The 1,056,439-nt window shown below is 33.8% G+C and overlaps 78 protein-coding genes, 7 long non-coding RNA genes, 5 other non-coding genes and 1 pseudogene across 150 annotated transcripts; 51 read left to right on the top strand and 40 right to left on the bottom strand.

Annotated features, from left to right (window-relative positions):
• The first annotated feature begins 7,362 nt into the window (after positions 1–7,362).
• On the top strand, positions 7,363–18,623 carry LOC123706225 (alpha-tocopherol transfer protein-like). 2 transcript variants are annotated; one of them, XM_045655401.1, is made up of 6 exons: positions 7,363–7,471; positions 15,394–15,538; positions 17,114–17,208; positions 17,418–17,568; positions 17,779–17,972; positions 18,197–18,623. In XM_045655401.1, the coding sequence occupies exons 2-6, from the start codon at positions 15,400–15,402 to the stop codon at positions 18,542–18,544; spliced, it is 927 nt and encodes a 308-aa protein (XP_045511357.1). In that variant the 5' UTR covers positions 7,363–7,471; positions 15,394–15,399; the 3' UTR covers positions 18,545–18,623. The 2 variants fall into 2 exon arrangements, with proteins under 2 accessions (XP_045511357.1, XP_045511356.1); XM_045655400.1 differs by lacking the exon at positions 7,363–7,471 and adding an exon at positions 14,430–14,456.
• Positions 18,624–46,383: 27,760 nt separating this feature from the next.
• On the top strand, positions 46,384–46,755 carry LOC123706050. The gene is made up of 2 exons (XR_006753361.1): positions 46,384–46,568; positions 46,667–46,755. It is a non-coding gene; the product is annotated as an uncharacterized LOC123706050 (long non-coding RNA).
• An 18,504-nt stretch (positions 46,756–65,259) lies between these two features.
• On the top strand, positions 65,260–80,523 carry LOC123706046 (ras-related and estrogen-regulated growth inhibitor-like protein). The gene is made up of 7 exons (XM_045655176.1): positions 65,260–65,444; positions 73,831–73,924; positions 74,876–74,932; positions 75,020–75,120; positions 76,925–77,119; positions 78,280–78,457; positions 78,721–80,523. Exons 2-7 carry the CDS (start codon positions 73,852–73,854, stop codon positions 78,819–78,821), a joined length of 705 nt encoding a protein of 234 aa, XP_045511132.1. The 5' UTR covers positions 65,260–65,444; positions 73,831–73,851; the 3' UTR covers positions 78,822–80,523.
• Positions 80,524–83,042: 2,519 nt separating this feature from the next.
• On the top strand, positions 83,043–85,844 carry LOC123706048 (class E basic helix-loop-helix protein 22). The gene is made up of 4 exons (XM_045655179.1): positions 83,043–83,337; positions 84,579–84,675; positions 85,096–85,235; positions 85,375–85,844. The coding sequence occupies exons 1-4, from the start codon at positions 83,138–83,140 to the stop codon at positions 85,517–85,519; spliced, it is 582 nt and encodes a 193-aa protein (XP_045511135.1). The 5' UTR covers positions 83,043–83,137; the 3' UTR covers positions 85,520–85,844.
• Positions 85,845–95,729: 9,885 nt separating this feature from the next.
• Positions 95,730–99,413, top strand: LOC123706041. 3 transcript variants are annotated; one of them, XM_045655171.1, is made up of 3 exons: positions 95,730–95,747; positions 96,818–96,948; positions 97,132–99,413. In XM_045655171.1, exon 3 carries the CDS (start codon positions 97,138–97,140, stop codon positions 99,334–99,336), a length of 2,199 nt encoding a protein of 732 aa, XP_045511127.1. In that variant the 5' UTR covers positions 95,730–95,747; positions 96,818–96,948; positions 97,132–97,137; the 3' UTR covers positions 99,337–99,413. The 3 variants fall into 3 exon arrangements, with proteins under 3 accessions (XP_045511127.1, XP_045511125.1, XP_045511126.1); XM_045655170.1 differs by lacking the exon at positions 95,730–95,747 and adding an exon at positions 96,471–96,488; XM_045655169.1 differs by lacking the exon at positions 95,730–95,747 and having other exon boundaries at positions 96,440–96,948.
• Positions 99,414–100,814: 1,401 nt separating this feature from the next.
• On the bottom strand, positions 100,815–109,841 carry LOC123706039 (protein FAN-like). Its single transcript, XM_045655167.1, has 13 exons — positions 109,665–109,841; positions 108,933–109,533; positions 108,785–108,856; positions 108,212–108,414; positions 106,253–106,496; positions 106,047–106,169; positions 105,708–105,969; positions 105,142–105,556; positions 104,808–104,896; positions 104,579–104,711; positions 104,190–104,394; positions 102,635–102,776; positions 100,815–101,024 (listed from the first exon to the last, which is right to left on the bottom strand). Exons 1-13 carry the CDS (start codon positions 109,676–109,678, stop codon positions 100,924–100,926), a joined length of 2,604 nt encoding a protein of 867 aa, XP_045511123.1. The 5' UTR covers positions 109,679–109,841; the 3' UTR covers positions 100,815–100,923.
• Positions 109,842–110,223: 382 nt separating this feature from the next.
• Positions 110,224–111,852, top strand: LOC123706043. Its single transcript, XM_045655174.1, has 6 exons — positions 110,224–110,595; positions 110,678–110,819; positions 110,901–111,002; positions 111,107–111,158; positions 111,249–111,516; positions 111,666–111,852. Exons 1-6 carry the CDS (start codon positions 110,224–110,226, stop codon positions 111,813–111,815), a joined length of 1,086 nt encoding a protein of 361 aa, XP_045511130.1. The 3' UTR covers positions 111,816–111,852.
• A 3-nt stretch (positions 111,853–111,855) lies between these two features.
• Positions 111,856–113,243, bottom strand: LOC123706045 (proteasome subunit alpha type-7-1). The gene is made up of 3 exons (XM_045655175.1): positions 113,023–113,243; positions 112,484–112,954; positions 111,856–112,074 (listed from the first exon to the last, which is right to left on the bottom strand). Exons 1-3 carry the CDS (start codon positions 113,122–113,124, stop codon positions 111,898–111,900), a joined length of 750 nt encoding a protein of 249 aa, XP_045511131.1. The 5' UTR covers positions 113,125–113,243; the 3' UTR covers positions 111,856–111,897.
• Positions 113,244–113,502: 259 nt separating this feature from the next.
• Positions 113,503–114,907, top strand: LOC123706047 (coiled-coil domain-containing protein 43). The gene is made up of 4 exons (XM_045655177.1): positions 113,503–113,693; positions 113,797–114,024; positions 114,282–114,427; positions 114,612–114,907. The coding sequence occupies exons 1-4, from the start codon at positions 113,520–113,522 to the stop codon at positions 114,682–114,684; spliced, it is 621 nt and encodes a 206-aa protein (XP_045511133.1). The 5' UTR covers positions 113,503–113,519; the 3' UTR covers positions 114,685–114,907.
• Positions 114,908–115,272: 365 nt separating this feature from the next.
• LOC123706042 (ultraviolet-B receptor UVR8) lies at positions 115,273–116,959 on the bottom strand. 2 transcript variants are annotated; one of them, XM_045655172.1, is made up of 3 exons: positions 116,743–116,959; positions 115,819–116,682; positions 115,273–115,653 (listed from the first exon to the last, which is right to left on the bottom strand). In XM_045655172.1, the coding sequence occupies exons 1-3, from the start codon at positions 116,750–116,752 to the stop codon at positions 115,400–115,402; spliced, it is 1,128 nt and encodes a 375-aa protein (XP_045511128.1). In that variant the 5' UTR covers positions 116,753–116,959; the 3' UTR covers positions 115,273–115,399. The 2 variants fall into 2 exon arrangements, with proteins under 2 accessions (XP_045511128.1, XP_045511129.1); XM_045655173.1 differs by having other exon boundaries at positions 115,819–116,668.
• An 8,630-nt stretch (positions 116,960–125,589) lies between these two features.
• On the top strand, positions 125,590–126,118 carry LOC123706051. The gene is made up of 2 exons (XR_006753362.1): positions 125,590–125,757; positions 125,821–126,118. It is a non-coding gene; the product is annotated as an uncharacterized LOC123706051 (long non-coding RNA).
• Positions 126,119–149,142: 23,024 nt separating this feature from the next.
• On the top strand, positions 149,143–149,214 carry Trnap-ugg. Its single transcript has one exon. It is a non-coding gene; the product is annotated as a tRNA-Pro (tRNA).
• Positions 149,215–161,312: 12,098 nt separating this feature from the next.
• LOC123706040 (putative uncharacterized protein DDB_G0277255) lies at positions 161,313–210,120 on the bottom strand. Its single transcript, XM_045655168.1, has 6 exons — positions 209,988–210,120; positions 200,370–200,499; positions 164,569–164,683; positions 164,180–164,337; positions 163,881–164,029; positions 161,313–163,805 (listed from the first exon to the last, which is right to left on the bottom strand). The coding sequence occupies exons 1-6, from the start codon at positions 210,039–210,041 to the stop codon at positions 162,078–162,080; spliced, it is 2,334 nt and encodes a 777-aa protein (XP_045511124.1). The 5' UTR covers positions 210,042–210,120; the 3' UTR covers positions 161,313–162,077.
• Positions 180,420–181,318, top strand: LOC123706049. Its single transcript, XR_006753360.1, has 2 exons — positions 180,420–180,674; positions 180,774–181,318. It is a non-coding gene; the product is annotated as an uncharacterized LOC123706049 (long non-coding RNA).
• A 3,859-nt stretch (positions 210,121–213,979) lies between the features above and the next one.
• On the top strand, positions 213,980–221,035 carry LOC123706004 (trypsin-7-like). The gene is made up of 7 exons (XM_045655123.1): positions 213,980–214,198; positions 215,966–216,238; positions 216,920–217,010; positions 217,706–217,816; positions 219,194–219,319; positions 220,062–220,192; positions 220,933–221,035. The coding sequence occupies exons 1-7, from the start codon at positions 214,191–214,193 to the stop codon at positions 221,033–221,035; spliced, it is 843 nt and encodes a 280-aa protein (XP_045511079.1). The 5' UTR covers positions 213,980–214,190.
• A 467-nt stretch (positions 221,036–221,502) lies between these two features.
• Positions 221,503–223,655, bottom strand: LOC123706003 (hypodermin-B-like). Its single transcript, XM_045655122.1, has 4 exons — positions 223,418–223,655; positions 222,793–223,022; positions 222,417–222,592; positions 221,503–221,638 (listed from the first exon to the last, which is right to left on the bottom strand). Exons 1-4 carry the CDS (start codon positions 223,653–223,655, stop codon positions 221,503–221,505), a joined length of 780 nt encoding a protein of 259 aa, XP_045511078.1.
• A 634-nt stretch (positions 223,656–224,289) lies between these two features.
• Positions 224,290–259,957, top strand: LOC123706219 (monocarboxylate transporter 12). 2 transcript variants are annotated; one of them, XM_045655391.1, is made up of 7 exons: positions 224,290–224,573; positions 236,187–236,656; positions 256,053–256,172; positions 256,977–257,201; positions 257,418–258,197; positions 258,459–258,659; positions 258,817–259,957. In XM_045655391.1, the coding sequence occupies exons 2-7, from the start codon at positions 236,509–236,511 to the stop codon at positions 258,972–258,974; spliced, it is 1,632 nt and encodes a 543-aa protein (XP_045511347.1). In that variant the 5' UTR covers positions 224,290–224,573; positions 236,187–236,508; the 3' UTR covers positions 258,975–259,957. The 2 variants fall into 2 exon arrangements, with proteins under 2 accessions (XP_045511347.1, XP_045511346.1); XM_045655390.1 differs by lacking the exon at positions 224,290–224,573 and adding an exon at positions 232,759–232,889.
• Positions 259,958–260,148: 191 nt separating this feature from the next.
• LOC123706217 (rhodopsin, GQ-coupled-like) lies at positions 260,149–266,076 on the bottom strand. Its single transcript, XM_045655389.1, has 8 exons — positions 265,862–266,076; positions 262,802–262,940; positions 262,242–262,398; positions 261,854–261,981; positions 261,441–261,657; positions 261,275–261,359; positions 260,881–261,030; positions 260,149–260,521 (listed from the first exon to the last, which is right to left on the bottom strand). Exons 2-8 carry the CDS (start codon positions 262,896–262,898, stop codon positions 260,408–260,410), a joined length of 948 nt encoding a protein of 315 aa, XP_045511345.1. The 5' UTR covers positions 262,899–262,940; positions 265,862–266,076; the 3' UTR covers positions 260,149–260,407.
• On the bottom strand, positions 263,466–271,986 carry LOC123706216 (visual pigment-like receptor peropsin). Of its 2 annotated transcripts, XM_045655387.1 has the most exons (8): positions 271,824–271,986; positions 265,582–265,799; positions 265,258–265,420; positions 265,040–265,167; positions 264,742–264,964; positions 264,580–264,664; positions 264,226–264,372; positions 263,466–263,779 (listed from the first exon to the last, which is right to left on the bottom strand). In XM_045655387.1, the coding sequence occupies exons 2-8, from the start codon at positions 265,775–265,777 to the stop codon at positions 263,648–263,650; spliced, it is 1,074 nt and encodes a 357-aa protein (XP_045511343.1). In that variant the 5' UTR covers positions 265,778–265,799; positions 271,824–271,986; the 3' UTR covers positions 263,466–263,647. The 2 variants fall into 2 exon arrangements, with proteins under 2 accessions (XP_045511343.1, XP_045511344.1); XM_045655388.1 differs by lacking the exon at positions 265,582–265,799.
• Positions 267,306–277,832, top strand: LOC123706215 (SET domain-containing protein SmydA-8-like). Of its 2 annotated transcripts, none has more exons than XM_045655385.1 (3): positions 267,306–268,568; positions 277,160–277,323; positions 277,547–277,832. In XM_045655385.1, the coding sequence occupies exons 1-3, from the start codon at positions 267,395–267,397 to the stop codon at positions 277,712–277,714; spliced, it is 1,506 nt and encodes a 501-aa protein (XP_045511341.1). In that variant the 5' UTR covers positions 267,306–267,394; the 3' UTR covers positions 277,715–277,832. The 2 variants fall into 2 exon arrangements, with proteins under 2 accessions (XP_045511341.1, XP_045511342.1); XM_045655386.1 differs by lacking the exon at positions 267,306–268,568 and adding an exon at positions 271,722–272,949.
• Positions 277,833–278,439: 607 nt separating this feature from the next.
• LOC123706214 (probable alpha-aspartyl dipeptidase) lies at positions 278,440–280,333 on the top strand. Its single transcript, XM_045655384.1, has 3 exons — positions 278,440–278,870; positions 279,510–280,073; positions 280,160–280,333. Exons 1-3 carry the CDS (start codon positions 278,707–278,709, stop codon positions 280,221–280,223), a joined length of 792 nt encoding a protein of 263 aa, XP_045511340.1. The 5' UTR covers positions 278,440–278,706; the 3' UTR covers positions 280,224–280,333.
• LOC123706213 (fl(2)d-associated complex component-like) lies at positions 280,181–287,299 on the bottom strand. Of its 2 annotated transcripts, none has more exons than XM_045655383.1 (9): positions 286,420–287,299; positions 282,969–284,206; positions 282,718–282,878; positions 282,377–282,458; positions 282,048–282,256; positions 281,830–281,925; positions 281,631–281,748; positions 281,076–281,395; positions 280,181–280,793 (listed from the first exon to the last, which is right to left on the bottom strand). In XM_045655383.1, the coding sequence occupies exons 1-9, from the start codon at positions 286,983–286,985 to the stop codon at positions 280,578–280,580; spliced, it is 3,006 nt and encodes a 1,001-aa protein (XP_045511339.1). In that variant the 5' UTR covers positions 286,986–287,299; the 3' UTR covers positions 280,181–280,577. The 2 variants fall into 2 exon arrangements, with proteins under 2 accessions (XP_045511339.1, XP_045511338.1); XM_045655382.1 differs by having other exon boundaries at positions 281,076–281,398; positions 286,420–287,298.
• A 1,264-nt stretch (positions 287,300–288,563) lies between these two features.
• Positions 288,564–294,711, top strand: LOC123706232. The gene is made up of 2 exons (XR_006753386.1): positions 288,564–288,802; positions 294,565–294,711. It is a non-coding gene; the product is annotated as an uncharacterized LOC123706232 (long non-coding RNA).
• A 1,495-nt stretch (positions 294,712–296,206) lies between these two features.
• On the top strand, positions 296,207–299,165 carry LOC123706230 (pre-mRNA-splicing factor syf1 homolog). The gene is made up of 2 exons (XM_045655406.1): positions 296,207–296,340; positions 296,636–299,165. Exons 1-2 carry the CDS (start codon positions 296,302–296,304, stop codon positions 299,126–299,128), a joined length of 2,532 nt encoding a protein of 843 aa, XP_045511362.1. The 5' UTR covers positions 296,207–296,301; the 3' UTR covers positions 299,129–299,165.
• On the bottom strand, positions 299,166–302,582 carry LOC123706231 (F-box only protein 42). The gene is made up of 3 exons (XM_045655407.1): positions 302,183–302,582; positions 300,856–302,057; positions 299,166–300,574 (listed from the first exon to the last, which is right to left on the bottom strand). Exons 1-3 carry the CDS (start codon positions 302,352–302,354, stop codon positions 300,092–300,094), a joined length of 1,857 nt encoding a protein of 618 aa, XP_045511363.1. The 5' UTR covers positions 302,355–302,582; the 3' UTR covers positions 299,166–300,091.
• A 1,252-nt stretch (positions 302,583–303,834) lies between these two features.
• On the top strand, positions 303,835–349,781 carry LOC123706227 (mitoguardin). The gene is made up of 10 exons (XM_045655402.1): positions 303,835–304,184; positions 304,536–304,692; positions 304,761–304,898; positions 343,427–343,593; positions 343,998–344,186; positions 344,669–344,778; positions 345,177–345,345; positions 347,799–347,903; positions 348,241–348,369; positions 348,759–349,781. The coding sequence occupies exons 1-10, from the start codon at positions 304,089–304,091 to the stop codon at positions 349,074–349,076; spliced, it is 1,578 nt and encodes a 525-aa protein (XP_045511358.1). The 5' UTR covers positions 303,835–304,088; the 3' UTR covers positions 349,077–349,781.
• Positions 307,943–308,014, top strand: Trnap-ugg. The gene has a single exon. It is a non-coding gene; the product is annotated as a tRNA-Pro (tRNA).
• On the top strand, positions 308,635–308,706 carry Trnap-agg. Its single transcript has one exon. It is a non-coding gene; the product is annotated as a tRNA-Pro (tRNA).
• LOC123706228 (protein unzipped) lies at positions 311,920–337,410 on the bottom strand. Of its 2 annotated transcripts, XM_045655403.1 has the most exons (4): positions 337,181–337,410; positions 323,818–323,879; positions 314,881–315,091; positions 311,920–314,619 (listed from the first exon to the last, which is right to left on the bottom strand). In XM_045655403.1, the coding sequence occupies exons 3-4, from the start codon at positions 315,080–315,082 to the stop codon at positions 313,469–313,471; spliced, it is 1,353 nt and encodes a 450-aa protein (XP_045511359.1). In that variant the 5' UTR covers positions 315,083–315,091; positions 323,818–323,879; positions 337,181–337,410; the 3' UTR covers positions 311,920–313,468. The 2 variants fall into 2 exon arrangements, with proteins under 2 accessions (XP_045511359.1, XP_045511360.1); XM_045655404.1 differs by lacking the exon at positions 323,818–323,879.
• LOC123706229 lies at positions 339,701–341,365 on the top strand. Its single transcript, XM_045655405.1, has 4 exons — positions 339,701–339,860; positions 340,091–340,291; positions 340,379–340,682; positions 340,923–341,365. The coding sequence occupies exons 2-4, from the start codon at positions 340,091–340,093 to the stop codon at positions 341,198–341,200; spliced, it is 783 nt and encodes a 260-aa protein (XP_045511361.1). The 5' UTR covers positions 339,701–339,860; the 3' UTR covers positions 341,201–341,365.
• Positions 349,782–351,295: 1,514 nt separating the features above from the next.
• Positions 351,296–364,155, bottom strand: LOC123706062 (eukaryotic translation initiation factor 4E-binding protein Mextli). Of its 8 annotated transcripts, none has more exons than XM_045655192.1 (14): positions 364,030–364,155; positions 363,426–363,550; positions 363,181–363,334; positions 362,950–363,103; positions 361,979–362,180; positions 361,174–361,245; positions 360,512–360,572; positions 359,401–359,542; positions 358,828–358,962; positions 358,301–358,490; positions 357,362–357,379; positions 356,353–356,418; positions 354,663–354,787; positions 351,296–352,808 (listed from the first exon to the last, which is right to left on the bottom strand). In XM_045655192.1, the coding sequence occupies exons 2-14, from the start codon at positions 363,544–363,546 to the stop codon at positions 352,710–352,712; spliced, it is 1,539 nt and encodes a 512-aa protein (XP_045511148.1). In that variant the 5' UTR covers positions 363,547–363,550; positions 364,030–364,155; the 3' UTR covers positions 351,296–352,709. The 8 variants fall into 8 exon arrangements, with proteins under 8 accessions (XP_045511148.1, XP_045511147.1, XP_045511151.1 ...); XM_045655191.1 differs by lacking the exon at positions 364,030–364,155 and adding an exon at positions 363,741–364,002; XM_045655195.1 differs by lacking the exons at positions 361,174–361,245; positions 364,030–364,155 and adding an exon at positions 363,741–364,003.
• Positions 364,156–364,479: 324 nt separating this feature from the next.
• LOC123706061 (piezo-type mechanosensitive ion channel component) lies at positions 364,480–411,868 on the top strand. Its single transcript, XM_045655190.1, has 54 exons — positions 364,480–364,674; positions 368,465–368,535; positions 379,945–380,040; positions 380,485–380,696; positions 380,972–381,098; positions 381,303–381,549; positions 381,681–381,849; positions 382,171–382,305; positions 383,597–383,705; positions 384,094–384,175; positions 384,358–384,589; positions 384,742–384,940; positions 388,178–388,377; positions 388,721–388,869; positions 389,230–389,373; positions 389,535–389,604; positions 389,945–390,069; positions 390,435–390,630; positions 391,302–391,481; positions 391,649–391,818; positions 392,036–392,168; positions 392,364–392,591; positions 392,927–393,165; positions 393,308–393,493; positions 393,861–394,050; positions 394,693–394,844; positions 395,019–395,182; positions 395,930–395,977; positions 396,299–396,343; positions 396,953–397,068; positions 397,838–397,957; positions 398,784–398,892; positions 399,157–399,314; positions 399,531–399,610; positions 400,332–400,508; positions 401,272–401,416; positions 401,626–401,742; positions 401,899–402,065; positions 402,297–402,461; positions 403,158–403,268; positions 403,354–403,440; positions 404,104–404,251; positions 404,539–404,753; positions 404,949–405,107; positions 405,310–405,436; positions 405,674–405,820; positions 405,991–406,091; positions 406,464–406,645; positions 407,857–408,037; positions 408,481–408,578; positions 408,707–408,801; positions 409,296–409,399; positions 409,931–410,072; positions 410,716–411,868. The coding sequence occupies exons 2-54, from the start codon at positions 368,472–368,474 to the stop codon at positions 410,860–410,862; spliced, it is 7,689 nt and encodes a 2,562-aa protein (XP_045511146.1). The 5' UTR covers positions 364,480–364,674; positions 368,465–368,471; the 3' UTR covers positions 410,863–411,868.
• Positions 411,861–415,587, bottom strand: LOC123706060 (DNA-directed RNA polymerase II subunit RPB2). The gene has a single exon (XM_045655189.1). The coding sequence runs from the start codon at positions 415,453–415,455 to the stop codon at positions 411,925–411,927; it is 3,531 nt and encodes a 1,176-aa protein (XP_045511145.1). The 5' UTR covers positions 415,456–415,587; the 3' UTR covers positions 411,861–411,924.
• A 3,623-nt stretch (positions 415,588–419,210) lies between these two features.
• LOC123706084 (LIM domain-containing protein jub) lies at positions 419,211–424,975 on the top strand. Its single transcript, XM_045655224.1, has 6 exons — positions 419,211–420,944; positions 421,271–421,440; positions 421,573–421,635; positions 421,721–421,886; positions 422,593–422,733; positions 423,363–424,975. The coding sequence occupies exons 1-6, from the start codon at positions 419,453–419,455 to the stop codon at positions 423,470–423,472; spliced, it is 2,142 nt and encodes a 713-aa protein (XP_045511180.1). The 5' UTR covers positions 419,211–419,452; the 3' UTR covers positions 423,473–424,975.
• On the bottom strand, positions 424,972–426,158 carry LOC123706085 (uncharacterized protein C18orf19 homolog A). The gene is made up of 3 exons (XM_045655225.1): positions 425,649–426,158; positions 425,410–425,555; positions 424,972–425,335 (listed from the first exon to the last, which is right to left on the bottom strand). Exons 1-3 carry the CDS (start codon positions 426,017–426,019, stop codon positions 425,097–425,099), a joined length of 756 nt encoding a protein of 251 aa, XP_045511181.1. The 5' UTR covers positions 426,020–426,158; the 3' UTR covers positions 424,972–425,096.
• Positions 426,159–428,912: 2,754 nt separating this feature from the next.
• LOC123706093 lies at positions 428,913–429,841 on the top strand. The gene has a single exon (XM_045655236.1). The coding sequence runs from the start codon at positions 429,185–429,187 to the stop codon at positions 429,839–429,841; it is 657 nt and encodes a 218-aa protein (XP_045511192.1). The 5' UTR covers positions 428,913–429,184.
• Positions 429,842–430,468: 627 nt separating this feature from the next.
• LOC123705990 lies at positions 430,469–434,140 on the top strand. Its single transcript, XM_045655111.1, has 4 exons — positions 430,469–430,652; positions 431,718–432,017; positions 433,923–434,002; positions 434,102–434,140. Exons 1-4 carry the CDS (start codon positions 430,469–430,471, stop codon positions 434,138–434,140), a joined length of 603 nt encoding a protein of 200 aa, XP_045511067.1.
• Positions 434,141–434,293: 153 nt separating this feature from the next.
• On the top strand, positions 434,294–435,454 carry LOC123705989 (annotated as a pseudogene).
• A 2,971-nt stretch (positions 435,455–438,425) lies between these two features.
• On the bottom strand, positions 438,426–448,786 carry LOC123706092. The gene is made up of 3 exons (XM_045655235.1): positions 447,635–448,786; positions 445,440–447,410; positions 438,426–440,540 (listed from the first exon to the last, which is right to left on the bottom strand). Exons 2-3 carry the CDS (start codon positions 447,407–447,409, stop codon positions 438,578–438,580), a joined length of 3,933 nt encoding a protein of 1,310 aa, XP_045511191.1. The 5' UTR covers position 447,410; positions 447,635–448,786; the 3' UTR covers positions 438,426–438,577.
• A 1,167-nt stretch (positions 448,787–449,953) lies between these two features.
• LOC123706103 lies at positions 449,954–454,592 on the top strand. Of its 4 annotated transcripts, none has more exons than XM_045655257.1 (9): positions 449,954–450,109; positions 450,340–450,477; positions 450,645–450,824; positions 451,050–451,314; positions 451,447–451,622; positions 451,920–452,001; positions 452,149–452,311; positions 452,543–452,713; positions 453,199–454,592. In XM_045655257.1, the coding sequence occupies exons 1-9, from the start codon at positions 450,083–450,085 to the stop codon at positions 453,224–453,226; spliced, it is 1,230 nt and encodes a 409-aa protein (XP_045511213.1). In that variant the 5' UTR covers positions 449,954–450,082; the 3' UTR covers positions 453,227–454,592. The 4 variants fall into 4 exon arrangements, with proteins under 4 accessions (XP_045511213.1, XP_045511212.1, XP_045511211.1 ...); XM_045655256.1 differs by having other exon boundaries at positions 451,444–451,622; XM_045655255.1 differs by having other exon boundaries at positions 450,645–450,854.
• LOC123706102 (GATOR complex protein WDR59) lies at positions 454,587–470,768 on the bottom strand. 2 transcript variants are annotated; one of them, XM_045655251.1, is made up of 12 exons: positions 470,371–470,768; positions 470,090–470,297; positions 469,393–469,974; positions 468,965–469,041; positions 468,001–468,339; positions 467,554–467,925; positions 467,160–467,313; positions 466,445–466,628; positions 464,567–464,687; positions 464,177–464,431; positions 462,725–462,948; positions 454,587–454,814 (listed from the first exon to the last, which is right to left on the bottom strand). In XM_045655251.1, exons 1-12 carry the CDS (start codon positions 470,617–470,619, stop codon positions 454,724–454,726), a joined length of 2,856 nt encoding a protein of 951 aa, XP_045511207.1. In that variant the 5' UTR covers positions 470,620–470,768; the 3' UTR covers positions 454,587–454,723. The 2 variants fall into 2 exon arrangements, with proteins under 2 accessions (XP_045511207.1, XP_045511208.1); XM_045655252.1 differs by having other exon boundaries at positions 468,965–469,038; positions 470,371–470,767.
• Positions 470,769–471,516: 748 nt separating this feature from the next.
• Positions 471,517–479,674, top strand: LOC123706494 (metallophosphoesterase 1-like). Of its 3 annotated transcripts, none has more exons than XM_045655807.1 (8): positions 471,517–471,770; positions 471,863–472,055; positions 472,141–472,282; positions 472,504–472,670; positions 473,150–473,232; positions 474,569–474,856; positions 475,309–475,451; positions 479,334–479,674. In XM_045655807.1, exons 1-8 carry the CDS (start codon positions 471,648–471,650, stop codon positions 479,350–479,352), a joined length of 1,158 nt encoding a protein of 385 aa, XP_045511763.1. In that variant the 5' UTR covers positions 471,517–471,647; the 3' UTR covers positions 479,353–479,674. The 3 variants fall into 3 exon arrangements, with proteins under 3 accessions (XP_045511763.1, XP_045511762.1, XP_045511764.1); XM_045655806.1 differs by having other exon boundaries at positions 471,517–471,776; XM_045655808.1 differs by having other exon boundaries at positions 471,664–471,770; positions 471,847–472,055.
• A 91-nt stretch (positions 479,675–479,765) lies between these two features.
• LOC123706493 (cytochrome b5-like) lies at positions 479,766–481,748 on the bottom strand. The gene is made up of 3 exons (XM_045655805.1): positions 481,531–481,748; positions 480,601–481,002; positions 479,766–480,397 (listed from the first exon to the last, which is right to left on the bottom strand). Exons 2-3 carry the CDS (start codon positions 480,883–480,885, stop codon positions 480,212–480,214), a joined length of 471 nt encoding a protein of 156 aa, XP_045511761.1. The 5' UTR covers positions 480,886–481,002; positions 481,531–481,748; the 3' UTR covers positions 479,766–480,211.
• A 9,615-nt stretch (positions 481,749–491,363) lies between these two features.
• Positions 491,364–559,883, bottom strand: LOC123706491 (whirlin). 6 transcript variants are annotated; one of them, XM_045655798.1, is made up of 20 exons: positions 559,664–559,883; positions 537,945–538,111; positions 536,365–536,575; positions 536,042–536,274; positions 532,607–532,760; positions 531,423–531,553; positions 529,348–529,506; positions 526,705–526,830; positions 525,216–525,382; positions 523,172–523,355; positions 522,770–522,877; positions 521,629–521,685; positions 519,624–519,712; positions 518,748–518,814; positions 510,225–510,326; positions 496,508–496,513; positions 496,091–496,171; positions 494,773–495,042; positions 493,897–494,037; positions 491,364–493,726 (listed from the first exon to the last, which is right to left on the bottom strand). In XM_045655798.1, the coding sequence occupies exons 2-20, from the start codon at positions 538,089–538,091 to the stop codon at positions 493,646–493,648; spliced, it is 2,514 nt and encodes an 837-aa protein (XP_045511754.1). In that variant the 5' UTR covers positions 538,092–538,111; positions 559,664–559,883; the 3' UTR covers positions 491,364–493,645. The 6 variants fall into 6 exon arrangements, with proteins under 6 accessions (XP_045511754.1, XP_045511756.1, XP_045511755.1 ...); XM_045655800.1 differs by having other exon boundaries at positions 532,619–532,760; XM_045655799.1 differs by having other exon boundaries at positions 536,365–536,566.
• On the top strand, positions 500,078–507,879 carry LOC123706492. Its single transcript, XR_006753404.1, has 2 exons — positions 500,078–500,242; positions 507,626–507,879. It is a non-coding gene; the product is annotated as an uncharacterized LOC123706492 (long non-coding RNA).
• On the bottom strand, positions 517,989–518,060 carry Trnap-cgg. The gene has a single exon. It is a non-coding gene; the product is annotated as a tRNA-Pro (tRNA).
• A 1,078-nt stretch (positions 559,884–560,961) lies between the features above and the next one.
• LOC123705929 (ral guanine nucleotide dissociation stimulator) lies at positions 560,962–589,021 on the bottom strand. Of its 6 annotated transcripts, none has more exons than XM_045655036.1 (8): positions 581,366–581,664; positions 578,417–578,743; positions 568,671–568,775; positions 565,970–566,121; positions 565,556–565,666; positions 564,955–565,090; positions 563,066–564,488; positions 560,962–562,505 (listed from the first exon to the last, which is right to left on the bottom strand). In XM_045655036.1, exons 2-8 carry the CDS (start codon positions 578,582–578,584, stop codon positions 562,369–562,371), a joined length of 2,232 nt encoding a protein of 743 aa, XP_045510992.1. In that variant the 5' UTR covers positions 578,585–578,743; positions 581,366–581,664; the 3' UTR covers positions 560,962–562,368. The 6 variants fall into 6 exon arrangements, with proteins under 6 accessions (XP_045510992.1, XP_045510991.1, XP_045510996.1 ...); XM_045655035.1 differs by having other exon boundaries at positions 578,417–578,696; XM_045655040.1 differs by lacking the exons at positions 578,417–578,743; positions 581,366–581,664 and adding an exon at positions 588,590–589,021.
• Positions 589,022–592,575: 3,554 nt separating this feature from the next.
• Positions 592,576–594,414, bottom strand: LOC123706276 (mRNA cap guanine-N7 methyltransferase). Its single transcript, XM_045655463.1, has 2 exons — positions 593,061–594,414; positions 592,576–592,969 (listed from the first exon to the last, which is right to left on the bottom strand). The coding sequence occupies exons 1-2, from the start codon at positions 594,136–594,138 to the stop codon at positions 592,863–592,865; spliced, it is 1,185 nt and encodes a 394-aa protein (XP_045511419.1). The 5' UTR covers positions 594,139–594,414; the 3' UTR covers positions 592,576–592,862.
• Positions 594,415–595,322: 908 nt separating this feature from the next.
• On the top strand, positions 595,323–609,853 carry LOC123705805 (DNA topoisomerase 1). Of its 2 annotated transcripts, XM_045654831.1 has the most exons (10): positions 595,323–595,455; positions 595,754–595,917; positions 596,131–596,520; positions 598,000–598,102; positions 598,193–598,363; positions 603,430–603,526; positions 605,063–605,228; positions 607,184–608,481; positions 608,590–608,866; positions 608,956–609,853. In XM_045654831.1, exons 1-10 carry the CDS (start codon positions 595,414–595,416, stop codon positions 609,056–609,058), a joined length of 2,811 nt encoding a protein of 936 aa, XP_045510787.1. In that variant the 5' UTR covers positions 595,323–595,413; the 3' UTR covers positions 609,059–609,853. The 2 variants fall into 2 exon arrangements, with proteins under 2 accessions (XP_045510787.1, XP_045510788.1); XM_045654832.1 differs by lacking the exons at positions 595,323–595,455; positions 595,754–595,917; positions 596,131–596,520; ... (2 more) ...; positions 603,430–603,526; positions 605,063–605,228 and adding an exon at positions 606,972–607,091.
• LOC123705806 (ATPase WRNIP1-like) lies at positions 609,849–614,545 on the bottom strand. The gene is made up of 8 exons (XM_045654833.1): positions 614,181–614,545; positions 613,870–614,088; positions 613,397–613,569; positions 612,885–613,136; positions 612,401–612,563; positions 610,663–610,846; positions 610,284–610,529; positions 609,849–610,049 (listed from the first exon to the last, which is right to left on the bottom strand). Exons 1-8 carry the CDS (start codon positions 614,400–614,402, stop codon positions 609,916–609,918), a joined length of 1,593 nt encoding a protein of 530 aa, XP_045510789.1. The 5' UTR covers positions 614,403–614,545; the 3' UTR covers positions 609,849–609,915.
• A 4,248-nt stretch (positions 614,546–618,793) lies between these two features.
• On the top strand, positions 618,794–625,156 carry LOC123706242 (protein O-mannosyltransferase 1). Of its 2 annotated transcripts, XR_006753387.1 has the most exons (10): positions 618,794–619,105; positions 619,222–619,397; positions 619,551–619,852; positions 620,093–620,255; positions 620,337–620,651; positions 620,942–621,224; positions 621,974–622,241; positions 622,491–622,597; positions 622,754–624,112; positions 624,426–624,549. XR_006753387.1 is itself a non-coding variant. In XM_045655423.1 (9 exons), the coding sequence occupies exons 1-9, from the start codon at positions 618,974–618,976 to the stop codon at positions 624,912–624,914; spliced, it is 2,346 nt and encodes a 781-aa protein (XP_045511379.1). In that variant the 5' UTR covers positions 618,794–618,973; the 3' UTR covers positions 624,915–625,156. The 2 variants fall into 2 exon arrangements, 1 of the variants encoding a protein (XP_045511379.1); XM_045655423.1 differs by lacking the exon at positions 622,754–624,112 and having other exon boundaries at positions 622,491–622,708; positions 624,426–625,156.
• Positions 625,157–626,693: 1,537 nt separating this feature from the next.
• On the bottom strand, positions 626,694–628,564 carry LOC123706317 (proteasome subunit beta type-7). The gene is made up of 4 exons (XM_045655521.1): positions 628,375–628,564; positions 627,864–628,300; positions 627,532–627,737; positions 626,694–626,867 (listed from the first exon to the last, which is right to left on the bottom strand). The coding sequence occupies exons 1-4, from the start codon at positions 628,434–628,436 to the stop codon at positions 626,727–626,729; spliced, it is 846 nt and encodes a 281-aa protein (XP_045511477.1). The 5' UTR covers positions 628,437–628,564; the 3' UTR covers positions 626,694–626,726.
• Positions 628,565–629,972: 1,408 nt separating this feature from the next.
• Positions 629,973–632,003, top strand: LOC123706316 (extensin-like). The gene is made up of 2 exons (XM_045655520.1): positions 629,973–630,369; positions 630,622–632,003. Exons 1-2 carry the CDS (start codon positions 630,148–630,150, stop codon positions 631,732–631,734), a joined length of 1,335 nt encoding a protein of 444 aa, XP_045511476.1. The 5' UTR covers positions 629,973–630,147; the 3' UTR covers positions 631,735–632,003.
• Positions 632,004–632,120: 117 nt separating this feature from the next.
• Positions 632,121–634,315, bottom strand: LOC123706315 (39S ribosomal protein L3, mitochondrial). Its single transcript, XM_045655519.1, has 6 exons — positions 634,118–634,315; positions 633,949–634,033; positions 633,392–633,619; positions 632,990–633,285; positions 632,611–632,775; positions 632,121–632,524 (listed from the first exon to the last, which is right to left on the bottom strand). The coding sequence occupies exons 1-6, from the start codon at positions 634,165–634,167 to the stop codon at positions 632,272–632,274; spliced, it is 1,077 nt and encodes a 358-aa protein (XP_045511475.1). The 5' UTR covers positions 634,168–634,315; the 3' UTR covers positions 632,121–632,271.
• An 898-nt stretch (positions 634,316–635,213) lies between these two features.
• Positions 635,214–637,580, top strand: LOC123706313 (protein O-glucosyltransferase 2-like). Its single transcript, XM_045655518.1, has 6 exons — positions 635,214–635,374; positions 635,456–635,664; positions 635,748–636,204; positions 636,275–636,512; positions 636,807–637,106; positions 637,187–637,580. The coding sequence occupies exons 1-6, from the start codon at positions 635,214–635,216 to the stop codon at positions 637,304–637,306; spliced, it is 1,485 nt and encodes a 494-aa protein (XP_045511474.1). The 3' UTR covers positions 637,307–637,580.
• A 191-nt stretch (positions 637,581–637,771) lies between these two features.
• On the bottom strand, positions 637,772–646,870 carry LOC123706312 (ubiquitin carboxyl-terminal hydrolase CYLD). 5 transcript variants are annotated; one of them, XM_045655513.1, is made up of 12 exons: positions 646,764–646,870; positions 646,606–646,690; positions 645,889–646,162; positions 644,411–644,617; positions 643,540–643,739; positions 642,952–643,131; positions 642,534–642,689; positions 642,096–642,284; positions 641,914–642,022; positions 641,109–641,242; positions 640,548–640,731; positions 637,772–640,192 (listed from the first exon to the last, which is right to left on the bottom strand). In XM_045655513.1, the coding sequence occupies exons 2-12, from the start codon at positions 646,663–646,665 to the stop codon at positions 639,999–640,001; spliced, it is 1,887 nt and encodes a 628-aa protein (XP_045511469.1). In that variant the 5' UTR covers positions 646,666–646,690; positions 646,764–646,870; the 3' UTR covers positions 637,772–639,998. The 5 variants fall into 5 exon arrangements, with proteins under 5 accessions (XP_045511469.1, XP_045511471.1, XP_045511470.1 ...); XM_045655515.1 differs by lacking the exon at positions 646,606–646,690; XM_045655514.1 differs by lacking the exon at positions 646,764–646,870 and having other exon boundaries at positions 646,606–646,751.
• Positions 644,889–663,881, top strand: LOC123706311 (probable phosphorylase b kinase regulatory subunit beta). Of its 5 annotated transcripts, none has more exons than XM_045655507.1 (21): positions 644,889–645,004; positions 653,238–653,355; positions 653,624–653,759; positions 654,045–654,327; positions 655,295–655,424; positions 655,775–655,926; positions 656,152–656,488; positions 656,675–656,764; positions 657,192–657,218; positions 658,320–658,474; positions 659,011–659,130; positions 659,322–659,432; positions 659,575–659,702; positions 660,070–660,245; positions 660,524–660,786; positions 661,143–661,301; positions 661,464–661,589; positions 661,822–662,045; positions 662,360–662,474; positions 662,678–662,911; positions 663,270–663,881. In XM_045655507.1, the coding sequence occupies exons 1-21, from the start codon at positions 645,002–645,004 to the stop codon at positions 663,429–663,431; spliced, it is 3,249 nt and encodes a 1,082-aa protein (XP_045511463.1). In that variant the 5' UTR covers positions 644,889–645,001; the 3' UTR covers positions 663,432–663,881. The 5 variants fall into 5 exon arrangements, with proteins under 5 accessions (XP_045511463.1, XP_045511468.1, XP_045511467.1 ...); XM_045655511.1 differs by lacking the exon at positions 644,889–645,004 and adding an exon at positions 652,826–652,840; XM_045655510.1 differs by lacking the exon at positions 644,889–645,004 and adding an exon at positions 652,826–652,886.
• On the top strand, positions 650,116–650,192 carry Trnap-cgg. The gene is given in 2 exon segments: positions 650,116–650,152; positions 650,157–650,192. It is a non-coding gene; the product is annotated as a tRNA-Pro (tRNA).
• A 956-nt stretch (positions 663,882–664,837) lies between the features above and the next one.
• LOC123706441 (dnaJ homolog shv) lies at positions 664,838–667,438 on the bottom strand. Its single transcript, XM_045655716.1, has 5 exons — positions 666,987–667,438; positions 666,721–666,897; positions 666,255–666,422; positions 665,788–665,998; positions 664,838–665,016 (listed from the first exon to the last, which is right to left on the bottom strand). The coding sequence occupies exons 1-5, from the start codon at positions 667,434–667,436 to the stop codon at positions 664,961–664,963; spliced, it is 1,062 nt and encodes a 353-aa protein (XP_045511672.1). The 5' UTR covers positions 667,437–667,438; the 3' UTR covers positions 664,838–664,960.
• A 91-nt stretch (positions 667,439–667,529) lies between these two features.
• LOC123706439 (2-oxoglutarate and iron-dependent oxygenase JMJD4 homolog) lies at positions 667,530–672,168 on the bottom strand. Of its 3 annotated transcripts, none has more exons than XM_045655713.1 (3): positions 671,267–672,168; positions 670,777–671,180; positions 667,530–667,628 (listed from the first exon to the last, which is right to left on the bottom strand). In XM_045655713.1, the coding sequence occupies exons 1-3, from the start codon at positions 671,782–671,784 to the stop codon at positions 667,573–667,575; spliced, it is 978 nt and encodes a 325-aa protein (XP_045511669.1). In that variant the 5' UTR covers positions 671,785–672,168; the 3' UTR covers positions 667,530–667,572. The 3 variants fall into 3 exon arrangements, with proteins under 3 accessions (XP_045511669.1, XP_045511670.1, XP_045511667.1); XM_045655714.1 differs by lacking the exon at positions 667,530–667,628 and adding an exon at positions 668,861–668,916; XM_045655711.1 differs by lacking the exon at positions 667,530–667,628 and having other exon boundaries at positions 670,501–671,180.
• LOC123706440 (alpha-methylacyl-CoA racemase) lies at positions 668,882–670,706 on the top strand. Its single transcript, XM_045655715.1, has 2 exons — positions 668,882–669,334; positions 669,482–670,706. The coding sequence occupies exons 1-2, from the start codon at positions 669,227–669,229 to the stop codon at positions 670,508–670,510; spliced, it is 1,137 nt and encodes a 378-aa protein (XP_045511671.1). The 5' UTR covers positions 668,882–669,226; the 3' UTR covers positions 670,511–670,706.
• Positions 672,169–673,175: 1,007 nt separating the features above from the next.
• Positions 673,176–679,153, top strand: LOC123706438 (mRNA (2'-O-methyladenosine-N(6)-)-methyltransferase). Its single transcript, XM_045655710.1, has 7 exons — positions 673,176–674,447; positions 674,566–674,706; positions 675,473–675,649; positions 676,251–676,519; positions 676,959–677,169; positions 677,542–677,600; positions 677,963–679,153. Exons 1-7 carry the CDS (start codon positions 673,518–673,520, stop codon positions 678,186–678,188), a joined length of 2,013 nt encoding a protein of 670 aa, XP_045511666.1. The 5' UTR covers positions 673,176–673,517; the 3' UTR covers positions 678,189–679,153.
• A 524-nt stretch (positions 679,154–679,677) lies between these two features.
• Positions 679,678–683,067, bottom strand: LOC123706443 (repressor of RNA polymerase III transcription MAF1 homolog). The gene is made up of 4 exons (XM_045655718.1): positions 682,357–683,067; positions 682,153–682,273; positions 681,663–681,940; positions 679,678–680,544 (listed from the first exon to the last, which is right to left on the bottom strand). Exons 1-4 carry the CDS (start codon positions 682,560–682,562, stop codon positions 680,484–680,486), a joined length of 666 nt encoding a protein of 221 aa, XP_045511674.1. The 5' UTR covers positions 682,563–683,067; the 3' UTR covers positions 679,678–680,483.
• A 331-nt stretch (positions 683,068–683,398) lies between these two features.
• On the top strand, positions 683,399–688,902 carry LOC123706442 (ATP synthase mitochondrial F1 complex assembly factor 2). The gene is made up of 6 exons (XM_045655717.1): positions 683,399–683,630; positions 683,703–683,896; positions 684,971–685,081; positions 685,167–685,347; positions 686,190–686,305; positions 688,686–688,902. Exons 1-6 carry the CDS (start codon positions 683,564–683,566, stop codon positions 688,824–688,826), a joined length of 810 nt encoding a protein of 269 aa, XP_045511673.1. The 5' UTR covers positions 683,399–683,563; the 3' UTR covers positions 688,827–688,902.
• A 338-nt stretch (positions 688,903–689,240) lies between these two features.
• LOC123705988 lies at positions 689,241–703,820 on the top strand. The gene is made up of 13 exons (XM_045655110.1): positions 689,241–689,531; positions 689,750–692,099; positions 692,185–692,420; positions 692,493–692,989; positions 693,382–693,712; positions 697,685–697,756; positions 698,025–698,277; positions 698,798–698,919; positions 701,082–701,323; positions 701,538–701,724; positions 701,855–702,684; positions 702,923–703,138; positions 703,256–703,820. The coding sequence occupies exons 2-13, from the start codon at positions 689,755–689,757 to the stop codon at positions 703,799–703,801; spliced, it is 5,877 nt and encodes a 1,958-aa protein (XP_045511066.1). The 5' UTR covers positions 689,241–689,531; positions 689,750–689,754; the 3' UTR covers positions 703,802–703,820.
• Positions 695,942–700,469, bottom strand: LOC123705839 (growth hormone-inducible transmembrane protein-like). 2 transcript variants are annotated; one of them, XM_045654883.1, is made up of 9 exons: positions 700,387–700,469; positions 699,883–700,080; positions 699,638–699,743; positions 698,968–699,109; positions 698,506–698,681; positions 698,110–698,270; positions 697,636–697,768; positions 697,142–697,328; positions 695,942–696,066 (listed from the first exon to the last, which is right to left on the bottom strand). In XM_045654883.1, the coding sequence occupies exons 2-8, from the start codon at positions 700,070–700,072 to the stop codon at positions 697,241–697,243; spliced, it is 996 nt and encodes a 331-aa protein (XP_045510839.1). In that variant the 5' UTR covers positions 700,073–700,080; positions 700,387–700,469; the 3' UTR covers positions 695,942–696,066; positions 697,142–697,240. The 2 variants fall into 2 exon arrangements, with proteins under 2 accessions (XP_045510839.1, XP_045510838.1); XM_045654882.1 differs by having other exon boundaries at positions 700,203–700,445.
• Positions 703,821–703,971: 151 nt separating the features above from the next.
• Positions 703,972–732,657, bottom strand: LOC123706136 (hydrocephalus-inducing protein-like). The gene is made up of 81 exons (XM_045655298.1): positions 732,530–732,657; positions 732,226–732,435; positions 731,954–732,152; positions 731,670–731,808; positions 731,423–731,547; positions 731,125–731,307; positions 730,644–730,852; positions 730,322–730,559; positions 729,594–729,798; positions 729,422–729,489; positions 729,123–729,343; positions 728,796–729,029; positions 728,595–728,716; positions 728,049–728,235; positions 727,626–727,775; positions 727,338–727,531; positions 726,821–727,086; positions 726,094–726,536; positions 725,823–726,008; positions 725,689–725,755; positions 724,720–725,492; positions 724,474–724,644; positions 724,215–724,397; positions 723,598–723,807; positions 723,350–723,489; positions 723,073–723,214; positions 722,783–723,000; positions 722,563–722,712; positions 722,424–722,486; positions 722,242–722,339; positions 722,003–722,143; positions 720,918–721,118; positions 720,621–720,811; positions 720,318–720,550; positions 719,920–720,081; positions 719,794–719,834; positions 719,637–719,705; positions 719,353–719,552; positions 719,008–719,262; positions 718,824–718,934; positions 718,633–718,753; positions 717,313–717,478; positions 716,942–717,073; positions 716,604–716,727; positions 716,315–716,483; positions 715,907–716,133; positions 715,611–715,810; positions 715,256–715,498; positions 714,987–715,169; positions 714,630–714,921; positions 714,299–714,547; positions 713,904–714,225; positions 713,685–713,827; positions 713,504–713,604; positions 713,176–713,357; positions 712,898–713,088; positions 712,725–712,831; positions 712,475–712,652; positions 712,289–712,402; positions 712,071–712,158; positions 711,806–711,997; positions 711,536–711,725; positions 711,075–711,243; positions 710,625–710,917; positions 709,929–710,121; positions 709,321–709,542; positions 708,930–709,096; positions 708,295–708,482; positions 707,958–708,207; positions 707,707–707,887; positions 707,230–707,399; positions 707,001–707,133; positions 706,539–706,684; positions 706,254–706,389; positions 706,025–706,177; positions 705,749–705,916; positions 705,451–705,675; positions 705,110–705,331; positions 704,728–704,873; positions 704,265–704,445; positions 703,972–704,147 (listed from the first exon to the last, which is right to left on the bottom strand). Exons 1-81 carry the CDS (start codon positions 732,623–732,625, stop codon positions 704,004–704,006), a joined length of 14,895 nt encoding a protein of 4,964 aa, XP_045511254.1. The 5' UTR covers positions 732,626–732,657; the 3' UTR covers positions 703,972–704,003.
• Positions 732,658–733,078: 421 nt separating this feature from the next.
• LOC123706133 (E3 ubiquitin-protein ligase lubel) lies at positions 733,079–749,160 on the top strand. Of its 2 annotated transcripts, none has more exons than XM_045655295.1 (21): positions 733,079–733,346; positions 734,341–734,530; positions 735,095–735,237; positions 736,020–736,106; positions 736,672–736,992; positions 737,071–737,359; positions 737,673–738,098; positions 738,227–738,714; positions 738,905–739,033; positions 739,348–739,539; positions 739,617–739,973; positions 740,054–740,174; positions 740,274–742,498; positions 742,597–742,794; positions 742,873–743,100; positions 743,193–743,333; positions 744,527–744,678; positions 747,434–747,629; positions 747,711–747,853; positions 748,259–748,427; positions 749,000–749,160. In XM_045655295.1, exons 2-21 carry the CDS (start codon positions 734,341–734,343, stop codon positions 749,027–749,029), a joined length of 6,225 nt encoding a protein of 2,074 aa, XP_045511251.1. In that variant the 5' UTR covers positions 733,079–733,346; the 3' UTR covers positions 749,030–749,160. The 2 variants fall into 2 exon arrangements, with proteins under 2 accessions (XP_045511251.1, XP_045511252.1); XM_045655296.1 differs by lacking the exon at positions 748,259–748,427 and adding an exon at positions 748,455–748,617 and having other exon boundaries at positions 749,000–749,159.
• A 54-nt stretch (positions 749,161–749,214) lies between these two features.
• Positions 749,215–752,768, bottom strand: LOC123706135 (pre-mRNA-splicing factor CWC25 homolog). Its single transcript, XM_045655297.1, has 4 exons — positions 752,496–752,768; positions 752,182–752,388; positions 750,865–751,152; positions 749,215–750,189 (listed from the first exon to the last, which is right to left on the bottom strand). The coding sequence occupies exons 1-4, from the start codon at positions 752,511–752,513 to the stop codon at positions 749,236–749,238; spliced, it is 1,467 nt and encodes a 488-aa protein (XP_045511253.1). The 5' UTR covers positions 752,514–752,768; the 3' UTR covers positions 749,215–749,235.
• A 1,054-nt stretch (positions 752,769–753,822) lies between these two features.
• On the bottom strand, positions 753,823–755,178 carry LOC123706132. The gene is made up of 3 exons (XR_006753370.1): positions 755,026–755,178; positions 754,385–754,576; positions 753,823–753,927 (listed from the first exon to the last, which is right to left on the bottom strand). It is a non-coding gene; the product is annotated as an uncharacterized LOC123706132 (long non-coding RNA).
• Positions 755,179–766,236: 11,058 nt separating this feature from the next.
• On the top strand, positions 766,237–769,348 carry LOC123706248 (Krueppel homolog 1-like). 2 transcript variants are annotated; one of them, XM_045655430.1, is made up of 3 exons: positions 766,237–766,494; positions 766,985–767,163; positions 767,833–769,348. In XM_045655430.1, exons 2-3 carry the CDS (start codon positions 767,157–767,159, stop codon positions 768,900–768,902), a joined length of 1,077 nt encoding a protein of 358 aa, XP_045511386.1. In that variant the 5' UTR covers positions 766,237–766,494; positions 766,985–767,156; the 3' UTR covers positions 768,903–769,348. The 2 variants fall into 2 exon arrangements, with proteins under 2 accessions (XP_045511386.1, XP_045511385.1); XM_045655429.1 differs by lacking the exon at positions 766,237–766,494 and having other exon boundaries at positions 766,750–767,163.
• Positions 769,349–780,676: 11,328 nt separating this feature from the next.
• On the top strand, positions 780,677–781,706 carry LOC123706106 (small nuclear ribonucleoprotein-associated protein B). Its single transcript, XM_045655260.1, has 2 exons — positions 780,677–780,803; positions 780,904–781,706. The coding sequence occupies exons 1-2, from the start codon at positions 780,801–780,803 to the stop codon at positions 781,462–781,464; spliced, it is 564 nt and encodes a 187-aa protein (XP_045511216.1). The 5' UTR covers positions 780,677–780,800; the 3' UTR covers positions 781,465–781,706.
• A 2,116-nt stretch (positions 781,707–783,822) lies between these two features.
• On the bottom strand, positions 783,823–789,299 carry LOC123706105. Its single transcript, XM_045655259.1, has 7 exons — positions 789,066–789,299; positions 788,546–788,751; positions 788,150–788,369; positions 787,687–787,868; positions 787,319–787,457; positions 786,399–786,529; positions 783,823–786,281 (listed from the first exon to the last, which is right to left on the bottom strand). Exons 1-7 carry the CDS (start codon positions 789,105–789,107, stop codon positions 784,013–784,015), a joined length of 3,189 nt encoding a protein of 1,062 aa, XP_045511215.1. The 5' UTR covers positions 789,108–789,299; the 3' UTR covers positions 783,823–784,012.
• A 13,893-nt stretch (positions 789,300–803,192) lies between these two features.
• LOC123706086 lies at positions 803,193–811,161 on the top strand. Of its 3 annotated transcripts, none has more exons than XM_045655227.1 (6): positions 803,193–803,405; positions 807,375–807,561; positions 808,441–808,518; positions 808,952–809,089; positions 809,408–809,593; positions 810,462–811,161. In XM_045655227.1, the coding sequence occupies exons 1-5, from the start codon at positions 803,389–803,391 to the stop codon at positions 809,591–809,593; spliced, it is 606 nt and encodes a 201-aa protein (XP_045511183.1). In that variant the 5' UTR covers positions 803,193–803,388; the 3' UTR covers positions 810,462–811,161. The 3 variants fall into 3 exon arrangements, with proteins under 3 accessions (XP_045511183.1, XP_045511182.1, XP_045511184.1); XM_045655226.1 differs by lacking the exon at positions 803,193–803,405 and adding an exon at positions 804,726–804,897; XM_045655228.1 differs by lacking the exon at positions 803,193–803,405 and adding an exon at positions 807,007–807,129.
• LOC123706087 lies at positions 807,555–816,115 on the bottom strand. 2 transcript variants are annotated; one of them, XR_006753365.1, is made up of 4 exons: positions 815,912–816,114; positions 808,932–810,432; positions 808,623–808,848; positions 807,555–807,766 (listed from the first exon to the last, which is right to left on the bottom strand). It is a non-coding gene; the product is annotated as an uncharacterized LOC123706087 (long non-coding RNA). The 2 variants fall into 2 exon arrangements; XR_006753364.1 differs by having other exon boundaries at positions 808,623–810,432; positions 815,912–816,115.
• A 1,862-nt stretch (positions 816,116–817,977) lies between these two features.
• LOC123706244 (general transcription factor IIF subunit 2) lies at positions 817,978–819,617 on the top strand. The gene is made up of 4 exons (XM_045655425.1): positions 817,978–818,459; positions 818,563–818,774; positions 819,100–819,225; positions 819,348–819,617. The coding sequence occupies exons 1-4, from the start codon at positions 818,153–818,155 to the stop codon at positions 819,516–819,518; spliced, it is 816 nt and encodes a 271-aa protein (XP_045511381.1). The 5' UTR covers positions 817,978–818,152; the 3' UTR covers positions 819,519–819,617.
• A 6,608-nt stretch (positions 819,618–826,225) lies between these two features.
• Positions 826,226–828,884, bottom strand: LOC123706245 (tetraspanin-7-like). The gene is made up of 5 exons (XM_045655426.1): positions 828,685–828,884; positions 828,391–828,579; positions 828,021–828,182; positions 826,950–827,078; positions 826,226–826,521 (listed from the first exon to the last, which is right to left on the bottom strand). Exons 1-5 carry the CDS (start codon positions 828,760–828,762, stop codon positions 826,366–826,368), a joined length of 714 nt encoding a protein of 237 aa, XP_045511382.1. The 5' UTR covers positions 828,763–828,884; the 3' UTR covers positions 826,226–826,365.
• Positions 828,885–829,645: 761 nt separating this feature from the next.
• On the top strand, positions 829,646–846,404 carry LOC123690756. Its single transcript, XM_045634859.1, has 6 exons — positions 829,646–829,963; positions 842,836–842,987; positions 843,483–843,711; positions 844,241–844,505; positions 844,878–845,068; positions 845,873–846,404. The coding sequence occupies exons 1-6, from the start codon at positions 829,876–829,878 to the stop codon at positions 846,139–846,141; spliced, it is 1,194 nt and encodes a 397-aa protein (XP_045490815.1). The 5' UTR covers positions 829,646–829,875; the 3' UTR covers positions 846,142–846,404.
• LOC123690745 (transport and Golgi organization protein 6) lies at positions 845,840–851,898 on the bottom strand. Of its 2 annotated transcripts, none has more exons than XM_045634844.1 (6): positions 851,684–851,898; positions 848,348–850,347; positions 847,844–848,063; positions 847,388–847,539; positions 846,792–847,116; positions 845,840–846,100 (listed from the first exon to the last, which is right to left on the bottom strand). In XM_045634844.1, the coding sequence occupies exons 1-5, from the start codon at positions 851,733–851,735 to the stop codon at positions 846,799–846,801; spliced, it is 2,742 nt and encodes a 913-aa protein (XP_045490800.1). In that variant the 5' UTR covers positions 851,736–851,898; the 3' UTR covers positions 845,840–846,100; positions 846,792–846,798. The 2 variants fall into 2 exon arrangements, with proteins under 2 accessions (XP_045490800.1, XP_045490801.1); XM_045634845.1 differs by having other exon boundaries at positions 845,840–845,962.
• A 2,844-nt stretch (positions 851,899–854,742) lies between these two features.
• LOC123690770 (NEDD8) lies at positions 854,743–856,485 on the top strand. The gene is made up of 3 exons (XM_045634878.1): positions 854,743–854,902; positions 854,977–855,107; positions 856,314–856,485. The coding sequence occupies exons 1-3, from the start codon at positions 854,885–854,887 to the stop codon at positions 856,396–856,398; spliced, it is 234 nt and encodes a 77-aa protein (XP_045490834.1). The 5' UTR covers positions 854,743–854,884; the 3' UTR covers positions 856,399–856,485.
• A 99-nt stretch (positions 856,486–856,584) lies between these two features.
• On the bottom strand, positions 856,585–878,081 carry LOC123690765 (ubiquitin-conjugating enzyme E2Q-like protein CG4502). Its single transcript, XM_045634873.1, has 6 exons — positions 877,942–878,081; positions 871,126–871,712; positions 859,432–859,621; positions 858,838–859,039; positions 857,611–857,854; positions 856,585–857,431 (listed from the first exon to the last, which is right to left on the bottom strand). Exons 2-5 carry the CDS (start codon positions 871,254–871,256, stop codon positions 857,619–857,621), a joined length of 759 nt encoding a protein of 252 aa, XP_045490829.1. The 5' UTR covers positions 871,257–871,712; positions 877,942–878,081; the 3' UTR covers positions 856,585–857,431; positions 857,611–857,618.
• Positions 864,234–865,795, top strand: LOC123690768 (THAP domain-containing protein 1-like). The gene is made up of 2 exons (XM_045634875.1): positions 864,234–864,389; positions 864,983–865,795. The coding sequence occupies exons 1-2, from the start codon at positions 864,310–864,312 to the stop codon at positions 865,476–865,478; spliced, it is 576 nt and encodes a 191-aa protein (XP_045490831.1). The 5' UTR covers positions 864,234–864,309; the 3' UTR covers positions 865,479–865,795.
• A 3,733-nt stretch (positions 878,082–881,814) lies between the features above and the next one.
• Positions 881,815–886,104, bottom strand: LOC123690759 (solute carrier family 66 member 2). Of its 6 annotated transcripts, none has more exons than XM_045634862.1 (7): positions 885,926–886,104; positions 885,397–885,832; positions 885,191–885,327; positions 884,500–884,625; positions 883,713–883,929; positions 883,303–883,435; positions 881,815–882,305 (listed from the first exon to the last, which is right to left on the bottom strand). In XM_045634862.1, the coding sequence occupies exons 2-7, from the start codon at positions 885,597–885,599 to the stop codon at positions 882,249–882,251; spliced, it is 873 nt and encodes a 290-aa protein (XP_045490818.1). In that variant the 5' UTR covers positions 885,600–885,832; positions 885,926–886,104; the 3' UTR covers positions 881,815–882,248. The 6 variants fall into 6 exon arrangements, with proteins under 6 accessions (XP_045490818.1, XP_045490819.1, XP_045490820.1 ...); XM_045634863.1 differs by having other exon boundaries at positions 885,982–886,092; XM_045634864.1 differs by having other exon boundaries at positions 884,500–884,577; positions 885,397–886,104.
• Positions 886,105–886,467: 363 nt separating this feature from the next.
• Positions 886,468–887,629, top strand: LOC123690767 (mitochondrial import inner membrane translocase subunit Tim21). Its single transcript, XM_045634874.1, has 3 exons — positions 886,468–886,897; positions 887,042–887,224; positions 887,405–887,629. Exons 1-3 carry the CDS (start codon positions 886,559–886,561, stop codon positions 887,555–887,557), a joined length of 675 nt encoding a protein of 224 aa, XP_045490830.1. The 5' UTR covers positions 886,468–886,558; the 3' UTR covers positions 887,558–887,629.
• On the bottom strand, positions 887,627–889,421 carry LOC123690757 (transmembrane protein 231). Of its 2 annotated transcripts, none has more exons than XM_045634861.1 (5): positions 889,111–889,421; positions 888,877–889,040; positions 888,666–888,794; positions 888,288–888,513; positions 887,627–888,071 (listed from the first exon to the last, which is right to left on the bottom strand). In XM_045634861.1, exons 1-5 carry the CDS (start codon positions 889,247–889,249, stop codon positions 887,812–887,814), a joined length of 918 nt encoding a protein of 305 aa, XP_045490817.1. In that variant the 5' UTR covers positions 889,250–889,421; the 3' UTR covers positions 887,627–887,811. The 2 variants fall into 2 exon arrangements, with proteins under 2 accessions (XP_045490817.1, XP_045490816.1); XM_045634860.1 differs by having other exon boundaries at positions 888,871–889,040; positions 889,111–889,420.
• Positions 889,422–890,381: 960 nt separating this feature from the next.
• LOC123690744 (hemocyte protein-glutamine gamma-glutamyltransferase-like) lies at positions 890,382–896,435 on the top strand. Its single transcript, XM_045634843.1, has 10 exons — positions 890,382–891,118; positions 891,221–892,050; positions 892,128–892,323; positions 892,402–892,590; positions 892,682–892,812; positions 894,589–894,677; positions 894,778–895,042; positions 895,128–895,412; positions 895,488–895,613; positions 895,686–896,435. Exons 1-10 carry the CDS (start codon positions 890,482–890,484, stop codon positions 895,836–895,838), a joined length of 2,901 nt encoding a protein of 966 aa, XP_045490799.1. The 5' UTR covers positions 890,382–890,481; the 3' UTR covers positions 895,839–896,435.
• Positions 896,436–899,363: 2,928 nt separating this feature from the next.
• LOC123690746 (annulin) lies at positions 899,364–911,562 on the top strand. Of its 3 annotated transcripts, none has more exons than XM_045634846.1 (12): positions 899,364–899,754; positions 903,992–904,216; positions 904,301–904,579; positions 904,661–904,812; positions 905,122–905,362; positions 905,906–906,066; positions 906,658–906,843; positions 907,054–907,164; positions 907,530–907,709; positions 907,859–908,059; positions 908,222–908,464; positions 910,723–911,562. In XM_045634846.1, exons 1-12 carry the CDS (start codon positions 899,643–899,645, stop codon positions 910,873–910,875), a joined length of 2,244 nt encoding a protein of 747 aa, XP_045490802.1. In that variant the 5' UTR covers positions 899,364–899,642; the 3' UTR covers positions 910,876–911,562. The 3 variants fall into 3 exon arrangements, with proteins under 3 accessions (XP_045490802.1, XP_045490804.1, XP_045490803.1); XM_045634848.1 differs by lacking the exon at positions 910,723–911,562 and adding an exon at positions 910,502–910,529 and having other exon boundaries at positions 908,222–908,490; XM_045634847.1 differs by lacking the exon at positions 899,364–899,754 and adding an exon at positions 903,316–903,558.
• Positions 911,563–911,605: 43 nt separating this feature from the next.
• On the bottom strand, positions 911,606–913,006 carry LOC123690754 (protein tilB). Its single transcript, XM_045634857.1, has one exon. It carries the CDS (start codon positions 912,962–912,964, stop codon positions 911,666–911,668), a length of 1,299 nt encoding a protein of 432 aa, XP_045490813.1. The 5' UTR covers positions 912,965–913,006; the 3' UTR covers positions 911,606–911,665.
• A 17,657-nt stretch (positions 913,007–930,663) lies between these two features.
• LOC123690753 (T-box transcription factor TBX20-like) lies at positions 930,664–995,008 on the top strand. The gene is made up of 6 exons (XM_045634856.1): positions 930,664–930,955; positions 941,034–941,192; positions 944,297–944,462; positions 968,959–969,232; positions 987,642–987,877; positions 993,544–995,008. Exons 1-6 carry the CDS (start codon positions 930,754–930,756, stop codon positions 993,860–993,862), a joined length of 1,356 nt encoding a protein of 451 aa, XP_045490812.1. The 5' UTR covers positions 930,664–930,753; the 3' UTR covers positions 993,863–995,008.
• Positions 995,009–1,012,973: 17,965 nt separating this feature from the next.
• LOC123690747 (T-box transcription factor TBX20-like) lies at positions 1,012,974–1,047,624 on the bottom strand. Of its 2 annotated transcripts, XM_045634849.1 has the most exons (7): positions 1,047,123–1,047,624; positions 1,044,623–1,044,905; positions 1,023,306–1,023,579; positions 1,022,922–1,023,086; positions 1,014,941–1,015,017; positions 1,014,414–1,014,488; positions 1,012,974–1,014,322 (listed from the first exon to the last, which is right to left on the bottom strand). In XM_045634849.1, the coding sequence occupies exons 1-7, from the start codon at positions 1,047,349–1,047,351 to the stop codon at positions 1,013,893–1,013,895; spliced, it is 1,533 nt and encodes a 510-aa protein (XP_045490805.1). In that variant the 5' UTR covers positions 1,047,352–1,047,624; the 3' UTR covers positions 1,012,974–1,013,892. The 2 variants fall into 2 exon arrangements, with proteins under 2 accessions (XP_045490805.1, XP_045490806.1); XM_045634850.1 differs by lacking the exon at positions 1,014,414–1,014,488.
• On the top strand, positions 1,026,733–1,027,544 carry LOC123690763. The gene has a single exon (XM_045634871.1). The coding sequence runs from the start codon at positions 1,026,755–1,026,757 to the stop codon at positions 1,027,520–1,027,522; it is 768 nt and encodes a 255-aa protein (XP_045490827.1). The 5' UTR covers positions 1,026,733–1,026,754; the 3' UTR covers positions 1,027,523–1,027,544.
• Positions 1,047,625–1,056,439: the final 8,815 nt, after the last annotated feature.

The following is a 1,056,439-nucleotide window of genomic DNA, read 5'->3' as shown; positions in this document are numbered from 1 at the left end:
GTCTAAAAGCGGCAAATTTCCAAACATGGTAGATAATTAATTACCTAACATCTTAATTACTATACAGGAAAAAATTCATAGATCTTGAATAGAAAGATAACACACAAACAGAACGAAAGAGAAAGATTATGAAATAATCTAATTCGTAGGAAGAGAATAGAGTCAAATGTGAACTTCTCATTTTTTATGCTTTCAACTTTTCAGTAATTCCAACCAATGATTCCAACATCAAAAATTTTATTCAAAGAAATTATTTAAGAAACAAACTACATCCTACCTACTTCATATAATTTGCTAGATTATAATAAAGCCAGAAAAATTATTGCAACGCTTTCAACAGTATGTATTAGAATAACGTCTACGAAATTGCATTCGAAATACAAAATACACGTATTTAAAATTTTTCCTGTTTCTGATGAACGAACTATAAATGGTAATTGTAAAAGTAAATTTATTTTATTGCCATCTTTTGTGCAATAGCAGAACTAATAAAAAAGTTTCAGTCGCTAAGTCGATTATTTTTTTTGTCTTGTTATGTTTTTAAATGTAAATAATAAAGCATTTTTAATAATTTATTTAATATTAATTATACGAAAACTAATGCAGCATGTATAATTTAAATCGTTTGATATTCGATACTAACGCCATCTGTACTCCACTACTATAACTAACATACGATAATGTTTTCATTCATTTAATAATAGTTCTATGTTTCGCCACGCATTACTGTGGCGCTGTATAATGCCAAGGCCAAGTTCAAATACTGATGCTGATTCTTATTAATAGATACAGTTTTAAATATTACATTCTGATTTCTGATCAAAGATTTTTATAATTAAAAATATTATTCTACAATTTATTGAACAAGGCGTATAAAGTTTCATTTTATCGTTGTCTAAATACCTACTATGTTTAAAAATGATCCGTTAGAAAGGTTCACTTATTTTACAATAAAACAACGTTTTAAAACAGGTATAAACTAGCGTTACTAACTACTTTATTTTTTAACATATGGAAAAAGATTAGGTATGATTTTATCAAAGAATTTTAAATTTTAATAAATTAATACCACATTGTTATTTACTTTCGTATTTATGTGACTTATTTTTAAAACCATTTATTTTTTTTAATCGACCTCCTTTCATGTATCTTTTATACAAACGACGAGAACAGATTTCCGTTCTTTATTCAAAATTACAGAAAAAAAACAGTTTTCAATTAGATATAATGAATAATACAATTAATATCGAATAAATTGTTAGCTAGTATAGATTAATATAATTGGCGTGTGTGCTTGGAATTGGTAACATAAATGCCTACTAATATGAGGTAAATGAAGTGCATTAAAATTTCTGTAAGTAGTTAGGTATGTAAAAGTATTTGCAAGATTTTGGTACTCTTAATTTTTAGGTAATTAAGTTTGTTATATTTATTACAACTTCAATAAAAAATGACCTTTTAAGTTCAAAGCCTCCTTAGGTACTTACTTATGGTACTTTTGAATTCGGTGAATTTTTTTATTTCAAGAAGTGTCAATTTTTATCCCAATACTAGCGGTCCACCCCGGCTTCGCCCGTGGTACATATTTAGGTTTTCTCTACATAAGAACCATCCTCGTACTTCAAGGAATATAATAAAAAAAGAATTATCGAAATCGGTTCAGTCGTTCTCGAGTTATGCGCTTACCAACACATTTTGCGATTCATTTTTATATATAAAAGATTATAAATTATATATATCGACAAAAACAAAATATTTTATTTGTAACAAGCTAAATTATTATTATTAATACATATGTACTTGTTTATAATTTTAACTTGTCATTTGAAATAAAAGAGAAATATTAGTCAATATAATTTTGTTGCGAGATTATAATGCCCTAATGCCAAAGACGATAATTATTATTTTAATAATTGCTGGTATAATATTATACATATTTGTTTTTAGTAAATGATATATGGCACATATTATTTTGCTTATGCCAAGATATTTTTGAGTTAACACAATCACTATTTAGCATACATATAGAGGGTAACTTGGATTAACAGATAGGATAGGTTTTATCCCGGAAATCTCACGGGAACGGAAACTATGCGGGTTTTCCTTTGAAAACGCGGACGAAGCCGCGGGCGGAAATCTTGTTACTTTATAAAGCTGTTGAATTACTTTCTCACGGTTATTATGCTTTCTAATTAAGACTGAGAAAATTTAAAATATAAATCTTTTTTGTGTGTTCTATACGGCTGACCTACATTTGATAATTATTACACTTTAAAATTGTATTGTTCATTAGTCTGTTGTCAATGTTCCTGTAAGCGAGAAACCTTATCAGTTAGTACGTTCTGCTCATTTAGAATTTCAAGAAATATATTTTTCTTGAAATATTTTTGTTATGAAAAAAAAAGGCTTGCGTTTCGCAACTTCAAATGTAAAATCAATCTTAGTCTGAAGCATAAATCAAAAATATTTATTTTGAAATCGCTGGTCAAGGTAATTATTTTTTTTATTTAAAAACGTTTGTTATCTAGTATACCAATTAGGTATATATTTAAATTTTAAACATAATATACCCAATATGTACATGAAATAATGCCAAAAAAGTAACTGCAACTCTTCAACATATTGATTCAACTTTTTTTGATAAACAAATGTTTACCATGAATGCGAGGTTTAACAATGATAGTTTAAATACAAAATATTGTAAAACCGAATTAAACGAATGGTAGAGCAGTGGAAAATACCAAAAGTTCACTAGTTGTTCCAATAAAATGTCGAAAGATTTTTTGGTTGCAACACATGACAGGGCAAAAAATAGCATTATGTATTTATTTGACTGCTCCTTAAATGTTAGTTAAAACCTTGATTTTTCTAAATTTTCACAATCAAATTTTTGTGATATTCATTCAAATACTGCATACCTGAATTAATGATTTATGAAACACATAATTTTACTCAAAACAAAATAAGGGCCACTTATTTATTTCAACATATAAGTGGGTAATTACTTTATGTGATGGTGGCATTCATTGTTCTAAATATTGTGTAAGTGTTGTACTTTTAACGAGTTTGAAATGGGCGCAATTTTCTTCTAGAGTCGATGGAAATTAAAAATTAACCGGTACACCAAAATCTGATACATAATTAGCGACCAGTAGTTAGTAAACTTCCAGCAACTATCAAGTGATGAAACTATTTAAAATCAGCCGAATGAAGGCTTCCTTTCTCTGGGCGTACGCATATTTTACCATGTCCGTGAACTTAGCAGAGCATTTTTAGCAGATCAAAAAAATAATGTGAGTTCTTATTGCGTGCAGTTGAGTTCTAGAGTTCCTGATACATTTTAGAAATAGTTCTGGCGTTTTTACCTGAAAAAACGACATTTGAAAAAATGATCTGCCAACTTCCCGTAGCAGAGCATTTTTAGCAGATCAAAAAAATAATGTGAGTTCTTATCGCGTGCAGTTGAGTTCTAGAGTTCCTGATACTTTTTAGAAATAGTTCTGGCGTTTTTACCTGAAAAAACGACATTTTAAAAAATGATCTGCCAACTTCCCGTAGCGAGCATTTTTAGCAGATCAAAAAAATAATGTGAGTTCTTATCGCGTGCAGTTGAGTTCTAGAATTCCTGATACTTTTTAGAAATAGTTCTGGCGTTTTTACCTGAAAAAACGACATTTGAAAAAATGATCTGCCAACTTCCCGTAGCAGAGCATTTTTAGCAGATCAAAAAAATAATGTGAGTTCTTATCGCATGCAGTTGAGTTCTAGAGTTCCTGATACTTTTTAGAAATAGTTCTGGCGTTTTTACCTGAAAAAACGACATTTGAAAAAATGATCTGCCAACTTCCCGTACTAGATAATTTTTAGCGGATCAAAAAAATAATGTGAGTTCTTATCACGTGCAGTTGAGTTCTAGAGTTCCTGATACATTTTAGAAATAGTTCTGGCGTTTTTACCTGAAAAAACGACATTTGAAAAAAATGATCTGCCAACTTCCCGTACTAGATAATTTTTAGCAGATCAAAAAAATAATGTGAGTTCTTATCGCGTGCAGTTGAGTTCTAGAGTTCCTGATACTTTTTAGAAATAGTTCTGGCGTTTTTACCTGAAAAAACGAAATTTGAAAAAATGATCTGCCAACTTCCCGTAGCAGAGCATTTTTTCAAATGTCGTTTTTTCAGGTAAAAACGCCAGAACTATTTCTAAAAAGTATCAGGAACTCTAGAACTCAACTGCACGCGATAAGAACTCACATTATTTTTTTGATCTGCTAAAAATGCTCTGCTACGGGAAGTTGGCAGATCATTTTTTCAAATGTCCTTTTTTCAGGTAAAAACGCCAGAACTATTTCTAAAAAGTATCAGGAACTCTAGAACTCAACTGCACGCGATAAGAACTCACATTATTTTTTTGATCCGCTAAAAATGCTCTGCTAAGTTATTTTTTCAAATGTCGTTTTTTCAGGTAAAAACGCCAGAACTATTTCTAAAAAGTATCAGGAACTCTAGAACTCAACTGCACGAGATAAGAACTCACATTATTTTTTTGATCTGCTAAAAATGCTCTGCTACGGGAAGTTGGCAGATCATTTTTTCAAATGTCGTTTTTTCAGGTAAAAACGCCAGAACTATTTCTAAAAAGTATCAGGAACTCTAGAACTCAACTGCACGCAATAAGAACTCACATTATTTTTTTGATCTGCTAAAAATGCTCTGCTAAGTTCACGGACATTATTTTACCGAGGCTGAAGATTCAGGAAATTAGATATTGAATTTAAATTTTTAAAAGTGAAAGTTAAGAAATATTGTTTATGGATATTAAAATTAATATGTTCATAGCCTTTTTTTCTAAATTGGCAACCAAAGTTTATCGTAATGGTTATGGCACAGACGTTTATGGTGATGCATTTCATATATATAAGTGTTACGTTGCGAAAGAGATTGCATTTTTTTTGTAATAAATTTTACACTATACAAAAATAAATTGCTTTTTGTCTATTCATATTCAGCTAAAACTGGAACATGATAATTGAATTGTGACTCCGGTTTCAGAAAAAGTAAAATAAATTTATTTAATTTATCTTTAGATTCGTTAATTTTATTTATATTCTTTGTAGTAAGAAACTATAGCGACTAGTAGTTAGTAAACTTCCAGCAACTATCAAGTGATGAAACTATTTAAAATCAGCCGAATGAAGGCTTCCTTTCTCTGGGCGTACGCATATTTTACCGAGGCTGAAGATTCAGGAAATTAGATATTGAATTTAAATTTTTAAAAGTGAAAGTTAAGAAATATTGTTTATGGATATTAAAATTAATATGTTCATAGCCTTTTTTTCTAAATTGGCAACCAAAGTTTATCGTAATGGTTATGGCACAGACGTTTATGGTGATGCATTTCATATATATAAGTGTTACGTTGCGAAAGAGATTGCATTTTTTTTGTAATAAATTTTACACTATACAAAAATAAATTGCTTTTTGTCTATTCATATTCAGCTAAAACTGGAACATGATAATTGAATTGTGACTCCGGTTTCAGAAAAAGTAAAATAAATTTATTTAATTTATCTTTAGATTCGTTAATTTTATTTATATTCTTTGTAGTAAGAAATACTCATTTAGGTACTGGAGTTTTATTAAGCTTTAACTTACGTTGATAAATAAATTGCAGCAAAATATATTATGTGAAGTGAAAAACTCTAGCAAGAACTGAAAATGCTTTCGTATCAATTGTTTCATTTGAATAATTTATGGGTTTTAACATATAAATTAAAAAATACAGATTTAGTAATATCTATCAATTTAATCAAATCATCATAAAAAATAAGGTAAATTTTTCGTTTATGTACCTTCTCCACTAAAATGAGTCAAAAATAAGGTAAGGTTAAAGTAGAGTTTTTGTTTGGTTTATACCTCGATTAATTCATTTAATTTTATTAATTATTAAACATTAATAATGATTGATCAGATAAAAAAATACATAAGAAATACAAAACGTTGAGTAAGTAATTACTTTTTTGTTTTCAGCATGTGAAAAAACGTTCAGAAAGAAATACTTGCATTTTATACGCAGCAAAGGTTCGCAACGGTTCGTAATGTCCATTAGTTGTCAATCATTAAGGTAATAAAAAAGAAAATAAACTATGTTACAACTATTTTATTGCAGTAGTTATGAATTATTTTACATATAGTAACGATACTGTACTTAACTATAGTCAGTTAATATTCGACAAACAATTGATATTTTATTTTTTAATGTCAATCAAGCTGTCATTTGATTTTTTCTTAACAATGAAAACGTTCATGACATGTTCAATAAAAATTACGGTGCTCTTTTTGTTTTAGGCCAAACCTTACCTTACGTTGTTTTTGCTTAATTTATTTAAATATGGACAAAAAGTTGAACAGTGGGTAAAGCCCAAATATACCTACATAATATTACATACCCAAAACGGACGAGAGAGGTAGTAATATAAAATATGAGTGCAATACGTTACAAGGTTAATGAACATTAAATTGATGAAGGGAATATGGTATGAAAATATTTTGTTGAATTTGAATACTATTTATTGTTGACAAATGTCAACAAGATTTCATAGAATTGGGGCTGATTTTTCAATCCTTGAATAAAACTTGTTCGTCGAATAACGTGTTAAACTACCAAAATGTATTCTATATAATTACCCGTATTTGATAGTTTACAGGTGGTACTTTAATATTATCGTGTAATATTTTATTGGACAGATAAGTTTTATCCAAGGATTGAAAAAACGGCGTTAAAAAGGAATAAGAAAAGAAAATTATGGAAATAATATGCACTGAGGGTCAAATCTTAAAAAAAATTACAAATAAGTATGCAGTATAAGTATTAAATATCTCCTGTAAACTTTTCATTATAGGTTTAATCAATTAGGTCATAACTCGCGTTGGTAGAGCGACAGCCAACGACGTCATGCGACAGCTCTACCCTTTAGTTACATAAATCAATTAAATTCAATATTGTATTCGATGTAGGTATTTAATTTCTATTTTATTGCGGAAACGCATCATTATAGGTACATATACCGACTTTGAGCAGGAGTACATTTAAAATGACTATATAAAATATACAATAAGATACCTCTACTATAAATATAATTAATATTGAATAATTAACTTAGATTTGAAAAAAAAGTTAAAGTTTTTGTAATGTGTTGTTGTGTTCCAAATAAACAATTTTGATTTTGATTTTGATTTTTTTTGATTAGATTTGATACCACAAACATAATATTTATTTACTGGTTTTTGAGTGTGAGCTGAATATGTTGGTATAGGTTCAATATTTACTGAATAGTGTATATGCTAATTGAGGGCGAGTGTGTATGAATTATACGAGACTGATACATTGAAGAAGTAATGCGCCGGAGTCCTATTCACAGTGCTTTTTGCGACGCCGCGGTGAGCGCGCGTAGCGTGTATTTTTTACAGGGGTAAGTTTTTGAAAGTATATGTCTGAATTTACACTGAAGCTCGGAGTTATTTATAATTTTGTGTGATTGGATTAGATGGCGTTCAGTGAGTGGAAAAATAAATACAATTAAAATTATGCCGACCGGCAAAATTATTTTCTTCTTCGTGGTTTTTTTAAGTATCGATTATATCAATCGATACTTAAATTCTAATATTTATTAAGTAATAGCATGGTAATAGTAAATAATACCTAATAATATGTTACACTAAGTTTACAAGTCCATCGCTCTAGTTTCAATTTTGCGATAACGTTCACAACAATGTACTTTTGTGCAAATGCGAATTGTGAAGTTCCTTTGTTTTCAAAAATAGATAACAGTCTGTAATTCACGTTGATCGTTTTGTGTGTACATTATGTACATATTTTTATTTTTTAAGACTTTTAATGATTTTACTAAAAGGTGTTTCATTTAAAAATAATTGAAGAAAATATGAATCACCAAAATTAAGCTACCTGCTTTGGTTTTGTTACATGGAAATTAAGTACCTACCAACTTACCTATCAAAATAAAACATTCTAATTTTGGTTTTGATATTTTTTATTGATCTTACAACATTTCGATGTACGTACCTACTGAAATTACTTAATGCCTTTCTTTTCCAATTTTATCATGTTCTTAAAATATAATAGGAACCTAGGTATAGTTTCTGATACTCATAAAAAATTGGTATAAAAAATGCTTATTAGCTAGAGTTTTGCGTTTCATAAAAACTTTAATCTAATTAAGTTTTCATAACATAATTTTAATACATTTCGTTATTCATTAAAGCATAGAAGATCATTATTGTAAGATAGATGAGTCAACTGCGAAAAACAACTCTGGCTCATCACCTCCCTAATAACCATCAGTACTTAAAAATAATAAAAAAGAAATGCATGCTTTTTACGGAGAGATGTGATATGCAATAAATATACGAACGCGAGTAGGCATTGGTCATTGGTCGAGTGGGTGACCTTGGCTGCCGGCGCACGTGTTGACTCTGTAGGGCTGCGTCATTCCTTTGTTTATTTTTATCGAGTTACAGTATATATTTTACAAATATGATTTACAGGTTACAACCAGGAATTTTTACACTGCGGAATTTAGTTTTTGTACACACATAGTTTCATCATCATGACCATGTTCACAGTAGGTATAACAGCCAATTTTTAGCTGACGTATTTTTTTGACGAGGTTATTTAACAATTTCTGTTAAAATATGACACCTACGTACCTACTTTGATTAATATTTTAATTATTTGAATTGAAAAATTATATTTCGTATGTACGTTATTTTGAATTTTTGCATTATAGTAAACTAGCGGTCCGCCCCGCCTTCGCCCGTGGTACATATTTCGCAATAAAAAGTAGCCTATGTCCTTTCTCGGGTATCAAAATACCTCTATACCAAATTCCATGCAAATTGGTTCAGTAGTTTAGGCGTGATTGAGTAACAGACAGACAGAGTTACTTTCGCATTTATAATATTAGTATGGATGAAAAGTTGAACATTTACACATAGGTAATACGAGTTGCATAGTATAGTTAATATTTATACATAATAACATAAAGTATTTAACTAACTTTATTGCTTTTATTTGGAAATATAGGATTTGTCAACCCTATCGTTTTCATAAGTCTGCATAACTGTCGTAATAGCTTTGAACATGAAATATTATTTACTTACAGGGTCAGATCTTTAATCACATACTCTAATATATCACAACTCCTAAGTCCTAATACTCGTACTAATGCATCACATCCGAACAATAATTTTGATATTTTAGCTTCAATGTTCAACGACCAAACTTAGTAATAATTCATCAGTAATTCATAATATCAAACCCTAGCACTAACATCTAAATATTTCTCTTGCATCTAGTAAATTTAGATTTCTAGCCCAGAGCTGCTACGCTATTTTAGGAACATGACCTATGCATATTTTAACAATTTAAAGCTTATTATTTTTAATGGACCAATTGTGAGGAATTGTCTTATTTAGCTATTAACATTTAACAGTATGCTTTATTTATACGTGCATATTGATAGCGTTTATTAATAAAGTATCTACAAAGTTACATTAAAATGCATTAATAGACATTAATAGACCTGGTGCACATCCGATTGCAAATGATTTAATCGTCTATTAATTCCTTTGCATCAGTGTTACTTTTTGATCTTTGACCTTTTTTTGTAAAACATGTATAAATAAAGTGGGAACACTGCATGCAAAGTAATTATATTGTAATTTTTTAATTTTTTGCCTTTCAATCTCATATTATTTAATTTTAATATATTATGTATAGCAGTTTTTAGTGCTCCTCTTTTATTTATTCAATATAGTATTATATTCAATTGTTATCAGATGGGTGAAGTCCATGTGAAGTCCTTCTGTATAATATATTCTTTCGTATATTTCATGTCAAATCCCTAATCCCAGAGAATATTTGGAGATACAGTGCGATTTATTGATATATTCAGTAAGTCTTGATTCAGTAACGGCCAAGGGTAACCAGTTTGTTGACTGCGCACGATTCCTGAGAGTCGTCAAAAAGTCGAGGTTGGAATGAAATGATAAATGCATCCGAAGCTTGACCTTGCAATACGTCTGGAATTATTCTGTATGAATATAAAGTTCAAGAAGAATTTATAAAAATTATTTGCCGATGTTTGTAAATGATAAATTGCATTTGCGAGAGAATCATTATTTTCAAAGTTTATTTAAATATTATAATTAAATAATTAATAATTATACAATTTTTTTAAATATGTTGCCAAAAATGTAATTCTTAAGCATTTTGAAGAAATAAATAAGGCTTGTTCTAATTTATAGAGTTCATGACGTTGGTGGATAATAGTCATTGATGGTAGCATAAGATAATAATGCTAAGAGTAGTAGGAAGTAAAAAACTGCAAAAGAAATAGCTGCCAAAAGTCAGCCAAGACGAATTAATAATAATTAATTCATGACGCTTATTATGTTTCTATGCTTTCGTCAGACAAAAAATGCACAATAAAATTCGTAATTGAGCGATTAAAGTTTTACGTTACAAGAATACACAATTAATATTTTAACAATTATTTATACAGAGGAATAGATGATTCAGGAATTTAAGTTGTTTATATATTTTTATTTTTTATTTACATAGCTTATTTACCACTACATTACCACCCAGAATATTTAAAAAAAGAAAGGAGAAGTAAATTCGCATATGTTAACGAGGTATCAAAATAAACTGCACTTTCCAACATGTAGAATAAATCAAGCAAAAAATAGTGTGATATTTATGACTATTACAATTTACAATATATAATAAAATACCGGATAACTTTAAGGATCTCCCAGTAAATATATTTAAGAAGAAACTGACGAAATGGTTAATGGAGAAACAATTTTATGATATTCAAGAACTTATTACATTGCGGAATCTGTGAAGGAATTAGTGACGTTTAACAATAGTGACGCGAAGAATTTGTGTAGTGTTGGTGTAGTGTAATTTAATTAACTTATTTCCATTTAAATATTTGCACACCCAAATAGTGGGTAGAATGTATTAGCGCCTTAATATTGTAACAACACCTTTTTTGTAACTACATTCTTGTAAATAAATGAAATTTGAAATTTGAATTTAGAGGTATTGTAAATATTTTTAGAGGCAATAAGATAAGTAAAATAAAAAGAAAGAATATTTCTCCATACGGCACAAACTTTTCTTTTTACGTTCTTTACTCGTTCATAACAATGTAAATAATGTTCGTGGTAAATTATTATAGCATTGAGAATTGAAAGCTCCAATGTCTATATTTCAAAATTTGGTGGAACTTTTATGTTATTCGGCCTGTAAATTTTATTTTGGTTCCATAAATGTATCACATACATCGTGATATTTGAATCATTTCACGACAATGGTGATCACGGGCCTTCACCTCTCATTCGACCGGTTTTATTTTGCAATCCTCTAAATGTAGATCGGTTTTCAAGAAGACTCCTTTGAATAACATAAAGGCAAACTCCTTAAATTCAAGGAGATTTAATTAGATACTCAATAAAGTTTACAAGCCGTTCATATTTTAGGTGCTGACGCGTACCAAATTATTATCAGATATTACTACTGCATGTAATTAAACAAATATGTAAGCGGTATTCTCCATGAAGTACTTAAACCAGTAAGAAATCAATTTCACTATAAATGTTTTCAGATGAAAACGGAATAGTTACGAATAAATATCCGAATGAAAGCTTTCAAGCTTTAATTTGTCAACAATATTTATTTATTTATCATTTATTCAGGAAATTATTACAATAATTCTTAAAACTAAACAATTTAAAAATTAGATATATACTTAAAAACTAAAATTACTGTACAAATATAAGCTTCTTGTTACTGTAGGTACATTAATTGTTAAATCTATCATTGTAAGAAATAATGAAAGAAACACATATTTTACGCATAAGTTCAAGTACATAAATTATTTAATCCACGGTCAAATACAATATTTCCAAATAAACTACGTAATTTCTAATATTAAATATGTAATTTAAACAAAATATTTTTAACTTTACGAATTTGAGGTCACTTAATTTTATATGATAGGCTTAGAAGGCCAAGTACTACATAATTACCAATAACTTCATCCGTTCCCTTGCATCATTTTTATCATTAACCTCTAACAGTGTTATATTACAAAAAATCTGATTAACTGGAAGGATAATTAGAAATTCTATAGCCAAATTACATAGTGACAAAGTAGAAGTGTATTTCGTTACGCGATTACTGAAATCTACGTCACAAATGATTTGGACAATTTCCTTTGTTCACTGTGTCGGGTCCTACCTACCTGATATAGAAGAAACTATGTACTTATGAGAATGGTAGAAAAAAGAACAGAAAAAAGTGTTGCAAAATTATAATTGAACAACTAGCAATAATAGAATTAAGAATAGCTAACTATCTCTAAATATCTATCATATTGTTACTTCCGATAGTACGCCAACGACATTCCGAATCGAAATTTGAGAAAACATCTATATTTATAAAAAAATATGTATATACAAAGTTTTGAGATTGAATTTGAGTTTATTATTTAAAGAACACTTAAAAGTTGACAGGCCTCTAAGGGGCAACAACACTTGCCCAGCGATGTTATTAAAGGTAGTTTTAATAATCCCAAGGTGATCCAGCCGGCTTTTGGTGAACTATCAAGTAACCAATAGAGCACTCTTATGTAGCGTGTTATCGAATAAATTGCCTTGAACTAGCTAAATTTTATAATTTTCCATTGAGAAATTAAAGGCTCTATAGCAAAGGAAATAAGAGATTCCGTTGTATGTTTTTTAAGAATCGGGATTTGAGATACTTATCTGATGAAAAAATCGCATACAGTGTTATTCGCATATTAAGAAAGGGTAAGAATTGTGAAAGTAGTGTAACTATGTACTACAATACAAGTGATAACTGCGTTAAAAACAACCGACTTCAAACTTGCACTTGCAACATTTACAAATACAGACAAAAATGCTCATAAAATAAAAACTACTGGGCCTATCCGAATAAAATTTTTATGGGACCAATTCGACACCATTCCGCATCGAACAAAAAAAGAATCACGTAAATCGGTTCAGAAACCTCGGAGTAATCGGTGTAGATACTTACATAAAAAAAACATACCGGCCGAATTGATAACCTCCTCCTTTTTTTGAAGTCGGTTAAAAAATAGAAACAATTTGAGTGACATAGAAACAATACTACTTATAACATTTGATATAATATAGGGATTACCTCTTCAGCGATACAAGTATTGTCTTGCAAGGTAGTGTGAAGAAGTTTATCATTTTGATGTGGATGTGGGTAAGGAACAAGTTATACCTTACTACGAGTTTCTAACGTTTAGCATAAAGACATTAACTATTCGCAAAATATTGCAGGAAAGTAGCTTAAGTCCTAATGCAACGTGACTAGTTGGGCTTGTTCACATTTCAGTCTGCTTTCACGCCTTTCCCTTTCTGACCATCGATAAATTGAGCTGATAGCTCCACCTCCCGCTTTCTTACAAGGGATAGGTTTAATACTTCCTACCTTTTATAATTTGATAAGTCAAAACTATACAAGCAGACTTGTTAAATCCAAGTTGTTGTGTAATTAAAGGTGTAATTCAATTTATATCAAGTAATATCAAATAAAAATAATTTCATTTAAATATTTTAATCTAACTTTATTGAGTGGAACGGTGTAATTATTAGAGCAGTCAATATTAGGTAATTATATTAAATAAATAAAATGAAAAAAAATCCAATTTATACATTGAGTTAATAGGTATGTATGAATTTATATGCTTGCGAGCTGTCTCTATACAGGGTGTCCCAAAAGTAGTGATGAACGGAAGCTGGGAGGTAGAGGACCTATAGGGCTATCCGAATCATCCCCATGTCATTACAAACGAAATAATAAAAATATATGATGACTATGACCAATATATAAAAAAATGTAAATTCGTACGTATTCGTAAATCGTAAGAAACAGCTGTAAAAAACAAGTGAACGTAATTAGAGCTGCTGGCGGAAAGCTGTTGTACCTAGGTACCAATTAAATTCTCTAACTTACAGAATAGAGGACATTCTATCATTTTTACAATAATGTCCCGATATGTATTGGATTTTTTTTTAAATGGACCTTTCCGGTGAAGCAAATTAGTAAAATATTATATGGATTAATATGATGGATTTATCACGACTATATTAGAGAAAGTAGGTTTTTATATCGCTATAAAAATGGAAATATCAGTTATTTTTAGTGGTTATCTATTATTATCTAGCGATTATATAGTAGTGCATGGATATCGTGATTAAGATCATTGTTTTTTTCAATTTAGTATTGTGCGCCCGTTTCATTTAAGCCACGTTTAAGTAATAATTAGCGCAATATACAATCGCGGACTAAGATAATAAAGAGTTATGAGTAACACAGTAAGTAAATTATAAATAATTATACCATACGATTCATTTATAGTTTATAATGTATCTATTTAAATATTTAAATTAAAATGTTCACGTTTTTACGTGAGGAAGCGATTAAAAACTTGCTCTTTATTATCCAAGAAATAATAAGTTTGGCTAAATAATGTGTAATCATAGATAATTATTATCACTGTACATCAGTTTGAATTTATATTATGTTGCTGATTTTCTGACTAACTGCTACTGACTGCTAAATCAATATAGGGTTCTGATACATCCTAACGAAAAATATAAAAAAAAAAAACTAAAAGTTAACCATATACTCCATGAGCACATAAGTATTGATTTCATGATTGACGTCACTTCATTTTGGTTGAATTACTTTACTGCCCATACTTCGGTGACCTTTGACTTTTAAATTGTCACTGATATGCACACAAAATACTCTCTTTTCATTATATTTGCTTTGATGATATATTTTTGCTGGAGTATTATTTATTGTGCCTACGCTATAAAGGATCCTTACACTTTGAAATTAAATTATTCATCCAAACGTATTATTAGATGAATCAACAAAGGTTATGTCGATACTAGCTGTGCCGCGCGATTTCACCCGCGGACAAACCTACGGGCAAAGCAATTATTATTATAGCTTATGTGTAATTCTGGTACATAGGCTACATCTCTAACCAAGTATCATCAAAATCTGTTAAATGGTATTCGCGTGAAAAATTAAAAAAAAAACATATTATGTACATCCATACATACGCGCTTAAAAACTTTTGAGTTTAAAATTATATTAGTGGGACCGACTAATAGCTTAAAGACAGCAATATTAAAATATGTAAATATTTAGTGTAATAGTGTAAACCCTAAATTATGGATGGGTATATGGTATGATTGTCATAATATATTGTTAATTAATATGAAGTATATTTTGTTCAAGGTAACAATGCCGACCCCGGACTACAGTATCGAGTTGGAGCTCGGTGAACCACCACCGGAACTGCTGGAGTACGCGCGGAAAGAATGCGGCGAAGACCCCAACACACGCTTGCAAGCTATTTATGAATTACGGGAAATGATATATGGTAATGATTTATAAAATAACTAGCTTTCAACCAGCAGCTTCGCTAGCGTTTATTTGTTGTAACAAACAAATAACTGGTTAAAATATTAAATAAAAATAACTGCGTTTAAAACAACCGACTTCAAAAACGGAAATCTTTTTTTATTTTTACTTTTCCGTTTTTGAAGTCGGTTGTTTTAAACGCAGTTATTTTTATTTAATATTTTTAGTGTAATTTTCAACACTAATCAAACGAGCCCCAACTCGATAAAGTTATCAATATATGTAGCTGTATTAAGTATGTACTGAGTTCCTATGGCCACCTTTCGATTACATCATCAAATCAGCTCTATGTCATGATAATGTTCCATCGCTATCCAATTCACATACGTATACAAAATTTCAGCTCAATCAGTTACCGGGAAGTGAATCAAAGTTACTTGCTAAATTCCAATTAAGTCATCGAGTACAGACAAAAATGCTCATAAAATAAAAACTAACTGGGCCTATCCGAATAAAATTTTTATGGGACCAATTTGACACCATCCCGCATCGAACAAAAAATATTCACGTAGATCGGTTCAGAAACCTCGGAGTAATCGGTTTACATACATACAAAAAAATATACCGGCCGAATTGATAACCTTCTCCTTTTTTTGAAGTCGGTTAATAAACAAGAACACATTCGAATTTATAAAATCAGTAAGGATTATTGAAAAAATATCCTGGTAACTTTTGTACACTGGACGTGACTCTGACGACCATGGGAATAGAAAAAGAAATGAAATCAATTCGAATTGTTTTGCTATCGGTGCCAAGGCGAATCGTTTTGGTTAGATGATAGGGGGGTATCAAAGAGGCACGTGTAACTCCAGCGACACTGATTTAAAAAAAAACTCTACAATGGAAGTGACCTTAAAATGAAAATTAATTTCTAATAACTTTTCTTTTATATTTATTGATTTTAATTTTATTAACGACTTTGAGAACAATATTATTAGACATATTATAATTAATATAACTTATAGAATATAGAACCAAAGAATAGGTAAGGATCGATTGAATAATTAACAAAATTATGTTGTTACGTTGTAATTAGATAAAATTACGATAAACACTGTAATTATTCGAGCACGTTCCAGTTTCGTATGATCTTGACCATTATCATATTTTTTTTATAAAATTGATCGTCTTTTGGCACTGATTACAGGTAGATCTAATTAGATAATAATTTTCGTTTAAAATATGTAGATAGTAATGAATTGTTTAATTACATTAAGGCGCTATGTAATATTCTGTAGTATGTGTATTTATTATAAAGTTTATAATCTGGATTTAGTCTATTGTTTTTTACTTAAAATAATTATTTTAACTCGGTGTCCTCGCGGTGTGAGAACGCTTGCATTTATTTTCACGCGCGTCATTTCCAAGTTTAGTTAATTTGATATTATATTTTATTATTCAATGTTAAGAAGGATTATCCTCAAAGTATAGAAATTACATGATCTGCCTAAAATGCCGAGACTTTCAATCTTGCTTCAGTTCTTACGAAAAACAGTGCAATATAATGTATTCATTAGTTACGTTTTTATTTCAGAAAGAGGAGAATGCACGCCTCATCGTATGGATGACGAATTTTTAACTCGATTTCTAAGAGCCCGCAATTTTATACCACAAAGAGCGCATAGATTGGTAAATATAAAATATAACTGGAATTTCAACTTTAATATAAAAGCTGCATAACGTCTGCATAAGAATTTTTCTTTCAAAGGAGTTTTAATTAGCTTATTTACTTAGAAATTTACGTTAATTATTAGATATTTCAAACAAAATGCATTATAACTAAGTCACAGTGAAGAATTTTGCAAGAAACATTTTTAATTAATTTTTTATATTTGTAGATCGTCAATTATTATAACTTCAAAGATGAAAACCCTGATTTGTTCGAAAACATATATCCATTAGATTTAAGGAAAATTGGTGATTCTCATGTCATATCTGTACCACCATATCGTGATCAGGATGGCAGAAGACTTCTTTTGTTCAGAATTGGTAAGTTAATTATGAAAATAATGAGGATTATTGAATTACATAATTTGTTATTGAAAATGATCAACAATGCGATTCAATTTAGTTAAGTATAATATGATAAAGAATATTGATAACGATGAACGTACGAAAAAATCATATGTATCAACCTTATTTGGAAAGCTTAACGAAATGTAATATACGTAGAATCAATCATTTGTATTGTCTTTTTAGGATGTTGGGATGCAAAAACGATACCAGTAGACGATTTATTCAAAGCTACCATATTCGCAATGGAAATTGGAGTTCTAGAAGTCAGAACTCAGATCCTCGGCGGAGTGGCTCTGTTTGACTTGGAAGATATTGGCGTACAACATGCTTGGCAAATAACTCCCTCCGTTGCGTCTAAGATCGTCAAATTATTGGTGGTAATTATTTTTCGCTTTTTACTTAAAAACTGCATTTTTTGTTTCCGTTTGTACTATAATTGTATGATGACGATTTTGTTTTATAAGAGAACAAATATTCGAAAAAAAAAACGTTTCCATCCTTCTGAAAGTATTAACTGAAAAAACTATTTCCCCAAAATATGAGCGATTCCTCCCCCAATATATTATGAGACAAATTTTCAAGTATTAATAACATGTTTCAGTCGAGCTTCCCAGCGACCACATACGCGATACACATCATCAACCACTCGTGGGTGTTCGACAAAATGTACAACATCTTCAAGCCGTTCCTCACCGCGGACATGCGTTCTAGAATATTCTTCCATGGCTATGACGTCACATCTCTCCACAAGCATATTAGACCGGAGTACTTACCAGAGAGATACGGGGGAGTGTGGCCAGACTTCAGTTATACTGGCTGGCTGGAATCTTTGAGACATAACCATACAATTGCTAAAGAAACTATTTCATGCGGTTACAAGTTTCGCGCTGAAGAACTCGGCTCTGAAGTTGTGAGTCGACTCAAGGAAGAAGGCGTTGAACTTTCTTGAGTTGGTTAGAATCAGTCTTGTATGTCGGGATTTTGTTCAAGTCGTTATTTTATTATAATGCCGATTGCAGGGTAATTAACTTAATGATATTTTATTATATTTTAGTTTATAGTAATTTGCCTAATGTGAGCTTTTGTTATAAGCTGTATTTGACAAATGAATGATATCAGAAACACAATACACGAAAAGGAAAATATTTCTTTTTCATACTAATAATTCCTATGAAATTGAAAATTATTTAAGACAATTTTATGACTGTATTAGAATACATTGGTAAATTAAGTAACTGTAACTGAATACTAGTTCTGCTTCAAGTCGTGCTAGCGTACGCTTTAATATTCTTTTTCACATAAATGTATATAAATCAATGAAAGAATTAAAATATTGGAAATCATTAACATTAACAATTAGAATATAATTCGTTTTTAGGCAACAGAAAAATCATGCATGTACTTATGTAGTAATGGTATCTAGTTATGTAGTATATAGAAAATGTAAGGTTTTAATTATTACTTATCAAAAATCAAAGATCACCTAAAAATGTATACATAAAATAAAGATAGTATTTTATCTATTCTTTAATACCTGAGTCCGTTTCTTATTTTCTAAGAATTTAGATTTTAGACACAGAGCAAAGAGAATAAAATGAATGGAAAATGTACATTTATTTAAAAATATTAAAATAAACAAACTTCATAAAGGTTATAAAAGTGAGAAATTTAAAAAACATTTAGAGATTGTATTTTTTGTTATTTAAAAATAGCATTGTGTCTTGGGTTCGTTCGACTAATAATTATTTTATTTTATTTAAGTACTCTTAAATAAAATAAAATAATAATAATAGATTTAGATTTAGAAGAATTCGTCAAATGCCTGTGATAAAATATATAATTGGTGTTCCGAAGGTAAATGACCTTACACTGCCTTCATTGCCAATTTGTAGTAATAGATTTGTTTTATATTAAATTAGAATAATTAATGAACAGATTCCAGTATGATATTTGTCATATAAGATTTGCTAGTTATCTTAAGTAAAATCATATTTAAGTAAAGATAAGATGTTGTTTTATTTATTTCATCCTTTTTTAGTCATAAATATTGTTTATATTATATTGAAATTTAACTTCTTTGCTACATTTACCCCACACCCATAACGTACTATTTAAAAATATCTTAATTTGGTACATGTTTACGATTAAAGGTATTACATTGACCTTTGAGGGCTCGGAAAACCAAGGAAGGGAATAAAAATAGAGCGTAATGGGATTTGGTAAAATTCCTCACAATAGGAAAAACAGTCGTAATCCTCCACAGTCTTACCGTACGATTGTTTTAGTTCACTGACCTTTATTCTTGGTAAAATGACTGAATTTATAAAGAGTAGAAGATATTAAAAGTAAATCAATACATTTTACACTTATGATTGAGCTGCATTATACTGACAAAATATAAGCTGTAGTATGCTTAGTAGTAATAAAATTTATTTCTTGACTAGACCTGCAAAAAACTTCAACGTCTGATCCGGAAAGACCAGATGTTGAAGTTTTTTGCTTTCTTTCATTACATGAGTAGTATTTTTATAAAATATGCTTATAACAGTTTACCAGGAATAATACCTATAATAGCACTATTTTTCTTTAATCATAGTGTAAAAGTCTAATGCTTAGCTAGGTATTTAATAGAAACAAAAAATGGAAGAAAAGCTTGAAATAACACGATGTACACAATTGCGAAAAGTTCTATTGTGTAATGCTTATCAAAGATTTGTATAGTTTCAATAATATGGTATTGCGGTTGAAATAAATTGAATCTAGCTAAGCATTTGATTCATAATAATTACTTACGATCAACCTACAGTGGAAATGTAGATCGTCAAAGCGGTTCATTCACCTAAGCTATTTTTAAAATTCATGGAAACGATTTAATCTTAAGGGAGAGTTGTTCATAATAATGTCAAAAAATATGAAAATGCGTCTCTGTACAAAATAAGATGTTTTTGATTCATTGAGAACAATTAAATGGGAACGAATGAACAGAGACGAAAGAGCTATATTATAATATTTTTGCTTATTAATTTTTTTATATCTTATAAAAAAATATATACCTACTGATAAAACAACTCGCGTGTCTACTTAAATTTTCCAAATTGGCAAGATACACTCAGGCGTGGGTTTCTTTCGTAATTGCTTTCCAAAAATAAACAAAACCTTTAACATCATAATTATGTAACATTTTTAATAATAACGATGATAATTATAATTTGTTTTTCTATTATTATACAACAAAAATATTTGATGGAATTGTTAGTTTTCATGACAGAAAACTCTTCTTAATTTTAAATTACATTTCAGTATGTTGTATAATATCGAATCATAACAATGTGATGTAATAACAAATAATAAGAAAAATGTCAAATGGATTGAAAATATATGAAAAACACAAAAGCGATTATACAACCGATTAACGATAAAAAGATTGCGATGGTTTTCTCCGCTCTAAGGATAATATTATTGTAGGAGTAAGGTCGTTGACCCGCACACCGGGTTCACGCAATGAGTCCCTATGTGGTCATAAGCTTGACCTGTACAGATTACGGTTCTGTTTACCTGAATTCGTATAATATATTATGAAGTACCTTTCCAACAACAACAAGAGCAGTCAATAAATATGCCGCAAATATTCGACTTTCTGTTTTCATTCTGATTAGTGTGGAAATATTTGGGGGTTGGGAATGAAAGCGCGTTTTACCTGTATGTACAGCTCGGTACGTTTTAGGGTCCCTTATGTGTTTTTTATATGTACTCAATACTCATATAATAAATGTATTTAATTACACAATTTGATATTGGAATCATTTCAATATAATATTTTGGTATTATTAAATCAAAATGAGAATTAACGCATGATTAACGTATGTTACATACACTGTTCGAAATATTCCTAATCGAAAATTTCAAATTTATAATATAGAACATTATTATTATCTATTAATAGTATATAAAATATATCTAAAATAATATATAAATCCACTAGTATTAATTTATGTGAAACGCTATTTCAGTGGTCGCTTCAATATTAATTTGGGACGTGAATTACACGCCAATAGTTGAAAGGAATGTAATCTCAATATCTGATAGTCGCCCACGTTGTATTTCGATGTCGCTTTGTTTGAATGAATACAAGTGAATTAATATAGCACTACTATATTATACTACTAGAATTATTTTGGCATAATATTATCTTTTATTAGAATTTGTAATAACTATTTAACAGGAAAAGAGGGATAAATAAAATAATATTACTAATAAAATATGTTGTGAGTGATCCTCCAATCTAGAAAGACATTTTACGGAGGTCATATTATAAAATGTCTTTACAATTTACCTCAACGCAAACGAGAGGGTTTATAAGTGCTGAATAATTGAATATGCATCGGAGTAAGTGTAGATTTGTATGAAAACCGTTTTTATCACAAATAGGAACTTATTTTTGATAAAAATAGGAGTTATCACTTAATCATACAAAACACACTCAAAATAGTAGGTATACTCAATATAGTACTTGCGTTACGAGTCATTGTTTCTTTGTTGGTTTTTTATAAAACAGAAAACGATATATAAGTAGATTTGTGTTTTTAAAAACTCTCAACATGTTTAAATGTATATTTGTAATTCGATTATTGGAATTGCTATCATCTCTAAAAAAGGCATCTATTAATCTAATTTAATAAGAATCTAATTATTTTTATTATACTCAGACACCACTCCTTAGCACTACTTAGATTTTAAAATAAAAATATATGGATATAGAAAAATAATAATCAAAGACAAAACGTACTGACACATTTCAATAAAAATCAACATCGTGATATATCGACATTGACAATTAAAATAACACACGTCTTGTCAAATTCAAATTAGAAAAATTGTAATGTTTATATAGTTCTGGCTTATTTTTAAACTGAACAGCAGTGTTTAATAAAAGAAAGAAGTTAGAAAAATGCAATCAAAAGACGCGATATCTAGGAGTATACACGCGGAATGCCAAAGGACACATCTATAGCTTCAAGCTCGAAAAGCCCAGATAGAAACGTAGTACCAACTTTAGATTCAGCTTTGGATACAAACGATATAAATTTGTTTTACACGGCGAGTGTGCATTTTCTAAAAAAACGATTAGAAGAAAAAACAAATAATACTACTACAAAATCTGAACGTATCTCACAGAGTTGCTGTGATCTGCAAGGAAGAGACACATCATCATCGAGTTATAATGCACTTGATTCAGATTTAGCATTCAATCGAACGTCCTTATCCATGCATCAAATATTACCATTTCCGAAGACGCACCAAGGTATTTTTTCTCGTATGGTGGCGGCTATTAGAAAGTATAAGCGCCAATTGGATGTGACCGAGGTGAATTCGAATGTTTCTAAAATAGCTTCAAAATTGAGTCCTCGATGTGAATGCTTTGATAAAGGTCGTTCATCCTGTTTGGTCGCAATACAGGAGGAGTCTGATGAAAGTGTCAAGAATGGTGCGAGACGAGTAAGAAATGTCAATAACGACGCGACTGAGAATAATGTTTGTAAACGTGTGAATAGATAACTTTGATATTAATATTGTTCTAATATTAATAATATAAACCAGCAATTTGTTCCCTTGTCTTATTTATTTTGTTTTACTCACTAGGGGTATTTAGATAAGTAGGTAATGTTCGATTCTCAGACCTACTCTAAATGTACACAAGATTTCACTATAATTGTATATAGACTTTATTTAATTTGTTTTGTGTTAGTAAAATTTCAGCATATAAATTCATTGATTTTAGTGCCGTTTATCTTCTCGGTGGAGGTGGAGGAAGTGGTAGGAAATGAAATATAAAATAAAATTTTAAGCAACCATCACATATATTATAAATTAGTTTATTTACTTCATTAACTATTAAATTATTTATAACATTGAAAGAATCAACTTGAATCATTTAAATTATTTTAGGAATTTTAATTTAGTTTGATTGCAAACTATCACGCAACAATGCCGGAGAGGTACCTAATCGGTGGGTACTTAATAGCAATTAACCTTAGAATCGAGTGAACTCCTATAGAGGTTAAGGTTGTTGACCTTTCTAAATCGCAAATTTAGTGTTATAGCATTATATCCCTTTCCAGTCATATTATATTACGTTGAAAATTTTAAGGGCCCTTCTGGAATTTTGGGCCAACATCGCTCCTTTGTATAATAAAATATAACGAAGATATGTGTTATAAATGAAAAGGCAATGTCATGTAAAAAAATATTAATGATGATTAAAGCTTTTAGGTTACATAATTCAAAATTCCACAGTCATGTTGATTGATTTTTTCGCAGCGACAGTGAATTTAATTTTATTAATGTTATCCAAAACTTTTAGTCGTTGAACAATTTCACTCTAGGCTGAGTCGCAGATATTTCCATTAAAGAATCCCAATGGGGCAATACTAGTGTCATCACTAATAGAACCCCAGATTGGAATTCTGGACATTACAATCAAATTAAAATAAAAGCGTCTACAATAAATAAAGCTGTGGCTTTAATTGTTCAAAAGCGTATAATATTTGTATAGAAACCAATTCATTGCCATTACTGTAATTACGTGTCGGCAAAGGCCAAGTGTACTACTTGAGTAGGTAGGTGTTGAGTGCATCCCACGAGCCCTATAGATTATGTAATGTGTCTTTGTATGAAACTTGATGTGTTATGAATAGCACGCTCCTTTTATTAAGAGTTCTAAACATATTTTTCTCTAGGTAATATGCGATATATAATATCATTATAAAATGAAAATAAGTGAATGATTGAGATCCTCATTTTTATTTGTGAAATGTTCAGCTGAGTTCAGGGTCCCTAGTTAGTGTTTGTTGTGATCAAAGTTGAATTGAACATCCAAAATACTTCAAATATTATTTGTTTTCGTTCAATGGCCTGATGAGCAGAAAAACGGAATGCTAAGAAAACAAAATATTATGTGCTTTCAAATAGTTATTTAATTCTACATGTATAAAAATCTTAAGATGTTTGTTGCTACTAACTTTTAAATTCCTTAACTTATCATGATAAATATTAGTAGGTACACGTAGTCTGTTCAACCTGAAGTATAAAATATATTACGATATTAAAAAATTATCCTGAGAATTTCTAGAAACTGTATTCGGCAGAACAAAGTTTGCCGGTCAGTCGTTAAACAAAAGGGGTCAGACTACATAAGTTTCTGATCTGAAATGGAATTGGGTTAAGATAATTGTTACCATCATTTTATTGCTAAGAGGCAATTATATGGTTTTGTGTAGGTTGATAGGAATTGAGCACATACATTCAAAATATTGGCATAAGCGCTTAAAGTAAAACTTGCATTAATCGGGATAATATTGTAGAATGTGAAAACAAACTGAAAATCATACAACATTTTCTTACAGAATAACAAAATGGTTCATCTTTGGTGTTGTTAATATCAAAGCTTTGAAATAAAATAGCTAAACTCATAAATAATTTTATAATAGTTTTACATAAAACGTAAAATTAACTGATATGGAAAAAATAATTAATTAATTTAAAACATGAAATAGGAAAACATTCAGTTGTCAACACGCAATTGTTTATGAGATTATTTTGCTATATACATAGTTTGCGGATATTGTTCTAGTTATTTTACTGACAAACAATGATTCAACACGTTTTGACAGATAATCACTATTCCCCATACTAACATTGTTTTTTGTCCAATTACTCATAAATAACATAGGACAAAAAATAATGAGGCTTGTTTTCAACTTATACGGTCATGAACCTTTTTATTTGTAGCGTCGTCTTGAAATGAGTCAATATTTATAGAGGTTTTTCAGGCCTGCCCTTTTCAACTCTACCTGCTCTCAATGGACCTAAAACTACACGGAAAAAGTTGAGAATAACTTCGGTGACCTTTTTCTATTCACATTTTTTGTATTTTTGGTTACGAAAGATAGTTTACAACACAAATCATCAAATTATTCAAGATTATATTGAAGTATTATAGTTCAAGGCTCAGCTGTGTGGTTTGTTGCTCAGTGTCAAGCGTTAGGTTTCGTGTTTTTGTTTCATTAATTTATTCATTCAGCTAAGCTGCGTTTTGGTTGACGTTATCTATTGTGTAAAATCTGTATGTAGTGTCAACCAAACACTAGTCTATGGGTCAATTTTCCGTTAAAAATAACGTATATGCTACTTTTTATACAATTCAAGAAATCCCGTGGCCTTCTGTAGGTGCAGATACAGTTTAAATCTACACGACTGAATGATTATTTTTAATGAAAAGTAGGTGATCATAGGCGTCTTGAGAGATTGAAAAATACTAGGATAATGAGCAATCTGCATCGTAATATAAAATACCGTACTGTTGCTTGGTTAATAAGAATTAAGATTAACAGCATAAATGGTGTACCCAGGCAAATAAAGCACCCTGGAAATTTTAAACTGGGCAAAACAAGACATTATCCTGTAACTAGACCAATGACCGTTTGAAAAGAATTCTTATCCTGGTTTAAGTAAATAAAAAGTCCTTCAAAGAGCGGACGTTCGCCTCGTAAATATTAGTTTGATCCTAACGAAAAAAATAGGCACCACTCGACGGAAGCGTTTTTGCTCTGCTCTTCGGATAAGTGCCCAAAAGTAGAGCAAAACTTCGGAAGGTTAACGGCCGGCGACATTTCACAAAGGCAGGATAACATTTACTTGAACAACGCGCCCATTAATTTCAAAGACCATTCAACAATTAACATTTGTGTATTTAAAGGCGTTTAAGATAATGATTCGCTAATTGTAATTTACTCATTAATTTGGAGGATTTTCCGTTAAACGTTCCTGATCAATATAGAAGTAGTTCTTTATTACTAAATGTATTTTATCATTTATACATTTAACAAGACTGAATTTTGAAGAACTTTTACAACTCCTAACTCGGCATCGCAATGAAGTCTGCAAATGAACAGTATGAAAATTTTTGATCTGAAATGTGATACAATTTTTGTTTTTTAGGTCATATAAATTAATATGAATAAAATAAAAACGGTTTCTGAAATTTTATTTAATAAATAATTGAAATCAATACCAACATGCACAATTTTCAGGGCATACTGAATAGCACCAATCACAATTTACGGAGTTATTAAGGGCAGGAAATCCTCAGTGGTTTGCCACTTTCCGATAACATACAACCGCATTTCATAGTTTCGATCCAGTATTTACTTTAGTATAAGTAGTTTAAAAGTTTTGTACATTCCATTTAATAATATAATCATAATTATTATAAATATGTAAAGAGCATGTCGCTTTACTGCGGTAATATACAATTATTTGTAGTGTTTAATTATTTTGTCTAGGTTTTCGTTTTTCTTTTCGTATAAAAATAAATATTTATATTGAATCGCTTTCTCAGGAAATTGTCATTTGCGTTTATCGTAAAATTATTGTTTGTTATGATTAGCGATCTAAGAATAATAAACGTCAATTCTCGATACGCTAGTAGGTTTCCTTCCATTACACTAAGACTCAAATAATTATAATATGAGACGAGTAATTTATGTATTTACTCCGTCACAAGAGTAATAATAATCATATCGAGAGTTACAGTAACATCTACTACAGCTTTAACAAAAAACTATGTTGCTTATTAGTTATTACTAAAACTTATACATTATTAAACAGTTTGGAAAACAGTTAACGTAGAAAAGAGCCGATAAGAAAATCTGATATATTGCTTTTTTTAAATCCCATTTATTTTTGAAAAACTTAACATTTATCAACGAATCGATTCGCTATTGACCGATTTCGCTTATTCTGTTTTTATTGTTTTTATTATTGGAGAAAAGGGTAGGTATTTATAAGACCAAAAACTGGTGAAGATTTACCTCCATGTTTTAAATGAATGAATCTATCTGTAATAATTTGGTCGCAAGTGTCCTTAATTAATTTATGTTTTAACCTATCACTAATACACCTTCAACTTTTATTTCATCAAAAAACAGATACCTATAGAATCGAGCAGTGGGACTTTATGCTATTTAAGCAACCTAAGGATTCTTAGGAATACTTCTCACATTTTATTTTGCTATACTAGGCTTTGAAGGAATTAGTCCTTTTTTATATAATGATATGAGAACTCACATTAATATCAATCAGTTAAATTAAGACTGAAATATTTTTTCTATTTATAGCTTCTGAAAAGGCAGATATTTATGTATTTTTCCTTATAATAAATTAATTTTTCTAATTGCTCAATCAAATGGAAATGTACTTTCATCGCTTTGTGTAAATATGATGACGTATTTAAATTCGCAATAACCAATACGTCGAATACGGAAACTCAATAAATCAATCTTTCAATGATCTTTATTTAGACCTGCATTTGGAACGACGAAGTTGGTTTAGATAAAAATAGCGATCGATTAATTGCGCCAAATTTTCCTCAACCTATTTGTTTTCATAAGTTTCAGTAAGTGGCTCATTCCACTGCGTCACACACTCGTTACTGTCGTATCAAAATATGAATATCTATATAGTAGTAATATTTGTTAATTATATAATCATAAATAACGGCCATAACAACAACATTGTAAAGTGGAGTTTGGCCTTTGCATCAATACCAAAAACATTTATATTTTTTTATTCATTTGTATTTTACATTATTATTTTTATTAATTAAATAATAGGTATTCGTATTATTTAATGTAATGTATAACAATAATAAACATTATTTTATGTCATATTAATTACTGTTTAGTTTTTAGGTTTGGTCTATTTCTTCAATATTTATTTAAAGGTGTCGTTACTTTGACATCTGAAAAGCTTCCTTCAGAACGATGTTTGCAGATCCTTATTATCTTACTATGCAGAAGAGTGTAGTATGATTAAACACGTCAAATCGAGTTTATCGATACAAACGCGATGAAAATAAAAATGAATTTTATGCGATTTACACTAATGGCTGGAGTGATTCATGAGGAGGATTTAGGTGTAGAATTTATTTGGGTTTTGTGTAAATTGGCCGATATTTGAAGAAAAACATCATGCCACCTAAACCTAGTATTATATGAAAACAATCTAATTTCCTACTTAAAATATTTAAAAACATCTACATACTACTCGGTAAGAAGCTTTCATTAATTATTTTTAAATTAAGGGACGAAACCTCGAGTTTAGTAATTTTGTATTTTACCTGAAAAAAATAATTTAAATAAAATATTGTCCCTCAATTATTTTGTTAATTTAAGGAATTATTTTTCTTTATTAAGAAATTATTAAGCATCATGTTTCTTAACCGATATTAAACCTTATACAATCCACTTATATAAACTGTATTTTGACTCAAATATATTTGACCTATTTGAGTCATGAATCGTCCTGAAATACCTACTTGTAATATTTAAAAATAAATAGATACAGAAAATCATAAAGGCTAGCTAATTAAAAGTTAAATTTAGTAAAAAAATGTTTAATTCCCAAAGCACTCGAACGTAAAAGATGTTAATAAAATTTATAAATATCGTTAATGTGCTGATAATTTTAAAACGTTGGTACATGCTTAATTTATTAGGCCACAAATCACTATACGTTCAAACAAAATGCGCTAATCATCATTGATGTCGAGAGCCAAAATCTAATTTGCTGTAATACAGCTCCATTTTATAGTTGATATGTTATTTTTATGTAGCTAATACGGGGCCAATGGGCTGGTAAACAAATTTGGATAGCATGTGCGTGAAACGATCTTATTGTATTGGCTCAATAAATGGAAAACACGTGTGAAATGTAAGTAAGTCGATTTTCCGAAAGTTCTTGAACGTGAGTAATTTATACATAACACGATGTATAAATCATTTTATGAATTGATATTTTCAAGTAATTGAACATAGAATAAATTAAAGTTCGTGTTTTATCTTCTCTTCAACCTAATATAGACTCTGCCAATGTCGTAGGTAAGTTCTATTAAAATGATAAAAGTTGATATATTTATGATATTTCTCACCTTCCGGTAATTCATCCTTTTCATGACGACATTCCTGAAATTGTAGGATACTTACATTATATCCTACTTTTGTATACAGGGTGTCCCACTATTGCTATACTAAGCGCGAAGGGACTTGTAGTTTTGCATACACTGATCACGTAAAAAATATTTAAACAACAAAATTACATCAAAAATTGTTTGCTAATTTTTTCCTGAAAATCCATGTTTTCTTTTCTAGCTTTGCGCAGCCGGCATATACCGCTTCGCTTCGCTGTTAGTTTTAAGAATTCATCTATTTGAAAAAAAAATCTGCGTCTGGAACTTTATAAATATTTTTTCGTAGGTATTCAGCGTATGCAAAACTGTAACCTCCTTTGAGCTCAGTATACCAACAGTGGGTCACCCTGTATATGAATCACTGATAAATAAAATAGAAGATATAAAAAGTGAAAGGTATAATTAATAAACATTCATAATTATATTTTTTAAGGGCAATTTAAAACGATGTTCCGCTTTTCCAATTGCGTAAACAAGAAATGCCTTCAGACATGTAAAAACAAATCGGTGAAAAATTTCTCAAAATGTCTGACGGTGCGTGGCCAATGTCCTATGTTTACGGACAATAATAAACATTGCGAGGCGAAAAATCAACTCCTTTTTTTAAACTAAATTTGAGTTTTAAAAGATATTTGCCAGAGGAACATGTCAACGAACTTTTTGGAATGTATCGTCCTTAAAATAGATAAAAATAACTGTATAATATAGTCACTCGGTGAGAAACACTCTGGAATGTAGTTATTAGATGTTGATTGATAGAAGCAATAAAGAAAAGCGAAGATAATTTTTCATATTCCAATAAAATATTAATAAAATGAAAAGCAGTTTCGAGGAGTGCAAAATATAGCGTAAAGAAAGAATTTTGACAACATAAAAATTTATATTCCAATATAATACAGTATGGTACGTATCTTGTGTATAATTTTACTAAACTAAAAATGAAACAATGGAGATTTACCTATCTATTCAAAGCAGTTCTTCAATATTAATTCCAATCAAATATATAATAGGTAATAGTATTTCTTGATTCCTCAGTTCAGTTACAGAAGTGTTCATAATTTAAAAACATTGTGGTAGTTCCCATATTAGACATATCTAAATCATTCTTTGATCTTTGGAAATCCTAATGGCTTTTGGGATTAATTGCAACGAACTAATATCAAAAAAACATTTGCATTGCATATTGACGAGATAGCGATCGTCGACCTTCTGATTTTCCGTTCATTAATCTCTTTTAAGTATGTACCTAGTTGTTTCCATTGTCTCGAGTCGATGTACGGAGAAACAGTCTGTACTTTATTAATTGATGGTTGGATTAACATAACACGTGTAAAGCAAACTGCTTTATTTAGGAACCATTTATCTTATTCGCCTACGCGGTAACGGTGGAAATGCGAAAACTAAACGCTTAAAATAAACATTAAGTAATGAAATAAAGAGATGATTAGAATATTAACGAAGTAGAATAATTTGCATTATGACCTTTAAAGTTTAAAATGTAGGTGTTTTAGTAATGTTGCGCCTAATATACCTAATTAATAATAAATTTAATTTAACGAATAATTGCTATTGATATGCACATGTAAGCTACTTTATTTAAAAATAGCATCACCATACTAAAATGTAATATTTAATGCGATTTAGTAATCATGTTCATTCAACATGGTATATACGGACAAAATGAGATGTTTTATATGTTGTAAATTCTTTATAATATGTTGCGTTTATAATTGTTTTAAAATACTGAAAGGGAATGCTACGAAAACATTTCATCTACCTACTGGATTTACTAAGGTCTCATAAAATCTGATCGCAAAATGAATTATAATAATTATTACTTCCTCAGGTCTATTTAAGCACATACATCGAGACCTACGCCGTAGAAGGCTTGAATTTACGCACTGCTCTGCTATTTCAACAAATTATCACAACAATATTTTGTCTCCATAAATAGGTACCTCATATTATTCTTTTTAATCTTTCAACAACATCATCAAAGACCACCTGAATATATAATATTATGTTTATCAAATAAATAGCTGCACTTTTTATAAGACGGAAACGTATATTAAAAATTATCGAGGTAAGTGCTCGGTTTTAGTTTTGGCCTCTCATAATGACCTAGAGATGCCATAGAGTGATTGGGTTGTGATTGATTTTATATCATCATTTGTTAGTCCTTGCTACTCCATTGAAAATCTAATCTGTGATAACGCCAATAAGGAAATGTTTATATTAGCAATTCTGGTAATCGCATTATTAATAGGTAATCTATACATATAATAAATCTGTAGAAGGGTCAATTCTGTACATTGAAAATATTGAAAAAATAAATAGCAGGGGGTGTTACTGGATCGATACCAAACCCAAATATGTGATAAAAAAAATTTTGTCTGTCTGTCTGTCTGTCTGTCTGTATGTGAAGACATCACGTGAAAACTAATGGTTCGATTTCGATGAAACTTGGTATAATTATACCTTATTGTCCTGGGCGTAAAATAGGATACTTTTTATCCTGGAAAAATGCGTAGAAAAAAATTAATCTTAATGTTTCAGTTTTATCCATAGACGTTGTTCTGTAGAACCGCGAACACACGTTGCGTATTATTATAGGCCTAGCCGTATTTGTATTAATAGATATTTATAAGATCTCATTGTCAGAGTTACTCAAAATGGAGAAATAAACCATCCACACGAATACCGACATCCGCGCGGACGGAGTCGCGGGCGGAAGCTAGTCGTAACATAAATTTCTAGTTGTTATTAGATTTTAGTAAAAACGAAGGAAATATTTAGCAATTTCATCATCATCATCATCATCATCAGCCCATATACGTTCCCACTGCTGGGACACGGGCCTCCTATGAGGGTACAGGCCATAATCCACCACGCTGGCCAAGTGCGGGTTGGCGGATGACACATGTCGTCGAACTTTTTAATTCTTCGACATGTCGGTTTCCTCACGATGTTTTCCTTCACCGTTCGAGCAGTGGTGATGTTACAACATGCGCAGATAAATTGAAAAATGAATTTATTTCCTGCGCGCTCGCCTGGTCTCGAACCACGGACTTATCGATTCGAAGTCCGAGGTCTTACCACTGAGCCACCACATTTAGCAATTTATGTCAGCTTAATTTTATTGTGGAAGTTATTAGTTTTTATGATACCAGATTCAATTTATTGAAAAAACTTATGCATGAAAATGTGTGATATTTTTCAATACACATTAATCACGACGTTTTATTTATTAGACCAATTTTTTATTAATTCAATATAGATTAGTTTTCAGTTTTAAAATTACAAGCTATTTATCAAATTGCTTACTAATATACCCAGTTAATCTGGAAGAAGGTACAAAAAAATAACGCAATAATTTTGAATATGAATCTTTCATTCTTTCTTTTCTTTTTTTTTTTCTAGTCTACACATACAAGGACTCTGTATTCTGAACTTGTGTGATATGCAAAAACTTTTCAGCATAAGGTTGTTTTAAATAAATAATTATTATTAAACTCAAATAGCCTATTATAATAATTTAAATATTACATACTCAGATGTATGAGAAAAGCTCACATTTTCAATCATCTACTTTAGTTAGGAATTCATCTTAATACCTACTGAAGAACAATTTCATAATAATACTAATTATGAATGTATTTTGTACACTTATATACATATATACTACACTTTTCTGTTTCACATTCGTGGTATTTATAAAAAAAAATTTTGTTTCAATTTATGAAAATTGCTGAGAGCAATGTACAAGCTTAATAGTAAATTAAACAATGGTATAATCCATATTATGTAACTGATTTGGCTTCGTAAATATTATTGAAGCAATTCATCGTTTTACTGAGACGTGTGATTAATTTACGATATAATATTATGACTAGTAAAGGTAAACCCAAATCGAAGTTATTCATTATGTAAGAGGTAGGTAATTCTAGTTTAAAATTTTAGTACAAATACTACCTCTTGAAGGATCTCTCGTTTCCGCGTGAAAATGTTACTTGTAAAGTATATCGTAAGCTCATCTTGTTTTTAATAATATGTAGTTTTTATATTCCTATAATTTATTTTTATTTTCTAGCACATTGTCGTAAAATATAGATTAGCACAAAATGTTGCAGCAAGGTCACAGACTACACTAAAATTTACAAGTCTCTTAATATTTAAATAAATTTCCCAATCCACTCAGTCACAGTTTATAACTCTATAAAAACAGTACTTAAACTGAACGGACTTCTAAAGTCGGCCTAGAATATGATCCTCAGAGTACCTGCTCAGAACACTCATCTGGGCTGTCAATGTTATGCTATTTTCACTTCTCGAAGGCGATAATTTAATAGCCGTGTTCATACAAATTCGATCTGACATTTCGTCACATTGCCAATTTGCCAATAGTATTTGTGAAGGCTAGAGCCTCGCATTTCACCTGACGAATATTGTTGTTTTTGAAATCATTCTGTGAATGAGTGAATCATTGCGCGTGCACGAAGCTCAAGAAGTCATAGCTTTTGTTTTGAACGTGTATTTATATTTGCTCGCGCCACTCGTATGTCGCTCTTTAATCATATTTTTTACAAGTGGGAGTCGAGCACTGCTTCGGCACAAAATGGGTCAAGCTCGCACCGGGGAAGTTACCACACCCTCACAGAAAACCGGCGTGAAATGGTGGCATATTAACAGTATGCTACCGTGTTTCGTACGGTGAGTGAGGGGTCCGGAGACCCAAAAACAACCCCCAAATATGAACGCGGTATTATCAGGCAGAATACCCCAGGAGGGTACCGGCACCTACGGTGCAGGAGAATCCCTCCCGCAGCGCCTGCGCTGCGGCAGCCCGTCGTATTCTGGGGCGGGCATAATTCCGCTCGGTCATGTGCCAAGGGGTTCGCAGAGCAAGCGAAGTAAATCACCCCCCTCCACTCTCACGGTGGACTTTTGTAACATCCGGGGGCTGCACACTAATTTAAACGCCGTCCACTACCATCTTGAGACGGCTAAGCCGGCCTTGCTCTTCCTGACTGAGACTCAGATATCAACTCCGGCCGACGTATCTTATCTCACATACCCTGGTTTTAAGCTGGAGCATACTTTTGCACCGCGTGCCGGGGTATGCGCATACGTTAGGGAAGATATCTGTTGTCGACGTCTTGGCATCCTTGAAGGTGAGGATCTGTCCATTATCTGGCTGCATATTGACTGCGGCGACCACCCTCGCGTCTATGCTTGCCTGTACAGATCCCACAGCGGGAATACTGGTACCGACCGTTTATTTGAGCACATCCAAGAGATGATCGACACTTTGCTTGTACAGTTCCCTTCTGCGGAGCTTGTGGTTTTAGGCGATTTCAATGCCCACCACGTTGAATGGCTTGGGTCGCGTACAACTGACCACGCGGGACGAACTGTGCACGATTTCGCTCTAGCCTATGGCCTAACACAGCTTGTCTCATCGCCTACGCGAATACCGGATGTGGAGGGCCATACTCCCTCTCTTCTGGATCTTCTGCTGACCACACATCCCGAGAACTATCAGGTCTCCGTCGTGGCCCCACTGGGGTCATCAGACCATTGCCTGATACGGAGTATGGTGCCACTTACGGGTTCGAAACAGCAGACACCTGCAGCTCGACGCCGTGTGTGGCACTACAAGTCGGCAGACTGGGACGGAATGCGTGGTTTTTTCGCTTCCTACCCATGGGGGCCTGTTTGCTTCTCCTCGGAGGATCCCAACGCTTGTGCTGAGTCTATCACTGACGTGGTACTGCAGGGTATGGAACTATTTGTGCCATACTCTGTTGTGCCCGTCGGTGGCAAATCCAAGCCTTGGTTTGGACGTTCCTGTAACATGGCGTCTCGCCAGAAACAGGAACTTTTTCAAGCCTGGGTTGCAGCAACGGCGTGTCGCGATCCAAGCGTTGGTCTCATCAGGAAGAAGTACAACTTTGCCTCCAGATCCTACAAAAGAGAAATCGCTAGGGCTAAATCTAGTTATATTGGTGCACTTGGCGATAGACTAACGCGACTTCCTTCGGGAACAAGGGCGTTTTGGTCCCTCGCCAAGGCCATCCAAGGTAACTTCTGTCGTTCATCCTTTCCACCTTTGCACAAGGACGAAGACTCTCTGGCCCATTCCGCTAAAGAGAAAGCCGAACTCTTGGGCGCTCTCTTTGCTAGGAACTCGACGCTTGATGACAGGGGAAAGACACCGCCGACCATCCCGCGGTGCAACCATTCAATGGCGGATATACGTTTCACACAACGTGCCGTTCGAAACGCTCTCTTTTCCCTTGACATCCATAAGTCGACAGGGCCGGATGGAGTCTCCCCTATTGTGCTTAGGACATGTGCTCCTGAGTTGGCACCGGTTGTAACGCGTCTTTTTCGGCTCTCTTACGCCAAAGGCATTGTTCCGAATTCGTGGAAGACTGCTCTTGTCCACCCAATCCCTAAAAAAGGCGATCGCTCAAATCCATCTAACTACAGACCGATCGCCATCACTTCTTTACTCTCCAAAATAATGGAATCCATTATTAACAGCCAGCTCATGAGGTATCTGGAGGAGAACCAGTTGTTAAGCGACCGGCAATACGGTTTCCGTAGTGGTCGCTCGACTGGTGATCTTTTGGTGTACCTCACTCACAGATGGGCGGAGGCGGTTGAGAGTAAAGGGGAGGCATTGGCTGTAAGTTTGGATGTAGCGAAAGCCTTCGATCGGGTCTGGCACAAGGCACTTCTAGCGAAATTACCATCTTTCGGACTTCCTGCGAGGTTATGCGATTGGGTTGCCAGCTTCCTGGAAGAGAGGAGCATTAAGGTCGTAATCGACGGTTCTTGCTCTAAGCCTCTTCATGTGAACGCTGGTGTCCCACAAGGCTGCGTGCTATCTCCTACACTGTTTCTTCTGCATATCAATGATTTGTTACAAATCAGTAACATTCATTGCTATGCAGACGACAGTACGGGGGATGCTCTTTATCCCGGCCGTGCAAACACCTCAAAGGAAAGCCTCAATGAGAGTCGAAACAAACTTGTGTCTGAAGTCGAGTCTTCTCTCCAAGAAGTCTCGGATTGGGGCGAACTTAATCTTGTCGAGTTCAATCCCCTAAAGACACAGGTTTGCGCGTTCACCGCTAAAAAGACCCCATTTGTCGTAGAACCTCGGTTTAAGAGTACTCCCCTTAGTATATCGCCGAAAATCGGAATCCTCGGAGTTGAAATCTCGAGTGACGTTCAATTCCGCAGTCATTTGGAAGCGAAGGCTAAATTAGCCTCGAAAAAACTTGGTGTGCTCAGTAGATCGAGACAGTACTTCAAGCCGGCCCACCGACTTCAGCTGTACAAGGCTCAGGTGCGACCGCATATGGAGTACTGTTCTCATCTCTGGGCCGGAGCCCCACAGTATCAACTCCTTCCTCTTGACCGCATCCAACGTCGAGCAGCTCGAATTGTCGATGACCGTAGGCTTTCCGATAGGCTCGATCCACTGTCAGTGCGGAGAGACGTTGCGTCTCTCTGTATACTGTACAGAATCTACTATGGGGAGTGCTCTGAGGAATTGTTCCACCTTTTACCAGCCGCACAGTTCCACCACCGGACCTCACGCCGTAAAAACCAGTTCCATCCGCACCATCTGGATGGTTGGCGCTCCACCACTGTCCGTTTCACCCGCAACTTCCTTCCGCGTACGGTGAAACTGTGGAACGATCTGCCACCTGCGGTGTTCCCGAACAACTACGACATTGGGGCCTTCAAGAAAAGAGCGTATTTGTCCATTAAAGGCCGGCAAAGCACCTGTAACACTCCTTGTGTTACAAGTGTTTATGGGCGGTGGTGACCACTTAACATCAGGTGGCCCACCTGCTCCTTTGCTTGCTCTGACATAAAAAAAAAAAAAAAAAAAAAAAAAAAAATTTCCGTGAAATAACTGTATTACCAATAGTTTTAGCGTTAGTGTGGAAAGCTTCTTCGTTTTACATTTTTTAGTGTTTTTAATGTTATGATTGGTTAAGAGCTTGAATGAATTAGATGAATCAATTTTTAAACATCTGATTCAGAGTGTCATACTGAAGCATGCCCTTATTTGTATATTTTTACAGCTTTAGTATTTTGTAACATAAATCTTAATAATAGCGTAGCATTGAATCTTGTTTAATGTTTCTTTCAATTGCTTCAAAGAACATGAAGATGTTTTCTTTAAATTTTCCTCTGACAATAAGATAAATAGAGTCAAACGTGAGTATGTCAGTTAACAAGGGTAATTATAGTTTACACTGTAAAACATTCTTCAAGCATCGTCTTCAAGGTGAATTTTGAAAAACAAACTCTCACTTCCGTGCGGAACTACATAATTTTATCTAAGGAAATGGCATTGAAAAACGCATAACTGATTGCAGATGTCTGGAATCAAGACATAAATCTCCTGTTTAGATATTCGTCTGCGAATTTTGTAATAGTGCGAGTCATAGTATTTATTTAGAAAAATAGCTTTTAAAGCTTTCGCGACGTATACATGACATGAAACTAAAAAAAGATGGTAATAATGAGCTTTGAGAAAACGACAATACGTTATGGATATTGACGTGGCACAAATGTGTGCAGAAATTTCCTCGACACTATCACTAAACATACCTACAATACATTTGTCAATATGTACCTGACTAAGTTTCGTAAAATACTAGATTTGCATAAACTCCCACACGAACCAACCTATAATTCAGGCGGTAAACTTTCCTATGGGGTAGGTGTATTCTTTAAAATTACGGTATAAATCAAGTGAACCACGAGAACGCCCACATATGGACGTGGGTTTTTAATATAGCATTTATAACTCCTGAGAGATGTCAGAAAGATAAATAGTGTGAGGGTATTAAACACTGGGAATTTACAATTAACTTGTATTACCAGTATAATAGAATGAAAGTTATAAGATAAATCTTTCACCCAGCACCTACGTATTTTGTGAGTAGCTAATCGGAAAATAATATTATTCTGGGTCTATTTAGCCAAATTGTGCGTACGTATTTGAAACTCAATACTGACGCAACGACTTGTTAAATAAGAAAACATTTAATATTAAGTGCGATGAGCTAAATGGAGAATTTATGAAATATATTTAAGGGAGTGACACCGAATTCACCGGACCAATAAATTTCGTTTCATAGTCTATAAAACAGTTGCCCCGAACTCCACGTGTCGTAACGTTATGCAACATGTAAATTAACGTTTCTGTTGACATATTCACGTGATTATATAGAACAAATAATAATCAGATGCGCCATTGGACATTATTATCTCAACATTTCAATTCAATTGAGCTTTCATACCTATATGTGTATTCTAAATATTATATAATATAATATTTTTGGAATCCAAGTTCTTATATCCTGGAAAATCCAACAAACCCAGAGTATTCAATTGCGAAAGAACTGACAGATATACACATTTTCAAAGCGCCAGCTATAATATATTTTCAACGTGTCGAGCTGAGAATGTAATATATTTTTATTACATACTCACCATTATAAACTTTCTTTATCAATCTAGATGATTTTCAAATATTAAACAGTCTGTAATGTTATCAAACCAAGATATACATAATAACTGAATTTGAACTATGTAAGTGTAAACATTAATTTATACACACTCTAAACTCGCAGCCAAAGTTTTCTGGTTTAGATATGATATTTTCGTAATTTAATCGAAAGTCGTCATTAAATAAGCTTTTTTACATCATTCTAAGAGACACCTGAAAATCCTGTAAAGTCACAATATATCTGTCTATACGCATTGGTATTTCATTCGTAAATTTTACGCGTTCCGTCTCCCTCGTGATATAGACATGATCGATTTTCTGAAAAATTAACTAATTTTGTCGCTTCTGAGCTTACTTACTCTACTCATAGAGGAGGTTTTGTTATGCAACGGCTATTATTATTCTCGACTAATAATAAGAATTTTTTTTATGAATGAAAGTTTAAAATATAATCTAATTATTTTTGTGTGGGTTAATCATGATATATCGTTAGAAGAAGTCCATCATTTACTAAAGTATACAGCTTAAATTAAATTACATTTTAACGAACATGCTTTTACTTTTATATAATATCACGCATATCGTAGCAATGATTTAAATTTGTTAATGGTACCAGCTAGAGCGACAAAGGCAATTTTAACCGCGATGAAACTTCACATTCCTGTAAGACTTTTCTTTAACGAAACGAGCGACGCTTCACGCGGAGATAAAAGGAGAAAAAAAAAATACATGCGTGTCACTACTCATAATGTAACTTTTCATTACATATTGAATAATAGATAAAAGTAAATTCTTCTCAATTTTGGTCATTTGTCGATCATAAACCATGATGATATGGTAGCATTAACATAAGTCCCCAATACGCCTCGGTTGCCGCACTTAAAAGGTTTATAAGACAATAAAAGCACTTAAATAAGATTTTAGAAAGCATTAACATAAACCCGTCATAGTTTCGCTAATTCGGTTCTAATCCAGGCTAAGTGTGTCAAATGTTGAGTAAAATATCACTTCTAACGGACTTCATTATATTTATTTCTAAAATTTTACATTCTCTGGCAATATGTATGCGGAAATTGCGAAAAGGGTCGTCCTATTTCATCGCTTCGAGACGCATTCTTCACGAAAAGTAAAGACGTTAGTTTCTGGATGTGTTTCAATGTTGTAATAACGGTGTATGTGTAGATTTTAATGTATATTTTTCAAGAAAACAGTATTTTGTAATGTGTATCTGAAAAAAAAACAATACAAAATGGTACATCATAATTGGGGTTAATTTCGAAATTTAAGTATGTACTTACATATAATAAATCCCTAACATATATTCTCAAATCAATGTAAACACAAGAAAAATTGATTAACAGCAATAACAGTGTGCCTAACTTCACATCACTTTAATAAGTATCGTTTATTTATTAGCTTCATAAATGTGTTATTCGCTGTAAAGTCCGGCCTTATCCAGAACTGAATATTAATAATAATCCATGTTTTTGATCTGTCTGCTGAAAACACAAATGAGTCATCGATATGCTACGCTTGCGTTTTCTTTTAGCCTACATGTATCTCTTATTTTTTTTTAAAAAGTTATGCAAACAATTTTAAATAATACTAAGTTATGTGGAATCAATACAAAAAGCAATAAGTTTTTTGTACACACATACACTCGTCATTACACGGTGAAAGAAAAAAAAAATGATTGCTGTATTTTGCACTATCGCCAACCTATTGTATAAATACACATCACTCATCACCTAAATACTCATCACCTAGGTATAATATTGTGTCATATTATAACTTCGTATATTCTATCGTGCTAAGACTTCAGAACAATATTTAAGAAATTCAAACTGTCGCTTCCACTTTATCAGAGCTTATCCTAGAATTAACGTAGGTATTTCCATTAAATTTCAAAATGTCTCCTCTCGCAAACATTGTGGGGAGTATATTTCTATGAACTACTAAATATTCAAATAGGAAAGACCTATATTAGTATGCGAGGATCGCAGGGAATTGGGTTAAGCTAATCAAAACATATCGTAAAGTTTTCAATGTAATGTTTATCTTCATTGTGCGTAATGAAAACAGAATAAATCCCAATATCATATTGGAAAAGTACGATATTACTTTTATCTAAGAACAACTTTTCTTGTTACGTAATTTTGTTGAAGCCGCACTTACGCAATGCGTGTTTACTAACAACAAGCTTTGATATAATATAATCAATACATTGCACTTAATAACCGATATATGTATATTGCATATGTATATTGTATATGTGGATACATGTATTGGATTATGTGAAGCATTTAGAAATTAAAGATTTTTAACGTGGTCACGCGGAGACGGGTCTCCCCGTGACCACGCTCGCTGCAAAGTGTACGAAACATCGGAAAAATAATATAATGAACGAATCGCGTTTAAAATCCGTTTCAATCCTTTATAGTTAAATTGAATATCAGTGAAATTAATTAAGTATATTATATTGCTCTACATACGCATAGTAAACTAATCTTCAAATAAAGTTTATATTTATACAAGACATATAAAAAACTTACAGATTTTATTACCATGAGCACAAAGCGTAAGTAGAATACAATTATAGAACTATGTATGCAATGTTTATTAAAGTCGGAAGTGGTGATAGAGCCAATAAATTGTAGAAACGGCGCCGACTGGCCCGCGTGTAGCAGTCGTACCGGCTTACTACGGCCTGCTTGAAAATCATGGATAAGAATATCCATTTAAATATTTTATAACTATATAAATATAACTACGTAAACTGAAAAGTATATGCTGAAATGCATTTTAAACTAATAACACATATAAAGAGAATAATTTTGTAATTTATTCTTAAACGTATTGTAATGAAAACCAGTAGTAAATCAAAGTAAACACGGAAACACGCCTCAGTTATGCCTGAGATCCAAAAACGGGCAGTAAAATAATTTTATTACTACAATGATTCCTTCGTTTGGCTTCAATGCCGCAATCTTAATAATCATTACAAAAACCTTTGTAACCCCTTTCTTCAAGATGTATACTTCCTGGTTTCTTAATTAAAACACTTTTTTTTTATTTAGTTCTTAATATGGTAACCCTATATTTGCTTCAGTAGGTATTAAGAACAAGAGAGCTACTTAAGGTTTTGATAAAATATTTGTATTAGCGTCCAATATTGTTGAATGTATGGTAGATTCCATATTATATTGTTAGCTGCGCACGCGCATAGTTGGCGCCGGGCCAGTTGCACTCACGCCGGATGCCTTTCCTCCTCGGGAATTTGAAGTCGGCCGTCGTCTGTTGCCGGCTCTCGATCTATCAACTATACAGAAATTAGCATATAATAGCATAGACTTAAGATATTCTATTTATTTATTTATTTAAATAGGTACACATCACAGCTGACAATTTTGACTAATTATACACAAGTTTAATCACAATCATGTTGCGGTAAAATGCCAGCCAAATTGTGTGTACACAGCACAATTGAGGTTAAAAAAAAATATATTAAAAATTATATTATTAAGCACAATTCATAGATTCATTTCATTTCATTTCATTTCAAATACCTACATTACATTCAATCACATAAAATACAGTTAAGTCAATAAATACCTACATTACATTCAATCACATAAAATACAGTTAAGTCAATAAGTACCTACATTACATTCAATCACATAAAATACAGTTAATTCAATAAATACCTACATTACAAATGATGAATAAAGAAAATTACACATTATGGTAGTGCGGCATTACTTTCTTAAAATATTTAAATTGATTCATTTGCTCATTCTTAAACTAGATTTTAATTGATTCCTTTAAGTTGCCTAAACCACAGCCAAAACTGATACATGGCCCTTACACAATGACAAATCACAAAATGTATACTACTTAACCTTAAGTAAAAATTATTATAATAAGCAACTTAACGTAAAACGACGAACATTTTCTCCTACAAAATAATTATTAAATTCCCTACGCAACAGTACATCGTTATTTTAATTGGGATTTATGCTCGTTAAAATCGTTAGTAAATAAAAAGTATGCAAAATTGGATAAATGTAGCGTTTGCCACATTTTTATTATAAGTTATTAAAATAATTTTATAAAAATTAGGATAAGCTTCTATGTTGAAGACTTGAAGGTTGCTCAGGAATTAAGGGTATTTAATAAAACTACTTTTATTAAGGGGTAGTGAAAGAGAGTTTCTTGTGACATATAAAACAACTAGCTTACCGCCCTCGGCTTCGCCCGCTTTCTCTAAAACGTTTTGAGATTTAAACTATCCTATCACTCAAGTTGGATCGAACTGCACATGGTGTGCGAATTTTATTATAATCAGTTAAGTGGTTTAGGAGTCCATTGAGGACAAACATTGTGACACGAGATTTATATATATTAAGATTTCACCTACAAACTAAATAATGGTATTGGTCGTATCTTTTTTCTTCTTGTTATCTGTAAACTTTATCTCGTAATGTGAGTGTGTAGGTGAGTTTAAGAATAGGATAATACTACGTAAGGTATTTATGTAAACTGGTAGGAAGTCGATAATTGAGCTATGTACTTGTGTTATCCAATATATTACATACCGCCGTAAATTTAAACTATTTGCCATTTTTGCATTGTTATTTTTGCTATGTATGCTTATGTATTTAAACTGCTTAATTGCCGTCTAGTGACTTAAATATGTAGTATAAGAAATTCTATAAATGTATGTAATCATTATTTCTATAACAAACACTACAATAATATTGTTCAAAATGGTTTCAGAATATTACTTAGCCGGCAATATTGCGTATAAACTCTATATTTTATTCCCTTATTTGCCACTAAGCGATCACGATCAGTGCTTTAGATGAAATTTGCACGGGCATAAGATATGCAAACTAAACATTCAATTCAAACAATTTGGCATACTTTGTTGAAAAGCTTATACTAAAGTAGCCGACAGATCTGGGCTAAATCAGGGATTATTCTCGAAATACATTAAAATCACGTTGGATAGGGTATGTTTACGAGTCAAGTGATAAATGGTCCAAGAGACTGATGATGTCTGACGACGTTCTGCGGGTCGGACGTACTTTATGTATCGCGATGAACAAGCCTAAATTATTATGCTAATAATTATGTCTCCTTTGCATGATACAGGAACGGGCCAAGGTCCCTTCATTTAGGAACAAAGCCTTTATGTGAAGTCCGATTCGAAACCGTCTTATAAAAGTTTTAACTGTTTCATTCATAAACATATTGTTAGAGCGTACCAGTTGAAAATATAAAAGACTCTTCTGACGTTTGACATGTATAACAATTCTTATTGTACAATATATTTACTAAGAAGCCTTGTTTCGATTTGAATAAAAGGTTTTTTTTAAAATAGATAACAAAAATGTATTATTTGACCTTATATAGCAAAAAATTAAATAATGTTTATACATGTGTATCGCGAACATCGAAGAGAAGAGTCATTGACAAGGCCTATAATTAATTAGATTATTTCATTTCATTTTATTATAATGATCAAGTCAAAAATATATTTTTTAATAATTGTTATAAGTAACACGACACACTTGACCTCGAAGCTTGTGAGTTGAGCGAATCTTTGTTTCGTCCCCACACCCGCGGACTGCGACTAATTATGATGTAAATAAGTAGAACTGACAATGAAATAATATTTTACACATTGTAAACTGAAATGACCGTGAAAGTTCAACCTGTAAAAGATATTCGAGGCGTTAGTTTCGTGACAATTAGCGGTATGAAAGGCAGCTGTCGGCCGGCTGGCACCAAGATCGCGAATTGACATTGTCGTTCATTACAAAATAAACACGGTAAAGAAAATATACTTTATTTGGGGGCTGTAATGGCAATGTACCTAGTATGTTTGTAATGAGTTACCTAGACACATTTTGTTTTTTGTTTTGCTGTTTGTACTTATTTGTTATTGATTTTTTTATAGTTTTAATTGCATGTAAATTTTTAATTTATTTTTGATTTTATTTAATTTGTCCCTGATTTTTTTCGTGTCGTGTAACTGTAAATGGAAGACACAGGCTCCTGAAAAACAGTTCTTACTATCTCAGGAGCCTGGGTCGCTCTAATTTGTAAAATGTTTTAAGTGAAATAAATGATTTATTTATTTATATTTATTTATGTATTCATAGCCATTTTAGAACTGTTAAATTTGTCACTTTGAAGACTCCTGCACCTTCCTGCATTGATTTTTATATCACAAATGTGCTTGCTGAAAATATTTCAAAATCCGTGTTCTACCCACAATCAAATCCGAAAGTGGAATGTCATCGAGCATGAAGTAAAGCCACGACAAAAAGACTAGTTAACAAATACTAAAATTAAGCAATAAAATATCGCCTGGATTATTTGTCAACGTGCTCTGCATACCTTGTATGTTTGAATGAACTGCATTATTTTTGTCCTCAACAAATTAATCAAACGAGATTCACGAGGCCTTAAAGAAATTCAGCACAAACTTTTATAACATAAGACATTACATTTCAAATACAATTAATTCATAACAACTTCATAACACGATACATCTGTCGAAACGTTTGACCTACACAAACACGTGTGTTATTCTAGACCAATAAAAATTACAAGGCTCGATATCAAACGAATTCATAATCAAACGATGTGTTATATGTGTGTTATATGAGTTTATTGGGAACGTATTTGAGCAAACACTAGACGCGCATCTACCACCAGGAGTTTTGTGTGGACGACCTTCCTCGAGGCCACAGCTGACCTGGATTCTCCACAACTCACAAGTATGATTCATTGTTGTTGTACCTAGTTCTAAAACAATTTTACGCGCTAAACTATACATTTCCACGTAGCTATGTTGTATGTACCGCCACAGACTAATAATAATATACTACGTATACAACAGACGGTTCACTCCATACAAAAAAAGTTGCACTATGAATTTGCGCAATTAAAGCGCCAGTGGGGAAAAAACGTACTACATGTTCGATTATATCTCTTGGTCTTTTGCTTTTAACACACTAGATGGCACGTTAAATACAGACTTGAAGTTCTTTTCCTTCCAGAGCCACTAGATGGCACTAATGTAAATATATGTACGTGTACCTTTTATTTTCAAGTCTGTGGCGTCAAGTGTCAATCAACTTAATAATAAATACCTACTCGGATTTTTAAATAAAAACAAACTACAAAGTAAACTGACATATCATGTCACAGAGTACATTATTATGACTTGTATTTAGTTCAGTTTATTTACGAGATTCTGTCAAAACCAAAACGAGAAGCTTTGTTTGTTTTCGTTTTTAATTGTTGACTAATATTTTAAAAATAAGTGCTAAATATGGTTTATGGATGGACTGTGAGGTTATGTAGAATCTACAGGCAGAAAATAAGCTTTATATGGTAAACTGATATTTTCTCAGAACATAAATTTTTACAAACATGATTTTTAATGATTGGTTTATGGATTTGTAACCCAATATAAGATTGTTTTATTACAGACTTATTGCTTACGTTCGCAATAACAAATTTGTTCAAGAGAGGAGAAGAATTAATCCATCCCAAATGTAAATAATAATACGATTCTCCATAAAAACATTGTAGACACAAGAAAGGGATTTCTACATTTGCTACTAAGAAGGATATGGGATCATGAAGGATTTCATCTGTTTTAATACCAGTAAAGTGGAATGAGCGCCGTGGCCGTGACTGGTTTGGTACATAAAGAATGACAAACATTCAACTTGAAATTATGAGTGCATTACGGGCAAGGGCACAATAAGTTGCCCTTTGACTAAGATGTACTTAATTTTAAGGAACACGAAAATGGATGGCTAGAATAGGTATAATCGCATACATAGTATTTATTTCTAGTCTGTTGTATAAATAATCAAAGACTACAAAATATAATGAACTATGTCTTTAATATTAATTCTACAGTTTACAGTGTAGTGTGTAATCTATTGTATGTGTGCGTCTAGAATATATTATAGTCCTGTTGTTCTACAGTTCAATACAAGCTTACAGTCGAGTCGAGTGTTTCATTAACCACCAACCATTGCATGGCAACCCTGCCAGTTTTGTAAATTGTAGTCTACCTAACCTGACTGTTGGTTTTGATTTGTATCTCACAAAAAATACTATACCAAATTTCAAGAAATAAGAATTAAATATTTGATTAAATTTTACTACTATACAGGAGCTTATACATGAAACATGACCAAAGCAGGGCTTTGGAGAAAGTGTGTATGGACAAAGACCACAAAACATATGGTGCGGACAACTGCATGAAAAGCATGCAGTAAGAGACATTAAATAAATAAATAAATAACACACATTTATTGTCAAGATCACAACACGAGATACATTTATAAACAAAGGAAAAACAAAAAGAAATAAAAAGAAAAATAATTAAATAAAAATAATCTTATTCCTAAGAACTGTAATGTGGCAGTGAGTGACCTGATAAATGGAGATAATTACCACCACTGATTTTCAGTGACCCCAAGTGACTATTGGAGTTTCAGTCTAGAATTGTATATAATGATAATTTAACATGAGTATATTATTTGAAAGATATATTTCTAGATAGATACTAATAAATAAATACATCAGTTAAAACATGTAATATAGGTAGCTGGTAGATATAATATCAGTATGTAATTATGTATATACTTAATGTAAATAAATAAAATGAAATTATGTATATGTTACCGGAAATGTATGAAATCAAGGAATTGTATACAAATCCTAGTGGTTTAAGGACGCTGTCACAAATCTGCGTTACTCAAATTTAGGTATCTAACGTCGCCACGTGGTTCGGGGCACATCACGCTCACGTAAACATAGCGCATTCCATTTTATAGACCATCTTCATACTTGATATTATTTTTAATTTATTACGAATTTTAAAAATTCATTTTTATACTTTTATTAGTAACTAGCTTCCGCCCGCGACTCCGTCCGCGCGAATGTCGGTCTTTGCGTGGATGGTTTATTTCTCCATTTTGAGTAACTCGGACAATGACATCTTATAAATATCTATTGGACCCAAATACGGCTAGGTCTATAATAATACGCAACGTGTGTTCGCGGTACCTACTATAAAACAACGTCTATGGATAACTGAAAAATTGAGATTAATTTTTTTTCTACGTATTTTTCCAGGATAAAAAGTATCCTATTTTACGCCCAGGATAATAAGGTATAATTATACCAAGTTTCATCGAAATCGAACCGGTAGTTTTCACGTGATGTCTTCACATACAGACAGACAGACAGACAGACAGACAGACAAAAATTTTTTAATCACATACTTGGGTTTGGTATCGATCCAGTAACACCCCCTGCTAGTTATTTTTTCAATATTTTCAATGTACAGAATTGACCCTTCTACAGATTTATTATATGTATAGACTAGGTAGGTACAATTATTGTGATAAGTATGTTAGTAACTAACTTTAAAAAAAGTGTGTGTTTTACAAAACCTCTAGGAATTGTATGCAATATCTAGAAGCTTTTTAAGAAATGTTTAAAATATGTACTTTTTTAAGAATTATCATACATATTATTATGTTACCGCCTACCGGCAATGTATTAAATCCGGCATTGTATACAATTCTTAGAAAATATGTATGTATGTTATATGTATGTTATTCCGAGTTACGGTCCGAATTTTGGGGAAGCTATTACCCGAGGTCAAAACTAAAATCCAAGATGGTGCCGACGAAAATTTTACATCTTTTCGTCATGGGTGTCATTTTCATGGTTTTTGGGGTAGCTATTAATCAATATGAGGTCAAAACTAAAATCCAAGATGGCTCCGACGAAAAATTTGACATTTTTTCGTCATGGGTGTCATTTTCATGGTTTTTGGGGTAGCTATTAACGAATATGAGGTCAAAACTAAAATCCAAGATGGCGCTGATGAAAATTTGACTTTTTTTCGTGATGGGTGTCATTTTCATGGTTTTTGGGGTAGCTATTAACGAATATGAGGTCAAAATTAAAATCCAAGATGGCGCCGACGAAAATTTTACATGTTTTCGTCATGGGTGTCTTTTTCAAGGTTTTTGGGGTAGGACGTGCAAAGGTTTAACCAATATGAGGTCAGAACTAAAATCCAAGATGGCGCCAACGACGATTCCTAAACATTTATTTCAATGCTCTTTAAGATTATTTCTCTCTCTCTCTCTCTCTCGTAGTATATAAGAATTCGACTATACAGGGTGTCCCACTATCGGTATACTAAGTGCTAAGGGACTTGTAGTGTTGCATACACTAATCACGTAAAAATACTTAAACAACAAAATTACATCAAAAAATTTTGCTAAATTTTTCCTGAAAATCCATGTTTTCTTCTCTAACTTCGTGCAGCCGGCATATACCGTTTCGCTAATGTGATTATTTTGTCTATGAAAACATAATTAAACGATAGCTCACGTGCGGGTGACAAAGTTGGGCGGGTTGCATTTACGGGGTGTACACAAAGAGTTTTATGAATTAATCTAATTGAAAAAAAAGATACACCTGGCATTTTATAAGTATTTTTTACGTACTTAGCGTATGCAAAGCTATAACCTATACAGAGTGTGAGTGGGACAGTCTTAAAAATATTTTTAAAGAGATACATCATTTAAATAGAGATACACCTAAAACCACAAAAATGACACCCATGACGAAAATATGTCAAATTTTTCGTCGGCGCCATCTTGGATTTTAGTTTTGACCTCATATTGGTTAATAGCTACCCCAAAAACCATGAAAATGACACCCATGATGAAAAGATGTAAAATTTTCGTCGGCGTCATTTTGGATTTCAGTTTTGACCTCATATTCGTTAATAGCTACCCCAAAAACCATGAAAATGATACCCATGACGAAAAGATGTAAAAGTTTCGTCGGCGCCATCTTGGATTATAATGTTGACCTCATATTCGTTAATAGATACCCCAATAACCATGAAAATGACACCCATGACGAAAATATGTAAAATTTTCGTCGGCGCCATTTTGGATTTTAATTTTGACCCCTTAATGTTTAATAGCTACCCCAAAAACCATGAAAATGACACCCATGACGAAAAGATGTAAATTTTTTGTCGGCGCCATCTTGGATTTTAGTTTTGACCTCATATTCATTAATAGCTACCCCAAAAACCATGAAAATGACACCCATGACGAAAAGATGTAAAATTTTCGTCGGCGCCATTTTGGATTTAAGTTTTGTCAAATTGCTTTATCCGTTCAACAACCCATAAAAAAGGGGATCTCAGTCAACGTAATTTTTAAAACATAATTTTAAATTACAAATAATTTGAATATGAAACTTATACAGTTTACTCTTACTTATAAAGTATCAAATATTTCAAATCACGAAAACAACAGTGCACGCACAATAGGTAATCTTTTTCTTATTCGTTTTTATTTTTGGGACGAGGAGCGATACACCCGTCCTTCCAAGAGCGCTTCTGAGCGTTAAAATGGTACCGAAAAACAGCGTGTTTTTGTAAAAATCCGTAATAGCACCCTTAAGATCCGAATATAAGTTGAAATGCAACGGCGTGATAATAGAATGAGACCAATTTTATAATAAACTAGCAGTCCGCCCCGGCTAATAACAATATATGTTCATATTATCTTACTAATTAACATTTCTTAAATCAACTTATATTCAATCAAATCAAATTTTCATTTGGTAAGTAATCAGTCCCCTCGTCCTGCTGACCCCGTGTACATGTCGCAGTCGGATTGTATAATCCGCCGTATTACAAACGGCCGGCATTTTGTAATATGCCGAAATTCGTCTTTTTCAAAAATTCTACAAAAAGACGGTCGCGAGCCGACGGAGCCCCACGAAGTGGGGCTCCTATTTCTGTATAGTTTTAAAAAACACGAACCTAACCTAACCCACCCCCTTATCCAAACCAAAAAATTCTGATTACGAATTTTTGGCATATTACAAAATGCCGGCCGTTTGTAATTCGGCGGATTATACAATCCGATTGCGACATACATACCCCTCGTCCCGCGTACCTTCCAATATCTTAGATGTTTTACATTTCCGATTGTTAGTTAGGAAATGTATAGATTTCCTAGGAAATGTGTACTATAAAATGATTTATTTCACACATTTCCGTGCGATTTTAGGAATTACATACATTTCCTAGGAATTTTATACAATGACGGATTACATACATTTCCGTTAACATATACAATGTTTATAATTATAATGATAAATAGGCAGAAAATAAATGTCTATATAATGTTATGTTATATTATAACCAGTAAATAAAATAAATATTTAATTAAAGTTTATGTGTAAACTGTAATTCGATACAAATGCACTAAGGGTTAGAACAGGATTTTAAAATATGTTTCCGGTATTGGAAACGAAAATTATTAATATTTGTCAAACTGGTTAATGGTGGTGGAATGTTGTTCCAACACTGTGGCATTGTATCGAAAGCTACCCTTGAAAGCTGCTGAGTGGTGCTTGGGTATGGACAGTTTACAGTTTGCAGACCTGGCTAGGTAGTTTAAGGCACTTCGTTCACCTAGACCCATAAGAAGCTACAGCAAATGTGATGCTTCCTTGTGGATTATGTATATCTACAGATCACCCATATTTGGCAATCTCGCTTCACCTAATGGCCTTGTCTGTTCAAGCCGAAATGAATTAATTACCTACTGCAAAAATTAAATAATTTAGATTACCTGGAAAGGACAAGGAAAATAAACTTTAAACAAGTGTTCGACCGATTATTACCAAGTAGGTAAATAAATTAATGACAAGACAAGGTAATCAATTAATGCTAATAATTTCCTAAAGAAAACATTTTTTTCAAAATTTTCACATAATAGGTACTTAACTAGGTACTAGACTCAAAAGTTTATGATAAGTCAATGAATGATAAATAGAATTTGTTTAAGTAAAATGAAGTAGTTTATTTTACAATAAATTAATCTTATAAATTACCAACTTTCATTCTGCGGCTTCAACCGTGTGCCTTATTCAATCCCTGTTCCTACCCCTTGAATCCTATTTATGCAACAAAATTGAGATGTCCTTTTTCAACGTAGGTATGTACATATATCGAAATTTCCGTCAAAATCGGTTCAGACGCGTGCGGGAATACCTATTTTCTCGTGGTCCCACTATTTTGTCCTACTATGACGGAGTAACTTTCGTATTTATCTACAAAACAGAAATGATTTGATTGTTTGTTTGTTTGTATTGGATAGGATCCGAAACTACTGGACTGATTTGAAAAATTCTTTCATCATTCGAAGCAAAAATTATACCTACCTGATGAACATAGGCTACTTTTTATAACGGGACAAGTGATAACTGCGTTAAAAACAACCGACTTCAAACTTGCACTTGCAAAATTTACAAATACCTACAGACAAAAATGCTCATAAAATAAAAACTACTGGGCCTATCCGAATAAAATTTTTATGGGACCAATTCGACACCATCCCGCATCGAACAAAAAAAGAATCACGTAAATCGGTTCAGAAACCTCGGAGTAATCGGTGTACATACATAAAAAAAAAAAAAATATACCGGCCGAATTGATAACCTCCTCCTTTTTTTGAAGTCGGTTAAAAATACTTCATTCTTATGGGAATCGATGTCGAAATATTTAATTTTAGGCGCATAAAGAAAAAAAACGCAAAGGATCATTCAAAACCTTTTCTACGGTTTAAATCTCAAAACTTTTTGGTTCATACTTCATATAAAGGTAATCTGATAGGATTATTTAGAAAATAAAGCAAGATGACGTAGGTAGGTATTTAACTTTAGTTTCGATTTATTATCATTAATGATGATTTCTTGATATTCTTAACGACGCGGTTGGCGCAGTTGTAAAGTAACTGCCTACTGAGCCGACGGTCCCGGGTTCGATCCCCGGTCAGGGCAAATATTTGTGTGATGTACTTGATTATTTGTTTTTGGGTCTGGGTGTTATCTATATATGTATTAATTATAAAATATTATATTATTTGTATACGTAGTATATTATTATTAGTCTGTGATATTATATTTATCGTCGTCTAGTACCCACAACATAAGCCTTACTGTGGGACTAGGTCGATTTGTGTAATATTGTCCTTTAATAATTATTTATAATTTATATATAATTAAATGTGACTAGAAATAATATACTTACTACGGTTTAAGTATAGGTTGTATCGTAGTATATTATTATTAGTCTGTGGTTGTATATTATTTTGTAATGAGATCTTGCAATCAAATATTCACACAATCTCGCAAGTTTTCCGACAATTCATTTTTCGTATGAAAATTATCAATACACTAGGTACCTACCTAATATAGGCCGCTACAGGAACGCAGTTTGTAATAATTAATAACGGCTTTAACCCATTTACAATATTTTTATAGGTGGCAAAGGCAATGAGACTATGTATTAAAAACGTAGTATATTATTATTAGTCTGTGGTCTGCTCAGATCATTAAGTGTGGTCTGTGATATTATTATTAGTCTGTGTTAAAAACGTGAAAAGTAATGTAAAAAGTCTGTAGTGCCATCTATTATTCGTTTAGCATCGCCAAATCGGAGGAGAATAACTTGTTTATAGTAGTTTCATGAGATGGCGTTGTTTTGAATATAAACTTTTCTGTAAAATTAGTTAAAATCGAGCGAAAATGAAATTAAATAGGTAGGTTCCATTTACAAAAGTATGTTAAAAATTATAAAAAGCAATGAAATTGCAATTAAATCTAATTTTATTTTTTGCTGGTTAAAATGATACACTTAGCGGCATCTATTGGTAGTCGGATGGCATTAATCCTGTTTTGTATGTAATGAACCAGACATGGTACCGCTCTTTGCAGTTCATTAAGGTTTTGAGATATTACTTCATTAATTATTTGGACGATTACATTTTAATGGTCTAATTTCAGGTTGAGGTTATGGATATCGCAATATTATTAATGTTAATTGCGTGTACATTTGTCTTATGTTATGTTAAATTAAATAAGACTTTATATTCAGATGAAATGCGTTAACAAGTATCAACACTGCAATCAATAGAAATGGAACATACTATGGACCACAAAATCAAACATTATTTGTAACGTATAGGTACAAAGGTAATGTCGAAAACATAAGGAGACCAATATTTAACCGATTACTTAGAATTTCCTTGAAAGCAATTTATATGAAGCATCATTCGTGTAACAAGACGTATTTATTTATCCTGGCAACCCGTATCTCTCCTCTGAATTTTGATATTTTTATAGTTATTCAATTTATTACTTATTGCGAAACGTATATTTGTCGAATCTGAAGGTTTCCTTGAATAATACTGTTTATTCGTCAAACAATGATGAATGGTGAACCAAATTTGAAACATTACATAATGCTTATGAGTCACCTATTTCTTATTTTTACTTTTCTACAAAAAAAAAAAACAAAAGTCAAATATTCAGTAAACATTGTACTTAATAATTTTACAAGTGGTTATACGAATGTAAATATGGTCTTACCTTATTATTAAAACTTACTTTGTTATTCTTAGGCTGCATATCGGGTTTAATATTTTTTCATGAAGGGATAAATTCACACCTTCCATTCGAAGTGTCGAGTTTATAATACATATCATTGTTTGGAGAATATTGCCTTTGTCAAGCATTAGTTAGATAACGTAAGACCCAGGTGTTTCCGTCATGTTCAATCCTGGATTCTATTCTGAGGTTTGCTATTGTGACCTTTCATGCATCAGTCAGTAGCAGTCCGTAATTTGAATACTAATGGTACTAAAATAATTGCCTGCTCATTAGACAATAATGTAGAGTAGGTAAGTTCATTGTTCATTGTAACGCAACATTATGGAATTAGACAACAGGATGAGTCCTCTTTACAATGGGCAGCGTTGGCCCAACAAATGATCGCCAATGTTTGCCGCCATTACGGCGATTATGAATAAACAGGAATAAACATCTAAAATGACAGCCGATCATTAACATTTAGGTCTGCTACACGTGATTGCCTCTACTCGCCCAACTGCCTATTGTGAAGCATTACAACAACAGAGTAGTCGATAAACATTGAAACATGTGCCGCGTGTCATTGACCAATCTGTATAATATTATACCTTACTCCAAAACTAATGTTTATTTAATTACATTAACATTGTTTAATGGGCAAATAAACATACTTGCAAAATATCGCAACCGTGAACCGTACGCGGTCGTAAACATTAACTGAATCATATCGAATAATAACTTGCAATTTCTTACTAACGATAACGTAGTAAACTTTTCTATTAAGAATATTTTAATTTGTTTGCTATTTTGAATTCACGATAATTAATATTATGTTAATGTATTGCTGTCGAAATAAACATCAACGTTCTGTCGTGCTTTTTTAGATTCAAATGTGATTTATTAGGAATCTCATAAAAGCCTACTATGCAAACCCCCGCCTGAAAATCGTAAAACCAAAAGGCTAAGAAGTTTTACATACACAATAACCAGTCTCGTGACTTGAACTTAAGATAGTAGACAGAACTCTAACCGCTGATTCACACCAACTATTAAAACATTCAGTTCATTCACAATAACCAGCATACCAAGAGATATAAATAAGAGCGAAACTCGCTTCCATTATATCTATCGATCGATGTAGGAAAGTTCTAGCGGAACGTGCACTGAACGCTGAAGCTAGCACGTGGCTCGAATGCACTCACCTATTTATATTAACTCTCATACAACGTTTTATTAATTACTGTACAAGTAATTAACGCGCAGGTCATTTCTTATGAAGTATACACGTCCACTTACGGTATAATTAGCTGTTTGTTATTAATATCTTGGTTTTTATTTGATTTTTTAAGTCGGAAGCAAAATATATAACACTTTTCCTAAGTGTTATGTGTAGATTTTCACCAGTTATATTTTGTATAAAAATATTACGTATGCATACTTAGATAATAAGGTTCAAGTTTTAAGTACCTATTAGTAGTAATTTAAATTCGCTGTTAATTTTATATTATGTAGTTAAGTAAAATTTGGTGTTAGTTAATACGTTGTGCGCTAATAGCATTATTTACCCTCACAGAAGTAATTCGGAAAACTATACGTAATGTGTTGTTAACTCGTTAGCGAAGTTCTTAATAGTACAAACTTTGGCTTGAAGCTTTCAAGGATTAGGTTGGGAACATATTATTGGATGATGTTAAGGTTTTCTATTATTTGGATGTCTGCAGGTATCTCAAAAAAATATGAATAATTCGACTTTATATCCCTATCATTAGGCAGTTTCTTCTACTAAGTAAAAGCTTTCGTACGGATGAGATTTATCATAAAATAATATGAATGAATTTGTGACATTCGGGATTCGTTACTAAGCAAATCATCAAAACGTTTAACAAAATTGTCTTTATTAGTAGATAGTAGCAGAATGAATGGAAACTCGCTTCCGCAAATATTTGCCCCATGAAATGGCCACCCAGTACGACGAACGAAACTTTCCGCCGAAGCCTCATTAGGGACCACGGAAAGTATTCACAGGTGAATGACACCTGCACGTGGATTTGTGGATTTAATAGTAATCGGATAAAAGTTTGCGTAGTTTTGTTGAACAATAGATGCTCACGGCTCAACCCTTATTCGGGACGAAAACTAAAAAGTCAAAGACTTACGAGATTATTTCACAAATAATATCGAAATGGTTAAGGAGTTTCTGGTTTAATATCCATACATAACTTTAGATGATATATTTTTCCATATAATATTTTAGTGAGGAAACTCGACACAAGTTTGATAGCAAGAATTTTATATCCTATTCTATTTATTTAATGAAAAAAAATGTTTATATACATATTTAAAAAAAATCAAATTTCAATTTAAATTAAAATATTCATTCAATTTGATTACATATATACTTTTTTTTAATAATATGTCTTTGATAAGTTTACTCAGCGCATATCGTATAATTTTTGTATAAAATACCAATAATAAATTACGAACAAAATTTCGAACTCTATCCAGGCCGCAATATATCATCGGCAATGTTTACACTCAAAGGTATGGTTTGGTCGTTGAACTGATAGGATTAAATATGATAATGTGTCCCACTTAACTACTTCTTACAAGAATGAGGTCGGAATCGATGAGGATTATGAATGTTTGTGCTTTCAGGTAAGGTTTTTGACCGGGCTCTTGAAATGCCACAGATATGGCAAGGCGGCGCCCAACAAATTAGGATGTGACGATTAACTTGTCACAGAGGTATTCAGTCGGTGGAACGACCCATGCCGGATGGCACCCGCCACTTAGCGAGGATGCTTCTGTGCACCGGGTAATCTGTAAAAAGTGCCGTAAACACAAACAAATCGCTTCCCTTATTGATATCTCTTAAATATATCGACGCAGACTCGTCACACGATTAATGTTTGTTTTCGAACCATAACTCCTCGACCATTTAACGACCATGCGGCGAAAATAAAGCATTTCATGATTTTTGTTATTTATTATAATACGTAGCACATTGACTTTAAAAAAGTAGCACAACCGTAAAGTTATTTTTGTGAGCAATCATAAAGAGTTTTGTCATTTTTTCTGGAACGTAAACGTAATTCATAATTTTACAATTAGTATGACGTAAATATTAACGGTGGAAATTTACGTAGCTGTGAATTCATTGAAAATTTTGAAATAACAAAAGGATTAGTAAATATCGAATTAGTGTAACAGAATGTCGCATACCTCGTGTGAATCGTTCTTGTGAGAATATATCATGCAGGGTCGCGTGGAAATGAATCATGCAGCTTGGAAGTAGTGGGTGACAAGTAATCTTGTTTATTTTTACAGATTCAAATGTGATACAATACAAAAGTTAAAATTAGTGAGTTTTATTACGTCCCCGAATTTATTTATAAACAAAATATTAAAATTAAGGTTTCCTCTCATTTAGTACCGTGTGCATCTAATATCCTTATTTGACGTGAATGGTTTCGCCTCAACTGAATTTAGGTAATAAAATCATTTGCGTAGAAACTACGTAATATGTAGCTCTTGACTTTCGTAAGCATTTCTACTCAACTGTAAGCTTTACTAGCTGTCAATTTAATAAAATATATAATCTCTACTCTTACTAATCCTTTCCAGAAAGGCTTTTAAATGGATGGGAATTTATTAGTTGCGCTCTTTCACTTCAATACGCCTTGTACAGGTTGTGTATAGATTATTATGATAGGGAAGATGTTAATTATTTTATCCTGTCTTGAACAAAATAATTAATTATTTAAAAAATGTAGAGCATACCTATTAAAAAATATATTTATGATATTTGTCATAATATGAAGGAAATATTAAATATAATAAGCATTTATTTATGTTTGTTCAGTTAAAAGAACACAAGAGAATCGCACGTGTTTATTACGTCTTTCTTATTGTTTCACAAATTACGTTTTTATATCGTACGCGCCACTAACCTCGCAATATGTTGCTTCCTGCTTTTATAGTTTTTAATGTTATTTGTTATGTTATTCACAAACTGGAGTAAGTGCTTCGTAACATTTTGTTCAATATAAATCCCAAACATGCAATAGAAAGATAGCTGTTTCTAGTATAAACGAAAATATTTTTTTATTGTGTTTTTTGCAATTTGCGTCTACGATACGCGCTACGAGTCATAGTTCATATTTGATGTAAGTAATTGTATGAAATGCACATTAATAATTTCAATTAATTATTGATTTGATGTTTTTCTTTCGCCATGTGACCTTTTTTCATTCGAAGGCAGCCGCACATCAGCAACCATCTGCTTGTGACTAATAATAATTGACTCATTTGAAAGACTGCATAATATATTTAATAATATAAAAATAAATTAAAAACTCATAGAATTTTGTCTACACCACATTATTTACGATTAAACTATAAATAATTATGAAACAAATATAAGTAGTACCATCCTAAATGTTAGCATTTAGTACAACTAAAAGTTGTGTTCGAGTTCTATCTTGGAAAGTTGGAACCGTTGGAAAGACGAAATCGCCAAAAACCTGCGCATCCTCCAGATTGAAAACTGGCAAGAGATGGCGCAGGATAGAGTCAAATGGAGGCTCTTATTGTCGGAGGCCAAGACTCACTTTGGGTCCCTGCGCCTCTCTAGTAAGTAAGTAAGTAAGCAACGATACATATAATATGAAGTGAGACGTTCGCTTGTTCAGCTAGCTACTTATTATTATAAAAAATCAGTAAGCAAAGAAATATAGAAAACGATGCAATCACACAATCCTCTTCTAATCTTATTAATGCGTCATTAATACTGTTAAATATTTCTGTGTAGTGGTTTTGCATTTTACGATGAACTCAGGATACTTTCGAGGGAACGTCTGATCTTATTATTGGACTACCATATTCTCAGGAAGCGGGCGTAAACAACCCGACAATTAAATATTTTTCATACGAAATTATTCTTTACGTAATTATCAATTACTTGTAATAAAAAAGCGCTTGTTAAGCTTAAATCCTAATTCAGTATAAAATACGTATGTTGTTAATTGGTTATATAGTATATAGTTTCTTAAAATAATATTGAAAAATAATAGTTATTCCGACGAGTCCTCTTAAGGCGGCATATTTCTTCAGAGCAAACATCTTCACATAAATTCCCCCTTATTGAATTATTTATGTCGATGTTTTTATTCACAATGACCAAGGTTTTTGTTTATGTGGTCAGTAATGTGAAAATACATATTTTATTTATATTTAAAGTAATATCTTCCATTAAAATATAAGGAATGCAGATTCTACATCTACTACCTACAGTCTACGGAGGCAACATCGAAGTTTTCATCTTAATTTTGAATGAAAAATTACTCATCGTTCATGATAATTGCCACTATTAAATACAAATTTCCTGTTTTCCGTATTCATCAGTGATATTTTCATCTCGTTAGTCATCATCTACTTATTCATTACCTACCTAGCATTTATACCAATAACCAAAGAGGCGGTGAATAAACATTGTAAGAACCCAAAATAGTAGTTAAATAATTATACTTTAAGAAAATGACAATAACAAAGTAGCATTTCAATACTCTAAAACATGAACATTTAGCTGCAAATCAGCTACGTAACGCTACGACGCATGTTCACGTGACTCCACTTCGTTGCTGTTTATGACGTAAGGAAATTTGGTTTTCGGGTGCTATGTAAACATAACTCATTGTTTGGGTTACTTATATGGCAGTGAGTTACAATTTTTAAGTAAGGAGTAATATTAAAATATTCTGTTAGTAAATACTGGCGATAAATTGTAATTATAATTATGATGATATATTTATGTAAAAACGTGCGGTACCGTAAATATACTTACTTTTACAGTCGCGTTTCAAAGTTAATTTGATTTAAATATAGTTTAGTACCCATTTAACAGATGTAATTTAAGCCAACGAACCTGTGATGATTGAAATCAACATACGAATATGATGCAGAAGGTCTCCGTTATTTATACAGCAACCTGAGGCTCGGCTAGTAAATAGCTACTAAAATTTAAATTTTCACCTTTTGATGTGTTTGAGAATTTTATTGAGTAATAAACTAGAATTCCGTAGCGTTGAGCTGCGGGGCGGAAGCGGTGCTATATTTAGTTCGAATCTTGTCAAAATAAATGAACTGCAGAAATAGAAGTCTAGGTATGATCTATTACGTGCAATTAGCAACATCTTATAAAAAGATACGTAAGTAACTCCAAGAAACAAAATACTGGAATCACATTATAGCATATATTATTCAGCTATAATATCTTCTCAGTATCATACAGAAGTAATAACTAATTTCAAAGCACTATCTGGATTCTTGGAATACAAGAAAATGTCGCTCATACTCTCTATATTATTACGTTCATTTTATTGTTGCTGCATACATTTCTACGTAATTTCTTGAAGAAGCTTTTACCTACTTATAATTTTATCATATCATAGTATGTACGCACGAGCTTTTTGTTTTAACAACAAAGAAAATTTGTGAACTCGGTAAAAAAGTTCGCAATGTAGTAGTTACTCCTGTTCAGGAAAATTTTTAGTTTTAAATAAAGCATTAACATGTTATTGATGTTGTTACCATTCGATTTATATTGCAGCAAATGCGAAATGTAATAAACGCTTTCTAAAAATAGACTAATGAACGTTATCAATACTCATCAGGGTCAGCATATCAAGTACTTGGCGCCAAATGAATTTTCCATTCATATCTGTATTTAGGGAATACTGCCCAATCCGATACGTCATCCTACGCAGAAGATACACAAAGCTTCAGTATTACCACGAATGTAATTTGTTCGAATATGAAATAACACTCGAATATTTAATTCAATATATTCCACGAAGTCGTGGTTTTAAAAACTAGCTATGCGTATAATATAAATTCAAAGAATTCAATAGTTACATTAGTAAGATGTCATAGAGTTTAAAAGAATTTCTCGGATTGTGTTAATTATACATTGGAAGCACTGTCAATAATAATAAATAATTCAATCCATAGTTCAATCATCTATTGTTGCTTTCATGGAATTATCAATCTATAAAATGTAATTCAGGTTTATCTACACGTGCCTCGAAGAACGTGACAGACTTTCAGGAATCTTTCCAGTAATCGCGTCACAAATCACAGTATTACTTTACGAGGTAGCGCTCTCGTTTTGTATACAGTAAATAAGTAAATGTGGATATCCGGGGCAATAAGGCTCCACCCTGAGGGCATCACGCAATCTCCGTGCTTTTCATTACGACATCTATGTCAATTTATCGTTATTGGCCACTCTTACGCTAATTTAGCCAGACTCGGTTACCGACACAATCTATTACGAAAAGAAAGCAGGGCGGGCAGGAATTTAGGCTATCCAATATCCATGCTGATATCGAATAGGTTTTCCGTATTTATGGTTGCTACCGAACATAAGAATAGACTATATTTATTCAGAATTTTGTAACGGCTTTTCTACTTTGTACATTTTATTCCTATTTAGAATTTGTACAAAAATATTAACTTTTAGACAGTTTGACTTGATATAAATCAAAAATTTATCCTCTTTTGCGATTTAACTTTCTTTCCCTGTTTCTATTAACGTTTTCTTTTATAAAGGGTTATTCATCAAGTTAATTAATTTTACTGTTATACTTTATTACAATGTATTTCACAAAAACTCACAATTTAAACGAGTGTTAATTGTTTGCTTTTGATAATAATTAGATCAAACATTATAAAGCTCTAAAATAAAATACTTACATTAAAAAAAATACTTCTTTAATCATTATCAAAAAATAACTACCTACAATAAAACATTAGAGGACATTTAAAAACAAATAATATTTTATATGCTTAATAAAATCTGTAACATGCTTAGCGAAGTAGAGCGTAATGCAATATTATATTTTACACATGTGTTAACCTTGGAACAGTGCAAATATTTTCCAGTATACAAACTCACGTGGTTCCAAACCGAGCACCACAAGTTTGTTTCCAAATAATATAATAATTCACAAGATTCTAGGAACAATAATGGATTTGAAAGCGAAAAACATTGCACATCTGAATGCTCTCTATCACTCAAGATTCAAGTATTAAATATAACTATTAACTTTATTGTATTACCTAGAATCACACACAGCATAAATGTAACTATATAGTCTGCTTAAAATATGTCTTTATATTATAAAAAGGGAACTCATAGTGCCAAGTTGCGTTTCAGACATCGGTCCTATCCATCCTTACGTTTTGTTTAGTTATAGAGAAAAATACAACCAAAATAATCTAGCCACAACAGTCCTAAAGATAAATGAGAGTTAAATTTTTAAACTTCATAATTAATAACGTTCATTTAAACGTTAATTTCACTTTATAATCACGAGAAGGTGTGTCGCCAACACCTCCATATAATTGTCGATACTTTCCTCCAATTAATTTTCTGTGACACAATATGAATGGGCAATTTATCCAAAAAATTACATACCAAAGAGCCAATCAGAGTTAACAAATGGGCATTGAACATGATCCCAGTTACATTAAACGTGGAGGAATTGTTATGTAAGCGAAATGATAATCTCTCCGAATGGCTAGACTAGCACGTGGCCACGTGACCAATCACTCCTGTCTCTCATTAGCCTGCCAGCTCACTTGAGCGAACACAAGACACTTGTTTTCGAAATATCTGCTTAAACGTGCTTATTTAATTAAATGTCTCTACAATGTACCTAGCAACAATTAATGTTTGTATTGTTATTTTTAAGCGATGAAGGTGTTGCTGAGGTTGCAATAATCATTATTTATACATATTATAATAAATCTGTAGAAGGGTCAAATCTGTACATTGAAAATATTGAAAAAATAAATAGCAGGGGGTGTAACTGGATCGATACCAAACCCAAATATGTGATTAAAAAATTTTTTGTCTGTCTGTCTGTATGTGAAGGCATCACGTGAAAACTAACGGTTCGATTTCGATGAAACTTGGTACAATTATACGTTATTATCCTGGGAATAAAATTCTTTTCCCGGAAAAGTACGTAGAAAAAAATTAACTCTTATTTTTTCTTTATAGTTATTTGCGCGCGGACGGAGTCGCGGGCGGAAGCTAGTTTTAAAATATATATATCATGTCGCTATATGACTGAACTGGTACATATGCATAGACCTTCAGCTTAGATTATTCATGTGTAAGTTTTTGGAAATCCTCATTTTAGAAAAAAAAAACATATTTTATTAGGATAAAATAATACAAAATCGTATCTACAAAAGACGATTCATTACATTTATTTAATCGTTATTAATTTGTTTACTTGTATATAACAAACAAAATATTCAGTACACACTGTATACACGGATGAATTAGCAACAAGCTGTTTACGCCCTAGCATAGGGCGGCATTTTTGAAGAGCAGTTCATTTGTATTTTATTTCATAGTTTTGTAGGATTTAATTTTTTTCAACAGAATAATTTACGAAAATACAATTTTAAGGACTACAATGGATCGGCTATTCTTTTTAAACATAAAATAATATTAAAAGAAAAATTATGTTATTTACTATCATCCTTAAAAAATAGGGTTTCCTATCAGGATGCACAGGCTAAAATAAAATTCTATTGTATGTAACCATTATGTGACACTCGAGGCTTTATTTTACCACGTTAGCAAAGCCATATCCTGTCAAGCTTTCCATACAAGGGATCAGCGCCTTTATAGAGCTACAATTATGTAAATAATATACCAAGATATATTTTGTAGCATTATGGAGCATATACATACAATTTGATTAATATAAACATCTCATAAATCTGATAGTTTAGCATTATCACGTGTAAAGCGAATTTTATATTGTAATAAGTTATAGATAACCAAAAAAGTATATTCATAAATTGTTTTCCTACTATTGAACCCTACAATTTATTTACAAGCTACCTGATATTAATTATTAAAGAAATGTAATATACATACCCACAGGTCAATGATTTCTTATTTCTTTCAATCCAGTTTCCTTGAATACACTCTTTTCTCATTTTAAGGATTCATTTACCTTTTTTCTGTGACTTTGTTATGATTACATTGGCTGATATTATATTCACTTACACTAAGTAGCCGTAATATCTTATAATAGTTTAGTTATAATTAAAAAGAATGCCAATGTTAATAGGCAAATAAAAATTAATAAAATGAGAACTCTTCGTTTAAGCCATATATGAACGGGATGAAAATGTTACAAGAAATATATAAAGATAACATATTAGAACATAACCACTTATTAGAACAGCAAAGTTTTTAGACCAAAGCCCTAATTCTGAATGAAACATGCCATACAAGGCGTTGTAAGCGAGCCTGGATTATGAGAAAGTCGGCCATCAAACAGTCAGATTGAAAGAATCTGGTCAGTTGTCTCACGATGCATGCAAATCAGAGATCAACGCTCCCATTGTGTCGGAGAAGGTAGTGACAGAGAAAATTAGGCTCCGGATTCCACTGATATTTTTGTGTATGAAAATCTCTTGAAAGCGACTGAAACAAGCTACGATACGTATATATAGGGATGCACGGCTGCGCGCCGCCCAGTCGTTCCGAAACATTCGAAGCTGAGGCGCGCGTGTTTTCTGCGGCTATAACAATCCCCTTATTGCATCAAGACTTGTTGCTTATAAACAATATTCAGTGCTTATTCAAACTATACGTGTGTTGTGCTGAAGCTGTTCATTTGTTTGTGCGTTTTAAGGCTATTTACGCTCCAGTCACATAAAGTTTACATTATACAGGTGAGTTTTCATTCACTAAAATATTATGTAAATACTGGTTTAACAGCTCTTGTTGGTCAATTCAGACAAACTGAAATGAATGTACACTTGAATCAGGAAAAAATGTTATCAATTATCTTTTATATTACCTATTTGTAATAAATAAAATGTGCAATGAAATATTAGCTGTTAAACCAATTTATATAGAGCTACTAGCTTACCACCCGCGGCTTCGCCCGCTTTCTCTAAAACGATTTGAGATTTAAACTATCCTATCTCTCAAGTTGGATCGAACTGCACATGGTGTGCGAATTTTATTGTAATCGGGTAAGTGGTTTAGGAGTCCATTGAGGACAAACATTGTGACACGAGATTTATATATATTAAGATTTTTATTAAATAAGCAAAAATGGCACACCTTATTTTTCGATTTTAAATTTTTATAAATTAGAAAAATTATGAGAAAAATGCCAAAATATGTAATTCGTTATCTCAACATAGATCCACGACTCACCCGAGTTGAACGAGTAGCATAAACAATGCTTGTCTAAAACAGAACGTCTATTATTATAACTTTGTATAATAGTTTTTACTCTAATGTAGGTAATATGCGTAACATACAAACAGACTGAAATATTCAGATCAAGTATAGGAACCTATTGCAAATATTTTGTATAATTTTACTTTCATTATTAAGTATATCATGCATAACATTAATTTCATTTCATATTAATTGACGTTATGAAATGCACAGTTGGAAATTAATCATAAGAGACGAGTCTGTATATTTGTTAGCAACGTGGCCGGAACTGCTAAATGAAATGCATAATTACGTTGGGGATATTTGAAAATCGATCATTATTTATTTGTTTTATAAACGAATCATGGAGATCTGGAAAGCTCATCGATTTCCGTGTGTGGCGGAAAATTCTGTCCAAATATACGCTGACGTTCTCATAACAAATTAACACGGAGAGTAATTTTCCAGCATTATATATTATTTAAATTTACCAAGGTCCAAACTTTTCACTAAAATGAGTCTTTCCCGGAATATAAAGTAATTAAAATTTTCATTTAACGTTAATAATGCTACCAGTGCTTTTGAAGTTTTTCCCCTTATGGTGCTAAGTTTGCTGTTGTATATTTACATAAACACTAGCTGTCCCGGAAAACGTTGTTCTGCCTTACTCTTCATCATTTAGGGGTATTAAAAATGGATGTTAGCCGATTCTCAGACCTACCCAATATGCATACAAAATTTCATGAGAATCGGTCCAACCGTTTTGGAAGAGTATGGTAACTAACATTGTGACAGGGGAATTTTATAGGTATATTTATATATAAGATAAGATATTACTTATTATGAAAGATCTATATTTCATAGCTTCCAAAGTGTAAATAAAACGTATAATATACATCTATTACAATTCTGCTGTTGAAAACTAAAATGACACGCGAATATATCATTGGTATATTATATAATAGGTATGTGCAAAAATTTCCATAAATATGGAACCGTGCATCTAAATTCATCTTTACCGCTTTTATTTTTGATCCAAGCTAAAACAGGAACTAATTAGTTTTATACTAGGTTACCGTGTTTAAAGTTTATTAAATGAGCTGAGCTGAGCGGAAGGGAACTTAATTTGCGTGCCTGGATACAGGTTAATAAATCGTAGGCAAAGTTATCCTTTAAACTATTTAAACAATTCGATTTGCATCCTTCTTAAGAACTTCTTAAATGAAATAGATAATATTAAATTAAATTAACCGAAAAGATTTTTAAATTCTATTAAAAAATATAAATTAACCAACTAACGAAGATAATCTAACTGAAACCGAATAGTATCTACAAAACCTCACTGAAATTTACATTATATCAAAGAATTAAATACCTTTGTAGGGATCGTATTACTCAAAAATTGTAAAAAAAATAAAAACAAATTTCTATTAAAATCACTGTCTCTAATTGATATCTATTAATTATAAAAAAAGCATCTACAAGATGCTTTTCAGAAATATCAGGTTATACAATCTTTGTAAATTATTTAGATTTTCATACTTATTAAATTATTGTCTATACTAATTAATAATTTATCATGGATGAATGTTAACCTATGTCAAGCTTTATTATTAATTCATAAGTTTCAAGTCGGGAAAACGTGAGCTATGTTTAATCCAATGATAATAATCAACTCCCACGTTAACCAAATTGTTGAAATCTGTCTTCCTTTCAGAGCTTATTAAACACTTCGCTCAAATCCTTTGAGTGGAGTTTATTTATATTATATTAAATGTTAGTTTCTTTTACACATAACTATTAATACAAAAATATAAGAAGTTTGAGATTTAGAGATTGTAGAGCTTTGCAAAGCTCTATTTAATTTTAATTGCAATATTTTATCGATCGGAATTTTCGTACGATTAGTTTATGTAGTCTAGAGTAAGACTCGTATCTCTCCTATTTTTAGAATAAACTGACCATCTCAAATAATTGCCTTTAGCAATAAAGGAAAGAAAAGCTACGAAATAACATACCTACGTATTACATTTTTCTCGTTTCTCGAATGGGCAGACGCTTGACCGCAAAAGCACCTCATTGTCTAACGTAATTTAATACGATGAAAGCAGTGTATTATATAATTTAGTTACATATGTTTTTATTATCTCCTATATGGGTAATTAATTACAATAGAAATGAAATGAAATGTTATTTTTTGATTTTAATAATGATAATTGTTGGTATTCAGTAGAATATCTCCCTAAAACTAAAACAATTAAGGGTAACAGTTGTTGTTATTTATTTAATTATCTACAATTTAATGTATAAATACAAATTCAAAATGATCATCCTACGCCAGATTTTATCTTATTAGTTGCAACCCACTCAATCTGACTCTTAACTCTGTTGTACACTTGTGAACTGAGAGTTAAGGACTTTTCAAACTAATGATACTAGCATAATATTTTGTGATCCACGTAAGGTGCGTATCATTTATTTAGTTGTACAAAAAAGTAATAGAAAAGAATAAATTTTATAAGTATTATAAGCTTCGTTGTAGAGTTATACCGCAACAGGTCAAATTAGAGTACAACTTCGCTTATTTGTGATTTATCAGGATTTTATTGCTGTGGTTGATTAATGGTTCTATCACTGAGCTTACAGCCGGATGAACGTTCATCAGTCGGTTCACGACGCAGTTACAGTATGCAAACAATCGCTTGATGGCTCGGGAACTGTACGCCCCCGGCAGCATAAAAGCGCGCACGTACACCCGGAGCGAGCCATTTGCGAGTATTACGATCGCTAACTAGATTTATTACCGATCCATCGGAAGTGTTCCATATAGCCTATAGGTATAACAAGCCACGTCTCGTTTATTGCTTTCATATCTCGCATTGAAATGATCGTATATTATGTATCTTCCGTGACGTGACATAAAATATACAATGATTAATGGATTATCTCTTACATTGTATAATTAAACGTCAATCTGTCTATAATCTTACAATGTTCTCCAGAAATTTCTTAAAATTGATGTATGCAGAACAGAATCATAATAATTCTATTTTACATAGGTAGTTTTCTTTTGACCGCCGAGCTCGTACTTGTAGAGCTCTGCTTCAAATAGGTTAAAAACGATATTATGAGGCATCTGCCTTTATGAGTTATTAGGTACGTTCCGAGAGCGTATTGTTTCAAAGAGAAGTACTAGAATTACTCTTTGAAATTAAATCTTTTAAAAGGAATCTTCAATTTTCACTCAACTAGTCACCTTTGTTCTTTTTACTGCACAAGTGCACAGATATAAGATACATTGAATTTCTAGAATTTCTTAGACAGAGCAGTGTAGATTAGGAACTTTTTCTATAACAGTAGAGCGGTAATTACTGTAGTCATAGATCAGTGGTTTCCTTTTTTATTTCTTTTGAAAGAAATAAGCTCCCGCTTAAATACGCCAGCTATTTGTTATTTTCATCCATCAAGAACCCACAAAATTCACTTTCCGCTAGTAAATGTTCTGATGAAAACCATGTTTACTGTTGCTCGCGCAAAGAGATTATTTCGATGATAGAGTGTAAAATTTTTGCATACTGCACTGTTATCAACAAGCAAACTATGTTACTGTGAGAATAAATGAAAATATGTAAAAAATCACAAGTAATGAGCGCGAACTCCGAAACTACTCTCAATTAATTTGACTCTGAATAGGATCAGTTTAGATCAAATTATGCATAGCCATTCCAACTCAGGAACTGAACTTGGCCATTAAAAATACAGGCATAGAAGCTTCTTAATTTTATATTGTAATAAGATAGATTGTTTATCTCAGTGGTTATGAACTTCGCCAATAAAAACAGTGCCCTGAAAAAATAAACGTACGGATTAATTCAGTGCCGCAATGAACGGAGTTTTCCAATCAATTATCGATAGCCATGTTATCAAGCCGGCACCTGCTATACCGCACTTGACAGTTCATTAACTTTTAATCATAGCAGTCTCGTCGAAAACTTTCGATATTATTGGCAAGGAATATATTATTGAAACCATGGATAACATGGCCACTCGGAGCAAAAAGCTTGCGAAACTTTTTCAATTTTTCAAAATAAAAATGTAAGAAATTGGAATCAAAGGTTTATCGTTGCTTTAATAAATAATTTTTCATCTTATATTTATCCTAAACCTTTGAAGGTACGAAATGTTTTTGCACATATCAATCAAATGTAAGATTAAACGATTCGCAAACCATTGAAGTAAACTATGGCAGATGTTTATACTTTATATGTCAACAATTGACGACAAAACATTGCAAATTATATAGATCTAGGTTTATTATCTTGTTAAATAGGTGAAGGACAAGGTAGAATATTACAAATATATTATTATGTTTATTGTTACCATTTGGTAAAGTCTAAAAGCTCTATATCTTAAGAAATTGAGACTTATTCCATACAAAGTTTCTTCTGCGATTATGACAACTAGGTACATGAAATTGAATACTGTGTTTGTGATTGGCTTAGATTGTGATTGGTTATTTTTTCCAATAAGTTATTAAGCTTAAAAATATCAAACTTTATTTAGAAAGCAAATACGGTCATTGGTCAAATATCAAGATATATCTTAAAATGATAATAACAATGTCAAAAACATGTAAAAAACATTCCCACATAGCATAATTTCCAATGATACTTTTGACCAAGTAACTACAACTTTAAACAAATTTCAAAGCAGAACCTTCCATTGTTCAATATGTTTACAAAAGTTTTGTAAACTATGACAAAGCGCACCTTGCTATTTACGTTCCCTCGAAAATAATAGGTCAAGAACAATCAAAATTACATTATTAGATCAAGGATTTAAATCGTCGTATAGTGAACTTACATTAATCATTTTATCTTGTTACGAAGCATGTACATCCAACAGAAAACAATTACTAAATGATAATAAAATTTTGTTGTACAGTTATGTCTGTATGTAATAGTATCTTTGGATGAATTTAACTGGTAATCCTATATCAACAAGCTTGCAAATCCTTTTATAAAAGAAACGCAAACAAACTAAAAATATATGAGTGCATTTAGAGTTCAATAAGCTCGATCAAGTAAACTAGGGGTCATTTACTTTAGGCAGATATGTATGAGTGACGTTTGATTATCATATGTCACGTTATTTGGAGCTTTTTTCTTTCATAAACTTATCAATAACTTTTTAAAAGAAAAAATTCCCAATAATTATGTGTCTATTTAAACGTGGAATTTTTTTTGGAAATGTATATTAGCAATTAGATAGTTACAAGTGAGTCAAAATAAGTTTAAATTTATTATAATATAATAGTCAAAGTATAATATACATTTTATGTAGAGCTTTGAGGGAATCAAACTTATTGATCGATATTGATTGACAGTTTTCAAATGCTTACGCACTCATTAAATATATTATTTTCTTTTTTATCGTTACCGTAAATTTTATAATATTCGCAATCGAGGCTATATACGCGATAAACAAAACCCCGTTAATTTGAAATAGTCCATTATAAAATTTAAATTACCATTTCACTGTTTCAAATCATAAAACAAGTATAAATCCCAAATGTTTATTCTATGGAACAATCCATTCTCAAGGCAAGTGCGTCCTCCAATCACTGCCAGTGTCGATTCCGTAATATTCCAAGACCTTGAAGTATATCCTTGAGGACATGGGAGTAAATCTACGGAGGGATTTGTTACGGAGGTCTTGACCTTCGAATATTGCCAGCCGCCTTGAATCGATAAGATATTAGATAATATTGTAACAATTATTTATGTCTCTAATCAATTAAACGGAAAGATAACGCGACTATATTATGTGTAATTTAAAATTATGTAGGCTTCGAAGTATGCATTTGGGCGTTGGTAAACTTGGTGGAATACTATGAACATTCTCTAGCATTTATTCGGAGTAAATTTTAATCGCAGGTAATAATTTTACAGGATGTAAATATTAAATAGGGTTTGAAATGACTGACTAGATTCAAACGTATTCCACCGTTCACTAATTTAGCTCGTGCTTACGTAGAAAAGCCGCTTGTTTATGATTTAACGGTGCCTACCGCACACGTCAGTAACATTTTGAAGTTCAATGTTTGTGCATCCCGTCCCACCCGTTTAGTCTGTTCCAAAGCAGTTCACCCACGCTCTCTCGTTTGGCACTACGCTGATGTAACTTCCATTAACCAAAGAAGATTATTTGGATTCCCTAGTACCCATTTTGTCTACCCACATTCATGACCTTTGAAGTTTGTTTCCGGTTACATTTACCCTGATACTTTATTTTGAAATATATAAAAATTGTGCGCACTTGACGGTGTTTTCTTTTTGAAAAGAGACAGGTGTATAATATAAAGTGGCATAATAAAACTGATTATTATAAATCCATCGCTATACGATAAAGTTTATTACTCAAACACAATGCGCAGTAACTAAATTTGCATTTTGCCTTACAAAAAATGAATACTGCGTCACATTCACGGCAAAGTTTTTGGCAACACTCAGGTTTTTTCAGCGACAGGACTATTATTATTTGGCGCCAAACATAAATAAAATCTGCGGCTGGTGTCGCGATGTTCACGAAAAATTGCGGTTTAGTGTCAAGCCGACATTTTCACACGTAATAACTTCCGATTGTTGAACACGCATATACATTTCATGCTACCACCACTTTTGTTAATATTCAGGTATAGGTACTTCAATCTTTTTATATAATATAATACCTAATAAATTAAATAAAGTACGGACCCGTAATAATATATCATATTTTCATATTATTTTCTTCCCATTTTACTTATGAGCTTTCAACAACACTCGACTATCAAGATATTTTCAGTTGACATAATGTAAATCTATTTTAAAACGTATTTAAACAATAGTTATTCTCGGATTTTTGTATCATTCATAATTTGTGTAACCCTGAGGACGGACAAGAGGAGTTAAGGTTGCAAAGTGAGGTTATGGAATGTTTTGAATGTGTCAAAAACATGTCTCTAGGGTTATTCAACTAGGCGGGCGGGGAACGCTGACGCGAATCTTCAAAATCTTTCTAAAAATACTGGACATGCTCGTTACTTGTATAACGTTATTATTGTAAGATTTAGTGATAAATCAAAGCAACGTTGCATGTGTATTTTCACACGTACACTAATACTGATTTATAGCTTTAAATATATTTCATATGAGATAGTAAATGATTGCGAGATTGTATATTTATTTTAGTTTTATGTAAAGATACTAAACATGCGTCATTATCGTAGTAGTAAGATCGATATAATATAACAGAGGACTCACAAACACTTTTTCCAAGAATATTTGCTGGTGCATATTTTATCTATGATTTATGAATGAGGGATTACATCGATTACATAAATAGAGCTTCTATGTTTTGTTTTTGTTTTGACCGACGGAAGTGTGCGTATTAAGCAGTCTTATTTTAAAAAAGTAATCCTCTGACGTAGTTATGAGTCGTGTGTAGGTATAAAACCGTCATGTTTGGGTTGTGGCCATGTTGTTGCTAATGAATGAAAGGAATATGCCACTCGCAGGCAAGAAACTGCGATACTTGGACCGTATTCAAGATAATAATTAAAATTGTGATGTTATGAAAATAAGACTAGTAAAAGCAGCGGAATTTTTATGGCCGCATCAAAGTGAACGCGAAACTAGGCTCGCAAAGAATTTATTAATTTACATTGCTATAAAACCTATATATACCTTGAAAGTGTTGATACAATAAATTGTCTTCGTAATTAATTTGTTGTTGGCTTTAAAGAAAAATGTAGTAGAGAGTCCTACTTAGATTACATTTCAGAATTTGACTGTGGTGTAAAAATATGTTGAATTTTTTTGTAATTAACAATGGTTTCGATTGTTACAGCTGCGCAATATATTTCAAGCCATGAGGGACGAACGAGCAAGTCCTTCGCGTGTTCGCATCGCTGTCATAGGAAGCTCGAGAGTTGGCAAATCAGGTAAGTAACGTTACAAAATCAACATGTTAAGGTCAAAATAAATTTTAAAAAATAATCGACTATAATGCTCTTGAAGAATGCAGTCTGATATAAATTGATCGAATGCATAAGAGCTTTTTCAACAATAAAAGTGAGTGCAAATGCGTTCATTAACCTGTTGACCGTCCTTGGTGTGATCACTTTACTGCAGACAATTTAATCTTGCAAAATAAAATAATTTTCTGAGCCTAGAGAAAGCGTATCATAAAATCAAAATATATCTTGTAAAAATATTTATATGACACACAAAAAATGACACAAGATCATAACGCTTGATAACTGTAATAATAAAAGAAAATTCTTGTTCTAACCTAAATTTTTGAGAGAACGTATCATTATTCAGGTTCTACAATCTGAAAATACTTAACCTACTTTTATTTGACGTAATTTGAAACTTATATTATAAAGATAACAAAATCTGTCCAAATGGCTTCTTTAATTTTATACGTAAAAATAAAATTTTGATAAGTTCTGATTCGCACTTTGATATCTTTGTCCCATTTTAGGTTACGTTACTTTTTCTGAAAGTTATTAACTATTGACATTTACATTAAAGTTCATAAGGATTAAAGCAGTCATTGTCATTCTGAAAAAATCGAATTAGGTTCGTGTTATACAACAGGAATTAGGCCTTGGACTATAAATTTTCAGCGAAGTATTACATAAACTCAGTCGTAATTTCAGTGACCTATTACTGTGTGATGTAATCCACATGAAAACTTTATTTTCTTAGATAACAATACACTATCACTTATCCATTTGGATGCCCACAAAAGCCACTGTAAAATTCCTACAAACTCGGTCACCTAAATGAAGGTTAGGTACCTAATGTTTTCAATAAATTTCCTTTGTTGCTCTAGCATTGCCAACGGCTTTATCAAATATATTAAAAATTTTCCTGTTTTCTTGCAGCTCTCATCGTGAGGTATCTCACTCGGAGATATATCGGGGAATATCACTCAAACACAGGTATGGTATTTATCACATAAAATAACCTCTAAATTGTATTTCTCTTGATGGATTGGTTGATTCTATCTGGTAATTTTTCTTTTTCAGATTTACTCTATAGGCAGACTGTGCCCATAAATGGAACACCAATAGAATTAGAAGTGATCGATGTTTCCGGATCCAATCCTGACAAGATTCCCACAGAACAGGTACAATTATATCCCATACCCAAATGTGATTTTTCATATCTCATATTATTGCATTCATGTATTTCAGAGTAGTTCAAGCATGTAGGTTAATGCAGTACGTTTCGAAATCTTATTTACAACTCAATATTACTCACCTTCACGATCAGAATGAACTCTCCGAATGACCTTTGCTTCTCTAAACAGATCTGTTAATAAATCACTGAAAGATTAAGGATGTTAGAGATTTATTTAAAAATAAAAACATTTTTCGAGGTTATTTTTTTATAGTCTAGTTAGCGCCGGCGTTACCCTTCACAATAATAGCTATTAACTATGACTGTTACATCCGCCCTTTACAATACAATAATCTTAAAGCGGTGTGTCTACTACCCATTTTAAATGTAGCTAATTAATAAGCCTAGATTCTCATTATATACCAGACGACTTATACAATATTTAATCATTAATATTAAGAAAGCATGTAGCCTGGCCGATCCGAAAATAATACAGTCTAGCAATATACTTTTTAATTTATTGCTTACAGTTAAAAAATCTATTTGGGTGTTACTGTTCGAATTCTCTTTCGCTGTCAAGTCACATCTGGATAACATTAAAACAAAATCAATTGACCCTTCCGCAAACAAATATTGCGAGTGTCTGAAATGGTTTAATGTGCTGGTAAATGGGTTAATCGTCGCGAATATAATACGAGAAGCATGAGATGTGGCTCTAGTCGCTCCAGTGACCCGTAGAATATGAGTCAGACTGTTTACACTGCTACATTATTAATTGTACCTCACCTCGACTGCCAAATGTCTGCGTTGACGTACAATACAATTTAAGACTTTCAGTTCTTGAACTTTATTGAAATAAGCGACATATGCAGCGCTGACGTGGAAAGTTTTAGTCAATACGATTTAAAATGAATGCATAAATATAAAATACTGAAAGCGGAGGCTACACACAAGGCTATAGCAACAATCGATATGAAGCTTTTAGTTACATGTAGGCGGGCGAAATATGAAACATCAAGGTAGTGAATAGTGATAGACAAGAACAATTATGACGGCTAGGCTTTCAATCGATACTCATAACTCAACAAAAGATAAACTACATGTATCTTCCAAGGGCGTTGGAACTTTATTTATCTATATATAATAAGTGCATGGATAGTACATATTTTCATTTGTGATACTAAAATTAATATGACATAGAAATTACATAATTAAATTTATTTTTCCTCCGCTATAAAATTAATTATTAAACAAAACTCGCGGTATAATTTTTCACTTTTACTATGTATTTACCTTTGTCTCGACGCACCTATTTAGTAAATGCCGAGACATAGAGATAAGCATTTAAGAAATGTTGAATGAAAACCATCGCGACGTGAAGTGGGTGCGCTCGAATATCGTTGTCTAATTTTGTACTGGAATGTTGGCTACGAGACTTTAATTAATCATAAATACTCGTCTCTGTACTTTTTTGCCCGTCTGTATCTTATTTTCTCGGCGCTGTAATTAGATTTTCTGCCACGACATATTTAGGAGGGAAGTAAGAAATATTTTTTCATTTATCTGTATTCTCTCTGTGGTCTAACATTAACCAGAGAAATAAATCTGTATTTAGAGCTAGGTAAATTAATATGTAGTGAACCGACAGTACCTACTATAATAAATATGTATTATATGATCTTATGTAATATTCATAGATAAGTCTTATAATCGTTTACAATTTACATTATTTGTTTTAACGCATTTATTTGAACTGTATCCTTGTTTAAATAACGGCTTTGAATAATAAGTTTTTCTATATTTTGTTCCAGATTCAATGGGCCGATGCATGTCTGCTGGTATATTCAGTCACAGATAGAAGTAGCTTTGAATATGCGACTGAAGTACTGAATCTATTGAAGAAACCTACACACCACGGCAGTCCTGCACACGGCCCTGGCACTACAACATCTGGCATGCCTCTAGCTCTTTTAGGAAACAAAACGGATTTGGATCACCTAAGACAGGTTAGTTAACTGAAGCTTTACGTACCTATAGAAATTAATCCCTTAATTGGATAACCCTTATTCTAAGATTTTGTTATGGTAGGTTTCTTATGAATGAGTGTTTTTTTTTTATATTCCGTCATAATACAACAATAATATGAATTCGCCCATATTTTGCAATGTTAGTATAAAATTATAAACGTATATGAATTGAGAAGTGGCATTTGCGTAGACGTGAAAAGATTTTTCTAACAATAGACCATCTTAACTATACAGATTTGAATACGACTATTGTGAAAGTATACATGCGAAGTCTTACGGACAGCTTTTTAACAATACAAAATGTTAAGAACAACTACAATAGCATAGGTACTCTTCACGTAAACTTATTGTTGAAAATAGCTATAATTTTATTGTTATTAATGGAAATGTTATTTTCTATACAATCTGTCTGTCTTATGTAGTTTAGGTATGACGGACCCAGACAGCTTATCTGCAAATCTATCTCATACTTATTAAACAAATTTATTTCATTCTTAACTTTCGTGAACTTAATCAGCTTTGTTTGAAACATATAGGTATCTACGAAAAGTTGAAGATTTATTTGAGAACTTTGATATTGACTTATTGAGCATTATTTGTTTGAAGAAACAAACATTGAGGTCGTATCTTATATTTTAAAATTAAAAGATGGTATTGGTGGTATTGATCTTATACGCTTTTAAAATATGTACTCTTTGTGTGTCCCTTAACGTTCACTATTATTGCACTTGCAAGTCATCGTGACACGATCTAAGCAAACGTATCGTAAAGTATAACATAAAATGAAGGAAATTATTCCCACACAAAAGCTATAAGCAAATTCGATTCTGAGTCTGGATGAGTCAACGTCCCGCTTGGCAACTCTAAAGGATTTAACCTTATTCATTCTGCCGGTTCTCGGAATGAACCAACATTACGCATACAATGCAAGTGTAGTTAACTTTGTAATATGAATTCATAATTTAACATCCTAAGAAATACGTATTTAATGCAGTAATAATATGAAGAGAAACGCACTTAAAATACATTATTACGCATAAATTCCTGATGCTTTAATACTAGTAGGAGATGAGAAAAAAACAGAACAGGAGTAGCGCAGATAATATAAGACTAGTAGTTAATAAAAACTTTATTTTCAGGTGCCAACAAAAGAAGGGCAAGCGGTGAGCGCTGCAGCTGGAGCATCGTTCAGCGAAGCGAGCGTGGCCGACAATTCCGGTGACCTCTACCGATGTATGGACAGACTGCTCTCTGAAGTACGCACTCCACAGCGCACTCGAAAATTCTCCGTCACTAAGATGCTCGGCTCATTAATAGGTAATTTTTAAGAAAGATTTTCATTTTTAGTTTCTATGGTGTTGCATTAAAGTTCACTCAAGCAAATTATAAAAATACTTGTAGGTATTTCAATTTATCCGGACATTAAAACCACGAAATAAAATTGTGATAGGTACATGTAGGTTGTTAATTTGATAAATCCATATGAACTAATTTTGAAACTCAAAAATCCAATTCAACACTTTAATTTTCTATAAACATAACTAACGAACATGATTATTAACAAATATTCTACTTTCCAGGCGGCGCAACGAATAACAACCAAGCCACCCGCGGCTCGGTGGTGGCCTGCCCGCGCGTGCCCACGCCGTCGCGGCCACCGCTTGCCGCCGCCGCGCCCTGACCAACACCGCAGCCGGCGCGACTGAGCTGAGTGCCCTCCGGCAGCTTGCCTGCCACGAGCCAGCCAGACGATCCAAAGAAATAATCACCCGACGGCTACATCTGGTACCTGAGCTTGCATTCACGACGGATATTGATATTTCCTTGAGGCGTGTGAAGACAGTTGACAAACAAGCGGTACCAGATTGTCAATAGATTTTAAAATATAATTCCCAGACTTTATAGGCGTAAGCCTTGCCGCCTAGCTATAATTTCGATGATAAGCGACTTAAAGTGAGTATAAAGTGTTGGTGCATTTTTTAAGCTTTAATGCTGCTTGAAATACTGCACATTGTGCTTTTTAGTTGTTGTAAATATCGTTTGAATGTATAGAGTATGACAATAATTTTAATAGTTTGAGTCATCACGAATAAAGTTACCTGATTGAAATTATGTATAATATGTGCCAAAGGTTATAAAATATCACCAGTGGATAATTTCTCAAATTATGCGTATTACTATATCTATGTGAACATTACTATCTTGGTGTTGATAAAGCTTAATCGTACTTAGTATTATTATAATTCAATTAATAATCGCTTGGTGTTTACAACGCATTAAGGATACACTCACATTTACTATGTAAAACAAATTAATGACCAATCTTTATATGTATTATGTATTTTACGTTACCTATTATACAAAAAATACAGATACAGATATAAATGTTATAGTTATTAGTTAGTTAAATTTAGATAGTATACCTATTTGTGAAGGAAGATTATCGATCAATGGCCTACAATGTATGTATGTATGATTATAACATTCTGATATTAGATGGCCTTTATCGTTTAGGAGGCAATATATAAATTCATAATTTTTTATTGAGATAATGTTAGATATACTCGTGGACCCTTAGCAAAAGAGATTGTTAAAACAAATTAAACTTTACGATAAAATAATACCTATACCAATATAAAAACTTTAAAACGTTTATAAATTTTTATTTGTTTTCTTCTTATTTTTACGAAACATTAATTTAGTTTCTCTGACCAATAAATTATTTAGTTGGTGATTTGTCAAATATTTCTAAAACAAAGTTATATCCAATTAAATACGTATTGGCTAGGTCCATTGTACACGTAAAAATGTCAAAGTTATATAATTGTTACATAAATATTCAATGTTCGTAGAGATGTTACGCAAGTTTAAATCATGTAATAAAAAGAAATAAACAATTAATATAATAGAAAATGATACATGTTATTATGAATGGAATATCTAAATGTTTAACTATTATGTGTTACATAAATTATATAGTCATTGTCTAGTCATTAGGTATAGGCTGTGAAAAGACATTTGGATGTAAATGGAAGCAGATGAATGAAAAAAAATGTATGAAAAACTTTGTGATGACGTCACAGATTGAAGTAAATTGAGAATTTGAGAAGGAAGTAACAAGTTTTTTTTTTATAAAAACATATTATTTCTAGCTTCCAATCCAAATATCTAACCAAATATATTTTTATTGTAATTCATACACGTTGATATTGGAACCAAAGATATTGTAAAATGTAAAGTATGGAATTGTCTAAATGTAAGTATGTAAAGTACAGAAGTAAGTGTAAGTACAGAAATGAAGAAAAGGAACTGATTGAGTTAAGATGTAAATAATTTTTTAACTATTGATAAGGAATAAGGTTTAATAAACGAATTGTGCAAGATGTTGGCTTTTATTTTTACGATCAACTATTTACATCATCATCATCATCAGCCCATATACGTTCCCACTGCTGGGACACGGGCCTCCTATGAGGGTACAGGCCATAATCCACCACGCTGGCCAAGTGCGGGTTGGCGGATGACACATGAAACTCTTTAAACTTTACATACCAATGAAATTAGAAATATTCTATTGAAAGAGTCCGGGGTTATTATGGACTGCGTTCGTGCTTTGATTTACAGCTCTAATTTTTTATTGATGAAAAGGCTTCTATTTTGTATTTAAAAAGAGTGACTGAAACATTTGTCTGAGTTGAAAATTATATTTTATTGAAAAAAAAATTAAATAGGCTAATTTTATGTTTCCATCAGATCTAATAATAAGTAAAATAATTAACATGCAGAATAAAGTAAGAAGATTCCTCCAAATAGAAGAAAATGACAATACTTGACAGACAGACACATACATAAATTACAAATGCTGCATTTACTTGGTTTCCGCCCGTAAATGTGGCTGCTACCAGCATTTATGCTGAGATATAAATACGCAAGAAAATAATAATAATATAATAACGGCATAATTAGTAAGAAAAAATGGCAGAGGTTTACAGTACAATCTGTGTAATTTACTGAATATTCTCTCTTATTTATTCAATTCTAATATTCAAAGTGCAACATTCCATAGTTTTCACGACACACTGGGATGACAATTACAATGTTCTCTCCAGGCTTGTTTTTACTAGGTGTAATACAATTTTTGGACACTGTAATAAAACAATTTTCCTATAAAGGCAAAATTCCAGGCATTAAGAGGGCTTATTCAATTTAACGCAAGTCAAAATCTCCGCGATCTATTACGATAGATCGCGGCTTGCGCTATCCTTTTACTATGAACAGCATAGGTCCACAGGAGAGCGCCGAGCAACATGCCCTCTCTCTGGAAAGGCTCGCTGCCGACTGATTTTAATCGGGTCGCGCGCAGTGTTTTATAGTACTTTAAAAAAAATTGTAGAAAAATAATAGAGGTACCTTAGTTGATTTTTTAAATTTTATCTTATAATTAAGACGTTCTTTTATTGCAATATGTATAAATTATATTCAACTAAGTCAAATATCTTGGTGAAAATAATCATTTTGTCGACTATAATTTCTAAAAAAATTCACATTGTTCGGATTTTAATTTCGTAAGTTAGGAGTCCAAAATAAAAAAATCTCTTAACTAACTATTTTAATAAGGATTTTTGCAGTTAGTTAAAAAAAAATGTGTGTTAGATCTGTCAGCAATTTCAGATATTTTTAGCTTCGAAATTGACACTAAAAGTGAAATCAAGTAATCATCGGCTCAGTTATCTTGATGGTATTCACAAATACTGTATTAATTGAAAAAAACTCTTAACTAACTATATAGACAATAAAATTTCCTAAAATTATTAGTAATCCATATGTTTGTAAGATAAGTGGTTGATGGACAATCTGGTTTGAAAAATCACATATTTGAGCCAAACAGCGCACGGACCGCGTACACGGCCTTAAATACAGCATTAAAATTGCTGAAAAGAGCCAATTTCTGAAGGAATTTGAATCTAAAACCCTATCAATTAATTTAATGGAATGAAAATGAGATAAGTAAATAGCATCATATAGATGCTCACGTAAATTACAGGTAGGTAGTAGGAACGTATAAGTATCAATTATCATGTATCCAGTGTATTTTTATATTTTCATTGAACACAAATCTTCAACGTGTATTTTAAGAATGAACAAAATTACATTTGTATTTCCCCAATCATAAAACAGTTCCCAATACAAATATCAACAAGTCAAAATGTTCGAGATAAAGCTCGTTGTGTTGATTTACAGTGGTGTTTGTTCGTTTAACCCACTTGTAGTTACTGAATAAAATATCGAAATAGAATAAGGCACAGTTCTAAATAATAAATTGCTCAATAACACATTTTATTGTTTACATATGAAACAAAACATAAAATGGGCACATCTATCGCAATAAGTTTTTGTTTTACACGCTTTTGCCTCGACGCGCAAATTTCTGGAAAGTCACAAATCACAATATTATGTATAAGCATTTTATCGGAATAATTTTCAAAGCGATGCTGTATAATTATTTAGCCTTTCTGTATAAAAAATCGAAATAAAACATAAGAACCATAATTTCAAAAAAACAACTTTTAATTTCTTTAAAGGTACAAGAACGCAGAAATAACAAGCCCGTCCACATTTTTTTTTAATTTTTGTTTAAGTATTGTTTTATTGAATTTTGATTTAAATAATACATCAGATGATGTGAATATACTTATCACTGACTATCCAATAGATATTAAAAACAAATTCGGCATGCGTCCTACGCGTTGCGACCTGCCAAATAAATCACAATCGCATCTCCGAACAATGGCCGCGAGATCAGAGGGGTGCGCGCCCCATCTGCGTCGCCCGATCGATCTATGGACCGCTCCAACTTCTCGCCGCTTCTAGCCTCATTATCTGACAGCCCCGTTCTAAATTCAAACGTCCACGCGCACAGACTCCGAAAAAGTTACAACCGGCCAGTCCGATTTATTTTTATTTTTTCCGGGCAGTGTTATGCGTTAATTAAAAATAATGGAGGGGCGGAGGACTTGGGATGGCGTGCCGCTGGGCGAATCGCACTCTCCACCACAATCGGTGCCGGGCCGAAGGACTCCTTTGGGTGCTGTCGGCCTGGGGGGCTTCTACATGCAGGGAGGCCAGCCTCCGCCTCCGCAACACTGCTATCCGACTGACGAAAATCAACCTGAACCTGGAACAAGCTATGGACAACGGTAAGCCAACTTACAGAATTTTACTGATAGTACACGAATATTTGATCCCGAAATTTGGTCAGGACTTGGATATTCTTATTGGCATGCAATTATTCAAATCAAAATTTGTCTATTTCTTCTACATTTTGAGTTACAACGGTATACGTGTACGTCAAAATGGGGTAAAAACATATGTTTTCGAAACGCGCATGCGCGAATCACAGAGGAAAACAAAGTTCTATATACATAAGTGTACGTATAATTCATGGATGAAAACAATAACAGTCAAACTAGAGAGTTTTTTTCAAATATAATCTCTCATCGGTAGCTCGTTCAAAAATATTTTGCAAAACATTTTTTTAGCATGCTTATATATGGTAGACATGTAATATTAATGACACATTTCCAAAGCATTTCAATTTATGTTAAATATACTTTTAAATACTCTACTATAGAATAAGCCCCACATAAGCTGTACTTCGATTTCACCATCTGTGCGTACTCCACCAATCGTCCCCTCATATAAGACTATTCATATTTCCATGATTTTCAATGATCATTGCAATCTATATAGACCTAATAATATTTAGAGGAGAAATAATAAAATACAAATTTAAATTAATTTTTAATAAAACATTCCAATTCGATTCTGGAGATTTTGGTAAAACAAAACAAACATTACCTACTCAATTTAACATAGGTTTTTATATGCTTTTTATTTCAGTCTCCCGTACTGGTCTTATTTTCTTTAAATAATTGATAAAGAATTAATTAGTTACCTCAAGTTTTAGACGTCTACTTAAAATTTGGACTTACAACGAAACCACTAAAAGGGTGAACTCTATTCGTTCTTGATTCTTTATTATTATTCACCCTTGTTTCGCGACTCTCGTTAACGTCGGACATAGAAACCCATCCATTGTTACACAAAACCGATTTATAGCACTTGTTCCGCTCTGCAGGACCCTGCACCCTCGACGAATCAACCAGAAATCACATACGCACAAATTATACCAGAAATATATTGTACAATACAATATGCATTATTTAAAGAAAAATTCGTGAATTATTTATAGGCAAAGATATATTTTAAATGTATAACATAACTTTATTTAACTTTTATATCTATATTATACATAAGTTGAGAGAAATACAAGGTGAGGAACCAAATCAATTAATTGCTTTTTTTGCAGTTTACATATAGTATAAGATCATAGCTGCAGATAAATTAATTAATTGTCATTGTAATGTTTATACTTCAGAGCACTGGGCGATGGTAAATCCAAACAGAAAATGCGACAAGGCAAGAACGTCCGGTTAAATATAAATGCAAGGGAACGCAGAAGAATGCATGATTTAGTAAGTACCTAATTTTAATACTCCTATCATACATTCATAAATAATGGAAAGACGAAAGTTATTTATACAGTCTCTGTACGATTAATGAACGGAACTTCATCTGGTATGGATGTAGAGTCGATATTGTCTGGAGTATCATATTCAGTATTCAGCTAGATTTGACACAATAGGGAAGCTATGAGCCATAGCTAATATGTTGTATGTAACAACATATTAAGCAACATATATCATATTTCTCTCCGTCAATAAATACAAGTTAATAATTTAAATTTACAATAAAATTTAAATTTATATCATAATCTGAATTCTCATTTAATTATCAATGTTAATTTCTTAATACTAATTATTAACTTACCTACTGCCTACATACGCCTTCATTCCCTTGATTAAATAATTTAAAATATCAACGTTACTTTTCAGAACGACGCGCTGGATGAACTACGCGGAGTCATTCCCTACGCTCACTCTCCCTCTGTACGGAAGTTATCAAAAATAGCAACATTACTATTAGCTAAAAATTATATTCTCATGCAGGCCAGTGCTCTTGAGGAGTTACGGAGGTACGTAAACCATATAAGTAATATTATTTTTTAAATATAACTAGTATGTAAATTTCAACATGTTTGAAAATAGTTTGAAAAGTAGAGCAGATGCAATGTTCGCGAGAGCTTTTCCATCACATAAATATTTCAATTTCAGACTGGTAGCGTATCTTCAAGGGACAGCAACAGCGGCTGGAATAGTACCGCCACCAGGGTTCGACTTGACCGGATTCCCAGCAGCAGCTAAGCTCCTACAAAACCCTGTACCCTGCCCCCCCGCTCCGCCCGAACCGCCCTCTTGAGACCCAGCAATCAAACTAGAGCCTTAAACAATAGGTGAAAATGCACCCGTTGTATGCAAGATTACATTTTGTCCCTATGTTAGTTGAAAAACTAATAACAATTCTGTCACATTTTTCCTGCCGTGTTATACTTTAGTACAAGAGACAAAATTTTTAATAAAATTTTAATTAAAGTAACTAGCAAGTGCATCAAGCACGATTTGTACTGTAAGAAACTTTTCGAGGTGAAGGACTTTCACTACATTATTATATTATATAGGAAGGTTTGATTATACTTATGGTAAACGTAAAGCAGCGACGTTTAGTAGAACTATATATAATTAAGTTTTAGGTCAGCAATTATTGTACGAAATAATGATAATAATAAATAAGATTGAATAATTAATATTTATAGTTCTGATAATCCAGTATGTCGTTTGCTCTATTTTTTAACCGACTTCAAAAAAAAGGAAGAGGTTATCAATTCGGCCGGTATATTTTTTTTTTTTTATGTATGTACACCGATTACTCCGAGGTTTCTGAACCGATTTACGTGATTCTTTTTTTGTTCGATGCGGGATGGTGTCGAATTGGTCCCATAAAATTTTTATTCGGATAGGCCCAGTAGTTTTTATTTTATGAGCATTTTTGTCTGTAGGTATTTGTAAATTTTGCAAGTGCAAGTTTGAAGTCGGTTGTTTTTGACGCAGTTATCACTTGTGTGTATACCTACTCAATGCATCACATTTTATTTATATAATAAACTAGCTTTCCGCCCGCGCAGTCAAAGAAAAACCCGCATAGTTCCCGTTCCCGTGGGATATTCCGGGATAAATATATCCTATTTCCCAGGGTAAAAAGTAGCCTATGTCCTTTCTCGTGTATCAAAATATCTCTATGCCAAATTTCATGCAAATTGGTTCAGTAGTTAAGGCGTGATTGAGTAACAGACAGACAGAGTTACTTTCGCATTTATAATATTAGTAAAAAAGTGATTGTGATGATCATTACACGTTTATTGTATTTAGGTATAAACAGCCATGATTTCAATGTAGAGTTCACAAATAATTTCGTACAATTCTTGATCAAAAAAAGCAGTGGCAGTTCAGTCAAGTTATTACTTATTATAGTCACTAAAATTAATTAATAGATTAAAAATATATTTTCTAGTCATAGTTGCTCTATGGTGTTTTGTCCACTAGGTATATAATAAGTAACATTATTTAATTATTTAATAGTTAATATAATTTTGACCTTATAAGGTATGATGTAACTTAATTAAGTAGTAGTTAATTTATCTTCTACTATCGGTAAGTAGAAACTGTGAATCAACGTGCCAAAAACTCGTAGTTGTAAATAGTAAGTTCTAAACAATATAATATTAAATATTTTACTTTTATTTTCTATGAATTTGGAAACGTATACCTAAGTACATAGCTCATTTTATATTTTAATTAGTGATTTATGATCTTAAAATACGGTAAATACTTAGTCTCTGACTAAACTTTTTATGGTAAGGGATAGTCACTGATTTAAAAGACTTATTTTTAGTAAATTAATATATAAATAATATTTAATAGGAGGATATATAAACTATCTTTAACTTAGCTCACACCAGAAATATTGCTTCAATAATTAAGGACGGCATGCAATTTTATTGCAAACAGTAAGCTTAGAATTATTACATCTTACATTTATATAATTATAATTCTAATTATAGACATTTTTGTATTACACGCTATTGAAACAGAGCAAATTTTTTGGTAATAGGTACTGTTGACGAGAAAATTATAAATCATCTTTTTAACATTCTTCTAAATTCCAATGTACAGAAACGTATTTTTTATTTACCTATTAGAATTAAACGCAGCTCAAATGTAGAGTTAAAAATTTGATTTACCGAAATAGATGTATATGTATGTTTTAGTCTAAGTAACTATAGGTTTATAATGGTATATTACGGTGCATTACATCAAACGAACAAAGAACATTTTTTCGTGATCATCAAAAACTTATTTAATTTTGTTCAGTATTAGAACATTGCATAGAATCTTTTCCAACGCACTAAGAACAACGAAAGAACGCTATGCGCCTGTTTACATTAAAATCATTTGAAATAGTGCGGTTAAAATGAGCATTCACTAGTTTCATGTAAATGCACCGTTACAGACGAAACGTATTTTCAAGCCAAAGTAAAATGTGATTATAAGTAGCAATAATAATTATAACTTATGTAACTCTAGTTTAAGATTTTGTGAATTATAATTAATAAAATATAATGAAATTGTTTGAATTTTATTTTACAACGCTGCAAAAAGTAATTTAACATCTGGGTTACAATATTATATTCTTCCCATATTATAAATGAACCTGAACTTGAGCTTGAAGAAATTTATATACCTACATGTTAACTATGAAGAATCATGCATAGAAAAATAAAGGAAGCAAATTATAAAAAAACCTACTTGAGCTTATTATTTGTCCATTCAAAAGACGCAATAAATATAATTTATACTTTGTCTAGACAATAATCAATTTAACAACTAGGAAGGTATATTGGTAATTAAAGTAACTCTGAAAAAGCCTTTCCGCTTTCCAACGAACGAACTGTATCGGGAGTTCAAAGTTCATCGAGTTCGTCAACTATACGTACTATCAGCAGTTAACCTAACGCATAAATCTGTTTCTTCACGACCCGATTACGAGGAACTACTAAGGAAAAGAAAATTTAGAATCCCACTTCCTGCATATAACTCAAAAATAGCTAGACGAAGTCCATCGTACTCACTTATCCATACCTACAATAATGTCTGTAAAACGAAATCACTGAAATATTGTAACATGCACAAATGTAACAAAATAATGAAATCTTGGCTTCATGAACTATCCTACAGCGATACCGAAGACCTGGTTTAAACATAATAACTAGAGAATACAATCCCGGGATCCCGATTCCCGGGATCCCGGGATCCCGAGCCTTTTCTGATCCCGAAAATCCCGGGACTGCACTTGGCTAATCCCGGTATTTTCGGGATTTATATAAACAGCTATTCTATTTTGCATTCTACGATCCGTTGAGCCTTAACTATGACCTATAGGCTAAATTATACCTTAGCATAAAATTAACCTAAGGTACGATACGGATACGGACTATACTCATGGTACGGCCCTAATAATAGCAGACCTTAGAAGGGACTTTCCCACTCGGAATTTTTGAAGTGAAACTTCTTTATCGGGGTTGGAAAAAAATTTAGTGTAACATTTTTTCGTTACGCGTGACATTTTTCCGTTACGCGCCATCATTTTCTTATCCCTACCACGCGTGATTCGACGTATTTCTGTAAAGTTGCATATAGTAAATTATTATTTGAAAAATAAGGTCATAAAGAAGTTTCACTTCTTACGTGTGTACACTAGTACACGCACACATTTTTTTTCAATAAGATAATTCCTCTTCGGGAATTCCCTGAACGAAAGTATTGGATGCTTTGATATTTATAAGATTCTAAATCAGAAATTCTAAATAGAGCTTTCGATTTGTATATTTTTTATTTTAGTATTATTGCAACTGACAATATTAAAAACATCTTTTGAGAAAAAAAATTGAAGTTTACTTCATTTTTTTTTAATTAGAACCCAATTCCCACATAAGGCTGATCCCGGGATAGTCCCGGGATCCCGGGATTACCCATCAAAAATCCCGTAATCCCGGGATTGAAAAACATGCTCGGGATTGTATTCTCTAATAATAACTTAAACTAATACAATAAGGATAAATTTTATTCTGGTTAGTTTTCAGAACATAAAAGGTACTCATTTACTGTAATATAAGATTAAAGTATTGATCACACACACAAACATAAACACACTCACTACCACTCTCACACACTACCACTCTCACACACTACCACACACACACACTTCCACACACACACACACACACACACACACACACACACACACTCCAATACTCACCCTTACACACAACCCTATTACTCCTAACTCCACATTTGTTAAATAATTACGTTTTTTTCCTATTCTAATGACGATGTGTTCCTATGTAATTCAACATAAATGTATACCGTTTCTGAGATCCAAGACACAGGCAACAGCCTAGTTTGGATCTCCAGTAACACTGCATGTTCTACACTTTTGGTTAATAAAGATTTTTATCTCCATAATACTCGGGTACCACCAGAAGGACGGTACCCGGATCTTTGGAAGGCTTACGTGGGGACACGGATCCAACACGCAGAGGCCCTTTCGAGACTTTTAATGTGTTGTGGGACACCAGCCGCAGCCTGCCCATGACTGCACTATAGAAATACAGCCCTAGGCAGTCCGCGGCCGATGTAGGACTATTGCAGGGTATGGAAATTTAATAATTGGGTTATGGATTGGGATGCTAAATGGACTGGTACTGGGGACTATGGGAAACTATGGCACCTGCCTTTCTACTAAAAGAAAGTAAAAATATGTTGGCTGGTGGTGACTCGCCCTCTCACTGTATGGGCCCCCGAAACAAGTCGCTGCAATAGTGCGACAAGGGGGCAACATATTGTGAGCAGGCGTCCCTGGACTTTAAACTCCGATCACGCGCTCCCTGAGGGTCCAGCATCACGTGCCCACTCGCCACTTACGCTTCGCATCCACCCTTCGAGCTAAAAGCTCTCGCGACTCCACTCTGGCCGGCCGGTTAAGGCAAGCCAGAGGTGGGGGTCCTATCCTCGTCAGGCTTCACTCCGACCGGCCGGTGAAGGCAAGCCGGAGATGAAGACAGGGGCCTCCCCCGGGAGCACTCGGTTCCCGCGGGGTCGCTACTCCTCGACACCCCGCCACAAGGTGTCCTGCGGGTTGACTGATTGCACGGGTGGAATATCTATTATCACGTAAACAATAGCTATCCCAACCGTGGGCGATGGGGTCGTCTATTATTATAATTGATAAGTCAGTATAAACTATGTTACCGACACCAAATTACGCGAATTTTACCTGATAAAGCGTGGAAATTTTCTACGGTTCCTACTTGATAGCAAATTTTGCTGAAATAAAACATTCCTATTTTTAAATTAGGGCATACTTCTGTAAATTTAGTATACAGACACCTATCGTCGTGTAAAAAAATGTCAGTAGCATTCGTTGTAAGAGGTAATAATACAAAGCTTAGAAGATGGTCTCAGTTAAAGACAGATGGCGTTGTAACCAACATGCAAGCCACACCCAAGAATTTCAAGATAGAAATTTTACCTATATTATGTTGTTCATCATTGTTTTTTACCTTGATAAAAAGATTGAGGGCCTTGGCCCTGGCCCCGATGGTGTTTTCAGCTATTGTTTCTTTTTTCGCTACTTATGTACGATTGAAAATCACAAATTGAATAATATACCTACAATAACATTTCAATATAATGCCAAGACACCTATTAAATGAATATCAATTAATAATTCGTTTCATTATAGATTCGGTTTCTTTTAAAGCGCAAATATGAAAATTGAAAACCGAATGCCTTATCTAGATAAAAGCACAATATGTATACCTACTGCATACATATTACACACACACACATTTACACACGCGCCAAATTTTGCGAAAGATTTCAATATGACTCTATCAAACCAGCAGGCGCGTATATTTGTAGTAGATTATAACATTTAATTATAGACAAATAAAGAAATGTATTTTATATCTAATGCAAGTTTCAATCGTCTGTATCTTGTAATAATTGAATGATTCAATGAACCTATTATAATGTACCAACATGGATGTGTAGAGTCAAAATTGTACCATATTCTTCACGTACAGGCTTATATAATATTATTATATAATTTTTTAAACAATTTCAACATTGTGTTGGAATGGCAAAAATATTTACTTATAACGGTTAAGTTGTGTAATAGGTATGTAAGTATTTTGGGAAACAGTTCCTTATTAAAATATTTTTATATCTGGGTTGTATAGTGCATTCTTTATAGCTCACTATTCAAGCAACAGTACAAAAAAGTATATTCATATTCTTCAATTTGTCATAGTACCTACCTAATACGAATACCTATCGAATTATTTTCTGTCTATCGTACAAAAACTATATCTGCCAAGTCACTACAATAATATGTTTAGTAGGTATGTGAGTTCAGCTTATCTCAATATACACAGAGTTATCAACACATCTAACCTCAAAATTAACCATTATTCTATATATCTAGTAGCTGTGAATATTAAATAATATATTAAAAGTTAATAAAATTGAATATTTAATGAATACTAAACCTTATGTAGGTATTAAAGAGAAGATAAGTTAAAATTATGAAAGCACAATGATTTTAGTAGTAAGTTCCTAGAAAAACATATATATACACAATACACATACTTGTATTAACTACTGATAGGTATTTACGTTCAAAAAGAAAACAATTTAATACTTATCACTATTATACCTATAATGTAGCCATAACCCTTATCACCTTCTGTTTTATCTCTGTGACGCATTCACTCACTTCGCTTTATTTATTTTTCATGTAGATTAGGTATATTAAATAGCTGCATTAAACTTTTTTCTCGCTAATCATTCTATTATAAATTCAAATTATTTACCTATTATTCAGCATGTTAATAGCTATACAGGTACTTCAGATGATCTCTATCCTATCGTGTCACTCATCTGAAAAAGTTGTGGCATAGAGATTAGCCCAGCGGTTTACCGTTTAACCCGCATTACAGTAGGAGAGCCTACTGGTTTAGCGTGATTATATTTAGCATGAATTTAGCCCTATGTAGCTTTCCTCTATAAGTGGACATCTTACACTTAAAACAATTTCCAAATCAGAGCTATACTATAAGTATAAACAAACAAACAAACAAACAATAAACAAACTCTTCAGCTTTATAATACTAGAATAGATAGCTCGTGCATACATGTGTCATATTTTTCCTACTAAATGTCCACGGCGATTGACCGCCACTACCGCGATTGTGGCTAAAATTAAATCAGAAAAACAATAGTTTTTTTATTGTTATGATAATATTATACTTTATGTTACTCCAACTCCTTATTAAAATAGCTCTATTAATTTATAAATGTGATAGAGTCCGAATCTCTGACGACGCGACAGAGTCGTCTTATGAATTTGAAGATAGGATACGAAGCAGGGATCAAACACAACAAGAGACATACTATTGAATATGTTAAGAATTTATATTAAAGAACTAGGCATAATCTATAGTAGGTAAATGATAAATCAAATTTCAACAAATCGATTACTTAGCTTTTGCGTGATAGAGCAACATGTGTAGGTATATTACATCTTCATACCCTGGATGTTTGGTTTCTTTCGGGACAAAAGCGACAACAGAAATCCAATCCAATCCATTATTCACTATATTAATAATAAAAAATATCAATGAAACAGACTTTATTGAGTTAATGGGACTTATTTAATTTAAGTGGTAAATCGTTTTTCGTTAATTACCTACTTTATATGCACAACTGTCAACTACAGCTATGATAAATATATAGTTAGGTACTAATATAATAAAAAAATACATAAATAATTAAATATTAACAAAGAACCTCTTGGATCTTTCACCTTTTTTAATAGGAAATAAGAATGGATAATTTTTTTGCATTGTTGCAATGTTGCATTTTGTATGACACTGCTAATTTCTTATTATATTCTATGAAGTTCGAATGCTAATAAAATGTTTATATCAAATAATCTGTGGCTGTCACATCGGTCCGTTACCGCCCAAGTTACCGCCCAACCGGAACAAATTCATTGTCAGTGCAACCAACATAAAGCTTCATAGCAATGCGCTGAAACTTGAAGAATTTCCGTATATTATGCCATAATCAAATCTTACATTAACTATTGAAAATGAAAATGAAAATGAAAAAATGAAAATGATAAATTATTCATTTCAGCAAAAACACAGTAGGTAACAAAAGAAGTAAACAATATAAGAATTTGCTGTTGCTTTTTAAACATTATAATTGATAATTATTCATATATATAATTATTATAGATGCAGTAGTTTTTCATACAAAATCAAACAAATAGTAGTTAAAACATGTACTACATAGTACATATGGGAATGTGAATGCATCTGTATGGTTAAGTGGTGGTTTATTTGCGATTGACCGCGGGGATAAAACCCAGAAGGCCAAAACCTATTTGTTATCAGTGCGATAACCATATTGCCATATAAATCTAGACACCGGAAAAAATAAGTATATCATGAAGTCTAAAATTGAATGTCGGAGTTATGTATGTCTTTAGATTGTTTTCATTTTTACTATTAACCAGATTACTCATAAAGATATCTTGTGCATATGCTAAATTTCAGAAAATATGAAATGTGAGGACAACATATCTGTCAGCTTTTAATAAGCTTTACAGCGAAACATTGTTTCTCCGTCAGCGTAATTATTGAGAACGATTTGTTACAATAAATCATATTCAAATGTGCATACATCTATATAATCAAACAAATGCACCCTAACATTGATGAACGTAAGCATCGTAGCTAGCTATGTAGCTCGAAATTTAATCTACCCCCGTCTACCTCCCTCCACCTCCCGACAAAGAAACACCTAAATTACGTACTCTATATGTGTGATAAAAATCATTTATTCATGTCAAGTCGGGTTTAATCGGCACACTTAAAATAATGACCGTAATACGGGTGTGTCGTTTGTTTTTCCATGACGTTTCCATGTAAACGTAAGGCTCGTTCGATGCAGGCAGACGCAACCCGCTATTTGGTACCTACCTAGTACCTAGGCACCAAGCGATACGATGGTATACTACATATAAACACAGACCTACACACTATAGAGAGCGACAGCGTGCTAGTATATGTAAAAACATTAAATGCATTTCAAAACATCAGCTATGAAATCTTATATTATACTAGAGGTCCGCCCCGGCTTCGCCCGTGGTACATATTTCACAATAAAAGGTAGCCTATGTCCTTTCTCGGGTATCAAAATATCTCCATACCAAATTTCATGCAAATTGGTTCAGTAGTTTAGGCGTGATTGAGTAACAGACAGACAGACAGACAGAGTTACTTTCGCATTTATAATATTAGTATGGATTAGATTCAAATAATAAGTAGGTACAGTTCGCTAATCAATCAGAACTTGCTGAATATAGCTCTACATAATTTTGTTTGTACTGTAAATTACTTTATAAATTTATAAGAGACCCCAATATAACATAATATTATACTTTGTTGTTATATTGAAAACTTTCATCAAATTATATTGCTAAATAATAGATGTGAAATCATTTGTGTTATACAGAAATATATTATGATGGGACTTTTACCATTTTTTTTCCGTAGACCATTATTTTATAAAAGTAATAAATCATCCGAAGTGTTTTATCTGATTTCCCACCATATACTTCATAAATTACAGGCAAGAGTGAGAAAGCCCTATGCGAGCGTCGCTCTCACCCTCCGCGAAAGCCTCCTGAAAATATCTATTGATTATCGTATACATGCCTGTTGGTATGTATAGTTCGCCAACTCGCCCTATATTATGTCGACTGCCGACGTCGAGTGCCAATTTATTTGAAGAACGCTCGCATATTGTAAAGCAAACTAAGTAAAACAACAAAAAGGTGTAATAAACACCACTTGCTAGAAAGCTGATAACCTATATGAACCAGTCTCTATTACAAAACATCTTACGACACATGAAACGTATTTTTATTTTTTATCTACCTAGATTAATATTAGACTCTACGTAATTGTAATCCCTTTATGTTTTATCAAAACATAATTTGCAAATAATATTGAATACCGTAACAATAAAGCTCACGCCTATCAAAGCGTGATAGACAAATATTTGAAAATATGTAGTTCACAAAAGTCGATTACCTTGAGTAACGAAAAGCTATTTTTATAACGGACTCATGCCGCTCTACTCATGCACACCTATCGCATAACTCTACCGCTACTACATCCAATTTACGTACACTTTCCGAATATTCTAAAAATAATAATGTTTGTTTTGCTAATAGTGATTCAAAAATAGGTCTCAAGAAATATTTTGTATATTAAATAGTTAGGTAATACTCCTTGAACGGTTGCATCTATCTAATAATACTGAGTGTCAAAAATTTGGCAAATATAATTTAAATGCAACATCATAGCAATGTGTAATGGAATTATACTCGCAGTGTAGAGCTATGGAGCAATAAAAGTGATGTGCAATGATATAGGCGAGATCTCCAAGAGCGAAAGGTTGTGAACTCTTGTTGCTAAGTTGCTTTTGCCTGAATATAGGCAAAACTTTAGTTTTAAGACCACACTTAAGATTGTATGTAAATATTGTAGTAAAAATTGTAATTTTAAAATTCAAAATACCTAATACGTTAATTTACTCAATACAATATAAAATAATAGTATTTTTTTGTAAAATGTCATATACCTACAGACAATTGTGTGCTATGTTAAAATCTCTATCTCGAATCTCCTATTCCTGTATTAAATTTCGCTCATAAGAAAAGTCATGCATTATTATCTAATAAACCTATTTAGAGATATGCGCTAAGTTTATACCTATTACATATTAGATTACCTAAATACATATAAAAAAGTACCTATTAGAATATGAATCTATTCGTTCAAATTTAACTAGATTCTTGCAACTCTACACAAAAACAAGACTCAAAAATAAAAACGTTATTAACGGAACGAGATTGTATGAAGGGAAATTTAATTTAAGATTTGGTATTATTACTAAGTCAAGAAACGGTTCGCGCTTGCGCTAGACCGACGGGTAAACGCGGTGAGGAGGGTCGCAAGGCCGGGGTGAAGCGTGAAGGGGGACGTAACGTCACGTCGAACAAACCAATTATAACGCTGCCAAGTTAAAAAGGGCTGTTGGAACACAGACGTTACGGCTTATAACAACATTCCTCATACATGCCGTATTAAAACTTGCCTGCGTCGCTCGAGAGTCGTCCAACACGATTACGCGAGGTAGGAATACCGTGTTCGGGTGCAGTAAAAGTGAGCTCTCTCCGTAGCTTTAAATACTGACATTTTAGTGCTATATAATATTATTTATAATTACATTTGTGCAAATCGTGAAATGTAATCTATCTCTTCCTCTACGTTTAACGAGACAGTGTATGAGTGGAACAGTTTTATCAAAATAAGGTTGAAAATAAATAAATAGAGAACAGATCGGCGCGTCGCAGGACTTGTAATAATAAAAAAAGAACCTTATTGTGCAGTGTTTTAAAGTACTATTTGTGTAAATTTAAACGTTGACGTACAAATTAAAAGTTATGACTAAATATTTGCAGCAATGCTGAGTTATGATATGAACAGTACGAATTGTGTGGTAGAGAACGCGAGCCGTTTGACGATCATGGATTGGAAAATACAATCAAATGCATGCCGATGAAGTGCGACGAGGACACAGCCTTTGTAACAGGTACCGGTTTGGATTTATCATTTTGTTTGATTTATAATGTTCCCCGTGCCTTGATGGTATCAGGTGCAAATATAACTAACTAGGTATACTATATTATAAAATTACTTAATTTTTACTTTAATTATCTTATTAGTATTACAATAGGCTATTCAAATTTTAATGTTATTTCTTCTTAAATTTCAGATTAAAATGGATACTACCAAGACGATGGAAACCATCGATGACCAGCAAAATTTAGAAAATAATCATCAATCTGCAGTTACAATGGAAGAAAAAGAATCGGCTCTACCTGTGATAAATGATAAGAATAGTGACAGTGATGGTAACAGTGAAGATCTTAGCAGTAATGACGATCAAAACATTGTGAATAATATCAACTCTCAGTTTTATGAGAGTAGTGATAGTAAAGTAGATTACGCTGAAAAATTAGACGATAATGACACTTTGAGTGATATTGATGACATAAAAACGGACACGGCATCCGCTGATAGTGAAGACTCTGCCCTAGGCAGTCTTCCACCGGACGGTGCACTTAATGATAGAGAGGAGGACGGACAAGACCGTTCCGATGGAAGTGATTCTGGTCTTGGATCAGAAACGGTAGAAGATGTTAAGTTACCCAGTTTCGATTTAGTATTGCCCTGCCCTGGTAACGAAGAGAGTGCTAGTAAAGAAGTCGCAAATGAGGAGAGTTCTATAAATATTCATGTTGATGCGGAAAACAATAGTCAAATTCCAGACACAGAATTGAAGAAACCCCTAAAACGATGTCTCAAGAGGAAATGCGAAGAAGAAAATATTGATGGCCCTGTTATTAAAAAGAAAAAGGAATCGATAAAATTCGACAATGTAACAGTGTTTTATTTTCCAAGAGCACAAGGGTTTTCGTGTGTGCCATCACAAGGGGGTTCTACGCTTGGTATGGAATGGGAACATAGTCACATACAGAAATTTACTTTAGCTGAACATGCTTTAGAACAAAGAAGATTGCATCGACAGATATTACAACAATTAAAGAGCGAACGGCATTCAGTTCAAGGCGTATCTCTATCATCGAGTGAAGACAGTGACACGGAAGAAGAAACTAGCGACATTTCTGAATCAGAGCTAGATTTAGATAGCTACTATTTTTTACAGCCTGTTCCTACAAGACAGAGAAGGGTCTTACTACGTGCGGCTGGAGTGAGAAAAATAGAAGGCTATGAAAAAGATGAATGTAGAGATATACGAACATCAAGAGAGTTTTGTGGATGTGCTTGTAAAGGTGTATGCAATCCCGATAGTTGCTCATGTAGCATGGCAGGCATAAAATGTCAAGTTGATAGACTTAATTTTCCATGTGGCTGTACGAGGGATGGCTGCGGCAATACATCCGGCCGAATTGAGTTTAACCCAATAAGAGTAAGAACTCATTTTATAAACACCCTAATGAGATTAGGACTCGAAAAGAAAAATGAAGAAAACCAGGAAGCTGCTAAACGACAGTGGGCTGCAGTTCATAACATCAATAATGCATCTCCGTGTATTCCGCACACATCATATAATAAAGGTCATTCGCAGAATGCTGAAAATAATACATTACATAATAGAAATTCTCTACATACTTCTCAAATAGACAATTGCATTAATATCGGAGCTTTTAACAATATTCACTGTGATGTTAATAGCTCCAACGCATCTAGAAGTATTCACGAGGATAACGTGAATCAAAAGAATGGAAAGGAACAAAATATCTTAAATTTCAGTGACAAATCGGATCATCGTAATCACGACCCCTATACATGTAGCATACTTCAAGGCAAAGGCCCACCTTATCCACTGACCAACAATATGGATTTTAATATGTCTAATAACATACAAAGATATTCGTGTGATCTCAATTACACTTATGAACAGCCGCATGACAACCATGCATTTAAATCATTACAGAGCTATTCAGCAACAAGCTTTGAAGAGTTTGCTCAAAATTCTCACATATCAATGTTCAACCCTTATGGGCACACATATACAACTGAGTATATGTGTAAATCTAATTCAAGCGTGGAGCATAACTCATTACAATACCACGGTATAGCACAAAATCACTACGATATGTATAAAAATACATCTGCGTGTGTAAGTACCCAAAATAAATCTGACTCAAATTATTCAGCGCTCATGTCGATGCCATATCAATCTAGCAATAAGTTGCAATCTGTAGATAACGATGAGAACTGGTTCAGTCAGAATACACTTCTAAACTTGGACAGCAGCGAACAAACGACGCAGGACGCTTCCGATGCGTCATCGCAGCCGACGCAAACATCGTCAGAAGGCGACGCCAGCGAGGTAACCGAAAACTTCGGGGAACTCATCAAGAAGACAATGGTAGAGTCTGTCATTGTGTAGATGAATTAATTGTTGTATTTAATAATTTCAGTGAATTATCATGTTATTAAGTTTTTAATTATATTAATTGGACATTCTATGTTATTTTATTTCTGTCATTCTTGCCAGGTATTCGTTGTTCCTGTGAGAAACAATTTGACAAGATGCTTAGGACTTAAATAAAAATTCACATTTACATATTTATTTTCTTGCATATAAAATAATATTGATAAAGCAATTGTCATCCGTTGCATATAACAAAGTTTTTAAAGAATAACGTATAGGTATCTGTTTTAGCCCATAGCGTCTACAGTTGCGACTTGCGCCCTACTCTAATGTTCGAAAATAGTACAAAAAAACTTACTAATATTATAAATGCGAAAGTTTGTTAGGATGTGTATGTGTGTTTGTTACTCTTTCACGCAAATACTACTGAACCGATTACAATGAAATTTAGCACACACACGAGGGTAACTTGGATTAACACATAGGTCTTATCCCGGACTATGTGGGTTTTTCTTTGAAAACGCGGGCGGAAAGCTAGTCATACATAATAAATAACTATTGTCTGTAATTTAATAAAGTGAAAGTTATGTTCCTAAACTTTTATCACATCAGTGAGTGTAATACAGATAATATTAAAATAATAACATTTATCTATACTAATATTATAAAGCTGAAGAGTTTGTTTGTTTGAACGCGCTAATCTCAGGAACTACTGATCCGATTTGAAAAATTATTTCGGTGTTAGGTAGTTAATTTATCAAGGAAGGCTATAGGCCATATTATCATCATGCTACGACCAACAGGAGTGGAGCCACGGGGGTGAAACCGCGCGGAGCAGCTAGTTCATAATAAATTAATGTATAATTTTATTTAAAGGCATAATTAAAACCTGTTAACAAATATGATTATGATAGTACCTATTTGCTATGCATTAACATTAAATAGAGAGAAACAAAGTTTTGTACAAACATAAAGGTACGTTCTACAATAATGTATTTACTAAATTTACTAAACAACCCGTACTTATACGTATCTAGTTTATTTGAATTTTATACATTGATGGGAATAAGAAATAGGTAGGTACGAAATCAACCGATTTTGATGAAATTTGGCACAGACAAGCTTTACACCCTGAGAAAGAACATAGGAACACATACCTTTTATTGCGAAATATGTACCACGGGCGAAACCAGGGCGGACCGCTAGTTAACAATAAAACAGGATCAACGTATTAATTTACGTGGATCGATTTTCCGGTCGTCAGAATATGACGTTGGTTTAGGGAATAGTCATTCTATGTTTTCGTTTATATTTTTGTACAACAAAATAAAAATATATTATACACCATCAGTACAAGAAATAAAATAAAATGTACTTGATTCATATATTATGATGCCAAAAAATAAAATAGGCGTTAAAAATTCTTACACCTCTTACGCATTCATAAATGTAGGTAAATAAGTTGTGTGTTACAATAAAACTCCATCATATTATATTATAAAAAATACTATATTTTTATAGTTATACAAAACTGAGATACATGTGGATAATATCATAGCTTAATCTAACAATACTCTGGAGATTTTCAGCATAACTTTGTTGTCAAGAATTTTTATTGAGACTCCATATTTTTATTGTCTTATCCGCACTGGCAGTTATTAAAGTTTCCGATTTTCCATCGAAGAAAATACTCTGCACCATATCTGAAACAATTAAAATGCATACTAATAGGTATTATAAATGCGAAAGTAACTCTGTCTGTCTGTTACTCAATCACGCCTAAACTACTGAACCAATTTGCATGAAATTTGGTATGGAGATATTATTTTGATACCCGAGAAAGGCCATAGGCTACTTTTTATTGCGAAATATGTACCACGGACGAAGCCGGGGCGGACCGCTAGTATAGATATAATCCATACTAATATTATAAATGCGAAAGTAACTCTGTCTGTCTGTCTGTTACTTAATCACGCCTAAACTACTGAACCAATTTCATGAAATTTGGTATGGAGATATTTTGATACCCGAGAAAGGACATACATACTTAGGCTACTTTTTATCCCGGGATAATGACGCAATCCCGGAAATCCCACGGGAACGAGAACTTTGCGGGTTTTTCTTTGACTGCGCGGGCGAGGCCGCGAGCGGGAACTTAGTTTTAAATAAATGCAAGTCATCTGAATACATTACAATATATTATAGATAACTCGAGTTACGTGAAAGATAAAATTAGCATAACGTTATGTCACCAAAACAAACGAAATAAAACACAATTATAACATATTTTAAGCATGTAAGATGCTCCATATTAATTGACATAGAAAAAGAAATGCCTTTAATCGAACTATCGATACACAAGGATGTTCGAAGAATTCTGTTGTTTAGTTTAACTACTACACCGATATAACTAAGGGTATCATGCTATCACCAATTTAATTAGTTTTGTGTTTCTTAAATAATAGTGTTTGTCCTCAAAATAGTATATCTGTCACCAAAATGTAGTCACCAAACAATGCAAAATCAGTTCCACAATAAATCACCTAAAATCCTGAGATATAAGGTCTAATACCAAATAAATGTTTTTGTATGTATTATATAATAGGTGTGTCCTAATAAGTATTTAAGCAAACTAATTTAAAGAGATCACTAATAAATCATATTATGTTACTAGAAAACACTTAATTAAAGTTAAAATAATCAATATTTATTCTTAAAAATAATCACCACTGAATAATCAGCTCTGGTTTAATGGCTGGCTTATGGCTAGCATAATTGTTGATAAAACACTTAATTAAAGTTAAAATAATCAATATTTATTGTTAAAAAACAATAATCACTGAATAATCAGCGTTGGCTTCGAAGGGCGCCCCCTTTTTCTTTTCTGGCCGATAACCACATTTTTTGCTTCTGGTGAGGGGTTGGCCAGCTTTAAGCGTATGGCTAATCCGATAATATGTTTGCACATGTCAATTTTTAAAGCGCGCCAATTTGTCTCCGACCCTTTGATCATTTTTTCATTAAAATTATAAATTGATGTTTTAAATTGGTAACGAACTAATTCTGATTTGATAAGTTTTGGCAAATACCGTAAGTTTTGGCTAATATACGGTATTGTAAGAAGGGCTCGTTACATTGTGTATTGCCCACAAATCTATCTATCTATTCAGGTCAAAAAGTTATATAAACATATTTGTGGGCAATAATGTCTTTATGGAGTATGGATGTTTATTACCCTCACGTAAATTACTGAACGAATTTTGATGATACTTAGCAGTACTTCTCGAACACCTGTGTAACAAATATATCGTACCATCGTGCACGTCGTGCTCAGCGAGGCACGTGGCCGTGAGCATGTCCCACAGCAGCAGCTGCTTGCGCGCGCCGAGCCACACCGCGCTCGCGCCGTCGCTGCACAGCGAGCGGCCCGCCAAGCACACACGCTTCTCGAACACCTATATAATTAATATCATATCGACATTGGGGCCTTCAAGAAAAGAGCTTATTTGTCCATAAAAGGCCGGCAAAGCACCTGTAACACTCCTTGTGTTACAAGTGTTTATGGGCGGTGGTGACCACTTAACATCAGGTGGCCCACCTGCTCCTTTGCTTGCTCTGACATAAAAAAAAACACTGATATTAAAAAGAGGAAAACTTTGTTTGTTTGTTTGATTGTAATGAATAGGCTCATAAACTACTGGGCCGATTTTAAAAATTGTTTCACCATTACAGCTACATTATCCACGAGTAATATAGGATAGGTTTTATCCCGGAAATTCCACGAGAACGGGAACTATGCGAGTTTTTCTTTGAAACCGCGGGCGAAGCTGCCGGCGGAAAGCTAGTAATAAATATAAGAAGGGTAAATATCGATGTCACCAAGGGGTAATGGAGGATAATAAAATCCACAATTCCACGAACGAAGAATTTTTGAAATCGGTAGTCATTTTTGAGATTTCAAATCAAATCAAAAAACAATTAGTAGAAGATCCGAACATAAGTCGACCTTCACCGGCGTGATAATAGAATGAGACCAATATTATAATAAACTAGCTTACCGCCCGCGGCTTCGCCCGCTTTCTCTAAAACGATTTGAGATTTAAACTATCCTATCTCTCAAGTTGGATCGAACTGCACATGGTGTGCGAATTTTATTATAATCAGTTAAGTGGTTTAGGAGTCCATTGAGGACAAACATTGTGACACGAGATTTATATATATTAAGATTAAGTCTATTAAAAATGTATTAAAAATGGGTTTACTGGGAAAATCCTGGACAGGACATTTTTAATGAATTAAAAAAAATTAATTATTGCAGTATCAAGATAATAAAAAAAATTATAATAGAATTAAAGTATGAAACCTACAGAATGTGCAGTCATAGTAGTTTTCTAATATTTACCGGGACAAACGGCTAGGTTGGCAGGTATAAACCGGTATGTCGGTACCTACCAGTTACTTTCACTTGATAGGATGATGAAAAAAAAAATTATGTCAGCGCTGTTATATTACAAAATTGTTTTATTATCTCGAAACTGCAATTAATAAAAAATGAAAATAAAAGATTTTTTAATAATTAATTAAAAAATATCCTGTCCAGGATTTTCCCAGTAAACCCATTTTTCATACATTTTTAATACACTAAATTTATTATCAAATTGGTCTCATTCTATTATCACGCGCGCCCGCACCGGTGAAGGTCGACCTATATTTGGATCTTAGACCAAATGAAAAGGTATAGATTTCGTACCAAGAATTAAACAAATGAAAATCAAACATGAATCTTACTCATCTTTCTTCTTTATTTATCAAAATTGGCAGGTGTGTTTAATATTATTTTTAGTGAGATACCTGTTTTTTTAACATACCGTATTCACCACGCTCAAATCCGTGACTGTCATATCACCATCTTCACATAGAGTGACTATTCTATCGGCAGAGAGAAACGATACCCCGCATACTGGAGACGAATGTATCTTTATTTTGTTCAATAAATCCTTCGACCTGTACTCCCAAATGAATACTTCACCGTCAGTCGTACCTGCTAGTATGTCCAATTCGTAGTTTCGTCTTCTGCAAAGAAAAAAAAGTAATTGATTTTGAAGTCTCTGGAAAATAGATGTATTTTTTTTTTGTTTCATTTGTTTTTTTACGTTAATAATAAAGCGATTTTCTTTTTTAAAACGCACGTGAAATACACTTTCAAAAATTAAATATCTTTCTTATTGTATAGTGAGGCAATGTAAATTAGGCTTACCTATAAGAAAGGACGGTAATCTTCCCATCGTGGTCAAATTCTGCCTTCAATCCTTTCAAAGCCTGCCCCATCTTCCCAACACTACCCCATACACGTACAACACAATCCCACCCTCCTGATATTAAAAGCCGTTCTGAAAAACAAAAGATGTTTTTCTTTATTAAACTTGATTAACTTCGAATCAACCTAATCTGATTTTTATTCTGCATAAATGTAATAATTATATTACCTCTGTCCAACCACAGTAGGCAACTAACAGAATCATCGTGGGCTCGAAAACTTTCAACCACCCTTCCATATTCCACGTCATATAAGTATCTAAAACAATAATATTAAATGAGTAGCGTCTTCAAAAAACGACGTTTTTTACATTTAAATATCCTATGGTCTGCAGGTATCACTAAATATCAGATAGTCTGCTTCACTTTATGTTTATGAAGCGATAGACCCAGGTACTGCAACTATTAAATACAAAAAGTAAAATCTTCAATGCATATAAATATAACAATTTAGGATAGTTTGCTGAGAAGAATTATAATATTTTATTAAATTTGTATGCTTACATTTCATTATCCCAAGCGCCAGCCGCAACGGTATGTTCGTCAATCATCACGCAAGAGCTCAACGGAGTCGTACTAAGTATCACACTCCTTATTTGTTTCCTGCTATCTATATCATATACTTTCAACGTCCCATCCTTTCCAACAGAAACAATTCTAGAACCATCTCGAAGCACACACGTTACTGCCTCTTTATGCAGCTTTATTTCATCGACACATTCCATTCTGTATTCATGAGGCAATGAGTTAGGTAGTGGTTTTGCTACTTTCGACACAATTTTCCGTACATGAGGTTTCGTGAACAATTGCTTAGGCACTTGTCCAAACTCCATAATCTGTACCTCTAAAGCGTGCTTATCATTCATGTCGTATATACTTTCGAGATCGACCGATCCCTCATAACAAACATGATGGAAGACTGAAATATATTGATGTTTTGTCCTTATTTGTTTGACACATTTTTAAGTAAGTCACAAATTGGTAAGAAACTGTATTTTTAAAGATTTAAAATAGTGTTATAGGTACTTAAAAATAAAAATCTATTCAAATGCAATTGTTAAAATACACACCATTATAAGCTTTAACAGCTTCTTCACCTCTCTGTTTATAACCAAATATGAGATCAATCCACAAATGCAAATGCCTGGAAACATAATCAGATTCTAACGCCATTCGCAGTTTACTAATAAAGTCCTCCGGAGAACTGGCCCATGCTGGGAGTTTCACACTATCCACTTTCGCCCCATCATGACGTTCACCAAAATCAATGTCATAATTATTAACCAAAAAGTTACCTTTGCCACTAGTATCATAGAATTCTGGAACCAATTCCTGTAAAGCATTAACTATAATTAGGTATTATGTACTATAATTATACTATTTCTCTTGAAATCCAAACAATTTATTACCTTAAAATCAGACATGTTCCTCAAGCAATTACTATAAACATCTTTAACAGAATTGAACATCCTGTCTGGATGGTCAAACCTTCCATTTTGAAGGCAGAGCATATACTGCGGATATTTTCTGACCTGAAAATGTATACAAGGTCCATAAGAATATATTGCTTGTTTACATGTGTATTCAAATATAATTAATTAATACATATTCTTACCAAATAAAACAGAACTAGGCCTGGTGCAGAATAATGTGAACCATACAAAAACTTGGGGTCACACATTTCATGATATCTCTCTAGCAATTTTTCTAGGCGATCTGGATTCAAAGCTCCCATAGGTTTTGATAAATCTCTGAATGTTTCTGTATTATTCAAATCTAATATATCGGAAGTGTAGTCGGCAACTACCCATGGGAAGACTGGATATTGTGTGAGATCATTTTTACTCCGATCTGCAAGGCTGAATTTAATTTATATTAGGTATAAATATAATGAGCAGTGGTGGCTCAGTGGTGAGACCTCGGACTTCGAATCGATAAGTCCGTGGTTCGAGACCAGGCGAGCGCGCAGGAAATAAATTGATTTTTCAATTTATCTGCGCATGTTGTAACATCACCACTGCTCGAACGGTGAAGGAAAACATCGTGAGGAAACCGACATGCCGAAGAGTTAAAAAAGTTCGACGACATGTGTCATCCGCCAACCCGCACTTGGCCAGCGTGGTGGATTATGGCCTGTACCCTCATAGGAGGCTCGTATCCCAGCAGTGGGAACGTATATGGGGGTTTCTTTAGATAACTGCCGCACGTATTATAGGTTTTTTGTGGGGGGAGGAGGGGGGGAGGAGGGGGGGGACCCTCCCACCAAAAGGGGAAAGTTAGGAAACCAATAGTTTAGGAGAAAAATCAATTTTCCTATTCTAACCTCAAAATGTATGGAATTGGTGTAAAATCATTTTAACTAAGCATTAGACGATAGTAACAAAAATTTTACGATACATAAATAAATACAAACAAGTTGTGAAAACCTACGTAGTTTTTTATTTGAGTGGGAATCGCCCTAAAGTCGCTTCTGGCACTCGCCGGCCGCTGCCGCGGCACGCTCGCTTCGCTCGCTCGGCTCGTGCGGCATTTCAACAGTTAACCTAACACGCTCGTCGCTTCGCTCCTCGCTACCTATTTGGATATTAAAAATAAAAGTTTAATAGTTTTTTAATCTACGTAGATTTTTTTAAGCTATTGCATAGCTACTATCGCGGGCCTTGAGCGCGGAGACCGAATCCAGAAATTGCGTAACGAAAAACCTCACGCTCCCCACTCCGACGGGCACGGAGGTGTGGCTTGAAGGCATGCTATGCAATAGCTTTGCCGTGGCAGTCCCCGAGTGCCACACGTCTTTTTTGTTTGAGTGGGAATCGCCCTAAAGTCGCTTCTGGCACTCGCCGGCCGCTGCCGCGGCACGCTCGCTTCGCTCGCTCGGCTCGTGCGGCAGTTCAAGAGTTAACCTAACACGCTCGTCGCTTCGCTCCTCGCTACCTATTTGGATATTAAAAATAAAAGTTTAATAGTTTTTTAACCTACCTAGGTACGTAGATTTTTTTTTGTTTGAGTAGAAATCGCCCTAAAGTCGCTTTTGGCACTCGCCGGCCGCAGCGTAAAGTCACAGTACAGTGAAATGGAACATGGAACGGCTTGGTCCGCTTTTTTTGCACAACAAAACGGATAAATGCACTTTTTTCGCACAAAAAATTATTAACTTTAAAAATTAATAACTAAAAAACTACAAGTTTCCTAACGATAATATTTTGGGATTACAATCTTACATTACCTAGCTAACTAAAAATATAAATATTTCCAACAAATTCGTGCGGCAGTTAACTAAAGCCAACCCCGTATATGGGCTGATGATGAGGTATAAATATACATTTAAGTTATATGATAAAAATTACAACTTTTTATATCAACATAGATGGATTCTCTATTCTGAAATTTTTCATTCTATTACATATATATTTTTTTTATTCAAAGAAAAACTATACAAATTTCTGGTAGGTACATCACAATGTTATGAATTGTTTACAATGACAATTTACAAGATTCTATCTCCATTAAAGTTTTATTTAAAATAAATTATTAAACTAAATCATATAATAAGCTTTAATAACGAGTACATTACCAATTAAGATATGTGAGATAGTCATAATTAGATACAATTCCATTTTGCCATTGCAGTGTCATCTCCTCCACATGAACTCTCTCTAACTTCACATCAGGTAACCCTTCTAAAATATTGTATAACTTATTTCTATCCTCTGTACTTTGAAATGTTAAATAAATATGTGGTATTGAACTATCTTCTGAGCTATATATTTCGAGGCCCTGAAATTACATACAAAATTAATTTTTAAGTCAAATACTATATTAATGATAAAGCAACAATATCTTATCCGACCGCCTCCTTGGTACAGTGGTTGACGCGTGAGTGTAGCACCGAGGGGTCCTGGGTTCGATTCCCGGTGGAGACGAAGAAAAAAAAATGTCTCGGTCTGGCAGGACACAGAAGGCTGATCACCTACTTGTCCCTAAATAAAATCGATCAGTGAAACAGATGTATAATGCATCTGCCTCTTACCCCACTAGGGGACATGGGACTTCACTTAACAATATCTTATAATTATTAATAAAATTTTATCAATATTCTCTAATGTAAAAGATAAAAGCAAACAAACACCATAATATTGATACATACAACTTGCCTGAGTAAAAATCTTCTTTTATACATTCTCTTCACATGTGCAAGCTTCACTTTCAAAATAGGACTCTAGAATAAAACGAACTTATATAAATAAGATTGCAGTATGGTATATAGTTAGATTACACTTTTAATATATACTTACACACTCAATATTATTAAAGGGTTGAAAATAAAGAGTAGTCGGTGTAAGAGCTAATTTTCCTTGATGCCTAACTAGAGGTGATATTTTTTCAACTTGAAATTCACATAGTATTTCTTCTGTATAATCATCCATCATGACAGGATCAAACACCATCCTCATGTACCTAGAGTGCATGATTGTAGCTATCATACTGTTGTGTTCTGGTGCATGCAAAGATGATGCTCTATGCAATTGCAGCATTTCAGACAAACATTCGTCCACAGAAACAAAGTCCAAGAAGAAATAAAAGTCTTTACTCTCATATTTAAATTTGTAAGGAGCTAAAATATTATCTTCTAACATTTCACAATACTGCTTCATCTCAACTCTTATCACATTTTTCTTATCACAGCCATTTACCTCTGATATCTGTATACATTCTTTTAAATGTAATTTTATCAAAGGTGTCACCCAATCCCTAGGTTCAAATACAAGAGATTTTGAGCAGATTTTTAAACGACCTGGTGTTAAAATTCCACTTGTTAATGTATTGTTATCATTCATAGTACAAGAATAATCTTCGAAATATATTTCTCCTGGCTCTAAGAGCAACATAGAGAACCTGCAATGCAAAATTACAAAAAAGCGAATCAATTTGTGAAAGGTCTTAAAAAACTATTGAACATAAACTGACAAAACAATATACTATCACAGACTAATAATAATATACTACGTATACAAATACTATCATACCTTGATTTATTCATTGTTATTTCTTGTTTTGACCCAGTCTTATATTTTCTTTACGAAGAAACCATATAGCTGCGACAGCCCTGTGACTAAAATTATATTTAAAACTATTAAATCACTATTAGTAAGCTTATATTGCCAAGAAATAAACAAACTAAAATTCTTTTTTGCAGGCAAACCACAGAGGCAAACAAAAACACTGCTGTCACTGATGGTGATGTAGATTGTCATTAATGTCATTAAAACTAACAGATAATGTATAACTTCAGTGTCAGCACTTGCTAAAATTTTAAATAAATTGAAATATTTTATTTTACATACAATAAATGTGGAAACAATGAAAAAATCTAGGTAGATAATTATTTATATGTTAAATTTTAACTATTATTTACGCTTCCATTGGCTATATGTGCAACAAAAAAAAAGAATGAATTATTGAAACAATGGCATGACGCATGTCATTCTGACCAATGCAAAGGCGCGAGTTTTAACTTACACGTACCTAATTAGTATATGGAAACGCTTTTCCTTTAGAATTGTATGGAAATTTAAAAAAAATATCATGCAAGAAGTAACAAATGCTATTAGACAGATGCGGTTTCCTCAAAAACTTTGGTATTTATTGGACCTGCATACCGATGCAATATTATGGGGTGGTACTGGGCGCACTATTCTCCTGAATTATCGCGTTTTGCATACTTATTTACAATGTAATCATTCCATTTTTAAAACTACCAATATCTCTAGCTTTGTAAGACAATTAAATTTATATGGATTCCGCAAAGTTACTTCACATTTACAAGATCCGCTTTGCAATTCGAGTAATCCATATATGCATGAATATATTCATGATTATTTTCAATTTGGTAGACCAGAATTACTTAACAAGATCACAAGAAAGGCACTAACCATTAAAAAAAACTTCAAGCCAAAGGTTTGTTGTTGTTTTAAATTGTTACCTATAGTTAATAGTATAGTTATCTTTGTAGCTTTGGTTTTATATTTTTTTTTTGCAGAATTTATATAGTAATGACCAAAATGTTTATGTCACACCATTACAAAAAGCTAGAAGAGCTTTACAAATTGCACTCAAAAAAGCAGCTCAGGATTTATACATTCAAACCTCTCCAAAACCATCATGTAATATGGATTATGAGGGTATATTAATAAAACTCTTTCTAATTATTATGTTTAAAAATAATACTCTTTTAAATAAATGTTATTTGATATTTCATATAGATGAACATGATGAATATCAAGATGAAGAAAGTGTTGAACTGGACTGGTTTATACCCTGTGATGGGACTGCCAAAGATATCCAGAAAGAGTTACAACATACAGGTCCTTACCTAAATCCTTACCATTTGCTTATAATATATTTATCCTTTACTTACCAATCATTACATCCTTTCTGCACCCAATCCCTTACTAGTCACTCCTTACAGGTGTGGAGAAATTGGTAAAGCCAAATGATACTATAGGTGGAGAGGCTTATGGGTAAGATAAAGTTCAAGTAAATTTAATTTCACAAGATTCATACTTTTCTATGTAATCATTATTTAATGTGAATAAAAAATATGTTTATAGTGATATTACACAAGATAATCTCATCAATTTCTCTGATGATTCATGTCAGCAAATCAATGATAATTATTCAGCTCAATTTCTAAACATGCCTGACCTTGATTCTGAACACACTGGAGGGAATTCAGGCGTTGAATTGCTTGCTGAATTCAATATTGGTCATGATATTGATCAAGGTATTACCAAGAAAAAGGAAAAAGATAATAATTCTTTAAATTGTGTCTTACCATCTGTGAGCAATGACCAAAATGATGATATCAGCTTTGTTGAGGTACAGTATTATAATTTTTAGTATTTCAAATATGTAATAAGATATTTTTTTAATCCAGTTTAAACAGAGAGTGTTTAACTTTATATAGATTTATATTATAGAGAAGCTATATTACACTGAATATGATGAATTATGATGCATTTTTACAGTCCAATGAAAACACTAATCATTATCATGGAGAATGGGATCAGATGTTTAATGACATAATGATAAATAAGAGCTCCAGTCAAGACAGTGTCTCCAATTTGAAGGAGCTGTATTCCCAAATATCTCAAACTATTGATTTACTTAATTCATAAGTTCAGTACAATAATATGGTTAAAATAAACATTTATTATATTCCTTATGCCATGTATTAATCATAAAAAATACAAAATAAAATTACTTCTTCTGTTTTTTCTTCTCAGCTTCTTCTTCTTTCTCTTTTTCAATAACTGTAACATATGAGTTGATAGTGTCCAAATCTAACATTTGCATGGGTTGGTTGCGTCTCATGACAGCTATTTCAAGGTTCTTCTGACCAGATTGTACAACTTCAAGGAGAGCCCGAATCGCAAGCTGTAATGACGAAATGGAAAATTTAATAATAAATATTTCGTCTCAATCGCAAGGAATGTATAAATATTAATAAGTCTATGCGGTTTAAAGCTATTAATAAAATTTCTATGTAAATTGAACTTTTATCAGGATAATATTATTACTTATTAGCATGAGTTTTTGTGGATGAAGGTATGGAAATAATTGTACTGTGTGAAACATGGAGATAGATTATAATTTGCTACCTTTTATCCTGATATTGCAATTGAAGTAAGCTCTAATATAGATAAGTGTTGAAAAATAAAGTTATATTTTGATATATTCTTTGATAAAGATTTTGAATTTTCACAGAGTATATTGTATTTCCGCCATTCTAATATTGCTACTGATTTACACAAACAATTTAAATAAGTAATGATGTTCATCTCACCTTAACTGCACCATTTTCTGAGGCAACTTCTTCAGGAGTATAATTCTTTTCTAAGAATTCTCGCACAGTTTTGGCTGATCGGCCAGTTGCGTTGGCTTTCCACTCATAATAAATACCTGATGGCTCAGTTTGGAACAATCTAGGATGACCATCATAGTCAAAGCCCCCAATAAGGCATGAGATACCGAACGGGCGACGACCATTACTTTGTGTGTATTTCTGTTTGAGTCCAGCAATATATCTTGTAATATATTCCAGAGTGACTGGATCCTCCACTGTCAATTTGTGAGACTGGCATTCAATTTGAGCTCTGTTTATAAGTATACGAGCATCTGCTGTCAAACCGGCAAAAGCCATTACCACATGATCGTCGAGAAGACAGATTTTTCTTACTGTTCTTTCTTCTTGAAGTTTAGCAACTGACTTCTTTTCAACTCCCAACACTACGACATCTTTACCCCTTACACCAACCTAAAATAAACCATATATTTATAATAATCCAATAAATTCCTCTTCTCGACAACTACAAAAGTACATACAGCAGTTGATCCTTTGCGGACGGCTTCTTGTGCATATTCTACTTGCAGCAAATGGCCATCTGGTGAAAAGACTGTAATAGCTCTATCGTAACGAGCAGACATTTTAAAAGTTTAAAAACTAGTTATAAGTTTAGTAAAACAAAACGAATGTATTGAATTTGCTTAGTAATAACCGATGCACCGCTAATACAATGACAAGGCGAAATGTCAAATTTGGAATAGTGATTAGTGCTGTGCTGTTTGAAGTATTCATTGTCTGAAGTAAGGACGGATGTTCAATGTATGTTATGTTACTGTATCGATTCAATATAATATAAATAAAAATATTATAATCGTTGATGAAAATGACAAATTATTGTATAAATTATATATTTTTATGCGTAGAATTTATTCTATATTTTTATTTGCAATATTAATTTAACCAGTTAACGTGCAGTTAACAATAAGGTAAACATCTCAGCTGTGCAAAATAATGTTGAAAAAAAAAGTACTGTCAAATGAGCAACATGGCGGCTGTCATGACGGATTTCGAGCCGTGGTTAAGCGATAAATTAAAGTCTTTAAAAACTGACGAAGGAGTATTTGGATCCTATATTTCAGGTATATTAGAAGGCGAAGATTCCATAGATGAAAAAAAAGATGCTTTAGAAGGCCTATTGTCTGAAATTGTGGTAAGTCTTTAAGGAACATTTATTGGTTAATATTAATAAGGATATAATATATTTAATTGAATAAATGCTACAATATTTATTAATCGAATCTTGTACTCCACAGGAGAACGATATAACAATACACGTTAACGAAATAATTGAGAAATGGGAGTCGTGCAAACCAAACCAGGAGGGTCCAAAGCAAGTATCCAATATAGATGTAGATATCCAATTAACCAAAATGCTAGAATCTCAGTCACTAGCGACTACAACTCGAAAAGAATATACAGACGAAGAAAAGAAGATACGTGAAGCCATACTATCACAGTACAGTCAGCTCTCTGATAATGAGGTACATTTAAAATATTTCTTTATTAAAACTTGATATTATTAAAATTAGCTCTCCATCGTGATCACCCGTGGTATAAATATAGCCTATTGATTCTGGGATCACATATACAGTGAAATAAAAATTGATACAAGTCTAATAGTTCCCAAGATTGCTGTGTTATAATAAACTCTTCAGCTTTATATTGTTAGTGCAGATACTTTATTTATTATGATAATGATAATATGGATATTGTTACTTTAACTATTTTCAAATTACAGGAAGAAGTAGGAACAGTGGATGTTTCCGAGGGTGCAGATTTAGTTAAGAACACAAACGCCTTAGATGTAGCTGCAGCAGCTAAAGAGAGACGTGAACAAGCAAGACTCGAGGCACAAAAGAAGAAAGAAAAGGATAGAGAAGACAGGTATTATATTTTTATTTATTACTAAACATTTTAGACTTGATTGTCAGCCTTATTGCTAACGATTATTTATTTTTAAATGTGAAACTCAGATTTGCTATAGTATTGAATATTATGGTATAAGTAGAGATCTTAAAAACCTATTCATTATGGCATTTATCCTTAAAAAATTTTTTAACTTTTCCAGAGAAAAGCAAAAACAATTAAAAGAAGAGAAAAAAGAAAAACGTAAGACACAAAAGTCGGAAAGGAAAAGGTGAAAGTGCTAAACAGTGGCAAGCAGTAGTGGTCAACTACCCTTGTTTATTAATTGTTATCTTGGCAGAAAACTGATTATAAACATTCTAAGTATTAAGTATCGCCTTACAATGCAAATGTATTTTTAAATATGGCTAGTGATAAAAATGTAACCTTGTCATAAAAAGCTATGATTTCTCTAAAATAAGTATTTTTAATGTATCAATAAATTTTTTGTTACACGAATTATCCATATCAATATTATTTGATGTTAAATATAGTTTTAATATTTATTTTTTATTTCTTATATACCAATCATAACATTGAAATGTTTCAAATTTTACATTATTTACGCTAACCAGTTTCAGGCCTATTATTTTATCTTAACAGCTAATAAGATTAATTTATGCTAACATAATTATATTTGGTTGATGTAAAATAAACAAAATAAGCATTTCTAATAAATTTAATAGTTTATCACAGTTGATAATAACTCAAACTTATTTCATAAGTTTTAATATTTTATAGAAAAAAAAACAAATATTACAACATACAAGCATAAACAGATAAGTTTTAAATTGTAACTAGTATTAATGTTAAACATTAAAGACTAGGTTATCACCAAATATGTATTAAGTATACTAATTGTTTAACACAATGTTGAACTGATACTAATGAAATATCTTTGCAATAGATGTAGTAAAAAAAACAGTTAAAGATAATAAATCAGTACTCATATTAACTCATGCTATTGTCATTCTTCTTTTCTTGATTATGAGTTACCATAAAATTGTGTGCACCTCCTGCATATATTTGGCTTACTCTCACATTAACATTATCTAAAGGTATTGATGTTGGAAAATATACTAAATCCGCTGATGTTGTTCCTGTATTTGCATGTTCATTCCATCCCCAGGCCCACAGGGAATTGTCTGTTGCAAGACAAATTGTATGTTCTGATCCCAATACAATGTCTTTAACTTGTCTACCATCTGTAAAATTATAATAGATGTAGATTTGAGGTTGTGTATGTAAAAAAAAACATAACAGAAAATTTACTTAATCTTAGTAGGAAGATGGAGCCATAATCTTACATGATAAATCAATATAAGCAGTTTTAGCAATGGAAAAGCAAATAAAAGTTAATATTTATATACCTGGTAACTTAATGTGAATGATGCTCCCATCAAAGGGCTTGTCTGTACCAAGTTGGCCATAGTTATTCCTACCCCATGTAAGAAGCTGGCCATCTTCTAACCACAGCAAAACATTGGTCCATCCACTAAGAAGCTTCTTAACTTTCTGCTTGACGTCAATATCAATTTTCTCAGGTTTGTAAATCTTTTTATACTTTTCAGAAGTCAATAATAATTGACCATGTCTATTATCTCCCCAAACATACAGAGCTTTATCATCTGAGCACCAAGCTACTGTGTGATTCTGCCCACAAGCTATATGTGTTAGTCTATTTGTTATTGGTACTTTTTGGAATCTATCTGAAAAAAGCACATCTTTACCAAGACCAAGTTGTCCATGCTTACCACATCCTGTAATCCATACTTCACCCTTTGAGTTAATAATAGCAGTATGCCTCAAGCCCATTGATACAGCACATGCATTTACATGTAATCTAATAGGTTTTATTGCTTCGGGAAACTGCTCTTTAGGTAATCCCAACTGCCCATGGCTATTGGATCCCCAAACAAATAAGAATTTATCGTCGGTAACACCGCAACTAAAATCCCAACCACATGAGATATTTGTAAATTTGATACCGCTCAAAGACCATACCCTTTGAAATTTGTGCACATCGTTTTCTAGGCCACATTGCTTTTTGGAATTCCAACCGCATGCAAAAAGTTTTCCGTCATCATCTAAAAGAAGGGTATGTCCCCCTCCACAAGCAATTTGATTTACGTTACTACAATCATTTGATAAGATTTTAGTAGGTGTATCCACTTGTTCACTAACCTTATCAAGGCCTAGCTGGCCATGAGAATTTGCACCCTGAAAGAGAACACCTGTTTAATATTTTATGGAATAACTTGGTTAAATATATATTTAATAAAATAAGTATTCACCCATGACCATAACGTAAACATAATGAAAACAAGAACTTAGTTTTTTGATTTAACACAACGTTCCTTGAGCATAATATTGCTCTATAAACATTTCAATACATATGTGTATGCACTTCAAATGCCTTTAATAAAGATTGAATTAAAAATAATTAAAAAAATTCCAATGTTATCGTGCGGGAATTCACTTCATTTTGATTTACGTTGTTTAATGTTTTGACTTTTGACATACTGACATGACAGTTTAGACAGATAAAAAATGTCAATGTTTCCATTGTACCCAAGAAGCTTATATAGAAGCTTATATAGATATAAGCTTCTTGATTGTACCCATTCACTGTGTTTCATTAGATCAAAAAAATTTCCCTGTGCTGTTTATTGTATTTATCGATCAAGGGATGTATTTAAAATGTAAGAGTAGAATACCCACGTGTCAATTTCTTATACTTTTTTTTTGAAAAAATGGCAAACTTTAGGTGAATTTTTCATGAAAAATATTGAAATGTATTCTGGAATCGTAACTGTCTAAGATATTTATTTTAAATAAATATAAACTTATAAAGAATCTTTGGGTGCATATTATCCAGTTTTTATTTTTGGAAAACTACCTCCGAATAACGAGAAATATATTTTTTTCAGATTTTCGTTTTTATTTTTTTTCTCCCTAAAAACGCAAAAGTGCGGCTTGTCACTAGCATAGAATTATTGCTCATAATAAGGCCTATCACTCATAAAAAAACCACGCCGCACTATTGCGGTTTTTGGGAATAATACGCCATTTTCAAAAAGGTCAAAAAACACAACATAGGGTTGTCGCAAAAAGGTCAAACATGTTTTTTTTTTCTAAGTGTGGATATACAAGGAATAAAAAGAGATATAACTTACATACTTATCACATCGCAAGCCCGAATTTATATATTAATTATAAATATATTATTATATTATTTATTTATTTATTTAAATTTTAAACATTTTAAAAAATAAAAAAAGGTTTCCCAAGCAGGTCATTAGATTCCATGTCTAAATATCTCATTTATTGTAATATGGTAAAAAATATAGTACAAAACAAAATAAAAAGAATGATGGTCAAATTTATTGACAACCCTTACACTATGTTTAGAAATTGGATTCCTTCTAAAAACCGCAATAGTGCGGCGTGGTTTTTTTATGAGTGATAGGCCTTATTACGAGCAATAATTCTATGATAGTGACAAGCCGCACTTTTGCGTTTTTAGGGAGAAAAAAAATAAAAACGAAAATCTGAAAAAAATATATTTCTCGGTATTCGGAGGTAGTTTTCCAAAAATAAAAACTGGATAATATGCGCCCAAAGATGCTTTATAAGTCTATATTTATTTAAAATAAATATCTTAGACAGTTACGATTTCAGAATACATTTCAATATTTTTCATGAAAAATTCACCTAAAGTTTGCCATTTTTTCAAAAAAAAAGTATAAGAAATTGACACGTGGGTATTCTACTCTTACATTTTAAATACATCCCTTGATCGATAAATACAATAAACAGCACAGGGAAATTTTTTTGATCTAATGAAACACAGTGCCATTGTACAATGCGATCCGGCCGATCGCAGTCATCTTTACTTTGAAACAAGGTTTGAAAAGATTAAAATCTAGCTTTTATTACAATTTTTTTTTGTTCAAACATCGTTAATAGTTGTATTAGTTATAAATATGGACTCGTCATCATAGACCTATCGATTAAATCGTTTTTTATTCTAGATATACTTCGGTGGAGTGTATATTTGGGCAGCTTCATCTTGGACCATAAATTTTTAAATATAAACAAAAAATTAAGAAATCTTTATTTCGTATTCGTTCCATTAAAATAAATGAGTTAATTATTTTTTGGGCGTATATATCGATTCCCAGGGTTTTAAAACATGTAGCAGCTGACTGCTGAAGCATGAACTAGTTTCTTTAAAGAAAAGTAAGGGAGTTGAAATCAGAGATAGTATTAGAATTGTGATCTTAGGTATGTGAATGTAAGTAATGGTAATAATTCATTAATATTTTATGTCTTTACTATTTGTTAATCACAAGAAAGACTGTGATGTTTTATTAAGACATATACATATCTATTACTTACCTATTTTGTTGCAAAGTTGAAAAAGAAAATATTATAAGCTCGTTAAAAAATGTGACTAAAACACAAATTGTTAATGCAGAATTATTAATTCCACAAACATATTACATACCTAGTAGGTACATTAATTGTTCCGGGAAGATGGTCAGAAAGGACGCATTTTTTGTGTAAAGTTGTAAAATTTTTCGTTTAACAACTTTACTGGAGTGGAAGTGAAACCCACCTGAAACCTGAAAAGTTTTAGTGCAAAAGTTAGCCAGTTATGCTACTCTGCGAGTTTTCCTTTTATTCCTTGAAAGGTAAAAAGTTGCACGGCAGCAACCCCGTAAGCTGCTTTGTGATACTTTCATTAAAACTGGAAGCAACAATACCGCTCTGAAACTTGACCCTTTGAAATTTTAACTTTGCACAATGAAATGTGCCAGAGTGCTAATGGAATTCTTTCAAGTAAGTTTAGGAAGACTAATTATTGGTGGAACGTTATTTAAATTTTTCTTCTAGAGCTTTCGAGTTTAAAAGAAATTCAGACGCGTACCTTGTAGGTAGGTACAGTTTTCTTACCAGTATAAAAGGACTTATTGCAATGCAATGCGGTCTAAAAGGATTAAAAGTGCTTTTTTAGTAATTGGTTATTGGTGTGTCCTAAAACAAGTATAAAATGATAAGATACCTAGATACCTAGGTGCTTATTATTTATTCGCGTAGACCTGTTCCAACTTCCATTTCCTTCCTTCAACTTCCAGCTTAAAGAATTATAAGTAGAGCCAGTAGGCGCATGTCTTACCTACCTAAATTTCTATTATGTTTCTAATATTCATGGTCAAAAATACAAAGTTTGTTAAAATAACTATTAGAATGGAAATCATTACGACCAGTATTCTGTACTAATATCATTATTACGTATTAATAGAATTATGGTGTATGGTAGTGAAATTGGGGAGGTTGCATGATATAAATATAGAGTTAACGTGGTGGTTCCTGTAATACAGTTACCGGAGGCATCAATTTTATGATATCCAGTGCCGCGAGGTTTGCACTAATATGCAATATCCCAGTGTCCAGCGCTACGAACAGGTCATTAGCCAAGCTGCCGGTGCAACAGTGTTATTTAATCATGACCGACATGTGGTATGTAACTATGTAGTCATTGAAATTTTGACTACGGCTAGAGAGGGCTAGAGAATAAAAATTGAATAAATTTTTTATGCGTAGGTAAATTTACCCATAACGGTTACAAAAACCCTCAGATTTTAGTGCTCTATAAGCTCTATCCATCTTAACAATAGCCAAATACTTAGATCATTAAGTTAATGATCTAAGGCCAAATATCAACAGAAAAAACATATACCTGCCTAGGTACACCTTAATTTTTTTATTTTTGGTTCCTAGACGCCATAATTTTCTTTTTCGATTACTAGCGTCAAGTATAATACAACACGGTTCTACTTAATTTGGAAAAAAAAATACCTACATCATACCTAACTACCTATATTTATGAAGGATAAATGTAGATTGTAGGTAGGTAGGTAGGGCTCCTGGAGTAGTGTTTTCTCAGTAGGTATTGTATATTCTGCTATATCGATAGCTTCAGATCTTATATTATTATACCATAAAATTAGGTGACAATAATTTTTTACTCATATTATATCACTACTACTACCACAGCGCTTTTCTCTCACCGTGATGCGCGTTACGTTACAGGCCGGTGCTCAATAACTCGCATGATTGAGTTTAGAAGCGTCGCTGCATTGCTCTCCTACCAAACGAAATTCAGCCAGGCATTTTAAAATTACATTACACCTGTTCTAACTGAATCCTGCTGCAAGAAAGGACATTTTTGGCTATTTTAATAAATAATAATAATATACTTCTATGACACACACTGACACACATTAGGTACAGAGCTACTGGGCCGTTAGCTTGCCATAATTTAGAAGTGTTTGGAATTGGTCTTTATCATACAATTTTTTTTAAACAAATACGGTAACCTTCGACAATAACCGGGTAAGTTTTTCTGATACAAAAAAAAGTTCAGATACAAAAATGGTCAGGTAAAAGTAACATAACTATCGGAATAAAGTTAAAAAAGTTACTAAGTATGTACTACATACATAGTTACTATACAAATATTATTATTTCCTACGAATATTTTTATACTTATTTCTCCTGGATAAGCATCGCTTTTACGGGTTTTATAGGCGTTTTACATACACTCCATAAAGTTCAGATGGCGACCACGGTGTAAGTACCACATTACGGTTATCTATACTTCTTTACGTTCTACGTTTTTATCCGTTTTAATCTTTGTGTGCTTCAGGAAAGATATAAATTAAGATTTAAATAAAAAAAAGCTATTAAATTTCCTTCAACATAATTTATTGTGATTTATTCATTACTATTTTATGAATGTTTATTCATTATTATGAACGCTCCTTCGTGATCGTCTGCGTAACCTTGGACTAGGATTAATAAAATCTATATGAAACTCGAATTTTTCCAATAGTGAAAGAAGAAATGTGGAGGATATTTTCTTCATTTATACATATCCGGTCTATATTCTTCCAGGACATTGATCTATAATGATAGAGCAATGATTTTTTACAGATTATCTAATAATTATCAATTTTTTCTAAGCCACTATATTTTCGTTGTTAGATAAGTACTTTTATTTTATAAGTAATAGAATCTTTATAAAATGCCCAAATTAAATGCGTTGTCAGCAGAGGCAGTGTGCAAAGGCAACTATTAACGAAAAAATTAAACATAGCGACACAGATAAAAAGATGACAGTCAATATCTAGCACACTAGTTTGCTTTGTTCTTGTCCTTATCGAGTGAGAGTGAGTTTTATAAATATCCAATTTTCAAGTGGGCTCCGGCCCCATTTCCTCTTAAAAGGCAGCTTCAGAGTAAAAATCCAAATACAAACAAAATGTCAATTTGGATTTATCGAAAATGTTCAATAATATTTTGAAGAACTCTACATTCGACACTGATCCCAAATCTGCATTAATAAAATACACAAGTGATAACTGCGTTAAAAACAACCGACTTCAAACTTGCACTTGCAAAATTTACAAATACCTACAGACAAAAATGCTCATAAAATAAAAACTACTGGGCTTATCCGAATAAAATTTTTATGGGACCAATTCGACACCATCCCGCATCGAACAAAAAAAGAATCACGTAAATCGGTTCAGAAACCTCGGAGTAATCGGTGTACATACCTCCTCCTTTTTTTTGAAGTCGGTTAAAATATGATATCTTTTGATAGTTAATTCAAAATTGTTAAATGCAATATTTCTTTATTATTTATTCAAATAAATCCGATATTTTAAGAAGACAACCCATGACCGCTGCTAAATATTTCAAGAGGCCGCAATGCGCAGGGTTTTTAAATAAAACATGTTTTCCAAGCGAATTGAATTTTTTAGTCGTAGAGGACCTCCGTACCCTCGAGGCTTCGTGAACCTGCAATTGAACGGTTAACAAGTCGGTCAAACGTCAGGAACTAAAAACTATCATAAACATCCAAATTGTTTAATTGGCTCGAACATTGATTCGAATATTCTGAAACTAGATAGATTCCAATCATATATTTGTAAAAGCCATAACTCATAGGCTAAGAGCATATACTGCCATACTAGCCCTAAGGAATATCGATAATCATCATTTCACTTGCAAATTTGAAAATTTATAATTAATGTATCCGCTATGATATATAAAAGAGCTAGATACGTTACCCGCTCTCTATTTTGGCAAGAAAAAACTCAGCTTAGTGCCCGAGTTTCACTTAGTCACGCACCATTCAGCGTCGTGGCTGGACGTTCTTTTTATATTTTAATCGGCAGTTGTTATTACGAAGTACATGAGTGAGACATGTATTATGTCTCGTGCGTGAGAGTGAAAGAGAGAACAACTGTATTGGTGATAATGCGTTAGTAATTACGCTGTTTTTTAGCAATGACCTATTATACTAGTAGACGCGGCATACGCCAACATCATTGCACTAAAAAACAGCGTAATTAATACATACCTACTTACTAACGCATTATCACCAATACAGTTGTTCTCTCTTTCACTCTCACGCACGAGACATAATACATGTCTCACTCATGTACTTCGTAATAACAACTGCCGATTAAAATACAAAAAGAACGTCCAGCCACGACGCTGAATGGTGCGTGACTAAATGAAACTCGGGCACTTAGCTGAGTTTTTTCTTGCCAAAATAGAGAGCGGGTAACGTATCTAGCTTTTTTATATATCATAGTTTTTTAGTGCAATGATGTTGGCGTATGCCGCGTCTACTAGTATAATAGGTCATTGTGTATCCGTGTATTAATTGGCTCTACATAGTTTTTGCTCTATTCATCGTAACATATTCCCGTATTCAAATACTTTTAATATAATTCGTTTATAAACTTTCAGATCGCAATATCGGCAAGTGGGATGAGGTACTTTTTTGGTTTCAATATCATATCATTATATTCCTATATTCGATGAGTATATTACTTCTAGAATGTTATTGAAATCTACGAAGCAATCTTCGTTTTATTACATACCTATATCTGCTCACATACATTTACCTTTAGGTATAATTTAAAATGTTGTGTATATTTTATTATTTGTTGATTTATATTATCTACATCATCATGAGACTCGCTGAAGCGTCTAATCATGGTAGAGGTTCAGTTTAATGTGAAAACGTAGACCGTACCTATATACGAATTCCATAATAAGCAAATATCAAACTCTCTGGAATGCAAAGTTCACGCCTGATTGTATTACCACGGTAAAAACGCGAGACGAATTTAAAATCTCCGAATGAGGCTTAATGTAATTTTATTTTACGCGCCATAAAATGTTTTATCATGAAGATTCAGTTTGTGTAATCAGCTTAAAAATGTTTTAAATGGAAAGGTGTTTTCGTGTACTATCAAAATTGTAGGCTAGTTTATTTTAATTTATTCTATGTTTAACGTGGGTTTAGATATTTCACAATAAATAAAACTACATTAATTATAATAATTATGAGAATATTAAAATAATTATAATAATATCACAGAAAATATCACTGCCCTATATAAATAAATGGCACCGCTACTTCAATTAGTTAAAGTGGTATCCTAAACGAGCCGCAATTACGCGGGGCAACAGCAATTACTGAATTTTTCTCTAGAGTTCCAACCTAAATATTCAAAGTGATGCATTTCGCGTAAGTGTTACGTTCGCCGCTTACTTACACACCCGGAACGCTCCGCTGCATTCTACTTACCACGTGTGCATGTGTGCTACAACGTTGTACATGTGCAATGCATGTGTGCTGCAACTACTAGGAGCAGGGCTGCGATCGGTCAATCTGGCTATTTGCATTTATATCTTTGCTTTCCTAAATTATATTTTATCATCTGGAATGTATATTATGTATCGAAAATGTACTTATGTACTTTAAAATAAATTAAGTAAGTAGCTAAATATTTGTTAATAAGAAAAAGTTCATTTATTTTTTTTTTTCATAATATAATTCTTCAAAATACCACAATGAGCGATTCTCATGATCCGACTCAAACAGGATTCTAATAAATTTACGATTAAATTACCGTGGATTTTTATCAATTTCAAAAAGGGTGTCAGCCCTAACCACAAGGCGAAGTGCTTTTAGCCTTCTTTAGCAACAACCCGCTTTTGTAAATAATATATCGTGTACGTTTACTCCAGTAACACATTATTTTTGCTTTACATTTCGACTCCACATCAAGAAGTCCCAGGTTGGAATAAATACAATCTAATTTATTAAAATAAATAAATAAATATATCCGGAGATTTATTTGTTATTTAGGTACTTAAGCGCCCCCACCGTGCTAGATCTAATCGGATTGTAAGAATTATGGATTAGGGAGAGAACTTGTCTCCTGAAATGTTGACTTTGTAGTGTCTGTCAATATTAGCTGTTGTGGCCAAAATTTGATTAAGAAGGCTGAAGGACCTAGTATATTGGTAGTATAGTGTAAGTATTCCTCGGTTAAGCCCTTGTGCTATTATAAAATTCTACACTCGAAAATAACGGCATATAATAATATTGTAATTAAGAGCTTGTGCTATCACAATTAACTAAATATTCGTAGTAATACAATGAGAAATTGTTACCGCGGACGATAAAGGAATAAATCACGGAAAGCGACAATTAAAGCCCGCCTGTCCAAAGATAGCTCTAACAAATCTTGAATTTGCATAACATTAGTGCTTTAAAAGGATTGAATTGTATTACTCCATTATCTGAAATTAAAGTATAATAATAAAATGTATTTTTTGTTATCAGTTATATATATTGTTTTAAACCAGCTCAAAAATTAGACGCGATGTCCTCGTCAAACTACCTGTAGGTATCAAATTTCAATATTATTCATACTTCATAGTGCATTCATTTGAAAAGGTATTCAAAGTTCTTGGTGTTAGTTAACCTTTAAAAAAATCAATAACGTCATTTCAAGTTTTCAGGTTTCTATTAGGTACCTAGTTACCTAACTACTTATAATACCTATTATGCGTGTAATTAATTACCTACTGTCATTTTATTATATCTAAGCTAAGTCTAAGCTATATTGTCCAGAAAGACTGTAAAAGCTGGCAATTCTCATAATAGCAATGCAATTATTGGAAAGTCGTATTGGAAATTTATCACCAGAATTAGGTAGGTGTTTTGTTTTCAATTAACGATTCTATTTCCTTTTCGCGCCTTATCAAGGAACATTTGCGTGTTACTGCCAGTATGGTTAAGCATTTTATTTTTAATTTCATTGCTATTCACGTTTTAATCGGCTGTATAAAGTTTACATCGGTTTGTGGTAGAACAATAAATGAATTTAATAAAAATGATTTCAAAAGCAAACACGCAAATACAGATGGTAAATTATTTTTTGTATAAAGTGGTTTGTTTTGTATGTTTGACATCGTTTGAATTATTTTAGGAAATTTTCTCATTAAATGTGAAAACGATCGTGGAATATGTATTAAAAGCGGGTCATGCCCTTGGAATCGATTGATTGACAAAAATGATGACTGCTGGAAGACAAATAAGAACCGCGTGTGCTGTGAAGTATTGCATGTGCGGATTCCCTATGATATGTTCCGTCAGTATGGATGATACATACCTAATATACCTATTACTTGTTTAAACATTTTGTTCTTTCCTTGTTAAAATTATATTTCAAACACAAATGTATTCGCCTGGTAAATGAGGCATTAAATTAGATACTAAAACATTAATATGACTGTCTTTTTATAATACCTAAATACCTAAATATGTATAAAAAAATATAAATTTCTTGTAACTAACACTATGCTTCATCACATTGTTTAAGCTAAGAGAACTGAAAATTAAGGGTTAATGTTCTCTACCTATTGATTTTTTTGACCTTTAAACCGTAAACCATTATTATTCCCGGTAAACAATTTATACTCCACCAAAGCTGTAAATTCAACGATAAAAAACAGATGTTAAAGAAAGATAGCAATGCAGCAGTAAGAAAGAAAATAAGGTATTTGGAAAATTGAAATTTGATGATGTTTGGCATCAAATACACATTATATGTAAATGTTTTCATAATTTTTAAATTATTTATTGAATCAAATGTAAAGTGGTATTCAAAGTCGGTAAGGACGAAGCTTTAATGTTGTTATCATGTCAGATTCGCTGTATGTCAGTATGTAGCTGGTCCTACTCGACTTATTGGATTTAGGTTTAGTTGCACAAGCTAGCTCTAGCTTAATTTCGTTATGTTGCATATTATATGTAGTTCAATTTACTGGACGTCAAATTATACCACTATAAAATACGTAGTTTTAATAGGCATTAAAGTCTTGCTAATTATCTTATCTTATAATAGTATAATTAATTAACTGAAAACAAAACTCTGTTCTTAAAAATTGATGATCGTTTTTCATAACCTCCAATAATTGAACACAACACAATATGCTACTTAATTAATCTTCATATTATACTAGCCTGTAGTTTTGATGTACAAAATAAATATGTCTAGTGCATATTGTTTAGATACTTCCTGATACGTTCATATGATACTGACAGGATGGAAAAAGCGTTCGATACAATTGTACCTGGATATCGATACACCAATACACTTGGGTATTTACTATTCACATCGCAGAAGTAGGTCGCTCGTCTATTTGTTGTCGCATCAGTTATTATACATCGGTGTGTCCCGTGAGTTGGCGCGGCAGCGAGACTAATTCTGCTCACTGGAATATTGCAATTTCCATCCATCTCCGCCCAATGTGACCTGTCTCGTATAGCGTTTCATATCTGATGCACAGCTATTGATATTTATAAGACTTTATTTTCATTGAAGGACACATTTTTTTTGAGTTGTAGAACATGTAATGGAAAGTGAAATTGGATCTGATTTTTCATTTTAATTTTCATTAATTTTCATTTCTCAATAATTTTTGCAGGTTTTAGGATATGATAGCAAACAGTGATTACTTACCTACCTATATGATATTCTTATAGAATGGTATTTGTTAAGCAAACTAAATAGGTAATATGAATAGCTAAACCATAACGCGAAACAATATCTAGTAATAATGATCTATAGAATGTTAACTAATGCCGTAATAATGAAGATTAACTCGCTATAATATTTTCCGTTTGTAAATTGTCTCAAAGGGATTTCGACACGGATTTCCTTTTAGGAAATTAGACTGGCTCTCTATACCGTTTTTAATTTCAAGTATAATATACGCATTGTTGTTGTGAAGGGTTGTCGAAGCCCGCAGGTCACAGGGCTGTTGTAATATTCAGTTTCCCCTGCAATGTTTTATCATACCATGACGAGATCAATATTCATTACGTTGTTGGCACGTACCGGCCCTCAAAACTTTATGTAAATAATAACACTTGAATCTAAGAATGTTTTTTGTATAATATTGCAGTTCCGTAGGCTGTAAGGGTGAATTAAAAATATTTTATCTAGGTACATTATATATATCGTTATCTTACTGTAAATAAATATTTGTACAAAGGATTTACACCAAAGACGAAATCTTATTATCCATTTGTATTGACTTGAATCCGAATGTAGGGCTAAAAATGTATTATTGTGTTTGAAAATAAAAAAGACTGTGTTACTCACTTTAAAATATTGATTGTAAATTGTATAATGGTAACATCTCTAGCAAAGAGATAAGAGATGAGTATAATCACGGTATTATGGTGCAAAAACGTCGAAAATAATTTCATATTCTTTGCGCGAACGTGCGCCTTAAGTCCATTATGCGCTTCAGCGAGCTACATAATAATCCAAAGAGGGGCAGAATGACTTAGAAAATCTTTACACGAGTTACATCCATTACACATTAAGTAAGAAAGTTGTAACAGTTCAAAATGTAGCAGAAACTGTATTTCCCAGCAATCCCAGCTATATAGAAAGACAAGTTGTTATCCGTGATAGCTCGGAAATGAGACGTGATTTTACGAGTGTCCTTAAATAGCAAACCTGAGACTACTTCGACAGTCTAGACTCAAGTGGCCGCATCTAGTAGTAGGTTTGAACTACAACATTGAACATAGCATGGATAGAATCTGCGAAGTATATTTTTTCTAATACCTAATAATTATAATGTTTATTTAACATTGATTTCTAAACCATTGAGCCCCGAGCGGCCCGATCGGGCCACGACACAATAGATTTTCTATTGTGTCTGTGATTCCGGGGGCTGAGTTAGTTATATAAAAGAAAAAGCTTACATAAAAGCTTATACTAAGCTTGTATTATAATAGCTTGATATGTCTATGTTTAATAATATTATATTCAGTATGGAAGTGCGCCAAATTAATGGAATTATGTACCTACATAAAAAGATTTTATATTTGTATTCAAGACATGAAAAAGCTCGAATATTTAAATCTCAGGACATTTAAATATTTGAGCTTTTTTTAATTCAATATTATGCAATGACCTAAGCGTAAATAATGTTATACGAGCATTTTTTGAAGTGAAACCTTTTTTGGCGCGTTGAGAGTAAAATCATCACACACATCGTGGAGTAAGGCGACGATTTTGGAATCCTTGAATCTTGCCAAATAAGTTTCACACACGTGTGCTAGGCTCGGCACATATTCTGTTTTTATACATTATACATTATTATTTTTATTTTTGTATTTTTGTATACCTAGTATTACTTATTCATTTTCCAATAAATTTATAAACGCGACGTAGACACGTCCTTGTCGTGGTAATTGTATATTCGAAAAACAACACATTATACTCGAGGCAACGAAGACTTTTAAGAAAACGACGAACGAAAAATTTTTATGCAAAAATATACGGCTGAAAGGTTTCCAGTGTTATTAAGTTAATATTTTGGATTCAAAAAATTGTTTATGATGTTAATAAAAAGTTTGCAGAGAAGCAGGAAAATTCCGCTAAATTGATACCAACGTGACTTTTCCAGCTCAAGTGTTATTCTCTAATGAAACGTACAAATTTCAAGAGTACGAAAATATTTCTAGTTGACAGAGAGACACGGGTACGCTCATATGACTCAAATATGAAAAGGAAAAGCATGTTCGCATGTTTACACATATTTTTATACTATGTTTACACATATTTTAATTTACTATGTTTACACATATTTTAACTTACTATGTTTACGCATGTTTACATATATGTATTTTAATTTATCTAAGTCAACCTCGGTCTTGATGTTGTATAATGGTATTACTGGAGTGTACATTATGATTTTTTATTGCTATTTTTACCTAAACAAATATAAAATCAAACATAAATTGATTTAAGAAACTGAAAAAAAAACAAGATTTATTGATCAAGATTTTAAGGAAAAGTAGTGAATTGATCTACATTATCAAAGCACTCACATAGCGTGAATACTTCCAACATACAGTTAACATTTATCAAAAGCATCATTGGTTCGTACCCACAAGCCACGTAGAAGTTACATAGGTACGAATAGTACGGTACGAATAATACGAATAGTACGAATAACCCAACCACAACGTCTTGCGGACGCCCGCTCAAGTCCTCTTGAGTAGTTGCCAAAAGGCTTTTATAGCTTATCTCTTGTAATAGCTATGATTTGAATTTTCTTTAAATAATAAAATTCACTATGTAGGAGTAATAAAGAGTTTTAATTTTCCCATTATTGATTAATATAGATAATTGAGGTATAGATAAGTATTATTTAGAATTATACATAGTCTGTCCATCATCATCCACTGCAAACATACAAAAACCCTCTCATCCTCTATAAAGCGTGCTTTTAGTTCTATCAAAAATGGCCAACACCGAACATAAATATTACTAAATGATCTAAAACAACCTTCTACAATAATAAATAAATTCTTTCGGTACCACCTACAACCGTGATAAAAGGAAAATAGTGTAAATTGGTTTGTTTTGTGTTCCGTTTTCACAAATCATGGCTCACAAAAGATTCAACATTGCTCTTATATTGGTCAAAGTAACACATTAGCACTTCATTCAAATAAGAATCTCGGAAAATTCCCAATATGAGTTGGGATTTATATTAAACGGAAAATACATATTTGGAAAACGTTATTATCAGAACAATTTAAATGAAATAGTTTGCCATTTTATTTCCTATCATCTCAAGGTTTGATCGATAATACTTCACATTTTATTATAATGGTAAACGCCGACTTTGTTAGCGACTCTACATTTGGATAAATGTTAATTCTTTTGATCTTAATAGAGACAATTTGCAAAAATACGTATCGTGTACTCATACTTACCGAACGTGTAAAGTCACTGAGATATCACAGCAAATGTTTGCCTTAAAATTTATATCCGATCCTCAAGACAGTGAGGATAGAAAAACGATCCTTCCCTTAACCTTTCTCTGCATCCCAGATGTAATACACTCATAAATAATTGTGCGAAAAAGCCGTTCGTAAAGTTCGATCAGGACTGCCCCAGGGGGAGTTGTGCTCATAAATCCAACTTCGAATGTATGTACGCCGCTGGGGTTTTGATATGTGGTTGTTTAAACGTGATTACAAAATGTTTTTCCCTTTAATCAAAACTAATTATCGAATGCGTGCTCATTTTACGATTAAATTTTAATGCTGCTGAAATATTAAACTTTTACCGCTAATAACGAATTTTGCTGGATTTTAACTTTGGTAATTAAATGGTTTAACTATATGATGTTACTTTTGTACCAATAAATAGGTAGGTACTCTAATATAACACATGTATAGATTTAAACTTAAATAGCGCGTCCTCGGGGCATAAAGGTGAAACATTGGTAAATACTCCGAACTCTACCTTTGAATGGGATTTTCATAATATGATCTGTCTGACCAATAAATTTAATCTTCGTCTCTTCGTAATCTTTTTACGTCGCTTGTTATTTTTATAAAGATTCTTATTTAGCTCATCCACTGATAATAGGTAGACGATCGGGGAGGTATCGAAGATTTACGGCGTTTATTTCCGCCTGATACATAATATTTATACCTGTAAGTAAATGTCCATAAAAAGTATTTACTCTGATAAAAGTAATAAATCGAAACTAATAACCGTAATATGGCTGTTTGATTCGAAGATATAATTTTATTGCAGACGTATTGCGCCATAATACTGTCTCGATTTCGTGAAATATTCAGCATGAATTATATTGAGTGTGACAAAAGTAATAAAGCCGTGTTATTTAAACGTATATCAGAGGCAATAAATTGTTCTTGCCATCCGTGATTTATAGCTGAGGCGCGTACTCTATTACTTTGTTTGAATATTTTAGAGGCTTTTACATTTGAAAAACATTTTTACGTTTTATCTATAAGTAGGTACTATATTATCATGGCTACGAGAGATTGATTTCATCCACATATATAATTTCAAACTGTACTGTAATGACATTTTGCCCATTGAAAAGTCGTTTAAGGTTCGAATCACAAATATTTTTTATGTCAATCATAAACTTGTGAGCGAATAAATAATAATTAATTTAACACAAATTTATCTTAACCACTACGATTACCGGCAAAGAAAATAAAATACCTGTCAATTTATTACAAGAAAAGAACGTGGAATTATTCATTGGCGCTCCATTTTAATATTTAATACGGTGATCCCTCGCTTCTAGTATAAAAATGACCGTGTTTAACTTAAATGTTATACCTACAGGCTTGTAATTTTAGCCAACATACGTGCACGGTGCAACCAATAAACACCTTGTAAGTAGAATATTATCAGTCTAATGAATATATCTAAGAAAAACTCAAAAACACGCTTTAAACTCATGATGTTATTGTATTGTCACAGATCTTTATAAGTGTACAAAGTTTGAATTAAATCGGCCCATTTGGTGTTTCAAAATTGACTCTAAAGGAGTCGGTTATATACAAATATCATAGTATATAAATACTAGCTTTCCGCCCGCGGCTTCGCCCGCGTTTTGAAAGAAAAACCCGTATAGTTCCCGTTCCCGTGGGATTTCCGGGATGAAACTTATCCTATGTGTTAATTCAAGTTACCCTCTATATTATGTGTGCTAAATTTCATTGTAATCTGTTCAGTAGTATTTGCGTGAAAGAGTAACACACACAGACACAAACTTTCGCATTTATAATATTTGTAGGATACATAAGATAAATCTAATATAAGCGTGTTAAAAATTGAATTATGCACATTTATAGTTGACAATGCATAACGTGAGGCACGCCGCACAACACGGTGGTGAAACGCTGCGGTGCAATTCCGCGAACGTGAGATTCAATTTAAGTCTTACTTTGCCCAATATTATTTTAACACCTTTCCTTTGCAACGAGGGCGTTAGTTTGAGAACATTTGTTAGTTTTACATGGTTGAAAACTAAACGTGACACGGAACGAAATTGTGGCATGGCTTGACGCGCCACTTAATAGAATTGATCGATTGAATTTGTAATTAATTATCCTATAATTAGATTCTATCTGGTAGGTATTGGAATTGATTAGTGATATTCCCAACATCTATTATTTTTTTTGCAAAAAAACATAACAAAATATTTGAAAATGGTATCTTTACCTGAATTAATACCTTTACCTACCCAGGCTTTAATATAAACATTCATTGAAAATGCATGTGAAATAACAATATGTGACAGTCACCGATGGTCGAATGTAAAAACGAACGAAAAACCGTTTAATTAAAAGAGTTTAATATATGCTCATGCACAATAGCTCATTGTTTAAATGTTTATCAGGTGCTTTATTGTCGATAAAACATTATTCTCCGTAATAAAAGGGTATGTTACATCTTTGTAAAGCTTCCTTTTACGACGGAGCGTAGGTACCGACAATGACTTGACAAAATGGCTGTTGGTACAACTAGCTTGTTTGTAAACGCTTCACAGTTCTAACAATGTTTCGTCAAATGAGTCTAAATGAGAATGTGATGAGAATTCTAGTTCAAAGCGCATAGCAAACTAACTTGTACATTCGCTTTTTGCTCTATAAATAAATCTCTTCATTATAGCAATAATAACAATAACAAAAAGGTCGGCTACAGTCGATCGTTGAAATAATTTTTTTCGCGCCAATGTCTTGTTCATAATTATTGGTAATATAACAATATCATATTAGCTGATAATCAAGTTAATTTTCAATACACAAAATATCGAAATAGTTACTAAAAGGTACCACTTCGGATTAAAAACTACATCATATTTGGTTATGTATAAACTCTGTGCACAATTGAACGGCAAATGAACGTACCTAGTCCAATCAACATAAACTAGAATTGCTCGAGAGTCGAGCAAGATGTCAGTCCGTGATTCAAAATTTCTAAATCTAGCATGGAAAATACAATTCGCTGAGATTGCTTCCAATTTTTGTTGCCAGAGTTTTGATCCGTTTAAAAATAAAACGGAAAAAACTGTGTAGATTGAGGGTACTGTGTTGGATCCGCAACAATTTAGTGGATCCACAGATACGATCTCCATTGGAATACTGAAAAATATAGGGATTAGCTTACTAGAAATAGCAAGCGAGTTTCACCGAGCTGTTCGAAGTTGATTGTGTATGATATAAGAATAAGAATAAGAATAAGAATGTTTATTTAGCACCACATAATACAAACAGAAAAAAAAATAACAAAAATAAACGAAAAATCAAAAAGAAAAAACAATAAAAAGGTAGGTACTTACGGCTGATCAGTGTGGTGCCAAAAAGGGTAGCTACTCAGCATGTGCTACACGTTATGTTGTGAAGCGCTGATTTTCAGTAGTCCCTTGTTGGAGTGCCAGTCAAAAGATGTGAAACAATAATACTTAAATAGAATACAGAATACCATAATTTTTGTGTACTTAAATATATTGTATAATATATAAATATATCTACTAATTAATAGAGTACATAGGAATTAATAATAATAATTATTTAAATGTAATATTATAATAACACAATTATACATATATTATGAATTACCATATAGAATAGACAAGGAATAAACAATAAATACAACAATCACGGTACGACTGTAATAACAATGCGACTAAGGCTGGTTACGAAACTCGGTAAGTAGCTGTTTTTTGAGACCATTTTTAAAACTTGATAAGGTCCTTTAAAACTTGATAAGGATATACACATACTTACTGCTAACATTTATTTTAAGCTAATGTATATTACATATTATTGATATCAGTAGGACTGTTATAGGTAGTTAAGTAAAAATATATGACAGATCGTGCACTAGGACAACTTAAATTGAATATTAAATCTCACTCAAACTAATTTAATTTAAACAAATATTTGTGAAGCAGAAATGTAAGCAAGAAATTATTCGTAAATATAGTCGTAGATCTTATCTCGCAAAGTAAATAATTTACGTTGAAGCGGACTTTCAAATGAGGTTTTACTGGGATATAATTATAAAACAGAAACTGCAGTATAAAACATAAAAAGGAAAATTTTAATTTAAAATAGCGTCGGCTGTATTTTGTGTAGAGTCTGGAATGGAAATGAAGTAGAACTGAAAACCTGATCGTGATATTTGAAAAGAGATTCTATAAAATGTTACATTTGTACTAAATAACTTTAATGACTAGTTGAGTAAATTAGTGAGCTTAATATTCAGTGAGAAACTACGAGCATTTTAAATTCATCGTTTTGAAATGTGGATCATAAAGAGGTAATTAGTCTGCATTCAATTTCCAACTTCTGGTTGACTTTTGACCCTATTCCAGTTATTTGGAATTAAATGAATGGATTTTTCGAACCATTGACGGGCAATGAATAAATAGGGCTCTTTAGTTCTGTCAAACAAGTACTCTTGAAGCACTCATTTATACATATGCATGTGGTATAGCTTTTTGTCTCATTACAATTAAAATATTCACGGAAAAATCATCTTTATAAGAAATATCACAAATCAAAAAGGTACTACAATATATTACCACAGCTATTACGTAGACGTCAAAAGCAAAGTTGAAAGCCATTGGAAAGCCATACCATAAAGAACGTCCATTCAGCGTGACGTATCTAAGCATATTATATTCACCCCTTTCTCTACTTTCAGACTTTCTTTGTGATACTCATACATTGGATCCATATACTGATTGACTCGATTGACTCGATTGACTCGACTAGCATAAGGATAGGTCTATATGATATATGTACCTTTACCTAATAGTTTTCTCTAGTTTATTATGATTTATTTGAAATGTAATCGGAAACTTGAATACAACACCCATTTTCATGAAATCGAAACCAATTACGAAATTTCAATTTTATTACAACTTGATTCTTGAACCATATATTCAATCAACTAATTAACCAAGCGCTTCCAATCCAAATTAGGCATTCTACAGTTCTTCGAAGAACATTCGAACATCCGGGGTAAAAGTACCTATTCTGAGAAGAAACGTCGAAAATTATTAAAGTGAAACTTTTATTACATCGTCTCAAACTTTTTGGTCTGTGCAGCGCATGTCGCGTGACGCACGATACGTACGATAATGATCGTACCAATACGATAATTTTTAGTTAAATGTCTATAGTGTGAAAAAAAGTTTCACTTTTACCGTGGTTTCATAAAACCACACAACATTTTTTTTAAGTCACTGTCGTTATAAGAATGTATAGTAGAAAAATCATAAAATACACTCGAGTGTACCTGATATTTATAGAGCTAATTATCTTAATTAAAATACTTTAAAATATCTATCAAGCGATACATTGTGATAATTAACATTTTCATTAGCAAGCTTTTGTCTTTATAGTACGGTAGGATGAATAGGTATTATTATCGTGTTATTCCATAGAATAATTATTATAGCTCGAACAATAAATCATGTCGTAACAATTATTTTCATTGGCAACAATAACGTCTGTAATCGCAGCGAGTTCTCATTACCCGAACCTCTATTGAGTTTGTAACTGCTAAAGTTATCGTTCTTTGTCCTTAAGGACCTAGTTAGCTACAATATATTATGTCGTTTTCTCGCCATTTTTTGCTTTTTGTACAAATTTCTTTTTGTATTTTTCTTTTGTACGTACCTAGGTTTTATTTAGCGTTAGTTAAAGAATATTTAAAATAGACCATAGAAATTATTTAATTTTTGGAGGTGAGCTTATTGGGTAAAAATTGGACCAGCTCGCATCGGGAAAGGTACTGCACCTCGGTTACCAACCTAACATACCTTTTTCTCGATCCTCTCAGTCTATTACTTCATTCCCGTCGCCAATCCTTTTCTTATTGCCTTTAAAGCGGGCATTTCAAGAGACCTTATTTCCACAAAAATGTTAATGGGCTGTGGTCATATCTTACCATCAAGCGAATTATCAGCTATGTATTATTATCTTGTCTAAATATTCTCTATGAATTTTACGACATTTATTAATTTCTATTATGGCCATGTCTGCTAAATGCCTGTGAAATTATAACAAAATTAATAAAAGGACCCTTATCAACTGTCAAGAAGCTCACACAAAGGGTGCCTCGTGATAAAAACTCATAACTATGGAATATTCAATTAAATATTAATTCACATCTAGTTTACACAAATGACAGGAATTAAGATGACAAAATTTTCTACATTTAGCTATTAATCTTAATATAGTAAAAGAATTAACGTTTATTATAATATTATACCTATAATATATTATAGTGACACGTTAATAAGTAAATATAGTTTATTTTTCCTTTAAGTAGTAACAATTTCAAATTTTTCGAATTTTGTGATATAATCGAATCATAACTTTATCAAAGCTGCAATAAATTTAGGTTAATTCAACCCTTCGTCATTCCGCATAGGTTCAATGGCTTATCGGATTGAATAGTACATATTATATAGATACCTATAGCTCTAGTCATGAATCGGATTTTCTTCAAAATCAAAATAATTTCTTGTATTGAAAACTACCAAGTCAATTGTAAAAGAGAAAAGTCTTCCCTGGGTTTTAATTAATGCTAAAAAGTTACAATAAGTATAACTGGGTACTATGTGGATTGTGGGTACTATGGGTCACACGGTCAAAAGAGAATAACCAAGAATAACCATAATGTACCACTCGGGCACTCGTTCTGAAATATCGATAAACAATCATAAATGTCACATTAATGACAGTTTTGAGTTATTACTCATAATTAGCGTTGAAATATGAGCCACGAGGAAAAATACGTTCAATAGCAATTATTAGGAATAAATTGGGAGGGAGAAGTATTCTCGATAATTGGGATTATATTGCTTATTACAAAGAATTCGGATAATACTTTTCTTGTGATATTTGGATAATTTTATATTTTATAAAAATTTAAGTAATAGATAAGTATCACCCTGTGGTAGAAATTCGATTCTGTCTTGTTTATTTATTTAAATATAAATACCTACTTTATTGCAATTAAAGATAGAAAGAAAAAACACTTAAAGATAACTTACACTAAGTACAATTATTGGCGGTCTTATCGCTTAGAGCGATTTCTTCCGGACAACCTTTGGTACAATAGAGGAATAAATACATAAATGGGTAGTGCAATAATAACTATGATAAAACTTACATATACATATATTTATATTGTAATAATATAAACTAGGAAAATAATAAATGTCTTATGACCGATAGATACCACAGAATAATAACTAGTAGCTAGCCGATACCTGCTTTACAATACATAATATATCGGGTTCAAACAGTTGCAAATGTTCAAACAGTAACAACAACGTAGGTATACTACATGATAATATATCGATAACATTGATTGAGATACGAAACTGTATATTGCACTAAGGATTATTATAACAAGGAATTATCTCTACCAGTCGTATCTGACACTTGTCTTAAGCTTTCGTATTTATATGTAAAGCGGCGAAAAATCTCCCTTAAATAATTCAGCTGAAAAACTGCATGTATACCGTGATAAAGAGCAGCGAGGGTCGCGGATTATCAGCACTAATCTCATTAATATCCAATTCTGCCTAAATAAATCCTGTTTAAATAGCCGTAAAACTGTCCACCTACGAGTTCGTTTAATCTCTTTGATATGGATCGTGACATGATCGAAATGCCTAAGGATATAACATATCTAATGTAGGTATAACATCAACACGAATATGTTGGTTAAGTCTATTTAATATTTATTACAGAAAAATAGAAAAAGAATTTACTAGTAAAAATAGGGCGCCAAAGGATGGATGTGACGTGACCTAAATGTGGATTATAATATCTTTCTACTACTTAAAAATAAGCTGAAACATTGGAACACTCGTCATACTAAACTTTCGATGATATTGATTTAAAATTCTACGTTGAAAGCCTTGTTACGAAGTACTAAAAGTTTTTAGTTTATTAGCGAAAATGTAGTCATCTATACACTTTATATAATTTGAGATAAAACAGAAAACATTTAAAATGCGATATCGTTTGAAGTTCTCTAATATTTTTAGTTAACATAATTTGATAATGATGATGATTTCAAGCTACATTGATTAAAATTCATAGTTTAATTTTGACAAATGAAACACAACTGCTTTGGCATCGTATAAAATTCAGGCGATCGATTCGATTTGTTCCTAAATTCATACATCTATTTGTACTCAACTCGCATCTATACCTCTCAACGTCGACGTTGTTATGACAAATATTGTTCAGAATTCTGGAATATTAAAACGCATCGTGTCCTGAACATCGCTGGGGGAAAAGCAAATGGGTCACATGTTCTACATTGCGCCACGTCAGGGACTACGCTCGTCCATTACGCCGCAGGCAAAGTACTCGCCAGGGATTCTAAGTTGTTGGTATATGATCAACGTATACGCCCATGCAAACACCATTTTAGACATGTTTCGTAAACTAGCTATTGGCGACGACTTCTTTCACAAAGATGTAACTTTTTTATTATCTAGTGGGTGAAATAAAATAAACACTACTTAAAAGTAGTAAGTGAAGGTTACTTCAGTTATTCACAAGCTTAATTATAATAAGGAACTCAAGAGTAGGATGTGAAAATTTCATCATATTGCTTATTGTTGTGATTAATGCGTTTTATATACGCACACTCACACACAAGCAAAGAATTTCAATAAGTTATCATCATCGGCATTGTTTTTTGTTTTTTTTCGTCCCATGTCTTGAACGTAGTTATAGCAGCGTTTGCCGTTTGGATATATTTTTTTATGATGTAAAATGCACGATATCTCTCTATTTTCTTCAGCAAGAATTTACTTCTAAAGACTGTTCAAGTTTGAATTCGTTTTAAGGGCCAACTATAGCTTCTAAAAATCTTTACGAGATACAAATTGTGTGATTCTTTAAGGCAAGAAAAGGAAAATTTCTATACACTTTGAGATAGGACACAATGTAAGGACAGGCACAACCTTTGCTTATTGAATGATGTTTACATTCTATCCTTGTTTGGATATTACGATAACAAATCATGAACATAATATAAACCTTGACTCAGCAACTTGAGCAACGGTAGATGTTTTCAAAAGTGTTTGTCATGAGAAAAATTGCGAGCGTGATGTAGAGCCCTTCACATTTCACTTTTAGAAGCACGGTTTTTATTTTAATTCGTATGAAAGTTTAAGAAAGTGTAAAATATACTTCATGCAAAGGAAAAACTCAAAAATTAAATAGTTCATTTTCATTAACTAACAAAATATGTAATGCACATAATATTATTATGTACATACAATATACCTACAGGTATTTTAACATCTAGTTCTATAAAAAAACAAAATATTCGTTCAAACATACATGAGCTGACATATTTATAAATATTTTATACTAGGTTTCCGCCCGCGGCTTCGCCCGCGCAGTCAAAGAAAAACCCGTAGAGTTCCCGTTCCCGTGGGATTTCCGGGATTGCGTCATGGGATAAAAAGTAGCCTATGTCCTTTTTCGGGTATCAAAATATCTCCATACCAAATTTCATGAAAATTGGTTCAGTAGTTTAGGCGTGATTGAGTAACAGACAGACAGACAGACAGAGTTACTTTCGCATTTATAATATTAGTATGGATTATTTTCAAAGCCTATGTCGAACTTATTTTTGATTGTTTAAGGTTTTTTGTATTGTGTAAAGTGCCTTGCCTTGCGGTGGTATGTAAACTCCAGCGGAGAAACCAGACGGCCGGAGCCTAGGGCGTTTGAGGGATGAACCTGCGAACTATCCGAGCATTTTTTGTTATTACTATTTTTTATGTAAACACAAATCCGAAAATATTCCCATTTTATTTTTTGTGTAAAAAGTATAAAGAATTTTAGCGAGCAGCACAAAGAGATTTAACAAGCGTCAAGTACGTCTAAAAATCCATTAGAAAAAGTCGCTCCCAACAAAAGCTTTAACATTAGCACTGTGGGAATTGTTATGTAAGGATCATTAAAAGATTTTATGAAGGAAAGTACAGAAAAACTGTAAAAGGTACGGCCGAATCTCGGCACAATTATCAGTCCTACAGTCATAATTACAGAGGCCGGGGAGGTTAAACGAGATAAGCGACCTAAGCATAATTTACATAAGCTGGGACACCGCGCTTCTTACATAATTAGTACAATGAATGGGAGTTATGACAGAGATACTTTGCTTAGGCTGCGTTTATACAGCGAGGTAATTAATATATGCTCCATCATGTCAACTTGGCTAAATGTTTGACGTCTGCAGTGCAGGGATGTATGGTAGGTAACTAATGTGTCCCAACCAAGTCGTCTGTCCCCCTCTTTTCCTACAATTGGACAGCATTGAAATATTGTTTGATTTCTTAACTCTTACAAGAGTATGGCCGCCAAAAATTGTACATTCAAGAAAAAAAAAATGTCCTTGTCATTTTATATAGCACCAGATTTTTTTATATAGTAATTATGGTAGTTTTTAAATAGTTTCAGCTTCACTATGTTATATTTATCATTATATTAATAATTTAAATTAATTTTGAGTGCCTTTAACAAGCTCAATATTTTTTTTTTGAAATGCTTATTTTCCTTTCCATACTAAAATCATGTGTCCCACTTAGTCATCTCACACTTTGAAGTCACAAAATTATGCAAAAATCTATTGATACCTGTAAAATTTTGTTATTTCTAAATTATTCTGTAAACTTGTGGATAGTTTTAACAAGTTCTAATAAAAATAACATAAAAGAAATTAATATAAAACTCACTTAAAACTATGTCTCACTTTTTTTCACGAATGATACTTCACGCACGGTTACCATAAAATAACACCCTAAATAACTAGATATCCAAGCCACAAAAATATTTTTAAGTAGTGGCAACACCGATTTACATGTTGGCCAACCTTTAGAAAAAAAATCGCCATTTTGTTACTGTCAAAGTTAATCGAAAGGTAGTCGGCATTTTTGCTTCGCAACATTTTTATAATTTTGAGTGAGAATTATGCAAGGTAAGAATACAAATTTACTATATTATTTAAATTATGTGTGTAGCTTTAGTGTTCTAGTAACAAATAAAACTATGCGGCGTCTTATTACTACAATACTTTGGCGAATAAAGGCTTTTTAGGTTATGTCCAACCATATTTTTATTCACGAATGATACCATGTGTTACTATTGTGTTACGTAACATCCGTGAGCGGCTCTTAGGGGTAGTACTCACTAGAGAATCTAAAGTTAAAAATTTACTTTTTTACATAAAGAGAACCCACTTCAAAAACTATATATGTTTCGGAAGTTAGTAACTTTTTTACTATAATAATTCGTATTCGTAATTAATATCATAAGTTGTGAATGATTCTTGCATTTGTAAGTCTTATAGAAATACAAAATTTGAGAAATAAAACTTTTTCTTTAATATTTAAATTTGTTTTATTGAGTTTTAAAGTAATTTAATCAAATAATTTAATTAACAATATAAAACAGAAATGTAAAAAAAATCTCCTGCATTATTAGTTGTAATGTACACTACGCTTAACAAAATCACGTATGTTACTATCAGTCACGTATGTTACGGTGTGTTACGATTTCACGACTGTTATTGTACAATATTTGGCGGCCATACTCACAAAAGTTTTTAGATTTTGTTCATTTCTTGTGTTTCTAAAAGAATGTAGAAAAACATAACATGTGAGAAATCATGAGTAGATATTATTTTTGATAAAATTATTTTTCAGTGTATATATATAATATAAAATATATTCATATTTTTTTTATAAAATTTAGACAAATACGGTGTGTAAACAGCCTTTAAGAAGTTGTTTGCAAAATTTCGACGTGAGCATATTAAATCTCGTTATACCGCAGACTCATTACAACGCCGAAATATTAAATAGTTGTATCCAGATTTTCCCGGTTAAACTTTTTGGAGAAACGTTTCTTAATAACGAGTATTTTCATCAAGTTCAGTACCTAGTTAGTTTAAGAAGGACGGTGATAGCTGAATTAGTGGTAAAGTAGGTAGCCAAATGTGGGTGCAATAGTCTTTATTATTGAATTGCCTAAGCTTGAAATAAACATAATATTATAATATTTTTATTTAAGTATTGTTCTAAATAAGGAAAAAATGTACTACGCTTTATTAATAGCACTAAAAAATAAAACGTCTCAAGTTAGAAGTACCTCCTCGTCCCAAATTCGCAACACACGAGACGCCGTCCTGCGTCCGTTTTTCTGCAAAGGGAAATGAGATTTTCCCGCAGATACGATAGCTTTCCACGAATCATTGCCGACACTTTTCATAATACGATTTATTTTTACGTTAATGATATTTTTGATCTGTTTTGTTATCAATTTGCTTGGCTTGAAAGGAAATTAACTGCACGCTTCTTAAATAAAATTTGTATTGTAATGTGAAATGTGATATTCAGTCGATTTCAAATTACCTATGAGGTTAACATTAATAAATAAATAAAATAAAATTAACATTAAAACATATATATAGTCTATGGGTACATATCTAATATGCTTTTAATGATTATTCATATACGTTTGGAATCTAATGATTAATTTTGCTTTGATTTTGATTTTTGACACGACATCTTAAAGGTAAAGGTACACTAATAAAAAAACGACGTGTGGCACTCGGGGACTGTCGCGGTAAAGCTATTGCATGCTATATGCCTTTGTAGCGACACCTCGTTCTGAATCGCGCAAGCGAAATTTTTTCGGTACAGAGCTATATATAAATAGGTATACAACTTTCCGACATCATCCATCGGGGCCATAACGGCCGGCCAGTCGAGTAGACTGGTCGGGAATCCTCCTTTTTACCCGACTACGGCAAAGCAAAAGGAGGGTTATGATTTTGACAGGCTATGTATGTATGTATGTATGTATGTATGTATGTATGTATGTTCATCTGTTCCCTCGTAACGTCTAAACTACTTATCAGAATTTGACAAATGACATATCATTAGAAGCGTCTTAATTATTGTCCGCTGGTTATAGGCTATATGGGGTTTCACAAAATCTAATGTGGCGTCCTCTATCGGACAAAACATACAGAGTAAAAAAATAAAGTTAAGATAAATATCCCGTGTTTGGTATCATTTGAAAGCGCTTTCCTTGTACATTTTGAATATATATATATTACTAGCATTTGCTCGTGACTTTACCTGTAAGATATATGTGATTGTGTATTTACCTGTAAGATAGATGTGAATTATATGCAATCAGCCCATGAAGGGCTGATTGCATATAATTCACATCTTTTCGTCCATAGCTTCTTTATTAGTTCATCAGTTTAACTTTTGTTAATATTATGCCCCCAAATACACTTTAACACCAAAATAGTACAAATAATATAAAGTGAAAAAACTAAAACCCAACTACGACAATAACCGGCGCTGAAAAAGTATAAAACAAGATTTCAGAATACTGAACTGAACAAAGTTGCTAATGTAGTTGCAAGTAAATGGACACAGTAGACTCTACCAAGATGCCTTCGTTGTAAATTGACAATAATGTCATACAATACTATTCTGAAGTATGCAATATTCCACTATGTAAAGATAAATTTTCATGTTTGGAAAGGCGTATAGTCACACGTTACATAATATACCTATACATATATATATACGTAGCACTTCAACAACGTGTGACTACGCCTTTCCAAACATGAAAATTTATCTTTACATAGTGGAATATTGCATACTTCAGAATAGTATTGTATGACATTATTGTCAATTTACAACGAAGGCATCTTGGTAGAGTCTACTGTGTCCATTTACTTGCAACTACATTAGCAACTTTGTTCAGTTCAGTATTCTGAAATCTTGTTTTATACTTTTTCAGCGCCGGTTATTGTCATAGTTGGGTTTTAGTTTTTTCACTTTATATTATTCGATGGAGGAATTCCACCTTCCTTCCTCCATACTTTCAAGCCACACCTCCGCCCGTCGGAGTGGGGGAGCGTGAGGTTTTTCGTTACGGAATTTCTCGATTCGGTCCCCGCGCTCAAGGCCCGCGATAGAAGCTATGCAATAGCTTAAAAAGGTTTTCTAGAAATACCGACTGAGTTGTTAAAATACAAAACTATATTTTGTACATATAGAATATTATATGAATATAACAATATGGCCAATGAAATGTTTGAATACGTAATCTAATACATCATATTATATTATGTATTCAAATGGGCTGATAGAATAGAATCATCTGTGTTGACTTATCCACTAGTGTATCATATTGTAGTTTCCAAACCATTTTAATTTATAATTTCATAAGTACCTACCGTGAAAATACTCGAAGTACAAGCCTTTGAGAAACGTTTTTGATTTTTTGTAAAAGACGTTCCAGCAGAAAAAGAAACCTCTTATTTGTATTCAATAAGTACCTAAATATTTATTTAACCGAATCTCCAAAATGTTATTGAATATTATTCTATAGATTAAATAAATTTTGATTAAGAACAAATAAATCTATTTACTATTGAGTCATTGTTTACGTTAACAAATAAAACTGAGGCACTATTCTACAGATACCATATTGATGGATGATACAGCGTTGAGTGGCTTTATTTCATTTGCAGTACAAGAGAGTGCTCCTACGTATCCTCTCTGCTATTTGAAATTTTGTTTCATTCATGCTACCGTCGAGAGTTGTTGTTATTTTGTTGTAGACCCACTTGACCGGAATAAACCAACGATTGAATGGATATTTTTCAGGTTTAGTTACATCCTATTATACTCTTTAATGACGCGTTTTTTGTCAATTGATACTGAAGTAAGCAAAAAATATTTTAAATAATATTAATTCTACATTGCTTGAACGTTTTGTTCTGCGCAACCAATTTTATAAAATTTTATTTCCTTTTTACTCATTAAAAATATAGTATATTTTATAGCAAACAGCAAAAGATTAAGTGGATATATTATTATAGTTATTATAATTGTTCATAATTTGCACTGAATGGTACGGATTTTCGAAGAACATCGCTAATATTTTAGTCATCAAGTGCGAACACGGAGGGGAAACTTTTGCACTAAGTTGATTGCTGTCGTGTCAAACCACATGTCAAACTTTGAACGCCCTGTGCAAGGCTGACAAATTAGATATCTATAAAGTGAATAACAAAGAATACAGTCATATTTTAAAACAGCTCTTGAATTAAAGAAACAAAAATAAAATTCTGATTAACATAATACTGGTGGTTCGTTATCCAACAAATACAAATAGCGCACAGTATGCAAAGGAAAACACAATTATCAAAGCGAGGGTAGGCGTGGAAATAAAAAGCACGGATTATGCAAAAGCACAGACGGTTCGTTCAGATAAAACTCGCTTATTATTCGTTGTTTGTAAAGATATAATTAGTCAATAAGTTGAATCAAGGTTCCAGGTCATTAGGGACAATAATAGAAGAGGTAGATACACAGCATATTTATTTGCACAGTAGGTATGTTTTGTTAGTAAAATTGTAAGTATGGAATAAAATAATTGCAGATAATGACTAGCTATGTATAATCAATTAAAAAGACTTTAACATTGCAGATAAATAAAAAAGAACGATAACAAATGAATTGTATGGCCATTAGCCGAAGATGTCTTCGCGACAAATGGCGTGAATAATGACAACCGAGTGTGCGCTTGATTATGTCTTCCGTCCATTATAAAGTAAAATTCTTCTATTTATCATATTTTTATTGCCTCGTTATAAGTTCTTCAGATTTATTTAATGATGTCTTGTTTATTTTAGAATAAACACAGGCTCTATAATCGAAGTACCTATCGATAAAAAGGTTTTACTATCTAGATTGAAATCGCCATTGTAGAATCTGGAATATCATATTTTAAATAATAGTGATAATTATTATTTTTTGACAATTTTCTTATCTTGAGAACGCTTAGTAAGAACGCATTGAATATATCCGAAAACAAATTTGTTTTTAACCAAAATACTAGTTTACAGAAAATCAATGACGACGTACAATATTGAACAGGCAAGATAGATTCAGGTTTTTATGCCTTCTGAATTGAGCCGTAGTAATACATTTATTGCGGTGCATCGAGCTCTCAGTTCGCTATCTTGAGACTTTACGAGCATTTTCAATGTTATACATTAGTTGTGTATTCACAAATCGTACGATACAGCAAGCTTTTTTATTTCACGATTTAACATTTTCGATAATATTTACCTTTGAAACCACGATTTGAAATTAAGTCTTGAAAACACCATAAGGGCGTTTGTCCACTACAAGGAATTTTACGGTCCGGCATTCCGATTTTTTACGGTCCGGTATGGCACGCCATTTACACCATATTAATCTAAATACTAGCTTGTGCACTATACGTAATTTTACTGTCCGACATTTTACTTTTCCCTATTCCGGATGGTTTTTTGTTTCTACGAGTCGCTGTAGGTATAATTGTTTTCGAATGCCCACTTGCTTGGATTTTACTCTTTTTACTGCATATACCAATTGAAAGCAAGCTCTTGTTTTACTTTCTTTTAGTTGGCAATGAGATTTGAGAAGTCTGTATTGTTATTTTCTATACATTGACCTATAATTATTATCTAACACGCATTTTAAATGTTATAACGAAGTAATATAATATTTCACCTTCTTTAATTTTTACTCGTTTCATGTAAAATGAACAATCAATCATCTATAAAAATAACTGCGTTAAAAACAACCGACTTCAAAAACGGAAAAGTAAGAAATAAAAAAGATTTGATATTATTAATTACTACATATTATTTTTATGTGCTATTTACTAAAAAGGTTTGATGTCGGTGCATGGGCTTAATACTAAGTGCTTAGTGTTTGGCACCGACTTCAAACCTATTTAATAAATAGCACATAAAAATAATATGTAGTAATTAATAATATCAAATCTTTTTTATTTCTTACTTTTCCGTTTTTGAAGTCGGTTGTTTTTAACGCAGTTATTTTTATTTAATACTTTTTAGTGTATTTTTCAACACGAATCAAACGAGCCCAAACTCGATAAAGTTGAGTCAATATATTACTGAGTTCCTATGGCCACCTTCCGATTCCATCATCAGATCAGCTCCATGTCATGATAATGTTTCATCGCTATCCAATTTACATTCGTATACAAAATTTCAGCTCAATCGGTTACCGGGAAGTGAATCAAAGTTACTTGCTACATTGAAATTAAGTCATCGAGTACAGACAAAAATGCTCATAAAATAAAAACTACTAGGCCTAGCCGAATAAAATTTTTATGGGACCAATTCGACACCATCCCGCATCGAACAAAAAAAGAATCACGTAAATCGGTTCAGAAACCTCGGAGTAATCGGTGTACATACATAAAAAAAAAAAAAAAATATACCGGCCGAATTGATAACCTCCTCCTTTTTTTTGAAGTCGGTTAAAAACAATCATTTACGATAGCATTATACCGCCAAACTTCCTTGAACTATATCGCACTGATCCGAGTAAAGACGGACAGGTGCACAAGCAATTCATCGGTTTTTTCATGCCACACCGGACCGTAAAAAATCGGAATGCCGGACAGTAAAATTCCTTGTAGTGCACAAGCGCCCTAAAGATATTATTTTATTGTTTTTTGACAAAAAGTCCGTGTGTTGTTTTCAGGCGAATTTTTCTAAGCGATTTCAAAAGGTTTCGGTTAGTGCTACTCAACACATTTTGATAAAATATTGCGTTACTGCATACATATAATTATATCCATCAAGGGTAAAATTACAAATTTACAGAATAGGTATCCGCTTGAACAGTTGTGAAGCGGCGTATTTCGCCAATTTTATATTCCACTCAGAGACCAAATGAAAAACATTCCTGAATTCAAATTATTATTATGAATACCAAACGTGTTTTTGCTCGCAGCTCTGGCATTTTTGTGAATTATTTTATAAATATTTGCAAATCTACAAGCGATGCTGTCTGGATCTTTTCTTATTTTAACACTAAACAGCTTTTACTAGCTATGCGAGAGCTTTGTTTGTATTCTTCAGAAATGCTTTAAATTTACTTGTGAAATGAAATGTGACAGATTTCTTGATATTTTTATTCGAGTTAAATATAAGTAACTAAGTAAGTATATTTTATCTAATTCTTCAAAAAGTTTAACTTCTGACACATGCTCTTTTTTAATAGATAGAGTGGTTCTTAACGAATGTTTTACAATATTATTTTTTTACAAAGCGGGCGAAGCCGCGCGGGGAAAGCTAGTATGTAAAATAAGGAAAAGTGATTAGGTATTTAACTTTTTCATGTAGTTCTCATATAGACATTGTTATTATAGGTATTATAACAAGTGAGAGCAAAGTAAACAAAAATATGAGGTCATTAAACTTAACGGTACTTACGAAACATGTTTACGATCATTTAAAACCCAAACCTATATTTGACATTTCCTCATAAGCGGCTCGTTGGTCTAGGGGTATGATTCTCGCTTTGGGTGCGAGAGGTCCCGGGTTCAAATCCCGGACGAGCCCAAGTACTCTTTTTTTCGTTATTTTTTATATTTTCATTCTTATCTCACGATTGTTTTTGTTAAGCAAACGGACGACTCTCTCAAGATAAGAATAAAATAAAATTTGATTTTACCTAATTCGACATACAATAAATTTAGTATTTACTTAACCTACATTTACATATTTATTTCCCAGATTTTATATTTTTGAAACAAAACATGTTGTATTTTATGTTATATGAGTAAAATATGTAATTACTGAACAAGGAAGGAATAAATATTATCTCACCCACATTTAACAACCCTGAGATCGTGTTTCAACGAATAAATTATTTTTCATAAACTTATTACATGTATTTGTGGCCGCTTGTGAGGGCTCTATTGTTTTATCTGACACCGGGGTCCTCTATTCATACGGAAAATGTAAAATTTATTCATCTACAAAAGAACAGCATATCATGCGTAAATATTTCTATATTATCTTTTCAATGTTGTTATGTTATGAAATACAATGTAATAAATTCTTATTGCAGAGGTAACATTATGAAATTATCACTAATGTTTTCCCCGACTATTTCTCGTGACCGTACCAAGTAAGTAATAAAATTATATGACCACCCATTTGTTACAAATAGAGTTACAGAGATTCCCTGAAAAATGGTGGGAAGAAGTGAAGAATTTGTCGCCATTTTTAACGTTTAGGGATCTTTGTAGAAGTTTAGTAGATTTATGGCGAATAATTTGTACCCCGTGAACACTTTTTTGTGAGTAATGCAAGATCATTTGGTAAAAAAGGAGAATTATATTCCGACGACATGGTATTTTTGATAATTTATCAAGTTTTATGTTGACAACCATGAACCAACCATTAGATCTAAGTATCAATTTATTCGAATTAAAATAAAAAATATGATACAATTATGATAATTCCGTGATACACATGAATACCTACAATATTTTCTTAAATACATAACATACAATTTTATTTATAGACTAAGGTCGGGTCTATAAGCAATAACTTTATATGAATATGATGGCACGTGGACATCCATTCGACCCTAAAGCTGACAGGGATAAATTGACACGTCTCCGACAAACGCCTTCGATCACTACACGGTCGACTACACATGTAAACAAGGGACTGTTTATTATGCTGAATATAGTCTTTAACGCAGTTTAGTGAATTTTGATTAATTGATAAATATATGTTAATAATAATTAAGATAACTCACATAGTAACGATATTCGCTTAAGCAAAGTTGAGGCTTCATTATCTTCCAAAATAATTTGAGCTTTCGTCAATGGTCAGCTAACGGGTCAAAGAATTGAAGATAAGATCCTCTAATTTATCAATATTTTGCTTACTTACGTTGTTTTCCTCAGACCAAGGAATTGAAGCTCTCTTTTGGACTGGATTCAAGAATACTAATTTTAATTCATAAAGAAATATAACTAGGCTTGGATACAATAGTATCCAACAATATTTTACATAAAAATTTCAAACATTTTTAAACTGATAACCTTCATTAAATCTTCGAATTTTTCGGAACCGATAAAGCTCCTAGGTACACCCCTATTCCTCCACCGCTAAGGTGTATCATATTGGAACGTGGCCACTAAAATGTTAACAACATGATTGCGGTAAAAAATCTCCAGACAGTTACTCAGTAGAGCGTGAAATTTAATTTCAAACCCGTAATTAAAAGGCTTTTAAAAGCTATCCTGGAAACGAGTTTACCATCTCACATAATGGTAGTTGCACGTAAATTTAAAGGCCACAGAGAAACTGCGCAAACATTTTAACTGGGAATGTTGGTTAACTGCATTCTCATTAGTGTTTGATTAAACTCGTACGGAATTACTAGCAATATAATGTCTATGTGCTTTTATCTGATCTTCCTCGCAACTTGCCCGCGTGTATTTATTTTATTTCCACACTTTTATGGCCACTTCCAGTGTAAGATATAAATATAGTAAACAACTTTGACCTGCGGATTCTGGTTTGAGTCAAAATTACGTGATCTGTATCGATAAGTAGCGAATTAGGAAAATTGGTAGTCTGAGAAGAAAGTTACTAGGTACCTAACTTAAGTTTGACGGTTAAATAAAGTATTTATATATTAAGAATTACATTATACATACAATATACATATTACATTAATAATAATTGGTTACCTATAACATATGTTGTCATCAGTAATTAATCCTCTGAAACCTGAATTCTGATTAACTCACACACAGGTTTACAGTATAATTAGTTACCTAGACCGAAAGCAATCACTAAAGTCATTATAAATACATCTGTAGAAGTCACTCAATAGTTAATTGCTCGTCATATGCCGACATTTAAGTCAATATTTGTGAGGGCGGCACAAACAGGGCGGCGGCGATCAAACATCCTGCTCCTTAGACGATTATGGATTAGACAAGTATGACTTATACTTATGAAGTGAGGCTTATACACGTGAACTACTTTATTTGTTTCAGCTTTACTTAAGAACTTCTTGATATATTTAATGATAAACAGAGGCTTGTTTATGTTAATATTTCAATAATTGTACCTAAATAAATTAACGTAGGTATTAATATTCATTCCATTACCTATCTTCTATAATCTCATCAAAAAAACATGCTTAAATTATGCTAAAAACAAAAAACTCGACTGCAAAATTTTGGTCTTGATTACTTTTTGGCGCATTTTTTTTCCTTTTTAATTTTGTATCACTCTCAAGACTAACAACCAATCACATAAAAATACGTAACGACGACGATAAAAATGATTCATACGTACATACATACACTCAAAAAACTTAACCCTCCTGTCGCAAACAGGTAAAAAATAGTAAAGTTAATTAACGTAATGGAAAGTGGGACATGTTCCATGAACATTTATCAATAACCTATTATCTTTCCGGGTTGTTCTGTAAGTTTTTACATCTAAGTACAAGATAACGAACTATCTATCCATTCGATTTCAATCATCTTGCCCCACATCCCACTGCGCCATAAATCGTACCTGCCGTTACATTTTATTACAAGTTCACTTCAAATTTTCCGCAGGCTTTTACCTAAGCGAGTCTAAGTGATGTTCACTTTCGCTGGTAAGGCAGCTGAGCTCTAAGTGAATTTCAGTACATCGTATATGTACATACCGTATAGATGATAATTTGGCTTCAGTGTGGATGAGAGGTAACGTGGTGTGACGAAGTGGCGCGCTTTAAGTGCTCTGCTAAATTGATCGCAATGACAACGTTGCTACTGCTAAATATTACCTGTCTGACACTACAGTTATTTCGGTTTATTATGTGTGTCAATGAAAGCTCTCCTAGAGAAATTATTACGGAGTATTAAGTTCAAAAGTAGAAGCTTTATTTCGCTGTTTTTATTTTGTTTGTTAACTCTTTATGTATTTCTGTCATTTATAGCTCAGAGAATATGCGAAGCAAAGTTTTGGGACAATATTTGCATAACAAAGAAATTTAAAAGGAATGCAAATCTAGCTTTAAGTTTTAAGTGCTGAAATCTGTATTTGTAGGATGTCATTTCAGTAGTTACTTTGTTATTTGAAGTATAAGATTTAGTTTTACATGTAGATAAATAAATATGGTATATCTTTCTATAAATTTTTGCAAGCAACGAGAACGTTGGAACGAGGAAATAAGAACAGATTCATATGAAAATAAAACCCAACTAACATGGTACACCGTACACGTAGAAATAATTGTTAATCTCACAAATTAAAACAACGTTCCACCAGAACTCCACAGAACAAAGGCAAGAACATAATTACCATTTTAAATTGAAACACGATACACAAGTACGTCTCGCGCACAAAGCCAAATTAAATAGCAAGTAATTCAATCAGGGTCAGACCTTGTACTAATTGCTAAGTCAAAGTGGCGGAGCTACGGGACGAGAGGTTTGATTTTGGACGTATTTTCCATTGTTTCTATTTATATGTAGACGTACTTATTTAGTGGTCGGAGTGACGGACTGTCCCTTTGCCAGCTTTCTATATTTAATTCAATGAAGGACATTTTAGGAGTTAATTGACAGTTGTTAATTCTGAGTTAAAATATGTGTATAAAAATAAAATATAACACAGTGATCTATTCTGCGGTTAATTATCCTATAATTTACATAATACATTTGAAAGACGTTGTGTGTTACCAGTTTAAATTGGAATCCAAGATCTTTATTACAAGCATGATTTCCCAACCAAACCATTTTCATTAATTTCACGGAACACAATTTTTGACAAGAGCGCTCGTGGATAACGATTTTGTAATATAAGTGACAGTTCAATCTATCGCCTTTTCCTCAAAATTATTGTTTGTTCTATACTTAGTAATTATAATTGGCAACTCTCTTCTAAAAATAAGGAATTTAAGAGCTAAATTTATAATAATACATGATAATTATTATCTCACAGGGCTTTTTAGTTCAGCAATTACGACGTTACTGTCTCTAACACACAGTCTATGTCAAGGATACACAAGATTATTCCGAGATATTCTTTATCTGTGTAAATAAAAGTCATTTATCAAGAGGACGGTTTGCAGTTTTTGTGTTCCCAACAGATACAAATGAGGTCCCGTTTACTCAACATCTATATCGCCATCTTAAGTCGCGTAATGACTTTTTTATGCTTTTCCCTAGTATTCTTTGTAAAATTGTGACGACATAAAATTCAGATTTTATTCATGTAAGAAGTGAATTCTTTTGTCATACATTCTTGTAATTTTTTGCGTAGATACATGTGTCCAATGTATGTTAAAATAATTTACCCCCTTCTTATTATATTTAGGAAATATTAGATACCTATAACAATTTATTGTAGAGTTTATAATTTTATTAAATTCAAATATCTATACGTCAGTGTGTCATAATTCACTCTCTAGGAAACTTTAATAGCTCGCACAGTGGAAATGTACACAATTATATAAATTGCATGCAAACATGCTTAGCAAGCAAAATAAAAATTAAATTGTTATACATTCCGATGAGCGCACTTAATTGAATGTGGGAAAGTCGAACATGCTTCAGTACGAAAATAAATTCTTGGTTTTATTTGAAATACAGTAGGTATCTGTTCTATGAAAACGTTATAACGATTACTTTTATTTTAATTTCATAATACTAATTAAACATTTATTGCTGAGCTCATAGTTTCAGCAATAATTCTGTAATGACTGCATTATTAATTGATATTTGTCCACTCATAAAGTAGGTATACAGTTCATTTGGATAAATTATAACAGTTTAATATTTTTGCCTCATTATTTATTTTTTACATAGGATACATACATAGTACACATATATTAATGAAACTTTAGAGCTCTTAAAGTTAGTGCATCATCATCATCAATGATTTTTGTTTTATTTGTAATGCTTATCTATAAAAATAAACCAAACTCAAGCATTTAAAAAAAACTATCACCCAAACAGTGTACATATTTTTTTTTATTTCACATATAAGTAAAAAATCAAGATTAAAATCATGTTATGATAAGTCTTATTAACTCTCATAGGTGAAAATACATGTAATAGGAAGAAAACCATTTTCCAAATTATTTCTTTCCTCCGCTAAATGAAAGGGTTTCCTTATGAACACTGTATTACAATAGCAATAAATTCCGAATTTATTAAAACAATAATTCGAAAGCTTATAACCGAGTAATTGGTGTTTGTATTAACTCATATAATATGTAAATTATAGGGCATTGTTACGCATTAATTTAATATCAATCGTGTCTGAATTAATTTATTTATATATGTATTCATATTTTCGAACAAATACGAAAAGAAGCAACGATAAACAACATAAATTATTCTAAGTATATTTTGTACAAAAACTCATAATCGTGAAGAGCCGTCAACGAGAATGAAGTATCAGTACTTCGAGACTTTTCTTCATAAATTTGTTAAAAAATACATAGCTCAACTTCTAGCGATCCCTCAACTTATAATTGGGTTCCTTCGAGGGAGTTTTTAAAACATCAACCAAATGTTATAATGCATACCTACACTTAAAAACTCATTTTAGAATGGGATAACTTTTAATGGGGGTAACACCTAAGTATACCGTTTAGAAAAAATGTTAAACATTGTCAATATGAGAGTATATTTTAGAGTCCTTTTCCATCGACAGTTTCCATTTTTATACGGTTTTTGGGTACCACTACCATATCATCAGCTAATTATTGGGTAGCTGCGGCCAGCAGCGACATAATAATATATTTTTTCAAATTGTTGAATTTCAACAACCTTCCATAAAATTAAAAGACGACGAGCACACACATTTTACAAATTCGTTTATATTTCGCTTGCACATATTATAAGCATGTAACTAAAAGTATTTAATTACATAAATAGCTTCAAACGATAAATGATGCTTTGTTAACTTTATTGTTCTTAGAAATAGTGACCACGCGGACTAAAATATTATGTAGTACATAGATAGCTATATAACCAATTTGGTATATTGGAATTGCTTTCAGTGCGATTGACGTGGCAAACAACCCTTTTGATAGCTGTATTTGCTAGCTATATCTATTTTATTTGATATATAACGAACTCAATATTTCAATATGGAGCCAGTAAATCGTGTGCAGTTTCCATACGTTAAACTAGGTTTGTGAATGACGAATTGCATTGTGATTGCGAACTGGAATGCTGTAACAAATTTTGTATTCGAATGGAAACGCCGCTTTGAATATACCTAACAAGTAAACCCAATCAAATTTTAATACAATATTGCGTAATGAAGCACATTTTGGTGAATCATAAATTGATATTATGAAATTACTAACGCGAATTATTATTGAATACATTTACACTTGTACAAGAGAATATCAAAATTGAATAGTTTAACTTGTATTAAAAATCTGTTTTGTCTTATATTCATCGTATAATATTAAAGATCAACACGCAGTTGCATTAATTGCTCCTATATAATTTTTACCCATTTCCACTGCATTCTTGCAACTCAAGCTCACTGTTTAATTATATCCATTTATATTTGATCTACCTGTTTTCATTCATACAGAATTATCCAAGAAGTAGAGACAATTTCAAACAGCGCTTACGCCACAGGCGGACAGACAGCACTTGACGAGGGTCTGCAAACTACTCTGTAACTTTAATTAGCCGTAGGTACTAATTTCGTCCTTATTTCATAAAAGCAACGACAAATTACTGTACCCTCTGATTACCGACGTAATTATGTAGCGGTTTCATGATCTTTACAGGTAATTATCTACCTTAAAAAGGCACTCGTAATAAATAACATTTTATAGCACAAGTACCGCTTGTATAATATTATAATAGTTATGATAATTATCTTCTCTCCTCTTTCGTCGATAAATTTTAAATTATGAACTTAACAATATTAATATTAATTGATCACTTTCAATACTTATTAAGTATTATAGAGCTCTTTAAAAATATAGACGATTTAACAGTAGTAAACAACTTTTTACTATAAGTGTTTTCCTTATAGAGAAAGAAAATACGTCCGGTAAAATTTAGTTTTATAACGTTTTGTTATCTCTTCTACATCGTTTTAGTTTTAAAACATTCTCTGGTTATAAGAGGAGCAACAATAGCAAGCGCTCGTAGATAACAGGAATACCTACTGAGTTAATCAGGAGCGCTCGGATTATCGTACAACAATAAATAATTGTTGGTCGAATCCGAGCTGTGTATGTGGTTAAGCACTCTCGGGTTCAATTGGACGATAACAATGTTTATCCGAAAGATAAACATAAAGCAAATGCAGAATGCAACTGCAGTGTCATATTAGATTATTCGTTTTGTGTTCCACGCTTTGAAATATTGCGCCAAATGGAGGGCACATAGAATTTTATGTAGGAACAACAATGGAATTTATATTGTTACCGGCAATACCGCGGCACAATATTTCGCAGATTGCAATTTTGAGAATATCTTTGGCCTAAACCCAATCTAGGAATATAATATCAACTTCCAAATTCCATTCCCTGATGGTAGGAAACATAAGTACAACTTTTATATATTATCATGTTATTTTATAACGAATTATAGAGATATAGAATGAAAGTACTGAACCTTAGCCATTAGAGAAATTAAATGCCTTAAAACATTTGTAAACTTTCCGATTTTTCACATAGGTATTAGTAATTTAGTAGGTAATTTAGATTTTTAAAAACAATATTTAAGCAAGTTATTACCATAGCTTCAGTTTCCTTTTATAAATTTATTTTATATAAGGAGTAAACGTAGTTGGTTTATGCCATAGATATGCATTGGAGCCGTGGGCTTAGCAATAATCCGAACGCATTGCTTAAGGCTACGGTTCTCAAAGTAGCACTTCAAACGTAAGCAATAATAGTAATGCTTCAACAAGAGGAATTTTTCAATCCTTTACATTCGATACTAATTAATCTTAAAAAATTCTTTGAGCACATCGTAATCCTGCCGCAGTACCTTTTTTGTAAAAACAGGTTTAAAAAAATACCTTTATTCAGCATCATATTAAGATTTTAAATCTTGTATACATCTTAATAAAAATTAAAGAAATTAACATTTTTGTGTTAGCTCTCCGTCTTCCGCATTGTCTAAAACTTAGCAAATTGCATGCTAGAAATAAAATCGCATCAATACCCTTGCGTAGTTTTAAAGATCTAAGCATGCATAGGGCATATAAGTATATCTCAGCGATAAAAAAGTTTATTTAATAAAATATGATTCTTATTTACAAAGTCTAGTTATGTATTAAATGCAAAAGGTTTGCGAACCTCTCCTCATGCGATCCACAGAGGCCGAGGACGGAAAGTGATTTGTGTTTAACACGAAATAGAATCTCCGGGACGGGCTCCAGGTGATCTCAGCAATTTGCATAATACCGCTAGTTCGTTCACGTCATATCACCAGAGCTATATGTTATAGAATATAGTAGCTACATGCCTATTTAAATGGATATTATAACAATAAATATTTAGGAGTATCGTCAATATTAGCTCATTAACTTTTGCGTGAAGGTAGAGCATTTTAAGATGGTTGTGTTGTAACTTGTAACTAATAAAAAGTAAAAATATGATAAAAACGACGTGTGTCACTCGGGGACTACCGCGGTAAAGCTATTGCATGCCATTCCTTCAAGGCACACCTCCGCCCGTCGGAGTGGGGAGCGTGAGATTTTTTCGTTACGGAATTTCTCGATTCGGTCCCCGCGCTCAAGGCCCGCGATAGAAGCTAAGCAATAGCTTAAAAAGTAAAAATATGAAATGTTCATGTTTTTGGTACGAGTGAAATTGAAACTCATAAAACTTATGCTTTACTAAATTCACTGAAATATACTTAAAATGTCCAATTATCCTTCATATACATTTCCTTCACTCAATAAAACAGTTTTTGAAATGATTTCTCGACAACAACTTTTCAACAAGCGCTAGAACAACAATGATACCTACAGCTGTGCCATGAGATAAAGTTTCATTAACATGATTGAGTCAAACGCAGTGCGATGGATCCACCAATCACAGTGAATAATGGATGAGACACAACCCGTGTGACCTCTGTCCTAATTTTCGTTGTCAATGTCCAGCATGGTAAGTTCCTACATACTCAATAATGTTTGAATTTCTTAAGATACTTTGGTTTTTGAGTCTTCATTCATAAAACACATGTCTAAAATTTACAAGTAGGTAGGTATAAATTATTCGACCTGTTTTTGATTAAATGTAAGGATAAGAATAGTAAGCAAACTAAAAACACACATCGAACCTACTAAAGGTGTAAAACGACAGAAAGGAGGATTAAATGATTTACGACGTGATCCCTCCGCACACATAAAGGTATAAACATTTGTTTATGTCACTAGATATGTAAACAATAATGCGGCGATACACGAGGTTCCATAACTTTTGTATTTATGTCCCGTGACAAAAACGGTCGTTTCATTGAAAATGGGCTTTTGCCCATCGTATTCGATAGCAAACAGCAATATAAATTGCTCTTTTGTTTTGTTTTAAGTGTTATGATCTTGGTTCGTCATTAAATATTATAAATAATGAAATATGATAAGAAGTTTAAAATTTAACACCTAGAAACAAGAAAGTGACCACTTTTATTTCATAAGCTTTATCAATACAAAATCAACCATTTTAAAGATTTCAATTCTTGAGATAAACCATTTTAAAGTTAAACTGACTCCTATTACGGTAGGTATTCATAATTTTTCTCCTCCGTCTATAAAATTAATCTATAACTTCAATAATATGGCAAATTAAATTAAAAACTACCTCACTAAGTAAACAAAAAGTTGAGGTTTGCCAGAAACTTGTACAAGTCGAAGCTGAAGCGTTTCGCAAATATTGATTGTGTGGAGTGTTGAGAAAACTTACGAGAATGCCATTCTTTATTATAAAGTATTTTCTGTTACTAATTTTGAATTTATTGAAAAAAAAAATGGTTGAAAACGTACTCGTATATAATTAATAACAATATTTTGCCTAATAATATAAATTGTAAATTCAAATTCAAATCATATTTATTTGCAAGAATGTAGTTACAAATTATAGATGTTTTAATTACAATATTATGTGGCTAATACATTCTACCCATTGATTGGGTGTGCAAATGTGTCTCTTATTCACGGTATTGGAAGCAAATGAAGTACTCTCGGTCTCGGTCATAAAGTAATTAATCAGCCATGTATAGCAGGCCTATATTTTATATATTTTTAACTTATAAACCATTACATCAAGACGGCGATAAGTACCTAACTGGGAAATTAATGTATACTTATGCTTAAAATGAACAATAACTCTATTCAAAATTCGTTCTCTGTCTGTAATCGTTAACAGACTTAAATGAATTTTGTAATAAAGAATGGCGCAGAGTGCAGGATGGCGTAAGATCTCCCTGATAAAGGTTTTGAATAGTTTGTTATTGATTTATGTATCTATCTCTATTTTGGTAATGTTCGAAAGGTAACGTCTCCATCCGAAGTAGAGGAAACGTGATATATAGTATGTATAGAAACTTGAACGACTAAGAGCCCTTGTTCATAATAAGTCGCTCATTCCTTTGGCTCCCGCAGTAGTGTGAAATGACTCTTACCTTCGAGTGAGATGCGAACGCCTGAAGGGTTTTGTGTAGCGCTCTGGCATCTGTCTCACCTAGTGTTTTTGTGCATTCTCTTGAACTCACGGCGCGGCGTATCAGCTTGTTTCATTGGCTCAGATGTATCGTAACTAATTGAGTTTATATGGATCTTAAGACTCAAATATTAGAAATATCTTTTGGTTACTTTATTACCGGCTTTGTAGGCGTAGTACCTTTTAATAGCATTTTGGTATTAAACATATACATTTATTTTTATTTAATAAAGACTCCCCAAAATTCTAAAATAATACCATATATTCGTCGCTAACTACAATAATAAAATCGATTCAGAGTCATTAACTACTAAACGAAAATCAGGTTATCGGTACATATGATACGATCTCTCTCATCCCAAAATTAAATGACCTACAAAATTTCAGTGTAGGAAAGGTTTCGCAAAATACATACGGACTGAATATCAGTCGATTAGCTTGATTATATCCGTGGTTAACTACAAATAGAAAATTTAGGTAATTTCATCATTTTTGGTTACTAAAATAAAACACCAATATTATATTTAATATTTATTTATAAAATCCATACTACATTGTGATAAATTATAAAATTCTCGTTTTCTGTAAAACAGCCATTTTCCCCAGCATCTTGAGTTGATATATCTAACCACTTTCATCTTAAATGAGATTAATTTAAACGAACATCGTTCGAGGAGGGTAATTAATCTCGGAACAATATTTCAAAGGAATGCGATAAAGTGATGAATAGATATTAATAAAATGTATTAAATACGATATTTTTAAATTAACGAACATAATAAAAATTAATTCATCTTAAACTATAATGATATGATTAGCATGTTTTCGGACTGTGTCTGATCAGCCCCCCTAGCCAAGTGGATTTCTGTTAGCGTAGCGTTCAATAGAATAGACTACGAATGTATGAGATTGACATAGGCTGTAGATTATTCTATTGAACGCTACGCTAACAGAAATCCACTTGGCTAGGGGGGCTGTATCTTCATTAATTTGGCAATGATTTTACAGTAATGCTACTTTCTAAGTGACTAGATCTAAAATAATGTAACATAGCTTTGCTATACTCCGAAATACACGAATTGACTAGGTTGCCATTTGACATTTTAAAATACGTGAACACTAATCGATATATTATGAGTGTAATGAACGATTAAATTTATTCGTGAAAGTAAGGTCCATGCCCCAGTAGCGAGTATTAACATTATTTAAGTAAAAAGAGTATTATTTTATTTTATTACACTGTAGGTATATTTTATTTTATGAGCAGCACAAAATAATGTAAGTATATAAAGAAAGCAACACGCGCTTTTACTATAAATCTTACAAACTAGGTATGTATAAAATCTTTGTGCCAACCAAAATGTTCGACCTCAAATCACTCACTATAAAACATTTATTAGAAGTCGGAGGGACTTCATTTAAAATACGTCATCTAATGTAGGTAGAACACTAGAAACTCTAGAGAAGTAATTTACGCTAACGCTCGCTAGTGGGATTGACAGTCAGCTTAAGGGTGCGCTTAATAAATAATGTCTTAATGTAATGAATATGTAGTCTAATGAAATACCAATCATGATTAAGGGATCATCATGTAATTCTGCTAAGTGCACTGTGCGATCACAATATGTAACTGTGTCTTAAATCTAATACTATGAAATTGTGTATCGTCTTCTCAGTCCTTTAATATCTAAGGGTAGAATTCCTTGGCAGTCTAAATACAGATTTATAGACTAGTGTTTCGAACCTAACCTAATATGCGAAAAGGGTTGAATTTTTTAGCGTGATTCTGATTTTGTGGTCTCCGGCCTCTCATTGGTTTGTGGATCGGTTCAACCGCACCAGATAGCAACGGTGATTGGAAATCGTCAATTTCTTCTTCACTTAGATTATCATCACCATGTTGGATATCAATGTCTGATGTGTCAGAAATTATTGTTGGCACTGTCATATTATTATCGTTGGTGTCAGCGCCAGTAGTATTTTCAGAATTATTTAAAATATGGGTATCTGACATCAATTGAACAGAGGCAGTAAAATTATGCGAATCATCATCTGAATTGGTAGAGGTATCAGATGTATTTATTAATGATGTCATAGAAATATCACTGTGCTCTGTAAACTCGGATGTATTTTTATTTATTTCAGTTACGGTAGAATCGGAATCAACTGAGAAATTGGAAGGTCTTTTATTGAGTGGCTCCAAAGTTGGTTTTGATTCTTGGACTTTACTTATATTGTCTCTAAAGATGGGCATCTTTGTGGAAACTTCCATAACCTGAACGTCAGTTGAGTGGTTATTATGTTCTATGTTAAAAGTAATATTGATAATTTCATCATGTAAGACATAAACATTTGGTGATGTCGCACTTTGTTGGTATTTTGTAGAATTTATAATCGTGTTCGTCGCCGGTATGTTAATTGTTTCATTATAAATACTTTTATCTTCTACAACCTGTTTTCCAAAATCATTAGGTTCTCTAATAATCACGGTCAGCTCTATAGAGGATTCATCTCTTTCATTGTCATCAGTGAGTATTTGAGTTTCATTTTGAATATTATGTTCCTGTTTTTCTCCTTTTTCTGTTGTATCTGATAATGAGATAGGAGTTCCTACAGTAGTGTAGGATGGTGCTAAAGATAATATAGATTTATTTGAACTCCTTTTGACGTTTATTATTGAAATTGATTTTCTTTTTGAATCATCGTATTTTGCATACTTTGAAGTATATTTTTTCGGGATTGCTTTTTTCGTGTAATCTTTATCGTTATTCTCGTTGTTACTTTTTGATTGCGTGACACTAATTAAAACACTATTTGCTAATGTTGTCGGAGTTTCATTTGTCGTGTTGTCATTTTCTACATTCACCGAATTCTTCACTTGACTGCTTGGATGTTTTATATCTTTATAATCATCATGCTCTTGTGCAAGCTTTTCTTCAAAAGACATTGCAGTCATATCATTGCTTAATCTAGCTTTGGCCATTACTAGAGGTGGGACAAAATGATCAGTGGGTTGATTAAATATCGTTTCCAAATTACCAAGCCGTGCAAGTTCATCGTGCAATAGCTTATGTTGAATGTGCCGTTCATCCTCTAACTTATCCGCATACTCGTTACTTGCAATATCATCTTTGAACATTATACTGGGAATATTATTATTTAGATTGTTAGTTTCCACAGGGTTAATATTTATGAATTTTTCATTTCTAGTGGTTGGTTCATATTGTTTGGTTATAAATTGGTTGCGCTCTCCTAAAATATAATTATGAACAGGAGTAGATTTTATAAAACTAGCCTGTTCTATATCTTCATGTCCGGTTGTAATAGCCTCCTCAGTCATAACATCATTATCTTGGTCAATGGAAACGTCAGTAGTAACTTGCCAATCCGAATTGGTAAAATGTATATTTAGTGTAGATGAAGCTTGTTCTTCCTCAGCACACGATAAATCTTTTAACAAATCTTCACGTTTCTGCAAGAAAGTGTGATTTTAGTTTATAAGTAATAGATTATTATTTTTTTTATTTAAAATGAATTTGATACGAACCACATTGCCCGTGCATTGAACGCGTTTCACACCAGCTAAACCACAGTCGGTTGTAAGTTGAACGGCTGCACTCTCCGGAAGGTACAAGACAGTAAGAGCTGGCAATGCTTTTACCATACAGCCCTCGTTGCCAAGCGCCCATTGAGGAACTATAAAGAAATGCTATTTTAATCAATCGCTTTCTCATATAACAAATATAAATTTTTACTAGAAAATTAACGAGGAAAATATAGTTTATGAACATGTATTTTTCATTTTGATTTTATAGACAATGATAAGAGTTTTCATCAATAAGTTACCCGGCAGTTCGCAGATAAAGGAGGCAACAGAAGGTCCACCGCATGCTCGAGCATCCCATCTATAGTCCGCTGCGGGATCAGCAGCTGCACAAAGTGGTGCTGTTCGCGAATCTGGAGCTGAACTCCAATACCCTTCACCACTTAAGCCTCTATAGTCACTAAAATGTAAAGATCCACATTTAGTGACTTTGAAATAATAATGCAAAATAAACAATAAATATTTTTCCAGAAAACTAATTATGATTAAAAGCGGATGAATAAAGAAAGCTTTTTTTATTTTGTAGGAAACAATATTATTTTAACAGAGATTACATAAGAATCAGGTGTCGTAGCATATAAGTCTTTCTAATATGTGTAGTTTAAGTTGTATGAATTAATAATTTCCTTACGTCCATGTGAAATCCCCATCCGGGTTGCTTCTAATGAGTCCAACCCAAACTGCACTGGATATATCTAACTCTTTTAGGTATGCTCGAACAGCGTCATATTGTGCCGTAGTATCAACTGCAACAAAGTAATATGAATTAAATGAGCATGTTTGCATTAAAATCGTATAATTATGGATTAATTAGCTATAAGAAACAGAAATACTAACAAACGTTTTCATACTAGTCCGTTTGTTATTTGTAGATACTTGTCAATGTTTTTTTTCAACTCTCAATATAAAAAAACTAATGCTTAATTTTTAGTTTTTACGTCAATGAATATCAAGTGATTCAACTGTTATCAGAAAAAAAAACTCATGGGCAGAAAAATGTAACAGTAAATTTTTGCATATTTTTTTGTTTCATTGTCTCCTCTGAAGCCTCTTATATTTTCAAGTGTTTTTAATAAAAAGCCCTTCTTATTACATTACCAATAAATACTTCAATTTATAGCTAATACCAGTATAGGAACCTATAACCGTAAATATCACTTTTTGAATTTCGTTCTCGAGTGTTACCCGTAGTATTTTTTGAAATACAGTATAACGAAAATTGAAGTGAATTCATAAACCTTTCGTGAATAAATAATCATTTTAATGGAACGCTTAGCTTCGCAATAAAGTTGGTATCTCTGTCAGCAGATTTATAGCGCCCTGCCAAACTGGGTGAAGGAAAAATTGTTTGGATTTTCGTTTGCAATTTCCTTATATACGCTGAATGAAACCAATCGGAAAAACATACACCGTATTACGCGTTCGACTTAGAGTTTTGTTCAAATTATTCATGGTTATTCTAAAGTTCTCGTCTGTTAAAATGTCATTATTCATAATTTGAATTTCCACTGCCGTCTTGTGAAGTTTATCTCATTTTTCTTAGTAACGATCGATCATCATCTATTTTATGGTATCTTGCCAATTCTTCGCTTATAGAAGACTTCAAAGAAGCCATTTATCATTGTTGATTGGCAGCATATTTTACAATATTTGAATATAATAAAATGTACCATTTTTGGTGAAATATTTAATGCGTTTTCGTATGCTTTACATTTTATATGAAACTAGAAGTACGCTGAAGGTTTGATATTGTACGTAGCCTTTGAGAATAAAGACTTTACCTCCAACAATGTGAATACAATCGAAGTGATTGACAGCAGCATTCGAGCACCAAATTACAACGGGAACTACGATGTTCGAGGATCTTTCGAGTAGGAAATTTGCATTAACGCTGAGTGATGTCAAGTCTACAAGCTAGCTATAAATTTAAATTATTAACGTTCGTTTATTATCGTCAGTTTATTCTTCTATAAGAAATAATTGGTTATTGTATGTATGTATATATTATGGAATGAAAGCCTTTATTGCAAGATATTTACAAGTAATAATAATTTAATAAGGCTTTCATTCATATATTATGGTGATCGAATTATAGATACAGTGGCATTCGCGTAGATGTTAATGATAATTGCTAGGTTGTAATAATTTGGATATCAACTAAAATAAAAAGTTTTGGTATTTATTGGTGAAGGTTCTGCTAGGACATACTTCAGTCTTCACCAAAATTATTATTCGATGCCAGTTTGTGCTTATTTACACAATAAATATATATAAATAAGTATAACAACAACCATATTCAGCCATGTTCAAAATGTCTTTATAAAGATCTAGTATCATTAAACCTACAGACTTGGTTGGTACTCCTAAATTTTGTAAAAGCTTGTTGTGTTTTCTCTGTGTACGTTGAGATTTTTCAATGAAGCGTAAAGTTTTAAATGGCGAGATTATTTAAAATTTCATAAAAGCGTTCAACTTGGCATTTTTATTAAAATATAACATTGCAATATAATATACAGTTCAGTATGTTTTGTATAGGAAAATTTAAAGCTTTGCTAAAGCTTTAAATTTCGTATAGAATATTTCGTTCGGTTTTACTCGAAATAATTATTAACCTTTGAATTAAAATTACTACTATTATATAGCCATTCATTAAATGAAAATAAGATATAGAAAAGAGGGAACGAAAGAAAACCCGATAAACCCTTTCAGGCCATAACAAAAGAAGATTAAGTGCTGCTGTAATAACATATAGTGGCATTATCTACGAGCCAGTTTTTACTAAAACGTCATTTATCATCCCGTCACAGGGTTATTTCTTCACATTTTATGTAAAAGAAAATTGTATTATACGAAAAGACTGTTCCTCTATTCTTCGAAAGCAATGCTAATTAATTTAATAATCGTTTAATGTAATAAATTCAAGTTAATACCGCTGATACCTACATGAAAATTGGAAACATTCGTTTATATAACTCTGACATTTTATCATATAACGTTGTTCTACAGAAAAGAGCGTTTATTCTTACAAACATTTCCTTTTATACCTTTCATGGACGTGTCTAGGTTCTACGGTTCTGGCTCTGCGCCAGACAACTCGCGACTCCCAGCGGGACTCTCGACGGGCAAAACTTCGAAACGACGCGCCAAGTCAATATTTGTGAGGCTGTTTAACTGCCCGCCACATATCTACGGGCGACATTTATTACCCGGATACACACTCATGCAAGTGATAATTACTTTGTGACCATAAACTTTCAAATTTCAATGCGGCAACTGTGCTACGCAATTATAAATTCATGTGGATTACTTCGATAATAGATGGAATTATTGGTTCACTTACTTTTGAGCTTTAGGTGGTTTATTTTGTTATAACAAACGTTTACATTACTAATAGAGTTGTAATTCCTCAATATAATATAACAACGTGATTCTGCTTATAAAATCAACAGTAGAAAAACAATTTTCAATGTTTTATGCCTCCAATATAAACTAATATTTATATTTTGCGTAATTAACTTCTAACAGAAATTTGAAATGTTCAAATCTAAAATCGAGTTACCTTTAGCAATAATGTGTTATGATGTTCAAATAGAGCGAAAATAGAGCACTATTTAAAGACCAGGTCTGCGCAGAAATTCCTTTGAGTATTACGAAGTTAGCGAAATACAAAATCAAGAAAATTTATATTAAATCGTGATGCGGGGCATGCATCCGCAGTTTAGTCCCGGGAGACGTCAACATTTTGTAGGTACCAGATTTGCGCAGGTGTTCTTGACTGGAATATTCAAATTTGAAATACTTCATTAATATTTTAAGCTAAAACATGAAATGTTATATTTAATTAATTTTTAATACTAACAAAATTATCATCTATAATATAAAAATGAATCCCAAAATGTGTTGGTAAGCGCATAACTTTAGAACAGCTGAACCGATTTCTTTAATTCTTTTTTTATTATATTCCTTGAAGTACGAGGATGGTTCTTATGTAGAGAAAACGTGAATATGTACCACGGGCGAAGCCGGGGCGGACCGCTAGTCGATAATAAATGTTTATTCGCAGTAATCATTTGTAGGTACGTATCTTAGTATTCGTAAAATATTTTATTAACCATTAGACTAGCTTAAAATACTAACTTACAAAGGTAGTTTCATTTCCAATTATGCATCTCTTCTAAAAGCGTGAGTTCTACATAAACATCTTTGTCCACCATGTATGTTCAAATATAAGTTTTCAACTTGCAAAAGAGTTCATATCTCCTAACAAAAGAATTTCATACTAAGATCGTTGAACTCATTTTAAGTTTAAAAGCGTAGCCGACTAATTTAAGAAGCGAGTCCCTGCATTATCTGTCAAGGGTGGCATGAATAGGCTTTGTGCTATGCGACGTGAGAGATGCTGTGAAATAACGAGTAAATCGATGCTTCGGTAGGAGTTAAATTCTGGACTTTGAACGTGACAATAGCGTACATTATCTATTATGGTAGCAAATTTGATATGTGAAAATATATACCAATGATTTCATTAGTAAAGGCAGTTTTATCAAGTAGTTAGTCTATTGTAGACGTGAATCTTCATCTAGTCTATAACTAGTAGTATCTACTATTCGAATATGTTTGGATGAATGTTTATTGTTCTTTCACGTCGAAGGCTCAGAGGGTCTGCATTAATTTTCAATAATTATTGTCATTTATCGCAGTACCATTCAGAACAAACAAAAGTATCGCGCTAAAGATTTGGAATTCATAATTCATTTTATGGGAACACTTTTATCCAGTTTCATTATTACCATAATAAAACTTCTTAAAGATTTTCTCAAAGTTTTTTAATTACACCTTACGCTACGTTGTAGCAGAAGAATACCTATTAAAAGATTAATTTTATCACTCAAATTATTTAACAACAATAGAATTCAAGTTTGTTCAAATAATATTACTCTACATAATTTTGTCTTCCCAATTTTCTTTAAATAGCCATCAAGTTACAGCATCGTGACATTTCACTGCGAGGAGTGTTCGAAGTTCGAACAATATTATTTTTATTCTAATAGTAGTTGGAATACGAATTGGAAATTCAAAATAGTCTCCCACTGTTAGAAGTCAGTTCTTGTTAATTGAATATCCTCGGAAATGTTGCTCTATGCTAGTTACAGAAAGCTCGAGGCAGCTGAGGTCAAATTGGCTATATCGTTCCGGTTGCTCTGAGATATTGGCTTTGATTAATTAGTAATTTGAGTGATTCCATTGTAATAAAGGATTCATCGTTTTGAACGGCCTTGGCTACTAGGCTATATTGTCCTCGAAGATTTAGGCTCAGTCAATAGTTGCCTTCTACAAAGGTATTTAGTCGTTAGATATATTTATCTTTGTAAGACGATAAAATATCGATTTATGAGAATGTAATAGAAAATAATTAGTATATAATATATACATGTTAGAGCGTGGTTGTATTACGTAATTAAATACTGATATAATATTTCTTAGACATCTTTACTCGACCAAAGTCAAGACAAGAATGAATCGCAACTGCAGACGACCGTTATTTATAGGACGATCACAACAACTATTAGAGTGGCGTGACAGTGTGAGTCAGCGCAGGTGTTATTTGTGTTGTTTTGATCGTTATTTTGAATACGACATGAAATATTATTATTACTTCATAATTAAATGATTGTTAATACTTTTATTCAATTGATTATTATTAAAATAATTAATTAAGTTAAGCAATTGATTTACTTTTAAATTAAACGCGCTAACACGGCCATTCTGAAAAAAGCTCGTGCTCTGAGCGTTAATTCAAACAATCAGGTTATTATTATTTCCCGCCCAGTTGTAAGACTAAGTCACAGAAAACCCGTACAGACAAGTGGCATTCGATTCTATTATTATCTACCCAGTTGTCAGACTAAGTGAAGACCCGTACAGACAAGTGGCAGTCGATTGTATTATTATCTGCCCAGTTGTCAGACTAAGTCACAGAAGACCCGTACAGACAAGTGACATTCGATTGTATTATTATCTGCCCAGTTGTCAGACTAAGTCACAGAAGACCCGTACAGACAAGTGGCATTCGATTGTATTATTATCTGCCCAGTTGTCAGACTAAGTCACAGAAGACCCGTTCAGACAAGTGGCAGTCGATTAATTTTCATAATTAGTTTCCATTACCGCTAACACGGTCATCTAAATTTCGTTTTTGGTACTATTCTTACATGTACATAGGACACAATAGTAGTCTAGCGATTGCTTGTACTTTTCGCTTCATAGAAATCATTGTCAAGTATTAATTGTGATTTGATATTAACATAGGATTCGATAGCTCAACGAGTTTTTCCAGCTGCGAACAGCGACTTCTGTATCTCATCTGTATCTCAACTCTCAAGTGATAACCATAAGTCCTGGAACATAATTAAAAGTTAAAACACAAGTTATATCTGGCTTGGCCATAGTAAAACAATAACGTCCTCGTACGTTCATTTCAAAATGAGTAGGTACGGTTATTTATCTCGTGATGTCAAAACACAATGTTTTAACACAAACATAACCGCTCGGCCAAACTGACCTTATAGAACACCAGTCACATCCACATGATGAACTCAAACTCAAATATTGATTTATTAAACTGGATTTCGCTAATAAGCGTTTTTCAATCGTCAAAAATAAAGAAAAATAACAATTTACTACCACAATAGCTTACACTGGGCGCCATCGAAGGCACCACACTGGATTCAAATTCCCTGGGATCAAAAACTTATTATTTGTGACATAAACACGTCGTTCGCTTACCACAATAATTAAAAGCTCAAATATCCTGGACAACCGCCCGGATTGCACATCACATTATAATTTATAATATTGATGAACTATATTACCGTTACAATATTCCACACCACAAACATTTACTTCACACAACGCACAGGAAAACACACATTGTGCGAGTTCCTTCATCCTTGTTTACTTGAAGTCAATTCATTTAAATTTTTCGAAGGTTGAAGTCCACAGTGGTATACTGTCATGATGGTGACAGTGACAGTTGCACACTGTCACGTAGTATGATGGAAGAATTTGTGCCAGCCTGTCAGGATTCCGAGTAAAGGGCTGGCTCGTCCTCTGCTTCTGATGTTAGAGCGTGGTTGTATTACGTAATTAAATACTGATATAATATTTCTTAGACATCTTTACTCGACCAAAGTCAAGACAAGAATGAATCGCAACTGCAGACGACCGTTATTTATAGGACGATCACAACAACTATTAAGGTGCGTATAAATTAAGCGCGGCAGCCGCGCGAGCCAATGTTCGACCAGAGTTGACGATCATTTGCTGCGCGAGCCAATATGTAGATATATTTTAAGTTGAACGTAGTTGCCGCGCGCGGCAGGCGATCCATCACGAACATCTCTTCTGTAGGACGCCAAAAGTATAGTCATTTTCTTTTTCAAGTCAGGAATAGGTATATCTATTTTTTACTGATTTCTACCCACGCAACATACCTTACCGATTTATTGTGGTATTGGGAGGAAATCTGTTCCACAAAAATTAATCAGCGCCATACAATTGTATTAGTAAACGGCATTTTTCGTTGTCTATTTTTACGTATACGCCGCGCGAGCCGAATCACCAAAATTACAAAACGTCCACACGGCGCGCGAGCGAACGACTGAAGCTCCTTTGATGCGGTCTCAAAAACCGACAGTGAGCGGATCGCCCCGCGGCACGTTCGAGCGCGGCAATGTTCGCGTCGCCGCGCGCGCCGATCCCGTCTACATAGTGCGCGGCCGTCGCGCGCGCCAATGTTCGATGGTTTGCCGCGCTTAATCTATACGCGGCTTAAGAGTGGCGTGACTGTGTGAGTCAGCGCAGGTGTTATTTGTGTTGTTTTGATCGTTATTTTGAATACGACATGAAATATTATTATTACTTCATAATTAAATGATTGTTAATACTTTTATTCAATTGATTATTATTAAAATAATTAATTAAGTTAAGCAATTGATTTACTTTTAAATTAAACGCGCTAACATACATATATCGGTTGTTTCTTAGTTATTGTACTTACTTTATATTTGTCTAAATTGTTTGGAATTTATGTACAGTTCCTAAATAAATGATTTTTATTAGTATTTTTATTTATTTCTACAAAATTGATTAACTAAATAAAAAATTGTTTCAAATATGCGAATACAAAAGCTTTTGAAAAAATTACTTAATTCGAATATCTGAATCGCAATTTTTTAAGTGAGGTACCTATCAAGGCCAAATACGAAACTAAGCTTAAAAGATTTTCGGATTAAGATTAACAAGGTAGCCATAGTGACTCATTATTATTTTTAATCATATATATTTGAATTAAAAATCGAAATTAAATTTTATTTAACGACATTCTATGATTTAATGTATGGTTCGAGTATTTTCAATTTATTGAAACATTGAAATATTTGTATGTTTAAAAACAAAAGAATGTTCCATATTTACGAAATAATATTTCGACAAGTGAATGTAGCTGACGTTTATCACGACAGAGACGTTGGAAAAGCTTTTGTTGTAGCATACTAAAGCGGTACTGTAATGTATGTTACTTTGGAAGTTATGAGTAATATAAATAGCTACTGTATCGTTTCAATTTCGGTGTTAATTAATCTAGTATTAGATATCACGATTGCATGTGTAAAACCATTAACATGGAATAAACGTAGAGACGTAGCCTTGGTACAAATGCACGTATAACTTTTGCGAACAAAAAGTCAACTTCCAATGACACTATACGCTAGTCGTCGCTAACTAGAGGGTAAAAAGTTGTGCGGCTTTTGCCCGCAACCCAGCGCTTGAACGTAAAATGATATTTCAAAATAATATTATTCTTTACCCACTCAATATCGAATATTCCACACACACTATATTCACTTCATTGAATAGTGATACACAGCCTCCAGGCAGCAGGTTTCTAAAAAAAGTATATTTTTTAACCGACTTCAAAAAAAAGGAGGAGGTTATCAATTCGGCCGGTATATTTTTTTTTTTTTTTTTTTTATGTATGTACACCGATTACTCCGAGGTTTCTGAACCGATTTACGTGATTCTTTTTTTGTTCGATGCGGGATGGTGTCGAATTGGTCCCATAAAAATTTTATTCGGCTAGGCCCAGTAGTTTTTATTTTATGAGCATTTTTGTCTGTACTCGATGACTTAATTGGAATGTAGCAAGTAACTTTGATTCACTTCCCGGTAACCGATTGAGCTGAAATTTTGTATACGTATGTAAATTGGATAGCGATGAAACATTATCATGACATAGAGCTGATTTGATGATGGAATCGGAAGGTGGCCATAGGAACTCAGTAATATATTGACTCAACTTTATCGAGTTTGGGCTCGTTTGATTCGTGTTGAAAATTACACTAAAAAGTATTAAATAAAATTAACTGCGTTAAAAACAACCGACTTCAAAAACGGAAAAGTAATAAATAAAAAAGATTTGATATTATTAATTATCTACTACATATTATTTAGATGTGCTATTTATTAAATAGGTTTGAAGTCGGTGCCAAACACTAAGCACTTAGTATTAAGCCCGTGCACCGACATCAAACCTATTTAATAAATAGCACATCTAAATAATATGTAGTAATTTATAATATCAAATCTTTTTTATTTTTTACTTTTCCGTTTTTGAAGTCGGTTGTTTTTAACGCAGTTAATTTTTGTCAGACAATTCTTTGGTTCACTTCTTTTCCAAACTGTTACTGTAGCTATGTTCATATACTTTTTTATTAGTTTGTGAATACCGAACCATATACCTTTATAGTTTATAAAGATGCTTGCGACAAGTTATTAACGAGATATTAATGAAAAATAAACAATGTTGTAAACTGGATAATAGAAAATTAACAACATGTAACCCAATTTGCGATAAGTCCGAGCCACCCCCCTTATCTTCCTTTTACATTATTAGTTAAGTATATTAGTTTGTTTAATCTAAAACAACACACCACCCTATAAGCAATGCAAATGAGTTTGGGTGGAATAATTCTTGCCATCGTATACATATTATCTTATACTTTACATCTATTTACGTTTATACTATCTTATTAAATAAATGAATCTACCTTATTCATATAAAAACATAGAATAAAAAAGTAATAGGAAAATGAGGATCATGATGTTACGTAGACGCAATATAACAATTTTTATGCTTTGTACACGTTCCCATTTTGCAGCATCGCCTTAAATTCAGCGGGTATTGCTTCATTAGGTAGATTCGTAAAAAGCCTTTGAAAACAACGCTTGTTACAAAGATATAATAGATAGGGAGGCGAAGAGGGGAATTTTCTGCAATACTCGAGCGTGGCAGTTTAAGATATGAGAGATACCTTAGACCTAATAGAACAAACTTTTTCACTATTTAGCTCTATATGTAGTGACGCGCGCCTAGGATAGACGATCAGATTAGTAAAAAAAAATCGATAGTCTGAAATACTCGAGCGCGTCAGATTAAGATATTGGGGGTTGATTTTAGTGTTTTAAGACTAAATTTAATTAATCTGACCATAAGTCCTTGACGCCGCCGAGTTATAGGGTCGCGAACTTGTAAAAAAAAAACGTTAACCCGGCATTCTCGAGCGCGATTTTTTTTATTTTTATTTTGAAGAATATAATCTAAAACTTACTAAAAACACAAAATCTGCCGGTTTCCGCATGACCGGAAGTCTGGAGGAGCCATTTCGTCTTCCGAAAAACGCGTTGCAGCATATAAGTCGCGAACTTTACTTTTTCAAAAAAAAAAAGTTTAAATAAACAAAAAAGGTAATTTTATTTTACAAAAAAAGGTCTCTTTTCATTTTTGTCCAAAGTTTAATTTTTTTTTACTTGAAGCATCATAAAAACTCAAACTCCCGGTTTTTTGAGTATATCTCGAAAACTGAGGGTGTTAAGAAAAATTGATATGAAATAACGATGATTAAAAAAAAGAAACTCTCAAACCTTTTTCGGTCAGATTAAGAGAACCCACCAACATTTTTGTCAGATTAAGAAAATATGCTTTCAGGAGACCGAGATAAACCTCCCCTATGAAAATCTGACGCGCTCGAGTATTTCAAAAGGACTTTTTTTTTCTGCATTTTCAAAAATTCATCGTAACTTATCGTCACGCCGAAATCGGCAGTTTTTTTAAGGGGAGCTTCCTTGGGGCCTACTTAACACCCCTTCCGAAAATCTGACGCGCTCGAGTAAATTTTTTTTTTGTGCATTTTTGACGAATTAATATGCCTAGCCCCACCACGCAAACCGGCAGATTAGTATACCGTTGTTATCAGAGGCACTTGGGGCATACGCAGTATGAATATCTGACGCGCTCGAGAATGCCCAAGTAACTATTTTTTTTTACATTTTTGAAAATCCGTACACGCCAAACCCACCGCTAAAATGGTTTTTACCATAGAAGCTTTTCTTTTCGAAATTATTTTATCTATCGATTTTGATAAGTCTCGACGGCGCCGTTTAATTACGCCATTTAGCTACCTCGCCTCCCTATCTATAATAGAATAGATTCGGTTTGTGTACGCATGTCAGCAATTAAGGGGCATGTTGTTTGCATGCCCTGTCCGGTGTCAAGTGACGGCTCGGCGTGCGCTAGCCGTTATTACGTACCAATAAACATCGCGTAAACGGCTTGCGGTTTTAAATATTTTTTTTCTTATTTTATTGAATTACTTAAGTTACTTTAAATATTATAAAAATTGTAAACTGCAGATTTTTTTTATGTATAGAATTGAAATACTTATTAATCCTCCACTGATAAAAATAATTTACCTAATAATTGTAATAAGGAATACATTGAAGCATAGTGTAAAGTTCTATTGTTAAATATATTCTACCACAATGTTAAAATTTAAAGAGCAAAGATTTAATACATTTATGTATTATCCTACCGCATGGCTCACCACTTACTCTTATAAATTGTACTTAAGTAATTTAGCGGCTATATACATTACACCCTTAGCCACTTGATTCAATATTTCATCAGATAAATATGAGCATAAATCGAATATCTTTAATAGGTACATAAGAATATCCCATATATTACATAAATTATGTACCTAGATAAAATAGCAATTTCATTAAATCATTTATTGAAATCAGTATAGCATGAATAAAAGCTTGCTGTGTGATTTTAATTAGAACGTAGGTATGCTGTGCCTATAATCATCCATCATTTTAAACCATACCACGATCTCATTTTTATTCCAACGATTTTACATAAAAGCAATCGGTCCATTAATGAATCCATCGGAAGCCTTTAATTTTTCAAACATTTTAATATTGGTAAAGCATACGTATTTTCAGTCCTTTCAATATGCGGGCGTACGTGCTTCATAGGTATTGATAATTCGTGTCGACGCAATTCACATAAATATGCAGCTTTTATTAAATTTCCGTAATAAAACTCCAATCCCGGAAATTTTTAATTAATTGCACTTTTTTGCATATATTTTAATCACGATTGTTTGCGAGGAAAATTTATTTTAATTGTTCTGATTTATGAAATTGTATAATATTAAGCTTTTGCACATTTGGTTAATCTTGAATTACAGAGTAACATATTTTTATGAATCACAACAATTTCTAGAATATTGTCAATCCCACATTGTAATTGATGCACACATTTATAGTTACATTCCTACGTATTCATTGAGAAACAGCGATCACTTGCCAAGGCCGCAATTTTACGCAAAGTCTTCTTTAACGCACCACTGCGACTGCTTGAAATAAAAGCTAATCTATTACGCGTAAAGGTAATGTTATTCCGGCGTCGCATTATACGAATGTTTTATTTTATTACTTTACTTAGCAAACAGAGCGTACCGCGCGTGATGGATGACTCGCTAATAAAACACGCCTAACCTGGCTACACTACATGTGGGTCACCGTTCAGGATTTATGGACGAATTTTCTCTGGTCTTTGTAGCTATGGATCTGAAATAACTATATAGAGCTATCAGTGGCTTATCTGAAATGAAATCTTAAGGAACCCATACCAAAATGTGTCCTTGCTTTATGTTGAAACAAAATCGTACCCATTGTAGATATTTTGTAACGCAATTTGACGTTGTATAGCGATGTATTTGTTAAGAAAATGTAGACTAAAAATCTAAATCGGGCCAGAGCGTAAGAATGTGAACCTTGTCTCTCCAACAGGAACTAGGTTACACTGATTTTATTTATACGTTCCAGGCTAAACGATCGATTTTATTATGCACATGGTCACCCCTCGGGTATGCGTTTACCCTTTAGGGTGTGCCTTAACACGTTCACTGCGGCACAGAAATATCTTTACTTTCCATTACTGCGTTACGGGTCGTTTTAAACCTTGTCCTATACCAGAGATTGTGGCGGCACGAGGCATATTAAACCCCACCGCCCGTAGGAGACCAAAATCGTTTTTTTGGCGCCAAATAAGACAAAGTGTGCGGCTTTTGTCGTGATTATTATTAACAATGAGTTCATTAACCTAAATCTACCGTCGCCCGTGGTTAGCTTAGTTAGTTTAGATTCTAGGGGTAAAATAAAATGTGGGGTCTGATGTACCCCATACCGCACTGAACAATAGCAGTTTTTCATATAATTTAGTGATGGGAAAAGAAATATCGATTTTATTTAATTGTATTTATTTATCAAACTTATGGATGTTTTTCATTAAAACAGGCCAAACAATAATATTGTTTGCAACCAGTGCATTCTGTGAGAATTTTCTTTACCTTTTTCGGCCTCACGACTTGTTAAGAAGGTGCGGAGTTTTTCGTAACATCCTACACATCTACTCTTCTTTGATCCCTTTAAGAGATGCTGTGCCTTGTTTGTTGGCTTGTTGACTTGGGCAAGAGTTAAATTTTGATGAGCCATACACCGATTGCCGGGTGCCGCTAGTTGATTCAATGAACAAACACACTAATAGTAATCATGATTATCAACCTATTTGAAGAAAGTTACTCAACATGTCACATTCACGATTCTATTAACGATATTTATTATAACGAGTAATTAGGATGTTTGAAAATTACCTGTATCCACATTCAAGTCATTCTTTGTAAAAGCTTCAATAAGTTGTTCCACAAATAGTCTCGAATGCGTTGCACAACACTAACCGCGTGAAGCTAGCTTAGGGTGCGGTACGAGGTGCGTGGTGGTACGAGGTGTTCGCAACCTCGTTCCGCACTGTGTTAGAATTTTTATTTGTTCAGTGCGGCACGAGGTCTAAGAAACCCGGTATTAAGGTCGGTATACCATTGAACTAGGAATCAATGGCACATCTCAGATATATAGATATCAATTTCCTACACTGAACCAGATGGAAGTTATGCCTCCCGCACGACAGAGAAGTTTAAGTTTTTTCCTACCGCTATAACGACGAGACACGGACAGGGTGTTTCAAGCCCTGTTTCGCAGCTAACGTGTTAAATAATATTGTTTACAGGGGACCACCCGAGGGACAGTCAAACACGTCATAGCTAACCCAAGGTTATAAGTATAAAAGTTTACTTGCAGTGTTAGCTCATAAATAAAAATTATTCAAACAAGAATTTAACTTCATTTTTCCAAATCTATATATATATATATATATATATATATATATATATATAAAACTCAAAGGTGACTGATATAGTGATCTATCAACGCACAGCCCAAACCACTGGACGGATCGGGCTAAAATTTGGCATGCAGGTAGATGTTATAACGTAGGCGTCCCCTAAGAAAGGGTTTTAGAAAATTCATCCCCTAAAGGGGTAAAATAAATGAAAACTTATACCATGAAAATTTATTTTTTCCACGCAAGCGAAGCTGCGGGCAACAGCTAGTAATAACTAAATATCTAGACAGTCATTCGTAAACATTTTCATATTTGGTTACCCAAAACAATTGTATTGATTGACAAACTATCGGTAGTCCGCGTGATCCCTTAGGTATTCGCATGTAGAAAGTGGTCTGTTTATCATAGTGTTTGTGTCCAATATAATATGATAAGCTGTACGCCAAGATGTTGTCTATATTTTAGATTACATCAATGATTTTGCTCTTGCAACACTTGTGTGACTACAATAATATTGTGTGATAACAATACATACAACATACTAATTTTGTAATTTAAGAAATATTCCTTTACCAATGTACTTAGGTATGACCACAGACTAATAATAATATACTACGTATACAACAGACGGTTCACTCCATACAAAAAAAGTTGCACTATGAATTTGCGCAATTAAAGCGCCAGTGGGGAAAAAACGTACTACATGTTCGATTATATCTCTTGGTCTTTTGCTTTTAACACACTAGATGGCACGTTAAACACAGACTTGAAGTTCTTTTCCTTCCAGAGCCACTAGATGGCACTAATGTAAATATATGTACACGTACCTTTTATTTTCAAGTCTGTTAGCGGCAGTACACATGGGGCCAAGGCGTTGGGCCAACGTGTTGGGAAAAAATGAAGGATATCAAGATTCCTGTTCACACATTGGCGTACTGATCATTCTGCATTGGCGCTTCAAAGATGGACGTAGTCCGTAGAAGTTCTTGCAGCCGCGGCAATTTATTTATACAATGCGTTTAATTATTACGTACATGTGCACCAATAACTCTTGAGTGTACTCTGCCGTCTGCGATGATACCATTTTCCAATCTCTATTTTCCTTTTTTTTTATTTCTGTATAAATAAAACATTATTAAAAAATATGTTTAGATTTTTTCAAATGTTTAAAATGTGTACATTTTACATTTAATTTAATTTTAACTATAAAAGGAAACTTTAAAGATTACGGACGGATGTATTGATTGGTGATATTTGATAATATTATTTATGTAATAAAGCACATTTTGATCAAAATCATGCTCATTGTATATTCTTATTTAATTTTTAAGAACAAGTAACTGTTTCATACTATTTTACTCATTTTTTAATATATTCATTTTTTTATCGCAAATGTATGAAAGTGAGTTATGAAAAACATCTAGAATAATATACCTACCTAATACTTAAATAGAAAATAAAACATCTAATATTTATTGAGTCATATGGTTTTTATTTTTGTGTAGTTCATGCAGTGGATTCCAAATTATTCCTTCATGTCGATACAATTCTACGAATTGTAAAACCTCATTGCTTGTCCACATCGGCGCCGCCATCGCTATCGGAACATGGAAACGTAAATTTCATTGACGCGCAACGATACTGTCTCCGCTGACGAGTAACAATAAACTGAACAAGACACCAACGTGTGAACGCTGTTTGCGGAGCGCGCCAAGATCCTTTGAAGTGTGCACAAAAAACCGACAACATTCGGTTGGCCTGCCAATATTGGCGCCAACTAGGTTAATGAAGCCAACATACCGCCAAGTAGCTCTCTACACGTTGGCCCAACCCATTGGCCCAACACGTTGGCCCCATGTGTACTGCCACCATGTGGCGTCAAGTGTCAATCAACATAATAATAAAAATAAATACCTAGGTACTCGGATTTTTAAATAAACAAAGTAAAATGACTTATTTAGTCACAGAGTACATTATTATGACTGGTATTTAGTTCACTTTATTTACGAGATTCTGTCAAAACCAAAACGAGAAGCTTTGTTTGTTTTCGTTTTTAATTGTTGACTAATATTTAAAAAATAAGTGCTAAATATGGTTTATGGATGGACTGTGAGGTTATGTAGAATCTACAGGCAGAAAATAAGCTTTATATGGTAAACTGATATTTTCTCAGAACATAAATTTTTACAAACATGATTTTTTAATGATTGGTTTATGGATTTGTAACCCAATATAAGATTGTTTTATTACAGACTTATTGCTTACGTTCGCAATAACAAATTTGTTCAAGAGAGGAGAAGAATTAATCCATCCCAAATGTAAATAATAATACGATTCTCCACAAAAACATTGTAGACACAAGAAAGGGATTTCTACATTTGCTACTAAGAAGGATATGGGATCATGAAGGATTTCATCTGTTTTAATACCAGTAAAATGGAATGAGCGCCGTGGCCGTGACTGTGTTTGGTACATAAAGAATGACAAACATTCAACTTGAAATTATGAGTGCATTACGGGCAAGGGCACAATAAGTTGCCCTTTGACTAAGATGTAGGTACTTAATTTTAAGGAACACGAAAATGGATGGCTAGAATAGGTATAATCGCATACATAGTATTTATTTCTAGTCTGTTGTATAAATAATCAAAGACTACAAAATATAATGAACTATGTCTTTAATATTAATTCTACAGTTTACAGTGTACTGTGTAGTGTGTAATCTATTGTATGTGTGCATCTAGAATATATAGTCCTGTTGTTCTACAGTTTAAGCAGTTCAATACAAGCTTACAGTCGAGTCAAGCGTTTCACTAACCACCAACCATTGCATGGCAACCCTGCCAGTTTTGTAAATTGTAGTCTACCTAACCTGACTGTTGGTTTTGATTTGTATCACACAAAAAATACTATACCAAATTTCAAGAAATAAGAATTAAATATTTGATTAAATTTTACTACTATACAGGAGCTTATACATGAAACATGACCAAAGCAGGGCTTTGGAGAAAGTGTGTATGGACAAAGACCACAATACATATGGTGCGGACAACTGCATGAAAAGCATGCAGTAAGAGACATTAAATAAATAAATAAATAAAACACATTTATTGTCAAGATCACAACACGAGATACATTTATAAACAAAGGAAAAACAAAAAGAAATAAAAAGAAAAATAATTAAATAAAAATAATCTTATTCCTAAGAAGTGAGTGACCTGATAAATGGAGCCAACTCAGTATATGATGGCAATGTGATTAATACCTTACCACCACTGATTTTCAGTGACCCCAAGTGACTATTGGAGTTTCAGTCTAGAATTGTATATAATGATAATTTAACATGAGTATATTATGTGAAAGATATATTTCTATTAATATGATAGATACTAATAAATAAATACATCAGTTAAAACATGTAATATAGGTAGCTGGTAGATATAATATCAGTATGTAATTATGTATATACTTAATGTAAATAAATAAAATGTAATTATGTATATGTTACCGGAAATGTATGAAATCAAGGAATTGTATACAAATCCTAGTGGTTTAAGGACGCTGTCACAAATCTGCGTTACTCAAATTTAGGTATCTAACGTCGCCACGTGGTTCGCGGGAACATCACGCTCACGTAAACATAGCGCAAGCGCATTCCATTTTATAGACCATCTTCATACTTGATATTATTTTTAATTTATTACGAATTTTAAAAATTCATTTTTATACTTTTATAAGTAACTAGGTAGGTAAAATTATTGTGATAAGTATGTTAGTAACTAACTTTAAAAAAAGTGTGTGTTTTACAAAACCTCTAGGAATTGTATGCAATATCTAGAAGCTTTTTAAGAAATGTTTAAAATATGTACTTTTTTAAGAATTATCATACATATTATTATGTTACCGGCAATGTATTAAATCCGGCATTGTATACAATTCTTAGAAAATATGTATGTATGTTATTCCGAGTTACGGTCCGAATTAAATAAATTAGATTCGTCACATTACCTAGGAAATCTGAACTTTTCCTAAGGAGCAAACACATATTTTGCAAATGTGGATGGTTTTTGGGGAAGCTATTACCCGAGGTCAAAACTAAAATCCAAGATGGCGCCGACGAAAATTTTACATCTTTTCGTCATGGGTGTCATTTTCATGGTTTTTGGGGTAGCTATTAATCAATATGAGGTCAAAACTAAAATCCAAGATGGCTCCGACGAAAAATTTGACATTTTTTCGTCATGGGTGTCATTTTCATGGTTTTTGGGGTAGCTATTAACGAATATGAGGTCAAAACTATAATCCAAGATGGCGCTGATGAAAATTTGACTTTTTTTCGTGATGGGTGTCATTTTCATGGTTTTTGGGGTAGCTATTAACGAATATGAGGTCAAAACTAAAATCCAAGATGGCGCCGACAAAAAATTTACATCTTTTCGTCATGGGTCATGGGTGTCATTTTCATGGTTTTTGGGGTAGCTATTAAACAATATGAGGTCAAAATTAAAATCCAAGATGGCGCCGACGAAAATTTTACATGTTTTCGTCATGGGTGTCTTTTTCAAGGTTTTTGGGGTAGCTATTAACCAATATGAGGTCAGAACTAAAATCCAAGATGGCGCCAACGACGATTCCTAAACATTTATTTCAATGCTCTTTAAGATTATTTCTCTCTCTCTCTCTCGTAGTATATAAGAATTCGACTATACAGGGTGCCCCACTATCGGTATACTAAGTGCTAAGGGACTTGTAGTTTTGCAAACCCTAATCACGTAAAAATACTTAAACAACAAAATTACATAAAAAAAATTTTGCTAATTTTTTTCTGAAAATCCATGTTTTCTTCTCTAACTTCGTGCAGCCGGCATATACCGTTTCGCTAATGTGATTATTTTGTCTATGAAAACATAATTAAACGATAGCTCACGTGCGAGTGACAAAGTTGGGCGGGTTGCATTTACGGGGTGTACCGTGTACACAAAGAGTTTTATGAATTAATCTAATTGAAAAAAAAGATACACCTGGCATTTTATAAGTATTTTTTACGTAGGTACTTAGCGTATGCAAAGCTATAACCTATACAGAGTACGAGTGAGTATGAGTATTTTAAAGAGATACATCATTTAAAGAGACACACCTAAAACCACAAAAATGACACCCATGACGAAAATATGTCAAATTTTTCGTCGGCGCCATCTTGGATTTTAGTTTTGACCTCATATTGGTTAATAGCTACCCCAAAAACCATGAAAATGACACCCATGACGAAAAGATGTAAAATTTTCGTCAGCGCCATTTTGGATTTCAGTTTTGACCTCATATTCGTTAATAGCTACCCCAAAAACCATGAAAATGACACCCATGACGAAAAGATGTAAAAGTTTCGTCGGCGCCATCTTGGATTATAATGTTGACCTCATATTCATTAATAGATACCCCAATAACCATGAAAATGACACCCATGACGAAAATATGTAAAATTTTCGTCGGCGCCATCTTGGATTTTAATTTTGACCTCATATTGTTTAATAGCTACCCCAAAAACCATGAAAATGACACCCATGACGAAAAGATGTAAATTTTTTGTCGGCGCCATCTTGGATTTTAGTTTTGACCTCATATTCGTTAATAGCTACCCCTAAAACCATGAAAATGACACCCATGACGAAAAGATGTAAAATTTTCGTCGGCGCCATTTTGGATTTAAGTTTTGTCAAATTGCTTTACCCCACCAATCCGTTCAACAACCCATAAAAAGGGGATCTCAGTCAACGTAATTTTTAAAACATAATTTTAAATTACAAATAATTTGAATATGAAACTTATACAGTTTACTCTTACTTATAAAGTATCAAATATTTCAAATCACAAAAACGACAGTGCACGCACAATAATCTTTTTCTTATTCGTTTTTATTTTTGGGACGAGGAGCGATACACCCGTCCTTCCAAGAGCGCTTCTGAGCGCGGTCTGACGACCCGCGAGAGCAAAATGTATGAAGAAATCAACAAGTAATTTTGATTTAGATACAAAAAAATTATCATAATCTATAAAGGACTATATATCCCTCAATAATGTATAGGTAAGAAGATAGATTAGGCTTTTACTTTTCTTAAAATGGTACCGTTTTAGACCCCATTTTTTTGCATTTTATGCGATTATTGTGCTGGGAAAATCGTATTTCAGCGACAATTTTGTATAACGTCGTACAATTTTTATAAGATGAACGTAGAGCTGAATATATTATCTTTAAATTAAGATATTACTATGTTCTCACGTGTAATTGCTTTAAGTTAAAATGGTACCGAAAAACAGCGTGTTTTTGTAAAAATCCGTAATAGCACCCTTAAGATCCGAATATAAGTCGAAATGCAACGGCGTGATAATAGAATGAGACCAATTTTATAATAAACTAGCAGTCCGCCCCGGCTAATAACAATATGTTCATATTATCTTACTAATTAACATTTCTTAAATCAACTTATATTCAATCAAATCAAATTTTCATTTGGTAAGTAATCAGTCCCCTCGTCCTGCTGACCCCGTGTACATGTCGCAGTCGGATTGTATAATCCGCCGTATTACAAACAGCCGGCATTTTGTAATATGCCGAAATTCGTCTTTTTCAAAAATTCTACAAAAAGACGGTCGCGAGCCGACGGAGCCCCACGAAGTGGGGCTCCTATTTCTGTATAGTTTTAAAAAACACGAACCTAACCTAACCCACCCCCTTATCCAAACCAAAAAATTCTGATTACGAATTTTTGGCATATTACAAAATGCCGGCCGTTTGTAATTCGGCGGATTATACAATCCGATTGCGACATACATACCCCTCGTCCCGCGTACCTTCCAATATCTTAGATGTTTTACATTTCCGATTGTTAGTTAGGAAATGTATAGATTTCCTAGGAAATGTGTACTATAAAATGATTTATTTCACACATTTCCGTGCGATTTTAGGAATTACATACATTTCCTAGGAATTTTATACAATGACGGATTACATACATTTCCGTTAACATATACAATGTTTATAATAATTAAGTATAATGATAAATAGGCAGAAAATAAATGTCTATATAATGTTATGTTATATTATAACCAGTAAATAAAATAAATATTTAATTAAAGTTTATGTGTAAACTGTAATTCGATACAAATGCACTAAGGGTTAGAACAGGATTTTAAAATATGTTTCCGGTATTGGAAACGAAAATTAGTAATATTTGTCAAACTGGTTAATGGTGGTGGAATGTTGTTCCAACACAGTGGCATTGTATCGAAAGCTACCCTTGAAAGCTGCTGAGTGGTGCTTGGGTATGGACAGCTGTTTACAGTTTGCAGACCTGGTTACTTCGTTCACCTACCCATAAGAAGCTACAGCAAATGTGATGCTTCCTTGTGGATTATGTATATCTACAGATCACCCATATTTGGCAATCTCGCTTCACCTAATGGCCTTGTCTGTTCAAGCCGAAATGAATTAATTACCTACTGCAAAAATTAAATAATTTAGATTACCTGGAAAGGACAAGGAAAATAAACTTTAAACAAGTGTTCGACCGATTATTACCAAGTAGGTAAATAAATTAATGACAAGACAAGGTAATCAATTAATGCTAATAATTTCCTAAAGAAAACATTTTTTTCAAAATTTTCACATAATAGGTACTTAACTAGGTACTAGACTCAAAAGTTTATGATAAGTCAATGAATGATAAATAGAATATGTTTAAGTAAAATGAAGTAGTTTATTTTACAATAAATTAATCTTATAAATTACCAACTTTCATTCTGCGGCTTCAACCGTGTGCCTTATTCAATCCCTGTTCCTACCCCTTGAATCCTATTTATGCAACAAAATTGAGATGTCCTTTTTCAACGTAGGTATGTACATATATCGAAATTTCCGTCAAAATCGGTTCAGACGCGTGCGGGAATACCTATTTTCTCGTGGTCCCACTATTTTGTCCTACTATGACGGAGTAACTTTCGTATTTATCTACAAAACAGAAATTATTTGATTGTTTGTTTGTTTGTATTGGATAGGATCCGAAACTACTGGACTGATTTGAAAAATTCTTTCATCATTCGAAGCAAAAATTATACCTACCTGATGAACATAGGCTACTTTTTATAACGGGACAAGTGATAACTGCGTTAAAAACAACCGACTTCAAACTTGCACTTGCAAAATTTACAAATACCTACAGACAAAAATGCTCATAAAATAAAAACTACTGGGCCTATCCGAATAAAATTTTTATGGGACCAATTCGACACCATCCCGCATCGAACAAAAAAAGAATCACGTAAATCGGTTCAGAAACCTCGGAGTAATCGGTGTACATACATAAAAAAAAATATACCGGCCGAATTGATAACCTCCTCCTTTTTTTTTGAAGTCGGTTAAAAATACTTCATTCGGGAATCGATGTCGAAATATTTAATTTTAGGCGCATAAAGAAAAAAAAACGCAAAGGATCATTCAAAACCTTTTCTACGGTTTAAATCTCAAAACTTTTTGGTTCATACTTCATATAAAGGTAATCTGATAGGATTATTTAGAAAATAAAACAAGATGACGTAGGTAGGTATTTAACTTTAGTTTCGATTTATTATCATTAATGATGATTTCTTGATATTCTTAACGACGCGGTTGGCGCAGTTGTAAAGTAACTGCCTACTGAGCCGACGGTCCCGGGTTCGATCCCCGGTCAGGGCAAATATTTGGTACTTGATTATTTGTTTTTGGGTCTGGGTGTTATCTATATATGTATTTATAAAATATTATATTATTTGTATACGTAGTATATTATTATTAGTCTGTGATATTATATTTATCGTCGTCTAGTACCCACAACATAAGCCTTAATTGAGATTACTGTGGGACTAGGTCGATTTGTGTAATATTGTCCTTTAATATTTATTTATAATTTTTATATAATTAAATGTGACTAGAAATAATATACTTACTACGGTTTAAGTATAGGTTGTATCGTAGTATATTATTATTAGTCTGTGGTTGTATATTATTTTGTAATGAGATCTTGCAATCAAATATTCACACAATCTCGCAAGTTTTCCGACAATTCATTTTTCGTATGAAAATTATCAATACACTAGGTACCTACCTAATATAGGCCGCTACAGGAACGCAGTTTGTAATAATTAATAACGGCTTTAACCCATTTACAATATTTTTATAGCTGGTGGCAAAGGCAATGAGACTATGTATTAAAAACGTAGTATATTATTATTAGTCTGTGGTCTGTGATAATATTATTATTAGTCTGTGTTAAAAACGTGAAAAGTAACGTAAAAAGTCTGTAGTGCCATCTATTATTCGTTTAGCATCGCCAAATCGGAGGAGAATAACTTGTTTATAGTAGTTTCATGAGATGGCGTTGTTTTGAATATAAACTTTTCTGTAAAATTAGTTAAAATCGAGCGAAAATGAAATTAAATAGGTAGGTTCCATTTACAAAAGTATGTAAAAAATTATAAAAAGCAATGAAATTGCAATTAAATCTAATTTTATTTTTTGCTGGTTAAAATGATACACTTAGCGGCATCTATTGGTAGTCGGATGGCATTAATCCAGTTTTGTATGTAATGAACCAGACATGGTATGACCTTACAAAATATGTGCTACAATACATTATATTTTAACAAGAGTAATGCTGTTACGTCACGTCAGTAAAATATTACATGTCTGAATGTTTGAAAACTGGATGTACCCACAGCAATTAATCTCTCCTTATGCTCAGTACCTTATAACTTCGTTCTACAGACGTTTTCCATCTTACTTTAATTGATCTTTAAAATAATGACGCACCATTAAGGTAGGGCCCGATTCGTACCTTGAAATTAATGAACTGTAATAAGTCTGATGGCTGGCTCCACCCTGCGTCTTAGACGATGAATAATGACTCCATTAAGTCATGGTGCTCGTTTAATCGAGGACTTACAAATTTATATTCTTACAAAAGTTATTAGACCTCATTTTAGCACCATTAGTTACATTAAAACGAAAATAATGTACTTATTTGTTTATGAACAATGGAGTTAGGTAAAAGGAATATCGTAATAAATTCTTAAAAATAGCTTGAATAATAGATACCTACGCCATTTTATTAAATAAAGAATCTCTTAAACCTGCGATTGAGAGCACGATATCTAAGAGCTTTTAAAGTGCGAAGAGAATTCAAACTCCTATGAGTGCTACACTTTTCGAATAAGCCGAGCGCGAAACTCAACAGACCTAATACATGACAAATTCATTTAATTGATGAAACGTGTATTATCAAAATTATTGAGAGGGATATATTTTTCGTTAAACGTAAAATAATAATTAATATCGTGTTTCGTGCGTAATTATAAATAAGCATGAAATTATTTATGCAATAGTGCAAATATGTTGTTAAATTCAAAATAATCAATAGGCACACCTACTCCATTCGGTAGTTGAGCGTATTATACGGTACATGTACATATATGAGGGTAATAAAACCACACCTCGTCTCGTGTGCTAAAAAACGAAATAGAGCATCCCTGTTTGTTCATGCATACGTAAACGTAGGATTGGTTTCAGCTATATTATAACCCACTTTTAAATAAAAATGTACTTTTTATATTCAGAAGTAGTAATTCTTTTCTAATCTAATCCTAAACCTAATCTTTTATTTGCTACTAAGGTTCCCAATTTTAACTTTTTTTTAGGATAATGCGTAAAAGAAATGTTCAAATATATTTTAAGGATAAACAGGCTTTCGACCCTTGTTTGTATTACCACGATGATGGTTCAAAACCAGTTCTATTGAAAGTAACCTTGCTCTAATTTTTTAAAGAACGGGGCCATAGGTTTATTAAATACTATATAAATTATATAAGATATTCTAAGCCTTATAGAAAATGAATTAGTGAAGCTGATGGAATCCCTACAGTCCATTTGTGAAACGGAAGGTGATATTCACGTACCTACTGCAACGAACGGGTTGAATTCATTTACTAAAGAACATTAATGAAAGGTTTTCATATTCATCATATCTTTATTCTATATAAAATTGGCTTTCAATTGAAATACAGTGAATAGTAATATGGGCTTTACATTTCCAAAGAAGCGTATTTTACACATAATAACGCGTGGTAGCTTTTCATAAAAACTAGCTTTAAAAATAACGTTTTCAGGCGCTTTTAAGCCTAATTGAAAACAAAGCTCTTGTTTCGTTTTGCATTTTCTGTGGCGCTCTTTTTAAATACTATTTTTGTACTAGACTAGGCCCTATTAATTCTTTGAGCCTACTGTTATCTGTATGAAATGATTTATAAACATTTTATCAAATCATAACATAAAATATATTATTTAATATTCATTTACTTTTTTTTTTACTTTCGAACACAATTAATTAACACGTTAATAAAAATCACAAGACCTGTTTGTTTTGCATATATAATGTTATATTTTACGTGCAGTATATTATTACAAAATTTGTAAACATAAATTTATTAAGTTGCGTATTTAGCGATAACTCATTAACACCGACAACAAAGTTATACAAGTACTTTAGATTTATGTAATTTTACCTTATCGATTTACATAAACGGATTAGAAGTTTGGGTCCGGATAGATTTAAATAATAAATGGGATGCGATTCAAAGTTGCTGGGTGCAAAACTTTATATAAAGGAACGCCGAGATGGGATCACGGTCATTTATTATCAACTTTCCTTACACTACCACTTGAAGAAAAGATCATTAATTTAGTTTCTATCACATATTAAATCACAAATTTTTGAAATCAACTCATCAGTCTTTATAATAATTGTTGTGTCTGAAAAACTATATAAATTGAGGAATGAAAGTAATATCGAATTTACAATGAATACGAATTTAAGTAGTCACTTCTACTTAATTATTAAACACTAGCTTCCGCCCGCGACTCCGTCCGCGCGGATGTCGGTCTTCGCGTGGATGGTTATTTCTCCATTTTGAGTACCTCTGTCAATAACATCTTATAAATATCTATTGGACCCAATTCCCAAATACGGCTAGGCCTATAATAATACGCAACGTGTGTTCGCGGTTCTACGGAACAACGTCTATGGATAAAACTGAAAAATTAAGATTAATTTTTTTCTACGTATCTATTTTTTCAGGATAAAAAGTATCCTATTTTACGCCCAGGATAATAAGGTATAATTATACCAAGTTTCATCGAAATCGAACCGCTAGTTTTCACGTGATGCCTTCACATACAGACAGACAGACAGACAGACAGACAGACAGACAGACAGACAGACAGACAGACAGACAGACAAAAATTTTTTTAATCACATATTTGGGTTTGGTATCGATCCAGTAACACCCCCTGCTATTTATTTTTTCAATATTTTCAATGTACAGAATTGACCCTTCTACAGATTTATTATCTCTCTCTTGTCGGTCCCTCATGTCTGAGGATCGTGGTCAGCATTAGGGTTGCATCTGGAGCGGATGATTTGCCTCCACCGGTCTCTGTCCATGGCGTCTCTTACGACCGTGTAAAAAGTAGTGGCAGATGAGTTCTTGACTTGGTCTGTCCATCGTGTTGGTGAACGACCACGCGATCTTTTTCCCTCCGTGTTCCCAACCACTATCAATCTCTCTAGATTTTCATCGCCTCTGCGTATCGTGTGGCCGAAGTATGACAAGATGCGTTGTTGGCATATGGTGAATAACCTGGTTTTTATATGGAGCTGGGTCAGGATTGATGCATTTGTGCGTCTCGCAGTCCAAGGTATTCTCAGCATTCGCCTCCAGCACCACATTTCGAATGCATCAATCCTTTGTCTTTCTCGGGCCAGAATTGTCCATGTCTCAACTCCATATAGGAAGATAGGGAAAACTAGGGCTCGTACCAGTCTTATCTTGGTTCTGATACCAATTCCTCTTTTCTTCCAAATGTTGTTCAGACGTGTCATAGCATCTTTTGCCATCCCAATACGCCTTTTTATTTCGGGGACACAGCTGCCGTCATTGCAAATTTGGGCTCCCAGGTAAATGTAGCGATCGACGATGTCAACGCCAGGAATGTTGAGAGTAACATTTGATAGCTTTCCGGCTCGATCGACTATCATCACCTTGGTTTTCGCTCGATTTACTGTAAGCCCTATATTTTGACTTTCTATCTCTAGTCTATGGAACAGTTCTCTCATATCTTCTGCGGATGTTGCGAGAAGAATGGTGTCGTCGGCATATCTGAGATTCGATAGTCTCTTACCACCTATGGGAAAACCTTTCTTCCAGTTTTCGATTGTTTTTCTTATAACGTACTCTCCGTATATGTTAAAAAGTGCTGGGGACAGAATACAACCTTGTCTCACGCCTTTCTTTGTTTGGAACATACTGGAACATTCCGTACCAATCCGGATGAAAGAGCGGTTTTCAGTGTACAGATTCTGAATAAGGGCAACGAGGTGATCGGGAGTTCCCATTTCAAGTAGCACACTCCAAAGTTTGTCCCATTGGACGCAATCGAAGGCTTTTGTGTAGTCAATAAAGCAGAGGACACAGATTTATTATATGTATAGATTATATTGTATAAAATAATTGGAGCGTTAAAAAATAAGAAATTTAATTTCACTCAAAATTTCATACGTAAAAAATTCTCGGGGGAGCTAATTAAGATTATATTAAACTTCGTGAACATAATAGATATTCAGAAAGTTTAATATCCATTCTTCTTTATCATAGAATGGATCCATGAACGTATTCTGGAAGATTTACTTTCATTGTTTAATATTTAATGAAGGTGTTTGTTCGGGGAGCAGATAATTCGATTCATCAAGTTTCGTTTGTTAGGACTCGAGACGCTTCAATAATAAAGTTCGTTATTGGGCTCACTTATCGTGAACGAACGAAATATAGAATAGGGCTCCCTGGAGATTTGATCGGATAAGTATTCCATGAGAAAACCGTACGTACACAGGTTACATTATCGATGATTACGTTCTCGTATTTATGGATCAGTCTCTGGCTGTATCCCTATAAACTACTAACAAGGTCTTTTGTATACCGGCATAATAGTTTTGATGAATCATCCCAAATTTTAGATAGGGTATAGCAACATCTTGAGTTCATAACTGTGAATGCATATTAGAACTTAAGATGTGGATATTTAGAATATTGACTAAAGAATAATCCCCAGTTGACACTAAATATTCTGTCTTCATTGTAAACACTTACTTACTTTAAAAAAGGTAACAGAAATACCGCTTCCAATTATAAATAGCCCACTCACAAAAGTTGACCTGTTAACAAGCTTCATCTGTCCTGATTCAAAAGTTTCAGTCTACACTCACACATGCAACCAGCTGCATCACATTCACAGCTGGCCGTATCTTTATCAGGAGACTGCACTCGTACGTGCCTCTGGCCAACGACACTTTGCGAGTCTTTTACCCTCAGTAACAAGCGTTTTGAGACACCTGCAATCAACACTATTGTTCTTGCTTACCTTGTGCATTCTAAAGCTGAGGAAGCCGGAATATAATAAATGTCTAAGAACCAGACTAGATTCTGGAGTCCAGTAATTACTTAGTTAATAAGTCCAAATAGATGATATTACTTAAAACAATTTGAACTAATGAGCCAGAAATCAGCGTTGGCTATTGTTAGTAATTCAGCTTATTAACTGATTGCTTAAACGTATACGGTAATGAACACATTTAAATCTGCATTTCGAATCATCAAATTAATTCAATTTTGCTAGCGAAAAGATAATACTTAGTTACAATTCGAAATCCAAAGGAAAATCACTCTCCAGTGTACTTACAAATTGTAATTATGTAGTTATTATACTTTAAGAGAACCTCGTTATAAGTTTTGCAATGGCAATGGCAACTCTGAAGCGAACATTACCTATATTAAATTTATTTATAGGAAAATTGTATATATTTAGTGTTAAATAGATTTTATAACACTGAATTAAATAGTACTTCCATGTGCAAATTTTGTCATATCACTGGTCATTACGTAACCTGTGTTTCAAAATTAATTATGATATTACAATAATAAACTGACGCATTTCGTTTTCAACGATATGCCCATAAATTTAAGTAGGTCAATAAAGGCGTCGTAGCTGATATAAACAACCTTTTATCTTTAGATCTTATCTTTGTAATCATAATAAAAGCTTTTAGCCATTAGCAAGAATTAATTTACCGCAGGCAACAAATTAAACTCAATTTGCTTAATAAGTATGTATATCCTTAATATAAGAAGTGCTCTGTCGAAGCTTGGAAAGTTTTTCGAGCAAGTTTTAGGCTCTAAGCGGAGTTCACGAAACTCAATCGTGACAAGAATAAGCGGGACAAAACTTGGAAAATTCTTTTACTTTGGTGCCAATACATAAAGATTTAAGAGAACAATGGTAAATATGACGTATATTTGAAAGACTTAATTGGATGAGTACTTAATTGTTTATGTACATTTAAATTCTTTTGACTCAAAGCCGTTACTGTAGAAATATTGACCTGGATTCTAGATTTTAATCACATCAAGAAGTCAAAGTGCAAACTTCTGACGTGTTAAACAGAGGTGAAATAAACGATAAGAGAGAAACTAGCTTCATATATTTAACTCTTATACTTGCACGACAATACCAAATGCACAGAAGGAGAGACTTCAGATTTTATCTTTCTTATTTATCTATACTAATATTATAAAGCTGAAGAGTTTGTTTGTTTGAACGCGCTAATCTCAGGAACTACTGGTCCGATTTGAAAATTTATTTCGGTGTTAGTTAGCCCATTTATCGAGGAAGGTTATAGGCTATATATGGTCACGCTGAGACTAACAGAAGCGGAGCAATGCGGGTGAAACCGCGGGAAACAGCTAGTATATTATAAATCGTTATATACACGACAATGTTTATCGATAAAAGTATAACAATTAAAGCAAAGAAAGCAAAAGGAAAATACTTCTCGAGATCCCCAAAACTTTATCACGACTAATATCACGACGATAAATAAAAAAACGGTATGATGTCTCTAGAAGCTCTTTGATTTCACAATGGGCCTGAAATCTCCACGTCAATGATTTACTTTCACGATAAACGGTTAAGGGTCAAATGTCACTCGAAGCCGTCGCGTTTAATACATCTGTGCGACACGGAACTTTCGCAATCTGCTCGATCCTGTTTTTCTTGCAATATTATTTTTGAAATAAGATAAATGTTATAATGAATGCTTCTATGCGTGAAATGACATTTTCATTTAAAAACACTCAATTTGAGTACACAACATTTAACTTTTTACATTTCTGAATAACATTTTATTTATCTTTTAATAATTATAAATTAACAAAATATTTTACACCACCTCAGTTCTTTGAAAGGTTGAGTTTCTCTTATCAAATCATACATATTTATTTCGTATTTTATTCTTATAACCAATAGAGTTAATTTTCTTCTAATAATATTCCCTTTGAATACATCATATAATCCTGTTTTGGTTTACAGACGAATCTCCATTTTCGTGTCACAAACAAAAACATCATTTTATCCTATACAAATATACTTGGCTTGTTAAACAAGGATCCTCTTATTCATAGCCTGTTAAACCCGATAGTTTGAGTCTGTTGTTTAGGAAAAATTTAGTCGTAAAATATATAAAACGGCGGTAAATTATATAATATTTATTTATTAGTTATTATGTTTGTTAATATGTTTCATGATACAGTCATACATAGTATGTCGAAATATATATCCAACCATTTCAGTTATCCGTAAATAAAAGGAATGAAGAATGAAAAAAATGTCTCTATGCGACATGTGGAGAAAAATACGTACTTAAAGACGACTACAGACTACGACGCTAAAATATTATCAAATATGGAGTCCGTTTGATCCATTACAAGATCCTTACAAGATTAAAAAAAATAGGAGAACAATTTCCACATTAGAAAGTTATGCTTTAAATAAAAATAAAATTTAATTAAAACAAAAACATCTCATTACATCTCAAATACAATAAACATAAAACAGAATTCAAAGCTGACGAATTCTGAATCTCCTAATAAATCGTCCGTTGGAATTTCGAAACCAATTTAAGTTTTCATTTACAAGACAGCGTTATGTTGCGAAGGATTTGCCTAACAAGATGTTTGAAGGAGCAACAAAACAACGGAATGAGATGGAATTGAACTCGTCAAGGATCCCCGCACTGATATTTGTTTCGGGGACGAAATATTCATTGTTTTAATAAATGGAAGTTGAGAGCTTAAAATAAGTAGTTTGATAGGAATTCTAGAATATTCATACAATTGATAAGAGCAGTGGTGGCTCAGTGGTGAGACCTCGGACTTCGAATCGATAAGTCCGTGGTTCGAGACCAGGCGAGCGCGCAGGAAATAAATTAATTTTTCAATTTATCTGCGCATGTTGTAACATCACCACTGCTCGAACGGTGAAGGAAAACATCGTGAGGAAACCGACATGTCGAAGAATTAAAAAGTTCGACGACATGTGTCATCCGCCAACCCGCCCTTGGCCAGCGTGGTGGATTATGGCCTGTACCCTCATAGGAGGCCCGTGTCCCAGCAGTGGGAACGTATATGGGCTGATGATGATGATGTCTTCGATAATCTTAATTATGATCAAAGAAGTATCTATTGAATGCGTTTAAACCATATTTTCATAAATCTTAATTTTGTATGTGTGTGAGCTTTGTCCTAGGTTGTTTTTCAATAAATATTTTAAACTGAAAACATCTAGAAATTTAGAAATTGAGTTTCTTATTTAAATGGATAGGTAGTTACATCAAATTTGATTTTGTTATCGTAAGGGCAACGAAAAGCGTTTATTATAATTTATGAAATTGATAAAGTGATGAAGGTACGAAGGTAAGAAGGGTTGAATATCTTACCTATATCATTTTTTATTGAGGACCGACCTCTATCATTGTTATGACGGTGTGGTGTCTTTATAAATCCTTTCTGTCACTGCTACCCGTATTATGTAATGACTAGACATCGGATTATATGCACTAACAAAATGCCAAAATATGCATGCAAATATGCACTAAAAAAGGCCGAAATATGCACCAAAAACAGCTGATATGCCTAAAATATGCACAATACAAAATAAAAAAACAGCGAAGTTTTCTTAAAATTAAGTATAGTTTTTGTAGCAATATACAATTAAGCTTTTTAGCAAATTTTCGAGCGCAAATTTGTGACGATTTTCACCCGCGAGCCCAGTGTTGCCACCTTTTCGGGGTAAATCTAGGCCTTTTTTGGAATTCAACCCGTGTTTTAAGTTTTTAGCCCGAAAAGGGTAACCTAGCCCTATTTTCAATTGCTCAAAATTTACTTAAATGGAGCCCATTTCATTATTTTTTGCCATTTTACCATGCCAAAATAGGGTTTGTTTACTCGCTGAGCGTTCTGATTGGCTAATAAAGGTTTGTCATCCAATTAAAACTCCCGCTACTTAACGAAATATGCACGATTGGAGGAAAAAGGCTAAAATATGCACTAACGGCGTAATTAGAGAGTTATATGCATTTGCATATGCAAACATGCAAATGCATATAATCCGATGTCTAGTAATGACCCCTTAAATACTTTAATAAAATATAGATAACTAGTGATCCGCCCCGGCTTCGCCCGTGGTACATATTATTTTGCAATAAAAGGTAGCCTATGTCCTTTCTCGGGTATCAAAATATCTCCATACCAAGTTTCATGCAAATTGGTTCAGTAGTTTAGGCGTGATTGAGTAACAGACAGACAGACAGAGTTACTTTCGCATTTATAATATTATTAGTATGGATTATCTCCTCAGACTCACGGACTAGGTTATAATACTTGTGCATGTTTTTTTTTTCCTGATTCATATAAATAATTACATAAGTTGAGTTAGTAAATCTATTATTATTATTGAAATCCCCTAACGTAATATATTCTTCATATATTAAACAATGATATAAACAACGTTTCATCAAAGCGTGAAACAAAATTTTGAGGAAGCCTCTCTTGTTTTGTCTGTTTGAATAAAGTAAATGGTTACGTTGGTGAATTTAAAGTACAGTGGTACTAATTGCACTTTGCCTAATGCACAAAGTTTGCACGTTAGCTGTTATTTATTCAGTTTAACACCAATTACCGAGCTCAAACTGACACGTGTTGGTATGTAAATGGCTTACTTTGTATGCAGCAGTTAAATATTTAATATTTATTGCATGTTATATGCTACACTATTCGCAATGTCATTTGTTGCTAATTGTCCCTTTTTCTATACAAAACTACGTACAATGACTGTTCGTAGAGAGATGATCATTTTGATTTTAAGAGTGTGCTATTTCGCATATCCAAGTAGATCTAAAACAAAATTATAATAAGAAATATACCTAGTAATGGATCGTTAGAATAGTTATTGTTTACGGATATTTTATAAGAAGATACCTATTGAAACAGGTCTTTCCGATTCTCTCATTAATAACATTTTCCAATTCTCTCATTAACAGATCAATTGATTAAAATTATCGTTGTTGTTAGAAACATTGGACTATTTGCAGCACTTGGCGGTCAATATTAAGCAGGCTGAAGGTTTAAAATTTGATCTGTAAATCTATGTCATTCCAGTGTAGCAATATTTCAACGCTGTCTGTCTGCCAGTACAATACAGCGACGCTTGCGACCGTCGTTCGACGTAAATCTGATTGGAATTTAGCAATTTCACCAGATCAACTAGTCGGAGAAATGAGAGCACAAATCAACAAAACGTTAAATAAAGTGACACTAGCGTAATAATATTAATATTTGTATATGAAATATTAATAAATAACAAATTTTTCTCGTCATAAAGACATCAATTACCTATCATAGAACCACCTTGATAAATCCGTAAAAGTTCCTAAACGTTAAACACAATATTATATAATTACTTTTATAAGTCTGACTTTATTTATAAAATTCCAATCAGCAGGTATCAGCATATTCCAGCTCACAATTACAAATACGTAATGAATTATTTTTGTTTCTAAATAAGATTCACTAAATAGATAATTTGTATTTATAACATTTTTTCTATAAAGATATACAAAATTATGTAACGACACACACAATTTCCATTACCCAAAATATATACTCTAGAAATCGTAAAACCGAAACTGGAATATAACATCAACGAAAGTATTAAAGATGGTATCGAGCGGTACATTTATTTCTGGCTGCTATCTCGAGTAGAGTCGAGTGACATCAAGGTAATGGGGTCTGGACTGGCCTGCCCTCGATTACCCCTAACGACTGCTCCCAATACTAAAATGTATATACGTGTAAGTAAAATCCTACCATAACTGTGTTACGAGTTTCTAGAAGATAAGTCATGTGGCTAACACACGATATTTTAGTACTGCACCCTTAACATTTATTATTATCACGCACCCCATAGTCATATTTTTGTAAGAAGTACATAAATTGTGCTGTTTTGTATTAGGTATTTTTTGGCTTCTTGTTTGAATTTTAAACCAACATGGTTCTCAGCAAAATAAATAATCGAGATAATAATATATTTCTTGAATATTATTATGTTTGTATGATTTGTCTCGCTTTATGTTTTAAATGTATTAGTGATCCAAAATTTATATTTATACGTTTTTTTATTTAATAATATAATAAATGTACTTCAGTATTATATGGTCTCTTTGATATTGTTTCTTTTTGATGTTGAGTAATTGAATACAGCAACCTCTTATGTTAATATGATAATGCTTATTTGGCTTTGAAAGATTTCTTGCATGAATTATTAGTTAAAAGACTTTTAGATGTTATACCTCTTCATTAAACAAACAAGAAAACATATTTTAATAGTATTTATCTTTATAATTGGGCATCCTACCACACGAAGAAATAAAAAGACCTACATTTCAAGAAATAAAAAGTTCCATTAGGTATACACAGTCCTATATCTTAGCGAAATTAAACTTGCAGTTGGAACTGCCGACATAAAAATTACAATATTCATCCAATTAAATGCTAAGCCCTCAGCATGAAATGAAGCTCTATTTTCACAAACTCTGACCCATTTTTTTCTAAAACAATGGTCCCAATTGCTTTTAAGTGCTCATTACAGCAAACAATTCTGTTTCCTGCAAAAGCCCTCGTTTCATTTTTAAACTCGATATCATTTTATACAAAAAAGATTTTTATGTTTCTTCTGTTTTTGTGATAGAAAAAAACTTACTTTTACGTATGAATAAATTAAGAGACAACAAAATCACGATTATACCTCTCTAATTAAGTAATTAGTTTTTGCGTTCTGGTGTAGAGCATTTTTCAAAAGTGTGCATGATCTGTATGTATTTTTTTATAAAAAAATATAAATCTTAATGTGTATCATAAATAAACCTGAGGGGGTATGTGATTAATTGTGGACGATGACTTGTAACGTTGAGCTGTAAGCGTACAGGCACAGATTACTAAATGGTTCCTGGTATAGCATCTTCTTATGGTATTTTGACTTGAAATCACGGTTAAATTCCTTTTAATTGTTTTTCCTACAGAATTCTTATGATGCAAATAATAAATCCTTGTTTGCCGTTGCCATTTTGATAAGTAGGTACTTCTCCTATCTCCTTTATTAGCTTTGTTATAAATTTAATTCTATTTTCTTGTATTGTGTGCTAAGGCTCTTATCGTTTCTTTAATTAATAAATTAATGCGTTTTTGTCCATAATAAATAGTTAAAAAACGATTTTAAACATATTGTGACCAATGACACTCATTTTAAATTTTGAAGAAACTTTTTTAAACGGTATTCTTAATTATTTTTATCGAACAGTCTTAATGAACGTGAAGCGTACCTGTAACAAGATTAGCATGATGAAACTGGCAGACAGCATCAGCCTCGTACCAGGAGATTCGGTCCCTGAAGTAGCGGTAGAAGACGGGGAAACCTTCCTCGGGCAGCACCCATGTGTTGCTGATGTTTACCTGTAGAAAATAAATAATAATTAATAACTTGCTGACATCGTATCTCGTAAGATCTCGTATTATTACATTGTATTTTATGAATATTGTTAGATTGAATAGTAGAATATCAATAAAGTAAAACACATTAAATATACAATATTGATAAATCTATCAAAAACTTTAATAAATTTCTAGCTAAACTTTGTGGTTACTCAGAAGTCGAAAAAATAACTTTAAATTTTGTTCTGCCAACATCAGAACTAGATTCCAATCGCAAATTAATAGAAACATTGCAATTGCGGCAACTTCCAAGTCCATTCAAATTTGTCCGTATAGACTAAAATTACTTGCAACTCCGGCAAGTCAGCGGTAGACACAAAGGAGTGGAAAATTAGAAGCGGAATGCGCCAGCGCTGTGTGCTAATGAACTACATCTGGAATGTACAAGTTTAAAAGTTCAAACTGTTCTAGAAATTCTCCGCGTGCTATCCATGCAGTCCGGTGGTTTAGATTATTATAGACGATCGGGAGCAGCTCTAACTTGATTTCACCCTATATTTTTTTTTAAATCAAAGTATCTTATCTGAACTCATTCTATGACGTATTGTAAATAATTGAAAAAGACTAAACTGAAAAAGTAAACGTTTTTACGTATGTTTTGAATATAAAATCCATCCATAATATTTTAGACTATGGTTTGATTGCTTAATTGATTGAATCAATCAATCAATCAATGGGTATAATACACTACGCTTATGAAATACGCACACTTCCATCGCGATGGTTATATTTCACGAATAACAATTTTGATTTCGTATAACACTAAACAGTATACACAAAATTTATTTTATTTTGTTCTTTGAAAGTTTAGTCACTACCTTTATATAAGAGTAATCCAGTAGCGGGTTCATTGTATCAAAGCATCGATGTCATAAAATACCCTGTGAATAACTGAACTTAGCGCCGACACGGGAAAAGATTACACGTAGCTAATTAACGTTAAATCACGTACATGCCATGATGCCAGAAGGTAACATGCTTTCACGTAATTCGGAATTTCACTACGGAATTCCTTACGATCGATTAAACACTTATTATACGGAGTTGCTAAATTAGCAAACTCTTTAATGTTTAGATTCGTGTATTATTTATGTGGATTTAAATTGAGTTTATATCGAATGATCGTGGAACTCTGATGACTGTAGAGCTTCATCAATGGATTAGATCATGGTATAATACATGTGATAATACGCTCCTTATAACAATATTAATCACAATTACGTTTATCTTAACTTATCTATCTAAATTTAAACCTATGAAAGGCCTGATCTCGAGTGATCGCCAATAGCTCAATTAGATATAATTAACGAGCTTAGTTCGAATCGCTTTGATATGCTAATCCAATTACTGAATCCACACTTGCTTTAGCAATTAAGTCTTTACGCTTTCGCTGATGACTGAGTTAATTGTTCCTTTTTATATTCAACTGATTCAAACGTTACAATTATACCACACTAGCTATGCCGCGCGGTTTCACTCGTGAATCCGTGGAAAAAATCAAGTATGTCTATAGCTCATGGTTATTCTGGTACATGAGCTACATTACTGCCAAGTACTATCAAAATTCATTCAGTGTTTAAGTAACTAACATACATCTATCCTCACAAACTTTCGCAATATCACATGTAGGTATCACTCCAAAATAACAATTTCAATTTAAAATATTTAGTAGGTACCAGGTAAAAAATTTCTTTATGTATGTATCTTACACCGACACAACCTCATGCAAAATTCACAGCATCAGCCAAATGTAAACTGTTTTGGATTAATAAATGAAAATGTTTTCGCTAAAACATCTTGTTGGAACATTATGCTATTCGATTTAGGTAATTGCATAAAAGAATTTATTTCATGACGGAGGAATTTTTTTAATGTTTTACCTTATTATTACGTTAAACTTATACTTATGTGTATATTTTCTTAAGAATTGAATACAAAATGGATGTGACGAAGCTAATTTAGGGGCAGAAGGCAAAAGAAACGAACGGAAGTAAAGGGAAATAGGGCGTCGGATGCTATTATTTGGCGAGTGAAATATGATATGGTAAGTTTACCATAAATCTGGGAATTATTAAAAAAATCTACACTATTATAACCGAGACTTAGCGTTGTGCTTTACTTAAATCGGAGTAATTCTGTATTTACAAGCTTTCAACTGCAACTTGACTCAAGTGCGCTTTTCCGCCTTATATCTATTAACCAAACAAATTCGTTTTAACTATTTTAACCTCTCATGGTTTATTTCTCCAAACACTAAAAAAATCTATATCCTTCCCTGACGAAAAAATACCATCAAATCACCTTCTTCACAGACAGATTATACCAACCATGTAATTTTTTTTCACACAGTGTTTTAAAAACAAGCCTTTCTAAAAAATATATAAAATAGATTTAGAAATACACAGTCGATTTCTAAGAAACCTTGTTTGTAGTATTTGCACCTTGAAGAGAATTGGAATTACGCCTTCTGAGGAAAACTGGATAGAACATTTACTAAAGATTACATTTATTTCAGAGCCATATTGGTTTAGTAAAAGTGTGGTATTAGAGAGAAAATTTTTACTAAGTATATAGAGGCTTTCTAACGCTTAGATTTTGAGCTTTTATACACTTAAATTACCTTTCCGTCCATAGATTCGTCCTCGTAATCCAAAACTTTACATATTGTATACTTACTAAAACCGTCATGCTATCCATTGGTGAAAACAATGAAAATTAGTGCAGTAGTTTTAGATTTGCGAAAAGACTACTGAGAGATACACTAACCGCGCGAAGGTCCTCCACCTTGTTTTAAAATATAGTGATAATAACATAATAAATATACCTCTATCTATGTGTCCGAATATCTTTTAGAACCCTCATAATCCATACTAATATTATAAATGCGAAAGTAACTCTGTCTGTCTGTCTGTTACTCAATCACGCCTAAACTACTGAACCAATTTTCATGAAATTTGGTATGGAGATATTTTGATACCCGAGAAAGGACATAGGCTTCTTTTTATCCCAGGAAAATGACGTAATCCCGGAAATCCCAAGGGAACGGGAACTATGCGGGTTTTCCTTTGACTGCGCGGGCGAAGCCGCGGCCGGAAACCTAGTATTATATAATAGGAATAATTCAATAAATGTAAAACATACAATAAACTTATATCAGAAGCTAGAGACAAGATTAGCAAATAATCCGCAGCAGTCGGTTAAGTCTAAATTACCCAATTATAGTTTATCGTGCTCCATTTATACCCCCATAACTTTAATTGTACGCATGCGGCATTCGAGCAAGTCGCTACTATATAGTCATTGTAATTTTAGAAGCCATTATCATTCAAAACGATGCATAATTCAAACCCTATGCAGATTACACGTAGCGTTATCGCGTGGGCTCATGTTGCAATCCATACTAATATTATAAATACAAGAACATTTGTGAATATAATATGTAACAAGCGGCTGCTGAACGTATATGAATTATTTTTTATGTAAGGCAGTACTGGAAAGAAACAAGCATTTGAAAACAAAGACTACTTAGATGTAGTTTAATTTTAGACTCATAATGAATTATATATTTATTATTATTATGTTTTAAATATAGAATATTTCTAGGAATAAATACTTATAAGATTCAAAATATTTTTCATTTAGGGCCGATTTTTCAATCCCTGGTTAAAACTTACCTGTCCAATGAAGTATTACACGATAATATTAAAATGTCACCTGTTAACTGTCAATTACGGGCAATTAGAATACATTTTGAAATGGTAGTTTCATACGTTATTCGACGAATAAGTTTTAACCAAGGATTGAAAAATTAGCCCTTTGTTTTATTCTCTTGGTCTAGAATTATAGTCACATTAAATCCTTCATAAGACTTGAACTCATCTTTTTTGTTTCAAATAAAAGGTTGTATTTGAATAAGATATAATATTAAATGGAGCGAACAAAATATCTTATGCCAAAACCAACTTGTGTGAGGTCTGAATATTGATGTCTGCAAATGTAAGACGCGTATTATAAACATGTAATTTTAGTTTAAATTTCTGTGACCTGAAAAATAAGCTGACAATTTTAATACTATAAAATAATACTCTAATAATTTATATTATACATGTATTGTCTGTAAGGTAACCTTACCCATAGAATAAATATTCTATGGGTCTGTACAATTTATTGTCTGTAACCTGAATTTAATGTAATAAATAAATAATAACATGTAGAGCGTAATTCTTTATTTATATTAAACAACATTTAGTCCTTCGAGTATTAAAATATGAAGTATCAAAGAAGTACTAAATAACGAATTTAATTTAGCAATTTGTCTTTTCGCTTTCCTATCCAGTAGGCGTAGTCTCGACACTAATCGACATCGATATCGACCGAAATCGGTCGGTATAGGTCTACCAGAATCTGATGGCATATTTATATTTCAAAAATAAAAGATTTTCATGTGGCAACTTATTTGACAACTATCAAATTGGTTGTCAAATTATTTGTGTTGATGATTAATTTTTAGGATTTTGTCTTCAAAATCTTCGAAATATCGATAAAACCACTGCGATCACAAGCAATAGGTGTTGTTTACAATGTCTATATAAAAACATTCGATGAAGAAGGATCAAACACATCACAATTTTCAATTTTAAAGCGCGTGAAAGATTTTAGTGCTAAATTGGACTTACCCGTTGTGATACTTTAAATTAAAAATATTATAAGTAGGTACTTAACTATACTATTATTTGTTGATTAAAATATAATTTTATGGAAACTTATTACAGGCGTTTACAATACGGCTATTTGTCAAGTCCAAGCAGTCCAAGTCAATTTTATAATGTGTTAGTACGAAAAACGAAAATAAACATGATTTTACATATTTTATTTTTGTTTTATTTTATAAAACATCGTATCATATTATCATATAGGTATTTTATAAACAGTTTTCTAGTTTTGATCTGGATTATCATTAAATCCATATTTTACAAAAATAGGTATGTATAAATAAATAATATATTGTATTACCTATATAAAAATAGTATGTATATGTAATAAGTGCCTACATAATATTTCGTGGATATCTCATTATTAAGTACAGTATTATCCACTTATGTAATGTGAATAATGATATTGAGGTCTAAATAAAAAGTAAACAGTATCAAGATCGTTCAGTCCATTTTCCCTAGGGTTGCACACTCAAAATTTTGATTTCCCTATTTGCCATCAGATTCTGGTTTACCTATAACTAACGATTATCAGTAACCAATCAGTAACTATAGTATAGACCTAAAAAATTTAGTGTTCTTTTTCCAAGAAATTTAGCTTAGTTTTAGGGAATAGATAGTAAATTAAAATTAGTTATATTAATTTTCGCATTATTACAATTGCAATTGCATATAAAAAAAGCAAATTTTATGCACAAAAAAACATGGCAGTTAATTTAATTTTAATCAAATTCGATATTTTTTATATCAATCGTTTAATTAATGTTCTATTAATTACATATTCATGGAATCCAAAATTCCATGTATGGCAACCTCTTTATTTACTTTTTTGACATTTGACATCAATCATCAATCATGAAAATAATATTTCTATCAAAATAAATATAAATTGTGTGTTTTCAAGAGGATAATTTTTAATTATGTTCTTAAAAGTCCTATAAATCTATTGGATAACAAATATCCTAAGAAAATATCAATCTGCGTTATGTTTTTATATGTATAGTTAAAGCTATTAGTTTTAGTTTAGTAATATTTTGTTATTTGTGAAGTGCAATAAAATTCTAATCAAAAGACTCCAAAAGCTCTACAAGATAGGGCTCCAAAAGCTCTCAATTCGAATCCTTTTGAGAAATCTTTAAGACATCATAGAAACTGACGGAACTAAAACTAAGGACGGAACGGATAATTTGTATCACTTGTATTTTTAGCTTATATTATTATAATATATTATGTGCATCATTGTATATTTTATTACAGTTAATAAGCAAAGGATGCAATGCAATTGATTTAGCGGTTCACGGTTAATATTATTTATGTGTTAAATATAAATATTTATCTATAAATTTTATATTTTACAGATGAACAAGTTACTAGAATTATTATGTTGGGGAGGGATGATGGTTTTGAGCCAAATTTTCAACTACGCTATTATAAACTGTTAAATTAAATTTTTCTAATAAATTTATTTCGTAATTGGATCGTTTTATTTTATTTGTATTCATCTGTATAATTTTATTATCCTAGAAGTTCAAAAAGAAATTAATCGAATATGAATGCAATAATTTAGGCTGAATAAATGCAGACAGCAGTACACTATTTTAATATTTATTTAATATAATATAAGAGGCTTCTTAACATTTTCAATAAGATTTTGAAACCATCTTAAAAATAAAACATTATTTGTTTATTTTATTTTAATTGCAATAACATTAAATAAGAGAAAAAAATATTGCGTTAAATCATAATATAGCATCGGAAGTGTGAAATATCTTCTATTTATTATAAAATTATAATAATATATAATGTTTCCGATATTATCAACCGTATCTACAAATCCACACAAACCGTAAGGCCCTTCTCCCATTTCGATACTTCTAGAATACGATACTCGAGTAGAATACTAGTTAGATATTTGCTCGCTGCCCGATGCTCGCATATTAAGCGACTGAAAAATGACTAAATTCATCATTATTGTGCCTCGTTTTTGTAGTCGGACGCTATGTCGAGCGATTCCAGTGACGATGTAAAAGTAGGATGTACTGGATTCATCCATATATTGAAAGAAACATAAGTAAATTGTAGAGTTTTTATAGCCGCACGAGAACTACAACATGATGATAAGAATTTTTTATCTTTCTTCCGGAGAGATACGCGCGAAACGCAACGCAAAAACGACCACCTATACTAGTCGCGGACGTATAGGATACCGGTAGCGTAATGGGAAAAGGGCCTTCGAGATCTTGTCGAGATCAAACGTCAGTATCATAACGATTGACAATGTCAAAAAATAATTTGTTTTGACAATATTCGAATGTGTTGCAAAGAAATGATTTTCCAAATCCATGAAATCTATATTTTATTTATTTTTCATATATCTACGGAATTGAAATAATGATGTTATTAATTTAGATAAAAATGCATTGCTACAAGGCTATTATTATATAAATATTTTGACGCATAAAGGAAAGTTTTGTGAAGAATAAAAATTATAAACAAATATGTATCCATTGTATGCTTCCATCAAATTGGGGAGAGGTATTAAGCGACATCATTTTCATTGCTGAAGACGGGTCTATAAATAAGTTATCGGTAATTACCGACTAATTTGTACAGACTACAGGGGCAGAATTCGAAATGAAATAAGTAATTTGGGCGTAAGACAGAAAATGTGATAAATGGAGCAATGTCATTTCATCAGTTTTTGTTTTATGATTTCATCTCGGCTCCGCTATAAAACAGGATTTCCGTTTGACGATATCGGAGCGCGAGACGCTGTTTGTACTTCAATTTTCCAGAATCCCATAAAGAAAACTCAACAATCGATTCTATGGCGATCAAATTTGAAGATACTATTGTTTGTGTTTTGAATTAAGCATTAAACAAGGAGTAAGTAGTTGTTAGGCTTGAGCTTATTTCATTTAAATTCATAAAAGGTAGCTAACCTTACAGCTACTATTTAAAATCATAATACTAATTACACATACTTAGTAGCCAATTATCGTGTGCTTGTGTTTTAAAATTAATAATTAAATTGACATACAATATAGTAACAATGTGATGTTTGTTATTGAAGTTTAGATTTCTGATTGAGCCATTCCGGTAAATTGAAAATGGATCTGATAGCAGTTTAGCTTTTAACGATCGACTTGGCATAAGTCATTTTAAATTTGATTGAAAATGTGTTCGGATCGAAATTAATATTCATAGAATCTTATAAAAATAATATCGTTTAATCCCGTGTGTTATCAGAGATTATTTCTGTGCTTTATATAAATAATGTAGATTTTTATTTATAAGAACGAGGATTCAGATTATAACAAAATATATTAGCCATCTTGCTGTATTGATTTTCCACTCGTTGTCCTGACAATTTAAAAGCTTTGGATTTGAAGAAATCACGGATACATTTCTCGGATATTCTTATCGAACAAAATAGCTATCTCAAAACGCGTTATCTAATCTATTCCTTAGTCTACAGTCAACTCATTTAATACATTTCAATACTTACAACTTCTACATGTTAAACTTTACGCATAATAATTATCTATAAATGGCGTTTGCATGAAATTCTGAAGAGCGTTTCAGTTTTAAGTGCTAAATATTCATTGACTCAATTCCTTTTGAGACGCTGTATCATGTATGGAGGATGCTTAAGCCCCTTCAAGGTAATGTGCTCTAGCCTCTAAGAGGCATTGGTTTATCATGTACCTAACGGCCTTGCTAATTAGCTATTAATATTTAATACCTGAGAATATTTAATTGGATTAAAACAATCGAGCGCATGCAGATATCGTTAATAAAGCGGTTTCAGATTAAAATTTACGTTACTTTTGAACAAATACTCTACTAGTTTTTAGGTGAACTATTTTAATTTATTAAAAGATGAGACTTTTACTTAATTATTTACCCTTAATTGTCCAATTTGTATAATAAAATAGATAAGAAAACAAAGGACAAAGGGTTTTCTGTAGGTATTTATGACAAAGTATGTTTTATAAATCTTTTATAGACGCACTTAAAATAATTATGTTTGTAAGTGTCCTTAACAGAAGCAAACGTTCATAAATCAACTCATTTTACATCAAAAAGCTTATAATGATTTAAGGATTGATGAAATCTCAATATTCTTATTATCATAATAAATTTTTTTTGTGGCCTTTGTTTTTATTTCTGATTCGTAGCCCGTATGAAGAGAGGTACCGTACCCGCATCTGATTTACGTCTTTATTAAACATCTTGTTTGTCCTTAACTTAATTTTATTTTTGTTCTCACATATTTCTTTTTAAAAGGTGAATTCCTATTTATAGATAGATATATATTTTTAGAATCATTGATTTTTTTACACAATAATTCCCCGACTTGTATAATATAATTGAATTTTAAAATTGATGTTAAATTATTCTTAAATGTTGTTTTTTTTAATTACAGTTAGGCCCAGATTTATTTGAATACATTCATTTTTTCTTACTATCATTCCAATAATGCTTATAGTATACTACAACATAATATAACTTTATTAGAAAATTTAATCTGTCAAAATAAATATTTATGTGAAAAAAATTTAGTTTGTTTTATTGTGTGACCAAAATGTTCATTTAATATAAGTTAGTCCTTCCAAGGAATTTTATGATTTTAAACAGATATAAATAAAAAATATTTAGAACGGAAATATAATCTAGTAAATATATTACAAAATATATTTGAAGAAAACAATAAAATAGTAAAGTCATTCTTACCGCACGTCCTTGAACTGTTACGAACAGTGCCAAAAAGAGGCACGAAGTCCACATCACGTAGCCGCGTAGTCCTCGTAGGCGGTTGACGTAGCGGTCTGCTACAGTCGAAGGCCTTCGCGTGACTGCCGCAAGCTACGAGACCTCGCGTGTCGCCGCGTAGCTCGCCCACATTATGTAAACAAAATATTTGACAACACGGACGACGCGGACGATGGGCTACTTCAAAGAATAACTTTGTAATGCACATCTGCGTAGAAGAATTATTGTAATTGTAATAAGATATCTCCACATGGTGTATTTTAAGTAGATGGGCAGAAAATAAAGCACAATTTTCTAAAATGCGTTTTTTCGAAGTGAAATGATAGAAGAGTAATTTGTTTTACAAAATAAATGCGTTGCTAAAGATTTAGGTATACTTTTTGACCAAAAATTGTCATTCCGTGACCACTATGATCAGATGATTGGAAAAGCGCTCCGTATATTGGGTTTTATTTCTAGATTTTCAAAGGAATTTCTCAGACCATCTACATTTATTTACCTTTATAATACTCTGGTACGCACGAATCTGGAATATGGGTCAATCATTTGGTCACCTTACTACCACATTCATAATGACCGTATCGAGAGAGTACAGAAAAAAGCACTTCGATTGGTAAACTACAGATTTAACGCAGGAGACAAAATATCCTATGAAGATAAATTGGAGATGTTTAAGGTCACGAAACTTTCAACGCGCCGACAGTACCAGGATCTTATATTTCTTCATCATATTACTTATACACTTTCATATTGACTGTCCAACTCTGCTCTCACTTCTTAATTTTAACATAAAACCTAATCCCAGACACCCTTCTCTCTTCTGCATAAATGTTTTAAACTTCTTTCTATAATCCCATGGTCCGTATGTGTCGCCTGTATAATGATTTGACTTCGCGTAAGCCTAACACAGAACTTGACGTATTTGATCCAAAACTGGGTAAATTTAAAAATCAAGTCAAAACCGTGCTCAAGTTCTATGATAATTTAAAATTTAAAATTTAACTTTCATAGTTCTGTTTATTAGACATAATTTATTGTTATTTAACTACTGTGATGAAATGTAATGAACTTTATGTGATTGTATGTAATGTAGGTATTTATTGACTTAACTGTATTTTATATTTTATGTGATTGAATGTAATGTAGGTATTTATTGAATTAACTGTATTTTATGTGATTGAATGTAATGTAGGTACTTATTGACTTAACTATATTTTATGTGATTGTATGTAATGTAGGTATTTATTGACTTAACTGTATTTTATGTGATTGAATGTAACGTAGGTATTTGAAATGAAATGAAAGGAAATGAATCTATGAATTGTGCTAAATAATATAATTTTTAATATATTTTTTTTTAACCTCAATTGTGCTGTGTACACACAATTTGGCTGGCATTTTACCGCAACATGATTGTGATTAAACTTGTGTATATTTAGTCAAAATTGTCAGCTGTGATGTGTACCTATTTAAATAAATAAATAAATAAATAAAATAAGTATGAATACTGCAAACAATTCTTCAAGCTATGTGAAATACTTATAATATCAACAAAGCTAATAGAATTATAATCCAATTATCTTGTGTAAATAAAATGTGAATGAACAAACTTCAATAACGTTCTATCCATCTGTCTATTTGTTTAAAAATTATAAATTTAGGGATTACGACTAAGTTCGTAATCTCTGTACCAAGGAAAATAATACTTTTAGGGCAATATTGACAGTAGAAGCAATAGATTAAGCTTTAAATGTATTTTTATCGCATATTGATGTTTAACGGTCCATTTTTTTATTTTAGAACTTTATTGGAACTACTAACTGGACAATATCATCTTATAAATGAACTTCAAAAGCAACCAATGACTCAATGAGGTCTACAAATGAAGAAAGCGCTAGAAAGTCAATTCGTATTGTTTAGTTTGCTTTTCATCGTTCAATGAAAGGAAAACATTTTCATGGAAATATCTTATTACCTCGCCTCTCGTAAATTGTGTTTATTTTATGATGTCATAATATATATTTTAAACTTGGTACTTATTATTTATTAGAATGAATCACAACACCAAATAAACGTGAGTTTTCCTAACAAAATAAATCTAAAAACAGTAAATAATATTTTGCACTAGTATCATGATATTATGTATGTATAGTACATTTTTCTCTGAATGATGATGATATCATTAATTTTTAATACATACTCTAATAAACAAAGATAAAACAGGCAGGATAAAGCGGGAGAACCAAAAGCCCCGCATTCATTTCATATTACTGCAAAAACTTCAGCAGCTTTTGTTTAAAAACTTTTGTTTGAAACACTCGAGATACGAACCAAATAGCTGGAAGAGCGCAGAGGAGTAATGATCCTGCGGAGAAAAACTCAACCTTTTCGATGCATAGATGCAATTTATACAACTGAGGTTTAATATAAAAGTGCTTGTACAAGATAATATTATTATTCGTATTCCATATGCAAATGAAACAGATGTACATCAAAGTGTAGTACATGTTGTTTGTGTATTCACAAACAACATGTACTACACTTCGATGTTTATATACATCTGTTTAAAAGATTTTCAAGTTGTAGGTACATTTCATGCAAGTCCATTCAGCTTTCATTGACCTTAGGTCTGCTAGACTGAAACATTTGTTTTTCTCTACCATTTGGGCAGATAAAACTTACAAGTTGACTGCACTACTCAAAGACATATAGAACGCACAACGAAGTTGTAACCAGTAGTTAAAATAACAATAATCATCCAAGAAAAAAATAAATTTTACATTCCTTCAAATTATTTTAAACGACTGATGATGACTTACTTACTTTATTTACATTTTATTACGCTGGTTTCTTTTATCAAATATAGTTTAATTTAAATATACGAGTAAATATTAAAAATGCGTACACAATACACATATATAAAGTTTAACCTTCATATTAATTAATACAAAGGAAAATTGTTATAATCCTGACCTAATCAAATATTCTGGTCCCTCGTGCAAAACTTTTTTAATTAATCCAATCCCGTTTTTTGAGCAAAAAATAACTTGATGAAACAATTTTGATAACGTTAAAATTCAGATTAAAATCAAAGCGTTTGTAAAGACGTTTCTCTGGATGCTGTTATTTCGATAATTGCCCGTTATTACCACAAAGCGATTAGTAAAAGCTTGGGGTAATTTGTCTGCAATCATTAAGGCTAACTGGATCCTTGATCGATGTGACTGACCTTTATCTTGAATGAACAGAAGTGTTGGGGCAATCACGATGAATAACCGAGCCAATTAACTTTATTGCATGATTCTTTTATCCTTTTAATAACGGGAATGTTTGGAAACTATTACCATTTTGCATTTGCGAATCGTATTTATTTAATTAATATATATGGGAAAAATATTTATCAGATAAATTGAATATGAATTCAACTTTATTTGCACTTTATTACCTTACTCTATCGAATTAAAATAGAGGTAAAATATGAATTTAAAAAATCGAATTCAGCATCAGGTTCAGATTGTAGATTGGCAGATATTTCTTTACATTAGCAGAGCAAAGAAAGATTTTGTTTGTTAAGTATTACTTTTCGAATGAAAATTATTAAAACACCCGTCAATTTCAGTAAATAAAATATGAGCACACTGTAATAAACGGGCCACTGTAATAAATAAACGGGCCAGAGCTTCGCAGTACACTGTTGACTTATACACTTTTCTAGTATTATAAAACAAAAAAGTAAATCCGTCCGACTTCCTTCCGCGGACGTGATGAGAATATTATGGCACAAAGACGCACATAGTTTTAGACACGTTCGTCCAAACTGTGCAGGGTACCCTTGAATTCTTCAACTCATAATAACGCGTGACTAACATGTTTCATCCGAAGCGCCGCAATCGAAACTGTATCTTATTCCTAACTTCTTAAGAACCACTCAATTTCTGGCGTCGAATAAAAATATTACGCAATGAACAGAACGCATAAACCCCATATCAGCCATACAGCTTACAAAGTATGATTGAGAATTTTATAGAGCTCTTTGTTTATCGCTTCCATACTTAAATCAAGTCTCGAGACGAGATTTCGCTGCTAACAAGCGACTGTTGAAAATATTTGCTATTATGCGGCGAACTGAAACGAATCAATACCATTAAAATTCATACTTTGAAGATGACTATGTAAGTAAACAACATGATTGCGATACGAAGCTTATAATACGGGTATTACGTTCGCACAGATAAGCTATTCAGATTTCAAACAGATATCGAAATGAGATCACAATATAAGTTGCTTGAAAATGGAAAGGCGTACTTAAATGGGTACATAGACTGAATATTTAGAATGAGTCTGATTAAGAACTCAAAACTATCTGATTTATTAAAATATAATATATTTCATATTATGTATACCTATGTGAAATTATATACTAAAAATATTAATATAAACACTCACACATAGACGACGTGAACTATATTGTTAGACCGTTTATCGATAATTATATGCCACTCCCATATTACTCGCTTGATAAACTAACCTGAATAGCATTTGTATTAAAGGGGGAATAGTTTATTTTTAAATGAATATTGATTTAACGTGAACACTAGCTGTGTTCATTCGCCGTACATAATAGGCACACTAGATTAGTTCCACTTGGAATGGCGAGGAAGTAAAAGAGAAGCCGCTCTGAACAAAATCTGTTACGTTCCGGACAAAAACTCATAAGGGATTACTGTCTAAGCCTCGAAATTTACTTTAGGCTACGGAGAGGATACGTATTATTTTGTAGTATCATAATATCGGTTTAGCAATACACATTTTTCTAAGAAATAACTCAATGATTAAATATGCTGTAACTTAATTTAAACATAAGATGACGCGCGGCGTTGCTTGCTCAAATTTGATTTTAGCTGACTTTTAATGTGAAGTTTAACTGATAATGCAATAACTTTTTACTGTGTGTACACGTTATAACGTGTAAGTTTGATTATGATGACATTAAAAACGTTTTTATTTATTAAATAGATGAAAAAATAATCCTAGCCATTGAGTAACTTGAAAGTTTGAAACCATTCACAGAAACTCCAACTAAGAGGCGTTAAAAATATAAGTGATGGAAACTGTAAATCGAAACTTCATTTCAAGATTTACTTGGAAAATAACCAAATTCCGATACTAACTTTCATACTCCATTTACCCAACTGTCATGTAATCTTCAGCGGTTTCGAACCCAAGTTTGTGATATATCGGAATCGGATGAAAACTTATACCTACAATCATCTTCATAATATAATAATATTATAATATGGTTTTACTTTTGTGCTGTGCGCAGTGCTCCGCTCCTGTTGGTCAGCGTGTTGATATAGCCTATAGCCTTCATCGATAAATGGTCTATCAAACACCGAAATAATTTTACAAATCGAGAGAAAACTGAGATTAGCGCGTTCAAGCAAACAAACAAACAAACCCTTCAGCTTTATAATATTAGTATAATATCTTAACTAATAATATATATTTTTTTGTATTTGCTACCTCATTAAAAACGTGTTATTTATTTTTGATTTGCTCATCTGAAATTTTATCGATTAGGTGCGGCTCAATGTTAATCAAAGAAAAGGAACAAATGCCCAGGCACTGAATTCTTTAATTAATCTACATCAAACAGAAACAGTGGCATCTTACAAGCGATTCAGCAAAAATAAAATTAGTACCTAATTAGATACGTATTGCAAAAATATAGAAGCAAATATATTATATAAAATGATATTTTGTTTGCCATTACACAATATCTAGTATTTTAAGCAAAATGCTTTTAAGTAAAGAAATAGAATATTATGAAAATCATTCTGACGAATAAATTTCACCACAATAACAAGACCCGGAATATCTATACATTAGAATACAAAATATGAGATGTAGTTTTTATTCAACACTAACTTTATTTTCAGGTTTGCGTATATCTTATTCATACTGCCTGAAGCGTCCTCGTATCGTTACTTGCCAGCGCTGGGACTTATTCCATATTCCTCTACCTCAGAACGTGATCTGCTCGCAAATATAACAGAAATACCGCATCACGTTTTAATAGTTTATAGTACATGGTATTGTTCTGGAAGTTTGACAGGCAGCAGGATTGTTGTTACGGCGGCTAGCTGCTTCGCAAGATACAAAGGCGAGACGATTACTGTGAAAGTAGGCGCTGAATCGATAACAGCTAATGGGTAAGGCATTTAGAGGGAAGGTCTTAATTTCCGATGACAATAAAGATGTCTCAAACTCGATTAGAATGTAGAGAATGTGGATATATAAGTATAGGTAATTTGCGAAACTAATGACATGATCTCTTGTTCCCAACATTAAAGTTTGTGAATTATTGAGTTTATTTTTAGTTTTTAGTTTATAATGTGATTAAAATTTCTCGTGAGAATTTCGTTATATTATACATTTATATTTTTATTTCTAATGCATTATTAATTCTTTTGTTTTAAAATTTTTCTGAGAAGTAGTTAGGTTTCTAAACATAACCGCCAATATTTAGTCAAACAAGTTATCATTATCATTCTTTATTTACAATATTTAATCACAGAAAAAAGATAAATAACTGTCTATCTTTGTGTCCCCACAAAAAATATCTGACATGAGATTAAATTGTGCGAAAGGAAGGTGAGGGAGACGTTGATTTATACAAAATATGGTCACGATTCTATTTGCCCAAGTTTTTCCTTATCCCTGTAAGTACGATGAAACTTTCACGTATGTTATTAATTCCTTCGTGACCGATCTTGATCTTGGCATGGTGAAAGGAAAAATATATAATAAACCGAGATTTTTCCGAAATATTTTATCTAAAACATTCTTAAATTGTAGTATCCTTATATTTCTATTGTTTGTATTTTTTTCAGACAAGTTATAACAGTTATCGAAATGAAAACGCACGAATATTTTAGACACTTGAACAAAATTGATAATGACATTGCAATGTTAGTTTTAAAGGTAGGTGAAGGGTTCACTAAACTCCCTGCTATTTTATGATAACAAATAGAGTGAAATATTAGTGGGTAGACTTGTTAAATCTTTAATTTATTTAAAATATTTATTCATCATCGTGCCCCTAATATTATTTTATATTTACAATTAGGTACAAAATCAGAAAATATGAAACTGTAGTAACAAAAGTAATATACTAAAATAAAAACGAATAACAGTAAGCATAACGCATAACATATTTTATGCCATATTATAATTTCAGAGATGCCACCTCTAAGCTCCTAAAAATTTATGCTAAAAAGTTGATCTTATTTCTTGAGCTCAATGTACAAAGGTTGCCAACTTTTAACTATGTATGGCACCTGTGCGCTAACCGTCTTTTACGGTACTTTATAAAAAAACATTTTAGGGAATTCAGTTATCGTTCAGTTAAAGATGAATAGAATTTTTTAATAAGTATTTATCATATTCAAAATATTAGGAATTGAAGTATGGTGTACCTATATTTACATATAGGTACACCATACTTCACATAATATTGAATCTAATAAAAAGGTTTATATGCGTAGCACAACTCTACGACTCTACCTTAGATTACAAGACTCTACGATACAAATAACAGCAAAAAATGTAAACTTAGATTTATTCCCGGGATTGTATTTATACATACCTATATAAATGTACTTGTAAAATAATTTCAGGATCATGTCAATTTTGAAGACGGTGGTGGTGTACAGAAAGCCATGCCGATAGAAGCAGATGTCGCATTTCATATTAATACTCCTCTGAACGTTTATGGATGGGGAGGCCCAGTACGTTTTGAGATCTTTAGTAGAAGTTTCAATCTCTTAGCTTTTTCTATTACTGCGCCATCTTTTGTAAATAACGAAACTTACTATGTTCTAAATTTTTTCAGTATTCGAAGCCCATAAATTTCTACGAGTTCTTTGTACGGTAACTAGATGGCGCTGTAATAAAAATTAGAATATTTCTTGGCAAATTCAAAGATATGTTTGGCTAAAGCGAAGGGGACTATAAATAATTCAACTTCAGTATCTACAGCGCCTATTGTCACACATAAGTACCGACATGGTGAAATAACAAGGGAACCGTTTTACCTTTTGGCAATAGAAGTATCGTATAGGGTTAGGATAAGTGCTCGTTGGGTCTCAACTAAAATGTAGCCAGCTCTAGCTCTATTCAGAACACGAAACTCAATTTTTATTTTTTATAAATTCCTTTACTTATACTAAAACATTTTCTCTAGCATTTCCATGTAATTTTTAATACAAACTGATATAAGACCAGACCAGCTTTAATTCCAAATACATTTCATGCGAATGCTCGACGTTATGTTCGGCGAAATGCGCACAGCTCGTAACGTATACGTGCATATTTTTGAAGTGAAACTTCTATCAGGGTTGGAAAAAAATTTAGTGTAACATTTTTTCGTCCTACGTGTGATATTTTTCCGTTACGCGCCATCTTTTTCTTATCCTTACAGTTAAAATTGCATATGGTAAATTATTTTTTTAAAAAATAAGGTCATAAAGAAGTTTCACTTCTTACGTGTGTACACCAGTACACGCACAAATTTTTTTTTTTTTTTGGTTTGCAGTTTGCACTTTTGCATTAGAACAAGTGTTGATAATTATTAAAAAAACAAAATACCCGACTGCACACTAAAAAAAGAGTAAAAATCCTATATTAATTACTCCCGTGATTGAAATGAATCTAATGATACCGCATACATATTTTTTTAAAGGGAAATTTAGAAAAAATATTATTATGTCTTTATCCCGTGGGACTTTTAGGATAAAATGTATCCTATGACACTCCCGTAATCAAGACAAATCTAACGATACCTCATACATCAAAATCCATCAAGCCGTTTAGGCTACAGGTGGTCACAAAGGAAAAGACATACATACATACTTACATACACTCGAAAAACATTACCCTCCTTCTTTGGCAGTCGGGTAAAAACATTACCCTCCTTCTTTGGCAGTCGGGTAAAAAGCTTTGTTATGCGTGCTTTTGCTCGATAAACCACCACTATGCACGTTAGTTTTACAATCGTTGTAACAAAATAATAAGTGGATAATCTAATGACTAATCTATTCCCACTCTTAATGCTATTTCGCATATCTTAATGTTGTCGAATACTCATATTTATATCGCACTCTAAGGAGAAAGCAGTAAAGTACCAAAATATGCCGCTCTGTTCCGTGATGGCAGTCATGGAGAAATTGGAATGTCAGAAACAGTACGGACATCTGATAACGCCATCAAACTTTTGTGTGAGATATAATCCAGTAAGTAGGTCACTAAACAATTAAGTCACTTATTATTTTGGTATATTTCAGTTGATAGTAGGTATTTAAGAAGTGAGTTAGATCTTATTAAATGCTGTGGTTACTGGTTAGTCTGCTCGCGCTAATCTCGGGGTCCGATTTGAAAAATTCTTTCGGTGTTGGATAGCCCATTTATCGAGGAAGGTTATAGGTTATCATTACGCTACGGACAACAGGTGTGGAGCCACGGGGGTGAAACCGCGCGGAGCAGCTAGTTCCTAATATAATTACTAAATTAACGACCCTCACTTGATGGGTTGGACGATCTAAACACGTACGTTTATGAGAAACGTCATATTTCTACAATTACCTAAATTACTCTACCTTCATCATCATCATCATCATCAGCCCATATACGTTCCCACTGCTGGGACACGGGCCTCCTATGAGGGTACAGGCCATAATCCACCGCGCTGGCCAAGTGCGTGTTGGCGGATGACACATGTCGTCGAACTTTTTAATTCTTCGACATGTCGGTTTCCTCACGATGTTTTCCTTCACCGTTCGAGCTGTGGTGATGTTACAACATGCGCAGATAAATTGAAAAATCAATTTATTTCCTACGCGCTCGCCTGGTCTCGAACCACGGACTTATCGATTCGAAGTCTAAGGTCTCACCACTGTGCCACCACTGCTCTACCTTACTGAATGTATATTTATGAAAATATATTTATATATTTTTTATATTTTTACTATTTTTCAGCAACGGAACCTGAGTGACAACGGTGGAGGTGCGATTTTCAATAAATCCCTCGTCGGTATCCTCTCTGCCGGTGGAACAAGTAGCAAGGGACCATATTTCGCTATCCTTACAAATATTTCATACTTTAATAAGTATGTAGTCCAATTAATAATGTGAAACACCAAACAGTCTTGTTGGCATTGATTATATGTTTTTATAACATGAACATCAAAACTCTACAACGTACTATATATATCCAGCTCTATGTTCCTTCTGAAAACTTCTCTTCTTGTTAACAATAAAGGTAAAACATGAATTAAAATTTTGTCATAAATGGTAATAGGTACAATGTTTATAAGCAGGACATAATTATCAACTATGACGTAGGTACCTTATCTAAAATAAGTTCGAGAAGCCAGAGTGTAAATATTTACTGATCTTGCTTACTATTGTAGTAATAATTCTATTTGATGAGACAGCTCAGGTCACATCTTTCAGATGGTCATGTGATTTTAATTTTTATTAAAGCAAACTTTGATAAAATCACATTCATCCATTGTTTATGTTAGGCGTAGACGGTACGTAGGTAGAGCCTGCTGCAAGTTGTCGCAATGCGGGGTGTTGGTTTTTAGTATCCATACGTCAGAAAATCTGCTTACAAATACTTAGGCTGGTTGCAGAGCTTGACCGACCATCAGTGCGTACATTCATCCATCTGTCTAAATACTAAGCCCGGAGTTATATCATTTTCCGTCTCTGTTGATATGATTGACATTGATTCATATAAAAATATCAAATTTATAATATCTTATAAATAAAATCTGACGATAATTTCGTACTACCAATAGGTATAACAGAAATTATAATTAAACTACATTTTGTATTGTTTCAGGTGGATTAAACTAAACACGAAGAATTTTTTGAACAAGTACTGTTCCATGCATAATTCCGGTGACTATTATCATATAGACTCTGTAGAATTCCCAGAAGCTTGATCCGTAGAATATACACGTTTCTACAAAGTGAGAAACTGCGCGCTTTTGAATGTAGAATGTGGGTATATTTATTTGTTACGTATTAAAAAAGGTGTTCAACACCTTAATGGATCGAATTATCACATTACCTTTTCATTTGATTTGAATTAGCTCCTAGACTAGAAAACTTGGATATTAAAGGCTGGGACGATTACTGAAAACGATGTGCTTTGTCAGTGTCGTCTCTCGTCATTGAAAAGTTAAGGGACAAATGGATCTATAACAGGGAGACAGGGGCAATAAAAACAATAGGTATTAAATTCAAATACTTTTTACAATTTTTGTACCGCCTTGTTATCCACGAATTAAAAGCAATAACAAAAACAATAAATAAAAACATATTTATTTAATATTTCTAATTTTTGTTATCTTTGTTTTGCATTTACTTATAAATCATCGTGAAACTTGGTTGTTGTTTTGTACATGTACTAGTTACAATAGTTATATACAAATTTTTCCACATTCTTTCGTATCCAATTACGAAAATACCAGACGTTTGCGTATAAACTTGGTTTTCCTTTTTTCGCGCACCCATCTCCGTGTGACACAATACCAATTACCATGCTAAAATAAAGGAAGAATACACTTTAATCTACGTATATAGGTATTTCAATTTCTAGTCTTCTCATTCCTTTTCAATTCCTTTTAAATATATCGTGACAAAAACTCCAATTGGATTATAATGAGATATTTCAGACATCTCTTTCCTTTAATGGAATTTAAATAAAACCTAATACCTACTCGATAATAAACTTTCTTCTTAAAATCAACTGCCTTAGAACCAACTTTAACTTTACAAGTGGGTGAATTACTCTGAAATTAATTTGTAAAGTAGATGAAGCCGTAACTCATCGCTATTTGAATTTCTATTAGTTTTTTTTTTATGTATAAGATAAAATACGTCCAGTATTTAATGAGGTAGGTTAGGTAATCTCCTAATAGTACTAGTGGTAGTCGCTTTCCACCCGAGGCGTGTCAAAAACATAATAAATTATGTACTAAAACCTTCCTCTCACTCTATCTATAAAAAATCTGCATCAAAATCATTTGTGTAGTTTTAGAGGTCTAAGCATACATACATTAGGTCAGACACGGTAAAGTACGGGTTGCTATAAATTTCCATGAAAATGTATAAAATATTGCCTTTATTTGTTTTTTATATAAATATTATGTTTTCCAGAGAGATCTTCCGTCACCACTCGCCGTATAAACAAAAAAAACATAATTCAGTACCTACCTAATAAAAGTTACCGCCTTACAAAAAGCTCACAACCTTTACCTTTCATTTAGATTTATTAACACAGGTGTAAACTATTTATCCATTTTGGAAAGTTGAATGTACCTATGCCACACCACGCCGCCGCCAGAGTCCCCCTTGCAGGTGTCTCGATCCCCGTCTCCGTATAAACAAAACATGTCTGCACTGAACTTCATTCTATGCATCTTTTCACACTCCTCCTTAGGCACGTAGCGGAGCTCTGTCTGCATTAGCCCTAACTGAGACAGCGGTCCACCGTACTATAATGTTCGGAATGTTTTCAGTGATGTAGTAAATTCAATCTAAAGAAATTCAGTAGTAATAAAAGGTTTAACTACCTTCCAATCAATTGATATAAGAAATGCATACCAAATAAAGAGTAGAGACATTAATTGTTTAAAAATCATATCACTTTCTTAATCATGCATAATATTAGAAATTGCACTAGTATAATATATACCTTAATCATGCCCCATCCAGTAGCGACAAAATGTGTTTCGCTAGCATTCATCCACTTTTTTGTATTTACTAATATTGCTTTTTCCGATCTTTTGCCAAATCTGATTGGTTTCTGGACAAATATCAAAGCAATGTCACAGGCGAAGGGTATAGGGACGTTATAGTCCTCATGAATAAGGATACGTGACACATCGTAGGATTCAGCTTGGTGGTCATACATGTACCTGGAACCTCGAAAATATTTCGTATATTAAGAAAAAGAGTAAGAGTAAATAGTAATTAGTAAGGAGTGTTAACCTTGGCTAAATTTAAACATAATTACTTTAGTTTTTCATGTCTTTAGTCTAAAAAAATCAATTAAAACTGTTGTAGATAACAAAGAATTTTGTTTTTTTATTGTTGTTTGTTTATTGAGTTTGTAGATAATGTTTTTAGAGTAAAAAGCTTATAAAAAGCTTATCACACGTCACGTAACATACGTAGATGTTTGTTTCGACACGGTAATAATTCGTTGTAATTTTTGCTTACGCAAGTTTATTTCTGGCTACATAAACTGAGCAAATATGACCACATTACAAAATGTGCGCTTGCTATTTTTGCCATAAACAATTAATTTAAAAACTCACCAACGGCTACCAACATATCACTCGTATCTCTGTTATGATCAAAGCAATGTGCAGCAGTAAGTACAGTCCAACTATTTAAAATTGTGCCGGAACAAAGAGCTCCTTGATTAAACAACTTTATAGTAAAAGGAAAGCTTTCAATTTTAACCGGTTCACCTCCTACTATTCTGCCTTCTAGATTCTCAGAAACTCCAATTTTAGCATGTATCGCGAACAGAAAAATCATATGAAAAACCATTATTGGAAATGAAATCAGGCTTCAGCATAATTAAAAATTAATGAATTATATCAGCGTTCACAAAATAGCCATAAATTTGAAATTGCGGATTTATTGCCCAAATCGTAATTTATAGCCAAAACATATATACGAACGGCGTACCAATACAGAATTATTTCTTTTTTTTATAGTAGTATCCGTCGTAAAATAGCTACTGGTAATTGTATTAACCGCCGTAAAATAGTGGTTACAGAAACACAGTACAGTCCGGTGTATTTATTATCTTTTTAGAGAACGTCGATTTTCATTAAAATTAAAGTTTTATTAATAATGAAACTTTTACACAATATTAGCATCGTGAGTTTGATTTGAGTAAGTTTTAATAAAACTTTAATATAAAAAGTCAAATTTTGAATTTTTCCATAAAATAATTCATATGACTTGCTACACGATTCGATTTCAGGACCTCAGGACTTAATGAATGCAATGTACGAACATTAGAATTCATTTCACCGTACATAATGTTTTGTCCCGCTCATGCGTACAGAATGAGCCACAACGATCTGGCGATAGCAAGATGCGAAGTAGGATAGCGTTTACGGGATTTGTGTAACTCTGGCCGCCCGCCTTGGCGCAGTCTGTGCTCAGTCGCCCATCGGTGGTCGCCGACAGCGACGCGCGCGGCAAACTCGCACACCACTCATAACCTTAATAACTAGGTTATGTTCCAATAATAAATAAATAATATTCGTGAACATATAAAATTAAAGTTTCCTAATACATAGCAATAGAAGATTCCTATTCAAGTGTGCTTATATTTTATAACGATTTTCAACAATACGTACATCAATAAACATTGTCAAAACAATGATATTGATTTACGTTTCGAATTATTTATTAAATGATTACTGTTATCATTACTCAAACAACTGTTAAAAGGTAAGCTAAAAGAAAATTGTTAAAATTATTAAAATGCATGTCAAAAGTAACACCTGTTTGAGTCGTCATGTTTACGATTATTTCAGTCTATGATATTTTTAATTCAATAAAACGTAATGTTTAAATAACATGTCAGTCGTGCATTCAAGAAATAAATATTATGATCCGTAACACAGGAGTTCTTAAAGTAAAAAAATACATTGAATGCATGCAAATAAATTATTTTTAGAGATTATAAAAGTAAATTGCAACTTTTTCTGTATTAATTTTATTGTAAAAGTTTTGAATGAAATTAAAATTAATAAGAGAGACAACAAAAAATTATTAATTAAAGATATTTGTAACAATTTATGTACTGTAATTTATTATTTACTTTCTAGTTTCAAATATAGTATTTATTTTGCGTCACACTTTATTGAATTAAAATTATGATCCAAACATCTGTATTACTATGAACTGTGAATGTAAGCTTTATAGAAAAATAGTATATAATGAATATGTCACCATAATAAAATATCTCTGAGAAAATAATGTGCTTCATATTTTAGGATCACGTTCGCAGCTTACACAGCAACGTGATAGTGTCATATAATGGTTCACGTGCGGGTGGTTCTTCCTCATAAAAGGTTTTATATAAAATATAAAATTAATATCGTTTTTATAAACTAAAAAACACGCTTAGTATTGTCACCGATACTTGTTATAAGTGTACAAATTTAAATTTAATAATGTATTAAATTGTACAAGTTTAATGTGGGTCAAAATCGAGCCTGCGTGTTGATAAAAAAAAAACTACAAATGGGAATTTCAATTCAGCTAGATTTTAATATTTATGTTGTACATTGACGAACGTCTACTTTTCAATCATTTTCTATAAAATAACATTATTTTTAATTATTTTGAAAATTGTTTGTCTCGTGTACCTTTATAAATATTATAATTAATTATATAGGTATATAATTAATTATAATATATAGGTATATAAGTAATTAATTATAATATTTATAAAGGTTTACTATGTTAACATATTTATTGTATGTAATTGTTTATAGTTTATACATACATCACTAACTGAAAACAAATATGTTCGTGAATGTTTATAAAATTATAACACAGTCTCTAAGTTCCAACCATCTGAAGTTTTTTTTTTTTTGTGGTAAACGGTATAAAGTACTTAGTACACCAATTGTATTGTTACAAATCGATTGTAAATAATCAGAGCGACCTAGGCAATGTGGCGAGATGGGCAATCACCCGCTCATAATCCAGTTTGCTAAGGGTTGTAGCGCTGCGGGATTATCACAATCTTGACAATCATTTCTCACCTATTAAACACACCTAAACCATTAATGTATAGCCATCATACTAATATTATAAATGCGAAAGTTTTTGAGTATGTACTATGTATGTTTGGATGTTTGTTACTCTTTCACGCAAATACAACTGAACCGATTACAATGAAATTTGGCACACACTTAGGGTAACTTGGAATATCACATATGATAAGCTTTAACCCGAAAATCCTACAGGAACAGGAACTATGCTGTTTTTTCTTTGATAACGCGGACAAAGACGCGGGCGGAAAGCTAGTAAAATATAATGTAATTACTTATTCCGTAGTTCAATGTACGCCAATCATGAAAGTGATTACTTTATATCGTATTTCAATACGCAATCATAAATCAAACAAATTGATCATGTTGACAATTTTCGCTCGACATTCCGCTCAAGTAGTTACTTACCAATAAATAATTTAATGGCTGAATTATAATATGTGTACTTAGATTACGTTGAAAGCATTCAAAAGCAAAGCATATAATATAATATTCCTACATAACTAAAATATAAAACACGCAAAAAATTGTGAATTGGTAGTTGATTACGCTAAAAATAAATCCATTTCATATGAAAACGGAAAATCGCAGCAACAAAACACAGAAACCATCTATAAAAAGTTCAACGCAACATGCAATGAGTTTTCTCAGAAAAACAACCCTATGAAATAGAGTTGTTTTATTCGCTTACCCGTCATATTATAAACTCCGCGCGAACTGTACTCACTACTCACTGAACATTGAGTGCGGATTAAGTCTTCTCGTGTTAAAAGCTATTTTGCTTGTCGATAGTAATACCTTTTATACAAAGCGTAGTTTAAACGTATGTAACTAATCAAAACATTTCTATGCTATTATTATAAGATAGACATTCGATTTAAGATAAACTATTAAATACCAAAATTTTGACAAAATATTACAAATAATTTTATAGGTGGATTTCAATGGGCTACTGCTTATTATAGATATAGACAATTTTATAAGTAGTACTAGCGGTCCGCCCCGGCTTCGCCCGTGGTACATATTAACGTTTTCTCTACATAAGAACCATCCTCGTACTTCAAGGAATATAATAAAAAAAGAATTATCGAAATCGGTTCAGCCGTTCTCGAGTTATGGAATTACAACGAAAAGTGGCATTGATTTTTATATATTAGATTTGACATCATTCATTCAATTCCATGATTCGTAAGAATGAAATAAAATACTACGTCCTTTTATAGAAAATAAATGATAATAAAGTAATTCAAAAGGTACAGGAAATAAGTATGATTTTTACTGTATTATCTATCTTAAAACATGTGATGTATTTAAAGGAAATTAATATAGTGCAAAAGCATACCTATCACTATTTTTAGTTCTACAATCCAATTTTTGAATTTATTATAATTTTTATTGACTTGACTGACTAAATACAGTTCAATTTATGTAATACTAGATTTCCGCCCGCGGCTTCGCCCGCGTTTGCAAAGGAAAACCCGCATAGTTCCCGTTCCCGTGGGATTTCCGGGATAAAAACTATCCTATGTGTTAATCCAAGTTACCCTCTATATGTGTGCTAAATTTCATTGTAATCGGTTCAGTAGTTTTTACGTAAAGAGTAACAAACATCCATACATCCATACTTACAAACTTTCGCCTTTATAATATATATTAGATTATAAGAGAAATTAAAAAATTACTTCCATATATTTTTATGCAATTATTGTTGACGAATGAAACATTATGAGGTACGTTTTTCAAACTTGCATTTGAGCTACTTACTTGAATCCTATGATTTATATGCAGCACAGATTCATAAGGACTATATGCAAATGTTATAACATCGCCTAAGCCTTGCTTCTGTGACATTTCTTTGAAAGTACCTATAATAATGAGGTACAAGATATCTGGTCTCTGGAAAAGTAAAATTATCCGGTTATTTGATAAGCGGGAATACCGTATATAAATTATAAAAAAAAATGGTAATATCTTACTATTTTGTTATTATTTTATACAATGATACAGATTATCATATCTATTATCCGTGATCTATACTCATCTATACACATCAGTGCATGGAAAATTCAATCAGCAACGTGATCTATATAAGGTAAAGTGAGTACGTATAAAAAAATTGTCGACATGTGAATAATGTTTTACGATAAGATATGTCAACATCAAAATCGATTGTGCGTTTTTTCCTATTAGGTATTTTGTAACTAATTCCAAAGTGAGCGCCACGTGGGAACCGTCATATGTTTATTTGATAAAAAGAAATAAGCACCACTGTAATAACAACCACTTAATATACAGCCTATAGGTACTATCGTAGATAATAATAATACAGAGCGGCTTACCATCAGAGCGTACCTTTATAATTTTTATCCTTCTTTAAATCAATCCAAAAGCGATTGTGTTAAATATTTCGAAAAAACATTAATTATTAATATTTATATAATTACTTAATTATTATCTACATAATTACTATTTTCATCTCCTCGTCCGACAGCAGCACAAGTTTTCAATCAAACATCTTAATATATATAAATCTCGTGTCACAATATTTGTCCTCAATGGACTCCTAAACCACTTAACCGATTATAATAAAATTCGCACACCATGTGCAGTTCGATCCAACTTGAGAGATAGGATAGGTTTTATCCCAGAAATCCCTTGGGAACGGAAACTATGCGGGTTTTTCTTTGAAAACGCGAGCGAAGCCGCGGGCGGAAAGCTAGTTTTCCTATAGATTTTCTTTATATTATACTTGTGATATAAACAAGTTATTGATATTATCGCTTAAGTTGACGAGAATTATTTATGAGCATTGTATTCAATTATTATTGACCTTTTATGGTCTAAATACCCTACAACCTTGCATACACTATGAATACCAACTATCTAGGTACTTGGAATATTCTTGAACTAGGCTACCTAGAAGAGTGTTTAAAAATATGAATGAATTTGTGTGATTTTTAACATGTACCAATATTGTCGTATTAAAAAAATTGGTTGTCTGTAAAGTCGGTTTACTGACGATAGTTGAACGTGACAACGTCCGATTGTGCTTCTTTGTCGTTCGTTCCGCGCTCTCGCTCGCACTTCAAGCCTTACATGGAACGCCTCAGAGCGAGGTAACGCCGCATGAGTCATGTTTTTTCGTGCGTGCAGGCGGCTCTATCGAATTATAAGACGTTGTCACGTCAAAAATACATAGAGAGCTGCATAAAAACAAATCGCTATCGCTGGATTTCTCTAAAAGTATGCCATGTCCTTAATACAAAGCGGTACAATCATAACTCATCTCTGTTAAAACTTTAATGTTTATTGACTAATAATAATTATAAATAACTAGCGGTCCGCCCCGGCTTCGCCCGTGGTACATATTAACGTTTTCTCTACATAAGAACCATCCTCGTACTTCAAGGAATATAATAAAAAAAGAATTATCGAAATCGATTCAGACGTTCTCGAGTTATGGAATTACAACGAAAAGTGGCATTGATTTTTTTATATTAGATTAATATACATGCATATCGTCTTTCATTATTTTCCTAATTATAAAAAAAAACTTTTGTCAGGATAATTAATTCACCTTCGTTGTCGTATATGAGCCATAGTGGCCAAGGGCAAGGAACAAATTTTAGAACTCGGTCAAGATACCTGCGATGACTGACAATATGACCTCCATTTACTTGAGAATTTACAGCACAATTTAATACCTATTTATTTTCTCGATATTACATGTATGGTATCTAAAGGTCAACGAATTGGGGTCGAATAATATCTCAAAAAGAATGTTGTTGTTATAATATTATGAGGAATACCTAATTTTTCTATAATCAATTGTTATTAACGAACATCCCGTAAACAATCTTTGAACACAAACAAAGACTGTTCTAATTATGATTGGCTACTTTCAGTATAATTAAGTAGCTGTTTATCTAGTAACCCCGTTTTGTTAATAGTCTATTTGCGTTGCAACTCATTAAAGATGTTAATAATGTTTAAATAGAATAAAAGCGACAAAGAAACTATTAAAACACAATAGAGCGATATTACATAGAGATGTATAAGAAAGAATTCTTATTCTTTCTTATACATCTCTCTCTCTATGTAATATCGCTCTACTATCTTTAGTTATATCATAATATATATCAATAAATCGTTTGTATTTTAAAAACTACTCAATGCATTATTTCATGGCCCATGGCGTAAAAAGTATAATTATTTGTTATTAATAAGAAACAAATCGATTTGGAGAAACGTTATTTTGGTAAATTCATTAATAACATTAATAACGGTTCATTTTGTATATTTTACATAAAACAGGAATATTAAGTAGGTTCCTACAACAACTTTAATAACTTGGCACAGTTATTAAGGAATACAAAATTCTATCTTATATTTGCGTAACGAGTTTCAGACTATATTAACATTAGCTGTTCCGCGCGGTTTCACCCGCATTTCTCCGCTCCTGTTGGTCTTAGCGTGATGATATATAGCCTATAGCCTTCCTCGATAAATGGGCTATCTAACACCGAAAGAATTTTTCAAATCGGACCAATAGTTCCTGAGATTAACGCGTTCAAACAAACAAACAAACTCTTCAGCTTTATAATATTAGTATAGATTGAAATACATATATAATTAGTAAACTAGCATTCCGCCCGCGGCTTCGCCCGCGCAAGAAAACCCCGCAAAGTTCCCGTTCCCGTGGAATTTCCGGGATAAAACCTTTTCAATGTCCCGGAGTAAAAAGTAGGAGTAAGAAGTATACCAAATTTCATGCAAATTGGTTCAGTAGTTAAAGCTTGATTCAGTAACAGACAGACAGAGTTACTTTCGCATATATAATATTCTATCTTTTTTTACATAAATAGTTATTATAGTATTTTTACAAATACTTTCAATAAAAGTACCTAGTATAATATATATATAAACTGAATTTGGAACAACCTTCACATTTCACATTAACATCGATAATATGAAAATTGATTACGACACACGGACGAACCGGTCATATCAAAAGACGAAGATACATATTGATAAACCTTGCTCTGGAGGCGTGAACAAGCCAGATAAGAAGGAATGAGCAGTTTTAAAATCAATTCTTTAGTTTACATCACCCATGTACGGGCTATTACATAATTAGTTTTAATAAGCGTGGGAGTAAGGATAATTTGAGCCCTGGTGGACATAAAAACAATAAATAAACAAAATGTGCGTTAACAAGTGTATCTTATTACATATAATACGTAATGATACTCAAGAGAGATTACCACATCGCCCTTTGACTTTATATCACCAGCAAACGTCCGTTCGTTTGCCCGCGATATTTTTTCTTAAATAAATATAAAGAGCTAGGCAGGAAATAATAAACTTAAATATATAACAAATGTTTGGTCTGTCTGTATGTTCATACATAACATTACCACAAAGTGGGTAACACGCCCATAATTATTAGATAATAATTTAAACTTTAACCGCAATAAGATTAAAGCATACATAAAACATAATTATGTATATAATATTTTTCATCAAGACATTTCTTGTAAGATTTTAAGTAGCAATAGAATTAGTTTCATGCAATTATTTTTCGTTTTGCAGGTTTATAAAAATTAAAAAGTAAATACATACAAACACATAAACAAGCATGATATACCTACATATATATACGACTTTGTTAATACAAATATATGAGAGGAAGTCCAAATCAATAAAAAATTGCTTTTAAACAGATGGAAAGTAAGTTACCAGTTTATTTGTTTAAGCCATAAATAAAAATCTCTTTTACCCTTCATTAATATTAGTGCCTAATTGAAATAAAATTCATTTCCGTGGGACTCACCTCCGCCATACGGACTAGGACTACTGATATCCACTTAATCGGCATGTTTTTCTGAACACCAAGAACACCTACCAGTTCTAAATTTACCCCCTCAAACATATGAGAGTAAAATAACAAACTTGGAAAATAACGATCGAACAGAATTCTAATAAATTGAACGTTAATTGTATTAGTACATATTATAGATGCAAAAGTTGCAATTTTGTTTATTTTAAAACTTGATTTTTATTATTTTTTGCACAACTCTAGGATAAACCATTTCATAATTATAAGTTATCATGCTTATAGATTATTATAATATCAATTATTATTCTGTTAAGTCACTCATCTAACATGAAATATAATCCATACTAATATTATAAATGCGAAAGTAACTCTGTCTGTCTGTCTGTCTGTTACTCAATCACGCCTAAAGTACTGAACCAATTTGCATGAAATTTGGTATGGAGATATTTTGATACCCGAGAAAGGACATAGGCTACCTTTTATTGCGAAATATGTACCACGGGCCAAGCCGGGGCGGACCACTAGTACATAATAATTACTTAAGTAAACAATATTATCTCATCAATATTTTAAATACGATTAATAATAAAACACTTAAAATATACGAATTTCTATTCTTGTTGTTCTTCAACACAATATTATTTCGTATACCTACAGAATAATTTATCTTAATATTTACATTTTGTACTCTGCAATTACAGATAAACAATTGAAAAACTTAAGGTAAAATTATTTAACGATACTGACATCAATTTGTTATCGAGTAATTCGATTTTTTTATTTAGAAAACATTTTTAAACTTAAAATAATTGTACCTAGAAAACAAAAACACGTCAGGAACAATTTACATATAAACGAAATCCAAAAACATTAGCAAAGTGTTACTTATCGCCAACGTTAATTAAACAGTAATTGGTTAGGCTCTTGAACTTCACCTCTCATGAAAAACAAAGCTGATTTTCACAATTCTTCATTCATTTTTCTCGCATCAGTTGTTTCCTCGGTTATCTTGTATTTAGCTGACTCGTCACTCGTTTAGTGATAGAGTGACCGCGCGCGAGTGAGTACGCCATTCGCGGCATCAATACGTACTCGATATAAATACGCTGTGTGCTATATTGTTCTGATAAAACTGATACAAAGGTAAGAATAAAGTAATATTACATACGGATCATGTAGGTTATAAAAACAAACCCATTTTCGTTATTCCAAATTGTAGATAATTTATTTTAAAATATATTGTTTATTGTATTGAGAATCGAGAATTTTAGCGTAGCTTATAGTTTTAATTATATACCTACTAGGTATATGTAAATATCGTATAATAGTATTGTGTATTGTTTACGTGGTTAATTTTATGCGTTTATCTTGAATTATATAGCTGTATAAAATGCACGCTTTCAATATTTTGATAGCAATATTCACATAATTAAAATGAACATTCGGCATTTATTTTAAACGTATTGTGAGTTAATATGGGGAGTGCTCTGAGGAATTGTTCCACCTTTTACCAGCCGCACAGTTCCACCACCGGACCACACGCCGTAAAAACCAGTTTCATCCGCACCATCTGGATGGTTGGCGCTCCACCACAGCTGTCCGCTTCACCCGCAACTTCCTTCCGCGAACAACTACGACATTGGGGCCTTCAAGAAAAGAGCTTATTTGTCCATAAAAGGCCGGCAAAGCACCTGTAACACTCCTTGTGTTACAAGTGTTTATGGGCGGTGGTGACCACTTAACATCAGGTGGCCCACCTGCTCCTTTGCTTGCTCTGACATAAAAAAAAATTCATAGGTCTTTTATCGTATTGGCGTACCTATATAATTGACAAAGTGCAAGTGATAATAGCATTGTTTCAGTGTTATTCGTTCATGTTTTTTACTCTCGCTGAGTCACTGGCCGCTTTATTATTTGAGGGCGTCCCGGTATTGATACTATCATTTATAACGCACGTGGACATCTTATTTTAAGTCTTGCTACACTTCCCGGATCACAGCTGATTACAAAGATCCGAAATCTCGTGTAATCTATTTCGATCCGACACACTGTGATCACTTTGTTTTGTTACAATTAAATTGAACACATCATTATTAGTGTAACAACGCAGTGTTAATCTTGCTTTTAATGTATCAAACACGCTTAATGTGCATTATTGGATACTTAAATGGATTAGTCCGCATTTTCCAATATAAAAATACAATAACAATTTTGGAATGTTGTTTAGTTTACAATTTTATATATTTGTAAACAAAGGTATATTGCATCGTGTAATTACCAATTTCAGATTTTTTAACATATTCGTGGTTCATGCTTAGAGTATGTGCAGAATCGAAAGATTCAGCAGCTACACATTATAATATAACCACCAACGTCTTTTTGGATGAACGCCATCCGTAATTGCCCCAATACATATTATTTAATTCTATAGTTATAAATACTTACAACACACAAAGACAATCGTAAAATACATCTTAAATACCTATAAATCGAACCAAAGCCCTCACACAACGAAGTACAGTCCTGTCCACTATATAAATTAGGTCATGATAACAAAATTCCTAGTATTAACAGTGCGTGTGTAGGTGTTTGACGAAGTGAATCCTGTCAATATTACCGGTAAAGAAGGATATGAAATTAGAGCAAATTAACAAGACCTATCTAGTTAGAACTCTGGCAAACTTGCGGATCGTTGTCATAATCTCATAAATGCGCTGTTATCAGTAGATGGCATAATAAACGCTGAATTGATGCTGCAACGAGAAGGTCGTGGTTTTACCAAAATTTTACAAAGCCAATCCTTAAAATCATTGACAAGTTCGTACATTAACCCTAATATCAAAGCTTAAGTGAATAAACTGAAACTTTATGATGATGATATTTTATAATAAATTTAACAATAATGTATATTGTTTTTAATTTAAATTAACATATTCATTTTAAACGATAAATATAAAAAGCTTGAAAGCTTTAAAAATAAAGCTTTGAAATTAAATCGATAAACTATACAATGAAATAATTCAGTGAAAATCTTTTTTTCTAATACTCTAGAGTCTACTTAGAGTCGAGATAATATATTTCAAGCATAATTCTAACAATAAATTTAGTTTTTGAGTTATCGCTGAAACTTCACATAGAGTTAAAGAAAAAAAAACTGCATAAGTATAACTATAAAATGAACGTAATTATTCTGTTGTTCTTAATAGATGTTTTTGGGGCAACATTACCTACAAATTTTTGAAAAGAAAGCACAAAATATTGGTACCAAATGCATTTTGCCGCAGTATTGGTTCCGCTCTAACTGGGCTATGTAAATATTGACTTGTGTTGAGATACTTGATCTGTTTCGGAAATAATATTGTTATCTACCACATTTTTATACCTTCATTTGGCGCCATACAATTGTAAAGTTGTTATTGTCTATTCAGCTAAGACATAGGTACCTATATTTATTTCAATTAATAACAATTGGTTGTAAATCTTTTAAATCATTAATTGTTTTTTAATTATATGTACCTAGTATATATAATATATATCTACAGCACAGTCAGAGTACAGCATTACTTTATACATAAGTATGTAATTAAGGTTAGGTATTTGTCACACGTACCTTTGTAGACTACTAAAACGACTGATAAAAGCACTAAAAACGTGAACTTTAAAAAATTCATATTACATACGTCTGCTTATATGCTTATATGTATTTCAATTCAAAGAGCCTGGTTCATAAAGCACTCTACCAAAATACTGCTGTTTTCCATTTATTACTCTAACAACTTACATGCTACTAAAACGTTCTCTTTCATGAGGTAAATGTGAAATTTTCTTTTATAATAATAATTGAAATTACTACGTACTGAAACTTTTTTTAATAATATTATGATTGCTAATTTAAATGGCATGTAAGACATAATCTAAGTTCCTATTTAACAGTATTTATATTGAAGGTAAAAATGCTTAATACTTCAAATACCTACTTGTGAAGTCATAATATCTTATCACCTATTTATTGCAGCGTGTGATTTTTATAATACTAATATAGATATGTAAAACATTTGTAAACCGATTAATCAAATTAATCGTAGCAATTAAGTAATCTGTGTTATAACAAGCATTTATCGTGTGTACAAAGGTGTTTTATAATCACGCCCATCTTAAAATAAAAATAATCACTCCGTCACATTATCATGATTATTGACCCATCTCGAAACTTGCACAAAGAAGTGTGATAACATTCCTGATATCCATATCGATTTATTCCAAATGCTACCTATAATCTCTGTTAGTGACAATACCTTGTGATAATATTCAAGTACCTGGTGACCTTACACATTTCATAAATTTTATGTATATATAATTTTATGTAAAGAGACTCTCTATTGAACCATCACAAAAACGATATCAACATACACTTATGGATAAAATAATTATTTGTTTCAGGCTTACCTACAAAAAACAGGAATGAAATACAAGCAATGCACTACATCAGCGTCATGAAAACGAGATAATGATAATTATTATCAGACTCTTTAGACGCTTCGGCGCTTCCTCCTTCCTTCCAAATAGATTATAAACTGATCAAGTGACTAGTGCCTCTATTTGCACAAGATTTATAGTAGCAAATATTCCAATAGCCGTATCTTATCAACAATATTCGCCATTCTCCAAATAAGTTAACAGTATTTCACTTCAACTCGAATTACGCTTCAAGTCATATCAAGGGAGAGAAATAGTAATAGTGCCAAAGATTAAATAGTTGAAAATGTCACACGGAGGAGTGAAGACCACGAAGAATGGGAATGGAGCGCAAGCGGAGTCGTCGAGAGAGGGGTCTGAGAGCCTGGCGCCGCCTCCCGACGGCGGCTGGGGGTGGATGGTCGTGTTCGCTTCCTTTATGATACATATCGTCAGTGAGTATTTTTATTTCAACTTTTATCCTATTGAACTATTAATTTCTGACGATTTCTATCTTTTATATTCTTAAATTATCGTACCTACATTTATGTATGTAGTAACTTCAAACTTGTATGATTTTATAGACCTTAAAACAAAATTAATTCAGAATCGAGTTATTAGTTAAACAGAGTAAATAATAATTATTGTACTTATCATATGTGTTGGTGTGCTTTATCAGTAAACCAATAATTAATTAGGTAATGATATAATCTGTAATTCTTAAAGCCTGTGTATCTCTCACGATCTCTAAACCATAAAATGTTATTGACAATATAAAGCTAATTTTTTGTAATTATTATTTGACTTGCTTTATTATTATATTTATTATTTATACACACATCACACATCAATAATACATAGCCTCCTAAGACCCCGCGTACAAAATTTTGTACAAAATAATATAGTGTTATCTGACCCAGCTCTGTAATATAGTTTATAGCAATGATATTATATATAGAAACAAAATATCATTGGTTTATAGTAGTAACCGCCCAGTGTAAAATTTTTTGTACTTATTCTTTTAACAACTGTAGTTTTTTTCAAATCTTCCCGCGAATAGTTTCACATGTCAAAATTACTTAAATAGTTTGTATTGTCTATGTTATCAACGCTGCCAACAAAAAAATAAGTATATTTTCAAAACCAGCTGTGATGAACGACGAAACCTACCGCTCCCTCGTGCTAAGAGTAAGTTTAATCTCAAAATACTTATATAATCACTAGTTTTCCCACGTCACTGTTAATGTTATTTTATACTTTAAGGTGTAAATATTACACACTATTAATATTTTTTGTTGCTGTATTGAATAAAGGTGATTCACAAAGTCATCAATTATTTTGTTCAATATTTTGTACATTGGTTCTCAGTATCAAACGTTAGGTATCTGCTTTTCATAGAGAGTATTTTTGTTTTTTTTAGATTCAAATGAAAATGAGATTTTTCAGTGTCTAAATGAATGAGAATATGAGTCAGAAGCTGAAGAGGACCCTTTTGAATATAATAAGACAGATACAGACAGTACTCGTCGTACATGCCCTTTGAAAGAGATGAATCTTCATCTTCAAGCTCTTCTGGTGAAGATGAACAGCCGCTTATTGAAGATGACAATGATGATTCTCATTTTTGCAAGGATCAAGTCGCAGCAGAACACGAATTCGTCTACGTTGGACACATGATTGTAGTCTTGGAAGAATTATTATAAGCACTCGCGGAAGAAGGTAGTCGTGGGAGTAGAAGTCGAGGACGCGTAATTTAATATTGCCTGTATAGAACTTAAGCCTAAAGATCTCAAATGGAAAAATTTTGTTCTTTATTTAATTTCTATAATAAAATTTATTTTTTGTAATTTTGATTTATTATTTTCTCTGCTACATTAAGACCCACTGCACAAAATTTTGTACAAAAGATAGAATTACAGAAGGTGACCAAAAATGTCCCATAGACACCTGGTATTACGGTAAAAATACTTTCAAAACCCTAAAAGGTCTAGCTTCAAAATTACGATGTTTTACGTCTCTGGGTCTGACAGCAATAAATTAATTTGTGCATAATTTTGTACAGTGGGTTTTTACGACTACCTTTGGTAGTTACGATCTGGGTCTTAGGAGGATAGACATCCCTGGTACTACACTAAGTCCTTATCCGCCAAATTTAACTACGGATCAACAACTTTACGAACACTTCCAAAGAACACAGGACCTCAACCGCAATAAGACATTGGTATTAAATTTTAAGTAAGAACTGCCGATATCGCTGATAAATAATTAATGTAAATGCTGACAAGTCTAATTATTTATAATTAAATTTATGAAAAAAAATTGGCAAATTTAGTCAAAATTTATAGTTTTCTAACAAGAAATGAATATTTTTTGTTGTAATATTTTTATTGAAAATTTCTTTAATATAATTATTAATTACCATCCAAGATTCCACCTTGGTGAGTAAAATTAACATGTTTTATTAAAAAAAATCATGAAATGTTTTTAATTTTTTAAAGATCTTAAAGTGAACTACAATTCTTCCATTTACCTACAATATCATAAATGCTTCATAGATTTTTAGATATGTGTACAATGCAAAATAACCCGTCTTTGTTTATGTGTGTATTTTATTATTATTCTTAGACTCGGTTTAATTAACAATATATTTCTTATATATTTAATTTAGCTCAATGGAAACCAGTAATAATCCAACCTATAACTAAATGCATAATGCCTATATAAATGCATATAGACGTTGTGTATGTGGAGTCAAATCAAAAAGTCTGTATCGAAATGTTTTCGCTACAGTGTATGTCGCAGGAATTTTTTAATTTCATACATGCTGTAGATTTCCGTTCATAACAATAAAACATATTTTCATATTGAGCTCTTTCCACTTATATTATTATTGGATACTAGCTTCCGCCCGCGACTCCGTCCGCGCGGAAAAATTAAGATTTATTTTTTTATACGTATTTTTCCGGGATAAAAAGTATCCTATTTTATGCCCAGGATAATAAGGTATAATTCTACCAAGTTTCATCGAAATCGAACCGTTACTTTTCACGTGATGCCTGAACATACAGACAGACAGACAGACAGACAGACAGACAGACAAAAATTTTTTTAATCACATATTTGAGTTTGGTATCGATCCAGTAACACCCCCTGCTATTTATTTTTTCAATATTTTCAATGTACAGAATTGACCCTTCTACAGATTTATTATATGTATAGATTATTAGGTACTCGACATAGAAAGTTTAAAAATAAATCAATTAAGAGACCTTTTGAAGAATACTCGATGTAATTGGACCGATATACGAGTTATTTTGATAAATAACATTGTGAATATGGTTGTATGTGTATGTGTAGGTACGTATGTATGTTTGTTACACTTTCACGCAAATACAGAAATACTACTGAACCGATAACAATAAAATTAAGCACATACTTATACAACTATGTATAACTATACAACTTGTAATAAACACATAGGATAGGTTTTATCCCGGAAATCCCACGGGAACGGGAACTATGCGGGTTTTTCTTTGAAAACGCGGGCTAAGCCGCGGGCGTATAGCTAGTATTCACATAAATATTAAACAAGTGTTATAATCTCACTTAACAACCAAAAATTTGAAGTACTATAATATTTAATCAAGAATTATCTTTTATTTATGCGATACATATCTAAAAATGTACATTTTTCTGACTAAGATTATGTTCTGATTGTCAGATTCATTGTAGAGAACTTTATCATGACAAATTATTTTCTAGTCATGTGTTTACCTATTTGGATTATATTATAAAGATATAAAATGTATGTAGATATATACCTAATACCATATAGGTACATTATATAAATCTTTCCACTGTCGATAATGTCATACATAATAATGTCTTAACCTATGATGCCGATAGTTAAAATATAAATAAGGAATGTTATTAATTGATTGTCGTATCTATTAAAATTAATTGTTATTTACACAACATGTGTAAAGTACATACACAGCGTGTAACTGGGATTTATAAATAATGCAATAAAGGTATATTATAATACGGTTATATTTACAATGGCAATGACTGGACTGCAGCGCGCGATAGAGCGGGGTTGGCACGAGGTCATTATGCATTGCTCTTTATAGACATTGAGGACTATTTATATGCGTTAATAATATATAGTACATATTTTCCGATAATAATTTGATCTTTAAACAAATACAATAATATTCTATTAGAGGAAGATATCAAATACATCAACTTTTTTGTCACTTCATTATTTTAGATGAAAATAATATGTCAGCAATGAGTAAGTTATCATGGTTTTAGGTAAGTTATAAGTTATAACTATCCTCTAACTAAAATTTTACTGCTAGTTGCAGTACCTACTCATTCTACACTAACAGTTAGATAGGTACTACATGAGTACTAGGTACATACACGTCTCACTGGTTTGTTTATGTATTTCAAAAACTCTATTGTCTCGCATTACTTCCCGTTTCGCCTCGTCCTTCGTCCTTCTTACGCTGGATTATAATGAATATGAGACAATAGCACTGTATGCAACTAAAGAGCACCATCACTGTGACGTAGCAACGATGTACGACAGAAATAAACGTAGCGCATATGACACGTGCTTCGGAAACAAAAGCGCTTACTTTTAAATAAAATAATTTAAGTGTAGCACGTATTTTAATGTAGCTCAATATCTTCTTTTAATTCCTATTTAATTTACATCATCAGAACTTACGATAATTACATAATAGTTTATATAGTATATAATATTTTGGGTATGCAAAGTGTTAGTTAAGTACACACAAGAGCATTTAATGTACAAAGTAACTGAATACTAACAGTGTGCTGTGATAAGAGCTGACACTATAAGCTCGTTGATGTGCATATTTACGTTATCTTGTGTAAATAATTTATATAAAATAAATATTGCAGTGCAAATGAAGCATTAAGATAATATAATTTGGTTAGCAGGCTTCATAGATATACTTAGATTTTTAAATGCATGTAAATGATACAAACAATTACTCATGTGCCAGCCATATGAAACGGTTTTGTATTGAAGTACCGTATTTATAATATGATTGGCTGCATGTTAGCGAAAACACGTGTTACACACTAGATGCATAAAATGATATCACACCACATTTAATATCTTTTGTATTGCGTTACAAAATAATTATAATTCATAATACAGTGTGATTATAATTACCCAACATTATAATATTTTACTACTGCTTGACACGATAACAATAAAATACTACAAAATGTTTCAAAATTAATTTTAAATAATAGCACAGAATGAAAAAATACAGCAAGCGCCTGAAAATAACGGGTAAATATATTTGAAATATCAAACTGTATGGAATGCTTCAGTTATTAGTCGATGTTTGCGGTATTTTGTTTAATAAAGCTGATTCCAATGCTATACCCGGCGCGGCCTAAGATGATCCCTATGACAGTTCGTCTTAGTGATTGCTCGTATGATGGATCGTGTCGATACTTTACTATTTTATAGGCAAAGGCGTGGTTTGCATTCAGCCACGTCGGTAAACATGTTTTTACAAATATTATAAAATGAATTTTTAACGTCTATTATGTAAACGAAACGGTAAGTAAAACGAAAGTTTTCCAAAACATAAAAATGCACCTTATCATTTTCTCGTAATTTTTAACCCGTTTAACACAGTGTATATTATTTTATCATGAAAATGGAATCCCCCATTTAATTTTTCTATAACTTATATTATCATAGGTAAGTAAATTAACGCGAACGGAAATTAATTAATTAATTATGCTGCGATCTTCTGTTCCATTCAATAGTGAATGAACTATAGCTTAAGCATGGAAAAAATGTGAACTCGTTTCCATTATCGAAATTTGTTTATCGATACTTTCCGCACTAGTCGATAAATGCCAACGATGTAAGTTTTGAAGGACGTAAACGTAAAGTCAGATTGATATAATTTCTCGTAAATGTTAAGAATTGTTATAATGCCAACGGAATATCATTGTAATAGCATAAAGCTACGTAAAAATTAATAAATGCCATTTTTAGACGCCTCCAATACGTTTCTAATTTAATGGTGACGCCATTACAAGTTTGTCTCTTGAGAATAACTGTCAGTGTCATAGGGATCATCTTAGGCCGCGCCGGGTATAAGTCATTTTAGACATTTGAAACATATTTCACAGTAGATATAAATAAAATATAACATGTATCGCACCTGCATCATACATAGGCATTTATTTACATAGTAAAATCTACAATTAATTCTCTTTATACCCAACCTAACCCAACTATGACTTTTCTCTGTATGTACGTGAATTTTTACGATATGTGTGTTTATATTAGTATTCTTATTTATAATTAATCTGGAAAATTATTTTTCATTACTTTTCTTTACTACACACATAAATATTAATTATACTATTGAAATAATATACAGTGGATTTCATTAATAACGACCTCGGTTGTAACGACCTTTCGGTTATAGCGACGTCGAACTTACGTCCCTAGAATTTGAAGCATACTTTCGTATAAATCCATTCGGCAATAGCGACTCCGGATATAACGCCTAATTCGGGTATAACGACTTGTTTTTATGAACTATTTGGGACAGATTCCTAGACATTCATTGCGGATATTGAGACGGAGTCGGCAAAGGCGCAAAGACTCATTCATCAACTTTAACTATTAAGCTTGTATTATGTAGGAATGTAAACAAAGGATAAGAATCTTTTGTTTACATTCGCAGATGGTCAAGTGATTTGTTTCTGTGTAGGATTACTTAGCACGTGCATGAAGTTAAAATTATGAAGCAGTGCACTATAACTCGTTTTTTTAATAAAAGCCTTGTATAATATAAATAAGTGATAAATAAATAACTACGTATGTATATATACATAATGTACGTGATTTTTTTATTATTTCGGATATAGAGACCTCCGGATATAGCGACAACATTAAAGTGGTCCCTCCGCCGTCGTTATAACCGAAATCCACTGTACATCAATATAAACGATCACAAATTAAGTCAATATAAACATTATTTCATATCTAGTAACAGTACATCTGTTGTCATGTCATGTCATCAATAAAACGCCCCACATTTATCTATTTTGGCACCATTATAATTATTTAGTGTATTTAGCCATCAAATCAGCCATTTAATAGATAGCAATGGTCATACATTTGTACTTAGGTATGTAGTACTTAAATAGTTTTAACAGTATCGATACTGAATCACGGTGCAATATTAATATTCTTATACACTTTATTCAATTTATCTAAATAAAAATACATTGGCGACGCGTTGCATTTTCCGCGCGAAGCGTCGCGTCGGTCTATGTGGACAAGGCTCAAGAAAGCGCGTGTGCCGCTTTCCTAGTCTGAGATACGGAAAATCCATCCATTGCGAGACCTCTATGTGGACCCGACGAATAAATTTATAAGGCCTCTTGATATAATGAGCAATTTTTGGTGCCTTGTTCCTATCTCCTAGACTATAAAGTCTGGAGTCTAGATATTTCCATTGTACCAAAACGGTCGAATCAAATTAAATGATTGACAAATTGTACAAATGTTTCATACTATCTGTGATATTACGCACATAATATGTGTTATGATTCATCATTACATTATTTACTGTTAATCAGCATTGCATTGACCTCATGATCTGTTGTTGCTATCATATCTTGTCAACACTACGTAAGAAATTATTGGCAAACAGTAAATACTTGTACGATTAAATGAGAATCACAATATTATTTTAGTATTTGTGCATTTAGGGAGTAATAAATATGTAGAGTCATAAATTAATTAGTTTATTTTTTTTCATTATTCCTATAAGTAGGTAGGTAGGTAACGATCAATGAACGTTTCAACGTTGTATACAATAAAAGTTTGAAAGGAAATAAATCAATAAATCAAAGTATCTACTTTACGCTTTACGTGTATTGCAAATGTTTAAAAAATGTTATGTGGTTTCATCATCTTTTTTCTATTCGGGTAAAAGAGCCTTCGTTTAAATAATATCAATATTGATGGTGCCGATTGTGTCAAATAGATAACAGTATCAGAAATAAATGTTTCAAAGAAAGTATATAAGTATTTATTACAATATATAGCGATGTAAACAAATATTTTCAAAAGAAATAGTGTGTTTATTGTGCTTATATCAAAAACTGGGTTACTAATAAATAATGTAGTCTAACTTCAAAGCAAAGTCTAAAATAAAGTCTGTAAATACATGAGAAAAATCTATTGGCAACTTAGAATTTTATTTTTATACATTTATATCTACTAGCTTTCCGCCCGTGGATTCGCCCGCGTTGTCTAAAACCTATAAATCTATACTAATATTACAAAGCTGAAGAGTTTGTTTGTTTGTTTGAACGCGCTAATCTCGGGAACTACTGGTCCTATTTGAAAAATTCTTTCGGTGTTAGATAGGCGATAGCCCATTTATCGAGGAATGCTACGCTATTATATATCATCACGCTAAGACTAACAGGAGCGGAGCACTGCGGGTAAAACCGCGGAGCACAGCTAGTAAATTATATAACCTTCCTCTTGAATCTCTTTATCTATTAAAAAAACCGCATCAAAATCCGTTGCGTAGTTTAAAAAAATATTGTGTGGTTTTATGAAACCACGGTAAAAGTGAAACTTTTTTTCACACTATAGACATTTAACTAAAAATTATCGTATTTGTACGATAATTATCGTACGTATCGTGCATCACGCGACATGCGCTACACAGACCAAAAAGTTTGAGACGATGTAATAAAAGTTTCACTTAAAAAAAATAAGCATACCAAGAGACTGAAAAAGCTACCTTGTTATATACTATGTAGTGATGAACTGATGACTAGCATCTGATCTAGTCTCCAGCCTTCCGCTGCTTATTAAACCTATAAATGCACTTACTTGTTACTTAATTTATCACAGACGCATCAATTTGGCGTAAATAAAAAAAAACCCATTTACCTACCATTATTACATACTATATCTACTTACGACACTTATACCATCGAAGACACATAAAACGTAATATCTAGGTAGTCATTCATTGTTTGTATTATTTGGTGATAACTATCAACTGTTATCTGATTGAGTAATACATGCTTTTATTAACATAATTGTATCGATGAATCATACCATTAATATTTTTATCCTTTTGAGATCTATATGATACGATCAATCAATGATAAGACTTAATTCTTTGCTTAAAATGCTTTGATTGAAATCAAAACACAAGGTATGAACTAACTTCAATAAGGTAAACAAAAATCTTGTCATTATCGACGTCTGTCTTCTCAATTCCATCGCAGAAAATTCGTGTAGGTGGTAAATATGTCAGATGACGTCTTTATATTTTGGTACTTTCATCTTCCTTGTTACTAAGAGCCCCCGCAGACCACAGACTTTTTATCGGCAGATAGTTTGGTCGGGCTCTTAATCAGTACGCATATGTAAGCAAATGCGCACACTATGACGATTAGGTATCGGCCGATAAACAAGTTTGATGGGCTTCCCGATTCAATTCAAACTAAACTGTCGGCAAACTATCGGCCGACTGTATAATCAGTATTGGCTCCCTACCACACGCGCACACACGACGATTTTTTAGTCGGCCGACTAGGCCAATAGTTCAGTTCATGTTCAGTTCTCTCCGAGCTTTGACAGCGAATGGTCGGCCGCACGTGTTTTGTAAAATGGCGTCGCTCAATTCTCAGTCGCTTATTTCGGAATTTTCGATCGTAACTTTGATCGAGGAAGTCGAAAAACGCCCTCCACTTTATAAGGAAAACTTAAAAGAGTATTGTATTTGACAAGTTGGTTGAAGCTAGTTTTGCTCATTCGATAAAAGGCGAAAATTTTTTAGGGTAATCGAGTAATTTGGAATGCATAGTGTAAAATAGATTGGAAAATCCAAAAGTGCACGCCTCATAATCTCATCCTTTACAATAAAATTGATTATTTATAAAGAGTACACTATAAAATATATAAAAAAGAAATAAAATAAAACAGTTGGAAAAGTAAAGAAAGCGGTACCGTAATAATAGAGCTATTTTTCTTGTGACCCCACCTAGATGTGAAACTGCGCAGGTTTAAGGGACTGACTACCAACTTATTTTTTTAAACCTTGGCTTATAGTATAAAGAATCGAGTTTATAATGGTGAATTTTGAGTACACTATAAATATAAAAAAATAAAAAATAAAATAAAGAATATATATATAGATATACTAAAATTATGGAGAACAGTCGATATTTTTTTTTGTTTATTTAATAACAATTAAACCACATCGAATCAGACCCTGAAAAATGAAAGGGTTCTATTCCTGAGCATACTCAAGCGTATGAGAAAAAAAAAGACTCGATTAGTAAAGTATTTCGGTCGCTATCGTGTTAACAAGAAAATCCTCCGCACATACAGACACACGGACGTCCAAGACAGAACTTTTTTAAACTGTTTTTTAACTAGTTTAAATAACAAAAATGACATCAAAAATAACATGAATGTTAAAAATAGTGTTTTTTCTTAATATGTGTGTGTATGTATTATCTTACAAGTGCAATGTATGATACATAAAGACATTTTAAGTTTGAAAAATCAGATGTTTTGCGCGAAGTGACAGTAGTACCCACCTCAACGCTTCGCTTATGAGGCGTGCAATTTTCCATTTAAAAATCTATCACTAAAGATAGGATGCACCCAATACTCTCGGGCTCTCTTTTTAATTTTCCTCCGCTGGTGTATGAGAGCAATAATAACAATTCTATACAATGTTTTATTAATTTTCATTGTGCGTTGCGACCACTCTTTTCAACAGTTGGTTAGAAACTAGCAAATAGTCGGCAGACTGTTGGATAGTTTGCGCACTCATAACCGACTGAACTGTTTAGTTGGCTCGGTGTGCGTACTAGCAGGCCAACCCGACTAAACTATCGGCCGATAAAAAGTCTGTGGTCTGCGGGGGCTCTAATAAGGCAACTTAACTACAGAAAAAGTTTTTTTAGTATACTACTACAGCTGTAAACATGACCTTAACTTAATAAAAATTTGCTCACCTTCCTTAAATACATTACTTACGGTGGCCTGGAAGTGATCGCTACCTACATACTTTCCTCTTATCTGTTCTCTATGTGTCTCTGTTTCTTTTGTGTGTGCAATAAAGAGTGGCAAAATGACGTATGAAATGAGTAGGCGGATAAGTACTCTCTTTAGAGTACGTATATCAAACTAGCTGTTGCCCGCGACTTCGTCCGCGATTAGGTCGTTTTTCGTCATTCGTCGTTTAAAAAAAATAAGTGTAACTTTATTTTAAAATGTTCTTAATTATTGTCTCTTATAAAATTTAACTACATTAAAATTGAACACTCTGATAAGAAAATCTTAAAATCTGAAGAAAACATGAATGAATGTGATTTAAATTCTACATTACTTAGTATCAAATAATAATCTAAATTAAATGTAGATTAACAGTTTGAGCACACCATTATAGAATATGTACCCAAGTATTAAATTACGTTAGTTTACATAGTTACTTTACTAAAAACACGATGACTATCTTTCGCGCTCGGTACCACAAACTAAGCATGTTTGTGATACGTGGCCCGCGTCACTTGACCCCCCGCGAGTTCCCCTCCGTTGCTATGCGAAAATACATTCGTCGCCCTACTATATGAAAAATTGTAATACTGTGGCCTGGGCGTTATAACACGTCCAGGGAGTTCCTGAGAGCCGATATCACCATCTTGAGGAAAAGCTTCTAATGTCGATTTAAAACTGCATACATACGAATTAACCTGTTCTAAAATTGTGAAATGAGTTCAGTTTTAAATTTGAGAAATATTGATTTCTTGTATTCCACTATTCGTTGTAGTCGAATACAAAATATATTTAAACAAACTTAGCTTGGCCTTCAGGCAAAAGGGATCCTATCAAATGGTAAACTTGACCTTGTATCTTAAAAGTAAGCATGAACGGATCTTCTGATAATTATTGAGAACCAAAGGATCATTTGAAACGCACTACTATAAGAGCGAAAATTGTATAATAACAGTTTACATTGCACCACAGAATACATAATAGTAGCTAAACGCTAATTGCACAGTATGTTCCCCTAAAAGTAGTGATTTTGTGAAAGGTTCCGGTGTATCTTCAAACGAAAGCCGACTCGCCTTACTACACTTTAAAGCATTACAAAAAGAACATACTACGTTAATATCGCCTATACAGAAAATGATCTGTAATCAATTGTGAGGTTATAAGCAAACCCACTTTTATATTTGTCAGACCACACCACCGAATTCGTAGATTGTTTACCTCAAGACATTAAGACTATGACGAAATCTGTCTGCAGTAAGACGGGCCTCTCGCTATTCGTACGTTTCCAGAGACCGAATAGTTTCAATTCTTAATCTTTCATTAAAAAAAAAAACTTATTAATCGTTCTTGTCTCATATAATTGTAATATTCGCGTCCCTACTCTAGTCATTGCTTATGCTCATGTTCATCTTATTATGATGCACCCTATCATTGTCCCCTGTATCAGTCCCCTGTGTCCATCAGTGTACCCTGTCAAACGGTCTTCATATTGAGTAAAGTTTCAGATTCTCGAGATAAAATATGACTGTCGTGATCAGTAGTGAGACGAAATTCCCTCTCAGTGAGGGTTTCGGTCTCACGGGATAGTACAATATGCCGTTTGCGATCAGCTGTGTGACGTCATACCCTCTCAGTGAAGGTTCGGTCTCACGGGATAGTAGGGGAGACCGGGTTTGGTTCATGGTCACGGGTTGGATGTCACAGCGGTCTTAATACAAAACTGAACTAACGAATAAGTCTGTTGACCAGCGTGGCTAGAGCGATACAGTGACAACGCTGTCCCCACTTCGCGTCAGACCGCCCCGATCTGCCGTGAGGGCCTCACACGTGTTTATTGTTTTCGCACAGATTTTTTATGATATGAGGACCGAATATGCTCCTCATAACATCACTTTTTGTGAACGAAACGACAGCGCGGTTTAATTCAATGCCAACACCATCAGAAAAAAGGATTATTTTTAATTGTGAAAAAATGTATTATGATTTACACTACATATTAACACTCTTTTAACATTTAACATAAAATATAAGTCTGTGAGTGTGTAAAAATAAATCCAGCTAATTACATATTAAACTTATGTTTATAATTTGGTATACGACATGAAAATATATTAATTGTCAAGCAATAATAATACAGATAAATACTGAACATAAGTAGGGTAGACTGGGTACGATTGAAACAAAGGACGGTTGAAACAACACGAATATCTCGCAAACCGTTGGTGGGGGGGTTAGGGGTCTAAGGGGAAAATGAAGCGTACAACTGTTCTAAACACGAACCACAATGTTGCGTCGATCTCCGCGCGCTTCAGCTGATTTTATAAGACCCTATTGTGTTTTTATGACCAAAAGTAAGTATTTTTGCTTGAAGATTTTTCCAATTATTGGCGTATCTATTTTAGTGACAGTATTAAGTGTGCGTTTTTGTTTGAAGTGAATCTTGTGGAATATGACATTGTGACTAGTTTTTGTGTATCATTGTTGTTACAATTACTATAACTGTATTTTACCTAAAGTAGGAGTTGGGGACGGTTGAAACATTTTTTTTGGGTACGGTTGAAACATTGTTTTAATTATTTTTTGTATTTTTAGATGCCAATTGTACGTGTTAAAGAGATTTCGGGAAGATAAATATACTTTTCAAAGTACAAAGACGTGTATGAGGAAGTGAAAACCGGAGATCATTGCGAAAAGTGGCAGAGAAGCACAATTATTGCTATATGACTCTGGCGAGCAAGAAAATAAAAAAATGGGATATAATAGAGGATATAACAATAGAAGGTATAATAATAGAGGGCAAAAACTCAGAAAGTTTACACTTTTCACTGACACACCAGATAAGGAAGAGATAAGAAAAGAGCAAGAATTAATATTGAAACGAACTAGAGCTAAGCAAGTGAACAAGCGATTGGATTGACGAAAAAGGAAGACATTTGATGGAGGAAAATGTAAAAGTAACATCGAAGAAGCAAAAAATAAAAAAATACAAGAAGAGATATCATCAGAAGATGAGGAGTAGGTACTTCTGTCTTGTTTGTATGTCACCATATTTAGAGAGCAGACCTTATTGTAATAGAGTTACTTAATTATTGTTAGATTTAAAATAAACAATCAATAAAATATATTTTAATGCTATATTTTGTATTATTCGCATATTTTTCAACTGACCCGAATCACTGTTTCAACCGCCCCTGGTATGGGGACGGTTGAAACAAATCGGATTTATTTTTTTAATTTGATCTACTATAAAAAATAATAAACATGGAACTAAAATCATAGCGGCTATTAGTAGACAGATACATGCTCTTTTATTTAACATATATTTTTCATCGCTCGGGTTATAAACAGCAAAGTTATGGCCGTTATAAGTGAAATTGTTTCAACCGTACCCAGTCTACCCTATAATAGATATTAAGTAGTATTAGTTAAAATATACTTTGACTACTTTAACTGTTAGTTAAAGTTTATTTTTACTAACAACATGTAAATGAAGAAGAAATAATAATTACCAACGAACTAACCTTTTCTATAATACTTAACACGGCACATTTTTCAAATTATCTTGCTCAACTCTACTAAAAAATTTGAGGGTTTTTTTGGAACTTTAATATGTAAAAACTATGATATATCTAAACTACGATACAACTTGCATGCGGAAATGCTCATTACAATTATTGTGAATCTAAAGAATAACTAACAACATACTGTTCAATTTTATTGAGCTGATGAATATCTTTTGCCTGGAAGAAATCACCGTCGCCTAACAAATATAATGTGTTTTCTTATAAAACCGTTACATAATTTATTTTATCTACTTAAATAATGAAAATGATATATTTATAAAATATAAAACATATTATGTAAAATGATTAAAAATAAATAAATGAAGCAACTACGATTCAAAGAAAACATCTTTTTCAGTGTGAAAATGCTCTAAGCAATCCTGGATGATGAACTGTATATCATGTACCTACTCTGATCCCAGTACGGTCGGTACGTCGATAGCCATAACGATAAATATTATAATCAGATAACCGCAAAGTCAAAATAAAAACATTACTTGTAAAGTTGTGAGTGCAAAATTTACGTTTCATTTTGCAATAAAATTTTTTTCGGTACTAAAACGTAGTAGTTTGATATGTGGTTGGCTGCCCCTCCTCTCCTTCCTGAAAAATATCCTCCAAAATTTCCCGAGATACTTCCAATGATTGAACCATTGGACGTTGGACATTAACTTCAGTCAAAAATTGACGAAGCGGATGATTACTAATTTCCACTTAATCCTCGCTGCTACTGTCTTTATCATCAAATCATCAATTTTCAAGTGGTGTAGTAAAAATATCAGCAGAAATCGTCTTCCAAAGGCGATATAATTTTATTAGCATTGAATCTGTAAATAAAAAAATCAAAAGTTAACTGTAAATCTATAAAAAAAGCTACTTACAAATAAAATTTTATCAAAAACTTCTGTTCCCAATGCACCTCAAAATAATAAAATAATCATTCATTTCATTTCAATAAATACCTGTAAGTAACAACTTACCTTTTGTGGGAACGCATGATGGTGAAAATTCACAAAACACGAAGATTGCATTTGATATTTTTGGTTTTATGGCATTCAATTGCTTTATAAATATCACTACATAGTATGAAAAAAGTCGCTTTCTGTGTCCCTATGTCCCTATGTCCCTTTGTATGCTTAAATCTTTAAAACTTCGCAACAGATTTTGATGCGGTTTTTTTAATAGATAGACTGATTCAAGAGGAAGGTTTTAGTACATAATTTATTAGGTTTTAGACAAAGCGGACGAAGCCGCGGGCGGTAAGCTAGTAAATTTATAAAACACGAAGATTTTTAAAATTGTAACTAATGAACACAACAATATATTATTATACTCTTTGGAACACAATCATTAGATTAACTGTAGATAATGGTGTCTATTTTTACTTAAAATAATAAACATCTACCCTCACTTTAAAAAAATGTAGTTTATTATTTACACGAAATATATCTTATAGGGAACGGAAGATATGGGTTAAAGAGTTAAATAAATAAATAACATAATTATATTTAAATTATTAATTTTTAACATTGTGTTCAGTAGTGTTAACATGTAAATTGATTTGATTTTTACGAAATCTCATAGATGGCGCTGTTACAAAATTAACATTATACAACTTACATTCTTTAAGCTATGTTTCTCTTCCCAAGTTACTTAAATGGCATAATTTTTATAGTGTCAATATAGATATTGTCAAACAACATTTATATATGCGTCATTTGATTATTAATTTCCAATAGTTAACGTGTAAATTGATTTGATTTTTATAACATTTAATAGATGGCGCTGTTTCTAATTTGTCTTTATACTACTAAATTCATTAAACTGTTTCTCTGTCCAAATTACGTAAATTACATAGTTTTTATTTTGTAAAGCTAGATAATAGCATGGCTTACTCGAAACCAACATTTAAACATGAGTCTTTAGATTGTACGCTGTCGTAATACACGGAATACGTAAGAAAAATAAAGGTTCACAGCTCCTCCCCCGTAGGTGATAGCTTGATAATATGTAGCCTATAGCCTCACCCGACCTGTTAGTAATATTCATGCAAAATTTGAAGTCAATCTATGCAGTACTTTTCGAGATTAGCTCGGACAAACATACAGACAAACAGACAAACAGACAAACAGACAAACAGACAAACAGACAAAAATTCTAAAAACTATGTTTTTGGCTTCTATATCGATTATAGATCACGGCCCAGGTATTCTTTTAAAAAAATATTCAATGTACAGTTTTGACTTTCCTACGATTTTATTATATGTATAGATTAACGGAACGGATGCTTAATAAAATCACGACTATTTATTCGTTTATTCGGATCGAATCATCTCTGTTAAAATACAATACACAACTGCTTTTGGTACCGAAATTCGACGGGAACTGCTTTTAATGTCTTAGATGTATTGTTCTGAACAATACAAAAACATTCATAATAACTTTTGGAAGGTACAAAGGAAATGAGGATAAAAGTATGCCTATATTCAATATCATGAAAATTAAGAAAATATATTTTCGAATAAAACATTTTGTATGGCTTATAAATATGATATGATCACAAAAGGTTTCCTTTTTTATACAACGTACTTATTGTTGATTTAGCAGAAAGTTGTTTTGATGTTGTACGTATATTAACAATCGGTGCTTCCGTATAGATTTTATTGCGTTTTAATTGTAAAATATATCGAATCTGTTACTTATATTTTAATGCAGTGTGTCTTTATTTAAAGAATATTAAGTATTCTTTTTTTTATTGTTATAGAAACAAAATTTACACGTAGAACGGGTAAGATTCGTCGAGTATTCAAGAGTAAATAACATGCCGCAAAAGGAAACGTTCATACGTTTCTTTGTTCCAGTACAGTTGTGTTGGCCTTTGTTGGCACCAGAGTTGTCAGTGGCTATATTGACGTGATACGGCATTGTGGGCTATAAAGTGCCTATCATGTTAACCCAGTTCGCTGAGAATCTATCACGATAACAGAACTGTGTGAAAGAATCACATTCTGCTGATATAACACGCTCCACGTGGACCGTGGTACGTCGGACGTTGAGTGCAAAGTTTCAGCAAATAAACTCTTATTCATGGGCGTAGCCACGGTGGGGCAGGGTGGGGCGCTTGCCCCACTCTAGCTTTGTCCTGGAAGGTAGGTAGATACCTAACCAAATCTAAAAATTGAAGTACCTACTAACTACTAAGCTTAATATCCGTAAGAAAAAAATATAAAGTGAAAAAACTAAAACCCAACTACGACAATAACCGGCGCTGAAAAAGTATAAAACAAGATTTCAGAATACTGAACTGAACAAAGTTGCTAATGTAGTTGGAAGTAAATGGACACAGTAGACTACCAAGATGCCTTCGTTGTAAATTGACAATAATGTCATACAATACTATTCTGAACAATGATATTTCGTCCCGTGTCCCCGTAGTGGAGTAAGCGGCAGATGCGTTATGCATACATCTGTTTCACTGATCGATTTTTCTTTAGGGACAAGCAGGTGATCAGCCTTCTGTGTCCTACCAGACCGAGACATTTTTTTTTCTTCGTCTCCACCGGGAATCGAACCCAGTACCCCTCGATGCTACGCACACGCGTCAACCACTGTACCAAGGAGGCGGTCGATCCGTTTCTATATATAATATCATTGATTCTGAAGTATGCAATATTCCACTATGTAAAGATAAATTTTCATGTTTGGAAAGGCGTAGTCACACGTTGTTGAAGTGCTGCGGTAGATAGGTATATTATGTATACTTCTTCGCCTTCGCGAATGCCTTCGCAAATGTCTTCGTAAATGCCTTCGCGAGTGCCTTCGCGCATTCGCAAATGCCTTCGCAAATGCCGGCGGTACGGCCGCCGGCATTTGAAGACCTGGATATAACTTTGGGTACATACTTGGTACATACAGTTGCTAGTTACATATTATTTTTTATTGTTGCCCCACCTTGAGCCCATGGCTAGCTACGCCCATGCTCTTATTCAATTCATTCCGCTAAACTTCTTTATGTAAAACTAGTATTTTTGCCTTCTGATAAAACTCTTTGTAGTGAATTCCACTCATTTGTCTTTTCTGCGATTAATTAAAGTGAATATAATTTAACTTAAATTAGAGTATTCCCAAAGAGAGCTATAAGATAACGTAAAGCTGTTTATATTCACGGAAGACTATTTGTTTACAGAACTATCTTATCTTAATTATACCTACTGCCTTTGGTACAGTCAGAAATCATGATAATTTCATGAATGTGAAATATTTAATTTAGCCTCGCTTTTTATTTAGGAAATAATAATACTGACAACTTCACAAACAATAAATTGATTATTCCACGAAACGAACTTTGTTTCTCGCTGAAGATAATCGAAATAATGTCTAAAGTATCTAATAAATGAATTCTTAAGGCATTTATATTTTTTGGCTTTTATGGCATTCAAATGCTTTATAAATATAAATTTATAAAGAATAGAAAAAATTCGATCACGAGGCGGGACTCGAACCCGCATCCTTCGCGCCATTCCGGGGCGGATGCCTAACCAACTCAGCCACTCGTGACCCGCCTGAGCAATCGAATTTATTCTATTCCTTCAGTTTTATGTGTCTTAAGGGACACACCGCGCCCTTTTTCTATTCTTTATAAATTTATATTTATAAAGCATTTGAATGCCATAAAAGCCAAAAAATATAAATTCAAGAAAAGGTCGTGTTCCATCGCTACAATATTGTATTCACTGAAAAGTGCTTCATATTGGTTGAGATGGTTGTTAAAATCATCTCAATAGATGGCGCGCGGTGTGTCCCTTAAGACACATAAAACTGAAGGAATAGAATAAATTCGATTGCTCAGGCGGGTCACGAGTGGCTGAGTTGGTTAGGCATCCGCCCCGGAATGGCGCGAAGGATGCGGGTTCGAGTCCCGCCTCGTGATCGAATTTTTTCTATTCTTTATAAATTTATATTCTTAAGGCATCCCAACCTTGATACATGTCAATATCTTTCTTTCGCCAACTTTCCGCACAATATAGTCCACTTTCTGTTCAATACAAAATTACTTTATTCAGACATAAAACATTATAAAGGCACGTCTTTATATCATATTGTGTATTATCAGCCCTTTATGGAATATGTGTACCTATATAGCAAATTAATGTTAATATTGTTCCCTTTCAGCCGATGGCATGACCTATTCGTTTGGCGTGTTCTATGCAGAGTTCCTGACCTACTTTAATGAGGGAAAAGGCAAGACTGCGTGGATCGTGTCTATCCTCGTCGGGGTCACCCTTAGCTCAGGTTTTTATCATCATTAATTTAAAGGATTTTGGCGATGTCACTGCAAGCTCACTTTGAATAATGAATGAGCCAACTTTTTACTCATGCCTAAATACGAGTATATTAGGAGGAATTATTCCGTTTCGAGCTTTTATGCCCTTTAATATGATTGTGTACTTAACTTAGATATAATTGTACTTAGTGTAAGTTATATTTAAGTGTTTGTATTTCTTGTTCTGTTATCTTTAAGTGCAATAATGTATTTATAAATAAATAAAAAAAATATACTGGGTTCGATCCCTGGTGAAGATGCAATCAAGAGAAGTTTAGACATTGTACCGATCAGACGGTGTAAAGAATATAATGAAATTCTTACTTCTATTATTCTCTTTTTTTTTTTTCTTAATTAATTTTTATTACAAAAATTTTAGTTCATCAAAGTTCGTTTATGAAATACCTAGAATACAAATTAAACATAAATATGTAATAAAGGTGAATCATTACCCGCAATTTCAAAGTTTGCTCATATTCATTTAAATGAGAACCTCGGGGGTTCAATGACCCCATCCTTCAATACCTATCTCTCAATTATTTACAAGCCTTATTAATTATCTCTCAGTATTAAAGACGACGCGACGGTACTTATAATAATTTATCGTTCTACAAATCTTGTATTTATACAAGAAGCTATTTCTTAGTATCATTAAGAATTTAATAAATAATAAAAACATAATAAAATTATGTTTTCTACATTAAACTAAAATAATAAAAATATGTTATTTATTTATATATGTTTTTAATTTTTGCAACCACGAAAATTTTCAGGTCCCATATCAAGTTCGTTTGTGAACCGATGGGGCTGTCGGTCAGTGACAGTAGCAGGGGCAATGCTGTCTGCAGTCTGTGTCGTGATATCAGCCTTTGCCAACAACGTCACCACGCTGATCTTCACGATCGGAGTGGGTACTGGCGTTGGCTTCGGGTTCATATACTTGCCTGCGATCGTCAGTGTTACGGTCTGGTTCGAGCGTTACAGGAGTCTTGCTACGGGTAAGCTTTTCTACGTGCTTTCATCAGTTTTTGAATTTTCCTTCGCCTTTACAACTTTATTGGTTTCATTATACATATATACATTGATACACACATACCTATTGATTTACAAAACAAAAATTTGTCAAATATTTTCAACTGACACATAAATTATATTAGTTTAATAAACTATTTTAATCAATGGAACGTGGCTTATTTGTAATTTTTAATTTTCAGGCATAGCTGTGTGCGGGTCTGGCCTTGGAACGTTCCTCTTTGCACCGATTACATCCGCTCTAATAACAAACTACGGATGGCGAGGTGCAATGGTTATCATAGGGGCATTTATATTAAATTGTATTCCATTAGGACTAATGTTCCGACCAGTACCTGAACGACCAAGAACACCCGTGACGGAACCAATGTTACCACAAGAAATTAAATCACCACTCAAAAGATCTCAAAGTACTGAGCATGTTGTACGAGCAAATGGTAAAATAGAAGATGATGTAGCTAGGCTTACTCTTTCTCAGCCTGTATTGAATAAACCACAAGAACAAAAACCCATAAGTTCACGTCACGGAAGTGGTATTATGCAGCGCCCAGATGTGTTGTACCAAGGAAGTATGACAAGTTTAGCGCGACTCAGGGGACCATCCATGGAAAGATCTCAAGTATCTATGAAAAGAGAAGAACGAGAAACGCGATGTGGCTGGCTTCCATGTTCTGACGAGTTCAAAGTCGCCTTATCAGAAATGCTTGACGTTTCACTTCTTGTAGATCCTATTTTTATATTATTTGCACTGTCTAACTTTTTAACTAGCATAGGATTTTATATACCTTATGTCTACACAGTGCCTATGAGTGAAAACTTGGGCATAGAGAATCCACCATATTTAATCTCTATCATAGGTGCAGCAAACTTAGTAGGAAGAGTCATTCTTGGATATATAAGTGATAAACCGTGGGTTAATCGACTCTTAGCTTACAATGTATGCCTCACCATAGCTGGAATAAGTGAGTTGATAAATTATTATTTTGTTATAAAATGTTTATTAATTGTATGTAAATATGATTAAGGGCCGATTTTTCAATCCTTGATTAAAATTTATCCGTCCAATAAAGTATTACACGAACATTTTAAAATGTCACCTGTAAACTGTCAAATACGGACAATTAGAATACATTTTTGAAATGGTAGTTTAATACGTTATTCTATGAATAAGTTTTAACCAACGATTGAAAAATCAGCCCTAAAATGTAATATTAATATTTCAGGTACGGCGTTGGCTATGGCCTGTTGGGAATTTTGGGGTTTGGCTCTTTATGCAACTGTATTTGGCTTCACTATTGGTGCTTATGTTGGTCTCACTTCAGTGGTGCTAGTTGATCTTTTGGGATTAGAGAAATTAACAAACGCATTTGGGTTACTCCTACTGTTTCAAGGAATCGCTTCACTTATTGGTCCACCTTTTGCAGGTAATTATATATCTCAACATTATAAGAAACAAGTTTATCTATTTGTACCATAAAAGTGAAAATTATGAAAGATAACGATCGATGTCTGTATTTATATTGTGATAAACACTTTCGTAGGTACTGATTAAATTTCTAAAAACAATTTATCTAATTACAGGATGGCTTTACGATACATATCAATCATATGCGCCCGGCTTCTACGTCGCCGGTGGCACCATTTCCCTTAGTGGCATTATTCTATTCTTAATACCTGTACTCGAAAGGAGAAACAATAGGAGTAAATGGAACCAGAATACTGACATGGAGAGCATTTAGCAGGATAAGTTCCGAGGGACCAACTTTGAGTACCCCGTTATTGTACTCAACAGTCCCTCGACGCCGTCCTCCATCACCTCCTCTGAGGACACATATAGCAACAGGGTATATACAACAACTTTAGATGATAATATCGATTTTATGATAGAAACTGAACAAATTAGTGTGATTCATAACTCTAGTGAATGTGATGACATTTTGGACGATAATCAAACCCATTCCAAAAAAAAGTGAATATAGTGCGCGTAATTAAGATATCAAAGTGTAAAATAATAAATTAAATATTATATTGATCGAAAAATATATTGTGTAAAATATAGTGTAATACAAGTAAGATTAAGTGACTGCAACAAATTGATTATAGTACCTAAGTGTTATAAAGAAAAATTATATAAAGTTATGATTTACATGTGCGATAAAGTGTGCGGTTCCTCCAACATATTTCACACAAATCTTATCATAGAATGTTAAACAAAACATATCTGTCAACCTAATTTATCTCGAATAGTAACTGCACTGTATGATTGTTTGAGATAAGATTATAAAAAAATTATATTCATCTAAAATATTATAAAAAATATGAATATGTGTTAATGTATTATAGTTAAGGATTTCAAAATCTGTGAAATTACTACAAGCAAGGGACGGTGTAAATCATAGATGGCCTTATTGTGGACCAAACATGTACGTAGAATTTTACAAGAAAGAATGTAAATAGATACTAAATACCTATCAGTAAGATAAATAGACAGCTGAGCAAATTTTACAAATCCATTAAGTACAATCTTCCTTATTTTACTATAAAATGTAAGTTTATAAATCTTCCAAGTTTCTACTGGTGTTTGCCATAAACATTTTGTATAATATTTGATTAGACTGACTTAAATAATATCGTACAAAATTCATCTTGTGTAATTTCGACTGATTGTTCATCTTGATTACGGTTACCTGAGTTTTAAGTAAAGTTACCATTATTATAAGAATACTGGTGTTTATTTTTAAACCTTATTTACCTTAGGCTTCATTTGTTATGAAATACTAAAATCGAATTTGGAATATGTGAAATTATCACATATAAATAGATATAAAATTAAGCTTTTCTTATTTTTCATCATAATATATCATTTCATTTATTTCATACATAGAAAAAAATTCAATAAAATAAAAAATACAGTATTGTCTAAACAAAATATATTTTTCGGTGGTTATTAACATACAGATTACAGATTAAATGTGAAAATAGGAACTATAATCTTACAAAATGAAAAGCTAATGATACACCTACCGAAGTGTTTCCAAAATTCCAAATGCTCTTACTGATAATACATGTTCATATGAGACTTCTTAAAATGTGAATAAAAACATTAACAATTATATTTAACATAAAAGAATACTTAGTGCGTATTACTTTAAAAAAGAGAGCAAATTCTCCTTTATAATTCCTTCTTTGTCTCTTGAACTCCAGTGATCTTGTAAAAGTTCAATGCCTTTCCGCGAATCTGATCATCCACCAAAAATAACGTTATTGACATAAACGCAGGTGAAATCTAAAAATAACACAAATATTTAAAAACATCGTCCCGCTTTACAAGCTGATTAATAATAAGGTATGTGTGATGCCTTGTGAAAGTGGATGCTCAAAAATGACAATATGCTATTCAATTATTCATATTTTGTGCAAGTATTTCTTAGACTAGAAACATTGTCACAAAATTTTGCTAAAATAAATACGTAGGCTCAAAATATTCCCGATCACTTTTACTAGTACCTAAGTAGAACTTACGTTGTATTTGGTATTCTTTAGAACTAACTAATGAGGCACGTTGCATCTATAAAATGTTGAACTATGGCTACAGATATTCCAATAAAATGCATTATAAAAAACGTTATAAAACCGTTTACTCACCGAACTCAGCCACATCGACCACTGAACGAGAAGTACTGATGGCACGAAAGAAATGTATCCATTCAAAAGCTGTGATAACACCACCGATCCCCTTACCATAGTTATCGGTAGCCAACACATGATAATCACTGCAGTCATTGCAATTATGCTCTGTAATATTTTTAAAATCGTTATTATGTACCCTATATCCAGTATCGTAAGTTGTGCGCTACTTATACTTGTTAGGTTAAATAACGACATCATAATATCAATATACATAAAGGTATTCAGTGTTATAATATTTCAACCAATAACCTCAATTAGAATTAATTTAAGAAAGACACAATATTTAAAAGTTCAGTTTACCTACTTAATTAAAAAATGTAGAGCAAGTTCATAATAACAAAATATTGACCTTGGTAAACGGTGCTTGTTCCATCATTTTTTCCGAGTTTTTGTTTCCAGCCTCTAATTTTTGGGCCCAGTATAACATCACGATCCTTAAAAGTAAAATAAACAATGAGATAAGCCCTTTAAAATTGAATTTCAAAAGGTACTTATAAATAAGTATTTTTCCTTACATAAAAGAGCCCGATTTAAGGCTGCGTAGTAAAAATATGAGGACAATGAATTCTTTTTGCCACGAATCTGGCAACACCATGTCGAATGTACAGGAGTTACAGGTAAAATCTAGTCCATAACTACCGATACCAAACAGGGGCGGTATGGAATATAGAGCGGCGAAAAGTAGGCACAGTCCTTGATACATACAATAATGCCATTTGATTGGCTCCCATCCTGAAATATAGAAAAATAATGATTATTCTTATATGAAAGAAATCTTAAAATAATTTATAAGTATTTCAGGACATTTTTCACACACGGCACAATACCATACTAAGCTTTTCTCTTGTGTTATGGAAACCAAATGGCTTATTTAGATAATATATAATTTTATTTAAACTATCCAACATTCTAATAAAAAACATATTACCATTATTTATATATTTATGCACTACGTATCGCTCGATACAAACATGAGTGAGGCACTCCACTTCGTATACTGATAAAAATGTATCCCAAAAGCCGTTGAATGTACATGATTCCTTAAAATCGAACCAACTGAAATGTAAACGTAAATTATTGAGTTAGAATGTTAAACAAATCAGTAAGTATACTTTAAAATCGATATTAATTTATCGAATTAATTCATGAATAGAATAAGCTAAAAATAAAATGAATCAAACTGATTTTTTTAAATTTTAATAATTTACAACATTGTGTAATTTTCAAAACATTTCATTTGAGATTGTAAACTATTTTAACTATACAAAAAAATAATCACTTGAATATCAAGAAAAAGTTTGTCGTACACCACTTACCTTTCAGATAAAAGTAAAGAATGGCAGAGAGATAAACCGCGCCGTAAACAGCTAATTAACGTGAAGAAAGCCAGATTGCGATAGCTGAGATCGTATTTTAGATTAGTTAATAAGAGCGTCAGATTCAACCACAGACCTAATAAAACAGATACCGAATCTGGAAATAGACAAACATTATGTTATTTCAGTTCCATTCCTTTTCTTTGTTGTAAGTTACGACATCGATAAAGCTAATGGCTCAAAGCTTTCTGTTGCTATTTCAATCAATTTCACTTTGTTATAATTTATAATCTGTAAAACGCATAATCTATACATTTTGTATGAAAATACAATAGAAAACATATTTAAATTTATTTTATACATAACCAAAAATGCAATTATTATAGACAATTTAAAACAACAGAAATAAAAAAATGAACAAGAAGAAAAAGGAACAGAAATGACCCTTTTATTATTTTAATTAAATAATTAGGCACGCTCAATTCCAAAAACATTCCAGAGCTTATTTTTTTATAATACCAACGTAAATTTTTTACACATAAATAAGATTCCATATATACCTGTTAAAACCAATCCATCTTTCAAAATGGATCTATCTCCATCGTTAAATAAATTATCCCACTCGCAACTCTGTACAGACATATTAACTGCAAACATGTAATAATTGTGATAAAGGTTGTAGTTGACTGAAGTCGATACCTGCAATTCAAGGATAATATTATAGTCTTAGTTATATTTATTATTCAATATCAAATTACTTTGGTATATTATATACCTTCTGTATAGTATAACTAAATACCTTGAGCTGGTTTGTTTACGCTCTGTTTCTTAATCCGACACATTGTTACAATGCTTAAAACCACATGATATTTTACACAAACTTTCGCAGTTCAAGGAATTCTGAATACATATTTTGGCCTCTTCTTTGTATTACTCAACTTACCTGTCTTATTACTGGCTCTATGGTGCAATGGTGAGCGTGATAGATTTTTAAATACCTACTCATTTATAATTTTAAACTTAATGATCTAAGAATTTTAACCATCTTAAATTTCAATAATATTGCATTCAGAAATTGAATTCTAGTATATTCTAGAAGACTTTTGAGTTGAACATTTTAGGCGATTGAATTCCATAAACTAGTCGAGAGTCTTCTTAAATAAGTATTATTTGAATTTTGGGTATAGGAAACGACTTTATATAAATAATTAATAAAACACTAGATGCTATTTTCAAATTTATTAAAAATTTGAAACAAAATAGTTATAGGTATCCCATTGAAAATCTTCGTTTAACCCCAGCTCTCGGTACAGCATTGCAAAGAACTTCTTCATGACTTCTCACCAAGCCTGAACAAGGCTTTCAATAGATTCAGAGACGCACTTAGTTGCTTGTAGAATATAATGTTAGTCCCTTAGGTATCTCATCGCGTATTGAGGTGGCAATAAGGCGTAATTCTTTCGCATTCTCCCTAATAAAGCTGCTCTCAATCTGGTATCACCTGACAGGTAACATAATACAGGAACGCATGTGGCTGCCTATAATACAAAGATTTTATATAATAAGAGATATCTGAATATATTTTTGTATATCACAATATTGGAAAGATAATTTACAACCTTGAGCACTTGTAATTAATGTAACAATAATTCACTAAGATATATATTATACATATTAAAATTGCTTCATCCTTCGCAATAAAGACTTGTTGTCCTTCAATCTCGACTTCCGCAATGAAAAGTAAATACATAATTTATGAGCGGGTAACACGTCAATATCGTGACCCCTTTATAGGAAGTAGGCAGATGGGGTCTGATTTTAAGATGTACAAGTACTTATGTATTTGATTCCATGATCATTGTGAATCTAATTTAAATAAACGGATTAATGGAAGTAAAAACGTACAGAGATACATATTCTACTTCCGCTTTTTACTGTACACGATTTGTTTTAATACATAGATTAAGAATATCACAACACAAACCTCAGAGGTAATAGGTGCAATCAAGGTGAGCACCGGCGGCACATGAGGACGGTACCCATAGAGAAGCAGCGGGAACCACTGGCTACCCGCTACCAACGCAGCTGGGATCCATAACGCTAATGTTATCACGCTCAGCACATGTACACACTACAAACAAAAATACATGATTAAGTCCCATTATCCCCTTGGCAGATGCATTATAACTATGTTTCAGTGATAAATTTTTACGGTCAAGTACAATTTTTTTTTTCTAGACTCCACCAGGATTCGAACCCATGACGCTCACTGTACAAAGGAGGCATCATAAAAAATAACTCAAGAATAAAGATATTCCTTAAGATAATTTTCATTTACCTTTGTTAAATGCTTCTCTTCTCTAAGCATCTCGTTTCTGTAATAAATACTTTCTAATCGACTTGCTTTTCCCATGTAATAAAATCTGTAAATTGTATGAGTATGTTAGTTAAATAAATTATATTTCAACAAAATAAACATGAAGAAATAAGAAATACTGACATGCCAACAACTGGAACGACCCCACAAACGAACACATACGGAACAACATAACCCAGATGTTTTGCACCAGCTTGAGCAGAGGGCCACAATAAGGTACATATTGTACCAGTTGCGTCACATGAATACACTCCATATCCGAATAAGGGTGGTATAGAGAATACCACGGCATTTACCCAACTGCATGCGGTTAGCGTCCAATAGTATCGATAATAGAGAGATCTCTCTGGAAAATAAACATATTAAAAAAAATAGAGAATACGTTACTTACTATACTTACAATATAAATTACTAAACCTACCTCGCCTAGTGTATCTTGCGAGCCAATATCTTTCAAGAACAATGGTGAATAAAGTTGTCATTTGAAAAATTCCATAAAATTGATTCAAAAATGCAAAAAGCTGGCACGCATGTGTGCCAAATAGCCATCTGAAAAGCAAGAAAATGTTGTATATTCCTGTCTTGAGAAAAAGAAATACGTTGTCTTTGCTTGAATTATCGTGTTTCAATAAAACTAACCTTTGGCCTATTGCAGATGATGCTGCAAATGGAAAACTAAGTAAATTTCTGCCGAGTGACGCTGAGCAGACATTAAGTATCAACACGTGGCTTTTGGAAATAAGAAGGTGACTGTGGATGAAAGTGGCAAATAGCCAACCATTGAGCAGCATCCCGAATACACCTGTTGGCACTCTTCTTATCAAATTCAAATTACATTCGACACAAGTATTAATAAGCTTTATAAATGACTGGAATGTACCCTTTAAATAGGACGCTCTGGTGAGACATAATTAATTATTGCGATTAAAACAGCCTAACAAATTAGATCAAATCAACACTTACCAAATATAATTAGACATCCTCCAAGTAATGTTTTGTAAGAACTATCGAAATAATACCATGGGCACTCGTCTTCGTTATACTCAAACAATGTTTGCATATTATTCGAACTATTGTAATTAGTAAAGTTTCGCATTAATGGTAAAGAATAAATCCGAACACAATTTTCACAGTAAATTTTTGCCGTTTTTACGTCCATGTAGGCTGTGTGGTCACGGAGACTGGACAGGTTGTCGAACCAACTGGTTCATGATAAACAAAAGACGCAGATCATGTTACTTACCAGAACTACATTTTAGATTCAACTATGCAGACGTAAGCATTTAGCTCCACCGTGGTTTCAAAAGTGGACAGATGCAATACCCACAAATTCAATATTCTATCTGAATATTTTCGTCTGGCTTCACTTGCTGCCAATGTGAATAAGCTCTACGTTCCTAGAGAAAATAAAATTCGACTTGCTTTAGACGTGTTTATACAAAAAATATTTAAATATCTGATGCTCTACTAATCTCTAATTCTCCGCAATCTACATCTCTACCAATTTTTGTTTCAACGCGCTCATCCCAGGAACTGACCAAAAAAAACTACTGGGCCGATTAAAAAGAAATCATCGTTGGATATGAACATGATCTCTATACTCGTTATTAAAAGTTTCGTTATAAAAGGTACAAGTAAATAGGATGCATAATATCCAACATGTGATCCAACATAATATCCAAATTAATGGTGCATTATAGATAAATTGACACAAATTACAATTTAGGTCTTTTTGTCTTTCACAAAATAAACAGTTTATCATTCAAAAAAGTATGAAACAAGAGCAATATTAAGTACATAAATAACGAATGAAATTAAATACTCAAATATTTTATCAGCAGGATGAACAAAATTACTATGTAGAGTCTGTACTCTACATATTTACTTATTATAATGATTTAAATCCAATTAATCAGGGCGACTTGATAATATGAATTTTATTAAGTTTTTTTTTTTTTACCAGAAGAATAGCGACTTAAACAGCGACTTTAACATCGCCTTTATTGAGTTATTAAGGACTATGTTTCAAAAACGTAGGATGAGAATGATAGTCTCACAAAATATAATCTGATTTTTTTTTATAATCCATACTTAATATTATAAATGCGAAAGTAACTCTGTCTGTCTGTTACTCAATCGCGCCTAAACTGCTGAACCAATTTGCATGAAATTTGGTATGGAGATATTTTGATACCCGAGAAAGGACATAGGCTACCTTTTATTGCGAAATATGTACCACGGGCGAAGCCGGGGCGGACCACTAGTCGCCAATATGTTTAAAATATTAATTGGACCGGCAAACTGTTTAGTTGTCATGCTAAACGCGCTCGTTGTATTTATTTTTATATTGAACAGCTTTTGCTTTGAACAGTCAATTTACTAATCTACCTGACAGTCACAACCGTTTATAAATAACATTAACGTACTTATATAATAGTCAAATTTTTGCCTAGTGACTTCACGCTTTTGTTCTACTTATATCTAAATTTTACAAACTATAATAATAAATAAACGAACCCATCGTCTACATTTTTGACGTAATCACCTGTTGAAAATTGACGCAGCGATGTTTGAGTTTAAAACTAACCGCATACGTTACTCACACACCTCGTAAGTCTGGCACACATCGATCGTCTTAGTTAATTACAGAGAAGTCTGTATATGTTTTTGGCGATGTATATCCGATCAGCGCCTATTCCGCGTTATCAAACCAACTAATGTTGATATTCACGGCGAGTACGCAGTGCAGTGCCGGCACCGGACGAGTTGCGACAGGATGTTGTCGATGGAGCAATTGTCGCTAACAGTGAAGGAGCATCTCGATCAGATACAGATAAGCAAATTTATAAACCATTCCAATAAATGGACCATTCGCCAGTCCGATGTTAGCGGACGCGGTCTTTTCGCTACGGAAGATATAAGGGCAGGTGAAGTGCTATTTGTGGATCATCCACTTGTTTACGGTCCACGATCCGGAACTATCATTCAAAGAGGTTGTACTATTTGCGGCAAAATCGATAGTGATACACTTTTTCGATGTACAAAATGTGGTTTAGTATTATGTTCGCAACAGTGTTTAAGCAGTGATGGCCATTACGATGACTGCATACAGATTTCTGCTTGGAGCAATAAAGTCTCGACCGAAGATGTGGACGAAAACCTTTTATCGAGATGTTTGGCAGCCATAAGAACTTTGTCCTTAAATGAAGATAAAAAGCAACTATTACAATCTCTACAGTCACACACTTTACCACAACACGGAAGTGAAATAAGAGATTTGGTGAAGTATTTTGACATTTCCCCCGAAGATGAACAATTAATGACACTGGCTGTTTGCATTCTTGATGCAAATGCATTTCAAATAGCGACTCCTTATGGCAGTAGCGAAATGAGTATGCGTGGCCTGTACCCTGTATCATCGCTAATGAATCATAACTGTGTACCGAATACGAAACACAGTTTTAATCGTGATTACTACATGGTTATCAAATCCGTAAAAGCCATTCCCGCTGGGACTGAACTTACTACATGCTACTCCGGCTTGTTGTGGGGAACTCCGGCTAGACGACTGCATTTATTTAAAACAAAACACTTTTGGTGTAAATGTGAGCGTTGCGCTGATCCGACCGAGAGAGGCACATTCTTGGGGGCTCTTAAATGTTTTGAATCAAGTTGCACTGGCTCTCTTCTTCCGGTGGACCCGCTCAAAGCAACATCAGCCTGGCACTGTTTGAGTTGCGAATTGAGAGTTCCTAATAGTAATATTTGTGCCATACAAAGTGCTCTTGGCAGTTTACTTGGATCTTTAGACTTCGAAAACGTTGGAGATTTAGAAAAGTTCGTTTTGAACAGGTTATTTAAATATGTTCCAAAAACAAACCAAATTGCAGTAGATTTGCAATGTCGTATCATATGGGAATTTGGAGAAAAGGATGGATTTAGGTGGCATGGTGAGTTTATTTCCTTATTGTATTATTTAAAAAAAAACATAAAATAAAATTCTAAGCATGAATAATTTTTATCTACGTTTACAGTTTACGATGATAACACCATATTTTATAAGATAGATCACAACGTTTCTGACATGTTTCGATGAATCGATCGAAGGATAAAAAATATCGTCATTTTACCTTGCTCTCTATTTTATTCACTATAAATATAACACTTATATACAAAATAATAATTTTGTATTATTGTTCTCGCTTCTATATAATGCTTCGCTTCTATCTAAATGTCGTAGATAACTTTTCAGAAATTATGTACCATCAACCAATCGGAAAAATTATACACCAACGGAATATTGTATTGCTGAAATATGCTTATTTTAAAATTTATTTGGTCATTTAATAGCACATATTTTACAAGAAATAATACCTACTAATGTACATAGCGCTATTTTTTATATATTTTATAAACAACATTAGACATTACGTTAGTCTTAGCATAGACTTCTTATCTTTTAAGTTAATTTTGATAAAATATGCAATAGCCCTCAAATTAACTGAGGCAATAAAGAGGTAATTTATGTGAGATTGTTAGAATGTAGAGACTAGAGAGTAGGTAACCTTTGTGTCTATACTCTAAAGAATTGATTTTGAAATTCTTTTACCCGCTTTTACAATTAGAAGTCTACATCCTTATAGGTAACATAGGTTATTTTCCGGGAGAACAAGCGGTTTAGACCTATAGGTTATTACAATTATTATAATTACTAAATTGACTCTATAAAAATATAAAAAAAGATTAATATTACTAAAGGAGTAGGTACCTATGTCGTTTTTGCAAAAGTCTGTTAAACAGCAAGCAGTTTGTTCGCCACACTCCACACATCACATAGATATACAAAAAGAGCCATTAATCCATACTAATATTAAAAATGCTAAAGTAACTCTGTCTGTCTGTTACTCAATCACGCCTAAACTACTGAACCAATTTTCATGGAATTTGGTATGGAGATACTTTGATACCCGAGAAACCCCACAGGGAACTATGCGGGTTTTTCTTTGACTGCGCAGGCGAAGCCGCGGGCACAATCCTAGTCTTGAATATATCTTATTGATTGTTCTTGGATTGTTCTAATGTTAAAAGTAAATGTCACGTCAAGTGCATGTCACATTCTACAGCTTAACAAATAGACACGGGCTAATTTTACAAAATGCATTTATTGGCTATGTGCGAAGTGGGTGGTAGGGAACAGCAAATCGACCGTAGCGCATGACGTGGCTGAAATGTGAATTAATTCTGGGCTGTCATGTGTCAAATTGCTTTATTTTCATAACTTCCTTTATAATTTTAAGTAAAAACATAAAAATTAGCGATATGGGTCATAGTACATGCTGTGTCGTAAATTGTAAAAACAATGGGAAAAACAGTTCCTGCAAGTTTAATTCGTTTCCAACATCAAAGTGGACATTACAGCAAAGACAAAAATGGATAGCTGCTGTGAAGAGAAAAAATTATTTTTCACCAGGAAGAAAATCGCTAGGTAATATACACACTCACTTTTTTACACTATTTTTTTCAATTTCGTTGAAAAACTAGTCGAAAATCATTATCACAAAAATATCTTATCATCTAGTTGACATCAGTTGAAATGATTTGACAGATGAAAAGTCCTGAATAGTTGCGGCCACTAGGGGCGCTGTCATCGCGCACACAACGAATAAGGTTGCAGAGCTTGACCGACCGTCAGTGCGTACCGTCGGTCCTGACGATACGCATCAAAGAGTAAAGTAATATATGGGGAAATACGCATCAACAATTATTGTATGACTATGACACGCGCATGACAATACGCGTGCGTATGGTCGGTCTAGCTATGAACGGGTTTATGAATTTCCATACACATGACAAGCGCGACTGACGTACGCATGGTCGGTCAAGCTCTGAAACCAGCCTAATATGGTAGGTAGGCTAGGTATATCAATGTACTTTTTTGTACATATTATGATGAAATTTTTTAAATAATTTAGGTTAGTTTTGGTTAAAACACAGTGTGATAAAATAAGAATACAATTCACAAAAATCCATACTTCCATACTTAATATTATAAATGCGAAAGTAACTCTGTCCGTCTGTCTGTTACTCAATCACGCCTTAACTACTGAACCAATTTGCATGAAATTGAAAGGACATAGGCTACTTTTTATCCCGTAAGTATAAACTAGGCGTGATTGAGTAACAGACAGACAGAGTTACTTTCGCATCTATACATATAATAAATCTGTAGAAGGGTCAATTCTGTACATTGAAAATATTGAAAAAATAACTAGCAGGGGGTGTTACTGGATCGATACCAAACCCAAATATGTTATTAAAAAAATTTTTGTCTGTCTGTCTGTCTGTCTGTCTGTCTGTCTGTCTGTCTGTCTGTATGTGAAGACATCACGTGAAAACTACCGGTTCGATTTCGATGAAACTTGGTATAATTATACCTTATTATCCTGGGCGTAAAATAGGATACTTTTATCCTGGAAAAATACGTAGAAAAAAAATTAATCTCAATTTTTCAGTTATCCATAGACGTTGTTCTGTAGTAGGTACCGCGAACACACGTTGCGTATTATTATAGACCTAGCCGTATTTGGGTCCAATAGATATTTATAAGATGTCATTGTCCGAGTTACTCAAAATGGAGAAATAAACCATCCACGCAAAGACCGACATCCGCGCGGACGGAGTCGCGGGCGGAAGCTAGTTTATAATATATTGGTATGGATTTTATTCTACATATAGATGTGCTCAAACTTAATTTCTGTAAAACCTTTTTCGGATCGCGAAATCGTCTTATTTTTATCGTACGTAACCAATATGTAACATACCTAGTTTTTACAATAATTCAAACATTTTTATTTTTTATTTCATCCAAAGAAAAAGACTACTAAGTACATATTTCATACATTGAGGAACAGGTTTATCTATTACATTTAAAATTCCAGCAGCTATGCTTATGACATTTAGGCAATCTTTTATGTGATCAATGAAATAAAAAACAATGCAATCATTTAACCCGCTTCAATGGACGTGTTCTATTTTACGCACATAAGTAATTCCAGCAGCTATTTTCAAAACAATCTATTTACATCGACATCGTAACAGAAAACCGTCAGTCCAATCCATTCAATCGGAGTAAATTTGACGCGCGTTCTCACACAATCGCCTTCGCGAAAATGATAAACGATTGCTTTGACACCGTTCAGCAATACCTGTGCGAAAACACCGCTTATGTAGATTCTAATGTATTTCGATTGAATCCATCAGATCTGGGCGGAAGAGGACTGTTTGCAAATAAATTTATCAAGCGTGGCTCCATAATTTTTGTCAACAAGCCATTTGTATTAGGACCACGACGCGATCGTGCCGGCGAACTATTCTGTACTGTATGTTACAATATAAATGACTCTTGTAGTCCTTGTGAAAAGTGCGCTTTAATAACATGCTCTATGAAATGCAAAACATCGCCTGAGCATACCAAAGAATGTGCTTACGTCAACGCTAAATGGCAACTTAAGACTCCAGTGGATTTTGAACGTTCAAGAATACTTTGTAAAGCCCTCATTTATATACGATTTTTATTTTTGTCTGATAAGGATAAACAATTTCTGCAAATATTTCAAGCAAGTGCAAGTAACCATTTTGTTGAAGAATTTAAATTATTATGTGCTCAAGATATATTGCAAAACGATGATATGAAATTCTTAAAATTTGCAAATTCTATAATAAAGATAAATTCGTTTAGAATTCCAGCTCAATCTAATACCAAAACCGTCCCATTAAGAGGCTTATATCCCTTATCTGCGTTTTTAAACCACAGTTGTGTACCAAATACAAGAAATATTTTTAGAACAGATTACACTATGGCTGTTTTAGCAACGCGAGATATAGAAGTTGGAGAGGAATTATTAAGCTGTTATACAGGGCTTTTATGGTGCACTCCTACGCGGAGATATCAATTATTTAAAGCAAAACAATTTTGGTGCAAATGTCATCGGTGTCAAGATGCTTCTGAAATGGGTACTCTTTTGTCGGGATTAAAATGCATCAACAAAGAATGTACTGGAACCGCCCTACCTCACGAACCTCTTAAGGTCAACACTGATTGGCTATGTACTACTTGTAATATGACAATACCTATTGAAAGAGTACGCGATATTCATGGAATACTTGGTAGTCTCCTAGGTACTTTAGATTTGGATAAAAAATTGTTAGAGGTTGACGAACGTATTTTAGACAGGTTAACCAATTTTATCCCTTCTTCTAATCATATATTAGTGGATATAAGAATGAGACAGGCTTTAAGTTATGGATATGCCCCTGGATCAACCATGAATGGTATAAAACTTGGTGTTGTCTAGCTCAAAACTAATTCAGCGTAATCGATCGATGTCTTTTGTTGTAAGCTGCTTTATGTTGTTATAATATTATAGAATGGAGAATCTTACACAAGATTAATATTATACTTCTGTTTAACAAAATACAATAAGGTAGGTGGTACGTAACCAAAATTTGCTTTTGCTATGAAATATTATTCCTTTTAATTACGAGGTCCTAACATTTAAATAATTTTTAATCAGTTTACTATCTGTCACGTCAATTTCATCTCCGTATTGATGAATGAAAAACTGAGAGCTTGAATTTAAATACATCTATACCTATGCATGTAATGCTGTAGTATCGTATAAGATTTCTATGAGTAATCAACCTATAATGTGGTTTAGTCAAGGTTCTGTTTACATGCGGTTACTATATTAATGATTTATTAAATGTCACAAAAACCACTCTAATAAGAGTTTGACATTCTCTTATCTAATAATCAAAATGTAGAATTTACAACATATAACCACATAACGGTACATTTACATCAAATGAACATAGAGCTAGTGCTAGAGCAAGAGCATTATTTCATGATCTATTAGAGTAAACGGAAACTCGTATTCAGTATTAGAACATTGCATAGAATATTTTCAAACGCACTAAAAACAATAAAAGATTAAATAATGCTCCTGCCTGTTTATACTAAAATAATTTGACATAGTGGGGTAAGAATGAGCATTCGCTCATTTAATATAAATATGCACCGTGAACCTGCCCTCTCGGCATACCGATTTATTGATGGATTAACCACTAATCTATACATATAATAAATCTGTAGAAGGGTAAATTCTGTACATTGAAAATATTGAAAAAATAAATAGCAGGGGGTGTTACTGGATCGATACCAAACCCAAATAGGTATGTGTTTAAAAAAATTTTTGTCTGTCTGGCTGTCTGTCTATCTGTCTGTCTGTCTGTCTGTCTGTATGTTCAGGCATCACGTGAAAACTAACGGTTCGATTTCGATGAAACTTGGTATAATTATACCTTATTATCCTGGGCGTAAAATAGGATACTTTTTATCCTGGAAAAATGCGTAGAAAAAAATTAATCTTAATTTTTCAGTTTTATCCATAGACGTTGTTCTGTAGAACCGCGAACACACGTTGCGTATTATTATAGGCCTAGCCGTATTTGGGTCCAAAAGATATTTATAAGATATCATTGTCAGAGTTACTCAAAATGGAGAAATAAACCATCCACGCGAAGACCGACATCCGCGCGGACGGAGTCGCGGGCGGAAGCTAGTACATAATATAACAATAACCACTTTTAATTTCTATAAAAGAGCTTTTAAAAGCCCAACTAATGCAATTATATTTATAAGAATAGAATAAGAATAGAATAAAATACATTTATTAGGATCGCCAAAGTACCACCACCATATAAAAAAACAATAACAAAAGCACTCTTAAACACTATAGAAAATAACAAGATAAAAAACTTAAAAGCTAAAAAACTAATATATAAAAATTCGTGTGGCGACTGGTGACCTAAAGGGTAAGGCCACTCAGCACACATGCTATGCCGCACCGGTATGGTCGGCATAGCGCTGGTTTTCAGGGCCCAACCAGACAACAGACGCGTAAGTCTAAAGTGTCCCTAATAATAAAATATAGTTATATAACATAAAATAAAATGAAATAATATAAAATAAAACAAAGTAGAAAAATTTAAATAAATAAGTGAGTGTTTGTATTTATAAAATATTAACATTTACAAATTAATGAAATAAACATCAATAACATAAATAAAAAATGATAAATTATATTACATAATATATATATTGAATTGCAATTATAATATACAACGCAACTAAGGTTTCCCGACGAATTCGCTAATCAGGTGTGTTTTATACTTATACTTAAAAGAGTGTTTGGAAATCGACTCACGTAGCGGTGGCGGAAGGTTATTCCAACACTTAGTTGCGTTGTATACAAAACTGCCTCTAAAAGCGGTTGTGTGGTATCTTGGCATAGCCAACATGTAAGTGGATGCTCTTGTAAAGTGCGAGCCATTTTTCTCACCAACCCATCTAAGCTTACTGTGCAGGTATTTTGGTATTTGAGACGTCACCACCTCAAAAAGCATCACAGCAAAGTGAAGGCGCCTGCGTCGTTCCATGTTGAGCATTTTTGCAATATATATTATAGAAAAATTATTATTGTTATTTATTTTCATGACAAACTTGGCCGAATATGCGTAATGATCTAGATTCTAGATCATTGACCTATAAAGACTTGACGGTTAATAAATTTGTTTATAAACCGCTTTATTTTGCTGCGTATTTTTGTCAGCTCATACGTGTGGAAATAACTCGTGAATTGCGACTAAATTTTTATTAGATACATATTTTAAGACGGTATATCTCCTAATATTCTAGAGTTGATGAACCAAATGATTCTTGTATAGATTCAGTAGAATGAGAATTACTAACAACTTAAAATTTTGTTTATCGATAATTTGGAAGCATGAATGCACGGTAGGTAATGCTGTAAAATCAGATAATTTACCAGAATAAAATCAAAGCCTGTTGAGTTTTGCCCAAAATATCTAGTCTTATCTGTGGTCGTGGGTATCTAAGTTATAATTTACTAACAAATTTGCCTTTGTAATTAGATGAACGCAGAATTTGTTTCGATTCAGCTGATGATTTTTTAGGTCACAAAACACTTCGCATTCCGCTAGCAATTACATGCAACAAAAGTTTTTACATAGGCATTTTATTTTTTTCTTTTTACATTATTCAAAGCGTTTCGTAGAGACCATAGATTTAATTAGATTAAAAAATTTAATTTTAATTTTAAAGATACATACTTAGGTATACAAATACTTTTATTTTCTCATTTATATTCTTATTATCACAATATGTTAAATACTCAGGATATTCACTGAAAACAAATATCCATGCATTTAAAATAAATCATTCGCTCATAGCACTGCGCAATTCTATAATGCTTAGTATCGGATATGAAATGCATAAAATATAACGCATAACTGTGTATTATTTTAAAATATGCACATAATGGCATTGTGAGTTCAGTGCATTGCGTCGAGCAGTTACTGCGCAACAAGTGAATAAAATCGTGTACGATAATTGCGCGGGAGGCAGTTGTTCGATCGATCGCCGTTGACATGGGCGCCGCTGCAAAAAACGCCCGTCCTCACGTGGTCACCAGGTGGATTGGTTTACCTGTGCCGTTAGTATTACGTGACTAAACCCCACCTTTCGTACAAATTAATACATCAAAGGAAAATTGGCACCAGATCGATTCGCGTAGTACCTACCTAAGTCCTAATCGCTATTGTTGTGGTAATCATTGAGTAACAGTTTTATTAGTGCATCATGATGTGTTGATGGATGTCACATATTTTATTCTCTACACGTATATTATGTACAATGTACATGCGTTAAACATGAAAGAGATAGTTAACATTTTAAATACTTGTGCATGCATTTAGTTTGCAATAAAAGGTTCGTACAAACTTTGCCAACTATTCGTGCTATCTATTTAGGATGCAAAGCGTTGAGAGCAAGATATATTACAGTTATAACGCGTCACTATACAAACAAACTAAAAGTAAGAGACTGCTTCTAAGATAGTAATATTTTATTATCCTGGTAGGTACCTACATACTATCTACATCGCGTTGTAAGAATTAATAACAACTTTCATAGCTTTAATTTTTTTTTTAATTATTCAGGAATGAGTATTAAGTATTACCCATAGGTACGTATTATCTAATTAATTAATAATTGCTATCTTCACCCTTTAACTTACTCTCGTAAGTTGCGACTACTTATTTAACATAATATAAGAGCTATAATATGTCTTTAGTGTGCAATATTTAAACTCTGTGGATCGCTAAGCAACGTATTTTGTACAACCTGTGGCTTATCAGTTATATTACTTCTTATTTCTATAATTTACTTGTTGTATCCCGTGTTTTAGCCGCATTCCTCAACTCCTATTGGTCTTAGTGTGATGATATTAGTTGTATATTGTATAACCTTCCTCCACTAAAGGGCTATCAATGAAATAATTTAAGATCACCGCGTTCAAACAAAAAAATTCTTCAGCCATTATAGATTCAATTACATGCCACTAACGATTGTTAAAACTATACAATTTTTGTCCAGTTTTATAAAGGATATTATATATTTCAGAGCTATCGGAAGCGCGGTTGTCGCTGAAAGAGAGCCTCTGCCGCAGCACGCTGCGCACGTTGGCGGCGCTTGGGCTCGGAGACGCCCACTTGCGGGGCCTGCTGCTGTACCACCTGCATGCTTCGCTAGCGGAACGCGCCCGACGCTGCCCTGAGTTATACGAAGTGCGTTTCTATCTTTTGTTCGAATTTAGTTAGTCATTTTCCAAATTGGATCGCGAATTTTAGTTGTTATTCTCAGTTTTGTGAACCTACAAGATTACGTGCAAGAATTAATATTCCTAACGTTTTTAGGGTAATAATTATTGGCACTTCATCAAAAACTGCTTCCTCCTTCCACTTCCACTGTATAGGTATTTACTTTATTTATTTTGATAATTCATTTCAGGACCTCAAGATTGAAATTGAGAGCACAATCGAACAAGCTTATCATATTCTTCAAGACGATATATCCTCACCCCCAGACTTAGAACTTCGGCACCAATATCTTGGGCCAGGGTGTGAAAAACCTCACGAAGAACGATTTTTAATTCTAGATTCATCAAGACCGAATTAATATTATATATGTACCTAGATTTTGTAAATATAATTTATATCGTAGATTTTTAGTCGAAAATAGTAAATGTACACGAACTGAATTTTTATATTAATAAAATTCTATTATATTGCATTTAGTAATTGTTTTATTTTGATTCCTTTAAAAAATTACTAAAATTATTCTTTGTTTATTAATAATATACCTACCTACCTACTACCTGTATAAGTAGTAAATTTTAATTTGTTTTATATTAACAGTAGGTAACTAGGTATTCTCAATCCACAACAGTTAACATAATAGGTAGGTACTACTTAGGTTTTATTAAAATGTTTAAGACCTGCGAAGCGAGCCATATAAAAATCCACAATCTATGCATTTTTGTGGTACCTAGGTAGAGAGATACACTTTAATATGAAATTAGAGAATTTCCTTCAAAGAAGAAAATATTCTATGTAGGAACACACAGAAACATTATTTTAATCACATTAACGCCAGTTTAACAAAAATGGTGTAGGCAAATATTGAATCCACCATAAAACCTTGATAATTGAGAGAAAAATGTTTACCAAAAGCCACTCAGAAATGAGAAAACCATTTTTGAATAGGGCCCCGGCCGGTGGGAAACGTATTTTTACGACATGTACCGACAGACCTATTTATACTGTGGTTGCGTGTCGTAAAAATACTTCACGATCAGCTGTTGTTATCAAATAAGTGAATGTCAAATATGAATTAACAGCTGTCTGTCAATGTTGACGCTAATTTTCTGGTCGACCTATTGTTCAGAATTGCGAAATCAATTATTATATTCAGTGATGGTTCAGTCCTTAAATGTATTTTTTCAATAAAAGAATACCTAGTGCAATAATAATAAATCTACGTTATATTCAAAACATATTCTTATTACCTACATGAAGTTTGAATAGATTATAAAATCAAGGATTAAAACGCTTACTGATAAAAATACATAGATTACTTGCAAGATTACTTGTAATAAGTGTAGATAATTAATGCGTTATTCACAATTATCTCAGTATCTTGTAGTGTGTGTACGTGGAATATCGCAAAATATAATGCAAACTAAAAGACAAGTTCTGTTACTCTCTTCATCAAATTGCCATGGATATTCTTTATTGGAGTTTGCGAGAGACGAGATATGCAATTTCTTAAAAACGTAAGAATGCCTTTAATGTTAATTATAAATTCTGAGGGATATTATTTACTCAGAAAAGAAGCTAAAGAATAACTAGATTTTAAAAGAGACAGCTAAATCTTATTAGGTCCACACCCACATTTTTAGTAAAAGTTTTGCATTACCTAACTACTATTTCTTGAAATTCTGAGGTCGAATTGAATTCAACTCTCATTTATTCCATTTTTTATATTATACTGTTGGTATACCATAGCTATTTAATATAAAATCTAAAAGCAAGCCCCAATAGTATTGTTATACTGCTTATTACGCTATTGCATAGCTTCTATAGCGGGCCTTGAGCGCGGGGACCGAATCGAGAAATTCCGTAAATAAAAAACCTCACGCTCCCCAATCCGACGGGCGGAGGTGTGACTTGAAGGCATAGCATGCAATAGCTTTACCGCGGTAGTCCCCGAGAGCCAGACGTCGTTTTCTTTTATTTTTTGTATGTTATTCTATTTAATATTATTATTTAGTACTAACCAAATGTTAATTATGTTAAATGCTTCTTTGCAGACTGATGGAGCATACTATAATTATAGCTATCCTACTTACATGGTTATATAAAATTCAGTAATTTGATTAAAATTGTAATAACAATGAGCATTCTTCTTCTAGGAACAATGTTGAGGAATTAATATTTGTACCATATGCACAAAACGATTTTGACGGCTATACAAATAAAATCAAAGAGGTCATTAACCCATGGGGATTTTCTGTGAAAGGGTTGCATACATATGGAGACCCAATAGATGCAATAAAAACTGCGAAAGGTATATTTATAGGTGGAGGAAATACTTTTCTTTTACTAAGCAGATTATATGAAAAAAAATTAGTACAGTTAATTAAAGAAAGGGTAGACGATGGAAGCTTGGTCTATATGGGAAGTAGTGCAGGAACAAATGTAGCAACAAAAAGTATTCATACTACAAATGACATGCCAATTATTTATCCTCCCAGCTTTGATGGTATTGGTCTTGTTCCATTCAATATAAATCCTCATTATATTGATAAAGTTGAGAGTGAAACCCACAAAGGAGAGACCAGAGACCAAAGAATAAGTGAATATATGGAAATGGACCATGCTAATTCAGTACTAGGATTGAGAGAGGGTTCAATTCTGTTTGTCAATGGGAACTCTCTTATCTTAAAAGGAGTGGCTAGTGCTGTTGTGTTTAAAAAGTAAGTATAATTAATGTTCGTATAAACAGAAACTACACACATAGAACATAAAATATTAATTAAAAAATCTATTATTTGTTTTTCAGGAATGAAAAGAAAATCGAGTATGATGTTGGCACAGACGTGTCGTTTTTATTAGAAAAAAATTAAACTATAATTCTAACGTGCATAGTGTCATATGCAGAATGCCAGCTGCAATCTATCATAATTCCTAAGAATATATTTTATTATTATTTATAAAAGTAAATTATTGCAATGAATATGCTGTTTAATGAAATAATAATTGTCAATTCTAACAAATGTTTAATAAAATATTATTTCACTGCATACTACTAATCTTACTAATCTTGTGCAAGGCAGTGTTCACCATTATTTTTCAAGATTCTGCAATGTAGCAGATTCATTGTTACATTCATGATCAAATAACTAAATATAGTTTTTCAATTGACAATCCAGCACAGTTCACTTTTAAAGTCTACCACTGTAAGGGTGACTGCGTCGATGTCAGCCGCTGACTGGGGCTTCCATGAGCAAGGCCCGTGCCGCTTGAAACAGAGAGTTTTGCGGGGCGACTCTCGCCTGTCCCATGCGCTCTGCGGCGGGCAGGTGACACAGGTACCTCCGCAGAGCTAAATCTCTTCTTGCACTTAGCCCGCGCGTGATCTCGCAACCCAAACCGAAGAGCACTTCACGCTGCCGTTTTCTTTTCTCCATTGCCACCTTTAATAAAAAAATACAGTATGATTTACTGAATAACATATTTAATTGACAAATCAAATTCACGCTTAATGTTAAACACTGATATTTATTCGCAAATAATAACATACAATATATTCTTAAGACATTTTTAAAAATACTTATAAATAAATTAATAAAATAATACTGATAAAGTTATCACCTATCATATTTCTAAGGTGCACAATCCCATTTTACACAATTGAATGATACAGAATTACATACTAACTAATAACTCACAATAAAAAAACACATAGCATAAAATACCTGTATTGACGCAACTGGATGAAGATCATTAACGTCTGGTACATTTGAAGCACTATCTTGTTCTTCATGTTTACCATTTGTTAACGTTGTCCCATCGCTGGTTGTATGCGATTCATTTTCCAACTTTGCTGATTCTCCATTCTTTTCCAATATTTTCTGCACTTTATCCTTTCCTGCCATATTTACTGATAGACCGAGCCTGGCAAGAACCCTTTCAGGTCGCCATCTATCTCGTGCACCGCCCGTTGGAGGTTTTTGTTCACGGCGGTTAACATCAGCTACGAGACTAGCCCAATCGACGCCCAAAGCATCCCCAAGACCTGCTAAAATACGTCAATATTTAGTTGTAAACACTGTGATAGATAGTTTTAGTAAAGAAAAGACTGCAGTTATAAGTCTTTTTAAAATTTTTACGAGACAATATTCACGAAACTGAATACAAGCAATAATTAAATTGAATAAGATAACATTTAGTTAAATACTTTTACGTCCTTTGACGATCTTTATTCTTATCGAAATTATAATAACCCAGTGATGATAAATTTTTACACGTACTTCGAGTTTTCTCTTCCTCGAGCTCGCCATCGGATATTTCTTCGAAATCCAGATTGGCAACATCATCCTCATCCTTACCGTCTTGTGAATCTTTCTCCTCACAGGCGCCATTTGATTCCTAAAATGATTTTTTTTTTATTATACCCACTTGATATATGCATTACATAATACATTACTTGCTATATTATCTTGTATTTACCTGGGTATTTTCTTTTTCTCCACCCTCAAGTTTTGATTTACTTTCGTCTCCTAACTTTTCTGTTTGGCTATCTTCATCAACAGTCTGATCAAGCATCTGTATAAAGTTATGAATATTTGAGTTCATATTATATACAAGTAAAGCAATTTTTTATATTCACAAGCTCTTTTTTTTATTTTTTTTCAAGTGGGGAAATCTTGCCAAGAACAAGCACTTACATCATCACGTTCTAAAATATCATCAGGATCATCACTAATTTCACTCAAATCATCTGGTATTGGTTTGTCATCCACTTCTGTTTCTTCATGCGCTGAAGCTGTGGGGGCTTGGGCTGCAATATCTTTCGATACTTCTGTTTCGTTTCGTGGTCTTCTTTTATTGTTGTCATTACGTCCATGATCCATTCTCATTCCACGATTGTAATCATCTGAAAGGTATAATCGGTTATAATCTCATATATAAAAGTTTTTTTAATGTAATATACATATTATATATTCAACATTTTAATCTTAAAGAGACAGCCTACAATAAAATTCTAATTATATACCATGCATACGATTGCGATGAGCGCCTGGATGACCTCGATGGCGCCAGCCTTCGTCTTGTTCTTTATCACCCCATTCGCTCATCTGCCAATCATAAAACATATTAATTATGAATTAACACCATAATAGATAATGAATAAGCACAATTTCGTACCAGCATGAGGACTGGGACAGCCAAGGAAAATATGGGACAGGATAAGGCAGGCAGGTTCTTTTCTTTTTCTATAATCTATCAACTCATTCCAATAAACAGTCTTGTAATATAAAGCAACCTAGAGCCAAAGAGGAAAGATTTGCTTATTAAAATAATTCATGGCATCACACATACTTCATAGTAAATTACCTGAGACTCATGCATAGGCCAGTGCCGTTCCCGGCCCCAATCACCTGATCCGCGATAATCTTCATTGTCCCATTCTTTATGATGCATATAACCACGCTCACGGTCCAATGAACCAGATCGTCTTTCCCAAGAATGTTCCCTATGGCGACGATCGTCATAACCTGTAATAATAAATTTAATGTTATTAAAAAACTTTGATAAATATTTGTTAACTCAAAAAAGATAATTTTAAATGAAAATAAAAACTCAACCCATATCTACACCACGGGAATCTCCCAGAGGTTCACCATATATTCTGTCATCATCTTCAGGATAGCCTCTGGATGGGCCAGGCATATCATACCCTGGATCATAATGCCTATCTCTTCCCTGAATGTAGCCTGGAGACCTATCGCCATCTCGTGGCATACTACCATAACGATCATCCATTCTATCATAATGCTCCATATTATGCCCATGATCATATTGTCGTTCCATATCATAATCACCTTGTTCCCTATCCATACTGTCCATTCTGTCTCTTTTGATAGATCTATCTCTTTCAAGTCGGTCTTGCTTTCTTCCCCCTCTTTCAGAATGGGAATCTTGCCTATCTTTCAAAGATGGGTTTTTATCCGTTTCGAGGGTTCTATTAGATATGGCTGCTAAAGCAGCTAAACGCTCTTCTGGCCGAGGGAGTAATCTTTGCATTGGTTTGTTTGGTTTTTCCAATCCTTTGTCCGACCTTCCACTTCCTAAGCCTCGCTCTCTGCCGCGACGCTTATCATCTCGTTTAGCGTCCTTATTATTACGATCTCTGCCTCTATCTTTTCTGTCATGTCTGTCTTTTTCTTCATGTTTTTCTTTTTTTCTTTCTGCAGACCTACGACGGTCGCGTTCTCTACTAGCTGATCGTTTTTTGTGTCGTTCTACACTGCCTTCTCTTCGTGTTTGTTTTTTAGGTGACACAGGTCTGCTTCGGTCTACACTTTCTTTCCGCCTTGGTTCTTTTGGATTAGACCCATGACGACGTGGAGAGCGAGATCTACCCTTTTTGGGAGACCTACTACGTGCTCGTACTCGCTCACGCTCCTTATCGCGCTCTTTGTCTTTTTCTTTTTCTTTGCCACGCTCCCTCTCTTTATCTCGCTCTCTTGTGGATTGCGGTGATCCGCTTCGATTTCTTTCTCTCCTTTGTGGAGATTTGCTATGTTTCGAAGTTGTTTTTGACAATAAACTTTTTGTTGTTATTGGTGGTGTTCCACCTGACTTTTTACCTGGTGAAAGAGATTTCTTACCAATTGCTTTTTTTGTCACAGTTTTCTTTTTATTCTCCTCATTTTTTTTCTGCAATCTATCATCCTTTTTAACACTCCCTTTCTTAGGTTCAGATTTATCTCTTTTTGCGGGATCAGTTTTAAGTAGTTTCTTTTTAGCTGGTGTGTCACCATCTGATGAGGAACTTGAATTTCTCTTCAATTTTCCTTTTTTTGCTCTTTTTTTAGCATCCCTTAAAATTAAAAAAATATAATTATAACAGATCTTTTATTTATTTAAGTACTTAAATATATATTTATACAGGGGTATTATAGCAACTCTTATAAAATTTTATTCAATAAAATGATAGTTTAAATCAACATTTTTCAGTGAATTTCAAGTAATGCAATAAATTTATGGATTTTGTTAAGGATTAAAAATCAATAGTGCATTTATCCACCTATACTGTGCAAAAGAAAAATATCAAAAATATTCCTTCATTTGGAGTCACAGCCCCACCAGTAACAGAAGCTATTTTTTATTTCAGAACAATGTTGGTACAACAATTATTAAGACTCTACAACTCTCTAAGAGAGCAACTAAGTAGTTTCTTGGCGGTTCTTCTCTGTAGAAACTGCTTAACAGTGGTAAATGGAAAACTATGATAACAATTCAAAAGTGCTTCTAGAGGAAGTCTAATTGAATAAATAAATGTTTGAGTTTGAACTAGTTGTAACAAAATGTATAAGTGATGCATCTACACTCGTGAGCAAAAAAATCGACTCAGGACGCACGCTCGCGGTTAAAAGTCTGTAGCAAAAAATCTGGAGCTTTCATTCTATTTCTGACTATAACATCTCAAAACGGTTAGTTTTAGCTTTAAAATGTGTGGTCTACTTTGGTTTTTTTAATTTATTTTTGGTAAAGAAAAAATATTAAATGAGAAGGAGTCTCAAACAATGAAACAAGGTGATAATTAACAGTAAAGAAAATTCAAGCTTAAATTCGTCTAAATATTAATTTAATTGAAATTAACTTATCAATATTTAGTGTTCCCCCCTGGCCCTAATAACAGCTTCCAATCGCTTCTTCATGGATCGAATATGTTTCTTTACTCGATCTTGTTCGATGCTATCTCATTCTTCAATGAGCGCCGCTTTGAGATCCGATTTGGTGGTTGGTGCAGGATTTCTAGCTCGAACTTTTCTTTTGAGTTCATCCCACAAATGCTCGATCGGATTTAAGTCGGGGCTACGCGCTGGCCAGTCCATAGCAGCAATTTCGACCTCTTGTAAATACTGCACAACGGAGCCTGCAGTATGTGGACGGGCATTGTCGTGCATTAAGATGAAGTTTTCGCCGATGAAACCGGCGTAGGGAACGACGTGAACCCCTAAAATCTCTTCGATGTATCGGTTCGCCGTCAATCCTCCCACTCGACCGCCAGTTTCAATAAAAACCAACTCGGTTTTTGCATTCATTGAAATTCCCGCCCACACCATCCAGGAACCTCCTCCAAAAGCCACATTTTCTTTAATGCAGCACTGCGCAAATCTTTCTCCGGGTCTTCTGTAGACTCGTCCTCTTCTATCGCTACCATGCAAGCACACTGCTTTCGTCTGAGAAGAGAACGGAGCTCCATTGTTCGTCAGTCCAATCAACGTGTTCTCTGGCAAATCGTAGGCGGGCTGCTCGGTGGGCTGGGGTTAATTTGGGGCCAGTAGCTGGCCTTTTTGGCTTAAGGTTAGCTGCCTTAAGTCGTCGTCTGACTGTCCAGCCACTCACAGCCACTCCTCGCGTTTCTCTGAGCTCTTGTTGGACTTGAACGCCAGTGAGGGCCCGATTTCTCAGCGATGTGCTGACAACGAATCGGTCATCTCTCTCCGATGTGCACCTTTTTCTTCCGGAACCGCGTCTTCGATCAAAGTTACCAGTCTCTTGGTAACGACGGTAAACTCTAGAAACAGCAGACTGGCTCATGTTTAGCGCACGTGCCACCTCACGCTGACTCTGGCCTTGTCGCAATAGGGTGACCGCTTGAGCAGCTTTATCACTTGTTGTGTCCATTTTCAGGTAGAATTCTTGTTTGTTGATAACGGAGATGTGTATCGGTTGACGTTTGACGGCTAACTGATAAGTGTGGGTCAGGTAGATAACCTTTGATATGGGTCAGTAACCCTTAATTAGCACTACTGTAAACAAGCTTAAAAAGGGTGGTTACCGATCACAACATATTGTTGGGTTGTGTAAGCAAGAAACGTTACAATATTTTATATCATTTTGAAGCTAATACTATCAGCTTTAAGATATTACTAAAAAAAATATTTTTTCGCGTTCAGTTTTTTTGCCAGTGACTTGCGACTGAAGGTGTGTCGCCTGAGTCGATTTTTTTGCTCACGAGTGTAGTTCTAGGATCATGTGACATAGGTATATACATTATGTTCACAATCTATGACAATACTTTACCTGCCAGAGGATGAAGATGAGGAACTACCATCAGATGAGGATGATGTCACACTGGACGTGCTAGAACTTCTAGATGATGATGAACTGGATACCACTTTTTTCTTTTCTTTACTCATATCTTTATTAGAGTCCATTTTCAGTTGTAATTCTAATTCACGTTGCAGCTGTAGCCGCCTTTTTTCAAGAACATCTGTATCTGCATATTCCAAATCATTTTGGTCCCAATTATCAATTTCACCATCTGGACTTCGACCTGTTCTCACAACAACAGTTGAATGTAATCTACTTTTAGCATCGTCTTTTAGCAATCGCTTCTGGTCACCATCTTTGATAGCAGCTCTTTGTTTCGAAGGGCTGATCAGTGTGTGAGTTGAAGCAAACTTACAACTTTTACCATACGCACAGCTGCCGTGTTGGGCCCACTGCCTGCAATATTCAGCAGGTTTTTTAGCACTTGAACTAGATGCCTTCTTAGTACCGAGACGCTCGAAAACACTGGGTCTATTCGACAAGTCCTTTGTTTTTGGTAATTCAACAGTAATTTTCCTTTTTCCTTGTTTTGACATTATAATTGAAAAACATTTGTCTTATGATCAACTACAATACAGCAAATATGAAAATAAACATTCATCACAAACACAATTTTCTCAAATGTAACCACGAAGATGCTAAATGCTTTCGCAAATCAGTTAAAGGTGGCAGTACTGAATATATCTTTCTGAATTCGTATATCCTAAACTCAAATATAACATTAAACTTTATTGTACTTAATAAAATTCGTGCACTCGAAAATAATACAGCGGAAAATAAAATCCTAAATCAAAACTCGAGACTCAAGAACGCCTGCATTTTGATTTTTGGTTTTCCAAAACGAAAATGACAAGTGACACTTGAGTCTCGACAGTCATTCCTTTTTTTAACGGGCAATATCACGGCAATATAAAAAAAAACTACGTGTGGCACTCTTTTCGTTACGGAATTTCTCGATTTGATCCCCGCGTTCAAGGCCCGCGATAGAAGTTATGCAATAGCTTAAACATCTGACGAAAAATTGTGATCTCGGAGCAATTAACAAGCCTGGAGAAGTAACAATTAATTGAACGTTTCTTATATAGTGGCTCTCTTCTATTCAATATCCTAATTAAAGTGATAGAAAGAGACAACACACTGTTATCGGCTTGGCATTCAAATCCACATGTAGCCAGTAGCCACTTTTTGTTCTAAAAAGGTACCTACCTAGTGCTTGCTAGTTGCCACACTATCGAATACTTCGATAATCAAGATATCAATAAATATTGAGTACCTAATAAAATTGCTTGAAGATAATTTAAACGAATCTATTTGGAATTATTCATTTATGATGCATACTGACTGCGTTGCCTAGATTTATAAAAAAAATATGATTAGGTATTTCCTTTTTAGGTTGTTTTTAGGGTTTCGTAAAACGGTAAACGGTAAAAAGGTAAACGAGACTCATTATTCAAATTTCAAATTTTTTCAAATTCAAATTATTTATTTCTTCCTTTTACAATAGGTCCTTAACTAATTTGTGATTGGAACACTCCTAGTAAGCAAATAAATGCTTGTGTCAGGAGGTTCCGCTCTTCCTTAACACAGAAACAGAAATAAAACTTAAATATTAAGAGGTAGCGCGCACGAGCAACTTTGTCTCCGCAACTTTTTTGTCTCCGCAACTATTTTGTCTCTCCCTCCCATGGGCTAGTATGAAAGTGCGCGCACGTAGCGACGCAACTCCCCATACAATTGATGGGAGAGACAAAATAGTTGCGGAGACAAAGTTGCTCGTGCGCGCTGGCTCTAAGGCTCCGCTTCCCATCGGTCATCGTAGGCATGAACAGGGACCTTGAAGTATAAAACAATGACAGCAGATGTGATAAATATTTAATGGGGCTTCCAAACAATACAACAAACGTATTTTTTTTTTCTGTTTTCATAGAAACTTATATGGAACCCTTCGTGCGCGAATCTTGCACTTAGGGTCTTTTTACAAATCAATAATCGTATCTTACTATTTACTAATATTATAAAAGCGAAATATGTAAGAATGGAATATGGATGTTTGATACTCTTTCACGTAAAAACTACTGAATGATTTTTTATTAAACTTTACAATTATATAGTTTAAACTTAGAGCATTAAACCAACCGGAGTGGCCATTGGCAGGCGTTCCCCGCTCGCCAAAGGTTTGAGTAAGCGTTACATACCTGTTATATAAAACAAGTTGACGCGCGCCCAACGCCATTTTGCTAATGTCAGTGAACGTGAAAAAACCGGAGCGAAATATGCCAAATTGAAGTGAATTTACGTGTAAGAAGAGGTCAGAAACGTGGAATGTAATTAAGGATAATGTTACTTTTCATCTGTAAGTACTTTTACATCAAAATATTGTGAAATATTGCAGCAAATTTGCAAAATACTGAAATATATTGTCAATGTAAAAGTGTTGCCACATAATGGTACTACATCCACTTTTGGGTAAATTTTAAAGTACGTAGACTGTTTTAATATTTAATTATAACTTTTATCACCGTTCATATTTGTTATTATAGATTAATAAAATTTACCCAAAGAAACCATAAATAACGTGAAGTATAATATGTATAAACTTTATGAATTAATGATAAATACCGTTTGCAAATTCATTTATTGTTTATCTCCAACACATGTTTTTCTTTAATATTTTATACTATACTAAGTTTAAGTTTGTATCTTATTAATTATAATGCAATTATTTACGTTCTTAACATGTACGTTAAAAGGCATTTTTAATTCGTTATTCTGGTATCACTGCATAAAAATTAGGGATGGGAGGACTTTTTGGCGGGAAGTCAAACTAAGCGGGAGGTTTAATTCTTACTGCGATTAAATTTTTCAACATTTTGTATAAATACTGTAAATAATTGTGTATATAGTTAATTAATACGCACCAAAATATATTTTAATATTATGGGAGTCGATTCTGACGGAGGCGAAAGCCCCGTTGAAAAAGAAACGAAAAAAAGAAAATTGACCACGACGAAGAAAGATCTAGATTTCAAAACTTTTACCAAACCGAATTATACGAGACAGTTTCCAGATAATCATAGCACAGACTGTGTAGTATACGTAGAATCTCTCGACAGTGAAAAAATTGGTAATAAAAATCCAATAGCGCTTACTAAACTCTTCACTGAGCATGTTAAAGGTGTTGCTGGTGTGCACAGAGTCAATGCTTATAAACTTGGTGTTACATTTAAAAAAGCAGTATCAGCTAACAATTTTTTAAAAATGGAGAAATTTCTTTTAAAAAATAAATTAAAAGCATTTGTGCCGGCGCACTTAACAGAATCCACTGGGGTCATTAGACATGTCCCCACAGATTTAACAAATGAAGAGATATACAAGATTATCACTTGTGATGCGGAAGTGATTTCAATAAAACGATTCCAGAGAAAAGTAGATGGAAAACTGACACCATTAGGTACTATTGCAGTAACCTTTGCGACTACGACACTGCCACAATATGCTTATATACAAATGTTCAGATACCCGATCCAGCTGTACATCCCACCCCTGTTACAATGTTATAAATGCCTTAAGTTTAATCACTCAGCAAAAGCTTGCAGAGGTACTCAAATGTGCTCTTCATGTGCTGGACAGCACTCATACAAGGAATGCGATGTTGAAGAAATTATATGCATCAACTGCAGCGGTCATCACTTAGCAATCTCGAGAGACTGCCCAGTAAAACAAAAAAAAATAGAAGAAAAGAAAAGTAAATACATGAACCTCAGTCGATCATATGCCACTGTGGTGAGTACCATACCCACTATCCCTGATAAAAGATTCCCAGCTCTTAATAAACCGGTTAAGCCGATTGACACAGCTACTGGCACTAATTCAAAATCACTCAACCTTGAGCAAATTGTAGATAATGAAATAATTATAAATGCATTAGTCAAGTCTCTCATAATGCTTGGTAATAGCAAAAACAGTACTCCAGTAACAAATAAAACAATTAAAGATATTTTATTAAGTAATTTAATGACATAATGGATACATATTTAAAGATTTTACAATTTAATATACAAAGCTTACAAAGCAAAAAAGCCTTATTAAAAACATTTCTCTCGGAGCATGATATAGATATTTGTTTATTGAACGAAACCTGGCTTAAAAGTACTAGTATTATTCCTAATTTTACACCATATAACTTTATATATAAAAACTCAGTAAATACGCATAATGGAGTAGGTATATTAATTAAACAAAATTTAAAATACAATATTGTACAAACAACTTTTTATGAAAGCATTCAAAACATTTGCATATCAATTGATACATCTATAGGTAAATTACATATTCTTTGTGTATATGCTCCTCCAAATAGTAACAGATTTGCCACCAACAAAATGAGAAAGGTCTTACTCGAAACTCCTAAGCCGTGTCTTGTCATGGGTGATTTAAATGCACATCACATTTTATTTGGATGTGCGACTAATAATAATAGAGGTAACAGTTTATATAATCTTATTGATGAATTTGATATGTGTATTCTAAATGATGGTCAGGCAACAACTGTTCAATATCCCAATAGAAATGCTTCTGCAATCGATTTATCCCTGGTCACTCCCTCATTGGCTCCTCTGTGTGAATGGCATGTCCACGATGATCCAATGGGTAGTTATCACTATCCAACTATGGTTGTTATGAATGTGAAACCATCTATATATGAAGTACGTCCTGTGGATGAAAAATATATTTATAGCAAGGCAGACTGGTCTAAATATCATGAATTATCAGAAACCTGTTTTTCAAATTTAGATATAGATAACACAGAACCAATTGATTTGTATAATAGTTTTGTAAATATTTTGTATGATATTAGAATGTCAACTGTTCCAAAACAAAAACCCCAACAATCTTTAAAAGTAATGAGGAAACCTGCACCTTGGTGGAATAATAAATGTGAGGATGCAGTCAAAAATTCTAAGTTAGCCCTTAGAGAATATAGACAGTCACCAAGTATTCCTAATTTTATTAAGTATAAAAAACTTGATGCTCAAAAGAAAAGGATATTAAAAGAGGAAAGTATTAATTCATGGCAAAACTTATGTACTAGTTTTAATAGAATGACACCTGTTTCTCAAATATGGAGTTATGTAAAAAGATTTAAAAGAATAGGTTCTTGCCATAATAGGAATTTCAATGATGACTGGATTCCAAGCTTTTTAGATAACATATCAGATTCAACACAGTTAAATGAAGATAGGTTATATGCCATTTTACATAAATCTGTTGAAAACTCTAAAAATGCATTTCTCAATAGCAAATTTACCATCAATGAACTGTACATTTCAATTAAAAGTAGGAAAGATACAACACCAGGGTTAGATAGTATTCCATACTTATTAATTAAAAAGTTACACCCCAATGCGCAAGAAATTTTATTAAATATATACAATAAACTTTGGTTAAATTTAGTAATACCAGACTCATGGAAAACTCAATGTGTAATCCCGATTTTAAAGCCAAATAAACCTGCGAACAATCCTCTATCATATAGACCTATTTCTCTGTCATCATGCTTGGGCAAACTTTTTGAAAATATGTTAAAATTACGTTTAGATTACTTTGCTGAGACACAGCAAAAATTACCAGACATACAGTTTGGATTCAGAAAAGGAAGAAGTTGCTCTGAAAGCTTTGTATCTCTTATATCAGACCTTAAAAAGGCAAAATTGAGTCACAGTAATGTTATATGTGTCTTTTTAGATGTTAAAGGTGCATTTGATAATGTTAATATTGAGAGCTTGATAAATGTATTGCAAGAGTTGGAATTACCAAGACATATTTTAAACTGGATTTTAAACTTTTTATATAAAAGAACTCTATTTGTAAAATACAACAATAAATTACATGGACCTAGAACTGTAAACAAAGGGACAATGCAGGGAGCAACATTATCACCTTTATTGTACAACTTATACACATCTCAGATCCTTAATTTTGTAGACACATCAGAAGTTAAAATATTGCAATTTGCTGATGACTTGCTTTTATATTGTGAAAATCAAAATCTTAATATAGCTGTTGAAAATATGAATACAGCATTAAGACAATTGCATTATTATTATAGTAACAAATTAAAACTTCAAATAAGTTCGGAAAAAAGCAATGTTCTTATTTTTAGTAAAGATCCTTTTGCACACTCTACTGTAAATATTAAATATAATAATGAAATCATTCCTAGTACCAATCAACATAAATTTCTAGGTGTAATACTAGATGATAAATTGAAATTTGATAAGCATATTAATTACATATGTCAGAATGCTATGAGGGGCATAAATATCTTAAGAAGCTTAGCAGGAACTTTTTGGGGATCTGATCCAAAAACATTGAGTATGCTATATAAAAGTATAGTCAGAAGTCATTTTGATTATAGTTCTTTAGCTTATATGAATGTTAGTAATACATTATTAAGAAAATTGGATGTGATACAAAATATGGGTCTGAGAATAATTAGTGGAGCCATGCGCACCACTCCTATTAATTCTATGGAAATTGAGAATTGCATACCTCCATTGTGTCTTCGACGATTACAGCTGGCTGAGAGATTTTGTTTGAAGGTGTTATCTTGTAATAATAATATTGTTCTAAATAATATCATTCATCCAATTCTACAGTCAGCTGGTACTCTCAACATCACGGCTAATACAATTATCTCAGGTAATTTGCCTGAAATTATAACAATAGTGAATTATGTAAAAAATCTAACACAAGATATGTACATTAGCAACAAATGGCCAATTTACAAATTCCCTTATGATACATTACTTAATTTTCTAGATATAAAGTGTGATTTAGATTCTGTTAATAACAAGTTTGAATTCAGACAATATATATCCAATAAAACTGATTTTTACATTGTATATACCGATGGATCTAAGAGTGATTGTCATGTTAAGGCTGCATTTTATGACCCACAAATGAAAGTAACTAAATGTTTCAGAATGCCAAATAGTTGTAGTATTTTCACAGCAGAAAGTTGGGCCATTCTGGCTGCTTTGACATATGTAAAATGTAATGTAATTAATTTAAATATTTTGATAGTTTCAGATTCCAAAAGTGTGTTATCTGCTTTATGTAATTGCAATTTTGTATATAAACAGAATTATATTTTGTATAGGATTAAGGATTTATTACGAATTATTGGCAAACATATAGAATTTGTATGGGTTCCCTCACACAGTGGCATAACTGGTAACGAAATTGTAGACGAGGCAACACGTCAGGAGCATGATGAAGACCTGACAGGATCTTTCAAAGTTCCTTTCACGGATTATTATCATCACTTTAAAACTTTAATGAAAAATATGTGGCAAGATTACTGGGATTTGACCACAGAAAACAAAGGAAAATGGTATGCAAATTTACAGAGAAACTTACCAGCAACACCTTGGTATAATGATTTCAGATACACTAGTCGAAAGTTTATAACGATCATCAACCGTTTGCGGTTTGGGCATTGCTTGGTTCCAGCGCATCTTTATAGGATGAAAATAATTACAGAAAACATTTGTACCCATTGTTCCCAGGAAAATGCAGACATAAACCATATTATTTTACAGTGTCGAACGTTTGGTATTCAAAGATTGACACTTGTCAGTGAATTATGTGATATCGCCCAAGAACATTCAATTAGTGTTCCCCGCCGGGTCGAAGATTTATTATCTAACAAAGATTATTTCATTCCATTATATAATTACATTGTTAATACTGTAGAGAAAATTTAATTTCTAATATTGTTTTGAGAAACGATCGAATATATATGTATAATTGTATTGTAAAATTAGTAAATAAGTTAAAATATTAATGTTAGTTCTGTACATATCTTATTATAATTATTTTATTATTTTTTAATGTATGTTTTTATATTATATTGAAATGTATATAACTTTAAGATTGCGACTGAAGGACTTGTATCCATGGTTATGAATAAATTATTAAAAAAAAAAAAAAAAATTAGGGATGGGACGGTAAAAAAATAATATCGATATAAATATTATCCAGCCGTGGGCGTCTTATGGTTGATGATGATAATTTTTTTTAGTTTGTTTAATTCTTATATTTTATTTTCAGATTTCTCAAAGGTACAGTGATTCGGGATGTCTGGATTCAATCTTGTGCGAATCATGTTTCATGGACTTCTAAACGGACTAGTACTAGTGTTTCTGCGTTAAAATAAATATAAGTATTTGTAAATAAACGATGTAAATGAACGACGAAGTTGTCTTTTTGTTCACTCTTCCTTGTTTTATATGTAAATTGTGACATTCACGAAAAATCATATTAGGCTTAACTTTACTTTATGGGACGTAGAGTTGAGAGGCGTAATTTTTTTTGTGGTTAGCTACTTAAGGAACCTTAATCTGAAATTTCAGTTGCCGGAAACTTTTAGTTTTTGAGATATGAATTTTTGAAAACCAGAAAATTACTATAGAACATTCCTCCATCTTGTTTTTGTAACGCATATTTATTGCTTTGATAGTGTCAAATTTAGCGATTCATTTCACGAAAAACAATTCGAGACGCCTCTCAACTCGACGTCCGATAAAGTACAGTTTTACCTGGTATTAAAAAAGTATCATGCATTTTATTTTGTGTAGATTTATAATCTCGCAAACATATTTTTTGAGGTCCGACACGATTTTTTTATTAGTGATAAATACTTAGGTGTCACAAATAACAAATATTTAATTATCATTAAAATTCAAATTCAAAATTCATCGACCATGATGTATCGATAAATCTTATAATTATCGACTTAAATTATCGACGCGTTTTCGCACTATCGGTGTTTATGTTGCCGTTGAATACAGACACGTTGTCTATGTGTGAGTTTGATTCAAGTTTTGTACTTTGTGTGCTGGTGTTTGATTATTTTGTCGTGTGCGTGTGTAGCGACGTAATCTCAAAATACGTTTGTGTTAACACTATTTGTATGTGTTGACTCGTTCCCCCCGCAGAAAATTACAGACATTTTGGCTATGAGAGATTTGCGCGTGTCATCTCCGGTTGGTTTAATGCTCTAAGAGTTTAAACATCAGAATAACACAACAATTTACCGCGGGAATATATAACTCATTCCCACAGTAAAAAAATAAATTGCTTCAAACAAAACAAATCTATGAAACAAATAAACATTTATTTTTAAGCTATTGCATAGCTTCTATCGGGAGCCTTGAGCGCGGGGACCGAATCGACATCGAAACTTGTGGCATAGCGTCTCTGCAAAGCACTTTCCTTTTCTTCCCGTCTGATTCGAAATGTTTTGAACAAAGCCGAAAATGTTTTGAAGGCTTCCAATTTTCCCTGTGCCTAACCCAAACATAGTGAAAAAACGATCCGTTTGATAGCGTTCTTGTATCCAGCTTGTCTCTTTCTAACTAGGTGACCATGGCTTAAAAATTAAGGGACAAAAGCGAGTCAGATAATGTCCAGTACATATTACATTGATGATACTCTACTTGATATAATGTATGCAAAAATAAACTAAAACCATGACTAAAACACTCACTCTATCCGGTTTTTGGTGGAGCACAGTCTAGTTAAATCGCCTTTGGTGATTGTGGCTAGTGTGTACAGTCACAATATGTACAGTGGTGGTAGCGGTTGAGGGCGGTAGTCATCAAGTAGTCATGGATACTCAAGGTCAAGTCAACACTGACAATTATAAATATTAATGTCAACGTCAAATGTGGTTGTGGTTCATTCATTTCTGTAATTTCTGTACCTACCTAGGTGTATATTATCAATATTAAATTAAATATTGTCAAATTTATGAAAAAAATAATAAACTAACAAGAGATTACCAAAATGCCAATGCTAGATGGGAAAGAAATTGAAATATTTTTTGTAAGTATTCGAAATTTATACTTAAATCTGAAACGAAACTTACGGTTTTGATAATAGTTACATGCAGAAATACGATTTCGACTAGTACGCAATTTTTTCTAACTTGCCAATCGAAAAAGTCTAATAGGCTGTAGCATAGGCAGTATTGAATGTAACTATCTAGTTCGAAATTTACCCCTATTCATAACAATTTGGTTAAAACTTAAAGTAGCATCTACAATTATTAACCTAAGATTGTAATTGTCACTTAAATAAAGCATAAAATAAATAATGAAAAACATTTTCAATTTTACAGAGTGAAGAAGATCTTCCTTACGAAGAGGAAATTTTAAGAAATCCCTTTTCTGTAAAGCATTGGCTCCGGTATATTGAACATAAGAAAGCTGCCCCAAAACAAGAAATAAACCTCATTTATGAAAGAGCATTAAAGGAACTACCTGGTTCATTTAAATTATGGTACAATTACTTAAAATTGAGAAGAAGTCAAATTAGAGGAAAATGTATAACAGACCCAGCATATGAAGATGTTAATAATTGTTTTGAAAGATCTCTAGTGTTCATGCATAAAATGCCAAGAATATGGATGGACTACTGTAGTTTCTTAACTGATCAATGTAAGATTACCACAACAAGAAAGGCTTTAGATAGTGCATTAAGAGCATTACCTATTACTCAACATCACAGAATTTGGCCCCTTTATCTAAGTTTTTTAAAAAAACATGACATTCCAGAAACAGCAGTTCGTGTTTTTCGTAGGTATCTTAAGTTATGCCCTGAAGACACTGAAGAATACATTGATTATCTCATTTCAATTGATAAATTAGATGAAGCTGCTGTCAAACTGGCTCAAATTGTTAACAATGAGAATTTCCAGTCAAAGCATGGTAAATCAAACCATCAACTGTGGAATGAGTTGTGTGAACTTATTTCTAAAAATCCTGATAAAATTCATACTTTGAATGTTGATGCCATTATCAGAGGAGGCCTTCGACGCTACACCGATCAGTTAGGTCACTTATGGAATTCTTTGGCAGATTATTATGTAAGAAGTGGTTTATTTGAAAGAGCTAGAGATATATATGAAGAAGCTATCCAAACCGTAACAACAGTTCGTGATTTTACTCAAGTTTTTGATGCATATGCACAATTTGAAGAACTAAGTTTAAGCAAAAAAATGGAGGAGGTTGCCAAAAAGCCTAATCCTAGCGAAGATGAAGATATTGATTTAGAACTAAGGCTAGCTAGATTTGAGTATTTGATGGAAAGAAGATTATTACTACTGAACTCTGTACTATTAAGACAAAATCCACACAATGTAGCAGAATGGCATAAAAGAGTTAAGTTATATGATGGAAAACCCCATGAAATTATTGATACTTACACAGAAGCAGTGCAGACTGTTGATCCCAAACTAGCAGTTGGAAAATTGCATACCTTGTGGGTCGGATTTGCAAAATTTTATGAAAATAATGATCAAATTGAAGACGCAAGATTAATTTTTGAAAAGGCTACACAAGTGAGCTATGTTAAAGTAGATGATTTAGCATCTGTTTGGTGTGAATGGGCTGAAATGGAAATACGACATGAGAACTATGAAGAGGCATTGAAATTAATGCAAAAAGCTACTGTATTGCCCAGTAGAAAAGTAGCATATCATGATGAAAATGAAACAGTACAAATGCGCCTTTATAAATCTTTGAAAGTATGGTCAATGTATGCAGACTTAGAAGAAAGCTTTGGTACTTATAAGTCTTGCAAGGCTGTTTATGATCACATTATTGACCTAAAAATAGCCACCCCACAGATAATTATCAATTATGGCCTATTTCTCGAAGAACATAATTACTTTGAGGAAGCATTTAGAGCATATGAAAAGGGGATAGCACTTTTTAAATGGCCAAATGTATATGATATATGGAATACATACTTGACCAAGTTTTTAAAAAGATATGGTGGTAGTAAACTCGAAAGAGCAAGAGATCTCTTTGAGCAGTGTTTGGAACACTGTCCTCCAGAGTTTGCCAAATCTATATTTCTATTATATGCCAAGTTAGAAGAAGAACATGGTCTTGCTAGACATGCAATGTCAGTATATGAACGGGCCACTACGGCAGTCCTACCTGAACAGATGTTTGAAATGTTTAACATCTATATAAAGAAAGCTGCAGAAATTTATGGTGTTCCAAAAACGAGGCAAATATATGAAAAGGCAATTGAATCCTTATCGGAAGAAAATGCAAGAGAAATGTGCATTCGTTTTGCAGAAATGGAAACTCGCCTCGGTGAAATTGACAGAGCTAGAGCTATATACGCTCATTGCAGTCAAATGTGTGATCCTAGAATAACAGCAGAGTTTTGGAATACTTGGAAAGAATTTGAAGTAAGACATGGAAATGAGGACACTATGAGGGAGATGCTAAGAATAAAGAGAAGTGTCCAAGCAACATACAACACACAAGTGAATATGATGTCAGCACAAATGTTAAGTTCGGCAGCACAAGCGGCTGGAACAGTATCTGATTTGGCACCAGGTATGAAGGATGGAATGAGAATGTTAGAAGCTAAAGCTGCTGAAATGGCAGTTCAAAGTAAGGGTAACATACTGTTTGTTAGAGGGGAAACCCAAGGACTTAAGGAAACAGACAAAGTTGTCAATCCTGATGAAATTGACATTGATGATGAAGAGTCTGAAAATAGTGGTGAAGATGATGACACTGAAATCGCACCTGTTGAAAAAAAAGAAATCCCAGCCGCTGTATTCGGTGGCCTTATGCCTGATAAAGAGTAAATGGATTTTTTATCATCAAATAAATTAAACAATAAAATGAGTTGTTTCAATTTGTTTATCTATGTACAATTGAAGTTTATTTACAATAAGATTACAAAACAATAAATTTATTTCCAGTAATTATAAAGTAAAAACAAATTAAATTGGTAACGGTAGAGTTTTTTTGTTAAATACACAAGCATCATTCAACTTTTTATAAAAAGCTTCAGCAAAGCAAGCCACATCAACTCAAATTATTAGTTTTCATTCCAATTAAAGCATGTATATATCTTTAAATTATATACATTTTATATATAAATGTAACATTTTGACATATATTTTCATTAAAAATACATAATATTTTATCAGCAAAGTTTGAAACCTTTTGGGTGGCATATTATATTTTTTATGTATAACATTCATTGCATTGACTTTTTATATTATGACTGTTAAGCTGGGTATCGACTTCGCGCTCCTGGCGCGCGCGCCATGAATGTCCGCGCCGAGAGTGCGTTCCGCGGAGCGCGTTCCAAATAATTGAAGTATATCAACTAAGCGCGCCTGGCGCGCGTGGCAACTGTTCCAGTGTTTGACCGTTCATCATGGAAGCTAGTCGTGTACCAGCAGCAGCAGCTTTTGTAATTATACACAGCATAATAAGAAAGAAAAAACAGAAACGAAAAGTGCGTTGGTGGATAAAAGAGCTGTACCGAAAAAGAATGCACTATGGAGTGACACTTATAAGAGATATGCAGTTTGAAGTGATAGAAGACACAATAAAAAACATCACAAGAATGTCTACAGAAGATTTTGATTACTTGCATAACTTGATAGAGCTGGTTGCTGATCCATTTCACGCGGCTGGAGCGCGCGCCAATGTTCGATCTCTTGGAGCGCGAAGTCGATACTCACCTTTACATATTTTGTAAATTAGTTTACCACATGAACGAAATTAGTACAATTCATTATGAGACATAATTCACTTCAAATTATGTCTCTTGGAGGTGTGATAAAATGTAATGAATTAGAATACATATTTTGTTGTTCTGTATAATTTAATATACTAATGTCGTTATGAACACCGCCAAACATGATTAATTCACCATTTCCCTTAACTAATGAATACATGACTAACTCCTCAGGTGCCCCATTCATTTCACCTAAACGGGGACATAACCAAGACACATAATTCATAGAATTACCACTAACTACTGTTGAGATGTCCAGTACATGCATAGTTAACGTATTTCGTTTTATTTTCTTCACTGCAGGTTTTTGGGGTTCATTTGCTGGCTGTTCTTCCTGAACATTACCTGCATCTAATCTGTTCTCTAAATGTGCAATTTGTCTTTGATTGATAAGATCATTTTCAGGTGGAGCATTATTGTAAGCAGGGTCACATGCAAATGCAGCCATTCTATATTTATTAGCCTCCTGTAGCTGACGCACAATTTTCATTCCTTTATTCTGAAAAATGGAGGCAAAGTTTATGATTATTAATGTAGGAATTGTGTAGTTAAAATTAAATATAATATTAAATAACATACTGTTAAGATTCAAGATCAAATATACATATATTATTCTTTTTTTGTTTCTGAATCTGATAAAAAAATATCATATTTTGCAAAATCATTGGAACAAAATGTATGCCCAGTGAAAAGGAGTTATATTATCATTTTAACTTACAAATTTACTAAATTTTTTTAATATTAAAATAACCTATTTAAAATATAAAAAATCTCACAAACCTTGTTTTTATTTCTTCTCAGTGTTGAATCTTTCATATTAAAATCTAAGCCACCACCTGTTAATTTGGACTCTTGACTAGAACTAGCAACCATTGGCTCTGCATTGCCATTAGGTACTTGATCATTATTATTTTGATTATTGCTTGGCCCAGCCACCGGTTCTGCAGGTTGATTTATTTGCCCCTGCATCCGCATTGGTTGCCTTGGTAACACACCTCGTCTCCCATTTATGTTCTGGTCTCTATCTAAGGGCCTCTGTAGGCTTTGCTCCACTCTGACAGAAACTGGTGCTCCCTCAGGTCTACCTAAATTTGATAATCTTACAGCAGATGTAACAAGTGGCTTTGCTGTATTCCAACCATTTCTACTTCTACTTAAGCTAACAACTTTGTCTCCCACTTTGCAAGCAGGATTACACCAAATGTTAGCCGAAGCCCATTCTTTATTTTTTACAGCAATCTCTTTCCAAGTCCAAGTAGGCCCTTTCATGGTTAAAATCCAACAGTCACTATAAACAAATCTATTATAGAGAGTCTGTACTCCACCTAGCAGCATAAGCCGTTCACAATCAAGTCTAATAAGCGATTGAGCATATCTGGGTGGGGGTCTTGGTTTAGTTGTAGCTTGTTTCCTCCAATTAAATGTTACAATATCAAGTACCCACACATCATTTGAACATTGAATTTGGAAATTTTGAGCTGCTGACATAACTAATCCTCCAAATACAACCATTTCATCTCCTTTGATACATGCTGAATGTCCAGCCATTGGTGGTGGAGGATTGCTTGTATTAATGAGTATCCATTTATTTGTATTCACACAGTAAAAATGAATGTCATTGAACATTGTAACATTTTGGTAATATTGGGAAAAAGAGGGATATGTCCAACCACCAAATACAATCAACCATTCTTTATAATGTACCATGGTAGTGTATGCTTTTGGTACAGGGTATGTTCCTGTTGCTAAGGGTCGTACCCATTGCCTTTGGGATAAGTCAAACCTCCATAAATCATTAAATGATGTGGCGTTTGTTGTACATCCACCAAATATGTACATATTATTTTCTAATACACATGCTGCATGGGAGAATCTTTTGGTGATTGTAGGAACAATATACTCTGTTGATGCAATATTTTTCCATACAATGTTGAATTCGCCAACAGCTTTGATTAACTTAATTGACGTCTTACGTAAAACACCTAAAAATGTTAGTATAAAAATAATTAGTTTCTATACTTATAAATTGAACTAATAATTATGATGATATTGAAAAAAAATACTCATCATGGAAAGATGTAACAAATAAATTATAAAATACACTAACTTTGAGCACAATGACACCATCGTTTACATACAGTCATGCAGTTTTGCAAATCTTTGTATGGAGGTAAAAAACCAAGGATAAATTCAAGAACTTCATCAGGTAAATCTTCAATTCCAATTTGAAGAGTATGAAACTTAAGAGATTCATGTATTATTTCCATTTCGACAAGCATTTATAAAATAAAATGTGGTAAAAAATATGTTATGGTATGTTCTTTGTCAATCATACATGATAATTTCAATAGATGGATATTGGATAGTGGCCAAGGTAGGTTTAGGGTTTAATGTACAGCCATGCTCTAAATTTAACTGTAATTAAAATTAAATAATTATCTTTTGATATTTGTTATATTTTTTACAGTTTATCAGAGCTAAATTATAACGATTGTAATTTATGTCAATTTGACATTTGTGATTTGATAAATATGTCAACTGTCAAGTAGCCTACTCACGATTCAATTTCAGTAACAATCTGCTGACACAATCTGCAGTGAGCTGACAGATTGTGTCGTGAATAGTATAGTTGAGGGCACGTTGGGGGCGTAACCCAACATGTTGTGTATTGGATCGGCGCGGAAGCAACCCGACAAATTGTCTCAGCAGATTGTGTGCGTGTTGAAACGTGAGTATTGTGATTGCTCCAATCTCGGCTCAATCGCGCTGCGCAGTAATCGCAAAATGGCGGTTTTGAGATAAACGCGGGAAAGACATTTTTACTTACATATTTGAGGAAGATGTTTATATTTTATAGCCGTTTATACTTTATAGCCCTTGAAATCTATCAATAAAATTGGAAAAAATACAAGCTTTACAAAGATAATTATCTTATATTTCATAAATTAGTATATCCATTAATAATGCGTATTATTGCGTTGAGGTTTAGCATCAGGCCAGGCATCAACGTGACGTGCACACGTTGTGGCAAGCAATCGCGGAATGAAATTGTATCAGCAGATTGAGGGTTGGATGAATCGTGAGTAGAGAACGCTCAATCGCGACTTCAACAAATTGTGTCAGCAGATTGTGGGTTGTGTTGAACCGTGAGTAGGGCCTTTCACGTAACCTACCTACCAACTACCTACGTAAAGTTTCAATCACAGGTTTCAATCAATCCACAGTTTCAATCACAGGTTTCAATTGTGGTTTCAATCAATAGGTATTTTTAGAGCAATTTACTACCCAGTTTTCATAGATTTCTTTGTAGTATATATGTACTATACCACAGAACAGTAAAAACAATTTGTACTATACTGATGTACTCTGCTAGCTCCTAATGTATAAATTTTAAAAGTTTTCGATGTGTTCATTGTACGATGCGCATAGAGTGAGTGAACCTGGTGAACCCAGAATAAACAGGAATAAACTAATGTTGACGGTCTATCTTTTTTTTTGTAACTAAGTTCACATTCCATTGAATTTAGAGTTCGTGCATTTTTTCACACGCCGCGCTGGAGATTTAACTTTAAGCAATCGATAGTTTATTTTATAAATAATTTTCTAAAATAAACGAGTTATATAACAATATATATCAGTGTAGTATACTTTTATTTTTATAAAATAAATTGTGATAAATATATTATCTCACCTTCTGTATCTGCCATTTGGATTTGGTAGACAATATCAAATGTCAACTAATGTCAGTTTGACGACTCCGGGAAATTTAAGTAAACACGGACAGTGTGAAAATTACCTATCTTTCCAATAATGTTAATTAAATTGGAAACCGTCTATTAAATTTATTTAATATACTTTAGGACTATTTGTAACAATATATATTAGTGCATATCATGCTTGATTGTTAGACCTAACTAAAAACTAGATCTAACATCTAACCTTAATTATATATAAGGCAGAACAATTTAAGAAATTTAATAAGAAAGACATAAGTGGATTGATCGTTGTCCAAAATGCAGCATATTATACAAGCCAGCCCAATAATGGATAAAATAAAGCAATTCCAGCATGCTGTAACATTCAGGTTTCAACTTACCACTTCACAGAAGGTCATTAAATATGTTTTTCTTTTGAGAATGTACCTAATGAATGTTTTGTGAAAAGCACATCATATTTTATAATAAAATGTGTTATATACATATTGTTGTTATTTAGTTTTATTGTTTTTTTGTTTATTAAATATTTGTTTCTTAATACATTTATTTAAATATTATAAACAGGAAAGTTTAACAACATTCTTATATATTATCCAGAAATAAGGGAACCAAATATAAGTTGACAGGTGTAAATATTTTGTATTATAAAACCTAGATTGTGAAATAACCCTATACATGAAATATATACTACCCTAACAATTTTCTATTTCAAAGAATTGAAATATTTTTTATTTATATTTTCAGGTCATACTTTGGAGTATTGGTGTAGTGGGTACTAGTGCAGTGGTGGTGGGGGTACTCTCAAGGTATTTAGCAAGAAGGAGGGCAAAACCTCTTCTAAATCCCAGGATTCAAAGGGCTATTAATAAGAGATTGTCAAGAATGAGAAGTCCTAATGGAGGTAACAATATAGGGAATAGGAGGTATTGATTGTAATTTTTCTTTTATAAATATCTGATTTTCTTGTAGGGATGGGTTCAGTAGCGAGTAGCGGAGGAAGGAGCAGTCCCTTGGGCTTTAGTGAGCGACTCTCAGTGGCATCTGGATCAATTGGATCAGGTGCGGGAGATGCTGCTCCTCTATCACCACAGCAACTTGGTGTTATGGGTAAGTCTTAGTTTTATCAATGTTTATTAAAGAAAAAGAATGAGACATTAATGAAATCTAATTATAGTGACATCTCTTATTCAATAGCAAACATGTTAAATAAGTGTGCACTTGCAAATATTGAATACATACATAATTTTTATACATTATTGCTATTTGAAACTTTATAATCTTTAATACACTTTTTTCTAATATATCTAAATTTAAATTCTATGGAGGTTATTTTTTTTTATCAAGAATACAAAAGTCTAGGTGAGCTTGTATCAGATTTTTTGCAGCGCCATCTATTATTGAGTAGTCGAACCAGTTCGATAACGAAAAGCAACTAGATAGTTGTTTACTGAGATAATAGATGTCGTAAATTATAAATTTCTACTACATTATGTTGAAATTAGAGACATAATGTATAAAAATGAATAAACTGTTATGTACTTAAATATAAAAAAAATCTAAACACGACAAAATTTACTTCATAAAAATAAAAACAAAAGAATTATGGTGTAGTAACGTTATGTTCGTATTCAATGTGTATCTTCCACTTTGAAGAGGAACAGGATTTGTAGTGTCTCCTTCCTTGTGCACTGCTTCCTATTGAATAATGTAGCAATTACTCTGGCTCAGACTTGTCTCGCTTGTCTTGTCAAGGAACATTCGAGATTATCCGTTGAATATAGGTGTTGAGCTGACTCTCTATTTGAATTGAAATTTTGAATGCGGAATAATGTATGCGGGCAAATCTTAGATAGATGATGATGATGATGATATCATAGAATGATCTAAGGGGCAAATTAATGGGGAAAGGAAAGAAAACACGTACATTTTCACGAATCTTTACAAAATTGACGCAACATAGGTAATATTTATAAATAAGTAGATAGGCACATAGGTAGGTGCATATATTTCCCATCATCATCAAGATCAGAAAAGAAATATAGGTAATGTCAATCGATTAAATGAAGAAATATGTAATTTTGTAAGTACATATTTGACCATGTCGTCATTTGGATACAATTTTCTAAATCAGTCTTCCTATTAAACTTATTAAGACTTTCATAAAAAAAAACAACTTAATACGGAATTTATTAATAATAATCATACAAAGGAACTATAGGTACATAAAATTTATCTTAATTAATTTAATAACAATAATTATTAATATATATTTAATTATTGGTGTCGTCATTTATTACAATAAACTTCATTAATTTATTAGCCATAAACGTTTTGTTTTCCAAGACGTGATGCGCACGGAGACGGCCGTACGAGAAACTGCGCTGAGAAAATGCCATATAAATTTAAATGTACAGATTAACCCACAATAAATCATTTAAATACTTCTCACGTTCCTTATATGTCTTTGTGCTCATTATATTTTATCTCGTAGTCAACGGGTTTTAAATTATAATTTATAATGCGCGTAGATTATCCGTTTACAGTTTATACATTATATTATGTACTTACATTTTTAATAGAATTTTGTAATTCATATATTATGTATTTTTAAGGCACTTTATCGCATTTTGCTTCGATTTTTTTATTTTCTTAATCAAAAATATAATTTCTATCGTGTGTTGATACAACTATTACTCGTAGTAGTAAAAACACATAATATATTATAATATATTCTGTGCTATTAATATTGTAACTACAAACGTTTTATTGTGAAAAAAATATTATTAATTACTTATAATCTAAAAAGTTTTGCATTAATAAAAATTGGTTTGGCAGTTATTGTTGCTCAGGGCGTAAGCATCTTTGATTTCCGAAGTCAATTTCATAATCTACCTTTTATCTGATGTATAACAACACTTTTGACTTCTTTAACATCGAACAGCTTCATAATCATTTTGTTATTTGTACAACTACTCTTTAGGTATATTGGGTCTATTATTGAGTCAAGTGTGAATGATGAGTTACGAGATTTTAATTCGGAGGACGGAGGTCACATTGCACCTTGCGCGTCATTTTGTAGATTCATCACCGTATACTTTATATCTTACATATAAATTCAGTGCATAATATATTTAATCAACTTGATTTTAGACTACCGATAGCCCATATTTGCCCAGCGATGTTGTACCTACCAAGTGTACGTCCTATTTTCTCCCATCCACAAAAAACTCATTAAAATCGAACGAGCCGTTTTGAGAGCACTTCGAGTTGTGACGAGTTTTTTTTTAATTAATAAAGAAGGTAATAATAAATAATAATGTAACATTATCATTTATCAGTGTCAGATTAAAACGCTACAATTCTAAGGGCCGATTTTTCAATGCCCAGATAAACAGCTAGATAGACTTTATTCTTCAGTTAACAAAATATTCAATTTTTCAATAGACGAATATGACTTATCTATCGAATAACTACGTTATTTGAGGAATAAATCTATCTGCTGCTCCAACGGCCAGATAGCGTGCTATTCGACGATTAGACGTTTGAGTTGACAACTGACGCGTCAAATTTGGGATATTTTCGTATGTAATAACATAGAGCGTAGAATTTTTACAATAAAGCCTCTTTGTATAAAATAATTATCAATTAAAATCATATTGAAATTGATGTTTTTGATAGTAGATACCTACTGATGATCATGCCATTGAAAATTTGCCGGACGCTGCCTTTATGTCGTTTCCATCGTAAAATATATAAATTTTAACATAAATTTAATCAAAACTCTTTACTCGAATCAAAACAATAATCAACAATCATAGAACACAGGATAAACTTAAAATGCACTCCTGACGTGAGTCATAATGACGGTTGTTGACATATTGCAAGTTGACTCTATCCCGCTCTAACCTGACTAATTTAATATGTTTGTTTCGCCACTCCAAGAGCAGAGCTGCCAATATGGAAATATTTGGTCAGATAGTTATTCATCAAATAAATCACGATTGAAAAATAGGCGAGCCGTTATGAGTTAGATAAGCAATTGAATAAATCTATTCGAGGGGTAGTTATTAGACTGTTTATCTGGGCATTGAAAAATCGGCCCTTAATACGATAAAATCAGTAAGGTTCTTAAATTCAACGCTTAATAGTGTGGCTCGTTGGTCTAGGGGTATGATTCTCGCTTTGGGTGCGAGAGGTCCCGGGTTCAAATCCCGGACGAGCCCGGTTCTTTTTTTTATTTTAAATTTTAAATGTTATTAATTATTATCTATTATCCGTTTTTTTTATCATAAAATATTTTATATATTTGTATGCTTTCGTTTTAATATCGCTAATAATTTGATTAATTTTTTGAACTGTACGCACGGAATATTATTTAGAGATTATGTACTAGGTAATAGGCAATAGCAGATGTGTTACTCCATAGCATAAAATAACTTCAAGGTCTGTTAGAGCATTAGCATAATAACTGTTAACATTATGTAACGTTTAAAATACGATGTTTTATCGATAGCTCTTTTTATAGTCACTTCAAATTTCTAAAAATAGAATCATAATGTTCAATTACAAGGTAGTTTATTGTTGCTATTTCCCCATTTATTTAATTCTTGTTTTTTTTTCTATTAAAACGAAATAAATATTACTACGTTGCAATTTAAATTTTTAAAACATTGGTTATTAAATTTTGCACAGCGAGTTTTAGGTGCACATCGGAAAAGAACAAGCTTTCCTTGCTGCGACTAGTTTTTTATTCAAACTGTCGATAACATGACGTGATATTAATTTATATAAAAAATTATCATAAAAAAGGAAACTATCAGTAATTTCGATACCCGTCTCAACCGGCTCGTTGGTCTAGGGGTATGATTTTCGCTTAGGGTGCGAGAGGTCCCGGGTTCAAATCCCGGACGAGCCCGGAAATATTTTTTTGTTTTTCTATTCCAATGGAATGTTCTTTGCAAATAGCGATATTCTCTGATAATAATGAGAAAGGATAATCTTTGTTCTTCACTAATAATTATAAAAAAACACTTACTTTTTTATCCTTATTTTACCGTCTTTTTAATGACTTTATAATTAATTATACATAATATAGTATCTACATTCTACCAGGTTACATTGTGAGTTCGCTCTCTCTATGCTGGCTCTCGTTTTTATTTCCTAATTTTCGTATCTTCATCGCTCTCAGGTTTTGACCTGATATTATTTTAATAATTCCTACGTTCCGTTGCTTAATTAAGGTGAAAACAATTATTCACTCAAAGCTTCACTTACAAGTTGAAAACGCGAAGGGTTGTCGATTTGTTTGATTGCACCGTTTGTAAACAGACGAGGGAACTGCAGAACTTCCTGGCCCTTTCCACAGTCGTCCCTTCGTGCGCCGGGAATAATTAAAGAGCCTCTTTTGAGCTGGTCTTTGCTAAAATATGTCCTCGGGAAACTGAATGCGCCTCGTGAAAAGATACCCTACATGGCCTAGGGCATAGAATATTTTTGTATGCTCAAATCCCTGAAGCGTCGTCCCCGCAGTCAGTGTGTTACTTATGAAGGGGTCTGTTTATTTGTCGACGTTTTCAGTTCTCTTGATCCTGTTTTATCGCAGACATCCTTGTTTGTAGCAAAAATAACTGGTTCGAAGTTTTTAAATTACGATTTGCATATATGTATTAGATATTTGGCCATCTATCAAACCTTGATAATTATAGTATGTAATACCAACCTATATTTATTTCAAAAACCTGTACCGACTCTTATAATTTTGCAAAATCAATGCAATAGTCATTAATCTTGTAAGGCTCGTTTAATCTTTATTTTGTGTAAATTAACTCTGTGTGATAAATGGTCGTCTTATTTCTAATTGTAGAAAAATTATAATTGGTTCGATTATATTTTGTAATTCTCTTGCAAATAGCTAAAGGCAATAAACCTTCGCATAGCTGAGAAAATAATACAACTATTTATTTTTATTTACTGCTCCTTGTGCCGCCTTCGTCTGCGACTTGCGTGCAATTTTTATCACAATTTTAATTGCAAATAAAATATGTATCTAGCTTACACTACTTTACTGCAAATGTCCGACACAATCACACAAAAACTTATCTTATTTATTTATACCTATTTAAGTAATAACCAAAATATCTCAATACCCTATTCTAGCTTTTAAAATGACGATAATTGCATATTGATGCACTGAATTTCTTTAAATCAGGAGCGTGATTGTATCACAGAAATATAAAAATAAATTAGTGTTGATATAAAGATTTTAAGATAGATAGATAGTTTAGATACATTAATAAGAAAAATCTTTAATTTAATTAAAATTATTTTATTTGTTTAACAGTTGAATAACTAATCATTTAAAAATTTATTTTGTTATACTGAAAGAGTCTTAACTGGAACAAGTTGATTACCTAGTTATAAATTCATATTTAGCTTTAGGATAGCTTTTTGTGTAGATTTATTATGAGTTGAGGATGATTGAATTAGATTAACTTTTTATTAGTTATTAAACTTATAAACAAAATTCAAATATTTCGTTACGAGAGTTATGTATTCAGTTATTTTGAATCCGGGTTCAATGTGATGAAGACGAATCGCGTCCTGAATTTCAAATTACGTAATTTAATACTTTACAATTCGTTACTTTTGGCTTCAAAATGTATTCGTACCTAATTCTTCTTATTTTGTTGTTAGCATTACATTAAAGAAAATATTCAGTCATAACCTCGTTTCAAAGGTTTCCGTTATTGCTTTTTTATAGGCGATTAATACAAAAAAAAATTTCCTACCTTTACAAAGAAAAGTAGGTTATTTTTATGATGGAACCTTTAGATTTAGACAAATGCCATTGTCGTGATCTTTACAAGCCTGCAAGCTAGCAAGATATTTACATAAGCGATTAGATCTACTCAAGGCCATATTTGTTAGTATATATGTATTGTATGAATATATTTAATTTATTTAGAGGGCAATCAATTTTATTACACTGAAAAATTGCATTGAATGATGAATCTTGAACAAAAAATTTGGGATAAGGCAAAGCGTCCTCATCCTGTCACAAATTCCATCATAAAGCTACTCTGCTCATGAGTGGGTGATAAATGATAATACCTGATATATGTTTTTGCTTAAATATTATTTCCGCCAAGTTTCTATTGGATAATGTATAACTGACAAAATTTCAGGATACCTACTTCTTGATAAAATATTTCACCGCTTTGGATTGGAAATTGAGCAGGCCAATTTTCTTTACGAAATTTGCAGTTTTTTTTTAATAGATACAACATTGAAGATTCATAGCATTACATATAATTTTGATTCAAAACTTTAATACGAAATAAATTCAATAGCAATTTGAATGTTTCTCTTTGAACCAAAACCTACCTATGTCGAAATGTAATTTCATGTAATTTATCATTGTCCTACTTATATTATTACGATACTCGATAGCACATCTTTCTATACAAAGTTGCTAGGAACGTGACTTTTCGACGGCTTCCCTGTCTTTTTATGCGACTCTTTTACTTTATAACCATGAAATTATCATTTTGGGACTTTTTATGTTCATTTCCTCGCACTTCGTTGTGGTTGTTGGGAGGAATAGGATTATACATATTATCGTAAACAGTGTTAAAGTTTTAGAAGGGAGAAAAGATAACCAAATTAATAACTTTGTTTTTATCTATTATCATTAGATTACCTGAAAATTAATTCTGTCTTTAGATATGTAGATGGATTGTTGAAAGTCGAGACCAGCTAGATTTACATTTAAAGAAGGTTACTAGACAATAAAGATTCACAAAATATTAAGTCTAACTCAGGCAATCAATCATATGAAAATTGAAAGGTGATTTGAATTTTCATCCACATTTTATGGAACGTAATCCATCAAAGTTATTATTTACTTGGCTTTGTAGTAGATAGTATTGTAATAACCATTTTAGCTGAATCTCATAGTTATAATAGTGACTGTAAGGAAATTTCTATCAATTGATTTACTTTTAGTTTTATTAGACTATGCAACAGCTGGACCGATTTTAAGAATTGTCAATTTGTTTTCGCTATCACCTAATTGTTTTCTGGTACTACAATATTAACTAAGGTAGGTAGGTACATAATAAAAAACAAGTTTCTGTTACACTTTAATGATTTAAAACAAAACTTACATTGAACATCACAATTATGCTTTGCAAAACAATATTGATGTCATGAGATTCATATTCATATAATATCTAATTATACAGTATTAACAAATATCTTAAAGTTACGAAACAGTTTTACTATCTAAGGGAGCGTTAAGCGAAAGTCCACATCGAAATGACATTCTAATAAGGATATTCAATATATTACTTTGAATTACATTACACAACGAGACAAAATGTAAGCAAAATTTAACTCGAAAGTGACGAAACACACCTTTGCGTCAAATACTCTTTAAATACAAATGTATTAACTCTAAACACTTATGGAATAATGATATTCTAGGTGGGACAATGATTATACTCCTAATAATAAAGTGATAAGAAGCAGATTCTAGAATTACATGAGAACTACGATAAATGATCACGAAATACTGAATGTAACAAAAATACAATATGAAAAAAATATAATACATGAAATGAGTTCACTTACGCTATTAGCTCATACAAAAATATCATTCATTTCTTTACACATACAAAAAATTGCTAAGCATTAGTTTATATTATAATAATATGTAGGTATCATACAGACCTTATTCCATTGATTAATATAATATTGATATATTTAATAATTGGGTAATGGGAAAGTACAGAATGGTATCTATTATTGGAAGGATTTACTTTGGTATTTAACCTATAATATAATAAATAATATGTATATGTTTTGTGATCCTTAGAAGTAGCAATGATTTGTAGCAAAGTTATATTGAAAAATAAATATAATCTATAATTGAACAAAATAAATTAATCTACTAACACTATCAGCTACACAATATAATTATTTCTAAATAAAACTCTTTGTAATTTAGAACTAATAATAACAAAAGGATTAAAAAAACAGAGAGGAGGTATTACAAAGATATGTCACAATTAATTAGCGGAAAAGGTCTAATAGCATAATATGTTATATGTGTGCTTAATTTTTGATGATATCATCCGATGTTTTCGATTAACATAATTTAAAATTACAAATAAACTTGTACTGTCTTCACTATGCATAAAAGTCAATTAATAGAAATGTTTCCTTCTTTTAGTTAACTTTTATAGCTTTTTCGCTCAGTCACTTATTGCTCTATATTAAAATAAATAAATCAATATTTTATTTACTTTTAAAAGCAGGAAGTTGGTAACGATTTATCATTGTGATAACTCTTTTTCGAGATGTTATCCACACTCCGTTATGCAAAATTAAGGTCGCTCTGCGACTCTTAATATTCTTAACTATATACAAACTCTATTTACACGCATGTGTTTGGCTCCTCCATTTGCTTGGAATGAATATCTTCAACGGGAATGTTTTCAAAAACCAACTTATATTCCTATGTACAATATAACTACACTGCCGTTATCGCAGCCAATAAACGAAGTTGCACAATACGTCTATCAACTTGAAGCAATAGTAATAATGGTTTATTCTATAGATATATCAATTCTGTTTATTTACATCAAGAAGCTAATATTTATATATTTTAATATAATTTAGAGTAACATCGCGAACAGAGGAATAAACAAAACAATGAAAAATACTTTGATATTGGCACCGTTGTTAGGATTACTTCCCAAACCTCCGACAACCGATCTATTGATATTATCTTCCTTATCTTGTGGCGCTTTAACCATATCTTCGCTACTGTCTCCTAATATGCTGTTGCTATCCATAATCATACCAATGTCGTTCTTTTCTACTGATGGTGGAAGTGGCGGAAGTACGGTCGTCGTTGTTGTGGTAGTAGTCGTAGTAGTAGTGGTGGTGGTGGTCGTCGGTACCAAAGTATTGTTGCCCGTATAGTAAATTTCTCCATAAATAGCTTCCACCTCTACGGTGTTTTCAATCCGTTCACCTCGCATTGGTCTCGAACGCGCATTGTTTTCTTTATAAAATGTCATTAATTTAGCTGTGTATTGTACGTCGCGATCAGTATTATTACCTCTGAATGTGACATTGCAAGCAGTTCCCGGTTCTAGAAATATTTCTAATTTAAAAAGTTCTTTTTTCTCTTCCGTGTAGGGATTGGCCCATTCAATTTGAGGGAAAACGGTTCCATCGCTCATTTCTATAGTCGTATTTAAACCGATTGCAATACCGTGTCCGTGGCCCCAAGACAACGTATAGTTGAACTTATATTCTATCTCAGTTGTCACGGTAGCAGCCACATCATCATCGTTTCGTAAAATTCGTTCTTCAAAAACTTGTGGATCGGTTTGTCGTACGTGTTGTGTATCCAAATCTAACTCCACATTTTCCAATTTATAGCTGATCGGTTCTTCTTCTATCAAAATCTCCCCGCTATGTTCAATTAATTCATTGTTTTTCTCATCGAATGAAATCAATTCACCCACCGTACTCTCGTAATTTATTCGTCCAATGTTGTGCGAGAAACCGCCATCACTTTTTACTCTGCCGACAAAAGTGGTATCTAACGAAGAATCCACAGCTACTGCGCCGCTTGGTTTAGAATTAAATTTATACCAAGGCTTCCAAATAATCAAAGATGCGTTTTCAATGTTTTCCATGACTTCAAAGATATTGTAGCTCTTTGTGCCTGATACAGCACATGATGTATAATCAGGTCTCAGTTGTCCCAGAAGCATATCGCCTTCATGTCTGGTTCTACATAGATAAATCGGCCCTGAAACATTATAAAGAGGTTTATAAACGAGTTTGTAAATTATTAAATCATCAAACAACTGAGAAAGTTAAAATTATTTTTTTTTCTCAAATGGATTGCTTAGAAAAGTTTAATGTAAAACTGTTAACTTGTTTCTGCTCCGTGCCACATAAATATGCAGAATGCTTTACAAATATATTTTATTCATACTAAGATGTTAAAATCTTCCCAAAAGTATGTTTTATATCTAAAGTAATCATGTAAAAGTAACCCGAGCTATACCTTTCTCCGACTCGGCACCAATCACGTAGTTTTCCATCGCTTCTTTTTTGAGGTTTGCCCACTTGAGTGTACTGGATGTGACAATTTGTTTTAGTCTCGCATTGAATAGGCCAACCCCAGCTTCACTGAGCACCGGGACCGCTAATGTAATTGTCGCCAACAGGACCCACCACCCACTCGTATAATTTCTAGTTCTCTTCATGATTGCTATCTGTGGACAAAAGATTTGCTTAACATAATTGTATAAGCGAGCGTATATGCACAAGGTAGAAAGTTTGCATAAACAAGCCGTGCCAATGTGGTTCCACGATCACTTGCAAACTCAATTTTCCTGACAGAATTACTGAAACCATTTTACGCTCAAGCGCGGTGACGAGTTTAGCGAAGGAAAGTTTACAATGTCATACCCCTGTGATATTATTGCGTTTACGGTACATATTTAAACCTTTATAGGTTATACCTTTTACCGTGAGATGAATAGGGCTGAAGGGATGATAAAATTTTAAAACCTGAACACATTAAAAAAAAATTACGAGCTTATGAATTATCTAAACTCTACTGAACTTTAAACTATTTATGTATTTGTCGTAGTTATCGTAGTAGATTTATATAGCGTATTCGCGTTTATTAAAATTTAAAGGTAGGTAGGAAACATAAATTTTTCTTCGAATGCATTGCATTTCAACGTGGGTTGTAGGTACAGAGGGTGAATATTGGCAAGAAGGCGCCAAGCAAATCGATCCTTTAACCATTATAAGGTAAAAAAAAACACTTGAAGTTGTAAGGCACAATTTTTATACCTTTTTACAATCAGCTTTATTCTATTATGTAAAGAAATTAACGTTAAAAATACGTATAAGTAACAGTACAAATATATTTCTTCATTCCTTGGAACGTAATTAAGTTTATTATTTCCAACATTGCTTTGTTGTTTTTTATTGTAAATGTAAATCTTAAAAGTAAGTTAGGTAATAAAACTGCGCCTTATCTACCCTAATATATTATATCGAGCGTAAATCACGAGGGTGAGATTCAGATTCCGATACACTTTCAAAGTAAATAGAAAAGGCGGCTTCGTCTGGCTATTTTGTTTACTCAATATTGAATTGAGTTTTTCCTACTATGGAAAAATAAACTTAACATTTACCTACTAGGGTCTCGTTGCGGTATCTTTACATCATACCTTGTTGAGAACCGGTTCCAAGATTATGCTAAGCAATTCCATAATTCAAGGTTAATATCAATTGATAATAATAGTATTTAACCTTATGTGTAGGCTTACAGTAATCTTTATAGACGTAATTAGGAAACATGATTATGTTGTCAAATTGAGCAAGTGACAAATATATTATTAACTATTGATTTGGACGAAATAATTAGTAAATGCCTGCAGTGTTCATGTGCCAAGTTTCATATAGGTTATTGACGACCGCACTGCGACCCCTGTGGAGGCTTTTAAACAAATCGATGTTTCAATATTTAAAGAGAAACCTTTACCGTACTTTCCAGTACGATAAATTTATCTGCTCTTATTTATATTTTGGCCTTCACGTGTCTAGTCAATTCAATAAAGACTTTTGAAACATATTATATACTTTATTAACATTGTTAGATCATAAAATAGCTTCAAATAAGATATAGGGCTTATTTTACGACCGAATATGTCATTGTTAATACCGAAACTAATGGTTTTAATTAAATTTAATAACTCCACTTGACACGGTCTATTGCGTCTGACACAAATCCGGACGCCCCATTCGTTTGTTTGATTAAATTGTGATATATTGCTTCTGATATTAACCACCTTATACGATAAGCTAGCCGTGACTAAGTCAGTGTTATTACATATCTCGACTACAAGGTGCTGCTAAATTCCTAACCCTACGGCGTCTGTGGAACACGTATCTAATTATCGATTTTCCTGTAATACAAAGTTTATTCTGTCTTCCAGACGCGGGTACATATTTCGTTCCTAAAAACAACAGATGTAGTATCTCATATGATAAACACAAAATAAAATGTTCATTGTATTATTATATAATTTATTTTGCAATCGCTCTATTTGAATCGTATCAATGAAGAGTTTGTAATATTTAAGGCAAAGGTTATCTTTAATGTTCGTGAGTATCAATTCCTTACTACTAATGTATTATTTTTTCTCTTTTACTTTTGACTGCAAAAAAACGTTTCCATCGCAATTCAAAACTCTTGAGACACACGTGCAACGGAAGGAAATTCGATTTTGCAGGTGCGAAGAAAACGGTCCCTAATCAGTTTTCCAAATAAAATTTTGTAATGTTATTTGCACATAGGTACACACTATGCTTTAGCGTATACATAGATATGTCGATAGACTCGTAGTTGAGTGTGACATTGATTTTGTGACTTCAACACAATGCCCTTCTCCGACAGATACTTGTCTAGCCCTAGATAGCGGAGGGGAAACACCACTTTCAATAAAACAAGGAAAACTTTTGTTTTCTACCTCCCCATCGTTCGCGACTACATTTAACCGAGTAGGCAAAACTCGACATTGGCCAATTGCCGCGAGGGGAAATACGATGACTAACAGAGGCTGAGGTTTTCGAAAAACTTCCAGGAAGGCATTTTGGCAATTTCTGTAGTATTTTAGTGAGCGGTGACATCATTGGTACAAAAGTATTTATGCAAGTGCAAACTAATTCTGAACAGTAATGTCATTGTAGTGGTTGTAAAATTTTATGGCACGACCCCGTGGATAACTAAAGGTCGTTTGGCAACTGATCTACCTTCCATTACGTAATTTCTAATTATGGAGAAGGACATTTTAACGGCGAATGTAGATGTCGAGGTCTGCAAATAAAAATTATTAATATTTTTGAAAACAACTTTAATTGCTTTTGCCAGATTGTGTTATTATTTATCTTAATATTCTACAAATTATATGTAAAAAATTTTTATTGAAAGATAACGAAAATATAAAAATGTTGTGTGTCGATGCAACTTAACTTATTGGTGGTAGGTAAAAAAGCTTAACTATTATTGAATTGTGACTAAAGTCACTGTATCCAAACAACTATATAGAAAACTCACGACTCAAGTCCGTTCAAGCCTCTCATTGTTCCAAGAAATGATTTATGTATCGTAATCACTTCACATGGCACTTGAGGTGACAGTTAGACGGAGTATATTCGGTTACGAGCTCGCTATTGTTGCATCGGATACTGTTCATCAACACACCATTCACTGTTACAAAGACTCATCAGTAACGCCAATTAACTTCACGCTTCAATATTATATTCGTGTATCTTTTATGATTCCCTACGGTTGTTTGAGGCTTTGGTACACGTAAAATTGTAGTGTAATTTATTTCAATGACTTTTTTGTCTATGATTAAGTGTGAGGAAATGAACGTGAGTCTTGAACTCTATACTGTTTATTCTTTATCGTTTAAAGATAAACGCATCATCAGATACCTAGTGCATTATTTTGATATAAACCGCAGATAGAGATATTTTTAAAAATTAATTTCATACTTAACACGTTCACTGCGGCACAGAAATATCTGTACTTTCCATTACTGCGTTACGGGTCGTTTTAAACCTTGTCCTATACCAGAGATTGTGGCGGCACGAGGCATATTAAACCCCACCGCCCGTAGGAGACCAAAATCGTTTTTTTGGCGCCAAATAAGACAAAGTGTGCGGCTTTTGTCGTGATTATTATTAACAATGAGTTCATTAACCTAAATCTACCGTCGCCCGTGGTTAGATTAGTTAGTTTAGATTCTAGGGGTAAAATAAAATGTGGGGTCTGATGTACCCCATACCGCACTGAACAATAGCAGTTTTTCATATAATTTAGTGATGGGAAAAGAAATATCGATTTTATTTAATTGTATTTATTTATCAAACTTATGGATGTTTTTCATTAAAACAGGCCAAACAATAATATTGTTTGCAACCAGTGCATTCTGTGAGAATTTTCTTTACCTTGTTCGGCCTCACGACTTGTTAAGAAGGTGCGGAGTTTTTCGTAACATCCTACACATCTTTGATCCCTTTAAGAGATGATGTGCCTTGTTTGTTGGCTTGTTGACTTGGGCAAGAGTTAAATTTTGATAAGCCATACACCGATTGCCGGGTGTTTTGGATTTGCCGCTAGTTGATTCAATGAACAAACACACTAATAGTAATCATGATTATCAACCTATTTGAAGAAAGTTACTCAACATGTCACATTCACGTTTCTATTAACGATATTTATTATAACGAGTAGTTAGGATGTTCGAAAATTACCTGTATCCACATTCAAGTCCTTCTTTGTAAAAGCTTCAATAAGTTGTTCCACAAATAGTCTCGAATGCGTTGCACAACACTAACCGCGTGAAGCTAGCTTAGGGTGCGGTACGAGGTGCGTGGTGGTACGAGGTGTTCGCAACCTCGTTCCGCACTGTGTTAGAATTTTTATTTGTTCAGTGCGGCACGAGGTCTAAGAAACCCGGTATTAAGGTCGGTATACCATTGAACTAGGAATCAATAGCACATCTCAGATATATAGATATCACTTTCCTACACTGAACCAGATGGAAGTTATGCCTCCCGCACGACAGAGAAGTTTAAGTTTTTTCCTACCGCTATAACGACGAGACACGGACAGGGTGTTTCAAGCCCTGTTTCGCAGCTAACGTGTTAATTCGATATCAGAGGCGAACCAACGTGCACTGCTCGCACTGTAATCGCATTAACTATGTAAAAGCAATCAATAATATAGGGGATTAGTGTCGCCTGCTTCAAAGCGAAGGCTTAGAAAGCTTTGTCATATTGTTTTATTTGGATTATCCATAACATGTTTTGTGTTGAAATATGTGTGTCGAAAATATCTACGTACGGTATGTGAAAAATTCTAAAAAACAGGTATATTACAATCTGCAATCATTGTATGTACTTACTTATAATTATAATATTATCTGGAGACGATTTCAAACTGACCCTGAGTTAGTAAATCTATAATATTAAAATGAATCCCAAAATGTGTTGGTAAGCGCATAAATTGAGAACTTATTACGGCTGAACCGATTTCGATAATTCTTTTTTTATTATATTCCTTGAAGTACGAGGATGGTTCTTATGTAGAGAAAACGTAAATATATACCACGGGCGAAGCCGGGGCGGACTGCTAGTACTAAATATGTATATGCTTTTACATAGTAAACAATAGATTATAGACTACCGCAATAAGTAATAAACTATAAATAAACTGCCTAGTATATTCATATTTATTTATAGTATACGTATAATTTAATAAATTTTATCTTAATTGACCATTCCAAGCTCGTCCATATATCAAGGACTGAATGCGGAGAGTTGATTTTATCTGTCATTGTTCCCAGAGACGAACATTGCTAAGCTTTTAACCCAGATATGTTTTGCTTGACTTGCATTTATATAGACGACTAAGCTCTCTGGTCAATAGACAATTAAGTTAATTAAATGGACTCTTGAACCCTCTTATTTTCTTTCACTAGATTTTTTTTAGTCGAATCAAAGATTTTATGACACGTATTTCAACAATACTGCTATAGCTTAAGTAAACACGACGAGTTTTACTTTTACGATACTTTTAGACTTTTATGCTCCGACAATTTATGCTTTATGTATTCCTTTTCCAGTTAAATTATTCACGCATTCAGGAATATTTAATACGACACTTGTACATATACGCGCTAAGCGCATTGTTGACCTGGATCTAGAATAGCACTCTCAATGATGCTTCGCGTGAGATGGGTTATGTTCTGAAAGGCAATTACGCTGGTAATAGCAGCGTTATCAAGTGCTGCATTATCATTGGGATAGTTAACGAGTTCTGCTTTCACCGGCCAATTTAATACAACGCTTTGTTCATACGGCGAAAGCTAGGGCAAGGTCGCTTCTTTTGTTACAACGTCTTAACTGACCCTTTCTTTTACGCTTGAATTGTTGATTGAACCTTTAGCTAATATGTTTCTGCGGGAGCTCTAATTTAAAAATAAATGATCTTTCACACCATGCTAGCAAATGATAATGGGCATTTATTAATAGTAATCACACGGGCGTTAAATAACCGTTATATAAGATTAAAGCAATAAACATAATGATTGGGAACAGTCGTGCACTGTAATGTTCTGCTACTGGTAGAAATAGTCTTTTTTGCGGTAGCGTAAATTGCTCTCTGGGCGCCGTCGTTTGTGCCCGTGTACCGGTGGATAACTGTCGATAAATCATTCTCTTTATCATTGTTCGTTTCTATGATGCATTGGGTACAAAGCGCAATCAAAGGAAGTGTTTAAGTACAGTTTCTCGCTAACCCACATTATAATAATTGTATAGTGTTGGCTACGTGTTATATTTAGCTAAATCTTACTCTTATTATTCTCTCTTACCATTCATATTCGTAGTAACTTTATGTTGTTTGTCGAATTGAATATATATTTTTTTTCATATCGTACATTTATCAATGGAAGCTGGAATGCCAGTTATGCAGTAGATAGTATTTGTTCTGGATTTAGTTGCGGACCGCTGCGTGTGCGCAACGGTGCATGAGTAGCTGATACCTACCGTGGGAAATATACCCTAATATCTTAAAGCCAGCATAGATGTGATATTGCAACATTGGTGCTCTGATCTGCACTAGTTATTTGAAATAGAAAAACTACAATGATGATTATTTTGCTATGTTTGATTGTTTGTGAATAATATTTTTAAATAATAGGTAATTTAAAATATTATAATTATTATTTATTTTCTTGTATACGTGTTATGAATTAAAATCTAATAACCTCCTTATTAGATTTTAATTCAATCTCTCAATTTTGACGAGTAGGTAGGTATGAATTTCCACACAATAGAATATACAAAAACGCGAGAACGGCGAGCGTTCTGTTATAATGATAGCTGCATTTATGAAGGTATAAATAAGTATTTGTATGTGATAAACGGGAAGACAATAGCGAGGGTAACCGCGGCTGACTCATACGTAGAGTAATAGACGTATTCATACCACTTGAAAGCTCTGAAACAATGGGATGCGGGTTTGCTTACCGACCTCAGCATCGACTTAATGTTCCCGACAAGTCTTAACGTTTAGTCAATAAATGATGGTATACGCGCTTAAGATGAAATATTTGAACTCAAAAAAACATGTAAATTGGATTATAAGAATTTCAGTACCTACACATGTGTTTCACTTTCTAAATATTAATTTATAACAAACGGTTCGTGCAATTTTAATTCAAATGTCAAGGTTGTCTGACATAAGAATCAATTAAGGATCGTGGTTTTAATAACATTGAAGCTATTAAAATTCATTATGTTTCCATTAGTATTATGAAATTAAAAATTCAAAGAAGTTGTAAAAGTGCACATAAAAATGTGAACCAATTTGTATAGGTATTTTCTTGCAGCCATCACGCAATGACTGGCCCGTGCCCTAGATACCGCAATAGTTCAATCCATTAATATAATGATAGATCACAAACCCTGCAACTTTTACTCGTGGAACTACAAAACACAAAACAATTTACCGTTACCATTTTTAATTTACGAATAGAGCATGAATCCGTCCGGTTGCACAGTGTGTATTGTGAATAAACTGTTGCAGTCGCGCCATCAATGACTACGATCCACAGCCGTGACGGGGTGTCGGGAGATTTGCACGATAAAATAGCACACGCATTTACGCCTACGTTTCCGCCGCCATTATGTACAGAATATTCTCCAATGTGGTCAAATGACTACATCAACTCGTATCACTGCAATATGTCAGCGACCGCTATTCGATAGAAATGAATTAGCGCCGTCGGTCGGTAGACAAAGTTACACCGTAAATCAAACAGCGAGAGACTAATTAACGCGGTATGGTTGGAGCTAATATCATCACCTGCTGGTCACGCTTCATGAATACGGTATTCGTTATGCCGTTTATGTAGTCAAACATTTTATTTCATATTTTCTTTATGTAGATAATGAGTAATATTCATGATATTAAAATTTTATTACATTTTCATGTGTATGATCTTAATGATCTCACATATGTGTTAAATGAGTAATTGATAATGAGGTCTATTTGTAGTCACTTTACGTAACAACAATCATAAGCAATTTTAGACCTCCCGCAATGATAGTAATGATAATTATGAATGTAGGTATTATCATTACATTTTATAAGTGCACCTTCGCGTCAACATGTTTATAAATAACAGGATTATTGTTTTTAAAAGTACGTCATCACACGGCTTAAATCCTCGAATTATATAATCAAAATGCACGTAAGGCGGATGCCGGTATGAAGGATGACAATCTGGCTCCCCACGGTTTGCGACAACGAGCTGCAAGGTCGGTGTCTGATTGTCAATAATAGCAGCATTTATGATAGTGACGACATAGTGCCCCAGTTTGATGTAACGATATTTATCATTTAATTGTCCCTATCATTTTTTCTTAGACGGGAGACTCGAGTTGAGATAGCGCGTCCGCTTGTTATGATATATGGTATGACGAAAGCGCTGTTACCTACTCTGTATCATAGCAGTGTCATAAATTAAAATTAATTAACTACATCCATTATTACATTTTGACAAAAAGTTCAAGTCTTTGTAAGGGTACTATTTCCAACGAATATTTCTTGAAAACTTCCTACAGGATCAAGGTGGGCCCCTGATCTTGAGCCAGTTACCAAATCATCTATTTTTAGACCGTTGACATCACTTCGAAAGAATTTCATTCAATTGTCGATGTTGAATTGACAATTCGTTCATACTTTTTTTTTGCGTAAGTCGCGCATCAGTTAATCGATTTCTCGTTCGATTTACTTCAGAGAATGTTGAAGAACATTCCTTTTAGAGATATTCCTAAAATACCTAATCTCTTGAGTGATAAACTTATTCGTTTTAGTAATAATATAAATTGGGCTTGACTTTACCTCAGTGATGTTGCTATGAGAAATCCAGCTTTAATAATGTGTACGCAAACTTGAAGTTAGATCTGAAAAAATAAAAATCAATGTCAAATTTATAACTTTGAAAAAGCTACCTAAATAAGAACATCGCAGTAGTTAGGAACGAATCTGCACAAACAAATTCTTCTTTATGGACCATAAAATAAACAAACGAATGCAACAGCTGCCGACTAACTTAATCCATTTCATTTGCGAAATTCTTATTATTATACACATCTGCTCGTACAATAATTGCTAGAAGATTTAATTTTTCTTATTTTTAGCCCTTTGAAAGAGTTCTCTATTAATTAAGCACTTTCGAGTCTGCTGCTGGGCTGCGGTCAGGAAATCACCCACAAGAAATTTAAATGCAGCTTAATCGCGTGGTTGAATGAGCTAATGAAACGTAAACCGACGTAATTTTTTTAAGACGTAACAGTTATAGCTGGTTTTAATCATATTAATGGGCCATGACATTAAGCTAATCTTGGTATCTTGCAATGCAGCTTTCCGTTAAGTACAGCTTTAAAGGTACCTAGCAAATTGGAATTAGGAATACTTTAAATTGGAAAATTGTTTTGGTACGTTAATAATCTATAAATAATTTAATAAATTGCATACTGAGGAAAAAAATGATCAAACCGATAGAACCGCATTTTATATCATTTTAAAGCAAGCTTTGGCTCGTTTTACTTGCTGGACGAATACTATCAACTCGGGTGCCGTTAGCTCTACTTAAAAATTCTCAAATGTTGGTGCAATACGGAATGCGAATGCGTCGCATTACAAGTGTAGGTGATAATGCAGTCGTTATGCAGCGGTGGATCGGCCTTCGCCACGGCAACAGACCCATTGTGAGCTGTTACAATGAGCACTTAGAAACTGGATATCAGCGTCTTTGTACACAACTACTCGAGTTTAAGTGTAGCACACTCCGTGAGTAGCTAATTGCTTGAAGTGTTGATTATAAATACGTCTTTGCCACTTGTACTTCATACTTTTAACGCCGATTATTATATATTTTCAGATTCTCTATTAACCGTTTCTTATTTGTGGCTTGGAGCTGTCCAGCTGAATTGTTCAGTTAACCACAAGTAAACGCGTTTAAGTAGGGACTTCCAATAACGTTAGGGGAATCGGATAGGCGGACATCTGACAGGGGTCAAATAAGTAAAGTGCATCTATTTTTCTTAGAGACATAACAAGGTTTCAGGGATTCTATAGATTTAAGTTATAATTTATTTTAATAATAAATATATACCTATTGGAATACCAACCTTTTAACTCAGCTTTAATTATTCGGCTAATTGACTTTAGATATTATTGCCTCAATAATAATTAAACATTATTGCAAATACCATACTTATTTATAATGGCGGTAGTATTTTGAAATAAAATTATGAATTTAATTTAACCACCACAAAACCACAATAACGAGTTTAGGTACATGTGAAACGTATTCACCCTTTTAACGAGAAATAATTTAAAGCCTAATGAATTACGGAAGTAGAGAATAACAACCGACGCATATGTCATTTGAATCGCGATAAAGTTATACTATGACCGCCCCCGCAGCGTTTCAAATCCCAAATTGCCCAGCAAAATTGCACAGCCCTTTGTTCAATGGAGTTATTATCGCAGACCACTGATTCGGAGGACCGCATTTGCAAATATTATGATTCGTTGTATTATTGCGCACTTACGTTGTTTTCAAAGCGATATTCGGAATTGGATTTAGATTTTCATTCGAAGCTGCATTGATAAAAAACGCTGGCATAAAGATCAAAGTCGTGATATCAAAGTTACATGCAATATGCTATTTTATTTTTTCAAACGCAGATCACCGCACACAGAGCGAGGGAGGTAAGCGAGGTAGTTTTCTCGGTTTCCATGGCGACGCCCTGCAGACTGCTCTCTTTGTTCAGTACTTCCGAATTAGTGCATCATTGAAACGTTCAATATCGCACACTAATCCCCTCTTGGTGATTAAATTTTGTCCTATAAAATGTCATCATTTAGTTACAACACCATTGTAACCCCTTCGCACGTGCGAACAATTTGTTTTACACAATTACGTTAATTTACGTTAAATTGATAATCTGGTTCCCCTTTTTCTATTACAACGGATTTCATTGCGATTTTATAGTATGGGTTTCCACCTATCTGAGTGTTTGCACACCCTCTAGGCTTAATTGCATTTTATTTATTCAATACATTGTGCCTCCACAAACGGAATACAAACATGAAATAATGCCACAGGGAGAAGTATCTCTGTATCATTGATTTATGACGGTGTGAACAAAAATTGTAACACATAGGCATTATAAATTATATACTAACATACCAAAATACTCTATCTACTTTGTTTGTTTTGTTAACAAGTTTAACATTACAAAAATCATCACAATATTATTAAAAAAAATGCGTTCGTATCTTGTTTACGAGGGCAAAGTTGAAGCCAAAAGTTACTTAAACTTCTGCTGATGTCATACTTGCTGCGTAATAAAGGAACCCTCCTCAATCGATTGCAGAGTACATTACGTATTTATTGCTAACAGGGTCCTCGGGAAGGCCAGAGGAAAATGTAAATGTGCCTCAGTTCCGTAATTCCTGTTCCGTGCAGGCTTATGTTGATGTTATCTGCACCCTTGATATATATGTCACCGTGACGTTGATAACGAGTTATATTGCTTGTTTTGTAAATAAATTTCCTCTAAGGTATTTCTAAATTAAATTATGTTTGGGTTATTACAGTTTTATTGAATAGTTTTATCACACGCAACGCTATCGTTTCGTATTTGACGACATTAAAGTCGTCGATGCTCTACTTAGAAAACCACTTCATGCTGTTTTACTTTTATTTATATTATCGATAACTTCATATGGCAGGTCTATTGAATGGTGTAGGATTGATAAATCACGTATGCATATTCCATTATTTATGATGATAACGCAGTAATCTTTGTTCGTTTTTATAGCGCACAATTAATTCACAATTCTGGTATTCATAGAGCACATGTTATGAATAGTGCATTCCGCTCTACATATATGGATGTCTCATAAATATTCACTTTCTCTTCTTTTTATGATCAATCTTAAGGAATGCTTTAATGAAGATCGTGGTTCTTGTGGAGGAATAAAAAAAACTTATAAACATTTCCAAAAATCCGTTCATATTTTTTTTGTATCAATTTAAATTAAGCTTAACTACATAAAAGTGTAAGTTATACAATATACATATTTGTATAACTGTGAACACATGTTCGTAACAGAAACAAAATAAGGAAAGTTCTTGTAAATATGAACAGAACTTATGTTCAGAAAATGGAATGGGTGAGTCGGATGAAGTTCTGAACAAACAGTAAGGGCTTGGGGTGACAAACGCCGCACAATATCGCATTAATTAACTCCAATATCCTACTATATTTGACTATTAATGTTGGAATTTCTAAGGAAACGCATTAAGTATAATATAATTGAGAACCCCCTTCTAATATTGCACCTAATATTTCAGCTTTGCATTAATACCGTTACAATTTCGAGTCGATATTTGCTATATTTAAAAGATAGAGTTATTTTGTATGAAAAAGTATACAGAACACGATTCTGTTGAACTTAATTATTGTGAAAAATGTTTACGAGGAAGACTCTACCAAGTGACTAGACAGCAAATAGAAGACAACGACATAAACATTAATTTACCAATTATAAAGTACAATTCCCGTATGTTATATTTAGTAGCATGATTCATTTACGTAACCCTTGGTTACAGTCAACTGGTTGAAAGTTACTTCAACATACTCATAGCTTATATTATTATGACGTCACTGGCTCTGTGAGTCAACTTGAAAATGAATCAATGAAAATTTTACAAAAGTAATACGATAGCATTTGACTCATATTACGGTAATGAATAATTACCTCCGTTTATAGACGAGATAAATCCTATTTCGTATTTCTGAACTTCCGACAATTCCTTCGCGTCGCGATTAAATTGAATATAAGATTTGAAAGCGGTGCGAGCGTCTGCCTTTTATTCAACTGCTCGGTTGGAATAAGGAGTCGCGATTTTTTTGTCTTGTATTGGCGTGGTGTACAAAAAATGCGAGGTGCAGTTTAAACGATAACGGCTCCGTGCCGTGGGGGCGGGTCGATGTACGCGGCTCATTGTGATGACTCACCGGTCACCAGCACATCTTCAAGTTTTCATACTTATTTATTCTCAGGCGCAAAATTGAAAATTATATGAATAAGAAATTGCATAACTCATCTTAACGTGCGGTCATGCGCTAGACTTCTTATTAGATTGTATAATGGAATTAAGTCGTTTTTATGTAAAAATGATTACATTTAGGTCTTACATTATCGCTGACTCTAACACGAATAATAAATAGGTACCTACACATGTTTTATGTACATAAGATTTTTATCGCAAATACGACTTATTTCATTAAAGCAGTTTTTATTGCATTTTTCCAAGATTGATTCGGAGAGTAATGTGGGCATGATTACGAGGCAAGGCCGTATGAGGAATAATGATTGCTAACAATTTAATTGAACCTACAACTTGCGTAACACCGGTTGTAATTAATTATTAGTATGAGTCTAACGCGGACGGCTACGAAAGGATATCTAATATTAAGCACTTGCAATTATTTCGTTTGATTGATATGAGATTCTTTTACGAATTAATCGCCACTTTTAAGGTATTAATTCCATGTCAATGAATAAGATTACAGAGTTTTGGTCTAGAATTACTAATCGCCTGTCCATATTGAAATGTTTGTCCGTAAATGCATGAAGGCGTGTACGGCGGATCGAACATTATAAAACTAAATTGGTGAAGCATGCATTAACGGCAGTCACACTCCAACTGCATTAGACATATGATACACGAAAAGTTAGAAGGTAATCGATTCTTCTCCGTCAGACTTCCTAGTAATATTATATTCGTATAAAGTTACAATAATCTCTTCAGGACAACTCTCAGACTCCCGTAGCTCACTAAGCAAATATAAGAGCAGCCGAGGCGTTGAACTCTAACATAAAAACTGTTTCGTGTAATAGTGCTAGGTCATGTTTTGACGTAATAATAAGAAGGAATATTAAAGTCGGTAATAACAATAAAGAAGCAGAGTTTATTGCTAATTGACGGTGGCCTGTGTGCGGACTCTTGAGGTTCAAGTAGATCAGTTTACGATTGCGCACACAAATAACTCTCTTTACTTTTACGCGCAATGTTCGCTATGCATTTTATTACTCCAATTGAACTCTTAATTTGGAAGCGAGCAACTTTTTATTTCTTTGAACTACCTATATACATTAATGATTATGTAATTGCATATAATTTAAGAATTAATTATGGTACACGAATATATTTTATGATGTGCACGTCATGCGGTCCTGCATTAGCATTAATTCCTTTGAAGTTCCGTGACCGTTCTAAGGTTCAAAATGTTTGTACCTAAACCCAGGTGCTGACTGAAGTAAAGTACACTTTGGCCAAGTCGGTAGAGCGGCTCTTGCGTAAGTCAAGTGCTTGTTGCACTCAACACGTCTCCCGTGAAGATGTCGCTACTCGCAGCGGTCGCGAGTGCCCGCGTTTTGTCTTCGTAAACATCGCTCTTGAGCCTTATTTACCACCACGCACGGAAATAAAATGTTTATAATTGCCTCGCGTCATAGTTAGAACATGGTGTTTCGTGTTCTACTTATATATTGGACATTACATAAATTTAGAGTTATCTAAGAAAATTTGTTTCTAACGAAAATTAAATGACAACGATTAAAAATTACATTTTTGCCTCATCGATAACCAAATATTTAATATTTTTCTTTGTCACAAACATGGTATTGTGTACACATCACTTGAATGGTTTATTTACATTTTGTTCTCGTCGAGCCATCATCGTACCAAACAAATAAAATCTCTACCAAGTACCAACTGTATGTTTTTGGAGACCAACATACTTGACAAGCTCTTCAAAGTGAATGATAATCTTTTATCGAATTAGGTATAATAACCCACTAATATAAAAAGTACGTGTTATGTTCCCGATTCGTGACTAGAAAAAGTACTGCCTTATTCCACAGTTCAGGCACGTTTGCAAACCATGCACGTTTTGTACTAATTTGTGAGTAACAATCGTCCATGTATTTCCTTCATTTACGCACTGAAATGCAATTTATAACACATTTCATTATCATTACGATTTAATGTGAGAAATAAAATAAATATAGGTGTATGCCTATGCATAGGCATACACCTATATTTATTTTATTTCTCGACTAATGTCGTGTTTTTATCGAGACATAAACTTGTTTAATACCTACCTATGTGAGATTGAGGTACAACGGAAGTGAATAATATAAAATCAATTGGATATACAGTTCTGTAGAACTATTTAAAGTAGAAAAAATATATCTCAGCGTACAATCGATCATTTTCGTGACTGGGTTCATTTGAGATCGTGCACCGTTATCTTTGGTATTCCAAAACGAATCCAAAAGAACATCGTTTTAAATGGGCTCTCACCCGTTTTAAGTGAACCTTTTCAGTGTAGTTTTTCAGAATATTTTTAGTACCGCAATACACTCGAGGCTTTGCCATGAATAAATTCAAGGCATTTAAATTTTTATAACGGGTCGGCTTTTCTTGTGAGCGTCTGTTACAAAGTTTGAAATAAATGTTATAGGATTTAGGTTATATTATCAATATCAATGGTCTTGGCGGAAATATTTATTGTTCTCTTCAAATACAAATAGTTTATCAACAAAACTGAGCACAAAGCTATTAAAGCTTCTATCATGATGATTAACTATATTTATGAGGTTACACGTTTCTTCTCTCGGGAACTTAGCAGCGGTTAACGGAAGAACTTGCTACACGCCACAATTAGTGCCCTGTCCCGTTACCGGCACATTGTCTGCCTCGCTCCTCCGCCGCCTGTCAGTAGCGTTCCTTTGTGATTTCCCCATGGAATGTTTGTTCATCGATCAGCACTTTATTGTTGTCCGATTGAAAAATTAATTCCATTCTTTACACTGATTCGTACAATACCACGATCGACTGGTGATATGATATTGTTAGAAGAGATGTATTTTCATTACATAATGTTTATTTCTATGCCTATTTTGTTTTCGTTCCCATTAAAATCGTGAATCTGTTTTTTTATGTACATCGAATTAGAATAAATCATTATTCGCGACAAAATTAGTGTTAATTGAATAGCTTGGGCCACCGTTAACAAACGGTACGACCTAAAAAAGGGACGAGAACCTAGCGGAAGTGTAACAGTATTGCAAGGGCTTCCGGAAAGTTTTCTTTTGCCATCTATGTCTTAAGAAATAGCGTTGTTGATTATTAATAAAAAAATTGTTTATAAATAAGCTAGTTAGACATAGAAATATAATTGCGGGCGAGAAATGGCAGAGTATAAAAATAGCGGCCAGATTAACGGAGTGAAACAGAGAAATGCGGCGAAGGACATTTGGTCGTTCTCTATTGTCGATGGTCCTTGGCATCAACCTTGCTCGCGGGAATGAGCAGACAACCTTGGAATACCTTCAATTCTTTATATTACAGCACATGTACGAAAAATAATCAAATAAAAAATCAATAATATCCATTTATATATATTCCAAACGTCCTACTAACAACAGCCAATAGTTTTGTTTAACGATAGTGTTCAAACGGATGTCTGTGAAAAACTGTAAACATGTCGATGCACTAGATAGCTTTTACCCGATGCAGGCCAAGTAATACGTATATGGCACTATAATCTTCCCTCGCCTGCATTGCATCACCAAATATTGCATTGAGTATCGTGGCTTTCACTTAATTATCCAGCCCTATATCCAAGTGCCCAAGTAAAGCGTGTCGGTGTAGGTAATGGTATTGAGGAAATGGGATTATTTTTGGGCGGATATTAAATTATAGCCGGTGAGAGCTGGACCATGTGCTGCGGGTTCTTTTGTGGTTAGATTTTTATGAGCTCATCGCTTATCTTTGACACATTCGACCATAAAGTAACAATGCATTGAAATGCTACAAAAGTATCAATCGTTTTAACAGCATGTTAAAGTCGTAAAATTCGTAAAATTCTAGAAAAGTTAATTCGTAATTCGACCGGCTCACGATGGTGTCATGTAAGAACAATGAGGACTTTATTAAGTATTTCCTTGAGTGACTGCTAGGCAATTTGACACGTGGGTGCGCACGCGCCAGTAGAAGGAGGGGAAGACTTATTGATTTTGGCCACAGTGTCGTACACCGGACGTAATTTTTTATTCTGAAGTGTTAATCGTACACCTGTTGAGTGCTTTGTTTCAATTAATTGACTTTATATCAGAGTGGGTTTGATTAAATTCGTGGTACGGAATCATTTCGAAACATATATAAATGTTTTAAACAGTATTTCTTGTTGGATATCCAGTTTTGCAAAAATTAAAAATTACTATGTATTTAAAGTACGTATATATATACAGTTACCTACTTACCATTAATTTCTAATATTTTTAAATCTACAGTAAAATCAATTGTAGAATGCAAAAATATTAATTAAGTGTTAGAATATTGTATTCGGATTTCGGATACGTTCTCATTATTGATTAAACTCATAACGTTAGTTATAACAAATCTGAAATATAAGAACATATTGCTTTTACGAGAAATGGAGCAAATACGATTATGCTGAAAAGGGAACACGGAGTATCGAATTACTGGCAGCCATACACGATTCGTAAATTCGCGTAAAGCGATTGTTCCACTGGCCATGAACTCTCGTCAACTCTCTCAACAATTGTACCAGTATTTCACGGAAATCACCAGTAATCTTAAACATCACGTTCCTCAAAAAAGGTTTAGGAAAAACAAATTCAGTTTTTTATTAATTTAAATTGACTTCATTCGTTTCAGCTCATTTTTGGTACGTTACAAAAACTCTCTTTATTAATTTTGCCTATTTACTTTGTGCGGTGAACTATTTTGCTCATCGCAGGCAACTTCATAAACTTGAATAAAAAGCTGAACGTTATGCCTGAGTCCGAGAAAAAAGTGGTTTGTACGTCCAACTAACTTCGCTGGATTTCACTTTGATTTAATACTTCAACTTTCCAAATGAAAATTAGAAAAAAATGCGGTTTAAATTTATCTCTTTATTTTCTCTGGAAAAGTCTTTGGGATTTACAAAGTTTCATTAAATTCCACCTTTTATGATTATTGTAGTGTGATAGTAACAAGAACGTCCCAAAGAAATGAGCAGCTGCATTTCGTCCCCCTCTACTCAATCATTGTTCGGCCAAGGGTCGTCTTAGTAGGGAGCAATGGACGTGCCGCAAAAAATATAATAGACTAATCTCAGGTACCGACGTTGCACACACTAAACATGAGTATAATATAGTTTCGTAGTAAAGTATAAAAAATAGGTCTAAGTAGGGCGGATCTTATTGCATCACTGATCACATAAGAACAGCGCTCAGTTAAAATTTCTTCCATCTTTATAAAATTTGTTCAATAGATATTGCAAACTGTAACAAACATTTATTGAAATACAAATTAACAATTGCGGTGAACTAATTGAATGCAAACTTTTTGGCTTTGTTAAATGGACTTTATATGATGCATTGTTGTCGAGCCGAGTTATATTCTGTGGCGTTGTTGATTTATTTTGAAATCGTGTTAGAATAGAACAAACAATAAAATAATGTTCAAATTCCAGTGATATTTTTTTCAAATGCCAGGTTAACATAATTGTATTAAAGGTCCTTTCGATGCCTTCAATAAAAATGTATCTTGGAAATACACGGATCGTACGTTCTATATTAATTTAAGTATATATTTATCTCTGTGCAAGTTGAGGGTATGAAGTGGAGTGAAAGGCTGCCATTAGTAGTGGCACCCTACTATAGAATTTCCCCTTAGTTGTCCGTCAGACAGCTATAGGAAGTGCATTAAGCTATTAGTAAACAGTTAGCGTAGGTTGCCACGAACAAAACTTTTGTATCGGTATTGATAAAAACTGATTTTGACCTAACCTTCATACTGAAACGAGTTCCCATCGAGGTTGATGGCGTCTGCCCACGCTTTGGTGGAATTTGAATATTGAAAGACATTGAACTTAAGCCATTATTATAAAGTACACAATGACCATGAGCTCCATAATCTCTATGGAAATCAACTGTCCCAAAAATATAATCTTAATTCTCAAAAATGTCGAATATAAATTGAAACTGGAATAACAGTCAAACGTCTAGATACCAGTTTTGTTACATTTAAATACAAGTTAATGTACGCGACTATTGCCAGAAACAACAAAAAAAAAAACATTTAGTAGCGTATTTGCCAAGATCAGGGCCAAGCGGTCACCGCCCGAGATGAAAAGCATCCAATGTTAGCTTTGCTTTTGATAAAAGTTTTATTCCTCTCAATGTCGCCGGTGATGTCATCTTTAAGTCAAAATACGCAATTTATAATGATATATCATATCCGGCATAATAATGAGACAGTTGTTAAAAAAAAATAAGATTATCGAGTCGCATCAGTCACAATAATACTATATCATGCTAAATTTAGGTTTTAATGTAATAACTATAAGTGGATTTTAAAAAGCGTACAATTTTGTATATATTTCAGCTTTATTTAGGGCAAATGTCAAGATTTATTTAATTCCCGCGGGTGTGTTTGGCAATTCTTGGCCGTTGCTTCGCGAGGGTTTCGTCGCGCGGGCGCGTATCGATCGCATTCCCGCTGTACGCCGTTGCTTGCATACGAATACGAGAATCGGCCCCACATTCAGTCCCTTATCAAAACCACTTCCAGACTGAACCCTTCGTTAGCACAGTTTATGATTGTTACGTCAACACGACCATTACGGCTCGCATTTTTTTTATGTCAATAGCCCTTTCATAAAAATCACGAAAGTTATGGCCGTCCAGCGGACATGGGACAAAGAAAATTGCAAAAAGCTTTTCCTAATTTGCGTTTACGCGAGGGACACGGCCTCATTTCAGTAGTATGTCAAAATAGCCTATTTAAACAGAACGCTACTGGTTATTTGAACAAGACACGGTCAATGGTTTTATAATTTTTGATGGCAGAATACCTAAATATAGAACGATTTTTAATAGTGCTCCCATAACTAGGATTAAATAATAACTCATTATATTTGAGGGGAAAATTGTAGGGTTTCCATAGCGCCCACAATTTTTCTGTTCAAGGCAATTATGACCGGCTCCCTGCTTGAAATTGACACAATTTTCCAGTCGGCATCGTGCCCACCCCATTCTTATTACGTCGCGAATTTATCTCAAAGATGCCATCGTTTATGTAGAGCACATAAATTAAGTACTTAATTTTGAATATGTATTAAATTTCATAATGCTGTCTTTGGTCTAGTGATCGTTTTTGACTTTGTTGTTATTTTTTGAGTATCTTATAAAAGTTACGTTAAATTAAAAATGTTACTTTTTGTTGTGATATACTTATAGCTAGCTAACTTAAGTCGGTAATTGCCAAGAAGCTTGGTAACAATTTAAGGTGAATGAACTTCGGAAATGTATTATTAGACAGTCAATACATTGGCAATTACTAATCAACGTTACTGGGTGATCAGAGAAACGGAAATTAATAGAGTAGCAACCGACCGGCGATGTCGCCATCGAATTAACCTTTAGAAGCAATTGACCATCGGCCATTCTTCAAGAATCTACTGGCAAAATATTAGAAGACCGAGCTCAGTTTACGGAACAAGATGCCGCTAATTACCTACCAACAACGTTACACCTACGCGCGTTAAATAATACGTACGTTATTCACAACTGTGTTTATTCGGTTTGTTTATTTAGTTGGAAACACACACGAATTCCTGTTGCGTATGACGTGAGCAGTATGGATTTGCAGATCGATACAACGACGCCAAGTGGCCTCTGGCGCGACTGGCTTGATGTTACTGTGACAATTAAAGCTTCAATGTGGCCGACTTTACCCTAATTACTGATATAACATTAACTTTTTAACCGACTTCAAAAAAAAGGAGGAGGTTATCAATTCGGCCGGTATATATTTTTTTTTTTTATGTATGTACACCGATTACTCCGAGGTTTCTGAACCGATTTACGTGATTCTTTTTTTGTTCGATGCGGGATGGTGTCGAATTGGTCCCATAAAAATTTTATTCGGATAGGCCCAGTAGTTTTTATTTTATGAGCATTTTTGTCTGTAGGTATTTGTAAATTTTGCAAGTGCAAGTTTGAAGTCGGTTGTTTTTAACGCAGTTATCACTTGTCCTTTGTTTAATCCCTATCTTCTTACTCTTACGGCCTGTGTCTTGTGCTCTACTCCTACTCTACCTACTCTAAGTACAGTGTTATCAAACATTAGGTACACTTGTAGAGGTTCTTCTAAGGTCGATACGACAATCACTTAGTTCAATAAAAAATACCAATTTAAAAGCCACCAGTCACGGCTATTTTATCCGGACTTCTTAATCGAATTCTACATAAGTGATTCATTAAATTACAGCTTCTAATTTATTGTTGTTCGCGGTATCGGGTCCTATTCAAAAGATACGTCATAGTGTTAGTTTTTTTTTATTATTATTATTGGAATAAACGAGTATAAGCACGTGGAGCGACGTGCAGCTGTCGCTGACAATGCGGATTCACAAATCTTTTTTGACAGATGTTTTGCGAGTCACATATCCGTAGTATTTCATCGAGTTTATATTTCATATATGAATGAGTTAAACGTTCGACATTGGTATATTTGTAGTAAATTATTTACAATTAATAACATAAATTATTAAATAATTTACATTGGAATCCAAGTTGTAGAGTCGCAAAGAATTTAGTTCACCGTTAAATTATTTATACCTGTATGAAATGCTGCCGAGTGGTTAATCGTGGATTAATACGGATGATTGCAACATATCAAGGCAAGAGAAATTTCTATCTTCGCTCCTTGGATGAACACAGGCGATATGTCTTATAGGATTTGTCCATTACATAAGTCTGGCGTCTAAACAGCGTGTACAGAGTGAACCGGTTTAAAGGAAACGTGTTAGGAGGTCCGTGTATCCAAATGTTACTCTTGTTACTCCATTGAATAAACCTACTACCTATGCAATTATGGTAATAAACATAATGTAAATATAAAAGGTTTCGTTTGCCTTCAATGGCTTGTAAAAATATCGAATAGATCAGATAAGATCTTTCAATATGAGGACCTGAAAGCATTTAATTATTTTTTTCTCAAAACGACTGTAAATATAAACATAAGTGTAAGTAGGTATATTTTTGTAAAGATCGTATCAACCGTCATTTGATTACGGTTCCTTTTGTGTGATCTTACCTGAACTCGGAAAAGACCGGCGTTATTAGCGCGGGATGAGGCAAGATGATATAAAGGTAAATCACTACGCTTAAATTCCTTATACGCACATCACTAAATTGTTAGAACACTGGATAACTAGTAGGCTTATATTCACAAAGATCTATCAATATTATGGAATCGTAATATTTATGTATTTGAAAGATGGATTTAATGAAGAGGAGGGTACCACCGCAGTGCAGAGCCTCTGATAGACTGACGGAGCGCGGAACGGGCCCCGCGCCCGAGAGGCGAGGCCTAGGGCTGTCACACGACCGACGTATGAATATTACAAGTGACTGGGTGTATATAAAATGGTTAAGCTTGATGCTTTTATCTTTTAGCATTACAAAATTCATATTGGACTACAGTATATGATTTTTTTAACACTTATTTAGAATTGTAATAAACGTCAGATTGTTTTTTCATCCATATAAACAATCAAATATTATAAGCAAACGGAAATCTTATTTATATTTATAAAACATTTTATAACATTGAAATAAATAACCGATTTTTTAAATTTAGTGTTAACCCTAGCAGCGCCCGCGGCGCGGCGCCCGCCTTGTGACCGTCGCGGTCGCGATCGCCACGCTGAATTATTCCAATGCCGTTAAATTTATACTTCACGTTATCAGTTATCACTTGTCTGCTAATATGCATTCACCTATGTTGGTAAATAAACAGTCAATATGCGTAAATTACTATCAACAATTAAAGGCGTCTTGGAAAGTTATAAAATTATTTTAGTACGGTATCTTTAGAATTTTTCTATAGCGGTGCGGTTATATTAATGCAGATACTAGGTATAAATATAAAATTCTATTATTTAATTAACTAATGCTCGCGTGAACCTTTCTTAAAAAATAATTGAAGCTCTGTTATATTTTATATAAAATTTTTTAGGGATTTAAGTAATAGTTGCAATCATTATATTATTTGAAACTAAAAAAAAACCCTGAATATAAACAAAACATACAAACAAACAAACCTAACAGGAAATGTTACTACATATAATATAATATTTAGAATGAGTTCTCCTTCCATAAACTCTACCATATTGATATCGAAACTACCCATAGTAGTAGAGTCTAGTACTCTGACTCTATTACGCTCTATTTCTTCTGAGTGTTTTTTTTAAATCAACTTGGGCCGGTTTCGTTAAACAAAAAACAAAAATTCATTTAATTTACTATTCGTGTAGTGTGAATTAATTTTCCGTGAATTTTATTCGCGACTCATGATCCCCGGAGCAAAGTCGGTCGGTGTGAAAATTCGGGGTTAGGTAATTAAGGTACCTGTAAGCTGACACCGGGCTGACTGGCGCACCTTCCATAATGAATTTATTACCATGTTGAACTCAACACTTAACATATCCTTTTAATATTATGAAGTATGAATAAGCCAGGGAAATGAGATTTCGTTCAGATTTTTTAATTACTTGTAGGTAAATGATTTTCAAGCAGAAATGAAATCTCTATCTACAGTGAATAAAAAACAATAATCATGCCGCATTTCTCAACCTTTTTGGCTCTTTGCTATTCAAATTTAAAACATTGATAGGTAATAAATAATAATCCTTTGAAATTGCGCAAGCTAAAATTCTGAATTGACATAGATGTTAAAAAGTAACGTATACGTAATAGCTATCATGCAAATTGTTATCGCTTGATATTTTCAATCATTTTTTTTTTATTATAAAATCATGTTACGAATTATAATATGACGGTCGGCAAAATAGTAAACGACATGCTCGCTTTGTTGCTGCAGATAGATTTATTTAACACGTCCATAAATAAATATAAATCACATGTTTTTGAATTCTGAAGTGCTAAATGAGAATCGTATTGTATTTTATATAAAAACTCAACATGTTTAAATGCATATATTTTAAAATGTAAACCCAATTAATACTTTCTTTTCTGTTATATAGTTAAATCCGGATGGTTCGCTATCGCTATATTTTTATTTGGTTTGTTTTCTTAGATGAATTTTGATGATTCTTATTTTATTTGAAAGCTATTGCTAGTCTTTGCTATTGCCTTCCGGTTTGTGCTATTTAAATTTTGTCCAGTTCTTACAATTTGAAGATGGTTTAGTTTTTTGTTAAAAAATATTTAATTTGGAGCTCTATTATTTCTGTAACAGAAAAAAAATTGATGTGGTAAATGTATTATCACGACATCTGTTCTACTTTATAGATAATATAAGGGCTTAGTTTCTGTTGGTATTGCTATTCGCTGCTAGAGGTCGCTCTTTATTTATAGTCTGAATGCGAATATTTAAAATACTTCTTAATTGATTAATCATTGTGAATTAATGTTTAGATGTTAATATAATTAATCAAATGCCTATATTTAACAAAATTAAAATTAATAAAAAGAAATTCAATCGTCGGTTGACGCCATCTATGAACGGAATAAGTAACCTAAAATGTATGTAGTTGCTAGCTTCATGGTACACAAACATGATTGAAATAAACTCGATAGAATCAATGGTCGCCATTACATATCATCTTGTAGTTTGTGTTTTGAAAGAAATTGAGTATGTCAAATCTACAAATAGCGCGCGATTTATTTGATTTTATGTTTGAGTCTGTTTGTTGAGTTTGAGAGTATTGATTTGTAATTTTATTATTTTGTAAGGCCAATGAACTGTTAAGGTAAGTTTGTTGGTTTTTAATACATTATATAGATTTTATTAAACTTAAATATTTAAAGTTTATTGATTATTTAAAATAATTTAGCATGAATTTAAAGGGTTTTCAATGTACTTACCTGATTTAAATAATTTGCCCTTTGACAAGAATTTTATATTAAGTTGTTGTTTTATGTACTTAGTTAATTCATATTAATTTTAATTATTTGCAAATACATTTTTTACATGTTTCAGATGGCACCACCTCGAAGAATAGTTAGAGAGCAGCTTGAAATCCTAATAGATTTTTTAGAATCAAACAGAGACATGTCCAAAGGTTTGCTGCCAAGTGCACCCATGAGCCATCAGGCAATGCGGCACAAATGGGCAGTGCTGGCTAAAAAGCTGAATGCTGTTGAATCAGGAGCTTTAAAAGCACCCGATGGATGGAAGAAGGTATTATATCCCCAAACAATTTTTAAACTAAATAATTCTTGGCTTTTTAATGAATTTAATTAATTATTTTTTGTTCTTTTTTTACAGTATTGGTTTGAATGGCGGCATAAATGTAGAAAAAAAGCTGCGAATGCTAAGAAATTTCAATCTGATCCAAACGCTAGTAGTAGCAGATTTGTACCACTTAATGATCTAGAAATAAGGGTGTTGGAACTAAATGGAGAAGGTTCAGTCAGTGCTGCAGTCTCATCATCCAAGCAATTGGAAAACTTCTTAACAGAAAATTCAGATAATGAGGAAATTTCTAACGATGAAAGCATAGATGAATCCGTCCCAGTGAAAGTCAAAGTTAGACAGTCTATTAGTAGCAATAACTCTAAAATGCACACAGGTGATTATTATGATGTATTTTTTATATATAAAATAATGGCTTGGTTTTTTTAATTTTGTTGATCACATTTGTAAAAAAAAAATTGTCACTGGACTAAAATTTTTATTTTGATTTCAATTTTTCAATGTTTATAAATATTTTTCAGTATTTTTTAGCATTTCTTAAATTTTTAAATAATTTATTCTACTTTGAACTGTAAGTATATCAATTTTAATAACATTCAATTTATTATTTTTTCAGATGAAGCCAGAGTTACACCACCTCCCCGGTGGGCGTTAGATTTAGAAGAACGTAGAATAGCGTCACAAGAGAGAATGGCGGATGCCTTACAATCAATAGCCAGTACATTACGCTCACAAGAAGAACGCAGATCAATGCTAGACGATAGAATAGCAGATACATTGACAGCCCTAGCTGGGACCATACAAGATCTCAATAGTGGGGTACATGATATGATACAACACATACAGAGCTCTAGTCAGACTGAAAGATCCTTTAAGGAAGTTGTATTGCTGTAATAAAATAGAAGATTATTGTGACATACACTGTATTTTCAGCACAAAGCTCAGTTCCTTGAAACCAAGCAATGTTATATTTGAGCCATCTTGCCATATATTTTTATTTGTACAAATTTAATATACTTACATTAAATTATTTTTATTTACCAAATAAACACTTTTAAATAAAAATTATTTGTTTTATTTGTATGTTTTGATGACAAAACATAAATTTTTATAGCCATTCCTTGAGGCTTGAACTATCAACCGGTGGCTCACAAATCCATAATGGTAACAAATCTATAAGGATAGGACTCATGCTAAACGGTTAAACCGATTTTAATAAAATGTGTGTTGTGGATGCGAGATTATGTTAAATTTGCATTTGCTATGTTGATTTCATAATATACATATACAGTGGTGGACGTTTAATTAGAAACACGTAACAGGATGAAGTAGTCATCAAATTTATTTACTTTTGTGTATTAACGTATTAGAGATTAAGCATTATTTCATATGTAATAGAACACCCGTTTATCTAGTTTTATAAGAAATTGCTTAATTTTAATCAAACGTTAGCTTAAATTAATAAAATTAAACAACTTTAAGTGAAGTCTGATTTCCGAGTATTTTCAGTCTGGACAACAAATTAGAAACAGCATGGTTCGAGTGTTCCAAAGTCAAAACCTGTTGAAATGCCGCCAATATTTTTTCTTCTACAAATATTTGCACCGTTTTTTAAACATTCCATCTAAAAGTTTCTGAAAATTAATTTGCTTTGCAGTATAAATGGGTAAAAGTAAGATTTGTGACCCATCAACAAGAAAAATAATTTTAAGTTTACATTTTGACAAAAACTGGAGTTACAGGAAAATTGCAAATCATTTAGAGTGTTCGATAAAAAGATATTCAATGCTACAGTTTATTTAAAAGAGCATGTTACTTCTGATTAAGTGCCTAAAAAGCTCGACCATGAAAAACCACTGCACGCGAGCATAGGCAAATAATTCTTTTTGCAAAAATGGATCCATTTAAAGGTTCCAATTGTATTAGAAAATATGTTTTTGCAAACGTGTTAAAATCTCATACAATCTAAGCCACGATGTTGTAAAGCCGTTGTTGTCTATAAAGATTATAACAGTCTAAAAACAACCCCATACGTGCCCATACTATAATGTTTCCTCCGCCATGCTGAACTGTTTATTTATTATCTAAGGCATGGTTAACTGAACGACGCGCGTATCCTTTGCCATCAGAATTGATTAAATTAATTTTAGTTTCATCCCAAAATAAAACTTTTTCACTGGCGGACTGTCCACTAGCAATATTTCTTAGTAAATGAAAATCGTTGTTCCCTGTACTGCCTAGTAAGAAGCTGTACTTTCCTGGCGTCTCTCCCAAAAAAAATTGCCTCGACTTACTGCCTGCGAACCGATCTCATCGACACATTGCGAGGTTCGTCTTCGGAAAAAACTAATTTTATTATAGAATTTGAACTTTTAAATGGATCCATCTTTGCAAAAAGAATTATTTGCCTATGCTCGCGTGCAGTGGTTTTTCATGGTCGAGCTTTTTTAGGCACTTAATCAGAAGTACCATGCTCTTTTAAATAAACTGTAGCATTGAATATCTTTTTATCGAACACTCTAAATGATTTGCAATTTTCCTGTAACTCCAGTTTTTGTCAAAATGTAAACTTAAAATTATTTTTCTTGTTGATGGGTCACAAATCTTACTTTTACCCATTTATACTGCAAAGCAAATTAATTTTCAGAAACTTTTAGATGGAATGTTTAAAAAACGGTGCAAATATTTGTAGAAGAAAAAAATATTGGCGGCATTTCAACAGGTTTTGACTTTGGAACACTCGAACCATGCTGTTTCTAATTTGTTGTCCAGACTGAAAATACTCGGAAATCAGACTTCACTTAAAGTTGTTTAATTTTATTAATTTAAGCTAACGTTTGATTAAAATTAAGCAATTTCTTATAAAACTAGATAAACGGGTGTTCTATTACATATGAAATAATACTTAATCTCTAATACGTTAATACATAAATGTTAAATGAATTTGATGACTACTTCATCGTGTTACGAGTTTCTAATTAAACGTCCACCACTGTATATACCAGCTACCAGAATTTCCTGTACGTGGCTGCTCATTTGATTTCCAGTGATTTCCAGTTATTTTTATGAATTCCATTCGATAAATATAACAACCTAAAATTTTATTATTTTTTCAAAAAGGTATGGAAGCTCTGGAAACGAGTATAAACTACTGGGAAGATGCGCTGGCCGCATTTTCGGTGAACGCACGAGGCGGCGGCGCCGGCACGCTCGCACTCACCTCGCCTGAGGAGGCGGAGTTCTGTAGAGAGATACAGGAACTGCTACAAAATGCCTATTTGCTACAGGTAACATTTGCAACTATTCAACATTACAGGAAGACGTACATAATATTATTTAAAATTTCGTACTGAAAGAGCTGGGCCAATGACAAAATCTCAAACAGATTAATTAGATGTAGGTACCTTAAAACTCAAGTAGAACAACGGCATATCCTCCACTAAGACGCACATGATAACAATGTTTCATTTTCATTTAAAAAATGACTTGATGGATTCACCAGTTTATCATCCTAAATGGTACATTTATTAAGGGAGGGTAAAGAAACCTATATATTCCAAATTCTTAAACCCACCATGTCTGCGATCGAAGACACCTTACTACTTATCTTGTATTAAACAACAACCAATGCCCATTTCTATTTTAAAATGTGTGTCTAGTGTTTTATTATTTTCTTTCTCTAATTTTCCAGGAGCGTTGCGAGCTCCTGTTCCTCGACCAGCGGTCGGTTCTGTTCCGCTCAGAGAGCGGTGGCGGGGGCGGGGCCGGGGAAGGGTCGCTCGCGCGCGTGCGGCTGCTCTCTACACACACGCACGCAGGTTCCGACCGCACGAAGGAGCTGCACTCCAGCGCTGAGTCCTTCGCCTCGGCTGAGGATCAGGTCACTATCCCAAAAAAAATGACGTTTAAGATCTTTGATTCAAACAGATTTTACTGAATGTAAAGTCATCTATAAAATTTTCATATTATCATAATATATTAACAACTGTTGCGGTATTGCACGTTCGTAACGCACGCACGTAACGTGCGAACAATTTTTTTTAAAAATTTCGTCTTTCTTCGATTTTTATCTAAAGCCTTGTATCCACTTGAGCATGCTCAGGCGAATGAGCGGCTCATTTGGCCGAGCCGCTCAAGTGGATACAAGGCTTTATGAGGCATGATAAACATTAATGATAACAATAACTACAGAACAAGAAGGCAATAAAATTGACTTATTTTAGTTTCACTTAGTACACAATGTTACAGGATTATTGCAGTGTTTTTAATTTGCACCCATTATATTATTGTCTATTGTCTATGTCTGTTGCATTATCAGTTTAATAATAGTTAATTGTAATGTTAAAATTTGTGTGGTTGCAGGTTGCAGACCTCAGAGACTTCGACGATTTAGCTGAAACAGTGCCAGAAATAGAAAATCTAGAATTATATCAAATGGGTCTTAAGCAGCTAGAAACTGGGATACCTTATAGGTATTTTCTTTTGTTATATTTTTCACAATTTAAATCTTATAGAAAATCAAAATGAAATCAAATACAAAATAAGTTGCGTCCCGATCTCTATTAGAATTCATATTAAATACATTAAAAAAATATATTTTTAGATCTTATTGTTCACTTTTCCTCCGACAATCAAAATTGAACACATCGCCTTTATTAAGTAGTAACTTAACAATAAAGTAAGAAACAAGTACAGTTTGATTCAAACTTAATGGCGGTTCGGAAGTTACGCTCCTCGTACGTACCCGTCCCGTCCCTCAACGTCCCGTTTATATCTAAAAAAAATTTTCTGCGTATAGGATCGTACGATGTACGAGCCGCCTTTAAGTTTAAATCTGTACCAATATCTCATGGTACTTTAACTGTATCAGAACGCTCCGCACGGAGGTGTTGTCGTGCGGCTCGGACGCGGAGTTCCTGTGCAAGCTGCACGGCGTGCGCCTCGCCTTCCGCGCCGTCTTCCGCGACCACGCTGCTTGGGCGTGGTTCATCGATGCCGGTCGGCAGGTGCTCACCGATCTGCTGCTGTTCGCTGACAAGGTAGATAGAGATAGAAAACACTTTATTGTACAATGCACACAAAAACAAAATTTACAGAAACTTATAATAAATGTACAATTTGGCGGCGTTATAGCTTAAAAGCGATTTCTTCCAGGCAACCTTGGGATATAGGAAAAATAAATCAGTAAAAAGGTGACACAGGTAAGGTGACACACGCACGCTTAATATGTAGCTTTTATTACGCAAACGCACTTTAACATATTCGTGTGCGCATTATCAATTATTTTGTATAAATATGTATACTAGGTACTCGTATGTGTTCAAGATATATTCCAACGATCTTGATGATCTTTATTTGTTTATACACTAACTAGCTGTTCCGCGCGGTTTCACCCCCGTGGCTCCACTCCTGTTGGTCGTAGCGTGATGATATATATCCTATAACCTTCCTCGATAAATGAGCTTTCTAACACCGAAAACATCATACCTGATCATACCTGAGCAACAGGTATCAAATAGTAAAAATTAATAATTATGTATCGAATCTCGCCGAAATTAAATATGGAGTCCCTCAGGGCTCTGTCTTAGGACCGTTGCTTTTTTTGGTATATATCAATGATATTGGTAGCGCTGGATTGTCAGGGAACATATCACTGTATGCTGATGATACTTGTCTCTTCTACTTCGGGGATTCAGCAGTCAACTTAACTAAAGTTGCTCAAAATGATCTCAATCTATTAAATAGCTGGTTTAAATTAAATTTATTGACAATTAACGTAAAAAAGACCTCTTATGTAATCTATGCAGCCAAAAATAAAAAAATATCTTATTTTCCACCTCTTACAATAGACTCACAACCTTTAAACAGATCTAATGAAGAAAAATATCTTGGCCTAATCTTGGATAATAAATTAACATTTAAATCACATATAAACCATGTGAGATCTAAGTTAATACCACTTACAGGAGCTCTAAGAAATGCGGCTAAATATATACCATTTAAATTACGTTATAGTATCTATAACACGCTTGTTAAACCACATCTAGATTATCTTATCCCAGTTTGGGGGCAATCGGCGCCTACTAATTTAAAAAAAAACTACAAATTACGCAGAACAAACTAGTAAAAATTCTTTTTAACTTTAATTTTTTAACGCCAACTAAGGATCTATACTTCCGTACCAAATTGTTTGATTTAAATAAATTATATAAATATCACACTTGCATACTGATTCAAAATATTCTATCTAATAATATAAAAACACAACACTAAACATAAAATCCCACAAATACCACACACGAAAGAGTGATAACCTTGAATTACCATTTATAAGAACTTTATACGGTAAGAGAAACTTAAGATTTGAGGGAGCACAATTGTACAATAGCTTGCCTAAAGCAATTAAAGAATCCTCATCAATTAATATTTTTAAAAATAAATTAAAGACATACTTAACTAATTTCGACAGCTGATTGTGTTATACTAGCTGCAAAATTGTTATTTCTCATATTTGTAAAAGATCATATTGTATTGTTCTTGTTTATGAGATTAATAAAGTTCTTTAAACCGAAATATTTTTTTAAATCGGACCAGTAGTTCCCGAGATTAGCACGTTCAAACAAACAAACTCCAGCTTTATAATATTAGTATAGATATAACAGGCAAAATAACTGATTGAAGTAGACAGTATAACCACAGTATTACAATATTATTTCCTACAGTAAGGAAACGCCTTTGATGTCGCGCGATGCCGCCGCCAGCGTAGGTACTTACGCTGCCACACGAAAATACGCTAGGGTTGCAACAAATGGGAAATAAAACAATTGTGATTATTAATATTATGATGAAATCATTTATTCATGTACATTCAAAATAATTGCGATTATTAAATCTGATGTAATTATTTGTTCATAAATATATAATTATTAATTACAGATAATGCACTGCTAAATATTATTTACGTGGACACTTTATTTTTGGATGTTCTTAATTGTATATTATACCATTTAACTAAGTAATGCATTCGCATTGGGATGTACAATCTGATTAGAAAATAATGAGGACAACATATACATAGCTTTGATTTTAATTCAACAGATACAATTAATACAATCTTTCTGAAATATTGTTTCCTTCTGGGATTTCAATGTATTTTCAATACATCCGTAAACGGAACAGTTTGTGCGCGCCATAATAGAATATGTAAGTACCTATGTATAATAAAATTATTACACAAAAAATACGACTGCGTCGTCCTTTCGCGATAGAGCGGCCCGCGTCGCCCGACCCCCCGCCAGTTCCCCTCCGTTTCTCTGCACAAGTACATTCGTCGCCATACTGTAGGAAATATGGTAATACTGTGGTATAACTATCATTATACCCACCTACCCTAACTAAAAATGAGTATTAGTAGCTTAGGTTCTAAATTATATCTTCTATAATAAATAAACCAGCACAATTAACTGGAGGAGTGTATGTTTTTAATTTTCAGGAACCTAAAGAATTTCTAGTCGCGTATGAAGAAATGGTGTCATGGACGACGGATGCTGCCAACTGGACTGTGTTAGAAAGCGAACTGACAAGCAAGGGTGTTAAGGTGGGTTGTCGATATTTGGTAGTGTGTATTCATCTATTCATTAAAAATACTGATTATGCTTTATTTTTACCGTCGGAAAAATACCAAAGAATCTCATGTTAAATCATGAGCTCCATAATTATTAACTACTAGTGGTCCGCCCCGGCTTCGCCCGTGGCACATATTACATATTTCACAATAAAAGGTAGCCTATGTTCTTTCTCAGGGTCTAAATATAGTCTGTGCCAAATTTCATCAAAATCGGTCCAGTAGTTTATGCGTGAAAACCATACATATACATAAAAACCTTTCCTCTTTATAATATTAGTATATAATAGATGTATACTTATTTTCCCAGGTCCTGACATTCTACGACGTGGTACTGGACTACATTCTGCTGGATGCCTTCGAAGACCTGGCTTCTCCGCCGGCTTCAGTGCTGGCCGTTGTTCGCAACCGCTGGCTCTCCGACGGGTTCAAAGAGACGGTATGTTTATACTGTTTTCTCTATATCACTACATAGTATAAAACAAAGTCACTTTCTCTGCCCCTATGTCCCTTTGTATGCTTAAATCTTTCAAACTACGCAACGGATTTTGATGCGGTTTTTTTAATAGATAGAGTGATTCAAGAGGGAGGTTTTAGTATATAATTTATTAGGTTTAAGTTAAAGCGGGCGAAGCCTCGGGCGGTAAGGTATTACATATAATAATTTTTAAAAATTAATGCTTCTGGTTTCATATATTTTTTACTCCTACCATTACGTCACTTGTACTTAATCAATAGAATTCCTTAGAATTTGTATCACTGCTCATTTTTTTTAATACTGATTATTACACAAATAAATATAGGTATATAAGACTTTTTTAATTACAGGCCTTAACAACAGCAGTGTGGTCCGTGATCAAAGCGAAGCGGCGCTACCTACAATACCAAGACGGTTTCATGGCCCACTTCTACTCCATATCCGAGCACCTTCTACCCGTTCTTGTTTGGGGCTTCCTAGGACCCAGAGAACGGCTAAAAGACGTCTGTGTATCCTTCCAATCGGAAATAGTAGGCTTCATCACAGACTTATTCAGTTTCCAGAAGTCTAGGTACACTACTGTGGAAGACCTGGCCGTGGACATCATGCAACACGCCAGAACTCGGGCCGCTAACATCACAGAGAAGTTGTCCGAGCGAAATTATTAGATAAGCTAAATGTTCAAATCATGTCACGGTTTATGGCCATATTGTATAAGACACTTGTTTCGCATTTTCCCACAGGCCTATCTTTCAGATTTATTATTAAGAAACAACTATTTCAAGCAGATTGGTTTTCTGCTTCATAAATATGTTTATTGGAAAGTGCGAAACCAGTAAGGATATATCAAAATATATTAAATTATTCATTATAGACTCAGGTGTAGGCTTTTCTAGATGTAATCGGGAGATATCGCATGGATTCTATTATAAATGTATATCAGCGCCATCTAGTGTAGAAACACCTAATGGTGTTTCTACACTAGATGGCTAGAATAACTTCATATTTTGGTGTTTGTGAGCTTGAGTTAAGAGGTATATTACATTAGTTAAAAACGTCTCTCATCTACAACTTAAGTATTTAAATGCATTTATTTCAACGTTTTGTATCATAGTTACTTTTTTTATTGTATGAAAATATAGTTATTGCATTTTTATTCAACGTTTTTAATTAAATGTAATAAAGAGCCTCTTTCTCCAGCGTTACCGTTAATTAAGTTATGGGCAGCTCAATTCTACAGGATCATTTCATTACATTCGTATTTACTCATAAATAAAATAAGGAGTAATATTCAACATTCCTGTGTTGACTTGATGTGCATTTTTATGGCCACAGACTATAAATTAAAATAGATAACACAAATGTATCTCTTACCTCCATTAACATTATTTACTTCATCAATCATTGCTGAATTCAAAACATTGTTTGCAGCGCGTATGATTTAATTACATAATTTATGTCACTTAAATTGACGCATTTTCTTTATCTAGTTTAAAGGCTGTCAAGTTTTAAGTAAGTATATTAATCATATTATGTACATTCAACTGTGTACTTTCATTATAACAATGTATATCATATCGTAATTGCTCTGCCATTAAATATTTAATCTCCATGTAATAATTATGAATACCTAATCATGTATCTATATGAATGTTAAGAGCCCTTAGCTTCAAGTGTGGATCTGCATTAGCCTAGCTAATGAATGTTTGTTATTGTTCGCCATTTAAAACAATACTTTTGTATGCGGTTCTGGTTATGTAATTTTATCATTAAAAAATATTAATACGTGTAACGTGAAACAGTAGACGCTTCTTAAATTCCTTCTAACTTTGTTGTACAGCCAATCTTGTGTTTTATTTTGTAAATATATTTAATTTATGACAAAGTTTAATTTATGTTGTTAAGCCTAGATTATCAAATAAATTGTAGATATCAAGAATGCCACTATTACTCAGTCAAATAAAATATTCAAACATGAGAAAACTGGTTTTATTTACTGATTATACTAGCTTTTTCCCGCGTCTTTGCTCGCGTAGACATTTGGTCTGCCACATAAAATTACGTGACTTTTTAAAATACATTAAAAAAAATTTAATGTAACTCCACTTCGCACTCCACCCTGCGACGTATCGCACTCTACCCGCGCTACCGCCGCCGTTAGGCGATATAATGATAACTTTTAAAAGTAAAACGAGTGAGAGGATTCAAAATAAGGTTTTCCTATTATCTATTGCTGTCGCGCTATACCTCAAGCCTCCCCCGTAGTGCGGGACAGGATCATAATGTAGTAGAGAAAAGTATAGGTTATGTTCCTACGTTTTGTTTTTTTTATATACCTAACGTTCAAAACTTCTCAGATGTAAGATTTTTTTTTCGGACTAAACTGACGTCTGACACGTATCGTTATTATGACCAAAATTAATAATTTAATCATTATAAATTGAAGCCTATGTTTTATTCTGATGAATAGCCTATATTAGTGTGGTTTCATCCAAATCCGTCCAGTCGTTTTTTCGTGAAAGAGTAACAAACATACATACACATACATCCATCCTCACAAACGTGCGCATTTATAATATTATTAAGTCTACTTAAGTGCTTGTTTAGTAGTAGGTACATAATTTTTAATGCCACTTAAACAATAGCTTATGATTACTTGGGGGGGAAAAAAATCTTTTAGATAACTTATTACTTAGTCTACATTGGTTTATTTATTCACAGAAGGTTTCTAAGAATTTGATAAAATTTTGTAGTCGGGGTTTTAAATTATCTCATTTTGTATGTATTTTAATGTAGATATGTGTAGAAAAAAAATGTTGCCATCTGCAAAAAAGATAGAGATGTGAAGAGGATTCTCTTTTCAAATAGGTAATAAATAAAACTCCAATTTATTATAAAATTTAGTATATCATAAATTTTCACAATATAGCCTTTGTATTACTATACAACAAAAAAATGGACAAATACAAAATTTAAGGTAATACTTTCCAATGAGCACCGTTTTAAAACAAATTCATTTTCAATAGTACTTTTTATAGAGATATATTCCAGAGTGTATAAATACCTAAGTGCAGATTTCTATTCCATTTCCCCAGTGTAATGAAATGTGACATTTATATCAATGTGCACCAAATACAAATAAAATATATTATCAATCATAAAAACAGGCTTTTAACTATATTAATTTCAAACGAAATCCGAAACGAATCTACAAATAAACTTTTTAATTTAATAGTTAATGAATAAAATACGTAGCATTGCTACAAATATAAAATATTATAAGGCTCTTATAACAGCATCATAAACATATATAAATATGTATTTAACAGTCTTAAATATTTTTAATATTTTCCATCAGTTATTCGTGAAATATTTCTAAACAATAGAGGATAGCCTGGAACGACTGGAATCCAGATTTGTGATAATTTCACAATAAAAATAATCAACGAAATAATAAAAAAAACCGTATCTCAATATGAAATTTGCGTGTAAATACATATATAATATAAAGATCAACGAAAGTTATACCATCCAGGCGTTTCCTGTGAAAATAAAATCTTACGACATATTGAGATATCTACTTGACAAGACTAGACACTAGATACAAGTTTGAATGAGTATACAAACACACAAAGAAATGCATGCATTCTTCTTAAAATAAATGGAATCACTCTATGATATAAGAAACTAAATGTTCCTTCAGAGTATACACAACAAAAATATATTAAGAACATGCACATCGGACGTCTACGTTTTAAATTCCATTTCAATCATGTCTGCTTTAAACGCCACGTTAATTGTTCAATCGAAAATACTAAACACAGAGTAAATATTTAAGAGCAATGCATTAGTGTTGAAAGTATTACGAAAAGAGATCACATATTGCGGACGAAGAATTTTAACAACGCAACATATCTCTGCGTAATTACAATTTATCACAAACTCTATTAGATCCACACTCATTATTTCGTAAATAATGGATTAAAAACTACATACTACGATATCCACATTAAATAAAATAAATATTTTGGTGAGCTAATACTTTTAGTGAGTAAAATATAAGTCCGCTATATTAGTATATCAAGCGCGTGAGAAATCTTCGAGAGACGGACGGGTCTTAGCTAGGCTATAGCGACAGGACTCTACGGGTAACCTAGCTCGAAAGCAAAGACGCGGGTCTCGCGAATGACTAAATAAGGAGTGAAGCTGCTGGAAATGTATGCTCAGGCAACTGTGTGTGTCACTCGCGCACGTGTGTGTGTGTGTGTGTGAGGTGAGTGCGTGCGCGTATGTGTGGGAGATTACTCTGGTTCGGGCGAGTCGGGCGCGTCTACGGCGGCGACGGTGACCGCAGCACGAACCTTCTTCAAATAACTGGCGCTGTCAAACTCCAGGCAACTCTGCAGATATCAATTGACCCAAATAATTTTTTTGTTCACGTGTGTACGTCGTTAATGTAAAAATTTTCAACTTTCCCCGTGCAATAATGCCCTTAATTGTTTTTCTATTTGAGATTGAATGTGCCTGATTTCTTTCATATTTATCAGTGCTATTATAATACATACACACAGATATCATTGAATACACTATATTAATATTCAAAGCGGTAAACCGTGCGACAGTATGAATTGTTAGATAGCTTCAAGCGTGCTAAGGAAATAGGTAACATTTTGTTTTGATTTATATTTTTTTTAGATGATGTCGGTCAGAAATTAGTGCGCGCTAATGTAAGAAGGGAAGCAAAAGAGTAAGCAAAGACGAATGCGTTTTTCAAGTTTTATATTTCAAGCAACAGACAATGACAAGAAAATAGAAATAACACTGGAAATTTTGATAACAAAACCGAAACTTTTAACAAAACGTAAACAAAATATAAGCATTATAATCAATAACAAACACGTTGCAGAGTATCCTGGTAAACCTCTACCTGTATTGTACCCCTCTCGAATATCCATTCTGTCCAAGCAGCATGAATATTTAAATCGGAATTAGTATCGCCGTCCCAGTATATATAGTTATAAACATATTCAAAACATTTTGCAAAAAAATTTATCAATAATCATCACAGAATACAATATCTATTAATACTATCATAAAAAAATCTTTACAATCACCATTAAACATATTGAGAATTTTCAATTCAGTCTTACAAACGGTCATATTATATTATTACTTTAAAACAAATTAGGAACATTACTGAACAAATACATCGTCAGACTATAATTTTTTTAACGCTCTTACGCTTAATCAGACTCAAATAATTACAAACTAATAGGATCAGTCTTATTTAAAGTCGCTTAGGACTATTGAATGAAGTCAAGCTTATATCGTTAATTTATCCTTAGCAATCGGACTAGCCTACACCACACAGGATCGATAACATTCGAGTTTATTCTTAATTAATTCCTATCAATAAGTACACTGAGATTTCTTTCCTCCGAAAGTGGTGAAACCCCACATGCTCAAAACGCATTCAGTTGCGAGTGCAATTAGATGTTATAGAAATAGTGCATTCAATTTAAGCGAACATTCCAGAACGTGCTCGATCCGATACCGATAAGTTAATCTCGGCTGCCTAAAGAGGAGCCGGAAAACGTTACCCATTCATCAAAATTATAAACCATACTCAAAGATTATCCGGAAGTTTACCTACGAAACCCCGGTATAATATTCAACCCACAATCGAGCACGTTTGTTATGTTAAATATTTTACACAAATGAAAGCTAGCGTTAGTTTGTTGGCTGACGTTTTTTGGTGCGTGGGAGAGGGGGTCGAGCGGGACGAGCTCAGTCTCCGGTCGGGGAAGGAAAGGGCGACTAAACTAGGGGGCGATCGCGAGACGATTTGTCATAACCCCACAGCCCACAGAGAACGATATCTGCATGCGTCTAAAGCGGTAACACCGAGCCTATAAAAGCCGAGCCAGATCTACTGGCTTCCGCGTCCCGAAATCCTGTTCCATCTGCTATCCAGAATCTTTCACTGGGGCGTCTAGCGCAAAGAAATTATATTCCTGAGCGTCAAAAAAGCAAGGTAATAGGGACATTCAAAACGCCTCGCGATCTCGTTCCCCAGTGCGCGCGCCGGCTGCCCCTCGCTAGTAGAAGTTGCGGCAGAGCAGCGCCGCCAGGTAGTTGGGGTGGTGCAGCGGCGGCCACACGCGGAAGGGCAGCAGGCGCGGCGCGGGCGGGGCGGGGGGCGGCGCGGGGCGCGCGGGCGGGGCGCGGGGGGGGCGCGGCGCCGACAGCGTTACCTTGCGCGCGAGCTCCGGCGGGAACGACGCCAGCCCGGCCGGCGGCAGCTTGCTGAGCGGCGAGTCCGCGTACTGCACCAGCGTCTCGTACGTGTACACCTGCCGCGAGCCCGCTGCGCCTGCACCTGCGCCGTGCCACACACGTGTACGTGCGAACGCGAACAATTCGGTTCGCAATACTCATCATTACCGACCCGAAACATTACGTGTTTCCGGTCTGTATGTTGATTATGAAATACTGATTCGCTTTCTGCAGCAAATGATATATTGTCATTTATCGTATTGCTGCAAGGAATTTCTACTAGTTAAGGTTCTATCATTTTTTTATTTTCCCGTAAGGAATGGTTGCTTTGTGCCAATTTTCTTGCTATTAATACAATATGAAACATTCATTTTGAAGCAAGATATATTATAATCATAAAAAGATTAATAAATATCTATTGTTAATTAATCACAAATGTTGCAAAATAATCTGGTTAGACTGACTTCTGCATTCTACACGATCGACAAACCATTCTAATATTAATCATTTTGCTAAATAATGATATTAAAAACAGTCTTATCACATTTTAACTTCAAAAGTCAAGCGATAAAACTGCATGCAGTTAATGTTTCTAATTTCTATTAATCAAAATGTTGATACAGAAAGCTACATTAGTTTTCACAATGCACAATAAGCAAAGTGGTATTAGTATATTTTTAAATATACATATTTTGTGCTGTGTTAGAAAATGTAATAAACAGACCTTGATAAATATTCGCGTAACTTATGTTTAAAACTCTATGAGCTTCATGTTTGTGTTATTGTTGTTGTATATTAAAAAAACATTAAGAGGCTATTAAACTTTTCTAGATTCTCAAACTATGTATAAACCTTCTACTAAATCATGATTTTATAGTAATATTTCTAAATATGTAAATAGTTTTTTTCTGAAATGAAATAAAAATAATAAAATAGGTGAAAAAAAAAACGGAATAAATGATTTTAATGAATATGATACGATTTCATGTGTGTACGTGTGCCTGTCATATGTATAATTTCCGGCAAATAACTTGAACATCGATAGCGAGCGACATTAAAAGCGCAATTTAAATATTATTGCGACGAACTGAATGTGAAAGGTTACAATATCTAAACACACTTTTTTTAAGTTTGAATACATACATTCAGAACCAAATCAATCTAAATAATTTTATATGGTTTAACTTAACTCAACCACAAATTTTCATTAAAACTAATCGTTGACACGTTGCGTTGCGAGTACATCCTTACATTATTTCAGTGTGTCCAAAAATTGCAACCGCAAACATCCATACAGAAGCAAAGCATACTCCTACGCACAACATCAAGTTCCAGACGCGTGCCAATCACCGTCGAACATTCTAGAACAACATGGAACATTCTAGAAGGTGTCCGCTCACGATCGAATGTTCGCTGACGATCAAATGTTCTAGAAGGGTTCGCTCGCGATCGAATGTTCTAGAAGGGTTCCATCGCGATCGAATGTTCTAGAAGGGTGCCGCATGTTCTAGAAGGGTTCGCTCACGATCGAATGTTCTAGAAGGGTTCGCTTGCGATCGAATGTGCTAGAAGAGTTCGCTCGCGATCGAATGTTCTAGAAGGGTTCGCTCGCTATCAAAATATGTTCTAGAAGGGTGCCGCTCGCGATCGAATGTTCTAGAAGCTTACCTTGGTTCTTGTCGGTGGAGGTGGCGCGCGAGAAGCGCGGCCGGCGCGGCACCGCCTCGCCGTCGCCTGCACACGCACAACGCACACTGTACCTACGCGCGGCGCGACTCCGCGGCGCGAGCGTGGACGGCACACATTCATCAACAATTATGTTGTTTTGTCCGTCAAAACGTGCTAAATTATACTTTTGCAGTATGTTTCTTGTGTGTAAATAAAACATCGACTCGGGTGTTCTGTTTTTTATTAATTGAAACATGTACAAGTGTGTGTGTGTGTGTGTAAAATAGTTGAAATGAAATAAATGGCGAGAAGATGTAGTGTACTTTTAATGGAATTAAAAGATTTTTATTTATAGTGATAGTTTTACAACTTGGTATTTCTTTTGAAATGTTGGAGTTATTTTGATGACGTTTTGAATTTTGAAAAAAAAAGTGGGAAAGATACCTGTTAATTTACGAAACATGTAATACCATAATTGTTCATGAATAATGAAACCGTCGCTAGTTAATGTTATGGGCAGGTGAAACATTAATAATGGCCGATGATAAAATGTTTAATTTGGAAAAACACGCTGCCATAACCCGTGTTTCATATAGTATAAGTGAAATGGTATAATAATAAATACACAATATACAATAATACATAATATAAAACAATTGATGAGAATTGAAATTCAACCACAATCTATAAATTACTGTTTCCAAACCCTACATGCTTCAGCCAGTCGCTAAGAGATATTCAAATAAATACCTTTATTATTATTGTAGCTGTATTATAGCACTCTTTGTATCTAAACAGCAGAATTTCGTCATGCTTCCTAGGTTAGTATAAACTCGAAGGCGCAAGAAAAATTTGTTTCAAACTTTATTTTCATGCAAGTATTACTATTAAATGTTTAAATTTTAATCCTTATTATAAATATAAAAGATATCACTAGTATTACTTAAGACTTCCACAGCAAAAAAATCGTTTAAAATACTTAGATTCCTAATTTTCAAAAATTGCTTACTTCCGATGACGTCTTCAACTAAAAAGAAGAGAAGTAGAAATATCCATTTAATCTTATTTGTATAAATCAACCCGTCTAAGTCTAGAGATTAATTTATTATGATAAGACAGACATTCATTCATTCATAAGACAGAAAAATAATCCCTTTGCAAATACAGATTCATCTAAACACTTAACCAAATACACAACAGTATAGCTATACACCGAACCACACATAGTTTACAACTAGTATCATGACGTCATCATTCACCCCCTCATACACATCGCTACAGCTAACAGTAAACACCGAGCTACGCCAGTCCGAAGATGTCATTACTAACCCCCCCCCCCCCCCCCTTCATACACATCAGAACAGCTAACATCGAACTACGCTAGCCGCATGTCACATCACGCACCCCCATCTCCCTCATACACATTGATACAGCTAACAGTTAACACCGAGCTACGCCAACACAGTGACGTCATCACTCACCCCCTCATACACACTACACCTAAACAGCTAACACCGAGTTACGCCAGTCCGATGACGTCACCTTTACCCCCCCGCCTTCCTACACATCGACACAGCTATGAGCTAACAGTAAACACCGAGCTACGCCAGTCCGATGACGTCATCACTCACCCCCTCATACAGATCACTACACCTAAACAGCTAACACCGAGTTACAGTGCCACAAACTTAACTGACCCGGTGGTAAAAACTGGAACTACGTGCCGCCATTTTGAAATGTCACATTTTCACAGACTTTTCATACGAAATATTTTGTTTAAATAAAAAGAAATCGACATCAGTGACACCGTCACCGGGTCAGATAAGTTTGTGGCACTATACGCCAGTCCGATGACATCACCTTTCACCTCCTTCTACACATCGACACAGCTACACAACAGTAAACACTGAGCTACGGCAGCCGCGTGACGTCACCACCGCACACGCACCTGCGTTCTCGTCTGTCTGCGGCGGCGCGAACACGTCGTCGTCGTCGGCGCCGTTGAGCGCGGCGTCGTCGCGCAGCAGCAGCGCGGCGGCGGGCCGCTGTGACAGCGTGAAGAAGTCGCCCGAGCCCGCGCCCATCGCCTCCAGCGCGCCCGCGCTCTCGAAGTACTCGTCCAGCACCAGCTTCGCCGTCTGCAATGTACAATCTCAACATGCATTTCCTTCTACAAATAAAAAAGACATGTGGCACTCGGGGACTGCCGCGGTAAAGCTATTGCAAGCATGCCTTCCTCCGAGCCCGTCGGAGTGGGTAGCGTGAGGTTTTTTCGTTACGGAATTTCTCGATTCGGTCCCCGCGCTCAAGGCCCGCGATAGAAGCTATGCAATAGCTTAATAAAAATTAACAAAATATTAAATTTGTTCAAAAAAATTAGGTCCAGCATTACAGCTTTGAACAAACCATTTCATATTGGTGTCACCAAACACTAATCTTCTTGAAATTACGTAAAGGAAGGCAAATAAAACTCACCTTAACGAGATCCAAATTGTTACCAGTGATCTTAATGGAATGTTGGCCAAAAGTCACAGTGTACTTATACTCTCCCAGGGCAGCATCGTTGGTGGAAAAGCTATGCAGTAGAGCCCTATTGTTATGCGGCGATTTCTGAAATATAACAAATTAAAATCGATATTATTTTCCCATCTCAGTAATATTTTACTGTATGATACATTCAAATTAATTTAACAAAAAAAAAATTAGTAAAGCAAAATCGCTTAACATATGATATATAACAATGCAATTACTATAAAACGTTAATTCCAATACGAAAAATTGTTTTCCCGCTTGCGTGCGTTTCCGCACTACTCGATTACACACTTTTTTACAAAAATATGAATCGTACTTATATGAAAAATACATTATATACTAGATATCTATTCAAATTCAATAATATTCCTATATAAAAATATCTTCTATAACTTTTGACAATAATAAATGATTAGTTACATGCTGAAAGCTCATGATTATATAACCTTTTTTTACCCAAACTCTACAAAAACTAGTTTCTAATCAACAAAATCTAAACAAGTAAATAGAACGTACCTCTCTAGGGCGCACCGGTTCATCGGAACCGTTGGAGTCTAGCGAAGCGCGTGAAGCGCCGAGCCCGCCCTCGAGCGCGCCCTCCAGCCGCACGGGCGACGCGTTGCGGCGAATCGTGTCGCCAATCAGGTGTTTTGCGTGGCTGTATTAGATATGTGTGTATAGGTTGTTTGCACAATATCTTTTAGAGTGATTAAAGAAATATAATACGACCAAGTAATTAAGACTACTAACTGTCGCTAACTATTCCAGCTGCTATGTGCAGTAGTTACCGACAGCTTATGGGTGCTTTTCCACCAGAGATATGCGAGGATGCGTAACAAGGGATGTGTTTGTAAAGAACCAGTCATATCGCTATACTATACTTTAATTTGTAATGTAAAATGTATTCGTATCATCGCGTTTCTCATTATATTTTTTTCATTTTTTAATAAATTAATGAGATTCAAGTTATGTAAACACTACACGAGAAATATATTATGATGATATTATAATATGTAATACGCAAGGCTACAAGGCTTATAATATGCAATAAACAATTACGTCAACATAATCGTCATTCGTCATTATGCCGTTCGCATGTAAAATTCTATAATGATTCATTATTCAGTCTATGCTATACTAAAATTCTCAAATAACCTGTGTCTATAAACGAAACAGCCAAAATCACGAAATCGTCGTATCCTTATAGAGCTTCATAATTCATGAGTCATTTATGCATTCGAGTTCATTAGCCACTGAAGCGTCAATTTCAAAACCGAGTAATATTACATTGCATATAAGGCCATATCTGTCTTAGCGTGCAATATTAAGTCACGTTATTTTATCTCGTTTTTATTTTATCATAAACCTGTTAGTTACACGACAATGCGTGGGCGAAAGAATGTATGTCAGACATACCTTTAAGAAAAATTTTATCTATTATAACGCAAATCTAAAGATAAGGTCACATTCAGGGTTCTGTTTTAGCAGAATATTAGAAATGCTTTATTATAGACTCTAAGGATTAATAACTTATACAATATAAATTTATAAAATTACGACTTATCAAGCTAAATTGATTGATAAAAGTACCTGAGCTCTAATAAATAAAAAAAATATAACCACTTACTTTACATTCTCCTCATTGGGTCCAGTAATTTGCACCAATCGCTCTTTAGCTCCAGGGCTCACTGAAATCATTTAATTATTTATTTAATGTAAGGGTTATTATTACATTGTGCGTGTTAGTTTTGTTACCATTTGGAAAAGCTTAAAGCTAAATGTGATTATATGGCGTGAGATTATTTAATGAAAGTTAATTTATTATTATTAACCTGGAACTGAATGAACTCCTCGATCAGAACTGTCGATCTTTTTTTTATTTGTTTTCATACATAATAAATGGTAGTTTCGAATTGCCTATCTATCAGAAATGAGCGAGTATGGGCAAGACAAGAGCGGATTTGTTTTAATAATAATTATTTACAGCAATTCATTATTTTTTTAAGATGGAGCATGGACTTTCATTTCACTTCTTTCATTTTTTTAAGATCTCTTTATTATTACGTTAACGAAACGTTTAAATTCTGGTTACTTAAATTTCGCCACATTAAGTTATGTTAAACAATCATGAGGATAAACATTTTTTAATATTATAATTTAAGTATCAACCCTATCAAAAAAATCTTCTCGTTCATTTTAGATAGTTAGGGGGAAAGCATAGAGACAGGAAGGTTCCAGAACACCATGCTAAGCGTCGCACAGCCCCACACCGTCACCGTGCATTCATACCTCTCTGAAAGGATATTATTGTATCACTTAGCTCCTCGATCATGTGCACCCGCCTGCCCTTGATACCCATCACTGGAAACCCAAAATCAAACTTCAGACACATTCGCAAACTTACCTAATAACCTCAATAGGGGTAGACGAGTTTTCCCAAAATAATAGTGGTGTTGAATTGGGCCTATACTCTTGTTAAATATGCGATTTGTTTTATATTTAAGGGTACATACATTTTCGTAGCATTTATATGGACAATAAAAAGTAATAGATATATTCATAAGATGTATCATCACATAAAAGTAATTAATTAATTAATATTTCTTTATATCTTTTTTCTTATAAGATTGAAAATTAATAAGAAATAAAAATGTTAAAGAATTTAAAATTACTAATTATTATCAACATGCACAATTTAAACTACAGAATAATTAATTAAAATATAATTGATTTTAATCATGCACTATAAATAACAAAAGTTACATGCATTTTCAGTAATTGAAAACATATTGTTTTCTAATAAGAATGCAATCTGGATGCAATACCAACAAGAAAAATTAATGGCATACATTTATTTTATTCAAATTCAAAAAATTCTACTATACCTTACATAAACTTTTGTTAATAGCCTGATATAATATTTAAAATGGAAAAATAAATAAAATAACACAAAATCAAATGCTTTTGAAGTTCAAATCTTGCCTTATATTTTTTTTTATTTTTTGTAATTGATAAACTGAAAAGATGCACATTTATTTAAATAAAAATTAAATCAAACCGTTTTTTTCCGCATAAATTGAAAATATTCACATACCTTTCCCAGAATCAGCATTTCGAATAACAACCTCATCCTTGGAATAATTCTTTCCGGGTATCTTAGTGGGCTTGGGGAACTTTCCGGACGGCTTGATCACTTCACCGGGTCCCAGCAGGGTCGGCGGCTCGGCGGGCGCAGCCAGCGTCGGGGACACCGAGCCACCGGACCCCGCACCCTCCATTGTTGGCACCAAGAGTGGCTACAATAATAACACCTTCAGTAGCTATGTGATCAGAAAAAAATGTTTTAATGATATTTGATAATATTATTTTATACTTTGTATTGTTGCCTCTCCACGGAACTGCATTTTATTGAATACAATACATACAATTGACTAGCTTTTATTTACTTATATACTATATTGCACTTTTATTTACTTATATAGTATAAAACAAAGTCGCTTTCTCTGTCCCTATATCCCTTTGTATGATTAAATCTTTAAAACTAGGCAACGGATTTTGATGCGGTTTTTTTTTAAAGATAGAGTGATTCAAGAGGAAGGTTTTAGTATATAATTTATTAGGTTTTAGACAAAGCGGGCGAAGCCGCGGGCAGTAAGCTAGTTTACTTATAAATAAAACATTTATAACATGTTTTGATGAGAATAAATAGTTGCTTCCATTTGAAATTCATCGATTTTTTGTACATTAATCATTATAATTCTAATACAGTAGTTATAATAATTAATAAGTAGATGATGTCATATCACCAAAATTTTTAATTATTTAGGCATGCTAATTGCCAGTATCATCACATATTAATGCATGACCTAGACATACATATATTTAATTGTGGTTGTAAACTAAATATTTAGTATGCATGTATCATTGCTTAAATAAATATGAAATCTGTAGGTTTATGGACTCATTTATACATTTCATGTTAGTCACAATTGTAAATAGCTAAGTGGAAGAAAATACTATCTCCATCTCTTTATATAGATAAGAAGTGTCAGAGCAATCATTTACCTCTGCGTGGGTGCCACGGTGTCGGTAGTATTGACTCATATAATCAGAACCCTGCCAGTGTTTAGCGCGCAACTCAATTAACTCAAGCAAATGAAGTCGAGTTTTTTTATCTAGTCGCTCATCCTGGGATCCATTGCGGAACACAACAAAATACCTGCAAAATAATACTTTTTAAGTTTTTTCTTGCTCCTAATCTAATGATTTATTTTCAAAAATAGAATTTTACCATACCTGTCTAAGAAGTCTTTATACAATGCCTCTAGTTGAGCTCCATAGAGTTTCAGATTGGAATACATAGTGGAAACATTACTTTGAAGAGCCCGATCAAAATTCCCCTGCATCATTTGATAAGCTACTGCCTCCGTCAGTACTATTAGGTCATCAACTACAAAATAATAATAAGTTAGAATAAGAACAAATACCTATTTATTTTTAAATTTAATGTATCATAAGTTATAATCCAATAAGATTCTTACCAGAATTTATTTTAACATCTAATACCGAGTTGCGGTTATGTGCAGAACTAGTCGTCGATTTAAGGGGTCTGGGAACTTCAAGTTTTTTGACTGCGCGGGTCATTTTCGTTAGAGTCGACATGGTGCTGTTGGTAAATAAACCGAAAACATTTTTATTTTGTAGCAGAAAAAAAATCATTTGTTTCTAAACTGTGACGTGACGATTAATAATTGAACAATTTTAGCGAAACATTTGTATGTAACCTTGTCATAATTTATTCATAGCTAATGAAACAATGAACAGGAACCAGGCTATCATAAAAATGGGCAACTCACTCATCCATGGCGACTGGAGTTTGTTGTAATGTACACAAACTGAAACCACTATTATCGGCAAAAAGCGTGAAAAGTGAAAGTGATGACAATAATCCTAGCGAATAAATTCGGAACAAATCCAATACGTGTTCATTACTCGTAAAATTAGTTTTTCTTGAAATATAAAAGTATATGTGAAAAAATTTAGACTTTTTGAAAGATGTGATATTTTACTCGATGTTATACATTTAGACAAAACAATTGAAAACTATAGAACACTATGAAATAAGAAATAAACAAGAAAACTCACCTGGCTACGCCATTAATTCGCAATAAAAATAAATTTAGTGCGGTGACGTTCAATCGTTCACTCCACACTTTTACATGTAAAAAAATACTAAAATTTAATTAATTATTTATAATTTTTAATATTAATACTAATTACAATAAAACCTTTTTTTTGTGAAAATTAAAAATTAATACTGTTTGAAAATAATTATAAAAATCGATATTACAGTACCGCTAAAGTGCCTTATCGATACTACATCATGAGTTTTATTGCATGATTTACTCAGTAATACATAGCTGTTTTTGATAGGCAATCTATTATACCATTATCATAGAATTAATAATCAGAAAATAATTTTTTTTAATGAAATATTCTTAAATTTTTTATAGAAATCGGTAAATTTACGGTTTTAGCACCGTCAAGTAAACGTCAGCAGTCAGTCAAACAAAAAATGGTGCAAGTGTCACTTGAGAATTGGAGGATGAGGGTTGTGTTTTGGTTCATATTGTGGTTCATATTATGATTTATTAATGATGTAAATAAAATGTTAAAACAGTGTTTTAAATTAAAAAATAAAAAAACTTCTACATAATGACTATAAGTTTAAAGTGAAGTGTGTTTTTCAAAGTGGATTTTGTTTAGTTTAGATACGTAGTTCATGTAAAGGTACAAATTATTCTTATTTTAACGGCATATTTTTATCTGCATTTATAAAATATAATATAAAATATTACAATTTTTTCATGTGTGAAAATACATATTATACATATTATAATTTATATAAATTTATAAAGAATAGAAAAAATTCGATCACGAGGCGGGACTCGAACCCGCATCCTTCGCGCCATTCCGGGGCGGATGCCTAACCAACTCAGCCACTCGTGACCCGCCCGAGTAATCGAATTTATTCTATCCTTTCAGTTTTATGTGTCTAAAGGGACACAACGCGCGCCATCTATTGAGATGATTTAACAACCATCACAACCAATATGAAGCACTTTTCAGTGAATACAATATTGTAACGATGGAACACGACCTTTTCTTGAATTTATATTTTTTGGTTTTAATGGCATTCAAATGCTTTATAAATATAAATTTATAAAGAATAGAAAAAATTCGATCACGAGGCGGGACTCGAACCCGCATCCTTCGCGCCATTCCGGGGCGGATGCCTAACCAACTCAGCCACTCGTGACCCGCCCGAGTAATCGAATTTATTCTATCCTTTCAGTTTTATGTGTCTAAAGGGACACAACGCGCGCCATCTATTGAGATGATTTAACAACCATCACAACCAATATGAAGCACTTTTCAGTGAATACAATATTGTAACGATGGAACACGACCTTTTCTTGAATTTATATTTTTTGGTTTTAATGGCATTCAAATGCTTTATAAATATAAATTTATAAAGAATAGAAAAAATTCGATCACGAGGCGGGACTCGAACCCGCATCCTTCGCGCCATTCCGGGGCGGATGCCTAACCAACTCAGCCACTCGTGACCCGCCCGAGTAATCGAATTTATTCTATCCTTTCAGTTTTATGTGTCTAAAGGGACACAACGCGCGCCATCTATTGAGATGATTTAACAACCATCACAACCAATATGAAGCACTTTTCAGTGAATACAATATTGTAACGATGGAACACGACCTTTTCTTGAATTTATATTTTTTGGTTTTAATGGCATTCAAATGCTTTATAAATATAAATTTATAAAGAATAGAAAAAATTCGATCATGAGGCGGGACTCGAACCCGCATCCTTCGCGCCATTCCGGGGCGGATGCCTAACCAACTCAGCCACTCGTGACCCGCCCGAGTAATCGAATTTATTCTATCCTTTCAGTTTTTATGTGTCTAAAGGGACACAACGCGCGCCATCTATTGAGATGATTTAACAACCATCACAACCAATATGAAGCACTTTTCAGTGAATACAATATTGTAACGATGGAACACGACCTTTTCTTGAATTTATATTTTTTGGTTTTAATGGCATTCAAATGCTTTATAAATATAAATTTATAAAGAATAGAAAAAATTCGATCACGAGGCGGGACTCGAACCCGCATCCTTCGCGCCATTCCGGGGCGGATGCCTAACCAACTCAGCCACTCGTGACCCGCCCGAGTAATCGAATTTATTCTATCCTTTCAGTTTTATGTGTCTAAAGGGACACAACGCGCGCCATCTATTGAGATGATTTAACAACCATCACAACCAATATGAAGCACTTTTCAGTGAATACAATATTGTAACGATGGAACACGACCTTTTCTTGAATTTATATTTTTTGGTTTTAATGGCATTCAAATGCTTTATAAATATAAATTTATAAAGAATAGAAAAAATTCGATCACGAGGCGGGACTCGAACCCGCATCCTTCGCGCCATTCCGGGGCGGATGCCTAACCAACTCAGCCACTCGTGACCCGCCCGAGTAATCGAATTTATTCTATCCTTTCAGTTTTATGTGTCTAAAGGGACACAACGCGCGCCATCTATTGAGATGATTTAACAACCATCACAACCAATATGAAGCACTTTTCAGTGAATACAATATTGTAATTGTTTTCTATTCTTTATAAATTTATATTTATAAAGCATTTGAATGCCATTAAAACCAAAAAATATAAATTCAAGAAAAGGTCGTGTTCCATCGTTACAATATTGTATTCACTGAAAAGTGCTTCATATTGGTTGTGATGGTTGTTAAATCATCTCAATAGATGGCGCGCGTTGTGTCCCTTTAGACACATAAAACTGAAAGGATAGAATAAATTCGATTACTCGGGCGGGTCACGAGTGGCTGAGTTGGTTAGGCATCCGCCCCGGAATGGCGCGAAGGATGCGGGTTCGAGTCCCGCCTCGTGATCGAATTTTTTCTATTCTTTATAAATTTATATTTATAAAGCATTTGAATGCCATTAAAACCAAAAAATATAAATTCAAGAAAAGGTCGTGTTCCATCGTTACAATATTGTATTCACTGAAAAGTGCTTCATATTGGTTGTGATGGTTGTTAAATCATCTCAATAGATGGCGCGCGTTGTGTCCCTTTAGACACATAAAACTGAAAGGATAGAATAAATTCGATTACTCGGGCGGGTCACGAGTGGCTGAGTTGGTTAGGCATCCGCCCCGGAATGGCGCGAAGGATGCGGGTTCGAGTCCCGCCTCGTGATCGAATTTTTTCTATTCTTTATAAATTTATATTTATAAAGCATTTGAATGCCATTAAAACCAAAAAATATAAATTCAAGAAAAGGTCGTGTTCCATCGTTACAATATTGTATTCACTGAAAAGTGCTTCATATTGGTTGTGATGGTTGTTAAATCATCTCAATAGATGGCGCGCGTTGTGTCCCTTTAGACACATAAAACTGAAAGGATAGAATAAATTCGATTACTCGGGCGGGTCACGAGTGGCTGAGTTGGTTAGGCATCCGCCCCGGAATGGCGCGAAGGATGCGGGTTCGAGTCCCGCCTCGTGATCGAATTTTTTCTATTCTTTATAAATTTATATTTATAAAGCATTTGAATGCCATTAAAACCAAAAAATATAAATTCAAGAAAAGGTCGTGTTCCATCGTTACAATATTGTATTCACTGAAAAGTGCTTCATATTGGTTGTGATGGTTGTTAAATCATCTCAATAGATGGCGCGCGTTGTGTCCCTTTAGACACATAAAACTGAAAGGATAGAATAAATTCGATTACTCGGGCGGGTCACGAGTGGCTGAGTTGGTTAGGCATCCGCCCCGGAATGGCGCGAAGGATGCGGGTTCGAGTCCCGCCTCGTGATCGAATTTTTTCTATTCTTTATAAATTTATATTTATAAAGCATTTGAATGCCATTAAAACCAAAAAATATAAATTCAAGAAAAGGTCGTGTTCCATCGTTACAATATTGTATTCACTGAAAAGTGCTTCATATTGGTTGTGATGGTTGTTAAATCATCTCAATAGATGGCGCGCGTTGTGTCCCTTTAGACACATAAAACTGAAAGGATAGAATAAATTCGATTACTCGGGCGGGTCACGAGTGGCTGAGTTGGTTAGGCATCCGCCCCGGAATGGCGCGAAGGATGCGGGTTCGAGTCCCGCCTCGTGATCGAATTTTTTCTATTCTTTATAAATTTATATTTATAAAGCATTTGAATGCCATTAAAACCAAAAAATATAAATATTATAATTTGTATATAATAGATTAAAATCATTATCGTCATCTTTATATACAGTACAAAACTTATTTTTATTTAAACTTATTATTTTTTTATTTTTTTGGATATTATAATTGTTATAAAATTATTATTTTTTTACAATGTATGTAATTAAAATTCAATCCAGTTAAAAGCTTGTTTGATATTTCCCAATAGTAGTAAAAATTACCTGACAGCAATTGTTAGATATATATTATATCCTTTTAAATTAATTTTGTTTTGTTTCAGCACCACCATGCATAAATACTACCTGTCCTTGTTGCTGGTGCGATTGGTGCTGCCAGCAGCATTCCTTTTAAGTAAGTATATTACAAACTTGCATAAATGTTTATACATTTCTTTAAATTCATCTTTAATATTATGTTTTAATTTAAAAAAAAAAGAAAACAAGATACAACAACAACATCATTTCAAAATTAACTATGTAGGTACTTATAAATCAGTGCAAAATATTTGAGTTTATGCTTTTTGTGTGTTAGGTAGAAATATATTGTGATTCATTATTATATACTTATCAATGCATAACCATTCTTGTCATAGAACCCTACTACATATTTATATATAAGTTTTACATTAAGTCTGTGTATGTAGTATGTATGCCCCATGCATAGACGGATTTTAATTACGGAGGAGTTTAAAAAAGTAAAATGACTACAAGTTCATAAAATAATACTTATTATAAGAAATATATTAATGAAATAAGCTTACAAAAGATCAAGGGGAAGTTCTTTATCAAGCAGTGTAACAGCATAAGATGAAGAAAAAAAATTGTTGATGAGAATTAGGCTGCAACACTTTCCTGGTTTTCGCTTTATGAATTTTTATATCTTATTTAAATTGTGGGGAGCTTTTAGCATCCAAAATCCTTCCCCCTGCTATGCATATGTATGTGTTTGTAAACATTTCTGGATTTCATAAGCTTTTACTTGTGTATGAGGAGATAAATGTTATCAATCACATTGTTATCTCTAGGTAGTTGAAAATGTGACATACTTTCTTGAACTTTTATGATATGTTTGAACTGTTTGCGAAACAATAAATCTTTCGTGGGCATTTTGATTATTAACCCATTAAGCCCCAAGCGGCCCGATCGGTCCACAGCATAATAGATTTTCTATTGTGTCTGTGGTTCCGAGGCCTGAGTTATTAAATAAGATTTTCCATTTACTTTAAATGTTTAAATAATAACTTCTAAGACATTTAATTAAAATACGATTTTATTTAAATAAATTTAATTTTACCTCAGTTTATAAATTTGGTGGGGGTTACATAAAATCTCACAACATCTCACCAGGGAGGAGGGAGGGTAATAAAATAGAAAAAAAAAACACTTCACATAATTTATGGACGCCCCCAAATGCGAAAGTTTTTGATTATGGATGGATGTTTTAACAAAAACTTTTTCCTCTTTCACGAAAATATTACTGCACGGATTAAGATGAAACTTTACAGTAATATAGATTATACAAATAAAACATGAACTATAGAAATACTTGAATTTGGCCGTGGGTTCCAGAACCAGAACCACGCGGCTCAGCTTGTTCCATTCTGCTTCTATAAAAAATTCTTAAGAATTCTTAAAGAGTAAATTATTTCGTAAAGATTTTTAGATATACAGTACTCCCAAACTAATAATGCGCATAGAAAAATTCGTCACTGTTCGGCGACTGTCATATTCCGCGAGCCTCCGAAGACGATATGTATATAGAGTGGTTAAATGTATTTTCTTCATGAATAGTTTATTAGAATTATGAGTTTTATTGTGATTTTATGGTTAAAGAGATAAGTAACGAAATTTGTTTTGATAATTCAATGTAAGTTAATAGCGAGGATAAGCCATACGATTGCGAATATAATATATTTGTTGTATTGATTTACTTAGAAAATTTTATACTTAGAACTATTAAAGTGACTTTCTGAAGCTGGCGTTATGATGGATCTATGGAAGGTTAAAATAAGACAAAGTTTATATTTAAAAAAATGATTTTCAAACACTGGTTTACATTGAAATTGTGAAATCTAATCATTAAAATCTCAGTCCAAAGGATTTACAGAATCAGGGATTATCTCTATTTCTGATATCGTAGAATGATCAGAACTTTCGTCTTTCATTATGCTCTTATTCATTTTCATTTTCCCCACTGCTATCTGCTATCTGTGTAATCATTTTACCGGAAAATTTAACTTTGAAACAAAACTAAGAAGGGTATGTAACAGCAGCTCTATATAATTCCATACAGAGATAATACGTGCGGTCACCACCAATAAATATAGACGACTGACGGATTTTCGAATTTTTTTGACTGACAAGCTACCGTCACCTATCGCCCGAATTGTTTTCAGTTGTTTATGACTCTGAATTGACTCCTATTTCTTCCCAACAAGGTGCAAGATGCAAGTGCATTGTTTAGGGCACTTGCGATTCAATGATTCGGGGTGATTCGGGTGTTTCTGGAAATACGATAATTAGCGAAGATCTGCATGCGCATTATTAATTTTGGAGTACTGTACTATGATAGACACTGGATGACCAGAAACATTTATAATTCAGCTATTAATTACGGTAATCCTAGAACCAGAATCAAATTAAGCTCACCTATTATTAATAGTAGATATAAAATTACAATCGATATTTCCCGGATCTTTGTTAGCAATGTCCTAAAAAAAACATGCTCACAAAACGACATGTATTGGACGTTATTTCAGCCTCTTCAGTTTGAATTCCCGAAATAAACATTACGATCAATCTGTTTTAAAATATGAGGCGATAAAAATCTCAAATGTTTAACTTATTTATACATAAATACATCTGTAATACGTGATAACGTAATACATATTAGTAAATAAATCACTTTGAAAAGATTTATTAAAGGCAATACAAGCTATCTAATTTTATTTTTCACGAGTTACATAAATGCTGTGGTATTTATACGATGTTTAAGTGATTTTTATTACTGTTAAATCATTATGATCTTTTAAATCTTAATAATCGTATCTATGTTTCATCAGAAAAAAGAAGACTTTAACACTACTTTATCCCTGAAACGTTTCACCGATCGTGTTTTGCAATAATGCCGACAGCTGCTATATCAAAAGAAAGGTTACAGAAAAAAAGTAGTGTAAACTTTACATTTTTATTAGTATTGTAATTCAAATCTGTTTGATAATAATAATGTCGCATTGCGGGGAAGGAATAATGTATCCTCAGGGCGCGTCATTTTGGGTGCGTCCTAGCGATATGTATTTCGACCTGACCGAGTTGTCGTGGCCTACACGAGACCTTTGATTACTCCGCCAAATTGTCCCCTTGTGATTGCGTGATCGCAAACCGTGGCGACGCTTGTTCACTCGATGGTTGTAGCGAAGTTTGTACGCACTTAACAGTAGCAAAACTTTTTCATAAAGCTTGAGGGACATAAATATTTTAGAATTTTTCCGTGGCTCGCGATTGTAGAGTCCCAGATCTAGAGATGTTAGATCACAATTCATAGTAAATTTTACAGAATGTTGAAGCGTACTTCTTCGTATCTAATAGTTAGGTACTGCAACGGCTTGAGCTGTGTATACAAAGTATGATTTGGGACTCGTTTACTTAACTAATGGACCACGCCTGTCTGCACCTTGTCCTTAATTAAATGTCTGGCCATCCATTTCGAAGAATACAAGTTTAAACAATAAACTTCACTACTGACTACACGACACTTAAATCTATTGGATACAAAACATTTTCAAGCAGACAGTCCTGAAAGTAGATTAAAATGATAAGTGGTTAAAATATTTATTTACCCTTGTTTTGATACAGATTGGTTCCTTAAATTGAATTATCTTTTTTATCTGATGATAGGTAAGGTCACTTGTGATGTACAATTACATTGTCTGAATGGTCCATTTAATTAACCCTCGTTACGTTTGGTGTTAATATGGAATCTACAAGCATTATAAAATAAAATGGAAGTTTTAAAATGGATGTGTTTATAATACGATCAAACCAGGAGAAACAAACTGACACAGATGTTATTTTAGTGTATGAGTTATTGACCGCAACGTTTACACATTTGAATTCTCATTTTGCCTGACTACAGCACCATATCACATTTTCTTTTAAGATATTTTAGCTTTTCATGCCAAATTGGAAAAGATAAGCCGATCTCATTTTCAGGCTTTCGGTGGGTAATACAATTTATTTTGGAAATGACTAAATCGTAAATTCTTTTAATGAAGATTATGTTCTCTAGCTTTGTCCAGCTGTAGCGTCATAGTCCGTTTTCTTATGGGCATGCTTGTATGGAAAGGTATACATTTTTGAGTAAAGCAATGCCATTTGGTACGAATGTTGTTCTCGTCCACCTATGCCCAAATCGCCCGGTAGCCAGTCTTTACTCCCCGGGAGAAGGGAGGGAGGGGGGGTTATAGAACAGAGCGCCCGGCGCTCCGAAAAAAAATTCTGGCGGAGCCATTTGGACCTTTGAGTCGAGTTTGGTATCGTTTTCAGGTAACTAGATAATGCTTGATTCATTCCCCATACCAGTTTTTTAGGGTTCCCTAGCAAAATATGTCACAATCCTTAAAACAATGAACTTTTGGTAGTGACAAAATCCAAACAAACCAGTATATTTTTATATTTTTGTATTAAACCTGGTTTATAAAAAAATACTGTCTGAAAGGCCATTTAATGCAGATTATAAAAACATTAACATGTAATATATATTTTACCATTTTCAATGTTAAATAAATTATAGAATGTATAGTAACGCTCGTTAGCGCAGCATAGGGGACGGCTAAAAGACCCGAAAAATAAGCGATACTAACAAACAAAAACCAGCCAAGTGCGAGTCTGACTTTTTCATCGAGTGTTTCGTACTTATTTGTCCCATGCCATGTTAACTTGCCTGGTAGAACCTGGTTAACTGATACACACACACTTTCGTCTTTATAATATTAGTGTGATTTTAAATCATCTTTAAATTATAAATGAAGTCAGGTAGCATTGTTAAAAATAAAGATATATAATAATAGAACGTTTTTGTAGTAATAATAATGACAACCACCTCCACAAGTACATAATTTTGAGCTGGCATATTCAATCCGGAACTACAAGATTTCACGTACCAACGTCTTATCAATTCAAAGCTTCTCTTTTCTTTTTATTACAGATGGGCAAGGAATATTTTGATTTTTTTTAGGCCCCCAAATACAGCCCCCAATATATGTACATTTTGTAAAACTGCCCTTGAGGTGTGTTGTTTAAGGGCAGCTATGTGGGAGGCAAATTTCGATCTGCCTATCCGTTTTTGTTAAAAATTTGTTTGCAACCCTCATTTACTGTCACAGCGGGGTATGATGTGAAAAACAAACATGTAACTAGGTACTTATAATACTTATAAGAAAATATAAAATCTGGATAAGAGCATCTTTAAAATATCGTGACCGTCCTTACCTATCATGCATTGTAATCACAAACTATTCAATTATTTCACTGTCTGTATATTTGCCACTATAAAGTGCTTCAAACCCTCGTGTGGCTTTAGGATATGCCTTCCATGCCTCAAATGCAGTTTATTTGCGTCTTTCACTAAAGATGAGTTTGTGTGACATCTGGTAACAGAATGGAATGAGGGCCCAACGTGTGTTCTTTGTGGACCTGATACAAGTTTTTAATTATTAAATTTGTCAAGAATTTGGGTACTAATAAGTGCATTTTTTAAACATGAAGCTATAGTGTGACATGTCTGGTAATGATGATTTTATTATTCATAGTTCTTTTAGACTTACTAGCTTTGGAACACACGATATAGTAGTAGTAGCCAAAATAGTGTTAATAAGAATTATTGTTTATAAGAACAGTCGAAAGATATGGCTAGTACAAAATATCATGTGTTCCAAAGCTAGAAGGTCTAAAAGAACTATAGGTACACATGCATTTAAGGTATGGACGACATATCCTAAAGCCACACGAGGGTTTGAAGCACTTTATAGTGGCAAATATACAGACAGTGAAATAATTGAATAGTTTGTGATTATAATGCATGATAGGTAAGGACGGTCACGATATTTTAAAGATGCTCTTATCCAGATTTTATATTTTCTTATAAGTATTATAAGTACCTAGTTACATGTTTGTTTTTCACGTCATACCCCGCTGTGACAGTAAATGAGGGTTGCAAACAAATTTTTAACAAAAACGGATAGGCAGATCGAAAATTTGCCTCCCACAGAAGCTGCCCTTAAACAACACACCTCAAGGGCAGTTTTACAAAATGTACATATATTGGGGGCTGTATTTGAGGGCCTAAAAAAAATCAAAATATTCCTTTCCCATCTGTAATAAAAAGAAAAGAGAAGCTTTGAATTGATAAGACGAATTGGTACGTGAAATCTTGTAGTTCCGGATTGAATATGCCAGCTCAAAAGTACCGAATTATGTACTTGTGGAGGTGGTTGTCATTATTATTACTTACTACAAAAACGTTATATTATTATATATCTTTATTTTTAACAATGCTACCTGACTTCATTTATAATTTAAAGATGATTTAAAATCACACTAATATTATAAAGACGAAAGTGTGTGTGTATTAGTTAACCAGGTTCTACCAGGCAAGTTAACATGGCATGGGACAAATAAGTACGAAACACTCGATGAAAAAGTCAGACTCGCACTTGGCTGGTTTTTGTTTGTTAGTATCGCTTATTTTTCGGGTCTTTTAGCCGTCCCCTATGCTGCGCTAACAAGCGTTACTATACTTTCTATAATTTATTTTACATTGAAAATGGTAAAATATATATTACATGTTAATGTTTTTATAATCTGCATTAAATGGCCTTTCAGACAGTATTTTTTTATAAACCAGGTTTAATACAAAAATATAAAAATATACTGGTTTGTTTGGATTTTGCCACTACCAAAAGTTCATTATTTTAAGGATTGTGACATATTTTGCTAGGGAACCCTAAAAAACTGGTATGGGGAATGAATCAGGCATTATCTAGTTACCTGAAAACGATACCAAACTCGACTCAAAGGTCCAAATGGCTCCGCCAGAATTTTTTTTCGGAGCGCCGGGCGCTCTGTTCTATAACCCCCCCTCCCTCCCTTCTCCCGGGGAGTAAAGACTGGCTACCGGGCGATTTGGGCTTAGGTGGACGAGAACAACATTCGTACCAAATGGCATTGCTTTACTCAAAAATGTATACCTTTTCCCATAAGAAAACGGACTATCATGCCCATGTGACAAGATATTGTAAACACACCTTTACATTACTTTCATAATATAAAACAAGTTGCAAACACGACACCCGCACCGGGAGCTAAATAAAATTAATTAAACTCCTGGACCTTTCTATGTAATGAAGGCAATGGTATCAACTGTCACGCAATCTTAATTTGCTTCAATGACGACTATTACCATAAGTTCTAAAAAATCTCTAGGTCCCCACCCTGTAATAACTACATTACTGACCATAATAATATGATAGTTTGCATCATAAATGTTAATCAATTTGAATTAACTTTCAAAAGTTATCAATGGAATAATGGAAAGAGAGTCGAGAACTCTTCAATGCATGTGTTACAACTGTTACAAGGTTGTAATTAGAAACGCATTTCGTTTTCTTAGGTCCTTACAATTCAACTTATTTCAATGAATGTTATTTGTTTAAAAAGAAGATAATTGATGGTGATCCTTTATTCCAAACTCAAACATTTATTTTTTCTATTAGACTTTTTCTAGAAGCACTTTTGAAACGTTATAAGTTATAACATATTTTACCATTTACCTTCGATTCTAAAAGCAGATTCTATGGAGAAGAACCGGCAAGAAACTCCGTAGTTGATCTTCCTTTAAAATCATACCAATATACTCTTAAAAAATTTGCTACTAGCTCTACCTCTACTCTTATTGTATCCGATTTTAAATGTCCTATATTTAAATAAGAATTCTTTATCGGGCAATCTAAATTAGAAAGTTCGTTAAGAATAGAATGGTGAGGGAATTAAAGAGAATCGTGTCCAAACATTTTACGAGTGCAATCTCGGGTTTACGATAAATAGGTTTATAGATCTATATTGGGAAACAGGTGACATACCTATTCAATCTTCCTATGTTTACGTGCTTTACTGGAATGAACTGTACACATTTTGGTATCGTACTGAAGTTACAGTAGGTGCATTTTACGGTTTTGAGCAAAGGAGTACCTAGGTATTAAATAATTAGGTACCTACTTGATATTTTTTTTATTAATAATTTATTTTTTATTGGGTATGATTTTAAATTATCACAGTAAAAGAATTAGAAAAAGCTGAATTGCTACCTACATTATGAAATTCAAACCAAGAAACATTACTTACTGTTATTTTTAGTTTTTGAACAGCAGTTAAAATAACTATTGTAAGCAAATCAAAACTCAATATTTACGAAACGAACAAAACGATTGGCATTCCATGTAAAAGCAAATATACTACATTACCTAACTGTATAGAAACGCACCGATTTTGGACATCTACGTATTGAGCCGGCTTGCCTTATCGTTTCTGATTCACAAGGTCACGCAGCAGTTCAACTGGTTAACTGACGTTATGATCTCATCACACTATCGAACTTGTTCTGAGTATAATTATTATAATTAGCACTGCCATATTACGTATGTATTCTAAGGTCTGCGCCTCATTTGGACCACAGACCACTGGATCCTAAACCTTTTTTCAGTTTTTCAATTTAATATTTAAGAATATTGTACTTATATAAAAATTATATATACACATTATGCATGTTTATATTTATGTCGCTTTTTAAAGGAAAGATTTAAAAATAATAAGGTTTATATCATGAATACCACAATGAATACCTACTCCTTATAAATGCTTCCTAAGGGATTGGAATGTATCAGTTTCCAAAACAATCTATACAGATTGCTATAAACATCTCATTTTAGGTTCTCGCACAGTAAGGTGACGAAATGAGTAGGTACGATTATTATTGATTGAGTAACGTAGACGTTTTCGTATTTTCACATTTTTTTAAATTCAAGTTGCAGATCGTAATTCGTGTGCTGTTTATTTTCGTAACGTCGATAGTTTTTAAAATAAACACTCCAGCGTTTTTACGCTCTAATTAGATTTGTTGAAGTACCTACATAGGAATTAAAAATTACAGCTAGAAACCACACGTAGTCTAAATCTTTTTGTATTGAAACAGTCGATATAATATTATTTGCGCATGAATCTATACAATCACCAGCGGGAAATAAGTGGGATAAACAATTGATAATAAACTTCAGTTTTAAATTACTCAATAACAACTTACAACAATATTGTATTTAGCTACTTAATACAGATTGTGGATAACCCTTGGTTTCAAAATTTGAAAGATAAGAAAAAATTTGATTAATTTCTCTAATAATTCGTACGTCATATATGAGTTCAATAAGTTCTGTACCACTTCTTGTGTAAAGACCTATAAGTGATCGACATATAGGTAGTGCTAGACTGAAATAATCCACATTTCATTACATAGCAGGCACTAAGTAGGCACTCAGTAAATCATTTTCTTTCTTTCACTATAAAACTGCAAGCAAATAGGTACCTACCTACATTTTATTTTTTGCTTCCATGTGTTATGATTTTTTACAGTTACCATTGTTTGTAAAGGCTCCTTATTTATGGAAGGTCTAACCTTGACACGTCAGTCGTTACTAACTAAAACTTGAAATATTTGAAATATGTATTTCCCAAAATTAGCTAATTTGTCTAGCGACTTGAGACAGGAAACATGATGAGATAATCTTTTGTGAATATCCAAATATTATTAATAGCGCCGGTCATTGATCTATTTACCAATGCTACAATGTTGCAAAACTCTGCTCTATCTTGATTTTTTTAATAAAATAACTTTACCGCGCTCACAATAATCTCTTTTGCGGTACCTAGAGCCGATTGTTAAACCGAATGTTGTTTGCTTCACAAATTATTATTTTCTTTGCCTACCCTATTTTTCGGATTTTGGGTAAGTAAATAACAAGAATTTTATAAAAGCGATGTGCGTAAGCCATAAATTTGTGCTTCATTAACAATATCTGGTTGGAGCAGAGCTGAGTAAATTTTTCTATTTAAACAACTACAAATGTAAACTTGGCCTATATTCGTTTTGATTCTGACTCAGTGAACTCTAATTCGTGTCTGGAAGCTTATTACTGCTCCAAAATATACTACGTGGTGTTTTAAAATGCTAAATGTACCTATTTTATCAAACAATGCTTGAACAAGAGAGCAAAAGCAATTCTTGCTGATGTAAAAATATATATAACATATTAAATTTTTTGAGGATGTTTGTAAGCCATAACTTAGTGAACCTGCACAGAATTACCATGGCTTGATTCACGATTTGACTTTATACCTATAACTGCCGAATAAACTTCAGTGAGTAAGCGTTAACTACCTACCATTTGTATTCAGTCAATGGAACTTCTCACAAATAATTAAAATTTTGGTATAAAATGTAGATAATCATCAACATAATGTATTTGAATGATGTCTTATGTTGTGTTATTATGCATATAGTTACAAGTTATAATAATGCTATAATGTTAGTTATTATGAAAAATAAAGGGCTGGGTAATAGACGTCACAAGGCACAAGGGAATAATTTAACCGCACAATTCAAGGCCATATCCATAGCAGTTATTAGGATAAGTAAACGTTATAATTTTAACGTAAAATATTGATATTAATCTATAAATAATCTAAAATGTCTCCCTATCTATCTAACTGGTCTGCCAGGATTTTTATTGCTACTGGCCAAACAATTAGCCGATGATTGAAAAGCTTTTGAAAGTAATGAAACATTTTTTTTTAAATATAAATGTTGAATAAGATCATCTATGAACTAACGGAACACGTTATTCTGTTGTGGGTGTGCATTGAATAGTAAAGCCGCAAATATTTATAGATGCCACGATATCAATTACACAATGATAAGTAGCAGTATTGTCTTTCTTATTACCTACTCTGTTTACTCATTCAGTTAGAGCGATTAGCATAAACGTAAAATAAGTAGGTATATACTTATGCAAATAAAGTTTTTTGTTTATCAATTGATTCATAAAATTTGATATGAAAGTTTCTTACCGTTTCATGTTTTTTCTTTTCGTTTGGAATAAAAGTTAAGTGCATAATAACATCAAAAGAGCATCGGAAATACCAGGTCAGTTAATTTGGTACTGAAAGGGAATAGCAATAAAAGGCAGGTCGGTTCCAGATAGTGGAAAAATGGGTCGAAGTATAAAACGCGATATACGCTTGCTACGGTGAAATGTTAGCATGGCATTTCATCGCCAGGAAAATGCGCTTCGCATTATCAGATACGTAAGTAGGCTCGCGAAACAAACGATAACACTTTAAAAATATTTTTTGTTTACCATAAATATACCTAGTTATATGCTGATACATTTGATTGAAATCAAAGGCTAAATTTTGATGCCTAAAGAATACCGATGAGTTTTTAATATTTCAATTGTTAAATATAGTCTCAAGGATATTATAATATTACGTCACTCCTAGAGTATTAAGTTTAAGGTTTGGAAAGTGACATAATCCCTAAAAATAAATATATAGGTAATGGAATTACCGTGCAAATTGAATGCAACGCACATACCGATAACACATATTGATTGCATTGATAAGATAACTTGAACAAGCATCTGTTTTTTTTCAGGTATAGCACTACGACCATTTGGCCTCTCCCTTATATACCTCCTTCTCTACTTAATAGCACCGTTCCCTCAAGTTCCTGACTCCAAAACGTTTAAAGGCAAGTATTTTCGGCAATATATTCAGAACGTTACAAAAATGTAATCTAGTGGCGTGAATCATGGTTAAACATTTGTGTGATTCACGACAAACTTTTATGGTTTACTCATTAGGTCTTAAAATTATCGACAAAATAGTAAATTACTAAATTAACTAAAGTATCATAGTCTCTAATAAAACTGTGAATAAACTATGCAGGTTTAGTTTATGCCTGGATAGCTACGAATAAGCAATAATTATTCGTAGGTTGAAAGGGCAATATTTACAGCTAATTGTTATCAAACACAAAATTTGTCGGGTCGCGTCGTCGACACAATTTGATTTAAGAGATTACGTAAGCGTAGCATTCCTCAGTGGATATATGCATATAAACATGTGTTCTACTTTTTAATGGTAGCCGTTTAATCTAAACAACAAATAATATGAATTTAAATAAAATTTTCAGGATGGCGAGGAAAATATCTCCTCTTGAATATCATCGTGTCTATTCTTCTATTATTAACGCATGCAGCATGGCACAGCGTGCTTGCAGCCTTCGGGAGCTATGGTTCAATCCTCGAAAAATATCCAATCATCAAAGAGATTGGACTTAATCTTGGCCTAGTCTCCTACGATGGTATAGATCCACTCATGGCAATTCACTATTTGGCCCCAGAGGTAAATTTGATACAAATATTATATTTTCTGATAATAATATAGATGAAGGTCAGTCACCACGTGTGTTTGTTTATGGAAGCATTATAACTATGAATCAAATGTTTCGTATCGACTATAAATTAGAATAACTCATATAACTTCATAAACCTGCCTATTGTTTAGACTTTAGATCATTCTTTCTGAAATTTATGATTATTATTTCTTAAAGTATAAACTCATAACTTTACAGTAACAGTAATGTTAGTGCATTTGTTATACGTAATATTTCTTTCCAGTTAGTAATGACAGGCGTATCCCTTGCTGTATATGTAATGGTCCGGAAACTCCTCGTCGGTTCACCTACTGAGGAAGTTGAGAGGAAAGACTCGAAACATCAGAATTTCCCTTTACTAACTAGTGCTGGTGGGTAACATGATTTCGGCACTGGCCTACAATTTTATAAAAATTGAAAATATTTATTACTTAAATGTTTACGTTTTTTCCTTGATTTATTTTGCCTCATCAAACAGTTAATATAACCTCCTTGAATGCCAAGTACATATTGGATAATTTTTGGGACAAAAAAACTATCTCCGCTGAACAACGTAAACATTTCTCCCTTCACAGGCAAATATGCAGCGTTATTCCTCATAATGTTCTCCGGTATAATGCGGCCTAGTATCACTTCGGGGATATATTTCCTCGTGTTCATGGGGGCAGCTACAGCTTGGGCTCTGGGTCGGCCATTGGAGCGCGGCTTTGCGGTTATAAGTCGATGTGTGATGGCCATCATGGGGGTCCATATAGCTGTTCTGCTTGTGTACCAGTGTTCTTGGCTTATTGAGATATATCCACCTGATATGGATATGGCTAGGTGAGTGGATCAGAGCGTTAATATGTTTTTTTTTACATTATCCAGCTAATAATCTTCTTAATGGCCCTAATATTGTTTACAAAAAAAAGTCAACAACTTATATTTTTCTATCATTATTAACCTCTTTTCAGATACTTTGGTTTAACGAAACTAGTTATAATAAATAGTACAAATTCATCGACAAGTTTTACATACGAAGTCACGGAAGATCACATGTGGGCGACGCTGGCGAGCCCTCTAGTCATTCTGTTCGCATATTTCTTTCTGGCTATAGAATCTAGAGAACTCTTCAAACCCAAGGTATGTAAACGCCAACCTATTAAACTTTCTATTGCATTTTGATACGAATGATAAACTTTTCAATTAACGTTAACTGACTAATAGTTCTGCGCTTTAATAGAATTTGGAACGGACGTCGCAATTAACACTGTTGCGTAGATTTGGCAAGTTTTGTTATGTAGTTTGTACACACTCATACCTTTATAAGTACGGGCTTAGGTGCTACTATTGCGGTGCATTTATAAGCTACAGTTCATAACACTAGCAATTTATGATGGGCATTAAAGCCACGCTAGGTTTGTACACGTGATGAAATTTATTAATGCTGATGGGGCGGTATAGGCGAAGAAAAAGAGTGCTTTAACTGGTGTAGAAGCGGGGAAAGTGAATGGATCGCTATTGCGCGGTGTTTCGTTCCACCGCGCCAGCCGGTACGCGCCGAGAGACAAATGGAGAAACGCAACGAAAAAAGTTCGAGTAAGCACGCCCCTGGATGTACGCACAAATGTGAAATTTTCATCTATGCACATTTTATAGTAGATATTTTGGTTAGCACATGGTTGTATAAATACTATATGGCAAAATAATTGGATTTTAATAAGATGAATGGATTCCGTACTAAAACGATGATCAAGAACCTTTTGTCCTTTAATTATTATATTTTCCCAACAATTGTCGATGCCCATATTTAGGTGTCTTACTGGAAATTTTTAAGTTTGCAAGAGTGTAAATTTGAGCAAGAAATAACTTTATAATAGCTATGAGGAGTGAAATAATATTAATCAATATTCATATTGATGTTCAAATCAATTTTGTACGGAACCCTCGGTTTGTAAGATATTTTTTCTTTTGAAATTATGTATTGTTACTTATGTAGTTGTCTTAGGGCTTTGTAGGAATACATAAGTAGTAATAATGTAAATAAGGCACTCGTAGTAGCACACTGATTGGGTAATTAGATAACATGAAGTTGGCACTAAAGCAAGGCATGTCCGCTTCTACTAACATTGTAAAATAACATTTTATTTATGTAACGTATCTTGTTTTTTTTTAATTTTTTATTTTTGCAGCCTGTTTTTCATTCTTTTGTAGGTTGCATATTCGTACATAAATTCCCAAGCACTGCGCGGTGACACCGGTGAGACTACTCCCGTGGGTATTAATTTTTTTCTTTTAATCTCATAGTCACGAGATCATTCTGTGTGTCTGGGAACCATATCTGGATCATGACCATGTGTTTCTGCTTGCATTGCTTTGTGTCCACCAGTATGCTAGAGCACTTGTAGTTATAATTAGTGTTGCTTTAAATCATTAATATTAATGAGTACTTTTCAAATTTTTGAATGTATTTGTTGTGTTTGTGTGTGTTTTATGTTTGGATTGGATGTAGTAAGGTACTGTTAAAATAGTTAAATCCTGATATATAAAATATCTTTTGTACCTATGTGGTTAAGAATAGAGTTATGCTATTAGTATTTGCACTGCTCAAAACGCATATGAAAACTCATTCGATTGAGTTGTAAATTTATTTTATTTCGCGTTTCGATTCCTAGCGAAGACCAAAACTGTTTCAAAGTCACAAAGCACAGAAAGCTGTTTTATAATTAAATCTATTACCTAAAGATAGAAGATATTTAATTACTCATGATGAACTTCCAATGGTAAAAGACGATATAAAATCAAATTCGAGCACAAGTATTACATGGAAAAACACATTCAAAATTCATAAAATTATCGTAGCATATATTAATCTATATTATATGTATAGTTAATCAGCACAATAAGTCCAAGCAAGCGATGGTCCAGCGTAAGATCGGGTTCCGTGTCTCGACCATTGCATCAAGATTCTACTGGATCCGTAGTAGTACCAGATGAAGGTATGTTGATTGAATTTAAGGGGTAAACAAATTGAATATTTATTACAATTGATATAGAGTTCATTTTGAGATTCTTGACTTCAGCTCATGTTAAACAAAATATTGTTTATGATTAATGTCAAAAAAGGCTGCATACAAAATTATGAGAACAACGAGTCATATTAGGATTTAATTAGAAGATCAAGAAGGTTATATGGGGTCATCTCACAAATAACAATTGTTAATTTAAAACGTCGAATGACGTAATTATTAACCATTCGAATAGTGATTCATTTTTGCCAATGACTTTTGCATTAAAAATCACTTACATTTGATATGATAAACAGGTTATTGTTCGCTGCATGTGAAAATCACATTTTTATTTTAATAAATGCATCTTTTGTTTCAGAATCTGTTATGGAAGTTGAAGAACCAACTTTGTTGGATGATATAATATCTGCTATTGTCGACTTTTTCCAAGTTCTTGTTAGGTAATAAAAATAAAAAAAATCTAAGTAATATGAAAAAAATAGTACATGTATTTATAGACAATAATACAAAAAAAAACATTCAAACTTAAATAACCAAGCCCATACGACAATAAGCACTGCGAAGTTTTCCATAACCATCTTACTTTTTAAAATGACAAATTACATTTTTAATATACTTTCAGGTCATCCTACATAGCAACAACGATAACAATGATGGCTTGGAGCATAATGTTCCACTCTTGGTTGACCTTCGTGTTCCTAATGTGGGCTAATATTGTGTGGCTCTGTCAGGACCAACGGTCTTTCATGCTTAAGACTAGTCCAATATTGGTCCTATACGCAATGTTACTGCTTTTAGCTCAGTACATTTATGGAATGAATCTGTACGAATATGAACTGCCTTCTAATATAACGGTGAGTGATTTTTTACGCTTTGTAACTTGTTAAGATTAAGCTTATAAATTGATTTACCTGGCTTATAACAAGTTTTGTTAGCAACAGTTAGCCTGTGCTATAAAAGCTGCATACTTTCTATCAAGTACTCACACTACAATCAAACCCCACAGGAGGTGAATCTTCGACAAATAGGTCTGGGCCGCGTGGACGGCGAGCCGTGCGTGCCGCTGCTCATCAAGTCGCTGTTCACGTGCATGTTCTGGGTGACGTTGCGGCAACGCGTGCAGGAGATCCGGCAACGTCGCCAGTCCGCCGCCGTCACCGACATGGCGGCGCCGCTGCAGCTCACCGTCTCCACCGCGGCCAGTGGTGGGTACAGTCACGTGCACGTGCCGGCGACGGTGCGGCAACGCGTGCAGGAGATCCGGCAACGTCGCCAGTCCGCCGCCGTCACCGACATGGCGGCGCCGCTGCAGCTCACCGTCTCCACCGCGGCCAGTGGTGGGTACAGTCACGTGCACGTGCCGGCGACGGTGCGGCAACGCGTGCAGGAGATCCGGCAACGTCGCCAGTCCGCCGCCGTCACCGACATGGCGGCGCCGCTGCAGCTCACCGTCTCCACCGCGGCCAGTGGTGGGTACAGTCACGTGCACGTGCCGGCGACGGTGCGGCAACGCGTGCAGGAGATCCGGCAACGTCGCCAGTCCGCCGCCGTCACCGACATGGCGGCGCCGCTGCAGCTCACCGTCTCCACCGCGGCCAGTGGTGGGTACAGTCACGTGCACGTGCCGGCGACGGTGCGGCAACGCGTGCAGGAGATCCGGCAACGTCGCCAGTCCGCCGCCGTCACCGACATGGCGGCGCCGCTGCAGCTCACCGTCTCCACCGCGGCCAGTGGTGGGTACAGTCACGTGCACGTGCCGGCGACGGTGCGGCAACGCGTGCAGGAGATCCGGCAACGTCGCCAGTCCGCCGCCGTCACCGACATGGCGGCGCCGCTGCAGCTCACCGTCTCCACCGCGGCCAGTGGTGGGTACAGTCACGTGCACGTGCCGGCGACGGTGCGGCAACGCGTGCAGGAGATCCGGCAACGTCGCCAGTCCGCCGCCGTCACCGACATGGCGGCGCCGCTGCAGCTCACCGTCTCCACCGCGGCCAGTGGTGGGTACAGTCACGTGCACGTGCCGGCGACGGTGCGGCAACGCGTGCAGGAGATCCGGCAACGTCGCCAGTCCGCCGCCGTCACCGACATGGCGGCGCCGCTGCAGCTCACCGTCTCCACCGCGGCCAGTGGTGGGTACAGTCACGTGCACGTGCCGGCGACGGTGCGGCAACGCGTGCAGGAGATCCGGCAACGTCGCCAGTCCGCCGCCGTCACCGACATGGCGGCGCCGCTGCAGCTCACCGTCTCCACCGCGGCCAGTGGTGGGTACAGTCACGTGCACGTGCCGGCGACGGTGCGGCAACGCGTGCAGGAGATCCGGCAACGTCGCCAGTCCGCCGCCGTCACCGACATGGCGGCGCCGCTGCAGCTCACCGTCTCCACCGCGGCCAGTGGTGGGTACAGTCACGTGCACGTGCCGGCGACGTTGCGGCAACGCGTGCAGGAGATCCGGCAACGTCGCCAGTCCGCCGCCGTCACCGACATGGCGGCGCCGCTGCAGCTCACCGTCTCCACCGCGGCCAGTGGTGGGTACAGTCACGTGCACGTGCCGGCGACGGTGCGGCAACGCGTGCAGGAGATCCGGCAACGTCGCCAGTCCGCCGCCGTCACCGTAAAAATAGATAACAATTTAAAATTCGAATTCATTCGCATTTATTTGCAGTATGTAATGGTATATTGAATAAGTAACAAAATAGCAAAACCTTTCGTCAACTATATGATTGGCATTGGTAATTATGGCGAACAAACTAATCTATTCATGGACATTGAGATAATATTACTTCGTATGGAGGAGACACCACTTTATTGCTCTAACTAATTTTTTAAAATTATTATCTGGCTAGGTACTTACCGATGAAAGTAATTCCTTTGCACTTTTCCGTATTATTTGTGCAATATCGTAACACACACGAAGGCATATTTGATGCGTTTCACTTTAAAACAAATAAAAAATGAGCGTGCAGTTACGCCATATGGCGTATGTTGAGCGGAACATAAGTGATGTAGGCGGTGTCGTCTCCATATGTATATCTCAATGTTCATAGATAGAAAGTTACAAGAAAGTTTTAGTTTGTTCAATTATTTGATTTTGTTGATTAGTGTTTTCTGTCTATCGTTTAATACAACTGAACATTTAAAACTTCTAAACTGTATTTTAAATACTACGAAACAGGTCTGGCTCACGGTAATTATGTTTGTTTAAAGCAATATATGTATATTTATAAATTATTTCAGAAATAACTTAATTTCCTTTTAATAATTTAAGCACAGACCAACTGTTTATTTATTATTTATTTTATTTATCAATTTAATATACCACACCAAGTAAGATTTACAATTATACAAAGGTACATCAAAAGGTAGGTACATAAGGCGGCCTTATCGCTTACTAGCGATCTCTTCCAGACTGCCCAAGGTAAGAGATAAAGAAGAAACGTACATGTTACGCGGGTGGCTGATATAATAAATAAAATAATAATATAGATTATAGAAGATAGAATACATAAAATATATAAATTAATAATAGGAAAGGATAAAATACATAATATTAAGTAGAAGGATATGCTAAATTGGAGAGGTGCTTATATAAAAGAGTTTTAAAAGATTTTATAGAGGAAGCTCGTCTAACGTCCACAGGCAGAGAATTCCACAGTCTGATAGCGGTTACAACAAATGAGTTACCAAGGAAGGAAGTATGGTGAGAAGGAAAGCTAAGGAGAAGGTTATCGGCGGAACGAAGAGTGTAGGAACCCGAATCTAAGAATTTAAATTGATTTTTAAGATAGGAAGGAGAATTGGGATTAAAGAGGATGGAATATAACAACTTCAATGCATTTGCATTCCGGCGAAGTCTAATAGGAAGCCACTTGAGTTTTTTGCGAAACTGAGAAACGTGATCGTATTTGCGTAATCCGTAAACAAAACGAATGCAGAAATTTTGGAGACGCTCAAGTGTATTCAATTGCTCTTCGCTAAGATCAGTGGTACAGGCGTCAGCGTAGTCAAGGAGTGGAAGGAGAAGGGATTTGGCTAACGTAATTTTGGTAGAAATCGGTAAGAAATGCCGTAAACGTCTCAAGGAACTTGCCGCAGCGTAAAGTTTACGACTTGTTTCCTTTAAGTGGTACGACCAAGACATGAACTGTTATGACATCATGCACAAAAATTTAAAAATACAGCCATTTCTTTTGAATTTAATGCACCCATTTTTCAATATTTACCTAAAACTATTTATTTAAAAAAATCCTTTTTTATAACTTTTAAATAATTCACCTACGATCGTATTCCTTAACATTTTTGTAATGTTAAGTCGACGTAGTTGCTCCCCAAATTATGATAAATACCGACAACCGTCGATTACACATTATAAAATAATATTTATTTTTGAAACTTTTCAACAACAGAAGAAAATATGTGTTATTTATAATACATTTTTATTTCAGTTTTAGAAGCAGAACGCGAAGACGAGAACCGATCTCGACTCTTACGTGCACTAGGAGAGTGGTTACGGGCCATGTGCGCTCGATATTGGATATACGTAGTTGTAATAATGCTGTTCGTTATCGGAGTCACGGGGGATCGGATGACGATATTCCGCATCATTTATATGTTCCTGTTCCTTGGGTTTATACTTATGTTCCAAGTATGTGATATTATATTAACATAAAATATATTATGTTATACTTAAAATATAAATTTCACGTCAATAAATTTTCAAAATATTGCTTATACTCCGCTATTTTATTAGCAAAGATGATTACAATCATCACAACAAATCATAATGATATTGAAAGTTTCTTTGGTGATCAAAAGTGGGATTAAAATTTGAATCTTAAAACAACTATTGCTTTTTAAATTAATTTTGATTAAATTATTTTTTGCTTTTCAGGGTTGATCATGTTCAATCATCATCATCATCATCAATTCATTAAAATGTTCATAAAATCTCAAATTATTGGGTTTTTATATATTGTGCTATATTTCAGATAAGTTGGTACTGGTGGCGAAGACTGATGTATATATTTTGGATAACAGTGATTATATACTCTATGATAAATCTTATATTGATCTATGTATACCAGTTTGATAATTTCTCCAAAATGATTGAAACATATCTTATGATTAATGAGAGACTGTAAGTAGATCGTAGAAATTCATGATTTTTTTAATGTGTTTGAATAGTTGCATTTTCCGTACACTTAAAAACTAATCAATTTACTTGAGTTATGCTACGATGAAGTACTACTTATCTTATTTATAAAAATGAATCGCAAAATGTGTTGGTAAGCGCATAACTCGAGAACGGCTGAACCGATTTCGATAATTCTTTTTTTATTATATTCCTTGAAGTACGAGGATGGTTCTTATGTAAAGAAAACGTAAACATGTACCACGGGCGAAGCCGGGGCGGACCGCAAGTGTACCAATACAAATTCTACGAATACGACTACCTATATTTATTATGCCTAACTACAAAACTATTTTATATTTTCAGGCAACACGATCTAGGTCTTGACACATATCATCCAGCTGATTTATTTGTGAAGCTTCTAACTCCAACGCTTTTCTTGATAATCACTATAATGCAAGTGCATTATTTCCACAAAGACTTCATGGAGTTATCGGACCCGAAAACAATGTAAATATAATAAAGCTTTATACCTGACTATCTTATAATAGTTATTTGATTTGAATTTTCATTAAAAAAAATATTTATGTATCAAAAATATGCCTTTGTGTCTCAGTAAAATAACGTAAACTAAGTAAAACTTATGGTTCTATTGCTTTTTTTTATGACAGATCAGATAGCATAGTTCGAGAAGCTGGATCCAATCGACCTAGCCAAGTTCAATCTACAATGAAAGATGATGTAAGTGACATTTTTTCTGTTCTAATTAAATTAATTTTAAAATTACTATATAAATTGTAAAACATGACATAACGAGGAAAATTGGGACACTTAAAAACACTTCTATTATAAAACTTAAATAACATTATTTCGACTGCAAATTAATTGCAACAGGAGGCAAAGGAAACCTCTTGAAGGCCGTAGAGTGTTGAAACATATCGCAAATGCTTGTATTGCTTAACATGTTGATTCGTTAACTTATAACGCATGCCATGCATATTAATTATCTTTATGAAAAACAATAACTTATAATCCAGTATAAATAATTTACCTCTGTAACAATATTTTTCTTTTAATTCAGCTTCCAGCTCTCCCGGACGAGGAAGAGCGCGAGATTCAAGGAACTAATTCTCCCAGTGACACTGAAGTCGAACAATCTATGGCTACTTCTTCCATACATACTACGGCCAGACGATCAATGCACAGGTAATGTGTAAACAACATTTAGAGTTCGTTAAAATAAAAAATTAAGAAAATTTCAAGTGTACCTTGTATGTATGTGGTAAATATGGAGTTTTGGAACTCTGTAACTGTTTGATGAGTAAAAATTGGTACGATGGCAAAATGCCTGCAAGTAAAGCGAATACAATAAACGCCATTCTTGCACCGTTTACTTATTCTATTTCGATAATTTTTGCGTGAGAAATTAATTAATTAATTAATTAAATCAAGCATAGTAATAAATATGCCAGATAAATAATATAACTTTTATTCGAAAATGTTATAATCAAATATTTATATTATTGAACAATTTTCATAATTTTACAGTAAATTAAACAAAATATTCACAGGAAACCCTCCCGCAGCCGGTCATACGCGCCAACAATAACTGAACGAGGTTCAATCAAGTTCCGTCCGTGGCTCGCGGCTAACTTCAATAAGATGCGAGCATTGCTGTTGCAGTGGACGGACAAGGCGTTTATATTCCTCGATATACATCTTATTAAGATCCTCTTTATTTCACTCATGCTGCTGTGTGTTTTTAATGTGAGTTTGATTTTATGAAAAATATGTAAAACCTTTTTATTAGTAACGAAATTTTTTTTTTATGCTATAGGACAGCAAACGAGCAGATGCGTCACCTGGTGTTAAGCGATACACGCCGCCCATAAGCATCCACTCCACTTGGAAGTGGATGTGTTGCTGTCCTCAAAGGGATTTGGAAGGAGTTAGGTAGAAGGGGCGAGGATGGAAGGGAATGAGGATAGGGAAGGATAGGATGGGTAGGGGATGGAAAGGGATGTGGGCCTCCGGACCCCTCACTCACCGTACGGAACGCGACAGTAAACTGTCACTATGGCGCCGATATTCTGTGAGGGTGTGGTACCTTCCCCGGTGCGAGCGTGGCCCAATTCGTGCCGAAGCATGCTCGATTCCCACTCTTGAAATATCTTAATACTTCTTTTATTCAAATATCAGAAAATATTCAAGTCTTACCCACTATAAAAAAGGTCATTGAGATTTTTTTAAAGATATAAATAATTCGGTCGCGAGTATTCGCATCTTTTTTGCCAACAGGGGCCGGTATTATGACCTCTTATTTCCAGACATTCCAGATGATTATGATATTTGTGAAAACTTAAGGCAATGCATCATTTTATGCCCAAAAATTTCAAACGCTATGGTATGCAACTAAATTTACAAATATTTATTTTCAGGTTTGTGCGATGCACGTACCAATAATGATTTTAATATCACCAGCGCTATTGTTGAATTCTAGAAAACAACGATTTTGCATTCTTATCATATCGACGTTAATAAGTGTGTACCTCATGGCCAAGATGGTTTACCAAATTGAGTACATCAAGCATTCCTTCTTTGATGTAAATTGTACCATGGTAAGAACATTTTTAAGACTAAGTTATTTTAAAAACTGCGTTTGTAAATCTTAACATTGATATTGGTTACTAGACTACCTTATACCAGCGATTCCGAATGCCAATAGTTAAATATAGGAAAATATTTATTATGAATTTAATATAATAGTTAAAATATATTTTTATAGGAGGGTGATAACAGTACAATAAACACAACAACATACAATAATGCCGAATGGATTGGCTTCTACAAGGCGACGCGTGAAAAGCCTCTAGTGGTTCTGTTGAAGGGATACATAGCTTTGATTGCAATGTTCACTTTCTATTCTTTGGTTACGTATCGACAGCAAACACACAGGTATTTAAAATTTATTTTATTTTTTTGTAAATAATTTTCAATTACCGTTTGCGATAATATTTTTCGAATAACCATAAGATTAATTATATTGTTGTATTGTCTCTTTTCGATAGTTTTTCATCTGAATTTTAACATTTGCTTAAACTGCGTCTTATTTATGTACTGAATGAAAAACGACTTGCACTTGGCCGTCGATTTAAATATATTTTTTATATAGGGATTTGGGAGTTCTACCGCATACGAAAGAGAAGCTGATGTTCCCGGAAGTAACTCGTAAGGACGCTGACAAGGATTTGATACATTACATCAAATATTTATTCAACTACGGCTTCTATAAATTTGGCGTCGAGGTGTGTATTAAAAATATGTAATAGTATTATGATGAATAATTTTTTAAATTGATAAGGAAACTTTTGAAACGAATTTAGTTCGGTATTTTGTCACAAGAGGCGCTAATATCTCTTTCTGCAATATAAAATTAGTTAGGCTCAATAAAAAAAACGTGGGTATAAAGAATTGTAACTAACTAACTTGTTTTCTTACAGATAACATTAATATGTTTAATGGGTGTGATCGGTTCCCGTATGGACCTATATGCCGTCATATACTCCGGATGGTTATTAGCTCTTGTATCACTACGAAGGAAACCGCTAGCCAATTTGTGGCCAGCTTTTACTGGTCTGATAACACTCCTTGTGCCCTTACAGTATATGATCGCTGTTGGATTTATGCCACAGTTCTGTATAGACTATCCTTGGAGAGGTGATGATCAGGTAATTAGCAAAGTAATATAGCTTCTATGACTTATGGGATATGGTTGAAAGTCTCGCAACAATCTGTGGTCATCCTTTTCTGCATTTTTATCACTTCTGATTGCGTTGGAATGTAGGATTTATATTAGTTTAGCTAATCGATTTTCATTATATTAATCAGTTTATAATCTGGCAATGTTGATGTTATCGCTGTTTAGGGATATTTCCGAAAGAAGTTTTATGTGTGAAAATAAATATGTTTCTTACCAAATAAACTAGATGGCAACAAACCCCTTCAAAAAAATCTACAAAAATTTTATACGTCAAACAAAAACTTAGTAAACAATTGGTTTCAGCAAATGAAACACATACGCACATGGCTCTTCCTACCATACACGGCAGAACCGCCTCACGCTGCAAAACTGATATTTGATTTCTTCCTACTGATGTTTGCTTCGCGGCAACTGAAAGTGTTTAGAATAGAAAAAGCGCAAGGAGATAATTACCCGGGCGGCTCCAATAGCGAAGATATAGGCAAGGATTGGGAGACGCCGAACTTTGTCAACCCAGTGCCCGATTTTCTATGCTACGTGGGGTAAGAATGTAAAAAATTGTTCAACTAAAGGAATTTTGTTTAGCTATATTAAATAATAATAAAAAACTTTATGATTATTTTTATTATAAAAATTATTTATATTATTTATTCAACTAAATTAATCGAGCATTTTTCTTTATAGCTCCTGGTTAGATGTTATCAAGAGGATGGTATTCCTGGGCATGCTGTGGGTGACACTAGCTATCATGTTTATGACGGGAACCAATCGTGTGAACCTATTCTCTATGGGCTATCTGATTGGCTCGTTTATATTCTTGTGGCAGGGGACCGATTTTTACCTGCGACCCAAAGACGCTATATTGCAATGGTATGATTTATTTGTGTTTCAAATAATTCATCTTTCATCACGTGAATAGTTCAAAAATTTTTCATTATTTCATTGTATTTTTTATTTTAATTGAAACTTGTAGTTTACTGTTGCAAGATCGTATTATTTTAAATAACAGAGTAATTTAAAGAAGTTTAGGATAAATATCCGTATTGCGATTTTTCTTAAATATTTTGTAAATGTCAACCAGTGATACAGAAACATTTTCTGTAACTTTTTTGGCATCATCATAAAATTAAAAATTTGTTCTTTACTAAATTTTTTAACTGTATTTTTGTTTTGGCGCCAAATAAATGAATTTGAATTTGAAAATGTGTTGTTTCTCAAAATCCCGTTCGCATTCCAGGTGGTCATGGCTGGTGCGGTACAACGTGTGCGTGGTGGTGATAAAGGCGGTGCTGCAGATCCCGGGCTGCATGTTCAGCCGCGTGATGCAGGAGCACGCGTGCTGGCTGGTGCAGCTGCTCGGTATCGGCTGCGTGGACAAGTTCGCGGGCGGCAATATCGCGCAGTTCCTCAAGATGCACTATGATAAGGTATGTAAACTTTGAGATATACATATGGAGACGACACCACCTACATCACTTATGTTCCGCTCAACATACGCCATATGGCTTAACTGCACGCTCATTTTTTATTTGTTTTAAAGTGAAACGCATCAAAATATATGCCTTCGTGTGTGTTACGATATTGCACCAATAATACGGAAAAGTGCAAAGGAATAACTTTCATCGGTAAGTACCTAACTAGATAATAATTTTTAAAAGTTAGTTAAAGCAAAAAAATGGCGCACAGATTTTGTTCGTGGTGTCTCCTCCATACGTAGTAATATTATCTCAATGTATGTAAATAAATATTTCAAGGCAATTTTCACAGTATGTGGATGATTTGTTGTGCGTGAAATTATATTTAGGGGTTTTTATATTATGTAAGCTTGATCCCGCGACTTCAGTCGCATGGATACAAAGTAGCCTTTGTGCTTGTGATTACATATTACAAAACAAAGTTCTCCGCAGCGACAGACTGTTTGATCGCGATTAACTCAAAAACCACTGCAACAATTTTCATTATGTATTACTTACACGTTGCATTATCATACATGATTAAAAAAAAACATAATTTATTTCTGTTTCATATATTATAAATATTTATTATTATAAATATTTATTCTTTGATAGGATACGGCTTGTTCTGTGCCTCAAGAAGATATTGGACTCGCTTGGGATGGAGTGTGCTTCGCCTTCCTCATACTGCAGCGAAGATTGTTCCACAGCTACTACTTTTACAGGGTTATCGATGAAAGTAAGGCGACTACGGTATTAGCTTCCAGGTTAGTTTGTTATTAATTTTATATTATGTTATAATGTATGTAATGAATTTTATATTGAATTTCTTCATTAAAATATAAAACTTAATATAATATATTAATTATTGTTCTATAAGACGAAGGAAGAAATTAAAAAAATCCTATCAACTGTACTGAATGCCTTAATGATTTTTTTAGAGGTGCGGAATTAATAGAAGAACTTCGACAGAAGCAAATGATGATTCAAGAGGAACAAGAAATTAAAATACTTGAAAAGATAAAAGTGAAAATGGAAAGAATTAAAGCTAATCAGAAAAAAATACAGGGTGCTATGTCAAAGGAACCTGTGCATCACGATGCAGGTAATATTTTTGTAACTTCACGTAGAACACTAATATCATATACAATTATAACTCGTTATATTAATATGAAAATGAAAAAAATAGGAGAGTTTATTAAAGTTGTAAATTGAGTTTATTTTATTACTTTGGTATCAAAAATAGAAGAGGATGAAGAAGAGACGCAACAAGAGGAAACGGACCGAGTGCCGTTGGAGCGCGGTGAATCGGACGCAACAACGGTGCGCGGCTTCCACACTCCTGATAGCCCAGCATCCCCTCGCGGTTTCCACACCCCCCTAACACCATCCCCTAGACATACACCACCCCCCACCCCGTCTCCGCCTCCACACCCCCTCCCCGCTTTGCCCGCTCCTGCTATCCAACCCGGCCCACCATCTCCTTCATCCGCTTTAATGACAGTGTCGCTCGATGCCTATCTAGAACCGCGTCGCATTTCCTTCGAATCCCCGCCTTCCTCTGAACTCCTCCCTCGCGCCCAAAGCCCGGAAGAATCTTATCCAGTATTCTCCCCCCCTCCCATCCGCCGACGTCACACCGTTGCGAGCCCGAGTGTTCTGCAGCGAACCTCTATTATATCGTACTCGAGCCGCGCCGAACCGAATTCTCACCATACGTGTAACTATGAGCGATTTATTTTTAGTCGTTTATTCACTGCGACTGAAAATACACGATCACTCCTGTATATATTTGTAAAGCAATGTTCAATTGTTGTTGTTATTTTACCTAAATTTTTTATGTATAATGTAGGAAGCCACGGCGGGTCTGCGCGCCGTTTATACACAAAGAGACACGAAGGTACAGTCCAATCGTGGTTACGGATGGATAATCCGGTTGAATAGAACGTACGGAGACATACTAAACTTTTCTGTCTGGGCTCTGTGGAGATTTTAACAAAATATTCCATTTTAACCTCGATCTAAGTTCTACGATCCATTTAATTATCAATATCACGATCGATACTTGTTTAATCCCAAATTAAGCTTAAGTCAATAACTGTTGTCCTCGTCTGGGTGAGATTCTACTTAACCGTGTCCGAGAATGTGTTGAGAGCCCCGAGCTAATCCGCTTAGCTTCCAAAGGTGTGAGAGTGGTGTTGAGTTTTGTCTTTGTTCGTAGCGCGAGGAAGGCCGCAGTATAAGCCGCCCGCCAGCCATCAGAAGGGTAACGTTGTCTCGAAGTTTCCGCATAACATTGTCTTTGCGTTACTAACCACTTGTGTTCGCAGCTTAGCGGTGATGGTATTTAGGCAAGTTGCATCGTGAAGAAATTAAAACTGAATTGTGCATTCCATTTTGTTTTGGAATTTTGGAAAAATTGGAATTCATCAAATTCGCTTGCTAGATTGTGATGCATGTTTGCTTATTTGCACGGTATTAACTGGTTTTGCACGCTCTTTTTTTCTTTTGATGTATTCTAGTATATAATGTATTTAACATAAGTAAATATTCATATAATATTATTATGTAAAATAAACTGTTAAATATTAGTAAAAGTTTGTTTTCACTAAAACTATAATTTCACTGAAGAATTTAATTTATCTGTTATCACTGTTTTAATGAATTTGGTACAAATATATTTTTGTCTGAGGGTGCAAAAATGCAGAAATATTGCAATGAATGTCATCTCACTTTAAATTTTTATTACAATAATCACAAAAATGTCATGCTATTTAACGATATAGCAAAAAATGTGTAAATAGCTTCGCCTTTTTTCGCTTATTGGTCCATTTAGGAAATTTTCGAGATGTTAAAAGCCTTTTCTCTTAAACAGCTGTACGCTCTGGTGACTACTACATGTTCGATGAATTTGACGACTTCGATGTTCATCTCAAGGACGAAGAATCGAGCACAGACGAAGACGAACCTAAGGAAATGGGTATCGGCAAGGTAACAACTTCGATACATCATCATCGATATCAGTTACATATATTTTAGAATTCTGTCTGGGATTTTCTTTGTAATGAGTATATGAGATTGGAAATTTAGCATGACATTAGAGTTATGTGGTGAAGTGTAGTGTTTTAAGGGATCTTAGCATGTCAATTTTGATTTAGATCAAAATCGGGTGGTGGGGGTATAAGTATGCTTTTGTTACAAAATGGGCATGCGGTGACTAACATGTGCGCCTTGCAATAATATAGTACGTACAAAATTATTTGTCTAGTTTTTCGTGAAATGAACTTGGTTGGCTTTTAGACCAGAATATTGTCTTCTGAATAATTTTTTCTTACAGTTACGTTTAAATTACCTTTATGTGCTCACAAATACCATAACTAAAACAATGAATCTATGAACTTACTAAACATACAGTAGAAAATAAATTTAGTTATGTGGGTTCTCAGTTCTCACTAATATGATTCAAATCGTAGATTAGCTAACAATTATTGTACTTATCTTCTTCCTTCGTTGCGAAATTTTTCAACAGATCAATTTATCTATTAATGCGTTTCGGTACTTTACACATTAAATATTTCGATTTCCTCAATAATTTTACAATACAATATTCTGGTCTACACCTATCTTAGTATCTTAACGTTGTTTAAAATAAGTCACATCAGAGTCTTAATATTTGAAGTTCACTTAAAATTGGTGACATAAAATGGATAGAATTCACGAAAAGCTAGTCAAACATGGGATTGCACCGGGCTGTGGGTAGTTGCTGTCGACGGCGATAAAGACGGACGTGCGTCGCGCCGTGTCGCTGCGGCGCGCGTCGCTGCCCGCGCTGCGCACGAGCCGCCGGGCCTCCGCGCCCGCGCACCCTCTCTCGTATCAGGTAACGCTATATTCCAATTTTTTTTGGTACAAATACCTAAATTCTAAATTTTTGGCAATATTTTTTGGCTGACTTTTTGTTTGTAAATTCAAAATTTTGGACACATATTTTTTGGCAACTTTTGGTTGATAAATTCTTAATTTTGGCAATATTTTTCGAGACTTTTTGTTGAAATAAATTCTAAATTTTGGCAATATTTTGGCGACTTTTGGCAAATTTTTTATCGAAATTAATTGAAGATCTTTTGAAATTCGATTTCGGAATACATGCATTGGAATGTTGAAATTTAAGAAACGTATGTTTGGCTTCATGATTATTTATTAATCATTGAAATGAATAACGGCATAATAATACCGTGCGTAAGGGTAAGTTTAATAAATATAAGGTAAATGTTGCTTTTGTTTTGCGTGCTATAAAGCTTTTCGATATTTTATGTTGGGGTAAATTATATATTTTATACATAATATACTGTGTTTTTAAGTTTCCTTTTATTTTTCTAAGTTATGATTTGTGTTTAATTTTTAAGTATTTACAATAACACATTTATGTCGTTTAAATTTTAATATGAAAAATAACAAACTTGTCTTTATTACCATGTATCAATATTTTTATGTTTATTTCAATTATTATTTTGGTCAATTACTATAATATTTCCATTATTTAGTATATTTTTAACTATATTTTTCTTATATTTAAATAATAAGTTAATAATAAAATCATGAGTTACAGGATCTTTTATGACATCTTTCTCATGTAACCTTGTAACATCATTATTATGAAACATTGTTCGATAATTGTTATTTACTGTTGAAAATTGATAACGTAGATGCGTCCGCATTCGTCCCGCGGGGACGCAACGCAGGACGAAGGGGATATTACAATGCGAGAACGACCTGGACCTTCTTCAGAATTAGATGATTATGCTCCATTACCTGGTGAGAAAAAGTTCTACATAGTTTTCTTTTTTTCGGTGGGATAATTATTATGAAAATAATAAATATAATATTTTTATGGGGGTAACAGATTTCCTTTAAAAAATATCACAGGTTCTTTTAAATATTGGGTCCATCCGATAAAATTATTAATGACAAAACCGAGAGATATTATGTATCTTGAAATTCCTTTAAATTTATTTTCTCTGAATATTTCTTTTGACTTTTTCCCTTCTGTTTATCGAATAAATGATTTCAATTCACCAGAAAATGAAACATGGATGGACAAAGTAAAGGGCGTTTTGGATACAGTGAGCGCCTTCATATCGAGTATACTCGTTTCGCTCACACGACACCTAATGAAGTATTCACGCGACTACCGATATGTCTCTCGTACTCTTTCTATTGAAAAGAAAATATTGAAGGTATGCTTTCACAATCATTGATTGTATTTATCTCATGTTAAATTGAAAGCTAGTAAAGTTCCCTTAAGAAATAATGCCTTCCTTTTGTATAAACTTCCTGAAACTTACATAACTTTAAAAACACCTTTTACATAACTCTAGACCCAATATTATTGTTTTTCTAAGTCAATTTAAAAGTCTGTCATGTTAAAATGTATTTTCATTTAAAAATTGCAGGAAAAAGAAGGCTTCGGTATTGGAATAAGAGAAGGATCACAGATGATTTGGGAACCATTACCTGATTCACTCGTACACCAGTGAGTATTATAGCTACAATTTTTTAGGTACTTGGCCAAAGACAAAATAGAGTAATTTGGCGCTTATTTCAAAGCTTTTAACTATGATCTGGATTATTTTGATTGGATTTTGTTATTGGTCAAATACAAGTAGTCCTTCTAGTATATTTAGTTTGTAGATCATGCTACATGCATGTAGATGCTAAGTAGTAGTATAGATAGAAATAGATAGATTTAGTTCAAGTAGTAAGTAGTGATTTATTTTGCATGCTGCATTGTAGAGAATCGGATAATTCTAGAAATAATTTGCTAGTGCCGATGGAGGATATGGGGTGCGTATTAACAACCATATTTAGAATTTCATTTTGTCATATAAATATTGTTTTAGTATGTTAATTGGTCATTAGATAAAATAGTTTGCTAAAAGTTACATGAACAAATATAAAAAAAGCCTTATTTACAATATATTTAATTTTTTATTTGTGTGGTGTTGAATGTAATTCAAGACGTTAAACGACATGATCTCTTATGCCTTAGCTGAGCTAAGCCTAAACCGTGTTCATTAATTCGTTATCCTTATTGTTATAGAACCAAACTAATTAGAATGATATTTAAAATCAATAAAATTCATTCATTACTTTGCCTTTTTATTCATCATACACATTCTAAAATTCATACATTCCATACAAATATACCAAACTCTCCCAACACCGGTAAGTATAAAACATGGGCGTGTTTCCAGCCGTAAGTTAAGTGAGATAAGCGTGCCGGAGATCCGCATACTGGCGCCGAGTATGGAGCGCGGTCTGGACGCGAGCCCGCCGCCCTCACCGTCTCCCTCCACAGCGTCTCCCTCCACGCCGTCTGACGACGACACGTCAGAACACGAGAGCGCGTTTAGCTTGCAGACCACGGAAAGGTGCTGGCTCGCTTGGGGAGTGTACTATTGGCGGGATTGTTCTAATTTTAATTGAAAAATGCATTAAAGACTTGGGTATAGATTTGGTGTGCCTACTTGTTGATATGGACACGCATTTTAATGTTTTGATCACGTATCTATATATGGATATCCCAAGTGTATTTTGACAGATGATTTTCTTTACTTAAATAACAAAATAAATTAAAAATAGAGTAAGACAAATCGTTGATCCCAAATAGTATGTCTGGTATTACTCAGTAATATAATTATACAGTACACTTCCCATTTGGTGTTTTTCGTCGTCGCTTGCTGGATGTTTTATAATTCCATTTTCTTCTATTCTTGTCTTTTATAACGTCGTTGTAGCTTAAGCATTTTATATAAATACAAAGGTAAGTTTTGTGTATTTTGTCGTGCAAGTTGTCTTTTCAGCGTAATTACAATATACTGTGAAGCATAACAAGGAATTTTCACGAAAAATTTATTTCCTCTTTGTCCTTATTTTTATCTATTACCTATCTTTGATTAAACACTTATAGCGGGTAACTTTTGTAAAAATAACTTTATCGATATACTTAACTATCTGCTTTTCTGCACTATACCCTATTTTCCTAACTTGCAGCAATATACGAAAAAAGAGTGCTGTAAGTGTGTCTATATTGTATTTTCTGTGTCACCTTTTGATCTACCTAAAAAGTTTCTATACATACATATTTGCTATACTAATTATGTTCATGTATTCACGTTATCTAATTGATTACAGTAAAGACATCACGACATTGGAGGAACAAGACGACTCAATGTTCAAACAAGACAAGTCACCGCTAGTGCACCTCGGATATGCTCTGTGGTATGCGGTATTGGCGCATACAGACATCGTGTGCTATATCATGGTGTTTATTAATCAGGTAAAACGTCACAATTGACTGAAATACGAATAAATACGTAACGTAACGTAACGTAACGTTAACATGGTCTATATTTAAAAGAGGAGATATAATCCTTCCTTCTTCTTCCTCTTTTTTAACCCTTTGAGCCCCAAGCGGCCCGATCCTGGTTTGTTATTAATTTAGTTATTAATTAATATTCGTACTTTAAGTGTGGCTAATTGTTACAGATTCAATCAGCTACAATATTGTCTATTCCACTGCCTCTGATGGTCTTCTTGTGGGGAACTTTAACAATACCAAGACCGACTAAAACATTTTGGGTCACTCTGATCGCTTATACTGAGGTAAGGTTTTTATTTTATATAACTAATCTGTGTAAATATGCATACTTACAGCTGTTCTTATTACTGGTATTGTACAATAAAGTGTCATAAATAAATAAATAAATACTGTATGTGTTATACTCATACTAATATTTGTTTCTTTTTTTTTCAATTTAGGTCATAGTACTGATAAAAAGCATGTTCCAATTTGAGATATTGCCTTGGAACCAAAAGGCAATACCGGCTAACATGCCTTTCACTGCGCCACGAATTATAGGCATCGAAAGGAAGTACAATTATGCGCTGTATGATCTGTTGTTGCTGCTTATTATCTTTTTACACAGGTGTGTTATTTTAAATATATTTCTTGAAACATTAGGTATTACAGGATAGCTCTCCGATGTGAACTAAGGATAGAAGATATTAATAAACCATTTGGGTGGCCAATTTCAAACGTATATGTTTTTCCAATTACTATACTTGGAACTTCTCTCAATAAAGTTCAATTTTTCCTTCAATAATGAATAATCAAAAATAAATAATCCATCAACTCAATCAAAAATATATCTCGGCAGGTTCATGCTAAAATCCCTAGGGCTGTGGAAGGAATCCAGCCCAGAAGTGGAACTGCAAGAAGACAGGGATTATCCGCTAACCGCGGAGGACACGCAGATGCTAGTGGAGGGGCGGGGCGCAGAAGTGGGGCAAAAGTACGTGCAAATGCACGAGAGGATCGGCCCGTGAGTTATATTTGTATTTCTATTTGTTATTGTCTAGATTGGATTTTTAATTTTTTACATACCTTTAAATTAGTTCCATTCTTCTTGAGGAAAATATAATTTTAAGAGATTTCTATAACAGAATGTTTTATATATTAGATCTAGCTTATAATTAATTAATAGATAAGATTAAATGGTTGTATTAAGAGGTACACATTATTAACTACGTATTTCTTTTAAAATTATGTGTTAAAAAATTTGCAAGAATGTTGTACCTACATATAATAGCCAACTAAACTGCAATTACCCTTTTTAATTATTAACAAATAAATATATAAAAAAGTAAAGAGTGAGAATAAACGATGTGTATACGGACAGACAGAGGTGTGGGGCGGAGGCGCACTGTGATGTTGAAGAATAGGGATAGATCGTCCATATACACGTAAAATTTATTTTATTTTGTTTCTATAGATAGTGTTGTAGTTTGATCTTATAATTAAATAAAAACCCTTAATATGTAATTAAATAATGTATAAATAAGCATTGATAATAAATATTGCTTATGTCCTAACTTGAAACTCGTGTAGTTCTGTATTAAGCAATGTTGAATAAAAGAGGATCTAGAAGAGTAATCATTAGAAATGTAAAATATTAAGTAGTAATTGTGACGATAAAAGGGTTTATGAAAAGGAAATATAATAAAATAATATTTTATAGAGCAAACGGATCCAGTTCAAACGGTGTATTACCGACAAGCGAAGGTAATTTGCCGCAATTAGAAGAACGTCATGACGAACCCGGACCCTCTAAAGAACCAGATGAATATGGGTAATGTTAATTTTAAAAGAGTTATTAAATTCATCTTTTATAAATGAGAGTTCTCATATCTAACTTCAAAATGTATTTCTTTCAGTGTAAACGATGATGAAGAACCAATAATTACCGTCAACACAACGTTAGAAGATACATATCAGCATTATCCCAATGTGATACTGTTATCGTAAGTTAATTTCTTTATATTGTTGTTCTATTTCGTACTACTCAAATTTAAATGTCTCACTGGGGAGGCATTGATGTAATTTATCTTCATGATGAAAAATTGGTCAGAAAATATACGTGCGCATATTGGCATCTGCTGTTGCCTGAGATTTGAATTCATTACTGAAATATACATTTAATTTCACTTTTGAAAGATCGGTCGAATTTACACATAATTTCGAAATACTTAGTTACCCACATCCCTATCAGTAGGATAACTTAAGCCAGAGCCAGTACCGTCGTTACTGGCTCGGGGAGGGGCTTGAGGGGGCAATGGCCCAGGGCGACAAATTCTGGAGGTCTGAAGTTGGTTAACCTAACACTTGATATTGCTTCCCTCAAGTGGGCGCCACAATATTTTCACCCGGGGTGTCAGTGGCCCTTACGCCGACACTGGCCAGAGCGTATTAAGCTATTTTAATTTAATTAATATGACACATAAACGTTACTCTCCTTCCACCGCATTAAAATTGCCGAAAATTATTAACTTTTATAACCATACTTTCCAGTATAAAACGCTACCTAAGCCCTATTTCCAGCGCTTTATTGTTACCGAAAAGAATTAACACTTTATTTTTCCACCGTATTTAATTAATTACCGAAAATAATTTATCGTACTTTCCAGCATAAAGCGCTACCTCAGCCCGACGCAGCGCTTCTTCGAGCGCATGTTGGCGCCGGGCGCGCGCGTCACTGCGGACGTGTACGCGTACATGTTCCTGTGCGATTTCTTCAACTTCCTTGTTGTTATATTTGGATTTGCTGCTTTTGGGGTGAGTTACGACAGTAATTGGTAGAAAATGCTTATTTAACTGATTTTAAAATATATTAGGGACTTTACACTCATAATATATTTTAGGTCATATTTATGGGTATATATGAGAATTAATGTGCAACTTATTACTAATAAGTCTTTGCAGGATATTACTGGTAGGCTATTAAATGGATGTGACTTAACTTTTCAACTTAAGGAATATCCTATTGTTATAATATAAACTGAAACAATTTTTTGTCAATGCACAATTTCCATTAAAGAGACTAACAAAAAACTTTATTTCAGACACATCAAGGCGATGGCGGTGTTCAAGCCTACTTTGAGGAAAACAAAGTGCCCATACCGTTCCTAGTGATGTTGATATTACAATTCGCTTTGATCATCATCGACCGAGCGCTATATTTACGCAAGTTCATGTTGGGCAAAATATTGTTCCAATATGCGTTGATTATTGGCGTTCACATATGGATGTTCTTTGTTCTGCCTTTTATCACTGAAAGGTAAATGAATCATGAAGAGTTTTTGTCTCTTTTGAAAATCTTAAAACTGAAACATAGTTGTTTCATTATTACCTTTTCTTTGTATTACTCATCAAGATTTAATGTGGTGTTATAACATTATTTTACACAATAGTCTATCTATTTTATATTTAAAATACAAACTAATTAATTTAAAAAATATACTACAATTTTCAGAACATTCAACACGCTACTCCCTCCTCCTATGTGGTATATGGTGAAGAGCGTCTACTTGCTACTATCTGCGTATCAGATCCGATGCGGATATCCAAGACGAATTATTGGAAACTTCCTCTGCAAGTCCTATAACTTCCTGAATATGATCTGCTTTAGAGGGTATGTTTATAGAAATATATTGGCAGCTTCGTTTAAAATAGTGATAATGAATGCTATAAACTGTTTTATTTCTATATTCAAAACAGTTATAACTGACAACGGTTTATATTGTGTCTTTCTTTACTAAATGAAAATATCAGATTAATAAGTGATTTTTAAGTTAGTAATTAAACTACAGTAATCTACATTCTTTGTTATTTAGATTTATGGCGGTTCCATTCTTATTCGAATTACGTACACTCATGGATTGGATATGGACAGATACATCTATGACCCTCATGGACTGGCTCAAAATGGAAGATATATTCGCCAGTGTTTTCTTGCTTAAGGTATAGTATACGATTTAGAACAAACATTAACATTTACGTAGTAATGAAACCTTTTTGAACTCATAGACATTTATTTGTTTTATATTACTTCTTCACATTCTTCAATTCTTCACTTTTTCTTTTTCTTTTTTTTTTTTTCTTTATCAGTACTTAAAAATACATCTACATACAAAGATAATTAACCAACCATTTGATTTTATTGTCTTGAATTCAATCAATTTTAATTTACGTTTTCAGTGTTCTCGATATGTAGAAGACGAATTCCCGCAACCTCGCGGCGTCAAGAAGTCCACTACATCGAAGTATTTATTAGGAGGAGGCGTTTTAGCGTTTGTCATTGCTATTATCTGGTTCCCGCTCGTTTTCTTTGCTTTTGGAAATTCCGTAAGTAACTCAAAATTATTATATTAAGAAAGGTGTAGGTAAGTTTTTGGAAAAAATAACTTCTGCAAAAAGTAAATTGCGATTGTTTTTAATCCAATTTGAACAAATGATGACCCTAAATAAATTGAACAAAAAAAATTCAGTGATGGCATATTATTGTTTTTGTGTAGGTCGGTGAACCCAATCCGCCCACAGATGTAACCGTCAAAATACGCATTGGACCGTTCCTACCAGTATATCAAATGTCGGCGCAATCACACAATATTGATGTGTAAGTATTCAATTTTAAACTATTCATAGTTTTGTTATCATGAATGCTTTAAACATAATGTGTTAAGAAATTTCTTCAATGACGTAAAAAAAAATAAGACTAGGTATGTTAAATTTAATAACTTTTATTGAAATTTTTTAAAGCTGTGTTTTAGCTAATTAGAGAAAATAGAGAAAAAAACTTTTTTGTGAATAAAAGTCTAAGATTTTTTTTATTGTTTTTTTTATCCTTCCGCAAACACAATCAAAGTAAAATTACATTTAACCAAACATCTATAGTACAACCTCACATTTTCACTTTCACACAGCGAAACTACACGCATCGATCAACTCCAAATCCTATACAAATAACCGAACACCATACTATTTCCAGTTTCACAGAGCAAGACTACACGCAGCTGAGCAACATGTACGCGCGCGACCGCACCGCGCAGACGTTCCTCTCCAACTACATGTACAACGACGTGGCCGTCGTCACCATCAACCCCAACTCCACCGCAGTGTGGAACATCTCCCCGCCGGAGCTCGACCGCCTCGAGAGAGAAGCGTTGTCTAGTAAGTGGGAATTTACTCTCTAATACCTCGAAAATAAAGCTCACAAGTGATAACTGCGTTAAAAACAACACAAATACAGACAAAAATGCTCATAAAATAAAGACTACTGGGCCTATCCGAATAAAATTTTTATGGGACCAATTCGACACCATCCCGCATCGAACAAAAAAATAATCACGTAAATCGGTTCAGAAACCTCGGAGTAATCGGTGTACATACATAAATAAAAAAACACACCGGCGGAATTAATAACCTCCTCCTTTTTTTTGAAGTCGGTTAAAAATCGAGTAAAATATCCGAGCGGCGTTGTATGACACATTACTTGTAGTGAAAACCCTATTTAGTGGCAATAATACTCGTAAGTTTGGTCATAGTCACCTTCAACCCCAACTCCACCGCAGTGTGGAACATCTCCCCGCCGGAGCTCGACCGCCTCGAGAGAGAAGCGCTATCTAGTTAGTGGGAATTTACTCTCTAAAACCTCGAAAATAAAGCTCAAAATCGAGTAAAATGTCCGAGCGGCGTTGTATCATGTATGACATTACTTGTAGTGAAAACCCTCGTTAGTGGCAATAATACTAGTAATAATATTCGTCATAGTCACCATCAACCCCAACTCCACCGCAGTGTGGAACATCTCCCCGCCGGAGCTCGACCGCCTCGAGAGAGAAGCGCTATCTAGTTAGTGGGAATTTACTCTCTAAAACCTCGAAAATAAAGCTCAAAATCGAGTAAAATGTCCGAGCGGCGTTGTATCATGTATGACATTACTTGTAGTGAAAACCCTCGTTAGTGGCAATAATACTAGTAATAATATTCGTCATAGTCACCATCAACCCCAACTCCACCGCAGTGTGGAACATCTCCCCGCCGGAGCTCGACCGCCTCGAGAGAGAAGCGCTATCTAGTTAGTGGGAATTTACTCTCTAAAACCTCGAAAATAAAGCTCAAAATCGAGTAAAATGTGCTACCGGTTGCGGCAACGGAATAAAATTCGCGCGAATCGCTCAGACGTGCAACGGCGCTTCTGAGAAAATCTATATGTACACGTGTTTCTCAGCTAAGAACTGAATTCAACTGATAAGAATCGCGCGAAGTTCAGTGCATACTAGACCAATAATTCTAATTGTGGAATTTTATAAGTTGGAAAAATAAACTCCCGGTTCATAAGTACCTGTTCAGATTGATAATTAATGTATTATTTTTTTCAGATGCATCACTTTCCGTGAAATTCACATATGTAATAACGCATCTGAGTAACAATCCACAAAACCCACCGACCATAGAGAATAATCGAGAAGTGCCGCTGGATGCATTTATTAATGGAAAAAGGAATCCTGAAAGAGATACCTTACTCAATTTACTAGCTGGCACGGCGCGTCCAGATGATTGGTGAGATAAATCTACACTTATATTATAAAGGAAAACTTTGTTTGTTTGATTGTAATGAATAGGCTCATAAACTACTGGACCGATTTTAAAAATTCTTTCACCATTCGAAAGCTACATTATCCACGAGTAATATAGGATAGGTTTTATCCCAGAAATTCCACGGGAACGGGAACTATGCGAGTTTTTCTTTGAAACCGCGGGCGGTGCCGCCGGCGGAAAGCTATATATACCTTATGCAATTACTATTTAGAGTTAATTTAAATTGATTTAATCAGAAAGAAGTAGAGTTTTTAATTTTGATCAATCTTATTAATAGATTAATATCAGGAAATACTGAATTGTAATATGCTATGAATAGGAAAGACGAATAAATAAGAAGAACAAATCATTTTTCTATTATTTCGGAAGTTTGTGTGAATTGTATGTTGTTTTCTTTGTTTTAGGTTAAACGTTAAACATGTATTCCCCAAGTTCGTGAAAGTATTTAATAAAGGAACTACAAAAGCCGCTTTCCAATTGATGCCTCCCGATCCCGATGGATGTAAGATATAATAACATGATAATGAAAAAATTTTATTAAAATTTTAAATGCAATGAAAAATATATTTTTATATAGTTTGCATAGAAATAATGTTTATTTTAAATCTTTGATTAAATTATTTTTTACAGATGATGAATCGAGGTCGTATAGAGATGTTAAATTACGTTTAGAAAGAGATAGAAATTCCAGTTATTGGAGAGTCCATGAATCTTGCGAAGAAAGGGTAAACTTTTAATACAATTTTCTTAACTAATTTATATACCAATACCATTAGACGTGCTTTTCGAATAGATGTTATTTTTAAAATACAAAATTACACGTCTAGCCTGTTTACAAATTTAATCTGTACTATTTTCTGTAAATCTGCTTCACTGTTAAACAAAATCCATACTAATCCATACTAATATTATAAATGCGAAAGTAACTCTGTCTGTCTGTCTGTCTGTTACTCAATCACGCCTAAACTATTGAACCAATTTTCATGAAATTTGGTATGGAGATATTTTGATATCCGAGAAAGGACATAGGCTACTTTTTATCCCGGGAAAATGACGCAATCCCGGAAATCCCACGGGAACGAGAACTATGCGGTTTTTCTATGACTGCGCAGGCGAAGCCGCGGGCGATAACCTAGTATTAAATAATGTTAAACGTATGTACCTACCCATAATTTAGGCCAATTTTTTAAGTAATTGAGTAAAAAAATGTAATTTTCAGGATCCGCTTGCACCGATACCAATGAACAACTGCGACATGCTGGTCATGTACACGTTCAACGATAAACTGTTCCCAGAGACGCTTAACTTCATATCGGGTGGCGGGTAAGTTTTTATTTTATTGTATTTAGTTTATGTAATGTAATGTTTTCCTTATTATAATAATGAAGACAACAAATTTAACAAATACGCATTAATTTTTTTTTGTAAAAATATTTGTAAAATCTTCTGAAATATAATTATTTTTAATTAAGTACCTATGTATTACTTATTTCTATTCTCGTTTTTTATTTTGTGCCTTCGCGTTCACGTTCAACATTCCGTGCCAACAGGGTTGCCTGGAAGAGATTGCTTTAAAGCAATAAGGCCGCCTTTTCGTACATATGTGCCTTTGTGTTAGTTTCTTTTGTTTTGAATTATTGTATCTATTCTCTGTCTGGTATATATATATGTACAATAAAGTATAAATAAATAAATAAATAAAATAAATATTTTACGTGTCGTTCCCAAAAGCGACGAAAATATTTAAGTAATTAAGTTCTAGTAGTGTGAATAAAATATTTTTTAATGAATCCTGGCTATTTTACTTGCTCTTGCGCTCATAATAATTATTATATTTACAAAAACAATTTCCAGTATCATCGGTCTATACACGACATTCGTGTTCCTCGCGTCTCGAGTGCTGCGCGGCTTCTTCTCCGGCATCTACACCAAGATCATGTTCGACGATCTGCCCAATGTGGACCGCGTGCTACAACTGTGCCTCGACATTTACTTGGTAAATCATATAATTTTACATATGTTTTGTTCGTATAAAATTGTATCTTTCACCGGCGTTGGCATTTCACCGTCTTAGCGTGATGATAAATAGCTTTCCTCGATAAATGGGCTATCTAACACTGAAATAATTTATCAAATTGGACCAGTAGTTTTTGAGATTAGCGCGTCCAAACAAACAAACTTTTCAGCTTTATAATCCATACTTTATTAATATTGTAAATGCGAAAGTAACTCTGCCTATCTGTCTGTTACTCAATCACGCCTAAACTACTGAACCAATTTTCATAAAATTTGGTAAGTGGAGATATTTTGATACCCGAGAAAGGACATAGGCTACTTTTTATCCAAGGAAAATGACGCAATCCCGGAAATCCCACGGGAACGGGAATTATGCGGCTTTTCTTTGACTGCGCGGGCGAAAACTTAGTACATATTAGTATAGATTAAAATGATTTGCTTATAAAAACTGTTTTTCAATTATATTAATGACCTAATACTGTAAATTCTAGATAAAATCCCAAATTAAAGAAATGTTAATTTAAACGGGCCGTAATTTACATAGATGGAGTTAAAAATAGTGTGTTATTTCAAGTGGAATGAAAACGCTCTATATGTCATATTAATTATAATTTTATTTAAAGGTTCGCGAAGCACTCGAGTTGACGCTGGAAGAGGATCTCTTCGCCAAATTAGTGTTCTTGTATCGGTCACCTGAAACTATGATAAAATGGAGTCGGCCGAAGGAAGAAGATAGCCAGGAACAAAGAGCTCTGCCCGCTCCGCAGTGATTTAAATATAACACTAATCTCTGAAGCTAGGTACATCTTGCGTTTGAAAAAAATAAATTTGATATTTTTCATACTCATCAAACGTCCAACTATGTGCGTACTTGTAATTAGGACAAGAACAAATGATGTATAATTTTCTTTATAAGAATTTGAACACATTACAAAGTGACTACATTCTGACTATATGATTACACTCGTCCTCTCGACGTCACACAGAGAAAGTGTGAACGATCACGTCATTTGATATTTTTATAGATTTTAGGATAATTTTTTACTTCTTCACACCTAACACGGTGCGGTTAGCAGTTAGCTTCCGATTCGCACTGCCTTTAAATTACCTAATTATGTCCTGTATATTATTTATTCGTATCAATCAAATATAAAAATAAAAAGCGTTGTACAGCAATGAAATATTTATTGGTGCTTGTTTCTTTACAAAATATTACATTATATATAACTTACAAGACAAAAAAATGATTGTTTATTTCTTATACTTTCCTTCTTGTTATCGCACTTTCATGTAGTACTTAATTTAACTTCTTAGAAGTACACGCTCTCTTTATACATACCTAATATATTTTAAGAATTATTATGCACTGATTTCTTTTTAAATTGTATCTGCGTAGATTTTTCGTGACATTGTAAATATTTTTTTATAAGCTGCCTTTATGAAAATAACTCAATATGTGATGTCACTAAATATTGTTATACAAATTCTATACTTGTTGTATTTTGAATCAATTATAATTTATTATGTTGAAATATTTATTTAACGTTATCGTGTTTTCTTATGGAACAGCAGTTTAAATCTACCATACCAAACTTTACCTCACATATTTCGTAGATATATATGAATTGTTAAGGAAATAATAGTTTGTTGATTTTAGTTGAAGTCATAAATTTACCAGTACAAGTGGCATGAATGTACATTTTTTATTGTAACTGTTGTATTTAAGCTGCATTTAATGTTGTGGTTTGTGATAATAAAAGTTCTTTAAAATGTTAATGAAGTTTTCTTTATTTTCTCAATTAAAAAACATTATTCCTTATTCTACTATAACATTAAGCAATAACCATCAGCCGCGGTGCTATATTCATTGACATTAACTCCTGGAATAAAAGTTTAGCTGCATAAGGAAGTCTAACTTGCGAAATCTGAGTTTTGTTTTTGCATCCTTTGCATTCAAATGTATTATTTCGAAGATTAGCTATTGCAATCAAACCACAAAAATTGCAAACATGAATTCTGTATGGATCGGATACTTCGAATAGACGCTCTCTTAGAAATTGTGCAGCGCCATGAGCGATTTGACAATCACGTTCCATTTCACCGAAACGAAGACCTCCATCTCTCGCCCTACCTTCCATAGGTTGACGGACTAAAATCTGCACAGGTCCCCTGGCTCTTGAGTGAATTTTATCGTCCACCATGTGCTTAAGACGCTGATAATATGTAGGGCCCAGAAAAACCTGAGCATTAATCTTTCTGCCAGTGTGACCGTTGTACATAACTTCGTTACCACGTAGATGATAGCCATATTCTTGTAACAGTGAAGAAATTTTTTGCACATTTACAGCATCGTTAAATGGCGTGGCATCTCCAATCTCGCCTTTATTTGATGATACTTTGCCTTGAATACACTCGATCAAGTGACCAATTGTCATACGAGACGGAATGGCGTGAGGATTAATAATAATATCGGGAGTTAAACCTTCGCAAGTAAAAGGCATATCTTCTTGTCTGTACTGTATACCGCAAGTACCTTTTTGACCGTGACGAGAAGCAAACTTGTCGCCAATTTGAGGAATACGTACGGATCGCACTCTTATTTTACAGAATTTATACCCTTCGCTATTTAATGTTAGCATTACTTGATCAACAATACCAGTTTCACTATTACGCAAGAATGTAGAAGCATCACGCTTCGAATAGCGTTTAGTTGTTCCTTCTAACTCATCATCATTTTCGGGTAAAGTAATTGTTTTACCGATGACTACATCATCCCCTGAAACTCTGATACCAGGAGCTATAATTCCGTCATCATCCAACTTATCATACAAAGCATTTCTCATTCCCTGACAAGTTTGTCTGGTTGGTTTTTCAAATTGCTCTTCCTGATCTCCTATTCTTTTTGATTCCGAATCTTTGTAAGATCGATAGAAAACAGATCTAAAGAATCCTCTTTCTACAGCAGAAGCATTTAAAATTACACTATCTTCTTGGTTGTATCCTGTGTAACATAAGATAGCAACAATAGAATTAATTCCAGCAGGTAATTCTCTAAAACGCAAATATTCCATAGATCTTGTAGTTACTAACGGTTTATGAGGGTAGTACAGTACATGAGCTAAGGTGTCCATTCTTACATGGAAGTTGGTGATATAAACACCCATAGCTTGTTTACCCATAGCACTTTGATAAGTATTTCTTGGGCTTTGGTTATGATCTGGGAATGGAATAATTGATGCACAAACTCCTAAAATCATGGCTGGATGAATTTCACAATGAGTATATGTAGTACAGTAGGCATATTCTTTTACTTGAGCAAGATCATCAGGACTCATTGCTATCATAACAGTCTCTTCTTCCAATGTATCAATGTATTCAACAACACCACTAGCTACTAAGTTTTGCCAACCATAGTTATTGTAATCCCTTTCTTTTAATTGATCTATGTGTTTCTTCTTAAGAAGTAGTGCTCCATTCTCTACAATCAACAAAGGACGACAAATTCTACCTGCATCAGTATATATTCTTATTTCTCTATCTCTTATATCACGAATCATACTGACTTCAGACACAATAATATCCATTTGACGTCTCAGTTTTCTTAAAGTTGCCATCAACTGTTCAGGATCTCTATGAATTCCGACCCAACAACCATTTACAAATATTTTTGTAGCATCTGCAATTGCTGATGGCGCTATTTCTTCCAAATTTTCCATAGACCATTCCTCCAAGAACTCCAAGATTGGAGAAGGTTGACTTCCAACAGAAATATAAGCCATTAAAGCCAAATTCTTTACAAGTCCAACAGCAGCACCTTCGGGTGTTTCAGCTGGACAAATCATTCCCCATAAGGTGTTATGGAGCTGGCGAGGCTTAGCTAATTTACCATCACGACCAATAGGTGAATTCACACGCCGCAAATGAGAAAGTGTGGACGCAAATGTTAAACGGTTCAATACTTGTGACACTCCAGCTCTTGCTTGATGAGCCTTTTTCTGATCACCCCAATTTCCAGTAGCCAATGAGTATCTCAAACCATCAGTGATAATTTTAGTTTTGATAGCTAATTCAAGGTTGAAATCTTTTCCTTTGTCAATAAATTTCTGCGCATACATTCTCACTTCTTTAAGCAGATTCTTAAATAGCCCCCGAAACAGGAAAGCCAACAGGGGGCCTGCTAGGTCAAGTCTTTTATTTCCATAGTGATCTCTGTCATCTAATTCACGACGACCCAATGCAGCCAGAAGCAATCTATGCACCATATATCCTAAGAAATAAGCCTTCTTTGTTTCACAAAAATCAGACACACCAACATGTGGCAACATTTCTTTTTGTAAAATCTCCCTTGCATATTTTATACGCCTTTCCTTAGTTACACCAGGTCTTGCACCTCTCGCTCCAATAAAATTAAGAGCCACATTTTGTTCCTGAATAACAAAAGCTTCATCCAAAGAGGGCTTTACCATTTCCATCATTTCAGGATCATCAAAATCATAAATGATGTGTTCCAATATATCTCTATCTGCTACGAATCCAAGAGCACGGAATACAATCATTATGGGTATCTCCTGTTTAATATAGGGTACAATGGCCACAATTCTTTGTCCAATAGCAGATTTTTTAATGCTTTGCCCACCACGAGCCATCATGTTAACCCAAAGAGTTGATGTAGGTCTTGAGCTGTGTTCCAGACAGGAACGAATTTCAGTTTTATAAGCATATTTACCATCTTTCATGCTGAATACATATACAGTATTTGTTGCCATTTTTTCTTGAGCAATCAACACTTTCTCAGACCCGTTAATAATAAAATAACCACCAGGGTCAAGTGGGCACTCATTCAGTTCAGTTAAATCTCTGTCAGTAAGATTACTCAGCAGACAGTATGTGGACCTCAACATGATGGGGATTTTACCAATAAAAGTTTTTTGATGCTGGGTTTCTATTGGATCTTCATTTTCTTTAACAATTGTTTTAGTGATATCAACATACAAAGGAGCAGAATAAGTCAAATTACGCAAACGTGCCTCATTAGGCATCATAGGCGATGGAGCGCCGTCTTTTTCCCAATGGGTTGGTTTTGAAAGGTAAATCTGATCGAACTTTAAATGATACTTGGGAGGTACTTCGATTTCACCAGATGAATGTTGTGCTTCTGCTTGAAGTTCAATAGGTGGAGAATCTTCAACTATACGTTGCACGGACATCTGAATAAATTCATCAAAACTATCTAACTGTTGTCTTACTAAACCTTTCTCGTCAAAATATGCATTGATGACGATCCAACAAGCTTCTTGCCATAGTTCCGATGATATTTCTTCCACATCTTCTTCCTCATATTGATCATCTTCAGTGTCATACATGCTGGTTTCAATAGATTATATGATTTTAATAATAAAATCAAAATATCTACAACAATCTACAAGATACAACTCAACTGACGCTGTGACGAGGTACAAAATAAAATGGCGAATGGCGCTCCGCGCTTGCCGATTGGCGAGTGGCCACCGAGTGGCGTTGCGATGTCCGAGAGCATGACAATTGACAATTGACAGTCAGAAGTTCCTTTAGGCCGCCTTTACACCTGTAAGTTACTTTCGTAAAAATTATGTAACTGACTTAGAGCGTTTTCACATTGTCCGGTCCGATATCGGATATCGGAAGCCGATAGCCGATATCCGATATCGGACACAATTTGCCCTTTCACATTATCCGATAATATCGTCCCGATATCATGAGTGTTGCCAGAAACTGGAAAAGTAGATATATGGAGAATTAAAAAAAAAACAGTGGATGCATTTATGTTACAAAAAATAAACTTTATTTTAAATAAAATAAATAGTAATAAATAAACTATGTTTTTCAAACCGGTTTAATCTGCTGACTGCGGAGTTTGGATTTGTACCCTCTGCAGAGTCAGAATCTAGTTTCAATATTCAATTTCATTGTGAGGCTTGTTTTTTTTATATGCTGTTTTTCTTTTTTTAATAATAGAACATGTTGTGTGGTCGTAGTGAATTTTAGAACTTTTTTATATTAAATCATGTACGACTGTTATGTTCATAAACAAATAAAATAAAATAAAATTCAACTCAGTATTAAAGCGACGAAACTGGCAAATATAAATTCAAATTACATTTACAAATGTAGGTGCTGTTATTACAATTTTATAGTGCTAATAATAATATATATATTATACCTATAAATAATAGGTAGAATGTACATCATTCTACCTATTAACTGGGTGTGCAAATATTAAACGAAATAAATTAAACTAAACTAATTCTTCGTTGTCACAGATTCCGCAATGTAATAAATTCTTGAATGTCATAAAATTGTTTCTCCATTAACTATTTCGTCAGTTTCTTCTAAAATATGTCATACTATTTTTGTTGATTTATTGTACATGTTGGAAAGTGCAGTATATTTTGATACCTCGTTAACATAATATGCAAATTTACTTTTCCTTTCTTAAAATATTCTGGGTAGTATTTAACAAATATTATAACTACCCCTTTCTTTCCAAGCTAGTACCTATTTGAAAAATCAGTAGATCACCCGAAAAATCATAAGGTCTAGCAACACTGGTCATCATGGCAAACTATAATAAAAGAACTTTATTTGTTGTATTTATTATATTTGAGACGTAAAAAAAGATATAGATATTTTTGTTTACTTCAGTTCAGCCAATTGCCGTATATTATAGGACGGTATTAAAATAGCTCCCGTAAAAATAGTATTTTTAATGCCTTTAAATACTTAAATGAATGTTTTCTTAATAAAAATGTTTAAAGTAAATGAAAGGATTTTTTTTTTACATTTAGCGCCTAGAAATGACTGAAAATACACAAACTAGTGCTTTTTTTGCTGTTGGTATACTACCTTTTCGAAAATTGAGTTGGTAACACTGAACATTATCGTCCGATAGTTCACGGGAATATCGGTGTTGGCTCCGATATCCGATATCGGACCGGACAATGTGAAAGACAGGTACCTAAATCATACATTTTACTTAGCCTCCGATATCGGATATCGGCTATCGGCGCCCGATATCCGATATCGGACCGGGCAATGTGAAAACGCTCTTACGGTTGCATTTACACTTAAAATAAACTTACAGTAAATAATGCTTACGTAATTTTTGTGAGTTTAAACTTACATAAATTATTACACGCCCGTTTACATTAAATCAGTAAGGCAAGTCGTAAGAAAGGGCATTAAAATACCGCCAATTTGACACATAAACTTCGTTAGTACCGCTGCCGCTCTTCTTTTTCTTTAATTTTGTCACTTCTTGGCTAAATTGTCCTTTCAAATTATGCAACTTTCTAATGATTTCATCTGGAGTGATATTAAACATTTCGCTAAGTTCAACATGTAATGAATTTGTTTTTACGCGGTTTTTGTATTCTTTATTTTTGTAGTCCCACAGTATGGGACGTGCTTCAAAAGCGGTAATTAAAGCTTCTACCTCGTTTGGTGACCAGATTTTATTTTGTTTTTGTTTAGAGGACATTGTTTTGGTGTCTGGTGAGTTCTTTTGAGTTAAGCTGCGAGTCGCTTCCGTAAGCAAACTCGAACACGTTTAGACTTGTAATTTTTAAATTTACGAAAGTTGTAAAAAATTACAGTAAGTTACTTACAACGAGTGTTTACACTTGAAAATTTATCGTAAGTAGCTTACGTAAGTGACTTACGTAAGTAAAACTTACAGGTGTAAAGGCGGCCTTATACCTACCTATCTATATAAACCACAGATATCACAGACCTATCACAGACAGATATAAACAGTATTGTCTATGGTCAGAAGTCAAGTACAGAAAGTGCCGCCAGCACAGGCCGCCAGAGTTTGACGCTAATCAAAATGTTTTAAGTGTTTTATGGTCTAGTAATTTATAAATACCGTGTAAATACCAAATAAATACAAAAGAAAGATAGCATACATAAATTATTGATATTAATTCAAATCGAAAAGTTTTGATATCAGTTTTTATTGGATCAACCGGCCCCTTGCGCATTACTGATTAGGTACATATCACATATTCAGAATCTTAGTTCAGAATCCAAAAATAATAATAAAAAGAAAGCAACAACCAAAACAACAATTAACAGTTCACAAAGCCAGGGATCATGAAAATAATTATGTAGAATTATGTGTACATGTTCATTAAAATTTATGAAGTAATGCCTTTGAATTTACTTCGCTGCGTTGAATTGAAGTACAATACACCGAGTACAATACAATGTCTTGTACCTACCTAAAATTCACTTGTGTGCTAAAGAGTTGAGCTTGAGCTTGAGTGCCCAATTAATTTGGTAAATTTGTTTAGAGCTCTTTTATAGATAGACCGAACATAGCGTTTTAAGAGGAGGCTCCCTTACATAATTAACTGTCTTGTACAAAGAAAAAAAAGGCCCAATAAATCTTAAACTAAAGTTCCATTTTGATTGTATGTGTGACTGTTTCAGGTTTCAGAATATTAATCCAAATTCACATAAAATTTAGGGAGCTTCCCTTTAACCGTCAACTTCATACTAGGGCGAATTCCGTGCGTTATTTTTGCATTCTAATTAGAAAAACTCGTCTTCTGTTGCCTCGGACTGTCGGGTCCAGAGTTCCGCGCAGGATTTCATACAAAAAATGCTTTTTATATAAAACTAGCTGTGCGATTTCACCCGTGCGGTTCCGCTCCTGTTGGTCTTAGCGTGATGTTATATAGTATAGCCTGTAGCCTTCCTCGATAAATGGGCTATCTAACAACGATAGAATTTTTCAAATCGGACCAGTAGTTACCGAGATTAGTGCGTTTAAACAAACAAACAAACTCTTCAGCTTTATAATATTAGTATAGATAGTATAGACAAGCGGTACGTAACTGTACGCTAAGCGAAATGGTCGGGAGATTGCGCATGGGTGCATGCATGATCTAAGGTATAATCTTATTTAACTTGCCTAGCTTCACTAGCTTGCATATTATGTACTTGCTCTGTGCCCTGTGGTCTATGGTTGGTCGGCATTCATCACAGATGACAAAAGAAAAAAACAAATCTCGCCACTGTTTCATTCGCGCTCTATATTACTATACTCTTTGCATTCGCGGCCACAGTTCGCGACTTGTGCCTTGTAGATCAACAAATGCTGCAACAAACTTCAAAGAAGATAATAAAATTATTAAAAATATAACAAATTTTTGGGAGTGACCAAGTGTATTATCTACCCAATAATTGCATTTTTTGTTTGATAAATCGTTCATACCTACTCTAATGTTTTGTTGAGGTATCCATCAAATTACAAATATGAATCATTCATTTTGTTACTGTATGTTTTTATAGTTCATTCATTTTGTTTTAAATTGTACCATGGACTTCTCAAGGAGAAATAATGCAGAAGAACAAAGATGTATTCTTGGGCTGCAAGATTTAAAAATTACAAACAAAGACGAAAATGATACTGAGCAAGCGCACAGTGCAACGACATCTAACATATCAATCCAGACCAAATCGAGACCTGTGGGCGCAATCGAGAGTTTCACATTGGGTAATAATCCAAACAATAGACAGGATTATAGTTTTTATGAACGCTCAAATGTTATAGCAGCCTCGAAATACGCTACTCCAAAAAGGGTGGAAACTATAGCTTCGAATAACAAACGTGATATCAATGCGACTGCTCTACCACCGAGCCCTACGCGTTCAATAGATTCAATATCGCAAAGGTCTATAAGTTATCAGACTGAAGATTTATATGAAATACCGGGTAACACAAACACGTCGTATCCACCACCTGTTTACGAAAATATAGATTATTACGGTGAACAACAATTACCTCAACCTCCATTCTATCACCAATTGTATCAACAAGGCCCTCCACTTGCGCCTGAAGGATATTACGATACACGTTATAGCAAGGCTCAACCTCAGGTTCCTGTAAACACAAAGCCAAAACCACTTGTTTATGAGAACATGCTTTGTTCTGATAATGAAAAAAAAGTTGATTACAAAGCTCAACCTAACCAACAGCACTTCATACAACAGAGCTCTTCTACCCCTGGGCCCCAAGTTCCAAATACACAAATACTAAATAAAAATATAACCCATTTGTCAAGTGATAAAACTAAATTAGATAAGATTCCACCACCACCACCGTACAATACAGCCCAGGATACTTGCAGTAATGATTATACTATTATGAAATCTGCTCCTCCAAAGTACACAGATGTGAGTGCTCTCTTAAAAAATGATAACACAGTGAGTTTTGATGACAAAGTTGTCAGTATTCCCTCAACTGCAATATATGCTTCAATAGCACCTAGTGCCCAACGACCAAAAGCAAATATTGCTACTGAGGTTCAAATAGCTGTTCCTGCACCTAAATTCTTTCATCCTAAACCACAATTAGGTAATGGACTTGGTAAAATAAAACAGCCAGTGGCAAATGGTGGGTATAGTACAAATTTAAAAATGCAATTAGGAAGAATGCAGATAGTTGATGACACAAATGGATCAGACTATGTGTGTATGACTGGTGGAACTCCAGCTGCTGCAGTGGCAGCTGCTAATAGGGATAATATATCCCTAGGTTCAGAATCAGTAGGGTCTAGAAATTTAACTTCTACTAGAACATCTCTGTGCTCTCCTGCTCAATCACCTGCGCCTAGTCCTACACCAAGCTCAGTATCACAAGTGTCTGGTGGTTCGAGGGGTTCAGGAGGACGAGGGAAGAGTTTGCTGCCTTACAGTATCACACCCCCACGCCCACCTGGTCCTAGTGAGGCTCAAAGAAAAATAGAAGAGATGACTAGACAATTAGAAGAGGAAATGGAAAGACAGGATGAAGAGGGAGAGTATTTTGGTAAGTAAACTTCTAAACTTTTAATATTGCTAAAGTAAGTATTCAATGCATTTAATTAAAACTATATAACTTATTTAATTAATTTAAATCTGGTAAACAGAGTATTGCAAAAAATATGCTAATTTTATTAGTCTTGTCCTTCACACATGAGTTACTCTAATCTGAATATCAAAAACATAATATTATTATAATGATATAGGTAATGAAAATAAATTATTGTATATTGTATCGAAGTAAAAATGTAGCACATCATTGTAAAATACAATAAAATGACATAGAACCCCACTTTGTTATTGCTTTAATTAAATGTTTATTTTGTATTCCAGGTATATGCCATACATGTGGTGCGGGTGTAACTGGTGCGGGGCAAGCCTGCCAAGCTATGGGCAACCTATACCACACCAATTGCTTTATTTGCTGCTCCTGTGGCCGAGCTCTCAGGGGAAAAGCTTTCTACAATGTGCATGGAAAAGTGTACTGTGAAGAGGACTACTTGGTATGTTCACTGCACCAAAAAACATTAAAACAGACAAACAGAAAACATTAAAAAATGTAGCTTTCAAATTCAAATTCTGTAATTTGCTAGAAGTTAGTTATTTTAAAATTAAATATATTTTTTTCTTTTCAGTATTCTGGTTTTCAACAAACTGCAGAAAAATGTGCAATATGTGGCCATCTTATAATGGAAATGGTATTCTTCATTTATTTTTAACTATTAGTGGGATAACAATATGATATGTATTTTTATGAGACTTATAATTATTTTCATCTTACAGATTCTACAAGCCATGGGCAAATCATACCACCCCGGATGTTTCCGATGCTGTATCTGCAATGAATGTCTTGATGGAGTTCCGTTTACAGTGGATGTTGACAATAAGATTTATTGTGTCAATGACTATCATAGGATGTTTGCGCCTAAGTGTGCCAGCTGCGGAAAAGGTATTTTCAATATAATATGCTATCTGTGTGTAATAGATTTATAGATCAAGAGCCCACACCGGCCAGACTTCCATTATTTTCTAAAAGTTGAAAGTTTCTTTGTATATGTAACCACAGTCCACAACCCAAACTTGATAGTTGTTGGTCGTTCTTATTTTTGTATAGGAGACATAATATATATATAAACTTTCAACTTTTATAAAATAACGAAGGTCTGGTCTTGTGGACTCTTGGGCCATTATATTGAAATTAAACTGTGGGAATTTTTATTCTATCATAAGAAAAACAGAATAATAGCAGCAGGTTAATTATTTATAACATTAATATGTATTTTATCTAAAAAAAAAAAGACGTGTGGCACTCGGGGACTGCCGCGGTAAAGCTATTGCCACCTCCAAGCCTGTCGAGTGGGTAGTGTGAGGTTTTTTCGTTATGGAATTTCTCGATTCGGTCCCCGCGCTCAAGGCCCGCGATAGAAGCTATGCAATAGCTTAATAGCTAGAATATTAGAATATAGTATTGGGATGTTATTTAAGTAATAAATAATAATTAAATAAATGTGAGTCAAGTAATAATTAACAAAAATAGAATATGTTATAAGTTATTAAACTCTTCTTTCTCATTTTGTAATGTGTACTACTGAATACATTAAGTAATAATAAGAAAATTAAGGAAATTAATGTTTTACCCTTAAATTATATTACAGGTATTACACCAGTGGAGGGCACAGATGAAACGGTGCGCGTGGTGTCCATGGATCGTGACTTCCATGTGGATTGTTACATGTGCTGTGTGTGCGGCATGCAACTCACCGACGAGCCTGATAAACGATGCTATCCCTTAGCTGGTGAGTTATTAGTATTTTTTTGTATGTACTCTATTATTAATATTTATGACTACCTATGGAAGGCTGAATTTAAGTCAACCTGACTTGAGGTTAGGAAATATTTTTAAATGTTAAGTGCTGCGTTATTTATTTATTCATAAGAAAATATGTATTTGCATTTAAATGTGTGGTAAGACAGAACTTTTTTAAGTAAGTATTAAAAAATGCTTCCTCATTCTTTACGATACTAACCTATCTATACTAATATTATAAAGCTGAAGAGTTTGTTTGTTTGTATGTTTGTTTGAATGCGCTAATCTCGGGAACTACTGGTCCGATTTGAAAAATTCTTTCGGTGATAGATAGCCCATTTATCGAGGAAGGTTATAGGCTATATTTTATTACGCTACGGGCAACAGGAGTGGAGCCACGGGGGTGAAACCGCGCGGAGCAGCTAGTGCATGATATAGAGACAAGATGCACTGAAACTTAAATTCTCTATTGGAATAAAACATTCTTGTTTCTATTAGTATTTGTTGTTTAACCCATTGAGCCCCAAGCGGCCCGATCGGTTCACAACACAATAGATTTTCTATTGTGTCTGTGGTTCCGGGGCCTGAGTTATTAACAGTTTTATTTTAATGTTTCAGGAAAACTGATGTGTCGCGCGTGCCACTTGGCTACAATCGGTGCAGCCACAGGTCCCGGCATGCCGCCCGCCCCGCACCTCTCACCAGCTTCCTATCAATACATGGGCTAAATGAAGTATTAAAAGTGTATGCTTCGTGTACATACCTAGAGATTATGAAATTGTTCAAATGGATATAAGATTCCTTACATAAGGCTATAATATTATGCCTAAAATTATTAAATAGGGTTTTATAATTTTGCAACAAAGCCCATTTATAGATGTAATGGAACAAATGGTTAAGTTAAATCTTATACTAAGTATTATTTATCTGTTCATTAAATAGTTGGATGCTTCAATGTATGTAATTGTAAGTAAACAGTGGGCAGCAATATTCAAATGAAATTGCAATATGCAATATAACATACCATGACTTATACCGGATTTACTTATGTATTATGTTATGTATTTTTAATAGCAATGGATTTGATGTTATGCTAGTTTATATTCATTATGTAATCTATGTCTTCAAATAAATTTTATCAGAACAATTTTGTGTACCTATAAGCTTTAAAATAAGTGTGCGTGGTTTATTTTACATGGTGAAATGAATAACACTAGAGTCTAGCTCTTATCAGTAATTAGTAAGTAGTTTAAGTATTGAAATAATTTTGACTGCATAAATATTTTATGAATATTTCATATAGAGTAATAATAAATATGTTTCTTTAATTACGATCAACAAGGATATGTCAATGGAGTATGAACTATGAAGAAATACTGCACCAAAATATTTCAGCAATATTGCTGTATATTTTGCAAATAATACGCTTTCGACAGGCAGCAACAAAAACATTTTAAATTAAACTCCTAAATATAGCTGACAAATTAACAAATTGAAATAAAAGTAAGTAAGCACTTGGAAGATAAAACCATGAAATAAATTACATATAATAACTACATAAAGGTTTTTAAAGCTATTTGTGGGCAATTTGCCTTATATGAAATTATACAAGTTATTATAATGTACTTTATTATTATAATAAATAATTAACGTAGATACTAGGATTTGATTGTGATTTTGTAAAACCAGTTATGGTTGATGCCTATGTTGCCTTGTGATATAACAATAGAAAGTTGCGTACTAACATTACATAGAACAACGAACTTTTTCATATGTGTGGTAAATTGGGATTGATTTTACACAATTTTTGTATATATTAAAACCAGGGTTTTTTTACACAATTGAAATGGTACAAATTATATATATTAATACAATGTCACAAGTATTAACATAATGTCTAATATTATTATCATTTAATTTATTTGCAAAGTTGATGCATTTATTATTTTTATGTTCCAATAGCACCTCTGGTTGCGCTCTTGTCACTTCCGTATTTATTTTGTTTAATGATTTAAGAAAATTAAATATTGCCATAATAAACATTCCAGCTATGTGCTGTCTTATTTTATAGGTACTTAATTAAATGTAGAATTCCTTTGTCTGTACATTATGGTACCGATGTTGTGATTATTTTAATTTTAAAATACATGTACAATTGAAGGTAATTGATAATTGTGTAAGGCTCAGCTTTTATATTTATATTTTGGAAGCAATAAATATTTCAAACTGTAGTTGTTATAAATTTATTTCATTTATTTCAATATAAATAAATACACTTATCATTTATACATTTTTGGCCAGGCCATGATAAAAGATAGTTTCTAACAACAATAATTTTTAATGAAAAACCTGTTACATTTTCTTAATTTTATTCTTCATATTCCGCATTTCAGATTTATATCTTTTCATTTCATCAAAAACCTGTGTTTGTTTCTCTTTGATTTGTGTTTGATAATGTTGTTTGCTCTCATTGAATCTGTCTTGTATATTATCTTTCCTTTCCTGTAACATTTCCTTGAGGCGCTCACGGGACGGAACTGGTCTAATCCATCCTATAAGTGTAAGTTTATTTATGGCATAGGTTGTGCCACCTGCAGAATAAAAAAAATTAAATAATTACATTGTTATTTCATTTTAGCTCCAACTCTTAAACATCCATACACACCTAGAGTTACAGCATATCTGAGGGGTGTAGCAGCCTTATAGAGTGCAAAGGTTAAAGCAAAATAACCAGCTTCCGATTTCTTTAATGGTTCCATAAGCTTTTCACTGATTCCAAGTGATTCTAGCAAGCTTATCACATCAACACCACTGAAAACAGATATATATAATATAAATACTTATTTTTAAAATAGTAATAATAAATATTATATTTCATTGATACTGCAAGATATGCGTCATTACCTTCTTACAGCATAGTAAAATCCACCAAGCCACATTGCAGACGTGGCCATGTGCACTGGTACTAAGACGTACCAATAATCTCTATACATTTGCTTGAATCGCTGTATAAGTCCAGGTTTCTTTTCTGCCTCGGGTGGTAATGGTTTTGCGTCATCTTTGTTACTCTGTGTAGAACAAGTCCTTAAGGGGTTCCATGACAATTTTAAGTTGTTTTCCACTAAAAAAGGCTTCTGTACAACACTATGTTGACCTAAAACACTGCAAGCTAATGTTCTCGATGGTACATGTTTTCTAATGTTCCATTTTACCGGTTTGGTTATGTTTTGTAGATAATGATGATTTCTACATAAATGTCTTAATGTAAGAGCCATTTTGATTAAGTTGACACGAATTAATAAGGTAACCGTCTATGCATTTTGTGTTTTGCAAATTATGGTGTAATGGTGTAATAACAAATATGAAAGAAAATATTTTTGTAAAACTTCTGAATAATGATGACATTGACATTCGATTTATTGACAGCTTATGTATGTAGCTAGTCAATTTATTGTAGGGATTTTACAAAAAAATCGATTATTCAAATATTCGATTATTATTTATAAATAATCGATTTTTTAAATCGATTTTAGTTACAATTTTCAACACAATCGACTTTTTTCCAACACAACCATCTCATGACTTTTCTGTTTTCATTCAACGGTACATATCTGTAACTGTACAGTGACATCTAGTCCAAACTAAGCAAAGCTAGAAATGATGCTAGAAATAGATTCAGCTATTATGTACAACGCCACCTATCTTATAAATTAAGTATTATTTAGTCTCTCTCTACTTTACTATTAACTTCTCTACTCTACTCACTTCCTGACCATTTGTGATAAATGTTGTTTTTTGTTTCTTTTTCATATAATAATAATAATATAATATAATTTCTGTAATAAAACGTTTTTCATTTGCTACGTTAAACCGCTGCAAGTCATGAGAAAATAGGCGTTTTCTATCTTGAGACATTTTTTTACAGAAATATGACGATTAATCGAAAATACGATATTTTAGGATGTCGATTATTTCGTATCTAGGAATAATCAATTAATAAATAAATCGATTATTTTTTTCAAAGTCACATCCCTAGTCAATTGTAGACAGCGACCTTAGATCACTAATGATCCACAGATTAGGTATTAGTACGAATCAGCGACAGTTGGACGCACATGATTCTAAAGATCGTTTGGATTATACATGGAACCGTGGAACCAGGAACACTCAGTGGAAAAATTCAACTAAAGGGAAATTTTATAGATATTTGTCGCCTCCGTTTAGTTCAAAATAAAATTTATAACATTCATAATCATTTATTAAAAATTCACGTCTGTGGTCAATCTCTTTACTGTGGTGTTACCGTGTTACCCAAGTACCGTGTTACCACATCCCTAGATGTTACAAAAAAATCGATTTTATTTACAAAAATAATCTTCTATTATCGATTCTTTTTTCAACACAATCGACTTTTTCCAACACAACCTCTCATGACTTTCCTGTGTTTTCATTCCACGGTACATATCTGTAACTGCACAGTGACATCTAGTCCAAACTAAGCAAAGCTAGAAATGATGCTAGATTCAGCTTTTATGTACAACGCCACCAATTATAAATTAAGTATTATTTAGTCTCTCTCTACTTTACTATTAACTTATCTACTCTACTCACTTCCTGACCATTTGTGATAAATGTTGTTTTTTGTTTCTTTTTCATATAATATAATTTCTGTATTAAAACATTTTTCATTTACTACGTTAAACCGCTGCAGTTATGAGAAAATAGGCGTTTTCTATCTTGAGACATTTTTAAGCTATTACATAGCTTCTATCGTGGGCCTTGAGCGCGGGGACCGAATCGAGAAATTCCGTAACGAAAAAACCTCACGCTCCCCACTCCGACGTGCTCGGAGGTGTGGCTTGAAGGCATGCTATGCAATAGCTTTACCGTGGCAGTCCCCGAGTGCCACACGCCTTTTTTTACAGAAACATTACGATTACCTAATCGAAATTACGAGGTTTTTTTTAGGAAAATATCGATTTTTAAATAAATCGATTATTTTTTTCAAAGTCACTTCCTACAGGGTATACCATGGGACATAGGTCATAGAACTTACGTAGTATTTGTATTCTCTTTGCATAGAACAACACAGTAGAACAAGCATAGAACGAACGATGAAGGGTGCTTTATGGTGTAAAACCAATTCTTATGAAAAAATTAACCTAGTTAAGACCTGTATAGTTTGCTAGTTAGGTACATATTATTTTATTCTGCTTCCCCACCTTGAACTCATGGCTAGCTACGCCCATGGGCACGGGCCAGCTACATGGGTATTAAAGATAATTTATGTTACTTCTTTGAAGTACAAACACACTTTAGGCAATAGGGAAACGAAATCGATAGAAAAAAAAGTTTTCTAGGTTTTCTATAAATAATAATCCATGGACTTTTTTGTCCGCTCGCAAATGAGGGATAAGACGTACAGCGTACAAGAAGTCCCCCGAATAACCGCGGACTAGTAGGGAGCGGACCGGATAAAAGTACGCGGGAATCCCCGAAAGGAATAGAACACGCCGTGTGGCGTGTTCGTGTCGGGTCACGGGTGACTAGACGAAGCATATTCGCTTCCATAGCGTGCTTTTCCCCGCAATACGTATACGTGTGGAGTCGGGAAATCCGCGGCGGAGGATTTATTCGTGGAGCGTACTTTTTTCTCCGCCAGGGACAAAAATCCTTCGTTTGCGCAGACCATCAACGATATAGTCCTTGTCAGTGCCGGGTTTATTATTGTGTTTACATCTAACGTGACGTCATAGCAAGAACGCGAGTCAACTCGGAAAATCAAAAACGGGCCATATATCGATGTTATGGTGATAGTATAGTGTGTACATGATCATTGATCTACACTTCAATATGGATGTTTATTTTTTTAAGCAAGTGTGTTGAAATAATTGAGAATGATAATAATTATAGCGTGACATATTTTATTGTGTATTTAGGTTTTCTAAAATCTTTAAATAACTGAACACATTGAAGTATGTATTTCAGTGCAATCCTTCGTTTCATCGGAGCCCATATTTTTTTTATTTTCTTTAGGGTTCAAATCATAGTACCTAGTAAAGTCAGTCTGCAACCGGCTACCGTTAATAACGCACGCCTAGTACATCTACCCCCAGTAATAAAAATAAAAAATGTCTAAGTGTGACTCCTTCAAAAGGAACCTATCAAAATCTTCTCCGGGACTAGAATGCTGCAAGTGTGAACGGATTGTGCATCTAAATCCAAAGTGCGCGGGGCTAACAAATAAACAGATTACTGCCCTAAAAGCGGCCCCCAATCTGGAGTGGACGTGTCACGAATGCCAGCAAGAACTCCCAAGACGCACTTCAATTATTACGCCTGAAGAGGACGATGACGAAAGTGATGCACCGGTTCAAATCGACGCAAAAAAATTACTAAGTAACATCTCAAAAGACGTAGAAAGAGCGATCAAAAACGAAATGGCGCAGCTACACGAATCCTTGCAATTTCATAGCGCAAAACTCGATGAGGCTATGGAATGCATCGAGGGCTTCAAAAAAACAATTAAAGCTCTCGAGAGGAAGAACACAGAACTTATAAATAAAAATAACAACCTTGAAACACGTGTCGGCGCCCTGGAACAACGGATACAGGAGGCGGAACAGGAGAAGCTAGGAAAATACATCGAAATATCAAATATACCAAACCAAACAAAGGAAGACATTCAATTAATTACTGAAAATATCGCAAATAAACTTAACCAGGCTAAACAGGACATCAAAAGTGCACGGAGACTACAGGGGCGGAAGGAGCAAACAGCAAATATACTAATTGAACTGATTGACGAAGAAGTGAAGGAAAAATGGATGACAGCAGCTAGAAATACAAAGTTAATAGTTGCAGCAGTAATTCCGAACGAAAAAACTAACAACAACGCTGTCTATGTACGCGAAGCCATGACAAAGCATCATAAGCAATTGTTCTGGAATGCCAAACAGGAGTTGAAAAATAATCTCAACTACAAATATGTGTGGTTTAAAAGGGGACTAATCAAAGCACGCAAAGGAGACAATGATAAAATTATTACTCTACGGTCCATTAAAGATATACATGCATTGACTAACAACAAGGAATAATTAAATAAGAAACTTCATGTCTCTGCTCTTATATTATTAATTTAAATTTATTCTTTGTCTATAAAAATGGCTAATTTGTGTAATGATATAATCGAAATCAATGATTGTAGTAATGTCAATAACTTTTTAAATTGTATTCCTCACAGCCACCTCAACTTATTATGTATACATATTAATATACGATCGATTATAAAAAACTTCACCGCACTTGAACAAATTTTAAGTAAATCAAACAAATGCATTGATATTGTAATTCTAACAGAGGCTAATGTATCAGAAAATAATAGTGTATTATATGAAATAAGCGGTTACCGAATGTATAAAGCTCTTCGTAACTATAGAAAAGGCGGTGGTATAATATTATATGTCAATAACAATCTTAAGTGTAATATTATAAACGCAAAAACAAAATACTTTGAAAGCATCTTTTGTTCTATAACCACAAACACTAACTACACTGCCAACATTTGCGCGGTATACCGCCCGCCTAACTTAAGTAAAATTTTATTTATTGATGAATTGAAATTTACACTTAAAAAATTCCCTAACACCACTGAATTATATCTACTAGGCGATACTAACATAGACCTTAAGAGTGAAAATCCTGTAAAGCATAAATACAACAACATGTTATATGAAATGGGCCTTGTATGCGGGATCACTGTACACACTAGACTAGAACTAAATAATGACAAACTAAGTAAATCTTGTATAGATCATATATTTGCACGATCCCGCTCACAAGACTTATTCACGGCGGCACTCGGTACTACACTGGCCGATCATCGCGCGGTGATACTCGCTTGCATTGGTACACGAACACAGGATGTTCCCAAAGAAAAGATTTGTATTAATAATACAAAACTTCTTAACTATCTCGAGCAAATTCAATGGGAGGAATCGTATGATACTAACTGTCCAGAAACATTATATAACTTTATTAATTCAAAATTTCGGGAGTGTTATAAAAAATCTGAATACACAATTAAAATAAAAAACCGATCAACACATCGCAATAATAATTGGATAAACAAGCAAATTACGAATGCTTGCAAGAATAGAGATACATTATTTATAAAATGGATAAAAGATCCTAATAACCTAATATTAAAGCAAAATTATAACAAATCGAGAAATTACGCTAATAAATTAATTAATAGAACTAAAAATAATTATTACAAATCAGAAATAATTGCAAACGGGAATAATAGTAGACAATTATGGCAAATATTAAATCGAATCACTGGTAGAATTAAGAGGTCGATTGATGATACTATTAATAATGCATTTCAAAAAACTAACGTGTCTTATAAACAGATCGCAAACAACTTTGCACAATTTTTTAAAAATAGCACAAAAAATATTACTCCTAACTGCTCAATGCCATTACTTAATAAATCACAATACAAAACTTCGGCCCAGGTCACTATGCGACTAAAACCCGCGAAGCCTGATGCAGTCAAAAATATAATCATGAGCTTAGACAATAATAAAGCCCCAGGGGTAGATGGTATTAGAGCCTGTGACTTAAAAAAAATATGTACAAGAATTCAAACAGTCAACACAAATTTAATTAATTTATGTATAAAAACCTGTACCTACCCATCAGTGCTTAAAACCGGCATTGTCCGACCGATTTATAAAAAGGGATCAAAAACAGATTATACCAACTATAGACCGATAACAATATTGCCTACTATTGATAAGATTATTGAAAAATATATTGCCAAACATATATATGAATTCTATGAAAATAATAAAATTTTAACCAACCATCAATATGGATTTAGGCCAAACAAGAACACAACACAACTTCTGTCAGCGTTTACCGATAGCGTCCATTCACATTTAAATAACAAAAAACATGTACTAGCAGTATTTATAGACTATAGTAAGGCGTTTGATACGCTTTGTCACGAGAGACTATTAGAGTGCCTGCATGACAGCGGTATTAGAGGCAACCTATTGGACTGGTGTTCGGACTACCTCAACGATAGAAGATACACTGTTAGAGTCTGTAATGCGACTAGTGACATAGTTATTGCTACGGAGGGCACTGCGCAGGGCTCGGTCATCGGTCCATTGCACTATCTGACGTACGTAAATAGCCTTACAAATGTGATTAAACACAGTGAGACTTATCAATTTGCCGACGACACTTGTCTTGTTGCTGCTGGTAACAACGTAAGCGAAGCACTCGAGAAGTTACAAGAGGATTTTAACTCATTGTTACGATGGTCACATGACGCAGGTCTAGTTGTTAACGAGAATAAGACAAAATTAATGTACATAAGCTCTAGTCAGAACAGAAGCTCCCATATACCCAGACTAATAGCTCACGAACACCAATGCTTGCACGGAAATCAGAATTTTAATAACTCACCACATTGTAACTGTAACGCTATAGATATTGTAGATTATCAAACATACTTGGGTGTTACTATTGATAGCAGACTGAACTGGCAAGAACATATTAACGGAGTGTGTGATAGATTGAGGTGTATCCTGGCTAAATTTTCGATAATTAAACACAAAATTCCCTACAAAACTTTATTATTGCTTTACAAATCACTAGCCGAATCAATTATCTCATATGGATTGTCTAGCTACGGACGGACTTGTAAGACCAATCTTGACAAAATATACACACTCCAATTAAGACTACTAAAAACGATCGTTCCATATAACATTAAGGCTAAATATAAAAATGACTATCGTAAATTATTTGAACTGTGTAAAATCATACCGATACATGAAAAAATTAATCTAACACTTTTAAAAGAGGAATTCTTTAATATTGACATAAATAAAATTAAAAAAACGCCTCATAATAATATAATAACTCGTAGCGTCACAAACGCTACGCTAAAACTTCCATCTTTTAGAAACCTTCACGGGAAGAGAACGTTAAATTATATGGTACCCTGTCTCATCAACAAACTACCTATATCTTTAAGAGATTCAATAACTCACAAAAATCTAAAATTCAAACTAAAGCAATACTTTTTAGTAAATATAAATAAACTATTATAAAAAAAAACCTTCTAATAACTCTAAAATATTAAGAACTTATAACTAATTTTATCTAAATACAAATACAAATAATACAAAATTATAGATTCACGAAAGGAGCATACTGTATGTTTACACGGCCAGCAAGATTACCGATGTCGCTCGTCACTAAAAAATTTCTAAGTACCCTCATTAGGATTAAGAACTAATAATAAGTATTAAAACATTTATGTAGCGGTTTGTGGGCTTATGGTGCACAGAAAAACTCGAATGAGTTTATGATTGCATCAATGTAAATTAAAAAATAAATAAATAAATAAATAAAAAAAAAAAAAAAAAAAAAAAAGGAGGCAATTTGTGACCTGTTTTCTAACAAACACACTTAAGTATAATATAATAGCATAGTCCCTACTCCTTCCCATTATTGATTAGGTACGCTGATGCATGCTTTTCTGATTTAACAGTCGAGCAAATAGACAAACTTGAGTGACTTCAGAATTTCGTTATTCGGTTTGTATTTTGTCTCCGTAAATACGACCACGTCTCCTCTTTCCGCATTCGTCTTCGCTGACGCGTGCATTATACAGGGTGTCTCAAAAGAAAGTTTATATTTTGTGGATGAATAAAAAAAAAAGTAAGCGGTGTATTGAAAAAATGTTTATTAATTATTAAAGTGCATAATATGGGAATTTATTTCTTAAAAATAATATCGTCCAAATGCAGTCCATTGCGTTCACGGCACTCATTTAATCGAACACTAAAATTACAGTATTTATGACAGCTCGGCAGGTAGACACAGTGATGGCTGCCATTTCGTGCTGGATATTTTCTTATAAATGCTCTAGAGAAGTTGGTTTGTTGGCATACACTTTAGATTTAAGATACCGCTTGCTTGTCCGAAATCATTATTTAAATCTGGCTTTTGACTCGGTATAACAATACTAATATACTATACTTTACAAACCAGTTAATTATTATTAAGTCTTGAGTTACCATCTAATGAATAATGCATAATATACCTACACAAAAATTTAAAATCACAATATAAACTATTCATGTATGTGTTTAGGGTCCGAACCTCAAAAGGAAAAAAAACGGAACCCTTATACTCAAACTATCACTTTGTTGTCCATTTGTCTGTCTGGACAGGTAGGTATGTATCAAACTGAAATTAATATTGAATACTCAAATCTAAATTGCTAAACATTAGTCACATTAGTTAATATAAAAAAAAAAAAATGTCAACAGATTAGTGACATCGAGGGCTCGGTGCGCGAGTCGGTCTAGCACTTGGCCGGTGATTACTTATAATTTATGAATATTTATGTCTTTTTTTTGAAGCTTCGTCGACTTTGTAACTTCAAATTGAAACAGTTTCACGCATTGAATTAGTAAGATACATGTTTTAAATCAGTAAGTATTGAAAAAGTACAGAAAAATATGGCTTTGAAAGGCATAAAAGTTGTAGAAATGATTGGTTTGGCCCCAGTTTCTAAAGTAAGTACAGTTGAGAGTTTTATAAATATTTATTAGTCCGTAGTAATTTTGGAACTAACTAACTTCTTTAAATTTATTTGTGTGTGCATTCACCTATATACCTTTATTCAGAGAATACTAATTTATTCTAAACATTTCTAATTTCTAATTACAGATAGAACCATCACCTTTCGATATTATGAGTACTGGGAAAAGAATGTTATCTGTAAATTTAAAATCAAAAGAAGGTGTGGATGTAGTAAAGAAATTGTCTGCTTCATCAGATGTCCTTATTGAAAGCTATAGGCCAGGAGTATTAGAAAAACTTGGTCTCGGTCCTGAAGTCCTTATAAAAGAAAATACTCGCCTTATTTATACAAGGTTCTCAGGATTTGGCCAAGATGGTTATTATAGAGATAAGCCAGGACATGATATTAATTATATTGCAGTATCAGGGGTACTCTCGATGTTAAGACAACCACCTAAACCTTCTATAAGTCTTCTGGCAGACTTTGCTGGAGGAAGCATGATATCTGCATTAGGAATTTTGATGGCTCTATTCGAAAGAACGAAGTCTGGAAAAGGACAACAAATAGATGCAAGCATGGTAGAAGGTACTGCCTATGTCGCAAATTGGCTCTTCAAATCAAAAAAATTGCCTTTTTTGAACCAAGAGCCAAGGAAAAATATATTGGATGGAGGATCTGCTTGCTATGATACATACAGAACAAAGGATGGCAAGTTTATGGCAGTAGGTGCAATAGAACCTCATTTTTATTCAAATTTCCTCAAAGGTTTACAGTTAAAGGAAGATGATTATAATCAATATGGTGATGAAGAACATAATAGGAAAAAATTCCAAGAGATATTTTTAACTAAAACTCAAGATGAATGGGTTGCTATATTTGATGAGTTAGATGCATGTGTTACTCCGGTAATTTAGTTGCTCCAGAACCTGCTCCTAGATTGTCAAGAACATTAGCTGAAGCAAGTGGAAAAAAGCAACAAACAATACATGTTCAACATACAGTGGAAGTTTTATTAGAACTTGGTTACAGTAAAGTTGAAATAAATAGCTTATTAGACAGGGGAATTGTTTATGCCATAAGAAAATCTAGTCTATAAAACATCAATCATATTATGTAAAAAAATTAATAAATTATAAAGTATTAAACGTTCGTAGTTTAACCTTATTAGATTTGAAAAATTAAATAGGTAACCCGTACAGCGAGTCTGAAGATTGGATATCAACAATCACGCATAATTATAAAGAACCGCCTATCCACACAATATCTCAAACAATCGAACATACACAACACACACTCAAACTCACTCTCACACACACACACACGCGTATGTACGACAACACTTTAATTTTTTTGCTACTAATAATAATTAAGGGACGGTCATCAGTCATCACTCATCATCAATAAGTATATTTTAAGATTTTTAACCGACTTCAAAAAAAGGAGGAGGTTATCAATTCGACCGGTATGTTTTTTTTATGTATGTACACCGATTACGCCGAGGTTTCTGAACCGATTTACGTGATTCTTTTTTTGTTCGATGCGGGATGGTGTCATAAAAATTTTATTCGGATAGGCCCAGTAGTTTTTATTTTATGAGCATTTTTGTATGTATTTGTAAATGTTGCAAGTGCAAGTTTGAAGTCGGTTGTTTTTAACGCAGTTATTATTAAAAGAATATATGATATGAGATAACTGATATGGTTATTGTCAAACTAATAATCATAATACTGAAAACTTTTTAACATGCCTTTGATTTAATCGCTTTAACCACAGTATTACAATATAGGAAATATGGTAATACTGTGCTTTAATAGGCATGACGACAGTATCCATAAATGATCGTATTAGTGTTTTTAAGGGAAAATGTATAATAAATAAATTAAATACAGTGACTTAAAAATCTTAAAAACATTAAGATTAATGAGATTATCAATAAAATAAAACATTGAAATTCTGCAGTTCGCCATTTTGACTAAAACACGCGTGACGTCACGCTTAAGTAAACAACTCACGTCAGATGTATTTTGTTGTTATGAATATGTTGAGAATACGCATTTTTATTTATTTTCTATTGTTTCACGTATGCTTTATCGACTCAGAACAGAAATATAATTGCGAATTCACGAATACGTGGTTTCGGGGTTCTCCGCGCCAACTTTATACAATCATTTCTTATTATTTTCTCGCTTGAAATAATTACAGTTAACACATTTTTGAGCATTATTTTTATGTGGATTCACACTGCAATACTGCACACCACTTATACACTTTGAAATTCGTTTCTATAACACATATTAAATAAATATTTCTTTAATTTTCTTCGCAATGCGTACAAATAATTATCTACGTATTTACTTAAGAGTGACGTCACGCCTACGCCATGACACCTGCGAGCTGTTTTGGCACAGTTAATAAATATTTTTTGAAAAATGGCTTTTATCTTCGTTAAATTTAAGTATATTACCGAAATATAGGGTTTTTCTTGTATAGTAAACGTATACACACATTATGGAAGAAGATTTCAAAATCTTTCGTCATGCCTATTATGTAGATAATAAAATTAATAAGGATTATATAATCACTTGGCTATCTATTTCTCTCCATCTTCCAATTTTTTAGTAATGCCATCAAAACTTTCCGTATAGGTAATAGCACAGACTAATAATAATATACTACGTAATAGGTATGAGTTATGACATGAATGAATAAAGCTTACGTGTAAAATAGTAGTGCGAGTCGGTTTCGGGCACTGAAGGCGCCGAACAATTCTTTTTTGTTTTTTAATACGTTGCAACTTTAAATTTATGCTCTTAGCATTGTTTCCTATATCTGTGCTATAAACAGTTTTGAAATTTAGTAAAACGTTGTTAATTACCAAAGTTCAAAACTGTGTGTTCGCGGGAAGTAACAAGTAGGTTTTTTTGAATTCCTTGAAATTGTCGTAATTTGAGAAAAATTGTAGCATATGCTATAATTTTTATTCCTTAAGTATCTTATGATTGCGTTGGCTTATCCATACTAAATACCCTAATAATTATGTAATATATTTTATTATTTTATATATCCATACTAATATTATAAATGCGAAAGTAACTCTGTCTGTCTGTCTGTCTGTTACTCAATCACGCCTAAACTACTGAACCAATTTACATGAAATTTGGTATGGAGTTATTTTGATACCCGAGAAAGGACATAGGCTACTTTTTATCCCGGGAAAATGACGCAATCCCGGAAAACCCACGGGAACGGGAACTATGCGGGTTTTTCTCTGACAACGCGGGCGAAGCCGCGGGCGGAAAGCTAGTATTATATAATTTTATATTATACAATATTATAAATGCGAAACTGTCTGTCTGCCTGTTACTCAATCACGCCTTAACTACTGAACCAATTTGCATGAAATTTGGTATAAAGATATTTTGATACCCAAGAAAGGACATAGGATACCTAGGTTTTATCCCGGATATCCCACGGGAACGGGAACTATGTGGGTGTTTCTTTGACTACGCGGGCGACGACTCGGTTGGAAAGCTAGTAACTTATGAGTTTGATTTTTTCACAGCTTCAAGGGACCGTAGGTAGCTGCTACGGTAATTAAATTTATATTGAACACTCAAGTCTATGCGTAGACGTGAATATTAAATATATCTATAATTTCAGCTTGATACCTACCTTCAATCCTTCACGAGTTCCGGAGAAAAAGGATCTTGACGGATAAACGGACAGACAGTCAACGGACAAGAAAGTGATCCTAAAAGGGTTCCGTTTGTTTTTCCTTTTGAGATTCGGAAGCCTTTAAAACTGGGAGCAGTCAGAATCAGCCAAATCAGCGTAATATTTTGAAGTTTGTCTATGTTTTCAAACTTTGAACTATAAGTAAGTACCTACTTACATACCGCGCTACGTAATTATCACGATGATTATAGTAAAAAGTAGTCAACTTTCGCTCGCTCCGGGAACCTCTCTTCTACCGGTACTCTACATAAGCAGCCAGGGAAAATGAAATGGATAGATACATCACTTTTAATATATATCTATTAATTAATATAAAAAGGCGTCCGTTTGATTTTATAAAGAATTTTTATTAAAAAATATCGTGTTTTTATTTACATTCTACACAAAACCTAAGTATATAATGAGTGGATATTTCAATCTTAAATATCTAATATCACAGATAGTTTAAACCTTTACCCTAATATAATGAGAAATTTTAATACAGTTATATACAGTAGCAATAAAGTTTAAGATGGTAGTTATTGACACAATGGCTTTGATCGCCGTAAAGATTAAGTCGACTAATTGTACCAGTTAAAAACCAACTGTGGTTGTCGTACCGCAGTGTGCCCTCAAAAACAGCACTGCCAGGCTCTGTACGTATTACAACCATAAATTCGCGCCACCCTAGTTCATTTTTTTCTGCTGTACCAACTTCCATCTCTGTTGCATCTATGATTTCTGCTAGATTCAGACCGGCACAAACTTTATAATCGCGCACAAGATTATTTAGTTCTTTCATCATGTGAGCTGCTGCATTTGTAGCCTGAATACTATTTGTTGTTATTTTTCGACCACGATGACACGTACACCAATGGTCATCTATTCCAGCTATAGAGCACGTTCGGTTTGTCGGTATGGGTAGAAATAAACTAATACTACGATCTCCCGAGTATGGCTGTTTGATACGTGATTCTATTTGTGAATTTTCTATTTGACTCAGTTCTACAAGATCATTCAAAGTTGCGTGAATATCAAATGGTGTAGTCAGGCGCCGGCTGTTTGTTTGCAAATTTCTAAACGCTTCACTATATTTTCTTTGAAAAGAAGATGGCAGTAAAATATATACAAAGGGCAATCGTTCTTCTAAACGGCCCTGTTTTGTAGTTCTCATTTCACCCCACCTTATTCCATGGTCACTAACCAGAAATATTATAGTATCATCTAAAATATTTAGTACGTCTAAACTTTTAAAAAAGTTTACGTAAGGTAAATCCATTACCATCGGATAGTTCAGATAGTCATGACTCATTGTTACTTCCCAAAAGAATCCAAATAATTTGGATGATCTTAAAGTTATTAATAGATCTTGAACGTAATCCAATAAGACTTTATAAAAATATTTGTCATTCATACATAGATATGAATTAAAATCTTTGTTTTTTCCAGCGTTGCGTTCCGCTTCATTAATAAACGTATGAATGTAGTAATCCGTTGGAGTTTTCGTGAACCCTACTTTTAAGTAGTTAAACGTTCCAAGTGTGGCACTGTCCTCGCCCAGAGCTGTATGATAACCGGCCTGTTTATACCACTCCCAAACAAATGGGCAATTATCGAATGAAGACCTCTGATTTGGAACGCACGTTCTTTTTAATTCAGACTCTTTGATGCCCATTAACATGGGTACAAGATTTGGAAACGTGTTATCGTCAACTTTGTTATAGCCGAAGAGCTCAACGGCATTCTTAGCCTTTAAAAATTCTAATGTTTTAGGCATTGTTCGGTGAAAGTTGAGTCTTGATACTGCATCAATTCCCAAAATCATAACATTGTACGCTGTTTTGTTTTTAGTTATTTCATTTGCGTGATGTTTGTTTAAGGGAAATAAATAGTATTGTTGGTAAATTTTTTCCATTCCTCCAAAGCATACTACATAAACGAATTCATCTTTTGCTTCTATAACATCGGAAAAATATTTGCACTTGCGATATTCCACCCGGTCGTCAACGTCTGACGAAGTTATATCTTTAATAGACACAGGCCGCAAAAAGGATCTGTAGCAACATTTTAAGTGCTTCTTTTCACCGACGATATAATGTCTGACACTTTCTTCTCTAATCCAGATATGAGTTCTATTACTTCCAAGTAATGCTATTGATGTATTTGAACACGGTTTCATTTGATCTGGATATTTAACAAATTGTTTTACACTCTCATCAAGTGGTTGTAAACCTGGTATGATGCATCCTTGGGTCTGTATTGTAAATCTATCTTCATTCATAATATCATAATTGAAAGAGTCCAGTGATGGAACTATAGCGTAATTGCTAAGAAGTATTATATTTGTGATACCATTAATTGATAAAAGAAAAAAAGCGCTAGTAAAGAGCGTCGCAACAAGAAACAAGAAGCGCAAACGCACCGGCATCGAGCCAGGCATGCCACCGTAGTAAGCCATTCGACTTAGACTGAAAAGAAAAACACAAAGTTTTTACTAAGTTAAAAATATCAGATAATATTAAGTGGAAAATTAAATTAGTAATGGATAAAACGTGTCACTCATGCTGATTGGATAACGACATAGATAGAGCAAGAACAAATTAACATTAATCTCTACCGGCGTTACCTACATCAAAACATGAACTTTCATATCAATTTATTTTACGATATCAATTGTATATTAACTATACATATTTATGATAACTATAGTAATTAGTATAGGTAGACTAATTATTCTATTTAAACAGGTGTTTTTTATATATAAATAGTGTTTAGTTTGTGAGTCATTTTTACATAAAATATTATCTTACTATTATGAAATAGCCACCACACATACCGAGTCATCGATAAACTACAAAGACAAGTATCATCTATATGTTACAAAAACAAAGCATGAAAATACAATTTTACGGATAATATGAGAAGGTCAATATCATTATCCACGCTTGTACTGTTTCGAAATTAATTTCACAATATATGTAGGTACATAATAACATACAAAACTCTGCCAGCTGTAATACATATCCATTGTATTTCACTTATTATGCATAATTAATTATTTATTTTAACCGTCAGTCTGGCATTTATAATATTATCATAGTTTGATTGCGATGAAGAAAGATCAATTTCAAGAAACACATTTGAGGTAATTTTATTCTGTAAGAAAGAAAGAAATCATTAATTACTAAGCTAAATTAACTAAGCTTTAAACTAAACAAAAATAAGGTAAAAAAATATTAATAATCAAAATTAAAATGTTAGGTACTAAAAAAGTTGGTACAGAAAGAGACCTCTCAGCATAATATGCATATGTGTAAAGCAGATACAGCGATGATTTTCAGAAGTTCCCTGTTTCAGGTGGCAGTTGGAGAATAGTTCTTAAAATTTTTATTATATTAAACTTATATAAAATATATAAATAGAATAGTTACTAGGTACATGTATAAATATATATTATCCATACTAATATTATAAATGCGAAAGTAACTCTGTCTGTCGGTCTGTTACTTAATCACGCCTTAACTACTGAACCAATTTGCATGAAATTTGGTATAGAGATATTTTGATACCCGACAAAAGACATAGGCTACTTTTTACCCCGGGACATAGGATAGGTTTTATCCCGGAAATCTCACGGGAACGGGAACTATGCGGGTTTTTCTTTGACTGCGCGTGTGGAAAGCTAGTATTATATAAACTGTATTATATTAAAACTTTTTAAATAAATATTTTTTCTATTTTTTTTCTTTTCTATGCGATGAATTAAAATCTTTAACAATTGCAGCAGCCACAGATCACAGAAACTAAAGGGTGGGCAATGGGCATGTTAATTAAGTATTATTTTTTTGTTTATCTGCGAATTATCGACATCAGTGGAAATTGGTTCGTGCGTTCTGGAGTTACCTATAGCGTCAGGAAGGAAAACCCGACTTATTTTTATATAGTAGATAGCGAATCCGCCGAACTCCGTTTCGCCACCTTACGTTAAAATACCAAACGAAATGTTACATAAGGCGCTGTATGTGTAAAAAGATTTTCCCGGTAATCCCACTTTTCTTTTGAAATGTTTCCTGAATTTTCTTTGCTACAAACCTCATGGAGCCAGAGACCTTTCCAATGCAAATCCGTGGAAATTGGTTCGTGCATTCTGGAGTTATAGCGTCAGGAAGGAAAACCCGACTTAGGTACCTACCCGATTTAGTTTATTGTATGATATGATATAATTTCTTTTAATAAAAATGTATGGATTCATAGAGTATTTTTTTTCTTTAAGATACACTCAAGACTAGATATGTAAAAATAATTATTATTATTCTTTATTCTTGTAACTAAATTACTGCTTGCAGAGGATAGTAGTTATAACAACTTATTTTTTTACATTTGTACATCAAAATATTATAATACATTTAACTACATAATGTAACAATTTTTACAACATTATACTTATAAATCCCAATTATGATTGAATTCGTTTTAACATTACCTAATGTTTGTAGCAATTGGAACCTCATAGATATTTATTTGTTCATGAACAATAATTTTGCGTCTCCTATTTCAACCCTTAAGAGATTTATTTAAAAAATGATCCCATTCTGACCCGGGGTATCCAACTATTATTTTTTTATATTATCTTTTTAAAATTTAAAGTTTCGCTTTGGAGTAGGTATGTAACAGTGAAAGGGAAGAAATGTAAAAAAGCGAAGTAAGTAAAAAACATACTTTTTTTGTTTACAATTTACTTACCATATAAAATGTAGCCAAATTATGCCCAGTTGTTTTTACGTGACTGACACACATACAAACAGAAAAATCCTTTCTTTGCTTTCCAAAAACATCCGCATTGCATAATATACCTAGCTTTACTCATTTTGAACTTAATCACATTCAAATAAAATGATCAAAACTACATCAAATGGAAGACAGAATAGATTATTGAATTGATAGGTAAGTACCAATATCGTAGGAATAAATAAAACACATTTGTAATAGGTATAGGTTCATGTGTATTGAAATTATTATCACAACGTCAACGTCTAACATTTATTTTCGAGAAATGTACGGTCTAATATGTCAGAAAATGTAAACGGAAAAGTAATCGGAAATAACAATTAGGTATGTTTAGGCCGAGTCAATAATTGAACAACATAATATGTAACATCATTTCGACGTACAAGAAACAAAAACGTACGTACAAGTTGTATAAAGTACCTACCAATACGTATAGTACATATTATAGTACAAGTACACGTCAATTTAGTATATTATACTTTTATAAAAATACATGTTAACGTACATAAGAATGTGCATCCGTAAAATTGGTAACATCATTTTTTTTTTTAGCAGAAATAGCTAAATTCACAAAGTCTTGTGTGATCGTGAAGATGTTGCAGCTCTTACCCATTTTATCTCGCTTCACGAGTTTTGCAAGGGGCCTTGGCGAGCCCTTGTAACGTATTTGACCTATTACTTCTGCCTCCTTAAACGATATGTTCCTACTGTTGTATTATATTTAAAAATTGGAAAACTAACATTTAATTAGTTACGTAACGAAATTTTAACAACTGCTATGAATACTGCAAGTAAACGACCATTCATTTATTTATTGTCTACTTATACATTACATATTAAAAAACAACTTATTATATTTTTAGTGCTATAAAAATACAAAAAATATTTTAACAATCTATAGAATTAATAGGTATATACTTATAATGGAAGATCTAAATAAGCCTAAACGTCTAGGTAATACTTATCAGTAAGTATGAATCTGATTAGGAAAAAGTTTAAAATAGGTCCTGGTAATAATAGGCATCAATAATTTTAAAAGTTAACTATATTTTCTAGATAGAAAGATTGGCTGAAAGGTTGAGTTTCCACTTTCCAGTGAATCCACGCGGCTGATCAATACCTACCTTCCGTAGTACCTTGTAGTAGACGGACTGTGAAGTAGGCCTAGTTATTTACATAATATAATAATAATAAAAATGCTATTGAGTTTCTCCACTGCAATCCAACTGCATTTTTTACACAATTAAGAAACGCCTAAATAATATCTGTTTAGTTTTTTATTTTTGATTCTAATGCCCTTTAAATAAAGCGCCGTTAATATACGAAACGAAATAACAGAAATCGCGAAAAAACATTTATTTATCTGTGTTCTTGAGCTGAGAAATTGAGAGAATATTCAGCAACAGCCAAAGGTTACAGCACAGATTATTACAGCACAGATTACAAGCTAAAGCCCACTTACTGAACATTCTCATTGATAGATAGAATTAAAATATCATACTTACCTACCTACTTTAATCATATTAATACCACAGAATACTAAATAGTTTCTACGTAAAATGCATTGAGATATTCATATGGAGACGACACCGCCTACATCACTTATGTTCCGCTGACCATAAGCCATATGGCTTAACTTTTTTATTTGTTTTAAAGTGAAACGCATCAAATATGCCTTCGTGTGTGTTACGATATTGCATAAATAATACGGAAAAGTACAAAGGAATAACTTTTCATCGGTAAGTAGGTACCTAACTAGATAATAATTTTTAAAACTTAGAGCAACAAAATGCGCCCCGCGCCGCGGCCGCCGCGCTTGGCGCTGACTTTGTTCGTGGTGTCTCCTCCATACGTAGTAATATTATCTAAATGGTAAAACATAGAAACATAAATAGAGTCTACCTAGGTAGTTATATGATAATTTTGTTTGTCACAACAATTTTTTTTATAAAACACATACATAATCGTAAAATAATTGTGTAAACTAGAAGATTTTGATTAAAGAGAAGAGATTGATTTTCCTTCATAATATGCAACAATTCCTTCTAGAACACAACTTTTAACTCATTCATTATAATTATGATATGATATAGTTAAAGTATTATTGATATGATTGATAATATGTCTCTACAACGAACAGGCTAGGCCGCTAGGATATGAATACTAGACTGTACCTAGATACCTAGCAGTTGTAATTATTGATTAAAGAATAAAAAAATATTAGAAACATTCTAGACTAGACTTAAGACAGCGGAAGGTAATGGTTAACTCTAGTACTGCTTATTAGTGTGAACGATATGTTTTTTTAGATTTCTATACCTAGGTACATTTGTAGAAATTTATCATCAACTCACACTTAACTACCTACTTACTATGTTTGGCACAAGTGCACTAATTATTCATATCTATGAGCAAACTTTTTTTTGACTAGTAAGTACAACATGAAATAAAAACATGTACCTGTTAAAATGAACATAGCCCCCCCCCCCATACATGCAATACAATCTCATGATTTCATATTTTAAGCTAAGTTTAATGTATCACAGATTTAATTATAAATTAAAATATTATCTACTTACTGACAGAAACAATATAATTTGAGTTGATAATTATGCTCGCAACGACTTTGATCTCCATAGAGGTTCAGCCGACTAATAGTTCCTGTTAGAAGCCAGTGTTTATTATATTTTCGCATAGTAGCTTCAAATACACCATTGCTTGGACCAACTCGTACAACTACTAAAAATTCGCGCCATCCAACTTCTTTGTCATAGGGAGTACCAACAATCATTTCCGTTACTTCCATTATTTCCATAAGGGACAGTTTGGCGCATTTCGGATTTTTACGTACGAGCATATTTAAATGCAAAGTTAAATGATTGGCAGCATCCTGCCCCTCAGAACTTTTAGTTGATAATTTTATTCCTCTATTACAAGTACACCAGTGATCCTCTATTCCCGCCATTTGGCATGTACGGTTATTCATTATTGGTAAAAACAAGCTTATACTCCTTTCTTTATAATAAGTTGTGGAACTTCTGAGTTTAATGTTATAATTACTAATAGCTTCCAAATTCACGAGATCCAAAAGAGTTGCATGTATATCGAACGGTGTTGTCAGACGGCCGCTGTTTAAATTAATGTTTTCATACGCAACTGGATAATTTTCATAAAAGGACGATGGCAATAAAATGTGGATCAAAGGTAATCTCTCCTCTAAGCGACCCTGTTTTGTAAATCGGATGTCACCCCATCTAATTCCATGATCGCTTATTAATATTAAAACTGTGTTTTCTAAATAACCTGATTCGTCAAGCGACATTAGAAATCTTTCATAGCTATCGTCCATTAACATTGGATAGTTCAAATAATCGTGGCTCATTGTTACTTCCCAAAAAAATCCAAATAACTTTGATGTCTTTAAAGCATTTGTTAAATTTTCAATATAATCAAGAAGAACATTATAAAAATAGTTATTGCCCATACATATGTATGAATTGAAATCTCGATTATTGCCTGAGTATTTTTCAGCTTCATGCATAAACGTATGCAAATAATAATCAGTAGGACTTTGAATAAATCCAAATTTTTCGAAGTTAAAAGTACCAAGACTGGCACTGTCTTCTCCAAACGCTGTGTAAAAGCCTGCACTTTTAAAGGAATTCCATATAAATGGGCAGTTATCAAACGTAGATTTTGTATTTGGCCAGCAAGTCTTTCTTAAATCTTGCTCTTGTATGCCTAAAAGCATAGGAATCAGGTTTGGAAAAGTATTATCTCCAACTTTGTTGTACCCCAACAGTTCTATGGCACCTCTTTTTCTTAAAAAACCCAACGTTTTCGGCATAGTTCTATGAAAGTTTAACCTTGATATAGCGTCAATGCCAATGACTATTACATTATATGCAGTTGGATTTTCTATAAAATCATCATTTCGGTTAAAAAGAGGTTTCTTCGGAGTAAATGCAAAAAATTGTTCAAAAATAGTGATGTATTCATGAACACATGATACTTTGACGTATTCATTAGTAACTTCTATACTAGTCGAGAACTCAATGCATTCGTTGTACTTTACTCTATCATCGATTTCAGCCGAAGAGACATCATCGACAGCCAGAGGTCGATAGAAAGACTTGTAGCAGCAAGTAATATTGGCATTTTCAGTTAAATTATAATTTCGAAGTTTCTTTGAATCGATCCATATATGTGTTCGATTTTTATCTAATAGTGAAGTATTTGAATTTTCGCATACTTTTACATTTCTAGGCCGTTCTATAAATTTTTTAATACTGTCATCAAAAGGTTGCAGCCCAGGTATCGTACATCCTTCAGTTTTAATTGTATAGCTTTCATCAGAATGTACAATGTTGTAAGGGAATGATCTTCGTGCTGTTTTTAGTGGATCTTCCGTGACAAATAAAATAAGGGGACTATTGCTAAGGAAAAGTAAGCAAAAACTGCTTCCGAACAATATTGCAAGTAGAATCACGTATCGTAAACGTATTGTTGTCTTTCTGTTTCGCTCCAAATTTAGCTTTGTTATCACCATTCTGAAAATTAATCATATGCTTACACGACATTGCTTTTTGAATCTATTTATAAAGATCTACTATTTTTGACTAATTATTTAAATTAAAAATGATAATATTATCTTATTATTATACATTTAAATATTCCAAAATCTACATAGCTAATTTTTACCCTCATTTTTGAAAAAGAATACCTATTCTATAAGTATTTAAAGTAAAATAAACAACTTAATAATAACACTTACATGAAATCACTTGCATTTTGGCATCACAGATAGCACAGTAGGATAAAGAGACATAAACATAACAAGATTAACGTGACGTAAACATCAGTAGTTTCCAATACATTTTAAAACAAATATAACAGGGATAATCGAAGCTTTTTTGTTAGTATAAGAGTGCACCATTTTGGAAGTTCGTGTCCAAAGTTATTGACAATAATTCAATTGTGATTTTTATCTTTGAAAACTGCATACATGTCGACGCGAAGACTCCGCGATTTATGAAGAGAGGTGGACCAGAAGCTGGGAAGAGCATGCGCAGTGGCGAAGTTAAATTCAGGCCGGACTGTCCACAGTTTCTCAAAATATATTTAAAGAAAGCGTGAATTCTTTTATCGTTTATGAAAATGATAAATAGATACTACTATCACTATTGTGTTATAAACTTGACTTTGATATAAATTATTTGATCACCCGAAAGAACAGATCTTAATTCTTATATTATGATTTTTAACTACTTTACTACAGGGTACCTAAACTTTTAATGGGCTGCGATGCTTCTATAAACAAACTCAATTTGTTGTTTTATTCTTCTTTCGTGTAGGTAGGTAGGTAATACCTATAAAACTAGTAATGCCGATTAAAAAAATACTTTGCTATTCACAAGACGTCACCTCTATCACACGAAATCTCAACTGAGGGCTTGACATGTAATGTGCAGCATGCAATATGAGATATGAAAGAAAATATAAAATATTTTTACAATACAATGCCCGCACGCTATAAAACTGTATGCTAATTATTTAAATTGATTTACTATAAATGGTTCGAGTGTTAATTTTTAATAAATTTTGTAATACACTAGTTAACTATATTTCGATTTGAAATGTAACTTAATTTTTTTTTAAATTAAACATTTAAGTAATAACAATTTATAATTTAAATAGCTTTATATAGGAACAGCTGTTATTTGTCTTAAAATAAAGCAAATTATTACAAATATCACGGGCATGGGAAAGCTTTCCGTCCAAATCACTTTTAGAAAAATACTACTTAGGTAACTAACAATAATTGACAGAATCTCACACGAGTTAATGTTATGAATGTATAACACTATGCTTAAGTATATCTTGAGTTTATTATTATTTATTACAAACACCTAAATACATTTGTATTCCAAATCTTTTATAATAATCGGTACTGACCTCTATTAATCCTTTTAAACGTTAATATAGTGTTAGATGCGTGGGTCGTGTGCAGTTAACGACTTATGGCTAGAATTTCTAGCGCACCTTCAACATAACACTCATTGTTTTGCCCGCTTAATTGCCACTTTATCGGTTTGTTAGTGAATTAAACCGCAGCAACCGTCACACGCAAGTTTAAAAAAACTATTATCAATATTTTGACTTTTATCGTGATAACATATATCGGCTTTCGCTACACTATTCATAATTTTAATTAACAGGCGTAATCTATGATGATATTTGGGTAACCGTTGTATGTTGGGTACCTAATACGAATTAACGATAAAATAAAAAAAAATATTATTACTACGTGAGGTTATATTCGTGACATTTTTATTCGCGTATGCATGAATCATGAATCCAATACATATGTTTACGTTTTTGAATAATCTTAATTTCCACTTGATAGCTTCCTTGGTACAGTGGTAAGCGTGGGTATGCGCTTCAATTTATAGGCCTACTGGGAATCAAATTCGGTGGAGATGATTAAAAATTAAATGATAAAGAAGAACCCGCTCTTGCATTGATAGAGATGGCTGTTATAAATTTGCTCTACCTATAACATTAAAGGAGTTAGGAAATGCGGGACTTCATATCAGTTACAATTGAACAAGAGTAAGATTAATGATTTTATTACTATTACTCTTCAAAATTGACAGATAAACAAATATTTGATTGTATAGAGTTTAATCAAAATATAAAGCAACATAATAAATATTTGTTTCAACGAGGATTATAATTTTATGCCTCCGATCGATACCCATTCGCTTCGATAAGTAACTAATATTCGATTCCTGCCGCACCGTGGTGGCAATCAAAGTTGTAATGAAATAGAATCCATTAATTTCTGATCTACCTCGTTCATGGCATATGAAAAGATCTTTTTATAAGACTTCTTTTATAGATTTAATATTTTAATAATCAGCAGTAAAATCTTCGTGAATAAAATTTAGAAACAAACGATTGTTACAATTGGCATTGTAGGTTACCCGGTGATATCATGTAAGCAAGGAGTCCCTTCTCGTAGGGGTCGAATGATTTAAATTTATTATACTCACCGGAATTGAAGGGGAAATTAGGGACTTTACGCATGCGCCAAAATACCTAAAATGTGTCAGGCTTACGAAGTGTATTTCTTTAACATGCTCCTGGCTGTTAATGTATAAAATTTATTGATATTATTATTGAAAATTTTTACAAACAATTTGTCGATTACAAGATATGAATGAGGACCACGTTGTTTACCCTCGAGGTAAGAAACATTGCTTTTGTGAGGTTAGGAGGCCGTGGAAAATCGATAATTTAATAACATAAGCCTAAGTTATTTATTAATCATGTAAAGTAATGAATGACCCCCGCAAATAATATAATTCTATTAAACAATACTAGATAACTTTTCTAAAGTTGAATTTTCGGTTAATTTGGTATAATATCTTGTATTTATGTTTGGTGTGATGTGTGATTTTGGAAATCTTTTTTCAGGTCCTGGCCCTACTCTTCCTGACACTTATTCCATGGCCGGGACCCTCTGTATTCAAAATAACATGTTCTCGTGACAACTCGAAAATCGTAAGAAAAGTAATACAAAACAAATGGCTCCCGGTTTTAGAAAGGTTCCAGGTCAGTATATGCGATGTAAATATAGATATGTGTATATTTTGGTATGGTATGTCGAATATATTATCTTATTAACTTTCAAGTGGTGTTCAATTTTATACATATTAATAATTTATAGTGGATCCTAATTCATTTAGTTTTAAATCGTTCATTTGAAATATACATTTTAGGTAAAATTACCCCTGGAATGTCCGTTCCACCCTGCGCGAGACATCTTTGCACCTCAACATGCGGCCAAACTTCAACACCGCTCATCCCAGTGGACATGTGCTTTCTGCGGCAAATCCTTCTACGAAGAACGACACCTTGACACACACTTTGACCAGCGACATAAGACTCACATTAATAAGGCAAGACATTTAAATGCTTTTTGCCAGCACGTATGTACCATTTTATCATATTTAATCGATTGCCAATCCTTTTATATTACCTACAACCCTACCATTCCATTTGCATATCCAAGATTAGCAAATACTATAAAAGTTAGTAACGTAAGTGAGAACGTTTGCCCTTTGCACTTTCATTGAAGTCATTCTATCGTAAGTATAGATATCTAATGAGTAATTTTTTTACAGGCCGAAGATGCAGTGTGTTTAGCAGATTACTGTGATATAATGCGGTGTCAGGTACTGATCGCACACGGGTTGCTAAGCGACGGCGTCGTACCAAGCACAGATGTGGAAGTGTGGCAAGATCTGGAGTCAGCGCGGAAAGCTCTCGCACCAGCTGCTATAAGGAGTATAGCTAAAGTACCAAGCCGCCGTCGGCACAGAGCCCGACCTCCTCCACCCATACCAGTACCCGACTGTCCACGAACGGAGGGGGATACTCAAGAACCAGGTTAAAGTTGTTATTAATTGTATGCGAATTATGATAAAATTTAATTGAAGTACCTATAAATATCAAATAGTGTACCATAATATAAGTTTTTATTTGAAACATTAACGTACATAATATTTCTTTTTGAAGTAGAAACTCCAGAAGAGAAAAAAAGAGAGGAGAGCGACGGTGATACAAATCAAACGGCAGAACTATGTGATGCTGACACTGTTGAATCGTCTCTACCACCGGACAGTCGGCAAAAGAGGCTTGCCGATTTACAGGCAGAGCGTGCTGCCTGCGACCCTAATAAACTTCAGGGCTTAAAGGTATTTCACTTTATCGTAAGATTTACGTCATTTTGTATTGTGTGGTGATTAAACCACCTGAGTAATTATACCTTTTTTATTGAGAAAACATATTTCAACATATTGTTATTTATTAACTAGGAGCTTCACTTGTGCAAATTTGGATAGCGAACAATGGTATTCAGAATATTCATTTAAAATAATTGACGTAGGTTATATTCCAAAGTAAATTATGATGAATAATGACTATTTACCGTTATTAACACAAATATATAAGCTATTTTATTAGTTAATTTCCTAAAATGATGATTTTTCTAGGTACGCTGTGAAAAGGTTGTGCATTCATGTATCGCGACTCTTCTTTTACATTTAACACAACCACAATTTACTGAACTTGAAGGTAATGTCCAAAGAACTGATTATTTATTAACAAAAGTAGCCCTTGTAAACTTTTTATCGAATTTAATGATATTTGCAAGTTTAATTAGCTTTGAAAGTATTATTATTTTCATGAATATTGTTTTGAAATGTTAAACTACTGTTTCAGAGGAGATGCAGCGCGCTGTTTGCTGGTACCTGAGTTGCGACCGTTACTGGGAAGACACGACGCCCGCTGCCCGCGCTTTTCCTTGGCCACTTTTGTTGGCATTGGCCACGGGACTTGCGCTAGCTTTGTGCATGTGCTACTATATCATATGGATTGTGTTTGAGTAAGTAACTATACCTATAGAGGTTGGCTTTTTTCTCAAATCTATCTTTTCGCAATTCTGCAGTTATTTCATAAGATGTGATCGTGATCGATCCCAATAAATGCATCAGCTAACTTCAATGAGTCTAATATTTTTCTTGGGTACAATCCCATCAAAACTTGGCAAGTATACGTATCGGTCCATTCTATCCATTCGGAGATTTAATCATAAATAATTGAATATTATCTGTAGCTCAGAAGAGGGTAGCATAGCGGGTAGCGCGTCCGTTTCCATGACGACCCATTCTTCGCCGGCTCGCGCCGAACGACTCGGGGGCGAAGACGCCATGTTGGATGACGAACACGACGACCATTACATCTACGTCACTTATCCGCCAGAATTGAAACGGAGGCTTCTAGAAAGGTACGCTAAAAACATCACCCTGATTATACTCTCTCCATATATAAGACAGACGAGAGTAGATTGAAGGTTATTTTTTGAATAGGTGCTTTTATATATATGTTACCACATGTTACGATTAAAAACTAACTACATAGGTATTGAGATTATTTGATAAGACGGGTTGCCATAAAGTATTAATAAAATAGAGTATGTGTATCAAATCTCGCATAGTAGGTAGGTAATGTTTTGCATTCAGCATATAATTAGGTACATTCCTACTTTATTATCTCTAGTTATTCGTAAAAAATATTTGCATTTTACTACCAGTCGTAAACTAATTGTCTTTTTAGTGTGTGTTGTTGCTATATTGTGTCTCTTTATAATTATTACCGTATGGTTGAGTGTACAATGTTTTGAAATTAAGATTGTAGTTGGTTTTTTTTTACATAGACGCATATTATGTAGATGGGGAATGAATAATAAACTAACAATTGTTATTGTTTTAGCTGCTACAATAGAACGACTCGACTTTGAGAAACGACCGCTCATCTCATTTCGTCGTGCATGGTTTTTAGTTAATATTTAAATAGATTGGTATGTAGTCATTAGAACAAAGACAGTCTGATTTAGCCAAATGTACCTAATGTAAATCGTCTTCTGTGCCTTCATTTGACTTTATTTTGTACGTGACGTTTTATGTAGAATATCGCTATAACTTCTAATCTCTTGTGACTATTAAAATGTAGAAGAAATGCCTGTTATCAATGATGATATAATATTGTATTCCGGAAGTTTCTATTGCATTATCATAGGACTGTCTTTTCTGGTTTTTAACGCGTTCGTTTAGTTTCTCGTAAAATACTTCTATCTCCCTATTTAGCCTAAAAATATTAATAATTAATAGAAATCAAGTGATAAGGTACAGAAAACTGAAAATGATTAAGTCCAATACACAAATCGCTCGCACAATAGAATTTCTATTTACCTACATAGTCTAAAATCAAAACTTAAATAATGTAAATTTCGTGTAATTTTTAAGTTTAGAGTTTGTAAAATTTTATTTAGAAGTAGTTCGCTTATTGAATAAAAATGGTGCCTATTTTGTATAAACATAGGAAAATGTAGCGTTCACTTTTTATAGGTACTAAATAGCAGTTTGTTTAAATAGATTGTTTTTAATAAAAACAAATGGGTTTGGCTTTGTATTTGTATCGTGTTATCGTTTAAAGCATTTGTAAACCTAATCAGTTAATTGACAAAAGTAATATTTAGATAGTTGATTAAAATTAACTATTTTTTCACGATATCCTTTGTTATTTTTTTATCAGATTTGGTTATTGTCTTATGTCTGCGATTACATCTTGTACCTGATAATTAAAACGCCATTTAAGAATTGTAAGCGATTTAAAGCACAAACGATTAGAATTAATATATCAAAGGCAATAAGACTCAGTCGTATATATTTAAAGTTATTGACTTGTATGCAATTGGCACAATTCTTTGCTTTCAGTGAATTATCACTGTCTTCGATTGGATCTTTGAAGGCTTTTTGTTTTGTAAATTCTATTTATTTATTTATTTAGAAACAACAAAAATTAACGAGCTATGTTTGTTGTTTATATTATAATTGCTTATTGTTGTAATTTCTTTACCTTTATAATTTTTTACATTTATGAATTGGATTTTGCAGTAAATATATGGACCTTCATAAATAAGTACTCTGTGTTCTTATTTTATTATTATAATGCTTCAATGAGACTGAAGAACTCATTAAGGATAGTGTTAAAATTTTAAGATAAAACCTACTTTTTAACTCACTTAATCTAAGATACTCATTGCACAGTTAATTTATTTAAAAAATGTAATTTACGAAGTTTGTTAAATAAAGTTCTAATTGAAAGTTGAGATGTTTTTATTCAGTGTAAAATTTTATGTTACAGTCTTTGTTATAAATAATATTTATTTAATTCCCTCTAGCTTTGCTATAAATTAAAACGAAATATACAAATAGGCAGGCAGGCAAAATTATTTTCATCCGTATTTAACGCCCTTCCATCCCGAATTTCCTTCCATTACGCACTTGCAGCCGCACCCCGTTGGACAAGTATCGTGTTGCGCGAACCTAGAATAAATATTGGAACGTTAATTAACAATAAACAATGATTTTAATTTCCAAAATATTATGTTGGATAGAAATTAAGAACGTAGATAGAAAAAAAAAAGAAGATACTCGAGGTAACAACGTGCGTTTTGTAAATTTAACCTTTTGACCGCCAGAGCAAAAACGCATCGCCGTGCCCTCCACGCCAAGCCACAAATTCAATGAGATAACCTTGAAAATAGTAGGGAGTCCAAAATGTTATCGATAAACATAATAATTCACGTCTGAATATTTGAATAAACAGCTTATAACACAAAAATAATATTTATTTAACCTCATCTCCTACTGTAAAAACTTAAGACCACATTTATAGCAACTATCAACAAAAAAAATCAACCTTTTGAGATACAAAAATACATATAAAATTGCAACAAGTTACAGCACTATTCTCTATCAGTTACGCCCCATTGGCATGTATACATGCCAATGGCGCGGGCAACCATCCTTTTTTTTATAATCTCTCGCTTCTGATTAGGGATGTGTAGTTGTATATTATTATAACTTATCGAGTTTATTTATTAAGTTTATATGAACTATAGGTATTATTGTGGAGTGTTTATTTGTAAATATCAAAACAACTATTACCTTTAAATAAAGGGAATTGCATTAAAACTACATATTTATTTTCCAATCATTTAGTTTAAGGACGCTATAACGTATTTTTACAAAAACACGCTGTTTTTCGGTACCATTTTAACTTAAAGCAATTATTACACGTGAGAACATAGTAATATCTTAATTTAAAGATAATATATTCAGCTCTACGTTCATCTTATAAAAATTGTACGACGTCATACAAAATTGTCGCTGAAATACGTTTTTTCCATCACAATAAACGCATAAAATGCAAAAAAATGGGGTCTAAACCGGTACCATTTTAGGAAAATTAAGAGCCTAATCTATCTTCTTAACTATATCTTATTGAGGGATATATAGTCCTTTATATATGGTGTAATTTTTATGAATCTAAATCAAAATTTTATTTCAATAATGAGCTAAATTAAAAATACTTGTCGATTTCTTCATACATTTTGTTCTCGCGGTTCGTCAGACCGCGCTCAGAAGCGCTCTTGGAAGGACGGGTGTATCGCTCCTCGTGCCAAAAATAAAAACGAAATAAAAAAGATTATTGTGCGTGCACTGTCTTTTTCGTGATTTGAAATATTTGATACTTTATATCAAGAAGCTTTTATCTAATACACTGGAGATTTCGGTATGAACATTGACGTGTAACAAGAAAATATTGCCCAGTTCATGTTTTTTATCACTTTCACACCTAACTTGGTATTGCCACTGTTAATACGAAGTTTTCCCAAGGCTACTATGTATGCTGTAATATTCTGTGCAAAAGGTTAGTTTTTGTACATGAGTTTGTTGATAAATTGCCAACAACGTCATTCAGAAGCATTGTTGGATGAGACAATTATTATTTATGCTAAATAAACTAAGTATCTGAACCAATTATTAAAAAGCGATACTCCCTGATTATGGGTAGTCACCATAATAAAATTGTAGCAACTCTCACTTTGTCAATATGGCATGTGTGTCAAAAAAATTGCGTCGCTTCGAATATTTAAGTTAATATTGTTGCTTATTTAATGAATATTTTCCGAATATAAAGAATGCATTGTATTGTGCAAAATTGCAGAAGTGTTTGGACACCAAATTCTGGCATAGAATTTCACAGGCAAGTGTATATTTACGTTATTTACAATATTCCTCAATACTCCTGCATTTACCTGTTTAGAATCATTTCAATGGCAAAAATTGTCTAATTTAGCATCATTTTAGTAAGCAGTCATGTTAAATTTGTTATTTCCCTAATACTTTATCATTTTTCAACAAGTTTTCAATAAACAGATTTAACAAGTAAGGTAACCATGATGACGAGTTTTTATGGATAGCGAAGAGAATATATTGTAATAACAATATTATGATGAAAATTTAGAACACCATTTTAAAGATTGTTACTAGTAATGAAACAACACATGACATCGGTATTGCACTCACATGTAGTTATAAGATTGTTCGTTTTTACATTGAAAATTATACTTTTTTAACTTACCTCATATTTTTTTGTTTTACGTATTTCAGCTTTCCAAAAAGTAAAATAAAAAGAAATATATGTGCCCATCAAGGTTACTGAGGATTACGACCCAGAAAAAAATACCTTTTGAAAAATAAACTTTGTAAAGTTAGCTGAAATTTGTGCAAGGCTGTTATAAACAGTTTTTCTTTGATGAATCTGGCTTGAAATTGACCCGTCGAAGCAACGCGTTTAAAAAGAAGATCTGAGTAGCTAACAATTTGGTAAACAGCATCTGATGCAAAACACAACTTTCCTCTATTTACAAAGGATGTTAATGCTATATATCGGTTCATATCCAAGCTTTGTAGCCAAAAGTTATTTATAACTATCATTCTATACCAATTAAAATTGTATGTACCTACCTATAAAGTATGACCATAATATTATAGTATAAATACTGTTAAAAATATAATATGTCGTTATTATTTATAGACCATGATTTTTAGTTTTTTCTATTTTGAAAAATCCTGAATTTACAAACCAGCGTGGTCACTCGACAGAAAGAGACAAATAACATGACTGACGTCATTGAATGTCATAGTTTCTTGTTTCAAGTTAATGGTCATAGTGCAATCTCCAGTGTATTAGAGGATATAAGCTTCTTGCTTTATATGAGTAAAGTTCTGTATAAGTGTCATATTCCAATTATTTGTAATTTAAAATTATGTTTTTAAAATTACCTTGCCTGAGATCCTCTTTTTTATGGGTTGTTGAATAGATTGGTGGGGTAAATCAATTCAAGATGGCGTCGACGAAAATTTGGCTTTTTTTCGTGATGGGTGTCATTTTCATAGTTTTTGGGGTAGCTATTACCGAATATGAGGTCAAAACTGAAATCCAAGATGGCGCCGACGAAAATTTTACATCTTTTCGTCATAGGTGTCATTTTCATGGTTTTTGGGGTAGCTATTAACGAATATGAGGTCAAAACTATAATCCAAGATGGCGCCGACAAAAATTTTACATCTTTTCGTCATGGGTGTCATTTTCATGGTTTTTGGGGTAGCTATTAACCAATATGAGGTCAAAACTGAAATCCAAGATGGCGCCGACGAAAATTTTACATCTTTTCGTCATGGGTGTCATTTTCATGGTTTTTGGGGTAGCTATTAACGAATATGAGGTCAAAACTATAATCCAAGATGGCGCCGACGAAAATTTTACATCTTTTCGTCATAGGTGTCATTTTCATGGTTTTTGGGGTAGCTATTAACGAATATGAGGTCAAAACTATAATCCAAGATGGCGCCGACAAAAATTTTACATCTTTTCGTCATGGGTGTCATTTTCATGGTTTTTGGGGTAGCTATTAACCAATATGAGGTCAAAACTGAAATCCAAGATGGCGCCGACGAAAATTTTACATCTTTTCGTCATGGGTGTCATTTTCATGGTTTTTGGGGTAGCTATTAACGAATATGAGGTCAAAACTATAATCCAAGATGGCGCCGACAAAAATTTTACATCTTTTCGTCATGGGTGTGATTTTCATGGTTTTTGGGGTAGCTATTAACCAATTTGAAGTCAAAACTAAAATCCAAGATGGCGCCGACGAAAAATTTGACATCTTTTCATCATGGGTGTCATTTTCATGGTTTTTGGGATAGCTATTAACGAATATGAGGTCAAAACTATAATCCAAGATGGCGCTGACGAAAATTTGACATTTTTCGTGATGGGTGTCATTTTCATGGTTTTTGGGGTAGCTATTAACGAATATGAGGTCAAAACTAAAATCCGAGATGGTCGTCGAATTTCAAGATGGCGTCATGGTAATACTGTCGCGTTATGGAGCAAGGCATCGATTTTGGTATCTATGAATCTCGCCCAAGAAGTTTCACTCCTGACACGTTTTCTCGGCACACACGTTCTTTTTTATTTTATTCTCTTTGTTTAAATGTTTTAGATAAACTTTTTTTAAATAAAGTTTAGCGAATATATTTAAAGAATATATTTAAAGTTAATAATATCTGTCAGAATATTAACATTATTGCCACAGAGTTGCGTTTTATATTAAATTTCTAAATATGCATTTCAATGTTCTTTAAAATTGTTTTTTTTTTAAGACTTTCTACAAAACTGTGGTTGTTAACGTTTTTGTTATTTTATTTAAGTTTACTTTAAAGGAGTAAGAAAAATATACCTAATTATCGACGGTTACATTGGGGATTTGGTAATAGCTGTCTCAAAAACTTTGAAAATGACACCCATGCCGAAAAGATGTAAAGTTTCGTCGACACCATCTTCGATTTTAGTTTTGACCTCATGTTGGTTAATAGCTACCCCAAAAACCATGAAAATGACACCAGTGTCGAAAAGATGTAAAATTTTCGTCGGCGACATCTTGGATTTTAGTTTTGACCTCATATTGGTTAATAGATACCCCAATAACCATGAAAATGACACCCATGACGAAAATATGTAAAATTTTCGTCGGCGCCATCTTGGATTTTAGTTTTGACCTCATATTGGTTAATAGCTACCCCAATAACCATGAAAATGACACCTATGTCGAAAAGATGTAAAATTTTCGTCGGCGCCATCTTGGATTTTAGTTTTGACCTCATATTGGTTAATAGCTACCCCAAAAACCATGAAAATGACACCCGTGACGAAATGATGTCAAATTGTCGTCGGCGCCATTTTGGATTTTAGATTTGACCTCATATTGATTAATAGCGACTCCAACTCCTTGAAAATGACACCCATGACGAAAAGATTTCAAATTTTCGTCGGCGCCATCTTGGATTTTAGTTTTGACCTCATATTGGTTAATAGCTACCCCAAAAACCACCCACATTTGCAAATGTGTTTGCTACTTAGGAAAAGTTCAGATTTAAAGATATAGGTAATGTGAATGTGTGGTAACGAATTTAATTTATTTCATTCCGACTGTTTCTCGAAATAACATACATTTACTAAGAATTGCATACAATGCCGGGTTTAATATATTGCCGGTAACATAATATTATGTATGATAATAATTCTTAAAAAAGTATTTTATACATTTCTTAAAAAGCTTCGATATTGTATACAATAATACAATTCATATTCAAATTGTTGTAAAATAGTCACACTTTTTTAAGTTGGTTGAATACACTAAAATACTTATAAGGATCGTACCTACTAATAATAGTAACAAAATGAATTTTTAAAGTTCCCAGTAATCTTCTGGAATCAATTTCAATAAAAATATAAAAAAAAAAAATAATATCAAGTATGAAGATGGTCTATAAAATGGAATGCGCTATGTTTACGTCTTTTACGTGAGCGTGATGTTCCCGCGAACCACGTGGCGACGTTAGATACCTAAATTTGAGTAACGCAGATTTGTGACAGCGTCCTTAATACTTGAGTTATTACAAATACTAATGATATGTAGGTACCTATTTAGGTCAATTACCATATTTGATATGACATAGCGACAATTTGTATCATAAGAATATTCTAATAAAGGCACTGATTAGACTTATTAGGTAATAAATTTTGAAAACTGCTAAATAGGTAAGTACCTACAGATTTTTAGAGATATTTATACATTTTGGACCTAAGCGAATTTTTATCATTACATGGACAATAAATATTATGCTAGAACGCATACATTGTGTTTGTGACGATAAAATAAAAAAAAAGTTGTGTGGTTTTATGAAACCACGGTAAAAGTGAAACTGTTCGAACGGTTCCGAACACTGCTTTGTGTAGCGCATGTCGCGTGCCAAGTAGGTATACCTACTCGGCAGCCGCGATACACGCGACATGCGCTACACAGACCAAAAAGTTTGAGACGATGTAATAAAAGTTTCACTTTAATAATAAAAAACCAACAATTGTATATAATCATTATGTTCATTAACAGCCTTGTATTTACCTACCTATCTATATAATTATTATGCTCATTAATAGCTACTCGATAAAATATTTTTACAACTTTCCGCACTTAACAACACGGCACGCGCTTACGACGTCACCAGTCCGACATCTATTCATGTCAATGGCGCAGAAGGGATTGCATATCGATACTGTGCTAGGGATGCGCATGATTGGCGAAAAGGAAAATATTCAAATCAACAATATCCACAATATAGACAATATGGTATTATACCAAAGAATGTAGTATTTACCTTTTTTCTCAGTGACTAAGCTTATATATTTTTTTTGTAGCTATTACAAAAATTAAGCGAATTAGAGTAATTTCGCTGAAATTTTAATGAAGTTACTTGAATATTACACTACATCACTAGTAGGCACGTATACATGTCATTGGCGCGAGAGAACATGCTTTTTTAGCCATTAATTAAGTTATTTTTTGTCATCAAATATTTGAATAACTACTTGGCAATTTTGTTTACTGTGTACAATTATGTAATAACTGGGGATTCAGTTCATAAACTGTATAAATAAAACACGTAAAAGTAAAGGTTTAATATGTTTATTTTGTATTTATCTATGATCTGTTTCTTGGCATGTATAGGTGTCGTTGGCGCACAGGGCACGATTGCGCATGACATCTATAGATGTCATTGGCGTTCAAAAGGTTAAGGAGAGTCGAAGATATTTAGCAAGCAACTTCATTGAGAAAGGATAAGTAGCCCAAAAGGACAGGAGAAGTCACTGATTTGATATATATTCAATCTGATTATATTGCATATAATTTTCATGCCACGTACGTTTGTCCGCTGTGGATACTCTGAACCATTTTAAATAAAGCACATTGAGCAGTTTCATCCAACTTGAAAAATAGGATATACTTGATAAATTGAATTTCTGTCTTCCGAATCTGGTATTTTTTGACAGATTTTTGACAAATTAAACACGCAATTTTCACGCATTAGCATGTCCACAAGACAAATACACAAATATTTTGTTAAGTCATTTAGATTCATATCTGGTACCGTTCCAAAGCACCTATTGTTTATGTGAAGCGCAAAGAATAAATAGAGAAACAGAGTTACTTTTGCATATATAATTTGAATCTGAACAAAAGACTATTAACGTAATTATTTTACGAAACCTCGAATCATGCATGCCGTATTACATAAGGACATGCATAATAATCATTTATGCAATAAAAATAATTCCTGACGGCAAGGGGCGCCAGGCGATCATCCTAATGCCATGCGAGTACTTATGGTATGCACCGCATGACTGCATCGTCGTACGGGCAAACACACTACACTACGGTAGTAGCTTTTCGTAGACGGCCGTTCCGATTCGATTTATTCAAACCTATGTGTCGCGAGAGGATGCATATTCTATGTGATTGTACGTGTTTTCTACGCATATCGATATGAATAAGACGCATAAGATATATAAGACGCATTCGCGGTATACGCTGCGTGATGCGGGGCTCTATCCAATCACCTAAAATTTAAATCCACAAGACGCAACTACATACGCGGGAACGTAAAAACATCCGCACGTCGATTCAAATCTGTACTCTTCTAATGCCTCCTCCACACTACTCGCGAAGTTCCTCGGCGAAGTACTCGGCCGAAGTTGACTGAAGTCCGCGGTGCTACACTACACACTCGTTCAACTTCGCGAGGAGCACATACGTTCATATTCAGAACGAACTTCAGGTAACTTCGTGCCCTTTGACTCGGGCGCAAAAACCGACAACAAACGGAAGTCGGCCGAGGCGAGGTAAAGTTGGACGAAGTAAGCCAAAGTGCCTCTCCACATTATTCTATTCGTCTAACCTCGTTCAAGTTCGCGAGTAATGTGGAGGAGGCATAAGGGTATGTAAATACCATTTGCGTTAATCGTTAGAGCTCACACTCACCAGGCGAGCATGTGGCGCGCGTGTCCCGCGTGCGTGCACAGCGCGCAGGCGACGGCCAGGCCGCGCACGGCGCGCGCGCACACGGCGCAGGGCAGCGCCACGCGGCGGCACGCCGGGCAGCCCGCGCCGCGCGTGCTCAGCCCGCACCGCCCGCACCGCCCGCACTCCCACGACGCTTCGCCTTCGTACTGCATGTCGTACTTGCAATGGACCAACTTCATTACCTGGTTCAATACATAATTATTATTATATAAGGACTAGCTGCTCCGCGCGGTTTCACCCCCGTGGCTGTTGGTCGTAGCGTGATGATAACCTGCCTATAACCTTCATCGATAAATGGGCTATCTAACACCGAAAGAATTTTTCAAATCGGACCAGTAGTTCCCGAGATTAGAGCGTTCAAACAAACAAACAAACTCTTCAGCCTTATAATATTAGTATAGATTATCAACATTTGTCATTGACTGAAAAATTAGGACACAAGTTATGTACAACGCGTGATCACACTAGAAGATCCTCAACACGCAATTCGCATTGTGTCATCTTAAACATAAGTTGGCACTTGGCACAAAAACCGGTTCAAGTGAGAGCGTTCACAAGCCAACTTGTCCTTTTCTAACTAGGTGACAATGGTTCAACAAAATACGGGACAAATTTCATGAAAAACAAGCTAGTAAATGTCCAGTACATATTATTATATTGATGATACGCTACCTATCTAGTATGTATAGTATGTAAAAATAAACTATTAAAACATACTGTACTTGTATTCTTTCGTAAAAGTGAGAACAACGTAAATTATAATTTTCATTAAAAGCTGAATAATAACTACAATTTTTATCGTAACCTCTTAGGTGCTCGAGGATTGCGCTTTTAAGTCTTAAATTAAATTATTTTTTACCGATAAATAATTCGTTAGATGGTGCAAAGTCAAACAAAATTCATGGTCACTACCATTTCTACAAACATCAATGAATTACCAATCAAAAGAGTTGTGAAAACGTTAGACAAGGATCATTTCCTTTTGGGAGACCTCTCGCTCGGGCCGTTTTTTGTTAGCTTAAGCTTATAAGGAAAAAACAATCTTAAGTACATATAGCAATAGACCATATTTTATAAAAAATACAAATATTTTGTTTGCACAATCTAGTTAATAGTATATAACGTATTTGGATTTCGACTAATTATTGTGAAATAAAATAATCCGAGCGAGCGTGCCGCGACAGCGGAATGCCGGAATAGACTTTGTGCATGAATCGTTTTAGTGGATTCGTAACACAAATTTCGGGATGTGAATCATTTTTGTGTAGCCACAGTAAAAGATTCACATCTCAGTCGCGTTGTTAACTATTTTTTCGCTCAATGAGCGTTTTCCAATCCTTTCGCCACTCCCCAATTAGATCAGTTTTTGCGATTCATGCAAAAAAGAAATTATATTTCCAAATTACTCACCTCAGTGCGTTTATATAACAATTGCCATCGATGTAAAACATCCGCATACGTTCTCTTGAAACAATGATAAAGATGTACAGTCGCCTCATCAAGCACACAGGCAGAGTTTCTATCCGACTTCATAAGAGAATAATCCGTGTTTAAATTTTCTGCTTCAGAACACGAGTTACTACGCAATATTATTGGCAGTGTCCAACCGTCAGCGCTTATCTCGCTATATTGGTTTATTGTGTTGTACGGTGATGTATTATTACCCTAAAATAAAAGTTATAATGAGTTCATATTGAACATGCAACATTTTAAAATTGAATAAAATAAAAGGTAAAGTTAAAAGTATTCTTGAAAAAACATTCAATTCTCAATTGGATAGTTTTATGTTTCATAACTTACATAACTAGACGTACTAATAGAGGATTGAGAACTGGAACTGCTCGAGTCATTGAATACGAGAAATGCACAAGTTAGCATGGCCGCCATTTGTAGATCGAGTGATTTGGCATAATGTGAAATTCTGAAAAACAAAATTAAAGATAATGATGAATATATGATTGAAACAAGTCAATAACTGCGTTAAAAACAACCGACTTCAAACTTGCACTTGCAACATTTACAAATACAGACAAAAATGCTCATAAAATAAAAACTACTGGGCCTATCCGAATAAAATTTTTATGGGACCAATTCGACACCATCCCGCATCGAACAAAAAATCACGTATAAGTATGAAAATCCCGCATCGAACAAAAAATCACATATTAAGAAGAGCTGGAACGTCAACACATTTACACATTGCACATGTTAGGCCGGGAGATACTGACACAAAATTTCGGGTCATTTGTAACAGGATGGCGGTCTAGAGGGGTCTTACTTATCCGACGAGTGTGACTTACGCCCACGCGACTAGTCCGCCGGTACCAGCGTTCCGACCATCATTTTTCTTTTTGTCATTGCGTAATAAGACCTCTGTAGAACCGCCATTCTGTTACAAATGACCCGAAATTTTGTGTCAGTATCTCCCGGCCTATGTATGTGTCATATTTTGCAATTGTTTATAAATACAGGGTGATGTAATTGGTGTAGTACGAATATCTAAAAATCTATGAAGAATTTTGTGATACAGTAAATGGAAGAATTATATACTTTTTTTACAGTATTTAATAAAATCATTTAATTTTTTGTTCATTTTCATTAGAAATGTCAATTTTTCTCACCAAGGTGGAAATTGGGATGATAAGGATCTTGTTAGAAAAATATAAATTTTGACTAAAATCGGCATTTTTTTTTTCAAAAATCAAATTACTAATTAATAATCAAAGTTATCCACATTATTAAAAAAATAAGCCAAACTATACACAATTTTTACGTGATGCAATCCTCAAAGATCATGGACATAGTGTATTGCGCCTTCCACCGTACCATCCAGAACTCAACCCAATAAAGTTAATGGTTCATAATTAAAGGGAAAGTAGCATCACAAAATGTGAACTTTAACTTTGCCAAAACCCAGTTGATTAAATGTAGTTTTATTTTAACATTAATTGATTATTTTGCCGTCAAAATTGGATTTATGTATATTATGTGTATTTTTTACCTAATATGCAGTTAGCTGCAGACTGTGTGTCTTAGATTTGGATTTAATGTTGTATTTGTTAGTGGTGGTTGCCTATAATTGTGACAGCACTATGTCTACGATTGTAATTACTTTAATGCTTTCATCTATGTATCAGTGTATATCATTTGCATTATTTATCTACAACGCACCCATTTTACAATTCAAGTCTAAAATGAAACTAGAGTCGCATTTATTTTTGAACATACTGTAAGTGAAATTGCATAAGTGTGAGTACTGTGAACATGCCAGCTTTCCTTAATTGACCGATAAATCGGTTCAGAAACCTCGGAGTAATCGGTGTACATACATAAAAAAAACATACCGGCCGAATTGATAACCTCCTCCTTTTTTTGAAGTCGGTTAATGACACACTGCAAATAAATCGCATCGTTTTCAACTCTATTTTAATTGCAAATCAATTATGGGTATATTTGCATTGAGCTTTTAATTTTTGCCATGTCCAAAATCAAGATGCCCTATGTCTTAATTTCACAGCTTCACAAAATAATACTCACAGAAATTGATAATATTTAGTTTGAGTCCTCTCAATCTCATACCATTAAAATGCTCTATTTTTCGCCCCGCAATGCGAAAGACGCGGGTTCCAATCCCGCCTCGTGATTTTTTTTATTCTTTAAAATGTTCTCAATACTCACAGAGTCTGCAGCAGGTTACAGCAGAGCGGATGCCCCGCCCAGCCCATGGTCTCCTCGCTGGACATCAGGTGGTCCACCGGCTGCACGCTGAGCGCCTTCGCCACCAGCGCCGCGAGCGTCCACGTGTGCGATAGCTCCTCTTCTCCCTCATCTGCTGATACCTTCGCGTTGTGTTCACACATTTCTGCGAAAATTATTGTACATCACTACATAGTATAAAACAAAGTCGCTTTTTCTGTCCCTATGTCCCTTTGTATGCTTAAATCTTTAAAACTACGCAACGGATTTTGATCCGGTGTTTTTTAAAAGATGGAGTGATTCAAGAGGAAGGTTTATAATTTATTAGGTTTTAGACAAAGCGTGCGAAGCCGCGGGCGGTAAGCTAGTATTTGCTAAAAATTTAAAAAATTAAAATACTTGTTGAAGTTATCGTGAAATAGGTTAGGTACATACAAATACCTCCTATGATATGCATAAATTTTACTCAATTGCTAGTTTACAAAATAAAAATATATGCGATTAACTTGCCATTTCATTCCCTCTCTAGTATTGTTGAAGAGATAGCTAAATTTGAAATCAAAATCCACGCAAATTCGTTCGGTAGTTCAGGCATAAATGAATATCAAAGAGTAGCTTTTCCCCAAAGTTTTCGAAACAAAACATATTTAATTCCTACAACAAGGTATGCAAAGTTGAGATATCCAAAGCGACTTACCAACTGGATTATCAGGGTTGATAATATACTTCTCGGCAAGTGTTCTGCTTAGTAGGAATAAACTGTCAGCTGAGTATAGGACGACTCGAGGTGATGAGCAGCCAGATATACTGCCGCGGCTGCGCATACTGCCAGCTCGGCGACTTTGAGCTTTCTGTGTATGTAATAGAGCTTATATTTGATAATAAATGTTACAGAACTATTCATTGTGAATGTTTGGATGCTTTGACAAAAATCGGTCGAATTAAATTTCGCGAAATATTTTGCTAGGTAATATTACAAGGAGTTTAAAAGGACATTTACATAAATTTTACCTTCGTTTTTTCTCCATTTATTTTATTAGATAGGGCCCTAACAAATGAATAAGCTAACTCGAAAAAAAATATTCACTTACCCAACGATCTTGAAAATAGAATGTAGTGATAGAATTCGACGCGTGCCTATGGTGCAACTGTGGGAAACCAGAGGCGTTTGTTGGCGAAGGAGTAGTTGTAGCATGTGGAGACACAGAACTGTACCCAGTTCCAAACAGCCCTGGAGTCAGAGATAAGGACGACATCGACCTTGGCGTCCCACTCTCGTGTTTTAGAGATAACCGCCGGGCATTGGCTGGTCTATTGAATACGACTAGTGTGCTAACACCGCACCATTTAGCGCTGCATGTACGAGGGAATGGAATGCAAGAATCACCTGCATTTTCACTCTCAGACTGACTTCTTTGGCTTGATTTCATTGAATCTGAATCGTCGGATGACTTCACTGGAATCTGGAAATAAATCAAAAGTTGAAAAATGAGAAATATATTTCTTTAGATTCTTAATGCTTTTTTTCATATCCATACCTCATCTATTGAAGTAGCCAAAGTTTTCAAACAATACAGCAAACATCTTTGGCCTTCTTTCTTCTTACGATACGCAGTTCTGTTAATAGCTTGCAATATTTTTATTGTGGTAGCGCTGTCTACATTTGTTCCCGATAACCATGAGAACTTTGGTATTGTTTGTTCTGTCACATTTCTCGGGAACGTAACTTGCAAGTTTGCAATGTATCCATTGCGCTCTGAATGTATCTGACAGGTGCGAGTTTCAATATTCATATCTGTTACTTCAATATTGGCCATTTCCCTTATTGATTCAAATTCTTCATCTATGGAGGTAGGTGTTTTATGTACAATTTTGTTCTGTAAAGATAAATTTTATTTTTCCAGTTATAAGTTTAACAGTTAAAGTTTGTATATCTAAGGCTTGTTCACGGCCGCACGAAAAACGCATAACGCGACGTTGCCGCTCCGTCCGCGTCGGCACGGTTATAATAATTGTTTACGCAAGATGCTTGATGAAAGCGTGCTTGGTATTCTAGAAAACTGCACGCGGCCATTTCGCATCTTAGCCTATTGTTCCCAACAATAAGCTATTGCCATATTATATTGACACTTTTACTAACTTTAAATACTATAATCAAATTAAAACATAAAATACGAAATTGTAAAAGTATTGTAGGTGCAAGTGAGCTGAGTGAGTGACATCACACAGTAATCAAAAAAAGTTCCACTTATAAAGTGATGTGTTAAGGATGTAAGATAGTTTTCATGCCATTACAATAAACATTAAACATATCATACAGGCGCAGAAAAGGGAGAGAAATGTTTTGACTACAACAAAAATAGAAATAGGATAGTACTTCTATCTTTTTCTTTTGGATTGCTTATTATTTTAATAATAAAGATTAATAATAGTGTTTGTTTAGTTATATCTCTCAATAATTAAAACTATGTCAATGAATATCACTTATCAAAACTATCTTACCATTTGAATTTCCTGACCTTTGTTATCATTCATTGACATGTCATTCATTGAACTTATGGTAGATGCATAGCTTGCTGCTGAAACAATTTGTTCAGAATTATATGACAGCATTTAAAAGTAAAGAAAATTATGCAACATTATTATACAGAATTTAGTTCTCTAGCCATTGGCAATTAACAATTTAAGACATTCAGTCCATCCTATTAATTTCTCAGCCCCCGGAATCACAGACACAATAAAAATCTATTGTGTCGTGGTCCATTGGGCCGCTCGGTGGTCAATGGGTTAAAGATGAAAAGCTGTGTAATAAAATAAAGAGGTTCTCACAATTACATATTTCAATAACAATCAGAATTCCCTTTAAAAAAGCTCAAGTGAGATAGAATTAAATTAAAAAAATACTTAAAAATAATGACTGATTTCTTTACCATCACTAATATTATCTTCTTCATGTTCTACATCATCAGGAAGAAAATGGGAACACATTTTCAGAAGAGATGGGTGCATAGTCCATATTCTTAGTGTTTGATCTCTCCCCCATGTTATTAATTGATAGTTTGAAGGCAGGGTATTGGGCCTCCACACCATTGTCTGAACAGTATCAGTGTGCCCAGCCAGCCTATGAGTTAATGTGCCTTCTATCCATATTCCAATGACACCAGCTTGTTCAACCCTGGGTAAACCTCCCCACCCCACACCAATTGTCAATAACCCACTACCAAACGGAGTATATATAGCTCTCCATACTGGAAAATTAGTCATTATCACATTTTCTGGCCTCCTAGCATTATTGATATCAAAATATTTGATGCTCCCATCGTGACTTGAAGTGACTAGTTGATATTCATGGTGAGGACTCCAATCGACTCCATGAATCTTACAAAGGTGTGCTGATATATAATGCAAAGGTGCTGAATTTTTACGATAGTCCCAAACTTTAATATCACCATCATGGGCAGTGGCAACTATATGCGAGGCTACTTTATTCCATTGGACTTGAGAAGCACCAGCTGTAACAAACAATAAAAACCTATATTATAGTTTTAAAAATAATATTGTTATACTCAATACAATGTAGATTTTAGTACATAGCCCAAGATAAACAAATAATACTTTGTAACTCACCAACAGCACAAAGTGAAACAACTGGTTTCCTTGAATCTCTTAGATCCCATAAATGAGTAAATGTATCTATTGAGCATGTGGCTATTAAATTATGATCCTGCCGATGGAAATGCGTATCACTAACTACACGAGTGTGGCCCTTCAATGAACATATACAAGTCAAGTCATTGCCTGCTCGCCATTCATATATGTCTACTCGCTGATTACTCTGGAACACAAAATACAAATTCATTTAATTGTAAATAATACGAAAGAAGTTATTCTATATTTAGGTTACATACCGCTATGGCACACAATTTTTGTCCAGGGTATGTCTGACACCATTCGGCACCTGCAGCGTCGTATTTACTATGCCGAGGATATTTTTTGATTATGTCCCCGGTATCATCATCAATGCTTAGCTGTTTAATCGCTAGCCATCTTCGCCCAGCTAAAAGGACATTATTGCCTGAATAATCAACGGACATAGCCGTAGCCTGTAATTCTCTGTATTCCCATTTCATGATCTCTGAACTCCAATGAACAGACATTTTTGTTGCACTATGATACTATCTACATAATATAGAAAAATGTCACAGGTTAGATCGTTCAATAATCAATTTTATTTAAATATTTTAATATTTGTAAATAAACGCAAATAATTGGGAAACAAATGTGACTTTGACGCATTTTTAACACCTACTATCTGCTGTCATCTGTCAATAATTATTATGCAAATGACATTGATAATCAGCTGTCCACCATGTGATAGGACCTTGGATAGCCAAAGGTCCTATCACATGTGACATGGTGGTCCTGTGTGTGGTCCTATGCACGTCCTTTGACTATCACTTTCCTAAATACAATATTCCTAGAAGTTTAGGTACCCACCAAGAAGCTTATATCTAATACACTGGAGATTGCACTATGAACGTTGACTTGTCACGGGAAGGTATGACCTTGAATGACCCCTGTATGTTTTTGTCCCTTTCACACCTAACTTGGCAAGTTGGTGTGAAAGGGATGAAGGAACATACAGGCGTCATTCAAGGTCATATTTTCTTGTGACAGGTTAGTGTTCATACTGAGGTCTCCAGTGTATTAGATACAAGCTTCTTGGTACCCACTAAATAATATTTTAGTATGCCATTCGCTAAAAAATCTTTCTTTTTTCTTTTTTTTTCTTTCTTTTTTTAGTTATGCGACAGTAGAACTTAGGCCGCGTTTCCATCTGCAAGAAATGTCCGACAGTCTGTCTGAGAGCAGCTTGCAAGTCTAATTCCGCATTTCCACCTGCAAGTAGACTTGCAAGCTGCTGTCAGACAGACTGTCGGACATTTCTTGCGGAAGTTTCCGTACAGATGGATACGCGGCCTTACTTGCATATGATTTTTTTAACTGGTATTACCGAGTACGGTAAAAAAATAAAAAGTCCTATCAGCGGGTAATTTGACACTAAAATATTTATTTGGATTTTGAAAAACGAACACTTTTATTTTGTCTAAGCTTAACTCAACTAAATAACCAGATCCATAATGATGATCTAAGTAAATGAAACTATTGTATACATAATTTAATAATGGGTCTAATATATTTAAGTAGGCGTGTTTGTCTTCTTAGAAGAAAAATATTTCCGCGAATTATTTTTGGTTTGCTTTTCATCTACATTTATTGTGAATATCTTATTTATTATGTATCACAGGTACAGGTATGCTCAGAATCTAACACCATATACTTTACCTTACAGTATCATCATTCATTATGTATTTCATTTAAAGTTGATACATTTTTCAGTGTGTTTGGCCGAAACTCGAAAAAAAACATGCCAAAGATGTGGAACCAGTGTATGCCCTCGTTATTGCAGATATTCATATGTTAGGTTCTCGCAATGGTCATTGGTTAGATAAGTGGAGAAGAGAGTGGCAAATGCACCGTGCATTTCAAACAGCCATGACTCTTCACAGACCAGAATTAGTATTTGTTTTAGGTATCTATAAAAAAATACAATTTAATATATAAATTATTTTTATTATCATTATAAAGCAGGCACTGAATTATACAAACTTTTTCAGGTGATTTATTTGATGAAGGTAAATGGTGCTCACAAAATGAGTTCAATGAGTATGTGGAGAGGTTTCATAATTTATTTGCAACACCTGAGGGTACCACTATGTATACAGTTGTTGGAAATCATGATATTGGTTTTCATTATATGTAATGATAAATATAATTATTACTATTGCACTTCTTTTTTAAATAACCACACACAAAACTTGCACAGAGCTTATAGCATCTGTTTGACCTAATGCATACTAGATTGTACAGCCCATCTATAAATTATTTGCTTAATTACGTTTTCTTATATTGGCATGAGCATATATGTATGTGCTAGTACTACTACTTTATATACATTTCTATTTGAAAATTATTTCTAGGATAACTCCACACTTGGCAAAAAGATTTGAGGACAAATTAAATGCTCCACCCGTGAGTTTAGTAAGTGTCCGGGGAAATCACTTTGTTTTGATAAATTCTATGGCTATGGAGGGTGATGGATGCACTCTCTGTTCCAGGGCTGTAGCAGAGATTAACAGAATTTCTGGTAGGTATTTATGAATGTAGTTTAATAATTGTGTAATGTACAATATGCAAATGAAATGTTTACTTTTGTCATCTGGATGTACATGTTTGTAACTACAACTTTCAACTATTCCGATTTATCCAAAGCTAAGCAGTTAAATGCAGAATCTATACTGCTAACAATGTGCAATGTTTTTATTTTATTAATTTACAAGTTATACTTTTGAAACTAATCATATGTGAACAAATGAATGGTACACTTAATGGTGGTGTAATAATAATTTAATTTAGTAAAGTTTAACATTTTTTAATTGAGGCAGGTCAGGGATTATTTTTGAATCATTATTACTGCCATATAATATATTATTATGAAATTCAAAGATAAGTTAATGGTAAATTAATATCATATAATAGATATGACGAACATAATATGTGTTTCTGATGTCATTTATCAATATTGAATTGAGGTCAATGACATTGAAATTTGAATGTTATTTTTAGATGTATTAAAATGCAGCAGTGGATCAGCACTTTGTAAAGGAAAAGCTAAAGTGCCCAAGTACAGTAGGCCAATATTGATGCAAGTATGTATGTAATTATAATTATAATGTATTAATATTTTTAAGTGAAACTAGCGGTCCGCCCCGGCTTCGCCCGTGGTACATATTTCGCAATAAAAGGTAGCCTATGTTCTTTCTCAGGGTCTAAAGATTATCTGTGCCAAATTTCATCAAAATCGGTCCAGTAGTTTATGCGTGAAAACCATACATATAATTACAAACCTTTCCTCTTTATAATACATATTAGTACCTATAGATTACTTTTTTCATGCTTTCTATAAAACTGCATTTACACAATCGTTTTTTGCCTCGCTATTCGCAAAACGAAACCATCTTTTTTAGAACTAGTCACTGAGTATGATAGGTAGGTACAGAGCAAACTCGCGAGCGGAAAATAAAGTTCAATAGTCTGCTTAGAATTTTTCGGGCCACTGGTTAAAAATTAAAACCATACGAAAAGCTTCAATGTTAAGTGTTTTGTACTTCTTTCAATTTCATGTACGAATGCAATGTACAGTAGGTACAATTATATCTACTATAAATAACTTCAAACATCACTATAAAAGTATAAATATTTAAAATGTTTTTTTAAGGCTTAATATGGGGTAGTCTCTGTGCATCAATGTAAACAAAAAAAGCAACCAAAACATGAACTTTATATTTATTTTCGTTAAGTTAAAAATATACATAAATGGCACTTATTATAACTTGGCCGGTTTTCGACCTGATTTTCCTATTACATAATAATTAAAGTTCACATTTATAAATTGATAATATGCTATACAGATGTTTTGTTTAATCGTCGGTTAAGTATCTTGTCGGTGAAATCGGATCTCAATGATTGATTATTATCATTGACATTTGAGGTCATCTAGCGGCCTAATAGATGATGCATAGTTTAATATAATATCGATGCATTTTTAAGATAGGTCATAGGATGATAGAAAGAAGAAAAAAAATAATTAAACACAAAATTAAAACATGAAAATAGGATACAAAAATTATAAAATTAGAAAATAATTTATAAAAAAATCTATCGTCGATATACGTAGGTATGTAAAATTGTCGTTTCTTACATTTCGTCTCAATATCGAAGGAGTGATTTCTAAATTATTTGGTTTTTGTGAAGGCATGGAAATTTTTTTGTACATTTTTAATTTAAGTAATATTTTTTCAAACGTGTACATCGCTCAGCCGTTAAATGCTCGAGGCGCCCGTGTACGGCCGCTGTAAGAAGTTTCAATTTATTGTGCGATTTACATTTAGAGTTGCTAACAGTAACTTTAAAGTGATATCGAAATAAATAATCCTTGCTTGTTACGTTATATGCGGATAAAGGTGAATGAATAATGCATTTCAGCATTACCCGCTGTACAGGGAATCAGATAGTATTTGCACAGAGCCCGACGCAGCGCCCTTACCTCTGAGGAATAATCTATTCGAGGAGCGTTGGGATTGTTTATCCAAGGAATCGACGGAATATTTAATAGAGAGCTTGTTGCCTCGTGTGGTGTTTGGTGCACACACACACCACAGCTGTTTGGTGCGACACAGCTTCGTACCACGCCCTGATCATAAGATAGAGTTCATTGAATACACCGTGCCGTCCTTTTCCTGGAGGAATCGATTGGACCCTAAGTACTATTTGGTTAGTCTGTTTGTGTTTTGTATCTGATGAACTTTGAAATATAATTAAGACCCCATATCACAAATTAAGTTTGGGTATTTATTCTGCTAGATATTTCTTTTAATTTTTATTAAAATAGTTTTTTTATTTAAAACGTTACTAGTTAGTTCAGGAAATATTAATGTGAAAAATGAGAAATATTAAAACCACGAATTCTAGGAATTTAAATTAGGAAAACAAAAGGAACGTTCAAAGACAATACAAAAATGTCTTCGAACGTTCCTTTTTTGCCAGTTTAATTATTATCTACCATCGGTACAGTTATTTATTTATTTTTATTTAGTTGCAAGTTTTACGATTGATATCAGCTTTAGAATTCCTGTTTTTAACTCATCAAAAGCAATGTAACATAACCTATTCAACAAGGTCCAAACCAAGGGTCGCGGTTGTAACACACACGGTATGTATTACAGCTGACCGTAACCCCGGGCGAGGTGAGAGTGGCCAAGTGCGAGTTGCCGCAAGAATCCACGATACAGGTCACGGCCGTGATACTCCTGTTGATACTAGCTGCGTATGTACGCTGGTGTTGGAGGCGGAAGTCTTTTAGGCATATGTAAGTAGTTTTATTAGCTTATAATACATGGTTGTACTGAAAAAAAAAACTATAAAATATGCGTAAGGTGCATCTGAGTAATTCTGAATCAGGGTACATCCAAACATATAATTAATACGTAAGTAGTGATTGAAATAAAAATTATATTATTATTTATTATCAAATCTTTAATGATCCTTCAAATCACGGTTCTGGTGTTCACAATTTTTAGAAATTAACCCCACATCCGCACTTACCTGATACATAGGTATGGAACTAAAAATCATTTAGGTACATACGTCCGATTCAGGTACGAATATTAATTGTGTGTGTGCCTTGTGTCGGAAATAAATGTACATATCTACATTCATTAATATTTTATTCATTCATTCCATTTATGTCTCAAACATATACATTTATAAATGGAAAACGATAGAATATTATCGTTACATAATACCTATTTGGAAAATATTTTTCAGATATTTTGATCCTAAACTTAGCCGCTTGCGCTAATTGATTTTGTCTGCGTCGCTATGAAATTATTTGGTGATAGAATTGATGTAATAAAAAAACAATTAATCATAAATATCCAATTATTATTTTTCCGTTTAATAAGTGCTTGTTCAATATTATTAGGCATTAAGTTACATAACTTTAACGATTTCATCTAGACATCGTCTACCTTTCGGCTTTCTAAATTAGTTTAACAATTTCAACAAATATGAAAGTAAAAAAAAAAAAAAAGTGAAATTAAATTTGTACTTCTATTAATTCAGCAAAGTGATAAATGCAAATAAAAGTTATTTAGGCTTTGCATAATTATGGGGTTGATTAAAAACAAGTAGCCTATTATTGAATACTACCTATTTCTCGAAAATTATAATTCAAATTATCATCGAAATCGGTGCTATGGTTTAGCCGCGAAGTGTGATAAACGGATTAATACTATTAATTTAAAATTTGAATAATAAGCTTTATAAATTAAAGATTTTACGACTATTGTTATTGTATAAGTTATAACAAGTTTATTGAAACCAACTCGCGATTTTTTTATGTGGTAAATACCTACTAGTTTTAAAATTGCGGAATTACAATGGACAAAAAATGTCGCGAACTGATAGATTGATTTTTGAATGTGGTGTTACTAACTTGGAAGTTAAAAATCACATTATGTAGGTACATAATATTATTAGGTATCTTTTTACTCTACAAGTAACGAAAATGAAAGAAATATAAATAGATTTATTATTTATGTTCTTGAAATAAGTACTAGAGAAACAATTATTACTAAACTTTATTATTGTTACGAATTTCCATTACTCAGTGCGCAGAGAACCGACTGAATTCCACTGTGTTCAGTCGAGCCCTTTTCAGCGGTCGAGGTGGGATCGCGGATCTAAGTTCAAATAAACGGACTTAAACCACTCTAACCCAGGACAACATATGTCAACAAAAATATAATATTAGATATGAAATATATCCAAAATAAAAATGTATTTGATTTCAAAATAGGGGATAAAAATGATTCATTTATTTAAGAAGGCTATTTATGTCTCTTATTTATCTATTTTATTTTTGTCAGAGATTTTAAAGATAAAATCGAACGAGAAGTTTTTATGCATTTTATGGATCAGGTACTGAAATAACCTAAAGAGAATGGTAAATATAGCATATATTAGCATATTGAAGTGTATAAATACGTTACAGAAAGTTAACAAGTACCGAAGTAATAGCAAAGGTGATTTCAAATTAAATTTTATTTTTTCCGTTAATAGCTTTGTAGAATTAGCTGATAAGCTATCTACGGGTTGGCCAGTTACGTGCAGGTCGGAGGTGAAATCCGTGCACAGTTGAGAGACACAACTATTAAATCGGATGATTAAGTAAAATAACAATATGATGACAAATATGTATTGTAATCTTTTGCTTCGTTTACGCGGCTTCTCCGTGACTTGCAATACATACATATTAAGCCGTTCGGTTTTACGTATTTTTTTTATGAGAAGAATGATGTAATTAATAAAAATAAATATTTTTTGTCACAATCCTTCTCTAGCAGGCTGGTTTAGTGTTTACGAAGAACAGCGAGGGGTATGTGCTCGCTGATGATGAAACAATTACTCCAAATAAGTTTTAAACTTTATAAAAACAAGTAGTCTATAACTCTATAGTTCCTGCGAAGATTGATATCCTTGAGGAAAACGTATATAAAATACACATTACCTGTACTTTAGTCTTGTGAAACCGGATTTCCACCACACCTTCTGTCACTTTTATCTAGATCATGCAATATGTTTATGATATTTAAAAGTGCAAACGTTTTAGATTAAGACCACACATAGAGTGGTTTTCGAAAGCCGTACAACCATGAAATCTACACGTGATGCTTGGATGAGAAGACATATTGGCCTTCTTATCATTTTATTTGTTAATAGATAGGTACTTTTTCATATAATTATTAATTAATAACTTTTTAAATTGAATTATTGAAACAATATCCTAAAACTTACATCTCAAAATTTTAGTTTATTAAAAGTATTTTAGATTCTTATCTCGCATGCAGTTGAATGCAGTAATTACTACATTATCACACGTAGGTACGTAACTTACCACGTTAGCATTAGTTGCGGTAGGTCTTGCTGAAAAGCGAATAAAAAAAAGACGTGTGGCACTCGTGGACTGCCGCGGTAAAGCTATTGCATGTCTTCAAGCCACACCTCCGTGCCCGTCGGAGTGGGGAGCGTGAGGTTTTTTTCGTTACGGAATTTCTGGATTCGGTCCCCGCGCTCAAGGCCCGCGATAGAAGCTATGCAATAGCTTAAAAAATTCTTTAGAATAAATGTGGAGTTATAATGTGTTTTTCCCCCAGAGACTAAACAAATGCATTCATTATGATAAAAGTATCGTTAGGTTGTTGAATGTCATGAACGTTTTCTTAGGTATATGAACCCTTGATATAGGTACCTAATTAAGATGCCGGACACCTGTATATTTAAAATTAATAGGTATATATAGTGGTGCCAACAAAGTAAACTGCCTACTTTTATCTAAATGAAGTTTGAACGTCCATTTTATTAAATGTAATTAAAATATAAATCATGAGAGGGGAATAAAAATCTCATCAAATACAATTAAACTCTTGGAGGAAATCCAGTGGCCGAACTGTCTGGTAATTTTACAAGAAATAATACAATGAGCGTGAATCACCTTCTAGTAGTCATAGGTACTTTGTGGGAAGCGTTACAGAGTTGTCATATTTTATTTAAATCGAAAAAAAAACTTTTGACGAAAAATATCACTTCAACCTGCCTCAAAAAATAATACAAAATAAAAAAAACAAAAAATAATAAAATTTGAACCAAATACTTAGGTACCTACATTTACATAGGTAAAATCACAGGTGATAAAGCAGCCTTCTGTGCTGTTATTCTTAATAAGCTTTGTTTTCTTGTTTGTATTTTGGCAGCAAGATGAAGAGTTTAAATAAATAAATAAAATAATAGGATTAAAATACGGTTAAACACAGCAAAGCGATGCATAATTTTGACAGATATAAAGAGGTGAAATCGGTATACATGATCTGAGTTATGTTTCATGATCAAATAAACTAATTGTATCTTTCCGATTACTTCGCATGCTTTAAAGTACATGAGATACATGAGATTAACATTATTATTATTATTGGATCTGGTAATTTAGCTTTATCAGGTGTTTAGGATTAACAAGTAATTGCTGGTGTTTAGATACTTCTACAATAATAATAAGATGTACCCTAGATGATTATCTACTTAAGGTTAATTAGTAGGAATTTATCAATAATTTCAGTAATTAGTTTAACCTTCTATAGATTTAATGCCATATTAAAAAAGGCCACAAAATATATAGTTTCCTTTTTTGTTTCAGGTCGGATAAGAAAGTATGAACAGAAAATATACTGGATGTTTACAAGGTATAATGCTTATATTACTTCCAATTCAAGCTCTCAAGTCTAATGTACATAATTATAATGTATATTTTAAAGAAAATCATGTTATTTTAACTATTTATCAATATTGATCATAATTCATAACACGTCCAAAATACATGCCGGTAATTTTATTGAGTGAAATGTTATTATATGTTATTTTTTTGAAAAACCAATATATTTGTTTATATTATATTGTTTAGCTTTATCTTATTAAGGAAAATCAAAATGCAGCTTTACGTCATGTAAGTTTACGAAATAAAACTTAACATATTATCCATGACTTATTTCTATTAAATCACGCAGTCGACTATGTCAGATAAACAGGGTATCGTCAGAGGTTCGGAAATAAAGATAATTAAAGAATCGTAATCAGTAGAAAACGTTTATTGTAAAGTACTAGAAATAATAATAGGAACTTGTGCCACATACTTTATAGTATCAAGCAAAAATATATACTCAGTTTAATACTGTAGTGAGCCTTACAACTAATCTATTTAAATGCACAAAGGATACAATCATTTGTGAACATTGAAAAACTTCCTAGTTAATACTTCTAAAAAGTCTCTCCACACGCTTATCAAAACTTATGTCGCCACAATCAGCGAGGTTAACTCAATATTCACATCTACAATAATAATAATTTAGCTTTTAAGGTTATTACACTAATATCTTAGGCCGTTATGACCTAGCGAAAAATAACTTATTATCAACGAGCACATTAACACTTAGCGGGCTCTTGCGTACAAGAACCCTAAATAACGTTCACTATAATAAAGCATATAGCAGATAATGTTCATGTTCTATGTGATATTGTTTATTCGGGGATATCACTAAGCCGCATTCCTCCGGGGCGTCGGTACATGCGTTCATGCATGGGCAACTCTCCCACGAGGAATCTGTCCAGAGCCTTGGTGGCTATTTTCGAATGCCCTGAACTTCTGAAGGCAGTGCTCGCATCTCGGCCGGCATACTCCAACATTATATCAGCGCCACCAGGATGCTAAAAATAAAATTCTCGGTTAGATATTGATGGCAAGTACATTATTTATTGCTTTCATCTTCGACTACTATAAATAATAGTAAATTTTAACCATAAATTTTAATCCTTTGGCATACTAAAATTGATGTATATTTGGGAATTCATTTTTATTATATTAGAAATCTAAACAAAAAAATAATAATGTATGTTAAATTGATGCTAACCTCGTCGAGGAATGTTGATATATCGTAGACGCGGTCGTAGATAACGACCCAGCAGTCTTGCGTGGTGTCGTGTAGAGAGACTTCAGCGAGTGAAATGACTCGGTCTTTCGCCTCGGGGGTGCCTGGCTCTATTCTGTCTGACCATTTTGGTTTCGCCTCTACACTCCATGGGTTAACTAGTCGTAAGGCTGCCATGGTTAACGCCATCATATCGAAGTCATTAGAGTCTGGTTTTATATCAATCGCACCCATATTCACTTCGGGTGGCGTTTGTACAGACGTCATCGTGCTTCTTTTGTCTTTATACTTTTAAGTAAAGGTAATTCGTAATCTTCTTTTCACTTTTCAAGTGATTATAGTTTCTTAAAGACGTTTATTTTTTTTATGAAACTCTTCTTACAACTGAAACAAATAAACACAATTTATTAAAATTTAATTTATAAAATTTCAAACTTTATTAAAAATATTGGCTGTTTAATTTTTTCACAGTATTTGTGTTATTATTGAAATTACTTAAAAATTAATTCGATCTGAATATTTTTTGAATATCTTCAAATGTTGTTTCCAGATATTTAGTCATCATTAGTATAACATTTTTGTAAGTTCAATATACTGGAAGTTTTAAGTTATCATCTCAATTTAACGAATTACTTTGCTGCGATAGTCGAAATCATATCGCGAACAATTGTTGACGCAATTTATAGGCTTTAAAGATAACTAAGGGTCACTTGTATGCGACCTGCAAAATATTAAATATTTAGTTTTGATTATTGAAATTATTTTTTAGAATAAAATTCACAAAAAGTATAAAAAATTATTTTATGTTATTTAGATTCATCATCGAAAATAAGTTACTTATCAACATAAATTTATAACTTTAAGTTTACACTGACTTAATGAAAAGTATATATGTAATGGCAAAATATTTACCTTATAATAATCAATGCGTATAATCGCAGATATATGCGTTATCTCTGCTGATGTTCGAAGTCCGGAGAATTACTGTCACAACAATTATCACTATGCCACCACTGATCGTAAACAAGATTGAGATTAAATAATTCAGGTAAATGCATGAGAGCGTAGATCATTGCCACAAGCTAATATCGATTGATCATCTATAACATTCAATTGGTGAATGAATTGGGTAGCCGCGTCGCGATATTTATATAGTTGGCGGTTCGCTGGGCACGCGCCGGGGTCTGATGTAATCGGTGAGGCGGCTTGCGCCGGCTGCGGCGTGCTGCTGCGATACGCATACATGCGATGCCAACCTGCGATTTTTTCAATTTTCAGCAACTTCCAAAAACAACAAGGTTTTATGTTAGTCTGTATTTTTTTTTTGGTTTGGAACGATTTTTTCGGCAAATGTCAAAAGATAAAAAAAAAATGTTCAGGTCAATTGGAGCATCTAGAGGTGTTCAGGTTATTCCGTTCAGGTGGTTCCTTTTTATTCAAATATTAAGCCCTTCGGTCTAATTATTTTTTTTTCGTTTGTATTCGGGGGTCCGTTACTTAACACACTTGAAGGCTGTTACCGCTATGTTGTGGTTATTTTCGTCCACAATATTGAGAAAATTATTTTTGAATCTTGTAATGTGGTTGTCGTTACTTTCGATCAGGACATGAAAGTTATTTTTGGATTTTTGTAATGGGTTATACAAATTAAGCTTATTCCAGTTACGTATAATTTCTATCAGTGGTACTATTTGATTTTATTGGATTAGGCAACTAAATATCGTAGTACCTAGATATAATTCAGTAAAAACAATAACAATAACAGATACATAAAACATAATATATAAAAACTCGTAAATATAGCATCCAACAAAAAATACCTGTTGATGAAATAATATGATGTAATATTACAATTGAGTTTCGGAAGCGTATGCAAATTGATTGATTATCATTTTTTTAATGCACCAAGCGTCGGTATACTTTGACGATCATGTTTCAGAGACTTTTCACTCGACTATTTAAGAATCCATACTAATATCATAGGATACTTTTTATCCCGGGAAAATGACGCAATCCCGAAAATCCCACGGGAACGGGAACTATGCGGGTTTTTCTTTGACTGCGCGGGCGAAGCCGCGGGCGGATACCTAGTATTTTATAATTTTCTTTCATTCAATTTAAAAATAATGTTTAGGTATATGTTCGTGGAATATACCTTAATAGCTCGTTTATAAATCAATAAGAGACTTTTATATCTATTAAATAACGTTGATTTGAAGATACAAATTTAAAATGAATTAAATTTTAATTTTATACCTATGAACTTATCTCTACTTTTTTGTTTGATAAATTTAGGATACATTTATTTCAAAATTCAAATTGTAGGGTAAAATGCATCACAACTTTAAGTTTTGTGTTTTAACTTGGAATTCGTCATTTTAGGAATAAAATTAAAGTGCTTTAAAATTTCCTTTCTTTACCTTAAAACGTAACTAATCCAACTTTACTCGTAAAGTTACCCTAATAATAAAATGTCATACTCTAAAATACAAGACTGGTTATACCTTTAGTATCTTAAGATATGTACACATGCGGAACTAAAAAAATCATAGTGGTCCTCTGACATTAATTTTAATATAATATTTGAGCAATTGGACAATTTTATTTTATTTTAAATACATAATATTATAATGTTTTGGTAACATAGGTTTGTGATCAGTCGAGTTGGTGACGTATAGCGTTGAATGAACTCGCATAATATTAGAATGATAACATATTATGATTAACTTTCAAGATGATTGATGTATTTTGCCAAGTTGTTTGATAAATTGTTTTCCCGAATATACCCCAGTATTTACGTACGTTGAACGTCACATCTACAACAAAGATATTTATCGCTATTCGCTCCATTTTTCCCACACTTTCTTGATACTGATTAGTTGATTACTGAGTAAATACAAATAGTATTCGAAAGTCTTACAAATAAGCTCGCTCTTTTGAGATTTAGAAGTTTAAAATTATTTTATACACCACTGTATCGTAAAGATTTTTGGCTGTAAAAGTTAAATCTTTTAATTAAAGCAGCTGTCTATTTCCGGAATGATAAGACGGAGTACGATAAAAGTATTCATTCACCTTGTACATGTACATACTTTTTACAAATTATTATTAAAATTGTGCGTATATATATTTTTTAAAGAAGCAGTTCAAAATTTTGTACATAAATATGTAGGTATGTATGATGCATTAATTTTGCATTCGTTTAGGATTCTGAATTTTTTGTTTATTCTGTTTAAAAATATTAACTTTTAGCTATTGTATTATCTTGAGCTAAACCGGATTCATACGGAAGACGTATTATTTGTTGCAAATATAGTATTTTAATCTAATATTTTTTCGCGTAAATTTCCTATGGCAAAATAATATGATGTAACATTCCTCCGAAATTACTGTACGAATTGCGCAGTTATCGATATTTTATAAAAGGTTTATTTATATTAACCTATATAATATATTATGTTTGCTATTTTATTTGGGAATTGGGAAACACCGTATTTTATTTATCGGTATAATATAATCGATTACCTAATATTCCATTCAATGATTCAAATGATATGTGTAATTGTGTAGGTATATTGTTTATAATATAGCGCCTACTTCAAAAACAAGCCATCAAGCTGTTTTGCTTGCATATAAATTATTTTATCTCGTCACACAGACAAATATTATGTAGTAACAAAAAAGACGTCATTGATTGTTTACGTCAGTGATTTTTCTTTGATATACCTATTTCTGGAAAAAATAAAAACAATTAATTTTACGATGAAAGACTTTTCGTCTTTATACTTAAAGATTGTTCAACATAATGGTCTGTCTTTTACCTTAACGCGAGTAAAGTACCTAAGCTTTAATGTTGCACAATATGCTTTCTACTTTATAATGTTTATGTGTATGTATTATGTGCGTTATTCGGCAATAATAGTGGTAGAATTAAGGATACATGAGTTTTTAGGAGGTTGCAGCGTAGGAAGTAAAATGTTTTGACTAATGGGTCACTGGACCTATCTCTTGACGTACGTAAAGTGATAACATACTGTATAGTGTATAGTCTATATGATATCACTATGACACTGATTGCGCTTGAGAAGGGTGCGGTGGCCTACTTTTTGCCAAAATGTATTGAAAACGCGTAATACATTAAAAATTAACTCGTATATGCTCTATATCTATACTCGTGTTAATATGCTTAACTCAGTTTGCTACACACTGTATATGCCTCGACTGAATCTTCAAAATAATACTAGTTAAAGCTCGTTCCCAAAGGAGTTTGTATTACAAAATACCATCATTTATGCGTTTTATTTAGAGATAATAATTATTTATCTGCTCATAATTAAACCTCGTGATAGCGTTTACAAGATTTAGCTGGATGGGGTCAAATGGTATGGGTCTTATAGCTGAGCGATAGAAAAAATTACTTAGCAGCGTAGAACTTGATTTAGTTGGTTCAACTCAAGTGCTGGTTTTAATATCTAACACGTGCTCGATTGGCCATTGCCATTGCCGTTTGATTAAGTATTACTCTAAATTAATTTAGCCAGGTTCAATTCAAGTAATAATTGCATCGAATGGCTTTTAATATTTTAGAAAACCGTATTAAGGTTGGCAGTAAGAAACTATTAGACATGATAAGCTTCGTGAATTTATCTTGTGTAAAAATGTTTAATGTTAGCCATTTTCAAATTTATAAGGTGAGTGGACATGGGGTAAGAACTTAATAGACACTTGTAGTAGCAACAACCGTTAAAGAAATAGTACACGTGCCTAAAAGTCGATTAAAAGTCAAGAACTTATGTATTTTTATTTTATTTTTTTATTTTCAGTAGATAATAGTAGACAGCAAGGACAACCAGCTATTTAAAGGATCATAAATGAAATAGACGTTAGATACTCGCTCTGGGGCATTTCCAGATCAGTCCGTTATAACTTTTAGTAGTGCTTTCAATATTGAATCTACTAAATAACTTTAGGATACATCTATATATTACTAACCATAATTGCGGTATTCGTAAAAAGTTGGATTAGTCGATTGACCTTGAGACTTTGATAAAATTATGAACTACCTCAATCTGTCTCGAGATATGAGGCGTGCCAACAAACGTAAATCCCCGACAAGAAAACTCATCAATAATTAATTAGTATTAGTCGTGAGTATATTGTATTATCCTCACAAATGTAATAGGTATTGTTTATTTTCGCTTTGATAATCATATAATAAGTAGCTCAGATAGATAGCTAGAGCGCAGTAATAGAAAATAGAGTATGTTTGGTGATTTGGTGGATAGGTTGGCCTTGAATACCGATAAATAATAAACAATATTTACGCGGTGATCAGTTCAAATGTGATCTGGATCGAGTTAGTGCAAGATAACGCTACACGTAATATGCGTTTAGAGGTCAAGAAACAAGTTGATCGTCGACAAGCGTGGCTATGTCTTTAATTATTATTTGGAATAATTAACCTCTCATTTGAACACTATTAATGCAAGTCTTGCACATGATTAAATTGCTTAAATGTCTAAACAATGTAACGAGGATTAAATAAGAAACATGAGCTATATTTCGTATTAATTGTCGAACTAGATCAAACGGCTGCTACTAATGAATGAAAATGTTCGTCAGTGCCTTAACTGACTTGACCTAGTTTTCTCACGTGTTTGATTAAATTTAAATTTTTACATGAGCTGAGTTCGATAGGAAATATTTTAGAAGAACAATAGGCGATGTAATGGAAAGCTTGTGTATTGTCATGTTTATAATGAGGTCATAGTATTTTAGCTAACGCATGTAAAGTTAGAATCGGAAGCCGAATCGCAAACGCAGGCATTCCGTCCGGCTGATGCAAGTGTCTCGGCGTCTAACGTGATCCGTGACGCTGTCCCACCTTCGTGCGCGTTGCGTGTTTTATACTAACATAAATAGAAAGTTATGTAAACCCGTACAAACCCAAGATCTCACGTTATCAGACTCTGATAATTCATATGTTATTGCATTTCATCGTTAATTAACTCTAATCGTTTATATTTTGTATGACGGAACAATTATTTTTGTTTTTGCTCCAGCCCGCTATCACATCCACGTAGGGATAACATTTATTTAATAAAAAAAAATGATTAGGTAACTCTAAAATTTTAATTGAAGATGAATACAAGTGTAAAGTGCGCTGAAATCGATTCAGCTGTTTCTGAGATTAACCCAAAAAACTCACAGACACAGATAATTTTTGCGTGAAGAAACTAATGATGGTTTCAGTCCATCGAGTTTCAGCCATATATCTCGAGAATATAGCGTAGATTACCAGTTATACTTTTATCATAGTCATGGCATAGTAGTGAATTATAATTTTATTGAGATCTCACACAGTAACTATTGCTGAGCAAATATATAGTCATTATACAGGGTGTCTCAAAAGAAAGTTTATATTTTGTGGATGAATAAAAAAAAAGTAAGCGGTGTATTGAAAAAATGTTTATTAATTATTAAAGTGCATAATATGGGAATTTATTTCTTAAAAATAATATCGTCCAAATGCAGTCCATTGCGTTCACGGCACTCATTTAATCGAACACTAAAATTATTTATGACAATTCGGCAGGTAGACACAGTGATGGCTGCCATTTCGTGTCGGATATTTTCTTTTAAATGCACTAGAGAAGTTGGTTTTTTGGCATACACTTTAGATTTAAGATACCCCCACAAGAAAATGTCCATCGGAGTTAAATCAGGGCTGCGTGGAGGCCAATTTATATCACCTCTCCTAGAGATCGATTTTCCCGGAAAAATTTCATGAATTCGAGGTAAAGACATATTGGATGTATGTGATGTAGCTCCGTCTTGCTGCAACCATGTTCTCTGGTTATAGCCAGGAAAGTTTTGCAGTGCAGGCACTAAAAACTCGTCTACCATCGCTCTAAATTTAGTGTAAGTAGTGTAAGGGCCAATAATTCCTCACTAATTTCTATTCTTGACAATTTCTTGTGGGGGTATCTTAAATCTAAAGTGTATGCCAACAAACCAACTTCTCTAGAGCATTTAAAAGAAAATATCCAGCACGAAATGGCAGCCATCACTGTGTCTACCTGCCGAGCTGTCATAAATACTGTAATTTTACTGTTCGATTAAATGAGTGCCGTGAACGCAATGGACTGCATTTGGACGATATTATTTTTAAGAAATAAATTCCCATATTATACACTTTAATAATAATAAATAAACATTTTTTCAATAATACACCGCTTACTTTTTTTTTTATTCATCCACAAAATATAAACTTTCTTTTGAGACACCCTGTATTATATTAAATCAATATTAGATATTACTACAATAAATGTTTATTATAATGGAAAAATTATTCCACCTTAATAACAAAAACAAATCACAATTAAGTAAACAATATCGTATGAATTAAGTGAGGTCATTGAATCCCCCATGAGATTAAATAATAACAAGATGGACGATAACTCGTAATTTTAAGAGTGCTTCATAAAAACATGTTTACTGATTAAAGAATGTAGTGACGCTAAGTTTTCCTCCGATTATGGAATAAAGTTATGTGATAAAAAAATGTGTTTACACTTAGATAAGTTTAACAATTGCTATTGGTCAATTCAATATGATATGATGCTTAAGGTTGACTGCCACATGCTACCTCATGATAATGGGAGATAAAGCCTACTTTACCTTCGTGAAATCAATCTGTTTTTGTTAATTTTATCGGCCTATCTTTTGTTTTAATTAATGTCATTTTGAACAACATTTGAATTAAATTACTATCACGTACCAAATACTTGCATATTAATTGTTATTTTTGCAATTAAACGATAAATTGCGAACTGTGAACTCGTGAATACAAAAATGTACTTTTATATCTGTTACCTACCTAAACGAATTGGTTATTCGAGAAAAATGTATTTGTAGTATCTTGTTTTAAATTTAAATTAATAACAGGATTCTACTTCCAGATACGTTTAACGAATACAGTAGATTTACTTTACGGTTTTTTGTATTGTAGAGTTTACTCTAGTCTCTAGAGGACTGCTCTATTATATTCCATTTGTTACTAAACCGTCTTGTCTTGAACTTTATCTATCTTAGATTTTTTTAAACAACCGAGCAAGGACTACTTTGAAGAAAATACAATTTATCACGAAATAATATTTGTTTTTATAATGTGCCCGTATATGTTTTGTTGCAATTATTTATGCTAATTCATTTATCTACCTGATATAGGTACTTATACTGCCTATAGTTAGTTGGGTTGTGTTGGTTGTAAAGGTTTCTTGACTTAAAATCAATTAAGTATAAGGTAAAGTCAAGTTGAGGAAAAAATAATACATAGGAGTGTTTTAATCACAAATTAGTTTATGACCTATTGTAAAAGGAAGAATAAATAATTTGAATCGGTATAATATGCCGGCTGCGCGAAGCTAGAGAAGAAAACATGGATTTTCAGGAAAAATTTAGCAATAAATTTTTGATGTAATTTTGTTGTTTAAGGATTTATTGCGTGATCGGCGTATGCAAAACTACAAGTCCCTTCGCGCTTAGTATACCAGTAGTGGGACACCCTGTATAATAGGAAAAAAAATTGATTTACCTAATGAAAAAGATATTACTAATAAATGGGTTTTCCAATTTCATTTGCTCGTTTCGTTTTCCCATTTTGTATCGATTCTCAGATAATAATGAAGTAAGATATTAGGTGATTTTTTATTGGAAATAGGAATTTTCAACATACGCATGGGATCCTTGTAAGTTTCGGGATACCCTCCACCTAGTAAATGGTATAAAGCAATGAAATAATCAACATAATTTAACAATGAATTATAAGTTTTATTGTTAACTTTAAACTCAATTAATAGATGAATTTAGAAAATATGAAGAATCTATGAAAGGCTGTCTCTATGATTTTCATTAATAGTTGTAAAACTTGCACACACACCTGCTTGTAGAAAAAGAGCGTTTGTATTGAGCACACGTGTCAGAAATAAAACTTCTGTGTTGCCATGACCTTGAAATTTTACTCTCAACGCGCTTAAAGAAGTTTTACTTCAATAAAGTATCGTCTAAATATATGAAAAAGGGGTAATGGAAATTAAATCCATAAAATCCCCGCCCCTTATACTCGTACTTAGTTTATCTTGATTGTTTTATGTTTACACAATTATTCCAAAACAATAAATGTTTTGGTAATTTCGTTTCCCTGATAAAATGATGTGGCGTCATTTGACGTCGAATGTTTTTCATTTCTTTTTAAATATTTAACGTTACAACTAAATTACATTGCTGTGCCAAAGATACATTTCAGTATGCAAGTAAATTAACACTTTCTTTTGTCTCATGATTCATAAGTTTTGGAACAACTTTGTTCTTACTAAGTATGATAATGTCATACCTACAGACTATATTTTTGGAATTGAAAACCTTAGCGACACTTAACTACACTCAACACAATGCAATAAATCAAGATAGTTGCTATAAGAAAGTAAAATGATTTATGTATTATTGCGTATAAACAAATTATTGTTTATAACATTGTTTAATACAGATATTTCAACCGACTGTAATAATGTACACTGTACAGCTTTGTTAACGCTTAAAAGTAGCTCTTTATTATCCTCTTTGTATTTAATTATAGAATATGTACATACTGGCTTCGTTTACTTCTTACGATAACATTTATAATCAGTGGCATTATGGACATTTATAAATTTATATGGACATTTATTTCATCAACGAATTCTCCTCATATATCTAACCATAACCTAACCTAATGCCAACAAGCCATATTGCAGTTAACAAGTGTGCTACTGTTATAAAATCTCAGTTTTGAATCTAATACACAATGTTTTTTATAGGTTTCGTGTAGGCACAGGAAATAAATAAAACAAAACAATTATTATCTAGGTAACAATATATTTTTGTTATCAACGGCAAACTTAACAACGAACTACAATATAGATCTTTCCAACATAATGCCAGCGCGAAGTATAGGTAATTGTATTTAACCTAATTAAGTTTAAAAACGTTCAGGAGCTAAGTCCTTATATTATACACAATAATCACATTAATTAGGTCAACTAAGGAAAAATAAATGGACGGTATAGAATAGATAGGAATTTGCTGGACAAGCAATAAAAATCGAGATACAAAAAAAACATCATTGGAAAGCGTTTAATGCATTTAGAATTTAAATACTTTAACACTGGTTACGAGTTGTGTGTAAATGAAAATATAGATAATTCTTTTCTATTAAAATAATTATTTGTCATATTTGTTATTAATTAATATACCTAGCACAACGGTTAAGGCAGCTTCATAATAATATCTTGTGCAAGTGACTTGGGAATTAATGTAACAGTCTGCACTATGGATTCATTTTGTTTTTATACTGTGGACAAGACGACAAATAAAATTGTGATTGTTATATGCTTTATTATACGTATATCATATTTTGTTATGGCTAAACTAATATAACCTATTAAATAGGCACTAAAATATATTTTAACATTGCTTTGTTAAATGAATTGACATTTGTCGCGAATACTTTAAAGTACTTTAATCTTTATAAAATATAACATACCAATTTCCTAAAATATTTAATTGATATCAAAGCAAAGAATTAGATAATACAAACACTTAATATTGTAATATAATGACACAAACTACGTAAGTATTTTAATGAATAAATATAAATTCTTCTCTATTCATACCAATAAACAAAAATTAGAAACTAATGCTTAGATTATTATAAGTAATTAATAATTATCATAGATTTTTTAGTTAATTGAGTACATCAATTTGAAAAGATAACCGTCCGAATGATAAAATATAACATTTTTTTTTTAATTTTCAAATTAAAGTTAAGTTTTGATGGTTTCAAATGATCTAAAAGCTATACATATATTATGAATAGAACATGCAATTTCTTAATGGATAATATTATTTTTACAATAAAATATATTTTAAAAATAAATTATAAATATGCCGTTTATATTTTGTTAATTTACATAGCTAATTATACAAATCCTAATATTAAAAAGCGTATCTTGTGAAATAGCGGTCTATAATTTCGGAATAGAAAACTGCATTTGTCTATTATAGGTACTGTACAATACATAGTTTTGAAGGATTGTATGCTTTTGGCACTAACTTGAAATATAATAAATATATAATTATTTTACAGTTACTCGTATTTACAGCTTATGTAATATTGAACGAGCACATTATATATATATTTACAATTTAAATGCATCTCAGATAAAACATTAAATATGACTGGTTACAACACTTATGTATTAAATAGGTACATTTGTGGGTTATATAGTAGTGACAATTCATTATCTACACATGTACATCGATTACAAGCTTCAGCGAGAACGACAATGACTGATTAATATTATTTTCCATAGCCGAATACAATTGAGAAACGAAAGAAAATTTCCATTCAGTCTCTTCATCATTACTTTCATAATATCACCTTTTACAATACGCCCATATTGTTGCTATCCGCTGATAAGGTTTTTGACCTTTAGTTATTGAAAGGACTGAATGTAATTTCAGCTATTGCATTTTACTCAAAAGCAAAGCAACTAATAGCCATGTTTTTTTTATCTTTACTGAAATCTATCGATTAGGACTGACATAAAACTGACACAGGGTCATTAATAACTAACATCTAACATAAAATTTATATTGCACACACCAATTAATTATCTATTTGTATACATTAAATAAAAGAGTGGGCTAAATCCCTCTCCGCCATAACCTCCTAAACTCACCGCTTAACTACCTTGTGGAATGACATGCTAGGCGCTCCTATGTTTTCTTTACCAAGCAAACTGGTCTATAATAATTGAGGATGGTGGGAAATTTTATGTTATCACTTTTATTAGGGTTTCATTATTAATACTGTAACATATTATATGTCATCATTGGCATTCTTCATTGATTTCGGTGAAAAGTATTGTGTCAGTCGATTGTTGATGTTGATGTTGATCGTTATTGCAAACAGCTTGCTCAGTGAGCGCCGCGTGCTACAAGCTCTGCTCTACCGCTGTCGTGATGATGCTCTAGGGCCTATCTAAGTCTACCGTCGATACAACGACCTGGGATGAGATGACCCGCGTATTAAATAGTACTCGATGCAACGTTGATGGCACATGGATGACGCGAAATCTTTAATGAAATGTACGCGAAGCTCTAAAGTAACTTTAGTGATGCTAATTTGAAAGCGATCGAATGTTAAAAATAATATTAATGATGATCAGTTACCCGTAGCACCAATGCCAATCTATGTTAGCAAAACTATGTTATCGTCGCGACTTTACATTCTAGTTCTATTCGTTTAATCTTGATGTATCGAACAAACCTACCTGCGAATTTTACTCGTGAATTTATGAGTTTATTTAAAATGTTTTAGATTAATTTATGATGTTTTAGTAAAAGTAGAACATTGTTATAAAATTCAGTCACCACTACTGGTAAAATTGGTAATTCCTATATTCTAGAAAACAATTTCCAAAATTTGTTTGACTACCCATAAAATCCCGGTGGAGAAGTGGGACGATTCATTTCGAGAACCGATTTATTGGGCAGTAGGTATGCTTTGTGAGTAATTTTTTCATATTAATTTTTGATATATTTATTCGCCTCCCTTGTGCCATTAATTTTGTATAAGCCTTCACAGAACCTGCGTGACTTTCTCATTTCAGTCCGTTGCACGTCTAATTTCATTCATTCATTCGGATTGAGTTCGTAGAGCGAACGTATACTGACTAAGCGCCTGTCGTGATAATCGAGCAATTGTTATTTTCTTAGTATTCGTTTGGCGACACTGGAGTTTCACGTCGCAATAATTGCTCTGAAAAAAGACGCAGGCGCGTATAGAGTCAGTATCCCGTTTAGAAGAGCATGTGGCAGCGCAGGTTGGAGTTGGCTATTCCGTGGTGTGCGCGGTGAGGTCGACCCCCGGCGTCGCGCTGCCCAGCGCGGCCGGCGGGTCGCTGGCGGGGAGGGACAGTAGATGTTAGGCCTCCAGAAATATTAGTGCGGTTGGCTTTGGTTCAAGGTTCGATTTTTTTGCCTCCACAACTAGAAACTCGATTTCCTGAAAGAGAGAAATTTTGTATGATTAAAGTTATAGGGTGTATTTTAATCTGATTTTCTATATTTTATATTATTTCTTGTAGATTGGACTGCTCACAATCAAATATATTTAAAACACTTTACGTAAAGTAACACAGAAGTAAACATTATATTATCATCAAATTTACTAACTGGTTTATCTCTCTGCGCAAACGATTCGGCTATAAGCCTGGCCACTTCCTGATGCTGCATTCCCTCGACGCGATGTCCGTCCACCGCGAGTATTAATTGACCCACTTCCAAGCCGCCCGCCTCGTACGCTGAACCGTGCTCCTTGAATTTCAATCATTAAAATATAGCTTGGGAATTGTGACGCGCAGTGTTACTGACTTTAAGAACTTTATAATTTGCGAATTGCAGGAACATTCTTAAATGAAGCCTGAAGAAAGTAAGTTTTAACGAAATTAAAATCATTTACAGAATGGGTAATCCATCTTATGCCTCCTCCACACTACTCGCGAAGTTCCTCGGCGAAGTACTCGGCCGAAGTTGACTGAAGTCCGCGGTGCTACACTACACACTCGTTCAACTTCGCGAGGAGCGCATACGTTCATATTCAGAACGAACTTCAGGTAACTTCGTGCCCTTTGACTCGGGCGCAAAAACCGACAACAAACGGAAGTCGGCCGAGGCGAGGTAAAGTTGGACGAAGTAAGCCGAAGTGCCTCTCTACATTATTCTATTCGTCTATCCTCGTTCAACTTCGCGAGTAGTGTGGAGGAGGCATTACAAAAAATTGAAAAGGTCTTCTTTTCATTGAAAATACATTAATCGGGATTATAAACTCATCATAATGCTAATGAATAAGTTTCATGATATAAGTTAGTTGAAGTTTTAGAAACTAAAACAGGGACATTATTCTGGTCAATCTCCCATAATTCTCATCTTAAAAATGTTAACTTTGTTGTTTTCGAAGTTTAAGATTATGGAAATAGATTTTCTTTCCTGTTGTTCTAATTTATGCACAAGATATTATCTAGATTTGTATTATTTTGAAAATTTACTTACATGAATATTAATGATCCTCGGTAGCGGATGTTTAGTGTTCGCCCCGCCTTCAATAGCAATACCCAGGATTGGTTTAGTCTTCTTGACAGTAATGTGTAGATTCCCATGATGGTCTGGCACGACTCTTGCAGAACGACTCTCATCCCCTTGGCCTTCCCCGTGTTGTAATCGTTGCATAGATTGGTGCCTTCGTATGCCTCCCCGATCTTCTAACAATGCACCTCCCTCTTCTTTCATGTCGAAACTACGCGATAATTTGTGTGCTAGTTCCTGTTAAAAGATAAGAAATTTATACACAAAGGAAATAAATGTACACATGACTAACAAATATGTAAGAATTACTTGATTGAGGCTTCAACAGTAACTTCTAAAACTTCTTTAAAATATTCACAAGAGTACTTACTTTCTAACTAAATGAAACTTCCTAATACATACTATATACAACATTCATACTAAACTGTGACGCTACTCTAACAGCAAAATCTTCAGCCTCTAAAACAACTTTGTGCTCTAATATAGGATAGTGTAGCTGGGTGGCAGAGGGTAGGAGTTCTCCTGAGTTATCTGGACTTATTCACAAAGACCTTGTGCCTCTCAGTTACAGGAATGTAAATGGTCCGTATGTTGAATGTATCGAGAAGCTGTAAGTGAGATGTGAGCTGGAGGCATATAATCATGCTTTTCGATCACTCGGTGGCGTGGTACAAACGTATTATACAAGTGTCGGTTTTGGTTTCATGAGGAGTCTTTAAACCAATTAGCATATTTATATAGGAACAGAGCCGATTTAGGAAATGAAAATTGCGCAGCAAATAAAAAAAATAAATAAAGAGTAGCATTGACCATTTATAAAACGATATAAACAAAATCAAATCTGAAACTCAAATTAAAATCCATGCATTAATTTCAATTGGCCGTTCGTCACAATCGCGAAATATTTTAGAAGTATAGCCGATCTAAATATTTTCGAAATATCCGGTCGAATAGACGATAGCTACAAAACTGTTTCATGCACAATATTACTCTCATCCATCTCTACAGGCTAACAAAAAAGACAGACGAAATGAAAAATAACCGAAATGGAAATAAATGTGCGTAAAACTACTCCGAATCCAACATAAAACTAACATAGGTATCGACAAAAATGTGCAACAATAACAAAGGTGGTAACAGAAGTTTCTAACATCAAGCAATCCTTCCGATTTTAAAGCGAGAATTTTGAAAAAGGAATTTAATAGATATCGTGCAAAAGTAATAATCGTCAATGTGCTAGGACAGATCGCTGATTATTCCGACGGTGGAAGGCCGGGCCACTTACTAGAGGTCGTCCCCAGTACCATGATTTAACTTTCTGCGTCCAGCCACCGAGTGATGAGCGCAGCCCCTCGAGGTAGCCGCACTGAAACATCACACTCACTCAGCACCTGAATCTAGCCAGAACAGCAGCGCTGTCAACTGTTCCCTATTCCCCTAGCTCTCGAATAGCTATTCTTTATAACAGCTCGTTCTTTAATAAAATGACTGTCAGTATGCCAGAAGGTTATACTAGATTGAAGCAACATTTGCGGCCTATTATAATCATACTCGATTAATAATTTTAGCTGTATGGAGAATAAGGAGCATAGGAACTACAAATGAAAGAAGAATATCTAGCATAGGTACATTGTTGAATACGAAATAAATATTTAATGGCAGTTCCTAGCTAGAATGCAAAGAGAATATTAAGTATACGTACCTGGTCCTATGTTGAAATATGAGATAGCATGTAACAAAACAGTAATTTTTTAAAAATTGTGTGGTCTTCGAAGTATCTACGTAACGAACAGTAAAGAAACGGTTACTACATTTGTACAAGTTAAAGAAATTGCATAAAATTAGCTTTGTCAACTTTCTACCGATTGTGCTGCCTGTTGCGGCACGCTCCATGTTACGGTTCGATATAATAAAGTCAATCCGTAATGTTGATAGAAGATTTTAAGTAGATACTTGATGTGGAATTTAAAATGACAATAATAATTATTACATAAATACATAATATCATAATCAATTAATGGCATCTTAAATGGCGGACTGAGCTCTTAAGACGTAAGTTATTATTGCGTGCACTCGTAATGGCGTGGAATGTTCAGCAGCATGACGAGATTGTTATTTCTTACAATATCTCCTATTATCTAGGTCCTGTATCTGGGGACGGCCTCGACACGGTGCGTCTTGTTAGCGTTCTCTATAAACAATGAGATAGCATCGTGGATCGACGACACGCGCTAAAACGATACCGCGCCGAACGTCCGAGTGGTCGTGGACGGGTGCATTCATATTTTATTTTCATTGAGTTATTGAAATATTATTAATTATATTTCGTGATAGCTTGCAACTTTGCGTCCTTAAGAGGTAGTATAAAATTTATTCCACGCAATAATATGCATCACAAATGTTATATTCCGTGAGAATAATAAAATTTTGATTGTCTTTTGTTTGGGTTTATGATGTGAGTTCGGTGCGTGCGGTGTGACAATGCGTACATTACCATATCCCAACCACACTAATAACGACCTCGTAACGCACACCCTGAACATTGCTTACCCTGACTCTAATGTATAATATTGTTCATACAATTGTGGTTTTACGCACATTTTATTCTGCACAAAGCAATTGTTTTAATTATAATAAGTATTATAATTGCAGATATGGTATGATGGATATTCCTGAATTGAAATTATCCATAACAGCACTACTATAATTTTATAAAAGTAAAAAAAAGTGTGCTTTTTATCATCTATTGACACACCAGGCTGTTGATATCATATTTAATGAATAAAAAATTGCTACTATAACTGAGACAACAAAGGCTCGCCTTTGAGATTTAATGATGATTCAAACCGTTGATATCATAATATTACAAATATATTCCGAGTCAGTACTGTTTGCAAATATAAATAAATATGATATATAAATCGCAATTTAGTGCATTTCTTATCTGTCGAGTATCGAATGCCCGACACCGTTATTTCATAGATAACAGAAGACGTGAGTTGGCTATCTCCAAATAACGCTATATTTCCCACAAAGCGCGGTCAATTATAAGTAATATTACTATGTAGATACTTCAATGTTTAATCTGTGGTCCAAATCAACACCCGTTAGCTTTATTAAAAGGTAGAGGCGATTAACTGTGCTTAGATGTAAAATTTACGATTGTTGCAAATATAAGCCATATACCACATATTAACTCAATGCCATATACTTACATTCGATTAAAATGTTAATTTATTAGCTATTATGCACGACTTGGATTTTAAATTTTTCAATATCCTTTGTGTCTTTGATAAAGCTTTATATAAAATTTTACTACAGTTGCGTTTGGGCTATAAAGTTCAGTCGTAAAACAAACTTTATGCAATATTATAACCCTCAGGCCTCACTTTATTCTTCCTGTGTGTTTGAAAAACTTAACGATAAAACATTACTTTAGCATTTATAATTTATATTCATCAGAACTAAAAACTAGCAAATGCAGTCAAATGTTAAAATGCCTAAAATTTTAAATTTCAAACGTATTTCTATTTTCATCCAAAATATTGAATCAAGATTATGCACTGAATAGATTACTTTATAAGCTTTACGATGCAATAAAACGCGCAACAACATTGCGCATGCGTATTACATTTCATATTTTTGACAATAATCACTTAGTTCGAGTAACAGGAGAATTACATAAAGACATACATTCGTTACAAACAATAACATGTGGTAACATTAGAACGGAATTATCAAATAGGTGCATGTGTTTAAGGCATATACCTAGAAGTAAATTGATTCTGGTCTTATTTTAAATACATTGAAATTGTTATGTTCAATACTCTTTGTTATAAATAAGTCTTTCTTCTTCAAGTTTATTTCAGTAATAGGTATGTGAAATACGAAAGTATTGAAATGCGCAAGTCCTATACGTATATTATCTTATTAAGATATTTAAATGTTTCGTGTTGAGATCCTTTTTATGATGTGAATGATCAAAACTTATAATATATGTATATACAATGTAGGATAACAAAAGAAAAGAAGGAGGAAATTTGAATCGACTCCAATGCATTGGAGGCGTGATCAGCCATTATAGATGTTGATGAAAAAGCAAAGGATATGTGGTTCAAGAAACGCACTGGAGAGCTCTAAAGTTTCCGGTTTGTCCAGTTTGGGGCAGATGTTCGGGCCGTGAGAACTAACGGAGATGATAAAAACAATTTAATTATAGACATCAGAATTAAGCCGTACTTTAAAATCCTGCCATAAATCTTTGTAAATCAAACGGGATCGAAGTAATGATACAATACAATACTACCAATTTCACGAATCGGAACAAAGTTTGAATGCAATATTACTGGGCTAAGGCAACCACTAATTGTATAAACTACCAGTTTCAGGAAGAGATCAAAAGTTTGAATGCATTTTTTCTGGACTAAGGACACTCTCATTTTCAGGCAGTTATAGTTTGTTTTAACATTTATACATAGTTTGGAAATGCAAAGAAACTCCAATTCCACTACCTTTCGAAAACATGGCTCAAAAGACCTGAATCTTTAGGAAATACAGCTAGGCTAAGTCGTTATTGATAATGTCTCGATGTATCCTGTTACCTCAGTACCTACTGTTTATATAATAACTACTTTCACAGTAGAAATGAATTATTTATAACTTTATTAGAATTGCGGAGATTTTGATACATTTGACATTTTTCCAAATACCCAACATGACCAAAACTAGATAACATCTGGAAATTAAAGCGTAGATTATTTTTAGTGTAATATACTTACATTCAAATGTTTATAAGTTTTCTTTTGCCATGGACAATTAGAAAAACCTTAATTTTTATGTCAAATATAGTCGTGTTAATAGTTGCAGCCTTATCGCTGGATCAATATTGGCAATAGTTAAGAGCTTTCTAAATCACTCTTAAACAAGGCGCATGAAGTCAAAGTTTGAACGTAACAATACGGTTACTTGGGCAATTAAAGGGAAGCGTGGGTGGCGGTGAAATTACGTCGGAGATTTACTACCTAATGCCTACCATATGGCGTTTTATTGCTTATCGTACTCCATATGCAGTGGTCGATTGGCTTAAGAGAGTGTGGAGTGAACTCGATTTGCACAGAGAAACAGTCGCGGCTGGTAGACCAGTCTTGCTCTGAACGGCGACTGGCGCGCACGTCTTTTGTTATTTTCTCTCACACCAACTTGTTTACAAATAGAAACCAGTGTTGGTTTTTGTAGTAAAGAGGATAGCCGTGACAGGTGAGTCAATCTTAAATCGAGGTTAATGTTTCGATTGTCGTATTTTACCTGTTCATTGCCAACATTGATCCAGCATGTCGGGATATAAACAATCACTACTTCAGTCAACTTTTTTACTTGAGTAACATGTGGAAGCACGCTCGGTTCAATTCTGTTTTTGGCCATTGTTATGTAGTTTAAGGTTAATTTTAATCGTTATATCTAATGTCACTTTTAACTTTTTACATTGCCTTCACACAATTATCCTTAACCTATAAATTGGTCACAATGGATGTCTATTGTTTTGTGTTTGTTCATGTTAAATCAATAGCTAAATATTATTGTAATTTCAAAACCTTTATATAGCTAAAGTAATGATAATAAAATAATATATTTATTGTTCTATTAAGTAAGTAGGTTTATATACAATATACCCTCAAATCATCATGATTTTCATGGAAAATTAAAACTTATTATTTTGTGAGTTTCTATTATTATTCATAGGATTTAGGAATATTGAAATAGTAACTATGACACTTATTTGTATATTGTTATGACGAAAAAAACATAAGTATTATCGACTTTGAAATGAGTCAGAGATAGTAGCAACCGGTACTGATAATTAATTTTTAAAAATAAACTTCAGTCTATATTTTCGTAAAGGCTTAAGGCGTTGGTGTCCTTTTACGGCCTATTTGAAGAAGTGAAGGGCAGTACCCTCAGTTTCTTTGGGAAAGTGCCGTATCTCATTGTTTATTAGCGGTTCGTAAATCGTGATCTACTAACAACAAAGATGCATTATCCATAGACAAGACTGAATTATTATCACTGCAAGCACAATGATAGCAGAGTTAGACACGTTTATCGGAAACTTATCTAATCCATTAAAATATAATACGTCGGAAAAAGGTGCATAATATATTAATATAAACTTAGTATGAAAGTTCAAACAAAATGAGTATTTATTTATTACGGCTTTATTATCGATGTAAAACGTGAACTATTTTTATTCTGTGGCAAATTTATCGCACAATTTTTATACCAAACTGGGAAAGTCTTTAAACTGAAATACTTTTTGCACTGATAGTTGAAGTTAGCATCCATAGATCTTAAGTGGGTAATGTGGCTTTGCCGTACCATTATCCCGTACAATAATAATGCTTTGTATCGATAGACATGTCAGATAATTAATTATTGATGTAAAACGCAAGATTGATCGGTAGGATGAGACGCGCCGCCGCGCCGGGTCCCGCTAACCAAACATCCCGGCCGTTAACCGTTGTATTGCTTTATTATACATCATAATAGACCACACACAGCTTTCTTATTTTCATAAACGATAGAAAACGGTGAATTATTTAAAAGTAAAACTAGCGGGCACCTCTCGGGTTCAACGAGAAACTTGTATTGGTCTCTGTTGACTTTTGTGAAACGATAAATTATACAGCGAATAAATTGTATAATTTATCGTTTCACCACTTGGCCAATAATAAATTTCTTGTCTGCGAAATAATTTTGCATATAAAAAATTCTTATACAGTATCGCTCTCATAATATTTTATGGTAGATATGGCTTGATCGTGGAGAATATTTAGAAAACTAAAACATTACGGAACAATCTATAAATGCGGATAACTCCCCTCCCTCTTACTACATAATAGCAAACTATGATTTTTTACCATAATTCTTGAAATCTGTATCTAGAACATCTTCCATATTTCTTTATTTTATAAAGGTGTACCGTGTATCCTAATTTTGAAGATGTCTGGCATGTTGTCAATGCAATGCAAATAAGTTACACTCGCACTCTCGAACCCTCGACCTAATTTCGCCTTAAGACTCACGACATTAATAATTTTTATTTTATCCCAGTTATAAATTTCACAAATTTTTTGCATACAATTTTAAAGGGCGGTGCAGCCAGGCCATCTGTTATGGGCTAATTAAAATGTTACAGCGGACCGGCTGCTGCCCCATATTAACTTAATGAGTTTGCGCGTTATATTCGCAGCTATATTTGAATAATTGTTATGAATTGTTTTATAACACGGAAACAATTTCGTGGATCACGTAAAATTAATAAAGCGGGAGCAAAGGTCGTATCTCGTAATGTTTTATTGTACCTACCGCTCTTCTGTGTTTATACACGGGGTTGTTTTTATGTCTATGGCGTGTAATTTTGCGTCAGCCATGGGTTAAAAATAAAATAGTAATTTAAATTTTCTTATATTTCTTTTATAAGCACACGATTTCCAGTAAGGAGATTGACTTGTGGTTTTGCTATTTGGTATCTATTAGTATTTAATGTAAGAAGCCTTATAAGCGGGTAACTGCATCTGTAAAGGTGTTGAGGTTAAGATCATTATATAGAAAGTATGTGATATTAAGTAAACAGTAAAGACAATATTAACGAGTGACTGGGTGCCCCGGTCGTATGGGGCTGATAAGTGGAGCATGTTCATTATCACCACTTGTAACGGGCCGCAATTACGGCGACTTGTCACGATACTGTTTATCTTGCAATAATGCACGTGCCGATCTTATAACTTCTTATTTAAACACCTACGAAATTGAAGAAGTTTAAAATTTCGCGAAACTTGGCACCACAAGTCCAAGCCAAGAGTGGTACTAACTTATGCGCTCTATCGTAAGTTTTATATAAATGTCCAAATTTTCCAGTTGGAAAGTTTTGAACAGGTAAAGCAATTTTAAAAACGTAGTTGTTTTATCACGGTTGGTAAATAAAGATTTTTAAGTAATTGCGCGGAGGTTTTTTTCAAGCCCATTTTTTCTTACTTATAACTTATTGTATTAACGTTGCATAATAAATGAAGAGCTCTTAGTGAACATATTAACTAAAAACTTTAATTGTACTTAAGTAGCTGTTAGTATTCGTAATTTTCTTGTGCGATATCGTAAAATTTTTATTCATATAATACGTTATATCATCGTATCTTGAGAAACACTAGGTAAACTCAAATAGTCACCTTCGCAACAAAAATCATATCTCTTCCTTTTATACTTCGCTGAAGTAAGGATAATTACATATTGAGTAATAAAAGAATAAAGACGCGAGCAACCAGTAAGCGGTTACATAATTAATTTCAAGACACAATACCTAGTTCTTTGTTAAAAATTGGGCATAAACATTTATATTCAATTCATCCGACATTTAAACTATATTGTACTTTTTAACTCACACAATTACGTCCATTATTATAATCGTTAGCTTCAACTCGCTTCGTTCATAAAAAATAAACTACTTATAAAAAAAATTATGCCAATCTGTGCTTTATTTGAACCGTGAAAAAACGGACAAAGAAATAGAGAAAAAGAAACTCTTTCATTATTATCATCATGACATCAACAAATCTAGCACATAATCTGAAATCTGGGTTAAATGCGAAGCCTATCTAAACTCATTATCCATACAAATTCAATTTGACATAAATGCGGAATTATTATACGGTGCTATTATGCAGGTACACTTTGCCATTTTCGAATTAAACGTATGTTACATGTTTACAACACATGACCCCGGAAAGGCGAAGTCCTGAGAAAGTATAGAATCATTATTGTAGTCGTGCTGGCCACCTGCTCTACTCAGATAACTGCGGGAGATTTGGTACAAGCTCTCTGTGTTAGTTCGAAAGCAAAATACCTAAAATAAAATAATATTATTCTACGACGCACGGAAATACTGGATTTTGGTCACATTGAACATGAGAACAATAAAAAACAAAACGATGCCATCAAAATACACAATATGTAGGAAAAATAAGCTATAAAACACAATTTAGCATCATTGTGACCTTTAGTGAAGAAATGGCTATTTAATTCATGATCTTTTAAAGTACATCATTTATTCAGTCTATTAGGTACGGCATGGCATACACACGAAGGGAATACAAAAAACTGATATGTCGCGGTGAAAGTCAGACAAGTGTAAGTTTAATTGGATGTTATTTACGATGTCACGTATGAGAGTGCCATTAAGAACTTGGTCACGATAGAACTACATACGTACCTATTATTATGAGACCATAATATGCCTCTACATGGAATGCTTTATAGCCATCTCGACTTATATGGCCTCGGAATTAACTAATAACTTCTATTTAGGGACACTTTATATCATAACTTTTGGCGGATATTATATTTATATATGTTGTACGTATCTTTTACTACTTTATAAAACAATTGATACAATCTCTTAAATTTAAATTGTTTCTGAAAGCTAGCTAGTCAATTTAAATCAATTTTGATCTGTAACAATGCCTATAATATTCTGAATGAAAAACGTAATACTCCTAAGACCCATTGTAGTATTTAAAAGCCATTGTAGTTACAGACTTTCGCATTTTATTATTATGATAGGAACAATGTTAAGAAAAGATCTATACACCGATTATATAAATGGACCTGGGTTTATTTTAACCATGAAATCTTATCAAATGATCGCAAAACGAGTATTATAAGTTCATACTATAGTGCAATAACATTGCACTTGAACAATGGCCACTTTCATAGCAAGCAAAATAAAAAGTACAAGCCATTTCGTGTAATTGCGTACAACTATCATTATATCTACAAATGGACGTGCTTGTAAGATCGCTCGGAATCGTTTGACGCACGCGACAAGTCCAATTTATCTCGCGGTATGTTCCTCTCAAGCGCAACACACTCGTATCATATTGGTATGATGTCGTTAGATTCATATTTTACCGATCGTAATAGAAATGGAGAAAGCAACTTCGCTATTTATGCGATATCTACTTTGTATATGCAAATATTCCATTATGATGCTGAATTGCTGATCAAAACATTCAGTAAATTCATTATCGGATATGTAATTTTATACAATAGGTAAATATTTTTTTACGATAGCGATTAAATAAAAAACAAATAGGTCTATTAAATGTTTATGTTGGATTTATTTTTATGTTTCGATTGTGAAATCGTATTTAATTGCTAGCGCGCATTTATCTTAACTGTGGGAAACTCGTATATCATTCTTGTTCAATAGTATCGGATCAGCGGCGATTTAATCGCTTTGATTCATTCTGTAGCGTTAGGGGGTCCGGTATTGGTTGCGGAAGAATTCTAACAAATACCCGCGGCCCCCCTCATTAAAGCGGCTCGACGGAACACAGTGGGGTTTTAGTCGGTAAGAATCCGACATAACCCACGGCTCCTTCCCCGGGGGCCGTGGGTATCTTTGGAAGATTTCCCCACTATAAAAAAAAAAAAAAAAAAAAGGGGGTCCGGTATTGCACCCACGGCTGAGTCATGCGGCTTAGTAAGCCCTAGCCGGTATAAACAAACCAGACTGTTTAATTGTAGCTTACAGTTAAAGGTACAATAATTATGGTCTACAGTCATAAATACAGTGTAAGTTATGATTGATTATAATATATAAAATACACTCCCTATGTAAATCTATCTTTGAATAATTAAATAATCAAATTTAAATTTCTGACTATACAGTATGTATTAGTTCAATATTTGTTTTGTTATTAATTATTATCAATCGAAAGACAACTGAAACAAGACTGAAACTGAAATTCTATACAGGATATTATTTTCCAAGAGTTCCGGATTAACGCCAATGTTGGGTTGGGTCGGATTAACTTCACTATGACAGTCCAATTTATTCGAACTCTCCTTATAGAGAAAATTGTATATTTGCTTTCAAGGGCATCCAATTACCCGGGATGTCAATTTATAAATGGACAGAGAAAGACTTGAATTATGTACAGGCGATGAATCTGGACGCAAATAAGCTTGAAAAGTGTGCGAAGTGCGAACTCCTTAACTCGCTAACAGTCCACTTTCACGGAACGATTACGACATTATCTTGAGCCGAGTGCAATTTCAACCGCAAATCCTGTGTTTGAGTTGTTGACTCACGGCAGTTAAATATAGGTAGCTATATTATATACAGCATAAACACTTCTTGTGAAGTGCGTGATACCTCAAGTGGAGGTAATTAATATTTTTATCGTAGTTGTAATATCGGTAACTGTTTGAGGTTTTTAACGCCACTTAACTGCATTTGTCGTTAGCAGAATTAACATTTACATCCGTGTAATATACATCATTATTACAGTTAAGTCGGTTTGGTAGAGGAACTACTAGAAGACTAATTATACTGTATAAATAAGGTGTAATGTATTTGTTGTCCTATTATATTCTAGTTGGCTAAACTTTAGTATTATGCACAGTTTAATAGACAGAAGGATTTGTGTAATAATTATTAAAAAAGTCTCACAGAGGTATTTCAAAGGATTATAATGACACGGGTCATATAGACAGTCCCAAATACAAACGAAAATAAACTTAATATTCATAAAAATTCTATACCTAAAGTAAGATAATTTGAATTGAAATTGCGAGATGTCTGTTATTTATGAAAACTAGTCGGAAACGACACAATGGACTGTCCTCATTGTTTCCGAGGCATTCGTTTAATCCTCGCCGGATTACAACTGGGCGCAATCCCGCTCTTATTAATGGAATAGCTTATTTAGAACACTACATTGATGCCAGTGTAGCGATTTCAATCTTACGGTATATTGTATTTGTTGTAATAAAAGTTGTGCTGCTTGTGCACAAGAAATGTACAGAGAACTTACCTATTGTATTACGAAGTTTTGTCAGCGATCGATAGCCATAAATACTAAGAACTCTTCGAGAAATGTTATATCTATTCTTACCTAGCAAGCGAATTTTATACATTTCACGTTTGCTTATTTCTACTGTAAAACTTGTTATTTAGTACGATAACTATTCCATATTTCTGGGGATGAATTTTCATGCATCGATTTTACGTTGCAAAGTTTATTAAGTAGGTAGGTATACAAAACGTATGAACCGGCCAAAATATGAATTTTCGAAACTCAGTGGTTAATCGATACCAATTACGGTCAGCGTATCGTTACGTATCGGTAATCCCAAAATTGCAAGCTGAGATTTTTGAAAGCGTCAAAATATATTATCGTCACTGCGCTTAGACACACTTTCGCTGGAGAAAGTTAATCGTGCGTAAATATTATTGTTTTAATATTATAAGCGCAATGAATGAATCAGATTATCCGGTATTAATATTCATCAACATAATTTTATTATTATAAGCTAATTAGATTGCCAGCGAAAGTTCCCGTCACGTAGGTTCATTGCGTAAGCGTCAATTGTGATCATTCATTTCTAGCGATATCGAGTAAATTGCAAACAAAGAAATACCTATATAAATATATAATAACGAGTTAAAAACCATGTGCGTAACTAATATAACAAAAAAATTGCACACACATTAGTCGAAATCAAGCACACTACACAATACCGAAAGCGACATTCGTCATGTTAGCCAATTAAATCTTTGTATTGTTTAACCCACATCGAAACCAGTCTCCGCATAAACAATGTCTTTAGAATAAAGACCAAAGACGGTCACCACTCCATCGTGGAAACTAGAAATCAATTGCATTGGCATTGACACTCACACATTGTGCCGGCGCCCGCGGCGTAACGTGATTTTTATATAATTTGTAATCAACATTTCGCAATTTCACACCAACGATCCTAGTTTACGCAACTGTTTCTAAAATTTAGGTTAAGTGTGTGACATTACTGCTTAACATAGATATTGAACTCAATCTGGCGATGAGGTTTTACATCATAGTTTGTTTATAAATAATAGTTGCTATTTACTGCCATTTTTGTTTGTTGTTATTTCTAAATATTTCTCCATATGCTGAATGTCGTGTACCACTTATCTTAACGTTGATCGATATCGTTTTTTTCAGGTACTTTTTGTAACCCAGAAACCCTAAAAGAGACTAAAATGGAAAGTTGGTTGGGCGACGTGAAACGCGTAAAGATCCCACGGCCCAAGTTTGCCAGCAAATATCCTGCGGAACCACCGAAAGATTATCTAGATGACTGCTCTGACCTCAGTGGGAAAGGGAGGCTGCACGGCAACAAAGATTTAGCTAAGGCCACGGAGGAACTGAGACGAACGCTTCAGGAGAAACTATGATGGCTTCGTTAATCATAATTAGATGTAAGATTATTTCCTATGGATTTAAGGTAATGAGGCATAATTTGTCTTGCCCAACACTTGATACTTACGCGTTTTTGAAAGTATAGATGGGAGGCCACCCGTATCGATGCCATTTCAGTATCTTTCAATATCAAATCTTATCGTTTTAATCATTTGGTTTTGACGTCCTTGAGTACGATGTAGATAGGCAGCGGAACTTTCATTTATTTAAATGGCTCTATTTCATTATCAGTATTGTTATTATTTTTTGTAATAATTTAGCTAAGAACTGTATGTACTTAAATTGTAAACTTTTTATGGATCTATTGGAATTGAAATGAAACCACGAAATTTAATAATTTAAAAACACCATCATGACAATTTTAGTGCTACCATTGTTCTGAATACAACTTAAATTTTGTAATTTTGATTTGTGTATCGAAAAAAATATTAGTATATAGAGATATAAAAAGTACCTAAGTTCTTAAAATTTCAAAATAACGTTAATAATCGTCGATCAAAGTAAAGTTAAACGACTGGAAAAGTAATTAAACTCATTTCGAAGTTAATTATAACTTCTGTACTCCTTGTAAATAGTAAATCGAAGATTCGCTTCTTCACTTTCAGGTTAAGTAGCTTAGACTGATTTTAGATTTAAGGACACTATGTATAGACGAATCTCTAAGAATTAAAGATTTCAAAAAAAAGTTTTATTTTTCATTACATATTACACAAGTGAATGGATATTGAAATTGATACTTTTTAAAGTAGTGCAATATAAGGTTAAAGAACCAATATTCTCAAAAAGGTAATAACAGCAAAATGTTTTAGAACACAGAAGGCAAAATATGAGTCAGATCTTATGTCACTGTAACTTTATATAGAAGGTTGTTACAGAGCTTATATTACAACGTAAAGGTTGTGCGACCGCTCGACTGAAACTTGAGTGAAGGTTCGTAGGCATACAATTTGATTCCAAATTAAAATAACGTCAACATATAAGTTGAACAATACCTACTCCTATAATTCTATTAAATTGACTACTTTGTTTATTGTGCATTCAAATAAATAATCTCTTAAAGTACCGGACCGATTTCAAAAATTATTTCACCGTTGGATATATACATGATCTCTGATTGCTATAGGCAATACATTATTTTTATGTACCACTGGCAACGCGCATAACCATTAATCAAGTCTCATAAGTCATTTTCTGACCCCTGACTTGTTTCATACGCCTCTGGAAGGCCGAGATATGCCAAATGTCAACACGTATCAAGTTGAATAATGTGGTGAGTCGATAGCCATAATCTAAGCACAAACTGCTATTGTTACATACTTATAGTACAATTTCATATAATTAGAAAGATTCAATGTATCGATCTCGGTTGATTACACACCTTAATTGCCATTGTTTATTTATTATGTAAGTCAATAGACTAACTTTAATCAGTAGGCAGATATTTAACTCATAACTGTATATTGTTGTCTTGAATTATACGCCAAATTCATAAAATTTTTCATTAGCAACGAAAATGAGAACAGCCATGATAGAGCGCTGGCTCCACGCCAAAGTTTTCAGTTAGGCAAAAAGGGAAATGAGTGTGCTTCTGAACTCAATCCAATTCCGCATCACACTTTCCTTATGAAGGTTTAGAAGTCGTGACGTCACGGTCTTCTGAGAAAACATCGCATATATTATGTTCCTAGGTAATGAATTATGGGATAAGTGTACATCTCGAGACATAAATAGATTGCCATCGGACGTGATTCATCGTTCACAATTATATGACAAGTTCATCAGCCACCGTGGCGCTTGGCAGCTTATTCTACTGCGAACTGTGAGCTTATAAACTTATTTAGTATTTCCTATTTTTAAGTCTCTTGTTCTGTTATGAATTGTTTTATGTTGACTTATTTTATTAGCGTAATCTGCAGCGTGTTGTATCTGCTTCATAAAATTTTAACAATGTGTTTGAATAAATTGTAAATAAGGTAAATCCCATACACATATCAAGTTAATGAAACGCAAGAAGGCACGTTCAAAGACATCTGCTTATCCCATTGACATAAGGTCAGTACGCCGCTGTTAACATGTTATGTGAGGTACGTGTACGTGTACTCAGTATGTACGGGTACTTACAGTGTCATCATAGTGCTGCGTGTGTAGCGCAGTGGTGCTCCCTTCTCGTGAATTACATGGTGACGAGTGCCGCCTCGAACGTCGACCCTCTTCCTCGTACTCCTGAAGACACAAATAATTTTCAAAACCGATCAAACAAACATAAAGTATAGTCAAAAGATAATACGACAATACGACAGTTCATGCAAAGCACATAGCAAGCAGGAAACATAAAAAAGCAAGGAAACATATCACGTCACACAACGCAACCTTGATGCAAGTCCTTAAGATTCGGTGAGAACGTGTCGAGACGATAGATTAGCGATAAGGGGTGTGTTTCACAGAGTGATCACAATCAGACTGCAAGCTGAGGGCTGACCAAGTCGCATGGCAATTGATTTTCATTCTATTTTTGCATGTCTGCGGTCTAGATTTACTCTCTTTAGCCTTTATTTAGCCGAAATAATTGATCACTTTTAAAGTAAATTAATCGACACAAATAGTTTCAAATTAAACATTATGGGCAAAATTTTATAGATAATATGAAGAACCTGACCTGAATGATATTTTTTGTTACAAAATCCGCAAAAGTAAAATAAAAGTTTTCGCCTTATTAATACAATTAATTACTTTCACCTATAGTATTAACTCTATGACTATTGTTTTTCAAAATAAAAAGATATCTTAATTGGTCTGGGTTGCAATAGCACAACAGAACCTAATCGGTTATTAGTTCAGATATCAAATCGGTCTCATTAGTCTTTATTTTATCAATTATCATATTACCATCATAAAGTAAACAATTCGTAGAGATAGAAATATTATATGGATGCTTATTATGATAAGGAAAATTGTTTTCTCATCAAAAGTTCTCTATACTGCCCAAGTATTGCCTATCTCGGTAAAGGGAAATAAATCTACTTGACAGTATCTAATAAGAGATCACTTCAGTTCTGCATTATTTTCAAAATCTCTCCAATAGATATTGTTAAAACAAATTTAATCGTTTGGTGATTTTGTTCAAAATTTATGTACATACTTATATATTTTATTTTTTGCTTTATTGTAGTCTTTGTTCTATTTAACGGCAAAAAACTATTGTGTAGGTGTAACCTATACGTTGAAGCTTGCGTGATTAAATTAATAAATTACTTGACGTTATCGGTTAGACATAACAAAAAATAAATAATATGTTTTTAAGTATAACTTTATTTTATATTAAGTGTAGGTGTAGGTACCTACTTGAATACTAATAGGTACATAATTATAACCACAAATTACAAATCAAATAAAAAGGGTAATATTTACTACATTTGAAATAAAATTCGAATAATGTACCTATGTTATAAATAGTGTTATTTGACGAACATGAGCGGAATATATGTAGAATATAATAAAGTAATTTAAAATTTGAGCCCTTGAATCTAATCTCTATTTGCGAAATGAAAATCTTGAATTCAATGCTTATGAGATTATAGATTTTAGTAGCAATAAATTTTAAAGTTGGATCCATTGTTACACTCAGTTTGGAGACCACCTGTGTATCTCGAGTATATTTTCTGATGTATTTTAACATCTATTTAATTTTATTTAGCAAACACGATAAATTCTGACCCTTATATATTCTTAACATCTAGTAAGTTATTGGCAGCGATCCAAGTAAGATTTGCCGACGCGTTCTGCTATAAGTAGGTATCATTATTTCATAAAAGCTGAACGTTGCCTATACTTAACTTTGAAAGTCAGTCCGCTAAAAGATAAGGCATGTCTAGAAATAATGTATTTTTTTATTATTCCAATATTGCATAATTAAATTGGAAGATGTAAACTTGGCGAATGCAAATGTTTTGCCATGAATATACAGTAGAGTTCTTAGCGGCTACCTACAAAAATTAAATAATATACTTTCATAATTCAAGGTTAAAATATTAATGAACCATTTCAAACCTTTCATTTAAGAAAGCAATTAAATAATTAATAGTATAATAATCTCTCTTGTTTCAAGATTAAAATTAAATATTTTATGCGCAATACAACCTACTTTTTGTAAAAAATAGAAACATTCCGCAAATAACGTCACGAAAGGGTATAAAGAGACCCTCGACCCTATTCATGGGTAGTTTTATATTCCTACTTCAATGAACTCTTTTTGAAAATGACTGGATTTCAAATTCGAATCACATTTTAAATGGTGTCTTCTTTCATGAAGGAAATTCAAGAACTCTTTTAATTTCCGATTGCCTTCGTATTTTATCATGTCGATCATATTTTGATAATGGTTGGCTTCTATAGACTTAAGGTCATGAACTCATGGGTATTGCTAACTATTTTAAACATTCATTTGTTGTTTTAAGCACCTTTCAATGTTTATCGATAAGAGACATACAATTTTAGTGTAATTAAGGCAATGTTACATGAGCCATTTGATACTACGTCTTGATGATATAGAAAGAGTCGTGAACCATTGTCACAAATTGTGTAGGTATGAGTATATTCAATGTTTTTTTCCCCATATTCGTGATTAATCATACTTCTAAATACCTAGTAACTACTGAAAAACGTTATTATTTGTATGTTGAAGTCAATAATTATTGCAATAAAGTAGGTACGTCACATCGTTAAAAATAGCGTAATAATATAATTATGATTCATAAATAAATCATAACAAGGCGTAATTATTTCTATTAGTATAATGACTGTTAATTTAATAATGAAGGTTTATTTGTACAACTTTGTCTCGCATAAACTTTGCTCTCTACCCTATACAGGCGTTGCATATTGGAGTGTGCTGAAAACTTCGTGCGGTAATAAATAAAAATGGAAGTGCAGACGGGAAGTATCTTCATGACATCCGAAAACATATTGAGACACTTCTTTATGTAAGATGTAACTATGTATTATCTATACTTGCTATATTAGAAACTTCTCATACATATAGGGATGTCAAATAATGAGAATCTATATTTAATCAGTTAATTAATTATCATCTATAAGCCTCTATATATAGGCGATACCACAAATGACGCCTGAGGTTGCATTCAAGTTTGGCAACATTGGAATGATGCACGTATAATATTTCTTAATTAAATAAATGTAACGCTTATTATTATTAACTATTTAATTATGATGGTAGGTATTATCAGCTTATCCCTTATTAAGTATTTAGTTGATTCGTTCGACGATATCATGCAGAAAATCTTTACAGATGTTATTAGATATTAATTGTTCCAAATAAACTTATATAATAAATAGCCGTATATTAAATGGACCCCAGATAAACAGAAATAACAATCGGCGGAAAAATTGGTTAGTATAATTCGAATGGCTCTATACATCTAACAAAAACAAAGCTGTTGTTGTTATTAATACACCAGATATTTAATCAAAACTTGACAACATCTATCATGCTCTACTCTACCCTGACGTCGAGTATATCGACTTTTGTAACAGTTCTATCATCCACTAAAAACAAAATAATACGACCGCACACAAATAATCATGACTGGCATGTTAGATGGATGGGTCGGTTCGATATTTTCAATCTCATAAGTGTTTACGGAGTGGGCAATACCTTAGCCATGGCCTTCAAGTCCATGGGCATGTAGTCGCGGAACGCGACGCGTCGGCGGCGGCGCGACATGCCGTCTGCTCGACCGGCCGGCGTACCGAGCACTGAAGTCGACAACAAACGCTGAACACCCCTAATGCACCCAATTTCCCGCGCACGTGATATTTTCATTTTCAGTTATTGTAACAATATGCTACAAACACTTTCCGTGTTGGTTTACCATTAACGAGTTCAACCTGTTATAGGTTGCGTATACGCGTGTGGCGCTAAATTGAAGACTCTTTATTTCTATATCGTTTGATTAAAGCTTTTAGTAGTTTGCAATCCAGTGGCTTTATAGATAACTGAATTAAATACCAAAAAAATATTTTTTACTTTAAACGAAAGGATTCAAAACACATAAAAAGAAGGAGAGTATAATCGTAGTATAAAAATATAACCATTGAGATGCTCTGAGCTTCAAAGCTTTCAGTTGAAAGGCGTATGATAAGTGGACCTTGTCGTTTGTTAAACCTTAAAAAGGGAATTGGTCTACTTATCTTTATGACATATCAAGGTGGCTTCCCACGACGCAACTCTACCTCTATAACTCTCTGACGTCACAACCGCAGAAAAATTATGTGAAAAGCATAGACTTAATTTCGTTAAAAGGTTTACTTTAAGGGAAGTCTTTTAATTTATTGGATTGCGGCAGTAATTATAACAGATTTAGTTTTTATTTATATTCATACATTCGTATTATAGAATTACAATATTTTCAAGGCTGTTTGTTCTATTTGTCTGAAACTTTCAAAATTTTCCAAGATTATTAAAAAGTTTTATTTTACCTAAACAATACATTTTCTTTGTAATTTACATAGTAGATAAAAATGTATAAATTCATGAAAACACTTTACGAGTGTACCGCCAAGTCTTTGTCTGAGGCTCGGTGGTTTTTATGTTGTTTTTAAAAGGGTTCTTGTAAATTAAAAGGAGCTGTTCCTGTAAGAAATGTCAACAAGCGGATCCCGCAAGTGGAAAAAAAAATCTTTATGCCGTCTTAACCGAGATTTTTTATTTATCTTGCCTTGCCGCTGTACCTGACATAAACTGAGAGCTGGTGTAGATTAAACTTTATATATACATTTTTTGTTATCGTATAGTTAACTTTAACAATGACATTTAACATTTATGAAAACAAAATTAATTTCCGTAAACTAAAAACTACCTGCAAAGCGGAAACAGCGGTTTTTTGATTAATTATCAACTGGATGATATGACAATAAAATATTACTGTTTGGATCTAACCTGCTACAAAATGCTTTTGTAACAAACTGAAACATGAATATCGTAGAAGGTACAGTACAAAAAATAAATATATATAGGCACCTGTAGATATTGTTATAATGAGCAAGGTATCATTATTAATAAACCTACCTACGCTATGTCGGTAAATCATAGTGAACCTGTAAGTTGGAACAAATTTCATTGAAAACTACTGAAACAGAGCACCTACTTGTGGCACGCACTTGAACGTTTATTTTACGATTAGATCCTAAGAATCGTAAACCTGGTAATAATTAATACTTGAATGTGAAAATTACACGAAAATACTTTTTCATTTGACTTTTTTGTAAAACCAGATCTCTTTTATTATTAATGTTTTTTTTAATATGAAATTGGCTATAGTTTTGCATGTTAATTCCATGCCAAGAAAGTAGATTATCCCAATTTATTTTATTGTCTCTGGATTAACGATCGAGACTTTATGGTCATCTAAAATACTTTTTATTGTTTTATTAGCTTTTTTGCACCAATATTAATAAATAAAATAGTGTAGTGTACATGTCGTGGTCATATCGTAGATTTGATCATTTCATGATATGAGTGGCCATTTCACGAAATGGTCGCATATCGTGAAATGGCCAATTTAGTTTGGCCACATCATGATGTGGTTTGGGCAGATCAATGATAAGAAATCGTTTCACGATATGGCCAATTAACGCACGGTTTTTTCATGAAATGATCAAAATTATTTGATCATATCGTAAAATAGTTACATTAATCGTTGGTAGAGGCGCTGCAAGCTCTGTGTTTATGTGATAAGATGGCGGCCGCTGGCGAAAATTAAATTATTCGCAGTTAAAAACTTCATAATTCGTTTAAGAACAATATTATGAAGAAAGTCATAGCAAAGAATTTACGACGAAGAGGTACGAGTACTATGGAAAATGTGGATATCTTATATGTATTTAAGAAAAAATGCGACTTAAATAAAATAATTTAAGAAACTACTACTATATTATTATAATTGTTTGTTTTTTAAAAAGCGATCCGCTTCTGGCACTCGCCGGCCGCTGCCGCGGCACGCTCGCTTTGCTCGCTCGGCTCGTGCGTTGTTTATCAAAGTCTAACCTAACCTAACCAAACTGTTTTCTATTGCAAAAACGATTCGCTTCTGGCATTTGCCGGCCGCTGCCGCGGCACTAACTTAAATGACATTAAACAAGTTTTTAGAATATAGTTATTCTGAATTTTTTTAATATTTTATGGACTCTTTATATTTTATACGATCTGGCCAAATGTGGATGACCAAATCGTGAAACGTTGACGATTTAACGATCTGATCAAACTATGTTGGCCATTTCACGATATGCGACCATTTCGTGAAATGGCCAGTCATATCATGAAATGATCAAATCTACGATATGACCACGACATACATATGTTGAGGTTTCTAGCCTCATTGTTATTAAGAAATAAATTTTCAAACACGCTGACGGCAGACTGCAAACACTGCTATTAATCGAGCTAATTTTTCAGGATTTGAGCAACTTTAGGATTATTAGGTTTAACGAGAATTCGATGAAAATGTATGATATAAAACATTGTTCATCAAATATACATATAGTTACTACTTTATACTATAATCTAGATATAATCCAATAACAAACTATAATTAGGTAATTATCTTAACTATTATAAGGCCTAATGAAATAATACTAAAATACGAATAAACATGCGATTTAAAGAAAAAAAAATATGATCATGTGGGAGTGGATTTAATGTATTTTGCCTAGGACACCGTCATGGCAGGGATATATTTTGTATTCCCTATTTGAAAATTTTAACTTTAAACTTTAAGTAAACATTAACTTTAAATTAATTTACCTAGTAGTAGTTTTACAGTATGAAGTTGTGTAAACATTGAAATAATATTCCCGTAGTTGAACAAACAGGATCTATTAATCAAGACTAGACTTTTAATCCTGCTAGACGTGAGCTGAATCATACATCTGTGGCCCACTCTTATAATAATCAAACTAATAGAACGATGACTATGAGTTCAATATATTTAATTTATTAAAAATATGGGTATATGTTAGCATAATTGGAAATTGATAATCTGTTTAATGTTTTTTTTTTGGGGCATAAACTGCAAGTTTTATGAAAATAGATGCAAATTAATGTAGACTAGGTAAATGACCTGAGATGGGTAACTTTTGAAGTGTAATCTAGTTAGTGTCTACCAATATATTTTTTTCAGTTGCCTCCAATTGATTCAATCTTTTTTCTACTATACAATAGCAATAAAAAGTTAATTTATAATACCTACATAATCACCAGAGAAGTTATACTTAACTACCTATCTATAGAAAATCACTTTTTCTTTGTACACTTTAAACAATTTAATATTCGCAAACAGTAAATAATGATAGTGAAATAGATACAATTACAAGTATTAAGTAAACCGCAATTTAGATCAATTTAATTTTAATCGAATAATCGGCATAATTTAAATATTGTGGTTATAAAAAACGGCTAGTGGTTATTTCTGTAACAAAAGTTTTAATGAGCGAGATATCCCAAAAATAACCATTTCAGAGTTCTTTGAACATTTTGTACGGTAAATTAAATAAATTTATCTTTTCAACTTGCTCACTTGGTATAAATTATTGAAGTTAATTGCTTAGTAGATATCTAGTATTAAAAAAGGTAAAGGAATTAATTACGTATTTAAAAATACTAAATGGTTTAAGTAGATAGATATAGTGTATACCTAAACATAAAATATATAATATATATAATTATAATATATAATTAAAATAAAATGAGAGAATAGAAATCTTATAAAAAAATGTTTAAATTATTTGTTTAAAATTTATCATTTGTTTAATGATGACTTTTATACAATAAATGAATCTGTATTCCACAAAATTTTGTACAAAAGGAATATAGGGCTCGTCCGGGATTTGAACCCGGGACCTCTCGCACCCGAAGCGAGAATCATACCCCTAGACCAACGAGCCGATGACTTCTGTTACGAAATAGGCATACGTATTATACATGAACTAGAATAATACGTTATATTTTTAAAAATAGACCAATTACCACGCTTACTGTAATTTTATACCGTGACTATTATTTTCACGATAAAGAAATGTTGATATTGATTGAGCGACACGGTTTTTCATTTTATATTATTTTTACAGTTACTTCGAGCCTTAGAGGAAGAAATTTAGAAGGTATCTACTGCTAGGATATATGTATTATAAATTTATATTATTATAGCCTTAGAAGAAGTGAGTGGCCGCTATTACCGATACGTTAAAACTATCTTTATTCGCAGATCGTACTATCGATAGTGAATAATGAATTTTGCCAGATTTACCCCACCAATTATTTAAAATGTTAATTTTCAGGAAATAACGGCCATTGTTGTGAAATTGTGAAGATCTAAAGCTAGCCGTTATTACTTCATGCAAGAAGAGTGAATCATATAAACTTTGTGCCAGTGTCGCGATGTCACTCCATTTGTTTCATTAGATTTCGAAGGAGAAACAATTCGACAATTCGTTAGCGCGGGATGTAGGAAACAAAACATGTATGGTGTCCTTTTGAGAGTGACATCAAGGACACTGCTAGTAAAATAGTGTAAAAAAGTGATCGTGTAATAGAATGTTAAGAAGTGTAGAAGGTAATTCTGGCAAAATCACCTCGTGCGGGGGCTCCAGGTCGTCGTCCATTGGTGGCGCGTCGGTCGCCCGCCAGGCGCGCCCGCTCCTGCCCCATACAACACCTCGTCATAATGCTTGACCAACTCAACACTCAAACACTAAGCAGCCATATTTACTGCATATAAATACGAATTGTTTATTTATATACAAAGCCTATGATGAAGTTCATCAAAGATCTTTTACGTACGATAAAGCAGCGGTGTTACCTACCCTATGCCATGCTGCATAATCCACAATGCGGTAGTCTTAAATGTCACTGTATTAACGATTTTATTCTGTTACAGCTTTTGTACGGATATTCAATGTTCCATGTATCTATGTTATTTTTATTTGAAGTGGGCAAAAATAAAAATGCTATTGCTGTTACTGAGCACGCCATTTTTCGTTTAAGAGACTATTATGAAACGGGTTTACGGGCATTTAACTCAAAAGAACCCTTACGGAGCAGGATAACGATATAAAACTGACGGTGACAGTAAATACGATCGTTTATGTTCCTATAAAGCCATCGGTTTCAATACGAATTAAATTACGAGTGGGTACCTATTTGCGGCCAGTGAGATGTTGCATGAATAAAAAAATAAATATATTTTTTGTTTTTATTTTTAGTAAAAGAGCGAACGAAAGCGAATACTAAACGAGGACTCGCCCTTACCGACTTGAAGAGCTCTCTTAAATTTAAACGAGGCTTAAAAGCCATCGACGTAGAGGTTGCAAGGATTTATGCTTCGTTTAGTAGAGAGTAGCGACACGAATGCAGGAAATTTAGTGAATTTTGCCTAAAAGACATCTGTTCACATAGGCTAATTTAAGATAAGTAGAAGAGAGATATGTTAAATAGATTCGTGCCTGTACCTGTAGGTGTCGTGGGGCGGAAGACCCAAGCCGGAGTCCTCAGAGGGCGAGCGGTGGTCCACCACTAGAGGGACCTCCGGCGGCACCTCCTACAACAATATACTACACCTCACCTGACCATTTCATATTTGAAAACAATTGGGCATTTTCAACACGATTTTTAGTGCTTTATTGGTCATGCGAAGTAAGTGCAATTTTTTGATCACGTACATATACTCAATTTGTTTCATGATTATGCTTTACAATTTTAATAAAAAAAATTTTTTGAATATTTGTTTTTTTCATATTGCCAATTATAGTGTAAATTAATATATATCATATACGGTATTCCGGAATAGATTGTCCTAAGTTGTGTTGTAAATAATAAAACAGCTAACGTAATAAATATACGTCAAGGCTTGCTTACATGGAAGCTATAACTATCTATGGTATACCTAGTGCACACTAAAAGTTTTGCGTTTCTAGCCACCCATAAATGTTTGAATTTTGAATGTTATATTTTTTTAACCTATGAAGTCTCATAAGTTGAGGAAAAAAAAATTTGGCTGGAAGCTCGTGTCAATTTTTTTTTATCTCAAGTTGAAGTCCGTTGTCCGTAGCAAAAACGGAACTAACACGAAACAATTTTAGGGCGATGATTTTTGATGATTTTAAAAGTTCGTTTTCTCCGAAAGCTTGCACTGCACGCCTTCAAAATACTTTTGGGAGGGAAGCACCTTATTTGAGCACTGTAAGGCATTGATATGCTGAATTTCATCGCGGCCGTGTTTCTCTTCATGATGAAAGTCGTGAAGGTCGACCCTCAACTGCGATCACGGAGGAAAATATGGCTACCATCAGACGACTAATTTAAGAAAATTGCCATATCACTTATTAGGAGATTCGAGGACATCTGGGGATTGGTATGAGACAAATTCAGAAAATTTTACATGAACATTTCAAAGTTAGGAAGCTTGGTTGCCGGTGAATTGCTCCCAAACTCACTCCAGAACAAAAACGACATCGAGTAGATTGGTGTTAAGAAATGCAATTAAAGTACAATTACGGACATTCTAATGCCGTGTATAATATCGTGACAGGACATGAAATATGTATATATGGTTATATTCCAGAAAGAAAACACCAATATTCTTTGTGGGTGTTTGAAAGTGACAGCAAACCAACCAAATTGAGGCAGGCGAGAAGGGTTGGCAAACAAATGATTGCATTATTTTTCTCTTAGACGAATCCTGTCTGCACTATCCCACTTGAGTAACAAAAGACTGTTAATGCCGAGTGGTACACCACTATTTTTTGCCCAATGTCTTAGAAAAAATAAGAGAAAAGCGACCTAGAAGTCGCATCTTGTTGCACCATGACAGTGCTTCGGCGCACACCGCGAACAAAACAAAGTCATTTTTGGCTACTGAAAACATAGAGCACATGACTCATGCCGCACGCAGTCCTAACCTAGAACCTTGCGATTTCTTCCTTTTCCCAAAAATCTATGATTCAATGAGTGGTTCGACATTTACGAGGCCAGAAGAGGCCGTGGTTGCTTTCAAACAGCACGCAGAAAACATACCCTCAGACCAATGGTCCTCATGTTTCCAGAAATGTTTTGAACGGATGAAAAAGTGTTTTAAATGTAACGGAGAATACTTTAAAAAGTAGTAAATATAATATTGGACAAATAAATTGTTTTGTTTATTAGTTACGCAAAACTTTCAGTGTGGCCCACGTAACATGAAACGTGACACGATATGCCGTTTTCAGCATTAATTAAATTTGTACAAACATAGTCTTTCCGAATTATATAATCTGGCTGCATGGTATCACGTAACATGTTTAAATGACCACAAATATTTGTTTCACAATCACACGGTACTCTATAACTGTATGCAAAACAAACTAGGAAACAATTAGGAAAATATTTCTGGTCAGATTTAAATGTGACCAATCAATATACGCATGCAACATAATAATATAACAGATACTATAGAGGTGTGTTTACACAAGCACTCACCGGGTCGTGTAGATCATGCATTGTCGAAGACGGCAGCATGTGGCGCTCGCCGCCGCGCTACGGAAAATAGATTAATCTCATCTATATGTACAAGCTCAACCTATATGCTACTACTTATTGTCTCATTAAATGCTTTCGTGCCTTGTGTGCAAAAGTGCAAAAGTTCGCCTGCGTTAGAAGTGCTTAATTGCATTGTATCTCTTGCATAACCTAGTTGTAGATTAAAACATCATGTAAAAATGATGCATGTGCTATATACTTATCTTTTCAGCTATGTTTCTATTCTTATTCGGAAGTCTCAAACAATAACAATTTCTCAAGTTCAAAATCTAATTTAAATCTATAATTCTATCCTGACTTTATTTAAAATCCTCCAAACCACTTGAACAATACGAGGGGAACACTACTCTATAGGTATATAGCAAGTCTCATTTGCATCTTGTCATTAACGAAACAGGGAGGCCGATCTCGACGGCCAATCTTCCTTGTATATTGCAGGCTGACTCTGTAACCGAGTTAGTTGTGCTTCGCAAACGGAGCGCAAAATTGTAATTGAAGTTTCCTGCCAGCGAGATTACGACGTAATAATACAACTTCGTTTCAGCTACCTTCAGCACAATTTAAAGACAAAAACTAGTGAACACTAAATCTTCATTCTGGCAGCGGTGAGATAACTTAATTGTATTAAAACTTTGACAAATCTAGAGAGTTAGTGCTCCGCTTGATAGCTGTAATGCCAATTTATCTCTATATTCTAACTTCGATACAGCTAGTTTTCGTAAAAAGAAATGAAACAAACTTTATATCATTCAGCATTTCAATATAATATAAATAAATTGTTATAAATTAAACACAGTTGACTTACAGATTGAGTTACTCTACATTTAAAGTATTTAGACTTACGCATGTAAACAAGGCTTTAGGCATATTGCAATAAGGATACACTACGATACATAGGTGTGTGGATAGCTAACATTTGTTCATATTTGGAAACGATTACACTTTTCGTAACATTGTATTATAAGAATGGAAAATTTGAAAAATATTACAAACGTGATTATTGAGCGCTCTAGGACAATGTATTTTAATAATCTCTGTATACCTTAAGGTGGTGTCTGTTAAGTGGTGAATATTTGTATACCTTTAAATGGTGGTCGGGTGGCGGTTCATCTCTCCTGTATACCAATTCATCAAACCTCGGCCTGTCTTCGGGTAACAGAAACTCCCGAATTTCCGTCAGAAGTGAGTACTGCGTGGAAAATACCAAATTTCTATTTACTGCGTAAGAGGCCCTTGTCAGTACTTAGTTAGGTAGATATTATAATTACGAAGCTACTTTCAAACACTTTCAAAATTAATAAAGAATAAACGCGCCATCAGATAAGTTTCATAAAATAACAATTATAAAATATTTTAGCAACAAATTTAGATAGATAGAAAAGAAATTTATTTAAGAAATTTATTTTTTGTTTAAGAGATTTTTGACGATTTATGACTTTGAATTACACATATGATCTGTTTTAAAGAAATACTTTAATAGTACCTTTTGTGGAGTATCCAGCAGATCTCTCAGCACCGTCAGAAAGGAGTCTGGCGTGAGCCTTCTCGTTGCGTATTCCTCCATGTAATAGGCAAGTGCAGGCAAATCACTTTGTGGCAACAAAGACTTGGCTTTCTGTTCTACAGCTACGGCTGCAGCTCCTCTCCGTCTACCCCAACCGCTTATTCTAGTCGAAATAAATATAATTGTAAATACTACTTAGTCTCTTCTTAGGACTTTTTATGATATGGGACAAACTTTGTGTTAGCAGCACCTATTTGTTGAAGTCACCAAGGAACTTCACAGAATACCTATGTATACAAATTTTCAAACCTAGTAATATAATGTAATATGATAGATCTCAATTTCATAAACGTTTAATATAAGTTTTTGGGTTTACATGGCAATCATCCCATTTTCTATATAATATTTACATTCTACTTAAATTATATTACGATAGTATTACGTACATAATAACCGTCCTTCGAACCGACTTACACGATCCGTGTTTAGGTAAATAAAGTTTATTTTTATTAGATATACATAGAGTCAATGAACAATAACGATAAATATTTAAAAATTATTTATTTATGGCTTGCAACAGTAACAATGATATTGAAATATAAAAAAATAGTACTCTAATTAACGTCATAGATCCAGCAGCAAACTAGGGTATGAAATACGAACAAATTAAAAAGTAGCGCGAGGGCGAGAATGCAAAGTGATTGGCGCAGGTCATTAACTATCATAAATCACTTTTTCCTCGATCACAGCCACGTACACTCTATAATATTACTATAAAACTATGTAATTTCTATATTACTTGAAAACAAACAGTGACGGGCGGACATGGCTATGACTCATAAAGTAACATTTGCAATTGGCTAATTTCTGTGGTTGAAGTCAGACATGTGAAGTCAGTAAAAAGTAATGTGTAACTGTATATCTGCTACCCAAAAGACTTATTTCTAGATGTTTTGGACACTATTTATGAGGTAAAAATTAGATTTTTAAAAATAATCTTTTACATTTTACTTTGTGGTCTCTGATTGAATTTAACCGCACAGATTTACCGTGTGTTCGCATAGGTAGGTACATTGAAAACAATCTTTTCACGTAGCGCTAGAGCTACAAGCACAGAATACATAATAGTAACTAAATGCTACAAGTCTAAACAGTTTTGGGATTCCTCCACATTTATAGAAATATCATAATTAGTATCTCTATAAAAACAAATCGCGATAGATTTGGCAATCGTCTCTTTGAGGTACAATTGTTAGCTTGTTTATCCATTTTACATTGAGGCGAAGTGACAGTAATCCAGTCACGATAGCACGAGCATAATATTCTAACATCAACGATACTGTTCAAAGTTTTGGGCTCAATTTCGATTTAATATTTAGATACATTATTCGAAACCCGAAACCAAACAAGAAGTTTGAACACGATTTGCCTGATGTCTACATTTTCAAGGTATGTCATCATCATCATCATCATCATCATCAGCCCATATACGTTCCCACTGCTGGGACACGGGCCTCCTATGAGGTATGTACCATTGAGATATTTAGCGTGACATTGTTATTTAGGTATTTTTAAATTCAAAGCCACTTCAATCTTGCAGCGAAATTTTCCTAACTTTTCCTGCGATAGCTTGCATTGAGAAAACTTTTAATTACGTATCCTTAAACTTTTTATAATGTTTCTACAAAGACCTTATAACTTAAATTACGGAATGACTTCCATAGATTATTGCAACACGTAGAAGTAGGTAATTGAGATTTTATCTATTGGTAGTTCTTGCGGTTTGAATTTTTCCGAATAGATATAATAAACAGCATAAATCGAACATTATATTTGTAATAAAAATTATAATATCTACAAAGAAATGTTTCATGGCCGGTTTTTCTATTTCGATGTTGAGTAGTATTTTGACCAACCAATATAATTGACCGCTGCCGTAGTACCTAATTAGTACAGTAATATTACTTTAGAAAAATAAACAATTATTATTTTTATTTATTTATTAAATTATAATGTACGTTACCTGGGGGCCGCTTCCCGTTCCCCATACGCTGTACAGGCATGAGGCACCTTGCCGACGTCCCTGACCAGCAAAGACATTCTTTTGTGGTACTTTAATTGTGCGACTGCTTCATCGTGTGTCACATCTACGAAGGACTGCCCATTCACTTCTAATATCTGATCCCCTACCTGTTAAAAAATTAAAGGGAATTAATATAAATCATAAAAAATTGAAATATAAAGTATCTCTACATTAAGAGCCTATAACAAAGAAATATTTTAAGTCTAAAAACACTGATTTTGTAGGCAGTTTCGCAAAAAGAAATTCCTAATTCAACTACTAAAAACCATATCCAACATCAACATAGATAAGATTGCACGAAATTACATTTATCAAAATGAAAAAACGAAAAATTACTAGATAAAAACAAAAAATAACATAAAATATAGCATTGAGGTCGGAAAAGGTACGAAATATTAGAGCCTAAATTGATTTCATACGGGGCAATAGCTGGCTTTATAGCGGGTTTACATTGAATTTATGACACAATTTTTTTTGCTACGATATAAATTGTTTCCTGCGCGTGACCTTTCGCGTCCTATAAGGCTGCGTTCACAAAATTTTATTAGAACCGTAGCTTTTCATTTCATTTCGTAATAAAAATAAAATTATTATATAGGATTCGAGCCTTCGATTGTGCTGATCTGGGATTAAATTTACTCTATATTGGTGAAAATTTTACGAAATCGCAGAATTAGATAATGAGTTTATCCATTATAAACAACAAAAAACGAGCCACAATGTGGAAGCAACGCAAATAATATAAAAAATAATGTAACTTTTTTAATTTCAGAAACAGGTGAATCATGGCTTCATCTCATTAATTATAAATGGGGAGGTCAGTGTTTTAAAATACATGCTTATATAACGTCAGCCAAATGTAGGGACACATTAAAATTCATGAACACGTCTGATAAACAGTGATTATTCATGAGAGGATCGAAACTGAAAATGGCAGATGTTCCGAAAATATGTTTTTACAAATTGTATCATTCTCATTTCATAACTTAAGTAGATTAGGTACTTTAGTATAAAATAAAAGCAACTCAAATAATGAATAGGTATTATTTGAAAGATCAAATAAAATGAACGTAATGACGATACGGTTTTTTTACTTTTGATCCAATAATAAGGTTTAAAGACATTTATTCCCATTAAGACATTAAGTCACTTACATGAGAAACTTAATTTTAAACATAGGTATTTATAAAAAATATCATTCGTTAGTTAAAGATTTAGAGTAAGTTCCGTCTTCTCTTTATAGTGGCGATTTGATGTTGAGAATAATAAAATCATAATAATTATCATAATTCAGAATAGACCGCTACGTGCATTATTTTGTCTTGAAGGAAATTAAAGACTTAAAGTACGGTTTACACTTTATTATATACCACCCAACCCAAAGAAAAAATTAAAAAAAAAATCGTTTCCTATTGTGTTTATTACTAACCATAAGTCCAGCTCTATCAGCAACGGAGTCTTTGTCCACTCCCGTGATGTAAATGCCAAGATTGTACTCCAAGCCTCCTCTTATCATCAGCCCCAGTGACTGTCCCGGCTCGATACATAGATCCACCTGCGTACAAAATGTACCGTTGAAAATATGATCAAAGGATATAAATAATTAAAAGAGCGTGTGTGCCGTGCACACGTGTCAGAAATGAAACTTCTTTGGCAAGATTTTAACTCTACTCCATGACGTAAAAAACGTAAAAAAAATACCGTCAGGTATTGCATGCCATCACGCGACCTTGAAATTTTACTCACAAGGCACCTAAAGAAGTTTCACCAATAAAAAATTTATCAGTTGAAATTTTTAGAAAATATAACATAAAATATCAATTGGATATACTTGAAAATTGCATGTAAATTCTCCCTACTTTTCATTACATTTACAAGCTTTCAAACTTCACAGACAAAATGAAGCATCCGAAAAATTTACAGTTCTGTCGATAAAACTGAAAAGAATAGAATTTGCTTTCAAATAAATCCTCTTTATTCCCAGTGATCGAGTAAATTGGCAAAAGAGAGCTTTACTGGGGCGCTTTGATGCCGAACTGAGTATCGCTGATTGCATGTAAAAGTAATTCTCTGTGATAAAAATAGACGTACATTCCGAATCTATATATCCGTGAAAATTTCAATAATTAATTTATATTATGATATAGTTTGGTATATTATAAATTTTTATTAATACACATACCTTCAATTAACATTTATTACAATGTGCAACGTTTGTTACATAATTTCAATAATGCTAATACATGTGCCAATATATTGGAATTAAGCTTAACATAAATCATAGTAATTAGTATAGCCAAAGATGTATATAGACACTGGACTAATAATACAAATGCCTGAGATAACAAGATATGTCATACGACTATAACTTTAATTGCAGACTAGTATTACGCATTCGTATATGGATTACTTGCACCTGACATTGTATTACTGGCATTATGGCGTATAGGATCACAGGAGATTACTTCAATGCATTACATGAAGCCGTGAGTTTATGACTGAATTGTAATAATTAAATGACGTAATAAAGGTGTTCTTCTTATTTCATTTGTTTACTGTTTCATAAAAAAATAATTTATTGCGTATACCTACATATAAGTAGTTACTTTTCAACTTTATTGGTAATGCGTACGATAGTCGCATGTATTTATTTAATCTCAAGATATAAAAAAATTGAATTAGTTTTTTGTTATCAATAAAGATTTTATGACAATTAAAGATTTCATGCGAGTTAATCAAACACTTTTATTTGTTTTATAAGTCAAAGTCACGAAAATGTTCGAAATACTTTAAAAAAAATGCAGTGAAATATGAAAATAATTTTCATCTCACCCAAACTCGAATCAAAATACTTATTTCAGGCATAATTTATCTTCTGCGCACTTGTATAAATTTAACATTTTAAAAGGGTCAAATGCAGATACTATTTTCAGGCTCCATTGAGTGGAACGATTTAAATTACAGATGTTTTCTTTTAAATGATAATTATAATACTTGACCGATATTAAAATTGTTATCTAGCAGATATATAAAATAACACGAAATTGTCGAATATTATTCCTTATTATACCCATATAATATACATGATATGTACATATAGGTAATCCGAATAAAAACCTTTTAGCTATAAAGTAAGGGTTACAAGATATCCCGTGGTATAAACATTACAATGGAAATTTTGCATACGCTGATTGTATAAAAAATACTTTTCATATATGTATTAAAAAAATCTACGATATAATCTAGATAGAGTGTAAAAGCTTATTTATTAGAAATAACAGTCCTACTTTAGATAATATAAAGGTTCTTATAAAAAGGCTCTTGCTTTTGAAATTGTGTCATCGCTGAAACTCAAGCAAACGATCGAATTTTTTTTTTTGGGTCGCTTCCTCTTTGAAATTTTCTGGTTGCACACATTTCTTAATACCGTGACATTTAAACGAAGAGAAGGCAAGTCGGCGTTGTCTGAAATAAAAATACGTTCTCTAAATCGCACTAAAAGTTTACCACATATTCTGTAAAAAGTATAATCGAAAATCCCGAGGGTGTTGTGACCTAGTTGCCAGCTTACAAGGCATTAAGAGGTTTCTTTTAGCCCACAATCGACCTACCACTGTGTATTTCTGATTCCTGATTGCAATATTAACTGCGTCATTGTTTTAATGCTAGCGTTTATTTGAAATTGCTACCGATCCATCTCAGTTTATTTTTAATATTTTATTTACGTAGGCGCTATTATGAGAAAATAGTTGTATAATGTCATGCTAACTCACAATGCATACCTATATTGATGCATACTATAAATATATTGTTGTGTAACAAATAACAATACTCAAGATTATATAGCATCTATCACTGCTAATCTTTTCCATGTTCTAAATATTCTATTATTTAATGTCTTGAATTATTAAATAATAATGACAATTTGTCGAAAGAATGGTAACATGAATTTGGTTGGTAACGACTCATCAACAAAGGTGGTTTAAACTTTCAATCAGAGTGAAAAATATACATCAATAAAGTGTAACAATAGAATAGTGGGATACACACGATAAAATGAATAATACATTACTCTTCGTATCGATCGGTCCTTGCTAGCTGAGCGCGGCGGGCGCAGCGGCGGCGGCGACGCTGGCCGGCCGTAGCGGTCCATCCAAGAGCACGATGCACGACCAACCAGCGCACCAGCTGTCCGTACCACCATCGTCAGTTGACGACATGATTTTAGCATCTAGGAAGAAATATATTTACTTAGAAACTACGCATAAAGCGACTAATTGACTTGATTGATGCTATTCCATTATACACCATCTTTTTCACTGCAACACAACTTTTAAATCGATTATTGTCTTGGCAACACTTGGATATTCTATCTTCATAAATAATCAAATTGATTTTCATAGTGTAATAACTTAAAGTAGAGGTTTTCTAATCTTAAAGAATTTTATCGGCCTGGAATAAATGCAAGAACAATGTAAATGAATAACTGGTGTATTTGCTGATGTGAACTATATTACGTAAAATATGTCGTAAAGGCAAAATTTTATAGCAACATAAAGTCTAGGAATAGTTGAGACAGTACGTCCGTACGACATTCGTTAGCCGGCTCGGCGCTCGATGTAATAAAATTTACTGCCCGATTGGCTACCACGTACTATATCTTGCAAGGGTCGAGAATCCCTACCAATATTAGATATGCGAACGTATGTATGTGTATGTTCCTTTATCACGCAGAAGCAAGATAAATGTTGAAAATTTAAGATTAGGGACGGATTAGGTCTAGGAGACAAATAAGACTGAATATTTTGTGAAAAGAATAGTCTGGGAATACGGAATATAAATAAATAAGGAGACCGACTGGAGGCCTAGTCATTCGATAGCTTAACATTATATATTGATGATCAAAGTATCAAGAAAATTACCTATACGCCCCCCTTACATTTGATCCATAAATACAATATAATATTATAAGTTCTTGTTATAGAATAGATATAAATGCATAACTTATGAAGTAATAATAATATTTATATACATAATCCTCTTAAGTTTCTTATCCCAAGAAAATAAGCTTAACGAGAAGATAATAAAAATAGGCGATGTAATCAAAACTTTGTCGTAGCGCCGAGGCCTACGCGCCGCGCCGTAGCAATTGCTTACAAATAAAGAAAATATTCTCCGTAAAAGCATATTTCTGTTCTCGTATTGTATTGCCAAATTACTGTTCATATAGATTATTTGATTGTATTATAAAACATTGTAATTTTAACATAATACATTAATTGTTATAATTACACTTTTATTAACACGATCTTAGGCTGAATATTCGTTTCAATAACCTTACTTAGTAGAGAAAAAGATCGTACTTGTACAGTTAACAGTACCTATAGTTACACTAGCATTAGAGAAGGGCGGTGCCCAGTGCCTATTAGCCATTAACTAAGCTCGGTCACGAAATAATTACATTCACTGACTGGCAACACAGCTGGCATTGTTTAATTTCGCTGCACATTTTCATTGCCACAAATAGCAGCAATAGAGGAAATTTAGTTGGCAACGTTGGATTTTCGCGATATTAAAATAGAACCTCAAATAGCATTTCATACACGTTCTAACTAGCTTTTATTTCATTTCACATAACGTAATAAAATGTTGTAGCTATAAATTTAGAATCCTTTAATTTCTTTACTCTCAACTCAAACTCATTACTTACACAAAATATTTTCTAAGATAAACACGATGGTAAGGTCCCTTTTTTCAGTATAAAATGTATGATTTTTTTATACAAAACACATAAACAAGCCTATTTGAAAGATACCCATGCTTCATTTAGAAGGTCTCTTGCAAATTGGTAACAGAAACGTGCCATTAGAAGGTCAAATGTCAAATAAATATACATTGTATTTATTTTAGACGACGGCATAGAAATATCTTTGTTTGATAAGAACAGTATAGTTCTTGAAGATAGCTTATAAATCACCTTTGATGTATTAAAAACATTTCTTACAATATATTTGGTACAGGTATCAATAAATTTTGCTGGAAGGCACGTGGAATTATATACAAGTTGGGTACAATATTTATTTGGCGTCCCAGGAATAATGTTTCATTGTGGAACGAAATACTTTATTATACTTGTTTAATAATTACCTTTAGTGCATCCTCATGTGATATTCCGGAGAAAGGAGTTCCATTGACTTGCAATATAGAGTCTCCGGGGCGAAGCCCTGCGCGCTCTGCTACTGAACCTTCTTCCACCCTTGATATATACACTCCGACACCTATGAAACGTTACGTATATTGCATCATAAATTTATCGATATTTTTGTAAACCAATTTAATCGCACCTCTAATCCATACTAATATTATAAATGCGAAAGTAACTCTGTCTGTCTGTCTGTTACTCAATCACGCCTTAACTACTGAACCAATTTGCATGAAATTTGGTATAGAGATATTTTGATACCCGAGAAAGGACATAGGCTACTTTTTATCTCGGGAAAATGACGCAATCCCGGAAATCCCACGGGAACGGGAACTATGCGCGTTTTTCTTTGACTGCGCGGGCGAAGCCGCGGGCGGAAACCTAGTTACTAATAACAATTACATTCGGCATCAGAATGCGCATATTATCAGCTGCTAAAAATCATGCTAGCTCTACTGAAGAAATAAATTTGTCTTTACCTAAATGTAGAATTATAATCACGTAATGTCACGATTTTGTTAAAAATACAGCGTTTATTTAAATAATGAACTACAAGTACTTATTCGTTTGATGTGGTTAAATCAAAAACATACTTTATCTACAGTTTTATTGTAAACGCTGACACGCTGATTCCATATAAATAACTTAATAAAATCCCTGGATCGGATGAGATTAGCGTTTCGTGAAAAGCCTTTGTTCACTGATTGGATCGCTTTGTTTGACCGCACCGAGTTCTATTTATATTCGAATCAATAAACGGAGCTCTATCTGTGTGTTTACAACAACATTTCAGGTGAACTTTTCCCATCTATCTTATGATATCAGTAAAAAAAATAATGTGTTTTGGACAATCTGGTTTTTATGTAACTAATGCTGATTAATTTCAAGATCCGTTATAAAAGTGGCAGTGCTTCTTAACCAAACAAAATTGAACGTGCAATTATTTCCAACTAAAAGTCTCTAGCATGTCTCTATATATTAACAAAATTATGCTGTAACTCAACTTCCAAAATGTCTGCAGAAGAGCTGTACAACACCTACACTATTTTCGAATGTTTTAATATTCACTAGCCCATCTAATTAACGTTGAAGGTATCTGCTGGCTTAACACCTAGAAAAGAAAACATACCTGCTTCTTTACCTCCTTTGACGCAAATCCCGAAGCCGTGCGAATCCGCGGGGTCCCGGCTCATGGTGACTGTGCGGGTGGCCGGCTCCGTCGGCGGCGCCGGCGCTCCGCCCGAGGAGTACGGCCTTTCACGCTCCGCACCTCGATATATCGCCTGGTAAAGTGTTGAAAAAATTATATTGTAAGTGTTGAAAACTTAACGCAAGGGGAAAAAATACTTGTCGATAGAATCGTGAAAACGAGTGAATAGAGAGTAGAGACAGAATTCGTAGATGGTAGAGTTCGGTATTGAGTCTTGAGTTGATGTAAAAAGAAGCACTAGTTTCAATTAGCGTCATAATTTACATCTAAATATTTTAAATAATCATTTAAAATGTTTGTTATAATTTTTTCACATAGCTTACATTTATTTTGAATTAATTTTAGTAATAAAATAAGTAGACATTGAGGCATGGTCGAGCTTATTAAGCACATTACTGACTACGTAAGCGTATATTACGAGTTAGCATCTTTACCAATTCTATTTTATTCGAATGTAGTCTATTCTATTGAACGCTACGCTAACAGAAAGCCACTTGGCTAGGGGGGCATAAGAATGATAAATATGTGTTATTATGAGGAATATTCAATTTGTTATATTCCAGTAAGCAGTGCGTACTTATATCTTTTATATTTCGAGCACATTGCCTTTACAAATATTTTCAATATCTGCTACGAGAAAATACCGAAATAGAATGTTATTTTAATGTCGCTACGGAATCCTGAAATCTTAGAGAAAATTGTTATAGTGCTTTTACTCGCAGGAGAAAATACATTTTGGATTGAAGCACTTATAGACATTGACCGTAACCTTATTTACAGGTATAAAACATAACTTTTGCAAAAAAATTATTTCAGACAATTTATTCAATACTCTTGTAAAAGCAGAAGATACATAGTAAATTAGTTTGACAATAAGTACTTTTTATGATTAATCTTATTAATTAACTAGCTTCCACCCACGACTTTGTACGTGAATCCTCGTTTTTCTTCGTTCCCGCAAGAATTTCGGGAAATCCTTAGTGGACGCCTACGTCCTAACATCTACCTGCATGCCAAATTTCAGCCCGATACGTTCAGTGGTTTGGGCTGTTCGTTGATAGATCACTATGGCGATTATCACACGGCACCGCGCACCGCGGCGGTTGGCAGTGAATCCCTACGAGGAACGGACTGTTCGACCGCGCGGTCGGGCGGTGTATGTGTGTTTGGTATCAACGGATTTAATAGAAGCTAATGCAACTTGAGAACCGCTTCACCGCCAACCGCGGCGGCACGCGGCACCGTGTGTTAATCGCCTAAATCAGTCACCTTTGAGTTTTATATACATAGATTATTAAATAAATCATGTACAATCAACTTTTTAGTGCAATACAAATCATCGTTATTTATAAATTACAATATTTACGAATACGGAATACCTATCCCAATTGTTAACAGGTTATTTTATACCAATACTTTAACCAAATAAAAGAATGATTTGAGAGTAAACTATTCATAAACTATAATAACTATATCTCTTAACTATTCGCTTTCTAGTAGGTTTATATAAGGCTGGAAGATAGATAAGAATTATGTAGGTAATGTTAAAAGCTCGAATGCAAAGCTTACAGAATGAAGACGTATATAAAAGTATTAATTATTTTTATTTCAATTATGTATAATTGTATAATATATATACATTTAGGTTCATTTTGATTCTAAATTCTTATTATTAACCCTTTAATTAAAATAATAAATTGGATATTATTTTATTTTTAAGAACATTTGTAAAGTGTATCATGACTGATTTAATACCTACTTGCGTGTGTAAAGTAATCCAAATGTTATTTTTAAATAAGTACACATGTTTATGAATTTATTTATAGTAAAATCAATCGAAAGAGGATTTAAATCTACAATCAACGTATTACGTAACTAGTGAAAGCAGAAAATGACTAGTTAATACATAAAAAAATATTATGAATAATGCTAATCCTTGTTGCAGTGAAAACTAGACCATGAAAGTTATTGCATATATAAAAATTAATTTACGCTTATTGATAAAGTTTCGTTTTTTACAAATCAACTCGCATAAAACGTGTCTCTATAACCAAACCGAGGCAAACAAGGTAAAGGAAAAAACAAACACGTATTAATATATACTACTATATAACCTGGATCTTTATATGACTTGTGTAAATTACCTCATAATTCTCGTTGGAATCCAATTTGAAGACAAAATGTAGGACTTCAGTTCACTAAACCGCTCAATAACTGAACACATCACGCACCGCTTAATGCTTCCCGGCATACATTTTACGTCACTTTTGTATGAATATCGATCTCTACGAAGACCTACTATGATCACCTACATACGAATTCGAAAAATAATCAAAACTATAAAACAACAGGCTATATTGAATTTTCCGAATAAATATCCGTAGCAATAAAATAGAAATCACACATTAAATAACAAATTTTGCTGAGTTCTAACTTATAAGGAAATACAAGAAATTAATGGCAATAAGAATGCTTTTTACAGGAAATATGAAAGAGACATGGCTCATAACAGCATTAAGACTCGACTGACACAAACTATTCAGCAGTGGCCCTCACCTGACTTAAATCGTAATATGGACACACCTTTACATGAATGAAAAGACAAAGGTTGTAACCATATTGTATTTGAAATGTAATTCACAAATGTCTTGTGACTGTGTTAACCATATTTCCTCGATAATAACTCATAACAGTTTAGTTTGTGTCTTTAAATTTTGAAGTAGGTAATAGATAAATGGGGCAGGCACTCAGGTTAGGTCATATCCATTTGTTTCTCTAAACGTTTACCGCTGCGGTCATGAATAAAGTAGTAATATCGACTCGTAGCAGCTCAGAATTATTCACGCATTTGACAGGCCTCGCCGGACGCCCACGTTTCATACATCAGACTATTTTTAGAAAACCAATTCCAAATGTGTCAATAGGTACCTACATAATATCAACATCGATTAGCAAGTTGATTTTTCTCATTCATATATACGTTTGAAACTTCAGTTTGTTTTGTAATAATAGTACAAGGCCGTTAGGTTTTATTTTCATTATTTGCATTTCTTAATTTCTTGAGTTTTTCTTTCATAAGATCAAAAAAATAATTATCGGAATTAGTCCACCCGTTCACGCGTGATTCCATAACCAAGGAAAATAGAGATTATTTTTTATATAATATTATATTGTATATGTAGAGTTGAATTTGTATATACCGTGTGACAACAATACAAATTCTTTTTAGATCATGAACTCATTATGTTTTTTGAGAAAAGTATCAGTAAGTAAGTACCTACCAGAATATTTTTTATCACCGACTGTTTATCGATCTTAGTCGAGCTAACCCTAGTACTAAGTCTATAAACTTACATGATGTGTAGTACTGCTAGGACTGCTGGCTGGAGAATGCCGTCGAGTTGGCAAAGGCGCAGGCAGAGGAGCGGGCAGCGGCGCCGGCGGGTGCGACGGCGGTAGCGCCTTCCCCAGCGCCGCCGCACCGCCCTGCCCAAACAATCGTAGCACTTGCTCCGGTGATATCGGCCTCTTCTTGCCATTGGAAGCGCTGAGGTGGTTTGTACTGTTTCTTAAACTTGTTGCACCGGCTAGTAACAAAGAATTTTTAGCTGATTACCATTTAAGTCAACTTAGAAGAGTACCTACTAACGTAAAAAATATTAAATATGAACACAAACCTGCACTATTAACTAACGTTGAGGATCCGACATAGGGGGTCCGAGCCAGTTTCCCCGAGTAGTGGTGCGAGTAGGCGGGGTGATGACCGTGCGAGGAGGCCGGCCGCTCCACGATGGTGTACGAGGTGCCCGGCGGCGAGTAGTACACCCCGCCGCGAGCACGCGCTCGCGCATCCTCCGCCTCATAGCTCTGCCGGTTGTCCTGCAACCACTGCGCGTATCCAATATTTCTTTTAAGGATTTCCCTTAATGGGATTTGTTCTTGATAAATTTGGAAAGGTGTTCAAACTTTTACTGGAGTAACTGGAGATAAAGGACGTTGGTTCAGAAAGATGAAATTTGTGCTGAGTAAAAGTCCCTTGTTTGTTGTTTTTGTTTTTGTGATATTCGTTTTTTACGAAAATTCGAAAAAAATTACACCCATTGCCACACTATATGGTTTGTATGGTTCCAAATGAAGAAATTTTTTCAATCTGTTTTTGGCATAGCATTCCTGGATATACATACAGGGTGTCCCAAAAAGTAGTGATGAACGGAAGCTGGGAGGTAGAGGACCTCGAGGGCTATCCGAATCACCCCCATGTATGTTATGCGATTTTTCGCATTTTCAGAGTTATGACGTTTTTTTCAATTTAATAAGGCCCGTAAAAAAATAATATCACATAAAAAAGGTTCTCGTTTGGTTTTTAAAAACTTGCTCTATCTATCAGGTAGCTACCCTGAAAATTTCATTTTATTATTCAGAAGGCTTCAATCGAAAAATTGAAATCTAAATGTGGTAAGTGCAAAAATTTAATTAACACGATGATTAACAAAAACAAATTAAAACCAATAAAAAGGTGTTTAATAACCAGAAATTTTTAAAATAACCCCGCTGTTGCTCAATGTAAGTGTGACATCACCAAAAAGTTGTCTTTTAAATGACGCCACCATGAGTTAAAATATCATCGTACTCGGCGATAGGTGAAAAATTTAAAAAAACGTCATAGCTCCGAAAATACGAAAAATCGCATAACATACATGGGGGTGATTCGGATAGCTCTCTAGGTCCTATACCTCCCAGCTTCCGTTCATCACTACTTTCTGGGACACCCTGTATATGTGATTTTAATGATATATCAATTTCAAAGGGCGCATGCGTAGATATAGTATAAATTTGAATTTGATTTCGAAATGGTTTCAACAATTCACTGTGTTTTCAACATTAGTATTTATAAATTAAATTACCAATAGAATGAGTTAAGAGCGTTAATTTTTAACAACAAATTCCTTAAATTAATTTCAAAACTTACAATTAACTTAAAAGTATTGCTTTAACAAAATATGTCGAGAAGAGAATAAAATAATTACCTATAATCCATCGTTTTATTAAATAGAAATTACCGAATAATGAAAAATATTTCCCGAATGCGAATACGTTTGATTCAAACTAGTTTGACAGAAAAATATATCATCTGGATTGTGACAAGTACTCTACATCCGCTTCGATCGAATATGCACGATGTCCGCTTTTAATACTCTTAGTACAAACCCTCTGCACATACTGTATTTGTTACAAAAGACAAGCAGTGTATCTCTACCTGCTGCGAGCGCGAATGCCTCGCGAGATGATGTGCAGGCGGGTGCTGAGGCGTGGCGGAGCGCCAGCCGTAGCCCTGCGCGTAGGGCGGCGGCCAGCGCGTGCCGAACTCCGCCAGCTCGGAGCCCTCGCCTTCCCCCGACCTCATGCCGGGGGCCACCGCTCACTCTATAACAAACAAAAACTTTTAATGACTCCCGCTCGAAAACACAATAAAAAATACGAAGTAGACTAAAGTAAAAAAGCTTTGTAAAACTTTCAATATTTATATTATGATCTGTTTTATTATTGATATTTTTAATATGAAATTATAAGTTTCAATTTTAGTTTTATAACACTTTCCATCACGGGTTTTAATAATCGACCTTTTATCTAGGTACCTAAACGGCTGTTTCGTCTTTGATTACCAAATATGAAAGGCATAAGCTGCCTCGGCCATTCTCTACGTGCTATATATGTAATGGATGGTGGTATTCAGGGGTAAAAGGCATTCCTAGTTCACGATCGAAGTAAAGTCGTCGGCCTCATAAATCCAGCCGCCGCGCCCAGGTGTTGCGAGTGCTCCTAAATAACCCAAGAATGCGGTCTATCTACCTCATTACCAAATTATTTATACTTTATTATTTATACTACTCTTGTTAAAGTTTCCTGAAATGGTGCCAATAACGAAGGAAACAAATTGCGACATACTTCAAAAACCGCGATATGAATTATAGGCACCATTTGTTTAAGATTTACGAGCTAATTTATGATTTAAGGACTATTATTAGATTTTATAATTACAATTCAGCCGAATAATATTCAGGCAGTTAACTAAACAGCGATAGTGAACAAAGACTAACAAACTAGCTTCCAACTTAAACTATATACGACATAAACACCATTTTAAAAGTACCATTACAGTAAAAATTTATAATATGTATAACATATGCATCGATATCTACTTAATAGTACTTATAATATATGCTTCAACAATACTATTAAGAAAATCATGATAAATTAGTGATAGATTGACCGTAGGATAGACGAATTATACAATATCGTTAACATAATAGTTCCGTGATCCCTTATCGACCACCCAGGTTTTGTAGGACAAGCGGCAAGCCTGCGGCCGACAGGCACATTTCCGACAGCGCTATTACTTACAAATTATATTTTAACAAAAGCTTACCGTAGTTTGAGACAGTTGAAGATTAATAGCTTTACTATTGAGAAATGATCCCTAAACGTTTCTAATGTAAAGTGAAAATCAAGTTATTTCTTTATTTATTATTTATTTATCTTGAATACAAGTCCAATAAGATATTTTTGGCTAATGACTGAAAAGGCCGATCTCCACCTCTCTCTTCTTCGTAGGTACACATTGTTAAAGAAACGAAAATAGACTAGGCTTTGACTATTTAAAAAACAATTTGCAGTAAGCAGTTGAGATAACAATAACTAGGTAGATAATAATAGATCACTTTTATAAATATTACTCTTGCCCGTACATTAAACGACATAACTACTGTAGTACTGCCTTAACCCAAAGCCAAAAAATTCCAGTCATTTGGATTTTTGTAAACATTTCCATTATAAAACAACTTGCTCGTATCGGGTTTTCGGGTAAAGTTTTTAACCTAGACCATGAACTTATTATTGGCTTGCGTGCCTCTTGCACAAGACTTGGGATTTCTTGGGTAAATTTTTGCAAGTTTATTAGAAATATGCAATTCTGAGAATTATAAGTAGTATTATTGATTTAGTACAGTCGCTGCAATAAAACGATAGACAATTATTTTTACAGTTTATTCGATATACTCGTATTACAGCTATGAAGTAAATAAATAATAATCTATTTTCATAACTTGTATTGATCAGTTTAAGGATTGTAGGATAAAGCATGTCAGATAAGAAAAGTCGTAATCGTACAATGTATTTAACATATTAGTTGCTGACCAACCGATTGCGGAGCTTTGCGTGGCGTATTATGGCATTATCTTGATAATGTCTGCGACGCAACTACATAGAGCCATTTCGATAACAATGCGCTAACAAGTTCCGCGTAGATAATATTACATTTTAAAATTCTTTTGCCCATTTTATTTCAAAAACCAATTCTTTCTGTGATCCATCGGTCGAAATACGACACTCTTTGACCACAATACAGGCACTCATTCTGTACACCAAAACATACCTATCAAAATATTTTCATGGATCATTGAAAGATAAATCTATAAAATAAATATATATTTAAGTTTAACTAACAAAACCCAACATGAACATCTCATAACTCAAATTCATATATATGTTGGATTTGTCTTTGCATGGAGTAAGATAATAATAATAAATAACTGTTGAAATTTTGAAAGCATTTCAAAACAATGTGTACCCTATTGGAGACAAGGCGAGGAGCTAATATTAAAAGAAATACTTTTGTATGATAGCTGGTTATGAGCAGAAGGAATAAACAATACTCTCATATTTTGTGAACATAAATACCTACTACAAAATTGTACAAACTTATTCCTAGATCCATTGTATTTAGGTATATTTCCATTACCTATATTCATATATGGCACATGAGACCGTAGCTAACCTATTTGTAAGCAATATTTATGAGAAACAATTTATATTTATCGGGTCATTGTCCGTAATAAACCAATATCTAGTAAGTTATTCAAGCCAGATCACATTGTCAAACATTTTTCGGGTTCGGAGGAAAACCTCCGCACTGCGGTTGTTCGTATCAATATTGTTACACGAGCATTGTCTGTATTAAATAATAGCATGGAGTATTAAAGTTACGATAAGATACTTACAATATATACAACTATGAAAAATTAAGTTAAATACAACGAAAGGCACCACTCATGGATAATTGGAGACTGTAAAAGACATCCAACAAACTAGTAACAGTGTACAAACTACATTGGCATACCTCCTAGAAGAAAACTCCGAGCTGAAAGCTAAAATTGAGAAACTAGAAAATCAAAGAAAACAAGATAAAGAGCAGATTACATTATTAGAAAACAAAATAGAAGAAAATCAACGAATTGAACGAAAAGCCAACATAGAAATAAGAAATGTTCCCTTATCAGGAAAAGAAAAGAAAACCGATCTATTACAAATGGTCCATACCTTATCTGATTGTCTGAAATTAAAAATGGATAAAACTGAAATAAAGGACATAATTCGAACTAAGAAACAAAAACAAGAAAGAAGTACCCTAATCGTAGAATTCACGAATACATTTATAAAAGATGACTTATTGAGAACGGCAAAAAGTTATAACTACAAAAACAAATCGAATAAATTAAGTGCCAAGCAATTAGGCATCTCAACTAATCAAGACATACCAATCTTCATTTCAGAAAATCTTACCCCCCACTGCTCTAGATTATACTTTCTAGCTAGAGACTTCAAGCAATCGAATAACTTTAAATATTGTTGGACTAACTATGGGAAGGTGTACTTGAGACGTGACGATGACTCGCCTATAATAACAATTCACAAAGAAATACAACTACAGGATCTTCTAAAGAAATGACTATACCTATGTCTTTTGTTTATTAATATCATACATATTATAGTATTAGTATATAGTAAGCTAGTGAAAGTAAAACATAGTTTATTTTATCTATTATATTATTATGGTGTCTATTATTATTTCACTACTAATAATTTTTATTTATATCATATTATATTTTATATTTACTTTATTCATATCCTACCATGTTATACAACTTTCAAACAAGTATTATTATTATCCACATACTGCAAACATACCTATAAAAAATGTTTTGTTGATTATTGTCTTACCTCGAACTTACCCCATATTATATTATTAATTCAATTATTACTATCATACAACTGCAACTACATAGTCCATTTTAGTATACTTATGTTTTTGTCAATAAACTACACCCCCCATCTCTTTTCTCCAGATAATGGATGATCGCAATATAGTCTTAGATGAATTAGACGATTTATATAATACCACCGCTGTTAATTGCTCCATATCAGAGTTATATAAGCATATGTCACCGGATAAACCTAACTGTTCAATCGTTCATCAAAATATTAGAAGTATTCATAACAGCAACAATTTGGACGACCTAGATATTAATCTTAGTATGTTACATCATTCTATCGATATAATTGTCTTAACAGAATGCAGAATTAATCAAAACAAACCACTACCCATTAAACCATCATACACCACTCACAGCTCCATTAACAAAATAAATCAAAATGATGGCGTAGTAATATTTATCAAAACATCGATCACACATTCAATAAAAGAAATTACAATCCACGGCGCCTCATGTTTGGAAATCACTACTTCTAATTTGAACATAATTGCGATCTATCGTTCTCCATCTGAAAGAAATCCGACTTCATTCATAAATTCACTTGATACATATCTAAATTCACTACACTCCTCTAAAAACATTATTTTAACTGGCGATATAAATATTAACATAATCGAAGGACATAGCGATAAATTTTCAGAAACTTATATGGACATGTTGGCCTCGCACAACTTATTACCTGGACATAAATATGATACAAGGATAAATAGCTGTTTGGACCATGTTTTCACTAATTTTTCTTCTGCTAATGTTAAGATAATAGTTGCAGTACTGGACACTACAGTAACGGACCATAAAACGATTTTGATAAGTGTATTTCATAAAATTATAAATAAAAAAAGGAAGTTCACTAGAACAGTTACCGACTTTTCAGCAGCGGTTTCAGATCTGAAGGGCACTGATCTTGCTTTTTTAAATAATATTCACGATCCTAACATTTTATGTAGTAGCTTAGTTGATTTAATAACAAAATGTCTAAATAAATTCACAAGAACCTATAAAATTTCATCTAACAAACGAATTTTAAAGCCCTGGATAACTCCAGGTGTTTTAAAATGCATTAAAAACAGAAATAAACTCCAAAAAACAGCTCGTCTCGACCGAAATAATGATATTTTGCAAATCACTTATCGTAGATATCGCAATTTTTGCAATAATTTAATTAAAAAATTAAGAAAACAATATGAAAGAACGTTACTTAATAAATCTAAAGATGATAACAAGTCCTTGTGGAAATGCATAAAAAACCTAACTAATATAAATAAACAAAAATCAACTAACACTGAACTATTAAATATAAAATCCACTCCATTAGAATCTGCAAATTACATTAATAAACATTTTAACAACATAGGAATAGACTTGGCTCAAAAAATAAAAAGGGATCCCATTTTAGAAAAAGAATACATTGCTTCACTTCCCTCCCAAATAAACTCGATAGGTATTATTGTACCGAATAGAAATGAGATAGAAACTATTATAAATAATCTAAAGTCTGATTCTGCGGCCGGTTGGGATAACATCCCAACACATTTCCTTAAACTAGCTAAAAGCTACCTTTTAACTAGCATTACTCATCTTGCTGTATTGTGCTTCCACCACGGAATCTTCCCGTTTGAACTGAAGCGCTCTATTATTGTTCCCATATTTAAAAGTGGAGACAGAGACGATATTAACAATTACAGGCCGATCTCGGTCCTGACTGCACTCTCAAAAATAATGGAAAAATTAATAAATTCACGATTATCAAGTTTTATAAACAAATACAACCTTCTCTCTAATTCACAATTTGGCTTTAGAAAAGGAATCAGTACTGAAGACGCTATATCTAGCCTTACAAATAATATAACAAAACAATTAGATGCAAAGCGCAAAGTTTTATGCGTATTCTTGGACTTAAAAAAAGCTTTCGACACCGTCTCTGTCTCCACTCTTCTAGAAAAGTTAAATAAAATGGGAGTTAGGGGTACTTTTCACTCATTAGTAACGGATTACCTCTGTAACCGAACTCAAAAGGTAAAGCTGAACAATGACATTATTAGTGACGATGATAGTTGTTCCAACTTTGGCGTACCCCAAGGAAGCGTCCTTGGACCCACATTATTTCTGGCATATATTAACGACCTAACAAATATTAAAATTAAAAACGGAAAAATCTTTTCATATGCCGATGATACCGCTATTTTCATTCACGGTTCTAACTGGATCGAAGCATTTAATTTAGCAAATTCTGCGTTATATAAGATATCTAACTGGTTAAATATGAATCTGCTCACACTTAACACGTCAAAAACACAGTACATTACATTTTCAATAAGAGACAATATGCAACCAGATTCTAATTTAACATTAACTCTTCACCACTGCACCGATTATAAATCTTGCTCATCAAATTGCCCCACTCTTAAAAGAGTAAATACAATCAAATACTTAGGTATCATTTTGGACCAAAATTTAAGTTGGCAACCGCAAATAAATCTTGTCACAGTACGCGCCAGAAAACTAATTGGGGTCTTTATAAAATTACGTGATATTGCAGATAAGGAACTAATAATGTACATATACAGAACGTTAGTCGAATCTCTATTACTTTACTGCATTACAATTTGGGGTGGCACTTTTAAATCAAAATTCATTAGTATAGAACGGGCACAAAGATCTATTATTAAAATTGCGCTACATAAGAAAAAGAGATATAGAACCGATACCCTATATAAAGAAGCAAATGTCCTTACGGTAAGAAAACTATATATTCAGCAATGTATACTTAAAACACATAAAAACATAAAAGTCGATACAAACATTTTAAAAAAAAGAATACTGTTCTCCGTTCTACCACAAATAAATAATAATACTCTATTTGCCTCCAGACAATTTTATTCCCAATCAATTAAATTATACAACAAAATAAATAGAACTTTAAATATATACACAATGTCCTTTGCAGACTGTAAAAAAACAGTGCATAACTGGCTTAAAACTATCACATATGATGATGCGGAAGATTTGCTGTTGTAAAAGAAATTAAAATTAAAATTATTAACATGATTTGTTTATATAATTATCTTTATTTATATATAACTATATATTAATATAAAGTATTTTGATTTTATTTTATTGCATTTATTTACTTATTACTTATACATATATATATATAATATATTTATATTCATATATATTTATTTCTTAGTCTTAAATTAAGTGTTTTGTTGTATTGTTAGCATGTAGCTATATTTAACTGAGGAAGAGGGAACTTCCCTACTACAGGTTTATATAACTTAAAAGGGAAGTTCCAAATGCTTGTAACCACACCGCCATGTTAACAAATAAATAAATTGTTTAAAATTGTTTAATTGTTTGTTTAAAACAAATTAAAAAATCGTAAATAAAAAAAAAACACACTAAATTCAAAACTTTGCCTTAATATTATAGATTGGTACATATATCATGCATAATGTAAATAAATAGACACAAGCCGTTAGCTTATCTAATACGTTTTTAAAATATAAAATATGAACCCTTTAATTCCAACCAAAATGATTTAAACGATGAGAGGAAATACATTTTGCTAACACCACTTCCGCCCAACCTTAGAAAATATTTTATGAAGTGCGTTTATTATTGAGTGCAGCAATTAGCTTTACTAATAAGGCAATCAGTGCACAATAGGATATTTGCCAAGAAGAGTTATCGGCGACAATGTTTCATGTTGATAAGCTGAGAGACCGTCTTGGCGCCAGGCCAGACTGCGACGCGACCAGTTCGCATTCATATCACAGTATTAACATTTCAACGTGCTGATTCGTTATATTGTCACAATACATTTTTATTGTGTAACTGTGGTTGGGAAGCTCAAACATTTTTTGTCAAACATTTATTCGTTTTGTGGCTCTAATAAAAACGCTCAAAATGCCCAACGCAATAAAGAAATGTCACCACGCATTCTGAACATGAATTACAGGATACACCCAAAAATGCTATAAAAAACATTTTATAATATGCATGCTCAGTATGCATGCATCAGAGAGTATGTCACACATTCATGTCATCTGGTGCATAATTGCAGTGCCAATTAGCTTTCGAGTGTAGGCCTTATGGAGGCTTTCTACGTTCTAAGCCTGACGCGTCTATGTGTTAAAACCGACACATTTCCAATTTAACTAAATTTTAAAAATGTTAATGTATTTATAGCTACAAATCTTTCAAACAGTTAAAAGGAAAACGTTCTATGTTCGACCTTATTATAATAATATGTAGAGGTATAACTTTTATTTGTATATTAATGTGTTATCAGATATCTTCCCCAACTGTACTCCTGTGATGATAATTTCAGTCATAGGATCCTAAATTTGCTTCTTAATATTAATTATGAAAGAAAACTATTTACTTAAAACATAAAAGTATAACATGTGTATAATAATATGTGTGGGCTTTATACGTCCCACCGCCTTGCAAGCTCGGTTTGATAAAAGCATAGAAATAGTGAAATGCATCCTGTCCCACATATCTCTATTGTCACTTGTTAGGTCGGCTTTGTTTGCTCTGAAACCGTTGACGAGTTGGAAAATGAACACAAACCGCTAACGACTAGAAAATTGTGCACATCTGAGAACAGATGTACATATTAATAACGTGAATGTATATATGCAACGATATATAAGTGTACGGCGCTACTTCCGTCTTGTTGGTAAGCACTGACCTCTTTACACACTTATTTTCGACATACTAAGATGTAAGAACTAGGTTGATTTAATATGTTCTACTTTATCATTTAAAAATTTAAAATACTTTTCAGCCAGCCATTTTTAGGTGAATTTTACATTTAAATATATCGCCCATCTTATCTATTCAGTTGGTATTCGTAGAATGCAATCAATTTTCACAAACAATTTTGGGGTACCTAACATAAAATTTAAACTTTATTGTTTAAAAAAAACTTTTTCAATTCATGGGCGAAGCCACGATGGGGCAGGATGGGGCGCTTGCCCCACCATGGCTTTGACTTGGAAGGTACCTAACCAAATCTAAAAACTGAATTATGTAGCTACTAACTGAAACCTTTAGTCTATCTAGTATCTATGTAAACTTAAAAGCCGTAACAAAATCACACTCGATTCTCGAAAGTCGACTGATCTATATTTAAAACTTGTGTTTTTTGGAAATGAAATTGGATTGTTGTGTCCAGAATTTAACATTATTTAATTTTCTATGGACATGTTTAGTATATTTCATGGTAAAAAGAAATTACCCTACAGTAGTCCCGTGGTCTACTCGTGTAATCCAGTGAAACGAAATTGCAAATTTCTAAAAATCTAGCTCCTGTTATTTCATCCACTCAGTGCAGCGTGGAGAGTCGGGTGCACGTGGTTGTGCAACAAGAGCTTCGCAAAATTCGCGGTCTACGTACGTATGCCCGTGGCATGACCAACTACGTAAGTTTTTTGTATGTATAATATATTGTGATTTTAAAAATAATGTTACAGACTTATAAATTATTAAATTTATAATGTATTTATATATATTTGCAGGTAAAAACAGAGTTATTTAGATAATTATGGACAGCAGACGAAAGAGACTGATCGAGGCTTGGTTTGCCAAATGCCAAAGAACATTGTCGTGATGAACACTAATTATTTATAATTAATTTTTGGAAACAAAAATGGCCAATTTTAGTCAAAATTTATATATGACAAGAAATGAAGATCCTAACTATCCAAGTTTCCACCTTATTGAGAAAGATTAACATTTAAATAAATTAAAAAAAATCATTAAATGTTTTTATTTGCAATATCACAAAATTCTTCATAAATTTTGAGATATTTGATGCAATACCAAATATCCCTAGATTTTTTTGATGTGTGTACTGTGTATATAGTAGCCCCAACCATATTTTTAGGGTTCCAAAACACAAAAGGAAAAAACAGAACCCTTATAGGATCAACTTGTTGTCCGTCTGTCAAGACCGTCAAGACCCTTATTCTAAGGAACACGTGCTTGTAAGCTGGTATCCATGGGCGTAGCTAGCCATGGGCTCAAGGTGGGGCAACAATAAAAAAATAATATGTAACTAGCAACTGTATGTACCCAAAGTCATATCCAGGTCTTCGAACCTCAAATGCCGGTGGCACGGCCAGCGGCTGTGCCGCCGGCATTTGCGAAGGCATTTGCGAAGGCATTTGCGAAGGCATTTGCGAAGGCATTTGCGAAGGCATTTGCGAAGGCATTTGCGAAGGCATTTGCGAAGGCATTTGCGAAGGCATTTGCGAAGGCATTTGCGAAGGCATTTGCGAAGGCATTTGCGAAGGCATTTGCGAAGGCATTTGCGAAGGCATTTGCGAAGGCATTTGCGAAGGCATTTGCGAAGGCATTTGCGAAGGCATTTGCGAAGGCATTTGCGAAGGCATTTGCGAAGGCATTTGCGAAGGCATTTGCGAAGGCATTTGCGAAGGCATTTGCGAAGGCATTTGCGAGGGCATTTGCGAGGGCATTTGCGAGGGCATTTGCGAGGACATTTGCGAAGGCATTTGCGAAGGCATTTGCGAACGCGCTTGCGAACGCGCTTGCGAACGCGCCTGCGAACGCGCCTGCGAACGCGCCTGCGAACGCGCCTGCGAACGCGCCTGCGAACGCGCGTGCGAGAACGCGCCTGCGAACGCGCCTGCGAACGCGCGTGCGAACGCGCGTGCGAACGCGCCTGCGAACGCGCCTGCGAACGCGCGTGCGAACGCGCGTGCGAACGCGCCTGCGAATGCGCCTGCGAACGCGCGTGCGAACGCGCCTGCGAACGCGCGTGCGAATGCGCCTGCGAACGCGCGTGCGAACGCGCCTGCGAACGCGCCTGCGAACGCGCCTGCGAGCGCGCCTGCGAGCGCGCCTGCGAACGCGCCTGCAAACGCGCCTGCGAACGCGCCTGCGAACGCGCCTGCGAACGCGCCTGCGAACGCGCCTGCGAACGCGCCTGCGAACGCGCGTGCGAACGCGCCTGCGAACGCGCGTGCGAACGCGCCTGCGAACGCGCGTGCGTACGCGCCTGCGAACGCGCCTGCGAACGCGCCTGCGAACGCGCCTGCGAGCGCGCCTGCGAGCGCGCCTGCGAACGCGCCTGCGAACGCGCCTGCGAACGCGCCTGCGTACGCGCCTGCGAACGCGCTTGCGAACGCGCCTGCGAACGCGCTTGCGAACGCGCGTGCGTACGCGCCTGCGAACGCGCCTGCGAACGCGCCTGCGAGCGCGCCTGCGAGCGCGCCTGCGAACGCGCCTGCGAACGCGCCTGCGAACGCGCCTGCGCACGCGCCTGCGAACGCGCTTGCGAACGCGCCTGCGAACGCGCTTGCGAACGCGCTTGCGAACGCGCGTGCGAACGCGCCTGCGAACGCGCGTGCGAACGCGCTTGCGAACGCGCTTGCGAACTCGCTTGCGAACGCGCCTGCGAACGCGCCTGCGAACGCGCCTGCGAGCGCGCCTGCGAGCGCGCCTGCGAACGCGCCTGCGAACGCGCATGCGAACGCGCCTGCGAACGCGCCTGCGTACGCGCCTGCGAACGCGCTTGCGAACGCGCCTGCGAACGCGCTTGCGAACGCGCTTGCGAACGCGCGTGCGAACGCGCCTGCGAACGCGCGTGCGAAAGCGCCTGCGAACGCGCCTGCGAACGCGCTTGCGAACGCGCTTGCGAACTCGCTTGCGAACGCGCCTGCGAACTCGCTTGCGAACGCGCCTGCGAACGCATTTGCGATGGCATTTGCGATGGCATCTTCTTTACCTTGAAAACTTTTTTATAACACTCACTTTATTTTTCTTACAGTTTATGTAACATAGAAGCCTCAGCTATTTTCTTTTTTCGTGTGTAATTCGTTATTCGAATTATTCTTATTCAAAACACCTTATTGTTCACCTACCACATCACGAAATATATCCAAAATGTGTCCCTATCTTCAGCCGTTTGGTCGCTGGGCGTATGACAATTATTTGTTAATCAGTCATTGTAGAGGTAAATAATACTTATGTTTTGGTCTCATTTTCTGTGTCGACTGTCGACTTTCGAGAATCGAGTGTGAATTTTCTTACGGATATTAAGCTTAGTAGTTAGTACCTGGATAATTCAATTTTTAGATTTGGTTAGGTACCTTCCAGGTCAAAGCCTGGGTGGGGCAAGCGCCCCACCCTGCCCCACCGTGGCTACGCCCATGCTGGTATCATGCTTAAATCGACTGCGGTCCCTTGAAGCAGTGAAAAAAATAAACTACTTACTAGCCTAATTGGGTTTTGATTCCTTTTTCATAAATACTTCGAACTGCTTTTCTGACACATAGGTTTCATATGAATAAATGCATTTGTGTTGTCGTAGTTGTAAATAATATGAGGTCTATGACAAGAAGTGCGAAGGGCTCTCATAACGTCATGGGAACAGAGGGGGGAGAGGGGTTCAAGGCCGGAAATGTAGGTCAATGGGACACGGGTGAAAACGGGTGTCGAATTTTACTACAAAACAGTTTTACTACGGCCACAAGCTCCCGTATACTAATACCTATGTGTGGGTTGTAAAGTGACAGCGGACTATGTCATGACATTGTAGTTATATTATTAGTACCTAGCTAACGCGTGCTACTATTAAGTATTCTGTGACCTAATCTATCCATGTAATTTGCGGGTTTTTCTTTGACAGTGCGGACGAAGCCGCGGGCGGAAACCTAGTACATATAATATACAGGGTGTCCCAAAAAGTAGTGATGAACGGAAGCTGGGAGGTAGAGGACCTAGAGGACTATCCGAATCACCCCCATGTATGTTATGCGATTTTTCTTATTTTCGAAGTTATGACGTTTTTTTCAATTTTTCGCCTATCGCCGAGTACGATGATATTTTCACTCATGGTGACGTCAATTATTGCGCTAGATGCCTGATTTTTTTGTGTGCTCAGCTTAGAGGTAGGCCAATTCAGTATGGTAACATTTACTATCGTTAGATCTTCGAATGGAGTAAAAAAAAGAATGAAATGCCAAGAAAGGTAAAATTACCCAGTATGTCTACAACTTCAAGGGCCCATAAAAAAATAAAATCACATAAAAAAAGTTTTCCATTTGGCTTTTAAAAACTTGCTCTATCTATCAGGTAGCTTCCCTAAAAATTTCATTTTATTATTCAGAAGGCTTCAATCGAAAAATTGAAATCTAAGTGTGGTAAGTGCAAAAATTTTTTTAACGTGATGATCATTAAAACCAATAAATAGGTGTCTAATTACCAGAAATTTTTAAAATAACCCCGCTGTTGCCCAATGTAAGTGCGACATCACCATAAAAAGTTGTCTTTTAAATGTTTGAATGCCCTTTTATCATTTTTAATGGTTTCTTCTGCTACTATGAATTTCCGGGTTATTTCGTCCAAATTGTGGCATTCTCTCAAGTAGCCGAGGTCTTCTTAGTATCACCATTGAAACAAATTAATGGGGTTTAGGTCGAGGGACCGTGGAGGCAGAAGCGTAGCGTGCCTTGGCGGGGCCCCGTATAAAAATTTGTTTGGGGGCCCTTAGGATGTGTAAAGATTTCTCACAAAAGCGCACGTTGGGGGCCCCCTTGGCGCGGGGACCCCGTATAATTGATACGGCAGATACGGCGGTAGCTACGCCCCTGCGTGGAGGCCATGCTTTAAGGCAGGCGTCACCGGCGCATGCGCAGGCTGCAACGACCAATCCATCTTTCAGGGTATCTTTGCCCTTTAACCTGGCCTCCACGGTCCCCGGACATAAACCCTATTGATTTTTTCCGTGGGGATACTACAAAGACGAGAGACTGCCACAATTTGGACGAAATAACCCGGAAATTCATAATAGCAAAAGAAACCATAAAAAATGATAAAAGGCATTCAGAAATTTAAAAGACAACTTTTTACGGTGATGTCGCGCTTGCATTGAGCAACAGGGGGGTCATTTTAAAAATTTCTGGTAATTTAACACCTTGTTATTGGTTTTAATTTGTTTTTATTATTCATCATGTTAATTCAATTTTTGCACTTACCACATTTAGATTTCAATTTTTCGATTGAAGCTTTCTGAATGATAAAATGAAATTTTCAGGGTAGCTAGGTAGCTAGGTAGTATCAGGTGATAGATAGAGCAAGTTTTTAAAAGCAAAACGGAAAACTTTTTTTAAGTGATTTTATTTTTTTACGGGCCCTTGAAGTTGTGAACATACTGGATAATTTTATCTTTCTTGGCATTTAATTCTTTTTTTTATTCCATTCAAACATCTAACGATAGTACCTAAATGTTACCATACTGAATTGGCCTATCTTTCAGCTTAGCAAACAATAAAAAATCAAGCATTTAGCGCAATAATTGACGTCACCATGAGTGAAAATATCATCGTACTCGGCGATAGGTGAAAAATTGAAAAAAACGTCATAACTCCGAAAATACGAAAAATCGCATAACATACATGGGGGTGATTCGGATAGCCCTCTAGGTCCTTAACCTCCCAGCTTCCGTTCATCACTACTTTTTGGGACACCCTGTATATTGTGGTACAAAACTAATTCTTATAAGTACTTACCTTATAAACGAGCAAATCTTGTTTACCTACTAGTAATATTTGGTTCCTACTAGTCTAGTCATATGACATATATGTAATGTTGCTCTTGGTTTATGTAGGTATACTTACATACTTACTTTAATTGTAATTTAACAAGTAAAAATTAAATGAAAAATAAGTTTTTATAAGTTTAGAAGGTAGCGAAACTTATATAAGGTACCTATGTATGTAGATTGTAGATGTTAAAGTTTATAATCTATCGAAAGCTCAAAATAATCCTATAAATTTTCCAATTAAATAACTAAAAGCACCAATATTAATATCAAATATTTTAATAAGCGTGTTTGTAGAGTCAACCAAGCAGAAGATGAGCAAGGCTTACGTGGTTCGTCTCATCTGAATCACTTCCACATGGCTGGTGTTCATGTTTTCAAAGAAGATCAAAGAGCTTCGAGCCTTTTGTAATGGCGTAAAACTGGCGTCTTGAAGGCTAGAACAATGGCCTAAATGGGATACTCGAAACGCTTCACTACATTGGTTTTATCAACGTCAAACGAAATTATTCCACATAATTTGCCTATTATGTGTAATACAACAAACTTATTTCGTAATTTTTTAAACGACCAATAGGAAAAAATATTAACTAGCAAAACTTGCAAAATTCAATACAGTTATCAAATATCGAGCGCAATCAATGAATTTGCTGATTTAAAACATTTAAACCTTGTTAGCTTCGCGTTGATTGGATTTGAATTCGAATATTTGTTGCAATTTGTTATTATTTTTCGTACGGCTATTGGCGAAATTCACTTCCATGTTGAAAAAAAAATTCTTTATTCGATTATGTACTTTTTACTTCATAAATTAGGTAAATATCTACAAGAGTATGCCTTAAAAACTTAAACAATTTAAAACCTTCAACCCTGAAGGCCTATTGTATGGTGGAAAAAGCTTAAAAATAAAGGTACAAATATAATTTCGGTCACAAATAAGACAAAAACTAATTAACCTACATTTTTATTTTAGGAAAATTTTCATTAAGGTACCCGCGGGTATTAAGGCCTGTCGGGCAATAAGGCCTAAGTGTCAAAAAACATACGAAATACAGTAGTTGACGATCAAGATTATACCCACACAAGCTCAGAGCTCAAACAAGTCGCTACGAAGTGGTTGACCAACGCTTGCACTCCACCCCGCGCCAGTATCGTCGAAATCATTCAGCGGTGCGGTCACGCGGCACGAATTATAAAAATTGGCTCCGGTAAAACGTAAGTTATTTTGAAAATATCATATTTACAAGCCTGTATTGACTGTCCATTTATTAACTAATGTATGTTTATCCGTACGCCACCGTATTAAAGAACTTATAGTTGTAAACAATTTATTTTTATTTTTTTCTGTTACCACGTGATTGCCGGATAATAAGGCCTATAAAATTTTACTATAGGCCTTATTATACTCAATTTTTTTAAACTGTTATATAAGTAGGAGCGCGTTTTTGAAATGTTTTTTGGTGGGTAGTATGTACGTAGATATATACATTTTCAATTTATTTATCATTGTTTTCAGTGCTTAAAGTCACGATGCCTCCCAAACGGACATTGTGGTCAGAAGATGATCTGATCGCAGCTGTTAGAGCAGTACAAAGAGGAATTTTGAGTACGGATAAGGCTGCAGAGAGATATAAGGTTCCTAGAAGAACAATCAGAAATCATCTGCAGTCTGGCAGCTAATCAAGGGAAAATAAATAGTAAAGAAGTGAAAGGTAACAAAAGAAGGAAAATTAAACAAGGCGAAAACTTTACTGATGTTAAAACAGCTAGAAAAGAAAAAACGAAGTTTAAAAAGGCATTAAATCCTATAAGAAAGCTAAAAATATATCTGCAAGAAAGTCTACTACCGTCAAAGGTAAATGAAAAAATGAAAATGAGGCAATGCTCGCGATGCTCCGTGGTACCACGAAGAGTGTGTTGGTTTGACTGCAGAAGATACTGATGAGTTTCAATGTCCTTGTGGATGCGAATAAAGACAATTTCTTTAATTTTCTAAGTCTACTATGCTTCCTATTGCTTTATGTTAATGATTATTGATCTCAAAAATACCAATTTACATAATATTAGTTGATTTTTGAATAGTTTAAAGTATAGGCCTTTTTACCCTACCCTAGTATAATAAGGCCTACAGACTGCGTTTTTTTTAAAGTTATATATTGTTTTGTTTTTAAGCTAAAGAAGCTATTTTTTGTTAAAACTCTGTAGTAATTTAAGTCCATGACTGATTTATAATAAAACTTGTTGATTATGTTGGGTATTTTTCATTTTATTACAAAATTTCCTTAGCTAGGCCTTAATACCCGCGGGTACCTTACATAAATTACGAAATACACAATACGCATACAATATCAGAGACATTCCTTGAATTAAACATAAAATAGGACAGAATTTAACGAAAAGTAGAACAAGAGCGGTCGAGACAGTGAACGGGCAAAGTTACGGCGGCATAAGAAATAAATAAAGCAAACAAAGACTCGGTATATTCTAAACAAAATGGCATTATATTTCATTTGTTTGCAATTGAAAACATGTGATTATTGTTTTATTAAGGTTCCTTCTTTATGTGTGTTCCAATTTTATTGCATACTAGCTGGCACGGCAATTATCCAAATTAATACAAAACGATTATCTGCCTTATTTGGCGATTCATTTTTAATATTATCTATAGAATACTCAAAGTGCATGCTTGGAATTATTATATTTATAAGATTTATGTTTAAAAAAAAATGAAACATTCAAACGAACTAACAACAACGTACTATGCTTACATAATAACATCAACAAACGACGAAGGCATAAAATCGATTCACTACTAAATACTATTGTGATGTTTTTAATAAACATTAGTTTCTTGAAAAGTTCTCCATAAAAGTAATCTATTTAGACGCCTGCTATGTTGATTGGCTGGGTAAGCCCAGATTACAATGACTAATTTAATTAAATGCTACCTGTTTAATTTATCAACGTCAGGAACGCTGATCGAAATTAAACATTTGCAGGCTGAACAAACACATTTATTATCTGTGCGAACATTAAACAACGCTTAGAAATATTTTTTAAAATTAAGAATAAATTATATTTCCAATAGATTTTACGTGGCTATAAAATTTTACATTTGATACATTTTATTTTACCTACTTATTTACTAATAGAAAATATCCCAAATAACTTTCTTAGCTTTAAAAATAGCACCCCGAGATTTTTATAATAGGTAATGTGGCTCCATCGTGTTGATAGCATGTCACATTGAATGTTATTCAGATAAAAAAACACTAAGTACACAAATTTTAACCTTCGAAGTCAAGATTTATGAATCCAGGTCTAAGATCCGAATATAAGTCGAAATGCAACGGCTTGATAATAGAATGAGACTAATTTTATAATAAACTAGGTTTCCACCCGCGGCTTCGCCCGCGCAGTCAAAGAAAAACCTGCATAGTTCCCGTTCCCGTGGGATTTCCGGGATTGCGTCATTTTCCCGGGATAAAAAGTAGCCTATGTCCTTTCTCGGGTATTAAAATATTTCCATACTAAATTTCAAAAAAATTGGTTCAGTAGTTTAGGCGTGGTTGAGTAACAGACAGACAGACAGAGTTACTTTCGCATTTATAATATTAGTATCACAATTAGTATGGATTTAGTGTATTATAAAATGTATTAAAAATGGGTTGACTGGGAAAATCCTGGACAGGATATTTTTTATTAATTATTAAAAAATCTTTTATTTTCATTTTTTATTAATTGCAGTTTCGAGATAATAAAACAATTTTGTAATAAAACAGCGCTGACATTTTTTTTTTTCATCATCCTATCAAGTGAAAGTAATACCTGTTTATACCTGCCAACCTAGCCATTTGTCCCGGTAAATATTAGAAAACGACTATGACTGCACATTCTGTAGGTTTCATACTTTAAGTCTATTATAATTTTTTTTATTATGTTGATACCTACTGCAATTAATTTAAATTTTTTTTTTTTAATTCATTAAAAATGTCCTGTCCAGGATTTTCCCAGTCAATTTTTAATACATTTCTTAATACACTAAATTTATTATAAAATTGGTCTCATTCTATTATCACGCCGTTGCATTTCGACTTACATTCGGATCTTAGACCAGAATTTAATTTAAACAAGATTTAAAAGCATTATGAGAACAATTAATTTACTGCTATTTCAAGTCAGAGGTAAATAACTTGAAAGCTCTATTGTTAAGCGGGCGAGCCGCAACAATACAAATAGTGGGTAGACAATATACTCTACTATTAATTATTTTCGATTCTGATGTTTGTCTAAAATGTTCTTAGCTTTTAAAATAATATGTACATATTTAGGATAACAACGTCACATGCTCCCGATGGAAAATTAAATAAGAAGCTAATTAACTGGTCTACAGCATTGAGATAATATTACTACGTATGGAGGAACACCACGAACAAAATCTGTGCGCCATCTTTTTGCACTAAGTTTTAAAAATTATTATCTAGTTAGGTACTTAATACCGATGAAAGTTATTCCTTTGCACTTTTTCGTATTATTATTTATTTGTACAATATCGTAACACACACGAAGGCATATTTGATGCGTTTCACTTTAAAACAAATAAAAAATGAGCGTGCTGTTACGCCATATGGCGTATGTTGAGCGGAACATAAGTAATGTAGGCGGTATCGTCTCCATATGTATATCTCAATGGTCTACAGTGGTTTTTTGAATTTATCTGAATCTCATACTCATTATCTGTTACGATGTAAATAAATCAGTAGTGTTATAAAAAGGCTGAATATCCTATGATTAATTAAACATTTCCTACCTTCAATTACTCTAACTACAAAAAATATTTAAAGCAGGCAAACAACTTTTTTTTTAAAGGTTGTTTGCCATAATTGGGTTATATACTTACTATGGTTGGGTTACTTATTATATAAATATTCAAATTAACAATAATATCGAATATGTTAACTCAACAATACTCAGCAGTTTAGATTTGTATATTTAAAACCTTTCGTGAAATCAACCCCTTTTGTGCGGAGTCGTTCAAACTCAAAGACGCAAATCACATCGCGTGTACAAAGCCCTTAAAATATTTCCGTTTAAATTTGTGGTTTTATTGCCCCAAAACGAGTACCAAAACGTTGGTAATGAAATTATGAGGCTAATAAAATACAAATAGGTTAACTGTACTCTTTATGTGAAAAGTAAGTCCGAATGGAAAGAACGAATTCTAAAGTTTGAATGTCTTTACAAAACTTTGTACTTTTTACAGACTGCCTTTTACAAAGCTATAATTTTCTTCTTGTATTCCTACCAATAAGTATAATTTTCTTCTTGTATTTTTATATGTATTTAAAAGTGTATTACTTATAGGTGAAAATTATTTGTAAGTAGTATTTGTGATAGTAGGTAAAACCTATTTTTTTTCTTTCTTTCAAAAGTAGCTACTAAGTAGGTATGTTATCTAATGACTTTTAATAAAAATACTTTTTTTTCGAATAAAGAAATGGTTTAATAACTCGGACGATACCTATGTCCTACAATTTGTGATTCCCTAACGTGATAGAAAAAAATTCAATCTTTTCAACGTTAGCTCTACATGAATGCTAGAGAGGAAATTTATTTTTTTTTCAATCTACACGAAGACAATACAAGTTGGCCAGGAAAAATAACTCGGTTTATATTGCATTTTATTACATCAAGTAAAAATCTAATTTAGCTGAACTTTTCTGCATAAAAGAGGCGAAGCATGATTCGCCAGTACAGAAATGAATGCTTCGCTCGCTTGCTCGTCACGTTCGCTCACAAATATGCATGTAATTTTAATTACGATGGCGCTTTATACCTTCATCGACCACATTCCTCTGGGCTGAACGTGTAGGTATAAAGAACGCCAAAGCGTAAATATTTTCGCTATTCATATGAAAAGGAGCTTCTTGGTGTAGAGCGTGATATAAAAGTTATTATAAGGAAGTATAATGTACGAGTAGGTACCTCCTATGTGTTAACCGCAGAAAATTCCATCGTTGTTATTTTATGCGACAATGAATTTGCAAATACCTGTGGCAAATACCAATGTATTTCCTAACTTTCATTGATAAATAATTTGTTTTCATTCGCACCATGTGTAGTTTCGGCGAAAACTTAAAATTCTTAAAAAATTTGGTCCCAGATTTTCTTGTGCCTCAAACGAGGCAAAAACCCCGTTATTATTTTACAGCAATTAACAGGGATCGATGGAAATGCTTGTGAACTTATTGCATTGTTTTGTTGGTCGCGTGCGCCCCCATCCCTGTCACGCGATTTCATATCACGTCATATTATTATAGTTTACACTGAACAAGAGTAAATTCAAACTAGGTAATTAAGCTTTATGATTACCTCATTAGAAAGCTTAAATGAAGCTAAAATGTAATTTACTTTTATTAATTTTATTGTATGGAAAGCTTTTTAAATATTTGCTCTTGCCTTTCATTAAATGCTTCCATTAACGGCAACTTATTTCATTATTTCTTTTTCTTTGTTGGGTATTGTTAACTACTAACAACAAATTTACTACAAATTATTTTATAATGCATACCTTTTCTTTACCTATCCATTTACATTTTTAAAAATCTATGAATACTGAATATGCAAGAGTGCATATTTTTTAATGAAGTTTCATAAATTATTTTTGCCTTCTGCGTAGACTAAAATGACTTTGCTGTATCTACTACATAAATGAGTGTTTATGTTGTAAATAAATTCAAATGGTAAATTGAGAAACGTAAATCCCAGAATGATAGAGCTAGGTAATTGTTTCTTACAATCTCCATACCTATTAACACCACATTCTACACATTACTTTCATTTTTCATTATAGTATAGCATTTAAATTACATATACTTAGATGGCCTGTCTCAAAATAAAATAAACCTAATCTCAGAATATTTTATGTTCATATTTCATTAATAATACGATCAAAAGATCAAGGAATGTCTTGTAGCACAGTGGGTGTGCCATAATCAGATTGCGGCACTCGTAGAGCTTCGTCGTAGACATTGGCCGCTCCCAGCACAAGCCCTACGGTTACACCGACACCTAAATACACACTGTATTTTTAATATCATGTTACCTACTAAAGAGAATTGCCAAAGTAGCTTTAAAACCACCATTAGCATTTTTAATAATAAGAGCGAGCGCATATTGACAGATGTTACGTTAATTCATTCCAACGTAAATTGTTCATTGATAAACTTAACATCTAATGCCCGTTAATGCGGCTTCAATTAACGACCGCACGAAATAGAGTCAACTTACCTAACTATTTCATTTTGCGCGCGGATTCATTGTGTCGCATATTTACTGTTTGCGGGCACAGGTTTCGATTCACATATCTGTCCCCGCGTTATAATCACGTGATTGCACTTAGCACCGAACCGACACTGGGGTACGAGAGGCCGAGGGCGGCGACGGTCGCAACGCGCGCGTGTTGTTGTTATAAGAGAGATCCTCGGAGCGAGTGTGGTGAGGCTCAGGCGGGCGGTGGAACGCGACTGCGCGGAGCCTCCTCACCGCGCTCGATAAGTTGGCCATGAAAATTTCAGCCAAGCCGCTGTCAACCGGTGGTGGCACGCAGGTGGCGCGCGCCACGCACCGCTCGCCAGTCGCCACCGTGCTAGTGCACCCACTCAATACTCATTCAGATGTTCAATGATACCATACATAGATAAGTTACTGTAATAGTCTAAACTCTAAGCTAATCAAATTGAAACATCTACATCATCTCCGAGGCTATGATCGTCGAAAGGTTAGGATGAAATGTGTTAAAAACAAAAGAGCATCCTTTCCAAAACGCTAACATAGATAGTTTAATATTAAAAAAACCTACTATCGGTAGCAGACGTGGTTTTCATATTAATTTGGTACATGGAATTTTTCATTATTAAGAATTGTATCTCAACTGCAGACATGTACCTTCAGATAAACGACGTAGTGACATGCAATTGGCCCTATACCGATATATAAAATGTACTCCACCCTAAACAGTCACTTTATAGAAACCAACTAGATCGCCCGGCAATTTTTTTTCTACCAGTTACCTATCGCTATCACATATGATTTAGGGATATAAATAATAAGTAATTAGTTAAACAACATATTTTTGGACGTAGTATACAATTTCATAAAATCATTTAAGCCTTTTCAAAGGAGTGTGACAACTCGCATCATGGAAATATCGACACGTCATTGAGTACGGCGACGATTTTCGTATCTTTGAATTTGGAAGAAGTTTCACTTCTGACATGTGTGTTCGACAGACACGCTCTATTTTTTTGTATGCATCTGTTTATAGACCGATTTTAATTTAATTTTTATGGTTCTTCAGGTGGACTCAAGATTAGATTTTGAATACTTACATAATTTATGTGAGTGAAGCCGCGACCAAAACTAGTATTCCATAACACACTTTTAAATAACCGTGTAGTCGGAAATTGATAAATCCTTGGTCTAGATTCTGAACCATTTCTAGACAAATTACAAATATTTGGGTATTACGATTAATTGCTATAACAGATAACTGATAGAGAATAAATAGGGTAACAAATAAAATAACATTTAATAATAATTAATAACGTTTATTACATAGATATTATACAACACGTTATGCAAGACACTGGTGTTGGAAAACTATTAAAAATACACAACTACAAATTTATTTACAAAAACTACGAAAAAACAGTTCAGTTTAAAAAAGTTATCATGTATAAGTTCTTAAATATCTTATAGTCTTTTGTTTAGAGTATATTTTGTAAACCAGTGTCATAAACACGAGATATTAAATTAATAAGGTAAGTAGGCACGTCGAATTACAAATGCACTTCAAGTATAAATACAGTTAAACTATTTAGACGCTTTCTATTTTATTAATTTCAAACGAATACATTGTTTAATCATTATAACGGACCGAAATTGTTTATATAAGAGTATTTTAAAATAGTGGTTACAGTTAATTTTCTAGATGAAATTCGGTTTTCAATTATCTTAAAGCTTTTAAACAATATTATACAAAGAGCACCTCGCTACTAGACATAATATGCCTTTGGCTCAATATTAAAATGTTTACTCTCTATTTATTATACATAAATACCTACTGGAGATTCTTGTTTATACACGCTCTTTATATACACATATTGAGTTTTGACAACAACATTAACATAACATATAAACAGACACTATCGCTAAATATTGGTGGCATCCTGAACAAACATCTAAATCTATATTAACAGCAAATTTACATAAAACCTATTTAAGTACAAAAAATAATACTACAGAGCACTACAAAATTGTATTATTCCACGCGTATCACATAAAATTACTTAATTTATAAACGTTGTAAAACTAAAAAATAAAATGTAAGAAAAATAAATTAAGAAATCGACTGTATTAAAAGAAAATATGTTTATATCAAGCCCTTTGTGCAAGTCTTTTAATGCTGTTAGTGAGAAAAATGAGTTCAATATAACTATAACGTATATAAATGCCAAGTAAGGAAAAGCTTAACAAATAACGAATTCAGTACAACATGCAAAAATAAAATAATTCAAGTTTTCTTTACTCATATCGCAAACTCTCAAATGCATCCAAGTAAGAAGATTAACGAATAATATTAGTTTAAAAGTACACATGATTTATAATAAAATTGTAGAGCATATAACGAAATTTGCTGAGGGGTTTATTAGACAAAATTTCATATCCTACGCCCTTTAACACAAAATTTAGTAGAAAAGTCTCCTATCTGGTAATCATTCTAACACGACAGATGATAATCATGTGAATATATCTTGAGTATAGAAAATTTATTGATATTCAGTCATGAGAAGAATTGAAGTTGTTGGAACAATGTTCTTCACTCAATATCATTAATATTTTATAGAGATTCTTATAAAGGAGAACACATTTTATGTTGCTTCGGAAGTATTGAGTAACAATAATTACGAGAAGCAAAATATACCAAGACACAGTCAAGCTCGTTTGTTTTTAGATTTCCCATTGACGACAGAGTCGGTTTGATCCGATTTTCGTGGTCTAAGGATGAAATTCAGGTTGTATGCAGTATTCACGGCGTAATAAACGTTAGCATTCGCTGGCAGCACCATTTCTGTAACAAAATATTTTGGTGTTTAAGATAGCTTAATAGATTTGTATAATTTAATGAACAAAAAACCTAGATGATTTGGCCTAGAAATTCTAACGGTGCATTTAGATCAAACGAGCGAATGATCATTCCAACCTCACAATGTCAAATTCTTTTAATGTAAACAGGCGTAGCATTCTTTCGTTGTTCTTAGTGCGTTCAACGAAAAGAAAAAATTATATGCAATGTTCTAATACTGAACAACACTGAATAAGTATAGTTTTCGTATACTTTATGTTCGTTTGATGTAAATGCACCGTAATATGATAGCGCGAACAAAAAATACGAGAAGTTAAAATTGCCGATGTTTTTTTCCTATTAAACCAATTTTATAAACCAAAAGACTACAATAACAAATCAAATAATTCCATAATGGCATAAAAATGTTCTTATTATTAAATCATCTTTTTTAAATAACACTAACCAAGGTCAAAACTTCATATTCTAATTTACACAGTTCATGGCAAAGTTACCACCTGAATTTTTTTTTTAATTTAAATTATCTAATGAAAGTATGTTCTTACCTCTCTCCGGTAAAACTTGCGCTAAAGTGTACCCATCGGGATCCCCGTCGAGATTCAATTTGAGCATAGCATTGCGAATCACTTGCGGCGTTCGTTCATTGTTACTCAACATGATCGACTTATACAACACCACGCCTTCTGTTTCTACACAGTCCGACTCGAATGTTACGCGAATTATATAAAAATCAGGACCGTTGTTACGTGTATTCGCATGAGCCGGGCTGTTTGCTTGCTTGCCGTTCTGCTTCTGGCCACTGTTAGCGCTAGACAAGGACACGTCTAATGAAGGAATAGAAGATGACGATGAGCCGTGAGATAGCCTCGTAGGAGAAGATCTGCGCTCTAAGCTATCTCTCTTCCAAGTGTTCCCAACACCATCCGTCTCGCAGTAAAATTGCGAGCTGTTACTGGAACTTGTACTAGCGATCGAATCGTTTTTCCTATGGCCATGGTTATTGTTTTCGTTCACTTTCTTGGGACGTCTCTCCTTAGGCGGATTCGTTTGCGGTTCTATTTGACACGAAAGCTGGTGAGCCTCCGCGTCGTCTAAAATTATCACGGAGTCGAACCATCGGTCGAACATCGGATCGGAGGGTAAATGGTAAGCGTTCGCAGCACCTTGCAATAGCTTAATCTGAGCGAGCACCTCGAATTCTTTGCGTCTCTTATCGAAATTAATGAGGCCATCGGCGACCGTGTCCGGTATGGCCGTGTCGATCATGGTGAGGTCCGTTAAAAACGTGCCCAAATAAGGTATCGTTCCGTGGCTGACGCCGGGCGAGCCCCGTTCGTGGAGGAGCTTTTGCAATTGACGATCGTTCTCCCCGACCGTATCGGCGAACTTGGCGGTGCCTTCTCTCATGAGAAGCTCGCGTTGCGCCCATCGGTTGTTGTCTTCGCTGAAAATTCTCGCTAGTTCCTCGAAGAGTTCGGCCTTCTCCTTGTTCAGTAGCGCCCAGGTCTTGCGGAGCCGGTAGACGGGGTTGCTCTGCAGGCCCGAGATGATCGCCTTGAGCGAGGAGAAGTTCTTGAGCACGCGCAGCTCGCGCGCGATGTCGAGCCACGCGGCGAGGATGTCGGCGCGCTCCAGCGGCCGCAGGCTCGGCTCCAGCAGCACGGTGGAGATGACGCGGAAGGAGACCGCGTTGAACTGGTTGACGGTGGCGAGCACGGTGGCGGCGTCGTGCGAGCGGTCCTTGTCGCGGCGCGACCACACGGCGCCGAGGCACTGGTGCGGCACGAGCTTGCGGAACAGCTGCATGTCCATGCGCGTGAGCTGCTCGGCGAAGTGGCGGTGCGGCACGTGCGGCAGGCGGTACGCGCTCGTGTGGTGCGCCGCCAGCCGCATGCCGGGCGCCAGGCACACCCCAGCCCCGCCCCCGCCGTTGCGCTCCGCGCTGAATACGGCTAGCTTCTGCAACACCTGGACATTCATATAATACCGTAAATAATGGACGATAATATAAATAATACTTAGTAAACAGAACAAACTATAAATTGAATTATGTACTTATAAATTATACTTTAATTTTTTATGTTATATTAAATTATATAACATAAAAAAATGTTTGCGTGTACTAGTGTACACACGTAAGAAGTGAAACTTCTTTATGACCTTATTACTGTATGCAACTTTACAGAAATACGTCGGATCTCGTGGTAGGGATAAGAAAAAGATGGCGCGTAACGGAAAAATGACACGCGTAACGAAAAAATGTTACACTAAATTTTTTTCCAACCCCGATAAAGAAGTTTCACTTCAAAAATAAGATTTTCATATTTTATCAAAACATTGTTCAATAGTCCCTTTCCAAGTAAATAAACTCTCTTTATAAAGTTCTTGTTATTTACGAGATACAAGGTATGTACATTGTACATAGTAGGCTAACCTTCGAGTGCAGTTCGGAGCCGGGCAGGTGTATCTGCGTGAAGGTGAGGAGCTGCTGCAGCGCGGGGTGGTGCGGCGGCTGGCGGAAGTCCTCCGGGTACGTGTCCAGCCACACGTGCAGGCACGCCACCAGAGTCCTGCGAAATAACCGTATAACGTGTATTTACAGTAACATTATACTTAAAATATGAAATTACGTTAATCATCAACATCTTGCGTTGGAACATAGTTCTTTTACATCTTGTGTTAGAACTTAAAGGGAAAAATATGGTAACACTATTTTGCAAAATGTTTATTTTATTTTTATTCGGGTATGTTTTTACTTTTTTACATTACTTAATATTTTACTATCACTTCCAATATACTCATTCTCATTCTTAACTATTGTATTAGTTAATTATACTAAGTATACATTAAAAATATCGCACATCATCTAAAAAGCTTGTTTGTTGTACTTATTAAGTTATTAACACCGATTAAAGAACCTTTTATGGTTATAACTTATAACTGTTGTAACTAGCCGTGAGTTAATTAGCCAGTCAATCTGTTTCTTATTTATATGTAAGTTATACATTTCTCTCTCATCTTTAAAGGAAACTAACTTTCTGTGTTGTTGCGAAGTATCCGATCCTGTTGAGAGTACATCTTCCGCCGCAAGAGCTTCATATCGTCGCAACAAAAGATCCAGTACTTTGCCGCATTCCGCAAATGACCTGCAATTATTGTGTAATATAAATAACACAAGAACAGAATAAAGTTTCCTTTAACCAAATTAAATTTGAATTTGTAGATGGACTTATAAATGTGCTTTTGTAAAAGAAAAATTTTTTATTGATGTTTACTAATAACAAGGAATACATCCTATTGGTATAAGGCTAACGAAAAGGGATAAGATTAAAACGATTATGCCATTAGCTTCCTTACTTCCCATACATTATATAACGTACCTACCTACCTTATAACATATGACGATATACAATGTATGATAAACAATTAAATAAGTATTTAGTACCTACCTGTATGTGGCGAGAAAAACATTGACGTATGTGGACTCCAGCTCGCCATCGTCAGTAGCTAAAGCTTCGACCAGCCTCTCGACTGTGCCCGCCTTCACAAACCTGACCCGAACTGTCTCCCACTCTAGATGGGAGATTTCGTCGTCAGATTCCTGCAATTAAAATATTTTAGTCATTATTATGGATTTTCCAAGATTGTGGATAGCTCTTTAACACGTAGTATGTAGAAGTAAAAACGTATACCTACTGATACGTTAGCAATCCCTGGATTGCTAACCAAACATTTAAACATACATACATAGAAAACAATTACCTTTACAATAAGACATAATATAATAAGATCTTGAAATTGTATGATTACTAAATTAAGTGAGAAATTTTATAGAGATCCTCATCTCCTACATAAAATATTTTTAATCCTTTGGGGAAAATATGGTTAACTCCACAGAACATATAAAGTGGTTAACTCGTTACTGATCATTTATTGATTCAAAGATTAGTTTATTTGGCTTAATCCTGTATCGTGAAACATTCACTAGTTTTTACGAATTGTATTCTGAAACACACGTATGGCCTCATGTCGTCATGTATGATCATGTCTATAGAGTGCACCTGCAATTGACAATTCCAACATGGGATATTATGAAACAATTAGCTCAATTGGCCAGTTCCTAATATTTCGACCGTGAATTGAGTGGGAGACACGATACTAGTTATTTGATATACTGCTGTTACAGATATTTCCTTCTTGTCAAATACGACCACGATGGCTAATCTTAATAAAGACGTATCGATTAACAGGAATGTCCTACATAGTCGATAGCTGTCTATAATAGCTGTACCTATTCCTACTTCTAACACAAATGAATACGCAGTCAAGAGTCAGTACCTTCTATAATTCACAAACCTAATCGGTTTAACTAACTTACTAAATTATTATTACGCATACAACTAAAGACAGGAAAGACCCAAGATACGGTTTTATCCGGTCAATGTAATAGTAATAAATAACGTTTCCCAGCCTTATAAAAGTGATCAATTAGCAACAAAAAAGTTAATACACAAGTTACACAAGTTAGCCACACAAGCCTTATGAGGAATTGAGTGCAATTAAACAAAGGTTTTGGAATCCCTTCACTACCACACAGACACACATGACCGTTATCGTGTGAATAGGTACTAAACAATGCGATCATGCTCTGATGATTCACTTAAAGTTAACAGAGTCAAATTACATTTATGGCATGTTTACGTTTCGGTTTTTCCGCCTTAAAGTGTGTTTTATAATTATTATACATTTATAAGCATAAAAATCTTAATTTTCGAAATAAAACATACGTTTTATGGCTATTTTTAACAAACTTATTTCGTACGTCTATTATGTAGAGCTATATACGATATAGATAACTAGATGTATTTTTTTTATATTTTCTAAAAATTAATGAAATTAATGTAAACATTATTGTAGTTATGTCACGAATTTTTTTAAATATATTCTAGCTTATTTTTGAAATATAATATACAAAGTCATCGTATTTCCAATATATTTATTATTTGTATTATAATATTCAAAAGTCTCGTACCCGTAATAACAAGATCAACAATCAACCATAAACCAAAATTTAAAATAAACTATATATAGTAAAATAAGGGAACTATATTTTCTATCACCAAAATTTATATTTGTCATCAAGTTGTATCACCTAATAAATAGATCTATCACCACGAAATATTTTCGTTCTCAGATAAACAAAAATTGTTCCCAGGTGTGAATGATCAAATTAATGTTAATATGTGTGTTAAATAAGAGATCGATAACCAATAAAATAATATTGTATTACATGAATATAAACCTCGTTCTTATAATAACAGTTTTATTACTTAAATAATAGCTCTGTGCTCAGAATGGTAGATCTGTCACCAAATAAATCGATTATCGATCCCTGACTGCGACTCCTTTTTATTTGATATTCTGTCACCAATACAGTAGTAACATTTTATTTCGTTCAGATATTAAATTTATAGTATTCGTTACCAATTTAATACATCAATTTATAATTTAAATGAAAAAATGATCAAAGGGGCGGAGACAAATTGGCGCTCTTTAAAAATTGACATGTGCAAACATATTATCGGATTAGCCATACGCTTAGAGCTGACCAACCCCCCACCAGAAGCAAAAAATGTGCTTATGGGCCAGAAAAGAAAAAGGGGGCGCCCTTCGAAATCCAAACCAGCGCTGATTATTCAGTGATTATTGTTTTTTAACAATAAATATTGATTATTTTAACTTTAATTATGTGTTTTATCTACAATTATGCTAACCATTAGCCAGCTATTAAACCAGAGCTGATTATTCAGTGGTTATTATTTTTAAGAATAAATATTGATTATTTTAACTTTTAGTAACATAATATGATTTATTGGTGATCTCTTTAAATTAGTTTGCTTAAATACTTATTAGGACACACTTCTTATAATACATACAAAAACATTTATTTGGTACTAGACCTTATATCTCAGGATTTTAGGTGTTTTAATGTGGAACTGATTTTGTATTGTTTGGTGACTACATTTTGGTGACAGATCTACTATTTTGAGGACAAACCCTATTATTTAAGAAACACAAAACTAATTAAATTGGTGATAGCTTAAATGATACCCGTAAAATAATAGTAAAATGCTTTCGCGTTTCACTTACACTGGAAGCGCAGCGCGTGGGCCGATGATAGCGAACTTTCTTCAAGTAGACCGTGTAAATAGCGCCATCTACTCGCTCCTCGCCCCACAACCGCCATGTTGGCTGCTGGAAAAAAACACAATCTCATTACTTTAACGAATCAATTTGTACAATTTGGAGAAGTGGTGTATTTCCAAACGAATTTATAAAGCGTCTCATTCTGTCTGTCTGTCTCTTTGACAAAGGATAGTATGTAGTAATTTTATCCCGGAAAGCTCACGGGAAAGGATTATGGAAGGAACTACCTATGCGGTTTTTTTTCTGTGCCTATAAATTACAGATGTGAATTACTTATTTTTTTATTTATCTAAAACATAAGATCGTTTATCTTACAGAACTCTATTATAAATCGTGTGATACTATTAACGAAAGGTAATTTTAGAAGTTATTTAAAAAATAAAATATAATGTCTTGCTAATTTCATTTAAAAAATTTCACCGTTTACACTTCATAGTATAAAACAAAATACCTATGTCCGTCTCGATGTATTTTTGATCTACGATTTTGATGATTTTTTTTTAATAGATAGAGTGGTTCTTGAGGAAAATTTTTGTTTATAGCATAATTTTTTAAGATAATTGTTTATAAATTTGTAAATATTAGATAAGTACTAATAAATCAAAGCACAATTTCAGTAACTTGCTTCTACCTAGCTACCTACCTTCTTTGCATTTCGATGCAGTTAATACTACCTATTTAATGATTACCAAAATAAAAGAGGCAAATGTAAACAAATGTCTTGATATCACGCCTCATTCATATATTTTTACTACATTTATTTTTAATCAATGTTGATCTTTTCTCATTCTGTACATTAGGTATTACTTTTCAAGAAAATAGTAGTTATGTGCTTTCTTAGTACCTACTCAGTGCCCTTGTTCGTAATTTTAAGTTTAAGGAGAATATATTTATATATTTATATATTTTCCTCCCTGGGTTATGGGTTTACTGGGTTACACGATTACATATGTGAATTTATTCATCATATGCAAAAAGAACTTAAACAGTTAACTTATTACCTTGATATTACATTTTTGAAGCTATTATATAATCGCAAATTAAATTAAGTTATGTACCGATTACCACAATGATATTAATGTGTACTGTTGCATTACACTTATTAATTCGTATGTGCAATGCATACCTAGTAGATAACAAAGGTATGTATACGTTGGCAACAATTAGATACGCTGTTATCTTACATAATCGTCATCAATGACATCAGACAACAGTAGCTGCTCGGCTTTACTGACGCCGCATATTCTCCACATGGCCCATGTCGTCACGACCGACGTCAGTTATCTCAGCTGTGCATCGCGTTTACTTTCACTATCGCACCGCAAAACAATACACATGCAAATCTAATAAATAGTAATTGGATTAAACGTCGCGTCGGACACGAGTCTGCGAACTTGCGTGACGCGGGTGAAATCGGAGTCGCGCGGCACACTTGCAGAAGATATCCGGCTCGGCGAGTTTCCTCCCGCTAAATACACGATCCACTACTACGCGATATCTCCGTCCAGCTATCACCTTTGACACTCGAGGCGCTTCTGCGATTCATTACTTACTAACGCACGATTGTTACCGTTTCGTCACACACACTGAAACCATGATTAATGTGGAGCAAATAACTTTGAATTGAACTCTGTGCGCATTATCCTGTTAAAGTCACATTGCAGTCGATAACTGTTTACTTCACAAACGATCAAAAGCCAATTTGAGGAAAATGCTAATACATTGCCTATTCTTATTAAATTTATTGCAGTAACAGTGCGCAAACTCAGTGAAGAATTTTCTTTTTGAAAAATAAACCGTACACAATAATAGTAGGCAACTGTATCGCGGTCGCATAAAGACTGCTCTCTCGTAGAGAGATCGCGTGAAAAACACCGATAGAGCACGTCAATGACGTGTCTATGTGTTAATTGCATAAATATAGCACATGAATACACTTCTTGTTATGAATTATTTACTTTGTAACGTAAACTGAGTCAAGTTAAGGATAAGCACATAAAGATTATGAAATTAATCGTCCTTGTTTACGTATTTTTCATGGATCTTTTCCGTTTTTTATGTATTTTGTTTTTGATTAGGAACAATAAAGAACTTAAGACGGTAATATGAATGCCAATGACATACTACATGGCAAAAAACAATTGCTAGATAGCGTTTCTAATTCTGTATTTAAAATGATATTATGCAATATTGGATACTACCGGTAGAGCTTGCATAACGAGTTGGTCGCGTGTTTCCTTTACTTTCAAGTTACAAACCAATGCTTATCGACAATACCTTCTATTAAACACAACAGGTGGTTTTAAAAAAGCAATGGTTAGAACAATAAGTGCTTGGTACCGAAACAAAATAATGGAAACAGGTCAACAGAACGGAACATAGTTAACAACAAAACGTAAATACTTCATTAATCTACTTCGATTTGTACATTAATTAAATATTAATAAAAGCTTTTATTAAAAGATACAATTCATTCTATGTATTTCATTTAAATAAGTGAGTGCGTCAATATGTATATTTCTTTTATAATTATAATTAAATTCATTGATAAAATCCTTTTCTATGCTATTTGAACTGTCAACTTAAATGAGTTAGTTCTACTTAATTTAATACCTAGCTTTTTAGCGATAGAATTAATTTAAGTATTTGATTATACTAAATAATTAAAAACAAATCCTAATAATGAACAAATATCTATTTAATTTATTTTACTTTACAATCCAATTCCTTGAATTTAAAAAGTATAATATACATCTACTATTTTAACTTGACACAGCGCCAGCAGCCTCGGTGACGCCATTGGCTGACCTCTGATGACCCCACGAACAATAAAATAAGTCATGCGAATAACAGGGTAAATACATAATGAGCTTAGTGTTTTACGCAGATTGATAAAATTTGAGAGAAACGACGTTCAACGTAAACGTTGAAGATACATAATTTAATTAGCAACAAGATCTAACCAAGATTGTCAGAAACTGAGTATAAATGCATAGGTATATACTTAATATCTTCTTACAGGAGGAAATACAATTTACAATATAAATTACTATAAGAGGAGATTAGTTTTTTTTTATTAATACAAAGTAGAATATAATGAGTAATTTCAGCAAATAAACATCATACTGACTAAAATACTGTATAATAATACTGACTACTGACTACTGACTACTGTATAATAAAATACTGACTGTAATTTGTTGAGGATGTTATTGAGGTACCGTGAATAAATATCGATCGAGCATGAATGCGGCAGCAGTCAGTAGTTTATAGACCTAAAAATAGAACAGATGTCATACAATATACGCTATCTAACTGGTACATTTCCCCTGCAACCTATTTTTCAGTATCATCGCCAAAAAAGACACGATTTTCCTCCGTTTGAAAGGCATAAAGAAATATAACTTAGATGATACACATAACTACGTTTCTATTTTTTTATAATCGCACAGTCTACCTAGCAATAGTAATAAATAGGTAATGATTTCTAACAAAAATATATATTTGTACATGCAGAATAATGTAAAACATAAAATACAACTTTTTGTTATTACTTATTAGCATCTTCTAAGCAAAACGACTCCCGGAAAGAAAGTAAGGTTATAAAAAGAACACGTTTTCACTTTGAGTTACATGATAAAATAACATGCTAATGTGAATTTTATGCAATTAAACAAATTTTATGTATAGTCACATCCTGTGGTCACATTGTGTAAAATATAATATTCTCATATCTAGTTGGGTAGTGATATAACATAATATAAAATGTTGAAATTCATGGGTAGGTTAGTAACATCGATCGACTTACTTGATGACAATTTAAAGGTCGTCGTTCCAAAAATACGCGTTACTAAGAAAGTAGTTTCTTTTTATGAGTCGCATACATTACAACATGTAACCATATATTTATTTGTTGAAGGCAATTTAGCTAAGGACGACTAGAGACTGTCAGGCAGTAAGCATGACGGATGCGCTTGGTCGCTTTCGGGCCCTTCCTTTGGCACGATATCCAAAGCCTCTGCGAACTACTACCGTGAACCGAATAAATAATGGAACTTTTGCTATATGGGTGCAATATCCTACAAGTTATCTTTGAATACTTAACTTATAAGTCAATTTTATAATGGTTTGCAATAGAAACTGCTGATATGTAGGTATATGGTTTCAACTTTTTACTAATTTTCAGAGGGAATCCAAAAGTTTCAGGTTGTTCGGGTAATTTAAATTTAGATACAGGCCTAATGTTTTTAAAAATAGTCAAAGGGGCCAAATACTAGTAATATCTATTCAATTAATAATTATAATTTTTTAATGTCGATTCTTACAAGATTCTTGCCGCTGCAGCTGCTGGCGCGGCGTTAATTAGCAGCAGATAGTTTCATATTTAATGCAACACTTATTGCTCCTGAGCTTATTTCCTTTCACCAGAGCGGGAGATAGTTCATTAATTATAATAATTTAGTAAAATGTAAGACGTAAGGAACTGTTACAATTAAATTAATTTCACCTCAATCTGATTAAGTTATGTTTTTGTAGTATACACCTCTTTTATAATTTTATATGATATTTATTTTAATTTTTATAAAGTAATCCAATAATAGTGCAAACAGCTGAGACAGCACAGACGCGGCCGACGACCTCTGAAATCGATAATACAGCAAGCAATGGCAACGTCCTGAACGGTCTCTAATTAAGGTGATCTCTCATAGGTTTAGTAAATAATGAAGATTAGTGCTACCTAATACTTCTAAAATTCTTCCCCATAACGTTAAGCCTCAGAGGTTTCGTTTAATCCTGTATTATTTGTGACGTCTGAAATTAAATATACTTCGCATCATGCTTAATGAAATTAAGGTATTAAGTATTAACTCACTCTTCAGCTCTCGATGAAGCAGCAAAAAAGGGGCATTTGTTATAAAAGCATAATAAAACTTTTTGTAACTTAAATCTATTCAGATTTAATAAAAAAAAACTACACATTAATTAATCATCCCTAATTCAGCAAAAAAAAAAGCCTAGTATTTTCTGTATGTTTGTATACGTATTACGCATTATCCATTGCGACGAAATTAATACCTATTAAGGCCGAACTAAAAACACCAATGAGTTGCTAGATGTAGATTGCTATATTTAAAATATAAACATAAGATGGGACCAGGTATTTAATACTTGGTACGATAGATAATATATATGTATCACACAGAGACAGCTGACGGTTTCGGAATTACTGTCGAGGTTTCATTGACAATAATGTGCTCACTGTTCAGGGACAGAGTGCTCTTGACCCGTTAATCCGACGAATCAATACATTCGTGGCAAAATTATATTACAACAGTTAAAAGTAGGAAGGAATAGTGATAACATATTTTAATCTATAAACCTAGTTTTACTTTTATTATATCGCTGAAATACGGTGATTTTATGTGTATTCGTTTTATGGAGGGCGCGTACTTTAGGAATTTTACAGGATCTACCTCATTTCTTTCATCTACATCAAACTTACAAAATAAAAGAAAAATAGTCAACTGGACACGGGGCACAGTTGCTTTCCATTGGGTAAATATGTGCCGTGTGCATTTTTAAGCCCAACGTCAATTAATTGTAAATTTTAAAGATACATTGCCTATATGATAATTTGAGTATTGGATGATCGTATTATCAAGTTGTCTCTAGGTAGACTGTTGCTGCGCTATAGTTGAGTACTTGAGCATCAATGAAAAATGATCGAAACTCGGGGGACATCGAATGCGACATATTGCTTATCGATTCCACGTGACCGAAACAGGGGCACACCGCACAGCTAATAAATAACATGCACAACGAAAAATTGTAGGTAAACATTAGGTAAACATAAAAAATACAACTCTTAAAAATGCAATAAATTTAATGTTCGTAACACGCATTATTAACTTTGCAAGTAGAATTTTGTTTTGGATAGCTTTTTAAAATATTTTTTTTTTAAATTTTCAGTATTATATCGGTTGTAAAGACATAAGAATCGCGTTAAATGCCATACCATGCCATGTAGGTAACTGCATAATTAAAAATTGCTCAGTCGTTTTCCTGCTTCAACGTTTTTAATAGAATTTTAAACATTTTTCCCTCGTTTTTTAAAGTCTATAAAAATGTGCATACAAAGGATAGTCCTTACTGAAAGTACACTCTAAAGCCCTTAAAACGGCGCATGCAAAACCTGAGAGGATTTCCTTGTAATAAGGAAAAGGTTATTTAGAAATTGCTTTCTGCACAAATGAAGAAGATTTGGTTAGGTAAGTCTTAGGTTACAGTATTTTTAAGTTAGAAACTTTATAAAGGCGCTATAGCACGATCGTAGGATTTGAATTTAATATTAAATTATATTTGATGGCTTAGTATAAGTTAGTATAACTCAGTATTAGTACCTATCTATTATTTTGCAGCAATGCATAGTAGAGGGTGGTAGAGGCTTGCGTTTCACAAACACCAAATAATGTGTCCGCTTGAAAGCCTCGACCTACTGTAATTACACGTATTGTAGTCGTGACCTTCGTTTGCTGATCACATGTCTAATATGAAAAAAACATATTGGATTTAGCAGTAAAAGATCTAGCAAATCTATACCAATGTTGTAGCGATTAGGTTTAGCTTATATTATCATTTATCTATACATAGCTAATAAATATTAGTACACTGTAGTATACAGTCAAAACTCGTTGCCGGTCGAAACCACTATTGTGGGCAAAAATCAAATGAAATGGAGTTTGTACATTTTTTTTGTAGGTATTTTTATTTAGATCTCTCGCAAAACATCCGTCAAATTGCATTACTGGATTTAAAAAATAATCCTGTTCCGTTCAGATAGAGACAAACATTGTGAAAAGGTTACTTTGTGTTTATTAGTTTTAACACGTTCACTGCGGCATGTCCAGTATCGGGCCATCAGCGACTACACCACAGTGCGGCGCCCAAAATCGCAGTTTTCACCGTGGTGCGGCGAGGATTTTTATATGTTAATCAATGACTAGAAAAGAGACAAATGTATTTTTGTGATCACAGTTTGAAGTAGGACTCAATTTCGTTTAAAAATCATATGGCAAAATATTGGACACAACGCATAGAAAAGAAACCGTTTCTTTTGTGTACGGCATGTCAAATATTTTGCCATGGACAAGCACCTCATGCCGCACTGTACTGTGAGCGCGCCGCGTGTCAGTCTCGCATAGTGATGCACCAGGACCGCACGCGTCGTTATAAAATTTTTAAATGACAATGATACCTTAGAGGCTTTAGTTTTTTTACTTTCTTTTATTTCGTAGCATAAATGCAAAAATTTGTGAAAATAATATAAAACATTAAAACAAAAGTTACTGAACAAATTAAAACAAAAGTTACTGAACAATTTCCTGATAGTACTCTATCAAGTACCTTGTTATATAATATGTGTTTTTTTTGTATCGTCGATCTCGTGACTGAAATATACAAAATTGATTTATATCGATATCGATGTTTTATTTTACAGTGTTTCCCATCGCTATTACTGTAAACATGCCGTATCAACGCAGTGCGGGATGGCAAATATTTTTTCACAAAATCAGGGGTTTACATTTTCCCTCATATCTTTTAAACTATTGGGTCAAACTAAAAGCTATTTATGCGGTATATACTAGACTTAATAATTGTAATAACAAACACATTGCTTAGATATTCAGTCTGCTACATGCATATGCGGAACCATGTTAAGATGCAGGCCTGAATTCTTTCACATAATTCATGCCTTGACCTGCATCGTTAACTACCTGCCTACCACTAGTACCGCGTACATTGATGAGTTTCAACTAGGCAGTAAAATGGAATATTTTTCTATCTCATTAGTCCTTTTACCTTTTAGTATTTATTTATTTATTTTTATTTATTTATTTACACTTTATTGTGCTGGCATACAAATAAATCCTTAAAATTAAAACTTATAACTAGTCCAGCACAGAAGGCGGCCTTATCACTTAAGAGTGATCTCTTCCAGGCAACCTACTGTGTGGAGTAATATTATGAAAGAGGAGGTAGGTAGGAAGTACAAAATATATATAAATATATATACATACATAGCTATATATGATCTATAATAAATACATACATATAAAATATTATATATATTACATCTAATATATAAAAATCAATGCCACTTTTCGTTGTAATTCCATAACTCGAGAACGGCTGAACCGATTTCGATAATTCTTTTTTTATTATATTCCTTGAAGTACGAGGATGGTTCTTATGTAGAGAAAACGTTAATATGTACCACGGGCGAAGCCGGGGCGGACCGCTAGTATAATATAATACAATATAATACACATTCAAATAATATAATATAAATACATACATAAACTCATACTGTAGTTTAGATAGAAAAATAAAGTAAAACACAAATAAATAAATAAATTAATCTTACTAATCCGAGTTAAATGCCAAGTTCAAATAGTGGCTTCGGACTTGTTTGGCAAAGGTGTACAGCGTTTGAGCTTGTCGGATGCTAACTGGCAGGGAGTTCCATAATCCGGTAGCCCTTACGGAAAAAGAGCCACCGTAGAATTGTGTGCGATGCGGAGGCATAGACAGCACTAACCTGTCCACCGATCGCAGAGAATAGTTATCACAGTGCAGGAATTGGAACTGGTCTTTTAGGTAAGAAGGAGTTTTGGGATTGAAGAGGATACGATACAGGAGTTGCAGGTAATGAACATTCCGGCGAAGGCGGATCGGGAGCCACTTGAGCTTCTTACGAAAATGAGAAACGTGGTCATATTTACGGAGACCGTAAACAAACCGAATACAATAGTTCTGAAGTCGCTCAAGTTTATCCAATTGCTCAGATGTTAAGTCTAGAAAGCAAGCATCAGCGTAGTCAAGAATAGGAAGGAGAAGGGATTGTGCTAACATAATTTTGGTCGGTATGGGTAAAAAGTTACGGAGGCGTCGTAAGGAGTTAGATGCAGCATATAATTTGCGACTGATATGCTGGAGATGCTGCGACCAAGAAAGCGTTTGGTCCATAATTACACCTAAATTCTTTACTTGATTGCTGAAAGGAATACCCTCGCACCCAATTTTAACACTCGGCAGAATTCCCCAGTCAATCTCAGATATAAGATACTGACTTCCAACAACGATCACTTGGCTTTTGGAAGGATTAATCTTAAGTCCAAATTCATCGCACCATTTTACTATTGTTGCAAGTTCAGCGTTTATAGTGTTAATAGAATCGGGTAGATTACTAGGTGTAGAGTGAAGGTAGATTTAGTAGGAAAAGAAAAAATAAATGTTATTTATATAAGTACAGTTTGCAATAGGTGTGGTAAAACAATAAATTTGATTGAATTAACGGTAATATTAGTTGAATTATTTGCAATGGGTTTACTAATAAATACCTACATCATATTGCTGTTTATAAACCACAAACGATTGATATGCTATCATATGACTATTCGTTTTATTGTGGTTGTATATGTGTGATTCAGAAACTTTGCTATTTGTCACAATCTACAATATTCAATGATTAGTCACCGAAAGGAAATATAATGTAATTCATCAATTTTTACCTTAAAAGAACACTCATATACCTAGGTACATGTTTTCCAAGAACACTGTTTATCAATCATCAAACGAAGGATTTGATAATGTAATGTGGGTGAGCACCAGCACGAGCCGCAACTAACCTTGACGTACCACCTCGTCTGCGACTTGCGATGCCTGGTGCGGCGGCGCTCTGCACTGCGCTGCTCGCGTGTCGGCGACCGGAGAGCGTGGCACTTCGCCGCGAGGGCCTTGGTGCGCTCCGACAACGAGTGCCGCAGCTCTCCCCCCGCGCACCCCCGCACCAGCATCGTTCATCCACCAGCCCCTTTCACTGACTTATCATCCGGCCCGTTATCACTGCTCATGTCTTTTATCTACTGAATATTTAGTTACCGCAAACGATACACCGCTCGCGCTGCACTATATCACACGAAGCAGTTAATGCCAAGCGACGGAAATATGGTGGTCTAATATATTAACAAAATTTAAAATACCAGTTCTTATAAGTTCGTTCAAACAGGTGTACATTTACAGATACATAACATTAGTTAACATGGCGACCAAAATGTTATAAAATGTAACTCTATCTGATTAGTTACTGAAACGACTAGTTTATTTCTTGTTGGTATGGTATATTCATTATTGGAGTCGGAAGTAAAGACTAAAGCATAATGGGTAAATATGTAACATCGCTATATAAAGTACCTACATTCATGTGTAATTAAATTACAAGCTACTCTATCTACCTATAACGCGAACACAAGAATGAATCAAATTGGTTTGACAATGAAGATTGCAATCACACGTTGTATATTATAATACTTTATGAGTACATATCTGATATAAATCATACAATGCTGGAACAAAATACGATTCGTGGAACTTATCATGTTTACCTTTGCATACTTTAAAACAAAGTGTTAAAAAATAATAAAAAATGACGAAACCTAAATTTAGGTGCCTAGCATATCAATATTCAATATACTGTATAGGTAGTATAGTATTTCATATAATAAATACATACTTTCAAATACGACTACCTACCTATATCAATAACCTTGTACGTGTATCAAAGTATAATATTAGGTAGGTACTAGGTAGTTCGCAAATCGCAATGTTGACAATAAGGGGACATCCTCATTGTGACACACCGTGACGTTCGTTTGATACCTCATGTTATACACAGATATGTATATTATTATATATCTGTCTTGTATTCATCTTGTATTATACAGTCTGCTTGTAATATTGATTTTTCTGCAAGCTTTTCTGTTGATACACATGTGCGATTAGGGATCTACCAATTTTAAGTCAATAAAACGCTTTGTTCACAATATTAACACAAACCTGAGTTAAAAAAGAACAAAATAAAAAGGATGCGATGCAAAAACAAGAATCATTTCATCGGTTGCAGTATGAGGAAGAGATAGACAGGCAGAGTCACTATCACAGCTTCATATAAAAATGTATCGTATTTTCGGTTAATACAAAACAAAACATCTAATTAATATTTGTTTATTCAAAACATCCATCATATAATATTGATATGTATATCAATATATATTATATAAATTCAAGTATTTTGAAGCAATGAAGACCAATTTTTTTGTTACTTCAAATGAAAGAGTATTCAAAATAATTGGTTTATGGAGGTTGAAGAAACGACACCGGTGACATTCCCGAATAGAAACTATGGTATGTATAACTAAATCTTCGATTTTTTTAAGTTTCAGAGTTATACATAATAGGTACATAGATACTATGTCAGGTAATATACGTATATTATAAGTCAGTCAGGTAATTGCCCGACTCGCGTAGGCTAGCGAGAGAGATGTACGTCTAATATCTGTTTTATGCGTGAGAGTAAAAGAAAAGGTCGTTGCGTGTAAAAAAACTATATGTAAAACTAGCTTCCGCCCGCGACTCCGTCCGCGCGGAACAATTAAGAAAAATTAAGATTTTTTTTTCTACGTATTTTTCCGGGATAAAAAGTATCCTATTTTATGCCCAGGATAATAAGGTATAAATATACCAAGTTTCATCGAAATCGAACCGTTAGATTTCACGTGATGCCTTTACATACAGACAGACAGACAGACAGACAGACGGACAGACAGACAAAAAAATTTTTAATCACATATTTGCGTTTGGTATCGATCCAATAACACCCCCTGCTATTTATTTTTTCAATATTTTCAATGTACAGAATTGACCCTTCTACATATAGGTAACCATACTCGCATGTAGGCACTAGGCACCTCCCATCCTGTATTGGAACATTCACCGAAATTTAAATATTCATTTGGAAGTAGCTTTAAGCAATTTCCTTTATCTGGAATTTTATAATGTACACCTGGCGCGTCAGTTGCTCTTTATCTCTCAAATCAACGAAAACTGAACCGTATGTCTGGTAAAATTATCAAGAATTGAGAGACAGGTGGCGTAAAGATAGGCGTCAGGTGCACAAAAGATTTCTTTTTTAGTTTTTATTGTGACAGACCCTTTTATAACAATGAACACTATAACAGAGCTCTGCGGTTTTATGGAAATGTTTTATGTAGGGTGGCCTGATAAATGATAATAAAGTAGGTACCTATCTAAAAAAAATTGAAGATTATCTGTAGGTATCACACGTAAAATATAAAGCATAAAAAGAGGGAATTTACCTGATTTGCCAATTGCCACTACTCTATAAATTATTCTATAATATTATATTTTGAATTTCCCTGCTTGGCTATGCCGAAAAATATCATGATAATATTATGGAGGTTTGGAGCCAGCCTTATTTACATAAATATATAGAATTTTTTATTTATTTTTTGGTAATTTTAACAGTATTTATAAAAAAAGGAAGTATCTATTTAACAAAACAAAAGAATGTGTTTCCCAGCATTGAAATATTGCTGTGTAATTTGCATAAAACAATAATTAAGATATCGTAACTTGTGTGGCTGACTAAAACTAAACATAAAAATGATTCATGATGATTGGTGATGAAAAAAATTAATAGGTAACTACCTACGTGAAAACATAAAAATATTGGGATGATATTTTGTTTCCTAGCTTGGCATTAACTACTGCTGTGTTACCTGTAGCCTAATTAACCTCGTGCATAATTATTATCATGTGAATTAATCCAAATGACGCGAAAAACTGACACTTAACAAAAACACAAGAACGAATAATTTTGAGCAAAATAGTCACTTCCAAAACTGATCACTTCTTTCACGCACAACTTCTTAATCTACAAAGGTAGAAATGTTATGCTTTTGTTATCACAAATGTACAGAGTGAGTAATCGCGCCAAATAAAATATGTCTAAGAGATTTTGTAAAACCCTTCCGTTCTCTGCGCTCGGTGCGCGTCGTCTGACGTCGACCGAGAACCCCGATAGCGACAGCTGTGTTGAACCGTGGAGTGCTCCGAGGTTGTGACGCGAGGAGACGAGATAGCTTCGAGGTGTACGCATGTGCCGTAGCACTGTTCCAAATCGTCATAATTGTGATATCACAAAATGTCAGTTTAACTTAATTATACGTCTATTTAAACAGTGGTGGACGTTTAATTAGAAACACGTAACAGGATGAAGTAGTCATCAAATTAATTTACTTTTGTGTATTAACGTATTAATTTACTTTTGTGTATTAACGTATTAGAGATTAAGCATTATTTCATATGTAATAGAACACCCGTTTATCTAGTTTTATAATAAATTGCTTAATTTTAATCAAACGTTAGTTAAAATTAATAAAATTAAACAACTTTAAGTGGTCTGATTTCCGAGCATTTTCAGTCTGGACAACAAATTAGAAACAGCATGGTTCGAGTGTTCCAAAGTCAAAACCTGTTGAAATGCCAATATTTTTTTCTTCTACAAATATTTGCACCGTTTTTTAAACATTCCATTGAAAAGTTTCTGAAAATTAATTTGCTTTGCAGTATAAATATTTAGTTTCGTTGGAGGGAACACAATTCTCCGTTCCCTCGCTCATCCAAATCTCTGCTTCTACGTGTCCCAGTCGCAAACAGCAAATTCTACAGCAATTCTTTTGCAGTTCGCGCTGTTAAGCTTTGGAATGAGCTCCCTCTAGGCTCTAGCTATTCGACAAGCTCAAACCTTAGGCAGTTTCAAAAACCTCCTCAAGGCACACTATATATCGCTTTCTTAATCCTTACTCCATTTCATCGCTGTTGTCCTTTTCTTTTCTCATCTACACTATATCAGGTTATTTGTATAATTATTTATTTTTGGTATTTAATATATATTATCTGCTCTATTATATTGTTACTTTATATTATTTATGCTATAAACCATTGCATGGCCAGTTTTATAGATCAGTTTTAGACAAGGAGAATATAGATAAAAATCAATCATTTAGATGGCTAAATAAACAGAAAGTATCTTTAGAATCATACATATTTTCTATTCAAGATCAAGCAGTTGTTACGAGGCAGCATGAAAGAGATATATTAAAAAAAGCGGTAGATGCCAGATGGTAAATGTCGATTATGTGTAGTGAAAGATGAAACAGTGCAACACATAATATCGGGATGCGAAAAATTAGCTGGAACTTACTACACAAAGAGACACAATTATTTAGTACAATATATATTTTGGGCGCTAGCAAAAAAACACAATATAGAAGTTTCTAAACAGTGGTGGCTAGAACACTTGACACTACCTCAGGTGAAAGAAAATATGACTGCAAAGATAATGTGGGAAATTCCAATACAAACAGATCAAACAATAGTACATAATAGACCAGACATTATATATATATATAAATAAAACAGATAATAAAACATATTTAATAGACATAACAGTACCATCCGATTATAATATAGGACCAAAAGAAATAGAGAAATTAAGCAAATACCATCCTCTTAAAAATAGAAATAGCCCGGCTATGGAATACTTCTGCAGAGATTATACCAGTAGTGATAGGAGCAACTGGAATCGTTGCTAAGAGTTTAAATAAGTACTTAGATAAATTAGACGCGAACATCAACATACAAATATTGCAAAAACAAGCGGCAATTCATTCAGTCACTATCATAAGCAAGGTGCTGGGTAACACAGTATTTGTAAATAGGGATTCCGAACCTCTTCTTCCTTGAGGGTCTCAGGGCGGGAGTTAGGAATAAAAATAAAAAACCGAGCTACAACTCGAGTAGAAAAGTTTTTTCAAAACCATAAATTTATGCTATAAATATATTATGTAAAAAAGTTTGTTTTCCAACGCAATAATTTTTGCTCACCCACCTTCTTTAAATGTGTTTTCCTTGTTCAAATTAATGGTAGTCTGGAAGAGATCGCTGCCTAGCGATAAGGCCGCCATTTGTACATACTTGCATTTATTTATTCTATTTCTGTGTTTTATGTAAATCTTGTATGTGTGCAATAAAGTGTTATCTATCTATCTATCTATCTATCTATCTAAATGGGTAAAAGTAAGATTTGTGACCCATCAACAAGAAAAATAATTTTAAGTTTACATTTTGACAAAAACTGGACTTACAGGAAAAAATCAAATCATTTAGATTGTTCGATAAAAATATATTCAATTCTACAGTTTATTTAACCCTATAGTGCGGATGGTTTTTTTATGAGTGATAGGCCTTATTACGAGCAATAATTATATGCTAGTGACAAGCTGCACTTTTGCGTTTTTAGGGAGAAAAAAAATAAAAACCAAAATCTGAAAAAAATATATTTCTCGGTATTCGGAGGTAGTCTTCCAAAAATAAAAACTGGATAATATGCGCCCAAAGATGCTTTATAAGTCTATATTTATTTAAAACTAGCTTCCGCCCGCGACTCCGTCCGCGCGGATGTCGGTCTTTGCGTGGATGGTTTATTTCTCCATTTTGAGTAACTCGGACAATGACATCTTATAAATATCTATTGGACCCAAATACGGCTAGGTCTATAATAATACGCAACGTGTGTTCGCGGTACCTACTACAGAACAACGTCTATGGATAACTGAAAAATTGAGATTAATTTTTTTTCTACGTATTTTTCCAGGATAAAAAGTACCCTATTTTACGCCCAGGATAATAAGGTATAATTATACCAAGTTTCATCGAAATCGAACCGGTAGTTTTCACGTGATGTCTTCACATACAGACAGACAGACAGACAGACAGACAGACAGACAGACAGACAAAAACTTTTTTAAACACATATTTGGGTTTGGTATCGATCCAGTAACACCCCCTGCTAGTTATTTTTTCAATATTTTCAATGTACAGAATTGACCCTTCTACAGATTTATTATATGTATAGATAAATATCTTAGACAGTTACGATTTCAGAATACATTTCAATATTTTTCATGAAAAATTCACCTAAAGTTTGCCATTTTTAAAAAAAAAAGTATAAGAAATTGACACGTGGGTGTTCTACTCTTACATTTTAAATACATCCCTTGATCGATAAATACAATAAACAGCACAGGGAAATTTTTTTGATCTAATGAAAGACTGTGCGATCTCATCGACACATTGCGTGGTTCATCTTCGGAAAAACTAATTTTCCTAATAGAATTTGAACTTTTAAATGGATCCATCTCTGCCAAAAGAATCATTTGCCTATCCTCGCGTGCAGTGGTTTTTAACCGACTTCAAAAAAAGGAGGAGGTTATCAATTCGGCCGGTATGTTTTTTTTTTATGTATGTACACCGATTACTCCGAGGTTTCTGAACCGATTTACGTGATTCTTTTTTTGTTCGATGCGGGATGGTGTCGAATTGGTCCCATAAAATTTTTATTCGGATAGGCCCAGTAGTTTTTATTTTATGAGCATTTTTGTCTGTAGGTATTTGTAAATTTTGCAAGTGCAAGTTTGAAGTCGCAGTTATCACTTGTTCATGGTTGAGCTTTTCTAGGCACTTGTTCGGAAGTACCATGCTCTTGAATATATTTTTATCGAACACTCTAAATGATTTGCAATTTTCCTGTAACTCTAGTTTTTGTCAAAACTCAAAATGTAAACTTAAAATTATTTTTCATGTTGATGGGTCACAATTACAAATCTTACTTTTAACCATTTATACTGCAAAGCAAATTAATTTTCAGAATCTTTTAGATAGCATGTTTAAAAAACAGTGCAAATATTTGTAGAAGAAAAAAATATTGGCGGCATTTCAGTCAGTAGTTATTAAACGTCCACCACTATATGTTATAGTCAAAACCTTATTGACCGGTAAAATTAGTCAATAAGGTTATTGATTAAAGGTGTTAAGTCAAAACCCATAATGACTGATTTTATTTGATAAATATAATAAAATATGTAAATATGACTATTGCTAATGTGAGTGAGTCATTATACCTAATATAGGTACTTACGATGTTATTTTTTTCGAGATGATATAAATGTGGTGCTCATGACGTGGTTCGAACGATTTGATAAAGATAAAACGTGTTTTATTCATAATTCTTATTTTATACATAGACAGAACATACACCTACAGTATGCCTATTTAGAAGCAATCAGCATACCGTTCTGAAGTAGCGTTCGCGGTTTTGACAACGCGGGGTAGAAAATTATATTTGGAATTAATCAATTAAAATTGAAGAATAGAGTTTCTCAATTTCATATCTTTCTAATAAAATGTTGCCTACTAATAATAGTAAAATCTGAAAGTTTATATGGATCATGGATGCCAAGATGAATGTTTATCACGCTCATGCGCTACTGAACTGATGGCTGGCTGAACTGTATTTTATATTCTAAAAATATGTAAAAGCGATGAATATAAAGAATAGTATAAAGTTTAAATATGTACCTAACAGCGTCTATAATCTATATGCAAAAATTCTTATATGAATGAATCACAGAATGAATGAATGCATAAAATTAATATTAATTACAAATGAGCTCAGGCAAATATCTCGCCTCGGCTTCGACGACTTTCTCATCAATCAACGAGTAATGAATAGAATTCTAAACCATAATAATATTAAAGCAGCATTTCAATATCAACTTGTTGTCCTTAAGATAAGCAACGAATTATTTGTTGAATATTAATTATTATGTACGACGGTCGACTATAATTACTATAAGCTATAAATTAGTTTGCCTATAAAATTGTAAAGCAACACAATCTTAATATTGTAAGATACTTTCTCATATATTTCATCTAGGTATCTATTTGTTTAATTTTTATCGTACGTAGACTACGTACCTACCCGTTTCACTACATACGGACATACCTAGTAGTTATAAAACAAAGACGCTTTCTATGTCCCTATGTCCCTTTGTATGCTTAAATCTTTAAAACCACGCAACGGATTTTGATGCGGTTTTTTTAATAGATAGAGTGATTCAAGAGGAAGGTTTTAGTATATAATTTATTAGGTTTTAGATAAAGCGGGCGATAAGCTAGTTTATAATAAAATTGTTTATATGCAGACATGCTTCTGGTGTTGGTCTGTTTTATTTTTGGCTCTTAAGTTAATCTAATATCGTCGTAATAAAAAAATCGTTTATAAATCTGATAAAATAAATATATAGGTATTTGTAAGTAAAGAACTTCAACGCGCTTTTCGTTTTAATTAATTCCGCGAAAAGTCTAGGCTAAATTATACCTATAACAGTAATTTCAGTAAATGACTCATATTTTTATCTCAAATCACATAAAATAATAATATAATCTTATAATATAAAAAAAATGAATCCCAAAATGTGTTGGTAAGCGCATAACTTGAGAACGGCTTAACCGATTTCGTTAATTCTTTTTTTATAATATTCCTTGAAGTTCGAGGATGGTTCTTATGTAGAGAAAACGTGAATATGTACCACGGGCGAAGCCGGGGCGGACCGCTAGTAATATATAAAATGTTGGCATGAAATATTTCCTTTCATCTGAATTATCATAAAATTAAAATGTTATAATTATTAGAATTCATTTAAATAAATAAAAAACAACATCAATTCTTTTCAATACTACTGGCAAATAAATCTTCAAATAAATTACGTGATGTTAACATGGTTATTTTTATATGTATGTACTAACTACTATAAGGTACAACTACATAGTAGCTAGTGCGTGCGCGTTATGCCGAAGGTCTGGCTCTGGCCCGTTCACTTCTACTTTCTACCGAAAAATGCGTTGTCGAATTACACCGTGCTATTACAGCATTTGTTATGCTAGACGCGAGAAGAAAGTGAAAAACCATTAAATATAGGTTTTACTGATTTCCTGGCTTTTATTTATTATTTTACTAGCTTACCGCCCGCGGCTTCGCCCGCTTTGTCTAAAATCAAATAAATTATATACTAAAACCTTCCTCTTGAATCACTCTATCTTTTAAAAAAACCGCATCAAAATCCGTTGCGTAGTTTTATAGATTTAAGAATACAAAGGGACATAAGGACAGAGAAAGCGACCTTGTCTTATACTAGGTACCTAGGTAGGTATATAGTGATTTATGTCTATAATGCGATTATGCGAAATGGAACGCTCTTCGGCTCTTTGGCTCGGACAGTAAAGTCACAGTATAGTTCTGTGAGTAAAGTACTTAGGTACCTACACGATTTAAACGTTTTTATTACAGTACAATACCTACTGATTGTGACCAACATATTGTACCCAACGATGTCTTTCAAATACAACTGTTATACCTATTTGATCATATTGTAATTCATGTGCTGCAACAATAGCGTGGCAACCAAGTTGGCTGTTGCTTCACTTGTTGAAGTCTCACGAACACTTTCGAAACCCTATTAGAGGCATATTTAAATTAAAAAGAGAGAAGTTTTGTTATATTACGTTAAGTTGTTCTTGTAAAAAATACCTAATGTAAAGTCATAGGTAAGTACATACCTAATGCTTAGTAAATTTTTGCAATTAATAAAGACCTAAGTTTTTATACTAGGTATTTGTTTTTAAAAGAGTAACGTTTGTAAAAATGCTACCCAATAGGTACCTACCACCTATACACTTTTTTAAACTTGTGTTTAGAAATTAGAATTAGTATAGTAGGTATGTATTTATTATTCAGATAACTTCGTGATTTAATTCCAAGAATGCCACCTTGAAAAAATAACGTTCATTGGTTCATTACATTCAATAATATCATCATTTTTAAAAATAGCCTGTTCTGAAAACAGTTTGCACATAAATTCGCATATACCTAGATAGGTACATACAACTTCGGTCAATCATTGTGGGTAGACGTCGAACACAGTATGGAAATATTGTTTATTGAATTCTCTGTTAACCCAACACAGTGAAAAATGGAATAATAAGCACAATTCGTTCGACATGGAAGTTATAAATATGTGGAAATATGGAAATGATATTACCAAGCTCTCAGCATCCTGGCTCATCTTTTTCTACGCATGGTTCCTGCGAAGGACTCGCGCCCTGACGGCGCTACTTCAAACCAGGTAAACAAAGCCACCGTACCATGGCACATCAACACAACACGCCACATTCCATCACTGCATCCGTGTTTAACATATGATTCCTCCGGCCGGTCTGACGTCACACGCTTTCTCACACCACAAGGCTGCACTGCATTTAACAAATAATTCCGCGTCCTAACCCTCGGCAGTGACTTATTAAATGAAATTAATAATAATTTTATACACTCAATTGGCCGATTTGCTTCACCCTGTCAAACCAAAATATGTTTCGCGTGTGAAGAAAATACGATCGTATGACGCAGGTAACGACTTTCGCGCACGAACTGAGTGAAGCACGTCCGCTTCGTGGCACAGCAGCCGCCGCGCACGCACCACGTAACGGCACAAGCCCCCGCGCCTCCGCCCCCGTTAAACCCAGGCCTCCGAACCTGCTCTGTCTCTTCTCATGAATACCTGCACACGTATTCGTGTCTTGATTGTCTCCTACAATTAATAATATCGGTACTTTAATAATTTATTGTAGTCTATAAAAAAACATTTTTTAAGTATGTAACTAACTATGTACTTACAAATAAATGCGATCGTTATAATTAATTATTATGCAACCTATCTATAAGCAACTGACTAAATAGTTAAATACAATTTACCAATAATACCTACTATAAATTTTAGGCAATTTCTTCGAAAACAGCTCACATACCTACCAAAGCGTGAAGTTATATTTTTATTATGTAGGTAAGTTACCTATCAACAAATATTACGAATGTTTAAGTTATAAAGACATTCATTTCAAACTGTTCAATAAGCTCCTTCTCTTTGATAATTATTTAAATACATGTCTTTACATTCAAGAAATTTTTATAAAGAAAAAAAACCGACCAGGTGCGATTAGTACCACAGAACTACATAATATATTATATTTATTTATTTATTTATTCATAAGAAATACCAACGTTTAATTACATTGAAGCATTAACTATTAACTTAGACTTAAATGTTTTAGTAAATGTAACAAACAATTACAGGTATTTACAACATGCAAAATATAAGTTTCACAAAGGTGAAGGAGGATAACAAAGGATTAACTTATATATGTATAATAATAACAATCAGTTAAATCTTACTGCTAACATTAAACAATAAAACAATGTATTGCTAATTTTAATTTTAACATAGGTAAAGCTAAGATTATAATATAATTGTATAATTTCAATAATTAGAACCATGGGCGTAGCTAGCCATGGGCTCAAGGTGGGGCAACAATAAAAAATAATATATAACTAGCAACTGTATGTACCAAGTATGTACCCAAAGTTATACCCAGGTCTTCAAATGCCGGCGACCGTACCGACGGCATTTGCGAAGGCATTTGCGAAGGCATTTGTGAAGGCATTCGCGATGGCATTCGCGAAGGCATTCGCGAAGGCACTCGCGAACGCATTCGCGAAGGCATTTACGATGGCATTCGCGAAGGCATTTGCGAAGGCATTTGTGAAGACATTCGCGATGGCATTAGCGAAGGCATTCGCGAAGGCACTCGCGAAGGCATTTGCGACCACTTTTGCGAAGGCATTCGCGAAGGCACTCGCGAAGGCATTTGCGAAGGCATTTGCGATGGCATTCGCGAAGGCATTTGCGAAGGCATTCGCGAAGCCATTGGCGAAGGCATTCGTGAAGGCATTTGCGAAGGCATTCGCGAAGGCATTTGCGAAGGCATTCGCGAAGGCATTTGCGAAGGCATTCGCGAAGGCATTCGCGAAGGCATTTGCGAAGGCATTTGCGAAGGCATTCGCGATGGCATTCGCGAAGGCATTTGCGAAGGCATTTGCGATGGCATTCGCGAAGACATTCACGAATGCATTTTTTCTAGTGTAGGCACTAGAAAAAAAAAGTGTAAAGTAAAAAGTATCAGTGAGTTGTAGAACGTGTAACACAACAAAAGTGAAATTGGATAAGTTAGTGGGGTAACTATAATTGGGGTACTATACTCATTTTTCTTACAGTTCATGTTCATGTAGCCTCAGCTATTTTCTTTTTTTGTGTGTAATTCGTTATTCGAATTATTCTTATTCAAAACACCTTATTGTTGTGGTAGGTACCACACCACGAAATAGATCCAAAAATCTTCAGCCGTTTGGTCGCTGGACGTATGACACTTGTTAGTTGTTAGTCAGTCAATTTAGAGGTAAATAATACTAATAAAATTATAAAGGTCGCATTTTCTGTGTCGCCTGTAGACTTTCGAGAATCGAGTGTGAATTTTCTTACGGATATTAAGCTTAGTAGTTAGTAGGAACTTCGATTTTTAGATTTGGTTAGGTATCTACCTACCTTCCAGGTCAAAGCTAGAGTGGGGCAAGCGCCCCACCCTGCCCCACCGCCCATGATTAGAACTACACACATGATTATTCTTATAACTTACATAGAAACAATTCACGAACAGACTGGAGCGATGCATTATTAATATCAATAATATCACTATATTTCTTTATTATTATTATTATATATCGAAGTAGTACTCGCTCACGAACGATTCCGTACCCGTACCCCCCTTAATATTTTATTTTTTAGTATTTGTTGGTATAGCGGCAACGGAAATACATCATATTTTATTAAAATTCAGCTTTCTAGCTATCACGGTTTATGAGATACAGCCTGGAGACAGTGAGAGTGAGTGGCTTAGTAATAGGGTCCCGTTTTACCCTATAAGTACGAAGTACGAACCCCTAAAACATATTATTTTCACATTCGTTGTAGATTTGTGGAGATAATATCACTGTAATCGGGCTTCGGAGGAAAGTTTTGATTTTTAAAATAGGTACGTAGAGAAGAATGTCGCAGGCCGCAGCTACCTGGATAAATTCGCCATTTTATTAATAGCCTAGGATCGCTTAATTACCAAATGATATTATGTAGCCGACAGCCGTATCGTTTAATACGACACAGACTAGACGCGACGTAGAAAAAAAGCATATTAAGCAAGTAAATGGCGACAAATATACCTACCAACGATATCACAATTACATTATAATGTAGAGCCATCTAAACAAATATACCTACGATGTTTTTTATGCATTTATGGGGAAGAGTAATTTTTTGTAATAGTTAATAGGTACCTACCTAGTTTTTATTATTCTTAAATATTGTTTTTTTTATTCTCACAAACGATTTTTCGAGAACTTCGAGAAATCGTTGCGTCAGTGGGCTTCTGTGGGCTTTTACCGAAGAAATTCTTCAAAATGAAAATTGTAGAAATTATTTGATGTAGGTACATTTTAAATACGTCGAATATGGGCCGATGTAATATGACTGTCCTGCTAATATAGGGTTAAGGGTAAAAAAAAAATATTTTCGAAATGCAAATATTATGCTTTTATTAATGCCACAATTACACTTTTTATTGGTTCATTATTAACTCAGGCCCCGGAACCACAGACACAATAGAAAATCTATTGTGTCTGGGACCGATCGGGCTGCTTGGGGCTCAATGGGTTATTTATAAAATAGCACTTGCATCAAGAAATGACCACTAAAACTATTAACATTTTATAATAATGATAATATTTATATTTTGTGAACAAATCACAAAAACACTGAAACAACAAGTGATGTTATGCGTAATAATAAGCAAATTTATTAACTTGTTTCTATGGCATTAGCAAGTACCTAGGTACTTATCGTAACATATGAAATATTATTAGATCAAATGTCACTAAATACCATCTAATAAACTTTTTCAACTTAACTTTGTTGTTTATAACATCATTTTCTGAGCAAACTTTTTAAACCTGCTTGTCCATAATATATTTTGTCTTATTTTGCTAGTTCACAAATGTCTTAGTGCCCTTACGCACTAGCGGTTAACCGCGGGGGCGGCTAACCGCGCGGTTAGCCGCTTTTCCATTTTAATATGCAACCGCTTATGATTGTACGCACTAATCATAAAAGCGGTTGCATATTAAAATGGGAAAGCGGCTAATCGCGCGGTGCCGCCCCCGCGATTAACCGCTAGTGCGTAAGGGCACATACACAAATTAATATTTTATTCCAAATAGTAATGAAAAATTGTCAAAATTTGTATATTTCTGTATGATAATAATTATGAAACCTGTTTTAAAAATGTTACTGGTAGATAACTTTTTATTTATACTCCTAATGCAAGTGCTTAATTTTACACAGTACTTAAAATTATTTATCTATACATTAAACCTCATTGTTTAGAACTCGCATCCCTTTTTGAGGGGTTTTCATCCGTCTTGTTTCTTGGTTCTTTCTCTTGTTTCTTACATTTTTTGAACACAAATGCCATATATACATCTAAAACAAAAAACATTTTATTTTTTATGATAAAAGGTAAATATATTAAATATAACAGACACAGTATAATATAATTTAACACTGTACTCACTAGCTACTTCCCACTCCGATTTGCTCATTGTACTAAGGCTATAACGTTCATTTGTATTTTTGTGATTCTCCCAAAATACTTTTGCATGTTCATACTCAGATTCATTAGCAATCAAATCCTTGCCTGGTGGTGGCGGATAACTTTCAAAACATTTAATTTTGTATAGTAAATGCTTATATTTTTCCACATGGTCTTTATATACATCTGCTAATCCCGCCTTATATACTAATTCAAGATCATATTCGCTAGCTAACTTCTGAAATAAATCAAAATAGACTAAAAACTCAGGACAATCCACAACTCCTTCCAAATGAAAATCATATTTCCCACCAAATAATGGATAACCATCCTTTGCATCGAACATCAGTTTGATGTTGTAAATCCTATTTCCGAATTCTCCATTTTCGGATTTTTGAGCACGAGATACTATTTCATTTGCATTTGGTAATGTTCCAAAAAAATATCCACCAGGCTTAAGGCATTCAGTAATATTCATTAGCATACGCCTTGCTTGGCCTAAACTTTCAAAACTATAATGCAAACCAAACTGGCAGCTTACTATATCAAATCGAATGGAAGGATCTGCATATTTGTTTCGCAAGCATTCTTTTGTACAATCAGCGGCAATAAACTGTGCAGAAAATGAATTACCTCTCATATCTTTGTATCTTTCCTTGCATTGTTGAACAGAAACTTCAGCAATGTCTGCAAACACAACATGTTCCACACGTGCCTTCTGCCATTTGCCCATATCTCCACCTTTACCGCAGCATATATCAAGTACTTTTAATGGTCGGCCATAATCTTTTTCTCGAATTTTATCAACATATTCTTGGATAAGGACAGATTTAACCCAATTGTTAAAGTTTCTCAAGTAAAATATTGGTGAATTAAATCGTTCCCTCAGACCTTTCTCTTCTAAATGGTTGTAATGAGCAGCAACAATAGAAGTGTGCGCTACTTTGCTTGGTGGCTGATCTTCAGAATCAGCATCTTGCGCCAGACGTCTTTTTAAAGGATTGTCTGTCGAATTACCTTCTCCTTCACCTTTTACATCATCAGCAGCCAAAGTACTCATATTTTAGTCTAATTTTATATATCAATATACTAAATGAAAAATCAGTCTAAGTGAACACAAAAAAACAGTAATAGATATTATGTCAGTATAATTTAGACATATTCTTATTTTTATATAATTAATATTTGTCTATTTATAAATACAATATTGCCAAATAAATCTGCATTTCGTACATAAATCCTTTTCGTAAGTAGGTACCTACAATTTACAAAATGCAAAATTGAAAATATCTCAGAGGAAAATAGGTATGAATAAATTTTTCAATTTGTCAACAATACACGTCAAAAGTGTCAAAAGTAGTCGAGTCGAACTCGAAACTCGAAAGTCAAAAATACAGATCACACAATGATCAGTGATCAACCCAGTATCCCACAGATAATACAAAACTGGTATTGAACTTGGCTATTTGTGGCTACCTATTTATCTTGAGTAGGATCCTCGGAGATATTATTGGTAGTTTTCCAATAAAATTACAGTACTAGAGCTCATTATGCTTAACATTGAATGTTTCAACTACAGCAACGCTTCGCACAATCGAGCACTCTCAAAAAGTAATGCGCGTGATGCGTGCAATCGATGCCAACTCAGTGACAGAATTTTAATTTTTCCCCTTTAAATTCGGCATTGTGCGCCACTGAGTCGCATTATGCTGTGCATTATGCTCACAATTATGCTCTATTATGCTCTGTAATTGGAAAACTACCATTATCTATTACTCGCTATCGGCTATTATATTATATTTTGACCTGTGGACGTGCCCGTGGGCAAATGGAAATAAGTGGGATATAATAATAATGTATATATCGCAATTATTTATATTAAGATTATACACGGAACATCCAAATGGGTTCAGGGTTTTTAACTTAGATTTTAAGGATAATATAATGTTTACAAACTCATCTAAAAATAAATAGATCCCAAAGTGATCCCAAATAAGTAGAACCAAAGAGTATAATGTAAGGAGGAAGTACAACTTCTATTGTTACCTTTAGTGATTGTTTATTATATAAATAAAATATTATGATAAATTGATTTCAAACAATCAATTGATCATTGTATAAAGTATTTTTCGGTAAATCCGGCATAATTTAATATTTTTTAACGAATGAAATTTGAACGAAAGAGGTCGTTGAACTATTCGATGTGAAGTTGTTTAGTATTGCGAATAGTAGCCAGCGCATGCGTAGTCGTCCTAGCTCGGCACTTAGAATTTGCGCTCCGTCCACCGGCCTCATGTAATCTTGATCTCGAACAAACGGCGTATACGTAGGCAAAATGAGTGTCGAAAATCCAACCAGTGATAATGACTGTGACTCCGTAAGTACCTAGATCAATTTATTTTAATTAACTATTCTATTTCTCGCATTTTGGGATATGTATGTTGTCCTGATTTTCGTATTTACTAGTGTAGCCGCGCACGACAAAGCAAAAATTTTCTAAGTCCCAATATGGCGTCTACTGTACTTTTCACGTTGAACAGAAGCCAAGCTTCCCTATGCAAAATGGATGGATTTATTGTATTGTTCATCTCACATTAAAGTAATAAATTCACCTTATTCTGAAATATTACGTTTATCGTCTTACTAAAATTTGTTGTAATTTTTTTTTTTTTCAGGGAAAAGTTAATGGTAATAAGAGCGAACACGTGAATGGTATTCACAACGGTTACAGTAATTCTGAAAAGCATAAAAGCAGCCACAAATCGTCTAGCAAGGATAAACACCGGGATAAGGACCGCGACCATAAGAGCTCTTCCAAACATAGCAGCAGTTCAAGCAGGTAAGTTTTCTAGAATGTTCCGACCACACTTCATTCATTAATACTATAACTAAGGTGAGCATTAGAAGTTATCGTTCTTGAATGTACATGAAACTTTTATAGGTTATGTGTAGTAGGATATAGATTTTTTTTTTGTCACATAACCTTTAATTTTTTTGTAATTTCAATAATATCTATATAACAATCATCTTTTATTACTCTAATTGTTTTCAGAGATAAAGAGAAAGACAGGCATTCTAGCAGTAAAAACCACAGCAGTTCCCATAAATCATCAAGCAAAGATAAGGACCGTGAAAAGGATCATAAGGACAAAAAGGACAAGGAACGCTCCGATAAAGAACGCAGTGACAAGGATAAACATAGAAGTGATAAAGATAAGCACAGAGATCGAGACAAGGAGAAGAGTGACAAAGAGAAAGACAAAAGCGATCGGGACAAACACAAGTCCAGTGATGGAGATAAGAAGAGGGATCATTCTTCCAAGGATAAAGAGCACAAATCTAAAGACAGGGACAAAGAGAGGCAACATGATCGACACAAGAGTGACAAAGACAAACACAGAAGTGATAAGCACTCAAGTTCAAGAGATAAAGATAAACATAGGTAAAGTATAGTTAATTTTGTTTTTGGATTTTGGGAAGGTATTATCAAAATTGGTATTTCTTTAGAAATTTGCGGCACGAATTAAGGAGGGGGAGGTAAGGGGAGACCCCCTGTGAAGTGGGGGGGTGCGGAAACCCCCCCTTCTATTTTTTTTTTAATTTTTTTTGAGTTTATATTTATAGTAGCTTACCGCCCACGGCTTCGCCCGCTTTGTCTAAAACCTAATAAATTATATACTAAAACCTTCCTCTTGAATCACTCTATCTATTAAAAAAAACCGCATCAAAATCCGTTGCGTAGTTTTAAAGATTTAAGCATACAAAGGGACATAGGGAAATAGGGACAGAAAAAGCGACTTTGTTTTATACTATGTAGTGAAATGTAGTTAGATATATATATATTGAAGATTATGGGCTTTCTTGACTGCTCCGGCGCTGCAGAACGTGGCGCTTGCCCCCGTGTACCTTGTTGCAGGCAGGAGTCTTCACTCGCCTTCGTAGCTTCGGCTTTTTGGTCGCCTTTGGCGACCAGCCTCAGCCACTCCGGCTCGCTTGACTCTGCCTGCTCCTCAGCACACGCGGGCGCCACGCTCCTCCGCGCCTCCGACTTTTTTAATACACTCTAGTGTATGACAGACAAGTACCACGTGGAATCGGGGTGGACAGATTCGGTTCTGTTACTAACAATTTGTGTGCAATATACATACAATAAAAAAAACATTTTTTTAATAATTATACATGTTTGATACAATTTACAAGGGCATTGAATGGATCAATTTAATTTTTTTACAATCAGTATCTCCACATATTATATTCTTTAATAATATCATCGAAGTTTGGGTGGTTATAGTTATCTTTTTTAAAAAATCTCTTTACAACACGCCACTGGGACTCAATTCTTCGAGTATGAGTCCCATCAGGGGCAACCATCGACCACACAACCACGGGGCAACAAATGGGTTGTCTGGATCTGAGTGATTAACTTTTTTATGAACAAACCCATGTTGCCCCAATCATATACTACTCGCCAATAATCCGTATGAATTGTTGTCCATCAGCAACAAGCTTTTGAATGAACTATGAAGGAACTATGGTTTTTAATGTACATTTTGACATTTGTTATCTCTTTCAAACACAATTCTTGTAGGTAGTTTTGTCAATGTAACTCAAACAATTTTGAACATAACCTCAAAAATTAAAATTAAGATTTCTCTGTATGTACACGTTTCCGCACGAAAAGCCGTTAATGTATGTTACGGGGCATTATTATCGATTGAAAAAAATTAAAATCACGCCGAAATTCGTGCCGCAAGTTTCTAAAGTCAACCCTCAAAATTTGCTTACTCTTAGTAATTTTAGTTATTCAGGAATTATATAAGTATGTTGTTAAAATGGTAAATACCCTGACATGGTATAAGTGCTTTTCAATTACTTGTTATTCTAATAGTAAAAAGAATCATATAAATAATTTATTACACAGCTCGAGTAAATATCGGGAGAAGAGTAGCAGCCAATCAACCAATAAAGTAATTAAATCTGATTCTGATTCTCAAGATTCACCTATGAAAGAACCACCCTTACAGGTATATTTGAATGCAAAGATTATCATAAATGTAAATGAGTTAATAATATGTAAATGAGTTTGAATAATAATGTGATATATTTTATAACAGATTGATGAAACTCGAATAAAGGAAGAAATTAAGGTGGAAAGTGATGATGGATATGCTGGAGCTAACACCACCATGTCTTCTTGTGACTACTCACTGTCACAGTTTAAAGACGAGCCTTTATCTGAATTGCCACCAGAGGAAGATAGTGATGATGAACAGGATCAACCTTTGGTAATTACCAAGTTTATTAGTCACAAAATAATTCAATTGAATTAACAATATAATTTGTGACTTTATATATAGACTAGCTGGTGCGTTGTGCGCGGGCTGCAAGCAGCCCGCGAGCCCCTTTTGCCCCTGGGTTGAAGCAATAGGGCAGTCATTAGAAAATGTGTTAGAATTCCCAGTCCATTTGTAATTTTCTGCTAACAGCGATTCCAGAGTCAACCGGAAGTGCTTATAAATTCCCAATTCAAATATTTTCTATTCTGGAATGCTGTCGACCTTCGAGGGTGCGTTGTGCGCGGGCTGCAAGCAGCCCGCGAGCCTCTTTTGCCCCTGAGTTGAAGCAAAAGGGCAGTCATTTGAAAATAAATTCAAATTTTCTGTCCATTTGTTACATCTGCTAACAGCGATTCTACAGTCAGTCGGTAATGCTTATAAATTCCCCATTCAAGTATTTTCTATTCCGGGGGGCGGTTCACCTTCGAGGGTGCGTGGTGCGCGAGCTGCAAGCAGCTCGCGGCTCATCCCAGAGCAGAAATCTTCAGTCATTTGAAAATGCATTCGAATTTCCTTTCCATTTGTAACATCTGCTAACAGCGATTCTACAGTCAGTCGAAACTGCTTATAAATTCCCCATTCAAATATTTTCTATTCCGGGGGGCTATCCACCATCGAGGGTGCGTGGTGCGCGAGCTGCAAGCAGCCCGCGGTACATCCCAGGGACAAAAATCTTCAGTCATTAGAAAATGCGTTAAAATTCCCCGTCAATTTGCTTTTATCTGCTAACAGCGATTCCACAGTAAATCGGAAGTACTTATAAATTCCCCATTAAAATATTTTCTATTCCGGGGGGCTGTCCACCTTCGAGGGTGCGTGGTGCGCGAGCTGCAAGCAGCTCGCGGCTCATCCCAGGGCAGAAATCTTCAGTCATTTGAAAATGCATTCGAATTTCCTGTCCATTTGTTACATCTGCTAACAGCGATTCTACAGTCAGTCAGTAATGCTTATAAATTCCCCATTCAAATATTTTCTATTCCGGGGGGCTATCCACCATCGAGGGTGCGTGGTGCGCGAGCTGCAAGCAGCCCGCGGTACATCCCAGGGACAAAAATCTTCAGTCATTAGAAAATGCGTTAAAATTCCCCGTCAATTTGCTTTTATCTGCTAACAGCGATTCCACAGTAAATCGGAAGTACTTATAAATTCCCCATTAAAATATTTTCTATTCCGGGGGGCTGTCCACCTTCGAGGTTGCGTAGTGCGCGAGCTGCAAGCAGCTCGCGGCTCATCCCAGGGCAGAAATCTTAAGTCATTTTAAAATTCATTCGAATTTCCTTTCCATTTGTAACATCTGCTAACAGCGATTCTACAGTCAGTCGAAACTGCTTATAAATTACTTATTCAAATGTTGTTAAATTTTTGAAACGTCTTATCGATAGCGGGCAGTGACTTTTCATAATAAACTGTTCAAGAGTTAACCTAACACGCTCGTCGCTTCGCTCCTCGCTACCTATTTGAATATTTAGGCCGGCCGCTGCCGCGACTCGCTCGCTTCGCTCGCTTGGCTCGTGCGATAGGTAGTTCAAAAGTTAACCTAACACGCTCGTCGCTTCGCTCCTCGCTACCTATTTGAATATTTAGGCCGGCCGCTGCCGTGACTCGCTCGCTTCGCTCGCATGGCTCGTGTGGTAGTTCAAAAATTAACCTTACACGCTCGTCGCTTCGCTCCTCGCTACCTAAACTGCTTATAAATTACTTATTCAAATATTGGTAAATTTTTTAAACGTCTTATCGATAGCGGGCAGTGACTTTTCATAATAAAATGTTCAAGAGTTAACCTAACACGCTCGTCGCTTCGCTCCTCGCTACCTATTTGAATATTTAGGCCGGCCGCTGCCGCCACTCGCTCGCTTCGCTCGCTTGGCTCGTGCGGTAGGTAGTTCATAAGTTAACCTAACACGCTCGTCGCTTCGCTCCTCGCTACCCATTTGAATATTTAGGCCGGCCGTTGACGCGACTCGCTCGCTTCGCTCGCTTGGCTCGTTCGATAAGTAGTTCAAAAGTTAACCTAACACGCTCGTCGCTTCGCTCCTCGCTACCTATTTGAATATTTACGCTGGCCGCTGCTTCGCTCGCTTCGCTCGCTTGGCTCGTGCGGTAGTTCAAAAGTTAATAAATATTTTCTACTCCGGGAGGCTGTCGACCCTCGTAGTTGCGCGGTGCGCGGGCAGCAAGCAGCCCGCGGTGCCGTCTTTTGCCGATGCTATTCAATTACCCTTCCTACTATGGAAATTTCCATACAAAATTTTCGAAAAAAAAAATTTAGCTTTTTAGCAAAAATTTTTATGTGCCTGGAAGCGGACCAAGTTTTTAAACATTTTTTACCTTGGTGACCCCAACCTAAGTGCCACCAGTTCAGAGAGCCGTTGAATTTCATGATGTATGGAAAATGGAAACCGGGGGTCGGAGAGAAATTCTGAGTATGCAGTTTTGTAAATCTGACCAATCAGAGCACAGAAGTCAATTTTCAGACCGATCATGACGGAACCGGCGCCACCATCTTGCTTTGAAAAATTGGCCATTTTTTGAAAAAAAATTGCGTCCAATTTGAAATTTCTCGATTGCCCTGGTAGCACCCCATCTTCCTGATCATTTTTTAGTTCTACACCCCCCACCTATCTGGCGCCGTTTCAGAGAGCCGTCGAATTTCGCGTTGTATGAAACTCGGAAACCAGCGATGGAAACTCAATTATGAGTATGCCACCTCAATGTGCGGCTCGATTAAAGCCCCTGTGCCAAGTTTCAGCGCGATCACACCAGCGATGGCCGTTTTAGAATTTGTATGGCGGCGGCCATTTTTTCCGCCATTTTGAATTTTTTTTGCACTCTGTGGTAATTGCTCGAGGTCTACTCCAAGTTTAGTTCGAGCACCCCAGATGTAGCTGCTACCGTTTGCGCGGGCCGTTGACCGTCTTCGAGAGATGAGGGAAAGTTTAAGATTTCGGATTTTTCTGGATATCCTGGGAGCTGGGCGAGTACGAACATGGTGTGAGTGTATTTCCGCGACGCGCCACCTCGTCTAAATTTACGTTTTTATGTTTGCGCCAAAAATGGAAAAATTCCAAAATCGAGCGACCCAATATGGCTCCCTGGTAGCGTCCCAGGGTGGTGATCATTTTTAGTTCCGGGACCCCCCACCCAACTCGCACCGTTTCCGCGGGCCGTTGGATTTTACGTTGTATGAAAGTTGGAAACTGGGGCCCGGAGCCACTCGAACGGGGCACCGATCGATTCACCGGCTCGAACAGAGCACGTGTGCCAAATTTGAGACGTAAGGATTCATAAACGGCGATTTTGGCAAAGTACGGCGGCCATCTTGTTTTCGCGAAAATCCCTATTTTTCCACCTCCCCTGGTAATCGCCACCAGTTCCGAGCATTTTTTGTTCAGACACCCCCCCTCCAGGTGGCACCGTTTTTGCGCACCTCCAGGGGTCCACTCTCTTGTTCAGGGTGTTGGAGATGTCAATATTTTTCCGGTGGTCACTCGGCGCACCTCTACACGGTCACGTCGAAATCCCCCCAACTTTCCGCGTAGTTTTCGAGAAACCCGATGTCAGTCAGTCAGTGAGTGAGTGGTAGTGTAGCTTTATATATATATGATAGGGAGGCGAAGAGGGGAATTTTCTGTAATACTCGAGCGTGGCAGTTTAAGATATGAGAGATACCTTAGACCTAATAGAACAACCTTGTTAACTATTTAGCTCTATATGTAGTGACGCGCGCCTAGGATAGACGATCAGATTAGTAAAAAAAAATCGATAGTCTGAAATACTCGAGCGCGTCAGATTAAGATATTGATGGATTGGGGGTTGATTTTAGTGTTTTAAGACTAAATTTAACTAATCTGACCATAAGTCCTTGACGCCGCCGAGTTATAGGGTCGCGAACTTGTAAAAAAAAACGTTAATCCGGCATTCTCGAGCGCGATTGTTTTTATTTTTATTTTGAAGAATATAATCTAAAACTTACTAAAAATACAAAATCTGCCGGTTTCCGCATGACCGGAAGTCTGGAGGAGCCATTTCATCTTCCGAAAAACGCGTTGCAGCATATTAGTCGCGAACTTTACTTTTTCCAAAAAAAAAGTTTAAATAAACAAAAAAGGTAATTTTATTTTACAAAAAAAGGTCTCTTTTCATTTTTGTCCAAAGTTAAAACTTTTTTTACTTGAAGCATCGTAAAAAGTCAAACTCCCGGTTTTTTGTGTATATCTCGAAAACTGAGGAAGTTAAGAAAAATTGATATGAAATAACGATGATTAAAAAAAAGAAACCCACAAACCTTCTTCGGTCAGATTAAGAGAACCCACCAACATTTTTGTCAGATTAAGAAAATATGCTTTCAGGATACCGAGATAAACCTCCCCTATGAAAATCTGACGCGCTCGAGTATTTCAAAAGGACTCTTTTTTTCTGCATTTTCAAAAATTCATCATAACTTATCGTCATGTCGTAATCGTCAGTTTTTTTAAGGGGAGCTTCCTTGGGGCCTACTTAACACCCCTTCCGAAAATCTGACGCGCTCGAGTAAATTTTTTTTTGTGCATTTTTGACGAATTTATATGCCTAGCCCCACCACGCAAACCGGCAGATTAGTATACCGTTGTTATCAGAGGGACTTGGGGCATACGTAGTATGAATATCTGACGCGCTCGAGAATGCCCAAGTAACTGTTTTTTTTTACATTTTTGAAAACATGTACATGCCAAACCCACCGCTAAAATGGTTTTTACCATAGAAGCTTTTCTTTTCGAAATTATTTTTTCTTTCGATTTTGATAAGTCTCGACGACGCCGTTGAATTAATTACGCCATTTAGCTACCTCGCCTCCCTATCTAATAGGTAATAAATCATCACACGTCTATTGAAATCAATTTAACTTTACATGTAGCAGGTATTAAATAACAACAAATGAGCACTTACATTTATTTTCCTCTTGTTTGTAATGTAGCATTATCTTATGTTGTGTTTCTATTGAAACATGATCTACAGAATGCTGTATTTTTTTATAGACATCAAAGAAAGTGAAGAAACGTGCGGCAAGTGAAGAAGAGGAAGAAGATACTCCATTATTACAAAGAAAAAAACCCAAAAAGAAAATAAAAAAGGGTAATTAACTTATGTGTTACTATTATATAATCAATCTATTCATATCATTATAAAATATATTATGTGTCTTACTGCATGCCTCAGCACTACCAAAGCTAGAAAGATAGGGAGATTTTGTAAGTTTTAAAATTTTGATCTAGGTGAAGAGAAATCAAATAGAAAATCCGTTCAGAAAATTTTTGTGTTGTGTGTGTGGTGTAACAAACATAGCCTTCTTTTAGATTTCACATTGAATGGAGGTATTTTCTTCTTAAAAAAATCAATAGATTTTTTAAAGAAACACACTTTTCATTCATGTTCCATTTTTATTTTCGTTTATTTATCTAAATAAAGAATGTGTGTTTCTTAAAAAAAACTGATTTCTCCACCAAGAGTTAACAATACAAAGTAAAAGTATTTATAAAAAAATATAAACAATATGAAATAAATAAATACAGTAATCCAAAATTAATAATGCGCATGCAAATCTTCGCTAATTGTCGTATTTCCGAAGACACTCGAATCATTGGATCGTAAGAGCCCTAAACAACGAACTTGCATTTTACACCTTGTTCAAAAGAAATAGAATTCACGGTCATACACAATCAAAAACAAATCGGGCGGTAGGTGACGGTAGCCTGTCAGTCAAAAAACTCAAAAATCCGTCAGTTGTCTTTAAATATTGGTGGTGACTGCACGTGTTCTCTCTGTGTGGAATTATATAGAGCTGCTATTACGTACCCTTCTTGGTTTTGTTTTTAAAGGTGAATTGAATTAATCAATGAAATGATTTACACAGGTGATGGCAGTAGGGAAAGTGAAAATGAAGAAGAGTTCCGATGTATCTAAAATGTCAGAAATAAAGATAATCCCTGATTTTGATTGTTTTTATTTTTTTTGTAATTGTCATAATATTGAAGAATGATCAGTACTGTAAAATACTTTTGAACTGAGATTTTAATGATAAGATTTACATATATGGTTTAAATATAAACCTGTGTTTGAAAACCATACTTTATACAATATAAATTTTGTGTTATTTTAACCTTCTTTTCTTCCATCATTAGTCATTACACCAGCTTCAGTAAGACACTTTAAAAGTACTATAAAATTTTCCAAGTAAATCAATCCAACAAAGATAATATATTCGCAATCGTGGGGTTATACTCGCTATTTACTTACAAGGAATTATCGAAACAAAATCGTTACTTACCTACAAATACATATTAATCTCTTTTAGCACAAAACATATAATTTGACTAAATTATGCATGAAGAAAATGCATTTTTAACTGCTCTATATAGATATCATCTTCGGACGCTCCGAGAATATGACAGTTGCCGAACAGTGACGAAGATTTCTATGCGCATTATTACCTTTGGAGTACTGTACTTCATGAATTTCAGATGTATCTCCAAAATGTTAGGGCCTAATTTATATATTATGTTTATGTTAGTACAAAAGGACAATGACATAAGACTTTTTTATGTCATAAAAAAATAGATATAAAACTTTGAAGCCTATGCTATTTATAATCCCTTGTTTCAATACTTTTAGAGCCAAGTGAGTTTGATGAGGATGAAGAGGAAGAAGAAAAACCTAAGAAGAAGAAAAAGAAGGCAGAAAAACGAAAGGTTGAGAAAACAGAACCTCAAGAAAATGCTAGTCCCACAAAGCGCAAGAAAAAGGATGGCAAGGAAGAAGAACAGGAAGTTTGGAAATGGTGAGAAATGTTGAATCTTATATGATAAAAATGAATCACCAAATGTGATACTAAGTGTAAAACTCGAGAATGGCTGAACCGATTTGGTTAATTCTTTTTTTATAATATTCCTTATTATGATTCTTATGGAGAGAAAACTTAAACATGTACCACGGGGAAGACAGGGCGGACCACTAGTTGTTTATAATCGCCATAGTTGCTCTGTCCTTCCTATCAATTAAATAGCCTTGATTCCTGAATTTTAATCAATTTCTGTGGTAAACAGGACGATTGTGATAAGTGTTTGGTAAAAATTAGAAAGAAATTATGTTTAAGCCCATACAATGTGTCAACTGAATTGCAACAAGTTCAACATTAATTCATCACTATTTTCATTTGACCGCCTCCTTGGTACAGTGGTTGTCGCGTGAGCGTAGAACCGAGGGGTCCTGGGTTCGATTCCCGGTGGAGACGAAGAAAAAAAAATGTCTCGGTCTGGTAGGACACAGAAGGCTGATCACATACTTGTCCCTAGAGAAAATCGATCAGTGAAACAGATGTATACATAATGCATCTGCCCCTTACCCCACTACGGGGACTTCACTTTTTATTTTCATTGTGATACATATTTCATGTCTTGACTACTATTCCATTTATTGTAATTTGTAACAGTAAAGAACCCTCATTAATTCAAAGCTAATATCTCCCACTTGTATTATAAAAAAAATTGAGCAGTACAAGAGAATTTAAACAAAATTGTTGTAAAAGTTATAACATAAATAAAAATTTCTTTACATTTAATAAAGAGATGAGATCTCTCAATAAAACAATATTGTACATATGATTAGTTAAGAGCGTTACTCCTGCTCAACGCGTACCGGCCACAGACATGCCACAGAGTTGTTTCTTATATAGGTAATAACGGCCGTTACTGAGCAGCAAGCCGTATTTAGAGCAATTTTAAATAATTCTTTGTAAAAAAATACACATTTGTTTACTAAAATTTTATTATTATATTCTTAAATACACTTACTAATGTAGACACAAACAAAATACAAAATACCATGCATTTTATAACAAAAATCACGCGCAACTATTTCGAAAAACTACAAAAATATGCGTGTTTGAGTGGATTGTTTTTGAATGAAAATTAATTTATTGGATTATTTTTTATTGCTAAGCCAAGAACTTGTAAATTAATCGGTTTATTGAAATATAACGTCAAAACAAACGGGAGTATATAATAATTTTACTAATATCTTTCTTCTACATAAAGCTTCTACCATGAATTCCAAAAACGGCCTGTGAAAAAACCTTTATAATGGAAAAACTACACAAAATGTAGAATGTTTTTCATCCAAGAAACAAATTATGAAGTGGCAAATATTAATATATAAATATAATTTCTAATTTACTAAAAACTTAATAAGTCCTATTTTTTTCGTACTTCTGAAACCAGCATTTCCGGCTATAAGGGCATGAACGCTCTTAAATGTTTCAAGCTTCATTAACATAAATATTAAGCTTTAATTAACAGCATAGAATGTAACATTCTTGGGAAGGGATAAAATTAATTAGACTTTTATATTGTAGAATATGAAATTCTGAAAAAGTTTGTCCTCCTTGCTTTGTTGAAAGCAAGTTGAAAGTAACATGACATAGATGTCACTATGGGTTTTGTTGTTATTAAATTACTACGCTAGATGGCGCTCTTACCAATTTTTTACTGACAGTGACAGAAATATAGATTGAGGTTATATATAAATGCGGAAAAATAGATATGTTGATTTCATTGACAGTGAGGTTATGTGAAATAAAATCAGTTTTACGCGTGTCAAATTTTAGTCCCGTGTTAGTTTGTCAATTGCGAATATCTAGAAAAAAGTATTTGACTTTATTTATTATTGAAATTGAAAAACGTGTTTTAAAATATTTAGAATATTACATACATACTTAATAATTTTTCATTTCTTTAGGTGGGAAGAACAGAAAAATGATGATGGGACTAAATGGCGCTTTCTTGAACACAAAGGACCTCTTTTTGCGCCGCCCTACGAACCTTTGCCATCAAATGTTAAATTCCGTTATGATGGGAAAGAGATGCGACTATCTCAAGATACTGAAGAGGTTGCAGGATTCTACGCTCGTATGCTTGATCATGATTACACCACCAAATCAACATTCAATAATAACTTCTTTAATGATTGGCGTAAGGTTATGACATCTGAAGAAGCTAAAATTATTAAAGATCTTTCCAAATGTGATTTTAAAGAAATGCAAGCCTATTTCCAAAGTGTCTCAGAAAAAAATAAAAATCGTTCAAAAGAGGAAAAGGCTGCTATTAAAGCTAAAAATGAAGAAATACAAAAAGAATATGGCTTTTGTATAATTGATGGGCACAAAGAAAAAATTGGTAATTTCAGGATTGAACCTCCGGGTCTATTCAGAGGGCGAGGTGAACACCCTAAGATGGGTATGTTAAAAAGACGTGTTATGCCTGAAGATGTTTTGATTAATTGTTCTAAAGATAGTAAAATACCCAAGCCACCTTCTGGTCATAAATGGAAGGAAGTCCGTCATGATAATACCGTCACATGGCTAGCATCATGGACAGAAAACGTACAGGGTCAAGCAAAGTATGTTATGTTAAATCCAAGTTCAAAACTTAAAGGTGAAAAAGATTGGCAGAAATATGAAACAGCTCGCAAACTGCACAAGTGTATTGATAAAATACGAGATCAATATCGTCTTGATTGGAAAGCAAAGGAAATGCGTGTGCGTCAACGTGCCGTGGCATTATACTTTATTGATCGTCTGGCGTTGAGAGCAGGTAATGAAAAAGATGATGATCAAGCAGATACAGTGGGCTGTTGTTCATTGCGAGTTGAACATATTGAATTGCACAAAGAAAAAGATGGAAAAGAATATGTAGTTGTATTTGATTTTCTTGGTAAAGATTCTATTAGATATTATAATGAGGTGCCAGTGGAAAAACGTGTATTCAAAAATCTTGAATTATTTATGGAAAACAAAAAAGGCAGTGATGATCTATTTGATAGACTGAACACCCAAACACTTAATGATCATTTAAAGGATTTGATGCCTGGATTAACTGCTAAAGTTTTCCGTACATACAATGCATCTATTACCCTTCAAAGACAGTTGGAAGAATTAACCGATCCAGATGCAACAGTTCCAGAAATGATTCTGGCCTATAACAGAGCGAATCGTGCTGTTGCTATTTTATGTAACCATCAACGTGCAGTGCCAAAAGGTATGTATAAGAGTCGTGTCATAGTGGTATTCATTTATTAATTGCACTAAATTAGAAGTGCAATTATTTTTCTTAAACAATTTTATAATAAAACTATGTATGCTTTAGGTCATTCAAAATCAATGGAAGCTCTTAAAGAGAAAATACAAGCTAAGAGAGACCAAGTCGATGAGGCTGAAGAAGATTTGAGAGAAGCAAGTAAGGCTGCTAAGAGAGGGTCTGTTAAGGAAAAACTGGCTTGTGATAAAAAGAAGAAGGCATTAGAGCGTCTTAGGGAACAATTGAAGAAACTGGAACTGCAAGAAACTGATAAAGATGAAAATAAAACAATTGCACTTGGCACTTCTAAGCTCAATTATCTCGACCCTCGTATTTCAGTTTCATGGTAAATATGATTTTTATTAATCATTAAAATAGTCTGTAATATAATGTTATCGATCTTATTCTTATTATATCTTTAATATTCTATTTCAGGTGCAAGAAGCATAATGTGCCCATTGAAAAAATATACAACAAAACACAACGTGATAAATTCCGTTGGGCCATAGACATGGCCGGGCCGGACTATGTGTTCTAATATCAATATAGCATTAGCTATAATATTATATATATATATATATATTTTGTTTCGTCTGTAAACGTTCCACTTTATACATGTTTATTATCTTGAAATTATTTATTGTTTTATGGATTTTTGACGTGAAGCAAATTTGTGTAAAAAATCAAAAGCAAAATAAATTTTGTTCCTCACATTAGGATCCAAATTAGAAGTCTGATTCTAATTTATTTTAGACAATTATTTAGTTGCCTGTAGTTCAGTAAGTATTATGTAGTAAGCATTATTTCTAAATGTACAAAAACTTGGACTTCATTTTCTGTATCTCATTTATAATTTAGTTTAGATAAAAATTAATTGCTAGGATAATAAGGTACTTGCTAGTTTATATTTTCGTATGAATGTGTTGAAGGATTGTGTATGGATTTGGCAGTTGCTTTGTAAATATTAGTGAGGCTTTATTCAGTCAGTACATGATGAAGTTGTTTGTAAGCAATAGCTATTTTACAAAATTACAAACAAAACACATTAAATTGCATAGATTTTACATGTAATGACATGAATGCTGCCCAGCATATATTTCTATTGAGTATTTTTTTGCACAATGTGCAGCAGTAAAAGTTGTAAAATAAGAAATAATGTTATTTTATTTTTTATAAAATAGAACAGTGTTTAGTAAAAGTAAGTAAAAAGGTACAATGTTGTAGATAATTGTAACATTACAATAATGTCTACTACTTGTAAATAGTAAATTTTTACCATGTCATAAAAAATTGTGAAATGAGATTAATCCAAATAAAAATAATGACACTAGAATTTTTGCGTTATTTTTTAATAATCTTAACAATAGTGAACATAAGTAAATAATAGTAAATATTTTAGTTATTCTTCATCATAGTTTCGTTGAGATTTAGATTATCTTCATTAAAAAAGTTGACATTTTCTAAACCCTCCGGCATATATACAAAACCAGAAGAATCTCGATGTCGCGTATTATAACCTTCAGCATATCCTGAAATTGTTTAGCAATGAAATTGGTACTCATAAATATACACTAAAAAGTATCGCGCAAACTAGGTACCTTTAGGCCATTCTCCCAATATACTTGAATCGCCTGTGCGTTTCGTAATGGGAGAATGGCCTTAGTTGATACACTGAATATAACGCAAACAGACTTCTTAAATCAAATACATATATGAAACTAAAAGTTTCAACATTACATTTTATGCTGTAAAAAATAAAATACCCAAATCTTTCATCAGTTTTGTAGGTGCGTTACGCAAAACCAGTGGGACCGGCGGCAATGGTCCTGTTGTTTCTTTCAAAGAACGCTGAGCCCTTTTCATGGCGTGATAAACTTCTGTGCTTTTCGGTGCTCGCGCCAGTCTCACGGCACACTGCGCCAGCAACACGTCACACTCCGGCATCCCGATGTGCTTGCATCCTTCAAGGCACGCTACCGCTTCAACTATCGCGTTCGGATTGCCTAAGCCTGACATTAATAATTAGGAATTTATTATATCCTACAAAATCCTTTAGCCTTGAGATTATTTAAAAAGTTTAGTTTCCTGGAACATTTTTTTATCAAATTATTTCGAACGAGTTCTACACAGTATTTTTTTTACCAATATCTTCACATGCAGTTCTTATAAGTCTTCGGGCAATAAACAGAGGGTCTTCTCCACCGTGCAGTGCTCTCGTTGTCCAGTATAAAGCTGCGTTGTCGTCACTGGCGCGTATTGATTTTTGAATAGCAGATATTATATTATAATGTTCTTCGCCCTTTCGATCATACAATATGTGAGTTCTCTAAAACATTAATAATGTTTTAAAATTATATACCTACAATTTGTTCAAAAAACCTCTGGGTCTTTAACGCAGAAAATTAAGCCTATGTTTATTGCTTTATCTGATACTTAAAACAGAGTCAACCTAATTCTTATATCACCAATGATATTTTATGTATAGATACGTTATATACTCACAATATATCCAAAAAAAATGCTTCATATGCAGTGTCAGGCACACACAAATACAAGTTTCATTTTACTTAATTTATTACATTGACAGACTGTATAAGAGAGATGGCTATAATAAAATGATATAAACAAAAAAGACAAAGATAGTTTGTCACTTCCGCGCAGGTGTAAGCAAAAGTCATAAGAATTCACCAATTAAATATAAATAAACAAATAGTTGCCATGGCAATTGGCATAGACTAACGACACAGAAGGTTCAATGTTATAGATGTTTCGTTTCCTGCACACGTAAACAAATGTGACAATTTCATTTACTATTTAATTATTATTATGAAGTTTTATTAAAATGAAAAAAACTTTTTTGGAGATATAACTGTATTAAGCATTTATTACTAGCTGTGGTGTTCGTTTTCGGTCATCATCATTTCACCCGATAAACACCAACTGCTGAGCATAGTCCTCCTTATAGAACTCCATACGGACCGATCTTACGCTATTCGTTTCAAGGCAGTTCCCGGAACCCGTACAAGGTCATCACTCCAACTTGTAGGATATAATAATAGTGGTGCCTAGATGAAAAAAAGTATGAAATAAAAGAAAGGATGAAGTATAAGCCTTTTTTATCTAAAACACAAATAAAATTTATGTTCAATAGCTATTTACAGAAAAGCAAATAGCATTTTTCGTCAGCAGCGATAATCTTTTCTTTTATGTATACGTATATTCAACATCATTTTTGCAAACAAACATTTTTGCCATCACGATTTCATTGTATATAATAAATAGATATATTTGTTAATTACATGCACTGTGTGGATTTAAATATAAAAATTATCAAGTATTTACCCAAATCGAAATTAATAAAATAACCGTTCTATTTTCAATAATCGTATCTACATGATAATCTTTGAACACAGTGTGCGCTAGCTTTGTCACACTAGTGATTGAAGCAATGTTTTATCCCTTTCATTATTTCAATACAAGTGTCAAGCAAGTGTCATTCATTAATAATTGCAAATTGTTATTTTTGCTCTAAAATTATAATATTTTAATACATTTACCTGTGATATGATATCCCTCTATCTTTCTTTATTTTACTATCGTAATTTGTGCACTTTCTGAACACACAAGAAGGCATTATTGATAATTTTAACGTTTATATCAGCATGTGCGTTCGCTGTCACAAGTCACAATCTGACTGATTCCACTGGTCCCAATTAGGACCAATTCACGGTTTACGTTTTGGTGCGTTGGTAACGTATCTACCTCTTGTTTCTATATATAATATCATTGTATATCACTATCATTTTTAATGGAGATTTGTAAAAAATCGAAGGCACATTTTTACCTGTAATGGCATGAATGCAAAATATAAATGTTTTACCTTTATTCCATCCTTTAAATTTTGAAGAGTAATCACAGGAGTGGAAGCAGTCCCATTTTCATGTGATGATGCTAATGCAAGTTCCAATGCTCCTAATGCAATTCTGGCATCACCATCACTCATTTCAGCTAACCACTTCAAAGATGCTCTCTCTATAATACATCTTGAAGAAAATAAAATGTATACCAATATTATAAAGCTGAAAAGTTTGTTTGTTTGTTTGAACGCGCTCATCTCAGTGGTCCGATTCGAAAAATTCTTTCTTTGTTAGATAGCCCATTCATCGAGGAAGGCTATAGTCTATATATTATAATCACGCTAAGACCAACAGGAGACCATTCCAATTTTCCAAAAGTATGATGACAATTTATTTGGAAACAGGCTATCGGGCTTTATTTTGAGAAATCAATTAGTTTCCCCTATTTTCAATAAAAAAAATCATTATTCTTAGTTGAGAATAGTAATATAACTACCACTTACTCACTTTGTAGTATTTTTTTCCAAAGAAATTTCTTCCAGCTTATCTACCACTGTAGCAAGATTATTTTGTTCTACAGCTCTCTCTAATATTTTTGTAACATCATCAACAGTTAGTTTTTCTAATACAATGACTCTACAACGACTTAAAAGAGCATTGTTTAAGCTGAAAGATGGATTTTCTGTTGTTGCTCCGATCAAAGTTATTGTGCCATTTTCAACATGTGGTAAAAATGTATCTTGCTGCAGTTTATTAAATCTGTGGAATATAGAATAATTGTTACTGCAGCTACACATTCCCAATGTATAATCTTCATAATTACGGGACGACATATCGCTAAGCGACAAAGTCCCTTGAAAAATAAAGAATAAAAAAAAACATTGTGTATATTTCTTTAATACATTTTCAAAATCAGCAAGTACAACTTGTCAGATTGGTGTTCAAGTTTCAAAGTTATTTAAATATCTAGATAAGGGAATTTGTATTTGTCGTAACTTGTGTTTAATACAATTTATTACCTGTGTATCTCATCCATGAATAATACTGTATGCCTTTTGAATTGAGCTTCATTTTTGGCAACTTTTACAACTTCTTTTACATCATTAATTCCTGACATAGTTGCTGATAACTTGACAAATCTTAACTTACTTTGTTCCTTGCATACATTTGCAATTATATTGCCTATTGAGGTCTGAAATACTAATACATATTAGAAAATTGTGTTAGAGCCAGCGTGCACGAGCAACTTTGTCTCCACAACTATTTTGTCTCTCCCATCAATTGTATGGGGAGTTGCGTCACTACGTGCGCGCACTTTCATACTAGCCCATGGGTGGGAGAGACAAAATAGTTGCGGAGACAAAGTTGCTTGTGCACGCTACCTCTTAACTAAAAATAACTTTTTTAAATTTATTTCTGGGCTAGACATCACCGTACATGCAACCAAACTTGCAATTAAAATATTAAATTTATGAGGAATAGTAGCATTTACCTTTCCACAGCCTGGTGGTCCCCACAAAATCATATTTGGTATTTTCTTTTTCGAAAGTATAGCGTGTAACATAGATCCAGGACCAAAAGATTCCTTGTGACCTATAATATCATCAAGTAAAGAAGGCCTCATGAATTCCGCTAAAGGGATATCTTTATTATCATTATAGTCTTTCTTTCCTTTATTTTTAATTTGATTCTGAGATTTATCACCGACATTCTAAAATTTATATAGTAAATTTAGTTGTGTATACACAACCTTTACAAATAAATTCCAAACTCAAGTTTTAAAGAAGTTATCAAGGAACTGACCATAGCAGAACTGGAACTTATGTCTACTTTATCCTTTTTAACTCGCTTTATTTGAAGTGATGAAATATTTTCATTTGGTGAGCCTGGTCTTTTAAAGCTCTGTTCAGAGTGTGCATTAAGAAATATACATTTGTTTACATGAATTTCAATATTATTTTTCGTGAAATCTCTCCCACAAACTGGACATTGTACTAAATCTATATCAGCATTTAAAGATGTCATTGTGTTTAACTAAACAATGAAAGCAAAATGCATGAAATAACAAAAAAATAACAGATAATCTGTTTTATTTGATTGCATCTAACAATCTCTATTCAATGTAATTTTGTTTTCACTCCACTGCGACGACGGAACACCATTAGTCTAGGTCTAGGTCAGTATCAACTGATCACGTCACAAACATTAATCTGCATTTATCATCTTTCAGCCTTCAGCAAAAGGTTTATGATATTAGTATATGTTAAGAATCAATTATTATCTTGCGGCCGCTGCCCGCTACGGCGTAATTTTTCAAAAATTGAGGCTTCAGTCTTCACAATGACAATATTTGATGAATTGACATACAGAATTGACAGCTGGTCGGTTGATAACTAAGAGCAATTAACCTATAGAGTTCTTATATTAAGACAGAACAAAATACATATTTTCTAATCTACTTACTCTTAGTCAATAACAGCATAAGCCAGATTGAGATAGCGATAGAGTATCTGCACTGTCTTCAAACGTAGCGCGCCGGCAGTCAGTTTGTTTTCCAACCAGCTGGTGGGCTCAGTGCGTCAAGTGTTTTTAACGAAATATTTAGAAAATATAAAGTGTACAGTGTTTCTTTTTATTTGTCAGTGTGCTAAAATAACTATTGTATGTTTAGCAACCGGCTATCACTAGTCGAATGGGAGTTTTGGATAAAAACAATGTGCAAATATCTTTCCATCGGTAAGTGATTTTCAGCAAATTGATAAATATTTATGTTTTAAACCTATTTGAAGGTTTTATCAAGCGCTTTTTTGTAATTTTATGTTGTAACTGTAACATTTACCCACTTTATGGGGTTGTGGAATATAAAATAATGAAATTATTTTTAAAAAACGTCACAATAATATCACGTTTGGCATTTTGTTTACCACCGTAGTGTTGTAACACATCTAGCGTATATTATCGATTTATGACAAAAAATCTATTTCATATTAACGTTGATTTATTTATTTTGTTTCATAAATCAGATTTATATGTAGTTGTTGTTGCAAATAATAGATGTAAATTTTTTACCGCAGGAAAATAAAACATACCACGTGGTTGTTTTATTTGCCCTATGTGTTTTAGTTTTCGTTTGTTGTTTATTAATTTCTCTTTCAGATTATTAATAAATTCATTTTGTTTTAGATTTCCAGAGCTAAATAAAAAATGGGTATAAAAAGTGAGACATGAGTTGATTGGACGCCGCCACAATTTGCAATATTGTGTTCACTGCATTTCGAGCCTACGTGTTATCAAGATGGATACTCTAGAAGAATTGTGCAATCTTACGCTTACGTTTTTTTTTTGTTCCTGTAGATAATAAATACATTTGATTAAAGAGAGTGAATTTTTATTTTGAAATTTTTTACACATAAGTTACCTACTTTAAATGTGTAACTATGTGAAAATTAAACGGTTGATTAAATGACAGTTCTCATAGATGAGAAACTACTATTGAAATACATACTTAATATACATGCGTTTTCAAAGAAAAACCCGCATAGTTCCCATTCCTGTTGGATTTACGGGATCAAAAGTAATTTTTCCAAATTTCATTGTAATCGGTTTAGTAGTATTCGCGTGAAAGAGTAACAAACATCCATCCTCACAAACTTTCGATTTATTAGTAGGATGTTAGGAAAATGTTTTCATTAAGACTGTCCTTTGATTAACTTGTTAAAATGCTGCATGATTCCTTCATGCTGACTGTGCCTTTCTCCTCACTCCTTTAACTTTATCATCATTTCCTTCTTTATTTTAAATTACATTTCAAGTTTTAAAATTTCTTTTATAATGTACTAACTTTCCGCCCGCGTTTTTAAAGAAAATCCTGCACAGTTCCCGTTCACGTGGGATTTCCGGGATAAAACCTAACCTATGTGTGTATGTACAAAATTTCATTGTAATCGGTTCCGCAGTGAAAGAGTAACATCCCTTCTCACATAATTTCGCATTTATTATATACGTAGGATTAAACAAATAATGTATTCAACTGAAATTAATTATAAGTTTTGTTTTTTTATTATTTATTATTTCACGAAACCGTAAATGCAAAATACATTCACGATTTTATCGATTGAAGCACATCCCATCACTATCACCTTCTATCTATCTAAATACGTACCTATAGTAAAAATGGTGCCATGACTATGTTGAAACGTAGCTTGTTGTCTATAGCTGTCTCATTCTTTCATACGACGTTTTCTTTAGATAGAGAGAAACAAATATATGTAAATTGTATACGCTCGATACAAGTACTCTATAGGTTAATTGCTCTTAGGTTGATAAACTTAGCACCCCATCTATGGAATTTTGGGTCGAAAATGACCTTGATCGTTAGGTCCCCGTTAGGTCCTTTATGGTCCCCCATTTTTTTCGTTAGGTCCCCTTTAGTTTTTTATTAAATAATTTTTTAAATTTTAGGTATAAAAAAAATGCACTTTAGCACCCCATCCATAGAATTTTGGGTCAAAAATGACCTTAATCGATAGGTCTCCGTTAGGTCCTATAAGGTTCCACAATTTTTTCGTTAGGTCCCCTTTAGTTTTTTTTTTTAATTTTTTTTTAATTTTAGGTATAAAAAAGTTACACTTTAGCACCCCTTCCATAGCAAAATTGGCAAATTTTATCAAAATCGTATTCTTTACCGTTAGGTCCGTATAGGCTCATCATTGAAATTGTTGAATTATTTATTTTATTAAAATTATAAAATAATAAAAACCTGCGCATGCGCCTTAGAGCATTAAGGCATGCGCACTTCATACATAAACAGCGCGAAATTTAAAATGGTATCGTTTCATTTATTAAATAAATCTATTGTTCTGAGAGTGCTTATTTATTAAAAACCTACTTTTCAACCCAGAATTAAAATAACTATTAGTGTATTAGTGTCAATCTATGGTGTCAATATATTTTTTGTAGCGGCCACAGGGCCACACTATCTGGAACTCAGAGGGTTTATTGCTCTGAGATCTGGAATGTCATCGTGGCGTTTCTGCGTAGGCGTACCTAACCTAGACAGTAGAGTTAGACCCTATAGTCTATACAGTTAATTATTGTCAGTTTTGTTGAAAACGGATCAAATTTTTTGCGAATTTATTGGTTTTATTGATGAAATATTGGTAAAACTATAAAGAGTGCTGTGCGGAAGCTTTTATTTACAATGATTAGTAAATACAAATAGATACAGAAAGAGAAAATAGCTTAAATCAAACAAAAAGAAGATTGTATACATGTTGCGACAGAATTCATAGGTTAGTAAAACTTATTCATCTTGATAGTTTTAATATGTACTAGTAGTAAGAATTTAAAATATTATAAATGATATCTGTACAAATTTATATAATGTATGTTGAAGTATGTTAATAAGGAATAAAAAAATTACAGAAAAGAGTTCAAGATGTGCTCAAACCATAAGAAAGTAAAAGATCTACTGCAGGAAGATGTCTCTCGCAGAATAAATATTTTGACCAAATTTCGTCAATGACTGGTTAGTATATACCTATTTATTCAAGAACATTTTTTCAAATTAGTAAACTTGTTTTCAATTAGAAAACATTTAATGATTAAAATTTATTAATTTCCAGACATTAGTTTTTCAACACTGTTATTTTAATTTATTTTAATTCTAGGTTGAAAAGCAGGTTTTTAATAAATAAGCACTCTCAGAACAATAGATTTATTTAATAAATGAAACGATACCATTTTAAATTTCGCGCTGTTTATGTATGATGTGCGCATGCCTTAATGCTCTAAGGCGCATGCGCAGGTTTTTATTATTTTTTATTTTTAATAAAATAAATAATTCAACAATTTCAATGATGAGCCTATACGGACCTAACGGTAAAGAATACGATTTTGATAAAATTTGCCAATTTTGCTATGGATGGGGTGCTAAAGTGTAACTTTTTTATACCTAAAATTAAAAAAAATTATTAAAAAAAAACTAAAGGGGACCTAACGAAAAAATTGTGGGACCTTATAGGACCTAACGGAGACCTATCGATTAAGGTCATTTTTGACCCAAAATTCTATGGATGGGGTGCTAAAGTGCATTTTTTTTATACCTAAAATTTAAAAAATTATTAAAAAAAAAAACTAAAGGGGACCTAACGAAAAAATTGTGGGACCTTAAAGGACCTAACGGGGACCTAACGATCAAGGTCATTTTCGACCCAAAATTCCATAGATGGGGTGCTAAGTTTGCACTGGTAGAAAGTCGTGCTATTTACTCCACTTATAACTCAAGAAAACTGCTGAACCGATTTAGCTGAAAATTGGCAGGGAGGTAGTTTAAAGCCAGGAAAAGGACATAGGATACTAAATATGTACCACAGGCGAAGTCGGGGCGGACCACTAGTATTTGATATTAATTGTATTGTCCTTGACAGTTGTTCACACTTCTGACTTCACACCGGTTAGTTGATTAGTTCCGTTACTCCGAGACTGATTGAAAATGTTTAGAAAATTTTGCTTACGTTTATATTTTGAAATAGGAAATTAAAATTAACGCAAATTTTTCAATCACATGAAGAATTTCGATGAGTTAAGCATTTAAGATGGACATGGAGTCAACAAAAGCTATAAAAAACCGGAAAAGTAGAAAGGAACACAACAAACAAAACGAGGTCAAGAAAGTTTCTGAAACAGAGAATTCTGAACAAAGTTTAAAATTATTAAAAAGAGAAGTCGTAAGTATTTTTGATAACACGAAAACCTACCATTACATTTTCTATACAACATATATAACGCATAGTAAATAAAATAAAACAGTGATTGAAATTTAAAATGTTATTAATTATTTCAGGGTGATGGTGCCCCAGCACAAAATGAATATGAATGCAAAGATGATAATTATGAAGAGAATACAAACATATCACATAGATATTATTTAAAAATCGAAATTGATATAATATTTCTTATTCTCTTATGTTTAGGTCTTTGCACTAGATTGTTTAACTTAGACAATCCTCATTATATTGTGTAAGTTTATTTTACCAATCTTATTAATCAATACATAAATAATAATAAATATCATGGCTGTTTTTTTCGTTTGCTTTAAATATTTTATAAAAACGTAAAAACATAAAATGTAGTTAAATACCATATTTTATCCTAATTAATTTAAATTTTCAGCTTTGACGAGCTACATTATGGTAGATATGTATCGCTTTATACAAAAGGGGTTTTCTTTTTTGATGCCCATCCACCATTAGGAAAACAGTTGTTGTATTTAGCTGGTCGTATGGCTGGCTATGATGGAAATTTCACCTTTGATAGAATTGGATCTCCGTATACAGAAAATGTACCTGTGACAGCTTTAAGAATTATACCTGCGATAAGTGGCAGTCTCCTTGTAGCACTTTCATATCAATTTATGTTGGAGACTTCAGTACATCAAGGGACTGCTGTATTAGCTGCTTTATTGGTTTTATTTGGTAAGTGCATTATAGGTATCTGTCTCATAATATATACTGATATAACTTTTCAAACATTATTCTTATAAGAAAAAAAAAAATAGACTGAAGAAATAGTTAATGTCTAGTTAGAATCATTTGATTCTAACTAGTCATTAATTATTATTAATATACATTAATTACATTAATATTTATTAATTGTTGATTAAAAAAGGAAAATTGTTTATATTTTAGTTATGTATTTTCAATTTTGTTTTGCAGAAAATAGTCTCCTGACCCAATCCAGATTTATGCTATTAGAAAGTATACAAATTCTGTTTGGCATGTGGGGAATTCTGTGTGTAATTAAAAGTACAAGAAAAACTGGTCTAGCTTCAATATTATGGCTTTGTATAGGAGCAGTATCACTTGGTTGTTGTTTCTCGTAAGTAAACAGAAATTGCATAAATCCAAATTGTAATTATTGCAGTTACAAAAATTATCTAAAATATATTATTATTTACAGCATTAAATATTCAGGGTTCTACACATATTTTTTGGCATTTATATTGGTTGGACGTCAAATGTGGAACAGAATTGGAAAAGTTGAATCTGCTTTACGTCTTGCGATGTCGGTATTGTGGAGAGTAGCTATACTGATCATAATTCCACTCAGTGTGTATGTGAGTGTATTCTATGCACACTTGGCAATGCTTCCAAAAGCTGGACCACATGATAGTGTCATGTCTAGTGCGTTCCAAGCATCATTACAAGGAGGCCTTGCTAGTATAACTAGAGGACAACCATTACATGTTGCGCATGGCTCCCAGATTACTTTAAGGTAATCTTAATTTTGTAATCTTTATTATGTTTATGGTCCAGGTGCTCTGTTTTAAAGTGAATGCACACTTATGGGAGCCAAACATGTGAAACAAATTGAATTCATTTAATTCTTTATTCATTTAAGATATTCACCTTTTACAATGTTTTCTACTTTAAATCTATTAACCAGATTATTTCCATAATATTTTTCAGCATCCATATACAAAAATTTAATTGTGAATTCTTACAAATACATCTACTTATTTTATTGCTCCATGTATTGTATATAATATTTTTAAATAAATGCAGACACTCCCACGGGCGCACGTGCTGGCTGCACTCGCACGCGCACGTGTACCCGGTGCGCTACGCGGACGGGCGCGGCTCGTCGCACCAGCAGCAGGTCACGTGCTACAGCTTCAAGGACGTGAACAACTGGTGGATAGTGAAGCGGCCCGACGTGTCGTCGCTGACCGTGTCGTACCCGCCCGATGCGATCCGACATGGGGATGTCGTGCAGCTGGTGCACGGGCTCACTACTAGAGCGCTCAACTCGCACGATGTGGCCGCTGCTGTGACACCCCACTCGCAGGTACTTTAATCTTTAAGTCAACTAGATAAACAATATTGTCGCACATCGTGTCGTATCCCCCCGATAGGACGCGACATGGGGATGTCGTGCAGCTGGTGCACGGGCTCACTAATAGAGCGCTCAACTCGCACGATGTGGCCGCTGCTGTGACACCCCACTCGCAGGTGCTTTGATCTTTGTTCATTAAGTGAAGTAGTTACATAATATCGTCGCACGTCGTGTCGTATCCGCTGGACGCGATCCGACATGGGGATGTCGTGCAGCTAGTACACGGACTCAATGATGCATGCATTTCCTGTAGAGACATATAGGTCTAGTGTGGGGAAATAAATGTTAAAACCATCTGTTCTATTTTATAAGAGAATTGGTAGGCTTATTTTCTATATTGTAGTAGATGAGTGCTCATGAAATAATTTTTAAACTATTTTTCCATTCGTTTCTGTATTGTATTGTATAAATTCCGCGACGTGAAATATCGTAACTAATTTCGTTAAAATACAAGTCTGAAAGGCTCTGTCCTTTGTTCTTAACATAATATTATATGGTAATTTTAGTAACCATGTTAAAATAAAACACAATGTTGCTTTCTTACAGATGTAAATTAGTGACCTATTCGTAACGAATTGTAATTCAAAAATTAACATTATTAAAATTTTGTTGCAAAAATGTAAATTAACAGCTTTTTGAGTAACGAAAATTCCCATATAAATATCTATTAATAAAATTGTACAACTAGGCTGTATTTCCAGGAAGTATCGTGCTACATCGACTACAACGTGTCGATGCCAGCGCAGAATCTTTGGCGAGTAGAGATCGTGAATCGCGAGTCCGAAGAAGCCACATGGGACAGCATTCACTCTCTAGTGCGACTCCTCCACGTGCCCTCGGGCTCCGCTCTGCGGTTCAGCGGCCGCCAGCTGCCGGCCTGGGGCTTCCATCAGCACGAGGTGGTCGCTGATAAGGCCACTGACCATCAGGATACAGTTTGGAACGTTGAGGAACATCGATATTCGAAATGTGAGAATTATTTTGATGATGTATAAATACAAGGTTTCTGACTGATTTGACCATATAACGCCCTATCCTAAATCTAACCGTTTTTAAATATTCAAATGTTCTTTTTTTATATAAAATTTTCGGATTGGTTAAAATCAGAAACGATGAAAACTATGCGCCTTTAACGGGAATTAAATGGTCGATTTACCCTGTAACTACCATGTATATGTAGTTTTATTAAAAAAAAATATTTAACAATTAATTTAACAGCGGAAGACCGTCGCGAGCGCGAACGCGAGCTGGTGTCAGCAGAGATGATCCCCACCACAGCGACGCGGCTCTCGTTCTGGGCGAAGTTCGTCGAGCTGCAGCGCAAGATGGCGGCGCACGCGAGTGACGCGCCGCACGGACACATGTTCGCGAGCGAGCCGCACCACTGGCCCGTGCTGCAGCGCTCCATCGCGTACTGGCTCTCGCCGGACTCTAATGTGAGTGTGACGCGTGCTGGCTAGCGGCTCCGAGCTGCACGCAAGATGGCGGCGCACGCGAGTGACGCGCCGCACGGACACATGTTCGCGAGCGAGCCGCACCACTGGCCCGTGCTGCAGCGCTCCATCGCGTACTGGCTCTCGCCGGACTCTAATGTGAGTGTGACGCGTGCTGGCTAGCGGCTCCGAGCTGCACGCAAGATGGCGGCGCACGCGAGTGACGCGCCGCACGGACACATGTTCGCGAGCGAGCCGCACCACTGGCCCGTGCTGCAGCGCTCCATCGCGTACTGGCTCTCGCCGGACTCTAATGTGAGTGTGACGCGTGCTGGCTAGCGGCTCCGAGCTGCACGCAAGATGGCGGCGCACGCGAGTGACGCGCCGCACGGACACATGTTCGCGAGCGAGCCGCACCACTGGCCCGTGCTGCAGCGCTCCATCGCGTACTGGCTCTCGCCGGACTCTAATGTGAGTGTGACGCGTGCTGGCTAGCGGCTCCGAGCTGCACGCAAGATGGCGGCGCACGCGAGTGACGCGCCGCACGGACACATGTTCGCGAGCGAGCCGCACCACTGGCCCGTGCTGCAGCGCTCCATCGCGTACTGGCTCTCGCCGGACTCTAATGTGAGTGTGACGCGTGCTGGCTAGCGGCTCCGAGCTGCACGCAAGATGGCGGCGCACGCGAGTGACGCGCCGCACGGACACATGTTCGCGAGCGAGCCGCACCACTGGCCCGTGCTGCAGCGCTCCATCGCGTACTGGCTCTCGCCGGACTCTAATGTGAGTGTGACGCGTGCTGGCTAGCGGCTCCGAGCTGCACGCAAGATGGCGGCGCACGCGAGTGACGCGCCGCACGGACACATGTTCGCGAGCGAGCCGCACCACTGGCCCGTGCTGCAGCGCTCCATCGCGTACTGGCTCTCGCCGGACTCTAATGTGAGTGTGACGCGTGCTGGCTAGCGGCTCCGAGCTGCACGCAAGATGGCGGCGCACGCGAGTGACGCGCCGCACGGACACATGTTCGCGAGCGAGCCGCACCACTGGCCCGTGCTGCAGCGCTCCATCGCGTACTGGCTCTCGCCGGACTCTAATGTGAGTGTGACGCGTGCTGGCTAGCGGCTCCGAGCTGCACGCAAGATGGCGGCGCACGCGAGTGACGCGCCGCACGGACACATGTTCGCGAGCGAGCCGCACCACTGGCCCGTGCTGCAGCGCTCCATCGCGTACTGGCTCTCGCCGGACTCTAATGTGAGTGTGACGCGTGCTGGCTAGCGGCTCCGAGCTGCACGCAAGATGGCGGCGCACGCGAGTGACGCGCCGCACGGACACATGTTCGCGAGCGAGCCGCACCACTGGCCCGTGCTGCAGCGCTCCATCGCGTACTGGCTCTCGCCGGACTCTAATGTGAGTGTGACGCGTGCTGGCTAGCGGCTCCGAGCTGCACGCAAGATGGCGGCGAGTATTATGGTCTTTTAAATGAAAAAATATTCAGCATAGGACTATTTTAAAGTAAATGGTATATGCACAAATGCAGCTTGTGTCTGATATGCAAATAGAAATGTAACATGTAAACTTGTTACGGATAATCTCTTACTATCTGATATTTCAAAGTATAAGTACATACATATTAACAAAATTGATTCCCGGTTCCAGAAAAAATCCATTCAAACCATATTTATGTATTTATTAGTTGAATTTAATAGTTTTCGTTTTGCAGGCTCAAGTACATCTTATTGGCAACCTTGTGACCTGGTACGCGGGCACCATCTCAGTGTTATTGTACGGCGCATTCCTCGTACTGTACGCCATTCGAACAAGAAGAGCTATCACGGATCTCCCGCCAAGAGCTTCACAGAAATTCTATGACGCGGGATTCATTCTCTTTCTAGGCTATTGGCTCCACTACCTCCCCTTTTTCTTCATGGACCGCACACTTTTCCTACATCACTATTTACCCGCCTATATGTTTAAGATATTACTTCTCTCTTTTGTCATCGATCACCTCTATTATTTAATACAAAAGCAAGAAAGAACAAGGTCGTTAGCTCACATATTTATATTTTGCATAACAATTTGGCTGGCGTACGTAATACTCACCTTTAAAAAGTTTAGTGTACTCAGTTATGGAAACACTGATCTCACTGAAGTCGACTTAATGAATCTCAGATGGAAAGATACATGGGACTTTATTTTACATAAAAAATAGAATATACATAAGAAATACCTAACTACTATAATTCTGTACAAGTAATGCCATTCCAGTTGAAAGAGTTGTGAAACTTAGTCATTAGTATTCATTCAAGACTTATTATTTATAAATATTTAGTGTAAGAACAACATGAGTATTTTTATTTTATTTAATTTATATTTTTTATATCTTCTTGACTCTTTATATGAATTGTAATACATATCTTAAAAACAAATGCTATTAAAATATTTTACGAATAACGCAAGGTGTTTTTTATTTATCTTTTCCAAAATAATTTTATTATTCGATATGAAACTGTTTCTAAAGTCTAAACTACCTAGTTGTACGTACGTACTAAGTACCTACCCATTGATTTATGATATTATTCGATTACAATATAATACAGCGCGCTTAGTGCGGGGTTCAGCGCGCGTTAGTAGGGCGAATATACTTTTGAATCAGTTCGAAAATGGACATGAACATGACACAACTATAAAAGACGATGACGAAGACTAAGAGAAAATGGGGGGCACAAGAGATAGACTATCACATGGGATGTTTGTTAAATTTTATCTAAAATTAAGACAATATGGGGCTAAGTTTAATTCAATAAATCTTATTCTTATAATTGGAACTTTCCATATCCCAGATAGCTGGTCGCTTTTGGATTTATCAATAGAAATCAGTATCAAATTTTCTTTCCGAAAAGTGCGTCCTCTACACAAAAGCGTGCGTTATAAAAAAAAAATAACTGCGTTTGTGGTTAAAAACAACCGACTTCAAAAACCGAAAAGTAATAAATAAAAAAGATTTGATATTATTAATTAAGTACTACATATTATTTAGATGTGCTATTTACCTACTAAAAAGGTTTGATGTCGGTGCACGGTCTAAATAAGTGCTTAGTTTTTGGCACCGACTTCAAACCTATTTAATAATTAGCACATCTAAATAATATGTAGTAATTAATAATATCAAATCTTTTTTATTTATTACTTTTCCTTCTTTGAAGTCGGTTGTTTTTAACGCAGTTACATATTTTTATTGAATACTTTTTAGTGTATTTTTCAACACGAATCAAACGAGCCCAATCTCGATAAGTTGAGTCAATTTAATACTGAGTTCCTATGGCCACCTTCCGATTCCATCATCAAATCAGCTCTATGTCATGATAATGTTTCATCGCTATCCAATTTACATACGTATACAAAATTTCAGCTCAATCGGTTACCAGGAAGTGAATCAAAGTTACTTGCTACATTTGAATTAAGTCATCGAGTACAGACAAAAATGCTCATAAAATAAAAACTACTGGGCCTATCCGAATAAAATTTTTATGGGACCAATTCGACACCATCCGACCAAAAAGAATCACGTAAATCGGTTAAGAAACCTCGGAGTAATCGGTGTACATACATACAAAAAAAAAAATACCGGCCGAATTGATAACCTCCTCCTTTTTTTTGAAGTCGGTTAAAAATTTACAGCACAGATGTACACAAAGGATGAAAACTATCCTTTGCGCTAATCAAAGTTACCCCCTATCTGCGTGCCAAATTACATGAAAATCGGTTCAACAGTATTTGCGCGAAGGAGTAACTATCAATTAACATACAAACTTTCACATTTATAATATTTAAGTAGGATATGGAGACACATTTTATTGTAATGAATAAAAAAAAAATGCCAAGTAGTCATAATTTGGATTCTGTATTTTAATATGAATAAGAGAGGTAATTATTGTGAAGAATAATTAGCAAAAGGATATATTATATAGGATAAATAATAACTACAAAATATGTTTAAAAAATGCTTTATTTAAATGAAATTTTAACGGCGACTCGGAGAAGGTTCGACTTCCATGGGTTGTACTGGACGAACCGACACTGACTCCACCTCCAGAGGGATGACCCTCTGCTTCAATACAGCTGTGGTTCCTGGAGCGTATCTGTATGAACCTTGCTTCTTACCCTGAAATAAGAAGAACTTGAATTCACATCTGTATTTCATTAGTTTTTTTTAAGCTAAGCTTCTATCGCGGGCCTTGAGCGCGGGGACCGAATCTAGAAATTCCGTAACAAAAAAACCTCACGCTCCCCACTCCTACGGGCGGAGGTATGGCTTGAAGGCATAGCATGCAATAGCTTTACCGCGGCAGTCCCCGAGTGCCACACGTCGTTTTTATTTTAATACTTTGAATGATATTTAAATTTAAAAGGAATAAAAGAAAGAATGATTAAGAAATACTCATAATATGTTTCAAACTTATCAAATCATAAGCAAACAAGTAAATTACAAAAAAAATAATATTATTACAGCCATCTTCATGTAGATTCCTTATTAATTAGAGTTGAGAGAAAATTGTTGCAAGGAAGAATGAGAATTTTTTTTAAGCTATTGCATAGCTTCTATCGCGGGCCTTGAGCGCGGGGACCGAATCGAGAAATTCCGTAACGAAAAAACCTCACGCTCCCCACTCCGGTGGGCGGAGGTGTGGCTTGAAGGCATAGCATGCAATAGCTTTACCGCGGCAGTCCCCGAGTGCCACACGTCGTTTATTGTTTCATGTTTTCTGAAATATTTTTATTTAGAAATTTTTATAACATGATAAATATTTGTAAGTGTCATATTTTACCTTCACATTAGCTTCCTCATATGTTCTTAAGTATTGGGCAGGGCCAGTATTGCGGATTACACATAAGTCAACATTGGAACCTGAGCCCAAGTCATTGAAGATACCAGCTGCTATGGCATCTCTAACAAGCTTCTTGCCTTCTTCTTCCGACATGTTTGGCTTCCAACGTGACTCAAAAACAGCCATAGCTGCCAATGATCCAGAACCTATAAATTAAAATAAGAGTTAATGATGAACCAGTTAAGGATTTTTTTTTTTATAACTTCATTTGGTTGATGATAAGTAACATGTGTCAGAGATTTATATTTAATTTTGGTAGCAACAGTACTTACCCATAGTTGCATATGGTAGTTTGTCTACAGATCCATGAGGGTAAATACAATAGATATGGGGTCCAGTGCGGTCCACACCACCCAACACCAGAGCAGCCCCAATGTGACCTTGATAACGGAATAGCATGCGTTTCAAGAGAGTTGACGCGGTCTCAACTGGCACCACCCGCCCTGTGTGAAGGCGCTGAAGCTCTAACTGAGAAGCCACTGTCTGAGTAGTCATTTCGGTGTCCGCAGCAGTACCGGCACCGCAGCAGTACATATTGCTAGCTAGATAGTGGATTTTCTGGCAGTTTTTATCTGATACAACAGTGTTTTCAGTGGCACGAGTATCGGCGCCGAGAATCACTCCATCAGCATAAATAATACCGACGATAGTTGTGCCGGTTTTTGTCGCTTTCGGTGCAGGAAAGCCTTTTTGGTCGAGGAATGCATTTCTAAAAGAAGATACATTGCTTGTTTATGAAAGTGAAAGAAAATAATACACCAAATAGAAGGTTAATATTCTCACCTCTGACAATTTTCAAAAGAAAATCCTGGTGCTGGCACTTCTGGAACAAGTACTGAAGCCATGTTCTTTTATTTGTTTATTGTTAATAACGTTTATAGGGCCCACTTTAAAATAATATTAATTCAATGAATTAACAGAAACGTAAATGACATTAAAACGCAAACAGCTTTCTCATCCTCTGACACTTCTGACAGTGGCATCTGCCACAGAACTTAAGAAGAAGATACCCACAGAGCAAGTAATATCTCAATTCCAGTCGCAAAACGTGACATTCCGTGTTTTCCAATTACAGCAATATAACGCATTATGCGGCATAATGCTACGTTGAATGTTCCAACTACAGCAACGCTTCGCACAATCGAGCACTCTTAAAAGTAATGCGCGTGAATTGATGCGTGCAATCGATTTATCGTTAGTAGGTACGTATACATATATACCTTCCTATACGAGTCCGTATTAAAAACTTAAATCATTTAAATACTTTTATAAATAGCCGAATATTGGGATAATTTTTCAGCAAATGGATTTAAAAGAAGGCTAAAGAACTGAATTAGAAATATAAGGCTCTTCTCCCATTACGATACGCACAGGCGATTCAAGTATCCTGCAAGTCTCTGAGACTAGTCGCCGCGGAGTATCTCACCTACATTTGTATGTAGGTTCGCATACTACGCTACCGGTATCCTACGCGTCCGCGACTAGTATCGCACGACTCACCGTGTTGGTCGCTTTTGCGTCGCGTCTCGCGCGTATTTCTTCGGTAGAAAGATAAAAAATTCTTAACATCATTTTGTAGTTCTTGTGCGGCTACAAAAACTCTACGATTTATGTTTCTTTCAATATATGAATGAATCTTCCTACTCTACGTCGTCACTGGAATAACGTCCGTTCACAAAAACGAGGCACAATAATGATGAATTTAGTCATTTTTCAGTCGCTTAATATGCGAGAACAAATATCTAACTAGTATTCTACTCGAGTATCGTATTCTAGAAGTATCGTAATGGGAGAAGGGCCTAATACAAATTGCCATGGACCTATCTTTCTTTGATTAAATAGGTAGGTACAGGAAGTATAAAAGTATAATACTTTCTAGTGAGTTAATAAGTATCGTACTTTTGAATTAACGGTGACACGAGACTAAACAAACGATCATGAAATAAATCGTAGATAGATTCTGCATTTTTTTTATTTTAAAATAATCGTAATCTCCATTACCATTTCTGATCAAAATGGACAGTGTGAACAGAAACTTTAATTTATAAAAAATGAGTTTCTAAATTCTAAATTTTGTGCCTAGATTCAGGGAAGTATAACGACGCGGAACGCATGTTATATTCTATTAATATTCAATCCATATCAGTTTGTTCTAACTCATGTATCTCCTAGCCTCCAAAGTAATATCTCATATATAACCTAAATCATATCATGATAATATTAATGCTCTAAGTGATAAGAATTAATATAACTTTACATAAAATCTCATAAAAATCCTGTGAAAAAATTGGAAAAATCGTTACCATACGTTACAATATTTTTTAAGTCTGGTAAGTAATATTCTTCTAACTAGCAACTCAAACAATGTTTTTTTTATTGCTTTGTGTTTTGCTATCGATAGACGTGATGTGTGTAAATTATTTTTATACCTTTTTCTTTTTAACGTAAAAAGACAAAGGATTAATAATAGCATTTAACTAACAATTGATTATTTTAATAAGAGCTCTTTGATACTTTCCTAGATTTGTCTTGTGTACTGAGTAAAGAATCTTAAAAATGTCTGTGGCTTTTGCACCTCGCGGAAACCGGCCTCCGTTAAGTCCTGCTCAAATCCAGAAAATGTTGGATGAAAACGCTCATTTAATACAAACTATTCAAGAATATCAATCGAAAGGACAACTAGTTGAATGCCACCAATATCAGCAAGTACTGCACAGGAATCTGGTTTACTTGGCATCTGTGGCTGACGCTAATCAGAATATTCAAGCTATTTTACCGGTACGGACTACATTGTAGCACATTATTACTTCTTTTTTATTTGAAAATGCTTGATCCATTTTATTAAATTAATTATTGTGCTTTATAAATATGAATATGTATTAAGATCACTGGGTACTTATATGTATAATTTTATTGTTTTTACAGATTAAAGAATATATCACCGTGTTCAAATATTAAGAATTCATTCTTAAAATTTATTGATCTCAATTCAATTTCATACTTTTCAATGTATCTTTTTCACTTTTGCAGCCACCACATCAACTAGCAAGTGGTAATGTGCCTCAGGGTGCCCTCAATCCTCCAGCAACTGGTGCGGAAGTCCCTGGGTCACCGCAACAACCATATCGTCCACCATCAGGAGTTTCAACTGCACCAACTAGACCAACACAATCATATGGTCAAAGACCATACCCACAAAACCAGTATCAAGGTCAATATCAAGGAGCATATCCACCTCAGGGAGGTTATGGTCCTCCAGGGCAGGGATATGGCCCTCCTAACCCATCCCAGCAACCCCAAGGATATCCACCTAACTCTAACTATGGGCCTCCAATCACCACTGCTCCAAATAACTACCCTCCTTCTACACATCCTGGCCCTGGTTATCCGCCATCATCAGGGCAACAACCATATGCACCTCCTCCTGGAAGTCCCGCTTCAGCAGGTTCCCCCTATCCAGTGAGAGGTCCATCTCAGCCAGGATATACAGGAAATTCTGCATATCCACCTCCCCAAACAGGTGCCAACTATCCAAATGTTGGTGTTAGCACATATAACACAACAACTTCACAACCACAGCCATATCAAACTCAATCTTTTCAAAATACAACACCCACTTCTGCTTATGGTTCAACACCTGTTTCCCAACCTAATAGATCACCACAACCTCCACCAAGTGGATATACTTCACAAAACCCCCCAAGTACAGGATATGGGTCTCCATCTGCCCAATCTCCAACTTTCAATTCTAGTACTCATGGAAATAATGGGCCACCATCCACTGTTGCATCTGGTGGGCCACCTCAAAGTGGTCCTCCACAACAATATCCTCCATCCGGACAACCTTCTCCATATCCACCTGCGAGCCAGCCGCCATATTCAAATCCATCCTCGCAACCTGGTAGTCCTGCCCCATCAGTGTCAACTGCTCCTCCTCCCCAGTCCTCATATCCCCAAAACCCACAAAATTACCCTCCAGCTGGTGGGGCTTATCCTCCGCATGCCTATCAACAGGGATATCCACCTAGCCAATATCCACCATCCCCCTACCCATATGCTAGAGCTCCAGCTCCTGGAGCACCCCCGCCGGCTGGTGCTCAGCCATATCCAGGATACAGTTTCCAACCTCCTAATCAACAGTAACTGTCATAATGTGTTCATGGATTACTTTGTAGTGTGTAATTTTCAATATAAATGACAAGTCACTATTAAAGTGATGTTAAATAAATGCTGATTAATCTTGTAAACCATATTTTTATGGCTATCATGTTTAAGGAAACTCAAATATTTTTATATTATTTATGTAGGATAATTTAATGTACTGTGCTTTTAATTTTAATGATAAAATTCAATACTTATTAGTAATATTCATCATGTTAGCTTATATTGTACTAGATAAGTTACAAGTAGTTTTAAAATAAAATAAATAAAATTATTCCTAAATGTGTTTTTTTTAATATATATAAGTTCTAATATTTTTTTAATACTTATTCCTTGAATACCATTTTTAGAATAAGAAGGCATACATGTATCTTGCAAATAAAACAATCAAGATTTATTTATAAATACTATACTATACACTAAACATTCAACAAATAATGTTAAAACATAAGACTTTATGCAATCATTCAAATTACTTCTTCTATTGTTAACTTAACTTGTACTCAAAGAAAAATAGTCCTATGATTCTTCATATGTAATTGTAGGCTGGTCAAATCGATGTATGGATTCATCATAATATTCCAATGGCAGACCATCAACATGAGGCTGTGTAGGAAAAGCGGGTGGTGTTTTCAATTTTTTCAGTGGCAATATTGTATCATAGATATAGCACATAGCACCAGTTTCTCCGGGAATTGCCACACCTAACGTCCATATGACATTGTGTTCAGTGTTTATGCGCAGGATTTTAACACCACGCAAAATACGCCAACTAGAAACACATTAAAAATATTAGTCAATAATCCATAATTTAAATAATATACCATGTATAAAGCACATAGAAAAACAATAACACACCTATTACCCATGTGACCAGGCATTTTAGTACCAGGCCAAACACGTGCCTTCTCACCACCAGCACCAATGTTACCTGGCCTTCTGTGGGTTTTGGTGACACCATGAGATGCAGGCATACCTTTGAAACCCCATCGCTTCATGACACCTTGAAAACCTCGATCAATTCTATAACAAACAATTCCTAAATTTGAATGTATATACTATACCAGTTATGTATATTATATGTATTGAGAACAATTTCCATAGGATTTTCCAATTTTCATTGCTTTCTAGAATAATTTCATTCAGATTAAACTCTAAAAACTCTAAATCACTGATAGAAAACACACATGTTAGAAAATTTTTCAGTAACCTACTCTAAATGCATTATTTAACATACGTTTTTGCACGGATGTCAACACAATCACCAACTCTGAAGTGCGTAGCATATAATGGAGTACCAGTTGGCAGCTGTGCACTCGGGGACACCATGAATCTGCATAAATGCCTCTTAGGCAGCATTCCAACATTAGTAAACATTCCACAATAATCTTTTGTGACAGTACTTGGATCTATAGTTTCAGAACCAACTAACAAGCAACCTAAAGTCCTCTTTTCTCGCCAGTTTGCATTAGCTATTTTCATTGGTTTAAATTCTTCAGGTGGAATATATTTTATGACATGATTGTCTACAACCTGGAAAAATAAAAATTAGAAATTTGTACATTTCTTTTTCCTCCACAATAATTTTATATATGTACATAAATAGTTACCAATATAATTAAGCTATCAAATAACTTACCTGTAGTAATGTAGTTTGATATTTTTTACCATCTTTTGACCATAGTGGATAATTTCCAATTTTACGAGCAATAACTCCAACCCGTCTGGTGTATGGAGTCCATTCAGCTGACTGCTGGGGTTCAATGTTAGCCAAAGGTGATTCCAATATTAGTTGAGATTTTTGTTTATCTTGCTTTACTTCTTCAATAAAATCTTTATTGTCTTGTGTTAACAAATCATCGCTCACCTGTTGATATTTAATATACTATGCTTTATTGAGTTCTAACAAATGTAAACATAATTAAAAGAAAAACTGATTCATTAGTTATTCTTATAAAAGATTATAATTAAGTAAAATTATATATCAACATTATAAACATTAATATCTCTTATTTATGTATCTAATTCTATTCATTTTATCAAACTGTTTTCTTTTAGTAATTGATCTCTGTGGTTCATAAAATATAATATTCAATTTATACACATTTCATTAATTATATTTTTATTATTATTTTATTTATATAAACACCAGTTACTTGTAATATAATTGTATAAATATGACTACTAGATACATACTACTCTTTCTTTCTGAACAAACCAATAAGGAGGCCGGTATCTCGGATTTTGGCAATGTCTGGTTCTTTTAATGACATGGTCAATCCTGGAAAACAATAAAAATTAATATTGAAATTAAAATAATTTATGATTTTAGTGACAAGTTATGAAGAGATTTTGGTTACATTACCTTAACTTGTTCAGAACGTTGCATAAGAGCTGTATATTGGACGTAGTCATTATTAGGAAATATAAACTAATTTAAAAATGTAAAATACATGTGATTAAGCTCTAACTTTAAACAAATTTTATGAAATATCCTCACGTTGAAATTAAATTGAACAATTTGCGGCAAATGACAACTGACAGTTCGCGTGCTAATCGCTAATGACAATCACAGATTAAGTATTAGTGATGACAATGAGCACAGATTATTAAAATCGAGTAATAACATTCAAATAATCGTTCAGTAACTGCATCTATATATTAGATAACTTTTTTTTATTTAAATAAATATATATATTAATGCTGTATGTGTGTAATGCAAAGAACCACATAATTGATTTCTTCATGGCATACATTAGTTTTTATCCATTTGAAATAATAAGAATATTGTGCGCCTTGTGAAATATTTTGTAAAACATGTACCTACATACAAGCAGATTCTAATCTAATTCTTGATAATGCCTCCTCCACACTACTCGCGAAGTTCCTCGGCGAAGTACTCGGCCGAAGTTGACTGAAGTCCGAGGTGCTACACTACACACTCGTTCAACTTCGCGAGGAGCGCATACGTTCATATTCAGAACGAACTTCAGGTAACTTCGTGCCCTTTGACTCGGGCGCAAAAACCACATAGATCTGTGGCAAAAACCGACAACAAACGGATGTCGGCCGAGGCGAGGTAAAGTTGGACGAAGTAAGCCGAAGTGCCTCTCTACATTATTCTATTCGTCTAACTTTGCGTCTAACCTCGTTCAACTTCACGAGTGCCGAGTAATGTGGAGGAGGCATAAGAAAGAAAATGTGCGCGGCCTTCTGGAAAACCAGCTGTTAAGGAATCCGAATGTGTGTTAGCGGGTTTAGCCCGGTTCGGAAATTCGGAATACACAATTGCTTAGACACAATTGACATAGAGTGGACTTGTCAATTGACAGCCGATTTGACATAGAATAATTGCTTTCAGCTTTGTAAACAAACTGTGAATCTGAGATTGAAAATGACCCAATTCTAGAGCATTTATTTATTTATTTTAAATATACTTGATAACTAAATTATTTAGAGCTATGATTTTACAGCAATTTTGTATTACATTTATATTTTTATGTGCAGCTTTGTGTAGCAATGCACAAAACATTATTTTTTCGGGACCGGGTTTACAACCTCAAACTGCCGTTATGCCTGCAAGATATTTCTTTGTAAATTTTACAGATGTCAATGAAGAAACGTTTGTATATTATACTTACTTAAAATTTAAAATACTATGAAATTCTCAAGAATATTTACCAACATTTTTTTTTCTTTTAAGGTATTCGTTGAAGTTCGCACAGAGTTTTGCTGTAGAAATTACTGGGCAATCCTTGAAAAAAGCTCGTTGTAGAGTATGGTCAAATGTCTTAGATAGAAAGGATGGCACATTTATTGTACGATACAAGATATATGAAGTTTGTTCAAAATTGTCTATTAATATGTACTATAAGAGTAAACATATCCAGAATTCTCCTATAACATTTGACGGTGAGATAGTTTACATAAATTGTACTGTATTATTAATCTAAAACTAGCAAAATACTTTTTTTTTCATATCTGTCATGTTTTAGGTCCAATTCTTCCAGATCAATGTACATGCCCAGGAAAAGATTTAAATTTGTGGCTAAAAAATAATCAATGTCCCTTAACTTATGATCAAATTAATAAGGATCTTGAACCTTTTAAAACTGTGCAAATAAAATCTCAAATTAAAACAATAATTAAGAAACATCATAGTCCAGAAAGTACAAGCTTTTGCCATTATGTTGTAAAAAATAATGAAATTTTTAGAGATTGCTATGGGAAACATGTAGGTTTTAACATGTTTTCTGATAATGTGTTGTTGTCAATTACTAGAAAAGTTGTGTTACCTGATATGGAGTTAATGATTAATCTTGGTGATTGGCCGCTGATCAGGAAAGGAGGTGAACCACTGCCAATGTTTTCTTGGTGTGGTAAAGACGACTCCCTTGATATTGTTATGCCCACATATGACATTACAGAGTCAACATTAGAAAATATGGGAAGGTAATGCAATTCTGTATTTGATATTTCTGCAAAAATTAATTAAAGTTTTTAATTAAATAATTATTTACAGGGTAACACTAGATATATTATCAGTTCAAGGAAATGTTAAACGCCAATGGAAAGACAGAGAACCAAAAGCATTTTGGAGAGGCCGTGATTCTCGGGCTGAAAGATTGAAACTCATTGATATAGCTAGAGCCAACCCAGATTTGATCAATGCATCTCTCACAAACTTCTTCTTCTTTAGAGATAAAGAGGCACAGTATGGCCCTAAACAACCACACATATCATTCTATAAATTTTTTGATGTATGTTTTTACACAATAATTATTGAAGTGAATCTTCTTTATCGGGGTTGGAAAAAAATGTAGTGTAAGATTTTTTCGTTACGCGTGACATTTTTCCGTTACGCGCCATCTTTTCGTGATTCACGCGCGATTTATCACGCGTGATTCGACGTATTTCTGTAAAGTTTCACATAGTAAATTATTTTTTGAAAAATAAAGGTTAAAGAAGTTTCACTTCTTACGTGTTTACACTAGTAAACACACACATTTTTTTTGTATGGAATTATCAATTTATAAAAACATTTTTTTTCTCAGTATAAATATCAAATAAATATAGATGGAACAGTAGCTGCATATAGATTACCATACCTTTTGGCTGGTGGTGGTTTAGTACTAAAGCAAGATTCACCATACTATGAGCATTTCTATAGAGAACTTAAGCCTTGGGTACACTATGTACCAGTATCAAGAGATCTTTCAGACTTGAAGGAAAGAATACTTTGGGCTCAAGACCATGATGATGAAGCTCACAGAATTGCTATGAATGCCAAAAAGTTTGCAAATGAAAATTTATTACCACATAATATTCTTTGTTACCATGTAGTTTTGTTTTCTGTAAGTAATTTCTGATTGAATAATTATTTTATTTAAATATTTTTGTCTGGTATAAATTGTAATTAAATATTTGCTTTCAGGAATGGAGTAAAAGAATAACAGATGAAATAACAGTAAAGCCCAACATGACTCATGTGCCACAAGCAAAATTTGAATGTGATTGCAATTTGAAAAATCTGATGACTCATGAAGAGTTATAGTCAATTTACGTTTATTTATTAAAAAAGAAAACTTTAAGTCAGAGCAATCTCAAACTTTTCCAACTAAACAACTACTTTCATAGTGGTTATCAACTATCTATAATACATACTTTTATTATTACATAGGTACTATTATGGTATAATCATTCATTGGTAAAATTGTATGACCAAAACATTGTCATAATATTGAAATATTATTAAGTAATTTATCATAATATTTTTAGTGTTATGAACCTTTTAAAAATGTGTATTTATGGTAAAATTAGAATCTCAAAAAAAATCCTACTTCAATAACTTAAAACTATAATATTTGTGAAACAATGAAATCCTACTTGAAAATACATTTCATTACTTGGTAGTACCTACATAATATTATTATCGTAAAGTAGGAATTTAAAATAATAATTAAGACAAGTACCAACGACAAGTAAGTACACAAAAAAACAATAGAAAATAAAATCAAGATTAATGAGTGAATATAATTTATTTCTCTGTATTAAATTAAATCATTCATAAATAATAAATAATATTTTAATGCTATAGTGATAATATTCAACGGCAGATATATTATGTAACAAAATGCATTTGTTATATTTTAATTTAAAGCCCTTTAAGTCTATCATACTTTTTTTACTAATTTAATATACATAAATGTATTAAACACAATACTGCCATATTATGTTATTAAAGTATAACTCATTATTTTTATAGATAATATAATATGATAAATTGATATTTACAAATGTATTGATGAAATCTTAGATACTAGTAGTCGAAATAAGATTAGAAAAATGTGATGAATATATTTTTTATCTGTAATATATTATGCAAATATCATTCTGTTGTTTTCAATTATTGTGTATTCACACGATTTACAGATTTAACAAGTTTTATTTTGCACTGAGACACGTGAGGCTATCCTACATAATTTATAAACTCTCAAAGTGAACTGTCTTTTCTACAAGTATCAAATTATGTATGAGTGAAGAAATTGCATTGATATTGCCCCCAAATAGATATAAAATAGTTTTTTAAAATAATATAGCTAAAGTCAATCCCAGAAGTAGCTACAGGCATTAACGAGTTCCGGTTCAGGCTTTACTACTAAATTTATAATGCGTATCCATTTTAAGAATGTTGGGGTTTTGTTACAAAAAATTTATTCAACATCATTTACCTTACTCATTCCCCCCATATAGAGGTATTATAACATAGCTGTCTTCTAAGTTCTATAATTATGCAAAAGTCACTTCATTGATCAAAGTTCACACACAGCAGCCTTCAGAAAGAAGCGACGTCGAATCTCCAGCAACCAGTATATGGTGATCAGTACCAGAAGCTGCAGATCTCATCAGTCTATCTGCACTTAGTGACGTCACTGTTCTATTATCAGCAGCCCCCATCAGCCTATCTGTACACAGTGACGTCACCGCCCACAACCACACGTCTATCTGTACATAGCGACGTCGGGGCTCCTATAGAAGCACATGTACGCGTCGGCTAGTAAGCGCTTGGATGCGGGTAGCTGGCGGTCGAGCGGCAAGCCGGCGAGCTGCTCGTACACAGTGACGTCACCGCCCACAACCACACGTCTATCTGTACATAGCGACGTCGGGGCTCCTATAGAAGCACATGTACGCGTCGGCTAGTAAGCGCTTGGGTGCGGGTAGCTGGCGGTCGAGCGGCAAGCCGGCGAGCTGCTCGTACACAGTGACGTCACCGCCCACAACCACACGTCTATCTGTACATAGCGACGTCGGGGCTCCTATAGAAGCACATGTACGCGTCGGCTAGTAAGCGCTTGGGTGCGGGTAGCTGGCGGTCGAGCGGCAAGCCGGCGAGCTGCTCGTACACAGTGACGTCACCGCCCACAACCACACGTTTATCTGTACATAGCGACGTCGGGGCTCCTATAGAAGCACATGTAGGTGCGGGTAGCTGGCGGTCGAGCGGCAAGCCGGCGAGCTGCTCGTACACAGTGACGTCACCGCCCATAGCCACACGTCTATCTGTACATAGCGACGTCGGGGCTCCTATAGAAGCACATGTACGCGTCGGCTAGTAAGCGCTTGGGTACGGGCAGCCGGTGAGCTGCTCGTACGCAGTGACGTCACCGCCCACAACCACACGTCTATCTGTACATAGCGACGTCGGGGCTCCTATAGAAGCACATGTACGCGTCGGCTAGTAAGCGCTTGGGTGCGGGTAGCTGGCGGTCGAGCGGCAAGCCGGCGAGCTGCTCGTACACAGTGACGTCACCGCCCACAACCACACGTCTATCTGTACATAGCGACGTCGGGGCTCCTATAGAAGCACATGTACGCGTCGGCTAGTAAGCGCTTGGGTGCGGGTAGCTGGCGGTCGAGCGGCAAGCCGGCGAGCTGCTCGTACACAGTGACGTCACCGCCCACAACCACACGTCTATCTGTACATAGCGACGTCGGGGCTCCTATAGAAGCACATGTACGCGTCGGCTAGTAAGCGCTTGGGTGCGGGTAGCTGGCGGTCGAGCGGCAAGCCGGCGAGCTGCTCGTACACAGTGACGTCACCGCCCATAGCCACACGTCTATCTATACATAGCGACGTCGGGGCTCATATAGAAGCACATGTACGCGTCGGCTAGTAAGCGCTTGGGTACGGGCAGCCGGTGAGCTGCTCGTACGCAGTGACGTCACCGCCCACAACCACACGTCTATCTGTACATAGCGACGTCGGGGCTCCTATAGAAGCACATGTACGCGTCGGCTAGTAAGCGCTTGGCGGGTGCGGGTAGTTGGCGGTCATGTGGTGCGGCCGCGTGTAGTGCCCGACCGCCTTCATCGCTGAGCCACGCGCCGAGCTCGTCGATCTCCACTATCTCGGGTATGTTGTAGCCGTTGCGCTCGCCTGGAGAACAATAACATTACGTTGAATATGGGAGAGCACGCTTGAGCACGATTTTGACCAGCTTGTAGTGGGGAAGGTCAAAAATGAGCATAAAATTTTAAATTTTACTATGGAATATGATGTGCAAAATGAATAAATTGTATCAATTTCACTGAATGATGTGCGACTTCATGTTTTGAAATATGTTCTTTGTATTGGAATAGAAAATAAACAATATTTTCTGTTTTTTTTTTTTTTTGTTATATGCAATAAAGTTTTACCAAGTCTAGGCTATGTAAAGAATATAACATAATATAAGTACTTATATAAAAAATGATTTGCATATAAAATTGTTTCTTTATCCAAAATCTCATACCTTTTCTATCAGCCATAGAATCGAAGAAACACCACGGAGCATCATGTGCAACGCCAGTCTTGACAAAAGCGACATAATGGCTTGTTTCTATACATAATACTGCAAATAACTCCATATAAACTCTAGGTACGGGACAAGACTCCAAAATGTTGGCGTACTCTTCACAAATCGACAATGGTGTTGCCTGTTGAAAAAAAAAGTTATAAACAAATTATGATAAAATTGGGACATTAAATTAACAACATTTATTGTGCAAAATACTATCATTAATTAAAGTAAGATGATTGATGGAAACGCAAAAAAAATCGAAAATTCGAAATCGTTCATAAATTTACATCCAACCAACATGCCAAACAAAATGCTGCCAGACAAAAAAAATATAATTAATTTATTTTGGCGAAGTCCCACTATTGCATGGATGCCCAACAAACAAAGAAGAAGAAGAATTATTTAATAACTTGAGCTTTTTCTTATCTCACAGTCTAAAATCGTAATATTGTCTCTAAATTTAAATCAATACTATATCTCTAATCATAATGGGTTATAAACATAATACAGTACCTTATGCGAGCGAGTAGCATGTGCCAACCGCAGACATGAATTACACAGTGCGCCGGAATCGACCGCGCCTCCCGCTGCGCACGCGCTGCACTCCCAGCGCGCTAGACCGCCACATACACTGCATTGACGGGGTACTACAAATTACAATATGATTATGATAAACAAGTTTATAGACAAGTGATAACTGCGTTAAAAACAACCGACTTCAAACTTGCATTTGCAAAAATGCCCATAAAATAAAAAACTACTGGGCCTATCCGAATAAAATTTTTATGGGACCATCCCGCATCGAACAAAAAAAGAATCACGTAAATCGGTTCAGAAACCTCGGAGTAATCGGTGTTCATACATAAAAAAAAACATACCGGCCGAATTGATAACCTCCTCCTTTTTTTGAAGTCGGTTAAAAATATAAATTTTTTGGTATGTTCAACATTTAAGAAGACCCAAATAAAGCATGGAAAACAATGTATGCGTTTAATATAACTCAGGCCCTGGAACCACAGACACAATAGAAAATCTATTGTGTCTGGGACCGATCGGGCTTGGAGCTCAATGGGTTAAATCGGTATTAAACAATACTGACTATTAGAATAAAATTATAGATTTTTTTCAAAAGCAATGAAAAAGTGTGACGCATTAAGTTCTTCAAGAATTTTCACAATCAAATGCAGGAATTTATAGACACAGTTTAAAAAAATAAAAAAACAGATAAAGATTAAAAATAAATTCAAATAAAAAAACTGGCACACTTAAGAACTTAATGTAGGACTGCAAAACTAAATAGGTAAACAAAATAACTCACATCCTTCAATTAGATCTGTTACGTCCAGAAGTGGTGACGGTAGAACTCTTTGATACAGCTTATAATTTTTCCCAAACCTTGGCATTTGGATTATAAACGCTGCTGGAACCTACAAAATAATTCAATTATTAATAACAATGTTTAAAAACAACCTCAATAAAAAAAAAATTCTAAGATAATACCTCGCTCAGTTTGACTCCAGAAGTGGCGAAGGACTGCTCCAACAACTGTTGTACGCTGGGTAATGTAACATGTTCGTCTTTTTCTACAAAAAGCTGATAACAGTATGACTCTTGGCCCGATGATAGTTTCAAGAATGGTTCTGCTCTTAATAGTTGTGCTACCAAACCGTTTAAAAATTCTTCTGGGTCCTATAACAAAAATTTAAATCAATGACCATTACTTCCTTATTAATAATTTTAGGCAGCAAAATCTAAAGTCTTGTTACATTTTAAACTTTCTTGCGTTATACAAAAAAAAAACACGTTTCAATTATTGCAATATGTTGTAATGGATATTAAAAATATAAAATCAAATAATGGTACAATAATTATCAACCTTTATAATATTTAATTAATAATAATAAACAACAGCGACATCTAAAAACAAGTTCTACAGACCTTTTCCTCCGAAGTAAGTCCAGGTACGTCAGAGAGCCGCTCCAATAGAGTGCGCAGTTTCATAACTCTATCGGCGCGTACGTAACCATGGCGACGGAGTGGATTCACTATCTCTTCACGTAACACTTGCTGTACTTCGGAGTAGTGGGGAGAATCCTGTTAAAGATTAATTTGTTGATTTGAGAGGCTATTTTTGATACAAAAGTACATTGCAAATAATAATTGTTATTATTGTTAAATTGTTGAGGTACATAAAATTACTGAATAAATAAATATGAAAATTAAGCAAGAAAGATTTCGTAAGAAATACATCTTCGCTTCGCTTTAGATACTACGGCCTTAATATGAAACAAGCTATTCAAATAAAAAAAGTAAACTGTAACTTTCAGACATTTTAAGAATTTGATTAATAATTTACCTCTGGTTCGGGCGGTCGATATAAGAGTGCATCAAACACACTAGTGAATGTGAACATAGCGAATAGGGTTGCGTCGAGATAGCAGGAGTTGTGATGTCCTTGAATCCCGCGGTTCTTCCCCGCTAGTTCTCCGAGCGAGTTTAACGGTGGAACCACACCGGGAACCACGGGACAGTCAGGCTGCAATGAAATAATATGATAAAGAAACACACAAGTACTACTACAGGCTAGCAGGCTGATACAAATACAACTTTAATACTCAAACTTTTTTTGGCTTGATTTTACTTACGCTCACCACTCATTTAAAGTTTCGGTTTTGTGGCACTAACAAACAAATTCAACGAAAATAAAAATGATAGAAAAATACACCTACCGCTATCAGGCTCACAAAATTTGTACTATACCTTATTGAAACCTAGCACTGTAAAACTTAAATTGTAGATTTTTTATATCATTGTTTTGTGTCTATCAAATGAGATGTTATTTCAAAAAAGTGCGCTTTGAGAAATATATATTTTTTGTCAAACACATTTTAGTATAATCCACATAATGAATGAATGAAAGCACACCATATAGGAAATAATGAACCTGATCGAAGTGTTCCGCGTGGTGCGCTCGCGCGCGGTCGGGCGGCGGCGTGTCGCGGAAGCGCGCGTCGCGGCGGCACAGCGCCAGCGGCACGAACAGCGCGCGCCCCGCCGCGCACGCGAACAGCCGCTGCCCGTGGCGCGACCCGTCGCCCAGCCCGCACACGTTCTGCTCCAGCTCCACGCCCGCTGTTGCCGTGTCTGATGCACAATTTTGATTTAAGTGCTTGTTTATGTTAGAATGGTCCATTTTAAGGAATACTGGTTCAAAAATTCATTCGTGAGGACAACAACACGTAAATAATAGAAGCGAAACATAAAACGGACGACGCCGCCCCGCCGCGCACGCGAACAGCCGCTGCCCGTGGCGCGAGCCGTCGCCCAGCCCGCACACGTTCTGCGCTGTTGCTAGTTTGGAATACTACTTCTTATCTAATTCACGAAGATGAGTTTCAGTTCAAAACAATATTAGTATATTATTGAGAAACACGCTAAACCAATAGAAACGAAACTCAATGAAAATAGTACAGTACGCGGGTACAGTTAGAATACTAATGTGTTTTGAGAAATAAAATAGATATGTTTTGTCAAAATATATTCAGCAATTTTAGTAAGGTTCGTCTACAAGAAGTAAAGAGTGATCAAGTTCAACTATATTTTATGGCTACCCCTGAGGGTTACCCAATATTTTGGTTGTGGATTTTTTGGAAGGATTTGATATATGAAATCTTTTCTTTGTTTTCCTATTCAAAACTTTTAATCGTGTTACTTACCGATAATGAGTTTTGGTACCTAGTCATAAAGAAAAATTGTTGTGTAAAGATGTTGTTTTAAAAATTGAATTAAACACCATTGAATTAAAAAAAAATTACCATCTATAACTCCGATCCATCTCACGACACCATAGTGATGTTGATCAACATCTGTCGCCACCTCCACTAAGGAACCAACTCCTATATCCTCTTGCAAATGCAAAGGTGATTGTGCCTGAGGTTGCGGCCGAGACTGCTGGGCGGCTCTCGGAGAACCCAACGATGGAGTATCATACAATTCTTCAGGGGCTTCATTGCTGCATACGTCTAAAAATAGAGATTCACATGTTGAACTGATTAACTACAGTATTCAAAATAATTTTACAAAATTTACACACTAGTTTCATATTGTAGAACACATAATGGAATTTCATCTATCGAGAGTTCTCTCAAATAATACGCTTGCGACATAGTGCGCTACGAACTATTGGCGGCTGATCACCCGCGTGAACTAAAATTAGAAAATAGGAAAGCTAAAATGGGATGTTTTAAAGAGTGCAGTCAATGTACATTCGACCTGTTTTATTTACTTTTAAATATAACAATATGTAATAAAATATTAGTGATAGTTAGAAAAGTTATAAAGTGGTTAAAGAAAATATACATAATATCGTGATAGTGAAATATTATGTGATTTACTTATAAATAATCATGGTAAGATTTGCTCTTTATAATACACACAGTTATCTAAAATAAATAGTGGTCACTATAGTTTCACAAATATTTATTACGTGAATAACGTCATCGAAATATTTTCAACATTATACCATTACGATTGATAAAAAATACGAATATATTAGATACGAAAGTGTGTTTATATGTTGGTCTTTCTTAGTCATTAGACATGGAATATTAAGTACTGCCAGGAATTCCAGGAAATAAGGTATCAATTTGAATGAATGTTTTATACACACCCAGTCCAGTTGGCCGTAGGTTATCAATGTAAAAAAATAAATTAGAAAGTGTCAGGGTGAGATATTTTCATTTTTAAGGTTTAAATTTATTGTTTAACAAGTGACAAATAGCATAATGATCTTTGAAATTCGTTTTTCAGTAGAAATTTTTTTATACCCGATATAAGTTGTTATTAATTGATGTATTAGCTCACTTAACTATTCCTGTTTGAAATTTAAAAAAATATAGAACATTAATTATCTGTAACCATCTTACATGTACAGAGAGATTAAGATGTTAATACAAAACATGTAATAAAAATATATATATGTATATGTGTAACTAGCTTACCGCCCGCGGCTTCGCCCGCTTTCTCTGAAACGATTTGAGATTTAAACTATCCTATCTCTCAAGTTGGATCGAACTGCACATGGTGTGCAAAATTTATTATAATCGGTTAAGTGGTTTAGGAGTCCATTGAGGACAAACATTGTGTCACGAGATTTATATATATTAAGATTTCATATATACCTACATACATATGGATTATATATACTAAACTGTGTTGTTTAGAGAAAGTCTATTTTAAACATGTTTTGAATTATAAAGTATATAAATTAAATTCATAACTAAGAATTACTAACCTACAAGGATTCCAGTTTCAATCTTCTTTGTATCATGCACCATTTTGGTGTACTGATTGGTTGTTTCACTAGTAATGGAATAGTTTGATGTTGTCGGTTTCCTTCGCCTATCTGGTGCAAGATGATTGATCAAATTAACTGATTTCACTCTTTCGTTTTGAGGTGTTCGCTGCATAGTTCTTTTAGGACTTTGTGGCAATGTTCCATATTTTGGTTTTTCTGGTTCTTTTGGTGGGGGAGGCCAACTACCTCCGATTATACTGAAGAGGTCTATCTATAACATTAAATACAAAAGAATGATTTGTGTTAAAGTCAATTATATTATAATTTACAAATCCCATATTAATAAACACTCATTTTGACAAGCATTGATCCATCAATCTTAATAATTAGTTTCAATCCTTATTAAATGCTCAGACATTAATTTTAATAACATACATTATAGACATCCACAAAAACACATCCAACCACATGCCCCCTAGTAAATTATGTCCGATATGAACATTAACAATTAATAATTATTCCCAACGATTGTTATTATTTTTAGTATTGTGTCATACCCAGACATTGTATACAAACTTATTTTATTAATAATTGTAGTAAAATTATAAGAATGTTTATCATTGTGCTTTACGATATCACGATTGCTGGTGGATTATTATAAAATGCATGACTAATGATTCATGGCCATGTAATGATAACAATAATCTTTGCAACCTGCGGCTCCCTGTTGCTGGCACTCTTAGATTCTTGCTTCTGATGAACTTCATGATTCATTTTACTGCTATTTTATTTATTTAAACTAAATAAAAAGGATTGAAATTATAATTAAATTTACAAATTGCAATACTGATTAATAATTTTAATCAACACACCTGTTCCCCAGTAACTAGTGTGCGGTTTTCCTCAATTTATCATTTCAATTGTAATGTAATTAAAAAGCAACTGAACTAGTTCCTAAATTTCAATTAAACACGAATTCCACAGAGCAAGTAATATAGACGAATTCGAATTGTAATTAAAATTTTGTTTGTTTTTTTATATTACAGTTAATCAATGACAGACGGTCATCTTAAATGACATATGACACTGATGATTGACGTTTGACACGTTAGAGCGTTTTCACCGTTTTCACACTACGCTGTACAAATCCGATCCGATTAAATTATGAATTTCAAAGCTCAAAGAGAACGTTTTCACATTATCCGATATCGATATCGGATCGAATAATGTAAAAACGCTCTTAGAGTTTTGTTTCGGCAGTATTCCTATAGCACAGAATACATAATAGTAGCTAAACGCTACAGAACGGACACTCTCCGCCTCCCGCCAAAATTAAACACTTACCTCACCCCGCACGATCAGACATGTTAGAGCCAGCGCGCACGAGCAACTTTGTCTCCGCAACTATTTTGTCTCCGCAACTATTTTGTCTCTCCACCCATGGGCTAGTATGAAAGTGCGCGCACGTAGCGACGCAACTCTCCATACAAATTGATGGGAGAGACAAAATAGTTGCGGAGACAAAGTTGCTCGTGCGCGCCAGCTCTTATGGTACCCATTTCCCCGCAAGGACGATACCAACGACGTCTTTAGACGAAACGCAACGAAGATTGACAACATTAATCAAATTGACTTAAAGCAATTTTATTATTTTGGATTTGTGATTATCGTTTTTCATAGAAAATGGTTAGATATTGTGCTGTTTACGGATGTATTTCATCAGAAAAACGCGAATTTTTTATTACGCTAGTCACAAATGTGCCAACCATAAAGAGTTTACACACACATTTGCAGTCTCTACAGTGTGACTGTCAAAACTATAATTTTGTATGGAGTGTCCGGGGTGTGCCTATAGATAAAAATAAGGATAAAAAGCTAGAAACCAAGAAGCTTATATCTAATACACTGGAGATTGCACTATGACCATTAACTTGTAACAAGAAAATATGACCTAGAATGACGTCAGTCATGTTTTTTGTCTCTTTCTGTCGAGTTGACCACGTTGGTTTGTAAATTCAGGATTTTTCAAAATAGAAAAAACTAAAAATCATGGTCTATAAATAATAACGACATAGGTATATTTTTAACAGTATTTATATTATAATATTATGGTCATACTTTATAGGTACATACAATTTTAATTGGTATAGAATGATAGTTTTAAATAACTTTTGGCTACAAAGCTTGGATATGAACCGATATATAGCATTAACATCCTTTGTAAATAGAGGAAAGTTGTGTTTTGCATCAGATGCTGTTTACCAAATTGTAAGCTACTCAGATCTTCTTTTTAAACGCGTTGCTTCGACGGGTCAATTTCAAGTCAAAATCATCAAAGAAAAACTGTTTATAGCGGCCTTGCACAAATTTCAGCTAACTTTACAAAGTTTATTTTTCAAAAGGTATTTTTTTCTGGGTCGTAATCCTCAGTAATCTTGATGGGCACATATATTTCTTTTTATTTTACTTTTTGGAAAGCTGAAATACGTAAAACAAAAAATATAAGGTAAGTTAAAAAAGTATAAATTTCAATGTAAAAACGAACAATCTTATAAATACATGTGAGTGCAATACCGATGTCGTGTGTTGTTTCATTACTAGTAACAATCTTTAAAATGGTGTTCTAAATTTTCATCATAATATTGTTATTACAATATATTCTCCTCGCTATCCATAAAAACTCGTCATCATGGTTACCTTACTTGTTAAATTTGTTTATTGAAAACTTGTTGAAAAATGATAAAGTATTGGGGAAATAACAAATTTAACATGACTGCTTACTAAAATGATGCTTAATTAGACAATTTTTGCCATTGAAATGATTCTAAACAGGTCAATGCTGGAGTATTGAGGAATATTGTAAATAACGTAAATATTATACACTTGCCTGTGAAATTCTATGCCAGAATTTGGTGTCCAAACACTTCTGCAATTTTGCACAATACAATGCATTCTTTATATTCGGAAAATATTCATTAAATAAGCAACAATATTAACTTAAATATTCGAATCGACGCAATTTTTTTGACACACATGCCATATTGACAAAGTGAGAGTTTCTACAATTTTATTATGGTGACTACCCATAAGCAGGGAGTATCGCTTTTTAATAATTGGTTCAGATACTTATTTTATTTAGCATAAATAATAATTATCTCATCCAACAATGCTTCTGAATGACGTTTTTGGCAATTTATCAACAAACTCATGTACAAAAACTAACCTTTTGCACAGAATATTACAGCATACATAGTAGCCTTGGGAAAACTTCGTATTAACAGTGGCAATACCAAGTTAGGTGTGAAAGTGATAAAAAACATGAACTGGGCAATATTTTCTTGTTACACGTCAATGTTCATACCGAAATCTCCAGTGCATTAGATATAAGCTTCTTGCTAGAAACTTATAAGCGCTTGTCAGTTGTCAGTGATGGTTCGTTCTCAAGTTCGTTCTACACGAAGGTAGCAGATTGAATTGAAGCAGACCAAGACAAATTTTATATAGCAGCGCCCAGCGCGTGTTGAAGCTTGTCGGAACTTGTCGGCGCCGTTCAGCGCTTATCGGCGCGTGTTCATATATTTTCCTGCGCGGGCTACCAGCGCTGACAAGCGCCGATAAGCGCTTATAAGTTTCCAACTTTGTTTCTGAATACGCCCTCAGCCTTTATGCCTCCTCCACATTACTCGCGAAGTTGAACGAGGTTAGACGAAAAGAATAATGTAGTGAGGCACTTCGGCTTACTTCGTCCAACTTTACCTCACCTCGGCCGACTTCCGTTTGTTGTCGTTTTTTGCGCCCGAGTCAAAGAGCACGAAGTTACCTGAAGGTCGTTCTGAATATGAGCGTATGCGCTCCTCGTGAAGTTGAACGAGTGTGTAGTATAGCACCGCGGACTTCAGTCAACTTCGGCCGAGTACTTCGCCGAGGACTTCGCGAGTAGTGTGGAGGAGGCATTAGACCCGCCTCGTGATCGAATTTTTTCTATTCTTTATAAATTTATATTTATAAAGCATTTGAATGCCATAAAACCTAAAATATAAATTCAACAAAAAAGGTCGGGTTCCATCGTTACAATATTGTATTTACTGAAAAAGTGCTTCATATTGGTTGAGATGGTTGTTAAATCATCTCAATAGATGGCGCGCGGTGTGTCCCTTAATAAGCCCATATGACACATAAAACTGAAAGAATAGAATAAATTCGCTCGCTAATTGCTCTGGCGGGTCACGAGTGGCTGAGTTGGTAAGGCATCCGCCCCGGAATGGCGCGAAAGGATGCGGGTTCGAGTCCCGCTTCGTGATCGAATTTTTTCTATTCTTTATAAATTTATGTTCTGTGGTTGTTAATCAAATAGATATTATGTGAAAAAACTTATTGTATTGAAAAGTTTCAATTTGAATTCAATTTTTACCAAGAAGCTTATATTTAATACACTGGAGATTGCACTATGAACGTTGACTTGTCACGGGAAGGTATGACCTTGAATGAAGCCTGGTTGTTTTTTGTCCCTTTCACACCTAACTTGGCAAGTTGGTGTGAAAGGGATGAAGGAACAACCAGGCGCCATTATGTGATGTTATATGGGCAATTTCGCGAAAATATGTCCCGGTTACAAAATGGATTCAAATAAAAAAATTGTTTTAAAAAAATATTAAAAATATGCAGATTGATTCCTATAACATTATAATGTGTTATATTAACAACAATAGTTGCAAACATTTACTAATTCCAGAGAAAATGAGATCTATTTGGTGCAAGGCAGGGATTCCGGCATCCATTTTGTAACTTTTTTGAAACTAAGTTTCAAAATAATGCATAATCCTTGTTTACTAATTTTTATTTATTATGAAAGTAACAACATTAAATTTCCCACAACCATTTTTTTTTTCAGTAAACACATTATTATTTATACTTTTAAGCTTGAAATATATCCACTTTGTAACTTTTAGGTACATCAGCCTTTTTACTTTTTGCGTAGATTGGTAATAAATATTTTTTTAAGATTATAATAATAATGAAGTAGATATTTATATATTTATTCTACTTAAACTGCAAAAATCAAGGCTAGTACCTCGTAAAATAATTAAATTATTTATTATTATTCATAACTTAAACATGAGACAGTTACAAAATAGAAATAATCAGTTACAAAATGGAAGTTATAAAGCTTAGTTCACAAGTTGCAATCTTACAATCAAGTTTCATATCAGTGGCGCAGCGGTTAACAGCAAGTCTGCCCTGAAAACGGAAGGTCGTGGGTTTGATTCCCGCCAGGATCAAATAAGAAAAATATTATTTTTCCTAAATTGGCCTCGGTCTAGAAAGTGGTGGTAGGCTCTGTAAGGGGCCTCAACTTCCCCTCTAATAACAGCTAGATTAATGCCAAGGGTGAGCTCGTAATACGTAAGTAAAAATAAAACTAATTTATTTAATTGTATATTTCAAAAGTAAAATTATTAAACTGACATGCTCTATTCAAAACATATAACACAAATATGATTTTGCTTTTTTTTTTCGCCACTGCTTCCTTTTTTCTGCAGCCTTTTCTTCTTCTGTAAAATTTGAATCTTTTTGGTCTTCCGTTTGATTCTCTCTAGATTTTTTTTCTTATTTCTTCTTTTTTTTCAGGGTTGTCTTTTAATCTTTCCCTATAGCGTCGTTTTTTCTCAGCATTGGTCAGAGGCATTTTCCCCTAAAAAATAATATGAATACAATAATCTTTTCAAATAATGCAAAATCATTTTTTTTTATAATTTCGCCATCCCCATACAAAATAAAATGGTGATTTGAGAAATTTGTATGGGGATGACAAAATATATATTTTTTTATTTATTTGTTTTTTTATAAAAATTTCAAGCAGTCAAAAATCGATGTAGTGATTTTGAATATTAAAAGATATCTTCAATGCTATTTTTCAGCTTATTAGTGAGTGTTAAAATATAATTTTTAATTTAAGTCATATTTACGTATGAGACCATTGAGAACTCGTCCTTATATTTCCACTTTGTAACTGCGACGTTCCACATATACGTAACCAAACAAAATGGAAGTAACGGTTTAAAGATTTCCTAGATACAATTGTTTGTTTTTCACACAATTCCCATCAATCACTAAAATATATGCACTTAATTCAATTTATAAGGGTATAAGTAACGAAAATTGTAACTTTTAGGAATAAAAACACATACTTACCACGAAAAATCCCAGTTACAAGTCGGAGCGAAATTTTTGCACGGTAACGCTTTAGAAGTTTCGACACGACTGACGGCCGTATATACATAGTAGTCTTTGACTGACGGTTCGAGTTTTCTATGACAACCTCTTCAAAATGGTGGATTCAATAGAAATGTTGCCATTTATGTGAAAAAAATACATATTTAGTAGTTTTTATCTTTATTTTAGAGTATATAACGGTTACAAAACGGAATTCCGCACATGGTCGAAATCGTAGGACACGATTTAATTGATAAAAATACTAATAATTGCTATAAAAGGACGTAAATTTAACGTTTTATAATCATAGCTCTCACCCTTTGTGATTTATTTATACCTTTACTTGAATAATACTGCTTCACATTGGTAAATAAAATGAACATTTATACAGACTGGTTGCTGTGGGACACGTCAAAATTGGGTGCCTCAAAATTAAATTTTCTTCATATCTTTAATAATAAATGGATTGGCAAGCTGTTTGTTTGTGTCTTATAAAGAAATTATAATAGCAATGTAATAAAATCCACTTCCTGATATAAAATGTTGTTAGTTTTGATGAAATATAAATGACAACCCATAGGACACTCGAAAATCAGTGTGGACATATTTTAACGAAATTGCCCATATGTGATTCCTTATTCATTGCCTTTGTCTGACCTTCATCCTTACAAAACTTGACATTTGTCGGCGATAAAAGTCAAAACAATTAAACTTCAAAGTCTATAGTTTTAACTAGGTACATGATTAAATTTCATACCTATTAAAATTCTTTGATAAAATATGTACTTATATAATTTTTTGTGTATTTAAGACATTAATAATGTATCTATGTTAAGCATTTAATTTTTTTCGCATTTTTTTTAAAGTTTGGTAAAGAACTTTCATATTATTTATAACTAGCGGTCCGCCCCGGCTTCGCCCGTGGTACATATTTCGCAATAAAAGGTAGCCTATGTTCTTTCTCAGGGTCTAAAGATTGTCTGTGCCAAATTTCATCAAAATCGGTCCAGTAGTTTATGCGTGAAAACCATACATACATAATTACAAACCTTTCCTCTTTAAGTATAATATTAGTATAGATTGCAACAAAACTTTTGTATTGATCTCATAATATGATACTGTATGAATTGCAGGCAAATCCAGACCTAATGATTCGTCAAGGGAGTATCGATGACATAAATGCTCAGCAGTTCCTAAAGATAGCAAATTATGAAGACACTGTTAGACAATTAGATATTTATTATGCTATTGGTAAGATATAATCACTAAACACAATACATATTTTATGATTTGGCTTGATTTGTTTCAACTAAATTATTAATTTAATTTATTATTTTGAACATCTCTTTTATAACATACACTTTTATATTTTAAGTAGTAATAATAATAATTATCTTTGTATGAAAGGAATTGCAATTGCTATATACAGGACCTCCCAGAAATTGTTTATTGTGATCTTTATTTCATATGAACTTAATCTGAGAATTATAATGTAAATTGTTATATATAATTTTTGCAGTTAAAAGACAACTTTTAAGATTCCAAAGCCCAATCACAGGGTTATTCCCAGTACTTTCATCAGATTTACATGTTGGAAGTGTAAGAGACAGCATTTATTGTGCATCTGCAGTATGGGGTCTCTATCAGGCATACAGGTAATAAATATACTTGCTTACTTACTCATAAAAATAAATAATTTTTGAAGTTATACTTCTTTTGAGTGAATTTTTACGATGCGCGCGCACACCAACACCTAAATTTAACAGCATGAAGTTAGTTCTAGGTGGTATGAAAATTGATAACTATGTTCAAGTTGTATATTCTAGTATTTTTTCCATAAGCCAAAGTATAACTTCTAACGTGTGTACAAGTACACACACACTTTTTTTGTACCTACATTTGGATATTCCTACTATTTTTAAATGCTTTTTTTTGTACAGACGAATAGACGATGACAGAGGGAAATCTCATGAACTGGGACAAAGCACAGTTAAATGTATGCGCGGTATATTAGAATGTTGGATAAAACAAGCAGCAAGGGTTGAAGCATTCAAGACAAGACAGAGTGCAGCTCACGCACTACATGTTAAATTCCATTTGACAACTGGAGAGCCTGTGCTTAGCGATGATCAGTACCATCACCTTCAGATTGATGTTGTTTCTTTGTATTTGCTGTTTCTGGTACAAATGATCACATCTGGCCTGCAGATTATTTATACACAGGTTAATTTAAATCACTACATAGTATAAAACAAAGTTGCTTTCTCTGTCCCTATGTCCCTTTGTACGCTTAAATCTTTAAAACTACGCAACGGACTTTGATGCGGTTTTTTTAAATAGATAGAGTGATTCAAGAGGAAGGTTTTAGTATATAATTTATTAGGTATTAGACAAAGCGGGCGAAGCCTCTACTCTAGCTTACTGTCCTTTTCAACTGTTCAATTATTATAGGGTTACAAAGTTTATGTAAGAAGAATTCCATCTCAAATATCAGCAAAAAACTTTATAAGAAGTTTCCTATAGTTTTCTTTCTCTTATAGTTCAGAATACATCTCCCATTTTTGCAAGTGACTACTATCAAGCTAATTTCCCGTTTGTAGCTTTATTTTGATGAGACGCCCAATAATTTCGTGTATGAAAGTCTCGATTGTGGTAGCTAACAGAGATAACAAGGATAAAAATTTTTGATTTGATGGTTCTCAAATATTTATTACTAACTGAATGAATTTTTTTTGTTCAATCTCAAGATAATTACCTAAATTATTCGAAAAAATATTTGTCCTACAAAATCTATGGTTTGTTCAAAGAGTCCCCCTTTCCAAAGTGTATCGATAACGAGATCATCATAAATGATTACTAACAAGCTGATTTTTTTGTTTTCACTTAGTTAATGTTTATATAATTCAACAGACATATTGTCCTACAAATTGCGTTATAAATATTTGAGAACCATCAAATCAAAAAATTTTATCCTTGTTATCTCTGTTAGCTACCACAATCGAGAGTTTCGTACACGAAATTATTCGGTGTCTCATCAAAATAAAGCTACAAACGGAAAATCAGCTTGATAGTAGTCACTTGCAAAAATGGGCGATGTATCCTGAACTATTAACTTTTCTTCATGCATAAAACTTTAGAAACTATTTAGGTGAATAATTGATTTCAGTACAATTTTTTTTATAACTTACAGGATGAAGTAGCATTTGTACAGAATTTAGTGTACTATGTGGAAAGAGCATACAGAACACCAGATTATGGAATGTGGGAAAGAGGCTCCAAATACAATGATGGAAAGCCAGAAATACATGCTTCTTCTATAGGTGAGTTTTTGATATGCACAGCAGGGATGTATGATATAAATTTTTTCTTAGTTTCATTTTGTTTATTTTTAAATTTTCCTCGTATTTCCTTTATATATATATGTTTAAATTGGATTATTCAAATTAAAATTCTAAGTATACCTTCAATAGAGATATTGAAGGTATAAAATTTTAAAATATCATTATAAGTTTTTGTGTGGAATTAATTTGGCAATAATTATGCATATGAGGTATGCACTTGCATAGCTACGTACTTACGTAGCTATTCTTTTGTCGATTCATATCCTATTCTAGAATATGTAATTTAAAAAAATTGATAACATAAAAATAATTCGCTTATTCTGTTCCAGGTATGGCTAAGGCGGCTTTAGAAGCAATCAATGGTTGCAATTTGTTTGGAGACAAAGGCGCGTCCTGGAGTGTGGTGTACGTGGATATTGACGCACATAATCGAAACAGAAGTATTTTTGAAACCATGCTACCTCGTGAATCAAGTTCCAAGGTCAGTTCAATAAATTTTTTTTATTGGATATCATAAAGGAATTCACACAAAAAGAAATTGTTAAAATTTAAAAATACTTGGATGTTTACTTTTAAATCGTATTTTTTCGTAATTACACCTTCCATTCTAACGACTTTTCACTGCATATAATATTGCAATGTACCCTTTTTAATTTACGCTCTTCTCAATAATCATATGGTTACCATAGATTTAAACTCTTTACAGGGAGTTGATGCGGCTCTCCTCCCTACAATATCGTTTCCCGCATTCGCCACCCATGAAGAAATCTTAGTGCAATTAACAAAATCAAACCTCTTAAATCGATTGAAAGGCAAATACGGTTTTAAAAGATTCAGCCGAGATGGATTTAAGAGTGCACTAGAGGATCCAAATAGACGATATTATAACGAGGGAGAACTTAAGGAGTTTGATGGTATTGAGTCAGAATGGCCGTTATTCTATGTGATGATGATAATCGATGGAGTGTTCCGGACTCTGCCTGAACAAGTAGAAGAGTATCAGAGGTTGTTGAAAACGAGAATTTATATGGATGAGTTTGGAGGTATTTATTCTGTACATCTTCAATTTTTATATGAAGGAATAAATTCAAATAACATGCTCTAGGCCATGCAACTATGCTCTATCAACATTACTATATTACTGACAGCATATTAACCTTTTTATGTATCGTAACAAGACTATATCTAGACTATACTATACATATATAAGAATATAATATCTATTCCAGATCCAGTAATTCCATGGTACTATTATGTACCAAAGGAAGGAATAGAAAATGAACGCACCGAACCTTATTCAGTTCGAAGACTTCCTGCGAGTATGTTCATACCTATATTCCTTATTATTATTAAACTTAATTAATCATCCGACAATGCACTGAAGCATCAATAGGAAAATAGTGATTTCACACAACTCGGATCTTTGGATTTTCGACCTACACTCATAGAATATATCTTAATTCTTAATGACTTTATATTATGTCAAATTGGTATAGGTACATCCTAATTAAATGTTTACATTATCCACACTTCAAAATAATTTATGTAAAAATGTATTGTGTTCAATTTACATCGTCTTAGAACACGATAATGGAAAACAACTTATTTTTTTCGATATAACAGCATCCAAAATGAATTTGTTGTATTAAAAAATACAACGCTAACATTACCTGAATATAATCTAGTCCTTATATTCAGTTACTGCAAGAGAAGAAATTTAAAATTTCATTATATGTATAATTTCAGACCAACCCGGTGATAGCGAAAATAAAGGTAACGCCTGTGTGAACCAAAATTGCAAACATTCTTGTGCTTCTATCCTGACGATTTCTAAGCTTTCTTTGCCACTTTAACGCTATATTGCACTAATAATATCCATCTTGAGCCTCCGCACAAAATATTTCCACAGTAACTAGTTTGATCTTCTTTCAATTTCAACTACTTAAGTACAATGTAGATCTTTACTTATATTTACGTAGCTGACTTCAATGGCACCTTTTTTAAAACCTGCACTTTCGTAAATAAACAAATTTAAATTATTTGTAATACGTGTGATTGTTTCACCATGAGCACTATAGCTCCGTGGCACCATTCACCTTTTTTATATGTGTATGTTGAGATTTAACTAACATCTTATTTTATTCACAATTCAGTAAGTAGGTATGTGTTTTAAAAAGTACAGCAATAATTATAATTTTTTTAAATTCAAGTTTTATGAATAAAATAAATTAATAATTTGAACAGGAATAAGACTTAATCTGTAATAAGATAATAGGAAATGGTCACTAAGGCCTACGGTTCACGTAATACGCATGTCATGCGCACGATTGCAATACGCATGCGTATATCTTGCGGAGAATATAACATTATAGAAAACTAGCTTACCGCCCGCGGCTTCGCCCGCTTTGTCTCTTAAACCTAACAAATTACTTATACACTAAAACCTTCCTATTGAATCACTCTATGTATTTAAAAAAACCGCATTAAAATCCGTTCGGTAGTTTTAAAGATTTTTTTTGTTTCATACTATGTAGTGATGGAACTTTCTACGGCCGCACGATAAACGCATAACGAGCAATTGACGCGACGTTGCCGCTCCGCTGATTGATGAGAGCGTGCGAGTCGTGCGTATTACGTGCACTCAATATACATGTACATTATACACGCGTGAAAAATTCGACGACATTTTTAAAATAGCGCATTATTTTGTTACCACTTTGTTTGTCAAGGGAACGGTGAAACTTTATGAACAACTCAATAGGTTTGACTAATGAGAATTTTTCAAAGTCTGTGTTATTAGGTGGAGGTAAATGGTAATGCAACCAAGATATATATAATTGCAAAATATTTTTTTTATTAATATTCATGTTCTAGATACCGGTGGTCTGTTCCTATGGGCGCAGTCGTTATTTGTATTGGCTCAATTACTAACGGGCGGTTTACTGCACGTCAATGAACTGGATCCTATTCGGCGATACTTACCTTCTTACAACCGACCCCGTCGAGCCGGGAGGTATTCGGCTTTTCAGGTAAATTGTGTAATCTAGATCGAATAGTTTATTTTTAATAGTTATTTGAAATGATAGCTATTAATAAATAATAGGTTTTTCATATACATAAATGATTAAAATTATATAATCCTTTCAATTTAATGTATTTAATGAAATTTGTTAAGTTTTATTATATCTTTATAAATTCTCTGAAATTCCTAAACGACAAGTTATTTGTTTTCATGCAAAAATCGCAGGCTAAGCCGACGTTTGTGAGTATTATTGTAAATCAGAGCACTTTTGTGTCACTGAATTAGCCAAGCAATGTATGCCATGTAATAAACTGCACAGTATTGAAGCTTGTTTAATATAAGCAAGTATTCACATATATGTACCGCTTAGTTGTTCTAATTCTTGTATGAAGCTACGATTAATAAAATAGTTACCAATTATTTATGTATTTTTAATGTTGTAGCACTTATGTTAGCTCAGCCTTTATGCAAAAAACGTATTTATGTATAAATTATCCTGCTATTTATCGTTATATATTAGAAATATATATTGCAATTTTACAGGGTATTGCAACAGATCTTGTGGTACAAGTTGTTTTAATAGCAGAGTCAATGAGACTTCAAGCCATGATGGGCACTTACGGTATACAGACTCAAACGCCGCACGAAGTTGAACCAGTCCAGGTATTACTTGCGAACTGTTTAATATCCAAATTTATATAATCTAGTATTTTTTCTAAAATTATTACATTTTTATTTTTATTAGTATTTTTTCTAAAATTATTACATTTTTATTTATTAAGATATTTCCAAACGTATTTGTAGTATTTATTAATTTTTCTCACCATTATTAATAAGTTAATGAAATTTTTCAGATTTGTAGTTCTACCCAATTAGTACATGTTTACCGAGAGCTAGGAGTTTGTGGCAAATTAAAACTGACAGGTCGACCAATCAGACCTGTCGGATCATTAGGAACCAGTAAAGTAAGTAATAACAAGAAGTATAATATTCTTCATGTATTCTATTTCTTAAATTTATACATTTTTATTTCACTTTAATTCACACTATGGCAGCATTATTTTCTCAAAGATAAAGATCAAATTAGACTTCATACTTATTTTACAGATTTACAGAGTCTGCGGAATGACGGTATTATGCTATCCGCTAATATTTGAAGTGTCTGAATTTTACCTGTACCGAGACATGGCGTTGTTGATCGATGACATCAAGACAGAATTACAGTTTGTCGGAAAGTGAGTCTATTTTTCTTATGTTATAAGATTTTTATTTTTGCTCTCTGTAGTGTATGTCCTTCCCTATTATCGGCTCTTACTCCGACCGCCTGCAGCCAACTGAGCTGTGTGAGCTATGTGATGTGTCACCGTTGCACGTGCGCAAGAGATGACATAATAATTCCCTCTCTTTACATACACTATACTCTCAAAAATTTATTATTTAACATAAAAAAGAAAATCTTGTTAATACAACAACAGCTGTAAATTTATCATTAAAGCCAAGACTTATAGAGTATTTTACTCCCATCTCTACATTGATTTTCACATACAGGGCATATTATAATATAATCTAACCAATCGTGAAATTTACATAATATTCCAACAGATACTGGCGACTATCCGGTCGTCCAACCGTCTGTCTGTTAGTGCGCGAGGAGCACATGCGGGACCCGCACTTCAAGCAGATGCTCGACCTGCTCGCTATGCTGAAGAAGGGCCACTGCGACGGGGTCAAAGTGCGCTTGGGAAGATTGCAGAATCTCATCTCTAGTTCTTGTATTGGTATGAGAGTTTTTTGTTTATACAAATTACTTTGGATTTATATATTGAGCATTAAAATGTAATATTGTTTAGACCAACACATTTCGTGTTTATGTAACATAATAATTAATAATATTAGGTACCTATATTATTAAAAAAAATATTTTTTTCTCTTTAGTGAAAAAATATTTAAATGAAAATAAAATGTCCTAAATTGTCTTTCAACTGTGTTATTTACATTACATTTTTTATACTTATTATTACTTCTTACATAACAATGGACTCATTTATCCACACAGAGCATCTCGACTTCATGAGCCAAGGCGAGTTCCCGTCAGAAATGTTCACGCAGTTCAAGCAACTCCAACACGACTACATCGGCTACCAGTCACTAACTGACGTGCCACGAACACTCACGTACCGCGAACAAAGTGTTAACTTCGAAGCTTACAAGCACAGAGCTACACATGACGTGGTATCGGCGTTGCGGGGCACAGATAATATATTCGCGCAGTCGCAGCTGTGGGGCATCCTGATGGATAGAGAGGGGCCGATGTACGAGGTAACATAGTCGGTTGTAATCTAGTAATCGTATATAGATATAGCGTCAACTATAAAGCGTGCAAGTACCTTGCTACGTATGACGTAATAGCAGAATAATCGATGATCTATCGTAATTAGTACGGTAGATCATCGATTAGATGAATCGATTTTAAAAAGTAAATATACGAAATAAAAATAAGTATAATTAAAACTTTTTTAGTAGTAGTAGTCAGTAGTAGTCAAAGTTGATCCAGTACATTATATCTATTTATGACCTGAAATCTTACCTCCACTTTTACACGATTATCATTGATGATGATGATGATGATTATAATAAAGATTGGTGATGATGATGATTATCGTATTTGAATGCAGGTGAACGGTGTGAATGCTCTAGAGTCGCTCAAGAGCCTGTACCACAGCGCGGGTGTGTTGCGACACTGGAAGGCGGTGCGGTATTGCTCCTCTCTGCTCAATCATACTGTGGACTCTATAAGCCCATTTATAACCACTGTTTTGGTCAATGGGAAACAGGTTAGTTTTTACTGATAATAGATGTTGCTTTCAACTTTTTAAGTGTTGTATAATGGTTTAAAGTGTGGATATTTGTGTAACAGTTTACTATGAACAAATATACCTTCTTTTTTTTTTCTTGTATATAAATGAAATTCATAATGAATGCACTTTTGGTTGCAGCTCACGGTAGGTGTGATTGGTCAGAAAGAGACAGTGTTCGACAAACCAATGACGCCCGGTGAAATACAATCTGTTATGTATAGCACTATTCAACCTTACGATGTTATTGGCGCCGTATTACAACAGGTAATTTTAACTAGCGATTTCCCCGACTTCGCTCAGTGTTATTTAAATTTACGAAATCGGCAAGCACATACAAATCCGTGCAGTATTTGAAGTTTATTGTGAACAGATGGGGATACAGACAGATGTAGCGGATGGACTTTGTTGTTAATGCGTTAAGACAAACATGATAGATAAATTAAAGTTAAACGTTAAATCATAACTGATGTAATTATAAATATTATTAATTTTCCAGGAAATAGTATTATACTGTGGACGACTAATAGGCACAAATCCGGACATGTTTCGAGGCATTCTCAAAATCCGAGTCGGTTGGGTTCTCGAAGCTATTCGGATTTATCTAGAGATATTTCCTAATGAGAAAAGAGCAGATGCCACATTGGAAAGTTTGTCGCCATACAAATTGCGTACTCTTCTACAAAAAGTTCTAACTGTTTCTGATTGGGCTGATGAAAAAGGGTAAATATTCAAAACAACAAAGCATTTTTAGTTAATTTAAAGACATTTACTATGCGTCTTAAGACTTGACAAATCTATACTTATATTATAAAGCTGAAGAGTTTGTTTGTTTGAACGCGATAATCTCAAGAACTACTGGTCCAATTTGAAAAATTCTTTCGGTGTTAAATAGCCCATTCATCGAGGAAGCCTATAGGCTATATATCATCACGCTAAGACCAACAAGATCGGAGCAACGCGGGTGAAACCGCTGGGCACAGCTAGTAAGTTATAAATGACCAATTTAAATAATTCATTACCATTTATGTTTTAAGATTAACGCCTCTACAACGCCGTCAGCTCGAAGGTTGCCTTTGTCGAGTTCCAAAACACTTCTATGTACAGGTCTGGGATATTCTTCTACGAACACCCAAGGGAATCATTGTACAAGTAAGAAAGAACTTTATGTCCTACAAGTTAAAGATGCTTTTTCTTTAGACTTATTATTTAATTTAAATCATTTTTTTAATTAATTTGGAAGAAATTGCTACTACAAGCCTATAATTATATGATGTATGAACTGTTTGATGATATTCATACACTTTTTATTATTTCGAATTAAATCTATCTTTAATATTTATAATATATTCCAGGGTCATGCAATCCCCGCCCAGCCAACTCTAGTCAATATGTCCCGTTCGGAGTTATCATTCGCGTTACTCGTAGAGGAAGCGTTAGTTCGCATCGCGTCCGCGGCGCGGCGCCAGCTCTGTGTAGAACTACTCTGTGTGTTTGCTACAATATTGCGACGTAATCCCGAGTTGTATATGCAGCAGCCTCTGGATCTTGACAAATTGTTAGATGACGCACACTCTACGTATGCTAAGGTGAGTCCTCTGTATCGAGATTCTCTGTGTGTTCGCTACAATCCTGCTTTGTAACTGCAAAATATTTGCTCTGTTTAATAAATACTCTGTGTATATGGTCAAACCTTGTACCAGAATCTTATCTAAGTCGTTTGATAACACAAAGTGCTCATAGGTCAAAGTATGTGTTTATTGTGCTGTACCTTTCAAATCCCAATGCTTTGAATACAAAAAATTTTACAGTAAAAAATTACAATATACCAATTCACTATTTTCTATTTCTTTCCTTGAACTACTTAATATATAACCCATTAGAGAAAACATATCCAACAGTGTTTACAAAAAGAATTTTCAAATATGAAACTTGAATAAAAAACAGGATAGCGGGCAACCAGAAACGTCGTGTATGCTAGCGGGCGCACCGGCCGGTGTGACGCTGGGCTATCTCGCGAGAGCGGTCGTAAACAGCGTGCTACAAACCGCCGCGCCGCATCTCGACACCGCACAGCCTACAGCACATGACACCTGTCTCATTACATAAGGAATAGTTAACATTGTCAGTGTTGAATTGATTGCGTTCTGTTGATTTGGTTTTGATGCAAAATTATTATTATTGCAAAACATCTTGCTCGCTATCAGACTTGAAGTCAGGAATAATAGCGCACGCGGACGTCAAAGGCGTGCTGCAAACCGCCGCGGCCGCACTGCTTAGTGCTTACCGTCGCCGCACACGAACCACGGGCCACAGCCACAAACGCCGCCACGCGAAGCTAGAAGCGTGTAGCGTGTGGCCGCCACAGGCGTCAACCGTGTGCGGCGAGTCCATATAAAATGTATGAAAAGTGCAGGAAATATGCCGGTGGCAGCGTTTTGTGGCCGGTGGCCGTTGGCCCGTGTGCGGTAGCCCTAACGGCACATGACTCTTGCCTCATTATACCTAAACACGATTTGTGAAAAAAATAAATAACTAAAATGTTTGTTTAATAATGTAAACAATAATATTATGTGAAATATAAATATTATGATAAATGTTATTGCTGAAAAAAAAAATTGGTTGCCTGTAAAGTCGGTATACGGGCGAATGTTTTACGTGACAACGACTTTTTATGTCTGTCTCTCTCGCTCTTAGGCGGGCTAACCATGCCCGAGTGGAAGGGACGCGTGCCTCTCACTCGCTCTCATTGTGAGCGCATAACGTGAGCGGAGCGTAACGCAGTTTCTTGAAGTGTCACCCGGCAAACCAATTTATAAGACGTTGTCACGTCAATAAAACAATAATTTTTTTTTTACATGCGAAACTAACTCCATTTATTTTAGTTGTAAGCCTTGTATTTCTGTTATAGAGGTACATAATATTTTTTATGAGATAAATGAACCTTGTGAATAGTTTCATGTGAATCAATTTTCATAATATGACTAGAATTAGGCTAGTAAACTAGTATCAAATAAAATATCAAATGTATGATAGTTTATATTTTGTTACAATATGTATTCACGTAAATTGTGATAATTTAAAAAAAAAAACATAGGTACTAAGTTCTTTTAAAATGACATAAGTATTTTCCTTCTTCAAATATTACTAAACTACTGTTTTTATAGAAGTTTATCTGTAATTTTTTTATATTTACTTTTTTTTAAATGTAAGTAATGAATTCTATCAATAATATAATCCATTGTATTATGTATTTGTGGGTTGTATTTTGTTAATAAAATTTTACTGTTGCCAAAATTTTTGTTTTATTAAAAGTAATTAAACCCATGTGTCCATATGGAGCCTATTTTACTATATTATTATAGTGCAATTTCAATACTTAGCAATCTGCCAGACAGACACAAATTTTCTTTCGTCTTTACTGGGATCCTATCGAAAATAGTCCTACTTTGTTGTGTTCACTCGTATATCTAATGGTTGTTATATGGTTTTATGGGTAAAATAAAAAAAATCAATAGGTACATGACAACTTTATTTTACAAAAACCGTTGAGCTTTCATATATTGACTCACATGTTATATGATCATACCACTCAAATTCACTACTACTTAAATAAATTAAAGTCAATTTTTATTTCACTAAAGTCCATTATACACTTTATTATTTGGTGATTGTCGGAGGATTTTCCGCAAAGCTGTAACAGTAAAAAAATGTGTTATCAGGATTTAATTTGCCAATTGAATCAGTTTGAGATTTGTTGTAAGCTGTTTTAAAATTTCATAAATCTGAGTGTATCATAATTAGTATATTGCCTAAAATTTCTGTATGGATCAGAAACAAATTTATAAAATACTAGCTTCCGCCCGCGACTCCGTCCGCGCGGATGTCGGTCTTCGCGTGGATGGTTTATTTATCCATTTTGAGTACCTCTGACAATAACATCTTATAAATGTCAATTGGACCCAATTCCCAAATACGGCTAGGCCTATAATAATACGCAACGTGTGTTCGCGGTTCTACGGAACAACGTCTATGGATAAAACTGAAAAATTAAGATTAATTTTTTTTCTACGTATTTTTCCAGGATAAAAAGTATCCTATTTTACGCCCAGGATAATAAGGTATAATTATACCAAGTTTCATCGAAATCGAACCGCTAGTTTTCACGTGATGCCTTCACATACAGACAGACAGACAGACAGACAAAAATTTTTTTTAATCACATATTTGGGTTTGGTATTGATCCAGTAACACCCCCTGCTATTTATTTTTTCAATATTTTCAATGTACAGAATTGACCCTTCTACAGATTTATTATATGTAATATAGATAATAAAAATGCTTCAATAAACCTGCTTATTAGGTTTACATCGATTTAATTGACAAAATAGAACACATTTGTTGTTCAATTTATTGATAATCAAATTACTAACAGACATCAAATTTTTATTTAAATATCAATTACCTTCTTTTTCATCATCAGTAAAGTCTTGTTTTGGAAAATCTATGTCAAACGTGACATACAGGTTACCATGTAGGTTGTTATTTTCAAAGTTGGGCATGCCTTCTCCCTTCTTCCTCACACGAGCCCCAGCCCATGTCACTTTATCCCTTGATACTGACACTTTATGACCATCAAGATGTATTAATTCCAATGTGAATCCAGTTAGGGCATCCTATATGAAAGGAAACAATTTAATTAACGCATTGTTTATATTATATGTACCAGTTGTTTTATCAACTGTATTGTTATCACAAATATGGCCTTGATACAATTTATGGCATGTGAAATTAAAGTGTGAAAATCAATTCTGAGAAATTAAATCTGCATTTCTAAGACCACATTTTATTTAATTCTGGATCTCAATTTTAGTTAAATTACTTTTTAAACATACTACTTTCAGGTATCTTCAGGTCATTGATCAAACTAACCTGTAAAGATATAGTGACATTTGTGTATAAATCATCTCCGCGTCTTGTGAATTGTTGATGCCTTTCTGTACGGAACACAATGACCAAGTCGCCTGGCTCACCATCCATGTGTGGTTCTCCTTCACCTCTTAATTTTGTCTTATGGTTGTCTGGTGCACCCACTTCAACCTGTATACATATTTATTTTTATAGTTTAACACACACCAACAATGAAGTACCTATAAGTATGAAATATAAAGGGCTTCATTTATTGATTTTCCTCAATTTAATAAAATAAAATAGTAGCTAACTTCTGACTCTAAAAACAGTCAATATTTGGAGCCCGGGTTTGTTTTGCACAGTAAATTAACTTATTATTTTCATACTAATGGATTCGCATCTATTCTGTATTCTTTAAAATAATAATCTTTTTCAAGCACCTTTTAATTAAAAGCTACATTCCTAAGTAAATAACAAAAGAGCTTACCTCAATTTCTAAAAGCCTCTCTTCATTAACTAACTTAACATTAGGACACTCATCACAGACTGTTTGTTGCATCATCTGGAAACGACCTGGACCCAGATTTCTAGTTACCATCTCTTGTCTACAATTACATTTTCGAGTCCCTGATGCAGGCTTTATTACTGGTTTGTTACGGGTAATCTGAAATCAAGTCATCATACATATTTACTTACAATCTGGTTACATAGAAATTTATATATGAATACAAAAACAAAACCTGTTGTACTCACTTCAATGAAATTTCCATTATATAGTTCTTCTAATGTAACAGTAAGTTCCATAACAACATCCGCCCCTCTAGGTGTTTCATGTTGCTGAGACTCGCCACCAAAATGAAAACCAAAATCACCGAAAAAGCTTGCAAAGGGATCATTATTGTTCATCATACCATCTTTCTTCAAGCAATCTTCGCCGCACCTATCGTACAACTCTCTTTTTTCAGGGTCTGACAGGGCCTCATATGCGGCTCCAAGATCTTGAAACTTCTGCGATGCATCTGGGTCGTCTTGATTCTTATCTGGATGCAGAGCTTTTGCTAATTTTCTATAGGCTTTTTTAATATCATTTGTTGATGCCGAGCGTGATACGCCAAGTATTTGATAAAAATCCCGACCAGCGGTTACTAAAACTAAAGTTGATATGAAGTAAATGATACAAACGTATGTCGACCTGAGGAGCATGATTAAAATATATCTATTATTATTTTTTCACATAAAACATTGGTTTTCTAAATTACAATCTCCAATAACAACGAAACACATTTTACTTCTATGATCACATTCACAATTCAACTTTGACAGATTTGAACTCAGTCAGCTAGACAAGACAATTCGTCGTTCTTTGATTGGTCGAGAGAACGGAAATGCCTAGAACTAAAAGAGATTATGTCAAAATTTAGTAAACCAATAGAAAATAGCCTCGTATTTTTCTATCTATCAAAAGACGATAAGCTCGCATTTTTATAACTTCACTAATTTTTTGTAAAAATAATTCTTGAAATTATATTTAAACATATTTGTCTCATCGCTCTCAGTTATACATCCATCCTCTATGCTCACCACCACCACCTCTGTACTGCGAATTGTTTATTAGCTGGGTCCACACCGGACGATCCAGCGATCCGCGATCCTGGATCGCGGAGCATGGATCGTGGATCGTGTTAGGCCGATCCACTTTAAAAACTTGCGATTAGCTGGGTCCACCCCGGTCGATCCATCGCGATCCGATCGCGCGCGGCAGGCGCGCGATCAAAAGATGCGGGCGGTGTGGACGTGCCGCGCGCGATCCATGCACGCGTTTTGGAGCGCGCGCTCCCTACCTCATGCGATCCGTTAGCGGGCGGTTTTTGTGCCCGCTACAAAGGTGCCTCAGCTGCGTGATGCGCGCGGTGTGTTGTGTTGTGTTGGTTCGCGCGATCCATCTCACCATGGACATCTCAGAAAGTCGAATATCTGAAACTAACTTTGCGTACAGCCAGATGCCAATCGATTTTTGTAAAATTGTTTCACCCAAAACTATCGATTTATTTTTCTTGATTTTTTGCGCAAACATTTAAGTGTTATAAAAGTCACTGCTGCAACGGCAAGACGCCGCCGTTGTACGTGTGACTCCATATTGTACAAGAGTTAGACTGGCTGAATCACGGATCGCCTTAGGATCGCATGGAGCGCATATTTGGGATCGCAAGTTTTTAAAGTGGATCGGCCTAACACGATCCACGATCCATGCTCCGCGATCCTGGATCACGGATCGCGGGAACGCGTTTGGCCGATCCACTTTAAAAACTTGCGCCCAAATATGCGCTCCAAGCGATCCATGATTCAGCCAGTAACTCTTGCACAATATGGAGTCACACGTATAACGGTGGCGTCTTGCCGTTGCAGCAGTACCTTTGACATTTTATTTTCTAGCAAATATCAGATAATTCAATCTGCAATTGATCATACTGTTAACCATTTCAAATATAAATTGTACAATATGAATTATGAATACAAAGAAAAAGCATTTTTAATTCAGATACCTTTTTTCTTCTTTGGCAATGTTGGCAAAGCAGTGTCAACTGACAGTGACAACATAGCAATCAGCAAAATATTTTGTTTTTTGGAGTTTGTTTGTTCAATGTTCAAACTTCAAAGTCAAACAAACAAGTTTTCAGGTTTCCTTTATCATTAAATTATTGATAATTTATTTTGAATAATTATCTATTTCTTATCTTGTATAATATAGTATAAGAAGGGTATAAAGAAAGATATAGAATGTTGACAATAACCCTTATACACCGAAATTGTAATAGCACATTATAAACTAGTTAAATACAAGTTTGTTTTTTTTTATTTATTTATGAATATTTATGTCTTCGTGTACTGATTCGTGGACTTTGTAACTTTAAATTGTCACAGTTTCGCACATAACGAATTAGTAAGTTAGGTACATGTTATTTATTAGTAAGTATTGAAAACTAACAGATCATATGGCTTTAAAAGGCATAAAAGTTGTGGAAATGATTGGTTTGGCCCCGGGTCCTGTTTGTGGGTCTATTTTAGCTGATTTTGGAGCAACAGTTACAGTTGTTTCTAAAGTGAGTACAGTGGAGTTTTAAAAATGTTTATTCAGTAGTAATGTGGAACTCAATAACTTCTATAAATTAATTTGTGTGTTTTGTATTTACTTGCAACTATATTTATAAGAGAATATTAATTTTTATTCTAAAAATTTCAAATTACAGATAGAACCATCACCAGTTGACGTAATGTGTACTGGGAAAAGAATGCTATCTGTAAATTTAAAATCAAAAGAAGGTGTGAGTGTAGTAAAGAAACTGTGTGCTTCATCAGATGTCCTTATTGATACCTATAGACCAGGAGTATTAGAAAAACTTGGTCTTGGTCCTGAAGTCCTTATGAAAGAAAATACTCGTCTTATTTATACAAGGTTATCAGGATTTGGTCAAGGTGGTTATTATAGAGATAAGCCTGGACATGATATTAATTATGTTGCAGTATCAGGGGTACTCTCAATGTTAAAGAAAGATAAGCAGCCACCTAAACCTCCTATAAATCTTCTGGCAGACTTTGCTGGAGGAAGCATGATATCTGCTTTAGGAATTTTGATGGCTCTATTTGAAAGAACAAAGTCTGGAAAAGGACAACAAATAGATGCAAGCATGGTAGAAGGTACTGCTTATGTAGCAAATTGGCTCTTCAAATCAAGAAATTTACCTTTCTTGAACCAGGAGCCAGGGAAAAATATATTGGATGGAGGAGCTGCTTGCTATGATACATACAGAACAAAAGATGACAAGTTTATGGCAGTAGGTGCTATAGAACCTCATTTCTATTCAAATTTCCTAAAAGGTTTACAGCTACTGGAAGATGATTATAATCAATATGGTGATGAAGAACAAAATAGGAAAAAATTCCAAGAGATATTTTTAACTAAAACTCAAGATGAATGGGTTGCTATATTTGATGAGTTAGATGCATGTGTTACTCCGGTTGTTGAATATAACAAAGTTCACAAGCACAAATGTAATGCTTCTAGATCTTCATTCTATATAGATCATAATAATTTGGTTGCTCCAGAACCTGCTCCTAGATTGTCAAGAACATTAGCTGAAGCAAGTGGAAAGAAGCAACAAACAATACATGGTCAACATACAGTGGAAGTTTTATTAGAACTTGGTTACAGTAAAGTAGAAATAAATAACTTAATAGACAGGGGAATTGTTTATGCCATAACAAAATCTAATCTTTAAAACATCTATTTATTTCATTATTTCAGATATTTTTTTTATAATATCATGGTGTTCAGATATTAAATCTTGGCTTATAATTTTATTGTTAATTAAGGGATGGTCATCAATGTATTTTAAGATTTTTAATAGAATCTTTAAGTCAAATGCAATATGGTTATTGCCAAATGTATAATCATTAAATACTGTAAACTTTTTACCATGCATTTGATTTACTCGTTTTTTAGCAATGTAGATAATAAAATTAACAAAAATTTGCATATCCATACCAAATAAGGATTTTAAAATCACTTGACATTGACTAACAAATTCTGGGCTGTCCTTAAATTCTGCTATTTCTTTCTCTACATCTTCCAAATTCTTTAGTAATGCCATCCAGACTTTCTCTATATTACATGAATTAATAAAGTTATGATTTACAGATATAGTATCATGTAAATTAAAAACTTGATGGTACCATCCAGATGGTACAAATATTGCATCTCCTTTTTCTTGAATTATTTCAAAGTATTTTATATTTTTATGATCTTGTGTGTTGAAAAGTAGTGGCAAATTGCCAAGGGTATCTTTTAGTTTTTCTTCTTCTCCTGGTGGAAAGAGAACCCATTTTTTTCTACCAACAACATTCACTGACCAGCTGTATGAGGAATACACATCTGCATGTAATGGTGTCCTAAAAAAATTAATTATTAAAATTATTACTTATGAAAAATACAAATTCATATAAGTATTTAGTGTTTAATGAAAGTTAAATCATACCATGAATCTTTTGGACCTATATAAACAAATCTGAAATCATCTTCTTGCATATCTTCAGCATATTCATTTAGCCAATCAGAAGCAAAACATGTAGGGACTTTGTAAAAATTATAAGCAAGATTTTCCTTTTGTAAAGTTGCTTTCAAATGCCAGTCCTTAAGGTACAAAACCTCTTGTTTATTTTCATTCTTTAAATAGTTTATATAGTCTATTATTTTCATATCACATTTGCATTGAGCATTGAAGTTAATTTTGTTGCAGTCTGCTATTGGAGCTTCAAATTCTCCATAGTTAGTTATAAAATAATCATAATTGATTTTGTCATTCACAACCCAATGTTTGGAAGACTCCCATTCATTACATATATTTTGAATTATAACTGGAGCATTCGGTAACATGAATTTTTCAAAAAAGGTGTCGTATGGTAAATTTTTATAGTCAACAACTGGTATTTGACAATAATTTGGCTGAGTTTGAAAAATACTTCTGTGGATGTTATTTATTTCTAAAGTTTGCATTTTAATATACTTATATTATGATTATTATGTTTTTAATTAATTTTCATCAATTGCTCAGTAGGTACATATTTCAATTTGAAATCTCATGAATAAAACTTTCATTACTACATCTGGAAAATACTCATTCATGAATCAAATAAAAAATACTACGTAATAATACCATGCCACTTGAAAAATATTAGCTCGATGGAAGAAATTAACTGAAGTAAACTTGAAGCAAACATTCCTATAAATAGGTAGTCTGTTGTTATCTTTAACTTGATATTTATAATTTATACCACTCTTTTTTAATTATTTGTAGGTATAGTGCAAGATTATAGGATTGTAAATTTAATATCTATTTGGTACCTACTCTTCAATAATCAATTACTCGTGACGTTCCTACTCCTGAAATTTAAATTATATTTTACTAGCGGTCCGCCCCGGCTTCGCCCGTGGTACATATTAACGTTTTCTCTACATAAGAACCATCCTCGTACTTCAAGGAATATAATAAAAAAAGAATTATCGAAATCGGTTCAGCCGTTCTCGAGTTATGGAATTACAACGAAAAGTGGCATTGATTTTTATATATTAGATTTTTCAAGTTTTCACCTTTCACTTTTCAGTGTTCATCTGTCATTATATCAATTTTGGCATTGATATTGACATAAAATTAACTAAAATCTATGACATATAAAACCGATTCGAATTATGCGACTGTATGCAACGATAGTATAATCCAGCCATTCACGGTGAGTCTTTTAAAGGTACGTAGTGGTAATATCCTCTTTGGGTTCCGTACCAAACACAGGTACCAAACGGGTAAAAACGGGACGAGTCCGTCCATCCGTCCGTCTCATGAGTCATGATCTGTGATAGATAGACAGTTGAAAATTTTAGATGATATATTTCAGTTGCCGATATATATCAACAAATAATAAAAAATGGAGGTTAAGGAGCGATTGCCATGGTGGTAAATTGCGAGGAGTGACCAATTTTTTACAGTAAATGCTGTTTTTCATATTTGTACCGTGTACGCATAGTCGCGATTCCGACTCGCACTTTAGATATATTAAATAAACGTATTTCATTTTATCTTTTGAAATATTTTAACAGAAACAAAATTACGATTGCCGAGTATTTTATTTATTTTATTAATATTATAGATCGTATAATAATCGCTACGTAATTTGATATATTTGCTATTCGTTTACCATCTTTAAAAAAAATTGTTATAGAGTGGGTAATTATTAATAATATTTTAGGAAAAATTAATTTTGTTCAAAATATTTAGGTGCTATAAAAAGTGATGTTAATTAAAACCGAAACTTTTCTTGAATGATCACAACACTAATTTTGTTGTTGACGTCTGTTGATTAGCTTTCATTTCTTTAATCTGTGCATGGCAGTGCTTGGAGAGCTACGCAAAGCAATTTTTTTCGTAAAACATTCGATATTTACTGTGTTTTCATAAAATTCTGGTGCATTTATGTTTAATAATTCATAAAATGAGTTTTGAGAGTAATTAAATATATTTTATCATGTGTTTCTCTAATATTAAAGCAATATATGCAATTGTTAATCTTGGCGGTAACAGCACCAAGTATTCCAACAAAAATAACAGGCTTATAGGAGACTTATTAGTTAACATTCATTCATATTAATTTAATATTTTTAAACTTATTTCACTTTAAAGAAGTAGATTGGTGATTTAGAAATTTACGACAAGATTCAATAAAAATATCACCGCTATGAACGATGTTCGGGATAAAGTTGTTGCTGGTTCCTCTTCATGGGAAAATACTACAGGACAAAGTGATTCGTCACCGGAGCTACAATCTTCACCTAGTGGAAGTGGGGATACACCACAAACGCCTGGGGTACCAGCACCTCTTGCACCGCATCTTGCAGCAGATCTACATCCTGATCTTATTCAACAAGGTTGGCGAAAATATTGGTCTAAGAGAGAGAATCGTCCATATTTTTGGAATAAAATATCAGGAGAATCTATGTGGGAATTACCAGCAGTTAAAAGAGACTTTGATCCAATAACAGACCCTTTAGGGATTTGTCACACAGGTCCTCCTAATGCTGGTAACATGACACCAAGTGCAAATAAAAGACGACCTTCAGAAGATAATGGTCCTCCACCCAAAAAGTTTGTCCTGGCTGGTCCTTGGGACATTGAAGTGCCAACAAATGTTGTGATATATGAACGTCCGCCTACTATTTGCCCGCATCCTCATCCAGAAATCGAGGGTTTCAGGTTTACATTAGCAAATAAATTGCGACAATGTTATCAAGAACTCTGTCACACTAGGGAAAGTATAGATGCTCCTAAAGATTCATTTAACAGATGGTTGATGGAAAGGAAGGTGAATGACCAGGGTGGGTCAGATCCATTACTGCCCAGTCACTGCTTTCCAGAGATCTCTAGGTCAATGTATGAGGAAATTATGAATGATATACCTATTAAGTTAACTCATCCAAAGTTTACGGGGGATGCAAGAAAACAGCTGTCTCGATATGCAGAGGCAGCTAAAAAGATGATAGAATCCAGAAATGCTTCTCCTGAAAGCCGCAAAGTTGTCAAATGGAATGCGGAGGATACATTTCAATGGCTTCGGAGAACTGTTGGTGCAACTTATGATGACTTTCAAGATCGATTAGCACATTTGAGAGTAAGGATATTCCTGCGTTTTTTTCTTAGCTGTCTAATTCATAAGCTATGATATGTATTGGGAGATAACGAAAATCTACAAATAAAATATATTTTATTTTAAATTATTTATTTTTCAGAGACAATGTCAACCACACTTAGCAGAAACAGCTAAGGCTTCTGTAGAAGGAATATGTTTAAAAATATACCATTTATCAGCTGAATATGCAAGAAAAATAAGAGAAAAACATAGCATTCTCTTAAAAGAAAATGGTATTCAGGTAATAATTTCAATATATTCAAACGAAACAAAAACAAATTAATTATGATTTCTTAATTCACTCTATTCTTATTTGATGTCTGAAGAATCTATTGTATCCTGTGGGACTATGTAGGTACATAGTCATATGTTCTTTTATTTAGTTTTTTATTGCATAAAAATATTACAATAATTATATCATTAAAATATGCTAGTAATTATTGTGTAATTAAACTACACCATGTTTCACATTGAAATGAATTTTTTTATTGATTCATGTTTGTAATAAAAATTCTTATTGGATAGAAAAGATTCAATAGAAATTGGTTTTTAGCAAAACATTAAGATCTATTTTTTCTAAATAAAATCTTATGAAAATCCATACAATGCTATAGGGAAGTATAAGTTGAGAAGCAATAATTCAAAATACACTTTTAATCGATGGAAGAAAAAGTTCATTATTATAAGAGAAATAAAAAAAAGTCTGTTAAGTATTCTGTGTCCAGTTGGACAGTGCTCTGTGCAAGTTTATATGATCTAAAAACTAAGTAGTCAATTATTTTTATATAGCTGTGTACATTTGTAGTATCACATCAGTAGGATAGTATATTAAATTGATTACATATTAACAGTTTGTTGAATTGGGTCCTATTTTGTGTTAGTACAAATGTTTTCTCACCACTTCTAGTTAATCAATGTCCAAAAATCATGCTTATATTAAAGACTTATTAGTAAGTTTTTCTTTTTCCTTATCACTCTGGTCATATTAAAGTTGGTATCGTAAACAGGAGATGCCGGCACCGCTACAGCAAGCGGCGCTCCGCAAGGTGTGGTGCTACCCGGTGCAGTTCGCGCTGCCGGCACCAAGACCGCCGCTCGTCGAACACTTCCTCGATCGCGATCAAGTTCTACTGCGATATCTGGGCGAAACACAAGTCTTGAACGCTGCGTATTTACAAAAATTGGTGGGTGCTCACTTTTTAACTTAGAAATTTATTTTATTGTTGAGGGTCTGCTATTAGTACAATTCTTAAAAAAAATGAAACCATGTAGTAGAATCCTGCGTTAAAAGTTTTTTATTTTTAATTACTTATGCACTCAATAATTTTTTGGTTTATAAGTTGTACAAAACGTAAAATCGATATATTATAAAAGTAAAAGAAATTCATTGTAATGTGAGTGTGAGTTTTTTTTTTAAAGTAGTTTTCCTTTTTTTTTGCCCGCCCGCCTTTCGTTAGTTCTATCCGCATATAGAGTACTAGCGGTCCGCCCCGGCTTTACCCGTGGTACATATTTCGCAATAAAATGCAGCCTATGTTCTTTCTCAGGGTCTAAAGATTGTCTGTGCCAAATTTCATCAAAATCGGTCCAGTCGTTTATGCGTGAAATCCATACATACATATTATATACAAACCTTTACTCTTTATAATATTAGTTTAGATAGACGCAGGATAAAAATAAAAATCACTTTTATCACCAGAATGTACAGTAGTGATTTTTTCAATCAGTCACCTAAAAATTTATAGGAAGATGTAGTTAAAATACTTATAATGTTTCAAATTGCAGGAGCACCTGTACCGCTACAGCTGCTTCGACGACAAGAAGTTCGAGCAGTTCCTGTCGCGCGTGTGGTGCCTGCTGCGGCGGTACGCGGCGTGGGTCGGCGCGGGCGGGGACGCGCAGCTCACGCAGATGGCGGCGCCCGTGCCCGTGCTCGAGTGCCTGCAGCGCTGCTTCGGCGTCACCTTCGAGTGCTTCGCGAGCCCGCTGGATTGCTACTTCAGGCAGTACTGTTCCGCGTTCGCTGATACGGACTCGTACTTTGGGTCTAGGGGGTGAGGTTGCTTGTTAAGCTCATTTTTTTTAATACGATATTTTTAATTTATTTATATTTTAAGAGAATCTACAGCTGTATTATTAAAAATAGTGACATAATAAATAATAATCAGAATAAGCCATTTACAGATTCACACGGCTAGAATAATATTATATGTTTAGTATGTTCAGATAATAGCCAGTGAAAATTTTAATTTATTTGCTAAATAATTATGCCAAGTTAAATAAAAAATCAACAAACAAATCTAGAAATTTACTTATCTGTATTAACAGAGCTAAATTAAACAAAGAACTTGTTATTGTATTGACATTAATATTATGTTTTATTTCATGTCATTTTGTAGCAAATTCACTTTCACGTCCTTTTGTGACGAAAAATATTTTTTAGTATTTTTAATGAACAGATGTGTAAAAAAACATTGATTGTTCGCGTTGCAGGCCGTTCCTGGAGCTGCGGCCGGTGTCGGGCTCGCTGGTGGCGCACCCGCCGTACTGCGAGGAGCTGCTGGAGGCGGCGCTGCGCCACATGGAGCGGCTGCTGCAGGAGTCGGCCGAGCCGCTCAGCTTCGTGGTGCTGCTGCCCGAGTGGCCCGACCGCAGCACGCACGCGCTGCACAAGCTGCAGGCCAGCCACTTCAAACGGAAACAGGTTATTGCCCGCACTTTTTATTATGTCTCCAGTATTTTTTTTTTTTATTGGTCTACAAAACTGGTTACAAATGTTTGTGATTTATTCTATTAATTATGTACTATCATGCAGTTGATTTATAACCTTCTGGATGTAGATACAGCATGCGAATTTACAAATTTTAATTGGATACCTTATCTATGTAACAATAATTATGATAACTATTTATTTGATGAAGTATCTTTAAAACAAAATGTAACCTCCTTTTTATTGGTACATTTTTAAATGTGAATGTACAAGTTTCCTTTTTTATTTTGCTACCATTCAATGCAATCAGTAAATATATACGGAACTCATAGTAGCATTACATATCATTAAAATCTTCTTTTGCAGGTCGTCATTCCTGCATTTGAACACGAATATCGACATGGCTTTCAACATGTGCTTCCAAAGTAAGTAGTAACTCTCAATTTAAGTATGTTTTACGAGAATAAAGATTGAAAATTGAATTTTAAAACAGCTCTTAACTATAATAGTATTACAAATTGTACATTAGTTTTAAGTTACTTGGTTTGTAAATTGTTAATTTCGTGTGCATTGTACAATAAAGTGGTTTATTTAAGCTATTGCATAGCTTCTATCGCGGGCCTTGAGCGCGGGGACCGAATCGAGAAATTCCGTAACGAAAAAACCTCACGCTCCCCACTCCGACGGGCGGAGGTGTGGCTTGAAGGCATAGCATGCAATAGCTTTACCGCGGCAGTCCCCGAGTGACACACGTCGTTTTTTTTACTTAACTATACTCGTGTCGCAGGAACGAGGTGTACTTCAGATGGGGCGGGGGCACGGTGGTGGTGTGGCTGCAGAACGCGGCGGGGTTCGCGCGCTGGGGGCCCACGGAGGAGCGCGTGGAGGCGCTGCTGGACGCGTGGCGGCCGCGCGCCAAGCTGCGCGAGCCCGACCCCGCGCCCGCCGCCGAGCCCGAGCCCCCGCACACCCCGCACACCCCGCAGACACCCACCGGCGAGAAACGAACGTAATATTGCCAATCGCCGTAGTGACATAGTAAAAAGAGAAGACGTAGGCCAACTCCAGGCGTTTAGGAACGCACTGTATTTACACTCGCGAGGCGCAGGACTATCATTTGTCACATAGATAAGTATGTAGTTGTATTAACAAACACCAACAGCAATGGCGCGACCCTCACGAGACCGGTACCAGAGTGGGAATCGAGCGGCGTTGTGTGTGGGTGTTGTACATGAATACACAACACCTCCGCGTACATATATATACTTCTCTCTTTTTACTATGGTAGTGATATCCGCCCAAATTTTTACCGTGCGTGCGTGGTTTGCTGATGATATAGTGGTTTCAGGTAAATGTACGCAAATTTATCTAAAATCACTGTTTGATATTATAGTTGTAGCGCTACAAGGGGTCTGTGAAGGTACCCGTGTCATGGTACCCATCATATACATGTCACGAATATTATGAGTGTACAGATCGCTCGGCGAAACCGGAAGGGGTAAATCGGCGCTGTCTTAGGTACATAAATTTTGTACCTAAGATCATCCATTCTCTGAGATGATCTATGATATCTTCATTAGGCCGGTTGCAGAGCTTCGCCGACTGGCAGTGCGTACCATCAGTCCTGACGATACGCATCAAGAATGTGTATGAATAACAATAATATGACTAACTAATACGTATGACAATACGCGTGCGTATCATCGGTCTAGCTATGAACGGTTTTATGCATTTCCATACATATTATGACAAGCGCGACTGACGTACGCACTGATGATCGGTGAAGCTCTGCAACCGGCGTTAGTTTCAAATTTTACAATACTTAAGATTTGTGGGATCGAGGTGATCTTTAATTGAGATACGCCACTTCAGGGCCTCTGCATTTAACTATTGATTGTAGACTATCAAAAAATAAATAAATAATAATAATTGGAATCTATTGCAAAATTGAACGGAAAATCTCACAGGGAACCATTCGCGTAATATGTTATATTATCATTTGAGGCTATTCACAATCTTATTTTACAAAACAAATATCTGCCTTTATAGTTTATTGTTCAGTGAAGGTAGACTAGATATATCAATAAAAAAATATATTACGTTAGTCCTCAAATAATACCTTGTTGCAGATATATTATTGACTAAAACAGCAAAATTTATAACTTGTATAAACAATCTGACAGTGCTAAATAAATCAAGTAGAGTATATTATTATGTAAACTAGAATTTTAAGATATTATAATATAGACTTGTAAATAGTAATAACGCGCAATGTATATAGTTTTCGAAAATATTTTAGTTATCAAACTATTGTAAGTTCTTTTATTAAGGGCCCCTTTTTCACTGTTGTATAGTTCTATAAAGATATTATATTTTGATTGTTTAATTATATTTTTTTGAAAAAGATTTATTTTATTTCAAATGCACATTTTATTCCACACAGCATTTTTACCTACAATTTTCAGATGTATAAAAAGGAAGAGAAGCAAATAAAACAATTGATGCAGACAAAATTTTTATTAAAGAAAAACTATTATCTACTTTAGCCAAAAACGCCGAAACAATAGGCGGAACTACCGAGACATTCCACAATACCATCAATATTTTACTAATTCGTTAATTTATAAAGCCTAATGTCTACTCCACGTCAACACTCGTAATATACAACTGAATACAGCTGATACTTTTCACACCTTTAACGTCACTAATTTAGTTTAAATTTCAAACCCTTTAAATTCTGTAATACATATTTTACACCAGAAATTCATTGATGATCAGGTTTTCCATAAATTTTAATTATTTTAAGGAGTAATAAAAGTAGTGCAGTGCCATTAGTCTGAGATACTTTTACATTGTCAAATGAACTAATCAACTAAAATATATTTATTGCTACTAAAATGTAAAATATAGTTTATACTGTATTGAAATACATCTCTATTGACTTTAAAATTGATCTAATATTTACTGTATGTTATAAAATAATGACTAACTAAGAAAATAAATCTTAACAGGCATATTCAGAGTTTGTGCTTGAAATTGAGATCTGTTATTATTATCATTATGTAGTTGCATAACCTTTAGAAGTATAAAGTTTAATTAAATATATACATAAACAATATTTTTGATACATTTACATTTAAGGTGTACAATTAGTTATTATAAATATGAATTGTGTATTATTACCTAGTTGTTAATAATAAAAAAAATGTATGTAAAGAATAAGGAGAAAGTATAAATTATTATTAATAAAATGAAAAAATAAGTATTTAGTTTTAAATTTACAAGGTAGTCTGCAAAATTTATTAATTTTAATTATACTCTTCATCTTCATCCATAGCAAAATCAACACCAGAGTCAGCACAAACAGGGCTGTAAATAAAAAACATGGATAATTAATTAAAGTTTACTATAAATAAGTATTGATATAACATAATATAATCAATTTGATAGTAGGTAGTCTTAAGTCTTAACACATTTTAAATACATACAATTATAAAAATTTTAAACAAGTGATTCAAAACCATACCTCTATTGAATTGGTTATATTATGAACTACATACAGTGGATTTCATTAATAACGATCTCGGTTGTAACGACCTTTCGGTTATAGCGACGTCGAAATTACGTCCCAAGAATTTGAAGCATACTTTCGTATAAATCCATTCGGCAATAGCGACTCCGGATATAACGCCTAATTCGGGTATAACGACTTGTTTTTATGAACTATTTGGGACAGATTCCTAGAAATTCATTGCGGATATTGAGACGGAGTCGGCAAAGGCGCAAAGACTCATTCATCAACTTTAACTATTAAGCTTGTATTATGTAGGAATGTAAACAAAGGATAAAAATCTTTTGTTTACATTCGCAGATGGTCAAGTGATTTGTTTCTGCTGGGTTTGGTAAATTTTCTACCATTAATGCAAATGATGAAGATTCTGATGATGAAATGGATAACTTGCCATTGGCAAGATTATCATCAGCGGAACCAACAGTTACGGATTGGGAAACGTATGTGAATATTGATGATCAAGTTATCACTACTGATAACTTGACGGATAATGAAATTATTGAGTCTGTACTTCAAACTCAAGAACAGGAGCATGAAGAAGAGGATTGCAATGTAAACGAGATTCCAACAATTAGAGATGCATTATGTGCTATTACAACGCTCAAAAAGTACTGTTTATTTGGAGAAGCCAGTAATAATTTAGATGTAGAGGGAATTATGAAAATGGAATATACCTTACAGCGTGCACAAAAGTCTAAACTTAAGCAGTGCACTATAACTCGTTTTTTTAATAAAAGCCTTGTATAATATAAATAAGTGATAAATAAATAACTACGTATGTATATATACATAATGTATGTGATTTTTTATTATTTCGGATATAGAGACCTCCGGATATAGCGACAACATTAAAGTGGTCCCTCCGCCGTCGTTATAACCGAAATCCACTGTATATTAATATTAGCTTTTTCATTACCTCATTGCCCTACAAGTGAAGAAAACAATTCTTTTCAGTTTCACATTGTAAAAGAAAAAATTGAAGGTCCACAAACATCCAGGCTCTCCAAATGGGTCGCTGGCTAAGTCGGGATTGTAGCTATATATTCTGCAGTCAGCTAGCTGGACCTCCTCGTCAATAGCAGCCCACAAGGCAGGCTTTAGCTGTCGCCAGCGGAGTCCACCCACCGCCGAAAGAGCTGCGTCCACTGCACTTTGCACCCATGTCAATGATGGCTCAGCACTGAATTCACAACTCTGCATATACAAGAAAAAATGAGAAAGACATAATACCTTTTATATATTTTTATGCAATATAAGTATTATATTTATAAGACAACACAAAACTTCAGATATACCTCAAAATCTATATTGAAAATTCCTTCTTAGCAAAGAGTTTGAAAAAAAACATTGTTTACAAAATATTGCATTGGTTTTAAATTAATATGAAACTTATTTAATAATATTACCTTTGCCAATGAAAAATCATAATCTGGAAAGGCAGCATTCAGTGTAGCAATCAAGTAAAATAAGGTTTTTCGTGATATAGTATCACACAGGACACCCTCCTCATCACCAGAAAGGCTTCGGCTGAAAAGAGGAAAATATTAATATTCTTTATAAACATAAAATCAGATCTGTGTATACAAGACAGGTAAAATTTAATAACAAACCTATATGTAACACTTTCTGGTGGTGATAGAGCCTGAAGGTTGTGAGTTGTCTCACCCGCTGCAGTAAACCTTTTGTAGAAAGCCTTCTCACCACCAGCCATTTTACAGCTGTAGCTTTCTACACGGCCCTGCACAGCGCTGTCTCCATTCAAGATGGACAGTGCACTACTCAGTGCCTCCAGGCGACCACTTTGCAAGAGTTTCATCTTTAATGCTCTTGTTTATTCTCTTTACCCAAACAAACTTCTTGTCGTAAACGTAATATTTGTGCAAGGTGCACTACTTCTGTACATAGCAGAGGGGTGTATAAATATTCCTTTTCTTTTTGAATGGAGAAGATTAACACTCGGAATCAAATTCGTCTTCTGGTCTTCTTCCGCGCTGATGGAATGCGGGTACATCACAAATAAGAGTAAAAATTTAGGTTTTTGTACTGCTAAGGTCGTTAGCAAAATGTTTATAGCTTTCGTAAATATAGCGTATGTGTACACAATGGCGCGTCACTTGTTGTCCTATTCGACACAACACTTATCACTCTGTAATATTAGACGTCAGAATCCATATCATACATCGTTAGAACCGCGTTGAAACACTTTATCAAAATAACTATTCAATTAGAAGTTACACTTACAGTAAATCTACGCCAAACACCGTAAAAGAAAAACAATTCCTTGACCTGTAAAGACAAATAAATCTTACATCAAAACCAGAGACTAAAGATATATATTATCTTTTTATCATAGAGCAATATAGAGTCTTTGGTCTATATTTAACATAAAGATAGATTCTAGCTGTGGATCCTAGCGATTTTTTTCTAGTTTATGGAAATTGCTACTAATGCTAGGTAGGTACTTCATGAGTCATACTCATATGTAATTTGTATCCCAATTATTCTTCAATTATTCAATGATCAATCTAGACTTCTGAGGTTGTAGTACCTATATTGTAGTTAAGATTTTAGTATCTGTGTTGTAGTACATTGGTATTACTGACTCTGTGGTAGTTATGGTCTGTGCCCAATTTTATACAGGGTCAAAATGTCAAATGTCTACCTATTTGTATTTTGTTTCCTTGATTGATGATTTGATTTTGGTTTTGCCAAATTAAGTAAAATATTGTATTCTATGACAAAACCCGTTACAATTAATAAATAACATTTTTTCCGTACTTCTTCCTTCTTTCCCTGTACAAATTTTATGTGATAAAAATGATTCCTACAAGAAATATCTTCAGTGCTGTTTATAGAGGATTTATAAAAGTAAATAGAAGTTATGGTCAGTATTCAACCGTCTGTATAAAATAAGACTTTTTAATAAAACAATATGAGTATAGTAATTTCTTTAAAGCCACCAGGAAACGGTTTTACCGACGTGCAGACATTGTTCAAAATGAAAATAATTGGGAGGTTACTTTGGACCATCGCCGGTTGAAAACTCCTAATGGTCAAGTTTTGACTGTAAACACGGAATCACTTGCACGAGCTATAGCAATGGAATGGGATGCTCAACACGAAAGTATTACACAGCCGACCATGCACTTGGTAATGTGTTTTGAATAACCAATAATTATATCATCTTATTATTATTCTAAATACTTTTCAATTATTCACAAGCATAGCAATGCATTGAAACTATTACTTTTAACTTTTTTTAATATGTATATATTTTTATTAAATTCTATTTGTCTCAAATTTATATAATTTTTTAATATAATACTGGTTTGTATAAAGTCGGTTTATATACAGTAGACCCGCTTCTAAAACAGAACTACCTATAACATCTTATCATTAGGTCTGTAATTTGTCTAATTACAAGGTGCTCTTGCCTAAAAACATCCGGACTATAGGGGGATCTGTAGGCAGCACTATAATCCGACTTTGATACTCCAACATAGCCCTACAAAGAAATTGTTTTAATACCGCGGGTCTACTGTAGTTTTTATTATATTATCTATACATATAATAAATCTGTAGAAGGGTCAATTCTGTACATTGAAAATATTGAAAAAATAAATAGCAGGGGGTGTTACTGGATCGATACCAAGCCCAAATATGTGATTAAAAAAATTTTTGTCTGTGTCTGTCTGCTTGTGTGTCTGTCTGTATGTTCAGGCATCACGTGAAAACTAACGGTTCGATTTCGATGAAACTTGGTATAATTATACCTTATTATCCTGGGCATAAAATAGGATACTTTTTATCTCGGAAAAATACGTAGAAAAAAAATAAATCGTAATTTTTCTTAATTTTTCCGCGCGGACGGAGTCGCGGGCGGAAGCTAGTAGCTCATAAATTATTATATCCATACTAATATTATAAATGCGAAAGTAACTCTGTCTGTCTGTCTGTTACTCAATCACTCCTTAACTACTGAACCAATTTGCATGAAATTTGGTATAGAGATATTTTGATACCCGAGAAAGGACATAGGCTACTACTACTACTACTACTATATTTTTACCCCGGGAAATAGGATAGGTTTTATCCCGGAAATCCCATGGGATAGGAACTATGCGGGTTTTTCTTTGACTGTGCGGGCGAAGCTGCGGGTGGAAAGCTAGTAGGTAATAAATTCTTTTAACTAAATTAATAATTTAATCTTAAATTTATTTTCAGACAGCTTTATGTAACACAGCATTGGACAACCCTGGAAAATTGAACAAGCATGATATTGCCAGCTATTTAATAGATTATATTGCTACTGACACACTTCTTTTTTATTCAGATGTAAGATGGCTTTAAATAAAATATATATAAAAAATAATTTTAAATTGTTGAAAAATATTTAAAATTCATTTTTCACATTACTTAGGAAGAAGAAGATTTGAGAGAGTTACAGGAACAAAAATGGGGTCCAGTGTTAGAATGGTTTCAAAAGAGGTTTGGTGTAACACAAGAAGTGTCGAAAGACTTTGAGCCCCCTCCTGTGGCCACAGAAACGAGAGCTGTTCTAGCAAAATATTTTCTTTCATATGATTTCCCGGCCTTAAATGGTAGTATTTTCAACATCATTATCCCTGTTTTCGAATAGATACTAAATTATAACGCGTCATAGAAATGAATCTTAAATGGCGGCGCTTATCATTCCCTCCCGTTTACATACGGCTGTACGGTATGCAAAAAAAAGGGTGAGGTAAAATCAATAAAATGTATTTTATTTTCCCTATAATAGTTTTTATCATAAATTTACAAGGAAAATTATCTATTTGCGAAAGTAAATAATATTTTATTGGAATTTGATATAATATGTTATTTGGTAAAGTTGTTCAGTTTTATGGGCTCATTACGAGTACGAGATTTTGTTGTATTCTGTTTACGTAAATATGGTAATTCATATAAATACATAAATATCATAACAAAACAGTTGCAGTTACAGTAAAATAATTATCCATTTACGTTAATTTTTATTTTATTTTTTGCTGATCCTACCATATGTCAGTGACTCAGTGTTAGCTTTGGCCGTCATTGAAGATTCGTTTTTTAATGAAACATGTTATATCATATCATCACTACATAGTACATAGTATAAAACAAAGTCACTTTCTCTGTCCCTTGGTATAATTAAATCTTTAAAACTACGCAACGGATTTTAATGCGATTTTTTTAATAGATAGATTGATTCAAGAGGAAGGTTTTAGTATGTATATAATTTATTAGGTTTTAGACAAAGCGGGCGAAGCCGCGGGCGGTAGGTATTAGCTAGTTTATTTTATAAAATATGGTTATTATTCTTTTTATCGATTCATGTTCTAGTGGGTAGAGTCAAGATTCCGATATCACTACTGTTTGGAGTCTAAATTGGTTATAAGATTTAATATTATGTTGTTGTTTTTAGCAATGAATTTTGGAGTGGAAGCATTAAAATCACCAATCCTGATGTTGGCCTGTGTGGATAGATTTTTGACGCCTAAAGAAGCTGTAATGCTTGCCAGATTAGAAGAAGAGTATCAGGTAAATAAAATATCATATTAAAATTTTGTATTAGAAATAAACTAAATTTTTATTCTATCGATTATGATTAACTTATTAATGGAGAACACAAGAGGGTCAAAATATAACTAAAACATATACTTAGAACCTTTGCATAGATCATGTACATTAGTTTTTATTTTACTTCAATACATGCAGAATTTTTCACGCTATGACGTCAATTTTTAGCGCTCACGCTATGACGTCACATCCCCGGTCAGCCCGCGACCGCGATAGCGCAGCGCTCGGTCCGGTGCATTTTGTTTCGTTTTTTCGTAAAAAAATTGTTCCTAATAGTGTGTTCGTATTTCAAAGAAATAATACCTTTATATTACATTTTATAACCGCCGCTGCCTAGCTGTGCCCCGCGGTTTCACCCGCATTGCTCAGCTCCTGTTGATGTTAGAGTGATGATATATATACAGGGTGTAATCGTTAAGTGTGCACAAGCGATTATTCCGAAACTATTGCAGATATAAAAAAAACTTTAAACTAATATCGAAAGTACTTAACCTAATGAGTAAAATGGCCATAATAAATTAAAAAAAATAAAACGAGAAATATCCAAAAATGTTACATTAAACCCTCCCATACATTTTATTTCCCATACATTTTGTATTCATAGCAGATTTTCGAAGTGATGTCCTCATTGTGCAATACAATGAGGAGCTCTATTTACAGTTTCTAAATGAACTTCCCTTCAAATTTGCGAAGTAATTAAGGCAGAAAACCAAAAAAATAAAGAAAAAGCTAAAATCTTTCATATTAAATGTACATGGGATATTCATATCTCATACTAAATGTATGGGAGGGTTTCAAGTTAATTTTTTTATATATTTCTCGTTTTATTTTTAAAAATTAAAATCTAAAATCTAAATAACAAGACATTAGAAGTCGTAAGCACGCGTGATCTTGACCACGCGCCTCAGGTGACTTCCAAGCCACCAGTGCGTTCGTCGCTATTCAGTTGATCTCGAGACGTGCGTGTGTAAACATAGTGGGTTTCATCATTTCCCATTGCGGAAATTCATCCTGCTATACTAATAAAGGAATAACATTTCATCGGTAATTATTTTCTTTAGAAATAATGCCGTTTTTCCTTAAAATTAAAGAAGATTTACAAGTAATACGAATGTCACCATAGTAATCTAAATTACAATGAATGACACAGTCGACCGTTCTTATTATCACGTTTAACACAAAATTCAACCCTATTTCTATGTGTTTAGATTGAAAGTTATATCTATTGAAAATTAACGCCCTCTGTTGTAGAAAAGCCGAATTTTTTCGAATATGTATTTTTCTGAGCAAAAAGAAACAAAACATCTCATGTACCTGGGGATGTTATTCGAAAATAAGCCGTTAAACCGTGCGTTAGGGTACTCAATAAAATGCTGTATTTATTTTTAAAGTTAGTTCTCACTAAAATCAAGCTGTCCAATAAAAGGCATAGTTTACTTGTGTGTACGTATAGTACAACGTACGTATATATATATATATATATATATACATAGTTTACTTGTATGTAGCTATTGGTTTAAATGTGTTGATTTTGGCGACAGTGGTTTTCATACTAATTATGACATTATAGCACTTCTATAGTGTCTTGTTATTTAGATTTCTATGTTCAGAACCCTAAGAAAAATATGTTAAACTGTTTACATGTGTAAAAAAATGATTATTTAATGGTCCTTTGTCCTTTCTTCATACCTTCTGCGTTTGGTCGAAATAAAAGTCACGACGCGACAAGGTCTCGAATCTCGATAAATATTTGTTTATAATTTTCTATTCCTAAATGTGGGACTCTTTATTATATACTTTAAAACAATGTAAAACACTGACATAACACAGATTCAACTCCAACCTTGGGAAAAGGAAAGAACTATGCCGATGTATTTAGAAATTCCTACTCATATTTATTTTCCTACGCTAAAATAATATAAACATAGGTTCAGAACTGAGAGCGCACATCGATGCGAATTAGGTCAATACGCTCATAATATTTCCAAAAATTATCCATAGTTGGATCGACTTTCACAATTTACAAAATTGGTATTTATATAGTTACTAGCTGCTCCGCGCGGTTTCACACCCGTGGCTCCACTCCTGTTGGTCGTAGCGTGATGATAGATATAGCCTATGGCCTTCCTCTATAAATGAGCTATCTAACACCGAAAGAATTTTTTAAATCGGACCGGTAGTTCCCGAGATTAGCGCGTTCAAACAAACAAACTCTTCAGCTTTATAATATTAGTATAGATTTTAGATTTGTTTGTGCTGCAACTTTAGTCAAGATGAAGTAATTTTAGGAGCCTTTTTTCCATTTATTTTATTATTACTATTATAACCCTTTTTTTTCAAGCTTCGAATGTGGGGACGAGTACCGTGGGCGCATGAACTAAATCAAGCAGAGTTAACGGCACGAGTGGCTGCATCTTTACTCGTCATACAGAACTCAACCGAACTTCATTCACAAAAAGCAAAAAAATCAGCTAGCGAATAATATCGCTAGCTGATTAATATAAAATTATTAAAGGATGAAATGTAGAATTACTAGTAAATGTTTTTTTTCTCAAAAAGTGTTTTATTTCGCACCTGACATGACTCAACGTTTTCATCTTATGATCTTAGCACGAAGAGGGAAGCTCCTAATTTAGTGTAATTTATAAACTTGACGACAGACAAGTACGTAGCTACATACTTCTCCAATTGGTCTAAAAATAACTGCTTTGTCTCTGACACATTAATAGCATTTTTTTTCTTGAAAGTAATAACAATTTATGATCTATAAAAATTTTACGGCATCATTGAAGACTGTATTTAATATTTATATGTGAAGAGCTAACCAAATTTACGAGTGCTTGGGTGTTTGAAAATGAATTAGAAATAGCAAAAGCGGAATCGCAAAGTTCTGCTAAATTTAGCCGGACGGGCGGAGTGCGTCGCGGCGCTCGCGTCGACCGACTGTGTCGACCTCGCTTTGTTCTACATCTGTGAGAATAACACACGGTACATTAATACTAGTCCACACAAATGATATTAACTGCAAGAAAGTTGTGTTTATCAATACAGACTTAATCGATAAAATGTAAGTCAGTTAAAAATGTGCTGTTAAATTTCGCGGGAAGTGAACGCTCTATATTGAGGCTATTAATGATGATCTAGTTTTGGCACTTGACCCTGATAATTAGGCACCTTTCTTAAATTTGTAAGTATACTGCAGAAGAATAGTTAAAAATTTAGAAAAAGCGCCATATTTTTTTGTTTTACTTTTACATTATTCCGACGACTTTATTATATTATAATAAAAGTTATCTACTTGCTTAATTTTACTAGGTAATATTATTTTTATTCTGTATATTATATAAGATATTTTAAGTAAGTAAATTCAATATTAGGTTAATATAGTATTAATATTACTTTCAGGGGTAATGAACGGTGACGTAGAAGTGGAGGCGTCACGCCCTCGTCCTCTGTCAGGAGGCATATGGACACTTTTTTCGTGGTTGCGTCGATCAGAGAGATCTTCATCTTCTTCAAGTGAAAGTATATCCAGTGTTGGTTCAGATCGAACTGCGGCCAGTTTCGATTTCTTATCCCCAATACATTACAGACTATCCGCCCCACCACTAATTTTACCACCTAATTCTCCAACTGATTCATACAAAAAGCGAGTTCATGAAAGAAATCTAAGACGACAACAAGAACGAAATATAACATTACATCGAAAATACGGACTTTGGAGAGAAGACGTTGGATACGACGCTTTTAGTTTACCCCATAAAAATACTTCTGAATTAAACAGTAAACAAAGTAGATGTCGAAGAGCGGCAAGTGAATGCCTGCAACGTCGAGCGGCATATGTCCCTGGCAAACGACGAGCTCCATTACCGCCAAACATTAAGTCGGTTACTTTACCTCGTAATTACAAGAGAAAACGACCAGCGCCAAAACCCCCTGCTCGCTTAGATATTAACAACAAAGAAAATCAGGAAATTAATAACAATCAATTGCAAATGAATTCTACATCAACCAACAGTAATCAAAGTAAAAATTTTGAATGCGAATCAGGGAGATCAAAGCTAAGTAAAGAAATAAAGGTGCGCTCCGAAAAAAGCTTTTTAAAACAAATATTTGATAATAAGAAAAGGCATTCAGCTATAGAAACATCTCATATAAAATTACTTCCAAGCATAAGTGAACTTGATAAACAAGCCGCTGAAATAATAGAAACAAATAAGATGTTACACAATTTAAAGAATAACGCCAATGATGATGATAACAACACTGAAATACAACAAAACTTTTTACCAGGTGGTAATATGTGGATATGTACTAAATGCTTAAGAAAATATAACGTAACCATTAAATCGTGCGTATATTGTGTGCCTAAACACAATAAATTGAATGATCTTGTGCCAGCAGGTACGCAAACAGATTTGAAACAACGTCAAGGGTTCAATATTTCTTTGAATGAAAATGAAGAGAAAAAGAAATTGAGGGAAATGCTTAAAGAAATGAAAGATTCTTTACCAAAGAAATCTAAAGAGTGTAAAATAATAACAAATCTTAATATAATGGAAAGTAATCAATCTTCCGAAGCCCCTACTCTTCGTATAGGTTCTTCAATAGGAAATAGTGTAATGCGTCAAAACCAAATTAAAATTGAAGAACAGCCTTTATTAAGGACAGCAGATGTGATTCGATCCCAACGACAAAGCATTAACGACAACCTGATACCCAAAGAAACAGCGCTGGAGATAATTAACAAAACTGAAAGCATAAATATTCATCCGCGAACAAACGATTATATGAAAAACGACATACAAAATAAGACTAAAAATGAAAATGGTCCAAAACCTATAACCTCGTCCTCTATAAATGTTACAAATGAAATTGAAAAACGGGTCACTAAGAACGAAATAGATTTCCATGTGAATGTAGGTAGTAGACCCATTTTAAACAAGGACAAACTTTTGGGACAACCAAATATTGAAAATGTACAAACCAAGAACATAGTTTTAAATTCAAATCTGAATACAAATCTCAGTATACATACTCCGTTGAAAATATCGTCATTACTTAATCCAATTTATCTTCCAAAAAACAAAACTCCACAAGAAAGCTCGACAAGTTCTGTTCAGAATGAACAGAATGTACCTAAACCATCTGATCCAATTAAACAATCAGATCCAAATTTATTAAAGGCTACAGAGCCTAATCAATCAATCACGACCGCGAGTACACCGCCATCGACTAGTAGATGCAGGTTAGATCCTGAAATAGTATCGCAAATTATAAAAAAATCAATGGAAGATAAGCAAAAAAGCAAACAAGAAAAAATATGCAAAAAAGAAATCACTCCAAAGTTTGATCATACTGAAAAAAGGGACTTAATCAATCAACTGGAACTGTCAATTGCCAAAGGGGATGAAAAGGCAGCGGCTGAAGCCGCCGCGAAGCTAGCTAAACTACGACTTTCCTGTTCTGTTCTTTCCTATTCATCTCAAATTGTTGCTGGTCCATCTACATCTAATATGTTATTTACAAATGAGACTGAAGAAAATTTGGAGTTTAAGAATCGGAATGCGAAACATAATTTTCAAGAAAATAGTAAAGTGTTTATTGATTCTGTTAGTAAAGATTCCATAAACCATGAAATAAAATCAACTGAAAATCGTGATAGTTCAAAGAAAGAAGAAAGCTGTGTTCCTAATCATAATAATGGGAATTTAACTAATAATAAAACACCAGTTAACGATAGTGAGAAAGTTTTGTAAGTGAATACAAAAATGAAGTTGGCTAAAGGCATAAAATTTTTAATTTACGTTTAACCATAATACATATTTTTTTATTAACAGGATCGAGATATGGATAGAAGATAAAGTAGCTGCTCGAGGACCAGTACAATTAAATATTTTACGGAATTCAACTGTATCAGATTTAAAACAAGAAGCTGAGAAAGCTTTTGGTTTGGCAGTTCGTCTACAACGTTGGATCGTTGGAAAAACACTGTGCACCGACGAAACTGTAGCCATTATATCATTAGCCGGACCGCAGTTTACAGCTCCTTTTTACTTGTGTTTAGTGGAAGCAGGTGATTAAACGCGATTTTTAGTTACGTTTTAAAAATGAACAACATTATAATTTTTAAACACTTTTATTTCAGAAGAAATTAAAAAAGAACCTGAACAAGGACGAGACAAGCCAGAGCCAAATATTTTTGAGAATAAAAATACATCGGGTGAATTTTATACAGAGTTGATTAAATTAGAGCAACAGGCACTCGTTTCTAATACTGAAACTTTTGAATGTGGAGTTTGCATGGAAGAATGTGCTATTGGAAATGGAGCGGTCCTTCGTGAATGTATTCACACATTTTGCCGAGAATGCCTATCTGACTCGGTGCGCCATTGTGAAGAACCAGTAGTTCCTTGTCCGGCTATTGGTTGTCCCGGTATTTTGCAAGATCGTGAAATCCGAGCGCTTTTATCCGAAGATGATTATGAAAAATGGTTAGCTCGAGGTTTAGCAGCAGCTGAAAGTGGCACGCGTAATACGTTTCACTGTCGAACAACAGATTGTTCAGGATGGGCATTTTGTGAGCCAGGTGTGCGAAAATTTCCCTGTCCTGTTTGCAAACACAATAATTGTGTTCAGTGTCAGGTAATTGCGATAACTATATAGACAAATAATAAGTATATATTTTTCAGATTCCTTGTTTTCTTTTCCTTGAGTTCGTGATGAAGAACTTAGTTAAAAAAAATATCATACATGAGGTATTACTAAGATTAATATCTAGTCATGGCTAACATGTCGTAGCTATTACAGTCCGCGATGCTAAACTGAGCTTTGTATAAGTATAATGTTGACTTCACGCGCCTTAGACCGCTAGACAGAAAACAGAAGATATAATATAAACTGGTATGAGTCAATTAAATGTCTCATGAACTGTAATTTTGGCATAACATTGATGAGTTGAATACAGGATACAAGGAAAGGAAAATTATAAAAAAAAAAACATTATTTCATGCCTGTAACGAATGCTTTTTTTTCAGGCAGTCCACGAAGGTGAATCTTGTGAAGAGTATCAAAGAAAGTTGCGCGAAACCGTCACCGCCGCTGAGAATAGCAATACCGACGAGGGCACGCAGACTCTTCTAAATTCATTAATTTCTCGTGGCGAAGCTCTCGAATGTCCAGAATGCAGTGCTATTATCACTAAGAAATGGGGATGTGATTGGGTTAAATGTTCCGCTTGTAAAACGGAAATATGCTGGATTACTAAGGGGCGACGCTGGGGACCTGCCGGTCGGGGCGATACTAGCGGCGGCTGTCGTTGTGGTATTGATGGTAAACGATGCCATCCCTCATGTGGTTACTGTCATTGAAATCTTTCCATATGATTTTGATAAAAAGAAGGATTGTTTTAAATGTGATCAATATCTTTGGTGAATAGTGACCTGAATATGCTAAAATATAAATGCGACATAAATTAACATATTTAGTAATATTTTAGTGTATTTTGAATAGCCAATTAGTAGACGTTTTTATTCATCGTCAAAGTAATATATGTACCTACCAATTATTTACTAAGTACCTGTTATTTAATGTTTACTAACTACTTTGCATTTAAATATAGTCTGGATTGTACTAGCTCATGTAATAAGTGTAATACAATATGTACCTAAAAAGTAAAAACTAGGGAATTGAAGCAGACATTGAAGAATCGTAAATCTTTTCAATGTTTTTCATATTTAACTCAACTGCATCCACGGTTATGTAATACAGATACATAATATTAGTGCGTGTGACACTGCCAACGAAAAGATGAAGTTCCCCATAGGAAGTAACTAGTATAGGTACTAGAATTATCATAACGAAGCTAAGTAATAATGTAACGACCAATAAATCTATTTATCGCATAAGATGTGTTTTTATTTCATTTTCTGATTATTTCTTCTATTATTCCCTACTTACATTCCCTATTACAATAAAACTAAACACAGATGAATTCCGTACAATGTACGGATTACGGAATTGTGTCGTGCCAAGATAGTACCTAAAAGCTCAAAAAATAACAGTAGGTTCGTGTAACAAGTAGGTACCTCACGCCAAAACAATTGATGTTGAAAATTTTCTGTCAGTCAGTGTAACTGCCGTACTTATAGATATTTACCGGCATTTTATTTCTTCGGCTTTGTTACTTTAGAACTTTTGGTAGGTGAATTGTTTATAATTTTTTTATTTGAAAGCTTTCGCCTGCCATTAGTCCCATTTAAATTGGTAAAAAATGTGACTTATTGTACACAGTTATAACAGTTACTATAGTCTATAGACTATAGATATGGTATGTGGTGTACACTAAGGGTGTACACCATTTATTAACTTTAATATACTTAGTTACAAAAAGAAGTTTAATATACCTAATGTACTTTTTGGCCCTGAATTTATTCAAATTCTAAAAAAAGCTTTCAATATTTCATTCAATGATGTCAAAAAATATAAAACTATAGAGCATGTATAATGTACCTATGGAACATATTTTATTAGCACAAAACGTAGAAACATTATAAAGTTGAGTGTTTTTTTTTTGCGACCAGCGAACAGTGTTTAGGCACAGAATCCATACTAATATTATAAATGCGAAAGTAACTCTGTCTGTCTGTCTGTTACTCAATCACGCCTAAACTACTGAACCAATTTTCATGAAATTTGGTATGGAGATATTTTGATACCCGAGAGAGGACATAGGCTACTTTTTATCCCGGGAAAATGACGCAATTCCTAAAATCACACGGGAACGGGAACTATGCGGGTTTTTCTTTGACTGCGCGGGCGGAGCCGCGGACGGAAACCTAGTACATAATATGTAGTAGCTAAACGCTACAGAACACAGAACAGACACTCTCCGCCTCCCGCCAAAATTAAACACTTACCTCACCCCGCACGATCACGCTTTATATATTTATTATTATAGATGGCCCGCATTTTTATACGCAACGAAGATATAGACTAAAGTAATTTTATTATTTTGGATTCGTGATTATCGTTTTTCGTAGAAAATGGTTAGGTATTGTGCTGTTTACGGGCGCTTGTGCACTACAAGGAATTTTACCGTCCGGCATTCCGATTTTTTACGGTCCGGTGTGGCATGAAAAAACCGATGAATTGCTTGTGCACCTGTCCGTCTTTACTCGGATCAGTGCGGTACAGTTCAAGGAAGTTTGGCGGTATAATGCTATCATAAATGATTGTTTTTGCATTTTACAAGAAACATGTAAAGAATATATAGAAGGTGAAATATTATATTACTTCGTTATAATAAAAAGTAAAGTTCCGTAAGAGATTTAAAATGCGTGTTTCACTAATTTATTTTAATCGGTGACGAGGAGCTAAAGCTATTCCCACTTGAACTTTAACTTACCAACACTTAGAAATTAAAATGGACTCCTAAACCACTTAACCGATTATAATAAAATTCGCACACCATGTATCCTATCTCTCAAGTTCGATCCAACTTGAGAGATAGGATAGTTTTTATGAAAAAAAAAAACGTAAACAAAAGCCGGGGCGAACCGCTAGTCATATTATAAAAAATGTAAATAAAACTGCAAATGACTTTGGTACTTGTCAATTTATTATCATCAACCTAAATAAAATTAACTTAACTTAGGGAATATCTTACAATATTTAACAAATGTATCACATAGACATCCGATTTGGACTCATAAGCACGAAAAGGAGAATGCCCATTTTTGGTACTGGTTTTTCTCATGCATCAAGACAACAATACTATTAAAAAAAATCTCGGCAATTTAGAGGACTTCTTACCATCGGAAAATATATTTTGAACAGGGAATGTTTTGTAAAATCTAATAAGACATGTAATTGTTTAGATCCGTTATTATAGATTTAGTGTCCATTACCGTTTACATTTTTGGTACAGGTTTTTCTCATGCATCAAGATAACAATACTATTAAAAAAAATCTCGGCAATTTAGAGGCCTTCTTACTATCGGAAAATATTATATTTTGATCAAGGAATGTTTTTTAAAATCTAATAAGACATGTAATTGTTTAGATCCGTTACCATAGATTTAGTATCCATTACCGGTTACCACGGTAACCGAGCAACTATTATGACATTTACTATGGTAAATAGCTAAACGTATTAATATCGATTATTGTTTTCATTGAATTACATAAAAATCAATTAACATAAAATCACTCTGTAAGGTATTGTTTATACACTGTAGGTTGTTTTAACATAGATAGTGAAGTAAAATAATATAAATATAAAATATATATATAAAAAAATATTATTATGACATAGCTTGGTAGGTAACCAGTTATTTCTTATTTGTTTCTTTCTTCGAATATGTAGTGAAAAAATGATTCAAACAATAACAACAATATGTAAACCGAATGAAAACTCTATTGGCATTTTTTAAATATATATTTAGGTTTTCTTGAAATCCGTCCCGGAAGATTTCTGGTGCCTACTGCCTACCTACACTAACCGACGAACAGATAGACTTTGTCTGAAAGAATAAGCTCTACGCATAGATTAAATATGTTAAACGAAAAATAACCTTCAGACGATAAAATACTACCTAAGTCACACATAAACCTAACTAAATGGGGTTTATTTAAGTTTTGAGGTTAATTCACATTTTTCTCAATATCTTGAAAACCCCTGTTTTTATCACAAAAAATCAATTGGTAAAAATCTGTTGAATATCGAAGAACCCTTCAAAACCACTCTGGCATTGACGCAACACTATACCGTGGTCCATACTTTCATGGGCATTCTCCTTTATCTAAGCTAGTGGGGATGTTGTTTAAGCAGTAAGCACATTCTAAATTTTCGTTGCTACGCTTTAAATATATTTTCGCTCGTTGTAGATTCATCTTCTACTTTCGTTTGTTGCCGCCGGCGCCCGATAAGATCATAGCAATACGCATGAAGATGTTCAGGATGTCCAAGTACACTGAGATTGCTCTGAAAAAAAAAACAATAAAAACTATAAGTAGTGCATCTTTAATGCAAAAAAATTGCATTGATTAATTTTTTTAAGGTTACCTATAAAATAGGTTCGTTTTGTTCGATTGATTAATGTGTGTTTTTTCTTTAATTCATCTTTTAAAAATATGTTTCTAATAAATAATACAAGTCTAGTTTAACTTTTACAAAACATGGCTATAGACACACAATAGACAGGAATATTAAATAATTTTATATTAATTATGTAATACATTTAATTAAAACAAGTGCAATTCTAGATATGAAAAGCATTTTTTATACTTACGAGTTAATAGGGTCGTAAGGCTGTAATGCATACGTGGGGTGCATTTCAGCGCGCTTGATGATGGCTTGTGTGTCATACAGCAGGAAACCACCAAACACAATCAGACCGCCGTACAAGCTCAGTGAGTATAATCCTGCAAACAAATTTTAAATTAGAAACTACACAATAATAGTAAACAATATACTCAAAATATCTTTTATGTTTATTTCTTTTTGGGTCACTTTTTGCTACGATTATTTGTATATTTTTTTTGGGTATAGACTTGACTATTTTTCGTAAACTTTTATCAATTTTTATGAAATATTACATAAATTTACACAAGGTTTACTTATTGTAAACTGTATTTTTGGCCTTTAATTATAAGGGCATCTTATAAGAACAACATTCAGTATCTCAGCTGTGGACGGTGCGCGCGCATGTTGGAGAACTCGCCCGGCACTGTGCCGCTGTGCAGTGTGCACTAGTACACATTACCGGCTCCGAGCGCGGTGGTGGGCGGCAGGAACATGCCGGCGAGCGAGGCGGCGAACACCGCGCCGAGCCCCATCGCGAGCGGCGCGCGCATGTTCAGGAACTCGCCCGACGGCGCGCACACCGCGATCGTGCTCAGCCCGCCTACTACTCCCGCTGTGTACCTGCAATGTGCGAGTGTTATGAATCATGCCTTTATATTTAGATAATATGTAAATAACAAATTTTAATAATTTTCCTTATAATTCTAACTAATACTTGCATAAGTCTTATTGCGTGCATATTCTGATGCAACAGTGTTAGTCAGTTGCCTAAAAGCTAAGGCTAAGTAAACCCACGGAATAATGTTTGATATAAAAAATAAATAAAATAAAATTCAATTTAATCATAAGAGCTTACCAAGCTGCCCGCATCAGTACAGGTCCACCGAGAAAACAGATGGGTGCAATGACTGCCCCCATGATGCCAGTGTGGACCATCCAAGCTATTTGTTTCCCTCCAAAGCCAGGCTTGTACTCCATGCCTCGCACCACCATGCCAGACCCAATCATAAGAGCCATGGTTGCTATGATAGACTATAACAATAAAGAAAATATATAGTAACATCAAAATTCAAATGTTGATTTTACTCATTTTTTTTTGTGTGGTGTTTCTCGATGTTAGCCAGAAGGGCTACTACATTTTAACGCAGATGCGTGGGTGAACTGAAGGTTCACCCTTGTAGCGACATGCAACATCCCTTGACGGGGATCTCGAACCTTGGCATGGGCTGTCGCTTGAGTAGAGGAGGCCGGAAGGGCCCTAGTCAGACGGGTATTTTTCTTATGTTTTACAAAGTTAACATAATTGATTTTCTCTTACCATCCATCCATTTCTTGCAACCAAGTTTAGAAGTGCTGGCGTTCTGAAGACTGTGATGGCACTGCCTGCAGTGAGCACAATAGATCCAGCTATGAATCCATATGTTGCCTTAATTCTATCTTTAACATATTGTGGCCAGAGACTGAAATAAGAAAAAAAAAAGAAGTTTGTATATAAAATTGTTTTTAATTACCAGGTTTATAATTAGAATAAAACTCTTTACATAATTTGCTGAAAGAGAATTTATAAATGGATTTTATAAAAACTGTTCCTCAGTGCTCCGTAAAAGGAAAATGACTCATTATCAACAGTTACATAATATTAGGAAGTATGTATGTATTAGATGTTTTGAGCTTTTGAATAAATAAACAATAATTCTTCCATCGTAAATAAGTATGTCATGATGATAGGCTCATATTCAAATTCCAGTCAATATGTACATAAGTAATTTTCTTAAGTCAAATTTTAGTTAAACAATTGTTTTGTTTACATTACTGATATCAATAATACTGTGTTTCAAGTTGTTGTTTTGTAGATTATTGCCACATATAATATTTTATATTACAAAAATAATGATATAATCTAAATGGATTAACATGCTATCAACTTCTGTTTATCACTTTATCAGAGTAATCTATCAATGTGATTGTTGACAAAAGTGATTACTCACTGTGCCTCCTGGAGAGTGCCAGGTTTAACTCCAGAACCATAATAGCAGAGAGCCACTAGACCAACTGCTGATGCTCCTGCCAATGCACCTTTTCCCAAGCTGAATGCTGAAAATTTCAGTCAAATAATTATCATTACATAACATTATACCAATATAAAATGTGGTCTAAATTGGATGTTATTGCTCTATAAAGCTTACTAGGAAGTTTAATGTTGTGTAACTAATAAAAAATTTAAAAGACTTACCATTGGGACCAGCTGGTGCCATTAATTTTTCCCACATAGTGGGTTGTGTGCGTGTGGCAACGCGAGATCTAGGTTCGCGGGCATAATTTCTAATTACATAGTTTCTGGGTACAAATTTTTGGGGTACTGGTGTTTTCAATGTCTGTGTCACATTGAGTGCAGAGCGAGCTACGCACATTCGAGACAACATGATGCAACCTTGAGCAAATAAACAAAAATATTTATAAATTATAATTAACTTCTGCGATCATATTAAAATGATTAAACAAATACAAAATAATATAAAACTATCGTTAATCAGCATAAAAATAAGCACTTACCGGTTTATGTAGGTTGATGAATTTATGTGCGGTACGCAGATTCGGAAAACTATTGGATTGTTTAGATCGAGATGTTATTGAATTTGACAATAGTGATTAGTAGTTTAATGACTTGAAAATATAATAAATTTGTCAGAAGAGGTCCACTTATGAAAAAGTATACTCCGCCGTGTTATGTACCTACGTTTTTTCGTCCGTGTTTCTGTGGTGTTTCTAGAAAATCTTCGAAGTTCGACTTGAGATTTCACATTTCAGTTTCACATGTCAAATGTCAACTGTCAAAAAAGCTTTTTTTCTTTTTGATGGTTAAACGACTGAACTATTTGCTAGTGTCAAACCGTTTTTTTTGTTGATTTTGATGCTCGTATTTAAGGATTATATATGGGTATCATATAAACAGAATAAGTTTAATTTATAATAATTAACACCTGTTCGTTTTTTAAATATGAAAGTTAAAGCATCCTTCAACAGATTAAAATAAAAAAAAACCTTTACAACACATCTTGTTTGGTCTATGATTACTTTCAATTGTCAATGTCAAAATCGTCAAGGTATATGACATCTGACAGGACTGTCAAAACCGCATGGTTTGTGAATGAAATATGAATGCCAGAATGCTATGAATTATAGGAAATAGGCATGGTTTATTTTTGAAACAGTTTAAATAAATTTCAATTATTTACTGGAACGATAACACGTACTGTTTAAAAATCGTACAAAGGTGGTAGAAAGCTTTTAGTGAAATCTAACATGAAGAAGAAAATTGAGAAGATGTCATCAAATGAATCAGGTTAGAGTTACGACCAAGAAATCATTTTATTCTTTTATATGTATGAATGTATCTTTTTAGTGTAATAATAATTTACTTAACATTTACAGACGTAGACTCTGAGGAAGAGTTAGACCCCGAAACACATAAAAAATCGCTTGAGAAACTCAAGAACATAGATCCCGACTTTTACAACTTTTTGGAAGAGAATGATGAAAACTTGCTGAACTTTGGTGTTGATTCCGGTGAGGAAGGTTCAGATAAGGATGAAGAGGATGATGATAATGATGATGAGGATAAAGTACATTTACCAGGACCACTCACAGTGGACAGTGATGAGAGTGATTACGAGGTAATTTAACTCATGAAGCACTAGTAATATGGATGAAGTTTGCATACATGGATGGGTTATAGAAAACATTAATTTTCTCAAAATTTATTAATTTTTTTCTGCAATTTTTTTATTTATTTTATGTGTAAACAAAGAATTTGTAAACTTCTCTTGCTACTTATCTTGTATCTATTATGTAGTTATAATATCTAATAAAAGATTTAATTTTCTAAAGGATGAGGGTGCAAAACCTGTTACTGGGAAAGTAACTTTAAAAATGGTGGCACATTGGCAATCCAAACTGCAAGCTGAAGGGACTGTGAAGCGCAGTACATTGACAACTGTCATCAAAGTGTTTAACGCTGCAATGGTGAGGGCTACTAGTGACGATGGAGATTCCACAGGGGAATACAAAGTTGAAGGTTAGTTTCATGTATTTTTTTTTCTTGTATTTGTGCATTGGAAACTTAAAAAATATTGATTACTTCTCTTGAGATATTTTTTAAATTATTTTTTGTTAAGTTTCAATCTATAAACAATTTTTATTTTCAGGTTCTTCTGTATTCAATGCAGTAATTCAAATGTGTGTATTATATTTACCTCCTGCACTTAAAAACCACTTGGGCATGGAGAAGTCAGACAAAGACCCACAAAAGAGTAAACATTTCACTAAACTAAAGGGTCACTTGGTGTCATACCTCAGAGATTTATTAAAATTACTTGGTGGTGTTACCTCAGAAAATATACTTACAGTACTTCTAAAACATTTGCATCAAATGTCAATTTATGTTGCATGTTTCACAAGAATATCAAAGTTGGCACTCAAAAAGCTTCTTTCCTTGTGGTCAACTGGAGAAGAAACTGTCAGAGTGCTGGCATTTTTGAGCATATTGAGAATCACCAGAAATCAGCAAACAGAGTTACTCCATTTAGTACTAAAAGCTATGTATATGACATATGTAAAGAACTGTAAGTTTGTGAGTCCCTCTACATGGCCAGGGATAAATTTCATGAGGAGGTCTCTAGTGGAAATGTTTGCTTTGGATTTAAATGTCTCTTATCAACATGTTTTCCTCTACATCAGGCAGTTGGCTATACATCTCAGAAATGCAATTGTTGTACAGAAGGTTGAGAATAGACAGGCTGTTTATAACTGGCAATTTGTCAACTCATTGCATCTATGGGCAGATTTAATTTCTTCCACTTCAAACAAACCACAGTTACAAGCATTACTCTATCCTCTAGTAATGGTCATAACAAACACTATTAAACTGGTGCCAACACATCAATACTATCCTTTGAGATTCCATTGTGTTGAGATTCTAATAAATTTGTCCAAAGAAACAAATACATTTATTCCAGTGCTGCCCTACTTAGTTGAGGTAATAAAACAATTTTTGTTTGAGTCAAGTAAGAGGTAGCGCGCACGAGCAACTTTGTCTCTGCAACTATTTTGTCTCTCCCACCTATGGGCTAGTATGAAAGTGCGCGCACGTAGCGACGCAACTCCCCATACAATTGATGGGAGAGACAAAATAGTTGCGGAGACAAAGTTGCTTGTGCGCGCTGGCTCTTAAAGTCAAATTTAATATTTTTTTACTTATTTGTTATTTTTTTTAGGTTTTAACATCATATGATTTTAATAAGAAACACAAGAAAGTGTCAATGAAGCCACTGGATTTCTCGTGTATATTGAGGTTGGCAAAATCACAGTTAGCTGAGAATGGTTTCAAGGACTCAGTTATAGACAGGGTTTATGCTCTTCTTTTAGAGTACACGGCTAGCCAATCACATAGCATTGCATTCCCGGACATGTCATTGCTTGCTGTACTACAAGTAAGTTATTTAACATTTTATCAAGCTGAGGTTTCAATCATAGACAGACCTTTATTTGTATTATGAATATCTTTTATTTTAGTAAAAAACCTTCATGATATATTTAATTATTTTCAGATGAAACAATTCCTAAAAACATGTTCAGTAGCAAACTATACAAAGAAAATAAGGCAGTTGTTGGAGAAAATTGAAGAGAACTCAAAGTTTATTGAGAAAGAAAGAGCAAAAATAAGTTTCTCTCTTCATGAAGATAAAATGATAGCAGCATGGGAAGCTAGTATCAAAGCAAAGGGTACACCTTTACTGGCATTCTATGATAACTGGAGCAAAATAAACAGAATTCAAAAGCGTAAGAAGATAACTAAGAATGATGAGTTAGCTGGTGAACTTCCTATGATAAAGAGACCTAAAATAGCTGAAACAGAAGATAAACAAGCTAAACCAGAAAAGAAAGGACCACTTGTATTGTTCCCATCTGATAGTGAAGATGATGCGGACAATTTTAAACTCGAAGAAGATGATGAAAAGCCAAAAACAAAGAAATTAAAAAAGAAAGCCAAGAAAAATAAAGTACAGAAAGTAACCAAGGAGAAGTCAGTGTCTGAAGATAATATTCCAGATAAAGATGATGTTGTACAAGAGTTTAGTGTGAAGGATTGGTAATAAATATTCTCCTTTTACATATTCTTCTTTTAATATTATTCTATTCTATTTGGAATAGCAACAATTTATCCCAAAAACTTTTAACCTGTTAGTTATTTAAATTTACCCCTTTACACTTTATATTAAATATCATTTTTTAAATAAGACACATCTTTAACTATTACAACAAAATATATTTAAGAAAATTACACAAAATCAAAAGTTATGGCAGTCCTTGTAGGAAATAAGTCCACTGGACTTTCGGCTCCGATGGTTCGTAAGTCTCAATAGTGAGGCATCCAGTCGGGTATTCCCGCGACACCCAGTCCACTATATTGTCATTTATGTAAACTGGGATCTTAATATCCTGAACATAAAAATGTTTAACAATATGTTATTTACGTTTCTTACACCCTGTCAAGCAGAGCCATCTTTTTGATTACCCATTATCAAATAGTTTTTATAAATGAACTCAAACATTTACCTTTTTCGGTTTCAGCGGTTCGTAAGTTGTTTTGACATAAAATTCCTCTTTATCAACAAATATTTTGAACATTCGTGTATCTTCGAATACATTTTTGAACGTGATTGTCGTGTATGAGCCAGCTCTGATTTCATACGGCCCCTGGGGCTTTGGTTCAGTAGCGATTCCTTTTATGTTGAATCTGTAAGTAGATGGCTGTAGTTATTGAAGTCGTTTATCATTATGTACTAAATACATTTTTGAAATGGGCCGGAATCGAAAAGTATTTTTATTTTTTGGTTCCGAAAATACTGAGATCACAGAATAGATTTCGTTGTCTAGTCGCAGTTGAGAATTTATGCGATCAATAAAATCTGTCTTTTAGATCTAAACATTTTTTAAATAAATATCATTATACATTAAATATCACTTGGTTACGTAACTAAAAGTACAAGTTCATAATAATAAATGATTCGTTACTCACACAAATTCCCCAGCAACGGGCGAATCAAAAGATACCCTACAGTGCTGAACTCCAAGCTCAGTAGGTTCAAACTTTGCTTGAAACTTGCCCTTTTCAAACGGGCCTAAAGAATATTCCGCTTCAGTTATTATTGAGGGATGTGATACCTGTTGTGTTTTTTATTAATTTATATTTCTACGATAATTATCTTACTTACGTCTACTGTTTTAAAAGTTAACTAGGTATAGCCTATTCAAGATTACTTGACTCGATTCAATCTTCTTTTAAAAAACTGATATAATAATATCCACGTATTATCATTTTAATGTCATAATATTTCATTTATATCATACTACACCTTTAATATATTACGAAATTAAGTTCCAATTCGGTAGATACCCACCGTTGCGATAAAATCTGTTCTCACATCCGTTTTATTTTGCACTCGTAGACGCAATGGTATCGAAGTGCCCAAAGGCGTTGAATATTCTAGATTCTTCTCCTTAGCTGGTAGACATGTAAGAACTATGCCGTAAATGTATGAACCGACCAAGTGATTACTGACTTCTAAAAATTCCTCCGTTTTTCCCACGACAAGTGGGGAATATGTCATTACAAGAACAGCCTGCATAAAAACAAATAAACTTCTCAACATTTTGAAAAGCATATAATATGCTAAAATATAGCGATTAAATTCATTAAACTATGTTTGTTGAACGAAGAAAGATAAAAATAAACAGACACCTCAGATTTCCTGTTAACCATTATCTTGTTAGCGCATTCTACTTTATCAGATATTATGTGAAATTCAGCATCTGAAGACAGCGGGTTCTTGATAACCAGCTCTTTTTGAACGGACTCGCGGGCGCGGGATGTAAACGTTAGGGTGTCCACAATTTTACTTGGAGTCACGGACACTATTATATTGTAAAATTGGTATTCTCGAGTATCTTCGTTGACGAACAAAACCTTGAAAATGGTTACTTACAATAAGTAAAATTAACTATTACGTGATAATAAGACAGATAACATACAAATTTACTTTGGCTTGTATTTCACATTCCTCGTAACAAACAAACTTCCAACGGCATGTTGCAGCAGCTTCACCCCATACTTTTACGGTGTCGGGGTGATGTATTTCATAGTATCCTTCGAATTTCTCTGGTATGACCTTCACGATTTCTGTGGATACCAAGTATGACTCCGGGAACTGAAAAGTCGTGCGGCTTGTTAATATAGATATTGCTAATAGACCTTTCTTTAGCTCTGACCATCATTACAATTTACTACGAATAAAATAATGGGATATTCAACATACTTCTGTAATATTGTAAACAAATAGCTCCTCAGTATGGAAGTCTTTAGCAGCAACACTGATGTTTATAGTGCCGTTTGGGTTGGGATGAGTTGCTGCCCCAACCATCTGGACGAAAAGCGCACTCTCACCCAATGGGGAGAATAATATTTGTGCCTGTGATCACGATATTGTATCAGTACAAAATTTATTTATTTTCAAATCTATTACTGCGCTGTTTTATAATAGTAACCTCATGCTTTCCAATTGTTTTGGGTTTGAAGTGGACTGGTATATCGAATGTGGAATTTGGCTCTACGTTAAACTCTTTTAGCGTTTCGAATGGTCCTCCTGATCCTTCAGACAACACTAACCAGAGATCGTCTGACCTGGAGTGGTAATTGCAAATGTATAAATAAATTGAAAATATTTTTTTTCTATTTCTACAAAATATAATTTAACTACATTGCCAATAAATTAACGAATGGTAGAGCTAATTTATCCTTTTTTTTGTTAGTTCATTAAATCATGTACTTACGGGTTTGTGACCACTATATATCCTGTTTGCACTTCTCTCACTGGACATTCTAAGTATAGTGTTTTATTCTGAACATTCCCAATATCTACGCATGTTGCGTACATAGCCAATTCTAGTGGAGGGTAGTTTTCAATATTTAAGCTAGCCTGTCAAGATACATTTATATCATACTATATTCTATCATTGTAACTGAGCTGCCCGATAAAGGTAGGTCTTATAATTAAATTATTAAATCAAATGTATCTAACAGTTTGTCCTTTACTACCGTTTGAACGTTTGAACTTTACTACCGTTTTCAGATAGGTAAATTACGCAAAAAAAAAAAAATGAAAAAGAGTAACTAAAATTGATATTGATTGTATATGCCTATAGGTATGTTTAATTTACTGAAATGCTCATTTAGTTGTCTTGTACCAATTTCTTATTGTTGAATATAGGTTTAATAAGACATAATAATATTACCCAAACTTTAATAAAGGGATTATGTTCGGCAGGTCTGAACGTTATTGTGAAAGTAACATTTGTGCGCGCTGCAATGTTGCCTTGCATTGGTGATATTTGAAATTCGTCTGATTTCAATGGCTGCCACCAAAATCTAGATTTGTATATGAATGTGAATTAACTATACTTAGGAAATATCTTAAAATAAATATGTAGTAGATATCTAAAAGAAAAATGTTAAATTTATTACCTCGCACCAAAGTCTCCTTTATTCAACAACATGACTTTAAGAATCTTGCAACCACGCTTGCGAACTCGTCCGAATTGCAACGAATTTTGGCTGAAGCAGAAACTCATTCCGGTGGCGCTGCCGCTAAGACGTACAAGCGGTCGCTCAAATTGGAATACTTTCATGTTCAACTAAAATGTTAGTTTGTTATTTTTATAATAACATAATTCAAGTCTCATTCAATAACATACGCAACGAATTTAGAACAAGCTTAAAGTTTTAACATTATTTGAAGAATTTCACTTCTATCTTATTAGGTACTGACAATTTTTTAAATAAAACGAAATATTACCGATATGCATATTAATATGTTAATTAATAATTTCCGGTTAAGGAAAACAATAAAAACTTAACATCATATAAGGCTTTGAACACACATACTGCATACATAAATTCACAGTGTATTGAGATAATTAATAATAGATATGTTTTGATTACCTGGACGTTCAGCTTACTGATCATTCCGATCGGTTTAAATTGAATTTTCAGAGGCACTTTCCTATACGGTTTTATGACGCATTTGTTTGGTATAACCTTTAACGAAGTGAGTGCATTTTGTATATCCATAACAATTTGCTCTTGAATTTTATTATCCTTGTATCGTTGCAGCATTTCATTTCTAATGAGTCGTAAAAAGCATTTAAAATCTGTGGGCTTGATTCATACATCTCCTAAGATTTATTACTTACCTAGATGGACCTGCATCAGCTGTTACTTGCGTGTTGGCAGCGCTGGGACTAAGGCAGACACTGGTTCCTTCAGATTTTGTTCCATCGTCAATAATACCGTAAGTATCGCGGAAAATAAAACTAGCCTCTATGGGCACTTTACTGTGATTCATTACTTCGATTTGACGGATTATTTTTTCACCCACTTTCACAGGACCAAGATCGAAACTTTTTTGACAGCCTTCGTATAAATCGAAGAGAAGTGGGACCCCTGAAGAAATGAAGAATCGCAAATAATGTTAAATGGTATTTTGAAAATCGACTATATTTGTATAAATAAAATGGAGTGAGACTAAACCTTCTCCTTTAATTGTAACAATCTCTTCACACAATGAATTCACCCAGAAATGTAATTTAAACTCGTATTGTTTGACTTGTTTAGGTCTAAAGTAAATCGAAATTTTCATTCGCTGACCGGCTTCTACAATTGCTTCGTTCCGATAATAAACAAATAATTCTGGTATGCTTGAAAAGTTAAGGTCCAGGCTAGAAATTTAATATGTAACTTAAAAAGTATTATTAATTAACACAAAATACATTATAACACGAATCTATACATATAATAAATCTGTAGAAGGGTCAATTCTGTACATTGAAAATATTGAAAAAATAAATAGCAGGGGGTGTTACTGGATCGATACCAAGCCCAAATATGTGATTAAAAAAATTTTTGTCTGTCTGTCTGTCTGTCTGTCTGTATGTTCAGGCATCACGTGAAAACTAACGGTTCGATTTCGATGAAACTTGGTATAATTATACCTTATTATCCTGGGCATAAAATAGGATACTTTTTATCCCGGAAAAATACGTAGAAAAAAAATAAATCTTAATTTTTCTTAATTTTTCCACGCGGACGGAGTCGCGGGCGGAAGCTAGTTTAAAATAAATGAACAGAATCGATTTTTTAATATAGAACAAATTTTTATGTTTTACGTTATTTGCTCTTTATCGTCGTTTTCAAAGGCGATATTTTTCTTGTACGTTGTATCCGGAGCGTTAACTATACATTTTCCAAAATCATATTCCATGCAGGAAAAATGGTACAAGGGCTTTTCTATTTCAGCGTGAAGGAATATGTTGTATTCAGGTCCATCGGAAATCTAAAAAGTACGTTATTTTACTCCTATTTGATACACATTCTCAACTCTAGATTAGATAATTTATAAATTATACGTTATGTTGATAAGAGGAACATGAAACTTTCTCACTTCAGCTTTCTTAACTTAACAGGAGAGTTAAAAAAATAGTCAGGCTAAGCAAAATTTTCTAAACAAATTGTTCCGATTATTTGCTTTGAATCTTCACAATATTATGTTTGAATTACCGATAAAGTCATTGGAAACGCTTGTACAGGAACTTGTTTCAGTGTAAAGTAGACGGTACATTCCACCGCATTGCCGGGGCTAACGTGACCGCTGTAAGGCTCTACGCTAACTTGTAGATACTTCTTCACAGAACTGCAATTGTAGTGCCATTCGAAGTAAAACGTTGCTGAGCCGTCGTTCTTAATTGAAAATGGAATTGTTCTTTGGTATGTTGACGCCGTCTGAGAGAACGTATGGAAATTTATTATTTAATAATTATTATTGTTAGTCAGTGGAACTTCTAATGTATGGAGGCGGGCGTTGGCACCTGTGCCACAGCTTATTTAAGCTTTTATAGGTGCCATCGTACAAGTTTTTGTATTTTGTGTTTTTATTGTTCCAAATAAATAATTTTGAATTTTTATTATTGACTTTATGTGGCGCAGGGCGGCAATGAAAAGTCACATCCGCTATTACCGCAAGTCATATAAATCTATCATAACTTCCTGGAATATGCAGAAAGTACATAACGTTGAAAATTAAATTGTATAAGCTATAATTTTCTTCAATGTCTAGTAAGTTTCAGTATTAACAAGTCCATTTCAAATAAACAATTAATAAAGCCCACCTGATCAAGATGAATATTTGTAAGTGCGTCACTGTTCAGAATGTGGTCATTGCCGATCAAATAATAAGTTATTTTAGGTTTTATAGAATGACTTAGGGCATTCACACACAATGTTAGTAGCTTGGTCAAGTATTGTATGCTACAGAAAATTTTAAACGAAAGCGGTCCATCTTGTATTGGCGTGTAAATAATTCTGTGGGAAAACATAATGTCAATGTAAAGTAGGACACACATGAAGCTTTTCTATGTACCATGAATTAATTGAAGAGATTAATTATACAGGGTGCCCCACTATTGGTATACTAAGCGCAGAGGGACTTGTTTTGCATACACTGATCACGCAAAAAATACTTAAACAAATAAAATTTAGTCAAAAAATTTTGATAAATTTTTCCTGAAAATCCATGTTTCTCTAGCTTCGCGCAGCCGTGAGCCGGCATATACGGATATACGGCATATACGGATTTTGTCTCTGAAAATAAAATTTTAAACGATAGCTCACGTGCTGGTGGCAAAGTTGGGTGGGTTGTTTGTTATGGGTGTACACATAGAGTTTTAAGAATTATTCTTTTTGAAAAAAAAATGCGTCTGGAATTTTATAAGTATTTTTTACGTACTCTGCGTATGCTAAACTATATCCTCCTTTGAGCTTAGTATACCAACAGTCAAACAGTGGGACACTCTGTATATACGAACTTTATTTCGGTTTCAGATTGTGCTTTCAAAACACCCTTTTCTGGCTCAACGATGACCGGTGTCTTGCCGGATTCATTACATAGAGAATTTCCTTTAAATTCAAAGTTCAATGCTTCGCTTTCGTTGTTCTTCAATAAAACTATATTTTCTGTAGTGAATCCTACTAATGAATTCCGTATCAAGAGTATCGTTGGTACGAAAGAAATATCCGGCTCTCGTACAATGCCCACCACGAGGAGATTCAATATTATCGAGTATACAGGAATTATAAACTTCCATTGAGATTCATAAACCTAAGGAAAATAAATAGGATTAGTTAATTTATCTATCATATAATTAACTATCCAAAAAAAGGCAGGTGGGTCTCTTTAGAGTCAGCGTCAGCGACCACCATCGCCCGTGATCTAGAGCAAATCTAAAATTTATATAGTCTAAAAGTAAAACATATACCCCTGGTGCAGTCGGTGAAAATGTAAATTCAACTTCTGTAGAAGTTCCGCCTTCCACGTAACCTTTTAGCATGTTACAATGTACCGGTATTAGTTCCGGTTTGTCCGACATCACCATTTCAAATATAAATTCATACGCTTCGCTTGTGGGATTGATAACATTAAAGATCCTTTAAAATATAATTAAAAATATGTTAAGTAATAAGAGTGTAAATCGAGAACTACAAACATATCTGAAAGAAGGTAGGTAATATTATGTACAGTTATGAATTATCTAATGCCCAGGATGTAAATAAATTTATTTGTCTAAAAAAGTATCGCAGATAAACGAATTTCTGTATATTATATCTATTTTATTACAATCGCTTTATCACACGTAGGTCAGAATACTGTACCACGTTTTTCAGCATATATACCTACCTAGTAACTTCTCAACATCATAATTTACAACTAAACACATACTTTTTATAACACCCTGAACCGAGTACATTAAACTCTAACACTGTGATATGTTTTGGTAATGCTACACCAGAAACTTTTCTTCTCCCTGATGTTAAATAATCGCTTTCTTCAATATCTAAATGTACGAAGGGGATTAAAGATTTTGCTGTTATTTTACATGATATATTCATGTCATATGGATCCAGGTTATCTGTAAATATAGTTGTTAAATTCACCATCTTTGTGATTTTCATACATAATCTAAATAAATGTAAATATTATGAAGGTTACCTATTCCACTTTTTAGTCTAACTTTATACATAAATGCATCAAGAGGCGCAAACGTAACTTTAAAAGTGCAACTTTCATTTGGTTTTAAACATTCTTTGGTTGGCTCTATCATAAACGGTAGGTCTACTTCAAACCAAGTATCAACACTTTCTCTGCTACTTTTCTCACTAAACAGCGTTACTTTACTTGGACCTAAAAAGAAAGCAAACTCAGTTCTATTCATATGGTGTCTCATAAATCCCAATGTCATGAAATGAATATTCACCATCGTTTTTATTCTCAACAGATTCACGATTAATAGAATCACCGCAAATATTGTTCGCATCTTCTTCTTCGACAGTTTCCATCGCTTTCTGTTACAATGAAATGTGTTTATTGAGTTTAATTGAATATTTCTCATGAATGTAAAAAAGTGGAATGTTAGCAAATTTATAATATTTTAGCTATTATTTAAAATAACTTATAATTGCTATAGAAACCAACCTTTATTAGAGGCTTATCTATTCTTGTTGGAAATTCATCATCAATAACAAAGTTCCAAACAACTTTCATTGGAACCTTTCCAACATTTTTCACTTTAAAATTGAAGTGTCTTGTCTGCAAAATGTAAATCGCATTAGGCATTAAAAGTTTTTTTTCTAGTTTATATTAAATTGATAGATAACTAACTTGATAGATAAAGGTATCCTCTAAATTGATTTCTTCTCGTAAATCACACGTATATTTTGTGTATTCAGTTAAAGCAGAATAAACAACAATCATATTTAAAACATCGAGTACATTTTCAGGTGCTACGTGGGACTGTTCTGTGATGATTTCTTCATATCTCTCATTTACACAAATTTCTCTATAATTCGATCATATGTATTAATTTCAATAAGATCAAAATATTTTTATATAATAGGAAATAACAACATACTCATTATGGTCAAATATGGTAACGGTCTGTCGATTGTCCCAAGCTATACCTCGAATATCGGCATTCATAGCGTCATCAACCGCCAATAAAGAAAGGTTTAGAAACTCCTGTAGGAGTAAATTTTATAAAATTATTACATTTAAGTAACCCATAACAATAACATGAGATTTTACCTTTTTGATTGAAACAGGTTTCTGGGAGAAGAACATTATTTCCAAATCTTTTTCTTCACCAGGTAAAATATAACCAATTGATGGTCTAACAACTATAGGTTCTGCTTCTTCCCAACTAAATCGGTACATTTTCTCAGAATTGTTGACCATTATGACGGATCTTTTTTGAATTGTACAAAGTTCGCATCCACCTGCAATATACTATGGTCCTTGAAATGTTCGTGTTATTTACAGATTCATACCAATATTGAAATATGGGTTTTTAAAGTTGTACTAACCGAATTCCAGAACATATTTTTGTACGTAATGTTCCATACTACTTGTAGTGTCACTGTGTTTTACCGACGCTTGCGACATTCTTTTACTTTTCTTTGTATCTATTTTAGATTTTCTTTTTTCAAACGGTGCTGCACTTTTACTTTTTTTTCTACTATCTAACGTAGAAACTGTAGACACAGTGCTGTACAGGCAAAAAGGTAAAAGAAATTAAAAGAAAAACAAAACTCGACTATGTGAAAAAATTTGAACTTTTAACTGCTATCATAATTTTCCCATTTTAATAGGTACTTTACAATTTTTGCAGCAAAATTCATTTATTTAATTTACCCTTCTGCTGATTTATATGCATCCAAATCAAGATCCATTGAAAGCATCTCTAGACCCAGTAATATAACATCTTCCATAAATGCTTCAGCTTCACACAATACCTTCACAAAATCATGTATATAATCATTTGTATCAGATTTAAAACAAAATAACAGGTAATGTTAATGTAAAAAATACTAACAACGAAAAATTCATAGGGATTTTCAAATATCGTTAGTTTAACATCGCAAGAAATTCTGCCTCTTCGTATTGGATTATAATGTACATTTAATGTAGCTAATTCTTTCGGACGTAATATGAGTCGCATACAATCATTAATATCATCTTAAATAAAAAAGAATCATCACATTGACATACTATTTGAAATATAAAAGTATCATTTATTGAAAATGCACCGTACCATTGTTACCTTGCAAAATCATACGTTCACTACCATGACTGGTTGTTATCCAAAATATAGGTCGTTCTTCTTTGAGTGGACACAATACTTCTGCAATCACTTCAGTTTTGACCGAACTTATATTTCTAAAGCGTATTTGTTTGTTACTGATAGATCCTAAACATGTTACTGGGAATTGCAACAATGCGATTCTATGGTGGCGTAATTGGGGGGCCACCAGACGAATCCTTGGGATGACTCCTTCACCAATTAAACATACTCTAAAAGATTGTTCCTGATTATCAAGCAGTTTTAGTTTAATTTCCAGAACAGCTCTATACTCCTAAAAGTAGTTTTTAGTGTTAGTCCCTAGTGATAAAAAGAAAATCACAGACATTTTGAAGTTTTTAACTTACTATAAGAGTCTTTGGGCTGAATATAATTCCTAGATTTTTATGTAATAATGGCTCGATGTGAGTTTCATATTTATCCAACGAGAAGATATCGGGGTTTGAGTTTGACTGGTAATGCAGTTTCATACTAAGAACAGAAGCAACTAAGCCACTATTGTACAAGTCTATTGTTGCTGTATAACTTGTGTTGACATTCACGCAATAAAAATATAATGTCACCGAATCTTCTACGAAAACACAATGCGGCGATGACTGAAACAAGCAAAAATATATTTGTTTTTTTTTTTTTAATTTTATCACTAGTGGTTATCTTGTTGAAAGTTTGCGTGCTGACCTCTGGAACTTTATATTCAGAAAGATTTTTCACGATTAAATGTTCTCGGAATGTTGTTTCTATATTCCAGAAGTCTAACGTGGGCATCGCACCAGTGCCAACTAATTTAAGCGGTACCCCGCACGCTTCGGCTGGACAGGTGTCACTTATAATAAACTTGATTGTTTCTTCAAATGTTTTAGCCGCTGTCGCCATAAATTGTATTTGAAGTGTCCGACTTGTTCCCGGAGCGAGTAAATTATCGTCATTCATTATGAAGAAATTTCCACATTTAAGCGGTGGATTTTTAATTCTAAAAAAATAAAGAGAATGTAACGGTTGTCATGAATTTAAGAGTCACTTATTCATTTGACATACTTATTGTCTTTTAATTTCGCCGCAGGTAAAGGTGCATCAGGATCAGGTTGATATTCAGGCGGTAGTATAATTTCGTACGTTATTGGGCATTTACTCGTATTGTTTAAAATAACATCCCGCATTACACCACTACCGACCGGTATTATATGAAAATTCAGTTCTCCCAGTGGAAAGAGGGTAAACCTAGAGATAATTTATTGGTTAATGTATCTCATTATATTATCATCGTTAATTTATGGAAATAATAAAGTATATCACAGATTACTAACGTATTGTAGAACGAGGCAATAGTAACACAAACTGGAAATTTGGCTACAACTACTTGATTTTTACTGCCATCTAACAATGAACATGTATATGCTGGGACGTTTATTAAATTCATGGAGGTGGTAGGTGTACATTCAAATTCTATCGTTGCTAGTTTCAAGGTTGGTGGTATCACCCCATAGTCTGGCACCGCCTCGAACGACTTCAATAATGAAGGTTCAGGGAAGTTTTTGACCTTTTTTAATCTAAAATATCGAAAAAAATAAATAACAATTATTAGTTCAATCTTAAATATCATGTAATATTAATTAATTTCTTCTCAGCTTAATGTCATCTACTATTCCTGTAATAACTTACTTGTAAAAAATATTATATTTGCCTCTATTCAAGAGGTACATTTCTTGGTAAACTGTGGAATTCACTTTAACATTGCCATAATTTAAGAAATTTTCACTCGGGTTCTCGTAAGCGCACTCAACCATAACATCATAACATTCTGCTGATAAATAAAGAACATCTACAATCATTGGGTTTCCCCTCCCTTCAGCATCGTATATCTGTGGAATTATCGTGTTACATACTTATTATCGTATATCGGTACTATTGGTACTGGAAATAAGATGAACAATTTAATCACTTTTTCAAATACGTACATCAATTGTGAGGGGTTTATGAGCTGTCACGCCAACTCTGCAGGCAATATAGGTGACAGGCACAACTTGATTATCTTGGCGTTGAACTATACCAGATGTCTGCGCTATTATAAAATCTTCAATAAAATCTTGAGGATTACGAATTTGCCACATAATTGGTAATATTGAGTCATTTTTAACAATGAAACGATCATCTTCTCTTCTGTATAGTAAATGTCGGCCGTATTCTGAAAAAAAAAATCTTACCGTGAACTTATATTCAAGCTTTTTTAAATGAATGGTACTTAGTTAATATGCTAAAGAAACTAAAACAAATAAGAATAACATCGTCAGAATTTATTTACGTTTCCAAGCAAGTGTAAACATCATGAGCTGATAGAAATAAGTGAATTAATATGTACTTCTAACCAATAGTCTTTGTCAGCGGTAGAATTTCTACAGCAGGCACAACTCCAGTGCAAGCTATTTTTATTGAAACTATCTCTGGATTATCCTTTACGCAAAATAGAAGCACGCTCGTGTGAACGCCGAGATCTGCGGGCGCCGCGAAGACAGTTACTTTTCCTCGACAACCAGGCTAATAAAAACATTAAATCATTAAAATTTAAAAAAGCTAGGTATACATTTTTAATTACGGTTAGTCATCTTAAAAAGCTTTATGATGGTTATAAGTTATAATTAATTATTATCTACTCACCTCTAATCGTATAAATGTTTTGTCAATTTGAAAAACTGATGTGTCTTCCAAAAATTCTATGACTACGTCTGCTGTTATTAATGAAGAATTTCTTAGGTCGATTGAATAGTGCTCTTCATATATCCTAAGAAAATTTGTTACTATTTATATTTTAAGTCGAAATTATGTAGGTAGGTAGTAGGTACCTCTGAGAATGAATACATACTATTTCCTTACAATTTTGTTGCTGCTGATCATTATTTTGACTTATTATCATATTTAAAGGGTGTAGGTATAATTAGTTGATTTATACCTTTTGCTTAAGTAATAGTTTTAAGATTTAAATGTTAATAAATTACCGGTTACTTCCAATGAAAATAGGTCCAAATTCAAATAACTTCTGTTCATCTATATACGTTACTTTATAAACTTTGTCTTCTACGATTCTTCTAACAAAATTTTCAAACATTTTTTTGGGTCGGCTGTCTAATCTGCAGTAGGGGTAAATAAGGAATGGTAAATAAGAAAGGGTGTACTTTACCTTTCTATTAATCTAATTCTAAGCGGTGTTGAAAATTTACACAAATGAAAGTAATTAATAAAACCTTATCATAGTTATATCAAAGACTTCTTAAACTCAGTTTAAATAGAAGTCTTTGGGTTGTATAAGATCCAGTAATTCTTTGTACCTACCAGTGGAATTTGGAAATTTCAAAAATGATTTTGTTACCTTGGCAAATCACAAATTCCGGATATATTTATCTCAACTCTAGATTCTGGCCAGCCGCTGACCTCAAAAAATCGTTTCACACTATAGTTTCCCTCGACTTGTGGACTAAATGAATATTTGCATCTAACTAGATCTCCAGGATGCAGTACTATTCTATCGTCATGATCTATATCATAAATAAAATCTTTAATCAATGGAGGGGTTCATGAACATAATATACACACACCGGCACAATTAGCGGAACAGAAACCTATACGCGAGAACATCGTCTGGGATTTGAACGAACGGCAGCAGGTTCTCTTTACTGATGAGTGCAGAGTTCTTTTAAAACAGATCGATGGGAGACAGCGAATATGGAGACACAGAATAGAACGCCAAATATAGTCTAATTTTGAACACACAGTGGCGTATGGTAGCGGCTCGATTAAGGTTTGGGGAGGGATATGTTTGAGAGCTCGCACGGAGTTATTGATAGTCACAGGAGGGACCATGACAGCAGATAAATACATCAGAGACATTTAAGAAGAACATGTTGTACCATTTGCCCCATTTATTGGTGACGACTTTATTCTAATGCAAGATAATGCTCGTGCTCATAGTGCACAATCGGTACAGGCATATCTGAGCCACGTAGGTATACCGGTGATGCAGTGGCCAGCAAATTCCCCCGATATGAATCCGATAAAGCATATCTGGAACTTGCTAAAAAGAAGGGTTAAATCCAGAATGCCATCTCCCAACAATCTGAATGAACTTCGAAACGCATTACTTGAGGAGTGAGAGCGGTTGCCTCAAGAAATCATCGATAACATAATCTGTAGCAAGCCCAGACGAATGGAAACCGTAATCAGAGCAAGAGAGAGAAACACTCGTTATTAATTTTACTTTAATTTTATTGTCAAATCATTTAATGCTTACTTTTTTATTTTTTTGTGATGGTTCATAATCATCTAAAAATTTCACTTATTTCAAATTTCTTTATTTTTCAATAAAAAATAACGAAGACTTTTTCAAAGTCGTTGTTAAAAGATGTTAATCAACTTGTTATTTTGTGTCTAATTACATTTTCGTCAAATATATGCGTTATTATCTCTAAAGTCTCACTTTTTTTTCTGTTCCGCTAATTGTGCCGGTGTGTATATAATAAATATATAAGTGTTAAAGGCACAGGCACAACTCCAAATAAAGATGACTATAGCCTAGACATTTTGTGTAATTATTTTTATAGGATAAGAACAAAATTAAAACTGCAAGGACATAAACAATAATAAAATCTAAATTTTACACAAATAATTATATTACATTATGTATATTACACACCTTTCGTGGACTTCACACTACGTAATGGCAAGGGATAAAAGTACTCCGGATTTTCTTCTGATATTATTTTCTCAACTGACAGGGATGGAATTTCACTTGTTGAAGTTTGTGAAGACGTGACCTAAAAACAATGAATTTTAATGGTTCGATTTTATATTTAAATTCAAAAATTCAAATATTAAACATCTTACCTTTTTACCACACGTGCAATGCCATTTTGAGAGTATATGGAGTACATTTTCTTGTGTTGTATCATCCAGTAAGTTTAAATCAGTAAGCGGATTGCATTCGCATTTTTTAATCTTAAAATTCAAATCATCAGCAGGGTTTAATATTTCGAAAATAATAAATTAATAAAATGTAAAAAGGAAATACCGGCGCTTCCTCCAAATAACGCCATTGCAGAGGTTCTTCATTCAGTATCAATGGGAATGTTTTTGGCAATAAAACTGTAAATTCTTTGATATTCACAGGACATTTGAGTATATCAGATACCTCCTCTTCTTGAAGAGCTTCTCGGACAAGGTCTGATCGCATAAACATATTTACAATTGCTTTCTTGTAACGCAAGCATGGACACATTACTAGAGTTAATGGGAATCCTCTGTCAGTGATATCGACTTCAGATGCCTATAAAATAAATTTTACAATAATTTAAAACTTAAGAATAATAAAACAGCGTCAACGATTTTTTTAATATACCTACTAAAATTTAAATACCTGTAATTGCATCTCCGACTTTTTCTTGACTTTTTTATGAGTTGAACCTACAACCTGTCCATTAAAGCCAACAATAGGGAAGCCTACGTCGCATTCTTCTAATATCCAATTATTTGCTAAGTTAATTAAAGTTTCATATGTGTTTTTTAAATAGTCATTATATTTTGTACTCATTAATACGTATTCACTTGTAGGTTTGCCTAAAACGATTAAAATTATTATTGAAAATAGAAATTACTTATAATAGATTTTTTTTCAATATAGTCATTGCAAACTTGACTTACCTTTCGTATCGTCTTTTTTAATTTTTTTCTTCGATTCGTTATCAACCACCAATAATGACTTACTTCGATCTGTTAAAAGATTTGATTTATAATTTATAGCAGGTACTACATTGCTTTAAAACTGATAGATAATGACGTCTTTTTAAATAAATTTTACCTTTCGCACTTTTCTCTTGCTTTAGACTATCATTGGGGTATCTACAAAAGAAGACTCATAGGTAAGTATTTTTATTTTTAAATAAACCGTGAACTGGAATTTATATGCGAGTGTTAGTTAAGTTACCCTCTTTTTTCGTAATATTTCATTCTCCTTTCTTCTAAGCCGTAGGTAATATAAATAGACTTAAGTTCAGGATTCGCATTTTCGTACTCGTCATCTCCCATATCTTCGAAAGAATCTACTATCTCTGCTATTTCTGTTTCGTCATATACTTTTGATATATTTCTTAAAATAAATGAGCAGTATTATTTTACCTTAATCGCGTTATAAATATTTTTTTCGTAAACCATGAAATTTATTTTTGTACCCTATCGTTAGGCATCTAAGACATTTTGTTTTCGTTACAAAAAAGGAAGGAGGAGTGAAAGTCTAAATTAATCTATCGAAGGCAAACATAAACAAGCGCATAATATAGTGAAGCTTTGCGATTTGCGTATTATAATATTTTTCAAATAACTTACTCATCGATATTATCATGGTCTCTTTGAGTTTCTTCATAATTTTGAGCCCACTTTGAAAAATCTGATTGACATAATACAAGATGTATGTTCCATATGTTGCTTTTACACTTTATGAGAGTAGATATAACGAGTGACGGGCTTTTAAAAACGATACTTGTCAAGGTGTCCACAATGAATCCACGACTGAATTTATGTTGATTGAAGAAATCGTTGAGAAGTTCTTGTGTCAAATCCTATTAAAAAAATAATTAAGAAATGGTTCACTAATATATTATTATTAAACCTATAAAAAAATAAACATACCATATGGAACATAGTAGTAGAGCCCATAGCTCCAAGCGCTGTATGGGATGCTATAGACGACGTGGGCGACTTTTTTTTCTTTTTATCACTTGCTTTGGAACGAGGGGTGTTTACATTTTTGCTGTTTGATAAAAACTCTATTTTCTTCCATATAATGTCAAATTCATCATCAGTTTCTTCAAATATATTATCTACAAAACAAGAGAGATAGGTACTACAAGTTGTTTAAATATAACCCAACAAACATGAACCACGGTGTTATTCAATTTGATCAGTCATTAGGTAAAGAATTAATACCTTCACATTCTATTCCCGTTTCATCAGAATCTTTATTGCATTTTCGTGTCAGTTCGTACATTTCATTTATAGCAGTTATTAACACCATTTTTGCGTTGCATTGACTTACACACAATGCTTCTACCACACAAACGTCTGCATTAATAGTAGGTAGTCCAAGTGCTTTTCCGGTAGAATATGCTATTTCTTGGCAATGAATTTCTAAAATATACATTATTATTATGTTTCTCATCTCCATAATACTCGGGTACCACCAGAAGGACGGTACCCGGTCTTTTGGAAGGCTTACGTGGGGACACGGATCCAACACGCAGAGGCCCTTTTGAGAGTTTTAATGTGTTATGGGACACCAGCCGCAGCCTGCCCATGACTGCACTATATAGAGATACAGCCCTGGGCAGTCCGCGGCCGATGTAGGACTATTGCAGAAAATGGAAATAAATGACTGGACTATGGAAGGGATGCTATGTGGACAGGTTACTGGATCTATAGGAACTATGGCGTCTGCCTTTCTACAACAAAGTTTGTAAAAATATATTGGCAGACGGTGACTCGCCCTCTCACAGATGGGCCCTCTAAAAAGTCGCTGTAACTTAGCAACAAGAGGGCAACATGTCGTGAGCAGCTAAGGGTGGAGAGGCGTCCCTGGACTTTAAACGACGATCACGCGCTCCCTGAGGGTCTAGCATCACGTGCCCACTCGCCACTTACGATTCGCATCCACCCTTCGAGCTAAAAGCTCTCGCGACTCCACTCTGGCCGGCCGGTTAAGGCAAGCCAGAGGTGGGGGTCCTGTCCTCGTCAGGCTTCACTCCGACCGGCCGGTGAAGGCAAGCCGGAGATGAAGACAGGGGCCTCCCCCGGGAGCACTCGGTTCCCGCGGGGTCGCTACTCCCCGACACCCCGCCACAAGGTGTCCTGCGGGTTGACTGACTGCACGGGTGGAATATCTATTGTCACGTAAACAATAGATATTCCAACCGTGGGCGATGGGGTCGTCACATCCCTACGCCCTTATTATTATTATTATTTAAATGATGATTCGAATTGTGAAACAACTTGGCATAAAAATAATATACACAAACCTTCACATGGTGAACCATGAAAAAATATAAGCATCCCTTTTGAGTGCCTGTCAGTATCAATAACTGAGGTTGCACTTTCACACACGTCAAGACACTCCTTAAGAGGATCGACGCCGTTATCTTTCATAGACTTCATAACATCTTAAATAAATAATATTAAAATTGTGTAAATGTTACGCTTTTAAGAAACAATACGAGTATAATAGATTCAAGGTTATAAGGCTATTCCAACAACATACCATTAACAATTTCTGCTTCAGTTCTAGCTTTTCTCGGACCAGCTGCATCCTTCGCACTTGAAGCTTTTGGAGCTGTTTTTGGACTCTTTTGCGCTTTTCTATTAAAATGTATAGAAAATTATAATATATCTGCACATTAATGTTAACAAGAAGAAAATCGGTATTAAAGTATTATTTTTTACTTAGTAGAAGCAGATTGCCTTGCAGTTGACGCCTTGGACATCTGACCTTCTTCTTCAATACATCTATGAGAAAAATGTTTAACAGTGTGATAAAGGGTTAGGTAATAAAATAAGTTTAATCAGTAAATATATAAAATACCTCCTAACTTGTTCCTTAAACTTAAAGTAAAAGCTCAATATTTCTTGAGGCATACCCGCTCCCGGTTTTATAGCCGAAACTAACATTTCATTCGGTTTATTGTAATATTTATACAGCAATTGATAAATTTCATCTTCCTGATTCCATTTGCTGAAATATTCAGTATGTTATTATAGATTTCGAAAATGGTACATCATAATCAGCGCAGAAAAATACTCACATGTCGCTATGAGCAATAATTAATTCAATTGGAAATGGACAAGGATTTGTTAAACCAAAATATATATCAGTAGTTTCAGCCCAAGGTAATGTTGGTGGGAAATTGACGTTCGGTCCTATGATATGAATTTGAGGTAAGATTCCTTGTCCCACAACAGGAATAGTCATTCTATTTGGATTCATATGGAATTTGAATATAAGAATTCCTTCATATGGTAACTGCAAACAAAATTCATTAATAATTTACATATACCTCATAAAAATCTTAACATTTTAGGAAAATATTAATACCTCCATAGTGGGCTTAAATGCTATACTCAACCATCCACCTTCGCCTGGCTCATATTTACCAGAGGTATCTAAGACCGTCATAGGATTAGGTCCCGGACTTTTAGCTTTTAAATTAACGTACCAAATGCATGCAGGTTTACCACTGTAAAACATATTATATAATCTTATTCATCATATAATTTCATTAAGATCTTACTTATATTTAGGTAAAGTATTTTATTATCTGTGCTTATAGTACCCATTTGATAAATAAGTATACTAATAAAACACGACATACACATTTTTGAGTGGTATGGAACAAACAACTTTGTCACCACATCTTATTGTACCAAAGTCTATTATTTTTACGTTCGAAGACAAATATGGTACCGCACACAATGCTTTGATTTGAATTGGGATGGTAACACCATACGGCACCTACAAATAAAATAGGAGGTTAAGAAAATACCTAGGCAGTTTACTATATTAAGATATTAAGCTGCTAGGTATTTTCTCGATACTATAGTAAGATATCAAAGAAATTACATCGATATTAAAGGATGTTTCAACAATTTGTTCTAATTCCGTAAAATCGTTTGAAGTAGGAGCAAATGTTGCTTCTAATTTTCCTGTTTCGCCCGCATTTAGTTTTCCACATAATTTTAATCCAAGCCACTGTGGAATACGAGTTCCTTTCGCGAAATGGAGTTTAGTTACTATAGGTCCGTAATTAATTATATCAACACAGCACTGCACCTTTAATAATAATAATTTATATGAAGATACTTTGAAATTAGGTACTCAAATAAAAAAGACTTAACATATTGGATATTGATATACACGTGATATATTTCTCCCGACTCTATAATTACTAAAACAGTAATAATCTAATAACATAAACTAACATCTCACCGTGCTAAATTTGTAAAGAATAGAACAACCGAAAGAGTCGAAAAAATTCGATTGCTGGGGCGCGGGCGGGAGCACGAGTGGCCGAGACTCTAGAGTCTAGGCGGTGCGGTGCCACGGTACGGCCAAAAGATACGGATTGGAATCGATGGCGAGGGATCGATGACCTCATGATCGATTTTTTCTATTCTTTAAAAATTTATCATTTACTTTGAATGCTATAAAAACTAAAAATTAAATTATGTTATACTCACTGTGCTTCCAGTTATGACTACTCCATAATCTATTACGTATGGTGTTGTTTGAAAGCCTGGTATAGGTATCATTTTAGACGTAGTAGAATAGACATTTAAGAGGTCTGGGCGCAATCGTATATAATTGATTACTAACATCCTTTCAATAGCAAGTTCAATATCCATCGTTGATGGATACGCGTCCTAAAAATAATTATGATTATTTAGAGAATACTGATACGTTAAGAAATACAAACCGAATGATGTCACATCCTTGTACCCAAGATGAACAAATATGCCAATCCGTTTGAAACATAGGATCTTCAAAACATTTCTCAGTTAGCGGCGAATTTAAGTGTTCGGAAGTGCTTCTTGTGAATATTTCATGTATAGCTTCTAAATATTCTTCAGTCAATGTAGGTATTGCTTTATATCCCAGTTCTGGGTTAAGCTAAATGAGACAAAAAATATGAATTAAGTGTTGAAGATCTAAGAATTAATTGATAGATCTGAGATATTACGTTACCTTAGACATTTCTGGCCTTGGCAATGATATATATACTTGTGGTATCACTCCCCACCCAAATACTTCAATAGGTATTAGAGGCAAATGTCCAATTTCTAACATGAATTCCGTGTTAAAATAACCCATAGCCCCTGGTCTTACTTCAATATTGACATCAATGGTTTCCTCCGGCTCTAACACTTTTTCATCTGGTATGATATTTAAGATCGTTCCATACAAGTCGTTTTCGAAATTAGGCTCGTTTAAATAAGTCTTATATTCAAAAGGTAGCTGTGCTATATTAGACATAATAAGTTGTTCTATCGCATTTTCATGAAAGGATTTTATTTTAAAATTAATTTTGCGTGAGTTTAATTTGTACATCAAATCACAGCTTTGGCCAGTAACTACTATAGTTTCCGGAGGACCACCAAGTACTTCACATTCTAAGATAGCGCGAATATTCATATTTAGCTTAGGTCTAAAAATTACTTGAACGTATTGTACTTCGTTCGGTTTTAAAAGACCGCGATGTGGAGATAACTGCAAAACGTCATTCGCTCCAACATGGTATCGCATATCTTTCTTAAAGAACTTATAACTCCATTCAAATTCTGACTCATAATCCGCATCAATCATTGGAGTAATTTTACTCATGGTTATATATCGTTTTAATTGAAAATCTTCCTTGCGGTCATCAATACTTGCTGAACTGGTCTCGTCAAGTTCATAAGGAGGAGATGCTACATCCCTGACCGTAGTTTCGTGCTCCGGATTATCAGCTGCAGATCCAACTGGAGTTCGACAAGCAAGTATTTCATACATGTCTGTATAAGTATCAACATTTAGCTATTAAAAAATTACGAGGCAAAATTTGATATTAAATTTAATTGAAATAAAAAAATAAATTATGTTTTATAAGCAAGTAGGTATGTAATTTTAGATACTATAAAGTAATAATATATTAATCCAATAATAAGTAATATTTACCACTAGCCTCAGTTTCATTTGTAGAAACCTTATGACCTTTACTTATATCTTGTCTAGAAATTTCCGGCTGAAAACCAAATTTCAATTTATAATCTTTACCAAATATCTAGGTATAATTCTAAAAGTTTAATTACCATTTTTGTATCAGATATATTAAACTTTTTCCAATTAAATCTGTAACAAACTAAAAGAGGTGTCGCATTTTGAATTTTTATAGTTTTGCTTTCAATACTTCCATTCAGCACACACTGAAAATCAACTCGTGGCGATAACACAAACATGTTTGGAAAGTTTATTTTTCCTATTAATTTGATTGCATCCTAAAATTAAATGATTTCTGTTAATTATTATTGCTATGAACATTCAAATAATGCATTGTTATTTGGTAACGTGAATATCTTTTACTTTGTTCTTGTGTCCTTTAAATTTGATTCTGAACAAATCACAATACACTCGAGATTTAAGAGATTGATGTTTGGTCGTGTCAAATAAAATCTGTATTTTCATGACTTCTTGGTCTTCCAGTCGCTCTTCAATCACATGTGTTAGATTAAAAGCTAATTTTATTTTATTCATATCTTGAAAGAAATGTAGTGGCTCATTTCGTAGAGGGTCCACCGGTTTAAGAGTTAAAAAGTCTATAAATATCTTAGATTGTTGGAGTCCATTTTCGGTAATCATATTTGGCACATTTAAATCTGTTTCTCTGTAACATATGCACCCACACAAGTTTTCCTCGTGTGGTAAAACTTTGTAAGTGCCCTGCTTTTGAATAAGCGCAAAGGGTGGTTTGACGCTAATTTCAAAATCCAGGGGTAATTTTGAAACATTTTTGATGGTGACAATATCTGGAAAACAGAAACAATTTAGAGACACATTTCTACTAATATTATAAATGTAAAGTAACTGTACGCCTGACCGTCTTTCTGTCTGTCTGTCGCTTCTTCGCCACTAAACTACTGAACCCATTTATATGTAAGGTGGTGTAAAGATAGTTAAGAAGAGATCTGAGAAAGGACATAGAAACGTTTCCGGAAATCGAGATTACGTGGGCGAAGCCTCGAGTTGAAAGCTAGTAATTTATAAATATAAGAAATCACGTTTACTACATAGGTACTGTAAGTATACAAACCTGTTAATTTATAGAATTCACTATATGGACCATAATCATACTGAAACTCCAGTACGTTTGAGGATATTTCTATTTTTGGATCTACAAATTCCGCAATGATCTGGCATTCCAATAGTAATTCCTTTTTATTTATACCCTCTACACTTCCAACCAAATACCACATTTCTTTAACGGTGGCGACTTTGTGTGATAACCCTGTTATTGTTAAATCCAATTTTTCTCCAGCAGCCATTTTAAAGTTCTTAGGATCCAAGTTGAAAAATCCGCTATAATAATCAATTGTAAAAGTTATTTTTTACTACTTATATACCTTACTTTAAGAAGTAGGTACCTATTGAAATATTTCAATACATATATATCTAAACCGTTTGTACAGTGGGCCTACTCAATTATCTCTTATTGAGTTAAAATATTTGAAAATAATTTGCTTATCACGTTGTATTATTGCCATAATTTATGTGTGTAGGCATATTCACTTTGTATAAAATAGTTCCATACAATGTTTGTTATATCTTACGTAGCGTGTTGCTTTGTTTTAGGAGCTTTATAGTGTTCACTCCACTCAAGAGCATGCATACGGGTGCCACAGTTTTCCATTATAACTTGGCAATTCAAGGGGATTCTCGTAAAGTGTCGGCCCAGCATTACCTTGTCTCTTAGTTCCCCAACCAATATACTTGTTCCTACACCTGTAGCAGATAATGGCACCAACTACAAAGTAAGCGGTATTCTATGCTGTTAATTTTGAATCAAAAAATTATACATGTGACGAAAATAGTGTAATGTTAGGAAATTAAATCCATACTATATCTTTCACTTTTTCCAATTGAATAACCGCTTTATTAGAATAGCTATCAGCATCTATAAGGTACAGATTGAGTAACAAGTCTGTCTCAGATTCAGGTTCAATATAACCTTCCATAGGAGATATTTGCCACCGACCATCACGATTTAACTGAAACATGTTTTGTTCATTGTGAAGAAATTATGAGATAGAATAGCAATATATACTTAAATTATTTTGATAATTGTAAGTTTTTTAATAGTTCTACTAAGTAAATTGACAGATCTTTGAACAGAACAGAACTATATATACGAGTTGCATGAATGCAGAATGCAGTTCTATAAGGGTTTTTATATTTATTCGAACTGATGAAGAACACTTAATAGGTATTATTTTAAAACATGAACCAAATAAATTTTAGATGGTCAAAATCAAAGTACGAACCAACGAAGCTCGGAAATTAACAACAACTGGGGAGTCATTGCATAATGTAAGTATTTTCTGGCTTTTTGTTAACAATTTAACCTGACCCCAATGCAGTGCCATGGGTGAACAGGTCACAATAGGTCTTACACCGCATCCATTGATGTGGCAAATTTCGACAGGTGTTGACAGCCCAAACAGATGAACCCTATAAAATTTTAATATACGGCAACTAAGTCAGGGCAAATATTATGTAATATAAAAAATATAGGTAGTTTTCCAATTACAGCACTAGAGCGCATTATGCGGCATAATGCTTAACGTTGAATGTTTCAACTACAGCAACGCTTCGCACAATCGAGCACTCTTAAAAGTAATGCGCGTGATGCACGTGCAATCGATGCCAACTCAGTGACAGAATTTTAATTTTTCCCCTTTAAATTCGGCATTGTGCGCCACTGAGTCGCATTATGCCCTGTAATTGGAAAACTACCATAGTCACTAAAAAATTCGGTTACATACAAACATATAGAAGCATATTATATTCATTAACAAAAAAAATCCTACCTTATGGAATATTCCTGAACTCCCAATACACTAGTTTTTATAGTCACTGGTAAACATAAGGTACTATTAGGCTTAATGATGCCTTCTTTTACTCCGACTTCAACTTCCAAAGTTGAAGGTTCCTGAATAAGCACAATTATTTGGGTCATTTTAGATGAGATAAATATAATTTAAAAAAGGTTGCTTTCATTAAAAAATTACCTCTGGTTCTACTAACGTGAAGTACCCCCAGAAATTATTACTAGATATAGCAATTTCATGTTTATATGGAAAGTCTAAAAAACATGCTCTAAGGTTGATATCTGGTGCTGGTGTAATGTGTGGTACCATTGCGTTGAACGTAATTGGTAAGACGATTGGTGGGCTATCCGATTTATCTAACTCTAATTCTAAAGATGTCTGATTTGCTCTTATTAAGTTTGCGGTTAGTGTTATCTGAAAAATGTAATATATCATTGGCTTCACATGCTAACAATCTATTACTTTACATTGCATTTTCATACATGCACTTAATTTTAGCAAGTTTACCTTCAACGAAACACGCGACTCAGGGCCTATATTAACCTTATCCGGGGATATATTAAACTCTCTAGGCCATTGAGGTACAATAGGTTTAGGACTGTCAGCTACAGCATAGTCCTCTAATGTAATGCTACTTATTTCTGGCCCGTCTGACGATATTTTTATATTTGCAGCTACATCGACTACTGATTCATTAATCACTTCAATATCCATGGTTTTTGGAATTCCTGCATCCATTTAAAAGTAGCAAATCCATAAGTTATACTAAATACTTATTCGTGATTTTATTTAAAACGAAAACATACCTAAGCTCACCATCCCAAAATCTAAGCAAGGTATGCTAAACATCAGTGATGGATAAATAACAATTCCTCTGAAATAACATACAAATTTTACAATTTCTCTCTAATATATCACAAACCAAACTTTTAAGTATAATGGTAAAACCATGGTAAAACATTAAAAATGCATACTTACTTTAAATACACTTTTAATACGACGTCGGTGTCGCGAATAGAAAAGTTTATTTCCTCAAAGAAAGGACCTTGATTTGAGTTGCAGAAAGAAATAACGAAAATGTCTTTTTCGCCGGGACGTAAACAACGCATTTCAGGTGTGCATGTGATTATACTTCCAAATAAAGGCGGGACATTTTTATACACTATTAACCCATTGATATGACCTGTTCAAAATAAATTTATAAGTCTTTTGAATTTGACATGAACAGATGGACCCATAGTGAAGTTTAAAACTTAAAATAACTAAATAGGTACAAAAAGGGCAACTCCGAATGATGGGTTAATCCAATATTAATGTGAATTTAAAGCATAATTATAGTGACTGATGAAGACAATCTCCTTTCATATTACGAAATTTACAATAACTAAAAGGATTCTAGTGGTATATAAACAACTAGATTTCCGCCCGCGGCTTCGCCCGCGTTTGCAAAGGAAAACCCGCATAGTTCCCGTTCCCGTGGGATTTCCGGGATAAAAACTATCCTATGTGTTAATCCAAGTTATCCTCTATATGTGTGCTAAATTTCATTGTAATCGGTTCAGTAGTTTTTACGTGAAAGAGTAACAAACATCCATACATCCATACAAACTTTCGCATTTATAATATTAGTAGGATTATTGGAAATCATCCCACATTCGCACTAAAAAATCACAAAAAAAAATTTACAATTTCAAAGAATTCAGCACCTTTATTCATAGCTACAATTTCATAGTCGTATTTTTTGTTTATGTATACGCAATCCATGTCCAGTGTTTCTAAATTTAGGTTTATAGAAGGTGGTAACGACGTTCCGACAATTTTAAGAGGAACACGGTCGTTCACTCCGTCGATGTCCAAATATGCGATTGTGCTAAATTCCCCGATCTCTTTTGGTGAAAATGTTATAGTTAACTCTGTTGTTTTTTTAGGCCATAATTTGCCTTGCTAGAAATAATATATAAAATAATCATTTATGTATCATTTATGTTTTACCTTTCTAAATACATAATGTAATGTATTTTTACTCACTATAGGAGATATAGTAAAATGCATATTTTGATGTTGTAAAGACTCATCAGCAACTAAAGCTTGAATTTCATCATAAAATATCCTTGTATAAACTCTCTCATGTTCATCACTACTTAAAACATCATAATGAACTAGTTTTGCAGTTTTATTAGATTCATTTTCTTTTAAATTATAGAACACAGTTGCTAGTTTAACTTTTTCTTCAAAATCTGAAACAACATTACAGTTTTTAGGTCAATATGCAAACTATAAATGAGTATAATAATATTCATTTCTGAAAGGTTAAAAACAGTTGTCCTGTTCAAACATAAAATACATAATTAGGCTAATGTTAAGCTCCGATAAGTGAAAAAAATTATTAAATCTTAGATAATATAGCTTTTTTCACTGCCATTGTTTTGATATAAATAATACTACTAATATTATGAGGTGTTATTACCACTACTAATAATATTCTATATTATTATAAAATGACAATTACCATAGTAAACACAATCATTCTTCATACACATGTAGGTCAAAACGTGGTCAGACTTATTTGTGATTTTAAATGTCTGCTGCCGAACAAGTGTATTGAAGGTGTCGAAAAACCTCACCACTTGCTTTTCCAACTCTACGCTGACAGTATAAGTTGAACCAAATAATTCTATTTTAAAATTCTCTCCTGTTGATTTACAAATTGCATGAATTTCATGTTAAAAATAATGCTATCAGAATAAGTAAGTAAGTACATCGAAAATCAATTAGAACAGTTTACAGTTCAACGGCCTTTCAAATACCTGTCTCAAATAAAACACTCAATATGCTATTTGTGTCTCCCAAGCGCATTGTCTTCAACGCAATTCTTACGTCAATTTTTTGATTAGGATTCAAGTACGCAGATTTTGGCTGCACCGAAAATGGACTGTAATTTATTGTTGCATGCATTATCTCGTGTAGATATTATAAAAACTCAAATAAGTTGTGACGTGTCCTTATTGAATAACTTTGAATTTCTATACTTGAGTAAATTGATATTCTACGTACCATCTTGTACTAAATGTAAAGCCACCAGGAACTATGCCAATATTGTGAACAGAAATTAGAACATAACTTTCAATTTTGAGTGGTGTCTTTGGGATAATTACCCGATCGGGGAAATCAAACACATGCCTTGGTCCCATTGCTGAAAAAAATGTACGTGTAGGTATATAAAATTATTTTTTGTAGGTAGTTCCAATTTAATCGCAGTTTATCGCATTTCCAAAATTAATTTTCATAAAGAATTTGAAATTTAAATTGAATATGTACGATTGTACGTGAATACTAACCTATTAGTGGTAAAACGTATTGATCAATATCAGTATAGAAAGTTACTCTATGAGTGTAATCCTCATATTGAACAGGCTGAAAGGTTATAGCAAACGTAATACTAATTCCTGGAGCCAATCTCGATAGAAGTTGGCCTCCACAAGGTTTGATAAAGAAATATGAAGATTCCTTGTATACCATATTCAAATATGTTGGCGCCTAAAAGAAAATTATGTCGTAAGCATTAATATATAATGTTTAGTGGAGATATTTTCGTAACAAAATCCAATACCTTGCTTATGTTTTTAACTGAAAATTTTGCCACAACTTTTTCATTAGGCTTAAAGTTTTGAAATATAATTATTCTAGGCGAAAATGATAGTACAACTTTGTTACTCTTGCTACCAGATTTAACGTAATTCTCAACTTGTATAGGCAGTAATTGCTGTAAACGTTCTGTTGTTGACATTTTCATTTCTTTTATATATTGTGATGGTACAATCTGAAAGAATAAAGAAAATTTAATAAGTGGTAGTGTAGGACTTTTTAACAATAAATAATATTAAGAATGTTATATCGTCAAAGAAAAGTTAAACCTCTTCTGATGGATCCACCAACTTCTTCTTAGCAAGCAAGTGATACAACTCTGCAGTAAAGAACCCATTTTGTTTAAATTTCTGCAATAACTCCATATTATAGGAAATAAATACATTCGCAGCTCTTACAATGAATAATAATTGTTGATTGTTTATATTTACGCGTTGCTATAGATGTGTTTTATGACATCGCGATCGTTCAAAATTTCAAATGATTCTCATGAATTGTCTCCGTATATTTTTGTACTTCACCTCCACTCTTCTGTTCATATTATTTTTCGAGAAAATTATAGGAATACAAATAGCTCTAAAATAAATTTGAAGAAGTCCTAGCCTAGCAAGCTTCCAAACAATATTGCTTATAAATCTTATAATCACTATATAGTCATTAGCTAAATAAATAATAAATATACACAGTTTTACAATATCTTATGGGCCGTTCGTTAATATTTTTATACTATAATGATTCGCGATGTGTTAAAGCGGCCAAGAGGGCGCATCGGGTTGAGTGCGGAAATAGCAACACGTCTTAATTTTAGTAGAATCAGGGCAACGCGGCCACGAACAGAAATAGAGGATGGAGAGACGCGGAGCACGCGTGTTCGTTCCTTCAATTTTGTCCGCATAGGGCACAAATTTAGCGATCAAGAGGTGATCGTGCTCCCTCGCCGCTCTTGGTGCAACAACCGATCTCGCGAGTGCAGTGTCCCGGTGCAAATATTGCATAATTCGTGTGTAAAACTATGTCACAAGAGCTCCTTTACGAAAAGTGCAAAATATCGGTGTCTTCTGAAAACTATTACCACACGAGTCGAAGGCAAGTATAACAGTTTCCGTCGAGCTGGATAATAAAGAAATCTTTTTTTATGTTATTGGCTATGAAAACGTAGGCTCTTGTATTGAGGGAATGTTTTTGATATTTTGGGATATGAGAAGTAGAATAAATGGGTCGACTAGATGTCGGCGACGTGGCAACGCCCGTTTTATCCCGGTCACAGCTGCGTTTTAGTTTGCAAATGATAATAATCTATTATTACAGTTAGCTAAAGCTTGCAACACCGATTCATAGAATGCAATTTCAAAAGTGAAACGTGCGAAAAATTCCATAAGTGTTTATTTGTTGGGAAATATCGACATAATATTATGTGATTCGTTTGACCTGCCTCCCAAACAGGAGGTGTTTGTTCGAACTGTTATGATTTACGACTCTTTCTTATCATCGATAACATCGATTTTGATTCTTGTAATAATTTGGATAAAGACTTTAATTCCGATTATAGTAAACATAACTCCTATTTTGAAAATGAAAGTTAGGAATTAGGTTTGTGAACGTCTAGACAATATAAAAAGACACCCGGAATACCTATAATAATAATAATACCTACAATCGTACATTGAGAAAAAAAATTAAAATTTTGTAATTTAATTACAAGATTGATAGTTTGTAAACTTAGTATTGCTAATATTAAAAGGATTTCAAATAGAACTCATGACAAACGGTTTAAAAAATTTGAACTTTTGCAATGGCAACAATTATTATAGTAGATATATTTCAACCAAGTGGTTCTGTTATATTATATACCTTTTATATAAATCTATATAATATAAATCTAATGATCAATGTATCGATAAATTATTTTAGTAATTATAGCAAATACACTACACTCTACATCGATCTTTCTTCTTTTTTCTAACCTAAAAGGAAATTAGCATTGCGTTAAATTATGCACTTGTGAACAAAAATGTAAACATGTTTCTACATAAATGTGTAATGTTAATAAATCCTAATAAAAACAATGAATTATGTATAGATGTTGAAGGGACGTGGCCGGGATATCAAAACCTCTATACCAGGCACACCCCAAATTGGATTGCGGTCATCGCTTCGAGCTCCCATTGCGAAGCCTGAACCTGACTACGAAGTGGTGGAGTTTCCCTCCGAGCAGTATGTAAACGCAAAACTACAACCTCCACCTCCTCCACCACCCCGGCCACCAACAGGCGAGTATTTACCTAGTGCTGCTTACACCGTTTTCTCTTCACGATCGTTTTTCTATCTATTAAATATTTCTTGTTTCCTAGCTGTTTCAAAAATAAATATATAACTAGTTACAACTTTTACTTTTGTATACTGGAGGAATGGAACAGTGCTAAACTCTGAAAAAAAAAACACTTTAAACTCGTTATGGGCTAACGTTTATATTTAATTTTTTATTATGTGGTACTTACAGTTTTTTTTAAATGCTGACCTTATTTGGTTTAAATAGGTACGATATTTCTTGATATAACGTGTGGGCTATCCCACCATCCATTAATCTCTAGGCACATGACATATTCTAACTTTTGGAGGGTACGTAGGGTTAAGGGTAACTACTGTTAGTCTAATAAAAGTTAATAGGTAAATTATTATTTTTTTATAAGACCCTTCTGGTACAGTCATCAACATAATATGTGATTTGAGCGTAGAAACGAGGCATCCTGAATCGATCAGTGAAACAGATGTTAAATGAATTAATTTATCTTTCTCATACCCCACAACATGGAAACTCCCACTATTTTCAACAGGACATCCGACTGACACATCATGCGGCTTATGCGGCGGCGGCGGAGCACGCGTGCGCTGCACGGAGTGCGGCCGGCGCGCGCTCTGCGCCTCTTGCGACGACATGTACCATAGACATCCCAAACGAAGGAACCACCAGAGACAGGTGATTACTATCGACTATGACAGGCTTAAACTAGCTGTGCCGCGCGGGTTCATCCGCGGGCAACTGTACCCACGGATAACTGACCCCGTAGTGTTCATCAACCCGACCTTCGTATTTTTACTACAATTGTAATCAAAGATTAAGTTCTTGTATTATTTTGATGGTGATATTTGTATAAAAAAGTAATAATAACTAGGTACAGTACCTAGGTACTATTTTTCAATTTCAAGACAAACCTATCTACACTAATATTATAAAGAGGAAAACTTTGTTTGTTTTTTTTGATTGTAATGAATAGGCTCATAAATTACTGGACCGATTTTAAAAATTCTTTCACCATTCGAAAGCTACATTATCCACGAGTAATATAGGATAGGTTTTATCCCGGAAATTCCACGGGAACGGGAACTATGCGAGTTTTTCTTTGAAACCGCGGGCGGAGCCGCCGGCGGAAAGCTAGTAAGTAATATACTTTTGAGATATTGTGATATAGGAGATGTAGAAGACATAGTGCGGTTCTATAATATGTTAATCAAAGAAAACTATATTATTTACTGACTCACAACATGCATTTAGAGACTTTCGACACCAATGTTTAAATAGGTGATTAGTAGGTGGACCTAAATTAAAGTTAGCTCCGTCAAAATATTGGAATAATGCCAACTCTAGGAAGCTAATGTAAACAATAACGCATACTATCTACTTACAAAATTTACAGGTACTTGAAATAAAACAATTAAAGATTAAAAGTACACTTACATCAACAATAACATATGTTTTAGGCATTACCACCGTCGCAGCTAAGGGATGAAAGACCACCTCTGCCACCAAAAGGAACGCCGCCTGTGCCACCACCGCGAAGACATAAGGTGACACTGAGACAAATAAATGTAGTGTTTTATAGTTTGAATTGCATTAAAATGTTTTATAGTTATTGTTTTATATACACAATTTTTAAAGTTTTTAATGTTTAAATTACGTCTAATAACGTAAGTCTACCAGTTATTCTATACCTGATAATATAGTAATATGTATTATTATTTACTAGCAGTCCGCCCCGGCTTCGCCCGTGGTATTTTGCAAAAAAAAGTAGCCTATGTTCTTTCTCAGGGTCTAAAGATTGTCTATAATCTAGTACTTATAACTATTTATAGTATTCCGTGGCTATATGCGTTGTTCTTTTCTAAATAGTAAATATGAAAAAAAAAATGTTTTGTCTGTCTCTTGAAGTTACTGATGTTCTTGAAAGCATTAGGTAATTCATAAAATACTCTAGACGAATTCTCCAAAAAAATTTCAATACTTATTCTTCACACCTACGCACAATCTATTCACATTTTCCAGAGCTACGCGAAGCTAATGATACTGTATTTTTTCTTGTATCTATTTTTTTGTCGTTAAAATAACATAATATTATGTACGTGTTTATTTTAGATTGATCGAGCTTCAGCTAGTCCAAAACCTCCATCAGTAGATCAGTTTCGAGCTCCTATAAATATGATGCATAATATAAACCATATCAGTCAAGTATCGACTCTTCCGCATTCGAATTTTGCAACTCCTCGTGCTCAAATGTCGCCCCAGCTAACATCGCATTCAAATTCGCATCTCGCGGGTATGCCGAATTTTGCGGGAACTATGCATCACAACAATGCTCCGCCGGAACCAGTACTACAAGGTTCTCAATCGGGATTTTCTTCATGGGGACGCCCGCGAGCATCATTACCCGGTTATAACATGCCACCACAAGCAATGGTAATTATTATGCTGGTAATAAAAATAAATATATATAAATAAATATATTACTTAAGACGTAAACAATTTTCAATATAGCCTCAACATATCGAACACTGGGATGGTCAAGAAAACCTTCATGCTCAGAACTGGGGACGTCCATTAAGACGTGGAGCTTCAGTGATGGAATTAGGAGGGCCAGCCGGTTATCCTCCATATCAGCAAAATCCTTGGCATTACGGTAGTTGTGCTAATTTAGAACATACATGGGGAGGGCAAGGACCATGGCCTCAGGCATGTTGTTATCCACCAGGAAGTACAACTCATCCACGACTGCTTCCACACCCACACGCCCATGTGCCGCATACGCCACAACCATATCGAAGAGGTAGGACAATTTTCATATTATTTATTTTACAATACATAGCTATATATGTTATATATATTTGGTATAGTGATGCCACAAAGGATTATAGTGATACCACGCTTTTTAGTAGGGGTGATTAAAAAAATGGTTAAATGGTTTATCTCTTTAAGACAAAGTTAAAACTAATAAATCAGTCGAGATTTTTTTATGTTGACTCTGAGAGTAGTTTAAACAAACAATAATGTTTATACTATGTGTAACGTAATAATAGATAATGTACAAAAGCAGTAATTCAGTAATTACCTTAATTTATTCCGGTGTTTAATCCTTATAGTGGAGAGTCGTACTGCTTCAAGAGCTGGTTCTAGAGCTAATTCACGAGCACCATCTCCTGCTCTGAGTATGAGATCACGTGCGTCACGACGAACAAAACACCGTACTCCTTCGCCTTCTTTACCATCCAGTGATGCAGATTCTGAGAGTGAACCTGAAAGCGATAAGCCGGACGAAAAAGAAAATGATGAAAATGACCTAGGTCCAGCCCCACCTCCGCCGAGTGCAACATGGCAATGTGAACATTGTACATATGTTAATGAACCAGGTGTCAGAGTATGTGCAGTGTGTTGTCGTACTCCTACCATCACTCCAAAAATTATTCCAACAGCTGCTATTAAAAATGGTATGGCAAGTTTAACAATGAAGGAAAAAGCGTCGGCCCCTTTAATAAAGAAAAAGGTTGATGAACCTCGCGCTAATGAAAGTTAGTATCATAAACACAATTCATTTAAAAATTAAAACATTATAAGAAATATGAATTTGTCTTTTTGTTTGTGAATTAATTTTTATAGTTACGTTAAAAATACCGTACGGACTTTAATTTTGTTACAGGTGAAATCAAAAAATCAAATCGTGCTGCAAAAGAGCGAGTGTCGACAGGATGTGGCCCTTCTCCACCAAAAGAAATAAAAGTTTCGAAGGTAAATCGTTTGGAAACTCCAACAAGAGAACAAAATAATGATGATACACATTCTCGGCATGACATTGCCGTTGGGCCTTCTCCACCCAAAGAAGTACAAAAGAAACAAATTAATGCAAAAAATACTTTGGAAAATAAAAATACACCAACACAAACCCGTAATGTATCAGTAGAAAATGAACGAATCAAAAAGCATAGCATATCTGTGGGTCCTTCACCACCTCGATTAAGTCCTGTCGCCAAAGACAAAGCCGTAAATGAATGTGATACTGGAGTTCAAAAAAAGTCCGTTGGAATCTCGCCGTCACGAGAAAGTAATACGCAGCCGGAATCAAGATTTAGTCGTACAAACGTTTCCAATACCGGGACATCTCCACCACCCCAAAGTATTTCAACTCAGGTAAGCCAAATAAAAGCATCGTACGCACTCACAATTGACAAATCTACTCGTCCATATCATATAACATGTTACCATACATATCGATTTTGTTTGGGAAGCCAATGGCATATTATGTCTGAGGTAGCAGTTGTACGCACCCAAAATAAAATATCTAAGGATTCAAATATTAAATTATAACTTTCTTTTTAAGACTTATGAAGTTCCAAATCAATGGGATAGACCCTCTTCGGCTACACGATCTCGACCACGGCGCCGATTTACGGATGACAGTCGAAGAGAAAGATCGCACAGTAGGCATTCACTTTCAAGTGATACTCGAGTAAGTTTTGAATGATGTTGTTAATATTACTTATTATTATAAATTATAATATTCTGAAGAGAAAAAAACTTATACTAGGTTATAACATTATATGATTATGATAGAGAAATGAAAAATATAGATGTCATATTATGTATTTACTGCTATTTTATAACAATAAAACAAAAACACTACACCAAATCTTACAAACATTTGCTATTCTAAAGATTTTTGTTGGTACTTATACTTAAATACTTAATACAATTTACGTAAGTTTTTATGATTTGACAGCAAAAGCAAGAAACTTTTATTAGCAATTATTGTAACAATTTCAGGAGAGCGAACGAAGCGTACGCACAAGCGGTGGGAGATGGGAATGGAGAGAACCACGTGATAGTAGCCCTGGAGCAGCAGAGTGGAGCGAGAATGAACGTAAACGTACAACAAGCCGTCTTACAAGAAGGGCGTCTCATCTAGATTTAAGGCGAAATAGACCTTCTCGGAGGTCTAGTTTATACGGCTCAGAAGTAAATTCAAGATTAAATAATGGAAATTTGTTGTATATTTTAGGTTCAATAATAATTAAATGCATTATTTTTTATAGGCTCCTTCACCAGAACCTTTTTCAAACAATCGCGCTAGTTCTTTAGAAGCGTTAGCCGGCGCTAATTCTAGACGCGAAGCGGAAAGAGGATTAGAACTAGCTCGCCTTATGTCAGAAGCTGAAAGACTAGGCTTCAGTGCGGCGGAAGTACAGGCAGCATTAGCTCAAAATCCTGTAGCTCCATTATCGTGGCTAAGAGAACGATGGCCAAGTTTATGTGCAGGTGTCAGAGCAGCTGCAGCAAGACTTGCTGCTGGTATAAATGTATCAGAACTAGAAGCTCGTGCAGCTCTGGCGAGACATAGGGGTGCTATGTGGCCAGCTGTCACAGAGTGTGTTGAAAGACATCGTAGGCAGGTAGCTAGATCTACAGTTAGAAATTGTTTATTAAGATTTTAAATTTCGACGACATTAATACGCGCGCACACCTTTCACAGATGGGTGATGTTGGAGTTAGTGAGGAGGGAAAATTACGTGGTCGTGTATGGGGCTCTCCTGTTGGAGCTGATGATGAAGCCACTCCTCCGTCATTTTCCAACCGGTCACACCGCAGCCGCGGTAATGAAAAACAAAACAAAAAATAATAAAGTTTCATATAAAAACAGACTCGCCGTATCACCAAGCTACATCATCATAATTTTCACATTTACATTTCAGCCGAGGACAGTTCAGACGAATTTGACGTTTCTACAAATAATCTCCAAGATGACGACTGGATGTATTTACCGTTGGACATAAGAAACAGTAATATGTCGGAAATTGAGCAAAAACCCTTGCTTAAAGAAACATTTAAAACAACACAAGAAAATGTAGAAGATATTGCAGATAAATTAAAAGTACTGTTAAATCTTGCTGGAATACCTTCTATAGAAGAAACTTTATTATTGAAAGGTCTACGAGTTAAAGGTTTAAATAAAAATATGGGAGATTCTAAGTCTGAAGATATTTCTATAGAACAGAAGGAAAATTTAGTGGAATTTATTCAATCAGAAAAAGATTTTATCGAAGCATATAATGCTCTAACGCGATTAAGTCCATTGCCAAATATTGAAGCTAAAAATAATTCAGTAAAAATTGATTTAAAAGAAAAAATGAATGACGATTTCGAGTCAGCTAATAAAACAATTAATAAAACAAATAACACGCAAGTACAAAAATATGACGATATATCACCTCAACAAACACAATTTATGGAAACTTCGGTTAAACAATTGGAGCGTGATGACATTAACATTCGAGTTGAGGACGAAAAAAATATACGGTCAGACATCAATAATTCTGCAAATTTTATAAATCAGAATGGCACCAATAACTCCCAAGAACAAATATCGAACAATCTGAGTGATTTAGTTGATAATACACAAAAATTAATTCAACAAATGAAAGACGAAATTGCGTATGATATAAATTCTACTCGTGATTCTGCAGAAACTGAATCAACTTCTAATAATTCTGAGGTATCCAGACACCAAGAATCAAGTTATAGCGAGTCAGACAATGATACTGAGGATTTGACATCTGATGAAAAAGAAATTACGAGTAGCGATGAAGAACTCAGACGCGATAATTTAAAAATAGATAATAGAGAATTAACTAGTTCCGAAGATACCGAACAGTTTGAAGAAGCCATGGATTATATCGAAAGCGCTTTAGATGTAAAAGATAATAATATAAAACTATTAGATTCGATAGCGCAAACGTTACGTTATGAACAAACCATGACGGTAGAAACTAGCCCGCCTATGCAGTTATCTAAAATAGAAGATGTAAATAACAACTTTTATGAAGTTGTGAATTCATTTGATGAAATTTATGAACAAATAAATAACGATAATGACTTAACTAAACATATTAAAAATGAAATTGTTGTGAAAAGTAAAAATAGCAAAGAAACAATTAATAAACCCACAAAGGAAACGTTGTACCTGACACACTATAAAGTAGAAACGCCGTTAAAATCAGTTGTATCTGAAATAAAATATCCAGTATACAGAGGCTTTATTGAAGCCGTATGTGCAGAACATGTAATAATAAATACAGAAACCAAAACTAAATCAAATAATGCTGTAAATGAGATTGAAAACGTTGACAGTAATAGTAACAACAATTTAGAAACTGAGAATATGACTTTGAATCCCGAGGCAGCAAACTCGTCAGAAAAAATAATTAATACATATAATCAAGACGAAGAGGTCAACGAATATGTAGATCTAAATATTGTAGAAAAAGTAAATGACAGTCGGGATACTATTGCTGAGAACTCTAATGCCAACGATATTGCTGAGAGGAACACTGACAGAGAAATGGATAATAATTTATCAAAACAGACAGTAATAACTAAATCCAATATACCAATACCTGTTAAAACAACTGTTACTAAACAAAAGGTGGATAAAAATCAAAAGACAATCGGTTCTAAATTGCCTATAAGACGTACATCTATTAAACAGTATCCTGCGCCCGCTCCACCCAAAACGCATTTTGGTACCGTACAAAATGGAAGCGTAAAGCAATTACAAACAAAACTGTTTAATAATAAAACAATACCAAATACTGAACACTCCTCTCATACTATTGAAGTAAAACCGTCTACATCAGCAATAACAATAAAGAAAAATCCAGCACCACAGCCACCCCAATTAAAACAAGTATCTCCACCAAAAACCACAATTAAAGAAAAAGAACAATATTTTCGGGAAACGTGTCGGACCGAAGATGAATGGACAGATACGGAATCTGATGAAGAGAAAAAGCAATCACAAGACAAAAGAGAAATAACGCCCACACCTGAGTTACCGTCACCTCCACCAATAACAACGCGTCGAATATCTGGACAGTTAATTGATTTAACTAGAATACAATTACCTGAAGGGTCTCCAGAGGTAATTAGGGTTTAAATTACTATTTATTATTATATTATTCTTACTATATATGTAGTATATACTTGATACAATTTATACATTTTTTTTTTTTTTTAAAGAGACAAGCTCGAATGCTGTTAGCAGAGGGTGCTACGGAAAATTGGGAGCAAGCGCAAATTGCCGTTGAATTGATTACTCGTGGAACCGATGCTCCTACTGCACTTTTAGCCGCTCTCGAATGTGCAGATCTTGTTTCTGCACTAGCTTATTTAAATCAGTACTGTGAGCTTTGCGCTGCACATTTCCCAGAACACGAAGTAAGATTTCCGTATACGATTGATTTTATAAAATTTTAGCTTTATTAAAAAAATCCTGAATAATATTTTTTTTTTCAGATGGTATCAATGTTACGATGCTCTCATAGATGCTGTCGAGAATGTGCTCGCCATTATTTTACAGTTCAAATCACGGAGCGGAGCATAGTAGACTGCGTTTGTGCATACTGCAAAGAACCTGAGTTGGAAATGTTGGATGAAGATGCTTGGGTCGATTATTTTGCTCATTTAGATATACTACTGAAAACTCTACTTGAAATAGAAGTTCATGAACTATTCCAGAGAAAGGTAAATTAATGCATTAGGTACTTTTCTGCTAAATTGTATGAAATGTTTACTTTCTTAATAGAAAATAATATCATTCGCTTTACAAATTTTAGCTACGCGATCGCACGCTTGCACGAGATCCGAATTTCCGTTGGTGCGTTGAATGTTCGTCAGGATTTTTTGTACATCCAAAGCAGAAAAAGCTGCGGTGCCCCGAATGCAAGTCTGTTACCTGTTCGACATGTCGGAAACCTGTAAATAAATAATTCATAACTTAGATTACAAAATAAAAGACAGATGGAGCGTTGCCGAACTAAACCGAATAATTTATCGTCATTTTCAATAAAGCTATGTGTGCTGTCATTTCGCCGCTGCACTGTACGTACACGGTGCTTCTGTGTTGCGTGTAATGTTGCCAGATATTGAAAAATTTCCCAAATTTTTCCCCGACTACGGAAAAAAGAGGGTTATGTTTTTCGAGTTTATGGATGTATGTATAATATTTCTTTGACACGCCCTGCAGTATTAACCGTTGGACCGATTTTGAGTTGTGAGGTTTCATTGCAATGATCTGAATTATTATGTTAGTGGCGGTAGTGACGTAGGCTATATACATAATTAATGAGAAGTCAAGTTTTAATTTTTATTTAAATTCTTTTATTACATAAAGTACCTGCCTACTAAAGTTATATATAGACAAAATAATTGTATTCAATTTTTTATTAAATAAATTACATAAGAAAAGTTTCAATATTAACTAGTCGAGAATACGGGACATTTTATTTTCATCATATCCATCATGGAGTTCACATAAATTAAATCGCTAGCGAAAACGACTATGACGTTTTTAAGCTTTATAAAAGTAACAAAATAATGTATTATGCTTATTAAAATAATCTAATAATTATCATGAACCTTTAGTGCACTATACAAATAATCACATTCACGATCGAAAAATCCAACAGCATTACCCTGAAGATCCTTTAACCATTTTACCGTTTTACCAATAAAAATGGCAAATTCATTTTCAAAATACTGGCAACATACGTTGAAGTTTTGTATTCCTTCATATCTGTAAAATTATTATTCGTATTAAAGAAATAAATCAGCCAAATAATCTACAGAAAACCTGTGAAACGATGTTTTATCTTTTTTTTTGTTTTCGGGAACAAATTTTACCGCGTTTTATTATCACAAGACGGCATTTTTTTACTAAAATTGCAAACCCTTTTTGACGTATTGCATGACACTATACGCGCTATAGCACTGGTGCAGCGACGTATTTGTTTTTGATTTCGTATTTTCTTTGACAAGGGCGACGGGCGGTTGTCATGCTCCATCTGTACTTTATTTTGTAATCTAAGATTCATAATATAAATTTTATAATATATTTATATTGTAAAGAACAGATAAGTATACATATAATATGAACTTCATGATATTACAGTGGTCATCGAATCACGATGGTATGACGTGCGAACAATATGCCGCATGGCTTGAAGATAATGATCCTGAACGTTCTATTGCCGCAGTCCAACAACATTTAAAAGAGAATGGTTTAGAATGTCCACGATGTCGTTTTAAATACTCACTTTCCAGGTAAAAACTTCTTAACCCTAGATTACTACCCTTCGTCGATTCGACGACGCGTCACCAAAAAAATCGCTATAACTTTTACGCGCGCGACCGTATGGTTTTCTAACTTCAGCTAATCTCAGCCAACCCGTTGCGCTTGCGATGGACGGTAGTGCTTTGTGCGTGGCAGGTCCACACGCGCTGTTCCAGCAACCATGGCTCGTCACATCGACGAAGGTTAGTATAAACGTAACTTTTCGTACTACAGGGTGGCTCTAAAATACGTTGACAACTTATTTTACGATTTATTTTATTTTTCTTTTACACAGTATAACGGTGACTACTAAATAATAAAAATACAGTATTATTTTAATATGTAAATATCTATTTATTTTCAAAATAACCACCTTTAGCTTTAATACAAAGGCTTATACATTTTCTGAAGTTTTCGACGATTTTCCGTAACTCCTCTTCAGATATTTTGTCCCACTCACAAGTAAGTGTTGCTTTCATCGCGTCTACACTTCTGTGTGAAGTTGCACAGGCTTTCGCCTCTAAATTGATCATACGCTGAAATCCATTTGATTAAGATCTGGTGAAAATGGAGGCCGTTCCTTGGAACTTATGAACTCTGGGAAATGGTCCATACATCACTACTGCACATTTGAGGCCCTGTGAGATGGAGCAGAGTCCTGTTGAAAAGTCCACGGTTGGTCACCGAAGTGCTGCTGGCTCCAAGGAAGAACTACACTCTCCAAAATATCGCGTCGGTATATTTCTTGATTCACTTTTACACCTTTTTTTACGAAAACGAGAGGAGTTTTGCCTGTTGAGCAAATGCCACGCCAAACCATGACTGAATCCGGTTTTTGCCGATGGGGGATAATTGCTGTGGCTCCAGGGTGACTAGAAGAGTAAACTCTATCGTTTTGGCGGTTATGAGACTGCTCAATTTAAAAAAAAATTTCATCTGTGAAAAAAATATTTTTCCACGCTTTACCAGCGGAGCGCGCTTTCAGTAAGCGACATCTTTCAAGGCGTATTTTTTTATCTTTATCATCCAACCGCTGTGCTTTTCGCAGCTTGTATGCTGTTAACTTGAGCTCATTTTTAACAACTCGTTGTAACGTTGAATGACTTACAACTAAGTCTCGAGCCATTTTTCTTACCTCGGCTTGTGAATTGCGGGTCAATCTTTGTTTGACGATATGTCGAATCCTAGGCGTCCTCACAGTTATTTTTCTGCCTCTTCCCAGACGGTCACCGAGATGGCCAAGCTCATAGAAGCGTTTAATAGCAGAAGAAACTAACTGCCGACTGATACCGAGAAGTCGCACTACCTCGCACTGCCACTTACCAGTCTAATAAGGATATTATTGCACCTCGTTGAGCAGACATAGTAAAAAAAGACTAATTTTAAATTTATTCTCTTCACAAATAACGTTAAGTTGGCGCCAAAACATGTGAAAATAATAATTAAAAAACAATAGCAACGCAGCATGTCCTATTTTTGAAATTTATTATTTTGAAATTTGTCAACGTAATTTAGAACCACCCTGTATTTAGTTAAGTTAAAATTACGTTATTTTATCTTTTATAATGGTGCCTATTATTTTATTTTTTAGATACGATTCATATGTTAGTTTTAGAAGTTGAAAGCGATGAGGAAAATTCATCTGAGAGAAAGCCTGAAGACCACATTGAGGCTGAAGAGGCATGAAGCGGAGGGTGATGATGAAGTTTCTACTGTAAATAAAGAGCAATTTCCAGATCAAAATTATGAGGCAAGTAGTAATACATCTCCCCACGTTCTATTGAAGACGAGACACCTAGCACTTCAGCTGACCCTAGCGATTACAAGACCATCGCGTACCATTCTTCTTGGGAAAGAAAAACACATATTATGGTCATCACAACAGTCAAGGTCACAAATCAGAAGACCTTCAAAGAACATAGATACATAGCACGTGGGCCTGTACGCTTTTTTCAAGATATTACTGGTGACATTACTGATACTCTGTGGGACTCAATTACATAAATTTTAAACATGCCAGGAAGGAATAATGTGAAAGTTATAAATGAGACTGAGCAAACTAATACTGCTAATGTGCCTCCATAGCAAACTAAAATAAACATATATGCTATATGTCTCTCCGTAAAGCAAAGGTAGACCTAAAAATAGATGCACTAAGTGTAAAAAACGTTGTGTGGGGAACACAAACTTGATGTGTGTCACAAATGTTTTAGATCCTAAGCTATTATCAAAATTATATTTTTAATTAATTTTCCAGATATTATTTTTGTAATTAATAGTTTATTTCGAGCAATTTAGAGGTATATATTATATGTACGGAATTTTTCAAAATATATAAGAATGTTCATAAAGCGTGTAAACTGTGATCTCATTTTGATGACTGTTTTAATTAAAACTATGTTAAAATAAATATTTTAGTATTTTTATATGTAGATTAATACATTGTCCTTAAAATAAAAACATAACTACAAATATATTTTTTTAATTAAACCCCTAAATCCCCTCTAATAAACAGCGTAGTCGAAACGACGAAGGTTAGTATTAAACGTTGAAAAATAAGGTTAGTGTTCTAGGGTTAAATAAAAGTTATATAGTTCTCATTAATTCATATCTAAGTTAATATAATTCTTGTGTAATAATAAGATTAGGATTCCTTCAATTATTATTTACTAATTGTAAGTACATAATATAAATTAAGTATATTAATTAATAAAGTAAATCTTTAAAATTTTAATATTTTCTCAGGGGCGGATGTATGCATTTCACATGCACCCAGTGCAAATATGAATTTTGTTACGGTTGCGGCAAACCATTCATGATGGGAGCTAGATGTGGATTGAGTGAATATTGTGCTAAATTAGGTCTACATGCACATCATCCGCGAAATTGTCTTTTCTATTTACGTGACAAAGAACCTCACGAGTTACAGACGCTCTTGCAGGTATGGTACTACCCATAGTTTCAATATTATTTAGTTGAATATAATATAACATTATACCAATATTATGTTGTATTATTACAGATGAATAATGTAACATATGAAACAGAAGGGCCTCAAGGTAACAACACAAGATGCCCTATACAACTACAGAGGGAGACACCTACAGGATTAATTGACACCACGTGTGGTAGTGAAGTTTTACCTAAAAATGGTGGACTTTGCAAGTAGGACTATTATTTTTCTTTTTATTTATCTTACTTTTAATACACACTCGAAATACAATTTTTTTATCAAGTTTACATGATATGTCAAATAATACATACACCATACATACATCTCCTGTAGTACCAACGTGTAGTAGTTTATACCTACATTTGACGATAGCCGGTAAACTAAAAGGATAGGTACTTTGTTAAATTTTGATTAAAAAAAAGGCAATAATCGATGAGGCATGGAATTCCATGAGATTTACTTCATAATTCTTAAATAATGACAATAATGAAAGTAGCTCAATCAATCAGCTTGTATATATTGGCACTATATCATTTTATGCATGTAGCTATGGATGTCAAATGGGCAGGGTTAAAGGAAGACGCTTACGCGGCGGTGAGTAGAGGTTGTGTTTTCAGGAACCATTATTTGGAGTATCTGAGTCGGTTGGTGCGTAACAAGAAAATCGACCCGATGCCAATCTTGGGTGTAGATGACTTGGAAACACTAGTACGCCGGGCAGCGTTGAGACCACCACCACGACCCTACGGTTCATTAGAAGGCCTCTACAAACGAGGCCTGATTGAGGTGTGTTTACGTCATATATTTTTACAGGATGCACTACGTGGAGTATTTGGCTGGCTTGGCGCGTACTCTTGACCCTATCCCTATAATGGAAGTGAGCGAATTAGTGGCAGAACTGCGCCGACGCGCATTGCCCCTACCAGAAAGGGGCCCATGGGATACAGATCCTATTTATGCTGGAATGTGCGCAGAGGTAAAACAAGTGAAAGATTTATTTAGTACCTATCAAATATGAAATTAAAAGTAACCATTTATGAAAGTATGGAGCCGAGGGTTGTGTTGCTTGATACCTATACTTTAGGTAATCGTCATATTTTTTTTGGTTTGTTCATTGTTAGTATTTAGGTAAGTTAAATCTTAAGTACGTATAGACGAATTCAAAAAAATCCATAAGTCAAAAAATCCATAAATAATTAAAGATATGTTTGCACAGGGATTCATGCGGAATCGATAAATTATATCATAGTTTTCCTATATAAGTTCAATTTTAACCAACTGTGTACAAACATCTAAGTCTCAGTTTATTTCTTGTTTAAGAGATGCAAGTTTTAAAAGCCATTAATTCTATATTTCAGATTGTTAAGGAGAAGATTCCACTGGACTGAAAAACTGATGAAAAGTAAATAATTTATATTAAAACCAATTTTTTTTTTTTAATCTTATATAATATAAATCATATCGCATTTGTCATCAATTTATTTTAAGTTCATCCTATTTATATATTATAATTTAACTATCGTGTGTATTTCTGTAAGAATTATTTAAAGTAGAAATAATAACAATAAAAAAATTAATGTCTATTATTTTATTATCATCTCCTAGCAAAATTTTCATTCATATGTCTCTGATCCCTTTGAATATAATGTCTATTGGAATGGATTCTACTTTCAAGTGAATCTGGTAACGCGCGAGCTTCATTACGTGATGAAGCTCGTGACATTACACTCTTTTCGGCTGCTGAATTCTCGGCTAGTTGGGCTGCAACGCGCCTCCCTCTTTGTACTTCTCGTTCAGCACCTGCTGCAGCCATTTCTGCTAATTTTGCTGCCTTTTCTTCTTCACTTAAACCAACTTTTCTGTTGATTTTTCTATCTTCCTTGATGTTTTTGTGATAGTATGTTCGTTCATTTTTATCTTTACTTCTTTCATGATTAAAGCTTTTTGTTGTGCTAGTATGTTCTTGATGTTTTTGTGATAGTATGTTCTTTTCTCTTTTATAATCATCATCAACAATGCTGTTCTTTCTTTCTTTTGAATATTTTTTCTCTTGCTTTTTATCATAGTCGACATCGCTATCATATTTCGTATGTTTTGAATAATGTGGCTGTTTGACGTTTAAATCACATGATTCCTCGTCACTATCGTTATGTTTACTACTTTTATGATGTTTTTTGTGTTTTTTCTTTGGACTCGATTCATCCTCACTTACGCTACTTTTTCGTTTAGAACTATTCTTACGACTTTTTCTATCTTGGGAAGATTCTTCGTTATCGCTTTCAGATTGTTTACGTTTTTTATGTTTCTTACGGTCACCTTTTTCTTCATCTTTTCCTTTATCTTTACTCTTATGTTTCTTTTTCTTCTTCTTTTTCTTTTTAGATTTTTCGTCATCAGAAGAATCATCTGATGAATCGTCAGATTCAAGAAGTTTAGCAAGATCAACTTTGCTAGAACTCAATGCATTTAGTTTTGCAGCTAAAATGTTATCTAAGTCTTTATCTGCCTTTTTTGTTTTTTTCTTTTTCTTTTGTGCCTTTTTTTGTTCCTGCAAATATTAGAGATAAAAATTAAAGAACATACAAAACGAAATACTGACAGTTAAAATTTCTGTCAAAATTAAACTCAATTTACCACAATAATTGTTTTTGTCAAGCACTCACACATCTACATGCAATTTAATTCACAAATCCCATGTTTATAGCAATTATTATCATTTATTTTTATATTATAGCCAGCCAACAATAAATAAAATAAAATTGTTTATTTTTTTTTAAACAAGTTTTCATCTTGGGTAAGTGCCTTCATTAAACAATATACATATCCCATATCTGGTTGGTGTTAGCGATCTCTATTATTACGATTCACTGCAATCACAGAAATCTGAAGAGTCTACTGTAAATGTACTTTCTAAATAAAATAGAAAAAAATACTATTTAGAGATAAACCACATTACAATGGATTATGTTGTTCTTGTGGAATAGGGAGCTCGACATTGCAGATACAACAGCAGTACAATTAAGTGAAGTCCCATGTTCCGTAGTGGGGTAAGGGGCAGATGTATTATACATCTGTTTCACTGATAGATTTTGTTTAGGGACAAGTAGGTGATCACGATAGGTAGGTGAGTCACGCGTTTACCACTGTACCTAGGAGACGGTCAGTACAATTAGTTGGGCTATAAAAACAATAAGTTATCCTAAGTATTCATTTAATTTCTTACTTGTTCTTGTCTTAACAACTCAGCTAGGCGTTTCCTCTGTACAGGGTTATTTAATAAAGCCGCTCGTGCCGCTCTTTCTCTTTCTTTTACCAGTAGTAAAGGATCTTCTCTTATTTTTCTGGCCAAGTCAACTTGCACATCGCTTGTAGATGCTAACATACTAGACCCTACAACTCTACGTGCCACTGCTGGAATTTCATTCTGTTCCGCTTTATCACCTTGTTCAAAGCTCTTATCAATGGCTTTACCGAGAAGATAATCTTCATGTTGAACTTGCTTGTCGGGTTTCTAAAAAAAAGATAAAATGAGAGCTTGTTTTCATGTTAAGGATATATGTACATTGTTACAGATATCTAGGATACATTATTACTTAACTGTTGATGTATGTTTGCATTAATTAGTGTAAATGTAAGTTTCCTAGATATGTATTCTAAGTCTTATTTGCAGCATAAGTGAATGGTCACAAAAAGTAATCATCCATACTAATATTATAAATGCGAAAGTAACTCTGTCTGTCTGTCTGTTACTCAATCACGCCTTAACTACTGAACCAATTTGCATGAAAGTTAGCATAGAGATATTTTGATACACGAGAAAGGACATAGGCTACTTTCTTCCCCGGGACATAGGATAGGTTTTATCATGGAAATCCCATGGGAATGGGAACTATGCGGGTTTTTCTTTGACTGTGCGGGCGAAGCCACGGGCGGAAAGCTAGTCAAAATATACATAGTGGTTATTACATACATAATTGTGACAAAACTAACAAAATAATAATGGGAACAATAAATAGGCAGAAGGTTGTTAGGAATCCACAAAATTGTATAAAAGTTACAATCAAATACAAGCAAGTAATAACTGTGACACCAACATAGACAGTAAAGGATTAATAATAATTAACCCATTGAGCCCCAAGCGGCCCGATCGGTCTATGACACAATAGATTTTCTATTGTGTCTGTGGTTCCGGGGCCTGAGTTATTAATAATATATAAATAGATAAGGATATAAATATGAATCTAGAGAATAATAATTGTCCACTAATGCAAAACAATATATTTGTAATAATTTTGATGTCAATTTTAACTGATAAGGCCACCCTCTGCACATGTCTATCAATTTTAAGGATCTATTTATATGCCAAAACAAATAAGTGTAACATAGAAAAATGCAAAAATGGATTGCATTTTTGCATTTTTCCAATGTCCTGTCCAATGCAAAAAAATGCAATTTTTTAATAAATTTAATAGTATTGAATGAAGCCACAAGCACAACTAGGCCTTGTTTTGCATCACACAATTTGAATTATTAAACTTACATTGTACATCCAATCCAAACGATTGTCTGAATTTGTTGTTGGAGCATTTTTCCGAGCCAATTCGTTGAGTTCATGGCGATCTCTCTCTTGGGCTCGCTCCTGCTGTAATTCTAGTATTCGTTTTTTCTCTTCTGCAGCTATTTGTTCAGCCTTCCAGACTCTTTCTTGATTTTTCATAGTATTGGGATGCCATGACTTTTTGGAATTCTGCAACGATTTGGAATTTACTTCACACGCTTTCAAATACAATCACTGAATATTACATCTATGACTGAAGAAATAAGATGAAATAATAGCGAGCGAATAGTACTCACCAAATCACCTCCACCCATGTTGGGGATGTAGAGGTTTATCAGGTAATAATTCACTGGATTTGTAAATAACGATTTTATTTATATGTTTCTATCATGTGTATTTATCTTGAAAATAATATATTCATTATTTAACTTAAATTCACATTATTTTGTAAAGACAGGAGACTTATTCTGTACTTTTGCAAGCCACAAGCTAACTTATTGAATAAATAGGTACGATAGGTAGGTACCTCCAAAGTCCAACCTCCCTTTATCAGTCAACATTCAGTAGACAGAAATCACAGTGTCACAGACCACAGAACAAATATACTCTCACAGACTCTGTTCCACATTGGTGCCTGCCAATGAATAAGGAATCACATGGAAGTGACATACCTACAAAAAAAGTGTGGCCGGCGCCATATTGAATGGAACAAAACATGGCGGTGTTTAGTGCCGAGAATATATCGATAAACATTAATATGTTTATCGATATAAAAATAATCTATAATATAAAAATGAATCGCAAATTGTGTTGGTAAGCGCATAACTCGAGAACAACTGAACCGATTTCGTTAATTCTTTTTTTATTACATTTCTTGAAGTACGAGGATGGTTCTTATGGAGAGAAAACGTAAAAATGTACCACGGGCGAAGCCGGGGCGGACCGCTAGTATTTATATATACATATTTTTTGAAGTTATACTTCTTTTGGCGCGATGGAGAAAAATAATGAGAATGAAGTATGACGATGAGTGCTCGTGACGGTAACACCTAAACAGGGTTACTTGTAAAACACCAGCAACCTCGCAGGACAAGATAGCTAACCCTGTATAATTTAATAAATCCAGTTCAATTTTGACTTGGATATAAGGATTACGGTAGACTTACAATTTGGCATTTAAGTTATCTGCTAAATTGACCAACTGGTTTATTGGATATTTTGTTTTGTTTGACTGGTGTTTTTGAAATCAGATATTATTGGAATGTAGTATTAACGGAAGCATGCCAGTAAAGAGCAAATGTGGTACAGGAATGCGGTATAAAATCTGTTGTATGCATTTTGCTGCTATGGTATTACAGCCATGCGGGATGGCGCATGCTCCGGAAAAACAGAATAATTTAGTATTCGATTGTTTTATTAAATTACTAGCGGTCCCGGTGAACTTCGTACCACCCAGTCATTGAATGTGCTGTTTGTTACCTTTTAGCTGAACTAATTTCAGTTTTGAGGAATGTAATATAATGATACAAAATAAATACTAATATAGGTATATAATAGTTTTTTATTACGATGAACATCACAATATACAGTAGGTAATAGAAAAAAAAAACAATAATTACTAATTAATAACAGAGAAAATTATAGAACTAAACTATTTCGTGCAGCCTGTGATGCACTCGGATTCACTCTGTTCATTTTTGAGTTCGGGATTTGAGGCTCAACCGGTACCTGGAAATGAAATGTCACAGTTTACATTAACTAACATTGTTCACTTTACATTTTAACTAACATGCAATACATTTTAATTAAAAGGGCAATGCTGACACGACGGTTTGAAATTAATATTAACATTAGGGCTTGCAATAGCGGAATTTAAATTTATATTTTTGGTTTTATTTTATGGCATTCAAATGCTTTATAAATATAAATTTATAAAGAATAGAAAAATAAATTAAAACACCCCATGTATTTAAAGTAAATTTCACTTTCCCTCAGTCAATAACATTTCAACAACCAAATATCACCCAAGTTTGTACTCAAAAAATCATATAAAACCATCTCAGTTTGTTCACAGGCCCTCTTCAAAATAGGAGAAACGTTAGAATATAAATGACAGCCCTAAATCTAAATAAAAAGACCAAAAGTAAATTGGAAGACATCACGTGTCTACAGATAAAAACCTCACCCTGTGTGAATGCAGCGGCAAACATACTGGTATAGCATCATCGTGCAGACTAATCACATCCATTGTTCTATTGAAAGCACTTTCGGGGAAATGTAGGGAACATACTATGATATATCCTTTACATTTGGCTTGATATTTTCAGTTTCAATTGCTTCTAACCATTTTCCTTTTCTATTTTCACTTCTTGGTAACCTATAAAAAATGAATTTTTAGGTTATTATAATTTTAGTCCTGACCTGACTTATTTATAAATACATTTTTAAAGTACTATAAAAGCGACTAATCTTAATCTTACTTAAGTTAAAATTCATATTAGGTGTTTTATTTTTCCTTCTGCTGCTCTTGGCAAAATTAATTTGTTAATTTGGAAGTGTATTCACCAAAGCAACTATTCTTAAGATTAATGACACAGCCTTGGGAGACGCACGTCTTCATCGAACATTTTGCTAATGTCGATATTATAAGCCATCACTAGCACCCAAATTAATTATTTTACTAGAACGAAAATATACAAAATAAAGCTATATTTGGTAACAATTTTGCACTGAACATAGTCTGTGAATACTCCTCAATTCAATATACATGAAAATAACTAAATCAGCAAAGAAATAACTAATATTTCAGTCAAAACGTATACATACCGGTGCAAAGACAAACTTTTCTGGTTTTCATTCTTTCCGGAGCCACATTCCACAATACTGCGCTTTGGCATTATGCCACTATTTGTCCTTGACCACTCTATATGTTTTAGACACAAATGTTTGTCACAATCACAATAATATTCAATATTTTTCAATGTTTACTACGGAGCAATGACAGAGCATGTACATCGTAATAACGAGAACATAAAATGGCGACCGGCCACAGTAGGTATTTGAGCCAACTTCAAATGTCAAACGGTATAGAATTAGCACTGACTGACGTATAGCCATATTTTTTCACATATCAGAATATTCATTAGTTAGAAAGAGACAGTATTAGTTTTATTATTTCGGTATCGAAATGCATGATATTTGTATAATCAGTTGTTTGTATAGAACAATATGCCCTGTCCATAGGATTCCTTAGTCATTGGTGCCTGCCAAGAAGCTTATTATGTTTTTTTATCCCTTTCACACAAACTTGGTGTGAAAGGGATAAAAAAACATACAGGCGTCATTCAAGGTCATATTTTCTTGTGACAAAATGTTCATAGTGCAATATCCAGTGTATTATAGCTTCTTGGTGCCTGCCTGCCAAGGTGCCTGCTCTGAAGTCTGTGCCTACTGCCTGTCACAGATAACTATATATTAGTCAGAGACAAGACAGAGACAAGAAGCTTATATCTAAGAGCGTTTTCACATTATCCGATCCGATATCGGATATCGGACGCCGATAGCCGATATCCGATATCGGATACAATTTGCCCTTTCACATTGTCCGATAGAATCGTTCCGATATCATCATGAGTGCTGCCAGAAATTTTTAGAGAAAACTTAACTAAATTGCCAGTTGATAAAAAAAGATATAATTTAAAAAAAAAATTCAAATGATAGATCATAGTTGTACATACATTAAAAATAATTACGTTCAAAAAAAACCTTTAGTTATCCTAAAATAATATTGTCACCCGTTCAAATGTATTTGTAATATGATTGCTGTCATTTCCTGTAAGTAAAGATACATAAATTATTTTATAGTCTTAAGCAATTATTTTAGAATTAAGAGGTTTCAAACTTTGTATTCTTTGTTGTAAATTCTAGATAAAAATAAAATCGGTGTGCAATCTGCTCCTTTTTTTGAAGTCGGTTAAAAACAAAGCACTCAATGACAACAATACAATAAACAGCACAACCAACATCCGAGTAGTAGTACGGGAGCTAGCAACGTTTAAAAAAAAGTCATTTTAGTATAGTTGGGTTTTTGATATACTGTTTCTCTTGCTATTTCGGTTACAGTCCGGGCTGTCTGGCTGGCCGCAGTGGTTGCGTTTATTAAGTGCGCATCTTATCTGCACAGGAAAATATCCCTAATTTAAAGTCATTTTTTAACGCGTAATTTTTAATCTATTGCCTTTAGATATATCCATCAGACATAATTTTTTTATTGCAAGACGTTTTTTTCGTTGTAAAATAGGTGCCATACGCAATTTTTATTTCAAAATAACTAAAATGTCATCGAAATAAGTGAAATTACATCAACATGAGTCCGCTTAAAAGGTAAGTAATAACTTTATTATTTATATTATATTATCCTTTTTTAATACTTATATTGAATAATTAGTAAACTAATATTTTTAATAGATGGTTTCATATTTATTACACTTTTGGGTATAAATATGAATTTGATGATATTTGTATTTTCTAGTGTTTGATTTTACGCGAGTATTATACATTTTGAAATTAAAGACTTGGGAAAATAATACAATGAATAAATCGCGTTTAAAATCCGTTAAAAAGTCTTTAATTTCTTGATGATATTTGGTTTTTATCAAGTTTACATTAACGTCCTATTTGAGGTTCGTTGGGAAAAAGGAGGCGATATGGTAGATTGTTGCAAAAAAACTCTAAATAGTAAAATGAATATTATATATAGTATAAGTAACACAGTGATTACTTATCCTTCACTGGGACTCATGTTGATGGAATTTCACTTATTTCGATGATATTTTAATTATTTTGAAATAAAAATTGCGTCTGGCACCTATTTAACAACGAAAAACACGTCTTGCAATAAAAAATGTATGTCTAATGGATCTATCTAAAGGCAAACGATTAAAAATTACGCGTTAAAAAATGACTTTAAATTAAGAATATTTTCCTGTGCAGATAAGATGCGCACTAATAAACGCAACCACTGCGGCCAGCCAGACAGCCCGGACTGTAACCGAAATAGCAAGAGGAACAGCATATCAAAGAACCAACTATACTAATATGCTCACTTGTCAACGTTGCTACCTCCTAGAATATAGGAGGAGGAGCGAGGCAGAATGAGTTAAAATAAAGATGATAGACACTAATGTTTTCGAAGATAGATATTTGAATTTAAGAACGCAATATATTTTTGTTTACTTCAGTTCAGCCAATTGCCGTATATTTTAATACGGTAATTAAAATAGCTGCCGTATAAATCGTACATATTTTTAATGCCTATAAATACTTAAATGTGTGTTTTCTTAATAAAAACAGGTTTCTTCTAGAAAGGGTTTTAGGTTAAAGCCATGTTAAAGCAAAGAATTTTTTTAAAGATTTAGCGCCAAGACTGAAAATACACAAACTAGTGCTTTTTTGCTGTTGGTATACTGCCTTTTCGAAAATTGAGTTGGCAACACTGCACATTATCGTCCGATAGCCGCTGGCATATCGGTGTCGGCTCCGATATCCGATATCGGACCGGACAATGTGAAAGACATGTACATATTTCATACAGTTTACTTCCCTCCGATATCGGATATCGGCTATCGGCATCCGATATCCGATATCGGATCGGATAATGTGAAAACGCTCTAATACACTGGAGATTGCACTATTACCATAACTTCTTTTTGGTTTTTTACGAATTTTGTGGAAAATAATTTTTTTTCGGACGCGATATTTTGGAACAATATAGAACAAACCTAGAACAACCTGGAACAACCTTTAAAATTTTTCTAACTTCAAAGTGCGGTGCCAACTTCTTTTTGTTTTTTTACGAATTTTGAGGAAAATAAATTTTTTTCGGACGCGATATTTTGAAACAATATAGAACAAACCTAGAACAACCTGGAACAACCTTTAAAATTTTTCTAACTTCAAAGTGTGGTGCCAAATTCCCGGAGGCATCAACGTACCCGGTCAAGCCGCTTTGGTCAAAAATTTTGCATTCTGTATTTAAAGTTGGTACCTATGTAGGTATATTATTTTAAGGAATATGATTTTTCTTTATAGATACCTACCTACGGGTTGTTAATTTTATATTAAACCATTGAGCACCGAGCGGCCCAATCTGACCACGACAGAATAGATTTTCTATTGTGTCTGTGATTCCGGGGGCTGAGTTAGTTACAAATGTCTATATCCAGTAGGTAAGCAATAAGCATATAAGTAACTAGCGTCTTAATTTAATCGCTAAACGTATTGCGTAAAATTAAGTATACTTCTGTGGTATACTTAATAAATCTTTTTTTCCTGAACAAAATACGAATATCAGGGCGGTCATTCACTTCTTTTGGCTGGCTGGATAATATTGAAGGTGGCGCATAATATAGTTATGCCGGGTGACGGGTCAACGACTTCCTTACATCATAATATTTTCGTAAAGCCAAGGAATTATATATTTTTTGGTGCTATGTATTAGAAATGATTTAGGTATCTTCTAATTAAGAGTAATACAATTTTACTTTAAAATGTGGGTTGTAAAATTATGAAAATATCTTAATACATATTACATTTTTACTAGCTTTTAATAATTATCACTTAGGGCCTAGGGGTATGAAAAATAGATGTTGACCGATTCTTAGATCCACCCAATAGTTATGCCAATATAGGCACACAAAATGTCATGAGAATCGGTCCAATCGTTTCGGAAGTGTATGGTAATTATGGTAAGTAACATTGTGAGTTGTGACACGAGAAGTTTATATATTGAGATGTATTATGTAATAAAATACACTTCGATCAACTTAAAATAGGTAATCTACACTAATATTATAAAGAGGAAAACTTTGTTTGTTTGTTTGATTGTAATGAATAGGCTCATAAACTACTGGACCAACTGGACCTATTTTAAAAATTATTTCACCATTCGAAACCTACATTATCCACGAGTAACATAGGCTAGGTTTTATCCCGGAAATCCCACGGGAACGGGACCTATGCGGGTTTTTCTTTGAAAACGCGGGCGAAGCCGCAGGCGGAAAGCTAGCTTTTAATAATTATCACTTAGGGCCTATGGGGAATGAAAAATAGATGTTGACCGATTCTTAAATCCACCCAATAGTTATGCCAATAGGCACACAAAATGTCATGAGAATCGGTCCAATCGTTTCAGAGGAGTATGGTAATTGGTAAGTAACATTGTGAGTTGTGAGTTGTGACACGATAAGTTTATAATATATTGAGATGTATTATGTAATAAAATACACTTCGATCAACTTAGAATAGGTAATAATTTAAATATAGACACTCGGACTTACAACTTGATAACTGTTTATTGATCTGAGGGTAAAGGTATAAAACATTAAAATAATAATTAGGTAAATGAAACAGTTATGAAATCGGTGAAGTGGTATATATTTACGAAGTTATCTGCCTGCTTATATAGCTTATGTTTTACAATAAGTGCCTACTTGGGATAAAAAAAAAATTGAATTCCATCATTCAATTGTGTTCCATCGTTACAATATTGTATTCACTCGAAAGTGTTTCATGTTGGTTGAGATAGTTGTTAATCATCTCAATAGATGGCGGCGGCGCGCGGTATGTCCCTTACTACACATAAAACTGGAAAAATAGAATAAATTCGATCGCTCTGGCGGGTCACGAGTGACTGAATTGGTCAGCCCCCCTAGCCAAGTGGCTTTCTGTTAGCGTAGCGTTCAATAGATAACGTAGATAACGTATCTACAGCTTACGTCAATATCATACATTCGTAGTCTATTCTATTGAACGCTACGCTAACAGAAAGCCACTTGGCTAGGGGGGCTGGCGTCCGCCCCGGTTTGTCGCGAAAGGGGTTCGAGTCCCGCCTCGTGATCGATTTTTTTCTATTCTTTATAAATTTATATTTATAAAGCATTTGAATGCCATTAAACCAAAAATATCAAATTCAACAAAAAAGGTCGTGTTCCATCGTTACAATATTGTACCTACCTATTCACTGGAAAGTGTTTCATATTGGTTGAGATTCTCAACCACTTGAGATAGTTGGTTATTAATCATCTCAATAGATGGCGCGCGGTGTGTTCCTTAGTCACATAAAACTGAAAGAATAGAATAAATTCCATCGCTCTGGCGGATCACGAGTGGCTGAATTGGTCAGGCATCCACCCCGGTTTGGCGCGAAAGGATGCGGGTTCGAGTCCCGCCTCGTGATCGAATTTTTTCCATTCTTTATAAATTTATATAAAAATAAATTGTCTTCTTTATTTTAAAAGTACTTAATGCTTATATTATGTAGCACCTATATATAATCGTTTTAAATATGTATGTATAAACAAAAAAAAACCGGCCAAGTGCGAGTCGGACTCGCGCACCGAGGGTTCCGTAAAATTAAAGGTTTTCGGAATTTTTCCTTTATGTGTGCTATAAAACGTTGCTTCATGCAAAATTTCAAGATTCTAGGTCGACTGGAAGTACCCTTTAGGTTTTGATTCCCTTGCGAGTACTTGCGAGTTTCAAAATATGCAGCTTGAATTGCTGTTTCTTTTGATTGCGTTGACATAGAAGTTTGATTTTGTTACAGCTTAAAGGTATTATAGACTTGAGTATTTGGTATGAATTTCAATTTAATACCTCTACGCGTTTATGAGGAAATGGGTAGTAAGTTTAAAATTATTAAAAAAATATAAGTATATTATGTGATGTAACTAAAAATTTATGGTTTTCGTAATTTTTCCTTTATCTATGCTATAAGACGTTGCTTCGTACTGTGCTTCGTACCAAATTTCAAGATTCTGAGTTCACGGGAAGCACCCTGTAAGTTTTGAATTTGATTCCCTTGCAAGTGTCGAAAATTTGCGGCATAAACGGCTGTATCTTTTGATTGCGTTGGCTTAGAAGTCTGATTTTTTCACAGCTTCAAGGGACAGTAGACCTGAGTAATTGATATAAATTTCAGCTTCATACCTCCACGCGTTCCTGAGAAAAAGGGTCTTGACAGACGGACGGATGGACAGACGGACAACAAAGTGATCCTATAAGGGTTCCGTTTTTTCCTTTTGAGGTACGGAACCCTAAAAATATATATATATGTTTAAACAGGGTCTCCCAATATTGGTATACTAACCGCGAAAGGGGTAGTAATTTTGCATACACTGATCACGTAAAAAAGACTTAAACAACAAAATTAAATACAAAAAAAAAATCCTATTTTTTTCTCCAAAATCCATGTTTTCTTCTCTAGCTTCGCGCAGCCGGCATATACGGCTTCGCTTGTGAGCATTTTGTCTGTGAAAACATAATCTTAAACGATAGTTCACGTGCGTGTGGCATAATAGTTGCTTGTTAGGGGTGTACACATACCTAGAGTTTTAAGAATTCATCTATTTGAAAAAAAATGCGTCTCGAATTTTATAAGTATTTTTTACGTACTCAACATAATATGCAAAACTATATGTATACTCCTTTGTGCTTAGTATACCGACGGTGGGACAACCTGTATTATACATGATGTTCCACTATTGGTATACTTAAAGCGCGAAGGGACTTGTAGTTTTGCATAAGTACACTGATCACGTAAAAAATACTTAAACAACAAAATTACGTCAAAAATTTTTTGCTAAATTTTTCTGAAAATTCATGTTTTCTTCTCTAGCTTGGTGCAGCCGGCATATACCGCTTCTCTTAAAGTGAGCATTTTATCTATGAAAAGTGAAAACATAATCTTAAACGATAGCTCACGTGCGGGTGGCAAAGCTGGGCGGGATGCTTGTTAGGGGTGTACACATAGAGTTTTAAGAATTCATCTATTTGAAAAAAAAATGCGTCTGGAATTTTATAAGTATTTTTTACGTACTCAGCGTATGCAAAACTATAACCTCCTTTAAGCTTAGTATACCAACAGTGGGACATCCTGTATACTATAGCTGCTCCGCGCGGTTTCACCCCCATGGCTCCACTCCTGTTGGTCGTGCGTGATGATATTATATATCTTATAGCCTTCCTCGATAAATGAGCTATCTAACACCGAAAGAATTTTTCAAATCGGACCAGTAGTTCCCGAGCTTAGCGCGTTCAAACAAACAAACAAACTTTATAATATTAGTATGTATAGATATTAAGTATATAAAAAAAATCTAGAGAGATATCAAGGGACACCCGGTCCCCGGGATGCATCGACCACACAATCACGGGGCCCGGATGGAACGAAGCCAACAGAGAAACGCGCGCAGCAAAAAGTGTCGTTACAACTTATCGTCTAGCCGCCTTTCGCAAGATATGGAATTTCGTTCCAGTATTTCCTCTTGTATAATTTATTTATTTTAATGTAGAATGTAAACTGTGTTTTCAATTTTTAAACAACGTTAATGAGAACTTAATACATAGGTAATATTTAATTATTATACTATTATATGTAAATAATTATACATCGGCAGAAATTGTAGCAAATGGCAGGTAAAGATTACATCATACATTGTTGTTAAGACTTAATACATTGCTAGTTACACGCGCAAGGAACCCAAGGTGATACCAACGCGGCATTTGTCCGTGGCGTGGCTTGGTGCGGGTCAGTTGCGGTCGCGTTGAGGAAGGTTGAATCGGGCGCACGCGCCGCGAGGCCTCACTTACCGCGGTTTCTACGTTCGCTGACCGTGCAGCGCGTGTCGACGTATCGCCCCGCCCGCCGCACCCTGCACCCTTGTCTCATCCGTTCAACACCCCCTCGCGCGCGCCGCACACTGTCATGTCGTTCAAATATGAATTTTATTTTAGGGAACATTTTTCAATACCTCTAAACAAAGTATCCCAATTATTTGATATGGAAACCGATAACTAACCTACCTCAATTACAACATGAAACCAAACGAAATCAAATCAAATAAGTACCAAATACTCAATATTATGAATAATCTTATCTTTTTATAATAATATTCTCTTTAGTTTTACTTATATTGATATAAATTGTTTGTTCATAGAGATAAGCTTGTACAAAAATATACTAGTAGGTATCGGTTTTAGCGAATATTTAATATTTTGCATATATTTAAGTACCTACCTAATATATTTACCTAGGTACGTTAAATCTTAATCTTTTGCACATTCGTATCATTTAGGTTTTTGCATGTCCTTGAGTTATTTTTATAACGCATAAGATTTCTTTCTCATGGTCGTGATACGGATTATAATATTATATACTTAGGTATGTATTGTATGTATGTATATTGTATATTCTTATCAAAAATAATAATAATATAATATAAAAGGAAGTTGGAATATTTATATTTTATTACTTGAGAGGAACAATTATAATTATTATAAGGTGGTACCTAAGAAAAACTTCCATCAAATGTTAGGTGGGTATTCATATTGCACTATTAAATAAACATTAAGATTACTTAGATACCTAGTAAAGGTAGGTAGTTAGTTACCTATTTTTATTTATTTGTCAATATTGATAAATCCAATTAGATAGGTAGGTATAAACTAAACATCAATATTATGATGATAAAATATTATTGCATACCTAGGTAATTTATAAAAAGACAAACGAAAGCTAAAGAAGTACAGAATCATTTTTTGAGATCGCTTATTATTATTTAACCGATTATTCAAAAAATACGGGGTTGTTCGTACCTATCGTATTTTTATGAATATTATGTTGGTAATTACTAATTGGGTACTTAACTAGGTGTAGGTTATATTTACTTTTCACTAATTTGGTTATAATTAAAATTATCTCTACGTTTCGGGGAGAGTTGAGACAGTGGATGCAATATACAGTTTACTTACTAAATAGTAAGTACCTACCTACCTATAATGTATTAAGTACTAGCGGTCCGCCCGGCTTCGACTGTGGTACATATTTACGTTTTTAAGAACCATCCTCGTTGGTACTTCAAGGAATACAATAAAAAAAGAATTATCGAAATCGGTTCACCCGTTCACACATGATGCCGTGACAAACTGACAACGCGAAACGTTTCATTTTTATATATTAAGATATATAACTACCTAGATATAGAATATCTGATTGAAATTTCTTACACGTGCAAGTAGCCAGTAGGTGCATTAAAAAGCAATGTAGGTATAAGTATTTAAATAGTAAATACGTACCTATTATTATTATTCTTTAAACTTTTCCACTAACCATGAATTTTGTAGGTACATGGGCACAGAATAATAAATAGTACCTAGACATGGGTATAATTTTATATAATATTATAATAGGTACATACCTACCTATATCTGTTGTTAAAATGTCAAATCGCATGTTATATAATAAGTATATTAATAGAAAAATAATAATAGGTAGGTAGGTATATTATAATTTATAATTTAACTACAGCCCTCTTCAGCCGGACCTATTTTTAGTATGTATTTTTATTAGGTACTTGCGGTAGAAAATTTTATAATAAGTAATGCCTATAGGCGTAGACAGGTTGGTACCTACCTAGTACCTACTTTTGAAGACATAATAAGTATGTAAGGCACTTACATATTTTAAGAATAATGAAAACAGAAAGTATACTACCTAGTACCTAGTACCTATTGACTACCTATGACTTAAATAAGATATTATTATACTTAACTACCTACTTATAATATTTTATGTAAATTATTAGTATGTACCTATAAATTAATATGAGTACCTAGTATTATACCTATAAGTACCTAGTACCTAGTACTATAAATTAATCCAAATAATAAACGCGACTAGTTAGGTACCTACTTAAAAAGTAATCAGGTAGGTACTAGGTAGGTATAGGCTAGGCCTAGGTTAATATTTTTTTTATAGCTAAGTAAATTAATGAAGTTCTCAAGAAGGAATTACATTCATAAAAAAACAACAATAATAGTAATATTATTCAGTCTAGTTGTGTAAGCTATTGTGAATTGTCCTAGACAGATAAAATACAAGCATCAAGAGTGCGGGAGGAAGCGAGCCGTCCGACAAGTCACGCAAGCGCACTGCAGCCGAGAGTTCACACGCGTGTCAAAACCGCGGTGGGCCTCCACGTGTTCGAGTTCCCCTTCCGTCGCCGCCGCGCCCGCTACCCGCTGCCCCTCCAACCTTCAACAAAGCCCGCGGTCGTCTATCGTATTAATACAGATGTTATATACGTATACAATATACATTTGTGTGGCATAAGTACTGGGTTATTATTATTATCACAATATTATTTGTGTTTATTTTACAATGCGAGTGTATTTTTAAATTATTTGGAAAATCCAAAAGTGCACGACTCATAATGCTCATTTAATTATGAAATATAAAAAAAAAAAATGTAGGTAGGTACCTATACCGTATATAGATATACAGTCTTGTAGTTTTCGTTTTTTATTAATTGCAATTAAACGACACTGAATTAATTAATCATTCGCATTCAGTGACCTATAACAATCGTCGATTAGAATATTTAAAAAAAAATTTAACTCAAATGATGGATTTTTTCACAAGTTATAGTGTTTTCAGTAGTGATGCAACGAATACTACTTTTATGAATACGAATACGAATACGAATATCAAACCTACTATTCGGCGAATACGAATACGAATACGAATACGAATATCTAGCCTTGGTAATAAAAGACTTATTTATTTAATGAATGTTTACTCTTCTAATAATTAAAATTTACAATAGGCAAATTTTTATTTAAAAAACATAAAATTCGTAGATTTTCTGGTTTTAGGCGATTTTTTTTTCAGTCTGGATGTTTCCAGGCGTTGAAAAAAGTCTTTCCGAAGCGACTGTACATGGCTTCAGTGAAAAAGATTGTTGGGCGAGTTTTTCTGACTTGGAAAATGGACATCTTCTCGCCAAAAGGCCAGTGGATCAGCAGTCTCTGAACACGTCATATTTTTTCGCGCGATTTTTAAATTTGTAGTAAATAGAGTTGCGTAAAAAATATTCGTTTTAAAAATTCGTATATTCGCCGAATACGAATATTCGGTAAATGTCTACTATTCGGCGAATACGAATATTCGTATTCGTATTCGTTGCATCACTAGTTTTCAGGTTTCACACATGACGGACAGGAAAATTTTTTGACCTACCTATTTCGGTGTTTTTTTCCAATTCTATTGAAGTAAATCAATTTTTAAAAAGTATGGGATTAATCTCCATTAAATTATCTCGACAATTATAGTATGCAAAATATCTTGATTCCGTGAACTAACAAGGCTATAATAATAAGAATAGCTGCAAAAATGAGGCGAAAAAAATTTTTAGATCGTAAAGCACTCTCTGATGCTTCGCATCGTCGTGCAATAAGGTACCTATCTAAAAAAATATTTTTGTACATTAATTAATTTGAATAAGACCTACCTACTATACCCTAATGCCTAAATTACTAAAACTAGCTACCTAGCTAGGTACTAGTTATTATTCTGTGCTAAAACTGTAAATAAGGACTTGGCGACGAAGACAAGTCCTTATTTACTTGCCTTGCCAAATGCCTAGGTACCTACCTAGGTACTACCTAACCGCTCGGGCTCTTGCAAATAAAATCATCTTTATAATAACTTTGCTCTACTTTTAGGCAATGCCTTTCCTAGGTATTTACTCAATCAAATATATTTATCTAAATTGTTAAATGCAATACATAGGTCCGTTAATTTATTAATTAAAATGTTTGCTATTGAATTGATAGAAGATAATTTGTCATCAAGCGAATTTAGTTAAATACCACAATAATACACAGAACACAGGCGCATATTATATCAAGTTAACAATTCAGAGATGTATATGTGTGAGTGTTGTAGAGGAGAACGGAGGACACGACAAACGCGGTGGCTTTAGCTCGCGAATTCCGCATTCGGCCGTGGACCGTCAGTGGAACGCACGCTTGTTTCGTTGTTTGATATTCGATCACAACCTACGCCAACATTGACGCCATTGGACTATACGTATAAGATTATAAATTCAACTTTTATTATGATAGGTGAGCATCTTCATCTTATTAGTTTTTATCTATTACTCAAATAATATTAATTGCTAATTTCCTGTGACGTAATTATTAGAATTAAATATTAAATAGTTGTTTACCTTATTGTATAAAATGCAATGATTATAATAAATAAGTAAATAATAATAATATTAAATGTTTGTGTATTTCTGTATTGCTTTTATTATTTAGACTTCGAATCAGTTATTTTTTAATTCTCGAAAATTTGTATTTAATCAACATTTAATGCGATGTGTTTTGAATTTAAGTGAAATATTTAAAATCATAAAATGTTATATTCTATTTCCCTTGAAATTATAATCGAAATGGTAGGGAAAGTAATGGAAGTTACGGGGCGCGGGACGAAGGGTGTAGTAAAGCGCGGATACGGGGTCGCTGGCCCAAACACGTGGAGGCGCACCGCGGTTTTGACGCGTCAAAACCGCGGTGCAGGCCTCCACGTGCCGGCTGAGGACATTCACTTCGCTTTACTCCGCGCGCCCCTTCACCTCCCTCCGAGCCCGCACTTGTGCATCCTGATATTCCTGATCGCGTTTAACATCCACAACAAACATTGTTCTGTGACGGTCGTTTATTATATTATTTAATTGAAAAAGTATTTTATTATGAGTGATGAATTAAATTGTGGTTTTTATTATTCTGCAGGTGAAGAAGAACGTATTCATCAATGTCGAGAATGTGGCTTAACTCTATCAACTCGAAGTGCTTTAACAGCACATACACGTTCGCACCGAGTCGCTGCTGATGCTCACCGGTGCGACGTGTGTCACAAGACATTTGCTGTACCGGCTCGGCTAGTGCGCCATTACCGCACACACACCGGAGAAAGACCTTTCGAATGCGAGTATTGCCACAAAATGTTTAGTGTGAAGGAGAATCTTCAAGTCCATCGAAGAATACATACGAAGGAAAGGCCGTATCGATGCGGCGTATGCGGTGCTGCTTTTGAACATTCGGGAAAATTACATCGCCACGCACGCATTCATACTGGGGAGCGACCACACGCTTGTCCGCATTGCCATAAGACATTTATACAATCGGGGCAATTAGTGATACATTTACGAACGCATACAGGAGAAAAGCCTTATAGATGTCCAGCACCCGGATGTGGCAAGGGATTCACTTGCTCTAAACAACTGAAAGTACACTCGCGTACACATACCGGTGAGCGGCCTTACACGTGCGAAATATGTTTGCGAGACTTTGGATATAATCATGTATTGAAATTGCATCGATTCCAACATTTCGGTGAACGCTGTTACCGCTGCACAGTGTGTGATGGTACTTTTAATACTAAAAAACAAATGGAAGCGCATATTTATAAGGAACATGGTGCCGATTCCGCGCAAAGTTCCAACTCTCAAACGTCTGCCCCGCTAGTAAATGGAAACGTGATGTGCGATATAGTCGAAGCGGCTTTACAACAGTTGCCACCCACGCCGCCGAGCTCGCCGCCTTCTCCTCCGGGTGCTACGGCAACATCGAGTACAAATGCTTTGCCAACTTCTGTTGTTCCACCGAACGCGTTTTCGCCGACGCCTTCGCCCTCACCGTCGCCCCCCGCGGATCCGGTGGTTTATCATCATTTTACGCTAGCGCCTTCGTCTCTCCCACCCAGGAAACGCAAACTTATTCCACATATAGAAGAGCCTGCACCGATAGTCCGTCATACATCAGTGATACAATTTGCACCTGCAGCTGCAGAATCCTCATAGCAATGTTAAGCTTTAATTGATAGTTTAATTTTAGTTCAATAATGCTTATTTTAAATTCAAAGGCTGTTTTTGACTGCGTGGTTATTAGTATTAGTCGTAATTATTTGTATTAAGGAGTAAGGTAAAATGTACTAGATAATAATTTGTATTATTGAGCTAGGTACTGGACGTTATTTTGGCATAATAAAAACCCGCCATAATGTTTGCATTGAAAAGACTAATTATATATTAGAATGCATTTGTGTCATTTTTAAGTGTAATGTAATTAAGTTCTTATTATTATAGTGTGTTATTGTCAATATTTCAGGTTTAGCAAGCCACTAAAATTACCTAAAACATTATATTTGTATGCTTCTTTAAATCTTACCCTTCATTCACATTGTCATGTATCTGTTACATTTGGTATGCAATATTATATTCTTTAAATAAAGGCTGCATTGCTTAATTTTCGTTAGTTTTTATTTTATTAATACATATATACCTATTATATAATATATACAAAGCTGAGTTTGTTCGCTTGAACGCGGGAACTACTGTCCCGATTTTAAAACATAATATACCTATAGATAAATGCGGGTGGAAGCCGCGTTAGGTTAATAATTATTGTACATTTATTATGTATCTACTCTATGACAAAGCTATGATAATTATTATACAATTAAACTTTGTTTGACAACAATATTAAAAAAATGCTGGAACAAATGTTGTTACATACTACTTACTAGCTATCTTGTCCTGCGAGGTTGCTGGTGTTTTACAAGTAACCCTGTATAACTGATAAAAAAAATTATAAAAATTATTTGTTGCAAATTAAATTCTCTACAACTTTTGTTCAGCAACTTTTTGTCCTAGAACTACCTATTATAACAAAAAAGTTGTAAGCGAAAATGTTCAGAAATTAGAGATATTTTTATTCTTAAGTTTTTATTGTTCAATTTAACTTTTTTTATCATTTAACGAAAAAATGACATCAGACCTAAGTTGTATAGGGCGTATTCAGAAAGAAAGCTTGAAACTTATAAGCGCTTATCGGCGCTTGTCATATTCATATATTTTCCTGCGCGGGTTACTAGCGCTGACAAGCGCCTATAAGCGCTTATAAGCGCTTATAAGTTTCAAGCTTTCTTTCTGAATACGCCCATACGTAGTATATTATTATTAGTCTGTGGCATAAGATTACAAAATAAAAGACAGATGGAGCCAGGGGTAGGACCTAAGAGCAATAAACCTATAGAGTTCTTATATTGAGACAGAACAAAATACATATTTTCTAATCTACTTACTCTTAGTCAATAACAGCATAAGCCAGATTGAGATAGCGATAGAGTATCTGCACTGTCTTCAAACGTAGCGCGCCGGCAGTCAGTTTGTTTTCCAACCAGCTGGTGGGCTCAGTGCGTCAAGTGTTTTTAACGAAATATTTAGAAAATATAAAGTGTACAGTGTTTCTTTTTATTTGTCAGTGTGCTAAAATAACTATTGTATGTTTAGCAACCGGCTATCACTAGTCGAATGGGAGTTTTGGATAAAAACAATGTAAAAATATCTTTCCATCGGTAAGTGATTTTCAGCAAATTGATAAATATTTATGTTTTAAACCTATTTGAAGGTTTTATCAAGCGCTTTTTTGTAATTTTATGTTGTAACTGTAACATTTACCCACTTTATGGGGTTGTGGAATAAATAATAATAAAAAAAATAATAATGAAATAATTTAAAAAAAATGTCACAATAATATCACGTTTGGCATTTTGTTTACCACCGTAGTGTTGTAACACATCTAGCGTATATTATCGATTTATGACAAAAAATCTATTTCATATTAACGTTGATTTATTTATTTTGTTTCTTATATCAGATTTATATGTAGTTGTTGTTGCAAATAATAGATGTAAATTTTTTACCGCAGGAAAATAAAACATACCACGTGGTTGTTTTATTTGCCTTATGTGTTTTAGTTTTCGTTTGTTGTTTATTAATTTCTCTTTCAGATTATTAATAAATTCATTTTGTTTTAGATTTTCAGAGCTAAATAATGAGACATGAGTTGATTGGACGCCGCCACAATTTGCTATATTGTGTTCACTGCATTTCGAGCCTGCGTGTTATCAAGATGGATACTCTAGAAGAATTGTGCAATCTTACGCTTACGTTTTTTTTTTGTTCCTGTAGATAATAAATACATTTGATTAAAGAGAGTGAATTTTTATTTTGAAATTTTTTACACATAAGTTACTTTAAATGTGTAACTATGTGAAAATTAAACGGTTGATTAAATGACAGTTCTCATAGATGAGGAACTAATAGTGAAATACATACTTAATATACATGCGTTTTCAAAGTAAAACCCGCATAGTTCCCATTCCTGTTGGATTTACGGGATCAAAAGTAATTTTCCAAATTTCATTGTAATCGGTTTAGTAGTATTCGCGTGAAAGAGTAACAAACATCCATCCTCACAAACTTTCGCTTTATTAGTAGGATGTTAGGAAAATGTTTTCATTATGACTGTCCTTTTATTAACTTGTTAAAATGCTGCATGATTCCTTCATGCTGACTGTGCCTTTCTCCTCACTCCTTTAACTTTATCATCATTTCCTTCTTTATTTTAAATTACATTTCAAGTTTTAAAATTTCTTTTATAATATACTAGCTTTCCGCCCGCGTTTTTAAAGAAAATCCTGCACAGTTCCCGTTCACGTGGGATTTCCGGGATAAAACCTAACCTATGTGTGTATGTACAAAATTTCATTGTAATCGGTTCCGCAGTGAAAGAGTAACATCCATTCTCGCATAATTTGGCATTTATTATATACGTAGGATTAAACAAATAATGTATTCAACTGAAATTAATTATAAGTTTTGTTTTTTTATTATTTATTATTTCACGAAACCGTAAATGCAAAATACATTCACGATTTTATCGATTGAAGCACATCCATCACTATCACCTTCTATCTATCTAAATACGTACCTATAGTAAAAATGGTGCTATGACTATGTTGAAACGTAGCTTGTTGTCTATAGCTGTCTCATTCTTTCATACGACGTTTTCTTTAGATAGAGAGAAACAAATATATGTAAATTGTATACGCTCGATACAAGTACTCTATAGGTTTATTGCTCTGAGGGTAGGACAGTTACATACAATGACATACAATGACAGATTTGGGGTTTTTATTTTCAAAATGCGCCATCTCTTATCGGTATCCAAAACAATTAGTTGCTTTATACGATCACAGATGGCAGAACAATCGATAAGAAATAATTTATTACGAAAAAGAGTCAACACATTAAATTCTCTAAAGGGCTTCTGCGTGTTGGACCTGTGTCCCCACGTAAGCTTTCCAAAGGACCGAGTATCTTCCTTCTGGTAGTGCCCGTGTATTATGGAGAGAGAAATAATAATAATAAATTCTTCATGCACACCAAATAAAATAACACAGATGAAAACAGCACAAAGGAACAATGTACAAAACGCGGTCTTATCACTTACAAGTGATTTCTACCAGACAACCTGTCATGCGTCCTCTAAAAAATTCAAGATTAGGCATTGAGTTAATATTATGTACTACGTACGTACGTACGTACAATGAGATTAGGCCTAAAAAATGTAACATTTCAATGGACTATTAGGCGTCTAAATTACTAGTTGAGCGACTTTATTCAATTCATTTCTTTACTCTATAAATTTATATTTATAAAGCATTTGAATGCCATAAAACCAAAAAATATAAATTCAACAAAAAAAGGTCGTGTTCCATCGTTACAATATTGTATTCACTGAAAAGTGCTTCATATTGGTTGAGATGGTTGTTAATCATCTCAATAGATGGCGCGCGGTGTATCCCTTAAGACACATAAAACTGAAAGAATATACATAATAAATTAGATTGCTCTGGCGGGTCACGAGTGGCTGAGTTGGTCAGGCATCCGCCCCGGAATGGCGCGAAAGGGTTCGAGTCCCGCCTCGTGATTGAATTTTTTTCTATTCTTTATAAATTTATATACACTGAGTTCAATTTTAACTTTTGAGTATTTTTTTTTATTTTATTAAATAACTATTTGGAGATACATTGTATAATTAGTAATCCAAAAAAAATGTTTATGTTAATGGTACATATCAAGAGGACCTCAAGATAAACAAGAACCATAAATACAGATTAAACAGTTGCGTAGATATTAATATCCAAAAATCGCAATTTTTAAGACTGACTGACTTATAGATACATATATACAAAATCTAACCCACTTCCAGATGACCTAGAAAGTTCAAATTTTGTAATCAAATAGGTAATAGTGAGTGTACAAAGGAAAAAATCAGAAAATACTGAATTTATTTGTATTTAATATTTTTTTCAATGACATTAATTTTGTTTGTATGGAAAAATGGAAAAGTTTAAAAAAATAGAAAATATTCATTAAAATAGTATATTCACCTTACTAGTCTTAAAAAATAGATCAAAACTAATCAGTGGCCGAAAAAAATTTTGAAATCCATCAATAACAACGAAAACCTATTGAACCCCATAATTTGATGAGGCTAGTTTTTAGAACCTCACAAAATATAAACAGTATGTAAAACTAGCCTCATCAAATTATGGGGTTCAATAGGTCATTAGTTGTTTGCTTTGTGAAAATAATTATATTATTCAAATTAAAAAAAGTTATATTTTGGAATAAACATTGTTCTCTAAGGGAAAATAAAACAATTGAGTTTTCAGTCAACCTAAGAACTTAATACATCTTTTATAAATAAATTTCTGGACTGTCTGCAGAACTTGGCAAACATTTAGATCTCATTTCTTTTTTTGGCAAATTAAGTCAACGATTGAACTCGGCTCCAATTTTTACATTTATGTTTTTGGTGGGATTGATATCTCGTCACTCGCCGTCAGTCGCTCACTTAGTCCAATTCATTATTTTAGTCACGCAAAACTAAAAACTTCTTTACAGTCACTCCGGTGTGAATACTATGTATCCATATTCAACTTACAATATCAGATTAGAGACGGGCACAGGAAAATATTTCAACAACCAAATAAAATAATGAGGTTTATTTTATATATTTATTTATTACACTTTATTGTAATACAATCATTAAATAATAAGAAACAATAAAAATAATATGAGGTTTGTAGAATCGGTAGTGATACCTTCAAACACGTAAGAGATATGGCTACATTTCGATAAAAACTGTATCATTCAGCTATGTATGAAAATTATAAATAACGGTGTTGACACTTTTACGGTAACATAATGTGTACGAACTCGTACATTATGTTTTAGTTTATTTTTACATTTACTGTATACATTTGAATCTCTATTCCCTTTTATCAATATAGTTTTTATGACAATATGCACAATGTGTACGAACTCGTACATTATGTTTTAGTTTATTTTTACATTTACTGTATACATTTGAATCTCTATTCCCTTTTATCAATATAGTTTTTATGACAATATGTATGTGTATTGTGTATCCTTTATCATAGTTATTATTGCACTACCCATAATATATATGTATTTATTCCTCTATTGTATCAACGGTTGCCTGGAAGAAATCGCTCTGAGCGTTAAGACCGCCAATTGTACTTAGATTAAGTTATATTTAAGTGTTTGTATTTCTTGTTTTGTTTTCATAAACAAATATATATTTAAAAATTAAAATTAAACCCTGACAGCTTATTTATGTAGCCAACGTCACTAACACCATTATCTACCATAATAATTCAGACGATTGCAATGTCACCTCATAAATCAAAATCGGTTCAGCGGTTTATACTGCAGGGCGCGTCAAAGAAATATTATACATAGATACACTCGAAAAATTAATTTAATATTACACAATATATATATATATATATATACACATATTATTCATTTACTTATTATATTATGTATTTATAAATAATTCCCCCCTCCCCCCTATATCACGTGTATTTATAAAGTATATATATGGATTCAATTATATTTTTACTTGCATATTGTTGGATACCTTAGTCTGAACCTTGGATCATTAAGTAAGTTAGTTGCTTAATGATCTTAGGTCTGAACGGAAATACATCTACTGTCAATAACAACACACTGAGTGGTTAGCCTAATTATGGCATACGTACTTATATCTTTTAAGTTCCTTTTTTCTTAACTAAATTGTATCTTTTTTTATGTGTCCATAATAAACTTATTTCATTTCATTTCATTTCATTTCATTTCAAAAACATAACCCTCTTTCTTCCGTAGTCGGGGAATTTGGGAAAATTTTCAATATCTGGTAACATAACACCCACACAGAAGCACCGTGTACGTACAATATGCAGCGGCGAAATGACTGCACACAATCACAGTTGACAGATATACCTATACGTACATACATGGTACATACAGTTAGGAAACTAAGCCCGTGCGACGAAATTAGCACATTTTTAGCTGTAGGCTGTTACCTTTTTCATATTTAACCGACTTCAAAAATAAAGGAGGAGGTAATCAATTCGGCCTGTATATTTCTCTTTGCTTTTTTTCACAGATGATTTTGTGGTACTTTTGAGATTAAAAATGGTGTAGCCTAAATATGAATTTACAAGAAGAAACAATCCGAATAAATATACCTTGTAAGAGTAAATAGGTACGTTTTTTTCAGTGCTATATTTCGAAATTTTGTTTTGTTATGGACGCTGAAGGCTTAGATTACAAAATAAAGGCTGAAGGCTATTTAATGTACCTAAATTGTTTATAATGCTTGATATTTGCATGATACATATATTCAATAATTATTTTAAACTAGAATTAACAATACTTGTATACTTATATACCTACTAAATTATTTTTAAAACGATAAATTAAATTAAATTAAAAAACACAAAATATGCAAAAATAAATTAAAATCATTATTATACGAGCATAGAACCTTCTTATAGAGCATAAATCCACAGATATATAAACATATATTTGGATGTCTGTGCTTAGATCCCACCTTTTTGTTTTAGGATAAAAAAGAAAATAGTTTGACAGGCTTAGTGCTTGACAAAGTGGTGACTTCACGTATCGATAAATATACAATAATTATTATATCTATCTTTTTCTTCCCTAATATTTACGTAATTATGCACATAAATTTAAACAAGATTTTTTTAAGGTTTTCATTTTTTTAGATTTTTGTGCTCTTCTAGATTGTGTAAAAAATAGATGCGATCTTTATGACTACAGACTGGACTCCTAATAGTGACTATTTGTAGCTATCATCTGTAGAAAATATGTCAACATGATTTAAACCTCATGTGTAGGTACTAGGTATATAGAAATTAAAAAATACTTAGTATATTTTAAACTTGTAGTCAGATACGGTATTTAGAAATACATTTATTGAAAGGATTTGGGAGTCAGAGACTTCAATATTTCAACATGTAAAATCTTTTGTCAATAATTTTTTTTTATTTTATTTTAAAGGGCTACAAACTGAAACAATCGATATTTATTTAATGTGAATTGACATCACTTTAAACTTTTTTCTATACTACGTATCTTTGTCATTCAAAATCTGTGGATGTGTCACCCGCTACTATCGATCCCCCCAAGGATCCCCCTTACCCGATACTCGTAAACACGCTTGCTTGTGTGCGTGAGCCATTTCGGACGTTTTGTATGAAGTTTCTTTACTGTATGTATCTGTATATTGTGTTGATTGTGACACAATATAGCTTTAAGGAAATGACGATAAATTATTCGGTTTATTCGGCAACGCTCCATCTGTCTTTTATTTTGTAATCTAAGGAGGTTATTTGTATGAAAACAAAAACTAGTTTTTATAGTGCGACCAGCACAATTTGAGTCAAGAAGTTATATCCAATCCAACCAGCCTTAATTAATAGTATAGTTGGTATAGTATACTATACTAGTATAGTATACTATATATATAACTACTATGAATCCTTACTTACTACTTACTAGAGTGGCGCAGGTACCCAAAGTGAGTCTTGGCCTCCGACATAAAAAAAAATAGTTTTAAGCTACTAAATAAATATGTTAAATGTAAGTACTAGGTATTTGATTTTATTCATCTTAATTCGTTTGTTATAGGGGTTTCTGAAAGCACAGTACGTAGGATAGTAGAGCAAGGGAGTAACAAGTGATAACTGCGTTAAAAACAACCGACTTCAAACTTGCACTTGCAAAATTTACAAATACCTACAGACAAAAATGCTAATAAAATAAAAACTACTGGGCCTATCCGAATAAAATTTTTATGGGACCAATTCGACACCATCCCGCATCGAACAAAAAAAGAATCACGTAAATCGGTTCAGAAACCTCGGAGTAATCGGTGTACATACATAAAAAAAAAAAAACATACCGGCCGAATTGATAACCTCCTCTTTTTTTTGAAGTCGGTTAAAAATGAAGGAGAATATCTACAAAAAATAAATAAAAATACGTGATTTTCAACCTTACCTGACGGACCCAGAAGGAGGGTAATGTGTTTGAGCCTAGTTTGAGCTGTATGTTCGTATGTTTGATTCTATGTGCGCCTCTGCAGTCTAAACGGCTTGACCGATTTTTATAAACTAATTCCAAATACATATAAGTAAAATTTGATCTAGGTAGGTCATTTAAAATACTAATGTATTTCTGTCTTAAATTTACACGATGATGAATGAAACAAGTTTAAATCGCGGTATTTATTACTTTTTTATATTTTTGCTTTTTATTCTATAGTATCAAGGGGCCATCCATTAATCACGTGATGTTTTTTTTTTGGTATTTTTTGACCCCCCCTCCCCCTTGGTGATACGTGGTGAGGTTTAAGACTACCCCTCCCCCCTCCCCCCTATATCACGTGTATTTTTTCGTACCTGCAAAGAATCAATTTTTTATTTATAAAAAAATACTGGTATAAATATCATCTAATTTTATTATAGTAAATTAATGACTACCTTCTATAATAAACGTTCAGAGGTAGACAGAAAGATTGCAGTTTGTTTTTGAATGACATAAAAATAATGAAAGATATGCAAAAAAGTTGTACGCGTTTGACTAAAAATAAATACATATAACGCCGCTTTTCGGTTGAGTATCGCGCGCTTGTCGAAAAATAAATACACGTGATATATTACTTTACCCCCCCTCCCCCTTGTGATATTTCGTGATGTTTTGATGGACCCCTCCCCCCCTTTCGAGCCTCACGTGATTAATGGCAGCCCCCAAGATCGCTTGCGTCGCTCGTAGTAAGTGTTGCTATATGAGCAACGGTGGCGCCCTCATTTTTTGTCATCTCTTTTGTGTCGCACTGTAGATATACAGGTAAATTAGCTTGGAGAAATTTTTGCGTTTGTAGTAGTGTATGGTCAGCAAATAAAATAAAACAACATTAATTTATTTTTAGTTTTTATTTTATATATGTATATATTATATATATATGGGATTTTAAATTAAACTATATGTGTTTCTCCTCTGAAAAAGATGAGACTTTAATTTAATATTTGCACATTTAACATACGTATAACTTTTACAAAATGAACATGATTTTACAAAATGACAATGTTACTAAAATGAAAAATTTACTAACCTGAAAAAGAAACGACATTTAAAGTTTAATTCTTTAGTTTGAGAAGTCAAAGGCTTGCCTCGACCATGTTTTAACACTGGAGCCATTTTGAATTAACAATATAAAGTTACAACACTTACACACAAATTAAACACTTCAAAAAATATTATAACAATAATAACAAATAATAACAACAATCAACAAATACAAAAGGAGATTGCCCAAGTGACTATGGCACTTGGTATCGCAATCAAACTTATTGTGTCAAGATGAAATATAGCTCAATTTAAAGCTTGATGTTAGTACTTTTAGAAACGATTAAAGTTTTTATGTAAATAAGCCGCAGTTCGCGACAATAAAAATAAAACAATAGTTTTATATATTCGTCCATGGTTTTATTCAACACTTCAAAAAAATACTTTATCGAGTTTAAACTAAAGATTTTTTTTTTTTTTTTTTTTATGCTATAGGATAGCAAACGAGCGATGCGTCGCCTGGTGTTAAGCGATACACGCCGCCCATGAGCATCCACTCCACTGGGAAGTGGATGTGTTGCTATCCTCAAAGGGATTTGGAAGGAGTTAGGTTGAAGGGGCGAGGATGGGAGGGAATGAGGATAGGGAAGGAGAGGATAGGTAGGGGACGGGAAGGGATGTGGGCCTCCGGACCCCTCACTCACCGTACGGAACGCGACAGTAAACTGTCACTATGGCGCCGATATTCTGTGAGGGTGTGGTACCTTCCCCGGTGCGAGCGTGGCCCAATTCGTGCCGAAGCATGCTCGACTCCCACTATAAAATGAACGTTAAGTTTTACATTTACTACATAGGTAATATTTTAATTTACAAGACAAATGTGAAAAGGAAATCGTAATAAACATTACCTATTTCAAAATAAATTACGTCGAACATTGCGTCGAACACATTCATTCAAGATTCATTTCAAATAGAAACTATGACATAAGACGCAGGACGCTTGCAAGAGAGATAGATATATGTGTCAAAACAAAAACTTTTACTTTTATTTCTATTTATTTGGTATAATTACGACTTAATAGTGATAAATATGATCATTATAAATACAAATAGGAATTAACAATATCACGAACACGTGACACAATTAGTATTTTACCGATTCCATACGTGGTCATACATGTTTCAAAACACAAACTTTTAATATTATTTCAATTTATTCGGTATAATTAAGACTTAATAGTGATACATATGATCATTATAAATACAAATAGGAATTAACAATATCACGAATACGTGGCACAACTCAAATTTTACCGATACCACCCGTGGTCATTCTCCTTTATCAATTAAACTACGTAGGTACATAATAATTATAATTTTTGAATGAAATGTGTGCTTTATGTTCTAACGGTACCAAACAACTGCATTTGGCACCTGCGGACAGCGTAAACTGGTTTATTCTGGTTTTGTGCGTGTTTCCACTTTCCACTATCAAGTGACGATTTATTTATTTGTTTTGTTTCGTAATTATTATGGTCAAATATTAATTATGAAACAAATTATAATGGACACGATATTTTATTGTTTCACGGTAGTCGCCTTGTCGTTTGCTCAAGGACGTGAAATTGAATGATATATTTTTTTTATAAAGTCAAAACCATTTTCTTTCAAATTAAAAGTTGTTTTTATTGAAAACAAAAGTGTTGCTAGGAATAAGTATAAAATTAAATAGTAATGTTAGGATATCGAAACATTTTTGTATAGGCCAGAACGATATAGTGGAAACGCGCTCTAAGATCTGAGTAATATACACACCACTACATATGCAAAAATTTCTCCAAGCTAATTTACCTGTAAGCTTCTTGGTTTTTTGGATTAAAGGTGTAGAGAGTAGAGGAAAATAAATGTATATAGATTCTATATAAAAAACATAGCGTGCGCTACGAAATAGTCCCCCAACGCCTGGCCAGTATTATTCAAATGAAATACCCCACAGTTGGCGTAAATGAAACGATGGCGTAAAGATAATATGTGTGGGGTAAAGGGTTAAAAATATTTATTAATTTATTAAACTCACAAGAAGACATGAATATGAAACGCTATACCTATATAATGACTACTCTACTCTTACTCTACTAGGTATACAAATTGTGGTGGCGAATTGGTGGTGAAACGGAGTTCGCCGGGTTTGCTAGTTTAGTTTAGCTATAATAAAAAATAATAATGACAATAGAAGCAGTTAACTAGCAACACAAAAGCCGGCGTACTTTCAAATTTGACATTGACAATTGACTGATGTTTGTTGTAGGTTGTTGTTTTGCCGCTATATAACAAATTTTATTTGTATTTTATCTAAAATAATCTAATTAATCCGTTATCAAAATGGTACGTGGTCTTGTATTTTATCAGATTTATTTTTCATCTTTTTATATATTGAATATTAGAAAATATTAAAGAGGATAATGTATTTTGTTTTTATTTTCAGACGATCGGAAAGAACAATAAAATGCAACAGCATATAAATTATCGAGTCAGAGTGATATTACAAGATTCTCGTACTTTTATAGGAACGTTTAAAGCGTTTGATAAACATATGAATTTGATATTGGGGGACTGCGAAGAATTTAGAAAAATTAAATCCAAAAACAGTAAAACCGCGGACCGTGAAGAAAAGCGAACGTTAGGTTTTGTATTGCTACGAGGAGAAAATATTGTTTCATTAACTATTGAAGGTCCTCCGCCACCGGAAGAAGGATTACCCCGTGTTCCTTTACCTGGTGCCATTGGAGGTCCAGGCGCTGGTCGTGCGGCAGGTCGCGGCGCTGGATTCGGAGGACCTCCACCAGGTCTTCAAGGACCTGCGAGAGGAGTAGGTGGACCGTCACAACAACATATGGCACCTGGTGGCCGTGGACAAATGTCGGCGCCTCCACAAATGAGAGGAGGACCTATGATGGGAGGCCCACCACCGGGCATGATGGGTGCCCCACCTGGCATGGGTCGAGGAGGACCGGGTCGTGGCCCTCCAGGAATGCGCCGTTACTAAAGTGTATTTTTCTAATATGTGTAATACTAGAAAATATTTTTGAATATTGTGGCAATTGGTGTTTATACAAATAAGTATGATTTACAATTATTGAAAAGGAGTAAATGAGATACCTGGTCATAAGTGTTAATAAAGTGAATGATAATAATGTGTGTGTTTAAAAAAATAAACCATCTGTCATTAAACAGCTACTATGTGAAAGGTTATTTGATTCCTATCATAATAAATTACTTATTATGTAAGTACCCATCTATTATTTTTATATTGAAGTAAAATTTTAATATAATATATACAATGTTTCCCCAAATACTTATATTTTTTTGTTATTGGTGTCAATTTTGTTTGCTAAGAAATTAGAAATGGTTGTATTCAAGAATAAAAATTTTGCTGTTCAACTCCTGAGACGAAACATAGTAAATCTAATATATCTAGTTAATCTACAAAAGGTAGGTTGAGGTTTTTTTTATCAAAAATTACAGTGACATGTGTTGCATTACTAAGCATTTCCAACAAGAAATAATTTCTGGTTTTGCTATGTTGCCTAAAATTATAAAAACAGACTTGCCCCACAGCCAAATCTTTGTAAGTAAATCATGTAGGCCTAAAACCACAAAGTACTTGGTTTATGATAGTAAGATTTGCACTTTACATAAATATTATGTTTTCTTTGGAATTAAATTTATCTTGCTGATCCATGTGTGCCCATTAAATCAGAAAAAATAGTTGTATGCCAAATATTATTTTAAAAGTATCTCTTTTTTATGGAATTTATGCATTATTTGCAAGAAATAGACGAAAATTAAGGAATTCTTCCCTCTATGATGGAAAAGTATAGACCCATCCATCATTTCAATTAAATGTGAAATTGTAAAATAAAATAACAGAACATAAATTTTAAATTTTCTGTATTTACACTGGAGTTAATGTGAATTTATTATATTTGTTACTTGATTACAAGCAAAGGGTTATTAATCTATATTAAATAGGGTAGGCCTTGAAGCAAATTTCATTTTATCCCGCTCCCCACTCCGACAGGCATGGAGGTGTGGCTTGAAGGCATGCTATGCAATAGCTTTACCCCGGCAGTCCCCGAGTGCCACACATATTTTTTTAATAAAGAGCCAATTGTTAAATCCGTACTAATATTATAATTGCGAAAGTAACTCTGTCTGTCTGTTACTCAATCACACCGAAACTACTGAACCAATTTGCATGAAATTTGGTATGGAGATATTTTGATACCCGAGAAAGGACATAGGCTTTCTTTTATTGCAAAATATGTACCACGGGCGAAGCCGGGGCGGACCACTAGTTCATGATAAACAAGAAAAATGCACACCAAGTATGATATATTACATAAAGGTTATAATTTACCCTTCAATTGGAATAATATTTCTGTCATATTTAATGGTAGTAATATATATATTTTTTTTATAAAATTGAGATTTGAAATTCATTTAAAAACTGAAGATCACATATTTTAGGAATTATTAACATTGGAATAGTCATTTATTAAAAATATAACATTTGGTTACACATTACAATTATTAACTATATTAATGTTGTAAAGCAACTTCAATTTCCAATGTTATTTTTGTTTTAAAACTTAATAATATATGACTGGTTACTAAATAGTTATTAATCTATTAACATAAAAAATACTATCACTAAGTGCCCTTACGCACTAGCGGTTAAACGCGGGGGCGGATAACCGCGCGGTTAGCCGCTTTCCCATTTTAATATGCAACCGCTTATGATTGTACGCACTTCATAAGCGGTTGCATATTAAAATGGGAAAGCGGCTAACCGCTAGTGCGTAAGGGCACTAAAGGTATACAATATACATAATAACTATAATATAAAAAAGTAAATTATTAAAAAATAATATCACAATAGTATTTACGTAATACCCAACTCTCAAACCCAAATCTTTGGAATTAAGGGAGCAATCATAAGCAGTTAAAATTAAATTAGATACGATGCATGTAATAAGTACAGTACGTAAGGGATCTATTTTTGTCAATTGTATTTATGACTATTAAAACCTTTTTAATTATTGCTTATTTTATAAATGCATTACAGTAAGAAACATTATGTATTTATATTTAATATAATGTATAGGAGTTGTAATTTGTATTATACATTTTATTGAATTACGTTTTGGTGTTGAGATTTATATATAAGCTATAATTTAAATATTTATAATTACTTATGTAGAACTGCCCTATTATTATCAATGTTATAAAAAATTCATACAATAATGGTCAAAATTATTGTTAGGAATTACAACGGTATTGAATATATATTTACTCATAATACTCTATATTATGCAGTTAGAAGTATATTATGTTGACCATGTTGAAATGTGTAAACTAAACTTTATAACAAATAGCAGAGTAAATTTGATATCTACAGCTAATTTCGCGCGACTTCAATTAAGGGTGATAAGGAATTTAGTAATAAATAAAATTAACACATTTACATAATGCTATGTTGGCAGTCCCATTATCTTAAGTAATTTTCCATAAATGTCCTAAAACCTATATCATTATGTAGTAACATCACCAGTCTTTTGCGATTGTTGCTTCAAATATACAGCATACATCTGCCTAGCTTGATTTAATACCCTGTTGACATTATGCTTTCTCACCATTTTATCAAAATGCATTGCTAATTCATTATAGTCCATACGATTGCGCATTACATAATCTCTATGTTGCAATAATACTGTAAGACATAAATACATGAGGAATGGATTACCACCACCAAAAACGATAGGAGAAGGCAAACTACTAATACTGTTCTTACTTGTACTATCAGTAGCTGTAACAGTGTGTATAGATGCATTTTTTAATGGAGGTGGTTTAAAAACCTCATATTTTTTCTGAAAGTTATTTATTGTTGATGCTACACTTTGTAGGTTTGTTTGCTTTACATTTAACAGTGACTCACAATTCTTTTTTGCATTTTCTAATTCTTGTGACATGTTAGAGAAAAATTTATGTGATTTCAGGTTGTTTCCATCTTCTGTAACTGGATTGCTTATAGAATCTACTGGGTCAGAAGATTCAGATTCACTGGAATGTGTATTAGAATGCTTATTGTTATGATATAAATCCTGAGGTTCCAGAGAATGATTTTTTCTTAATAATCTAATTGGTGTGACAGACTTTTTTCCAGAATGCTCCTCAAATATTTCCCCTGTGTCACCATCAAAATCTAATTCAGCTTGTTCATCAGGTGTGTGTGGACAACTAGCAGTTGTTCGCGTAGTTGGAGTGTTGCGATGAAGGGGATTCTCCCAAAGATATATATCCTCTGCACTTCTTGCATTAATTTTAGTTGTGTCTAAAAGTGGTGACTTTTTCAAAAAATCCATTGATTCAGTAACTTCATTTTGAACTTCTAATTTATCATTTTCTGTATCTTTCTGAAATTTTGTGGGTTTATCTTCTGTGCTTGTGGATTCAGAAGGAGAATCACAAATCATACTGCATCTATTAACATATGAAGAGCCAAATACTTGTCGGTCTAAATGTTCTAATTCTAATCGTAATTCACGGGTCATGGAGGTAGTCATGGGATAATATTCTTGTGAATCATCAGGGCTACTGCCTTCATTTAATTCCAAATTAATTTTTGAATTACTATGATTTTTAAGTATTTTAGATGTATCATTAAGTAATGTTTTAGTTAGTGTTATTTTGGGGCACTGTTTAGAAACAATATTATCAAGATCAGTCTTTAGACCCATTTCTTGTTTAATATTCACATATTTACTACCTGTAGCAAAATTAAGAAATTCATTGAGATTTTTTATCATTTTTACTTTTGGCTTATTGCTTGTTGAATCAACACAATTGGAATCATCAAGCTTATCTAATGATGAGAAAAATCTATTGTTATGTATGGATATTTTATCTCGTAGTATTCGGATTTGGCTCCCTAATGGAGTGTTTTTCATGTCAGCTTGAGATGTTCCGTTGAATAAATTTCCTGTACTAGACCAACTAGTTTGCGAATCTAAGACCTCAATCGCTTTACTATCTTCAGGAACACTTTTCATGATGGGTTTCGAAAACTTATGTATATCTTTTTCATGTAAATTATATTCAGTGACTTCCTCAGTTGTTTTATCGCATATTTCTTTTGTAGTAGTACGCAGCTGTAAGGCAGCTTCATCTAGACTTTGAAATTCTTTCGCGTGCTTAAGAGATGAATTAGTTAATGCTTTTCGAGCTGCACTTTCGTCTAAACTATAATTTATTTGCTTGGTCGTGGAAAGTTTTGGTGTTTTTATATTTGCTAAGCTAAAACTGGAGCTTTGTCTTCTTATTGCGCATACTTTAGTATATGCATTTTCTCTTGGTGCTTTTACTAGCGGGCTTAAAGGTGTTGGATCTACAGTTACCTCAAAAGTTGGATCAAAATCTTTCTCTTGTAAAGGTAATTCTGTAATGGGAGCTTTTTGAGGTAAAGAAGCCCACAGGACTTCTAGCATCCGTAGTGCATCATCAAATGCAAATTCTCGCTTCATTTCTAGTAGTAGCCATCTATAACAGAATAGTAGATCATCTGCTTGTTGTGATTTTAAATAGTTGTAGAAGTCAGGGTCATACACTTGTAGCGATTCAGTGAGATGAGTAAATTTCAGTGTCATTGCTTCGCCATCAAGTAGGAAATTAGGATAAAGTCTTGCCATAAGCGCACAAAGGCAAATGTATGCATGTGCTTCATCACCCATGGTCACTAATAGTGGTGATGCTAAATCTGACATTCCCTGACAATAACTTACAGTTGGATGGTAGAGAGCATATCTGTAAAAAAAAAAGTAAGATTATGAAGAACAGATTGAAATAAATAGTCAAAATTAAATCATGATTTGTTACGTGAAATAAATATAAATAAGCTTAAAAGAGAGTAAAAATTCTTACGTTGTTAAAATATTGAATAGAGAGGCAATATTTTGATTATCATCACTTCCGGCATAAAAGTTATGATGCCTATCTGTCCTAAGAACGTCTTTCCGTACCATACTCGTAACATAGGCCAAATCACCATTTACCTGGAAGTGAATAGATCTTAATGATTATTCAATTAATACAGTCTATGAATGCCATGAGACATTTTCTAAAATTGGGTGTGTTGGACAAATCAATAAGTACTTACAACTTACAACAGAAACTGGATTTTCTTAAAAAATAATATCTCAAAAATGAGCCATTTCAGGATATAACAATATACAGTCTAATTGTTGCAAATAACCTCCCCTACGACTAGGATCCGGTCTAATTATTATCAGTAACCTTGTATTATGTATAGGGCTAGATACTGACTTTATTTTTTTAATATCTAGTGATATACAATCTATACTTACATATAATAAATCTGTAGAAGGGTCAATTCTGTACATTGAAAATATTGAAAAAATAAATAGCAGGGGGTGTTACTGGATCGATACCAAACCCAAATATGTGATTTAAAAAATTTTTGTCTGTCTGTCTGTCTGTCTGTATGTGAAGGCATCACGTGAAAACTAACGGTTCGATTTCGATGAAACTTGGTATAATTATTATACCTTATTATCCTGGGCGTAAAATAGAATACTTTTTATCCTGGAAAAATACGTAGAAAAAAATTAATCTTAATTTTTCAGTTTTATCCATATACGTTGTTCTGTAGAACCGCGAACACACGTTGTGTATTATTATAGGCCTAGCCGTATTTGGGTCCAATAGATATTTATAAAATGTCATTGTCAGAGTTACTCAAAATGGAGAAATAAGTCATCCACGCGAAGACCGACATCCGCGCGGACGGAGTCGCGGGCGGAAGCTAGTTTAAATATATTTACCTTTCCTTTTTGAATACAATCTTTCCATTTGGCTCTCAAAGCATAATACTCATTAGCTTTTCTTTTAATATAATCCATTCTCTCTTTTCCCGTCATCCCTTCAGGATAGACATTCAGTATATGTTTCCATACCACTTTTCTGGAAAATATTATTGTGTAATGAGTTATAAATAATATTGCAAACATAACATTTTTAAATAATTAACAAGCATTTTAAAGATATCTGCAGCCTAGCTTAGCTCTTTTAGGAATGCTATACTTATTGCATCAACCTTACATTTTATCAAGCAATATTATTCTTATTTTCTATTAATATTTTTTAATGTAGTTTTTCTAAATAGTTTTAATGGTTATGAATGTCATATTACCTCAGACTTGGTTCAATTCCTCCACAATATATAACTTCACGTAATTTTGTAGTGTTGGTGATTTGTCCTACAGCATCCAAAAATGTTCTAAACTCCACATCATTCAGTGGAGGTCTAGGTGGTGTGTTTGGGTCATCATATAAATTTAATGCTCTGGATACCATATTAAATGTTTTCTCAACCTAAAATTCAATTTTCAAAATATTAATTTATGCGAAGAAGTTTTTTTCGGGGTCTGCTGATCATGATAAGTTTTAAGGGGTCCGCTTTTGGAAAAGGTTGGGAAATGCTGCTTCAGGATAATAGATCAAATGTTATATCCATTAAAGGAGCTAGATAAAATAATCAAAATGAATTTAGATAACTTCTTATTGCCAGTAGTGAATATAAACAAAATTTAGGTTTTATAACTCATTATAAGTTTAATATTATTTATATTCTCAATAACTTCAATGTGGTATACCTGATTCATAATAATGCCTTGCAGACCAATTTGTGTTTCTTGCTTATCTATTTGTGTTATTGTTTGGCTTTGTTGAACTACAGGCTGTTCCCTAGTTATTTGAGTTTGAGTAGGTATTACTGGTGGTTCCCAATCCTCCGAGGCTTCTGCAAAAGGCTTCATATCCACTTTTAATTGGACACATGGTTCTGATTTTTGTGTCAGTGCTATGTTATGAGCCCTGTAATCAGAATTTAAATTATGTTCATTGTATTCTGATGAAACTTATGTTTAAAGCATATTTAAACATTTTAAAACTTGATAACATTTTTTATAATACTAAATTTAATTGAAAAAAAAAAAAAACTTTTTTTAAAGCTAAAGCTAATAATGCTATTAAATATAAGAATATAATACTTGAGGAATGCAGCATCCAAGTCCCAATCAGATAATAAAGGTAAATATACTTCTTGTCCATAATCATCTAATGTCCTGTATGACAATGTAAAATCAGACTTTATATCAAATGCTTTCACAAGAATGCTTTGTAATACTTCTAAGGAAGTTATTTGTGGATCAACAGAGAACTTCCTTAACTCTGGTTGTAGTTTTCCTTCACATTTCTGAAATGATAATCATTATTTTTAAAGTAATTTATTTAACTATCTTAAGTATAAAACAATGATAACTATTGAATAAATTAAAGTTATATTGAAATGAAGGCCATGTATACAACTTTCCAATTGAGAGGAAAATAAGTCATTGAATGAGTCCCAAAAATATGGTTGCTCATAGAATAACTGTATTTTCCAATAGTTATGTGGGTTAATAAAGCGAAATACAGATTAAATAGGAAAATAAATATAGAAAGATGTACTGTTTTTTTTTATTATAAATTAGATATACATTTAATTATTATAATAAAATATGTGCAAACCTTGACTTTCACTCTAACTGCTTCTTTACTGTAACCGAACATTCTGCCCAATTCTTCATGCAAATCCAAATTTATTAACGTAGTCCGCGTTTACGGAAACCACTACGAAATAATACTTCGTATTTATCATACCATATGCATAATAAACATTAATTTGTAAGTTATTAAATAAAACATTTATTGATAGGTATAATAAATTTCGCGATCTTTTGGTGTATTTGAAGTTGACATTTGGCACAGATGACAGAAATAGACAAACGATCTGTGCAAACGATGGTTTTACCCAATTTACCCCGTAGACTTGCCGTAGACAGACAGTTTCCTCTTTCTACGTTTTACCAAGCTTCTTGGTTTTACCCATATAGTTTAAATATAGAATAAACTATGGTAGTTTTCCAATTACAGCACTAGAGCGCATTATGCGGCATAATAACTACATAATATTATTAATTGTTGGAAAAAAATTTAAAGCTTTCGTTTCATTGTAGTTTTTTTGAAATAGTCAAAGTTAATTCAAATTGTGTTAAAAAAATAAATAGAAGTATGCATGAAGGTACAAACATTGAAATAAATGTTAATGAAAATATAATAAAAATCCAAATTACTTAAAATACCTAACCGTTAATGTATACCAAGATGTATACACTTTATTTACACATTAATGAGGTTATTGCTAACTCTATGAATATATTTTTTTTCAACACTGAACTTAGCGCAACCTGCTGATGCATTTGAAAACTAATTCACGTTCCAATTAAGGACGCTGTCACAAATCTGCGTTACTCAAATTTAGGTATCTAACGTCGCCACGTGGTTCGCGGGAACATCACGCTCACGTAAAAGACGTAAACATAGCGCATTCCATTTTATAGACCATCTTCATACTTGATATTATTATTTTTTTTTATATTTTTATTGAAATTGATTCCAGAAGATTACTGGGAACTTTAAAAATTCATTTTGTTACTATTCTTAGTAGGTACGATCCTTATAAGTATTTTAGTGTATTCAACCAACTTAAAAAAGTGTGACTATTTTACAACAATTTGAATATGAATTGTATTATTGTATACAATATCGAAGCTTTTTAAGAAATGTATAAAATACTTTTTTAAGAATTATTATCATACATAATATTATGTTACCGGCAATATATTAAACCCGGCATTGTATGCAATTCTTAGTAAATGTATGTTATTTCGAGAAACAGTCGGAATGAAATAAATTAAATTCGTTACCACACATTCACATTACCTATATCTTTAAATCTGAACTTTTCCTAAGTAGCAAACACATTTGCAAATGTGGGTGGTTTTTGGGGTAGCTATTAACCAATATGAGGTCAAAACTAAAATCCAAGATGGCGCCGACGAAAATTTGAAATCTTTTCGTCATGGGTGTCATTTTCAAGGAGTTGGAGTCGCTATTAATCAATATGAGGTCAAATCTAAAATCCAAAATGGCGCCGACGACAATTTGACATCATTTCGTCACGGGTGTCATTTTCATGGTTTTTGGGGTAGCTATTAACCAATATGAGGTCAAAACTAAAATCCAAGATGGCGCCGACAAAAATTTTATATATTTTCTTCATGGGTGTCATTTTTATGGTTATTGGGGTAACTATTAACGAATATGAGGTCAAAACTAAAATCCAAGATGGCGCCGACAAAAATTTTATATATTTTCTTCATGGATGTCATTTTCATGGTTATTGGGGTAGCTATTAACCAATATGAGGTCAAAACTAAAATCCAAGATGGCGCCGACGAAAATTTTACATATTTTCGTCATGGGTGTCATTTTCATGGTTATTGGGGTATCTATTAACCAATATGAGGTCAAAACTAAAATCCAAGATGGCGCCGACGAAAATTTTACATCTTTTCGACACTGGTGTCATTTTCATGGTTTTTGGGGTAGCTATTAACCAACATGAGGTCAAAACTAAAATCGAAGATGGTATCGACGAAACTTTACATCTTTTCGGCATGGGTGTCATTTTCAAAGTTTTTGAGACAGCTATTACCAAATCCCCAATGTAACCGTCGATAATTAGGTATATTTTTCTTACTCCTTTTAAGTAAACTTAAATAAAATAACAAAAACGTTAACAACCACAGTTTTGTAGAAAGTCTTAAAAAAAAAACAATTTTAAAGAACATTGAAATGCATATTTAGAAATTTAATATAAAACGCAACTCTGTGGCAATAATGTTAATATTCTGACAGATATTATTAACTTTAAAATTTAAATATATTCGCTAAACTTTATTTAAAAAAAAGTTTATCTAAAACATTTAAACAAAGAGAATAAAATAAAAAAGAACGTGTGTGCCGAGAAAACGTGTCAGGAGTGAAACTTCTTGGGCGAGATTCATAGTTACCAAAATCGCCGCCTTGCTCCATAACGCGACAGTATTACCATGACGCCATCTTGAAATTCGACGACCATCTTGGATTTTAGTTTGACCTCATATTCGTATTTCGTTAATAGCTACCCCAAAAACCATGAAAATGACACCCGTGACGAAATGATGTCAAATTGTCGTCGGCGCCATTTTGGATTTTAGATTTGACCTCATATTGATTAATAGCGACTCCAACTCCTTGAAAATGACACCCATGACGAAAAGATTTCAAATTTTCGTCGGCGCCATCTTGGATTTTAGTTTTGACCTCATATTGGTTAATAGCTACCCCAAAAACCATGAAAATGACACCCATGATGAAAAGATGTCAAATTTTTCGTCGGCGCCATCTTGGATTTTAGTTTTGACTTCAAATTGGTTAATAGCTACCCCAAAAACCATGAAAATGACACCCATGACGAAAAGATGTAAAATTTTTGTCGGCGCCATCTTGGATTATAGTTTTGACCTCATATTCGTTAATAGCTACCCCAAAAACCATGAAAATGACACCCATGACGAAAAGATGTAAAATTTTCGTCGGCGCCATCTTGGATTTCAGTTTTGACCTCATATTGGTTAATAGCTACCCCAAAAACCATGAAAATGACACCCATGACGAAAAGATGTAAAATTTTTGTCGGCGCCATCTTGGATTATAGTTTTGACCTCATATTCGGTAATAGCTACCCCAAAAACTATGAAAATGACACCCATCACGAAAAAAAGCCAAATTTTCGTCGACGCCATCTTGAATTGTTTTACCCCACCAATCTATTCAACAACCCATAAAAAAGAGGATCTCAGGCAAGGTAATTTTAAAAACATAATTTTAAATTACAAATAATTGGAATATGAAACTTATACAGAACTTTACTCATATAAAGTATCAAATATTTCAAATCACGAAAAAGACAGTGCACGCACAATAATCTTTTTTATTTCGTTTTTATTTTTGGCACGAGGAGCGATACACCCGTCCTTCCAAGAGCGCTTCTGAGCGCGGTCTGACGAACCGCGAGAACAAAATGTATGAAGAAATCGACAAGTATTTTTAATTTAGCTCATTATTGAAATAAAATTTTGATTTAGATTCATAAAAATTACACCATATATAAAGGACTATATATCCCTCAATAAGATATAGTTAAGAAGATAGATTAGGCTCTTAATTTTCCTAAAATGGTACCGGTTTAGACCCCATTTTTTGCATTTTATGCGTTTATTGTGATGGAAAAAACGTATTTCAGCGACAATTTTGTATGACGTCGTACAATTTTTATAAGATGAACGTAGAGCTGAATATATTATCTTTAAATTAAGATATTACTATGTTCTCACGTGTAATTGCTTTAAGTTAAAATGGTACCGAAAAACAGCGTGTTTTTGTAAAAATACGTTATAGCGTCCTTAAGCATCAGCATAATTCGGCATTGTGCGCCACTGAGTCGCATTATGCTCTGTAATTGGAAAACACGGATAGTCAAATGGTCAAATAACACGTCAAATACAAAATATTATGTGATATTAATATAGAATTTATATTTTTTGGTTTTATGGCATTCAAATGCTTTTTTTTTTTTTTTTTTTTTAATATTTAATGGCCTGGTTACGAGACCTTTAAGCCAATTCTTATTTTTAATCACAAATGTTCAAGATATTTTTCCTTCATTTGTCCGTAATTAGATCGTTCCCACAGTGTTTTTTATGTATTTGTATAACGCACTATAACACTTTTTGTTTTTTAACAAATCACACAACTGGCGGCGGGAGGAATCACTTACGTACTCTACTATTTCACTTGCCAATACTAGTCTATGAAATATGAACATATGGTTTTGACAGTTGAAGAAAATATGGTTCATATCGGCGATCTTCTCATTACAGAAAGTGCATATATTGCTGTTAATTATGTTCAGTCTTGCAAGGTGTGCGGGTGCTTTATTGTGGCCAAATCTTAATCTATTGATTGTGGTGATAAACTCACGACTAGCTATATCCAGCTCATCATACCAAGGTCTTCTCTGTAAATCCTCTTGAATATTTCCATACCATTTTCCTTTAAATTTCTGATCCTCCTTCCAGAATTGTAACCACATACTATTTAACGAAACATTTACATCGTAATAATAATCAGTCATAGGAACATGTATCACATTTCTGACGTCAATAGCATTGACCCCTACATAAGCAGTTTTGTCCGCTATTTCGTTGCCCAGAATACCTTTATGTGAGGGAACCCACATAAATGCAACTGTAGCTCCTTTATTATGCAACCGCCATACAAAATCCTTAATAAAATAGATAATATAATTAGTTTTAAAATTAAGATTTACAAGTTTCAGACTATTTATAAGACTTAAAGAATCTGTTAAGATTAGAAAATATTTACAATTATTTACACAACTAATCAATTTTAAAGCTTCAAAAACTGCATATGCCTCTGCCGTATAAATAGAGCACTGTTGATGTAGAACAAAGCTTTGAGCAGTACCCCTTTGGGGATCATACACTGCACTTCTCACATAATCTGTACCTTTACTACCATCAGTGTAGATTGTATAATAGTTTTGGTTCTCTTCTAAGAATGCTAGAAAATCAGAATTGTTATCAATTATTGACCTAGATAAAATTGACATTGGATGTATAATACTATTGAATGAATGAGTGTAACATGACCAGTGAGATTGTTTTTTGACATTTGAACATTGAGATTTTATTTCCAGGAAAATATGGCACAAAGTTGGGCATATACCTTTTAGCAGATCATTAGGTGAAGTCAGTGGACCATCTGTGTTTATTAAATGAGGTGAGGTGATTTTATTTATAATAAGGAGATTATTTGATGATAGTAGTTTTAAACAATATCTTTTTGCAAGTTTGATACGTCTCAATAACAGAGGCATAATATTTGTTTCAACTTCCATGGCCCTTATGGGAGTCGAACACATTGCCCCTGATATGATCCTCAAAGCTTTGTTCTGTATTATATCCAGTTTATGAGTATGAGTGCTATTTAAATATGCTAAAGAACTATAATCAAAATGACTTCTGACTATGGATTTATATAAAATTGAAAGTATTTTGGGATCAGCACCCCATGCTACACCTGCTAGACATCTCAAAATGTTAACACCTTTTAATGCATTTCTAGATATATGTTTAATATGTTCTTCAAATGTGAGCTTGTGATCAATTATGATACCCAAGAATTTGTGGGACATTACTCTTGGAATAATATCACCATTAAAAACAACATTGATTAGTGGTGAATCCTTACCAAATAGCATAACACTACTTTTAGCAGCATTTATTTTTAAATTTAATTCGTGCTGATAGTAGTTACTCAACTGCCTTAAAGCAATGTTAACATTTTTAATGGCTGTGGTTAAATTCACATCTGAACTGTACAATGCTAAATCATCTGCAAACTGAAGTATATTTACATTTTTAGTATAAATTACATATTTACATATCTCACAAGTATACAAATTATATAATAAGGGTGATAAAGTTGCACCCTGCATAGTACCCTTTGACACAGTTCTGGGTCCATGTAAGATATTGTTATGCTTAACATATAATATTCTATTATTAAGAAAATCATAAATCCATTTACACAATTGTCCAGGTACACCTGCATTGCTTAAAACCTTCACCAGTATGCCAGGATCTACATTATCAAATGCACCTTGCACATCTAGAAATACACAAACTGTGTGTAATCTCTTGTCTTTTGCATTTTTCAGATCACTTATAAGAGAAACGAAACTGTCAGCACAACTTCGTCCTCTGCGGAATCCATATTGAACATGAGGGATAACACTATTTGATTCTGCATACCAATCAAGGCGAGTTTTCACCATGTTTTCAAATATCTTTCCAAGACATGACGACAGTGAAATTGGACGATAGGAACTAGCCTGTTCAGGTGGTTTATCTTGTTTAAGTATAGGTAGAACACATTGAGTTTTCCATGAACTTGGTATTAACTTTTTATGCCAAAGATTATTAAGAACATTCAAAAATAAATTTTGTATTGATTCAGGTAGATGTTTAATCAATAAATATGGAAAATCGTCTAAACCAGGACTAGTATTTCTCCTAGATTGTAAACTCATTAGGAATTCAGACCATGAAAAAGGATCCAATAAAAATCGTGATTGCGGATTTTCATTATTAATATTAAAATAATTGTCTAATTGAACCCGGTCAGTCAAATTGGTGCTATCTGATAGTCTATCCAGTAGTGGTTGCACAAATTCATCTTTATATGACTTATTACTAATTCTGATATTCTTAAATCTTTTAATCAGATTCCAGATTTGACTGATGGGAGTAGTTCTATTGAAATTGTTACAGAAACTATTCCAGCTAATTCTTTTTTGTTCCTTGATAGTCCTTTTTTTTAAAGCATCTAATTTTTTATAGTTAATGTAATTATTAATGGTTGGATCATTTCTGTACAATTTTAATGCTTCATAAGATTTAATAACAGATTGTTCACAGATGCTGTTCCACCAGGGAGCTGGTGGTCTACTCCTGAAGTTGGTCCTGGTGAATCTAGGAATTACAATTTCTTTGAGTTTATCAAGCCGATTACAGAACTCCTCGTAAGATTTCATCGGGTTCTCTGCACTGACTATCATGTCTTGGAAGACTGAATGTGAGGTTTCTGCATAATGAGTCCAATCAGTTTTGTTATATAAAAATTTGTCAACATGTTTATTGATTGTGTATCTTTCAATGCACATAGTAATGTCTGTGATGGTTGGGTAATGATAACTACCCATAGGATCATCATACACAGACCACTCACAAAGTGGGGCCAATTCGGGGCTAATAAAACTGACATCTATTGCTGAAGGATTGCGTGTAGGATAATTTACAGTAGTGAAGCTACCATTATTCAAAATACACAAATCATATTCATCAATTATATCATACAAGTTTTGACCACGAGTTTTAGTAGATAGACATCCAAAAGCAATATGGTGTGCATTGAAATCACCACTCACAAAAAGAGGTTTTGGTAAATCTCTTATAATATTGCGCAATCTATTCATTCTTATATGTCTGCTTGAGGGAGGGCAATACACACAGAGAATAGATAGTGTAGTATTTTCTGTATATAAACTTATTGCTATATTTTGTATATCTTCATAAAAAGAGGTATTTAAAACATTGTATTTCAAATGTTCCTTAACTAATATTCCCACACCATTACGAGCATTTTTAGAATTTCTGTTGTAAAAATTGTAATTAGAAATATGAAATGATTGATGATCTTTCAACCATGTCTCATTCAATAAACATATATCAATATCTTTTTCATTTAAAAATTTTATAAGAAGAGGTTTTTTGTGATTTGCACCTTGGACATTGAATTGCGCAATACGTAAAGAGGGAGTTCTATGAGTACTTGTATCCATTATGTTGACAAATTTTTAATGAGGACATCTTTAATTAAACCCTCGTCTGTCGGAACACAGATCTGTGCCAAAAATTTTGTACCCGTAGTCTGTCGGGGCACAGATCTGTGCCAAATCACCGCCGGTTGGAAATTGGCTCATTGTAACGCAAATATAGTTCAAATCTGCATAAACGACTATTTAGTTGATAGCTTATGAATTACTGAATATTTAAAGTCCATCCAATAATAATTTGACCGATAAATATTCGAAATATAACAGTAATTATGTCATACTTTAGTCGAGTAACTTTTAACTTTTAAAGTTTTACAAAATGTAAAATTTTGCGGAAAGTTGAAAAACGGTAATTATTTATTGGTCTTTTTATTATTATTGACTATATAACCTAATGTTTATGTGCCGAAATAATGAAAATTACCAACAATTATACCATAAATAATGGTTTCAAATATGTATCTATCACTTAACTGTACGTTGCTTAGATTTTGACCCCTGGTAAATCATATTTTTTTTTACATATTGTATTTGTTCTTTACATCATTTTACGAGAAATTTTATGAAGATTTTAATGATATAATTCAAAATTTGATACTGTGTTCCATTTTAAAGATATTTCGTTTTCAAATCAAAACCGACAATAATTTCCCCGTAAAATCCGCATACAGGATGTTCACAAATTCAACATCACTATTTTTTAAATTTCGTCTTCAATTAAATTTTTCATTTTCATACAAAATAAAATGTACATGATAATATGTTTTGTTTATATTGAAAGGTATCGTTTTTGTGGTATTTATAATTGCCCTCAGGTTAAAAAGGATATACATAATCAACTACAAAAATTTTAGTCCGTAACCTGCTTACGAAAAAATTCCAGAGACATAATTTCTTTCTTAATTCTTTTAGTTTTAGTATATTATGGTTAAAAGTGTATATATGCTGGAAAAATAGTAATAAAACCTACATGGGGAACAATGGTTTTCACTATGACCTATATATAGGACAAAGTGATACTATGTAATTTGTGTAGGACAAACTCAAAAAGAAATTTAACACTTTAATTGTACAACATATTCTTACCTTCATACAAATACAACATATTATTATTTGTTAGGGAACCTTAAGTTTCAGAAAAAATAAAAAGCCGGCCAAGTGCGAGTCGGACTCGCGCACCGAGGGCTTCGTACAAACTTATTTTTTTTATTATGCTGTAGGAATCTTTTAAATTGTAAATCTGAGTTTTAAATGTGAATATCAAGTTAATACACGTAGGCGTTCATATTAGTTGAAAGTTGAAATTATTAAGTACTTTTTTATTTGTAAATGGCAATTAAAAATCATGTTCTTTGCAATTATTCTTATATCTGTTTTTATAAAACATTGCTTTTTACCAAATTTAAAGATTTTATGTACTTGGGAAGTACCCTGTCGGTTTTGATTGCCTTGCAAATGTCAAAATTTGCTAAAAATTGCAGTATTAACGGCTGCATCCCAAAGGGTTTGGTTTTTAAGGGTCCAGAACCCTAATAAGATTACGTCTGTCCATCCCATCTGCCCATCTGTCTGTCTGTCTGTCAAGACCCATTTTATAAGGAGCGCGTAATGTGACATTTAACTGAAATTTATATTGATTACTTGAGTCGATTGAAGCTGCGAAAAAATCAAACTTATAAACCAACGCAATCAAAAGATACAGCCGTTTATGCTGCAAATTTTCGCAAATTTCGACATTAGCAAGGGAATCGACACCTACAGGGTACTTCCCGTGTACGTAGAGTTTTTTAATTGGGGTAAAATAAGCTCTTATAGCGCAGATTGAGGAATAATTTCGAAAATCATAAAATTTTAGAGTTACAACATAATAAAAAATTGGTTTGTTCGGAGCCCTCGGTGTGCGAGTTTTTTATTCTTATGTACTATATTATGTAGTACATTCGTAGGCAGAACGTTATAGATGTAGATCGCTGTCTGAAGACGATTATTTTTTTGCATTCATGACTTTAAATAGCCTTGGAACATTACAGATTTAATAAAACGAATTAAATGCATCATTTGCAGTACGCCTGAAAATATAAATCTATCCTCTCATTTTGTTAATGACTAGCGATAACAATTATTGTATTTTTGGTGTCAAAACTGCTTCTATTACCCAGAAGAAGAATGCAATTTTTTTATTTGAAGATATCACATTGCTGTCTAAAACTACATAATCAATAATTACTTATTTGTTAGGTAACCCTAAATAAACTTCCACCTTGATATTTTAATTTTCATTTGAAGATAAAAATATCTAAGTAACTATTTGATAGGATTACCTTTTTCCGATTCGTAAGCATTTGAGTATCAATAAAAGAGAATTCAAATGGAACAACGATCCTTGTGGCAATGGAAGACAAGACACTCCAAGGCTTACTTTAACAATAGGACGTAACAGTATTTGAAATCAAGAAAATATAACTCTGTATACTTTGTCAAATGAACAGATAATAATACTTACACGATCAGTGTCTGGGAATTTGCAGCTTTTTTTAATACAATTTTACCGATTAGTTTATATCTCAATTACAATATGCTTGGAAATACTGCATGTATTGAAGTAAAATAAAAACTATAGATTGGATAGCTTTCATCACTTTCCTGATCAAATTCAAGTGGAACCTCGTGGTAATAAATCGTCGTCTCAAGGCGGTCGTTGTGTTCGATATATTACAAGAAATAATGAACAGAAGTTCGTTCTGTTCGACGTTATTTGTGCTAAGTTGCAAATATTCCTATTAATTGGCCAATGTTAGCGTCAACATCACACATTACAACCACATGAGTATATAAATAGTACAGACACAAAGCTTCATAACAATTTTTTATAGTGCTATCAGTTAAATAAAATTTATTTAAGTACTTACCTATTATTTCAATCCGTTAGATGATTGATATTTTTTTAAGAATCTCTGTACTATTTATTTACTCATAAGCTAATTTAGCCCACGGACAAAATTATTTGAGTAACGCGTGGCTAAGTTATATGCATAAATAGGATTGGGAGCGTTAATTTTATTAAGGCATAACGTTCATTTTTTTAATAAAACAATAATATGATACGATTCTTTCTTCTATACAACTAGGGACATAATATAATGATTTTCATTTAGTATGTTTTCTGATTCCTATTATTTGTTGATTTTTAGAATGATAAGTATAACATTTAGATGTATAATATCATTTATATGTAATTGTTTATTTATTCTGAATCTTTAAGTTTATTGATTTTTATCCTTTACATAAGCTGTATTTTATAAAAAATGTTTCAAACTCAAATTTCCGTAGATTTTTGATTTATAAATTAAATGTAACGGTTTATAATTAAGTTATGGTATAATTAAATGTAGATTTCACATTTGTACAGCTTAGACATTTTTCTGAATGGATACAGTGCCTTTCGATTTGTAGTTGGACAACATTTCATATTATACGATTACTAGCTTCCGCCCGCGACTCCGTCCGCACGGAAAAAATTAAGATTTTTTTCTACGTATTTTTCCGGGATAAAAAGTATCCTATTTTACGCCCAGGATAATAAGGTATAATTATACCAAGTTTCATCGAAACCGAAACCTTAGTTTTCACGTGATGCCTTCACATACAGACAGACAGACAGACAATAATTTTTTTAATCACATATTTGGTCTTGGTATCGATCCAGTAACACCCCCTGCTATTTATATTTTCAATATTTTCAATGTACAGAATTGACCCTTCTACAGATTTATTATATGTATAGAATAGATAATAATTAAGAGCATGAAAGAAAAAAAAAGCATTTCTTCATAATGCTATTGTTACCACAAAAAATATTTTCTTAAATGCAAATTTTAAGAGAAAATAAATTAGACATGTGGAGACGTTATACATACAGACGTTAGAACAAAGCCCACTATAAGAATAACGTCATTTAGGAATAAGACGGTTTTTAAACATTAATAAAAACCTAAATATTTCCAAAAAGTAAAAATTACTGTTAGTTTTTATCTAGTTTTGATTAAAATAAAAATAAAAACAAGTAGCAAAAAATTTTGAAATGTTGTCATTTTGGAGCATCCTGTAAAGTCTGTATTTGTATGAACATGATTGGAGATCGCGCCCGCTTATGCTCATGCGTAAACGATGATAATCATAATCAACTTTCTCGAATTTTTATTAAATAAACCTATGTTTTTGTTATATTCACTCAAAAGATTGTCTATTCTAGTATGAAAATACAAAAATAAAAATCTAAAATACCTTGATATTATTTTTTTATGAGTATTTTTCTTTACAATGTAACATTTATTCAAAATGTGTGGGAAAAAATGCTTCTAATAAGTAAAATACGCATGCCAGGGAATAAGTAAGGTAACTAATATAAAGTTTGGTTATCTAGTTAGCATTAAAATTTACAAGAGTCTCACAGGTTAAAGTTAATATCACAAATTTTAATATCGAAAAAATCGGCAAATCAGCGCCGAAAGCTCGAATTTGCCCGACAGACAGCACCTTTTTGAGGCGGCGCGCCGCGACAGCTGAGGGGTTAATGAAGAAGTAATTGGTTCGTTATCACTTTTATTGCCTATTTGGACCAGTGTGTGTACTAGGGCCATAAGCACATCACTGTTTCCAATGATTTGTGATTTTATATCGTGAATATTTACATTCTTTAATACAGGTTTAATATTTACAGACTTATTTACAGGTTTTTGTACAATATTTACATTTTTATTTACAGGGATGCCACGTGATGGCAGAGAAGGGAAGTCAGTACTTTCTTTTGTTTTAGCAACACTAGCATAGGTAATTTTATTTTTCTTCTCTAATATTTTATTCATTTTAATAGGACATACTTTAGAAATAGCTAAATGAGGTCCACTGCAATTTACACAGCAAATCTCATCTGGTCTATTGCATTCTTTATATGAGTGATCACCTGAACAGATTGAACACCGCTGTTTGCCATTACATATATTAGCAGAATGATTAAATTTAAAACATTTGTAACATTGTTGAAGAGGAGGAATATAATCAAAAACTCTATATGAGAATAAATCATATTGTACGTTCTCCGGTAAGGAATTTGTCAGAAATGTGATACTGACAGTTTGTGTTCCTACTAACTCGTGTCCTACTTTTTTCATAAAACGCCTAACTGCAATTATTTCATATACTGAGGTTAACTTTGTAAACAATTCTTTATTTGATAGATTAGTTGGTACGAATCTGATTATACCGGTCTTTTCTATTTGCGCTGCTGGAATGTATGCTTTGATGTTGTATTTTTGCAGAAAGTTGCCGTGGTTGAGAAAATTGTTAGCAGTGTTGTGCTGGTTGAAAATCACAACTATTTTATTGGCGCTAATACGCCTCAGTGCCACCACACCTTTTATATTGTTAAATATATGATTTAAATAAACTGGACTTTTATTTCCTATTCTTTCTTCTTTGTTGTTACTTTCCACAAATACTTTGAATTGCATGTTAATGTTACTTTCCGGATAAAGTCTTTTATAATTTGGTTTACGGAAAGGTAGAAAAGAAGAGTCACTCTCACCACCGCCGCCAGTACCCGAAACATCTCGATCTTCTGGATGTCGTGGTCTCTTCTTAGAGGTGGGCGGGTTATCGCCGCCCCCCTCATTTCCATCCATTTTTTATGAATACGCTATATTAATGTTATAATTTTAAACTTATTTACACTTATTTATAAAGAAATCGTATTTAATTTAATTTAAAGTTCAAAACTATGAACCGCGCTTTTTCAAATTCCCGCCAGAAATCCATTCAAATGCTTTATTATGATATTACTAGTGGTCCGCCCCGGCTTCGCCCGTGGTACGTATTTAGTATCCTATATCCTTCTCCTGGCTCTAAACTACCTCCCTGCCAATTTTCAGCTAAATCGGTTCAGCCGTTCTTGAGTTATAAGTGGAGTAACTAACACGACTTTCTTTTATATATATAGATTATAGTCACAATTATATATCTTATTACTCTACAGTCTATGGTATTGTGATACCAGCAAATAGTCAAGCACAGAGTACTAGACATGCGCAAAACCTAAGAGCAAAAACAGTACGTCAAATAGTAATGCAACATCACATTCCTTATTCATTGAACATCACGCATCTCTTCCACGGAAGTGATATTACTCTGTTCACACATTAAGCCCCCAGTACACAATGGCCCATGCTGATCCATTGCAGGCAATGCACAACTGGAGGCCACGATCACACAATGGCCCATGTCTCATTGCTGCCTGGCAAGCCACTCACGATGGACGTGGGCTCAGAATACCTACTTATTAGTTTTTACATATCGTAAAATTACAATTTAAGTAAATATTTAAAAAATGTAGTTGATTTCCCTTCATACTTGGTCACGTTGTTTGTTAATAATTGTAATTAACGCAAGCAAATGTAAAACAAAATAAAAAAAAGTTAAGTTTTATGAGTGATGCGAGCTAAGGATGCGTAAGTAATGTTTGTAACCTTTTTGTAACTGATGCGTAATGCGTGATGTTGCAACGTGTCAAAGTTTTGTCACAGACTCTTTTGTACTTTACACGATTACACGCATTCCTACCCATGTCTACAGAGTACAATAATAGCATATACAGACGCTCCGATTTGGTTGGTGCCAACCATCCGACCACGACCAAATCGGAAAGTGAAGAGAGCGGTCGGTCCGACATAATTATTATTAATATTGGTTTGACGTGGTCGGATGCGCCGGCGGTCCCGACCAAACCAACTTCCTATCCGATCCAACCAAATTGGAACGTTTGGAAGCTCTGTTCCGACCAAATCGGCTCATTCCATAGAGTAATATAGGTAATTGGCTCATTCGCATTCGCAACGCCGCCGGTGTAGGACGTCAACATGAACGCCGAGGGAGTTACGGTCACCGAACGTGACATAATACTAAAGTTACTTGAACTTTATAAATACTTTCCCTGTTTGTGGCCAGAAATCAAGCGTATTTGTTTATGCTAGAAGTTTTAAAAAAACGACGTGTGGCACTCGGGGACTGCCGCGGTAAAGCTATTGCATGCTATGCCTTCAAGCCACACCTCCGCCCGTCGGAGTGGGGAGCGTGAGGTTTTATCGTTACGGAATTTCTCCATTCGGTCCCCGCGCTCAAGGCACGCGATAGAAGCTATACAATAGCTTAAAAAAATTGACAGTGCGGCTACTTTAAAAACATTGAAAAATAAGTTGGACAATATGCGTACATCCTATAACGCTTTTTTAACATTTTTCGATAATACCGTGGTTTGAGGCAAGACGTCCGTTCACTACTTCATAGCAAACACAGAGCAAGTAATATAGTAACAGCAAATTCAACTGACAGCTGGAAGGCCAACCGTCGGACAATCTGTAGCAATGTTGGGAATGGTTGCTATGTCGGTTCCAATATGGTTGGCACCAACCAAGAAGCTTATATCTAATACACTGGAGATTGCACTATGACCATTAATTTGTAACAAGAAAATATGACGTTGAATGACGCCTGTATGTTTTTTTATCCCTTTCACACCAATTTGCCAAGTTAGGTGTGAAAGGGATAAAAAACATACAGGCGTCATTCAACGTCATATTTTCTTGTTACAAGTTAATGGTCATAGTGCAATCTCCAGTGTATTAGATATAAGCTTCTTGGCACCAACCGAATCGGAACGTCTGTATATGCTTTTATATAACTAGTCAAGTACCACCAGTGTCCAGTGATTTCCACAGTCAAAGAGTATATAATGTGTCATAGAGTGTATAATACCTAGGCCTCTAGGCATTTCGTGGTCTGTGGTGGTCATTTCTTGAGTTTGTTCATTGTTGATTGTTATTTGTATTTTGTTCTCTTAGTTTGGAATTATTCTGAATAAAAATTAATAACAATGGTTGTTAAATGTATTGTGCGCGGTTGCAAAAGTGAGTGGCATCCAGGATGTGATATTATCTTTCATTCGTAAGTACAAAAGCCCCTTGCAAAATAGTCGAAAAAGCTATTAATGATCAAATACATAAATTTTATAATGATAAAAATATAATCTCTACTAATCAATACGGCTTTCAATCTGGAAAAAGCACCAATGCCCTTCTATCAGACTTTACTGATACAGTAAACTTAAATCTGAACGAAAAAAAAAACACATTCTGGTGCTATTTATTGATTTTTCCCGCGCCTTTGAAACCCTTGATCACGAGAAACTAATATATAGATTGGAGGATAGTGGATTGGCCGGTACTTTACTGGCATGGTGCAAAAATTATCAAATCGCAACAACTTTGTCAGAATTGGTCGTATGTATAGTGATGCTACAAAGGTGGACATGGGAACAGCGCAGGGTTCTGTGCTGGGTCCCTTGCATTTCCTGGCATACGTGAATAAAATGGGAGAAGCAATAGAACACTTCCAAGATATTTCAATTTGCTGACGACACATGCCTTTTAGTATCCCATAAAAATGTTGACATAGCGATGAATTTGCTTCAAGATGACTTAGATAACCTGTGCAGATGGTGTCATGATGCTGGATTGGTAATAAATTCACGCAAAACGAAATTAATGCATATGAAATCTCCCCATGTCAACGGTAACCTATACCAAAGTATAAAAAATCACACGCATAAGTGTATGCATTGTAAACCACGTGCGAGAACTTGCGAATGTGAAACTGTTGAGGCTGTCGACTCCTACACTTACTTAGGTGTAATAATCGATAACAGATTCAACTGGAGGATGCACATTGAAAAGGTGTGCAATAAACTTCGATCTTTTCTGGCAGTCTTGTATATTATTAAAAACAGATTACCATATAAAACAAGACTGTTGCTGTACAATGCTTTTGCTGATTCTATAATATCATACCTACGGCCTAAGTAGCTATGGTAGGACTTATAAAACATATATGCACAGGATTTTTTTTTTTTCTCTGTTATGGCAATAAGATAACCATTTGCCAGTGTCAGTATATGCACAGGATTCTGAACATACAAGTTCGAATTCTCAAAAAAATTGTGTCGCCGCAAATAAAAAGAAAATTTAATAATGACATACCTAAACTTTTCAAACATTGCAGTGTCCTGCCAATTAATTATAAATTTGAATTTCAGTTGCTCAAAGAAAACTTCTTCAACACAAAATATCAAACATTAAATTCACACTCTTACCATACACGGAACAATACTCTTAATAAATTAATTAAACCATTCTCAAAAAACATGTATGGCCAACGACGTACCGCGTTCTTGATACCAGATATCTTGAATGGGTTGGATATTAATTTAAGAAATTGTATTACTAAAATAAACATAAAACGTAAACTTAAGCAATATTATCTAGACAAGTTGTAGTTGATGTTATAGTTATAAGTATAAAAAAAAATGTATGCGTGTACTAGAGTACACACGTAAGAAGTGAAACTTCTTTATGACCTTAAAAATGTCACGAGTATGGCGTAACGCAAAAATGTCACGCGTACGGCGTAACGCAAAAATGTCACGCGTACGGCGTAACGCAAAAATGTTACACTAAATTTTTGTCCAACCCCGATAAAGAAGTTTCACTTCAAAAAATTCGTTATTTTTGTGCAAACTTTAGACTCAACTTATGTATTCTACAGTTAAACCGAAATTGTTTTGTTTATAAATTATTGTATACGAACATTACTATAAACCTCAGTGGTTTTTTAATTCACAACTGTACACTAATATATCTGTAAACCTTTTTTGTTTCTGATCTTGTTTCTGATAATAAACTTAAAAAAAAACCCTACGCTTCGAATCTAATCTAATATAATCTAATATATAAAAATCAATGCCACTTTTCGTTGTAATTCCATAACTCGAGAACGGCTGAACCGATTTCGATAATTCTTTTTTTATTATATTCCTTGAAGTACGAGGATGGTTCTTATGTAGAGAAAACGTTAATATGTACCACGGGCGAAGCCGGGGCGGACCGCTAGTATATTATAAAGGCGAAAGTTTGTAAGTAGGTATGGATGTTTGCTATATATGTATGTATGGACTCTTGACATGTTTCCGAAGAAACATCTTACGTTACTAACTCACGCACTCTAGAACTTTTTATTCAATGGACTATTAGTATTAAATGTTTCATGCATGATTGTAATAAATATTAGACTAGGGTGTCCATACTTCATAAAATTGTGTATTTCGGTACGGTAATTTATGAGGTAAAAGAAAAGGAGAAGTCTTTCTCTACTGGCTGCTTACTCAATTTGCGTGAAAGTTAATGGGATGAAAACATTGTTTACTATTTTTATTTAATGATACGTTGTTAAATCAAAAACTCAAAGTACTTATATATATGGTACCTACTGAAATAGAATAACAAGACAACAGCACAAATTTCGTGTTTTCTGTATCTGAATGACAATTTTATTTATATTTTGCAAATAATCTTCTTTTCTCTTTACAGGTTTCCCTCCAATCTAGCGGAACGTAATACATGGTTAAATATAGTTCAATTAAAAAGACCCTTTTTTGTAAAAGCAAAGATATGTAACCTTCATTTCAAACCAGCAGATTATATGGTTACGGGAAAAAGATTAAGACCAGGAGTCAAACCATTTTCTAACGAACAAGCAAATTCTTCTCCGTTACAGGTATGTAGTTACATATTCTTTTGTAACTTGTTACTTCTCATACTTCTTGTTCAGAAAACTGTGTTTGATCATTGAATGTCAGTGATTAATGACACCACACCTTTAATAACTCAGCCCCCGGAATCTCAGACACAATAGAAACCGTCGTGGCCCGATTGGGCTGCTCGGGGCTCAATGGGTTAAGATCAAAGCAGTGTATCATGCCCTAGAAAAAAAAATTACATTAAAACATTTTGCTCTTGTCAATTTTTTTAAGAAAGAAAATAAGGAGCAGTTTGTTAAGTGAGAGAGGAATTCCCTTTTGATATAGCACAAAGTTTTTTTTAGATACTGTTCTAAATATTTTAACAACTAAGCGATGAGCCTTTGTTATTTAACAATTGTTTGACTGACCGGTTGGCTTGGTTGGTAGTGGCCCTGCATTCCAAGCCAGAGGTCGTGGGTTCGATTCCCACCCGGGGCAAATATTTGTGTGATGGACATAGATGTTTGCTCTGTGTCTGGGTGTTAATTATCTATATAAGTATTTATTTAAAATTATATATGTATGTTTATCAGCCATCTGGTTTCCATAACACAAGCGAAAGCTTAGTATGGGATCAGATGTGCCGTGTGTGAAACTGTGAAATTGTCCTGAAATATTTATTATTATTTTTAAGCTATCCCAATATTTTTAGAACAAATTGCATTTAATTCAACATTTAAAAAGGAAATTAAATATGAAAATCAACTATCAGTTTAACCTGATACTGTTCAGGATGATGGAGATTGTAATATTATAATAAAATTTAATGTTACACTCAAATTGTTTTTTTTTGTTATAATGAGAATAATCTATCATAAATTAATATAATATTTAGTATAATATGTATTCTGCAGTTGAACGAAGAATGTGCAACTAGCACAGCTTGTAAAAGAACCTGGGAAACTATGTCAGCCAAACCATCTACCAGTCATGTAAGTGCACAAGCCATTTTTTAATTTTAAAACCTAATTTATGTAACTATGTAATAAAATATTAAGACAGAATTTGTGTATTATACTTATAATTTATTATTTACCGAGCGCCATAGACTACAACTCATCGCAGTCATTGAAATTTTTGTGTGTCTGTCTGTTTTTAATAGTAACACGCCTGATCTACCAGCCTGAAATTTGGAGTGGATATTATTTTAATCCCTTTTTCCCTACTAATATTATAAATACATATGTATGTATGATCCGTTTTCATGCTAAACCGGCTGATTCTCAGTAATAGCTTCCATTTTTATCCTTTGGGTACGAACCCTAAGAAAAGTAATAAAAAGATTAATAAATATAAACCATTAAATCCTTCCTATATCATACCAAGTCTTAAAAATATACTATACAGATTTTCATTTATTTTCAGGAATCATTGCCGCTGCGTGATGCTACTGAAGAAAATGTAATTGTCTCTATTTGTAAAAAACCGCGGTGTATACTAAGAGACATTTTGGAAGCTGGAACGGAAAACATGCTCATTAAGGAAACTTTGACACCCAAAAAAGTAAGGACATTTTAATATTATTAGCATTGGGTTGTTAAAAATTGTTAGGTATTATGATGCGTGTTTCGTATTTACCCGTTATTTTTCCAAATGTTCATATGGATGAATATTTCTTTAGCACCTCTGTAGCCAAAAGAGATTGACAGATTTTAGTTTGAGAGGAGTGTCGTTATATACAGTTCAATTATAGTAATAGATTTTTTAAATATATTTATCTAAAATTTGACTTGTTATTTTAGAAGCGTCTTCAACTAACACTACTCCGTCATATGAAGTCGGTTAAAAAGTATTAGTTTTTACAATATTTTTGTTTTTCAGGTCATGGACAGAAGCACTTCTCCTGTTCAAGTCTCCTGCGCTAATAAAAGTGTGCAAACAAGACTAAAATCATCGCGAGAAGAAACACTTATGAAAAAGAATAGATCATTAGTACAAAAAATATTTCGCCTCAGCAAAACTATCACTAATATGAAATCTTTAATAAAAATTGTACAAAACAACTAGGTTTGTTTACTTTCTTATTTTATTATCTGAATACCTACACTACAGCCTTTTCAAGTTAAAATATACACGAATCTTGCGAGGGCACCCTTCCAATAGGGCTCACAAAGTACTCAGCAAAATGTTCTCGCAGAGCGTGTCCAGACCTGTTTGTAGGTACAGTTGGCAAGTCTACCATACCCTCAATAATTGTGTGTCTTCAATACGATAAACATCGCGAATTATTATAAAGTTATGCAATACGCAGCATGCTATAACTATATTCTTTGTCACATCAAAACTCACATTAATAGGTGTATGAAACACTCTGAACTTGTTTGACATCATACCAAATGTCGATTCTATGTATCATCTACTACGGCTCAATGTATAATTGAATATTTTTTTCGTGTGGGTCATATCGGATCGTGCATAATATGGCTTTTTAATTTTATTGAATATGCCAAAACCATCACCCACATTTACATGTTCAACTGGAGTATTTGTCCCAGGCATGATTCGGTCTAGGAATATATTTTAAAGTGTTTTGTTCAAGGCTCCTGTAGTGTACTGTTTTGGAATTGATCCACATTGATCTTGATCCACCGCCGGTTGGATTTACGATTCGGATGTGCTTGCCATCAATAGCTCCAATGCAATTTGGAAAGTTGGTCTTTTGTAGAAAACCGTTAGCAATAATTAGCCACATATCAGGTGTATTTGATGGTATGCATTCATTGTATAGCGTTTTCTATGTTACTTTACACACTTCGTCCCATTCGTCCACGATCTTACTGATTGTTGCGATTCCCATCCTAAATGAATACTGTAAATCTGTATATGTTCGGCCCGTAGCAAGAAATCTGAAAATAAAAAGGTTTTATTATTTCAGGCAAACTAATCCAACAAAGATGAAAAACAGCCCGGGATGTGTTTTTTTAGAACAAAGAACGCAATGAAAAAAACGCCTTTTGGAAGTGCTGCATCAAAATACAAAAAAATATATTTATTATGACGAATTAAGCTTCCAAGCTCCAACAGTTGAGAATGAAGTTGAAGAATCTGTTCTTCCCTCACCCTTAGCAAATATAGACAACACATTGGATAGCATAGTATCTTCAGAACATACTCAAGATTCTGATATATTCACGCAGCAAGTTTTTTCACACTCAGCACTCAGCAGGGTGAGCAGAATGACCGTGGTGTTGATTCACCATCACCACAAAAACCTTGGCTGGAAAAGAGAAAAAGAAGGGCCCCGAAAACAAATCCAGAAAGTTCTCCATTTGAAAAAGAATTATTAACTTTATTAAGTAAACAAACACCAGATCTTGCCGCTGACGACCTGGCTTTTTTCGCTTCTTTAGGTCCAATCTTAGAAAAGTTTTGATGTAGGACAAAAGCTGGAGTTTAGATCGAGTGCTGCGCGAAGCCACGAATATTCGAAATTGGAACAGATTGTAGGGGTTTTGCTGACTTACAAAACACATAATGTAATAATAAATTTAATGTAAGTATTATATACAGTGTGAAACTACTGATTGACATCGCCGACGTTTACGCCGTGCGCAATAAATATGTATGCTTCGTAAGCGACTATTTCATTTAGTACACCCAAACACCTAAAACATCAAATAGCTTCGACATGTATACATCATCATACAATTATCAGACTCTAGGTTACTCATGGTACGAAACCAATGATGCAAATCCAAGTAACTATCTGGTTATTAAACAGCTAGACGTACTGATGAATAATTATATTATGTTTAATTACTAATAATATGTAATTTGTTTTTTTTTGTCTTACCTGTTATAATATATTATGAAACATTATAATCTAATATAACAAGACAAATTCTCCTGCAACGGCTCTCTGCTCAATCAATGGATACATGGAGTCTTCGTCGTCGCCGGTTTTTATTTTTTTGGGATAGATAGTACAAAGCAGCAATAATTAACACACTCCGCATTTTGGTCGTCGTCTGTACAGTAAGGCGGTCAGTACGATACTAAAACGGGCCACGCTGAGCCTCAGCGCTGACAAAATACGCGCTGAGCTATGAGCGCTGACGGTGAACGTGAGACTAAAATCAGCCTTACATTGTATTTTTACTCGGCGAAGGCCTACGAGTTCATAAAACAATATGCAACTTTGCCACACGTTGAGACCTTGTGAGACGTTCTTTGGCTTCATTTAATTGCAAAGTGGGATTTCTGTCTGAAGTTCTAGAATATTTGAAGCTATAAGTACAAGTAGGTACCTAAAACAAATTATTTAAAAAATGTTGCCCATATTTGACGGCATGGCGTTAAAACAAGATTTAATCTATGACCAAAAAGTCGACAAAGTTTTCGGTTATGTTGATCTAAGTCTATTCAAGATCTAAATCGTTGTAAGCGATCCGGAAGAAATAGCTACTGAAGCTTTGGTCTTTCAATCCGTGCCCTACACGACTCATTTCAAGTGCCCATAGCTTATTTTTTTATTAAAAATACTTTGCACGCTGAACTTCTCGCAGAATTTTTACACACTGCTGTTGTTTTACTGAACGAAATTGGTATCCGTCCGATCCACGACATGCGAATATGCGATGGCGCTCCATCAAATATACGAGCGTACCAATTTTTAAAATGCCAACTACAACCGGAAAATTTCCAGCCATATTTTTCACACCCAAATGGTCGCGACAAAATTTACTACTTTTTGGATGCTGCACACATGCTGAAACTAGCACGTAATCGGTAATGTACTAGCAGAACATAAAATATTGCCCACGTCATACGGTTTCATTCGTAATTTGCACGAAGTGCAATGAGAAGAGGGTTTATAATTTGGCAATAAATTATCATCTACCCACGTAGAACAACAAAACAAAAAAATGAACGTCATGCTTGCCACCCAAGTTTTAAGTTCATCGGTTGCCGAGTCCATAGAATTTTTAATTTTAGCGGGAATCCTCTTTTTTTGGGAAGTGAAGCCACGGTCGAGTTTTTAAAAACAATAGATAGAATTTTTGATTTTATGAATTCTAAATCACCTTTTGGACGTCCAAAAGGCTACAAGAGTCCTATGAAAATTTCAAACAAAAAATACTGGGAACAGACTTTGGAACAAACAAAATAATATTTAAATCTTTGAATGGAAAAAATATTTTACAACACGGGCACAAAACATTTGCTTTAGATTTTTTAATGAATATAGAAAATTTTCCTTTACTTTTTGCGGATTTATTAAATCTAGATCATCCAATTAAATATCTTCTTACTTTTAAATGCTCACAAGATAATTTAGAGATATATTTTTCTTGCATAAGAGCCCGTGGTCGGACAAATGATAACCCAAGTCCTTTAGAATTTCGGTAAAGATTGAGGAAATTATTGTATCGAAACTCAGTACAGCTCCCAATTAACGCCAATTGTATTGATCATACGTATGAGGCAACTCTGATCTCATGTATTTGATTATCGCACACAGCCATGTTTAGTAGAACCAGCACACTATAAAGATGATACAGATACTAAAGATGGTATCGTCTCCGAACGCATCTTAAAAATTGTATGGACGAAAAGCTGAGTACTGTTCGTACCAAGCGACAAAAACTTCACAAAACTAGGTACATATTTTATTTAGCTATGTTTTTGTTTGAGCGCGCAGGAAATAAATTGATTTTTCAATTTATCTGCGCATGTTGTAACATCACCACTGCTCAAAGGGTGAAGGAAAACATTGTGAGGAAACCGACATGTCGAAAAATCAAAAGTTCGAAGACATGTGACATCCGCCAACCCGCAATTGGCCAGCGTGGCCTATTGCGGTTGCGGGTTGCGGCGTTATGGCCTGTACCCTCATAGGAGGCTCATGTCCCAGCAGTGGGAAAGTATGTGGGCTGATGATGATGATTACAATCACAAATGAAGAGTACAGGTGCAAACAAGAAATGTCACTAAAACAAAATTTGTTAAAACTAATAAGTCCTTGTACTTTTCTGCACTAATAGGTAAAAAAATATTATAGGAAAACTCTGGCAATTCAAATTCTTTTGATGTGATTTATCCAGTTTCCTTTTCGGGATGGTTCATGGTGATTCTATGGGTGATTTCTCCCATAAACCATTATAATTACTTCTGTGTAAAATAACTCCAGGGTGTTCTCTTACACACATTATTTCTCTTTTGAACTGCACAGGAAATGAGCATTTTTTCAGATACTAATTTTGAAAAAAGACTAAAAAAAAATTGATTAGTTCGATATGTAATTTTGATGGAATCCAAAAGTTTCATTTTATGGACTACAAAATGAATGAATCTTATCACTGTGTAGTTCTTATTCTGTCCACCTGCTGAATCACAATATATTTCCAAATGCTTCACACGATTATCCAGGTGGTTAGTCAAATAATGAAATAGAAATGAAACCACTTCATCTGATCCCTTGTGTCCACATGTTTCAGGGTAGGTACAAAAGTAAGAGCTTCTGACTCCCAGTGCATGAATTAAAAGAGAATATTGATAACTGAGTACTGACGCTTGTAAAACACATCATTAGTAGTAATGTTTGGCATACATTCTTTTGGTAGTCCATGGCAATTGCTTGGAATTTCACATCTCTTGCTCTTCATTCTTGCATTCTTCTTAGGTACGATCATAAAATGCTTGAGCTTTTTCTTATGCAAATTGTTAAGAATACCTACTTAATCGATTAAGTTCAACAGTATTTCCTTCAACTCTTAATGTCTTTGCTTTTATTGTGAATTCATCACAAGTAATGCAAGTATCAGTCCTTGGATAGCCAAATGATATATTAAACTCTGTGTTAAAGATTGTTCTATATGTTTCATAAGATACATGATTTTGTGACTCATGTGCATCCAAGTATAACTTATACATTTTCTTTATCTTCAGGCAGATATTTTATATATTAAGTATTTTATATTTTATATAATATTTAATATGATCACAATTCACAAATCAGATTTTTAATGTTACTGTATAATCTCTTGTTTGAACTCGACTTGCCTCTTTTGTCATATGGTGCAGTACCTACCTGTAGTTTTCAATGACTTTTGAAGATGTTCAAGATTTCCTTTAGTTATAATACCAAATTTAGATAAAAATGCCTTATTGCACACAGGTACTTCCTTTGTGTCATCATTCTCTATCGACTATCACCCTCACTTTGTAAGTGAAATGGGTTTGGTGGAAATTAGCATCTATTTCATCTATCTTTCTACTTCGCCTCCTTTTTATTGAACACACATTCATTATGCCACATAAGTATAAATTTTGATCATCTGTGCTCTTCATGCTGTTTGAAGTCTTTAAGTAATTTCACACGTTGCTCTGATGATATTCTATCAAAACATTTTAATCTTTTACACCAATAATAATCTCCTCGCTCGTGCGACTCTCCATTATTTTTTCATCACTTCCCGCATTCTTCCTGTTTTCTTTCGTATGTCTGTTTTATGTACAAAGCTGTTATTATTTTCTTCGTCACTATCACTCATTTTACTAACGATAGACCAATACAACAAAACTTCTTCGAAATCATACACAGCCACTCCCAAATACCTAAATATGTACTTGATTTAACGGTTAACCTCAATCCTCAAAGCATTCCTTCATTCCTTCTTACGTTCCGTTACATTTTACAATAAGGACCTTCCCTCATTCCTGTTTTGTTCCTGTATCACAGAACACAAGTACTCCTAGCGGAGTCCTGTATACAGTTTTGAGACTTATACATCATCTGACTATACGTCTTGTTATTAGTACAATAATTGATTAATTTTTGTGTAATGCTAAATAAAAATACGCGGGAAAACATTCGTTTTCCCGCGTATTTTTTTTTTAATTTTAGTGACATTTCTGGTTTTGCCTGTACTGTGTTCAAATATTTTAAACTTATTATAAAAAAAATTTAAAAAAATACTAAAGGGTATGGAATAACTACTTACCTAATAAAAATATTTTCTGTGAACCGATTTCGTTACTTTTTATTGATAAAGTAACTATGTATCTTATAATTTGGAAATTTGTAAAGGCAGTTGCCATTGTAATGATAAATAAATATTATTAAAACACATTGATATTTTACTTCATTAATTCCTCAAATGACTGTTCGTATCGCCAAAATATAAAGCAAAATGTTGTCATAATAGCGGTCCTGTGTTCTGAAGTTGCATTACAGATAGCGGAAGACGCAAACATGAAAAAACGCTGAAAGGAACATGACAATTTTCCAATGATAAATACTTGTACATCTACATATTTGTTAACATAAACTCTACAGTAACTATAGTATAATGCAACAATATAAGTAATTCATTTCCGCCTTACCTTAAAACATCAACCATTAATTAATCAATTTATGTAAAACTCTTCCGTTACTTAGTGACTGACAGACAACGCAAAGCTTATCCTTAAGATTTGAAATTTGGCACACACGGTATATCTTGAGTATCCTAGAGGTGCATTAAGAAGGGTTAACCCGAAATTCCCACTGGATAAATGGGATTTTACGTTTTATGACTTCCACGAGGGCGAAGTCGCGAGCAAAATCTAGTATTATAGTAATATTATATAAAATTTATGTATCCGTAATTTTTCTTTAATATCCTGAATTTTTTATCTTTATACTCACCCTAAATAGAAAGAGACGGACTGGTAACAATCTTCTTGGTAACAATAATTTTCAAGGGCAATTTCCTTGTATTTTCTTTTTCTTTGGGGGCGTAGGTTCCATACGAACTGTGCATACGAAGTATAATATATATTTCCATAATGGCAACATTGGTATAGGCGATGACAGCGCCGTCTCTACTTTGGTGGCGAAGACGTTATACTATTAATTAAACTGCACAATGGCGCAAAACTTGCGCAAAAACTGGTCCGAGTGAGAACGTTTTTCATTCCAATGAATGAATGAATGAATGAAAACGCTTTATTGTACACCATTACAAACAGGAAAAGACATACATATACAGAAGAGAGACATGCACAAATGGCGGCCTTATGGCTTTAGTAGCCATCTCTTCCAGGCAACCAAACACAAGATAAAAAACATAAAATCATGACAGAGGGTGGTGGTAAAGCTGTATTAGATTAGTAATTAAAAAACAAATTCAAAAAAACAATATACCTACATAAACATACACATACATAAGTACATAAAAATTATTATAAATAAAAACATACATACACACATACATATATACATAAAGCATATATTAAATAAATATCGTATTAAAAATATATAGGTACCTAAATACAATAAGTTATCACTTTTTAATGTAATGTTTATTCAGTAAACGTTTGAAAGTCTCGAAAGTTTGAGCTTTTCTAATTGTGACAGGGAGATCATTCCACAGTTTAATAGCTTTCACAGTAAATGAAGAATTGAAGAAAGATTTGTGTGTAGGAATACATAGAGATAGAGTTTCATGAGAGCGCAGGTTCAGTCCGTGAGTACATAAATACTGAAATTTATCTTTGAGATATGAGGGAGTGTTACGATAAAACAAAACTTTGTAAAGCAAATGGAGTATGTGAGTATCCCGGCGTAATCTGATAGGGAGCCATCCGAGTCTAGCACGATAACCGGATACATGGTCGTATTTGCGTAACCCAAATATAAATCTAATGCATAGATTTTGAAATCGCTCGAGCTTATCCAATAGAAGTTCGGTGAGATCAGGCTAGGATACATCGGCATAATCTAGGATAGGGAGAAGGAGGGATTGAGCCAGCAAAATTTTAGTCGGAATTGGAAGAAAGTTACGAATTCGTTTAAGCGAATGTGATGCGGCATATATTTTCTTACTGACCTGCTTTACCTGTTCATTCCAAGACAGAGAACGATCAATGCAGAGACCTAAATTTTTAACATTCTTACTGTACGGTACCACAACACCATCAACAGCTATTGGCGGCAGATTTTCCCAATCTTTGGATGTATTGTGAACTACCGACAATTATTGATTGTGTTTTTATTGGATTCACATGTAATCCATGCTGTTTACTCCAACTTACTATTGTTGCCAAGTCAGTGTTTGTGGTGGAAATAGCCGATGAGAGATCAGAGATAGGAGCTTGAGTGTATATTTGAAGGTCGTCTGCGTATATGTGATGCTGTGATAAAATGTCTTTTGTTATGTTGTTGATATAAATAGCGAAAAGAAGAGGAGAGAGGATGCCGCCCTGTGGATCTCTCGCTCGGACCGTTTTTTGGTTAGCTTCCGCTTGTAAGGAAAAAGCAACCTTAAAAATATAATAATCGATCATATTTTAGTATTTTATTAAAACAAATATTTTGGTCAACCATAGATATTATATTACATTTTAAAGCAATGACTATTCATTGTTTTAAAGCCGTCAACTAGCTGTCAGATATTTGAAATTTGAACTTTGAAAGTTTGAAGCAGTTTGAAGTGTCACTTCGTCAAAAGTCAAGACTTGCTGTTGTACTTCTTGAAAAATTAAAATAAACTTATCTATCGATGATCGTGATTTTGGGATATACATACATACTTTGTAAACGTAGTTGACAAAGCCTTTAATTTTTAATTTTCTTTGGAAATCATGACTACTCCTAATAATGTACCACACGTCGATCGTGAGCTGGATCTGTCAAATACTGGTAGAGGTGTTTGGCTTGTGAAGGTACCAAAATATATAGCCACAAAATGGGACAAAGCTCCTGGGGACATCGAAGTGGGGAAACTGAAAATTTCTCGTGTAGCTGGTCAACGACCCCAAGTTCAGTTGTCGTTGTCTGAGGCAGTTTTATGCCTCAAAGACGCAGGAGAGCAAAATATACCAAAGGAACACCGTCTTGATGTATCTAATGTCACTAGACAATCTTTAGGTGTCTTTTCTCACATAGTTCGTAAGTGTCAAGACATAAGTTCTTACGAGTTGTTTATAACAACATTTTTATGTCGCGTTCGTGGTCATAGCTAGTTTCACATGTCTAATAATATTATTTGCAGCTACAAATACGGATTCAGTGGTACCAGAATGTGAAAAATTGTTCATGGAGGGTAGGATAGTTCAAAAGCTAGAGTGTAGGCCATATGCAGACTCAATTTACTATAAACTAAAATCAGAATCAATTAGAAAGGCGTCAATGCCACAAAGACAAGTACAACAATTAGAAAGAATAGTGCAAAACTTTAAGCCTGTTTCGGACCATAAACATAATGTGAGTATAGTTTTAGAAATTCTTCATTATTCATTTTTATGTTAAAGGAAACATGTTGAAAATCAAACAGTCATTGATATGTACCTATTTTTTATCACATTGTAACAACTGCCTCGTTCATGTTTATCTTATAAGGAGATTTAACTATTTGTTTCTTACAATTGAACTCAAAGATTACTCTTACCAATTCTATGACCCATAAGCAATTTTCTAAGAAAGAGCTCTATAATTTTTTTCAAATTAAATTATGAGAACAATTAAATTAATTTGACTTCATATTGTATAGTTTCCAACAAATGAATTTAAATTTTTTATTTCTTATCAGATTGAATACCAAGAGAGGAAGAAAGCAGAAGGCAAGAAAGCTCGTGACGACAAAGAAGCTGTTCTTAATGTACTATTTGCTGCTTTTGAAAAGCATCAGTATTATAATATAAAGGACTTACAAAAGGTGTATAGTATTATAATTTATACTGTGAAATGCTTATCATGACCTGATATTATTTATGACTCAACAGTAGTTTGTATGATCATTGAAGTTTCTATAATCACATATTTATTTATTTTTTTTAGATAACTAGACAGCCCATTGTTTATTTGAAAGAGATTTTAAAAGAAGTGTGCAATTACAACTTGAAAAATCCACACAAAAATATGTGGGAATTGAAGCCTGAATATAGACATTATAAACAAGAGGTACCCGTTGAGCCCAAGGAAGACAAAAATAGCTCCGATAGTGACTAATAATGATCATGCTTTAATAATTCCAAATTATTTTTACCTAAGTGATTTGTTAACAATGTTTTATAAAGAACTGAAATAAATCTGTTAATCTTTAACAAACATTGTAACCTTTGTTTTCCCAGTTTTTTCTTATAATTTTAATAATGTGTTCTGTGAATTTGAAAAAGAACAATCATTATATTATTGTAAGACCTTAGTTTCAGAAAATTCCATTTAGCCATTTCTGTGATAAAAAGAAATAAATAATATATTCATTTTTTTTTTCAAAATAAGCCCTTCATTCTACATACTATAAAGTATAAACCACAAAACGGCTATAAAGAAAACATGATTGTTGCTCAATAATTTATTTAAACATCAAAAATATATGACATTTTTATACATTATTTTTTTTTTTTTTTTCGGGGGTAGATTGTCAAAAAGAGCACACGTTTTTGTTAAGACTCAAAAGTTTAAATTAAGTATTTATTTTGATTTTAATGTTAAAAGTTGTATTATGCTGATTTAAAAGTTTGTACATACCAGTATAAATATCCTTTATAATATCACATCACTTTTTGAAAACTTTATTACACAAATTCTGAAGCACACAATATGGATGACATTAAACAATCAGTTGCGCAGATGTCTCAAATGTTTAAGGACAGAATGGAAGATTTCCAACGCCAATTAGATATGTCCTCACAAAATCCAGGAAACCCCAATGCTAATATTTCATCCGAGTTTTACATGTTCCGTGGTCTTGTTATGACGTCTCTCCACTGTATACAATCGCAAGTTGACATGCTCTCTAAACTTTATGACAAACAAGAAATGAGAAGCAGGCGCAAAATTCTTCTTGTTCATGGTGTTCCTGAGACGCAAAAGGAGAATACTGCCAATGTTGTGACTAAGGCACTCGCTGAACACGGAGACATTGGGGACATCTCTGAAGTGTTAAATGAATGTCACAGAATTGGTCGCACTGACAACAACAAACCCAGGCCTGTATTAATGAAGTTTAAGGTCCTTGGAGAGAGGAACCGGATCTGGTTTTCTAAAAGTAACCTTAAAGGGTCTGGCATAACCATCTCTGAGTTTTTAACAAAACCCAGACATGATACATTCATGGCAGCCCGTCAACGGTTTGGAATTGCTAACTGCTGGACCAAGGATGGAATCATTTTCATTACTAGTCAAGGAAAGCGGTATAAAATCTCCTCTCAAACGGAACTTGAAGCAATCCCTGGTCCTGTATCTGATTCTGCTCCTGCAGGCCCTGCTCGTGGTGCACAGCCAGATAATACAAAGGATTCCACGGCCCCAAATATTCGTACACGCCGAGTCCAAAGAAAGTAACCTTGCTTATTCTTCTTATCTTTTCATTTTATAAAATTAGTATTAAAAAACTTAGTTTATTTATATTTGCCCACCAATTGATAAATAGCTGCTTGTCAGTAATAAACATATTTTGTATCGGATTATGTTACTTGTAATATATAATGTAACTTATCACTAAATTCTCTTTTATGTCTTCTTTAAAGTATATATATATTGCTTTTAGTTTTATGCTGGTAGTTAAATATTAATTTCACCTTACAATAGTATTAGAATATTTTTGTTTATATTTGCCACTGACAAGCAATAAGCATTACTTTCTTTCATCTGTCATTCAAATTTACTGTCATAGATACAAGTCTTTTTGGACAATGTTAAAAATTTATTTCTTTCAGATGCTGGTCTGTACAAACTAACATTATTTTAAATTTAGTGTTTAGTATATTCAATTATAAGCCCTATAAAATATATATTTAGTCTATTTTAATTACATACATAAATTTACTTTATAATATATTCGTTTGTTTCGTGTTAATGTCGGTTGTTACCAAGAAGCTTATATCCTCTAATACACTGGAGATTGCACTATGACCATTAACTTGAAACAAGAAACTATGACATTCAATGACGTCAGTCATGTTATTTGTCTCTTTCTGTCGAGTGACCACGCTGGTTTGTAAATTCAGGATTTTTCAAAATAGAAAAAACTAAAAATCATGGTCTATAAATAATAACGACATATATTTTTAACAGTATTTATATTATAATATTATGGTCATACTTTATAGGTAGGTACATACAATTTTAATTGGTATAGAATGATAGTTATAAATAACTTTTGGCTACAAAGCTTGGATATGAACCGAGCATTAACATCCTTTGTAAATAGAGGAAAGTTGTGTTTTGCATCAGATGCTGTTTACCAAATTGTTAGCTACTCAGATCTTCTTTTTAAACGCGTTGCTTCGACGGGTCAATTTCAAGCCAGAATCATCAAAGAAAAACTGTTTATAGCAGCCTTGCACAAATTTCAGCTAACTTTACAAAGTTTATTTTTCAAAAGGTATTTTTTTCTGGGTCGTAATCCTCAGTAACCTTGATGGGCACATATATTTCTTTTTATTTTACTTTTTGGAAAGCTGAAATACGTAAAACAAAAAAATATGAGGTAAGTTAAAAAAGTATAAATTTCAATGTAAAAACGAACAATCTTATAACTACATGTGAGTGCAATACCGATGTCATGTGTTGTTTCATTACTAGTAACAATCTTTAAAATAGTGTTCTAAATTTTCATCATAATATTGTTATTACAATATTATATTCGCTATCCAAAAAAACTTGTCATCATGGTTACCTTACTTGTTAAATTTGTTTATTGAAAACTTGTTGAAAAATGATAAAGTATTAGAGAAATAACAAATTTAACATGACTGCTTACTAAAATGATGCTAAATTAGACAATTTTTGCCTTTGAAATTATTCTAAACAGGTAAATGCATGAGTATTGAGGAATATTGTAAATAACGTAAATATACACTTGCCTGTGAAATTTTATGCCAGAATGTGGTGTCCAAACACTTCTGCAATTTTGCACAATACAATGCATTCTTTATATTCGGAAAATATTCATTAAATAAGCAACAATATTAACTTAAATATTCGAAGCGACGCAATTTTTTTGACACTTATGCCATATTGTCAAAGTGAGAGTTGCTACAATTTTATTATGGTAACTACCCATAATCAGGGAGTATCGCTTTTTAATAATTGGTTCAGATACTTATTTTATTTAGCATAAATAATAATTGTCTCAACCAACAATGCTTCTGAATGAAGTTGTTGGCAATTTATCAACATACTCATGTACAAAAACTAACCTTTTGCACAGAATATTACAGCATACATAGTAGCCTTGGGAAAACTTCGTATTAACAGTGGCAATACCAAGTTAGGTGTGAAAGTGATAAAAAACATGAACTGGGCAATATTTTCTTGTTACACGTCAAATGTTCATACCGAAATCTCCAGTGTATTAGATATAAGCTTCTTGGTTGTTACTGATACATCTAGTGATAGCTTTGTGTCACTTAGCACGAATTCTGACAGTGAAGGTAGTTATTTTAGCACAAGCTTTGTCCCTCTTAATGATGCACTTTCCAATGTATTCTCTGATAGCCCAAACACTTTCAATGTAGTACATATTAACGCGCAAAGCATCCCGGCTCACTATTCAGACATGCTTATATCGTTCGAGTCAAGTAACATCCATGCAATCCTAATTTCTGAATCCTGGTTTAAGCCTTGCTTACCCTCGTCCTCCTATTCTCTCCCAGGCTATCATCTTATTCGCAACGACCGCACTGGTAAAACTGGTGGGGGCGTTGCGATTTACCTTCGATCCCACATTCCCTATTCTGTTATATCTCAATCACCCCAGCCTCCTCCTTCCGATGCTACAGAACACCTTATCCTTGAAATCATCCTGTCCCATTGTAAAGTACTCCTTGGCGTTTTCTATAGTCCCTCCTTATTAATTGATTATTTTTCCTCTTTAGATTCGATATTCGATAAATTAATTCCTTCTTACAAGCATTGCATATTTATGGGAGACTTTAATACATGCCTCCTTAAGAAGGATAGCCGTTCTCGTAGATTGTTGTCTATTGTGGACTCGCACAACCTTAGCTTCCTTCCTCTCAACTCCACACATCATGTCCCGAACTGCGTTCCGTCGCTCCTCGACCTTATAATTACATCCTGCCCTGATCTGGTGTATCAACACGGACAGCTCCCTGCTGACGCGTTTTCACATCACGATCTCCTGTACCTGTCCTGTAATATCCGTCCTCCTAAAGAAAAACCTAAATTCATCCTTCGTCGAAATTTCAACGCTGTTGATATAGATGCACTCCAACGTGATGCCCGTAATATTGATTGGTCTCCGCTCTTATCTTCCGCTTGTGTAAATGAAAAAGTGGCCTTTTTTAACAACTGTTTGTCGAATCTCTACGATGTACACGCTCCACTTCGGCGGATTAAAGTAAAACATTTACCTGCTCCATGGCTTTCTGAGGATTTAAAATGTCTTCTCAAAGCTAAGGCTAGAGCCAAGAGCAAGTTTAAGCGGACAAAGTCTGACGAGAGTCGTGAAAGGTACCACAAGATAAGGAATCGTTGTAATACATGTTGTAGAGACGCACAAAGACGATACTTCCATGCTTCTGTAGAGAGTGGTGATCCTCCCATAATATGGAAATTTCTGAAAACGTTGGGGATAGGTAAACAGCGTAATATATCCAACACTGCTTCTTTAAATCTTGAACTACTGAATCAGCATTTTTCGAATACCCCATCCGTTCTTAATATCTTAAATAAGCAACTTACATTAAAATCGGTTTCAGAAACACCTGCACCAAACTATCCACCTTTTGTGTTTAAATGTTTTAGCGAGAATGATGTTAGGCGGGGTGTATTATCCATTGCATCGAATGCTGTTGGCAGCGATTGTATTGGCCGTAAAATGATTCTACCCATCCTAGATCTCATAATCCCGGTTATAACTCACATCCTTAACCATTCCCTATCCACTAGTACTTTTCCTAAGTCCTGGAAAGACTCCCATCTTATCCCTTTACCTAAGAAAATAAATCCATCTTCCTTTTCCGATTATCGTCCTATTTCTATCCTGCCTTTCCTATCTAAAATCCTTGAAAAGTTAGTATATGAACAACTGCATAGATTCTTAAACCTACACGATCTCCTTAATCCCTTCCAGTCCGGTTTCCGATCCGGTCATAGTACGGCCACTGCACTTGTTAAAATAACCGATGATATTCGTCATGGAATGGATAATAAAAAGCTCACGGTTCTAACATTATTGGACTTCAGCAATGCATTTAACACTGTCGACTTTGATATACTGCTGAGCATATTAAGTTCTTTAAATATATCGGCTTCAGTAAATGACTGGTTCTACAGTTACTTACATGGGCGTCGTCAGCGTATACGTATAGACGAGGTTGAGTCGTCATGGTGTGATGTTGGTGCTGGTGTCCCGCAAGGCGGAGTCCTGTCTCCGTTGTTATTTTCAATATTTATTAACACTATCTCAAACAGGTTAACGTGCGACTACCACATGTATGCCGACGATCTCCAAATCTATACACAATCTGCCCTTGATGATTTACCCCAGGCAATCGTTTCGGTCAACAAGGACTTGAGCAGCATTGTAACTTGGAGTTCGGATTACGGTCTTCAAGTAAATCCCTTAAAAACTCAAGTTATCATTGTTGGCAGCCCTTCCTTGATTGCAAGGGTTAACTGGGTGAATCTCCCTCCTATTTTAGTCGACGGCACACCTATTCCTTATAGTGAAGCTGTAAGGAACCTTGGAGTGTACTTAGACAACACTCTCTCGTGGAGCTGTCATATTAAGGAGGTATGTAAGAAAGTCTACGCAACTGCTGGTTCACTCCGTCGTTTTCAAAATTTTCTTCCCATCCCTACCAAAATTCTGCTAGCACAATCCCTCCTTTTACCCATACTTGACTACGCCGATGTAAGTTATGTTGATATTTCCGTAGACCAATTAAACAAGCTCGAACGTCTCCAAAATCTTTGTATCCGCTTCATATTTGGTCTGCGGAAATATGACCACGTCTCTGAGTTTCGTTCTCAGCTCAAGTGGCTACCCATTCGATTTCGCCGGGATGCTCATGTGCTGCAACTACTATATCAAGTTTTGTTTAACCCCAAAACACCAAAATATCTCAAGGAAAATTTTGTGTTCAGAGGAGAAAACGGGAACTCTGTCCGCTCATCGGAAATGCTCCGGTTAAGAATGCCAGCTCATCATACAGGCTTTCTGGGTAACTCCTTCACTGTTCGTGCGATTAAATTATGGAATGCACTGCCGGAACCAATCAAGAAGGCGCAATCTTTGAATATTTTTAAAAATATGGTTCGTGATCATTATTTTTCTCAGTTACCCTAGTGTATATATTATGTGTAATATATTATATATTTTATTAGTATATATATTAACTATATTATTTTTATCTCTTCTCATATGCATGTAATCTATTTGTGTGTATGTATATTATTTAATCTCTTAATTTTTGTGGCTTGTATATTATGGTGTTTTTATTTTATATCATTTTTTATAACTCTTCTTCTTTTTATTTTTGTTCATATATTTATTTATGCTCTGCCCTACTCCTATCCTTTATTTAATTTCTCTCTGTACAACCGGTTGTCTGGAAGAAATCGCTATTTAGCGATAAGGCCGCCGTTTGTTACAATGTATCCTAGATTAAGTCTCAATTTGTAATTTTTAAGAGCAATAAAGTATTAATAAATAAATAAATAAATAAATAAATTATTTTTAAGATACAGTAATTGCGATTATAATACGCATTTAAAAGTTTAAAATTTTAAAGACGATAATGATTAGAGTAAAATATTAAAAAGAAGATAAACATTCAGTCAAGAAGAAATTGAGATCGTGTCCGATTTGAGCCAGAGACCGCTAATTGATGATATCATATTTCGATTTCTTTATATAGCTTGCCAATGAACATGAGAGTAGAGCACCAACGAGGGGCAAAACGGACGTTCCGATGGCAATGCCTATCAGTATGTTCATGTTCCTTCTTAGGTAATCACTTATGACTTCGTAGCAACCCTGAAAAAAAACAATCATTTAGTACCACTTTAGTATGTACCTAGTATACTTATGTATTGTTTGCGTTTAAATGTTTCAAATAAATTGATGCACATATATATTCAATGTTTATATAATTATATATTATGTATATATTTTTTCCAAAATAAATTAGGTAGTTATGATATTGATTTTCAATCTGTGAAAGTCCATTCAAAATTAGTTCAGCCGGTTTGAAGATTCGGGAAGTCAAAGTAACCTTATTAGATTTTTCATATTACTCTGAGCATTAATCTTATAATAGGTATATAGATTATATAGCTATTATATTATTGATGAATAAGTTTCCAAACTACAAACGAGACCGTTTACAAAATGGCGAATTGTATAATTTGTCTACAACATAAATACACTTTGTATTTGTCTACAACATAAATACGCTGTAATACCGTTTGGTAGACGTCGTTGTAATTGGCGGTAACACAGTGATTCGTGTCGAGGCAACAAGACGTCGGGATCACGCGCTGCGGAGACATCACCATCCAGTCCGTGTAGTTGGATACCCCGCAGCAGTGTAACTAGAACAATTTTAAAAACAGAACATTCAGTATGAATAAAAAAATCTTTATGGATTAAAAATAAATAAAAACACCTGTTAAACACATTTAAATTCCTTGGAGAAGGTATTTAAAAAAAAGGATCGGTACCATTTATTTACATTTCTAAGTATTTATTCTTTAATTAATATAACTGAAAATAACAGAAAATAAGTATATTATAAACTTATATAGAAAATAACATAGAGGCACATATTGTGTACCTACAAAAATGCGGCCCTATTAGCTCAGACAAAAGAAATCTCTTCCAGGCAATTCTAGACGCTACCATTCTTATAGGTATAGCTTTCTTACCTTAGGTAAATATTCAAAAACGTACCTTACTTTAATAGAAGTCGAGATATTTTTAGTTTGTGAATTATAACTTAAATTATTATCAAATTTTAATAACGAATCCGTAACAGAAGAAATAAATATTTCAACGGTTTTAAGTACTAGTTAATAAATAAAAGCTTATAAGTAACAATGCATAATTAAAAAAAATATCCGCATTCATAATGATAAGAATTTAGATAGTACGGTCGTTACAACTTACACTACGTTTTCTATTCAGTGAAAACAAATAGCGAGACATAACGTATCGCACTTTCGCGATTGTTTTGTATTGAATATAGATATCGCTACGTATTATTACAGATTACTTAATAACTCGATTGTGTTAAGAGAACTGCCAGCTGTTTTAAATAGTTATAGCTGATGTACTCAGTCGAAATGCAGGCAATATAAAATATCCACCATCAAATTCAAATTGCTAGTTTAAAATATTACCTATATTTTTACCGTAGTTCTATTGTAATAAAAAAATATTTATACTTTTGACTGGAAAAATGTGGTTAAACTACAAAAACAATTAATAAAAAAATTGAAAAATTTGAAAAAAAGCTTGTGGGTAAGTACACTTACCGTAGTTTGGGCAAAGTCGAAATTAGCCTTTTCTCTATCATAATTTTTCACTGACTGTGTCAGGCCATCGTGCAAACCCTTCGAAAATGTACCTTTATAGCACACTACCGACGCACAAACGCCGAGTTCCATCATGAAGATACAAACTAAGAAACCACCGTACTGTAAAATAAATTGTTCAATCTTCTATAATTTGAAAACAAATACCTACAGATTGAATATTAAGCTTTCAATGTGGGACGCCGCTCAATCGCTCTTGAGACAAATAACTTTCCCAGACGCAAGTGATTATTCTTAAAAAAAGATACTTATCTACTTATTATTAGATATATTTGCATAAGCTCTAACTATAGAATAAGTTAAATCTTACAATGTACAGTAAGACAGGCTGGCCTTTAATAATGCAGGAGAACGCCACAGAGCTGATGATGACTATGAGGCCAGAGATTCCGATTATCACATGAGGAGCCGTGCCGGAGAAATCTGGCGATAATTCCATATACTTATACAGGTCAAACTCCGCCCAAAGACCCACGACCAGTATAAGTAAGCCCGTAAGCTGCGAATGAGAACTTTTTAGAGAAGTAAAGATTGACAAAATTATGTTAAAATGACTGAAAAAAAATTAACAACATTTTTATACATAAATAGAATTAAAACTTACCCAAAATATTAAATTAAAAATAAATAGAAAAGATTTTAAGCAGGCAATGATAGCCACGTTTTTAAATTGATTGCCCATTGTCACACTATTTACATTATAGGAATTATAATTCTATTTCTTTTCTTAACCATATGTTTCAAAACAAAGGATTGGTTAAGCTTTGGGTGCTGACTGTTTAGTGTTTGCAATCCGGCTTGAGGCTTTCAGAAATGCGCGCGCTGTTAACTAACGCATGCGCGGTTTATATAGGAATTAGGAACCATTAATTTGTTGTTGTTAATTGTTATTGTGAATAATTATAACATATTATTATGATATTTTTTAATCTTTTATAGTTGTGTTGATCATCTACAACAGAATTTTCAAATAATATTTATTTTATATTGAAACAGTTCATTATAGTTAGTATGTTTGACGCGTTTGACCCACATTCATGCTTATTTTCTTCCCGATTCCCGAAAGACGTCCATGCTCATCGTGAAAATAAAGAAAATGTAGTCGGAAAATTTATCAGTTCATCATATTTATTTATGTTTAAATATCGTGTAAAATATAATTGATAATTCTATTATTACCTATTCCGTGTTTTATCAATATTCAGATTAGACTCCATTAACTACTTTATATATTTTTAAGAAGATACCTATTTATTTAATCCAAATTCGCACAGAAAATCATATAAATAGTGTGGGTATCGAAAAAAAAACATGAATTTTTATTTTTAATTATTGTAGGTAATCCAGTTATCAATATTTGTACAATAACGAGCATCGATTATCGAATGTTAACAAGAATTTTGTAACGGAATGTGTAATTTTAATCTTCTAAAAAAAAAAAAATAACTAAAAATTAAAACAGAACACCTACATAGTATGTGGTATAGGTACCTACTTTGGTATAACCAATTTCAGCACGTCCACCGGCATGTAACTGCACAAAGCATGCAGTCATGTAAAGTCCTACCATGTGAAGGTTGTATTCTTTATTTTGTTACCTAGTTACTTGTTAGTCTATCAGACGCCGCGGTGGAGCTATAGCGCGCGCTCACCTCTGTATAAAACGCTCTACATTCATAAAAATTATTTAAATTTTACTTTGTTTAATAAATAAATTTTCTCTTCAAATTTTTCACATTAATGTAATTTTTTAAATATTTTTTAAGCATAATAATTATAATAGGTAGTAATTACCATGGCCTGGCGTTTATTTTTATTAACGTTTGGATTAATTTTACAAGCCTCTTTTGTGTCTCCTATTGCTGAAATTGTTGCGGATGATGGTAAGGTCATTTTCCTATTATGTCCATAATTACATTTATTATGTATTATTTTTAAAGTAATAAAGCTAATATTCTGTATGTATAGATAGTTTTTGTTCATCTTATTATGCACAGACAATTAGAATTTAGAATAGTGTTTATATTAACAAAATTTACTCAGGCGGTAATATGAAAAAAAGTCCTTTACTGAAAATATTGTTTACGTCCTTAGATTATAGACATGTAAAGTCCTGTGACATCATACAAAATACATGATTATTTAAATGTCACCAAATAATTGTATATTATTTTAGGTTCTCAATATATAAATTGATTGACCCATGTCGCACTTTTAATTAATGAGGCGCGATTAAATTGATGATTCCTAGATACATGCCGACTAACTAACATGAAATTTAAAAGTGCCAGTTTATTCGATGATTGATTCATTAATAATTATTGATAATTTGATAGTCGTTACTTACTGCAGCTTTATATGACTTATTTACTAGATATTATGTCGAAATAAATATTTCTTCCGAACTGGTTATTAAATATATACCTAAGCCACGCAAAGAAAAATATTAACATTAGATACAATTAACCGTTAATGCTTTTAAATATTATCAAAATACTTTACCAATTGTCTAAGTAAAATAATATAATTAATAACTTAATTTAAATTATTAATTAATATTTAGTACGTGTAGTCTATACGAAGTTTGAAGCTCTATTTACAGAGATGTCTTTGCGTTAAAGTTCCGGTTGTTACCATCAACAATTATATCACAGCTAGAGTGAACAATTTTCCAGGCGTAACGGGTGCAAAAGATGTCGTTAAGATGTTCAGGGTGTGGCAATATTTACTGTTTCCAAGATTATTACTTTGATAGATACTTACACTATACTTTATTCTAGTAATTTTATTAAGAAATTGTTAGGCATTGAGAAATGTTGGATTCAGTAGGTATGATTTATGTTTTAGTTAGTTCTGCAGAGTCTAGAAGCTTTTGTAGCAGTTTAAAAGTTAGATATAAACTTAGTTATTTTGTAAGAAAATAAGTAAGGTAGGTTGATTAAGGTATATTTAGGTAGAGTAGAGAATTAGAACTTTTAAAAAATTAAGTGTACCTAGGTATGCGTGTATCGCTGCCATAATAAACCGCTTAGATTCCTAACTTTGCATTTACGCAGACTATAAACTAACAAATATATTATTATCAAACGACAAGTTCAACGGAAAATCGGAAGAGTGAAACGATCGATGCAAAATTGGATAACGAGCATTTGAATAGCCGTTGCTTGATGTCGTGCCTAATATCCGATACAGTTCACCCACTTGCACGCTGATGGATTATGTTACCCGTGACCAGTTCTACTTACCGGGGTTTCACTGTCATCAGACATGAGATTAACCCACCGAGAGCTATCACGTATCTATACACTGCAGGTCAATTGTATGATTGATACGATTGGTGGCTACGCTTTCGCATAACACGGATTAAGCTGGATTATGTTAAATAATGTTAGATTGTCGTGTCGTCCTGCATTAATTATACCCGTAGATAGGATTTAAGTATACATCGGTTGGTCTGTTTATGCCTTATGGAGCCTATCTAAACAACATACTAGGTGATACTTTCCTCGCGTGTTCAGAAAATTTCTGAATCAAATCACACCTTCGTCAAGTGAAGATTGTTTGATATTCCACGAATATGATACTTACATAGTAGCAGGTACTTTTAAATATCTTTATTAAAAAAGTATAAATATACAATCGCATGCATAAAGTAGCAGTTACATACTTACTTAGTTACTTTACATTAGTAGATATAAGTACATACATAGTAGGTACTTAACAATTGACAACGACCAAACTTGACGTGGTTGTGCCGGCGACCCAGTTACGTGTATTTCTTGATTTTTTTTATAAAATGACTATCGTACGGTAAGGTCGACGGGTCCATAGTGTGCATGTCATTACGTCAATGGAACACTTCGCGGTTAGCATTATGCATGCGCTAACGGTCTTCCGAGTCGGCCCTGCGGCTACCGCGTCTTTGTAGAGACAATTCGCCTTATCTAACTACTTACTGCTTGTAAGGTGTATAGTGAGAGATTTGTAATGTCTTATGTCGCTTTACTTTTTGTATTCGTTGTTATTTATTTAATGGGTCACACGTGAAACTTAGCTTTCACTTAACGTGTTTGACTAGACGTCGTTTTAATTAGCTGATAATTACATATTAGACATAGTTCGCAATAGATCATAATTAATGTGATAAGCACAGCCGGTAAATGTCTCACTATTTGCCGGAGCTTTTGATGACAAAAGTATATTGGCTCTAAAAAAATAATGTTCCAATCTCCTTAAGAGAGATTTAATTTATTGCAATTATTGAACGAAAATTGAATAATTGCTACTTAAAGTTCAAATGAATATTGAGGAGATCACAGAGGTTAATTATTGAAATGGAGCAAAATAGATAGATAGATAGATAGATAGATAGAAACATTTATTTAACTCCACAATACTTATATAATGTACACAATACAATTTAAATTAATAATGAAAACACAGATAACAAACAATTTCAAACAAATAAAAAACAAGTAAACAATTAAAATAACGATAGGTAACAATCTTATTAGTACAGAAAAAAAAAAAAAAAATAATAATAATAATAAAAATTAATGTGAGAAACAGTAAGTGGAGCCAAACCAGGTAGCCACTCAGTATATGTTGCAACACAGTTGCAACACTGATTTTCAGTGGCCCCTCTCTGTAGTGATTGGAGCGGCAGTACGTTCGCAAATATATTATATTATAATTAGAACATGTAAATAAAAAACACAAGATATACATACACATAAATAAATTTCAGATTTTTCAACAATAACAATACAATACATAATAATACAATAACAATACATAATAATCAGATAGAATGATAATATACCTACATAATATTAAATATGCTACGACCTAATGAAAAATACGCAACTAAGGCTGGATTTTGAACTCCTGTAAGAGATATTTTTTATATTTAATTTTAAAAGAGTTTAATGTGTTGGAGTTTAATATTGGTGGTGGAAGATTGTTCCAACACTTAGTTGCGGAGTATTTGAAACTTCCCCTGAAGGCAATTGTGAAACTCCTCGGCATGGCAAGTTTATGAAATGAGGAACGGGTGTCATAGGCGCTGCCTTCCCCCATCCAGGTTAGTTTATCGTATAGATATTTCGGGGCTTTCGTTATAACCACTCCAAAAAGGAGTGACGCGAGGTGCAACCGCCTACGATATTCCATTTTAAGGCACCTAGCCTCTACCAGGTACGGAGTAATATGGGTCCTGGGAGGAATATCCCAACAAAAACGCGCACACGCGTTTTGAACACGCTGTATCGCATTCTTGCTACGGCATAATAACCTGGGACCATACATAACGTCGGCATAATTGAACTTGGAGAGTACCAGACTCTCACAGAGTCGGATTCGTACATCGACGTTTAGGTGTTGTCGAATGCGATACAGGAGCTTAAGTCGATAAAAACAATTAGCTATAGTTGTATTCACATATTTTTCGAAACGAAGGTTTTCATCGAAGATCACTCCTAAATTTCGAGCCTCATTTACGCGTTCTATAGAATTATTTTCAATGAAAATAATTGGGTTCTCACACTCAATCCTACGGACCATATTAGGAGTGCCTAAAACCATATATTTTGTTTTATCCTTATTAAGCACCAGTGAGTTCTCGCGAGACCAAGCTGATATACGATCTAGATCGCTGTTAAGTTTTGCGGTTGATGCAGCTGTCTGTGAGGGATCAAATGAAATATATAATTGAATGTCATCAGCATAGGCATGGTACTTACAGTGCTGTATACAATCAAAAATATCGGCACTGTAGAGAATATACAGCAATGGACCGAGTATAGATCCCTGAGGTACACCCCTGGTTACTGGTGTACACTGAGAAAATGAAACTGATCCGTCCTCCTTGTTCACGGCAACCGTTTGGCACCGTTTACCACTGAGGTAGCTACTGAACCACGCCACCGACTGCGAACTGAAACCATAAAATGTTAGCTTGGATAACAGCAATGGCACATTGAGAGTATCGAAAGCACGTGAGTAATCTAGCAACACCAACAACGTACCCTTGCCACTATCGTGCGCGCTCAAAATATTGTCCAGCACGTCAGTCAACGCCGTAGCCGTACTTCGGTTCTTACGAAAACCGGATTGTAATTCAGGCAATATATTATTGCCCTCAAGATACGCCATCAATTGCTTATGCACAACTTTTTCAAGCACCTTTGACAGACAGGGCAGAATGCTAATCGGGCGGAGGTCTTTATCAGCTAAGGGATTTTCTTTTTTGGGGATAGGTTTTACAAGTGCATGTTGCCATAATGCTGGAAAGGTACTGGATGATATAGAACTGTTAACAATGTCCGTTAGCACCGTTAAGGTCATAGACGTTGTTAGATGGAACATGTCTAGTGATATATCATCAACACCAATGGCTTGTGATTTTAACTCTTGTAAAGCTTTTAAAACAGTGTCCTGAGACACTGGCTTTAGATTAAAAGAAGCGTCACTATGACGATAATGTTGATATCTCGTAAGTGTTTGGGGGAGAACATGATCGTGTCCAGGTATGTCAAGAAAATGAGCACTTAATTTGTTTGGGTCGCGGAGATGCGTTGGAAGGATAGGGTCTGACCTCTGTTTGACATTAACCTGAGCCTTTATATGTTTCCATAACACTTGCGAGTTTTTAATATTAGCATTGATGAAAGTGTCAAAGTATACCGTTTTTTCGCGAAAGATAGCCGAATTTACATACTTTTTAAGTTCAGTGTAAAACGCTTTATGACAAGACTTTTTAGATCGTCGAAAAGCATCATGAGCCACATCCCGACGCCTCATCATCATTTTTATATTGTAGGTCAACCAAGGAGGATATTTATGTTTTATACAGATAGTCTTTTTGGGTGCATGGAGATCAAAAACATATAAAATAAGAGCAGTTAGAGCGGTCACTTTGTCATTGACATCATTCAAACCAGAAATAAACTCCCAATCTAAGGACCGTAGTGTTTTGTTGAAATCCTCCAAGTTGATATCTTTAATTGGCCTTGATGAGATCCACTTTGGTGTCGGCTTATCAATTTTGAAGTCAAAAGTGCATGAAACAAATGCGTGACCACTAAGGTCCTTGATATAGTCTATTTCAGTATTCAATACAGTGGCATTAGTACACACCAAATCAAGTAACGTTTCACTCGTATTCGTAAAATGCGTAGGATTAGAGATAATCTGCTTTAAGTTGGTAGCAATTAAGAAATCATTTAATTTTTGGTAATTAATGTGATTTACATCTAAAAAATTTACATTGAAATCTCCGACAAGAATAATATTATCACTCCATATGAATGAACCCACAGATTCCATTAAAGCTGCCAAAAATAGATCTATCGACATCCATGGCGGTCGATATGCCGTGCCGATGACAATAGTTACACGACGCACCACTACCTTAATCCACATCTGCTCAACCTCATAATTACTAGGGTGAGACAATGTACGTGCATTAATGCCATTCCTAATATAATATCCTACACCTCCACCACGGGAACGAACACTCGGAGGGCGTGGTACATGCCGGAGACAATACCCGGGGACACGAGGTGCACGACCGCTTTCTCCTTCCCGGAGCCAAGTCTCGTTAATGGCCAGCAGGTCCACACCGTGTCGGTCCATCGCGACTAGAAACTCATCATGCCGAGTACCAAGGGATCCAGGATTTAGCAAACCAATTTTAAGTTTATTTTTAAGACCAAACATCATTTACAATACAATAGCACAAAATACAAATAATATATAGGTAGGAGTAGTTTAAAGAGATAATTTGAATACGATGCTTTAAAAAGAAATAATATTAGAATTAATATGTTCAGTGGAACGACATGATAAGCTTGAAATATGTAATATAATATAATATAATTACATGTAGTATAGAATATAGATAATAATATGAATAAAATACATTTTAATACATTTACACAGCAATAAAATTTGTAAATATTTTGAATTCGTCTACCGCCCAATACGTGACAAAATAGCATAATAAAGAATAAAAAAGAAATAACTACTACTTCCACGTAATATCTACAACAATAACCGTGTCTTAAATATTTAATACTATAGATTGTCATTTTTTTGCCTACAAAAAATAAGAATCCATACATATTAACATACAATAGTAGACAGCACACAACTATTATGAAATGATTGTTGAAGTTATAAAAAATGATGATGACAATAGTAATTAATGAGTGAATAAGTTCATGATATTGATTACAGGCTAGTTCTAAACAACTTATTATTATAGTTAGCAACAAATTAATCTTTACCAAAAACACTATCTATATCCCCTATTGATTGTATATAACAAATTCTTGAATTAGAGTCTTTTCTAGCATATATTCGACCACCCCTAGTCCATATAAAACGCCAATCATGTCCCTTTTGTCGTGCTAAATAGAACAGATTGCGATTCGTACGAGTTAGATGTTCATTTATATAAAACCGGTTTGTTGTTGTGCCTATCCCAGTACCGGCCGTGTCCGCGCCGCGTCGCACGCGCGCCGCGCGTAGAAGCTCGTCTCGCAGATGCCGTCTAGATAAGCGAACGACAATCGCGCGTGGTTTTGAAGTGACGTTAGAACTCTGGATAGTGTTTTGATGACGACGTAGACCAACGCGTTTAGCAGATACTATATCATGTTCACTCAACTCGACCCCTATTTTTTGTGCCAGCGTAATCACTACATGTATAGGGTTTTCATTACTGGACTCAACTACACCTGTTACTTCCACATCGTTGAGTAGGTTTTCCTGCTCAGACTGATTCAAGCGGGCCTCAAGTTTCGCAATGGCATCGCTGCTGGCAGCCGAAGTACCTATGCTCACTGGAAGCCTGCATATCCTGACTTTCCAATCTCAACAGCCTAGCTTCGACATCCCCCAACCTCTTATTAAATTCATGGATAGCAGCTGTAAAACTCGTCATATCCAGCCGAAGACCAGATAATTCGGATCGCAGGAGTTTGATCTCATCTACGAGTGACGGTGATTGAAATTGTTCTGGTGAATTTTGTTTATTTTTCGCCTCGTCGCCAACGGGAAGGGATAGGTCGGTGATAACAGGTAGGTCATGTTTGTTCATACATTCCTTACACATCCATTTGGATATATTTCGAGAACCGGGACTAATATTCATGCATTGTTTGTGATAAATTGCACTGCACTTATTACATTTTGCGCCATCTATTGTCGCGCAAAATTTGCCACAAGCAGTACATTTTTTCGCCATATTACTTGAAATATGTTTCGATGAAAGTTATCGCTATTTTTAGATAGATGGCGGTTATTTTCAAGGGAATTTCACAATGCAATTTTTTGAAAATATACTATTGTTGGCTTCAATATAGAAATAAACTCAGTTTATTGATACTCAGAGTATTCGTACCAGTAGTTAAAAGTAGTGCTGAACAGGTTCAAACGAAATAATAAGCAACGTAAACGTCAAACTCAGCTGTTCAACAGCTGGTCACCTTGTTTTAAGTTTTTGCTTTTGTCACTGATCATAACACGAAACGAACACTTTTAACTATAACACTTATACTTATGATTGTTTTATAACGTTTGTTACTGTTAAAAAAGACTTCTATATATTTTTATAAAATTAAAGAAATATTAGAACGACTGTCACTTCAACCGCCACAAACGTCGTTTTTTCAAAGGCGATGGGCAGGCGAAGGCGATGGGTACACACATTGTTGGTCGAACGCACATGTAGGTACACACTACCCAGGTATAGATAAAGTATATTTTGACTAATTTATTTATATATAAGATATGCCACATAATTCAATTCATTTGATTTGGTAATCAGTTACATCATGGAAATTTATATATTATCTAAGCTCGACAACTTTCGTCTTAAGACCATTTTCCATAATGTTTCAGGATTCATCCTATTTGTGAGTACTACACTATTCTATTCTAGATATACATAAATAACGTAGAATAAACTGGAAGTAGGCTAACGAGGTGTGGAGTCCTGACTGGTGCAGGTCACCGACCGGACCTTCGCAACCGTTCAGGTCAAAACCGTGATTACCAGGAATACCATGTAGGTGCACGTTCATCGATATACCATCCATTTTGGATATTAATCGTCAAATGACGATAATCTTATATCGATGCACGATTCGTAACGGCTCTTTAACCTTATTCGAATTTGCTATTTTCGTTAAAATTATTCCAACCCACACTAAAACGCTTTCAAAGCTGCTGGAAGTGAAAGAGTCACCATTAACAGCCATTAATCCAATTTAGTTGAGTCAACTGTGTTCAAATATGCACAATATACCTACGCTGAGATGTAGGAGGTGGAATAAAGCAAAAAAGCTTTGCAATCTTGTTATTTAATGCTTATTTTTATTAAAATATAATGTTATGTCTTTCCATAATTTTCGGTTACCATCATAAAGAAGGTAGGTCTATATATTATTAAGCTACCTATGACTAATTATTAACTTCAAAATACTTAATCTATTTAACTTAGAAGTTACGACATGTGTACATAATTATTACTTGTTATATACCGTAACTATTCTCTAATTAACAGACTTATCTAATTTAAAAGCTTCGTTGTGAATCACAAAAGTTTCTTGAAATGTCTCGGCTTACTCTACATAAGTACTCACATGAATGTGGTCGATTTTCTGGCATACTTACCGAGTATTGAAGATCTTAATCCAATTACTTAAATTAAATAATTGCCAAATTAAATTAACTAATCTACGAACCGTGGTCCCATTTTCGCGTTCTAAATTGTAGCTCTTTTATAGTCCCGACAAAGAGACTTTTGTTACTAAAATCGAGTCGTTCGGAATACTTACAATAAATGTTTTGTCTGTACGTGGCTCCGACAGTGGGTCAATTTTTAATTGAATACGGCAAAACGGTGATTATACACGCACGGCCAACTTAACAATGCGATTTGGATTTACATAGTTTCTCTGCTTTTTTGAAGTATTCAAATTGTCATAAAGCTCTTAACTATCACACCGTTTTTTGTACTATTTAACGCTTCATGATACGCGCATTTGACTTTGAATTTTATAATTGGAAGTACTTAGATACTAGATACGAAGGCGCATCTTTAATTTTTTTGCACAATATCTTCTATATTGAACGTAAGTATATAGTTAAGACATTATAATTTATAATACTATATTAGGCTCAGCTTAGCAATTTATTATAATAGGTAAATGAACATAATATTATAGAAACAGTTTTGCAAGTACCAACCAATACCAACGCAACGTACAAATTTGAATTTCTTCTCACTATTTGTGACCTACCTACTTGACACAGGAATCCAATACAGTACTGAGTACACCATACACCAATCAATATTTTTGATTAGGTACCTACTAACCTACCTGATGGATAAATATCTAACAAACGCAGCAAACAGTGAAGTATCATAGTTGATAAAGGGTTATATTCCACAATAATATAAATTCAGATGGCCTCATATTGTGTGGACAGGAAGAGCAATGCGCGTAAAATCTTTTATTGTTTGCCGCACCGTTTCGCGTCAGTCACTCAACACAATCACATTACCGGCACATGCAGTTAATTTAAAACACATATCCTCTCCCTTTCCCCTCTTCCTCAGTCCGTTCGTTTATATATACCCGAATAAATATAAAAAAGTCAGAAACGAAAAGTTCAATGTTGTCTAATAAGGCGAATTTATTTATAGGGAATTAAGGATAATTATTGAAGATTTAATAGATAGGAGGACAAGGAAATTCCAAATACGATATTTAATAAATTTAAATTCTACTCAATTAAAGAAGTAAAGATAATTAATAATTATATATCATTCAAAATAAATGAAAAGAACATAGGATTAAGGAAATGGATGGATGGGAACATGGATTGTCTATTTACCTAGTGTTAAATGCTTCTGAATTCAAATTAATATTAGAATTAAGTAAACGACTTTTTTGCTTTCGTAAAGCACATCGTTATTACACTCGTACTTTATGTAGGATTCTGTGTTATGAAAAAATAAAAGCCGTACCTACATAAAAAAAAAAAACAAAGAGGTAGGTACTGCGCTCTATGATGTCATATCCAGATCTCTACCTATTATACAAAAGACATGAGTTAGACTCGTATAATTAAATAATTTTATTAGCTCGTCGACGGAGAATGAAGCCTATTGCCTATAGGTACATATAATAAATATTAAATAATATCTACCTATATATTATTCTCGCAGGATGGGACTTCTGTACCACCATGATGTGTGGACATTGTCACGCATCGCTACTGATGATTTTATTGTCCTTGAATTATAATGTTGAGTTACAGTAAATTGAGGCAAAAGTCAAAATAGTTAGGTATATAAAATTTAATTAATTGTCGAGGTATTTCACAAAGCATAGAAAACTTGTTAAAATCAATCGCGAAACTATGGCGCTACATTAAAATCTTAAACAACAAGTAGGTGTAATAAAAATAAAGTAAATTCAAATAAAATATGTCAATAAAATTTACGACCAATAGTTGCCATTAGAGAGTGATGTCTGCTTCGTCAAAGAGTCCACGTCTCATGAGGCTTGACCAACTCCAATTACTTCTAAACCTATAAACGTTTTGCGATTTTCCTAGGTACTTTCTATTCAGAATTTTCTTTGTTCTTTTTCCGCCCGATTTTCGCACGGTTAATAAATCCCAATTTCATTATTTTAAATATATTTTATTGAAGTAAGTAATTTTAGCATCCTACTGCATAGGCACTCAAATCACCCCTCTTTGTAGAGAAAATCGTTAAACCTGGGTGTAGCATGCAAATGCACAGATTATAGTCCTTTTCAACTAGGATGATTCCTGTGACACATCGATTATTGACACGTGTAGAGATTGCCTTTACTGAAATCGTATCAATTGTTTCCGATAATCGATAATATTTTATATGGAAATGAAATCGATTTGAATAAAGGACCAAAATCAGTTATTTCGGCATTTCGCCAACAATTAACTAAGGAATCTTAGCAAACAACAGCGACAAAAAGTGAACAATTACAATTAGTAATAATAACACAATACCACGTAAAGTATCAATATAAAAATGCAACTTGTATACAAAGCTGACGGACTCGTACAGACGATTGACGCGATTGACAAACGATCACAAGATAGGCGTCGATTATATGATTTTCCAACTCTATAATTTTTCAACGTTCGATTTCACGTACACGAATTGCGTAGGTAATATATTTTTGTGTTATTTTATTTTATTTTTCGTTATATTAAACTAAACAATACTGTTTTTGTTTTAGTAGCTTTTATGTTTAATTTTTATGTTTTTGATAATAATGCCGCCTTAAAATAAAAATATTATGCATTAAAATTATTTTTGCTTTTTATACATAGATAAAATACGTAATTCGGAACACAATGAAGTGTCACAGGAATCATCCTAGCTGAAAAGGACTTTAGTAAATATTTACTTTGTAATATTGTATTTAGAATACTTGTGTAGATATTTACCTAATATATTTCGTACCAGGAAGATTAATTTTATTATTCATATCAACAGTTTTGTTTGTTTATGATGTCATATCCGTTTTATTACATCCTAAGCAATATACATAATTATTATTAACCATAACCACTATAAAAAAAAGCTTCCGCCGACGCTTATTTTAATAACAAATAACTACCTATACGTATATAATATAGGCTATTTATTTTTGTTTTTTTTTCTTATCAAGACAGGTTATACGTAACAAAGAGTGTTTTTAAAATAAATAAGCTCCTGAGTATATCTATTTTAATTGCTTGTTAGGAAAACCATTCATAAGACGTTAGTCAATAAATAATAATTGTAAATATACGGTGTAGTTGTTGAAAGCTTTTGTGATACGAGGTACCCATATGCAATTTATTGCTGACTATAATTCAAAATCTCATTCCAGTAACAGTAATGGAACAAAACTGTAAAATAATAGCGATGTTTGTATTCCACCGTGCTGCAGAGATAAGCTTCTCGTTACTCCTAACAGCACATTTATATTATCTTCCAATTCCGTAATAGAGGGCTTAGCGGGCGCCTGTGGCAATTTACTTGGAAACCGCCATTTAGTTGCTCTACTTTTCTACTATCGATTTGATTCAGGTCCTGTAAATTACTAAACCTCTAGGTATTTACCCGAGTGACAAATACATAGAATTCTGGTATTAAATATCCGATATTATCAAAAATAACACTATTCCAGCAACAACTGTGTAATAGAGTACATAATTCTAGTACCTATCTAATTGGATTAGGTACCTATATATAGAATAGGTAAATCACAACCTATTACTAATAAAGTCTTAAATTACTTTAATTGGGTGGGTACAATATACAATTACAATAAATAACAAATCGACACTGCGTCGGCTTTCTCATGACAGCGTGAATATTTTTCATCCGCTCGGAGGCATAATATCCCATTACTCGATGAAAGGATACCCGGCCATTAAAGGGACGGACCAGTGAGCAAGTCATTGGGTTAATGGTACACTTGGAGCGGTCAATTGTAAATCTTTCAAGCATCTTGACCTTGTAGAATCTTATTAGATGGATACTAAAAAAACAGTATTGAGTTATTCAACATAATTGATAGGATTGATTGTATTGTACGTAGGATTGATTGTATCGTACCTATACGTACAGTATAATATGTCGAGGGAGAAAATGTTGAATAGACCTATACCTTACTTTTTTTTTGTGTATTATTTACAGAAGTACTTCACCTAATTGGCGAGCCAGATTTTCGTGATGTTAGATTGAGGTGGGAATACGGGGATGCTGAGGAGGACCCAAAAAAATTGTTGGCGTTCCAAGTCCATTACTGTGAACTGCAAGCTTGGGGTCAATATCGGTGTAGAACTAAGGTATGTAGCTATAAAACAAAAAATTGTTATCGGCTTTATACCTACCTATATACTTTTCATTATATAATACGGTACCACCGCCATGCAAATAAGCCATAAAGTATAGAATGGAACGGAATATAATAGAGTTGGTCAGGGTATCGAACCATAACATTAACGTGACGACTGACCTGCAGTTCCGTTTGCAAATGCTAGCCATTTATTTTAAATTATTACACAGTCACGTGATAAATTTTGAGCGATATACTTCGATCAAGTGACTCGATCGCGATCGTAAAGCTAGTTATGTTTATCCAATCACTATTTAATATTACCTAGTAGGAATTTACTTTAATTTGATTTAGGATTATGTACCATTAACTTATTCATTAAAACCTTTACTAATTACTTCTGACGCCCTATATTAACAAAATAAAATTAAGTATTTAGATGTGGTTAAGAAACAGACAGAAAAATCATTCGTCAATTTCTAAAATAATTTAAATGTAATTTAAGGTAATCGAAAGTTTTGAAGAGGATAAAAAAGGGAGAGTGATTGAACCTACAACAACGCTGAAACCAAATGTGACAGGGCGTCGTGGACGAGTTTATACAACTTACATCACCGGTCTGAGGATGGCCACTACCTACTCCTTCGAAGTGCGTCCTGTAAGAAGAGACGCGAGAGAATTAGCTGATCCACAATCCATTGGCTCTAAGATTATAATTGTACCTACAAAAGGATGTATGTATATTATTCGTTTAAATGATAACTATAAATTTTTAAGTGTTCAAATTTTATTAACCGTTAGCCGTTAGATAGTACGACAATCGGTACCACAGATCGGTACAGTAGAAAAAATAATAATATTCAAATTCTACCTATAAACCATCGAACTACATTTTTTTAATAAAAATAAGATAGCTTATTAAACCCATATCTTTAGTTTGCTGATTTTTTTTATAATCCGTAAAAGTTTATACATTTTAAACAATCTTCATTCAAGCTCTTTCTTAATCTAAATCAATACAATATTGCCCAACGTAAAACAAGTTTTAAAAGGACTTTAGTTATGTACTTTCTCTTTCATAAATTAGCTCCGCTTACACAATTTTATATTCATCTTCGGAAGTCAAATAGAAAGTTCGCACGCGTACACTTTCTATTAAATAAAAACATTTCAAAGGATAACTGATAGGAATCGCTAATAAATTAGGCATGTGATATATCGATATGAAGCCATTATAAGCCTTTATAGACAGTTTTGGGACAGTTTCAGCTCGGGCAACTCAATGTTTGCCGCATGCAAGTGAGGTGGAAGTGTCCACTGGCCCATATTTTGGGGGGCGAGTAGCGGTAGAGGCAGCGGACGGCGGTCCCGAGAGGTGCTCCATACAAGGCAACCCGAACAGCGCGCAAGACGCATACATACTCCGGATACATCACGACGAATGCGGCTCTGACGTCAATGAAACTACTGTCGCCACTTACGTGATAGTGCAGGAGAATTTACCTATTTTAACGCACAGTACCAGAAGGTAATCAAAATGCTAAACTCAAGTACATTCCAATGTTGATGAAGATGCTGTGTTTACGACTTTACAATAAGACGTGGATTAGATTTAACACTCAATTAAATGCCTACCTACTATTAATTTATCACAATTTATGTAAAATCAATGACGCTTTTAGTAGTAGCTAGCTAGGTACCAGTTATTATCTGTGGTAGTAGGTACCTAATATTATAGAAGCGATCTACTAATAGGAAATACACAATTATGAATATACTAAGATTATTATTTCAAATTTTATAAAACTGAAAATAAGTTTGTAATAGTAGATATGTACTTAGTCGTAATTATATACATTACCTAATTCAATTTTGTTTTAATAAATTTTCCTTCTTACAGATTTCTCGTTCTTTGTACATACAAACCGGAAACACTGACTGTCAGAGCTGGAATTAATTTACCGAAATCAAGCCCTGGTGATGTCCTACTGGAAACTAGACCACGCGGTTCAGTTGAACCTTACAATGATATGGATGACAATAACTTACAACCAGCGCGACTTGAAGCACGAAGAGAAGAATCTCCGCAAAGTTCGTATCATTTTATGTATTAAACTAGCTGCTCCGCGCGGTTTCACCCCCGTGGCTCCACTCCTGTTGGTCGTAGAGTGATGATATATACCCTATAACCTACCACGATAAATGAAATTCAAATCGGACCAGTAGTTCCCGAGATTAGCGCGTTCAAACAAACAAACTCTTCAGCTTTATAATATTACTAGCTTTCCGCCCGCGGCTTCGCCCGCGTTTTCTAAGAAAAACCCGCTTAGTTCCCGTTCCCGAGGGATTTCCGGGATAAAACCTATCCTATCTCTCAAGTTGGATCAAACTGCACATGGTGTGCGAATTTTATTATAATCGGTTTAGTGGTTTAGGAGTCCATTGAGGACAAACATTGTGACACGAGATTTATATATATTAAGATTTCCGGGATAAAACCTATCCTATCTCTCAAGTTGGATCAAACTGCACATGGTGTGCGAATTTTATTATAATCGGGAGTCCATTGAGGACAAACATTGTGACACGAGATTTATATATATTAAGATGTATTAAATTATTATTAACTATTAAATGCGGGAAAGTTTGTAAACATTGATGACTGCATTAGCGCGTAGTTTACTTTCTATATCAGCTGTGTACCTACTAATCTAGCTTCTGCGAAGTAGTCTAGTCGTATTTATAAATTATTAATATTAATTTATGTAGGTATTCACAGAATATTATAAAATATGTATAAGTATGCAACAAATTTTTACTTTCTTTGTTGCATTTCACGGTTTTCAAAAGGTACTGTTAAAATAAAATTTATTAAGTATATTTTATATTTTCTAGGTATGTTCGGTGAAGTAACACTGGTTATGTTCCTGGTAGTTACTGCATTTGGCGGGATTGGTCTTCTTGTATGGAAAATGGTCCCTCACGCTGAAAGGGACAACATATCTATTGGAACAGCGTCATCTCTTTCTCGCAGCAGTATTTTCAGTAGGCGCAACAGAGACATGTTCTCGGATAGAAGCTCCGTCTATTCAATAACTTTGTCCGAAAAAGACGAGGACACTACTAAAAAAAGCAATGATTGCGACAATACTTCCGAAGCGTAGTTAGGCTATATAAATTAGGTGTTATTCGTGTCAATAAAAGATGAATTTATTTTATCTCAATTATTTTTAAGTTTTATCTTTATTTACATGGATAACACCAAAGTAAACATTTAATTGTGATCTATTTAATTATATTTTATCACCCATGATTATGACTGCTTAATATAAATGTAAATATTAGTTATATGTAAGTTATTCATTTAAATCAGTACCTATGTTGTTAATAAATACGTTGAGCGTCTGTTTAACCAAGGTTTAACCGGCTTGGCCAGTGCAGGATGAAATAATATAATTTATTTTTTGATTTCCAGAAAGTTGAGAATTTGTGATACATCTATGTGATATCACAGACTAATAATAATATACTACGTATACAAGTGATATTAAAATACCTATCTTTTTAACTTTCTTTTTCACGCCTTAGGTTGTGGCTTCGACTAAGATCATATTGTAAGTTTCAAAAACATATTTAAATAAATTATATTTTTATTTTTTATGTAGTTACTTACGTCAAAAAATATACGTTATAAGAAAAGTGATGAATTTTCTCGAAATCAAAAAGAAGCAGGACTATTAGAATACATATTAAAAATAATAAATAAAATACAGATGTGCACAAAGGAGTGTTAATAAAAATTATAAATACTTACAATTGTTTTATTTGAATTTTATATCTTTTGAGTCATTTGAAATACAAAATTGCTTTTCCATAGGAACTGCAGAGAACAAAAATTCTTTAACAATATCATTCAGTTCTTCAAGTGATATTTGAGCATGAAGTCTTACAATATCATCCTCATTTTCGTCTTTATATAGTTTCAATAAAGTTTTGTATATAGGTAATAAATTTTCTTTGAGTTCAATTAATGTTTCTCTTCCCAGACCTTTGATCAAACTAGAAATTACCATTACAGCAGCTCTTCGACATTCAATGGCTTTATCAGTTTCGATAATACTCCAAATGCATAGAAGAATCTAAAAAAAAAGGATAACTATGCTAAGAGATCTACAAATAGATAGTAGTTACTCTACTTAAATTTATAAAACATAACAGGATTGAAATAATAAAAAAGAATGCAAAATTAAGTTTAATTGTTTTCGTAAATATGTATATAAAAGACATTTACTCGATGAATATAAATAAATTGTAATTATAGAAAATTTTGTAATTTTTTTTATTGATAATATAGTCAGAAACTACAAAAGATTCTGAAAATTTAACTATATCTTGACAAAAATAACTTACTTCATAGATAATAGTGCCAACTCTATAATGTAGTACCAGAGCTATTTCAGCTAAGTTAGATAATGCTGAAGTTCTTATTAATGGATCTTCATCTCTGCATCCACACAGGAAGGTGTTAAGAAGTTCTGTTTTATGAACAATTGCCATTTCACCTGGAAATAAAATAATGTAGAAACTTAAAAATATGAAAAATTTAACTATACATATATTAACAGTAGAACCCAGCAAGTCATAAAAAAGAGAGGGTGAGCACGGTTGTCAGAAGTGAAACTTCTTTGGCAAGATTCAAAGATACCAAAATCGTCGCCTTTTACATGACGTCACGGTATTACCATGACGCGATCTTAAAATTTTACTCCCAACGCGTCTAAAGAAGTTTCACTTCAAAAACGTATTAATGGCATTCATATAACAATTATATGTAATCACATTTTTAATTTTTAATAAAAAACTTACCAAGCCTTCTAGTCACTTTAACAACAATGTCACCAATTTTCATTCTCAACTCAGCAATTTTGTATTGATCTTCTTGAGTTTCAATAACCTTTTTAGAAGAGATTTGTAGAAACTCTTTACACAGTAAACTTAACACATCTTCTGTAAAATGAGTAGCGAGAGATGCAATTCCATTCACTGCTGCCAAATATACGTAAGAATCCGAATCCTTGAGTTGTTCCTGTTAACATTAAGAATTCTTTGTTATATTATTTTATGAGAATTACAAGAATGTATTTAATGTTGAAGAAATAGGGAAATAGTCAGTACTTAATTGTTGTAAACGAGTCCAAAATCGTGTCTCTACGCGACGCGAATACTGAGTACGTGCAATCTATTGGAATATGTATAAATTTTCTACTAGCGTAATTTTATTAATTTAATAAAATGAATTAAACTGCGTTTCGTTTAATCGAAAAAAATATAGGTATTCTGTTAAAATTATTGTGAAAAATTATTTATTACCTGGAGTAAGCAAAAAACGTAATGCCGTTTTGATATAGTTTCCGGGTCTGCAGCTTCAATAAGCTTTGTGAGTTCCATTATCCCATGTGCTCTAACAGGCAGGAGGCTATCCAACACATTTGATAAAGCCTTTCCATATGGTGTTTCAGATTTTCGTGGGTACTCACATTTTATTTGTGATAATATCTCCTTACATAAAATTCTACTATGATCACTGCTTTTAGATATTCTTTCAAGTGTGGGTAACATATCTGTTAGTTGGGTTTTAACATTATCATTTTTGCTACCTGACAATACAGAGTTGAGCAAAACTAGTGCTATTGTCACACATTCATCATTTTCTTTACTCTCAAGAGATAATAACTTTTCAATAAAGTTTATTGTAATCGAAGGATTTGATTTTATAACATTTATGGCTTTGGGTGTTGCAGATATTTCAGAAAGAATTAAAATTATATTAGCATATTTTTCATCATCATTACTGAGGATAATTGGCTCATCCTCTAGAGTTAATAATTTTTCCCTATCACTTTTGTTTTTCCTTTTAGTATTTACATCAAGGAATAATTGCAAAAAGCACTCAAATATATTTTCTGTGAGTTTAATGTTTGTACTATTTTGAAACAAATTAACTAACAGTAGGGATATTTCTTCAATGTTGTGATTCAATGGAGTCGAAACACATTTTAGTATAAGGCCTGAATTGTATTCTTCAGCAAGAACACCAACTTGTCCTGAATACAAATTATTGCTAAACAATTTGTTTATTGTATCCCTAATTGATACAGTATCTCCCAATTCTAAAATCTTCAAAATTATATCATTCAATTTATTTTGCAATCCACTATTAGAACATTTTATTGATAGCATAAATAGTATGAATAAGTTAGTAACTAAAATTTCATAAGGTAGATCTAGTTTGGTGATAAAAGTACAAGTATGTAATATTGAAATTTTATGTTCTACTTCTTGTGTAGTAAATATTATTGTCCCTGGATTGTCATTTTGTGCTATTAATGAGTCATATTTAAATGGTTGAAGTGTGTCTTGTAGAAGATTTTTTACGATCTGTGAATCAGAATATTTAGTTGACAAACTCAATAGACAACATACAGCAGTTGTCAAATAATGTGTATTATTTAGATTGAGTATTTGCCTCAGTTGATTGCATATAATATTCAAGTATTCATGTTCTGTTACATCACCATGCTTGTTGCAAACAATTTTACAGATCATATCAATTTTCTTCCAGTCCACACCAACATCTATTTCATGGCTTTCTATGAAGCATCGGATGAGGCTCAGTAATCCACCTGGAGCTTTTAACCTTCGGCTCATTTCCTTTGCAATCACTCTCTTGACAAAAGCAGGAGGTTCAATTTCTTTAACATTCTGTAGCACTAATAACTCTTTCATAAGAATAGGTTGGAAGCAGTTATTAACTAAATGTTCATATATGGATATAAACTTCTGCCTATCTGTATTAAGCTTAATAAATTTATCTTCAGTCATAGTAAAGTTTTTGTACACACCTGGCTTCTTTAAAGGTGCAAATGCCAGTTGAATTAAAGCTGCTAAATAGTCCGATAAGTGAAACGTTAATATTATATTTTTTAGTACTGGTATTGTATAACTTCTGTGAAGAAATTCAGTACATTCGACTAGTACCTCATATTTTTGATCGTCATTCAATTCAACTTTAGGTATAGATTTCCCCGTCATACACCTTTTCGATAAACTCAGGCCAAGTCCAGGTATTAAGCAATTGGAAATACCAAATGAGGTTATAATTTGAAAGCAAGTTCGTAGAGTCTTTTGATTCTTAACACTTATTAAAATACTTTCATTTCCTTTAATTATAGTAGCCATATTATCAACATCTTTGATAAGTTTATAAAGAAACCTTTTTAATAAATTAACAATATCCTCATCCAAACTATGATTCTCAGTAATGTTAATTTTTTTACTTATTAGAGCGATGAGAAATTCTCTTTCATATTCTAAAAATAATGATTGACTGTTAATATTCACACCGATATTCGAAAATAGGTATTTCTTTAGAAATTTGCGGCACGAATTAAGGGGGGGTAGGGGAGGGAAAGGGAGGGGGGAGGTAAGGGGAGACCCCCTGTGAAGTGGGGGGGTGCGGAAACCCCCCCTTCTATTTTTTTTTTGAATTTATATTTATACTAGCTTACCGCCCGCGGCTTCGCCCGCTTTGTCTAAAACCTAATAAATTATATACTAAAACCTTCCTCTTGAATCACTCTATCTATTAAAAAAAACCGCATCATAATCCGTTGCATAGTTTTAAAGATTTAAGCATACAAAGGGACATAGGCAAATAAGGACAGAAAAAGCGACTTTGTTTTGTACTATGTAGTGAAATGTAGTTAGAAATATACTGAAGATTATGGGCTTTCTTGACTGCTCCGGCGCTGCAGAACGTGGCGCTTGCCCCCGTGTACCTCGTTGCAGGCAGGAGTCTTCACTCGCCTTCGTAGCTTCGGCTTTTTGGTCGCCTTTGGCGACCAGCCTCAGCCACTCCGGCTCGCTTGACTCTGCCTGCTCCTCAGCACACGCGGGCGCCACGCTCCTCCGCGCCTCCGACTTTTTTAATACACTCTAGTGTATGACAGACAAGTACCACGTGGAGTCGGGGTGGACAGATTCAGTTCTGTTACTAACAATTTGTGTGCAATGTACATACAATAAAAAAAACATTTTTTTAATAATTATACATGTTTGATACAATTTACAAGGGCAATGAATGGATCAATTTTATTTTTTTCCAATCAGCGTCTCCACATATTATATTCTTTAATAATATCATCGAAGTTTGGGTGGTTATAGTTTAAAAAATCTCTATACAACACCCCACTGGGACTCAATTCTTTGAGTATGAGTCCCATCAGGGGCAACAAATGCAAATGGGTTGTCTGGGTCTGAGTGATTAACTTTTTTAAAAACATACCCATGTTGCCCCAATCATATACTACTCGCCAATAATCCGTATGAATTGTTGTCCCTCAGCAACATGCTTTTGAATGAACTATGAAGGAACTATGGTTTTTAATGTACATTTTGACATTTGTTATCTCTTTCAAACACAATTCTTGTAGGTAGCTTTGTCAATGCAACTCAAACAATTTTGAACATATAACCTCAAAAATTAAAATTAAGATTTCTCTGTAATTACAAGTTTCCGCACGAAAAGCCGTTAATGTATGTGTCGGGGCATTATTATCGATCGAAAAAAATTAAAATCACGCCGAAATTCGTGCCGCAAGTTTCTAAAGCCAACCCCGAAAATAAAACGAGAATCAACCAACTTACCATTTTTTAATACCTCTTCAATATTTTTAAATATTGTCTCCAGATTTTCCATAATCAATGAGTATTTTTTCTATATCAAAATGTTTAGTGCGTAATATTTATTGTACCCTTTAATCCGCTAATATCCAAATTTATTCCAAAATCAGATGGTAAACAACGTGAATGAAAATATTATAAAATTTATAATATAAATAGCAGCAGCCAGCACGTCAAAAATAATGATCTGTGATAATGATTTTGACATTTTTATTTTTTTTTTCAATATTACCTTAAGGATGTCACTGTCAGATAGTCGTTGTCAGTTATAATAATGTACTCTGTGGTCGTTGTTGTGAAATTGTTGTGAACTAAGAGCAATTAACCTATAGAGTACTTGTATCGAGCGTATACAATTTACATATATTTGTTTCTCTCTATCTAAAGAAAACGTCGTATGAAAGAATGAGACAGCTATAGACAACAAGCTACGTTTCAACATAGTCATGGCACCATTTTTACTATAGGTACGTATTTAGATAGATAGAAGGTGATAGTGATGGGATGTGCTTCAATCGATAAAATCGTGAATGTATTTTGCATTTACGGTTTCGTGAAATAATAAATAATAAAAAAACAAAACTTATAATTAATTTCAGTTGAATACATTATTTGTTTAATCCTACGTATATAATAAATGCGAAATTATGTGAGAAGGGATGTTACTCTTTCACTGCGGAACCGATTACAATGAAATTTTGTACATACACACATAGGTTAGGTTTTATCCCGGAAATCCCACGTGAACGGGAACTGTGCAGGATTTTCTTTAAAAACGCGGGCGGAAAGTTAGTACATTATAAAAGAAATTTTAAAACTTGAAATGTAATTTAAAATAAAGAAGGAAATGATGATAAAGTTAAAGGAGTGAGGAGAAAGGCACAGTCAGCATGAAGGAATCATGCAGCATTTTAACAAGTTAATAAAAGGACAGTCTTAATGAAAACATTTTCCTAACATCCTACTAATAAATCGAAAGTTTGTGAGGATGGATGTTTGTTACTCTTTCACGCGAATACTACTAAACCGATTACAATGAAATTTGGAAAAATTACTTTTGATCCCGTAAATCCAACAGGAATGGGAACTATGCGGGTTTTTCTTTGAAAACGCATGTATATTAAGTATGTATTTCAATAGTAGTTTCTCATCTATGAGAACTGTCATTTAATCAACCGTTTAATTTTCACATAGTTACACATTTAAAGTAGGTAACTTATGTGTAAAAAATTTCAAAATAAAAATTCACTCTCTTTAATCAAATGTATTTATTATCTACAGGAACAAAAAACAAACGTAAGCGTAAGATTGCACAATTCTTCTAGAGTATCCATCTTGATAACACGTAGGCTCGAAATGCAGTGAACACAATATTGCAAATTGTGGCGGCGTCCAATCAACTCATTTCTCACGTTTTATACCCATTTTTTATTTAGCTCTGGAAATCTAAAACAAAATGAATTTATTAATAATCTGAAAGAGAAATTAATAAACAACAAACGAAAACTAAAACACATAGGGCAAATAAAACAACCACGTGGTATGTTTTATTTTCCTGCGGTAAAAAATTTACATCTATTATTTGCAACAACAACTACATATCAATCTGATTTATGAAACAAAATAAATAAATCAACGTTAATATGAAATAGATTTTTTGTCATAAATCGATAATATACGCTAGATGTGTTACAACACTACGGTGGTAAACAAAATGCCAAACGTGATATTATTGTGACGTTTTTTAAAAATTATTTCATTATTTTATATTCCACAACCCCATAAAGTGGGTAAATGTTACAGTTACAACATTAAATTACAAAAAAGCGCTTGATAAAACCTTCAAATAGGTTTAAAACATAAATATTTATCAATTTGCTGAAAATCACTTACCGATGGAAAGATATTTTTACATTGTTTTTATCCAAAACTCCCATTCGACTAGTGATAGCCGGTTGCTAAACATACAATAGTTATTTTAGCACACTGACAAATAAAAAGAAACACTGTACACTTTATATTTTCTAAATATTTCGTTAAAAACACTTGACGCACTGAGCCCACCAGCTGGTTGGAAAACAAACTGACTGCCGGCGCGCTACGTTTGAAGACAGTGCAGATACTCTATCGCTATCTCAATCTGGCTTATGCTGTTATTGACTAAGGGTAAGTAGATTAGAAAATATGTATTTTGTTCTGTCTTAATATAAGAACTCTATAGGTTAATTGCTCTTAGGTTGTGAAAGATGGTTTGCAGATGCAAAAAAACGACGTTTGGCACTCGGGGACTGCCGCGGTAAAGCTATTGCAGCCTTCAAGCCACACCTAGCGCCCGTCCGATTAGGGCCCTTCTGGCCTCCTCCACTCAAGCGACAGCTCAAGCCGAGGTTCGTGGTCCCCGTCAAGGGGGGACGCCCTTGTGCATGTCGCTACCAGTAGTAGCCCTTCTGGCTAACATTGAGAAACACCTTACAAAAAAAAAAAAAAAAGCCACACCTCCGCCCGTCGGAGTGGGGAGCGTGAGGTTTTTTTGTTACGGAATTTCTCGATTCAGTCCCCGCGCTCAAGGCCCGCGATAGAAGCAGCTATGCAATAGCTTAAAAACTCCTTTTCTATAGAATTTAGGAAAGGTCCGATGCTGTAATGCAACAATGTAATATTTACACAGTGTACTTCTTCTTCTTCTTTTTTGTTTATGGCCTTCCTGATCCCAGTAGAGACGGATTCTGCCAGTGTCCAGTGCTGTGGTCCAGTGGCATGCATGCACAGATCAAAATCACAGTGTAAGTACTTAATTATTATTTCCACCTCAGAATAACGAATCCTATCCGATTTGTTTACTTAGATATGCAGCAAAAGTACATGCATAGGGCAGTTCCATAGGATTCGTTATTCAGAGATTTCCACAGATTATTTCCATGAGCAATGAGCATGACACAATCAAAATAAATAAATGCAATAATATTGCTCTGAGATCAAAATAAATTGTCATTTCTATAATCTGTAGAGTGTAGTCTGTCAATGTCAATTGACAACTTGTCAAAAAACGCTTTGCGGAAAGCGGCGAAACGAGTGCATTTTTTTTACAACTAAATCAAGCATATTATAAAGAGATTTGGCTTATTTGTTCTAGTTTTCCTAATTATAACTATTTAAAACATAAACATGCTTATCAAAGTCAAGGTAAGAAGAATTACATTGATTGATAATATGTAAAACTATAAACAACCATGAATTTTTAACCCTCTGTTTTGCAGACTTTAACAGGGAAAGAGATTGAAATAGACATAGAGCCAACAGATAAAGTTGAAAGGATTAAAGAACGAGTCGAAGAGAAAGAAGGAATTCCACCACAACAGCAGCGTTTAATTTTTTCCGGCAAACAAATGTGAGTTTTTTTTAAATTCATTTCACTCAGATTTCTGTCAATGAGATTATTACTTTTTACGAAGGTTTTTTCGAAGACGAAGATTCGGAAGGAAAGACGGTAATTATTGCATTTACTGTCTTTGTGGAGTGGTGAGTATATTCAATGCAGATTGACCGATTTTAGGTGAAAAATCAAAGCTATAATTTTTTTTACTAAGTTCTTCAAGTATGTAATACAAACAATAGATATTTAGTGGTTTCTTTCACCAACTCTTTTTATTGAATGTTCACCACATTCAATAACAAGTGATAACTGCGTTAAAAACAACCAACTTCAAACTTGCACTTGCAACATTTACAAATACAGACAAAAATGCTCATAAAATAAAAACTACTGGGCCTATCCGAATAAACCAATTTATGGGACCAATTCGACACCATCCTGCATCGAACAAAAAAAGAATCACGTAAATTGGTTCAGAAACCTCGGAGTAATCGGTGTACATACATTAAAAAAAAAAAAAACACCGGCCGAATTGATAACCTCCTCCTTTTTTGAAGTCGGTTAAAAAGAGTACTACTGACTGATGTAACTGACAACTGACAACCAACAACCAAAAACAAAAACCAACCCATTTTAATAATATTGTTATGCTTTGTTGATCAGATATAAAACTGATGCAATTGCTAATTTTGAAATTGAAATTAAATGAAAAAATTTGTGATGATGGATATTGTTTGCTACTCTTTCATGTGAAGTCTGTAAAGTCAAAGTTAAATTTACTAGTATAATCTAGATTAATATATATAATTTTGGAAAGTTCTTATAACAGTGCAGACCTTGGCAACTGCCTTGTTGTTATTAATCTAATATATATATTATAAAGGCGAAAGTTTGTAAGGATGTATGGATGTATGGATGTTTGTTACTCTTTCACGTAAAAACTACTGAACCGATTACAATGAAATTTAGCACACATATAGAGGGTAACTTGGATTAACACATAGGATAGTTTTTATCCCGGAAATCCCACGGGAACGGGAACTATGCGGGTTTTCCTTTGCAAGCGCGGGCGAAGCCGCGGGCGGAAATCTAGTATAAATAATATATTTAAACAGCATTTCTTAATACAACAAGGCTTTCAATTAATAAGAATTTGAGTTTTCAGGTACTTCTATAAAAAAAACGAAATATCTAATTTATATATCTTTATTTACTTTACAGGAATGATGAAAAGACAGCTCAGGATTATAAAGTCCAAGGCGGTTCAGTACTGCATTTGGTGTTAGCTTTGCGAGGGGGCGAGTGATGTGGTTCTGTCATCTCATATTTATATTGCTTAATTTTAATTTTTCATTTATTGTATAAAGTAAACATGATTACTGTATTTAAATAAGTCGGGTGTTTCTCTTCAACTTCCTCTATTTTGTGAATATATCCATTTAATCTAATACAAAAAATGTAAACATGGGGTAAAATAAAATTAAAGACGTTGTTTGAGCAAGTAATTTATTACATCAATAACATATATTTTGCACTGAATTCAAATTTACATAAAAATAAATCTTTGGTTCACAGAATAAACAACATCAATTTCTTATAATACTTACAATTATTATTACATCCTATTTCGATAAAATATTGCCACAAGCTACAAACTTCACATTTGATTTACATTTAATTACAAAACATTCATTTGAGCACTAAAATTTCATTTGGAATTTAAAAATTTCGCATTACCTCTACAGACAGAAAGCTTATAAAAATGTTTAATTTTGCATTCTCTTATGATTTTAAGAAATACATATCATACAATCACAAATATCAAAATGATTTAAATGACTTTGGGACGGAAATTTGCATATATAACATTTTATAAGAGATAAAACCAATTTTTCATGATTTAAATAATTTTTTATGCCAATTTAAAATATCATGTCACATGTGCACAAAATACATCTCATTGGCGGTTTAAATACATATTAAAATATGATTAATTTGCATTGAATAGAAAACATTAGAGTGTAAAAAAAGAAGGTAGTACCATATTTCATATGACATTCTAGGCGTTGAGCGAAACATTACATGTTTGGCACAGTACACAGCATATTATATCCTAACTATTCACTAAACAAAATTCTAAACCTGACACTTCACATTGGAATGGCGTGTTTCATACAAAACCTGTAAACGCGGTATGTACAGGAAAATAATGCATAGAGAGCTGGTAAAACTCTGTATTCCTTAAAAAAGTAAGATATAAAAGGTGTTTACTAAAAATTATAGCTAAAATTTAATTAATTATCTACTAGAGATCCTTTCTGCACCACTGTTGAAAATGTCTGAAACAAACGAAAATAAGAAAATAATTAGTATTTGATAACAAATAGTTATAACCCTTTTTTTCATCTCTTCGTCGTCTTATAAAAGAATATGCTTTGTTTGACGAATTACAATGAGTAGATATTTTGATAACCATTACTTCTCAATAAAAGCCCTTCAAGAACCGGAACCAAACTACCTTATACTTCACCCGTCAGACAGCGAAGGTGTGACCCAGCCGTATTTATCGTGCGTCTTGACAAGCGAGCGGAACGCCTCCTCGGCGCGCCTTCGCGAGAACTCGCGTGAGGATCTTGGCGGTGCGCGCGCCACGCGACCTTGACCCTTCACCACGGACGCTGCGAACTGCATCACCACCGCCTCCACGGTGTACGCGGACGCCCAACCGCGCGGCGTTAGTAGTTCCATGCAAATAGCACCACCTGGCAAACAAATGTTCAACTAAAAATGTGTTTGTGAATTTTCTAGCAAAAAAAGTTAACTGCCTTCAAATAGTCCGAACTGGATAAATTTTAATGTGATCGACCGGAAGACGAGATTTTAAATAAAGAAAGACTCATCAAAATCGGTTCACCCAGTTGAAAGTTAGGAAGAGATAATAGGCCCAAAAAAATACAAGTGAATTGAAAACCTCCTCCTTTTTTAAATTCGGTTGAAAATGCTGATATATTTTAATCCGCTTTAAGGCTGTAATCAAAAGCCATTGTGATCGTAAATTGTATTGATTTTGGATATTGGAAAGGATGACCTCTTATCCTATACAATCACGATAGGAATTTAATAATATTGTTTAGTCGTTGAAATATTCTCCAGTGAGAGTCGCTTAATTCGCATGATAAAATCAAATTTACCAATTTTAATTATTAAGATTCTGAATAAGTGAATAGGTACCTTAAACTGAGCTCATCAAAGTGTATTAATTAATCAATCAATTACTGTGTTGTGTTTGAACAGAAATAATTTACTAATCAGTCAACGGACTGAATATCCAAAGGCATAAATTCGCTCGGTTACGCTGACTACATAGAGCAAACGAGTTTTATGTATGTTAGATTAAATTCTTTTATAATTACATGAAAAACGTATCAAAAGAAAGGTACAGATATTGAAAAAAATCATGAAGGAGTATCCTAACCCGCGTCTTTTCTTTTTGCTGTACCCAAACAAAGATAAAAGATTGTTGTCAAGAATAGTATTGCGCCCGGCAAACTTCTTGGCCGAAAAGTAGCGTGGTGGTGGGGGAAGTTTGCGTATCAATTTTTAGTACATTTTTATATGCGCTAGCTTCCACGCTACTTTTCACGGGCTTTTGCCGGGCGCTATATCTACCTACAAAATGTACAACTCGAACAAAATTCAGGTTTAAAGGTATTTAAGTAATTAAATATGATATCCAAAGACAAACCTTCCATAACGAAACCCTTCTCTATCCGCGGTTCAATAACTCTCATAAAAGGGGGCGCAAAGGGAAAGTTTTCTGGGAATATCAAGTGCAGCAAAATATTAGGAATGTTCAATTCTCGTAGATCCGCCGCCAAGTCACTCTCTGGGTCGATCTGATGCAAACGCACGTGCCACTCGAACAAATTGTCGTTTACTAGCTCCACCTGAAAGTTATGTCAAATCATTATAAATTACAAAAAAAAAATATGAACATATTAACATAACATTTAGAACGCGCGCGTCTTTTGCGCGACACCTTGGACAGTGGCAGACATCATGGGGCTTTGTAAACATAGATTAGGTAACATTTACATATTATTATGTTGAAAATGTTTATTTAGTTCAAAATAAACAAATATTAACTAATCCAAGGCGATTTGGGTGTCTTCATATTTGTTTTATAGTGATTTACATAATTATAATTTATAATATTACGTATCCAGTTTATTTTGAATAGTATAAGTACCTACTTTGCAAATGGTTTTAACAACAACGGAGCATAAGTGAATAGGTAGTCTATGGATGTAGCGAGAGTAAAATACCATATAACATTTACCGTAAACACTGGGTCGGGTCTGTTCTCCTGCAGCCGCTGTATCTCCTTGAGCTCCTTCATGAGCCTGCGTGTGCGTACCGCAGCCGCGCGCTCCCGAATGTCGCTCGCGCCGTCCTTCTTTTTGGCTAGCGAGTTGCCTGTTGGACTTGAGGGCAAACTTGCCGTGGTTTCAGCAGGAACTACGCCATCTCTGTTAATGAAAATGAATATATTTTTACTCTGATACATATTTTGTCATTAATTAACACACGTACGACATAGTAAGTAGTTAGATATTATACTTATCATTCCGTGTTACCTACTGTCGAAATAAGAATTTATTGTATCCTAGTCTATTTAACAACAAAATACGTTATTGTTTACTTTAACTTTTTTCGTAATCTAACTTTTACAGGAATAAAAAATAATTAGAGTGACTGAGTGTGAGTTACACAAATTAATAATAAGGACATTTTTCCTTTAAGTGCGATGTGTAAGTAATTGTAATGTAGTTTATAATTCATTTGTTACCCTTGAGATACTATTAACTACTACGAATAAAAGCTCAATGGTTGTTTCAGAAAGGTTGCAGAACTATTCGCTACCTACTTGAAATTTTTTGGCATTGTAAATTTTTACAAAACATCGTTTTTGAGGTCAGAGATCTAATAAAAAAACGTTTCTTCGCATCTTTATTTCGCTTTAACAAATCCATTACGTCTTTCGTACCATTTCAATAATCCTCTCTCAATAATGAAGCTGAGGTTAGATAAGTACTATGGCTCAAGAGGATACCTACTAGATTTATTTTTTATAACTATAATATTTCTACAAGAAAACAAGAATGACATTTGCTAGGTATTAATTCTGCTTGTAATGGAATAAAAAGGGGACGTAATTGGATCCATTAATGTATAGATAAAGAACAAATGGCTCTACCAAGAGATTATGGACTCTGTTTAATGTTGCCATCGTAATAAAATAGTCATTTTGTTTCCTTTCTAAGTTTATCCTAGTCAGCAACCTTTTCATTGTCTGAACAAAACAAACGACTGTAATTCATTGTTTAAACGATACGTGGAATACCATCAACAGAAGTCCCCGTAAAAGATAAGTAATAACTTTATTACTAATTATACAGGGTGTCCCGTAAGTAGTGGACCAACGGGTTATGGGGAGTAGAGGGACTTATTATCTAACAAAAATACTAAAATTTATTGTCCTAAACCATAAAGTTTTTGATTTATGCTTTATTTTCAAAATTTGATAAAAATATCATCCACGTAAGCTTAATATGAACTTTTACCATTTCTGTTTTTATTTTATTCTTATTTTTTTGTTCAAGGTTGTTAAGAATACATAAGTCTTCCTAATTAAAATGATACTCAAGCATAATTAACAACAACAACAAAATTAGACCAAAAAGTAGGTAAAATTTTACGTTTTAAAAATTTACGGACTGAAGTTTGAACAAAGCTGGTGTAAAAAAAATGTATGGTGACCCTGTGGAACTTTGTTTTAAAAACTTCTACATCTCATACAAATTACAAAAAGGTATAATTGTGTGGTATAAAGTATTTAAAAAAATGTTAAATTGGCGTTCAACATTCAAATTAGAAGTTATCAGGTAGTCAACTCATTAAGTTATTCCGAGAATTATTGCCTTTATGGGCGCGCGCTGGAATTCTTTTGTATTGTTTCTGGCCAATCATAGACGATACTTGAACCCACTATTATTTTCTATGACTTTCAACTATTTCAGTGACTTGCTTATAGCTCGGAACTACACGCGTGTTTAGCTTGAATCCGTCATTACGATATTATTCTTTGTTGAAGTGCGATTGAGTTGGACACTGATTTTGCTTGTGATTTGGATGTTGTTCGACTTTGGTTTTTTGAAGAAAAATGCCTAATACATACACTGCATATGAATATGCAGAAAAATATTTTTTATTTATGGACTCAGTGATGGAAATGCTCGACAACAACACGTGTTTATCGTGAGCATTATCCCAATCGGGATTGCTATCCTGATCACCGATTTTTTCTCAGAGTAAATAACGCATACCATGAAGGTCGTATTCCTGGAATTGGAAATCGAATAGGAAGGCCTAGATCAGTCGATGATCGTCTAATATTGACAGAAGTAGAAGAAGATCCTTCAACTAGTACTCGCCGTATTGCTAGACGCACTTACAAGAAGTACAGTGCATCGCATATTGAAGAGAAGTGATTTACACCCGTATCATGTACGAGTGAGCAAGCATTAATACCAGGTGATTAACAACGACGAATTAATTTTTGTCGAGAGATGCTTGATGCTTGTATCAAAATTTTTTTAACTCAATAATTTTTATAACATTTCTGCATTTTCACGTGGAGTGTATGTATTAGGCAATTTCCTTCAAAAAACTAAAGTCGAACAATGTCCAAATCACAAGAAAAATCAGTGTCCAATTCAATCGCACTTCAACAAAGAATAATATCGTAATGACGGATTCAAGCTAAACACGCGTGTAGTTCCGAGCTATAAGCAAGTCACTGAAATAGTTGAAAGTCAAAGAAAATAATAGTGGGTTCAAGTATCGTCTATGATTGGCCAGAAACAATACAAAAGAATTCCAGCGCGCGCCCATAAAGGCAATAATTCTCGGAATAACTTAATGAGTTGACTACCTGATAATTTCTAATTTGAATGTTGAACGCCAATTTAAAATTTTTTTAAATACTTTATACCACACAATTATACCTTTTTGTAATTTGTATGAGATGTAGAAGTTTTTAAAACAGAGTTCTACAGGGTCACCATACATTTTTTTTACACCAGCTTTGTTCAAACTTCAGTCCGTAAATTTTTAAAACGTAAAATTTTACCTACTTTTTGGTCTAATTTTGTTGTTGTTGTTAATTATGCTTGAGTATCATTTTAATTAGGAAGACTTATGTATTCTTAACAACCTTGAACAAAAAAAAAATAATAAAATAAAAACAGAAATGGTAAAAGTTCATATTAAGCTTACGTGAATGATATTTTTATCAAATTTTGAAAATAAAGCATAAATCAAAAACTTTATGGTTTAGGACAATAAATTTTAGTATTTTTGTAAGATAATAAGTCCCTCTACTCCCCATAACCCGTTGGTCCACTACTTACGGGACACCCTGTATATTAAACTATTATTTTAAATAATTATAGTAAACTAATGTTTTTAGTGGGTTATTTAATATTTGATGCATTTTAGGTAGTAACGTTAATTTTATGAGTTAGTTATTTTTTAAATGTGTCTGGCAAGATGTAAGAACCTTGAAAATTGTCCGGCTCTTGAGGTAACATCTTTAAATACGTCCCCAAGTAACATTATATATAAAATTTATCTTTTAAACTATAATGAAAGTTAGGTACAATTTTATACACCTTTACTATCTGTTTACTGCCAAAGTAACCACAACCTAGACTTGACAATCGCTAGTCGTTCTTATTCTGTATCGGAGACATACCTATACCTACAGAGAAACTTTCAACTTTTATAAAATAAGGAATGTCTGGCCGTCCTGGGCTCTTGGGATATGAGTGTAATTTTTTTAGAATTTAAAGACTTTTACCACAGCTGACTGATACAGATGAGTTGATGACCATGGTCTAATGAACAAAACTAATCGAAGCATCTTCAATTTATTAAAGAGCATAACAAAGGTATTAGTTACAATTGCAAAAGAAAAACTGCTTTGAAATATTTGAACCGGTGGTTATCATCTCAATGGAATGCTGTTTCTGAACAAACATGCACTATATAAAGTTAAATATCGACGTTCACCTTGATTGCTATGTGTATTGAATATTTAAAACGCGCGCGTTGTAACTTGTTTTTAAATTATTTGTAAAACAGCGATAAATATTGTTTGTATCCTGATATATTATGTTTAACAACATAATGAACATACTACCTATATATATAATTTATATTTTTATAAGTAATTTTAATTAAGTTAAATAATGTGATTATTCAATATTGACTACGCTCTTCAGTAATAATATAGAAGCTTGCTTAATAATATGATGTAAGTATAGTAACTATCAAAAATAAAACCATCATATTGTGTTATTTTTGAGTAAGAAGGTCCTATTATATCGCATGTAGGTACTATGTAACAAATAGGTACTTCGTGCTTCAAGGAACATCAATAAGAGAACATTTTTCCTATGCATAAATCAACTTGATCTTTATATTACGGCATCAGGTTTCAGAGAAATGAGGCCCGATTCCCGTCACCGCTCGACCTAGAATTAGTCAACGTTTCGTCCAAAATGGGGTCACATAATCGGTATTCGTTATCTGAAATAGTTTCAGCCGCGCAAACTTCAACACTCACTAAATTTTAAGTTATTCAACATTACAATCTCGAAGAGGGATTAAATAATTGTATCCATTAGGTATGTGGCTGATTCATTCAGGGTCAGAATTCAAAGAATTTCAAAACTCGTTTCGTAAAATTTAAAGTAGGTATGGCAGATGCACGATGCATCAATACATGCTGCAGAGTTAACTAATTAAAATACTTTTAATTTGAAACACAGATTTGAAACTAAAAAATATATTTTATTTTTATAATATTAAGATAATGAATGAATGAAAGATCGCAAAGCAAATTGTATCCGATATCCGATATCGGATAAAATTTGCTCCGACACCGATATCGGATCGGATAATGTGAAAACGCTCAAAGAGTATAATAATATAGACTACGCAATAGAGCGCGCGTGGAGCGTCCACAACGAGGTGGGAACTGTAGGTACGGGTGAGAACAAAACGACGTTCCCCCCGCGAGCGCATGTAGTCGTGGTTGAGCGGTATCAAAGTGCGTTTCTCTAGAGGTTTTTTCCATATTTACGTATAAAAAATGGTGAAATGTGCAGTTCGATTTTGTAAGAATGATACTAGAAACCACACAAAATTGAAATCCACCATTACATTTCATCAGTAAGTCGATTGTTGTACTTATTTTTATGAAAATAAATCCAGCATTGCGGGGGTGAAGGAGAAGTGGGAGGTAGGCACGCGCAGGCTAGCCCGCGCACCTCACTGCCGCTTCGTAGTTCGCACAGTAGTTCATGATCGAAGACATGACTTGACCAACGCGAACGCTGTACTCGATATAAAGTTTACTAGAAGAATACATTTTGACATATTTATTGAACTTTAAAATTAAAACTCTTAAAAAATTTAGTGTTGTGTTTTGTACGAAACACTTTCTAATATTATGAATGCGAATGTATTATAATCGTGTTTGTAAAGTACCTACCTATGTTATGTTACGATATATTTTCTGAACTGCTAAATAAAATTGATTTTGAAGATTTTGGTAGGTAAGGAATGGATATTAAATAAAAAATGATATGTTAAATAAAAGATATAGATAAAATTTTGTAAGAAAAATAAAGGTTCCTAGTTATCTATAAAAATATAGAGTAAAATATTTTGAGGATAATACCTACCCAAAATACTGAATAACACACTAAAAAAAAGTTAAAATATTAAAATTATACATATTAGACTTTTTTCTTATTTTTCAGATTCCCAAAAGATCGAAACTTGATGAAAAAGTGGATTACTGCTTTAAATCAAGCAAATTTTGAGCCGAACATATGGAATAAAGTTTGTTCAGTACACTTTCTTGATTCCAATTTCTATGAAACAAAAAAAGGGCTACGCAAATTAATAAGTACAGCTGTCCCATCGCTTTTTCTTGTTCCAACTACACCTTCTGATCATAATTCCCCAGCAGCAGCGTCATTTAATTCTGGTAAAATAACTGTACCTTTTGGGCAACACCAACCTTCTACTTCTACTTTAAACGATAACGATTCAGAAATACCTCCAAATGTAGAAGATACCCCAAGAATACGAAAATTGAAAAAAGAAATAATTCGATTGAAAGACGTAGCTAAACGCCGCCGAATGCGATGCAACGCCCTCTATGCAACATGTCGGCGTTTGAAAAAAAAAGTAGAGAACTTGTCGCAAATACTCACCAAGTTGAAACAAAAGAGATTAATTCCTCAAGAGTAATTTGACCTTCTAGAATCGTGCGGAGTTTCTGCAGCAGCTCTCATTAAGAGAATAATCAATAAAGGCCAAGAATATTCACCAGATCTCCGAATGTTTACGCTAAGGCATACATAAATAAGAAATATAATATGTGATAAATATTCTGTTTGATATACTCAGTTCTCGAAAAAGAGAATGCCCAAATTTGTATGGGCTGCGGTTAGATGATACTGAGATGATATGATATTCTATTTAATGTAGGTACATAGAAGAATTACTTTTTATTAAGAAGGGTTAGGTATAAGGTCTACCATACTAAAATAAAACACAAATAAATACAGAATTGTTTTAATCATCTTTCCCTTCATTTTCATAAAATATGATAAAATAATTGATTATATATTCATGTTTCTTGTTTCTTCATGTTTATTTTCATCAAGGTGTGTCCTTTTTTTAATATTTCTATATAAATTTTACTCCTACAAGGCATGCATACATTTTCAAGAGTATGAACCAAAAAAAAATAACGATTATAAACCTTTTCCCTAGATTGAATCATTGAGATATACATATGGAGACGACACCGCCCGCGCCAGTCGCCACCACTTATGTTCCGCTCAACATACGCCATATGGCGTAACTGCACGCTCATTTTTTATTTCTTTTAAAGTGAAACGCATCAAATAAGGCATATTTGTCTTAATAAGGTATCGTGTGTGTTACGATATTGCACAAATAATACGGAAAAGTGCAAAGGAATAACTTTCATCGGTAAGTACCTAATTAGATAATAATTTTTAAAACTTAGTTAGAGCAAAAAAATGGCGCACAGATTTTGTTCGTGGTGTCTCCTCCATACGTAGTAATATTATCTCAATGGATTGGATTCATATTTTTTTTAGAGAAATTAACAATGAAGATAATAAGTACTTATGTTATTTTTTATTTTATTGAAATAAAGTGAAAAGTAAGATTTGAGAGAAGACAGAATCTATATATCCATATGATAAAATGATATAATATATACTTTTTATTAAACAAATAATATGCGGTTATAGAAATATTAGATTTCTTAATATATTTTTTCACCTGCTGCGAATGCAAGCACTAGATGGCACTTTATGATAGATTTCCAACAAATTAAACACACTTGCTTTTAATCAAAAGCTCACTCAGGTACGGGTCCAATAGAGGATTCTATAGAAACTCTATGGAGTATCAGAAAACATTTTACACAGTAAATCTTCGTCTGCTACAGCTAACTGCCACCTTAAACAATAAAGAAAAACTTATTTTATATATGTTCTGAATATTATTTTACTTCTAGAAGAAGTTTTTGCACCTGTAAATATATTTTTAATAAATAATTTATAAACAACAAAGGAACTATTTTATGCTATTAATGAGATAGCTCAAATGCTCTCCATTTGGGCTTACGATAAGTATCAATTATGCGAAAAAAAAATTCTAAAGACATGAGAACGAAGTAGAAAAGTACTAAGTGAAATTAAATAGACCGTAGGTACTTTATTATACATACAATGAAAATGTTACACTTACACTTGTAGGATTGATCCATGTTCGTGACTTCCCTGACTTGACGATAGGGTATTGGATGGGTTAAAGACAGAGAACAATTCACACAACGTGGCATTTTTTGTAAGTAGAAAATATAAGTTGTCGTAAGAACCCAACACAACATTATACTACTAAACTATCCAAGTTCGCGCAGGAATCTGAATTGAATCAGCTGAACGCGAAGTAGGTATGAACGAATAAAGATCACTAATCTTGAAGACAGATCTATTTATTAGAACAAAACTTAGACCTAGAGATCCTTTTTTCAGTGATACGATTCCACGGGGACTTTAAATAACAATCCGTCGGCCACTCAGTTCAGTCAGTTCTATCTACAAGCACCTACAAGAAGCTTTTGGTGTCCATGGAACTTAAAGAATACTTTATCGGAAACTGTGCGTCCCTGGAACAAATTACTCTACCTACTAAAGGGCACAGGTCAGCATCACAAGAGGAAGATAATGGTTAACGAATAATTTATGAGAAATTTCGAGGGTTATCTAAATATACCCACAGCGTTAGAGCCGTTAGATCATTCTTTTATTTCATAGCACGTCATCTCCTATATAGCTGTATATATTATGTAACAAAATATGTATTTACTATCAAAAAATAGAGTGCACGGACTGTTTGTCAGCTTTAGTAGCAAACGCACCTTCTCATAATAATTCATTCATATTATATTGTATTTAAAGATAGAGGAGGTCTTACGTATCCATTAGAGGACGTGATTTAATTGTGTAATGCCGCTGAAAAAGTAGTAAAAATTAATTAAAATTATGTTTTACTATTTTTTTTTATATTATTAGGAATTAGATTTTAATCGAACTTTACTTCACTATGAATTTTGATTGTAAACAATAGCGCTGTAACTAGGCTAAAAGGATATATCATATTGTCGCGTTGCCTCAGGTCACACTCTTCGTCCACAATATCTACGTAAGTTCTATATGTTGTGTATAGAACTACCATGTCTTCTAGACTACGTCACACTAAGGGGAATTGCGTAACTGGTAATTTATAAACAAATCACAGTATATAGCATTTGTGTTACATAAGAAAATACACATGTAGGACTGTAGATATACCTACGTACAAAACGTATTGGTAAAAGTATTTATGAGAACGTTGGAGGAAGGTTGGGTTGACATTAATAACGTTTATCGGGGGTAGAGCTTCCAAAAGGAAAAAAAATGTTACACTTTTGTAACAAGAATAGCTTTTGATTTTTATTTTACTTTGTTATCGATCGTTTATTGTATAGATTTATTTAAAAAAAAAATGTACCTAGGTACGTGGGTCTTGTATTTTCCGATATACTTTATTCAGTAGGTACATATAGTACTTAGTTATACGATTAATCACTTAAAAGTTCATGTCCTATGGTTCACAAAACCTTCAATGACTTCAAATCTTATATATAAAAATGAATCGCAAAATGTGTTGGTAAGCGCATAACTCGAGAACGGCTGAACCGATTTCGATAATTCTTTTTTTATTATATTCCTTGAAGTACGAGGATGGTTCTTATGTAGAGAAAACGTAAACATGTACCACGGGCGAAGCCGGGGCCGACCGCTAGTGAACAATAAAAACAATACCTATATCAATTAATTAATCGACTGTGGTTATGACAAAGCAAGAGCTATGGCGTTTGTGATCACTGATCAAGCCAGCTGTCTAATATTCCCAGTATTCATTTACCACATTTACACCGTTCGCAGGCGTAAATGATATACTACTCCAAAATTGTGTTGAATTGAAATGAAATGAATACCAGCTACTAATTTTCCGGAAGAACTAGAAAGGATATAGGTAGCCACTTTTAGTATTATTGCACGCCTCATAAGCGAAGCGTTGAGGTGGGTACTACTGTCACTTCGCGCAAAACATCTGATTTTTCAAACTTAAAATGTCTTTATGTATCATACATTGCACTTGTAAGATAATACATACACACACATATTAAGAAAAAACACTATTTTTAACATTCATCATATTTTTGATGTCATTTTTGTTATTTAAACTATTTAAAAAACAGTTTAAAAAAGTTCTGTCTTGGACGTTCGTGTGTCTGTATGTGCGGAGGATTTTCTTGTTAACACGATAGCGACCGAAATACTTTACTAATCGAGTCTTTTTTTTTCTCTTACGCTTGAGTATGCTCAGGAATAGAACCCTTTCATTTTTCAGGGTCTGATTCGATGTGGTTTAATTGTTATTAAATAAACAAAAAAAATATATGAGATTATGAGGCGTGCACTTTTGGATTTTCCAAACTTTTTTATTTGCATTATTTTTGAATTTATTTGCATCCATGTTTAATAACCTACTTCATTCAAAAGGGCTATTAAAGTAGTTTTCATAATTATCTGTTTTAAATGTTATATACATGAGTCAATGAAGGGCCTAATGTTTATTCATTATGGACATTGGACATATACACAAAGGGCGACAAGATTTTACAATCTCTTTTCTAGTAAAGTTCAATTTCCTCAATCTTATGCACGTCACAAAGGCTTGATTTCAATTTGTAATGAGGTGTGACGTCAAACTCTGTATCACATGTGTTGTACAAATTTTGGCAGCTACGTTTGAGTTCCGTGTCTTTATTATTTTATCAGTAATCTTAATATATATAAATCTCGTGTCACAATGTTTGTCCTCAATGGACTCCTAAACCACTTAACCGATTATAATAAAATTCGCACACCATGTGCAGTTCGATCCAACTTGAGAGATAGGATAGTTTAAATCTCAAATCGTTTAAGAGAAAGCGGGCGAAGCCGCGGGCGGTAAGCTAGTTATATTCTATATACCTAATACCTTTTCTCAAATAAACACTGTTCACGTCAAGTTCTATTTACTCAAATAAATTTCGTTTTTATGACCCTACCTACACAAAAAAGTTATTACAATTCCGTGTACGTATTACGTTCATAAAAACTTGACTGTATCGTAAAAAAATGTAGAGCAGCAGCACTAGATTTTGGTTACGTACCAATACTGTGTAGTGCTAACCTAACTTCTATCAATAGTTAAAATATTATTACTACATATTATCTACAATTAGATAATAAGTTACGGAATGCAATGAAACTTGAAATGTTGAATATCATTCAATGGTGATAATGTAATCAAGTATCTTATTCTATTCAATGTAGGTACAGTCTACTTTATATTACATAGTGGCGCTTGGCGAGCTTAAAAAGAAATTTGTTGATATATTAATGTAATTATAATTGCTGCATTATATAATTATTCTAAGTGTATTTTTTGTTTAATTTGTTATCTATCCTTAATGAAATTTATTGTATAATTGCATGATAAGCACTATTCTTTTTCATCGCTGCTATTGTACCTAGATTTGTAGAGTATATTCATCGTTGTATCATATGTTTAAGTTTTTCAATGTAAATGCTGACCATCTGGAAAATGATTAGAGGAAAATACCTATATAACATGAATAATTACTCCATCTTATTGAACAACTAGCTTTCCGCCTGCGGTTCCCGTGGGATTTCCGAGATTGCGTCATTTTCCCGGGATAAAAAGTAGCCTATGTCCTTTCTCGGATATCAAAATATCTCCATACCAAATTTCATGAAAATTGGTTCAGTAATTTAGGCGTGATTGAGTAACAGACAGACAGACAGACAGAGTTACTTTCGCATTTATAATATTAGTATGGATTAATTAACTTGATATATGTAGGTACATACAATACCTACAATAGATATAGGCATTCATAAATTCCAATAATATTTAAATACGTTTACTGTTATGTTCGTCTGTTTGAATTAGATATCTACTAAACCGCGACAGTAAAAAATTGACAGTACCTACTACCTACCTTCTCATCCAAATGTTTACAATTTACGTACAAAATATTGGCGTCAAATTCAGTGTAAATAAAAAAACCACCAAGGTTCTAAAACATCTTTCCATGTTTTAGACTATATTAAATGTGCTTAGGTATTTTAATTTTATACTGTGTAAAAAATAAGAGTTAAAATTTAAATCGTCATGAAAAACTATTAGTAAACAGTAATTGTTTACATTGGCGCTAGAGCAATAATAGATAAATTACCTGTGCCGTCGAAACAAGCCTCGTCTTGAAGGAGAGCCACTCGGCCCTGCACCGTCATTCTCCCGCTTTTCTGAGCTTCGGAACAATTTCTTGAATGCGGCCGCTACCTTCTCTTTCGAACGCGATGTCATTTTTACAACAATACCACAATCTCGCACTAAACAAAATATATTCACACAGATTTCGTTCGGTTTGTTTACATTAGCGCCGATGACAATGCCTGCCAAAACGAACTTCAGTTTTGAAAATCGTTTCCACTGCACCAAAAGAGGCGTTAGTTGCGAACAGTCTTGAATTGTGAATGTTGCATAACTGAGTCTCGCGCCGCACAAGTGGTGGTGCACGTGCGACTACTCGCGAAGTGAGAGTGCCGATGAAATTGAAACTTGGCACAAAGAATGGTGACCGGTTATCGATGCAACGTTTAGCGAGCGCAGTGCCGCCGTCATAGTTAAGTGCGTAACCGCATCACCGCGGCGCGGCCGCTGCCCAGTGCGTTTGGCGTGTGAATGAACCATCCGCGGATGAGATTGAGATCACGTCGCGGCTCTAGCCGCTGCGCGTGAATTTCTGAGAATCCGCTAGCCCTGAAACAAAGGAAACTGCTTTACGGTCATGATTTGGGTCAATACTTATTCATAGGAGGCTCCCTTTCTCATTTCTGGCACTGAGAGACCGGTTACGGTACTAGACGCTAATACAGCCGTAATAAAGTTGAATATCGCGTGCGCTCTTTGATCACGTTCGAGCTCGAAAAGTAAGTCTCAATTCTTATTTCGTTTATAACTAAAGTAATAATTGATCTAGAGAAAAAATATCTTGATAGTCAATAGTAAACTCTATTTTCTTACTGTTAACATTTATTTTAGACATAAAGTCCAAGTAAATCTTTAAAAAAATGTAATAATCCTTAAAAAAGGCATCATGTGTGACTGTTTCAGAATATTGATGCAAATTCACATACAATTTAGGGAGCTTGCCCTTAAATTTATTATGACCCTGAGAACATCTGATAATATTTTGTTTGTGTAAATTAATAATTTCATGTATATTTAATACATAGGTATGTTCAGAAGCTGAAAGAGTTGTATTAACAAAGTAAAATAATATACTAGTATAATATATTATGTAGATATCTGTGATAATATTATCTCCACGGACCAAGATTGCCTTCTTGACGAATTTGGTTGTAATATTTATATATAGTTTAGGCTAGTAGGTATGAGATGATTATACTATAGTCTTCTATGAGAAAAAAATACACCAATCAGCATAATTTGCTCTTCGTAGATATTGAGTTGGGAGGATTGCAAATTGAATCATCTGTAGCCGAATCTTATTAGATCCCTTAATTTTGCGACCCTGATTTTCGTTATTGCTAACTCGCTTAGAACCTGTACCGTTATCCAGAATCTAATATACTTACCTAATTACTAAAAATATGTTTAAGTTAGGTTTTATTGTTTCATTGTTTCAGTGTCTCAAGTGCAAATGTACTGCTAAGTTAACATATGCGTTAGCACTGCTATACAGTAAATGTTACATTTTTTATTATTAAAAAAGGTGAAACCTGAGGCACCTACATAAAATAAGATGTGGCCATCGTAGTTTCATTACAGTAATGGAAGCGTTTCATGTCATTTGCTCCCAACGTCTATGGAGCGTTAAAAGACTGCATCTAAATATATCTTTAATCAGATAGTGCTGCTTGAATAATGAACATCTCCGTGGGGGGCACAGATGGGATTCATTTATTATTACAAATGAGTGACCGAATTAGCGAATCTCAAATAATCGAGTGTAACGGACGCTTTTACTTATTTATCACTGATATTTATAGGTTTAGGTTTTGCAGATTTAAATTGATCCAAATAATTTATATTTTGAATTGCCGAGCGAAATATTCACCGCTTGATTAAAAAGTACTGTCATTTTCCTCAAAATTGGCCGAATATTCCATAACATTCATTTAAAAACAAATTCCTGACCTTCAATGAAAATCACAAAACAAGCAAAAAGCATTGCCTTTTCGACAGCAAGTAGGTACCTATCTACATATTTTTCCATTTAATTTTTTTTTGTAAAAAATACATTGTAATGTATGAATTATGCTACCTGTTTATACACACAGACTTGCTGTGTTATGCTTGCTTGTCATTGGGTGGGATGTTTTGAAATTATTGAGCTCATACTATCTTTGATAAATCAACGATCGTCATTAAGGTGTCTGCTGTCTGATGCTATGCATTGTTCTCATTACAATTAGTCCTAATTAACAATTTATTAGGTACATACATTATTTTAAAAATAGTAGTTTTTTAGATAGGCAAATTTTTACCTATCTAAAAAAAAGCTCGTGCTTTACTTTTCTAGTGACTCTACAAAGTTTAATTTGCGTTAAAAATTTTAATAATATTTTTATTCAATTTATACTCTTCGCATGTGGTTTAAATACTATGTTCATAAAGCTTACTGAGGTTAAATGCATTACCAATAAAAGAAATATCTGTTCGATAGTATCAAGCTCTGGCTCAAGATGATAAAGACCTCTTTTAGAATTATTTATCTACTTAAGATAAGATAGAAATTAAGATTTCAAAGAAGTGAACTTATTATAATCAGTAAGTATTTTTTCTTATTCAAATCGTAAGGAAGAAAAAAATACAAATATTTATTTCATAACACTAACAAACAGCAATAAGGAAACGACGGAGGAAATGGCATGTGAATTTATGTACCAAGACCGTAAGTATATTATAATATAGCTATTGTAGATAGAGATCATAATACGCGAGGGTTAAGCATAATATAAATTATAATAGTTATATAATAAATACTTACAGTAAGAACGTATATGTTACAAACAATTCAGTTTACATAAAAGGAATAGAAAATAAAAACTTCTCTGGGAGAATCTTACGTAGGTAAGGGGCTGTGACCAGTAGGGTCAGTAGTCAGATGACATTATTCAGTAGGGTCCTGACTCTAGATCTCACTTAGTAATTTATATCTGAATACGCGACAATAACGGCGCGAGCGTTAGCATGTTATAACTTACAGTAAGTTTATGTTCGCTTTTTAAGAAAAATGCACCTTCAGTACATAACTATTACTTAACATGTTATACTTAGTTCTATTGAAGCTTTTATAACCAACTAGGTATGACCTTTATGAGCTGTTATGACATAACAATTGAGGCGTAAGCGTAGGTAGCAGATTGTTCATTCAATAGATAAGTACTACCGGATATCTTGACAGACCCTCTTCTGTGATAGACTCTATTGTTATAAGTATAGGATTAACACCGGGAAACGGTAATGCATAGCTTTGTTTACGTGCTCCGGACGTGCTTTCAACACTAATTAGTACCTAGGTACCTATCGATACTGTTAACACTATACACCCATATCGGTATCATAATTTAAAAAAAATATTTGCTGTACAATTGATAAGTTCACTGCGAAATCAGTACCTATGTGTGGAGCGTGTTTTTACATTTTTTTCATGTTATCACACAACCGAGCAACATATATCTACAACAAGGTAAAAATATTACTTGATGCTCCAGATTCCTTTAGAAAATAAGTAAGGTCTGGCAGTAGGTACTACAGGGCTCTCACTCTGCATATATGTATAATGTAGGTAATGTACCTATTACCTAATCAATTTTGAAAAATTCAAAATTTCAATATTATAGACCTAATTTGGGCAATAAATTACCAAGTAGATTTATACGTATCAATTATTTTGATAACCGTTAAAACTGACTTGTTGTATCGTGGTTTGAATTTAATTTACTGGTTTTGTTCACAACGGATTAAACAAATGCCATTTTAAATTCGTTATTTTTATTTAATATTACTTTACGTTTCTTTCAAGTTATCTTTCGTTACGTTTAAATGGAGTAACCATCCTTGCAACCGCAACCTAAATTCTAACTTTAAATTTTGTTAACACTTCATAAAGTTAATTAGCGCGTAAAATCAACCCTTGAATATTTAAAGCTGCGGATGAAATTCCATAATTAGGTTATAAAGCTTCAATGTGGGCAATGAAAATTATCTGTGCGTATGTAGGTATATGAGATAACATGTGCAATAATTTATTTTCACGATCGTCGCAAGCACGTGTCACCACTCCGCCGGCCGACAGGACGTTATACATAAACACACACCTATATAGGTACAGCAAGAATGGGGACACGACAACAATGTATCAAGTATGACATTTGTATTGTAAGTATTAGGTATACATATTATGTTGCTCATATAGAGCGAAATCGTTAAAAACGAAATGAAAGAACGTGGTGTGTTCGGTTTTAGACATCTACAACCACAACACGAAATTCGTTGAATATGCTCACGACGCGGACGCTTTGTGGGTATGACAGATAAACGGTTTATCTTAAACCGCAGAAGATTTGTGTCGTGGCTCTGTTCTGTTTTTCATGCGTTACGTCTACTTTGCATCAATACAATCTAGAATAGGGCACAAGAATGATATGAAATGTAATTAATCTTCAACTATAAAATAATAATTAACAAAATTAAGATACCATTATTTGTTAAAATAAAATTGATATTTATTTAATTTGCGAATTGTGATGTTAAAACTCTATCTAAATAGTAAATACCAATTGTATTTATTTTTAATTACCAATTGTATTTATTGTATTTCGTTATTTTATTATTTTTTATTATTATTTGACTAGATAAGGGATCATAAAAGTACGACCGTCAATGTCAAAAGGTCATAGGGTTCCTGAATTCTTCTCTCAATATATTCAACGTGGAGAGATCCAATTCTCTAATAAATTTATTAGTTCTATTCATTCAAATATAATGTGTTTGGTATTACCTACATAATATATTATATATATTATTTAATATTTTCTTAGGCACCTGCAGCTAAGTGGATTGATGCACTGTTCCTTTATAAAACATTCCTATTTCATGTTAAGTTTTTTTAAAGGGGAACTAACTACCTACCTAAAATAAAAATTAATTATTAACGGATTATTGTCATTATATTTTGTAATTAACGGTAATTAATAATAAGATTTTATTGTACACAGTAGCGATGGCGTCGCTTTATGAAGATTATTATTGTCATTTGAATATCGTTAGACGTCTTTATAACACTAGAATCTAGATAATAACGATCATTTGCTTACTCTCACATGCAAAATGAAGCGAAACGAACGGTGAGGGTGTGAAATGTACCCATAATAATATCAATCCCGACATAATGATCATCACATTATTGATTTAGTATTTTCCGCCAAAGTAGACAACACGAAAATTTAAATATGTACTAAATAGGTTTTTTATTAAATAATGTATGGTACGCATATGTAGAGACTAGAGGCTGCAGTCGTTCAGTAATTTAAATTTAACCGATTTTTAGAGCATCTGCAACGTATGTAAGTACCTATATGATTGTTTGCATAAATTGTCTATCAAGGCATTGTCATACTCATCCGATACCTACTCAGAATAAAAAGTAATAGAAATTAATTAATTAAAATAATAATTAGGTACTTAAGTAATTAAAATACTATGGACAATTAATTCCACCAACGTCTGTCAACTAAAACCATTTAAGTAAGTATCTGTTTCATGTTTGTAGGAATATGACTTTCCTGAGAATCAAAATAATTTAGTAATACCTATATACTACCTACATTGGGTCCATCTGAGCAGAGACCAAATCTGACTATAAGTTGCGCATCTCAGTTATTATTTATAAACTCTACATTGCTCTACAATCTACATATTCAGAAAAATAAATAAATTGATTCAATTTTTTTTTTCATTTTTCAAATATTTCTTATCGCGATTCGGTTTAGGTTATTTAATTTTTTTTGTTCTTACGCCCCCGCGTTTTGGGCTTAAATTCAGTGAAGTACCTAATAATAGAGATGTAGGTAATAAGTATGCCAACAAAATACATTGTTTTGAATATGTACCTACCTGTGTAAGAAGAATTGCAGTGGTTAAAGGGGGGATAACAATATAATATTAATATGCATCAAGCGCATAGGTGCCATAATATATAATAATACCAATAGTTGGTTTAACAACTATCTAAGAATAAAAATTATCAAATTACTTTTGACTGAACTTCTTAATACTTTATCAAAAAGGTTCATAGAAAACATTACCTATCTATTATAATAAAATTCTGGTCATAGAAAACATTACCTACTTTTGCAATATTATACAGATGATATAGCGAAATGATTATTTAAAGTTGCATACTTTGTAATGGCAAATCAAAAACGTCCACACTTTGCATCAGTTACCTACTATAAACTATGTGTTGTGGTTTTATTGAGATAACAACGAAAACATAAAATTTTCAAAGCTTTAAAGTAACTATGCACTCGAGTTGCGGATGTTACTGCAGATGCAAACGTGTACGAGAGGAATATTATTTATTGACGCGCGACAGCTTTGTTTGATAAACCAGTATGTTTATCAAGAGGAAACAATGTAATATTATTATTTTTGTAGTTGTTTATACTGTAAAAGCTCTGATAATGTTATTAGCGTTAAAAGAAATCGTAAATTGGTCGATAAATATCCATAATCTCTTCAATAACGACTTTATAAAAGCAATTTAATAGAACAGCTATACAATGATACAATCTTTGTATACAATTTAAAATATTGTCAATGAATGGCCATTCATTGACGGGGATTGAGGACGTTTAGCCAACAACGTTGCGTCAATAAGATTATTGCATTGCGTTATGGGTTCTTTTTTTAAATTCTACCTACTACGATAAAAGATTTTTCTCTACAAATATCTTACCTTATAGTCCACAAATCGTTTATTTAATTATCGCCAGCCCTCCCATACGCCCGAGCGGCGGTAAGAAACCCCGCGCACTGAGGGCATTTCAATACACTCCGCGTGAGGGCGCCCTCCGGCTCCTGACACAACCTCGACCATCGATCCACCCTTACGTTTCCATCTTTCGCAATCTTAATACTAGAGCAATAAGATTCAAATTTGTCAGACACCCTCGGTGCTCCCGGAGATGTATCCCTTGCTGACGTTACCCGCATGGGACCAAATGCGCGCAGATTACTGGCCTTAGCCTTACACAATACGTACGTACATAACACTGCTAGCCGTGACGCGCTCTGTTGCTTCTTCATAATTGACAGATTAATTCATTCATTAGGTACAAGAATAGAATCCTTTGTGTGCGATCGAGAAGAAAAACAACTTGGTATAAACAAACAACTTTATTAATGTAATAATATGAATAAGAATGGTTAACATCTAAAATCACAACATATGTACGTTTCTTAACTAGCAATAAATTATTTCGTTAATTGACTAATAATGTCAATTTCATTTGTTAATTAGAATAATTAGATGACTCAATATCATTTAAATACATATATATTTTATTTATACATATTTATGATATGTATCACATGTTAAATTTCTCTCAATTTTGCGACGCAGTCAAATCGTTTTGTGATCATTATTATGCGTATTATGTAGCGTATAGCATAATAATTACAATTGATTTTAAAACTAAGATTTCGTTACAACTGCATTTATAAGATTTCTTATATTGAGAACGTTACGCTTTAAAAATTCCCTTGTTATTGGAAATGTCGATTAACATAATATACAAAAAAAATTAAATTCATGACATTATACATATAATTAATAATTATTATAACATATTATGTACTTTTAAAATAAACTTTACACTAATGACTTAAAAAATGTTTACATTACAACAACGTCGAGTTGAGGTATGATTTTCTACAAAAGGAAGAAATATTATGACTAACTGTACTTCTTTCCCATTGAACTAGCATAAATCGATTTATTTAGATATTATTTTTTCGAATAATACGGATTAAAAAAAAATATTGTTAAAAATACTCGAGATAAATTAATTTATCATGACATGTTCTGTTAAAATGTAGGTACAATGTACTTTTGTTTCTAAAGTCTTCGAGCATTCGAGCATTAAAAATACTTCGTAATACTGGATAATTTTATCATGTACTGTAACTGTTTAAAGTGTTTAAAGTAACAACGCATTTTACAGAGGTACATTATGATTTAAAGAGAGGCTCCCTAAATTTTATGTGAATTTGCATTAATATTCTGAAACAGGCACTCATACAATCAAAATGAAACTTTAGTATATGATTTATTAGGTCTTTTTCTTTCGATTTACAGTTACGTAATTGTAATATTTTCGCTCGATTCATTTTTTATTCAAAAATTATGCCTTTTTAAGGATTATTACATTTTTTTAAAGATTTACTTGGACTTTATGTCTAAAATAAATTTTAACAGTAAGAAAATAGAGTTTACTATTGAATCACAAGATATTTTTTCTCTAGATCAATTATTACTTTAGTTATAAACGAAATGAGAATTGAGACTTACTTTTCGAGCTCGAACGCGATCAAAGAACGCACGCAAGTGAGTACCGTAACCGGTCTCTCAGTGCCAGAAATTATGTTAGGGAGCCTCGTCTTAACAATAAAATGCAATTTAAATTTACACGGTCAAGTTTCACAATATAAACGCATCTCTTGTGTACTTACTATCTGCAATCGGAATAAAGCTTAACAATAAGTATTAATCAAAATATATAAAAATACTATTTCTATTTCCTACATACAGCTTTAAACAGTGTTAATATAATTTTATTGTGCAGTATTACTTTTATAATAATTAATTTTATTATCCAATCTAGCGAAAATAAATAAATCTTACTCACAAAAATGTAGGTATATTATTTCTTTGATTTTTTTTTTCATTTTGCTAAACTGGTTGAATAAGGCCTTTATACGACTATCAATTTCAAAGTATTCTGAAATAGTAATTTATATGGTTCATAGAGCTATGAAAACGTCATCAATTCTATAATATATTATGTATAAAACAATATAAACATTAAACAACACACATTGCAATAAATAATTATTTAAAGATTAATATATTTTATAAATTTGTACCTATATTCACACTAATATAAATAAAACGTAAAGAAACATGTAGTCTCATTGGTTCGACAGCAATAGCACCATACCAAAATATAAAAAAGACGACAAAATGATCCGAACCGTTCCTATGGCTGCCTTAACTTTCTACCAAATGTACACATACAATGAGACTCCACCAAGAAGCTTATATCCTCTAATACACTGGAGATTGCACTATGACCATTAACTTGAAACAAGAAACTATGACATTCAATGACGTCAGTCATGTTATTTGTCTCTTTCCGTCGAGTGACCACGCTGGTTTGTAAATTCAGGATTTTTCAAAATAGAAAAAACTAAAAATCATGGTCTATAAATAATAACGACATATATTTTTAACAGTATTTATATTATAATATTATGGTCATACTTTATAGGTAGGTACATACAATTTTAATTAGTATAGAATGATAGTTATAAATAACTTTTGGCTACAAAGCTTGGATATGAACCGATATATAGCATTAACATCCTTTGTAAATAGAGGAAAGTTGTGTTTTGCATCAGATGCTGTTTACCAAATTGTTAGCTACTCAGATCTTCTTTTTAAACGCGTTGCTTCGACGGGTCAATTTCAAGCCAGAATTATCAAAGAAAAACTGTTTATAGCAGCCTTGCACAAATTTCAGCTAACTTTACAAAGTTTATTTTTCAAAAGGTATTTTTTTCTGGGTCGTAATCCTCAGTAACCTTGATGGGCACATATATTTCTTTTTATTTTACTTTTTGGAAAGCTGAAATACGTAAAACAAAAAAATATGAGGTAAGTTAAAAAAGTATAAATTTCAATGTAAAAACGAACAATCTTATAACTACATGTGAGTGCAATACCGATGTCATGTGTTGTTTCATTACTAGTAACAATCTTTAAAATGGTGTTCTAAATTTTCATCATAATATTGTTATTACAATATATTCTCTTCGCTATCCATAAAAACTCGTCATCATGGTTACCTTACTTGTTAAATCTGTTTATTGAAAACTTGTTGAAAAATGATAAAGTACTAGGGAAATAACAAATTTAACATGACTGCTTACTAAAATGATGCTAAATTAGACAATTTTTGCCATTGAAATGATTCTAAACAGGTAAATGCAGGAGTATTGAGGAATATTGTAAATAACGTAAATATACACTTGCCTGTGAAATTCTATGCCAGAATTTGGTGTCCAAACACTTCTGCAATTTTGCACAATACAATGCATTCTTTATATTCGGAAAATATTCATTAAATAAGCAACAATATTAACTTAAATATTCGAAGCGACGCAATTTTTTTGACACACATGCCATATTGACAAAGTGAGAGTTGCTACAATTTTATTATGGTGACTACCCATAATCAGGGAGTATCGCTTTTTAATAATTGGTTCAGATACTTAGTTTATTTAGCATAAATAATAATTGTCTCATCCAACAATGCTTCTGAATGACGTTGTTGGCAATTTATCAACAAACTCATGTACAAAAACTAACCTTTTGCACAGAATATTACAGCATACATAGTAGCCTTGGGAAAACTTCGTATTAACAGTGGCAATACCAAGTTAGGTGTGAAAGTGATAAAAAACATGAACTGGGCAATATTTTCTTGTTACACGTCAATGTTCATACCGAAATCTCCAGTGTATTAGATATAAGCTTCTTGGACTCCACATACAAAAATCATCCATCCCACTACATAACAAAAATCACGAACCAAAAAAGCACGTTTTATAAAACGATGAGACTAACTTCAATAGCCGTCAACCCGCGAATATTTAAATTTTAGACTCAATGTGAGTTGGATCATTTCTGCACCAGAGTCCGCCTGCTCGTTGAGCGCATTCGATACGCTCCGTCCAATAGCCTCCGTCGAAATTCGAATTGCGAATATTACGTCACTACGTAAATTAAACTAAAAGAGGAAGTATTTAAAGGCGATAATAGATTGCGCTGGCTTAGGGAGAGGCGCGTTAATACTAAAACAGTCACAGAGCCGTAACAGTCTATGCGTGTATTGGTCATAAGGAATGGAAGATGTGGCACAGCGGAGGCCAGTACACGCGGAAGGCGTTCAGCGAGTGCTATAAGTCAGTCTCGGTCCACTGCTAATCCCCGCGGCGCAGGCGGCGCGCGGCCGCCGTGTTGTGCCTGTACCACCATACCTGGAAATTGGGCAAATTATATGAGACCCTGAACATTTTATATAGTTAAATTATGTCACATTACGAAAATTATAGGTTCGTAAATAAAATTTTGTCATGGCAGATAGGTATTAGGTATATTTTATTTAAAACCCCGCAGTCATAGTAAATACTGGAATAGCATAAAAATTAAGTTTACGATGCATGTTCTATCACTTTCTTTGGCGCATCCACACATGCCGCCGGGTTTCAGACCACCTCGCCGCTGAATGCAGGCCGCCGCGGCCGGCTTTATCGGCGGCAAATTCGCTTCATTTCGAAGTCGCAAGCAAACTGCCGCCGGCAACCAAAAGCCGCGCGTGCCGCAGGTAAAAGATGTAAAAGGTGCATGTGTTGATGTGCCATTACAGTTCTCCCGAGGAGCAACATTTAAAGTTTCAAGCAACATTGTCGATCAACTATACCTCAACATTTAATATGGGCGTTTATTTTAAGGCAAATATTTATTTTGTCAAATAATTTACAAGACGGAAAAAGATAAATTAAAAATTTAGTGATTTTTGTGTACAAAGTTGATCATGAATCATGATAAAAGTATAAAGTTTATGAGTTCTTTTGTCCTTTACAGTGATGAATAGATAAATCTTTATCTTTTATTATATGCTGTTATCCTAGGCTATTAGATGAAAACATATTTACACACTTAAAAGATAAAGATTTAACCTACAGTTGTTTATTTTTAATATCATAATGAATATAGAGGTAGTATGTACAATTTAAAGAAACATGTAAAATAGTTATTTAAAAAATATATTTTATCCTGTAAGTTGATTAAATTATTCTAAAAGTATTTTATAGGATTTCCTGTATTAATGGGAGGTATATTAATACTAAAATTCTAACAACTGCAAACTAAATCTAACTTTTGCGAAGAATGACACTGCAAAACTGAAATATTATATCCTGCAAACTTTGCAATCATTAAAACAATATTTATTGTTACTGATAAGATACTAACTTGTAGCAGAATGACGATATCTAGCGTCACTTGAAGGCTGCCGCAGACCCAGAACTGTGTGGGCGCTTCTCTGATCACAAAGTATGCAGTCTTGAAGATGTCACCAAACGTCCACATTATAACCATACTTACACTACAAGTAATAAAAAACCAGTTACTATGTGAATAAATATGGTAAACAATTCATTTAAAACACTCCAATTACAAATCTTAATGGTTGTAAGTTTTAATTATTATAATATTATGTTGTTATCAATTTGATAGATTAAAATGTTTAAACAGTATTGAAACATTAATTTTAAATAACTTTTTGTGTGTTAGATCCATTACAAATTCTGAAAACTATGTGTGATATTTTGGTACTAATAATAAATTAACTGTAATTTTACTAATCATAATATTTTGATTACCTCATTCCCTCTGTACTTTTATTCTGGTGATTTTTGGCAATCTGAGGCGCACCAAGCATAGCCTCCGTGAAGACTGCTAGGAAGCCAATTAGTTCGACGAATGGGGAAAATTCTATTAATAAATACGTAATAGCTGCCCCAAGCACTGAGAAGACTAACATACAGTCTACATAACTCTGGAAGTCAGTCCAAGCCCAAAAATACTTTCTATCCATATCTGAAACATACCAATACATCGTTATTTACATTAACTGTGTAATCATGTGTAGCAATGAGAGAATTTGTTAATGTAACTTAATAATATCTTAAGTAGGAAACATCATGCACAGTGTCATTTAGAGATAAGATAATGAAAATATAAATACATAGTGACCTGGTCATTGCTCTGTCCACAAACGAGATAAAGTAATACTATGTTTGAGAATATTATATAAGAATAGTATCAGAGCAATGAACCATGTTATACAAGCAATGTTTAAGTTTGGTGGACTGATGAATTGGATTCAAAACAATTATTGTACATTCCTGATTATTTTCCTTCAATCACCCCATATCAAACATGAATTTGAACAAAATCTCAAACAAAACAAACCACATGCCACACAGTATAAACAAAACAAAATGTGTACACAAATAATGAATGTATAAATGGCAATATACCAAGCCATGATATATAAATCCAAAGTTAGAAGCGTGTACATCACTGGTTGCTGCAACAAAAATGATCGATGAATGAGTAAATCATATAGGTCACGCAAACCACATTCAACGAGGTGACTGGACTTACCGTAGAAGCGACGCGGCTTCTCCCCGCCCGTGACGCCGCTCTGCTGCCCGAGCCAGCGCGCAGTTTCGTCTGGCTGAGCTGAGCCATTTGTACAACACAATAGTATATATAACATGAATATTGCACCTAATTCACCAATCACACCAACCACCAAACAAAACATAAAATAAATGTTAAAAATAAAAAGATAAATTAAATCAATAAATAATAAAGATGGATATAATAACTCAAAAATATAAAATAATAAAAGAAAAAGGTAATTTATATTCATAAAATAAATTAAAACACCACCACCAAGAATCAAGTTAGAGAGAAAAAAAATTACATATGTAATTATTATGTGTACATAATACAGAAGCATAGTCTTTATACTGGAATATTATAAATATAAGAAAGAAGATAATGTAAAGTAACTAAAGAATTCCTTAAAACCCCTTTCCACAATAAAAGTTCATTATGTTTATTGAAGCAATTCTGTGGTTATGTTACAGACATTACTATTTATAAGTATTTATATTCATTCAATTGGTATTGAATATGTAACATTTCTAAGTCAACATACTACTATTATTAAGTATTTTAATTCTACAAAAATTTTAACATTTCATAAACATTACTAATTATACATGACTGTTTTCAAAAAGGCATGCAAACAGTAAATACTAGAAGCACAAAAAGTTTTCATACTAACCTGTAAATATTCTCTCTCTAGCTCTTATGATTTGATTCTTTTTCCTCACATTCACACACAGATGAATCATTATAAACATTGTTATATTCATTACAATACTTTGTATTAGAAGAGGTATCTCATACCGCTTTCCAAACCTGTCAGGAGCATTCACATTAATTTATTGAATCCTTATAAATAATTCACTTTACAATGATAATACTTACCAGAATAAAATCCTAAGTGTATTGGCTATTAACAGCGTTAAACACACATACAATGAAAAGCCCTCTGCATCCTGAGTCTTTTTAATTTGTTTATATTGTGGAATGTAAGGCGCAATACCTCCGATTATCATCGCTCCCGCTGCTCCCCAGCCAACGAGGTGGCCTACTGTTAGCCCCAGTTCATCAGATATAATCCAATCCATGATAAAAAAAATATATTCTTTTATTTCTTTTCTTATTTTGATTTAACACATTGGCAAGTGTCACTAACGATTTCCATATTCACCACATTGTATTAATTTTTATTCTGCATAAAATTAATATTAATTATAGAGTTCCTTTGGCAGTAGTTTCGATAGTAGTTTTTCTTTGTTTTATTCCTTCAATGATTACTTTGATTTTGAGATTTTTCTGCGTCTCTTAGGAGCAGCTGTGCCTTTATTTATAAAAGATTTATGAAATGAATGAATCACTGATGATAAACTAAGATTTTAAGATAACTGTGGAAAAAAGTTAAAAAAAAATCTACCACTGGATAACCATTTTGATTATTGAAGTGAAGTAATTAAATAGGTATTCAAAAACCTTTGTAGGTGTAGAAGACTGAACTCTGAAGACACTGATAAATTGATAAAGAATTTAGACTAAAATAAACTTCTATGAACATGCCAAATTGACAATTATTGGTTTGACGTTCACGGCTCAAGACTCAAGTGCAAGCTCAAGTGACACCATAGTGACACTTATTTTTCATAATTAATGAACTATTTGTTCAGGGCCCGGAAGGACGGCAGGAAAACTAGGATTCCTGAATATATTTTATTCAATTTTTGCTTTTTTGTGCTCAATAACTTTAGAACGTTCTCTTGAATAATAATTCAATCGTGCTTGTCTTTTTTATGTCTGCAGTTTTTACGTCTTTAGTTGTGTTTGGGCAAAAAGCAATTATTAAAGCTCAATGCTGTTTCGATGACCACAGAGTAAGTAATATATAGATATAGTCTCTGATTGGTAGAATGATAGGTACTGACACTTGACAGTTGACAGATAATTTGACAATTTTGACTTTACTTCGGTGTATTCATGTCAAGATTCTATTTTTGTTATTTTTATGAATATGACATTTTGAATTTAAATCATATGATTTCAAATATATTTTAAAATGAACTTATTATCTAAATCATTACCTTTAATCCGATGCAATAAAAGTGTCCTACCCGTTTCAATTGGGATTTGGAGACCTAGTCTTCGATATCTTTCTAGTCAAAAGGAAGGAGGCCTGACTAAAAGTCGGTCTTCTGAAGATCGTGGAGATGTGTCCACTGACGTTAGACCGCTTGGAGAAAAAATCAAAGAAACCACTAAAACTGTATCCTATACAGGAATTATATTAGTCGGTGTGGGAGTGACTGGAGTTATATTTTACTATGTTTTTAGAGAATTATTCTCCAGCAACAGTCCTAATAGTATATATTCAGTAGCACTTGAAAAGTGTAAAAATGTATGTATCTATAGTGATTTGAATTGTAACTATAATTATAATTCCATAAAAACTTCAATCAGTTTTAATATTACTTACAGTATTTTCTGTTATATACACAACTTGGGCCGATATCAAAGGTCTGATAATTTTTTTCAATTGTAGGATCCCAGAGTGGAGGATGCTTTAGGTGCTCCCATAAAGGGATATGGAGAAGAAACAACAAGGAGAAGGCGGACTCATGTCAGTCATGCTGTTTATGAGAAAAATGGAGTTAAGCACATGCGCATGAGGTTTTACATTAAGGGCATCAGAAATAAAGCTGTAGTGGAATTGGATATGCAACAGGTATATTTAATTAATAAAGATTCATTCTATAATAATACAGATAAAAAGAACCAATGTTTTTTAAAACATCAAAACAACAGCTTTGAATAAAAACAGTATGTTATCTAAATCAAAACAATATTTATTTAGGTTCATAGCAATTATTTACCGAGGTTCTCATTATGAATATTTCTATTACAGAATGAGTATGGAAACTATATGTGCCGTTACTTACTCGTCCAATTGGATGATTACAGTGGAAAGACTTTTATTATTGAAGACAATAGAGCAGAGTTGGACAAAACGCCAGCTGAATTTAACGGCCAATTTCCAACATTAACACTAACTCAGTGAAAAACCAAGTGCTGTGTATAAATTCATTAGATAAGTTTTAGAAATGTGAATAAAATGTACAGACAGATATTATGTTGGCATTGCTTTATTTTCATACCTTATTTGTATTTTAATTTTATCAAAAACAATCCTTTGTATTTTCCATATATTGTTTCTGAAATGAACCATATTTTCGTGAATTTGAACCTTCTGAATATATGGTTTTTCTTACATTTTTGGGATATTAACTAGCTTCATATTCCAATCTTGGAGCTTCATTGTGGTTTTTTCCAAGGAATGATTTCCCATGCCATAAGCAAACGATTGTTAAAAACAAATCTCTTTATTTTGCTAAAGATCCAATAAAATACAACAACCATGGATAGATATTGAGGCCAGGCCCATTTGATTTCTTGTAAAATACTTGGAGTGTACAATATTTTCATTTCAGGTATTTTTAGATGGACATCAATAAGAAAAGTCCCTGTTGAACCAATTTGATTTCTTACATATATAGGTTTTACAAGAGTTGTTGCTGAAATAGAAGAATTAAATTTAATATTAACATGAAAATATAATGATCATCTTTGAACAAAATACCTTCATAGATTAGTTTTTTAATTTCATGTGAACAAACCATTCTGCTGACATGGTTACTGTGAACTGAATAATTAAAAATTGCCAAGCTACATTTGTTAATTTCAACTTTATGCCCATCATTTTAAAATTTAAATATTACAAGAATACCTACTCTCTCTTGAAAGATAGTTTTCCATCATAAAGTCCACATTATTTTCAGTATATTTTGGTATATTAAATAATGATATATTATTAGTTGTATCAATATGATGCCTTAAACATGGTAAATGTGAAGTTTGATCAAATTTCAGATGTCCATGAAACTTGAGACCAGAAGATGGTACTGCAAAATCTCTTGTTATAACGGCTAAACTCTGCATTTGTAGTAGACATACACTCTGTTAAAATATAAACATTATTGACATAATATAATATGTATTTAGGAAAGTTATAGAAAAAAGATTGTTACCATTTGTATCTTATCTCCATAAAGGATTATTTGTTTTATTGATATATTATAATAAGTTTTGGCAATTTAAACTGTACTCACCATTAAATGGAAATCAAGGCCTAAAATTAAAATTATGGAAGAGATTGTGTGCATATTTGGTACATTTATATTAAGTCTAAAATTTAACATATCATTCCTATTATCCTTATTATAATCATGTTCTTGAATCTGCAATGAAATAACACTCACATTTGTTGGAAAGAAAGATTAAGTAATAAAATTGAATTTAATGACAGCCCCAAACCTGAACCTCTGCACAATGTTCTTCAAAATCCTTATTTTCATAATTAACTATGTGTGTATCACCACATGTTAATGTAACACTAGGATCACTAGTTTCTGCTATAAGTAAGTAATCAAAGGTAGGGCGAATCACCGGCTTTTCATAAAAATAATGCGAATTTAGCCAAAAGCCTGAAATATTAGAATGACAATTTAACAATAACATTTTAGTTGTATAAACCATTGCAAATTTAGTATTTACCTCTACTTCTGTATGCTATTAAAAATGGTAAACCTATATTCAAAACTGTTGTGATGAATGTAAACAACATCGCTTTGGAGAGGAAATAACTTTTGTACTGAATTTCCACATTATAACTGAACAGCCTGTATAGACCCATAGCAATAAACTTATTCAGTATAATGTATTGTATATAATTAAAGCTACTTTGTACATTATAATAATAATTGATTCATGCTGTTTTTAGCTAGGGACACTTCTTCAGGCATCGAAAATAAATCAATATTTTTGTTATAATTTCATTGCTCGTTGCCGCTTCAACTGTTGCTTAGCAACATATCATTCGTTTTTAGTCTAAGAATAGTTGAGGATACATGACTTTTTGGTAAGTGATTCCAGAGAAAGTTTTTTTTTCTATGATTTGGTACCTAACTGAGAAACCAAATTAAATGCAAAAATACACATATTTACTACAATTTATAGCAAATTCTATTTGTTATTCATATTTTTTTCATCAATGAACACTTGAAAATGTTGAATGAAAATGAACCGTTTTACATAAGTAAATAGCACAAAATAGCTTGGCTAAAAAAACTGTTAAAATATTGAAAGCTTTTAAAAACGTCTACCCGGGCGAAGTCAGGGTGAATCTATTAGGTATATAAAACTCAAAGGTGACTGATAAAGTGATCAATCAACGCACAGCCCAAACTACTGGACGTATCGGGCTGAAATTTGGCATGCAGGTAGATGTTAGGACGTAGGCATTCGCTAAGAAAGGATTTCCCGAAATTCTTGCGGGAATGGGGAAAAACGGGGATGCACGTACAAAGTCGTGGGCGGAAGCTAGTAGTAATATAAACATGCTAAAAATGAATCGCCAAATGTGTTACTAAGCATAAAACAAAGATATATAAAAGTCGGGTTAGTTATAACCACTGTTATAACACATAAGTTATGGGTTAATGGGTGATAATTTTATTTTTATATTTCCATAAATTTGTCTGATGTCTCCACTTGAATTTGGATACAAACATTTAAAAAATGTTATAGAACTTACGTTTACTGATAGGAAAAGACTACAGCAAAAGTACCTACTTGGGCGGAGCCGGGGCGAGCAAGTATTAACTATTAGCATACTTAAAAGTTAAAACGTTTATTTCTACTTTTCCAACAATCACGTAATCCTAGAGGTTACAATTGACCGACTGTAGACAAAACGGCTTTGTTCCAAATGTTGTAGGTCTGGCGCTTCTATGTTACACGATACTTTCGCGGTGTTTGAACTCGTATTTCTGTTACATATAAAACAGTGGGTTTAGTCAAAGAGGGCATCATTTGCTCTGGTGCTAACCCAGAGCAAACATTATTTGAGTAAATTTAAAAGTGAATATGGCGGCTGTGGAAAAACCTATCGTGGATAAAATGTCATCAAGTATGACTTCCAGTATCACTGGAATGGGGCTTGGTGGAATAACTGGCCTTGCAACTGCTCTAAGCACGCTGAGCTGTCACTGTGAGCAGCAAATTACAATAGGTGGAATGCCGACGAATTATGTACCAGGCTTATCGGCGAATTACAATATTTCAAGCTTCTGCCAGCGACCAGGACAAACCCGACGTTGGCCTATGCAGCGAGCTGGTCCGACAGCACAGTTTAAACCTGGTCGCTCCCACAGCACAGGTGTTCTACATCGACTAAAACATTCATCAAGAAATAGCCCTAATACGCAATACACTCATAATTTGATATGTAAATTGGCTGACCAAAACGAACGCCGTCGCCGTCAAGATGCTATGGAAATGATACCACAAAGTTTTTACGATCAGCAACCACTGAAGGTGGAACTTACGGAGTTCTATTCAAGGGATAATGCAAAAGAACATCATACAGAACGGTATGATTTGGTTAACGATAATATATTTCCAAATCCTATTCTAAGACGTGGTCAGAAATTTCTTTTTGCTGTACGTTTTGATAGACTTTCTGACAAACAACAGGATATTATTCATGTTGTACTTTGTTGTGGTAAGTGTAATTGATACTAATTAAGAGATTGAAAAATAATCATTATAACTAATATGTAATTAATTTTTTTTGCATGTTAATTACTTTCAAATTCCATTTAAGGTCCTAAACCCAGCGTGACCAAAGGAACTCGAGTGATTTTACCAGTCCAATGGAATACACAACCTTGTTTATTTCAATTCCCTCGTGATGTAATTGGTTCTGGAATAGGAATGAGCGTCGGTCTTCCACGAATGCAGGACGCTAGTACAATAACCACAACAGCTGTAGGGACAAATGCTTCAATGAGTCCTGTCAGTAGTATTAGGGAAACGGGTACATACGGCGTTCGTCGTAGCTCTTTTGGTAACGAACCGGCTCCTGCTCAGCCAAGTCCTCTCAGCCCTCATGGCACTATTGAGAGGCCAGTTATTGATCGTTTTAGCGCTGCAACTCCACCACCTCCGACATATGGTCGCAGCGTTGGAACGCAGCAAGGTTGTGCGCAAAATCCTACAACTTCCATTTCTGAGTCTGATAAATGGGATATAATTATCCACCGTCAAGATGGTAATACCATTACATTTCAAGTTAACATACCTTCGACTGCTCCCGTCGGTTTATGGAATTGCTGGGTGCAAACGAATCGTTTAGGACAGCGGGATAACCGTAACGATTATAAATGCGATGAAGATATTTATATACTTTTTAATCCTTGGTGTCGAGAAGATACTGTTTATATGGAGAATGATGAATCTAAAAAAGAATATGTTCTGAATGATCATGGAAAACTGTGGTGTGGAACTTGGAATCAACCCATCGGCCGTAAGTGGATCTTTGGACAGTATGATGATGTGGTGCTGCCCGCCTGCATATATTTACTAGAGCGCAGTGGCTTAGAACATTCAGAGCGAGGGAATCCAATTCGAATTTGTAGGGCCGTTTCATCTATGGTAAGTTAAATAAAGTGTATTTTCAAGTATGTACTACAATGTAATAAATGTAATTCAATACTTAACGTTATTTATAGATAAACGCACATAATGATGATGATGGTTTGATGGTGGGCCGGTATGATGGAGAGTATAAAGACGGAGTTGCTCCTCATGCTTGGACTGGCTCCGTTGCTATTCTTGAACGTTATTTGACAGATGGAGGCCGACCCGTTGAATATGGTCAATGTTGGGTGTTTTCTGGATTGGTTGTGACTATATGCCGAGCGTTAGGTACATCGTCAATCAAGTAGTTACATTTCTTAAATTTAGAACATATTAGAGGTAACTTTTTTATTACATATTCAACAGGTATTCCATGTCGGTCTGTTACGAATTATGTATCAGCCCATGATACAAACGGCACATTTACGGTGGACAAATTCTTCGATAAAGAGGGTAATGTAGTACCGAATGGACCCGACGAAGACTGCTATGATTCTTGTTGGAACTTTCACGTTTGGAATGATGTTTGGATGCAAAGACCTGATCTTCCACAAGGTTAGTCAAAGCATGTATTGCATGCATGCAATTCTATTCTTAATTCTTAATCATTACAATTTCTATTTTTAATTCTTCAAACGTTGGGTAGGTTACGGAGGCTGGCAGATAATCGATTCAACACCGCAGGAAGGAGCGGAATCGGTGTTTAAATGTGGTCCAGCTAGTCTAGAAGCAGTCCGTCGAGGTGAAGTCGGTTTTCAGTACGACACTGCTTTCGTATAAGGTAAACGCAGGTATTAACGACCCCTCTAAGGCAATTTCAAAATCAACCATATTTTTTAAGTATACTGGTTCTTCTAAAGATTTATAATTTCATTTTATATGCTAGTGTTATGTATAAAAAATGTATTTATTGAAGCAAATACATTCTAATAAAGGATTATCTTGTTAAAAATAATTTACAATGTGACTTAGTCGATTGTTGCTATTACCGACCCATAAAAACGGCTGTGACGCTATTAACGATTTTTATGCAGCTATTCCCGATCGTATGTGAGAGGAAGCCTTTTTCCAGCAATGGAATGTATAGAAGCTAGTGATGATGATGATTACCGATCTTAATAAAATGAAATAAAAATGCAAATATATTCGTATTTTTTAATTGTAGTTATTTTTAATAAAACAAATGAGTACTTTTTAGTAATGAACTAAATAATTATAAACTTTTAAATTAATCAACATAATACTATTAATATATGTACATATATTAAATTAAGGATTTCAAACTCTAGGATATTTCGTTATGCTATTTGATTGATTGCTTCGGCGAGTTGTGTTTTACTGAATACTTTTCGCCGCTTTCGTGGCTCCATATTTCTGGAAAAAATATACCTAATTATATGGTTTATGTTAATTTAACCTAAAAACCTAAAAATATATTTTTTTTTAATTTTTTAAATTTAACCTAAAAATATAATTTTTAATAGGCACCTATTATGTCATAAAAGTAATAAAAATATATTTGCACGCTCAATTACGAGCAGAATGTTTAAGGATCAATATTATCTGTATATACAAACATCTTTATTCTACATTCTGCAAATAAAGCAATTTGAATTTGAATTTGTAGATGAGAAACTAAACAATCTATATTCGATCGGTAATAGCTTCCTATAGTTGCTATTGCCGACCCACATGGGTCGGTATTAAAGTATGTAAGTATAAACCTAAATTGTATTACCGACCCATAAAAAAATGGTTATTTTAATTCATTTGATCATCAGACTATAAAATAGATTATAATTGATTAATGTCATACAAAATATGAACAAATACATATTGTTTAAACAAAAAAAAAACAATGATTTACTTCTGTAACTATTCGATAGGGATCCTCGAAAATATCATAACTTTGTATAAATTGACAACGCTAAAAGACACAACACTAGACAAAAAAGTTTAGCCGCTAATAGATTTTTATGAAGACTCATAGCTTAGATTTAAACTGGTCCATAAAACCACTTGTGTTAGTGTGATATAATAACATAAAAGAAAATAAAACAAAAAGTTACGTTGCTGCCATTGCCGACTTACGGGTCGTTGATACCTGCCGCGGCTTAAACTGGTGAAGCTAACACCGTCCCATTTTAATTTTAAGTTTTATCGTTTCAAATTACTTTTTATTAATAAAATGTTGTTAGAAATGAAAAGTTGACACTTAAATGCATTGACATTTAGTAATATAAATTAAAGTATAGATGTCATTTGTTTGTAAATGTCTTAAAAAGATACTCACAGTACTTACCCGAAGGAACAACGGAACAGTACGACACGTCCTGCTTCCACGCTACCCCGCAGCAACTTACGCATTTTAACTCTTTTTTGCTCAGTTACTCACTCTAACGTTAAAGTATACGATGCTCAAGTAATACATTCGTGTATAACTTTGCCTACCTATAGCTAGAATAGTTCTGGAAACGTTTAAATTTCGAATTACTTTTATAGGTCGGTAATACCTTCAGATTTTCGATGGGTCGTTGATAGCTGCGTTTACCCTATTCAGAAATTAATTCGGAACTATGCCATTTTCAACAAGAAGAAAATTCCCAGTGGGGTTTTGCTAAAGTGGCTTCAAATCAAAATCAGTGAGTGTAATATATTTTAAAATGAAATTTATACAAAATAGATACGTTTATGGATGTTTTCAAATTTATTTATTAATATTATCCTTTATTTTTACCAAAGGGTCGGGCGCAAACTTGTAACGAAAAATCCTGCTGTAGATGACGAAGAAGGTGATAGCGATTTACTTGAAATAACGCAAGAATATAAGGCTTCCAATGGCGCAGGCCCGGATCGACTTTCGGTTATAGCTTCGTGTCGTGGATATCAGCGTTTACAACAATACTACGAGTTACCAAATCAAAGCCAAGACGATGTAACTTTTGATCTTATGGATATCGAAGTTGTACCTTACGGTCAACCTTTTGATTGTTCGATGAATATTCAGGTGATAAGGGTTTTTCATTCTATAAAGACATGAAGCGTTTGGTATTTTTAGCAAAACAATAATATTTATTTCAAATTATTTATAGAATAAGTCAACTGAGGACCGAACAATACTATGCATACTAACTGCTTCCTCATGTTACTACACCGGAGCGATTGCATCACGGTTAAGAAGAGCTCAAGGCGAGTTTATCATTCGCGCGGGACAGCGAGAGGTGCTAAAGCTGCACGTTACACCTCAAGAGTATATGGATAAGCTCGTTGATCATTCAATGATAAAGGTTCATGCTATGGCTTATGTAAATCAAACTCGTCAGGCGTGGTCCGACGAGGATGACTTTCCATTGCACAAGCCAAAACTACAAATACAGGTGATTGTTTTTTAAGTGCTTATACCGAGAAAATAATTGAGCACAATATGATAAATAATGCTTTCCTTTACATAGGCTCGCGGTCAACTGAGTGTAGGGCAAGAAAGCTCATTGGTCTTCAGCTTCCAAAATCCGTTGACTGTTCATTTAACGGAATGTTATTTCACATTTGAGGGTCCGGGAATACAGAGGCCACGCCAGGTATATTTCAAGTCAATTTTGTATTTTTATGCTATATCGATACAAATATTTGACACATTTCTTTATTCACAGGCTCGTATTCGCGATGTGAAGCCCGGAGAATTAGTCTCATATCAGGATAAGGTTCTGCCTCAGCGTGAAGGTGATATTCATGTTGTTGCTACATTTTCATCCCGGCAAATTGACGAGATCTTTGGAAGTGCTGTAATTAGTGTGAAGGGCTAGCAGGAAATGGGGCCCAAATCGCCTCCCGCGGTAAATTGTTTGGGCCCTACCACACATACGGTGCACATCGATGTCGATTGTTCCTTTACGTCTTATTTAATGCCAGAGCAACATTTGTACGTAAGAGAAGGTGATACTCTTATAAAAACTGTATGAACAAATCAATATAGTATTTTATGGTGTCGACTGTCGAGTGTGCAAATTTTATATTAGAGTAATGATATACGTATAATAGTTATTATGGTATAGATTTTAATACGACATGGCTACATACAACGGTAATCTGATAATATTTATTTCAAAACACAAAAAACACTGTGGATTGTTAAAAATACAAAAAAAATAAGCACAAAATATGCACTCGGGTAATGGTGGAGGGAAGAACGTTGGGACCGAAATTACGTGCCATTATTTTATAAGCAATTTTTGCTATTACTTTTGCGTGTTTAATGCTAAGATTTATGATATGTTATTATTTTTAAGTCAATGTTTAAATGTTCGCTCTTTGTGTGTTTGTGGCGACTTAATATACGTAAATGATAACTATATTATTTATAATAATAAATGCACGTGTGTTTTTGGGATCTCAAAAATAAAATATTCACTGCATAAAGTTGTTTCATATGAAATTTTTGCACTCCCCACTAAATGAAGATTTATAAAATAACACAAACTGATCATCTGTTTATCTGTTGCAAAAGCTCTACATTTTAATTTTTCATGATTAAAAAAAATTGTCCCGAAAGACCACATGGATCTTGATGGATTTTACCATATTATATAATAGGTGTGGTATCTATTAATAGATATTTCTAATTGAAAAATAAATAAGTTTGTTCTTAATAAAATTGATGTTGTTAAAATACTTACTTACCTATCAATACATAGAAATAATTGACAGCTTTTATATAAATTACTAGCTTTCAACCCGCGGCATCGCCCGCGCAGTCAAAGAAAAACCCGCATAGTTCCCGTTCCCGTGGGATTTCTGGAATAAAACCTATCATATGTCCCGGGGTAAAAAGTAGCCTATGTACTTTATCGGGTATCAAAATATCTCTATACCAAATTTCATGCAAATTGGTTCAGTAGTTAAGGCTTGATTGAGTAACAGACAGACAGACAGACAGAGTTACTTTCGCATTTATAATATTAGTATGGATATTTACTTTGTGTATTGGAAAGACAGGAAAGTTTTATTCCTTCAAGTAAACGAACATAGGATACCTATAACTATGAAACATGATTAGCATAATTTTATTGCAAAAGTCCACCAATACGTGTGTCTACAAACACGTAGACCCTTCAATATAGCATTGTTATTCCCGGTGACTAAATAACTGATATGAGAAATGATGTTGAATCATAAATACTATAAATAGAATATTTAATTAATTTATGAAGATCCCTTTACTTTTGCATGATAGCGTTGAGCTTTAAAGTTAAAAGTAGGTAGGTATAAATATTATCGAATAATGTAATACTTATTATACATTTATTTTTTTTCTGTATTTTTTTTAGCTTCTGTTCAATTCAGAGTTTCAATACTGGTTTGTCTGTAGCGAAGGTATATTATATCCCTGACTTACATAGCTTTCAAGATAAATTGCTAATAGGTTTCAGTTTGATTCTGGTTATTATAGGTAATTCTGGGTACCATAATTAGTAGCTTTAGAGTTCAATTTTCATTATTTACTTACTTAGTAGGTATATAAGAGCAGCAGATAAAGTACTTTTATATTTCACTTAATCATTTGGTTCTCGTCTAAATTTAAATAGGTATGTATTTATTTATATTATCAACATTTATTTATTTAATTGGATACCACTTTGTTCACATTTCCATTTTTCATTATACATTTACTTAAATTAAATTTTTATCAAGTTTGTTGAAAGTGATGGCAGAAAGTGTGCAATTAAAATCGTAGGTAATTAAAGTGACTAAGTATTTAAAAAAATCTAATTTCTAACAAAAAATTGTATTACATTTTCGGTATTTTCCCGCTAGTAAATTAGCAAATAAAAATTTGAACAGTAAATCAATTTAAATACCTATTTAACATTTAAAAAGGTAGGTACTATGTATAATTTCGATAATTAACTAAAATTCATATTATTATGATCACTATTATTTAATCATTATTATCAGTCATTTACCATGATGAAGGATATTTCTATAAGTATTTGTACGTCGCCTATCTTTAGAAACTTTTGTTGTAAAACGTGCTTTGGCTGTAGTTGAATGCTACCAATTTAGGTACTCGCCTATGACTTGAGTGTTGAAAATATCTCCTATGCCAGTCAGTTCTCATTACTCAGTAATTTGATAATTTCATTACCAACTATGTTTTATATGAAACTAGGTTTTGCCCGCGGCTTCGCCCGCGCAGTCAAAGAAAAACCAGCATAGTTTCCGTTCCCGTGGGATTTCCGGGATTGCGTCATTTTCCCGGGATGAAAAGTAGCCTATGTCCTTTCTCGGGTATTAAAATATCTCCATTCAAAATTTCATGAAAATTGGTTTAATAGTTTAGGCGTGATTGAGTAACAGGCAGACAGACAGAGTTACTTTCGCATTTATAATATTAGTATGGATTAATTTTCAAAAAATTCTTTAAAAAGACGTGTTAGTTACGTTGTAACTCGTTTCCGGAACGACCAAAAATTTACATATAGGTACTTTGATTTATGAAGATATTAAACTGAAGCACAAAGATAAATTTAAAAAAGAAATCAATTAGAAATGCGTACCCACTCATTAGAGTCAACTCTATAAATTGAACAAAATCAATTCACGTAGAGATTGAATACTTACGTAAATTATGTATGGATTAATGAAACTAAAATGGGAATAAACGCATAAACTAATTTCGTAGAAAAGGTATAATTACGAATCAATCAAAGTCTTGTGAATCTTCATTCCTAATTATGAGGAAAATATATAATACGTCAATATGTAAGAATGGAGACCTTCGTGGGCGACAATTTGCCATTGACGAAGATGACGTCACTTGTAGTAAATTTAACATAATCGTGTGTATGTTATATCATCTTATCAAACATTGTTTCTTTGTCACCTAATTTACGATGAGTGATACAAGAGCGTATAATAAAAAAATATAAAATATAGTATAGAGCGTATAAAATATAGTGATTATCTGACTCTACAATATTATACTTAAATATTAAAATATGGCTCTATGTGTGTTTTACGCTATCAATTATTTTTATTGGTGAAAATTGACTTCAGGTAGTTTGATTAGAAAAGCTGTTACAATTGGTTTTATCCCTGCAAAAAAAAGGACACATGAATAAATATTAAAATTCATCCTTAATTAGTCACATTTTCACAAAATTACGTAAAACAAGGTTAGTGAGTAAAATTGATTCTGCATAATAATATTGAGTAATACTTTCTGAGTGATTCAATTTGCCATGAATGTGGTTTCTCGGGCATCCCAATTCAGCACTGATAAGATGTTACTTGTTCATAGGGTTAAAGGTATCAGCTTTTATTAACAAACGCAGATGAACTGTGTTCACAGTAAGAAACGCACGCGCCGACGTGCTTCAACCGAAAATAATTTAATTGATTTTTTAATATCGGAACATAAGTGGTTCGCGTTTTTGTTTATTGGAACGAAGAACTTCTAATTCTGGAGCAGTCTGTTTACATTGTGGCGCACTGTTCAAACGTCTGTGGTGTTTGGATCACAATTCGTTAATGTGGAGCATTTATCAAGATTATCGATAAGTTATTTAAGACATTTAAGTGTTAGTAAGAGACAAGCAGTGCAAAATAAAATGCGTCGGTGTTGGAGCTGGAGTTGTAGATGCTGTCACAGAGGAAGTGTGGATTCTTACGATCTAAAGGAATTACCGCGACCACCTAGGCTGGACCTGGAGACTACAAATGGTAGGTCAAGGTTTCTTAAACATACCCATAGTTACTATTTAATAATTGGCATAGAACATACAAACTTTTAGAAAATACTCTCTATAAACTTTTTATTTTTTTATTTTTAAGAACATAAAGTAGATTTAATTCATTTATTAATAGATTATAACTAAGTAATATTTCCATAAACGCCTTGATACGACAGGTTTTAAGGAAACAATCTAGGTAGGTACCTAACTATTAGTTTTAAATTGTTTGTTATGCAAGGCTAGCGTAGAGCTAGGTAGTTATTACAAATTAATATTTAATACAGATTCTTAAGTTATTTCTTGTGTTGTTAGTGTAGGCTCTTCAGTAGTGTATAAATAATATGCATGATGGACGGACACAAATTAGTCAGAAACATAACTGAATCTTTTGAAGAACAAAAATCATTTCGTAACATTTGATGTTTTATGGGAACTTTTTAACATTCCTCATCACTATTGTCGTTTATTTTAAAGATTTATGGCTCAGTAAAATTGGTAGAAGTAGTGATTTTACTTTGTGATTTTTTTTTGTCAAAATACTTAATTCAATTTTAATGTTTTGGTTCATAGATTTTACTCCTTATTGAATAAACAATGAGAAGGTATCTAGAGATAATTGAGATAATTATGATATTAATAGGTTATCTGTTTCGAAAGTAGGTATGGTCAGCTACAATATTTGTATGCGAATAATGTGGTAATATATAAACAAACATATGATAAATAAGTAAGTAGTAATTGTTAGTTACTCAGGGAATGTTCTGCAGGGATTTTTTCGATCAGTTGATATTCACACAATATTTATATTGGTAGGTATTCGCCATAACTATTACGGTAATTTATATGTATATGTACTTTGAACATGAGTTTAATAATATCGGCTATGATCTCATATCAATTAATCAGCTGTTTAAATTATTCGTATTTATTTTTATTTAAAATTGGTCACGGTGTTTTTGTTTTTATTGGATAATGCTTTGACATTAGCACCGGATAAAGTGAAAAACAATTTTTAATATGTAGGTACATAGGGTCTATTTGTTTAAATGCAAAACTTAATGTACCTATACAATATCTTGGCTTTGTTGGCAATAATTGGCAGTTGGCAATAATTGACCAAAAACTCGTGTCCGGAGTGAAAATTTCATTGAGATTGTAACCTGGATCAATATTTTAAGACGTTACCTTTAGGCACTAGTTAAGTTAAAGCTGCTGGTAATACGACTACGGACTATACTTACGACTAAACATTAAACATTTCTTGCCAGTCACATATGAATCTAGTACGTAATATTTTGGTCTATTTCATTGATAAGAAAAGTCGATCGAATTCCAATCAATACAATGTACCTACCTACTTATTACTCTACATATAAATAGAGTCCCAATCTGGGCCACCGTTTCATGAGTTAATAAAGTGGTTTATAAGCGATACCAAAGCTTCGGATTTTTGAAGTCATACCTAAAAATAGCTCTTTTAATATTTTCGTATTTATGTAACAAGTTTTCTTAAAAAACTAAGTCCATTCTAGAGTTAGTTGACAAATAAGACGCGTAGACGGCCAGCGCATGCCGTTCAAGGTAAACTTGCGCATACGTCGGCCTACGATGAATGGATAAAGCAAAACCTATGGCATTTGTGATCTAGTCAAATACATACATAACTTTGTAAGGAACATATACATTATGGCTATACCTCCTACGGTACTTTCGTAATGATGGCATGACCCGTATTGACCCCATTTTGTACTAATTTATGAGGGATAGGATGAGGCTAGAATTCTACTCTACTCTACTATAATTTATTTCGTTTATGTGATATTTTATTTTACTAGTAATACAGCTAAAAATAAATGAAATAAAGTTAAACAGCAAAATCATTAAAAATACCTCATATGTACAGCCTAGGTACAGGTATGTGTAGGTACCTAGGTACAGCATAATGGGGCTTATCGATTTAAATTAATCTCTGCTAGGCAAGCTCATCAGCAATTGATAAATCTAAGCTGCATGAGAGGAAGGATAAGTTTAAGTCATAGATTATATCTAAATAGAAACATTTAAATCTCTATTAACTTAATTATCTGAAGCAACATTCATGGGTCTCGAAGCTGTAGAGTGTAGAGTCACAGTAGGTATATTATGGTATTTGACAACGAACTTTTAACGTTTTAATTGTTTTTAAATATTTTTTTATAAAGAACTTCGTCATAAGTGTGATCATTAGAAAATTAATTTCTATGTCGAATGTCTATTCATGAATTCAAGAAAACTGCCATATTTTAAATTTCTTATCGTGTAGTGTGGTAGGTACTAGACATTACCTACTTAATAAAATATCACAAGTAGTAGCAGCCAGTAGGTATATTATAATTGATATATGTATCAAATCTAATGCTCTAATCAGATCTAATGCTTGATTCGCCAATAAAACGTTTTTTTATTTAGTTTGCATGAACGACTCTTCATACATCTGTACTTTTTATTAACATATAAATTATTATGTCAAGCGTTTGTGTATTAGACGATAATTGATTGCATGAGAAAATGCTCAAGTTATTACACACATTATAAACAATGCAATGATGACTATTGAACAAATTATCTGATCATAATAAATCTTTATTGTCGTCATTTTATGTAAAATGTTGAAACCTACGCTCTACTAAGTAGAGTCTCAGGTTAGATCTTTTAGATATGGCATATAGATCTGTTCACCTACACTAGCAATTATTACCATATTAGTAACATTACAACACGAGTCTTGGAAATGTATTAATTAATCGATGTCATGGCTGTCGCTAATCATTATTTTCTATATTAAGTTTATAGAATAATTATTATTCTTCTGTATGTTTTGTTTGTTATTGAACTTTTCCTAAATGGCTTACCATTTCAAAGTTTTAATTGATACACTCATGTATGTAAGTTTTCGTTTTAAGTGTTTTGAAATCTACAAAAGTAGGTACTTATTTATAAATTTACATTAATATGGGGTTGTGTTTCGTTGTTACTACTAGCAAAAATGATAGTACCTACTGGGACACAGTGTAATAGAACAATTTAAATCAATTTACCAATCAGCATCCCTGTTAAGGTCAAAACGTGTAATTAATTATCACCTACTAGGACATTTCAGAGTAAAGTTCAACCGTGACAGAATACATTATTGGGTCTCACTTCTCGGTGATCTCATTGTCAAATGATTGTAGTAGCGAGTCATAAATAATATAGGGTCTAATGATTTACACATTTAATAGTATTTCTTGACAGTTGAAAATGAATCGGTAGAAAATATCATCATTCCAAGAAAAATATGACCCAAATGTGTGCCGGACGCCTTTATTTACTCTAGTCACAATGGATGCTGTGAAGAATTACGAATTTGGGTATTTTTCAAAGGAAGTCTATAGTGTATATGACCAAGGCTCTTTGAATCCGTCATTGCAAATGTATTACCTATCTTAACTTTTCTCGTTCTTTGCTTTATGACATCATCTACCCAGTTGAATGCTGTAGGACTATTATAGATAGAGTTTTATGCCGGCTTCCACAGTCCATGACGGTATTCTCAAGGAATAGCACGTTTGCTTTAACAATTAGCTCGCTACTGTGTACTGCAAACTTACGAAATAAGCCGGGGCCGCAATATTTGAGTGATTCGTATTCACTTGTGATTTATAACAGCATGCGTTTAAGTAGATAAGATCTTTTGCTATGGAGTACATTAAGAACTTGTGGAGGTATTATTTTGGAAACAAACGCAAGTACACCATAGTTCCGTTTCAGCCAGGTACGCAATTAGGCCATGAAAATAATATTTGCCAATTTAACCCTAATTAAAAGCTTTACGTAGACTATGAGGACTTTAAAAATAGCTATTGTTTATGAGGTTTTCTTATTCTGCCAGTTAAATCACTTGGCTAGCCGCCAAAATAAGCTATGAAAATTTTATCGATGACGAATCCTGTTAAGTGATGCTAATGAATGAGTTTATACCTAGGATATGTTTGATTGAAATCAAATTGTATAGACTAGTTGGAATGAGAAATATTTATACCAGTCAAATATTAAAATACATAGTAAGATTATTATTAGTAAGCACAATTTATTATATTTTAATTTTTAAGTAAGAGATCACTTAACTATAATACGCAATCATTAACCGCGTAGGTATAAATAAACAATGCAGGTCGATTAATTTGCATATTCTGTTATAATTTCAGATGTCATCGACGGGACGAGACATGGTGTCCTCGCAGTGCAAGGAATCGACTTTTGCATTGAAACAAATGGCGAGAATCATCATACGAGTAAATTTAACCTCATGACGAGAGATGTCGACAAGTGTCTTGTTGTCAGACGAGGTCAAGCCTTTAAACTCGATATTCTCTTCAACAGACCATACGATGCCCAGAGAGATGCTATATCGTTGATATTTTACGTGTCAGGTAATTGAGCTTTCCGTTTGTATTGGAGCCGGTACAAGTATTAATATTTATTTAAAGATTATTCATTGAATGCATTTGTTATAGATGTCGAGAAGCGTGGGCCGTCCGATGATACATCAGTGGCTGTTCCATTGTTGGAAAAGGGAACTGAATCATTTGGGCCTTGGAATGCCGTGTATGAAGGTCAAATGGATTCCCACTTGATCGTGGCCGTGACACCATCGCCTAACTGCATTGTTGCCGCTTGGCGACTCGATATTGACACTAAGTTGAACGGAACCAGATCCTTGAGCTATACACACCCACTGCCGATCTACACTTTATTTAATCCGTGGTGCTTAAATGATACTGTGTACATGCCAGGTAAAGTATCAGGAATTTGATCCGAATCAAAGCTTTATGGTCGTTTTAATGGTCGGTATTCAAATGTTTGTTTTCTCACAGGTAAAAGTCATCGTGAAGAATACGTAGAAGAAGAAAGTGGTCTCATGTTCCGTGGTGTTTATAATCGCGTGAAGCCCTCTCCCTGGAAGTACGCACAGTACGAAAAGGACGTATTGGAATGTGCTTTATACATAGTCAGAAACGTTAGTCAGGTAGGTACGATTACATATATTTTTCTTAGAATGTATCCAATGTAAACGAACTGTAGTTTATCTAAGATCAAATGTCATCGCGGGCGGCCGCAATCATTCAACCATTATCACAATCATTTAAATTAGGAATTATGAGATTGTCTCCCTGGAGCAGTGCGTAACGTCTAACGTAGAACCGATATTTCATGGTTCGATTCCCGGAGCGAACTAAAAACTAAAACTTTATAAGTACGTATAACATTTTATTTAGTTAGTCAATTATTATGTTGAATTATAAGTAAAACCATGATCTATATGTTACATTTTTAGCTCAAAGGCCGCGCAAGAAGCGATCCCATAATAACAGCGCGAGCTCTGTCAGCTGCAATCAATGAACAAGACGATAATGGAGTATTGGCTGGTAACTGGGCCAAGGAACTAAGTGACTATAGCGGTGGTACACACCCCCTAGATTGGGTCGGCTCATCACGTATAATCCAAAAATATTATGAGAAGAAAAAGTCCGTGAAGTACGCGCAATGCTGGGTTTACGCGGGAGTTCTGACAACCAGTAAGCATCTACATTAGTGAATTGTATTGTTACGTCTTTTTAGAGTTGAGTAGCGTCCAAGATCAATTTTGTAGGAGTATGAGTTGAAACGACCGACTAGCCTAATGTAATATTTTTTTTTGTCTCAAACCGGATGTTCGATATATAAATCTTAGAGACCTACAAATACGTAGTTGAAAATGTTCATTGAAACAAGTAAAGCCCTATTACATAGTGTTCAAAAACATTTAAAATGTTTGATATTAGTCACAGTAGTTGCTGTAAGCCATACTATAAAGTGGTGTAAAGTTTACACTCTATCATACAAATAATCTAGTTCTAGGATATGCACGTTTTGCTTTTTTAGTACGTTGAGTCATGTTTCTAATAATACAATCTTACATACATCAAAAACAACCGTTGTTATGTAATGCGAATATAAATATTATTCAAGTTAAATATGCATATCGTTAATATTGTGATGGATGAAAACATGCCTTGAACTACTATTAATTCTATGTTAAATGTCCTACAACTCAATATCCAAATATCCATTGCTTTTAGTTTGCAGAGCTTTAGGAATACCCTGCAGACCAGTGTCTGCCTTCAACGCCGCTCATGACAGCGAGGGCAGCTTAACAATCGATGTCATCAAGGACGAAGATGGAAACACTTTGAATGAATATACCAATGATTCCATATGGAACTACCACGTTTGGAATGAGGTGAGTTATTCTGGTGTGATGATAGAGCTTAAAATTTGCGCAATGACAATAAAACTAGACACTTTTTATGGGACACTAAAAAGTTAATGATATCGTCCGTGGATTTCTTTGTTTTCATAAGCCCGTTAACATCTTTGTTACCTACGAGTACATGTTTACACGTTTATAAATTATCAAAAATACAAAAAAATAAAAGACTGTTTTTTATTTTATTTCTGTATCATTCCAACTAATAAAATTCTTCCAATCCATTTATACAGTATAGTGTGCCAAAGATTTTCATGCATCGCATATCATCATAAATAATTATCAGGTGGTATTAAGTATATTTGATTTTTCAATTTATCTGCGCATGTTGTAACATCACCACTGCTCGAACGGTGAAGGAAAACATCGTGAGGAAACCGACATGTCGAAGAATTAAAAAAGTTCGACGACATGTGTCATCCGCCAAACCCGCACTTGGCCAGCGTGGTGGATTATGGCCTGTACCCTCATAGGAGGCCCGTGTCCCAGCAGTGGGAACGTATATGGGCTGATGATGATGATGATGATGATGATGATTAAGTATAAAGAATGTTTTAATTTCAGGTATGGATGGAACGGCCGGACCTAGGTCCAGAATATGGTGGATGGCAAGCAATAGACTCGACGCCACAGGAGCTATCCGAAAAGATCTACCAATGTGGCCCAGCGTCTCTCAGGGCTGTACGCGATGGGGAACTAGCAAAACCGTATGACACTGGATACGTGTTTGCAGAAGTTAATGCAGATCAGGTATGTTTTGTTCCTTGACTCTGTTGTGACAAGCCCGTTGAATGTTAATTAATTATTTATTAACTTAACAACACACATGCTATTTCGTCCGTCATAATGATACCATTAATATTATAATGGACAGGACAATTAAATATCAGGTTAATGTTTCGTAGGATGAGTACTCATTGACACAAGTGGAAAATATTCAAATAATTTTATTCGTTCCAGGTGTTATGGAAATTTTCAGGCGAAATTCAACCGTTGAAGTTTATGGATCGTGATACCACTTATATAGGTCAACAGATCTGTACTAAAGCTATTGGAAAAATGGAAAGAGAGGTAAAAAAAGGCCTATTTTACGATTTAAATAATATAGATTAATAGTAGCAAGCAAAAACTTCAATCTCTAACTTTGCTCGTAATTTGTAAAAGGAGCTGTATTTTAATACCATCATGATTCTGAAATAGGGAATGGTCTAAGATCCGAACATAAGTCGACCTGCAACGGCGTGATAATAGAATGAGACCAGGTTTTTCTGTCCAGGATTTTCCCAGTCAACCCATTTTTAATACATTTTATAATATACTAAATTTATTATAAAATTGGTCTCATTCTATTATCACGCCGTTGCAGGTCGACTTATGTTCGGATCTTAGACTAGACTATTTGATGCTAATATTCACGTATCTTCATTATATTCTAGGATATAACAGACTCTTATAAATACCCTGAAAGAACGAAGGAGGAGCGTTTAACCATGGAGAAAGCTTTACGGAAATCTGGAAGTATTTTTGCGAGATATTATTTGAATGATGTATTTAACGACGTCTATTTCGAATTTGAACTCAGAGATGATATCAAAATTGGACAAGACTTTTCAGTCGTAAGTATTATTAAAATGTTAAATTTATATGTAACAGAATTGAAAATATTGTATATATTTACCTGTACGGTATACTAATTCATATCCAAATGTTAAAATAAATAAATGGAAGTAGTAAGTACAGTAATGTATGACTTAATATTTTTCAGGTTTTACACATAAAGAACCGTTCAACTACTAACGAACACAACGTAAAGGGCGTACTTCGAGTGGACACCGTCACCTATAGGGGTAAAACCGGGGAATCAGTCAAGAGAGACGAGTTTGATATAGTAATCAAACCTGAGGCAAAGGAAAAAATAAACATGCTGGTTACGTTCGATGACTATTACCAAAGATTAGTCGATCAGGTAAATCAGAAAATCAGGAAATCAAAACTTTTATCAAGGCTAATTATTATTCAACAGCTTAAAAAATGACGGTCATCACAGTTCAGTTAACAATGTACTTACAAGATAAATACGATAAATATTTAAGCTAATTTTTTTTTTAATTAACTAATATTTTTCCAGGCGTCGTTCAACATAGCATGTTTAGCCACAATTGTCGATAGGAACTTCGATTACTTTGCACAAGATGACTTCCGAGTTCGGAATCCCGATATAAAAATGTCTATCGATGGTAAACCCGTATCAAAACAGGAATTTACAGTTAATATTAAAGTAGAAAATCCTCTGCCTATACCTTTAAAGAATGGAAAATTCATGATTCAGGGGCCAGGACTTGAAGAACAGCTTAAAATTAAGCTCAGTGAGGTAAGGTCACATATACATAATATAATTAGGGTGGTGGCACCAATTATCGGCCATGTCAACTTTTTTTGAACTTTGACTGGATGTAATTTTTACATTGATAGCTTTTTCTTTCTTACAGTGCCTTATTTAGGTAGATAGATATTGAAACTCCATTACTACATTTTCAAAATTACGAATCCATTGTTACTTTATTTAATATAGAATTTTTATTTCGAGTATGCCGATTTCCCTCAATATCGGCCACTAATAGCAAGATAACACCCTAATATCTGCCGTCTTTGGCCCTAATATCGGCATATCTTTTCTAAGGTGAAGTTAGATCAATAAAACGTAAAACTTGTAACATTTTTTATTATCAATTAAGATACAAATCATTTTTTTAACTCACCTATCATGATTGGTATTTTCGTTACATTGTCTTAAAAATTAAAAGTAATGTAACTAATTCAGTATTCTTAAGACAATTAATAAAGATACGGGGTTAAATGAGACTTGTGTCCATCAACTAGAAAAAGAATTGGCTTTGAAATGTTATCAGAAATCACCCAATCATTATAGCCATTTGCAACATATTCATAGAATACTACATACACTTCTCATCCACCAATATTTGATAAACTGAGAAACCAGGATGGTGCTATAAACGATTACTTTAGTGGTCTATGGATATAGGGAAATCATCCATCGGAGGCAAAGATTCTCCTGCTGTAGATATGACTAGCAAAACAGTTATTGTTATTTTTTCACTACCCTTAGCAACTTCATAAATTTTCTTCCATACCTTAGGCTCTATTACTTCACCTGTCTTCGGACAATTACTAAAGCTCGTCTTATCCCTATTTAATATTCTCCGTGGATCTTGTAATAATTATGTCTTCCGTGCCCGATTGATTTTAATTTTTATATGTTCTTGTAAGTCATTAAACCACTTTCTTCTGTAACTACAGCCCTGGCCAGAGTAATAGCTTCTGGAGCCCTTTCATTAAGAATTGAGTGTCTTTTTAAAAACAAGGAATACCACTTTTTCTTTGGTTGTCCATTTTAAACGGATTGGATCTTTTATCTTATTTTATCATATTTTTAACGCTATTTATCACATTGCTACGTGATCTAGGAAAACCACAAATAGCCATCCGTATCATCCATTGAACAATTTCATCTTCTTCGACGGTATCTCTACCAACTGTGCAATCTGTGTCTATTCTTCCATGAAGTCTACCTTGTAAAGTGGTCGTCGGAATGTTGTATTGTCGAATTGCGTCTCTGATGCTCATACTTTGATTTTTGACGGCATTCACTGCCGGCACAATGCCGGCATGATTATCAAAAATTAAAATACATCTTGTATCACTAGCCCTGTTTATTGTAAAGTCCGACGGTACGGTAGTAGAAAAGGTTTTACTAAGGTGGCCGTTATTACGCATCGATTCTCTCTATATCGGCCGCAGCTAATAAAAATCTTTTTAGGCGGCCGACTTTAGGATCTAGTGATCAAACGGAGCTGCTGTTTCATTTCTAACCTTATTAATATCACTGCTAACATATAAAATAGCTAAACATGTTATTTAAAGTTTTCATACATTACCCCAATATCGACCACCCGGCCGATGTTGAGATTTATCAATAAATACAGATCCCTAATCTCGGCCCCGCAATTATTTCATTAAAAAGACAAATAAATGTAAAAACACACTATTTTATCGATAATTTGACTGTTTTTCTTTAAGAATATATAAATTTAAATACTATAGGTTTGTTTAATTCCATTAAAATACTTATCCACGTAAAGCGTCGACTCAGGGATTTGACTCCGCAATGCCGCCAAACTACGCATATTCGTACCTGCGCGTGCTCTATGGCCAACTGAATCTTCAACAGTTAAGGTACCCACACCGAAATTTGGGAGGTTTTGCTTATGTATATAGAGTCTCTTTTTGCATAAAAAATTTTATGATATAAGATCGATATTTATAGTTATATTCCATTTTCTCGAAAAGGCCGATATTAGGAGCAGGCCGATAATAGGAGACTCCACCCTATGTTAAATTGATACGTAGGATCTTAGGTGTGTTTTTAATACAGAAAAGCTCATTTTAAAAAGGCTTTTGGAAAAACTCATAAAATCAGTAATAGTAACACAGTATAAGACAGTAAATATGTGAAATCTAAAATACATCAAGACGTTTTTTTAATATTTTTTTTATGTAGGATTAAGTAGGAATTATATTATGAATCTGACATTATTATTTTATTTTCAGAACGTACCTCCAGGTGAATTCGCAACAGCACAATTTAAACTCACGCCTCCATGGGCGGGCCGGCATCAAATATCTGCCAAATTTACTTGTAAGGAAATGCGTGATGTTGACGGTTTTCTGTCTTTCAATGTAGCATTACCAGAAAATTACTGAAATTCTATTAATATAGACATTGTACCAAATAGATAGCAAAGTGAAGATGTAAAAGGACCTTAGAAATGCATAATATATTATTTTCATGCAGTAGGCGAATATTTTTAAGTGATGTTATTCTGGTCTAACTTATAAAATATGTATGTTATGTAACGAATGATTAAAAATCATTCGGTCAAAAAAAAAAAACAACTCAATGTATTTTATAGTGTTTTACCGGTATAAAATGTACCAATTTCATATTATTATTATTGTCTGCGTTACAGTAAAGTTTACTTTTATAGCGCCTACGACTTTTGTAAAGGCTCTTATTGTTATGGAATATTCGTAATATTACAACAGGCGCCCTAATACTCGTATTAAACTAACGCTCGACTACTTAATGACCTAATAAGTATTACAAAAAATGTATTGTTTCACATATATTATTATAATTAAATATATTATGTTTAATTTTGTTATTGATAATATTGAAAAGTGTTGTAGTCAGTAAAGATATTTACGTACCTATTCTTACCTAGATGATTTTGTGTCTAGTACAATACAACTGTTGACACGTCATAACGTTGTTTTTTTAATAGGTAGTACTAGTTAGTGTTCATTAATTTAAATTTTAATGTTAATATTATTTATTTTATACCTATTAATGTCAAATCCTTATGAAAATAATTTATGTAAAAATATTCAATGTCAGCTTTAACTTAATTTATAGGTAATGCAATAATAAAAATTTGCAATATTGACAATACATGTGTTTTAATCATGACTTATTAAAAATACGCTATCATTGTTATATAAGATCAGGCACTTCGGGGTTATCAATAAAGTCTGGTGAGGGTTCTTTCTCGCCTAAATTCATTCTTGAATTCATATAACTGCGCGTTACCTTGGACTCAATCATTTTTGTAAAGTCCAAAACATTATCTGCCGGTCCTATTTCTAAGAATTCACGTTTAGTTTGCTCTGTCTGCATCACACAGTCTTTCAATTTATGTTCATGGATAAGTTGGGAATCTTCTATGGGTTTACTTTTAGATAACTTTTGCTTGGAGACTATTACATTAACTTTGGGCATTGTAACAACCAAGTGACCAGTAATTTGTGATCTCTGGGCTGTTGATTTTGAAATATCTACTTCTTCGGGAATATATAATTGAAATATTTTATCTCTTATGGTTACTCTTACGTAATTTGGCTGGATATCTATATCGAGGAGACTTGTATCGAGGTGCTTGTAAATAGCTAAATCCAGCACATATTTATCTGGTTCTGAATCACTGAATTTGAAATCAATTTTTGCTTGATTAATATTGAAGGGACGTCCGTCAGCGGCGAAAAATTTGTACACACGTTTCTCTTCTGTCTTCTTTTCTGGTTCGTATGATTTCAACTTCAATTTCCTCATGCGTTCAATTTCGTAACGGACTTCAGGTGCATGTTCACATTTCTCAGCCCAGAATTTTTTATTTCTTTCATCTGGATCCATATCTTTGTATTCGTTTTCCCATTTACTTTGTATATCTCGTTCTAGTCTTGTTTTTTGAGCCTTCCTTTGATGCTTATAATTCTCCTGTTCAAATAGGATATCTGATCGTATAACTGGTAGGTTTTGTAATGCAGTAATTCTATCAGATCTTTCGATTTCGTTTCCGTCCAAATAACGGAGCTGGGGTAGAGTACCGATAACAAAGACTCTGTAGTTTTCATAATCAGTGCAGGGGTTCCCTGTTAAATATAAGTTTTCTAAATTATAATTTCCTGAAAGGGATTCAACACTGATAATGTCACCGATAAAATTCAAAGTTAAGTCTAACTTTTGCAAAGATTCACATCGTTGTAGATTTTCAATCACTTCTATGTTATTAAGAGCCAAATTTAGGTAGGTAAGGTGTTTCAGTTTGTTAAGATTCTCAATTTTTGCGATGAGATTACTTTGCATTAAAAGTATTTTGAGTTTTGGGCACCAGTCTTGAATGAATTCAATTCTCTCGATGTTTTCTTGATGTAAAGCAATTTCCTCTAAGGGGGCTAAAAGGCAATCATGGTGTTCAGCTTTTTTTCGTACCATTTCAACTGTAATTCTCACCATATTTAACCGTATTGTTTTGATTTCTTATTTGAAGAATTGTTGTACACCTGATACACGCTTTCTATAACCTTGTTTGATCGTTACTATTACTAAGCAAAATATTATAAAATTAGATTGGGTTTCTATGGTTACCACAAAGTATTGTTAAAGACACAGATAATACATAAATATACTCGTACTATAGATAACATTTTTTTTTCTTCGCTGAACACCTTGTTTTTTGTTTTCTCGATATTTTAGATTCCAACTGCATCTGTATACCTATATAAGCTCCCAGTATTTAAACAATCTCCACTAGTACCGAACCCATATACTTACCTTACTATAAGTTAGTATACTATTCAATTAGTCGATCGAACTAATATTTAAATACTTATAGATAGTTCCTCATCGATTCTTACTATAAATTATAGGGTTTTAAAAATCATAATTAATCAGGATACTTTATAGTTATTCGACCGCTGGGCAAGGAAGGAATCAGCGCGATCTGATGCGGTTATCTGTCGATCTGGGCGGCGGTAATCCGTCATTTAACATTCCGGTGGCACCCGGCCCGCTCAACTCGACCGTACCAAATTAATATCGCCCTGATGTACAGGGTATTAAAATATTTTAAATGATGCCATTTATAATATGACGTTCAGATATCACGTCTCAAGAGCATAACATATTTTATTCCGAGAAACTGCCAAAAGACAATGAGGATGAGGGATTACTATCATCAGAGACTCGTTTTATTGTTATTGTTTAAAAAACGAACACTCAGAAAAAACGAGAGACGTTCAGATGAAATAAGGCATGACATAGGGAAAGACCGTGTTATTAGTAAAAGGTGCGGTTAGAGCTCGGCGCCCCGCGGTCTGTGTGTTTTTAGGGGTCCTACGCAGCGGGGCACCTCGCCGATGAACGACCCAACTATACCATACGTCTCTACTATTAAAATGTACAAAAAACGTTACGCCACTTTAGCCTTTAGCATGTTTAAGTTAGGACAAATTTTTGTTTGTTTCAATTTCGATTGGAACATATTTTCGACGAACCCGCTTATTGAAAGCAACCAATTTAACATTTTGTCGTCTAAACAAACAGTCAGTTGCTCTAGGTGATATTGAAATAAGGAGGGTTATTTATTGGCTAGATTCAATATAAAAATTGAACCACAACAGGTGATATTAATAAAATAAGAGACACGTAATACAGAGATTTTAATGTGTGTGATGCTTTTTAGTGTGGATATATCCCGATAGATGGCGATAAGAGTATGAAATAGAGCTTCGTTTACACGGCTTTGTAATGTGTTTTATGTTTTGTATAATATTAGTTTGGAGGCATCTTTGATAAGATATCTAAACGCTTTTTTCTCAATATTTTAGGTAAATTAATTATAATAATTGAAATTGATGTATGTATTTGTCTGAAGGATAAAGCCATTGCACCGGACTGATACATTAAAAGATTTTTTAGAGTAGGTAGGTACTTTATGAAATTAAAATGAAGTTTTAAATATTATTTTAATAATATAAAGCATGTTCAAGTGAGAATAACTACATATTTTGGTCTCGAAGGGTCTTTTATAATGAAGCTGGTTCTGAATATTCATTTTTTTTTTAATTTTTCTTAATCTTATTACAAAAAAAGCACTGTTTTAGCAGCTTTACTAAGCGAACCTCAGCTTAATTTGCCACTAGTTTGTCTTGTTGGAATCTTATTTATTTATAGTTCCCAGCTAAGACTGGATGTTTACACGCAAACGTCACTATCAGTCAAAACAACCGTCGTCACTCCTACACCAGAAAAACAAAATAAAAGTTTACTGGACTGACGAATTTTAATCCTTGCTAAATTGCCGTGATAATAAGATATGGTTTGTTTTTTACGCTTCTTTGTTTGTCAAGTTACCGATGGGGAAAATCTCGACTTGTTTATGTCATGTTTAGTTATTTTGTGATGCGTTTCAAATTTTGGTTTTAGTAACTTGGAAGTTATCATAAATTGATTTTTTTAATAGATTTTTTTAATTGAATTAAAAAATAACACCAATGGACCACGTTCATTTATGTAAATACAAATTAATTAAGCAGGTAGATCACAGGTAGGATTAAATTTCACCTTTTTTTATAAAGATTTATGCAGTAGGATACCTAATTCGATTTTCCTTGTAAAAAAATATTTTCAATTGTAAATAATCAACTCGGCTTATAAAAGAGTTTTCATTTTAATTCACTTATTTAGTTAGTTCTACACTGTACACATACCTACAAGATAGAGTAGGTAGAGTTATATGCGTTTTTAAGATTTATGGCCGGTACCTGCGAATATGTACCTAATCGTACCATCTTCATCAGTAATTATTACCCTTATTATTTTTTAATTTTTTTAATAATTTAACCTTACCTAATTAGATATTATCAATTCTCCTATTCATCATCATTACATTTTTAATTTTTATACGTGTCAACCTAAAGATGCAGTCGCAGTTAAAAGCGAGTGTAAGTACTATAATTATACACGTCAAAGCGTAGCGTAATTTATTTAAAACCTGTAGAGTTTTCAATGGCTCACGCTATATCCTCAGATTAGCTTCGAAGCTATACCTCATTCGCGTATTTGATGAAAGCATTTACTTAAGTGATTACATTAGTAGAGCCGCATTAGCGGAGCTGTCCAGCAGTACATGATCAGGGTAGTGAGTCTCGCAATCACCGATTCGCCTCGCCGGGGTATGGCAGACTGTTCTCACGTAAATAATTGCCGGTGACTGAGATTACAAGGCGCCGCCCGGCCTGCCGATGTATATTCATCACGTGTTCTGCCCGCGCGTGACTGCTTCCTGAGGGTATCGAGCTCGTGGCATTCTTTCTCTAGTGTAGAAATCTAAATGATTCACTTTTGAATGGATATAGATTACCTACTCTAAAGTTTTATTCTTATTGGTACGGTTTTTCAATAATTTATAATTAGTGGAAGTAGGCATAGGAGTGTGACAGTATTAAGCACCTCAATTAGGTGCAGATTATATTAATATCAATAAAAGGGTTCAGCGTAGAACTAAGAGTCGATCAAAGTTATTGAATTTCTAATTAGAAACATCACAGGTCGCACCGGATGTGGTTAAAGCGATAAATTATTAAGCCAGAGAGAAGTACTAATTTCGATGCCGACAAATTTTCCACAACCGCGATTTTAATGCGTTTCAAATAATGTCTGTAGGCAACGTTAAATGATAAATTGTCGAGGGAACGCCCTTGCGTCGAGTTTGGTGTAAAGTCTTCGGGTCCTGCTCAAATTAGGAGGGAATAAGGGAGACGGCGGTGTCTGGTAAAAAAGGAATGGGTTAGATGAGAGCGCGAGATGGTGTTGAGATAATAACAGTGCGATGTGCCGGCCTGCAATCCGCTTTGAGCTGCACCGCCACCGCCCGCCGTCAAACACCACTATTTGTGAAAAAATGTGAGCCTCGGAACACATTCATTTTTACAACTGCATCGTGAATGCTAGAGAAATTGTAGCTTAATAATTAGACCAATAGAATCTGTGTTTTATGTTCTTTTTACGTAGATATGATTGCTGATATAATGATAGATTGCAAATTTTAAATTTCATTAATTACGTTATAGAGAATGAATTCATTTTATTGAGCTAACTTAAATTGATTCGTCAATTTATTATTTCCCATACCTACTATATCTACTAGTTATTTATTTAGTTGGTAGGCACTTACCCATACATAGATGTAATAGATAAATTAAGAGAAGTGGTAAAAACAACAATTTCCTAATATCTGAGTAGAAATAATCTTCTATCCTTTCCCCTTTCGGAGAGAGATAGCCAAGATAGCCAAGATTAAAAATAATACCAAATTTCTATAATCACAAAGAGTTAAGAAAACAACACGACTAAACTTTCAAATGTAGAGTAGGTATGCAGTCACTCACTCGCCAGTCAGGCATTTTGTATAACATTCTAAATATTCTTAGAACCGGAAATGTATTTTGAATCCAATATCTTCATCATAATAAAAAGTAAATTAATAAATAAAGGATTATTTCTTTATATTAATAAAAGTTGACCTAACATTGAAACACGAAGTACTTAAGCTTTCAAATGTAGAGCATGTTATCAAACTTTTTGTTGGCTATTAGAATATTCTTAGAACCAAAAATGAATTAAATATCTACACTTAATAAATCAGATAATACAAATTTAATTGATAAATCAGATAATACAAATAAAGCTTAAATAAATAAATAAACTCCCATGTTCGTTTTAATAAGCGCCGTAACCATTGTATGACGTACCTACAGGCCAGAATGTCTGGTTACAGATGCCGTATACCCGCGCCCTCGAAAATGGAGGAATGTGCCATCGAAGGGCAGGGTTGGCAGGGCGTAACAAGGCGAGTAAAACAAACAAGTTAATTGTATTTATTCAAATGCGGTTGGGGCTGCGCAGCCGTCGTTTCATGAATAAGCATGCGGCGCTCGGCCTTCCGCGCTATGTGCACAGTCATCCAATATTTCCATTGAGATTCGGCTGCCTGCATCGTGATTTATGCAAATTTTATGTCTCCATGTGGTACACCCCTATCTAGAATGTAAAAACGATTTTTTATGTAAACGTCTTCTGAGAAAGTGTCAAGTCATCCATTTCGCAATAAAGCTGCTGTAGTTTATAAGTTAAACTCGGTAGGTATTTTACGTTTACCATTCTGAAGAGTGAAGGAATTCTAATTTCTACTTTTCTAAAGTAAGGAAGGATTAAAAATTACCTACTTATCTATTTTAATAGTAAAATTGTAATTTGTAAGATCAGATTCATTCACCATTCATCAGTTCAGATTATTTAGTTATCTACAAAATTGAAAACAACATCATTTTCTACATGAGAATCTAAATTCTCAATTGTCCTTTTCTCTACCTATATTTTTATTTTCTTTGCATTGACGAAGACAGAATTGTCTCACACGATTTTAACGATATTTTCATGCAATCGAACTGGGAATCTCTCGCCTAAAAAGTACATATGAATAACTGGTTGTTTCAATTTTCAAATATTCCAGTGGGTGTGGCACTTGAGTTGACAATGGTCTTTAAATAATGTATGGTCATGTAAATTACTGTGTTATGATATGTTTGTTTTCGGTAGTAGAACCAGTTGCTATGGTATAACTAGCTATAGGTAGGTGCTGTGAAAGTTTAGAGAACGGTTCGTAAGTTATTTTTTAAAATGATGACTTTAAGCTTTTTTGAACCTAAGTATACATGTTTGATCTGTTAGTTACGTATTCGTTTGATAATCTCGATTCAGGTGAAGTGAGTTTGAGAATTGTAGAGTTTTATGTAATATTATCCCTCTTGTTTGTACCTATATAGGTATATAATATCATTGATATTATCACCATATAGTTGGTATATTTAATAAGAATAGTCAAGAGACAGTTCATATTAAATATACCTAATTTAATAAGAATTAAATGTGGAATTTAAATGGGAATAATATTTTTTATTTTAAAGTATGACCTAATAGAAAATAGGTAAGCCTAATATAGTTAGGTACTTATAACATAACTAAGTGACATTCCTTTCCAAAACCTTTAATCCTTTATTAGCAATTCTACTGCAATCCACGCAACGCATACAGATAAGACGCAATTAGATACGGATAATCACTTTTGTTCCAGATAATACAATAAATCTTACTTTTAATTAGAGACAGAGCTATCTAACACACGCCACATAATCCGATTCGCAACAGCATCTCCCCTGACAATACAACAATCAGAATGTTTATTTGAACAAGATATTTAGCCACTTCCCCGGCGGATTAGTGGACAAAGACGGGGAAGATAAAGTGAAGCTAATAGTTGGGGCGGAACCGCTCTCCCCACGTATCTATGATACGACTTACTGAGGATTACAAGAACTATTGTGTTTGTTCAAGTTTGCGTTCAGCGAAACGGTTCCGATTTGATTTGAGCAATTCAACTCAAACATTTTATTGATGTTTTTCACTTACCTACTGGAAATTTTTGTGTTCAGTCTTATCACATAAAACGAACTATGATTACAGCAAATGAAAATAAATATATCTAAGCGTTTCCATGCCTACATCAGAACATAATATTGAATATTTAAAATTGTTTATTTATATTGTTAAAAGCATTTTTGAATATTCAAAAGTAACACATTGGCATTGTTTTCCGGAAATAAAACAGGTCCTACACATTGTGGGCGCAACATGACCATAAATAAAGCGAATTGTGCTCTGTTGAATATTCCTAAACAACATTAGGGAAGAATGTTTAAATTGTCACTTTGTCACCATGTAGTTGGACAGAAGAACAGCGTGGGACGGGCCGGGCCTCGCGGGGGGCCCCGCTGGGACCGCGGACCTCAAACTTTAACATCTCGTATTTTTTCAGCCACATAACTGTCAACAATGAAGGTTTTGTTGCAATTTAGCATGCTCTATAGTAGACACTTTTGTTCTATAAAACAATGGAGTGGCACGTTCCGATTGTTTTTGTTAAAACAAATTTATACCCTAGTGTTTTGTTTTTAGGATTGGTTAAATAAGTCACGTCTCATATAAACAATCTTCAGCATTTAAAATCAAGGCGGATCTCTGAATTTGTCTTAGGAACTAACCTTATTAATTATTTAATTTTTAAGCTTTAAATTGCTTATTAGTAGGCATAGATAACATAACGGAATACCCTTTTGTGGAAAGTTCAAAGGTAATATTTTGTTTATGTTGTTATTTGTTAGATTGTCATACAACTCATAATTTAATTGCTATGTTTGTTACGAATTATGGACAACGTTGTTTTAAATTGTATTATTATAAATACTAACCACCTGCCCTTCTTTATCTACTTAGGCCGATTATCTACTGATAAATTGGTGCTTAATCAAATAGATGCAGTACCTAGATATTCAATCACCAATGTTCCTACAGACTATTTCAATAAACAGTGTGTAATTTCTATAATTAAATAGAGTTACCTAAATATGGATAAGTATGGTAGGTAATTTGTTTCATCGCACAAATTAAGAGAAAATAAATGTAAGATCGTCACATATTTTCCGTTTTCTTTAATTAATAATAATTCAACACCAGCAGCTGTGTGTATCGGGTCGAAAAAATCAGTTTATTATTCTATTATTTAATTTGTACTTTCATTGTCCAGTCACCGAAGCTATGAGGGTAATATTTCCGTATTTACATGCGGAATCCGGACAGGAGTCAAGTTTGACAGTGTCAACATGTCAACGTGACAATAGCTGTCACATGTCAAGCGCTGTCAATTGGGAGCATGAGAAGCAGTTCTGGCGGGACCCGCTTGTATCACAAAACGAAGAATTGAGTACAAACTACAAAAATATTTTGTTGATGAGCGATCGATCCCTTGGGGTGTGTTTCACATCATTTCCCGTTAACTCACAATTAATTAATCAAAGCTTCTGTTGGTTTAAGAGCGTTCTGAGAAAAAATTGTCACAGTTTTTTGTTATTCACAAAAAAGTACCTAGGTACTCTATGTGTATACTGGGAAATGTAAATTTTATAGTTAGCAAAGTAAGATTGTTTTATTGTGAAAGGCACATAAGTAATAAGAGCATTAAAGTATCGAATTGAGAAATAAATGTTATTCTAGAAATTATTTAAAAATTTTATGTTGTTAATAATTAATTATCACGAGATTTGTTTCGCAGTTGGACTTAATTTACGATTTGTGTACATAAGTATGATGTATTGAAGTTATTCTCGCCCCATTTGTAATATTCTTTGTGTGCGATCACACCCGATCGTTTAAGGACAATGGTGGAATAAACGGGCGATGTTTGAATAATCGGGACGAGTCCGCAAACAACGGGACATTGCGCCGACATCGCACAATGAGAGATTAATGGCTCTTTTTGTTATCTTTCGATGCTCTTTACGTGTTTTGTGGCCTCGTTTCACGGTTTATTAAGTCGGTTAAATATATCAATGAATGTTAAATCACCGAGCCATTTACACCAAAGGAACAATGAATCACATTTCAAACTCTTAATTTTAGTTTTGAGATAAAATATTTCAAGTGATCGACTCGATTTTACGACCCTCTAGCTCGGTTAAGATAGGATTGTGTAAAAATTCTATAATCACGAGAAAGAGCTATTAAGATGATACTTAAAAATTATTGACGATGGCCCATAACGTCAAGTTGAGCCTATATCGGGGATCGTAAAGTTGAAGTGTGTTGCGGTGTAGGAATCCACATTAAAGTGCATTTCGGTGCGACGTCCGCGGTGCTAGGAGCGGGCCAAGCTGTGCGAGAGACGGTTTTTCGGATAATTAATGTGCGTTTTTTGTGTTCCGCGGTAAATGTCGCCTTATCATCGTGTCGAGTTGTCGACGCCTCCAGCCGGCCGCAATCAAAACACCATTCGAGGCGGTCGTTAAAAATGATATAAAGTTTAATTTACAGCGTTGGCGCGTCTCGGATTAACTGTTATCGGGAATGTAATGTCCACATTCAGTTCCAATGTGAAAATTGTTTTCTTTGTTGAAATAACATTAAGCTTTTTATTACTTAATGTTGTCTTAACTTTGTTGCTCTTTCTGGTTGAGCCCCTTGATTTGTTTGTATGTTGATGTTACTAATGAGTATCCTCATTTGCAATGCATTTCAAGTAATTGTTTTTGCCTTATCTATAAGAGAAGTATGAATAGGGAAACGTGTTTATATAATCGTGTTTTCCATTGAGACAAAATTATTTTTTCTTGATCTTTCACGTACCTATCTACTTTATTTAGGCAGTTCTTAAAATAAAACTGGGCTATTAGATGACAATTATACTATTTTTGTAAAAGTTTAATAAATAAAAAAACTACAATAAAAAGAAATATATAAAAAACATCGGCTCTACCTACTCTTGCGCTCGAAACAAAACACGTTTAAGATTCTCGTTGCCTACATTTATTGGAAAACTATATAAAACGGACTGAAAATGTTATTCAAAGAGTGTTTAGAATCATAGAGCTTATAATAATTTTGTACAAAGAACTACTAAAATTTTTAAGAAAAGATCGAAACTATCTGAATTACCAAGTTTCACTTAGTTGCTTTTATTCATATTAAATATCATCAATATTCGATATAAGAATTAGAGGAGGCTATGAGAATGCAGTAACTGGTCTCCGAGTTGAAATGCGAGCAGCTTGCACCGCGACCTGCGCTCTGTGGGACACTATTGTTAACGATTGTACACCACTTCCACTACAATGATTTACGAACCGCCTTGCGCCCATAAAAGTGGGGACAACGCACTAAAAGATACAAAAGGTGCTAAAGAAAAGTAATATATTTCGAGTTGAAGTGAACGGATATAAAAGTTTGGTGAAATATATCAGTTTTTAGTGTCAGATACGAATGTTTGTTTATAGGGGATTACGCGCGCCTTCACGGAGCTCGCTTCGCACTCAGTGCGGATTTCGATTCGCTGGGCGGGCTGGCTCTAGCAAACGTTTTTACGTTTATAAGCCGATTTACTATTTAAGGGTCCAAACCAGATATATTTATTCACTTTCGTATGTTAAAGTACCTATGTATGTTCCAGTGAAACTTCTTAATTTAATGTTAAACTATTTCAATTTTTATATTTGTAATATTGTGGCTCTCTTAATTATTGTGTGTATATTTTTTATCGTAAGTATCTACCTACATATAACTTTCTGTAAGCCACAGCTTGTTATTTTTGTCACAGCAATAAAATTACAAAAAGCACCAAGTCAAATTCCTTATTGGTTCCAAATTTTATTGGCCAACGTGATTGTTGGTGCCTGGTTACGATTGACGATGATGATTTATTGCTTTTTATGAATCGATCGTGACCACCAGAGCGATCATCGTAAAGAACCCATAAAGTATCGAGCTGGCCAGCAATCCGACACCTCGACAGCGCGTGGAGCGCGGGCCCATCGGTTGTTTTTTCAGGGGACCTTTCACCGGCTGCGTGACCTCCGCCGTCAACGGCCGGTACAAAAAATCAGCTAAACACATTCGTAAAAGTAATCCATTAGGATTTATTCCGACCGCATCGGCCACCCACGTGGTGGTATAATTCTTCCTCAACGAGCTAACTTCATTATTGTGGAGATACAATAGTTAAGCGCACGATTTATACGTCCAACACGTTGACTTCTGTTTATAGCTCGCGGCGCGGGCGCGGGGCGCGGGCGGATTACGTGCGTCTGCGCACCGATTTATGGTCTTACCTCGATAAAAGCTTAAATACGTACAAATGGAAATTATTCAATGGCCAGGTATGAATGCTCTTGTATGAGAGCTACTGCGACGTAGGCTGCATGTGTGGTAGTCGATAATATTTTTTATTAACCGTAAATTGCTTTTTCGCAACGTCCAAAGTATAAAATAATTTAAGTGAGTAGGTACACTTTGCGTATATAATAAATTAACTTCATCATAAGAACATTATTGATATTTTTACGACGCATTTTGAAACAATTGGCAAGAACCCGAGTTATAAACCTATAGGAATTCATGTAGCATGGTGGGTGGCTGTTACCTAGATGTAAGCGATCGAACTTGGGCTCAGATTGCGCACAAATGTACATAAATAATGGGTTTATCCACGCAACAATGCCACTAGAACACCCATATTACCCTGCTTTACTATAATGAGGTATTATCGACTGTTTCTCCAAGTTTAATAGGCCATGTCGTGAGACGACAGGAATTTACACGAACGATCAATTGAGGTTGAATTTTTGTAGCAGGAGTTAAGCCTTTATTATGAATGAAAATAAATTCATATAAAATAATTTATACGTTAAGCGCAGACAACATTACTTAACTGCGACTTATACCAGAAGGCATTACCATATTCAATACAAATATTTGAGTTCTCGATTAAATTCCTGCTTAGATATACTATTTTGAATACGGAACAAACATTCTTGAAGTTCTCGAAAACACTTTAAATTCGTGTAAGTATAAATAGAATATATTTTAGGTACAGTATTGATGGCAAGGAGGCAGGCGTCAAGGGCAAAGGGCGCACTCTATTTCGGTAGGGAACGGAACGGAAAGTAAGCTGAAACTAATCCGCCGCGCGGGTGGCCGCAACCCGACACCGAACATTACATTTGTCATGTATAATGCGCGCGATTTCTTGCTCCTCACCTCGCGCCTTTTTATGTTTCACTTATTCTTTATTCAAATATTCAACGGCATGATATATTTTTTTTCGCGACAGTTTATGGCCGCAGTGTATACAGCCTGTGATATTACTCACAATATGAGTTATGCTTTATGTTCGAGTCGTTCTGTCTTTTCTATGAGTTATGACTGATAATAATGTTTTAAATTTTTTAAGGTTAGGTTCTTTAGAATACTTCATTTGAAAGTACTGGTACAGTACTGGTTCCTACATATGTATTATGGTACATACGGTACATATGTATTATGTACCTGCTTTTCTTAAACACCAGCGAGAAAATTATGAATGCAGGTGCCAGGTACAGCTACAGGTAGCCAGTATCTAGTAGAATTACGTTTAAAGCAGATATTTTAAAAAATATTAGGTAGGTAGTTACTTTTCTATAAAAACGTGCCTATTACTCACATTCCATGCATTGGTTATCACAAAATAAGTTAATAATCGATTAGCTGTAGAAACAAAACGCATAAGTTCATTTCACGCCTAAAATGTGACCAATGTGTCGTTGATTGCATTAGGTACTCGTGTTTTGAGCAAAAACTTCCCGCTTTCTATTGCATAATGACCAAAATGGCGTCCTGTGTGGCCCTCACCACGTGTGTTCCAAACAAATATTTGGTTGCGATTTGTAAGGCCCATTGACGTTTTGACGTTTTGAAAAAGCGGGCGCCGAGCTTGTTACATTCCAAGAGTTAGGGAACTAGATGTGTACATTTTTAGATTTTGTGTCAGTCAATTCGCACTTTATTAGCATTTTTTGTTGGTAGGTATATTTCTGTGCTTCTCGATTGGCTTTATTGACATATTATAGCCCTAAATAACTCATATCTGTAGCCTGTAGGATTGTAACTAACTAGGTACTTAGGTAAAGTAAATCAATAACGCATCTAGCGGAAATTTTGCTCTTTATAACTCAGGTAGAGCTATAAAGAGCAATTATTAGGAATTTTGGATACATTATTTTAAAGCCTTGATACTACAACAATGATCGCAGGGGTATTATAAGAATGTTTCTAATGAAAATAGAATTATGTAACTAAACCGTATCTATGAAATAAATAGAAATAGATAAATAATTCACTTATTATTGGATGTGTCTCATCCAGTTCCATACATCCACAGACGAAACTCTTTGGCCGAGTTCGTTCAAAACGATAGCACAATACGCCGCATTGTGCGACTGCAATGACACCCATTCTTATGCTATTTCCGATATTTTATGCGCTTGTTGATTTTACGAAAGAATTATGAGTTCCGGAATCTTACATGATGTTTTGACTGATTCAATGGGATTAGGTTTTGAAAGGAATCGGCGGAACGTTTGATACAATACAAATATTAAAAGAAACTGGTTTTATATAAGCGTCGAAGTGTTGGTTTGTTACACGCTCTTTCAGCTGACTAACGGTAGAGTGAAAAAATTAACATAAAATCAAGGATAGGTGTGTATATACACCACTATTTTTAAATCAGTACAAAAACTTTAAGGACATGTTAGCGAATACTTTATTATCGTGATCATGATGTTAGAATTACATAATATCGATAGATAGCAAAGATATAATCATTTGTTTATTTAAGAAAGTCTCACTAAAATCATAGACACATTGCAGAGTTCATTCACTTATTCATTGATAGTATTACCTAACCTTGGGCAATAAAATGAAACAAGAGATGTAGTTACTAACTTTATTTATTTTAATTTCCTAAATTCAAATCTCCCCTTCATACTTCATCCGGGCTTAGGACCGGAATAATTACTTTTTCACAATAAATTAAATAGGTAGGTACCTACGTAGGTATGCAATTACAAAATAAACAATATCAAAATCGAATTTTGACGTATAAATTAAGAAGTTAGAATCAGCTGTTTTTTACAATACCTAATCTGTATTGAACGAAAAAACGATTTTGGCGTGTTTAAGAAGTTAGAACCAGCTGTTTTTTACAATACCTACTCTGTATTGAAAGAAAAAACGATTTTGGCGTGTTTAAGAAATTAGAATCAGCTGTTTTTACAATACCTAATCTGTATTGAAAGAAAAAACGATTTTGGCGTGTGAAGTTAGAATCAGCTGGTATTTACAATTATCTTAACTAACCTTACAAGTATTTCAATAATAAAATTGTCCTTCAAAATGTCCACCACCGTTATCAATACACAGACGTGCACGTTTTATTAAATTGTTTTTTAACGAGAGAAGTAAGTAGGTATGTTTTTTTGTCTTTTCACTTCATCCAATATGCGCTGTTTTAATTATTGTTCGACACTAACCGGCTCACTTTTGTTCACTTAATTTCACTCCACAAAAAGAGGTCCAAGGGTGTGAGATCAGGTGAGCGAGGAGGCCAAGCAGCAGGCCCGCCTCGACCGATCCACTGACTTCCAAACTCCGCTGTGAGAAATTCATGAACCGCAGCGTTATTCGACATTCGTACTACGTCGAGGATCCTCTTAAAAATACGCTAGTACATTACACGTTAGCATTTTGTGACAACGCCTGCTGGTAAGCATTTACCACGACGGTTCGTACATTTGGCGATCGAGCGTTCGGGACTCGGGTACTATTATCTGTACATACGTACTGCTGCACTCGCATTTTCTCCACTCAAAAAGAACGCACGAAGCATAAGTACATAATCCCGTGATATGAATTGATATGATATTGTACCAGGAAAAACGTAAACAAACGCGACGAAAAAAAGCAAGTTTTCACTTCCGCTAACAATTAGGCACTGTTTGTCCGTTGTCGCAACGCGTTCGGCGTTGGGGTGCGAACTGCGAACTGCAAACTGCGACGCGGGCGCAGGCCTCAGAGGGAAAGGGGGTGGCGGGGTGAAGGATGGCGAGCTTCGACGCGAGTTTGCCGGAATTTATCAATGGAGCTGTCCAGCGGACCTATTCGAAATCGTACGCTAGAAAATTACAACACAATACCTAGTGTGGGTCATTGACTAAGAATAGGTTTAACAATTTTTACATATTTATGTGGACAATTTTGGGACATTTCTGTTTGTTAGTGTTTTTAATTATTTCTTACACAAATATGATTGGTTAAAGGTACTTAACACCCTGTAAAATTTTATGTACTGATTAAAAAATAGTGGTGTATATTGAAATCAATAAAATAGCCTATATAGACTCTACATTTATTTTTATGGTAGGTACCTATATCTAGGAGATTTAGGTACAAAAAAGATATCAGGTATTACCTAATACCTAAGCCTAATACCTACCTACCTACCTACCAATTTATCTACTTAGGTTCAAACTTAAATTAATGCATTTGAAGTTAAGTATTAAAAGCGGATCTTATAACTTTTATAAAATGTGTTGTAAGTATCTAGAAATATCTATTAACACAAATTTAAAAGAAAGAAACTTTAACATTCCCTTGAAACAAGACTACTTACCTACATGCTTATTTCAGAAGTGCACGGAAGATTATCTACACATCAAAGATAATGCGACATAATGTATGAGAGTGTACCTACATTTATTACAAATAATATTCAAGTAGGCACAGGATTGTTACAGACATACCTACACACATTTCGCCAAATTGAAAAACATCTGAAAGCGCCTGAATGTCCCCTAATACCTCACCGGGAAGGTCGTTTACATTCAAAAGGCTATAATTTTTCATATCTTTACCTACAAATGAATATGTTTTGATATGTTTTTGTCAATAAAAACAACAGTTTCGTTATGAGAAATATGATTTTGTGTTTAGTAATTGCTGGCTTTAAGTTGGCTAATCATTTAAATGGACATTGCTAAGTTGTTAGGAATATGGGGAATTTTATATGAAGCATAGTATAATATTTATGTCTGCTAGGTATTTTGTAAGTGTTAAATTATAGACAAATTTTGCCATTTCTATATTATTAAGTAGGTACTACTGGATATTATATTTTACTGACTAACTTATATTTTATTTATATTTAAAATAATAGGTAGGTAAGTGAGTAGGTACCTAGGTCTAGGTACTAGGCGCTAATTCTTTTTACCTATAGGTATTTGAGTTTTTAAGTAGGTAAGGTAACAGTACCATTCATGGTCAGCGTTCCAATTTTGGTCGATTTTGAAAAAAAGCGGCGAAATAAGAAATCTTAATGCTGTTGGAAAAATGGAAACACATAATTATAAACTATAGACAATCTGCTTGTCAAAAAATGACGTTTCTCAATATGAAACTTCACATTCGCAATATGGCGAGCCGTTAAACAGGATGCAGTGGTGAAATTGTAAATTACGTGTTATTTTTGTTAAGGTTGGTGAGTATTTCTGCTCGTTTTATTATAATAAAATAAGGGTTTTTGAGATATAGGATTGCTGTGATACTTAAGGTAACATACCTGTCAGACAAATGATACGAAAAAATGCACATATTTCTATCCTGGAAACTGCGTAAACTGCGCTGACCATTACTGGAACGTCCAATAATCATATTTCCAATGATGGTCAAATTGACCACGACTGGTGTAATAAGGTTTTTTGCTTTTTTGATCAAATTTAGAATATTTGTCCGCAGAAATAAGGTTTAATTACATCGTTATTTCGTTTGTAAATAACGGTCCAGTAATGGTCAATAGTTACCATTATTGGGGTGACCATGACTGGATGTTGAATTACAAACCGTTATGTTTATATTTTATAGGAGTAGGAGCGTGCTTTTTTATTGAACTATTTATCCTTATTTTTGCCAAATTTATCAATTAGGAATAAGAATTGATGTGGTTTCGTTGTTTCATAAGACAACAATGGCACCAAAGAAAGACTACACGCCCCATCAAATGGGCCTTGCGAATTGCGATGGAAGCTGTCAGAAAAGGATATAGTTATTCAGCAGCAGCTCAGAAATATGGTGTACCGAGAATGACTTTAAGGAACAAAGTCACGGGAAAGAGTCCTGCTGTCTGTCATATGGGTTCTCCTATAATTCTTTCTACGAATGTGGAAGTCATATTGAAAGAGTGGTTGTTTGCAATGGCAGAGCGACATTGCCCGCTAGGAAAGGAACAACTATTAAAATCAGTTCAACTTATTATAAAATCTGCTAATAAGAATATTACAAATGACAGACCCGGAAGGAAATAGTTCGATTTATTTTTAAGCAGACATCCATAAAACAAATCTCTTGTTTAAAAACAAATCTCTTGTTTCTTTTATCATGAATAACACACATTATTGATAAGCCTAGTGACCATAATTGATGCTGGCCATAATAGGAGCAGACCATAAATGGTGGGTCAACATTGGGTTTTTGGCTGTCCATCATTGGTACTGTCTACATCAACTTTTCAAATTAATTTTTTGACTTTGCTATTAAAGACAAGACCTATTTATAAGCTTTCGTGTTTATAGGAATCCTGCCTTAATCAATATCAACAGTTTTGAAACATACATGGTTTTAATCAGATAATTATAAGTATTTCGGAAAATAAAATTTAACAACATTAAAGTGACCATGACTGGTGCGTTTACCGTATTTGGGTATGAAGGTTACCTACGTAGGTATCACAATAAATTTTCTGAAATAGAGAACCAGTAAATTTAAATTAACCTGACCTACTTAATCTTAAAAAAAAAGGAGAAAATTGCTTTTTTCTATCGCCTAATCGCATAGGTATCTACCTATGTACTAGGTGATGAGGCGTCTTAGAAAAATAATAGCCTATTAACCTAGTTCTGTTGTCTGTGATAGACTTGTTTCTGTTCCTCTGTAAAAAAAAATAAAAACATTTTTTTTTTATAAAATTTAATATTTTTACTTAGAATACCTAGTTAGTAGACCTACCTATTTCATTGCAATTTGCAAATATAAGTACCTTATTAGTAGATTTGTATTCCTATACTATTAATGTAACGGTAAATATAAATAATAAGAAAATTAGAAAGTCGAAAAATAAATATGGAAACTCTATGTAGAGAGTTCTATTTGAGTCGTATCGTAGAGTGTCGGCTTAACGTAATGTTTTAAGAAAACCTCTATAAAAGAGGGCGTCTCTCTCTAGCGCGCGTAAAACGCGACAATTTCATTGCGCGCCATCTCTCTCTACACTGTATGTTTACATTAATGGGCGGCGCAGAAACTTGTTATTATGATTGCGCCCGCGTTCTATTTTACCGTGTTTCTATGTTTTTCTATTATAATAAACAGTTTAATTATAATTTCGCGATAAAAAGTGTTCTTGTACGTAAAAATAACGTAAATGTCGCAATTTTACTGATATATAATCGAACAAGTTAACTGTAATTCGAATGTTATAGGCATGACGAATGAAAAGCTAACGATGAATTGTGACAGTCGGTAAGTGATATGGAATACAAATTAAATAATAATGTGATATTGTTATGAGTGGGTCGAGGGGTGCCGCGCGGGTAGCGAGTGGCTGATGGGGAGGCGGCAACGCCCCCCGCCCCGCCCCGCACGTGGCGCCTCTCCCGCGCGTCAGTCCGTGCTCGGCCTCCGTTCTGTTCGCTCTCGTGTGCACAGCAAAGCATAGACAATCGGCAATCGCGTTCTAGTGCCCGTAATGTGTTCGACTGTCGTGCGGTATGGTTGAGGATGTGTCGGACGGTCCGGTGAGGTACTGTGGAACTGAGGTGTTGATGGATGTGGACGGGTGGTCCGGCTCCAGGATGGTGGCGGAGGAGAGCAAGACCCGCGCGACGGACTTCTCGATAGCCGCCATCATGGCCCGCAGCGCGGAGCAGCCGCGCAGCCCTGTTGCCGTCGCGCGATCGCCAACCTTCATCGGTGAGATAGGCCTAACTGAAAAATTATATTATCCTTTATCTTTTGTATGATATTAAAATCCACTGTGACATATTTTAAGAAGACTAGAATTTTAAATAAGAAAAACACGAGCTTTTCAACTTTTTCCAGAGCTTTAAGGAATACCTATTTTTTGTATATTGCATTTTCGGAATATTCATCGCCAAGTTATTTAAATTTAAATAAAAAAATTAATATCAAAGATAAAAATGTTTATTAAAATATAACTGGGATACCTACCAAAAAAGACAACATGACTAAATAAGTAATGTTTAGAGACTTTTATTAGGTATTTTGATATGACCAGATAAACATTTTATGCAAAACCGTCGGCCGCGGTGGTGAAACTACCTAAGGTAGGTAGGTAGTTTTATTTCCTAGAAGTGTGTGCTATATCGTACCTAGTTAAATTATTTACTTATACCTATGTACCTTTTATGTCTAATTTGTAAATAATCCTAACTCGGAAGGATACTTTAGGTACCTATATTATAAATTGGATACCTACTTATGCAATTAAAAGAGATTTTTCTTTACATTTTTACAATATAACTGGTAAGTGGTAATAGGTAATACCTAGGTATCTATAGGTAAACCCTTTTCGTATGTTTATTAAAAATACATTAATAAGCTTCTTGCACACTTCTTGCACAAAACTCTACATTTTTCATAAAACATAGGTACCTAGTTTCTTATTTAAAATAGGTATGACACAAAGAAGTATTTATTTGCTATTGTTCAAATCTATTACCTACTTAATTAAAATAATATTGATTAGGTAGTTAGTTAGATAACATCAGAGTTTAAAAATAGTTTTCACATTTGTTACCTAGTAATTTTAACTCTATTATCTAGGAAGATATTTATGGATGGGTACCTAGGTATTTATTTATTGTTTATTTTGCGCAAATTCAACATCAATATTGTCATATTAATGCTTTGTTGTGACATCGGTATCAAAGCATGAAAAAATTTGGTACCTATGCTTTTTATTAGGTATTTAAAATACCTACCTATTGAATGCCTTAATTGATTCAATAAATTCTAATATGTAGGTAGGTAGGTAGTAGCCAAACTATATAGGTTGGTACCTACCAATACCTACCTTATCCCGGATTTCCACATGAAATAGGTAGGTACCTACCTAATTAATAGATCCTATTTTTGAAAAACATTATCTAGTCACTTAAAATAGGTAGAATGAGTTTTAATTAACTACTCAGTAGGTACCTATCCATTTATGCTTTGTTTACGCCTACCATCTGCTACCTGATAATATAGTGTCTAAAATTGGAAACTATATCCTATAGGTAAGGTACTATGAAACGTTTTGTGTCATAAATCAATGACATTCTTGTAAGAATGTGTAAAAATAGATAAGCTAACTATAAAACACGTAGGAAACAAAAAATAGAGGATTGAAAACCTAAAAATAGCTATTGTTATAAAAAAGCACCTTTTGAAAGCTTCTTTATTTTTTAAATACCTTAGATTCATTGAGCCAGTCATAGATATCATAAATAGTTTTCGAACTTTCATATCAAAATATGAGTGGTGTGAGTGATGCTTTGGTATGGGTAATTACAATAATTAAATAAAGGTATAAGTAACTTTATTACTCAACCTTACGATCATACAATAAACTAACCATTGTCCCGTACTAGATTATAATCTGTTTTATTGTAATTTTACTAGATACTAGGTATTTTATAAGGTGCCTTTTGCAAATAATTGTCAATTGTTTTTTGCAAGAAATCGGTGACTCTTGGTATAAAAAATTGGAAATATGGGGGTGGTCTGATTACCTAACTGTTAGTACTGTGTAGGTTCTGGACATGAAATATCATCATAACAATCAAAATAAAAATAAAAAATGTTCGTCACGATAAGTATTAAGTAGGTAGGTAATATACCTAGCTTACTCCCTCGCTCCGTGGTTATTGCCTATGAAAAAAAAATTAAAAAAAAAAATTTGCATTCCTATGATGGCTTTAATCTATACATATAATAAAATCGTAGGAAAGTCAAAACTGTACATTGAATATTTTTTTAAAAGAATACTTGGGCCGTGATCTATAATCGATATAGAAGCCAAAAACATAGTTTTTAGAATTTTTGTCTGTTTGTCTGTTTGTCTGTTTGTCTGTTTGTCTGTATGTTTGTCTGGGCTAATCTCGAAAAGTACTGCATAGATTGACTTCAAATTTTGCATGAATATTACTAACAGGTCGGGTGAGGCTATAGGCTACATATTATCAAGCTATCACCTACGGGGGAGGAGCTGTGAACCTTTATTTTTCTTACATATTCCGTGTACTACGACAGCGTACAATCTAAAGACTCATGTTTAAATGTTGTTTTTGAGTAAGCCATGCTATTATCTACCTTTACACTATAAAAACTACGTCATTTATGTTATTTTGGCAGAGAAACAGTTAAATGAATCTTAGCAGTATAAAGACAAATTTGAAACAGCGCCATCTATAGCCAGTGTTATAAAAATCAAACACACATTAACTATTGGAAATTAATAATTAAATGACGCATATATAAATGTTGTTTGACAATATCTAGATTGAAACTATAAAAATTATGCCATTTAAGTAACTTGGGAAGAGAAACATAGTTTAAAGAATGTAAGTTGTATAATGTTAATTTTGTGACAGCGCCATCTATGAGATTTCGTAAAAATCAAATCAATTTACATGTTAACACTACTGAATACACTGTTGAAAATTAATAATTTAAATATAATCATGTTATTTATTTAACTCTTTAACCCATATCTTCCCTTCCCTATAAGGTATATTTCGTGTAAATAATAAATATACTACATTTTTTTAAAGTGAGGGTAGATGTTTATTATTTTAAGTAAAACTAGACACCATTATCTACAGTAATTAATCTAATATTGATTGTGTTCATTAGTTACAATTTTAAAAATCTTCGTGTTTTATAAATTTACTCGCTTACCGCCCGCGGCTTCGCCCGCTTTGTCTAAAACCTAATAAATTATATACTAAAACCTTGCTCTTGAATTAGTCTATCTATTTAAAAAACCGCATCAAAATCCGTTGCGTAGTTTTAAAGATTTAAGCATACAAAGGAACATAGGGACAGAGAAATCGACTTTTGACTATTGAATGCCATAAAACCAAAAATATCAAATGCAATCTTAGTGTTTTGTGAATTTTCACCGTCATGCGTTCCCACTAAAGGTAAGTTGTTACATGATACAGGTATTTATTTTTTTATAATGATAGCAATTCATGTGTTTTGTTGGTATTATTCTTTTATATATGACTTTTACAAGATTTTGAGGTGCATTGGGAACAGTAGTTTTTGATAAAATTTTATTTGTAAGTAGCTTTTTTTATAGATTTACAGTTAACTTTTGATTTTTTTATTTACAGATTCAATGCTCATAAAATTATATCGCCTTTGGAAGACGATTTCTGCTGACAATTTTACAACACCACTTGAAAATTGATGATTTGATGATAAAGATAGTGGCAGCGAGGATTAAGTGGAAATTAGTAATCATCCGCTTCGTTAATTTTTGACTGAAGTTAATGTCCAACGTCCAATGGTTCAATCATTGATCAATATCAATAATAGTGTTAATCATAATGGTTCAATCATTGGAAGTATCTCGGGAAATTTTGGAGGATATTTTTCAGGAAGGAGAGGAGGGGCAGCCAGTCACATATCAAACTACTACGTTTTAGTACCGAAAAAATGTTATTGCCAAATGAAACGTAAATTTTGCACTCACAACTGTACAAGTAATGTTTTTATTTTGACTTTGCGGTTATCTGATTATAATATTTATCGTTATGGCTATCGAGGTACCGACCGTACTGGGATCAGAGTACATGATATACAGTTCATCATCCAGGATTGCTAAGAGCATTTACACACTGAAAAAGATGTTTTCTTTGAATCGTAGTTGCTTCATTTATTTATTTTTAATCATTTTACATAACTAATATGTTTTATATTTTATAAATATATCATTTTCATTATTTATAAATAAAATGGATCCAACATAACTTTGTTGTGTATCATTTCTCTATTAATAACCCATAGGCATATTTTCCGAGCGCCCCATTTAAGTTGCGGTCCTGAAATTATAAAAAATTTATGTATACTTTTGCCAAATATGTATAAGCTCATTGCTCAAGCTCATTTTTACATAAAAATAACAAAAACTAAACTACTAAATAAAATAAATTATGTAAAGATTTTATAAGAAAACACAGTATATTTATTAGGAGACAGTGATCTCTTCCAGGCAAAAGATATTCATCAGCTCAATAAAATTGAATAGTATGTTGTTAGTTATTCTTTAGATTCACAATTGTAATGAGCATTTCCGCATGCAAGTTATTTCAAGTAGTATAGTAGTTTAGATATATCATAGTTTTGACACATTAAAGTTCCAACAAAACCCTCAAATTTTTGAGCAGAGTTGAGCAAGATAATTTGAAAAATGTGCCGTGTTAAGTATTATAGAAAAGGTTAGTTCGTTGGTAATTATTATTTCTTCTTCATTTACATGTTGTTAGTAAAAATAAACTTTGACTAACAGTCAAAGTATATTTTAACTAATACTACTTAATACTATTATACTTATGTTCAGTATTTATCTGTATTATTATTGCTTGGTAATTAATATATTTTCATGTCGTATACTTAATTATAAACATAAGTTTGATGTGTTATTAGCTGGATTTATTGAAGTGAAAACTTTTTTAGCGGCGTTGGGTATAAAATCTTAAACTCGCGTCAGGACACGTGACCATCGAAAAAGCGTGACGGATGTTAGTTTTTTTAGCCCTTATTCCATGCGTAAGACAGATACCTACCATTCCAAAATATCAAACATGCTGAACGTTAATAATCAAGTTTTCACTTCTGCCGGCACTCCCGGAGTGCAACCCGTCTTTTTTTTTACACACTCACAGACTTATAATATTTTATGTTAAAATAGTGTTAATCATATTAATATTTTTTCACAATTAAAAATATTTCCTTTTTTCTGATGGTGATGTTATGAGGACCATATTCGGTCCTCATATCATTAAAAATCTGTGCGAAAACTATAAACACTTGTGAGGCCCTCACGGCAGTCACGGATGAATTCTACACATACCCGTGGCCCTGTCGTTGATGCGGCTCGACGGAACACAGTGGGGTTTTGGTCGGTAGGAATCCGACATAACCCACGGCCTCTTCCCCGGAGGCCGTGGGTATCTATGCAAGATTTCCCCACTAAAAAAAAAAGGCCCTCACGGCAGATCGGGGCGGTCTGACGCGAAGTGGGGACAGCGTTGTCACTGTATCGCTTTTGCCACGCTTTTCAACAGACTTATTCGATAGTTCAGTTTTGTGTTAAGACCGCTGTGACAACCAACCCGTGAGACAAACAAACCCGGTTTCCCCTATTATCCCGTTAGACCGAAACCCTCACTGAGAGGGAATTACGTCTCACTACTGATCACGACAGTCATATTTTATCTCGAGAATCTGAAACTTTACTCAATATGAAGACCGTTTGACAAATGATAGGGTGTATCATAATATTATTCGATCTCTTGAAGATGAACATGAGCATAAGCAATGACTAGAGTAGGGACGCGAATATTACAATTATTTGAGACAAGAACGATTAATATTTGTTTAATGAAAGATTAAGAATTGAAATTATTCAGTCTCTGAAAACGGACGAATAGCGAGATATGGCCCGTCTTACTGCAGACGATTTCGTCATAGTCTTGATGACTTAGAGGTAAACAATCTACGAATTCGGTGGTGTGGTCCGACAAATATAAAAGTGGGTTTGCTTATAACCTCACAATTTATTACAGATCATCTTCTGTATATGCGATATTAACGTAGTATGTTCTTTGCATGCTTTACATGCTTTAAAGTGGAGTAAGGAGACGGCTTTCGTTTGAAGATACACCGGAACCTTTGAAATCACTACTTTTAGAGGAACATACTGTGCAATCTAAACTGTTATTAGACAATATTCGCTCTTATAGTAGTGCGTTTCAAATGATCCTTTGGTGCTCAATAATTATCAGAAGGTCCTTTCATGCTTACTTTTAAGATACAAGGTCAAGTTTACCATTTGATAGGATCCCTTTTGCCTGAAGGCCAACCTAAGTTTGTTTAAATATATTTTGTATTCGACTACAACGAATAGTGGAATACAAGAAATCAATATTTCTCAAATTTAAAACTGAACTCATTTCACAATTATTTTAGAACAGGTTAATTCGTATGTATGCAGTTTTAAATCGACATTAGAAGCTTTTCCTCAAGATGGTGATATCGGCACTCAGGAACTCCCTGGACGTGTTATAACGCCCAGGCCACAGTATTACAATTTTTCCTACAGTAGAGCAACGAATGTATTTTCGCATAGCAACGGAGGGGAACTCGCGGGGGGTCAAGTGACGCGGGCCACGTACCACAAACATGCTTAGTTTGTGGTACCGAGCGCGAAAGAAAGTCATCGTGTTTTTAGTAAAGTTACTATGTATACTGACGTAATTTAATACTTAGGTACATATTCTATAATGGTGCGCTCAAACTGTTAATCTACATTTAATTTAGATTATTATTTGAAATACTAAGTAATGTAGAATTTAAATCACATTCGTTCATGTTGTCTTTAGATTTACTTATCAGTGTTCAATTTTAATGTAGTTAAATTTTATAAGAGACAATAATTAAGAACATTCAAAAATAAAGTGTCACGTATTTTTTTTTAAACGACGAATGACGAAAAACGACGTAATCGCGGACGAAGTCGCGGGCAACAGCTAGTACCCAAATAAAACAAAGCTAGCAGCTCTGTTAAGTGTCAATAACAATGAAAGTAACACTTTTATTTGTCAATAAAACGGCAACATATAACAAAAGTGGTGAACTAATTGGCGCTGCGCGTACGCAGGCGCGGGCGTCGTGTTGCGGGTCACTTCGTTATTTGGGATTAATTGTGCGGAACCGCGTACACGATACCTCTATAGTCTATACCCACATTTTTCGACATCAAATTAGGATATAAAAAACCGTCCGAATTTATTGCTGTAGTTCTTTTTATTATGGCCTAATTAAGGTAAGCTATGTTATGGGCATTATAATTATACGCCATAACAATACATTTCCATTTTGACTTCTTAATCATAATCACTTTTTTTGTAACATTCTGCAATGAATTTCTTTAGTTTGAGAATAAATATAAATCGGCATTATTCACCTTGTAAGAACGTTTTGTTACTATAATATCATCCAATTACTTATTGAAAAGGCTCTACCGGAATACGGATTTTTTATAATATTTAATACAGTTTCTTCTTTCATAAACAACAACGTAAAGAAAGGCATCATGAGGTACACTGGTAGGTAACAAAATGCAACATCAAATTACACCAAACAAAAATTATAAAGTAGGTAAAAGACATTGTAAAATAGATACCTACAATGGTAGACATAATATTACATTGTAAGTTTGTAATTATATTTGATAACTAACATTATGTGATTTGTTGTAATACTAAAATTACAGCATTTTAACATTTTTAGCCATTCCAGCTGAATAATATCTAAACTACGGCATGGTAATATTATATTTATGCGACGGTAAAAGGTCAACAGGGCTACAAAAATTTTATTTTTACGACCCGTACTGGTTTATGTACAATTATTAAATTATTTCTATCGTAAAACCTTTAGTAACAACATGATTTACAATCCCTAATGCAGCTACAATATGCTCTAACTAGCTAGCGGTTACTTGCGACTTATAATGTTATCGTAATATTGTATGTGATATTGCCTCATTTTTCTTACACACATTATACAGAACTTCTATAAAATTGCGACGTTTATTAAGAATGTATTAAATTTACGTGAAAACAACTCGTTATCTATGCTACAAATTCGCTTTAACTAACAATTAGGTGTCTGTTTCAACCGGGATAAAAAAAAACTGTTAATAGGTATACTTGCAGATTAGTAAATTTTATGTATAAATTTAATCAAAATCTCAATAAAATCAAACTTTTCTGGATCTTTCGTTACCTAAGTAGGGTCGACTCATCTAATTCTGTGACAAAACAGAATATGAAAAAAAAATCAGGTTTAACTTTATAAATTTTATTTTTATTTTTAATAGGAACATTAACCAGTCTTCTATTTAGCATATGAGCAAGTGTAATTTTAACACATATGAATTAACTCAGCGTAAAATGAGCTTAATCAAACCGCGATGACTTGTCTAATTCTGTGACAATCACTATAATTCGGTGATAGTACTTCTCTAATTCTGTTATAACCGAATTAAGCGAGTATTTATTATTTTTTAACACAAAAGTAACAAAAAAATAAAATTAATAAAAAATATAACATATTGAAACTAATAATTATGTATTTATTAATCAACGAGAAACTATCAAAAGAGGGGAACAATAAAAAACAATATTGGACTTCATAAATTGTTTGTGTGTAGTGTGTACGGACTCATTTTTGACTGCAGAATACTTTGAATTGCGGATGTCAGGGTTGTTTCATTATATTTTCTATCTTTATTTTTGTCTTCCTCCATGCTGTCTAAAATAAAAAAAAAGTAACTCACTTAATTATGTGATAAAAAAATAACGGACTTTTTTAAAATGCTTGAAAGCGATCCTACTTTTTTACCTGAGTAAAAAATAAATATTTTCTGACTTAAACAACTAACGTATACGTACTGAAGACAATTATTAATACACGAATTGAAAATAATAAAAGTTTGCTTGGTTAATTCGGTGACACTGTTTTGAGTTGCAATCTTGAGAATCGTTAACTTTTTGAACCCAGGAAATAAGGTATTATGCAAAAACAAATGAGAAATTAGTAAGGCCTTTGTCGGTATCATTAAATATATGTTTTTAACAATTAATTGTCAAAGTATCATGAACTTAAACTCATCTTTTCTATTTAAAATTAATTAAATAATGACAGCATAGTCGCACGCTACCGGTGAAACGTCAAACATGGCGGGCGCAATGACAAATCCCGTGATTGTTACTATTTCACTCGCACGATCTTAACAAAAATTTGCACACGAAAAGAAGCTTTATTATCCTACCATAGGGTTAATTTTAATGTATTGGATTTTACTCCTATAACGCTGTGTAAGAGTCCAAACGTTGTATCTCCGAATTAAGTGAGTCACACAATTAGGTGAGTTTACCCTATACCTAGAACAAAATTTTAAATGAATATTTGATTAAGGTAGAGATCACTTAAAATTATATAGATTTATTTTTATTTTAAATCTTAATATATATAAATCTCGTGTCACAATGTTTGTCCTCAATGGACTCCTAAACCACTAAACAGATTATAATAAAATTCGCACACCATGTGCAGTTCGATCCAACTTGAGAGATAGGATAGTTTAAACATGTAGGTACCACGGGCGAAGCCGGGGCGGACCACTAGTACTAATATAAAAATCAAGAGTCTATATCTTGAGTTTGTATAAAAATCAAGAGCAACAAACATTGCTTCCAAAATACAATCTTATAAGAACATTTTGTTGCAATAATTTATCTTATAAAATCTGTGACATACAGTTTTAAAATAGTGGAAAGGAAATATCTATAGGTACCTAGCCTATAGATTTTCGCTATAAACCAGCGAAAATATTAAATGTTCTTATAAGATTATATTTTGGGAGCAATGTATGCAATTTCTGTTATTTTTCCTGCGATTTATTCAATCGAGCAATGATCGAAACGCCGCGATTAATTATATTTAAGTATGTAGGTATATTATACCTATTGGTTTTTTTTTTATTGGTAATAGGGAAGCGCTTGACCACAATCTCGCCTGATGTTAAGCTGAGATGTGGTCTAAGATGGAACGCGCTTCCCTAGAAGGTACCTGTTCACTCTACGCTTGAAAAAACTTGGTTAAACTGTTGAAAGTCTTTTATTCCAAAATCTATACATAATACATATTCGCATAAAACCAATCTGTTTATACCTCAATTTGTAAACAGATCCTGTGTCCAGACAAAGTTCGCCAGCATCCATCAGCTCGGCTGCTTCAAGCCGGTCGCCAGTACCTGATGAGGACGTGGAGGTGGATGTGGAACAGTGCTCCGACGGTGAGAGGGACGCCTCTGACCATGCTATACCTTCCCCTGCACCGTCTTCAGGTGAATATAGTTATTATTATCATTATTATCTACTAGCTGCTATTCACCCGCGTGGCTGCGCTCCTGTTGGTCTTAGCGTGATGATATATATAGCCTATAGCCTTCCTCGATAAATGGGCTATCTAACACCGAAATAATTTTTCTAATCGGACCAGTAGTTCCCGAGCTTAGGGCGTTCAAACAAACAAACTCACTTTATAATATTATTAGAGATTATTTCCAGTGTGGGAAAGTGATGACGCCAGACAACCAATACCGCTCTAAGGCTGGTTGCAGAGCTTGACCGACCATCAGTGCGTACGTCAGTCGCGCTTGTCGTATGTATGGAAATTCATAAAACCGTTCATAGCTAGACCGACCATACGCACGCTTATTGTCATGCGTATAGTGTCATAGTCATACAATTGTTGATGCGTATCGTCAGGACCGACGGTACCTACGCACTGACGGTCGGTCAAGCTCTGCAAGACTGCAACCAGCCTGAGATCATAGTACGGGGATCTGTCATAGGTCTTCTTGTGTCTTGTACGTATGTGATTTGAGTAAATATGTTTATTGTTAATAAATATAAATAAGATAAAAGAGGCTGCGTTTGCGTAGAATAGGTACGACGTTCACTTTGGTCGTAGTGTCACAAATGAATATAATTATAGTTAGTTACTACGTAGCCTTCTTTGATCTTTGGGCTACTACTAATATCTACTACTCTAAAATGATTAATAAATTTGAAGAAGGTAGTCATTTCTGAGATTAACTTTCAGCCAAATAAATAAACTTTTCGTTTTAACAAATATTAATTATCAAAGTGTACATTTAATCTAACATTACATTAATCAAGGACAACTGACACTGTTTGCTGATTAGAAACACATATCTTTTTTCCACTTATAGGTAACAAGATCTGTTGCATAGAACCTGCCTAGGACAATCCATTAATAAAAAAAATGAAACCAAATTTGTACAGATTTTGTACCTATATGTACCTATGTCAAAAATAAATAAGTAGTATAGGTATCTAAGAGAAGATAACATACCGAATATAGAAAAGTAACTACAAATATTTTGAATGATTATTTAAGTGAAAACTTCTTTAGCGGCGTTGGGTATAAAATCTTAAACTCGCGTCAGGACACGTGGCCTGATCGAAAAAGCGGATTTTTTTTAGCCCTTATATTCCATGCGTAAGACGGATACCTTTCCAAAATATCAAACATGCTGAACGTTAATAATCAAGTTTTCACGTCTTCTGCCGGCACTCCCGGAGTGCAACCCGTCTTTTTTTTTTCTCGTACCTAGTTAATGTAGAGCCGTTTTGTAAATTGTATAAAATTCTTGGTTTTATCGCTTACACTGATATTACATTAGATTTACATATGTATCTTCGTTTATCTCTCTTAAATTCATAATATAATGCATTTGTCTGATTGATCACGTTAATAAATCTTCAATAACTTGGAAGATAATTTGCCAATTATAAACAACTTCATACATAAAAGAAAAGTAAACCGTAATCTTAAAACACACTAAAATTAAAGAAAGACCATTAAACAGCCCTTTTTACGAGACTAATGTGCAATTCATTTAAATTTATTCATTTACATTAATGTAATGAATTTTATCTGGATACAACAATCGTATCAGTTTTTATGGAAGCTTGTTCCGTTATTATAAAAATGCGGACTCCGTTTTTAAAACGTATAAAGTGCATGCTGTTAATTACACTTTTGACACACAATACCTCCAGTATTCACTCATTGTGACGCAAAAAGTAAATTGAAGTTGTGATTACAGCAACTGTTATTAACATAATAAAAAAATATTCTCACATTGTTTCTCACAAAGTTCGTAAGTACTCGGCGCCATTAGAGAATCGTCGGCAGTATGTGCTACTAATTTTGCTTATCTATTGCTCAATTGATTGCAAATGAGATGATTGTCAATTGTTTGTGCGTACCTATTTATTAGCCTGACTTTCTCAAAAACGAAATTTTACGAAACGAAATGAGTGCTATACTTGCAGGGCTTAGTAACGCACATGCGACCTCTCCTCGCCAAGAGAACATATCATTTTTGAAAGAAGCCAACAAAAATTAATTTAACAATTCACATATAAAAATACAATGTAGCGAGATATTTATCACCTTAACAAAACACAAGACTGTGCGAGTGAAAAATCTTTTGCAACAGGCGACGTAATAACACGGTAATAAGCTGCGTTCATTCGGAATGTTGCTGACTAGTTACTAACTGACGATATAAAACAAATACAAAGTAATATAAAAAACAACGCGTGTAAAAAGGCAAACAATAACAGGAGAACTATTAACATTGTTCTCTCTCCAACAGTTCAATTCTTGACACGATTGCATGCGTTATGGATATAAATCAAACCATTATACTGATAGATGGATTGTTTTGTGTCGGACTGAGTGACAACTTAACTTGCTTTCCCTGCGACACCGTTCAGAAAAATAACGTCATTATGTAATTAGTCATTATAAAGGAGATTGCAATTTATTATTTTTGCTACAACGTTGACTAATATGTACCCATATTTCTTCACGACACGGTTAGGTTTTTATACCTACATCATACATGTTTTATAATTTTGTTTAAACTACTGTAAACATTGCGTGATGTCGATATTAATAAATAGCTGGATAAAATATATACCTAGTATCCTGTATAAGTGAATGCGTAGAATCAAAGATTTTGTGTTCAAAATCGTCAAAATATTTGAATGCTGTTTTCAATATTCGGACGGTACCTATATTAATTAAAATAGTTAGTAGTGATGATTTAGTAATTAATAGACATGTTAATTCTATTCGGATGCAGGCTTGGAGGCAGGTAATAAAAAACAACAAATTAACGTCAAATTTTTAAATTAAAGACGGATTTGAATTGCGAATTTGTTCAATATTTATGTTGACGTTTGTACTTGTTATCGTCTGTATTACAATTATTTATACTTAACGAGTGCTATTTTGGTAACTCAATATCTACTACATTTTCAATCCATCGAACAAGTAAGACACTGATACTCATTGATATTGATTCAATTTACGTTGAACTGTTCCATTGAAAGTATTGTTCTTCAACAGAATTAGGTGAAAGGGATACTCCATCACCAGCTCGACCCTTGGCTCCACCAGTGACGTCATGTAACTGTGAAGAACTATTGTCTGTAGACTGCCAGCTTGAGACCAAGGAACTGTGGGACAAGTTTCACGACTTGGGCACAGAAATGATCATCACAAAGACCGGGAGGTAAGTCTGTAGTTTAAATTACCTTTGTGTTTCTCTCTTTGACAATGCATAGAAAAACTGATAAGGCTACGCCCATATTATTTGCCAAATAGTCAATTGCGTCTTTGCTGAAAATAAATCTTGCTATGTATCGCATGAGTAAAATTGAACATCGGTTCACTTAATCGTTTCTACACTACATTCACAAATATCATGTTTTAATTACTCTCGTAGAAAGCCAAACGACTTCTTAATTGTAAAATTAATGACTTCAACATAATTTACTTATCTCATCAGAGTAATGCAATCTTTCACTTCACCAAATCGCAGCCAGGGCAAAATGAAAACTCCGCGATCACCCCAATAAGGGTTCGGAATGGATTCATCAGCTAAAGTGGCCAATTCCGGAATAATTACTTCGCGATCCCGCTCGTCCTTCAACCCTTTAACGAGATAAATTAAAAGTACATTTTTATCCTAACCGTCGTAATGCCCGGCTATAAATTCACAAAGCCCAAAAGACAACAAACAGCGTGTCGGGGAGGGGAAAAATGTTTTTATAGTCACGCCGAGAGGTTTATCTAAATAATTGCGTAGTCGGCGGCGGTGACCGGAAAATTGGCATTGTTCGGGAATCGGGGCGCATCCCTTGTTGCATTTGACGCGGACAAGTCTTTTTAGGGACGCGGACGGGGACCTTATTAACTCAAATAAGACAATACCAATACATTCATATGGTAGGTACTATAGGTGCGTTTCAAGTTTCTCATTGTTTTTTGAACACATTCATTTTCAATTGTAAGGCTGATGTTCTGATAGCTTTGTTGAAGATTTCAGCTTTTGTTTTTAAGCTATTGCATAGGTTCTATCGCGGGCCTTGAGCGCGGGGACCGAATCGAGAAATTCCGTAACGAAAAACCTCACGCTCCCCACTCCGACGGGCGGCGGCGGTGTGGCTTGAAGGTGTGGCGGAAGGAAGGTGGAATTCCTCCATCGAAAAAGAGAGAATTCACGACTAGTCTACTCGACTGGCCGGCCGTTAAGGCCCCAATGGAAAATGTCGGAAAGTTGTATATATGTCGTGGCCACATCGTAGATTTGCTTATTTCATGAAATGGCCAACATAGTTTGATCAGATCGTTAAATCGTCAACGTTTCACGATTTTGTCGATCGACATTTGGCTAGATCGTATAAAATATAGGTTAGGTTAGGTTAGGTTAGACTTTAATAAACAACGCACGAGCCGAGCGAGCAAAGCGAGCGTGCCGCGGCAGCGGCCGGCGAGTGCCAGAAGCGAATCGCTTTTTAAAAAAGAAACAAAAATGGTCATATTTCGTGAAATGGCCATCCACGTTTGGCCAGATCGACGATCTGGCCAAATGTGGATGACCAAATCGTGAAACGTTGACAATTTAACGATCTGGCCAAACTAAATTGGCCATTTCATGAAATGAGCAAATCTACGATATGGCCACGACATATATAGCTCTGTAACGAAAAAATTTCGCTTGCGCGATTCAGAGCGAGGTGTCGCTACAAAGCATGCAATAGCTTTACCGCGGCAGTCCCCGAGTGCCACACGTCGTTTTTTAGTTATATTCTTATTAAAACTATTTATAGAGTAGGTATTTGTAATTTGTATTTTGTAAACCAACAACAAAAGTTAAATTTAAATAGGTATATTACGAGCATGCGTTTTATGTTTATGTGATGTTTATAAAGCAAGTGCAGTTACTTTAAATCACTGTACACGGTGGGCTCATAGGATTTTATCTCAGGGGAAATGTCTCTATTATACCCCTCATCGTTTGTGATGAGACGTAATAGTCTTGATCTTTTCTTTTTTGTTTTACCATATTGTGGTTGTAAACGTTCATTTATATGATATAGTACATGTTCTCTGAATACATAAGGTATAAAAAAATATTTTTTGTAATCAATATGAAGGTCTTTTACGTAACCATTCAAATGAAGTTTCCCATCTGCATCATAACTAAAGATTAAAACATATTGTTTTTAAGTTTTTCTTTGATTCTTAAATTAGATCATTAAGATTTGATGTGACGATTCTGGAAGTTCACTTACACGAAACTATAATTAACGAAAAACTTTAAAAATAGATTCCATAAATATATTTTTAGAAAAGGATTAAGACGATTTGGGGGTTCTATTAATAAATGTCTAAATAGCGCATAAATCAACCCGTCCAATCAAAACGGGATGTAAGGGACAAATTTTTATCAGAGGGGGCGACGAAGCGTGTTTTTAAATTGCTTTACAATGTATTGTAATATCGCCTATTAATTTTTAGATTACCGTGTTATTGGGGAGATAAAGCTAGGAGATACATTAAATCAACGTTTTCATAAGCGATTTCTATAATTTGAACGATTTTGCAAATTAAAATTGTTTCAAATGACACCTTACATTTCGTTTCTCAAAATGGTTAGGATTGATTGCGAGCAATTGTTTGTTAAGTATGTAGTTTATGATATATAAATGTAAAAAGTTGAAAGAACAGTGCATTAATAAAAATTATTTGTCATCATCGTCGTAAAAATGAAAGCCAAAACCATAATATTTATCATCATCATCCTCGTCACTTCTTGCAATAAGATATATGCGACGTCATCTTGCAGTTTTATGCATTTCGATTTGATTGGATTTTTATGGTCATTTTTAACTGCAACTTAGTTGAGATTCGTTAGAAGTAAACCGGTGACGATTTACGAGTATTTGACCCCGAGGACAATGAGTGCTCAAAATGTTTGAATCCTGACAAAATGGACGTTTTTATGCGCGTCGATTTAGTGTTAACAAGTTTTTTGACAAAAAAAAACAAACAGATTGTTTTGTTGGAACATAATTTATACACATGGTTTTGTTCCTTTATTGTCGAAGAATTTCAAAATCTACATCCTTTGATAGGTTGGTAATAATTTATCAAAATATAAGTACCTACTTAGGTAGGTACCTACATATAATTTGAAATGGTAGATATTCACATTTCGCCAAATCGTTTGTATGGTCAACCTAATAAAAATACTTAAAGTAAATTATTCATAAACGTAACATCTTGATCGATTACTATTATACGCGACATTAATGTTTTTATCACGTTTTAATTTGCGACAATTACCTGCCGGGTGACACCGGACGTGTACGACATGCGAATTCTTTTACGAGCGATATGTATTATACATATTTATAAGTATTTTTTTTATTAATGATATAGTTGTATCAATTTCGAGGATGTAAGTCATGCTTTTTGCATAATTCTATGGTAGAGTAATTTCCTGTGGGTTAACTAGTTTGGTATTTAGATCATAGAATAGTTATTTCTTTGCAAAACTTAGCCTTTTTTTATTTACACTTATAAAAAAAATATCTACACTTACCTACATCTAGGTTCTCATTTAATTTTGAATGAAGTATGTTTTGTCATATATCTAGTTCAATAAATTAATGTTGTACAAGTGTACAAAATTAAACATTCTATCAACATGTAGGTACGTTGTTGACCTAATTATCTATAATTGACTCGGTAGTGAAAATCCATAATTTAAAATCAGCGGCATCTGTACCAAAGGAACAGGTCATGTGAAGTTATTATTTATAGCTCTCACTTCCTTAATAGCACGATTATTTGATTGAATATTAAATCAAGAACATTATTTAAAATTTACACGAATTAAGCGTATAAGCACCTGTTCTTCGATCAGCATATATTTGTATCCCGATCTAAAGGTGTTGATCGTTAAAAAAAGTATGACATTTAACAAACAATATTTAGTGCCCTTCTGACAGTTATCGAAGCCAATGATTACTGACGATTATGAGAGGTTATTATACATTCTTATTAGCTTACACACAAACAGGTGTCAGCGTTAAGTCTGTAAAATAGTTTTATTACTTTATTTTTGTATATTTCTATGAAAACACATAAAAGGAAGGCTTTGTGATCCGACAAGAAAAATTCTACAGTGGTGCTGTTAGCTGTAGATACTAATGATTGACATTATACATTTTACGAGCTATCAAATTTGAATCTCAATTTTGCGTGTCCTTAATTTATATAAATTTAATTGTAAATGTGGTTCGAGCCGGAGCTTTTAATTATTATCGCTTCCATCTTGATTTATAAAAGCGGTAAAGGTGCATTATCACCGTCGTCATATTTTGGCTAATAAAATGCAGCGGCGATAAAACAAGCGAAGTCAGGCGAGCGTCGGCTTAGCCGTAATCGGTTTTAATAAATCGAGAGTGGGTGTAAGGACGGTGGACGGGTGGAGGGGGTGACCGACATGTGCATTAAACTTAATTGAAATTTTCGTGGCTACGTGTTATTTTGCACTAATGCACCTTTCAACCTGACAAGCCTGCAATCCAATGGAGAGTTCAACGTTCGTCTGCTCGTGGTGTGCTGATGATGATTTATTATCCCATATATGCGTTTTGGTTTGTGCATCGATCTACCAAAATATCGCAGAGTTTTACCAGAACAATATTGTTTAAGAATGTCGATACTCGATATCAGGAGAATATTAAAAAATACCTTATTAAAAAAAAAAACTTATTACCTACCCTTAAAACAACTTACTTTAATAATCTGTTTCTTCTTCATTAATAACTATGTAGTAAGTTAGTTCAAGGAGGCCAAGAGTTCATACCGTTTTGTTTTCCCTTTTGGTACAATTTGCAGCTGTTATTTAATTTTTCGCTAATTGGGGCCGAGTCGGCGCGTTTGAATATAATTGACCAATAATAATGTGAGAAGTAAAATTGGCAAGTAACAACGAATTATTCATAATTCATTGAACCGTCATAAAATCAACGCTTCGCTTATTTTTTATACACCATAATTAAAAGGATAGGTTTATAATTTATACCTTAAAGGTAGTCTATACTATTTCAAGGAAATTTGTGCGTCAAAATCCCATTGTATTATAGAAATAAATGTCCATTCTCAACTTTAGAATTTTACTGTATGAATAAATAATAATATTTATCAATTTTGATTCAATTTGTATCTTTTATGCAAAATAGTCATAGTCATGGGCGGATTCATGAATCAATTTCGACGCACCCGAATAACATTGCAAATTACTATTTCTGAAATTCACTATCTTCATTTTGCATCCATTGTTGTCTAATTTACGTGGGAATTAACGTTAGGCAAATTCAATTTCGATCTGTGATTCAATGACCATATTAAGACATGATTAATGTTGTGCGATGTTGCTACTGGTTACGGATTTAATTCAGTAGAAACGAAGTGTGTTCGCAAGCACAATGCGGGTTGCGCCCACGCACACTTCGCGATTCTCCACGCAGGGAACTGTCAGCTACCGTCCGTTTATTTTCCCCTATTGTTGAAAACATAAAATAAAACCTATTCAATCCCATATTAAATGGGATGTAATGTGTTATATTAGATGCAACATTGTACGATTAAATTTGCGATCTGATGAAGACGCTGTGTTCTTTTTGTTTGAAAGGATATACGTACCTCACGGTCACGAGTTCATTTTTTTGTTTGAAATTTAATGGAGCATAAGCAACCAGTCAGCGTGCCACCCAGTCTTTGCTAATCATTTCACGCTTAATTTGGGATCATAGTAATTGTGAAGAAACTCGTATACCTACCTAATTATTATTTATTGCAAGTTTTTAATTTTATGCCGCGTTCGCTTAGGATAGTAATATAACAAGCTTCGGCGTCAATATAATCTCCAGCATGAAATAATTACTAAAAAAGGTGTAAAAAGCCTTTGAATAACGTCGAGAGTGATGAGTTTGCGCCTGTTGAAAGACGAACGCTGAGGGCGAACGAAGATTGATTACGTAATCATGGACATCGAACAATTTCGGGAATCTCATAGAGCATAATCATCATCCATCTCACGGTTCGTTGAAGAGATAAGATGGAAGCATTTAACTGTGTAAGAAATCAAAATTTAATCGAGAAGTTGATTTTATGTCAGTGATACATTCCAGCAGGCCATGGCATATGTCGAACGGCTTAGAAAGGCGTTCGAGCGATGCCAACTTGATGCCAATGACGTGAGATACGACTTACCGTTAATTCAATATGGATATTGATTCGTACCTCTTATGTTACCAACAATGTACAGTATCTCGCTGTCGACGCACAATTAGCCGTGCATTGTGCCGGGCTTTGTGCGGTGTGCAATTGTGAGGCGAGCGCGGGCACCGCGTTGGTTTTACTCCTACGCTCATTGTGATCTTCACAATCATTACCGCTACTCAATGAGATTATTATCTCCGTCATTATTAGCTGAACATTTGATGTTTAGATTAATAATGATTCGATTTTCCGTTCGAGATTGGATATTTGAAGGTGATAAGCGTGATTGATTGTGTTTGATCTTTCAATAGTCTTACGTAATTCCGGTTGCTGTTTTGTTATGGCTCTTGACTAATTAATTGTTAGCTTGATCTGCGGGTCAAGACGGAGCATTGAATTAATTAAATTGTATGAGTTATTAATTCCGCTATGTAAAATGTTATGATTGAAGACCTTGTTGGAACGTTATCAGATTATAATAGCAATTAAAGCCGTTGTAGGTATCCCATAAACATCTATTTAATTTTTTTGTTATACGGGTAAAGTATTCGTGTATTCTTGAATTTTAAACGCAAACAAGACGTAACAGTATTTAGATAAAACGAAATAAGTACGCAAATTTACAAATATGGAATGTTTAGCAGGCCACCGACGATGTTAGATGGCAGAAGTCAGTTTGTCCGCGTGTGGCACAATACATGCGTAATGAAGTGGGCCGCGAGGGGGCGGTATTGTGCCCAAACGAGCCATTGTGCCGCGACCGCGACCCGAGACCTGCTCGTTACCGCTGCCCTACCGACCTCGTGTCCTTTACCAAACTTGCCTCTTGTTAGCTCGCCAGCGACCGAACCAACGTCGTGACACGTCAATCTATCGGAAATGTATAAAATTGTTAGCAGTTCATGATGTGCTACATCTATCTGATTGAATTCAGTAGGTACTTACATATTATTATCTATTCAATCTATACCCGCCCTAAGCATTCATACGAAAATGCATTTAACGCGTTAATGGTTAGGAGCATTAGATAATTCTAAAAAATATTTTTTATAACCATCATCAGCCTTGACTTTACATCTTATGCTTCTATAATAGGGAAGGAATAAATAGCCATTAGCAGTACTTAAAGTGTTTGTGCCAATAAATTTGTTTGTCGATTTACGGAAAATTACATTGTTTTTGTCTGAATTTATACCGTGAACAACGATATCATTGTATGCGATTGTATATCGTTGTACCTAGTATTTTTTTCGCGCTCCCATTAAGTCTATATTCGTTCAAAAATTTAAATAATGACTCTGCGTGTTGAATTAATCACACAAGAATAAAACATTGTCGATTTGTAAACAATTAGGGCAGTGATGAAGAAGGTTCTGTAGATATACGTACCTATTTTACCTATGTCTATCGTTTTAATTATAAAACATGAAATACTAAGGTACTATTAGTAATAACTAATATAATTGTGTAATCTTCTAGGTCGTTTATCCTACAACTAATTAAAATAACTACCTTTCCCGTCAGATCAATCAGTATCACGGAAGCAGTTGCACCGTGAACCCAATAAATTGTAACTTGCTTAAGGCAACGAGTTCTTAAAAAACATCACGCGTGTTCTCTTTCATACGAGTGAGATTAGTGAAGGATGGAGAGCTTAGACTTTGTCATGTGGTGTAATTTTTTCGGGTCGCGTTAAATTTTCACAGCTACCCTTCGGATAAATTATGTTTATGTCGATTGCGGGTGGGCGAGTAACAAAAACGCCGCGGAAGTAAGGGTTGCTCATACGTTGTAAAGTTATTGAACGATCAGCAGATGTGTTGGTACCTGTGCAGTTGCGTTCTAAACGTAATCTCGAAGTAAATCGACTTTTACTCGGAGCTTTCAATTATTTTAATAATCCTTTTTATATCCTTTTATTTTATCCAATACCCATCATTATATTCGCATGCGGTTTATCTTGTATCAAATGCATATTAAAGTGGTTACTCACCTAATTATTAGTTTCCTACTTGAACATTTTTTAAGAAAACCACAGCTGCATTGTTAATGTTTGTTATTACTCGTATAACTAGCTGAATTCCCAGGCGTAAAAAGTGTACTTATTGGTAATACGTAAGGTGTAATATAATAAAAAAATGTAATTTTATAGTATCTAGTTGCATCACTAGCAAAAAGCCCGTGTCGTAATATTGTAGCGTGTATACGAGTAGAGCAGATGTCACGCACTATCCGAGTTTTCTACAAATGACGCTTAATGCCACCAAATTATATTCGTTACGGGCACCACCCAGCAATGAAGTCATTATTTTCCATTTCCGCGGCGTCAAGTCGATAACTCGAAAATGACGGGCAATCGTACGAGCACCGATCTGCGTATACCTCATTACTGAATCATGGCTTTGAAACTCCTTTCAGCATAGTTGTTTGTAAGGGTGTGTGACAACTTTATGAATAATTTCTATTTGATTGTTTTTTGAAGTTAACAGGTGGATGGGAACTCACCTTTCTAAAATGCTTTTCCACAAAATTATATTATTTACTAAAACAGCATCGTGACCTGCGAGTATTCATTTTCAAAAAATACACGCTTTGGATCTTAGAGGTAGGTATAAACTGGTTCTATGTGTAGGTATGTTAGTGGTGAATAATCATCATCATCATCATCATCAGCCCATATACGTTCCCACTGCTGGGACACGGGCCTCCTATGAGGGTACAGGCCATAATCCACCGCGCTGGCCAAGTGCGTGTTGGCGGATGACACATGTCGTCGAACTTTTTAATTCTTCGACATGTCGGTTTCCTCACGATGTTTTCCTTCACCGTTCGAGCAGTGGTGATGTTACAACATGCGCAGATAAATTGAAAAATCAATTTAATTCCTGCGCGCTCGCCTGGTCTTGAACCCCGGACTTATCGATTCGAAATCCGAGGTCTCACCACTGAGCCACCACTGCTCTAATGGTGGTGAATAATAGTCATTAATAATAGTTTTTACATTGTCTATGATCGTTTTAATGTAACTATAGGGATCACTAAAGCCGATAAACAATAAAAAATGTTAGTTTGTATGATGGTATAACAAACAACGAAAGCTGTGGTGAGCCCTGGCGATTCGACGACATGCTCTGACACGCGAGACGCTCATCAACTGTATCCATGTCCTATGTTTACACTCTACAGTTTATCTATTAACAAAATTGAGGACTTTCGTAACGATAAACGAACTCATGTTTCGATAGGATAATCGACTATATTCAAAAAAGTAATTTATTTTATTGTAATTTTTTCTTTGCCCATTTGAATATCTTTTAGTTACTCTTTTCAGAATCATACGAACATTGCTCAAAATCCAGTATAGAGTAAAATCCAGTAGGTATAGGCTAGATATTCTTTTCTGTTTTCTTTGTTTAAGAAACTGCCTTCAATGTTTACGTGAAAACGTACATTTTGTAGCGATTCATAAATGATAGGTAGGCACATATGACGTGAAAGTTCACGTAGTCGACCCCTGTTTTCCTGAGCCGGGAAGTATGGCGGGCGGCGGGCGAGAGCGGGACACACGAGGCACCGCGGCGGTTTCGTACATCGCCACCCGTCCGCGCCCGTAAGCTCGTAATTTGCCTTTCTATTAGAGCGAGGGCGTGAAAAAAGGAAAGCGTTTACGGCCTGTTTAATGGGAGCGAGAGGGAAGAAATATGACCACCCATCGGAAGGGAAAATTTTGGTTTTCACAGAGTTTTTGCAGAGATGTGCATCGGGACGCAGAGTGCGAGCGGGATAGAATTCGCGATTGTACTCCCTCGGATAATTAGCAACCGTGGCTTAGTTTTCCCTGAAGCAAGAGGGCTGCGGGAAGGGAGTTCGTCTATTTGTCGTTTAAGAGTTAATCGGTCGAGTGATTCGCCACCCTCGAGAGAGCACACTGCCGCCGTTATTATATCTCTATTATGAGTATAGAACACCGGCCGCTCCGGGCAACTACCGAAATTGTGATCATTGATAACTTTGTTTGATAAAGTGTTTGAGGATGATTTAGGGATCATTTTGTGTCCATGGATTTAAGTGTATTTGTGTTGAATACGGAACTGTTCGTAACATTTTACAGTTTTACAACGTTCGAATCTTTTATGAAAGTTAAAGACTTTAAGTCAGTTATTTATATTTATCTTATTAAGAGAAAGGGTTGTGTGTATTGAAGCATAATGTATAATTAGGCAAAGGGTGACAAATGCAGTAGTAAACATAGGCCGTGTGTCGACTGTCAATTAGCTATAATAGCTCTCCGGCGACATATGCTTCACAATTAACTTTCACGTCTTGCTATACAGCATTAAATTACACACACAAGTCATAACTTCCAATGCAATATGTGAATTTTTAACTGTATATATAATACTTATGATAGACGAACTTCGTAAACTATAAATTATATCAAGTCGTTGAATGTAAATTAATCTTGATTAATTTATTTCCGGCTACCGAGCAGTACCTATACATTTGAATATTTCACGTGTTTGCTACGCAATAGTGTCAATATTGATTTAAGATTGACCGCAATGGTTTTAATTAAAATCGTAATTTTCAATTCCGCGACTCTTTCGTTTTGGTTGGTTTCTTTGTGATGCTAGTTAAGTGGAATTTGCTTAAAGCCAATCAACAGCAAATGAGCGATGGCGGTAATTAAAACGGATCGCCTTACTGAATCAATAAACTGGTACGATAAGGCAATTAATTGCACATACGTTTACCTTCATTCCCTGAGGCGACTGTAGCCTGTACCGAATTGAAACATTACTGTTTAATTGATTGTGCCGAGGGCCTATTTCTATGGGCATTAGTGAATTTAATTTCTATTGTTGATAAGAAGACAAGAACTTATATATTTGGTATACTGATAAATATTAAGTTGAATACCTATTAAAAACATTAAATCTGGAAGTGAGAAATGAACTTCTAGTCTAGTAGGTGTCTGAAAATAATTTATCGGTACTACAAATTTCAAAAACTTTGTAGAATGTGTGTGGCGCAAATTAATGTTTTTACAACCTTTAAATTTTCACAGGGCATTACAACTCTGTAGGAGGTCTTCTAGGAAAGCCTTGGCAGCACACCATTAATTATGTCACAATACTGTTATTGTGGTCGTTGAAAAGAACTGTCAATATTTGTCGATGAAATGTCTATAAGATAGTGTATGAAAAATTATCCTTTGAAATCATTAGGTTAGAAACTAATCCTAATATAAATATAATAGAATTTTAACTTACATTTTTAAAATTTTCGTTACAATTATAAAACACGATCATAATTATTACGAGGTGTCAAATATACTATAATTACGAGTTAATTATAGTTTTAATGACTTGCAATTCGCGAACATGGAACGAGCTTCGTAATTGGCAGAGCAGGGGTTTCGGACCTTTGCACCTTGTGGCGAATAAATCATAATTGAGAGGCTATACTGTCACCTGTTTTGCAGGCGCATTGCAAGTGTGGGTGGCATTGGCCACAATGGTGTTTGGGTTGGCATTCGTCACGGGGCGTCACTCCGGGAGCGGACTCATGATTGATGACCCTCGCCTTCACAAAGCGTATACGGACATGATAAGTCATGGGAATGTACATTGCTTAACGTTATATTGCTTACAATAAACTCGAAATATTTTAATGGACATACTCGTGTACGTAACTAGGTACGATTATTACGTTACTGACTTTCACAACATTCAATAAGTTGAGACATATTTATAAATACAATATAAGTAATAAGAAGGTATACAACTACAAAGTACACCATATTTCAAATAAATGTAAACACTCAATAGGCGCTTGAAGGTGTCGGTAGTAAAAATAATCTTCATCTAGGATGAAACTTTGTCCGGAGCGTAAATTATGGTCCTTCATAGGTTACCTGTAACATAATATGCGGACCGATGGAACTGATATCGCATTGGATATTCATAATCCCCGGAGGGCTGCGTAAATAAAAATTATTTCATATAGGACAGGTGAGCGTTGGGTTACGTTGACTCGCCTCATTAACATTCGGCCGAATTCGACCGCTCCGTGCTTCTACAGGTGCAGCTTGTCTCGTCAAACGGTCCAACAAATATCATGACACTATCGCTGATTGTAATTCTATGAGTAGCTGTAAAAAATAAACACCTCAACATAAAAACACGACTCTAAAATTTTATTTAGTATCGGCATTACTCGTTAGCGGTTACAGAATCGAGAGCGCTACTGTTACGCATAAAAACATTTTAATTTATAAATGCTCGTTATATTTTTTGCAGCTTAATTTATGTTACTCAGTCATAAAAGTTTTGTTAAGTCGAGTACACCGTTAATCTTGACGTTATATGTCGTCGGGTTGCGTTAAAAATACTAACTGCTTCTGTGATTATATTTTCGTGTAATAAACTCGGCGACACTGAGAATTATTATATGCTATAAATAAATATTACAACAGTCCTAATTAGGTACATAGCGTGCCGATAAGATTTTATAACTGATACATGCGTGTTGTTACTACATTTTCACATGCATTCAGTAGGTACTTTTGTTGTTATACATACAATCAAATTAGTCAAACTGATGAATTATGTTTTGACTATAATTTCATCATTTTGACAATACTAGTAGGTATGTCATTGTATTCAATGAATTCAATCAAGATAGTATATTTCTTATTGGAAACTTATATAAATTGTTTTATGAAGTCATAATATGAAAATGAATACCTAGGTACTCGTAATATTATAATGTGCTATTTATCTTAATAATCTTTTGTTTATGTTAACATTATAATACACAATGTAAACATTACAAACTACCATAAAAAGAGAAAAAAGCGGACGGGATTCAAATATCAGTATAAAAAATGTGTTTCCAAAGTCTTAAGTTGACAAACGGCCTCCAGATATTCAAGATAAATCTCTCCACTGAATCCGTCCCCCGCTTAAGGAGCCCTTATTATCAACCAGAGTGGAACTTTACATAGGGCTGGATAAATATAGTTAAAAGAGCCTCTACCGACCCCAAAGTATTTTATACTTTCATTATTAGCGTTACACTGCGGTAATTTTGACAGGCGCCCCATTAAACATGTTTAAGTTTCGTGGTTATTACTTTGTGATTATAAATTATGAAGTAGCTGTCCAAGATAAAAGAACTTAGATGTACATAGATAATTATTGTTAGTTACCAACAGCGCCGTTAATGCAAATAAACTGCGTAATTAACAATAACGATCGTACGTTGTTTTTTATGATTACATCGAAGTGATAAAGTTTATAACCAATAAATTGAGATATAGTATGTCTCGGATTACAAGTAAGCGTCTGACTTGTCACCAAACGCTTCTAGCGCGTTATCGGCGATAGATCAGTATCCTTTAAAATTATTTGGAATTCCAAGCGCTTGTCACTTACAAAGTCGAAGTTTGAAACCGTGTATTGTGGGCTTTATATTGTATCCTTTAAGGCTTCTTAATGCATGGAGATGACCCTCATCTCTCTGACTGTCCTGTTTGAGTGATATGTTGTTCGTTTTGTCCCTGTCGACTTATCGAGTTCTTAGCTAACCGTTTTGTCAAAGTTTCAGATAAGCTGATAACGTTATTAAGTACATAATCCACTGAGATATAACGTGGTAATATATATTTTTTTTTAAAGGAATTCTCATTACATTGCGATCGATCATTTGATATGTTTAATATTTGAATAGATTTTTTACCAACGACGTCATTATGACGTCGTTGTTTTTTACTTACAGAAAATGTTGGTTGTGTAGATTTTCTATTGGATAGAATGTAGGTTCTGTACAAGTCTTAAATGATTCTGAGTCCATATTTTTGGACGTTCGTGATTTCGGCAGAGATCAATGTAGCAGTGGAGGCACCGACCTCTTAGTAACAAGGCACTACAATACACCCGTTTTAAACGCCCGTCGGTTTCTCGGATTCTTGACAGCTCGTGGCAGTTGATGCTCTTGATGTGTCCCGGTCTTCTGACGTGACTTAATAGATTGACAACGGTGCTATGCGTGTCATCCAGTTATTAAATATATTAACTGGAAGTTCTCGTTTTATTTCTAGAGGGATTATTCGTCGAAGTTTTATACGAAGCTTACGCTGTAGAATAAGGCTTAGCGTGTAAATCGAATTCAAGCATAGGCTGCGGCGTGGGCTGCGGTCGGCGACGTGCGCGAGGCGTGTCCGCGCTTCATCGATCGCAGCTTCCGACGCTCCTCGACGACGTCTGCCCCCAGCACCCTCCGCCCCTCCCCGCGCGTGTTATCACCCCGACCGACTGCATTTACCACCCGCCACCCTCGTCATACAATCATACATACTCCCGACCTGTCTACCGCCGTCTGCTGGAAACGTGAAAAGCATTTACCATATTTTGCAAACCCTGCACTCGTTATTGTTTCGCGAAGCGGAAACTTTAGATATAAAAGTGAAATTATCGCTGCCGGCTTATATAGCCATTCGGATAGGAGGTGTTGATTCGATGCCGGTAGCCATTCGGTGCTCAATTCCAACGGTGCAATTAAAGCAGTTTACATCACTTCGCGAGCGACCTGTAAATGTTATTTGTGCTCATTAAAACGGAATTACGTTATAAATTTTATATGGTACCATGTAGCTCAGTCAACGCGCTCGAGGAATTAACGAAATATTGTTCTGTTTATGTAGGAATGCGAGTACAAAATGCCAGAATGTAGGGCTACTCTTTATTGCATGTATTACAAACTAATAATAATGTAAGAAAATCTAAAATTACAGTTTTATTATTACGTACGAGGTATTATGAGTTCAATGCCGTTCTGGGATGGGAATAATTCTGTGAAATTTTATACGATGGAATGTGAGGCGTTGCGTGTTTTAATGGCGACGATCAGGATGCATGTTCTGTTGAAAGATGACGTGACGTGCGGAACATTCGATACGGCAATATTGATAACATCTAACTAGAGGATAATACTATATGTTCTAAATTCTAATTAACAAGACTCCAACTATTTTTCTTAAAATATATTCAACCTTTGTTACTAACTACTTTATGATGATAAAAAACTGTTCAACTTGCTACATCCGCCACGATAGAAATAAAAAGTAGACTTACATAAAAAAATTTCCTATGTGTATAAAACATAGTTACGATTTTGCTTCCACAATAATATCTAAACATTCTGGCAGATTGTCCTTCCCATGTTTACAATTTGTCGGATCGTAGGTCGCAGTCTCCGAATAAGTTAATCAAAGCTTCGCACATGCATAATCGCTTTATCTACGATAGCATTAGCAGTCTAAATTAAATTTGTCGGGTGTCCGGCGCCGCCGGCGGTGATCGATCATCGGTAATGGTAACATAACGACCGGGTCCAGACTCCGCACGATCCATCATTGGTTGACAACCGTTCATGTCGCTTTGTAGTTCTTTTGACGTAACCACAACTTGAATATGACGAATTCCTCTTTCTGCCCATTCGTATCTTGAGCTATTAGGTAATCGTGTAAACATGTTCATTAATAGGTTGATATGTTAATTTGAGATGGAACGACTTTTTTCACTCTCAGTGCTTGTTATTGATAAGGTTTTATGTATGAATATATTACTTGTTTTTCGTTTGGTTATGAGTTGTTTATCTATAATTACATTAAAATTACTGTTTACTTTTAACATGTTAATTGTTTATTTGAATTTACAATATCATTCAAACATCTTTAGATTCTTTTGTTCCTTAAATGTGTTTCACTGGGTATTGTGTGTCCTTATATGACGAACCTAGCGATCTAAATTATCTATCTATAAGTAATTCCTATTGAGAATACTGAATAACATCACGTCGTATAACCAGTATTCGTATAAATATCCATCAGCGATGTTTGTACGAAGATTGAAGACACCTGCAGCTGCGTTACGCTCTGTCGGATAATATGACGGTTTTACGGTTGAATCGCTGAGGCTAATCGAGATATTGTACTGTATAATTTGTGTTGAGTTTTTATATATCAATATTTAAATAACTTATTGAAAGTGTATTTAAATATATTATATGTACATACTGACGTTCCCACACAATGTAACTAAGTATTTCTTGTAATGTATTTTTGCATTGTTAATATTAGCGTGAACAATTTAATTATAAATGTTACTTTGTTGAATATATTATGAAGGTAAAATATAATATAAAGATGTTTTAAACGAATAAGAATACTGCCATGACCTATATTCCATGTTAAATGCCTATTTAATCCCCTTATCTTAATTCAAGTAAATTATAAAATTAAATTGAACTTTACTACAGATACATCATACAGCCGTGATTGAAAGTAGGTATCTCTATGACAGTTTCCTATCCCAGCGTATTGGCAGGTGCAAATTATTATATCAGGTGAACACAAAATAACTTACACAAATTACAATTCCTGATCATAACCTTCTGTCCCAAACAAAGACTTCCTGGGGCCAAATAATGTTTACCTTTATATGCAATTTAGCAATAAACGTTGACGCTAATGCAGTTATAATTGTGCGTGATATTGTTATAGCGCATTACATTACGCTGATGCGATAATTGAAGCGCCGACAGCGGACCAGATAAAATGTTCACATTCTGGTTTCACAGCTAAATTACGCTCCTTCCTTCCACGCTTCCACGGTTTATAATCTGCAATAACTTGTACACCTTAAACCGAAAGGAAACGAAAGGAAGCGTTGTAGCGCTTCATCAGATGATCCAATTTCAATGTCATTTTTGTTTTATTAAAGTTTGTTTTGTATGGCTAATTTTATGTTGGTTTCTTCTTGTTTGAAATGTTTATCAGCTTGTTCAATATAGCTTCTTAGTCTGGTAGATTCAATGCAAGCTCTCAAAGTTAAAAAATGTCATTTTAATTAACACTTACTTGCGAATATAATTTTAATAAAGTTTAAATTTATCTGAGTTGGTATGAACAAAAAGGACGGGAGACGGTCATTAGCGGAATGAAGCCATTAGGAGCGTGTAAAACAGATAATTACAGCGTAATCTCAGCGACGACTCACAATTTACTCCAAATTCTAAGTTCATAATAAACCTAATTACATGAACTGTTTTTTATTCTTATGCTTATTTCGTATGTGTCATATTAGACGAATTCATTACTTTTTATAGCCGCCTGAACCGTTCCATAAAAATATCTATTATTTGATGACCATTGATTGCAATTTTTTTATTGTATCGATAATTTATATTACGCGGGGATTATTTGGTATTTTAGTAGGCAGATTGATTGTAAATTTTAAGTTTGTCAGACGTATGTATTCACATTGCATTATCACTATTTAAGGAATTGTGTCGATTTATAAAAATAAACTTACGTTTAACCTTTATTTGATGAGTCAACAGATGACGTTAATTCATTCTCTAGTCCAAATGCGTTGTCGATATTATATGCAGTAATAAAAGGAAATTATGTCAGTAATTATATTACCAAGATCAGCACTTAAGCAGTCACATTTCAACATAACTTTGTAATTTATGACGAATGTTGCGTATTAACAATAGTCGGGCAAAGGGCTTACCGGAAATGTCTTATAGTGGAGCCCATCGTAAGATTTCGCCGATAAAGTATTAAGGAGCACCTTGTTAAAATTTAACTGCTTTATGATAGCTGTTTAACATTAATTAGTGTTATGTTTTTATCGGAAACCGTTTATGACTACTAATGTCAGAATGGGTTTCGTTTGAAGTTGCGTTCTATAAAGTTTTTAATTATGAAAATTAAAGAAATTGTAACCGTTAATTGTAGATGATTTTTCGCTTTTTATTTTTACATCTGTACGAAATTATTAAATTGGAGTTTATTACTCCAATTTAATTCATTTAATTTTGTATAAGTAAGTAGTAAGTACCTATTTCTTTAATTTTGCATAAAACATTTGATCGATTACCGTATTAATTTCTGCGTAAATGATGTACTAATGGTTGTGTTCGTATCCCATTCCTTTATGTTTTTGCTAAACTCATATGCATATATGGAGGAAATGAAAAAGTATACACAATATTACATAAATAAAACGTGTTGAAGGTATACGGTTAGTATTTTAATGTACCATTACCAGCTCGTATATTAGCAGCGTTGAATAATCAAACGTTTCTCGAATAACTACAATCTTGAAGGAAAAACAAAGAGGAATTTTTAATTAGGCAGGCGTTGGCCTGTAGGTACTGCGGCTCCCTGCTGCGTGGCTACTTTACACACATTGCGCTGTGCTCGTTTACAAAACGTCACTATTCACAATATTTATGTCTCCATTATTTTTCATGTTCCGTGAATAAAGTTCCTGATGAAGAGGTTGTCTTCGAGCAACAAATTGATCGCTGACTCGGCTGAAGTGATGGACTCGAAAGTCAAAATATCGTTGAAATAAATAATTGTTGCTCATTTTGCGAAAACGTTAGTCATCCACACAAAGAGCTCGAGACGAGTCGAAGACCCTTCCTTTTTATAAGTAATAAAATGAGCTCCATTTCGCACCATTACCCGCGAGACGACGAAACGTATCAAGCGTCAATTTGTGTATTTTTGAGCCGCTATTACAATGACGGGCTGACAGTTCGCGTGACGGCCGTGAAGTAAATACTTTGAATTTATAAAACCTTTCCGTCGCTCCACTCGTGAATTATTCTGTGAGACAGAAATTAAGCAGTTCTAATATTTTCAACCTACACAAACCGCTAACCGTAGTACAACTTTATCTTAGATCATTATTTATATCGGTTGCCGGTAATTCGATATTTTATTTTGAATGGAGAGATTAGCCCGGTATCATGTGCGGGCGCGTGGCGACGAGCGATATAACGCGATGCAAGAGTGACACAGTTGACACGCCGCACGTGCCGCCATTGACACTAATTCCTTATTAAATTCGCACTCGCTCATTACTAACAGCACTTACCGATAAACTCCTCCGAGATATTACATGTATAATTGTTAGTGCTCTCGTTTTAGATGAGCGTATAATTATTATCGAAAGGTCACAATCGTTTTCTTTATTGAGTGCAAATGGGATATCGTAAACGGTGAGCGGGTATCGAGTTGCGTGCGAGTTCTGTCCGCAAACTGGATGACATTTCATGGAAACCAGTCATGCTTCTAATATAATAAGCCATGTAACTACATTATGTAATCGACTGGCGTAAAATAACTGATGAATACATTCAAGATACTTTATCAACGTTCAGTGATATTTCTATGTCAAATATAAATTGTTTTGTACGAAGCCTAGGCTGTACGAGTGGCTTTTTAACGACTCTCTTTTATTATTGTCATCGGTGAGCGCAAATACAATACTTCCTGTTAACATTTCAATTTAACTAAGCATTAATGTTATTTTATTGATAAGAATTAATTCTGATAGATACTATGCAATTCCGGAACCGATAATGTTACTAGTTACTAACTTCATGTATGCTGTGTTAATTAAGGTGTTCTCAAAAAATTGAGTTACCTACTGATAAAAATAACGACAGTCTCGCGGTATAACTCAAAAGATTTTAAAAAGTATAAAACTGTGTTAAAAATGTATTTCCATTTTATTACAGTTAGGCGTTTATTTTTTCACATAAATACTTATAAAATATTTATTCGTAAGTAAACTGACGGCTACATAAGTTTAATGTCTAAATGAAGGTGCATGGAAATTCATCAGATGAGTATCTTAAAGTCAAACATTTCAATGCTATATCTGACTTACATTTATTTGCACATCTGTAAATACCGTTAACTTATAAGGTCAAATTTATCCGAGTTTTTTTAATCATTTTTATGCAAAAGACGGCAAAGACATACCTAATATAGGTGTATTTGCTTTTGTTTTTTTTATGGAGCTTCTAGGTATTAAGTCGTATTAACACTAGTATATATCTGTCAACTGTGGTATTAATGTCACGCTCGAGTAATCATGATTGTCATCTTGTATACATTTAAGAATAAAAACTAAAAACAATTGCATGTCAAATAATATTGAATGGGCACTGTTTCGCGCCTCTCACCGGAAGCGGTTTCCCGTAATTGTTCCCAATTACTTCAAATTACATCCTTCTCGTACATACTTATTTGTCACAAGGCTGCGGCTTTTTCACCACATCGCATCGTCATCAAACAGTATAAAGAAATGTAAATAATTTACATTTGCCAAGGAGCAGTGAATTTGTGCTCTTATAGATTCTATTTTTCTGCCTGTTGTCCGTTACTGTAGGTAATTATTAATCGAGCTCTTCGTGTAAGCACCTTTTTAAATACTGTAATTACTTATTCTCGACTGTTACACACGAGCAATTTTTATTGAGTTCGCTTTATTGTTGAGGTCAATTATCTTGATCATCCATTTGCCAACTGCAGAATATATTCACGTAGACGCGGCTGTGAGACTATTCTATAATATTTATAACGCTTATCAGTGGAAATCATGTAGCGTTTTTTATTAATGAATTATGCAAATGAGACAAAGTAGCCTCGTAGTCGACTGACAACAGGTTTATTGACTTTAATATCCGTAAAATGTATAATTTTTAACTGTTTGCATGCAAAGGCTAATTGCTTAATGAAATGGATATTATTAAACATCATTTCGAATGCTCATTCATTAACTTTCAACAGTCAACTCGTAATGCATTTGCAAAACTGGACTCATGAGTAAATGTTACATTTTTTAATTATGTTTTTTTTGAGGAATAACTTGCAATTTTTAATTATCAAGCAAATGAAGAAATTTTTTTGGATAATAAAGCAGAAAAAGAGAAGGGAGATAGCCTTATAATTAAAGAAACATTGGCAAAACCATCATCAATTTACTGATAATTTTTAGTGTTGCAGTTTTTATCTACTTTCCTATAAACATCGAAGCATCACAACAACATAAAAACATGGCGACCTATATGCGTTAAATGTCATTTTGACGATCTTAAGTACCTACATACTAACCTACAATAAATTGTTAAGCTCGGCTTAGGATTCCATATCTAAATTCAAATGTTTTTTAATTGAGCAGTTTTGTTATAGTTATATGTGTAATTTGTTGGTTGGTTTCGAATGACCTTCACTCATCATATCTCAGGTAAACGATGAACAAAATTCTTTAGTAATCTCGATTATCTCTCTCGTAGTAAATATTAAAGGATAGTTTGAATATGTTACAAATTACAATTCGATACATCGCTAAATGTTAACTGCGTAAATGTTGCTGTGTAATTTTGTTGAAAATTAACTGGTTCTAGAATTAATAACTTATTTTGAAAAATAATGAGTTGTGAACTTGGTAATTTGGAATAAGTCGCAAATTATCCGTCGTTGTTTTGCATGACGGCAGAAAAATGTGTATCTTGTTTGGATTATAAATCGTTTCGTTTGCAGTTCATTTCATCAAAGTGCTTCGAACTGTTTGTGGCATTCAAATCGCGATCGATTGCAGGCCTTGATGGATGTAGCTCATTAGGCGGCCGAGCTGGGTGGCGCGCGACACACGCTCTCTCATAAACGCGCCTGACAGCGACTTATTGTCGACGACGAGCGATCCCGCGCCAACGATACGGATCAACTATTCAAAACGCACCTTAATACGATTTATTTATGACCGCTCACCTCGACGATACCAACAATACACCGTGCCTTATCGTCGCGTTAAGGTTCTGCCTCTGAGAATTTTATAGGTTTCTCGCATTTATTATTACACTTATTGGAAGGTTGACACTGCGTTCGTGTTTTATGGACGCTAATATTTCTTTCTTTCACTCCTGCGTTTTATGATACACTGCAGGAGTTTTATCGTAGGCTCGTATTCATGTAACGGTATAAATAGACGAGATGGTTGGAAGTTTATCCTGGACAAGTGTCCTATTATATTAGTGGACGGACAAATGAGGGGGTACGGTTATCTTATCTATGATTGCTTGTTTAACCTTCGAAATTATAAGAGCACCGTTTAAAATTGAAAAAAAAAAGAATGGTTGCGTTATAAATAAGCAGCGGCGTGATGTTATCGCCATCGGGCGGCAGGAAGCGCTTCGGTCCATTTAGGGGTGCATTAAAATCGAATACATCATATTTGTTTGATTTCCTAGTTCGCGTTTCACCCTGTAATTATACAAGTCACCGTCCGTGGCTGGATCCCTGGCGTTTTTTTGCTTAGATGCATTAATGGTTTTTGTAAACACCATATGTTTTGTCTTTTTAATTAGCATTTTCCTTAATGCTTTAAGAACTCTTAATGATTTTTGTGTTATTAATTGGTTATATTCTATTACTAAGCAGTAGTGGCTCAGTAGTGAGGCCCTCGGACTTCAAACGATAAATCGATGGCTCGAGACGAAGCGAGCTTGCAGGAATTTTTCAATTTATCTGTGCATATTGATAATATAATCGCTGCTCGAAACAATGAAGAAAAACTTCGTTAGGAGCATGACACGTCGAAGGCTCAAAAAGATCCACAATATCTGCCAGCCATCCAACCAGCGTGGTGGCATTAGGACCTATACCCTCATAGGAGGCCTCCTAAGGTCCGTATCCCTGCACTGGGAATATGGCTGCTGATGATGATTCTATTACTTAAGCTGTTATAAATTTGTATTAAATCTAACGGTTCATCTGATTTATGTATAACTCGGATCGTATCATACATGTTTTTTTTATTTTTTTTTATTTTATTTTATTAAGGCTCATTAGCAGCTGTACATCAGTTTTTACATAAAAAATACACAAAAAATATAGGACGTGATGACAACTAATAAAAAATGAGCACTGCATGCACTACAAAAATTACAAAAAAAAATAATAATAATAAAAATAAACAGATTAACTAAATACATTTTAACTTAATAAATTACATTTTAAAATAATCACTTGATGAAACTTAAATAACAATATATCAATCAAATGAAATAAAATTAATTGAAATCTAAACAAATAAAATTAAAACGTTACCTTAAAATTGACTACATAATATTATATAAAATTAAAAGTAAATAATTAATATAAAGTGTAGAATTAATTCATTTTCCAACATAAATAAACAACAACATCATGTATAAAAGAGAGGTACCTAGTATGATTAAACACTGACATGGTTGATCGCTTACATCGTCTGTTTAAATTTTCCAATATTATCAAAATGTATATCTAGTGTATGATTTACTATTCGATTGTAATTTCTACATATTCTTGGTATGGGAGAGAAGGAACCCAAAGTGGTCCTCATGATAGGCACCGATAATAGTGGGATCGGTTTACGTGGAAATTTACTAGGCGTCCGGAATCCAATCAGAGAAAGCAATTGGGGGCAGTCAATATGATTTCTAATTAGTTTGTATAAAAATAAAATATCAAAATTGTCGCGCCTTTTCTCTAAAGAAACCATTCCAAAATATTCCAAACGCTTAGAGTACGAAATCAGACTTTTACTAATGTTTTGACTGTAAGCAAGGTGCCATATAAACCTTTTTTGCACGCGCTCTAATCGAAGTGAATGTGTAGCAAAGTGAGGGCGCCACACTACAGAGCAGTATTCTAATACATTACGTACAAAGGTATTATAAAGGATAATCTTAGTCTTAGGACATTTGAATAATCTTGCGTTTCTGATTACGAACCCGAGCATCTGGTTGGCCCTCTTTACAACGTTTTCAATGTGTTCTAGAAAAGTAAATTTTTTATCAAAAGTAACGCCCAAATCTTTTATACTATCCACTCTCCCTAATTCTTGATTATTGGCATAATATTTTGAGTTAATGGCAACATGTTTACGTGAAAAAGTTATATATGAGCATTTTCCTATATTCAGCTTCATGCCATTTGATTTACACCAATTTACAAGGTTATTAAAGTCCTCTTGAAGAAGAAAAGTGTCCTCAATACGAGTTATTACACGCATAAATTTCAGATCGTCCGCAAACAGGTATGGTGTGGAGTTACGGAAACAGCTAACAATGTCATTAATAAATATATTAAATAACACGGGGCCTAAGTGCGAGCCTTGTGGTACGCCAGATTTGATGCTATAATACGGAGAATCGAACCCATTTACTACCACGTAGAACGCACGTGAGTGCAAATAACTACCCAACCATTTCAAAAGCGACCCAGAAAAACCAATTGTAGCTAGTTTGTGAAGTAAAATATTGTGAGGAACCATGTCAAACGCCTTTTTAAAATCGGTGTATATGACGTCGACTTGCTGTTTGCGGTCTATGGCAGAAATAATATTTTGTGAAAAATGAACTAGGTTAGTTACTGTGGAACGAGCCTTAGTGAATCCATGCTGACTGTCCGTTAAATATTTTTTAAAGTGGTTTTGAATGTTACTAGCAGATCAAATTTCATACTAAACTTCCGTACCATAACCGGCTACATTATTTTTTTGTTTTATTTGTAGACGCATGTTCCCGACGGTGCGCGTGTCGTTCGGTGGGTGCCGCGCGGAGGCGCGCTACGCCGTGCTGCTGGACGTGGTGCCGGTGGACGGCAAGCGCTACCGCTACGCCTACCACCGCTCCTCGTGGCTGGTGGCCGGCAAGGCGGACCCGCCCGCGCCCGCGCGCCTCTACCCGCACCCCGACTCGCCCTTCTCCGGCGACCAGCTGCGCAAGCAGGTCGTCTCCTTCGAGAAGGTCAAGCTCACCAACAACGAGATGGACAAGAATGGACAGGTTGAACTTTTACCCTCCTTTTAATGCAGATGATGAAAACTTTTTGCTATACATTATCGTTTTGCTATACATACGTAGTAGAAGTTGTCTAGTGTTGTTAGCTATGCATGTTTTTGATATACGGTTATGGTTGAAAATAAGTGCGTGCTCGCTACGCACAATAAATACGTATGTACTTATTCGCTCGATGTCATGTTTTCTTTGCAATGAATGGGAAAGATAATAATTTATCTGTATACGTCTTTCTTACTTTCTTTGTGGAAATATTGATAGTTGCACCGTTACAAGAAATCGTAGACGTACATTCAATTATAAAAAAAAATATACATATAAGTACGGTTCTACCTACAGGATGAAAATAAATCATGATACGTGTCAGTCCAAGCGAAGAAAACATAAACGTTGACATTACCTTCAAGGTATCTCGGGATGGCTTCCTCATGCGTGTGGCAATTTTATAGAATTACGAGTGAAATTACGGCGTAGGCGACACCTCAGGCGTCGCGGGGTACAGCGTAATGAGTGCGTTGTTGCCAACAAATTAGTCGCACATGTCGCGCGACAGCCGGCTCTGTCTTGCCTACACGCAGGTGCTGCGCCGATGCAAATGTCATTACCCGTCCATTGTAAATAGACCCTCAGCGGGAACATTTTTATAACTAAATCGTTGTCCACTAGGCTGGTCGGCTCACATAGATAGCCAATGCCGCGTCAGTTACTAACAAAACGATGCGATATTATCAAGCTATTGCTATTAATTGATTTCATCAGACCTCTGTTTGTTTACATAATATCCGCAGATAACGTTTTGTAGCTTGTCAAAACGGTGGCTGTTTTATAGGCTTGTTAGTTTAACAATAACAAGTTTTAATGTTATGTTTGCGATTATTTTGAGATATTTTTATTTCAGTGAATATAAACCTACCTAATACTAAGATATAAAACGACGTTGTAACATATTTGTATAATATGTTAGATCGACAAACATAATATCGTGTTTCTAAGTCATAGAGCACATGAAACCACTGCTAACAATGAATCTTCCTTGTAACTGTCGTTTTTTGTAATATTCAAGTCTGGAGTCTAGATTTTACATCGTATAGAAAAATAGTTAAAATCTATAAAAAGGGTAATTATTACAACTGTAAAAAATATATTAATTTCACGTTAAGAACGGCACAATGAGAAGTGAGAGGGCAGCCAAATGGAACAGGCAGGGCGTGGTTCGGTGATGGATGGACCAACTCTGACGAAAAACGAACCTAGGCCTAATTAGCTTTCCCATAACACCAACACCGATAGCCATCATGTCCATACTTACAGCGCAACAGCAAATTAAATTTACTTAATTGAAATACCCCAAGATTGTAACGTACTACGAATTGTTAATTCAATCTTTATTAGCATTTTAATGTGAACACGCGAGCGGACATATTAAAATTTAAATTAGAATTCTTTGTTTTTGTAGTTATGTCTTATAGCAATACGATTTACCGAATTTAATAAAAACGTCTAATGAGCAATAAATTATTTAACCCGGAACTTGCGTAGGTCACTTAATACTTTTAACAATGTATCCGCCACGCAAGCGAGTCGCACGCGCGATGGAGACTGATTATGGAACAAAAACTCTATGAAATCCACGAATTAATCATAAGCAGCGGTTACCGGCTGAAGTCCAAAAACTGAATAAATGCTACTCAAGAGCCTTGAAAGACTTAGTACCTACTGTGTGAACGCAGCTTTAATTTATGCGGTGCTTATTTTAATAATTACTACCTTGATGAATGATACTTTATTTATGGAAAGATCCCAGTTCCAAGTTAGGACTTGATTGCTACATCAAAACCGTTCTAGTTACATAAACCTTTCAAAACGATGAACATTCTAATAATTTAGATTTCTGTCCTCATTTTACAAAATTATGCAGCCCATCAAAATATTGTTGGGATTTGCGTAACTTTATCCGTAACGAAGAACTTTTCCCTAAACACCGAATTAAAAAATATTAAATAAGCTGTAATTGTAACGACTCTTAGTAATGTCAATGAGCTACAATTATTAGATACCTTCAGTAACAATTCCAAAAATTCTTCTCCTTTTATCTTTCATTTTATTTGATGAATTTCCTTTTTTTGACGTTGAAACTAAAAATGTTTTAATAAACTTACAACGTCATAAAATATTAACTTGAAGATCGTGAATAAGTGGCGTTGACGTTTATTTGTTTGAAAGTTAAGCTTTAGGAAAAGTGTCAGGCCGCTTTGAGTTAATCCAATTCCGATTCGCACGAAACGTGAAATGCGAACTAATTCTTTACGTGTAAATGTAAAGGCGTTTCGAAAAATACGTTTAGGTAATTAATGGATATATGTAAATTGTTGGTTTGTCCGATACTAATGACGAATGTGCTTAATGATTTATGGGCGGCTTTTTGACCGTTTATTAAACTAACGAATATTGTTAAAACTACATAATGATACATTACTGTTGAACTTGTAATTACAACCGTATTTCCGAAAGCGATTTGCCTAAAAATAATAATTCGGTACCTACTCGTACATGCCTTTGTTTAATTTTGGTACTACTGCTTTGGACAATTTTGTCTTTATTTTGATATTATATTCTTAGTTCTTACTATTATTGTTAAAAACAACCTCATAAATTTTTCGTGCATATATTAAATTCTAATTACTGAAGTATATCATTACTATTCAGTACCGATTATTGTATCCAATATTCAATCCGAATGTCAAGCTGTGACATTGCTTTGATGAATTAGTAACAAGTCTAACAGATTCAATAGGTACTCAGATAATGTATGAATAGATATGGATTGTGTGAGTCGGCCTTCGAATTAATATTCAAATAAATAAAATACACCGTTCTTCATTCTCGCAATAACTAAACACTAACATCAATTCGCGAGCGCTTGCGTTTTTAATTACTGTTGATATTTTCACGTCGTTAACTTGCACGAACATAAAAGTTATAAAAACAAATGCAAAGACAGGTGATTTCATTTAGTAGTGTAATGTAAATATAAATTAATAAGTTATTTCGAGGTCGGTGGCGTCCTGTGGCGCCGCCCGAACACCTACACCTATTAAATACACCTCGGGAGCAAAGTTATATTAATATTAAAATATAAGATGTCTCATTACTATCACCTAAAATACGCTGGTGATAGAGTCAGTATTTCAATAGCTTAACTACGTCTTGTTAAATATATATTAATTTTGGATTTCATTACGCATTGACGACAATGTATTTTTATTCTCATTTGCCCTTTTTCCCAACCTTGAATAAACAACAAACAATGTAATCGTCTATTTTTATCCACTATCATAATTTAGTTTTGTAGTCATCTATAGTATTTTGCCTTAACATTATTGTTATGACACCTATGTTGTAAACATATACAGTATGAATTATTATTTGATTATTACAACCTAAATCGATTCGATCGAGCGTACTAAGATTTATCGCTTTTATTTACCGAATTTTAAATAAATATTGTATAATATACATTTAATTAGGAACTAAAAATGTTACCTACTTTTGATGAAAGTTTCGAAAATTGGATTAAAAGTATAACATTACTGTCATAATTAAGAGTTATAAACAATATTAATGGCAGCGAGTTGCGGGCGCAGCGGTAGTGAAGTGCTGTAAATCATACCAAATGCCATAACAGGTGCAAAGGTATCTTGAAGCTTTTCATTATAATTCCATACTCTGACAAGTGAATCAATTAAATTAAATACATCATATTTGCTTATGATATAAGATACTAAACATGCACATTCAAAATAAACGGTGTTTTATTGGTTTGGTATGTTAATCTCTCTGTGACTTGGTGAGAAAAAACTTGTACATTTTTGAAAAGTATAAGTTTACGAGTCTATATTGCATAATACATAATAATTTCTATTGAAATATAACTCGCAAGTTAATAAAGTCCGGGTAGTCGAACTTATAGCCCTATTGTGAAGTGCATTTACACAAACAGTAATGAATACTAAAGTGTAGTACCTACCTCTTGCTTTTCTAATATTTTACTGAGAACGTATTACCGAGAGGCTATGACTAACATGTAAAATAATATTAAAAACCGGCCAAGTGCGAGTCGGGCTCGCGCACAAAGGGTTCCGTAGCAGCAAATATAATAAATTACAGTTAAATCAACCTATCTCAAAAACTATAAGAGATACTTTGATCAAACCAAAAATCGTTGAAAGAGTTAATTAGCATGCATCACCTCTATTTTTTTTAGAATTTTATACCCCGTAGTTATAAAAATAGAGGGGGGGGGACATACTTTTTACGACTTTGAGAGCTGATATCTCAAAAACCGTTCACTTTAAGAAAAATGTTTTTTAGAAAACTTTATATCATTTTAAAAGACCTTTCCATTGATACCCCACACGGGTATGTACATCGAAAAAAAAAATTTCATCCCTCAGTTACATGTATGGGGGGCCCCACCCCCAATTCTTTTTTTTACTATTTAGTGTCATATTTTTGTAGCGGTTCATACAACACATATTCCCATCAAATTTCATCACTGTAGTACTTATAGTTTCCGAGTAAATCGGCTGTGACAGACGGACAGACGGACAGACGGACAGACGGACATGACGAAACTATAAGGGTTCCGTTTTTGCCATTTTGGCTACGGAACCCTAAAAATGAGATGGTGGCTAATAACGAACAATGTCTAGAAATAGGCGAGCACAGACTTGAATATGCCAATTTGTAGCCATCTGTTTTACGCCTTACTTAAACTAAAATTGCTGGTGTATGTAGATAAGTCTTCAAAAAAAGGATAAAATTTGGCATCATTATTATCAGTTACGCCTGCAATTCTAGACGTAGGTATACCTAGTTTAGCGCCGTAAAGTTAATAACTTGTAAGTCTTGATAAAGTTTGAAACAAAATATATTTGACATTATTTATTACCTATTACCCTTTTACCTACAGATAAAATCTGTTGAAATATATTTGCATTTAGAAAGTAGGTACATTCTCATTTTGCAACGAGATGCGTTCACGAAAATTGTCAAATACGTAGTTACAATGGTTCCTCTTTGACACTCATACATATTATAATTACAAAATCCTGCTTGTAATGGCAGCGGTCGAACGAAAATTCTTTACACTTGATTTACATAATGTTTGTTTGTTTTGAAGACGCGCGTCAGAATGTTTACGACGCAGTCTGTTGTCACCTCCGTTGTCGGCGCGCGATCACTAAATCCTCCACTTTATGAAGCCCTAGAGGAAAATCTTTGTCTCGTTACTTAGCAACTAAAAACTCGAACACAAATCACTCTCACCTGATAATTATTGCCGATAGAATTCGTCTCTAAGCAAACACGTCCGCTTGGAAACTCACGTTTGTATCTTTATGGGTAACCGCTCGTCGAAGTAAATTGGTCGTATTGAAAGTTGGACGGAGTTATTGCACATTGTTTTTTCATATAATTTACTGCAAACGAGTGATCACAGTCAATATTTACTCGGCGGTTATGCAACAGTATTTTTCTACGCGTATTCGTGTCGGATTGCCGATCGGAATGTGGTTTATTTGTAAAAATACTGGTAGTAGGGAGCATTGTATGCAAATGCAGTTCGGCGGTTGCTCTCGAAGGCGGGTTCATTTAGCAGAGTTATGAGCGTTGACTATCTTTATGACGCGATGCCATTGATAGGACAAGGTGTATTAATCAAAGGCCGTAATGATACCTCGAGCTGAGTCGCGGTGTCCTGCGCGGGTCGCCTTACCTCCCGGAGGGCGACCGCTGCGACTACACATTTCTCACTTCAATTTGTAGCCGTATTTGATTTTTACATTCGCCTTACTAAATATAATATATGATGCGTTTTAGGATTTTTTATTTCCGTTTTTAATTGACTTTAAAGAAGTGATGATGTAGGTTGCTGGTAAAAATATTAAATTAATAATATTCGTGTATTTTTATAAATAATTATTTTATTAATATTAATACCTAAGTAGGTACATATATTACATACATTTTTTTTCTTATTTATAAGTTTATCACCATTCACCTACTAACTACCTATCAAGTATTTGTATTTTTTTTCCCTACCTAAGTATGTCAATAATCAATAATCATTTACGATTACCTACTCACTGAGCTATAGGAAAATCTATTAATCCGAGAACAAAATATATTCTTATGTAGTTAGGTAGGTAGGTCATCTTAATATTTAACTCGTGTTTTACAACAAGAGTTTTTACATTTTACAGTAGTAGGTAGGTAGGTAGGTAAGTAGGTACTAATTATGAATTTGCGAACAAGTTAAAATTTCATAAGTTTATACAAAAGAAGCTGATATTATTAAAACTAATATGTTGTGTATGTAGGTAGGTGTATTTATCATAACGTGTCATAACAGTATCTCATGAATATTTATCGGCAACAAAAATAAATTAGTTATATTTGATAATGAGCACACAAACTATAATATAACATGTTTATTAAAATTATTTTTTGTTTTATTATGTGTAAAATTCACGATTATATCTCCAGAAAGGAACATAGCGTGTTTTGATATTCTGTTCTGTATGCGATACGACAGAAATTCCCCTTTCAAATGAAGTTTTGTTCAAATGCTAAAATGAAACTATTAGAAATAATTATTGTGATGAGCCAGTCCACGTACATTACTTATGTAGGTATAATACTCAGCCATTTGACGACGCGGTTGGCGCAGTGGTAAAGTAACTGCCTACTGAGCCGACGGTCCCGGGTTCGATCCCCGGTCAGCGCAAATATTTGTGTGATGAACTCAATTATTTGTTCTTGGGTCTGGGTGTTATTATCTATATATTATGTATTTATTAAATATTATGTTTATCGCCTAGTACCCACAACACAAGCCTTAATTGAGCTTACTGTGGGACTAGGTACTCAAATTTCGACGGACCGAAGGACGTTTTTTAAAAAGACAAGATTTAATTTAAACGTCTTTAATATGTGCTCTCTACATCCAGAATGAAAACTTAAACTATAAACTTATCGTTAAACAAAAATGCAACGCTGCAATCTATGTTCTAAGAAATACAAAATGCATTAAGGCGATGCAGGGTGGCCGTAGTTATGCTGCGTTAACAAATACGATATCACATGCATGTACTGCGGGTTGCCCCGACATAACTCCTCCATCCTCAGTTTCAAGAAAATCTGAAGGATTTTCTTGAATACATATTTTTCTTAATTTAGACTTAATTACTACCACAATTACAATTATAATTACGATTAATACAAAAGTTATAATGTTAATCACTCCGACGGCACTATTCACTGTACTACTAAACTGGTTTTCACTATTTTCAATTAAATGCCTAAGCATATTTATGTCAGTTAAATTTGCACCCTTCAGGTTAACAGGCTTCCTGTCGGTCGGGAAGTTCATCAAATTTGGTAATATAATTTTTGGTAAACTTGGGTATATAATATCAATTCCATTTACTTCATATTTCTTTAGTGTTATATCTCCGATTTTCACGTAACAGCCAGTCTCATCTAACGCCAATAAATAGGTACCATGAAGGAATTCTTGGGTTACCTCGTTTTCACAGACCTTGGTAAGTACTGTTTCCACATTTACGTATAGTATCCATCTATTTGGCAGAACATTGTCGATTTTCACGTCATCTATGGAAATGGGAATCGGCTGACAACTGGAAACATTTGTAGATAGCCGCAAAAGATCAGTTAAACAATCGTCTTTATATAATGTTGATGTCAGTATTTCCGGGCATAGGAACCGGTCTTCATCTATTTCTTTGCATGGTTGTGAAAGTGGCATGGTTTTCAACCCCTTCACAAGGACATTTGGGTAGGATAAGGGAAGTCTGACCTTTTTCTTCGTTAAATATAGGTAAAGGTATTATTTTAAAATATGAATAAATGTCGTCAGTAATTAATGGAATAGTCATTACGAATTTTATTTGACTTTGTTTTACATAAGTTTGTACTTCTATTAATTGTTCAATTTTAAGAACATTATCTAAATTTACTGGAAATGGCAACTTAGAGCTAGTTTCAATGTTTTTTAATAAAAGTAATAATTCCTTAGTATCTACAACGGATTGGTGTAAAAGTTTAATTTTACTAAAAGCTACAGCAGTTTCTATTTCACTTAATCTAACGTAAAGAGACATAAAATTATGTAAGAATGCAGAATATGTATGTATAATTTCATTAGTCCTTTGATGTAAATTTGTGTCATTTAAAAGCGAATCAATTACATTTAGCTTATTCTGGATTGCAATGAAATTGTTATTAGATATTTCAGCTACATTTAATAACGAATCAACCATCTCGGTAACTATTGTCATCTTATGTATTATAGAGTCTTGTTTAGTCTTTAATTTATCAATAGTGTTTTCAAATTTTATAGCATCTTCGTTGTCGAGGTTACCGGTGATAATTTTTATAACTGAACCAAGTGGATTTAATAAACCACGTTTAGATCTAGAAGACGGAATTAATTGTTCAAATTTATCGATAGTATAATTCATATGATAATCTGTTTGCAATTCTGTTGTAATAAAATCGGAACCTAACGCTTGTATATCAATACAACTATGAACCTGATTCCTAAATGATAGATAACTATTTATATTAAATTCTAAATCGTCATATATTAACTTTAAATCTAAAACCTTAATAACTCTCCATGTGTCATTGCTGACGACTGCATAGCCTTCACGGAGAGGTAGTATTCCGGGGTTCCGTTTAATCTGGTGCAGTTGAAGGCCCTGGTTTTGGATCACGTGGATCGCCAAAATTAGTAACCTGTGGAGGACGCTTAATGTCTTTAATGGGAACTTTAGTCTCACGATGATGCGTTGTTACTGGCACAATATTTCTATGGGTCGGTCCCGTGACTATCGCTTTCTGATACCTAGGCTTATCTTTAGCACGTCTCGTGTTAACTCCTTTAATGTAAACCGAATCTCCTATGTCTATGTTAAAATCATTTTCACCGCCATGCTTATCCTTAATAACCTGCTTCTTATGAATAATTTTGTCTGTAAGGTATTTGTATAAAAATTTAGTACGTTTGTGGTGATCTTTTACAAATTGTTGGGTTAATTGTTTGTTAAAATCTACAGAAAAAGCATTATTAGCCTCTGTATGTCCAAAAACGACTTCAAAGGGAGTTAAACCGGTGGTAGAATGTATTGAATGATTATATGACATAATCGCGTATGTCATGACAGATGCAGCATCAGTTATCTTACGTTCATATTTAGCTATCCTGTAAATTTCTATTATTGTAGAGTGGAATCTTTCTATTAAACCCATGGAATTTGGATTGTGCGGAGTGCCAATATGAAGATCGATTTTGTAATACGAAAGCATTTCTTTCATTAATACATTATTAAACTCAGTGCCGGGATCTGAACTAATTCTATTGGGAATACCATATAAAGAAAAATATTTAATCAAAGCTCGGATAACTTCGTTTGTAGATCGGTTATGGATTTCTATGGCCTGACCTAGTTTACTAAATGCGTCTATAATCGTAAGATAAGCTTTACCGTCTATTGTAAATGAATCGATAAATATTTCCTGAAAAGGTCTAGTTTGTGTTTGGGAAAGTTGTAACTCTGGTTTTAATGGTTTTCGGTCATACTTCATTTTCTTACATACATCACATCCATTTAAAACGCTCGCTATTGTTTGATCCATTTTATTCCAGAAATATACCCGTTTTATGTGTGCTAGTGTTTCCTTAATACCCCTATGACTTGTTTTACCGATATGATATTTCAAAATAATTTCGCGCTGTTCGGTTTCATCATCTACATAAACAACTCGCCTCTTACACTCATACAACTTTACTGAACCCTTTTTGAAAAGTGTGGTAGCCATTTTTGAAAATTCTTTTCTATGTATTGGGCTTTCGAAATAAAAGAAATATTTCAATTTTGGTCTGATGTAACTTAAGAGAAATTGCTTTACGAGATCGGGATTGTCTTCAGGTAAGTGAACCTCTAGTACCTTTTGTAATGGTCTTGATAAGTCTTTTACTGTTGTTTTATTTCTATTCCAGGTATAAACGAGTATCTGATTAGGTTTTGTATCTACAGCTTCATCTTCGCGGCTTTAACTCCTTCATCCGTGAGGCGGTTTACTTTTGAAAATAGGGAGCTTTTAACATTTTGTATTCTGTGGCAAAACTGTATGTAACTTTCACCTTGTTTTATTTTTAACCCTTCTAATTCTAGTGCGATACATTCTTCCGATCGCGGGTCTCCGAAATGTTGGGTAAGTATTTCCTTTAATTCAGTCCATGAAGTTATATCTTGGTAATCACTAAGCAGTGAAGCTGCCTTACCGATAAGCCTACTCGTTATGGCATGATATACATATAAGTTTTGTGCGTTATTGTTCGCATCTTGGAATGATCTTATAATGTATTCGCTTTTATTGATAAATAGGTTTAACAGTTTTTCATCTCCATCAAATTTGGGGATGATACATAGTATTTCTCTTGGTATGAGTTTAATCTCTTCCATTTTGGTTCTTTTAGTTGGTTTTAGCGATTAAAACTCTAAATGTAATAAAGATAACACTATTTTTTACTAATAACTAACACTTAAAATTAAACACTAAAAATTACGACTTATTACGATAATTGTAATGAACAAAATCAAACAATCGTAACGATTAGGCCGACTATTTTGGGTCGGGGATTTCGTGAAAACAGGGAATGTGAAAAACAGGAGTGAAGAGGTTTACTCACAGACTGCTCGCTCCCATGTCCTTCACTTATGATCCTGGATGCTCGTCCTTGAGGTCACAGTACGCGTTTCACTTCAGCGATTGAGTTTTACGCGTACGCGTCGCGGGAGAGTTATTTATTTGGTTCGAGGATACTCGTACAAGCACCGCACTATCACAGATCCTTTTATAGGCTATAGTGTTAGCTCGGCAGCAGGATATTATCGAGTATCCTACCGGCTGCGCCACTCAAATTTCGACGGACCGAAGGACGTTTTTTAAAAAGACAAGATTTAATTTAAACGTCTTTAATATGTGCTCTCTACATCCAGAATGAAAACTTAAACTATAAACTTATCGTTAAACAAAAATGCAACGCTGCAATCTATGTTCTAAGAAATACAAAATGCATTAAGGCGATGCAGGGTGGCCGTAGTTATGCTGCGTTAACAAATACGATATCACATGCATGTACTGCGGGTTGCCCCGACATAACTAGGTCGATTTGTGTAATAATGTCCTACAATATTTATTTATTTATTTATTTATTATAATGCCTATTGGAATTTTACAAGATGATTAACAACTAACAAGTAAGTAATAAATCTTTATTAAATATTGCACTGCGTGGTTGCTCTCTAGTAAGACTTGCGCAATTTTAGAGAAAGTAAAGGATGCTGATAGACTTAATTGTAACACTAGTCTATTCATAACAGCTGTTAATAAATGTATATTAATAAAATATACAATGAACATAAAACTATAATTTTTGTATTAATTAAGTGTCATAGATAACTCAACAAATGAACAGACGATTGCCACCTTGACATTAAGAAGCAATAAAACGAATATTTCCTCAACATAAATAATTATGTTACATCTACACGACGGTATTGCAAACGGTATGCCGTATGAGAAATGAAATTTGCAAGCACTAAGATCTGAGGTGTCGTCATAATGTTTTGAACGAATAATATTTGTGTGTTTATGGACATTATTCTCGCTATAAAAAGGGATCTGTAGCTGCACGGATAACTAATGAAAATGCCAAGAAATCCGCTACTTTAAAGCGCCGTATCTCATCGTATAAGGCGACTGTTGACTTAACCCCGACATTACAGGGACAGTCGCGTACAAAACAACATTGAGAACGACATATGTTTATGCCCACCACAAAGACTTATAAACAAATAAAAATTAACGCTGGTCTTTTCTCTATCAAAAGAGATAATCACACGCTAGAATAGATATTAAAAACATCATATACCTAGATCGTATTTCGATGTGAATCGACTCAGATTTAATTTAGTTTTATTGGTCACAGGATGCTTTAAAATTAATAGATATAATAATTTGATAAATTAATATGCCATAATTACCCATTCAAAATTATACGTCGTAAATATATTTAATTTTACGGATCATTCACAGTGACTTCACTGTTTTGAATAAAAGTGCCATAAAAATATTAAAATGAACACATTTAGAGCTCGGCTGTTCATCGCCCACGTCCAGCGCTTTGCTCTGTTGACATCTCATAATATTGAATGGACACCGTGTTTGCATAAATAAATCCATTATTTTTACTGTAGAAGTGACAGCTCGAATCGAATTACTTATCATTTTATACGGAACTCTACGTTTATTAATATTCGTTTCGTTTAATATCAATATTTGTTCTAGTGGTCAGTAAATCATAAAGCTACGGTGTCGGTTCGTTATCGGCGATTAAGTTATATTAATCAATGTTGATAATAAAGATATACGCTAGAGGCGACTACTTTACATGTTCCCATTCGCCTACGGGTAGTGTTGGAATTGGTTGGTAAATTAATTATTTTACGTCGATTCGTCATTTATTTACTTACTTATTAGAGAAAGTAAGACCGAGAAATGAAAGTCAGTCATATATTTTATTCTTGCCTCGATAATTATTTCACTAACGAAAACAAACTTTTCCACTTAATTATTATACATGATTAGATGCGTTGCAATAATTGAGCAGTACACAGCTGAAACTTGCAACATTAGCATTGTAATTATTTGTAGTAGATGTGGAGTAAAATGTATCGCATAATGTAAACAGGGATGTGAGCGGGTTCGCGCGGTAGGTATCTGGTGGTAGGTACAAATGAGGCAATTTGTCGGAGCGGCGCGGAGGCGACAATCCGACGTAAGCCCGGGCCTCGCGCGCTAATCGGAATATCGACAAGGCTTATATCAACCTGCCGCCAGCCGCGGCCCGACTCTGGACTGACATCTCACTGTTTTGTCCTCATTTGCTGTTTTAAAATATGTGAACTGGATACTTGTATTGCTGCAGTAGACCAGGAATTTTGTTTGTATTTAAGATAAGTTATTACAGATTAATAGGTAAACAAATCTTCTATAGGCTATAAATACAATAGTCTGTGATGTAAGATATCGAAAAGGCATCGAATCTACCTGCCCCGGCCTGTCCGGACTGACAAGTGACATCATTGTTTTGTTCCCATTTAGATAGATCTAGAATCTAGATACCTACTTGGGATATTTGTACAATCAGCGCTGTACAAGTTAATCTTTTTGATAGGTAGGTAGGTATCGGTTTTATTTCAGTGAAGGGTTTTTTCACTTTTTGTAGATTGTTATAAGTAGCAAATCTTACAGTAGGTATACCTAGGTATATTAACTTTGGGTAAAGAAATCGTAGAATATTACCAAGTCTCTATGTACCTACTTATCGACTTATCTCATTATAAGTATTTTACGAATACATTTAAGATTTTAAAAATGAATATTTATTTTAAAATTATATTCTCACCTATTAAGTTTATTTTCTTTATGTTCTTGACAATTGTATTGTAATTTATGATCAGACTGAGCTAATCTAAGGAGCTAATGGATAAACAAATATTTGGCCATTAGTGGACAAACATATTTTGGTCTATATAAATATTAATAATATGATTCTAAACTCGAATAGGTAATTTTTCCGTTATGATAATAGGTACTTAATAGGTATACATTTTATCGCTTAATATCATTATTAATAGCTGTCCGAATATTAAACGTTGGTAGCAGGTTATTAATATTCAAAAAGTATTATAATGTCAACATTGCCTATTTTGAAATAGCTTTATTAATTGTTTCAATGTGGTAATCAGAAATTTTAACCATAAATTAATATAAAATCGAAAAATATAGGTACTTTGAACGATCAATCAAAGGAATTTAAAGGAATATTTTAAACACATCTGGGTACGTTTATAAAATCATTAATAATAATTAGAGATGTCCCGACTAGTCGGCGACTAGTCGGTAAAGCCGACTATCCGGCCACTATTGTAGTCGTCGATTAGTCGGCGACTAATTGGCAAAGAGCGCCGACTATCCGGCTTTTTACGTAGTATGTATTTCTCAATGAAAAATAACTACATGAAATAAAAACCTTAATTATATATTATTTTATTTTTATTTTATAATCAGTCTTATACATTATAAAATGTAAAGCAATCTTTCCTTTGGTAATCAGTTTTTAAAATTACTTGCTTGTAAAAAAAAACATAATTATGACATTTATTGAACAAAATTAGTTCCTATCCTAATTAACATAAAAAACAACATAATATCTTCTTATCTTCAATGAACATTTATAAGTTTTTCTTATTATTTAAATAAAAAGTAGATTTAATAAATTAACAAACTCAGTTATATGTATTAAAGCAAGAAAATATTTTTTTACCCTAAAACACCGCTCTCGACCATTACACAAGCAAAAATGAAGGAAAAATGCGAAGTAAACAAAACATGTTCCGACACGCTCGCAGGCGGTGTATGCGATTGTGCGCGAATCAGCCGTAAACGAAGCGTTACGGAAATCCCCGAAACCGTAATCGGCTTAGCCGACTAGTCGGTATTATTACAACCGACTAATCGGCTAGTCGGCTAGTCGGCAAAAGTCATAATCGGCACATCACTAATAATAATCCATTCATTTTATAAACATTCTTTTATCATTTACTTAGATCTAAAGAAACTAAACAGTCCATATCAACAAAAAGCATTAAAGACGTGCGACTCGCTCAGCGGTCGGGAGCCATCTGTCCCCCTCTGGCCGCCATACCGCCCCTCCCCACGGACCTCCCAACGCCTCCCCACCGCAAGTATATCTATATGTTGGTCTCCCCATCGCGCTATATTATATCTTACTTCTTTGATATTAAAGATTAATATCGTTCGGTTGATAAAGCGAGGGGCGAGGCCGTACATCCCTTCAAAGCGATGCGTGTCGTCGCCTCAGTAGGTACGCTATAAGTAACACGGCTTAGCTGAAGCAAAATTGTTTGTACTAAACAATTTTATTATATTGTGTTAGATACTTTGAATAATCTCACGATATTTAAGCTTAAAAGGCATATAACGATTTATTCCATAGTTCATTAACTCAGTAAATTCAAAAAATATCCTGGTGTTTAGATTAAATAATATCAAACGTGGTTTGTTCCAGAGAAGAAGATAAAACATCACAAACCAATAACATTTATCCACAATTGAAAGTGAGATATTTTTCTTATTCTGTAGTCATATTACCTACCTACCTAAATAAAATCCTTAATTTAAAATTATTTATTCAGAAAACTAAATTCTGCAATTCTGTCAGATTTTTTTTGACTTAGGTACAAAACAATGAAGGTTTGCATCAGCAAAATCGAGCAAAACATGTAAAAAAATATTTTAACAGCAAATAAAAAAACTAGATCACAGAAACCAGTTAATGAGTAACCAGCATTGTAATTTGTAACCTATAAATCGATATTGTTATAAATTATCTAGGTATATTGGGAATGATGTGGGCTCCATTTTGTTATTTATCGCATCTTTTTATCACCTGCAATTAGTAAATCTTTTATTGTTTTTTGAAAGACAAATAAGTCATTTGCGAGATAGAAGCATGATTTATTGATTGATTGGTGAACTAATATGGATCATAAGGCGGTAAAAAACTGGAAATCACGTGGATATTGCTATAAAAAGTTTGCAATCATAATTTATTAGAAAGAGCTTTATTAGATTTTTTTTCACGCCTCTACATTACAGAGCTAAATGGATAAGTCGTGTTACATCGGATTAATTACGATTAATTATAAACAAATAAGATTTGTGTGTATTTCTTAAATCTTAACCTACCTAGTTCTTTTTTTTCAAACATATATTTTGTTTTGAAAGATTCAACTTAACGGTTCCAACTCTACATACCGCAGTGTGTGTAGCTCAAAATCATATTATAAACATTCCTTATTTTTTTTTTACCAATACCTACCTACCTAAGTATTTTATAGGTAGGTAAATAATAGGCATTTCATATTTTTTAGATTCAAGCATCTCCATATTTCACGGTATAAATATCTACTCTGAGGCACTCTTACCACAAATAGAATGGTGTATAAATATTTCATCCCACACATTAGAGAACCCAAGCATACCCCCGGTAATTTGTATAGACGATGATTGCCCAAAATAGAAACAGAGTAGGTACAGTCACTAATTAATTGTTATCATCAAATCTGAAGATAGTAATTATGAGAATGTTATTGGGATGGTCGGTTCATAATTCATTAAGGCGCAGGTGTGAAAATTAGAGGCGAGCTAATGACGCCAGCCACGCCTACGAACCTTTGATTCCACAAGGTTATGTGGAAGTCGAAGCTGGAAACTCAATTAAAATATCACCTCACGTCTACACCTATTGTGTTTTGGTCTAACGTTAAAATTTTATTGGTAATAAACAAATTGGGCAAGAAATAGCTACGTTGTATTTAGGTATTGAAACAAAGTCGAAATACCTACCTAGGTTGTTTGAAAATACGGCAATTCTCTGAGAATTTTTGAAAAGCAAAACATCTTCAAAGTTCGAAAATATTGTAATTATAGTAGAGCCATTTTAATAGGCAACATTTGACAGTTCAACAAAATTCAACAACGTAACCTAGTAACGACGACATAGAATAACATGATATTTCGTTTTGTTAGAACTGCACATTTGCTTAACTTATTTCAATTACGATTACATATTTATAATAATAATGACCGATACAAGTAATTTTAAGATTTCATTTTACTGATAAACCATCCTAAACATAATAATCAATTTCTGAATTGAAGAACTGACGTCGCTACAATTTTGTGTCAATAAACCTTTTTTCTTTTTAAATACTAGAGACGTTACTCTAAAAATCGAAATCTGACATCTAGAATCGAATGCATTGATTACTTGTGAATAAAAATCATCATAAATTAATAAATTCGATTGACAAATGTTTCAAATCCGTATCGATTAATACACTTTAATCGATGTTTTTAAGCAGGTTACCTCTCTTCGAAGATAAAATTGATAGACGTCAAATGTTGCCTATTAAATTGGCTCGACTATAGAACTTTTTGCGTGTTTTTTCTGAACTAAGGCATACGAAATATTTTTTTTCATGCCCACCTACTGGTTTAAGGTTTCGTTTCTCACGTAGGTATACTTACATCCAAAACAAAACAATTTTTCCGTCTGCCTATTAAATATTGCTCTAGGTACCTAAATATTATAGGTACATCTTTATATCATAGAAACGCAGTATGGTACCTATCTATACATTTGCGCATTAGTCCTAAAACGCATATTACATATTCAAATTAATTAATTAACAAAGTTAATTATCTCATCAGCGGCGGCAAGTCAGAGCAATTTGCCGACACGGGGACTATCAGCGCGTCACATCGCCTACAACGCAGGCCGACAAATTAATTACCGACAATGTAATGTGATGAGAAATCGCCGCCACTGTCATTATAATACGTAGATAACGCACGCAGTTTTAATAAATTAATTAACGGCAGGAAAGCTGCATTTGTTTGGTATTTCTAATGACTTAAGTAAGTAGTCGGGTAATTGCGTGAGCACCCGTATTACAAAGATTGAACAATTCACAAAACATTCATTATGTGTTTGTGAGAGCTATTTTATACAACAATCGATTCTTAAATTTAGGCTTTCTTACATTGTTCCTTCGTGAATATGTATATATTTTTACATTTGTTAAAGATCATCCTGCCATTATTATTTCGCACGCGCGTCGGCAATTAACCATATAACTACAACGAGGCTACCCACTTAGATGTAACTGGATGTCCGTTGGGATCGTAATGATACCATAAAATACAATGTAGCAATATTGTATAGCTAATTGTCTAATCGTATGCGTGTCTGCGGTGTACCTAATGACTGTATTTGCATATTGGTGCGCCCGTTGTCCCATTTCGAGCATCTGTCTCCCAAGATCTGCATAAGTCAGCCACTGTTGTTAACGAGCTTACGAGTTATTTGTCTTATAAATGTTATTTATTATTTAACGATGCACTAACTAAAGACATCTAAATGTATGATATTAATTTTATATAATGAAGACATAACTCAATGACCTTACTTTTTGCAGTAATTCCAGAAGCCATTTTAAGTTGACGTTCAAGATAAATTGGACAAATTGGATTAAATGAGTTAATGTGTATATAAATAATAAAACGATGCTAAATTGATTTGTGTATTTACTTTAAAATTGAAGCTTCTTTCCGCACTTTTTTAGCTATATTTCATAAAATTATTTTTCTTTCACAGATCGTTCTGAACTCAATGCACCGGTACCAACCACGGATTCACCTGGTGAAGATTCGAGAAGGTGGCGGGCCCATCACAGACCTCTCCAGAGAACAGCATAGAACCTTCATCTTCCCTGAAACAGTATTCACGGCTGTCACTGCGTATCAGAATCAATTGATTACGAAGCTGAAAATTGACTCCAATCCCTTCGCGAAAGGATTTCGAGATTCTTCCAGACTAACGGATTTCGATCGGTAAGTTCCTGAACTTACTGTTCCTGAAGTATATATTTAAAAATAATTTTATTCCTGATATATTTGACTTCTGTTTTAAAAGCTAATGTTTTAATGTACCTACCTATGTTGATGTTATTGGACGAGTAGGTAAATTAGAAGTTAGTCAAATCAGAAACCAGACATTTACGTATATACCTACTGGTATGTACAACATTCGGGTAGCAAAAATTAAAAGATTTATAACATCATTCGCTTAAATTTTTACACAATTAATCATCGCGTAAAAGCCCATGTGCTCAGTAATTTGCACCTTTTATACAATGTCAGTCAAGGTAACATCAAAACTGTTGAGGATCGATGCGCTCGAGGCGAGTTTGATAAATTGGCAGGTTATTAGGAGCAGTTGAAAGGCATTAGGTTGGCCGCCCTGCAATTTGTGCGGCGTGCGGCACCAACATGAATAAAAGATTAAAAGTGCTTCGCTGATTGCGACGATACGAAACTGAATGCTGATCGAACCACCGATTTAGGGCCAGTGTTAGCGTATCACCTTAATCGAAACCTAAAACGAAATTACAGGTGTAAAATATTTTTAATTTATCGCATTCCGTGTGGTGCGAGGTAATGCCTAAATGGCATTTTCATACGTTTTTTGATAAGCAACTGACGCAAGTATCAAGATTGTTTTATAAAAATCGTTTTTTAATTTATTGTACACTTTCAGATGATAAAAATGATAAATTTGATGATAGCACTTATCTAATATTTTCAAGTTGACTCGATGGAAAATTATTATTATGCTTTAATCATTTTAATTGAATATTAATTCCATTTAGGTATAACATAAAAAAATAATAAACGCATTAGGTATGTGCTTTATTGTATGTTCACGCAGTATATTAAATTAAAATTAAAAATAAATAATAATAATTTATACAGGTACCTACAGGTTATTAATGTCAATATCCCAAAGTATGTTTCTGTGATTCTATTGCATTTATAAATGCATTTGTAGTAAGTAGGTAATGTAATGGTATTCTAGGTCAATATTTCTTCAATCCATTTTAAGCGTAAAACCGAGGTTAAACATCCAATAAAATGTTCTGAAACTGTTTCGATGCTGAAAACGAAATTAGATTTACCTATCACATTAAAAAGAACACGTCGCGTTGAGAAATGTATCTACAAAATATATTATAAAGCGGCGATGATTAAACGATATTTACATTCATAAATGCGAAGTACCCATACTCTTGGAATTATTTCATGTAGCGATTTCGACTCATTACGTTTAAGCTGTGCCGTCCGGTGCGAGGCGAGAATTAGCCGGAGGCACACCTCGACGTTCCCATGAGTTCCGCTACTAAGAACATTCGACTCACTCTCACTACGATTCTGATTTTAGATCCGCGATTTTATATTATCCTAGTAAAGTCCATATAGTAGTCATTATCCTAGAGACAAGTTTAATACGATTTTAGTTTTAGTTATAATTGATGATGAATGTTTGATTAAATAGACCAAATTAAATTTAGAATACAGGTGAAGATTTTTATATATGAGTTGTATAGGTAAATTTTGTAAATGGTTAATGTTGTAAACAAGATGTTGTAGCTATAGCTTTAAATAAAGAGCAAAAAAAAAACTATAAAAACATGAAAAAAAGCTATAATTAGTTCGCTGTTCACATATTCGAGAATTTGTAGTACTCGTACAAGGCATGTGGAAACAGTCGACGTCAACAGCGGGATCGGCCGGCGGCGGCGCGGCGCGTAATCACAGGGCTCACTCCTCATTATGCCCTAAACGACAAATTAAACCGCATTTCTATTAACTGCCCATCGTCGGCCCTCGCGACCGGTTCCAAACATCGTGCCTGTAAACACGAAACCTGCTACATGTAAAACTTGGACTCTCATACCCCGTCTTCACATTAATATCCAAGCTAATAAAGTCATCTTAACATTCTAGAAACCAAAGCGATGTAGATTTATTGATATTAAACGTGATGTATTAGTTTTAAACCACTTTAAATTTCAAGCGCATGAATTAGGAAATGATGCAACGAATCTCTAGTGGCTGAGTCACGCCCGCTAGATGTAGCGATGGGCAGAATTAGTGAACCTTTTAATAATCTAATCTCGGTGCACGTCAGTACTCGGCTACCGATTCGGATTAATTGATACAGCATCGCCGGCGTTGATAGTTCACCACTCGACTGATTGACGGCTAATTCGAGATGTTATCGACACAATTACGGGGCTTCCTTCATCTCGCTACCGATTCGACCATGAGTAACTCAAATTATTCGTGTTGATACGTGGTAAAAAATTGAGTAGTTGCTTTTGAAATTAGTTACTCAACAGTAACAGTTATCTTCTTTTTTCCTTTTACTGTCAGGTATTTTCTCACCGCTTACCAAAACCCCTGATTTAATATCAAAAGATAGATTGTATGTATTTTTGCAGATTTTTCCAGGTATTAATTATTATCAAATTATTATCAGAATATTTCCAATTTTTAAAGTCCTTAAGCTCATTAGTTGAAAACTGCCAAAAATGGAAAATTATTCTGTAAGCAACACTTTACACGCGCAGTTCATTAAAATTCGACGTTACACTGTCTTAATTATCATTGACCGTCTTAACATTCATCTAAAAAGCTACAGTTCATTCACACCTAGTAACACTTCACCAGAAGTCTATTAGAAAGTGGAATAATTAATGGTCGTATCGTAAGATCGATGCTGGCTGGCTACTGTTCGGCTCACACTTATAATTCAGTTCAGCTCGCTGATAATAATCAGGTAGTAAATTGCCACTCTCGTTCTGTCATTTTACTCAATCTGACAGTTTTGACCTTTATGGATGCTTTTAGTGTTGTTTTTTAAGACGAAAATGCTACCGCGTGTACCTTCAGATAAATGTTGACGGTACGTTGGACTTAAAAAGTAGTTAGGTATTCGTTGTTTTTTAATGGGGAAAAATAAACAATTTAGAAGCTGCGTTAAGCTGTTGTTACTTTTAAGTCTTCCTTTTATACCTAATAAGTCTTTCGTGGAGGTATTTATTTATTATATAAGAGTGGGTATTTTTATGGGTGTAGATAAGCGCCTTGCACTTATTCAAGCATCATTATACCTTTTTCCTTTAACTTTAACGATGTCCTAGTTTTAAACAGCTTCTGTTGTATTTATGTTCTATTTGTAATGTAATCTATCTTCATTGTTTTACATTTTCATCAGTTTTTATCCGTTTAAAATTATTAATCGGAGCTTTGTTTTAAACATAGTACAAAGTAAAGTATCAATATTTCTGCTACCATACATACATTTGCACATTAATCGTAGCATGGTTATCATAAGCATGCTAAGAGCCAGGTCTCAACATTAATTACTTGTGATTCACTTACTAGATATTAATAACGACAAGTTGTTAACCGCAAGCGTTAAGGTTTCACCTCGTCAAGAGTTATTGCAGTGATACGGAATTAATTGTGCGACTCGTAGGTAGGTATGACTACATGATAAATGAGCGGCCATTTATTCTTTTAACAATTATGTCGATTCATTTTATACGTAACGTGTATTTGCATAACCAAATTTATCGGTAGGTAATCTAACATAGGGACAAAATTGTTAACCATTTTCAAATTATACACAAATATAAATTTATTTCACGCTATCAAACCTAAAAATGATTTATACCCAACATCAAAGAAAGCAATTTAGCTAAATGTCAAAACATTATCAATTATTGCAAATCGTAAAACTCGCATCGATATATCGATAACTCCATTCGACTCGGCCGGCTTCTAAGAGCGGCCGCCCTGTAATTTGTCGGCAAGTGTCGGCAATTACGACTGATACTGAAATCATAATAAATACACCATTAACGCCCCCATAGCACCCGAAACATACACAAGCTCACACTACATTTACGGCTATAGTTTAACTATAGGATACAATCCCTACTTTTTACATTTTAACCACAATGTTGCAAGTTACAAGATTTTATATTAAACTAAAGGTAAAATAATAAATTGGAGTATAAAATTAAAACAACAGACTTCACTTATTTTATACTAGCGGTCCGCCCCGGCTTCGCCCGTGGTACATATTTGCAATAAAAGGTATCCTATGTTCTTTTTCAGGGTCTAAAGATTGTCTGTGCCAAATTTCATCAAAATCGGTTGAGAGGTTTAAGCAGGAAAGCGTAACAGACAGACAGACAGACAGAGATTCTGCATTGAATTAATTTCATAAGCGCTAGAGTTTATGTATTGTCTGCAGGTAGGTATAAAATTGTTTTCTCTAGGTAGGTACCTATTTACCTTTATTAGATTCTCATTCTCAAGTTTTAGAGGAAAATACAACAAAAAAAGATGTTTATAATTTAAAGCATATTTTCTTCCACATCAAAGAACCTGTCCACTGGCTTCTATTAATAACATTTCATTAACAAAAAATAAATTTGAAATAGTGGCACCTTAACACCTCAATTTTATAATAACCTATAATCACAGAACGTTGTCTCTGATAGCGTGTGTAAAATAGCGTGTGGATTCGTGCCACGATAGATACCTACATATTACACAGCATCTGTAACATTAGTCCTCTATTATCTATGGCACAGACATTAGTAGATCTAAATTGTACATTTGGGTTCACACCGCACACGTGGCCTACCTGATACGAGAGACGAAACACGAAGCGGCGCCCGCGGCCGCGTCGGTGATAGATTAAATTCGACACGCATCTCATATGCCAATTTCGACTCTCCGAGACCCATAACGTCACGCTTATTTACCGCTCATCATAACTCCAAACGCTTAATAACAATTCCTTTACGCCTTAAATTACTAGCCGTTATTTTATTATAGTTCGTAGAGTGTTCAAAATAGCTGGTTAGTGCGAAACGCGACGGCGGTCCTGCATCCGAGAACCGATAAAGGGATCATGCAGTATTCTGTAATAAAGGAGCGGGAGGAACTTTCGCCTCGTTAACTGTAACACTCGTAAACATGCTTCGACGAAACAATCACGTCTTGGCTCTTCGGAAGATGTGCTACGAGTTTTCTCACGCTCATAGGAAAGCATAGGCACAGCTAGCCAGTAATTATTTTAACCAGAAGATAAACAATTTGTTTAAACAATACATTCCCTACTTCAAAAGTTACAATTAAGTACATATGACTTCTACTTATTTTGTATAACTAAAATATCATCGAATAATGTCCTATAGATGAATAACTAAATTGTTTGTTATTCTAAAACAAGCGTTATTAAGTTCCACTTATAAATACAAGTCTTATTAAATATTTACGTAGTTTACGACGAGCCATCGTTTTATGAGATGCGAAAACACGTGGCCCGTCGGTGGCCGACGTTCTGCGAATCCAATTTTATAGACCACGCGCTGCTGAAAGCTAACGAACAGGCGAAAACATTGCCTTCGAGGAATCTATCTCGTAATAAGCGCACTCTAAATGCGCAAATAGTTTCCTATTTAAAATTCTTCCCCTTCCCTTGTGCCGTCTAGAATATTGTGTTGATATTTGGTATAATGATGTTATTGCATTTCTAAAAGATGAATAATGAATTTATCAGCTTAATGTCCTTATACTAGCATAATTTTTTATATACCTGTTACCAAAATTATTAACGTAAACTTCTCTTATTCCAGAGATCCAATGGAGCTGATGCTAATGGAGCAGCAATTACTTCGGTCACCGCTACGCCTGTACGCTGGAGGCGGTGGGGCCAGTGAGGAGGAAGCTGAGAAGCGAGCGGCCTGGGCGCGCACCCCGCCAGCCTTGCAACTGTTGGCCCTCGGTGGCAGAGCTTGGCCCACAGCCTGGCCGCAGCCCCTGAGCCTCCCGCCAGACCTGTGGCTGCAGAAGCCCCCGGCCCCGCTGCGCTACTGCCCGTACCCTCCCCCCGCACACCCCTCCGCGCAGTCCTCCCGACCCGAACACACCCCCTCTCCGAGACATCCTCTGTAAAAACACACGACGTAGCTAAGTCTTGTCATACGAGATTATGAAAACGTTAATAGTATATAAACGGTTAGATTTACTCTAAAATTTTATCGTATGATGGTTCCTACCCGAAAATATTTTATTTGTATAGTTAGATCGATAAAAGCAATAGTTACCTGCACAGATTATCCCTAAAATTACCTATATTAATTCCTATTATTTGCCCGTTTACGGGATCGAAGTTTTCATATTATTGTCTCCATTGAATATTAAATCGTGTAACCAAAGATTTTTGTTAAAAATGTTAAATGTGGATACAAAAACAAAATGTACTTATAAAACATTCCATTACAAATGTGTAATTCCATTGATATTATTATTTAAATGCAGACAGATAATATTTAAATTCCTAACTATAATTATGTTAAGAATACATTATTACTTAATATTTTTAAACTCTACAATATATAATAAATAATTAAACACAGAGTATTTTGTTAAACTTTATGTATTTTGATATTTGTTTTTGTTTTAAAATGTAGTATTTCGGAAAAATAGTTATCCCGGTAAGTCAGTGATACAATTTGACACTAGCGTTAACGTGTGTATAATTAAGCATATTTATATTCCATTGTATAAGTTGTATGTATAGTGTATGTATAGTAGTTGATTAAATTATTTTTCTAGAATAAGCAATGTATATAGGGGGTCACGTAGAAAATTCTATTTGATATAAAATTTTAAAGTAACGGTAGAAATGAAATCAGTCGCGACACTGCTCGACACTAACCTGTTTCAATAATATAGTTTTTTGTTTGTAAAAAATGTATACGTTTTAACAGATTCCTAACTAGGTACATGTCTATATTTTGAATTTATTTGATATAAATCGTTTGAAAACGAAAATAAAGACAGAGGAATGATTTATAATATTGCGAGGGAGTGAAGAGGGGACATCCCCTCGATTTGCGCAATTGAAACAAGTTCAGACAAAAATGAGTTTAATTTCCAACAAGAACTAATACATTATGAATCATTCTTTATTCTTTTCAAGATATTAGTATAAATGGACAGTTCCTGTAATTCTGAATGTGCCGAAATGTGAGCAGGCCGCGCGGTAGTACACATATCAGGGTACATCCCTAAGTGTTAATAAATGAAATGAAATTATATTGTGGTTTTATTTTCTTTGTGTGTAGTATATTTAAGGAAAAAGCTGACGATCCGAAAGTGCATGTAAAATAAACGAAATTAATAAATAACAAAAGGTTAGATCACTATTAAATTTTATTTGGCAGCGTCCTGTATTTCAAATTTAGTGCTATTTGCAAAAAAAATATTTAGTTACCTTAATTATGTAAGTAGTAATTCAAAATAGCTTTTTAAATTAAGTTGAAAAACAAATTAGGTACATTCTAAATGTACTTGGAATGGAAAAATTACAAGTAGGTATGTTTCTATTAGGTAGGTATTAACCTAATAGAAACACTTTTTGTAAACAGTTCCTACTAGAACAATGTTCATGGGAATAATTAATGCATGTTAATAATTGACTTGATTTAAAACAATTATAAATAGAGGTAGAATCGCAGAGGTATAATAAAATGGCATATTGTGATATATTGTATCTTTCATTGAATTGTTATTTGAAGTCATCACTCATAAGTAGTAGTTTATTGAGTAGGTAGGTACGTATTAGAGAAGTTTCTAATCTACTGATCGACAAATTATAGGTAGTGTTTTGACCTGTTTTTGACTTTATACCTATGAAAGGAATAAATTCAATTACTCGTGTGAAGATTTCTAATATTTTATGGAAAAAATGATTGTGATAGTTTCATGTTTGTCAAGCTTTTGCAGAATGGAGAATAGGAAAAATTATTATAGATAGGTATTATAATTTTTAGGAATGGATTTCTGTCGCCATTATCAGTATTAGTACCTAATGCCTGTACCGCAATAAGTATTGGTAGAGTTACTTACAATAATTGTTCCAGAAATATTAAAAGCGAGACAAATTATTGCTTATTACCTCGCAATATAGCAAATAATCGTCACACTTCCATTTTCGATCGCCATAAAGTGTCATTAGGCATTATTAAGCGCATATATCGATGATGATCGACCTTCCGTCCGGTAATTGCCGGCGATGTGGCGGCCTACAAATTGAAAGCGGCCGCGGCCCGAGGCGTGTATTGATGGATCTGCTGCCATCGGGAAATTATAGCCGGCCCTTGCGACAGCTTCGCAAATTGTGCGTATAATGCTAGTAAATAATATGCCGTTCGCTATAAATTCATACGACACTAGAATATATTAAAACATAAGTACGGGTTTTGCGAATCGCGTGTCTAGCACGTGTTCGTTCACACTGCGGACGAGTTCCGAGTGTTTTCCATTAATTTTTTTCAGTGACATTTAAAATTATGCAAGTGTGACATCAAAGGACGCAAGGCGACTTCATCTCCCTTTGTCTGGCAAAAAACAACTGAACATATTTATGTGAGTGGAGCGCTGTGTGCGCCCGCACTGAGCATAAATTAGCGCGAGCGTATTTCGCAGACACCGACTGATTGACTCCTTTCATTACCGTCTCGCATTGTTCGGTTCCAGAGAAAAATTGCTATCCTGTTGGAATCACAACACATTTCATAATTATGGACTATTGTGGCGTTGTCTGAGCTAATTCCTCTCGAAGGAACGCTCTTCTCGCCCGAGGTGTGTCCGAGATATATTAGTATACATAACTACCAACTCTGATTCCATAATGGCTCGCGTTGATTAGTTTTCGACGGAAACACTAGTTCGAGGAAAGGTCTGGGTATTTAATGTTCTGTCAGAGCCAAAGGTACCATCAAAAGTGTATTGTGCGGTGAAACATGTCGGCATTACGAGCAATGAACTTGACAACTATAATGGGAGCTGTTCTAGTATTTTACGAGTGATCATGTGTTTCCCATCGCCCATATGATATCCGAAGATATATTACCAGGGCAGCTCGTTTAAGTATGCGGCTGCATTAATTGCATTCATTTGTTAGACATTATGGAGTATTGTTCTTTGACGTGTCAGATTATCGAGCGATTAAACGAGCTACAAGGTCCTAGGTTCATGTGCGATCTTCAGAGGGTCGTGCCCTCGCGAGATTATATCTTTTTACATCATATCTGTGAGAACTGTCTTGTAAACTATTTTGTATTATGTAAACTCTATACACAACAATATGGCAACAAGCATAATATTTTGCAACTTGTGCAATTTCATATCGGTTGGTCCATCATAGGTAGGTAATTATTGAAGATGCGATTATAGTGTGTTTGTTTTGTTTAAATTGAATTGGGTAATATTTTGAGGTCAGAATAGCATGTTTAAGTTATTATTTTTAAAGATTAATGATTATATTATAATATGACCTTAATAACAATTCCCATATTTATTCATTTGTTTCTGTAATGAGCTTAATTTATAGGCCTATCCAAACAATCGTGACAAAACAGCGCCATTGGCGAGAAATCGTGAAATTGGGCGCAACGCTAAAGCGAAACAATTTACGATAAGTACCGATTTTCAATCAAGTACCGTTTAGGAATCGAGGAACAATCTAAACGTAGGGAAACGTAGATACGTTGAATCGAATTAGCATGGACAAGCTATTTCGTGGCTAACGTTTTTCTAAGTCAGTGTTGCAATTGTAACGGTGTCCGTCTGTCGGGCGCGTCCGGCGTCAGCTGCCAGCTCTGGATAGACAAGTAAATAGAGGAGGCTAATCGTCGCGTCTAGCACGGGAAACGACGAATTACTCCATCACGGAGTGACCAGCGATTGCTTTGTTATGGGCTAGGCCGATAGAAGCGCGATTGATGCGACTCGGCGGCTGCGGTTGTGTGAACTTTGCTGGCTAATTTGTTAATACTCGCAGCTTAAATAACCTGTTTGGAAATTTGTTACGTGGCAAAAATGAGATTTCTCTATATATGTAACGAAATAAATTCATATATGCATAATTATTATTATTGCTTTAAAATAGGTGATAATTATTTATAATTACAATGATAAGACTTTATTTACAAGGCGAGAATGAAGTAGGTAAACTGATATCATTAATTATTTATTAGTCATTGATGAGAACCTATTATTAAATATAATTTGTGCAGGTAAATTATTCGCAAACATGAAAAAAAAATATTTTATCTTCGAGCTTACACTTTGAGCCCATGAGTAGGTATAATTTTAGTAGGTACCTAGAATGGTCACTTATCTTAATATAGCCGTTAACTCAAATAAATTCCCTTCGGATATCAAATCTCACTAATAAACTAAAATGTGTGTCCAGAAACTTATGCAACTAGCGAATAACATTTCCATATAATTGCTCGATATTATTCAACGAACGCAGATAATTGCGTTTAGATGCAAGATTTGCGAGTCAAGGCTAGTCTAGGTGTTTACAAGTCCAGTTGCAATAATTGTATATTGTTAGCGTTTGACTGACAGAACAGTTTGTGTAAAGTATCGTGATTATAGGCATTGTCGTGACTGTGCGGAGAGGTGCCGTCGTAGCCTTGTGATCGACAGTTTAATAGCAATACCTACTATAATAGAGGCTTCGTGGTCTACTTCCTTGTGCCTAAAAGGTTCCCTTGTAGAGTTATTACAACATGACGACTTGTATCTAATATACTATAATGCTACTAATTACTATTAGTGGAGCGCCGTAAGGTTTATACCTCGGAATCCAGGGCCAGTCAATGAATCTTAATATAAACCTTGAAAATATGTTTTTAATAGTATATAGAAAAATGTTAAAAAAAAATTTTTTCGCGCTCTCAATTTTTTAAAAATTATTATAAACAATTATTAATTTTTTGGAGTTTTCATTGATTTATATTAGTCAAAAGTCATATTTTAAAAAGAACAATTACTATTACAAACTTGAAAACTTGATCTTGGATCTGTAGGGACCGCAGATATACCGATGAAGGTCGGGTTGGAGAATAGAGGGAATAACAGCAGCTGTTCGGTATTGTTCATGGCGGGCCCTCACAGGATAGTACACGTTGTAACTTGCTAGACTTAATACGTAGCTGTTGTTTTCGTTCCGAAAAATATTTATTTCAGACTAGATTTCCGCCCGCAGCTTCGCCCGCGTTTGCAAAGGAAAACCCGCATAGTTCCCGTTTCCGTGGGATTTCCGGGATAAAAACTATCCTATGTGCTAATCCAAGTTACCCTCTATATGTGTGCTAAATTTCATTGTAATCGGTTCAGTAGTTTTTACGTGAAAGAGTAACAAACATCCATACATCCATACTTACAAACTTTCGCCTTTATAATCTTAATATATATAAATCTCGTGTCACAATGTTTGTCCTCAATGGACTCCTAAACCACTTAACCGATTATATAATATAATTCGCACACCATGTGCAGTTCGATCCAACTTGAGAGATAGGATAGTTTAAACATGTAGGTACCACGGGCGAAGCCGGGGCGGACCGCTAGTATATAAAATGTACCACGGGCGAAGCCGGGGCGGACCTCTAGTATATATTAAGATTTTTGTTTATTAAAAATTAATGTTAATAATTACTGAACATTACTGAGTTTTAAAAACTTTGAAAATAGTGGCATAAATTGTAAGTATTTGTTTTCATTTATATTATGCATATATGCATATAAAAATATAAGTTTGATATGTGAAGACAAAAGTGAATATTGTCGCAATATTTATAAAAGAATTGTAGGCGTGTTAGATATTTTAGTAGCTCAGGGAACTAAATAGGCTAAATATCACGCGGATTGTTACCTGCGTTTAAAAACAACGCTAAAACAGACTCAGAGGGAGAAAAAAATTCATCCAGTAACAATGCAAGTAGATGCAGCAATGGAGCAGATTTTCAAATATATTGAAGAAAATAATGATTGTCAATAATTTTCACTCGCAGAATTAAAAACAACCTACAATCTATATCAACGAGATCGACGACGACGACAACAATGTACAATGATGTAACAATGTGTTTAGTTAATGATAATTTTTTTTTGTAACTTATTTTTTACGATAATCTAATAAATTAACATTGAAGTTACTCTGCACATATAATTTATTACAAATAAAATTAAATTTTTCACTATAAACACTTTTTCCCCCTTCCGCCTCTCATTTTTCAGTAAATTGTTGTTAAAAATTGTTATAAATCGAGATCGGTCAATTTTTTTTTTTTAACTTTTTTATTTGAGGTTTTAATAATGCAGTCTCATACTTGATATACAGATTCATTGACTGGCCCTGGGTTCCGAGGTTTGACCATTTTTATGCCTTACGGCACTCTACTATATGTTAATATTAGCACAGATTACTAAATAGTTACTTGGTATCAGATCGCGTTAGAGTATATTATACCTATTCTATTATATGCAGAATACATATAAGTATATATACTTATTATACATTTTATGGTATCGGTCATTAGATAAACGTGTTTAAATACAAAATCTCTGTTTACCTCTTCAACCGGAAATTGCTGCTCTATAAAAACACTACCTACCTAGGTAATCAAATAAAGGTGAAGTAAAAGTAATAAAAGTGAAGTCATGGAATAGGCATAAATATCTTCAAGTGTTTTGAAAAAATATAGATGAATATAAATATGAAATAATGGAAATGGTACGATGAAAATTGTATTTTTCATTGAATTGCAGCCATAATTTAACAGCCTGCATAACTTTATGAGCCATTTAGTTTTTTTGTTTAAATGCTCTTACGCTTTATGTTTCCCGTACAACATCAATATCTATGAATTTCTTGTGCAACAGTTTTATTGCTTTTTAATTGCAATGAAAGCCGTGCGGCACGGTTCGTTGAGCTCCCGACTCGTCTGTGACCGCGGGATATTTCAACGGTTACTATTTATTTTGATATTTCAAACAAATATATTCACAATTATGGAGTAGTAAAATTTTAGAAACTTTAGAATTCCATTTTCATGAATTTATAATAAGTAATTGAATGTGAATGCATCTCTATTCGCTTTGAGTTTATGTAGCCTGAGGTGTTAAAACATAAACGTTGGATATAAAGTTTATCTCTAGCGAAATCTAACACTATATTTAATTTTAATTAAATATTAGCACTTAAAACGAGATTAACAGCTCACCACGTTGAAGATTAATGCAGAATAACAGCTAATTTTTATCTCTACTTATGCACACAAAAAATATTATATACCTAGGCACCATTCGTAAAAATTACGAATGCTTGTGCATCGTGTGCATTGTGCACTCTTCATCAGATCGCTGATCCCTCAGGTGCGGGACTCCGCCCTCTTGTTTATTGCTTATTAGCAAGCGCCGCGGCGTGTTTGAACCCTCTCTTTGTTCTCACCGACCCCTCCCCGCCCCGCAACCGGTCACGACGCCCGCGCATAAATCCTACTTTGACGTTAGGTTGCAGAGACGATATCGATCTAGGCTCAATGATATCTGAAGGAAATGCAAGAGCGTAAATAATGATCGTTTTCGTATTAACTTACGTGATAATTCGGTTTGTTATGTAAGTACATATTGTGGTCTAAGCCTGGAAATGTTTTTCTTAGATGCTCTTTGTTTCGAATTAACTGTTATGTCTACTTATACTACATACTTTCAAAATACTAGGGTGGGGTGAGAGGGATCACATGTAATTTTGTTATTTATATTGATACCAATTGATAACGTAATCAATAAATAGGTCCTTACGAAATCTAGAATCACTTACAGTAAATCCTGTAACTTAATTTTGCGGGTAATTTTATCTAACCTTTTTATCTTAAATTGATATGTGTCTTTACCAATCAACAAATCCTTTTTCCTAGAAACAGATCAGTATCAGATTGATCAATAAAGAACACATTGGAGTTTAGACATGCCACGTGAAGTGTGGGCGAGTTCGTCGAATCTAACAAGAGAAATGACATTTGATGAAGGACTCTCTATTACTAGCATTCTATCATCATCGAAAACGGCTGCATCACGCAAATTACTAACTCGTTTATCGCGATAGGAGCCAAACTCTGGAAAAAAGTGATCAGTGAAGGATTCGGTCACACAAATTGTGCTCGTATCTCGAATGTGCTAAGGAAATTTTAACTCTATTTTCGAATAAATTCGGTTGAATTATGGTTGTTGTGGTTCAGATTTATTGTTCGATAGGCGCAGGCGATGCGGTTGAAGCCGGTGGGGCGCGGCACTCACTAATGGGTATGATAAGATCTCGCGACCACGCCTTATATTAGATGCGATTTTAAGCAGTGCATTCTGACCGATAACAGCGACGTGTTAAAATTCTACACGAGAATCACATTTTGGCATGAGGGTAAAATATTTAATTATAAGTTATTGGTACAATATACTATTGATGCTTCTTACTAAATACTTTTTTGTTGTAGATACCTAACTAAAATACCTACTATAAGGCGAAGAGCGCGGGTCCGAATCCCGTCTAGCAATAGAATTTTTTCTATTCTTGAAAAATACTCATTTATAAAGCATTCGAATGCTCGATTTCGAATGCTGAATGAATGAATGAAATCCTATTGAATCCAAATTTTTAAATGTAACTTTCAAGGAATATAAGGAAATTATATTATCTAGGTATGACCTATCTCGATACAAAGTCAGATGAAAGCATGCAAGATTATACACACGTCGTTGAAATGAAATGATTATAAAACATATTAGGTACCTATTAGGTACATAGGAAAATCACTCTCATCGCTGATCGCTGAGCTCTCAGAATAGGTACAGAATTTATATGGTCCAAAGTTGCACTAACCCGTACCTAAGTTAAATTATTATTAGTCTATATTTTAGTCTGAGCTTTATATCATCTAACGAGTAACACTCATAATAGTGTAAAATATACATTCGCAAATTTGCCTTTCATGTCGGCTATCGCAGATTAACAAAGTCCAGACATATGTTCATGAACAGGAAGCTATATTAATTTCTTAGAATGAACCCCATCGAGTACGATACACGCAAAATATAATAGGCTTGTTAATTTAGTTGCTTAAATTATAACATTCCGTTGAAAAAATCTAATACCGCGTGTTAATGTTGGCGTTATAAAGGCATTCACTTTTATTGCTGATTATATCGCGGCTTTCTCATAAGGCGAGCGGTAACTTTTTGTATCGCAATTAAAATAAGCATATTAAATTTACAGCTTAACTGCAGTTAAGTGTACGGGCGCGGAAAATTTTAGGTTTCGTGCTGAACCTCGGATACGATTTAGCGCGTTGCGGTCTGAGTTCTACTTGAAAATTTACTTTAAATAAAATACATAAGATTTGTTTTCGTTTGTTGAAATATAAGTGTCAAAAGTCAACAGGACAGATGCATTCAAATTGACTGGTGTATATTCTTAAGGGCGAGTATGGATTATCTGCTGAAATTATAAGGCTAAGCTAAATATGGTGATTAGTCGAGTGCAGTCAGGGAGTGTTGATTAAAAAAGTGACAGGTGTTTCAATATTTGCAAAAAAAAAATTATGGAAAACTTCCTGAATATATACCTAATACGTACATTTCATAGTAGGTAGATACCTAGGTACATAATATTATATCTTCAGTCATCATCAACATAATATCATAAAGCAGCTGTCAAAAGGCATTAACAATAAAATATTATAATAAATATAGAGTCGTAAAAAAGTAACTCTACAAATCTGTACAGTTAATAAGTTATGATATTATACTTTTTATTTTTATTAGGTACCTTAGTACCTGATAAAAATAAAAAGTTGGGTACATTAGTACCCATAGTCACTAAGTGGAAAAAAAAACATTCCTATTTAATTTTTCTAGTTCAGTGGCTATCATTATATCGATAATATTTATTTATTAAAGAACTGATAACATTAATAAAACGAGATTTATTTCCAAAATTAACTAAATTAAACTGCTTTCATTTCTAAACCCAGCTGTAATCAAACCTCATTATTTCGTAATTATAACAGATAACATAAAGTTGTTAATCGACGTTATAGTACGAGACCGTGACGGAGAATTAAAATGGCCTAATTATTGTAAAAAAGCTTCTTGTGTTATAACGAGGAATCAACAAAGTATCTTTTACATTTAGTAACGTGCCGAACATTGATAGTGTAAGAATTTTATAGGTTACGACACGAATTATCGTTACGACTGTGTCACAAGATATATTTTTGAAGTGAGGCGCGTTGAGAGTAAAATTTCAAGGTCGCGTCATGACAATACCGTTACGTCATTGAGTAAGGCGATGCTTTTGGTATCTTTGAATCTTGCCAAAGAAGTCTCACTTTTTTATAACTGATTTATTATTCACAATCTATACATATAATAAATCTGTAGAAGGGTCAATTCTGTACATTGAAAATATTGAAAAAATAACTAGCAGGGGTTGTTACTGGATCGATACCAAACCCAAATATGTGATTAAAAAAATTTTTGTCTGTCTGTCTGTCTGTCTGTCTGTATGTGAAGACATCACGTGAAAACTACCGGTTCGATTTCGATGAAACTTGGTATAATTATACCTTATTATCCTGGGCGTAAAATAGGATACTTTTTATCCTGGAAAAATACGTAGAAAAAAAATTAATCTCAATTTTTCAGTTATCCATAGACGTTGTTCTGTAGTAGGTACCGCGAACACACGTTGCGTATTATTATAGACCTAGCCGTATTTGGGTCCAATAGATATTTATAAGATGTCATTGTCCGAGTTACTCAAAATGGAGAAATAAACCATCCACGCAAAGACGGACATCCGCGCGGACGGAGTCGCGGGCGGAAGCTAGTAGACTAATATAAAAGGAAACAAAAAATTTTGAACACCCCTTTAAGAACTGTTAATATCTATTAAAAGCCATTAAATCACATAGACATAGTATTATTGATGGTCTTGGATAGATTATAGATACCAATAGACTATAGAATAATATGTATGTAAAGTATTTTATAATTATTGCATTCTTAAAAAAAAACGAATGATATAGCAAAATTAATGGAATTCTACTTTCAATGTATCCTCTAATAATTCCCAAGTTTTTTTGATCTATTTTTGTAAACGATACGAATGTCTTGTCGACGTCGTATCGTGTAAAAGCAACAGTTACCCATTGCATCATGTATATGGGGTGTATTTAGCAATAAACAATGAAATATGTGAAGGTTTAATTGGAACTTCCGGACAATGCTAATAAAAATGATCATAATTCGCTCTTCTGTGAATACTAATAGGTATCTAATAACAGTATGCCTTATTAATTGCAAATTGTAATTTTTATAATACTTTAATTAACATCAATCAAACAGCTGATTTGTAAAAATGTGAAAACCTTCTAATGGAATCTGAACTTGGAGGGTTGGAGAAAGCAAACATTCAAAGGTGGAATAGAGCAAAAAATTAACGTCATTAATAAATGTGTAAATGGACAAACGGTACATGGTAGTGAGCGTGACACGTGTTAGTGACTTAGGTTTATCAGACAAATACCTTATATATTTTACTTACTTCTAAAAATCTATTCTCCTCTATCCTATCAAGAAAGACAAAAAATTCTTTCAGTACCTAGGTACTTATCTTTTTTTATTTATACTATACCAAGGCTGCATCTAGAATGTGTGTATTAGTACGATATTCTTATGGGTAAAAATATTTTATTTGTTTCTATTTGTCTACTGAGTTCCTCCTTTCGAAAACAGCTAATAACACAATAGGTGAGAGAGGTACCTAGGTAGAAATTACAAACTGCCAATTATTATAATGTGTCAATTTTATTGATGTCCAAAGTTAATTTCCCAACACAAAACATTAATCTTCATCTAGCTCTCATATACTTACAATAGTCTTAAAATAATCTCTATTAGTCGCACAATCCAGGATGCACTATATCATATAGCAGGAAAAGCCTGGATACGAGGATCCTACTATCGGTTGAGATGGGAAGCGATTGCTCTGTCTCCTAAGGCTGAAAATCTTACAATTATCTTGCTTAGCGTTTATACATCATATGGCTATTATAATAAGGCATTTAAATTGTAATTTAGCTGGCGATTTATGTGAGATAAGCCGGCACCTGCATCTCGCGATCTGCACGCTTGGGGAACACGACCGCGGTTGAGATATGGGTATGCTATCTGTTTATGTAGACTGATCTGGTTATTGATTTTTTAACTATTGTATTAAAAAGATTGTTAGGAAGTAAGGGTGTCTAACGACTACCAAATACTTTGGCTTAGCGATATTATTACCATTATTCATTATTTTATCTTATACCTGCTATGTAATAACAAACGACCAAGTGCAACAATTAATTGAAAAAATGTAGGCAAAAAATCTAATCCGATATCTATTAAATAACAATACAGGAAACCTTTCAAATATATTAAATATGTAGGTACGTAGATGTAGAGTTTATTATGTAGAACATTATTATCACAGTTGACAGATATGTACCTACTACGTACATTATGGTCCAGGATTTCGAAACGCTCTTAAGTGTTACATCTTAAGGTTTATCTCTCAACGTATTATTTTAATGTTGCATATAAATGTTCAAGATCACAATGCCTTAACAAAAATGGATTTTATGTATAAAATAAATAGGAACAAATATCGCATGCGCCGACGCTATCACGTCATACTGTGACGAATTCAGTTAAATCTTTGTTTACTGTAACTTATATTAATATGATCAATTATGTCATTTATTAAACGATCCTCGTAATGTATAACATTTATAATCATTTACATTTTTCCTTGACAATAAAAGCGATACGTAATCAGCGGTATCGAGATGTGGCACGATGACATCGCACCTTTGCCGAAAGTTATCTCGCTTCGATCAGAGTAAAGTCGTGCATTGTGTACAATTCCCAAAAGCCTTGATCAGCTCCAATCCATCACTGCTAAGCCCTCAAGGAGCCGCCGCGAAGACGTCTAGGGTATGATCAAATGTGACGCATCCTTTATCGTTTATCAGACGTCTCGATCGTTTAAAATACATTTATTTTATTGTGTGTATATATTTTTTAGGTGAAACAAGAGGTATGTACCTAATCGTTATAATTTTTTTGGAAGCTGTTGCTATCTTCTACTTCCAGTTTTAAATTAAGTCACCAAAAGACTAAACTATTATACTTTTACGGAAAATAATGCAATCTGCGTTAATATACGTATCTACATATGAGGAGAAGACTGTTTGACAGAACCACATTTTATATGATGAGAATTTGTTTGTTGTAAATATTTTGTAGAAACTGCTAAGAATTATTTAGATTTATTACGTACCTATTATAAATTTAATCACAAACATTTGTCTAACAATGCAATAAAACAACGAATATTAACCATCAAACACAATCGATATTAGCCAATAAAAACACATGCGAAACACATTACATTACATGATATTCGATTGGGAAGTCATAAATATTTAATAGGCATATTCCCACAATGGGGTGGCTATTCACACCCGTTAACCCTCAAGAGCACAGTAAAAGCAGGACTGATCGGAATCTAATAAATTTCGCTTACCCTCTGAGAGCTTACTAAGCAGAATTATTCGCTTGTTTCACTTAGTGCCTGTACTCAGTAACTGTATTTAATACACGAATAATTTTACCATTATTCGATAATTGAATGTGTTCGGGATTCGGTTATGATGGTTTGTATTGAATTTTGGTTTGATGATGTTGTTATAAAAGTTAGGTGCGTAATGTTTTTAAATTACGAATTTATTCAACTTCATTTTGGAATTGATTGAACTTTTCTTATTTTTTATGGATACATATTTACGCAATGTTGTAATTTATTTCAACTTTCAAGTTTATCGAATTCACAAAATTGTATTTATTAATTTTAATAATTTAGTTAACTCGTTTGGCTATCTAGGTTCCGTATACCTAATTGTATTTGTTTGACATTACATTTTTAAGTGTAAGGTATATCAACATATTATTTTTCTTTTGCGTTATAGGTACTTATTCATGCTCTAACAAAATTTGTGCTCAAGATCAAATAATTAAAAAATTTTTGTATAGGACTTTTATCACATTATGCATTAGGTATTTTAAATGAGTAGTAACTTTCCTTAAATGTTAAATACGAAACTCTTCTTAGATATTATAAACAGACGAAAACACTGCAATTCCTTTTCGATACTGAACCACAAAACTAAACTGGATTCTAGATTCATATCAAATAATGTACCTATAAGACTTTTCGTGGTAGTTCCTCCTTTGGCGTGTTAATTGCCGCCCACGTGTATATATTCTGTCCTCAAATCTGGGACAACATGTTGTCTATATTGACGTATCAGTAACAATCGCTACTTGTTAAAAATATTTCACAAACATTAACGCCCACTCAAGTTTCACTTGCTCAAAGTGTCCTGTCAAACAGGAGTGCCTTTAATTTATTCGCATCAAATATATTTTAATTTACATTACGTATAAAATAATAATGATCAATTAACATTAATCAAATGTAGGTAGGTACATTCTTTAATATGTTTGTTGCTGACTCTACCACACTCTACATCGTTAATTTCAACAAATTGCCTGTAAATATAAAAATTCACGTAATAAAGTCATCACGTATTATAAAATCCTATTTCAGTTATTCCTTCTCAGTCCAGTATGCTTCCATAATTCCCAGTAATTACTGTCGATGGAATTGTGAACACAAAAATAAGCTTTTACCGTAACCGAAGTACAACGTACACATCGACGAAGGCTGGTAGCTAAGTGGCACGTGTAACTCCACCATTAGACAACACAATTCACGCCTCCAGCCACTATCAATATTGCAGACCTCGAAACAAAAACAGACTATAATGACGCGTCATCGAATGAATGCTGTCTTTGTTTTGGGGTAGTACGGTTTTGTTTCGTGCGACAGGCCGGTTCTTTTCAATTTTCCTCCAATCGAATTTGGCTGTAACATCAATCGAATTCCCACATTTTCCTGGCGCACTTACACAATATCAATCAGGTTTTATTGGTGTTATGGTGGCGGGAGCGCCGAGGGGCGGGGGTCGGCTATTTGTATCAATAACCTGTCAATAGTCGCTCTCTCCGCTGGGACACCACCTCGCCGCTGCGGTCGCTCTGATTTGATTACAAGTGTTGCGAATTGCGATAGCCGTGTGAAATCTATTATCGAGACATCTTCATAATTACATTAAGTTCAACTTCAAATAATGAATTAATAAAAACCACATCTCGGATAAATAAATTATTTTTTCATGAACGATGATGATTACGAATTACGATATAATATTTAAATAGTAAACATTATAAAATTATACATCGTGATAATATTGTTACAGTTGTAACAAATTGGGGACAGCTTATTTGCACGGCTGGTTTGCAAAACACGTTCGCGCTTCCCACCTATTCCCACATCTCAACGCTTATAGATACTATCTGTTACACCTATTAAAGCAAAAGTATTCAAGTGAGTTTGTAATAGACGGTGTACATTGCGGTTTCTCTATGCGAATATTAAGGGGCTAGTGTACGTAAGCAGCATGGTACGTGGAAGAGTATTAGAATCTCAGCAGTGATGATAGCATTTGGTAGATATTGGTACGGGTTCAGGTGGGCTCCATCTTCACACCGATAACACGCTAATGCCCTCAACTTTGCACCGCAGAGCGGGGGCAGTGGGAGGGGGAAAGCAATCGTGTAGGAAAAATGGGAAAACTCAGACCGTTTGCCGTATTGAACGCAAATAACTTTATGAAGTTGCAATAATATATCTAGATTATGGTTGCCTGCATAACGTATTTGTGCTTTGAATGTTATTGGTTAACTAGTACATTCAGGTTAATTAGTACATTTTTGACAAATAAAATAGGTTCTGAGATGATTATGATGAAAATATGTATTTTTTTTTTCATTATTATTTTTTCAGTTTGATTTTAATCATTATAATGGTAGGTACCTAATATTAAAATAACGCATCACTCTTAGCATACTTTCGAAACATACCTATATCTACTGGAGACTATACATCACAGAATGAAGAAAAATATTCAACCTCATAAATTCTACACTTCTATAATTTAGCTTCTACATCTTAGCAATTACCTATGTCTGTATGTACGAATATTTCAAAATGAATGGTTTATATTACAGATATTATGTTCGTTGTAAACTGTGGGTTGTCGATTTGTTCCAGTAGCGACTAGCGACTCATGTAAGTCTACTTATACATTTGCGGTAATAAACGTGAATTTATTACGCAGTTACGTTTGCAGTTTTCGTGAAATGTGGAGATGTGTGTGTTCACAGTGACATTAGCGCCGGCTGCCTCCCCGTGTGCGTATCTAGACACCTACCTATGTAATAAAATTTTATTTGCACGTTTAGTATCTACTGAAGCATAAAAACCATCTCGACGGCGGCTTATATGCCGTTAAGCTGTTATATTTTTGTAAGTGTTCCAACCGCGTTTGGATATTGATATTGTGAAGGAAAAAATTTCAATATTTTTTTCATCAATTTTATTTGTGGTTTGTTTTGTTTTACAGAAACTGAATAGAGAGAAGATCTGTGATTCTTTATATCTAGTTATATAAATTGTAGAGAATATTTTTTGATCTTGCTAAAAAACTTAAAGTATAGGTAAGTAGGTAACTATTTCCAACATTAATTACAACGTCAACATTTTCTGGCATATCATCATTTCGTTAACAATGTAGGTATTTCAGTTTTGTTGACGGCTGAATGTTAAAAGTAAGGAGTGCGAATATACGGTAGAAAAAATAAGACATAAAGATTCGAGGCACGTCCACCCGACCCCTGCAGATCCGCAGTTAAATGGGGATTATGAGCAGAGTGGCCAATAACATGGCATTACGTGCGATACGCTCCACTCCATACAAGACGCCTTCTCCATAATCTATACTTAGACAACGCTTTGTTACGGATTCCAAAACCCTACATTCAATTATATTTACACCAGACTAGATATATCGTCAACATAATAATTCGTACTTCACCGAGAAGATTGCGGCGTCAAAATGAAATGAGAAACCCAGTCAAATGGCAAATTCAATCAGACCATATCGAAAGTACGGCGTCATCCGAACAATTTCTACGATTGGAAACAGTTTTACAAGCAATAAATTTGTGCAACCCGCGTCGGTGGGTACAACATTTATTAGCTACAATCCAGATTAGATTAGCGTTGCATCCCTACAGTCCGGAGCCCTCGGGACACGAAATTTGTCCCAGTAATGTGGCCACGCGCCGAACTAATTCGATGGAGTCCTCCGACCCTTCCTCTATGTGACTCGAATGTCGCCTCAGCACTGTTTCATTTTAATTGAATAGTTAGCGTGGGGTGACGCCGTTGTTTTCCTAGAGATAACTTTATAGTCGCTTTGCATAATTGCGGGTCGTGACACTCTAATTTGTAACAATTTCGCAATCTGTCACGCTTTGTTTGATGTGTAAATCAATAATACTGATTTAATTTGAATATTATGTTAGATAATTTTTATAGACTTGAGTGTATTTTTTGACATTGATCTTTCTACTCTTACTTATCATTTAATTATTTTACATTATGTCCTTTTTAATAATAAATGCTTTTTGTAAGTAACTATCTACTTTGTAGTTTATGATCACATTTATTTACTAAACCTGTATTTACTATTTAAAAACGTAAAAACTTCAAAAAGCATACAAACGGCTCATATAATAATAAAATAAGCAAACAGAATTATATAAATAGGACGTACTTAGGTACAAAAAACTAACAATTTCCAATATGATGACTCTACATTAGTCTTTCCAAACGCAACCAAGCCCAAATATTTTATTTTACTATATGATCGTCAAAACATTAAACCATATTTTAAAAGTATATAAAATTGATTTTATTCACATTCTCTACATTCCTCAAAATGAATACGAGTAGCACTAGTTATTTGACGAAGCAAGTAGTGCCATCTAGTAGCAAACAGCGGCACTGTTAACCGGTTTGTTTTGGGCCTACTGAAGGTTCACGTAGACGACTGTTTATATTGATAAACGTTGAATGTGCGGCTATTTCCTATTGGAATAAAAATTCATTTTATGAGATTTTTTTCAATAATTTAGTTGAATTTTCTCTATCGTAGGTACTTACTAGTTATGCATGAGCAGTACGCCGTTATAAATTATTAAAGGAATTACATTGACAAAACAATAGTTACATATCAATCAATTTTATTTTATCAAATGAGCGATAAGATTTGGCAAATTCATGAAGAATTTCTAAATTTTATGGATTATGCACATAATCGGCTTAATTTTCAAAATTGTTCTCATGTCCTCAATGATCTCTCCAACATGTTTTAAAAATAATGCAGATTTTTTATTTGCGATTTATCAAAACATTGTTAATAATAATTGAAATTAAAAGATCAATTGGAAATCTAACGAGAAACGGCTGGCAGATCATAATATAAAACGATTCATACTAATTGCCTGCAAGCAAACATGTTTAAAATGATTGCAGACCCTAATTCCTAATGTTAAGAAATAAGCTATTGGTTCCGCCCACATGTAGGTAGGTATTTGAAACAACAGATTTGTAAGTTTTGACCTTTGAGTGACATTATCTTAATTTTTTTAGCCAAATTGTATTGCAACCAATTATTGTAGAGCACTGAGAATCTAATTCATAAACTTTCTATGTATTTAAAATCCATATATGAAATAATTACTCTTGATTTCAGCTTCAGTTGCAGTGACATTAAATTATTATTTTTTTGGATTTGTGTGTGTTTATGATTACTGTATTGTATTTTTTAAAACTACTTTATTCTATACATGTAGAGTTTATGAAGAGATGTGGATCTTCGACTGGCAAACAATATGGGTACCTACCATGTACCTACGTTTTATATTTTTTATAGATACTGTTATTTACTCTGTTATTAGTAAATAGAATTAATATCAGATTGACATTAAAATTTGTCATTAGTCCACTTTTTCGCATGATGTGGCAACTTTAATTGAAGCAAATGAGCAATCAGATTCGTATTAAATAAATTAAGGTCGGGAAAAATAAAACGAAACAAGTATGTTAACAAACATTTAATTTTATTTTCATTAATATATTATTTAAAATAACTATTTTAACTACTAAGTCCATAAGTATAGATTCTTCGATATCATTTCAACTCTCCAGATGGAACAATTCTTAAACATCTTGAAATTTGTAATTGTATCAATGCATCTCTTATGTCTAAACTACTCATTGATCTAACACCTAAATATTATTTTTTCTGTTGTATTGCACATATCACTTAAACAACCAAAACATTTGCTATTCAAGATTTATAAAATAAATACCAAAGACTTCTATCTAATCATGTATTTTTCATTTTTACACTACCGATTATAACATGAATAATATTACGAAATTATTGCTACAGAAAATAATTAGGAACATAAAATGATGTTACAACAATAATTACAGTCTTAAATAACATCTAAATATTAAATATATTACAATATATTACAGAGGTGCTTTACGAAAGTAACACAGTGTTGAGCATCCATAAAATACACGGTTTCAATTTCAGATCAATTTTACAATACTTGTAGTTATTAAACTTTCTACATCCGTCAATTTCTTATACCGACTTTACAATATCAACTTTTCCCTATAAACTGTATTTTTGCAAGAGTATCTTCTAGCTCTAAACAAGTATGCTACGATGCGATGCTAGCTTACAATGAGAAAACCACATTTGAGATAATATTTTATATTGTAGCAATTGCATTTTAGTTCAAATCTTATTGTTTTCAGATTACGCGTAAATATTACATTTGTACATTATTGTACTAGTTAATTTATTTGCTAGTTATAATATTAAAATCACCAAAATCAAGCACGTTTAAACATAAAATAGTCTTTTAAATATTGATCACAAATGATTCATTTGCCCTGACAAGCTCTACCCATTCTGTCCAAGAACATCACTATACTGATAAATAATTTGTTTTTATACAAGATCTAAGAAGATTTAAGTCGGACTATGTGGGGGGTGAGGCGTGTGCGGAGGATGTGGGGGGAGGGGGTGAGGGCTGGGGTCCCGCAACGAGTCCGGCGACGACCCTGGCGATGACCTTCGCGGAGGGTATGGAGAGAACCGGTGCTGCGACAGAGGCGCGGGCACTCCCCCTGGATACACCGGCCGAGGTAGCTGTAGCCCCGATCCAGATGCCAAATGCTGCTGAGCTAGAAGCTGCGGGGCTAAACATGCCCATTGACCCCAGAGAGCGGCCGCAGGTACTCCATACAGAGGATAAGCAGCTCTTAGGAACAGTTGTGACCGAGCGGCCAGTATCGCTTTCTCCTCCAGTGTCAAATTATTGTTGTGCTGATCGAGATCGAACGGCCGCAAAGGCGATCTTAAATAGTGTTGTTCCGCCAACATCGACTCCATTGTCTCCCTGAAACCAAATTAACGTTTAATACCATATACTATATCAAATAATTGAATAGGAAGTGGTAAGTTTTTTTGTAATAAGATAATGTATCTACCTATAATTCGCCGCGTTGAAACGCGCATCGTCAGGGAATGTTGGTGGTCTTTCGTGCTCTCCGGTGATATAGAATCTCAACAAAGAAAAATAAAAAATGAAATGCATGTTTATAATTGTGCTTTTGCGGAGCAAAGTGGAGAGATTGGAAAAGATATGAAACTGGATAAAATTACGCAGTCGTATAAATGAGAGTTTGAACTAGATTATAAGCTTCCTATGGCCAGTGCATTTGCATCTAATCGATTATCTATGAAGTAAAGATAGAGACGTAATTGTGTACGCACAGACATCAATCAGTGTCGCTGCGTTTGTTTCTGAGAGCGTGGCCAATGAGATCAGTGAACTGATACCGAATTCTGTCATACAGGTAATGAGGTTTAATGAATGTTCATGCTTTCAATGATACACTGCCAACGTTCCACTGAGCGAGTTTGTTAATACTATATTCAAATACATTTCTGATATTTCACTTTTCACACAATTTCTCTTAGCACGGAAAATTCTTTATACAGAGTAGATATTTACCTTTCAAATTCTGTGAGACGAGAAGAGTCGCGGAATCCCTTTGCGAATGGATTACTGTCGATTTTGAGTTTTGTTATCTGTAACAAAGAAAAGTGTTTTACATTTCAATTCAAGAAACATCACAATCATCCCCTAATTTACTCGATCGTTACAAATATTTTATAAAAAGCTGGAGTTAATTAAGTACTTTGGTACGTAGCAACACAGTTTAAGAATGCGCATTGAATTAAGTCGACGTACTCGTAAAGTATTTTGTTTGATTTAAATAGAGGCCGAGGTGTTAAAAATGTGTTTGGCTTTGCACAAGTTACACGATGAGAAATCGCCCCCTCGCTGCGCAGCGCTCCCGCTGGGGCTCCGTACAATTTGTGAATAATATTTACGACAAATATCCACAAACCTGGAGCCATTCAAACGATACTTTGTAAATAGAATGTCTGGTGACCTAAGCTATTTGAATAAACGCAACATTCAATCCAATTTGTCGCTGACACACGAACTAGGATAAGAATTGAACATAATAAACACAGTTTACGGGAAAGCGTGCAGTTATACTAGTCGCCTGGCGGGAAGCGAGTTTAATTATCATCTTATTGGACAGTCGTTCCAATTGGCATAGTGTAAATTTGGCGTAACAGTATTCGCAATAAACAAGTCATCGGGCAGCCGTCTCGCACGTGTCAATCTTTCAGCAGTTCGCGTACCAGCCGACGGTGACGGGCCAGTAATTATCTGCCGAGTGATTCGACCAGCCTGATCGGTACAACTATTCTCTAATGGCGATCAGCGCTGTATTATTTTCAACACACTTTTGTCTTGATATTTTACTTGATACTTTATTTAGCGCTGCTTCGCCACGTGAGTCATGTGAGAATGTTACCTGTTTGAGATAATTGTAAGGTGTTTTGGCTAGTTCGCAGGAACGAAATAATTTGGGAGTAACTGTAGGTGTTTTGTGGGAATGTTATTTTTAAAATTGAAGAAACACTGTGGAGCTTAGGGAATTAATTATTTTCCTCTTAAAAATATTTATGTGTCTGTTTGATCTGTGATAGATACGCGTTAACCTATAAAATATCTGAACAAATGCTACACTAGTATTGTTCCGGATCAAAGAAAATAATAAACATTCCAAATTATCGTCTCGTTCGCGTCAAGTCTACGACACTTTCGATCGTGTTATAATGATTATAAAAATAGAGAGTAGACGTTGGGTTTTACGAACAGTTCAAACATCGGTATAGAACATTTCGAAACATGTCACGGGTATGAATGAATGCTTTGTCATGAAGGCACAATGAGCTGCGATTGTCCGAGAGAACACGTCGTTCCGTCAAATTGGGAAGCAGGATAGATGTCGAGGGTCAGGCAGCTACTTACACTTGCACACCCACCTGGTACACATTGACTACAATGGACTTCGCGCCTTCGCCTGACGTAATGAGTGCGCGTGAGACCGTGTAGTAGCTTTTGAAAGAATGTCCTACACAATGCCATAGAACAAATAGGTATTCTATACAATAACAATTTGCATATCACTCATGATACATCCATTATTCAAATTATGCTATGAGATATCTATAAAAAAAGTCCTTTATGTATGAGTGTATTTTCCAAAAGACATCTTTCAGTTTTTCATAAAGTTACAGCGACAAGAATAGTTAAAATGCCAATAACGTAACAAGACACAGGACCTGTCCGATATCAATAGAAAGTCGTTTAACGAATATAAGAAACATACATCAGCGGGAGTACAAACAGAATAATGAATGGATCGCTTTCTCGCTTCGAACGTTTATTAGATTTAGTACAAACATAAGGACGAGGCGTGTCAAAACAACCTAATTTAAGTATCAACAAACGTTCGCCTTGGGCGGCATGCCGCTCCTGCTCACTGACAACATTAAAGGCGACTTTAATGACATTATTCTCGCGCCAGAAAAAAGTCCATAAAAAGTCGTAAAGAGGGAAACTTTAGCGGCGTGCATGTGCGTTTTAATAGACGCCATCATTATCATATACTTTGGGTTTTATTAAAACTTTTGTTAACTAAAATCTTTGTATATTTTTTAATAACATATTTATTGTTATGTGTATTAAAAGTTGAGCATGTAAGTATGTCTAAGAAGTCATCTGGTATAAGGGAAAAATCTTGAAGAAGGTACATTTTGAATTGTTGTGTAGGTTATACCAAAGAAAAAAAAATCACACTAAAGTGAATTTGTCTGTCAGAACGGCTTAAAACGGCGAAACAAAAACGTTTGTCGCCTGTCGTGTAAACAGGGAATGCGGTGTGTTATAAAACGGGAATATTCAGTGGAATAAATAAATGTCACAGCTCTGCGCCGCCATTGACTGATGCAGGGCCGTGATGAACGATGCACATATCTATTTATTGCTCCGCATTAATTTGTGGCTCCTTATTGTGATCATTAACATTGAATAATATACTTTTGGTAAAGGTAAATATCCGAACAGACGCGTCAGGAGACTCATCAGATGTTTCATCAGCCGTAAAGATCTACCATAATAAGACAGATAAGTGGAAGTTAATGTTGATCCTTGTTGATCTATATAGGGATTTTAGAACAGAGATGATAAGGAAAATAAGACAAAATAAAGTAATATTTCTATATACAATTTTCAAAAGGAGAATCAGTACGAAACGTCAATACTGCCGTAAATCTGATGTTCAGAGAAAAATAAAACAACTTTTCTCTAGAATGTAAAATGTTTGAAGATGAAAATTAAAATCAACATACGTATAGCTAACGTGACGCGTTATATTATTATGGCAAAAACAATAAATTTTAAACGGCCAACAGCTGTGAGGCTTGTAAACGACATTTTCGAGAAAACCGATGCTTTATTATTTTGCAAGTGTTCTGGAATTAGTTATGAGGCATTGATAGCTCGTGGAACTGCTTTTATTTATAATGAGATAAAATATGTAGAATGTCTCTTTGAACATTAAATAGATTAAACTTATGGAGCTGCATGACCACTGACGAGCATTATTTCGCGTCCTGACATCTCATTTAACATCTAATAATGATTTAGGTATTAAAGGAAAATACGTTTCAACTTCAGGCTATATTTTTCAAAAACTATTGAAAATCTCATATTGAGCTGTCACAGATGTAAAATCTAATAGCTAAAGTATTAATAAATATGTAAGATCGCTATAAATATTACAACCCCTCATCTTCATCTAACAATTCAATAAGTTGTAAGCTGTCTCGTATGCTCCCGATAGAAATTATTAATGAAATGCAGTGCAGGTTGTATAAGTTTTCTGCTATCTCCGTGGCCACCTTTATTAGAATTCTGCCCATCCACATGGCTACCAGCAATTTATATTTATTTTTAATTTATAAATTCATTTTAGTTGGGATCGTCACTATTAAGACGTGTTATCAGATCCTTTAGAGATCCTACAGTAAGTATGAAATCAACTTTACATTCATGTCCGCAATTATTGTTGTAGAGCCTGAATATTATTGAATAGGCTATTTGCCACATTTCAAATATAAATTGTTTAACTCGATGAACACATTATATTTTGTTATTATTAACGGACAGATCTGTCTAATTTGACAGTGTCTATTGGGATACAGATAAATTAGGATTAGGACTTCATCATAAATCATAAGATAAAATGAAGTGTAGAAAGGAGTTTGCATTACGGATATGAATAAGAATTTTATTAATACCTCCTTTAAGCTCAAATAAACTGTATGATACTAATCACAGATACTAATGAACATGGAGGACCAAATTGCCCTAACGTTTGATGAATTTAGGCCATAAATACAATTTTTGAAGTATCAACATAATTTTCCGGGATATGACAATTAATTCAAAGATATTGTGAGTTAAAGGTAAATATTTTATGTAAATAATTATAAAGCTCATTGTGGGTACAATAAATGTAGTTCTTCTGTGGTGGCTCGGTGCGCAGACGCAATAAATTCAAACCGGCCGCACACGACGGCTCTGCGTGACGTCACACCTCGTGTGATCGATGGCAAGTAAGAAAGAGATCACAGTTTCCCACTAACTGTCCAATGGCATGAGGCAGAAAGAGATGGAACACCGATAAATAATTTCATGTTAAATTATTTTAAATCCTCTCTTTAAAGCAAGTACGTTGACTTCTTGTATTTTTGACTTATGTTGGTTTCGTGTTATCGCGCCGTATTATTGCTTGAAAAATGAACGGATGTAGAGACACTACTGGCTCTAATCAAATATTTTGATCACATAAAAAAAAAACATTATCCCCGTATTTCAACTAATTTGCTACATCCTTAACTTATATTTCAATGGATCAGTTTTATCAAAATATGCAAATTTCGTATAAAATAGTATTAAAATATACAGGTAATATTGTGTTGGGTCTTCAATACATTTGTCATTTTATAAGCTTACTTTTTATAATCTCATGGACGTAGCACGTTGACAAATATAAAAGTATCGTATTCATAAAAATGAATCGATTATTTGAAGAAAAAGAGATGTGAGGGGGTGAGGCGCGCGGGCCGAGGGAGGGAGGGACACCTCATGACACCTGACCGCAGCCATTTTGGCCCGTGAAATATGTTTATTTGTCATGGCTCCCTTTTGTTATTGAAATTGTGTTTGCCTTTACTCCTTCTTTATATTGTTCGATTGTGTCTGAGTGAAACCCGTTTATAGATGCTCAATGCGAGAATAGCTTCGGATTTGGTTTTAGAATATTGATTATTGATACTGAGAAATGAGATATAAATTTCAATTAAGTAGCTATTGATCGCATTAACGCATAGATGCTCTCGGTTAAGTGCAAGTTATTTTTGTGATTATCTTTTCATTCTTGAAATCGTATAAGTGGCGTGACTGAGAACAAATAAGACTTTTACTGATGGGAACTGTTGGGCAGCTCTGTATTATTAATGAATTATTTAACAAACAGAACATTGACGCCGTTCAAAGACGTTAAGTATGTTTGTATACTCCCAATCAGTCACCGCAGGTTGCCATCCGCGATCCTCCACGGAACGATCGATCATAACAAATTCACAAGTCATCGGCTATTAAAAAAGTGCATTGTGTGGAGAATGCGTAAAGTCTAACAAACATTGTCACCTCCTCCGAATCGAATTCCTGACAAAGGATTGTTCACGAACATTGTGGTGGGTGTAAAGCATAGGTTTAGTCGGAAACCACCCCGCGGCGCTCTCGGCGACGCTGCGTCTCACTGCGACGCACAAAAAAACACTATTCATATTTTTTTACTCAACGATCTTATCTTGTCTTATATCTACGTTCTGGAATGATAAAGCACCAATAATGATGTTTCATTTTGTATCGATGCTAACGTCAGCTATAAAGTTAGTGACAGATTTTATAATGTTTTTAAAAAATTGTTAGAATATTTATCAAGTAGAGCTTTTGTTCGCTTAACTTCATGTTATTTGTAATTTATTGAAAACTTTGTCTTATCCAACAATAATGTAACCGTTCCAATCTAAAGAATACTTTATAATAAAGCTAAACCCGTTTTGAGATCAGACTGTCAGTCTGTGAATGTGTAAAACATTTTATTTAAGATGCGTTTAATTTTCCGGTTCCATTAGCGTTAACTAAATGCGCGGTAGCTAAATGATATAAATGTATTATTGTATTTACACTGTATAATATTAATAAAAAAGTGTTGATGTACCTACTCTTGGTTTTTTAAATGCTTTTTAATTATAATACCAAAATGGTCAAACATTTTAATTTATTACTATTTTGTTTTTCACAAAAGCTCGTTGAGCTAGAGCCGGTCTCTACTTATTTTATAATTACAGAATAATTATTTAATAATTAGTACCTAAGTCTTAAAATAGTAAAAAAGAACATTATCACATAATTTCGTGATAAATGCTCACAATTTTTGTTTTAATACAGTCCTACTGATTCAAACTTCAATATGTTAAATCACAAAGATCTTACGAATAGTCATAATTTTGACATTTTGTTACCGATTGTTGCTTCATTAACAAAAATTAAAGGAATTCCGTAAAAAGGTGTTACTAGTTCTGTTTCAGATCGTATATATCACACTTTGAATATGTAAATGCTGCGATTGCTTCAAGATATCAGATTTTTTGTCACGCGTCAAGTTATGCGGGCGTAAGATATATCGAGAGGCGCAGGTGCAAACACGTTAAGTGTTTTCTTATTGTTGTAAGGGATTGGCTTATCACTGACACTATCTGTGTTCGACAAATGTTTTAACTGTCAGAGATGTGACGTCAGCCAAATTGAGCTGATCGAAGCACCGATACCGCTCCACATTCTGTGGTACTGGGATTTATTGAATGTTCCCAAACGTTTTATTTGTTGAACGTTTTATAATAACATTTTTAATACTTTTGATTGCTAATTTATGACTGATCGATGGTGCGTGTGACATAATCCTACTTTTATTATGAATTATATATTTTTAAACACATAAAATTGATATCGCATTAATGTCGAATCTTAAAGAATTAGCATTATTCATGTATCATAAACAGTAAACTTAAGATGAATTAAAATATCTATTTTTATAAAAATCCTCCTCGATACATATATACCTAATGCCTAATGGATGCGGACAAGGAGTTGCATTAGCAATAATTTAGTACATTTTAGGCACATTTGAATCAATAGCTATCAATAATGTTACACAGGGGAGCCATTTTCCTACTAAACGTAGGTGGTCAATGAAATTATCATCTGCTGCCGTCTGTTCCTAATTAAGATGCATGGATATTGTTGTATTATAATGACTGATTCATAATTACATATATTTAAGACTCCTAATGTAAGAAATTCATATTAAGGTCCTACATCAGTGTTACGCTAAACAATGTCACGTTACAAGTCGATAACTATTTTAGTAAATTCTAAGTCAGACCACAATAGATTTAATTTAAGAAACCATGAACTTCATGTAAATAATTACCGAAACGCAGTAGCTAATTAACGAATGAATGAAGATTTATGTGCCGCGTTGTCGATATAAAGTAACGCTTCCTTTATGAACCTCAAAACGTCCTAATTACCGCGCGGTGGAAACAAAACGAGGAACACGGAGACGCCCAAACGCTTCTGTGACAGGGAATTAATTGCTCGTGGCGACATGTGCGATATGAGCCGATACAAAGATACTTCGAGCTACACGATAAGCCAAACGCATCTCGTAAATGCTTATGAAATGCGTTTAAACGATAGTTGGAACTTTTTTTGTTTTGGTTTTTGGTTTTATTGTTCTATTATTCTGATGATAGAAGATACACCTCAAATGGGTGTATAAGGGTTTCCAGATAAATGTCCTTGTTGTTTTTACGTAGCGTAATAGTAAAAAAATGAATCTACTGATAAATATTTTAGCACTTATCACAATTAATAAAAAATATCACAGATTTGATGGTCTCCAGGTACTCCTTCCCATTCGACTGTTATTTGATCATATTGCGATGGAAACCCCGGCCCCAATAAACAATGGAGCACATTAGCAAATGCCCATCGGCTCACCTATATTTAGTTTAGGTGAAAACTTTACTCGTCACCCTGGTCGGTTGTCCGACGCGCCGTCCGTCCATCAACGTTGCCGCCCGCGTGTGGCCGCGCGATCGACAAAAATGCGTTCCTTTGTGAACAAAGTCTGGCTGGACATGCCTTTCAGCGAGATGCAATTAGTGCGACCGAAATACATGTCGATACACTGAGCAACCCATTGCCATTTGAGATATGTCCTGTGATCTATTTTCGAGATCGTCGAGATAATACTAGAACACCTATAGGACTGTCACGTGTTCTAATCGCTTGTTTTTGTAGTGAAGTTTAGTGTATTCGAGTCCTCCGAGTTTTTGCAATAGTTTGCTTGCGGTTATTTAAACGTCGTCTAAAATTTGAATTACCTAAAACTTGAAGTAGTGATAGATCATATGTTTTATGTTTTTCTTACCAGTTGGTTTTGGTAGGCTGTGACAGCGGTGAAAACGCATTCGGGGAATATAAACGTCTTGAATTCTTCTTGTTCGAGATCAGTTATTGGAGCGTTGATAGCGCCCTCCCGTCGGAGCACCAGGTGGATCCGTGGTTGGTATTTGTGCATGGAATTTAGTACCAGCTGGAACAATTGTTTATTATTAGGTTTGACAACAGAATCATTCTATAAAATATTTTATCTGTGTTGCGCTATATAATATTTAGTTCTGATTTGAATTATGATATAATAAAACGTAAATTTGGCTTATACTTCTATAATTGCTTTTCTTAACCATATTGTCATTTTAAGGGAGTTACTGGCTGCAATATAATGACGTTAAGCTATTTATCTCAATGGTACCTGTCCATTCTTATCCATCTCGTTGTTGGTGAGCTTGACCTTCTCGAAGGAGACGACCTGCTTGCGCAGCTGGTCGCCGGAGAAGGGCGAGTCGGGGTGCGGGTAGAGGCGCGCGGGCGCGGGCGGGTCCGCCTTGCCGGCCACCAGCCACGAGGAGCGGTGGTAGGCGTAGCGGTAGCGCTTGCCGTCCACCGGCACCACGTCCAGCAGCACGGCGTAGCGCGCCTCCGCGCGGCACCCGCCGAACGACACGCGCACCGTCGGGAACATGCGTCTACAAATAAAACAATTATTTTTTAAAATGAACTACCATTGAGAACATTAAAGCTACAGATAATTATTTTACTGGCGAGTCTACACAGAGCGAGAAGCCTCGGGAAGCATTTTCCGCGTGAGGCTGCAGCTCGATCTATGTCAATGCAGCTCGCCGATGAAAGCACGTATGCCGCCGCTTTCCCAGGCAGCTTCCCAGCTGCTTGAACTGTGTGAATCCGCCTTATCATTTATATTTAAAGATACAACAACAATTAATAAGTAATGAACGATAGATTCACACAAGATGCTTATGAAGATGATATTATAACTTATAAGGCTATAATTTCACTAATCGTACCTATGTAGAAATAAGAAAAAGGAAAATCAGCTTACAAGCGTATTTCAAAGAATTTAAGTAATAATATTACCATCAATGTATAAAAAATGAGTTAAATTCGCATACTTATTATGTTTTATGGATGAATTTTGTCGCAAAGTGTCGTAAAACGTTTATTTTTTAACATTTTTCGTCATGCATAACTTCTCATTCTTTTGTTTAATTAAAGCGTATATTTACACATTAATTCTCGGGGGAGCCTTTCTCGGGGGAGCCTCAACCCCTAGAGAACGCGTCCCCAGGTGGCGGATAGGGGAATGCCCTTCGGGTACCATAACAAGTATTTGAAGGGTAGGAGTTACGATACAACTCCCGCGGACCAAGAGGCCGGAGATGAACACTTCGTTACCAAATCCCTACTGCGAGCTACTTTGGCATAATCGAAGGACAGGTCGTAGTAGTGCTGTGTACTTGGGTTGGAGTATACAGTAGAGATGGCGGCGGAAGAGCCCTATACTGGGCCAACGGCGGCGCTCACATCTTGATATAGATGACAACCTTGGTGTCAGGTGGCAACCGGCCGTAAAATTCAAGCCAATCATTTTCTCCTCGAATCATGAAAAGTAAAAAATCAAGAAAGGGCACTTCTGCTAGGGCGTTCCCCCGAAGCGACGATAGAGTGAGTTTATGTGATATGGATGCGAATAAAGAAGAATATACTAGGGGGTCCCCCGGAAGCGACAAGCAAGTAGAATTAAAAACAGACAATAAACCGACAACCCAATGTAAAATAAGATTGGCTACATGGAATCTAGGTTCCCTTACTGGAAGATGTCAAGAACTGGCTAAGGTTTTGCAAAGAAGAGATATAAATGCATGCTGTATACAAGAGACGAAATGGAAAGGCTCCAAGTCCAGAGATATTGGGTTAGGTTACCAACTGATTTATCATGGCATTAAGAACTCCCAGAATGGTGTGGGTATAGTCCTAGACTGCAATCTAAAGCAACGAATAATAAAAGTGGATAGAAAAAGCGACCGTCTAATTGCTGTAAAACTCGCCATGGACAATCAAACACCTCTAAATATAATTTCCGCATATGCACCCCAATCCGGATGTACAGAATTAGATAAATCTCTCTTCTGGGAAGATTTCGATGATCTCATGAGCTTAATACCAGATCATGAATCAAAGTACATAGGCGGAGATCTAAATGGGCACATTGGTGAAAAGGCCGTAGATTATCGAGATGTTCATGGTGGCTATGGTTATGGCTCTGTAAACAGAGAAGGAACATCTATTCTGGATTTCTGCTCTAGGCATGGTTTAGCTATTGTTAACACTTGGTTTAAAAAGAAAGATGAACATCTAATAACTTATAAAAGCTCTGGAAATAACACCCAAATTGATTACATTCTCTGTCAAAAGTCTTCTCTAAAAAGCTTTAAAGATTGCAAAGTAATCCCGGGAGAGGCACTGACTTCACAACATCGACTTCTGGTATCTAAATTTATATTGCCCAAAAATATTAAGATCAATTATGATAGAACACCTAGAATCAAATGGGGCCAACTATAATCTGATAAAGGTAAACAGCTCATTACATCTATTATTGAATACTTAGAAAACGATCTGGCTTTAAATTACAACAATAGTACAAACGCAATGTGGGCAAATTTCGAAAAGTTTTGCAAGGAAGAAGCCTCAAAGCATTTGGGAATATCGAAAGGTGGAATTAGTACCAATAAAGATCCTACGTGGTGGAATGACAATGTCAAGGAGGCAATAAGAGATAAAAGAGAACTTTTTAAGCTTTGGCAACTGACAAAACTGGAAGAAGACCACAGAGAATACAAAAAAGCTAAAAAAGCTGCGAAGCAGGCTGTTGCTCAGTCAAGGACAAACGCTAATGAGGTACTCTATCAAAGATTGGAAGACGCAAAAACTGATGTCGAGGTTTTCAAAATAGCAAAACAACGACACAAGGCGACGTTAGACATTAAAGTAAATAAATACATCCAAAACGAAGAGGGACAGTTGTTAACATCTAACGAAGACATCAGTAATAGATGGAAGCAATACTTTGAAAACCTTTTAAACGAAGAATTCCCTAGTGAACCCTTACCGGAAATCATCCCAACTGTCGGACCTGTTCACGAAGTAACGCTAGAGGAAGTCAAGCAGGTTGTTATAAAAATGAAAAACCACAAAGCCGTTGGCCCAGACGAGATACCTGCAGACCTCTGGAAGAAAAGTGGACCCCTAGGCTATGAATGGCTAGCACGCCTTTTTAACACCATATTGTATACGCATACTATCCCTGAATCATGGCGACAAAGTTTCCTGGTACCTATCTACAAAAATAAAGGTGACATCAGAGTATGCAATAATTATAGGGCCATTAAACTCACCTCACATACTTTAAAAATATGGGAAAGAATTTTAAATTACCGTCTTTTAGCATTAATTAATATATCCGAAAATCAATTTGGTTTCACTGCAGCAAAATCAACAAATGACCCTATTCAAACTGTTCGAATTCTCATGGAAAAATATCGATCTAACCGAGAAGACTTACACCTTATCTTCATCGACCTGGAAAAAGCGTTTGATCGTGTTCCTAGAAAATTAGTATGGCAAGCCATGAGAGCGCAAGGAGTACCAGAGATGTTTGTAAAAGTCATTCAGGATATGTATAATGGCGTAAGTACAAAAATAAAAAGTGCAGCTGGGTTCAGTAAACCTTTTAAGGTAAACGTTGGAGTCCATCAGGGATCGGCCCTAAGCCCACTTCTGTTTAACCTAATAATGGATCTGCTAACCAAAGATATTCAGCCACCTTTGCCCTGGTGCCTTATGTATGCGGACGATATTGTACTGCTCGATCATTGTGCACAAAATCTGCAAATAACATTGGAATCGTGGAGGCATGCTCTAGAAGCTAATGGATTGCGCATAAGCAGAAATAAAACAGAGTACATGGAATGCATCTATAACCCTAACACTAGACATCGTAGCACTATAAGTCTTCAAGGAAAACCGCTTAACAAGGTATCACAATTTAAATATCTGGGGTCCATGATATCATCGGATGCCAATATTGATGCTGACGTTACACATCGAATCAATGTGGCTTGGCAGAAATGGAGGAGTCTGACGGGAGTATTATGTGATCCAAAGATGCCAATAAAGACCAAAGGAAAAGTCTACAAGACCGCAGTTAGACCAGCTCTAATGTATGGCTCTGAGTGCTGGGCAATCAAAAAAGCTCAAGAGCAAAGAGTTCATGTAAATGAAATGAAAATGCTTAGATGGGCGGCCGGCGTAACTAGACTTGATAAAGTGCGCAATGAGTACATCAGAGGAAGTTTCAAGGTCGCTCCCATCTCAGAGAAACTCACTGAACAGCGTCTAAGATGGTATGGACACGTAATGAGGCGTGAAGAAAACCACGTAGTAAGGAGGGCACTAAACTTGCCAAATAGAAGACGGGGTCTGGGACGTCCCCCCGCCACCTGGTGGTCTACCATATCAAAAGACATGGAGAGAGCCCAATTGAATAAACAGACAACCCAGGATAGACCATCCTGGCGCATGAGAACGAGGAGAGCCGACCCCAAATAAAGGGATAAGGCAAAGGAAGAAGAAGAAGAAGAATTTACACATTAACGCAATTATTCGATAATTACCTACTCGGCTCCACAGCAGTTATTGAGACCGGCACCAATCGTCTTTGCATTAACTCGATGACTTCGCAAATTATACCGAGCAATTTATTTTAATACATTGTACCGGTATTGTACCCGTTTCAGGCCTTTAATAAAATCCACATATGCCTTGTAGAACCTATGTAATTGCTTCATCTTATATGCATTAACTGGATTTAATTCTATATGAATTTACTATTGAAATCCTGTTAATGTTTTCCATAATTTGGGGAAAAGTTTTAACAGCTGATAAAATTTGTTCACATAAAAATATATTGAAAGGAAAATAAAAAATGGAATTAAATATTATCTAATTCATATTCTGAAAACCAACAAGTTACAGAGCAATAATTTACATTGTTATTGTAAATGGGATGATAATAATCATTAAACGTTGAATAACATAATTTATCTAAGAGGTAGGTTCACGATCACATTACTTCTGTTTTAATATTCCTAAAAATATGACTGAATTTCTTTTATTTTTATACGAGTCTTAACAATTCCCCTTCCCCTTCTTACAACGGAGACATTCTTTAATGTCTCCCATTGGAGAAAGATGAATTGGTAGACATTTTTATAAAGGCGTATGTTTTTGTTTACTGTTAGTAAAATTGCTTGTGGTTGGTCGGAGTAATGGCTCTTATTACGCTCATCTATGTCGCTGCGGTTTCCTGTTATATTTTTATTTAACAAGGGGGAATCGCAACAATAAGTATTTCAATACACTTCGTCGAAGATGGGATAACTCGCTAACAAGAAACAGACCAGTCACCGCTGAAAGTCGCCACAAAAAATGTAAGAAATGAAATCTATCGAAGATAATAAACTCATTGTTACTAGAAAGGAGCGCTCATAAAAAGTGGTGTCAGTAGCGCGCTCGTGAAACACTATCTCCTAATCGACATAAAATGGTAGTCATTGAGGCGCGAGAACGGAAATAACAAATCTTTAGCTGTAACCCGAGACGTACATCGAAGTGGCCGTTCGTTTTTTGTTGGTGTCGCTCAAGCCGCGAGCGATTGTCAATTTCGCTATCGCACCTTACGCAATACCAACACGGTATGCGGCTTCTGACCCGGAAATCTTCAACCTTCGACCACCCAGCTCGTTATTGTAGGTACATACCCCTCGTTACTATGAGTAATCATAATAGGATTTTGATTGACTAGATATATCCGTTGGCAGGTAAGGTGATGCGCGCTGTAAAACGATTAAATCTCCGAACAAAAGCACATCGCTTGTAATATTCGTTGTTAAGATCACAAGCTCGAGGGAGGACAAAAATAAGAATGCCATTAAAAAGATTTATGCGCGTTTAGTCGCGGTCGCGTCGATCTGTGAGACTCCTTATAGTTCACGATAGAGCGGGCCTGCGCCTGGGCAATTGCACGCATGCGTTAATGGCGACACTCGGCGCACACCGATATATATTACCTCGATGATATATGACCACCGACGTCGTCCATCATCCTACCACCCGAAAGTTAGCGGAAAACTGCGAGAGCAAAAGGACAGCGCTGTACATGAGCTTTAATGAGCATGCTGCGGACAGAAATAAGGCGCTCTACAACGAATCACTGGTTCGTTTCAATTGAGAGATTTTATGCCGTAATTAGGTGGTAATTGAAGTAAAAATTCAGATTTTAACCTGTTACAGGTTGACGTAGGTACATATTATATACCTCATACTTTCCTCAAATAATTACATAAAATGAAAATATTATATAAAAATTATTTTATATTTAACAATTATTTGTAGTTAATACATCAATGTCGCTTTTCAGCTGCATTACATAATCTAAAAATATTTTTTACAATGTTGCAGTAACAATTCGACTCAAATTTTCCGTTACTAATAAATAACGCAATTAATTAAGCGCATGTGTGCAAAAATTTGATTGCAAGTTAAATGCGAGTTGCAGCGATGCGCAGGCGCATGTCGTCTTAATTAGCGGCACGGAGCGAGGTGCGAACTCGTCAATCATTGTTCCCGCGCGACGGCTGTGATGGATCTGCTCTACGCGCTATTGGTTATCGTTAGACCGTGCATCCTTGTCATATTTCTTATATCAATGTTGTATTTTGGGGGTGGACAAACATGTATGTTATTAAAGACATGTAACCTTGATGGTATTTGTTTTGGCAAAGGAAAATTATATTCATTTGTTATCTATCCTACCTATTCAATAATTTATTCCGTATCCCATGATAGCCAACCAACCAACCAACTTTAATCAACACCCCAAGTGTAGCTAAATGCAAGATAACGGATACATAAACTTCACCTGCGATTATGAAATAGGAAGCCGAGCGCCATAAGTGCAGTGTTATCACGTCGTGATTAGGGTCCCGCCGACCAATCAGCAAACGCCTGTCTAATTATACAGGAAAGCGGTTTATTAATAGCAATTATACCCGCCGCCATATTGCAAGCGCGATTTAATTAACTCGATCCGCTGATTGGGGACATATGGCGCTAGATTGCGGGTCCAACGAAACGCCGCAGCTACACGGAGCTTAAAGACAAGTAAAGTGGGAATTGCTATAGTTTAAGATTTCAATGCCTTTAGCTATATCTATCGTGTGTCAGGAACAGGGGCCGAATTCAATGCGTACTACTTGGTAAGCTCTGCTTCAACTCATCATAGACAATGTCGTCATTTCTTGGCGAATAAAGAATAGATTAGATGAGATACGAGCAAAGATGTTACAAAGTACTTACAATGTATTGTAATAGCAGTTACTAGACGTGTATTATGAATTATTATGTAAGTTAGAATGTAAATAATTATTGTAAATTGTGTTATTATTTTAAACCCTTTGTAATATTAATGTTTTATAGTAACGAAATATACCTAAAAAATAATAAACACAAAATGGAATTTACACGTTAGCATTAATCAAAACATTATGTAAAATCGGTGTACATTACACTTTCATTATATCACGCAATACGTAAGTATAATTAACTGTTACTACCTCCGATTATAGCAAATTAGTGCTAATGGTAAGTGATTTCTGCTGCATAATTCAAGTGACAACAATCCGCTTGGTGGCCAATGAATATTTCATATCCAATAATGCTACCACTTATAGTTAATTTTATGGTCACTACCGCCCTATGTCCCACCGCTGCCTAACTGTTATTATCTGGTATGTATAGTGTATACACTTTGTTCAGCATTGCATCATTTATACATAATCACGCATCGGAAATGTCACATAAACTTGACTCATCGGGAAATACTGTGTCTGTTAATGAAAAACGTTCCTGCTTAAAATGTAAAGTTATAAATCTCGACAGTAAATGTACGGCTTATAGGAGGTTTAAAATACGTTTTTTAGTTTACGTATAACAACTAGGTATAACTCACACTTGGTCAGAGCTGTAGATTATGGCCTAAGCCCACATTGGAGGTCTGTCTGCATTGCGAACAAAAATGGCCTGATGGTGATTAATAACAGGCATGATCCTATATTAAATTTAACATATGTGTTTTTTTTATAAAACAAGTTTTAAAAGATATTCTAATTCTATAAATTACAAATAAGCATTTATATTTATAAATTTAAATTTACAAACACGCTAAAAAAGATAAACTTACGTACCTATCTACAAGTTAAAATAGTAAAGTTTAAAACCGAAAAGCTAAGCATTTTTTGTAAATGTTTTCTAATAATTTTTATAACTTAAGCTTTCGTCTACAATAATTAGGATCGAAAAGTACTATACATGTGCTATATATCAAAATAATTGCCAGCTAGAGCAAATCAAAAATAGAATTAGTATAATTACTCTACATAGAGTATTTAAATAGAATTTTATTAGAGCATTTAATGAGACAATAGGTTTTTACGATTCGCATATATGGGATATTGAATTAGGTAAATGCTGATAATCCAAATAATCCAATAATAATAATGACTTAGCCATTGTACGCAAATAGTTAAATAAACATAAAATTTTGTGGTAACGTCCCTTTAAACAATTTAATTAAAAATCATACAGTTTAATAGAAATAACGTTCAAATGCAACTGTTAAGAAAGTACAATATAATTTTATACACAGAATTTCTAACACAATGCTTAAAATGATCTCGTCAATATGTAGAGTCATTTTTCTAACTTAATTAAATTAAGTGTTTCCATTCTAACTTTGGTGTTTTGGTTTCTTCATATTTTCGAACAGAATTTATTTATCTTGATGTAAATGAAACGGAACACTGATTTATGTCATATCATCAAATCTAAATTATAACTCTGTCTACTCTAAAAATCATAAGGCTACATTTGTATTTGTGAGTAAACATACAGGGTATTAAATATCAATTTAATGATAATGTGAGCATCCTGTGTTGCGGAGTATCGACTTCTGACTGATGCAAGCTGATGACGCGTAGCAATCCTTGATCCACACTTGACATTTGTATGTGACTTGACGTTGTTACGAATCGTCGCCTGCCGGACTGACGGAAATCTTACACCCATGACAGTTTCGTGTGTTGTAAAAAGTGTTTTCATTTTGGATTTTGTTGGTTGGTCGTTGGTTTGTGTGTTGTCTATGTTATTGGCAGCGTTCAATTGCTGTCAATAATAATTACCCGTCATTATTAATTAACATCGCTTTTTATGTGCTTTTCTATTAAATGTGTATATGTCGGTTCTAGGTGTAATTATTTATTTAGTTTATATTTCCCCTTAAGTACAGAAGTACGAGGTTTTAATTTTGAAATAAGGCAATATTTTTTTGGATTTTATGCAGTTTGGCTCTACATTTTTTATTCATATTTACTATAGCTACACATTATAATCTTCATAGTCTGCAATTAGCTGAACACAACCACTAGAAATATATTTCTGTGACCCATCAATGTATTTTAGATAATTATTCGGTTAAGCAAGACGTCTTGAACAGAGTAATGAGCACTTGGGTTTGCAGATGCAGTTATGATGGAAAAGGGCGGACGCTGACGCCCGAGAGACGCGATGACAAATTGCCATGTCTCAAAATAAGATTATTGGGAAACAAGTCAACGCACAGGATTCCTGTACCAATAGGCTGATGAGTATACCGTGACAGGAAGTTTTTGTGTCCTGTAAAGTATAGTAATTATAAAGAATAATATAAAAAATTGGGAATTAAATTACGTTACAGATCGTATGTCAGATATCGCGTAATAGCGATATTATCGAACAGATATTAAATATTAAGCAAATCTGTCATTAAGTAATTCAGACCGGATATCACTCATGAAAATAAAGACGTGTGAGACATATAAAACACACACAATTAAATAACACCACAATTGCTATTACATAAATAAGGCAATGATATAATAACTCCGGTGTGTTTGACGTCTCAAATTCGAATACCTTTTTTTAGAAGGTATGTGTGAAAGATTGATGAGAATTAGTTGCTTAATGAGCTGAGTGGGCGGAGCTGGGCGGTTGGCGCATAGGGTGAAATATCGTTCTTCCTGTGAGGTCTGCGCCCGTCAAATTTTCGACACTTGCACGATTTTGTCAATCCCATTGATTAATATCTCGTAGACTGTGAGATCTCAGTTACGAGATTACTACTGAATAGAAACGGAACCGGTCGGTTGTACGCAAAAAAAGAATGTAGATACAAATACAATTGTTGTCGATTGATTATGTAATGCTTAAATCCGTGATGGTGGCAGTTAGTAATAGAGGTGTGAATTGGAATGCTATGAATAAAGCGAGTTTAAGGATGTTATTTTAAAATCTTGTTAATTATAGTTCGTTTTTTCGTGTGGATGTTTCTTTAGTCTCTAATATCCATGAATTTTGTAATCTAAGTCCATGAATTTTATATTATTAGCTCTACCTATAGGTAACCTTTATACTAAAATAGCCATATCTCCAACAAACTAGTAATATTAACCTGCGTTTAACTGAGTATTAAAATAAAATACGCATTTCCTAAAGGCCTGTTCACACGCATAGAAAATTATAAGGCCGTATCTTAACGCGTAGGGATAGCAAATAAAACATTTCTACACAACACAAGCGCCCATTATGGCGCAGATGTTGCGTGTAAGTATTTATTAGTGGTGAAGTAATTAGTGATTTTAAACAAATATTATGAGCGTACGGTTTTATTGTGACATAGCGTAATTACATAGTATGTGTAAGCTCAATAAGTCCGCTGAAGAGAAACGAGCTGTCTACTTTTAATGTTATTATATTATATCACCATACGATTAATTGGTTTTATGTGAATTGTTAAATAATGAGCGCTCTCATTAGCATTATGGCATATATTTTTAATTACTAGCAGTTACTTTTTTTCATGTAAATTCGCTTCTTTATGCGGATGACACCTGTCTGTTTTATTTTGGTCCCTCTATACATGACATGATAAAGCAAGCACAAAATGATTTAAATAAATTAAATAAATGGTTTCAATACAATCTACTAACAATAAATATATCTAAAACGTGTTATATTAAATTTAAAGCTCAGAACAAAATTATTCCACCACACGCTCCACTTAAAATTAACGGTGTTGTATTAGAACATAAAACCCACGAGAAATACCTAGGTTTGCGAATCGACAGCTCTCTAAAATGGAATTATCACATCGACCACCTAAAAAATAAATTATCAGCACTTCTTAGATCTCTGCGTAATATCACTTCTTGCATTCCTCATAAATTACGCCACACCATCTACAACACGTTAGTCAAACCTCACCTAATGTATTTAATAGAAGTATGGGGTAGCGCTTACAAAAATAAATTAGCGCCACTACAAATTTTACAAAATAAAATTATTAAAACCATTTTTAAATATCCTTTTTTAACTTCTACAAATAAAATCTACGACGATACTAAAATAATGAATTTAAAACAATTATACTTTTATAATACGTGTATGTTCATCCACAAAGCGCTACATAAAAACATAAATACAAATATAATATTCTCAACATCAAATCGCCACTATCCTAATAGACGAGCTAGCTATCTTGCCCTCCCGAAGATCCGAACGAATTATGGAAGGCGAACGGCAACATACGAGGGAGCACGTTTCTATAACGGATTGCCAAGCAAATTAAAAAGTGTAAACTCATTCATTGTATTCAAAAAACAATTAGCGAAACACATCCTGGAAGACCACACGCTCAAACTTTGAATGCAATGAATGAGTACCTAACCTAAACTTATGTTTATAGTATGTAACTTACTCTAAATTTTTAATTAACTAACGAATGATATTTTTTATAAATACCTATGTTTTAAATTTAAGTTTCTCATGTAAGTGACTTAATGTCTTAATGGGAATAAATGTCTTTAAACCTTAAATATCAAACAACTCGCAATCTAAAAATACCGTTATAAAAAGCTATAATAATTTCAAGTATATATTACAGCTATAAAGTGCTTACTATTTTTATTACAGGACACGGGTTTGGATTTCTGGAGCGAGTAGACTGTTGGTATTCGCGCCACGCTGCGCGAAATTCCGTCGCTCTTTGCTTTTATTGTCAACTCCCAGCACTAATGGAGTCACATTGCGCGACAAACTATAAGAAACGGTCCTTGCTTATTTCAGTCCAACTCCAGAAAAACGAGAACACGAGGAAGCGAAACGTGTTGAAATAATTTTCCGCGAATTCGCGTTAATGCCTGCAAAGCCCGCAATTTAGTCACGTAATCGCCAGCTATAGATATGTAGTCACACCTGTGTTTTCGAGCACAAACGTGGCGCGGAGTTGCTCAAGTCGACACCGAAATTGGGAACTTTGGCGACAATATTGCTTAAACTGTCGCCTCGGGCTAAGCACCTTCCTTGTTCATTTTGAAGTTTCGCAATATTCTTATTTAGCGCTTAAATTTTTGGTGACGCGAGGTTTTGTGAAATATCGCTAACCGAATAGATAAACACAGTTATGTGGTATCATGCGGAATTGAATATGGAATAAACGCTTTTTTGCTTTTAATTAAAGTTATTTTTGAGTTTATAACGAAAACAATTTACCGTAGTGAATAAATTCATGCATAAATAATCTGTGTAGCGATAAAACTAGCAAGGTAGCGAATTGATCACTTTCTTTTTATGAAACACGGCTAATAACAGACTAGCAAGTGTTACTGTCGTCCTATTAGTTTCTAAATAGACATATTATTAAACCGTAACTGGTACTAGCAGTCTATAGTTAGACTGTTTTCACTTCCACGATCCAGCGCTGGTGTGAAATCGTTCTCAAGTAAGAATGGACTTAAAGCATAATGCTATGAAAATTTTTGGTTACAAAACTTATATATGTTCTTACTTTAAACTTAAATATATTCTAAAACTTAATTATATTCTTACTGTATTATATTTATGCTCTGCCCTATTCCTCTCCTCAAACTAACTTCCTTCCGTACGTCTGGTTGTCTGGAAGAAATCGCTATTTAGCGATAAGACCGCCATTTGTTTAAATTTATAATTAGATTAAGTTTCTATAGTTAAGTTAAGTCAGAGCAATAAAGTATGAATAAATAAAATAAATAAATAAATATGTGTGTCATATTGAAATTCTTAAAAATTCTAAAAGTTCTGTATTGTTTAATAAAGGGGCTAAGAATCTTTTAACGGCATAAAGGCTGAATAGGTTTATAATTTTGTAAATGAATAAGAAATCAATTTTGCCTAGCAATATCGTAGATATGTTGCATTTAACATTTTAATTAGTTCATAGATGTAAATACATATAGACATGCCTCAAAAATATAATAATTACTGTTGCATTTTTAAATGATTTTCCAATTCGATTTTTATTGACTTCGGTCAATTAAGTATCTACATTGTCTTCCTAACATTATTTATAAACTATGGTATATATAAATAAAAATATCCCTTACATTTCCCCTCGCACACATACCAACATCATACCTACTGGTATATCACATTGCAATTGAAATACTAGGGTGTAGGGTGTACTAGGTCGCCTTATGTGAGCGTCTGAACATTCGTGTCTGCTAATGTCGTCAGCTCAGGCCAGAGGTTACACGTACCGACTGTTAAAACGGAACATGTCAGCGGTTAGAATACGCCCTTGTGAGTTCAAATGTCTAGATGCTATTTGAATTTTGGTAGACTGTGGTATTGTCAAGAAAATTATATTATGATAATACGGATTAGGGATATTGCAAAGATCATGAGATGACGTGATATCACAAACTGAAAATTTAATTTTCAATATAATATTTATTAACCTGAGATTATCTATTATATTTAGGTAGATTTAGGCCATTCCGACAACCATTTTTATTATAGTTACCAAACAAGAAGCTTAATAAAAAACATAACCAATTATTATTAAATGAGATTTCAAATTATCAGCATATTATTAATTAGTATACAAATGTTTGTCATCGCTGTAGAACATGGTGGTCGTCTGAACGATAATAATCATTTAATCGCCTCTAAATCTGCTAACAGCTACGTTTGTCGTGTAACATCAAACGACAGGACTTTCTTCGAAGCACACATCAAAGAGAATACGATCTACGACTGTGACTCAATTGGAAGCCATTACATTGAATTATATCTGATTATTGAGTTCTTCGATACATAGACGGAATTAACAATGCCGCAATTACGGATAAATATGCACACAGGTTACGTTGTGTTTACTCAGCCATGCTGATATAGAAGTAATTGGCGTAATGATAGTACAATGCGGTTAGGTACATAGAGGTTCCCCGTATATATCGGGAGGTTAGCGGATGTCAACGGAGGGCGGACCGTAGTAAGTATATAAACATTTTCCGCGTACTTACTTCCATAAATTAGTTCCCGCTAAGACGCGGTATAAATACGCGTAAACACTCGCTCGTTCCTTCATTGCGTACTAATCGTTTTAATTATTCACATCCTATGCTACGAGCATAAAAATCTTTACAGTTTGACGCTTTATTGAGGACCAAACATAGGTGAATAAAACATCAGTATAATAAGCACCTATAAAATTGTCGGGCAACAGTCGAAAGTGTTCTTTGAAAGAAAATTTTAAATTACACGCTATGAGGAACTTAAAAAACACTCGTTCGACAATCACCTATCATTACTCGTAGGAGGCGTCCGTTAGCGCACACAAAGGGTGGCAGGAAAGACGAAAATTAAAAGTTTCCACAAAATAAAAGGAACAGATGTCAAATTAAACGGTTAAAGTAAAGATTACAAATGAAATATTCACGGTGAAAGCGGGGCTCAGGCCCTGGTTATGTAAATAAGTGGCTACGAAAATGTACATAATTAGTTTACACGTTTTCTCCGTAGCGCCCTGTCACCCCTCGCGGCATATTGCGCGGTGGTGGGGCGGAGGGGGCAGATTAGCCCACGATACACTCGCTAAGGGTACATTTACATGAATCACACATCTATTACACACTATGTTCGGATAGGCTGCATGTGTTCTCTTCACATAACCTAGATAACAACGGATAGGGTTCAACATACCTACCTTTTTATAAACCACTAATTAAAAATGGAACAACATGTATTTTACTAATCATTTGTCCATTTAACGCTCATATTTGTTTGGTATAACCACTTATTAACGTAATATAGGTACTTAATTTATGCTTTTTTAATAGAGATTTTTTAATTAATAAGGTTTCATTGATTATTTTCTTTTATTCCAGTCAATGTAGTTTACCTATAGTAAAAATCTAAAACTCAATTCAGTTTGAATATACCTAGTCAAATTGTGTTAGCCTTAATTGTACCTAAGATATTAAAATACGTAAAATAATGTATATAAATATCTTGACTAAGTAAAGGACACCTAAGTTTCCAAATCACTCACAGTTTCAGGAATAGGATTGTTACATGTAACAATGAAGAGCGAAATGTTTTATTTAAATGAAAGACAAAGAGTAAGATGCGACTAGAGTGACAGCTAATCTCTTAATAAGACACAAAGTAAAGTGAATTTGCAATGAGACAGCGCCTTTGAGGGGCGGTGTCGGCGCGTCAACGTCGCGGCGCGGGGGCGACGTGCCTCCTTAATTCTTTTGTCGTTTTCAGCCCTGTCAAATATCGCATTTCCTGTTTGCATACATTTACACTGACGCCCGCACTCACCCCGGGCGCACTTCCCGCTCCGTCCGTCTCTCAAGAATAAAATTAGTGTCGGCAGCGTGACACCAACTGAATTTAAGCTTAATAAGATATTTATAAAGAAATTTCCGATTCAGCAGCAAAGTTCAAAATTTGACTCGGACTACGTAAAGAGTTCGTAGCATTTTCAATTTAAACTTGGAACAAGTTAAATAATGTTTGCGTTTTGCAAAACTCCATTCATTTAAGTAATTTAAGTAGATTAGCTTTTGAATCTATGGGTTGCGTAATCGTTCTTTAAAATCTTGTTTATAAGGTATTTAATTAGTATTTCTTCCACAATTTCTCGGACAAAGTATATAACGAGGAAGGAGGTTGAAAACTAAACGAACGTGCCCTACTAATAGCGCTCGACTAATCTAAGTGAGCTTTCAGGTGGAAGGCTCTGTATGCACTTCGCGCGTTTCCCCCGCGAAGTCGCGGCTAATGTGCACATAAATCAGCAGTAACACGGTCACCCGGGCCTCCTCGCCGCCGATAAAATTCCAAATTGTTTCCTCGCCCCCGGTGGGCGCCGCCCGCGCCCTCGGTTCGCTCTTAAACGCCGTTTCAAGTTGCACTTGTGAATCGCACTTTTTACTGTTCTCGAAATTGGCGTTGCGAATTGCTTTTCTTCCTCGCAACTTTTATGGGCGCTCAGCGTCGCGGGATCGCGCTTTACGAATGTAACCGAAATTGGTACGCGATTTTACTTTTTTCAACTCGCGAACTATCGCGAATCGAGCGGGCACAATGGCATTGGCAAATGCGAGCCAATTAGAAGATTAAGCGTTGACAATTACAGTGTTGGATCGCGATCGTATATCAACAATTATCGTACGAGAGCGATAAATGGGCAACGAGACTCGTGTACGTGTAAGCGCGGTGCACCCAGCGCAACCTGGTCGAATATTATCTATGTGCATTGTCCGCTGACCGCTGTTTTTATTTTGTTTACAAATTCATCATGAATTATTATGATTACAATACCATGTTCTCTACATTACGAGACTTTCGAAAAACATTTCTACCAAATTATATGCTGAAGATTATAGTAGAGCCATTTTAATAGGCAACATTTGACAGTTCAACAAAATTCAACAACGTAACCTAGTAACGACGACATAGAATAACATGATATTTCGTTTTGTTAGAACTGCACATTTGCTTAACTTTTTTCAATTACGACTACATATTTATAATAATAATGACCGATACAAGTAATTTTAAGATCTCATTTTACTGATAAATCATTCTAAACATAATAAACAATTTCTGAATTGAACAACTGACGTCGCTACAATTTTGTGTCAATAAACCTTTTTTCTTTTTAAATACCAGAGACGTTACTCTAAAAATCGAAATCTGACATCTAGAATCGAATGCATTGATTACTTGTGAATAAAAATCATCATAAATTAATAAATTCGATTGACAAATGTTTCAAATCCTTATCGATTAATTCACTTTTAATCGATGTTTTTAAGCAGGTTACCTCTCTTCAAAGATAAAATTGATAGACGTCAAATGTTGCCTATTAAATTGGCTCGACTATAGTTACAAAATTCGAAACAAAACTGAATAATTTGACAGCAAAGTCATAACATTTGACAATGTGTCCATTGCTTAGCTATTCTACAGATCTCGATGAGTTATACTAGTTCGTTCGTCGTTTTAAAAAATGTTTACGACTCAATTTTCTACAATCCACTTGTAAACATTTAACATCAAAGCGATTCCGTGGAAACAATTAGATCACAATATTGTCTCGGGAGATATCAAGTGTAAAATATGGCGAACCATTTATCATACGAAATGTGAATGTTTATATAAAGAATGGTGGTGAGAAGTAAATCAAGGCGGTCGTCGTGTGCCAAGATTGTGATTATGTGTTGGCAGAGTTCGCCGCGGAGACATCTTCACTATGTATTTCTTTGATTACACTAAAATTAAATATGTGCTATGGGAATTAAGTTTGTCCACATTCAAAATATTCGTGCAAATACTACAAGAGCATATTTTATTTTAGATTATAACAAATAATGGTTCTGAAGAGCTAATCACAATTAAGCATACCATTAATCTGTAAACAACGATAAAAAAAAATTTTCAATTGTCATAACAAAAAATCTATCTCCACCCTTTAGCTCCATGTGCACCCGACGTGTAACAATATTTGCAGAGCAAATGAAAAATGAGTCCGCGTTAAACAAACTTAAGCGTTCGTTTACAATGAGACAGGTTTTAAAACGCAGCTTACCGCATTAGCTCTACCGCTTAGCTTGGCAACTAGCAGCCGACGGACGGACATATTTACATTATTCTATTACGCCTGTTATGATAATCTCTTGGGGATGAATGCAGCTAATGTGGTCGGATTTAGCATACCGCATTTTTGCTTTATTCGTTTTGATATGCAGATTTAATCTCCGCAGCGGAAAATTTTAACTTTGCGCGTTAATGTCGACCGATTGGCATTCTTTATTGGCTTAGCTAGGACAGGTTAGTTATATAGAATTCTTTCTTTTAAAAAATTAATGGTGTTATTAAATTTTACATCTTTTGTTTTGGTTAGCCTATTGTTCTATCATGTCTATTTGAAAGAGTTGTGAAGAAGTTACTTCCAGAATCTTAAACAAATTTACTATTGTAACATATTAATGTAGTAATCAGCTGCCATGGTAGGGAATTAAACATACGAAGAGCTAGCACTTGATTTAGAACATTCTCGCGACAATTCGGCAGATCTCAGTGGGGCAATTCAATTACATCGAAAGATCCCTCATAAGCGAATCGTTTTTCCGTGTCATTAATTTTTTCGAACGGCACAGGGCTCGGCGCGATATGGCGGGGTGGGTCCGCGGCTATCTTGTTAGATAATGCTGATTTATTCGGGCGGGCGACGGCCACGATTCGTCGCGCTTCGTCAGCGGGCGACGCGAATGTCGCGCGAAATCGCCACGTCGCGTCCTGTTTATTTAGCGAGTAGCGAGTACGAGTCCGTCGTTCATTTGTGACGGTTAGTTGGCGAGATTTATGCTAATCGACGAGGCCGAGTCGGATAAGCCCGCGTGTGGCAAATTATCCCCCATTGTGACGTACATCTCTTTTTATGTGCTATTTTTCACGGTTAAATTAATAACTTTTTGGGAATGAATGGATGCATGGTATCACAGACGTAAAATAATGATACGTCCAATAGAACTGAATTATACCGGTACATGAGTGATAGGTACCGGTATTATTCAAAACTAGAGACAGTAAATAGTTGATATCGGTTGATAATTTGGTAGGTTTAAACAATATATAAACAATATCTACAAAATTATCTATAGATAGACAACATAAAGTAAATGTGTACCGCATTAATTAAATAAATAATGTGTGATGGATGATTTGACCAATGAAGTTGGAAGGTATCATATAATAATCAAGTATCTTATAATTTTTTTTACTAAAACGATAATGAACAGGTGCAGGCAAACCAATCGAATTTAAAAAACAAACTAAGTCGCCTCCGACTTGTATATTGCAATTCGCAAAGAAATAAAGACATAAAGCGTGTGTGATAAGCCGTGTTTCTAACATGGGCGCGCGTTATCAGAGGTCACGTTAGCGAATTTGTCACGATCGGTGAGCTGTCGCCTTGATTTACGCAGCCGCGATAGCGTCGCCGACTGCCTGTGGCCAGCTTCATGTGAGAATGCAGCTAAATAAATATAAAGCTGCATGCACACTGATTTTTTATTTTTTTAGTGTGAGGAAGGGAGGTTTGTCGAGTTTGGCTTGAGATGATGAACCGATGTTTTTAATATTGTCTATTAAAAAAAGTAATATTTGTTACGATTTGAAGTAATCTAGACAAAATTAATGTGTTGGAAATTTGAAAGTTTACCTACCCGTAGGCCGTATGATAATATTTAGTTCACGTGAGCAAATCTGCATATGGAAAGCTTTCTATATTGTAAAATCAGCAAAGCTTATATTAAGCTTAACCCTAACTGTAACTGTAACACACTAATCTTTCATAAAATTAATAATCACAATCAAATCACAATCAATGCTACGCACTATAATTTTGACATACTACGTAATAATTGAAAAAACCTGACTTAATTGAATGGTTTTTAAAATATTAAGTACATATATGTGCAATTTTAAAATTAAATTCATATTAAAAAAATATCGATCGAGTATCGATGTTGGACCATATTTACCAATATATTCTTATTATTAGATATAAATCTATAATTTGGTATCGATATTATATATTCTGATAATAATGTAGCGCACTTTGCAATAATTTTTATATTCTTAATGATAATGAAAAAAAATGCAACACATTATTAATTATTTTAATAAGCAGAAATATGATTAAGTTTTTCTTAAAAAATCTAAAATTCATTAGCAATTATAGCATAAACCGCATTAAATTATACGATGCAAATATTATATCTAAACGAACACACAATTACGTTATCTAGTTATAAAGATGTTAATTTTCTGAACACAACCGTATATTTGAATGATTACAAGTAAATTACATATTAATAAAGGTTATGGGCTAAATTCATAAGTACGATAAATTACTAATGAGCAGGCTTTGCAGAAATTAATTAAGATTAAGTTACATGTTGATTAAAATAACTATCTTGTTGACATTTATTGTTATCAGATGTGTAGACTGTAGACGTGCCCTTAACTAATAAGCTTTAGTTATAATCGCATATTTTGAAAATATAATAAAAATTCTTACAAAGTAATCATTAATACACAAAAATTATGTCTGTGAATCACGGTAGCCTACCTATAGGTAGGTAGAAAGTATTGGTTCTTTTTATTGTCTATTTGTTTTTACGCAAACAGATGCATATTAAAAATTTTAAGTTGTCATAATTCCAATGAATAAATGTTTTTTTTTATATATTTTTATATATTATGTGCAGATTGATTTCAATCCGCGGCTTAGAGTTTGATCTTTACATTAAAGTTTAATGAATGTAAATATGTTTCCTAATCACACAAATCTGATTTATTTTAATTTTCGCTCAAAATCAATAACTTTTTACTCTAATTAGGGCGCGTTTTACAGCTTTTCGGTTTGTTCAGCTGTAGTCTGAGTGTCGGGCAATTGCCCATTGTGTCTTTGACGCGAAACGGCCACGCTTCGCGCCGCTGCGAAACCACCTACCTTATTCACTATCGTCGTATTGCCTTGATCTCGTTAAACAATTGAAATTAAAGACTTTAATGAAACTCGTGTAAAACCAAACAAAAAGTCGCCTACTTGCACCCTTATTAAATAAATTTTATTGAGTTAGATTTCGCGATTACATAATACTTACGTTGGTAAAATTACGTACCTATTCATTATTTTAAGATTTTTTAAATAATTTTCCAATAGTTTCTTAATAAAAATTTTATCCGCGACTCGCCAGTATTTTTTACAAAATTTTTGTAATTTTTTTGAATCCGTCATTGTATTAGGTACCTATATGAATTGCAATTTGCAAAACTGCATACTTTTTGCACACTGTTTTTCTGATTAAACGCTGCCATACTAATCCCTTATGATGAATAACACCAGTTAAATTATTTAAAGATAATTCAATTTTATTCTGTTTAATTAAAAATTGTATTAATTAACCTTTTCTTGTGTTTCAATTTTCGCGTAAATTACAAATTTCAAAGTAAATTCAATTGATTATTATTTAAAAATTCAAGGAAGCTTATAATTCTTTAAATTGATGTAAATTGATGTAAATTTTACACCAATTTATTATTTGTTATTAAAGTACCTATACAGCGCTATTACAGGTAAGACAATTAGCTGTTTACACGACTCATACATACTATACTACATATCTAGTAGGTACAATATCATTCAGCACTCACCTCCCAGTCTTAGTGATGATCATTTCAGTGCCGAGTTCATTGAACTTATCCCAAAGCTCTTTAGTTTCCAAGTGACATTGTATGTGTTTCATCTCATCGCTGGACCATCGTTCTATCAACTGCGGGTTCCTGGGGGTCGGGGACATGGCCCTGGAGCCCCCGGGGCCGCTCATGGACCCAGCTTCGGATGTAGAGGACACATCTACTGGCGAATCACGCTCGTATTCTGGTAAGGGGGGTGAGGGCGACCCAGAGGCTGACGCGGCAGCGTCTACGAATTTTTCTGGAATAAGATTAGATGTGTTACTTTTTCTCATTATAAATAATAAATATCTAATATATAAAAATCAATGCCACTTTTCGTTGTAATTCCATAACTCGAGAACGGCTGAACCGATTTCGATAATTCTTTTTTTATTATATTCCTTGAAGTACGAGGATGGTTCTTATGTAGAGAAAACGTTAATATGTACCACGGGCGAAGCCGGGGCGGACCGCTAGTTTTTTATAAGTTCTATGACTTATGACGTCTTTTCTTCGAAGAAACGATTAGAAATGGTTCCTACCTCTCCAAAAATGTGGATTGATTTATCCTGACCAAAAACACGGATTAATAACTACCTAAGTAAAAAGTTAGGTACTACGTAATTCTTGAAATGAATAGGAGTATACCTGTGTAGAGTTAAGTGATAGAGATAGATAGAGAGTAGAGGTAATTCTTATTAGAATAGACTGAGTTTTTTATTACAAACATTTTGATAATATTCATATGCGTGTGTCTATTACATTCATATATCTTATTGTTTATAGATAATCTAAAAGTCTTCTGCCGAAAATTACAAGCCTTCGAAAAAAATTTTAGTATCTCTCTAATATTATATTAAGAATACATAATCCTGAAATGCGGTGATAACTGATAATAATTGAAGAACTTTGCTGTTAAACTGCTTTATAAAAAACTTGTAAAAAATCTCAATATATATTGCGGATATTTATTTATTTAAAAAAAAAATCACTTGCCGTTACAGGTCATTCCCAATGCGACAAAGATACAATTTTATTACCAAAACAAACTTAACTAACTTAAAAAAACTAAATAAATATTATTATACATAAATAAATTAATAAATTAATAAATATATAAATGAGGAGTAAATATTATCTATTAATTTATTAGGTAGAGACGGATTAAAAATATTATGTAGGTAGGTAGTATTGTCATGATTCTGATATGATTAATTTAATATTTAATTATATATAAATAGCCACAGATACCGGAGAAAATCACTACATTCATAGTAATATTGCTTATGCATTTTTCAATTTTTTTAAACTAGAATTAACGTAGGTATTCTTTAAAGACAATTATAGTGATACATTAAAAGCATATAAAACTATAAAAATTACATTTTAATACGCTTAAATTAAATCATAAAAAGTATTGCGTTGATCACAAGAGCAAACTGTAGGTATTTTTCTTGAAAATAGGGAAAACACGAACAAATAACAAAATCGGATCTTCTGTAATATATGCCGTTCTTTTGAACAAGGACTTTTAAAATAAGATATATGCAAGTTATTGACTATAAGTACCTAATATTAATAATTATATGAGTAGGAATATTCACTGTTCTCTTATTTCTTTACTTTTCTTCTCTTTCCTACAATGTACCGAAGAGCCAAATTTATTCCCTTTTAATGTAAAATCTTTTATCATTCAACGTTGATTATTATTTTATAATCCCATATTATAATATTTAATGTACAGGAAAATCTACAGTGCATTGAACAATTTCTACATTTGTGTTTTACAAAAAGGAACTTTATTACGTCACATGTAGAATTAAATTCCATTTTAAATAGGCATTATTTGTTTATACTTCATAATATAGAACTTATAAAAATTAATATTTTTATGAGCAAAAAAAAATAATAATTAGGGAATTTAAATGTGAGATTTGGAGTAGTTGTACACATCTACTCTTTACTATCTATAAATTATAATATCTATTATGCTGTGAGTCTTTCTTATTGCAATTATATTTTATCAGATCAGTAGCCCCAAGTAGTACCTACATATTAATTTCTCTTAACTTATGTACTTTGATTTGTTTTAATACACCTAGGTAACATAGAAAATCAAAAAGGTACCTACCTATAGATAATAATTTTAGTGTCTTGTATTCACAGTGTATTTTTTCATATTTGGACTGTAATATTAATGACAATATTATTTTTACCAACATCTAAAATTTAATTACTAATATAATGAGATATTAGTCTATTTTTATATTCTTATTAATAAAAATTATTAAGATAAGGTTATTTCTAATAAACCTACCTAAAAATAGTTCAAGAATAGGATGATTATTAAATTAACTCTATGTAGAGCATTTGTCATTTTATAACTTAGGTACAATACTTTCTTGAATATATTCAAATTGTATATTTTCTAAGGATATACCTAAAAGTCTATTTAAAAAAATATTCTAGAACTTACCCAATGGAGTCAAAGTGTCTTCTCTAGGGTCTCTAAGTCTACGGCGCTCCCGTCTCTCCTGTCTGTCCCTGGCCATAATGGCTGCGATGGAGAAGTCGGTGGCACATGGCCTCGCCGAGCACTCCTCCTCCATGGCTGGCCGCTCCCGGCCCTCGCTCTGCAGCAGCATCAAGCTCACAGCCTCAGGAATCCGGCTTCGGGCCCACACGTCACCGACCGTGCATCCCATTACAGATCATAATATTCGAAACCACGACTTGTTTATAAACCACTACAAGTCGAACTAAAATAAAAATATATGCAACGATATCTAACTAATCAGAAAGTTTAAAAAGTTTAAACTATCGTAAAATAGTTCGCAGAGACACTATTTGTAAATAATAAAACGAACTACGATCGGTTTTATCGTGAATGTGTTGTCACCGCGATCGGAAGTTTCGGAATAGAGGGAAAACTTTTTACGCGCGCAAAGGACGCCGAGAGAGCAGACCGGTGCGACTTCGCGCGCTGTGGACCAGACTGAGGCGGTGGCGAGGCGGCGACGAGGCGCAGGGAGGGGCCTGCATCGCCGCCCTACGCCACCACACTTCGACCACGCACACACTACCGCTTTTTTATTATTTCTTTCTTACAACTGCCGTCTCTCTCGCACCGCCCGCGTGCTCGCCTCTGCGTCTCACTCGCGAGGTGAGTTTTTCTCCGCGTGATAACTATTGAAATTCGCTAAATGGCTCACCGCGGCACTGAAAAGGCTCTCGTTAAACGGTGAGTCGATCCTATCAAAGTATTTATTCGTAACTTTCGCATACTATTTATGCATTGTGAGAGATCGCCGAGCCAGTTCCGTCGATTACTTATTGGATACTCGCGGTTATATTTCGAATAAATAAATAACCCTTTAGTTTATAGCCGCTTTGGCATGCCTTTAAGCGTATAGGCTATTATGATATAAAACATTAATGGGCTATGATAAACTGCGGCATTACTTGTTTCTCTTCTGGTGTAAAGTAGTCTTATCGAAGTTCACCTCCATAATATATTATAAGGTTCCTTTTATTACCATTTTATATCCTGTACCTAGGTAGATATATTTTTTCTGACGTCCATCATAAAATCTTAGATTGTAAATAACGCATATGGTATATTGTACATTATACATGTATATCAATATAGACTGTTGTAATTAATTAAACTTTTAAACAAATCTGTAACTCTACAATACCTAGTAAATTAGTAGGTAATTATAAATTTCATGTAGGTACCTAGTTAGGGAATATTTCCCTTATTTTTTTCCAAAGTCAATGACAAAACAGTTAATTTTCGCATAAAATAACTAATCAAAAACTCAAAAGTACAATAAACAAATCGGAAAAGAATACAACACACAACGTACAAACAGAGTTGCAGCTCACACACGGAAACTTCGCTCGCGAAATGCAAATACATATTTATAGAGTCGATGCAAATTTGCGGAAAATTAAACTTGGAAACTTTCTGCTTTCGTATTTATAATAATTTATTAAGTGCGATGAGATCAAACTAACCATGTCGTTTTCTCGTAAACCTTATCGCCGGTAGGTCGGTAATTGTTTTACGAATGGCGTTCAGTTTATTAAGCGAACGCAATAATTTGTTTTGTCACTGATTACTGTGAGTGCAATTATTTTCAAGAGCTTTTATGAAATTTTAAAGCATAAGTATTTTGCAACTTGTTTGATTGTTTGTTATCAGTCAACCAATTAAATTTAAAAATATATATTTTGTAATTACTATTGAATTATTTCTTTAAAACTCTACATTATGCTGCAACCAATGTTTACCGTAATCAGTGGGTTAGTATTTTTGTATCTACCTACAACTGTTAGTTGTCCTGATTATATTGAATAATAATTAAATATCTACTGCTAATATTTGATCAATCTTTAATATTCATATTGCTCTACATAGGTCATATCCTACAAAATTCATTTTAATCACACAACAATTTACATCTTAATTTGTAGACCTTTTATCACTACCTTCCTACTACAGTTTATTACCTAGTAATCAAATTATAGGTAATTAAAATGTTCTAACATGATTCAAGAAAATATTTTATTAGGGTAAAACCGGGATAGATGCCCCACTTTTTGAAATAGCCTCATAATTTTAAATATATGAAACTTATACGAACACTTTTTATGAATATAGCTAGGTTAGTTATCTGTTTTGAATTACTATATATATTTTTTATCCTATCATTTATAGATAATGTGTAATAAACATTTTTGTAGAACACCTTTTTGGAGGATAGATGCCTACCTATATGGATAGTTGCCCCACCATGAAAATACTAAGGAGGATAGATGCCTGCAGAGTGGGATAGATGCCTTACATACTCTATAAACGCGAAATATAATAAAATTTGTATGATAAACCAGCAAATGTCATGTTAACTTAACTAACTCTAGTTGTTCTATTGTCCAAAAATATACTTGCGCTCGTACTCTTTCTTTTCTTTTGTATTTTCGTGGTGTGGTTCTGTTACAATCAGTCTATGGTCAAATCATTAATAAGTAAGTATACATAAAAATTTAACAAGTAAAATCGGTTAACATAGCGAAAACCTCTGACGCAATCAGGTAAAAATATAAACTGCATGTGTGTTTGTCGATAATTACATGTATATATGTATTGAGGGATAGATGCCCTTAGGGGCCCCTAAGGGCAACTATCCCTTGAAAAAACGGGGCAACTATACTTTTTGATAAGGATAGTTGCCCCCGTATTTTTTTTATTAAATAAAAACAAAAGAGCGATTATTCATACTTAAATATGTACTTATTGAACCAGTGTATAGACATAATAGGAAATATAGTGAAATTTATTAATACTTATAAAGTTATGCAATTGCAAATATTAACCTTTCAAAATTTGACGTATTCGTGAAGTTCGCCGCGGATATAATAACACGCACTAGCGAAACACGTCTTCACCAAACAACAGCTCATGCGTACCCGAAGTGCGGGATGATAGGAGCTCCTATTTAAATTATTAATTCATAGTCACGACTTTGGGAAGTTAGGTTTTTTGAAAATGAGGCATCTATCCCAGTGCGGCATCTATCCCGCTTTTACCCTATACTTAATATTATGTAGGTATAGTCTGTTACATAAAAAAAAATGTTCCAATAATTTCAAGTGCAAAATCATATAATCCTTAGCAATAATAATTCATTAATTCATTTCATTTCATTCAATATTTCAAAACTTTTACGTCTCTGGCGTTAGTCTGATTTATCTAAGCGTAGAGACAAAACATTTCTGAAACAATCTTGATATAAATTTTTCATTTCCTCCATACCACGACATACGAGCTTTACCTAAGCCCGAACACTTATGGGCTTTTAACTTGTCAGTGGACACGCTTTTTGTACAAATCAACATACGAGTGCTGATTAAAAATTTAAAAGAAGCAACTTGTGTGAACGCACTCGTTGTGACTAGACGTAGAGGGGATCGACGCCCCTTTGAGGCGGGCCGGAAATATGCTGAGCGAAATTGAGCTTTAGTTTATCTATTAATATGGTGATTTTTTGGTTGTCTGGTGTGAGTGCATCAATGCAAGCTGTGTAGGAGTGAGCTTTGCTAAGTAGCGTAATAAGCATTCGGGTAGCGGCGTGTTTTTTCTTGCATCTCTTCACGGTATCATCAGTGTTCTATTGTGACATTCAATTTTCCATTTCCACGACGAGAATTGCTGGATATGATCCAAGTTTTAATGTTGACTTTTTAATTTTCTTGAACTGATTTTGAATACGTTTTGTTAATTAATGGGTTTGTGGGTATCTATGCATTTGAATAGGATTGTTTTATTGGTTTTATACTTGTTAATATGCTTTTCTTTTACCTGTGTATTCAGGTGATGGAAGAAATCATTTGGTTTTTGGTAAAATTGATTTTTTGTGCAGATTTTTTTGAGATGCTCAAATTGTTTTTTTATAAAATGTTAAAAAATATTAAGGAACATAGAATAAGTACCTATTTGTTTTGCAGGTGGTAGAATTATTTTTAAACATAATAAAAAAAATCCTAATTCCTACATATTCAAATAGAATTACCTACCCGTATGACTATAAATAGTGCAATACTTCAAGGCGAAACAATAACACAGAATAAATATTGTTTCATTTCAATATCTGCACTAGTAATGAAATTTTAGCACCGAGCCATATTGAAACAAGTAAATCTCCGCGGATTCGTTACGGGAACCATGTAGGTAGGTACACATTCACTATGTGCGCATTGTACCTACACATTCACAAAAATGTAGGTCCTATAATTTTATTCATATGACACTATAGAACTAGAATTATTTCTATCCATTTTTTCATAAATCAGACAAAGATTACAACACTGATGTAGTTTTCAGTTTTCATATATTATTTCTATAAAATAATAGGTACCTTTGATTTGTACCTACCACAGACAATATAATACTATACGTTATATGTACTTTCTAAAAGTCACATGCATTTAAGTATTCATTTAGCAAGCTGCGTTTTTTTTCATTTTTATTAAATAGATACAATGTAAAGACTCATTCACGCCTCTTTATAGGATTAGTGGGAAATGTATGAGCAAGAGGCAGAGGAGAGAGCATGTTTTTTAGATCTGTTTGATCGGTCTTCTTTAAAGATAACATATTTAAGCAGTCTGAACTAGTTTACCATAGGATTTTCTCACTATAACGCACTTTCCTATTGTGGGGAAGACTCAAGAATAAAAAAGAAATGCGAATAATCATAAAAATATTACACTAAACTCTATATTTTTTTAAACATATAACCTATCTCTATAGGTAATATTTTTTTATAACAGAAAAATACTACTAAATATTACATAGGTACTCTACATATTATTAATACATAGGTATAAGTATTTCACAAAATATTTTTACAAATAATACTGGAGAGTCATCTAGTAGAGTCTAATCATTACACCTACGATCGTCAATATCCAAAAACTGACTCAAAAATAAACATAAGATTAAAAAACACATACGATTAAACAACAAAGATGCATATAAATCTAGCAGTTGATTGTGTACCGTTCGATTTCTTTAGCGTCCCTCGAGTGGGGGACAACACAGACACGTCCTGCGGGACTCACTAAATCGTATCGGTTACCCAACCTTTTAACTTTTTCCTTCTTTTCGCATTCGGCTCGAGCCATAACTTTTCCTGATGATTAAAGAACGGTTTATTCGTTCGTGTGCTTTTTGGTTTTATGGAACGTATTGAGTGTTATTACTTTGTTAGTTCTGATATGACTGTCGTATTTTTAAATGAGAAAGTTATCAATTCGTACAGCGACTTTTCGACTCGACTTTTTCTTCACTAGGTTCTTTTATTCTTAATCATCCTTTAATATCTAGGTATAATAAATATGATTTTATTCAGACTAATATTGTGTAGCAAATATTAAGATGATTCTCGGTGGAAAATCCTTTTTTTTATAATCTTACTTCTTAGAATATAAAAATTGGTTTGGCGGAGAACTTTGACGACTCTTTTTCTCATGAAATCTAATAAAACTAATTATTGTAATTTTACAAGGAAACATAACTTTCTCCATCATAGGTATTGGTCAGTGCGAAATATAAGTGATGTTATAATAGAGCAGATTCCACGTAGTCATAATGTGCAAACGCCAAGCTCTCCGCGTTTGGCTGACACTGTTTCAGGCCAGTGGAGACGTAGGGCTGCACTAATAGCGATTTTAAAAATGAAAATTAAATTACACTAAAATAATAATGATCCATGAGTATGTTGATATCGTCTACATTATATTACTTTCCTACATAGTAATCAATGATAAATGAATTTAATATCCTTCCAGTTATTAAGAATTTGTCTTAAATAAAAGTAAATCAATTAATCAGTTGGCTTGATAAATGACGATTTTAGTTTTGGTAAATTTAAGACCAATTAATTAATTCAAATTATGATTAAATATTCAAAAATATGCTTATGTCCACTAATTGTTAAACATATTTTTGAGCACTACCTAAGGTAAAAGCACCTAATACGGAGGTATTTCGCAACATTTGAAAGTAAGTATCAAAAATAAGCATTTGTAAGTCTTTCTAAAGGTGCCAAACCACTTTTTCGTTAAAAGTGGAACTTAAATTTTGTATTGCTGTTGAGTCTATGTTTATTTTCATGATATTTCTTATTTAAAAAAAAAATATTTAAAGAGTCAGGTCGATTTTCCCTAATACGGAGGTATGATTTTGGTCAGAGCCTAATACTGCGGTAGGCGGCTCCTAATACGGAGGGTCAGAAATTATATTCATTGAAGTTCCGTACAAATAATATTTGTTAAATAATAGGAATGTGTTAGTAAAGTAAATTGTAAGTTTTTTATTCATTGACCATTGGTTTGATTACGTTGATTCACTTTTAATGTGTTTCATTTATGCTTTTAGTTTTATCGAAAAAAAAACACGCATATCAAATAAGAATCCACAAAAAAAGACACAAAACTTCTTATTTATTTACGCAACCCTAAATCTGGTAATTTTAAGTTCTATGGATAGGGCCGTAATAGGAGATCATATAACCTAATACAGAGTTACCTGGAAATATCTACCACCGTAATAGGAAAACTACTCGTGTTTTTAATAATCCTAATTCTGAGCCATCAAAAATTCGATAAACAAGAGAGTGTAAATGCTTAATCAAATGATAACAGTTTTTTGGCTCAGATGTGTAAAACTCAAATCAACAGTTATACAAAATAAATGATTTGTGATACATTAAAATACACCTTCCTATTTTTACACCTTCTAAGAAACAAACATTTTGTACTCAACCGTTTTCATATTTAACTGGATTTCTAATTAAGAAAACATACCGCAGAATATGGTTTCTAATTTATCAGATTAATAATTATTCCAACTAATCTTGGAATTAATTCAATAAGTAAATAAAATGAAAGTTATAAACAATTAAACATGCCCAGTATTTTTCCTATTTCGGAGTTATGCCACCGTATTAGGATTAATCTATAAAATTTGTATCGTATTACGGCGGTATTTTATTTCTTATTTTTTGGGTAGAAAATGACTTACAAATATGAAACAAGCTATTTAAATAGTGAGTGTAATAGTAGGAAAATGCAATAAACAATACATATACAAACTTGAACGGCTTATTAATACGAAAAACTTAGTTTATAAATATTAGTGTACTTACTTTTGTTGTTTCGCGTTTGTATGGAAACACCTCTCATGTCGATGCCGTTACACAGATTGATTGATCTTGTTGTGTTGTCTAGGTATGTGCTATACTTGCAAACGTTAGTTAAGTCATGGAGTAATAAATTTGGAATAAATAGTTTACGTTTTGGTGTACTTAAAATTAATAAAACAGGAATAAAACTCGAAAATAGAAATACCACCGTATTAGGAAGCGATTTTGACTACCGCCGTATTAGGAGCCTTTACCTTACTTACCTATTTTCTTCCAACTACATCCGTCGTTCATAAACAATCAAAACAAGCATAGATAATAGACTCGCTGTCAAACAGACTCACGGAGGCACCGAGGCGCGAGCTTGCTTTATCTGCGCTGGCTTCGCGCGAAACAATATATTTATTGGACAGTAGCACGGCGCGACCCGATCCGGGATGATCTATTCACCCTACACTTATGCTGCTTTTATTGCTGTGTGTATGCACAAAGATGCTCTTTTGTACTATACGTACTGTTTTGGGCAGTTGCAGTTGGGTTGAATATTCAAACATCCCGATGTTTGAAAATTGAACGAACTTCAAGGTTGACTTAATAGGGTTATTTAGGGATAAATGTCAACATTGGGAACTGGGAGCTACGTATTAAAATTACCTAGCTAATAAGATGTCTATGTTAGTATAATATGAACAATTATTATAATTTATTACCTACTTAGGTACATGTTTAATTAATAATGTTTCATTCAAAAGAGCTCTTTTAAAGCAATATCGGTTAATATCATTTAAGTTCATTGCAATCCTTTCAATTAGCTTGCAAATTAGGTACAATAGGTAAACCTGAAACCCTTAAATAAAATAAAAAATTATTTGTTTTAAATTCTTAAGATAAATAATTTAATTTCAGAGTAAGAGCATCGAAGCGGAGGCCGTCCTTCATCCGAGAAGGTCACAGCAAGCCCCCGGAATGTCGAGCTGCTTGTATTTTACGACACCTCGCCAATTCGTTTCCAAGATTATACGAAAATACGAGAATATTCCAACTGCTTTGCACTTTTGCAGGGATTTTAAAGCGAGGCTGTAAGCTTCAATATTTTTCATCCAATTGGGAAAAATATGAGGACCCAATTTTATGGCAGCATGGTTCCTTTTAACATAATTAATAGTACTTCTACACATAAGCCATTTTAATGGTAAAACAAATAAAAAGCTCAACATTTTCATTAAACAAGAAAAACATTTAAACCCATTCGTAGCAACAAACAAAGAGCAGAACGTCTCAATCACGGGCGTATTTGTTCTAGAAGGTCTCCGGAGAGGCGAACAAGATGGATCGCGGTGTCAACACGAATTTGCATCCCTTGTTTGTCTCGGGAGCTCGATAGAAAAACACCGCAATCTCATTGGGACTTGGGAGGTGCACCGAGTTCACATCATTTATTCGCCGTGCGGCCGGCTAACACGATTATCTGTCGCTTCAACCGAGACGCTCTTTTTTCCATTCCCTTGTTTTCCGACTTCATGTCTACCCCGTGTTTTTCTGAATAGGAAATAGGATATGTCAGACGAAAAATTGACAAAAATATGGCCTACTCCGATGGAAAATAGTGGGTTTTGCGATAGCATCTGTCGGATACCGCAGGACGGTAGAAATTTATTTGTAAGAGGATGTTTTGTTTTCGTTTCGACAGCGCCCGCAAAGATTTTATGTTTGCAAAATTTCCCTTTATTTTATGCGTGACAGGGGTAGAGCTATAATTTGATAGTTTAACATTAAATATTATGAATTTGATTGCTATAAATTCCTTAACTTTGTTGATGTTATGCTAGTTCAAAATATTAATATATTTTTGAAGAACCGTTCCAACAATAACATAAATGCTAATTAGTTATAAGTTCTTGGTTTTTAAACAACGCGTGGGTGTAGCTATTGAAGTGGAAGTCAAGTCACATCATTGTATTTACATAAAATAACGTTTTTCTTTTTACGATTTTGAATTCATCTTGTTTTTGTTCTAATATTTATAGCATACGAGCAGTTTTCCGCACAAAGAGCGTTTTGAGTTCAATAACCTTTCGAAAAA

Source organism: Colias croceus, chromosome 3 (assembly GCF_905220415.1).
Source record: "Colias croceus chromosome 3, ilColCroc2.1".
In the NCBI taxonomy this organism is placed as follows: Eukaryota; Metazoa; Arthropoda; class Insecta; order Lepidoptera; family Pieridae; genus Colias; species Colias croceus.
The sequence above is the reverse complement of the archived record's forward strand: the minus strand, read 5'-3'. Positions and strand labels throughout refer to the sequence as shown.

What these genes read in the sequence shown, in the direction of transcription:
- LOC123706225 (XM_045655400.1), top strand. An exon ending in ATTACGGGAAATGATATATG is followed by an intron (nt 15,539 to 17,113) that starts GTAATGATTTAT and finishes TTTTTATTTCAG; the next exon opens with AAAGAGGAGAATGCACGCCT. An exon ending in CACAAAGAGCGCATAGATTG is followed by an intron (nt 17,209 to 17,417) that starts GTAAATATAAAA and finishes TTATATTTGTAG; the next exon opens with ATCGTCAATTATTATAACTT.
- LOC123706046 (XM_045655176.1), top strand. Translation starts at nt 73,852, where the DNA reads ATGAGGGACGAACGAGCAAGTCCTTCGCGTGTTCGCATCGCTGTCATA. An exon ending in ATTTGGATCACCTAAGACAG is followed by an intron (nt 77,120 to 78,279) that starts GTTAGTTAACTG and finishes CTTTATTTTCAG; the next exon opens with GTGCCAACAAAAGAAGGGCA. An exon ending in GATGCTCGGCTCATTAATAG is followed by an intron (nt 78,458 to 78,720) that starts GTAATTTTTAAG and finishes TCTACTTTCCAG; the next exon opens with GCGGCGCAACGAATAACAAC.
- LOC123706048 (XM_045655179.1), top strand. Translation starts at nt 83,138, where the DNA reads ATGGAGGGGCGGAGGACTTGGGATGGCGTGCCGCTGGGCGAATCGCAC. An exon ending in GGAACAAGCTATGGACAACG is followed by an intron (nt 83,338 to 84,578) that starts GTAAGCCAACTT and finishes TTTATACTTCAG; the next exon opens with AGCACTGGGCGATGGTAAAT. An exon ending in GCTCTTGAGGAGTTACGGAG is followed by an intron (nt 85,236 to 85,374) that starts GTACGTAAACCA and finishes TTTCAATTTCAG; the next exon opens with ACTGGTAGCGTATCTTCAAG.
- LOC123706041 (XM_045655171.1), top strand. Translation starts at nt 97,138, where the DNA reads ATGGATACTACCAAGACGATGGAAACCATCGATGACCAGCAAAATTTA.
- LOC123706039 (XM_045655167.1), bottom strand. An exon ending in TATCTCACATATCTTAATTG is followed by an intron (nt 106,497 to 108,211) that starts GTAATGTACTCG and finishes AATTAAATTCAG; the next exon opens with CCTTGCAGATCGGAGTAAAA. An exon ending in CCTACTGTGGTTGGACAGAG is followed by an intron (nt 104,712 to 104,807) that starts GTAATATAATTA and finishes TTTGTTTTTCAG; the next exon opens with AACGGCTTTTAATATCAGGA.
- LOC123706043 (XM_045655174.1), top strand. Translation starts at nt 110,224, where the DNA reads ATGCAAGAAGTAACAAATGCTATTAGACAGATGCGGTTTCCTCAAAAA. An exon ending in GAAAGAGTTACAACATACAG is followed by an intron (nt 111,003 to 111,106) that starts GTCCTTACCTAA and finishes CACTCCTTACAG; the next exon opens with GTGTGGAGAAATTGGTAAAG. An exon ending in ATGATATCAGCTTTGTTGAG is followed by an intron (nt 111,517 to 111,665) that starts GTACAGTATTAT and finishes GCATTTTTACAG; the next exon opens with TCCAATGAAAACACTAATCA.
- LOC123706045 (XM_045655175.1), bottom strand. Translation starts at nt 113,124, where the DNA reads ATGTCTGCTCGTTACGATAGAGCTATTACAGTCTTTTCACCAGATGGC. An exon ending in TCCGCAAAGGATCAACTGCT is followed by an intron (nt 112,955 to 113,022) that starts GTATGTACTTTT and finishes GGTTTATTTTAG; the next exon opens with GTTGGTGTAAGGGGTAAAGA. An exon ending in CAGAAAATGGTGCAGTTAAG is followed by an intron (nt 112,075 to 112,483) that starts GTGAGATGAACA and finishes TCGTCATTACAG; the next exon opens with CTTGCGATTCGGGCTCTCCT.
- LOC123706047 (XM_045655177.1), top strand. Translation starts at nt 113,520, where the DNA reads ATGAGCAACATGGCGGCTGTCATGACGGATTTCGAGCCGTGGTTAAGC. An exon ending in GCCTATTGTCTGAAATTGTG is followed by an intron (nt 113,694 to 113,796) that starts GTAAGTCTTTAA and finishes TGTACTCCACAG; the next exon opens with GAGAACGATATAACAATACA. An exon ending in GAAAAGGATAGAGAAGACAG is followed by an intron (nt 114,428 to 114,611) that starts GTATTATATTTT and finishes TAACTTTTCCAG; the next exon opens with AGAAAAGCAAAAACAATTAA.
- LOC123706042 (XM_045655172.1), bottom strand. An exon ending in CATTCACATTAAGTTACCAG is followed by an intron (nt 115,654 to 115,818) that starts GTATATAAATAT and finishes ATAATTTTACAG; the next exon opens with ATGGTAGACAAGTTAAAGAC.
- LOC123706040 (XM_045655168.1), bottom strand. Translation starts at nt 210,041, where the DNA reads ATGTGGACTTCGTGCCTCTTTTTGGCACTGTTCGTAACAGTTCAAGGA. An exon ending in TCATGCTAATCTTGTTACAG is followed by an intron (nt 164,684 to 200,369) that starts GTACGCTTCACG and finishes ACTTTGTTGCAG; the next exon opens with TTGATACTACGGCACAATAT. An exon ending in CTTTATCTGCGAACTGCCGG is followed by an intron (nt 164,030 to 164,179) that starts GTAACTTATTGA and finishes ATTTCTTTATAG; the next exon opens with TTCCTCAATGGGCGCTTGGC.
- LOC123706004 (XM_045655123.1), top strand. An exon ending in TTTGTGTGAGATATAATCCA is followed by an intron (nt 219,320 to 220,061) that starts GTAAGTAGGTCA and finishes ACTATTTTTCAG; the next exon opens with CAACGGAACCTGAGTGACAA. An exon ending in AATATTTCATACTTTAATAA is followed by an intron (nt 220,193 to 220,932) that starts GTATGTAGTCCA and finishes GTATTGTTTCAG; the next exon opens with GTGGATTAAACTAAACACGA.
- LOC123706003 (XM_045655122.1), bottom strand. Translation starts at nt 223,655, where the DNA reads ATGGTTTTTCATATGATTTTTCTGTTCGCGATACATGCTAAAATTGGA. An exon ending in CTGGATGGGGCATGATTAAG is followed by an intron (nt 222,593 to 222,792) that starts GTATATATTATA and finishes CGAACATTATAG; the next exon opens with TACGGTGGACCGCTGTCTCA. An exon ending in GGCGGCGTGGTGTGGCATAG is followed by an intron (nt 221,639 to 222,416) that starts GTACATTCAACT and finishes CCTTTATTTTAG; the next exon opens with CATGGTAATTGGTATTGTGT.
- LOC123706219 (XM_045655391.1), top strand. Translation starts at nt 236,509, where the DNA reads ATGTCACACGGAGGAGTGAAGACCACGAAGAATGGGAATGGAGCGCAA. An exon ending in CTTTATGATACATATCGTCA is followed by an intron (nt 236,657 to 256,052) that starts GTGAGTATTTTT and finishes GTTCCCTTTCAG; the next exon opens with CCGATGGCATGACCTATTCG. An exon ending in TTACAGGAGTCTTGCTACGG is followed by an intron (nt 257,202 to 257,417) that starts GTAAGCTTTTCT and finishes TTTAATTTTCAG; the next exon opens with GCATAGCTGTGTGCGGGTCT.
- LOC123706217 (XM_045655389.1), bottom strand. Translation starts at nt 262,898, where the DNA reads ATGTTTGCAGTTAATATGTCTGTACAGAGTTGCGAGTGGGATAATTTA. An exon ending in AGATGGATTGGTTTTAACAG is followed by an intron (nt 262,399 to 262,801) that starts GTATATATGGAA and finishes GTCTATTTCCAG; the next exon opens with ATTCGGTATCTGTTTTATTA. An exon ending in TCTTTACTTTTATCTGAAAG is followed by an intron (nt 261,982 to 262,241) that starts GTAAGTGGTGTA and finishes TTTACATTTCAG; the next exon opens with TTGGTTCGATTTTAAGGAAT.
- LOC123706216 (XM_045655387.1), bottom strand. Translation starts at nt 265,777, where the DNA reads ATGGACGTAAAAACGGCAAAAATTTACTGTGAAAATTGTGTTCGGATT. An exon ending in TCATCTGCAATAGGCCAAAG is followed by an intron (nt 265,168 to 265,257) that starts GTTAGTTTTATT and finishes CTTGCTTTTCAG; the next exon opens with ATGGCTATTTGGCACACATG. An exon ending in TTGCACCTATTACCTCTGAG is followed by an intron (nt 263,780 to 264,225) that starts GTTTGTGTTGTG and finishes TTTGTATTATAG; the next exon opens with GCAGCCACATGCGTTCCTGT.
- LOC123706215 (XM_045655385.1), top strand. Translation starts at nt 267,395, where the DNA reads ATGTTGTCGATGGAGCAATTGTCGCTAACAGTGAAGGAGCATCTCGAT. An exon ending in GGATGGATTTAGGTGGCATG is followed by an intron (nt 268,569 to 277,159) that starts GTGAGTTTATTT and finishes TATATATTTCAG; the next exon opens with AGCTATCGGAAGCGCGGTTG. An exon ending in GCTGCCCTGAGTTATACGAA is followed by an intron (nt 277,324 to 277,546) that starts GTGCGTTTCTAT and finishes AATTCATTTCAG; the next exon opens with GACCTCAAGATTGAAATTGA.
- LOC123706214 (XM_045655384.1), top strand. Translation starts at nt 278,707, where the DNA reads ATGCGTTATTCACAATTATCTCAGTATCTTGTAGTGTGTGTACGTGGA. An exon ending in ATATGCAATTTCTTAAAAAC is followed by an intron (nt 278,871 to 279,509) that starts GTAAGAATGCCT and finishes TTCTTCTTCTAG; the next exon opens with GAACAATGTTGAGGAATTAA. An exon ending in AGTGCTGTTGTGTTTAAAAA is followed by an intron (nt 280,074 to 280,159) that starts GTAAGTATAATT and finishes TTTGTTTTTCAG; the next exon opens with GAATGAAAAGAAAATCGAGT.
- LOC123706213 (XM_045655382.1), bottom strand. Translation starts at nt 286,985, where the DNA reads ATGTCAAAACAAGGAAAAAGGAAAATTACTGTTGAATTACCAAAAACA. An exon ending in GGCCTATGCATGAGTCTCAG is followed by an intron (nt 282,459 to 282,717) that starts GTAATTTACTAT and finishes TATGATTGGCAG; the next exon opens with ATGAGCGAATGGGGTGATAA. An exon ending in ATATTTTAGAACGTGATGAT is followed by an intron (nt 281,926 to 282,047) that starts GTAAGTGCTTGT and finishes AACTTTATACAG; the next exon opens with ATGCTTGATCAGACTGTTGA.
- LOC123706230 (XM_045655406.1), top strand. Translation starts at nt 296,302, where the DNA reads ATGCCAATGCTAGATGGGAAAGAAATTGAAATATTTTTT. An exon ending in AAGAAATTGAAATATTTTTT is followed by an intron (nt 296,341 to 296,635) that starts GTAAGTATTCGA and finishes TCAATTTTACAG; the next exon opens with AGTGAAGAAGATCTTCCTTA.
- LOC123706231 (XM_045655407.1), bottom strand. Translation starts at nt 302,354, where the DNA reads ATGCTTGTCGAAATGGAAATAATACATGAATCTCTTAAGTTTCATACT. An exon ending in ATGGTGTCATTGTGCTCAAA is followed by an intron (nt 302,058 to 302,182) that starts GTTAGTGTATTT and finishes TAACATTTTTAG; the next exon opens with GTGTTTTACGTAAGACGTCA. An exon ending in TGAGAAGAAATAAAAACAAG is followed by an intron (nt 300,575 to 300,855) that starts GTTTGTGAGATT and finishes TCCATTTTTCAG; the next exon opens with AATAAAGGAATGAAAATTGT.
- LOC123706227 (XM_045655402.1), top strand. Translation starts at nt 304,089, where the DNA reads ATGCAGCATATTATACAAGCCAGCCCAATAATGGATAAAATAAAGCAA. An exon ending in TCGCCTCGGCTGAGGATCAG is followed by an intron (nt 344,187 to 344,668) that starts GTCACTATCCCA and finishes GTGTGGTTGCAG; the next exon opens with GTTGCAGACCTCAGAGACTT. An exon ending in TGCTGCTGTTCGCTGACAAG is followed by an intron (nt 345,346 to 347,798) that starts GTAGATAGAGAT and finishes TTTAATTTTCAG; the next exon opens with GAACCTAAAGAATTTCTAGT.
- LOC123706228 (XM_045655403.1), bottom strand. Translation starts at nt 315,082, where the DNA reads ATGAAGAGAACTAGAAATTATACGAGTGGGTGGTGGGTCCTGTTGGCG. An exon ending in TGGTGCCGAGTCGGAGAAAG is followed by an intron (nt 314,620 to 314,880) that starts GTATAGCTCGGG and finishes ATAATGTTTCAG; the next exon opens with GGCCGATTTATCTATGTAGA.
- LOC123706229 (XM_045655405.1), top strand. Translation starts at nt 340,091, where the DNA reads ATGGCACCACCTCGAAGAATAGTTAGAGAGCAGCTTGAAATCCTAATA. An exon ending in CACCCGATGGATGGAAGAAG is followed by an intron (nt 340,292 to 340,378) that starts GTATTATATCCC and finishes CTTTTTTTACAG; the next exon opens with TATTGGTTTGAATGGCGGCA. An exon ending in TAACTCTAAAATGCACACAG is followed by an intron (nt 340,683 to 340,922) that starts GTGATTATTATG and finishes TTATTTTTTCAG; the next exon opens with ATGAAGCCAGAGTTACACCA.
- LOC123706062 (XM_045655191.1), bottom strand. An exon ending in AAATGCTGATTCTGGGAAAG is followed by an intron (nt 361,246 to 361,978) that starts GTATGTGAATAT and finishes TTGGGTTTCCAG; the next exon opens with TGATGGGTATCAAGGGCAGG. An exon ending in CTCCACCGACAAGAACCAAG is followed by an intron (nt 354,788 to 356,352) that starts GTAAGCTTCTAG and finishes GGCACGGCGCAG; the next exon opens with GTGCAGGCGCAGCGGGCTCG.
- LOC123706061 (XM_045655190.1), top strand. Translation starts at nt 368,472, where the DNA reads ATGCATAAATACTACCTGTCCTTGTTGCTGGTGCGATTGGTGCTGCCA. An exon ending in GGTTTATACTTATGTTCCAA is followed by an intron (nt 388,378 to 388,720) that starts GTATGTGATATT and finishes GCTATATTTCAG; the next exon opens with ATAAGTTGGTACTGGTGGCG. An exon ending in AATATGATCTGCTTTAGAGG is followed by an intron (nt 405,108 to 405,309) that starts GTATGTTTATAG and finishes TTTGTTATTTAG; the next exon opens with ATTTATGGCGGTTCCATTCT.
- LOC123706060 (XM_045655189.1), bottom strand. Translation starts at nt 415,455, where the DNA reads ATGTATGACACTGAAGATGATCAATATGAGGAAGAAGATGTGGAAGAA.
- LOC123706084 (XM_045655224.1), top strand. Translation starts at nt 419,453, where the DNA reads ATGGACTTCTCAAGGAGAAATAATGCAGAAGAACAAAGATGTATTCTT. An exon ending in ACTGTGAAGAGGACTACTTG is followed by an intron (nt 421,441 to 421,572) that starts GTATGTTCACTG and finishes TTTTCTTTTCAG; the next exon opens with TATTCTGGTTTTCAACAAAC. An exon ending in ACGATGCTATCCCTTAGCTG is followed by an intron (nt 422,734 to 423,362) that starts GTGAGTTATTAG and finishes TTAATGTTTCAG; the next exon opens with GAAAACTGATGTGTCGCGCG.
- LOC123706085 (XM_045655225.1), bottom strand. Translation starts at nt 426,019, where the DNA reads ATGGCTCTTACATTAAGACATTTATGTAGAAATCATCATTATCTACAA. An exon ending in TTTTACTATGCTGTAAGAAG is followed by an intron (nt 425,556 to 425,648) that starts GTAATGACGCAT and finishes ATCTGTTTTCAG; the next exon opens with TGGTGTTGATGTGATAAGCT. An exon ending in CAGATATGCTGTAACTCTAG is followed by an intron (nt 425,336 to 425,409) that starts GTGTGTATGGAT and finishes TTTATTCTGCAG; the next exon opens with GTGGCACAACCTATGCCATA.
- LOC123706093 (XM_045655236.1), top strand. Translation starts at nt 429,185, where the DNA reads ATGGCGCAGCTACACGAATCCTTGCAATTTCATAGCGCAAAACTCGAT.
- LOC123705990 (XM_045655111.1), top strand. Translation starts at nt 430,469, where the DNA reads ATGTTATATGAAATGGGCCTTGTATGCGGGATCACTGTACACACTAGA. An exon ending in CACTTGTCTTGTTGCTGCTG is followed by an intron (nt 432,018 to 433,922) that starts GTAACAACGTAA and finishes GTATGTGTTTAG; the next exon opens with GGTCCGAACCTCAAAAGGAA. An exon ending in CCATTTGTCTGTCTGGACAG is followed by an intron (nt 434,003 to 434,101) that starts GTAGGTATGTAT and finishes AAATGTCAACAG; the next exon opens with ATTAGTGACATCGAGGGCTC.
- LOC123706092 (XM_045655235.1), bottom strand. Translation starts at nt 447,409, where the DNA reads ATGGTGATAACAAAGCTAAATTTGGAGCGAAACAGAAAGACAACAATA. An exon ending in AAATTATATTGTTTCTGTCA is followed by an intron (nt 440,541 to 445,439) that starts GTAAGTAGATAA and finishes TTTTCTTTTCAG; the next exon opens with TCTAAGTCGAATGGCTTACT.
- LOC123706103 (XM_045655253.1), top strand. Translation starts at nt 450,083, where the DNA reads ATGAGGACCACGTTGTTTACCCTCGAG. An exon ending in CCACGTTGTTTACCCTCGAG is followed by an intron (nt 450,110 to 450,339) that starts GTAAGAAACATT and finishes ATCTTTTTTCAG; the next exon opens with GTCCTGGCCCTACTCTTCCT. An exon ending in TAAATGCTTTTTGCCAGCAC is followed by an intron (nt 450,855 to 451,049) that starts GTATGTACCATT and finishes ATTTTTTTACAG; the next exon opens with GCCGAAGATGCAGTGTGTTT.
- LOC123706102 (XM_045655251.1), bottom strand. Translation starts at nt 470,619, where the DNA reads ATGTCTGTTCATTGGAGTTCAGAGATCATGAAATGGGAATACAGAGAA. An exon ending in AAGGTCAGGAAATTCAAATG is followed by an intron (nt 468,340 to 468,964) that starts GTAAGATAGTTT and finishes TTATCTTTACAG; the next exon opens with AACAAAATTGTACATAAAAC. An exon ending in CTATTAGTACGTCTAGTTAT is followed by an intron (nt 464,432 to 464,566) that starts GTAAGTTATGAA and finishes CTTTTATTTTAG; the next exon opens with GGTAATAATACATCACCGTA.
- LOC123706494 (XM_045655806.1), top strand. Translation starts at nt 471,648, where the DNA reads ATGGGTCTAATATATTTAAGTAGGCGTGTTTGTCTTCTTAGAAGAAAA. An exon ending in AGAGATTAACAGAATTTCTG is followed by an intron (nt 472,671 to 473,149) that starts GTAGGTATTTAT and finishes TGTTATTTTTAG; the next exon opens with ATGTATTAAAATGCAGCAGT. An exon ending in TGGACCCTAAGTACTATTTG is followed by an intron (nt 474,857 to 475,308) that starts GTTAGTCTGTTT and finishes TATGTATTACAG; the next exon opens with CTGACCGTAACCCCGGGCGA.
- LOC123706493 (XM_045655805.1), bottom strand. Translation starts at nt 480,885, where the DNA reads ATGACGTCTGTACAAACGCCACCCGAAGTGAATATGGGTGCGATTGAT. An exon ending in TATCAACATTCCTCGACGAG is followed by an intron (nt 480,398 to 480,600) that starts GTTAGCATCAAT and finishes TTTTATTTTTAG; the next exon opens with CATCCTGGTGGCGCTGATAT.
- LOC123706491 (XM_045655798.1), bottom strand. Translation starts at nt 538,091, where the DNA reads ATGAGGTCGGGGGAAGGCGAGGGCTCCGAGCTGGCGGAGTTCGGCACG. An exon ending in CTAGCAGTACTACACATCAT is followed by an intron (nt 532,761 to 536,041) that starts GTAAGTTTATAG and finishes ACACTTTACCAG; the next exon opens with GCGATATATCGAGGTGCGGA. An exon ending in TGCATGATCTACACGACCCG is followed by an intron (nt 519,713 to 521,628) that starts GTGAGTGCTTGT and finishes ATATTGTTGTAG; the next exon opens with GAGGTGCCGCCGGAGGTCCC.
- LOC123705929 (XM_045655036.1), bottom strand. Translation starts at nt 578,584, where the DNA reads ATGCTGGTGCGGGGGTGCGCGGGGGGAGAGCTGCGGCACTCGTTGTCG. An exon ending in CCACGCGCTGCGCTTCCAGT is followed by an intron (nt 566,122 to 568,670) that starts GTAAGTGAAACG and finishes TTTTAATTGCAG; the next exon opens with GAATCTGACGACGAAATCTC. An exon ending in ACTTCGCAACAACACAGAAA is followed by an intron (nt 565,091 to 565,555) that starts GTTAGTTTCCTT and finishes GTTATTTCGCAG; the next exon opens with GACTCTGGTGGCGTGCCTGC.
- LOC123706276 (XM_045655463.1), bottom strand. Translation starts at nt 594,138, where the DNA reads ATGAGTACTTTGGCTGCTGATGATGTAAAAGGTGAAGGAGAAGGTAAT. An exon ending in ATCGGAGTGGGAAGTAGCTA is followed by an intron (nt 592,970 to 593,060) that starts GTGAGTACAGTG and finishes TTTTTGTTTTAG; the next exon opens with ATGTATATATGGCATTTGTG.
- LOC123705805 (XM_045654831.1), top strand. Translation starts at nt 595,414, where the DNA reads ATGAGTGTCGAAAATCCAACCAGTGATAATGACTGTGACTCC. An exon ending in TGAAAGAACCACCCTTACAG is followed by an intron (nt 598,103 to 598,192) that starts GTATATTTGAAT and finishes ATTTTATAACAG; the next exon opens with ATTGATGAAACTCGAATAAA. An exon ending in ATGAACAGGATCAACCTTTG is followed by an intron (nt 598,364 to 603,429) that starts GTAATTACCAAG and finishes ATTTTTTTATAG; the next exon opens with ACATCAAAGAAAGTGAAGAA.
- LOC123705806 (XM_045654833.1), bottom strand. Translation starts at nt 614,402, where the DNA reads ATGACATCTTTAAATGCTGATATAGATTTAGTACAATGTCCAGTTTGT. An exon ending in TAAGTTCCAGTTCTGCTATG is followed by an intron (nt 614,089 to 614,180) that starts GTCAGTTCCTTG and finishes TATAAATTTTAG; the next exon opens with AATGTCGGTGATAAATCTCA. An exon ending in TTGGAAAAAAATACTACAAA is followed by an intron (nt 612,564 to 612,884) that starts GTGAGTAAGTGG and finishes ATTTTCTTCAAG; the next exon opens with ATGTATTATAGAGAGAGCAT.
- LOC123706242 (XM_045655423.1), top strand. Translation starts at nt 618,974, where the DNA reads ATGGACATGGAGTCAACAAAAGCTATAAAAAACCGGAAAAGTAGAAAG. An exon ending in TGCTTTATTGGTTTTATTTG is followed by an intron (nt 619,853 to 620,092) that starts GTAAGTGCATTA and finishes TTTGTTTTGCAG; the next exon opens with AAAATAGTCTCCTGACCCAA. An exon ending in GGAACATCGATATTCGAAAT is followed by an intron (nt 622,242 to 622,490) that starts GTGAGAATTATT and finishes TTAATTTAACAG; the next exon opens with CGGAAGACCGTCGCGAGCGC.
- LOC123706317 (XM_045655521.1), bottom strand. Translation starts at nt 628,436, where the DNA reads ATGGCTTCAGTACTTGTTCCAGAAGTGCCAGCACCAGGATTTTCTTTT. An exon ending in TCTTTTGAAAATTGTCAGAG is followed by an intron (nt 628,301 to 628,374) that starts GTGAGAATATTA and finishes ATCTTCTTTTAG; the next exon opens with AAATGCATTCCTCGACCAAA. An exon ending in ATGAGGAAGCTAATGTGAAG is followed by an intron (nt 626,868 to 627,531) that starts GTAAAATATGAC and finishes TTCTTATTTCAG; the next exon opens with GGTAAGAAGCAAGGTTCATA.
- LOC123706316 (XM_045655520.1), top strand. Translation starts at nt 630,148, where the DNA reads ATGTCTGTGGCTTTTGCACCTCGCGGAAACCGGCCTCCGTTAAGTCCT. An exon ending in ATATTCAAGCTATTTTACCG is followed by an intron (nt 630,370 to 630,621) that starts GTACGGACTACA and finishes TCACTTTTGCAG; the next exon opens with CCACCACATCAACTAGCAAG.
- LOC123706315 (XM_045655519.1), bottom strand. Translation starts at nt 634,167, where the DNA reads ATGACTACGTCCAATATACAGCTCTTATGCAACGTTCTGAACAAGTTA. An exon ending in ATCAAACTACATTACTACAG is followed by an intron (nt 633,286 to 633,391) that starts GTAAGTTATTTG and finishes TTATTTTTCCAG; the next exon opens with GTTGTAGACAATCATGTCAT. An exon ending in CCTGGTCACATGGGTAATAG is followed by an intron (nt 632,525 to 632,610) that starts GTGTGTTATTGT and finishes ATGTGTTTCTAG; the next exon opens with TTGGCGTATTTTGCGTGGTG.
- LOC123706313 (XM_045655518.1), top strand. Translation starts at nt 635,214, where the DNA reads ATGATTTTACAGCAATTTTGTATTACATTTATATTTTTATGTGCAGCT. An exon ending in ACAGATGTCAATGAAGAAAC is followed by an intron (nt 635,375 to 635,455) that starts GTTTGTATATTA and finishes TTTTCTTTTAAG; the next exon opens with GTATTCGTTGAAGTTCGCAC. An exon ending in ACCATGTAGTTTTGTTTTCT is followed by an intron (nt 637,107 to 637,186) that starts GTAAGTAATTTC and finishes ATTTGCTTTCAG; the next exon opens with GAATGGAGTAAAAGAATAAC.
- LOC123706311 (XM_045655507.1), top strand. An exon ending in AGTTCGAAGACTTCCTGCGA is followed by an intron (nt 656,765 to 657,191) that starts GTATGTTCATAC and finishes GTATAATTTCAG; the next exon opens with ACCAACCCGGTGATAGCGAA. An exon ending in GAGAGGGGCCGATGTACGAG is followed by an intron (nt 660,787 to 661,142) that starts GTAACATAGTCG and finishes ATTTGAATGCAG; the next exon opens with GTGAACGGTGTGAATGCTCT.
- LOC123706312 (XM_045655513.1), bottom strand. Translation starts at nt 646,665, where the DNA reads ATGAATCATGAAGTTCATCAGAAGCAAGAATCTAAGAGTGCCAGCAAC. An exon ending in CCAGCAACAGGGAGCCGCAG is followed by an intron (nt 646,163 to 646,605) that starts GTTGCAAAGATT and finishes TTAATGTTATAG; the next exon opens with ATAGACCTCTTCAGTATAAT. An exon ending in CTGGAGTCAAACTGAGCGAG is followed by an intron (nt 642,023 to 642,095) that starts GTATTATCTTAG and finishes ATTATTTTGTAG; the next exon opens with GTTCCAGCAGCGTTTATAAT.
- LOC123706441 (XM_045655716.1), bottom strand. Translation starts at nt 667,436, where the DNA reads ATGCTCCTCAGGTCGACATACGTTTGTATCATTTACTTCATATCAACT. An exon ending in ATAATGGAAATTTCATTGAA is followed by an intron (nt 666,898 to 666,986) that starts GTGAGTACAACA and finishes ACTTGATTTCAG; the next exon opens with ATTACCCGTAACAAACCAGT. An exon ending in AGAGGCTTTTAGAAATTGAG is followed by an intron (nt 666,423 to 666,720) that starts GTAAGCTCTTTT and finishes ATATGTATACAG; the next exon opens with GTTGAAGTGGGTGCACCAGA.
- LOC123706440 (XM_045655715.1), top strand. Translation starts at nt 669,227, where the DNA reads ATGGCTTTAAAAGGCATAAAAGTTGTGGAAATGATTGGTTTGGCCCCG. An exon ending in CAGTTACAGTTGTTTCTAAA is followed by an intron (nt 669,335 to 669,481) that starts GTGAGTACAGTG and finishes TTCAAATTACAG; the next exon opens with ATAGAACCATCACCAGTTGA.
- LOC123706439 (XM_045655711.1), bottom strand. Translation starts at nt 671,784, where the DNA reads ATGCAAACTTTAGAAATAAATAACATCCACAGAAGTATTTTTCAAACT. An exon ending in ATAGGTCCAAAAGATTCATG is followed by an intron (nt 671,181 to 671,266) that starts GTATGATTTAAC and finishes TAATTTTTTTAG; the next exon opens with GACACCATTACATGCAGATG.
- LOC123706438 (XM_045655710.1), top strand. Translation starts at nt 673,518, where the DNA reads ATGAACGATGTTCGGGATAAAGTTGTTGCTGGTTCCTCTTCATGGGAA. An exon ending in ATCGATTAGCACATTTGAGA is followed by an intron (nt 674,448 to 674,565) that starts GTAAGGATATTC and finishes TTTATTTTTCAG; the next exon opens with AGACAATGTCAACCACACTT. An exon ending in TTTCAACATGTGCTTCCAAA is followed by an intron (nt 677,601 to 677,962) that starts GTAAGTAGTAAC and finishes CTCGTGTCGCAG; the next exon opens with GAACGAGGTGTACTTCAGAT.
- LOC123706443 (XM_045655718.1), bottom strand. Translation starts at nt 682,562, where the DNA reads ATGAAACTCTTGCAAAGTGGTCGCCTGGAGGCACTGAGTAGTGCACTG. An exon ending in ATGATTTTTCATTGGCAAAG is followed by an intron (nt 681,941 to 682,152) that starts GTAATATTATTA and finishes TTGTATATGCAG; the next exon opens with AGTTGTGAATTCAGTGCTGA. An exon ending in TTCACTTGTAGGGCAATGAG is followed by an intron (nt 680,545 to 681,662) that starts GTAATGAAAAAG and finishes TTTTATTTACAG; the next exon opens with CCCTGTTTGTGCTGACTCTG.
- LOC123706442 (XM_045655717.1), top strand. Translation starts at nt 683,564, where the DNA reads ATGATTCCTACAAGAAATATCTTCAGTGCTGTTTATAGAGGATTTATA. An exon ending in CACTTCTTTTTTATTCAGAT is followed by an intron (nt 685,082 to 685,166) that starts GTAAGATGGCTT and finishes CACATTACTTAG; the next exon opens with GAAGAAGAAGATTTGAGAGA. An exon ending in GATTAGAAGAAGAGTATCAG is followed by an intron (nt 686,306 to 688,685) that starts GTAAATAAAATA and finishes TTTTTTTTCAAG; the next exon opens with CTTCGAATGTGGGGACGAGT.
- LOC123705988 (XM_045655110.1), top strand. Translation starts at nt 689,755, where the DNA reads ATGAACGGTGACGTAGAAGTGGAGGCGTCACGCCCTCGTCCTCTGTCA. An exon ending in AACGATAGTGAGAAAGTTTT is followed by an intron (nt 692,100 to 692,184) that starts GTAAGTGAATAC and finishes TTTTATTAACAG; the next exon opens with GATCGAGATATGGATAGAAG. An exon ending in TCCCGCTGTGTACCTGCAAT is followed by an intron (nt 698,278 to 698,797) that starts GTGCGAGTGTTA and finishes ATTTTAACGCAG; the next exon opens with ATGCGTGGGTGAACTGAAGG.
- LOC123705839 (XM_045654883.1), bottom strand. Translation starts at nt 700,072, where the DNA reads ATGTTGTCTCGAATGTGCGTAGCTCGCTCTGCACTCAATGTGACACAG. An exon ending in GGCACCAGCTGGTCCCAATG is followed by an intron (nt 699,744 to 699,882) that starts GTAAGTCTTTTA and finishes TGAAATTTTCAG; the next exon opens with CATTCAGCTTGGGAAAAGGT. An exon ending in GGCACTCTCCAGGAGGCACA is followed by an intron (nt 699,110 to 699,637) that starts GTGAGTAATCAC and finishes TTCTTATTTCAG; the next exon opens with TCTCTGGCCACAATATGTTA.
- LOC123706136 (XM_045655298.1), bottom strand. Translation starts at nt 732,625, where the DNA reads ATGGAGTTATTGCAGAAATTTAAACAAAATGGGTTCTTTACTGCAGAG. An exon ending in TCAGCCCAAAGACTCTTATA is followed by an intron (nt 714,226 to 714,298) that starts GTAAGTTAAAAA and finishes AACTACTTTTAG; the next exon opens with GAGTATAGAGCTGTTCTGGA. An exon ending in TATATAGTGGTCACAAACCC is followed by an intron (nt 706,390 to 706,538) that starts GTAAGTACATGA and finishes TTACCACTCCAG; the next exon opens with GTCAGACGATCTCTGGTTAG.
- LOC123706133 (XM_045655295.1), top strand. Translation starts at nt 734,341, where the DNA reads ATGTTGAAGGGACGTGGCCGGGATATCAAAACCTCTATACCAGGCACA. An exon ending in AGTTACAGACGCTCTTGCAG is followed by an intron (nt 747,630 to 747,710) that starts GTATGGTACTAC and finishes GTATTATTACAG; the next exon opens with ATGAATAATGTAACATATGA. An exon ending in AAAAATGGTGGACTTTGCAA is followed by an intron (nt 747,854 to 748,258) that starts GTAGGACTATTA and finishes TTGTGTTTTCAG; the next exon opens with GAACCATTATTTGGAGTATC.
- LOC123706135 (XM_045655297.1), bottom strand. An exon ending in GTTTGGATTGGATGTACAAT is followed by an intron (nt 751,153 to 752,181) that starts GTAAGTTTAATA and finishes TCTTTTTTTTAG; the next exon opens with AAACCCGACAAGCAAGTTCA. An exon ending in AGTTGTTAAGACAAGAACAA is followed by an intron (nt 750,190 to 750,864) that starts GTAAGAAATTAA and finishes TAATATTTGCAG; the next exon opens with GAACAAAAAAAGGCACAAAA.
- LOC123706105 (XM_045655259.1), bottom strand. Translation starts at nt 789,107, where the DNA reads ATGTTCGGTTACAGTAAAGAAGCAGTTAGAGTGAAAGTCAAG. An exon ending in TTGGATGCTGCATTCCTCAA is followed by an intron (nt 788,370 to 788,545) that starts GTATTATATTCT and finishes TTCTGATTACAG; the next exon opens with GGCTCATAACATAGCACTGA. An exon ending in AAGGCATTATTATGAATCAG is followed by an intron (nt 787,869 to 788,149) that starts GTATACCACATT and finishes ATTGAATTTTAG; the next exon opens with GTTGAGAAAACATTTAATAT.
- LOC123706086 (XM_045655226.1), top strand. Translation starts at nt 804,827, where the DNA reads ATGGTTGTTAAATGTATTGTGCGCGGTTGCAAAAGTGAGTGGCATCCA. An exon ending in TGTGATATTATCTTTCATTC is followed by an intron (nt 804,898 to 807,374) that starts GTAAGTACAAAA and finishes TTCTCTTTACAG; the next exon opens with GTTTCCCTCCAATCTAGCGG. An exon ending in CCAAACCATCTACCAGTCAT is followed by an intron (nt 808,519 to 808,951) that starts GTAAGTGCACAA and finishes ATTTATTTTCAG; the next exon opens with GAATCATTGCCGCTGCGTGA.
- LOC123706244 (XM_045655425.1), top strand. Translation starts at nt 818,153, where the DNA reads ATGACTACTCCTAATAATGTACCACACGTCGATCGTGAGCTGGATCTG. An exon ending in TTTCGGACCATAAACATAAT is followed by an intron (nt 818,775 to 819,099) that starts GTGAGTATAGTT and finishes ATTTCTTATCAG; the next exon opens with ATTGAATACCAAGAGAGGAA. An exon ending in ATATAAAGGACTTACAAAAG is followed by an intron (nt 819,226 to 819,347) that starts GTGTATAGTATT and finishes TATTTTTTTTAG; the next exon opens with ATAACTAGACAGCCCATTGT.
- LOC123706245 (XM_045655426.1), bottom strand. Translation starts at nt 828,762, where the DNA reads ATGGGCAATCAATTTAAAAACGTGGCTATCATTGCCTGCTTAAAATCT. An exon ending in AGCCTGTCTTACTGTACATT is followed by an intron (nt 828,183 to 828,390) that starts GTAAGATTTAAC and finishes TTTATTTTACAG; the next exon opens with TACGGTGGTTTCTTAGTTTG. An exon ending in ACAACGACGTCTACCAAACG is followed by an intron (nt 826,522 to 826,949) that starts GTATTACAGCGT and finishes GTTTTTTTTCAG; the next exon opens with GGTTGCTACGAAGTCATAAG.
- LOC123690756 (XM_045634859.1), top strand. Translation starts at nt 829,876, where the DNA reads ATGGCCTGGCGTTTATTTTTATTAACGTTTGGATTAATTTTACAAGCC. An exon ending in TGAAATTGTTGCGGATGATG is followed by an intron (nt 829,964 to 842,835) that starts GTAAGGTCATTT and finishes TATTATTTACAG; the next exon opens with AAGTACTTCACCTAATTGGC. An exon ending in AATATCGGTGTAGAACTAAG is followed by an intron (nt 842,988 to 843,482) that starts GTATGTAGCTAT and finishes ATGTAATTTAAG; the next exon opens with GTAATCGAAAGTTTTGAAGA.
- LOC123690745 (XM_045634844.1), bottom strand. Translation starts at nt 851,735, where the DNA reads ATGGAAAATCTGGAGACAATATTTAAAAATATTGAAGAGGTATTAAAA. An exon ending in TAAAGTGACTAGAAGGCTTG is followed by an intron (nt 847,540 to 847,843) that starts GTAAGTTTTTTA and finishes TTTTATTTCCAG; the next exon opens with GTGAAATGGCAATTGTTCAT. An exon ending in TTGGCACTATTATCTATGAA is followed by an intron (nt 847,117 to 847,387) that starts GTAAGTTATTTT and finishes CTTTTTTTTTAG; the next exon opens with ATTCTTCTATGCATTTGGAG.
- LOC123690770 (XM_045634878.1), top strand. An exon ending in ATTTTTTCCGGCAAACAAAT is followed by an intron (nt 855,108 to 856,313) that starts GTGAGTTTTTTT and finishes TTTACTTTACAG; the next exon opens with GAATGATGAAAAGACAGCTC.
- LOC123690768 (XM_045634875.1), top strand. Translation starts at nt 864,310, where the DNA reads ATGGTGAAATGTGCAGTTCGATTTTGTAAGAATGATACTAGAAACCAC. An exon ending in TCCACCATTACATTTCATCA is followed by an intron (nt 864,390 to 864,982) that starts GTAAGTCGATTG and finishes CTTATTTTTCAG; the next exon opens with ATTCCCAAAAGATCGAAACT.
- LOC123690765 (XM_045634873.1), bottom strand. Translation starts at nt 871,256, where the DNA reads ATGACATCGCGTTCGAAAGAGAAGGTAGCGGCCGCATTCAAGAAATTG. An exon ending in GACCCGACCCAGTGTTTACG is followed by an intron (nt 859,040 to 859,431) that starts GTAAATGTTATA and finishes CATAACTTTCAG; the next exon opens with GTGGAGCTAGTAAACGACAA. An exon ending in GAAGGGTTTCGTTATGGAAG is followed by an intron (nt 857,855 to 858,837) that starts GTTTGTCTTTGG and finishes TTTGTTTGCCAG; the next exon opens with GTGGTGCTATTTGCATGGAA.
- LOC123690759 (XM_045634862.1), bottom strand. Translation starts at nt 885,599, where the DNA reads ATGGATTGGATTATATCTGATGAACTGGGGCTAACAGTAGGCCACCTC. An exon ending in ACACTTAGGATTTTATTCTG is followed by an intron (nt 885,328 to 885,396) that starts GTAAGTATTATC and finishes TGCTCCTGACAG; the next exon opens with GTTTGGAAAGCGGTATGAGA. An exon ending in GAAGCCGCGTCGCTTCTACG is followed by an intron (nt 883,930 to 884,499) that starts GTAAGTCCAGTC and finishes GGTATGTTTCAG; the next exon opens with ATATGGATAGAAAGTATTTT.
- LOC123690767 (XM_045634874.1), top strand. Translation starts at nt 886,559, where the DNA reads ATGAACTTATTATCTAAATCATTACCTTTAATCCGATGCAATAAAAGT. An exon ending in CACTTGAAAAGTGTAAAAAT is followed by an intron (nt 886,898 to 887,041) that starts GTATGTATCTAT and finishes TTTCAATTGTAG; the next exon opens with GATCCCAGAGTGGAGGATGC. An exon ending in TGGAATTGGATATGCAACAG is followed by an intron (nt 887,225 to 887,404) that starts GTATATTTAATT and finishes TTTCTATTACAG; the next exon opens with AATGAGTATGGAAACTATAT.
- LOC123690757 (XM_045634860.1), bottom strand. Translation starts at nt 889,249, where the DNA reads ATGGGTCTATACAGGCTGTTCAGTTATAATGTGGAAATTCAGTACAAA. An exon ending in AACATTGTGCAGAGGTTCAG is followed by an intron (nt 888,795 to 888,870) that starts GTTTGGGGCTGT and finishes ATTTCATTGCAG; the next exon opens with ATTCAAGAACATGATTATAA. An exon ending in AAACTATCTTTCAAGAGAGA is followed by an intron (nt 888,072 to 888,287) that starts GTAGGTATTCTT and finishes CTTCTATTTCAG; the next exon opens with CAACAACTCTTGTAAAACCT.
- LOC123690744 (XM_045634843.1), top strand. Translation starts at nt 890,482, where the DNA reads ATGGCGGCTGTGGAAAAACCTATCGTGGATAAAATGTCATCAAGTATG. An exon ending in TCATGTTGTACTTTGTTGTG is followed by an intron (nt 891,119 to 891,220) that starts GTAAGTGTAATT and finishes ATTCCATTTAAG; the next exon opens with GTCCTAAACCCAGCGTGACC. An exon ending in AGTACGACACTGCTTTCGTA is followed by an intron (nt 892,813 to 894,588) that starts TAAGGTAAACGC and finishes CTGCGTTTACCC; the next exon opens with TATTCAGAAATTAATTCGGA.
- LOC123690746 (XM_045634846.1), top strand. Translation starts at nt 899,643, where the DNA reads ATGCGTCGGTGTTGGAGCTGGAGTTGTAGATGCTGTCACAGAGGAAGT. An exon ending in ACTACCACGTTTGGAATGAG is followed by an intron (nt 906,067 to 906,657) that starts GTGAGTTATTCT and finishes TTTTAATTTCAG; the next exon opens with GTATGGATGGAACGGCCGGA. An exon ending in TTGGAAAAATGGAAAGAGAG is followed by an intron (nt 907,165 to 907,529) that starts GTAAAAAAAGGC and finishes ATTATATTCTAG; the next exon opens with GATATAACAGACTCTTATAA.
- LOC123690754 (XM_045634857.1), bottom strand. Translation starts at nt 912,964, where the DNA reads ATGGTGAGAATTACAGTTGAAATGGTACGAAAAAAAGCTGAACACCAT.
- LOC123690753 (XM_045634856.1), top strand. Translation starts at nt 930,754, where the DNA reads ATGGTTGAGGATGTGTCGGACGGTCCGGTGAGGTACTGTGGAACTGAG. An exon ending in ATCATCACAAAGACCGGGAG is followed by an intron (nt 944,463 to 968,958) that starts GTAAGTCTGTAG and finishes TTTTATTTGTAG; the next exon opens with ACGCATGTTCCCGACGGTGC. An exon ending in AGACTAACGGATTTCGATCG is followed by an intron (nt 987,878 to 993,543) that starts GTAAGTTCCTGA and finishes CTCTTATTCCAG; the next exon opens with AGATCCAATGGAGCTGATGC.
- LOC123690763 (XM_045634871.1), top strand. Translation starts at nt 1,026,755, where the DNA reads ATGTATGCGGACGATATTGTACTGCTCGATCATTGTGCACAAAATCTG.
- LOC123690747 (XM_045634849.1), bottom strand. Translation starts at nt 1,047,351, where the DNA reads ATGGGATGCACGGTCGGTGACGTGTGGGCCCGAAGCCGGATTCCTGAG. An exon ending in CAGCCTACCAAAACCAACTG is followed by an intron (nt 1,015,018 to 1,022,921) that starts GTAAGAAAAACA and finishes TCTTTGTTACAG; the next exon opens with ATAACAAAACTCAAAATCGA. An exon ending in TTCAACGCGGCGAATTATAG is followed by an intron (nt 1,014,323 to 1,014,413) that starts GTAGATACATTA and finishes ATTTGGTTTCAG; the next exon opens with GGAGACAATGGAGTCGATGT.